Source organism: Perca flavescens, chromosome 21 (genome assembly GCF_004354835.1).
Source record: "Perca flavescens isolate YP-PL-M2 chromosome 21, PFLA_1.0, whole genome shotgun sequence".
In the NCBI taxonomy this organism is placed as follows: Eukaryota; Metazoa; Chordata; class Actinopteri; order Perciformes; family Percidae; genus Perca; species Perca flavescens.
The window spans coordinates 7,343,039-8,496,471 of NC_041351.1; the positions used below are offsets into that span (position 1 = coordinate 7,343,039).

General features: G+C 40.6%; 34 protein-coding genes, 5 long non-coding RNA genes, 2 other non-coding genes and 1 pseudogene across 77 annotated transcripts; 25 read left to right on the forward strand and 17 right to left on the reverse strand.

The window, feature by feature from the left end:
• Nucleotides 1-1,728: 1,728 nt before the first annotated feature.
• On the reverse strand, nt 1,729-29,062 carry scn4aa (sodium channel, voltage-gated, type IV, alpha, a). Of its 4 annotated transcripts, XM_028567948.1 has the most exons (27): nt 28,865-29,062; nt 20,522-20,843; nt 20,104-20,222; nt 18,575-18,664; nt 18,363-18,491; nt 17,719-17,810; nt 17,146-17,439; nt 16,986-17,049; nt 16,748-16,889; nt 16,416-16,616; nt 15,253-15,423; nt 15,030-15,159; nt 14,220-14,458; nt 13,957-14,130; nt 13,500-13,856; nt 7,912-8,376; nt 6,764-6,805; nt 6,508-6,640; nt 6,258-6,412; nt 5,965-6,138; nt 5,695-5,817; nt 5,107-5,388; nt 4,964-5,017; nt 4,227-4,364; nt 4,016-4,120; nt 3,518-3,788; nt 1,729-3,426 (listed from the first exon to the last, which is right to left on the reverse strand). In XM_028567948.1, the coding sequence occupies exons 2-27, from the start codon at nt 20,792-20,794 to the stop codon at nt 2,126-2,128; spliced, it is 5,718 nt and encodes a 1,905-aa protein (XP_028423749.1). In that variant the 5' UTR covers nt 20,795-20,843; nt 28,865-29,062; the 3' UTR covers nt 1,729-2,125. The 4 variants fall into 4 exon arrangements, with proteins under 4 accessions (XP_028423749.1, XP_028423750.1, XP_028423751.1 ...); XM_028567949.1 differs by lacking the exons at nt 17,146-17,439; nt 17,719-17,810; nt 18,363-18,491; ... (2 more) ...; nt 20,522-20,843; nt 28,865-29,062 and having other exon boundaries at nt 16,748-16,885; nt 16,986-17,030; XM_028567950.1 differs by lacking the exons at nt 16,986-17,049; nt 17,146-17,439; nt 17,719-17,810; ... (3 more) ...; nt 20,522-20,843; nt 28,865-29,062 and having other exon boundaries at nt 16,416-16,639; nt 16,748-16,784.
• Nucleotides 28,912-36,081, forward strand: dydc2 (DPY30 domain containing 2). 3 transcript variants are annotated; one of them, XM_028567968.1, is made up of 8 exons: nt 28,912-29,042; nt 31,191-31,344; nt 32,472-32,594; nt 34,122-34,268; nt 34,472-34,711; nt 34,884-35,030; nt 35,627-35,758; nt 35,926-36,081. In XM_028567968.1, exons 2-8 carry the CDS (start codon nt 31,198-31,200, stop codon nt 35,953-35,955), a joined length of 966 nt encoding a protein of 321 aa, XP_028423769.1. In that variant the 5' UTR covers nt 28,912-29,042; nt 31,191-31,197; the 3' UTR covers nt 35,956-36,081. The 3 variants fall into 3 exon arrangements, with proteins under 3 accessions (XP_028423769.1, XP_028423771.1, XP_028423768.1); XM_028567970.1 differs by lacking the exon at nt 28,912-29,042 and adding an exon at nt 29,062-29,308; XM_028567967.1 differs by lacking the exon at nt 28,912-29,042 and adding an exon at nt 30,891-31,093.
• Nucleotides 36,082-38,949: 2,868 nt separating this feature from the next.
• Nucleotides 38,950-41,739, forward strand: LOC114548186 (peroxiredoxin-like 2A; annotated as a pseudogene).
• Nucleotides 41,740-42,369: 630 nt separating this feature from the next.
• Nucleotides 42,370-53,918, forward strand: LOC114548174 (PDZ domain-containing protein 7). Of its 3 annotated transcripts, none has more exons than XM_028567954.1 (18): nt 42,370-42,419; nt 43,102-43,203; nt 43,369-43,594; nt 44,327-44,464; nt 44,591-44,765; nt 44,849-45,025; nt 45,133-45,280; nt 46,638-46,698; nt 46,853-47,030; nt 47,222-47,448; nt 47,537-47,692; nt 48,583-48,698; nt 48,873-48,964; nt 49,742-49,833; nt 49,961-50,032; nt 50,687-51,307; nt 52,461-52,561; nt 53,001-53,918. In XM_028567954.1, exons 3-18 carry the CDS (start codon nt 43,432-43,434, stop codon nt 53,154-53,156), a joined length of 2,673 nt encoding a protein of 890 aa, XP_028423755.1. In that variant the 5' UTR covers nt 42,370-42,419; nt 43,102-43,203; nt 43,369-43,431; the 3' UTR covers nt 53,157-53,918. The 3 variants fall into 3 exon arrangements, with proteins under 3 accessions (XP_028423755.1, XP_028423757.1, XP_028423756.1); XM_028567956.1 differs by having other exon boundaries at nt 42,375-42,419; nt 43,108-43,203; XM_028567955.1 differs by having other exon boundaries at nt 42,383-42,637.
• Nucleotides 53,919-55,230: 1,312 nt separating this feature from the next.
• On the forward strand, nt 55,231-57,542 carry LOC114548179 (zinc finger protein OZF-like). Its single transcript, XM_028567965.1, has 2 exons — nt 55,231-55,510; nt 56,224-57,542. The coding sequence occupies exons 1-2, from the start codon at nt 55,276-55,278 to the stop codon at nt 57,360-57,362; spliced, it is 1,374 nt and encodes a 457-aa protein (XP_028423766.1). The 5' UTR covers nt 55,231-55,275; the 3' UTR covers nt 57,363-57,542.
• Nucleotides 57,543-60,475: 2,933 nt separating this feature from the next.
• On the reverse strand, nt 60,476-92,133 carry LOC114547963 (leucine zipper putative tumor suppressor 2 homolog). Of its 2 annotated transcripts, XM_028567530.1 has the most exons (7): nt 91,861-92,133; nt 76,550-76,668; nt 65,035-65,568; nt 64,364-64,957; nt 63,935-64,057; nt 63,126-63,272; nt 60,476-61,758 (listed from the first exon to the last, which is right to left on the reverse strand). In XM_028567530.1, exons 3-7 carry the CDS (start codon nt 65,539-65,541, stop codon nt 61,051-61,053), a joined length of 2,079 nt encoding a protein of 692 aa, XP_028423331.1. In that variant the 5' UTR covers nt 65,542-65,568; nt 76,550-76,668; nt 91,861-92,133; the 3' UTR covers nt 60,476-61,050. The 2 variants fall into 2 exon arrangements, with proteins under 2 accessions (XP_028423331.1, XP_028423333.1); XM_028567532.1 differs by lacking the exons at nt 76,550-76,668; nt 91,861-92,133 and adding an exon at nt 73,390-73,602.
• An 11,656-nt stretch (nt 92,134-103,789) lies between these two features.
• On the reverse strand, nt 103,790-110,854 carry twnk (twinkle mtDNA helicase). The gene is made up of 7 exons (XM_028567212.1): nt 110,749-110,854; nt 109,839-110,503; nt 108,241-108,943; nt 107,310-107,550; nt 107,107-107,214; nt 105,883-106,024; nt 103,790-104,696 (listed from the first exon to the last, which is right to left on the reverse strand). Exons 2-7 carry the CDS (start codon nt 110,472-110,474, stop codon nt 104,352-104,354), a joined length of 2,175 nt encoding a protein of 724 aa, XP_028423013.1. The 5' UTR covers nt 110,475-110,503; nt 110,749-110,854; the 3' UTR covers nt 103,790-104,351.
• A 163-nt stretch (nt 110,855-111,017) lies between these two features.
• mrpl43 (mitochondrial ribosomal protein L43) lies at nt 111,018-113,455 on the forward strand. The gene is made up of 3 exons (XM_028567213.1): nt 111,018-111,311; nt 112,130-112,236; nt 112,788-113,455. The coding sequence occupies exons 1-3, from the start codon at nt 111,181-111,183 to the stop codon at nt 113,003-113,005; spliced, it is 456 nt and encodes a 151-aa protein (XP_028423014.1). The 5' UTR covers nt 111,018-111,180; the 3' UTR covers nt 113,006-113,455.
• Nucleotides 113,456-117,814: 4,359 nt separating this feature from the next.
• Nucleotides 117,815-155,118, reverse strand: sema4gb (sema domain, immunoglobulin domain (Ig), transmembrane domain (TM) and short cytoplasmic domain, (semaphorin) 4Gb). The gene is made up of 15 exons (XM_028567215.1): nt 155,045-155,118; nt 147,673-147,950; nt 136,666-136,814; nt 136,206-136,268; nt 135,803-135,901; nt 135,617-135,710; nt 134,393-134,506; nt 133,880-134,034; nt 129,037-129,212; nt 126,054-126,192; nt 125,742-125,964; nt 125,419-125,534; nt 123,390-123,544; nt 121,479-121,540; nt 117,815-120,824 (listed from the first exon to the last, which is right to left on the reverse strand). Exons 2-15 carry the CDS (start codon nt 147,815-147,817, stop codon nt 119,857-119,859), a joined length of 2,658 nt encoding a protein of 885 aa, XP_028423016.1. The 5' UTR covers nt 147,818-147,950; nt 155,045-155,118; the 3' UTR covers nt 117,815-119,856.
• Nucleotides 155,119-156,525: 1,407 nt separating this feature from the next.
• On the forward strand, nt 156,526-173,649 carry mfsd13a (major facilitator superfamily domain containing 13A). 2 transcript variants are annotated; one of them, XM_028567697.1, is made up of 9 exons: nt 156,526-156,806; nt 160,312-160,574; nt 161,327-161,406; nt 162,034-162,483; nt 162,610-162,730; nt 162,905-163,001; nt 170,690-170,861; nt 171,990-172,183; nt 172,626-173,649. In XM_028567697.1, the coding sequence occupies exons 2-9, from the start codon at nt 160,407-160,409 to the stop codon at nt 172,874-172,876; spliced, it is 1,533 nt and encodes a 510-aa protein (XP_028423498.1). In that variant the 5' UTR covers nt 156,526-156,806; nt 160,312-160,406; the 3' UTR covers nt 172,877-173,649. The 2 variants fall into 2 exon arrangements, with proteins under 2 accessions (XP_028423498.1, XP_028423497.1); XM_028567696.1 differs by having other exon boundaries at nt 156,527-156,763.
• A 1,888-nt stretch (nt 173,650-175,537) lies between these two features.
• Nucleotides 175,538-175,652, forward strand: LOC114548744 (U5 spliceosomal RNA). Its single transcript, XR_003691413.1, has one exon. It is a non-coding gene; the product is annotated as a U5 spliceosomal RNA (small nuclear RNA).
• Nucleotides 175,653-177,511: 1,859 nt separating this feature from the next.
• On the forward strand, nt 177,512-203,277 carry arhgap27 (Rho GTPase activating protein 27). Of its 4 annotated transcripts, none has more exons than XM_028567517.1 (18): nt 177,512-177,679; nt 178,520-179,379; nt 191,403-191,861; nt 193,114-193,353; nt 194,094-194,174; nt 194,377-194,499; nt 195,749-195,835; nt 197,394-197,461; nt 197,583-197,670; nt 198,389-198,490; nt 198,756-198,854; nt 199,523-199,631; nt 199,772-199,906; nt 201,061-201,159; nt 201,255-201,332; nt 201,493-201,624; nt 201,779-201,884; nt 202,102-203,277. In XM_028567517.1, exons 2-18 carry the CDS (start codon nt 178,579-178,581, stop codon nt 202,277-202,279), a joined length of 2,985 nt encoding a protein of 994 aa, XP_028423318.1. In that variant the 5' UTR covers nt 177,512-177,679; nt 178,520-178,578; the 3' UTR covers nt 202,280-203,277. The 4 variants fall into 4 exon arrangements, with proteins under 4 accessions (XP_028423318.1, XP_028423319.1, XP_028423320.1 ...); XM_028567518.1 differs by having other exon boundaries at nt 177,512-177,675; XM_028567519.1 differs by having other exon boundaries at nt 177,512-177,671.
• Nucleotides 203,278-204,138: 861 nt separating this feature from the next.
• On the forward strand, nt 204,139-209,320 carry vps25 (vacuolar protein sorting 25 homolog). The gene is made up of 6 exons (XM_028568037.1): nt 204,139-204,257; nt 206,058-206,203; nt 207,278-207,331; nt 207,458-207,546; nt 208,193-208,268; nt 208,483-209,320. The coding sequence occupies exons 1-6, from the start codon at nt 204,211-204,213 to the stop codon at nt 208,593-208,595; spliced, it is 525 nt and encodes a 174-aa protein (XP_028423838.1). The 5' UTR covers nt 204,139-204,210; the 3' UTR covers nt 208,596-209,320.
• A 983-nt stretch (nt 209,321-210,303) lies between these two features.
• wnk4a (WNK lysine deficient protein kinase 4a) lies at nt 210,304-255,817 on the forward strand. Of its 3 annotated transcripts, none has more exons than XM_028568708.1 (21): nt 210,304-210,490; nt 210,751-211,416; nt 229,420-229,592; nt 229,941-230,161; nt 231,409-231,566; nt 234,615-234,703; nt 235,636-235,855; nt 237,269-237,599; nt 238,718-238,869; nt 240,120-240,193; nt 241,593-241,728; nt 242,193-242,309; nt 244,720-244,893; nt 247,255-247,300; nt 247,597-247,701; nt 249,028-249,860; nt 250,677-250,764; nt 252,057-252,654; nt 253,468-253,673; nt 253,767-253,858; nt 253,970-255,817. In XM_028568708.1, exons 2-21 carry the CDS (start codon nt 210,784-210,786, stop codon nt 253,970-253,972), a joined length of 4,449 nt encoding a protein of 1,482 aa, XP_028424509.1. In that variant the 5' UTR covers nt 210,304-210,490; nt 210,751-210,783; the 3' UTR covers nt 253,973-255,817. The 3 variants fall into 3 exon arrangements, with proteins under 3 accessions (XP_028424509.1, XP_028424510.1, XP_028424511.1); XM_028568709.1 differs by having other exon boundaries at nt 210,799-211,416; XM_028568710.1 differs by lacking the exon at nt 247,597-247,701.
• On the reverse strand, nt 255,240-257,773 carry coa3a (cytochrome C oxidase assembly factor 3a). The gene is made up of 2 exons (XM_028568718.1): nt 257,361-257,773; nt 255,240-256,502 (listed from the first exon to the last, which is right to left on the reverse strand). Exons 1-2 carry the CDS (start codon nt 257,554-257,556, stop codon nt 256,399-256,401), a joined length of 300 nt encoding a protein of 99 aa, XP_028424519.1. The 5' UTR covers nt 257,557-257,773; the 3' UTR covers nt 255,240-256,398.
• On the forward strand, nt 257,126-261,995 carry cntd1 (cyclin N-terminal domain containing 1). Its single transcript, XM_028568717.1, has 7 exons — nt 257,126-258,118; nt 259,723-259,798; nt 259,924-260,095; nt 260,184-260,346; nt 260,474-260,618; nt 261,325-261,421; nt 261,662-261,995. Exons 1-7 carry the CDS (start codon nt 257,950-257,952, stop codon nt 261,773-261,775), a joined length of 936 nt encoding a protein of 311 aa, XP_028424518.1. The 5' UTR covers nt 257,126-257,949; the 3' UTR covers nt 261,776-261,995.
• A 62-nt stretch (nt 261,996-262,057) lies between these two features.
• On the reverse strand, nt 262,058-266,071 carry LOC114548690 (E3 ubiquitin-protein ligase MARCH7-like). Of its 5 annotated transcripts, none has more exons than XM_028568715.1 (9): nt 265,791-266,071; nt 265,035-265,094; nt 264,824-264,933; nt 264,478-264,652; nt 263,408-264,335; nt 263,017-263,186; nt 262,821-262,927; nt 262,643-262,714; nt 262,058-262,235 (listed from the first exon to the last, which is right to left on the reverse strand). In XM_028568715.1, the coding sequence occupies exons 3-9, from the start codon at nt 264,896-264,898 to the stop codon at nt 262,146-262,148; spliced, it is 1,617 nt and encodes a 538-aa protein (XP_028424516.1). In that variant the 5' UTR covers nt 264,899-264,933; nt 265,035-265,094; nt 265,791-266,071; the 3' UTR covers nt 262,058-262,145. The 5 variants fall into 5 exon arrangements, with proteins under 5 accessions (XP_028424516.1, XP_028424515.1, XP_028424514.1 ...); XM_028568714.1 differs by having other exon boundaries at nt 265,781-266,071; XM_028568713.1 differs by lacking the exon at nt 265,035-265,094 and having other exon boundaries at nt 265,791-266,069.
• A 3,324-nt stretch (nt 266,072-269,395) lies between these two features.
• tanc2b (tetratricopeptide repeat, ankyrin repeat and coiled-coil containing 2b) lies at nt 269,396-426,235 on the forward strand. Of its 5 annotated transcripts, XM_028567225.1 has the most exons (31): nt 269,396-269,835; nt 286,742-286,855; nt 312,481-312,586; nt 344,975-345,046; nt 349,365-349,544; nt 373,474-373,590; nt 380,301-380,449; nt 385,921-386,104; nt 387,306-387,554; nt 393,600-393,731; nt 400,612-400,650; nt 401,868-402,149; nt 402,371-402,495; nt 404,335-404,566; nt 405,751-405,920; nt 406,401-406,679; nt 408,393-408,560; nt 410,004-410,164; nt 411,924-412,032; nt 412,144-412,266; nt 412,471-412,707; nt 412,851-413,060; nt 414,163-414,256; nt 415,900-416,033; nt 416,316-416,439; nt 416,817-416,992; nt 417,831-417,963; nt 420,141-420,232; nt 420,782-420,928; nt 421,130-421,230; nt 421,450-426,235. In XM_028567225.1, the coding sequence occupies exons 3-31, from the start codon at nt 312,520-312,522 to the stop codon at nt 423,521-423,523; spliced, it is 6,360 nt and encodes a 2,119-aa protein (XP_028423026.1). In that variant the 5' UTR covers nt 269,396-269,835; nt 286,742-286,855; nt 312,481-312,519; the 3' UTR covers nt 423,524-426,235. The 5 variants fall into 5 exon arrangements, with proteins under 5 accessions (XP_028423026.1, XP_028423028.1, XP_028423029.1 ...); XM_028567227.1 differs by lacking the exon at nt 400,612-400,650; XM_028567228.1 differs by lacking the exon at nt 373,474-373,590.
• Nucleotides 426,236-426,300: 65 nt separating this feature from the next.
• g6pc3 (glucose-6-phosphatase catalytic subunit 3) lies at nt 426,301-430,134 on the reverse strand. The gene is made up of 6 exons (XM_028567231.1): nt 429,766-430,134; nt 428,614-428,720; nt 428,425-428,515; nt 428,190-428,308; nt 427,697-427,838; nt 426,301-427,579 (listed from the first exon to the last, which is right to left on the reverse strand). The coding sequence occupies exons 1-6, from the start codon at nt 429,981-429,983 to the stop codon at nt 427,237-427,239; spliced, it is 1,020 nt and encodes a 339-aa protein (XP_028423032.1). The 5' UTR covers nt 429,984-430,134; the 3' UTR covers nt 426,301-427,236.
• A 2,703-nt stretch (nt 430,135-432,837) lies between these two features.
• Nucleotides 432,838-441,498, forward strand: lsm12b (LSM12 homolog b). The gene is made up of 5 exons (XM_028566887.1): nt 432,838-433,046; nt 435,368-435,501; nt 437,559-437,668; nt 439,814-439,940; nt 440,884-441,498. The coding sequence occupies exons 1-5, from the start codon at nt 432,920-432,922 to the stop codon at nt 440,974-440,976; spliced, it is 591 nt and encodes a 196-aa protein (XP_028422688.1). The 5' UTR covers nt 432,838-432,919; the 3' UTR covers nt 440,977-441,498.
• A 1,180-nt stretch (nt 441,499-442,678) lies between these two features.
• On the forward strand, nt 442,679-444,325 carry LOC114548552 (slit homolog 3 protein). The gene is made up of 2 exons (XM_028568535.1): nt 442,679-442,972; nt 443,564-444,325. The coding sequence occupies exons 1-2, from the start codon at nt 442,679-442,681 to the stop codon at nt 444,323-444,325; spliced, it is 1,056 nt and encodes a 351-aa protein (XP_028424336.1).
• A 9,098-nt stretch (nt 444,326-453,423) lies between these two features.
• Nucleotides 453,424-466,380, reverse strand: tmem101 (transmembrane protein 101). Of its 2 annotated transcripts, XM_028567374.1 has the most exons (6): nt 466,259-466,380; nt 465,884-465,984; nt 465,518-465,614; nt 456,189-456,369; nt 454,928-455,074; nt 453,424-454,122 (listed from the first exon to the last, which is right to left on the reverse strand). In XM_028567374.1, exons 4-6 carry the CDS (start codon nt 456,330-456,332, stop codon nt 453,814-453,816), a joined length of 600 nt encoding a protein of 199 aa, XP_028423175.1. In that variant the 5' UTR covers nt 456,333-456,369; nt 465,518-465,614; nt 465,884-465,984; nt 466,259-466,380; the 3' UTR covers nt 453,424-453,813. The 2 variants fall into 2 exon arrangements, with proteins under 2 accessions (XP_028423175.1, XP_028423174.1); XM_028567373.1 differs by lacking the exons at nt 465,518-465,614; nt 465,884-465,984; nt 466,259-466,380 and adding an exon at nt 458,495-458,705.
• LOC114547875 (uncharacterized) lies at nt 460,122-461,873 on the forward strand. The gene is made up of 3 exons (XR_003691288.1): nt 460,122-460,263; nt 461,480-461,550; nt 461,689-461,873. It is a non-coding gene; the product is annotated as an uncharacterized LOC114547875 (long non-coding RNA).
• Nucleotides 465,664-466,426, forward strand: gngt2b (guanine nucleotide binding protein (G protein), gamma transducing activity polypeptide 2b). Its single transcript, XM_028567375.1, has 3 exons — nt 465,664-465,750; nt 465,938-466,026; nt 466,289-466,426. The coding sequence occupies exons 2-3, from the start codon at nt 465,943-465,945 to the stop codon at nt 466,415-466,417; spliced, it is 213 nt and encodes a 70-aa protein (XP_028423176.1). The 5' UTR covers nt 465,664-465,750; nt 465,938-465,942; the 3' UTR covers nt 466,418-466,426.
• A 3,505-nt stretch (nt 466,427-469,931) lies between these two features.
• si:ch1073-13h15.3 (inactive all-trans-retinol 13,14-reductase) lies at nt 469,932-473,262 on the forward strand. Its single transcript, XM_028568536.1, has 8 exons — nt 469,932-469,974; nt 470,147-470,329; nt 471,082-471,323; nt 471,419-471,614; nt 472,069-472,266; nt 472,364-472,483; nt 472,592-472,730; nt 473,124-473,262. Exons 1-8 carry the CDS (start codon nt 469,932-469,934, stop codon nt 473,260-473,262), a joined length of 1,260 nt encoding a protein of 419 aa, XP_028424337.1.
• Nucleotides 473,263-473,921: 659 nt separating this feature from the next.
• LOC114547874 (uncharacterized) lies at nt 473,922-500,670 on the reverse strand. 5 transcript variants are annotated; one of them, XR_003691285.1, is made up of 4 exons: nt 500,413-500,670; nt 497,535-497,663; nt 485,879-485,943; nt 477,283-477,531 (listed from the first exon to the last, which is right to left on the reverse strand). It is a non-coding gene; the product is annotated as an uncharacterized LOC114547874 (long non-coding RNA). The 5 variants fall into 5 exon arrangements; XR_003691287.1 differs by lacking the exons at nt 477,283-477,531; nt 485,879-485,943 and adding an exon at nt 473,922-474,411 and having other exon boundaries at nt 500,413-500,669; XR_003691284.1 differs by lacking the exon at nt 485,879-485,943 and having other exon boundaries at nt 500,413-500,669.
• Nucleotides 500,163-502,747, forward strand: LOC114547876 (uncharacterized). Its single transcript, XR_003691289.1, has 3 exons — nt 500,163-500,463; nt 501,366-501,419; nt 501,921-502,747. It is a non-coding gene; the product is annotated as an uncharacterized LOC114547876 (long non-coding RNA).
• Nucleotides 502,748-510,250: 7,503 nt separating this feature from the next.
• On the forward strand, nt 510,251-531,452 carry col1a1b (collagen, type I, alpha 1b). The gene is made up of 51 exons (XM_028568760.1): nt 510,251-510,487; nt 512,098-512,292; nt 512,853-512,878; nt 513,084-513,119; nt 514,040-514,132; nt 514,687-514,755; nt 514,851-514,895; nt 515,031-515,084; nt 515,455-515,508; nt 516,088-516,141; nt 516,382-516,435; nt 516,527-516,580; nt 516,681-516,725; nt 516,829-516,882; nt 516,974-517,018; nt 517,181-517,234; nt 518,906-519,004; nt 519,118-519,162; nt 519,244-519,342; nt 519,436-519,489; nt 519,585-519,692; nt 519,875-519,928; nt 520,663-520,761; nt 520,869-520,922; nt 521,078-521,176; nt 521,434-521,487; nt 521,611-521,664; nt 521,759-521,812; nt 521,929-521,982; nt 522,301-522,345; nt 522,467-522,565; nt 523,881-523,988; nt 524,529-524,636; nt 525,056-525,109; nt 525,255-525,308; nt 525,691-525,798; nt 526,216-526,269; nt 526,418-526,471; nt 526,611-526,772; nt 527,121-527,228; nt 527,555-527,662; nt 527,825-527,878; nt 528,005-528,112; nt 528,230-528,283; nt 528,419-528,526; nt 528,622-528,675; nt 528,867-528,974; nt 529,058-529,340; nt 529,429-529,619; nt 529,731-529,973; nt 530,127-531,452. Exons 1-51 carry the CDS (start codon nt 510,406-510,408, stop codon nt 530,271-530,273), a joined length of 4,353 nt encoding a protein of 1,450 aa, XP_028424561.1. The 5' UTR covers nt 510,251-510,405; the 3' UTR covers nt 530,274-531,452.
• A 2,079-nt stretch (nt 531,453-533,531) lies between these two features.
• sgca (sarcoglycan, alpha) lies at nt 533,532-539,444 on the reverse strand. The gene is made up of 11 exons (XM_028566937.1): nt 539,371-539,444; nt 539,003-539,131; nt 538,743-538,894; nt 537,466-537,532; nt 537,171-537,369; nt 536,924-537,092; nt 535,253-535,461; nt 534,990-535,016; nt 534,002-534,181; nt 533,809-533,835; nt 533,532-533,688 (listed from the first exon to the last, which is right to left on the reverse strand). Exons 1-11 carry the CDS (start codon nt 539,405-539,407, stop codon nt 533,682-533,684), a joined length of 1,203 nt encoding a protein of 400 aa, XP_028422738.1. The 5' UTR covers nt 539,408-539,444; the 3' UTR covers nt 533,532-533,681.
• Nucleotides 539,445-542,550: 3,106 nt separating this feature from the next.
• LOC114547659 (neurabin-2) lies at nt 542,551-563,012 on the forward strand. The gene is made up of 11 exons (XM_028566936.1): nt 542,551-542,642; nt 542,891-544,374; nt 552,995-553,127; nt 555,273-555,393; nt 555,687-555,791; nt 557,662-557,794; nt 559,475-559,627; nt 559,742-559,795; nt 559,930-560,159; nt 560,254-560,350; nt 561,556-563,012. The coding sequence occupies exons 2-11, from the start codon at nt 543,004-543,006 to the stop codon at nt 561,604-561,606; spliced, it is 2,448 nt and encodes an 815-aa protein (XP_028422737.1). The 5' UTR covers nt 542,551-542,642; nt 542,891-543,003; the 3' UTR covers nt 561,607-563,012.
• LOC114547657 (histone-lysine N-methyltransferase PRDM9-like) lies at nt 563,010-569,334 on the reverse strand. 3 transcript variants are annotated; one of them, XM_028566933.1, is made up of 7 exons: nt 569,102-569,334; nt 567,205-567,309; nt 567,019-567,114; nt 566,433-566,710; nt 566,228-566,295; nt 565,614-565,804; nt 563,010-565,444 (listed from the first exon to the last, which is right to left on the reverse strand). In XM_028566933.1, exons 2-7 carry the CDS (start codon nt 567,296-567,298, stop codon nt 563,352-563,354), a joined length of 2,820 nt encoding a protein of 939 aa, XP_028422734.1. In that variant the 5' UTR covers nt 567,299-567,309; nt 569,102-569,334; the 3' UTR covers nt 563,010-563,351. The 3 variants fall into 3 exon arrangements, with proteins under 3 accessions (XP_028422734.1, XP_028422733.1, XP_028422732.1); XM_028566932.1 differs by lacking the exon at nt 569,102-569,334 and adding an exon at nt 568,643-569,069; XM_028566931.1 differs by lacking the exon at nt 569,102-569,334 and adding an exon at nt 567,678-567,863.
• On the forward strand, nt 568,038-568,108 carry trnag-ccc (transfer RNA glycine (anticodon CCC)). The gene has a single exon. It is a non-coding gene; the product is annotated as a tRNA-Gly (tRNA).
• On the forward strand, nt 568,712-575,669 carry fbxw10 (F-box and WD repeat domain containing 10). Its single transcript, XM_028566934.1, has 12 exons — nt 568,712-569,351; nt 570,039-570,191; nt 570,727-570,857; nt 571,057-571,164; nt 571,268-571,374; nt 571,460-571,663; nt 571,778-571,899; nt 572,181-572,335; nt 572,462-572,604; nt 574,079-574,237; nt 574,347-574,594; nt 574,678-575,669. The coding sequence occupies exons 1-12, from the start codon at nt 568,838-568,840 to the stop codon at nt 575,403-575,405; spliced, it is 2,772 nt and encodes a 923-aa protein (XP_028422735.1). The 5' UTR covers nt 568,712-568,837; the 3' UTR covers nt 575,406-575,669.
• On the reverse strand, nt 569,812-641,495 carry LOC114547661 (uncharacterized). 3 transcript variants are annotated; one of them, XR_003691251.1, is made up of 5 exons: nt 641,199-641,495; nt 571,629-571,885; nt 571,393-571,538; nt 571,093-571,150; nt 569,812-570,172 (listed from the first exon to the last, which is right to left on the reverse strand). It is a non-coding gene; the product is annotated as an uncharacterized LOC114547661 (long non-coding RNA). The 3 variants fall into 3 exon arrangements; XR_003691252.1 differs by lacking the exon at nt 571,629-571,885; XR_003691250.1 differs by having other exon boundaries at nt 571,393-571,885.
• Nucleotides 641,496-663,330: 21,835 nt separating this feature from the next.
• On the reverse strand, nt 663,331-696,651 carry LOC114548192 (heparan sulfate glucosamine 3-O-sulfotransferase 3A1). Its single transcript, XM_028567995.1, has 2 exons — nt 695,786-696,651; nt 663,331-665,037 (listed from the first exon to the last, which is right to left on the reverse strand). The coding sequence occupies exons 1-2, from the start codon at nt 696,268-696,270 to the stop codon at nt 664,416-664,418; spliced, it is 1,107 nt and encodes a 368-aa protein (XP_028423796.1). The 5' UTR covers nt 696,271-696,651; the 3' UTR covers nt 663,331-664,415.
• On the forward strand, nt 696,034-703,549 carry LOC114548193 (uncharacterized). Its single transcript, XR_003691334.1, has 3 exons — nt 696,034-696,459; nt 696,581-696,718; nt 703,255-703,549. It is a non-coding gene; the product is annotated as an uncharacterized LOC114548193 (long non-coding RNA).
• Nucleotides 703,550-745,541: 41,992 nt separating this feature from the next.
• On the forward strand, nt 745,542-779,779 carry cox10 (cytochrome c oxidase assembly factor heme A:farnesyltransferase COX10). Its single transcript, XM_028568565.1, has 7 exons — nt 745,542-745,721; nt 747,106-747,248; nt 747,461-747,857; nt 749,240-749,364; nt 772,518-772,588; nt 776,057-776,289; nt 778,578-779,779. The coding sequence occupies exons 1-7, from the start codon at nt 745,691-745,693 to the stop codon at nt 779,006-779,008; spliced, it is 1,431 nt and encodes a 476-aa protein (XP_028424366.1). The 5' UTR covers nt 745,542-745,690; the 3' UTR covers nt 779,009-779,779.
• A 4,194-nt stretch (nt 779,780-783,973) lies between these two features.
• On the forward strand, nt 783,974-804,932 carry hs3st3b1b (heparan sulfate (glucosamine) 3-O-sulfotransferase 3B1b). The gene is made up of 2 exons (XM_028567841.1): nt 783,974-784,854; nt 801,784-804,932. Exons 1-2 carry the CDS (start codon nt 784,265-784,267, stop codon nt 802,400-802,402), a joined length of 1,209 nt encoding a protein of 402 aa, XP_028423642.1. The 5' UTR covers nt 783,974-784,264; the 3' UTR covers nt 802,403-804,932.
• Nucleotides 804,933-933,117: 128,185 nt separating this feature from the next.
• pmp22b (peripheral myelin protein 22b) lies at nt 933,118-944,151 on the reverse strand. Of its 2 annotated transcripts, none has more exons than XM_028568732.1 (5): nt 943,947-944,151; nt 940,573-940,663; nt 940,219-940,309; nt 936,534-936,674; nt 933,118-935,528 (listed from the first exon to the last, which is right to left on the reverse strand). In XM_028568732.1, exons 2-5 carry the CDS (start codon nt 940,648-940,650, stop codon nt 935,368-935,370), a joined length of 471 nt encoding a protein of 156 aa, XP_028424533.1. In that variant the 5' UTR covers nt 940,651-940,663; nt 943,947-944,151; the 3' UTR covers nt 933,118-935,367. The 2 variants fall into 2 exon arrangements, with proteins under 2 accessions (XP_028424533.1, XP_028424532.1); XM_028568731.1 differs by lacking the exon at nt 943,947-944,151 and adding an exon at nt 941,377-941,535.
• Nucleotides 944,152-949,370: 5,219 nt separating this feature from the next.
• tekt3 (tektin 3) lies at nt 949,371-954,338 on the reverse strand. The gene is made up of 7 exons (XM_028568727.1): nt 953,772-954,338; nt 953,028-953,111; nt 952,862-952,932; nt 952,604-952,747; nt 951,576-951,798; nt 950,563-950,717; nt 949,371-949,663 (listed from the first exon to the last, which is right to left on the reverse strand). Exons 1-7 carry the CDS (start codon nt 954,336-954,338, stop codon nt 949,447-949,449), a joined length of 1,461 nt encoding a protein of 486 aa, XP_028424528.1. The 3' UTR covers nt 949,371-949,446.
• A 28,242-nt stretch (nt 954,339-982,580) lies between these two features.
• cdc42ep4b (CDC42 effector protein (Rho GTPase binding) 4b) lies at nt 982,581-1,008,267 on the reverse strand. Of its 2 annotated transcripts, none has more exons than XM_028568730.1 (2): nt 1,008,128-1,008,267; nt 982,581-986,601 (listed from the first exon to the last, which is right to left on the reverse strand). In XM_028568730.1, exon 2 carries the CDS (start codon nt 986,410-986,412, stop codon nt 985,405-985,407), a length of 1,008 nt encoding a protein of 335 aa, XP_028424531.1. In that variant the 5' UTR covers nt 986,413-986,601; nt 1,008,128-1,008,267; the 3' UTR covers nt 982,581-985,404. The 2 variants fall into 2 exon arrangements, with proteins under 2 accessions (XP_028424531.1, XP_028424530.1); XM_028568729.1 differs by lacking the exon at nt 1,008,128-1,008,267 and adding an exon at nt 1,007,562-1,008,027.
• Nucleotides 1,008,268-1,033,495: 25,228 nt separating this feature from the next.
• Nucleotides 1,033,496-1,112,514, reverse strand: sdk2b (sidekick cell adhesion molecule 2b). Of its 4 annotated transcripts, none has more exons than XM_028567587.1 (45): nt 1,112,363-1,112,503; nt 1,099,247-1,099,353; nt 1,096,728-1,096,875; nt 1,087,075-1,087,208; nt 1,084,787-1,084,898; nt 1,082,956-1,083,146; nt 1,081,523-1,081,606; nt 1,081,129-1,081,323; nt 1,078,717-1,078,833; nt 1,078,261-1,078,428; nt 1,076,629-1,076,731; nt 1,074,111-1,074,287; nt 1,072,893-1,073,029; nt 1,071,043-1,071,190; nt 1,069,900-1,070,040; nt 1,069,025-1,069,206; nt 1,068,260-1,068,375; nt 1,066,940-1,067,135; nt 1,066,427-1,066,525; nt 1,065,201-1,065,392; nt 1,063,257-1,063,378; nt 1,062,923-1,063,032; nt 1,061,544-1,061,694; nt 1,061,188-1,061,425; nt 1,060,247-1,060,362; nt 1,059,838-1,060,027; nt 1,059,400-1,059,498; nt 1,058,612-1,058,806; nt 1,057,957-1,058,158; nt 1,057,403-1,057,506; nt 1,056,334-1,056,404; nt 1,055,600-1,055,720; nt 1,054,842-1,054,898; nt 1,054,098-1,054,199; nt 1,053,556-1,053,671; nt 1,052,989-1,053,175; nt 1,050,415-1,050,552; nt 1,049,842-1,050,051; nt 1,049,626-1,049,751; nt 1,048,528-1,048,692; nt 1,048,247-1,048,387; nt 1,044,861-1,044,999; nt 1,040,051-1,040,180; nt 1,034,886-1,034,942; nt 1,033,496-1,034,359 (listed from the first exon to the last, which is right to left on the reverse strand). In XM_028567587.1, the coding sequence occupies exons 1-45, from the start codon at nt 1,112,440-1,112,442 to the stop codon at nt 1,033,901-1,033,903; spliced, it is 6,573 nt and encodes a 2,190-aa protein (XP_028423388.1). In that variant the 5' UTR covers nt 1,112,443-1,112,503; the 3' UTR covers nt 1,033,496-1,033,900. The 4 variants fall into 4 exon arrangements, with proteins under 4 accessions (XP_028423388.1, XP_028423389.1, XP_028423387.1 ...); XM_028567588.1 differs by having other exon boundaries at nt 1,049,842-1,050,003; nt 1,055,588-1,055,720; XM_028567586.1 differs by lacking the exon at nt 1,034,886-1,034,942 and having other exon boundaries at nt 1,049,842-1,050,003; nt 1,055,588-1,055,720; nt 1,112,363-1,112,514.
• Nucleotides 1,112,515-1,153,433: the final 40,919 nt, after the last annotated feature.

Genomic DNA, 1,153,433 nt, shown 5'->3' on the forward strand with positions numbered 1-1,153,433 from the left:
AAGAGAAGAGACAACCTTCTATAGTCTATTGTAAAAAAAGAAAAGAAAAAGAAAACTGTAAAAGTGCTTATGTTGTATATTCAGAGTAAGACATTTGAAATTCAGTTAAGACTTACACAACAGCAAGTGAAGCAACCTTTCTATACGAGGACAGACTTGAGATGACAACTGCGCATGAAGATGGTTTTGTAAATATGTAAATGGGTGTGATTATCTACACATTCATTGGACTCCAGAGCTTCAGAGTCGTGTGTTTAACTAAACCAGCACTTAGCTGCGTTTAAAAATTTCCAATCAATTTGAGATCAAGTCAAAAGACAAACCTGATGCAACCTGAGGCAAAACCTCATTTACAATGTACAGCGAGGACTTAGATTACAGTATTGCCAGGATTATTGTTGTTTAAGTAGACAAATATGGTTGAAATGAACAGGGAGCTTAGCACTTCTGTTAATGTAAACACTAGCATCGTAAGTTTACAGTCACAGCATTTTGAGAGTTATCTGAGGGGACTGAAAAAAATAGACAAAACATATATAAGACATGCATACATCAGTGATGAAATCATCTTAGAAAACAGGAAGGTCTCTCGGTCTTACACAGGCAACTGCTTCAACTTGACCGGCATGGAAGGGATATAAATAGTGCAATATAAACTGGGCCTTCAGATGTTGACTGCATTAGCTGGCCCATGTTATCCTTAACTAATAAAGAATAACAGAGATCAGGGTTTCACTGGTAGACTGGGATAAATCTGATCGAGATAAGACAAATTTCAGTTAAGTACAAAACTAACTTCACCAAAGAAGATCATTTAGTGTCTAAATTGAATAAGAGCATGTAGAGCCTTCTTATTAATGATATTCCACATACTTAAAGTAAGCAGAAATAAGGTTTAGCTCGGTTTTAAATTTTTTCAAAAAAGAAAACAAATGAGGGGACTCTCATAATGAAGTAGTATACTACTTTATATTGCTCTGTAGAGTTGGACAATAGTGCTGCATTCATGTTATATGAGAGGAAGAAGATGGATATGTTGTTGCTTTTAAATGTATACACACTGTGTATAACATAAACACAGCATAACAACCTATAAAGGATCATTCAGGTTTTCCCATGTGTTGTTCAAGTTACTCTTTAGTGAGAAACTGGGGCACATATTTTGGTTTTCTGGTAATAGCCATACCGAAAGCAAAGTTATTGATGGCATAAATGAAGGCTTCAACCAAAGTGTGCATTAAAATGACTATTTATAAAAAATAAAAAAAAAGATTTCAGAAAAACAGGGTGCTCAAACTTGCAATTTCAAGATTGATTTTTCATTAGAAAGCTATCATATGACAGATTCTGGTCCATTATGATGTTTAGTCTTGCAACAACAAATACTAACAATACTTTTTTTTTCGGCTGACATTAAGTGATGCAGTTCTCTCAAAGCCAGTGTACATTTAAATGCTGAGAAATCATATCTGTAATTGTGCCCTTAAAGCTTTAGTATGTAACTTTTTGACAATAAAAAAGTCCGTTACATTCAAGCCATTGCCAAATGAGTTGCTACAAAGCTAATTAAGACTAGCAGCTCCACACAACTCTGTGTTTCTCAGTATGACTATGTTCAGAAGATTGTGGCGTCTTGAGTGAAGATAATGACCTCTTCATGTCCATCATGTTTTTTAAATCCTCCGTGTCCTACTCGGTCCTCCTTGGCTACTAGCAAATGTGTGTGTGGGGGGCGGGGCTTGTCATTACTTAGAATTCCTCATGGGGGCAGCAGAAACTAACCAAATTAAATCATTTGTCATGTGTAAACTCATGTGTAAACTTGTTTATTTTTAGTTACTTCCCATTTAGCGTTGATTGTGGTTTATATTTACTGATGTCTTTATTATCAGAGAAAACCATGTGCTCCAGTTTCACCTTCAATTCAAAAAGACACTTAAATATTGTATTCAAAAAACAGGAATTGTTTGTTAATTTTAATGATCGAATATGTTGTTTAAACATTCATTAGCACTGTGTAACATCTAATGTGGAAAATCAAATGCCAACACTACTTCCTTGACTGGTAAAAAAAAAAAAAAAAAGGGGGTAGGGAGAGAGATGATTAATTGTCTTCTACTGTTTGTTATACAATCGTCTCTCTCAGATTTGCATGTAGGATAAAGAGGTGTGGGTTGGGGGCAGAATGTAATAAAACCTCATTAGTAATTTCTACAGGTACAACAATGATATTTGGCTCAGGGGGTTCTGGACCGCACTGGGCCTCTGTGTAATGTGACAATGTCTCGGGATTAGGAGGCTGTCGGCTTGCTAGAGTTTCTAAATCAGCCTGCTCCATCTCCCCTGCAAGGTCCACGTTGCTCCCATAGAGCACTCCCATCCTTCGTGCGAGCATACCCTCTTTCTCTGGTGGGTCTTCACCTTCGTCCTTTCTACCCACCCTCTTACAGCGGTGAATAAAAGCGGCGTGGCGTACGCAGCGTTTCAGCAGGTGGTTGCGGTAAGCCCTCTGAATGACTACAGCGACCATCTGCTCTTCTTTGTGGCGCACCGTTGTCGTAATTGGTGCAAAGGAGTCTGAGGTGGGGTTGCTCAGGATGAACTTCGCCTCGATGCTCAGCCGCATCGCCGCCATCTCCACCGTGTCTCCCAAGACCATCTGTGTGACGGCCATCAAGACATCCAAGCAGTGGATCCTGTCCCCAATGACCAGGGGCAGATCCATTTCAATCAGGTGAAGGCGATTGGGCTTGGCAACCCTCAGCGGCGGCTGCAAGGTATCACAGAAATCTGAGAGCTGGCTATACTCAATGAACTGAGATCCATCTAAGTCAAATTTCTCCCAAGTCTCATTGAACATCTCAAAGTCGTCCTCGCAGAGTGCATCACCGCTCTCCTCCTGCGCCACATTGAAGTTCTCCAAGATGATGGCGATATACATGTTGACCACCACTAAAAATGTGACGATGATGTAGCTGCAGAAGAATGTCATGCTCATGATTGGATTGCCGCAGTTACCCTTTACGTCCGTGCCTGGGTTCTCAAAGTCTGGATCACAGTCTGGAAACTCGTTGCTCAGCATTGGAAGTAAAAGTCCATCCCAGCCGGCTGATGTTGTGATCTCAAACAAGCAGATAATGCTTCCCCCAAACGTCTCAAAGTTAAATACATCATCGATTCCAGCCTGCTTCTTGACATAGGCAAAGTTTGACATGCCAAATATGGAGAAGATGAACATAACGAGGAAGAGCAGGAGGCCGATATTGAACAGGGCAGGAAGTGACATCATTAGAGCGAAGAGAAGCGTCCGAATGCCCTTCGCTCCTTTGATAAGTCTCAGAATCCTGCCTATTCTGGCCAGTCGGATCACTCTGAACAGAGTGGGTGACACAAAGTACTTCTCGATTATGTCTGAGAGCATTGTACCTGAAATAAAAAGAGACAATATATATGAACACTTACTGTCTGTTTGAACACAGCAGCAATTTGTAGATTCTAAGTAATGTAATTCACCCACCAGCTATGGACAAGATGACCACAACAAAATCAAAAACGTTCCATCCGTTGGTGAAGTAGTATTGTCGCAGGGCAACGAGCTTCAACACACACTCGCCGGTGAAGACGACAATGAAAGCCACGTTTACTTTAAAGAGGAAATCTTCCTTCTCTGCGCTCTGGTCGTCCGTCTCCACCATCATGGTCACCATGTTGAGGCAGATGAGCACCATGATGAAGATGTCAAAGAACTGCTGACTGATGAAGTCAAACACCAATCCCTGGATTGGGTTCTGCGGGTCAAAGGGACGGCGAGGAACAGAAACACAATTCCAATAGGGTCATTTGGCCTGTTCACACCAGCAGTGTGCAGAAAGGGTCAACACAGGGGTCGCTATTGACATCAATATACCACGCTTGCCGAGCTGGTGTGTCATTACTTAGGGCTACCTCATTTATGCTTTTCAACATAAAACAAATAGTCAAACAATAGTCTTTAAGTTTTAAATGAATGACATACCGTTGGACGTGGAATCGGCTTCTGTGGCTTCTTGGAGCCAAGTTTCTTCATGGCTTCATAGTACTTTTTTTGTTCCTCAGTCATGAAGATGTCTTTATCTCCAAAGTGCAGACACAACATAATACAAACATTGTTATTATAGGTATTTAAATTAGGTAACAAGTTTATAAAAAAAAAAATCAAACGCTTTTGTATTGGCGCAGATACTTATCTTTTTCTTTTGTTGGTTGAAATTGTCAATAATGACACCAATGAAGAGGTTGAGTGTGAAGAAAGAGCCAAAGATGATGAAGATGACAAAGTAAATGTACATGTAGAGGTTGATCTCATAAGAAGGTTGTTCCTCTACCTGAAAAGGAACAAAATATTTTAAGCATTAGTAAGAACGATTGGTGTGAGACAGAGTGGGGAAGACAGGGGATAAAAGGTTATACTGGAATATGATATTCAGACAGGGTACTCGTTGATCCAAAGACTGGACTCACTTCACCATCACCATCTGTCACATATATATTACATACAGTATATATTCAATTATCTTAAAGAGCAGGGAGGTGTAAGAAAGGGGAAGGAGAGTATTTGAAATCCAGACTTGCATTTCTTATTACTATTTATTTATATCCATGCCCAATAAAATGCTACTTAATATACACACACACACTATCTAAGCCAAAATTGTTAAGTTATTTAAAAGTTTTTTGGGATTTCTAATGTAAATACTCATTCTCATAAGTTGCCTCAACTATTTTTCTAAATATTATCACATAATTTTGTAATTCACCCAAAGTATACATGGGCATAGAATCATAGACTAAATGAATGGTCTGTACACATGCTTTTTTTAAATTTAATTAGTTTCCCCTGTATTAAGTACTGATACATATGGCTATAAAACAAAGGGATACCAACACATTTAATGTTAAATGTACTATTGTAAATAATAACTACCTCTCTTGAGTCAACGGCAGCATACATGATGTCCATCCAGCCTTTAAAAGTTGACTGAAAACACAGAGCAAAAATCTGTCATTGAACAACTTTTTCAACCATTTTATTTCCAAGTATACCATTATGGAAACAGCACTCCTCACCACTTGAAGCAGTGACAGATAGCCTAATCCCACATTGTCGTAGTTGACTTTGACGTTGACCCAGCGGGCTTCCTTCGTGGCCTCTTTGACAGCCATGCAGTCGCTCCGGTTGTTGACCTCCGTAATGGGGAACAGCTCCTCTGTGGTGGTGTTGATGCAGCGGTAGAACTTCCCGGCAAACAGGTTAACTCCCATGATGCTGAAGATGAGCCAGAAGATCAGACACACCAGCAGCACATTGAAGATGGAAGGAATCGCTCCAACGAGAGCATTTACCACCACCTGCCCGAAAGGAGAGGACTTCATTAGAGTTCAGGGATTATATACAAATGTATCGAAATATATTACCTAGTTTAGTTTGTTTGTAAGAGTGAGCAACAAGCTTGCCATCAAGTTCTACCCGTACTCAGTCTTACCTCAGTCCGCTCAAGTACAGCCATGGTGTAAGCATGCACTCAACACACATTGTAGAGGAAAGCCAGTCAAAGTAGTATGATAATGCATTAGACATAACAGCTTTTGCATCACATCTACATCAATGTTAGCCGTGCACATTGCTCGAACGTGGTCGCACAGCCAAAAACGCACCCTCATCCCTTCAAATCTTGACAGCGCTCGAAGAGGCCTTAGTGCCCTGAGAGTCCTGAGCGATTTGATTGGTCCAAGCTCAGCGTATCCCATCCAGTTGGCAGCTAAACTAATCAGGGAAATCTGTGGCAGAATCAAGACATTTCCTATTCAAGTGTTACCACGGACTCTATCTGGCATAAAATAAAAATAATAATAAATAAAAAATAAAAATGTTCTGTTGAAAGTTACACATACAGGTCAGCTTGAAGGTAAGATGGCAAAACTTACATCTACAATGAAAAAGTCTAACCAACACCAAGCGTTGGTGAAGTAGGTCTTGAAGCCGTATGCGACCCATTTAAGGAGCATCTCGATGATGAAGATGTAGGTGAAAACTTTGTCAGCAAACTCCAGAATAATTTTGACGGTTCGGCGCCTTTCTATGTTTATGTCTTCAAAGGCCTGTCAAAGAAAGATATGGGATACTTAAATAAACATTGTAACGGTACAGTTACAGTATCTTAACACTATCATAAAACAGTCAACATTTCTAAATTTGTTGCACTGATGACAGCACTCACCAGAGCTCCGCTGCTGAGGAGGATCATAAAGACTATGAAGGTTTCAAACCAGTCATGCTCCACAATAGTGAAGCAAGTCCTACGGAGGTTCCACCATTTCTTGCCTTTACCTTGGGTGATGTCCACAGTCAGAAACGGCCAGCGCTTCACACAGTCTGAGGGGAGAGGAAAATCAAAGGTGTATTGTCTGTGAGAAGATCATTTTACGGTTTGTGGTTAAATGATCGTTTTTTATCGTGGTTGTTCATACTGTCAGTGAAGCAGGCCTCTGGCTCCACTGGGTCTGGCTCTTCTTCTTCCACTTCTTCTGGTTCAGGCTCAGGTGGTTGATAGTCCACTGTGCTACACACTGAAGAATCCCCATCATTCAAAGCACCCATCAGCTAGTCAAGAATTACAATTGAAGCTCAGTTACAAAGCCACCGTTCTAAATATACATTATTGAGTGTTCTGTTTTGAGCAGAACCCCATATACAATTTTGTTTTGCTCATGTCTGTCTACTCACTTTGCCTTTTCCCAGCAAGATACTTTCATTTTCTAAGTTTTCCTAAAATAGCAGAGGAATAGAGAATGAACTTTAGGAAGCATTCATTTACAGTGAGACAAGTTTCATTTTCCAAAAAAAAAATATTTTAACATTTGATTAGCTTTGCGTTTATAGTTTATATCTGGGTGAGGGTTAATTTTCAAGGCTCTGCAGAACACCTACAGAGGGGTTCTCAGTTATGACTGGACCTTTATCTGGACTATGTGGGTGTCTACAGACGCTGCTTGAGTGACATCTTCCTCATACTCTGATAGCTTTCTTTCACCTAAAAATAAAATATTTGTTTCTCATTCACTTCTATTGAAGCCATAGTGAACAAATGTAACTTTGACCGAACAGATGTGCTCGTTCTAGCGTGTTTTATCACTACCAGTACTTAAATGCAATGACAAAAAAAGGAAATCTTTAAATCTTTAAATTGGAACATCGTTTTCATACACTGTTTCATACATAGTTTGTCATCATTTTAATCTACATATTAAAACGTGACTTCAATTCTATTTAGGAGCCAAGTGCAGGTACATTTCGTCAAACGGAAATGTAATGTGATACTGCCTAACCAGAGTGTAAGGGCAATGTCAATCAAGCACAGTCTGTCCAGTCAGTCACATAATGTCAACACCTGTGTAGGCGCACCATGGTGTACCGCATATTAAATTTCAGGACAATTAGAAATTAGATTTTTTTTGAAATATCCAAAACTAGTTACTTTTGGTATGGATATGGCTCTGTAAGAGTCTCTCACATGGCTTATCATGAGGACCATGCAAGTGGGTGATTTATTACATGCCACATTTTATCTTGTACACTACTTTATAAGCAGCATTCTCTGTGAGGTGTGTTAGATGCAGAATAGGTCATTTTTGGGGGATGTGTCCATAATTGTCACAATCAGTGTGTCTTTTAGTTTGCAAGTATTGTATAGCATGCTGTCAATGTGTCCAGTGTCATTAAAAGAGGGGAATTACTCAGACTGTTGAGTGGCAAAGCGTAAAGCCTGACAGAGGACAACGGGTGTTCAGAAAACAGGTTTTTGAGTTTCTGAGATTGACACTGCAAGTAAAAGTGTTACATCTTTAAAATATAGATGCTGTTGCTGTACTTACCGAGTAATGCAGGTTATTTATCTCATCTGAAATCTCTGAGTCATCAGCACAATCAGCATCATCATCATCATCCTCACCCAGGTTTTCAAAGTCAGACTCTCCCTGAGCGATTGGCACATTGAGACTGAGCTCTCCATCCACAATAAATCCAGAAGGCCGGCCTTCAACCAAACAATTAGGTATCCCGTCTGCCATTTTGAAATCCTGACTTGTGTCTAAGTGGTTCATTTCAATTGCCTCCGTTTTAGGGTCGTTGTCGTCCGTCGGACCCTCCTCGGGCACTTTGGGCTTTCTGCCCAGAATCTGCAGGACAGTTTGAACGATGAACGCTTTGAACCAGTCGATGCCTCGTGTGATCCTGCCAATGGCAATCTGGAGATTGTTCATCTCTCCGTCGTCGTCCCCTGTGGAGAGGTTGTCTCCGCTGAACGAGCTGAGCAGCAAGGCCAGGAAGAGGTTCAACACCTGACGAAAGAAACGTGAAGGCAATGATAAATACATATGCTGAAGTCTAAATCTGATTTTTCAAGCATAGTAGACTTAAAACATTTTCCTATTCTCCTCCTCATTTATCCTGACGTTGCATTGCAACAGATGCACACAGTCTGTATTTAGTATGCAGTTACAGTGTAGGAAATATCGAGAATGTGTGATTACTGGATGAGAATTAAATCAGAATATTTTTCTATCAGAATTAAAATGATTGAAATGATGATTGATTTAATAATCGCTGTGTCAAAGAATGCCGACGTCGCTGGACTAAAAGTCCGGCTCAAATACACATCACATATCAAATTGGTCCAGTGATGGCACTTCAATGAATATTATGTCGTCTGCCTCCTGTTGCAGACACAGCTATCTTTAGTGTCTAAACCTGTTAGTCAATTTCTCCGGTTTCCCAGGTTTAGCGGGAGATCATGGTTACATGGCAGGCTCATCTCCCTCATTTCAGTATGGGAGCTGTGAATCAGTAAAGACGGATGAGGGGAAAGGATGAGCGGCACAAAAGACAGACATGATGGTTAGGTGATTTCCCAGTTGTTCTAAATTCAGTTTCCTATAGAGCAGCTCTAGTAACATGCTGATGTGTGAAGCTCGGTTTTTATGAGAAATAGTTTGAGATTTTGGGAAATATTCGCTTTCTTGCCCAGAGTTAGGATAGAAGAACCAATAAAACTCTCATGTCTATCAGTTAAATCTGAAGCGTAATGTCTGGAAATAGGGGCGAACAGCTAGCCTGGCTCCGTCCAAAGTTGAAAAAAAAATCTGCCTAACAGCACCTCTAACTGACATGTAATATCTTTTTTGTTAACTCCGTATGTTAAAACGATAAGTTGTGGTTTTATGTGGGGTTATTTGCAGGATTTCTTGGCCGAGTGCAGTGAGTCTTTTAGACACCGTAAGGTTGCCAGGGAGTCAGAAATTTGGACGTGGCCAGGCTAGCTGTTTCCCCTGCTTCCAGTCTTTACGCTAAGCTAACTGTCTGCTGTCTGTCGCTTCAGATTGAACAACAACGGTATCGATCTTTTCATCAAACTATCCGCAATAAAGCAAAAGGGTGTAACATGCTGCACTATTCCTTTAATAATTCTAGACAAAGAATTCCACATTCTTAATAATGATCATATGAGCCTTTAAAAATATATAAAATAATATTTAAAATGAAGTGGTTTTCTTTCTTCTTAGGCAACAATTCAAAAATGCAGAATGAGAATGCTCTCATTTCAGGAGATTCAGGAGCATTTTAAAAAACTGTTCTGGGGGGGCATTTTAGGCCTTTATTAGGCATGACAGTTGAAGGAAAGAAGGAGGGAGCGGGAAATGACATGCAGCAAACGACCACAGGTTGGAATCGAACCGGCGGCCGTTTCGGCAAGGACTGAGCCTCTGTACATGGGGCACACACTCAACCTGGTGAGCTACCCAGGCTCCCCAATCAGGAGCATTTGTTTTTAATCATAAAGAGGAAAGATAATGAGCACAAAATGACCAGAACACATCCCTAAACATGCCAGTTAAACTGCTGATGGCCCAATAGGATTACCTCTTCATCGATTACGCTTCAATCTGCTATCAAATTACTTTTCCTTAACACCCAGTCCCCTGCCACCTGAGCTCTGCTCGCTCAGCTGTCTCAGCTGTGTTTGTCCCTTCAGTGGCAGCATGCTTTCTTGAGCCGGATCTTAGCACACACTCAAGGTCAAAACCACTGTTTGGTGGCTCAAGTCATTTGATTTAAATAGAACCCCCCCCCACACACACACACACACACACACACACACACACACACACCTCAAGTGTGTAAGTATAATATATGCCTCTATGTCAGTGAAAATAGTGTGCATCATAAGAAAGTTGTGATAATTTTGGCACAGTGTGGCCATTGCAATACCTTTGTCAGCTTGATGATGAGCCATTTCCTTTCCATTTCTATGAATAACCTAACAGGAAATGGCTTTGGCTCTAGTCATTAAATACAATGCTGAAATTATGTCTTAGTGTGATCCTTCTGCGTCCTTGTTTTGTGAGGCCAAGTTAAAATGTCAGGGACAGTATTTCCGTGCCCCAGACATTCAGGATTCTCCACTAACCATCACAAACTCTTCATGCAAATTCACCCAGACACTGTGTGAAAAGGTTAGTGAAGAGTTATCATATGAAATAGTATGTGGTGATTTTCTTTATATTAGAATCTGTGTTTACAGTGTAGCTCAAGCCACTTTTGAGCTCCAAAAACATTCAAATATATGTATTGTATTCTCTCCTGTGTGTTTATGTATGTATTACTCATACTACAATACCTAAGATACTGCAGTGCCCCCCTTCCATCTGTGTCTCTCCTTGGCATCTGGTCCTTGCTGGGGTTAACAATAGACTGCTGAGACATGCAGGCCAGAAAATCTCCTGGCATTATATTAAGATAACTGTTAGATTGTTAGATTTTTCTAAATAGTCTGTCAGCTTGACAGCTTCTAGGTCATGATGGTTGCACGTGTAGTTGAGTGGCAGCATCTGTCAGCTCAGGAATGATCATCTTGAGATTAGCTGATATAAGCGCAGACTAAAAAGTCACTGACAACGCAGCCACAAAATAAGAATCTTCATGTCTATTTACCCTGATCATAAACAGAGAAATAACTATTTTTATCTCAGTGAAATTGAGCTGTGTAACATCATACAGTCTTCTATGTTTCCTTACATGTATATATATCAGCTTTAGGCCGTGTTCAGACCGATTGATTTCAAAGAGACAACTGTGTTGGTACAGTGGGGGTGCTAACGCAGAGGGCTCCTGCCAAAAAACACAGGGGCATTGCATTAAAAAAAACATTTAGCCTGGCTCAACTTTCACCGCAACGCAGTGCGACATCATCCAGCAACACAGTGGGTTGACCAATTAAATACGTGCAAACACACCTTTTAATGTAAGCAGGATAATTCTGCTATCATTTCACTTATTTTTGGATCTTTATTACCTCTGCCAAGGAGGTCATGTTTTCTGTGGGGTGTGGTTTGTCTGTTTGTTTGTCACACTTATAGTCATCATCCAGAAAATACAGTCACGTCTGAAAAGCAAATAGTTTAAAGTGCATGTTACGTACCAGTGTTTGATTCAGTGGTAGTTGGATTCTTTACTTAAGTTACAAGTAAAAGTCCTGCATTCAAAATCCTACTTAAGTAAGTTTACAGAAGAATATCAGTATTAGGAGTGCACGATTCAGAAAATATCTCGATTCGATATCGATTTTTAGGCTCAAGATTCAATTCAAAATCGATTTTCAATTCAAAAACAATTCTCGATTAAAAAAAACGATTCACAGTATGTAAATGTAGTTACTTTTCCCATGTGATTGCAGTAGACATACAATTTAAAAGAAAATAAACAACAAATTAAATGTAGTTTGATATTACTTTATATGTCTTCATACAAAAATAAAAACTTTTGCAACTAAAAACTGCAAAGTGCCAAGCTTTGGCCAGCTTTCAAATACATTTAATTCAAGTATGAAATAAAACTGTTAATAAAAAGAGCTTTTCATTCAGAGATGGGTGGGAGTTTAGAGCATTGAAGGAGTGCGTTGGTTGACTGACATGTTAGGTACTTTAGGTTGTTGTCCGTCCACGTCTTTAATGTTAATCTCGGGGTGATGGCGTACCATGGGAGTTCTCAAGTTTGTGGTGTTTCCAAAATACTTAACTTTCGCTTTGCAAAGCCTGCATATAGTATGATTCCTATCAAGTTCCATTTTCTCCTCGAGGTTATAAAAGCTGAAATGTGCCCAACATCTCGCCCTTCAGTGAGGATGGAGCAATTGAATAATCCTTTCTGTGAGGTTTGCCATTGTTTGCGCCGACTAAACTACTTCCGCTGCATTCGTTCTTCTTTTGATTATGACAAGAGTGCCCAGGCATCAGTGTGAATTTGACGCAGCGCCATCTATGGGAATGGCGAGCTTAACTTCTTTCAGGAGAATAGTATTCACGCCATTACAAAATGAAAAAAAAAATGAATTGATTTTTGGAATTCTATGAATCAATTTTGAATCGGTAGAGCTTGAATTGCGATACAAATGTGAATTGATTTTTTTGAACACCCCAAATCAGTATTTCAGGAAAATATTCTTTGAGTATCAAAAGTAAAATGTCCCTTGTGACGGATATGTAATTAGGTTTTTATATGATTAAACATTGAGTAAGAACTACTGGCCTGATTTTCATGAAACTTGTTGGAAGAGTGTAGCATGGGCTAAGAAAAAATCCCTCTACATTTTGGACTGGATTAGGGAAGATGCAGAAATTCATTTTCTCTTTGGTTAACATTCTGAAATTGGGCATTTGTGTAACATTTGTATGGTGTCGTAGTAATCGTAAAAATGAGTTCCCGACCATGAAAATTCACGTGAACTACCCCTCAAGTCTGAACGTTTACATTGCGAGATAGGACATGCATTGGTAGAGGTCTGCACTCTTTGAGGGGCCTTCTAGTATTTGGCTTGTTTTGCCTTTACTTTTTTTATTAAACAGCAATTTTAAATAGTTTCTATTGTTATTGTTTTTGTGTGGACCCCAGGAAGACTAGCGACCACTTTGTGGATGCCAATGAGAATCAAAAAAATACATATATAAAACCCAAACTGGCCTTTTTGGATTGTACATCCTTGTCCCTCTGGTAAACAAAACAATTCTGCCAGATTTCACTCTTTTCGGCCGAATGTCCGTTACCTTCCGCTTTCTTTGTGTTGGAATTATAAACTCAGGTCGATTTCTGAGGACTATGGTTAACTGCTCCTCAGATCTCTGCAGGGTAAATCCAGACAGCTGGCTAGTCTGTCCAATCTGAGTTTTCTGTTGCACGACTAAAACAACGTCTAAAGAACGGTTTAAAGAAATGCCAACAAACCAGAGCATGTTTTTCTCCCATCCCGGAATGCTGTGTGGACTAGCCAGACCCTCCTCCGCAACGCTGTGGAGGATGGTCTGACAAAGCGAGACTACTTTCGGTCTGAATGCCCAGGGTAAAATGATATGCCACAATGATTCAGATTTAAGATATGGATCAGCAGTGAATGAATAATTGTTGCACTCACCACTAGATTTCCGATGACCATGACCATCATGAAAACGACTAAACACATCCCAGCTCCGGCCACCTCCATGCAGTCCCACATGGTCTCGATCCACTCCCCGCACAGGATGCGGAACACGATGAGGAATGAGTGAAAGAAGTCGTTCATGTGCCAGCGCGGCAGCTCGCAGTCTACGGAGATCTTGCACACGCATTCCTTGTAGTTCTTGCCAAAGAGCTGCATACCCACCACGGCGAAGATGAAGACGATGATGGCCAGCACCAAAGTCAGGTTTCCTAAAGCTCCTACTGAGTTACCAATAATTTTGATCAGCATGTTGAGCGTAGGCCAGGACTTTGCTAGTTTGAAGACACGAAGCTATCTCCAACACAGGACAGACACAAGCAAAGACAGTGAATAATAATGTAGGCAGTCCTCTCTTTGTTTGTAAATGGATGCATATATTATCTTTTCTTACCAGACGGAAGGACCTGAGGACAGACAGGCCCTGGACATTTGCCAGCCCCAACTCCACCAGACTGAGAGTGACAATGATGCTGTCGAAAATGTTCCAGCCAACTTGAAAGTAGTAGTAGGGATCCATGGCCATCAGCTTGAAGAACATCTCCGCTGCAAAGATCCCAGTGAAAACCTATTGGGGAATACACTTCTTTTCAAATCAAGTTTGAGATGTAAGAGCATTTCTGCGATGACATTGAAATGTAATGGGGCAATAATCACCAGATTCCCCACTGAGAGCATGTATTCAAACTCTGGCGTCATGGGGTAATGCTCCATGGCCATGAACAGGGTGTTGAGCACGATGCAGATGGTGATGCCCAAGTCGACAAAAGGGTCCATCACCACAAAGTGCATCCACTTTTTGAAGAACACCCATTGCGGGCAGCAGTCCCACTTCAGGAACATGTCTGCAAACTTGTACCAGCAGGGTGGGCACGGCCTCTGAGCCTCCTCCAACTCTAGACAAAGAAAAAAAACAAATTAGGTAGTCTACCTTCATGTGATCCAAACATATCTTAAAATGATGTGTATGATACAGCTAACAGAGAGCAATGATGAGGGACATTAATAAGCATGTCAGTGCCAAGTTATAGTCGAGCTGAAATAGCCAAGCTTAACACTATGGGGGCGCGACATAATATGTTGACAGGGATTTCTCCAGCACACAATGTGATTATGGCCAGCTCAAGACAATGCTACTGTATTGGCCTTGGATAAAATGTGTGTATAATGTTAACAAGTGCTTGATAATCTAAGTAATTAAAGCACACATTAGAGCATGTCCTCTAAGAACCGGCAACTAAGCCTTGTGTATTTCTGCATTCCCTGGAGGAACTGGACATTTACAGCTGCTGCTTACACCCTGCCGCTGAGCATAAAAACAGTACTCTGAAATAGAATAATGGTGCTGTTGTGTCATCTACTTACAGTTTAATCACAGCTAGAAAATAAATCCTACATCTTGGGATTCTGTTTGAGAATTGTCGGTGCATTATAAGTGTTAAGTTTCTATCTTCCTTGGCACTCTACCTTCTATAGCAGCTGCAGTGATCACAGACAGAGCACTAGCAGTCATCTTTGTCAGGCCTGGTTCTTCCAGATGAAGCCTGCTGTGCAACGAGCCTAATGACTTCTCTTGGAGTTCGTAATCTGCAGCAGACTGTAAAATATGACATTACATCTGTCAGTTGCATATCTAAACAAAATTTTTCAAATTACCGGATTAACTGTGACCGGAGGGCGGCCGTTATACCTGGACCATGGTGGGCGCTCTGATTAACAGACGGGGAATGATTCTCCCGTTACAATCCTTGATAATTTCATCATGTCCAAGGCTTCGTTCATCATCCGTTATATCAAATATGGTGTGATGACTGAGCGACTTCTTACTGGTTAGAGTGATTTGGCTCCCAAGACCTTTTGCCTGTGAGATACAAAAAAACAAGTTGCAAGTTATTTATTGTCAAATGCACAACGATTGCAAAGAAGCACAGTCGTTGGCAATGAAAATCTTAGATCTCAGGTTCCCTCCAACAATGACCATTAAATATGTACAAAAAGAAAATCATGCAAGTAAAAAAAGGTTTTAAATATAGGGATACGATATATAACATATACAAAATAAAATATAAATTTGTGGTAGACAGTGTACAGGTACAGGTGTAAAATAATTGCAAAAAGGAATAAACTGAATTTAAGCGCCTGTTTCAATTTAAATGGCAACAATATGAGTTATTTGTTGACAATTAACATGTTTATACATTTTACCAAGCTTAAAATAAAAGAAAATTTTAAAAAGTGAAACATTACTTATTTGAATCATGAAATTACAGGTATTTGTCATAATTCGGTATTAAGGAACCAAACAAAAATGTGATTCATTTTTGCTACAAGCTGTCCCATGGCAACAACCACAGTCATTAAGTTAACCCTTGTGTTGTCCTCCCAGGTCAAAACTAAAAATGTACACTTTTTAATGCTTTTTTCCATCGCTTTTGCCGCTTTGTTCCCCACTACCACCAGTATGTACACCACTTACACCAACTTATTACCATTAGTTTTACAATTATTTTTGAAATTTGTGGTCACTTTAGTCAGGATACTGTCTTGAAACCATTTTAAATCTTTTTTTCAAATGCTATAAATTTGAATAAAACACCCAGAATCCAATGAAAGTAGTGATCGGATCCCACAATTTACTTGAGAAGAGCTTTGTACGGAACCATCCGTGTTATTTAGGGGTAATTTGTTTGAAAGGAACCCAAATCTTTTATATGGAAAGTTTGAAAATGGGTCAAATTTGGACAGGAGGGTTAAAAAGAGTTTACCAACTGACGTTAACCTTTTATAACGGCTCTTAAAGAGCAGACGTGTAAATATATGGTAAGCTGTCTCCGCATTGCTTGTAAAACTTACCTGCTCATCCTGATTCTTGAATTGCTCTAGTAGCCGCTGGAACTCTTCCTCTTTCTCGATGGCCTCTCGCTGAGTTGCCTGATTCTGTTCTTCATAAGCCATGGCTACCACAGCCAGGATGAGGTTGATGAGGTAGAAGGAGCCCAGAAAGATAATCACCACAAAGAACAGCATGTATGTCTTACCAGCCGCCCGAAGGATCTGTGTTTGGAGCAAAATAGAAGCTACGAGAACTAAGGACACATTTCTTTTTTCGTAACTATGATTTTTTTTTTAAAAGTTACAAGTTAGACTTCGTAAATCTGTTTGCAACAAATGAAAGAAGTGCCAACCAGCTGGAAAAGGTTCTCCCAGTAGTCCTGCGTCATGAGTCTGAAGAGGGCCAGGAAGGCCCAGCCAAACGAGTCAAAACTGGTGTAGCCAAAGTTGGGGTTCCTCCCAGCCTTCATGCACGTGTATCCTTCTGGGCACTTTCTATCAATAAAGAAGAAGAGTCATCGTGCTCCAATATAGCTCTCAAAGCCTCCAAAACACACTAAGACCAGATGTGTCAGTGTGCATAATACATACCCAGCATCAGAACTGTTTCCACAAAGTAGAGCATCTAGACTGCCTTCCAAAAAATAGTGATTCTCTAAAGGCAAACAAGAAGAACAAAAAACCATGGAACCTTTTCTACTGAGGACAATATCATCTTAAAATAAGAGACATAATAATGTGTTAAACATACCCGAGTTCTCAATATACTCATTGAAATTGAAGGTGCCGTTGGAATATGTTGTATCATTGACGCCCATGGTGTTGTTGAAAGACATGGTGTTATTAAACGTGGCGGTGGAGTTAAATAATTCAAATGCCGTTTCATTTGTTGGGATGGGCCATCGGACACACTTTTGACGCAGATTTCCCATAAAGAGTTGAAGGCCAACGAGGGCAAACACAGCGAGGGCAAAGACAGTCAGGATCATGACGTCCACCATTTTCTTCACCGACTGGATCAAGGCGGCCACGATGGTTTTCAAACCTGACAAAATACAAGTGATGTTCCAGTGGCATATCTCAGAAAGTCAAACAGCTCTGCAAAAACAAATGATAATCAATATAACAAATGATTCATGTAATGTTGAGACAAGTACAAGTACTAATCAGTTATTAATCTTCTCACAAAACGTAATACCAGAACAATTTAATTTAAACATGAAATTGTATGTATGTAAACTGTTTCCTTTATGAAATTACACACTCATACTCATGTAGTCAAACACACAAAAATAATAAAATACATGTAAAATATTAAAAATACCAGGAATCACAGTAATTGTTTTAAGGGCTCGAAGTACACGAAAGGTCCTGAGAGCTGACACGTTGCCAAGGTCAACAAACTCAGTGACGTATCTGTGGAAAGACATCAAACCATGAATCAAAGCTGGATAAGACACATTTCATCAACTCATTTTCCTTTCCCAATGCACACAAAAATCTGCACAATGACAGCTTTCCAAATGGCTGATCATTTGTCTCAAAATGTTCACTTTTTGAACGGTTACTTATGTTTAGCAGCAATGTATGCACTCAAATCTTTTATTGTGTCAATATGTGGAGAATATGTAATGATAAGACAATTCTTTTGATATCAATTGCAACAACATAGTTAGATTAGGGCTAACTAAATTAATCGTTTTCAAATCTAAATCGAGATTTGAAAGAATGCGAGTAGCTAATCGCGAAGACCGCGATAAATCAAATATTTGGTGTAACATTTGGGTTAACATTTTTTATTCCTATTTTTATCATTATATTAATGCTTTTTTATTGAACTTTAGCTAAACTTAAAAAAATAAAAATAAATTGCGTATAGAATCGTAATCACAATATCTGGCAGAAAAATCACAATTCGATTTTTTCCCCCAAAACGTGCAGCCCTAAGTTAGATGAAAGTGCACTTACGCCATGCTGATCACCATGAAATCCAGCCAATTCCATGGATCTCGAAGGAATGTAAAAGACCCAACACAGAAACCTCTTGACAACACTTTGATTGTTGCCTCAGTGGTATAGATACCAGTAAAAACATACCTAGGAAAGAAACACAAGTTACTATGTGGAAGTATGAAATGTAACACAGGAATCACTGAAAACTACAATAAAGAAGTACTCACTCAACAGTTTTACTCCATGCTGGTGGGTTGCTAAGCGTCATGAATACACAATTCGATAGAATCGTAATCATGATGAACAGGCTAAATAATTTAATTCAGGATTAAGGAAACAAACATGGACATTATATGTATAACATACACATACGACAGTGGTGGCATGTAACCACGTACATTTACTAAAGTACAAATTCAAGGTACTTGTACTATTTGAGTATTCCCATTTTATGCAACTTTATACTTCTAATCCACTACATCTCAGAAGTTAATAGTCATTTTTACTCCACTACATTTGTCTGACAGCTTTAGCTCCTTTAAAGATTACAGTTTTCCATCCGCTTCCTGTCCAGTAAAAATCATATACAGTATTTCCAGATGTTGAATGTCGGCGATAAACTGAAGAATGAAATGTTCCTTTATGTGATGAGAAACTATTTCTTTTAAAAGGCTCTTTGATCAGCTGGAAAACACATTGTCACAAAGCTGAAAACAGGGCTGTTTTTCTGACACCTTGAAACGTTTTAAAACTTTTTAGAGATACGTGGTTCTCGCAGGACAGCGACGCTACAAACATATGATGATCTTAAAGGTCCCATGACATGGTGCTCTTTGGATGCTTTTATATAGACCTTAGTGGTCCCCTAATACTGTATCTGAAGTCTCTTTCCCAAAATTCAGCTTTGGTGCAGAATTACAGCCACTAGAGCCAGTCACACAATGAGCTTTCCTTAGTATGTGCCATTTTTGTGTCTGGGGAGGAGAGAGGGGGGGGGACAAGGTGGAGGGTGGGGGTGTGGCCTTGACCAACTGCCACTTTGCTCGTTTGAAAGCCACGATGTCTCTCTCTCTCATGGGTGGGCCAAATTCTCTGGGCGCTTAAAGCAGAGAAAGTGGAGGTAACCTTGCTCCTTATGACCTCATAAGGAGAAGATTCCCGATCGGCCCATCTGAGCTTTCATTTTCTCAAAGGCAGAGCAGGATACCCAGGGCTCGGTTTACACCTATCACCATTTCTAGCCACTGGGGGACCATAGACAGGCTGGGGGAACTCATATTAATGTTAAAAAACCTCAAAGTGAAATTTTCATGCCATGGGACCTTTAAAGAATATAATGCATCGCTGTGGATTAAACTACCCAACAGTATATAAAGGCGTTGAAATTAGCACAATCTTGAACATCAACGTACAGCAGTAAAATGCATCATACACATTAATGCAGCAGGAATATTAATCCAGAAACATCAGATATAATAATAGGAATACACATTTTACTGCACGATGAATACTTGACATACGTTTTGCTGTTAATGCTTTCATACTTTTACTTGAATTAGGTTTTGAATGGAGGACTTCTACTTGTAGTGGAGTATTTTCACAGTGTGGTATTAGTACATCTCCTTAAGTAAAGGATCTAAACACTTCTTCCACCACTGATATAAGACATTCCAACTCAACATCACTTCCTGTCCAGGTGAAAACATAAATACACAAAATAATTCAAAAGGTCAAGCATCAATAGTTCAAAGGATATGAATGTATGAGAATTTTGATGGCTCCTCTTCTAACCAAACTAAAGGGGCTCAGAATGTAGCAAGCCGGTTCAGCGTTGAACCTGAAGATTGTGTTTCCTTTAGTGATCACAATGAATGTCTGAAAAACACAGATTATAATGTATGAATGCAAGACAGTATAGAGTCTAATAATACTTCCTTCATTTCAATAAATACTTAGTGATGACAATCTTGAAATGGTTTTACTGTAACGTATGCATAGCACGAATGAAATGGTGTACATAACGTAAGGGATACTGTATGCGGCTGAAATTTAAGTAATACATCCTGTCACATTTCAAGGTTATGTAGGGATGGCATCAAGCTCATTAAACACTATGTGTATGTTTCAACTGAGCTTTTCAATGCCATGCGAGACCCAGATGTGCTCAGACTTACGTGCTGGTCTTCGTAGAAGGGGTCCAGGTCCTCCAGAGGTGTGTTGAGCAGCTCTGATGGAGGGTCTCCGTAGATCATGGGCAGACTCTTGCCCGCCTCCAGATCAGCGTTTGGGGCCGGTGGCTCCTCCTCCTTGTGGCCCTCTACCACCTTGTGGCCCTCTACTTCTGCAGCCTTTTTTCTTTCATCCTTGAGCCTCTCGATCTCCGCCAGCGATTCCTTGGTGAAGCGGCGGAACGCATCGGTGCCTCGGCGAGGGAGCAGGGGCGCCATCTTCGCATCGCGAAGGGATACCGCCACACCGGGGTTTCCCTAAAAGGAGCTGGAGGATGAGGAGTGAATACAGAGAAAACAGTACATTATAGGATGCAATGAACACAGAAAGCTTAATAATTTTGACTTCAACCATTAACATTTATTTGAATATTTTAAAAACACAAGGCATAGAATAATGTAAGTCTCTTCCAATTCTGGTCCCATCAACATTTACCATTATTTTCATTATTGCTCAATGAACCAATTAAAATAATAACAAATTTCCAATAAAAGTCACCAGAACCAAAAATGAAAATACTTATAATACTTAATGCATTGCGTTTAAAGTTATATAAAATAGAGAAATGTTGTGGTTTTTAAATGTATTTTTTGGGGCATTATATACTTTTACTAAGACAAATGACAATAAGAGACGACATAGGGGAAAGAAAGAGAGAGCACCCTATGTTTGGTATTTTTACTCAATAAATGAACTCAATAAATCTGATTGATGATCAATGATTCAAGTGATTTCCCTCAAACACAAGTGGGTTGCAGATGTGCTAAAACTGTTGTTTCCAACCCTCAAAATGGGTCCAAAGATAAATCTGACAAGGTTACGAAACACAAAACAAAATGTATACACACATGTATATATGTTTTTGTACTTCTTTTCATTTATTTGTGCACTAATAGATTGTTTTACCTCTCCTTGTGTTGATTATTTGAACGACACAATCCCTATCAGGTTTGGTGGAACTACTCAAAACATTTGAACCCTCTGGTGAGGGGTCACATGTAGACACACGTTTTTAAGGAGGTCAAAAGCCAAAAAGGTTGAGAACCACTGTGCTAAAAGTTCTCTATACGAGTCTTTGATCTATGTCCACACCCCTCACCCTCCTGCCCCACATCTCTGACCCTGCACCTCTTACTGCCCCATGAGCACTTAAAGTTGTCAAGATGGTAACAAAATGACTAGATGCACTAGTGGGACAGGCGCGCAGACTTTCCCACCGTTCTAAAGAGACCATGACATTACTTGTGTACATCAGATTACTTATTAGCTTAGCAGACGCTCCATATCGGGTCCCAGTGGCATGCGCTTACATCTTTTGATGTGAGAGGCAACCAGTCTGCTTTACCCTGGAGCAGCTAAGGTTAGGCTCCTGCTAGCGTGGACATAATAAAGTAGTAAATTATCCTTTAAATGGATGGACCCTCCAATACAAAACAAAAGATACCACTGCTTAAGCAATAGTTGTTAACTTTTACAACTCTTTAACCTGAAAGTGGTGTTTTATTAATCAATAACTACATACAGTATGTGCAAATTTTGACTAAAACATGTTGAGGGAAAATATATTTGCTAGAGAGCAACACTATTAATATGCATTTTGCAAATGTTGCATGATTTGAAGTTGAATGAATTGCAAATTATTCTTGATATGGATTTGAAAATATTTTGAGGACAAAAACAATATAAGTGACTATAAGTGGGCCTTAAGCTAACAATAAATATATTTAAGGAAAGTTGTTCGATACACAGTTGTGCATAAAAAAAAAACAACAACCTGAGATAAAAATCAAAAGGAACTACAAAGCGCCAAGCTGTGGCTGTTGCCCTGAAATCAGAATCAGAATGGGTTTTATTGCCAAAACGTCACCACTTGCAATAAAGTCTATTAAACAAAAGTTTAATGTCTACATCTTCTGAAACTAAGATACAGAGACTTTGCAAAGAATACAGACATGGCATTTATCACCAAAACAGACAAACTAGCTGATAACAGGCTGTAAAAAGAGAGGAGACACACAACACTAGCAACATGGCAACAAGAGACACAGTGATAGCCACTGATCACACACATTAATGTAGCCTCCTCAAACCACCTCAGTCGAACAGAAAATGATGCATTCGCACACGAGGAGACACACGCTCGCACAGATACGGTGGCTGCCCAGCTGCTCCAGGCAATCAAGACGGAGCGTCGTGTTACAGAGGCGCGATGACTCCGCTCATTCCTTCCTGGCTGAGCCTTCGCTCTGCGCCTCACATCCCTCCGATAAACAGGACAGCATGCCAACTTATCTTACCAAGCTGACTCCTCTCTCCACTACCTTCTATTTTACACGGGGGCCTCAAACACACTAAGCTTCCACCTCCACACCCCTTATCAGCTACTTTACAACCCTGCTACGTGACACTTGAGGATCTAAATCCCTCTTTCTCACAACGCAAGTCTTCAATCATTCCATCTTAACTCCACTCATCAAAGCCAGCATCCTCAATCACTCACTCACACACACACACACAACTGACTCTTTAAGCAGTAATACATGGGGAAATATTTCCTTTATCCTACCAAAAAAAAAAGTAAGATTTATTACCAATATCAAGGCAACCTGTGCAGCTCCACATCTACCTACTACTCCCTACCAAGCCCTAGTTTCCCCTCTCAACAACCCGTTTCAAACCCCCAATCTGAGAGCCGTGGGCCCCGCCAGCCTCGACCCGGAGCCAACCTTAAAATACACAACCTGAGAATGGATGCGTTTCTCCGTGGCTTATGGGGAGCATTTCCTGATTGCGTTACATCACACCATTACTGCTGAAGCCATTAAATGTCCTTTTTTATTTATTTATTTTTAAAACCCTCAATTGAAAACCTGCCAATTTCCAAAAAGGCCTCCCTGAAGAGGTTGTTGCCTTGTCAGTTAGGTAAATAATACGTTTTGGTGCCGTATTAAGTTTTGTAGCTAGCCTACATTTATCAGTGTGTGTTTCTTCGCACGAAAGAGCCAAGAGTAGGCTACAGGCAAGTAGAGTGCGATATTCATTATCAGTCAAAATAGATTCTGTATATCACGCTTAAAGTCATCATAAAACATAAAAATAAGTCCAGAAAAAACAGTCCTGTCTGAAAAGCAAGTGGTTTAAAGTGCACGCTACATAACAGTGTTTGATTCAATGATAGTCAGATCTTTTACCTAAGTTACAAGTAAAAGTCCAGCATTCAAAATCCTATTTAAGTAAGATTACAAAAGTATAATCTCTGGTGTGAAATGTTGTTTAAAGCATTTGAATAAGCTATTCATAATCAGCTAAATATACTGAAAGTATCAAAAGTAATAGTACTAGTTCTACAGTAAAATGTGTGACTGATATACAATTACCTCCAACAAGAAGGATGTCAGCAGGATTACGTAAAAACTACTGGCCCGATTTTCACATAACTTGGTGGAACCATGTAGCATATGCGAAGGACGAACCCATTATATTTCGGTTTCTGAATCACAGGGCAGATACACAAATTATTTCTCATTTTGGTTAACATTGCGAGATAGGGCATGGCCTTGGCGGAGGTCTGCGCTCTCCAAGTACCCTTCCAGATAACATTATCAGATTGTTCATACTGATGCATCAATATGTAAGCAGCATTTACTGTTTTAGCTGCTGGAGATGGAGCTAGTTTGAACTACTTTATATACACTCAGGTAGTTTTGTCCAATGGTTTCCAACCAAGGGTCGAGCCCTTCTTAACGGTCACGAGAGAAATCTGAGGGGCGGTGAGATGATTAATGGGAGAGGAAAGAAGAAAACAACAAGTTCTGACTACACATATTTCCTATTATTTTAGGTTTATATGATCTTTGCTTATATTTTGTGAAATAATGGATCATTTTACCTCTTTGGGCCTTAAACTGTTATGATTTAAATGAAATCATCTGAGAAGTTTAGAGGGGAAATGTCTTTTTTGTAGAACTGCTAACAACATCTGAAACTTGGCAAAGGGCCCCTGCCAGACACTGTTTTTTATGGTTGGGAACCACTGGTTTAATCTTACGAAGTTGATTACTGCAACTCTATTTTCACCTGTCTCAGCAAATCGTCCCAAGACCGTTTACAACTAGTCCAGAATTCTGCTGCAAGGCTGCTAACCAGGTCTAGCAAGATGTCGCACATCACTCCAGTTTTATACACGTTACATTGGCTTCCGATTAACGACAGGATCAAATTTAAAGTTTTGGTTCTGACTTATAAAGCTTTGCACGGTCAGGCTCCAGCGTATATCTCGGACCTGCTCCATTCATACACTACAAATAGGCCCCTCAGGTCTTCTAACCAGGGATTACTGGTTGTCCAACGCACCCGTTTAAAGACTAGAAGTGACCGTTCCTTTGAAGCGGTGGCTCCAAACCTGTGGAATGCTCTTCCTGTTGCCTTACGTTCTGCAGTCTCTGTTGAAGCTTTTAAAAAGCAGCTGAAGACGCACTTGTTTAAATTTGCTTTTGATTCATTTATGTAAAATGTTGTCTTTTAATGACTGTTTTTTAGTCTTTTATCTTTATTGTTGTATAATTTACTATGTTTTGTACAAATTTTTATCATGTGAAGCGCTTTGTGATTCTGTCTGTGAAAGGTGCTATATCAAATAAACTCATTCTTATTATTATTGTATTTTTTTAAAGGTATTGCATATTTTTTATGTAAAACTGTAATCTGTAAACTAACTGTCAAAGAAATGTAGTGCAGTACAACATATACTAGTTCCCTCTAAAGATATAGTGGAGTTTAAAGGAACATAAAATGGTAGTAAGTCGTGGTAAGTTGTTCCAAAATGTTGCTGAAGCACAGTTCTTTGGTAAATCTACTTGATATTAAAAGTCTAGCTGAAGACAATCAACTCATGACAAGGCCGTGCTCGTTCAGTCGCTCTGAGGACAGGTGGCGAGCTGAGGAAGAGGGAGGCAATGTTAGATTTCAGAAGCCTTCCCCGACAGTAATATATATATCACTTTGCATGTCAGCGAAGGCCATGTGCCCCATGACATTCCGGCTGAGGATATAGACGATGTAATGTAGACACCTCTGGGTTACACTAGCCGGCCGTGGAATGCGAATGCCAATATTCACCTCCGGAAACTAGCCGAAGTAGCTTTTGGCTTTTGTCACAAGGGTAGCTCGAGTTCATGCATCAAGAGAGGCTGTGCAGTAAAAAAAGTTTAGTTCACTAGAATTCCGCATTTGAATCGCCTGTAATGTGAAATGTTTTACTTGATGAGTAACAAGACTAGAAGAGCAGAAACATTTCTCTAGGAGACAACTTCCATGTTGACTTTTTTAAGATTATTTTTTGGGCTTTTCCACCTTTATTTGACAGGACAGCTAGGTGAGAAAGGGGAAAGACAGAGAGGGGGAAGACATGCAGGAAATCGTCACAGGTCGGATTCGAACCCTGGACCTCTGCGTCAAGGCACAAACCTCCAAGCACATGTGCGCCCACTCTACCCACTGACCCAACCCGGGCCACTATAGCTGTGATTTTAACAGACAACATGGTCAAGTGGTATGAAGACCTTATATCTTCATCAATTTTAATGATTTGTTGGCTTAACTCTGTTGCCCTGAAGAGTTTAAAGACCTGTCCAACGTCTCAGTCCCCTTAACTACACAGCACTTACCGCTCCTGGAATGTAGTCAAGTTGTAAAAAACCGATCCACAGAGCAAACAAGGGCTTTTATCCACACGTCCTTTGACATTTACCGTGCTCCTGTTCTCACGGGGTCAGATTTTGCTGCACTGTACTTCGCCCTCTCCCAGCTTGCTTCAACACCCTGTCACCCACCAGTTAACCTTGTATTTCAAACTCCATAGGGAGCCACATTAAAAACAGACCTCTCCACCTGTTCCTACTCCCCACCGTGTCATTGTGTGTTGCCACCAGATGCACGACTGAAAATCATCCAAATTTTTTCATGGCCTCAGCAACTACTCAGGGTCAATCCCTCGGAGTCTTACTTTGATGTCTTTATCAGATGTGTGCACAGTGGACTCAGTCTGCACTTTATCCCTACGTGCATTATGTTGCTACTATGGGGACAGCTGCCGTCATTCGCAGTATGCCTCTGTTGCTGCATACCGAGGAGCTGTGAAGACCTAGCGTAATCTCCCTGGTGCAGTAAAATGGTCAGATGGCTAAGCGAGACATATAGGCCTACTGATTCATAAATCCAGGCATTAATTAGGAGGATGCCGCCAAATAATGCGTCTCTGGCTGAACAAATGTTTCAGCACAAACATCTTAGTCTCCTGGTTACTGACGGCATAATAATATTATGTTACTATTAAACAGTCTTGGATCTAAACTAATAGATGAATAATAACAAAAATTAAGTTTTTAAATCAACCAGGTATAATGTCATTCTTTGATATAGTCTAATGCAGCTTTCTAAACAGATTTCTGCTGCATCAAACTGACCCATTTGGCCTTTGCACTTGCTACACAGATATCTAAGTAGATTACATGTGGAAATGATATGGAGAAGATTTCATCCAGCTTGTGAGGGACCAGGGGGAGCCATTATCATACTCATGCACCACAGTGGTCACATATTGCCAACCAACTACAGCTACAGTCAGAGTTATCAAGTCTCCATTACACATGTCCTTAAAAAACACAAACATCCATGAATGAGCTGCACATGTTGAAACCAATGTAAAAAGATAAATAACAATAGTAAAATGGGGAAAGCAACAAACCTGTACGTCGATCACAATTATACTACACAAATTAGATTTGGAGAAGAAAAGTTTTACTCATGTTTAGCCTTATTTTACCTTATGAATACTCTGGAAAATACAGAGGCCTGGCCAAGCAGTCACACGGGCTCACTTGGTGAAAGAAACTCAAAACCGACACCTTCTGCGTCCAAGAACATGTGATGCAACACACTCAGGCAGAGGAAGACCACAGATACATATTTACACGCTATGCATTTAACAGGAATACGATTTGATACCATCTACCACATACAGTATGTGATGAAACAAGGAAGGTTTGCAAAAAATAACTGAGAAATTATGCAATGTGCAAACAAAAAACTCAATCTAAGAAGTGAAAAACCCCCCTTGATGATCCCCATCCACTACTGCAGCTGGGGCTCCACTGTCGGAGCCCATCCTGTTACATAAGAGTTGACAGGATCTAATATGAACACCAGTCTCCATGTCTTCCACTGTGTCCAAAGATCTGCTTTGCCTGCATGGAGCCAGGCTGTCTCTGTAGTCCCACACTTCTCATATGAGCCACATGGATTAACGGCAGAGAAATTGTGGGGTATGAGCATCCACAGCATCGCAGTATCTTGCCTATCTGCCATGAACACATGAGCTAAAAATAAAACGTTGTCCCTCTGGGAGAAGGCATAGTGGGGAGACTGAGAAGGTTGCAAAGTGTCCACACTGGATAGTACAGCCATGCGCCTTCAGGGAGATATTCACCTGGCAGGTGAACACCTGTTACATGACGCTCATGCGCAGTTTTCCCTCTGATAATACATGTAGGCTACTGTAGTGTAACATAGTAAAACACTAGTTCAGCACTGCATGTACACACACACACACACGCACGCACACACACACACACACACACACACGCACGCACACGCACACACACACACTGCTGAGAAGCCATAAATCTACCAATTCCAAATTTGACCTAAGCTCAATTACAGGCCCGTGTTTATTATTAGAACAAAGGCGCTCTTATTAAAACGCGTATTTGCATGTAATCCCTTCAGCAGTGCACCAGATTATAAAGCCTACCTTGCTTCATTTAGCCTACAATTACATTTTCCGACCTTTTAAATGCTCTTTATCAAAACAACAGCTACATGGTTCTCCGTTATATTCCAAATGAGAAGGAGGAAAAATAAACCAAAGAGCCTGTAAAATCAGGAATTTGCCAAATTAATAGCCGTGCATTAAGCATTAGGAGCATTAAGATTAATAGCCGGCAAACTCACGACCAGTGAAGACATAAAACACCACAACACACACATACATATATATATATATATATATATATATATATATATATATACATACATACATACATACATACATACATATATATATATATATATATATATATATATATATATATATATATATATATATATGTATAATAACTAATTCGAAGCAAAACCTTCAACCTGCAGCTGGACAGGAAACTTTTGATATCCTGATCTTGTACGCAGAATTCCTCTTTAGCTTAGACTACAGACGGCAGGTGGCGGGTTACCTTGCACGGTAAAGCAAATATTTCCACAGAATCCAAGACACAAAAATCAAGTCTTCCGTAAAGCCTTCCACTGGAGGACGCAGCCCAATTCTCCCCTTGTGGCAGCCAGTGCGCGGCTGCAGGACAGCTGTTGCTGACGCAGTGGTGTCCTGCAGTGAAACCGGAGGAGTCGCTCCAGGTAGGATCAGATCAGACCTTTGACACTTCAGCAGAGGAACCGCGTCCCCAGTTCCCACACAGCTGGTCGCTCCTGCACGCATTTCCGCCGGCCAAAGCGCTTTTACAACGTTTGTCGCCAAGTAAAGCCAACAGTGTTTTTAAGTGAAGTGCCGCCGCAGCGCAAATGGAACGTCCGGGACGATCCGGCTGCAGACACCGCGGAACTCCAAGCACACACTCATAAGTGTTTTATTCAGCTGATCCGCCTGCAAGATCTGCTTTAGAGTAGGCTACTACATTTATTAATTATTATATTATTGTTATTGAAGCACTTATTTATCAGCGTAGACCGGAGAGCTCATGATATGTTTCATTAGGCTAAATATTTCTCGCTGAGCGTTTATTTTGAATTAGTGTATACACTATATAGGCTTATTATTGTAAAGTGTATTTTTGAACACACCACAGACTGATAGAAAGTATGTCATTGTTTCAGTTCTTGTTTGTTGTAGGCCTAGGCCTACTTTGGAATGTGTAGGCCTACAAGTGAAAACATTTGCCAAAAAGTATTATGCAGTAGACTTTTGTGAATACAATATCTTCATTTGGATTAGCTGGTTTTCACATTTTTAAAAGTTGAGGAGTGAAGTAGTTTCCATAGTTTTCAGATGATGAATTTGGCTTTATTTTCTTTCTTTTTTTTTCAAAAAGAAATGGAGGGACATGAGGTGAAGGATGACAGTCTCTTTCAGGATATAAAAAATTATGAATAGTTCCTTGTGTCGTGTTTTCTGATAACCAAGTTTATATAAACAGTTCTACAACACGATATGGTCTACAACAATTTTTTTTGCATAAATCATTAGAAAAGAAATAAGTACTAAAAGCCCAATATTAGGAGCTAATAAAAGTATCTAGGAATATGTATCCCCCAAATAAGTGTTTCCCATACAACCACCAGGGGGAAGCATAATGACTTTAAATGTTCCATATAGTCATTTTATTCAAACATGTACTATACAACTATAACCTACATAGCTCTCCTTGTGAGAAGTGAAAATAAAACTTGAAAAATGTGTGGACACTATTAAAATGTCAGTAGGCTACTTCATAGACCCTCTTGTGATAAATGAAAGAGGAGACTAACGGTTACTTGTCATGTTCACAGGCCCGATAAGTGGGCCAAAAACTGCTGAAGGGCCAATATCTGATGTTCTGGCTTAAACATGAGAGAAACAATACACTTAATGATGTTATAGAGAAGCGTTTAAATGACAAACTATGCATATTTTTGATAATATTTGATAAAATAACCTCTGTATGTGCAGTGAGAGGGACTGGACTGCACACAGTGTGATTGGGTGAGTCATGTCGACGTGAAGGCTATATTTGGCTGAAAGGTGTGTAGTATGATTATACAAGGAAAATGATATCTGCGATTACAAATGTTAACTGGGTGTCACCTGTTTCTTGGAAACGGAGCCTGCGGCAAATTTTCCCCACCTCCTCCTCTCCTGCGTGAGTTTCAGGACAGGGTGCAAATAAGCATTTAACGCAATAAATATTGTCACTATCAAAGATATTAAACATATATCGGCCTAAAGAAAAAAATTTCCATAGCCTACTCATGTAACTTTTTAGTCTGGGTTATTATAGCACTGAGGCTGTGATAGTGTGGTGATCTATCAGGGGCAATTCTGGGACAGTTTTACAGTGTTTTCATGTCATATTAATGAATGACCTTTCTCCACGTAATAATGTTTCCAAATCTGATATTAATTTTAAACTGAAAAACTCAGTGTCAACGGTAGTAGGAACCCGTCTAAAAGGATGACGGTAGGGGATCATTAATGGCGTGACACCGTTGCCATGGAGACACCGCTACATCCGGACGCTCGGTGAAAAAGGATTGTTTTGGCGATATACTTAAATTAGTTTACATTTAGCTTACGATAGAAATAATACATATTAAATATACAAGTACTTACTGTGTAGCTAACTAGCTACTAACGTCAAAAAGAGCTAAACTTTGAGTTCCTGTTAACCAACGCTAGGCAACTGGCGAAGGAGGTTCGTAAGTTAAAAATCAGCAAACGGTAGCTATATACGTTTAGCTAGCTAGCTACCATTCACAACGTTCATGTTTTGATATTTCCATTTCACGCAGATAAAACATGGACTCTGAGTATATAAAAAAACACTTGGGGAAATGTCTGGCAGACGGTCTCGCTGAAGTGGCCGAGCAGCGTCCTGTGAACCCCATCCAGTATCTCGCCCACTGGCTTTACAAGTACAACTCAAACGTAGAATACGAGACAAAGGTAAGCTGCTGTTGGGTTTTCTGTCAGTAGGGGAAGCCATTACACAACACAGTGTGTGTATACAGTGCTAAAAAAAAAAATGTATGACCTATTCATTCGTTTTTTTATAAGTATAGCCAAACTGGCGTTAAGTACACCAAGTGCTATAACGTTACGTAAGTGCAAGTCTGAGGTACTTGTACTTTCCTTGAGTAACGTTACTTCTTGTTTGCTACTTCATACTTTTACTCCACTACATTTATTTGAAAGCTAATGATTTCACACAAAAAAAATTAAAATCTATGATCAAAATATGATAATAATACACTTAAAAACAAAGTTACAAAGTGCTTTACATCGTTGAATCAGTAATAAAACATTTACCGACTGCAATGAGGCAGACACAGTCAGACAGTTGAAATAATACACTATGTAAAACAACAACAATAATAATACAAAAGATAAGACATGTTGGAAATAAAATGATTCCTAATTAATTCCTGATAGTTAGCTACATACAGTGGTTAAAAATGTCCTCTGCCAGCTCCAGCATTAAAATAAATCTGCTTACAAGTTAATTATAAAATCTGTAATAATAATCAATTATAAGTTTAAAAGATACTGCTCACAGAGGCCATTGTGCCTGCAAGGCTATTTTGGTACATTAAAGCAGCTATAATACTTTTTTTTATATCAACAATGGAGTATGTTGATATGGAGAACATGACCTCACCCACCGCAAGGAGACTTACCGCTGGGAAACAGGGTTAATAGCAATTAAAGAGCTAGTAGTAAAGCTACTTCTGCTCATACAGTACCTCTACTGCCTCAGAGCCCTGATCTTCCAATAGGTTTTAAGAACTGCAGTAAAGGATGACAAAGACTTAGATAGTCTAAGCTCCTCAGACTTACTGCTATAAAGCTTAAAGGGGCTGAGGCAACAAACACCCAGTCACCTTTTATACCTTTAGCTCGGACTTTAGAAACTGCTTACAGGGCCCTGCATGTCTGCAGATCTATGGCTCATAAGAAATAACAGGAGGTCAAAACCCTCTAGAAAGCATTCCTTTTTGTGTGTGAAACTACAGGTATCAAGGCTGTTAAAATGTGAAGCTTTTTTTCTGTTGTTTTACCATTTCTATTTGCAGAAAATGGCCAATTTGGCACTGCTGGAGCAGGAGCAGGCGAAAGCCAGAGAAGAGGCGTTGCACCAGGAGAAGCTGAGGGAGGAGGAGCGAAAGATCAGTGAGGCCTTGGAAGACTCTAAAAAAGTAGGTTGTGTGACAAAATCCCCGTTAACACTGTGTTTTAGTTCTAATTACAAAACATTATTGTAACTGAACCTCCATTTACCTTAGGACATCTAAAACCTTCTTCTAACCCAGTGTTTAGATACCATTTTGTTACGATAAGAAAGGTAAAAGGATGATCCCTTACTTAAACCTACATTGTGTAATTTTTTTTAGTTGATTCTTAGCAAAAACCCCTTGTTCTTTGTTCTTTCACAAATATTTGCTCATTCATGTGTAATTACTTCCACCAACTAATCAAAGTATTCTCGTAAGCGCAGAATCTGCCATTCAGAATCATTCAGAATACATACTAGCGAGTCGCTCGAAGAGCCCAAATGATATATCAGCGGGCCGATATTATCGGCCGATATTAGGCATTTTCCAAACTATCGGCATTTATAATGGCCAATAAAAAAACTATATATATATATATATATATATATATATATATATATATATATATATATATATATATATATATATATATATATATATATATATATATATATATATATATAAAATTTTAATTCATCAGAATCATTTTTAATGACAAATGATACTGATAATTGAATATTTAAAAAATAAAATAGAAAACGGACAAAACACCCTTCAACCATGTTCTGAGTGTGTCCACCAGATGGCACTCTACAACCTCCTTGTTGGCAACACTATTACAATATTTTGTTGTTATTGTCTTTTTGTTCAAAAGGACTTTAAATTTCACATCTTAAGTTTGTATTTTTATACATTTTATTTATCAGAACTTTAATATATTTTGATGTTCCTCTGTTCTGTTGAGACAATAAAACAAACTATTATTTTTAAACTACATTATTATATTATTTTAGTGAGGACTCATAAATAACTACAAATAACTAATGTTAAGGAAATCTGTTTTGTTACGCATTTCTGGATTTTTTTTTTTTAATATATATCGGCTGATTTATATCGGAATATCGGTCGGGCTCTAGTCGATTGAATGACGGTAGCCATGTAGCGCCTCCATCTTTAAAATACATTAGCCAAAGAGGGACATATTGTACACATTGTGACGAATGCCAGGGGGAGATTTCTCGACAGGGAAGCAAAAAAGAGAATTAAAACGACAACGTGACAGGCAAAGGAACAAGACCAAAGTTAACATTGGATTGGCTAGAACAGCTGTGTGTAAACAATGGGAGATACTAAGAGCCAATATCGGGTTCAGCCACCGTAGGAATTACAACGTGCTCGGAATGGGAAGGGCTAGAAAGTCATATTCAGTTGGTTGTCATATACAATTTCACCACTAGATGGGAGAAATTCTTACACAATGTAGCTTTAAGTTAATTTTAAGCAAAGCCCGAGAGCTAGGAGGGACATCAGACAAAAGAAAAAGAAAGGAAGGGTCTATCCTCACATTAATGTACTCCACTTATTATCCAAATGGAGTACATGTTTTAAAAACTTTACACAACATTTTGAGCCAAATCTATAAAGAGAATATCAACATCACCACATCAACAGATCTCTGAGAAGGATGATGCACCCCTGTTAGCCACAACAGAAGCTGCTGAGGACAACAAAGAGAAACCAAACTCCACTGATCCAGGAAGCCAGCAGGGCACAGACGAAAACCAAAGTGACGCTCAGGAAAATGACACTGAACCAGAGGTGATAAAAACAGCGGATCTCAAATCTGTGTTTCTGGTGGTGGCGCCTCCCTCATCTTTTGCAATCACTTCTTTGTTTGGTTTGATTTTTGGTTTGGGGCAGAGTATCATGATTATTTTAAAATGCATCATTTGCCTAATGTGGGTGTGGAAATAGCTACATAATGGTTTCAAAATGGTTTAAGAAGATGGTGTGTCCGCCAGGTGAAGGTTACAGATAATGTAAGCGGACCAGAGTCCCCCGAAATAAAACCTTTGGAGACCCTCAACACTGAGGTCAAAGAGGAGTCCACAGAAGTGCCTGTTGAAAAAGACGAAGTGGATCAGAGGAGCGATCAAGCTGAAGAAAAAACAGAGGTGGATCCAAGTGACAATCATGTAGAAGAGAAAACGGCAAGCACCAATCAAACAGAAGAGAAAGAAGTTGACCAAGATGAGGAGAAGGTGATATGATCGAATTACATCTATACCAATTTAGTACCATGATATACAACAACTTAAAAAACTAATAAACTAGGGGTTGAATTTAAACACAGAGCAGATGGCAAGATGTTTTCTTTTTGTTTCACGTTGACACTAAGTATACATATTATTCTGTTTCACAACGGCTCTGCAGGTGGTTGATGAAGCTGACACAGCTGAATCTGAGCAGACTGAACTGATACACTCGACTCCCAGCCGAGAAGCTGACAACTTAAAAACAGACAAAACAGAAGAGCTACAGGACAAACAAAGCCCTCGTTCCCCTCGAGACACAGAGAAGGTGATGAAATACAGGTTATATGCATGAGGATTTAGGTCGCCATGTATACAGACTGAGAACGCAAGAGATGCGGGATAAAGAGCAAGGAAAGACACTGGACAGGTCAACAGAGCGGTAAAGAAGATTTGAGGCAAAGTCAGCTGAAGATAGCTTACACATTACAGGCCAGATGTTCATTCCCATAAACTACACAGGTGTCCAGGTGAAGAAAATACAGACAGGAGTCAGGTTGAGAAAAGGCAGATCTACTAATTGTTCTACATCACACCATTTCACCCACAGGTTGATGAAGATGCAACTGGTAAGTTGGAGTCAGCACCACAGAGTGAAGGTCTCAAACCAGAAGAGACATTTTCTAGTGAAGAAACAGAACAGGAGACACAGGAAAAGGTGGCTAATTTTTGCAGAATATGTCCGTCACACAAGATAAGAAAGCCGAGTCCAGAGGGAGGTAGCAGTGTTGAGATTGAGAACCAAAATGTCCCAGCAGCAATAGACAGTCAGCCAGACTACAACAGAATCAAGTGATAGAAATGCAAAAAAAGGACACATTTGTTTAATGCTTAACCAGAGCTGTTCTGAACAACTCATCTCAGGAGGCAGACGGGCAACGCACAACTGAGACCACTGAGAGCTCGGCTCCTGCTGACAGCGACGCAGCAGTCGAGGATACAGAGCCGAGCGAGACACCACAAGAGGAGCCTGAAAACACAAACATCCAGGAGAAGGTAGACCTTGTAGGCTAACAGGACAACAAGTGAAAATGAGACAGTAAAAAAGTATTTATGATCTATTTAAAATGTGAAAAAAAAAAATCACTTACATTTCAGAAAGTTGTAACTGTAATGGTTTCAGTGGTGAATACAATCTAATAAAGCTTTGTGTTGCTTTTCAGGAGGAAGAACAAGAAGCAGACCATACGTGATCAAGTCATTGTTGTTTGACGATCAATCTTTTACACAAGTCAAATGATTTCATAGCTGCAGTATACATGTAGTTTGATATGCAAATATAAAAACGTGCAAAAAATAAAATAATTATCACCAATACATACATTTTTATATTTGGTTTACTTCAGTATCTCTGTGCCTATTGTTCAGTGTTTCTGAAGCAGGCAAGGTGTGAAATCGTCAGAGGTGTCAAGTAACTTTGTTACCTTACTTAAGTAGAAATTTTGGGTATCTATACTTTACTGGAGTAATTACCGGTATTTTACTTTTTACTTCTACTCCTTACATTTTCACACAATTATCTGTACTTTCTAAATTTTAAAAATAGCCTCATTACTCCTATTTCAGTTTGGCTTGTTTTCATTCCAGCTCGTCATTGTTTAAAAAAAACAAAAACAAAAAACCTATCCAGATAAATTGCGCCATCCAGATAGAGTGAATTTGATTGTGGTTGGATGAGAAGCATAAACCTATACCATTCTAACACCCTATTGGTATGTACGCAATCCATTGCACCTGTATATGACACAAATCACGTCACACTCCAGCAAGGAAATAGCAGATGTACAGTGGGGGAAATAAGTATTTGACCCCTTGCTGATTTTGCAGGTTTGCCCACTTACAAAGAATGCAAAAATCTACAATTTTAATCATATGTACATTCTAACAGTGAAAGACAGAATCCCAAAGAAAATTTCAGAAAATCACATCATATGAATTTATTAAAATTGATAACCATCTGATGAGGAAAAACAAGTATTTGACCCCCTGGACAAACAGCAAGTATTCTGGCTCCTACAAGCCAGTTAGTCTTTCTTTAAGACACAGCCCCAATCCGAACCAATTATCTACATCAAATACACCTGCCTCACCTCGTTACCTGTATAAAAGACACCTGTCAACACCCAAACAACCAGCATCCAACATCACCACCATGGGCAAGACCAAAGAGCTTTCTACGGACATCAGGGACAAGATTGTTGATCTGCACAAGGCTGGGAATGGCTACAAGAGAATCGGAAAGCAACTTGGAGAGAAAAGATCAACTGTCGGTGCAGTTATCAGGAAATGGAAGAAGCACCACACCACCGCCAACCTCCCTCGGTCTGGGCCTCCACACAAGATCTTGCCTCGTGGGGTGTCCCTGATCATGCGAACGGTGAGGAATCATCCCAAAACCACAATGGGGGAACTGATGAATCAACTGAAGGCAGCTGGGACCACAGTTACAAAAGAAACGGTTGGTAACACACTACGCCGTCATGGATTGAAATCCTGCAGCGCACACAAGGTCCCCCTGCTCAAGAAGAAACATGTACAGGCCCGCATGAAGTTTGCCATTCACCACCTGGACGACTCAGAAGAGGCCTGGAAGAAGGTGATGTGGTCAGATGAGACCAAAATAGAACTTTTTGGCCTCAACTCAACTCGTCGTGTTTGGAGGGCAAAGAACACCGAGTACAACCCAAAGAACACCATCCCCACCGTCAAGCATGGTGGTGGCAACATCATGCTTTGGGGGTGCTTTTCAGCAAAGGGGACGGACAACTCCATCGTATTGAGGGGAGGATGGACGGGGGCCATGTATTGTGGAATTCTGGACCGACATCTCCTTCCCTCAGTGAGAGAGCTGAAGATGGGTCGAGGATGGGTGTTTCAGCACGACAACGACCCTAAGCACACCGCCAAAGCAACAAAAGAGTGGCTGAAGAAGAAGCACATCAAGGTTCTGGAGTGGCCTAGCCAGTCTCCAGACCTGAATCCGATTGAAAATCTTTGGAGGGAGCTTAAAATTCGAGTTGCCAGGCGACAACCTCGGAACCTGAATGATTTGGAGGCTGTCTGCAGGGAGGAGGGCCAACATCCCTGCCGAAATGTGCACAAACCTTGTCACCAACTATAAAAACCGTTTGACATCTGTGCTGGCCAATAATGGCTTTTCTACAAAATATTAACATGCTGTTTGTCCAGGGGGTCAAATACTTGTTTTTCCTCATCAGATGGTTATCAATTTTAATAAATTCATATGATGTGATTTTCTGGAATTTTCTTTGGGATTCTGTCTTTCACTGTTAGAATGTACATATGATTAAAATTGTAGATTTTTGCATTCTTTGTAAGTGGGCAAACCTGCAAAGTCAGCAAGGGGTCAAATACTTATTTCCCCCACTGTATGTAGCCTAGTACGAAGATGGCCGTGGCAGAGACTCAAAGAGAACTCAAGCAAAATGTCCCAAGCACCGGCAATTTTCTTGTCCAGTTTTGTTATCTTACATCGGTTGCCCTCGTAGATTCCTGCAGCTAAGCTTGGATGTACATTTACATTCCAATAAAGGCTATTGATAACATGCCTCAGAAGTTTGACTTTTTGCACCATTACAATACTTATAGGCAACTACTCATCATATCTTCCGCTCCATGAAACACATGTTAATGCTCAGTAGTAGGCCTACACATACCTGTATATGGTTCTTTAATGTATTTGCATTGTACTCAACAGGGGCATCCCACATTTTTTAACATTAACATTTTAATATAACATTATAGTCATTACGGCCTTTAGAAAAATGTTTTTTTGTGGAGGTGGGGTAGTGCACTATAGGCCCATGGGGCAGCCTAGCTTTTGTCCTTAATGGCATTTTTTTCCCTTGCATTACTTTTACTTATATACTTTAAGTAGTTTTGAAACCAGTACTTTTACAGTTTTACTTGAGTAAAAAGCTTGAGTTGATATACTGTGAATACTTTTGACACCTCTGGAAATCGTGTCAAGGGTTTTTTTTTTAAATAGTGATTATGGTTCATCTGACCTATTTCCTGCCATATGCACACAGTAGGCTACAAGTCAATCTAATAAGTCACTTCATTTTGGAAATAATGGAACACATTGCAACACTATGGTGTGATATTTTTGTGCGAATGACGGTGCAGATTTCCTAAAGTGACCTTTTGAACTGAAGGAAGAGGGCCAACGCTGGTGCACAGTGGCGGCTTTGTATTTAATTTTTCGGTATCTGCAGTTGTCTTACCGCTGCAGACTCGATGACGGCGTCACTTATCAAACACAGCTGCGTGTAATCATGTCCGATCAGTATCTCGGTCCAAAACAAAGCTCGGTTTGAGCAACACTGGGAGGATCCACTGTAGCTGCGGGTTAAAGGCGCTTCTGGCCGCGGTGCAGTCACAGAGGATCGAGCTGTTGGAGCCGAGATGCAGTAATGTAAAACGGGCAGAGAAGAGAAATGATAATGGGAATCCTAGCCAACGCCGTGGAGGTTATCGGCGGCCTCATCACTGGGGTTATGAACGGTTTTACTAATATTTTTCTCACATCGCCGCTGAAGGCTACTCTCAAATATTTGGAGGAGACTGAACTCAAAACTCTGAAAGGAGGTAAATCCCACTTTTTTTTTTAATCCACCAAAGAAGTTATGCAAGTTATATTTCATAAATGGTCAAAATGGTATGTGTGTGTAAGAAAAAAAAACTATTGTTGGAATGTATTTATTCTGTTGCTCAACTCTTAACCTCTTACCTCATTTCTTCTCTCAGACAAAAGGATCCTAAAAGCGAAATCTCTGTGGGAGGGGTCCGGGGCTGTCATCATGGCTGTGCGGAGACCTGGATGATTTTTGTGCAGAGAGGTAATGGCAATCACAGTTCTTATGACTAAATATCTTGAAATTAATGATGAGGAAGTTATTGGCTTTACGAAAAGGGATTTAGAGCCCCTTAACACCCCACCCCCCTCCTTGAATAGCTGGTTAAGTCATCTTATTCCACAATGTCTGTCCTAGATATTCTGTATTAAACTGTATTGTTACATTTAAGGTACCTTTTCGAAACTTTGGGATCTTCACTATTCTGTGGGTTTGAACAATGCTGCATGTACGAGTTATGTCTGAACGCAACAACAGCGGTGTCAGGTTTTAAGACGTCTTAAACCTCTCCTTCCGTTTGAATTTATTTAATACATTTCCACTTTAACTTTATTAATCCACTAGATGGGGGGAATTCGCTTAGTCTCCCATGCACAGTGACCCATCATAAGAGGCGTGTTGACTCACCGTTTGTTTTGGTTATACACGTGGATCCGGTGTAGATGGCGTGCTTCCAGTAAAGGCTCAAAACTTTAAAGTCGGATATCCATTTCATTTTCAAACTAAAGTAGGCTACATCCATAAACCGTTTTAATATTTACAGTAAATGGCTACATCTCAATATAGAACCCCCATCTTTACCCTGTCTAACCAACAACCCACAGACCTCACTGCGTGCCACACCTGTAACGATTAAGTCCTGGACTGCCCACAGCGCCACCTAACGGCCACCATTGAAATAGCTCCAACACATTAATTAAATGTTTTTTACATACATACATACATACATACATACATACAACATCATAAATGTTAGCCACTCAGTTAAATAACAATATGAATGCAATTGATCATTAATAAAAGGTTAATCAAGTGACGCATCTACAAACGAGACCAATGAAATTAAACCTTAAGAAATAACTAACTACAAAACCTTACAAAAATATGTAAGAATATACAACCTGCACCAAAAAAAAACTATTGGGAGTAGGTCTGGTATTTATTTACCAGTTGATGTAAGTTGTCCCTTTTTTTTGTATTTGCAGTAGTGCACAGTGAGCAATCTGACTGTTTGATGTTTATGTCACTGGCTGCAGGAGGCTGCAGAGCTGTCCTCTCTGAAGCCCCAGCTGGATGAGCTCGGGGTCCCTCTGTACGCTGTGGTGAAGGAGGACGTCGGCACCGAGGTCCAGAACTTCAGACCGTACTTCAAGGGGGAGATCTTCTTGGATGAAAAGGTGAATTCATTTTTTTTTTTTTTCCTCCCTAATGAATCCGTGTGAATAACTGTCAGTTCCCCCCCGATACTGAGGTTTTTCCTTTTTTTTTAAATCCTTTTGAATAAGAGTCATTCAGGATCTGTGTGAAATCAGTTTAAGTATGCGGGAATGATTCAAGGCTTCTGGTTGGTGTGCTTGCATTGCAGAGGCGTTTTTATGGGCCCCGTGAGCGGAAGATGGGTCTCATGGCGTTTCTGCGTGTTGGCGTTTGGATGAACGGCCTGCGGGCCTTTCAGAGGGGCTTCATGGGAAATGTTTTGGGAGAGGGTTTTGTCCTTGGTGGGGTCTTCGTCATTGGACGAGGAAATCAGGTAAAGCTTGTTTTGTTCCATGTCTTCAGGTATTAACTAAATGCATTTATTACATTACAAACTATGTAAAAGACAGTAACACAAGCACACTTGGAACTGCATTATGCATTGTTTTTATTCTCCCACAGGGAATTCTTCTGGAGCACAGAGAAGTTGAATTTGGAGATAAAGTCAACATTGAAGATGTCATCCGAGCTGTCAGAAGAATATCACAAGAACTTCTGCCTTTAGAGATGAAATAATGCTTTGTATTACCCCTGAAGGATAAGAATCTCACATAAAAAATGACATCCAGCTATACAAATTATCATGTAAAAGATGTTTAGTTTATAGTGTAAAAAAAAAGTCAATTTGTGAGTTTCCTGGTCTCTAGGAAAACCAGGATGCATTGGAGTATGACTGTGTAGTAAAAGACTCTGAGTGTGTTAATGATGGTCTGTCTTTAAACTCTAGAGAGGGAGCGGACCTGATATCCAACACTCAGTTTTCTGTATTACTCTGTGATACTGTTGTGTTATCTTGGGAGCCAAGAAACCTTTGACCAATAAAACACAGCTTTGTGCTCTACAGTTTGTTTTTGTTATTCACTGCTTGGAAAAATCTTTTCAAATGTTGGACTTCTTGAGGTCATCTGAGTCCACATGGCAAGGGTGGGGGAGTTTTCAGAGCCAACCTCAACATGTAAGATCAGCCTGGTTTCCTGCAGGGCCTTCTTTCACATTTAGTGTTTATTGATCCAAGTTTGTTGTCTCAGATTGAGAAGTTTTGTAGATTTTTCTCCTAAGCACTGTCTCCTCTCTTACTTATACGTATACTACCAGAGCAGATAAGAGAGAGGGAATTTGGAGACAAAGCTGATTTTTTTTTTTTTCTATCCTGGAGGTTGCAACAAAAACAAATGAGATTTAAGTCCAGTTTTATTAGGTTGGGTTTAGTGTTAATGTTTCTTTGTGTCTAAACCACTGAGGAGGCAGACCTGATGCTGAAAACCACCTCAAACCACAATGTTACAATAAAGGATGTCCAGTTGTGTTGCATTATTTTTTTTGCATCAGTATCTGACAGGCATCACTGATTTTCTGTTGTAATGCACACCCTGGCAGTTGATTTGGCATAATAGTCGTCCAATCAAATACTCTCAATAAACTTCAAAGCAGCCAATCGACACGGCCGGGGGCGGAACTTTTTAAACCGCCAGAGAAATGTCTCAGGGAGGTGCGTTAGATCATTTTGCACAACATGGACACAGGTAGGCTAATATTTAAGTAGCTGAACTTAGTGAAATTAATTTACAGAGTATGGGATGAATTGCAAGACGCTGTTTTTGTTGTTTTTGTTGTCGCCTACCAGTGCGCTTCCTAGCCTATAGTAGCTAGTTTGCTAGTATTTAAGCAGAATAACGTTACATGAGAAAAGCTGCCTTGTTGTCTGCACCGCTCTGCGCTTGAAAGAAGAAGATGATGTTTGGTAAATGTTTTGTTTTGTTGTGTATGATGGGCTAGATAAGTCTACATTCGTTCCCGGATGTATCAGATATCGTAGCGGAATAAATTAAGACGCAATTAAACTTAATTTTCCTAAATCTATCTGGGTGTCAATAATTACACGTTAAATGTCGCCTTTGTCGCTGTCCGGGGTGCTGAAGCACTGAGACGTCTGGGGGAAACCCCAAGGTGACGACATGACACACTGTTATCACGGGTTAAGTTTAGTGACATGTAACCATGGTAACACCGTGTGACATCCTGACTCTTAAGTGGGTCAGGTCTGAGCTAAATAAACCTATTAAATCCTATTTCTATCCTCACCTGCAGTTTATTTGTTGCCCTTTTGTATTAATGGCCTAATGTCCTTAATGTAAGGGGAGTTGCAAAGACTAGACATGTAATGGACTTGTGTAGTCCTACTTGATGTGTTTATTTTTGTGTGAGGCTCAGACAGGTGAGAGAGATGCAACATGGGCAGGAATGGACCAAAGTGTGACTCCAGGGGGCCAAAGAGTCAGCTATCATGTCACAAAGCAACCTGCGTCGGTGAGTTGCATTAAGCAACTCTTACGTTGCTTAATGAGTTGCTTAACTAAAGAAATATCACAACAATCACCATGCAAATGTGAACACAATATAGTCTCAGCGTGCAGGGAGCACAGCGCACAAATTGCCTGAGGATCCCATTCCTTCTGCTGTACGCTGCTGTAGGCTCCTCCACCCGGAGCTGAGCCCCCGGTGGAGTGTGTGTGAAAGGGGACCCAGCCAGCCTCCATGGCTCACTTGTCAGACCCGTCCCGCAGGGAGAAAACCCCCGGGACCCAAGGGTCACACACGGCTGCACGCAACCTCTTACGAAAGAAGGAGCAACGCCGACGTGGAATCCGATCCTCCTCACCCATGGGCCGGGTCATCCTCATCAACTCTCCTGTGGATGGTAAGGAGTAGTTGGTCTGGCTGCATGTGTAGTGCACATGACAACCTACAGACTACTGAAGACAAAACACTGGTTTATGAATCTGACAGACAAAGAATTATGGGTAATTCTTTTAGGATTAAGATAGATTTGGATACAGCAAAGTTGAGACTTACTTAGCAGGGTGCATTTACTATCTTATATCTGCATCACACTGACCGGATCTCAACCTTTTTGACTGAAACAATCAATTAAAAAACCTTAGACAATAACATTGTCAGTACTTGAAAATGAAACAAGCAATGTATCTTAATATTATTTCCCAAATGTTATTGTTGTATTGTTAATGCATAACGCATTTAATGTAATTAATGCATTTAAATAACGTTTAGTTTCTTTGATATAGACCTGATACTTTATAAAAGATAACACTTTGTTTCCATCTTTACTGCCCGGTTTTTGATCGACATTCAAGGGAACTGAAAATAAAAGATGCACAGGAGTTTGCAGTGTTTTAAAAAAATAAAATCAGAGTAACTGCAGCTTTGCTCTTATTTTAAATCACCTCCTCGGTTCTGTCATTTGGATTTGGTGGAAGTTACCTCCTCTCAGAAGCAAATTAAGTTCTAGTTATGACTATTATTGGCTTATTGACACAGCATCCATGTTTCTTTCTGAAAAGTATTTTTATTGAGTGATTCAAAGACTTTTACACACAAGATACAAAAAAAAAAATCTGTGCGATGTCTTTAGGTGGAGATGAGAGTGAGGACCTCCATACGATCACAGTGGATAAGAGTGTGGACGGCAAGCTCGGCTTCAGCGTGCGTGGAGGCTCGGAGCATGGCCTCAGCATCTTTGTCAGTAAGGTGGAGGACAACAGTACAGCAGGTAAACTGACGTGCTACTGTGTGAAATAGTGTGATAGAGCCACTTTAATCCTGATGTCCTTTCTGACTGTAGTAACTGTACTTGTGTTGCTCTTGTGACAGTGCTTGGGTGTATTTGTGTCCACAGAGGAGGCAGGCCTGTTTGTAGGTGATAAACTGGTGGAGGTGAACGGTGTCAGCCTGGAGAGCATAACGATGAGCAGCGCTGTGAAGGTCCTGACAGGCAACAACAGGCTGAGGATGGTGGTGAGACGCGTTGGCAAAGTCCCCGGCATCCGCTACTCCAAGGAGAAGACGACCTGGTGATGAAGAACTATTCCTGTTAATATTAGCTCAGTTTGTCACAGAAATATTAGATCCTGACCGACTGTGGACAATCTTCCAGGGTGGACTTGATACACAGGCGTATGGTGGTGGAGGAGAGCGGACAGACACCTTCGGATGCCAGCTCAGGAAGCGCTCTCCAAAGGATCGTCCACCTTTACACCACCTCAGACGACTACTGCCTGGGCTTCAACATCAGGGGGGGGAAGGAGTTTGGTCTGGGCATCTATGTTTCCAAGTACGAACATCCGCCATGGAAAACATTCTCTGCTAGATCACGTTTGTTTTCTAAAACATTGAGTCGTTAAAAAGTCTCTCATGCTTACTCCTGTCGTGATGTTTTAGACTGGATCCTGGTGGGCTGGCTGAGCAGAATGGAATAAAGATGGGGGACCAGATCCTGGCTGCCAATGGAGTGAGCTTTGAGGATATCAGCCACAGCAGTGCCGTGGAGGTGCTGAAGAGCCACACGCATGTCATGCTGACCATCAAGGTGAGAGCGGTGGGGTGCTGGGTAGCTCACCTGATAGAGCGCGCGCCCATATACAGAGGCTCAGTCCTCAACGCCGCGGGTTCGGTTCTGACTTGCGGCCCTTTGCTGCATGTCGTTCCCCCTCTGCCAAGTCTAAGATGTCCTGTCAAAAATAATCTTAAAATAAAATAAAAGATGAGAGCAGCGATGGAGCAGAGTGCCTAAAAATAAAATGTTTCTAAAAAATATTTTGCGCAAAAAATATAATGATAAATGCAAGACTATACACATGCTTTTATTCCTGTAACAGAGCCAGTGATTCAAAATGTTAATGTGACGTTTATGGATTGCTTTAAAATAAATATATTTTTTCAGGTTTCATTTTTTAACATTCTATATAAGAAAACTGCTCTCCAGTGGTTTCAAGCTTAAACAGGATTACGTGGCATAAGTAAATATAAGGAGAAGTTGAGGCAGGTTGTATAGAGAGGATTTGTGTAAAATTTTGAGCTGACACAAATGAGTGCACAAGTTTTGATGTAAAATGAACAAATGTCAGCCTCCAGGGAACATCTATGCTGTCAAGAGAATCTGTTTTTTTAAAAGATTAATGGTCGGAAGTTGTCATGAAGTTTTCCAGAGGGTAAAAGTAATCCAATTTGATAGAAAAATACCTGAAAATATGTAATCCTTTGGTACAGTGGTGAAGTTGGAGCTTTCATCTTTATAAAACATGTTAGTAGAAGTGAAGTTGTATCAGTTGAATGTTTGGTGTTGAATTCCGTGTTAACCACAAGCAGAAGTATCACGTTTCATAATGACTCTTTGTAATCAGAAAGCACGCCGGCTCTTTCATTACTGCCTCGGTTAGATGACCTGACACACATTTAACTTTCTGACCGGTTTCCTACCTTTCATCTTTAATTCTCTCACAAATACAAACCCCACGAGCCGCGTCGCCACACAGTGGACGTAGCGGCGGTTTGTGTAGCAGGGCCCGACAGCTGGCATGCACTCGTAATATTCCTCGCTCACTTTACTTGTCGGAGCTTGGGTTTCGCGCTCTGAAAAATAGCCAGGCCGTGTGCATTATTCACCAGGCAGCCGGGATCAGGTGCTGATCAAAGCTTAGAGCCGTGTTATGGGCAAGTTTTGTTCCGAGATTCCACTCTTTGCCTTGGGGAAACTGAAGAGTTAGACAGCACCTCATCTGCCAAAGGTTACTAGAAAGTCAAGAAGAAAAATGTGTTTCTCTTTGAGGATGAAGAGTTGGGTGGTTGTGGTTCTCTGTGTGGTTCTAGGGTTACTCTTTATCAAATATAGCGATCCTATAAAAGTTTCAAGGTCTCTACTGTATCTCATTTGCATATCTTCACAGGAAGCAGGACGATACCCCGCTTACAAAGAGATGGTGGCAGAATACAGATGGCTCAATAAGCGTATGTATCGGTTTTTTCATTATCTAGAAGGCTGCAATCCTTTGTTGTTTGTCGTCTGTGTGAGGCTCTATCTGTGAGCCTGTAAAGATCACAGGACCCTCAGGGATATGCTTGGATACATTCAAGTTAGATGATCTCTTGTTTTCTTCATCAGTGGCCAATGGCACTCAGAAATCTTCCTCCCAGGGTTCAGACTCCAACTCCTCAGCCTCCTCTCTGTCGTCTGGGACTCCTGTCAGCTCTCTGAGCGGCCTGTCGCAGGTCATGTTCCCTCCCAGCCTGCATTTTGGTTTAGACATGGTGGATGTCTGCATCTCTACTGAGGACCGGAGGTCAGGGTTGTTAATGTTCAGTTATTCTCCCAAATTCGGGGGAAGCAACAGTTAAAAAATACTAAACCGAAACAGTGTATTATACAGAACGTTTTGCTTGCTCTAGGCTATTAAAATGATCTTCTTACACTGCAGACACACATTCAAAAGCAACACGACCAGACTTGATCATGGTAGTTTATTTTGTCCAGGTCTGAGTCAGAGCAAACCGAGACCGCCTCGCAGACGGACCTTCCCTCTCAGAAGACGGGTGCAGAAACCACTCGCAGCCTGGGACGGACCACTCTGCTCAAAGACACGGTGATCCGTGGAGAGGAGGTCAGGGAGAGTCGAGAGTCCCCCAAGACGTCGGTGCTGCTGGCTCTAAGCAGACCGAGCCGACTAATCAGCAGATCCCAGAGCCAAGTCACCGTGGCAGGTGAGGCAAAGAAAAATGGGGGAAACATCCAAAGATGGAATGGTTGGAATGGCCGTGTAAATGACCAACTGTTGCTATCCAATCATAGAGATCAAGCAGGAGAAAGAGAAGAAGCAGAAAGGGAAGCAGCCAGAGGAGAGGAGCACCCTGCAGCGCTCAAAAACCTTCGTCAACTTGCTATTCAAGGGTGGACGCACTTCCAGGGGCCGCTCCAAGTCGCCATCCACACACAAGGCTGGCAAAGGTAGCTGCAATTTTGCATCATGAAAATTCGTTAAAGTTGCAGTATTCCCACTGCCACAGAAACCAACACAAATTAGTTTTGAACAGGAAATTTGACGACTTTCTGAATGTTTCAAGAAGATGCTGCACTTGCTTGGGTTGCTCTGTGAAAAACTTCACACTGTGCTATGAAGACATTCACATAAGTAAATACCACAGGAAACTAAAGCCACATATGATTTAAAAAGGTTACAAATGCTGCCGTTTTTCTACATTTTTCAAACTGTCAATAAATCCCATAAAAAGACCATAGTTTCATAGTTTTCATAGTTAGTTAGAGAGAATAGTTTCTCTCTGGCCTCCCTACTCAGCACCAAACCCTTTCACTCCACATGAAGCTGTAAACTAGTCAAAAATGTATAGTTTAAATTTTTACCTAAAACAGCTGGGTTATTAGCAAACATAACTTGGTGCATTTCGGATTGAGTCAAAATAAACTACAGTGGACAACAATGGAGCTCAACGGCACGGAAGAATAAGATATATCAGACTTTGATACACTGGCTACTTATTTGTTTATAATGAGAAATACAGAATATCTTCAGCCTTTCTCCTTTGACTTTGAGAAAGCAAATCTCCTTATTCGCTCTGTGGCAGATTTGAAATCCTTAATCCTACTCCATGCTGAAAAAGTTAACTTTATGAAAAGTGAGTAATGGTGCTTTTGTGACTGATTGATGTGCAGCAACCCAAGCAAGCTCAAAGATCTTTACAGGCTGTATTCTGGGAAACTATACACTGATAGAACAGATTTATTCAGAATGTAACCACTGTATGTCATCCAGTTACATTATAAAGAGGTATTGATGGGCCTGTAGACAAACATCTTAAGATCCGTTACGATGTTTTCAGGGGGACGACAGCTCAGTGCGATGCCAAATTCAGAGATGCTTGGAGTGGTGGAGGACATGGCCCGCAGGCTGCTGACTGAGGAGGAGGTGGCTGCTGTGATGGAGACGTGCCGAAGGGTAAGAAGACTTTTTAGATTTAGCTTTTAGATGTGCTGACCTTTGGACTGCCCATAAAGGAGTCTGTGTTTACAGTTCTTTTTTTTTTTAATCACACAACATATTTCACATATCAGCTCTAAGTTTAAGTCATTGTCAACTGGATACCAAACTTTGGTCGTTCCTCTTCCACAGTACGTGGCAGAGCAGTCAGTGGAGAACTTGATACGCCACCTGCTGGCCGTGCTGGACAGACCTGAGAAGCTGCTGCTGCTGAGAGAAGTCCGGTATTTAAAAAAATAAATAATTACTAGATATTTACTTCAAAGCCTTCTTTGATACAGCTACTGATTCAGGGATTCATATTAATATAATACATGCTTTTATCCCATCCAGTTTGGACTACTGTAACTCACTTTTTACCTGCCTTAATCAATCTTCCGTACACCGTTTATAAACTGTCCAAAATGCTGCTGCAAGGCTCTTACCATGCTCCAACAGATAAAATACCGACTAAAAGGGTCACATATTACACCTATTTAAATCAGTTGCTTCCTGTTAATTCTAGGATTCATTTTAAAATGTTGGTGCTTACTTATAGAGCCCTATATGGCGGTCACCACGGTCCTCCACTCAGTGTTTTTTAAGTGTACCTTGGACTTGTTTTAAAGCTATAGTGCGTAGTTTCTGCCGCCCCCATGAAGAATTCCAAGTAATGACAACAAAACTGTCGGCGCGTCCACATGATACAAGCCTTCCGTGACTGCGCAGCATCAACACAATAACGCTGCCAAAATACTTACAGAAATATACATTTAGATCATGAAGATTTTCTTTATGCCTGCATGTAATAAATGTAGACAAACTCTGATCACAAAATAAAGATGTCTGCTCTCCACTTTGTGTAAATCCAGCCAGAGAAACTGTGGTATTACAAATACTGCTAGGAGGGGATTAAGGATTTTTCAGGATAATCTTCTCAAATCTAAATGTTCCACAATGAGACACTGATGAGTGTTTTGTAATGTAACACGTTTTTTTCTTTTCATGTTGTCTTTTCTCAGGATGCTGCTATCTCCTGCTGACTTGAGTGCATTTAATAACATGGTGACCCCTATCGAAGTCGAGGCCTACGATATCCTCAAGTATCGCTCAAGTGCGTGTGATCCTGGCCGAGTTTGTCAGAATCAGTGTGATCAGTTGCAAAAACAACAGGTCTTAACAGTCCTCATTATGCTCCATTCTGTAACATTTTCATCTTTTCGTTCTCTTCTATATTGCAGTCCAAACTCCTCCTCTTCGCTCTCCCACATCTGGTCGAGTACCCAAACGGCGCCTCATCACTCCCATCCCGGGTTAGTACCTTTCACCGCAGCTACAATACAACCTCAGTTTGATGTCATTTCAACTTTTTGATTCGATTTTGGTGTTAAATATTCTCTGAAAAACCCATCTTAGATCTTTGATTTGATTTGATTTCACAATACTATTTTCTTGCGTGCCAAGACCTACACTGTTCCACATATATACAAAACATGTACCCATACAACAAAACAAATTCTACAAACTTATATTATATCTGACATTACGGAGGAAATAATTACAGCAATCTTCCCCAAACTAAGAGGCTGGCTATTTATTACTGCTTAAAAAGGTGGGTGTGATGATTTTAAATGATTGGTGTTTTTTTTTTTTTAGAGTAAGAGTGATAGGCCTACTATATATATTGTGTTCTGAGGGAAATGTCATCCCTATGGAGGTCTATTTCTTCCAAAAAAAGAAAAAAAAACACATAAAAATAAAAATACTGTACTCGGTAGCTCATCATTTTGACAAAACTAGTAAATCAAAACTAATGAGATATTAAGATGCAATTTTGACTTAGGAACTAATTTAGTGTCTCATAAATTTGACATGAGTATTTTTTATTTTTTATCATGCATACCTGTTCATCTGTGTGCTTTCAGAACATGAAAACAGGTGCTGATACAGTTTGTGTTTCCCTCCAGATTACAGGGGAAGATTTGAGCTCCACAATGCTGAGGAGGTGGAGAAGGAGAGCCACCTACTGGATGAGCTGGAGAAGCTCAGCGTGTCTCGGCCCCGGAGGTCCAGGGAGAAGTCCCATCTCTCCAGGTCCTTCACCCCGCTCCTGGACATACCAGTGGACGGATATAACACAGAGTCCAGAGACCTCAGACCCCCCTCTGCCAGCCCCATGCTCCCCAACTGGCTGCTGGCAAGCAGCCAAGACTCCCGGCCTCCCATACGAACAGACATCGGCACGATTCGCTCCGTCCACTTTGACGAGGTTTCGCTGCACTCCACTTCTGACAAGGGGGACACGGCCTCAGAGAGAGGAAGGTCCCCGTTTAGAAACGGCCACTCCAAAAGCAAAAAGGAGCAGAGTGGAGACAGGAGTAACGAAACGGTGTTCATGCTGCAGAGTGCTGCTCGCAGGAGTCGGCCCTTGTTGTCGCAGGTGTTCAGATCGAGTCCGGATCAGCGAGCGGCGAGTGAACAGATGAACGGACATCAGGCTTCCTCTGAGAACGGACTCAACGGCTCCGAGCCGGAACAGGAGTACGAGCTCAAAACTGTCAGCATCTCCAAGACCAAACAGTCACTGGGTAAAAGGGTTTAATTGATTTAATGTCTGAATCATTTTATAAATCATTTGGGTTCAGTTCAATCCATCATGTCTTTCCAAAAACAATGTCCCGATTGTTCAGAACATTTCACAGGGGCGCCCAGATAGCTCAGTTGGTAGCGCGGGCGCCCATATAATAGAGGTTTACTCCTCAACGCAGCAGGCCTTGGTTCAACTCCGACCTGCGGCCCTTTGCTGCTGCGTGTCATTCCCCCTCTCTCTCCCCTTTAATGTTTTCAGCTGTCCTGTCAATTAAAGGCCTAAAATGCCCAAAAAAATAATCTTAAAAAAAAAAGAACATTTCACAGAACCCGCTGCGGTGCAGATTTCATAGGAACTATAGCCTATGTATAAAAAACAATAACCTTTAGTCACATTGCACTTTTCTTTAAAGTTCTTTCCAAAACATTTAACAAAAACAAATATGCAAATAAAAACAAACCGAGATGATAAAACATCGGGGGATGAAAATGACAGGAGTGGGATAATAAAACCCAGCAACATATTATATTACATTTAGCTGATGCTTTCATCCAAAGCGACTTATAATTGCTATATATGTCATATTGTGCCTTTGGAGCAACTAGGGGTTACGTTTCCTGCTCAGGGACACATTGGTTGATGTATCGCAGTGGGATTCGAACCAAGGAATGTGACATCACCGCCCTTCTAATATTAAATATTAATGAACACTTTCCTATGAATGAACTACTTTTTATCGCGGCGGTAGTCCCTATAAACCTGTTCACATTGAGGTGTCTGGATTACAGAGACTGTTTTTTTGTGAGCACCATTAATGGAAGCTCAGAGACAGATATCTCAAAACCTGGCAAGCCAAAACTATCCAATACCGAAATACTACAAAAGGAGCGTGAGAGCTTCCAGATTTAAAAAGCTTATTTGTAAACCATCTTCCCTAATGTATATTCTTCCTCTTTACACGTATACTCATCTATATTATACAATGGTTAACTTAAAGTTAAACGTGTTCATGTTAAACACAGGTGCACATATCAATACTATCTGCTCAACATTAGGTTAAGGCAGTGCTTGTATTTGATATTTGTGTACTTACAGTTCCAGGTATTTCACATCACTGACTCCCACTCTTGTTGTTGTTGGTGGTGATTTAGGTATCAGTATATCTGGTGGGATGGAGTCGAGGGTTCAGCCAGTGGTGAAGATTGAGAAGATCTTTCCTGGAGGAGCCGCCTCCACCTGTGAAGTGCTCAAGGTGACACGACATGATGTACATAACGATGAGGGTTTATGCAGAGTTCACCAAATTACATCTAAGACCTTTTTTAAAACCAAATAGAATGCAATGTAATACTTCACACAATCATACCATTGAAGGTATGGTAGTATGATGGGAAATCACATTTTATGCAGTGCTTTCCAGCACCATAAAACAAGAATCACTTATTAATAATGCAAAATGGACCCAGCTAAACAGTAGAAAATGGGTAAACCAATTAAAAATGATCAGATGATGAGCTTCCTGGCAGTAGAAGTTGTGTTAGTAATGTAACTTACATTACTGCCTTTGGCAAGCAAGAGTAAATATTTAAGACTTTCTTTTCTTCAAGAAAACTAAAGTCAATGTTTTTTAAGACCTGCAGATATCCTGTTGACACACTGTTTGACTTAAACTTTCCTTCTCGTGTCCCCAGGCTGGGTTTGAGTTGGTGTCTGTGGACAGAGTCTCCCTGCAGGGCGTAACCCATCAGCATGCTGTCGACATCATCCGAAAAGCCTTCAGCAATAAGGCCAAAGACCCCATGGTGTTTGTGGTCAAAGTCCCCAAAACCATTTTGAAAGGAGACTGACACTCTTATCATGAATTTTGAAAAATGCTTCTGGGACTAAACACATGAACTCTAGCCCAAACACACTGATCTGAGGGCAGGTATGCAATGTTGCCATTCATGGTAAAGTTAGGAATAATTACATGGACTCTGGTGACTGTTGTGCAACTACGTTGGGAAACAAAAATGGCCCAAGGCAGCAGATCATGGGACTTCCGAAGGATAAAGCAAATAATATGAGAGAAATATTGACACGAAAACACTCAGAGTAAACACATAAGCAACAAAAGTTGACAGTAAATACATTTGTGTCCAAAAAGCCTGAAATCATGAAAAAAGAAATGGTGCTCCTGATGCCTTAATATGTCACTTCATCACAACCCTGGGGCCAATGCCTGTCAAAAAAAATTTCATGTCATGTAACATACAATCCTCTTTTACAAAAAGTAGTGCAGAAGTGAATGTTTGTTTGGAATTTTTAAAAATGTGCAGGATGACAAACTGCAACTTGTAAATGGAGTGCCTTTAAAAGCCCTGTTCAGGCTTCACACGGTCATAGTCTCGCATTGCCAGACCTTCCTTCACAGCACTGCGGAGGAGGGTCTGGCGAGTCCAGAAAGCATTCCGGGATGGGAAAAAAAACGTGCTCTGGTGTAGTGGCATTTCTTTAAACCAATCAAAATCATCCTGGGAAGCACTAAACGCCGTACGGAGCAACGGCGCCTCTGCAAAATAGCCTCAGGAAGGAACTTGTTTTGGTGGAACGTGTGTATATTCAGAAGTTGTTTTAGTCATGCAACAAAAAACTCAGATTGGACAGATAGTCTAGCTAGCTGTCTGGATTTACCCTGCAGAGATCGGAGGAGCAGTTAGACCATATTCCTCAGAAATCCACCGAAGTTTAAAATGCCAACACAAAGAAAGCCCAAGGTAACAGACACCCGTCCCAACAGAGCAATCCCGGAAGAGGAACATTGTGGATATAGACTAACACGGTCATGGAAAACCTGGAAAAGTCATGTTTAAAATTTAAAGAAAAGGGAAACAAACTACCATTATATTTTGAATTAGGTTCATTGTTTTCTCTGAGCTCTGAAATGTAATAAATTATTTGATTTTTTTTCAAACTGAGTTGGTTAAATAAGTAAAACGCAAACTGAAAGAACTTAATAAAGGTAACACAAGAACTGAAAGAGCTGCTTCATTCATTCATTCCATATATGTATCTTTTTTTTCTTCTGAACTACTTAAAAAGATATCACACCATAGTGTGCTGCAACATTAATGACATTCAACATTTCATTTAATGGCATCTCTATGATATCTAAGCAAGAGATTCCCAGAGGACGGCCCAGGTTGTGGTTGAATGCTTCAGAAGCGACCAGAGTTGGATAGTAACGGATTACATGTAATCGGGATTATGTAATCAATTATAAAAAAATAAGTAACTATAATCAGCCAAGATTACATTTGAAGAAAAAGTGTATTAGATTATAGTTACATTGTCCCCAAGGATTACTTGATTACATTTTATGTAGGCCTACATCCTAAAAATATTTTGTTCTTTAATGATGATTTATGGATAAAGGGAGTTTTTATTCCTTTTTATTTACAGTAAACATGGAAGATTGCGTTACATAAGCAAAGTCCTCCATGAGGGTTTGATTTAAAAAAACAGAAGCAACAAAAATGTACACAAAAGAAACCGCATCCCATGTTGTTGAATATACACAGTACACCTGTAGTTTGTGCCAGTACTGTTTTGTAAGGGTAATTTGATTTGACCAACTGTAAATGCTGAAAAATGCATTGTATGTGCATTAAACATGTTTTGAGATGTAAAAAAAAAACATTTGTGGAAGAATTTTTTTATGTGGCTGGTGCAATAAGGTGCACAATTTTCAATGTTTGATTTTGAGTAATCCAAAAGTATTCAAATTAGATTCAAATGTAATCCATTGGATAACGTTACTAATTACAAAAAATGCCATGTCATTTGTATTCAGTAAGTGACTACATTTCAAAGTAATGGGGTTCGTTTTGTGAACACTTCCGGACTTTTATTTTGAAACCCAGCAACTACTCTGCCCCGGAAGCTTACCTGTGGCAATATGGCGTCCAGCAGACATAGTCGCGTTTGATGGAAAGCAAACTGGTTTTGACGGAGTTTGTGTGGAGAAACAAGTTAAAAAAAATGTCTAAAGTGCAAATGCTGAGAGCGTTTGTAAACCAGCGACTAACCGCGGCTGCTGAAGAGATATTTGGGCTGTTTGAAAGAACGATAGCAGAATACGAGGAGGAACTTTGTCGTTCGAAAGAGGAGAACGAGCGAGAACGGAAACGACTGGATGCGATTTTCAACACTCACGGAGCAGGTTGGTTCACTTTACTTCGTCTCGGTTCAGAAGATGTTAACAGCTGATCCTCTTGGACCCTTCACCCCCGGCGGGTGGATGCTAGACCGAAACGAGACTAGCATGACGTTAATACGCAAGCGTCAGCTAGCTAACGTTAGCTTTAAAGGATTATGGTTAGGTTATGGACCTTTTTCACAGCAGACCTGTTGACTTGTCATAGTAGGAAAAGCACAGCTGAAATTGATAACCTCAACGATGGCTCCATTCCATCCATTGTCCCAGTAAGCTATTTCAGTGAGTCAGCATGCACAATACCAGGGCCTCTCCTAAGTGGAATGCAGCCAGCATTAATGGTTTTGAATACACCTGTACTTTTCCTACTATGACATGTCAACATGTCTGCTGTGAAAAAGGTCTATTATAACTAGTTCAAATAACAGTTAGGTGGGTAAGATCTGGCATCTACTTTCACCCCCTTTAGATCTTTCATTAAAAAAGGTTAGCTTCCGGTCCGAGAGGTAAAAACAATTAAAATCATAGTTATCGACTAATTCAAGTTAAGGTCTTAATATATTTTAGGTTTTGTCTGTACTAGAGCACAAAAGTATCTGCTGTGGTTCAGGAGGAAGAGCAGTAGGTCGGTGGTTCGATCCCTGGCCCCTGCAGCATGCATGTCAAAGTGTATAGCAAGATATTGAACCCCACGTCTGAATTTTCATTCTGTCCTGCAGAGATAAGTAAAGAAGAGGTTCCCCCTGAGCAGCAGGAGTGGAGCTCCAGTCTGGACCAGGAGGACCCAGAGACCCCCCCACACATTAAAGAGGAACAGGAGGAACTCTGGACCAGACAGGATGTAGAGCAACTTGAAGGGTTGGAGGAGGCTGATATCACCAATTTCCTATTCACTCCTGTTCTTGTGAAGAGTGAAGATGATGAAGACAAACCTCAGTCATTACAGCTTCGTCAAAGACAAACTGAACAGATGAAAACAGAATCTGACGGGGAGGACTGTAGAGGACAAGAACCAGCAAGGGACTTTGATGCAGATAGACATCCAGAACCCGATGCTGTTGACAAGACCAAAGACTCTTCTGAACCTGAGACTGAAGACGACGATGATTGGAAGGAGACCAGAGAACCTCCGTCAGGTTTAAGCTCTTTGACAAGTGCTGTCGAGCAACCATTTCGCTGCTCCGAGTGTGGAAGAGGATTTGGCAAAAGTGGAAATCTGAAGAGACACATGACATCTCATACAGGAGAAAAACCTTTCAACTGCTCAGTTTGTGGCGAAGGGTTCAGACAGAAGGTACAGCTGACCCAACACATGGCACATCACACCGGAGAAAGACCCTTCAGCTGCTCAGTCTGTAAGAAATCTTTTGTACAGAGTGGATATATACAGAGACACATGAGGATGCACACCGGAGAGAAACCTTTCAGCTGCTCAGTTTGTGATAAAAGATATTTTCGCAAGGAAGGTCTGGAGACACACATGAGAACTCATACGGGAGAAAGGCCTTTCAGCTGCTCAGTCTGTCAGAAATCGTTTACACAGACGGGGAATTTACAGAAACACATGAGAATCCACACAGGAGAGAAACCTTTCAATTGCTCAGTTTGTGATAAAACATTCAGCACCAAAGCCCAACTGACACAGCACACGATGACACACACAGGAGAAAAACCTTTCAGCTGCTCAGTGTGTGGCAAAACATTCAGCCAGAAGTCGGTATTGCGGTTGCATATTAATATTCATACAGGAGAGAAACCGTTTTGTTGCTCAGGTTGTGGTAAAGGATTCTATCGCAAGGAAACCCTGGTTCGTCACGCGAGAACCCACACAGAGGAGAGGCCGTTCAGCTGCAGCTGATGGAGAGGACTGGAGGACCAGAACCAGCCAGCAACTCAGATCCAGATTGACATTTACAGCCTGATACTGTTGATAAGACTCAAGACTTTTCTAGGGTTCCCACTGTCAGGAAAAGAAACCCTGGAGAAGTAAGGTTTTGGAAAACTGACATTTTGTTGTTTAATAAAATTGTTAAAGTAATCTTCTGTGGATAACCTTCCACGTAATGTAACATAATAGCAAATTTATTTTCTGTAGCTGTTGACATATATATACGTATACACATACATACACAACACGCACACATACAATTCTGCATATCAATGCAGAATCTGTAGGCAACGGGACACAATTTTGGTATCTGAAGCATTTTTTCTTTTGTAGTCAGAGTATGACCAGTTATGTTTGTGCGGGCTTTGGATGCATGCAGGCAAACATTGGCCGAAAAAGCATTTTTTTATCGTTTCTCAGTGGGAGCGATTTAAAAAAAGAACATTGCAACAGTGAATAATTGTTCAGTTTCTTTTGCTGTTGTAGGCTCATTCGTGTACAAGCATGCATGTGAACCGCACCCTCCCAGCCCCCAACAATAGTGCTCACTGTGTAATTTTGGACACTGCCTTCATACGCATGTTGCAGCATTGTTTTTTTAGACTTGCATCCATAAATAAGTTTATAATCAAATGCATTAAGAATAAACTGCTACGGTTCTGTTTCCCCTCCTGCTTAACAAAGCTACTGTCAGGGGAGAGGGAGGAGTTTTATTTTGTGTGGTATGTAAATTATTCTAAATAAATAACAAAATGTTCTAAGTAAATGGAATAAATGGGTTTGGAATTATTTTTACAACTGAAATTTATTTTTTGTTATTACAGTGGGAACCTTGCCAGTTGACTGAAAATATAAAAGTCTTGACTCCATATTGTTAAGTTGAAATCTACATTTTGACCTGCAGAGGGCAGACATGAGCCAATCAGAAACATTTCTGATCTCTGCAGTAGCTAATGAGGAATATTTTGAATGCCACACCAAACCAAACTTTTTTTTTTTAAATTGCCTTCATGTAAAGGAGATGAGAGAATAAATAATTGTTTATCATTGAAGAGAATTACAACCCAGGTAAAACATTGTGAAAACTGGATTTTCAACAAAAATAAACTTATTTCTGCAAAAAGTTAGTGTTATAAAGGACAAAATTATGATATTGCGTTGGGGTGTATATAATTTGTAATAATACAATGAAGGAAGAAAGTCCATCTACTTTAAGAAGCTCTATGAAGTTTATCAAATCTGAATGGACCACACAGCTATTCAATTTAGTCTTTTAATTGAAAACATAAGTTTGTTCAAGAAGTGTACAGCATGAAAATATACATTTAATGTCTTAATACAAATATTGTGGATTATAAAATTATACTGAGGAACCAGAACAAACATCCACACAAACATTAATATACAGGCGTTGTATCTGCAGGAGCAAATTATAATGTGCGGCATTGCTTTGGTCTATTCACAGTGGCTATGTTTTTATTTTTTTGAGATGGACAGACATCTCTGGAAGAAACTATGATTTGTCAGGGTTATTTACAGAAGACGATAATTCAATCAGCAGTAATAGAGGAACAAAAAAAAAAAAAAAAAAACTGTCTCTTGGTCCTGTTGTACAGGGAAGTACACGTGAAACAGATTTTAAAAAAGGTTGACGGAAGAAATCATGTTTAAAATAGTTTCACTTTACACCAAAACACCCATCATTCAGTGCATACCTTCCCTTCACTGAATGAAAAATCACCCACAGTAATTCATCTTTTACAACCTCTTAGAGAGTAGAAGTATTTTGTCTAATTCTCAAATACATAATTTAGTACTGTGACACACTTGTTTATTTTAGCACACTGCTCATTCGGTGTTAGTCTTTTGGTCTTATGTAAGTGTAGGACTATGAATGGGCGATATAAGAAATTAGTCAACCTTTACAGATTGTCATTTTACCGTGCTCGCTATCCCTTTTCTATCCAGTTGTAATAAAAACTAATTCTTACCTCTTGAGGACATGCAACTCCCAGCTGACATTGGGGTACACACACCCTGGACAGGTCCCCAGCCAATCACAGGGCTGACACAAACGGCCATTCCCGCTCATAGTCACACCTACGGGTAATTTAGCGTCAACAGTTACCAACTAGCCTGCGTGTCTTTGGACTATGTGAGGAGAAACCTGGAGAAAACCAACATTAACACAGGGATAATCTCGCTTTGCCAGACCCTCCTCCACCGCGGTGCTGCGTTCAAAAGTTGTTTTAGTCGTGCAACAGAAAACTCTGATTGGACAGATAGTCTAGCTAGCTGTCTGGATTTACCCTGCAGAGATCTGAGGAGCAGTTAGACCATATTCCTCAGAAATCCACCGCAGTTTAAAATGCCGACACAAAGGAAGCCCAAGGTAACGGATATCTGGCCTAAATTTGTGAAATCCGGTGGAATTTCCGCTGGCAACGGTTCGATCCCGGAAGTGGAATTTCAAGGAAATTGACGGGGAGAACATTGTCGCTGTCGGGTGAAAACCAAAACTATTGCTTTTCAGGACATTAAAAGAATGTTAATCTGAAAACATTGTATTGAGCCATTTACCTTTGTCAAAGTCAGATGAAATCGCCTCGTCGCTGTGAAAATTGATTTTTTTTCTGAACATTTACAATATCGTCATATACAGTATATTAATATTGTCGTATATAATTACATATACCGTGGTTGAAGATTTTATCCGTATCGCCACTACTACGCTATAGGAAAATAGATTTAATCCGATCATCTGAGCATGTTTTAAAGGTGGCCAAGGTCCATATGTGTGTGTGCCATGTGAAAGCACTGAGAACATGTGCACTGGATGTAAGGTGTTAAGGTAGTATTTCATCCAGATATTACTGTGTTTTTTTTACATTAGACTGTAGAGATGTTTATATTATTTCCACCATTTAGGACCATAAATGAGAGTGATATTGTCAAGGCTTTAACTTTGTTTCTCTGTAACTGGACCTAACGTTATAAAAACAACTAATTTGTGCCATATGATGATTTTTTTTTTTGTCCCTACAAATGCATCTTTCTATCCCGGTTATAAGGAAGTAGACATATTTTGGAAACATCTCCTGTTTGCACTTGCTGGTCATGACTAGAGTACAGCCACCGTCGTCAGCACTTTGCTCTAATTCACTCACTCTTATGACACGCTGAATGTGTGGTGTGCCACGTTTACTGTCAACTGAAAACAAGCGTGGGCTCCAGCTAAATTAACTGCACTAATGAGAGCTGACTGCTAACACAGAGTGGAAGTGACCAACTCAGGAGGAGGAGAGTGAAAGGTTGGGTCAAGTTACTCATACACAACTAATTCTCCTACTAATGCCTAAAACTGGGAAAGATGTCTAGTTAGTCACAGACATTAACGGAGTGGCAGAGGTGGCCTACTAACGACTAAAAGAGGTCACTGGCTTGGAAGTAAGACTCCTTGGAGAGAAATACCAATGAGGCAGAACTAAAGTGTAGCTGATTTTACACTGCAGGTGTTTCTGTTTTTTTTACATTTGTGATTTCTGCTTGTTTGTCATCTAAACAAACGACACAAAAGAGATCAGATCTGCCACACGTCGGTGAAAAGAAATATTAAGCTGACAGTAGTGCAAATCAAAAGATGTGCGAGACACGAGGGTTAAATTTCAGTGGCGGCGATCTCATCAAAGTTGATCTCGTTGCCGCTGCCTTCGTCCTCCTCTCTGCTCTCCAGTTCCTGGCTGAGCTCCTGCAGGAGCTGCTCCAGCTCTCGGTTCCTGCGATACATCTGCACATAGTTCTGCTGCAGCTGCTTCTGGTAGCGGATAACTTTGTCCTTCTCTTCCTGCCATATCCTGCGCTCCTCCTCGAAGCCTCCCGTTTGCTGCTCGGCCCACTGACGCTCGTGGGCCAGCTCGGCCCTCATCCGGTCCATCTGCACCTTCATGTTCTGCAGGGCCTCACTGCTGCTCTGCCGCTGGGCCTTCGCCTCATCACTCTCGTAGGCGAGCAGGTGCTCCTCTACCTCATGGAACACCTGACACTGTCTGTTTCCTGTGCCCTGATTGGCCAAAGCATCTCTGAGGTGAGCCAACTCTCCCTCAAGGCGTCCAACCTTTTCTCGGAGTAGCTCCGCTTCACTCTTGCGACGCTGGAGCTCGTTTTCACACACCTCCAGCTCCAGGGTTCGTGTGCGGGTTGTGCCGTGGGCCTCCTGGAGCAGGACCTGGGTGTTGGTCAGCTCGCCACGAGTCTCTCGGAGTTGACCGCGCAGTGAGACGATCTCTCCCACGCGCTGGGCTAACTCTCCCTGCACGTCCTTCAGCTGCTGCTTCAGCAACGAGATTTCCCCTGACTTCTGACAGACCTGACGGGAGAAGAGAAAACGTTCAGGATGTGGATTCAGCTCTGTAAAGCGATGGTATTTTTTGGTTCACAGGCTAATCAATAAAGAAAAGTAAAATTATTTTTATTAACCTTTATCATGCCAAATGTTTTGTCTATGAATCGATGTATTGTGTGGTCTATACATGTCAGATAGTGAAAAATATCAGTTTCTCTGAGGCTAAGTTGACAAATTTACATTAAAAAACCCAAATATATTCAACTTAATATTATAGAAGACTAATAAAAACAGAAAACCCAGAGGCATTTTTGCTCAAAACTTAAACAATGAATTGATAATCAAAATGGTTGCTGATTGATGTTATCCTGATTGATTAATCAACTAAAAGTCTCAGATCTTAAAATAAAAACAAATCTAACAGAAGTCTTATTAAAAACCTCTCCTGAGGACTAACCCTTATTGAGCAACACATGACAGCACTTTTGATGTTGGATTTTCGTCAGTTTGAAGCTCCTTATCACTTAATTGAATTCCAATAAAATTGCGTGTGATCTCCGATAAGGATCTGAAAGGCTCTACTTGAACATGAGCCGCATATGCCTCACACCCCGGTTGATGTGTGTAACTCTACTTGTCTACAAAACTTCACTGAAACCACAGTGACTCACATTTTCCTTGTCAGCAGAAGTCTGTAACAACAGCTGAATAATTAAAGAGGTTTCATATATCCTTCCTGTATGAAAAATTATCTCGGGGAGATCTTTAGACTTCTAAAAATTACTCTTTGTGGCACAATTAATTATCTCAAACAGCAGAGGATTAATCATATTATTGATCCGTGTCCGAAGCCTATAAAAGACACAGAGGCAGCCTTTTCCATTGGTCTGCATGAGTGATTGGTCTGATGATAACAGATTCTTTGCATCCTATCCTATCTGCTATCACATGAACAAACCCCTAACTATGTTACAGTTATGACTGTGACACGGGCTCCATGAGATCACCATCCACAAACAACCTTTAATGCTATATTTTGTCAACGCTTCCCCTTCCTGTACCACATGAACGAGAGATGATAGAACAATTATCATCATGTTCAGTTCCATTTCTTTTAACTGGGAAAAAATAAACGTATCCATAAATATATTATGAAGAAAGCTGCCATGGTCAGATTGATGCTCTAAAATAAACGTCATGGTATAGTGCAGTGCTTAAACAAATATGAGTAATGCTGAGTTATGGTCAAATCAAAAAAGGATGGCACTGTGATAAACTTAAACTTTACAGCCCAAACATTTTTCTTTTACTGTGGTCATTATTTTGCTGAAAAAAGTATCCCTCAATTAAACATGCAAGTCAGTTTAAGAACCTCCTGTTGTGCCGCTCACCTCCCACTTGCTCTCCTCCAGTCGAGGCCCCAGCTGGATCTTCTCGTGCTCATAGGAGGTGCAGCGCTCATCTAGCTGCTCCCTCTCCTTCAGAAGCTGAGCAAAGTCCTCCTGCAGCTTCTTCTTCTCCTGCTGGAGCTGATAAACCTGCGGCCATGACACAGCCGGCATCAGACTTAGCAATTTTTAGAAGGACCCGGTCTTAAAAGGGTTGCTATGATATTGATTGCAGATGTAATGGATGCAAGCAAATGACAGCAACTCACATATGGTTTGGTTTTGCTTTAAAGTTAACTCATTTCTGGCAACTAATATATTTTTTTTAACACGGATTAAATGCTACACACAGCCCTGCAGGATCTTCACCTCAATCCAAACACCAAGACTATTATTGTTTTTTCTACTCTTATTGCTAGAAGATTTAAAAGGAGAGAGATGAATCCTCCAACATTTGCTTTGGGGATTAAAGAATGAATGAATGAACTTCTTTTGAGAATATCTTATATGCCACAAGCCGCAATACGTTATAGTTTCACACAGCTGATCGTTTATTTAGATAAGATAGGTTCATGTACAATTTGAATATAGGACTATTAGAAACAAGCGGACGTGTTTCTAATTACTACAGATATTGACTTTGGCACAAAGGCTTGAAAATCATCGAGTAAGCTACTTAAACGACACAGCTTTAACATTTACATTTGGGGCTCTGGCCTGTGCTGATGTTTTGTTCCATCTTTTACTGTATTTGTAGAAAAAGGCAGCACCATTGGTGTGTAGTAGAACCTGATCAAGCCTTTTGTTCTGACCTGCAACTGAAGCACCTGCTGTGCACGCTGGGCCTTCTGCGAGGCTACCTGCATCCTGGTGGCACAGCCCTGCCTCAGCTCCTCCAGCTCCAGCTCAAAGCGCTTCTGCTTCTCCTCATAAACCTGCAACCAAAGACAGAACAACAAATCCATGAGGATTTACCGTACAAAGTAAAAGATACTGTCATTGAAAGAGGAGTCTGGAATTCAACACATTCAGATTCTCCAACAGAGCTTGATTGAAATGTAAAGAAATATGTGAAAGTGAGAGTAAGACATAAGAAAACTACATAAGCATGGATTTTAAAGCTACAGAAACTTTTAGCCCAAACTGATTCATGTTTGTTTACTACAAGCTCCCGGGGAAGAGGACAAAGTGTGTGTTTCCCTGTGAAAACACTCCTCAAGGTGTCAAGTCTATTTACCAACCTGACAAATGGCAGCTTCATTCTCATCCAGGTTGTCTCTGAGTTGCAGCAGCTCCAGCTCTCTCTCCCTCAGCTTGTCCTCCAGGTCCCTCACCACCCCCTCATAACCCTCCACCGGGCCAGGGGAGCGCCCGTTGGACCCGCTGTCAGACAGAGGCTGTCCTCGGCCGCTTATCGAGCCAGAGCCTGTACTCTTACTGGAAGATGAACGCCCGCTGTCTGAGTTGGAGTGTCCGTGTCCACTGACTGGCGGAGCGCTTTTCATGGGCTCCAGGTGGCCAGCAGAGGCCTCTCCTGATGCCAGACTGTAGCCGCCGCTGTTGTAAGGTGGGAGGCTGGAGAGGGAGTTGCGTCCGGAGTCTGTCAGTTGGCCGGAATGGCTGCCACCGCCGCTGTTCCGAGCTCTGCTGTAGGAGCTGCTTTTCTCAGAGCAGGAGGGCGACGCCTCTATGTGCGTGGGGCTCAGCAGGTTCAGGTTGTTTTGGCTTTCTGATACGTTGGCACAATGGCGAGGGGAGAGGTATTGCATGGAAGAACGGTTCTTGGGAATGACAGGTTTGAAGGCAGTGGGCCGCAGCACTGTTTTCTCCATGTTCTAGAAAGGGAATATAAAGGATGAGTATTAAAAAGACAGGAAGGCAAGGATTTAAATTACTTTATTCAAAGACTCACCTTCTCTAGTTTTCCAGACACAGGGATCAGTTTTGGAGGAGGCCCCCCCATGTTCCCATTCAACCGGGATCCTTTAGTCTCGTCTGCGTCACTTCCTGGGCTGGCATGTGTTACGTGGTTGTCATTCCAGTCGCCTACATAGTCCTCATTCAGATAAGTATAGTTCCCATTCCCACTCTCGTTCTCCAGCTCCCTGCTGGACGTCATGGAGTTCTGTTTCTGAATGGTCTGAAGTAATAAGGAGTCCAGGGGCGACTCAGAGCCCAGGTAGGAGGCACCTGGGGTGGGCCGTCGGACCCTGGCTCCCAGCTCAACCAAAGATCGGTGGTCCTGGTAGTTTCCGGGGCGGGTGGCGATGAGGCTGCTGACAGAACCCATACTCTCCAGAGTGGAGGGTGGTGCGTTGATAGGGGATGAAGAGCCGGAGGGGTGTCTCCTGCGGGATCCTCCACTGAGGCCTGGGTTGTGGGGCTCAGCAGATATGGGCAGAGCCTGAACCAGGGCCATGGTAGTACCTCAGAGGGGTCACTCGCGCTGAGAGAGAAACAAGACAGTGTGAGTCTCACAAAGATGATAGGTTAAAATTGTTTTTAAATTTTTTTGTAAGCGATGTCTCCAAGGCAAAGGGGCAAGTCTCAATTCATCGGAGAACAAGTCCAAGTCTTAAAATACTAATATGAAGTCTGAAGTACAACAAGACAAGTCCAAGTCAAGTGTCAAGTTTTGTAATGGTCTTAGGTTAAGTTCAAGTCATTTCAGACAAGTCAAACTTAAGTCTTGAGTTTTGCAATTAGTCTTAAATCAATCATAATAAGGCTGACTGCTTGAGACTTGCAAAAGCACGTCTCAAGGAAGGTCATTTGAGAAAAGTCAAAGTAAAGTCTCAAGACAAGTATCAATTCATAGAAAACCGTCTCAAGTCAAGTCTCAGGTCCTTCAGTACAGGTCCAGTCACAGGTCTTCATAAGCAAACTGCTAGTTAAAAAGTGTATCAGTTCTCTGATTGCCGACCATTAAAAATACATGGTTTTTTAACATTTTCCGGTCAAATATGCGTTTTTTTAGAAAGCTGACACAAAAACCTCTTGCTGTGATATTTTATCATCTCATCTAGGAAACTAAATACTGGTTGAAATGGCATGTTTTTCTCCCAGATATTAATGAGGTCAAATTCTGGCTGTTCAATCTCCACCCCAGGGTGCATCCAAGGAATCTTTCTACGAGCAACTACGACAGAGGCAAATGTCCCACAAGTCCATGGTGGCCCACACACAGAAGCAGTCCAGGCCATTCATGAAGCCCATTCAAGCAGCACAAACAGGGCTTGAGGCATGAGGCTTGTGAGGCATGAGGCAGCAGAAGAAAAGGGTTTCTTTTCATTTGAGATGTAAAATGGCTCCTAACATGCTGGCATTTCCCCTGACAGCAACAAAGGCTACTGTCTCCACACATCATATCAGCCCTAGGAATAACTAAAAGTTTATCACTGTGGATAATAGAAACACAGAGAAGAGGAGACATGTTGAACTTGCTGTGATACTGCAGGAGGTGGGCCTTTAAAGATGCTTAGTAAATGTTACCCTGCGCAGAAATAGAATATAGTTGCGAGGAATAATATAACAATGTAGGAGGCACAAGCACTTACTGTTTTACTCGCTCACTCTCACAGGACTGCCGGTAAATATTGACACTATTAACAGGCACATACCGACCATGATGTCAACAATTTGTCCCGTGGATGGTGAACAGTAGAGTGTTGTGTGAAGAACAATGACCAAAAGGACGCATGATGAGGTCATGGTGACAATGGACAACACACCAAACAGCAGAGCCACACTCCGACTACAGAGTCACAGAATACAAGGATATCCGACTGACGGGTGCGTCCTGTGACTTGTCTAGCAAGTCACACATATGACCGAAGAATTAATTTAAACTATGGCAAGACCGCAGTTCCCACTACGTCACTCACAAATTTGTTTGTTACTGAATCAGTGTAGCAATGTAGGAAGACAACAAGGACTTTCCCTCTTGTTTCACCTATTCTGTAACCCTCTTAACCTGGGGTTTGCTAATAAGGTGAAAGAAGGGCTGACTGACAGCAGGCATGCTGGCCAGACACACTTCTAGACTCCACCTGCCAGGACAGGGCCATGCCAAGTCATTTTCCAACCAGCCAAGTTTACAGAGAGCCTACAACTGCGATTTAACTGTGATTAGCACACGTTAATTAGCTTACTCAATGTCAGGCTGATCCCTACTTAGAGTCATAATAACGGACTGAGACAAATCTGTTCTGCAATATGCTGTTATGATATGTAAACCCTCTGAAAATAAAGAAATTGTGGTACTTTTTTCTGTCATAGACGTGGTACAGTTTTACAAACTTAACAGAAAGTCAAAAGATATGTACTGTAGAAAATTATCTAAAATCTATTTATATACTAGAAATGCTCTGTCCATTGATTATCTTCATAGTTTCATACTGTATACTTCAATTACTGTGTCTGTGTTGATATAAAGGAAAATGTCATGTTAACGACAGCAGGAGCACCATGTGGTATTTAGGAGACAGAATTAACGCTCCTAATGAGTAGAGCCTGGAGGATTAATCTTGTGTGATTTCTCTATGCACTGAGAAAAGCTAATTAGTCCAGGACGATATTTATTACATACACTCCTTTCTGAGTAAGAGGAAAGCAGACCAACTACAGCATGAACTCTCGTCTATAGAGTTTAGCTGTCAGAGAAAGTCCTCATACTCAAAATGATAATTCTTCACAACAAAAGGTCTGAAACATGAATCACGGAGGAACCAAACTCTACAGGTGATTGCAATGATAAGTGTCCTCAATAGTTTAATGCAGCAGTCAGTGAGCTCACCTGGTGTTTTTTTTTTTTTTTTAACCTTTATTTATCCAGGTAAACTGTTTGAGAACAACTTCTCATTTACAAACATGACCAAGTTCAGTAGGGAGAACAAAAATAATCCACATCATGAAATATGGAGAGCCAGAGGAAGAGGCTGCATCACTGATGGGTTTTAAAACTTATTCTGAACGCTTCTCACCAATACATTTGCATACTTTTTCCAATTTAACTTTATAATAAACTTGTTTCATTCCTATTTGGTCTCATGCTCTATGCATTTTGCTAGATGTTCATTTATTCATTCATATAGTGGGCATAAATGAAAATTACAAATATTTTTCAGATTATTACTGTTGTTTCTTTCCCGAAATTCAGCCTTGGTGCAGAATTACACCTACTAGAGCCAGTCCCACAATGAGCTTTCCTTAGGATGTGACATTTCTGTGTCTGTAGCTATTGAGATGGAGAGAGGGGGGGGCAAGGTGGCGGGTGAGGGTGTGGCCTTGACCAACTGCCACTTTGCTTGTTTGAAAGCCATGATGTCTCTTTCTCATGGGTGGGCCAAATCCTCTGGGCGGGCAAAGCAGAGAAATGGGAGGTAACCTTGCTCCTTATGACCTCATAAGGAGAAGATTCCAGATCGGCCCATCTGAGCTTTCATTTTCTCAAAGGCAGAGCAGGATACCCAGGGCTCGGTTTACACCTATCACCATTTCTAGCCACTGGCGGACCATAGGCAGGCTGGGGGAACGCATATTAATGTTAAAAAACCTCATAAAGTGACATTTTTATGCCATGGGACCTTTAAAAACATGTTCTTTTCTTTGAGCATTTAAACTGAAGAACGAGATTTAAAATATATTACAGTGATCTTACAAAGCAAAATAAGACACATTTAATCTCCCTCTCTGTGCATTTTTCAAGTTGTGCTGCTGCAGCCTTTATGTTAATCTGGTTTGTGCGATCATGATTGTGACCCGGGTGCTTATTCAGACATGAGACAGACATGTTAAATTGCCATCAAATTAATTTAAAAGGGTGCATGTCTGAAAGGGGCTAGACCCTCTTGACCCTCTAACAACAAACTGCGAGACGCCCTAGGTTTCATGGTTTTCTACACTCACAGTGAGCCACAAACAACTACACAAAGTGATGATACAAGTACAAACAAACCAAGACAGCAAGTTTTTAAATTGCAACTTGCACCTCGTCCAAGAGAGTCTAAAGGCTTGTCGTTGCTGTTGCTCTCCTTAGATCAGTTTTTTTGATCGGGGGGGGAGCCCTTCTGATGCCCTCCAACTCTCTCCAAGTGAATAAGCTCTAATCCTTCTGGTCTCAAGATGACTGAAACTATGCAGGGGACTCTACTAAGGAGAGCAGAGGGGTCTCAAACTGTTCTTAAAGCCCTCGTCACGATCATGCAGTCCTGGTCTCGCTTTTGTAGTCATGGTTACTGGGGCCTCAAACATTATATAGGTGAGTAGGGGAGAAGAGGGTCAGAGGGCTGACAGGGAGGCCAGGACCCCCTCCTTAGCATCTTAAAGCTTTCAGTCGTTCTATAGCTTTGACTATCTTCCATTCGCTCCCAATTGGCGAAAATAAAAGATAAATGCACGTTAACAAATAATGACTGGTGGACAAATCCATGACAACTAGATAGGGCAGCATGGCTGCAACTAACTAAATATTCACTTATAGCATGGTCTTTATCAATTAATCTGTGGAGTATGTTTTACAATTATTTGCATAATTGTTTTCTCTAAAAAATGTCAGAAAATAGTGAAAATGCCCAAAGCGTTGTCTTCAGATTGCTTGTTTTGGCCGACTAACAGTCGAGTCAACAGTCAAGATATTCAATTTACTATCATAAATGATGACAAAAAGCAGCCCACCCTGACATTTACAAACTTCTAGTTATGTGCAGGTTCATATCAAAATAAAAAGATGGCATGGCCAATATAGAAGCAAGATGACAGCTGTTTAACTTTGCTCTTTTCCATCCATCCACAGAAAAATAATTGTAAAACGCATTAAAACTTCTCATTTCGGCATTGAAATACTGGAAAAGCAAAACCATCACTGCACGGCACAATTATATTTTAACCACCCCCATAATGTCTACAGTGTCAGCTGACTGACTGTGAGCAGACTGTTTTTGTCTGGGAAAGCCCTTCAAAAGTTTTAATACCCCCCAGTCAGGCAGCAGACAGACGGACTCAGTCACTCCTCCAGCAGGAGGAATGTGTGGGCACACCGGCTAATGAGAGCTAAGACTAAACATGGACAGAATTAGTACTGGTCAGTGTAAGGATGGGGCGACTCTACAGCCACTGCTTTTCTGATGCATCATCGTTCACATTGCCACATGCTTGTGAGAGGAGATTTAAAGTAATATTTCTCTCTGCAGCAGCCAACAGCAGCAGCTCTGGGGATCTGCTGTCACACCAAGGCTTCAGAGTTTTATCCCCAATCTTTCAGCCCTGACACTTTTATAGAATTACTCACAAGAAAAGCAGCATTGAGAGAATCTGCAATTGCTGCATTTTTTTAAAAATTGATCGCACTGCATAAAACTGTATGGCTCAAACCCTACAGACTAAAAGACAACACACACTGCAAGCTACACTATTGAGTTCATTGTTTAATTGGTTTTAACCCTGTTTGTTTTCTGGGAATATGTTTAAACACACATTTGGTAATATGCACCGTATACTGTGCACACAGCTCTTCTACAAGAAAGGAAGACCCTTACCATTTAAGTTGATTTTGTGCTTTACAGGGGTTTATTACCAAATAATTTTACTGTTGATCAAATGATCACAGACCAACTAATACATAAATACTTGGCCTCTGGACTGGTGGTAAATCCTGCACAGATTATAGCATAAAATAAGATAAACCTTTATGACCCCATTAGTTTTACAATATTTACATCTTTATCAAATCATTCTAGTACCAAATCTGCTCATCAAATTTGAGTTTATTATACTTTTCAATATTTAAGAACTAATTCTTAATGTTACAACTCAAAGTTTTGTTCTATTTGGCGGCACCTATGGCGATAGGGGGTAATTGCAGGTGTGTTTTCAGCTCTCACTTTCACTTGTTTTTTCATTGTCTGTAGTCTTCGCTCTTTTGTTTGTTTGTTCGGCCATAGTAACCATTTAGACCGGGGGAAAAAACAGTACGCCTATTCATACACAAGTGAGTTGAAGAGCAGGTCTGTTGCCACTGCTGAGTGATGGAAAACGCGTCACTAACTGTGGCCGCTTATGATTTTTGTAATATCGCAAATGTGGGGGCTTTCATCAGTGTGCCATGAACTCAGTTACCATTGTGTTACCTCATTTGGCGATAGATAGTGATTTAACAGACATTTAAATGAAAATCTTCGAGATTATTACTTTAAAAGACATTTTGAGAATTATAACTTTTCCCGGCAATTATTCATTTGGCATTATGCTAAATAACTACCTGAATGTTTTGTACATTGCTCTCTGCTAACAAAAAGGAGAGGGGATCAAAGTTAGAGATAAGGAATTAGAGTCAAAGCTTTTCAAAATCTGGATATTCTTTGAACCAGTCACAAAATGTCTCTTTACTTTTTACACGTCTTACTTCTGTGGTGAAATAAGAGGCGTAACAGAGATGAGAAATCCATATGCTGAGAACAATACATTGATATTTCAGTTAACAAGATCTTACTGAATATGAAATGTGAATCCAAGTCTGCAGTCAAAAGACTGACAGCCAATCACAGCAGTGTATTTCATTAGACGTACAGCAGCAAGTCTAGAGAAATCCCGATGACATTTATTTGCATGCAGGGCAACCTTTCGTCTGAGATTGGCAATCAGAGGAGCAAACAGTATAAAAGCCTTTTTATAGAGGCCATATTACAAAGATACAGTATACACTGTTTACTGGCCCTGCCCTGCAAGACTGCAACGTCACACAAACCTGCTTTGAGACAAACTGAAAGAGCACTGCACTAAATCCTTCTTTGTTAGTACCACGCCATAAACACACATCCGCAGCCTCAGAGGTGAGAGTCTAAAAATATTCCCCACACCAGGTAAAGTGTTGGGATTGATGAAAAAAAGAAACCCTGTCATACTGGCCCTCATCACTGAGAGCAACACCACCTCTGACTCAAGGAAGACATGGAGGGAAATAAGGAAAGAGACAGAATGAAGGAAGGAAAGGGTGTCTCAGTTTTCAGCAGGCAGCGTCTTCATGAGGGAACAAACAAATGAGTCTGGAGATCCCCTCCTCCACTCTCGATCTCTCTGCCCAAACTTCTGAATCCCACTTCCCCCTCCCATCTCCTTATTCTTCCCCCTCTTTCTGGAACATAGAGAGAAAGTGTAACAAAGCTATTTTAGTTCTGTAGACAACCTACCTTTCCCTGGGCAGACACCTCGCAGCCCTGGCAGCAGACACTACGGTCACTGGGCCAAATGTTAATGTTCCCAACTGGAGCTGGATTATTGTTTACGGTCGATTAACTGTTTACTCTATAAAATAGTGGCAGATGCCCAAGGGGACATCCTCAAATTACTCAAATATATTCAATTTACAATCCTCACATTTGAATAACTTTGAGTAGCTCGCATTTTTGCTAAGTAAATGACATAAACTAGTAGATGATTGTAAAAACTTCTCACTACTCACTGTAAATGCCGCCTTTCTTAGACAGGATTTTTTACCTTAATGACTTCTTTGGTAAACAAAAGGTTAAATATGAACATTTTGATTATAAAGTGCATGGTATAGACGAGATAGTCCCTTTGGACTTATAGAGGTGGCAGCCCATATAAAAGAAAACAGTTAACTTAACAGGCATTTCTCATGAGGGCATACAGGTTTGCTTAATTGGTGCACTGAACACTGTCACAAACACACGCACGTATGCATGCACGCACAATGCAGCTTGTCAAGTTTCTACTTCCTGCAACTAACGATACATTTTTAATTATGAATTAATCAGCTGATTATTTTCTCTTATATTTGTTTAATTGTTTAGTCTATGAAAAATAAAAAATAAAAATTCTCAGAAGCAATTAAAAAAAAAGGTAATTTAAAAAAAAATTGCCTATTTTGGTTAACTAACAGTCTCAAAGATATTTAATTTACAAGACAAACAGCAAATAGTCACATTTGAGGATGGAGAATATTTGCCATTTTTGCTTGGCAAAAATAAATGATTAATCGATCATCAAAATAGTTGCCGATTAATTTTCTGTCGATCAACTAATCGATCATTGACCAATCTCTGCAGCTCTAATTATTTGTATGAGATAAACCTGCACACATTAACTGACACATCATTATGAAGCAAATCATTCTTTCACAGTGACTGTATAAGTCTAACAGTGAATGAACCACAAATAGCTATCACCAAACATTTTGGTCACCTTGACTGCTAAAGTAATAAAGTTGACTTCTCTTTTCTCCAACGTTCCTTCCCTCAGAGATTCTTACCCCAGTTTGCTCCCTGCATATCTGCTCTGGTGACTTTCAGACTGGCTTTGTCTTATCATCCAGCCTCAGCTCCTTCAGTGTCTAAGGTTTAGTCAGCTCAAGCATTCATGTTCCTGTTCTCCTGGATGTTTGGCTCCGTTTCCAACCTTCCTGAGGGAAACTTCTCTAAACCCCCAGCTCATTCTCAAGCCAAATGTTGCCAATGTGAATGGGAGCACAGTCCCCTCCCCTTCCTCTCTCTAATGCCCCCCACTCCTTCCTGCCTCCCACCTCCTCCTAACACAGCCCAGCCTCTCCGACAGATACACCTCCTCTCTCCCTGCTCCACTCCTCCTCTACCATTTCCTTTGACCAAAGAAACTACACTCTGCAAAGTCCTCTAATGCCTTTGTCAGGCAGTAAAAAGAAAAGAAAGGAGAAAGAAATGGAAAGCCAGGGAAAGGCGAGCTGTCAGTTAAAGACCATTCTACTTCCCCTGCCTATTTCAAGTAGAAAGGAACAGTGAATAAAAAGAAAGTGGGACTGCATGAGGATATCATCTCACTTTAAAAAGTCTGCATTTGCCACAGATGCGCTTTTTGGATTTCAGCCTTTTCATCTGTCAAAATTGAGTCTTCTTCTAAGTGCATTAAAGACAAAAACTGAAGAAAATGTGAGTGAAAAGAGGGAGAGAAGAAAGCCAGGAGGTGTAGGGAGAAAGAGGTGAAACTGATGTGAACTAAAGTTTTAGGATGCAAATGTTATAGTATGAATATTCATAGAGCACTGCAGACCTGCTTCTCATCTGTCAATCTGATCTAAAAACACAGAAGCCCACACCAAAACTTACTTCATTATTAAATATTAAGTTATAAATTTAAGTTCTACACATTTTTCCTGATAGCTATAATCAACATAGGATATTTGTGTGTTCATGTGTTTGTGCCCTGGTTAAACCTTGAATCTTTAATAATGTCTCTAACATCCTGAGAAACCAGCCTCCAAAACAGTATTTTTTGTGACAGCGGCAGCATTCAGCTTTTGCCTTGACCTGGCCAAAATGAATAAAAAAAAAAGGAACGACAGGATGCAGTCAGAGCTCAGCTGCTCAGCTCCTAAATGAAGAGAGGGGTAAAGTAGGGTACGAGAAGTAGGCTATGCCCTGCCACAGCCTTACACACACACACACACAAACAGATCTGTCCCACTCCCTCTCTCTTTTCGACTCCCTCGCTCTCCTTTCTCCTATAACTGGGTCACACGGGTAGGCACAAAGTTTGTCCTTCAAGTAATGAGATGTAGGAGAGGGAGTTTAAGGTCCTTCTCAGTCACATCTCAATGGGAGGTCTTGAGAACACTGAATATGCCACAAGTTAAGTCCAGTCCTGCTACAGACAAAACAACAGAAACCACTCTCAGTTAGAGTCCAAGATTGGACGAACAAACACCATCAATCAGCAGCTCCAAGGCCACCAGTGCTGGAATAAAGAGGCAGGCTGCAAATCAACCCAGTGAATGCCACCATTAACACTGCCTCTTTATTGGCTAGAGGTGGGGGGGGCTAACATGACTCAGCCCCTTTTGAGGGAGTTGATTTACAAGCCGAAGCAGCAAAGTGAAATGACTACTCTGTGGCTTCCTTCCCTGTCTGCAGGATAGCCAAGGAAAAACCATGAGAGGAATTAAAGTAAAATTCCAGTTACAACACATGATTCCAGTGTGGTTTGCAGTAATGCTGGGTACATCCGTCTGGTGGTTTCTGGTTCATCCTCATAAGTTATATAGTTTAAGATTATTATCCTACAGACATACACAAAACATTTAGGAGTGCCGTCTGTGGGCCAATTTCTGGTGAACATTGAAAGTGGCTCTTGAGAGGCCACAATTCTAGTTTATCTGTATCCATAGCGGATGGCCAGCAGGTGGTCATCCATTATAGGCCGAGCTACCATCTCTCAGCGGCTCGTCAGCCTGCTTCCTTCTATATTTTCATAACAACGCCTCACGTCTGGGACCAGAAACCGACAGAAAGCTAGGCCATCCATCAATGTCCGCGCTGCCTCTGCGTGGGGACATCACTCCCTCTGGACACTGCAGCTAAAACTGGCATCGACCAGCCGGCCCTTTGGACCGCTTGCTTCCAAAATAATCCACCAAGGCACAAAGCAATCCAGGTACACCTCCAAAATAATACTACTGCGAAGGTTTAGCGCTTGGTGGTGGGTGGCTCATCAGTTTCAGACACAAATGAAAACAAGGAAGAGAGAGAGCCTTGTAGATTGAAAGAACTACTTTTAGTAAGTCCTGTCATAAATCCACAGAAATGGGATGGCTGTATTGAGTTGGCAGGACCCCGATTTAGCCACACTCTGATTTACTGTATAATGTGCCAGAGAGATTAGGGTTACGCCTCCAGCTCTGGAATTACAGCAAAACCCTACCCATGATTAAGATCTGTTGCTAACTCCCACGCAGCAGGAATGTATTAACATCCACACATAGTGGGATGCACACTGCTATGTGTGCGGCAAGCTGCAGCCAATTCTTAACGTCAACAAAGTCTCAACCAGAAATGCTTAGCTTCAGATGTCATAGAGTTAGCACAAATTAACCCTTGTGTTGTCTTCGGGTCAAATTTGACCCGTTTTCAAAGTTTCTTTATCAGAAATATGGGTTTCTACAACACTCTTCGCAAGTAAAATTGATGATCACTACTTTCATTGAATTTTGGTGTTTCATTCATTTTATATTTTATGTGCTGCCATTCAAAATAATAATGTCAACAAAGTCTCAACCGGGGCGTCCTCTAGCTCACCCAGTGGGAGCGTGCACGCCATATAGGCTGAGTCTTTGCAGCGGCCCGGGTTCAAATCCGACCCGCGGCCCTTTGCTGCGTGTCATCCCCCATCTCTTTCCCACCTTTCCTGTCTATCCGCTGTCACTATCAAATAAAAAAGGGAAAAGCCCCAAAAACTAATCTTAAAAAAAGAAAAAAAAGTCTCAACCAGAAATGCTTGGTTTCAGATGTCAGAGAATTAACACAAATTAAAGCAGCAATCTTTTTAAAGACTATTCCTGCAGCAATCCAAGAATGTTTACACAAAATCAAATTTCAAGAACAGCCAAAAAGTTCTAATTTATTCTAATTTACACCACATTTCGTCCAAACGGCTCCACTTACCTGTTAATGACACCCTGTCTTTAGCTTCTGGAGGCCTTAGAAAAGCGTGGTGTACAGGTCGGTCAAGCATCCCAGGAACTCAAACCGGTGAGCAGATCTTCATTCTCTCTTCTCCCAGACTGAGGGGATAAAAAGCAAAAAAACAATGAATGTTGTTGAATCAGCAGAAGAGAAGCTGTGAGACTACATCCACTGTGGAGAGTTGGAAAACCTGAAATGTGACAAGTGTGTTTATAGAAGTCAGCGAGAAAGAGGAAAATCTGAGTCATGATGGCAAAAAGGCTTCACGTGGAGCAAGGTTGAGACTGAGGGGATTTTCCATGTCAACAAGAGTGAAGACCAAGCACCCTGTTCACTAAACAACTATCCCCAAAGTAAATTAAAATTTTTTACTGTTTTCTCAAAAATTCTTTGTCATTTTCTATAGTAGATGAGGTTAAAAAAAAACTTAAGACGAATACAGTTTCCAAGATGAAAAATACATGTATTACAGAAATTCAAAATAACAAAAATGTGGATTAAATTCTGCCTTTACATCCGAAAAAAATCACAAGAAGGTAGGAAGCACACTGCCACCATCTGGAAAGAAGTACAGACTCCATCTGTAATTCATTTAACTGGTGTAATTAATTATTATTATTATTATTATTATTATTATTATTATTATTATTATTATTATTATTATTATTATTATTAATATTTAAGTTTGGAGTAAAAGAGCATGAGAAAAGATTGTGAAAAGTGCCAGAGGTGAGAAGACCAGACAGCCATTATTTCAGACTGCTGGCTATTCACATACTTTAGATTACATTTGGCAATATCATGTTTTCAGCACACAATATCATGTCAGGTAGAACCAACTACTGACAGAAACAGACATATGGTGTACGGTAGGGCTGTGCATTGGCACTGCCACCACAATTCGATTACAATTCACCAGGTAACGATTCAATTCGATTCTACGATGCATCAAAATTCTACCGCACACAACAAGGCAAATCTTTCATCAGTCATGAGGCAATACAAGCAGTCAGATATTGAACAACAGATTTTATTGGCTGCTATGTGTGTATTATCACTCTCCTGTATCTTTGATACAGAAGTAATTGAAACTTCCCAACTTTATTGTCCACTCAAGACCAGAAAATAAACATTAATAATCGATTATGGCACTGAATCAAACCAACCACCTCAGCTTCCCAACTTCAATTCAGCAGGTTTCATTTCCACGTTTAGGGGTCTCGAATTTTATAAATATCGGCTGAACCTAAGTGTTGGACTAGTTGGCAGTTGTGACTCAAGAGATAATATTTCTAAGTAACACTGAACATCAATTATTCACACAGTAACAGACAGGCACGATGTTGTTACTAGAGCTGTGCAATAAACTAAATTGCCAGGATTATACCAGGGAGATTACTTTAGGTTATTGGTCCCATTTGTTTGTTATTTAACACAATCTCTTAAAAACAGTTAATAGATTTTAAAAGAAACAGTTTGATGTTTAGGGGTAAAAAGACCCTCCAGGATGTTACGGCGTTCGGCCAAGAAAAAGTCGGACACGTAACCTCCAGTAAAACAACAATGTGAAATTGTTATACTTTATTTTTTTGTCCGTATTAAACAAATGAGATAGGGTTAATTAGTGAGGTTTAGAGGTGCTTCAAGGTGGATTTTGTGACCTTTGGACAGAGCCAGGCTAACCTTTCCCAGTCTTTATTCTAAGCTAAGATAACCAGCGACTGCTTTACGACAAAAGATTAGACAATTGGCTGAGTAAGTTATCTGTGTTTAGTGTGGATCTCTTTTTTTTTTTTTTACTGATGATTTCTAAAAAATTGACAGAATAGGCCTTTTTAAACATTTGTGCCACTTTCTAATGAACTACTGCAAGTTGTGAATAAAAATAAATAAAAATCTACTATTTGATGCAGATCCAAGTTTTCTTAACATTATTTTTAAAAATAAAGACTTTGGCAGAGGCAAACAAATGTAATCTTGATAAAAAAAAAAAATAGATCGATTTGTAAATCAATAATATTTAAATTGAGGGAAATACCCTCAGACTGTGGTGCACTGTGGTAGAAAATGGAGTAGCAGTTTACTGGTTAATGTGCATCCTGTTTTATCAGCAGGATCAGGGATGTTTACTAAAATTAACATTACCAACTTGCTGCAGGGTAACTGCAACTGTACAGGCTTTACTTAAAGCTAAACAACCCTTCAGCTCTTCCATCTGTTCCTGCTGTATGTTACAGACAGATGGAAGTGCTGAGGAGACTGTGGCTTCCCACATGTAATGTAGCTCAATCCAGATGGCTTTAAGACAACTTCTTAAAGGTCGCACTGTGATAGTGCCACAGTGTATACTCTAAGCCCTGTACAGTAATACCTTAATAGTTGTTTGTTTTAAAGACAGACAGACAGACAGACAGACAGACAGACAGACAGACAAAAGATCATAAACAGGTGTTTACTTAAGAGGGCCGCTCCCCTCACCTGCTTTTCCACATTGACAAGGAAGACCAAACAGCAGAGGGAGACATACTGGAAGAAGAGCATGTGCACTGAATGAAAAAAAAAAAAAAAAAAAAAAAAAGGGGAGTAGATTACCATTTAATTACATTATTCATTTGCTGAACGGGCACCTTCAAAGATGCTCTTCAATACCACTAAACCTCACTATGACCTGTTAACGGACCCACAAATCAATCAACAATCAATGAAGTGGAGGAGTAAAGATGAGAAGTTACTTGTTCTTCTCCATCAGAGGGTAAAGCCATTTTATTTAGGAGAAAGTCATATGAGTTAACCCCTCTCAGAAGATTCCTTTGAAGTAGACATGAACTGCTTTCATGACAGTTCAAAGCAGATAATGAACATGCAAACACCTGCTGTGAATGGAGGCCCTTCTGTTCTGAAATGGTGAATGATTAAGCAGGTAACCAAGTGTCATTCAAATGTTTTTTTAAGGTTTTATGTCCACATTAAGTGCTTCTTTACAATAGGGATGGGCATGAAAACTAGAGTAATTAATTACTGATAGGACAAGTAACTGAACAATTTTTCCGTACATTAGTATCTATGGATTATGTATATGGGGAAAAAAAAAAAACGGATGCTGCATTATTCTAAAAACCCTATATTGACCGGTGTCACAGGCTGATTTCTTTTTGAGTTAAGATTTTTGGCTACTTGGAGCTAGCAAAATATAAGCTGTAAACAAGACAGTGACATATTACCACGAGGGCTGGGTACTAGAGGTAGACCGATTAATCGGTTTCGCCGATTAAATCGGCACAGATAGTCGATTGGTGGAACTATTGTTATCGGCAAAAATCCATACCGATACCGTTTTTCCTGGTTGCGTCCGTTGCTGGAGTGGCTGAGAAGTACGTGCTGTAATTCATTACACAGTACGCGAGAGCTGAGAAGGGTCTGCTGGCATCATGCATTACAATAGCGGCCTCTAGAGGGTCTTTCTAGCCTTTACAGGTGATTTTCTATCCAGCCTGGTCTGGAACTTGTGCCTTTTTTCGGGGTTGTTGAGCATTAAATCCAAACTGTTACATCCAAGATTTATCCACTTGATGTCCATAATTCATCACGTTTTCGGTCACTTCTGCCACTAACTCCTTGCTACCCATAGACAGTAGGTGCTACCGACAAGGGAATCTCCCATGATGCCTTTATGTTTTCAACCAATGGGAAGGCGGGTTCGTCACACACTACGCCTTATATGGGCATCCAAGCGAGAGCAGAGAGTATAGTGGGAAAGATAGATCCCTCCAGGTCAGAGATCGTCTGTTACCGTTCTAAACCGATAGTGGTTTCAGTTTTTATATTTATTTCATTTACCATGTTTTCATGGTTCAATACAGTTTTTTTTATTTTTAATAATAAAGTTCAGCACTGTTTTACTTGGAGTGTCATGTTTGTTTTTGTCCAGTATGAATTCTAAATACTATCGGTCGATTAATAGGCAAATACCGCCCAAACCCAGCTATCGGTAAGATCCGTTGACCTCTACTGGGTACCGAACTTTCTCACACTCTCTCACACACACACTCTCACACACACACACACACACACACACACACACACACACACACACACACACACACACACACACACACACACACACACACACACACACACACACACACACACTTCATCATCAGCTGATGAACACACATAGGTGCGCACAAGACAATTTTTCGTAAAATTGTTTTGTCTTTTTAGCTCTCTGTTGTTTGACCATGTCTGCAAAAAATAATTGTCAAACTCGTTGGAATGAAGTTGGATAAAAGTGGTAACACAGAATTTTCTATGCTTTATAAACTACCAAAGCAGACCAGGTCAATTTTGACCTGGGAAGACAACAGGTGTGATTGTGCTGCCATTCAAAATAATAACAATATAATAAAGTCTCAACCAGGGCGACCTCTAGCTCACCCAGTAAGAGCGTGCACGCCATATAGGCCTTTGCTGTGTGTCATCCCCCCACCTCTTTCCCACCTTTCCTGTCTATCCACTGTCACTATCAAATAAAGGGAAAAGCCCCCAATAAATAATCTTAAAAAAAAAAAAAAGAAAGAAAGAAAAAACCTCAACCAGAAATGCTTGGTTTCAGATATCTGAGAATTAACACAAATTAAAGCAGCAACATTTTTAAAGAAGATTCCTGCAGCATGTTTATTATCCTAATGTTCAGCTGTTGCCAACACACCCCTAACAAAGGCCGCTCAGAAAATAGGGAAGTGGTGTAGCATAAAGGGAAATCATACTAACAGATGTGTTGACAATACTATACTCTGGGTATCTGAGACAATGCTAAAAAAGCCCACCAGCCTACTAGGAACAACTGAAAACATGCCACTCTTTTTCATTTTACAGCTGCTTGCTTGTACATGGCATGGTTGTGGTCAATAACATAATAGCAGCATAGAGGAAAAACAACTTACATAGAAAAGACTGGGCAGAGGGTGGGAAGTGAATCTGCTGGGAAAACTGGCATCTTCGTCTTATTTGGACAGCGAAAGATGACCCACATGAAAGCATCACATTCCATCTTAAACAGCACAAATTGTATTTTCTCAGACATCCTCATTTAGGATCATCCAGGCCAAACCTCAAACATCCTCCCACATTTTAGAAACCTACAGAGAGAAAACTCCATCCACTTCCACTGTACTGATGATGAGGAGGAAACAAGGAAGGACCACAAGTGCAGCTGTCACTGAAGAGGTGGTGCTTTTTGGAACAAATGTTAATACATAAGACATAATTACATATGACAATGCTAACTGTGGTGTTTTGATGTATCCAAAGCCTTGTTCCTAAAAAGCTACAGCAACAAGATTGTTGGAGTGAATAAGAAAAGTAGCTAGAAGTAAAAGTAAATTGTATACTTTAGTGGCTCAAACTAATGACAGAAAGTGTCATATTAACTGTATTTGAAATTACTGGACAAGATGCTTAGAAAAGATATTGGGTTGTCCCTTTGGTTGTGTAAGCCAAATATGATCTACAGTATTTATAGTAATGCCAAAACAACTTCTTTTATGGCATTTTTTTGTTAGTTTTTATTTATTTATGAATACAAGGAAGCCTGCACAGGAAGGTAATAATGGCTTATCTGTCAAGCATGGATGGATGGATGAACGGTACATTGTTTGAATACTTGACATCCCTCTCCCTCTCTGAGTGCGCAGGCAGGACTGATGGCTCTCCACGCTAATTTCTTCTTTCTGCGTAAGCCCTTATGCAACGCTGTGACGCAGCTACTGCCCACCCGGGCATCCCACCACCCACACAGCTTCTGATTCACACCCTCATTCTTCCCTGCAACCTCTCCACCTCTCAGTCAGCCTGCCTCCCACCACATGGTCAGCCTCTCCACTTAAAAACCTTCACTGGAGGAATGTGTGTCTTGTATGTTTTTGTGCATATCAGGGCCTGTGTTTAATGGACTGTGTCTGTGAGCTGTCCATCTCTTTGCCTCTCATCGGGAGATTAAAATCAGGCCAAAAATCACACAGAGAGCGAGGAGAAATGTATTTAAAAATACCCAAACAACCAGCCTCAGGGAGGGGGGGCGCCCACTTACAAACTGTACCTCCAACTGCAAGAAAACTAAACGAAGACAAGAAGGATGGGGACAGTTAAAGCAATGTTTTAAAACTGGTAAAACTGTAATATGAATAGGAGTAATAGGACCTTGTTGGGTGATAGTAAACAAACGGCCAAGGTGTATAAAAACGTAGAGATTGAAACAGAAGAGTGAAAGAGAGGCAAGGGGGATATATGTTAAAGATTTAAACATAAAAGGATAATTACAGTTTAGTTGGGTGTTATTTTCATAAGAAACATGAGCAGTCAGCTGATCAGACAGGTTGTAAACAAGCCAACAGTTTAGCCAGATTAAAACGTAAAAACCAAAGTAAAATGTCGGTAACATTCTCACATTGCAAAGGAAAACTGTGAGCAGGAGTTTTGCGGTAGAAGTCATCACTGGCTATGTAGTCTATTTACCTTTTTTCTAACCAAGTGCATCCTCATTCAAGTGCACTATTTCTATGACGTTCAGTTCAGTAGTACGTTCAGGATGTTGCTGGTTCAAGCTGCTACGTTTAGTTTTATACAAAACTAGGCCTACAAAAGCACCGCTTATAAGGTTAATAGCTCAGATTAGATAAAGACTAAGATTCTGTGTTAGAGATTAGTTCATACATGTACTGGACATCTCTACAGCAAGAACAGTGAGTCAAAGTTGAAACAAGAATTTGGTTTGTAAACTGTGATGGATTTTTACAGACATCTTGGTATGTATTTTACAGTTTGCTTTTGTTTTCCCTTCCAAATAAGTTTGGCTAAACTCGGGGTTTGATTAAAAACCTGTGTGATCGTGTGTTACGCCATCGGACTTCTTTTTAGCTATGTCACATCAACTTGTACAATTTTATCATAACTGCTAGAAATTATGGCCAAAACTACAATAACAAATCCCAAGTTGTAATAAACTGGACTTGCTGCACATGGACAGGATAAAGGAATTTTTTTTTGACACACAACTCCATCTCAAACTGTGGACTGGTTTGTCTGTTCTCTGTGCGGTGTTTTCTCATGTTCCTGACCACAGTCTGTGAAAATGACTGTGGGCTACACCACAGTCAGAAGGTGTGAGATGGATTACAGCAGGATAACGGGCAGTTGACACAGCTGAGGAGTTGGTGAGTGGGAAAATGAGTGGTTGTGGGAGAAAAAGAGTGTGAGAGCAAACTAGGAGTCAGAGAGGCTCCAGGCCTGTACATCAGCACATATGGGCCTCACTGCAGCAGCTGTGAATGTCATGATCACACTAACTCCCCCAGCCAATCACAGCTGCTCATGGGACAGGGCATGTTGTTTTTCATGCTCTTTTTAACTCACTTAATCACCCACAAGTGACAACAGATGACGCAGCCCACTACGTGTACATGCTCTGTAAAATATTCTCCTGACACAACTTACTTTCGGGATCAAAGCCAAACATAACTTTAATAATAATAATTGTGCCCCCGTCCTCTGATTAACTCCGAATTCTGAGCCCATGTAATCCGACCAGTTACACGGTACTTCACTTTCCATCAAAGAAATATTTTATCATTCTGAAGGCTGTACTTTGAGCTAAATGGTGACGTCAGCATGTTCACAATGACAATGCTTATTTGAATCATTTACAAATCATTTTTGAAAGATATGTTTGCTGAGTATTTGTTTATTGTTGGTTTTTTTACTTGTACTGAAATGTACAGCACATACTCTTATTTATCTTTTATTTTTATTATTAACATGTTCGAAATAAACTTAAAAAATCAAACAATGTCAACATGCTGATGTAGCAGGTCTACCGCGTTTAACATCTCAGTTTAGCGTGTTAGGCGTTAGCAGTAAACACAGAGTACAGCTGATGGGCATATCATTAGTTTTGCAAGTATTTGGTCATAAAGTATTTGACAAAGCACAATTTTGACCTGATGATGGCACTAGAGGAAATGTTAAAGGCAGGGTTGGTAACTATTTCCAATATACATTTTTTTTTTTTATATATTGTTTGAAATGGTCTTTACACCCCGACAGCAATAAATAAGTTATGGGCTCTGAAAAAGGTCATCTGTAGCTGCTGTAATCCTGTCAAAACACCCACCAATTACTGCTTCGCCGTCCGCTTAGAACCAATGAAATGCCTCCATGCCCCGCTGAGCGTACTCTACCCCTCCATGTACGAGCCTGAGCTCAATGTGCATCGTTGCCGCATTGCTAACAGTTGTTGAGATTGTTCACTCTCGACCAGAAAGGTGACCAAGCGGCCAGCAAAGCAATCCTAGAGCCATGGACTGCGTTTAGCGCTAGTAACTGCTAGTAAAGTTTCTACCAGAACTGATGCAGTATAAATAATTGAATGACTTCACAGTCCACTTTCAAGTTATCCTGGATAACAAGTGTTTCCCCCTTTCCAAGGACACTCCCCCGTCACTAAGTGATGTCGATGACTGTGACTTTGCTGTGAAGGCAGCAAAGTCCAGCCGCTCTGGCATCTTATCTGGGCTGTTTGTGAAACTGTAAATCTAATCAGTACTGCAGCGGTTTCTTGGGACCCATTTGCAAAGTGGCTGCAGGAAAAGATGTAGCGACGTGGGTCAATCCTGAGGAAGAAAAGGGGCACACGTTTGAATGTGGGTATAGTAGTGGAGCAGGGGGGGTTATTTTATTATTTTACAGTCATCAGTATTCACGGGATGACCACTGTAATGTTTGTAGAATAAAAAACAGCATGGATTGCATAATTTCCATTTTGCGTCATGTTCCGATATAAAACAACCCTGAATTTTCTAAAGTGAGAAATCTGTGGATTTTAAGAGCCAAATTCGGCCAAAACAAGTGGATGAGACTGTCCCGTGGTGCACCAAGTAATTGATGAACAGAAATCATTTAATAAGATGAAATCAATTTAGAATCAGAATGCATAACAAGCAAAAAATGTATTAATCTGTAACCAAGCTGAAAAAGATGTTGGGTCTGGGAACTCACCGTTGACAGGGTTCAATCCGAGGGGCGGGATAAACGGTTGTCTTTCAAATTCCCTCTGCACACAATAGGATAGCACTACAACCAGGCAGAGCAACGAGGAAGGTAGCGGAGCTAGTTGATAGATAAAACATTTGCCGTATCCGGTCGGCAAAACTCCGAACACATCTTCCTTTTTTAAGAATGATTTCTGTGCCGTTCTTTGTTCTTTTCTCAAAGAAAAGCTGAACTCCAAGTCTTCCAGAAGACCGCTGTTCCTAGCAGCAGCAGCCATAAGCCCCGCCCACCGACTCTATACACGATGTGATTGGCCTGACCAGAGTTTGGTTTTTCCAGCTCGCAAGTCAACGGAGATTGCCTAGACCCCCCTGGCTGCAAACTAAATTTGCTGCTGCTAGGGTGCGTCTAGATTTCTAGGGTGCGTCTAGATTTCTAGGCTAATAATATACAGTAGAATTTAAAACTCATTGGTTGGAGCCCTAAAGTTGTTCTCTTACATCACAGTTCAGTTCAGCGTCATTCTATTTTTTACACCGGTGCTTTTCTAACTGTGACATGTTAAAAAGGCCTATAAGCACAAAAGCAAAATTTGTTTCTTTGTTTTTAAGATTTTTTGGGGGGGCTTTTATGGACTTGCATGACTTATGTAAAAAGAATAAAAGGTTGGTTAAAGTTTTGGAAGAAGCACAAGACTTTGGACTTGTATTAAGGCATTAAAAGTTTTAAAATATGGATGGTGGTTGTTTTGGTGCCATGGTCAATTTGCACTGAAATGAAGCCATTAGTCAAAGGTCCAGGAAAGGCGGTGACAAAATATGGCAATTTGGGAGGTAAAAGATGTCGACAGATTAATGGCCGCTGTGCTCTGTACCTGAAAATTGGGTCGAAGCAAAAATCCCATAAGGTCTGACCAAAGATAATTAAGTTGGAGGCCTGTGTGTGTGTGTGTGTGTGTGTGTGTGTGTGTGTGTGTGTGTGTGTGTGTGTGTGTGTGTGTCTCATCTGTTGCTTAATCCTCTAAATACTTTCTATCTGCTGTATTCTTCAAATATTCATCATTATAGATGTCACCTGTTCGGGTCAGGACAGACACTCATTAGACAGAAAGGGAAGGAAAAATGAAGGGGTCTTGACCCGTTCCCAGGCTCAGGGATCAGGCGTCTTTGAAACCTCAGCTCCTGCCTCACAGATGCCCTCAGACAGCTGAGCACAAAACTGAGACTAAGACCAAACCAATCCAGGATATAAAAGGTTATTACAGCTAAGTGACACAAGTTTCAGAAGTCATATCTGAGTGAAATAAATGCATCAAATACCCCATCTCCCAGCTCTAGTTTGTTTATTTATATCGCCTTTTCTTAATGTGGTTAACATGTGTGCTTTAAAAGAGGAAAGGACAGGAAGAGGTGATGAAACAAAATGGATGAAGTATACATGTATGGTTAACATTTATCATTTGAAGTTGGCAGGTAAAATCATATTTAAAAAAATATTTACTTATTTGTGTTGACAAGGTAAGAAGAACATTAATTGTTATCCCAGGCGGACCAAGGTCAAAGAGTGTTTACAAAAACTGATTTGAGTGGCCGACAACTTAATCAGATCTGATCCGAATCACCCTGTCTGCTATGTATTCAACACATGGTTCAAAGAAACATTAGAAACAAGATGAAAATCTATTTACTCCAAAAGAAGAGGAAGGAAGGAGTGACGGTTGAGGGCAAGCGCTCACTTTGTTTTGTCAACATGCTGCGTGTGTTGTGGGTTCAGTTTTATACAGAGGGTTGTGACACTACAGCAGATCCTTAACAAACAGCAGTCGGCCAACTACACCATGAAATCCCCTAAACGGAAACAAATTGACACAGCAAGACTTCCTTCAGCAGAAAATTTGGAGCTGCATGGGAAAATTGTCGCTGTCGGGTAAAAACCTTGTATGTCCAAAACCGTTGCTTTTCAGGGAATGAAAAAAAAGAAAAGCAAATTTGAAAACATTATATCTAGCCATTTACTTTCAACAAAGTCAGATGAAATTGTCTCATCACTGTTTAAATATTATAAACCCATGGTCTTTCACCTGGGAGAGCGGGAATCGCGTCCCGCGCGTGGCAGGAGTTTCAGCCGGAAGAGAGGCAGTTTCACCCGGGGGAGCCAAAGGACTTTCACGCGGGAGAGCGGGGATCACGTCCCGCGTCTGGCCTTTCCTCGCTTTCTTTTTTTCTACCACCATCAATTCATCGTCATTTGCCTTGAAATGGAGACGTTTTTCCCATCATTTCTACCAAAAGCTCTGCTTCTCAGTTGCACTGAGTGTTTCTTTCAGTAGTATGAAACAGAGGTTGGCTGAAGTGGCTGGATGCATGGATGGATGGGTAAAACACAGGACTTACACCCAGGAGAGGGAGGGGTGGGTGGAGAGAGAGAGAGAGAGAGAGAGAGAGAGAGAGAGAGAGAGAGAGAGAGAGAGAGAGAGAGAGAGAGAGAGAGAGAAATAGAGATTTATGAAAAAAACTAAATCAAACTGACGAAATATGGAGATAGGTTTTTTTGCCCGACAGCGATGATACACAAGTTTAAAACACAACGCATTCCTTCTTTGTCATGCACAGACTAAACAGACACCATCACGGCTCATTGTTTGAAAAGCCACACTGTCATTATTTTTGGACCGTTTTAAACACTGTGGTGTGGGAAACTGCAACAGCACTAATTACAGCAGGCAAACAGCGACAGTAGAGTAAATTCAACACAATGGGACACTACATAAACAAAGAAACCTACAAAATACTAAATCAGCATTTTATTTGACATGATGGGCCCTCGGGACAGCTTAAAACAACAGTCTTCATATCGCTTGACAGCAAAACACCTCCCACTGTTTCCATTGTTGTCTTGTCTTCTAAAGTTTCTCTCTTTCTATTTGTTCTTCAAGGAGATGGTTTGTGTCGCCGTAAAACAAGGACTTGACCTCCAGTTTAAACAGCTCAAGGGGAAACCTTGAGAGCAGCAGCACGACAGAGAGACCATCACTTACAGAAAACACATCATGATCTATTATGAAACAGGGGCTTTTGGACTAATAAATATGCATACCTCATCCCTTTTCCCCTAACTTCACAAAGTCAAACTGAAAACAAACAAGGTGTGTTCTGTGTTCCAACAAATAATTAAAAATTAAACTGTAAACATGAGGACATACACCCACATGAACAAACTGTCAGCTATACTTAACCCCTTAAAGTAAATATCACATGAAAAGGTGAGACGTTGCTACCTCAGACAATCTTTTGATGTTAATGGCTGTAATCCTTGAGGCCAGAGGACTGTACATTTGCTCCCTTGATATAGAAGCCACATATTTTCTACGGCGGGGCATCAAAATAACAACGCAGACTGCAGGTTATAGTGCTGATGAAGGAACATAAAAGGGAATATACAGTATTCAAAGAGGAAGTGAGCAAGAAGCTGGTGACCAAAGATGGAGGAGCTCTTGATGCAATCTACATAAAAAAAATTAAAAAAAATAGTTTTGGTAATCATTTTTATCGGCTATGATAACATTATACTTTACAATGTATCATTTAGTGTAGAGAATCTAAAGTTGTCATTGAATGCATGGTCAAATTCTTTCTTTGCACTATTGTTTTAAGTTATCTACTTACCACTGATGCATTAAGCAGTTTGGTATATTTTGTCAAATGAATAAGAGTTAAAAAATGTTCCTCTTCCCTTCACTTTGGTATTGAAAAAGTACAGTATAATTTTGGTTTCAGCACCAAAACTCAGGTAATGCATTAACATGTTTCTTAAAAGGTTTCAAATTATATCCAGTCCTACTTAAGATTTGTTAAAAACTTGATTTTGTTACTGTACTGAGTGCAATAAAAATTAGAATTAAAATTGCCTCTTCCCTAAACAAACTAAATGAATAAATTCAACAAGAGATCCAAAAGGATGCAGATCCATTGATAAATAAATACTGGATTCAGATTAGATAAAATGCTGTAGAACCCCATTCCTAAACATGCAGAGTCATAATTCCTGTCATGTAGAAGACTAGAACTCCACACGGATGCCAACCCCCCCAATATGTTGACAAAGCACTTCCTCTGAAAATGTGAGGGAAGCTTGCAATGTGCTTATGAAATCCCTTGAGACATTATCAATGCAAATAGACTATGGCCTCCCACTGTCAAGGCACACAGTCCGCCCTTTTTCAAGCTTGCTGAGGTAAGCACTTGACCTCTGTGTGTGTTTATGCTGAAGAAAATGTGCATATAACATCAAGTAGAGCTGGGGAATGAAGGCTGGAGCAAGGAGAGTTGCTCTGCTGTTTAGTTTGTTTGTTCTTCTTTGTCGTGTTAGCATCTCGTTTTCAAGTATTTGGCCTTTGTTTACAAATGAGGCAGCTGAACACAATAAATAGACATGGTGCTTTTTTTTAGCCTCATTACTTAAATAAGCCCACTTGGTGATTTTTGGAGCGTATTTAAACAAATACTACAGAGCTGCTGTGCATATATGCACCATAAATCCATCTTAGGAGAAATCCAATTTATCAGCAACAGGCAAACTTTTGTGTGCAAAACACTGAATTACGTTCTTGTTTCTCCTACACAAACTGGAGTTCTGGTGCCACAGTGCACCTGGCAATGCAATAATACTGTGAAAAGTGCCTCTGTGTCGAGCCAAAAGTGGCTATAGAAAGAGTCAAGAGAGGGAATGCAATTCATGTTAAGAATTCACACATTATTCTATGCTTATGCAGAACCTGGGGGATGTAGCCTGGACAGCCCTCAAAAAGACAAGGGAAAGGGATCTGAGTATTACACTGGATGATGAGGAGTGGGACAGAATCTGTAGGAATATTAGAACTGCCACGCGATGCGAGGGTGCGCCTCATTCAGTTTAAGATTATGCATCGGACTCCCTCCAGATTGTTTAGAAGTGGTCTGAAAGACATACCAAATTGTTGGAAATGTAAGACAGAGGAAGGCCAATTACTTCATGTCCTATGGTCCTGTGATAAGGTCCAGGAATTTTGGACCGGGATACATGATAAACTATGTCCGACTGCAGGGACCCAGGTTCCATTCAGCCCAAGATTATTTGTTCTGGGAGATAGGTCAATCATAAACGGGATGGATAGACACATAAGAAGCTGGGTCCTAAATGGTGCTACAACTTTAAAGATTTTCTTCGTGATTTCTATTTCTCACTGAACGACACTGAACAAACTGCCCTAGACCAGGAAAGCAATGCGTCTTAAATCAGGGAGAACAGTTAAAACACAAAACATGAAAATAACCAACTTCTTAAGACAGCAATAATGTTCCAGTGACTTCTGGTTCAAGTCCCCATACGGACCAAAGTATGGTGGTGGACTGGTAGCTGGAGAGGTGCCAGTTCACCTCCTGGGCACTGCCAAGGTACTCTTGAGCAAGGCACCGAACCCCCAACTGCTCGGGGCGCCTTTCCATGGGCAGCCCCCTCACTCTGAAATCTCTCCCATTAGTGCGTATAGGTACTGAGCATGTGTGTGTAATTCAGGCTTGTGTGTAATGTGTATAATAATAATAATAATAATAATAATAACAACAGAGTGAAAACATTGTAATTTCCCTTGCGGGATTAATAAAGTATAAACTATTATTATCATTATTATTTATTAATTGGGACAACATGAGCACAGAACAGTAGGATATGGAAGCCTATATTTCTTTAAATTAATGTGTTTTGGGGAGATGGATGCAGGGTCCACGATAAGGAAATTGTTGAGATATGATCTGAAATGGAGCTCGAGTCTGAGCAGGAAATGAGTGTGTATACTGTAGGAGGCACTTTGTTATGTCTCTACCCATTGAACCTGCCATGCCTGATGCACAAGTTGATAAAAACGGGAACTAGAGAGGACCACAAAGACTTCAGGAGGGACCTCCAGGCGACATTTTACATTGTAAAAGAATTTGTTTGGGATACTTGAGCAAAAAAAACTACATTTAATATTCTCCATGACTTACAGATAGTGTTGGGGGGGTTAAGCTAAAAAGGGAACAACAGACACGCTCACTAATTAATTGTACCTTCACACACCTGCGCAGAGTTTTAACGTTACTTTCAGGTGTCCATCAACTTACAAAGACAACAGGACACATGCAGTTTTACAGCTACAACCCTGTACTTTACTCTTTACATTAGTATTAATACATCATAAAAATCCAATAAAAGCATGGTTAACTTACCGTGCACGGTGGAGAGTGGACAGTCCGGGAGAGCTGCTCTATAAAGTCTGCTGAGAAAAATGTGGATGCGACGTGTTCTTTGTCCTTTTTGAATCGTTTTGTCCACAAACTCGTGACTTTACTATGGTGTCTGTTGATTACACTGAATGTTAAATGTATTTCTTTCTTTCTCTGTTGCTTCTTTTGCTGCCTGGAAAGTACGTTTGTTGTTGTGCAGGGAGCTGGACAGGCGGTGCTCGTGTTTAGAGAACGAAGGCTAAAGCTAGCAAGAAAAATAACGGCTACGTCCGGTAATGGATTTCAAAATAAGATAGCCTACTTTTTTTGCCCCCCTAAAGTATGAATCAGAATTGAAGAATGGACTTTATTATTCAACACTTCTAACTGTAGGCCTACAGTACAATTTAGTGAAATCCAATCACCCATCCTAAGCAGTGCACGCCACGTCAATCTTGTTGTTGAGGGCCGACACTCTGAGCCACCACAACTCAGCTTTATTGGCCAAGTATGTACACACACAAGGAATTTGAAACTGGTTTTTCGTTCCCCTCCATGTTACACACAGTTCCAATAGAAGTGGAAATGGAAATAGACATAGGCCTACAACTAAGAAAAAAAACAAGGATAAGAAAGCTAAACAAAGATGGGTAAAAAATAAACAATGATTATACAAATACATACAAATGATTTAGCCTATTCTTTAAACATGAATGGGGTAGACAACATGTTAGAAAATCAACCCCTCTCTGAATCAGTTAACACTTAGCCAGCAAGTGTCAATTACAGAGGCTATATGTTTAACATATTTCCCCAGTTATGCTTTGGCTATACCTGTCTATAGAAATGAATTCAAAATACTGCAATTTGTGGCATAGGAAATTACGCTATGCAAAATCGCATGCTTTTATTTTGAGCATCAACTCGCTAGCTTCCGGTTTTGTCCTATGTGTGAGGTACTTGACTTCTCTCTCTCTCTCTCTCTCTCTCTCTCTCTCTCTCTCTCTCTCTCTCTCTCTCTCTCTCTCTCTCTCTCTCTCACAATCTGCCTCACACAAACTGTCTTTAAGCCAAAGAACAGTAGGTTAAATAATAAATTAAACACTTTTCAAACACCCAAACTATTCATTTCATACAGTATTTCATATGAACATACCATCAGCATTAAAAACACCACAAATGTATGCTATTAGGACCATTTTAAACATGTATGTCTTTAAAAAATAATCAGATTGAACCAGTGTGTTTTGGTTGTAAAGGGATTACGGAACAGAGGCCTACAGAACAATGGTTTGTAATGAACATAAAGTCCCCTAGATTCCCGGCCTGTTCCAGCACAACCGGTTCTCTGCTCTGTATTCTAAATATGTAGAACGAGGTCATACCTGACTAACCTCAACCCTCTCAGGCAAGCCTTTCTGCTCCAGAGGAGTAAAACAAGGCTATACATAGTCCCACTGAGAGATTTTACTCTGTAGTTTTCAATGTCACCATGTATTTTTTTTTCCACTGAGGCAAGAAAATGAGATAAGAAGCACACTAATAATAATTAAAAATCCCTGTTTGCTTGGCATTTTTAGAGTTGAACTCTGACTAGAGATGGTCCGATACCGATTCCAGTATCGGTATCGGTTCCGATACTGCCTAAAACGCTGCTATCGGTATCGGGAAGTACTGGAGTTTATGCACCGATCCAATACCACGTAATAAAGCCCTAAAGAAAATCTACGTTAAAGAAGTTAATTTATGTTCTTTTTCCATTATAACTGACTGGCTAACTGGAGAATAAAAGAAAGTTCTGTGGCATTCATTGTTTGTATTTGTTCATGTTTAACCTGAGCCAGACAGACAACAAAGATAGAAATAATATCACATCCATGCAGGTAGTACACAATTGTTAAAACATAATAAAATATATGACACACTGGTATCGGATCGGTACTTGGTATCGGCCGATACGCAAGTTCAGGTATCGGAAACGGTATCGGGAAGCAAAAAATGGTATAGGCCCATCTCTAACTCTGACTGACTGGTCCAACATACCATAAATGCACATACATGCTACTGTATAGGCTAATTAATGCGAAATCATGCTCACAATGACAATGCTGATGTGTATCAAGTACAAAGCATAATATTTACAATGTTCCCCATCTGAGGCAGTAAATAAACTTTCTGCATGTAAAGCAGCACCTAACATAATTAGCATACTTCTGTCTAAACACACTTGTGGGCTTATTAACTTTGTGTGTATGTAGCACATTTCTTAAGTTTTCCTTCATTTTCAAAGAGCTGAACTCCATTTGCGAGGAAATTGGATTTACTGAACAGGGCGGCTTTGTGAAGCTGGTGGAGCTCCAGCAATCAGGCCTGATGGGAATGGAGGAAAATTGTCCCACACTTATCTGGCCACTAGAGAATTTGAGAAGAGTTGTTACAGTAATTGATAATTGTGTGTGGGTTGAATGTAGCGTGTCTGTTGATAATGACTCCCAAATTCAAACCTCTGACTCTGCTCTTCGCTACTCGAGCATGGGGGACATTGTGTGTTCTCGCTGCTGTCTGCTCCCGGCCGGGGCGTGCATGCCCCAAGATGCCTATCATTGCCCAAAGCAGCCAGCATATCTGCAATTATGTTGTGTTGGCTGATAATGACCTCCCCCCTGCGTCAACTGTGAGCTCATTTTATTCATAAACATGCCGGGTGGAGATAATTGGTGAAAAGTAATTGGACAATGACGCTGCAACTCATTTCACTCAGAAATGGCCCCTAGATCTCTGCTATTTGAGAGTCCATTTCCTGAATGTGAAACTGCAGTACTCTCCATTATGATGCATTAGGCAAGTGCAGAGGAAGCAAGGGAAATACATTTTTAAGGTTTTCCCAGGTGCACTATAATGCAATTAGTGTACTTGATATTCCCATTCCTGCACTTTGTATTTGATTTACATTATGAACAGTTTTTTTTTTCTGTGGAATACACACCAAGCTCTCTTTGCTTGTGTGTCTTTATGCATGTTTCTTTCCGTGAGTTATTCAACAGTGCACTTCTTTCAGCATTTTTATGTGTTTGCGGTTAGAAAAACAACACAACTGATGACAATCTTGCAAAGAAACAATTAGGCACTCATACCCAAAATCCGCAGCAGTAAGCTCAATAGAGTGTAACTGAAAGTAACGCTCAGCCAAAGCAAATTGCATGAATGACACGTAGGGGAGGGGACAAGGGGAATGAACCCAAACACACTGCCTGTTTTACCTTGATCTGCTGATCGCACACTGTTGAGAGCCCAGGAGAGAAACAAACAAAACCATGTATCATGTCCTCTCTGACCTGCCTCCAAGCCCAGTGACTCAGTAGTAAATGAAAAGGTTGTTACAATATGAACACCAGTCCATTATTACCACAAGCTGAGGAAAAAGTATTTACTTAATCAGAAACAGGCATTTTCAGTGATACAACGGAGAACAATGCATGCCTTGTATTCATATGACTATTTGAAAGGATAACATCACAATTTGTGTCCTATTATTATAGTCTTGGCCATCACTCCTATCAGTTACAATAATATTGTACTCAAGCAAGTTAACTTTTACTGAGATCTGCAAACACAACAACATCGATACAACAGGGCAAGAATCACAAGCAGTCAGACAAAAAGAGAGGTTGTAAAATAGCCGACAATTTATAATCTAAACCTCTTTATTTAATGTGAAACTAAAAGCGAGCACATCCAAACTGTAATAATCCCTTGTTGCACAGGAAACTTGTGTGTGTGTGCTCAACTATGGTTAATATGGTAGGTTGAAGTTAAATCAAGAAGTTGGTCTGTAAACTGTGATGGATGTTTACAACTGACAGTTCACTGTTCACCTTCACGATTAGCTCAAACTAAACTATGTTCTGGCTGTAAAGTTTTGTTCCCATCCACACCTGATGCTGCTGTGACGTTGCAGAGGTTTGAAAGGAGCTTCTTATCTGACATAATGATGGGTTATTTTATTTGTATATTTTAAGAACAGAGTGGATTATCTATCTGAAATGATCATGGGTGTTGTCTAATGTGTAATTTCAATGCCTCAATAAAGCTAATAGACCTTTTTGAACCTTTGAAATCCAGCATAAAACATACAATGGTGTGGCGATGTGTTGTGGTTTGAAAATGTAAAGGCTCATTCAGAAAAATAACACAACATGAAAGAGTCCAATGACATTCACACGTCTGACAGGGGATTTAATGATAATTTTGACGGACAGCAGCCATAAACTGTATTTCCATGGCAGCTGCAGAGTCAGTGTTGTAATTAAGTTAATAACATTAAAGAGTTTGTCCCTCAGCTGAACGGAGCATATGGTTTTTATGCTTCTCCTAATCGAGGAAAAGTTGATTATGAATCATATGTCCATATGTGTTGTAATAAGAAAACAATCATTAACGGTCTACATGTGTCCTCTCTTGTCCCCACTAATCTCGAAGAGACAGACGTTGAGCACGAGTGAAGTATTTCTGCAGGTTCAGTTGAAATAGATTCAAATTTATAGTCAGAACATGTCACTTGATATGAATGATTTTTGGCATGGCTCCATGTTGGCTCTGTTTATTTTCTGCAGGAATTCAGTTTCTTTTGTCGTTATTGTCTAGAGCTGCGAGCTGCCAAGGACTCCCTCAGCCATCTAATCTGGGCAAACCTGTGCCAAGGGAATTGTTTTTGTCATTTATCGAACAGTGAACTCACTTTGATCCCCATTATCAAACGCTGTCCTTTTGTAATAACGGAGCTTAATTAAAATATGCAATCATTTCCTTCAGAGTGTGAGAGGAATATTTAATAGATAGCAAAAAACCTTTGTTGAGATGCACAGTATCACAGCTGGCAGACAATGGCCTGGAAATGATCACATTCAACATTAGTGGCATGTGCCTGCCTCTATATTTTATTATGTGCACTGCTCAATAATCAGCTTAAATGACCATGCTGATGCTTATGATAATGCTTCAATTAACTGCTGCACTGTGCGACCACTGGCTCTGGTTTTCTGTGCTCAGGCTTTCATGAAGCAGACGGTCAGTGTGTGCACACAGTCTGAGAAGATTAGGCAGAGAGGGGCCTCCTTTGAAGGTGGCCATGCAGACGGCTAATTTGAGAGTGAATGGGCATTTTCTTTGGCCAGGCTGTGGAGTATGCCCGGTTGGCTCGGCAAAGCTGTCTCCATCCCCCTTTCTCTATCTTTCTCACTCTCGGAGTGAATTAAAAGAAAGTCTGGTGTGAGGTGCTGGAGCCCTGCCAGGAGCCTCACTTATCCCTGGCGTAGGACACTAATTCTGACCACTTGCTTAAAAGGAATGAGGCCCTCCACTCGTTAACAATGGAGAAGGCTGCCCCTCAAAGCCCCATTTAACATTTAGTTTTCTCAACTATTCCCTCCACCTCAGACACTCCACTTTCCTGACCACAAACCCACCACTGTAATTATGTTTTTATTGTCACCCACACTTGCCCCCTCATTTAGCCTCTCTGCTTTTTCTTGCATCCAGATCCACAGAGTATAAGATGCTGCCCCCTCTCCAGTCCCCTCAGGGCTCTCTTTGGCCGGATCTTGGTGTTACATAAACCCGGGGGCACGGTGGTGTGTCTCTCCAAAAGCTTTTCCTGTCGTGCAGAGCGTAGCCAGTGGAGCTCACTGAGACGGCAGGTGTTTACGGTACAGATCTGTCACTGGGGGGTGGATAGTCAGCTCAAGGCCTGTTGCTGATGCTACATGACAGCTCAGCATTTGAGACATGAGCACACGGTATCCTCAGTGTGGCAAGAGTGACGGAAGGAGGATCAGGAGGGCCACGTTAAACAGGAGAGTAATGGCATCTGAAAGGATGCTGCAGCTGGTGCGTGAGACGGACTACAGCTCAATGTGAGTGCATCCAAAAAGCACAACATGCTGGTTGACATTATTAGATGTTTGTAGGGGAACCCACTACCTGCCACCCACAGAGAGGGAAAGCACTGCAGGTATTCTCAGAGGGGTCCAGCTCATGTTCAGCACACTCATCTGCACGTTTCTGTGACATCACAAAGGCCTTTACAGTTTAAAGCCCCTAAATGTACTTTGACTCACATCTATTAAGTTGAGACACTTAGTTTTTTTTTCTATAAGGTACATTGTCATTGATTTTAACCATCACATTTGAAATTAAACAACCCAGTGCCCTTTACATTTTCAGAAATAACAAAATAATAATAATCAATTAGATAAAATAATAATAATAATAATAATAATAATAATAATAATAATAATAATAATAATAAAAAATAAAACCACCATCTATGCTAAAAAAAAAAAAAAAAAGCCCATGACTGCACCTCACTTTTAGTTTATTTTCAGCAGTGGATTAACACACAATAGTGAGTACACGGCAGCAGGACGATATGTGTGGGGTTGACTTAATGCAAACTACAGTGTGCGTGTGTTCATAGTAATGAAGGAACATGTCACCCAGTGCAACAGCGTGCCTCGTTGATGTGTTTTTAAAGGTCCCATGGCATGAAAATGTCACTTTATGAGTTTTTTTTAACATTAATATGAGTTCCCCCAGCCTGCCTATGGTCCCCCAGTGGCTAGAAATGGTGATAGGTGTAAACCGAGCCCTGGGTATCCTGCTCTGCCTTTGAGAAAATGAAAGCTCAGATGGGCCGATCTGGAATCTTCTCCTTATGAGGTCATAAGGGGAAAGGTTACCTCCCCTTTCTCTGCTTTGCCCGCCCAGAGAATTTGGCCCACCCATGAGAGAGAGAGAGAGAGAGAGAGAGAGATATCATGGCTTTCTTTAAGGTTTATTTAAATAGGGACAGATACAAAAAACATAGATAAACTTCAACAGTCATCTGATGTATGTACCATAGTGTTTGTAGCCAAAGCTAATTCTCGACACTTGTCCCTAGTAGGGCTTTTAGTTACAAATAAAAATACAGATTTACATTATAATTAAAAATATCTTAAGAAAAATAAAATAAATTTCAAACGAGCAAAGTGGCAGTTGGTCAAGGCCACACCCCCACCCTCCCCCTTACCCCCCCTCTCTCCTCCTCAATAGCTACAGGCACAGAAATGGCACATCCTAAGGAAAGCTCATTGTGGGACTGGTTCTAGTGGCTGTAATTCTGCACCAAGGCTGAATTTCGGGAAATAGACTTCAGATACAGTATTAGGGGACCACTAAGGTCTATATAAAAGAGACTTCAGATACAGTATTAGGGGACCACTAAGGTCTATATAAAAGAGACTTCAGATACAGTATTAGGGGACCACTAAGGTCTATATAAAAGAGACTTCAGATACAGTATTAGGGGACCACTAAGGTCTATATAAAAGAGACTTCAGATACAGTATTAGGGGACCACTAAGGTCTATATAAAAGAGACTTCAGATACAGTATTAGGGGACCACTAAGGTCTATATAAAAGAGACTTCAGATACAGTATTAGGGGACCACTAAGGTCTATATAAAAGACACTTCAGATACAGTATTAGGGGACGACTAAGGTCTATATAAAAGACACTTCAGATACAGTATTAGGGGACCTCTAAGGTCTATTTAAAAGAGACTTGAGATACAGTATTAGGGGGCCTATATAAAAGCATCCAAAAATCACCATGTCATGGGACCTTTAATAGGTAACAATGGTGCTCTACAGCACATAGGAATAAAAAATAAATTTGCTTTGGAGTTTTGGTCTTTTCATTGAATTTGTAGGCAATAAGAAAAATCTAGAACAGTGTTATCCTTTAAGTTTCACATAATGAGCTGAAACACGAGCCTTCTCCTGCTCTGGGAGCACAGAGGGAAGGATGTGCACTTGGTTATTAATATACACAGAGGCAGGCATACTGTTGGGTAATGTGGGTCAAATGTGCAGAGTGCACGTGAGTAAGTGAGGCAGAGTAACCCCCCCCCCCCATGTTCTGACATTATGCGGACGGAGGGGCATCTTGAATCAGCTTTGAGTCTGAAACGGCCTCAGGCCTGTCTGCAAGTGACGTGGGTCTTCAGCATGCTCTGGCTGCAAATACACAGAGCAGCAAGGCATGCACTTTGTGTTGCTTTGATGGGAATGCAGTTCTTTTTTTAACATTTCAGACTGACCATCAGTAGAGTCATTGTATATGAAACACTGCAATGATCCTGGAAACTGGGTCCCAGTTTGATGGATAAGAAAAGTAACTGGTCTTGCTTCAACAGAAGACACTGTAATGTGGCAGACACAGTGTACTGATGAACTTGCTCTACATACTCAGTGTACCCCTCCATGCACTCCCAGATGTTCTTCCCAGCATGTTCTGTCATACTTTCTGGGTCAAGTAATGTTCTCCCTCTTAAGCTGCTAAATTTGGGGTTTATCAAAACAAAATCAAAACTGAGTACCGGAAAGTTCAGATAATTCTCAAAGGACTCAAGGTCCACATATTCTTTTTGTTCTGAAGCTTTCGACTGTATCACTGTGTCTTCATCAGCAGATGAGTTTGCTCAGTTGTAATTGGACCGTAGATGTTTAAACTTTACTTTTTTTCTGAGCACCTTAAGGACTTGTTATCCATATTGGATGAAAGTTGAGCTTGACAGTTCATTCTTGACCTTAGAAACAGCCCCAGTCCTTGCTTTTCTCCCGAGCTTTCAACCGCATCAAAGGTAATTTGTGAATGAAGGTTATTTGGTCCAAGTGTGTTTGTCACATATTCAAAGATACACATTATTTGCTATTTAATAAAGAAGAGGATATTGGTTTATGTGTTATTTACTTATTTCCTGTGTCTCTTCACTGAATTTCAATATCAACTTCAATAAAAAAAACACAAATATATAAAACGTAAATCAGTGAGCTTGTAGTGATGCTGGTAAACAAATGTTACTTTTCAACAGAGCCAGGCTGTTTTCCCTTTTTCCAGAATGTATGCTAAGCTAAGCTAAATCTGCTGGCTGTAACTTCTTATTTACTGTACAGAGAAAAGATTGGTATCGACTTTTTCATCTAACTTCCTGCAAGAAAGCGCAATTCCCAAAATGTCTAACTATTCATTCATTTAATAAAGATACTTTTTAACTTTCCTCCAAAAAATACAGTACACTTCTCATGTTTTCCGAGCTGTCTTGCTCTGATCAATACAATACTGTTTTTTCGCAAATGTCCAAAAGAAAACACACTACCATAACCACGATCAGCTGAAAATACCCTGAACATGATCCTGTCTTGGACGTTGAGTTTAAGTCCCTTTGCAGAGCCAAAGCCCCCGGCTGAATAACTCTGACTGAAGGTCCCGAAATTACCTCCAGACTTGGTTGAATAGTTGGCGTAATGAAGGGCAGCTAATGGGGCAGAGAGCTATGCATGCATGTCATGTATCCATGCGTCCCATCAGCAGCAGTGCTGGGAGCAGCTGGGGCGGCGAGTTCATTTTTTGTTGACTGTTAATGATGTCTTTTTCCTTGTTTGTGGAATCAGTTTATGAAGTAGACATATTTCTAATACTCGGATTTGATCCTCATGTTTTCAGTGGGTTTTAGGTCAAATACTTCACAAGAGAAAAGATTTATCTGCAGCTGAAATATCTTTTCTTAGCCTCGTATGATTCACATCCTCCCATATGTTGTAGAGTTTTGATAAAGTGGAATTCTTTTGTTCTCTGCTCAATTTGTTTCCTTCATGATTAAGAGCTGCGTAACTCAAGTTGTTTCATCTCCTCCCCTCTCCAGATGGCAGCTATTTGAATAGGCATGCAAAGCTCTGATCAGTACAGGCTATTCAAAACAAAGACAACAATCTGACGTACACAGCGATTTCAGCATTTAACCCTGTTATATATTTTCACCACCTGTTTACTCTGGGAAAAGAAAGAGAAAAACTAAAGCTATTATCTTCAGATAATATGGATGAAGCTCAGCAATGCTATAAAGTATGACTGACAGTATTTGGAAAGGTTCTGTGCAAATGCATGTTATTTCTGCATGCATTTGTGTCAAAATCATTCGTTCCAATTTTTGTGTGTTTTTCCTCTTTTAATGCCTCGAAGCACAAAGAGCCCCATTCAGAGTCCTCAGCAGCAGTAGCCCCCACCCACACTGTCAAGAGGACACCCAGAGCCATCCAGCACACAGCCTGGAGTCATTATGGAAAGCAATGTCTACTTACACAGCAGTAGAGAACATTCACAGGAAAACATTAAGCAGTGAAGGAACGCTTGGAGAAGACGAAATGGGAGCAAAAGGATGGAACAAAAACCTGGCGATCACCACATCTGTCCAGGAGCTGTCTCCCTCCTGCCGTCTCATCTACACTGATTTACGTTCATCAAACATTCACAGGGATTATTCCCACAGCCTACAACAATATCTTCGGCTAACCGAGGGACTCAGGGGTGAGTGAGTGTGCCAGGAGCTTCCCCGGACAGAGATGGAGTCAGCAGAGATCTCAGAGGCAGACAGAGAGGCCCCAATCTCTGGGAACCTCCAGACCGAGGCAAACAATGGAAAAACAATATTAAAGGGGAGCGCCACCAATTTTACACATCAAAGTCATGCTTACAGTTTCTTGGGGAGTAATACTGCATATGTGGGGGAAAAAAAAAGTTGTATAAAGCTTTTGCGGCTGTGCAACATCTAATAAAATTGCCTCAAGTGATGTCACTTGAGTCAGCGTCAGTTTGGGCTGAAGACTGCAAAATAAAAATAAAAAGGTTTTAAAAAAGGATTTAAAAAGAAGTGAGCTCACCAGACCTCTGTAGCCTGACTAGCATAACATATAAGACACACAAATCTAGAAGCCAACTGTCAACGGTTGAGCTGCATTGTGGGTAAAGTAGGCGCCAGGTTTTGACAAGAAAGAAAAATGCCTGAAATAAAAAATACGACCTCTGGTTCTGTTGCATTGATTTTGATATTACATGTATCATAAATTAGAAATATGATATACTGTAGGTGTATGTCATCTTTGGTTGATGTTTCGGGCTTCTTGCTATAGACTTGTTTCTGGTGTGACAAGAGCTCCTTGATGAGATTTACAAAGTGCAAAGATCCTTAATTTTTTAATGAGTGTGACAAAAAAATCTACTGAGTGGATGCCAAGGTTGAAAATCATCAAAAGGCCCTTATATCAAGCACACTGAACCCTTCCCTTTATGCAATAAATCAGAAATTTGACTTGGCTTCGCAGTGACTGCGATGAAATATGACACTTAGAGCTTGAATACTGCAGCAGCTCACAGCTCAGTACAATGCAGTTTCTCCCCCTCTGAAAGCTGCTGATTCTACATGTAATCCCACACCGATGCAGTCAAGGCTAGGCAACTGACTTTACCCATGAAATATTCATATGTTGTTGTTGTGATGTTTTGAAACACATTTGCATTTATTAAGTCACTCAAGTCTCAATAATGGATTGTGTAATGTGACACTGGAGACGGCTCAGTGCATGAAAACCTTTTTAACATAATGTGTAACCTGACAACACCTAATTATCAGCGTTAAAAGATAGTAACACTCACAGAAGGAGGTCAAAAAGAGGCCAAATATTTCTGATGTTCTTGCTAATCGCCAGTCTAACTGACAGATTTATATAAAAAGCAATCACACACACTAGCATTTGAGGTGTCGCTGAACTGTGCAGAATACATTTTTCTTGCCAATATGCATGATTGTGCTCTGTCAAGCTTGCAAATATCTCAAAATCACACACACACACACACACACACACACACATATCTAGAGTACATTGTTAAAAGTTATCACTGAAGCCTACAAGCAAGGCTAAATAGAAAACACATCTGCAGCCAGTTGTAAATAAAGGCAGTAATATTTACTGTGGAGGGTAATTCTCATCTGTTTGTTATGTATAAAGCACACACTGCCCCCTGTTGACCAGATATGAAAACAGACAAAAAGCTGCATCACAAGCATTTTATTTAAAAAAAAAAGTAGCTCATTCGATAAATCATCATTGTACAAATGCCCACAATGGTAATATGGACATGCTTATATCATCCTGGCAAACAGACAGTGTGTTTATCATGAAATACTGAACATTACCAGGTCTTGGTGTCACAGTATTTCTTTTGTGAAATTGAAGTACAGTAATTTATCGACACTTTAAACTGAGAACTCAGTCTTAATATACAGTAGTACTTGCATAGAAAAGCTTAACATGTACTTACACTTTACCATCATTATTTCACATTCTGGTTGAAACATACATACTTTGCTCCATAATGAAATAAATGTTTACTGACCTCAAATGATTTTTGGATAAACTTTCATTGTGAAGTACAATCAGAGCTCATTTTTCATTGCTTAAACATACTTAATATTCAGCGTTAGTTGAACCTTGTGTTTTGGACATAAAACTGTCTAACATCTATGGCTTCAAACATGTAAATGTTTTTGTGGAAGTGGTAAAACTGACCCACGTGATCTACGGTATACTGCTTATGAATTATACTATATTATAGTTACTTCTGCATGCTTTCATTGTCAGTTGCAGGCTTCTTAATAGTCCGTGGAGTCTTTGTCGTTTTGGCCACTTTCTCCGCCTTCTCTTTTTTAACCTCTTCCTTCTTCACCGCCACCTCGGTCCCCTCCACCTCTTCATTTTCTGGCTTGGCGGCGACCTTCCTCAGCTTGTGCTTGCCCTTGATGGGAGCTGCGAAAGTGAGCGATGACTTGATGAAATCCAGAGGGAAAATGCCCACGTCTCCATCGAAACGGTTCTTGGTCACCTGCAGGGACCTGCGGCCGGGGCACGTCACCAGCTTCTTCTCCTGCAGAATGAGGACGTTGTCGGCTTCTTGGCTGGCCTGTGTGTGTGTGTGTGGGGGGGGGGGGGTTAAAGGTTAAGATGTGTCTTGAGTTATGTCAAATAACTGGAGCTTTGTAAAGAGGGTCAGAACATCTGTATTTTCATCATGACATCAAGTCATTTGTAGCTACAGAAATAGCTGGACACTCAAGAGCAAATTGATGAAATGAAAGCCAAAATAGAAAAAAGGGTAAATGAGTGTAAAAACAAAAGTATATACACATGTATATATCAATGAATATGGACATCTTATTTTCATGGCCCTGGTTTGGTCAGGTTATGTGCAGTGGTGCATCTCATTTTCTAAGAATTAAAGCTATAGTGCGTATTTTCTGTCACCCCCCATGAGGAATTCTAATTAATGTCAACAAAACTGTCGGCGTGTCCACATGATACAAGCTTTCCGTGATCGCACATTGCCCCCCCCACCCCTCCTCCACGCACAATCTTCTGAACATAGCCATACTGAGAAACACAGAGAGAGTTGTGTGGAGCGGATAGTCTCAATTAGCTTTGTAGCAACTCATTTTGGAAAAAGGCTTGAAGGTAACGGACGTTCATTAATATCAAAAAGTTACGCACTAAAGCTTCCACCCCCCAAAAAAAAAGAATTCCTGAAACAATATGCCAGCTGAGGTGGTTTGGGCATCTGAGCGCACCCCTGAGGGAAGACCCAGGACAAGGTGGAGAGATTATATCTCCACCCTCCATCAGGATCCCCCAGTCAGAGCTGGTCAATGTGGCTCGGGAAAAGGAAGTTTGGGGTCCCGTGATGGAGCTGCGAGCCCCGCGACATGACACCGGGTAAGCACATGACGATGGATGGATGGATGGATCTTATTTTGCACCTTGCTTTTATACTATACAACCTATTATTTATTTATTTTAATTTTGTATTTGATACATTTAACAAATTGCACATTTCCATTTTACTTAACTTAGTTTTGTTTATTACATTTGTTTTGTTCTCTTTCCTTGTTCTCTTTAAAAGATGAAGTGTACTAAATTGCAAGTTAAATTATGAAACTGATTTCATTATTTGATTCGGTCAGTAAACATGATTGAAAGTTTAAATGTTATTTGTCACGGTTCCTTTTGTTTCCCTTTCAGGTTAATCAAACCAAAATCTGCTCAATTAGCTGCACAGTTTAGTTTGAGAAAGGTGAGACATTGCTCTGTCTTACCTTTGCCGAACCAAAGATGGATGCGGTTTGCAGTTCTCGGTCATCCTCCTCTTTCCTGGGGTGAATGACTAAAGTGACATGGCAGCTGCTGTTGGTGGCAAACTTCCTGAATGCTCCAATAATGTGGTCCTGGACAGCAAACCTGGAACAGGAAACACGATTTCCATATTTGTGGAAAATGCACTTTAAAAGTATTGTGCTTGAAGAAACGGTTCGAGGAACATGTCACTACAATCCAGAAACGCGCACAACAAAGACTACGTATGTCACATGCAAACTGAGAGCCCTTTCTGTTGCCCCCTACCTCCTGCTCCTACTTTACAAAAGCATCATCCAACCCACCCTGCCGTACTGCTCACCCTGTTTTTACACAATGCTAACCGCCACCTGCAAAAACAAACTCACTAACAACACATATTGCCTCCAAGATAATCAGTCTCCCTGCACCCAGCCTATCAGACGCCTAGCACGTACAGTAGCAGCTGACACAGACCATCCCCTGAACCAATTCTTCACACTACTTCCATCCAGCCACAGGTACAGAGTTAAGCCAGCCGATACCAATTTTAGCCGATTCCGATTTCATTTTTTCTAACCACTTTACAGAACACACATTTATTTTCTATCTTTTCTTTAATAGAACAGATAATGGATCACTATAAAATAGAACTATATAAATTACTCAAACTCACACACATCTAAAATGCAATGTTAGAACCATTTCCTTCTTTTCACATCCAATATCCAACTAAAAAAATGTGATCTTCTGCACACACGCTGAAGAATTTCCCAACAGCTGACATGTTGCAGGTTCATTCACGAGGTTCCCTACATATGCTTCACACCGCGAGCGGGTACGCGCGACACACGGCGGAAAAGTTTAGAGAAAAAAAAGAAAACAGACTGTGCTGTCACGTCCGTGTGTGCGTGCGTCCTTGAGAACTGTAACTCGTATAACTTGTGTTGTCAGTTAATTGTAGCGTTGACCGGCATGAAATCGGCATATGTCAGACTGACCTGCCGGTCGCCGGTCATGGCCGAGCACGTGAAAACCGGCCAATTCCACTCACTGGCCGGTCTATCGGTGCCTCTCTAGTTTTAAGTGTTTTTATATGTGTTGTTGTGCTATGGAACATGAAAAGAAGATGTGTGGAAATGATTATCCCTATGGGACAATAAAGACTGGTAGATAATAGATTTTGTCATAACGTAACTCTTACTCACTTGTCTACGGAGAGGTTTTCCTGCCCCATCATGAACTGCAGGTTGTCGATGATGACGTGGTTGATATCATACAGGTAGACAGCATGTTGCATAGTGTCCAGCACGGTCCTATAAAAAAGGTTGAAGAGGAACACTCAGTGAAAATTAGCACTTACATTAAAAAGAAAGAAGCCGGTGTCCATCGAAACATTGATGAGACTTACTTGATGTTCTGCTGCCCGTGGAAAGTCATAAAGTAGAGTGGCAGCTCTTCAAACTTGTCTGCCCAGAAGTCATACTGCTCGATGTTTTCCTCCAGCCTCTGCATGGCAAACTGCGTCAGCATGATCTTTGCCAGACGCACGTTGTTGATCTCAAAGCTACCCCATAACGTGTTGACGCCCTGCATGCAAAGGTCCAGAGCAACCTCACTGATAAAGGTGGTCTTCCCGCTGCCAGTAGGACCTAGTAAACATAGAGGCATACATATTAAGACTAACAGATATTTGATTGTAAAAACGTGCAGAGTGGATAAGAGGTAATGAAACAGATAATGATGACATGTACCAGTATTTACAGCTCATATTCAAACTCAACATGTCCAAAAGATGTGTACACTGCCCAAATATATATTCTCTTTTTCTGGACAGTTTGATTAAAAATAAACCTTGATCTGCTGTGTGTGTGCATGTTGTAAGTCCTATTCTTTCCAATTTGTGATCCACAGAGCTGACCCATAAAGAGGGTAGTTCCAAAATTAAAAACACAGAATTGGAACCTGCTATTACTAACAAACTGATTGATAAAGCTGCATTTGTTGTTTTTTTTCAGCCACTTGGTGGTATTGAAACAAGCTGAAAACACAACACTGACTTTGTATCAGCTAATTATCATATTTCTTTTCTTTCTGTTTATCGGAGCTTTTTTGCTGAAAACGGATCCCTGCTGTGGAGTTAATGGATCAGAAAAGCAAATCAAGGAGAGCAACTGCAGGTTTGGAAGATCGTTTTCTGTGGGTTAGTCACTACTTGATATCTTTCACATTATACATTTGATCGACTGTTAAAAATGTATATATAATGTAACAGCTTTAATGTTTTATGATGCTATAGAAGGGAATGTTTACATTGGGCCTTTAAACATAATGTTTTCTACCTGTGAAAACAGTCAGCTCCCCCTTGCGGTGTCCCTTCAGGATCCTGTTGAGCTCCTGAAATCTCACCCACTTCACTCCAGCCACCTGCTCGGTGTTCACCAGCTCCCCATACACGTCCTCTCTGAGCTGCTTGAAGGACACTATGGACTTATGGGCCGCTGGAATGGAGGATTTGATGATGTGGCTGAAGTTTTTCCCCTGGGCCAGCGCCTCCACGGGACACGGGCGGTACTCCCCTGGCCGCACCAGCGAGCAGCGCCTCAGACCCAGCTTGCGTGAAAAAATCTTTGATGCCTCCCAGGAGCGAATGTCCTCTCCCAGCCACAGCGTCACCCGACTGAACTGCTCCAGGTAAGGCAGCAGGATCGGTGGAAGGCAGCTGACACCACGTGGAAGAGCCACGCTGGGGAGTCCTGTGGCCTGGCTCACAGCCAGAGTGTCCAGCTCATGTCCAGTCAGCACCACCTCCGCGTCCATACGGCCCACCAGGGGGAGGCCAAACAGGTTGTAGTAAGAATTAGACTTTGGGACTGTAGCTTCATTATAAGTAACTTTGTCAGTGTCTGTGCTTTGGGCAGAGAGAAGCTTCACCCCTTTTAGGGAGGAGTCAGGTCCACCAAACCAGGGGAACACCAGACTCTTGGTAGGCTTGAAAAGCCTCACGCCAAACTTCTTGAGTGTTGCATTAGAGACCTTTGTGATCTGAAATAAAACATTGATAAATGTTTTATTAAATGTATCTATAAAAAAAAAATAGTGCTGAGATGTCATTTAAATCCCTGCCATGTAAATTCATTTTTAGATCATCATTTCAAAGCCTCAAATCTAAAGTATTACAATATCAATTCTTAAGCATGTGTCAGTATGTTTTATTGTATGGTTCTCAGTGGTGATTCTAGACAAATTTTACTAGGGGGGCTAAGGAGGGGCCAGTGTTTAACCAGAGGGGCACATTAAAAATAGAAACAAATGATATTTAAAGATTATAAACTTTATTTTACTTTAGAGTCATATAAACATTTATTTTATACAGGGTTGGCCAGGGACATGTCTACAGAGGCACGGGCCTTCCTAGGCCTCTGTGTAGAACCGCCACTGATGGTTCTGTTCATATTATTTTGTTAATTTGTCTTTAAATTCTTTCTTGTCAGCCGTTTCATGACTTAACTAGTGTTTGTCTTTGTTTTTCATTGTTATGTTTGTTTACTATGCTGTTACTATTGCGTTTTAATCTGTTAAATGACATGCATTTGCAACAGTTACAGATACAATATCCTTACTAAGTGTGAGAAATGATCTACTGTACACATTAAAAGATGGACAAAATATTTTCAATTAAATTCTGGAAATTGGGGCTTGTGTGCCTCTTCCACCTTTATCTTCTTCACATATCTCCTTTCATGGATAACTATAAGCTTATTTTGTAGAGCAATATATAGGCTAGGTTTACTTTTCCTGCTTTTCAATGATTGTGATGAAGATGTGACGGTCTCTGTTGTTCCTTTGATTATTTTGACTTATTAAACGAATAAACCAAAAACATGCAATCACTCATGTTCTATGAGCACATCTCTCACTAATTTACACTCAACATTACCTGGAACATGGTTTTAATCAGCTGAACCTCATCCTCAGGGAGGTCAGTGAGGGGCACAGAGCTGGACCAGATCCTCTGCACTTCCCTCAGCTCTCTCTCCCTGTCCTCCTGCTCCTCCAAACTCTCTGGGTATCCCAGCAGCACATGAGGGCTGAGGAAGTCCTGCTCCTCCTTCTGCATCACCTCCAGGCAGTCCTGGAGATCCTCCCAGCTCCCTTCCACCAGCGTGTCTTTACACAGAAACTGTCCGGTGGTTTTGTCGATGAACAAGGAGAAGCTGTCCCTCCGGGCAGACGGAGCCACAAAGATGCTGGGGATGTGGAAGCAGCTGTAGCCATCGTGGAAGGGAATGTCTTTGGAGCGCAGATACTGTTTGATCTCTGTGATTGTGATGGGGCTCACAGGAAACTCTACAGTAGACTTGGCATCCTTTTTATAAGCCCTGGTCCACCGGTGTGTCAGGTAGTCTTGGTAGTAGCCTTTCCCAAGAAGGTCTGAACCACATGGAGGCCTGTGAAGGAGCCTTTGAGTGAGAAGTCTCACACTGATGGATGGCAAGTGTCTCTGATGGAGAAACCTTGGGGCTGCCACCTGCAAGAGACAGGTGCTGCCCCTCAGCAGCAAGCTCCTCCACATTAGCTAGTTATCTGGTTAGGGCATTGAACCTGCGACGGACACGACAAGAGGAAGAAACATCAAGTAACACACAGCAAAGCTACAAAGACATGTCTTCTTGCATAACCTATGCTAGTGTTTATCAAAGACAGCACAGACAGGGAGGCAGAAAGCCCTTACTTTTCATCAAACGGACATTAACTGTACAAGAAAGTTAGACTGAATGTGCGCGACTAAGCCGTAACTAAAAAATATAAAGTTTAATTCAAGAACAAACACACAAAATGCAGCTTACTGGGTGTGTTGCTTGCCCTCATGCCTTTTTCCTCCATGCTCCTCTCTCAACCCGGGCTTTTGGGTGCGTTTTCAAAACAAGTCCGTGTGAAACATACAGGGAAAGGTACCGAACTGGGTTCATATGTTTATGCTAGCTGCATTTTAATTTTACATCTCAAACATGTCGAAATATACGTGTATAAAATGTGTCTTCTACAGTGATTACAATTTTGATTTCTTAATGGATGAGGTGTTATTATGAAGTCTTGTTTTCTGTAACGGTCATGTCTGTTATATGTTTCACTCCGGAACATATCATCGACGGAACGCAGCATATACATGCCCGTCAAGTCGTCCTCTATGAATGTTGTTGCTAGCTAACGTTGATTTGTGTCCGCGGGCTTCTAACACTATTGTATGTGTTAATTAACCGTAAATTGACTGTAAAACGATGACATCCAGAGGGACACCGAGTCGCTTCCTTCAGAGCGTCCTTCAGAACGGTATCGGTCGGTATGTCTGCCAGCTGAAACGAGTCTCCATCATCTTCTCTAAAAATGCACAGAGCTCGTTGGGAGTCAGGTAAACAAACGCTTTACATAAAGATACCTTAAAATTTAAATATTCTTTATAAGTGAAGTGAAAGACTTGCCATCACATTACATTACAACAGTGTTACATTTAGAGCTGGGCAATATATCGATATTATATCAACATTGTGATATGATACTAGATATCGTCTTAGATTTTGGATATCGTAATATGGCATAGCTAAGTGTTGTCTTTTCCTGGTTTCAAAGGCTGCATCACAGTAAAGTTATGTCATTTTCTGAACTTACCCGATTGTTGTAACCGTTCTATTATTTGCATTTACCCACTCATTATATCCACATGATAGGCTTCTGATGATTATTGATCAAAAATCGCATTGTGTACATATTTTGTGAAAGCAACAATAGCCAACACTACAATATCGTTGCAGTATCGATATCAAGGCATTTGGTAAAAAATATCATGATATTTGATTTTCTCCATATCAGCCCTAGTTACATTAGGTAAAAGTACCTGGCTATGCTGAAAAATTTACCGTGTTTGTCAAGGTACTTTTGTCACATATTCAAAGTTTTTATCTGCTAAGTAACTATAGTTGTCATATAAATGTATGTACTACAGTATTTGTGCTCTAAAATGTGTTGGATTTGAAATACAGGTTGTGGTAAGTTTTATTTGTTGATTACATTCCACCATTTCCAGTGATCTTAGTAATCATCTGTTGCAGCATAACAAAAGGCAACATCAGATGTTCTTACACTGGGAATTGATATTGTATGCAAGCGACACAGACCACCATAAACTAGAGTGAGCACAGCATCACAACCTCTTCCCTTCTTTATTTTCAGGGAGTTCATTGAAGAGGGAGTGGTGGATTATGCCAAGAAGAACCCTGCAACTGTCGTGTACGTGTCTCCTCAGTCATGCAGGATACCCAAAATAGTTGCAGAATACTGTAAGTACCTTGTGTTTTAAAGGCACAACTGTCTAATTCTAAATTTTCTTTCCTCATTATAGCACATGCTTTTATATATAAAAAAGGTTTGTTGTATGTTAGGTCCTGTAATTTCCTAGAAAGTTTCTTGAAAAAAACTATGTAATATGGTAAAAATCATGGGGAAAATTGACACTGAGTTCTAAGGTATGTTATATCAATTAAGCTTGTTGTGTTGAGTTTATAAGAAACGATGCATAAATGTATAAGAAACATGAAAAGTGAACTACAGTAAAGTAACAGTGTGAATATATGTTACTACTCCTAGATACTGTAGGGGGCAGTATAACACACATTTTTGAGACCTCTATGTAGCTGAAGTTGAATGCCATTGGGGGTTTCAAACAGTTAAATAGTCTCACCCAGAATCATATGTTCTTGTTGACACTGTTACATTTCACACTAGGCAGAAATATATGTCCCTTATAAAGTGTCTCATACTTATTATTATTATTATTATTATTATTATTATTATTATTATTATTATTATTTCCTCTTTTTCCTTCCTGCAGTAAACGGCAACGTGAGGGAAGAAATTGTCACGAGCAAAACGTCTCCGCAGATATCAGAGCTTTTGACCAAGCTGACTAATCAGTCGGGCCTGGACATCATTCGCATTCGCAAGCCCTTCCACACAGACAACCCCAGTATCCAGGGCCAGTGGCACCCATTCACCAACCGGCCCCCATCCATCGGTCCCATCAGACCGCAGAAACAGGACGCTGAATAAGGACTATCCAAAGTTTAAAGTCAAATTTGGTGCTTATTTCCAGCTTATTCTTGCAAGATATGTCCTTTTTCTGAAGCTGTTGAAGTGTCTGTGATCTAAATCAAATCACAGGTCAAGTATGGTTGCAGCAATTTTCCAGTGTATTTGTCGGATGTTTCTGCAGAATACCCCACTGTCTATCGACTGAATATTTTTTCAACCTGCTCTTCTGTCTGTTGGTGGCAGCAAAGCCACTTTGGCTGCGCAAAGAAGTGCACACAGTACCAGCTCTGAATGTCACATTTGAATAGACTTTACAGGAATCCACCAGAGGCTTGTCAGCTGGTTTATTAAAAAGCAGATAACAGTTTTTAATGTTGAGGGTTATGTTAAGGTACATTGTAGTAACGTGCAGCACTTCGGAGCAGATGGAACTTTGTATGAAATAAAAGAAAAAAATAATTGTGCAAATGCTGGCGTTTCAATGTATACTGTACATTCTTTTAAAGTTGTATTTAACAGCTTGTCAGAAGATCAACAGAGCAAAACTGATTGCAGCTGTGCTGTCTGCTTCGTTAAGTCTGAATGACTTGATTTAACTGTCCTTAAAATACTTCACAGACAAGACACATTTGAGAAGTACACATTTTTTTATTTGAATGACACGGGGGGGAAATGTACATGTTTTTACAGTTCTAATACTGATGAGGTTTAAGGGTTTTCTTCGATGCACAACCTTAAACGATCCAGAGCTTAAATGAACATGACAGATGGTTGTGTGATAGCTTGAGGGACAAGTCCTAACCTTCAGCAGCACAGAGCTGTCCTCTGCGTCGGCTGTAAGAGGAACAGAAAACTCCTCCAGTGGGTGATTTGTTCAAATTTCACGAGACGGATGTTGGCAAAACTCCTCGCTGCTTTCTTTGCTGTTCTCACTCTGAATTCATCATTTTTGACTGCAAAAGGCACACAGCTTGACCCTTGCTTTTCTTCCACAAATGACCTCGTCGTTCTTCTCAACAAAAGTTCATCCATACAATAAAGTACAAGTCATCAGATGAATACAAATAAGCATAACGTGAAAGGTGCCCCCAGGACAGATTGCATGTTTCTGTTGATGGATGGATACTAGTCTGCTGGCATCTATAGCTCTGGCTGCAGGAGATGGTTTGGCTATCTGTGAAAAATTATGTAGAATAGGAGCGTGAGATGACTGCTGAGGATGGTGATGAGTGTGAGACGGTGGAGCCGAGCTCTGCAGTGGGACACTGGTGCTGATTTCACTCATTTTCTCCCAAATATCTGTACTTGAGTTGCATTTTTGATAAAAATGTGGAAGCCCCTTTCCTATTAAATTACCCACAGACATAAAGACTGCAGTTTCTGTTGCTATACATGTACTGCTTAGCCAATACATTTGTTAAATTCAAATTATATGTAAACTTATATAACCAAAGTTAGGTCAAATCAAACAGTTTAGCCTGTTTTAAAGTAAGGAAATGAATTTAAGCATAATTGGCTGATGATGTGAACATGTTTTCTGTTGTTTCATGCTCACTTCCTGCATTTTAATTTATCCATCGCACCAATTACAGATATCAGGGCCACTTTGCTCTCATCACACCCGCGCTCCCCAATGGGAACTGGCACAGCTAGACCCACGCTAGGACATTAAAGGCTCTAAATAAAGATCCTGTTGCTAAGGTACTGCCTTGAACACTGCTCTGAAAATGGCCATTCTATCCCCCCTCTGAGTTTATGTTATACCTCTGCTCTGTCAGAGTCGCATATGTACTGTATGTAAATGACTCTGGGATCGTGTGGGCTCTATTCCCACTGGAGGACAGTGGCCTTGCTGATTGCCACAAGCTAAAAACAAGCGAGTGTCATGAGACTAGGAGAAGGTGTGAGCATGTTTTGCGTGTCATTTCCTGACTTCCCCTCAGGGCTGTTGACACTGACTATTTTTTGTTTGTTTTACCAAGCTGAGCATAATGCAACATGTTCTTATCTGCAGAAAAGCGAGTGGAAATTTAATGGACTCAAATAAATAAGACATGAGAAATAACATAAAAACATAAACCTTTCTGCAACAGCTCAGGTGGCTAAACTATCTTACAAGAAGCAAAGATGTCACTTCAGCCAGAAGACCACATAGATACGTTCATTATCTACCAAAAAAAAAAAACATGTCACAGTTTACAAGAGTATATTACATGACTTTTAACAAACTTACAAAAGAACTGTGCAAATGTGAACCACTTTCGTTGGCCAACACAGGGAAATAATCGACATAAAATATACTGTATCTTGCATATTGATGCACTGGGATGTACTTGCTTTACTGTGCTGTACAGATGACTGTAAAACTGGTAGCCAATATGTTAGCTATTTTAAAAGTCCATAATATACTGTAGTATATACAGTGCAGAGCCAGTGTCTATTGTAAACAGATTGTCCTTAAGTGAGAATGAAGCAGGAGCGACGTTCGCAGATTCAGATGAAGTTTCCGACATAAAGTTTGTCCACAACTTGATGAGGGAACTTTATTCTGAAAGCTTTTATATAATAGGTACAGTAACATGTTGAACTCAGTAGAAATGTTAAACTTGCAATAAAATGTAACGTAACAACAACAAGTTTTTTTCTCTTAAATTTGTGATTTTTTTTCTCGTAAATGTACCACTTTGATCTAAGAGAATATACCAAAAAAATCTTGTAAATTAACGACTTTAGTCTCAGAAATTGTGAGTTTTTTTCTTTGAATATTACCCCCTGCCCTGGCTCCGTATGGCCCTAGCATGGATGAGAAAACCTTCGTTCGATCCTGGTCAATCTTTTTGAGCACTGTTAGTATATTATAATTTAAGGACACAGAATTATACTCAGTCTGTCCGAGTCCTAAGGGAAATGTGTGCAATCAAAACTTTCTCACAAATAATAAAGGGCTCCTGGGTAGCTCACCTGGTAGAGCAGGCAATATATATCCATATATAGACGTTTACTCCTGGACGCAGCGGCCATAGGTTCGACTCTGCCCTGCCGCCCTTTGATGCATGTCATTCCCCCTCTCTCCCCTTTCATGTCTTTAGCTGTCCTATATAAATAAATGCCTAAAATGCCCCAAAAATGGCCATTTGTAAACTCAGAAGGGTCCTTGAGAGTAATAGAGAAAGTGTGAATGTGAGCAGAGAGAGTATTAGATGATACTGTCATGCAGAGGTGATGAGATGGGAAAGAGGCAGGCAGAGAGGGAGAGAGGGGAGGAATGAAGATGAGGAAGAAAACAAGTTAAAAGGTTAAAAAGGTTGACAAAAAAGAAAAGTAGCTTCTGCCAACACATCCATTTGTCCTCAACTGTTCTCTGCATGGCTGGCCAGGACACAGGTCAGGTCAAATCGCAGAACACTTTTCAGAGAAAAACACACCTTAATATGTGACCGCAGGAGATATTAAAATGATGTGTGGGAAAGTTTGGTCGATATAATTAACTGACAGAAGTTCACTCTTGTCTAAATTCAATCTATAGCCACACATGTGAAAGGGTGTCCAATACTGTTCAGCTCCACATTCAATAATATCCATATTTGGATTTGTCCATGAGGACTGTGAAAGTGGACAGCCAAGAGGAAATTATTTAGAATAATTGTTATTGGAGCACACAAAGGCATATGGTGAGGAATATAGCAATGTTAGCCAAGGAAAAAAGAAAAAATTGGAGTAAATCCAATCTAAAAAAAAAACATTGTAACGTACAGTGAAAAAATTCTTAAGTCCTAAAAAAAAAGATCTATTTTTAATCAATTACATATGATCCTTTAAAATAATGTCTGGAAGAACAGACTCTAAGCAAAAGGCTAACACTTGGGCTAATAAATAGTCTGCATTTAGTAAAGAGATGCCTATAACTACTGAGACTGAGGCTTGGCATAACGTCATGAGATTGCTGGACTGAAAAGAATCAGTAAACATAATAAGTAGAAAAGTGGTTAAAGTTTCAGCATGCTTAAAACAATGTGTCGTCCATGTCTAAAGGTGAATGACCAAAATGCCTGCTGTCACCGAGAGGGGCATGCTAAGAATAGTACAACAATATTCATAGTGTTGCACTCAGCTGTGCACACAAAAAAGTGCAAATCATGAAAAAAAGAGCCTCATACACAAGCAGGCAAGCCCTTATTTGAATCATACTGAGGCCTTTGGTCAGACAGAATGTCCTCCATTTAGGCCAGGACATTTATCCATCTGCATAGAGTGCATTTCCTGGACCGTATATTCTCAGAATAAAGTGGCTTACAAGGCAGACAGAAAACCTGCAAGTGCAAAATAGCTGCTGCCTCCTTGTATCATCATCTGTTTCCTGCATCGCTAACCAGGACACTTAGGTCAAATGTTTTCTGTCTGCTTCTACCTGAACAGACGACAGCGCTCTATGCAAACAGACAAGAAGCCCCCGTCCTCTCTTTGTGGAGCCAAGCCAAGCACCCCTGTTACTGTCAGCGACGCTCTGACAGATGCACCGTAGAGAGCTGATTCAACACTTTGCTGGAAAGTGACACATTTACAAACTACTCAAAGATTCATTTCAGTCCCTCTAAGTTATACATGTGCTATTTAATCATAGCGCTGGTCACCTTGCCAAGGAAATACTGTAGGCCCTGCAGTTCTTGTTGTTTTGGCATTGCTCTAATGTCAGGTAAACACTGAGCATGCTTTTGTAGGTTGCATGTGTGAAGGTCTTCCTAGACCCGATTCGATCGCCACCAGCAGCTTTTTCACAGCAGAGGACATGTTTAAGAAGTAGATGAGAAAACTATTTAGCCTCTTTGTAAAATCATTTTGAAAGAATCAAAGTGTTGGCATGAAACTCATGCAACATCTTGAAGGCGTGATGAGTGATCATACAAAAACAGGGCTTCAGTCTGAAAAAGACAAAGTATATGTATGTTTAGCTGTATAAATATAAAACGGCAAATAAGCATTTTCTTTACAGCATCTCGACCGTTTGTTTTCAGCGTGCGTTGTGTATTCCCCGCAGCCTTCTGGGGCCTGAAGCCAGTCTGTGGTCTTCAGTGAATTCAATCAATCTGACCACAAACTGACTGCACCTTTAATGGTCTTTAATAGACTAATTAAGCTGCCTTACATAGAGCTGTGTCTACTTCCCCCCACAGCTCTTGCCACTGGCACTGACAGAACAAACTGCTTCTCACATCTGAAACAGTGATGCAATTACAGTATTGCAATTGACATGAGGGCAGGAGAAATGACGAAAGAGTGGTTTAAATAAATGTAAATGTATGATTTGTTTTACCACCTGAGCTCTCGTTTACTGTAACACCTTCTTAAAGTGATACCCCACATTAAATCTATCTCTTATGAAACAGGCGCCACCCTCGGGCTTAACGGGTAGCTGTAAAACGAGTAGTTTGCTCCTTCATAGAGAACAAAAGCTTATGTTCAGATTGAATTCATAACAATTATTCGGATTAAGCGTCATTTATGCAGCAAGAAATGTCAAACGCTCATTGGTTTCAGCTTCTCAATTGCAAGGATTTGCGGTTTTCCTCTGTTTGATATCATTTCAAATTGTATATTTTTGGGATTTCGGATGTTGGTCAACAATACCACCAATTTGAAGACGCCACACCGGGCTCTGGGAAATTGTGATGTGCATTCTTTACTATTTTCTATTCTTTCACATTTTTTAGGCTAAACAATAAATTGAAAAAAATAACTGCCAGATTAATTGATTGTGAAAACAACCGTTAGTTGCAGCCTTACAATGGATTCCTATTTGGACACGTTTTCACTGTTAAAACATCAATCCATTAAACCATTGTTGTAACATTTTCATGTACTTGTTGGATGCTTGAGCTTGTTTAAAACAATGTTAAGTGGTCCTTCAGTTGGGTAGGTAAGTGCATTTGTAGGAGGAGACTGGATGGTCAGCTCTGACGTCACACACGGAACGGGGGAGAGAAGGGTAAGGTCCTTATTAGCCACTGATGCGAGACACCTGGAGGTGGGACGCCTGCCAATTTATCCCGGAAGGAGGCATTTTTTCTCCACAAAAGAACCCTGAACTGTCAATATCCACCCAAACCCAGAGGAGGCCAAGCAGCTGAAACAGTCTACTATCTACTACTATCACCGCCAGCCTCATGGAAGGCGTGGCTGATACAGAGTCAGCTCCTGCGATTACGGGTGAGTCAAACCTGTTCTCCCCCAGACCATGGAACAGGAACATCCTAACGTCAGACTTGCAACACGCAGGGAAAAGGCTCTCAGTGTGGGCATGTTAGGTGAAAGGTAGTTTCCCACTGTAGCCGAATGCAACAATGCACAAAAGATAGATTTTGGTATAGATTTGAGTATCACTTTCTGCTCCATTGAGGGCTAATATTACATGGCACTAAAAACTTCCTGAACACTCCCACAGTCTCATAAATACGTGATCACCTCCTGGCTGGCCGGATTTATTTCTGTGTCCCAGTTTGCATCTCTGCGTTTTTGTGTCATCTGACCACCATCGTTCAAAGCCTCCAGGGAGTTTACACCGGGGTAGCATCATTGAGCTCCCTATTCGTTGTAATTTTGTAACAGTGCAGTCTATGGCCAAATTTTTCACAGCTCCACTTTTTGAATAGCAATCTCTGGTTGGTGCCGTCCATTGTTGAAGTGAAATCGTGGGCCATTTGGCATGGAAGACACAGGAGGCTGCACATTTCAGATCAGGTGAGGACATGACCTGCAGGTACTCTGACACTGGGTAAATAACAGCAGTGTTTGATACAACAGTCAGTTCTCCCCACAACTACGGGTCACAGTTGGGGTAAAAATAAATAACGACGAGGACTGAGAGGGGCGTCCTAGATGGAGCTCTCATCAGGCTTCAGGTCCAGCTGTGTGTGTTTCCGCTGCTCCAGGATCCTGTTGAGCTCCTCTGTGAAGGAGTGGTAGAGCGGCGACATGCCCTCGGGGTCGGCCTGCCTCAGCAGCACGTAGCTGTTCCCGTTCATCTTCCTCAGCACGCTGGGCAGAGTGGCCGACAGCCCGTTGGTGTAGTCCGTGTTGGGCAGCGGAGGTGGCATAGGTAGAGGAGGGGCTGGAGGAGGTGTTTTGAATGGAGAGAACTGGCCCTCACCTGGAACTATCTGGAGGAATCCATCACCTATGTCCCCGAAAGTTGTCATCGAGATGGAGCGACGACCCTGGCGGCCATTGCAGTGGCTGGAGATGGTTCTAAGTTCGAGATGGGAGCTCCTCTTTCTCTCAGAGCCCCCCAGGACCTGTAGCCCCTGCTGGGAGAACTTTCGGTTCTGAGAGACCCGTCTGGTGCAGAAGCTCACATAAAGCAGCACCACAGTCAACACCAAGCAAAGCCCTCCGAGAACCGCCACTAGGGAAATGTATACGGCCTCCATGTGTCTGTAGGTCTGGAACTCAGCTCCCGGAGGCAGTGGGGCAGGAGGTGAGGGCAGAGGCTGCTCAGTGGGGCCGCTGGTGGAGAAAACAGTCGGGCTGGAAACTGTGGTGGGGTTAGTCGTGGCTGTGGGCTCCACGGGGAAGTACGAGTCCGTGTGCACCCTGACTGTGTAAAGATAAACCAGGACTGAGACGGAGTTCTCCACGGCAAAGCAGCGATAAGACCCGCTCTGCTGGGCACGAGCTCCGATTATGAGGAGGCCATCTGTGCCGATGCGGTAGCCCGAATTGAGGCCGTATCCCTGGAGTTCTTTGCCGTTTAACGTCCAGCGCGGAGTTGCCAGGTTGGAGTGCAGCTCGCACTGAAGTAGCACGTCATCACCAGACATCACAGAACGCCTCCGATGGACCACTGAGCAACAGAGAGAGAGAGAGGACACAAGACATGAGACGGAGCTTAAAAAAGAGAGATGAAACCAGAGTGAGAAAAGGTGGCGACAGCAAGATAAAGAGGTGGAGAATGTGAGAGAGGCAGCGGTGCAGCAGGACGGAGAGATTAATATAGAACGAGTTGTCAGGTCACAAAGGTTAGATTTTCAAAGTGCAGGTGAGCAACCTGTGCGGCTCAACCTTTCTGCATCACTTTCCATCACAGTTCCTAAGCCTCTTTAAATGTAGTGAGTGCTGCAATGCAGCCAGCATGACCGCCTGACCTCCAATAAGAGAGGAACTGATTAAAATGTGTACGCTGGGACCTGGGGGGTGGGTATGGAGCGTACACCTAATGAAATCCCTTAAAAGCTGCTAAATGCTTGAGTTTTTAGGCAGCGAAAAGAAGTGTTGGATTTTTTTTTTTTTTATCTGTGTGTGAGGCAGGCACACTATTCAAGAGAAATGGATGTGAAGTAAAATAAAGTACTAAACTTTCCCAAAATTAAAAGTGACACATGTTACATAATGGATGTACAGTGTGTGTGTGTGTGTGTGTGTGTGTGTGTGTGTGTGTGTGTGTGTGTGTGTGTGTGTGTGTGTGTGTGTGTGTGTGTGTGTGTGCGCGCGTTGTTACCGTTTCCTGAATTCTCCTTGCAGCCCCTGATTCCCTTCAGGATATCCTGGGTAAGGTTTGACCTGAAATGAAGTGATATCAAATCCAGTTGTAATTTTGAACAATAAGTATCTAATATTTAATTAACCAGAAAAAGCCTTGTTGAGATTAAACATCTCTTTTTTTTAAGGCCAAGATAGGCAGCAATAAGTAAAATATGAGTTTCAGACAAACACCACAAGACAGAAAACACAAAATGCTGAAATGTGTTAATAAAAACATCAGCGGCATTTCTACAATCACGATTTTATCCCATAAAGAACCCACATAACGCTTTAAAAAACAACCCAGGAGCGGTCTAAAACCATAAAAATAACTAAGACACATCCAAAACAACAACTTAATGATGATAACGCGACAATCAAGATTCTAAAATACCCCAAAACATCTGCAGCCAGTAGAGAGCACACCTAGTTTCTGCAGCAATTTACAAAGAGAAACCAATTTTAGATCTAACTGCAGAAGGTTCCAGGCAGAGCGGGCAGCATCCAGTATATAGTTTTCTTTTACCCTGTTCAGTGCAGAATAGTACTAGTGAAGACAAATCCTGCCACAGCATCCCCCTCTATGTAATTCAACAACCTCCTATGAATAAATAGTGGACATTGTGCAGTATAAACCAGGGAAGTGTAAGATCCCTCTCTCCCTTTTGCAGCTTTTTCCAATCGTGATACTCACCCCCTCTCCCCCCCTAAACAAATCCACAGGAGAGCTGATGTGTCTGCTGCCATAATGGAGATTAAGATGTCTGGTACTCACTCATGCAGAGTGAATGAAGAGAGGCACAAACACAGCGCAAGAGTGAGCCAAAGTAATCTTTATGTATTTGAGTATGTGTGTGTGTGTGTTTGTTTGGAAGGGGCTTATGATATGCACCGTTCACGTATGTACGTGCCTGTCCAGCTGTAACCAATCACCAGGCCACAGCTAAAAACATTTTTTTTTGTAAGGTTAATGACGTTTTTTTTCCCCACTGGATTTCATTTTCCTGGAGTCATCTAATATCTAAGGTACGCAGTGGTGGAATATAACTTTGTACATTTACTAGGTACATTTACAAGTACTACACTTAAGTACAAATTTATGATCTGTAAAACAATCTGGAAATTCGACGTTTGAGATGCTGAGTTACACTTGACCTAAATGCTGAACTGCAGAAGAAGCTCCCGCTGAGCTCAACAGAGGTGATGGGAGAAATCCAGGTCGACTGCATTGTCTTAGACCTGATTTCATAAAAATTCAGTTGGAAGGGAACATAAGCTGTATAAATAATTAATTAGACTCTTATTGTTGTCGGGCCCAGAAGAAAGAAATAAAGGTCACGTAATACAAAAATTGTACGCTCTGTCAAAATTATTCATCTCTGTAGGTTTATTACTCATTTTACGACGGGCTAACAATAATGATGTATTTAATCATCCTGCCATCATTTTCTCTGAACAGTTCATCATATTGTTTTCACAGTTACATTAATAATGTGGAGGGGTTATTTACTCTTGGCAACATCTTTAGGCTAATATCTAATTGAAGGTATACAATGTCACTATTTATTTTGTGCATGAAAGAGCAAAAAAAACTTTAAAAGTGTATGGCTGTCATCTAAATGCATGCAGCAGCAGATAGAGAACAAACAGGTGGAGCTGCAGAGGAGGTTTAGGGAGATATATGCTCAGGGTCTATGATGAAGCAATGCAAATTGATCCGTCTCAGCAAGAGTTCTGATTGTTTTCTCTCAAATCTTTGTTTCTTTCCTGTTAGCACTCTGTCAGTGTGTTCTCTACTTTCTATAAAACACTGAGAGTCACTTGTTATGTTTGCCTCCTTGCTTAGATGTGTATTTGTTAGTGTACAGGTGTGTGTGTGTTCCCTCACCTCAGTGCACGTGAAGCTATTTCCACACACGCTCTCCCGTCCCAGCCACAGAACGGATCTCTGGCGAATACGCAGTCGTAGCAGGAAGTGTACCTCTGACAGGCGGACATCGGTACCTGCACCACTCCAGAGTGGTAGCCAACATAGATACTCCGCTGCAAAACAAAACATTCATCTGTTCTGAACTGTTAACTTTTACTCTTTTGACCTTTAATGCCTAAAATTACAAAACGCAACATAAGCATGAACATAATGTAATACATCCTGATTAAAGTCACTGTAGCTGTAGATTAGCGCCACACCCAAAATATATGTATTTAGTTTGTAAAAATGTTTGTAAAAATGGACATGGCAATAAAATTTTTTAAAGGCCTTAGGGTCCCATGACATGTATCTGAAGTCTCTTTTATATAGGCCTTTGGTCCCCTAATACTTTTTCTTTATAGGCCTTAGTGGTCCCCTAATACTGTATCTGAAGTCTCTTTTATATAGGCCTTAGTGGTCCCCTAATACTGTATCTGAAGTCTCTTTTATATAGACCTTAGTGGTCCCCTAATACTGTATCTGAAGTCTCTTTTATATAGACCTTAGTGGTCCCCTAATACTGTATCTGAAGTCTCTTTCCCGAAATTCAGCCTTGGTGCAGAATTACAGCCACTAGAGCCAGTCCCACAATGAGCTTTCCTTAGGATGTGCCATTTCTGTGTCTGTAGCTATTGAGGAGGAGAGAGGGGGGGCAAGGTGGAGGGTGGGGGTGTGGCCTTGACCAACTGCCACTTTGCTCGTTTGCAAGCCGTGATGTCTCTCTCTCATGGGTGGGCCAAATTCTTTGGGCGGGCAAAGCAGAGAAAGGGGAGGTAACCTTGCTCCTTATGACCTCATAAGGAGAAGATTCCAGATCGGCCCATCTGAGCTTTCATTATCTCAAAGGCAGAGCAGGATACCCAGGGCTCGGTTTACATCTATCACCATTTCTAGCCACTGGGGGACCATAGGCAGGCTGGGGGAATGCATATTAATGTTAAAAAACCTCATGAAGTGAAATGTTCATGCCATGGGACCTTTAATTAGCCAGACTATGGTATATCAAAGGATTTCATTTGCATTACTTGAACATAAATAGGCTATCAAAGTACCCTCTAGACCAGTGGTCTTCATTATTTTTTTCATGAGAGCCACACTGACAGGACAAAGTCAATAAGAGACATCCCTGAACATAAAATATGCAATTTTCTCTACATTGGCCCATTTAGTACATTAGCACACTCTGTGTTAAAAGCTAGAAAGACCGCCCAAACTGGCAACTGCGCAGTGAGTCATGTTTATATATATATATATATATATATATATATATATATATATATATATATATATATATATATATATATATATATATATATATATATATATATATATAAATTATCTGTAATAGAGTAGACTTAGATGTATGTTATAGCTGTAATATCTGTATTTACTGCATGATCAAATTACCTTATTATTTACTGCCATACATTAAAGCTTGGCAAGCCGCAGGAAGATTAATTTTTTGGGATATTTATTTGGATAGGACAGCTTAGACTTGAAAGGGGAGAAAGAAGGGGAACGACCTGCAACAAAGGGCCGCAGGTCAGAGTCGAACCTGTGGCCGCTGCGTCAAGTAGTAAACCTCTATATATGGGCATCCCCCTCTACCAGGTGAGCTAACCATGGGCCCCTCTAGACCGATTTTAAGGTATATAAAAACACTCTTCTATGATTAATATTTAGTTTAACATGGTTTTCCACGTAAAATGTTTTTAAAAACACTCTGAAAAGGGGCTGGAGACACATCTACTCTTAAAGTGCACAGACATCTCCCCCTTCAGTAGAAGAATGTGAAAACACCTTTTAGTGACAAACACTTTGCACAGACACAAGTCAGTATAGTCAAGGCCAGACATTTTACAGGACATAAAAATGAGAAAAACACATTTTTGAGTGGAGGTGATCTTTAAACTCTCATTATGCTATCTCATGCATAAACACATACCAGAGCAGACGATATGACCAGGCTCTCTATGGGCTGGGGTTTTTCAAACAGCTGCAACTCTTCTATGATGTGCATTTCTCCATCAATGTCTACAGCTCTGTGCAGCCACCCGTCATCTGTAAGAAAAGATACAACCAAGTGTCAAACAAGACACTTGAGTATATATCTGTAAAGGATCGTGTTATTCTATATTTTTCACATTGTCAACAAATCCCATAAAAAGACCAAAACCAAGCCTGTCTCCTAATACTCTCTGACTTCTGTTGAACTCCGCTCCAAGCCCATTCATACCTTGTTTTGGTCTTTTCAGTAGCAAAACTTACCAGTTCCCAAAAACAGAACAGTATAAATGTTTCCATCCAGCGCCGGCTCCTTGTGCACGACTATCTTGACATAGTTGACACTTCTTTTGAACATGAGTGGGCGCGCCCCTATTGGGTGCACCTGGCCGGCCATCAGTGGGTGCCTTCTGGCAAAAGTGAGGACATTGTCTGGCAGGTCTCGAGATGAGTTGATGCCCTGGGACCTGTGCACATCTGTTATACACTGTGGAGAGATCAGAGACAGAGAAATGAGCGGGACATCAAATACTCTACTGATGGTGGAACGAGTGCTTTTTAATAGATGAAGCTTACAGATCCAGGTCTTGGCTCTGGAACTTTCCCCGTGTACTCCCTCCACTTTGAGTCCTGCACCTCCATGTACGGCCCGTCGAAAGCCTTCTGCACATCTGAGAAGGCGTACTGGCAGATAGCAGATGCTTTGATATTCTTCCTGAAAGAAGATCCCCCACCACCACCACCACCACCCCGAAAGACACATCCAGAGGACAGTCAGTATAAATGATTAGAAGTTGGATAAACACAGAGAGGTTATTATCTGGGGAGGAACTGCCACCCAGATCAAATTTCACATCACAGATCGGCACTAATCTGCTCTCCTCTATTCTGTGAAAACTGGGGGTGTTACGAAGGTAAAAAAAAAAAATGTCACGCTCACATTTCCCTCCTGGATCTTAGCAATTTGTCTTGAATGGACATGTGGGAGTGCTGTCACTGACAGGTGTGTAATTTTCCCTCTTTATCTCCAGTAGCTCCCATCATCCACTCCAATAGGAAATATTTGTTTTTCAACACCACACTCACAGCACTGAAATACCCACTCCCTGTGAGTCAGGAATAAAGCAGGCCCATTTGTGGCTTTGGTGAAAGAAAAGATTTGTCTGACAACATAACGACAGCATGAGTTGGAAGTTGGGAACCAGGTGACCCTTAATCTTAAGCCCTACAGGTGAGATTAGTAATGGGTGGAAAATGTTTGCGTCACATTCTTAAGTCCATTGTGTGCCCCACCTCAGCTTTCAAAAGCATTCAAGTGAGTAAAATGAGACTGAAGAGAAACCTGAATCTGTCTTCAAAACGGGTGAGCAGTAGAGCTCAGGCGTTTACTCACTGTCGCATGCTTGAGTGTAACGCACAGTGACGACACACAGGTGTGTGAGTTTTTTTTAAAGAAAAACCAGCATGTAGAAAGACAAGAAAGAGAAAGAAAGAAAAAAGAATGAAAGAAAAGATAGCTGCTGCAGTGTATGAGGAGACAGAGTTGAGATCGAATATCCACAAAAGGAAGTGTAGCAGTAAAAAAAAAATATATAAAAAGAGAATATGCCAAAAGAGAAATAGATAGTGTTACTGTCCCGTTGTAATGCTATCCTCTCCATCAGAAGAAACACCCTTGGGACAGTTTTATGCAGCATGACTCTGCGTATCAGCATAAATACACACTCGCATCGTTGCCAGATATTCCACCGGCTGGCAGCCATCGTGCTCTGACACTGTCACATCAGCTCTGACTGCAGCTCTGTTTTGATAACAACTCACGTTGAGGGGTTTGAAATAATGATTGCTCTCATTTTTCAATAAATCTGTTGATACTTTTTTAACTGTTTAGTCTGTAAAATGTCAAATAAAAATAGAAGAAGAATTCCCAGAACCCAAGGTGACGTCTGCAAACAAATTGTTTTTAATCAACCAGTTTGTTCAGTCCAAAAAAAATGACATAATGATGACAATAATGACATGACATAAATCAGAGAAAAGCAGCATATCTCCACAGCGGAGAAGCTGCAACCAAAAAAACAACATTTTTACTTATAAAGCACTAAATGGTTCATTTCTGATCTGCTGCTACATTATGAATCATCCAGACCTCTCAGGTCCTCTGGGACAAGTCAGCTTTCTGTCCTCAGAGTCTGAGAGAAGAACTAAACATGGAGAAGCAGCGTTTAGTTTTTATGCACCACATATCTGGAACAAACTCCCAGGAAATTTTAAATCAAGGCTGCAGATTTTTCTGTTTGACGCTGCCATTTATTAAAGTTAAAAGCTAATTGTTCATTTCTTGCACTGCTGCACTGTAACTTTTTTTCTTGTATTTTATACCTGCCTTATTATATATGCATATATTTTTTAGGGTTTTTTTCCTTTATGTACAACAGCTGAAGAGATGGAAATGGGAGAGGGAGAAGGGGGTGACATGCAGCAAAGGGCCTTGGATTTGAACTCGGGTTGCTGGCAAAGACTGAGCCTACATGGGGCGCGCGCTCTACCAGGTGAGCTAGAGGCTGCCCCTGCCATTATATTTTAGCATGTTTTTATTTTCTATTCTCTTCAATGAATGTTTTTAACTGCTCTTTAAAGTTTTATGTAAAGCACTTTGAATTGCATTGTTGCTGAAATGTTCTATTTAAATAAAGTTGCCTTTCCTTTTTAAAGTGACTGTGTGTAACTTTTAAATTTTTCTGAAGTTTAATGTTCCATCTGATGATCATAAATGAGCTCTACCAGCAAACAAGATTAACAGTGAAAAGAACGCTACTTTTATTTAGTTTATATTAACGCCTTATCCCGGCTCCGATTTTTCCCGCAAAGTCACAAAATGATTTACGGCAGGTAGACAGCGCTACAGTAACACATTCGGACGGGTCTCAGAGTTTGGCATAACACCGTAAAAGCCTGTGTTAGTATGCAGGTAAAAGGTAGGAGATTTCCAAATAGTATTTTTATTTTATTTTAGAAGTTATCTGCTGTAGTTATGACTGATACTGGGACACAGCCATCACAGGAAAGAAGGAAATTAAACGAAGAACAACCTAAAGCTAAACGGGCAAAACCGAGTCAATCTCGGTCGGGCTTTCAACAGATGGAGACAACTACGGGATTGTTAATGATTCAAAAACGTCCCCGAATTAGCTCTCAGGTTTGTAATATGTCTATTTCATTTGTAAAATAACTTTAGATTGCGCAATGTGGTTGTACGTCAGTAGCCAACATTAAATGACGTCCCCCTTCCATTTAGCGCTGACGTTTTATTCCGTTTAGTCCGTGTTTGTGTTGGCCTACTATTTCCTGTTCCCGTGTCCCCCTGTACCTGTGTAAAGCGCCCTTGGGATTCATGAAATGCGCTAAATAAATTGAAGTTATTATTACGTTGGTTGCTACGACAAACTCTTAATGCTTTGGCTCGTGACACAGTGACAGTGATAACGTTACCCGGTTTAGCTCACGATTGTTGCAAATGGCCACTTCAATAAAAGCACAATTTGATGTTGTCTCTCACCATTCCAAGCCAAAGACGCCATAGAAAATGCTGCTTTGAGCGTCTCGACCCTGCAGGACGAACACACTGCGCAGGATATTGAGGTGCAGCTCATACTCTGGGACCGAACACACCATTCTGGCCTTGAGGAAGGAGGTCCACTTCCTCTGCAGGGTCCTCTGGCCACCCCAGTCATTCTGAAGCACAGAGAAGACAATGGATGGATGGATGAATGGATGAATAAATAAATAAAGTCACTGAGAGCTGATAAATTCTGGCATATACACTTTCAAATGACACAAATTAACTCTCTCACTCATATACACATCAACGCTCACTAATCTGTGATTGTAATAACAGTGAAACAAAGATATTATCTACAAAAAAAATATCATAATGTACACATACACATATAAAGAGGAGGGAAGGAAGTGAGGAGAGTCTTGTGAAACTGGAGCTGAATGTTAGTGCCTACTTTAGCACATTTTGCTCTAATTGCATTTTGGTAGCACTGGGAGGAGAAGCTGCAAGAAATCTCTACCTAAAAGAGTAATTTAGCACACCTCATTAAGAAGAGAGAAACAAAACAGACTTCTCTTTGTTTGTTGGAATTATAGCCCTTCATCTTTCTTCATTTATGTCTTTCGCAGAAGTCTATCGTTCATCAAAACGCTCTGCCGGCCTGCCTCTGCCTCCCACACAAAAAGGCAAAGTAGCCTAAATCGACATAACACATAAGTATGGAACACAAAAATGCCTGCATTAAGAACTTCCATCAATAATAACTGCATTTTTGGTAATAAGTGAAAGACAAAAGGCTGCAGACAAATGCATCCACTCTCATTCTTCTCACAGAATAAAACCTCTTCAGAGTATGTGTTGGCAGAGAGGATGTCACTGAGAAAACAACAGAAGCATTTCTTATATAGATAAATACGAGGTTCTTTTTGTGGAAAGAGCTAAAGGGATGCACTGATAGATTACAATCTATGTCACTCAAAGCACCGTCTGGGTCATCGAGCTGTCACGGCGTAAAACCAAGAAAATAAGAGTCAAGAATCCAAGCGTAGGCCCGTAGAGATACGCCTTTGGGGAAATTAAGCCAAGACGACATGATGGAAGCAGTTTGAGCCAGACATGAAGTGGATTTCTAAAGGATGTTAAGGATTTGATTAGATATTGTGTGAGCAAATAAGGGTTTCCAATAAAAATGTATGTCATTTTACAATACATATCTTTAAATACGCTGAGCTAGAAATCTCCACTTCAGTAACACAACTTTCCATTTTTATTCCTACCTATATTCTGAAGGTTTTCACTGAGGAGTTGGATCATATATCATTCATAGATGGATAAACATTTTTATAACTAAATTCATGGTAAAAATAGATTTGTTATTTGCTGTTGACAGTTGTTTCTGATTTATGGAATGATAAAAACATAAATAAAAATCCCTCTGTAAAAACCTTTTGACTCTTATATAACAACAAAAAGAAACAAGAAGTTTGAACCTGGCTTTATTTTATGTTCAGATTTCTGTTCTGGAAATTATGCAAATTAGTGCATATTTAATTAGACAATACCTCATTTGCATATCAAAACATAACATTTCAGGCAACTTGTAATACAAAATAATTGTCTTAATGCAAGTAATAAACTGGGGAAGTTTCATGGTGATATCTATCAGTTCAGTCTTTTAGCCTTTTCACCTGTAGTGTCTTGCCTTATAAAATAATTTGCATGGTTCCTCCTCTTTCTGTTGCTGAAAAGATCTTATTTCCATGTAATATACACCCTTCTCTGTGAAAATAGGTCATGGTTGCAGAAGTAGTAGATGCGGTCTGGCTGGGTAGTAAGAAACAGAAGAGGACAACTAGTTAGGCAGCGCAAAAATGGCAAGTCTTCAGTGGATTCAGGCCAGAGGCTACTGCCAGGGCCATTGCTATCTGCAGATCTGCCTCCAACCAGTATGGAGTCTGGCTTCCACGGGGCTGAGCTGGGGACCAGCTCGACATCTGCATGTGCTGCCGTGGCCTAGTTCAGACTGAGTTATTACACTCTTGACTGCTCTGACAACTCCACAGAGCTGATAAAGAGAGAGGAAAACATATTTTCAAAAATGACTTTTTTTGGATGCAGAGAGAATCGTGAGGAGATGAACTGAAAAAAAAGTTCAGCAATAACTTTACTGCCTGATTGTAGGCATGTGCAATATTGTGCAAAGGTGAACAGTATGTGAAACCACGTAAGGAAAAGACTTATGAATGTCAAAAAAAAGATCTACACATCTAAACATTTGTATACCTCGCCCTAACAATGCTAATTAATTATGGTTTCAACAGCTAAATACATTTTTAAAAACCATCAGTTATGCAGCATATGAGAGAACAGATCTTCTTCCTTAATATTAGTTTTGTTAATACCACTTCCTCTCGTGCACCAGATGCCAAATGTCACGCAAGCATTGTGGCTGTTTTCTAAAGCATGTCTGAATTCATGCAGAATGAACATTTACGTAAAAATACAGCCAGGTGGTGGCTCAGTGGTAGAGCAGGTGCATATATACTGAGAGGTTTATGCCTCAACGCAGAGGTCCAGGGTTCGAATGCAACCTATAACAATTTCCTGCATGTCTTCCCCCTTTCTCACCTAGCTGTCCTGCCAAAAAGTAAAGGTGGAAAAGCCCCAAAAAATAATCTTTAAAGGTCCCATGACATGGTGCTCTTTGGATGCTTTTATATAGGCCTTAGTGGTCCTTATGACCTCATAAGGAGAAGATTCCAGATCAGCCCATCTGAGCTTTCATTTTCTCAAAGGCAGAGCAGGATACCCAGGGCTCGGTTTACACCTATCACCATTTCTAGCCACTGGGGGACCATAGGCAGGCTGGGTGAATTAATATTAATGTTAAAAAACCTCTTAAAGTGAAATGTTCATGCCATGGGAATATGGAGCTAAATCGGGGCCAAATGTTTTGTTCATTTGAAAAAAATATATATAGTTGAAAAAATAAAGCTTGAAATTGAAAATTTTAGTTTTGGTCAAACTTTGGAAAAAATAAAACCATGTATTCAAACTAAAAATAAGTGTACCAATTTTTCTTTCAGTTTGAATAAAATATAGATTCAATTCTGGAATAATTTTGAATAAATTATAAATTTTCATTTTTCACTTTTATATTTGTTTTCAGTTCCACATTTCATGTTTTCAGATTCAAAATTATTTTTTTTACGGCTTCAAATCTTTTTTTTCGGTTTCAAATCTTTTTGTTTTGGTTTCAGATCTGTTTTTCACTTTCAGATAATTTTTTTCGGTTTCAGACTTTTGGCCCTGATTTTGCGTGGGGGTGTGGCTTCATCTCAGAGGGGCGTGGCATTATGAGCGACAGCCTATCAAAGAAGGCAGAAGACTCCTCTGTCATGTTGCCTTCAGGAAATGGTGTTACTGTGAGAACTATGACTGAATGCTTTCTATCCACTATATACATGTGATTTTTACTTAACAAACTGATGCCAGTGACAAAGATCCATTTAAAAAAAAATTTTGGACAACACAGGGTAAAAAAATTCAAATGTGGAACAGAAAACAAATATAAAAGTGAAAAATTAAAATTTATAATTTATTCTAAATAATTCCAGAATTTTATCTATATTTCATTCAAACTGAAAGAAAAATTGGTACACTTATTTTAAGTTTGAATACATGGTTTTATTTTTTCCAAGTTTTGACCAAAACTTAAATTTTCAATTTCAAGCTTTATTTTTTCAACTATATATATTTTTTCAAATGAACAAAACATTTGGCCCTGATTTAGCTCCATATGGGACCTTTAAAAAAAATACAGCCATGTCTGAATAACAAAAAAAAATGTGTCAAAAGAGGCTGTAAATTGTGGTAAAACATCTCCGGAAAGACCTAAAAACAAATAAGAAATTAAGTGATAAATCTTTGGAAATACATTTTGCTTTCTCCTTGTTAAGTTTAATTTGCTGTGGTATTTCATGCCTGTAGTTTGCATTGATTTAACTCTGACTGGATATTAATAGTTGATTGCTAAGTGGTTAGTCAATTTGTATCTTTCACATTCATTATATTCATTTCACACTCTCATACATCCATGCAAATCTTTTTCACAGTCTCACTAAAGGTTGTATGCAACTGCAGGGGTTTGATCTTATTTCTGAACATCAGCACAGAGTCTTTTAGACACTTTTTTTTGATCCCATAGAAAAACTGCAACAGTGATTTCAGCACAACAGCATACTGTGATGGTAATTACATCACCATAAATGGCTAAAAGAAACAACACGTAGAAAGAAATGCTGGGCATGCTGTCTAGACCGATGCTGATCGCAACTGAAATGAGGTGAGAGGGAAAAAAGGAGGAGGAGGAGGAGGAGGAGGAGGAGGAGGAGTGGAATAGGGAAAGATGGCAATAAAGAGAGGAGAGGGGTTGCCATTGGAGGTGGAGGTTGGTGGACTTGTAGTTTGCCTGGCAACAGTGTGGCACAGAAAGAACCGCCGTCAGCGAAGAAACCAAGATTAGAGACACCCAACTGCTGGTTCATTCAGCAGTAAGAAGAGAATGGCAGCTGAGAGAGAAGAATCGAGAACAAAAAGTCTCCTTAAATCCATTTACATCTGTATCAGTGACGTAAAACATTAAATAATCCCACCATTTTTGCACTTTGAATGCTGACTTTTCTTCTCCCTCATTTAAACACTTTCTTTCCATGACCTTGCAGGCACTATAAATCTGTTATGAGATATATATATATATATATATATTTTTTTTTTAATTAACTTTCCAAACCATTAATATGATTATGGTTAATAGTATCTGGGGTAAGTTGCTCTCTCTGACCTTGCAGACTCGGGCAACCCTGGACACCTTGGTCTGGCTCGGGTAGGCAATCTGCTCCTGGCTTCTCTCCGTAAAGAAAAAGTAAATCTTGTCGTCATCACCGATAGAGCTGTTGATGCTCTCCTTCAGCAGCACGGAGCCCACGAAATCTGCCTCTGGTACACACACAAACACGACACACACACACACTCAGATCCACATGTCCAAACACATAAGCCTGGGAAGTGTCTCCTTGGAAACTAAAGATGGAGCTTTTAAGTATGATTGAATTGCCACAACTAAGCCAGTTAGAGCTGCAGTGCAGTGCAATTTTTTTGATGTGATTTTCAATCTCCAAGTCAATCAGTTTGAGCTAAAAATGTGCAAAATTGCTATGAGGTTTGGTCCATTTAGTAGTTTACTGCAAGTGGACTTATATAAACCAGTGCATGCAATGTTTTTGTACACACTTATTCATATTTTTTCAGGGATTTTCTCCCTTCTTTGACTTGTGTTGCCGTGTGATGTATTTACCCAGGAGCCACCGGGTGGGGGCCTCCTCTGTCCTGAGCGTGGGGAAGGGGAAGTTTCTGCGGACATCTGGAGAACTGCGAAACTCGTACTGAGAGGCCGTGAACATCTCACCATCTGATTAACAGATAGAAGAAGACAGAAGGAAATTTGGGTTAAATGAGATGTAAATGAAAACAGTTGGCATACTGCAGAGTAAGTAGGCAAACTGACCTATCACCCAATGTGGGTGTGATACTTGGTAAAGTAATTCGACACACATCCTAGCATGCTTAAGTTGTTAAAAGTGAACCAAGACAACGTTCTGCCCTGAGTCTTTATTTTAATTAGATGCTTTATAAAGGATTCAGATATGTCTTAATGCAACATTCCAATGTTAAGCCAAAACTAATATGAGTCTTCAGCAGTCTTAGTTATACAAATCGAGTGAGCGTCTTCCTCCTGGCAGTCATTTGTAGGTTTATTGTTGGTGTTTTCTCCCAGTAATAAAAATAATTAATTTTATCTATACAGCATCTTTCAAAACTAAGTTACCAAGTGCTTCACAAGGAAATCAACAATACAATCAAATAAAACCACAGAAATAAAATATCAGTAAGTAACTGTAAAAAAAACTGTGAGTATTTTTAGCTAGTCCAAAATGAAATGTCTCAACAAATATCTGATAGATTGCCATGAAGTTTGGTTCAGGCATTCATGTTCCCCTTAAAATGAATTGCAATAACTTTAGTGATACTCTGACTTTTCAAACAGCACCATCATCAGCTCAGAACTTTAGTTTATGAGCAAATACTTGCAAAACTGATGACATTCCCATCAGGCTCAGATGAACTTCAGGGCTAATTAGCAAACAATAACTAACATAGTGAACATCATCTGCTAAACATCAGCATGTTAGAATTGTCATTGTGAGCATCTAAAGTGAGTCCAGTTGCCCTTAATTTAGCCCCTTTGGATATATCATGACCTGGATGACTGAGATTCTTCACAGGCACTTAACATGATGACGTTAGTATTTCGTACAGCCTCACAAAGCAGCTAGCATGGCTACAGGTTCTTTTTTGTTTGAGTGGGGACCAATCATTGTGCCATAAAAGGTTAACAATTTGACTTCCTAAGATACATTTCCTCTTTAGTCTAACAAAGGCTAAAAATGCCTGCATGCTGCTTTGACTACATCAACATGCTGTATATGGAACAGATTAAATGCTAATTTGGGAGACACACCTATGAGGAGGCCAGTGTATCCCTTTGCTGGGTCATATGGACACCTGTCTCTGCCCTCCTCAAAGCCGGAGGAGAATCTGAACCGCTCTGCATCCTGACAGAGAGAAAAAAGACAAGCATTCATTTCAATTCATTTGTTTCCTTCTACTCATAATTGCACTAAAATGAAATCACGCACGCTCTTACTATGTAAGCACAAAGAGGTCTGAAGGCGTTTGTTCCACAGACGTATAGGTGAGTCTCATTGAATCGCTGCAGAAAGCGGATGTGATTGTAGCACTCTGTCTGCAGGAAACAGAGAAAAACTGGTTATTTCTGGCTCCACAATAAGAAAGAACTGGAGAACACAGGCCAGTCAATCCACTTCATGTATAGGCTATTTTATGCAAATATTCAATTAATGAGTGTGATTTTCTTTTTAGGAAAAATGGATTAAGAAGCAATTGAAAGGACTTTGCAACTTTGTTGCTGTCAGAAGCAATCTGCACATCACAAAGCAAAAGGGTTTAATTTATGTTCTCCTATAATTACTCAGTAAATAAAGAGTTTCATCAAAAGAAAAAACGAGAGTCGAGCCGCGGCCGTATACCTGATTGTCTCTCCCTTTGTTGAGACACTGCTTCTTCTGTTCAGGGGAAGCATCCCAATCAATCTGCAAACAATGGGGAGGGGGTAATAAGGATGACTCAGCTCAATAAATAGAGAGGGAAACAGATAGATAAATAGAAAGATCTATGTACAGATAAAGAGAAGAAAACAAGTGTGTGCATGTGATAAACAGGAAGCGATTAAAGAGAAGACAGCTCACTTTATTCTCTGGCTGCTTCACTGAGTTCTGACTCTGTTCAGTAACCCATGAATAAACGCCTGGTGCATTTAATCCAACAGCCATAAAATTGGAGAAACACAATGGGATTTGCTCAATCTGCTTAAGGATATTATTAGTTTGTCCTCCTTTAACACTTATGCGAGAAAACTTGTGAAGCGGGGGTTTGTTTGGGCTGTTTTCTTCGTCGCAATTAGCGTGGTGATCTGACCGTGGCACTCACTGTGAGGTTTGCAGTTGTGGAGATGTTGGAGGTGTTGAGTGCGTGCAGGGCTCCTCTGCCTCCCACGTACAGCAACCCGGCCCCCTCCTCCAGCAGGAGGGTGCTGTGGTTCTGGGAAGAGCCAGTGAAAATGGCTCTGCCCAACAGACCTGCAAATATATGACACACATTACTGTATAACAACAAAGGTTTCTTTCTCGGTAATGGACAAATCTGTGTGAACACTCCTGTGCTTTTGGACTAGGGTAATTTTCATGGTTTAGGCTTGTGTTAACAGTTTGGGGAAGGAACCTTTCTTTCTATTTTAACAGACAATGCTCCCCTGTCACATATTTTGCTTACAGTAACTGTATATATATCAGGTATGTAGCCCTGTAATATCTCTGTTATTGTATCATGCAATTGTGGCAAATGTTGCGAATCAATGATGAGGTATTTGGTTCACTTGATTAGCCAAAAACAGTCCTTCTCATCTGAATATTTCATATATAAATATAAAATAGCTCCGATATTGAATTTCCTAAAAATGTACTATCATTATACTCTTCTGGCCAAAAGTATGTGGACAGTGTAGGTGTAGGTAGTTGTAGGTGTTCCCATTTAAAGAATTAATTTTAAATTAATTTTTAATTTTATACTATTTTAGCATTGGCAGTCATTTTAGCGTTACTTTGTTAAATGAAAATCTAAATGTTTTAGGAGATATTAATATTCCTCAAACTGAGGTACTAAAAAAAAGAAACAGAAAACAAAGGTTTTGGGATCATGTTTTTATCAGAATCCAACACTTTACAGCCCCATGGAGGGGCATGTATGAGCAGCTCCAAATTCTCTGCTTGCAGACTGTAAGAATAGGTTGACTAGAAGCTTATATCTTGACTTCACACTCATTGGAGGATTCCCAGAGTCTACACACCCCAAGTGAACATACAGTACTTGGCGTGACTGCATGGGGGTGAGGCTCGACAGTGCGATCTGGGAGATGGGGGGTCGCTGGAGTGATTGCTGAGAGGACAGGACTGTGGGGAGTGTGGGCATGTGGGCACAGAGGAGGCAACATTTTAGGGCATTCAGCAGGATTCATGGCCCAGTAATGCCAAATCACATCAGTCGTACTGCCACAGCATCATCAGCTGTGTGTGTGTGTGTGTGTGTGTGTGTGTGTGTGTGTGTGTGTGTGTGTGTGTGTGTGTGTGTGTGTGTGTGTGTGTGTGTGTGTGTGTGTGTGTGTGTGTGTGTGTGTGTGTGCGGGTGGGTGACAGAGGAGGGAGCAGACATATAGATGATTAAACCATTGCGAAATAATTGGCCTGGTGCACTAAACTAAATATATGAACATGCTCTGGTGTAGCCCCTCAGAAATGGGGGCAGGTCGCTTTGCTGCTGTGTGACTAGAGAGAGAAGTGAGGCAGAATTAAAAAAAGAAGGGCGTTGTTTATTCTCCCTCTGTGCAAAAGTAGGTTTACAGAGCTTTAAATTGAACGAAAAGTCAGATGCAAGTGAAGATTAATGTCTGAATAAATAAGTTTGACGCACAGAAGAAGAAAGAATCCACACATGCAGAAAGAACAACATAATAAGTAAAGGTATCAACAGTGTTACTCTGAGGAATATGAGTGAGCAGAGAGCAGATGGGCTTATTAATCGCCTCTCTTCCTCCCTCTCTGTCTTTTTCTTCCGTTGTGAAACCGATGGCAGCAGAATCCCAGTAATAAGACAACCTATATTTGGCCCCCGCCAATCGATTTACTGTGGTGTAAGGTACACGCTTGTCGCGATCAATCTGTTCTACTGTTTAATGTAATGAAGCGAAAAAGGGTCTTGTGCAGCCGGGAGGTGCCAGGGGACCACAGTGTATCTGCTGCACGTACACAGATCATTAGCCAGCAATGCAAGTTGATGTGTTATGTTATTTTATATTCCACAGTTCATTAATTTCACTTGGACTTATTGAATTATATCAGGGTCAATTTAGTGCCACTTTAACAGCAAATGTGAGTGATATACAGCAATAAAATCAAAACCTCTCAATATGCAGCATAAGTCAACAGCACCACAAACAACAGCCCTAACACATTACACAATGTTTTCACAAGCTGAGTAATACTACCCATGACTAGTAAACTGATTATGATGTGTAAAATTGGTGGAGTTCCTCTTTAAATCAGGAACGACCAAAAAGTGCTGAGGCAGTGCAGCCCTACCAAGCCACAGAAATATTGCAAGGATGATGAGTAAAAAGTCCAAATATCAATGCAGTTGTTACCATTCGTTTAAGATCTACAAGTATGGGTTTTATGCAACAACAAAAAAGAGATATTTGTTTCAGATTATGAGCAGGGGTTTGTGCTTAGTTTCCTCAGACACATACAGCACAGTTTGAGAAAAAAACGACAAGTTTCTGTTAACAGTCGGGTTAAAGTTGCTGTTGAACCAGTTAAAGGATTGTCCCAAAATGAAAACCTCTTTGATACAAGAAGACAAACTCGTCAGGGCCTCTACTATCTCAACTACAGTATTACTAAGGTTTTTAATATAATATATAACGGCCGTGATGATAATGAGGATGACAGCGAGTCTTTCGGCGTGTTTGATCTTGCGTAATACAACACAATGATGTTTCCCCAACATCACATGGAGGGTGTTTTCCTCCCCACATGACCGGCCGCTTGTCTAACTGTCTCATGGACACACTGAGGGATGACTGCATGTCGACTCTCCAGAAGAGCACGCAGAGACTGAGTCAGATTACGGTCCCTCTTACCGCCCACCTTCCTTCATGTCAGCCTTTTTCTTTTTACTGGTTCTATCACTGACAGCCAGACAACCACAGCGATCCCACTCATTGGTCAATAATTAGGTTATTATCATACTGGCTCTGTCGAGCATGTCAGGCTGATTTTAAAGCTTGGAAGAATGACTCTGCACATATTGTTCCTGGTAGAGGAAACCCTCCACAAAAGTTACATCAACAGTGACATAAAAAAAAAAAATCTAATCTTCAAAACATTCATTTTGGGCCATCAGTGTAGATACTGCAAGCCTCTGCATCTACTTGTAATTAGGAACACGTTGATGGCCCAAATCACTGTTCTTTCAGCATTTGTAAAGATTTGTGACGATGATTTCAGATAATTACAACTTGGTGATCAGACCAGACAGGTTGTAAACAAGCCGACACTTGAGGCAGATTACTTTATTGGAGGTTTTAGTCCACCACGACCAGAGTCTAGACTCAGATCTTCATATACGCTTAACAAGGATTCTTCACATCCATCGAACGGGTCTAATCGCTTAAGTGTTCCTCTATTCAGTAACCTCAATAAATACATACACTTGAAATGAGTCTCTCCATTTTAAACTGGGAGTTTGTTTAAACCTGTCTGATATCTTTTTTAGCAATGTTCCCACGTCTGAGCAGTTAACATGGTGAGTAAGATAATGTTACATAATTTATAGAAACGATGGCCAAAACTATGAAAATTAGGCCAAAGTTGTAATAAACCATTATTATCCTGAAAGATTATTCATATTGCATACGTTTTAGTTTAAAAAAAAAAAAAAAAATGAGTGCAGTGTTTATGATCAGGTTCATAATTCAATTCTAGTGAACTAAACTTTTTAAGAGTCACTGCTGCCGCTCCTCGATGGCATTGGCAAAACCTTATGTAACTCTCAACGGAATCCACAAATAAGACAGTGTGGCTGCCACCGATTATTTCTCAAAGCAAGTCAGCCTAACATTTGAGTGAGCAATGAGCAGCTCCTCCGAAACACAGCCAAAGGTCAGGACACGCCAGGGGGGTGGGGCACCCTCTCCACCACAAGCTGGTACACACACACACACACACACACACACACACACACACACACACACACATGACATGTACACACAAATGCATGTTCTGAATCTATGTATTGATAAGCATCAAAGAGGAGAGGGTGACAAAAATGCACAAACAACAAAACATAATCCTCATCACGAGAACACTGCATATGTTCAGAGATCACGTTTAAAGAGAGAGTTATGCAAACACAATGACAGCCCAAGGCAATGTAATGAGTCCACTACATATGAGTCATCCAAGAGTGAGCAAAAGCCTTGCTTTCTATCTTATAAAAACAGTGTCTGCAGGCTATAACTGGCACAGTGCTGATGAGAAGGACTACGGTGACGTACACAATGTCCCCGGCCCCAAGGCAGCAGAGGCACAGCGACCTTGGTCTCAGACCTTTCCGTGGTCGGACTGTGTGCTGTTTTTCTGCAGGCAACATGGACTTGTTGGAACACTTTTGAACACCTGACGTCCCTTACTCTTTAAGGACAACACTACATCCAGATGTTTGAAAAGGTTTCAGTCCGCAAACAGTATGCTTGCATGACTGTAAAACTAAAACAATAGGCTAAAAGAGGCTAAAGGGAGAAAGCTGCAGAGTCCATTAGAGTGATTAGTGAGGCATTAAACATAGAAACAACCAAAACCAAAACATGAACATGGCCATAAATATACTCTGTAAATTAGCAACAGACCCATGTTGACACACGCACGCACGCACGCACGCACGCACGCACGCACGCACGCACGCACGCACGCACACACACACACACACACACACACACACACACACACACACGCACACGCACACTGTACCTTGTGCTATATGCTGCAAAATCAATGAGGAAAGTCAACAGAGCACTGAGGTGTGCCAGAAGCTTCTATTTACTGTGAGCCTGTGTGTGTGTGTATGTGTGTGTGTGTGTGCGTGCGTGCGTGTGTGTTAGTGTAAACCTGTTTGTGTGAATGTTCAGAGTACATCATTCAATAAGGTCAAAATGTCCCTTAGAAACATCTGTCAGATTTTCCAATGGGAACACACACTTTTTTACACATTTGAGGCCTTTATAGGACAACTGAAGACATGAAAGGGGAGAGAGAGGGGGAATGACATGCAGCAAAGGGCCACATGTTGGAGTCTAACCCGCCACCCGCTGTGTCGAGGAGTAAACCTCTGTATATGGGCGCGCACTCTACCAGGTGAGCTACCCAGGCTCCCCTGGAACACACACATTTTAGACTTATTTCACCTTTCATCTGTCAACTGAAAAAGAGTGAAGACATTTCTAAATCAGTGACTCAGAAGATCTGGGGAGGGCGTATGTGTGTATTGTGTGTTCACTAAAGCACGTGTGTCTCAACACTGAGCCATCACAGGTGGTGCATCCAGAATGTGTGCGCTCCCGCTCAGACATATTTATTCTCCAAGTGGGATACAAGATTATAGTAAATCCAATGTGTTTGTGTTTATGTGTGTGTCAAGTGTGTGTGACTTCCTGTGTGACTCACTGATCACTAGACACACTGTGGAGAGCATGTGACACACACTGATGCATGCACACACACGTGCTTACAAAAATGAGGGAACAAATGCTGGAAGGAAAGGCTGACTTAACTTCTTTGGACAGTGTCAGAACTGTCAGTTGTCGTCAACTTTACGCACATTATATAAGCATCTCTTTACTTCTTCACCAGCCTCAAGAGTAAATGAGGTTGACGTCACTACTCAATGACGATGTGTTATGTAAGCCATAATACACAACTGCCCTGATATACAAAAAATAGGAGGCAAAGAAGCAGAGTGCATTTCCTCCATTATTATGAAGTCCATTATTTTCTACATTAGGACATTTCAAAGGATATTATCAGGCTTATATCGCCGCCAACTACTAGGCAAAAACAGAAGTGTGTGTTTAAATCGACGTGCTTTTCAAAGGTTAATTGTAGGCAGTTTAACTGTTGATATAGTTACCTGCAGGTTACAATAAAATATTATTGGCCACCGCAGTGAAAATAAAATAAAACACTATGAAGACTTGGGATATTAGAGACAACATGAGAACATATTTTAAAAATGGAATTGCACCAAATAAATAGACAAAGACGAAGAGGACATATTGTTTACAGAGAAATAATATCATATGAAATTACGTATGTGAATTGTCTGTCTTTGTTTTGTTTAGTTTTTAAGTGGCCTGACTGTTGCTTTTGTACACCTGTTTGTATTGTATGTGAAATTTAAAAAGGCGAGTGGGAGCCTTGGGAGCACAAACAGAACAAAAACAGACAATCATAAAAGATTTGATATTTCATAATGTAATTGTTTTGGGAGTTGATTGCGTACCAGCAACATTTCTGTGCAAGAACAGCAACAATTTCTGTGCAACTTTTACTTTGGATAATCCTCAGTACTCTCTGTCAACAGCTTTCTTTTGCAGAAGGAAGATCCAATAAAAAGAGTTCACAGGTCTGTGGTTCACAGGTATCTCCATCAGGTGCCAAAAAACTGTATGAACTATGAACCGCAGGAAAAATGACTTCTTATTTTTGATCCTGGCTGCTTGTTGCCAGTGTTTGTGCTCTTATCTTTTATTTGGATCTGTTTGGATCGACTCCATTCTGGATCGGTACAAATAATCCTCTGGTCTATTCAGACTAAGCCCAACTGTCAGGTTTGAATAAGTTTTCCACTTATGTTTTTTTATTGTTCATTTCAAAATCCTGGAAATAAAACCCCTTCTGACATGGATAGTTATCACTTAAGATAAATGCAAACATATTTATTATATTAGTAATTTGTGTGAATAAACCCTTATGTTTACGACACATCTCACAATGACATAGGCACAATACCTTTTTCAAAGCTGTGTGTCAAATCCAAAACTTTTGTAGAACTCTGTTCAACTGGGGAGACTACAGAATGAGATGAAAGACAGCCAAGGCTTTCATCTTTCAGAAAAGAAAGCCAATCCTACATACACCACACATAAATAGTTCCTGTGTCATTCCAGGTCTCGCTAGATGCTATCAGTGAATCTCCAATAAGATCTTATCAGATTCACACTATATCCGAGGGGCTATAAGATCAAAGCATCATGGAGGTCTCAGTGGATTTTAGAGTGCAAAGGATGAAATTTCGCCACAGAGGGAAAAAAATAAAAAAGGATAAAAAAACAAATGGTGTAACAGCACTGTCACACAGAGATTAAACAACTTCAGTCAGATAATGAGCTGAAAATGTGAATAAATCATTTCCTTCAAAACAGATTTGCTGTTTGCAAAGATGATAACAGACTGGTCTGAACAGTAAATTCAGTGATAATACAATACTAATAGTGCTAACCATGAGGAAACTTACTACATAACCTCTTTTGCCATCTCAGCTTGTCTTAGCAGCAACAGACAACTTACAGTGCATCAATATTTCAAACATGCATTACTTCAGGTCTGGTGGCAGAGGCAGGAACCCCCATGAGCAAACAGCAGAGTTCAGAACACTGTCAAGCTTTAATCTCACCTCTGGGAGAAAAGGTGAAAGCTGCACACTTAACTGGATGTACTTACTATTCAACTTCTTATTATACAGAAAGGATCCCACACATTTCCCAAAAAATTACAAACTGAGTGATTTTACTGATCAACATACCACGTTTTGATCTGACACGGACCATATCAAGACCTTGTCTGCAGTGGTGGAAAGTAACTTTTTACTTACATTGACATTTAGTAGCTGGGCTAGCTAACTACTTGTCAGCTGGTTAGGTTAGCCAGCAAATTGCCCCAGAATACCTATAGTTACCGTTAGGTACAACAGCTAATCCAAGCGGCTATTTTCTGTGTGTAATTTTGCTTATTTAGAAAGCTTTTTACGTTGTGGCACTGCAAGTTTAACTTAAAAGCTGCATTATTTAATTTTTGTTTGGCCACTTGAAGGCAGACATATTATCACCTTGTTTTTGTTTTTTTAAGATTATTTTATGGGCATTTTAGGCCTTTATTTTATAGGACAGCTGAAGACATGAAAGGGGAGAAAGAGGGGGAATGACAGGTTGGAGTCGAACCTGCAGCCGCTGCATCAAGGAGTAAACCTTTATATATGGGTGCGCGCTCTACCAGGTGAGCTACCCATGCGCCCATATTATCACTTTATTAAGTTGATATGGCAAACATGTTAGCCAACAGCTGCCTATTTACACATCAAGCAGACACTGAGGATGTATTTTGTCATGTTTGGTCATGTATTCACTCTCATTTTTGTATCTGTGGTTTGTTCTCCAACTCCTGAGGGAAATATCTGGCCCTTTAGCTACTTAATGCTCCACTATGTTCACCAGCTAGTCACTAACTTCGTCTATCGGCCGTTTGGTGCTGGGCAGGTAGCGAACAATGGGTTTTATCAGAGATTTTTGACTGAAAACGGCTGCCCCCTTTTAAAGCTGAAAATGAGATTGATAGGAGCGATGACACTGAACTAAAACAGTAACGTTGCAGGCCGTAAAACCAAAACAAAGAGCTGAAAGATCCTAAAACGCTCTGCAAAACTGAGGAGAACTGCAGGGTTGGGTTCATCACTACAAGCGACCCCTTTCACGTTACACATAGTCATTTGATCTATTCTTAATATTTATTAGTGCAGTTTCGGAAATAGAACCTTCATCTGTAGAATGCTACCATTGCAAGGCTCTTACACTATGCAGGATCCTTTCCTTTATGTTTCTTCTATAGTGTTTTTTCCGACCCACCGTATCTTCCATACGAGAGTGCATAAAGTCATATTGTGTCATTTCTTATACATCTGAGCTCCCTCGGATACAGCATGTCCTTGTACTCCCACTCACACAGACCATCTGCAAAGCATACTGTAAATTAATAAGCGCCCCCTCACCCCAGCCAAGATACATCATATAAATCCTCCCACAGAGTCTCCCATAGGTAGTGACACCCACATACAAAATCCATCCTATTTCCATATAGAGTCCTGAACATCTAGGCAGATCTTCTCTCTGAGGCGTTATACAATTCATAAAATTACTGTTAAAGGGAGATTCATTTCTATTATTATCCTTCCCTAAACATAAACCATTCATTAGCACACAAATACATAGTATAGTTTTATGCTGATAAACCCTCTTTGAATTGGAGCTTGCCACTCTCCATCCCCTCCCCCAAGTGACAGGGAAAGTGTGTGACAGCGGCCCAAAAAGCCCTCTCCCCACACTCACACACACACACACACACACACACACACACACACACACACACACACACACAGCTCACATGGAGACTGACAAAACGCATGCTGACACACATGCATATCCTGCACCCTCATGGACTCCGCCGATGATTAGAAAGTAGGTCAAGGACAACTTTCTAAGAGGGCAAAGGGAAAAATAAAATTTGTGATGAGAGACTGACTCTGGCTGCAGCACAGAAAAGTGCCCAGAGAGTATGTATGATTTATAATCCGAGGAAGAGTCAGAGATGTGTAAATAAATAGCCAGGGGCATCAAATAAGGAGTTGGCTTTAAGAGAATAGACAATGAGTTCTGTCTATGATTCACTTAGAAACTTACTTAATGATGCTAAGTGAATTATATGTGCTTCCCCATCTCTTCAGAGTTTAGCAAGTGTCTCCTTTTCATTTGGCTGATAAATAACAGTACTGATATTCGTAATCAGTTCACTGCTGTCAGCTCCCATTGGTTGCAGTACACAACAGTAGGTTTAAAAGTTAGTGTCATGTATTAGTAATAGTATGTATTAGTATTTGTGTATTTTTTTGTGTGCTGCAGGGTCTGCCATAAATATTTTTCCCAAATATTCTCTGCAGCACAACAAATCAGTTCATTGTGAAGGAAAACTTGGACCATGAAGGAGGAATAATCACAAGATTCCCTCCTGCTCCAGCAAATTGTAAACTAAATATTAATTTTTGCAACAAGTCCTCTCAGGTTGAATCAAGAAAATGCACAGTAAAGCAGCAAAAGAGACACTAAAATGGCTCCTCCTCTCTTATATTCTCATCTCCCTGAGTTAATTGTGATGCAAAGCGTCAAGCAGCATATCCTCCCATCTCCAAAGCATCATCTCACACTGCAACACTCTCAACAGCTCTTATGACATTGCACCGGAGAGCTCGGCAGGCAATAGAGCTGGGCCCTGTTCGCTCCACCCGTCCTCTAATAATAGTCATTCTCAGAAGACTGAGAAGGAGTGGAGTGGAGAGGAGTGGGGTGGAGGTAAGAGCAAAGCCATCCGATCAGTCTGCCAGTGCCGGAGTTCCCTTTTCGCTGCAGTGATAGCCTCTGCCGCAGTGTTGAGGGGTGAGGAGAGAGGGAGGGGAAAGGTGAGCTGGTGGCAAGCGGGAGAGGGTAAGGTAGAAAGAGGAAGGTGCTGATGATGTGTGTACAGTAAACACCCCCTTCTGTGCCAAAACACACCTACTCAGCAGTATTTTCTGCATGGACACTAATCAGGTCTACTGTGCTCAGGTGTTCTTTTATGAGGGCTCCTTTTCTATTGTTTCATTAGAAGTGTTTGCTGAGCCGTGTGATCTAGGACAGGGCTTGAGAGAGGCGATTAATAACTCTGAGAATGAAGGAGCTGTCTTCAGGGCCAACTTCGAAAATGTGCCACTTCTTAAACGAGGATGGGAGGGAGGAAGGAGCCGGAGCAGCTTCAAATAAGGACAGTGAGTTGAGTGTTTAGTGGACATGTATGTGTGTGTGTGTGTATGTGTGTTTGCATGGATGCATCTAGAACAGGAGTTTTCAAAGTCTGACACTGTGCCCCCCTTACTCCTCTCCCCACAGTTATATCAATGCATTTTGTCATTGTCAGTCCTATTATTAATCTTTGTCTTCCTTCTGTTTGGGGGATAATCATTTGCCATTTTTGCAACTACAGTTCCAATAATGCTCTGGGGATGTAAAAAGAACATATAATGTTGCCATGGATTCAAAGAGTTACACTGTGAGCTATAAATTGAGCCCAGTTATTTCTGTATCTAAAAATATTTGTATAATGTCTGTGTATTTACATAGATGATAGCAGCTCCAACTAATGACTGTGTTAGTAAATGGGGAAAAAAATATGTTGTTTTTAGAACACAGGCATGCACATTTCTGTTTCCCCTCACACAGTGTCTTTGCCTCACAGTTTGAAAACGTACCTTTGTAGAAGACAGTAGTCCTGGGGGTGACATCCAGGTCCAGGGACGGGCTGAAGGGCAAGGCCCACAGCTGTGACAGCCTGGCGAGAAGCATCAGGAGCAGCAGCAGGGGCCGGAGGGGCTGGACTGATCTCTGGTCTCCCATGTTTAACACTCAGACCTGGGTCCAAGCAAAGCCTTAATTGCACTCAATTTGTTGGACACAAAATCTAAGCGTGAGAAATGTGGATCTTCAGGCCCAGCAGCAAGCAGATGCAGACTCTTTGATTATTGTCCAGCTGAGAAAGAGAAAAACGTGTATAACTAAAAGAGAAATGAAAGAATACCAAACCAGAGGCTGTTGTTACTAAAATCGATGAAAAATAAAACGAATGTTTGCAGAAAAAAAAAACTTTCACCTGAGTGGAAATACTGTACTTAGCAATATATTCAACGTTGTTGTGTTTAAGTCAGTGGTGGAAGAAGTACTCAGATCCTTTACTTAAGTAGAAATGCCAATACAACATCCTAAACATACTAAACTTACAAGTAGGTAAAGTATTATCAGTGTTTAAACGTATCAAAGTACTCATTATGTAGAAAAATGGTCCCTGTGACTGATATCTATATGATATACAGTATATTAAAGGTCCAATGGCATGTTTTTTAACATTAATATGAGTTCCCCCAGCCTGCCTATGGTCCCCCAGTGGCTAGAAATGGCGATAAGTGTAAACTGAGCCCTGGGTATCCTGCTCTGCCTTTGAGAAAATGAAATTGAATTTCGGGAAAGAGACTTCAGATACAGTATTAGGGAACCACTAAAGTCTATATAAAAATATCCAAAGAGCACCATGTCATGGGACCTTTAAGTTTTTTTAAGTTCAAGGCCATGAATACGACCAGCAGTAGACCAGCAACTCCCATTTTCTGTAATGTAAAATTACTGTTTTTGTCAAAGGAGTGCGGTGGCTTTGAGGAGAGCATAGATAACAGCTTCAGTTCCCCGTCAAAAAGGGCTGTCTGACAGCAAGGTAAAGCGGTGAAAATATTCTAAATATAGCGTACACTTAAACTGATATTGATTTTTTTTGGTGGATGAAATACATTTAGCTGCTGCCCCCATCCAGCAGTACATTGCTGAACTTCTGTGTCTGTACTCCAGTCTGCTTCTCCAAACTGGGGGCGTGCCGACTGCCATCTATTGTAGCTAATACACTGACAATGGATTAAGTACCTCATACAACCTCACTTCAAAATATCCGATACTATACAGTGTTTCCTTTAGGATTTTTTTTTAGCAGTGGGGGCAGGTCCGAACACCCCTCTCTCCCCACCCCCCCAATGAAACAGAACTGACACTTTGCTGCAACACAAACAAATATATTTATTCACCTCTATTCACACACACAATGAGGCATATTTTCAGTTGTGATTGAACTATATTTTTTGAGTTACTACATAGGCCAACTTTGAGCTTGACATGTAGGCTAAGCATGCTGTAGCAAATAACAATAAACACACTATTAATTATATTATTTTAATGCAGTGTAACTACTTCAGCATGTAAATAATACACCTAAAATACAAAGGTTCTCTGATATGCATTCTAACAATGCAGCCCTATTTCTGATACCGTGGGGGGCAGAAATGTTGCCATGGGGGGCCGCCACGGTCAAATCAACATAGAGGAAACACTGCTATCCCTTTAATGTCCCTAATGTTTAACATAAACAGCCACTAATGATATCTTAAAATATTTCAAAACATCCACATTGGGTACGATGAACTTTGCTGAAGAGATGCCGTGTAGGCTATAAACTTTTTTGCCTACTTGACAGCATGAGCAGAAAATGAGTTGCTGACATGAACCATCACTCTCTGATTACAGCCAATAGGCCAAAGTGAACGAGTAAGATGCTGTTACATAAAAGCCCATTTAAAAAGTTTTGGAAGTTAAATAATGCGCCCCTGTGATGTGATATTGCAACACACGACTCCATCTCTTAATTAGCCGTGTGCACACTGGAGCAGCATGACGGATAATCTAGAGATTAGGCCCCGTGCCATCAGCAAAATCTCTGCCTGGCTGCCCCGTTCTCTGGCTCTGTCGCTGATCAAAGGGTCAACACTGTGAATCCCGCTCAGCATTATTGTGACACTGGAGAGTTCCCAGTTTAATCTCCATGGCTGCTGTAAATCACACACAGCATGAAGCACAGTGAGGCTAATGATCTCTCTGTTAGCAGTTTGGCTGCTAAGCTTTGAAATCAACCTATAAGATGACAACGTAGGGATGAGAAGGGAAAACGTTAATGATGGTGCAGGGATCCCCTCACCTTGCCTTTATCCAGAACTATTTCTTAGAGCTGGCTTTGTCCAATGTAATGTCCATATACGGAGTTGAGTGAAGAGTCTTACAGACATATTTACTTAACTAAAGTTATTACATACTTTTTTATTTATTTTATATATATTTCATATATATATATATATATATATATATATATATATATATATACACAGTTCAATTCGCACATGAAGATGCCGTTGAAAGCATCACTTTCTTTTGTTTCTTTAAGATTATTTTTGGGGGGTTTTCCCTTTATTAGTATTAGAGACAGTGGATAGACATGAAAGGAGGAGAGAGATGGGGGATAACACGCAGCAAAGGGCAGCAGGTCGGACCCGAACCTGCACTGCTGCAAGACTCAGCCAACATGGGGTGAACACTACCACTGGGTGAGCCAGAGGCCGCCCCTGAAAGCATCACTTTCTGATTGAACTGTTGATTTGTTTGATGCTTTTTGTGGTCGAACTTTTGCAAAGAATTGCAGGCTGATGGATCCTCCTTTGTTGTACAACCATCAATACATGTGTTGACAATCAACTACAATACCACACAATGGAGGAGAATCTCCATTACGAGGTTGCAACATATGAAGGCAGTCTTAAAAGGGTGTTCCACCAATTAAGCATTGCACTCATATAACAAATCCATGTAGCAGAATATCATCTCTTCATATTCCACACATTCTTCTTCCTTGTCAAATGTAGCGCCTACATTACCCACAAGGCAACTCAACCATTGACAGTTGGTTCCAAGATTCAGGTGTGTAGCTGCTGTAGCCTCAAGCAGGGATTATAGTGAGCTACAAAGGTCTTGTTAGCTCACTTCTTTCTAACTTCACACCCACAGATTTTTTTTTCATTTTCAAACTTGTAGCCTTAAGCCCCAACCAACGCGGACTCAAGTGACATAATTTGAGCAGAGCAACAGTGTGACCATAGTCTGTATATAAAAAGTCTTGTTTGATGACTGCTCTCCAAAACCACCGTCTGCCAAAACTGTGTCAAAATCAAGGACAGCAGATGAACCAGACAAGGGGGCATGCTGGTGAGAAGCCCTTTGGTGTGGTTTTGTCAGCTGCTGCCCTCATGAAACACAAAGCAAACACACCATTGTTTCAACACATCTGCATTTGCGCGGGGGTATACCGTATACCACAGAAGCTGGCAAGGACGTTGACTACGCTGTGTTGCCTCACTGATGAAAGCATGAAAGGTAAACACAATCTCTTGGCAGTGGCACGACCGATGTGTCATGCATGATGGGAGACGAGAGGAATCGAACAAAATAGCAGGTGGTGTCTGAAACACCTTTTATTTAGCAACGACTATCAGTTTCTTCCTGTTCATTGATCCACAGAGCTGGGTTTGCAACAGATCTGCTGGGATAGTCTCTGCCCCTCAAAACTTGCTTAATATGAAGAGGTTTTCAGAGTATGATGAAGCCGTTTTCCAATATGAGCATGATTTTAGCTAAACAGCTAGCGTGACATTCCTGTATTTTTTCTTTCAACTGACTTAAAATGCCAAACACACTGCCACACTTCTAAATACTTTTCTGCTAAAGCCATCAACCGACAAAGACTGAATAAATATATATATATATAAATATATATATATATATATATATATATATAAATATATATATATATATATATATATATATATATATATATATATATATATATATATATATTTATAAGCCATTCTGCTAAAGCCATCAACCGACAAAAATACTGAATAAATATATATATATATATATATATATATATATATATATATATATATATATATATTTAAGGGGCGTTACATACGTATTATATATGCTTTACTTAAATATGGCCTTTTCACATTTTCTTCTTTTTTCCGTCTTTATCCCAAACCATTGGGAGTTGGCATACAGCTGAACCATAAATGGGATTATTACTCACACAATAAAGGAAGAATGAGTGGGTTTAGCCTGTGGGCCACATTTACTGTGATGCGGAGAACTCTGAAGACAAATCTTCTCAGAGAAGCATGAAATTAGGATTGTGTCACAAATAATCTGCCTCCTTATATATTAAAAATATAGAGATGCAAAAAAAATTATCTCTGTTTGGATCTATCTGATAGTTGTCAGCATTTATGATGAAATAACAGTAATTTGGATTTGAAAATCAGAGGAATTATCCCAAAAGTCCATCTACAGTGCTTAGCATAAGTGAATACACCCATGCTAAAGTTGACTAAAAAGAGGAATAAAAAATAATCTTTTGGAAATTGATCTTAATGACTTAATTAAAAAGAATGAAGAAAAATCCAACCTTTAAGGACACCAATATTTTTTGTGAATGAATAATGTATCGTAAATAAATAAATGTTCTTCCTTAAAATACAGGGGGCATAAGTAAGTACACCCCTACAGTATATTAAATTCCCACAGAGGCAGGCAGATTTTTATTTTTAAAGGCCAGTTATTTCATGGATCCAGGATACTATGCATCCTGATAAAGTTCCCTTGGCCTTTGGCATTAAAATAGCCCCACATCATCACATACCCTTCACCATACCTAGAGATTGGCATGGGGTACTTTCCATAAGATCATCTCTCAATGCAAATCAAACCAGCTATTAGGCTAACTGAAATAAAACCATGCCAATGATGTGGGGCTATTTTAATTCCAAAGGCCAATGGAACTTTATCAGGATGCCTAGTATCCTGAATCAATGAAATAACTGGCCTTTAAAAATAAAAATGTGCCTGCCTCTATGTGAATTTAACATAGGGGTGTACTTACTTATACACCCTGTATTTTAAGGAAGAACATTTATTTATGTATGTACGACTCATTGGGTAATTGACTAATAAATTCTTCTCCATTAAAAAAACGGTTACTCTAGAAAAAAAACAGCTTTCTTCTGCCTCTGTGTAGTGTATAATCTAATTTGTGTTAGATGCAGTGTATTTGTCGCATATTCTGTTGTGTAAATTGGTCTGCTTGGCAAATATAAGCCTTGAATATAATATAAACAGCCTGCTACTTATCTCATGAGCCCATTTAAATCAGAGAGATTGGAGAGATGACATTACCGTTGTATCACTCTCTAATAAGTGCCCTATAATGTGTTAAGATGTGTTAGGTTGCCAGGTTGTGGCTGGTGTTTAGGTAGCTCTTCATCATTAAGACTCCTCAAATGGACCGTTTGACCTCTGATCTTCTGCAAAATGGACTGCAGGGTATCTGAACCACAACGAATTTATAAACAACTTATTAATATTAACCAACAATTAGTATTTGAAGGATCTCTAAGAATAATGTATCAATTATTTTTATTAACATTTATACAGCAGTAGTCTCGCTTTGCCAGACCTTCCTCCACCGCAGCGCTACAAAGGAGGGTCTGGCAAGTTCACACAGCATTCTGGGATGGGAGAAAAATGTGCTCTGGCTCATTGGCATTTCTTTAAACCAATCACAATTGTCTTGGGTGGTGCTAGGCACCCGGAAAAGCTGCAAAATAGCCTCAGGAAGAAACCTGTTTTTGTGGAACACGTGTACATTCAAAGGTTGTTTTAGTCGTACAACAGAAAACTCAAATTGGACAGATAGTCTAGCTAGTCTGGATTTACCCTGCAGAGATCTGAGAAAAGGTTGACCACAGTCCTCATAAATCGACCTGCGTTTAAAATGCCAAAACAAAGGAAGCCCAAGGCAACGGATATCCAACTGTCGGCAACGGAGCAATCCCGGAAGTGGAACCTCAAGGATATAGACTAATACAGCAGATACAGATGACTTACTAACTTTTGCTATTGCCTTATTGGAAAGTGAGAAACTCTGAAAAAAAATCCTTTATTAATGACAAATGTACATGTACTCAAGTACTTCAGTATAATATTTTAGTATTGTAGTTTACTTGAGTATTTCCATTCAATTTTACTTTACACTACTCCACTGTATTTAAGTGAGAAATATTGTACTTTTTACACTTTTATCTGACAGTAGTTCAAAGTTACTTTCAAATTAAGCTTGTACATATAAGATGTGATCAAATAGTTTCTCCTTGATCAACCATGACAGTACAATACTGTTATAACATTAATTAGTTGCAATAATCCAATAATATAATCTATATTGTATTATTAGAACACTTGTGTAAAACAAGTACTGTCACTTATGATATTTTAATTACGTTTAGCTAATAACCTTGTACTTTTACTCTATTGATGGTATTTGGTATTATTTATTTAATTCAAGTAAAGCATCTGGGTATTTTTTTCACTGCTGAACAGTAAGAGAGATGTTTCCCAACCTGACAGTCCAAAACTTTGATTAATGCCTTAATATCTGTTCTGAAGAAAAGTAAATTGTTTATTAACCATTAATCAACTTGCCCATAGAGGGGGACTTCTTATCAAACTAATTCATGACCTCATTCGTATCCAAGGACCCTATGCTAATTTTAGCATTTTAGTTTTGATGATTAAGTTTAATGAACTTTTACAACAAACCACTGAAGACACTATACTCAGTCTAACAGACTATTCTCTGCTCTTTCCACTTGTCTTTGTCTCAACGTGCTTATATTCACCTCTTCCACGAATAGACATCAACACAGCTTAGAAAACAGATAAGCAGACATATCTATAATGTATGATTTCTATAGCTTTGACTTTAAAAACAATGCAGTCAGCTAGTGAGGGGCTTTGCGACCGTCCTAATATGGACCCGGTGACACAAAAACACTCATACGCACATAGCCTACTACGCACAGTAATTCATCAGGACATTTAATTTAAACGATTATGGATTAAGTAATAGGCTTCCGCGCGCGCTACGAACGTGCAAAACATCCACCCATGTGCACCTGTCCTGTTTGACCCGGACCCGGACTGCAGCACTGAGAGGGAAAACACCACTGCACACCGAAACGCACCTTCACCTGAGCGCAGAGCTAATTTTAACAGTCGGTGGTGCAGAGAGCGTGTGCGCACGAAAAGTGGATGAAACAATAAAGGGCACGGTAGAAATACAATAAAAGCATTAAAAGCCTGACTCACCTGAATGTTTCCTAGAGTCCACAAATATCCTCTGAGTCGTTCTCTCTGCTGCGAAACACCGAACTGCTCTGCTGCTGCTGCTGCTGCTGCTGCTGCTGCAGTTATCCAATGCTCGCGCACAAGCCTCCCCCCACCTCCTGACTCACACACACACACACACACACACACACACGCACACACTGAATTCATAGCCCATATAAGTCGACCTACCTTATGTTTTTGACCATACAGTTTTCTTATATAGGATACTAATCGCAAACGTTGTATAAACTTTTATTGCTGCCTATCTTGACATGGACACTGATTGAGGCTTTTTAAAGGTGAGATGGATTTTTTTTAAATAGCACTTAATGGTTGGAAAAACTAAGTACAATAATCTCATCATATTTAAGTGTTGAGTAGAAAGCTATAAAGTCCACATGAAAATATAACTGCAACATTTTTACTGAGATCAGAATTATTTATGGTTATTAAATGTTTGTTTCTGAGATGAAAACTGTACTACACACTTTCTTTGCGCTTTCAAACGTGTCCTACTGTCTCTAAATATAGGCTGACCCCTGCTGGAGAAGAGATGGAAAGACAAATAAAACACACTTTCCTGTTCCCTCTTTCATGGAAATCCACCTTTTTATTATGGCCCGAGCAAGGAAGTGCCTGGGGCACAATGGTCCCTGTTGGACTTAATAGTCTTAGAATAATAGTCCCTTTTATTGGTAACAACTAAATCAGCCATAACCGGACTTTGCATAAGGAATTACTGCACGTTAAATATTGAATATGCAAAAAGAATGTGGACAGATTGGTCTTCAAATGCCTTATTCTTTCTTTCTTTCTTTCTACAAATTATTATTATAATTATTGGTGCATTAATGTTGATGTTTGATGTTGTAATTGTATACTTTATATAGGCTACTGCTGGGTTGCTTGTGTGTTTCAATAGTCATGTAGCCTATCCTACTAACTCATTATTTATTTGTTGATGATATTTTGTGTTATCCGTTGTAAATTAAGTTATCAAATACATTTATTGGAGTAAAAATAACAATAATTCCCTCTGAAATGCTGTAAATAAGAGTATAAAGAAAATAAATGTGCTACTCAAGTGACTTTAGTAAGTGTAATTAGTTACTTTCTGTCACTGACAGTGAAGGAAAGCTGTCCTGCAGGTAGGCCTACCTCCTGCAGCTCCAGGTTGACACATATCACATAGGTCAAATAGGTCTGGCAATGCGAGACTATACAAACTGGGATAACCGGTTCTGGTAACATTGACACAGGGTGGCGCTGTTAACTAGACTATTTCAGCGCTGTATATTAGAGATATAAAGGGCGGACTATTATCTGTTTGACTGTACAGGATCATAGAATAGGACCATAGACAGTAAAAGAAAGGATAGGACCTGTACATGTAAGCATGGACGCCTGGCCAATAGTAGTGTGTGAATGCTATTGAAGGGCGGGTCTTGGCGTGGCCATAGTAGGAAAAGAAATATCGCTACCGGGAAACTCTTTCACAAATCCACCACGGCAGTCACGGATGTTGTTTTTTTTCCGGCCGTCACGGATGTGAGTAACCGACTTTAGTTGTCATGACGTGGTGTGTACGCCTCCAGTTACACAGCTGCTGCTGACGAGAGGAAGAGCCTGAGCCAACAAGTCAGCTTCCCATCGAGAAAAAACACAATTTATTCAGTTTGGTTAACAGGTCTTTTGTCGGTACGTGACATTTCCCTCTTGTTCCGTTATGAATATACTTGAAGTAAGTTGTGAATATGTTTATCTCCATATCGGCAGCCTGTTTTCGTTATCCAGCTACGTTAGCTAACGCTAGCATTTAAATTAGGTTAGCTAGTGCTAACTGCCTAGCTTAGCTAGTTGGCAACGTTCTCCAATTCAATAATAGATTATCAGACAGTATATTATACATTCGATCTTGCCAGCTGCTATTATCAGACAGCGGACTACGCAACATGTGGGGTGTTAGTTGTAGCTTTAATGGTCGAATATGAGCAAGTTTACTGATAGTCATGTTAGTCCAAGCTTATTAATTAACGTTAGCTAGCTAGGCAATAACCATACCAGATAGTGAATAAATAATGATACCTTAGATAGTTGTTACGTTACTTTTAGAAGAAAAAAGGTCCGGAGTGTTTGGAAGGGAACACAAAAGTTAAAAAAAAAGAAGAAAAGGTCCAAGGCACTCTTCTGGCATTAAATCAAAAAGCCTATATTTGGATGACTAATATTGAAATGATTAGTAGGCTACATGTTAAAATAGAGCTGAGTAAGCAGCACAAACATCCTTCCTTAGGGTGCAACCTTAGCCCTAAGCACACAGTTCCACCTTTAGCAGATACAAAATGATCGCCAACACCTGGTTATCAAACACCTGAGCAAGGAGACCGTAAACTCACAGGTAACAAATGGTAAATATGACCACTAGATAGCTCTACATGATGTATAGAAGAAAGAAAGGGATAAGAATACAATAACAATATACAACCGTTATGGCCTATGTACTCTAAAAAATGCTTATCCATAGGGTACAGCGCTGTGCAGACAGGTGTGGCAGTAATCCAAATTAGCTTTTCTAATTGCATACTTATGCTCAGAGACTCTGTCCCTCAGTCGTCTCTTTGTCTAGCCTATGTACAAAACAACCACAGGTAGCCTACAGTACAAGCTGTACACCACAAACGTGTGTTACAGTTAATGAATGTTTTGAATTGCTTGCATTCCTTTATATCACCACAATAGTTGCAAAGGTCACATTTGTAAGAACCCTTAAAAATGGTCTATGAAGCCTAGTTTTTTGTTATTATTGGCAGGTAGATGGCTTGGTACTAGGGCTGCCACCTCTTAGTCGATTAGTCGACTAATCGGTTGTTTTGGTCTTAGTCGACTAAGATTTCTTTAGTCGATTAGTCATTTTTTATGCTTATTCATGCTTAATTACTCATTTCCAAGAAACTTCTGAGCACATTTATGGTAAACACAATATTTAAAGGGGTGCTTTTGCAGGATTAATTGTGGAGAAACTCAGTTTTACAGATGGTTAATTAACTACAGTTATATTGTGCTTTTCTAGTCTTCACCACCTCTCAAAGCGCACAGCTCTGTCAATTAAATCAACTAATCAATTAGTCGACAAAATCCTATAAGTGTTAGTCGACTAAGAATTTCTTTAGTCAAGGACAGCCCTACTTGGCACTAATCCATCCTTTAGTGTAAGGGGCCTTTTGAAACTGATCTTAGAAGAAGCAGGAATAACTTCCCTAAAAATAGGGTCACTTTTGATAAGATTCTAATTTGAGTTTATTATTTTTATGGGATTTGCTAGAGAGCTTTTTTTTATCTGACATTTAATTATACTTTTGTCCAAAAAAAGTAATAGTAATACAAAATGCAATAGTAATACTCAATAAACACATTCATAAATACACCCCTTATTCAAATTATGTATTTTAGAGACAAAGTAACCCAAAACAGTAGAAAATATTCAAATAATATCTATTCCGGTATTTCCATGGATTTTACTAATAAGCAGCGGATTAATAGTCTTAAGCAAACCTTCCATCCCTTCTTTGCTTTAAACTACTAAATCAGACATCCAGACTAATTAAACTGTACTTTCAGAATCAGATCTATGCAATTCAGTTTAAAAACCTGCTAACATTGTTTGGCTTTTTCCAGCTTCTATATAATCAACCACATTTATGATCTAAATGTGTACAACATATCCAAAATAGCATTTGTACAATACATTATATAGCAACACAATCTTTTTAACCTAATCTTACTTTACTTTTACTTAACTTTATATTTCTTGCACTTAAGCTATGTTACTTTATACACTTATTGACTAGTTTATTCTTTCCTATTTTTACCATAAATTTGACTGAGCTACCGAAACTTAAAATTTCCCTGAGGGGATGAATAAAGTATTTTGATTCTGATAAACGGGATGAGAGATGCCCCCTTTTACCGGTTTCTGGTAATCGGGTTTAAGATCAGTCAACCTTATTTGGCGTTCATATCTTTTGGCTATCAGAGTGAATAGAACGGAGTCCCTGCCGAGAAACCTCTCCACAGGTGGATATCACTCTTTATCTGCTGTGGCTGAGAGGACATTAATTGGATGTTTATAGTTTCCACGTCTTGCTGTTGTAAGATACGTGTTCGAGATGTGATATGGTGCAGCCAGCTGAGAGTCATCCCACTTCACTGCTTGGATCTGATAGGAACAAGGTTGGAAAGCTTTTTGTTGCACTCCAAAGGAGGTTGCTTTTGCCAAGTTTGCTATCTCACTGAGATCCTGATGTGAATATGCGGTTTTGTAGCTTTTCTTAGACGCTACATTGTGGTTGATTCCGACAGAAAGTATCACATCGCCTTGACACACTGTTATTGTGAGCTTGTTATTGTGAGCTTTTCTGTTTTTTTTTCCCAACTGAATATGTGAGAGCATATTTGTAGGATCAAGCCTGAGCTTGTGGGAGTCAGGTGTGAAGTAAGAAGCCTGAATTTTTTTTTTCCTAAGGGTGCTACGTGTGGGACTGCACTAGGGGCTTCAAGAAGGAAATTGAAATGAGCCTGAGAATATGTAAACGATGCAGGATTTGCTTTCATTATGGGGAACTCTGTCTCCTCAGTTGGGGTGTGACAAAAGACACATTTACAAGGAACTGTGACATGGAGACAAGTGTGATTTTCAAGCCAGTGCTTGCTTTATCTTAAAAAAAAAAAAAAAAAGCAGCCTCAGAATGCAATTTTGAATAGGATACCTTAGGACAATACAGCATAGTGAAAGCACTTTGCCTGAAAAGAATGATGTGATGATCGTATGACTTTCCTTTTGTCGTTTCACTGTGAAGAAGACCAGCTTCGTGTGACGTGGAGTGTCAGAAGATTGGTCGTGAAAATTACTGAGTTTTACACAGACCACGGCTGGGCGTGGGCCAAAGGAGAAAGGAACAGTGGCCTACAGCCTAACTAACTTTAATGACTACTTACTGTACCATTGCTATGAAAATAGCTCCGCTTTGGTCTGCTCAAACTCTGTGCAGAGACGGAGACATGTTAATATTAGAGACGTTGCTGTAATTTCCAGTAATGCTCAGAAATATCTTTACCATATTCAGATGTAGAGTGCTCACTTATACATCATGTCTTTTTGCTTCAGGGTGAGAGAATAATGTTTTTCCCTTGTCTACTGATCTGAAAATAACTGTGGATTTATCCACTTGCACTGTGTTTTTTTGCAGGCTATGATGAGGTGGTGACCCTGGGTCGGCCGGGCTGTGACATGATTGCAGCTTGGCACAGAGAAAAGACGGAACAGAGTGATTGAGAAAGAAGAATGGGCAGGAGCGCCTGGGGCTGCTGGCAAAGCGTTGTCTCTACTGCAGTGCTCTACGGCTCTTTGGCCTTGTTCACCTCCATCCTCCACAATGTGTTCCTCCTTTACTATGTGGAGACATTTGTGTCGGTCTACAAGATTGATAAATTCTCCTTCTGGGTGGGAGAGGTGAGTGACAAGAGACTTATGTCTGTACATTTTGACTTGTAGTCCAGGCAGGAAATGTAGCACTAATTACCAGTTTGATGTTGCTGTGTGTCAACTGTGTTTTTTTTTTGTTTTTTTTAAGACTGTATGTGAGTCCTGCTATCCAGTTTGGTATGTGGCCACCATGTTTAGCCACCGTTTTCCATCTTTAAAACCATTTGGGCTGGAGAACATTTAATGAGGCTGGGCTCTACAGAAAAAATTAGCATCACACAGTAACCAGAAGATGTTCTTCTAGTTTAGCTATACAGTGTATAGGATATCTATTTAGGTATGGAAAACTGTGGGTCATGATTTCACAGAAATCCCTTTGGAATTAATTTATTACATTATCATTCTGTAAATAGTGTATCATTGCCACCACTGAGGTGCCCTTGAGCAAGGCCCTTAACCCTGCAAAAAAGAGGCTTCCTCTCAGTGAACCTTCCCTGAATAAATAAAGGTAAGATAAAATTGTGGTAGTATATTGCCCAGCTGTACTTAAATAAAAATAAAATAGAAATGCCTGATGATAATTGGATTATTGTAATGGCTACTGAAGTCTCTACGTAAGTATCACAATTATTTAGAGCCACAGTCCTCCCCTTAGTTTTCTTTTCTTAAAGCGTGATATCACTTTCTAGCTCATTGATAAACCATCATCCTCCTTTTATTTGTCGATTTTTAAATAGCATTATTGTTGTGTTATCTGCCCTCTGTCTGCTGCTCCACAGGGAGTGTTTCTTCTATGGAACAGTCTGAATGACCCTCTCTTCGGCTGGCTGAGTGATCGCGCCTTCCTCAGCTCTCCTCAGTAAGTGCCTCCATCCTGCTTTCTTTCTCCTTTTTCTCAGAGAAAAACAACACTTTGCTAAATTGGGCTTCCTAAACATGGATGTGACTGCGACAGACAACGTCTCAATGAGAATAAGCCCTCAATTCCCTCCTAGCGTTCCAGACAAACTGCAGATTTCTAACGCTGTGGTTCCTTCACACGTTGCCCCGAAGCTACGACATTTATACACCCCCACATTGGCAACAGTTTCAGTGTTACCTCTTTTATCAGCTGCAGTAATGCTCATGAGGCTAGGTAAACGCGTCATCAGAGTGACAATTGTCAAACATGAAGTAGCCATCTGTGTTTACATTTCATTTTGATTAAACTGTCTGTGACTCTGTCCTTTTTTTAATGATGGTTTTAGTATATTGTATTGTGTCCATGGTGTTCTGTATTTACATAGGTGGTTCTACATATAACATCAACCATGTTAAAGTTACCACTAATATAACCTCTGGCAACAGAACAGAATCAAATAGCTTTACAGTATTTATATAGGTCTTTTGGCCCTATCTGTTTATGTTGTTGCACCAGGAAAACGTTTTAATTATCGCAAAAGTTGTGTTTATATCTAATTACTCAGATTTTTGTTTTTCCACCCAGGTCAGGCTCTTCGATCACCACTCCAGAGGTGGTGCTGAAGCGCCTAAAGGCCCTCTCCACGAATGGCCCTCTCTTCGCTCTGTCCTTCCTGGCTTTCTGGGTGGCGTGGGCCAGACCAGGGCTGCAGTTCCTGCTGTGCCTGTGTCTGTACGATGGTTTCCTCACAATGGTGGACCTCCACCACAGTGCCCTGCTGGCGGACCTCGCTGTGTCCGCAGTCGATCGCACACGCCTCAACTTCCACTGCTCCGTGTTCAGTGCTTTGGGCTCATTCTCCGTATTTCTGTCTTACTGCTTCTGGAACAAGGAGGATTTCTACTCCTTCCGTCTCTTCTGCGTGATTCTTTCAGCTTTTTCCATCTTGGGCTTTTTGTTAGTGTCTCGGTTGCTACAGCAGCGTTTCCAAAAGGAAGTCCGTCCAAGACAGGATGAGGCACTGACACTCAAAGAGTGAGGATTTTCTTAAGATCTTGAAATTAACTTTAGTTGACAGGCTTTTGGACTGTGTTGATGTTTTTTTTTTTTTTTTCTTCTCTCCATGTCACTCCTCTCTTATTTACTTTCGCTCTGTCGCAGGCTGAGTGTTGAAAACGCTCCACTTACTCACCCAGAAAAAGCTGTCACCCTTGGACAGTACCTCAAGCAGCTCTCCAAACACAAGAACTTCATGTGGTTTGTGTCAATGAACCTTATTCAGGTAAGTTATTAACCACATTAGATTTGCTGAAAGTGCTAGTAGAGATAAAGTGGGCAGACACTTTCACTCTTTCACGCTTCTCATTCCAGGAAACATGTTTTGTGGAACATCGCTCAGGGTTTTATTACTTGATCTACTCAGTTAACTTTTATTGTTGTCTCTGTTCCCCTAAAGGTGTTTCACTGCCATTTCAACAGCAACTTCTTTCCTCTTTTCCTGGAACATCTGCTGTCTGACAATGTTTCTGCCTCTACAGGTTCAATCTTACTCGGTAAGGGACAAATAACTCACGCTTTCCTCTTAATTCAAGTCTTCTTAATTCAAGTTTGTTAGTAATAGATACTGCAGTAATTGGCACAGCATAATACACACAAAATGTTTTAAGGAAATCACATATGATTTGAAATTGACAGCAAGAGGAGTGTGAGTATTCTTTTAGAGAATTTATTTATTTAACCAGGTAGGCCGTTGAGAACAGGTTCTCATTTGCAACGGCGACCTGGCCAAGAAAAGCATAAGCATGCAGGACAACAAATAGTTTCACATTCAATACAATACAGGAATAGAGAATACAATAGGCTACATAAAGTGCAGATTAAGTAAGCATTACAAAGCCGGTGCAAAGTGAGGTGTAAGTAAGACGATGGATATGCAAAAGTGATATGGTAAGAACACAGTATACATGAATAGACAGTCTATATCACTGCTGAGATGTAGTTAAGTGTCGAACAAAAACTGAAAAAAACAATGATGTGTGATGTTGAACAGTTATATGGCAATATAAATGAATAGACGGTCTATATAAATGCTGATATTTAGTGAAAATTCAATCTACATTTAGTGCAAATTATGATAGTTTCTGATATAGGTCTGTTATAATGCAATATAAATGAATATACAGTCTATATAAATGCTGAAATGTAGTGAAGAGTCAATTCACAGTTAGTGCAAGTTGTGATCTAGTTAGTGATATAGGTCAGTAATAACACAGTAAACCGGAATAGACAGTCTGTATAAATGATCAGTGTTGGGAGTAACGCGTTACAAAAGTAACGCAATTACAGTAATGTATTCCTTTTTGCTGTAATGCAGTAATATAACGCATTACTAATTAAATTTCGGTAATATACCCGTTACAATCTCAGTAACGCAAGTTACAACGCATTTTAACGCAACATTTTTTAAGAACTTCCCAACACCGCGAAACACTGCGGTCAAGTCAGCCTCCACTTCGAAATGAGCAGTCAAACTAGCCTATCTTTCGCGGTGCGCGTATACACTTGCTATTACGGTGAGACAGTCTGCCTGTCAGAAAGATAGATATATATATATATATATATATATATATATATATATATATATATATATTTTAGCACATCTCACAACCTGTCACTGCATGATATGCTGAATTCCAAAATAAGAGCCCCCTAAAACTCATATAGCCTACACGCTGTTTTGTCTACACATTCAGAAAATCATACAAATAAAAGTCCTAGCTTCCAAAGACCAATTTCACCTCAGATGGATAGGACTCGTTCTCAAGATGTGATCTACAATGTTTCAGGGCATTCTGATGTTTTCCAAAATAAGAGTCCCCCAAAACTCATATATTAGCTGTTTTGTCAATACATTCAGAAAATCATAAAAATAAAAGTCCTAGCTTCCACAGACCAATTTCACCTCAGATGGATAGGACACCTTCTCAAGGTGTGATCTACAATGTTTCAGGACATTCTGACGTACAGTTTCAAAATAAAAGCCTGTCAAAGTCTCGAATATGAGACAAATTAGATATGATTTTAGATTCAATTTAAAAGGAAATGCCCTGTTATCAAACAATAAATCTACTTCAGGGTTATATTACACGACCCCATGGTGTGACTCATTAAGTATCAAGACATTCTGATGTACAGTTTCAAAATAAAAGCCTGTTAAAGTCTCAAATAGGAGGCATATTTAGGCTGGTGACAAATGGTCAAAAAGGGCTTTAGTTTTTGAGATACCCCTACTGGAGGTAGAACTAAAACCCAACAATGTTTTTCCAGTGGCCACTTTGGGGAGGTCAGCCCCCCATGATGTTACCACTGCAACACACCACTGTCACTCATCCACATTGTCATCAGTGACAAAGTGTGTCATATTTGGATAGCCTGGGAAAGGGCAAGAGCAAAACTCTGTGCAGGTCAAGCCCACTGAAAGACACTGGCATTTGGTGGCATCGTTGCAGTTTCCGTCTTTACAGTATAGTAGTGGGTGATGTCTCTAACTTCTTTAGGTGCTGGTGTCTTCTGTAACATCACAGGTTCAATGCACCCATCTTCTTTGAGCCTCCATCCTCTACCAACTGGGTTCCAGAGAAGAGGTTTGACCAGGTGGCTGTGACGCCACACTGCTGTTTGGTACAAGGCTCTCAGCACTCGTTGGCCCAGTACTGGCGATGTAGGTGCTGACAAAGCTACATAGAGCAGCCTTGTTTACACTGATCCTTAGGTATTTTCTGTAGTTTGGAACACATGTTTGTCCTGTGATGATATGTGTTTGTCTGCTGGTTTGAATGGTGCCTCTTCTTTGTCTTTCAAGATCTTTGACTGAGTCTTGGTGGTCATGTCTATCAAACACTATAACAACTATGATACGACTTGTACAGCTTGATGCGGAACTGGGACAGCACCATATTCTTGTGACAGCAGACCATGCTATTTATAGTAAAGCACAACAGATCTTGTGGAGCAAACCATCGCCCTTACAAGGAAATATCACAATGAGACTGGTATGCATATCGTGATGGCTTACCTAGCAAGAATTGGAAAGCTCTATGGTGATGGTGGACTCTTTGACATACTGACTCATATGTGTATGCAGAGGCAACATCTTGACAGTTGCTTCAAGGGAAACAGCTAGCAAAAGGAGTAAGAAGCATAACGCTAGCCTCTGAGGCTCCTACATCGCCAGTACTGGGCCAACGAGAATTTCTTCAGGGAACACTGACATCTTAGCTGGTGGCTTTGAATATGGTCGGGAGGTTAAGAGGGTTAGCAAGTCAGGCATTGACTGCTTGACAGATCTTTACAGTGACCAGGAGGTGGCTGACACAAGGCTGGTGTTACAGTGCCTTGCAAAAGTATTCATCCCACTTGGCTTTTTACCTATTTTGTTACATTACAGCCTTTAGTTCAATGTTTTTTTAAATCTGAATTTTATGTGATGAATCCAAACACAATAGTCTAAGTTGCTGAAGGGAAATGAGAAAAATATAAAACTATTTTTTAGTAATAAACTGAAAATTGGCATGTGCGTATGTATTCACCCCCTTTGTTATGAAGCCCATAAAAAGCTCTGCAACCAATTACCTTCAGAAGTCACAAAATTACTGAAATGATGTCCACCTGTGTGCAATCTAAGTGTCACATGATCTGTTGTTACATATACACACCTTTTTGAAAGGCCCCAGAGGCTGCAACACCTAAGCAAGAGGCACCACTAACCAAACACTGCCATGAAGACCAAGGAACTCTCCAAACAAGTAAGGGACAATGTTGTTGAGAAGTACAAGTCAGGGTTAGGTTATGAGAAAATATCCAAATCTTTGATGATCCCCAGGAGCACCATCAAATCGATCATAACCAGATGGAAAGAACATGGCACAACAGCAAACCTGCCAAGAGACAGCCGCCCACCAAAACTCACGGATCGGGCAAGTATGGCAGCACAGAGACCTAAGGTAACCCTGGAGGAGCTGCAGAGTTCCACAGCAGAGACTGGAGTATTTGTACATAGGACGACAATAAGCCATGCTCTCCATAGAGTTGGTCTTTATGGCAGAGTGGCCAGAAGAAAGCCATTACTTTGAGCGAAAATGAATAGTTTTGAGTTTGCAAAAAGGCATGTGGGAGACTCCCAAAATGTATGGAGTAAGGTGCGTTGGTCTGATGAGACTAAAATTTAACATTTTGGCCATCAAAGAAAACGCTATGTCTGGGGCAAACCCAACATATCCCATTTCCCAAAGAACACCATCCCCACAGTGAAACATGGTGGTGGTAGCATCATGCTGTGGGGATGTTTTTCAGCAGCCGGGACTGGGAAACTGGTCAGAGTTGAGGGAAAGATGGATGGTGCCAAATACAGGGATATTATTGAGAAAAACCTGTAACCCTATGCGTGATTTGAGGCTAGGACGGAGGTTCACCTTCCAGCAGGACAATGACCCCAAACACACCTCAGTCCAATAGAAAATCTGTGGTCAGACTTAAAGATTGCTGTTCACAAGCGCAAACCCTCCAACTTGAAAGAGCTAGAGCGGTTTTGCAAGGAGGAATGGGATGATGTAGATGTGGCAAGCTCATACAGACTTATCCAAAGCGACTTAGAGCTGTGCTTCCCACAAAAGGTGGTTCTACAAAGTATTGACTTTACGGGGGTGAATAGTTATGCACATTGACTTTTTCTGTTTTTTATTTCTAAAAAATAATTTTATGTATATTTTTCTCATTTCACTTCACCAACTTAGACTGTGTTTTGATTCATCACATAACATTCAGATACAAAAACATTGAACTAAAGCCTGTAATGTAACAAAATGGGTAAAAAGCCAAGGGGGGTGAATACTTTTGCAAGGTACTGTACATGCAATACACCTTGCACAGTCACATTCTTGTCTAATTGTTGAATGTGATGATACAGATGTACTAGTTTTGCTGCTATACTATTCAAGCAAAGGGATAATTGGATCCTCAGCAGTGTTTATGCACTCTGGACATGGCCTTAAGGAAAGATTTGTCCCTAGTTGATCGCTCAGAAGCTTGGAGCAGTGCTTTGTGATTGTTTAACTGCATGCCACGCCCTCACAGGTTGTAACACCATAAGCAGTTTGTACAGAATTGGGAAGGCCACTGCCCTCACAAGACTGAAGACCCATCTTTGTAAGTTACAGGCAATTACTAAATGTGGACTCTCTGGTAGCCTGGAAGAGGCTTTGCCTGTGGCAAGAAGGTATCCCCTCCTTCTGTATGGCCAAAAGAAAAAGTTGGATGGACATCACTGTTCCAACCTGGATGTGCTGAGGTACAGATTAGCATCTACCACAGATTCGTCAGCAGCAAATCTTCCCCCAACAGAACATACTTTCCAGCATGTCTTCATGCTTTCCAGCTTTCCAGAATGTCTTGATACTTACTGGGTCACACTATGGGGTCGTGTACTATAACCCTCAAGTGGAATTATTCTTTGATAACAGGGCACTTCCTTTTAAATTGAATCCAAAATCATATGTTGTATGCCTCATATTTGAGACTTTGACAGGCTTTTATTTTGAAACTTTACATCAGAATCTCTTGATACTTACTGGGTTACACTATGGGGTTGTGTACTATAACCCTCAAGTGGAATTATTCTTTGATAACATGGCGCTTCCTTTTAAATTGAATCCAAAATCATATCTAATTAGTCTCATATTTCAGACTTTGAGAGGCTTTTATTTTGAAACTGTAAATCAGAATGTTCTGAAACATTGTAGATCACACCTTGAGAAGGAGTCCTCTCCATCTGCGGTGAAATTGGTCTGTGGAAGCTAGGACTTTTATTTTTATGATTTTCTGAATGTGTAGACAAAACAGCGTGTATATGAGTTTTGGGGGGCTCTTATTTTGGAAAACAACATCAGAATGCCCTGAAACATTGTAGATCACATCTTGAGAACGAGTCCTATCCATCTGAGGTGAAATTGGTCTTTGGAAGCTAGGACTTTTATTTGTATGATTTTCTGAATGGTGTATTTGAGTTTTAGGGGGCTCTTATTTTGGAATTCAGCATATCATGCAGTGACAGGTTGTGAGGTGTGCTAAAATATATCTTTCTTTCTTTCTGACAGGCCGGCGGTCTCACCGTAATAGCAAGTGTATACGCGCACCGCGAAAGATAGGGTCGGCTAGTTTGACTGCTCATTTCGAAGTGGAGGCTGGCTTGACCGCAGTCGCGAAACGTTTGTTCACAGGGAAAAAAAGCCCTGAGTATTATTTCATAACATCTGTGTCCCAACAGGTGACGGCACGTCAGCGCGGACAGCAGTGTGTCCGAGCCGCTGACAGATTTAAACATGTCGGGAATTAAAGTTTAGACACGTAAATATGATTGCATTTTATCAGCCATAGAGAGTAACTCTGCCTGTAGTGGAATGGCTTCGAATGACGACCAAAAACGCTTGTCTTTTACTGTGACCATTTACTGTTCAATATGTTGCAGTTTTACACACAAGAAAGTGAGCAACTTAGCTTGACGGAGATGTTTGCCTCTAGGGCAGGGGTCACCAACCTTTTTGAAACTGAGAGCTACTTTATGGGTATTGAGTCATACGAAGCGCTACCAGTTTGATACACTCTTCTGAAATAACAAATTTGCTCAGTTTGCCTTTAGTTATATATGATTATTAATGATTAATGATACTCATTTATGTGAAGACACTGGTCATGTTAATGATTTCTCACAATAATTATCAACAATGACTTAACAAGGTGGGTAACCGATAATATCAATATTCAATTTTCATTTTTAGAACAGGCCTGAGGGCTACTCATGTGGTCCTTGGGGGCTACCTGGTGCCCGCGGGCACCGCGTTGGTGACCCCTGCTCTAGGGTCTCACGTTCGTCTCAACACAAGCTAGCAAGAGTACACAACAGACAACTTCCGTGTAAACTACTTCAAAATAAAAGCAATTCCTGTGACGGTTCGCAGTAAAACTAAATTACTGTTAAATAAGGTTGTGTACCTTTTCACATATCAGCTGTAAATCAAGTAGACTATTGTAAATGTAAATAGTGAGTTTTAATCGCACTACAATTGACTTTAGACTGTTTTAAACTAAACAACATGAATTTCTTTTTCAAAGTGCTTTAAACAAACATTTTACAACAATGCCGTACTTCAATACAACTGTAAGGTAGGCCTACTTTTAATTAAGTATTTTTATTGTCTCCTACTTGCCTATTGTACGTTTTACTTATCTATTTTTATAGCTTTAGTTACTTTGCATATCCATATTAATTATGCAAATATTATGAATAATCTATGGTGTATTAAAGTGGATAAAGAGGAGACTTTATTGATCCAGTGATGAAATTCACAAGCTCGCTGCCAAGTCAAACTTCTGCTGGTATTTTGGCGAAAGTAACTCAAAAGTAATGCAAAAGTAGTGTAACGCATTACAATTCAGAGACAGTAATATTGTAATATAACTAATTACTCTCAAATGACAGTAACTAGTAATCTATAATGTATTACATTTTGGAAGTAACTTGCCCAACACTGTAAATGATGAATGTAGTGAAGAGTCAATATACAGTTAGTGCAGATTGTAGTGTACAAAAATTGTGTGACAAAGGTGGGAGGAATAACAGTTGAGCATACCAGGGCAGATAAATAGTGCAAAAGAACATAAACAGAATGTGATAGCAATGCAGGTGAAGATGTGCAAATATGCAATGGGGCGTGATAGAGATAATGGAGTGCAATAATGCAATAACAGTTAGCACGTACAGTCATCGGACAGGAGCTCAGACCGACGTACTGGGTTTGAGTGTGAGATTGAAGTTATACGGAATGGAGAAAAACACAGATTAAAGGTATACCATTACTGCCAGCATGCAAGCTAGTGACACAATTTTTTTTTTTTTTTTTTATATATTTCAATCACATTTTAGTTGTCAATAAGTAGATGAATATGTTGATGCCCAATGATATTTTGATCCAATCATCCTCCCAGATTTAAAGATCATGAAGATGGCAGAAAACCAGTGACGTGGTATTCTGAAATACATCTGCTGAATTGTTAGAAACAGATCTTATTGTGGCTAGAATGGAATATATTTCTATATTATTTGCTATTTGCTATGTTTACAGTTACTATTCTTTCTGCTGATTATTCTTTTTTTTTTTAATGCAGTTCTGCTTTTGCTCCCACGCAGGCATCTCTTTCATTGCCCCCCACCTGAACAACTTGTATTTCCTGACACTGTGCCAGCGTTATGGGGTTTACCAGGTTATCCGCTGGCTATTTATGCTCAAACTGGGACTTAGTGTGGCTATGCTGTTGGCAGGGGCTGACCACATTTATCTGCTGTGCATCTTCATTGCTAGGTATGGCCACGCACATCAGCACACGCATCAGGGATCCGATGTGTGACCGCTTATTTTTTTTGTTGGCTTGTTTTCGTTCATTATTTTTCATCACTGAATACACAAACGCACAGCAACACATGTCGTTCCATGCCTCACGTTCATAAGGACTTGTCAAGCACTCTTTCTGTTCCAAGGTTAACTCGACATTTGTTACATGTTGTATCCAAATATTGTGTTAACTTTTCTGTGCTACGAGACCTTTTGTTCCCGGGAAAGATAAACTTTGCTCCAGTTTGTGCCTCTTTCACTATTGAGAACGAGAAAAAATCGTACGCCTTAAATCTATAACGGCATACACTTTCTATCCATAGACAGATAAGGAATAAGGAAGAACTTTTTAAATCAAAAAAAAGATTTTGGTTGTAGTTAACTCTTTAAACTGGAAGAAAAGGAGAGAACACAGCAGGGATCCCTCGTCCAGGAAAGACAGACCATAGATGTTGTAGAACAGAGTATACTGAAATGACAACAGTGAATTGAGAATATGGAGAAACAGAATAACCATATAAGGTAAATAAAGAGCAAATCTACATTGCAGATTCAGAGAAGATGCTGAGCAACTTCCAGGTTTTCATTTAGGTAGCTAGTTTGTCACTTTATTCCATTATTAATGTCTAATAATAGTTGAAAACAGGATTCCTAATCTCCCTCTAGTCTCTAGGGCTCAGCAGCCGAGCCCTGATGAAGTGTGTGTAGTTAGTCATGTTTGTCAAAGTCGTGGTAGTTGTCAACAGTTTGTGAATGCTTTTGGTTCTTTCTCTCAAACCTTAAGGCTGAGCTGATACAGAAACATATCAGCCACAAGTTATAAATTGTTAGTGTATTTCACAGTGTAATGCGGTTTTGACCACAAAGGCACACCCAAGCAGGCTTGATTAAAAACTAACCACCCCCCTCCTAAGAGACTGCTCTCTGCTCTCACCAAATAGAAACCTTATGAATGATGATTGACAAACCTTAATTAACAGGAATCCTCTAAAGTAGAACTGAGCGATCTACTCTTGATTAACATCTTTCGTTTTTTTTTCACAAACTACACAACTGTATGGGCTGGAGACAGTAACTGGACACTTCTGTTCCTCCTAGTAACCGAGTGTTTACGGAGGGGACGTGCAAGCTGCTGAAACTGGTTATTACCGATCTGGTGGATGAGGACTTTGTGGTCAATCGACGACAGCAGGCCACCTCGGCTCTCCTCTTCGGGATGGTTGCTTTGTTGACCAAACCTGGCCAGACATTCGCCCCACTCATAGGCACCTGGCTGCTGTGTGTTTACACAGGTACACACAGAAACACCCCGACTGGGGCCTCCATAATGAAGTGTACATAATGACCTTGTTTCAAATGCTGCTACAAGTTTCTGCATTCATGTCGCTTTATGATAAGTTCATGATAAGCTAAGCGAACTGTCTTTTGGCTGTAGCTTTTTTTTCTTTTCTTTTTTTTTTTTAAGCGTACAGACATGAGTGGTATACATTTTCTCGTCTAACTGTCATCAAGAAAGCAAATACAAGTATTTATCAATGGAAATGGAGCTCTATGGAAAGAAAACATTTAAAAAAAAACATTATTGTATGCCAATTATGCACTTAAATATAACCTATTATGAGTTTTTAGTGTTAATTTACTAGATTAGCCATTACCCGTGACCAATTCGTATATTTGATTTGTTTAATTATTGAAGGAATTACTTTTTTCTCCTGTTGGATTTCTCTTCCCCAGGTTATGATGTTTTTGATCGGGAACCCATGAAGGACTCTGTGGTTTCTGTGCCTGACGTTGCCTCAGGCTCGGGGACTCCACCTCTACGCCTGGGCTGCTTCTACATGTTGGTGTTTGTGCCTATCACCTGTGCCCTGCTCCAGCTGGCTGCCTGGTCTCGCTTCACACTTCACGGCCGCAAGCTGCAAGGGATCAAGACCCTAAGGCAAGGGGCCCAGCATGGCCACCTGATCGATGTCAAGGCCATATGAACTGAATAGAGCTGGGTGAAGCTGCACACAGACACTTTCTTAAATGGGCGGTTTTACAATCCCTTTGTGCAGCCCAGCCTTCTGTGCATGAACATGAACCACTGCACAACATGTGGCTTTGTGGACGGTGAAAAATGCACAATAGGTTGACCAATCCCACTGGGAGTAACACAAAAACATTTTTAAACCTGCCTTATTTTTTTAATATTAGAATATTGACCTATATTTATATTTGAACAGATGACCAAAAGATAAATGGAACCAATCAGTCCTGTCTGATGTAGACGGACCAAGTTCACAACTTTTTATGGTGTGCTTTAAATATGGGGTGCCCTCTTTTAAACTAGTTAGTCTAGCATACTCCTGGTCTGGAGTACAGCCCGAGCCCTATTGCTGCTAGCTAATTTGTCTGTAACATCAGCCTGATTTAAAAAAAAAAAAAAAAAAAAAAAAAAAAAGGAGGGAAGGTTTATCACAGAGATGCAGATTTCTAATGTTATTAACAAGATGAAGAACATGAAATAAACTTGCATTAATGTGTTTCGAGTGCTATTTATACTGCATGAAATCCTCTTCGGAGCTGAGTCGTTGTATTGGTTTTTACATTTACACAGAATGCCCTGCCGGTCTGATGCTGAGAACTGTATTTTCTGATGTGTACAGTATTGATGTTTTTTTGCACAAAACTGCCATTTGTCTGTTGTACTTCTAACATTGTTTCATATTTTCTGGACTGTAATAATGAATAAAGAAATAATGCAGTGGTAACCATATTATCAGTTCACTTTTGTAATTTTTCAAATTGTACAAAGAATGTGTGGCATTACCACAAATAAACCTCGTCAATGTTGAAAGTCAGGGGGATGTGATGCCTTTTTATGAGACGGATTACCTGTCAAACCACAAAGAAAATTGTCCAAACTGCACAACAGATTATAACAATCCAGTGGCTTTATAGGAAAATGGACATTATCCAAATGTCTTTCTTTTTTTTTTTTTTTTTTTTTTTTTTTTTTTTTTTACCAGGCCACAAAACTTAAATATAAAGTTGTTTCTACCACTCGTGAGTAAAGGGTTAAGGAAGTCTACACTGTAACTGTTGATCCTTAACATTGTAGGTATTGTTACCAATCACTAATATGAGGCACCAACCATTTGCAGTCTGTTATGTGAGAATTTAGACCAAAATGTTTTTTGGACATTTATAGGCCTGCTATGTGTGTGCAACTCAAGACTTCACTACATGTGACATCATCATAAAGATAATTGGGGCAAATATTGTAAATTTAGAAACATGCCTGAAGGTGTTCCTTTATTTAAAGAGGTGGGGAAACTGGTACTGTCTGATTTCACTGCAGTTACACTTTGTTTATAAGACACCCACCATTGTTCAGCAATGTTTTATGAGGGATTATAACCTAGTAGGCCTTTGTTTCCTGCAATAATACAGCCCTGCTCAGCCCTTATTTGAGAAGAATAGTAAAGGTCTTTTGGCTTGTGAACCCTTACAAAAAAGTAATGTCAACTTGTGAGCCCTTAGTATTGACAGGAGTTGTGTTTAGTTCAACAACCACAGAGTGTTTTTCCTTATCCAATTGTAATTTTTGTAAGATAAAAGAAAATTGAAATTAGAAAGAAAAAAATACATTATGTAATATAACAAAAGGTATGGAGACCTCATTTTCATCCATACCTTTGTCTTGCCCATTTGATGAACAAGATGGTCTGTACACTATCGTTAATGGAGTACTCTTTACAAGTCTTCACTTTATGATCTGTTTTAACGGTTAAAGGCTTCGTGGACAGAGTTAATTTAAACGCAAATTAAAAGGTAACTTCGCGGAATGTTGTCATTTCACGACGACATTCGTGTAGGGCCAGGCCGCAAAATTACGAATCCCACTATGGCCACGCCAAGACCCGCCCTACGAAGCAGCTCGATTGGTTGGGGTTAGGCATTTCACCTCGAGTGGTTAAGGTTCGGGTTAGGGGATTGGTCAGGGGATAGGACCTGTACATGTAAGCATGGCCGCCTGGCCAATAGTAGTGTGTGAACGCTATTGAAGGGCGGGTCTTGGCGTGGCCATAGTGGGATTCGGATTGTTCAATTGGAACCTTATATACTGTCTATGGTTGGAACGGATCGGGTACTGACCAGCCTACATCTCTACTGGAAAGCTTCCTGTGCGAAGAAGGAAGTAGCAGGAGATAATCCTCTTGATTTCTTTTTTTTTACGCCAATGTGTAAAGCGCATGCGTATGGTTTTTTAAGCCCTGTTGTGGTATTTTATTCCCCTTTGTCTGTATTTCCCCGTTTTTATTTTCACGGTTAAGCTAGTTATTAACGAGTATGACAATTGGGCTCATTTTATTAAGTTCGGGAGCTAGCAAAAACTTTATAGTGCGGTATGTCACCGGGAACAACGTACCGCTACCCATCATGCACTGGGCGCAATATTTCAAATGTTTGCTAAATCTATCGTTTAGAATTAGATTAAACACGTTTATCTAAATCAGTATTTTGTAATCTATTGTGTATTCACATGAATAGATTATAGACGACATAAACTGTTAGGTCTAGTTTTATCGGCGCACTGCCACCGTTACCGTAAGGTGTATGTCGGGAAGTGACTAGCTCTCCAGCAACCCATAGCAGTCAGTACACTCATGTTTCTCTTCAGATCGTATAAATCTTTCGCCTTTTACTAAAGATTTCCGTGGAGAGGAACAATATGAGTTCAATCTAATTTTTTGATGCCCTGCCTCGTGCGGGGCTTCCTATTCATGTGAAAATCAAATGAAATCCCGAAAGTGTTATCACTATTAACAGACCCAGCAAAGTGAGGTACGATTTTTAAGATAAAAGTTTGTAGCGTCACGAATCACGAGAAATTGACACACTGGGAGGGCACAACAGAAGTTGATTCCGTGTGAAGAGAGTGTATTGACGCAGTGTTCTTGTGGAAGTTGCGCAAATCATAGAGATATACATATCTATGGCGCAAATGAACTTTCATGCGTTCTAGAATTCTCGACACAAGTACAGGCTATGTTGTTGTTGTGCGCAGGCGCGTCTTTTTCAGTAGCTCCGTCTGTTACGTGTCTTTTTAGTCGTTTATAACTTAGTTTCCTTTGCTAACTGTTTATCTATTGTTTTCTAAGCTACTGGATGCCTAACATTTCCCTCGGGATAAATAAAGTATCTATCTATCGATGTAATTATTTGAATTACTGGATTTTGTATTGGGGTGTATTGCTGTCTGAAATGAAAGCAACATGAATGTAATACCGTATCATAATTTGTGAAAAAAATACTTTACTGATATCGACATACTGTACATTTATTGCAAAAGTTTCTGTCATCTTGATACAAAAAAACGTATAAAAACGCATGTTTGATTGTATTTGCCGTAAGAATCCAGCAGAGGGCATACACATGCACCAAATATAGTGAAGCAGTGCGCTCAGCTGACAGCAGTAATAAATACATTTGCAAATACAATTATTGAAAATTGGTCTTGTTTTACGGTCAAGTTATCATATCTTATTTAACTTTAAATTCTGTTGTGTGCCTATTATCATTCTGCTTATAATAATTACAAATGATTGTATACATGTTTTATTGTCAACATGCAACATTTGTTACATTTTTGTATTGCTGTGTTGTAATGTCAAAATGAATCACCGCATCGCCACTCTTTCCAGTCCACTCCCTGTCAGTGAGGTGCCATAAAAATAATTCATACATATTAAGAACAACTGACTTCCCATTTCTTGTGGCTTTAGTGCTGTAATGGATCACTGGTTGCCTCTTTCGGTAGAGAAATACAGAACAGGAAACAAAAGTGGGGTAGGCGTGCAGAGACAGTACATGTAGGCAGCAGTTTGAGCTCTACGACTCCGGCTATGTGGATACCAAACTGCTTCAAGGTTGTTCGAGAGGCATCTAATGACGGGGGCATTTTTGGAAACAAAATCCGGCAAGTAGACGAAAATATTATCCCACACCGTAGCCTCAGGGTATACAAGTCCAGGATGTGATTTCTGTCATTGCTGAGTCTGCTTTTTAGCATGAAAGTGTATTCTGGTTCATGTTATGTTGCACTGACTTACTGTGAATTGTCAAATTCAACAGGATATTGTGAGTAAAGTCTGACTTGGAAATGAGTAATTGAGCTTAAGTTAAGTCATATTCCCCCTTTTGGTTAACTTTTTATTTTTTGCATTTTATTTTATGTTATGCATTTTTCTATGACTTTTACTTTTTTTTTCAACACATATGCGTTCACTCACATTTGTTCTAAATAAAATGTAAATGTTTTGATTTAACAATATTGCTGCAACAAAAACACATAAGGGTGGTGATGGCACAGTGGATGTGACACATACCTTTGGTGTGGGAGATCTGATTCCATTCTCACTGCAATACATCAACCAATGTGTCCCTGAGCAAGGCACTTAACCCATAGTTACTCCAGAGGCATGAGACCTCTGACATATATATCAATTGTAAGTCGCTTTGGATAAAGGTGTCAGCTAAATGACATGTAATTTAATAATTACAACTTTTGCATGTGAAATAGCTGCTAACATGACACCCTGTTGTTTCTATGTGCTATGTGTGCTGTAGGAGACAACAAATAGAGATGTAAATACTGATACAGTAATTATGGATGAAAACCATGTCTGCTGAGGCCAGCTGAGATTGCCAGATGACATTGCGCTGACGCTGAGCCGAGGCTGGTGCAGACTTCCTGTTTTGTGGCGAAGCACTTTTCAGTCTGCTGCTCTGGAGGTCTGTAAGTAAGTTCAGTAGGCCTTTTGCAGCAAATGAAAGCAACTTCCTGTCTATTCCTGTGCACAGAAATATAGGTTTTTACCTCTGCCAGCCTTTTGTTCATAATCTTAACTCCAAACTGCATTAACCTTTCTTATAAATCCGCATTCTTGTGTAATATCAAACACTAACCATTACTGGACGGGCTACCGGTCACAGGGGCCCAAGTCGTGGGTGGGGGGCCCCTGAGCCAGAGCCTCAGTTTGAAGTGACTTTTAACATTTCTTGTTTGAACGTCAATCAAACAACTTCAAAATGACCAAAAAAAAAAAATTACCACAAAGACACACAAAATGACTAACAATGACATCTCAGATTTGCACTTTTTTTGCAGCAGCTGCTCAACAAATCCCCCTGGGATAAATAAAGTTCTATTTTATGTTATCAAAGACATGCAAAACAACTACAGAGATGCAAAACGATCACAGAGAGACCCCAAACAACTACAAACAGACGCAAAATTATGCAAAACGACAAAATTATGCAAAACGACTACGAGAGACACAAAATGACAAATGACCACTAACAGACGCTAAACAGATAGTCATTTTCAGAGGTGTGTGTGTGTGTGTGTGTGTGTGTGTGTGTGTGTGTGTGTGTGTGTGTGTGTGTGTGTGTGTGTGTGTGTGTGTGGTGGGGGGGGGGGCATTTACATGTATGTGTCCAGTGGTCCATTGTCTCTTAATCTGTCCATGACACTATCGGTGGGAGTGCGTGATAATGAACCAAGAGCCACCGACTGACATTTATAATGACTACCTTTTTTTAAAAAAGCCACACCAACTTCACATTTCCTCTATTTGCAGCTCCGAGATGTTAACACTGTATCCGCAGTAACGCAGAGGCCACACGGGTACACCGGAGCATGGAGTTGGTGTCTGTGCAGTATGAATTTGAGTACACAGCGAAGGATGGCCGACTTGTGTCCATCAAGCCTAATGAAAGTTACATCCTGGTCTCCAAGACTAATGAGCACTGGTGGCACGTCCGCAAAGACCAGCACAGCAGACCCTTTTATATCCCTGCGCAGTATGTGAAGGAGCTCCTATCACTTACTGAAAACCCTCCTGGTCCTAATAGCTTGAAACCACTCGAGTGTGTGACTAACAGTAAGCCAGGGGATATGGCTCACATAACACCACGTAAAGCGACAGCAGGGAATCGTGTATCAGCTCTGGGCGCTTCAAGAGAGACACACCGCTTCTCCACTTTTGGTTTCTGTGAGAACATACCAGATGTGAAGCCCAGCGAGACTCTGGATGGAGGACAAACCACCAGCAGCTTTGCAGACAGCCAGGATAAAATAAAGACACACGATTCAACAACAGGCTTTTCATTTACCTCTGCACCTCTGAATACTGACAACCTGCAACTGTACGCAAAATCTCATCATGTGCCAAAGGTCAAAAACGGACAAAAACAGCCACTGAAGGATGATGAAGTCAAACAACCACAGATTTTTCTACACAATGAGGATATGGACTTCCCTTTACCCCCTGATTCACCAATATATGACACCATACCAGAGCTGAACATCCCAGAATTTGACACGTTTCCTGAGCCTCCTAGTCCTGTTGCTTCAAATGACACATTGACGTTTGAGCTGCAGAATTCAAATCAAACTGCAGAAACAACTTCCTCTACAAATGGGCCTCCCGTTGAGCAGGTAAGGTTTTTCAGCCATCATTCTTTAGTCTCATGACATGTGTCACTGTCATTTTACAGCCAGGAGAGGGCACAGTTGTATATTGTAAAAAGATTTAAAGTGGCCTTTTGACAGTGATCCACAGTCAAAAAAAAGACCCTTTAATGTTCAAAGCAAAAACACATCTCTGCAAAGTGATTTGAATTAGTTACAAATATAAAATACACATTCCTTGTTTGCATAAGTATTCGTAAGTAATTGGACACATCTAAATAATCACTGATGCGGGCAGTTGGTTTAAAGAGTCACATTATTAGTCACCTGTATCTAACAGAATAAGAAAGATGGGAAACGATGTTATGCCACGCAATGTAGCGTTTCTTCATCAGATTTTGCTTTTATCTTTGAATTGTTTCATAAAACTGAATTTCATACTAGCCAGCGACACATGCAACATTGTTGACACTGCTTCATTTTAAGGGTTCTTATGACAAAAAGGAAGAGACCCCTGCTCTTTGTTGATGTGCACAGGGCTGCAGCGTATAGTTAAAAGCTCACCTTAACTTACTGTCTTATAATGCCTTTATTATTTCACTTCCTGTTCTCAGTATTCTGTTTACACTGCGGGGTTCCGTGCATTTTAAAGTGGGTGGAAATGATGAAGAACACATGTCAAGTTTAATATTTTGGTGATAACGTGACTTAAAGTTTTAAACAAATCCTTCATTCGAAACTTGAGCAAAAGAAAAGAACTATTAGCAAAAGAATTTACACAAAGTATCACAAATATAAGTAGGCCTACTTATCATGGTCAGTGTTTATTTGATTTTCAGATTATTGTTATTATTAGTAGTATTATTAGTAGTATTATCAGTAGGCCTATGTAATCAGCATTTTAATGTTGTGGTTGGTCAAAGTGGATCAAATCTAAATTACTCTATATAGTTAAATGTAATTAACATTAATATGCGTTCCCCCAGCCTGTCTATGGTCCCCCAGTGGCTAGAAATGGTGATAGGTGTAAACCGAGCCCTGGGTATCCTGCTCTGCCTTTGAGATAATGAAAGCTCAGATGGGCCGATCTGGAATCTTCTCCTTATGAGGTCATAAGGAGCAAGGTTACCTCCCCTTTCTCTGCTTTGCCCACCCAGAGAATTTGGCCCACCCATGAGAGAGAGAGAGAGAGACATCATGGCTTTAAAACGAGCAAAGTGGCAGTTAGTCAAGGCCACACCCCCACCCTCCACCTTGCCCCCCCCCCTCTCCTCCTCAATAGCTACAGACACAAAAATGTCACATCCTAAGGAAAGCTCATTGTGGGACTGGCTCTAGTGGCTGTTATTCTGGCTGAATTTCGGGATAGAGACTTCAGATACAGTATTAGGGGACCACTAAGGTCTATATAAAAGAGACTTCAGATACAGTATTAGGGGACCACTAAGGTCTATATAAAAGAGACTTCAGATACAGTATTAGGGGACCACTAAGGTCTATATAAAAGAGACTTCAGATACAGTATTAGGGGACCACTAAGGTCTATATAAAAGAGACTTCAGATACAGTATTAGGGGACCACTAAGGTCTATATAAAAGATACTTCAGCTACAGTATTAGGGGACCACTAAGGTCTATATAAAAGAGACTTCAGCTACAGTATTAGGGGACCACTAAGGTCTATATAAAAGAGACTTCAGATACAGTATTAGGGGACCACTAAGGTCTATATAAAAGAGACTTCAGATACAGTATTAGGGGACCACTAAGGTCTATATAAAAGATACTTCAGATACAGTATTAGGGGACCACTAAGGTCTATATAAAAGAGACTTCAGATACAGTATTAGAGGACCACTAAGGTCTATATAAAAGAGACTTCAGCTACAGTATTAGAGGACCACTAAGGTCTATATAAAAGAGACTTCAGATACAGTATTAGAGGACCACTAAGGTCTATATAAAAGAGACTTCAGATACAGTATTAGGGGAGCACTAAGGTCTATATAAAAGCATCCAAAAAGCACCATGTCATGGGACCTTTAATCCTAACAAGGTATCATTTGGAAACAGTTTTCTGTGTCTTACTGTAATCTGACAGTAACTATAGCTCTCAGATAACTGTAGTGGAGAAAAAAGTAAAATCTCTTTTAAGTGAGTAGACTACTTGAGCAAATTGGCTTCTTCGGATACTTTCCACCACTGATTACTGATTAGAACTTTTCGATTCGATTTGATTTTTTTTAGAGACATTTAGACTGAATCACTTCCAGACTTGGAATACCGTTTTGAGTTCACAGTAACGTTATCTGTGCCAGCTCATCAGCATATGAATGGCCGGCCGTCCCCTTCATGCCATTTCAATGGGCGAGAAGAGTTTTTTTTTTTTTTTTTAGAATAGCTCAGTTAAAGCAGCTGATTCAGGATCTGAGTTTTGGTCAGCGAGTTTCTTCTGGTCTGGAGTGAGTCACTTTTTACTAGGTGTGTATATAGTTTACATTGTCACTGCCCATGTTATTGATTGAATTGGTGAGTTGTTCAACGAAGAGCTGGAGGCTTGTAGAGTGTGGTTTAGATTAGAGGAGGTTTTGTTATTAGTTTTTAGTGCTTGTGAAATACAGCGTACAGTCGACGTAACTCCAGAACAGGTTCCAAACAGGTTAGTGTCGGCTGGGAGGCTTCTCCCCTCCCCAGGCAAGGAAAGCGTTAATCAGCCAGCCACTCCCTAACCTCCAGCGGCTGCTACCTGGTTTCCCCCAGCACCGATGACGATCCTGGGAATTATGACTAACCACACCGTCGGGAACCGATGAAACATTTGCAAAATATATATAGGCTATAGCTGGTGTAACCTACTTCCCTGACGGATGGATGTATAGTTGGCTGAATACAAACGACAACAGAACTTTCGTTTCACGTAAGTTTCACTGCACTTGTTTTTGCACCTGTTGCAGGGTTTACGGTGAGACTGTGAACGAGAAAGTGTTTCTCTTCGTGTGTGTGTGTGTGTGTGTGTGTGTGTGTGTGTGTGTGTGTGTGTGTGTGTGTGTGTGGTCTCTCCCAGTATACCCAGTGACTGTGTGTGCATCATAACACTGTAATTACCAGCAGCAGTTTGTTGCTTTAGTGGGAGTTTTTTTTTTTTTTTTTTTTTTTTTAAGATTATTTTGGGGGGGGCTTTTCCCTTTATTTGAAAGTGTATTGTAGTGGGACTTTTTGTTCTGTTTTACTTTAACCAAATAAGATATATGAAAACCTGAATGTTTAAGTCGTTATAGTTTGTGTTTTTTTTTTCTGAAGCATGAATGAGCCCCAGGATTGCAGACGTGCCAGGACCCCTCAAGTGCATTAATTCTCACCCCTCAATGGAGGGCCATCTCCATGGTGATGTGAGGGGGCCTGGCCTGACTCCCAACAAGCAGGGCTTTAGAGCTTTTAGTGCCAGTCCTGCCATGCAGTTGGCCTGTGTGTGTGCGTAATGTTCAGAACTTGCAATTAGCCCCAAATGTAGGTCACTTAATATCGAGGGTATGTCTTTGGCCTCTAATGGGATGTTAAGTTTGCTAAGTGGATGACAAATCCAGTTGGGATTTGTTGTAGTTAACGTTACAGCTTGCAGAAAGGCGTACTGGAAATGCATATTCAGGCCTGTTTTGTTTTATGGTGACGCTCTTCTTATTGTTATGTGGAGCCTTTACATTATGGTAGCCTACAGTATTTATTGTAGCTGTCTGTGCTACCAGTGTGTGTCCGCACTCTTTGCAAGGACCTCTTAAGCTCCACGATGAATATTGAACAGGACATGTCCAATAAATCTTTATCACTTAAAGTTTAGATAATTTACACAAGGGGCCCCCAATGGCCCATTGATCTTTGGCAACTTAAAGAAAAGTGACCCTCTGCTTTGTGTTCTTGTGCACATCACATCACACAGTCCTGCCAAAGTGATATTTTGGCATTTAGAACTGTACAGCTCAGGCTGTTCATCTGTATCTTGAGGGAAACTGGTGGAACTATCTCTCGAGAGCAGGAGTACAGTCAAGAGTACAGTGCTCTGTGAAATGGACCAAATCAAAGGCCAAGAAACTGCTCCAACAGGTAGTGTGAGAGTGTCTCGTACATGCCTGCTTGACAGAACACATGTTCTAAGAACAGGTGCATGTAGCTTTGAGGACCAGCATTTATTTTTTACCATTCATTGGTCATATTGTATAGCTGGGATCAACAATGTGTTCTGCTATTTAACCAGAAAGCTTGCAAGAATGAGATTAATTCTGTCTCAGGTTGAGCTTTTAAAAGCAGTCACACAGGTTTGTGCACGTTTCACCTGAAGTGAATTTTCTGTATGCAGCTAATGTACGATGTGACAGTATTATAGTTTGTGCCTCTCATTTATTACCATTTCATTTGAGTCGCAGAGCTAAATGGTTGTTTAACACCATTTATGGCTGTTCTGAAGGTATTTCCAGAATCCTCAAACACTCTTCTAACCATCATGATGGAAAAGTATTCTGTTGCATGATAACAAATATCTTTTTAACCCATTTCTCAAGTTGCAGCTTTATTTCCTAAACCAGGCAGCCAGATTTAACATTATGTCTTTGCTCATTTGTAAAACGCAAGCTGTTTACATTTTTTTTTATTTTGGTTAACGTTAACGTTGTATAAATTAATACAGTCACAGCTTGGAAAACGGGTTGAAAATCTTTTTTTGTTGTTGAATATTTTTTCATCCAGACGATCAGAAGAGTCTTTTGATGATTCTGGAAACAGAAGGTTGTGTTGTTAAATGAGGTTCTTGGTTTTTCAAGATTGCTGGCTATTAAGTTTTCAGAAAAAACTGACGCTTACCTCTGTGACTCAGAGATAATGGTGACACATGAGAGGCACAAACTGATGCTAAGGCAGGATTAAGAATATGTTTATAAACATTATGATTATTGGGTACGGGATTGTCGAGTAAGGCTCACACCCAGCATGCAAAGCAAGAAAAGAAAAAGCAAAAAGTCTGCATTTTTCTTGACTTCAGTTCGTGTCTCTTAGACACGTTGCAATATTGATCTAAAAAAGTAATGTAGTGATACAGCTTGCTTTGTCAAGAGTTGCATGACTCATATGCACGGGAATGTCTTCTTTGTCATTACTATTTGTAAAATGTTTTTGTGCAGTTGTAATGACGTGCTTAATCACAGTGAGCCTATCATTCAGTACCTCCAACTTTGAATACTATGGTGCTTTGCTGCAGTTATTAGTGCAGAGCAGAAGCTTCCAAGAACCAAAAATCACAGCTGAAGTCCTGAATACTTTGGTTTTCAGTATTTTTGCATGCTGACTGATATTTACTTGCATCTGCAAATGTCAAGGTGGCACCCTTGCAAAAGAGCAGAGTTTCCATTTAAAGCTGCTTCAGAGAGCATTGCAACATCTAGTTAGACAATTCCCCTCCTACACAGAAAACACTTCACCTACAGAGTAAGAGTGGGACAAATGCAAACCTGGCCTGAAGTGCAAAGATGAGAATGTGATAAGCTGATGGACTCTATATTGGGCATTTCTGGAGTTATCCTGGATTCTGGGCCATGAGGAGTGTGATGTAAGAGGAGGTGGAGCCAGATTGATTCAATAGCTCAACTGTGTGCTTTGTGGCGTGATTTGGGCCCCAATTTGGTACTCCATTGTTGGATTGGATGAGCACTAATGTGGTTAAGTAATCAAGCAGATTGCTGCTTCATGCATTGCTGAGGGCAGAGAGTTGTCAGCTCTGCGCTTAAGGATGGAAATCATGCTCAAAAACATTGCTCAAAATCTAAACGCAAAAAAAAAAAATTATGTTATTAAAGGTACTCTAAGTGATGTCACACGTTTTTTAGGCTACAACATTTTTTGTCACATACAGCAAACATCTCCTCACTATCCGCGAGCTGCCGGTCCCCCAAACACATTGTAAAAAAACGCGGCCTCTGTAGACAGCCTAGGGTCCACACACGGCAACAAAAACAAAGTGGTCCAACCTTGACCATGCAGACATACACAAACCGTGTTCCAGTGTTCAGCCAATAACGGACACAAAGGATTTTAGGGGGGTTAGTACGCTGAAGCACAGAAGGGAGGGAACGGGATGAGGAGGAGGGAGGAGCGAGCTAGTCTCCGTTTTGTTTGAAAATACTTTGAAAGTCAACAAGAAGTAACGTCACCCAACATGGCTTCGAGCACCTTTAAATATCCATTTCCATCCTTCAAGTCAAACAAACTAAATATAAACGCAACTCTGCAGGGACGTAAAATACATCCTTCACCAGAATCTCAAAAATCAGACGCAACAGTATAATCTCTTCAAGGTTTTTCCAAAGCACATTTGAATGGCAAGCCATACTCTGTCCAGGCACTGCACGTGAAATGTTTTGGACGCTCCAGGAAGTATTGATTGACGACAGCCGTGACACACACTGGAACTTCTGAAACAATCGACAAGCACAGATTTAGCAGTATTAAACACCAGAGTTACCCACAGGGCTCAAACCATTAACCCTAGCCTCAAAAACCTCTACAAATATAGCTACAAAGTGCTGTGCCTGCTGTCTGCAGGCAGGCTCATGGTGCCCCGTGTAAAAGGAAGTGAAGGTTGAACAATTGGCTCATAAACCAGACTTCCTCTTTCAAGCCTCGTGGACTCTGCGAGTTTAAACAAAACAATGTCTCCTCAGAATAGCCAGTCAAAAGCAGTTCTTCGATATTATTGTGGGGAATTATTGCTTCCCTTTTTTTCCAATCATTGTCTGAGTGACCTACTGTACTAGATGGTCGAGTACTGTACATTTTAGACCAAAACATAAACAAACTTTTCATAGCTTTCTTGTTCCCTATAGTCTTCTTTTGGTTATAACCCCTGTGGGTTTTTTTTTAACAAAGTTTATTTCTAAGTTTTGTTAATTTGTTAATATAATTTGACAGTTCACTATTGACGCATTCAGTCTTAAATACCCCCCCCCTTCCATGGCAACATCCGAGGGTATTCAACTTAAGCTATGAAAAAAATAAATAACAATAAAGAAAAGGATAATTACATGCATAAGATAAAATAAATAACTAAGTAAATAGACAAACCGAGACCTAATACATAAACTAAAAGTTTTTCCAAATGTACAATTGCTATGATGATATCAACAAACAGTTCAATACTTCATGTCCACACAGGGGCCGAAGCATCAGAATGACTAAAAAGGCGGGTACTCTTTAAAACATGTTTCCATGAACTGTCTTAATTTTTTGTCACATGGGCAAACAAGCAGGAAGTAGCTTGAAGTGACCTGCACAGTTTATGTTGCTCCCTCTATCGGACCCTCTTCTCTTTTTTTGTTTTCATTGTCTCTTTCTGCTTTTGGCTCTTAGGGCACACATACAGTTACCCTCTATCTCCCTACCCTGTGCACAGGAATTCATGCATATGACACACACACACACACACACACAGGCATACGCACACATACACACACACCCACACACACACATCTCACCCAGTCCTCACACAGCCCCTTCCTGCTGCTGTTGTAACAGAGCTCACAGTTCTCCTTTCTATCTGGGCTGCAACGGTCACAGCTGCTGCGAGAGAAGGATGTGTGCGTCAAGGGTGTGCTCATGAATGTACATTCGCCTCTCTCCCATCACAAGTTGATTAAACGTGCTCTCACGCTTGAGCTGCTTCAGTTCGGTGTCCATTTGTAAATTTGGATATATGGCTCCTCTAAATAGAACAATATAAACATGGTGGACACGTACTCCAGGGTTTGGTCAAGTCACGGGGCCAAGCGGGGCTTGACTCTGCCGGTGGTTCCTCAGGTACGTGATCACGCTGACATTAAAGCAGCTTTTATTCCTACTTTGTAAAATTTCAGTCTCTGTGGTCAGCGTGCTTTATATGATTTATATGTTTTGATGACACTCTTGCTTCCTGCTTTGGGTAAACACGCTACCCCTGCACTTGTTTCTTTTCCTGTATTGAGTAAAACGGCAATAACAGAGAAGTGACTGCTTAACGCTGTTGCCTAAAAGCTCATCCATTGTGAATGTTGGTTTTAGATTTTTAGTTTGGGAGTTAAAGAACTCTTTCATGTGTTCTTATGCATTAAAATGGCACGGGCTTCAGTCTCAGACATGTCATTTTCATTTTCAAGCAGCAGCAAGAGAGTTGGTAATCATGGGTTTAGGTCTGAATTTGACAGTTTAGTTTTTGACATCTGCTGTCTACAGTGACGCACTGGCCATCTGGAATTTGGGCAAATGCCAGAAGGGCCACTACTGATACTTTGTTTTTGGTTATTTTGATAAGTTATTTTATGCATGCAGCCACAAATATTCAAGATTGTACTGTGGCGAGGTGTGTGGAAAGATTCAATCGGAAGACAGAGTTACTAATTTCCAAGCTAGGTTACTGACTACAATAGTGCTGTTGTGTTGCAAATGCCAGGGCCGTTTTTTTATCCCAGTCTGTCACTGGCTGTCAATGAATATGTCAGTCAGACATTGGGAAAACTCTTTGTATCACAATGACCCATCCAGAGACCAGAAGTGTTATGATGTGTAATATCATACAGAAATATAGTACGTAGATGTGTCAAAATACAACGACTGAACATTTTACAATATTGCTCAAAATGTTAATTTTCCTTCAAAGTTTTGTGTTTTATGGTAAAGACAACAGACCTGTTTTCTGTCATTTAGACAGAAAAGTTGATAGTGTCACAGTCCCCGTAAACAACGCAGAGATTCTAACATAGAACCAGTGGTGAGGGAAGTTTTAATATCCTTTACTTCACTAAAAGCACCAATACATTAGTTTAGGAATACTGCTCCTTTACATGTAAGTAAGTCCTGCATTCACAAGACAAGTATTGTCAGCAAAATGTAATAAAAGTATCAAAAGTGAAAGTACTCCTTCAGAAAAATGGCACCTGTGGGTCATATGTTTACCCATGACATCACTTACTGATGCATAAATATGTAAACAACATTTTAACTTCTTTATACAAACTTAAAATATTTCAGTGGTTCCCAAAAAGTTGTATTAATTTTTTGGACTCTTCTCCTATCTTAGTTTTTTATTAAATAATGAGCAATCTTACCTTGTTAAACTTTTAAACTGTTATTTAAATGAAACAAACTGAGAAGTTTAGAAGAAAAATGTCTCTTTGGTAGAACTGCTAACAATGTATAGACATTTTGTTTTGTAAGGGGTCACAAGTAAAAAAAAAAGGTGGCAACTGGTTTAATCTATTTTACAAAATAAAGCGTTTGTGTAAGTAAAATCTTGAAAAGTAACAAAGTAATGAAGTGGAGTACCTCAAAATTCTACTGTAGTAATGTAGTAGGGTAAATGTACTGATTTTGATATATTTGCATGCAAGTATTCAATGGTATAAGTGATGACAATCTATCACACCTTGATGAGTGGACTCTCTTTGGCAGAAACAACAAAACATCTGCCAAAGCGAGTCCTTTCACACCTCAGAGCAGAGAAAAAAGAAGACACACGTGTCAACCTCTGCATTAGTTTATTGGTCGACGTTTCACAGCGACCTTTCTCAAGACATGTAGAAACTGTAATCTGTCACGCCCTAGCATCATGCCGTTTGTTGTGCTGATATGGATCTGCATGTACAGTTCTCCTTTTATTGCGTGGGGGCACTCCAGTGTAGCTACTTCAGAGATCAATGATGCAGCTCTTTCATTTCCTCTGTCTGTCTCCGTGGCGTCGTGTTGTGTTGTTGGAATCAATCTGTTTAGGGGTCAGTTGTCTGTTTGTCCGCATCAATTGCCTCGTGGTTGGATTGAGATCAATAATGAAGCAATGTCAGCATAGTGATAACATTGAATAGACAGATGGAAACTACAGCTGATCATGAAATCCATTGTGGAAATGCTCTCCTCCCCTTATTATAAGGTGTATTCATGTTAACAACTTTTATTTGTATGGCCTGAGCTCCTCAGCCAAAGTGGTGGAAGTATTCAGATCCTTTACTTGAGTAAAAGTAGCAATTCCACAATGTAAATAGTCTGAGTTACAAGCAAAAGTCCTGCATTCAAAAGCTTACTTATAGAAGTATTTTGTCTATATTTACGTTCTATTTACATATTTTCCTAAACACGTGAAAAATATCTGTCATTGTAGTAATAATATTGTATTTAACCAGTTTGTATTTTAAATCAATTTGTTTAAAAATGCCCTAGAAAGGAGCCCCTGAATAAGGCAGGCAGGTTTCGGGGCACCTTGGTACCTCACCTGCCAGAGTGTGCGGCCCTTATTCAAAGGTTAAAGTTCTGACCGCAGCGGCCCGGGTTCGACTCCGACCCGTGGCCCTTTGCTGCATGTCGTCCCCTCTCTCTCGTCCCTTTCCTGCTAATCAGCTGTACTATCAATAAAGGCAAAACGGCAAACAAAAACTTTAAAGAATAAGGCGGGTTGCTGCAAAAGAATTTATTTAGAATTTATAAAATACTTGAAATAAGTGGATTTGCATTGACAATGAGAAAAAAACACTTTAAGGACTTAATTACAGAATAAAATGACTTGATAAGAAGTAGATTTTATGCACTGAACAATGCATTATATTTTTGAATTAGATCGTGGTTTGTATGAAAAAGCTTTTACTTCAAAGCAATAAGTAACTACAGCTGTTAAATCAATTTAGTACAGTAAAAAGTACAATATTTGCTTCTGAAATGTAGTGGAATTGAAATATAAAGTACAATAACTTTGAACTACTCACATAAAGTACCTCAAAATTTAAGTACAGTGCAGGAGTAAATGTACTTAGTTTCTGCCACTGCCTGTTGGCGTTTACTGACCTATCTCTTTTTTTATAACTGCATATTTAGCAGACAGATGCAGCATAGACACACACACAGGTCTCAGGTCTTGATAAATATAGCCCATGTGGCTAGCTCAGAGACAAGAGGTAGTTAGAGTCGGAAAGAGTGTAGTTTCTTTGTGCCACCATGAAGGCGTATGAAAGAGTCTGCAAGGCGGTAGATAATTGCCTCAGTGGTGCACAGGTGAGATATTACCAACTTTAAAGAAATATCACATTGTTTTTATCCCGCCGGGGGTCATTTTGAGTCTAATGGTGACACTTTGCATTGCATCACAGTTTCAGAGTGCTGAGGACAGAGGCAGCCTTTCATCACATCTGAGTTTCACTCGCAATTGACGTTCTTTAAACAAATTAGTTGTGATGAACTGGCTTTTTGCATGTCATGCTCCAAGTCAAAGCGTGTGGGGATCTGTTCATGAAATTAACATGACAGGGAGGTTGAAATTAAAATGCAGTTTTTATTAGAGCAATGAAACGCTGAATGCTTTTATTCATTATAGGGCAGGTAGCTGCTTTGCAGTGGGGCAAGGCAATGTCTGATGATGGTGCTGAAGTTTAACCTAGTTTTTTAGTCCTCTGCAGTTGGCCTGTGCGGCAAGATGCTGTCATTGGTATGGTAGTTCATCTTTTTATTATTATCTAGCATTCATCGTGGCTATTTTAGCAAAACAGCTCACAGACTGGCATGTTAGTCTGCTTTGACTAATACAGACATAACCACTGGGCATTTTGACAAAAGTGTGTAGATGTTTTTGAAAATGAGACTTAAGTTAGGTAATGATCATTATTGTGGGAGGAACGTCTCTGTGGTGTGTGTGTGTGTGTGTGTGTGTGTGTGTGTGTGTGTGTGTGTGTGTGTGTGTGTGTGTGTTTTTTCAGCTGCGGGCAACTTCCTGTGCTCTGTAAGATGCGGAAGGCTGACTTACTAAGAGCTGTTCTGTAGTGAGAGCAGTGGGCTGAAGGCTGGTACTTGACACTGCTTGACATACAAGTACAAGCACACCAAACACTGTCATTTGCAAGCTTGTTTTACTTACTTGCTTTACAAAAGCACACACACTGTTCTCATATTAATAATATGAGAACAGTGTGTGTGAAGATAATATGATATTATCTTTAGTTCTTGTTCTGTATAGAAGCACCTTGAGTTTCTACACATTCATTTTTTTGGCATTTCCACAGGTGGGGAATGAAAGTCTCCGGTCAGCCGTGTACGTCAATGTAGCACAACTTCGCCAAAGCATCTCCGAGTCTCCCCCCTCGGCTCCTTCGTCCCACTCTCCTTCCTACCTTGACCCAGAGGGATGGGAGGCGCACGTTGATCAAGAGAGTGGACAGGAGTACTACTACCACCCCACCACGGGGCGCACCACCTGGGACAACCCCTATCTAGACTCCCCCACAGACCCTGAGCCGCCTTGTTCCCCCTCACCTCCTCAGTCACCCACCCTTTCTCCTTCCCTCGCCTCCCCCCCTGCGTGGATCTCAGACTGGGAGCAGTTGGTGGATGAGACCAGCGGTCGACCATACTTCTACAACCAGATGTCTGGGGAGACGTCCTGGGAGCCTCCAGAGCATCTGAGCCCGTACCCCCCTCTGATGGAGCCGATGAGTGTGCACAGGTTTCACGAGGACGGCCCGGTAAGGACAGCCTGGCTGCTCCACTTAGCCTCTCTCTGTCTCCTGTTTTAGCTTCACCCAGGGGAAAGCTGTAAATACAGTCTGCTTTTAATGGAATTAAATCTCCTGCACCTACATAGCAGACAGGACTCATTTTCATTTGGAAAGCTCACAGTTCCAGTGCAGAATGTCCCCGTCCGTAGTGTCCGTAACTTCAAAAGACTTTCGTCCTCATTTTGAATTTATTTAATGAGTGTTCCAGGCAGTCAGGGGGATTCAAGATATATCAGGAAGTGTTCAAATGCTTCACTTCATAGGAACATCTCCAAGACGTTATTCACACATTAAATTGCTTTCAGCTGTTCAAGCAACAAGTGACCCCTTTTTCTGCCACTTGATGACTTTTTTGAGCTAGAAAGGAGAATACTTTGAGGCCGTGGAACTGCTGCGACTTATTTATCAAAGTCATGGAAGAGTCGTTGAGCTCTGTATCTGGGTCATTGTGGGAAATTATTAGTCAGTGAAATGTAGCAACATTTTAACCCAAAAACTGAATTAAGTCAAAGACCATTGTCAGTGTTAGCTCTATTTATTACTGCAATGGCTTTTTTTTTTCAATATGCTGTATGACTTAGATGGCAAACTTGATACCACTCTCAATGTCCGTTAAATATGAAGCTACAGCCAGCAGCTAATTAGCTTAGTTTAGCACAATGACTGGAAACAAAGGAAAGCAGCTAGCCTGGCTCTGTCCAAAGGTCACAAAGCAGCTCTAAAGCTCCAGAGGTCTTAAGAAAGTCAACTTGGTCAACATAGCCCCCACCGTTAAACTACAAATTGTTGTTTTTACAGTTTTTTGGACAGATTAAACAAGATACATCTTGATAATTAGTAGGCTTTAGCTGTGCTGTTAGCTGGATTTTAAGAGCCAAGCTAGCTGTTTCCAGTCATTGTGCTAAGCTAATCTAAGCTAAACAACATTTTCATATTTACTGACCAACGAGGGATGAGAGTGATATCAATAATAAAAATCTTGGGCATTTTTTTTTAACAAGAAAGGTAGGAAGAAGACAAACATTTCTTCTCCAAAATGATGTTATAACATGTTTAATTATCAAATCTTTGCTTTTTTGTGTAATACTAAAGGTTTTTCCCTCTTCGGGACTCCACAAACTTATCCAACAATCAAACAAAGTGAACATCACTCACCGGTTAATCTGCACAAAACTAATAGACATATGTGTTTTAATGTACAGTCTGTTTCCATTCCCAGCCTCCCCTACCTGAGGAGGACTACCCCTCGGAGGATTACCCAGCTGCTGATCATCCAGAGGGATACCAGGATCTCCTCGCGGCAGGCCCTCCCACCCTCCCTAAAGAGTACACCCTCAGTCATGTGAGCCAGACCATCATCCCCCGGGCCAACCTGGACCGCAGCACCCAAATGGGTTGGAACCTCAGTGTGGAGCCCAACGGGACTTGGGTGTTCACTAGTGAACACTCTCCCGAGCAGGTAGCTCCATGGACTGACTGAGGAAGATGGAATTTAAGACCGCAAAGGTCCTAAATACAGTTAAGATTAATTTCAGCCTGCAAAACAGTATTGGGTAATTATAGACGTTGACATTAAGAGGTATTTCTACCATGACACACACTTCACACTTTGGAGTGTGCTGAAGCCTTTACAATGTAGAATAATGTTAAACAATCACACAAGGAGCAGAAAAGTATTGCGCAGTGTTGGAGAAGTTGCTCCTATCTATAATTTATATTATAATTTATTTATAAGCATAAATATATTTTACTGAATATTCATGAGGAAAGGCAGCTTTATGTATAAATCACATTTCAGCAACAATGCAATTCAAAGTGCTGTACATGAATCATTAAAAAGCAGTTTAAACTGCAAAAATATAACAACAGCTAAAATAGAACACCGGGTATGAAATACATACATAAAAGTTAGGGTGCAGTGTAAGAAATGAACAATTACTTTAAAAAAGGCAACATCAAATGGAAAATTCTTCAGCATTTGTTTAAAGAACTGAAAGTTGCAGCAGACCTGCAGTTTCCTGGGAGTTTGTTCCAGATATGTGTTGCATAAAAACTGAAAGGATTGGAAAGAAGCCTTTATATTATGAGCTATTTTAGATTAAAGTCATTTTCTTTCAAGCCAGTCAGTGGATTTCTTATTGGGGAAAACAACATTGATTTAGAATCATCTTTAACTACGAAATCTTTTTTGTGAAACAGTGGATCAAGTCTGTGGATGAGCGAGGGCAGACCTACTACTACCTGAGAGACGGCTCCAGGTCTCTGTGGAACCTGCCTGAGGTAAGATCCTTCACTACATGGGGATCAATTAGAAATCAATTAGTTTTTTCTTATTAAGCAGAAAATGTGTATCATTCAGGACACTAATTCAGCCAAAAAGTACTTTTTAATGTCCTCTTGTCTGGTTTGAAGTAAAACAGGTCCCTCAAGATTAAAAATTATTGAAATTTGACTCAACTAAAATGTATTTCGTTCCCTCCAGGTCCCTGTACCTCCTGGTCAGTCCAGGATGGAGAATGGTGTCGAGGCAGACAATCAGTCAGTCATCAAAAACTGGAGACACACCATGGGACCTGTACAGCTCAGCTCAGCCCAGAGTGATGGGGTACTTACACACTTTCAAACACATACACACTCAGAACTGCATGAACATGCACATGCTGTATCACACATCCAGGGTGTGTCAGCCGGCTTAAACAGAAAGCTTTAGTCAGGCAGAAGTAAGGGCAAGTCCCTGTACAGCAACTGACACTCCCAGATTTTTAAACCCTTATTTAGCAAGGCAAATCAACTGCAGGGCACTCATATGTACAGTAACAGCTTGAGGACCGAGCTGCAGAGGGAGGGGAAAGGAAGACTGCAATTGTACGCAAGCACTTGGGAGTTGCTGGTTAAGTAAGGGCTTTTTCCTACTAAGCAGTCAGGGGTTCAACACATAGCTCAAGGGCACAGCAGTGGTAGCATTTACTTTAAGGGTTGAGGTCAGGGCTCTGCAGACCAGTCAAGTTCTTCCAAAACAAACTGAGAAAACATGTTTTTGAAATACTAAGGCTATGTTCACACTTGGCATCTTTTTTTAAAGCTATAGTGCGTAGTTTTTGCCGCCCCCATGAGGAATTCTAAGTAACGACAACAAAACTGTCCACATGAAACGAGCCTTCCGTGTCCGCTTTGTTTTATCTATCGTTAGCACCGCTCCACATAGCGCTCTAGCTAGGATACTGTAGCAGTAGCTGTTGTTATAGCAACATAAGATGCCCATTGGCTGCTTTTTGGAACCAAACCGCTGCCAGCTTGTTTTTTTTTTACTACAAAAGCGCTCTAATCAATTTTTTCTTGTCGAAAAAGACGCCAAGTGTGAACATAGCCTAAAATATCCAAAATATCATGGTTTTCTGACGCATTGGGATTTGAACTTTGGGGCCCAAACCATGATTAACAGCCCCAGGCCAAAAGTACACCGAAATATCCGGACGCATCTGTCCTCTCATGGCAATGCAGTCTGTTTTTATTGTTGTCAAGAATGAAAGTGACGACTATGGAGGCTTGGTTTAAAGAAGCACTTTTGAATTTTATTACAGATTTTCTTTTTTGTACTGTATGTAGAACCATTAGACACATAAACACAAGCACCAACACAAAAAAAGAAAGTGAATAAGATTAATAAAGAAAAAGGAAAGCAGTTAAATATGTCAAAGAAATTGTGTTGTTATGCTACTGATATTTTTGACCATTTTCTACTGTGTTATGAAGTTTTTTACAATCACAGCTACTCAAGAGACCAAAGAAATGTAAATCTTATCTGGTGATTTTATGAATTCTAAATCCTAAAATCTCCTTCTCCTGTTGTTCAGAGGTTCGTCCCATCTCACAGGAGGAACACGTCCGACTACAGCAGCGACAGCTCCAGTACAGGAAACTCTCCAGAGACGCAACATAACGTGAGCTGTTACTTGTTACTCTCCAGAATAACTCCAGTCTGAAATAAGTAGTTAGTTAGCCATTAAGCACTGTGAGCTACCTCATATCTGAGTGGTGTTCTGTTTCTCTCTCTTAAGGCTATTGGGTTTAGACCCTGGAGAAACCCCTATTATCTGACCTCCAGGTGGCTGCGCTATAATGTGGGTTGTTAGTTTGAGCGTTCACCTGAGCTTGACTCATAGATAGCAGTGTCTATCTGTGATGGGCGAAAGGTGTGACTTTAGATCACTCAAGGAGCATTAGTTGCACGTGAACAGACTTGTTTTGTTTCATTCCCTGTATCAAAACGCATGGATTTCCACTGCTGGGCTGCATGTTACAACCAAACTGCCCGCCTGATAAACCTACTGTTAATATTCCCATTGTCATCTGTACCCTGTAGAGTTTGAGATTTAAGTTCATGTCCTGCTGTATTCAGGGGTTAATCACCATACACTGCACTGAGTTTTGACTTAAAAATATACAGTTAAAAAGAAAAAAATAGCAGCTATAATGATGGGGAAAAACATATGTACAGCTACCTACACACTTCCACAACATGCTGCTTTACAACGGTCATGGTAGTTGTTATTGTGCATAAAAAAGTGCATCTCCACATAATGAGCTAAATGCCAAACACATTCCAGAAAATGTTAACATTAAAAGTTGTCCATCAAGGTATAAGTCTGGTGATATTGTGTTTTTTTTTTTTTTTTAACAACAAATTAAAAAAAGACCGAAAACCAACAATCAGTTGATCCTTCTATTAAATATTGCCTGTGTAGCCAAAGCTTGATATATCGTATTCCTTAATGCTCCATTGTTGTCTAAAAACTATTAAAAACACATCAGTGAGCCACAGTGTTGCACTGGATGACATGTTCCTTCATTACCATGAAAACACACACTGTCGTTTATTTTAAACTAATCCCACATACACCGTCCTGCTGCTGTAAATGCTCACAGGAGCATCAAATCTTGGACTGAAAATAGTCCCCAACAAATGCACTATTTCCTCCTGTTTGAGTAACGTCAACTAAATACTACAGCATGAAACTATATATTTGTGACCCATTTTTAAACATTAAGGTTTTTGTTAGGAGTGAATGAGCTTGAGGCTGAGTGTCAGAGACAGGGAGGGGAAGTCAGAAAGAATTGAGAGACCGACTAATGCGTAGTTGGTTTTGGTCTTTGCATGGAATTGGTTGACAATAGCGAAAATATAGAATAACACCAGCCTTATCCTTTTAGTTAATCTGTTGATTTCTATATAGTGATGTTAAAGTATTGCTTCAATCTTCTTTTGTTACAATTAATCAAATAATCAATAGGACATCCCACAAATAAGGAATGAATCTTTGTGCACAGACTGTAATAGAAGTTTGGATGTTAATGCTGTTTGTATGCATGGCTTAATTAATGAAATTTGTGTACCAGAATTGTGCATCCCTCATCACATACCTTAACTTTTACACATAACCCTACAATTACAAATTGTCTAAAAAATAATTACAATGTTGTGATCTTTTACATTTTCAGGTGCAGAACTTAGAAAAAGCCGGAATTCTTAACAAAACAAAAGTGTGTGAGAATGGCAAGAAAGTAAGGTAAATTAAAACTTCACTTTGAGGACACTCTCACGTTGGGTGTGTTTGGAGTCATGTGTCATCCCTCCCAAAGCGCTGTTGCTTTGTTTGGTGTTAATGATGGTTATTCCCCCATTTTAAGGAAAAACTGGGCCCAGACTTGGACGGTTCTCCATGGAGGAGTGCTGACGTTCCACAAAGACCCAAAGTCGGCAGCAACAGGGGCCTCGGTACGATCTGCACTTAAGTATTAATAATAGAAGGACTTGTTTGAATGTGGATGAAAGCAGTGGTGGAATGTAAATAAATACATTTACTAAAGTACTGCACTTAAGCACAGTTTTCACATACTTATACTTAAGTATTTCCATTTTGTGCAACTTTATACTTCTAATCAACTACATTTTGAAAGCCAATATTGTACTTTTTACTCCACAACATTTATTTGATAGCTTGAGTTACTTTGCAGATATTAGTTATTACTATTTTTACTTAAAGAAAATAGCTGAGCTTTTACAAAAGATCTAAGTACTTGTTCCACCACTGGAAGAAAATTGCTCATCCTGCATTAAGAAGAAGCTCTGACACCTGAATGCATCACTTTGCATTCTGTACATTTGTACACATTTCTGAAAGGTTTGTGATGAGTTCAAACGTTATAGAGCTATAAAGAGACACAATTAAACACTGACTTTCTAATGAAGTTACCTAAAACTTTTTTTTCCTCGTTGGCACTTATTTGGTATCATGTTTTATACTTCAGAAAGTAAATGAAACATTAAACTGCAGCATGCCGCAGGCTGTTGAGTCACCTTTATGAGGAATGACAGCGCAGACGAGCCCTCGGGTCATAAAGCTGATGGGGAACGTCCCGGCTTTTGTTGCTCGTTTCTTGGAATGCAGCGTCAGTTTCGTTAACAGCTGTTGTTGTTTTTTGCCTTCACGCAGAATAAGACCAATCAGATTGTTCCGGAGGTCACGGTCGACCTGCGAGGAGCGTCGATTGGCAAGGCCTCGAAGGACAAATCCAGCAAGAAGAATGTTTTGGAGGTGCGTTTGATTGTTGACAGTGAACACATTTAGTGGATGTTTTATCTTTGAGCAATGTGCTTATATTCTTTAAGCACTGTTAGCCCCATTTACTGTAAGACCAAAACATAATCTCATGTATTTATATCCAATAGATCCAATATTGAAATCACTTGTGTGAGTTAATGAGTAAAAGGAGATATTTGTTGTGATTTATGTGATTTATGATTCATGTAATTATTGTTTCCCAATTGCCCTACTCAGTGTCTTATTATCTCTCCTCCAGTTAAAAGGCAAGAACGGTGTGGAGTTTCTGATACAGTACGACACAGAAAGCATCATCGCTGACTGGCACAAAGTCTTAGTGGACACCATACGACAACTGGTAAGTCCTTTCATCGCCCATATTTGATAAGTGAAATATATCTGAATTGAACTGCCAGCTTATCGAGTCATTTCTGTCTGTTATTGTCTTAAATCATTCAAACCTGACTTAAAGTAATAGTCTGACATTTTATGAAATGTTATTATATACTCTTGAATGTCCAATCAAAAATGTTATTTTGGCAAATACTTAATAAATACGTTGAATTGAACTTAAGAGAATGAGATTTTTGCAGTGTATGTCCAAGTTGCTGGAAAAAAAGTGATTTCTACATTACTGGTCTCTTTGTGTTGACCAATGACCCTGATGAAATACTGTTAAGCTCAGGTTTAAGTGCAGTAAACTAGAAACAATGTAGCAGATTGCTGCACTTCATTCACTTTTATTTTAGAAAATGCTTAAAATAAGCATAATATTTTACTTAACATAGATTTAGTTATTTTACAAAATACCCTTTAAGGACTGAATTACAGACAAAACTATCTTGAAAAAAGAAGAGTTCTGCAGTGTATGTTTAATATGCTGAATTCAGAAAATAAATAAATAGGATTGTCTTTCTACGTTTTGAACAATGACGCTGATTAAATACTGTTAAATTCAGGTTTAATTGCAGTGATTGTGCAGCAAATTTTCATTTGATTGACTCACTTTGTATGTCTGTTCATCAGGAATACCAGGACCATCATTCAGAGGAGGAGGACGGGGACTTATATGAGAAGATCGGCAACACAGAGAAAGTTGATGAGAAGTTTGGAGGTGGCATTGAAAAGCGAAGATGTGAGTTGAAGAAGAAGAAGAAAAAAACCTTTTCCTTGTTTAACTCTGACATGAATGATTTCATTTTTCTGACCCAATTAGATACATCAGACCCCATTGGGAGCTACAATTATTTAATTGTCTAACGTTGCTTTTTCTAGCCTCCAGGCCGAGTGTCACACACTCAACCAGCTCTGCAGGAGACACAGACCAGAAGAGGGTTCGAACAAAGCTGATGAAGTTCCTCATGAAACGCCCCACGCTGCAGTCGGTGAAGGAGAAAGGCTACATCCGAGGTAATCTCAAAACAGCCATAACATCATGTAGTTCTCTTCAAGCTGTGGCTGATTTGAATAGTAGCTAACAGGAAAGTGAGTTTCACTCTACCAGGCTTTATTTGTGGTTTACTTATATTTAGACACAAGCTGTTTTGTATTTTTCAGGTCATTATTGTCCCACAAGATGACATTTGTTTTTGCAGAAAGGCAGCATAAAAACCATATAACATTAACACATACTGTATAAAAACCCAAGAAGACACAATAATAACTTAAGACATTAAATGTGCTGGTACTATACATGCAATACAGACTACAAAGAACAGCAAAGAAAAACTGCAACAATAACAGCAGGGATACAGTAAGAATTTATTTATGAGGACTATCATGGTTAATTGCTCCTCAGACCTCGGCAGGGTAAATACAGACAGCTAGCTAGACTATCTGTCCAGTCTGAGTTTTCTGTTGCACGACTAAAACAACTTTTGAACGTACACAAGTTCCACCAAAACAAGTTCCTTCCCGAGGCTATTTTGCAGAGGCGCCAGGGCTCCGAGCAGCGCTTAGCACCGCCCAAGATGATTGTGATTAGTTTAAAGACATGCCAATAAACCAGAGCACGTTTTTCTCCCATCCCGGAATGCTGTGTGGACTAGCCAGACCCTCTTTGCAGCGCTGTGGAGGAAGGTCTGGCAATGCGAGACTATCACCACATTAATGACATCTAATAAAGAGTTCACTTTAATGAAGACTGATTTACACATCTATATAAAACTTCTGGTTTTTAATCTTCGTAGGAGTGATAGCTAACACGTCTTATTACTATGAATATGATAACACATTGTGTATATTTCTATTATGCTGTATGTTGCATGTACAAATTGGAATATATGTATTTATTTTGTACTTATTTCCTACTGCATATACTATATTATATAGATTATTTGTATTGCAGTTAAATTGTACCACCATATAACTTATGTATAATTATATAACCCCAACAGATTTTATTTTATTTATGTCATATATTCCTAATGTAACAGATACTGGAGCATTTATTAATTCTGGCTCCTTACCTTCAATAGTAATATTTTTTGATTGGATGATAACACTGCTTCTACAACTACTGCTGCTACTACTTCTAATAATACTAATGTTCTAATTCCCTGTAGACAACGTGTTTGGTTGCCATCTGGCCACACTGTGTGCACAAGAGAGGACCACAGTTCCTAGTTTTGTGGAGAAATGTATCAAAGCAGTGGAAAAGAGAGGTAATCCACCTTGTTTGTGTCACTGCCTGAATCATACTAAAGTCTTTTTGCTGTTTGCAGTATAGAAGTTGACTTACTGATGTGTTTGTTAACAGGTTTAGAAATTGACGGTCTCTACAGAGTGAGCGGGAACCTCGCTGTCATTCAGAAACTACGCTTCAAGGCAGATCATGGTAAAGTTTGCATCCATAAGTGTATATATAACTCAACAATTCAGTTAGTGACTACGTGCAGAGAATGCAGCGGATTCAGAGTTCGCTGCAGTATCTCACTGCAGACAGCAGCGCCCCCTGCTGTGCTCTAATGGGCTGTGGCCTTGTTGTGTTAAAACAGAGGAACTGGACCTCGAGGACGGCCAGTGGGAGGACGTTCACGTCATCACCGGAGCTCTGAAGTTGTTTTTTCGAGAGCTTCCTGAGCCGCTTTTCCCATACAGCCACTTTAATAACTTCATCTCAGCCATCAGTAAGCATATTTTTTTTTAAATCTAATTTAAACACACTATCACCCCAGGACAAACCTTTGCATATTTGCAAATATTTAGACTACTGTTAATGATGCAGTTAGGGATTGGTAGCTCTTAATCATGTTTATAACTGATTGGGTCCTGTTTTTCTAGGAATTCCTGATTACAACAAAAAAGTGTCTTTCATGTGTGAACTGGTCAACTCACTTCCTCCTTCAAATCATGATACCATGGAACTCCTTTTTGGGCATTTACGCAGGTATATTTAAAAATATATATATATTTTATCCTTTGCATGTTTCCATCAGGCAGTTTGAGAACTTGTGACGGATAAATAAAAGTTGATGTAAGAATATAATTGAATTACGTTGAATTGAACTTACACGGATACACACATATTTTATGTAAAATATATATATAGATAAACATGATTATTATGACTTTTGACATCATCCTCCCATTTCTTTCTCTCATAGGGTCATTAAATACGGGGAGGACAATCGCATGACTGTGCAGAATGTGGCTATTGTATTCGGCCCGACTCTGCTTCGGCCAGAGACGGAGTCAGCCAACATCACCATGCACATGGTCTTTCAGAACCAGATTGTGGAGTTCATCCTGAATGAATACGAGCGTATTTTCCACTCCAGCTGAAGCAGTCACAAGCCTCCAGTGCAGACCTGGGCAAACGTCTAAATGTGCCCAAGTTCGAAGTGCTAGATTTACCTTTTTTGCATGCACATAAACAGCTTCAATCTAAAACATCTTGTAAAATAAGCTAAAGGGTTCTTCAAGTTTTCTTTGCTCAAAATATTTGAGGTTTAACCACGTAAAAATAGATAAAAATGGATCTTCAAATGGCCTTTGCACAGAATGTTTGAAGTATGTTTAACCACACTGTCTAGATTTACTCCGTAGGAGGCCGGCACTGTTAGAGCTATATTTGGCAGTATTGTAGGATTGGAAAGGAAGCCACACAGGTGTAAACAGGTGTGGTTTGGTTTCCCGTCTCTGAGCTATTGAGCTTGGTGTTTGGGTGGAAGAAAGACTGTATAAGATTGCTCTGGCTCCCTGTCTTAATCTCACAAGTCAGATTTTATCTGTTTGTTTTTATTTCTGGCTTGTCTAAATGGCAGTGATAATAGAACCCAAGTCAACCTGGACGCATGCATTAATGCTCTCTTAAAGAAATGATCAATGATTGCTTCCATCTTTATTTTAGAAAGTTTATTGACATTTAAATATTGTTTTTAATTTAAAACGACAGTATATCGTATATGGCAATAACTGAGATTGTATTCTAATAGTTTCATTTTTACCCATGAATTTTATTGTAATATAGAAATGTATAAAAAAGAAATATTAATACCAACATATTGCTGTGAAATAGATGGTGACATAGAGTACTTGTGCAACCTATAGATTATTTTCCACAATAAAATGCCATTTTTCAATCATGCTGTACTTGAAAAAACTGTAACACCATAGAAATATAAACTAGTGACAGTAAAATCAGTCGGACCATGAAAGAGAAAAGTGGATTCTAGAAGAGATTTATGACCTGTAAATAGAAATAGAAGGCATATTTATGCTGAAAGTTGTTGAAAATGCACAAGTTATTACATAATAAAAAATAACTTTGTAAAAAATCACAGCTGTGTATTTATTTCTGTCCAAAGAGTCATGAAAAGTCTGTAAGTTAAAAAATATTCACAACTAGCTGGTATCATTTTAAATTGAAAGAAGGCAAATACATAACTCCAGTTCCAGTCAGAAGTATGATCAGAAGAAATGTACATACATTATCACAAGTAAAAGTACTCATTATACAAACTTGTCCCTTTCAAAGTGTTTTCATTACATATGTTGTATTTTTTATTACTGTTACTGACTCCTTAAGCAGCCTTTAAATGGTGCCGCTTGGTCAAGGTGGAACTATCTTTAACTAGTTTATTTTTATATACAGTTAGGTTACTTTTTATAGTGGTGATAGTATTGAGTACCATAAAACGGTAATGATATATTATCATATCATATTTACATTATTTACAGTTTACTAGCCTGTTTAATATTTTGTTTCTACTTTGTGCTCTGCACTTTATATGAACATAATCGGATATTTTAGTGTACTCAAGCTTTTATGCAATGGATTAAAAAATATTTATATACATGCTTGATGGTTTTATGTTTTGTCTGACGTTTTGTTACTTTTTACACTCTGGGTCTGAATGATAACCTTAAACTAAAACCTTACATTTGATATTCAAGTGAAACACAATCTCCTCCAAAAGTACTGTACTTGAGTGGATATACTTAGTTACCCCCCATCATTGGCAATTCATGTTATTCATATAACTACTTCTATTATAGTTTTAAGTTTTATGATTTATCCATTTATTTTTTTAACATATTTTGAGATGTATTTTGTGTATATATTAATGTTATTTATGTATTATTAATATATTTGTATTCACATGTAATTTATTTTGTAAAGTCTTTGGTAAATCTGTGTAGTTAGTCGGAACCATTTGAGAGGTGGGACGTGCTTCCGGAAGCTGTCAGCTGTGAACACCGCATCAACTGCAATGAGTTTTGAGTGGCCCTGGCAATACAATTTCCCACCGTTTTTTACGTGAGTCAAGTTTTTTCTGAACCACATTTAAAACATGTATCAACTCTGCTTATTAGCCTCTATTGTTTATTTGATATTGAATCGAAGTGTGTTGTTTTGAGAGCTAACACCATGTTAGCCGGCGCTACCTGGCTACACGAAACACATTGCTAGGGAAGTGGATTTATTTTGCACCTATACTGGCTTTCTAACGTGTATGTAACCGCTCCACTTGTCGACTCGTTAAGCCCCCACTGCATATGAATATTCATAAACATCAACATCTGGTTAATTAACGCTGGTGTGCGCAAGTTCGGAGAATGAATTTAGCTGTTAGCTGACAGCCAACACTGCTTCAATTTACATGCCCACCAACTATTGAACAGTGTTACAGCCAATTGTGTTTGTTACCCATCAGATTCTGTGACCTGATTAACAGTGGTTTGGTATGTATAACACGCTATATTTTAATAGCTGTTACTAGAATGTGTGACCTTACAGCTATAAATGGCGTCATACATTTTGCTAAGAAGAATACCGACCGCTGAGTATTAAGATAGCAGTAGTGTATAGATGTGTCCGTAAAGCACTGACATCTCAGCTGACAGTATTTGGTCAGCACATCAGTCTTTTTCCTGTAGCACATCGTCCAGGGTGACTCGAGAAAAAAACATCTACCAAAACCCTCAGTGCGGAAATTCCTGTAAAACGAAATTAAATCACTGCCAATGTTTTAAAGTGTGTTGTTGTGGCCGGGTTGAATCAGTGGGTAGAGAAGGCGCACATATAATTAGAGGTTTATGCCGCTACGCAGAGGTCCACTCTTCGAATCCGACCTGTGAAAATGTCCTGCATGTCTTCCCCCTCTCTATCCCCTTTCTCACCTAGCTGTCCTGTCAAATAAAGGCGGAAAAGCCCAAAAAAATTATCTTTAAAGTGTGTTGTTGACTTTATTGTTATATGGTCACTTTTCTTCAGAAATGCTGATTATTCTGTGTAAATTATCATAAAATAGATTAGCAGGGCTCAAGCATGACGTGGTGATTATTGAACATCTCCTTCCCAAATGTAATAAACCATTGGTGTTAATCTTCTGTAACAGCCTCCACTCTTTTGGGAAGGTTTTCCACCAGGCAGGGAGTTGCTCCCATTCGGCAACGACAGCGTTATTGAGGTCCAGTGCTGATGTTGGGTGATTAGGTCTGGCTCACAGTCTGTGTTTCAGTTCATCCCAAAGGTTAAGGGCCAGGGCTCTGTGCGGGCCAGGCAGGTTCTTCCACACCAAATGGACCTGGTTCTGTGCAACAGGAATATAGGCCTTCCACAAACTGCTGGACAAAACAGGAAGCACACTATTGTCAGAAATATCATTGTATGCCATACAATTAAGATTTTAACATTAAGACACCAAACCAAAAGTAAAAAAATAGTTAATTGTATATATGTATGTGTATATGTGTATATATATATATATATATATATATATATATATATATATATATATATATATATATATATATATATATATATATATATATATGTGTGTGTGTGTGTGTATATGGATCCAGATATTCACAAAACACACAGAGACATGCAGAAAGAATAAAAAAAGTCAAATAAACTATAAATAGCATATAACGTGAACAAGCTCTCACAGTAAAGCCTAACACACAAGATGAAAGCTTCTCTGTCAGGTTAAATATATAGGCTATATTTTTAGGGAACTTTACAAAATAGATTGTATCTTGTTTCGTGTGTGCTTTGCCGTTGGTTTACTGTTTACCTTGTGGTGACATCTTTTGCTCATCTCTTTGTGGACAGGCTACAGCCCAATGTTGAAACAAGACAGAAACAGCTGGCGGCATGGTGTTCCCTGGCTCTGTCTTATTGCCGGCATCACAAGCTCTACACCCTGGATGTCATGGAGGCTCAGGAAAGCCCCGTGTTCAACAACAAGAAGATAGAACGTATCCTAACAGTCCACCTGTGGATCCAAGATCCTAAAATACCAGTTTCATGTTTGCAGGATTAACATGGATTGCTAGTCAAGGGTTTATAGGAGGTCTCCTTCATTGGGACATACAATTACACTTTAACCATTGGGTATTGGTATTGAATTAAATTCAGGGATGGTTTTAAATGTTTTTTTAGTACAATGCCACCTCAGTAGCTGCTCTCCACTCAGCTGAAGTGGCCCGTGTTGAATTAGTCGCTTTACTTTGAGGTTCTTTTCTTTATTTTGGTGAATATAAGTTTCTCATATCGTCGTCGCTGAACCTATCTTACCCCCATAAGTCAGTGTTCCTGGTGTTACTGGAGTTAAAGGGGAACTCCTCAGATTTCACACATCATTGTCTAAGGGGGAAAAATCTGGGCGGTGTGGAGTTAGAAAGAAGTGAGCTTATCTGACCCCTGTAGCCCGCTACTCATCTCTGCTTGAGGCTAGCATCTCGAGGCTACATGATCTGCTACCAGCATAACACATCTGAATCTTGTTCAAGTTGCATTGTGGGTAATGTAGGCTGCAGGTTTTGACAAGGAAGCAGAATGTGTGCATTAAAAGCAAGTATATCTCTGGTTATTCTGCATCGATTTTTAACCTTTTTAAAAAAAAAAAAAAAAAAAAAACTTTCCATTGTAAGTTACAGTGTTATAGGGCCACAATGCTAAATTGGCAGAGTGCTTTTTGAAGAAAGTTATGTATTTTCTTAAAGCTATAGTGCATAGTTTCTGCCGCTCCCCATGAGGAATTCTAAGTAATGACAACAAAACTGTAGGCGTGTCCACATGACACAAGCAATCTTCTGAACACAGCCATACTGAGAAATACAGAGAGAGTTGTCTGGAGCTGATAGTCATAATTAGCTTTGTAGCAACTCATTTGGCATGGCTTGAATGTAATGGCAAATAGTTACGCACTAAAGCTTTAATTTGCCCATTTATGCTCTGAGAGCAAAATGAGACGTTTCAAACTAGCTTCAAGACATTGATTGTACTCCTATACATTTGTTCCTTTTGGTTTGCCCTTAACTGTATTCCAGGAAAACTGTCAATGGAAGCAATTCAAATTGTGTTTGAGGAATTGCGGAAAAAAGGTACATTTTGTTGTAGATGTTGAGATCTCAGTGTTGAGATTAAGAATATACAGTATATGTCATTGTCTCAAATTCATTTCAGCAGTAATAAACATTTGTTGTTATCATTGTGTCGTCTGACCTCAGGGAACCTTGACTGGTTGGACAAAAACAAGTCTCGGTGTTTAGTCATGTGGAGACGACCGGAGGAATGGGGAAAGTTAATATACCAGTGGGTGAGTCATCACACTTAAGACACATACTGTATAGTGTTTCTGCTATATACATTTAGCAATGGCGACCTGTCCCTGCTTAAATGTTGCCGCTACTGCTTTAGAATTTTATTTATTATTTATTTATTTTCGGGCATTTCTGCCTTTATTTGATCGGAAAGCTGAGATATGAAAGGGGAGAGGGGGGGACATGCAGGAAACCGTCTCAGGTCGGACTCGAGCCCTGGACATTCTGCGTCGAAGAACAAACCTCTATGTATGTGCGCCCGCTCTTCCAACTGAGCTAACCGGCGAGCTTTAGAATTTTATAAAATGCTACATGTCGCAATTACACCACTCTGGGTTACAGTCGGCTTTCTGCAATAACCTGATTTCTTAAATGTCCTATAAATGAGAGACGAGTTTCTGTAATCAGGATTTTTTTATTTCCTATCATGTGCAATCATACATTATACAGTCAGTTTTCAGAGACACAACACAGTCATAAATGTCTTAGGAGGCAGTCAGTGGATTTTGGCATCTTCTCAATGTCCACAAAAGAAAAGAAAAAAACACTGTCCTAGCTCTGTCCTCGAATGTGAGAGGAAAACAGTTGTTATTAATTCAGATTTTCTCAGAGTGACCATTATTCTGTTCTCTATCACTTCAGGTTTCCAAAAACGGGATGGTTAACTCTGTGTTTACACTTTATGAGTTGTCCAATGGGGACGACACAGAAGGTGAAGGTATGGCCCCATTTAAAATGTTAAGATGAATCGGCATGATTAAATGTAATCAGGTAGAGAAAGCATATGTTATCTTTTATATCATTTTTCTACCCTGAAATGATTCAGTCATGTGTTTCTCATTTTAAGCACCTTATCACTTTGTTTGGCTGTATAAATAGTTCATTACTCTTATTGCAGCATCTGACAATATCCGTATCATCTGTTTCTCCAGAGTTCCACGGTTTAGAAGAGTGGATGCTGCTGCGCTCGTTGCAGGCTTTACAAACCGACGGCAAAGCAGAGATCATTACCATGGATGATGGAAAAGGGGTCAAATTCTTCTGAAACGGTGCTGGAATCACACACACTCTGTCTGGGAGCCCTCATACTGTACCTCACAGGCAAATTTTAACATTTAGCTATTTAAGGCTTTACACCTCAATGCCCAGCACAGAGGATGCCGGTCCTGCAATTGTTGTTGCCTTTTGGTTCGTTCAAAACCTTTTCTTATTGGAAGAGAACCAATATAATTTCTAGGTGTTTGGGAGAAAAGAGCATTTGAGGTGACACTGTGTTTAAAGTAGTCACAGGTAACATTTGTTGCCATATAAACATGCAATGGGCCTTTCAGGGGACTAAGTACTATCATGTCTGAATACTCCTAGGGAAAATGTCTCCCCACCAGCTGTAACTTTACACTTTTTACATTGTAAATACGACTAGTTTTATCCCTGTTAACAAATTTCCTCTGTATAATTAGCTCTGGACCTTTTGCTCTGCTGTTGCTCCTCTGTTTCAAACAGACATCCCAAAGAAATTCCCAGAATGCAACACCAGGGGGACTTTTTGTTTTCAGAATAAATGCTTTCAGTAGGGGAAGCAACACAGAGACTCAGACCACCAGTCCTGGCTCGACTCATCTGAGTGTAATAATAGTGGACTTCATGTACAGATTGCTGTCATCCTATTATTGTGCAGTAGCTACTGTGACACTCCTGTTATACTCTCTGTCTTTATTCAACTTTCTTTTTTTCATATCCTGTAGGAAAATAAATTAGAAGTTTGCTAAATGTGCTTCCTTTTTGTTTCTCTAAAATGTCTTGAGATCTTGTGTAAAACATGAATGATGACGTTAACCAGACGTGCAGAGTTGCACCACACTGATGGAGATGTTAAGCTCTACTTTGTGCCTGCAGCTGTACTGAATGGATGGTCCCACTCGCATCATGTGTTGCGTGTGTTCCTGCCTGTGGGCATGATACAGCTCTAGGGAATTCTGTGTGTTTCCGATAACAGCCAGTGTGTGTGTGTGTGTGTGTGTGTGTGTGTGTGTGTGTGTGTGTGTGTGTGTGTGTGTGTGTGTGTGTGTGTGTGTGTGTGTGTGTGTGTGTGTGTGTGTGTGTGTGTGTGTGTGTGTGTGTGTGTGTGTGTGTGTGTGTGTGTGTGTGTGTGTGTGTGTGTGTGTGCACTTGTGGGACAGGTGGGCCAAGTGTGGCCTTGGCTGATAAAGGTGTCCCGTTTCAGCAGCAGTAACCTCTCTCCGTGGTGTGGCTCCCCCTGCAGGTTAGGTTCCCACGCTGCACGTTCAACCCCATCCCCTCCTGCGCTGCATATCTCTCTCATTCAGGTTAATCAAGCGAGGACAGACCGAGAGAAGCCTGTAGTAAAATGACTCATCGGTTGTATGTTCATTCAAAGAAACTAAAGAAGATATGTAAGTCGATGAGGGACTCATTAAAAGAGGCAGAGTCCTGCCGCTTACTGCGCACAGTGTGAGGTTAACAGTGGAATCACTATGCCAATTAATCAATACAAGGAAAAGTAGAAACAAAAGATTATAGATCCTCTGAAACACTGCCCTTCTTTCACATCTTATTCAACTCACAAAACGTCCCAAATTTAGATTCTAAAGATATTGCACTTCTTTTTGGACACCAATTACGCATAAGATGAAAAGAAAACCTACTGTCATGTTGGGGGTTTTAAAGAGTACTAGTTTGCAAACACTACTCCAATCCTACTGTACTCCCTCTGGATAGCGCGTCAAAGCTGCGAGGGGCGGAGTTAGTAGCGCACTGGCAGCGCACAAGACGCACAGCCCTCCGGAGCTCTGTTGATATAGGCAGCGCTGTCCTTTCACCGGAGGTTATGGCTGAGGACCTTGCAAAGAGAAGAGGACAACTCGGGTTATTTGAAAACTATGCGTTTATGTGAACTGTTTTACGCAGTGGCTGTGATGAGTAAGTAACCTACATGTCTCTTACTTTTCTGTTTTTTGTTAAGGCTACTTAGAGATATATACAATATTTCTACGGTTGACTAGAGCTACAGGTAGGCTCATAGAAATTCAGAGGTGTGTTTAATCTTGTCGTGTTTGGTCATGTTACCAGACCTGTTATTTTGTGGTCAGCCTTTGTTTAAAGTCACTGACATCATGGAAAAGTAACTTGGAACTTAATGTAATGGTACTCTATTGTCCTAATGCCATCTCCAAATTTAGGCTCCAAATCAAACAGGCGTTGAACCTGCTACAATGTCACATGCACAGGTTGAGATACCACGCGGTTTCCCAGGCCTCTCTGTGGATATGACTGACGACTGCTTATACCGGGTCCCATCCGTGCTGAGGACGCACGGTTTGGGCGCACGAAGAAACTCTTATGGGCTGCAAAAGATTAGCATGGACATTGATTCGCCGCTATACAGCGGCGTTCTTTCCAAAGCCTTGTCCTGGTCAGCTGAGAATATCCCAACACTGACCGAGTCCAGAGCAGAAGATGAAAAAATCGACTCTCCGCCGTCGCCTTCCCCTGTTTCCAGCCCGGGCACCAGCTCCAACACGCCCCCCAGCAGCCAGGAGCCCGACGCCGGATCTCTCACAGGGAACTGGGATCCCGTACCGAGATCCATTGCTCAGGACGCCAGCTCAGAGTCTGACAATGAACTTCAAAACAAACCACACAAAACTTTGTCCCGCATCACGTCTGATAGTCAGTGGCAGCAGGAGCAGGAAGAGAAAGAGGACGTGGAGACCAAAGCGGTGGCAACCTCGCCTGATGGAAGATACCTTAAATTCAACATAGAGATCGGAAGGGGATCTTTCAAGACGGTCTATAAAGGACTGGACACAGAGACAACAGTGGAGGTTGCATGGTGTGAGCTACAGGTAGGATGGCTTCTTTTTTTTTCTATTTCACTGTAGATCAAAACTGTAAAGTTGCCAATTCGGGATGTAAAGGTGCATTCAGGAGTTCATCAGCACACATTTAATGTTGTTTAAATGATAATAATGGATTTGTATCTGCTATTTGAATATCTGGATGGTTGCTGATGAAATAATTGATAACATGATAAATCAGGGTTTAATTTGTTTAAACAGTCAAAAAAGAATTCCATTGTTGTACACCTGATTGCACTGGTTTTCAGCCAGAGTTTATGCTGGACACACTGCAGCATATCTTCCTTTCTCTCACTAAGCAACAAACCTTGAGTACAGAGGCTGATACTTTCCCTGCTGTTCTACCCCACTCAGCTCTAATCTCCCCCACCCCCTCACCACCCCCTCAGCCTCAGGTCACCAGAGTTGATGTGAAGCAGCTAATCTAATGATTATTATTCCTTGTTGACCTTGAGCTGGGCTGTGTCAGGCCCATCCATGGCAACCCATCCTGTCAGCAGTCAGCTCCAACTGAACCACGCCGCCTGCCATGATCCCCTCTTAATCTCTGTTTTTTATTGAACAACCAGTGACACCAAGGCCAGCTCTGTGGACGGCTCTCGCCCAAAACTAGAAAGAGCCGAGAGTCAATAGATAATTTATATTCAGCTCTGATGATCTGCCGTCGGTATTTGTGTGTGATAATAGTTCCATTTGGGCTTTGAAACGTTCCCTTCCTGTGAAGCAAGACTAAGAGATCTGAGACCTCTAATGTCTGGCTCACGTGTAGCATGTAAACATCACAAGTAAAACAGAGCAATCGCAGTTTCACACACACTATTTCTGCCTGTCCAGTCTGATGAAAACACATAGAGGGGTCAGTAAGTTTGTCTTATGCCACAGTGTTTGGCATGCAGGCACCAAACAGCATGGGGAGCAGCTGCCACTCTTCTTGCTTACATGGTTTGATAGCACAGTGCCGGATTTAAAGATTTAAGTCCACGGTACATTTGCTGTTGTGTGTGACGTGCATTGGTATCGGTATCTGGCACTCACAAGAGTCTTCTTAGGTGCGAAGATGTGCGATGTGTGATGTTAAACTCTTTGCCACTGATATTGGACTACATACCCACTGTCAACAATCACTTTTATTCTGACCAGTCCAATCGTAAAGCTATTGGAAGTTGTTCTAAGACATTTAAAGAACCTTCTCTCGCTGCTCAATATAAACGATGCACAGAGGTATTCTTTGTCTTGCGTGCGTTGCGTTACACAGGGCAAAGTCAATCTGCCCCCGGGGCTCAAGCTCCAACACCAGCAGGTTGGGACTTCTGTTTCAAGATCCCACCTGTCAGTTCACAAAACAGGTGTCTTGTTGTTTGAGGAAGGTAGAAACTTTGAGAAGCACAGATGTCCTTTTTCCTGCACTATTACAACTGTTTCACACCCTTTTTAAGTCAAACACAAGCGGTGGTCCGTCAGTATTTGTGGTGTGACTTCCAAAGCATTCCCTTTTGCTTTTAACTTTTGTGGAGTGGAAAGTGCAACACATTGTGTTGCGGTTCTTTGGCCGTGGGCCATATTGGAAACAAGCATGCCATTTCATCTCTTTACTGAAGACATGAGCCCAGTTAAGCTCCTTAATCGCTCCTAATAAGCTTAAAGGTGGCCATTGTTATTATGGATACTGTTGTGATAAGTTAACCTCAAAGACACAGGCTCAGCCGCAGCCGCTTTTCACCACCCCGTCCTCCCCATGTGCAACTGAATGTTTAACTGAACACAAAAGCTTGCTGTTGGTGGCTAAACACAATCACCTCTGTAATGTTGATGGAGTAGCAGTTGAAGGTGCGTCATTACAAGTCAGGTGGAAATGCCTTAAGCTGTTTTTAACTATGTGTTACAGAGCCTGAGCTGTAATCTGGAGGCAGTTAAGTTAAGTTCAGCTGTTGAGAATGTGAGAGGGGCTTCAAACAATGCTCTGCTTTACCTGATTCCCACTTATATTCAATTAGTCGTAGTTTTTACTGAGACACTCAAAGGTGTTCTCCGGTGTGCAGTATATTGTTAGTTTTGTTACAGTAAACACAGGTCTGTCTGGGCGGTGTCCACAGTAACCTTTTCTGCCAGCAAAACAAAAAGTAAATAATACATTTATATTCTTTCATGACTTGCAACACCAATGTTCTGCCCACGCCAGTTTAAAATACAAGACTCACATCATAACCTCTGCCAACTAATATCAAGACTATATTACAAGAGAAAACTAATCAGAGCTCCTTTAAACATCTCTATCTATCTATCTATCTATCTATCTATCTATCTATCTATCTATCTATCTATCTATCTATCTATCTATCTATCTATCTATCTATCTATCTATCTATCTATCTATCTATCTCATAACATAAGACCAGTCTTGGGTTTAAACTTCGCTGATATACACTAAATAAAGGGTGCAGGTACTTTTCAATTTTATTCTCGTATCCCTCACCTATTCCTACCAGCGTTTTGTTGATGTATGCATATATTTATATTGCCACTAACACGCACACATATTGTTATACTCTGATAAAATGATAATAGACTGAGTGCTATCAATTTCTCAGCAAATGTTAGTTTTTGACACATATACCAGCACCAGCTTATATAGTGATATATGATAAAAACACAAGAAATGACAGTACAGACAGTATGTATGAGTTAATTCCGAAACAGTGTTCCAATTAAAAAGAACAACTGACAGATTTTAGGCGTTATCTCAGGCTTTAGAAAACATTGATCGACATTTTTCACCCTTTTTATTACATTTTATAAACCAAACAACTAATTGATTAATTGAGAAAATGAAAATAACCGTTAGTTGCAGCCCTACTTGAGAGCTGATTCTTTTGGTTGCCATACCTTACACATTTTGATTATCTGATGTTAACCATGTTACACAGTCCAAATAAAAAAAAAAAAAACATGTATTTCACAATGTACTGCAAGTATGCCTTGTATGAATAATATTATATTAATTACATTCTGTAAGGTTCTAGTGAAGTTTTCTAGTTTTCCTTTGATGTTGTTACTGTTGCTGCCTTCCCGTGCCTTGTTGTGTAAGAAAATGTATTCTAATCAGTTAGTCGCAACCCACATCTCCAATTTTTCGTCAATACAGATAGATAAATCGAATAATAAAGTAAAATAAAATTGCAATTCAGTCTGATTATCAAGCCGATTTTATCACACATTTCACAGTAATTAAGAAACTCTTGTGGAATCTGTTGTGAAATAACTTTATTAAGAACTTTAGAGCTTTAAAGACATGTTCCCTGTCAATTTAGAGCTGTTTCTAAAAGAAGCAAGGCACAAAGAAACCTTCCCAGGTGGTAGCTACCTAGCAAACCTTCCCCCACAGGCTCACAGGGGACTCAGGTGCCATATAGGCAACATAAACTTGGCTTTGATGGAAATGTAGAGGTGATCAAAAATGGATGAGCTATTGTATGGTCTCCTCCTGCTTTCATTCGATCTACACTGAGGCTGAAAGAGTTCACAACCTACTGCAATTGCTACTGTATGTCATTGTTATTGCTGCCCGCACAAAACTGCAACACATATGAAATCATGAGCGTTAAACTTCTATCCAGCATACAAGTAACTACACAGTGAGCTACTTAGTAACTGATAGGAATGAGTGCACTGTTGCACATGTCCTTTTTGGTGAGCCCCTAAAGGCCTTTTGTTGCGCAATACCTGAACTTATTCAAGGGCAGCTCCCAGCTAGTTCAGCCTCCAGTCTGCAGCAGACACTTTTATACTCTCCTGTTTCATTTTTAAACCCAAACCAACACACATTCATTAACCATGCTCTACTTCCACCACCACAGCGGCACGGCCACCTGTATTTACAGCACTATCTGTGTTTATGAGGGCCATGCCTAATGCTAGATCGCTGCAGAATCAAGTCTAGCATACAGTATCAGTTTAATTATAATGCTGAATGTGCAACTAGAGGCAACAGCAGGTAATTTTCATTGTTGTCATTGGTGAACCTCAGTACTGTTTGGTACTAACTGAAATGTGTCTTGAGCATCGAAAGATTTGTGACCTTGTTATTCAAATACAGTAGTTCCTCATTTAAATAACAATGTAGCCACTTTGAAAGTATAGTTCTGGCTTGGCTGCTTGTGTTTTGACATCATTTCAAGGAATAGTTTGACATTTTGTAAAATATACAGTGCTTATTTGCTTTCTTGTTAAGAGTTTGATGAGAAGATTAATACCAGTCTCATGTTTTTACCGTCTGCACTATTAATGAAGGAACTAATTCCCAACCCTTGTCGTCGTTCTGTTTCAGCACTTTGACGACTACATTCACTGATTCCACCTTCTCAAATGTAAAGAATTTGTGCATTTCCTAGTTTTATAGTCACGGCCAGTGTGTTATTAGCCTGTGGGGTCTATAAGGCCTCAAATAGCTTTGGATAATTGTTTCTGTTACTTATTAAGCAAAAATGTTAAACATTCACTGGTTCCAGCTTCTTAAATTTGAGTATTTGTTGTGTTGTTGTAAATATCCGATTGTTAGACGGACAAAAGAAGCGATTTGAAGGAGTCCCCTTGGGCTTTGAAAGGTTTTTATAGACTAAACAATCGAATCAAACCAAAAAATCAACATATTAATCTATAATAATAATAATAAGAATCATTAGTTTCAGCTCGACTCTAGTGTGTTTAAAAGTCTTAAGGAAACCGAGTTACCTAATGACAGAAGGAAGGAGGAGGAGTTATGATGGTGGAAGATTTGCATCACCCCTGCTGGATAAAAGTTGGAACAAATACTGTAGTTAAAGTGGGCTTACTGGTTAAAAAGAGCTGGAAGCTGCACTGTTTACGTTTGAGCTTAAAGTTTTAAAGCTCGCATAATGGCACCGGGTTAATTTAAAGCTGTAAAATCTTATAAACGTCTTGCGTTGAGGTGCAAGTTATGAGCTTAAACAACAAAGCATACATCTAGTTTCTGTTGCCTCTCTACTCATGCTTGCTTGGGCCTCATACAAGCCTGGCTATGTAACCTTTATCTGAATGTGGCTAGTGTTCAGTGACACAACCCAAGCTTTGGGCTTCCTATCAGTTTGACTGTGGCCAACATCAACAGTGTCTTTCCTCACGGGGCCCACGCTGCAGCAGGTTTCCAGCTTATCAGGGCCTGCCAATGTTCTCTGAGGAGAAGTCCTCGATGATAGCCTACATTTACAAATGGCAGCACGTCACTTTGACGTGAGGCCTGTTTGTTTGTTTGCTTTAGCTCTGCTCAGTCCTGACTGTGTCACCCATAAAACATGTACTGTACTAAATGTCCACTCATTTATTGGGGTGGCTGGGGCTGTTTAGTGTTTTGTACGTTTCTGTTGGAAACTAAACTTGCTTGTAGGTGTGAAGGTGAGCGTGAAATGTGTTTTTATATATGTCTTCGCCCACCCTCTTACCTAAACCATGCTGGAGGAGGCTGCAGCCCTGCTCAGTGGCCCTTAAAAGGATAAGAGGGTTGAGAAAATAGATTTGTGGATGCTACTAACTATGGGAACTACACCTAGAAGCCTTCAGTTGTCAAAGAGTTGAAGAATCAGTGTTGCTGAAGGCCATTCCTGTAGTCTTGCAAACTTAAATGCTAGTTTATTTGGTGTATTTAATTTAGTATAACATGTTTTTCCATGATACGTAGCTTATTAGTAGTGTATTTACTTTAGTAAAATATATTTAACGATAGCTATCTGCAATGCCTGTCCATATAAGATGAGTAAGATTTAATATTTGTAAAATGTATCATTTGTATGATTACTTATTATTCACTTTAAGAGTTGGAAAATATTAATCCAATAATGTGTTTACAATAGCATCTGTAATATTTGATTAATAGAAAGCTAAACACAATATCTTAGATAAGCCAGGTGAGTCAGGCTACAAACACAGTAAGCTGACTTTCTGTTGGTTTTTCTACATTATGTGAGACCTCAGCAAACATCCGGAATATTCTTTGAAATCATACCAGAATATGTAAAGATATTAGCGACTGAAAATGATAATAAGCCTCATCTGCCGCTTGTCATAATAATGAGAAAACTTAGTATTTTCATCCATCAGCAGTAAAAAGCTTCTCAACTGGAGTTACATGTAACTATGCCAGCCACAAACTGGGAACACTAAGGGGGAAAAAAACAGATTATAAACTGGTTCTCCTCCAACTTCCAGATGTAATGACTGAGCTATTGTACTCTTACGTACACAAGTTTGCTCCTGGCAAAGCTTCTGTCTATGCTGAGTCGCTGCTTTTTTTTCTTTTCTTTTTTTTTTTTTGGGATCCCTCTGGATCGATATTTCCTGTGAGAGATTTTAGCAAGTGGTCCAGATTTGTTTAAAGTTTTCCAGCTTCCAGTAATCGTGTACTGGTGACCCATATATTACACAATCACTGGCTCTGCATCTTGTTTTTCAAGCTTGATTTCTGACACCAGGCTTATCCTTTCAATATAACATCAATATCTATTCCTCTACAACAGGGGGTGGAAACCTTTTAATATACCATTTTTTAAAATTTTTCTTGTCAGCCTTAAGCCTGCCATCATCTATCAAGGTCGCTAAGGCAGTGCTATTTTTTTCTTCTTCTTTTGCATCACATTTTTTGAGGAAGGCAACAAGTACTAGTCAATCAGAGTCAGAGTAGGCGGGTCTTTGCAGAATGCGGATGGGGAAAAAGTAAATCAAACTACCGTTAATACCAGGCTGTGCTCCTCGGATTGAACATTTCCCAAAAACTCTCTTGCACACTTATTGCTAGTGTGCCAGCATGTGCCAACGGTGGCACGTGTGCCCAAGGTTACTCACCCCTACTCTAGAAGAATCTTTTGTGTTTACAGTAATCACATATTTCTCTGTCATATTTACTCCTTGAATATGTGTCTATGTCCTCCATGCCTATGTCACTTTCCTTTACTGGGACTTGCCCTTGACTCTCAGATTAGCTCCTAACCCTCTGTCTATCAATGCGTATCAAAAATATTACAATAACATTTATTTTACATTTTAGTTAACTTACCCCGGCGCATTCATAGCTACTTTTATTAACGTGCACCGTCCGTTAAATAAACCAATAAATTAGGAAATAAATATTTTAGAATCACACTTTCAATATCACATCTGTCACTGCATCTTCGCAGTATTGTGATGAGATGGTTTGGACACGTCGTTGATTGTAGCAGCAGTCACATGTCACATTTCAGACCGACTTTTTCTTTGGTCACCAAAGCTCACATTTTGACGTCGCTGGACTTGTCTCATAGTATGCACCAGGACAACTGTTCAGGGTTGATGTTAGGGCTGCAATACCCGTTAAATCTGCCAATTGATTGAACTGTCCACAAATGATCAGAAAATAGTGACAAATGTTCACCAGAATTGTTTGACCAACAACCAAAAACCCAAACATATTCTGAGTACAATGATTTAATACAGAGAAAAACCGCAAATCCCCATATTTCAGTTTGTTTAATTGAGAATTTAAATGATGAATTGGTTATCAAAATTGTTTCTGTCTATTGATTCATCTAGTTGACTTATTGACAAGTTGATGACCATCAGGTTTCTCTCGCGAGTGTCTACTGCAGATGGACAGCCCAATATTGTACATTGTATAGGGGGAAAACATCAGCTGTACACTTTGTAAATACCGCCTCTCTCCACAGTGTTTTTAGTATTGACAGTGTGTGACTGTACAGCCGTTCCTTTAGAGGAAAACATGTGGTCACCCTGCAGTTTGGGCCCTGGAGAGACACTGCTTCCTAAACAAACCAAAGACCTAAAGTTTTAAAAGCTGTTATGGCTCTGAGGCCATAGTTGGTAAGGGAAAAGAGTGCCCCACGGGGTCACCTCTGGTCATTTCTGAACCGACCATGTGTGTCAGAGCATGCAGGACGGAGGTGCCAGAGGTGTAAATGGGCTCTAGGTTGCGATGTGAGTCCTGGGATGAATTGGTGCACAGTAGGGGCTCAACCTGTTTGGGGTCCAGCAAGTTGCAATACAACAAACACCATTATGTGTTTTCTCAGTCAACAGAAAACATCAGTTAATCTTAGTTCACATTTATCTTCAACCTCTGTGGGTTTCTAAAGTAATTTTGACTCTTGAGTGAGCAGCCAGTCGAGGATTCATAAATCTTTAATTATGTTGCCTTCCTGTGACAAGGGCACGGCTTACATACCATCACTTCGTAAACTATATCCGGTCCTGGTTGCCAGTGGCACATGATATAACATACTTGTTTGTCAGTGTAACACTATGCAGCTGCACCCCTCCTGCAGCAAAGTGGAAATAAACTAGTTACCAGAAATAGTTTCAACATGTTTCATTTCAGTTTGAAAGACTTTCACAAAAACATCTATACAGAACATGATTATGAAGTGAATAAAAGAATTTTTCAATTCTTTCAAGGTATTTGGAATGTCAAGTATATTTATCAGCTTTATAAAAAGCAATAACAAAAAGGACAAAACAGCCCTGAGGATGGAAGCACCTTCTCTGTTTGCTGGCTGTTACTGAGATTTGGGTCATAACGTAAAACCTCAAAAGGCTTTGGCTCTAAGGCTCTCCTGGTCATATATCTCAGTCAAATAGTAGTTCCCAACAAAGCTGAGCATAAATTGTCCTGCTTGGAGAACCAGATGTGTGGAGCTTTCTGCATCAGGACAGATCAAACGGAGACAGCTTTGGTGACGTCCAGACCAGTGGCTCCCAACCTGGAGGTCAAGATACAGACTTTAGGGGGGGCGAGAGATGGTTTTCATTTATAAGCACAACCTTTGGGTTGCCCTTTGGTTAATGTTAATCCCAGCATGACACTTGATTTGTACCCTTCAAGAAAACATCCAATGGCCGGTTTGACTACTTTTTATTTATATTAATTAATGACTAACAAGCACTGTTTTTTTATTTTTTTTTTTTTTTTTTTTTTTTAAAGATTATTTTTTTTAGCTTTTCTGCCTTTTATTTGATAGGACAGCTATGTGAGAAAGGGGAGTGGGGGGAGAAACGCAGGAAATCGTCACAGGTCAGATTCGAACCTGGACCTCTGCGTCGAGGCATGAACCTCTCAGTATATGTGTGCCTGCTCTACCCACTGAGCCAACCCGGCCACAACAAGCATTGTTGAGGTGAGAAACCCGCAGGCATGTATTGATGGTTTATCAACATTTATTACCGCATTATTACCTCTGCCAAGGCGGTTATGTTTTTGATTCAGCTTGTTTGTCTGTCTGAAAAAAAAAAACTACTGTCCTGATTTTTGTGAAACTTTGTGGAAGGGTGTAACATGGGCCACACTTTGGAGTGAATTCTAATCACGGGGCAGATACATTAATTATTTTTCAATTGCATTGACATTGTGAGAGAGGTCTGCGCTCTCCGAGTGCTCTTCTAGTTTCCAAATAAAACTGTTATTTCACAAACTGGCAACCCAAACCTAGTTTGTATTAATTGCTTAGAACTAATCAATAAAGTATTCGCAACTGAATAATAATCCCACAATAAAACCAATGGATAGGTAAAGTTCTTCAGGCCTTTAGATTGATGATTGAAATTAAACAATCTTGAAGACCAAAAGTTTGGAAACCATTGGCCTAGACCTTCTTGTACTTTGTATTCTGCATTTCTTCTTTGACCGAACACCCAAGTAGACTTAAATTAACTATAAAAACATGTACAAATATTGTTACTGGCACCAGAAGATCTCCGCATTCTGCCCAGGAGGGATATTCCTTTTAAAACTTGTCAGATCTGTATTGTCATGAACTTGTTAAGGCCTGTAGTCTGTAGTAACGGTAGCATGGATAATAATTATCGTAAACATTTTAAAGTAATTATGCCTGAGGTCATTCTTATAATCATATTAGGAGTTTGAGTTCCATTCACTAACGTCAATGATTAGATGAAATCTGTGCACTAATAAAGGTAATTGTGAAGCGGTTGGAACATTATGGTTCATGTTGAGATCATAAAATATGATTGATGTCCTTTTTTAGTATGTAAAACGTGGCTGTTATGACCTCTAGAATGGTCATTCTTAGGAGGCCAATAACATAATACAAAGTAAAACGAGATAAATAATTTTTTAGAAGAATGATGTGAATTCATATACAATTGAATATTTACAGTCGAACATTATTATTTCAGTAGCAGTAAGTGATAAGAAAGGTTGTAAAGATGTGCGCATGCAGATGTTGCCTGGCCCGTTGACTCTTTATAAATGCACTAGACGTAACTGTGACGAAACATGACAGACTGCCTCGGAGTGCAGGAAGAGGAACAGCTAAATATATGTTGTTCATTTATGGAGAACTCTCATGTGACACTTTACTTGTAGATTGAATTCTCACACCGCTGCGAGGCTTTTCACAGTCATAACAGTAGAGTAAGTTACTAACAAGCAGCAGGGAAGCTGGTCAAATTGCAGAAACTTTCTCTATTTTTAGATTTTAGTGATTCAAATTGCTGATTTTTTTTTTGCTACCAATGATAAAACATGGTTTTAAAATTTGGTCATTAAAGAAAGCTTGTCGCCATATTTGTGCCTGAGTGCATAACCAAGATAAGACGACCAATGTTCTATATCGACGACATTTCATTTCCGGGATTGTTCAGGTGCCGCAGGAAATTCAGCGGGATGTCCCTCAGTTCGGCCGGATGTCCGTTACCTTCCACTTTCTTTGGTGTTGGCATTTTAAACTCCGGTGGATTTATGATGACTATGGTTAACTGCTCCTCAGATCTCTGCAGCTTAAATCCAGACAGCTAGCTAGACTATCTGTCCAATCTGAGTTTTCTGTTGCACGACTAAAACAACCTTTGAACGTACACGTTCCACCAAAACAAGTTCCTTCCAGAGGCTATTTTGCAGAGGCACCGTTGCTCCGTCCGGTGCTTAGCGCCGCCCAGAGACAATTGTGATTGGTTTAAAGAAATGCCAATAAAAAAAGATTACGTTTTTCTCCCATCCCGGAATGCTGTGTGGACTAGCCAGACCCTCCTGTGCAGCGCTGTGGAGGAAGGTCTAGCTATGCGAGTATACACGACCCATAACTGCTGTTTTTTGAGGACAAAACTCTTAAAAGCTGTATCCTCCAGACATCTTGTGATCTTTCTGTGGTTCGCTGGGTGTTTGTTCCATTCACACTCTTCTCTTCAAATGCCATTACATTGAGAGAACCGGCCATGTACATTCCCCTTTAGCAGTTTAAATCTTCCTTCCCTTGCATGGTTATTTGATCAGATTGAAGCACAAATGTCCTCTCGTCTCCATTTAACTTTGACCTGAGGTCAGTTTAAAAGTGTCACAGGTCAAACTGATCTTCAGACTGCATACCCACCACCAAGTTGAGTGTTAAAGTCGCAAAGGGGGCATTGCTTATGAATTATTGATGAATTATAGTGTGTGTGATCAGCCTGGGTAATTTCCTCAACGTCTTACTTACTGATATGCTAACATTTCAGCCATTGCAGTTTAAAATTTAATTCATTGGACACCTATAAGTAACTGTAGAATACGTCTGACATTTCCATTATCACAAGCTGCCATGTCAAAACATTGATACAATGCTTATACAGTGAAGGATGGAGGTGTTAGCGTGCAAGGAAAAAGTTACGAGTGACTGTAATTGCGCAATACAGTTCTCAGTTTGAAAGGCATGGGGATTATGTAAGAAGAAAGGTCTTAAATGACAGTAATACAACTGCAGAGCAGTTTATAGAAGACTGTTAACTGAGGTTTTAGTGAGTCACTAAAAGCAAACACCAGACAGGTTCAGAGATGTTAAGAATAACACAGTAAACACACTAAACATATAAGATCTCCCAGCTCTCAAACAAATCAACCTTAGTTTCTCAAACAAGGTGATGCAATACTTTCTGAGACAGCTCATACTCTACTATAGAGGACAACCTTGTAATTGTGCAAATATGCCAATAAAGGTTATTGCATATATCAATATATGTGTATTTATCGACCTCAACAAGTAACAAGAAGTAGCAGTACAAATATGCCAAAGGAGGTCATTTGGAAACAGTTTCTCCATTACATGCAGTAGTTTGACTACCAGAGAACACTGACATTGATGTTTCAACTGTTAAAATGTGGTCAACTAAATGAATAAATACTAACAGCCAAACTGTAATAGCGTTATCAGATTTTCTTTTAACTCCAGGCCGGCTATTAAATATATTCATATCTAGAAAAAGTATCTAGAGCCAGATGGAAAAGATTTGCTCGACAGGCTGCTTTTTTTTTCCTGTTGAAATACACGAGAGATAGTGTAATCCTGCATCTAGGTCTCTCTTATTAGTGCAGGTAATTAACTGGGCGCCACAAGTCAGGTCAGGTTGTTGGTGTGAGAGCAGCAAGTCAGAGGCTGGTCTGAGTCCTCAATCCTGATGAGATTAATGGCTAACCTCCCTCTGCCCGCTCCATTTACAGAACATGTCAGGTTTTCCTTGGAAGGAGCACACTGCCACCTCAGTTCTCACCTGCAAACATCTCAATGCAACACTGTACCAGTGTGAGTGCCTACGTGCGTGTTTATACAAAGTGTATGTCAGTCAAGACGGGTATGTCAGGCATGAGGTCAGACAGTGTTTTTTTTTCTTCACTCTTTGCCTTTGACCTTAATTCCAGATCTTGGTGAGCCAGTCGCCACCGCCTCCGAAGGGGTGCAGGTTATGTCCTGCCTCTCCCATCATCAAAAGGACTCTCTGGACTCTGGTCTTTGTCTGCAGGGCTCCTTACTGTCAGCATCTGGAACACAGGAGTTATGGCCTGTTAACAGCACTTTTAATAATAATAAGTTAACGACAGGAAGAAGAGTGGATGGGTTACCATTTAGTCTCTGAAAGGGTTCAAACAGAGGTCAAAAGGTAGATGGAAAAGTATGCCAGAGGAATGTGATTATTTCGGGAATTACACAAAAAACGTATGACTTGTGCTTTGGCATATTTTAAACATATTCTCTGTCAGCCTTGATCCCACAATGTCTAGCTATTATATCCGGCTGCTTCTCCGCAGCTACAACTAATTATTGTTTATATGATCTACTACTTCATCGTATTTTATCTATTGACCGATTCATTTTTTAGTCTATAAAATGTCAGAAAATAGTGATAAATGGCTATCACAGTTTTTCAGAGCCCTTTCCGTGACTTAAAGCAACACCAAAGATTCTTTTGTACCTTTAAAATAATGTTTCCAAAATCGTTTCAGTGGTTCATCAACTCGTAACAGGGTGAACGGCACTTCTGCATTCGCTTTACGGCCCTCTATCGACTATAACCACACCTTGCAAGTTTACCAGATCGGGTAGCGAATCTGTTAGTTCGAATGAGGCATACGACAGCGGTAATAGACAGTTCCACTTCCAACCTGTAGGGGGGACCGAAGAGGAAAAGTGCTTTGGTATTTTGTATTTGTATTTATTATAAGGATCCCCATTAGCTGATGCCTAGACGACCAGCTAGTCTTCCTGTGGTCCAAAACAACATTTAATCAGACAATATTAAAACATTTCATAACCTATACTGAAAATAAATAAAAAATTAACTAAATACCACTATCTGATTACAAAACTAAATAACAAAGAAGAAAAATTAAAATTAAATGAAAACAATAACAAACCAAGCAAATAGAGAAATAGCTTGAAAACAAAGTTATATATTACAGTATGTTACATGGCAAACATTAAGGTAGCTCACATTGAAATAGATGAAAATCTGATATTTTTTTCCCCACACAATCAGAAACCTCATGATAAAAAATTTAAATAAAATTTGTTGTTGCTTTAAAGGATTTATTCTTTAGTTTTCTTACTGTCAACAAATCCCCTGAAAGCCAACCGTGAATTGATCCTACTAAAAAGTATTACCCGTGTAGAAAAAGTCTGATTTATCTTATTCCTACGAGCCATAAAGCTTCATTTTTAAAAACGATTAAAATCACATAAATGAGCCATACTTTTGCACTGGGTGACATGTGCCTTCATTACAACATGTGCACTGTAGTTTATTTTAAATTAATCCCACATGCACTGCCCTGCTGCTGTCGTACTGTATAAATACTAACCAGAGCACCAAATGTCTGTTAATCCACGGATCACTGCTGAAAATAGTTCCCAACAAATGCATTACTTACTCCTGTATTGGTAACATTAGATAAAAACGATAGTGCCTAGCTGTTTAAGAAAATCACTATTATTATGACATATTTGTGACCTGTTGTACCAGATTTTTGTACTATAAAGAGACAGACTAAAACGTACTTGGTTTTGGAGTTTTTATCGGGTTAGATACTATACTTAACATCATTTTTAATGCAGATCCAAGGATTCAAGACATGGAAATGAAAAGCTGCATTGAAACCCCAGCTTCTAACCCTTAACACACATCCCTCAGGGCTATAAGTGCTATGAGTGAATCCATTTTTTCACTTGCCCTACTTTTTTCTCTGTATTTAGTCAAAATTCCTGCGGATACCAGTCGGTCCACACTGACTGGATGTTCCACAATTCTGCTCAGACTTTCGAGAGTAACAACAGGACAGTGCAAACTACTCATTCCCGTATTAAGCCAGAGTGGTTACCACCGGGTTTGGTGCAAATGTTGGCTGAAATGTCGTGTTCATGTTCTGGTTGTCATAATAGGGCCGCTGACAGGGACTTCTTAATACCAGCGGCTCTTCTACCATCAACATTGCTTATGTAACTCCACTTAGTGGCACAGAGCCCAAATATTTCCAACCCCTGCTATTGCAGACCCCCAACTCACCACACACACACACACACCTTCTGGCAGCAGCTAATAATAAAACATCCAACTGGAACAGACAACAGTATGAGAAAACCTTTAGCACACACACCTCTTAATCTAGACTGTTTTTTTATGGATACACTCGCTTGTCTTTTCAAAACGGAGATGGTTTGTTTTAGTGCCCCCACCCCAACGCCCCTGCCTTTACCCAGAACCAACCCCCTCCCCCCAGAATCACTTTCTCCAGTGTTGCGCAATGTTTTTGACTTAATTTTTGAAAGAGCGGAGGGGGAAGAGAGAGGTGGCGGCAGATGGATACAGTCAAATATCCTTGTGGAAAAGTTAGATAGAAGACTTTCACAGTTGTCAACAGAGGATTCTTTCTTTGGGAAATGCCACAGGGCTTCTGACTAAAGATTGATATCATTAAGTCTTATTGAAACACACTTTTATCTTAACTCATGAAAGAAATAATCATGTCTATTAGACCGATTAGTTGGTCATAGTGACAATGAAGATCTCAGTCAAACTGAAGCACTACTGTGTGGTTGGTTTTTCATTTCTGCTTTTCTGTTTTTACTGGGATGAGATTATGTCACCGTGAAATCAGCCATCACCTATAACAATACAGTCACATAACAGTATCACAGTATTAACACAGCTCACTTGTTGTTTCCATCTGTACTTCATTTTCCACTTCTTTGACATTTTACATCTCCTTAGTTTGTTGGACAGGTTTTTGATGAGTCACATGAAATATCTAGTTTGGTGAATTGCTCGGGTTTTATGAACTGTGTTGTTCAGAGTTGCCACAGCAGGACTTTTGTTTTTTCCTCTGAAGTTGCCAAACTTCGCCTGCATTTTTCATTTTAGTATTCAGCAATCCGGCATGCCGAGCTCTAGTAAGTCCTGTGGTTTTGGAAGTGTCAGAGTCTTCAAGTGGCTCGGCTGCATGCCACAGCTAATGCGTGTTACGCTGACTGTGCTGCAAACAGACGCAGAACAGGCGACTATCAACAGGAGACAAAGCTCGCCACACAGGGGTCTGGTGTCATTGCGCTTAGACACATAAATATCCAAATGCAAATCAATCCATAAACCCACTGACTCACTCACCCTGGCTTACGCACAAACTGCACACTTGCACTCTTGCATTTACCCCATAATGTGTGTGTTTTTGCGATACAGTGATCTATAGTGACCTCAATGTCCAGTGTCCTCAATGTCTGTAAATTGGCCATCTTTAAGGTCCTTAAAGCTAAATTGAGTGTATGAGGCACAAATTACATTAAAGTTTCATGAACATTTGTACCATTTAATAGCCTTTTAAAAACCCTGCTGACATTTTAAACATGTTATAGTCATTACATAGTAATTCTGACAGAGGTCTTGCATATGAGGAATAAGCTGCAGTCTGTGTTTACACCATAAACTGATCACTATCCACCTGAATGCAAAGCACTTAGTCAGAAGTCACCTCTGGGTCTTTGAGTTTCTGGTGTACTGGAATATGACAGCTTGACAGGTGACTGACGCAGGTAAAAGGGGTCTTGCGTTGTGTGACTTCAGACAGGGCAGGTATTTAAAAAGCCTGATTGATGCGGCAGCTTAGCGTTTGCAGCAGCAGCAGCAGCAGCACTTCGTCACTCACTGGGAAAAGAGCAGAGACGAAGGACAGAGAGAGAGTAGAAACGGTCAAGTTGATTGTAAGCATAAACATATGTAGGGCCTTTTTCCCAGAATTTCACCTCAATGCTGGATTCATGGCCCTGAAGTCTCCCAGGAGTTTTCCACTAACCACCCACCACAGGCAGAGTTACTCCAACAGCAGCTACATTGGGCCCTTCATCCTAGAGGAAGCACAAAAATGTCTTTGTTCGTCCAGTGTGATTGCAGTGTTTGGTACACTTTTAAATGGATTTCAGAAACCTCCCCCCTAAATTTGTAAAGTCAGAGCTCCCCTTATTGGAAAATAATTGTAATTATGTAACTGGAGGGTCGCCCAGATGGATGAACCTATGGTTTTCAGTCCCGCGGCGAGCTCTTTAGATAAGTAACAGTGATTTATTAAAATCGGTTCCACGTATTTGCATACTGTGTTTATTGCTACCTGCTTCCCTAACCGTACGTAACCCTGACGAGACCAGAGCTCTGCAACTCAACTGTGTCAACACAACTGCATGTTTATGGTGGACAAAACAATCTCACCTCAAGGTCCATTTTGTGGAGCTTTCAAGCACATCACACTACCTTCATCAGCAGATGCAGTTTGGCCAGTTTTCAGTAGATTTTAGATGTTTAAATATCTTTTAAGGACTTCTCATTCATATTGTCGTAAAAGTTTTGCTTCAAAGTTTCTGACCTTGGAAACAAAACGGTCTCAATTGAATGTCTTTTATTTTTTAGCTGTTCAGGAGTGTTTACATGCCTCTTTTACCTCAGTGAAGATCAGGTCTTTGGAGTATACCTCTTATGTGTTGAGGGTGAACCTTTTATTCCAGATTTTGAGAAACCTGAATATGCTAGTTGGAGTGCTCAGAAACCGGCATATTGTGGTATGTAACCACCTTAAACAGGTTTCTGTGAAAAAAAAATGTGATGATAAGAGATGTAATCATGATGTACACGCTGTAATAAAAGTGAAAGCCTGACGCTCTTTTCTTTTATAACTGGTGATAAAAGCCAGCAGAGCAGTATATGAGGCAGTGTTGTGAATTTCTAGCCCGGTTCCAGACTTCAGAATCACATCTGTCTGTGACTTTTCATGAAAAAATGTTGTACAGCATGTTAACTTCTCCTAGCAACCAATATATAAGTTTTAGTGTTTATTACAAATGACAGTGGGGTAGATACGTCAGTTGCAACAAAACAAAATGCCTCCCTCGCAAGCAGACGTTGGCTAAAGTAACACGAATACAATGACAGGCTGAATGAATGACGTAAAAACAAAGTGGCAATTCTGATTGCCCAAGCTCATGAATTTCCCCCCCAGGGATCAACAACGTCTTATGCTATCAGCTGCCGAGGTTGGCAGTTGTTGTGACAGTGGTTAAGATGTCGAAGAATCAAAGACACACCTATGCGTTACTCATGTTTCATGTGAATATACAGAATATACTCAGAACTCAGAACCGGGATACAACTGTGCATGTAAAGATACTCCAACAGTGTGATTTTTCTCTGCAGACCCGTAAACTGACCAAAGCAGAGCGGCAGCGTTTCAGCGAGGAGGTGGACATGCTGAAAGGCCTGCAGCACCCGAACATCGTCCGCTTCCACGACTCCTGGAAGTCGTCAGTAAAGGGCCACAAGTGCATCATCCTGGTGACTGAACTCATGACCTCAGGCACGCTCAAAACGTGAGTCTCCCCATCCAATTCCTCGTTCTACGGCCGATAAAAAAGCGGTTTTGTTTTGCGCTCTGTTTGTTTCATTTCTCAAATGACGAATATTCTTTTTCCAAATAAAACTATTTATGTCTTCCATAGAGGCGAGAAGATTTGTGTCATGTTTGACAGCTTGTCTTGTGATAAAAGGTTCAGAATAAAGAATACAATGTTCTGTTGGATACAATGTTCTGGGAGAGAATTCAGGAAACTGGCTCACTTTAATACTTCCTCTTGGCTGTCAAAAAATGAGATGAATTATTTCTTTCTCTTCTTGCATGTTTAGAACAGAGTGTTTAGTCTTATCCTCTTTTGTTTTAGGTACTTGAAGAGGTTCAAGGAGATGAAGCTGAAGCTGCTGCAGCGCTGGAGTCGTCAGATCCTCAAAGGGCTTCACTTCCTGCACACGCGCACTCCTCCCATCATCCACCGGGACCTCAAGTGTGACAACATTTTCATCACCGGCCCCATCGGCTCCGTCAAGATAGGAGATCTGGGGCTGGCCACTCTCAAAAGTGCCTCTTTTGCTAAAAGTGTCATTGGTAAGTTTATATATTTAGTCGATCATTTACACAAATATCTCCTTCCACTGAAATCAGAAAGAAATTGCATCTATAGCGCAATTTTGAAAACTAAATTTTAAAACTATCTAAAAATTCTTTGGAAATGGACTTAAAGTGCAAAATGACTTTATGAATTTAGAGGGACTGTAATGAAATTCTTAAATGATTCTTTGTTTGCCCATTATCTTTCCCCCTGCACACAAGCAGCCCTAACCATAAATGCCTCTGTTTAAATTCCTGCCTGCATTTTTTAATTACACAAATGGCTTTTAATTGCAGTGGGAACGTCTCCGTCTTGCGCTGTCATTTAATGCAGGGAGTGTCAGCCATCTATAAAGACTTGTTGACACTTGATTCTTGGAGAGTTTAATTTACCAGGTCTAAATCAAACACTGTATGCTTAATGAATTCATTGGGGGAAGCTGTGCTCAGTGCTTTAGAAAACTGGTTTTATTTTTATCCTTTTCACTGGAAACCATGTATCAAATCACCAAAGAAACTGATGTTGAAACACAAACAAGGCACATGGACTGAGTTGGTTATTCACTTTGAAACACTTAAGTTAGTCACTTGGAGAAAGCATGGAAGACGAGGAAACAAACCCTTGTAGCATTTCTTTTCTTTATTCCACTATGCAGCACATCATTTATTTGAAATTTTGCGCATAAACACGTTACCTGGAAATATGTTGGTGTGTGTATATATAGCTGGTGAACATAGTGGAGCATTTTAGCTGCTTAAGAGTCAGATATTTCCCTCAGGGGATGGTGTAGACCAAAACTGAGCTAAAAATGGGGTGACTATTGGACTTTATTCATCAGGTGGCCAGAAACAAGCCTCTAAATCGAGGCTCATGTTGCTGCATGTCTGCTGGGTGTGTAAATAACCAACTGTTTTTTTTCTTTCTTTTTTTTAAGGATGAGAATACAGTATGTCAGGGTTGTAGTTACAGCTTGTTGTGCTGTCAAAATATCAATAAATACAGTTTATTGTTTAGATGCATTGTGTTTTACAACAAGTCATGAGTTACAACTCATGTACCTTTTTTAATAGAACAAGCAGTCTATGAAGGTTTTACATGGTGCTAGTGTCCTATGCGTGGAACATTGGGTGGTAATATGTTCATTTTGTATGATGTAGTAGTAGTAGTAGTAGTAGTAGTAGTAGTAGTAGTAGTAGTAGTAGTAACTGTTGACCTTTTACCTCTTCCCTCTGAACCCCGACAGGAACTCCAGAGTTCATGGCCCCAGAGATGTACGAGGAGAGGTACGACGAGGCGGTGGACGTCTACGCCTTTGGAATGTGCATCCTGGAGATGGCCACCTCTGAGTACCCGTACTCCGAGTGCCAAAACGCCGCACAGATCTACCGCAAAGTCACCAGTGTGAGTAAAGGGAAGGAGGGAGGACCATCTTGTCTTTTTTTTGTTTTTCTTAACCTGTATTTAATGTAATTGTCCACATGTGTTTCTTCCATGTGCACACTGGAATTAAACCGAGATGATATCTTGTGTGTGTACGTCTGGATATCCTGAATCCTTGGAAAGAAGTGACGCCCACGGTGAATGAAAGCCTAGTTTTGTCTATTAAAGGCTCCGTTTTGCCCATTACGAGCTGAGGGTGCAGAACCGTTCCGTAATCTGACCACTTTTCGGTTTTCAACCCGCAATCATGACGCATGGTCGCACACGTTTGACTCACTGATTGCAAGTGTCTTTACCAGTTCAGATTCTGGTTTACTGGAACATTCCCTTCTCCCTGAGAAGTGACCTATCAACGCTTTTTTTTGCAAATGTTCTGTCTGAACTGCTTGTTAAGCCTTGCAGAAAAAAAATATATTTTAAGTAAGCGCAGATGTATTTGAAAATTAAATCTTTGTTAGAAATCTTAGATATCTGTCTGAGGATGAAGAATCTTAGCCCAGTGCCCAAATACAGCATGTTAAACTAGATGATATCAGAACGTTTTACACAGAAAGAAATGTGGGACTTCTTAGAAAAAAAAGACCAGAAGCAGTGTAGTGAGCTTTAAGACCGTAGCATTACAACAGTGGCCTTAGGCTGCCGTATTTTAGCTGTTCCCGGGTGCCAAGCACATCGATGACGCCACGGTGGGCAAAAGCAGGCGACAGTAGAATTATATGTTTTGGAAATTGTGTCTCACTTTTTACTCACACAAAGACGGCTGTTTCTTTTAGTGTGTGTCACATATGCAATGCAAACAGTGCCTGCCAGAGGCTGGAAAGTGAGAAAGCGACAACGCCAACAAGTCGGAGTGGCTCTGGCTCCTTCACAAACAAGACAACATAATAATGTTCCGTGTGCAGTTGGAGTAGCTTACACATGCAACAAGATTTAATAAAAATCTCATTATAGGTGCCTTTCATAATTTGTTTTTGTTTTATGTTTATGGCAGTGTAGACGTCAATTTATCAGCATGAAACAAACACTAACCTATAAACCTTACATTTATATGATTGACTTGTAGTTGAAGTCACTTACTATTAAAAGGGCCTGTGTAAGAAACATAGCTAGACATATTAAAGGCAGAACATTTACGAACAAAAATTCCATGCGGGTGGTCACAACTATCTGAAGACTCTCCTTGGTCTGGTTAATAATATGTTTAAATTTTACATCAAATAAATAGATTGATAAGAAAAAAAATGCCTACTCATATACATTACATGGCCAAAAGTATGTGGACACCCAAACATTACACCCACATGTGAATGTTGTGCATTAATCTGCTGTTATAGCAGCCTCCACTCTTCTGAGAAGGCTTTCTACACAATTGTTTCGATTTATTCAAAGCCACATCCAATAATTACATTCAACAACAATATTTGTCATTAATTGATTAATTGTTTGGTTTTAAAATGTAAGTAAGTTAACACTTGTCAATGGAGAGTGTCCAGACTCTCTGTTCAAATGAAATCTATGAGAGTCTGGTAGGACCAGGCTAATGAAATTAAGCTTTTGTTTAAATTATTAAATGCTTCTTCATTTGCTTGAGATTCTTCCAGTTTCTCCTGCTTGGATGGTTTAAGATCGTCTTCTTTCCCCTACACACAAGCAACCCTAACCATAGATGCCTCCGTTTAAATTCCTGCCTGCATTTTTTAAATTTTTTTGTACACAAATGGCTTTTATTTGCAGTGGGAACCTGTCCATCTTGCGCAGCCAGTACATGCAGGAAGTGTCAGCCATCTATAAAGAATTGTAATACTTGATTCTGTGTGCAGGTGCATCTACATACTTGGCTGAATAGTGTATTTCAGTGGAATCAAGATATATGTCAAAGAAAAACACATTTTGCTTGCAAGACATTACCATGCTTTATTCGTATGTACAATAATTGTCTTTTGAATCCTTGAAATAATTGTCATTAAAGCCTATTTCTCAAATCTTGATTTCCGTCACCACAGGAAAGAAGCAGAGTCAGAAATTTGATTTGAATAGTGGGAAAACTGATTTATTCTGAAGGTGCCTGTGATGCTCAAAACAAAGAAACCATTTTGCTCCAGATCCTGTAACTCACATTTCACATATAAGATAACAGCATTTTGGTGATTGCACTTTTTGTTTGGGCTCCTCAATTTGTGTTTGCACTGAGTTTGGGTGAAATGATTCTGTAACACACATCAGAATGCATTGTCTTTTGACAATAACAAAAGTCAAACACACAAAACAATATTTCTCACAGCTTTGTCCTTTGTCTTAAACAGATGGCAGGAATATCTTGAGAAAATGATTTGTGGTCATAACAACAAAAGACAGCAATTACTGTGTGACATGTCAGTCTGTGAATGTGATAACAAAGTGTATCATTCAGCGTTTCTGCTGCTAAATCTAATTATTTGGGTGTTTTGACCTAACATCAGATGGTTGCCTGGGTATCTGAAGGCCAAACATCTTTTTGACCTCGACTCATGCTTTCTTATCGGTGTTTTTACAAGGATGGGAGCGCTACTGTAATCTTATGTACATTCTCATGATAGCATTTAGGGAGAAATAAAACTCCCTCTTTTCATATAAGTGAGAAGTCCTGCCTGAATATGTTCTGTCTTGAGATAAAACTGTGTATACAAGCTCCAGCTGTGAAGAGTTCCCTTGAAATATCTTGAAGGAGCGCGTGTTGGGGTTTTTCCATTTTCACGAGTTCTTGGTATTGTTCCCCTCTGGTGTTGACATGATTGCAGAGCTGAATGTCATGCTGGCTAGTGGCCTATGTCACAAAGCAGAGGATACCGTTAACATGCATGTGTCTGTTACTGCTTCAGTTAGGTCCTCTTGACAGGAGAACTGTGGGATAAATGTACATAGATTGCTTCTGATCACTTATAATGTTTAAAGCACACGTCATCTGGTACCTGATTCAGTATGAAATCCGATAAACCAAAACTAGTAAAGCTCTTCTGATTGTTTTCACAGGGAATGAAACCTGACAGTTTCTACAAAGTCAAAGTCCCAGAGCTCAAGGAGATCATTGAGGGCTGCATTCGTATGAACAACGACGAAAGGTACACGTGAGAACATACACTGTGATCAACAATAACACAATAACAAACTGCATGAATAATGTATATTTTGATCTTTATGAAGTGCACTGTCCATATTCTATTAGACTCTTTTCCTGTTTGTTGCTTTGTCCAGTAAACTATCAATCAGGAGATTCTTATCATAACTCAAGTAAATAATTTAAAACAAATCGAATCAGATTCCATGTATATATTCTGTAACAGAATATTCTTGACTAAAATGTTACATTAGGTGAAAAAGTATAAACTATGACTTACGTACAGTTGATAAAAGGGCTTTTTTAAGGATAGTTTTCAACATAGGCTGCAATAAAATGTGATTTTGTATCATTTCACTCACCCTAATCACAGTATTGTGAAATCTAGGATTCTGCTACAGCTTCTAAAACATATTAGCGTGAATATAATCCAAAGAGGAAGTAGTATTGGCCTTCAAAAACAATAATATATTTTATATGCAAAACCAGGAGGCTGACATTACTGGTTTACATGTCTTTACTGTTTATGATCAACCAAAAACAATAGTCTCAATCCATGCTTTTGGTTATTGATATGATTTTGCACAAAATCCTGTTTTAGTGTAGTTTTTGTGTTTAGTGTTTTGGTGTACATGTAAATACGAGTAAAAAATAATCAACGTAACCTGATAGAAAAAATGTTTTGCAACCCTTTTATTTTATTTTTTTTACCAGTAGAACATATAACGCTTCCTGTCTTTCAAAAGGACATTTGGCATGCTTTTAATGGCCTGATCAGTTAGATCAGAACCTGCTGAAGGATGCAAATACATTTCCCAAAGTTATATTTGCCTAATTAGTTATAGATGAATACAAATGATGAGAAACTACATTAATACAATGTCTAGTTTAAAACCTGCAAACTGTGCCTTAAAGCAGATTCTTCCTTTACTGCAGGTACACCATTCAGGACCTCCTGGAACACCCCTTCTTCCAGGAGAACAATGGCGTGCACGTGGAGCTAGCAGAGGAGGACGACATGGTGAAGTCGGGCCTGAAGCTGTGGCTGCGCATGGACGACACCAAGAAGCTCCACGGGAAGTACAAGGACAACAACGCCATCGAGTTTCTCTTTGAGCTGTACAAAGACGTACCCGAGGAGGTGTCTCAGGAGATGGTAGGCCGACACGTGAAGACAGTATGTTGTGAACCTTTACTGCTTTTCTTTTAATATTATTTTTTGGGCATTTTAGGCCTTTATTTTGACAGGGCAGCTGAAGACATGAAAAGGGAGAGAGAGGGGGGAACGACATGCAGCAAAGGGCCGCAGGTCGGAGTCGAATCCGCGGCTGCTGTGAGAGGAATAAACCTCTATATATGGGCGCGCGTGCTCTGCCAACTGAGCTACCCGGGCGCCCATTTACTGCTTTTCTGACCCAGTTTGTTGCAGCCATTAGTGAGGAAATTAAGTAATTGATTGATTGAACAGATAGCGTTGACCAACATGTTCTCTGCATCCACATTTAGATTTATGATGATAGCCTTTTATAACGTAGGTTTTCTGGGGAAAGGCTGACTGGATATTTAGTTAGTATTGACGTAAATGGTTAGATGACAGCCTAAATTAGATTCTCTTGTAATGTTTTTTTGTTGCTAATTACTTTTCTCCTTCAACATTCTAAGTTGAATTACAGATCAAAAGACAGTTTCAAGATGTTAATGATTCAGTGGATGTTGCTGATATGGTAACTTTTTGACAATCATGTACATACAGATATTAGATTCAGAGACTCTGTCACAGGCTAAGGTAACGTCACATCACAGAGTCTGACATTATTAGTGTAACTGAAGTTTCTTTTTGTGTTATCTGTCTTTTGACACTTGACCCCAAACGGTGAAGCAGCCTCGCAAATGCACCCCGGCATCATTAGGCTTCTTTTACGGTTCTGTTATGACAGCGGAGACTTCAGGAAATGCACTCCAGCACATAAAGAGAGCGCCTTGCAGAGTGTGTCAAGGGCACGGCTCAACATTTAATCATCAGTGGTTCGAAATGTGAGAGTGTGTCTCAGGAAGCAGCCAAGGTCACGTCTTTAATAATATAATGGCTCTCTTGCTTGTTACGAAACAGGCTCTTATGTCCTTCAGAACCCCCCTCCGTGGAGGTCACTTTTAATGAAAATGCAAGTCACAATTCCTTACTTGTTTACCTCTTTGTGGTAGTTTTCATCAAGATCAAATCTGGTATCAGCAGGGGATATCTAGTCCGGCCGATCTGCTGTAATCTGACTATGTGTTGAGAGGCAGGTTCGGACTGAGTGTCCCACTCTGCTGGAATGGGTGTCACAGGAGGCTGCGCTAGACAGAAGAATGCAGTCTGTGTGTCTTGGTTTTACAAAACAACTGTTGTTGGCACAAAAGCTTTTATCACGTCAAAGGACTGACTGTTGATGCCACAGCTTGCGTGATCAGGTCACCAAGTGAAACAGTCCTACACAAATTGTCTACACATTGCAGCATCACACCACGGACCATGATGTATGCACGTGTTCATGTTGTGCCCTGAATTTTTCGGTGTCTCGTTATGCAGGTCGTACTTGGCTTCGTGTGTGAGGCAGACTTTAAGCTCGTGGCCAAGGCCATACGGGACAGGGTGGCGGCCATCAAGCGCCAGAGAGAGAAGCTGAGGCGGCACGCGGAGCAGCGGAAGAAGAAGCAGGAGCAAGAAGCCATAGAAGAGGAAGCAGAGACTCTCCCTCCTTTGCCTAAAGTCAGCGAGTCCTCGACCCCGGCCATCACCCTGTCCCCTGTCACCAGCTCTGTGGACTCTGGCGTTAGCTCCAACTACCCTGCAGAGGCAGAGGAGCCCGAGGCAGACCAGCACTTCCACTTGCGCTTCAACAGCATGTCCTCTGCTAATTGTGAGCCGCGTCATATAACATCACATGCCATGAAAAGTTTGTAGGCTCCCTCTATTTGTGGTGGTTTTCATGCTTTCAGTTAATTTTTAGGCTCATAAAATACTTGTAAATACAATTGGGCAATATGAAAATGATAGTGTCATCAGTGATATTAATATCGAAGTTTCTCCAACAGTAGTTCCTGAAGACTGAAGATATATAATGCCAGTATTTCAACAGTGCTTTAATCCTAACGGCTCTGCAGTACCACAAATTCTTAAAGTATGGTGAATGTTGTTAAAATCAAAAAAACAAGAAAAAGATCAAAAGCTTTGTTTTTGTGTTGTTGTTGTTGTTGTTATTATTATTATTATTATTATTATTATTATGAGGTTGCTCAATTTTAAATATTTGAATACAATTTGAACAATATAATACATTTGAAATCAGTGGTGGAATAAGTACTTGGAATAAAAACAGCAATACCAGACTATGACATAAAAGTAAAAACATACCTTAGTATTATTAGCAACAATAACAATGCATCATATTTTGTAAGTTGTGCATAGGTTTTGAATAACTGTCAGGTTAATGTAATGTAGTAAAAAGTACAATATTTCCTTCTAAATTGTTGTAGAACGTAGCATAAAATTGTACTCAACACTTCCATAAAGGCACCACTGCCAGTACTGTAACTGACATCATGTGTCAGTCACATGTGCATCAGAATGGTGTATGCAAGTCTGAAACCTCTCAATTTGATTTGTTTTATGTTGACTGGAGACAAATGTTTCTCGCTGCATTAGCTATACAATTGTTCACAGTACATTGTAATGTGAAACTGTAATTAACTAAATTATTCAGTCCCTGTAGGTCTTATCTCACAGTCCACAGTGAGCTGTAGTTATTACATATTTCTCAGTTTTTAATCGAAATCAACAGCCCAAATATTCTTGTTGGTGGTCCTTGTGTATCAGTTTGATCTCTTCTAAAGAAAGTATCATGTGTGCCTCCAGAGCAGTGTTAATCCATAGTGTGTGAGTGTATATGTGTGTGTGTGTGTGTGTGTGTGTGTGCGCGCGTTTCAGTTTCTGACAGTTGGTCACGTGCTAATGGCTTTTGTCCTTTTGTTTGAACAGCTGACTGCGAGACGGATGGCTATCTGAGCTCCTCTGGGCTTCAGGATCTGCTGGAGCCCAGCAATTTCAACACGTCTGCGACCCCTCCCACCACGCACACCAACCCCCCGACTGCAAATGGTCTCTCCATCCCAGCCCTGCGCTTCCCTTCGGTGAGTGGCCTCAATAAAGAACTTGTCATCAGAAGTGTAGAGCGGAGGGGGGTGGAGGCGAGAAGGATGCCTTTATCAGACCTCCTCCATCAACATTACTCATCTAATACAGTGCTGACAGAGAGTTATGTAAACAGTGCATAGTTGGGAAGTAATCACCTGAAAATAAGGTACACAAAACCTTCAGGAGTCATAACCCATTGCTAATGAAGGTGATAAATAATTCTTCAACAGTTCCTGAAAATGGAATGCTCTTTTGTTCATTGTAAACACAGAATTGTGTGTCTCTTTTTGCTAATCTGCCTTTAAAGTGTAATTAATTTCTTGCTAAGGAGGACAATTCTATCCATCTTATGTTTTTCATAAAGTCAGCACATATTTAATTTTACATTCACATGGCCACAAATGTAAATTATAATTCAAGTTCACATGCTTTGTTTATCTGTGCTGAGGGGCGCCTGGGGAGCTCACCTGGTAGAGCGTGCGCCCATATACAGAGGCTCAGTACTCGCCGCAGAAGGCAACCGGTTCGGTTCAGACCTGCGGCCCTTTGCTGCATGTCATTCCCCCTCTCTCTCCCCTTTCATGACTAAGCTGTACTATAGAATAAAGGCCTAAAATGCCACAAAAAAAGAAAATATCTTTAAATAAAATAATCTGTGCTGAGTAGTGCTTTGAGCTACATTCAAACGTCATCACGCTAAGATGCTTAAAATGACAATGCTAACATGCTGATGTTTAGCAAGTATGTTTGGGAATGTCATTAGTTTTGAAAGTATTTGAACTAAAACCAAAGTATTGGAAAAACTGAAATGTTGACTAATTATGGCACTAGATGAAAAGTTATTACAGTTCATCCTGAGGGGGGGACATGAATATTTAAGCCAAATTATATGGCAATCCATCAAATAGTTGCAGGACATTTTACTCAAAAACCAAAATCTCAACCTCATGGTGGCGCTAGAGAAAACATCAGGTAAAGTTTGATTATATCCTCTTGACAAAGTAAGTAGGTTTCATCCTGTGGGGAACATAAATGTGCCCAAATTTCTTTGAAGCAAATTGCCAAATAGAGGAATAAGTAATGACTCATAAAAAAGGAAACAGTTTGTGTTGACATAACTGGTCAAATACTGCATTGCAAATTCTGGCTACTACTTGTACTAAAGCTTTAAAAAAAAAAAAAAAGGAAATCAGTAAAAGTCTTTAATCTACATTCACCTAACCACTTCCCTCATTTCAATTTGCAGAGTATTGCAGTTTCCAGCAACATAGAGCGTGGCACCTCAGGGCCCACAAGTGGCTTTAACTCTCCTGTGGAAAGGTAACTCCGGTTCTTCAGCCTTCTTTTACGCTCTTTTTTTTTTTTTTTTTTTTTAACATTCAAGGAACAATAGAGTTTAATAGTCCCTTCTTTATTTGAGTTAGAGCCCTGCAAATCAATGTGAATCTAGTAGAAATGTCTGGTATTCCCTCTATAATTCCTCCTCCTCCTCCTCCACATCTGTGGGGCTGCGACACCAAGCCTGAGGCAGTTGACTGGCTCTTCAGTGTTTTTATTGCAGTGAGGCAGAGTGGACCCTTGCAGCTTTCTCTGTGATGTTGTGGAGGCCCTGTTTCCCATGTTGGTGGGATGTTAAGGGAGAGAGCGGCTTTATTCTAGGCATTGGAGCCGACAATGGATGAGTGTGTCGTCATCTGGGCTCCATCTTCTGTTCAGACTATAATGTTTTGTTTTTTTATAATGATATAATAAATATTGAAAAATGCCAATTTCTATTCTTTTGACATCTTCAAATTGCTTGTTTTTTGTCCAACCGGCAGGTCAAAACCAAAATATATTCAGTTTACAGTTATGTAAAATAAAGAAAATCTTGACTCAATCCATTTTCTAAACCATTTTAAATTTTAAAATTAATTTCTGTGCTTAAATACAGGTAATATAGTTGAAAATATGTTGTATATCAGTGTAGATTTGGGTGGGATTCTCAGTGTGCTGTAGAGTGTAGTTGAGTAATATGTTTTACAACACTTTTTGGGGATCCATTAATTGATTCTTCCTTTGAGAAAAGCCATCGGATTACTGATGATGAGCACAACAGCGTTCCATCTTAACCTGCAGTATCAACACAAATGTTTAATCTTAATGTCTGATTTCCACGTACTCAGTGTTTAAAGGTGAAAACGGGCTTTAATTTGAACTAAGTTATCCGGGAGGTGGAGGTTTTTAAATAGAGATGGGTGGACGCTGCCAACCATTAGGCCTGTAAATGTTTGCAGCCTGTGTTTGAGAGGTAGATGGTGGGGAGTCCGGGACCGCAGCCATCCAAAAAGACCCAGGAGATGCAATTAGCTGAACCAAAGCTTTTTATAAAACATGCTGAATGTTCTCCAGTTCTCTGAAACCTAAAACTTCTTCATTGTATAAATACAGCAGATCACACAGACGTGTTGCTTCTTTCGGACGAAGCCCAGCTTCTTATGGACTCTGAACAGGCCTCGTTAAACTGTATTGTTTAACTCTGCTGTTTTAAAAGCAAGAGACATGCCACTGTAACCCAAGACTTTATTGTACACTTCAGAGTGCTGTTTATTATTATGTGTGATGCCAAGATAATCAGCCATGATGGATGTTCAATGAATATTTCAATGGCTTTTTTTTTTTTTTTTTTTTTGTGGGTGTATTTTCTAAACGGTAGCATGTGTAATTTATTGCTGTGCAGCTACGCCTCCGATGTGACTTCAGGCTTGAGCGACGGCTACGAGGGCCTATCGGAGAAGAGCGAGAAAACTGCTGCAAAGCGAACTGCCGGGAAGCTGTTCAGGAGGAGGTCACGCTCCAGACTTCGCATCACAGGGGTATAATAAATCAAAATGTTTTGTTTAATTACAACACTGCAAAAGCACATTGTAAACATATCAATCAAGCAGCTGGATTAAAATATTGAATAAACGGATTATTTACGAGGGGAGCGGTGAAGCTCCACCCGGATTATGTAACGTTATCCGTAGCTATGCTGTTCTTCCCCCGGGGAACTGCAGTACAGTTCTCATCTGATCAGGACACTCAGTGGCTTCTTAACGAGCGTGTTTGGACAGGACACAGAGACAAACAGATCATGCATAACCACATGTGCAAACAGAGGTGCAAGGGTGCAATACACACATAAACACACTGGATTTTACATGTCCACATGTTTTCTCAAACACACACACACATGCATATAAAACACATTGTTCCTCTCGTGTTTTGCTCAGTGTTTTAGAGGGTGAACAGACACCTGTCATTACCATTGATGTCCCATCCTGTCCCGTCTCTGCAGCTCTCTGATAAAGTGGACCGGGTGGTGGAGTGTCAGCTGCAGACGCACAATGACAAGATGGTTACCTTCAAGTTTGACCTGGACGGAGATAACCCTGAAGACATTGCTGCTGTCATGGTGAGTCATTACTGGTCCTTAATGATCAACTGGTACCATATTCAGAATGTCAATAATAAAACACTTGGATCAGGTTAAAAAAAAAAAAAAAAAAACGGGTGGCTTTTGTTTTTGTCACGGTTATTTTTACAACTTAATTGTGAAAGATTTATTTTTTTATTTGGCTTTGGAAAAAAATAACAATTGCTTAGATTTTGGTGATGATTCTGACCAATCGGAGCTTTTTAAGCTTTAACTGTGAAAGAAGTGCTTAGAGTATTTAATCAATACTCTAAGTCAGTGATTCTCAAGATTTTTTCAGTAATGTACCCCCTTTGAACAGTTTTTTAAGTCATGTACCCCCTAACCAGCGTGAATAATTTTTGGTAGAATAAAAAAGTCTATATAAAGAGGAACAATACAGCGATGTCAGCGATAGATTTACTAAACAACAGCCTCTTGTACCTGGAAAACATTTAAATGCTAATGAAAAAAGGCGAAAGAACTTGGAAAAAGACGGTAGAAAGAAGGAAGTAAGGCAAGAATAGGTCAAAAATGGTAACAAATACTTCGATAAAAGCGACACAAACTTCAAAAAAGCAATAAAGGAAGGCAACACTGGGGCAACAAAAATGACAAACAATTCCTTAAAGCGACAAACTTCGAAAAAATTGACAAAAACTTTAAAGAAAAAGAAAAAAAAAACTCAGAAGAAAAAAAGACAGTAGAAAAGAGTAAGGAAGAAAGGCAAGAATAGGTCAAAACAAACGACAAAAACTTCGGAAAAAGCAACAAACTTGGAAAAAAAGACAGTAGAAGTAACTGAAAAACATTTTGCAAAACATCTTACATACCCCCTGCAGTCCTCCAAAGTACCCCTAGGGGTACACGTACCCCGATTTGAGAAACACTGCTCTAAGTAACAGGCTTGGGGAGTAACGGAAAACATGGAACGGCACTATGTACAGTAATTAGGATACAATAAATAGGTAACTGTATTCCAGTAAAGTTACAGGGGAAATTCTTAGGACTTCAGGCTTTAAGATACCAAATATGTCAGACTGAATTTTGGTGAAATGTGTATAAAATGATGCACAAGAAATATCTTTAATTTTTTCATTTGATTGAATGGGACAGACATAAAAACATGGGGTCTTGGGTTGAAATTTGAACATTGTAGAGCTTCAATGAATATATATATATATATATATATATATATATATATATAATACAATACTGTCAGGCAGTGTGGATATATTTTCACATTAAAGCCAAATTTAGGAGGTATGAAGGGTTAACAATGGAACTTATCCATCTTTGTTAGAGACAGCTGATAAGTCTAACAGATTCCTCTATCTCAGCTGAATGTACTCCTAATTCATCCTGCTTCTACAGTAGTTGACAGCTTTTTGTTTGTCGATCCTATCTCTGGCTGATATTATATCTAACTTTCTGTGAAGTGAGTGACGCAGGTGAGCTGCCCCATCCCCCTGTTATTGTCTTTAAGCTTTAGAGGTAGACGTACACATGCGCGGACCTGTGTGAGCGAGGCGTGAGGAGGCCGCAGCACTTTGTGTTCACTGAACGTCTTGTTTTCCTGACTCTTTAAAACACAGTGGGCTTTTGTTTACTGAGTCTTGGCGCAGCAGTGGGGCTTGGCATCACAACAGCCGCTGTGGTTCTCAGTTCAGGGGTTTTAAATGAGCTGAATTATGCCATGCTGACAGGAAAAGTCCCCCACGCCTCAACCCACAATTCACAGCAACACTCAAAACTGCATGATTATGCACAAGTCAAAACCTCCTCTAACAAACTGCTGTATTGTGGATTTACATTTTTTTTGTTTCAAAAGAATAAGCATTAGCTGAGGGGAGGTTTGTGTGTGTTTGGGTGGGTGGGTAGATTTCATAGATGGATAATTATGAAGTATTCTTCTATCTATTCCTTTTAAAGTGGTGGCAAGTAACAGACATCATTTACTGAAATACTTTGCTTAAGAGCAGTTTTAAGGTACTTCTACTGTTTATTTTCTGCTACTTTGTACTTCTACTTCTCTATAAAAGTTCTCTAAACTTTTCAGAAGCATATGATGGACATATGATATATTTTAATAAATTTAACTCCACAACTTTATATATAGTAGCTCAAATTAGAGCCACCTTGAACAGCTAAAACAGTAAAAGACTTGCATGTTAACAATGTTTCTAATATAATATATCATTACTCTCACACGGGACATTTTTCTGTAGTAATTTTGATACTTTATGTATTGTGCTGATAATACCTGTGTACTTTTACTTAGATTGAATAGATAAATGCCGGACTTTTATTATTAATATAGAATATTTACCTATTTACCATATGTATTATTACTTTTAACTTAAGTAATGTTTCTAAATTCTTCTTCCACCATTGTCCTTTTGCCTTCAAGGTGCACAATGAGTTCATCCTGCCATCAGAGAAGGAGGGCTTCATCCACCGCATGGGCGACATCATCAAACGGGCCGAGGCTCTGATGGCCAAAGAGCATCCGGTCCACTCCAGCGGGACCCGAGTTCCCCAGCCTGCTTATCACAACGGGGTTAACCCATTGTCTTCCTCACAGGTCAGCCGTCACACCTCCACATCGCAGCATTGTTAGCTGAGAACAAAGGAAGTAACTATTTGACTATGCTGTCCGATCATCATAAATTACATCAGCTATGGTGTGTCTAGCTGTTCTTCTCTCAGACAGGCCCATAAATTTGGTGCAAATATGGAAAGCTGTAGAGTAGTGCTTCCTACATTGGGAATAAAATAACCTCAGTAGAGTGCTTTCTTCACTGTCCATAATCCCTCTTGAGGCTTGCCCTTAAAGATACAAGGTTAAGTGTTCCTAAAACCCCCTGAGGTAGTTCTTTCATTTAGAACATGATGTTACCAAAACCAATAACGTCATAAATCCCTATGATTTGTGGAAACATACCCCATGCCTCCTTTTATTTCATGTTTATTTGTTCCCCAAAGCACAAATCCTTTCCAGTGCCTACACCATAATGAACTTTCCAGCATATCTGCCCACATTGAATGTGTAAAATAATGTACGTTTGGCTTTATTAAGCCTTTCTGAATTGAGATTCTGTGAAACTGTAAAATGAGGACTTTGAGGAATTAAACAAAAAGAGTTGTTTGGAGCCTTGTCATCCAGTACAAGATATGACCTAATGCCAAACCAGATACAGTATGTCCATTTAAAGGAAAAGAAGTGTCTGTTCTGCCAGCATATGTTCCACTCTGTAGATCACGCAGAACAAAATCTCCTTGTGCTCTTTAGTTCAAATTATCTAAGATGTTCATAAATAATCGAGAAAAGGATCATGTAGGACAAGTAAGACGTACAAAGTAAACCTTTACCGCCAACTCTCTAACTTGTTTCGACCCGTTGGCTACATAATTACCCTGAACCGCTGTGTACAAATCTCTCCTGGCTCCACTCCAGGACTAGATTAAAAACACTGCATGGACCACATCCCCCAAGACTCATTATGGCTGCTTTCCCCATCACTGTCCGGCCAAAAAACCAGACCAAGCTAGTCAAGTTAGAGAGAAACCCACCAGCCCAGAGACTCAGCTATCTATCTCTGTTCTGGCTGTTGTAACTGAGGTAGGGCACTATTCTGAGAGTTCTGGGAAGAGACAGTGTACAGGAAACCATGCTTGTTTAGCTGTTGCTTGTTTCCTTTACCTACCACTTAAAAGAACGAGACTAGTAGTCTGCAGCCATGCTAGCACCTCTGTGAGGCTAGACTTGGGGTCCAGCAGTGCTTTGAGCTAAACGTTAACATACTGATGTAAACCAGGTGTACTGTCATCCATTTTCACCCTCTTAATTTAGCTTGTACGCATGTTACCATTTGCGCATTAGCACTAAACACAAAGTACAGCTGTGCCAATCCATCTAAAAGACGTTGAGATATTTCACTGGATAATTAAAAAATCACCAAAGACATGAGGATTCATCGTCTAGAAGCCACGAATGTCTGTGCAAAATGTAATGTCAATCCATCTAAAAGTCGTTGAGATATTTTACAGACCGACCTTTCTATCCCTGTGGCTAAAACAAATCAGCACAGACAAATCCGTAGATTCAGATTTTGCAGATGGAGCCAGATTAAAGCGGCAATTTTCCCAGAATATGAAGGTTAAATGACTTTACATAAAATGATCTGGTTAATAACATGGGATTTATTATGGGAACAGAACTAACACAAACTAACAATAAATTCTTTACGGCCGTCCTAGTATTAACTTTATTATTCACTTAATAAATTCTGTACTAACTAGAGGCTTAGGCCTCAGGGTCATCTATTTCATCTGAAGCCTGAGGCCTCTATTGTTTTAGTTCCTTGCTTGAGGGGCATTTAATGAAGTTTACTTGTAAAAATAAATTCATTAGGGGTTACTAAACAACCAATAAAACCATATAACTTCTGTGCTTTTGAAGAAGCTTTGTCTGACAAAATTACCCAACTTACATCACCTGGGTATGTTAGCAGAAAGCCTGCATTAATACCTAGGATTCGGGTCTAACCAAAGAAGCTAATAAGTTGCATTAAGGGTGTAAGTGTAGGATTGATTGTTTTTGGAGCTTGACCCATAATGGGGACTCAAATTTATTAAATCTCAGCCTCTGCATCAATTTTGTCGATTCTGTCGAACATCTGTGTCTCAATAGCCCCCCAATTTCATGAAAGTGAAATATGGAGTTCTGTTTCAAAGACACTTACTGTATTCTGCATCAGGCATGATAGACGTAGTACAAATACTACCGTAGTACTACATTAATACAATAACAATACTGAACAGTCCAGTTGCTACCCACCTATTAGTGTTGCCGATCAAACCTGCAAAGTAGTTTTATACTACAGCTGAATCGTACCATGGCTGGAAGTGGAGATTGAGTTTTATCAAATGTGCTCTCTTACAGCCTAATCTGCACACACTGCCTCGACCACACTCCTATTCTCTGCCTGGTAAGTCTCTCAACTGGTCTGATGAATTTACAGGTAATCCACCCATTTAAAGGATAATTTCATGCTTGAGTTGATTAAATATGTTTTAAATGAAGCAAATGAATGTTTGCCATTTTTGTCATGTCATGAATGTCTAAAACAATGAGTAACATTAAATGTGTGTGAACTGCATTAAGGACTGTCTTTCTCACAGCCTGTCCGAATAACTTGCATTCATTCGTATGCATATATTTTTAACTGTGCATGATCATTGTGTGTGTGCATGGTCAACCACTCATGCATGTGTCTTGGCGTAGGGGTTTGTGGCTCTAACCCGTGCCCCAATGAAGACGTCTTCTGTCCAGACATTACTTCACCTGGGCGACCTCTACTACGCTCACAGTCTTTCCACAACGCCCCAGGTAAATAGCCCTCTCTGGTCCCTACGTGAAGAGGCCCAGCATTGTTTACTGTTTCAGCACACTGAAAAATTGTTACAGTCCTTTGGCAAAGAATAAGTCAAAGTAAAGCTCAGCTACCTCATAAATCCCTCCTCCCCTTCTCAGGGCCAGTTCTTGTATTGTTCAGACATTCTCATGGCGCCATCCCCCATCCCTACACCTCAAAGCCTTCGTCTGTGTCCGCTTTGCAGCGGGGCCTCTTGGGTAATTACCTCACCTGAAGGGCGCTTTTTGGCTTTTAGAGAGCTGTGAATGCTGTCGCTGTAAAGCATGAGCTTTTCTTCAGTGCTGCGATAGTCGGCAACATCTGTTTGCCAGCACAAACTCCTACAGAATTTCCAAGAAAGCCTCCTCCCCCATCAAAGTCTCATTCCCCACAGGAGGGGCATTTGAAGTCAATTAAAGAACACATATCCTCCATATGTCCCCTGTATCTGAACACTCTCGTCTCCTCTTGTCCTGTGTCCCCTCTCTGCTTGACGTCCACCGCATGGTCGCTTGCGCAATGCTTCTTGGCCACCCACCACCCTAAAAGAGTGTTGCCTAACCTACGTTTCCGTCAGCATGGAAAAAGTAGAGGCTGGTTTGCATCATCAGGAACAGGAGGTGTGGTTTATAACTGTGGAGCCATTGTTGAGGTAAATGTTAAATCAATGGATGGGGCTAGGATATTGGCATCCTCAACTATTCCCCGAGGACTGATGTAGAAATCCTGACTACTTTAGTCTTACAATCAGACCCCAAAAAAGTTGTGTACACGGTACACACACATGTGTTCCATTTAAACTCCTTGAAAATGTCATATGTAAAAGCCTTGCTCGCTCCATTGATGCTGAATCCCTCACAGCCATGTAAGCCCGGTGTGCAACTGCTCCGGCTTTACGAATGCAATTATAGTCAGATACTGCTTTAAACAAAACTCTTTTGTTCACCATGGAAACCCATCATTTGAAAATACGGGAAAGATTTATGCTCCACTTGGCATATGTCTTGGCAAGGGGCTGCATGTAGAATTAGACTGACCAAACCCTGAGGAGAGAGTGGAAGAATGAGTGATCTAACTTGTTTATCTGGATCAATTCTGTCCAATACTCCACTGCAACTGTGCACTGTAAAATTCCACTTATTAGTTATCCTGACATTAAAGTTAAATTAAAGAAAAACAAACGTTTTACTTTTTGTACTTCCCCACTTTTTCTAGCACAGTCAGTTTTTACCCAAGATAACAACATTTTCAAATTAAAACTTTATATTAACAAATAATAATTTTTAATCTTTGTTTTTCAGGGTCTCCCCTCCCTTTTCAGCACCACCACAACCCTGCGTCTCTCCTGCCGCACCACCAGCACTACTACTTGTCCTTCATGGGCCACAGTCCCTTCCCATTCCCATACCCAGGCGCTCCGGGTTCCCCCGAACCAGGCATCCATCCTCCGCTCACACGTGTAGCTAGTAACCCCTCCTTCCCCACTGTTCACTCACCAGCCCCCGGTTCCCCAATTCCTCCAAATGAGACCCCAAGCCCTTGCAGCAATGATGGTGCCACCATGTCTCCACCTGCCCCTCAGCATCCCAACATGTGGCCCTCCCACACGCAGCCCTTGTTTTCCTTAGCTAATGTCATCTCCATGGCCATGAGCATGGCCCAGTCTTTCATCCCTCCTGCAGGCATGCCCACCCAAGGGATGCCCTCCTATCCAGGCTACCACCACCAGCTACCTACTCACATGGCCCCACAGTCAGGTTACCCTTCCATCTACCCACAGCATTACCAGACCTCAGCAGTAGAGGTGCCTTACCCCACAGCGCAGAACGTCTACTATAGCCCTGATACGCCTCTAATGGAAGAAGGCGGTTTTCCTCCGAGCAGTCATCCAAGCTGGATGCATCCTGTTTCTCCACCTTCTATGTCTTCCACTCCTCCACTGCTTCCTCAGGAGCCTTTACAGCAGGCTGGACTATCCAGTCCCCCCAGCCTGACCCAGGAGGACAGTCGCCACAGTTATGTGGCCTCATACTCAGCACAGATTCCAGCCCAGGCTGAACCCAAATCAGAAGTCTCCAGTTCAAACTCCTTGTCAGATCTGTCCTCATCACCCTCAGAGAGCCCAGGAAGCACTGTGAGTCACCTCCAGTCACTTTTTACTCAATGTTTTACTCAATGTTAAGATTGCTTTAAAATGATGTGTGCAATGCAAATTAATGCTGAAATTATTAGTCCATTAATTTATTAGTTAACTGACAGAAAATGAATAAACAAATGTAATCATTAATAATTTTTCAGGCCAAAAGGCCAAACATTTACCGATTCCAGTTGCTTAAATGTGAGGATTTGCTCTTTTCCTCTATTTTAAATTATTGTAAATAGAATATTTTGGACTGTTGGTAGGACAGAACAAGCTATTTGAAGATGCCAACTTGGGCAGTTTATTTGATGGAATCATTAAAAACAACTTGGGATGTGGCCGGGTTAGCTCAGTTGGTGGAGCAGGCGCACGTATATAGAGGTGTATGCCTCGACGCGGAAGGTCCAGAGTTCGAGTCCGACCTGTGATGATTTTCCTCCATGTCATCCCCCTCTCTCTCCCCCCTTTCATATGTAGCTGTTCTTTCCATTAAAGGCTGAATTGCCCCAAAAAAAATCTTTAAAAAAAAAACTTACACCTATCCACCTTTTCTATTTCAATACCTCAACTCTAAATGCCAATACCAATTACAGTTTTCCCCTTATTCAAAATCTGTGTACTGCACTGTGTCAAACTCATTCGCATCATTTCAAGCAAGCATTAGGCCAGGGATGTCTGTGTCACTAAAACGGAGTTGGTAATGACTAGAATAGTAATTTTAGAAAGACTTTGAATATGGATCGGTCCCATCTGGCCAATACCCAATCGGCTGTAGCACTAATACTAACAATGTTTGTTCTTCCTCTCCAGTTATCATCCTTCAGCACTGCATTGCAACCCACTGTACCTGAGATGAAAACCAGTACCCCAACACCAAAAGCCTCTTCCACTGAATCTGGTAAGAGATACCGGTAATTCTGTGCATGTTTTTCTCATGTTCCTGCAGCAGTTTTTCCTCCGTCTCTGGATCATAAACACCTGATGTGTTGTATGTTACTAGCCACGGGGCTGGGAGATGACATATACTGCATGATGCTGATGTTTGTACCCCAAACAAATTCTCTCTCACACACACACACACACACACACACACACACACACACACACACACACACACACACACACACACACACACACACACACACACACACACACATGCTTGTGTATACACACAAATGCTACAAAAATGCCACAGCTAAAAGTCACAAGTTTTTCCTTCCTGCTCCTTTTTATGATGTATTAAGTACAGTCCGAACAGTCTGTTACGGCCAATTTGCTTTTTCATTTTTTTTTCGGTTCCTTCTCTCTATCCCTCTCTATCCTTGGTGACATTATCACCTATTAGCGGTGCCTCAGGAGCCATTGCGTAACGTCGAGTCTGGATGTAGTGTTCCATTCAAAACGAGCACAAACGTAGGTGTACTTCTGCCCACTGGCAATGGCCAATCGGCGAGCAGCTGCACTCGTTAGAGGCCTCTCCTCCCGTATCCACGCCCGTCAGTGTTTATCCTCTATTTAGAAGCCCACATTCAACAGAGTCTCTCTGTTTCAGAGGGCACAGACCCAAACGCTTTCTGTCTTTACTGTAAGGACACTTAGTGGGCAAGCTGGGGTACTGCCGGATTTAAAACCCTGTGAGCAGAGTACGTGCAATGACTCAAACTGCGTACGTCACTCGTATGTGACAACAGATAGACAACTTCATCACAATTATCAGGTATTATCACTGCCATACAGGCTCTCTATGCTCTATGCTGCAGAGTATATCCTCCCGTGGTGGAAGATTGGGAAATAAGACACAGTGAAAACACAGTTACACAAATACCCCCATGATTCAGTTTGAATCAAACCCTGATAGTCTAGAAAGAGCTTTGTTCGGAGGACCAATCAGCTCTGATCAGATTATAGAACAATCACTACTGTTTAGCCAGTGATTGGTTGGTCTCTCATATAAATTGGCTGTCCAGATGTTACAGCTTCTCATTCATGGACACTAGAAGTAAGTATAGGGGGTATTAACTTACTAGAATTACCAATATAATGTTTCTTTTTAAAAAGAAATCCAAGATTAGATGTAAATTTAAATACTTAATTAGGTTATTTATACATTTTTGTCTTATAAGAAATAAGTCAAGGTAAATAAAACGAGTGTAGAGCATTTAGATTAACACCTTCCCTTCTATATTACAGAAGTCCTGTCTGCCCCAGTCACTGTTGGGCGATTCCAGGTGACACCCAGCATGCACATCCCTGCGCCCACTGTGCCAGTAGGTGCTGTACCTGCTGCACCGCAGCCAGCAGACAGCGGCAGCACTCTGTCAGAGAGCAGCACAGAGGAGCAGGGGGAGTCTGAGACGAGCCTGGCCACCTCCCTCACCATGTCCCCCCCACACCCACATCCCCACAGCGGGTCGACAGGGGTCGTCCAGGACGTTGACGGGCTGGCGGGATGGGCTGGGAGCAAGGAGCAGCAGCAGCAGCGAGCCAGAGAAGAAGAGGATGAGGAGGGAGAGGTTATTGGGGAACGACTGAGGACGAGGAAAAGGAGTCGGAGGAGAGCGCACAGCCTGAGCCTGATGGGAACGTCCGCGGACAGCGGACTCTCAGTGACTGCTGCGGAGTTGGAGGGGAGACTGTGGGACGGAGCGTCAGGCAGCCCTCAGTACAGCAATGCCCTTCATCATCTCTGGACGATGACTTACAACCGCAACGCTCCCTACATCAGCAGCGATGACTCCGACAGTGACGACGCGGAGATGCTGTTAGAGCTTCAGGAACTCCGAGAGAAGTGAGTGACATAGGTGCTGTAAACAGTATATTAACAGAAACAGAGGGCTTTTTGAAATTGAAAATAGGGGGGGACAAATATTAAGAGTTTTAACCTGGGCTCTAACACTCACATAGACATCAAACACTTTTTATGATCTTTGGTAAAACTTTGGAATTCATGTTTTGGTGTAACACAAGATTTAAGTCAAAGATTTGACATCGTGAAGCCATCATGAAAGTTCTACTCAGTCTTTACGCTGGAAGTTTAAGGTACATTCTTCAATTTTAAAACTGAACAACTCTCCTGTATGAACACAAGTCTCTATCCAAAGGTTTTCATCAGAATATGAGGTGTTATTCCAATGAGAAAAAGAGCCTGATGTCTATCAATTATTTTTGCCAGGCTGACCCAAATGATTATTTGCATTATTGATTCATCTGTTGATTTTTTTTAATTAAGTCTGCTAAATGCCAAAAAATATTGATGCATGTTTATCACATTTCACCAGAGCCCAAGATCGCTGCTTGTTTTGTCCAATAGTCCAAATCCCAAAGATAATCAAATTATAAATACATCAAACAGAGACAAGCAACAAATCCTCACATTGGAGACATTCTGTAAACATTGCTTCACCACTACCATTTAAAATGAAGTCAAGTAAAATGAAATCTAGAAAAAAGGTTTAGCCAGTCATCACATTTTTGAGGCCTTAATTTCCTCAAATCCACATGCCTTCCACGATTTCCAAGGACTACCTGTTTCCCTGACTTTTCCCAGCAACAGAAGAGAGCCTTCAACCACTTAAATGTATTACTTTTTGTCCCTTATCAGACACCTAAAGGAGGTGCAGGCCCTGCAGGCCGCCCAGAAGAGAGAGATTGAGGAGCTGTATGAGAAGATGGGCAAGGTCCCCCCCCCAGGCATCGTCTCTCCTGCTGCTATGCTGTCCAGTCGTCAGCGCCGCCTGTCCAAGGGGGGCGCCTTCCCCTCGTCCCGCAGGAACAGCCTGCAGCGCTTGGACATGTTGCCAATCCCAGGTTAGCAAGCCTATCCCCACATGTATTGCCTGGAAACTATGTGACAACCTTATGTCTAATTGGGTTATAAAACACATGGTTTTGATTTGCTAGGTATCATAAGGAGAAACTCCCTTGGAGGCAGCAGCAGCAGCTCCCAGGATAAACAAAGCAAAGGGGTCACCTTTGCCACTGACAGTAGAAAAGTGAGTGAATATTGTTTTTACAAACTTCATATTACTATTATTTACTTGTTAAACTTAAAAAAAACAACATTGTTCTTACTTTATGTATTTATTTTCTTCTCATTTTCCTAGTAAGAAACTCTCAGCCAAGCACGCTGTATATCTGGACTACCTCATCTGAAGTGTAACTGCAGTGGTCAAACCCGTCCCGTAGGCGGATCACTTTAACACTTTCCACTGGCACACCGATCAGCAAACTGCTTCCCTCTGCCAGTGGTCATTTACCTCAACCTATTTTCAATATGTATATAGAAACTTTCATCAATAAAGCTGGATTTACACAGGAACTGTAAAATCCAGCTTTCAGCCGTCCGTCAGATCTGGTGAATTTGTTGCAGCGGAAGAACAAAAACACCTTCCAATCTGGTTAATGGTTAAAAATGATAAAGTTTATTATTGCTCTTTTGTAAATAAGAATAAACGGTTCAGAATGAATCAACTTTAGTCCAGGCAGCCGATACACGGTACTCTGCAAAACAGGTTCCTTTAGATGTTTTTTTTTTCTTCTGAGCAAGCTTGTTAGCATTAATGCAGTCAGAGTGGTGGTACAAAGTGCTGCGCAGTCGTAGTCTTTTGAGCTCCGGTGGCACTTTACTATGACTTTGAACCAGAGTGAAGATCCTGTTCCTGTTTTCTGCATGTCTGATTCACTGCCGTTAATTTATCTGAGCACAGTAATGTGAACCACCGCGAAGATCTGACATATTTACTGACCGTTGTTGTACGCAAACAACAACTTATGGGCTAATCTTGCAACTTATTTGCTGTAGTTTTTTAATGTTTCAGCACCTGCTGACTGCACAGTGAATACACTCACATTATTGCCTTCCAGGGGCTGACCAGAACAGTCTAGATGCATTGCACAGTTTCATTTATTCAAGAACGTATTTTGTTGTAGTACTGGTTTCTTTAGTGATTGGATGACCTACATTCTCTAGGCTCAGCCCTGAGAAGTTAAACTGCAGTCCTGACATTTTTAGATGTAGTGAAAATGACTTTTCCATGTATAGAGGTACAATAAGGAGATCAGTGCATACATATGAAGATTTTAATGCTTCAGAAATGTTGTCATGTAGCTACAAAAGAAAGAAAATCTGTTTTTCCAAAGTATTAAATGGGAAAAGGTTTGGTTAAATGTGCAGAAGACTTTAGCAAAGACATCACACATCAATTTTCAAATACTATAGCTGGTTTATATTAAAAATGATTATTTTCTTTGCATTGATTAGATGTGAAAAATCCACTTAGGTTTTAGACTACTGGCTCTTTCCTGTTGATTGTACATGTATATATAGTATAAGTGCATTTATAGATCATGTTTACAAGTTACAAGGAAACTTAAAAACGTCGGCAACCTTTATTCTTGCTCAAGCAAAAAAAAAAAATCACATTTGTCGCTTGTTCCGTAGATCAAGCACCTTGTGCACTTTAGTAACATCTTCTTTTGTTCTCACTCATTTTAACACATTTGTGGATAAAACTGTGTTCACTTAAGGAAGAGCCAAAATTTCCTGTCTTTTTTCCACGAGGGAGGTAGAGAATATTCTCCAGTTTAGGTTTGATCACAGTAATGACAATCTACCCTCCCACAGTTTTAAATAATTAGTACATTGTGGGATTTAGAGAAATCAGTCCAAGCTGTGAATGTGTAGCTGATGCCTTATAAAATATTCACACTACACACACTGAATTTTCTGGCAGTGAAACTCCTGTAAGATTTTCCAAAGTTCATAATATATTCAAATAACAATTTTGAATGTAAATATATAATTGTTGCTTTCTGAAGCTGCTGCTGTCCTGCCATGCTGAATCTGTGCCTTTCCTGTACAATGTCTTATTTTATATTTTTACTCTCAAGATTCAGTGGCTAGATGAGACTATATCAAATTTTGACAAAAATAAATGCAGTTGTAAATACCACGGCTTTTATGTCATCTTTACTACTGTCTCTTTATCATGCATAAATAGTTACACACACGTAATTGTTTAAAAAAAATCAAATACATTAGATTTTTATTTTACAAATTATCACTTTTTTGACATAAATATGTTTCAACAGGTTAATCTGTGTGTCATTTCAGCAGTGTCACTGGCATTTCTTTGCTGTTAAAGGCCACTGTAGATTCAACATCATTAGCTGATTGAAATTGAGTATATGCACCTTGAACATCACTTGATCAGGGCTGAAAACCTGTTAGGTAAGGGTTGTAATTACTCTACAGTCTGGCCTTCTGGGTAGCATGTAAGGTCAGTGGATTAGTCCTTTCCACTGACAGGCAAACTTAATCAAAATCAAGACACGTCTAGTTATAAGTCAGCAGCAGAACCTCACAATTAACCTTCACAATCAAGACAATACAAAGTCCACCGCTCTCTCAACATGAAAAACAGTGGCCTGCCATTGAATATAAATCAGTGGAATCAGTGTCCACCTAAGTCCCTTCTCAGACGGTAAAGCGCAGGACAGACACGCAGTCCAAAAACAGGGCGACACATGCGTCTCAGTTGGCACCGGTCTTTGGTCCCTGCAGTCTTGCACGCTTGGCCTCTTCATCAATTTCATCCATGATCCTCTCCTGGGAGACGGAGTAAAATGTGTAGCCGTCTAGTAAGGGAGCAAGTGGTCAAGGAGAGTATTTGACAGCAAGAAGAAAAGTATAAAACATTACATCACAAAGAGTGACATAAGCAGTTTATCAGTCAGGTGTTTATCCAATTGCTTGGAAACGGAGGAGATTTAGCTGTCTGTGTGAAGACCTTAATGTTGTCTTTACTCATTATTAAAACACAAAATCCCTACCTTTTTTGGGGAAATCTTATACACTCAGTTGCCAGAGTATTGGGTACACCTTGCTAAAACTAACGCAGTCTAATTCAACATTCCTGCAATAGTTCCTAAGTCCATGAAGGTCGTAATGTTCAATTTTGTTTAAACTGTTAAAAAAAAAAGTGTTAATTCATCTCTACGGTCATTTTGGGAGCTGTGGTGCAGTTTAATTGTGTTGCATTATATGGGAGGGGTTTCTAATATTTAGTCTACCCAAATTGATATAAATTGTGTAAATGTGGAAGCCCACCTGACTTTTCCTGACAAACGTGCTTCAAAGAGTATGAGACTCCAGAAAAAAGGGTATCTTTTGATATTTCAGTTTAAAAACAAGACAACTGGGCATTCACTGGGACAGCTAAATGTTATCTTACGTTTGCAACATCTGCTACAAATACCAACTGACGCATGGGGGAACAGGTTGATGGAACACCAGGAAGCAATCAGACAGATACTGTATACTTTAGACTTTACCTCATTAAAATACCTTACCTTACAACTAACATTCAACAAAGTTTCTAACTCAACATGCAGTAATAAACTACCGCTGGTTGTGTCATCTAACCTGAGTAACTTTAGCATGCTAAGCTAACGTTACATAGTTCACCTTGTGGTTTGTGTGCTTGGCAAGGATACAAATTCCCATAACGATTGCTCCAATGGCGAGGCCCGTCACAACGTTTCGTGTCCGCAGCTTCTGGGTTTTCTTCTTCCACTGTTCGAGCTCTACCTGTCGGATGAAATGCATCTGTTCACGAGAAAGACCATCTTTCATCGGGTCTATCCTGGTCGCAACGCGAGCACCGGACTCCTTCGGCGTCTGGTCGGCCATGTCTGCAATCAGTGAGGGTTGTTTCACAACAGTTACACGAGCAGCCGTTATTCAAATGATCTACGCTGAGCTGGAGCCGTCTATTTACGCTGCGAGTAGACCATCAGCATGTTATGAGATCTGCGCTGAGCGCTACGAGCGCCACCAAGTACTATGCATAGACATATGCAAAACTGTGCAACATCCAAATGAGCCCCAACGGCAGCTATGGTTCCTACTAGGAGACGTTGGATTGTCCTAGTGTAAAAAACGAGGGAACAGCGCCATCTTCTGGAAAGGACTAAGAAACGATTTATTTATTTTGGTTTTCTAATTTCCTAATTATAGACTTCGTTGTTTGTAGCTAGATGTAACGTTTTGTGCTTTAAAGAAGACAACCGTTACTCAGTGTAAATGGCGAAAAGTTTTTTTTGTGCGCCGAGCCCAAGTATAAGTTTTAAGTTTCGAGAAGCCTCTTTTGACCTACTCACAGATTGTCTTGTCAATCTCAACAAAAGAAACAAAGATAACCTCAACAGTTTATCAAAATGTAGCGGACATTTCAAAGATAAAAGACTAATGGGTAAGTAACGTTAACGTTACCATAGAGACATCATTTGTCTTTACAATTCTATAATACTATAGGCTACTAATAATAATAATAAATGTAACGTTAGCCTAATCATTTTAGCTTGCTAACTAACATACATTTTAATGGAGTAATGACGTGACATTTTGCCCGTTTTAAATGCGAATCATTCCAAACGTCAGATTTTCAACTGGGTTTCATTTATAACCGTTATTTGGAGAAACAATGCCTTTTTTTCTTCTTTTTTTACCGAGGTAACTAGCTAAGTTAACATTATCTCTCAAATTCAATTTTCTCAAATTTCTCTATAGGGCATCCAGGTGATTTAAGCCATCTATTGTGTTATGTGCAATTTAGATTTTCTTAAATTTCACACAGCTGTGACAATAAGTGTAACCTCCACATTGCAGAATGCTTATTTTCCCTCCTAATTAATGCTTTTACAGCTGTATTCTCCATAGTCGACTTTACTACTACAGTCGTTTCAAATATGATATAAATTATTTTATGGTTGCTAATATATTTACAATTACTGTATATAAACGAGGTTTTTGTAGACCTACAGTACTGTATGTAAAATGTAATTATTGCAACTATAGGGGGCAGACCAGGTGCAGACTCATTCTGCAGTAATGTTAATGCATTTGTCAGCAGTTGAGATTGACTAACTTGAGGATTATACTTCACTGTACACTGTCATCATGTCTTTCATACACCTGGAATTGTGAGCCCTGTTATTATGGAGGCCACTTTTTAATACAAAGTCCTCCAGGTAGCACAGTCTCCCAGCTGCCAGCAGCACCTTAGCAGACAAACCCTGCCAGTTAGGAGGAGCAGATGGAAAGAAATGTTAATTACAACCATATGCTTCTTTGTATGTTCACATAACAGCTAAATACATTTTATCTAAATAAATTCATGGAGGATACTTTGTTTCTGTCTGTTTCTTTAACATGTTTTGTCAGCAGCAGCGCTGGCTCACTACCAACCTGCTAATCTCACAGAATTTTACTCATTTAGGAAAATATTTTTAAATTTCTTTACAACTGACTGGTCAATGGAAAAACTGGCCAGTCACAATATACAATTTAGCTAGTGCTAGCTGCTGGGTGGTGTCAAGAACCCAGCATGGTTGTGATTCATGGTTGTTAAATATAATAATTTTATGGCTCCCAACTGTTTTCACCCCAAAAAAAAGGTATGAAGGAAAGATAATCTGAATTTCAAATATTCTTCCATTACAATGACTCAATTACCTTTTTCCTGTTTTTCTGGGCTGATGTGTTATTTTAGCTCATCATCTAGAGGATGATTAGTATGTTGACAAATGATGCAAAATATTTATAATTTTTCATTTCTGTTTTTCATCTATTTGTCAAATTAGCATAACTGCAAATAGCTCATGAATAACCCATACAATCTGGAGAATAATGACTGATATTTTTGTGATCTTATTTTACAGAACTACATGATCTCTCCCTGTACATATATTGGCTCTATTTTAATACATTTTAGCATGCTGAGTTCACTTAAAATAGGAAGATTTGATGTTTTGTTTTGGTCTGTGTTCCCCTGCCTCCCTCTCTGGTTTTACTTAGAATACATCTTCCTGATGACTAAAGAACTAAGACTTGATCCACTGGCTGGATACCATGCCGTTGAATTACTTCAAAGGTAAGAAGGAGCTTCTTTTTTTTTGTTGCTTTGACCCACCACACCCCTTATTATATTTGTTTAGCCCATATAAATGAAATTTGGTTATATGGTTTAGCCTCTATGTGAATAATTATCTCCCCCAGGTTCATGGTCAAGCACCTCACAGATTTGTTGACCACACCCACACCTCAGGGTGCAGCGGCTGATCAACCAGAAAGTTATGAGGATGCTGTGTTTGACAAGCTCAAAGAGAAATTCCCCCTCATCGTCTTCTCCTGCGTGCAACTTGCAAGCAAACTGTTTTTACACAGTCAGGTAAGTTCGGCGATGCCTACGATTACTAACTTTCAGTACCCTGTGATTAGAAACATCACAAATCTATAATTCTTCAAACATGTTCTAGATAATCGACAACAACACTGCTGTACGCTTTCTGCATTCAGTGGGCCACAGTGTTTCCAAGCAGACTGTCCTGGAATCAGAGCTGATGGTCTTAAAAGGGCTTGAATACAGACTAAATGCTCCTAACCCACTGACATATGTGGAAATCCTTCTGGAGGTGCTTGGTAAGATATATTTAAACAATTTATGTGAAGTATTAGGATGTAACACAGATTCTGTGGATATAATCAAACAAGTCATATCCATTGAACAGCTGTACTGACTTTAAAAGAGGTGACTAAACTTCCGTAGGACACAATGAGCCATCCATCCCTGTGGAGCAACTGTATGAACTGTGCCACCATGTCCTCCAGTTTGTCAGCCTACAGAGGACTGCCATCTACGGCTCCTTGTTAGAGACCACCACTCAGTGCGTAAACCCATCCAGAGAACAGAGGTATTACATTTTTCTTTAAGCCCCATTTTCTGATTATTTGGAACAGGTGCTTACTGTCATGGTAGAGTGGCAGTTGAGTAAACTACGACCAGCTGAGAACTGTCTGTTGTTTTGGTTTCAAATTTTGCCATTTTGACATGTCTCCCCCCCAACGCAGAGCAGTTAAATTATAACGGTAGGGCGATAGGTTATTACACATGAAATAACTGATTTTCTGGCCACTTAGAGGCAGCAGAAACAAGCTGTGAACACAACACTGGCACCTTTCAAGTTGAAATGGTGAACTTTGCAAAAGGTTGCCAAAAAGTCTAATATTGACTCTCCTTTTAGCTCTGTTGTGGTTTCCACTAACTCCTGAAGGAAGTATCTGGCTCTTTAGCTACTAAATGCTCCACTATGTCCACCAGCTAGCGACTGACTTTGTCCGTCTACCGTTTGGTGCTGGGCAGGTAGTACACAGAGGGGTTTTTAGAGAGTTTTAGCTCAAAGCAGCTGTCTGCTGTAGCCTAAAGCAACGTTATATGAGCAGTGAAGGTGCACCAAAACAATGAAAGATGTTATAAAGCTGCCCGAGTCGGGTGATGACTCTGTGGGTTCCTCACTACCAGGGTCAGCTTTTTTCATTACACGTAGTCATTTGATCCATTGTTAACATAACAATATTGATTGTAGCGGCTTTACTACTGCATGAACCCTCTTTAAACAGAGAGAAGTTTGTGACAGTGACTGAAGACTGCATGCTTCTTGGTGTTGGTGTAATCGCCGTGGCTACATTCATCCTCTGTGTCAGAACATTGGAACAGGTAAAACACTTCATTTCATAAGTATTAAAAACTTAATTGCATTCACAATATTATTTGTTTTCAGTGTTTAAAATGTCAAAATTGTGGACGTTATATGCAGCCATATCAAAGCATATAAAGTAATCTACCACATTAAAGTTTACTAATATTAGTATGTACAGTACTTAATCTGTTAAATACAGTCCATACAAACTGTTTTGTTGATGTAGGCTTACTTTGAATACTTTGAATGCATTGCAGGTTGTGGGAGAACTGAGCCACATCACAGGAATCTCAGCGAGAAGCATCAGCGATTTCGCTAATGTGACATTGATGCACGTTGTTGAAACCAGTTTCTCTGTAACACAGACTTGAGTCTCGATAACACTCATTCACTGAATCCTGCTTTATACTTTCAGTGTTTACCTTGTGTATTATGTTAGTGCAGAACATGGACCTAAATCAGCTGATTGGATTGAGACAAAGCAACATCTGTGTACTGAAATAGCTCACATAATGAAAGAATAAATCACTTATGAACACTTTATGCAAAATGTAATAATAAATATTGTATTAAACAATATCTCAATCCTAATATAGTGTGTACATCTCCACTGCTTTTACATTTCCTGTGCCACATTGATCTGCTCACTTGAATTAGATGCATGGTGGTTTATTGTAAAACGTGTGTGTTTAGTTCCACATCAGCAAAGATGTGGAAAAAAAAGAGGAGTTGGGTGGAGGATCATGTGTCCGATGTCTCTTGTGCTGAGGGGTTCCTCCTCCCTCTGAGGAGTCTTCTCCTTAGGTTGGAAAGCATTGACCATATCGGAACCTGAGGACAGAATTAAAAAATCCCACTTGATACCAAAAATGTCAGTTTCCATTCTACACAGAAGTATATGTTTTTCATTTGGTAATTTGATAAAAATTGGGACAAACAAACAAATATTAGGATATTGTCAAAATCATTAACTTTTCTTCTCATATCGATCATATGTTTTCATGAGGTCTGACTCCTAATGTACTTATTTATATAGGTAATAATTTGACTTCACATATCAAAGACGTTGTTGACAAATATCAATCTATTCATAGTAGTAATCCTTCAAATACCTCAGCGCTATCAGTTAATAAAACAGTGCTAATTATTCTCTTTGTATGCTTCAGGTTGGGTCGTCCTACATCACACATTTGTGCCGTGGTATGTTGAAAGAATAAGTAAAACAACTGTGTGCTTACGTGCACAAGTCTTGGCCGCCTTAGCATTCCAAACACATCATCGAGATCATACAGGTCAGGGTTGCCCAACATCTAAAAACAGGTGCGAGCAAGACAAAATTGCTTTAATAAATTACGTTGATATTTATATTCAAGCAGCAAGTTCATTTAATTTAAATTTAGTTCTGTCTCTGTTTACCTGTTGCTGTTGTTCTCTGTAGTAAACGTCCAAGTGAAGTGTATCCGGGTCCAGAGTCAGCCTCCCCATACAAAGTTCACATCTTTTGACAGTATAGGGCCCTGACCCTGGAAAAGTGGATACAGTAAATATCAACCGTGATCAGATCTTTCAGACTGTGGGGAATTCAGCTTGCCCCCAATACCTATCTACTCACCTGACTCGATTCTTGCCCTAATCCATTTCTTCAGGCAGTCGAGGTGAACAAACTGCATACTGCCTGAACACAGGCACGGTGATAGCAGTGGGTTGGTTGGTGAACTCTCGCCACTGTGGCAGATTCGACATTGCTCCCCTTCTTCCTCATCAGATGACTCATCTAATAACCTTAAAAAAAGGACATGACACAATTCAAATTAAACAAGATTTTATACCCTAATCCTAACATACATCGGAATCAGGATGTCTTTGAGAACTGTACAATTAAATACTTTAATGTATCAGTTGCCAGTAAAGTCAGAACTATTCAGTGTGTTATTAAAAAGCCTATAGATAGGTAAAAAAAATCTTGCAGATATTTATGTTTTAAAAAAGTATCTTCCTATCACCTTTGTTTGGGTCTGCAAACAATCTCTTTGCTGCGATCCTTTAGAGACTGAGAGTTTTGGGCAGCAGTAGCTCCTTCCCGGGCTCCTTGACATTCTTGACTGGGTACTCGCTCTTTGATATCACTACACGTCGTCATATCATCCACATTCAGATTATCTACCTGTCCAGAGGCACTTAGACGCCAGGACTCATTAGACGACTTTGATTTGTAGTCAGTGGTACGGTAGCTTTGCTTCTCAGCAAACGTAGCAGAACAGAAGCCGACAGTCCTGTGTGAAGAGGCTATGCTTGGCCAGCTGCTTTGAAACTTATGGAGATGTTGGTGTGTCCGCTGAGTGCTACTCACACAGCCTACAAAACCCCTATTGAGTTTGTCAGTGGTAGACAACAGTGATGCCGCATGAGGTCGCCTTGTTCGCTCCAGGAAAGGACCAAGACAGTATCCATGACGACCAACAGGTGAAACTGTTGATGTACTTAAGTGTGAACTGTGAGAGAAGCAACGCAAGGCTGAGCTTGACCGAGAAACTTGCCATGGAGAGGTGGCCTCTCTAAATGTGCCCTGACAGGAGCCTGATGGGTCATTATCTGCCTCCTCCTCTTCTTCAGATTCACTGTACAGTGAGCTTGATGGGTCATTATCTGCCTCCTCCTCTTCTTTAGATGCACTGTACAGTGAGCCTGTATCACGTGTGGGAACATGCGGGACAGTGTCAGTACTTGCCAGGAAGGCAAACATAGTCTCAGCTTCGGGGGGTATGACATCCTCAACGTTTGTTTTGTTGAAAAGGTGTTTCATCTTGCTGTTGCTCTTCAGGATGTCTCGGCTTTGTGTTTGCTTGCTCGCTTGCCCACGGGTGGATCCTTTTGATCCTTTGTGTTTCACACGCTCAGACCTGTGATCGTTGTGATCCTTTGCGGGGAGTACTTTGTTGTATTGGAAAAAAAGAAGAAAAAAAAGTTGTGTTACGAAAGTATAATACATGTAACTGAAGATAGTGAGAAACTGGCCAGTTGTGTGCTGGCTATATAACCTGCAACACAATTTGTATCCTAAAAAAAAACTTACATCTGGATGCCAGGGGCTCTTTTTCTCTGTGGGGAATCTTTGAAGTCATTGCCAGCTCTGCAGACATGCTCCGGGTTCCACTGGAGATAGCCTGAAGGCAGGACTCCGAATCTTTATTCAATTGGCTCTCTGGTTCAGACGAAGCACTTTTCCCTGCGCTGCAGGAGGACGGCTGCTGGTGGCAAGCAAAGAGGGTTTGTGTGTAGAGTGTAAATCTGCATTACTTCAGAGGAGGAGTATTGGATGCTGCTTTACTGAAACTGTGGTAAAATGCTGTGAATATAGCTGGTGTCATTTTCTAGTTCTTATGGTACAAGTTATTGTGGCGTGGTGTTTAAGCTGTCACCTTTGAGGCCTTCCTCGTAGACATACGCTGCAACAGTGTCGAAAAAGCCTGCATGCCTGGACTCCGTCGTTTCATTTCTGTATCTACCCCCCCCCGTAACACCTTTGATCCTGACAGATTGAAAAATGAGACAGTGGATGACAAAGAAGAAGGTTTTCTGTTCAACTTTTTAGCAACTTTCTAGTTGTCTTCTTTTGCACGCAAAACATACTGTATTCAGCGCCTAATGAGGTTTTCAGCGCCCTGTTGCTCCCAGTTTTGAGGTACAGTGCTGAAAACACACAAAGTACTTTGCAGTGTCTGGGACATAATTGCAACATAACAGATGGAAGCTAGCTAGTGTGAAGAACCTGTGCAGGCTCAGGTGTGAAATAATACAGGAGAAAGCAATTACTGTAGCAAGCTGTAGCACCTGTATCCACTGTCAGGTGTATTGTGTTGACAGGGTAACGTTACAACCTCAGACTTGTACAAAGTGCACTAACGGAAGTGCGCGGTTTGAGACACACTATTGTACTTGTTATCTAGCTACAAGTTGAGGAAACATTTCCTGTCGTTTTTTCCCTGCAACTTTACATTTGTATTCACCATTAGAAATTGACAAACAAGTATAATTCATTTTTAAATGTTTTCAAAAATGCAATTAGTTGTACCAGTTCATTATGTAGATATCGCTAGGCCTATTCTTTTTTTCTTGTGGGAAAATAGTAAACCTGGTTATTCTTTTGGGAAATCAAAAGTAAGCCATTTGATCGATCTATACCTGCAATTAAATTAATCTTTGGGACCTTAACATTAAAAAAATCAACTTTATCCAGCTTCATGTGCATATAAAACGTTAGCCTAGCTATCCTAGTGTTACAATCTGACCCTATTTTTGTGTGAAAATTAACGTTCAATTGTAAACATTACGTTTTCCTGTACTTATTTAACACTAATTTAACAAAGTTGACTCACTTTGACTCACTTAGCTAGATGGATCGATGGGAAAGATGGAGGCAGTTAGTTAGAGGAACAGGACGAAGTGAAGTTGACCTCTTAAACATCCCCCACTGTTTTTGTTGTTGTTGTCCAAATGACGCGTTACCATGGAGATTAGCGTCCCGTGCACGTCTTTATGCTTTAACTATGACGCGCCCCCATAAAGATGTAGATGTAGGACAAGTACCTCTATACTCTTTGTGTAGGATGCATAAAGCTAGTTTACACTTTTTTTCTGTCCAATATATTGTTCTAGTGTGTTGTCGTTAAGTCCTGACTGAGGGAGTTTCCTTTTATATGGCTGACTTACCAAAGCAAAAAAGAAATCTGCTCTTTAGGATGCGCCCTGTCGCTCCCTAGCAACGGTTGCCATGCTTACTCTTTGGTTGAGGTTTTGTTGTTCATCAACTGTATGATATAATAATAATAATAATAATAAATAACGTTGAAGTACTTAATTAACAAATGTCAAGTCTTTGTAAATTAATTTGTTTCATGTAAATAAAGTTTTTTCTAAAATACAGTTAGCATTCTTTTTTATTTTATTTCTATTATATGTTCTGTTGTATTTTATTTTATATTTATTTTATACATTTATATGTAGCCTACTTTTAAATAATAATTATATTTAGTCAACATGTTTTAATTATATACAAATATTAACATGGTTAAATGTAATATCTTATATTACATACATTTTTGTATTAACATTTAATTAACATAGGAGTCGATTATGCTATCTTAATTAAACACACACACACAACTAAAAAACAATATTCTTGTTTTGGCATTTTACATGTCGGGCGCACCGTTAAATACTTTTTGTTCACATTTAAATAAAAAAAATATTGAACACAAACTTGTGGCTGGATCTCTGCTCCCTATGACCATGTATAAAAGCACAGCCTCTGTGATCATGTCAGTCTGACATTAGCATAACAGCTGAGTGGTTTAAAAGATACCAACATCCCATATCGCTGTGCTAGTCCAGAGGAGCCAGGGAGCCAGTAGATTAGCAGAAGATCTGGTGCCATGCAGGCTTCATTGAGTCACTCTCTGGCTCCCTCTGACGCTGCTGATCTCCCCGCAATCTTATGTTAGGCCCTGTTAATCTCACCTCCCCTTGCAGTCTGTTAAAGGGAGAGTGGGTTGTACACTCTCCTTTACTGTTTTCGTTCTTTATATTCAGACAGCGGGGGAAGTATAAGGGAAGGCAGAGGTAGAGAAAGCTCTGGCAGGTTTGATTCAATGTGGAAGCATTTCCAGAGGTGGGAGGGAAGGGCGGGCTCAGCCACTTGGCTATCTGTGATCACCTCGTCCATCACGCCGACTGACCCACATGCACACACTGTCAGGATCCCTGCACCAAAGCCAGTTTCCAGGGCCTCCCTCAGGTATTTCTCATTACCATTTGCAGAGAGGGAACCTTTTAACCTTTGGTGGGTTTCTTATATCTGCCAACTGAAGGATATATTTAGTTACATCGCTCACAAGCTGAGATGATCTACAATGTTGGCATGTGTTACTCCATGGCTCCATATTCCAAGTGTCGAATGTGGTATATGGAATAGCTTCTTTCTTAAAGATGGTTAATTATGGGTTTTAGCTAGCACAGCATGCTTCTTTAGATATAATAAAAGAAAGAACATCTTCCTCCAAAATAATAATTGAAAAGTGAGCAGTAAAGATAAAAATACACATATTACAATACAACTAAATTGCCAAAGACTGGAAAGGGAGTTGTTGATCTGACAGGAATGAATAAGATTTAGCTGACTGGTTCTTGCTGCCACTATACATCTACCGACCCTTACAATTAAGAGGACAAAAGTCACAAAAATTGTAAGCCCAACAGTTTTTAATGCACTTTCTTGACAGGGTGTATAGAGTGTATAGCCTACAAATCAGAGGTAAATTTACTCAGCAATAACTGAAAAAGAAGTGGCTATACTGTGTAGACTTGTGTCCCCAAGACACTTTATGGAGGCAACTGCAATACCTCTCTCTCATCTCTCATAGCTAATCAGTGGTTGCGAATTAATCACACGATAAGAGAATAAACAGATTACAGCTAACACCAGATAAGCACATTATCATTCACTAAGTAATCAGGATGAATCAGCACTAATGTGGTGGTAAATAAAAACGGGTGGGCTATTATAATCACCAGTCATTATAACAACAACAACAACAACCACAGATATAATCAAAATACATTGTTCTCAAAACATTTAAATGTTCCCTTTAAATTACCCTTTCAGCACACAATTTTGGGCCATTTAACTTGTATGCCACAATCTAGTCTCACTTTGCCCGACCCTCCTCCAAAGCGTGCTGAAGGAAGGTCTGGCTACTCCACATAGCATTTGGGGATGGGAGGAAAACGTACTCTTGTTAAATGGCATTTCTTTAAACCAATCAGAATCGTCATGGGCAGCGCTAGACTCCCCACAGAGCCTCTGCAAAATAGTTGTGCCAGAGAAAACTCAGACCAATTTACCCTGCAGAGATCTGAGGAGCAGTTAACCATAGTCCTCCTTAATCCACCCAATATTAAATTCCAAAACAAAGAAAGTGGAAGGAAACGGAAAATAGGCTACATTCAATTCAATTCAATTCAATTGTATTTATAGTAAGCTATCAAATCATAACAAGAGTTATCTTGAGACACTTTACAGATAGAGTAGGTCTAGACCACACTCTATAATTTACAAAGCCCCAACCATTCTAATAATTCCCCAAGAGCAAGCAATGCGACAGTGGCAAGGAAAAACTCCCTATTAGGAAGAAACCTGGGACAGACCCAGGCTCTTGGTAGGCGGTGTCTGACGGTGCCAGTTGGGGATGTGATGAACAGTGGCAATAATAGTCACTTTAAAAATAATGGAATAGTGACTTCAAATGGTAGTCGTACATGCATCAGGCGGAAGCAATCCCGGAAGTGGAACGTCAAGGATATAGACTAGCAACAATCAAACACAGTGCAAAGTTCATTTTACCCTATATGCAACATCTGGATTCATGATTGTAATTCTGGCTGATAGGCCTGTAATTTTATTGACTGATTGAGGAAGAGGTCCAGATAATGTCTGACACTGGCCAACCTTTTCTCCATCTGTCATTCCAAATGTCAGATGCCATGACCTGCATGGGAGATGAATTGAAATTTGATTGGCATCGACCTTGTTTCTCTTGAATAATTATGAATGATTTAGGTATTAGTGCCTTATTTCATCATACATAATTCATTAGGCCTGCCTTTCCACCCCCACTGTAGGCTTATGTTTGTTCCTGTGCTCCGTCTGTCCGCCTGGGAATTAAGCTGAGTCAAGCTGGTCAGTAAAAAATACCATTAATACCGGAAGTAAAGCAGTAATGATCACAAAAATGTAAAGCACGAGAATACATTTGTTTTTCATTATGTTCATGTGTATTTTTAAGCATGTTTAGATTTTGGGCTTGCGCGCTTTGCACAAGGCAACGCAAACATTGCAACTGTTAAGCGTTTTATTTTGAAAGCGAGTACCGGAAGTAGCATATTTGATGGCTCTAAGTGACTTGACACGGTGATAGGCGCAGGTCAGTGCTCCATGTTGCGACGCTGCGTGGCACTGGGCACCGACTGGCTCTGACTGCACCACACACACATGACTGTAGTTGTGAATGGCCCCGACACTTGGCACATTTTGCGGGCGAGAAGTAGCCGTCAGTCCGGGCACTGCTACCTGCTGCAGACCGTGCTTGCGCCGCGTACGCCAATGGGTGTCGCTACTGTGACCGTGTTCTGCATTTGGACTAAATGTAGCCGCTTTGATCGGTGCAGTTATTTTCAGAGTCACTTGCTTAAGCTATTTCGGACCGTTTGGAAACGTGCAGACTGGTCTGGTAATTTGGATTGAGGAGCAGCACGGAGCGCTGCAGCAGACACGGTACCCGGAGCCGCAGCACCAGCAGCAGCAGCAGCAGCAGGGGAGGCACGGATGTAATGCCAAAAAACTGACCAGAAAAACAAAGGTTCAAGTCCAGTAAAGGTAATCTGTCCTCTCTTTGTACAGCAACTTCTGCTCTTTCTCAGCCGCGCCTATTTACATTTGAAAGTTTATTTGATTTGACATGTAATAGCCTACAATGTGTGTGTTATATGTAGGTGTCAGGCTCCCGCAGCAGCCAATCTTTAACCTATAATGCATGTGTCTTGCCTCTGCTCATAGTCAAAGCCTATGAGCAGCTAAGCCAATAAACACCGCCAGTAGTGTTTAATGAGATAGACTTAGCCGGTCCTTTGTACACAATAACAAGCTTTTTTTTTTTTTTTTTTTAATCAGAAGACAGCAACATGTGCAATGCATTTTCATGACTTTCACATTAGAACTGTGCAACACATTGTTGTGTTGTAATATATGGTTTGTCGGTGATTGTCATTCATGCATATCCTTTAAAAATCAGGGAGGCTACCACATAATCTGCAGAGGATTTTAAAACAGAGGCTTTACAGGATGAATGAATATAAAGGTAATTATGTATTCATTCATACACAAATATATAGCTACCTTTTAAGGTGAATTTAGGGGACACTTATGCTCTGTGTGTAACCTATATTCAACACATGCAGTCTCGGGTATAAGGGTTTGCCCACCCAGACAACAAGCTGTCCGTGAGTTGTAGAGGTTTATATGGAAGAAGCTGTTCTTACTTGTTCAGTGGCTTCAGGCCAGCACCTACCTCACTCAGCACAGCCTATTATCTGACATCTGGTCCTTCTCGACAGGGTCTTATGTGGTAATAGTATGTTTCAACAAAAGGCTGTTAATCTGTGTAATGCCTGTTGTTTGGAAGGGGAAAACACTTATTTCCCTATGATCACCATTTAGCACACTATATGGTGGAAGCCTGCTTTGGATGTGAAAACCTTGGAAGTTGTTTTAGATGTTTTCTGTTTCTCAGTTATGTGGTTAGGATTAAACATGGTGCAGGTTTGTAAAATGGCAAAACTGTCACAGAAAAACATGTAATTTTTTGGGCATAGTTTACACACACACACACACACACACACACACACGCACACGCTTAAATCGCAAACTATGCCATTATGGCATCCAGAGAACTGCTGTGATAAAGCATTTATCATAAAAATAGGTCTGCAGACTGGTAAGATTTAGCTTCCAGTTCTCCTGGTTTTTGTATGAGGCTGGAGATGACTGCTATCTCGCTGTACTTTTTTTATTCAAGTTCTTGGTTGTCAGCTCGGCTCGGCGTAGATAAAAGACATCCTTAAGGCGTTCTCTCATCACATCAATGACATGAGCTAGTTTTGCTTCTCTCTTGCTACCCCACTCCTGACACACACGTGTGAGTTCACAGTCAGGAGGTTTTCCATTATGAGATCATGATGTTTTTTTTGTTTTGTTTTTAGATGACCAACCCTAAACTTTTGTCCTTCAGTGCTTATCACTCTCTGCTCGAGGGGTGGTGGGGGGTGGGAGGTGTGACAAGGCCTTGTTTTCCACAGTCTGAGCCAACTCAGTCCCTCCTGTCACGCTCACTGACAGGCCAAAGGTCAACACAAAAAAAAAAATTCTGCTGCAGCAAATTGGTGCAACTTAAGTTGACAGAAAACAGCCTTCAGTTTCACGCTGTACTTAAGAAATGCACAGTATGAATAAAACATGCCTCAAATCATTGAATCAAAACACACTAAACTGTAATTGATTGTTGAGAGCAAAATCGTTACTATCAACTATGCAGGATTAACTTTTTTAAGATAATTTTTTGGGCTTCATGGCCTTTAAGTGACATGAGAGCTTGAAGACAGGCAAAAAGAGAGAGGGAGAGGGAGAGAATGCAGCAAATTGCCGCGGGTCGGATTCAAACCCAGGTCACTGCCAAGGACTCCGCCTACATGGGGCGCACACTCTACTGGGTGAGCTGGAGGTCGCCCCTATGCAGGCTTCACTAAGTTGTCAGGAATTCAATTTACACAGAACATGAAATCTTAGTTTGTGTATCAGTGAATCCTTAATAGGAATGTCCACTCTAAAACACTAAACCTCTTAATGTAGTTAAAAACAGCTTCTTGTGACATTTAGCATTTAGTCCAAATTGTTAATTTGGCATATTTTATCTTATTCCACTGGGTATCTGTTGTTGTTTTTAAGCATGGCCACGATCGTTCTCTAACCAGGTGTTTATTATTTTAGTCATGACAACGAAGCTCCCCGAACCTTAAAGGTATAGTTTGGATCTTTTAAATGGGGTTGTATGAGGTTCTTACAGTGTTTCCTTTAGGATTGTTTTTAGCAGTGGGGGCTGGTCTGTCTGAACAACAACCCGACTCGGAAGAAAGCGAACGTTTTGACAATAAAGTACATCAACACAACAGTATGTGGAGTTAAACTGGACAGGCCCAATAAGCTCTGAATATTTCTACTTGTTGTTAAATTGCATTATGTCGGCAGGATAATTGAAAAAGGCAACCGCGTCTACATTGTGCATCTGCCCTATTTCTGATACGTGGTGGCAGAAATGTTGCCATGGAGGGCCGCCACTACAAAATCAACATAGAGGAAACACTGTCTTATCCATGGTCAGTGTATCACCTACAGTAGATGGTGGTCGGCACGCCCCCAGTTTGGAGAAACAGGCAGGAGTACTGACACAGAAGCTAAGCAATGTACTGCTGGACGGGGCAGCAGCTAAACCGATTTTAGATTTTTTTTAAAAAGGACACCTAAAAAAATGTATTTAAGTGTAAGTGTACGCTTTATTTCAAATATTTTCACTGCGTAACCTTGCCGCTTTCCGACGAGGATCTTAAGCCGTTATCTATGCAGTGTTTCCTTTAGGATTTTTTTTTTTAGCAGTGGGGGCAGGTCCGAACACCCCCCAAAACCTATGAAACAGAACTGACACTTTGCTGCAACACAAACAAATATATTTATTCACCTCTATTCACACACACCATGAGGCATATTTTCAGTTGTGATTGAACTATATTTTTTGAGTTACTATATAGGCCAACTTTGAGCTTGACATGTAGGCTAAGCATGCTGTAGCAAATAACAATAAACCCACTATTAATTATATTATCTTAATGCAGTGTAACTACTTCAGTATGTAAATAATACACCTAAAATACAAACGTGCTCTGCCATGCACTCTAACAATGCAGCCCTATTTCTGATACCGTGGGGGGCAGAAATGTTGCCATGGGGGGCCGCCACGGTCAAATCAACATAGAGGAAACACTGCTATGCTCTCTTGTATCTTTTCGAAGCCACCAGACTCCTTTGACAAAAACAGTAATTTAACGTCGCAGAACACAGGAGTTGCTGCTCTACCGCAGCCTCGATCGGTTAGTTAGTTAGTGTTATTGTGACTTTGGTGTTTTAAAGGATTAGTTTGGATACAACCCCATTTTAAAATATCCAAACTATCCCTTTTAACAAAGTAGTAATTTGAACCCAAACCATGATCTTTTCCTAAGCCTAACCAGGTGTTTCTTTGTGCCTAAACCTTAACTGTGGCGTCAGATCACTAAAATAATTTTTCAGCAGTGATTTGTAACAGTTTTAGAAGGCAAAATGATCAGATCATAAAATGCTTCTGTCACTCTAGAGGGCATAGACAAACAATTTAGTTTGGTGTTTAATTTGGAGGACTTGTTGATACAAGGGGAGATCCACTGTAGAAGACACATACTGTAGTTACCATTTTCTCTATACTGACAATAATGGAGATAGAACACAGTGTAATGTAGCCACAGGACATTTCTTTTACTTACTAAAAAACCTCTTGTTTCAGCATGGCTATTGCTCGTTTCACTGAATCCCACTGCTGCAATGTTCAAGCACATTCTTAATCTGTGGGCTATGAAAGTCATTCTTGGAAATGTAGAAAATCAGGAGTGGACAAAGGCAGGGTGAGACACAGTGGTTACATCAGAAAGGTCATAAAATAATAAAATAATAGATTGATATTGTTAAAGTTTAAACTCTAAGTTTTCCTTTGAAGTATCACCAGCACTTTTTTATAGACAGTTTTATAAAACTTATAGTAGTAACAAATATATATGACACTGCACTTTGTATTCTTTAAAGTGGTTGGAGTTAATTAAGAGACTTCTAACTGCAGAAGAGGGTTTGAGTGCTCCTTCAGATATGGAAAAGTCTGTTGTTTAATGAGGTAAAACAGTTATTTTGGTGTTCCATAACAGCACTGGGCGTCACTTTCTAAATCTTATCAGCTCTAAAAATGTGAGATTGTTTCCCGTACAGGGAATAAAGGTGTCATACTCGAGGATGTTTTGATTTATTTCCCTCAGCGCTGAGGGAAATGGCTCTCTTTTATGGTGTTTTAATCAGGGAAAGCAGTCAAGGAAACTAGGGAGAAAAAAAATGCTTGGCTTTTCAGTTTTATATGAATATGTGCATGTACAGTATGTGTGTGTTGCAGTATGAACAGTGTTATCATCAGTTTAGAAAAAAAAAGCAGTGCAAAGTGAATTCAAATTGATATTTCGGTCATCATTTTTTTTTTTTCTTGGCCAGTAACTCAATTCCGAACCCTGAGAGTGGGCAAGGCAGTCATATTATAAATACAAGGCAAAGGGAACCACAGCAACGGCGTCATACACAATTGAGTTATATCAGAAAACACCAGCAGCAGCTTTAACAAGTCGAGAAATCTGTGAATAAAGATATTCATGATTGTCCGTAAAACACTCCGAAATTGCCTCATTTGGAAGAGACACCGGTGCACTGAACTCCTTTAATGAGGGACTTATTCTCCCCAGGCATGTCCCTCATTTTGGTGTGGCCCTTTGATTATGTAATAATGATGCGAAAAAGGCGTCTTCTTAGCGCCTCATTCTTTCTTGTTAGTGAATGGAACCGGAGGTAAGCTGGACCGTTTCATCTTGGCTTTCCAGCCCTGCTGTCAGAGGAATAATGCTGTGGTTAGCTGCTGCTACTCTTTTGTCTCCTGTACTGCTGGGAGTCGGTGACATTCATTGACTTCTGATGGGTACATTTTGACTGTTTCTTGTACCTACTTGTACCACACCACCTTTGACTGGATGAAGATTTTGATTTTGAGTTTGTGTTAGCAATCAGCCCTCTTGCTGCAGTTCAGCCTCAGACAATTGAGGTTGTTTTGGGGTATTATTTGTTCCCAAATACCACTTCATATACCTATTCTGTGGCTTTGTTATTGCAGGAAAGTGATTCCGTCAAAACCACGACAACAATGTGGCAGTATCTTTAAAAAAATTAAATAAAATAAAGCCCAACCAGGGTAGATTTGAAGGTGCTGGTGAGACTTTTTTTGTTTTTCTTGTACATGTTTTTTGCCTGTTTTTCTTCAAACACGTTGGATATACACCTTTTAAAAAAGAATCCAGCAGCTCAACCAGAAATACAGCATGGGATCAAAGGGCTTTAGTGTTTTCGTTTGCTACATACAAGGGAGGCTATTATTATGATATGTAGGCCTAGTTACGGTTTCATAACAATAAATGGGAGCACTGCATCAATATATTATAACTTGAGGTTTGAAATTCTTTGACTTAATATTTAAGTCTGCCTGCTTTTCACAGCATTGTATTTTGTATATCTGGCAGAAGCATGTGTTCAGTTTAGGGCTGCCACCTCTTAGTCGATTAGTCGACTAATCGGTCGTTTTGGTCTTAGTCGACTAAGATTTCTTTAGCCGATTAGTCATTTTTTATGCTTATTCATGCTTAATTACTCATTTCCAAGAAACTTCTGAGCACATTTCTGGTAAACACAAGATTTAAAGTGGTGCTTTTGCAGGATTAATTGTGGAGAAACTCAGTTTTACAGATGGTTAATTAACTACATTTATATTGTGCTTTTCTAGTCTTAACCACCTCTCAAAGCGCACAGCTCTGTCAATTAAATCAACTAATCGATTAGTCGACAAAATCCTATAAGTGTTAGTTGACTAAGAATTTCTTTAGTCGAGGACAGCCCTAGTTCAGTTGCCATGTTTCTTACAGTCTATATCGTAGAAGTGTTGTAACTATTACCACACTACTATATGTCCCAAAAGAGAAGGTGTGTTATAAGATCTGCTGTTTTAAAATAAGAAAGGCTGTAGAGAATATAATACAGTCTGATATGTATACCTTCCTGTGATGTTTTCTTTACTGCTTCTTATTTTTATCCACGCTTCTCCAGTAAAGACTACAGCTGATTTATAAAGCATGTAAAAACCTCTGATTTGTACATCATGTCATTAGCATTAATAAATGCACTAAATAACTGTGTCTGCTGTGCGGTGTGTGGAACATGTACCTGTGGAAGCCAAACAACAGAACTAATAAGACTACTACTTAATCATGATCATGATCATCATAATCATAATTGACTTGCTGGCCACTGTGTTCTGTGTTTGCAGTTTGCACTGTGAACAATAAATAACCGGGAAAGCAACTTGGTGGAAATGGAGCACAGCTGGTAGCTTAAGTGGCCTGTGAATGCCCTGCAGACGAAATTTAAGTGGTGTTCTTTTGTTTGGACGTAGAAAATTATCTTTTAAAAAGCTAATAAGGCCGGAAAGATGCTGACATGTAACGACATGTTAAAACTGATGAATTTCTGTGAAAATAGCCTGGGAGTAGAGGCCTGTTCTTGCTCAGCCTGGGAAGTCATTTCTACACATTTCCCCTTAGTTTGCACTGTCATATTGGCAGTTACTGGAGTCTCTGCTGCAGTGCAGATTTAATGAAATCAAGTTCATCACTTCTCTCTGGACAAGTTGAAGTGTTACATGCATTCCTGTATGTGTGCTATCTCTTAAAAGTACATGACATTACTCGATTCTGCCAAGATGGCTAGGCTGTTAGTTATCTAGTATCTGGTCAGTTTGCCACTCAAAACTTTCCTCCTTGGAGGATCTTCCCGTTAGCCTATTAGGCAGCTGCTTGAGCCAACCCCATCTGCTGATGGCAGATGAATGGCAGAGTATTCATCAGGCTTGAAAGCTGTGTCTCATAGCTGGAGCAACAACTATGCACTTGGCCAGTGTTGTTGGGACCAACCAGTGACCTCTCATTTTTATATGCATAGTTTTGCTCCCACCAGGTAGTTTCCACTTCTGTTTCCTTCTGTGCACATCCAAGTGTTGTGCTCATCTCTGTGTTCTCCTTGTTCACAACATCTGGCGTTACTATTAGCAGATTGCCAAGGACTTAGCCATCCGTCATGAAAGCTGTGCATCTGAACCGTGTGCTTTATTAGGTTCGCACAAGACAAATAGGGTTACCACTATGTCATCTACGTAATGCTTGTGCATTGACACTGCTGCTGCCAAGGCTTTTTAAATGTGATCTGTGGGCCGGCGTGAAGTTGTCAACTGAAACACTAGTGCTCTGTCACGTCTAAATAGCGCCACTGTTCGTGTGTGTGTGTGTGTGTGTGTGTGTGTGTGTGTGTGTGTGTGTGTGTGTGTGTGTGTGTGTGTGTGTGTGTGTGTGTGTGTGTGTGTGTGTGTGTGTGTGTGTGTGTGTGTGTGTGTGTGTGTGTGTGTGTGTGTGTGTGTGTGTGTGTGTGGTTAGCAGTGGGAGATGGGCCTCTGCTCTGTAATGTGAAGTGCTATTAATGGGTTAACTCCATTATAATTTGCCAGGCATTTCTGTGTCTGTAGACCATAATGGACACGTTGTTGTTAATACAGCTGCTTCCATTGGCTTTGTGTGATAAAACAGGGTGTGACGATGAGTGTAGGAGTGTACGAGAAAAAGATTTTATGAAAAGTAGCATTGTTTTGAGTTTGGGCCAGCACTGTTTTCAATGATACTCTTTGTATTCACAAAAAAAAAACCTGAAAAATAATACCAGTCCAACAGCTGAAGAGGATACCGAAACAACCTTAATTCTCCATAGCGTAACTTGCAGACTCTTTTGTCAACAACTGTTTTCAAGTTCAAGAATGAACTTCCAGAGGCCCCGCGATACGATATTATCACGGTACTTGTGTCATGATACGATATTGTTGCGATTTTAAACACATTGCGATATTATGCGATATATATTGCAATTTATTACCTTTTTTCCAACTTCAAATGATGTCCCCAAAGGAAAATAATTGTCTAAACTAAAAAGATACATTTCTCTGTTTGTTCACCTCACTTAAATTTTCTATGTAGTGGACTGAAAAAGCAATTGATTGTATTATTCTAGTACCAAAAAGTTCAATTATCATGTGCAATTCATGTATTCAATTCAATAAAGATCGATACTTCATCCGTGTATCGATACAGTATTGCCACTAAAAAATATTGTGATACTATGCTCCCCCCCCCCTAGCGAATAGCCAATGAGAGGCCAGTTCACAGTGTGGTCAGGCAGAGCCAGCTTCACCATTGTTTTAATAGTTTTTTTTTGTACACATTCTGGGAGCTGATGACTTTAGTCTCTTATCAGTTGTCAGTATGTTGTTGTCGTGTTGTGTCAACATATTTGTGATATCAAATCATTTAGCACCATTGTAGCCAAAGAGTCTGCAGGTTTTCATTACATCTGCTCAGTTCCACGTCCCTATGCTATGACATTTTTGACAGAAAAAAAATCTGTTCTTTGAATAATGCCTTTGAAAACTTAATCTGGATTTTTAAATTCCTCTTTGTCTCTCCAGTCAAAACACTGTGTGGTCAGCCCAGTGTTTGTCCCCCCCCCCGCCTCGCTCTGCCTAAGAGTGCCTAAAGAACCTTTTTTTTCATTCTCAAGAGCACACAAATGTGTATGTTCAAGATTGTATTTTCTAGGCTTGGAAATATAGATTTTATTCAGGGATAACCTATTAAATAATGTGTAGCAAAAGAAGCAATATAACACACTGACTGTGCTTTACTAAACATTCTAAATGCAGTGCCCACAACACATTTTGATTAAATGAATCAAAGCTAAGTGAAGCGGCCCTTGGTCTGCATGCTGTCAGTCTGGAGCCCTTTAATGCTACGTGGCACAGTATGCAGGCTATTTTTAAGAACTATTGTATTTAACTCAAAGCCAAAATGGTTTTACTCAAGCTGCACACACTTGTAAATTTCAAAAAGGAAAGGGCATGCAGATGAAAAAGATGTACTCAGTTTTCTCGGTTCAACCAAATGTCAGATTACTGACCACAACGCTAGCAGCTGCATGGGTTTGGTCCCTTGCAAATGAAAAGTCTCAACTCTAGCTTTACTGTGGGATCTACAGTGCTGTACCCCTTGGTGGCACTTATGTGATGTAAGTATAATGCACTTTGTCAAACGCAGTATTTTAAAGTGCTCATATTATGCTTTTTGGCTTTTTTCCCCTTTCCTTTATTGTGTTATATATCTTTTTGTGCACGTTATAGGTTTACAAAGTGAAAAGCCCAAAGTCCCCCCCAAAGGGACTTACCATCTCCAACAGAAAACACTGTTCACAAACTGCTCCAAACAGCTCTATTGTAGTCCAGCCTTTACTTCTGTGACAAACGTGCGTCACTTTGTAACACACGTTATAATGCTCGCCTAGCAGCTAGTGTGGCACGCCCTCATACTCTGCAACTGACTAGCTAGCAGCTACTTACTGTGCATGTGCGACTCCCAACAAAGATGGAACAGAAGTGAGATGCCTCACTCTGTAGCTAAAACAGAGAGCTCAACACACAGGGTGAAAAGAGGAGCTGCAGCAATGTGCAGTACAACAAAAATATGGTGTTTTCTGAAAATTAAACCACATAAAACTATTCTGGTAAAACCTCTAAATACAATTATGAACCTGAAAATGAGCATAATATGAGCACTTTAAAGATCCTGATTTTCTGTGTAATTGCAGACTATTCTGTAATATGTTCTTCAAAATGCATTAAAACCTTTTTAAGGATTTGCCAGTTTTCTCTGATATGAACAGATAATTGGCCTTGTTGATAGAGTCCATACACAGACAGCACCAGGGCAGATTTCAGTGAGTGGCTTTCTTCAACAGTGGCTTGTTTTTAAGGTAGGGGGGTGGTAATAAAATATGTCCTTGTTCAGGCACTAGAGTTCATTGTGGTAGCAGTCAGAACATAGAGTCCCCTCTGAGTCTGTCTAAAAATACTCCATGCTCCTCTGCCCCAAACTACACACCAAGGGGCAAGAATAAAGAGGAGCTGCATGAGGCTAGGTGAGCAAACATGCAAACATGCAGCACTGAGCAGAGCTAAATGCATTTCTCTTCCATACACTCTGCAAGAGTGCAAATATAAAGAACTAAAAGAGCTAGTAATTCAGGCAACTGTTGGAGCCTTTGGGGTAAGAGTTTAGTCCTCCTGTACAAACATGGCAGCTTGTATCACCATATCACCTTTAAAATATACATTTTAAAAGCCAACTTTTAACTGTCTATCAGATATTTTCGGATGCAGGGTTTGGAACTTTTTCTATGATGAGTGTCAATTTATAAGGATGACGACAACCCGTGTGCCACTAGTGTTTGTTAACACGTATGTCATTTATTTTCAATGTACACTATCGCTCAAAAGTTTGGGGTCACTTAGAAATTTCCATTCCACTCCATTATAGACAGAATACCAGCTGAGATCAGTCACTTTGTTTTTTTTAAACAGGGCAGCAATTTTCAGATGACATTATGTGCTTACATAATTGCAAAAGGGTTCTCCAATGTTTTCTCAGTTAGCCTTTTAAAATGATATCAGATTAATAAACAGAATGAGCCTTTGGAACATTGGATGAATGGTTGCTGATAATGGGCAATGTAGATATTGCATTAAAGATCAGCCACTTCTTTCAACAGTCAAGAACTATTTTGCAATTATGTAAACACATAATGTAATCTGAAAACTGCTTCCCTGATTTAAAAAAAACAATGCAACTGATCTTCTGTCTGCAATGGTGTGGAATAGAAATTTCTAAGTGACCCCAAACTTTTGACCGGTTGTGTATGTGGCTATAGTAAGTTACACTTAGGGCTGCAACTAACTATTCTTTTCATTGTTGATTAATCTGTCAATAAGTTTCTCGAATAATTGATTAGTTGCTTGGTCTTTAAAATGGTGAAAATGCCGACCAGTGTTTTCCAAAACCCAAGCTGACGTCCTCAAATGTCTTGTTTTGTCCACAACTCAAAGATATTTAGTTTACTGTCACAGAGGAGAGAAGAAAATATTCACATTTAAGAAGCTGGAATCTGAGATTTTTTACTTTGTTTTCATAAAAAAATGCCTCAAACCTCAAAATAGTTGGCCATTAATTTAATAGTTAACAACTAATTGAAGTGTTACACTGTCTGGTTTTCTGTAATGTCAGTTTTTCAGTAATGTGCCTCTCAACAGTTCCTCTGAATCCTGAGTATGATAGTGTCTTTATTCGGCAATCCATCAAACCAAACCTCTGCACCATCCAGGAAAGCCTTCTTTATGTATTCTCCGTCTGTGAATGGTTTCCCACGTTTAGCAGCTCACCCTCTTGTTTGACTCAGCTTTATCGGATTCATCTTTGAAGTTGTTCTCATACTGAGTTTTAAAATGACGTGTTACACTTTCTCACAGCAAAATGCACATTCTTCTCTTGCAATGAACCAAAACTCCGGTGTCCAACTGGTGAAGACTGCATTTTGCGTTCATGACAGTGGGGGAAAAAGTACTCCAATCTTCTAGCTTTATCCATAATATGATCATAATTTATTAGTTGATCTATATTTTGTTTATTTTATATTAGTAATCTGAATCTACAAAGTAACTAAAGCTGTCAAATAAATGTAGTGAAGCAGAAGTATAAAGTAGTATAAAATGGAAACACTCAAGTAAAGTACAACTGTTCTCAAGTAAAGTACTTGAGTAAATGTACAAACGTACTTCCTAGTTCCATTCCACCTCTGGTTATTAGTGATTTATGTTGTTATGAAGATCCATGAATGTTTTTCCTCTTGCCTCTTTACCTCCCACGGCCACATGTTTTTTATAAAATGCTTTAAAACGTGTTTTCCGGAACACAAGATTTGAAGGAAGCATGTCTGATACAAAGAGCGCCAGCCTTCCCTTAAGGTCAGGGTCAGCCAGTTTCACAGTGGGCGACAAGACACCTAATGAGCCTCTAATTGATATCCAGCTGTAAGCCCACCGAATGTCAATGCCAGTTCTAAGGAAGCTATGTTACGTCCTCTCTTCATTTAGCCAAGAAGACATTTAAAGGCCCTGAAGCATACATTTTTAATATGGAGCTAAAGGGAGGTAATGACACAGTGGTTGGTTCGTGAAATTGTCAGTGTGTGACAGATAACCCAAACACATACAGTATGTATACATTCTCAGTTTCTTCACTTTTGGTTTTATTTTGATGTAGAAGAAGGAGAAAATTAACCATGCTCTCTTTCATGAATACGTTCTTCTTTTGGTCAGCTGTAGTTCTTCTGCCTCCTCCAGCTGTATCTCTGGGATCTAGACAAAGAGAAAGAGAGGAACCCATTTCACTGGAGGCTTCACTACCATGTCTGTTGCAGCATTAAGAGCTGAGTAGTAGCCCCACTCTTTTATGAGATGGACTAACTGCTGTAATGAGATGGATTTTTAAAAAGAAGCTAATCTTCGGGAATGCTTTAACACCAGCTCCCTAACCATATGCCATTCTCCACGCTTTGAAGTCTCCAGCCCCTCTGCCAGGACAGCTCTCACACTGTGTTTGCCTGAATGTTTCATTCATCTTGATCAACGCTGAATGAGATCAAGCTAGTGCTGAAAATAGCGGCAGTGGCTGCAAAGCAACTGCAGACTTCATCATGCTTGCCTTTGTTGAGTGTAGACCGTCAGATGGCACGTGTTTGGTAAGAAGGTTTGTTTAAAGTCGATCCTTGTTAATTCAGTGTGCTCGCGTATTGGCTCTGACACATTGTCATTTAAACCTGTACCTGCCACTTAAAGCTCAGACACATGCCAGGCTGCTGCTCAGATATTCTATTTTTATTTCTTATGATAAAATATTTGAGGCAGTATAAGTAGGTGTTGGAGGTGGTTGTGTTTCTCAGCCTTGCCTCTTCTTACAAGGTAGTCCAAAACTTTTTGTATTTGGATGGTTCGGAGTGCTTTTCAGCCTCTTTCTGCTTGCTTCCCACACGACCACATTGGCAACATGTTTTAATGAGCCAAGTTCTTTGCACAAGAGGCAGGATTTCTCATTTTTAGGTCCAGGAAGAAAGGGCACCTGTGCTTAAAGGGTACTGAAGCAGGTGAAAAGAAGAGTGTTGTGTTGGTTTGGGGGTAAAGCCCAGACTGTCACATTGGCGATTGTATTTGGGTCTTGAAAGAGTAATGGGCCTCGGCAGTACTTCACAAGTCCATTTGAGGGGAAATGTCTTGTTTGCTGATGAGTAGGTCTGTGTTAGAAGTTCTAGCTAATGGACTAATGGGCAATGACACCTCTGCTTGATTCATTTCCTGTATGCTGAACGTGAACAGGTGATAAAGCACCTGCAAAGTAACTAGAGATGGCCCGATACCATTTTTTGCTTCCCGATACCGATTCCAATACCTGAACTTGTGTATCGCCCGATACAGAGTACCGATCCGATACCAGTGTGTCATATATTTTATTATGTTTTAACAGCTGTATACTATTATCCCTGTATGGATATGATATTATTTCTATCTTTGTGAAACATGAACAAACACAAACAATGAACGCCACAGAACTTTCTTTTATTGTCCAGTTTGACAGTCAGTTATAACGGAAAAAGAACATAAATAATCTACTTTAACGTAGATTTTCTTTAGGGCTTTATTACGTGGTATCGGTGCATAAACTCCAGTACTTCCCGATACCGATACCAGCGTTTTTAGGCAGTATCGGAACCGATACCGGAACATCTCTAAAAGTAACCGTGAAGAGCCACTGAACGCAATGCAAAGCAAAGATGGGTTGTGGACGCATGTCTGCTGCTGGGAGCTTGTTAATTTAAAAGGTTGTTAATTTACACAATGTTTACTATGGACACAGGGAAGAATGAGAAATATATGAGAGAAAAACAAAACATTATTTTTTTAATGTTAACGTGTAACAAAATGTGTTTTCATAATGAATCTATTGAATTAGATTTTTTTGTTGATTTTAAAGATTGTTTTTGGCATTTTAAGCCTTTATTTGATAGGACAGCTTAGACATAAGAGGGGAGAGAGAGGGGGAATGACATCCAACAAAGGGCCGCAGGCCGGAACCGAACCTGCGGCCGCTGCAGCGAGGACTGAGCCTCTATATATATATATAGGCGCACACTCTACCAGGTGTGCTACCCAGGCGCCCTGAATCTGATTATAAGATTCAAATGTATTGTCATTGTTATAAGTACTGAGACAACAAAATGCTGTTCCGCCCCATGTTTCAGATCTGCTCCAAAATGTAATGGCTTCTTCCTTGGCCCATCCACATACGATACGAAACCGAGGAAGAGGAGTGGTTTCTTCATGATGTGAAGCAGTGTAAAAACAAAGGGCGAACATGAACAGCTAGACTTTACACAGAGGCATTTGTATTACATGAAAGCTTAAACACTCATGGCCTCTGAGAGGGAGATGAGAGGAGAAGCTTAAATGTCATATTTATCAGTGAAATGGAGACTTAGAGTGTTGGTCTCATAATTTGTTTTGATCTTATTTCTGGCCTTTTCAGTTAATAATACCGAAACCCAGTGGACCAAGGAGAATTACGCATTCTGAGATTTAAATGGGCTTTCTGTAGGGGCTGAGATTTCAATGGATGTTTCGTTTTTTTCACATTGTATGCCAGATTTTGTTTCAGCAATCCATATCGTTGTAAACCAGACAAATAGCACAGGGAGGTGTTTTGCTCATGCCTCTCTTCTAATCATCGTCTGCTGGGCGGACAGCTGCCCGGCCTTTGTGACCTTTCTAGTTTCAAGTGACAAGGGGAGTCGACCTTGGCAAACGCTGCATGCCTTTAACCATTAGCTATCTTCTCCATTAAAGAGTTTTAAATAACCAAACCTTTTCACAAAAGTTTAATTTAAGGAAATCAAGAAAATACATGATGTGGGATTGAGGAGTGGCATTTCATTAAAAGATTACTTTGTGGGATTCCACTAACATTCTATTAACTTTATATTAAAGTAAGCCAAATGTTACCCCAAGCAAGGCTTCACAGACGCTATTTAAATTCCCCCTCCAAGCCTGCAAAGCCCCGAACAAAAAATAACTCTGAGAATCAAACCGATAATGATGGAGATTTTATTATAATTGCTGTAACTTATTTAGACTTCCATTGGTTGGCTCATCTTAATTAATGTGTTGGCAACTCAGTGTGAAATTCAGATTAAGTCTTATAAAGTGTTCCCTACAGAGAGCAATGTGCAAACTATAATTAGAAAATGAAAAAACAAAGTATAAAGTCCACGTGACACCCTTGAGAAAACTTGATTATTATGTTGCTGTTTTGTCTGATGACTTCTTTTGTGCAGAAATGACATTCGGCTTCCTTTCAAAATCTGTCTTAGTTGTCCTTTATGAATATGAGGAAATCAGCTGCATTGACACTGGAGGATATTTCGGAGGGAGAATTGAGGGTTGGTTCAAGGACTCTGTGAAGCTTGAGTGAATTTGTGAATTACACTGGGAGATGTTTTCTGTTGGTGTTTGTTAAACAAATACTGGAACATTATTTTTGTAAGTTAATTTTAAACCAAGTAATGTCCTCATTAAGAAGGAGTTTGCTAATCAGTTCTCTATGGAGCAACCTAAATGCCACTTGTGTTTATGTAATTGCCTGAAAACCTGAACATAAGTTGGGCCAGTTTTGGAACTGTGGGCCAATGCATCAATCTTTATAAGGATTTATTGCACGGTTTATAACCGGATGAAAGAGAATATGAAAGATAAATGTCAAAGACTGGATTCAAAAACTGCATGGCCACATGTGTTTTGAAACCATCACTGCCCAGTGGCCACATATGTCCATGCGTCCTTTACGTTGGCATGAATGTCAAGCAGTACATCCACTAGAGGGGGCTCGGAACAAATCGGTCTGGCACTGACCTCCACTTTTCCTTCACTACCATCCAACTCACATGTGATTCCTGTCCAATCTCCTCCCAGCTATTCCAACTGTTTGTTCTTGTGCCCGGGTGAAGTAACGTCATATAGATGTTTAAAATTTCTCACCAACTTGCCTCTCCTCGAAAAGTTCCACCATTTAAAAAATGTCTTGTTCTATGGTGTCTCGCTTGAACTATTTGCTACACTGCCCCCATGATTTCCAGTGGTACTGCTCCGTTTCTGTATCCGTAAGCTTTCAGAAAACCCCCACAAATACGGACGAAATGAACGCAGAGTACAGACACAAGGCTCTGTCCATATATGTATCTAACGTTGAGCATAAATGAGCTTTAACATGCCAATTTAGATGCACAGTGTCTAAAGTCTTTTGATAGATTTTGTTGAGAAGGAAGAAACCAAACATTCAACAACTCATCTTAGTGTTTATCTCATGACTCCCACACAGAAATGTCAGTCCCCACTCTCCCCCCTTGTCCTTAACTCGCCACCTAATGACATAATGACACATTTGGTCAGAGTGTTTAGAGACTGTGTGGCTCTACATTACAACTCCTGAAAGCAGCACTTTAGGTCAAATCCTCCCCCCGAAGAGGGTGACAACTGTGTACTGTCCTACTCGAGCCTTCGACAACCAGCCCTTGTAGCTACCCCCAAACGGCGTTGTTTGCATCACCAACTACACTTTGTGTTCTCTGTTAGAAAAAAGATCATCAACAGTGAACAGAGCGAACAGTGACAGTCCACTGCATTGACTTGCCACACCACTGAGCCGGATGTCAAATTGCGTCTGCCCCCTCTGCTGTGTGTCATTACAGGGCTCTTTCAGTCCATTGCTTGCCTTGAGTTAAAGTTTATTTTATTTTTCTGTCACTGTGGTTGCCTTTGTAGAAGACTGTTGGGTGCCCTCTGGAGAGGGATCGGGACTTTGGTTCAGCCCAGCGAAATGTAGCGCCCCACTGCCCTCAAAGCCGGATTTGGAGACCTGCCTGCTTTCTACTCATGGTGAGTCATCTCTCAAGTTTCATGCCACTTGAACCAGTGTATAAAGCCGGGAGCTCTTTTCACCTATTGACGCATCACACATCGAGGTCATCATGTGACGTTAACAATACATTCATTGTTAACCTTGTGTTTTGAAAGTGGGCCAAGGACAGGAATGCATTTACATTATTTATTCTTTTTGGGGTGATTCTGATGCAAACATTATGTAAACTTGCAGGACTTTTTTTATGTGTGTTTATTGCTCTTTCCTAACCCCTAAAATGCATACAGGAGCAAATCAGCATTTAATAATCGGGATACCTACCTTTTTTTTTTTTTTTTTAAATGATAGTTTTAACCTTTTAGATTAAGGTAACAGTCAGGTCCATCTTTGCATTTTATCTTCCATTTTAGGAAAACCTTTGTTGGCCTTGAAGTTGTTTAAACTTGTCATATAAAACAAGTTCTGTATGGATTCACTTTCAGGAATTGTCTTGAATATACCGTATTATTGTTTGTTAAAAATCCTGCATGTCATCAAACAAAAGAAGCTGTTAACGTGATGGACTAGAAATCACCTTTTACGCTTTACAATTTAGTGAATTTATGCTTTAGCCTTAGCTGTCTATCAAAAATCGTATTTTTAAGTCCCGGGTATTGATCGATGTGCCGGCTTGGGGCCATATGTAATTACTCTGTGACTGGCCAGCCATGAAATTGTTGTTTGGCTCTGAAATAGATCCAAAGTTATTTTGTATGAAGTATTTTATTTTTTTTTTTTTTTTTTTTGAAAGGCCTTCTGGTGCTGCCATAATCGGAATAAATATGACCATGGCAGCACCAGGAGTCGATTAGATAATTTCCTTGGCCAATAAATAAGGTAAGGAGTTCATATCTGAGTGTGACCTCTGCAGTCTCGTTACCAGAGTTTAAACACTGTCTTCTCCACACATTATGTCTGTAGTCTGTTTCAAGTATGTGTCTGAAGATGAACAACTTCTGTCAGCTGTTAAAGGCTGCAGAGAGGTATGCAGTGTGACAGTCGCAGGCTCACATGTATGCAGCTGTGGCCTGCGAGATGCAGGCTGGCAAATGGAGTGGAAGAGAAGTCCCATTAAACCCTGGCTCTCCTCTGAGAAGGAGGCTAACGGCTTTGAACACTGGCCTCTCGCTCCCTGGCAGAAAGTGCTGACACAAATTTTTGTCTGACTAAAATGCCTTCTGACCGCATGACACTGGCTCTTTTCTTCCTCTGAGATTCCACGGCCATAAAGCCGGGGCTACACAAAAGAGACACAGTCTGCGAGTGCTGCTTAGGAGGTGGCATGAATTATAATCATACCATAAACTGGCGCAAAGGTCTGCATTACTCACATTTTAGAGGGCGAGGAAGGAATTTCTTTGTTTGAGCAGTTAATTGGGTTTATATGCGCACAATCTTTTCGTTTTTCATCTCCTGCACATTTCACATCCTGGGAAACAAATTAATTTATTTCTGCAAGCCTCTCTGTTGAGCGTGCTCTTGTTAAGCAGCATCACATATACAATATGTTCCTCTACATCTTTTCAAAGATGCACAAATCCTGTAATTCGCAAGCGTCCTGGACGAGAGACAGACTGCCTTGTCCCTTTTGGCATGCTGTGTGGATATGTCAGTTAGTGATTGACAGGGCTTTGCTCTGGTGCAAAGATGAAACATGACAGTGTCTCCAGGCACATTAAGCACCGGAGTCTAGTCCTCCAATTGTGCATGTCATCAAATGGGATGTGCTGTTAGCCTCTGGAAGCTTTTGGCGGTGGTGGTTTGCAGTATTTTTTTCACAGCGAAGCTGTAGTCACTACAGGCCTTGTGTTCCTGTTACAGTAAAAACAGATCCATCGTATAGTATAGTCAGGCTAGTATCGATAGTATAGTCAGGCTTTGACCAATCAGATGCTCCAGGCTGTAAATCTCTGCTCAGTGCTCAAGGGGATGATGATGAGAGTGATCAGTGTTGTGAAGTTGTTGAAGGGGATCTGAAGAAGACCCCAGTGGGGTGTGTGGGTGGTTAGCTACAGCCCACAGCTACTGAAGGAGAGCTGTGTCAAATCTGACACACTGAAACCCACAAACGCCAACCCTGACAGCCAGTTGTGACGGGAACTAATTTACAGGCAGGGAAAATTCTGTTTGAATTGTGGAGGAGCTGTCCTCCCTGGCTTGATCTGGTTGCTTTAGATTTTTAGTCATCCATGTATGGTGGTAGGTAGGCTAGTTTATATTTATCTCTGTTAGGACATGTAGTCACAAATCGGCCAAAGATTTAGAGCAGATGAAACAAGAGTTTATTTTTTCCAAGTCGCTGGAATGTACAAGTAACGTGATGCAGGTAGGATGCACATTACTTTTTCTTACAGACATAATACAGAAGCTGCAGACGTTTGTTTTAAAGATAGATGGATAAAGACTGAGGAATGCTTGAGAAGCTTTCTCGCTGCACTGCTTATCAAGAGGGCTTGTGCAGTGTAGTCTTTTCTAAGGCAAAACACTCAGACAGACCTTGGCTGGGTACATGTGTGTGACACAAAACTCTCACCCACCGAGACCTGGGGTAATTCCTGGTTGGGCTACCTCTGGATTAGTCATGCATTCCAGCTAACACGGTTGGGAGTGAAGTGGGAAGCCAGGGAGGGATTGTGTTCTTGTCACTGCACTTCAGCCTGAATGCAGAGGGCTGGTTGAGTAGCATCTTAACCTCCCTGTGAAGTAAGCAGCGTAGTATGTTCATCTAATGGGACAATTAACCATCCAGCTAGTGCTTTTGACTCACTAGGTTGTCTGTCAGTACTCAAACATGCAGCTGGTTTAAAAAGAAATGCTCTGTGTTTTCTGTCAAGGTGTAATGGTACACAGAAGTCATGGTTCAGTACATAGCCCGGTTTAGGAGTCACGGTTCGTTGCGACTTTGGTACAGCCGGAAAAAGCTCAAATGCATAGGGATTAGGGCTGCACGATATAAGGGAAAATATGCGAAATGCAATAACGTATCTATAGCCTAACTTGCGATAGATGAACAGATATGAAAGTGTACTCAGTTGCTGCTTTCAGTATTCTGCTAAAAAACGACCTATTGCTTGTTAAATTTAAAACCAATGAAAGGAAATCCTTCAAACATTCTTTTATTGAAGAAATTGAACATTGACTTGAATATTAAAGGCAGCGCTAAAGAAGAATGACAGTTACATTAGAAATTGTAGTTTTCTGCTGATATTTTTTCTGAGTGTCTTTCATGATATGTCGCAGCCTTTCGCGATGTGTTTATATTGCGATGACGATTAAAACAAATAAATTGTGCAGCCCCAATAAGGATATATTTATTTTCATTTATTTCAAACAGACAGTAGTGCAAGTGTCAAAGACAGACACAGTCCTCTTGCTGGGGACTGAGGTAGCATTTCTTATGCTATTTAATTGAAAATAAATGAAATCAAAAATAAAGCTTGTTCCATTATTATTATTATTCTTTATTAGTCCCATCACTGGGAAATTTGTCTTGGACACCGTGCATAGTCTAGTCATGCAAAGCAACACGATCAAAGTACATAAAAACACATGATCAAATACGTAAAAACACAATAATAATAAATCATTCACACAATACAGCATCCATTAAAAAAAAAAAAAAAAAAAAAAAAAAAAAAAAAGAAAGACAAGAAGGCAGTTCACAGTATTTCATTTCTATTTAGCGCCTTGATTGCATTAGGAACAAAGGAGTTTTTTAGTCGATTGGACCTGCACATCAAGACCCTGTACCTCCTTCCCGAAGGTAATAATTTAAAATTGTCATTCAAGATATGTGTATCGTCTCTCACAATTTTCTTGGCATGATTTAGAATTGAAGCATCAATAGCTCTTGGGGTGATCGTTCCCCCACACCCCCTATAATTTTAAAAGCCATGTGCACCAATCGTCCCAACCTTGATTTTAATTGGACAGTCAAATTACCATACCATGCCGTAATACCATATCTAATCAAACTCTCAAAAATAGACTGGTAGAACAAATACATAATTCTCTGATTTACTCCGAACGCTTTTAACCTTCGTAAAAAATATAGCCTCTGCTGTAACCTGGAACAAAGATTGTTGACATGAGAAGACCAACATAGTGCATTATCTATATAAACTCCCAAGTACTTATGTGAAGGTACCTGTGCAATGATATTACCATATATCATTACCGGACTATGGTCTCTTACACTTCTAGGATCAAAAATGATCTCTACAGTCTTGGCTCCATTCAGTATTAAGAAGTTATTATCGCACCAGCCAACAAATCTGTCTACCTCAGAGAAATAGTGTGAAACATTATCTTTCCTTTTTAATAAGCTTAAAATTGCTGTGTCATCAGAAAACTTAATAAAAAAAGTGCTCTCTTGACTTGCTACGCAGTCATTGGTATATAATGTAAATAAAATCGGTGAACAGACGCATCCCTGCGGGGCTCCCGTATTTGTAATTTTAACCTCAGAGTACGAGTTGTTGACTCTCACTTGTTGTGTGCGATTGTTCAGAAAGGAATAGAGCCATTTGATACAGTATGGATTTACATTAAGTTCTTTTAACTTTGTGGTCAGCAATCTAGGATTCAGGGTATTGAACGCTGAACTAAAATCAATAAAAAGTAAACGGGCATATGCTTGAGTGTCTTCTAAATGACTAGTCACTAAGTGAGAGATGCAGTTAATGGCGTCCTCAGTACCTCGCCTCTCCTTATAAGCAAATTGAAACGGGTCGAGTAAATGTTTAACATGATCCTTCAAACCCATTAAAACATATCGTTCAAAACACTTCATAACATGTGATGTTAGGGCCACAGGTCTGAAATCCCGATTCTCCATTGAGTTCTGTTTCTTAGGGACTGGTATAACAATAGATTTTTTCCATAAGGATGGGATAGTATGTAAATCTAAAGATTTTTGAAAAATTGGGCAGAATGCCCTGGAAAGCTCTATTGCACAGGTTTTCAACAAAAAGGCTGAAATCCTATCTGGACCCATAGATTTTTTAGAGCATACATCTCTAAATAAAGTGCTAACCACCTGTGGGTCCACCACTATCCTCTGACCTGGTTCACATGTTACATTATCCAGAACATCCGTATAATCATCTGGCGACTCAAATCTAAGAAAAAAATCATTTAAATCGTTTGCCCTATGTTCGTCATCATTAGTTATAAAATTTCTATGAGGGGATGTCATATTTGTCACAAGTTTCATTGAGTCCCATAGGTTTTTGAATTCCTGTGGCATAATTATCTTCTATTGTATCTCTATATTTTTTCCTTGCCCCCTCAATAATATATTCAATTCTCTTTGGACTAATTTTAATTTGATTTTATCATTATTTATGAATGCCAACTTCTTCCTATTCAAACATTCCTTAACTTCCTTTGTTATAAAACTTTTGTTATTTGGAAATACTGTTACAGTTTTCTTCTCCACAATAGAGTCCACACAAAAATGTATATAGTCCGTTGTAGTTTCTGTAGCTGTCTCAATATCCATTTCGTAAAAGATATTCCAATCCGTGGAATCAAAGCAGCCTTTTAAAGTCTGTATGCTATCCTCCGACCAGACCGAGATTGTCTTTGTGTGTGGCTTAGTTCCTTTTAAAAGAGTTTTATAGATTGGAATCAAATGGATAGTGTTGTGATCACCATTAGATAAAGGAGGCTTGGGCATAGCAACGTATGCGTTTTTAATGTTTCCGTAGCATTTGTCCAGAATCTTGTTACCTCTAGTGAAGCAGTTAATATATTGTTCGTATCCCGGAAGCATGAGCTCCAGTTTACACTGATTAAAATCTCCAAGGATGAGAATTGGGGCCGCTGGAGTACGCCTCAGTTGTTCGTTGACACAGTCACTTATGCACCTGGCCGCATTTGCGGCATTCCCGCTTGGTGGAACGTACACCGCACAAATAATGATGTTTCCAAATTCCCGCGGTAAATAAAATGGTCTTAATGATAGACATAATAATTCCACATCGGGATTACACACAGTATCTCTCACCGTATGCTGTTGGCACCATTTGTCCTTGACGTATATGCAGACACCGCCGCCTCTGGATTTACCCGAGTTTCCATCCCTGTCTGCTCGAACAAGCGAAAACCCGTCCAGCTCAACCAGAGAGCAGGGGATGTCCCGATGAAGCCATGTCTCCGTGAATACCATCAAGCTGGACTCACGGTACTCGTGCCATGTCCTTGTAACCGTGCGTAACTCCTCGATTTTATTCTTTAAGGACCGCACATTACTTAAAATCACAGACGGAAGAGGAGGTTTATCACCACGGCTCCGAAGACGGCGACGGACACCTCCTCTCTTCCCTCTTTTCCTGGGTCGCGCCGAAGATGCACTCTTCCTCCTGATATCAACAGGTAAGTCCGTGGGAGGCAATGTTGTTTCAGTCCTTAAAAGGAACAGTTCCGCTCTGCTATAACTCAAGGATGGTAACGTTACACCGACCAATTGTGCAGATGATACGCGATTCAAAGCAAGGATCCTCCCACCAATCAAGATTAGTAACAGAATTTGTACCAAAAATGCCTTCATTGTGATCAACGCTTTCACATTAAAAACATCATAAAAACAAAACAAACAATTAAGATCAAGTTCGACAAAGCAACAGACTGACAGTGCACGTGTCCGAGTCGCCAGCTGAGCAGCGCCACCGGAAGTTGTACAGGATCATATGCGTTCATTAGGAGAAGTGTTACAAATAGTTCCACCTTAGCTATATGCCACAAACGCTATATGCTACAGAACAACATGTTTGTTGTTGCATGTTGGATGCTTTTCCATTCACATACAGTGGAGCAACGCAGACATGCCTTATCTGTCTTATACACAACTGTCACCATTGTTGAAGTTGTAGTTTAATTTGTGCTCGCTATAGTGTGACTGACTGACTCGCACGCCAATCAGATTGCTGTGCTAACCTCAGTAGATGTTGCTAACGGCGTACGGCTGAAAGTTTCCGGGCAGAAGTCGAACTTTGGTTCCACGTGACATGCTTTATTCTACACACTGTGTATTCTGCGTGCGGCAGTAAACACTGAACCGTGACCCCCGTTCCGTGAAGGTTCGGCACAAATACCCAAACCGTTAACAGCCCTGATTTTCTGACTTGAATGCTTATACTGTAGCCACGATCTTGTCTAATTGTCATGCAAGTCATTAATAAATTTTAGGCTGGTGGTTTGGAAGCTGGACACATTATGTGCCTCTGGACTCAGTGGCTTGAGATGGGAGACAGAGAATCACTCTTTCAGGGGCAAATATTGAAAGTTGTACATGAAAGGGCTTTGAGAGGCTTTTTATTGTGTCGTTTGTCATAAGAGGAATTTGTGTTCCGAGTTATGCATATATTCTTTTTTTTTCAGTCAGAGTGCAAATGACAAAAGCACAAGTGGAGAGGGCTGTTAATGGATCAAACATTGTCATTGGAGATATTTGACTGACGTACATGCAGTACCTTATGACATAACCAGCTAATGCGCAAATGGGAGAGAACAAATTCACCAGGCTTCAATTGTCCAACGTAAAGCCATGTCATTAACAATAATGCTTTCTGGCTTCCGGTGGTCTCCGTAATGGCTTGCAAAGTCCACAGTGTACTAACCCAGGCTCCAACAGAGGAAATAGAAGGCAAAGGAATCAGTGTATGCTAATGTATGGTTTGAGAAATAACATTGTGTGAACAGCATGAAAAGCAAATCTGCATTGTAGTTTAGACTGAGCTGTAAAAACAATTTCCTTCACATACTTTTGTCATTTCACTTTGATGAATAATAATTGTGAGGATGGAAGATACGGCCCAGCAAAATTGTTGTGAATTATTTTTCATTCTATCAAAATTGGGACTTCTATTTCGCCATTCGTCACAAAAACCCTGTCAATTTAGGTCCAGAACTGCAGTTTCGGCCTCTAAAATCTATTCAATCCTTGGACTAACCCCACATCAATTTGCTGCGTTGTGTTTGGACATAATGCAACAAGACAACAGCTTGTCTCTTGTAAATGGACTTGGGATAGGTGTACGGTGGGACCCAAAATTCTTCACAACCCCTTCCAGGAAATTGCAAACTATTAAGACATTTCATGTTGCGCCTCATTCTGCCAAGTCAATCATGGTTTCTTCATCTCCAACACGGTATATTTAGCATAATTAATGTGGGATTGCAAGGGAAGGGAAGGGATTGAAGGGAATTCTTTAAAGTGGCGTTCCTTTGGGACTATGTATGCACAGGTTTGTTCAAAATCAACTCCTCCCCTCTCATCTCTGCCAGCCGTCAATGACAGCTGGGCCCAGTGAACAGCTGCCTCCCCCTCCCCCAGAATCTAATACATAAAAAAACAAAAAGAGTTTACAGCAAGCATGCTTTGTAGAAGATATAATTACTTTATAAAGCCACAGTGAGTTTGTGGGTGGTCCCTGCAAGTCTGTCCTTGATTCAAATGAATAGATTAGTTCCCCTTGTTGCTTTAGTTTCATTATTGATTAATCTGCCAAATATTTTTTTTTAATAAATTAATTTGTTTGTTTGTAAAATGTTTGAAAAAAATAACAATTACTATTTCCCACAGCCTAAGATGATGATGACATATTCAAATAGCTTGTTTTGTCCAACTAAATTCCCCAAATCCTAAGATATTAAGTAAACCATCAGAAAAAAATGAATATAAAGATAAATAAAAGCAGCAAATCTTTACCATTAAGAAGCTGGAACTCAGCATGCACAAGGTGTGTATCCTTTGGAATCAGGTCATTTAACAAATAAATACAATATAGAGGACTACCTGATGATGATAAAATTGACTGATTTGGTTTAGTTTTTTTGGTTAGGTTTTACATTGATTTGAGTCCAGACTTTTGTGATATTCACTCAGCCAAAGCGTATCACCTCAGTGACTCACATGACTTCTGAAACCACCCACATACACAGCAGACATAAATGTGGTGGCTGCTGCCAATTACTTTGTGGACAAAGTTCCTTGCAGGGGTCTCTTGTGTTCTCTCCTAGGCAACCTGCCGTTTTGAAGTTCAATAATAAAACCAAACCATGAGCCGAAAACATAACTTTTTTTTCGTGTTGTTAGGGTAGGATTACATGGACCCTGTTTAAACTTGGTTTTAAAATGCATATTGGGCAGTCTGATTACAATTACAATTACAATTAATTCATGTGTAAACGCATGTGTAAACGCACACCAAGACGCATTGTGATCCGATTACTTAAACCCCTTGCCGAGGTGGTCTGGGATGCATTTGACCATATCTTTTGTAGTGTAAACACTACTGCGTCCTGATGCATCCCAGACAAGGACGTAACAATGCAGAACGTGGTGTTGTTTTGGTAACAGCGGGGCACCAACGCTCTATAACTTAACAAGTTAAATAAAGTGTTGCTCGACGTTCATGGTTTCAGCCGATGGATGGAGATGTGTTGGATTCAGCTGACAGTGATGTCTTCAGCTGTACCAACACAACTGTTAACGTGACTGGCGAGTGTGTGGCTGAATAACTATGCGCTGGGTAATTGACATTCTAGCAGAAGTGACGGAGGCAGTAACAAAATCTGAAGCTGAAGCTGGAGATGCATGATAGACACAGGTGTGAACGGCGATGTGTCTCGGCTGTCCACTTGTGTTCAACACATTTTCAAATCCAGTGTAAACAGGTGTCAAGAATACATAGGTTTGTGTTTTTAAATGTCAGTGTGTGCACCTGTAATATATTAAATGTATTCATAATTATGGGTTAGGATATATATATATATATATATATATATATATATATATATATATATATATATATATATATATATATATATATATTAGGGCTGTCAAAATTAACGCGTTAATTTTTGTGTTAATTTTTTAATATTTAACTTGGTAAAAAAAATTAACGAAATTAACGCAGCTGTGTTTGTTTACTTCATGTGGCGGCTGAGAAACGTAATACGTCTAAATAACAGCAGGCGGCGCTACTCTGTATTGTTGCCCAAGTAATGAAAACCGGCAGCTGATTGGACGAACTCGTCACATGGGTTTGTTTTCTCCGGAAATCCAAAGCCAGACTGTCATGGCGGCCGTTCAGAATACGATCTCATATTGTACTAAAATAGTTCACTGAAACATGTTTCTGAAAACATTTTAAGCGAGAAATAGGCCGTGCAGTTACTGAATCTGTCTTCATTTCAGCTCAACAAAGGTCAGTTTAGAAGATTTTCATCAGATTTTGAGACTAGTCACCTCATTCCGCTCGCCATTTCCGGGTGAGTCCCGACTGCCCTGCCGCCGACTGAACTCTCGGCTCGTTGGAGATGAACTGCGCCTCGCCTGTAAAGTAGACGAGAGCAGGCGACAGCAGCCGGGGACGGTGACAAAAATCTGCTCTCAAGTCAGACAGTTTCTAGCCGTTTCAGCAGCCTTCAGCAGGACTAAGCCAAATTGTTGCTGCTGTTGTTCTGAAAGATATTAAACATTCTGAACTTAGCAGAACCTTTCCTTGTTTGTTTTTTTCTTCATATTTGCAAAGTTAAGTGATTTAGCATTTAAATATCCATTATTATAAGCTTCAGTCTCGATTTAAAAAAGCGATTAATCGCGATTAATTACAGCAAATTGTGCAATTAATTAGTTAATTTTTTTTAATCGATTGACAGCCCTTATATATATATATATATATATATATATATATATATATATATATATATATATATATATATATATATATATATATATATATATATATATATATACTAGCTGATCAGTGCAACCAAAAGATGGTGGTAATTTCATATTGCAATTGACCTACTGTATAAAGTCCACTGGCTACTGCATGGTCTAAAATCAGCAGCTTGTGACTCTAATTAACTAAATATGCATGCTTGTGCATTTTCTTTTTTATATTTCAATTCTAATTCCATCCACAATTCCTCCCTACAGTCTCACTGTTTTTGCATTATTTACACTCAGTGTAGATAGTGTGTGTGTGTGTGTGTAAGGCTGACCCATTCTATCTCAAGAGGGCAATAGCACCTAGCCTTTTTCTTTTGCTGACACTAGCAAGGCCTGGCTCAGCGTGCTAATGTGAATGGCATAAGGCCTGACGAAAGGCAGACTCATCTGTCGGCTCGTAACCTTCAAAAGGGGGCAAGGACTGGAGGTGACCCTGCATGTTTCCATTTACATAATATCTCCGCACCCTCGGCTGATGGATTCTTTTGCTGAACACGGTAGAGAACTCGCCTGCCACTTATTCATTTTCTATCTAATCGACAGTCTCACAGGTTTGAGGAAACTCTCATGCACCCACATGCAGACACGTGCCTTCTTGAAGATGCATAGTGACTGCTGTTCTGCAGACGTCAACACCCAGAGGATGGAGTATTCATGTTAGAATTGAAATGAATAAGCATTGACAGAATGAAGGTGCCTTTTCCTGTATGTGTAGCTCATTAATATTCTCAACAGAGCCTCATCAACCCAACACTCTGGATTAGTCATAATAACACAAGACAAATAATTGCAATGTGACATGAAAACAATCAAAGTCACTTAATGAAAGACTTATGATAAGTATCTTTCAATTAAAACACACTGCTGCTAAAGGGAAAACAGCATGGATGATTGCCAACATCTGTATGAGAGACTTAAAATCATCTTAATGCTTTCTCTTTCAAAATATCTTAAAAGCCAAGCTCGTGATAATGTGTGAATATGGGAGTTAAACTGCAGCTCCATCACTGTGCCTGAGCCTCGTGATTGATGCATGGAGCGATGGTGTCTGGAATCTAACAGACATTTATTGGTGGTCATCAAATCACCATCAGAGGTCAGCGACCAGCTAACATGCTAATTGGGTTACTGTTTCCCTGTCTGTGCTTTCAATCAAATGTCAGTCCAACCTTACAACAATCTGGTGGTGGGCTGAACTGGAAGAGCAAGTAATTTAAGATGTTTTCTCTCTTGCCTGCCCACGCTCTCTTTTATACCATCTTCTAAGATCCAGATTCATAGTCACAAATAGCAACCCTGAAGGTATCATTGCCCTTGTAAGGCACACTAATGTTCTCTTTTCTTTGTGCTATTGTATCGCTGGCTCTGGAATTAATAGTGAGTCTGGATGAAAAAGGAAAAGTACATTACTAAAACCGGAGAAACATGAATTTGAGGCACACATCCCATTTGTAAAGACAAAGCTGAAGTTGGTTGCAGACTGAAATCCTTTTTTCCTTTCCCCAAGCAAAACAAAACAGAAAAAGAATTCCTGAAACCTGTCAGCGCCTCTTTTTCTCTGTTATATTAAGTAATTAGCAGCCTAAAGGCATACACATCTCCTGTAGAAATGGTCTGTGGATGAGATGAAAAGAGATTAGAGTGGTGCTGCTAATTCACAGTGGACAATGAAGTTCTTCAGAGTGAATGTGATGGTGGTGCACATAGCAAGGACTGAACTGATGCATAATTTTTCAGGGAAACAAAATTCATCTCCTCTCTCAGTCAGTGTGCCGCTGTTACAATGAAACCGCGTTTATAACCGCATGCGTGTCCTTCACAGACTTATTTCCCCAGATGTGAATACAACCGAGGCAGTTGTCAAACAATCCCTTTTGACTATTGGACCTGTTTTTCTGTCTTATTTATGAGCGGGCAGGCCCATTTAAGGGCAGAAACTCATATGCATAGCACCAAATGTCATTATAGGCAACCTTTTGAAAAACCTGAGCAACTCTGTCTCTTTATGTCTTTCTCTGCCTGTTTGGATAGGTGGCAGTACATATTGATCTGTTCTGTTCTTGTCCTGCGGTTTTGAAACCATACCCACCCTCTGAATGTCTGATGACTCGCTACCTTTGGGGTAAGCTGGGTACATGAACTCCTTGTGGGTTTTCTTGACGTCACCGGCACTATCTGTAGATGTCAAAAATAGAAAGCATCAACACATGACCTTTTCGAGAGGAAATCTGACCCTCACCATGATGTATCTTTCACCTTTACCTGATGCAGTCAGAGACAACTTTTTCTGTCTCTGTTACACAGAAGCCAATGGAAAATCTAATACCTACGTGGATAAAGAGGCAAGATGTAAATGCGTCAGGAATCCCATAGAACTGCAATTAACATTTGCCTTTCTATTAACAATAACCATAACCACGACCTTTCCCTAACCTCAAGTGTTTTAGCTGCCTAACTCTAACTCTACCTTAACCATAGTTTATTTGCCATAACCATGATCTTAACCATATCTAACCCCGACTATAGTTTCCACACAGCTATGTATAGTAGGAGGTTTTACAGAATCGTGCAATATCAACATTCTTGTTCCGTTCAAATGAGCCTGGTCCTGTAACCGGCAACAATTGCCTTTTTGTCATGGCTAAACTTACTACCTAACTACTTATTTACTGTTACCTTGTATGCATTTGATGTTGAAACCCACTACAAACAGCAAGTCGAAGTTGCATTGCTGCATTGCTGCAGTGCAACAGAAGAAAAATATGATACTTGCCACAAGCAGCAATGCAAGTTGAAGCTTTTCAATTATGGTTGAAGCTTTGACTTGCGGCCTGCAGTTCATTTCAGTTGCAAATGTATGTACGAAAGGTTGGGTATTATCCCACACAGCTGCAGTGTCTCTACTCTTGTGCCCTTTTAAGTTGGTTTAAGTTCATTTTAGATGAGGACATTTGTAGCCGATTCAAGAAGAAAACCAAACCAGGAGACCCCCGTGGCTTTTCTCCACTTAGAAGCCATGGTAAGCCTATCAACCACTCAGCTGCACTTGATACACTATAGCCCTAGGCAAGGAAGTCCAACACCCAATCTGGCTCTGCTGCTCTGAGATACAAAGTTACTACAAGCCCTTAACAGGCCTCTGGCTAAGTGTTGTGTGGTCAAGCATTTTAAGAAAATGAACTGAACTGGGAAGCACACATGGACATGAAATAAGAGCGAGTGGGAGCTTGTGCTAGTTGGTTCTTTAGTGCTTCCCTTGAAGTGGCCAAATCAACCCAATTTGGGTATCATCTGAGGGATTAGTTAAGCAAGTTACAGTATGTGAGGCATGCAGAACTGACAGTTCAGAGGGAAGGAGTGGCAGTTTACAATTCTGTGTGAAACCAGCTTCAGGCTGGCACTGGATCCATGTGACAGCTGAGCCAGGACAAGATGTGTGAGGATGTTATAAGAAGTTATTACAGCCATTTTATGCTTGAATTTAGAGGGGGGGAAAGGATTCACACCTCTTTGACGTTCTGTTTTTTTTTTCTTTTTTATTCTTTTTCAACACTAAATCATGCTGGATGCTTATTTGACGCTGGTCAACAAAATTGTAGGTGTCCTTGATTCAAATGAAGAGATTAGTTGTCCCCTTTTTCATCCCTAATTTGGAACCCTAACCCAAATAAAGTTAGGCAACATATAAGCACAAAGCTGAAATAATGAAGAAACTGGGTTTTAAGGCAGTGAAACAGGATCCAACTTAAGGTCCATCATGTCACTTGATATTGTGTTTTAGTTGTGCCCATGAAGTTCTTGAGCCTTGGGACAGATGCCTGCTTTGCCCTGTTGGTATCCAGCCTTAGTGCTAAATGTTGTCGCCACAAACACAAATCAACCTTTTCTTGTAATCAGTGTCAAATGAAGCTTGTGATTTAGTGTTGTAAAGCAATATATCAACACATGACGGGTGAATACTTTTTTAAAGACTTTGTAGCTCAATTTTAAACCTAACTTCACAGAGATCATTGTTTTGTTTTCCATGTAATCCTGTTGTCTCGGTGAGTGTCATTAAAGCAAACAAAATCTCCGACTGCATCTATCAAATGTCACTTACAGTAAACAAGAAGAGTGAATCATGGGGAAGAAATTCATTTCAGAGTCTGGCCAGACCAAAGACACCAGCTGATTTTTTTAAATGCCTCCATCTCAATGCAAATGTGTGCTTCTGCCGATGTTGATTACCTGCCGTTAGTGACCTTCTGCAGAATGACCTTCCATCCTCATGTCATGACTCTATTTGCCCCTTTGAGCTGCCTGTCAATCACTGAACCATTCTTCTTCCCGGAGCTCTGGTCTATTTGTTTGAACAGGATCGGGGGGAGCTAGAGGCATACAAATGGAAGCCAGGATTTATGCATAACAAAATTCTACATTCGATTCGACTGGATGATGGGCTTGTCTGTGTCATATGTCAGCAACCGAGATGAAAGGCTATTATTTAGATTAGGCTTAGATTCATCATTTTATTAATTCAACTGCAGGCCCCTCTGCTCAGAGACTGTCAATGCAGATGGTGCGGCAGCACTTCCAAATGGCCAGCAGGTGTAGCAGTGAGTTCTCTGCATGACGAGGATGAAAAAAGGGAGTGGAGGGAAGTAGCACAGAGTCTTTAAACCCTCCTTCTCTCAGGGCAAGGGCAATATTTAACACGGTGTTTGACCTTTTACATCATCATCTAGCTTCATTTGTTGTTAAAATGGTAAACGTTAAAGAACGCTCCCTTATGTGTTAACCTAGGAAATGCTATATCAGTAGAAGAGTCCCAACTTAAACATCACAATTAGGAATTTGCTGATCAGTGCATTCCTCCTCTAGTAATTCTCTCTTCTCTTTCTACCTGTTCTGTGGCAAAGCTTAGAGAGGTTTTACACTCACTGCTGCTCAGCCACACAATATTGTGTTATTGTTCACAGCAGCAACCAAACAAGAGCGAGGGAGCATTAAAGTAGCAAATTCACAACATATTAAAATCAGAGCTTGGCTGCTGTTGTCATTTTGGTGTCTGCGGGGAAGAAAATGCATTCATCACTGACAAATGCCTACATCTGCACTGTCTGCCATTTAATAGATTACAAAGGAGAAACGTGACTGAACTTTAAAAAACTGTGGTCTTGCAGCTCTGAGAGAATAAATAGGTTTTATGCATTTATTTCCCTCCTCAATCTGGCTAGGGGAATTTTCTACACCTGCCTACATGGCTCACAGTATTTCATCCCATTATTAGGTCCTGCCCAGACACCTACTAAAACAAACAGGGAAAAATAAAAATAAAATGAATTAAGTCCCCCTTCATTTGGCTTTCTTTGACTCTGATATAGGTTGACATGCTATTTCAGTCGCTTCCTTTGAGTGGATTCAACCTAGAGGGAAAGAGAGAGAGAGAGGTCTAAGCTGGTTTAAACTGGGCATAGATTTGGTAATGAAAATGTGTGCCAGTTGGCCTGTGTAGGAGGACTTCTGTTTCCCCACAGGGAGATGACACAACCAAAGCACGTAATAATTCACTTCGCTATATGTGTGCCATGTTGAGAAGAAACACATCAAGCCCAACTTTACCTAAGTGATATGGACTTAACAAGGAGGACAAACCTGCTGAGACCCACAACTTGTTGGCCTTAGTTCTGTAACTTTGAAAGGTCAGATCAGCAGTGTTAGCCAAGCCAAGTTTACAACAAGGAGATGGAAATATTATATGTGAATGTGTCGCTTTCAGGTGCTACTGGAAACCTGAAACCTATGCCAAATGTCGTCTTTGCTCTTTAGCATTGAACTCTCGAGGCTTGAGGTTGCAAATAATGTGCTGAGGTCTAAATTACAGCTCATGTGTCAATGGAGAGTAGATGAGTAACTGTTTTTCAGTTTGGCACAGTACACACAATCTTAGCAGTATTCACCGCTATAGAGTTACAAAGTCCCAATTTCTGATTAGACAATGTTAGGTGAATTGCAGTTGGAGCCCTCTCAAGGTTTGGATGGACATCCAACTCTAGCTAGCTGAATCAAAATTCTGTGTACAGAAAAACCTAACGAGAGAAATCGACTATGACTCCGAAGGTGCATTTCAGTAAATCCAATCACTGAGCTTAACATTGTGTAGGGGCCACTTATAAACTGTAGATTACACATTCAGTAGTTTAAATTGGTTAATTTTCAGATTCTATGACAATTTTGGAGTAATTTAGTAATTGTGGCACGACAAATTGTTTCAAACTCTGATTTATGCCTCTGACTGGCTTCCTCTCCATAGCAAAGGCACCTGAGGCTCATGGTTATCGTAGTATTTATGTATTGTATTGTATATGTATTTTAGAGCCATGATTTCCTAGCGTGGGTAAACCCTGACGAACTTCCGGCAAATTTGAGATTTGCTCTGTAAGTCAGTCTGGCGAAGAGCCCATTCAAACCCATTTCCGATGTCCCCAAAATCAAGGCACAACCGCCGAGGCTGGCTTTACACCAACACAACCGTTGAGGCGGGCATTACTCAACGACGATAGCGCAGCGACGGCGAGCAGCTTTTTGTTTACATTCAACCGCGCTACTGAAGTTGGTGACGCCCCTTTGGAAATGAACTGTTAATGAACCTTTCCCAGACCCCCTCTCAGTTACAGCTGAGAAGGGTCTGGTGTCAACCAGGCTAATGATTTCCCAGAAACTGTTTTGAATAATTAAAACTGACGGTCTTAACATAAACCTACAGTATGATTTAGTTATCCAGGAGACTCACGTATTCAAAATACTGAGGATATAAAACTTTGACATTTTAAAAGGGGTTAGAAGTTTCATATTTTACAATGGATGTCTTTCTCATAGCTGATATCTAAATGTCAAATGAAACAAATGTGATTGGACTGTTAGTTGAAGTGCATTCCCATTCTTGCAAAAATGAAGCTTTTATACTTTGCCATGTGACCCCACTCTAAAGTGTGATTTGAACATACCTTATGTAGAAGAACTAGTAATAAAAAGCTTAGGAGCTTTTAGACGGCAATCTTGGCGGCCACACTGGGATCCAAACCTGTCTTATCTGTGACTGATCGTACCCATACATGGTGCCTCGTGATACAGATATCACCACCTTTCCCTGCAAAGCAATGAGTGCAGGGACATTCATCTAGATTTATAAATAATCTATCGCGGGGCAGGAGTGAAACTTTGTTACCAGCACCCGTAAGTGGTTTCTGCATCGCCCTGTGCAGCTCTCACCTTGCGAGCCGGGCCCTGACACTTCCCCTTATTGATATCAGTGTGATTTATGGAACTCTGCTCCCCTGGCCATCCTCAAACTGGAGATGGGCGTGTGATTTATCCCTGTCTGATGCTGCAGGGTGTCTACTGCTGGCGATACGAGGGCGCAGGCTCGGACTGAACAAGCCTCTAGCTTGAGTCCTATTTTTATTTTTTCCTTTTTTGAGTGAGAATATTTTCTCTGCTGTGTTTTGAGCCTCTGCGGCAGGATTTTGATATAATGAACAGGTCCATCTGCCACTATCTCCTCACCTCACGCTTTCTCCCTGAACCCTGAAAGCAACTATAAACAAGTGGAGGAAATCAATGGTTTGTGGATGACTCAGCTTCAATTATACTGCTGCTCAAACTATGTTTCCTCTGGCACTGTTCTGATTCGATTAAGGTCTGACATTCATGTTTTCCAGTCAGACTGCCGGATTCAACTATAATTGCTCTAAGAAACGTGTGTCCCTCAGGGCAAAGTACGTTTTGTCGTTCTCAAACTGTTGATGCTACATTATGCTGTGGCTGATGAGGGATTTTTACTCTTGCAACAGTAATATTAAGCCATATTTCTGTCATGGGTGACTTCTAATTACCAGTCATATCTTTTAGAAGAAATTAGATTTTACTCAGAAATTTCCCTAGTCATTCAGCTCTCTGAATGATTAAATTTCATTGCTGGGCACTGAAGTATTGCCCTGTTGAATTCCCTTCATCTCAATTTTAACTTCTGTGTTGTAGGTAATCACAGTAAGAGCACCCCCATGGGAAACTGTCCTCTCTTATTCTATGATTGTGTCTGTGTGCCTTCCTCTTAGATGAGTTTTTAATTTGGAGGCCAGGGGTAACCTGAGATAAATCCTATTGGACGCCCTGCAACACTGGCCTTTGCCATCGCTGGCCCCATTAAAGGATACTTTATTGATTGTAAATAAGCTTTGTAATTAATGGAGGGTCACGGCTGGTTCTCAGTCCAGACTCAGATTCAGAGGGGCACGGTATCTGACTGTGTGGTCTCAAAAAGGCATATTTTGGAGAGTGTTTAATTCAGCCTTTCGCAAAGCTTACAAATGAACCAAGCTTTGATTCAATTTTCATCAGAACAAACACACGTGCTGCTTCGTGGGTGACTAGAGCAGATGAAAGTGTCTCATCATGCACGGCTGGTGAATGTGCCTTTAAATGGTTTTTAACACACTGGACCGGCATTGTGCCTGAGCTGTGGAAGAGCCTGAGATGGGCTGCATCCGCTTACGCACATGATCTGGGAGAGCATGCTGCTTCTTGGCTTCCCTTCACAAAGGCCGGTACACAGGGTCAGAAAGAGTGGGAATGAGAGATGTGTATGCTTACACCCTCAGATGAAACATGCTTGTTTACGGGTACATTTTGGTGCACGTCTCTCTGTGGCGACCTGCAAGTCTGTACTGTGTGTGTGCTTATTTGCCTACTCAGTATCCTGTCCTTTTAGATTTCATACATTGATGGCCTCTTCTAGCAAACAGACAGGAATATCTCTCCCTATTTACTGTATTTAGCCTTGCCTGGCTAGGTCACTGCTTTACATATGGAAACGGATTAATCGGACTCGACTGTAAAGTCCTCGGTATTTCTTCCCTAGTCCTTTTCAGCTGTTCTACGAAGAGCTGACGTGCAGCTACAATATGCACCTACTGAGTCATGACTTTTTAAGATCATGATTTAGTATTATAATCACAGAATGCCTTCTGGCCTGTGTGCTAACCAGACCAGACATAATGAGTTGCTCATATTTTATGCCGAGGTGAAGTTGCGCTGAGTTGCGTAGCTGCCTCTGCACAGCCGCGGCTGTATCTCTGGAGATGTGCATGCATGCCAAAAGATCTCCAAAACATCTTGTCATAGGAAGGCACATGATTCATACCAATGAATGGATTTCAGACAGAGGGACAGGGACAAACCACTGCTCATTGCTGGAGTTTTTTTTACATAAGCTAGGGAACAGATTAGTAAGGGATATATACTTATTTTTTTGTGGATGGTAATTAACAGCGTGAAAATGGCTCCAAATTAAAAAGCTTGGTTGGTGATTCTAAGAAATATTGGACTATTGCAGTCAGCCCACATTGCGATGTAGCCATTCATGGTATGTGTCACTGCTCCTCCACCTTGAACTATATTTCTGCTTTTGATGTGACTAATGCTTTTCATCTACCCCTCTGGTAGATGTGAGGATCACTTGTGTCACCGTATCATAAAGCAGCTGTAATGATTACGATTACGCTGGCTTTCCCACAGCTGAGGGGACCCAGCTAATCCAATTGAAGTAGACTTTAGAGCTAACACCTTTTTATCGCACGTCAGACCGATACATTTACAGTCAAGAAAATTACAAAGGTGATGCAAAAAAGGAAGGGCTACATTTTAAGGTTTGTGTCAGCCTTTGCTTTTAGTGCTAAAAGCCCCCATTATTTCTCTATCATTAAGCGTTTGGTCTAACAAGAAACAAATAGAAAACTATTATTTCTTAATGTTAATTATTTCAGTATCATACAGCCACTGTTATACTTAACACTAGCAAGCGTGGAATATTTCAACCCAGCTCTCTCGGGGAAAGGGAAGCAACATAATAACAGATGGATTTGGCAAAATAAAGTTATCTATTGCATTGATTGGTCGTAGGTTACTTAGCTTTACAGATAACAGAAAAGGAGAATCATGAAGGAAAGAAGAAATTGAGGGTGCTGCTTAAATCAAATAAATGGAATCAAAAGGGAGGAGTTTTAACAAGGTGTACCTGGCTCCAAATAAAAGAGTCCTAAACATAGGATTTGTGTGTGTGTGTGTGTGTGTGTGTGTGTGTGTGTGTGTGTGTGTGTGCTTTTTTTACTGAAAAACTAAACCTGGCCCAGACTCCAGGTCTGGGCCGTTTGCGGTTTCGCGGGTACGGCAAATGTTTGTATGGTAACAGCGAGTTGGACCAATCGGAGACGTTGCTGTTGATGCTGACGCTTAGGATTGTGGGTAGTGTAGTTTTTTTCCATAAGGTCGCAGATTAAACCTGTTTTTCTTAAAACAAGGTTGATTTCATACGGACTTCTAGCTTCTACAGGAGCAGAAACCTTCGTTTCACAACCACGTAGCTCGGGGTCAGTCTACCTCGGATGGTTTAGACATTATGACTGATGTTCTAAATCCTTATAGAGAAAATCAATGGGATTTTTTACTTCTGGAGTCGGCTGTGGGCGGGACTGTTGAGGTCTATATACAGCTTTTCTGATAAAATTGCATCCTCCCCAATCAGGGCCAAGAAGAGAGATGGGTGGCGCCTGTGCATCAATCTCACACGGGGGACCACACATTGTACTTTAGATACATGAAAAACACTTGGCTGTAACATGGGAATACAGGTTGAAATGAAGCTTTCGCATTTGCAGGATGATATTTAATCAGCAAACCTTTTGTTAATGAGAGCCAAGCGGCCACCATGCTGCTTTGTGACTATGACTATAAAACATGAAATGCTCTGCCCTTTGTAGCACATGTAATTTAGCGCACATAATTATGACAAAATTTCAGTTTCATGTGTTTTGAGGGTATATTTGCCTGGAGCATCAGCTCACTTCCTCACCAAGACAATCATATCCGTTGCTGATAAGACGTTTGTAATAGACAGCCCTGTAGGATACTTTAAGGGTTCTCTCTGCTTCACCAGAAAATAGCTGCATCAGGATCTGAGCCGAAAGTTACAGAGACAAATGTCAGCATTTCCTCGGAGACCTACTGATTCACATCAGGGCTCATTTTTTATTTAGGGGAAGCTATCACAATGGCTGGCTGACACTCCACTGCTTGGCAAATGAGGTCAAAAATATTCATATTTATTGTCTGTGATCCCTCTAAATCAGTTGAGAAGTGTTTTTTTTTTTTTGAGCTGTGGAATTATTCGCCCCTGTGATACAAACAGAACTGCCTACAAAAGATAAAACACTAAAAGTGCCATAACCCTCATTTGCATTGGCCTTGATGGGTATTTTACTGGCACTGTTATTGACTGTGAGAGGAATAATAGCTGCTGTCAATTTTAACATTAGACACACAATAATATCAGACATCAGGATCCTCTGTCGCTGCCGCTGATACCTAAGAAAGATATTTATTTGTTAAAGGATGTTAAATTGGACATAAATCAACAGTGTTAATAGTACAGCAATTGTCCTAAAATAGTTAATTCATTATATTTGGTGCTATGTTGTGGTTAGAAGCAGAATGCCGTGATTAGACTTCACGATATGAGATTGATAGTGACTTGACCTGACAGATGTGGAGCGTCGCGAACCACAATGAGCATCTGGCCGGGACAATTGCTCGTTTTATCCCGTGTGTTGCGTCATAGAGGAAGACGATCAAAGCAGCATCTTCAAATCCTAGTGACTGAAAGACTAGTGTAAAAGAATGTTTTCTCCTCTCATCTAGTGTGACAACTTCTATGATGTTTTTATATTCATCTCACGGCATTAACTTATAACTCCTTTCACCTAATCGAACACAATGACCAGTGAGTTATTTCTGCTCTTGGTCTAGCTACACAACAAAAAGAATACTTGCATGTTTAGAATAAATCCGAATGGAAAATGGTTACTACTAAGCTTCTTTTAAAACAAACACAGCCGGAGGCATCTCCAAAAAGGCATCTGAAGTGATCGGAGGCTGGGTCTGGTCTCATTTTGGAAGCTACATTACAGTAGCTCCCCCTCAATTTTCACCTGCTGTATTTGTTGTTGTTGGAATTGACTTCTCTTTTTCAGTTCTTTCTCTTTTTCATCACACTTGAGCTAAACTCCAAATTGGCAACTGCCAGGACTGAAATCTTGTTGAGACTTTTACTGTGTACAACTTCTCTCTACAAAAGGACAGCCAGACGCCCAGCCCGATAAAACATGTTTAAAAAAAATGTTGTCCAGGGCTGCAGTTCGAAAGGTTCAGCTGTATCACAATTTAGGATAATCTCCACCTTACAGTCAAGTGGCTTAACCCTTGTGTTGACTTCGAGTCACATTGACCCGTTTTCAGTTTTTGTTTTATATCAGAAAATATGGGACATAGAAATAAGCTCTGAAAATGTGTAGAAGAAAAATTTAACAATTAAAAACGTTGGAAAAAGCAAAAACAAACAGAAAAAAAGGCGTCGAAAAAAGTGTTTATTTCAAGGTTGACGGGAAGACAACACAAGGGTTAAGCCCATCCCTATTACTATAGTCTGGAGATACCATTGGTCCGTTTGGACTTACATTTAAGAGCTAATTCCTCCTACAACACTCAAACAAAAAACATAAATTAATCCGAAAAGCCTCAATCAATAAATCAGTTCAATAATTCAGATTCATCTAAGAAGATTAAAGCTTCTTAGATGTGAATATTTTCTGGTTTAATATCTTTGAGTTGTGGACAAAACAAGACATTTGACGACCCTGATCAACATTTTTCACAATTTTCTGACATTTTATAGACCAAACAACTAATAATAATAATAATAATAATAATAAAAAAAATCAACAGATAAGTCAAAAATGAAAATAGTTGTTAGTTGCAGCCTTAATATGGCTCAGTTTCATCCCACCTGACTAATATCATGTGTTCTGTGCCTCATTGTCCCTTGTGTTTTCCATCTCAGTGTCTATAGTATCATGATCCTGGAAACCTTTTAGACCCCCTCTCAAGGTCAGGGGGGGATTGTGAAAAACATTAGTTAAGCAGGGTTGGGGGAGGGGAGGGGAGGGGAGGAAGGCTTTTGGAAAGCTTTTACGTGTCCTCCTGCTCTTTGAAGGTTTTTTTATTTTAATTGTTTGGGTCCAAAGCCGGCTCCTCAGCTGGAGCTTGTCTGTGGGGCTTTGCTGAGTCACTCCCACCTAATGGAGAACATCTGCTGCCATGCTTTTCACCACTCACAGCAGAGATGTGTGCCTGTGTGAAGGAGTGGGGTGGGGTGGAGGGGGGGGGCTGAGGGGAGGAATTAGCGAGATAGAACAAGCTGCAGGCAAGAAATGAAGACAATGTTATGGTTTAAGGTGTTCTGATCTGTTGCCATTGTAGCTCCACTGTCTGTACTGTAATGTTAGGGTTAGGGTCACATCATTTAGAGTGATGGCTGCTTGACATCTCTTCAGCAAAAACACAACTACCCTTCACCTGTCCCTAAGAATCATGTCCTTATGTCCCACATGAAGTAAAACAACCTTTCCAAGCACCTCATGCCATTTGATATTTGTTCCCAAATCGTTTCTGTTTTCCATGGCCATTTTAGGATCGCAGCCGCATCCATTCCCTCTGTTGTCTGTGATCTGTAAACTATGATTTATTACCCTCTGTAATATTGGCAATTGCAACTAAATTTACTTTATTTTTGGTGTTGTTGGGCAAAAATTCTATAATAATCTTTCAGCATATTGTTAAGTGGTCTGAGAGGGAACTTCTGCTCCTCCTCTTGGTTCTGTTTTCAGGCTTCAGAAAATCTAGCCCATGACAGGACACTTTGGTTAATCACAGGTCATTTCAGAGAGAGAGAGTGTTTATGTTGGCTGTTGTGTGCGTGCATTGCCCGTGCGACAAAGAGGGGATAGTAAGAATGGCAAGAAGAAGTCTCACTCTGCTTCAAATTATGGCATTTCTTCACTGCAACTTTAAACAAAATACAAGTAAAGGGGCATAGAATAGTTGTCGGTAGGGCTGGGCGATATGGAGAAAATCAGATATCACGATATTCTTGACCATATACCTCGATATCGATATTGCGGTGATATTTTAGGGTTGACAATTGGTCCTTTAACAAAATATCTTCACACTTAGATTTTAGATTAATAATCATCAGTAATGTGGACATAATGTCTGAGTGGGAAAAGGCAAACAACAGAACAGTTACAACAGTCTGGTAAGTTTAGAAAAGTACATCACTTTACTGTAAAGCAGCCTTTAAAACCAGGAAAAGACAACACTTATGTCATATTACGATATCCAAAATCTAAGACGATGTCTAGTCTCATATCACAATATCGATATAAGATTGATATATTGCCCAGCCCTAGATATCGGGCGTAGCTAATCTATTGTTTTAACCAGATAATCTTGTTTCAAGCCTCTATACTGCCAAACAACAACCCTGCTAAATTGTCCTTGAGCAGGATTTGTTGGTGAACCTGATGCCTGACCTGACGCCATAGATGTCCAGAAAAGGAAATTCTAGCAAAGAGCAATAGATTTTCACACACAATGTTTTTTCCCCACACTGCTTTCAACTACAAGTCAAAGAGAGGGAGAGAAATAAACCAAAACAAATGATAGCCTACTGTGTGGAGCTACGGAGCTATACTGCTAGTTGTTGTAATCTCATGCAGTAGTTAATCACAAATGTTAGTTACTATGCATCTAACTGGAATGGAATATATCAGTCATGTGAGCTGTCAATCACAGATCCATCCAATATGTTGGAGGCCTCACGTTTGTAGTTGGTGTGGGAAGTGTGATTGTTAACAATGTCAGAGTTAGATCTCATCGCAGACAGTTGGTCAAATATTCATGTTTATTGTCTTCTTCTTTCCCCAACAGATTTTGACTGTAGTGTAGTCCAGGGCATCTGCTGCAGTCATGTTTAGGAACAGCTTGAAGATGTTGCTGACAGGAGGGAAGGCCAACCGCAAGAGTCGCAGCAGCGGTGAGTTTGTCTTCTGATGCCAGACACAAACAGTGCACAAACATCTGCCTGTCAGCACACAGAAGGTGTTCACTACTTCTGTGGGTGTATTTTAGGAAGCAGGAACACGCAGCTCCGAAGACTGCTGAGGAACCCTTAAAACCTGTTTTATGCTTAAAATAGATCCAAAGCAACTCATCAGTTCTGCTGTTGAATAACTTTACCTCCTGTTGTGAGACCCTAACACCACTTTTCCACTGGCGCTTAAAATATGCTTTGGTCATGCTGTACTGTGAAGATTATCCATTGTACATTCACAGCCGTTGCTTTACTGATTGCGTAGCCCAGCCTTGCTTTGGGTAGCACGGCCTTAACACGACCAGCTCAACCCAACTCTCCTCGCATCACATTCAGTAGTTTTGTAGCACCTGCTAGTGTAGGTTTCACTGCTGTTTGGACGATGGAGCTTTGTGCCTTTTCCTTTCCTTCATCTAACATGTCGAAACCCAACTTTTTAACGATCGCTTTCCTTTGCTGGGCCATCAGAGCTGTAATAAAGGCACAGTGGGAATCTACTTGCAAAGCAAACTCAACGGTTCCTGCAGTGGTTTCACAGTAAAAGCCTCCCAGCAGAGAACCACTTTGGACGAACCTCAAGTTTTCAAGGTTAAGCCATACATTTTTGATTTTGTAGTGTTTAAATATGGTTCTATCATGCATCTTAGGGTATAAGTATCTGGCCTAATGTATAGGGTATCTGAAGGTCTTGAAAAGTCTTAAACAGGCCCTACAAGGTCTTAAAAAGTCTTGAATTTCATTTACAAAGGTGTTGAATATACTCTTAGTTTATGGAAGTATGACGTCTCCCGACGGCCCGAAATTACATACAGGAAAAAAAAAAAAAAGTGACCATTACTAGAGATATATATATATATATATATATATATATATATATATATATATATATATATATATATATATATGTATGTATGTATGTATATATGTATGTATGTATATATATATATGTATGTATGTATATATATATATATATATATATGTATGTATATATATATATATATATGTATATATATATATATATATATATATATATATATATATATATATATATATATATATATATATATATATATATATATATATATATATATATATATATATATATATATATATATATATATATATATATATGTATATATGTATGTATGTATGTATGTATGTGTATATATATAGATATATATATATATATATATATATATATATATATATATATATATATATATATATATATATGTAGTAACAGTTTTTTTACTTTTTTCAGTCAGCATGATCAGACATATACTGTCACTACTGCTTATTGGCTCATAATGGATTAACTTAAGTAAAATCCTAAATTGTTTTTTAATTGTTTAATCAATCCACCCATTTTCTGTCGACTATTTGGGTCCAGGTCACGTCAATTCATTGATTTTCTTACTAGAAAATATTGTTATATACAGCTGAAAATGATCAATAAAATGTTTAAATCCTGTACTTAGTAAATTAGTAATTGTAGGCCTTAACGTCCCTACTGCTTTTCCATCATTCTTTTGACTGGTATGATCGGTTTGAGTGTTAAATTTCATTTTGTGAAAGGTCTTTAAAAGTCTTTTTAATTTGATGAACAGTGCAGAAACTTCAACTCAATCAAACCCTTTTTGTTAATTTCTCTGTGTGGTTCACACACTCCTACCTCTGCATCCCTTTTCCCCCACAGTCTGATGAAACAACTATTAGAAATGCAGGAGCCATGTTACTCCTTGGTAAAACCACATGAAACCTTTTGTTCCTACACATGCATTACAGTCACGCAAGCCTTTATAAAGCTCTCACTTAGAGGAACAGGGCCTTTGATGTGGTAGATAATCCCAGCCAAAAGCAACATTTTGGGAGAGCTAGGAGTGTTCATTTTTCTTATCGGAATCTAATACATTTCGGGTTATTGCCAAGGCAACAACCTCCACTCTCTTAACTGTCTCCCCAGAAAAGGGTCTTTTATTAGGTATTAAAATGTGCCTTCTGATGGCTTTCGTCCAGCCACCCACTGGGTTTGCACAGATGAATTAATTTTGTAAAGCTTGAAATATCCCACAGGCTATTATGTCACCATTTCCTCTCTTGACTTCAATGGATGTGTTTATGAAATATCAGTGTTTGAAATATGAGCTGAATGTTTGGTTATCATTTACTCGTTTAAAAAATATGTTTTTGTGTGTATGTCACTTTACTAGTTGTCCTATCGTGATCAAAAGTGTTTGAGACTTGTGGCAACCCGACCCCTAAATTCCACCAGGCGAGCTTGTGCTGCGTCCCAGAAGCGGCCCTCCGCTCTGCTCCGCTCCGCTAAAAATATGCGCTATTTCTATTTTTGACAGAGCTACGAGGAATTGCACAGGCCGGGCATGAAGTGGTACGGCTAGATCATCCAGTCAAAATAAACACCCTGTGCAGACTCCCGATCGTAATATTGCATCATTACACTACTTACTTTTATGGTACAAACACAAATATCCTTGCCTAGAAATCTAGATGTACCCTAGCAGCAGCAAATTTATTTTGCAGCCAGGGGGGTCTAGGAACTCTCCGTTGGCTTGCGAGCTGGAAAAACCAAACTCTGGTCAGGCCAATCACATCGTGTATAGAGTCGGTGGGCGGGGCTTATGGCTGCTGCTGCTGGCAACAGAGGTCTTCTGGAAGACTTGGAGTTCAGCTTTTCTTTGAGAAAAGAACAAAGAACGGCACAGAAATCATTCTTAAAAAAGGAAGATGTTTTCGGAGTTTTGCCGACCGGATACGGCAAATGTTTAATCTATCAACTAGCTCCGCTACCTTCCTCGTTGCTCTGCCTGGTTGTAGCGCTATCCTATTGCGTGCAGAGGGAATTTGAAAGACAACCGTTTATCCCGCCCCTCGGATTGAGCCCTGTCAACGGTGAGTTCCCAGACCCAACATCTTGATGTGGGTCTGGCTTGTCAGGCTACAAATATCCAGGAAAAATGACCAAAACAACACAATCTGGGACTCGGTCAGGCAAGATGCTACGCTTGTGAGATCCTAACGGTGCGTTATGGCGCCTGGTGGGCGACGGAACCAAACAATTGGGCAGGTGAAACGCGGCACATCTGCACCTGGTGGAATCAAGGCTTAAAGGTGTTGGGGTAAAGACATAGCTGAACGTTTTTTTTGAGTGGTATATAAAACATTCTCTCTCGACTTCACAGGGCCAGGCTTCCTCTGATTTGACATTTGACTTCATGGTTGTTATCGATCTTTCCTGATTTAATATGCCTTTCCGTTGTCATGGAGCACATGTCATCTACAATGCTGCTGTTATCTATCAGCTGCTTGCTGAATAAGCTACCACAGTAACTACATATTATAATGCACACATATAGCATCTGTTGATTAATTTACTTATTTTTTTGATGCCCTTCACTGCAAGGCTTCAAGGCTGAAGTGAACTTAACATCTCTGCCTTCAGTGTGTTTGTGTATTTACGTGTGAAGTGGAGAGGAGACCAAGCAGAAGCGCATGACTGGAGTACCCTCCAGTGTTTTGATATCTGTTGCTGTCACTTTGCAGGGAATGCGCTCCTCCCAGCAGACGAGTGCTCATCTTCCAATCTGGCTCCTCCACTGAAACATCTGTATCCCGCAGTTTCCTACAGTTTGTAGTACATGTACACGCTTGAATAGACACACACGCACACACATGCACACACACACAGCGCCACTCTTAACCTTTTATTTAAAGACACAATGTACACTTATTAGTTATTAGACCCAGAAATACATGTGTATACACAGGCATGTTTTCTCTTCTCTTAGCTTCTTTCCAAGGACATCTGGAGGATTGGTTTTAGCAACCCTGACTTATCAGCTTATGACAGGGAGCGCTAGAAAGCTACATCCCACTCCCGCTGCTGTGGGAGTAGCACTTGGCTCAACACAGACCTGATGTGTGGATGCACTGGCTGCTGAGATTGGTCTTTAGTTCAGAAGTGTGAGATTGTAAGATAAGATGAACATCCTCTGTGTTTGATGCAGTTTCAAGTGAGCTTCTGTCTTCAGGAATGCCAGAGCTCTGAGGGGGAATATATCCTCTAATCGGAAGAAAACAGATGAGCCAGCTGTCCCTTGATATGCACTGAAGACATTGTGTGAGCTCCAAGTTACTAAGCTGGCGAATGGCATTTTTTTTAATAGAATAGCACAGATTAGATGCCGTGATTGCGATGATGCTGAATTGTATAAATCTATCGTGACACACTCGGGGAATATGCTGTTATCTCTCTGGTCTAGCCTGTTTTGTCCTCAGACTGCTATTTCTAAAGCTATAATAGGGAAATAGAATAGCCTTTTAAGACACTGCTTCACTGTTTTGTCCTTTTGAGTCGGACACATTTTCTTTTCACCTGTAGTTTTGTTTAATTTGTTTATGAACCTAGGACAAACAAGCTCCATTGTTGCGTTTCACACTGACTTTTGAACAAACAAACCGAGAGCTGTAAGCATTAAGTCATATGGACTGACAGCTGATTGATTAGACAGTTTCTGGTGACTGTAATATTGCATCGTCATCGCTACATGAACCCACGCGGGGAAATCAAATTTCAGAGTCATGTGCATTTTACCGCGCCTTCATGTTTTATTTATCTCTGGGAAATGACATTGTGTAGCCTGTTTTGTCCTCAGACACTGTCATTAATAGTTGAGTCAGCCTGGGACTTGCTGCCATTTCTCTCACTCCAACCACTCTGCCATTAAACAGGAGCCTTTTAAGATCTGAAGTGAACGTTCACTTGAGATCATGTATATTTTTGCACCTGGAGATTCAGTGCTGTTTAAACAAAAAGAAAATTGTCGTGCAGTTGTAGCAGCAGCGGTGTTAAGATATCAGATACGCTCCATGCCTTTTCGTTCGTCAAGACACAGATCAGACTTTAACCAGTGTATGCACTTAAGGCTTTCTGTGACGGAGCGGCCCACTGTTACGGTTGCCTGCGGCAGTCTCATGTAAGCACACCCACCTGGAAATCCAAAATGTGATTGAGGTAGGAAAATGTCCCCTCATGGTCTTAGATATTATATTGTGCTTCAGACTTTATAGCTCGGAAAAATGGAGGCGCGTGGAGGCATATGTTTCATTTTTGTGGTGTTATGGGTGAAATTGTGACTGCCATCTCTTTCGTGCTCCCATCAGTGGGTCTAGACTTGAAACAAAGTCAACAGCCTGACACTGCAATTTATGGCATTGGCTGATTGGAAAAAGAGAAATGGGGTTTAAAGGTTGGGGCGTCTGGACAGGGAGCTGTTGCATGACTAATAAGCACTGAGAGAGATGGGCTTGAGCGTGGCAGCTGAGCAGACAAGATGTATCTTACACACATTGACATGTGCTCATACCAGGACTGGAAATTCATTTGGATTAACGAGATTCAGCTTCTTCTTTTTTTACTCCCCTTAAAAGAGACTGACACCAAGTCATGTGCATTTTAGTAAACTGCATGTTTTAGTTATCTCCTCTAGTGTTCACAAAAGGTGAAAAACTATAATGAGAGTTAATAATCTGTACTGCAAATGGACCTGGTGTGTTATAAATAGTGACAAACAGACTGTGTGGTCATTTCAATTTTAGCTACGAGGAGTCTGAGACAGTAATCGTGTTGGAGAAAGAGAGGAAATCCCACCTTTTCGGCAAGTTTTCTTCTCAGTGATCTGTCTATTCAAAATGAATCGTCTTGGCAGTCATTCACATTTATCCATGGTCTGGGAAATTTAATGCTTCAGCATACGGTTTAAGTAACATTTCAGTCATTATATTTCAGTGTTCAAGTTATTCCCCATCTTTATTGCCATTGTCATACAGACCTAAGAACAGTGTTGCTGCCATTTTTGGTAGTTATTTTCAATTTAGGACCGGGTCCATGCCATCCTAATTTAGGATATAGTTGGGATCGTTCTGTAATAGCTGAATTCCTATCCCATTCTAAGATGTGATTTTTCCTAAATGCAGTTAGGAAGCATGTTTCTGTAATACAAAAAAAAAAAATCCTAAACTGAGATAAGAAAAGATTTCAGACTTTGGAGATTTTTGTAATGAGGCCCCTGGGCAAGTCCTCGCACTCATGTGGTAACACACATGCATGTTACCCTGGTTAGAAAATGATCTTGTATCAAGAAAGGCTATACATCACTAATACAGATCAGGAAGTCACTTTCTTAACAGTTCGCGTTCAGATCATCAATTGTAGTTAAGCTTTTGAATTAATGCTAAAACCATACAGGGACAGTGGACAATGACATTAGCTGTTTGCAAAATTTCTCCAAAAAGTCAAATTAAAAATTCAGGAAAGAATGGATATACTTACTTCACACACAAAAAAACAAACAAAAAAGGCCCGTTGTCAAAAATGTCAGTACACCCCAGAACAACCCCCTTTTTTATTTTCGTCCACGTTTCCTCCCTTCAGTCAGACGTGGAACGTTCCAGTAACTCTGATAGGCAGCAGGTGCTTGACAGGAATCAAATCGCTCCCCCTAATCACAGCACTCTAATTGATGGCTCATTTTCCACAGTCGGGGAGAAATCTAATTAGAGATCATCAGATCAGCAAACATGCTTTGAGCTCTAAGGCACGAGGACGAGGAGTGACACAACACATGCCTGATGCAGTGTAATCGTGATTGTTGTCGATCTTAAACTGCAGATAAGCCCACCTGCCAATGTGGGCAATTCTAGTGAAGTCATATGATAAGTATTTTCTCACAAATGTGACCTTAAAGCTTTAGTGTGTAACTTTTTGATATTAATGAACGCCCGTTACATTCAATCCATCGTCAAATGAGTTGCTACAAAGCTAATTAAGACTATCACCTCCACACAACTCTCTCTGTGTTTGTCAGTATGGCTATGTTCAGAAAATAGTGTCATCCGGTGACTTTCACGCACAGAAAATCAAGTGAAGATAATTACCTCTGTGTGGCCGGGTTGGCTCAGTTGGTGGAGCAGGCGCACATATACATAGAGGTTTATGCCTTGACGCAGAGGTCCAGGGTTCGAGTCCGACCTGTGACGATTTCCTGCATGTCTTTCCCCTTTCTCACCTAGCTCACCTGTCCATTAAAGGCATAAAAGCCCCAAAAAATTATCTATAAAAAAAGATAATTACCTCTTCTGAAGAGTCCATGTTTTTTTTTAATCCTCCGTGTCCTCCTTGGTAACAAGCAGCGTGGAGGAGGAGGGGTGGGGGCGGTGCGCGATCACAGAAGGCTTTTATCATGTGGACGCGCCAGTTTTGTTATCATTACTTAGAATTCCTCATGGGGAGCGACAGAAACTACGAACTATAGTTTTAAAGGTACACTGTGTAGTATTTTAAGTATTTTATTTGCTAAAATCAATGTCTTCATTCATACCGGCTACGTAGTTGCAACACGCATTTGAAAAAGCGAGGTGCTAGAGAGCACTATTCGTTTGAATGCAAAATACAATTTCACCGCTAGATGGGAGAAATTCCTACACCGTGTACCTTTTTAAGATACCTTGTACATATTGACCTATATTATGCCTATACTTATTTAATTTTTTTCATTACTGATAGAATGGATCAATATACTTTTGTTAAAGAGATATTTTGCTGTTTCATATTCAACTCTGTGTTATGGCGGTGTGTTTAGATGAACGGGGCTTCTCTAAGTGACCGCAGCACACAAGCCCTAAACTTCTTCATTGTGGTATTTTCAAAATTTGTTAATTTAAAATATTACAGGTGAAATGATAAATATGCTATCAAGTTTTCATAATGGGGACTGCTGGAATTGTGGTGGTGACATTTTCTATTATTGCCTTGTTTTCATGACTTTAGATTTGAATAATTCTGTGGTTTGTCTGCCACTCACACCCTCTTTCATACATAGTAAATGGAGCATTAACACAGTTAACACATTAACTGCTATTATTAGGCTGCTCTTTTACATGCCGCTATTCCAAAATTGAATTATTTCCAAAGCTTGAAAATATAAATGTGCAATCCTTTGTTTTCATATTGTATCTGTTGATTTCCAGTGTGATTTTAACTGTATTCGGTATTTTTTGAATAAAATAGAAGGTAGGGACTAAAAAGAAATGCATGGTGTGTTTCAGTTAATTTAAAACCAAACCTACAATTGCTATGTTTTGGCAATTTTTTGAAAAGCAATTATCAAGTGGTTAAATTACCTTTTATGTTATCTGAATTTGGAAAATGTATTATTATGGACAATCTGGATGTAGACAAAAAATCAACAGTTGTATATCTAGATTGCACTCGCACCAAAACAGAAAATAATCAGTTTTTGCTTATGTTTTGATGAACGGTTTCACCTGTTCGGTAGTCAGTGTGCTGTAAAATCTGATAAAAGCAATGGAAGGACATGTATGGATATGCAGATGTTGCACATTTACATATATATTGCTACTTAAATGCAAAGCAAGCTGTGGAATATCCCATGAACATCAGTGACTGTGCGTAGAAATTAATCATCCCACCTATCAGATAGATGTAAGAGGCTACAGGAGGAGCGGCAGCAGCAGCTTAACATGAGCTGAATCTGGCTAAGCTCCACAGAGCGACAGATTGGCACCTACTGCTCTTCCTTCCTGTATTAATGAACCCAGGGAGAAAATAAATGAATGAAGGGATTTCAGTGGACCAGGTTTGGATAACATGCAGGAACTCCTGCAGAGGGATATCATATTTAGCCTTTCATTTGCCCCGTTCACTACAGATGACAAGATGTTAAAGTTGACCCAAATAATACGTATAGATCATTTAGATCATATAGATCGGATTAGGTAACACAATGGTAATTGAGCCTAAGGCCCACTGATGAAAGCCATCCCTTTTGCATGTTTTTCAAACTGGGTGTCTGTGGCGACATTCCCGGGAAAAACCACAAGCGGTAGGGCTGTGCAATCAATCAAAATGTAATCGTGATTATGATTTCGGCTCCCAATGATCACAAAAACAGAATAATAGAGAAAAACTATTATTTAGCTCATTACATTTTGCAAGTAAACTCTTTATTTTCTCTTGTGTTCTCAATGAAAAAATTAAGTTTAATTGGCAACTTAATTAAGGCAAATTTCACAGTTGTGTTTTTTTACTGTTGGTTTATTTAACTTTTTCCACTGTTTTTGAAGTTCAGTAATTGCAACATCTGTTGAAATTGTGTTAAATTATCGTGATTTTAATATTGAGCGAAATAATCGTGATTATATTTTTATTATATATATATGTATATGTGTATGTGTATGCGTTTTTCATCACCCACCAGTGGTTGGTCTGCTAGAGAGGGTAGGCGGAGCTAACACAACAGACTCGCTCTTCAACTGGCAACTTACAGATGTCACACACTGTTTGGATCTCTGGGAAGTGAGATGTAAAAACACACCTGCAGTTACTGCTTATCGCCATGGGTGCCGCCAAAGACAATGAGATTGTAACTTTAATTTTCACATTGTTGGAAATGATGGATGCTTTATTTTCGGCTTACAACTTACTAGTTTTTTTCATTATTCATCAATCTGCCGATTATTTTTTTTGGATTAATTGTATAAAGAAATGGCTGAAAATTGTACAAACCTACCCATCAAATTTCCCAGAGCCCTTTGTGGGAACTTCAGATGCCTATAACTAAAGATATTCAATTTGCAATGACATAAAAGTCAAATCAAACTCAAATCAAATTTAAAAATAATTTGCAGATACTCGATCAATCAACCTATTATTACAGCTCTACTTATTTGTATTCAGCTCAGGTTTGTTATTATATTTCTGTTATAGTGTGTTAATTCATCTGTAAACTCCTTTTTATTTACCTCTTCCTTTTTAAATGTGAACCTAAGACGCTGTGTAAACACAGACTGTAGACGGCAAAACAGACTATAGTCATATATGAATCAGTGAATAAATATGGTGCACAGCTGTCGAGAGGAGCTTTGACCTTTGGTAACTAAGGACAACAGCCTGATGTCTACAACCTCTTTGAGCTTCGCTGCAACGTGTCATTTAGCTGTCTTCCATCAGCTTTTGACATTTATTTCTGAGGGGCCTTTATGCAGTGGTGACTGAGCAATGTTCAGCACCAGGAACTGCCAGAGCAAAGTTGTTATGTTGATATATGCACGAGTATATTCTGTTTTCCTCATCAGTGCTTGAGAAATAAAATGTTCTTCCGTTGGTCTTGTAACTCCTAAACTGACACAAATTAGACTATGCACCCCCCATTTGATAAGATTTTGTCCCCGACCCACACCTGATAGGATTTTTGCTTCAGATTTTTTATTACAGAATGTGAATGAAACCCATGACCAAATCGGTCATACATCCTATCATTGTGTTTACGTTTGGATGGAAATTTGTGCTGGCGACTCCCTGGAACCCCAGCAAGGACCCCTGGGAACCTCCTGCGTTAGACGACTCAGTGCGGAGTTGGTCTGTGAAAGTTTCCTGAGTTGTGACATGAGGGGGGTCATCAGTCGGACTCGGAAGACCTCATCACTTCCCTTGCTTGTGGCCTCTTCAGCCTCCTCCCAAAATAACAAAGAACAGGAGAAGTCGCTCCTCGCGTCGGGTCACAGACAATATAACCAGTGTCGACCAGGTGGGCGACACGGCCCCGGAAAGCTGCCAACCTCATCAGCAGGCACCTGTGGCCTTGTCACCGGGTAGCCATGGTAACAAAGCTGTAGCAAAACGAAAGTGTGCTGAAGGTCAAAGACAATTCAGACGGCCTGTCGAGGGGCTGGAGGCCTGAGAGACGACTTGTGTCAGCGGTGGCCCTTTCCTATCTCGTGGAGTGAATTACCTCCTTTGAGTCCTTCAGGCTCAAGAATGTGACGGCCTGAAACCTCTTCTACCATCCTTTCTGAGAGTCAGCAATCAATATCATGCTGTTAAATAGGGCTGCACGATATGAGGAAAATACTTGCGATAAATAGACCGATATTAAAGTGTACTGCGTTCTGCTGCTTTCAGTGTTCTGCTAAAATACAACAAATTGCTTGTTGAATTTAAAACATATGAAAAGGAAATCGTTTCCATCATTCATTTTATTGAACAAATTGAACATTGAATTGAATATAAAAGGCACCTTTTTAAAAAAAAAAAAAAAAGAATGGCAGTCACATTTTAAAGTGCAGTTTCTTCTGATATTTTCTTTCAACTAACACCAAAAAAGTCTGAGTGCCTTTCGCAATATGTCCCAGCCTCTGCGATGTCTTTATTGCGCCTGTTGATATTGCAATGATGATTTAAAAAAAAAAAAAAAATGACATATTGTGCAGCCCTATTATTAAATTTGACTCGAACTATAACTTTATTTTCAGGTTATATATGTTTTCATATCAGTATGACATGTACAGTCAATTCGATATTTTCTTGGGATCATTTATAATTTATACAACCTCACTTAGCTACACATTTAACTCTCGTTTAGAGAAAATCCAAAAGAAATCATAAGATAAAGATCGATTGATTATTACAAGATGCAGCTTTAAAAAAATGTGTCAAGGCTAAAACTGGATGCTTAGTCTCTCTTTAATACTTTTGTCATCAAAGGTTGTGCTGAAATGATTCATCAATTCATTTATGAATCGAATCATCAACAATTTTGATAATCAAATAATCGTTTAGGTCAATTATCAAGAAAAAGGAGTTGTTTACATTTCTGAAATGTCAGGATTTGTTTGTTATCTCTGCTGTATATCATTGTAAATTGCATATCTGGGTTTCAAACTGTTGGTTAAGATGGTACATTTAAAGACGTCACCTTGGGGTCTGGCAATGTGTGAGTGGCATTTTCAGTTGTTTGACATTTTATAGACTAAATGATGAATCAGTTAATCATACAGATGATTAGGCATGCAGAGATCTGATACTGATGTCGGGCCAACGCTGACTCATATAGCTGGATCGGGTATCTGTGATGATGGGGCCGATCTATTCAAGAAGAATGATCCCAGTCACTTCCACACAGTGTATTAATTAAACACTGGTATCGGATAGATACTCAGCCAATACCCAAAGCCCAGGTATTGGTATCAGCCTGATGTAATAATCTTCACACTTCACGTCAGTAGAAATGGGTGACAATTAACAGGTGTTCAGTACAGTTGAGATGTGAAGGCCGTAGTATAAATCGTGCATCATTTTCATCAAAACATCTAGTTATGTGTCTCCATGCACGCGTAAACCTCTTTCACAGGAGACATTTTGACATGTAGGAAAAGCCCAGGTGTAGATAATAAAATGAATGATGGCTGAATTCCATTTAGCTGCTTCCTGGTATTGTGCACGCTGTCACACTCTTGTGGCTGACTGGGAACCGAGCTATCATTAACGTTACTATGCTTTTCCCACTATGACAAGTACTATGACGAGACAACATGTCTGCTGTGAAAAACGCCTACTTATATTGGTTTCTCTTTCATTCGTCACCTGTCATTATACAGTACATGCAGTCGTTTGAAGACAGCTTTAGAGATAGTATACAATTTCTGAATATAAAAAAAACTATACTGTCAAGTGCATTCCTTGCTGCAATAGCTGGTACTCACTCCAGTCAATGGTACTCAGCCGCACATTGTTCCTTTTGTATCGCCATCGCCGCAATAATCACAGTGAAGCACATCCTCTTATGCTTTTTTTACTATAGTGCACTCTAAAGTGTGAAAGATGGAGTGAGTCATGTCTCAGTTGGTCGAGTCTGCCTTCTGTATTCAGCACTGCTGGTTTTGATTGCCACCATAAATCTTTATGAAAGCCCTGATGCGTGTCTAAAATCAGTACAGTACATGTAAGACTTGTTCCGTCAGCCCTCAGATTGCCCACAGCGGGGTCTCGAATATCCCACTGACACTGACATCGCCGGTGGTTTTGATTCTCAAATGCAGCTCTTTTGTAGAAAGGGAAGTGTGCGTTCCAAGTCTAGCAGTAGGGAGTGGGCAGCACGATGCGTTGGTAAAGAAGCGTTGGTCTAACCTCTCCTCCGCTCTCTGATCACAACGTCAATAGTGGGAAGTCTCACTCCTGTTCACTCCGTCTCGATGCGTCCCTTCCCTTACCTCTTGCTCTACTCACTTTCCTGCTATCCCTCTATGGCCTTTTCCTCTTTCTCGTCATTTCCTCATGGTCTCGAAGCAAGAAGTTCTTAATCGTAATGTGAGAGTGTTTGTTGCATCCTTCCATCTCATGATTGACTGTATTCTGGATCTGTGTCAACTCTATGTTAATGTTGACAGCTTGATTAAAGGGACGTGTACGCAGCTGAGGCGTGACTGATATTTAGCAGTTGGTGCTGTGACCTAGATAGGGTGTCTTTTCTTAGGTAGCAACTGAGCAGGGACAACGTGGGCAGTTTTTTATGGTCATGGAAAGCCTCGAACGTGTGACTGGTGAGAGCATTCATGCATGTATTTGCTGCGTTTTAAATGAGTGCTCGACTTGTTTCTGTGTGTCTTATTGGAGCAGGATACAACTTTTGGATGTTTTGGAACATAAAACCTGAGTGAAAATCAGTATTTATTAAAATTTGGTTACACAGAAACACTGAGTCTTATCTATTTTTAATCTTTATTGCTGGCTGATCAGTTCAGGGCTACTTTCATTATCAATTAATCTGTTGATTTTGTTTTTTTTTATTAATTGAAAAGTGGTTGTACTGTATAAAATGTCAAAATGTCCATCACGATTTCCATGGTGAGGCCTTTAAATTTCTTGGTTTGTCTAAAACCTCAAAGATATTCAACTTACTATCATAGAAGATTAAAAACACAACATTTTGCTTAAAAACTGACTTACATCAATCAATTGTTGCCCATAATTTTCTGTCGGTTAGCTACTTGAATAATTGAGCCGTAGATCAGTTACTACAGCTGCGTGTGGTACTTGATTCCTGAAACACTTGCTCTTCTGTTACCCGTGAACATGCACAGAAGTTTTTCTCAGGTGTCTGCAAACAGGCTTTAATTTAAAGTTACCACACGTATTCAGGAGCAACGCTGCATTTGCTAAACCTGATTGAACAAGAAACTAATCACAGGAATGAAAACAATTAGTCAGGCACTGAGAATTATTCTGGATGTAAAAATGAATTTGGAAACTAAATAAACAAAACTCTTGTTTGTTTTTTATAACGTATTACCAATACCAGGCATTTTTGGTAGACTTTAAGCTAAAATTGCACTATATAATGTACTTAGCACCCTGTTTTTGCGGCTTATGCTACAGTAGGTACACTACCATTGCTCAATTTGTTCAGCTAAGCCATAATGTTGGCCCAGTTCCAATCCCAAGGGACATCATTCCCTGGCTGATGTACAGGACAGCAGCTACACTTGACATGATATTAAGATTTTAGAGGTGTATATGTGAGCATTTCTGCAAAACTCCATGAGCTACTGTTACCCAGAAGCCCCCTCTCTGTGTCCCAGCACACAAGACAATTTCACAAATCTTCACAGAGGAATGTTTCAGCTTTATTTCCCTGATGGGCTTTGAGGCCCCAGGTGTATTATTTCTCTGTGATATTGGAGCTCAAAAGATGTCGCCTATATCGATGTAGTCTGTATCCATATAGAAGGGCATGTCGACTTTAAGCAGCCTCTTCTGTATGACTAAAATAGAATAAAGCGAAGAGGCTTCTCTTCACTTCTCTCTTGTACTACAAGTTATGGAAAAGTCCCAGCTGAATAATTTGAGAAAAATACCTTTATCTGATCAATAATTGCAATTATGTCCTATAAATAAAACCCTGGGCCTGTATTTGTGCTCGAAATAGCATAAAACAAGAAATATTTGTGCCAAACATGATCACAAATTGCTCTTGTTTCTATGTGAATAGAATCAGCTAATTCTTAGTAAACTTGGCTCGTAAAAAGTAATAGAGAACAGCTACACTATTGGCCAATTTTGGTAATAATGGCAAAACTGCTGTTAAGTCACGTCTGCCAATGATGCAGTTGACGGCTCTGCGCTTGCAGATGCTTGAGCTAGGGCTGGGCGATATGGAGAATATCAAATATCACGATATTTTTGACAAAATACCTCTATGGATACCGCAACGATATTGTGATGTTGACTATTGGTGCGTTCACAAAATATTTACACAATGAGATTTTTGATAAATAATCATCAGTAATGTAGATATAATAACTAACTGGGTAAAGGCAAATAATAGAACAGTTACAACAGTCTGGTAAGTTCAGAAAATGACTTGTAACTTGTAATACAGCCTTTAAAACCAGGAAAAGACAACACTTACGCCATATTACGATCTTCCGATATCCAAAATCTAAGACGGTATCTAGTCTCATATCGCGATATCGATATATTGCCCAGCTCTAGCTTGAGCTAACATTAACGTTCGCTTCACAGACTGAGCATTTAGCAGCTAAAGAGACAGATATTGTTCTTAGGAGTTGGTGGAGACCACAAACAGAGCTAAAAGAAGCTGACTTACATGAATGCTAACGTTTCTCCACATCTGCTGGATGTATAAATTGGCAACTGTTTGCTTAAACGTTTCCGCTCGGCATTTGTGTGTACAGCTTGTGTCAGCTGTCCCAAAGTGGTCAGAAAAATTGGTTGAAGCCACTTCACAATCGCCTATTTTGCTATTTGGAAATTGCCGTTTTTTATATTAATCGTTCAGCCTTATTAGCACAAGTGGAAGTAGAAAGAGAATCGTTCTTGGAGAGATCCCTGGCTTTGAAAGAGTTAAGGTATTCTGCACTGGCTGAAAGAAGAGAGAGAGAGGGAGGATGAGGGAGAGTTATTGCTGCCAGAGAGCGAGAGGTGGAGGAGGAGGAGGAGGAGGAAGAGAGCGAGTTGCCGGTGTGAGTGTGTGTGTGTGATTGTGTGTGTGCCCGCGCGGCTCAGTGAGTGTGTGCGTACTGACACCTGGCGCTAGCCCTCCCTCGCTGCTCACATTGTGGAGAGCTCTCTGCCTGTCTGGGTCATTCTTTACCTCTTTCTCTCCCCCTCTATCTTTTGTCCTCCTTTTTTCTGGCTTTTTTTCCCCGCGTTGTTTTTTCCCTCTCTGTGTCCCTACAATCTCCTCCTTTTGTTTAGGATCTCCCTTACTATGGTGCAGGATTTTTATTGCCTGGGCAGACGAGGCGCTCGACTGACAAAGGTGAGCCAGATGAATCTGGGCGGGAGGGTGGGTGGAAGGATGGATGGATGGATGGAAGGAATGCATGGATGTAGATGTGGGAATCTCAGTTGTGAATGTGGTGAGTGGAGTAAACTGGCTTTGGAAAGAGCCACTATTCATTAAGCTGTTAATTGTTTCTCAGGATTTTGCTCGTTTCACAGTGCAAGTCTGAGCAGCTCTTGCACTGTGTAGGCGTCTCAATGTGTATGTTTAAAGGTGAAGGGTTCAGGTATTTGATTTAAGAGCAGTGTTGAGTGTCTTTTTTTTTTTTCCACTGTGTCAGCAGCATGGGTCAAGCCCTGTCTCCGACTGATGTGTTTGCTCTGTTGTGGCTGCTGTGCTCCATCATTTCTATCTGGTGTGATAACCTACTCATTCGGTAACACCTTGAACACAGCAACGTCGCTATTAATAAGACAAAATCGAGCAGTGTGACTATCAGAGTATTTGAAGGTAAAAATGAATCTAAAATCACGTTAAATGCTGGTATTAACTCGAACACATTGAAACAGCCACATCACAAAACGAAAACGAAACAACAACAATAGCAATAGCACTAAATTAGAAAAATAAACATAAACCCAAACATATTCAATTCACTATCACATCAGACGTAGAAAAGCAGCAAATCTTGAACATTTGCTTGAAAAATCTCTTTAAAAGCATTCATGAAATCTCAAAATAGTTGCCATTTAATTTCAGGTAATCGACTAATTAAACCGGTTGTTTTAACCGCTGAGGATTTAAACACCTTACTCATTAAATATGTGGCCTTTGCTGTGTGATGCTCATTTTCCCTGAAGCTTAATGAGCCTATTATGTAATTTTATACAAAAGTATTGGTTGTTCTGACGTTAGCAGAAGAAATAACTATAAAATGCTGCGGGGAACCCTGCAGAGATATCCTTGAACATCATTCTGTGTTTAATTAGTTTTGCTGTTATGGTTTGGGTCACCTTTGAAAAATGTTTTTCTAATAAAATATTGTTATCTGGTATTAGAGATCGACCGATACTGGTTTGTCAAGACCGATACTGATCATTAGTAGTTAATTAACCGATAACCGGTATTTGGAGCTGCTCTTCATTTACAGTGAAAATGAAAATCTTTAAGTCAAAATGAATATTGTGGTTACAAATATTGTGGGTATTATGTTTTCAAAGTTACAAACTCCATCACAACACCTTGTTTAAATGCTTTAAGCAATTGTTTGATAAATATGAAACTTTGAAAACATAATACCCAGTAAAAGATAGTCCGATGGTGTTGTGGGCGGGACATTAAGTCAGACTCAATGGTGAGTGAAACCGAAGCAGAGGGACAGACACAGAGCTGTAGCCGAGCCAAAGTAGACCAACTTTATCTAATAACTTTATCGGTTATCAGGCAACTAAAACGCAGTTACAGATAATCTGCAAACTGCCAAAACACTGCCCTGGTTGTGATAATCGGCCAGGGCCGATAATCGGTCAATCCCCATCTGGTATTATATTGAAAATGTTCTAACGATGCATGCCTGCTCACTAGTCATCTACTTTCTCTATCACTCTTGTTCCTTTTCTCTCCCCCTCACTCTGTCATTGCTTCACTTACTGTAACTGTCCTTCTTTCTCGCACACTCTGTTACTCGCTCTCCCACCCACTCAGATATTTCTAGAGAACAAAAGGAGAGAGAAGGGAGGGAAGACATAATGTACCAGCCTTACGTAGGCAAATGAGTCTTCACCACTCCGTCCCTTCTCTTCCTCCCATCCTCCTCCTTTTCCCCAAGTCCTCCTTATCCACATCTTCTCATAACCAAACTTGTCCTCCTCGCTTCTTTCAGGCTCTTCCACCTTTAAAGTCATTTCCCTCTTCATCTTTGTCTTCTTCCATTCATCGCGGCAGCTTCTGTTCCTCCTTCATCTCTTTTCATCAATCCATACGCTCTAACGTTTTCATCACAGCTTCTTGTTACATCCGTCCTACTGTTCCTATTTTCCTTTCATTCCTTCTGGAGTGGCTATTTTCTTACACCCCCTCATCTTCCTTTTTTGTCATTCCACCCATTCATCATCTATTTATTCTCATTATTACAGGTGCTAACCATTTGCCATCCCTTGTCCTCCTCCCTCTCCATTTCTTAAACTAACCTCAATCTATTCCATCACTATTTCCTTCGTAATTTACCAACCTGATCTCACAGAATTCTGTGAAATGAACACGGCCCTTTAACTCAAAATCTGTGGCAGTTTTCATGGAATAGCCGAAAATTCCGTGATGGGCCCACGGAAGAATTTCGTGAAATGAACACGGCCCCTTAAGTTAAGGAAAAGGTCGTGACGGGACGGTTGGGTTTAGGAAAACAACAACGGACGGTTGAGTTTAGGATAAAAATAACGGGACAGGGGACAACAACGGGACGGGATGGTTGAGTTTAGGAAAACAATGACGGGACAACAACGGGGGAGGGTTGCATTTAGTAAAACGAGAAAGCGACAGTTCGGTTTAGGAAATGTAACACGCGGGACACGAGCCCCGGTGTCCTGGGTGAAAGTCCTGTGTTTGACCCATCCTCCACCCAAACCAACCTCCCTATGCCGATTTTCGGGCTTTCATACTACTCAATACCGTAGTCGCTCTTAATGCTACGTCATCTTCTCATTGACTTTACTTTGGCATTGTTTTCCATGGTGGCCACACAGAATTTTCACACATTCCGTGCCACCACCACGTAATGCGCTGTTAACAGTTCGTGCTCATTTCACGGAATTCTGTGAGACCAGGCTGTAATTTACCCATCTTTTCTCTTCTTAGCATCCCACACACTGACACCTATACAGACCCACAATCCTGCACACACAAAGCGGCCTTCTGAATTGTGCATTTGGTCATGAGACTGTTTTGCCAGTCGGGAAAAACTGGGCTTTCATTGTGCCTCTTGATGTGGATGGGCTCATTATTGGTGCTCAGCGCTGTGTGCCTTTGAATAGCAGGACGTGCCCTTGCTAGCTGAGCATACTGAGGGATATTGTCTCGCTTTACACCGCATGATAAATGCAGCAAAACACAACGTTGCATAAGCGAACGGCGGGGTTGGTTTACTTCACAAAAGCTGCAATTGCGAGGACCACAACATCAAGGCGTGGACTAAACCCACGCCAGCTGTGTGTCCAAATGCATCCCGCCGCCTGTCTCTGTTTGATGACAGTTATCGTGCCATATCTGAATTCAAACCTACAGTCTGTGTATGTCTGTCTGACTGGCTGGCTGGCAGCCATGTTTGTAGCTGTAACCCCTGCTGACACTCGCTGGAAGGACTGGATTTATCAGGCCACCAGATATATTTATCTGCTTTGACAGGTCGGATGATGGTGCCACACTTATGAATACACTTGCACTGTATTAGATGATCACATACAATTCTGATAATCGATTATTCGGAACATTTTTCAACACTCCCCAGCTTCCTTGCAGCTTCGACCAGTCGTTTCCAGCTTCTCAAATATTAACATTTGTTGCTTTGATCTGTTTTATTTTATTATAAATTGAATATCTTTGGGGTTTTGGACTGTTGGGCAGACAAATCAAACAATTTGAAGACATAACCTTTGGGTCTGGGAACTTATGATGGTTATTTTTCACATTTTGTAGACAAAGCAATTCATCTTTTATTTAAAAAAAAACATGAAAACATGGACAGATTAAATGATAATGAATATAATCATCAGTTGCAACCACAGTTCCCACTCTCCAGCTAACCCCAGACCACATTATCTTTTTTTCAAGGAATGTCAAATAAGACCAGACTCTAGTTTATTTTGGCTCCATGTGTAATCAAAAGATTGGGAAACAACAGTCATTCACATAGAACTGAAACAGTCGATTCATTACTTATGATTTTTATAATCCATTAATTGTTTCGGTCAGTTTTTTCATTGTTAATTGAATATCTTTGGGTTTTGAACTGTTGGTTTGACAAAATAAGAAATAAACATAATCAAAACATCAGTTGGAAACAAATTAAAATCCTTCTACAATTTCAAAAATGCCCTTCCAGTTTAGTACGATAGGAAAGTACCAGACAATGAGACCTACACCCAAACAGCATTAAGTACCCAGCCCAAGGCTGCACATGAAAAATTGATGTAAGATCCACGATGGACCTGTGAAAACCAGTAGAGTACCCTCCCTCACTCCCTCACCCTCTCTCTCTCTCTCTCTCTCTCTCATCACACACACACACTCACACACGTTTACTAAGGTCACTTTTGGGGAAATTACATAGACCCGCATTCATTTGCTGGAGACTTAACCCAACCTTTTAATTGGTGGTGGCTTGTCCAATTGGAGACAAAAGCTGTGTCCCCAATTAACTGGTCTTTAGTCTGAAATGTGGCTCTAAATCAGGAAGACACACACACGCACACTCACACACACACACACACACACACACACACACACACACACACACACACACACACACACACACACACACACACACACTGACCCATATCCCAGAGTTTGTGACATTTTTCTTTTTTTTCACCCATCGTTGAATTTTTTGTACTCAACAAACACTTTGCGAGGAATCTCTGGATTTAAAGTTCTTTCTATATGAAGTTGACAGCAGTTTGTTTTTAAACAATTATCAAAATGAAATACAATATTCTGCTTTAGCCCACCTTGACAAACATGTTGTCTGAAATATGAAATTCTGGTTTAGTTTGATAGAATAGCAGAAAGAACGATACAGCAGCAGCGCAGGTTAGTGTAGGACATACTTTGCATGTGTTTTATTATTCTAAATATAGTACATATAGTTACTGTATTATAGGCTGTAGCTGTCACGATAATGATAAAAGACCTCCAGCCACACCGTAGCCTACTTTCTCCACACAGTGTATAAGTGTGGGTGTCTGCTGTGGCACTACAGGCTCGACAAACCCCCAGTCTATTTTATATTTAATATGTATTTCATTATTTAGGCCTACTTGTTTACAGTTGTAGACCCATCTCCATTGCAATTGAGATGGCGTGTGTGTGTGTATACTGTGTGTATACTGTGTGCATGTGTGTGTGTCTAGTTTTTTCACTCTCCTATCATCACAATGACACTGAGATTGGAATGAATTATTGCATTGCTTTGGGCAAGCATAGGATAAGAATAACAGAGCGCAATGAAAGAGGGCGCAGTAGCAAGGACGGTCTCGGACGTCTTTCTATTTCACCTCTCTCCATCCTATGTCCTTTGTCTGTTACTATGGCCATAGTCAATGTCCACCTCTCTTTCTTTTCCTCCATCTCTTTTACCCTTTCTCCTCTCCTTAATTGTTCTCCACTTGCAGGTTGAAAGCATTGCACTTGGATTGCAATGAAGAGAAAAACAAAATGACACTTCTCGTCTGCCGCTGGCCTTTTTCTATCCAACATCAAACACCCCCTTCCTTACTGTCGTGTTTTTGTGCTTGTGGCTGTTTTGGAGACAATGTATACTGAGTTTTTTTTATCTTTATGTTTGGCATTTAGCTGGTGAACTCTGTGGCCCGAATAAAGGAGTACTAAGCTTTAAATCATTATATAAATAAGTAACCTAGTGATTGCATTCTGTCATTTGGGTAGCTTTTGTGTATTCTTTTTTAAGATTTTTTTTATCCTATAGACGTCTTTTTGTGGTACTAGCATACGGTACCCGTCAATTAGGTGAAATTCAATCAAAACATAACTAGTTTAGAGTTTTCCCCTTATCAAAAACGATTTTCATCAAATGGGCACTCGACAAAATGATGTACATTAGTCATGCAGCCTGCAGACAGTCCGTGTAAAGTTAAATTAACTTCTCTCTGAACCCGCCAGAGAGGATTTAGACTTTAAATGTGGCACTATATACTAATCTACAGCCTGGAGCTGTGTCATTGACACTGAATACAGCACTGCCCTTAAGGTTTGTTTGTCTAAATTACAAAGTTGAGCTTTGTATTTTTAACGCAAGTCAAGTCGCTTATGCATTTGAACATATAATTATATTCATTTGAGATGTGTCTCTAACAATCAAGTTGTAAACATCTATTTTTCTTCTTTGTGAAAGGTAGAGGTAAATAGGAAAAATAATTGTTGCAGTAATGATTGCAGAGTTGCTGAAACCGAATAGCAGTTTCTCCCAGTTATTGCATTCATGGGTTTCAGTGTTAGAAAACATCCTTGAATGATCTTCTAAGAATGAGTTCATCCTCAGTGTAGCTTGCAAAGACGAGATTTGGGTGGAGTACACACTTCTCTCTCCACATTTCAGGTTTTGTTGTGAAGCGTACAAATCCCCACCGTGCAGAGAGGCCCTAAGCAACAGGAATAAGGATCAGATTTAAGATGCTGTATGGTAATAGCTCAGTCTGTCATTCACTGAGGTAGTCATTTGAAAGGCAGTAAATATCTTTCACCATAATGAACAAGCACTGACTGCTGCAGGAGCTCTTTCCCTCAGCCTCCCTGTGTGAATTCATAAGGATCCCAACCTTTTCTCATTAAACACTCTTCGTCGGTGCAGAAAGAGACATCTGCAACCTTAGCAGGAGTTGCATGAGCTCCTCCTCTAGCTGTAGACAGCCAGAGGTCAATGGGAACCATAGGCGATGCTCCTCTTGTGCTGCAGATGGGGATGTGTAGATTATCTCCGACAACAGGATAACCACAAATCCTTTTTCCTCGACAGCAGATGCAGTTTGACGGTGTTGGTCCATCATGCTGTCCACATATCCAATATTTACTTCTGTCTACTTCTTATAACACTAAGTTACTGATTCTATAGTCTCGCATTGCCAGACCTTCCTCCACAGCGCTGCAGAGGAGGGTCTGGCGAGTCCACACAGCATTCCGGGATGGGAGAAAAACGTGCTATGGTTTATTGACATGTCATTGGGCGGTGCTAAGCGCCGGACGGAGTGACGGTGCCTCAGGAAGGAACTTGTTTTGGTGGAACATGTGTTTGTTCAAAAGTTGTTTTAGTCGTTCAACAGAAAACTCAGATTGGACAGATAGTCTAGCTAGCTGTCTGGATTTACCCTGCAGAGATCTGATAAAAGGTTAACCATAGTCCTCATAAATCGTCCAGAGTTTAGAATGCCAACATAAAGAAAGCTGAAGGTAGCGGACATGTGGCTGAAAAGAGTAACATCCGGTGGAATTTCCGGCGGCACCGGAGCAATCCCGGAAGTGGAACGTCGTGGATGTAAACTACTGATTCTAAGCCTGTCAAGCTTTCCGGTCTTGCACAGCAAATATGCAGTTTTCAGTGACAACCGTGTCAGATTTACCACTCGAAATTCGTAGTATTTTTTTAAAGCAATGGGTCCTTGATTTCAGACAGTAACAGACAAAAGCAGGCTTGTCATCTCTAGTCAGAAACTGTTGATCCTGTTGGCTGAAATGACAACTGTCACTGGCACATCTGATCAGCTGTAGCTAGCTTGCTAATGAAGCTAACGTTAGCTCCACGAGTTGGATGAAAAGTCTCCACACTCCAGCACGCTCATTTTAAAACAAGGATTTTGTAAAGGAGTCTAAAACATGCACTTGATTGCTACATGAATGATTATTGTGCTAAAATATTGAGGCTAAAGCTGCATGTTCCAGGCAAAAAGTTAATAATCCGGATGTGGAAGACATGAAAATAAAGATGTTCTTGTGTAGCAGTGTAGCGCTAGTTATTCTTAAATATGAATTTAGACTGTTATTTCATTCAAACTTAACCCTGTTTTGCCTACCTACTTGTTTATATTTTCAAACCGTATGCTTTTAGTTTAACGTTACAAGAGAAAGAGCTTGTAACGTTAGCCTAAACTCTGATAGCACCCTGACTTTCACAGTGGAATAATACGCTGATTGTGTACTTGCTTTTTTATAACCTGTAACCTGACAAACTAGTGTTGTTTGTTAATGACATGCAGCTCTTTGGCTTTAGAAGTAACTCTACTAACTACTACTGAAGGTTGTCAGCTAGCTTGCAGCTTACATTACAGCAGATAAACTCTGTTACACTTAATCTCTTGTGTTTTTAGTTTTGGAAAGGCTAAAAAAAAGACACCACCCTCAAAAATCTTTTAAATTGCCGAGTCACTCTTACTTCCGCCTCATTTCACCGCTTCAGCATGTGGAGCAATTCAAAGCTTGACAGGTCTGTCATGCCTAGTTTCTGTTTCTAAAGCTATGATCGGACAACTGCTGTTCAGGGGAGGGGTTTAGTGGACGGACAACTAATGATTCATTAATTGTTTAAGTAAGGAAAAATGCCAAATATTTCCCCGTTCCAGCTTCTCAAATGTGAGGATTTTTATATTTTTGTAAATGTATCAATTTTGGGGGTTTTGGGCCATCGAACAAATCGAGCGATTTATAGACCGAGATTGTGATGGCCGTTTTTTGTATTTCCTGACATTTATTAGACTAAATGATTATGTATTACTTGTGTTCAAAGACAGGCTGAAATCAAAGACAAAAAAAGAGATTGTCATAGTCTCAGTGCTATTAGTGCATTAGTATTAGTGATGGAGAGACCATGCAAGAGGGGGAAATGAGGAGGGGGGTGGTACAGGTGGGATGTCTGCTTCTTACATCTTTTGTAGTCCCTTTGTGTGTGAAGCCAGGGATTAAAAATGGATACAAATAAAAGAATAACTCTTCATTGGAATGCCTGGAGGCAGACCAGGAGCCATACCAGCTTCTTTATTTCTCTGCACATCCTCTTTCTCTCTCTCTGAGTCTCAAGGCCACCAAAGAAAATCTCTATAACACTTCCATTTCCGTTTGGCTATTTTTGCTGCATGCTTTTCACTTCTCTGCTCTGATGTAACCCCAGTGGTGTGTCAGACTGAAGGTAGGAGATGCTTTTTTTTTTTTTTTTTTTTTTTTTCCCAGACTCTTCATCACTAGCTTTTATTTTTATTTATTTTTTCAAACGAAGCCCGCCCACTCAGTGCTGCGACACAGCTTTTCTCAGCATTGGATTGCAGTGTAGGAGTCAGGGCATTTCACTCTTTTCTTTCTCTCTTTTTTTTTCTCTCTACATGCACACACATTCTCTATTTCTCCCTACTTCCTCCATCATAACACCTCCATCCATCCAGGACACTGCTGAGTTGTGGTGCTGTCAGCCAGAGCCTGACGCACTCAGCTGCTCACATATGCGTCACCTCTCTGGCCCAGCGCCACGATCGTGCTGCTCGCTGTCCTCCACATATACCTCGGTGGCCAGGGTCATAAGCTCTGGGCTTTTCTGGAGGGTGGGAGGGGATCAAGTGTTATTTTAAGCCAAGGAAACACAGTCTTTTTTGTTGTTGGAGATGATCACAGGTCATGTTTGTGGCAAGTGCACCACCATACAGGTATACAGTATATTGAAGATATCAGTTAAAAACATTAGAGATACTGGCTTTAATAGCCCAACCAACACTGTTTTTGAGGTCAGTACCAATATTAATGTCGGATATATTTGCCAATATTTCTTTTTCTTTTGTCATATAAGAAACACTCAATGTAAACAAACATTTTTGATAAGGATTCCTTAAATTTGTTTCTTTTGCTGGATTTTTTACAGTTGAAAAATAAACTCTGACAAGTTGTACAACCATATAATGAAAACACAGTTTCTGAATTACCTCAAATCTTTCGCATTTTTCCTACTGATCCGATTGTTTTGATACTTAATGATGACACCTGCTTGGGAGACAGAAGAAAATTTGGCTAGCCGGATCAACCATGACCAAGAAAATGATAGCTCAACGCTGGCTTCCCCATATTTTTTTAGCACTACTCTTACATTAATATGTTAAACCTTGACTTACATTATAGAAACATTGAAACAAGCCAACATGAGCCCATCAGTCCCCCACTTGTCCAAAAATAACTAGAACATGTTGTGTAATGTAGGTCATATTATAGCTGGGAACACAGGTGTGGTTAAAAAAAAAAAAAAAGGAGCAGCAACAGCAGTAGTATGACCTAACAGCATCCGCTGTTGCTTGGCAAATTAGAAGATACCACTGATTTACTTTTTGCTCTCTGCATGTAAACCAGTATGCAGAAAGAACAAATGAGCCACAACAAAGATTCATCTAAATTATTTGCAATGTTATCTTAAATACTTTTTTTTTTTTTTTTTTTTTTTTTAGCTTTTTTTTGCCACTTTAAAGAGGCATTTTGTCCAAAGTAGAGGTAAAGCGTGTACTGGCTCAGCTTGGATTTATATTGAGGACACAAGAATGAAGCCAAACTGTATAAACTGCACCATATGGTTGTGTTTATGGGCTGTTTAGTTGGCAGAATCCCATCTGCAGGTGTAACAGGAAATCTTGTTATTTAAATGTGTTAGCATCAGACCACAAATAAAGACTGCTAATCATGATGTGGCCCTTGGGAGAAAATATCATTAAAAGCTGTCTTAATCAATACTTAACTATTATTCACTGGCTTTTCCTTCTGTGGTATTGTTACTTTTCTAACTATTCTTTGATGTACTTTGTATACTAAGCAAGTGTAGTAGATTGCAGGTGTTTAGTGTACTTATTACCTAATAAACAGACTCAAGGACAAAGGCTTGTCTGTCCAAGCAAGTCCAGTTTTTTATGTTTTGAATTCATTTTACGTCTGTATATTATTGGACTATTCAGCAGGCAGTAGGCACTAGAAACATTCAGAAGTGTCTGCTACCCACACAGTACAGCAGTTTCTTTGCACTTATGCTGGCTGGCTGCAGGATACGCACATTAAATCAAAGCTGATATGAGCATTGTGCTAAACGCAGTTAACAGCTTGTGAAACTGCCGGCTCTGCTCACCCTCCCTCTCTCAGTTTCCTTCGTATTATTCCGCTCAGCACACCTGCATTTTGCTCTCCCCACAGAGTCACAACTAAAGGTCCGTAACCTTATCGTCCCTCTGCTGGGAACCCTCATAACTGATGCAGTTTGTCCTCCCTCAAACTAAGACTGCTTAAGAGTTGAAGAGATTGTCTTTATCACTGCAGGTAAAAAAGCCAGTGATAGCCTAACGTTGATGGCCTTAATAGTGTTGACATCCATCAGATGATGCTTCTCTAATTTTGTGAATGTAATGTAAGGATATAAAACATGGTCCTGTTATTCTTTATGAACTATGTGTCCATGTTTTTCAATCATTTGGTATACTCTACTCTCTATACTGAGTGGCAAAACGGCCATTATAATTTTCCACAGCCCCCAAATTGACATCTTCGATGTCTCGTTTTGTCCGACCAACAGTCCAAAACCCAGAGATATTTAGTTACGATGATTTATATAAGTAAAAAGGCAGCAAATCCTCACATGTGAGAATCTGGAAGCAGATAACGTTTGGCATTTTTGCTTAAATGAATTCATAAATTATCAAAATCATTGCTCTTACAACAATTGCAACAACTTTTTATTCTCAGACTGAGCCTTTGGGTCCCACGTGAACACAAAGGTTTCTGACAAAGTTGGAACAGTTTTGGTTATACTGTACCACATGAGATATTTTCTGTTTGGTAAAAATGTAATGTCACTTTCTGTGCACCGATCAGGATTGAGCAATGTTGCCAGCGCTGTCAATTCAATCACCCTTGATCATCGATCAGCCTTGGACTGAATTCATGAGATTTATGTTTATGTCATTTTTTGTAACATGCTTTGCTCCCTACATCTAAATAGAATCTAGGCTGTATTTGTATTGTATTTTTAATGTTGAGCTTTTTTATTTCAGACTTGCGTGCGTGCGTGCGTGCGTGCGTGCGTACATGTGCATTTCTGTTTATACGGAGGCTGATGCTAATGGAGATGTCTTCCAACTTTATAGCCGAGCAGATGTCTGTGCTCTCATATGGCTCACTGCAGCTCACTGTGGGGTTGCGATTCATTAAGATGCTCCACTTTGTTGAGGATCTGATTAAATTCACCCTGAATGAATATCAAAGCAGAAGAGCGTTCGTCTGAGACCAAACTCAAACACACAACCGCACACTTCATGGTTTAATTGATTAGTCGATCAACAGCAGGAACAGTGTGGTGATATCGCTGCTGCCGATATGTCTGCTGACAAAATATTTTCTTCTGCAACTTGAGATGCAAATAGTGCAAAAGTGCCAAACATTTGCTCATTTCAGCTTCTTAAATATGAGTGTTTTCAGCTTTTATCTCTGATTTGTGTCACTATGAATTAAATGGGCTTTTGGTCAGACAAAACGAATAGTTTATATTTCACTATTTTCTGACATTTTATAGAACGAACAAAATATCTTTAGTTGGAGCCCTTATGCACACATAAACACCTGCAACTTTGTGATTTACTGAATAAACTTGATTTTTACTTAAAAACCTCCAACTCAAGTGCACCTTAAGTGCCTTGCTTAAAAGCGCAGGAGCAGTTGTATCCCAGCCTCTTCTCTGGTGACATAAGTTGCAGCTTGGCAGCAATGATTGTTGCTTTCTACAGCGCTGATTCACTCCTTGGCATTTACCTATTCCAATTTCAAACTTTTCTTTTTACCACTCTTTAAATCAATCTCTATTTTGGTAAATTACCCAAGTACGTTTGCTCACACACAACAACTCCATGTGATATATGGTACGCACGTTAGTTTTTTATTTGTGTGTGGGCTACCGTGTGACGAATAAATGTCAGCGTGTTTTATTATCGTAGCTCGCACATGATCCCTCTGTTTCTACATCAGATTTATCAGAAACTTAGATGGTTTAACATTTAGCTCTCTGGAGGAAGAAGTGTATAATACAATTCCAGGATAATGCAAAGATGATGTGCACTTAATTTCGAATGTAGATGTCATCCATTTAAGGTATGCAAAGTACAAAAAGTATTCCTGTAATGGTGTAATTCATTACCAAGAAACTGTGATAAAATAGGATGAAGAGTCTTTCGAACAACTCATTTTCCCCTCTATTTCTAACCTGTTGTTTTGATGAATGGTGAGAAAGATTTGCGGTAACAGGGAGAGTACAGGTGTTTAATTAGGTGTTCTACTTTGCTCTTCTGGGGAGAAACTGGGGATTGACAACATGTTGGCAACACAGAAACATTAGGGCTCCACGGAGGCAATCAGCAAAGGTAAGAAATAAGGCAGAAAGTAACTTGAACCTAACACTGAATCACTGCGCTATCACTGAGCTGAAGGATGTAATACTCTGGGCTCCTAATATCCGGGATGTGTCTCAGTTACATGGCTCGCGATTGCAATCTTATTCTCTTTCCACTGTTGGCTATTTTGTGGGGTCCTGCAAGTAAAAGGCCGGCATCGATTGCGCTTTATTGGTGCGAGTCTGTTGGTTCCTTTTTAAAGTGTGACATGATCAATCAGTCACAGAAGAAGAACCAAATCCATTTCAAATCGTTATTTGTTCCACCTACTCTCCTCCAGATTAGTTATTCTGAGTTTTTGGACATCCAGCGTAAAGATCAAAACCCCTGTGAGTAACTAGTGATGACTTAGCTTTCTGTCTTTTAAGCTCTGTCTTTTAAAAGCACAATTTATAGCAATCACCTTCAGACAGGTACCTGGAGAAAGAAGCCTCATTTTAGAGCAGAGGTCACATCGAACACCGCCAGGGTCATCAGTAGTCGGAACAATAAGGATAGCGCAGTTCTCCGCCATGCTCCATGGGATCACTATCGGATGTCACGCTGACTTCTCCCATAATGACTCTTTGTCCAAGTGCGAAATTGGCTTGCTCCTTTGACGTCCTAATGCAGCACTGTGGCATTACAGCTCCTAAGAATAGCCAACAGTGTAAGTGCATCATTATTTCTTCAGTTTAAGAGATGAGCTTTTAGCTTCAAAGAGCGCAAAGCTGAATAGGATGTGGTTACTGAGTGCAGATTGTCTGTTCTGACTTTGAATCGGATACTGAGCTGAGTTCAGTTGTATTCTCCCGTTGTTGTTGTTGTTGTTGTTGTTGTTGTTGACCAAGTGGTTAACAGATGTTCTGTAAGGAACAAGAATGCTGTCCATTGTTTGTCTCTGCGGTCGAAAAGAAAACACGTCTCTGTCTTCTGTCAACCATAGGTCCTCCCCTTTCGTGTTCTCTGCTTAATGGGCCATTAATCGCTGCGGCAGGACATTGTACTGTGATCACTGGTAACAAGAGAGCCATCTGCACAGAAGAATAGAAGCTTTCTCTTTCGGATAAAAGAGGTACAAAGATGTGTTGGCCAAGACTAAAAAGAAATGGTTGTGGAGAGAAAAGAGGCGAGAGAGACGTAAAGCGGTGAAGCCACATTGGTGTTGTGTGGAATTTTTCCAAAACCTCAGTAACAAAGTAATTTTGAAGGTAGAATTGTCATGTTGTGGGTGGAATGTGATTGAACCTGAAGAGAAGTTGGTTTCATTTCCAGTAAAGCCCACAGCTCTTTTTTCATCTTCTTCTTCTTTTTTTCTTTCTTTTTTTTTTCTTTTACACCAAAGCTACTTGCCATGGTTATTACAGTATGTGTCACAATCAGGAGTACTGTTTCAGTTTTTGAAATGATACATCACCACACACCTGAAGAAAATGAGGCCCAATAATTTAGTGATTTATTGTATCTAATTCTACAGCTTTAATGTCCTCTGTTCATTTAAATTTTACGCCTCCAATGTGACATTTCAAGCTCCTGAACCTGTCTGATGACGAGCAAGCGGCTCAAAGCATCACCTAAGGTGCTAATCAGATCCGCTGCAGGAGCATAGCAAGTGTGCAAAATGTATTACCGCGTATCATCACACTCTTCATCTGCTTGCATGTTTGTGCATATGTGTCGTTTCATGGCTGAGTGTGCAACATTTGCTCGTAGCTAGAGCGCATCATCTTCAAAGCCCCGAATCGATTTTTGCGACATCGATTTTACTGGGTGATATGGCTCATCAGGCATACGAGGTGAGAAGCTACTGTATTTCTGGTGGGTTTGTTGGTGTTGAACATGCAGGAAATGGAGGCGTCGTTCAGCAGGATCTATAGTTTTTGTCTGTAAACACCAAGAAGGAAAAGGTTGTATTGCTGAAATTTGTGCTATTCTTTTTGGCATTTCACATTTTGTTGGCGTGCCTATTAATTTGACACATCCTGAGACGGTGGCTCATGTCACGAAGCGCACACTGTAAATCCTCTGCAGAGGACTCCCTTCCGCAATCAGTGTCAATCTCAGACTGGCCCAGTTCTCACACAATCATGCCCCACGGCTTATTCTATCTGTCCATCGACGAGCTTGATCTGTTCACCAGCGAGCCAATCCAGCCTGCTGTGAGGCTACTGGCACGCGGTGTGTGTGAATCTGCGATGGGAGAGATAGTACTTGAGTATTTGTTTGAGTTTTCTGGGCTGATGGTGAGCTCTGTGATTGAAACACAATAGGTGGAAGAGGGAGGGAGGAGGGGGGGGGCATTGCAACAATCTTTGATCTATCTACACTTAGAAAATCCCCTGGCTTAGACGAGTTTTCATACATCATCGTAGCTCCAATTTTATTAATAGCTCACTTGATTCCACTGGGATGTATAAATCATTTGTTCCAAACCTCCTCTGCTGGCCTGTCGTTCTTTACAGTAGATCCATCCGCACTTGAACGGGATTATGAAACAATCCCCCCGGTGACACTGACTGTGCTGCCCAGTGATGCCACCCCCTCCCCCGTCCACCTCCCTCATTTCAGCTCCATCCACTGTGGCTAATTTTTCCTGCCTGCTCCCTTGGGCATAATTGATCCTCATATCATTAACCGTATGTGGATGTATCCTGGGAAACGCCCACTGCTTTACTGCTAGTCCTCGCTCGTTGAACCGTAGAGCCCAGTGAGCTCTAACACAGGACTCTGCATGCAACAATGGCTGTAATGTAAACTATTTTGTTATCTGCGTGGGCAGGCCTGAGAGGTAGAGGCTCACTGACTGTTTAGGCTAACCATGGGGAAGCGGAAGACGTGGAGCTTGGCGGCGCGGTCCCACTTTGCCACCATAAGGGGCCGCTTGGGCCTCACGAGGAAGGGTGTGGAGGGTCTGTGTGTGAGCAGCTTGCTGGGGGTCCTCAGGTCCCACACCTGGCTGATCGGAGAGGAGGAGGTGGTCTTCCTGATGGCCTCCTCGCCGCGTTACCAGCGCCGCCGTGCTCTCTCCTTATCTTTCTCTTTCTGCTCCTTCTCTGCAGATGGTGGGAGCGAAGACTTGGCAGACCCCCGCTCGCCCGGTCTAGACCCTCACCTGAGCCACATCGGCCAAGGTAAGCGGACACATTTATTTTTAAATTAATGATCACATGTCTGTCTCAAATGTCTTTGTATTGAACAGTTATATTTCACGTACATTACATTCCGAGCTCTTTTTCATAGAGTTTACAATTGCGCCTGCAGCGTCAGAGTTATTAGACAGACAAAACGATAATAGGCACCGAAGTGGTATTTAAGTGGGACAATGAACATGACAAAGACCTATGAGAATAAGAAAGAAAACAAAAGAAAAATATAAACAAACAAAATCAGAAACCAGAACAGTGGGAGGGAGGAAGACCCCCCCCCCCCCCTCCCCTCCACAATAATTAATGATCACAGAGAATAAAAGAGAAGGGTTTCAGGTAGTAAGTCTGGAGCCTTGCCTTCATGAAATATAGTTTTGCCTGCGAAGCCATCTGAGCACCTCGGCAGTAGCTTGTCTTCTCCTCCTTATAATGGGGGTGTGCTGAGCTGCTCCCAGGCGTGGATGTGTATTATGTGAGTGAATGCAAAGCTTGCTGGAGGACTGCCGAGAAACAGCATGCAAGTTATTCCCCCTAACCTTTACTTCCTCATTTACGGTAATACTTCTCTCTTGGCGGCCTTTTTCCAGACTCCATTTCTTCTCCATCAATGTTACCACGGCAGAAACCCATGGAGGCCTTGTTTGCCAAGTTGTATTTCACCCGACTTTATTGCTGAAAACTTTATAACTACTGGAAATGATGTTGTATTTACAGGGAGAGAACTGTATGAATTTTATATTCCTGTTATTCTGCCTGTAAATCTGAGTTTCTTCTTGGGGAAAAGAAGCTGTACACAATAGGATATGTTTATCAACAGGGTGAATGTCAGTGCTTGGCAGGAAATGTTTTTGGCAATTATAATTTCATGTTGCCTTTATTTTTTTTCTACCCTCCTCGTGCACGTTTTGAGCCGAACACCTCGACAAGTAGGTGTTTGTGATTATTTCGAGGCACGGAGTGCCCTTAAACATGTCTCTCATCACAGTCTAAAAAGAAACGCCATCATTTCCCCCTCAACGCTTGTGTTCTCTGGATCTCACCACTGAAGTGCGGCTTTTCCTCCCTCTACGCCCTCCATCTATGCACTGAATCCCACCTTTTGATTACTATGCATCACAGTTTACATGAAGTGTCGAGACTGTGTACCAAAAAGTGCTTGATTTTAATGTTTAATGGTATCACTATTGATTTTAAGATGATTATTTTCACCTGAGATCCAGTGGTGGAATGTCACTAAGTGATACACTGAAGGATGACGTGTTCCTTTATGTTGTAATGTTGAGATAAATTCTCCTAAAGGAAGTCTTTATGAAAAGTTGATCTTAGAGATATGTGGTTCTCACAGGACAGCGATGCTACAACATATGATGACCTTATAGAATATGATGCATCGCTGTAGATTAAACTACCCAACAACAGTATAATATAAAATTAGCACAATCTTGAACATCAACAGCAGTAAAATGCATCATACACATTAATGCAGCAGGGATATTAATCCAGTAAGTAAACTTTAGATATAATAGGAAAACACTGACAGGGAACATTTTACTGCACAATGAAACTTTAAAAGTACATTTTGGCTAATACATACTCTTACTCAATTGAGGTTTTGAATGCAGGACTTTTAGTGGAGTTTTTCACAGTGCGGTTTTAGTACTTTTACTGAAGTAAAGGATCTGAATACTTCTTCCACCACTGCTAAGATAGCGGCAATTTCTTTACTTTTTGGAAGAAAAAAAAAAGTATTTATGCTACTCTGATTGTGCCTTTTCATTCAATATTGGAATGCATTGAAATTGAGTTGGAGCTTGACGACCGATAATTGCTACCAGAATACCAAGTCCCCCTCCGTGGTATTCACTTCAGGCTCTGCATACATGAGGATCATTTCCATGCTTGGGGATGTAACCGCCGCTCTGGCTGTTTTTGCTTTCGCAATGACATTCCCCAGTGAATGGATGGACTGATTCCAGCACTTATGGAGCCACAGAGAGAGATGTGTGTGTGTGTGTGTGCGTGTGTATGTGGTGGTGGTGGTGGTGGTGGTGGGGTGGGGGGTTGTATACTAGTGTATTTGCATTACAAAAAACAATTTGACCCCATCCTAACCGTCACACATGCTTCCTCTGGGACTTTAGTGTCTGATAATGGCTTCATGTCTCACTGTGGCGGCTGTCTGATGCGAGACGTGCCAGAGCTGATTCACAAAATGGATGTTTACAGACAGCTGGCTGGGGTTTGTTCACCGGGATTGTGTGTGTAAAGTAAAACAAAAATAAAAGCCATAACTTCTCATAATTTGTGTTTTTGAAGCAAGGGGGTTTGTAAGCAATGGCGAGTGGTTGTTTGTGCTCCGTCTGTAATTATTGCTCATTGTGAAAGCATTTTCTTTGCTCTCGTGATCATGACTCTGCTCTTGTTTTGGTTTGTTTGAACACATTGCAGAGGGGTAGAAATAGGCAATATATCGATATTATATCGATATCGTGATATGAGACTGGATATCGTCTTAGATTTTGGATATCGTAATATTGTGATATAACACAAGTGTTATCTAGTTAGAAAATCCTCCTTTTTATTATATTAAAATGGTGGGGTATTGTGTTACTGTGGGGCTTACAGAGGTCATGCAGGCTGTAGTTTATTACAGTGAATGTAAACGGCACGTGTTCCCTGCAGGGCTGTTCTCTCTTCTGGGTCACGCCAATCTTGTTAGACTCAATACTGGTGTTGCAATCCAGGGACCAGGCTGAGGTTCTGTCTGGGTGCTCATATCTGTCTGTCATACAGTTTCTACAGGGGTGAGCAAATAGAAACACCTGTAGAATCCAATGCAATCCAACACGGTGGCCCTACTAGTGCTAAAATGATCAATTGTGGGTTCTGTTGCTTCCAGCTTGTTAATGTGAGGATTCGCTGTTTTTCTCTGTTTCATATTATTGTAAATTGAACTGTTGTGGAAGAAAAAGTTCTCTCAGGTCCAATTGAGTGGCTGGTTCAGATTAGTTTTATTCACTGCGCTGTGGAGAAAGAAGTTCACAAGAAGCTGTAGGATTCTCCCTGACCAGAATGAGTTTTCTGGCCACTGCCAGGGTTTTATACAAGGTTACTGAAAGCAACAGAATAAACAAAAGCTGAGAAGACATTCAACTTTGCATAGACTCAGTACTGTTTGCTTCAACTAATCAAAAGTGCTTTGATTAGTTAAGCCAGACCTTCCTCCACAGCGCTGCAAAGGAGGGTCTGGCGAGTCCTCACAACATTCCGGGTTGGGTTGTGATCTGATTAATTGGCATTTCTTTAAACCAATCACAATCGTCTTGGGTGTCGGTTATCTGACACAATGACGGTGCCGCTGCAAAATAGCCTCAGGAAGGAACTTGTCTTGGTGGAACAAAAAGTTGTTTTAGTCGTGTGAGAGAAAACTCTGATTGGACAGATAGTCTAGCTAGCTGTCTGGATTTACCCTGCAGAGATCTGAGGAGCAGTTAACCATAGTCCTCAGAAATCTACCGGAGTTTAAAATGCCAACAGAATAAAAGCGGAAGGTAAGGGGACATCCGGCCGAAGTGAGGGACATCCGGCGGAATTTCCCGCTGCACCTGAACAATCCCGGTGTGAATTTTAGTTGGAGTCAACCTGGGCTCTAAACAAAGGGTCTCACTCACGGTGACCAAAGTAAAATGTTTTGTTTTATAACACTAAGCTAGACAAAAGGCAGACAGAGAAGGATACACTAAAAGGTTTTTGATCAGGTAAAGTAAAAGGAACGTAATCAGTCAACAGGAAAGAGGATATTAGGATAAAATGAGACTAAAACTGTTAGGTAATTCATTTTCTTCTACACTGTCTTAACTGTAAATTTATGCACTTCTGATATCCGTTTTCTGATATCTTATAAACAAATAAGCAATCAATTAATTAAAAAAATATAATCAGCAAGTTAATAGATAACGGAATGAGTTGTTAGTCAAAGCCCATAACACCTAGGAGAATCTCAGTGTAAAATATTTGGTCAAGACTGTGTCAGAGAGAACTTTGCGTTTTTAGTTTGGTTTCTTTATTAAGGTGTCTCTGTCATTTTCTAGTATCAGCAGAATGCCATTCTCACGTAACTGAAATGATGTCCACGTGCAGAGGCAGAATGTCATTTGATAACATTATTTGAGTGACATTTGACTCAAATGCCATTTTTATGAGGTCTCTATCTATATGAATAACATCAGGTTAGGTTATTACTTACTATTAATAGCCGAGAAAAGCATCTCATACTTGTTTGGTTTTCCCTCCCACCCTGCAGGTGGCAGCATAGACAGCGACTGTGCCTTTGAAGGAGACTACGCTGTGCCCCCTCTCTCCATGACCGAGGGCATGCAGCACATTCGCATCATGGAGGGCGTGTCACGCTCGCTGCCCTCCTCCCCGCTGCTCACCCACCAGACCATCAGTGTCAGGCTACAGCCCGTGAAGAAGCTCACAGGTAAACACACTGCAGTGAAGTTAAGATTCATACAAATATTCATGTGTTGTCACTTTTTAAAAACCTGTGTTTGGGAAGAAAAGCACAGCCGACTTCACACACATCCTTGCCTGTAACTGTCCTCCCCCATAGACACATTGTGCTAATACAGCCTCCCTTAACCCTTCGCTGAACCACTGCAGGCAGGGTAGCCAATCAATCAGAGAATCGCACACAGTGAATTAATGAGGGAAAGTGAAGAAGAGTGGAATGGCTTCTCACCCTGATGTCTGCCGATAATCAGTAATCAATTACCGTATTACTCCCCCACTGACTCTGAGTGGAAACATATAGCAGGGCCCGGCTCTGGCCTGCGGCAAACTCCAATTTCCAATTCTTGTAATCACCAAAGTCCAAGAGCCAAGAGCAGCTGATGGACTGGGAGCTGTGGTCGGCGCTGCCCTCCTTTATCGCGTTTATCTTCCACCGCTAATCGCTTCCTTCCACACTCAACCCTAACATTCAGAGAATGTGGGAACCCGCCTCCCCCCTCCTCTGTCTCCCCATTAACTGGAGTATGAGTCTGTGTCATGTTCCCTCTGCTTTTTATAATGCTGTGGTTTGGTACACAGGGCAGCGTGGACATCCGAGACTCACTGCTCTGTGGCAATTCAAAATGAGAAATGAAATATTGACATTGCTTCACCCAATATCAGTGCAGCCTCTACATAGATGTAGCGTGGGTGGGAAGGACTTAATGCTTGATTCAGTAGTCACCACTAGGGTGCACCAGCCTCTCAGCTACTTTAGATCATTAACCATTTCTGATATGCCGAAGGGACCATGGTTTTTACATCACACAGAATGATTTATACTCCCGGGTCATCTTAAGTGTAGGTTTTAAAGGGGAAACAGATTTTCTCTTTCATTTCACCTGGGTGTGCGACACTGCTGTAGGAGGGCTCTGCGTGGGTGACAGGATCCAGCAGAGGCTGTTTTGGGGGATCAAGACTTGAGAATGACATTTGTCTTTGCTTGTCTCTGCTGTTTCAGGAGCCATCTTTGCTCCTTTTGTATTTTTCTTTAACTTCATGTTTTGTGGCAGCCTAATTTGATGTCTACACTTTCATCTAAGTGGATCAAAGTGCATTTTTTAGATTGTCTGTGTGTCTGTGTCTGTGCTTGTGTGATGGCCGTTACAGAAGAACGTGTTGTTGAAGAATAGCTTGATAAATGGCAGCTGTGCCGTCTTATGTCTGATATCACGGCTGACGTAGGGAGAAGTCTGTTTGCAGTATTGTCACACATGTGGTCACTTGACTTGTAGTCTTGCGTTGCCAGACCGTCCTCCACAGTGCTACGGATGAAGGTCTGGCTAGTCCAGACAACATTCCTGGATAGGAGAAAAACATGCTCTGGTTTATTGGCATTTCTTTAAACCAATCACAATGGTCTTGGGTCACTAGGCGCTGGACGCAGGTACGGTCCCTCTGCAATAGCAAAATAGACTACTTGGCTTGTTATAGTATGCTAGTCAGGTGCTGCTGCTGGTTGTGAAGGCTGCTTTGAATTTTTTGGATTTTAACTTGGGAATTAAGAGTCATTTCATTTTTAATATTCTATATGTCTCAGATGTGTACTTGCTGCACTTCCACTTTGTGTGATTTGTTTTTCTTTTGCATAATTTGTCCAATTACACTTGCCATCTTGAATGTTCATGTGAGTTTGGGTGCATGACAGTGAGAGATAGAATTTTGGCAGGATTAGCACCTCACTGTGTTAATCCTTCCAGATTGATGTCTCTGTCACACCACCTAATGTGTGTTATATTGTAGTCTTATGTAATGATTAAGTCTCTGACAAAAAACAACAACATACAACTGTATGATTTTGTCCAGCTAGTGGGGCCTCGCAGGGCTAAGATCTGTACATCATAAACACTGATTGGCACCGTTACATACTGTTTTCTTCTTTCCGTATTCTTCAGATAACATGTCCATTTGATTATAGGAGCTAAATCGCTCTTGCATAAGCAGGTCTGACTCTAAAACAACACGCACAAAAACCCTCAAGTCCCCCGAGGTCCTTCAAGTTCTCAAAAACCTGTGTCTGCTCTCAAGTGGCATTGAGCACCAGATTGCACTAGGTCTTAACCACCCCGGCTTTCTCACCCTTTAATTAATTCAAACTCAGCGCCACATCCTGCACAGCTTGACAATACCAAGCTTGTGTGTGTGTGTGTGTGTGTGTGTGTGTGTGTGTGTGTGTGTGTGTGTGTGTGTGTGTGTGTGTGTGTGTGTGTGTGTGTGTGTGTGTGTGTGTGTGTGTGTGTGTGTGTGTGTGTGTGTGCGCGCACGCGCGCGCTGGCGTCACAGAACCCCTCCCATGCCAGCGATGGCAGAGGTGGGGAAAAAAAGAGAGGTGGCAGATGAGTGCATGAGACCGCGTTCTTCGGCTGTCTGACGGTCTGGCAAAAACGCAGGTCTTTCCATTCATTTTTACTGGGGGTAGTGCGTTTTGGCTGCGGATGCCGCAAGGGGGACACTCCAAAAAACGCAGCTGGCCTGCGGCGAAAGGTTGACACTGACTCAACTTTTGGAGAAACGGAACCCCCCGTCACACTGCGGTGGCCAATCATGTAACCTGCGATCAGACTTGTCGGTGGGTTTTGAGCTGTGGTTTGAAGCGGTGTGAGCGTCCCGTACAGCAAACAGGAAACATCACTGTCGCTGCCACAAGAACGTTTTAAAACACTATGAGGGTAAAAAATCGAAACGCAAGCAATAAACTGCCCAGGAGTTGTGCTGAATGTTTCCTGCAACACCAAAGCACTCACATTTTTCTTTCTCTCCTGTGAAATAAAGCTGCCTTCATGTGCGGTCGGAAACATCGTTATCTATAAACGATTTGAAGGAAAACAGTAATTGTGGACTACAAAGTCTACTTGTGCTTTGTTGGGGGATTTAAGAACACAACAGGACGTCGCACAAATGGGCCGTTGCATTAAAACTCCCCACTCCGCACAACCCTGTGGCAAATCGCCAGGTTGGTTTTTTTTGGTCTGAATGCCCCAATGGAGAGCAAATAGCAGCAGGTCTTAAGGCTGCAGCATTTTGATCACCCACCCACTCTCCCTGGGGGGCCTCCATCAACCGCAACCTCTCTTTGCCCTCCTGTGGCAGAGTGGTGGTGTTGGTGAGGGCTTGAGTTATTCGACCTCAAGGCTCTGATAGAATGAAAGCGCTATGAAAGCACTGACCTTTTTAGAGAACCATTGAGTTTCTGATTTAATCCTCTCTGCTTGCATGAAGACTCTCAGGGGGGCCCTCAGATGCTCGAGGGGTCAACTAGTGAAACCGATTGGTGGGGATGGCAGGAGGCATACTGGACCATGTCATCGCAGTAGACTCGTGTTGAATATACAGTATGTTTAGCAGGTTGTGTTGGTAAACTACAACATATTTGATCTAATTTATTTCGGTCTAATCTTTTTATACATTACATATATGTTAACGCAGTTGTTTAGTATGTTGCTAAAGGGCACTTTACGTTACAACATAGTTGATCTCATTCATTCTGATCTCATTTATTTATATTATTTTGATATTTCTTTTTCTAATTTTGCTTTACTTTTTTATTTGTTTTTCAGTTGAATTATATTTAAAGTTTAAGAAAAAAAAGTTCAGTAAATGCATGATGTTTCCAAAGTGAATGAGTAATCGTGTTAAAAAATCATGATGACAATATTGACCAAAATAATTGTGGTTATGATTTTTGCAATAAAAGAGCAGTCTTAAACTCATGGTCCATTTACTAGCTAAGACTTTTATTATTAGTATATTTATAGCATGGTATCGCTACTTTTACTTAAGTAAAATGTCTCAATATCCATTATATCAGGCTGCTGTTGTATTGCTCGGGGTCTAACAACTTAGCAAGAACTCCGTTAATGAAATCTGGAGTCTCTGTCACGTGTAATCCAACTGAACTAACAATAATATTTGTATACTTTATTAAATATCCTAGGGAAAGTGTCTTTTAATCCCCCTGCCTTCCAGATAGGTCAGACTACACAGTCAGGGAAGAGTTTCTGTGTCTCAGTGCGCTAAGTAACTCATACATTTACTCAGTACAAGTTAAGTTTTACTTTACACTTATTTAAGAACTTTAGTTGCTTTTCATATTAAAATGTTATAAACAAAACATAAGATCAGTATATAAAATAAGATCCATTGTTACATTAAAGTACTAAAAGTAATAATTAATACATCAGTGATCCAATAATAAAATAATATACAGTAATACTGACAGGAGCCATTCTGCATAATGAGGAGTTTAACTTTTGATACTTCAATTATGTTTTGTTGCTAATACTTCCGTACTTTTACTAATGTAACATTCTGAATGCAGGACTTTAACTTGTAATGGAGTATTTTTATACTGTGAGTGTATTTCTACTTTTACTGAAGCAAATTATTTGAACACTTCTCCCAACACTGGGCTCGACTCAGGATTGTCTGCTGAGGACAGGGTCTTTAAACATGGATTACATAATTACAAGCCTTTGCATTTTTTCAACGGAAATGTTCCTTTTTCCCAAGTTATGATATCATTTTCAGCCTCCTGCTGTGCACTCATGAAAACATATGTTCTCAGTTTGATTTACATATGCAACATAACTTTGTCTTCATTTTTCGCAGATCCCCGACCACTGTGTTTTACGTTGTCTATTTTTAGCCCGCTGTTATATAAGACTGTGAGTGCTGAGTATTGCTCATTCTCACAGAGATATCTGAGTGGCTGATTGTTATGAGTTGTAATTACTGATTGCTTATTTGTTCCTTAATAAACACCTCACTCAAGTGTCGGGCTCGCCAGAGACCATCGCCCAAGCTGATTGATTGGGCCTGCTCCACTCTGAAACATTTAAAGGGAATTATTTCAACATCTCTCCCCAGATTACACTGCTTTCCCCTAATTAATGGCTGCAATCAATTCAATTAGTCCCTCCCCATGGATTGCCACATAAAGGTGGAAAATTGCATTTGGCCTTAAAACCTGAGAATCCGCTCGGTTTAATTATACCACCTCATTTTTCTCCCACTCTTGCTGCATTGATTACAGTAATACTGTATGAGTATATCTAAAATCTATTGTCTCTATCTATGGTGCTTACAGTAATAGAGTGATATGTGAATAAGTGGCCCTGTACTACAGTTAGCTAACTCCTAAATGGCCACGTGATGCATGCATAAAAATGGATGGCCAGCATTAACCAGGCACAGTGTGCAGAACTGCTTAGTCAGGTATTACAGCTCATAGTGTGGGTGGTCTTAAAGGACGCACATGAAGATGAACATGTTGAGCTCTGTTAAATTAGTTACTCGTGATGAATGCTGCATTTCTGGGCCTGTGTTATTGTTTGGTGGTATTTAGTGTCCAAATGGAGATGAAAGGATCACTTGTTGGCATTTCTTGCACAGATACAATTGTCTATAATAAGATTTTATTGTGTTAAAGCCCACAGCTAAAACTCGTGTTGAGACACATTATTTGGGGATTTTCAAAAGAGGCATCTGGGGTAGGTTATTATTACCTGAAGCAGTGTTGTTGGGAAGGTAAAACTAACTAAACAGTTGCAATAGATCACAAAAGTAGTTATCAAGTTTTCTTTATTTATGATTAATAAGATGTGCAGTGTGATACCGTAATGTAAGAGTAGAGCTGTTGCGCTTTCAAGCTTTTGGTTTTACTTTATAACTATCTAGACCTTTTTTCTTTTACTATTCCAGCTTAGGTTCCAGTTGGAAAGTGTTGTCTGCAGCAATGTGAAGCGGTGATGAAAATACAGCATATCAGTTTAAGTGTATAAAACTGATATAGATGTGGAGGTGGGCTTTTTTTTAAGGTGGCTAAAATATGTTTAGCTGCTGCCCCCATCCGCAGCAGTACATTGCTTAGAAAAGTACCTAAAACAACTCCGCTTTAGAGTATCCAAACTATCCCTTTAGGAGGTTGTATTAATATAAATATGTATACATGTGAAACATGTGAAAGCATTTTAATGTTGCAGCTAATTTTAACAGCTTTTTAATGCTATTAGGTATTTTAATTTATAACAATGCATCATTTATACGTAAAATCTTAACCTGCAAAGGACAGGTGTACCAGCTGATTGCTCAGTTGCATCATTTATACTGCTTGTAGACTAAACTAAGATTAAACATCAATAGATAAACACCCAATACTCCCTACATCATGTAAACAAATGAGACAACAAATTAAAAATGAAACCATGCATCTGCCCTACTCAAATATGTTTTATGACATGATATATGATGATATATGTATTAGTTGTTGTCCTGGTTTCTGGACACAATATTGTAAATCTGGACTTTTCCTTTTAAGTCATCTAACACAAACCTGCAGTGCACCATGCCTTGAGCATCTTGTCTTGTGTATTTTTGAGAGGAAGGCCGACATTTGGGACATCTCAATCTCTCTTTCCACGCCTCCTTAGCCAGCCTCGCTTTCTATATGGCATCTGGTGTCCTCTGAGATTATTTTTTTTTTTAAATGAACACTGACATTTGAGGCATCTCAATCACAACGCCTCCCTACTGCACCATTGCACATTGAGAAAATCGTTCTTCAATTATTGTCATTATTTCTTGCCTCAACCGTCGCAGCCACCGCGGACCCGGCAAACCATTTGTTCCGCTGAAAGGAAATGTGACATTTTTAGCTCCACTGTCACAGGTGAAAAATAAAGAGTGAAGGTTAAGTGTAGAAAAGAGTAATTGAAATGGGAGTATGATGCCCTCCAGAGGAACACTAAATAACCAGCTGGATTAAGCGCCGTGATAGAAAAACTTGTCATATTTTAGTCATCAGCCAAAATAGTCTGGGTGTTTTAGCGATGAAATATAATTTACCTATCATACCTTTTCTTCATTAAGTGCAAATCAGTTCTTTTACAGTGTGTCATTGTAAAGGTACTTGATGGAATTGATACATATCTGTCAGTTCTTGCAGTTTCTCCATTTCTGCTAACATGATTGGTGAATGCTGGTGGAGAAGAGTAAAAAAAAGACACAACAGCTTGCATTGCAGGATTTTCTAAACTGTTCAAAGTACAGTTCAGTTCAAATACAGAAAAGAATTTAGAGCCAAAGTTTGGCATTTTGTGAAAGTACTGCAGTGCCCGTTGAAAAAGTGCCTGTTTGGAACGGGCTGATTGCCTGGCCTCTGGTATTGCTGTTTGCAGCTTTCTCAAGAACTAATCTGCTCTTGAATGTCCTGTAGCGAGTGACGGAGCGCGTGCTGTACCCACCATGCTGTTCACCTGTGTTAATCCACTCCACAGTGTTTACACTACTTATAAATATGTCCTACAGATCTCAAGAGCTCGCACTTGACACTGTGCTTTCTTGGGTCACCGACAATGGTCACGACAATCGGAGGACATAGAGACCTTCTTCCTTCCATTTTAGAAAATATCGATACCACAGTTAATATAAAACCAGTAGCTGGTTAGCTTAGCTTAGCACAAAGACTGGAGACGGGGGAAATCCTCGCTCTGTCCAGTGCTAATAAAATCCGCCTACGAGCACCTCTTAAGCTCACTAACACGTTATATCTGTCTTTGTACATATTAAACAGAGAGGAGTGAGGGTAAGTCTGCCACTGTGTCTGTTCGGTTAATGTGCAAAAAAGACACAGGAAATATAAAGTAGGCATGTTAAGAATGACAAAACAGCACATAATATCAACGGAGCTGTGTTTTGTGGCATTGGGAATAATGATAATAATTTGTTTAGCTTTAAGCTGTCAGGAGCTGCATGCTGATGTTTACAGATTATTTGAAGACCACACACATTTGCACAAAATTAGTCAGCAACACGGTTTAAGTTATAGATTTCCTGATGTTTCTGTTTCTCAAACACTTACACAACCTCCCGGAGCAAGAAGTTTATCCGTGCTCATTTTAAGCATAATGTGATCAGCCACCCCCACTTGTCATCTATCTCACAGGAATATGTTGCATCTTGTTGACAGTATGCGATTAGCCTACAATACACATCTCTTGTAAGTTATTGTTGTCCGACCCAAAATTAAAACTGGCGTGAAATAAATGATATTGTGCACCCATTAGCAAGAGGCAATGTTTAACTACAGGGATGGTCAGATTAGAGACCCAGGTTAAATCATGTAGAGGACTGGTGGTGCACATAAAGTGGCATTCCAAACTTTGACCTGTTACTGTAGCACATCTGTAAGGCTCGTTGGTAATATACTGTAAAACATGCTGGTCTGAGATTTCACTCTGGGGAAATAAGTGTGACTGGAGGAGATTAATAACAAACACTTACACAAACAGCGGGCTCACAGCGTAACGAATATGAACCCCCGGCAGAAGCAAAGGTGGTACACAATAAACTCTCAGCCCCGTGGGTTTGAACCCCTAAATAGCCGTAAAACATGGCTGCAGCTGTACAAATACAGTTCCAAGGGTAAAACAAGGACAGGCAGGGATGCATGAGCCCAAGAGGAAAATGGAGTAGGTTTTATTGAAACCCTTGTTCCTGTCAAATAATACCTCTCCTCTTTTTTTTCTTTTTCGCGTGCGATCTGATGGGTCCCCAAAGCTCCGTCCACGCACAAAAAACTGTCCCTTTAATAAAACCCTCCCTCCTTCCTTTTTTTATGCCATTTTCTTTCCTCCCTACTCATCCTTTTCCTCCCCCTCTTTTTGTACTGCGGTTGCCATGACAACAGCAGCACTGCACCATTCATCTGTTGGAGACCTGGGCTCCTGTTCCTATAGTGAGAGTGCGCCTCTCACATCTATACATAACACGCTAAGCGCTCATGCAGTCACGGAGGCGAAGGAGAAGATCGTTCCTATCTGTGCTTCCAGGGCTCCTAGCGGGAAAAGCTTCCTATTCTTTCTTTTTTTATAAATTTTTTTTTCTTTCGTAGTGGCAAAGATTTTGGTCACATGTCATCCCTCGGTACTACTGCCATCATAAAGGTGTCACCTCTGTGTCCCCCAGTGACACAGTGACTGCTGCGTTCTCTTCCTTCCTCCTTTCCTTATTCTCCCTCCCCTTCCTCTTTCCTCTTCCTCCTCTCACTCCTCCCGTCACTGCTGTATCTCGCCTGGTTCTGTATCATTTACTGCGACTGTATTGAGCGGGCAGCATCAGCACTGAAACCTGTGGAGACTTCCTCAGAAAGGAAACAAGAAGGAAGAAAGAGAGTGAGAGCTTCCGTTTCTCTGCACTGCTTGGTTGCAGGTGTTTTTCTGTTTCCTGTTTTAGTTTTTTTCTTTCCTTTTTGCTTATTTTTGATGAACTGGTCATCGCTCCGGGAGGAAGGACTGCGTGTGTCGCTGGAGGGGCAAGGAGGGGACCTGGTGCCGTACTCCAACCTTCAGGAATGCGAGATCTGGTTTGAGAATGGTGAGCTCCGCCACACCCTCTTTTGCTTGATTCCTCCATCTGTGCCTGCAAACCTTGTCTCCTCCTCTTTCACCTGCTGCTACACCTTTTGCTCGGTCTGATCTCACACCTGGAGCTGGCAGCGTCGCCCACTGGTCCGAATGACGTTTGTACAGACATGGGGCTAATGGGAGGAGGAGCACAGGGAAAATAATTTCTCTACATGAAATGATCCATTTGTCAAAGGGCTGCACTCTAATGACAATGTAGGCTCGAGGACCTGTGAATCAACCAGAGTGCGATAATGTAAGTGCTTTTTCGTGGCGAGCTGCTCTGTTTCATGCGTCAGCGTGGGTGAGCATTCAATTGTCTTTGTGTGTGTGTGTGTGTGTGTGTGTGTGTGTGTGTGTGTGTGTGTGTGTGTGTGTGTGTGTGTGTTTCTGTTGGACTGTGCATGTCTAAGCACAAGCTGTAGGCGGCTAATGGTGCTTGTTCTTGTTGTTGTGTGTCTCACTTTTCCTTCCAGAGCACAACGTCATATGTAGCATATGGTTGCGTAAACAGGTTGAAGTTGGTGGGGAATAGTTTTTCCCCACACCGTGCAGTCGGCAGCAACAGTAACAGCAGCTTGTTGTTGTGTACCAGAATCACCCTGTCATGTGCTGGGACGTGGTTCCTCCTTCCAGTTCCAGTGCTGCAGGCTGCCTCTCTCCTTGCCTAATCCCGGGGGACTTCTAGCTGGTGTGTGAGCAGAACAAAATGTCTCAATAACAATGTCTGCCAGCAAAACACAAGCACCTCATCAGCAGCTGCTATTGCTGGTCTCAGGTGAATGGCTTTTGATGAGGCGCCCACAGCTAGTTTTCACACCACTTAGTATCACCACCTGGAGAGCGCTTTGATGAGCTTACTTTGTCAGCTGTCATTCAGGAGAGACAATTTCAGGGTGGGTAAATAACCATGTTGATTGTGTCCGAGGTGGAAGAACATTTCCTGGGTTTTAGGATCCCTCATGGGGTTATTTGAATCAGATGGAGCAGAATGAATGAGGTCCCAGCCACGGTGATATCCCTTCATGGTTATGACACAAGGATCTTTCTATTATTTCTCTCCCTCTTTAGACGTTTTAGCTGAGGGATTATTGTCTGACAAGAAATTGTTATTCAAAGAAACTGTATGAAGAAAGCAATTCAACTGCACAGACAAATATAGGTACTTTAAGTCTTGTTTGAGACGGTTATATCTTGTAATAGACAATAGATATAGGCTGCCCTATCTGAGAATACCCTGTGGAAATGTGTGACACAGCATAGCTTTTGATGTGGCTTTTCCAAGGTTATTCTCATCTCCGCTTCCTCCTGAGTTCTTCAAGTGTTTTGTAGGTGTGTGTCAGTGCCTATGATCTCATCTGTATTCACAAGACAGGTCAGTTAAACCTGGCTTTTGAGTGGCGAGCTTCTCATATACCTTCTGCAGTGGATCAGAAGGATATTGATTTATATAATTGCTCAGTTTCCCTCCCTTGCAACCCCTTGAGCGTGGTTCAGACAAATGGCTTGTAAGCCTGAGATAGGTTATGAAATAAATTTGACAACCTACTTTAGGCAGCAGTTAACCTGACACATGCAAAGTATACACAACAGGACTAATATGAAGTACCTTTTTAAAAAGTGATGTAATGTTAATTTGCTAACCAGTGGATTATAGGCTATATTCACCGTTTAGTGACAATATCATCGCGCCTGGATTTCTGATAGCTGCAGGCCTGTTTCACCACTCAGTCCTGATTACAAAAGCAGCCTGCTGAGTGACTCTATTGGCGGATGGTCACAGTCTGTACTATGCTTCACACCCTGGCTATAAATCAAGCATTGGCGACACAACTGTCCTTTAAAATGCTTCATTTTGTTTCTCAGTGCAAAAGGTTAGAAGAGGAATCAAATTATGGTGTTGTAGAAAACTAGTTGGAGTGTGTCATGTTCTCCCATTGTTTCCGGTCAATTCAGTGACCCTGCAACTCTGTTTGTTTTTTTTGTAACACAAATGTCTTCTAGGTCAATTTCCTTTGCAGTCAAACATCACTTCTCAAATGCACAGAATTTGAATTAGTCAAGAGAGCCAGTATTGCTAACTCTAACAACTCACTGGTATCTAGAATTACATTCTTTTATTATGGTGAGAGAAGACGCAGTTAGAGCCACCATTAGCAAGATGAAGCTTGATCCCCTTCCGACCATGCTTCTTAAAGTCCGATTTTAGTGTCTATGCCAGGTAACAACCTGCAATTAGAAATCTTCCACCAAAGCATTCAAAACAGCTACGGTACACTCTCTGCTAAAGAAACGCAACCCAGACAGACCCTTACCAATTACAGCCCAATCTGTAATCTCAGAAGATAATCTTTCAAAAACAACTGCTTTGGGCACCCAGATAGCTCAGTTGGTAGAGCGGGCTCCCCATGTATAGAGGTTTACTCCTCGACACAGCGGCCGCAGGTTCGACTCCGACCTGCGGCCCTTTGCTGCATGTCATTCCCCCTCTCTCTCCCCTTTCATTTCTTCCGCTGTCCTGTCAATAAAGGCCTAAAAATGCCCCAAAAATAATGCTTTTTAACCATGCACCTAAACATCTAAATGAATATTACAAAAGTTACAGACTATTTATCAAGCCAACCGCAGCACTGAAACGGCCCTGCAAAAAGTAACAAAGGAACTGAGAATCATTGTTGGTGCTAACAAAGTGGCGGTCCTTAGCACAGTGTTTGACACACTAAATCATGACAGTTTGAATGACAGTCTTGAGAAATAGGTGGGTGTCTTGGGTAGTGTACTTGTCTGGTTTCCTTCATTTTTTTGTTTTGATACTAACGATGACGTTCCTCAAGGAACCATTCTTGGTCCTTTTCTTTTGTCTTTTACACATGATCCCACTTGGTAACATCATCACAATGTCAGATTATCCCAAAGCTCTGAGCACATCAATGCATGGATGTGATTCAAAAAAACTAAATGAGGACCCAGAGAGAGATGAGTTTTAATCAAAATTTTGCTGTCTGGCAAAACACATTAAAATGTGTTCAGAATTCAGAGCTAAAGATCTTTTACTGTGGCTAGAGTAAAAGCTCACATTGCTCAACTGTTTATGGCACTCCACAGGCTGAGCAGATTTTTAAGTTATTTTACTTGTTTTGTAAAGGTTTAAATTACCTACCACCTCCTTTATATCAAAGATTAACAGACCACTAAAATCCTTCCCTGTCTCTTTCTTAGGCATTCCCATTTTTTCACACAATTGGCAAGGCGGTCTTTCGTGCAATATCCTGCAACTGTCACGCTCTGGATGGGGTAGGACACAAAAGCAGAACACAGGGCGAGTTCAACAATACTACGGTTTATTAGAAAATTAATAATGTAGATGGTGTTCCGTTGTGGAGGTTATGGGAGTGAGTATGGGTAGGTTGTGGCTCAGCAGAAGTACAAAACGGCAGGCGAGAATAGTCGGGAACAGGCTGGGGGTCCAGAGACACGGAGAGCAAGGCAGAGGTCGGCACGGGGGGTCCAAACAGAAGATCCAGTTGAGGAGGGAACAAAGGCAGTGGCCGGCGGTGGAGGGAGAACGGCGTCTAGGAGGCAGAACACAAAAACAGGCAAAACTACGGGAAACTCAGGATAATGACTAGAACTGGAGATAGCTAAATAATGCACAGGAACGCAAGTGATAGTTACGTGGCTGAAACAATTATCTGGCGGGGACTGAAAGCAGACCTCTCCCTAATATAGGGAGAGTGGCAATCAGCCCCAGGTGCGTGGACTGAAGCAGGTGTAGTAGATTGTAGTGATTGCAGCAGCCTTGGTGCCGGGGTGCCTTCAGTGGTAGTGGGAATTCAGGAAACTGAGGAACAAAAAGAGACGGACGGAGACAAACAACACGGACACAAAAAGGGGCAGAGGCCAGGGAGACACACAAAAGGGAAGGGGAGACAGCTCAGGGAGGTGGGGCTCTGACAGCAACATGATCTTGGGATTGCTAACTTGCTCTGTTATTTTTTTAATATATACCAAGAACCAGATTTTTTTCTTCTGGGTAATAATTCTCCGGGGCTTTCATTTTTTTAATCTTTTGGTTTTACTCTTTAATCCCCAGTGTTTAATGAATTTCTATAAACATATTTCGCCATTTTATTGACATAAAACATTGCATTATTACTGAGTGTTTTATCTTTCTGAATTATAATCCTCTAGCATGGCTACACCTTTGCATGAGAGTTGCTTTACAAATCAAGTATTACTATCTTACAGTGTGCTTGTTGCTTACATTTGGTTTTTGTCTGGATATTTAGCAGTACCTTCTGTAAGAAAAAGCTGTGGAGTAGAAAAGAGAAACCCGCAGTGTGCTATAAATAGTGATAATAATGATTTGCTTACAAAACAGAGCAGTGGGTTACATATACCACCTCACTGCTTTCTGCGAACACTGTGGTGGAGAGCTGAGCAAACATTTCTCTGTAAGATACACACAGAAGCCTAAAGAAGTGTGTTATTGTGGGTGTACGTATGTGTGTCCATGCGTATCCAAACCTTTACAGACTGCTGCGCAGGACTGTACAATGACACCAGCCTCAATATTAAAATTCACCACTTGTCTTTCTGCTGTCTACTTATTTGCTCATTTCAGGGCGCTGAACTACTTTGAGGCATTTGTCTGGATCACAGATCTGACTTTGTATGGCTGCAATCAGTCTGCTAAGAGATTACATAAGAGCAACAATTGATTACAGCGTGTGTCAGACATGAAAGATTTTTTTTTTGGTGAGGTTCATTTTATGTCGTGCTAAAGATAATGCTCGATTATCAGGAACATCTTAATTGGAAGCTTCAAAATCAGTCATGTAATGCCTTTCCTTATTTATTGTCTTGTTTTAGTGTTTAATTTAATTCCTTATTTGAATAACAGCAGATACACTTCCATCTCGTCCTGATTTTCACTATGACAAGGGCGTGGTCCTCAAGTTGAGTGTAGCCGGGAGGTCATAAATATACCCACTAGGGGTTGAACTCCAGCTGGCACAAAGGTCAAGGCAGCCTTACTATTATTAGGCCACTGTATCAAATGGTGTCCTTGGCAATTATGCTGCTGTCGCTTTCTTAAAGTGGCATCATATTTAACTTTACAGCCTACTGGTACCCTTTGGCTTCAGGAGTGCAGGTCTCTGATGACTCCTGCTGAGTTGTGTGAAAAGTTCACGGTCACACTACTGTGTCACCCCACCACTGAAGGAGCGAAACCATAAGAAAGTAAAGTTAACAGTGTCTGAACCACTCAGTGTTAACAATAGTCGCTGTGCTCCAGCAGCTACATCATGATGTCCTTCAGGAGAAAGGGTTTGCTCACTAGAGTATACAGCTGCTTAGAAAGCCTGCAGTATGGAGTACATATGTATCCAAAAGGGCTTTAGACCAGAGATGGAATGATAAAAATAAAGCTGCTCAGAGCAAATAAGTTGCCCAGTGTGGCTAAATTTGATAAAACCGTATCCTATTGATCTCCCTGAAATAGCGTCAAGCTGGAGGAGTCTGTTTAGGCAATAATTATAAACAGTGCACTTGATTAGCAGTTTAAACACTGTTATAAAGTGCCTTTGCGAACAGTGAAACGATACACAAATAGTAGTAAGATGCATTTAGTACCCCGATAACAATATAGTTGGTAGGTCACTGGAAAACATAATAGAAAAGTCAAGTTGTTTTCTTAATCTTTTAGAAGCCAATCAGATTCCAAATCGTTACTCTTCTCCCAAGGCTGGACGCTTAATGCTTTGTAAAAAATCAATGTGATTTTGGAAAGAGCTCAGAATACCTTCAACAAAATCTTAGAAAATCCTAGATATAGGTCTATAGTTCTATCCAGGCCCAATAAAGTTGTGTGAAATGTGGAATTAACATGTTTTTGAGCGAGGGGGGAGCTCGGCTAATGAGCGTTCTTAGAAAATCAGTCCCTCCCTCCGCCCTCTTAAAATTCTGCCTGTGCCTCACCTTGCTGCTACTCCTAAGGCTGCTTGATAGATATACATGTGCGTGTGCGCCGACACACTAACACACATATATTAAAAGAGGGAGAGGCAGTCTGACTAATGGAATTGCACTTGATGCTGACTGCCTCTGTTGTGAGGTTGTGACTGAACATCTCGCTGTGTTGCACAGCAACATCTGGTCTGCATTGTTTTGTTCAACAAGTCAACGAGACAAACACACAAAAATCACCCGTGGTCTCTGAGCTGGATTACTATACGCACACTGGGAACAAGCCTCCAGGCCATACATTAATACTGGTGAAATTAAATGTTAAACAGCACGTCCTCAGTATCAAGCACACATTAATTATCAGCCACATCTGTGTTTCAGTTTATCTGTAACGTCTTAAAAGAGTAATCCACCAATTTAGTATTGCATTTCATTAACATTGTCGGACTCACAATGGACAGCAGAACCAGAGATATCATCTTTTTTTCTTTAAGATTATTTTTTGGGGCATTTTAGGCCTTTAATTCCACAGGACAGATGAAGACATGAAAGGGGCGACATGCAGCAAAGGATCGCAGGTCAGAGTCGAAACCGCGGCTGCTGCGTCGAGGAGTAAACCTCTATAAATGTGTGCCTGCTCTACCAACTGAGTTAACCCGGCCACCTAGATATCATCATTTTAATGCCACGTATTCTTCTTCCCTGTCGAAACCTGCCGCCTACATCCCCACAATTCAACTTGACAACACTTTGGTCAGAAATTTGGGTGTGTTATGCTAGTAGCAGCTAATGTAGCCTCGGTGGAGTCCCCCTTTTTAAAGTAGTTGCAAAAGTTGAAAGTGAAAGACATATTATCTGTGTGTACTTGCATGTTTTGCTAAATCTCTTATATCTAATATCTCTTATGGAATATCTAACATGGAGCATAACGTATGGTTTGGCGATATTAGCAATGTATTATCGTTGGTCACTTTTTACCGCAACCATAGCTTGATATGATTATATTGTGTTATTGTTTTTAAAAAAATTGTTATGTCCAAATTAAGTATTCTGAGTAAATTGTAAAGAAAGCAAAACAAAAGTAGTTGTCGAGGGTTTTGTTTTTCGTGCGTGAAGAGTTCCGTCTAATGTAGGACGTTACCGTAGAACACATTAATTTGACTTAAAAACCATATCATAGTATATATCAAAATATCCTTAAAAAGAATGTGACAATGATGTAACCACATTATAAAGCCTCACATTTGTAAACAAACTTGATAAAGACCACTTCATCTCTTTCTGAGCCGCAGCAGAAGATAGCCACAACCCAGAGGATCAGAGCCTCAGTCGCCCCAGCTTGTATCTTTGAAAGCTGAGTTCCTTGCATCGAGGTGACGAGGGGAAGACCTGAGTAGTCGCTACAAAGAGGTTGTTTGATTACATGTCAACAAATGTGTTGGGACCTTGAAGCTTTTAGAGTTTGGATAAAACCACTCTCTCCGTGCGTTACCACCACCTTTCAATAGGTGGGCAAGACTCGCCGTTTCCCCTGTGCTCTGCTGTTGCCATAGTGACCGGGGGCTGCAAGCTCGGTTTCTGTAAAGCTCTGCTTGGGTTGCAGACAGCTGGGCGATGTATGTCCTCACCCACATTAATGTTCTGTATGTTAATTTGTGCATGTGTAGGCGTCTGTGTCTTCGTCTGAGTGGGTGCCTCAGGTCGAAGGTAACTGAGACAGTGGTACAGACATTGCCGTAGAAATGTCTCCTTTCACTTGCTTATCTTTCACTCACCTGCAGCAAATGAGAAATTGTGCATTGCATACTGTATTAGAGTCTCCAATTCATATTCAGATCTTGTTGTTTATTTGTTGAAAACCCAGGTTGTGTCTGTGGGGACTGTCATGTTGAAAAGAAGCGTTCCTCTTTCATATGCACGACACTGCATACGTGAATTTGAATCACAATATTGACTTTCTTTTTTGTTGATCATTTCACCAAAGGGTGTGTGTGTGTGTGTGTGTGTGTGTGTGTGTGTGTGTGTGTATATGCTGACAATCTTGGGAATAGAGATCAGCTTCTTTTTACATTTTCCAATTGTCCATTGTCACCAATCTCTTCCCGTTCTCACTCTAATCTCACATGTACACTTGCATACATGCCACATGCATATTCATATTCACACCCTCACATCCTGCGCGTTTAACAAATACCTCTTTCACGGCCACGTGCATCTGCACACACAGACTAGAGATATTTATTCATAAGCTCATTAGAGGAGTGGATTTGCCTGCTGCCATCCATCACACTGTCACCCACCCTCAGCCTGGCACACACTGACAACAGAACTGCAGGAGAGAAGTCCCTGGGATTTAGTCTCCTGGAGCCGCTGCTATAGAGGGGATTTACTCCAATAGACAGAGTCTCACTTCACCATTTTATAGAGGTGAGATCAGTGAGACAAAAACCAAAAGAAATGGTAATCTCTCATTAACAATTTTAGTCTATTTGCACAGTCATTGTCAACTGGTGTTCAGCAGCATGCTGGCTTTGGAGTTGCACAGGTGCACTGTAAAATATTTAAAATATAATATATATTAGGGCTGGGCGATAAAACGATAACGATATGTATCGCGATAGACACATAATCAATATCAATAGAAAATGCCGTCGATAAAAACCAGAGGTTGTGAATCAAGTTTGGTTGCATAAACAAAGGCCCTCACTCTCTGGCAACCTAGCAACGTGGGGAGTGACACTCTAACAGCCAATCATGTAACAGTATCATGTTTGGTTGCGCCACATCGCTGTCTCGTGTTCTTCAATAACAGAACCGGCGTGGAGTGGAAAGTGAGTGCCGGAGCGAGCGAGGAAATTGTTGATAAAACAGGAAAAGTCAGTATGGCAGTTTTGGGGATTTTATAAGTCTGACCGTAGTCAGACCAACACTGGTAATACCATAAACTTGTTTTACCACTTTAGCCGCGCTCACACTTTCGAGCACAGCCGTATTCGCCTTCAACGTCCAACATCTGCAGCTGCAACACGGCACAAGCAGCAGACCGCCATGGAGAGTCAGCGCCTTACTAAACGCTACAAAGAAATAACGAAGGCTGACGTGCTGGGCACTGTCCAGAAGCCAGGTTACCAACCTAGCACTAAACCTGCAGAAAATAGTTCCTTCTCAGGTTTCTTATATTTAGCTAACACTTTGCACTATTTTATGACACTTTATTAAGCATTTCTTACTTATTCGCTAAATTTTGCACCTTAATGTTAAGAGATAATTGTTAAGTGTTCATTGTGATTTTAGACCTGTTTACATTTTAATTATGTTTTCTATGGTTGTGTTGACATTTCTGCTTTTATAATTGAGGGGATTATAATCAGAGCAGGGTTAAGTTTTAAATAAAAATGTTTACATTTAATATATTTTTCTCCTGGTCCTTATTTTAAATAGGTCATAAAAAATATCAATAATTATCGATATCGACCGATATGAAAAACTTATATCGTGATACAGTTTTCAACCATATCGCCCAGCCCTAATATATATATATATATATATATATATACACACACATATACACACACACATATATATATATATATATATATATATATATATATATATATATATATATATATATATATATATATATATATATATATATATATATATATATATATATATACACACATATATATATACACACATATATATATATATATATATATATATATATATATATATATATATATATATATATATATATATATATATATATATATATATATATATATACACACATATATACACACACATATATATATATATATATATATATATATATATATATATATATATATATATATATATATATATATATATATATATATAAATCATCGTGGATGCTCTTGCAGGCACACTGTCACGTGAAAGCTCAGTCCGTCACAGTCTCCTTGTAGCTTGTTACAAGCTGTTGCAAGCTTGTCACTGCAGGTGCAAGAGCAGCTTATTGAAATAAGGCTTTCAAACCGTGGTTTGAAAGAGAATTTTTTTTACTTTGGGCCCTTTTTGATTGAAAGAATGTGCAGCAGAATTGCAGACTGCTGTATTGCTCTTTTCTTTTTCTGTGAACTAAACATGAACTTTTCAAGACTCGTGAAAAAAACCCACCAATATAGATAAACATTGTTGAATATAGGTGAAAGATTTTTGTAATATCTTCGTTGTTACTGGTGGTGTGCCCTGGAATCTTTTGTGCATGGGAAGAAAAAAACAGTTAGGAAACACGTCTTTTCCAGTGAAGGTCAAGGGTTTTAAACTAATTCCCATTTACATCCACTGACTGCTTATTTAATTCCCTGTGCAGGCAAGTACTCTTTAGTACTCTTTAGATGAACAGACGAGGATCCATTGTGGATTCACCAGTTGGGATCAGTGGCTTGAAATGAATGACGCTTACTTTAAAAGAAGGGAGGAAAATATCAAAAAGATAAATAGTTTATATCTAATATGCTGTGTTTGACTCATGTATACAGCACCATGTATTGGCTTACTTGCTTTTTGTTTTCTCTTGCATCTGAAGGTCATGGAAGTAGTGTATTGTAAGACTTTGTCCATAGTCTTTGAATGACAGAATATTCAATAATTAACCATGGAAATGTCATTTTTTCTTCATTTGCACATTGTTTTACTTCCCATGTGTTTATTATTTATTGACTCACTGAATTTATAGATTTTTTTCCATGTGATTTTAATCACTTTAATACCAGCAAAATAATGTCAAACAAGAAAAACATCACAACTATTTAAGTTATATTTTAAGCTAAGTAAATGAAGAAGGACATTTGTGTCTTAACTCCTAAACATAATTAACTATTAATTAACCAAAATGATGTTTGAGTTGTTTGTCAGGCAGAATACATTAAGTATCCCTGTGTAAATTCCTTTCATGGCAGTTGATCCGGTCCTGGATAACTTTGGTCCCTTCTTCCTCCTGGCTCAGTTGTAGTTTCTCACTGTGGCATCTGTGCTGGCTCACTTCCTAGATGTGGTCAATTAGCAGGGTCCCTCTCCAGACCATACCAACACAGTATTAACACTCTGTGTGTGGCAAGACAACGCATCTGCTTTACACACATACTCATAGCTCTGAAGGAGTTCTTTATTCCCTCTGCCAAAGAGAGTTTGTTTTGTGAGTAGAATATCTCAAATCTTGACAACAGATTGCAATGAATTGGTGGAAAGTTGGACCATGGGACAAGAAACGTGCTTATTTTTTCGTGCAGATCCGGATCAAGGTGCAGGAATTCCTATAATCGCAAAGTAAGGCGTTTCAAAAGGTTTTTCTTATGAACCCTGGAACCTGTATCCCATTATCAACACTGTTCGTTGTGAAATGTCTCTAACTTTTTGATGAATTGCCATGAAATTTGGTACACACATTCTTCCCCTAATTTTAATAACTTAAAGGTCCCATAACATGGTGCTCTTTGGATGCTTTTATATAGGCCTTAGTGGTCCCCTAATACTGTATCTGAAGTCTCTTTTATATAGGCCTTAGTGGTCCCCTAATACTGTATCTGAAGTCTCTTTTATATAGGCCTTAGTGGTCCCCTAATACTGTATCTGAAGTCTCTTTTATATAGACCTTAGTGGTCCCCTAATACTGTATCTGAAGTCTCTTTTATATAGGCCTTAGTGGTCCCCTAATACTGTATCTGAAGTCTCTTTTATATAGACCTTAGTGGTCCCCTAATACTGTATCTGAAGTCTCTTTTATATAGGCCTTAGTGGTCCCCTAATACTGTATCTGAAGTCTCTTTTATATAGGCCTTAGTGGTCCCCTAATACTGTATCTGAAGTCTCTTTTATATAGGCCTTAGTGGTCCCCTAATACTGTATCTGAAGTCTCTTTTATATAGGCCTTAGTGGTCCCCTAATACTGTATCTGAAGTCTCTTTCCTGAAATTCAGCCTTGGTGCAGAATTACAGCCACTAGAGCCAGTCCCACAATGAGCTTTCCTTAAGATGTGCCATTTCTGTGTCTGTAGCTATTGAGGAGGAGAGGGGGGGGGGGGGGGGGGGGTGTGGCCTTGACTAACTGCCACTTTGCTTGTTTGAAAGCCATGATGTCTCTCTCTCATGGGTGGGCCAAATTCTCTGGGCAGGCAAAGCAGAGAAAGTGGAGGTAACCTTGCTCCTTATGACCTCATAAGGAGAAGATTCCAGATCGGCCCATCTGAGCTTTCATTTTCTCAAAGGCAGAGCAGGATACCCAGGGCTCGGTTTACACCTATCACCATTTCTAGCCACTGGGGGACCATAGGCAGGCTGGGGGAACGCATATTAATGTTAAAAAACCTCATAAAGTGAAATTGTCATGGCATGCGACCTTTAAATGATCCCCTCACTTTTTATGTAGCGTCATAATCAGGTCAAAATCTCAGATTGCCTAATACTTTGGTTTATGCCCAAATACCTGCAAAGCAGCATGCCAAACTAAGATGACGAACATGGTAAACTATACTGTATACCTGCTAAATATCACCATGTTACCATTGTCATTGTGTGCATGTCAGCATGCTGACCTTAGCTTAGAGCACGGCTGTGCCTAAATACAGCCTCATAGAGCTCTCAGTCCTGTTTAGATAAAATAAAGGATTACATGCTCCCTTATGGCTTGAGAAGTCCTACCAGTAATATATATTATAAAGCCCTTTAAACCCCTTATTAGATATATAAACCAGTATTTGAAAAAAGAAAAATCATTTTCACTAAGCATAAAGCATAGCCATCTTGACATTTTGAAGACAATGGGCTTAAAGACAGTGGACAGTGACGGCATCTGCTTTCATGCAGATTTGAAGTTTAGAGGGTTGTGCTGCCTTGGCATTAGCTCTGAAGTGTTTTCTATCGTACTGTACGTATGTTTTCGCACTGAACAAAAGCCTGCACTGCTGCCTGCAGAATGATCTATTTCTGTCTGTCTTTACATAACTTAAGACAAACAGTATATAGACAGATGGACAACTCTACTCCACACCCATTATACACACACTGACACTAACACACATGCATTATACTGGCATTAGCTGTAACACGAACCCCAAACAAAAGTGGTTCATTGTTGCTTGAATAGATGTTTCAGCTGCTGCTCGTGTCTTCCTGCTCACCCCACTCTGGTTCAGCACAGTGTTGCTGCACCGGATAGCTTTGGACATGTTCACTCACCCATTAAAAGGATGGTTAACAGTTGCAGCATTGCAGCAGTACATACAGTAATCTACTTTAAAAACCTAATTTAACCAGATTAGTCAATTAAAACCAAATTATGCTTAGATCCTGGCTGCCCACACGTAGTACAAAAAAAAACGAAAAAAGAATAGGTTGAACAAATGAGCCATGCGCACAATTTAGTTGATATTAGCTGAATTTCCCTTGCACACTTTGGCCTGGGTCCAACTCCATCACAGTAGCCATTTCAAGAAAGTGAGGACTTTTATTAGAGTCAGGGAATAAATTAGCTTAGAAATAGAAAGTAAGAAGCAAGAAAGCTTAGAAATATCTCCTGATATGTGATGTATGAGTGTAGCTTTGGCGGTCACGCCTCTATAAAATGATGGCTTTTTTTCTTAACATTGGTCTGCTGTATCATTGCCGTATGTTGCTGTATGTATGCGTCCTTGCAGAGCTGTTCTACTAAGTAAACAATGCCATTGAATGGAAGTTCTGTCTAGCCTCTCTTTCTGTGGGTACAACACATGTTCATTGGTATAAAGACTCCTCTGCATTGTGAATTCTTGCCTAGTAGACTGCTGCCACAATGTATGCACTCACGATGCCGTGAGCTCGTCTGGGTAACAGCGCTTACAATCCCTGTGCGCCGTGACGGAGAACCCAGAAAAAGATTGTGTCACAACCACCACCCCCGGCTTTCTCTCTCACTGAATTTCTTGTCGAAGGACTCTGCGCTTGAGTCAGGCGCGAGAACATTCCAAAAATGAATCTCATTTGCATACTTGGTGTGATTATGACGCTGGACAAATAGACACAAGACTTTTTTATTTTTTTATAGATCCATCTCTTCAGCTTAAAAGATCCATCTTGTTTTGTGCTTTCTGAGTGAAATGTAGGCCTATATAGAGGAAGTGTGGTGATATTTTCACGTTTCATTGGTCGGTTGAGGTTCTGCGGCTGTACTAGTTTGCCCTATCCCACTACCTGATTGCCCATGCTGCTTTTTTACTCATGATTTAGCTATATTTGACCCAAGGAAAACACAAAGCTGCCTAAGAAAGACTTCAGGATGTTTTCATTTTATCAGTGTGATGCTTCAAGTTCATAAGCTCTCTGACTTCCTCCCTTTCTGTCCTGTCCCTGTCACTCCTCTCTTTCTTGTCTTCTTCCATCTCCCTGGTGTGTGTATGTGTGTGTGTGTGTGTCTGTGTGTGCGTGTTGTCTCCTTTTTCTATATGTGTGTATGCTTTCTGCTCCCAGCCCCTCTGCGGAAAGCAAAGTTTGTGGAGAGCCCTCGCATTCCACAATCAGAGCTTGGCTCACCTACACACACCTCCACCACTGCCAAGAATCCAGACCTGGACACATACTGCCGTGGTAAGTTTTAAGGCCAGCTCTTCCCTCATTTCGTCGTTACTTTCTGCATGTATGTTCCTGTTTTTCAATGCGGTAGACAGAGAGAGAGACAGACAGAGAGAGAGAGAGAGAGAGAGAGAGAGAGAGAGAGCGATAGGGAGGATTTTGCCAGTTATTCTGCCTGCTGCTGCAAAGACGAAAGCATTGCTAAGGTCATTAATGAAATAGCTTTGCAAGTGCCCCCACGGTGTCCATGCTTATTGCCTCCTCCCTCTCTGTCGCTCTAATCCTCCCTCGCTGCTTCCTCACTGCTCTGCTTTCTCGGACGCAGAGCTTGTTTAGGTGCCGCCGCTGTTTTTCTGTTAACTTCACAGTCGCTGCTCGGTAATCCTGCAGACAGTCCAGATTTCCCTCTACCCCCTCCCACCCCCCCTCCTGTCTATCCTTGTTAAACCTCCCCTCTCCCCCCTTGTCTTTCCCCTCTTGCGCAGTAAAGCGGGTTACTCGAGGATAGCGCTCTGTTGAGATTTGGTTCTAGTATATCTGCTTTCTCATCTTGCTTCTCCTCTTCCTGTTGCCACTGAGAAGTGCAGTGTTAGCTTCCTGACTTGTCTTGTTGGCTCGACCTCTGATGGCTGTAAGGACTTCTCAACAGAGTAGGACGATGCAGCAACACCCCAGGGCTGGAATGAAGACATGAGAGAAATAGTGATGGGAGGTCTCAGGGCTTAGCTGTTGTAACTTATGGGGGAAAATGGTTGACCGAGTGCTACCAGCCTTCTCCGTCTGCCAGCCTCTGCTGCTGAGTTTCTGCTCGATGGGAGCTCTAAGTAGGTGATTTTTATATATATATATATATATATATATATATATATATACAGAAACATAGTAGAACTCATACTTCTGTATAAGTCTATAGTTTGTAGTAGCCATAGACTGTTAATATACAGTCTATGGTGGGACCTTAGGATACACTCTTTAGTTCTGACACCTGGCTTGCTGTAGAATCTCATGGATGAAAAACTGTTGTCCCTGGCTTTATAGTGCAGTCCTGTGAAATAGACTGTGGAATAGCCTATCAGTTGTGATGAGCAGCTAAGAGCTCCTGCAGATGTGACATTTCAGGGTTGAAATGGTCATGTCAAGCGCCATTGAGGCAGGAAAACAGTTGATAACAACCAGTAATTCTGTGTCTTTGCAATAACAACTTGAGCTGGAGAGGAACCGGGAAGGAGGAGATTTTTGGGGCGAGGACTCGCACCTCCCAGGTGGACAGATGGACATCTTAGCTCTTAACAAGGGCTCCCTGGCATAAATAGCAGCAGGGCAGTGACTTAAATATCTGATCGCATGCCAGTCAGCACTCTGCTGCCGACACTGTCTGGCGTCCTGGAAGAAGTCAGGTATATCAGCAGATTTTAATGGCCTACAAAGAAAGTTGTGGTCTCATAAATATGGTTTGTGAATATTTTGTGAGATAGCTTGTAAAGATTCACCACAGGCTGACCAGCCGTCCTCCTTTAATCATCTTGAAAGCTTTTCTAATGATTTTAGACCTTAACCTTCTTACAGTAGCTTCCCAGACTAGGTGTGGGCGCTAAGGATTAAATCCTCTATTATGGTGTTTGTAAATTTATATCATAATATCCATATGTAGTTGACTTTGACTTGAGTTAAAGTCCAACTGTAATCACTTTTAGTCATTCCTTTGTGCAAAAATAATGTCAGTGTTACTTTAATGTTATTTAAAGCTTTTCGTCTCAGCCACTAGATGGGCGTCTCGGTGTCTGTTTGTTTGATTGACAGCAACTGGCAGGCTGAGCCCCAGCAGGGATATGAGCGATACAAAGTAAACAAACTTGCGCTGTGTCCTACAAGCCATTAGTAGACAGTGTTTTCGTAAGCAGTGGTATTGAGGATTAAGGACCACATCTAAATGAACCATAATTACATTTGCAGGTACGTTTACATGCTGTTTAATGTGTAATTTGATTGGCTGTATGGAAATAAGTTCTTCATCTACGTAAATGGAGAACTAACTGTATTCAGATTAAAGAATAGAATTAAAGATTGGAGATGAGAACATAAATGACCTTCTTTTTGTCTTCAGACAAAAAACATGCAATTTAATTTCAGTTTGAGTTGAAAAGACAGGACAATACGGAGCCCCCCTGGGGTCAGCTGAGGAAAAAAAAAACTAAACCGTGCGCACAGAATAAAAATCTGTTCCCTCGGTTTCATAAACTGTTTGCAAGGAATATTTTTTTGCTATGACTCCTAAAACATTTCTTTTTAGCAAAAGATATTCCTCAAAATTATGCATATGCCTATTTTTAAAAAGGAAGTGCTGTAGTAAAACCAGCACAAGACTAATTATCTGCGAGGTAAGTTTAGAGACACCATTCTTTTTAATTATTAAAATATTAAATGTTTTTGGCAAAAAATATTCCCCAAAATTATATTATGCTTATTTTTGAAAGGTAAGTGCTGTAGTACAACCAACAGGGGGCCTTCTATGTGCGGAGTAGTTTTGGAGACATGACTCTCTGTAATTATGACATATATTAAATTTTTTTATTGGCAAAACATATTTAGCAAAATTATGAATATGCTTATTTTTGTGCTGTAGTACAACTAGCAGGAGACAAGTTATAATTGAGGTATAATTGGATCTCTTTTGGATGTTGTAGCCTAGTTTGTAGACGGTCCCTAAGCACTCGTCTTACTGCCGTCTCACCGCCTGCTGCTGTAGAGGCCAATGTTATTTCTCCAGGTTGGAGGACGGCTCATTTTGCTGAAAATGAGTTTGTAGCTCATTGTTAACCTTTCTACGTTAGGAAAGATGCGTCGTTTGTGATTTAATAACATTTCACTATAGAGTTGATATAGAATTGATCCCGGAAGTTGGAATCTGTGAATATCTTTCTAACTTTGCTCACGTTTATAAAACCGAGGAAACAGATTTTTATTCTGTGCGCACAGTTTAGTTTTTTTTTTCCCAGCTGACCCCAGGGGGGCTCCGTAGGACAACTTTCAACACAGCATACTAGTAAAACCCTTTTATACCTTGAAATACACAATACACCATAAATATAAAATGTAAGCTAGACACAAGGCATACCTTTAAAATGGCAACGGTTTACATTAAAAGCATAGAACTGAAATAAACATATTAAAAGGTGCCAAATGCCACAAATAATTACTATGAAAACCGTTAAAGTGCCTTAAAATGACAAAGGATTCAGGTCAAGACTCTGGGAAAACAATTGTGAAACTGTTGTATTGATGAAAAAACAAGATAACATTGTGTGTTTTTGGTTTTTGGTATTTCATCACATTGATGGAAAAATAAAATATATATCCAATAAAGCAGGTCTTGCAACATTGCCCACAATGGCCAAAAATACCCAGAAATGTTAAAGAGATACTCTCTCCTTTTATAAACAACATAATAAAATGTCTGACCATGGTCTCACGGGGTACAAATGTACTGTATATAATCATATTAGCCACTCCTCAAGTAGAGTCCTACTGTGCTTTCATGTATAAAACCTCCAAATGTTGTTGCATAGATAAGATCACCGCTGTGCGCACGAGGAATGTGAAATTCCCTACTCTGATCTCGAGATTAGCATCCCAGTCGCTGGTTTCTTGATGACGTGTTTGCCTGTGCGTAGCTGTCTGTGCTTGTATGTTCAATGGTATTCATGTTTTCTGAAATAGATGTGAATCTACCTTGTTTCCATTTCCTTTAGCCGTCAACGGCTATTCTACAAATTCATTTTCACCTTGTAATACGTATATGCCACCTTTTCTTTGAGGCATTTCTAAAAATAAAACGTGTGTGGGTTACTTTTGGGATCCTGGTCATTGTAACTAAGTGTTTGCTCTCTATGGACTTTCCCTGTGGAAGCGAAAGTTAAAGTGCCCAGGTAAAGGTGAAATAAGAGCCACCACATACCTGCAGGCCCGGGTCTATTAATACCATCTCCTGTCCTGTCCAGTCCCCTGCCTGCAGCACACATGCTTCTCTCTCTTCTCTCTCGGGGCGTGAGGGCAGATCTATGGACGGCCGGGGAGAAACAGATGCGCTTGCACAGAAACACATATCTGTGCGCAAAGATAGTTGCTATGGCAACCATCTGTCTCCCTCGCAGCTCAGGAATCCAATGGAAAGGAGTGTGTGTGTGTGTGTGTGTGTGTGTGAGTGTTATAAGAGATGTGTTTTATGCCTGGGCTTTTTTTTCATATTCAAATGTTATCATTAAGGATCTCATGGTGTCACCGTCATGAGAAACGCCTGAAGTTCCTCCTTAGGCAAATGCTGTCACGTAGCTTTGAAGCGCTTTAGGTTTTTTTTTCTTCTTCTTCTTCAGTGGCTTCAGTAAGCGGTACCATATGGGGTTGTCATAATCTGTATTTCACGTACAAAAAGTAGCGCTATAACCACAAAGAAATCAATACATAAACTCCCTACATTATGGTAATGTATGTATCCCCTTTGATAGTAGTGTGGAAGATGAGTGGAAAGACTCACTCAGAGGCAGAGAGAGAGAGACAGACAGAGCCCCAGCTTGATCACGGCCACAACCCCCCAGGAGCAGTTGACTAATCAGTGCTAATGTATTCACTGCTTGCTAGTACCAGTATGTCGACTGGGAAGCCTTTGCTGTCTCCGTGTCCAGACACACAGGCATACAGACAGTGTAGCCAACACATGCAAAATACATATGTAATAGCCAGTGAATATTTTACCTTTATTCACCAGCTCTTTTCTCCTGCTGATGGCTGCACATCTCAGTCATCACCCTGTGATATTAGCTGTAAAGAGGTGGAATAGTAATTCCATCTGTCTTCTCCATTACTGCACTCTTCCTCAAGGGATTCTCGGGGATTCGGAAGCCCTTGTAAAATGTATTCTGCTCCATATAGAGTGTATCCATCTGCATTACTGAGCTGCTACATCCATCTCATCAAGGCTCATATGTAATTAGCTGTTTTGGACCTAATGTGTGCTGTGATTACCTCATTATTGGTTGCTACTGTGTGTTCGGCAACATATAGTGCTGTAAAGGTTTTTTTTTTCCCCCTCCCTCAGAAGGTGCCAGTCTTCCTTACTTGCACAGAGAGACTTGGAGTCAATCTAATGAGGATCCTGACAGTGTCCTGCCTGTCCGTCTATAAGCGAATGGAGTGGGCAGCCCATGCTTTAGATTGCCTGTCTGTCAGTCTTTGGACAGAGGAGTGAGAGGCCACAGACTTTAGACAAGCTGTCTGTCTTCAGAGGTGGTGGTGTGGCGGCGGCTGGGACTTTCTAATGGTCGTCAGTCAGGACTTTGCGTAGCTACCTGCCAGTCTGGTCCGACCTGCCCTGCAGGAAAAACTGGCCCTGCCACTCTGTCTCACTGCTGTTTATTTAAGCACCAGTCCTGTGCTGTTTGCTTCAATGTCATTGATGTCTGGGCCAATTGTCAGGCGTATATGTCCAATTACAGCCGTTTGTATTTAGCCACTTCCTCTTTTTTTTTTACGAGCACCAGGGTGAGTAAGCTTCAGCTCTGAGAGTGACACTCCACTAAATAAAGTAAAATTTAATTAAAATTGATATAGTGGGGACCTCAAGGGCATGATAGCCAGGTGTTATTAAAAAACATGACACCACCAAGAAGGACTTGTTATGGGTGGAGAGTAACCAGGCAACAGGGCGACAAGATGAGGTCATTGAGGGATTTTTTTCCTGGGTCCTGTTGCAAAGTTGGCAACTGAAATGCCTTTGTGTGTGTTTATGTGTGTGTGTGTGTGTGTGTGTGTGTGTGTGTGTGTGTGTGTGTGTGTGTGTGTGTGTGTGTGTGTGTGTGTGTGTGTGTGTGTGTGTGTGTGTGTGTGTGTGTGTGTGTGTGTGTGTGTGTGTGTGTGTGTGTGGTTTTTGATCATCTGATCATCACGCAGGTTCACCCTGGTGTTTTCTTTTCTCTCTTTAGAGCTCTGTAAACAGGATAGAGAGGTGCATACACACCCACTTTGTCTTTGAAAGCCACACACATCTCTCTCTCTCTCTCTCTCTCTCTCTCTCTCTCTCTCTCACACACACACTCTCGCAGGTGAAGGGCGTATCTCATTACGTCACTAGGGCTGCAGCAGTGATGAATGGTGCGGAAGGAGCTGCCGTCAGTGTGAAAGGCTTTTGCTAGCCAGCGTGGAAAGGTTTTTTTTTTTTTTTTTTTTGTAAACAGCTTGAAGGGATTCTTGTAGTTGTGCCTGAAGGGGATTTTTGAGTTTATGTAAGAAGACACTTCACCCAAGATGTCCAGCTGTGGTGGAATGTGCCTGTAATGCTACAGGAAAACTCAGGTAGGGTGTTTGATATGGTTGTCCTGAGCCCAGGTGGTGTGTATCCTGTGTGTGTACCATTTATCCTGTATCAGCAACAACAGACCCGTATCCGGGTCTGTTGTTGCTGCTGTGGTTTATGCAAAGCGAGTGTAGCAGATCCTCTGTGTGTTTCCAGGTGAAGTGGTGGCGGACATGAAGTCTTCAAAGGATTCTTTTATTTGGGTCGGGGTGAAAACGAGCTGCTGTTTCTGTTCCTACTCACCACTGACACACATTTGTTCTTTCTTACTCCCTCCTCTCTCTCTCGTTCTCTCCCCCGCAATGTCTTCCTCACTCCCGCCCCCTACCCCCCTCCCCCCATCCGCCTCCTACCTCCTCACGTCTCTCTGCCTCTGCAGGAGAGTCAAGCCAGGAGCTGGGCCCCCCTCCGTCGGTGGATGAGGCAGCCAACACATTGATGACGCGCCTGGGTTTCCTTCTGGGAGACAAAGTGAGTGAGGGGCCAGCCGGTACCCAGTACAGCATGGAGGAACCCGAGGCAAGACAGGTAATAGTCTCACTAATGAACTGGACGTTTTTTTTTTTTTTTTTTTTCACTACCAAATCTACTTTGAGGATGTTGCTGAGACTCTTTTTGGTTCTGCATTTCTTTGAAAAGGAGTTACAACTCTGTTAGATTTTCTCAAGGAGCTTCACTTTTGTAGACAAAAACCTACAGGCTGAGTGACAGAAAGTGTTTTTTTTTTTTAACATTGCATGCAAATCCCATGATGTCACCCGATGCGCACTTTGAGTCAATATAAAGGAAACCTTGTCTGGGGTTGTGTAAGACTTAAGATAAACGATTGGCGCCAAAAAACATGCTTTAGTTGAGTTTGTATCACCCTTTATGCTATTGTTATGGTTTATTCTAATCTAATTGTCTCATTGTGTCTGTGATTTTGACACATTTCTATCGTAAGAGATTACGCTTTTGGAACTTGAGCAAACACGCAGTCGTCTGATTCGATCTGTTTTGACATTTATCTTCATAATATCTGTGTTTACACTTGGTTTTGACAGATCTTCGGATGTCAGGGTAGCCAGATCAAAAGACTTCTCTGTAAATTGCCCTCAGACACCACAGATTCAGAATGTATCAGTGCCTCTCCATCAAGCATCAGATATCTTCCCGTCTAATTAGATTTTTATATAACAAGTGCTTTTTATTATTTATTTCCTGGAGTACTTTAAACTTTGCTTATTGAAAGCAAGGTTATTGAGTTGACATGCAGCAGGTTCAAGGTATTTGCACCGTAACCTTTCAATTTGTGAATTTGGCAGTTGTGTAACAAACAGCTCCTGGCACAAGGGGCCTGCTCTGAGCTCTGCAACAGATGCCCTGGTTTCTCTACCTAAACCTGATTTGACAGCTATGAATTTTCCGAACCGAGAAAAGAAAACAGTGGAGAGAGAGAGAGAGAGAGAGAGAGAGAAAGAGAGAGAGAGAGAGAGGGGCAAACAAACCTGTTGCTGAAGCGTTCAAAGCGGGCCTAGGTATGAGTTTGCACTAAAGCAGTGTGGATAAGCGATTAGACTGATGGACTGCCGGTGCTTGATGTGAGCGCTGCTGTAGCAGTGGGGGTGTATAAATTGAGAGAGGTTTATTCAAGCGGCTCTTTTTAGAGACGTGACTCACAGTAGCGCCCCGCTGCATCGTGCACACAGTACAAACTTATTATTTTAGATATCTGCCCCAAATACTTTTTCTTTGTCTGTTTGATTCATTAACCACCAAAAAAATGACAGATTGCCTCGAGACACCATCTATTAGCAGATAAGAGAGTGGGCTTTTGTTGTATTTTCTAATTTGCTTGGGATTTACTGGTTTTCAATGGAGAGCACACATTATAGTAATACAGTAGATTCACACATGTAATGTGGATATTTGCAGGATGCTGCTAACCCACAAGTGATGCTGAAAGTCTGTTTTAGTGTTTGTCATCATAACCAAGTTTAACCAAGCTAAACTTTTTTTAAACTGTAGTTAATTAACAATGAAGCCAGTCAGATGTCAACCTGCTTTAAAAATCATTGCTTTTGCTTTGCTTCTTTCTGTAAATCTTCCATTTGACATGGTTGAATTCCTATAGTAGCTGGTGTCTTTGCAGCAAGACCTCACCAGCTGATGGAACAAGGTGACCCTAACTGGCAGAGAGAGCAGTTAATTGCCTTTCATACTGTAGCGCTCAAGCTCCCTGAATAGACGCGATGCTCAGAGTTCAATCCAATCCTCGTGCGACGTTTAAGGTCAGGCCTGCACAAGGCGAGGTTCATTAGCCCAGCAGGTAGCCCTGCAGTGTTGCTATGTGTTTGTTTGCTTTGGGGTCAAGCTCCTGTAAACATGACACTGTAGCGGTCCCGTCCAATGGCGAGAGCAGCTAACCTCAAAAGATTGCCTCAATCAGGTGTGCGTGCGCACGCACACACACACATACACACTTAGCAGAGGCTAGAGGCTAGAGGCCATTTTCCGTTATGGACAGTTTACAGATGTCAGTTTGTAATTCAACCACTTATGACCATAGCACAGCTCTGGCTAAATTCCTACCTTTACAAACCTTACAATGGCCAGTTTTTGTTGTTTCAGAGAGGTGTTACAAAAGGAGGGCTCTGAAAAAACATTAGAAACGCCTCTCAAAATGATGCCGTCCAGTTCAATACCACTAACTACGACCTTAATGATAAGCCTATAGTTAAATGTATACCTCTCTGACAGCGTCAGTCAAAGCTGAACATTATTCTCTTTGTAGTTCTTTATTTAATGGATTACCATAAAGGTTTGTTCAGACATTCATGGTCACCAGAGGATGAATTTCTTCAACTTTAATGATCCTCGTTCTTTTCCTCAAAACATTTTTGGTTTTAAGAGAAATTTTTAGGAAGGATTGGCATGTAATTTGGTCCAGACATTCATGTTCCCCTCAGGATGAATTGTAAAAACGTTGGTGATCCTCTGACTTTTGTATCTAGCGCCATCATCAGGTCAACCTTTTAATTTGTTCAATACTTTGATTTATGACCAAACACGTGAAAAACGTATGACATTTCCGTGTTGAGCATGCTAACATGCTAAAGTAAGTTGGTGGACATTGTAAAATGATACCAGCTAAACATCAGCATGTTAGCATTGTCATTTTGAGCATGTTAGCATTTGGCTCACAGAGTGGTTAGCGTGGCTGTAGACGCTGTTGTTTTTATCATTTATCAAGGCAGTGATGGCCTAAAGCAGTGTTTCTCAACAGGGGCGGTACCGCCCCCCAAGGGGCGTTCAGAAGATGATGGGGGGCGTTGGAAGCAATATTTTGTAAAGGGGGGCGTTGAGGTGCCCTTGGGGGGCGTTTGTTTGAAAGCTAGTTTAAACCAAAGATTCACAATAATACATGTTTACACTTAAACTACTAAAGAATAAGTATATAGAATAGTAGAATAGTAGTCTGCAACATTAAAAGCTGCCAGTTTACAGCACTGCGACTGGACGAGACGGGTATCCTAACTTTTCTGTGCTTCTGTCAGCTTTGTTTGGCGCAGCTCCGGGCTGCCTTCATGGAAACGGGACGTAAAAGCATCATCTTAAATGAGCTCTGTAGCTACTAGTGAAGCTGCGTTCAGATAAGAAAAGAAAAAAAGCAATCATCGCGACGTCCTGTATTCTGAAAGAGAGAGAGAGAAAGAAAAGAGACGTGCGAGAGAGATTGACTGTGCTTTGTTGTTTGGCAAACATTTAGCTGTTCCATACACTCCCGGGCAGTTCAGGGCTTGCGTTTGGTGTTTTAAAACTTTCTTATGGAAGCGATAGAGGCAGTGATGTTACCGTTTACTGTACGGGACTCTCACACACCTCCACAAAACACAGCGCGATGTGGGGTTGCGTTTCTCCAAACGTTTTTTTCTGCTATTTACTCGCAAGACAGGCGATAGCAACCCTGCAAACTGCAGAATGTTGCTTTTGAAGCTTGAAAAGCTATGAATTCAATATCCTACATGGCTTTAATAGAAGAATGTATTTGACGCATCGTGATGCATCGAGATATCGAATCGAATTGAATCGCTGACATGATAATTGTAATCGAATCGGGAGATCAGTGAAGATTCACACCTCTGCTCATTACCACCACTGCCCTTGAGCAAGGCCCTTAACCCCAACCGCTCCAGTGGAGCTGCTCAGGAGTCAGCAGATCAGACTGTGGTTGTACTGGGCAGCTTCCAGGTATGAATGTGTAACTGTGTCAATGTGATCAGGGCGTTCCGGCAGAAGAGAGGCTGCCTCTCAGTGAACCTTCCCTGAATAAATAAAGGTAAAAAAAATAAGTAAAACGTTCATATCTTATAGTATATTATAGCAAATTTACTTTATCTGGGTTTTGGACTTTTGGTCAGACAAAATAAACAAGTTGAAGACGAAATGATTAATTCATTAATCACAAAACATAATGGTAAAGCACTTTACTATGTGCCTCATTCACACACACACACACACACACACCCACAGTCTTGGCTACTGGGAGCAATTGGGAATCAGTGTTTTGCTCAAGGATACTTTTACCCCATGGGCAAGAGGACCACCAACCCTTCAATTAATTGATCTATCTTCTGAGCCACAGCCTGTGGAGCCTGTCAGCAGATAATTGACAGATTAATCAATAATGAAAATAATCGTTACCAGGAAAAGTCCTACTCCAGCCTGTGGGTGTGGGTGTGGGTGTGGGTGTGGGTGTGGGTGTGGGTGTGGGTGTTTGGGTGTGTGGGTTAGCTTAATGTGTCCCTTCAGTCTTCTTCCTGCAGATTAAACTAGACTAGATTTAGCCTTGAGCACCACTTCACCCCTCCTGTCCTCACTGTGTTTACCCCAGTGTTGACCTGAACTCATCAGCAGCACCGTTAAGGAGAGGCCCCCATGTGTTTGTGTGTTTCCTTGTCTGAGACATGTACTTAATCACTTGGCATCCCTGTTTTTCGTGCGCCTCTGCATATCGGTGAAGGACGCGTGCATGTGTCTGTTAGGTGGGCCTGTGTGTTTGTGTGAGAGTGCATCTGTGGGTGTTCACAGCAGCAGAATAGATGCAGCAGAGTGTGTTTTTGTCCCCTGTGGTCTCTTGTCTCCGAACCTGAGCTGATGCAGAAGAGGGTCACTGCAGGGGTGCAATAACAATGAAAGGACTGGAAAGAATTTACATTCACTGCACGCATGGGATTTCAGTTTAAGCTTCTTTATTTAACTTAAGTAATTGTCGCTATTGGCAATAAATATAAAAATATGCACGAAAATAGGTCTTGTCAGCGAGGGTAAGATATGTTCTCCTTATTGAGCATTGAAAATTATGTTAGTGTTAAAACTTTGTGAAACATTGTCACACAACAACATGTTTAGAACTACATTGGACAACATCACACGTGCCACGGGACTGGGCGGAATCAGATTTTGGAAATGCCACTCCCTTTTGTTTCTAAAAAGGGGAAATTACTGTTTTCCTGCATTTAGATGTTGTGGGTCACATCAGTGATGTGTATACTCAATTTAACGTTTTGTTTTTTTTCTTGTCATACTCCTCAGCTGCAGGATATTGTGCTATAATGTACATTAAAAGTGATTTGTAGGTGTTACAGGTGCTATTTATTAACATTACTGAAAGGAATTCTAGTTGTTTTGTTTATGTAAATTGACTGTACGTGTGTATTTTTAAACTGTGTCGGCTTGTATAATTTGTGAAGCTTTTTCAAACCTATATTTTAGGAAAATGCTACAAATGAGTATGTATTATGAAAGGTATGATTATGATTTGTATGCCTGGGAGAAAAAAAATCATTTGAAGGACTGACTTCAGGGGGGCTGAGCTTTTGAATACCGCAATATTAAAGTGACATTTTCCTCTGAATATGACTCCGATATTAAAAGTTCAAACATTATACTTTGCCCTTTCTGCTCGAGTGTACTAATTGAGTTATCGGAACCAAACAAAGCTTGTGTGTCTTCGCTAGGGCCAGAACCAGAGGATCAGCCCGTGCTCCACCCTGACCAGCAGCACTGCCTCACCCCCTGCAGGAAGCCCCTGCTCCACCCTCCCTCCTGCCATGCCTGGCCAGGCCGGTAACAGGGACTGTGCCTACGGTTCTGTCACCAGTCCCACCTCAACCCTGGAGAGCAGGGACAGCGGCATTATCGGTGAGATCTGCACACCGATTCACAAGGAACATGTCGAAATGTAAAATACTAAAAGTCCTTAAAGAAAAAGGCAGGCATTATTCAATATTTGTCTTCTTCACTTGAAGAAGGGATTTGTTTGCGGCCTGTACAGTACATAACATGTACATATGGGCATGTCCGTATTGTATTAAGAACATGAATTTATCTTTAAAAAAAAAAAAAATTCTTCAGAGTGAGTTAGATGAGTAGAAATGACAGACTGGGATTGGGTAGGGTATAGAGGAACAAAACTCTCTTATATGCACTATGCATTTTTTATTTTTGTATCTCTACCTTTGTTCTTTAGTAGTTTTTCTCCGGTTTTGCACTGTATGCTTTGATTATGCTTTTCTGTAACGTATGTTTTATGTATACAGATGAATAGTTGTAATTTTACTTTCATCGTTCTAAAAAAAAATGAATGAGCACTGTTTTGACTAATTCACTGTCTGTACAATAATCTGTAGCTCAATAAAAAAAAATAATAATTAAAGGTAGATTTCAAGTGGTAAAAAAAACAGATTAAGTAAAGCTAGAAACCCAATAAAATCATATCTATAGAACAAAGGATTTAAAAAAAAAAGCTACTGAAGTAGTCAACTGTACAGTACCTGCTCAGACAGGTAGCTCCAGAGTCTGGGATATCTGACAGTTAAAACTTGACAGTGTGAAGATGCCTGAGGTTATAGCTTGGCTCCCATAACCCCAAATGACTCTCTCGTCTCCACTGAATGTAATCTGAATCCTTTTTTCCAAACTAAAAACTGTACCCGACCTAAACGGCGTGGTCAGCCTCCCGTCAAACTGTGGTACTTTTCATCTAAGAACCAGTCTGTTCTCCCACTGGAAGACCCGCTCAGGTGTGCATGTCATGTTGACATCAACCGTTGCATTCTTGCATTGTTAAGTAAGAAAACAGTAGAGCTAAAACGCTAATTCATGTGGAGCAGTGCTGTCAGAACAGGTGCCAACATTGTTTCCTTGCAGCAGTGGCGATCACCTGCAGTTTGATGGAGAAAGGGTTACATAAACATACCACAGATTGATTCAAATGACAGTAAATAAGCGTGGAAGCAGACGGGCTGGGTATGACACACATTTCTCACAGTGAACCACTTGCAGCTGTACAGTATATGCAACATGACAGCACTGAAGACTACGTTGTTTTGTTCTGTTGCAGCCACGCTGACCAGCTACTCCGAGAACATGGAGCGAGGCGGCAAATACGGCGAGGGCTCCCGGGGAAACCTGAAACTATGGCAGTCCCAGAAATCAGGCATGGACTCGTTCCTGTACAGAGTGGATGAAAACATGACCGCCTCCACCTACAGCCTCAACAAAATCCCTGAGCGCAACCTGGAGAGCATGTCCTCCCACTCTGCCCACTCCATCCCTCTGTACCTCATGCCCCGCCCTAACTCTGTGGCTGGTGAGTCCCTTCCTCTTTCCCTCCCTCTCCTATGAGTGTAGAAAAGCAGGCAACAGTTTGTCTGAGGAGCCAGAAATAAGATTATTTACAAGTGCATGGGCATGCCGTATACCAAATTTGCTAAAGTACTTTTTCTGGCAAAATTGGATAGAACTGCTGATTCTGACTCCTTTAGTGCTACTTCTGCACTCCTCTCCAGTGTTTTTTTCCCTTCCTTGTGTCCTCCCAAGATGAACTGTGATCCTTCCCTTTGAATTCTTTAACGTTCGTTTGTGTGAACCCTGGGACCTGAAACAAGAGTATATTAGGATATTAATGTTTTGGAGGAGCAAGTTCAACCTTGTGGTGGCTTTTGCAGGGGGATCTGTATGACATTAAATCTGTAGACCTTGATTTTTCTTGCCAAATTTTAGCTTGATTCTCCTCCAACTCGGCTGTAAAAAGATTAAACATATTCCATTCTTTTCACTACTTCAAAAACCCTTCACCTTTCGTTCCATGGCTATTAGAAGGGATGTAACTCATTCAGATTTTACCCATAAATATCACATAGTTTTGTTCATTTTTGGGATGTCAGACATCGGTTCTGGAGGGGAAGATTTATTCTGTAAACTGCTCATATAACCAGGTATTCTGTGAACAAAGCTCCTGACCACATTCCTCCTTCAAATCTGCAATAAAATCAGCCTAAACGTCGTAAAATCTGCTCCTGGTTTTATGAGGAGCTCAGTTGTGGTTTGATTTGATTCAATTTGACGTTTTTTTTACAACATTGTTTAATTATCTAGGAAGGAAACAACTCGTTCTCAGATTTCAAGGGTGTTGTGTTAAAAATTTGGGGTAGCTGCAAATCCGCGGGGGTATTTTGTTAAACTCTCACAAGCCTCTGGTGTGGATCGAAACCACAGAGCAGAATAACAAAGTCTGGGAAAAACAGCTTCAGCGGGAGAACATACTGCGGCTGGAAGAATATCACATAGGGATACAGGCATTTGTGTTGCTGTCAGAGGTCTCCTTGATGTGTGTTTCTTATTATAGGCCTCGAAAAGGCTCCCAAAAGTAACAGTAAATATATCAGGAAAGAAATGTCGGTTTCATAACACTGAGGCAGTCCAAAAGGGCCTGATTGTATTATTGTTCTCGTCATGAGAGAGGCTGTTACAGACGATGAGCTCTATTATGCACTTCACCCACTCCCACTGGCAAAAAAAAAAGTGTGTGTGCACATACTGTGTAGACACGCACGTATATTTCACTAAACACTGTAATATGCCTGACAAGGCTCGTCGCTGCAGCTATGACCCTCTCTTTATTCTGGTCATGTTCTGCTGTTTGACACTGCTGTCTGGCTGTGCAGCGACTCTGCCTTGGTTGAGAGATACACCCACGATCTCATCTCCGCCCCTCAATACCCAGACCTTCAAAGGAGTCTGGAGATAGCTTTAAAGACATACTATAAGCTGCAGATGATGCAAAAAAAAAAATAAGAGCAAGAGAGGCAGGGAGAAAAAAAAAAAAAACATGATGATGTTTCTGAAGGCATTTGTATTTGTCAGGAGCAGGAATTCTGTACAGAGGAGAGGGAGATGGATACATGTGGAAGAGGAGTGAAAGTAGAGTTTCATAATCTCTCTCTCTTTCTCTCTCTCCCTCTCACTCTCTCCTCCACAAAGAATTATTAGCTGATGTAGGGATGGGAGGCGAGCACAGGCTGAGGATTGGCTGGGCTCATACAGCAGTGGAACATCAAAGCCCCAGGCATTAACCGTTTCTATCCCCCAGAGTGACAGAGAGAGACTCGCTTTGATGTGTTGAGATAGATAGAGAGAGAGAGAGAGAGAGAGGGGGGGGGGGGAGAGAGATACGGAGCGCGAGCAGAAGGCGACTGGGGAGGAGAACGAGGAGGGAGGGTGCTACTCTATTACCTAATGAAGGCAGTGCGTTGGTAGAGCTTAGGATGGATATGGAGGAAGGAGTAACCAAGACAGAGTGTTCCTTTTTCTCTGGTGCTCGTTTGAGAGGAGCAAAGTTAGTTAAAAATGATTCTTTACAGAACCATCAGGAATTTAATTTGTTTTTTAAGTTTTCATTCAGTGAAGACTTGAAAAAAAGATTATGTCGTGACTAACTCCCCAATAATAATATCCCTAAAAATTGCAATTAAATCTGGGGTAAGCAGTTTTCTTTATTTTTAATTTAATACATACTGTATACATATACTTATACTTATATTGTTTATACCTATACTTATATTGTTTATTACATTTAGAGAATGTGTGATGTGCACCAACAACACCAAAACAAATTCCTTGTATGTGTTAAAAAAACGTACTTGGCAATAAAAACCCTTTCTGATTTCTGATTCTGATTTCTGGAAAATAAAATCCCAAATTTGAAAAATACAGCCCTCCTCCAGCAGGTCTCTGCCCTCCAACCCGCCCTTAATACAGTAACCTGTCCATCGTGATTGTGATCCCGATGCCGTACTATAGCGTCCCTTTTGTGAGAATTACCGTCCTGTTTCCTCTGTAAAGCCCTTTGAGATGACATGCTGGGATTTGAGGCTCTAGCTCGCTACAGAAACATAAACTTGAATTAGCCGCCGCCGTGAGCCTTTGGCTACAGTTAGCAGAAGGCTAAACTATTAGCAACATTTCCTTTCCATCTTTGAAACGCTTCGCCGATATTGACACATTTTATTGCGTTTATTGTCAGGCTTTCTTTAAGCCTCTTTTTGAGAAGTCTGTCTTCCTTTTTATGGGTTGCTTTGCAGTGTCTGCAGTTGTTGCCGATGCTGGAATAGCGAGTTTTTCGGGCAGGATTTTCCGCCATTTAATCAGGCTTTCACCATCTGAATGTCTTATTCATGCATGCACCCGCATTTGTAGAACAGCAAATAGGAACAGCCTCTCTCTGAAATGACAAAGTCTCCGGGCCTAGATTTTCTAAAGCCTGAAAACTGAAACTGAAATCTGGTTTCAGGCCACTTGATTGTTTATTAATTATATATTAATTACAATATGTTAAAAGGTTATTATGTTTTTTTCTTCTTCTCTATCAAGCAAACAAACTGTCTGCCCCAGCTTTAACGAGGTATTACAGTTAGTCCGTATTGTACTTTCCTAGTTGTGACCCAGGACACTGGTTAAATAAAGGTAAAAGGTCAAGCTCCAAAATGCTAGATCCTACATTTCCCATAACGCAACTATGTCGCATCTTTTGCTAGACCCTAGCAACACCCTCAAACACCTATTAACTGCTCTATTTATATGTCGGGCTGGGGGGTTAATGTGACGTCGCCTAACAGTTCGGGGGTGTAGTGTCCCCAGAGAACGTCAAAGATTTTTCACAGAGTTGTTCCAGGTCACCTCCATAGTATTGATGTGAAGGGACAAATCTCAAAATGTCCTCACACCAAACAACAAGAAGGGAAGTGTTTTGTTTTTAATGCAATGTCGATTAACTGACTCCTTGAAAATGCCATGTTGGAGAATCTACCGCTACACATAATTGCCTGGGGATTGTGGGATCCCGACTCATACAAAGACTAAAGAGGAATAAAAGACACTAAGATTCAGTGAACTCTATAGTCTCTAAATTCACTAAATTAAGATAGCAGCTCAGCCGAGAGATAACATTTTTCAATTTGGGGGGCGGACGACTGTCATTGATTTCCTTTTTTTCCTGATTATCCCACCTCTGCTTATACGCTCTGTGTAATACCCGGAAATTATTATTGTTTAAGTACAAGAACCTCCATTATTTATCGTCTCTAAGCATCACTTGGGCAGAGGAGAATGGTGAGGTGTTTAGAGTACCAGCAGCCACCTCATATCTGAGATGACTAGTCGTCTCCCAGGCTGATACTGTGGCTGGCTCTGGACGGCAGCCCAGCTTTTGTGTGTGTGTGTGTGTGTGTGTGTGTGTGTGTGTGTGTGTGTGTGTGTGTGTGTGTGTGTGTGCGTGTGTGCGTGTGTGTACGTGTGTGTGTGTGTGTGTGTGTGTGTGTGTGTGTGTGTGTGTGTGTGTGTATACGTGTTTATGCTATCAGTCACTCTTTGAAACAGGAAGTGTCTGATGTGTCTGCCATTGCCCAAAGAGCTCTCTGCTGCACTTTTTCTCACTTTCTTTTTCTTACTCTCCCTCTACTTTACTGTTTTTCTTTCCTCTGTTTCTTTTCACTATGTATGCAGTCGTAGCGCATTGGCACAGGGACTGTGAATGTGATCCCCTGCTGCATTGCAGATAGAGGTGATGAATACACCGATTTGATTCCTTACATTCAAACACAGTTGAAAGAGAGGGAGGAAAAAAACAGCCTTTCCAGCCCTGTAGCCCCGAGTAATTCTTCCTTAGTTTAGCAGATTAATGCCTCCGCTGTTTCCACTTTTAGTCCAGTTGAATGACCAGCAGGCACATTCCCATCAGGGCCAAGCCTCCAGCATTCTCAGCTGCCATTTTCCCTCCATTTTGGGAAAGCCATGCTCATTTTTAGGTTCACACACACAGCCATACACATGCTCAGTACTTCACTGAACTTAACTCCAGCGGCACAGAAACCACTCTTTAAACCAAGGACAGGACAGGACAGGCTCAGTGTTGACGTGCTGGTGAGTTTTACACCAGTGAGAGGTGGTGCCACTTGGAGGGATTACTGTGCCTTACCTTTTGGAGTGACTGGAGGGAGGAACAGAAGATATGACTGAGAAGAAGCATTGCAATTCACACATTCCCCCCCAACTTTTTGAATTTGACTTGGGATCTCAGGAGTATTTCAGGTATAGTGTCAGAGAAAAACTGAGGATAAAGGATCTTATTTTTGTAGCTTTGTCCATCAATTCCGTCGGTCATAACATTGTACTCACCAAGTTAATTACTAATCTCTGGGAAAATCAGTCAGATGGGGCAAGAAACACAAGCAGCCAAATTTATTTTGGAGAGAAAACGGTGGCAAATGGTAAAATCATTATCCAAACTGTCCGTCGTAAATACCCATCACAGTTTACAGACCAACTTCCTGGTTTCCTGTGCTATGAGGGATTATTACCAACATTTCAGGGTGCACTCGTTTTCTTGCCCCATTGAACTTTGTTGTCGTGATGTTCGTCGTAGAAATTACCTCACTAAGCACAACGTTTTCATAACTGATATAAACACTATGAAAATCAGACCAACGTTGAAAAAAACTGCAATTACGGTACTTAAATAAAATAAAAAAATAAAAAACACAGGCTCAAAGGTTACCAGAAAATTGTTACTCAGATTTTTTTTAAGGCCCAAACTACTAGCTAGGTATGTCTCTAATATCCTGTTCTCTATCACCATCTTTTCCATTATCTCTGCATTAGTGCAGTTAATTCTACCCAAATTTCCGGTCAGAGGATTTGTTGGCTTAATTTAAAGGGACAAACAAACTACTATGATGGTGTCTCCTCTTTCTGGCATCCATCAACCTTAGTCCCTTAATCTCTCCTGGATTTTGTTGTTCAGTTTCTTGTCTTTCACTTCACTCACCTCGAACTGGGGTTCCGGTGTGACGGAGAATCAAGTCCGTTGCTTTCTCATGCTGGCGGCGTCTAATCTCATTTAACATTCACTGGTTCCGAGTGTTGACCCTGAAGACACAGCATGGTGTGAACAATCAGCAGCCAGCATCAGACGGCGCTCACTCCATGAATAAGACATTTGTCTGCTGAGCTAATTAATCCTGAGAGGGGCCGGATGGCATCTGCCTCAGTGCTGCGTGACAGACACTGAGAGGAGGGAGTTTAGGACTGAACCATGTAGGGCTGGCTTGCTCTTTCCTGTATGAGTAAGCAAGTATGAGTGTGGGAGCCTGACAACTGCCTCAAGACACTGGCATAAACCAGTGCCACCTTTGTTTGTGTGTGTGTGTGTGTGTGTGTGTGTGTGTGTGTGTGTGTGCGCGTGCGTGCATATTAAGAGTTTGTTTACAGTATGTGCCAATGTACAATAAACATGCTGACTTTTTTTCTTCTTTTTCTCTGATATATCCCACTATTTCTATCACACACACAACAACAGCTACCAGTTCAGCCCACCTGGAGGACCTGGCATACTTGGATGAGCAGAGACACACTCCATTACGCACCTCGCTGCGCATGCCCAGACAGAGCACCACCTGCGGGCCGGGTCGCTCCGGGCAGGACCTGAGAGGTGAGCAAGAGAGCACACGCACAAACACAGAGCCTCCTTACCCCTCATGTCCACATGAAAGCTGTTCTTATGAGACCCCCAGATTATGTTTTTAAAAATTTAAATACACAGAAAATAAATTAGCTGCAAACAAAAAGATGTTTGGCATCTGTAAAAGCAGATGCCAAAGCTGGCTGTGGACATGCAGTACAAACTTCAGTATGATCATATGTGCAGACATTTCCCAGGTAAAAAGCTCAAAGTCAAAGACCATCATTTACCTTCAATTTTGTTTCAGGTTGGGTTGCGATTAGCCATTTGCTTCACATCAGACACAGTGCAGAAGCAAACGATGGGACACTATTGTGTATTTCATCCATGAACAACAAACTCAAAGCAGATGAGCATCGCAAGACCAAGATGCATGACGAACAAGTTATTAACAAGTTATAACAAGTCAAATGAAAGTCAGTGACGGTTGATTTGCAGTTTGCGTTTCAGGTGAAAATGTCTGCATGTATAGCTACGCTCCCATATCAGACCAGTGATGCTGCCGAGCTGTTGGTGCCGATCTGTCTGTCTGTCTGTCTGTCTGTGCCAAGAGAAGTGAGAGAGACTAGGGGGGAGTGCACAAAGAGCATTTTGTCAGGTTGTGTCAACACAAAGCTAAAATGTGTCTCAGTGTTCAACATTCATAGTCAGTGTGCGCTCCACTGCACACTGTTAAAGTCGAGCACGCAGCAAGCGCCTCCGTGATCTAGCAAATGTCCTTAGCCTCCTCACCAAATGGCCTTGTGTCACTACATCAGGTGTCCCCTCGCCCTTCTTCCTCAGTCACTTAGCCAGTAATGAGCGCCGTAATGCCAGCCCTCTGCCATCCAAGCGAACACAAATATGCATCCCCGTGTGTTTTAACCACCTGTTAAGACCCCACTTTTTGTTGAGAGTGCGCTCGGCTGAGCTGTGATGTGATTCCCCTGCCCGAGGGAAGCTAGCTGCAGACAAATACAGAGTGAAAGAGTGTTGGAAAGAAAGAGAAAGGTAGGGAGAGAGATAAAGAGATGGACACAGAAAAAGAGAGAAAAGACGAGGAAAGGGAAGAGCTAATTCCTCTCAAAGCGTCACTGTTACTGCCAGAGCCACTTGTTTCAACCTTCCTCCTCTAAGGGCAGCCAAGTGTGTTTACAAGCCAACCAACTGCGTCCTAACATGCGTTCTGCCTCCTCGGATCAGTGTCAGAGCCTCCCTTAGTGCACTGCGACGTGCAGCCAAACAACTTGAAGAACAGGATTGTTCCATGCAGATCATATGAGGACAAATTGCCAAATGCCTTTATTTCTGACATTTAAGGTAATAGACTTATAGGTAGGGAATCACTGAATGAAGGATTAGTTGGCTACTTGATTGGTTGTGTGTTTGCATCAAAAGTTGTCAGATTCATTCATGTATTTGGGGCAATGCCTGTCTGACACTTTAGTCTAGAACAAGATATCTAGTGTCAAGATTGAATATTCAGGGTCCCTGCAGAATGATTTATGATGACACCTCCCCTGACATTTTTTTTCTACCGATACCACCAAAATCAAAACTTGTACATAATATCTAACTGTGAAAATGGAGTACTTTGGAGCACATTCATGCTCTCTGGAGGCTGAACCCTTTCCATTTCGTACCGCTGAACTTTCCTCCAGCATTCCATTATTAGTAGCAACAGAAAGCACAAACATTTCAGCATACTGTGCGTCACAGAGAAGCTTGTCGGTTGTTTTGCTTTAGAGACTACTGGATGCAGAGTTACAGAAGAACTAGAGGAGAAGAAGAGTGCTGATTATGTGTTGGTGAGGTGGTAACCATCTGACAGATGCAACTCTCTCTCCGTATTTTTTTTGTTTGTTTTTTGATGAAGCTTCTTTTGATGCCGGCCATCGGGGGCCCCGAGCTGTGCTGCGGTTTTGATGAGAGTGATTCAGACTGTAATGGACCTTCTTTTGCTCCTGCCTGCCTACCTCTAAGATTTACCACACACCTTATCTATTCACCGCAAACTCACTCGCATAACTGTAAACTGCACACATTCTCTCCCTCGTTTATCTTTACTTTCTCTCTCTCTGCCTTTGACGCTCTCTGTCCCCCCCTCCCTGCCTAGCTGTCTTTCTACCTCTGATGGCATACCCAAAAAGGCTCGTCCGTGCGTTCATGGACATCGGAAAAACATTTTTCCGAGTGAAAACGTCATCATTCACGTCACTTCCTGTGGGAATCAGAGGTGGGAAACTCGGGCTACGTGTTGCTAACCGAGTTTCCCAGTTGCTGACGCGTTGTTGACAACTGACGTTTGATGGAGGCGACTTTGGGTCATTGAACATATTTCAATGACAATAAACTGTTTATTGTGGACAAATGCCTCTGCCAAGAAACATACACATACATAACATGTTTCAAATTATTCATAAATAGGCCAATGTATAAAAAAACAACACATCATCCGTGTCCTTTCCCGTTGTTGTCCTGCAGATAACACAAACAAACACCTGGCGATGTGCTGTTTCTATGCTCGTATAAGAAAACAGCAGAGAATCTTTTGTTATTGTGGCCTCCAAGTTTTCACACACCTGATGCTCTAGGCTACGGCCAACCGTTGGTGGCAGTCATGCAACAAGTTGTTATGGCAAACGCCAATATAACAGAAGAAGAAGAACATGCATCCCGACCATGTGAACGCTGGCAGTCGGAAAAACAACGTAATCACGGGGGCAGTCCCTGTTATTCCGAGGTGGCATGAACGCGCCATGAGTTCTGTAATGGTTGACTGAGAATGATGATGTTGAGGTCGTGCGCTAGTTTGAGTTGTAGTTCCGTAATGGCGGCGGAAAAAGATGGGAGCGAAGCCATTCGGTCCGTTGTGACAACACTGCCAAATATCCAGAAGTTAAATCCCGAGCAAGAACAATCTTTGCTGAGTTGTGTTGGTGGCCATGATGCTGTGGCCCTCCTCCCCACGGGGTTTGGGAAAAGTTTGATTTTCCAGAACGCTCCGTTAGTGGTGAAGGAGTTGGCGAAGGCGAACACTAGCGATGCTAAGCCGACATCACGACCAAACGTTAGCGATTCGTTATGGCAGATCCAGAGTGGCTCTGGGCAGATCCAATAGTTTTTGGAGAGTGGCCAGATTCTCTGTACAAATGAAATTAAGGTAGTAACCTAAAGCCTCTTTTAAAAATTGAGTTTTTTTTAAAACATTTATTTTACATCTTACTGTTTGTAGTGATTATTTATTTACAGCAAACAGGATTCCCCTATTGCTAGCCAAGCGGGTTAGACAACTAGTCTAGATTTGATGACACCGCATGAACATGTTTTCAACACAACTGGCGAGTTGCAGATGATTATCTATAGCCTCTATCTACTATTATTCCTATTGTTTGACACCACTGCCTTAATCTGTTCTCTGTAATCTGATAAATAAGATGTGATATGTATGTCTGTCTTGAGGTTATTTTGAGGGCTTTGCATCTTATATAACATATTGACATAATCTGTCCTTGTAGCTTGGCTGCAAATCAGTGTGCCAGCAAGGAAACAGTACTTGTTAAATGACAGTTTGCAGCCATAAGGAAGATCAGAACACATTTCCTGAAGAAATACATTATCCATAAGCACATCCAGGTTTATGATGTTGCTGTAAGCCTACTGTGCATATTACATAATTTCTGTTTAAAAAAAAAAAAAAAAAAATCTTATCTAAAATCCTGTTTGTGTTACATATCCTAGCTGTACTCAAGCTCTCCATCCACTGCTGACTGGAATTTTAACTGTATGTCTGAAAAAGCAGACAGCAATCTAGCTCATCCTCTAACTCCCACATCAGCCATAAGAAAACGTGACCTGAGAGAACCCTTCGCCACATTACCCAGAACCTCCACAACAAGCAGACCGATCATCTAAACTGCCTCTCTTCCTCCTCCCCATCATTTCCACTCTTCCTCCACCTCTGTGCCAACTCTCCTCTCCTCCTCCATCTCCCACCCTCTCCTCCTCTGCTTCTTCTCCTCCTCCTCCTCCACCTATTCTCCCTCCTTCTCAAGGCTGTTCAGCCACCATGAGTCATCCTCACCTGGTGAATAATTAAAACGTCTGAGACTCTCGCTCCGTCTGGCCATGGAGGGGTGGTGGTGGTGGTGGTGGTGGTGGTGGAGGGGAGGGGGGGTTGGAGTGATACCTTGCTTAACGTCGCCTGAGGGGGAGTGTTATGGCCCGAATTATGAGCAACTGCCTTCAATCCATCTATCCCTCACACACACATTTGCTTCCACCGTCCTGGAAACAACTCCCTCAGCCCCCGTTCACAACATGGCTGCCATGTTTTCCTGGAATACCTGACACAGTGGAGCAGTGGTGGCTGCACGACTTAGCATGCACAAAGTGGTGTAATCGTTCCTGCCATTTGGAGTATGGTGCCCGATAGTGCAAGGGTGTGTTTTAGTAATTCCACAAGGACGGAAAGAGCTTTACACGCACGTTTGGCATTCAGTCCCCCCCCCCCCACGATAATTGGATTAGCACCACTTAAAAGTTGATGGTATTGTAAATGCAGGCTTTTGCATTTACCATCACCAGTGTTGCGTCAGGTCTATTCTTTCACAGCATGACACCCAACTGGAAGAATATTACATCAGTTTGTGAATTATAAACAGAATAGAGTAGTCTGCATTCTGCCTCTTTCTGCCTCTCTGACTGTTAATCTTTATGTGTGTGTGTTCTTTGAGTTGGCACTAAAATAATAATCTGACCGGGGGAATATGGATGAAATGTCTTTTATTACATTGGGCTGCAGCTGGCACAGAGCTTAGGGCAGTAAAATGCAGTGCTGGCCATGCACTCAGTATAAAACGAGGACAGCTTTTCACCCAGTTCCAGTTCCAGGTATATCTGTTTATATTTATTGCTGATTGCATAAGTAAGAATATCCTCAGCATGGTCATTGCATTTCTTTTTCTTACTTTGCGATTATAATTAGCATTCCTGGCACTTTGGAGTGCCGTAGGGTAAAAGAATACATTAAAGCTGCGAGCAGCGATGGATGGGCGCCTCTGCGCACGTCGGGGTTACCCGCGGGCGCCGCTCCTTGCAACCGTGCATTTGCACAGCACTCAGACGCCACAAACCGTCACCAATGAAAAGGGAACTCCCCGCCGAGTTCAACGATACCTCACACAAGACTCTACGTCATACGGTTCATTAGCTGTGAAAGGGGGCGTGGCTAAAGCATAGGGGGCGGGTCCAACCATCACCAATTAAAAATGAAGCCTCTGCTGAGATGAATGATATCTCACACAAGATTCTACCTTAAATGGGTCAGCATGTATGAAAGGGGGTGTGGCTTAAGCATAGGGGGCGGGTCAAACCATCAACAATTAAAAAGGAAGTCTGTGCTGAGTTCAATGACACCTCACACAAGGGTATACCTTAAACGGTTCAAATGTTATGAAAGGGGGCGTGGTTTGAGTAAGTGGGCGTGGTCATATTATAGGGGGCGGCTCAGTATCACATGTAGACCACACATTCTGAGTTTCATGTAAATCGGATGATGTTTGTCATATAAGGCGGATTTCCTGTTGCCAGCGGGGGGCACTATGACCAAAAGTCAATTTTGGCCTGTAGGTGTCCTCAGGCCTGGACACTTGTCAATTGTGAGAAATTTCGGGCAGATACGACAACGTACACTCAAGTTACAACAACTTCTTTGTTCATCGCTAAACACTCAAAATGGCCGCCACGCCACGCCCACACCGTCAGACGAAAAGTTTTTCTTTTAATAACTTTTCATCGTTAAGGTGTTGGGATGGTACAGACCAAGTTTGAAGTCCATTGGATGAAATCTCTAGGAGGAGTTCGTTAAAGTATAGCACCTTGACTTTTAGGCCTACTTCCTGTTGCCACCAGGGGGCGCTATGACTTTAAGTAAATATCGGCATTCATTTGTCCTCAGGGTTGGACTCTTATGAATCCTGAAAAGTTTCGAGGTAATCGGACAACGTACACTCAAGTTACATCCACTTCCTGTTTCGGTGGCGAAACGCACAAAATGGCCGCCCTGCCACGGCCACGCCCTATGACGAAAAGTTTTTCTTTTAACACCTTTTCATCTTTAACTTCTTAAGATGGCACAGACCGAGTTTGAAGTTGATCGGATGAAATCTCTAGGAGGAGTTCGTTAAAGTACGACGTGGAAATGGCCAAAATCGCACTAATTTCGAACATTTAATTCAAAATGGCGGACTTCCTGTTGGGTTTAGGGTATGGCTCTGATGAAGTTTGTTGTACATCTTGACATGTTACATATGTGTACCAAGTAAAGTAACCGAAAGAAAAACTGAGGTGTAAATCCAATTTTACAGTTTGTCCGAGGCTTTCTGTAACCACTCCAAATTTGGGATTTCTCTTGTACTGAGGTTGATTACTTTATGTTATGCTACCTTTAGCAGCCTGTAATTCACACACAGTAGTCTGTGGAGCTGAGGTTGGAGGGTTCGAATTACTGCTTGAACTGGATTCAATTATTTTTATGGGGATTGATTGAGCTTGCCCGGCGCAATGGAACCACTTAGATTCTCCCAAAAGTGCGAACCTTCCCCAACCTTCCCTCCAGACTGGCTGAGGAATACGCTTGTACAATTCAAAGGATTTCAATTAGTAATCGACCCCGGTCTGGTGATTCCCCATATTCCTGACATCATGATGTGCTGATGCTATTGCTGCTTCCTTTTTTTTGTTTTTCATTGGTCCTGTGCTCTGACACACTGCTGCCAGTTCCCATTGTCCTCACTGTCTCTCATTACTCTCTTTCACTCTCTCTCTCTCTTTCTTTCTCTCTCTGTCTTTTGCTTGCTGTCCGTCTCAGCTTCCGCTAATAACACCCATGCCTGGCAATCGCAGTCACGTAAGTTACTTTAATTTTTATTTGTTGCATCAGGCGGGCACATTTGGCTCACAGTCGCCAAGCTTGCTGGCTAGTGCTTTACAATTGCTTTATAAAGTGGCACACACACCCTTGCCAGCAAAGCATTTGGATTATTCACATACAACTCACATTCTCAATCAGGCGTAATTACCAGATGCTGATAAAACATTTGAATAAATGACACACCAGATAGGAGGGAGAATGTTTTTATTCTCAAAACTCAAATCAGTCTTAAAAGATGGGACCCAGGAGATGGCACCCAGAAGCAGCACACTAAATGTTACATTGAATTTATCACACCGCTTCAGAAGTCCGTACCAGATTCATTTTACCATCTTTAGTCTTTAATGGTCCATATGTTCTGCTGAAAAGATGCCCAACTTCTGCAAGAACTCCCTCTAGTGAGTAAAATCCAAAGTTGGCAGTGGCTGTTAAAGAAGCCACTCTCAACTTTTTGCTAATTTTCTTTTGTAACAAAATGAGTTCAAAGCAAACACATCTGGATTGTAAAATTAGTTTCCAATTGAGTTCTTAAGATAAAACTTCTTGCTCTCACCATTACATAAACTACTGTGTATTAATCCTACTTCATTTTTAGTTCATAGTGAGATCATAGTCAATATTTTTTTTTTTTTCAAAATTTAAGCTATCAAGCACATTTTACACCCAGCCCGTCCATATATGTTCAAAGGATTAAAGGGTAGAACTAGGAGCACATATGAATTATATTTAGTCTAGGTTATTAACTTTTTTCAGTGATGTCAATCTTTAAAGTTAAAGTACATGAATATAATTGTTTATCCTTTATATTTGTAAGCTTAAAATCAACATAAAAACAATTATTTTGTTGTAGGTCGATGTGTAAAAGATTAAATCAGTGGAGGATTCAATACAATCAAACATGATTCAACAAATGCTTTTTATGTATGAGATTGTAATACTTGTTACGTGTTTATGCATATATAAGTGTGTTTGCATACATATTTATTAATATATATTAATCCTATACAGTATCTATGCACCAATGTGTATTATTTGCATGTTAGTATAGGGGCTTTTTACACATGGTAAATAAGCCTATTTCAGTCTCTAGACACATTACTGCAGGAAAGGGGGAGACTCTTGATTGTAAAACATTAATTTTAGTACATTAACGTGGCTTATAACTTTTATTCTTCATTTTCTTGATCCGCCAGTGCGTTTTGCACCCTATCGGCCTCAAGACATCGCCCTCAAACCTCTGCTGTTTGAGGTGCCGAGCATCACCATGGACTCTGTCTTTACGGGCCGCGAGTGGCTCTTCCAGGAGATCGATGCCCACCTCAACAGCCCCAACGCCAGCACCAACCGCGGCGTGGCGGTAGTAGGCAACATCGGCTTTGGCAAGACCGCGATCATCTCTCGTCTGGTGGCGCTCAGCTGCCACGGCACCCGCATGAGACAAATTGCCTCCGACAGCCCTCAGGCTTCACCCAAACGTAGGCATCAGCTTATTTCTACATATGATTTCCAAGACGCCTTGCTTCCTTTTATAATTATCAGTGAAGATGGAAAATTCTTTCTTGAACTCCACCGTAGAATTTAAGTATTTTTATAAAATGTTGGACAGTCTCACTTAATCATTTGTTTTGAGAGTGAGATGGCATGAATGTGTCACGTGTTAGAGCTGTCCCTGACTGTGTTGTTGTCTTGTGTCCAGATGGAGAGGGGCTCCCTCTCACTCAGCCCCAGCCCACGCATGGCACCCTGGGAGGAGGCAGCTGTCCCGGGACCCCCGAGATGAGGAGACGTCAGGAAGAAGCCATGAGGAGGCTGGCATCTCAGGTACCAGATACACCCATGTACACACAAAGATTTACATTTTAGTCTCTTGATTTACAGGCAAAATGCACCTAATACTACCAAAAGAATATTGGTGGACCTTTATACTTAAATAATTCTTGATTTCTCCTCCCATTGGCCTCTTTTACAAATGCAGATCATCTATTTTTTCTGCCATTTGCTCTAGACACATGTGTGCTTGTAGTGATTTTAATTTGCAATTTCAAGCTTTCAATTGATGACCGTAAATTACACAAAGATGAGTGCACAAGCCTGAGCCACTTATGAACATTTCTACCTCCATACACCTCCATTTCCACTTTTCCTTTCACAGCTGTATGAAATGAAAAGAAAATGTATGTTTAATGACCACATATTATGTCAGGGGTATCATTTGCATACAACTGTTTTGTCAATTCTTTCTTTCATCCGTTCTTCATCAAAGATTAAAACTGCATACATGATTATTAAGAGGAAATATTGCCGGATCTCTAAAATGGTCATATGCAGTATAATAGTACATTTCATATTGTTTATGGTTCAGCGTAACATTTTCATTTTCATGTAATGATAATTTAAAAAGCTCCTTAATCTTAATTTTTCAATCAGTGATAACAGAGGTGGTAGTAAGCCAATGATTCACTCTTTTGAATGCCTTTTCAAAACGCAAGCACGGATGCGACTCTTTCATGCCACCTGCAAGCTATCGACTCACACAGGGTTTGCTCTCGAGGTGGTAGACTTCAAAACAGGTGGACATAAATTGGGACCCTTTTTAAAAAAAAAATAAACATTTTAAAAGAGAAGTTTAATCTTCTTTTCAAACACTATTACTTGAGTAATTCACTTGTTTGAACCTGCCTGCTGTGTAAACCTGTATGATGTGTGAATCCGGCTCTTTTTCTGGCTCCTCTTCCTGTCTGCTGTTGCACCTCGGTCCCCCTCCCCTGCTGCTTAGCCATCTGCATCCCCAGTCCCAGCCTGATGCATTATGCAGATGTGTTTAAAAAAGAAAAAACAACTTTGCCAGGGAGCCTTATGAAATATTTATACCTGCAGAAAGCCATTTCCCAGCCAAGCTATTAGATCTTGTTAACTCTGTGCATTAATAATTAAGCTTACTCCCTTTTTCACCCCTTTTGTTTTAAAGCTCTTTATCCCATTGTGACCAAAAAATTAGCATTTCATTTTGATTAATCTTTTTTTATTTTTTTTTATTTCATCCCTTTTTCTTCACTGCCCCTCTGATCGCTGCCACCGCCTCTGAAAATTCAAACTCTTTGTGATCTCTGTCCCCGGGAGCACTTGGTCACAGCTGCTTCTGTTGTTTTGTTGACTAACCTCCGAGAAACCTGCCCTCCACTATCCTCTAACGCCACTACATGTCCATGCAAAGACTTTTTATTCATTCATTTAATCATGAACATGTTTCCAGTACATGACTGTGAAATCTGACAGTTTAACGCTTGACTCCTTTGTACCACAGTCATCGAACACATGAGCATGCATGAGCTAACTCCGAATCTGTCTCTCTAGGCAGCCGGAAGCAATGAATTATTAATAGCTAAAACCATACAGCGAAACAAGGAGTATTATGTTTCATTATACTGCAATCATCCACTGTGAAGTTGACTCAATCCCAAATGAGTTGTAGCTGTAGTAGACGCTAGGCTCTGACTGAGCCCAGAAACCAGTGTTATTTCTAAAAGTGTGTCATGCTCCTTGACACTGATCTTCAGTTTTTGCAATACCCAAAAGTTGCTCATGTTTAGATTTACTGTAAGTGTTTACCTTTATATTTGACCTGGCTGCAATCTTCTCCCAACTCTCTGTCGCCCCCAGGTGGTGGCGTACCACTACTGCCAGGCAGATAACGCCTACACCTGCTTGGTGCCGGAGTTTGTGCACAACGTGGCGGCTCTGCTGTGCCGCTCGCCGCACCTCGTCGCCTACAGGGAGCAAATGCTGAGGGAGCCGCACCTACAGAGCATCCTGAGTCTGCGCTCCTGCGTCCAGGACCCCCTGGCCTCCTTCAGGAGGGGGGTCCTAGAACCCCTGGATGCACTTTACAAAGGTGATACACTTGTAGTCGAAAATAGTGTTAACTCTGTTCAGTTACTTGTTGCATCTGTTCAAATTCATTGTACTTAAAAGTGATTTAAATTTCCCAAATCTAAATGTATTCATAGTGGTTTTACCCCCAAACACAGGGATTAGAGCAGCCACGGAATAGATGTAATGTAAACTAAAAACTAAAATAAAATAAACAGGAGCACTTTAAAGCAATGGATATGCAGCGTAGACTTTATTCCATCAGCTGACTTTTCAACCGCAATGTGCGCTATTTGGGGCTTAAAGCTGACATTATCTCTTCTGGGGTATGAAATCCTGCAAAAATATTTAGTAAGTAAGCCTTGTATTTAATCGTTTTTAATCATTTAACTAAAGAATTCAAAAACTGCAGTAATCTATAGCTCTGCATGAGTCATTCTCCCTCTTGTACAGCTGGTATAAACTTCATTTATTTGCTCTGTTGGCTCGGTTTGTCTTCACGTTCTTCATAATAAACTGGAATGTGTAATAAGTATTTTGCTTAACATTCAAATCATAGACTATGATTCATACACAGTGCTTTTGGCGATTTGTAATTCATGCCTCTTCAAGCCTCAGTATTCAATTCATTCTTTGACTCGAAATCCTTGGTGCGTGATATTAGAGGGATCATGTGCACAATGTGCTCAATATAACCAACATCAAATTTTTTAATCTCAACACTGGAACTGAATGTTTCTTAAAGCTCCTAACTTAATAAACCACACCCAGCTTCACAGGTAAAACCAAATTATGAAGTGAAATATGACTTTGTGGCTCTCCCCGAAATGTAAAACTTTTATCAAAGAGAAGATAAGCGACTCCTGAGAAAGACCATGGAATGTGGCTGAAAGCTCTGGAAACTAGGAAATTAGATTTATTTATTTTTTATTAGGGGGATTTTGGGCACAATGATGCTGCATACATTACAAACCGTGAATAGTAATCTTCTATCAGATTAAAACATACCAGTCAATAAATAGAAAACTGTCAATATATAAATATAGCTGGTGCAATGGTAGCAGGTAATACATAAATACAAGATCACATTTAATAAATATAAAAAAATAAACATATTGCTACTAGTCAGTTGGCAACATTAAATGGCTGATGGAACAGAAAATGTGCTAAATAGTATCTTGTTTTAATGCTCTCATTCTTTTTCAGAGAGGAAGATCAACTCTGAGGAGGACCTCATAATCCTCATAGACGGTCTGAATGAGGCAGAGTTTCACAAGCCAGACTACGGAGACACCATCGTGTCCTTCCTCACCAAAACCATCAACAAGTTCCCTCCCTGGCTCAAACTGGTGGTCACAGTCAGAACCACGTTACAGGTAGAGGATTGTAAATCCCACTGTTTGTATCTGCTCTTCTGCTGTTTCATATTTAATCTAATTCAAGAGGCTTTATTTAAAATTCAGCATGGGTTGACTTAAACAGCAGCTAGCTTTTTATTGTATTATTCTATTATTGTTACCACTGCCAGCTACGACGCTTTTAAATTAATTAATTATGAGCGGGTTATTTTTGAATCAACTGGAGGCCACTAACTGATTATATTGAATTTGTTTTGAATGCAACTCGTCCCCTTTTTGACTCTGACCTTTTCATTTTCACTCTATTATGCAAAGGATATGAAAATCACTTTTTTTTTTTTTTTTTGTCTCCTCTCCCTTTACCTTTCATTCATGAGGAAGAAATAGATGTAGACTAGTTATTCATAGCATTGTGTACTTCATTTCTGTTAGTATGTAGGCAATTTATAAAGATGTCTCCGCACCAATATAACGAAGTTCCTGATTCTGACTGTTCAGGAGATCACCAACGCGCTGCCGTTCCACCGCATCTCTCTGGACAGCCTGGAGGAGAATGACGCCATAGACCAGGACCTGCAGGGCTACATCCTGCACCGCATCCACAGCAGCCCGGAGATCCAGAACAACATCTCGCTCAACGGCAAGATGGACAACACCACCTTCGGCAAGCTCAGCGGCCACCTCAAGGCCCTGAGCCAGGGCTCCTATCTGTACCTCAAGCTCACCTTTGACCTCATCGAGAAGGGCTACCTTGTCCTCAAAAGCTCCAGCTATAAGGTACAGAGTCAGTTTGTGAGTGTTTTTTTACAGGTTTAGCTTAGACCAGAGATCTTTAGCAGGGGGTCTGGGGAAAAAAAGATTTGAAAGATTTTTCAAAAATTAAAACGTCTTAACATGAATCCAACATATTATTAGCAAATATAAATTGGCCTATATAGGTGGTCACTAAGGTAGACATCCACAGATACAGTTAATCCTAAGAATTCACTGTGCCACGTTATTATAAAATCATGCCAACAATTATTATTTTAATAGCTTAGTATTCTATTCACTAAAAAGGTATGTATAAAGGCTTTAGTCCGCAATACACTTTATTGTAGCCCCAGTTTAATATGCAACTTTTGTATAATATATGTAGTAGGGGGTCCATGATCTGTCTCTCTTTCAGTTAAGGGGTCCCTGGCTTAGACTGATGATCTAAACCAGAGGTTTTCACTGCGGAGTCATGGGAGAGATGAAAGGAGGATGTGGAGGGAAAGAAGTGAGGCAAAGATACAGTGTGAGATTAAAAGGGACAGGTGCATGCTGGTGTTCTTAAAACAACTGGAAGTTAGTTGTTATGGTTTGGCCCCCTAATTTGTAGGGGTGTGAATCTTCACTGGTCTCACGATTCGATTAGATCAGGATTATCCTGTCAACGAATCGATTCGATATCACGATGCGTCACCACCTCAATATTATTATATACTGCTACACTCTTACACGCATTAACAAATTTAAGCAGTCAGATAATATATATGAACTCCCCTTTTTATTGTATCTGCCCCTAAAAAAAGACACTCCCTGAATGTAGTGGAGTCTTAACACAGCAGACAACAGACAAAAGGCAAAAACAAAAAAAGCAGCGACGGGAAAATCAACAAGACAAAATAGATTATTGCCTACAATCAGTAGGCCTCTCACTGCATCAATGCAGAATCATCATGGTCAGTGTGACTTACATAGAAGCATTATATCTCTTATGTCCGTCAAGAATAAATGTCCCTAAATCCGCTTAGAAATCACAGAAAAAAAAGATGCTCCTTGTAACTGCAGAACTTGTCTGAGAATCATTGTGTTTTAATTGTTTTCAGTATAAAAGTAAACCAGTGATGGTTGTCTGTACATCTATTGGGTACACTGCAAACAGGATCTCCTGATGGCTAATTCAGCGTAATTGTTTTGGTGCCAAATGCGAAAATGTCAAAAATAATACGCTAAAATATCAATATACAGGCTTAAAAAAACAGGTCTCAATTTCTAGCATAGAAACTCCATAGCAACGGGGAAGAGATGAGGTGGGTGATTTGGAGGAGGACAGTGTTAGGCTACTAAATAACTTGGTGCTCATGATTTGCAAAGGCAACGCTCGAAAGCCATTTTTTATTTACCTGCACTCTGACATGCGTTGTGTAAAAGTAGTTTAATAAAATCTTCTTTTTGACAGTCGGAACCCAACTCCTTTTTCATAAATAATGCAGCTGAATTGTTTTAGTGTGCATTTTACAATGAAATATTTCATCACACACCCTCAGGTTAATTTATTTTCGTGTATTCAGAAGTGCTTCCAGACTCCATAAAAAAATGACATCTGATGCATTTACATTTTCCTCTCTGAGGAAGAAGAAGTTGAGGACGCGCTGTACAAACACAATGCATTATTCATTTTCTGTAGCGCTGCTCCAAAATGAAATCAGCATTATGATTCATACTCGCTCTTCTCTTCCTCAGGTGGTTCCAGTCAACCTGGCAGAGGTGTACCTGCTGCAGTGCAACATGCGCTTCCCCACGCAGTCCTCGTTCGAGCGGGCGCTTCCTCTGCTCAATGTGGCCGTGGCCTCGCTTCATCCGCTGACCGATGAGCAGATATATCAGGCCATCAACGCCGGTTCTCTGCAGGTAATAATCCTAAAATATACAAGACCTCAGACCTTGAGACCTTTTTAATATATCAAGGCCTTGAATGGAATTGATGTTTTATAAAATGGCCTCGGTGATCCAGTATTAAAGTCAACCTTCTACCAAAGTACATCTAAAGAGCAACATTTTAAACTACGTCGTGCTATTTGAGGGCACGCCTTATTCAGTTCAAGATTATGCATCGCTTTTATTGGACTCCAAGGGCCAGGAATTTTGGACCGGCATACATGATAACGCATGTCGGATTGCAGGGACCCAGGTTCCATTCAGCCCAAGATTATTTGTTCTGGGAGATGGGTCAACCCTAAACTGGATAAGCACATAAAAAGATAGGTCCAGACTAGTTTAATGATAGCCAGACAGATTATTTTATGGAGAAATGAAGGGGTGGCGTCAATCCAGGAGTGGGCTTGCGAGATGGCTAGGGTGGTGGTGTTTGGGGGGGAAGTCATATAAACGGGTTGCCAGATTGGATGTTTATACTACAAAATGGGGAAAGTACCTGAACTTTCTGGAGGGCTCCTGAGAAGCTTTGTGCTGGGGAGAGACGTGTATGATGGGCTTATGGTGTTGTCATTTATACATATGTTTATTTGGTTTATGGTTTATTGTCTATTTTGCTATTATTTTGTTGTATGGTCTTGAATATTGTAGTTACTGTGTCATCTTCTCTTTATTTTTGTCTAGGTGGGTGGTCATGGGGGGGGTGTTCATATTGCAAATTTTATGTTTTGTATGTTGTTTAAAAAAATTGGTAATCACATAAAAGAGTGACATTTTAATTTAAAACAAAAAGGGTGAGAATATTTTAGTTTCCTTGTGATATCCTCTCTTGCTAACCTGTGGTTTTACTCTGTCCTTGAGCTAAAATAAATGAGGCAGTAAGTCAATAAAGATTTCATAGCATGTTATCAAATGTTTATTTAACATAGCCAGGTATACTTAAAGGCCCTGAAAACCGCACCTTACTATGACTGATGTTTTTCTCACGCAAACTCACATGAATTTCCTGCCAAACTTAGAATACTTTTAGTTGTTGTGCGTTACATTTCTGTATTTGTTTTGTCGTCTCTGAAGTAGGCTGTGTTTAGCTTTGAAAAAGGGTGGTGTCACGAGCTTCTGTGCACCAATCAGGATTTAGCAATATTTGATTCTATCCTAGTTTTTACGGACGTTAACAATATGAAGAAAAGACCATCTTGTTTTGTTTTTTATTCGAATGAAAAGAATAAATAAATGCATTTATTTTTTGCTGGCAGATTGAAAGATGCAATAGTATAGTGTTCAGCTTGCTATTTTTTGTGCACTGAGAAAAACTAACATGTATTATTAAATATGTGAGAAGGTTAATGTGCACAGTGTTTTGGATTCATTTTGTGTTTGTAAATGTCTAAATAATCAAAACAATGTCTGTGGCTGCAGGGCACGCTGGACTGGGAGGATTTCCAACAACGTGTAGACAACCTGTCAGTCTTCCTGGTGAAGAGGAGGGACGGTACCAGGATGTTTGTTCACCCGTCCTTCAGGGAGTGGCTGATCTGGAGAGAAGAAGGAGAAAAGACGAAGTTCCTCTGCGATCCCAGGTGAGGACGGGCAGGAGACACCTGTGGATTGGATCTGTGATCATGCTGAATGTTTAGAAAGAAGGTTTATGCTCAGTCTGCTATGGTCTCCAAGTGGACATATTATGCTTTTCCGTGTTTTCTGTCATATCTACAATGTTATAATGTTGGATGTTCAAATAATGAGGTAAACGTATTTTAGAGAAATCCCTGTGAGCTAAAAGGTTCAGGTTTTCAACTGTTTTTTCTACTCTCTGCTAAGTGTTACGAAACTCTAAGCCGGCCTTCTATGATTGGTTATCTGCTATTTGATTGGTCAAATATGGCATTTTGGCTGCCAGTGTTGTTAAATTCTCACCAATTCCGAGTCACATTACTCCTGAAATATGTTTTGTTTATTAGTATTTGTTTTAAAATCCTTTATCTGCGATTTTTGACTGTAGAAAGTGCTGCTATATTCTATTAGTGTCCACTGCTAACTATAGTAGCTACATAACTAACGGCGGTAAACAATGTCATCTGGGCTGCCAATGTTGTCAATTCTCCCCAATTCTGGGTCGCGTTATCTGCAATTTTTGACGGTAGAAAGTGCTGCTTCGTTCCACTACAATCTAACGTTAGCATGCTGCTAACTATTAAGTACAGGGGACATTATTTGGTTTAGAAGCCTTTATTGGTGATTTTTATCGGTAAAAAGTCCTGCTATATACTCCGTTGCAGTAGCTCCAGCTTCAACTAGCTAGTAGTGGTGTGCAGATCGATTCAAATATCGATAATATCGATACCAACGTTGGATTTGATATTCATCAATACCAGTGTAATTACCGTAGATCCATACTTTAGTTTCATTTTCTCTCCAGCATGCACTGCTGCGGTTTCTGTGTCTGTGTAAGTGCTGCTGCTTTCTAGCGCCGCTCCTGTCATAGCGATATTGGCCCTGTATTTAATTGATATTGGATCGATACCAATTATTGCAGTATCGCACACCACTACTAGCTAGTGAAACAAAACTGGAGCGCACCAGAGATTCCAGGAAACTCTGGCCAATCAGAGCAGACTGGTCTTTTCGGGAGGAAAGAGACAGGCTCTCCTACAGAGCATCTCATACAGAGGGTGAATACATGTGCAGCAGCCATGGGCAGTATGAGTTTTTTTTTTTTTACATTAAAGCATGTAAACATGTTCTAGTACAAACACAGAATGCAAGTTTTATCCTGAAAATGCTATGTTATAGTAGTTGCCCTTTAAGGAAACCGCATTTTCCCGGCTGTAAACAGGATGTCGGGGTGAGACGATAAAAAAAGACATTAAAACCATCATGTTTTAGAAAAAGGAAGTTTTTGCACCCCAATTCCCTGCTTGCTGCAGGTTTTATAATAGGAGGAGGTTGAGGAATTTATGAAAAAGAAAGTTTTTAGCATTCATTATGAAATATATTGATGTTATAATATAAGGAATTAAATTACGGGGTACCTAACCCAATTCAAAAGTTACTATTTGTCACCGTTTCACCAAAAGATGTGACAATAAATGATTCTTCTGACTGCCACTTGCTGCTGTATCTTGTGTAATATGCTAAAATGTACTTTTACGGCCATGGCTTATTAGTCATTTAGTCGCAGGGACATTATGTTTATCTAGCAGAGGAAGTGTCGGAACATTTTATTTCCTGTATTATAATGAAAACCGATTGCACCAACTGCGCAGGTGACAACACAACATAATGAGCTGATGAGTCAGTCTCAAGTATTGAAGGATTCTGTGTTCGTCCTCTCTGCAGGAGCGGTCACACCCTGCTGGCCTTCTGGTTCTCTCGGCAGGAGAACAAGCTGAACAGGCAGCAGACTATTGAGCTGGGCCATCACATCCTCAAAGCACATATCTTCAAGGTATACAATTACTTGTCTCCTCACACATCTATACACACACGCACACGCTCCCGCACAGCTGTGGTCTGGCTCCAAAGTAATGAATATTTACACTCTATTTCTCTCTTCAAGGGTCTCAGCAAGAAAGTCGGGGTTTCCTCATCCATCTTGCAAGGCATGTGGGTATCCTACAGCACAGAGGGCCTTTCAGCTGCACTTTCTTCACTCCGAAACCTCTACACTCCCAACATCAAGGTACAGGCGCTAACATAGTAGAGAGGAGTCATACTTTAAGAATATTTCAACATTTTCTGGGTACCAAATCAAGACAACTTCTCGAAATATGCTTCACAGAAAACGTCCTCTTTCTGGATAGAGATGATTTGAAAATTGAAATCCATACCAACTGTGTCAATTTTGTAGTTCCACATTTAAAAATATTTTTTTTTTTCTGTCCAGGTGAGCCGGCTGCTTATGCTGGGCGGTGCCAATGTGAACTACCGTACGGAGGTGCTGAACAACGCCCCCGTCCTGTGTGTCCACTCCCACCTGGGCTACATGGACATGGTGGCTCTGCTGCTTGAGTACGGCGCCTCTGTCGACGCTCAGTCTGAAAGCGGCCTCACGCCGTTGGGCTACGCTGCCGCTGGGGGCCACATGGCCATTGTGACTGCGCTTTGTCGCAGGAGAGCGAAGGTGTGTGAAGGGTGTGACTTTTCTCTGTAATGTATTTTGTAATAGATCACTTCCATGTCCTGATAACGGGAGATCAATTGTAGCCCCTTTTGTGATCTTCCTTGGAATTTGTTTTCCTGATCAACTCCACGTCACGTCAACAGGTGGACCACCTGGATAAGAACAGCCAGTGCGCTCTGGTTCACGCAGCCCTGAGGGGCCACATGGAGGTGGTGAAGTTCCTCATCCAGTGTGACTGGGGCATGTGGCAACAACAGCAGCAGCAGCAGTCGCCACAAAGCCAACAGGTCTTCACCAAGAACCACGCAGTGCAGCAGGCCCTCATCGCTGCAGCCAGTATGGGATACACAGAGGTACAGCAGGGGGAGGGGGCTGATGGGGGTGTAGGCGGTGTAATGGTTTTAGTTATCATGCTCTCCAGTGTCTTTAACTCCTAATACTAATAGTGACAATTTTACTTTGTCAGAGTTCTTCTTTTTTAAAGTACTAGATTTGTGGAGGTAGATTTTGCTCAGTTGTGAAGCTGCAGAGGGAAAAAAAACATAAAAAACTATATTATTATTATTATTAAGACATTCTGTGGTTTTGTGCACCACAATCACTCCAAGGTTGTTCAGTAATGAATTAAGTCATAACTTATGATTTCTCATTTAAGCTTACATTGCAGTATGTCAGCCGTTTTTCACCAGAGCAGCCGCAAAAATGCCGTGTTCACAGGAAGAAAAAAAGGGATGTAAGGAGAATCAGACAGCACTGAAATGTTGATGATGATTAGTGTGTGTGTGAGCTGAAGGCAACAGAGAGGAGACTCGTCTCTGCATCTCCTTCAACTGTTTTTACACTATATAACATTAAAACGTTCAGCTCATTGCAGAGAAGTGTGGGGTTACTTTTCTTAGTAATACTGTACACTGCATATTGAATTATTGTCGAATGTTTTACTGCAATTTATCTTTCCATACACACTTGTGACTAAATGTTAAAAGTGCCAAAAGAGACATAGAAATAGTCAAACAAATTGAGAGAGAAAGCACTTTGAAAATGCAACAAAGCTCTTCGCAAACCACTAAATTTTAATATGAGAAAGGGGAACGAGCTAGAGTATGATGGAACGGAAAAGAAGTTAGGGGAATAGAGAGATGTAGAGAGGGAAAATGAAACGAGAGGGGAACCATATATAACTTATCATTATGTGGTAAATCCTACTTTGGCAATGCCACTTTTGTTCCAGCAGCTGATTGACCGAGGTCTGGTGGTCGATGTAGTTGCTAATGGTGACTGTCAGCCATCTAAAATTCAGCCTTATTAGATTACATATAAAAGGAAAGTAGATTCATGATAACAAGTGGTTTTACTTTTATGATTTTCTTTGTTGTTTCTAACATGTTTATCTGAGTCTTTTTAAAGTAAACTTGGACATTTATCCGTGTCATCTCGAATCCTGTCCCCCATCAGATTGTGTCCTACCTGCTGGACCTGCCAGAGAAAGATGAAGAGGAGGTGGAGCGGGCTCAAATCAATAACTTTGACTCCCTGTGGGGGGAGACAGGTGGGAATACCTACTTTAGACAGACATTACACCAATGAAACGCAGACAGATGACTGTGAATGCTTGATGGTTCATGTAGTTGTGAAAATCTGTGGACAGAATGTGAAAAATAAACGGTACAATTCAATGTTTTTTTTTTTAAAGGATCTAAGGAGTGTTTTGTGGGAGGGTTTTTCTGTGTGGCACTGCGAGGCAAAGCGCTGCAGTGCGGATATGAGAGATTGTTCTTGTGTGTCTGCCTGCTGCTGCTGCTGCTGCTGCTGCTGCGTCAGATGCTGATGGCAGTGCAGTGGTGTCATTGGAGCACAGACTGGGCTGGGCTCACACTGAGGAGGGGGAGGGATGAGTGTGCTCCAGGGTGCTTAGAAATTACTAGTCCAATTGCCCTGTGGCAGGGTTTTGAGAAATGCAATGTATCATTGTATCCTAAAGCAATGAAACCTCATTGCAAGCCCTATTCTACTATACAGCTGAGTGACTTGTACTCACTCAGCCGTAGTTTCATTGTTTATAAAAGATCAGAAGGAAGATGAGTTTTAATCCCAGTGTTGCTGGAAAGGTCAACTGAAAATACATTATTGTTTCACAGCCAAAGGGAGAGTATGTATGCATAGATATACTCATTGAACTGTGTATATCAAAGTGCAAATGCAGGGAGATTGTCACCGTTACATTGTCCACCAGAAAGCACTGAAAAGTTTATTTTTCAACCATATAATGTCCCGCTTAGTATGTATCTTGTTCCCAATTAAAAAAAAACAGATCTAAGGAATCCATAACACGTATGTTTGTTCATGTTATGTGTGTATGATTTAAAAAAAAAAAAGGCTAATATATCGTTTTATTGATTTATTTTAAACTCCCAAATATTGACATCAGTATCTATGTCAAAATTCCAGTATTGGTAGGGCTATAGTTGAAACCAGGGTCATTCCCTCTGGGGCTGCTACCACTCTGCTTAAATTATTCCAATTATAATCATTACATTTGAGAAGATGTCTTTTCAAAGGTCCTTGCTTTCACAAAAAGGGCTCTCTGCTCTTTTCCTTTCTTCTCTTCTCTGCTCTACTTCTCTTTAAAGCAAGACTTTGAAATGAATCCCAGAAATGCTGTGTTTTCCCATAGGGCATAGATTTTTATCAGCTATAATTGATATTGTATAATAACATGCATCAATGTATGATTCTACAGAGAATTATCACGCAAATCGGCAGCTCCCATTGGCTTTACAGAACTTCATAACGAGCTTCAGCTTGTCCATGCCACAGCATTACTGTTCTGTATTCACACCGCTCTCATAGCGTCATTTCTGGCTGCAGAAGGCTGAAAATCTCTAAAAACACACTGTACAATACCTGCTCAGACACAGTTAGCAGCTAGCTTGTGAACCTAGTGGAGCATTTAGCAGCTATGAAGCCAGATATTTTCTTCAGGAGTTGGTAGAGACAAAAAAGAGAGCTGAAATATTTGACTTTCATCATTCACTAGGTGGACAGCAACATGACGCCAAATAAATGATAATGTTGCTTCCTAACTGCTAGATGTGTAAATCAGTTCACCAAATTAACTTAAAAAGTGATGACCACATTTACCCAACTTCTCCCCATCTCATCTCTGATCATTTTTTGTGTTTGTGCGTCCAGCTCTGACAGCAGCCTCTGGTCGGGGGAAGCTGGAGGTTTGTCGTCTGTTACTGGAGCAGGGGGCGGCTGTTGCCCAGCCTAACAGACGAGGCATCGTCCCGCTGTTCAGCGCCGTCCGACAGGGACACTGGCAGGTTAGTGGCCACCTGATCCCCTTCCTTTCAAGAATTTGAATGCATTGACTTTTGTGTTTAAGTGGACACCAAGAATACGTTTTGCTTCCCCTAGCTTACTCCAAAAGGCAGCAAAGATGTGGCAGTTATGCTCTAGAAACTTATGTTGTTGTTTTTTTGCTTTATTTCCATTTGATTGCATGAAAAATATTGCAATTTTTCCAACTCACAAGCACAAAGCAAGTACGAAAGCCAGTTGCTGTTACATAGTGACATGGGTGCTGCTGTATTTGGGTGTTTTAGATCGTGGACCTCCTCCTCACACATGGCGCAGATGTCAACTTGGCTGACAAGCAGGGTCGTACTCCTCTAATGATGGCCGCCTCAGAGGGACACCTGGGGACGGTTGAGTTTTTACTAACTCAAGGTAAGCTGCTATGAAGGTAAAATTCTTGGGTTTAGCACACATTTAAAACAACGAATAGAAAACCAAAGTACAAATAGAAACTGGTAAATGTATTAAAATTCTAACGGATGAGCTAAGAATATAAGAATATTTGGTGTACCAGGGATTTTCTTTTCTCATACTTCTAAATCCCGTAGTCCTAAATAGAAAAAAAGAAAATCACAGCCACTGCACTAATAAGAATGAGCATAAATATAGTTTTCAAATTATGTTTGCAATAATTGCAGCCATATTAAATCAGCAGCTGATTTCAAAAATACAATCCAAATGAAATAAGCATGTAGTTATGAAAAGAATTCAGCCTGGCTGTGTTTCACTGCTGCCTTTTCTTTTCCCAGGAGCCTCTCTGTCTCAGATGGATAAGGAGGGGCTGACCGCTCTGAGCTGGGCCTGTCTGAAAGGCCATCTACCTGTCGTCCGCTGCCTGGTGGAGAGTGGAGCCGCCACCGACCACGCAGACAAGAACGGACGCACGCCCCTCGACTTGGCTGCCTTCTACGGCGACTCTGAAGTGGTAAGAGTCTAGATCTGTGAATTAAAAGGGCTTTGTATCGCACGCCCACTTAGAAAGGCTTTTGGCTTATTGTTGCTTCACTTTGATGTTTGACCTTTACTGTGCAGAAGGATTTATGTGCAGAGTTTGACACAAATTCACCTGCTGAACGGGGAACGTTTCTCTGTGCTAAGGATACGCCCTTTGAAATGCACCTTCTCATTCTTAACACAACACATGGAAATTGATAAATAATGAAACAATTAGTTGGCCAATCGACTAGTCGATCAACAGAGAAGTAATCGGCAACTATTTTGAAAGTTGATTATTGATCCAAGTCATTTTGTAAACGTTCTCCAGCTTCTCAAATGTGAAAACTTGCTAGTCTTCTTAGACTTTTATGATAATAAATTAAATATACCTAAAGACGCCCCTTTGGGCTCCGGGAAACTACTTCTGTAAGAGGTTTATATCCAAATGATAAATTCTGATTCATCAACAAAAATAGTAACATTTCATGTACAATGTTTCTCGGATGTGTGCAGTTATTCAGCTGGCTGTAAACACACCTACTTTATGGGTGGGACTAAGACTGTTACTTCAGTGATACACCGGAACGAATAGCAACGCGGATTTTGGTGCCTTATTTAGGTGCTACTTAAATGGTTGTGGTGGTGGTGTCACCTTTTTCAGACCTTTTGAGTTTGCAGGTATGTAATGTAGATATTCTAACTGGAGTCTGGAACAGATGAGTGATATCACTCACGGTTATAGTTTTTGGACTCAGCACATGGACAACATATGATTGTTCTTTCAAATGTTCCCCTGCTTTTCTCACCACATTGCTCCGTCTCTTCAGGTCCAGTTCTTGGTTGACCACGGGGCCATGATAGAGCATGTAGACTACAGCGGGATGCGTCCTCTCGACAGGGCGGTTGGCTGCAGAAACACGTCGGTGGTGGTCGCCCTGCTCAAGAAAGGAGCCAAGATAGGTAAGAGCAGGTTGACAGACTAAAGAGCCTACCATTTAGCTCACAAAGGACCTCTTCCAAATGCTGCATTTTTCTCCCGTAGCGCCATATTAAAAGGTTATTTGCTTGCCGTGAAATGAGATACAATTTGAGATTGTATTTTGGTGGAAAAAGTCATTAATTGGAGTTCAAGCATGAGCTGCATGAAAGACCATGAAGGGAGACTCCAAAGATGAGAACGCACTTTTAAGTACACACTTCCTGCTGGTCATTATAGTGCACTGTCGCATTTTACTGCTATAAGCCATGGATTCAGGTTTGTGTCTCCATGACGCTTAAACCACTTCCTGCTATTAGATGTCATCCGCCCCCCCACTGCCGCATCGTGCTGCTTTTCCTCAGCTATTTTTGGCTCTGATGTGCGTTTCTTTTTATTGTACTACTGTTGCCGCTGTGTTGTTTTGCTTTTTCTCTCTCTCTGTCCGTTTGTCGGTCCGGCTGTCTCCCTGTTTCTCTCTCAATCACATCCTCTCTCCAGTCCTCTGCGGTTGCTCAGTGACAGGTTGCTTGTAATGTTTCTTTTCGGTATCTCTCTGTTTTCTTTTTTTTTCCCCATTTTGTTTTTGCTGAGGCACTTATTTCCGCTTCTCACTGCTGCTTTTTTTGTGTTCCTTTTCTCACTTCTCCTTCTCCTCCACCACCATCTCCTCTCTCTCTCTCTTTCACCTTCACAATGTTTCTATCTGTTTTCTCTGGCAATTCTGGCCTCCCCTTCCTCGCTCTGCCCTCCCACTTAAACTCCTTCCCTTGCTCATGACCTCCTCCTTCTCCACCCCCTCACCCAATACCCCTCCTCTTGCCCCCATCCTCCGCCTCTCTCTCCGGCCCCAGGATGTCAGACGCTGCCCAGTCGGCCCCGAGGTAAAGCCAAGGCTGTCGACTTCTCACCCCACCAGGCATTTTGACAGCTCTATCTCCTCTCTCTGTGTTGTCTGTGTCGTCCTAAGTGTCGGCAGGCCAGCTTAGCTACCAAAACCTTCTCAAACTGACAAATAATAACACGCAAAGGTATTAGCACTGACAGTGATGCAGTCGGGATTGCCTAGAGGTAGATGCTAACACCCGAGTGGTTAATGACAGCATGCCCTGCCTCCAGCCTGTGACGTTGTATCAAAGTGTTGACCTTCCATCCCACAGATGCATGACGGAAGCCCTCAGTAACACTTGCGTGTTAGTGATTTAGCTGAAGTGCATGTATTTGTAATTCCTCTGTACCACCGCCACCACAGACTGAGGTGATAAACCACTGTGCTGTGCATCGTTCATCTTCCAGACGTTTCCTCAATGTCAGCTAGGCCAGTCAGCAGCATTCCTACCCTCACCACCAGCTCAAAGGACAGCTAACGCCTGCAGAGCTCCGTTCTATCCCTCCTGCTTGCCTCTTATGTTTATCGTTATCTGCCCTGTGTCTCCTTGTGCAAGATCCCCTACCTTTTCATCTCTGTGGTGTGTGTACATGTGTCAAGGATTGCTGTTGCGCAGATACAGAAAAGACACGTCAGTTTTAGTCAAGGGACAAACAGTCTGCAGGGATTAAGTGTCTTTTTTTTCCCCTTTTTGTTTTAAATACACGACACAAGTTGTCCTGCTCTCCTGCTGTTTTTGATCAAATCCCTGAATCAGTGAGTAGTACGAAGAATGACTGTACATCTGCACTTCTTGACAAGACAGAAAATGTGTGTTGATAGAAAGACATGACAGCAGTTTTTTATTTTATTTATTTTTTGTGCTCTACATCTACTCTGGGTTTGCCTGGGCCAAAACATATTTGCAGATAATTGCTACAAATAATAGTTTTAATCAACAGCTTCAAAATGTGCTCATTCTGCACTAGGGTGCACCAGGGTTAAAAATAATAATTATTATTGGCATATAGTATTTGACCCAGGTCTGATGTCCCATAGCAAGGTCACAGTGTTCTCGAGGTGTCAGAGCAGATTTTTGTAATCTTTTCTCTGCAGTGGATTGCCTGTCTTTTCTCCTCCATTCCCCATTTTGGCTGTTGTCCTCATCCCTGTTATTAATGTTGCGTGTAGTGTGACTCCCAGTCGCTCCTTCCTTCCTCCTCTTCTGCTTATTGCTGTGTGTCTTTCTCACTGTGTTTTTGTTTTCATCTTCTCTTTTCCTGTGTTACCCAGGTCCAGCCACATGGGCCATGGCCACCTCCAAACCCGACATCATGATCATCTTACTCAGCAAACTCATCGAGGAGGGGGACAGCTACTACAAGGTCAGAGAACAGGCCAGGCACTCTGGAGCTCACATTTTTATTGATTGAATTAAAAATAAATCTGTGTAAATATCTTCTAAATGTGAAATGTAAAAATATATCATACCACATACGCATTTAATATTATAACGACTGTGTATCGATCCTATTTTCTTTCTGTTATGAGCCATACTGTAGTATATGTACCATAGTTTTATATTATATACATATGTTAATCATGACTCTTCATGTGGGGTTTTAGTATATCTGTATTGTCATACATTCTATTGAACAACCCTACGAGATGCCTACGATTTGAGACAAAAATGAAATTGCGCTGAAACCATGCAGGAACTCATAGTGCACCTTTAAAGCATGTAAACATGTTCTTGTAGAAACCAAAAATACAAGTATAAACCTGAAAATGAGCATGATATGGGACCTTTAACGAATGTTATGATAAATGTATCTTAATGTCTAGCTCTGGTTCATATTGGGAAGGTTTTCAGATTAGCTTTTTATTTCACTGTAAAGGGGGAATAACCAGATTTCCTTCTGTTTGTCCAACAGAAGGGGAAGGTGAAGGAGGCAGCGCAGCGTTATCAGTATGCCCTCAAAAAGTTTCCACGCGAAGGCTTCAGCGAGGACCTCAAGACATTCAGGGAACTCAAAGTATCGCTCTTCCTCAACCTGTCCCGATGTCGGAGGAAAATGAATGTAAGTCTGCAGAGGACCACCATGAATGATTGTTGAAAAATGTTTCAGGGATTTACTGAAGCAGACTTATTTTAGGTTCACTTTTGAGACATGTATCGTAATACAGAAGTAAACCAAGCAGTATTAGACATCTGGACATACTGACGATAATGCTATATTTTCCTATGTCTTGACTATTGATATGTGTTGGGTGTTCTCCAGGACTTTGGGATGGCTGAGGAATTTGCTACGAAGGCACTTGAACTGAAACCAAAATCGTATGAGGCATACTATGCCAGAGCACGCGCCAAGCGTAGCAGCAGGTACAATCCTTTCCTTTATACGTCATAGTCAATTAAATATTTGAAATAAAATTATATACATTTAAAATTGTTTCTGCAGCTACTGTACGTTCTTCTCTCACATTTGTGTACATGTGTTGTGACTCCAATATGCTCCTCCATACAGTTTTGGATGTCTCGTCAATTATTAGCGATTTTGGACAAATATAACTTTTCCCCCAAAACTTTTCCTATTTTCAGACAATTTCCTGAAGCCTTAGAGGACCTAAATGAAGCCATAAAGCAGTGCCCCAACAACCGAGAGATTCTGCGGCTGCTCCAGAGGGTGGAGGAGGAATATCACCAGCTCAACCAGGAAGAGCACCAGCAGCAGGACCTGGAGCTGGAGCCTCCTCCCTCCCCTCCTCCTACGCCTCCCCCAGAAGATGAGGAGTCCCTGTCCCTGTCCTTGTCCATGCCTCTTCCTCCTCCCCCAGAGCCCCGTCTGGAAGACATGGAGCCCGTCCAGGACCTGTTTGAGGACGAGGACTACCTGGAGCAGGAGCTGGAGGCCATGTCTGTGGGTCTGCCCCCACCTGAGTCTCACACCAATCCTTCCAGCCTTCCCATCATTCAGAGCCCACCGCTCTCCCCCACACATCCAGATCACATCTACTTAGCTGGAGGTTCGCCCATGGGCCAGCCCTACGAATATCACCCCACCTCCTCCTCCATGTCCTCTCCTACCCGCGGGTCATACCAGCCCACATCGCCCTCCCTCTCCCCGACACATCAGAATCACTACCGACACAGCCCGCCTCATACCTCCCCAGTGCACCAGTCGTCCTACGGCTTCAGCCCGCCTTCTATGGGTGGTGGGGTTCAGGGCATGGATCACCAGAGCCCACCGCCTTCCCCTTTACGTCGGGCTGCTCAATACAGAGCCAGTCCACCAGTAGAGAGTGTTTGTCTATACAGGTCCCAGTCTGGGTCACCTGTGCGGTACCAGACAGAGCAACTCCCCGGCCGACCCAAATCTCCCCTCTCTAAGATGAGCAGCCAGCGTTCATTCCAGCTGAGCTCTCAGCCCTCTCTGGCCTCCCAGCACCACCAAGCCCAAGGCCTTCGTCTTCAGCCTTCTATTGCCCAAATAGTCCGCACAAACCAGCCCAGCAATGTGATGGGCAACAGCATCTACGGTGGCCAAATGGGCCACTCCATGGGTGGTCGCTACCAGGGGGGTTCAGTGGACGTCGAGAGCCGCCTGGTGTACCAGCCCTCCCTGGATGGACGGTCCATGCCCCAGGTCCAGGCCAGCCTCAGTTCTGGGGCCCTCTGTCAGCACGGCGGCCGAGGAGGGGTTATGGAGTCGGGCCTGTTGAAGGATGATCTACCCCAACGCCCCTCCTCGGCCTACCGCGCCAGCAGCGGGGGCCCGGGGGGCATCCGTTACAGCCAGACACCTCAGATAAGCCGTAGCCAGTCAGCCGCCTACTACCCAGTGTCTGAACACATACTGGAGCGAGCCAACGCCATTCCCCCCTGCCAGCTGGGCTCTCCCGAGATCCCCCACATGGTGAGACGCCCCGTCAGTGCCAATACTACTGAGATGAAGCAGCATGTGCCCACACCCAGGCCTCTCATCCATTCTCAGAGCGTAGGCCTTCGATTCTCCCCCTCCAGCAACAACATTTCAACTGGATCCACCTCGAATTTAGCGCCCGGTTTCAGGCCTTCCTCTTCCATTCAGCAGATGGAGATCCCCCTGCAAGCCACATATGAGCGCACTTGTGATGACATGTCTCCCATCTCTCCCTCCCAGGGCGGCGGTGGGCTGTATCCGGGCGAGCCCACCCGCTCTCGGAACACACCCTTCATGGGCATCATAGACAAGACGGCTCGGACTCAGCAGTATCTGCATCAACCCTCGCGGTCCAGGGCAATGACATCCATGGACTCTGCCATCAGCCCCACTTCGCCTGGCCAGCTGGTCCAGCAAGGCTCCACCTACGGTCCCCCCGCCTCACTGGGCAATATCGCCTACTACAACAAGACCAACAATGCCCAGAATGGACACCTGTTGGAGGAGGACTACTACACCCAGACCCAGCCCCCCTCGCTGGGCAAGCTGGCCAACGGCTCCCGCGGCAGTGGAGACATCCTGGAGCGGGTCAGCCAGGTGCCCACCTACCCGGATGTGAAGGTGGCGAGGACTCTGCCCGTGGCACAGGCCTACCAGGACAACATGTACCGCCAGCTCTCGCGTGACTCCCGGACCCAAGGCCCCACCTCCCCCATCAAACCAAAGAGACCATTTGTGGAGTCGAATGTGTGATGGCCTGTCTGTGATTGGGTGGTTGGACTGGGCATGTTAGTGGGAGTGAGAGTGAGAGGAGAAAAATATTTAGCTCAACAGCAGATGCTGCTGACCCTTGTGTATGTGACATGGATGAACTCATCTTTAAGAACTCATCGGAGACCGTCAGAGAGAAAACCACACACTAAGGATATTAGACATTATCTTTAAAACATAACTAACAGTGAGAAGTGATTATTTCATTATCATATTCTGCACACAGGTGGGATAACAGGAGGGTCCTAAGTTCTGATCTCATACTAAATCAAAGACTAGTGCACTTCCAGAATGTTGTGTGGCACAAAGTTCCCACAAGTGAACACAACAGGTGGGGACTGTAGGAGTGAAAGTACTAATCATCGGACTCTACTTGTGGACTTGTATCCATCTTCTGTTCTTTCAAAGTGTGCTCTTAACCAAGGTTGCTAGTAGGCTCTATTCTATGTAATACAATATTATATGTTCAATACTGTACATTGCTCAGAAAATACAAATGGCTCAACAACTCAGTACTTAGAGAAAAATGACAATATTTATAATTAAGTTATATATTGTACATAGGAAGAAAACATAGTTTGCGTTTGAATTGTATTCTGTTAACCCTGCCTTTGTGTCCCACTGCTAGTCATATGGATGTGGAAAATCGACCAGGGTAAGGAATGAGGGACATTGACCAACTTTGAATGATATAATTACCTCTATTGTGTCAAAATAAAAAAAGATTTTGTCATGGTTTAATGAAAGAAAATGCTTTCTATGCTGCAATGTGTCCTCAATGATCTGAAAGCTGAAACTAACAAGTATTTTCTTTATCGGTTCATCTGCAGATTATTATTTTTTTCTGTAAAATGTCTGAAAATAGTAACATATGCACAGTATAATCTAACAAGACGTCTTCAAATGTCGTGTTTTGTCCGACCAACATTCCAAAACCCCAAAATACTCCATTTACAATGACATAAACACAGAGAAAAGCAGCTAATCCTTACATTAAGAAGCTAGAACAATGACATGTTTGGCCTATTCATTTCCTGTCAATCAAATAGTATCTCAAAATTTTTTGCATCATTTTTTCAGTCATTTTACCTAATTTCTGACGTTCAGATAGAAATTATTACTTTTCTATATTCCTTTTTAGTATCATTACTGTATTACAGACCTCGTTATATACCTTGCTGTCAAGGCTGCGATCTCAAGAGTTTTCTTGACATATTGGACCGCTTTGCATACCAATCATCTGCTTATATAAACAGGCAAAGCATCAGTTGCTTTCGTTTTGTACAAGCTCATATGATGTTTTTGCAGAATTCATAAAACTTTTTTAAATTGGCCTTGAGTGCAATAAATTAGTTTCTAGTTTTAATATTTGGTTACAGGAATTTCAAATCAATGAATGATGCGGGTCAAATGATGAATAGAAAAACCTGTGGTAGGTGATTTTGTCATGTGGCACATTAAAGTTCGTCTTTGTCCCTCGTCCGTAGGTAATTGCGCTGTGTGTTCCTAAGAGAGAGAGTACAGTACATATGCTAGTGATGGGTTACAATGGATAGTGCTCAGCGATTAAAAGCAAGCAAATGCATACAGGACCACTGTTACAGACATTTCCCTTTCTCCTGCATTAGTTTGTGTCGTTTCTTTTTACCCACAATGCATTTTTATTCCGTCACTTCTGCACTAAAAATGCCTGTTAAGTTCTTAACTAAGGGTGCACTTTATGTATTTTACTTACTTTGTTGTTAAGATTGTTGCATTTAGAAAAAGTGGTTGTGTGATCAGGAAGACCTCTGACCAGTGATACCAGACTATCATAGACTCTATTATTATTATATGATTTACAAAGCAGTGATGAATGACAATATGAAGAGCAAACAATGTTTTTAAACTGGTGAAGTTGTAAAGACTTTCTAGCACAAGTTGTATGTACTGACTCAGATATTCCACTCGGTCCAGCTCGGGTTTGTAAGTGAAGCAAGTCTGTTTCAAATCTTATTTAAGTATTTCCACATCATAAACAAAATCTCTGTATCTCTTAATTAGCCAGTCTAATCCACTGGTCTTGCACACATCTTGAAATTAAGTCGAATCCACTGCAACAAAACAAAAAAGTATGACTCCATATTTGGAGTTTGGGTGATTGAGAAAGTGGAATAATGAGAATATGGAGTTATTTGTATATGTGGGAAAAGTTATAGACCATTTGTCTGTAACATTTTATTTTGGTTTCTCTGATAAAGAATATCTAAAGAGACATTCTCAGTTTCACCTGCTACCAGAGAGATGCCCTTCTTATCTTTGCAGAAATGAAGGTATAACCTGTATTATACTTAATTTAAGAAGACTTCTAAGTTGAGGATATTTGAGGGTGTATGGTTTCAAGCTGTCTATGTATATTAGTTTGCTGTAAATAGTCTGATGCATGTTCTATTCTTTCAATGAGCTCAAGCTGAAACAGAAACATGTATAGCAGTGTTCTGACTCTGGTGTGTGATATAACGTTTGGATCAAGATAAGGAGACTGCTATCCCTGAACTATCCTTATCATTTTCCTTCAACCTCACCAGACAAAAAGCAAAAGGTTCTTTTATTTTATTTTAATGTATTTGCTTGCTGAGCAGAGTTCTCTTGTCTGTAAATGTGAGCTTTCAGATCGCTGTGATAAAAAGTTTAATTAAAAACAATAAAAAAGAATGTGTTTTTATCTCATGATAACTGATTGTAATCTGTACAGTTAAACCTATGTATTGGAGAAAAAAAAGAACATATTTATAAATGGTTACCAACTGAAACACACCCTGCATGTCAGTCATTTATTTTACTGAAGATTTGAGTAGAACATACACATGTAATTTGGATGATTTTGGTCCACAAAACAAAACACCAGTGTGTCGACAGAGTAACACTAATACAATATACAATATAATATAATCTTTTCTATATATATATATAAAGACCTTTCTTGGGTAACATAAACATCAACTATGAAGTTCTTGCAGACAAGAACATCGTAGCGATCGTAGGATCAAAAACTCTTGTCTTCACCACTTGTACTCACTTTAACAATATTTTGGTCCTCAGACCTTTATTAAGTAAATCTCTTATTTCTTTTTTTATCTGATTTACACAATCTTTTACCTGATGGTAAGGTCTGAGGGCTGAAACATTGTCGATAAAGTGAGTACAAATGATCGAAAAGATGTTTTCTCCAAAGCCTTTCTCCGCTAACATTCAGAAGCTAGACCCTGCCCAATGGGGTTTTCAAGAGCAGAACAACTCACGATTTCCCCAAAAATATTATAGTATTAACACTTTATTATTATTATTGCTGTATATAGATTTACTGCAAATGTGCGGTAAAATAAAATCTGATGCACAATCACGGAAGGCTTGTATCATATGGACGCGCCGACAGTTTTGTTTTCATTACTTTGAATTCCTCATGGGGGCAACAGAAACTACGCACTATAGCTTTAAGGACCATGTAATCGTTTAAGACACATTACATCACTGACTGAAGACTCCTGCCAGTTGAATTGTAAGAGAACAAAAACAAATGTTGAGTAACTACCTACAGCTTTTACACACTCATGAAATACAATAAAATAGACATTTAAAGTGCCCAGAAACTCAGGAGGAAGCTATAGTCTTTGGAGATGTGAAAGACACCTTTAACATTGAGGGGAAAATAGTTTCTAGTCCTTCTTCTTTTTGTGTGTGAACAGGTAAACCAGTCCAGGCACAAGCACCATGACAATCTGAGGTACTATGATAAATTTGATAAAGAACAGGCCATAGAAGAGTCCTTGTGGTCGGACCGGGAGCGGCAGACGGTTGACGTGGTACAGTCCCATGGACGAAATGGCCAGAGACAAAGCCCGTGGAGCCCAAGGCAGAGAATATCCGCCAGGCTTCCAGTACTGGGCCAGCCCCAAACCCAGAAGGGCCCCGCAGTCTCGAGTCAGAGATGAGAATGGGACTGTATCCAAACGAATCCACTCTGCACGGCTGCACCATTTCTTAGCCAACGTAATAGACCTGTGGAATAGATAGAATATGTCCAGTCTAGGAAAGAAAGATTAACTTCACCTCACAGAGCTTATTACACACTGAACAGACTCGCCAATACACATAAATGTAATAAAAAAGACTAACCAGGACAGGTCGATTCCCAGCTGCTGCAGTCCAGCATGCAGCATCAGAGTACCGAGCAGCAGACCGATGCTGAAGCTAAAGAAGAACAGCAGGGGGCGTCCTTCTGGTACTCTGCGGCTCAGAACAATCCCCAGAATGAAACCTGACAAAAGAAAGTCAATCAGTTCAAATTTGCAATGAAATATATACTGTATTGCTTAACCTCTGGGGTAGCAAAAGGTAGAAAATAAATACTATGACATTTTTTTACTAACACAATATATTCTGTGACACAATATACATTTTTCTATACCGTTTATACGGTAGTTAACATCTCGGAGTGTATTAGGCTACAGTGGAAATTGTTGCAAATCAATTAACTAGAGTTTTTATAGTAATTTTGAATGAATATGATTCATTTATGTAAAATGATATCTACAGAGATAGAGGATTAAATCCATATAGCCTACCCACACTCCATGTTTTAGCTTGTGCACGAAACTGTAGGTCAGACCTGTAATGGAGCCAGCGATGACCTGGTGAGGGAAGTGGGCGAGGATAAAGATCCTGGAGATCCCAACTGCCACCAGCATCACCACATAGAGCAGGTAGGGAGCAGCTGATAACACCACACTGGAGCCACAGAGAAAGAGATATTCATTCAAAAATAGCTCCGATATCCTTCAATTTCTGTAGCCGTGCATTTTCAAAGCCAAAACAGCATATTTGTTTATTTCAAATGGGCATACCTGTGAGTGCGTAAGTACAGAGATGACCCCAATGAGGACACCACGACCCACCAGACTGCTGCCGTCACCATCGCATGTCCCGATGGACTCCCTGAGAGACGGACGTTAGCTTTACAGCTGACTGTGCAATGAATTAAGTGTACTGCCTATGACTGATGCATGTTATAATGTTCTTTGAGGACTTCTCACCTGGGCCGGTTTCACAGGTGGAGGAAAACTGGTGCACGTTGGGTTGCTTGTTGACGAACAGACCTGATTCACCTATCCACCAGAAAGGCCTTTCTCCAAACAGCATCCTGGGAAATGTACATTTATGTATTGGTCATAAATGTACATGGTGTTACCTACTGTACCAGAGTGTGTAACAGCATGACTTTAGGTAGCGTTTATACTCTGGATATTAAATCTACTTCTGTTTGTCCTAACATTGTTTGTGCAACAATCATTTAATACTCATTTCCCTTTCAGTTTCTACTGCCCTATTTACCTTTATCCCATATTTCCTACCAATATTTTATAATTTGATGGTGTATAAAACATGATTTCTAAAATATTATCCTCACAATTCTTAATTCTCTTTTAGCCAATTTATCAGCAACATTGTTTTCATCTACTGCCATTTGTGCTGGTTGTATTCAACAAAATATACATCTATTCACAGTTTTAGAAGAATAAGGTTTCCCAAACTGTTTTCAGAACTGTGCATTTCAGCTGTGACATTTTAGTTTTATTCTAATATTCTGAACCTTGTCTATCCATTATAGACTAATGTGTGGTGTGGGGGTGTGTGTGTGTGTGTGTGTGTGTGTGTGTGTGTGTGTGTGTGTGTGTGTGTTTGCAGATAATCTACTGGATTTTTTTTTAGGGTTTTAACAATGCGTAATACATTAACTATTTGGTAAACATCTGTAAATAATTATCATAGCTATGCTTAATATGCTGTTGTCATAAGTAACCAGTGTTATCAATATTTAATTTAATTTTACCCCTGAGAAAATCAAAGACCACTGCTAATAACCTTATATATATGTCAATGCTAATAACGACCGTTACTAGACTAGTCCTTTATATAAAAGGTTCCGCTTTTATCGGTTTCACCTCGGACAGTACACACGGTGGGACTGCATTTCCTAAACATGAAGTTGCAACGTCAACAGAATAAAATATGAATTTATTTCTGACTTCATTGTTGGGAATAAAATATGAAAAATAAAAGACTACAGTTGTCGTTGTCGAATGCCAACAGAACACTTTAGCTTCGTGCTAACATGTTAGAGATAACTAAAAGCTACACATTAAAAATAATGTTTAAAACATGCTGGCTGCTTCTTTTAGCCTTACCATTTAAACACCAAGTTTAACCACTCCGATATAGCTGCTACCCAAAGCACCGCCACTCCAGCTCGTTTGCTGATGAAATACGTGAAAGGAAAGACGAGCAGGAAAGCTGCTTTGGGGTCTCCAATGTGAGTGATAACTAGCCACATTTTTTCTTGACTTATCGTCCTCTGCTGGAGACTTTCAGCCATCCAGATGCCTTGGGTGTAAACGGCCTCCATGACTGTGTCCTCTCCCAATACTAAAACGTTACTTGGATGTGGATGCAAAAATTAAACTGCAATCTGATTACAGAGTAAAAGAGAATCTTTGCTGATTATTTTGTAATTCAGGAAGTGCTGCAGCATGCAGTATGGAAGCATATTTCCGCCAATGTGATGAAAAAAGAAGATCTGGTAAATAATTATAATGAGAAACTTTGTCAAAATAAGGAGTTAACATTTATCTCAAAATAATGACTTAGTATGTAAAAATAATGGCAGTATATTTTGAGACAGCTTCTCTTACAAGTCATTATTTTGAGATACTAAGTTTATGTTGGCGTCTTTTTTGACAAGAAAAAGTTGACTAGGGCGCTTTTGTAATAAAGAAAAAAGCTGGCAGTGTTTTGGTTCCAAAAAGCAGCCGAGAGCGTCTTTTGTTGCTACTGCTAGAGTAGGCTATGCAAGAGCGCTATGTGGAGCGGTGTTAATGCTAACGTTAGATAAAACAAAACGGTGAAGCAAGCTAGAGAAGGAAAAGAGAGAGGTAGCAGTTCTACTAGCATTAGATAAAACAAAGTGAGTTCCCCCAACTGTCGTTCCCTGTACAGGGAGCACCCGGTGAAGGTCATATCATATAGGCCTAACTCGCTGTGCGCCGACTCCATTTTTTTATGTCATGAAAACAACAGGTCTCGCTACTCCGCTTGTGATTGGTCGGCTGTCAAGAACGTGCTTGACGTTGGGCATTTTTTTCAGAAAAGTTGAACAACTGCAGAAAAAAAACGTTGGCGTTTAAAAAAGCACTCCGGACTTTTTTGAAAACGTTTATTCCATAGGATTATAATATAAAATAGATGCTGGCAGGTTAAAAAAGACATCAAGTGAACATAGCCTAAGTCATTTTTTTTTGTTTTGAAATAAGTCATTATTTTGAGTTACTATCTCATATATTTATGTTTGTCATAACTACTTTTACAGGCTCTTTTTTTTTTTTCATCACATTTGCAGGAAGGGGCTTCCATACTGCTAGCAGTACCGTCAGATCTCCGGTAGGCCACTTTTGTTTTTCTAGGATGGCGAAGGCATGGCGAAGGCATGACCCTCCCTACTCTTCCTACTCTTCCTCTGATTGGCTAGTACTCGTTGCCTTCTCTGGTTGGGTTGGTTAGGTCTAGGAAAGAGGAGTGGTTAGGGTTAGCTGGCAAAAAAAATGCTACCTTCTTTAACTGTCTATGGACTCTGGTAGGGAGAGTACTTTGAATGGAGAGCGGTTGAATTAATGGGAAACAAAGCCACGACTTTGTACTTCGATGAGTGGAATTATAGGCTATTTGCCATTTAATATACAATTAAAACATTTAGTAGACAATATATAAAGCATGATGTTAAATAGATTAAATAGTAAATATAGTTTCTCGTATTAGAATAAATGACCATAACCTGATATACTTTTTTTTAAACTTCATTTAAAAACAGTATGAAAGCTACACACACAAAAAAAACTATATGCATACACAAATAATATATATATATATATATATATAGTTGTTGTTTTCCCTTAAGGTATCTTAGTGTTAAAATATTGATGCAGTTCTTGCTAAAAAAAAAAAGTCCAAAAGTTTGGTTTGAAGTCCATCCATTACTTCTTGTGAATGTGGAGTTGCCCAAATAATACAATTAGATTAGAATGTCCTGTAATTGAATTGTTTGCCCAGTTTTCCTTCCTGTACGATGTTGAACATCAACCCAACATATTCTGGCATGCATACAGTGATAAAATAAATGTCATATTGTTTCTTCTTCTAGTTCACAGAAAGTGCAATAATATTCAATATCAAGTCTAAATCTCTTTAATGTTTTTTTTGCTGAATATATTTTATGCAAGATTTTCAACGAAACCTCTTTAACTTTGTTATATTAAGACAGAATGTGTCTCCAACTAGCCACATTTCCTGCTAATTCATTCTCCATAAAGCGAAGCCCAAAATAATCTTCTTGGGGGCAGAGTTTCAGCTTGTATAATTCCTGATGTTTGAGCATTTATTCTTGGTAATGTCATCTCCTCCTAGGAATATGCCTATACCACTATTAAATAGATTATTTGATTACTAAACCTCTAGAAAGCTGCAGCAGATTAAAGTGGCTATATGTAACTTTCAGTTTGTGTTGATTCTAGTGCTCGCTTTGGACAAAAGCGGTAGTGTTTTTACAACACCTGCTGTTGTAAAGGCCTTTTCTTTACGGTGCTGTGTTTGCCCACTGTAGATTACTGAGTTAGTGTTACCAGGAGGTCATATAGTTGCGATGAATGTTTTGCTCAGACAGAGAATTATTCATTTACAATAAGAGAATATATTACAGATGCATCGTTGCATTTCTCAAGTGTTGCATAGCGCATTTCATGAAGCAAGGACTCTTTACAGGGGGACAAAACAAATCAGACCGTGCAAAGGCATTGATAAAAACTATATAAAAAAGCTGTTACAAGTCATTTATGATCATCAGATGAAAAATCACACAGTTTCAGAAACATTTAAAAGTTTATATATATATATATATATAGTTACTTTAAATAGTAAATATAATTTATCGTTTTTATTGTTGTTTTTTTCAAATTATTTATTACAAAACAAATGCAATGAAAAATAACAACAGACCTAGGACGATAAATTATTTCAAGAAGAAAAATAATAAATAAAAAAAGAAGGAAAAAAAGTGTGATTCAGAAGGCAATTCAATTTATTTTTATTTATTTATTTGTTTACATGTAATCAAGAATCTTTAAGGCTTTGGGGTTTGTAGATTTTTGAATAGTAGGCCATATATATAATAATATAATTCGTCGTAGAATAAATTACCATCACGCGACGTACTTCGACACGCCCAGGTTTTGTCTCCATACGACATCACGTCGTTTTACGTAAGGCAGGCGCTCCGGTTTCCTGGCGGAGAAGATGGCGGCTCCTGGACCGGGGGAGTATTTCAGCGTCGGGAGCCATGTCTCTTGCCTCACCTGCTTGGGCCAACGTCTACAAGGAGAGGTGGTCGCGTTTGACTACCAGTCCAAGATGTTAACTCTGAGTATCCTTTGTTTGTTTCGAACTGCGGACGGCTTGCTGGCCTGCCTGGCTGCAAGGGCCTGTAGGGTAACCGAAAATATGTCAAATAGTGATCCGCGCAGGCGTAATTGGTAGTAGCTGAGTTACACATCTTTGTCCGTTTTAAATACTTTAATTCGCAATGTAGTTACCCATCCATCTCCTATCTGTTGAAGACGTTATAGATGTTGCCGGCTCATTTAACGGCTTCACGTTATCTGTTAAGAAGAGCATGTGTTTTGAATCCACTCATTGTATTGCCAGACCTCAACATGGATCACTATCTGGCAACGAATCCTAGTAAGGCATCATGGCTGTGTGCTCTCAACAGGCACAAACCGTTGCTAGTTAGCAAGCTAACTGACATTCAGCGAATCCCGCTCTTTACTCGAGTACACAGATTCACTTTACATATTTTATGGTGCCGTTGTTCGGAGATGCTAACGCTTTATTTCTAAAAGCTGGTGATGAATGGACACCGAGTTCCCTTCTACGCTAACGTTACAATGAAGTTGCTGTTAGCTCGGCTAACATGCTAACTGTCGGTCAACCCCACACTGCCACTACTAGCTCAATTAACGGTATTAGCATTCCCGAGCTTATCAGCTGGGCTTCCCCCAAAGTCTAAATGGATTCTGGTGACATTGTATTTGTTGGGTGATTATGGTCAGAATTATGTTACGATTCGGTTTCATTTCAACAAAATTCAAGTGGCTCAGGCATCATGAGTTCATTACAACCAACGTTAGCTTGCTGATGAACATGTCTGACGTTACACCCATTCATGGGTGTTGGTATAGATGGATAGATAAAATTTAGATGGCTACTTTTTACATATACGGTAGATACTTAACTCATCCCCAGGGGGAAATCCACGTGTCACAGCAGCAGTACACGAATGAAAATCACTAAACAAAGAATAGTGCAGGGAGTCGATCAAAAACACAAGTTCTAATATAATCGTTGAAAGTATGCCCTTTTAAACGTACATGCATATAGTGTGCAAAATGTGGGTTATTATTAATTTTATGTACAAAACAAATGTATATTTCACTCTGCCAAAGTTGCAGTGTGAATGTAAAGAATAGAAACGTGAGTCTAGTTTAAGTTAGTGAGTCCAGAGGGACCTCAGCAGCCTCCCAGTCCGCTGATGTCCATTCTGCGAAAGAGTGGGGATGAATTAAAGTTTGATGGCCCCCTGTATGAACGACCTCCGGGGGAACACCTTGGGGGTATGAGTCTTTGGCTGAAGGCGGGTATGTGTAAAATACACATTTTTTTTCCGTGGCATGCTGGACCAACCCATTACAGGAAGTCTATGAAACCTATAATCAAAAATAGTCATGTCTTTGTGTTACTTATGGATGGAATTATAATAAATTATTCCCCTTTTTGCTGGGGACTCCCTGGAACCCTCTCAAAAACTGAATTGACATTAGTCAAATTAATCCGTGAAGCCATCTGAGTCAGACAGTGCGCTAGAAAAGCCTGGGCATTTACATGAAACTTTCTTTTACAGGGCATAGATTTAATGGAAGGATGTACGGATCAGAATTAAATGAAGATCAGTCTAAATTTTAACACTTAGGTCGAACTTTAAGTTCATGCGGTCACTCTCATAACCGGTTAAATTCTCTCGTAGCTTGTGTGTGTGCTTGTTGTATTAGATTAAACTAATACTCGATCAGACTAAAATATGGGGAAAGCCTGTCGTGCATCTGAATCACGCTGACCAAGTCTTATAAGCCGTTCCTGTATCGCTGATATGACAGGGCAAGTGGGGTCGATGCCTTAAGGACCTGTTTTTGTATACAAGTTCAGAATGTTGCTGTTCACTCAAACATTTTATTCTGGGAAAATGAAGGACTTAAATCCATCCGACTGCAAACCAGTGCGCCTATAGATCAAGATGCCATGGCTGAGTTAATTAATAGGGCATTTTCTAAGATAAGTCAAGCTGCCATTGGGTTATTAACATAACAGACAAGTTCATGTTTGGGGCTTCAGCAAAGAAAGTCATTCATAATCCCAAAGTTAACCCTTGCTTTGCTGCTGTATGTGTGTGCATATGCTGTACTCAATGTTAATGCGTTTCTAACAATTCTTCATTCATCTATGATTACTATAGGTGGCAGCACTGCATTTCCCTCTGTAACTGGCACTACCGCTCACTGTCAGTGTTAGTCAGTCAGTGTTCTCTGTATCATAAGCTCCTCTGTGCAGCCAGGTTCATGAGGGGTCAGATTCAAATAGTCATTTTGTATTGTGATGAAGTTGTGTGCCTTGACTTTAGCTTTTTCAAAGAATGTGCTTCCTCCAGCGGTAAGCCAAACCTCAATGACGTCATCCTGATCAACTTAGCCTATGTTTCTGATGTGGACATAATTAATGACCGCACTGAGACTCCACCCCCACTAGCATCACTGAATGTTAGCAAGGTTAGTCTTTTGTCCTTTTTACATGTGTTTGTGTGTGCCTCCATTGACGATGTGTGTGATGAACTAATTTCTCAGCCAGATAATTCAAAAGTTATTAACTCTTAAGTGAATGTGAGGTTAAACTTAAACGCATGCAACTGTAAGCTCATCATTTAGTCTGAGCTGTGAGTGACTTAATTCAGGGGCTGGATCCCCCAAAAGATGTGGCCCACGAAGGCTGGTCAATTACAGGATCTGTAGGCCTCTTCTCCAAATGGTGCATTCAGGTGGATTTTATTTTTTCAACATTGAAGTAAATTAATTTCCAAGTGTGTCACTAGCAGTTTTCTAAAATGGCAAGCAAAGTCAGGTTGTGATTTGTAGGGCTGCCACATCTTAGTCAATTAGTCGACTAATCGATAGTTTTGGTCTTAGTCGACTAAGATTTCTTTAGTTGAGTAATTAAGCATGAATAAGCATAAAAAAATGACTTATTTCCAAGAAACTTATGAGCACATTTCTGGTAAACACAAGATTTAAAGTGGTGCTTTTGCAGGATTAATTGTGGAGAAACTCAGTTTTACAGATGGTTAATTAACTACATTTATATTGTGCTTTTCTAGTCTTAACCACCTCTCAAAGCGCACAGCTCTGTCAATTAAATCAACTAATCGATTAGTCGACAAAATCATATAATTGTTAGTCGACTAAGAATTTCTTTAGTCGAGGACAGCCCTAGTAATTTGACACCTCAGCGCATGGACAACTTCCATTTCAATCATCAGGCTATTAATTGGTCTAGTTAAGTAGGAAGTACTGTATATGGTAAATATGATAGATTTATTTGACAATCATAAAATATACGTAATAGAGCCCGATATTATTGGCCGATATTAGGCATTTTCCAAACTATCGATATTTGCATTTATAATGGCCGATGAATATTTTAAAAAAATGTTAGTGTGAGTGTTGGCGTTGCATAGTTTGTCCACCAGACGGCGCTCTACAACGTCCCTGTTGGCAACACTTGTGTTTAACCCTTTAAGTTTCATATCTTAAGTTGGTATTTTTATACATTTTATTTATCAGAACTTTGATTTATTTCGATGTTCCTCTGTTCTGTTGGGACAATGACACAAACTAGTTTATTTTTAAACTGCATTATCATTTTAGTGAGGACTCTTAAATAACTACAAATAAGTAATGTTAGGGAAATCTGTTTTTGTTAAGTGTTTCTGGATTTAAAAAATATATATCGGCCGGAATATAGGATTTTTAAATCACCAAATATTTGAATCGATATCGGCCTTAAAAATCCTTTATCGGTCAGTCTCTAATACTTAATACTGCTCTACCTGAAGACGGGTATCACACATGCGTCTACAAATTGTTGAGGATTTAATTACACACAGGCTTATTTCCATTGTGATCCTCGACCTGGTAAATATGATGCAGTCACTTATCCTGACTTCATGAATTCTCAAGGGTCAGTGAATGTGCCATAAAGTACCTGCCACAATGGATTCTGGTATGAGGCATGTAAAGTACTTGCCGTTTACTGCTTTGTCGGCTTGTGATGACCTATTTGGTCTAGAAATGTGGAACTACTGAGGATCCAGCCACTGAATTGGGACAATAGAAAAAAAAACCTTACTATAGATGGATAATTCTTTTTATATTGCTCAAATAAACATGTTTGCGTGTAAATCACGCCCTGTGGCTAACTGGTGGACAGTGGCCTATTCAGGGTGTTCCTTTCCGTTAAAGCTTGGATAAGCTCTACACTCACAATTTCAACAATTGTTTAAAGTAATTATATTGTTGAGCCAATGGGAGAGATCACTTTGGTTTGGCAGTTATGTATGCAAATTACATTTAGAAAAATGTAATCTAGAGTCTCTACTGAGGAGCAAAAGGTTGCGTGCAAGATTTCCTTGAGTCATGAACCAAAACGCAGAAGACGAAAGTTGAAGCTGTCCTATTCTTATTGCAATAAAATAGATCGCTTTTCCTAGTTCAAAGCTATCAAATAATGATCAATGTTAAGAATGCGTTTTGTTCTGTTTGACTCTTCACAGCTTGCCAATCGAGCACGGACAGAAAAGGAAGACAAGCTGTCCCAAGCCTATGCAATCAGTGCTGGGGTTTCTGTGGAGGGCCAACAGCTATTCCAGACTATTCACAAAACGTAAGAACTTCATACTATTGATCAGTCGCTGATCTGATCAGCAGGGTCAGCCCTGCTCAATGTTCTACAGTGAAGATCAAAAAGCATCAGAACTTGTTCAGGCAATTATAAGTGAGTGTATAGTTAAGATGAAAGATGCTATCTGTTATTGGCTTACCTCACCTTTTTAAAGGTCTTGACGAGCCGATCCGTAACAACCCGTGGTAACCTACCACACCCCGACATGCATAGATTTAATTTCTGCTCTTAAAAGGACCAGAGGGTTTAAAAAAAAAAACACACATTTTATTCCTGCGGTGATTATGGTGATCAGAGCTGATCACGAGCAGCACAGCAACAGAGCGGGACCCCACCCCATTAGACTGTCAATAATATGAACACGGGTTAGACTCGTGTTCAGAGCTGGGTCTTGTCCATGAGGAACCAAGTGGGCTTGTGAGGACCTCTACCTCAGCTAGCAGTGTCTTGTCAGCCCAAGACTACAACAAAGTCCAAACAGAAATAATTCAAAAGATTTGTGGACAATTCTTTTAAAACAAAACCAACAACTCAACAGAAACATTCTGCTAAATTTAAAAAGTCAAAGTAGTCATGTTTATTAAATGTATTGTATGGGGGAAGGGGAGAAGTCTTGTCTACATTCCCCAATATTTGACAGAACAAACTGTGCTTATTCTCAGGCAGATTTGTGTCTGCTAATATTTGTTCTACTCACTGACTGACTTGACTTACTTACTTTTACCTCACCTCTCCATCTTAAATATCCCCCCTCTTCCTGGATGAGTATTTTACTACATTAGTCAGTTTTTTTTAGGGTGTATTGTGTGCTGGATGTAATGAGTAAGCATGTCTTGTGTGTTGCGTTTGAAACAAGACTATTTTACTCACCTGATTTGTAGCTCTGTCAATCGAGCTAGAAAGTCATATTTAACACCTTTTTTCCATAAACGGAATGAATGTTGTTAGTCGCTCTTAATGTTCAATCGGGTGTTTGCTTTTAAAAATCACACAATGTCTTGTTTTATTGCATGATATAGACGTAAACTATCCAAACTTTTCTTGTGATGGCTGAATCACGTCTTTAGGCCGTTTTTACAGTAGCCGAGCTTGACGTAGATCTCGCTGGCGCGGCAGCATTTTGAGTGCGCTACCAGAGGGCGCGCACCGCTCTATTTTTATTTTTTTTCAGGGGCGTGCGACAAAGCGGAAACCGGAAGCATGGACTAGCTTGAGAGCAACCGGATGTCAGGACTCTCGGAGTGACTGCAAGTCTCTCTTGTAAACTTACTGGGTTAAGAGGAGTTCTTTTATGGTGAATAAAAGGCTTGATCCGACCAAGTAGATCATTGAATCAAATCGAAGCATTGAAGTCAATACTGCTGCCAGTTGCCGTGGTTTTCTTCTTCTAGTCCGTAGATATAGCAAAGTCGGTAGCCTTTCCTCATTAGCGCCACCTCTGTTCAGGAGAAGACTGCAACTAGTGTCGCGAACACCACGCGCAAGTATAAACCGTTAAGGCGCTCTCATGACGTCACACTGGCGCTCGGCTGCGGCGAGTATACCCCACGTTTAAATCATCTTATGACGAGTTCACTAACAGATTATTGAGAGACAATAAAACATGAGTAATTTCTTTCAGGTGTCCTATGGGTGTCTGAAAAAGTTAAACGTACTTTTGGGCAAATTCACATTTCGTTATGTGACGTGTTTGGTATCAGATTTTGGTCTCAGATATCTGATCCGACCCTATTTTATCCCCGTATCAGACACCTGTATGGGTGTTTCCCTACTTTGTGGGACAGATGCAACTTCAGTAAGTGGTCACTCGTGATTAAATCAATCTTAAATCCTTTTTGGTGTTCCAGGTATCTTACATTTGTGGAAGATTAAGAGTCCAAAGTTTTGGAATCAGTATTAAATTTTATTTTTGTCAGTGACCCTTTTGCTAAATATAAAGCTTGTCTATTAGCTTAATGTATTTTCACTTTACCCCTCATGACAAATATCCTAATCGCTTAACAATTTCAAATCGAGAAACGCAAGGAAAAACCTGTATGAAAATAATTCCCTGTCATGTTGCATTGTTTGCTTCTTCAACAACAAATTTTCAGCCACAGATGCAATGATTTTTACTTTTCTTTGCAGCATCAAAGACTGTAAATGGCAGGAGAAGAACATTATTGTGATGGACGACGTTGTAATCTCGCCACCTTACCAGGTTGAGAACTGCAAAGGCAAAGAGGGAAGCGCTTTAAGTCATGTACGCAAAATAGTAAGTATGCTTTTGTATTTATACAATATTTTACCAACAATACACAACTCCAGGGCTGCAACTAATGATACTTTTTTATTATGGATTAGTTTGCAGATTATTTTCTTGATTAATCATCTATGAAATGCCCATCACAATTTCTCAGAGCCCAAGGTGACTTTTTTAAATTGCTTTTTTGTACAATTAAGTCCAAAAGATAATAATTTTAATGTCGTATATGATAAAGAAAAGCAGCAAATCCTCATATTTGGGAACCCAGAACCAGCAAATGTTTGGCATTTTTGCTTGGAAAATGAATGAAACGGTCAAAATATTGTCCAATTAATTTTCTGATGATTAACTACTGAAATAATGGACTAATTGTTTTAGCTGTAAGTATGTCACAGCTACTGTTTCACATAGGTTTGTAAAAGAAAATGTGGAAGACTCTTTGAGACAGTGTCGCCACTTAAACAGATGTTGTCCCTGCCAACACTTAAAACCTGTGACAACGTAAGCAAATGCTGCTGTTTGACCATCAGCTGGTGGAGATTATACGTCTTACCTGTCGGTGCTGAAATTGATGGACACACCCATTCTAATTTTGGAAAGTTGTAGGGAGAGGGGTTCAGATGCTGTTAACAATCCGACAAAACTTGGGTTGGGACATACTGACACCATAGGAAGTTCCATTAATACCCACCGTGAATTATTTAAAGAAAAGTCTGTTTATGTATTTGCAGTTTTCTGCAGTATCCCAGCTAGCGCCTGCATAACTTTGTATATAGCGTTTTGATTTGTGAGTATTTTGAGACAAGGTTTGTAAAACTTTATAGCCTGCTTCACTGCGTTGCTCTGTGTACATTGTACACTGTACAATGACAGCATGAGACGTAGGTTTTTCGGGTTGACTTTTCACAGAATTGGTGCCCGTTTTTTAAAAGTTGTGGTTTCATTCTTGCAGGTTGAGAAACATTTTAGAGACGTGGAAAGTCAGAAGTCCATGCAACGTTCACAAGCACAGCAAACACAGAAGGACTCCACTTTATCTTCTTGAGTTGGCAGTGTGGGTCAGCCGGGGAAGTTGTCGCGGGTGGTTTTGTTCCCACTGCCAGACAAAGTCGGCATTCCTTGTCCTCAGTCTGAGACCACAAGGAGCAGCGCTGAGGGCCCTGGATCCAGAAGATCAAAATACCATTAAATGAAAAAGACAAAAAAGAGAGAGGAAAGATTAAATCTTAAATTAGACTTTATAAAGAATAATTTAAACATGAACCATAAAGCAACCATAGTTTCCTTAACTAACTTGTCTCATTCTGCCCCTACTCCCCCCCCCCTCCCTATCCCTGAATCCTTTTCTTTTTCTGCCCTCCTTCCTTTGCCTTCATTTCCATTTCAAAAAGAGAAAACTAGAGCAGTCAGAAAGGCTTGTTAGCTTTATTTTCTGTCATTGTTTCCTTTTTTGCTGTATCCATGTTCTACTGTCTGTATTTTCTGTATTTTAAACAAAATGTGACTTAAAATGCCACACTTTAAAGGACATTTTCTAAAATAAAAGTAACGAAAATTCTGACTGTAATTTTCAACAACTTTTTGAAGGACTCATGAAGAATTGTTCAATTAACATACTCTGAAAATAATCAACTGTGGGGCATGTTGAAGGGGTGAAATCCTAACCTTGTGGTGTTGGCATATGTGGTTTGCCTCAGGGTGTCCATCAGGCTGCCACGTTGTCCACATTTTTGAGCAGATGAGGTTTTCATGGACATTGCTCAGGTTTCTTTTCACGGATTATAAGGTAGCCTGATTGTGATGTATCCATGGAATTACAGGGAACTGAAGTCATTGCTGTTTCAAATTAATTATTGAAATGTCTTAAGCCTTTGTTTTCTCTAAAGCTACTTGATGACATTTACTGCTGTCCTCTTGGGGACACAGAGCAATTGAGAGTAAATTTGCAGCATGAACTTTATTGATGTGTAGTTTACAAAGTTAACTGAAAACTTGCTGTTGCGGCTGGATTTCTGTGCACAATACTTCCTAAAAGCAGCTTTTGGGTGGAAATACAGCTAGATTTTAGGTAGGCTGGTGTGGTTTGGTGATGGTTCACTGATAACTCTTGATTATAGTAGGTCTGCAAGTATTATTGGTATCGATTAATCTCTTTAGATTTTGACTAATTGGTTTAGACTTTAACAATGCCTTGTTTTGTCTGACAGACTGTACAAACCCCAAAATATTTAGTATATTTTCATAGAGGTCAAAGAAAACATGCAAATATTCACATTTGAGAAGCTGTTTCCAGTGAGTTTTGCTACGAAAGTTACTCAACAATTTATAGGTTATTAGAATTATATCAAAACGGTGATAATTGTTTTGCCCAATGATCCACAGTGCTGCAAGATAATACATCTTGTTTGAAGCCTGTACTATTGATGGATTCTCTCACCAACTCAATTTAATTATGAGAACTCCTTTCTGTATGTAATGTGATGCAGAAATACAAAGCCCTCCATTACAAAAATCAGATTAATGTATCCAAATAGAGCAGCAGATGTATATCCTTATTTTAGGAAAGGGTCCAAAAGAGACCAGGTTTGCTCCCCAGATACGGTTTATGTTTTGTGATTATCTGTTTAAGCCCATAATCCCTCTCTAATCAGGAATATTCCATATCTGCTCATAGAGAATTTAGTGAAATTACATCAATATCAGGTTCTTTTGGCAGAAAGAAGGTATCAAACTGATCTAAACCAAAGATGCCTGTCTGTGGCTGCACAATGCTCTGTGTGCTGTCTCTGCTGCCTCTTCTAAACACGGTGTTGGGCTTCCAGCTGTGTCCCAGCCTCTGCCTATGCTACGAGTCCTCTGACCTGGTGGACTGCCGGTCTCGTGATCTGGTCCGGGTCCCTCCCAGTGTCCCCCACGGCACCTGGCTGTTGGATTTGAGTGGAAACAAGCTGACTGAGGTACGCACCAGATCCTTTGTGGGGTTGTGGTCACTGAAGATCCTCCTAATGTCCAACAACAGCATCCAAACTCTGCAGCCACAGGTACCAAAATACTGTGCATTTAACTGTATTGTTTTAGACCAGTGGTGGAACCAATATTCAGAACTATTAAGTAAAAGTAGTAATACCGCAAGAAATAAATCCTGCATTCTGAACCGTATTAAAGTCAAAAGTATTATGAGCTGAATTTACCTAAAATATTTAAGTAAAAAGTACCGGATGCAGGAAAAACATGGCCCGTGTAAGTGTTACAATACTATATATTTCATGATTTAATTAATACTGGTGCAGCTTGTAGAAGTGGAACTATATGTACTTACAATAGCCTACTTAGTTTATAGAAATGCACCATTTTATTTTCAACTTGTAATTCAGTCGATCTTTGTATGTAAAATCTTAATGTGCAAAATGTAGCTAAAGCTGTGACCTGCAACTAATGATTATTGTCATTATGGATTAATTGATTTATTGTTACTCCTCTAGTGGAGTAAAAAGGACAATATTTGCCTCTGAAATTGTTATAAAGTAGCATAGAATAGTAAATAACTCAAAATTGTACTAGAATAATGTACCTACTGTATTTACATTCCACCACTGTTGTTGCCTGATTTCTGGCCTATTTATGCCTTATAGGCTCTGTCGTCACTGCGGTTTCTGGAGAGGCTGGACTTGAGTTTTAACCGTCTGCGTTGGCTCCCTCAGGGCTTCTCTCAGAGTCTGCCCTCCCTCCAGGAGCTCCGGCTGGACCACAACCTGCTGCAGCACCTGGACTCTACCTCGCTGGGTGATTTTGAAAACCTGAGGAAACTGGACCTCGGTTACAACCACATCCGGGCGATTGATGTCAGGGCTTTCAGCAGCCTGTATCGACTGAGCCTCCTCAACCTGGAAGCAAACAGGCTGAATGTGCTTAAAGATGGCCTGCTGAGCAGGCAGCGACGCCTGGAGGTGCTGCTGCTCAGCCACAACAACATCTCACTGATCGAGAATGAGGCTCTGGCTCCTTTGCGGAGTCTGACTCTGCTGGGTCTCAAGGGAAACCGGCTGGAGCACATCAGGTTCAAGACCGTCCTGAAGCTCCAGACCACCACCCACCTTCAACTATCCTCCAACCACTGGACCTGTGACTGCGAGCTGCAGCGCGTCTTTGGCAAGATCCGACGTGTTCAGCATCTGCATGTGGACGACTACAAGGACATCATCTGCCACGCTCCTGCTCAGCAAGCCGGGAGCTTCCTGGAATCACTGGACAGCCAGCTGTGTATCACTGAGACAGCATCTGTGCTGGTCATCACCATCACTGTGGTGCTGGCCGTGATTGGTACCCTGGTCAAAGGGGAGCACAACTGGAAGACGAACAAACAAACTGTAAGTGATACAGAGTCAGAAAGATAACCAATCTCCCCCTGAGCCTCTCAGTGCTGGCCTGGTGTATCCGGTACCTTCTTCCCGACCTCAGCAGGGAGAAAATGCTGTTACCTGAGTGGTTTGGATCTTTAATGATTCTCCTAGCCGTTTTCTTGAAACACCTGGTGTATATATCCATTAGACAGGGTAAAACAGGCTTTTTATTTATTTATCTTTTATTTAGCCAATAAGGTCCCATTTAGACACAACTTGATCTTGGTCAAGACAGCAGCATATGCAGTCATAACTTTTTATGACATACTATACTATGACTTTTTTACTTTATTACTTTTTCAACATACTATACTATGACTTTTCTATGTCTTTTTTCGACATACTATATATGACCTTTAATGACTTTTTTTTTACATACTATATACAGTATGACTTTTTAAAGGCCGCTGCAAAGGACTCAGCCTACATGGGTTGCACACTCTACTGGGAGAGCTAGAGGTCGCCCCGTACTATACATCTTTTACGACATACTATACTATGACTTTTTTCAACACAATATACAATGACTTTTTAATGACTTTTTTTCAACTAGCCTTATGACTTTCTTATGGTAAGGGGAGGTTATTTAGCACATTTTAGCAACAGACAATTCAAAGAGCTTTAAAGAGAATAAACATAAAAACTGAACTTACACACTAATAGACATGCAGCAGAAAAAGAAGAACAAGGCTCAACTATGACTTTTGACAACATGTTTTACATTTACTTTTTTTTGCCTCTTTCGACTTACTATACTATGACTTTTTTGACATAATATACTATGATTTCTCTTTGGCATTTTTCGACATACTATGACTTATTTCGAAATATTATACTATGAATTTTCTATGACTTTTTTTCAACACAATATACTATAACTTTTTCATGACAGTAGATTTTTATTTATGTATCTTTTATTTAGCCAGGAAGGTCCCATTGAGATACAAGAGCCTGGTCAATATGGCACCATAAGCAGTCCTACCAATTTCACATTTTAGAATACATGAAAGCAATACAACAAAAATGGCATACAGGCCATACCAGCTATGTCCATAACACATTCCACTTTAATCAAGGATTATATAAAACCGCAACATGTTTTCATCAGGCAGTTCGTAAAAAACCTTTAAGGGTATTTAGAGAAGGAAGTACTGCTAAGGAAATTACATAATTTTCAGCCCATTTCATGTCCCAGAGGCATAACAAGAGAAAAAGAAAACTTCAGTCATTCTGTAGTAGCCAGTGCTGTTTTCATGGTGGTTGGCTTGAGTGGTGGCATTAAGGCTTAGAGCTCAGCAGTCTCAACAAGCTGTTAAGGAAGGCCGGCTAGGTGATCAGGTTGGAACTGGACAGTGTGGAGGCAGAGGACTACAAGAGACAAAATCAAAGCCATCTTGGATGACCCATCTCACCCTCTCTAAAACAAGCTTTAGCAGCTTAATGCAGAGAGAAGGATGAAAGACAAGATCAAAGCATGGCAGTTGTTCCATAACCGAATAGAGGATGTAACGATAGAGGATGTGGTTTCCTGTACACATTGTGAAGCCCACTGAGGCAAATTTGTGATAAGGATATATTTAAAAAAAAAAAATGTACTTGACTTTTGAGCCTTGTTGTTCTTGTTCTGCTGTATGTCTATTAGTGTGTAAGTTCATTATTTTAGCTTGTTTTTTTGTGTATTCTCTTTAAAGACTGTTAATATTCTATGTAAAGCTCTTTGAATTGCCTTGTTGCTGAAATGTGCTAAATAAATAAACTTGCCTCCTCTTATCATAAAAAAGGCATAGTATAGTATGTCAAAAAGTCATAGTATAGTATGTCAAAAAGTCATGGTATAGTATGTCAAAAAGTCATGGTATAGTGTGTCGAAAAATGTCCTGAAAAAAGTCATAGTATTGTTTGTCGAAAAAGTCATAGTATAGTATGTCCAAAAAAGGCAAAAATGTCATAGTATAGTATGTTGAAAACATAGTTTAACTATAGTATGTCGAAAAGTCATAGTATAAAATGTCGAAATAAGGAAAAACAAGTCATATTATAGTATGTTGAAAAAGGCAAAAAAAAGTCATAGTATGGTATGTCGAAAAAAGTCACAGTAAAGCAAGTAGGAAAAAGTCATAAAAATGTCACAGTAGAGCATGTCGAAAAAAAGTCATAGTTGAGCCTTGTTGTTCTTGTTCTGCTGTATGTCTATTAGTAAGTTCATTATTTTAGCTTGTTTGTGTATTCTCTTTAAAGACTGTTAATATTGCATGTAAAGCTCTTTGAATTGCCTTGTTGCTGAAATGTGCTAAATAAATAAACTTACCTCTTCTTATCATAAAAAGGTCTTAAGGCTAGTATATGTCAAAAAGTCATAGTATAGTATGTCTAAAAAAGTCATATTTTAGTTTGTCAAAAAGTCATAGTTTAGTGTGTCGAAAAAAAAAAGTCATAGTATAGTATGTCCAAAACAATTCAAAGTATACTATGTCGAAAAAGTCATAGTATATGTCGAAAAAAAGGCAAAAAAGTCACAGTATAGTATGTTGAAAAAAATCATCAAAAGGTCAAAGTATAGTATGTTGAAAACATAGTTTAAATATAGTATGTCGAAAAAGTCATTGTATAGTATGTCGAAAAAGACAAAAAAAGTCATAGCATAGTATGTTGAAAAACGTCATAGTATAGTATGTCGAAAAAAGGTAAAAAAAATCATAGTATGTCCAAAAAGTCATAGTTTGCTGAAAAAAGTCAAACTATAGTGTGTCGAAAAAGACATTGTATAGTATGTTGAAAAGTCATAGTATAATATGTCGAAAAAAGGAAAACAAGTCATATTATAGTATGTCCAAAAAGGCAAAAAAAGTCATAGTTGAGCCTTGTTGTTCTTGTTCTGCTGTATGTCTATTAGTGTGTAAGTTCATTATTTTAGCTTTTTTGTGTATTCTCTTTAAAGACCGTTAATATTGTATGTAAAGCTCTAAACTTACCTGCCCTTATAAAAAAGTCATAAGGCATAGTATAGGATGTCAAAAAGTCATAGTATAGTGTGTCTAAAAAAGTCATAGTATAGTATGTCCAAAAAAGAAGAAAAGGCACAGTATAGTATGTTGAAAAAAATCATCAAAAGGTCAGAGTATAGTATGTTGAAAACATAGTTTAACTATAGTATGTCGAAAAAGTCATTGTAGAGCATGTCGAAAAAAGTCATAGTTGAGCCTTGTTGTTCTTGTTCTGCTGTATGTCTATTAGTAAGTTCATTATTTTAGCTTGTTTGTGTATTCTCTTTAAAGACTGTTAATATTGTATGTAAAGCTCTTTGAATTGCCTTGTTGCTGAAATGTGCTAAATAAATAAACTTACATCCCCTTACCATAAAAAGTCTTAAGGTATAGTATGTCAAAAAGTCATAGTATAGTTTGTCAAAAATGTCATAGTATAGTATGTTGAAAAAAAGTCGTCAAAGTATAGTATGTTGAAAACAGTTTAACTATAGTATGTGAAAAAGTCATAGTATAGTATGTCTAAAAAAATCCAAAGTATACTATGTCGAAAAAGTCATAGTATAATATGTCGTAAAAAATAATAGTACAGTTTATTAAAAAAATAATAAAAAATAATGTTGAAAAAAATCATCAAAAGGTCAAAGTATAGTATGTTGAAAACATAGTTTAACTAAAGTATGTCGAAAAAGTCATTGCATAGTATGTCAAAAAGACAAAAAAAGTAATAGTATAGTATGTCGAAAAAAGGCGAAAGTCAAAGTATAGTATGTTAAAAAAAATCATCAAAAGGTCAAAGTATAGTATGTTGAAAACATAGTTTAAATATAGTATGTCGAAAAAGTCATTGTATAGTATGTCAAAAAAGGCATTGTATAGTATGTCAAAACGTCATAGCATTGTATGTGGAAAAAGGCAAAAAATCATAGTATAGTATGTCGAAAAAAGGTTAAAAATAAAAAGTCATAGTATAGTATGTTAAAAACATAGTTTAACTATAGTATGTTGAAAAAGTCATAGTATATGTCAAAAAAAGGCAAAAAAGTAATATAGTATGTCGAAAAAGTCAAAAAAGTCACAGTAAAGCAAGTAGGAAAAAGTCATAAAAATGTCATAGTAGAGCATGTTGAAAAAAGTCATAGTTGAGCCTTGTTGTTCTTGTTCTGCTGTATGTCTATTAGTAAGTTCATTATTTTAGCTTGTTTGTGTATTCTCTTTAAAGACTGACTGTTAATATTGTATGTAAAGCTCTTTGAATAGCCTTGTTGCTGAAATGTGCTAAATAAATAAACTTACATCCCCTTATCATAAAAAGTCTTAAGGTATAGTATGTCAAAAAGTCATAGTATAGTTTGTCAAAAATGTCATAGTATAGTATGTTGAAAAAAAGTCGTCAAAGTATAGTATGTTGAAAACATAGTTTAACTATAGTATGTCGAAAGGTCCCATGACATGGTGCTTTTTGGATGCTTTTATATAGACCTTAGTGGTCCTCTAATACTGTATCTGAAGTCTCTTTCCCGAAATTCAGCTTTGGTGAATTACAACTACTAGAGCCAGTCCCACGATGAGCTTTCTTTAGTATGTGCCATTTCTGTGTCTGAAACTATTAAGGAGGAGAGTGGAAGGGGCAAGGTGGAGGGTGGGGGTGTGGCCTTGACCAACTGCCTCTTTTCTCGTTTGAAAGCCATAATGTCTCTCTCTTTCTCATGGGTGGGCCAAATTCTCTGGGTGGGCAAAGCAGAGAAAGGGGAGGTAACCTTGCTCCTTATGACCTCATAAGGAGAAGATTCCAGATCAGCCCATCTGAGCTTTCATTTTCTCAAAGGCAGAGCAGGATACCCAGGGCTTGGTTTACACCTATCACCATTTCTAGCCACTGGGGGACCATAGGCAGGCTGGGGGAACTCATATTAATGTTAAAAAACCTCATAAAGTGAAATTTTCATGCCATGGGACCTTTAAGGTATAGTATGTAAAAAAGTCATAGTATAGTTTGTCAAAAAAAGTCATAGTATAGTTTGTCAAAAAAAGTCATAGTATAGTATGTCTAAAAAAGTCATAGTATAGTGTGTCGAAAAAAAGTCCTAAAAAAAGTCATAGTATAGTTTGTCAAAAAAGTCATAGTATAGTATGTTGAAAAAAAGTCATAGTATATATAGTATGTCAAAAAAAATCATAGTATAGTGTGTCTAAAAAGGTCATGTATAGTATGTCCAAAAGAATTCTAAGTATACTATGTCGAAAAAGTCATAGTATAATATGTCAAAAAAGGCAAAAAAGTCATAGTATAGTATGTCGAAAAAAGTCAAATTATAATATGCCGAAAAAAGTCACAGTAAAGCAAGTTGAAAAAAGTCATAAAAATGTCATGTCGAAAAAAGTCATAGTTGAGCCTTGTTGTTCTTGTTCTGCTGTATGTCTATTAGTAAGTTCATTATTTTAGCTTGTTTGTGTATTCTCTTTAAAGACTGTTAATATTGTATGTAAAGCTCTTTGAATTGCATTATTGCTGAAATGTGCTAAATAAATAAACTTACCTCCCCTTACCATAAAAAAGTCATAAGGCATAGTATAGTATGTCAAAAAAAAGTCATAGTATAGTATGTCTAAAAAAGTCATAGTATAGTGTGTCGAAAAAAACTCCTAAAAAAAGTCATAGTATAGTATGTTGAAAAAAAGTCATAGTATATATAGTATGTCAAAAAAATCATAGTATAGTTTGTCAAAAATGTCATAGTATAGTATGTTGAAAAAAAGTCGTCAAAGTATAGTATGTTGAAAACATAGTTTAACTATAGTATGTCGAAAGGTCCCATGACATGGTGCTTTTTGGATGCTTTTATATAGACCTTAGTGGTCCTCTAATACTGTATCTGAAGTCTCTTTCCCGAAATTCAGCTTTGGTGAATTACAACTACTAGAGCCAGTCCCACGATGAGCTTTCTTTAGGATGTGCCATTTCTGTGTCTGAAACTATTGAGGAGGAGAGTGGAAGGGGCAAGGTGGAGGGTGGGGGTGTGGCCTTGACCAACTGCCTCTTTTCTCGTTTGAAAGCCATAATGTCTCTCTCTTTCTCATGGGTGGGCCAAATTCTCTGGGTGGGCAAAGCAGAGAAAGGGGAGGTAACCTTGCTCCTTATGACCTCATAAGGAGAAGATTCCAGATCAGCCCATCTGAGCTTTCATTTTCTCAAAGGCAGAGCAGGATACCCAGGGCTCGGTTTACACCTATCACCATTTCTAGCCACTGGGGGACCATAGGCAGGCTGGGGGAACTCATATTAATGTTAAAAAACCTCATAAAGTGAAATTTTCATGCCATGGGACCTTTAAGGTATAGTATGTCAAAAAGTCATAGTATAGTTTGTCAAAAAAAGTCATAGTATAGTTTGTCAAAAAAAGTCATAGTATAGTATGTCTAAAAAAGTCATAGTATAGTGTGTCGAAAAAAAGTCCTAAAAAAAGTCATAGTATAGTTTGTCAAAAAAGTCATAGTATAGTATGTTGAAAAAAAGTCATAGTATATATAGTATGTCAAAAAAAATCATAGTATAGTGTGTCTAAAAAGGTCATGTATAGTATGTCCAAAAGAATTCTAAGTATACTATGTCGAAAAAGTCATAGTATAATATGTCAAAAAAGGCAAAAAAGTCATAGTATAGTATGTCGAAAAAAGTCAAATTATAATATGCCGAAAAAAGTCACAGTAAAGCAAGTTGAAAAAAGTCATAAAAATGTCATGTCGAAAAAAGTCATAGTTGAGCCTTGTTGTTCTTGTTCTGCTGTATGTCTATTAGTAAGTTCATTATTTTAGCTTGTTTGTGTATTCTCTTTAAAGACTGTTAATATTGTATGTAAAGCTCTTTGAATTGCCTTATTGCTGAAATGTGCTAAATAAATAAACTTACCTCCCCTTACCATAAAAAAGTCATAAGGCATAGTATAGTATGTCAAAAAAAAGTCATAGTATAGTATGTCTAAAAAAAGTCATAGTATAGTATGTTGAAAAAAAGTCATAGTATATATAGTATGTCAAAAAAATCATAGTATAGTGTGTCTAAAAAGGTCAAATTATAATATGCCGAAAAAAGTCACAGTAAAGCAAGTTGAAAAAAAAAGTCATAAAAATGTCATAGTAGAGCATGTCGAAAAAAGTCATAGTTGAGCCTTGTTGTTCTTGTTCTGCTGTATGTCTATTAGTGTGTAAGTAAAAAGTCATAGTATAGTATGTCCAAAAAAATTCAAAGTATACTATGTCGAAAAAGTCATAGTATAATATGTCGAAAAAAAGTCACAGTATAGTATGCTGAAAAAAATCATCAAAAGGTCAAACTATAGTATGTTGAAAACATAGTTTAACTAAAGTATGTCGAAAAAGTCATTGTATAGTATGTCGAAAAAGACAAAAAAAGTCATAGTATAGTATGTTGAAAAAGACAAAAAAAGTCATAGCATAGTATGTTGAAAAAAGTCATAGTATAGTATGTCGAAAAAAGGTAAAACAAATCATAGTATAGTATGTCCAAAAAGTCAGTTTGTCGAAAAAAGTCAAACTATAGTGTGTCGAAAAAAGTCAGAAAAAAATTAATAATATAGCATGTTGTATAAAGGTTTAGCATAGAAGGTCGAAAAAAGGCAGAAAAGTCATAGTATAGTATGTTACAGTTTAACTATAGTATGTCGAAAAAGTCATAGTATATGTCGAAAAGAGTTTTTAAAAGTACGGCAAAAAAGTCACAGTATAGTATGTTGAAAAAAATCATCAAAAGGTCAAAGTATAGTATGTTGAAAACATAGTTTAAATATAGTATGTCGAAAAAGTCATTGTATAGTATGTCGAAAAAGACAAAAAAAGTCATAGCATAGTATGTTGAAAAACGTCATAGTATAGTATGTCGAAAAAAGGTAAAAAAAATCATAGTATGTCCAAAAAGTCATAGTTTGCTGAAAAAAGTCAAACTATAGTGTGTCGAAAAAGACATTGTATAGTATGTTGAAAAGTCATAGTATAATATGTCGAAAAAAGGAAAACAAGTCATATTATAGTATGTCCAAAAAGGCAAAAAAAGTCAGTTGAGCCTTGTTGTTCTTGTTCTGCTGTATGTCTATTAGTGTGTAAGTTCATTATTTTAGCTTTTTTGTGTGTTCTCTTTAAAGACTGTTAATATTGTATGTAAAGCTCTTTGAATTGTCTGTTGCTTTAATGTGCTAAATAAATAAACTTACCTCCCCTTACCATAAAAAAAGTCATAAGGCTAGTATAATATGTCAAAAGAAATCATAGTATAGTAAGTTGAAAAAGTCATAGCATAGTATGTGGAAAGTATTCATAAAAAGTCACAGTATAGTATGTCATAAAAAGTAATGAAAAGGTCATAGTATAGTATTTTGAAAAAAGTCATAGCAGGGTATGTTCGAAAAAAAAGTTATGAAAAGGTCATTGTAAAAAAGGAAAAAAAGTCACTGTATAGTATGTTGAAAAAAAGTCATAGTATAGTATGTCGGAAAAAGATATAAAAAAAGTCAGTTAAGTTTGTTGAAAATAATCATAGTATAGTTTGTCAAAAAAAAGTCATAAAACCATAGTATAGTATATGGAATAATAAAAATAAAAAAAGTCAGTCTTATGAGGAAAAAAGTCAAAATCAAGTCAAAATGTAAAAAAACCTTTTCAACACAAACTAAACATTAGAACCTTCATTAAGGTAGTATTTATTGCAGGACTGTTGAATTAGGACGGCATTAGTTTTAACTAGGTGTACCTAATAAACTGGTAACTGAGTGTTTAGTCCATGAGGCATTCAGCCTGCGCTACATTGTTCATTTCATGGAAAGACGACGTGGTCATAGATATCAAAATAAATAGTATTGCAGTATAATCAGTTTGTAAGCTTAGTCAATAACTCAATTTAAATGATCAAAATACTCAAACATGTAAAATAATTTGGAGTATAACTAAATTGAGTTACTTCATAGAAGTGTGAACACATTTACACAGAAGATGTGCATATTCATTTTAATTAAATTCACATGAATGCACAAGTGAAAAGCAGTTCATTACCAAAGGTACTTTAGCACTCTCATTTCATAGAAAATACAACATAAGTTCAATTTTAAGTTTCCCTTTATTTCGCAAATATTTAAACCATATACTGTAAAACATTTTAAACATTTAAGACTATTTTTGAGTAGAAGGTATTTTCCCAGTAGATACAGCATCTATACTCATACTTCAGAGCATAACAGAGACAAAATGACTCTGAATAAATTATTAAATTGCAAAAAAAAAAAGAGCTTGTTCTTTTCTTGCAAAAGCAAAGATACCAATCGGTGGGCAAAGACAGTCAACGCTGCTTAGATCCAACAGAATCAGCTCAGAGTGTTTGAATCCTGAGAGGTCACCGAGCTACGGCGACTGTGACGCAAAGGCCGACAATCTCATCCTCGCGCAGACACCTCGGTCTGTAAAAGTTGTCTGTGAGCGCCCGAAACAGGTTCAACCGTCGGTGGCCAGGATCAGCACGGCGCCGAAGATACCCACGTTATGTCCTATCAGCTTCATCTGGTTCCAGAACTCCACCTTGCGGGTGTGGTGCCAGTAGCCCAGGTTGCCGTCAATGAGCAGGATCACCAGAGGCAGGACGGTGGCCAGGATCTGTGCGGCCAGGCGGATGTAGTAGCCAGACAGGAAGGCCAGAGCCAGCAACCCAAACAGCACCTCCAGCAGCATCAAAGTGATCTCTCCTCCCACGATGTGGTTCAGATAGGCCTGTTGGTCCTCTTTGCTGTGCTGGAGGGAGTACACCTAGTGGGGGGAAAGTGGTACTGCGTTATTTAATGGGACGCTGACAACAGGTTTCGGTTTGCAGTACACAGTGTTTTAACTCTGGGAGGATGTGTTGCAGCTAAAGGGTGTGATTTATTTGACATATGCAGAAGTGCCTTAAGTCTTATTCTCACTCATATAAATGTGGATTCATCTGCTTTGTACATATATACCTCAAGTAGGCCTTTTCATGAAGTGATCGCAAGAAAGATACTCACACAAAATTTTGTTCAGTCAGTGAATCTCAACTAATAAGCCTTTAAATAGGCTTAAGAAAACGTCTTTGACTAATTATTTATTAACAAATAATCTACCAGTTTTAGTAATCTAATCACATCAGAGGAGGAGAACTGAGCTTCAGCATCTCAGACCCTGATGGGACGTCTTTAAATGTCTTGTTTTGTCTGACCAAACGATATTCAGTTTATAATTATACAAAACAGAGAAAAAGCAGCAAAATGAAATTTAAATGAGCTGGAACGGAAGATTTTTTTGGGTTTTGCTTGTAAAATTTGTCAAATCGATTTATCGTCTAATCTAGTTACGACCAAATCTGGCTCTAAGCATTGCATCTTAATGTCTCGGGCATGTTCTCCTAATGCAATGCCCATGATGACAATTTGGGTAAGAGCTTTAGTCACTTAATAAAATGTATTTCGTTCTTGTTCAGACAACTGTGTTGGTCGCGTTTTTGTAAGTGTCAGAATTTGTTACGGAGTCTGTCCACATACAAATAATAATAATAAATAAATACATACAACTGATACAGTACAGTATTTCTTACCATGCAGATGAGGTAGACCCCCAGGAAAACCTGTCCAGTAGACTGCAGCGATCTGCTGCGAGGTTTCTGTCTGTACACCTCCCCCGCGCCACTGGCCAAAACCATAAAGCCTCCAATAATAGCCAGCGCTCTGGAATACATCCGTACCTGCAGAGAAACAACATCAAGGCTGTGATAATAACCTAGGACTAGTCTCTGCTACCATGTCAATCTCCGATAAAACTATCTTCTTTCAGACTTCTAGTGGTGGCATAGATCCATTTCTTTTCCCTCGTGTGACACGACACAGATCTTTTTTTCCCAACACTGATCTGGGCCACTTTAATATGTGCTTCTAAATCTGATACATATCCGATTATGTGAAAAGCTGTCTGAACAGTCAGAACTAAGCATAGGGGGTCAGTGGTGCGTAAGACTGCATCAGAAATATTGCTTCATTGCAAACAAAAACAGAAGTGAAACAAGTGCTTTTTTAAAAGCATATTAAAAGAGATGACTGATTTAAGACCAAAAAATGCCCTTGTGGTGATGTTGACACTCATTGTCAAATCACCTCAAATAAATGCCACTTGTATAAACATTACAATGGATAATTCCTCCATGATATCAGTTAAGCCTTGGACTGAGCTTTACAACTATTTAAAATCAGTCAAACAAAAGTTAAAGTCTAAGTGATATTAAAAAACAGGGATAATAATCAAAAGGGAAGCTCCAGGGAGTCTGGTGATGATGATGATTTTTACACTTCCAATCGTGTAAAATGAGTCCATGTCCAAGTTTAACTGGTGTATACACTACTGGTCAAAAGTTTGGGGTCACTTAGAAATATCGGTTTTCAGATGACATTATGTGCTTAAATAATTGCAAAAGGGTTCTCCAATGTTTTCTCAGTTAGCCTTTTAAAATGATATATCAGATTAGTAAACAGGATGTGCCTTTGGAACATTGGATGAATGGTTGCTGATAATGGGCAATGTAGATATTGCATTAAAGATCAGCCACTTCTTTCTACAACAGTCGACAACCCTTTTGCAATTATGTAAGCACATAATGTCATCTGAAAACTGCTTCCATGATTGAACAAACAATGCAACTGATCTCAGCTGGTATTCTGTCTGTAATGGAGTGGAATGAAAATGTCTAAGTGACACCGAATTTTTGACTGGTAGTGTATACCTACACATTAATACCTGCATATGATTATCAGAAGCACAAAGGTAACTTAAAAAAAACAAAAAGTAAACCACAGAAGCCAACTCACCTTAAGCCAGTCCCCGTAGTACACTTGTTCTCCAACATACGATGCATACGTGCTGACGGCCAGTTGTATGGCAGCGGCCATTGCAAACCACCTCCTCTTCACCCCGAATGACATGAAGCTAGCACAGAGCACTGCAGCCCCCATGTCCACATACAGGTACGGTACATGGATGTCTGGTTTCCTGAAGGTGACAATTAATAAAAAAAAAAGACAAACTTTACACAGCTATGGCTTTATTTCTAATTATCTATTGTATATCGTTTGTTTCATGATTTATTTGTACATGTGTATGCATAGAGTATTGTGTATCATAGAGAGGTAGTCAGAACACATTACATGCATTGGCCATTGCATTTAAATGCTTCTGCAGTAATGACAATAAACTTGTACTTGTTTTACAGGAGGCTCCAACTATTGATAGCTTTGGTGGTGATTCATCCATTAACCGTTGTAATTACTCATTTAGTCTTTGAAATGCATTAACAATAAAACTGCTGAACAATTCTTCAATATTCTCATGTATCACTTTTTAAAGATGAATTCTAACAGGCCACACAACGTTTTTACCGCAATTAATACTATGATGTATTTTTTTCTATCTCACATAAAACTATCATATTTCATTAAAACATACACTGTACTCAACACCTGGACTAGACAGATGTGTGTGATTTTCTTCCACATCAGCCAAAACAATATACTAAAGTCAAGTGTCCACATCCCTAAAGGAGGCCACTGTGTTTAATCGTGTAGAAAGGCTAGCCAATATTCACATTCATAAAGCTGTAAGCATCACATATTCATGTAAAATTCAAGTAAAATGCCCAATTAATAATAAACATAAATCCAAAATATTAATTACATTTATTTAAAGGATCACACCCACTTATTGGGAATTTAGCTTATTCACCGTAACCCCCAAAGTTAGACAAGTCGATTCATACCCTTCTCGTCTCCGTGCGTGCTGTAACGCTGTCTGACGGCTCCAGCATTAGCTTAGCCCAGCACAGATCCTGCAGGTAACTGGTTCCAACTAGCCTACTGCTCCGAATTGTGACAAAAGTGACAAAATAACGCCAACATGTTCCTATTTACATGTTGCGATTTGTATAGTCACAGCGTGTACAAAAAACAACGCTTTAAACAGCTTGTTAAAAGCTAGAGACGCATTCGATTAGCATGAAAACATGTCCCAGACAACGGTCGACTAGGTATACATATGTTATTAAACCCTAGGTTCATTTTGCAACGGAATTGTCCTTTAAGAAGGGGGCAGTGCTTCTGTTGCAATGAAGTGCTTTGAGCAGATCATTTTAAATTTGTCTCAAAATACAAACCCAAGCTCACATAGACACATTACAGTTTGCTTACAGAAAGACAAGGGGAGTGGAAGATGCTGTCACAACCCTGCTGAATGGAATTTACAAACACCTTGATACACCTGCCTCTCATGTACGCATCCTGTTTGCACACCCTGCAGCTTTCAGCACCATCCACATGTTGATAGAGAAGCTGACAGGTGTAAACCTCCCTCTTGTAAAGTGGATTCAGGACTTTTAATACTATGATATATGTATTTTTGTCTCTCAAATAGGACCATCATACATTTCATTAAAAAAATACACTGTACTCAACACCTGGACTAGACAGATTTGATTTTTGATTTGATTTTTCTTACACATCAGCCAAAACAAGTAAAATTCCCAGTTAATAATCAACATAAATCCAAATGTATTACTCTAAGTTTGCACTTTCAGCACGACACCAATTTAAAGATAACTTGCTTTAAAAGGGCAGCTATTTGAGACAGGGAGGATAAATAACCCAACTAAAAGAGGCAGCCAGGTGCAACAACGGGAGTATACATTTTCCTTAAAGTTGGTAGAATTACAGGACAATTCAGAGGGCTGTGGTGGTCTGAGTGGCCCAACCCACCACAGCCTGATACAATACACGCCCAGGGTATACACAGATCAAAACCATTACTGCCAGAAAAAAATTACAACCTGTCTCTCCGGTCCGACTGAAAATTACAGACCAGGCAAAATGTAACTTGTAATTTTAATTTAAACAACTCCATATGGCTGCAACTGTTTTACACCTTCAACAGCAAATATGCGAAAAGTTCGTATATCACACATATTGTCCAGTTATTATATCTGCCAAACTAGCTATATACTGCATCCGCAATTATCTTGATAATAAAAGGCTTTTGTACAAGTTTGACGATGATTGCGTTAGCTCGTTAGCTAGCTAACATTAACGTTAGCGGTTTCCCCGTGCTCTTATTAGTTAGTTCTTTTTACCTTTTTGAGTCCGCTCGTTCAGCAAACAGCATCAACATGCTGAAGCAGTTCCAAAATCCGAACCGGGTCAAAATAAACGCTCCTAACTGGCTGAGAAACCTTAACGTTTGCTTTCTACTGGGAGCTGCCATTGTTGCCTGTTACTACAATCTTATCCGCCAACGACAACCCAGATAGTCAACACACACACGTCGAAATAAAAGTACGAGTCTTTCTACATGCGTAACAGTGCTTTAATTTAAACACTGAAGCTCTTATTTTGAAAGGAGCTTCTGTTCTAGCTCAAAGACATACTTCTATTGGCTGGTAGAACAAAGTGGGCGGGGCAGACTGCTAGGAGGAAACGGTAAAAGGTTCGACACCACCATCCACAGGAGAAAGTAGATCATCACAGAAATCTTAAGGTCATTGAAGGAAAATGTGTTTCTGGCTGCTACTTATCCTTATCATTTTCTAGCAGGTATTAAGTACAGGTTAAACGGCCCTATTCTCAAAAATAGGGCTCAACGATTTGACCACAGAAATTGTGTGTAATACTCAAGCATCAATGTTTCAGTCTTTGTTTGTAGTCAAACAACAACCATATCAAAATTATTCCATACTAATGTACTAATTCAGTTGAGAATTAGGGCTACAAGTAAGGATTCATTTCTTATTTTATTAATCTGTGGATTATTGTTTGTTTAGTAAAAAGTGTACGCTTGTGGTCCAATTTTTTATTTATTTACATTTTCTTTATTAAAGTGACTCTATGTAAATTTTACACGTTTCTGAAACTGTTCCATCTGATTATCATAAATGACCTGTTACAGCAAACAAGACTAACAGTGAAAAGAATGTCAGTTTTATATAGTTTTATTAATGCCTCTGCCCAGCTCCGATTTTTCCCGAAGTCACAAAATGATTTATGATGGCGCTACAGTCACACATTCTGATGGGTCACAGATTGCGGTGTATCACCGGAAAAGCCTGTGTTAGTGTATCCAGCCAGGGTGGCAGGAGATTTCTGTATATAGTAGGGCTGCCACCTCTTAGTCGATTAGTCGACTAATCGGTCGTTTTGGTCTTAGTCGACTAAGATTTCTTTAGTTGATTAATCATTTTTTATGCTTATTCATGCTTAATTACTTATTTCCAAGAAACTTCTGAGCACATTTATGGTAAACACAAGATTTAAAATGGTGCTTTTGCAGTATTAATTGTGGAGAAACTCAGTTTTACAGATGGTTAATTAACTACATTTATATTGTGCTTTTCTAGTCTTAACCACCTCTCAAAGCGCACAGCTCTGTCAATTAAATCAACTAATCGATAAGTCGACAAAATCGTCGACTAAGAATTTCTTTAGTCGAGGACAGCCCTAGTATATAGGTCTAATTGTATTTTTATTTTATTTTAGAAGTTATCTGTTGTAGTTATGACTGATACCAGGACAGGGCCATCACAGGAAATTAAAGGAGGCCAACTATACATTCTTAGAAATCGCTGTAGATTTAGCAGTACAGTACTGTAAAAACCTACAGTACAATACCATATTTCCTCATTACAGTAAAATACTTCATTTTATGTTGCATTGTAGGTAATTTTGATGAAGCGGAAATATTTTACAGTGAATTTTAGGCTTGCTGTAACCTGGCTGTAAGATGCCATGGCAATAATACAGCATTGCTGTAAAAAACGACTCCTGATGTCAGTTACTCAGACAGAACACCAACTGGCCCCAGATACTGAAGGAGAAGCCTTGCTAGCGGGGATGTTTTAAAGTGTTGGTAAGTTTGGTTTATTTTATGTATTTCATGCTAACTTTTATCATGTTTCATGATTATACGCTCAAGTGTAGCTAACGTTACCACAACATTGTTCTTTTTTATAGTGTGGGGTGCACTGGGCATCCTAACGTTGCGATATCCTCACACAGTCATTTTCTAGCTAAACTTGTGACTTTAGTGTGGATAGCAAGTGGCTATCCTCTAAACATATTGTTTTTTTTTCTCTGTACAAAATACCGTTAAATACAGTTAACGTAACGTTAACATTACTCTAGCTAGCTATCTAGTAAGTCAGGGTTCTGCCCATTACTTTCCAGACTCCGATAACATATTGCTCAATTTAAAAGATCTGGGTTCCCCTTTACACATATAGCTAGCTAGCTAATACTCCTATTTTATAACGTATGACTTTGTATGACTCCTAAAGAAAGGCTTTTCATTTCGGCTTGTATTTAACTTAAAGAGCTACTCTGTAAACTAACTTTAAACTAAAGTGAGATGATAAAGCTAGCTAGCTAACGTTATTGTTTGAAGTCCCGAAACAACGCCAGTTAGCATGTCCGTACGGAGCTTTTACAACTTATTATTTCATTAAATTAGAGTTCTGCTTCGTGAAACATGATGCCGATTTTATCAGAATAACTTAGTGAATTACGAAAAGTCTGTTTGATTAGTTAATTTACAGAAATGACTGACAACGAGGCAAATAAAACCTTCAACTTGTTCACTGTCTGAGGCAAACGTCCATTAATCTATCATTAAATTAAACAGAGCCGAGCTTTACCGGTAAACAACTACTCCTAATCTAAAAGATCATTTATGTTTTCTGACGACTCATAAACATTCACTAACTCTTTCGGCGATCATGATTTAACATAATTTGGTTTTAACTTTAACTCCATGTAAAGTGATTAATGATGTTTCCCAGGTAACATTAATGTTCGTCTGCTTAACGTCGCAGTTTACACATTTTTATTACTACTGTTTTATTAAATCGAAGTTTTACAGAGTCAAACATGATCGCCGAATTTAATGGTAGCAGAATAACTAACTTATAAAGAAAATGTATATTTGTCAGGTAACAAACATCAGTACCTATCGTCTAATAACCAATAATGACATCCAAAATGAATCCACATTCATCACTATAGTCTACTCATGTTGTCCTGGGACACTATAACAACTCTTTGCTTAATGTTGTTTTATCATGATGCAGATCACTGCAGCCTAAGCAGACATGGAGGCACATCAGATGACCAGACAGACACCCCCACCCTCATTATGATGGTAAGTAGAATACAATCCCTTTATAATGGAATCCCGTCAGTTCCTTCCATTTGTGCATCAAAATAGTAATAATATACAGTATGTGTATGATTTCAGATTAAAATACTGTAGGTAACAGTTTTTTTTTATTATTTTCAGGTGGATCTATTGAGGGACTTGTCATCGTGAGAGCTGGACAGCAGGGAAACATTTGCAGCTGCCTGCTGCTGCTCTTTGTGGAAAGATGTTGAAGGATATCAACACTATCACATTTGACTGAAAGTTGCTGCAGCTCTCTGGGCTGAACTTGCAGGAAAAATGTGAATGTTGTCAAGGACAGGAAAATGTTGAAAATTAAAAAAATGTTTAAATAAAATTATTTTTTAAATGAAGAACATTGTTTGGATTGCCTTTTTTATTTGTATTTGTTATTCTGAAGTATACCTTATTAGTAGTACAATATTAGTAGCTGGAGATTATTATATAATATTATTTATAATAGTAATAATCAATAATATAGTAATAATGATATATTACAATATATATTACAAATTATTATATATATCAATATTAATAAAACTGCATATTATAGTACAATACCATCAAATTACAAAATACCATAAAAATACAGTAAAATACTGTTTTTTACTTTTACAGTATTGTTTATATATACTGTAAATTGCATTACAGTACAGTTACAGTAGTTTGCTGTAAAATCGATTTACAGTAACTTGCTGGCAACTGTGCTGCCTGTAATTTACTGTAAATATACAAGGAAATCATTTAGAGTGTAACTATGCGAGTAGCCTACTTTCAATTGAAAAAAACCCGACCAGAATCGGTCCCAACGGTGTTGACCGCACCAATTCGGCTCGTTTTTTTTCTATCGACTGTACTCACATATTTTTCCCGGAATACTCCTTTAAACGAAGAACAATTAAAAATTAAAAACCGAGTCAATCTCGGTCAGGCTTTCAACAGATGGAGACAATTAAGGGATTGTAAATGATTCAGAAACGTTCCTGAATTGGCCCTCAGCTATAAGTCTATTTCATTCATAAAAAAACATTACAATGTGCGATGTGGTTGTACGTCAGTGACTTTGTGTTGGCCTACTATTTTCTTTTCCCTTGTCCCCCTGCACTTGTGTAAGGCGTCCTTGGGTCCTTTGTCCAAAGCAGCCACTAGAATCAACACCAACTGAAAGTTACATATAGCCACTTAAATTATTAATTAAATTACATTTATTTAAGAAGGGGGCAGTGCAATTTAATAAAACTCATGATTATAGGCTACATGGGTTAAAAATGCCAGAATCAGCCAAAAGGCTATTTTTCACCTGTAGTCCCCTGGCCTCAATATTAATACTACTTACATTATTTAACTTATTAAATATTTACAGCAAATTTGTATCACAATTCATGATTTCCAATGCTTTTTAAAAGTCTTTTCGATAATGCCAGTGAAATAATTCTGGTAGAGAAATACAAATCTTATAGTTTTAATTTATGTTTTGCCCTAAAACAGTCAAAGATAAAAAAAAATCTCAATGATAATTAAAAATATTAATGAATAATAATGATTATTAGTTTATAATGAATTAATGCAAGTTTGTCATTGTGTAGGCCTAATTTCAGTGTTTATTAATTTTTAATTGTATTGGTTGTATTGTTTATTTAACAGGGGCAGACATGAATAAATATGTCAATATGCCAGAGTTAGCCATAAGATTTTTAGTCTGATGTCCCTGGACTGATGCTACAAAGTTACCTAATATTAATGTTAATAGAAATATGCACAAAATAAGAAAACATAGAAGTCATTAAAAATCACAAATTTCCTGAAACAATACCAAGGTTATTACAATGTTACAATGGCAGCTATGGAGACATCTTCACGTTACGTATTTTGTTCAACCAACAGTCCAAAACCCAAAGATATTTACAATAATATAATGCTAAGATAATTATTTAGAACTAACATATCCATCTAGGGGTGGACACAGAGAATGTTTAGCATTTCTGCTTGAGAAAAGCACTAATAATGTTATAATCTCAGACCTCAAAATCTCTTAAGAAACATTGAAAAATGTCCCCATAGTCAATGAGACATCTCGCTTACAGTCAGTTTGACAATGAAAGTGAATCAAAGTATGTAACTAAAATAGGACAGAAAAATGGGGAGGTGCCTGTTCTGTAAGTGACATTTCCAGCGTCTCCACGCTGCTGTTGATCCACAGTGACGTGTCCCAGGTTAATCTTTAGTAGATAAGACTAACCCAGATCCTGAAAATGGCTTAGTGTGAGACCAGCTAACGGTTTAGTTAAGGATCAGTAGCTTGTCACTACTCAGATAAAATGTCAGTTGGAGGTGAGTAGTGGGACTAATTTTACAGGGAAAGAACACTTTCATAAAACCTCTAGCATAAGAAACATATCAACAAGCATTTTTGATGCTGCCATCCATCCATCCCTGCGTATCCAATGCTGGAGCCTATCCCTGGTTACATTGGGTGAGAGGTGGGGTTAGGTGTGCTACATATACAGTATAAAATAAACAACCCCTCACACTCCCATTCTACTCCCATCTAGGGGTACTTTAAAGGACCAAAAATGCCAGCAGATTTAAACTCAGGACCACCAAACTGCCCACAAACAATCACAAGAAATGCTCAGTGTTAAAAGCATACATATATAATACAATATTACTAAGAAAGCATATATGTAGCTATGCAGTTGTTGTTTTCAAAGCCCTGGTTGTAAACAGGAACAAATCAGTGTTTGTAAAGACACCTTGAGCAAAAACCTATCTATTTATGCACAAAAACATCAGTGTCAGTCTTATATATTCTTTTTCTATATTCTTCTACGTGTGCAGATTTTTTATTAGAATGACGTTGCAAGACTTAGAGCAACTGATTGGAAAGACTGCAGGAATAAAGTATAATCAAATCAGTGTTGAAGACTTGGCCTCCTTCCTTTTGGCACAAGGGCCCATGCTCATGATGTATAAACAACAACTCTTACCACTGTTATAGCTAAGTTAAATGTGAGTTAGCCACTGATATAAAGTAACAAGTTAAGGAAGAGACGACAGCTTTTGCACAGTGGTGCACAGACAATTACCTGGATTTAAATTGAAAGAAAACAGAAGAGATGGTAATTGAATTTAGAAGGAACAAAACTGCCCTGCCTGCTCCAAAAAAACAACAGTGAAACTGTGGAAATGGTCACAACATACAAATATCTCGGAATTGAAATAGACAATAATCTTAACTTCAGGGACTTCAAAAATCCACAGCTTGCAGCAGAGAATGTATTCTTACGCAAACTCAACCATTTTAATGTAAACTGTCAGCTTTTTACAAATGTTTGGTACGTCAGTACTTCAGAGTGTTCTGACGTTTGGTCTTATCTGTGTGCTTGGTAACATGCACAAATAAGAACAGCAGGGAAAATCATAGGCAATGGCTAAGAAATAGCCACTAGCCTGTACACCAAACTCATTCTCCCAAAACTGGACATTTTACAGGATAGAACTCAGCCCCTTCACTCCAAATTCAGTCGTGGCAGCAAGCTGACCCAGGGAAAGAGACTTCTACAAAGTAAAAGTAGATACAAGAACATGTTTTTTCTTCAAGCCGGAATTGGAAATTTACTGTTGTGGATCAACCTTGTTTTGATTTGACTTTGTTTATTCTGTCTCAATGCAATCAAATGTGTTTTATTATGATTATGCTGTGGTCTTATTGTGTTTGTTTTACATGTGGACTTTATGGTGTTTGGAGCACTGGACCAAACTAATTTCCCTGTGGGATAATAAAGTTGATTTAATGTAAAAAGTAGTTGAGAAGCCAGTGACTACGCATATATTGTATGTATTTTGGTGTTTGTGTACCACAGTTTGCGGTTGGTAAGGATGTTTATCATTTCCTATTTCGGTGTCTCACTTTCTCCACCTCATCTGCCGATCTGTAAGGATCTCTTACCTTCCTCCTTCCTGTTCAGGGGTTACGGCTCCTTATTGTTTAATCTCATCACGGGGGATTGGTGACATCAGGTCCAATCCTGTGTCGACCTCATCAGCTGGGATGAAGAGCAGTGGGACAGCACAGATCAGTCAGTGTGAAGAAGTGACCAGACTACAGGAAGGCAATACAGTCGATGAGCTCTTAGGAGCTAACACATTTCTCAGATTTTAGGGGATCCCACCATTCAACAGGTAAAGAGTGATGATTAAGATATTTTTCTTGCCTGGATTTACTTTAATTTTGTCAAAGGAGAGTTTTTCGAAATATTTAAAAAGAATAACCTAAAGAAACTACAGGTTCTAGCACTCACAAGAGTACACTCACTTGTCGGCATTTGTTGTGAAATCTTAATGTTTTGGTCTTGATTTCCTCTTACAGTCAAGATGGCTCGGGATATGTCAGATAAGGACATCTTGAAAATGGAACTGGAACAGTTGAAGAAGGAAGTTAACACAGCTAGGACACCAGTAAGTACATTTACTTTTTTTTCTTTTTAAACAAGAATTTCATCTCTTCTTTCCAACAATTATAAACAATCTGTCCAATATTATCTTTAATTTTATCCTCCGAAAGTCTATTTGTATTAGAACAATGTGGAAAACAATCATGGGAGATAAATGCTTAATTCATTTGTTAAGTTTAAATTTCGATCTTTATGTCTGTTAAAAAATGTTTGTTTTTTTGCTATGTTAAGCTTACATTTGTTTCCATCTTTCCTCTCAACAACAGGTGGCTGCAAACTGCGCAGAGACTGTTTCCTTTGTTGAGGCACTGGTACCAAATGATCCGCTGATTAAGGGTGTTTCAGATGACAAGAACCCCTACAAGGGAGACAAGGGAGGCTGCATAGTAACATAGCACAAAGACATGCAGGGAATAATCAAACAGTTTTTTATGAGAGCCGGTTACATTGCTGTAATATCCCTTTAGGATTCTTGTGGATAAACTGTACAGTAGTAAGAAAACTAAGATCTGTAAATGGTATTGCTACCAGGAGAGAGACCATTTCCCATCACCGGATTACTGTATGTACCTGTTGATATGAAAATGCTTCTTTGTCAATTTGTAATTAAATGCAAATAGCTGTACAAAGTTTGACTTGAAATGGCTGTTCTTATTATTGATATACATCAGCATACCTCAGTTTTATTGCACCACAATTGCACTTTTATCTGATTTTATCATATTGACATTGACATTTATCAATGTCAAATAGGCTTGACTAGATATGGTATGGTGTGTAAATCTGTCTTAGAAAGCAGGGCAAAGTCAAATGAGCTGTGAAGCTACTGCTTAGTCTGATTCTTAATAGGATTTTCTGCCGTGGCACAGTCGGTAACACTGATGACACAGAGCTGCTTCCTGTATCAAAGTCTTTAAGCTTATTCCAGCGGCTTCATCCCCGCTTCCATTTCGAGCTCTCCATCCAATTAGTGTAATTTTAATCTGGGCAACAACAAATATGGGCTACACATCATTTCTTTACCACTTGCACTTTCTAAGATTGTAAAAATTAAAAAACAAAAAATTCACACTGCATTAAACCTTTTTTTTTTAACAATCCAATAACCTGAGGCAGCACGTTATGCTTGAGGTAGCATGTGTGTGTACATATATATAGAAACAGCACACATCAGCACAAAGGTGCCGATATGTGCTTTTTCCAAGAATGTAGTGACCTATTTACAGTCACTTATCAATAGAGGACCTTGGTGATATATCAGCATATTACTTCAATGTCAAAGTTTTAGCTTGGCTTAACACAGAGGCGAAAACAACCTTTAATCTTTAATCTCCTTGCTTAACTTTTAAATGTTTCTGAAACTGTTTAATCTTTCATTTGATGATCATAAATGACTTGTAACAGCAAACAAGACTAACAGTGTAAATAAAGCTAGTTTTTATTAATGCCTCTGCCCGGCCGCTAGAATCAACACAAACTAAAAGTTACATATAGTGTTATTGTTATAATTTATAGGCTATAATAACAATAACACTGATCACATACCATAACTGATTAAAGCATTCAAAAAGTCCTAAAATGTATACGATTACTGAGGTGGAGAAGACTAGTAGGCTTTATGACTAAATATAGTAGTCCTATAAAAACATTTTCAAATAAAAGAAGAAATAGAGATACTGTATATGAGTTTAATGTGGTTGTTGTAAATGATATCTTAAGATCACAAACTGGAACTGGGGCATCTAAATGGGAAACAGCGGGTTTCTTTTGGCTGCCTGAATTTGAAATTATTGGGGCCAACATAACAGCTTGTTGCTTTTAATTAAAGTTTCAAGTTATTTATTATCAAATGCACAATTACAAAAGCAGTTGTTGTAAAACATCTCTTCCTTTAGTACTAGTTTCAGATAAGATCTATCGTTTAAGGTGAACTGAATAAGTGTAGATCTTGAGTAAAAAAGTTTATTCATGGACTACATTAAAACATATCACATAGATTACATGATTTACTTATTTATGTTTCACATTTATGTAAAGGCTATTATTTTATCTGAAGGACAAAAATAGCGTGGATGGTAGTACAATTACTTCCAGTGTTTTTTAAATGACTTGCACAGTGAAATTTCTTGCATCAAGAACACCAACTCTGTCCTTAGACTTAAAATGATAAAACTCAGCTGCACTGTTGTAAAGATATACAATTGGACAGTGCATGTGTAAAGTCTAGAATGACTTGTCCATAGTGAAGTCTTTATCTTAATTGTCTTATCAGATAAGACAAATTGTGGATAATATAAATAATCTAACACAACCTTTAGATCAGAAGTGTAACGTCTGAACAGGTAAATGTTTACTCTAAAAACTTTCAAATATTATGCAGATTCCTTACACAATTAATGTTTATAGAATAGGACAAATCTTTTTGCTTTTTGAAGAATTTCTCTAAAGACAAGTGAAATATAGCAAATAAATAATAATAAAAAAAGATGTGAAGTGCCCATTATTTGCTTTAAATGTTTTTGTCTGTGAACCAAATGAATGCTCAGCAACCATTAATGTGATATGTGCACTGTCACTGCAAGAAAAATGGGTCTTTCACCACTATCTTTATTGCTTGTCATAACAAATTCCTGCCTGTCTTCTCTGGACCTTTGGATCTCTATCTGCGTAATAAAAGGAGCCATATGAGGAGAGCTGTGTTCAAAATAAACCTGCCACTGCTGTGGCACTGCTGTGAACACTCTACACTGCCATAGTGAGTTCAGATTCAAATTGTCTCCACAATGTGGTTCTTAATTTTCTTAGTCTGGTTAGTTATATGGGCCGGTGGCACATACCGGTACCTGTATGGGACACCGAGCCCTTTCTCCCTGGAGTCAGTGAGACCTCCTGGACCTCGAGAGTTTGATCAGAAGAAGCGGGACAAAGTTATCAAGCAAGGTAAAATGATTGCAGTGGAAAATGCTTGTTTTCAACATCACAATTAATTGGCCGATGAGCTGACAACAGTCAACTCCCAGGGAAAAAGCACACTTAAAAATATGAAATCTAGTCTAAAAAATTACTGTTTATTTTTTTTATTAATAAAATATTAACCCTTTTTTTAATTCCATTGTGGATATAGAATATCTACTTACATGTCAATATAAATTATCCAAAGCACCAATTGTGCCAAATATACAAAAATGTAAAAAATAAAATAATTAGAATAAGATCAAATTCATGATATATTACAGTTTTCTTCTAAAATGCAGACATAAAAATCAAACAGCACATCTTTGTACAGTAATAAAAAATGGACAGAAATGTTACAGATATATTGGACAGTCTTTCCAAAATGGAAGCTCTAAAAACAAGCTCTGAAACAAGTGTATGGTTGTTTCATGATCAAGGCCACAGAAATAGCAATTAATATCAGTAATTTTTTAGACTGCAAATAATGTTCAGGAAGGTTGTATGTGTTATATTAAGGGAAAATAGAGATGACAGTGTTGGCTGTATCCTTTTATACAGGATATTTTTGGCAAACTCATGTGGGTACAATATTGAAGCATGTTAGTCAGTCTGAAGATGAACTACACCATATTATACTAACAAGTGTCCACATTTTGCAATAGTTCAAAGACTTCAAATTGCACTCAACGCGGTCTTCTATGACATTAAAACTGTCCTCGGACAACAATTCAAATGAGTCTTGGTTGTGCTGTAAAAACCTAAGCCAAAGTTAACCTAGAATAGTTCAAATGATACAAAAATAGGCTATAAAATAGATTTGTAAAAGGATACTGTATTTACAATAAGTTCACTATAGTTCTTCTATAGTTCTATCTAAATTATCTGTTGATTAGATCCAAATTAGCAGAGGTACAGTAACTGTTTTTCATCTGTAGGCTTTATCTTAATTAGATAATGGACCAGGAGATTGTGTTCACAGTCTACTACCAACAGCCATGTACAATATTTATGACAGGAAAGGTGTGCTAGTGCGCCCTTCAGAATGTATTATGCACCCAATTATGCAACACGTTTTAGCACTTGTTCATGACAATGCCTTTTTATTTAACCTGTCGAAAATAGAAAGATAAATGCTACCTTAAAAAAAAGCCCTGCACATATCTGTCCAGGTTTCCGCCTTGACAAAGTGCCCCTGAACCTGGACGTCATTGTCATCGGGAGTGGTATCGGTGGGCTGGCAGCTGGAGCCACACTGGCCAAAGCAGGGAAGAAAGTCCTGGTGCTGGAACAACATTACCAAGCAGGAGGCTGCTGCCACACCTACATAGAGAAAGGCTTCGAGTTTGATGTTGGTAAGAGGACATAGCAGGGATTATATAATTTTCAGGGCACAGCATTACCAGTTGTCAGAGGGCTTAGAATATCTAGCAGCACACACATCTATTTTTCTTCTGAATGTTCCTCAAAATAGGTAAAATGAATGGATTTACTAGCTGTTCTAGTTGACAGAACACTCAATAGATTGTATAAATAGATGATTAAAAAAAAATGTTTTAGGAAGCACCATAGACTGTCGAAAAAAACAAAACAAACTAACTATACTATCACTTATGATAAAGAAAAGCAGGAAATCCTCACAATTTAGAGGCTGGAACCAGAGAATGCTTGGCATTTATTGATTATTAATTATCGATAATTAAAAAAAAAGTTGCTGTTTGTTGTTTTACCTCTTGTTAAGTCACTTCTAGGAAACAGTTAAGGCAGTAGATAATAAGACAACTACTCCTTGTAAAACCATTAGCTTTTAACTATTTTGAGGACTTGGGGATAGAGGGATGTTTTGGAACGAGCAACTGCCAGCCATAAAGGAACTGCAGATGAAGGCACTTCCACTTTGGCTTTCCCCCCCAGCCGTGGTGGTTGTAGCTCCAAATCTAACCGCTTGCACAATTATGTTTTAATAAAACATTTTTGTTTGTGTGTATCTATGCAAGATGCTCTAAAATATGAAGGGTGAACTCTAAAGGAACAACAATGCCTAGGGTGTTTAGAATGGATGTTGTGAATGTTATCATGTTCCTGTTTCCCGCTCTTTCTTCTCCAGGGCTTCACTACATTGGTCAGGTTGGTGAGAACAGTCTGCTGCGCGTCGCCTTCGACCAGATCTCCGAGGGCCAGTTGGAGTTCCATGAACTAAATCAACACTTTGACACCATCCATATTGGCCTGGGCGATGAGAAACGAGAGTACACCATTTTATCTGGTAAAACTGAAATGAAAGCCCATCTGATGAAGCAATTCCCTGATGACACAGAGGCCATTGAGACATTCTTCAAAATCATGAAGGTACTGTGTTAGCTAGTGGACACATATTTCAGTGTCATCTCTCTGAAACATAGCAACAAAACTATGGATCCTAAACATCTACTGCGTTCCAACAGGTCTCAGCTAAGCATGCTTACTACCTGGCAATTCTAAAGCTGATCCCGCAGTGGGTCTCTTTATTTCTGCTGAAGTCAGGCATCGGAAACCTCGTCTCGTCGGTCTTCCGCCTCTCTGGCACATGTGCAACAGAATTTGTGAACACCCTGACCAGCAACAAGGACCTCCACGTCATCTTTGCTTATCTTTTCTATGGTGGGTTGTCAAAAAAGTCCAAAAAATAAAAGATCGTTCTCACTCTGCACTGGAATAACTGTCTTCTAGATTTAATTTGAGGGTATTTACATCCTCATCCAATGAACAGTTTAAAAATGGCAGCCCTTTTTATACAAAGTCTACCAACAATGTGCAGCATCTGCAACTAGACTTCCATTTCAATTCAATGCAAGATGAGTCTCGAAAACAAATTGATGAGTCTCCTAAAAGTTTGTATGCATCTTTTCTGCACTTAATGTTATTTTAAATGAGTTTTCAGTGACATTAATGTTGATTCTTTGTGATTATAAGCCCTGATAAGTTATTCAACATATAACTGGATGAGCACACTTGTAACTGGATGGTTGAAGGTTCCAATTCCTGATGAGAACAAGATGAGAATGTGATTTTGAAACAAAGTAATAATTAATCCTTTAACTCTGTGTATATCTAGGTGTGCCTCCAAAGGACTCCAGTATTATGATCAATTCCCTCCTGATTCATCACTACAAACGAGGTGCCTTCTACCCTAAAGGTGGTGCCAGTGAGATCGCCTTCCACATCATCCGCACCATTCAGAAATATGGAGGAAATTGCCTGGTCAGAGCTCCCGTCTCCAGGATTCTGGTTAATGAGAAGGGAGAAGCTTATGGTAAGAAAATATTCCACCTCCATCTTTTCACCTGTTACTGAAGAAATGTACTATACAGATATCTGACTGAAGACTTCCTTTGTGTGCCATGTAACAGGTGTGAAAGTGAGGAAAGGTCAGGAGGAAGTGGAGGTTCTCGCACCTGTGGTTGTTTCAAACTGTGGCATCTTCACCACCTTCCAGAAACTTCTTCCCCCTGAGATTCGAGCCAAGACAGGTAGGCAACAAATCCTTTTTACTTAAATGGATGCAACATATATAAATAACTTTTATTTTGAAAGTAAGGAGGAAGTTTCAAAGTGATTGTAAACCTTCCATATTGTAGATATTCAGGAAAGACTGGACATAATGAAACATGGCAGAGGATCCTTTTTGGTCTTCTCTGGCTTTGATGGAACTGAAGAGGAGTTGGGCCTCAAGTCCACAAACATCTGGTTGTTCAAAGACAATGACATGGACAAGTCGTAAGTTAGCAGATCACTGATAAAAATGAACACTGACATGTATTTACCACAAGGAGGCAATATTGTATAAGAAATAGGAATGCAATACATTAACAGAGGGAAATCTAACTTCACAGTATACGGTTTCCAAAAGAAGAAAAAAAAAACAATGTAGCTAAGGTATAGTAAACATACTGTGTATAACTGCGTGTGGCTTATTTAATTACCAAGTTAGAGCTCCCTTTTTTGTCCTCTAGATGGGGTACAGGTTTCAGCTCCTGGATTTAAATACCATACTCATGTAGCCATGTGTGTTGCCACAACACATTTCTGATAAAAGCAGCCCAGACCTGCTCTCACTGAACGATGACGATCTAATTATACATTTCCATATGTTTTTATTGTTTTTTTTAGGATGGATGACTTCTTTGCATTGAGCAAAGAGGAAGCACCAGATAATATCCCCATGATGATGATCACAATACCATCTTCCAAAGACCCAGAAGCCAAAATAAGACACCCTGGTACAGACACTCACTACTTTTTACTGTAGGCAAAAATAATAGTAACAGGAAATAATGTTCTATATAATATTAAAGATAAAGAGACATATTTAAATATGTACTGCTACTAGAACATCATCTTATGTATAAGATGTGATCTAAATACCAAAACTAAACTAAATACCAAATAATATCACATCTGAGTGTCCAGACAGATTAGGTGTAATGTCTTTCATGTTCACAGGAAAATCTTGCATGACAATACTGATGATGGTGAAGTATGAATGGTTTGAGGAATGGAAGGACACGTCTGCACGCAAAAGGGGCGATGAATACTATAACTACAAAATGAGATTTGCTAACAACCTCTTTGACTGGGCATGTACTCATTTCCCTAAAATCAAAGACAAGGTAAGATCGGACATTCACTGTCATATGCACGTATAAACACAGACGCACAAGTTTAAGTATGTTCCTGTTGCCTGTACATTAAAATTATCTAAATATCTATTGTCTATGCTTTTATTTTATATTTGTTGTTGAATAAAGACTGCATTGTTATATTTGTATGACTCGTTTTTCAGTTGGTATTCCAGGAGGTGGCGACCCCACTGACCAACACGCACTATTTGGGTGCCCAGCGTGGAGCCATGTACTCCTCAGAGCACAACCTAGAGCGTTTCCGTGCTGAGACTGTGGCGAGGAACAGGTGCAGCACCCCTGTCAAAAACCTCTACATCTCAGGTATAAAGCCTTTTAGGTTAAAAGGTTCTGCAACCACAGTCAATTCTTTGTGTTTTGTGATTGAGTGAAGTCTTCACGGGCATAGAAATGTCTCAACAACCCCTAAGACTGATTTACCTCGGAGGGGGGAGCGTTGACAATGCTTTGAAATTTGAGAGTTTCTTTGCAGTGTAATTTTTTCATACCAAACTAGTCAGTTTTTGCTGGATTAGTTTACCGAAGTTTGCAGAAGGAATTAAAGCTTGTAAAGTAAACATTATCTAGAGGGGGAACAATAATTTGAATCCAGACTCCAGGTAGTCTTGTCTCATCCAGCAGGTTGCATTTGTGTTTTTGTTCCAGGTCAAGACGTGTTCAGCTGTGGGATAGCAGGCGCTCTGCATGGTGGACTGCTCTGTGCCTCTGCGGTGTTGGATCACATCGTCTACCTTGACTTGGTCGTCCTCAAGAAGACGCTGAAGAAGAGGAAAGCCAGAGAGTTGGCCCAGCTGGCTAAAAAGAAACTGCAGTGAGAGTGTTTTCTACTTCCCCTGTAGGACAATAGTGAAACTGCACAAACCAGGACTGCAAAAGGACCCTTGATTGTTGTAGGAACACACCAGCACTGAGTCCCAGATCTATTCTATACACTAATATTATAAAGTCTAAATGTATTAATGCCAATAGTGTACTTTTCTTACAGTTACAAGGAAGTTATGTTATGTCCTGTTTGTACTAAAAGGAAATAATACAGCTGCGATAAACACTATGACCAGTTTCTACTAAAAACATAACAAATAGCCAAAACAAGTATTAGTTTTTGTGTTATGAGCTGAGAATAAAGACCAGAATACTCATGTGATCCTGGTGGATCATTCATTCCGATGGTGATCTATGCTGACATACTAGATTGATTAGTCTTCAGCAACTACCACAATAAAGTACACAGAGTGCTGTTAAATAGTCCCTATGTTTGCATCATATTTCGGCACATTTAGCTGGTTACTACTTTATCTTAGAACTGCTACAAGTTCTCACTTTGTTTGCTTTTGAGGTTGTTGCATGTGCTAATCATGCACTATGTCTTAACATGGCAATACAAAATGCTAAAGAGATAGCATGCTCTACCACAGGCTTAAAAAATGATTTTGGCTTCAATTCATAATAATTCATTAAAGAGGAAGGCGACAAAATGCGATGAGAGAGGACCGAGCATCTCATTTATAATACTGCGATGATAATATACTATATACCTCAGGAGCTAGGGATAGTTTTGGTGGGTTTTGCTGATGATGCTGTGTCACTTTGCCTGAGAAGGTAACTACAAGTAACCACAGTGTTTAAATTTGTGTGTGTCATAATGAACAATATCTTGGCGTGAATAAGCTGTACCTACATGACCATATTTGCTATTTAACTCGCCATCATTTTTATGGGAAATGGTATGTTCACTATTTATTCGATTATCTATAAAAATCTAGTAAGCCTGCCGTGCTTTTCTTATTGTGATTGAGTGCACAAAGATCATGATCATGAGGGGGAATGTTTGTCTTTATTTTATTTTTATTTATATTCCAGTATATTGTACAATTTTACTTCACCTCAAGGTACCTCGCCTTAATGTAAAACTAAGAAATATCAACAAATAATTGCATGATACCAACTGCTTTGATTTTTCAAGATTGTCTAATGCCTGTTTTTGTGACATATGTACAGATTTATTTTGTGATGTAGAGTTTTGTTTTCTTTGTCTTAACTGTCACAACATTTTGCATTACCCAAAATGCATATTTGTATTTTTTGCTGTACATATTCCATAAACTTAAGCCAACTAAAAAATTCACCATCTATCAAAATGTCCAAAACATTAAACTTTCAAAGTGCTAAAACTGATACAGATGTATATGAACATTGAAAAAGTTACTGAAAGATTATTGGAGATTGTAAAATACTACCAAACTGTTCTACTTCTTTTGATAAGTATAGTTTGAGAGATTTTAATTGAGCAGGAAAGCATTATGAAAATGTCATCAGCTAGAAGCCTAAATCATATGATTAAATCCTACAACAAATCATTAATCTGTTCAGACCAGTCAGTAGCATCAGGTATGATGGGTTTGCTGATTATTTATATATCACTCACTGAACTGAGACTCTAAGTCCCCTCTGGCTTTCGTAGTTCCCACCTATGTTGTTCTGACCTGACTTAAAACCCCAGTGTTGTTTGGGTAACAGCTGAAATCAAACGTACGGAGGGAAACCTCAGACTTCCTGCACTAAGTGAACATTTCCTCAGTAAACGGTGGGCATATTGGCTGACAAACTGTGGTCTGTTGGAGACGACCGGGGGGATCCGAGGAGAAGAATGCCCCTTCTGTCCAACCAGCCTGTGGGAAGCCAGTACCTCTCTTGCTCTGTTAACCTCCATCCCTCTGCTGTACAAACCCAGGGAAAAGCTCTCCCTGCTGCTAGTGTGCTCTGATGATCAAGTTGCTACCGTACTGTTACCATATTCTTTCAATACTTGTGAATATAAAAAAGCCAAAAATACTGTAAGGCAAGTTCAAGGAATGAGGCAAAATGGTAGAGAGAGGAGTTAATTATATTGATTTTGGCTGGCTGGAAATTCAGTAGGCCATAACATATAATTACAGTGGTATGATAAAGTGCAGTATTTCACCAGAAATAAACGTGACATCTACAGTACAGTACTTACTTTCCTATGCTGTGCTTGACTGACTCACAGAGCTACAAACAAACCCACCTGCCTTTTGAGCTTTGAAATAAAGGGAACCCACCCATTTTTGACCATGACAGCGGTGTGGCTCTAGGGATGGCAATGTCGGCTGGTTGGTTAGTCCACCACTGGTCCAGACTGAAATATCTCAACTGTTGTAAGGATTGTCATGGAATTTTGCACAAACATTCATGGTCCCCAGAGGATAATCCTGATGTGTCGGAAATGTGTTGGTTAGTTTGCCACTTGTTACATTAGACTTTATTCAACTTTGTAGTGACAAAATGTTTTTTTTAACTTTAAAGAAAACAAGGCAGCAATGTCAGCTAGAATGGGCAGATCTGAGGAGGAAGAATTTAAGGTTTTCTTGACCAGCACAAGCACCACCTCAACCCCCTTCCTCTTTTTTCCTCTTGCAGGCGGCTCCCACATGTTTAGACACGCTCTTACATCAGGAGAGGCCCAGAGGGTCGGATCTTAAAAACACTACTCCACTCTTTCCACTGTCTCAGACTCTCTGTCTGACTCTCTCTATCCAGCAAACACACGCTTTTAAATGAAATGAATAAATCAAAGGCTGTGACAACAACGCTGGTACCTGAAAACTTTTATTCACACAAAGCGAACTGTAATCTTGCAAATACTGTAGCGAGAGGATTGGCTCAGGGAGTATTCCTGTTGCTAGAACTTTGTCTCTGTATTTCAGCCAGCTTTCCTTCTTTTCCAGATGTTGAAGCTCCTCCCCGCTGGCCTGCCGCAGCCTCCCACAGCTTGGACCCAGCCAACAAACACAGCTGCTACCAATCTGAAGACTCTCATAAGGAACTTTCAGACGACCCAGATGAGAGGAAGAACCAGTCTGAAGATAGAATCCTGGATCAGACTGGGCTTTAAGGCAAGAGCAGGTGATAAATAGCAATCCTGGTCACTCCTACTGAACTACCATCTTTTTGTACCATCCATACCCTTGATAAATGAACACTTTAAAATGTGCCTATAATAGGGGTTTAAAGCCAAATCTATAAATGTATTTTTACACAGGGGGGGGGCAAAAAAACTGATCTTCATTGCTGTTTCTGTGGATGAAACCAATTATTTTCCTGCTCTGCACAGATCACAAACCTCTTCTCTGATATTTGCAGAAAGCTGCTGCAACTTTCTGTTGAGCTAAATGGAAAATGGCATCTTCCCAAAATCTCCGATCTGCCTGAAAGATCTTTCTACAATCTGAAACGCTACTGGTCCCACATGCACACTTAAAGCTTAACACTAGCCGTTGTACACAATGTTTAGGTTAGTTCTTTACTCTAAACTCTAGTTAGTCTTGTCATTGTTATACGTACAAAAATAAGCACACAGAAATAAACATTTCATCAATCCATTGGTAGAAAACTTGCAAGGACTTGCTGCTTTTCTTTGTCATATATGATAGTAACTTGAAAATCTTTAGGGTTTGTTTTATATTTATTTATTATTTTATAAACTTATACCTGCAATTTTAGGACGAAAACAACTATGAGAGCAGTAAGAGTGAACCAAAACCATACAGTTGAGGCTCAGACAGCTAAACAATATCCTGAAACTCGCTAAAAAGCTGAGGGGAGCTGCAGATGGAGGTGATAGTTCTCTGCAGGTTCATCACTTATAAACGACCCCTTTCACAAAATAATCGTTGGTTGCAGCTCTCATTTCAATGCTTCCAAATTTCAGAAAGGTGATATCATCAAAATGCTAGTTAGCTCCTCTTTTTTTGCCACACCCTTAAACCAGAGGAAGCTGTAATTTGAGGCGCTATTTTTAAATGCTTAATGGATGACTGACAGCAGGCAGTGAATCCAAACAGCACTTTTCATGGGCATCTTTCCCCTCAAAGTTTCATGTAGTTTTAACACATCTACAATGATGCAGCCATCTTGAAGAACTTAATTAACTCCTTCACTTTACTACTTTTTCTTCTCAGCCTCCCAACTGAATTAGAACTAAGGAATGTATCTTGGCAGGCCTTTACTTTCCCTTTTCAGCTGGTTGTAATGTTTCCTGTGAAGCTGCTCTGCACATTTGATTGTGAATTATGTTGCATGTTGGCGTTTGGATGAGAAAGAGAGAGAGAAACAGTGAGGAGGCAGGAATAGGGAGGCCCAGAGAAAGGAGAACCACAGAGCACCATGCCTTTTCATATGAGTCATAGTAAGTATTCACTCTGCCTGCATCTACAATAAAGGTCCTGCTCCATCGTGGAGTATGAGAGAGTAAAAAACATTGTATTGTACAGAGAGTATACTCCGCCTTTGCACCTGGCAACAACAAACACCTTTGACATCCAGGTTGTCTTTAAAGACCCCAACACTGACATGAAGGTACTTACTAACTTACTTCAACCTCAGTGTTCCTGTCCAGTTAGTTCAAGAAGTGCAACAGAGTGAGTGGAAGGGAGACATTGTTATAGAGAAAACAAAAGTAATCACCACCTGCTAAACCGCAAAGCCACAACAGTGTATGATGTGATCATAGTTTACAATGTTTCAGAGCTGCACTCAGGATAGGAATATCTGGCTTTAATCCAGTACTGACAATGTTAGATAGTTGTCAGGTTAAGGACAAGAATCCGTTAATGTTGGATATAAATAAATCACACAGGAGATGTCAAGAATGAACGTTATAGAAGAGAAAGAAGTCTACATTAAACTAGTATTAATGAATCCTGTGTTTAAATCACAGAGTAAATCTCTTCACTCTTTCACACCCATCTGCACTATGTGACTGCAGCTCCTCCTTCCAGCGGATGCTTCAGACATGATCCAGAGTCTCACATTTCACCCCCCACCTCCACCTTCCTCTTAGAATATGCCCACCCCTCCGTGGAGTAATCCTCATCAGCCTAATGCATCCGCATTCGTCATCACTGCTCTTTCTGCTCTGTGTTTACATGGTGAGCCAACTGGTGAAGGTGGGGTAAGCCTAAATGCTGGAGACAGTATGCACTAGAGGGGGCTCTTCTGTGGGTGTGATCCCACCCAGCCCTCAAAAGGAGATGACCCCTCCACACATGGTTTGGATACAGACAGTATCCTGTAGGGTTTATGTGGCGCTGTTTTCTTATCTGAATCAAGGCTCTAAGGATAGAATGTGTTAAATGCTGTACAGATTTTAAAGCACTTGGGACAAACTTGTGATACTGGGGCTATATAAATAAACTGGAATAGACTTGATGAGCTTTAATGCGTCAGCAGAACAGAAGAATACTTTCTTAGCAAAGATGCAGCTAAAAATATTCAGAAATCCAGGTTTTAGAATGAGCTTTAAACATGATTAAAGGGATAGTTCAGATCTTTTGAAGTGGGGTTGTATGGGGTACTTATTACCTTACCTTATACCTCATTACCTTACTTTTTCTTATTACCTACAGTAGATGCTGGTTGGCATGTCCCCAGAAGCAGGCAGAAGTATTGACATGGAAGCTAAGCAATGTACTGCTGTTGACAGGGCCACACAGCAAAACTTATTTTAGGAACTAAAAACAAAATCAATATCAGTTTAAGTGTATGCTATATTTAGAATATTTTCACTGCTTTATCTTGCCGTCAAACGGTGCTTTATGACGGGGAACCGAAGCTGTTATAATGCGCTCTTTAGGTTAGTTTGTTAGTTCATAACCTAAAGTCACACAATAACAATATAAAGTAAAATTAAGTTTTTTGTCACATGAGTCTGGTGGCTTTACATAGAGCATAGATAATGGCTTCAGTTCTCCGTCAGAAAGGGCTTTCTGATGGCAAGGAAAAGCGGTGATCTATATTCTTCTAGATTCTAGACTCTAGATTAGAGATGGGTACCGAAACGCGGTGCCAATAATAACGTAAACGGTAGTAACGAGACCAAATAAGAACGAAAATTTCGGTGCCTGACTTTACACTACACTCGACAGCAGGTAACGTTAGCCTACCTTTAGCTAGCAGCTAAGCACAGAAGGGAGGGAACGGGATGAGGAGGAGGGAGGAGCGAGCTAGTCTATGTTTTGTTTGAAAATACTTTGAAAGTCAACAAGAAGTAATGTCACTCAACATCGCTTAGAGCCAAGGGGGTAAGCTTCGCTTCAGAACTCGAGCCATCATGGCGCCATTTTGTTGCTAACTGGCCATCACCTCCTGTTAGCATTCCGCTGACCGCCATTTTTTTTTTACGTCACTTGACTACGAATAACTTTACATCTGAAGCGTTTAAAGACTCTATTTGTCCGTTGTTTAGTTCCAAAGAAACACGACAATGTATAAAAGGCTTCATTACCTTGTACCTCACGTTATGGCTCCGTAGCAGACGTTTTTGTAAAAATAAGCTAACAATTGTGTCATAACCAAGTGACTTACTGTCGCATAGTAGAGGAATTACCGTATAGTACAGGAGAAGCTCGCAGGCAGTTTCGACTTACATGAGATGTTTAGGTTTAATTTGTAATGTTAACTAGCATGTTAGTGATCAATAATTAGCCTGTGCCCATGTTATCTCCTTACATACACCTACAGTCTCCGTATCTGTAAGATTGGGAATGATTGAGATTTCTTTTGGCACAGCTACCAGAAGACTTACAACTTTCAGACACGTTGCTCACGTCACATTCTCTCAGTTGGAGGCTGCGCAGTAAAGCTGGCCATCACCGGAAAAGTGCTTCTAATAGCCTTCACTGGTCTCCGTCCAGAGCAACGGGGTCTATTGGTCCATTATATACTGTCTATGCTTAGAGCACCTTTAAACAACACAGACGGTGCGTTCACTTCAAACAGGTAGCCTTGTGGTGCATTCAAAGTTATTGTAAAATACCCTTTTCCCCTCTGGTGGTTGTTTTTTGTCGTTTACCAGCAATTTACTGGTGAAATAAGTTATTGTTATAAGTTATAGTTATTACATTATTATTAAATCTTTAATTTTGACCATATGGTCTTAGCAATAAATAAGCCGTTCTTTAGTAGTTTAGTGATACCCTTCTTTTTTTTCTTTTTTTTTACTTTCTTAAAAAGTATCGGTTCAGGTACCGGCACCGTTTTAAAAGTATCGCTTTACCGATTAAAGATACCCACCCCCTACTCTAGATATAGCATACACTGAAACTGATAGATTTTTTTAGGTGGTCCTTTATTTAGATGACTAAAAAACGTTTAGCTGCTGCCCCATCCATAGCAGTACACTGATTTTGCTTCTGTGTCGGTACTCCTGACTGCTTCTCCTAACTGAGGGCGTGCTGACCGCCATCTACTGTAGGTGATACAGTGACTATGGATAAGTACCTCATACAACCCCATTCAAAAGCTCCAAACTATGCTTTTAACATCAGAAAAAGTTAATATTTAAATAGATTTATTAACAAAAATGGCTCATTTGTAATGTGTTTTCTTTATCTTACTCAAATTTTCAAGATTTGTTCCAGAGACCACTTTGAACACACAGTTTTGCAAAGTGTTTCACAGTTTGCTGAGACATGCTTAGGTCTTGATCTTTACACACCAACTGTTTACTTTTCCACTTAACACAGATATGAGAAACATTCAGCCAGAAGGTGGCATACTCAGTTCCTTCATGGATTCTAATGCCGTTTAATTTAGGATTTAAAATGTTGTCTACCACAACGGTTCCTGTGCTGCAACTTAAGAGTTTAACAAGACACACCTTCCTAGGATTGTTAGAGTTTACCACTTCTGGACAACTGGACTACTATCCCTGGTGTTATGATCAAAACTAATGCTATTTCCTCTAAAGGTTAAGAGACAAACACATGGGCATGGTATGGGATGTCATCTGCTGCGTCTCAGCTCCAGTCTCCAGCTGACAAACTAATTCCTCTGTCCAGATCTCTTGTTGGGGGTGAAAGCTTTGCTCTTCCATTGGGAGAGGTTGTTTTTTTTCTGGCCCAGGACTCACAGCATGATGATCCCAGAGGGGTCGTACCTACATGTTTTTACTTCAGCTCCGAGGCTATGGCAGGATGACCTCTCAGTTTTCAGTGTTCCAGGTGGAAAATATCACGACCTATTGTGTACTTTATACTCTAGTCATTACAGCATTAAAGCTTCATACATTGTGTTCTGTCCCCTTAACTTCAGACATGTGTAAGTGTAAGATAAAGAATGAGAAAAGACTGGAGATTTTTGTTACTGACGAGGTGCTCTGGTTCATGATTCACCCTTTGAGTCTCTAGACTCTAATGTTTGGTCTGCCAGCAGGCTGAGTGTGATTTAACTGCACCACAGACAAAGTCGCCACTAAGACCACAATGAGAGACTCCACCTTTTGCCTCCTGATCTGAGACTCTGTTCTTTAAATACAGCTTTTTTTGTGTCCTTCATGCAAATGATTGCCTGTGCATATATTTAGCATATTACATTTTGTCACTTTTCTGCATTTTTCTTTGTATTTTCACTGGCCACGGAAGGCTTTTCTTCCTCCACTGTTTCTTGGTGATTCCTGCTAGTTTATACTGCCTTTAGACATACATCCCCAGACACAGAGCATTTTAAATGAGTTGGTGGTGTCATTCTCAGGAATGAAAAGTGTATTTTGTAGAATCATATGTGGAGGTCATGAATCTATTTTAAGAACAGTAAGGGCAAAACACACACAAAAAACCCTGAAATGGTATATGTTAAAGCATTAGAGAACTGTGAAGCATTCATGCTATAGAGCTATATAGCTAGAGGAGATGTATGTGTAAATGAGGTACCCTACTTGTTATAGCTTGTACTGCCGTGAAGGTACTGGAGAACAAACATATTGTAGGACACAGACACACACACACACACACACACACACACACACACACACACACACACACACACACACACACACACACACACACACACACACACAAACTTAAACTTGGTCATGATTCACCATAAAGCAAAATGTGACAACATATACAGACTTTTTCTAACTAGAAAACCTAGTCCTTGAGACTGACTGTTTCAGGACCTTCAGTTTTCATTTTTCTGCCTTAAGGTTTTGTTTCCGAAGCTGAAGTCACAGTGCAGAGCTGAGCATAATGCAGCCAGCAGTACAGCGTTAAGTGCTTCCAGATGCTTTAAGAATTGAATTCATGTGCAGGGACAGAACAAAAAGATATTCCTCCTTTCCCTCATTTATCCAACCTATTCTCTGTTGTCATCTTTTGTTTTCTTTCCAGCTTTCACTCACAAAATAAAAGCCCTTAGAGAATGTTACTTGTGTTTTGGGTAACATATGGGCATGAGGAGCCTTCTCTTAAGCTGTGATATCACATTTCTTGAATATGGAGGAAAAAAGTTTGGAAAATTTAGAACAAAAGCAATCCTGGTTAGAAGTGGAAGGACTCTCAGGGCCACAATTTTTTCTTAAATTTTACTGCTGAAAACTGGACAATAAAAACCTCTGCATGCGACACAAAAACTACACTGACAATTAACCAATGCTGCACCTGTTTGCATCAACACAAACAACTTTGATCCATTTGACAGTCCAAAGACATATTGTATGATTTAATGGTGTGGTATTTGAGATATATATATATATATATATATATATATATATATATATATATATTATGAAGAAACAGTCCTATGGGCAAGGCTGGGAGAGGCTGGGTGGGGCTGGGCTGGGTTTAGTGGGTGGGAGAGGGTGGAGTCTGACACAAGTTCTGCACTCCTAACTCGTGAACTCTCAGGAAGGACGCCCCAGGGTGGCTACTCTTTTAACTGGGTGCTTCTCTCCCTCCCATGTTTATAGGGAAGCAAGCGGGAGTGAAATAAAGAACTTCAGCAATGCGCAAGACAGGTAGAGACAGGACAAAAATTAAAGGAGCGAGAGAGAGAGAGAGAGAGAGAGAGAGAGAGAGAGAGAGAGAGAGAGAAAGAAGCAACACCAAAATGTGTTAACAGAGGTGGAGATGTGGCAGACAAAAAGAAAGAGATGAAGCATAAACACTCAATTTTGAGCTACTACATGTAGTTTTGTTTCTGGCAAATTGTATGTTTCTACAGCAGCAAAGTGAGCGTCAAAAGAGTGGACACATTTAGCAGCATACCAACAGATTATAATAAACTACTATCAATATTTCTATTGCAGATGATAGGGAAGCAGACTGATTTTGGCAAAGGTGTCTTGTTAGGTGGCTGATCTCCAGGAAAACTGTCTGTAGGAGGAAGGCAGACTGTTGAGTGTCTTGACATGTTGAGGGAGAGGAGGCAGTGAGCTGAGAGGAGTCCGGTGCTGGAGGTTTACATCCTCCATAATCTCAGGGGTTAATTTCTATGATCTCTGTAGCAAAATGCAAGCTCACAGGCTTTTAGAATGAGATATCCTTGTCATCACAGACTTATAGAATTGCATTTTTCATTCACAATCCAGATTTATTTTCAAGTTTACAAGAAAAATAGAATTCCAAAGATTCAAACAGGTTCCTGTCCTAAATGCAAATTTTCTTGCTACGCCTAACAATAACCCAGGTGGCAGTCATAAGGTTTGAAGGGACAGGAAGCTGTGGATCCTGTCTTACATGTGGGTGGCCACTGTCATTATCAGTTAAGTGTAACCATTAAACTTAATGAAAAGTCCAACTCCTGTAATTAATAGTTACACGCTGAAGTGATTCTGAAATTGGGAGGTGCCCACTTGACACCCCGATAACAACATAACTACCTTTACTCTAACATCCAAGGCAGGAGTCTACTGTAAGTAGCCGCTTGCTTTATTTTAACAGTTTGTGGGATATTAGTGACAGTAGGACCTTCAAATTCTTTCCGGAGCGAGACAATGTGCTTTAACTAAGACCATCTGTTTTGAATGAACTAAGATATTCGGTGCGCTGCAGAGATGATTCACTTCTTTTAAGCCAATGTCTCACAAAGGTTTTTCCTTCATCAAAAAACACTGTAGCCATGCAGTAAAAAACATATTTCATATATTAAAAATATGCTCAGCTCTTCTTTTTGGATTCTTTGTTTTCATATTCATATACATATACTAATCCTAACCCTACACAAAAGACTCTAATCTAATAAATACTGGCGCTGTACGTCCATATTGTTGTGCAGTAACAGAAGCAGCATCAACACTAACAGAAACTGTGACTAAGTGAAGGTTAATGGTGTCAGAGGGTACTCTGAGTGCACCATCACCATACAAACTAAATTTTGCCAGAATGCACAGCTCCTCCTTTTTTTCCCCCCTCTGTGGTTGATTCTTACTTTTTTTTTGTTCCTCCTCTTTTTGCATTGCGGCCAAGTATACTCCCTTTGTTGATGTGGCAGGCCTGGGAAATGAAAAGTTGATACTTCATGTCAGGCAAAGAGGAGTACCTCCTCTTTCTTTTTTTTTTTTTTTCTTTTTTTTTTTTTTTTACTTTTTGCTTGCAAACGTGGACAGAAAAGAAAAAAAGACAATTTGGGAAGCTAACACAATGACATAGAAAGTGAAGTTTAACAAATGGCTACTGCTGGCCAGCCATCATACCAGCAATCTAGACACATATGTACTTTTTTATATTACATTTTAATATATTTGTATGTATGTGATGTAATGTAATTAAGCAAAAAAAAGTGATCTTTGCAGAACAAAAGTAAAGATGGAGGAAAGAGGGGGCAGATTTTGTCCCAATAAACCAAACTTCATCTCACTATTTGACTCCTCAAAGCCACAAGGAAAAGCAGATACTTATGTTATCCATACATTATTTAAATTCCATCTACAGTACCAATTATGACCTAAGAAAAAGAACAACACTTTTATGGCCTTAAAAACTTCCAACATGTTAATCTGTCCAGGGGACAGACAGCTAATAAATGACAGAGCAAGGTGCGTTTCAGAGCCAGTGAACGAGCTCTCAGTGAGTTTCCATGATGTGATGTGGAGAGAGAGAAAGAGAAAAAGCAACCAGACATCTTGCCTTTCATTCCACAGCACAGTTAAACACAAACCAGAGAGAGACATGATGACACTAATCTAAATATGGGCAACCGGCTGGAGCCAATCACAGCCTGAGCATCCATTACCCCCGCCCACTCCCAACTCACCCTAAACCCTCTACCAGAGCTTATTGTAGTTCAACGTGTGACGTGGAGACCTCAAAAGCTGCCTTTTTTTTAACTACTTCTAACTCAATGGCTTAACGTGTGTCTCTTCTTTTCTGTGTATCCATCAAGTCTGTGTCCTGGTTTAAACACTGAGGCTGTGCTAAAAAATACAACAATGTCTGCAGATGGCTATCTCAGCATCCTGACATCTGTAACATCTAGAAAAACATCATTCAATTAGAGATATTTACTTTAGCATCAACCATAACCTTTGTATAACTTATTAATTAATATTTTTATGCTCATAAATTAGTTACTATTTGCAAAACAGAAAAAATATAACAGCCTCAGTCAGATCTTGAAGAAACCACTTCCAAACTTGCCATTCAAGTCAAAACTTTGACAGTGGTGGAATGTAACAAAGTGCCTTTACTCAAGTACTGTATGTAAGCACAAATTTGAGATACTTGTACTTTCCTTGAGTATTTCCACTTTATACTTCTACTCCACTACAGAGGCAACTATTGTACTTTTTTCGCCGCTGCATTTGTCTGACAGCTTTAGTTACTTTTCAGTTTTTTTTTCAGCTTCCTGTCCAATGAAATCTCAAAATTGGGAGATTTTGCAATTTTCTGATAAACTCAAGGATAAAGTGTCCCTGAGAAAATGATTCTCCTTCTTAAGCTAAATAAAGTCTTTAACAAGCCTCTTGGATCAGCTGAAAAACGCATCGTCATAAAGCTGAAAACAGGGCTGTTTTCCTGACACCATGAAAAGTTGACTTTTTAGAGATACGTGGTTCTCACAGGACAGCGATGCTACAAACATATGATGATCTTATAGAATATGATGCATCGCTGTAGATTCAACTATCCAACAACAGTATATAAAAGGAGTTAAAATAAGCACAACCTTAAACATCTACAGCAGTAAACTTGAACATACACATTAATGCAGCAGGAATATTAATCCAGAAAAATCACATACTTTTATTTAAATGAGGTCTTGAATGCAAAACTTTTTCTTGTTGTGTTTTCACAGTGTGGTTGTAGTACTTTTACTTAAAGTTACTATATGTAACTTGATGAAACTGTGTCATTTTTCATCTAATGATCATAAATGACCTGTATTAGCAAATGAAACTAACAGTGAAAAGAACGCTATTTTCATATAGTTTTTATTAATCTTGCACTGCTAGACCTTCCTCCACAGTGCTGCAGAGGAGGGTCTGGCTAGTCCACATAACATTCCGGGATGGGAGAAAAACGTGCTCTGGTTTAATGGCATTTCTTATGGTGCCTCTGCAAAACAGGCCTCGGGAAGGAACTTGTTTTGGTGGAACGTGTGTACGTTCAGAAGTTGTTTTAGTCGTGCAACAGAAAACTCCGATTGGACAGATAGTCTAGCTAGCTGTCTGGGTTTACCCTGCAGAGATCTGAGGAGCAGTTAACCATAGTCCTCAGAAATCCACCGGAGTTTAAAATGCCAACATAAAGAACTGACATCTGGCCTAAATGATCTGGCGGAGTTTCCGGCGGCACCTGAACAGTCCCGGAAATGAAACGTTGTCGATATAGACTACGTTTTTATTAATGTAGTTATGGCTGATACTGGGGCAGGGCCATCACAGAAAAAAAAGGAATTAAACAAAGAACAACTAAAAGCTAAAAGGGAAAGTGACAGATGACGGGAGAAACCAGAGTCAATCTCGGTCGGGCTTTCCATAGATGGAGACAATTACGGGATTGTAAATTATTTAAAACCGACCCAGAATTGGCCCTCAGGTATAGGTCTATTTTATAAAATAACTTTAGATTGCGCAATGTAGTTGTACACCAGTAGCCTAGAATAAATTACGCCCCCTTCCATTTAGCGCTGATGTTTTACTTCTTTTCAGTCCATGTTTGTGTTGGCCTACTATTTTGTTTTCCCTTATGTCCCCCGGAACTTGTGTAAATGCTTTGGCTCGTGACACAGTGACTGACAATGATACCTGGTTTAGCTCACGATACATCCAGGCTAAGTTACCATATGCAACACTTAAAATGCAACGATGCATTAGTAACGTATTCTCTTATTGTAAATGAATGATTTTCGGTCTGAGCAAAACATTCATCGCAACTATATGACCTCCCGGTAACGCTAACTTAGCAATACAGTGGGCAACACAGCATCATAAAGAAAAGACCTTTCCGACAGGTGTGTGGTAAAAACACTACCGCTTTTATCCAAAGCGGCAGCTAGAATCAACACAAACTGAAAGTTACATATAGCCACTTTAAGTAAAGGATCTGAGTACTTCCACCAATGGATACAACAGTGCTCCGTCTGAGCTGTGACGTGGACTCTTAACCCAGATTGTAGTCTTTCATGTGGGCCGGCCTGAGGGGAATCTGGTTAACTTCTTGTAGTGTGCATCTAGCCTTTAAGGTGTTGTCCAGCAGAATCTGGGCACCCCTCCCCCAAGTGTGAGCAGCTGCCAGCACCACATAAAATGTGTTTCTTCTGATCGCCGACAGAAGGCGTTTAAACTTCACATGCTTATATGTGGTTGGAAACAGTCATGGAGATCTTGAACTGCAGGGCTGCTTTTCACTTCCAACTGTAAAGAGATTGTTTTATACTGTAAATAAGCAGCCACACAATATAGGCTACCTACATGGCTGTAAGCATTCAGACATGTCAGCATCTCATAAAGCTTAATTGTCAGCTCTGCGTTGCACATATGGAGGTTTCTAACAGGCAGGGGGTCAGGGTTTACACATCCATGGTTTGACCTAGAACAAAACATCTCCTCCTGTTTGGAGCTGCGTAAAACCTGCCGCCTATAGTTGGTACCCTTACCCCTCTACCTGCCGTATGCTACCTATTAGCTGGGGGGAAGCAGGTTTGCTTTATGGAGCCCTGTCACAGGGGAGCCTGATCCTGGCTTAGCTTAATCTGCTGAGGAACCAGCAAAAGCCCAGTGGCAACAATCAGCACTTTTGGCTCAAGTAGTGAAGACCCTAAAACATTACTGTATTTCGATTTAATGCCAGTCAAGTTTACATTCACTTAAGACTCCTGCTCCTTTAGATAACAAAGCTTAAACATAGATGTCTGTTAACTTCTATAAATCTTATTCAATTAAACCTGCAACTAACAATTATTTTCATTATTCTGCCCATTATATTCTTGTTTTGGTCTATTTAATTTCAGAAAACTGTGAAAAATGTTCATCCCAGTTTTCCAGACTCCAGGGTGACTTTTTCAAATGTCTTAAGTTAAAAAAATATTAATTTCACTATAATGTAAGGTCAAGAGGAAGCAACAACATTGGCAACATTGGCAGCCCAGATGACATTGTTTACTGATGTTAGCTATGTAGCTACTATAATTAGCAGTGGACACTAATATGTTTACCTCATTTGAAGTTTTGGCCATGTTTAACATTAAAATCCAACATTATAACACTGTAGATATGACAGAAAATATGGAAAAGCATAATATGTCCACTAGGGCTGAACGATTAATTGCATTTGCGATAATATCGCGATATGTTAAAACGCAATTTCCTAATCACAAAGGCTGCGATTTGGTCACGTGACTCACAAGACCAAATCAGTCTGCACTCCGCAGAGAAAGCATCAACTTAGCATGCTAACGCTATGCCGTACGTTTTCTGCAATCGGCACTTTAGTTGTTTTTATTTTTCTGCAATTGGCCCTTTAGTGTGATTTGTTTCAGACTTTCATATGAATTTACACCAGGCTTGGTCAGTGCTCAATATACTACTGTGATTGAAGTAGTTAAATAAAATATGTCATTCATATAAATTCATGCATCATCATCAATTAATTTCATTATCACATACAGACCTGGCCTCCAGGAAAGAACAGTTTAATCTATCTAATCTTGTGTTGTTCATACTATGCAATGATTTATTGCTAGTTTTTGTTGAATAATACAGAAAACAAAGAGCTTAAAAAATAATCACATATTGAATCGTTCAGCCCTAATGTCCACTTTAAAGAGCCAGATATTTCCCTCCTTTGTTGACCGAAACAGAGCTAAAAGGAGAGTTGGACTTTGATTGATCAGGTGGACACAAACACATCTGCTGAAATGCCAATGTTGCTCCGTACTGGCTGGATGTGTAAATAAGCAACTGTTGTAGATACATTATAGATACAGTATAAGGATAGTTTTGAATGAGAGATCACACTTTTCCACCCTAAACTATTACAATGCAGCACTATTGAGCCATTAATGGGACCTTTAAGACCCCAGGCCCTGTACTGCCATTTTCCAATGGCCCCCAAACTTGTTTCTGGCTCCCAATTAAGCAACAGAAGCACCTAGAGCTATTGTAAAACACCCAGGGGTGCTGTAACACCTCGAATAAAGAGCCCTTGATCTTCTCAGTTAGTAAATAATGAGGGCAGCAATAGAGCCTCTTTCAAATATGGACTTGCTACTGTAAGGGCTTTTGCATATGCATCTCAACTTACTCTAATAAACGTAAAAGCCTCTTTTTTCCTTCACACAAACAGAAGCTGGTCTTTGATGTTGTGTTACGATGGCAGAGGTTCCCAAATAAATTTTTATGATAAAAGATAACAGATGTGACATGTTCAAAAGACGCAGATGAAAAGATAATTTTTGCAAAACTGACCAGCACACACTGAATACTGCACATCAATCTTCATTGAGGAAGATTTCCAGCAAGACACTTGTTTTAGTTGATCACACAGTTGGCTGCTGCAGAGACGATGTTTGCTCAGGTTGCAGCACCAGCATCCATAAACATCGGGTTTTGTCCATCTTGGCCATTAAATACACCTTACCAGGATGTGACTGGGAAATAAATTAGGTAGAGGACAGTGAAGAGGAATAAAAGAGTGCAGAGTTGGAGGATTTCTGTACCTGTGTAAGAACATCTCCAGTATTAATTGGAACAAAAGTGTGTTCATGTAAGGAACTAGAGAACAGTTTCTGTGGATCAATAAAGCAACATGCTGACACTGGTCAGTCACAGTAGCTCTCTGACCTTTATATCTGGAGGCAGATAAAAGCTCTCTAGCTAACTGACAGTTAGCAGGCTTCGCTAGCTTGTTCACTAACAGGACAATAAACGGACAGTTTATTCAAAACACGTATTTGTACCATAGACTCATGTTTCATAACAGTCTTCAAACCATTTCTCTTCAACCAAAGTTGTTGGGGCAACACAGCTAATAGAGAGCCGAAGTCCCGCCCCTTCCAGTGGACCTCACGGGACCTTAACTCAGAAAAAATATGAACGGTAGTGAACGGGGAGAACCAAATTATTTTTTGATCCCGTTTGAATTGAGCCATGGATTACAAATATGATGTTCGTCAATTTAAAAGATAATTTTTCAACCGAAGAAAGTCTCAGTTATCCGTAGGTTTGTCGTAGTACCACTTAGTTTTGTGTGAAACCGCTCAGTGAACTACATCTTCAGTCTCACACAATCTACCTCACCTAGCTTGATGCCCGGCTTGCTTGCTAGCTAGCTTAGCTTAGCTCTGTTCCACAACACATGTAATGTTATCTTAACTGCTGTGTTTTATCCAGTGAAGAGTTTTCAGCAGAGAAGCAAAAGAACAAGAAAGATCTTCTGCTCATTTGAGTGACGTTATGTCCCCGGTACGATACATACAGACATCGTAGCTTCAGCCAGACGTCATCCATGAGACATTGAAGTGTGTAGTCTTTCTAATTACGTATTTTCACAGTCTTATACTTCAACAGTTTAACAATAAACTGAGACTTTCTTTGGTTGAAAAATAATGTTCTAAATTGACGAACATCATATTTGTAATCCATAGCTCAATTCAAACGGGATCAAAAAATAATTATTATCTCTCCATTGACTCTCGTTCATATAAGGGCGGGACTCCGGCTCTCTATAATTAATAATAATGTCGGACACTCCATCGTTCCCTCATGGGTTAGAGCACAGTCAAGAATTTGCCTGTCAAACTTCATTTAAATTGAACTCAATGTGAAAAATTAGGCGGGTTGACTTCACATCAATAAGCGAGTCCACTGATCACGGCAATTCTATTCTTCATAGAGATTAGAGTTTGGTGTCCAGGAAACTGCTTTAAGACAAGCATTTGTTCAGTGAGCTGAGCCTTAATATATCTTTTTTAAATGCAACTGTGGATTGAAACTACAGCTCTCACAAAATGGCTGCACTTGAAGACCTCCCAAGTTTTCTACATTTATTCTGTCATTCAAATCCTTAAACACTGGCCAGATCAGACAGTGGAAGTACAGCCAGTCTGTCCCTCCCTCCACCTCTCTGTGCTATCTTTCTCTCGTCTCTTTGTCCGTCTATCTCTGTCTAACCTCCCCCTTCCACCCTCTCCTCCTCTCTCTTCATCCTTCCCTTCAGCTCTCGCTCTCTTGACTCATCCAGGCAGGAGACCAGGAATAATAGGAGACAGGAAAGAAAACTCCACAGCAGCTGAGTGTGTGGGGCCAAGGACCAAGCCCATTGGCCTTTTTTCTCTCCATTCTATAACCCTCTAATTTTGCATTTATTTTAGGATGAGAGTTTATTGAGCTCAAGTCTCAGTCCAATGCCAAAAGCCTGGAACTCAGTCACTGTATATTCTGCCCTCTCCACACATCCATGACTTACTCATCAGAACATAATAGTTTTACTGCGCTTTATTTCAAGTTATTGTGGTGATGAAGATCATTCTAAGCATAGAATAAAAGAATGTGAAAAACTTTTTTCAATGCAGCATAAGAAGGCTCAAAGGCTTATTTTGACTGAATCAATCACCACACCAAGTGTTTCAGGGACAGTTAAATGTCAGCTATACAGCAATACAGAAAATATGATATGTATCATTACCTGAGAGGCAGACCATGTCAGGAAACAGGGGTGCCAAAGGAGTGACTGTTTTGTTTTTATGTGGCATTTTAACAGATGCAGTTAAATCCAGAATTGAAGGGGGCAACACAGCTTCTGTTAAAATTCCAGTTGCCACACAGCACCGTAAATAAAGGGAGACTCTGCATGCAGATCTGCAAGATCACCTGGTTTCAAAACTATCCAGGTGTCTATGCAACATAACTGCATGTGCAGGTGCAAAGAACGGAGAGAAAAATTACAGTTCTTGTTTTTAATGACAGCACAGGGCTTCAGTGGGCATGGCCCGAGCCCTTACTGTCACTAAGCATGAATAATGGAAGGAAGCATTATGTGAGTTGTCAACGTGAGATTATAACTATACATTGACTGGCTCCCAGCTGATATTTAGAGTGCTTTTGATATAGAATCAAACGAACATGATTAGTACCTGCAGTTGTTTCTGCAATGAAAAGTGCTGGATCATATTTCAACTGCTCACTTTTTAGCCACGCTAGCTGGATGGCTCTAAGGACAGCAATATCGGTCGATCCGGCTGCCACTTTGGTCCAGCCTAAATATCTCAACTATCAGATAGATTTTATATTAAATTCTATACGGACATTTTAGGTCCCCAGAGGACATCTTCTACTGACTTTGGTGATTCCCCAACTTTACCTCTAATGCAACCATGAGGTTAACATTTGTGGCTTTTAGTGAAATGTCTTGAGAACTATAGGATGGATTTCAAATGTGTCTAATACTTAATTTTATTATCGAATATCTGCAAAACAATGCTGTCAACCACCGCTGCACTTTGTGTTGACATTAGCATTAGGTCAAAGTGCCGCTGTGCTTAAGTACAGACTGACAAAGCCGCTAGCATGGCTGTAGATTCTTGTCTAAATCTATGCTTATTGAAATAAAAATAAATCTATATTTTTGCCATTTGCAAATAAAATATTGATGCAATAAACATATTTGAGCTCCTACATTTATGTAAATGCAGTGGACAACATCATACATAGAAATAAGTAAGGTAAAAATGACACAATGACAAAGTACAGTCAACATACTTATTACTAACTAAAATAGAAGTCTAGTCTCAACAAAGTTGTTTTTGCAGTATTGTATTATTTGCAAATTTAAACTTTTCATAAAACAATACATTACTGAAAAAAAGTTGCCATGTTTGCCTCACACACACTTCTTCTTAATGTGCAAAAAAAAGCACAGGGTAGGGAACATCCCTCTACATAATCAGCCAAGGCCCTCTTGCCCTGCACCTATTTAATGCTCCACATACAGTAAATGGCTAAAATCCAAAGTGCCTATATTAGGATAGATCATTTGTATAACTTGCTAAAGCACACACACCCCTCCAACCCCACCAGCACCATTCTCCATACTTCCTCTCACATCTGAAAGCTGTTAGTCCTGCATTTTCAGGGTGACATAGGAGGCAAGCATTCATCTTAACTCTTCCTCCAGCAGCAGCAGTAGTGATTTCTAAACATGTGGCTGGCACCAGGATACCCCATCATGCATTAACTTTATTCTCCTAAGGCCTCCATGGTAGAATAAAATAGAATAGAACATGGTAAACAATGGTAAAATGTCCATTTGATACAATCATATTTTAAAGATTTACTAAATGGTACAGAGAATACAGTACAGCTTGCTCTCTCCTTTTAAAGTATCCACATTTCCTTGTGTCCACACAGAGGTATACTGCAACAAGATAGGCCAGGATGACTCTGACTACTGCAAGCAATTACACACAATCTATCAAAAAAAGGAAGGCATGGCATGGCAAAAGGAAGTAAAAACTGCTATCAGCATGCTTGATCATAATATGTTTACTTGACTGAAAAAAACGGCATTCTCAAAGCTTCAGCTGAGACTAAAAACATCAACAAAACTTCCCCATATCCAAGCGAAATTTAAAACACTGTAGGCACATCTTTTGATATAGATTGTGGTGGTTTTTTGTGTATGCCGAGGACAAAGATGTCTGCCACCAACAACTTTGTTTTCTCAAAGATCTCTTTGCGCACATCCTCCCCATGAAATGAGGAGGTGAAAAGAAGGGAGGAAGAAGAGTAAGGAGAAGAAGAGTAAGGAGAAGAAGACGGCGGCTGTGGCGATTTAAATGGCTCAAGTGGAATCCACTCCCTCTGCTAAACAGTGGGTTAAGAGAAGTCATTTTTGCCCATGCTGGATGTTAGGGGAGGGAGAACAGACCGCACTGCATTCTTTTGTATTGAGGTCACTTTTTTTTCTTCTCAAGCCTTCTGAAGTACTCAGCAAACTTTGGGCTGGCCTGCAAACTCAATCTAATGGAGCACTAAGGGATCTACTGCACATGCTCAGAAGTGACATTACTTCCTGGTGTTTCCTCATTAGCATCATAGTGGAATAATTCATTATTAGGACAAAACAGGGTACTACAATAGTCTTTAGAAAACTAATTACAGACTCCAACCATCCATCATCTTTTCAGACTGTGAGGGGAAAAACGTATTGTATGTTTTTGAGGAATTTTAATATTTTCCATTCAACTTAGTCTGAAAGACCTGTGGATTCCTTTCTTATGTGTCAGCATGCAGTTTGTATGCTGAATAATGACTTAGCTTTTCTCAAATCATAGATATCTCAGGGATCAAGTGAATATACCATTGAACTTGGCCAGCTGCTTTGATAAGCAGAGATACTCTCATTATTTCAAAATTACATTATGTAAAAATTACAATATAAAAAGGTCAAATGCAAGCAGAAACCTGCCCAGATACCAACAAGTCTTTAAAATACAATCTATCGGCAGGAAAATATTGTGCTAGTATCTTTCAAGAGCATTACAAAAAAGGTTCATATTAGCTTTTTGTAGCATTTTCTGATCAGATCCTTTAGGCACAAAAACTACCTGGTTAGGTTAGTTAGATAAAGATAAAGAAAACAATAATACTGTCAGTACAAAATGGGGTACAAACAATGTTCTTTCTTGTCAGAGTCACATAGTTTGTTGACTCCTCCTACTGACGAGGTTCGTGGCGCATGTAAAAATGTCACACTATTATATTTTACTCTTCTGTCTTTATTTTACTCTTCTAAATCCTATTTATCTCCTTTTCTATTGTATTGTGTCTTAATGCCTTTTAAGTCTTGTGTAAAGCACTAGGGCTGCTCGATTATGGAAAAAAAATCATAATCCCAATTATTTTGGTCAACACTGAACTCTTTCAGAAACATGTTGCTACTATTGAATTTAAAAAAAATTTAAAACAGTAAAAATGTTAAACAAATCAACAGTGAAAACACCTTGAACTGTGAAATTTCCCTTTATACTTTTCCTGTTGACCTTTTTTTTTTTCATTCAGAACACAAGACAAAATGCGAATTTACTTGCAAAATGTAATGTGCAAAATTATCGTTTTTGTGATTGTTGGGAGCCGAAATCGTAATCACGATTCAAAATTCAAATAATATCACAGCCCTATAAAGCACTTAGAATTGCTGTTGAAAGGTTCACCTGTATATAAATAACTTTAGTTCCACCTTTGCTTTTGAGACATACTGTACCAGTCCTAATTTACGTTTTCCTTGTCAGGAAAACGTAAATATATCTTGTTTAAGCTATTTTAGCAAATGACCAATGCTTCCATTTCACATATCCATAGAAGCAAACTCCACAAGCTGTCTGTCAAAGTACTTGATCACAAAACGTGCCAACATCTAGTCAAGAAGGAAAATGTCAGCCTGTTTCAGATTATGCTGTCTAAACTTGTGCTATAGGCAGAGATCAATAACTTTATGAAGCTGACATGAAAGTAATTAGTCATGTGATTACCTTCTTCATTGAGTAATATCATTACAAGACTGGCCCTGGCACCTCAACCTTAAAACCTTACAACCTTTTTCTCACACAAATAAAACAAACAAACACACTGTTGTGTGTCGTTTACCTCAGGACATCATTCCTGTGGTTTCCTGCTTGGTCCTGGAGGGAGTCCTTCAAGTCCAAGCTAGGCAGGCATTGTTTCATCCTTCTCTGCCATGTGCTGATGTTATGTCAAGCATTGGGACCTGGAGGCCTTGAGAAAACAACATTGGCAGAAAGTGAAGAGAGGCATTTTGCCATTCACTGAAAAAAGTAGCCATGAGTTAAAAAGGATGTAAAAGAATGATACACATGTACCATTAGAATCACAAGACATGCAGGGTTTAGGGAATTATAAGAAACTATTTAGTTAATACTACACTATCATCGTATGTGTGATACAGTGTGATTGAAACTAGTTGAACTTTTGCAGAGGCTCACAGCATTTTTTTCCTTCACGCAATATCATCACATATGGTGCACAGATGAATATTACTGTCAGACTGAGGTGGTGAGAATTTATTTTATCTTAAACTTTTGAGATCCCCACACAACAACAACAACAACGCTAAGGTGTGACAGGCCAATATGGAGAAAGGAAGGCTCTGCACACTAGGGGTGGGGAAAAAAATCGATACAGCATAATATCGCGATATTTTCCATGGCAATACCGTATCAGTACACAGACGCCAAGTATCGATCTATTACTATATATGTGTTAGTCAGTTTGTCTGCTTGACAATCCCATTTTGCAGCAATAAAATTGAAGTGAGATGAACAAACAGAGAAATGTATCTTTTTAGATAAAACAGATGTTGACAAAGTTCCCTTTAGAGGACATAATTTGAATTCCTCCAAAGCGCGCTGAAGGAGAGTCTGGCTACTCCACATAGCATTCGGGGATGGGAGGAAAACGTGCTCTGGTTTAATGCAATTTCTTTAAACCATTCAGAATTGTCATGGGCGGCGCTAAACTCCGCACAGAGCCGCTGCAAAATAGTCGTGTGAGAGAAAACTCAGATTGAACAGATAGTCTAGCTAGCTGTCTCAATTTACCCTGCAGAGATCTGAGGAGCAGTTAACAATAGTCCTCATAAATCCACCAATTTTAAAATTCCAACAGAAAGAAAGCAGAAGGAAACAAAAAAAGGACATGCATCTGGTGGAAATTCCTGCAGCACCGGAGCAATCCAGAAAGTGGAACGCAAAAGATTAATGCTGCGTTCTATTTACCTCAACAACTCAACGAGGTCAAAGTCGGAAACACGCCCCCTGACCTTGTATTTACGAGCTTGCAACTCGTACAACCTCGCAGTACTCCGAGTTCAAAATCCAACATTGCTGCCCCCTGTATCAACAGTTGTGAAAGCTGCAGTAACATAAAGTTATAAGCACTTCTGTCTTATTTGTGTCTCACTAAATCAGTCGTTCACACAGGCATGTCCAACTTCTATCTGTGGACATGTTGTTTTCCGCCGTTTGCATGCACAAAAAACGACGTAATGCGTTGTTATCAACTGGTTGCTAACAATAGCCAACTGGGCTAGAGCTAATGAAAATCCGACTTTAAATAGAACGCATTCAACTTGGGTATGACGTCATTCCCAGTTGCGGATTCCGAGTTCCGAGGTAAATAGAACGCAGCAATAGACTAGCAAAAAGGTAATAAATTGCAATATATCGCAGAATATTGCAATATGTTTAAAATCCCAATTATATTGAATCGTGACATAAGTATCGTGATCATATCGTATCGTGAGGCCTCTGGTGATTCCCACCCCTACTGCACACGTTACTAAAACACACAGATATGAAAGTGATGTTGACTAAACACAACCAGGACCAGTCTTTTCACTAAATGCACATACAAAGTTTACATTGATCTTCTCATCTAACGCTCTAAAAGGCAGCAGTGTGCTTCTCCAAATGTCAAAAAAGTATTTATTTCAAAATTGGAGAAAGGAAAGGCTTTGCACACTTTGGTCCAATGCAATTATTATTAATAAGAAAAACATGAAAAAAGGTCTTCCCTGATGAAGTTTCTGGTGCCTGAATACTTTAATATTTATTACTTTAGGAGTTGTAGAGTTACTTCATCTGTACATATAGTAAAAGTAAGGAGACTGGTCCTGGTCAGAAAGAAGTCCTCAGATATTTTACTTAAAATAAGATAAATCTTTATTTATCCCTAGAAAAGCAGTTGCTATACAAAGTTGGAAGAGTGCAGATATACAAATCTAACATGAGTAAAATTTAAAGTTTTAGCATCAAAATATACAATAGTACCAAAAGTAGTCATTATGCAGAATAGCCCATTTCAGAATATATATAATTTCCCTGGATTATAATCATTGATGCATTACGATTAAGCATAACTAATGTTACAGCTGGTAAAGGCGTAGCTAATTTCAGCTACTTTATATAGCTACTACTGGGTAACTTAATCCATAATAAAACCATCCATCCATCCATCTTCGTCCGTTTATCCGGTATCGGGTCGCGGGGGGAGCAGCTCCAGCAAGGGACCCCAAACTTCCCTTTCCCGAGCAACATTAACCAGCTCCGACTGGGGGATCCCGAGGCCATCCATAATAATACATCATGATTTATAAATTTTATATTAATAATCAGAATCTGCTCAGTAACTTGTTACTTGTTTTCAAATAAATGTAGTGGAGTTCAATCATTTAAATTGTACAGTAACGTTCCAGGACCTGAGTAAATGTGCTTTGTTTCATTCCACCACTAGTCGCGTTTAACCTAGTTTAGCATAAAAACTGACAGCAGGTGAAACAGTAACGTTAAGCCTACCCTAAAAGAAGAAAAATAAACATTTCAACTGCTACAAAACGGTCTTATTTAACTTCACATGTTGTTTCGTGTTAGCCGTAAGCACTGTATTATTGCGACATGCTAGCTAACACGACACAAACATTGTTAGCTAGCTAAGTTAGCACACTAACCGTTAGCCGTAATTTACAGAGATGCTGCACGAAGTCACGTCCAGCAGTTGGGTCAGTAAAAATAAAATAAAAAATTAACTCACAATGTGCCTGTTCTTTAAACCACTTTGCACTTTGTTTTCTATTTCTACATATGTTATAGATACAAGATACAACGTGGAAATAAGATGGCTAGAAGTTGAGGGAAAGCATCTTGTTTAGCTACATCCGGTAACAAAGCAGACACCTGCGGTTTGAGGTTTAATCTATGGGTTTAATCATCCTTTGTTGGTTAGCTAGCTAGTCATGGAGTTTATTGAGTTGTCTTTTTTACAAGTTAAAATCAAATAAATGACATCAAAATAACAGTGGAAAGTAATACCTAAGTTACCCATTATGCTTTGATAACAAAAATAGAATTAAAAAAGAATAACACAATTCAACAACAGAGATTAAATCTTACCAAATGAAATTAAGTTATAAAAGTAATTAGGCCACCTAACGTTATATGTTATTGAAATGTGACACTAGTGCTAGTGAGATGTTTGAGACAATGTTAGAATGAATGTGTGAATAAATAAAAAAGTAAAACATGAAATGAACAGGAAGACTCCTCCCTGAATTGTATGCCTATGTTGTATACAGTAGCTACATATTTTGAAAATATGCATTTTAAGAATCTGAAATAAAGGAGCCAAAGAGTTGCAAGGATCTCAATGCCATTATGTAGGTTTTGAGTTGGTTTTTAGTGACAAGGGTGCTAATACTATCACAGATAACAACACAATGAATGCCATGAAGTTATGACTTTATGTTATTGACAATAACAAATACAATGTTTTCTGAATTGGGTGGAAACCTTGTGCATCATGCTGTCATCTTATGTGAAAACAAACTTTTAAACTCATGTGCATATACCGCTTATCAAATTGTTATCAATACATGTTTTGATGTTTTATTTTTCATGTTTATAGGAGATGAATGCTATCTTCTTCTAATGACATACAGGGATTCCATAGATGGCTGAAGTAAGTTTCTTTCTCCTTTTCTGCCTTTTTCCAAAAGAAATACACTACAGATGGACCGTGTTTCCAACATAGACATAAAAAAAAATGTAAAGATCAAGAATGCATTAAAATATTTGTAGGTCATAAGAAGTTCCTGTGCTAAAAAGAAAATGTGCCCAGAACATCATTGTCTTAACAAGGAAAAAACTAGAACGTTGTTAATTTTCATTTCTGTGGCTGAGGGGAGAGTATGAGTCATCCGACAGATGGGAATTTTTTCCCTACATAGTTACAGGCTTCCCTATTTCCATTTCAAGTCTCCCTTAGTTTGAGGTTACCTGCTGTCTATTCTGCCTCTCTATTTTTTGGTTCTCTAGAAATAATGGAGCCTCAATATGGATACAAAAAAATCCCACTTTCCCCTTTAATCCATTTGAGAACCTAATACCTCCTTCTACTCTGTTATGCTCATCGTTCTCTCCTTGCTTCTCTTTGTTTGTCTTTTTCCTCTCTTATACTCAGCTGTACCTCCTACTTCCCCCCGTTCTCCACTCATGTGAGCATCTCTATAGGCTGCAGCGTTCATGAGTGCTTGCAGAGGGGAGGCAGGCAGCTGGAGTAACGACATTTCCAGACGGGATCTCTGAGCTCATTTCCCCCCCAATCATTCCTCGCAAGTACACTTTGCAACAGAGTCGGACTTTAGCCTCAAATCATGGTTCTTAGATACTATTTAATAAGTGAAAAGTTTACATCTGGTGTCGCTGAGGAGAAATGAAAGTGCATTGCATAACTCTGAGATCTGAAAAACGTAGTTAGTGTTGTAAAGATGACTACAAAAGGAGATGACAATTCTTTATAAAGTGGCTGATCCTAAAAACAAGTTAAGCCTTTATTATGCATACTGAGGTGCTTTTCAGGTATGCAAAGAAGCAAAAGAGAAAACGAGGGATATAAGGACAAGGCAGTGTAGTTAAAGCACTGACTAACTTTCCCAGATGTTGGGAAAGACCGGCATCAAACCACCCTGAAGAGACTGCAGGTCAACTGGAAACTATGCTCAGGAAGAAACGGGAAGAAAAACTATAACAGTAGACACCAAAAGCATCACTTTAAATGCATATCTCTTCAGTCAAAGGTGAAACTACCACACATTTTAAAAGATGATGTGTCAAAATAGTTCCTGACATAACTGATTTGGAGACGCACACAGATAAAAACGTTTTTTGTTTGTCTATCATCCGGATATTATTGTGCTAACCACCCCTCTCTCTGCATTGCAGCAGGCGGCTCTGCCACAGAGCTATTGTGGCAGTGAAATATGACACCCACATGCACAGTGGGGCTCTTTGGTTTTTGTCTTGTGGCCTTAGACAGTGTGCTAACATGTAGATAATTAACATAAAAGTCGTCAGATGAGGGTACACTTTAAGAGTTTTCTATGATTCTTTATTACAATAAAATCAGTGTAAAGTAATTTGTTCTGGAGCTGGTGCATCTTTGGACATATTTTGCAGCAATCTCAAAAGGATAAAGCTTTTGCTTTTTAAATTAAACTAACTACAAAAATGAACTCTCTGCTCCAGAGATGATACTAAGATAGATGTAACATCTATGATCATGTATCATTTATGATACTAAGAGCAGCCCTTCAGATAAACCTCTCACTGTCCGGTATGCTCTCTCTCTCTCTCTCTCTCTCTCTCTCTCTCTCTCTCTCTCTCTCTCTCTCTGCTTTTCCCTGTTGTTAGTGCCACGCTTTCCACCAGTCTTTGCACATTATCTGAAGTCAGGAAAGGATCCAGTCATATTTTCCATCCACTCTCTGTGTCTGACTAGATGTCTGTGCTGGTGGGAGAAAAAGAGAGCAGGCAGGGAGGGAGGGATGGAGAGCTGGAGTTTGGATGGGGGCTGGGACTGTGGAGAAATCCAGATGCAGAGACGAGAAGAAAACCAGACCAAGAAATGGAGAAAAAGGCCTTTGCTGAAGTTTTTTTTGGGAGTAACAAAGCCAACAGATAGCTGTGAAGCACATCAAACATCACATCCTGAAAAACTTTATACCATGGGGGTATAAAAAGAGATGCCAGTAATCTAACTTTTTAATTAAAAGATAGGCATCTAACATTAAGCTGTTGAATTGGATAGGCCGATGAAGGACGTGGTACCATGATGGTTGGCTGGCTTTGGGTTTTCAGATTTGTTTCCCCCACCATTTTCTCTCAGGCATCAAAGGGGAGGTGATGTGTCATGATGGGTGGAGCTCATGAAAGGCTGGATTTGTTAAGTAGCTGAGCTCTCGTTTCAAAAATCAGTTGACATGATTTAAATAGTTTGGCATCTTTCTCCCTTTATGACACAATCTATTCCTTAACTGATCTAATTATGATAATATATGCAAATGACGCCAGATCTCCAAATGATTGTTGTACCAACATGTGTAAATTGATGGGACTGGGCCATTGGCAAATGTCAAATAATGAAATAATAAATAAATAATTCTAATAATGATTCTGATTCTAATATTCCTGCTACTAATACTACCATTCAGTTCAGTTCACTTCAATTTTATTTACGTTTAAAAGCAACCATAGTTGACCAAAGTGCTTCAAAGTGCTTAACAAGCTAAAACAAAATCAGAGATATAATATACACAAACAATACACAATATACAATACAAAATAAACAACCAACTATAGAAAAAGGTCAAGATATCAAAGCTCAACTTGAATTGAAAGCCAATGAATAATAGTGGGTCTTAAGCGAGGACTTGACTATCCCAGAGGTTTGGAGCAGCCACTGAAAAGGCTCGGTCACCTTTGTTTTTTAACCTGGATCTGGGCACATTGAGGAGCATCTGATTGGAAGACCTCAGTGCTTTCACAGGTGTGTGGACATGTAAGAGCTCCGATAAATAAGAAGGCGACAACCCATTTAAGATTTTGAAAACAATTAATACAATTTTAAATTCAATCCTGAAACCAAACACAACAATTTCAGTCTTATTATCATTGAGACAGAGACAATTTTTATCCAACCAAATTTTTAGATCACTCAAGCAGTTCAACAAAGGCGTGATGGTGTCCTTCTCATTGTTTTTTTTTTACAGGCAAATAGATTTGTACATCGTCTGCAAAACAATGGAAAGAAATAGTTTTTTTTAAATGGACCCTAAGGGCAGCATGTACAGAGAAAAGAGCATGGGTCACCATTGCTAGTAATGATAATATTGATAACAGTGCAGTAATAACAAAGAAACCAGCAAATAATATTTCATAAAATAATCACAACATTGAGTTAAGAAAATAGTTTAGTGAAGGGAAATATGTTTTTTTCTTTTTCTTTCCAATAGTTAGAAATGAACATCGATACTACTTTCATGTCTCTGGATGAAATATGAAGATACATTTCAGGAGACAGTTAGCTTAGCTTAGCTTAGCTTAGCTTAGCACAAAGACTGGAAACAGGGAAGGAAAGCTAGCCTGGCTAGTGTCTTCCTGACTGTTGAAAACACAGTGAAACAGCAACTTTTGAATTTTGCACTTTTTTTGGATTCTTTACACATTGTTTTGTACAGGTTCAACAAACGAGATATGTGTTAATTAGCAGGCTTTAGAGGTGCGGACAGAGCCATGCTAGCTGTTTCTCCCTGTTTCCAGTCTTTATGATAAGCTAAGCTAACCGTCTTCAGGCTGTAGCTTCATATTCAAAAGACATATCTAATAAGAATATTTTTGGTCAAACTACGATTGAAAGCTACAGAAAAGCTTATGAGTTAAGACTATTTTATCAAACTACTTTTTCAGAGGTCAAAAATAAACTTTGACGCTGAGTCATATCTAATGTCAGGACCAGGATTAACTACTGCTGAAACATTAAATAGATTCTGTACATCCATATAGTAGCATATATTTCAACTGCCCATTGCCTGTTAGTGCAGAGAATGACTGTCCTGAATGTAAATGATTACTGTTGTGGTGAAGTAGTGCTCAGCCAGCAAGCACCAAACCCCAGCCTGCAGACTAAAAAGACAAAAGTTGGGCCTTTATAAGATGATTGCAGTTCACATAGGGCTCTACTTGAAGTAACAGTTAGAAGTGGGCTGAAGCATTCACCCTGTAATTGAGCATTTACCCATAATGCCGCGTGGAAGTCTCTCTTTTTTCTCTCCAATTGATGCTACTGCTTTGAATGAACTTGTAGAGTCTGAGCCAGAGATGGAAGGTTTATTTTCATGGAGGCGATTGGTGTAGTCACAGTAGTTATTTGCTCGTCTGTACACGTACACGGCAGACTTGAGCTGTCCTGACTGTGAATGAGGATCTCTGCTGGATACCTAAAGTTTACCAAGGAATTGGCTTATATCAGGTTGTATTAAATGACCTGAAGTAGTAACATGTCATAACTCTGGACAGTCACTTTTTTTAAGAATATTTTTTCAGCCATTTGCCTTGTGTAGATAGATTGCAATAGAGACGCAGACAGAAAATTGTTAGGGAGAGAGGAGGGTATTGCATGCAATCAAGGTCCCTAGTTGGAATCATTATGGGACGGCATCTTAACCACCATGGACAGTGGCTTATGTAAGGATATATGTTACAACCAACAAACAGTTTCATTTGAAAACCATGTAGCGTCCACAAATTGATTAAGCTAACTCCCATTGTGCATTGCACGGACATAGGAAGTTATCTTTAGATGCCGATTTAAAGGAATGACCTGAGTATTGCCTGAAATAGCTTTTTCGCTATCAGACATATTAACAATATATGTAGAATTCTCTCTAGAAGAAGAAGCACTTAATTAATTCCTTAATGGGGAAATTCAATTGTTTTTTTCTATCTAGTAATGCCACAAAATTTTGTTTCGATCCGATACCAAGTAGCCAGACTCACCAATATCAATGCAGAGAATTATTCTTTTTATGACAGTATTAAAAGTGGATACCATGAATTTTTACAAAGGGCACCTATCATTTCAGAAAACTGTTAAGATAAACATTATTACGGTTTGGTAGTACACAGGAAAACAGCCATTTAGAATTTAAAGATATACTGTACAGTGACTGATTTATTTGCAATACTGTACAATTTTCCTCATCATACCCTGTAATTTGTCTGAGGCAGGTGGGCCTACAATGGGCTTCTACGTAAACAAAGCCTGAAAAACCCGCAATTGAAAATAGTTCATCATAAACATCATAATGGCCTGGAACCACGGTTTAACAGCAAGTAATAGTGGTCTTATCATGGAATGCCAGTGAGAGAGTAAGTTAAAGGAGACATTATAGTCTAAAAAAAGCACAAAAACAAATAAATGCCCTTGGGGCACCTTAAATGAGGTGGAAGAAAATGAGCCTCTGGGCAGTAAGTGATAGAAAGTGAAAGAGGGAGACAGAGAGGGTTTGGCTTTGTTAGAGCTTGGAGCAGCAAAGTCTCAGAGACTTACAAGTAGAAACACGTGGACAAGGCCAGGCAGATGCTACGTGTTTCTGGCTACAGCTCAGAGGCTTGCTGGGGAATGCACAGTTGGCCTTTTTAGTTACCTTGCGAGCTCTGCCTCCGCTTACTGCTGCATGTAAACCTATTTATGCAAAGATGCCTGTCCTCCCACCCTTCAAAATAATTGCCTCAAGTAAGGTGATCCAATTAGAGTTGCTGTAGCTCCATAAGCATCAGTACTGGACATGTTTTACAAATGAGCTGTATGACTTGACCCCTCCTGAGGGTCTGCACCACAACAAACACATGATCCCCTCCACCATCAAACAGCTTCCGTTCATAAATGCTTCTCCCAGGGAGGCCCATAGACTGTATGGGGAGGCCTGTCAGCTTTCATTGTGGTAAATAGTCGCTCTATTCTCATTAACAGGGCAAAACTGATGACAAAATGGAGTAATGACTGTGAAAACACCTTTTACCACATTTTACATCTCAGGCTTGTGCTACTTCCACAAGCTGCCAATGACGAAAATATGTTAAATATCTTGTCCACCAGTTAGAAAACATATAGCTCCGAGGCTACAGTGGTAGGATATTTGAATGCAGCTGAAACGCCATAAACTCATTCTGAGCGCTTCCACCCAAACCACCAGTCTGAACTCTGAGAGACTTGCCACAAAAAAAGATACAATATGGATTGCAGCAACTCCAAACACCAGAAAATTACCAGTTCTATTTAAACGCCGTCCTGTGAGCTTCGGCTTCATTTCACTCATGGAAAGTCACTGAGAAGTACTTCTTTAAAGACGGATTCATCTAGTGATCAAACATTTCATTTTAAATTTGCACTTTCAAAATACAGAAATAGAGTAAAACCAAAAGTCATATTATTGCGCTGAAAAGGTTTTTTTTTAAAGTTAAAATCACAGAGACAGCACACAGGCACTAAGGCTTATCAAATGGGTTTCCTCTCAGACATACAGCAGGACCGTGTGAAACAGGACTTCCCTGTTTTCATTTCACTCAAAACACCCTGAAACCTGTGATAACTGTGTAACTTTAACAGTTCCCCCTCTCAGCCTTCTTTTTCTTATCCAAAAAAGTCACTTAAATGGGTGTGTCTTATTTTGAAAGTGCACTTGTGGCAGTTTAAATCACTTTGTTGTTGCATTATGCATGTGCTGCAAACAATGGTTTTAAACTATCAACTAACAAGTCAATATGCTTTTTTAAAATATAAAATAGTCAACACTAAAATTATTTGAAAGGAAGAATAGAATATACTGGAGAAAAGCTAGACTTGCATAAAAGGCTAATACTATTTATATATTACAATTTATTCATACATAAAGGGCAGTTTTACTGCTCCTGCAGTGTTTTATTTGAATAATATCAGGACATATGTATGCTACATTACATTGATATTAGTTACATAGCAGCATCTCCATGCTCAAGAAAGGTGATGTAAACCTGCTGCAGGCTGCAATGGATGCATGACATAAGGCGTACCGTTTAACAGCTTGCAGAAAATAGGGAGACATTTTTTTAAAGAGTTACTGAAATGGAGATTGACAGCTGTCTGTCTGTTTGGCAAGTGTTTGAGCAGACACCGATCTTTCATTAGACAAGGAGGAACAGATGCTAAAAAAAACTGTTTAGTGCAAACAAAATCACTAACCACACAAAAATGCAGCTGAAGAAATATCAAGCCAGCGTTTGCACTGTCTGTCTGTCTGAAAAACGATTCATGGATTATAAGAAATGCTTCATAAACATCAGAGTGAGCTTAGTGAAGATGTTCTACTCATTGCTAGAATGATGATCATATACTAGCGAGACCGCTATGAAGCAACATTAACTAGTATGTAGCTAGCTACTAGAATCTTCAACTTTTGTTGTTTTTTCCATTGTATCTCTACCTTTGATAGTTATAATAGTTATTGGCAAATCACGACAATCATATGCCATATTAAAACTTTAATTTCATGATAATGTAAGTGAATGATCAATAAAAGAAGTCATATAGGCCTACTGTTTTTATTTATAAATGTTCTCAAAATGGATACAAGGAAAACCTTCCCCTGAACTTTATGCTCACATACAATAAAATATTATTCCATAGTTTGATGATTTCCACGACTGGATCATTCAGTCTAACATGCTTGTGCGTGTGATAAATGTCTGCTACTGACAACAGGACCGGTTATTTGAGTTGAATGTCAGAAAAAGAAGAAGGCAACAGCAGAGAGTAAATGAAAGGTCAACTTGGGCCATACTGTAGTTGTAGAAGCTGCAACGTGTCCACAGTGTAACCAGACTGCTTTGTGGATCTGCCAAATTTTCTTCTCTCTCTCCCTCCCTGTCTCCAACATAATGAAATGGTCATGCCTCTTTTTGGAAAAGTTTTTTTTTTTTTTTTAAACACAGGTTGTTGTAGATGCTTTAAAAACTTTGATCATTTGGATTATTGATTGTTTTTACTTTTAATTGGAAACAAAGATTAAAGCACTATTATTGTTAGCCTACATTTTAATTGTATAATGAGTACCAATGGTAGAGAAAGGGTTCAGATGCCTAAAATGAGGAGATGTTAACATGTTATGTTGACTTCAGGTTGACTTTCCTTTAAAGACAGTGAACCTGGATTCAATGTGTGTAAAGTTATATTTAATCAGTTATACATTTGTTCTTTACTGCTGGTGTGAAATTGCAGTTGCTTGCAGGTGCTTGATACTATGAGGTGTACAGGTCCAGAATTAAGTTTTTATAAAAACACGAGTATGATTCCCTCTCAAGAATGTCTGCAAGGGACAGAAACTCTTAATGACTTGTGGATAGAACATCGTTTAGTCAACATAAATCCTCAAATTATCTTGGTAATATTTTGATCTCCATCTCGTTTTCTCTACGTGCGTAAATTGCGCACGAAATACATAATTCTTAACCCATTCCTTCTTTAAAGAAACCACTGAGCCCATGAAATAAATTCCTGTACAACTGAAATCAATCCAGTCCTCAGCTGCTCAGCATAACCTTGATAAACTGGGGCCAAATGAAGGCTATACTGCGAAGGATCTGCCATATAAATAAAATCATCCAGAGTCCAGACAATTGAAAATCAGCTCAGCGACACAATGTCTCAGGTTTGATGCCGCAAAGACAAGACCAACAAAAGCCTCAATTAGGAAAAATCCATGGAGAAGCAGAAGATGATCAAACACGTCTGAACGGTGGTGAGCCGGCGCGTAAATGATGAGTGTCCTCATCATCCACGTTTGAGCTGAAACGTGAACTTGTTTGACATGTTTAAAGACGGCCCCTCTCTCTGATGAAGGAGGGACTCTGTGACTTGAACATGTACAAGTTATCTGGTGCGCACAGGACCTCCCCAAAAGTTTTGCCATATAAAAGCCAAGCTAACTCATTTGTTTAGGCAGTAGGGAGTTTCTGCTGGGGTCTGGATTTTGGAGTTACACACACCGGACCCTGCCCTGTATGAGTGGTGTCTGAGGAAAAAAAAGGATTCCCCCTGTGTCGCAAAGAATCTACATGTCTAATATTTAGACATGTTCAGCTTTGTGGATATTCGGTTAGCGCTGTTGCTCAGCGCAGCAGTGCTTTTGGCGAGAGGTCAAGGCGAGGATGATAGTAAGTATCATTTTCAAACATTGATTTGAGTTGTTTTGGGACTGTGGCACCCTGAGGATGGATCAAGGATGCTGAGCAGTTTGCTGGAACTGAACGTCCTCTGCGTGATGCCTGACTCCAGCATGCAGAGATTATGAAAGTTGTTGCAATTTGAAGCGTTTTGATGTTTTTTTGTTTTTTGGGGGGCGAGATGTGGAAGCGAATGGGAGTTTATATAACTTTTCTTTATTGTTTGCTGCTCTCATCGACGTGCCGATACATGCTCACTGTGCGTCCGCGCAAACCTGAGGGGAGCAGCTGCACTATCTCATCTGATGCGCAATGACAGGACACTGAGTTCAAAGAGAGTTGAAGCAGAGCACAAGAATAAAGAAATTAGAAAATGGCAAATCCATTTGAGGAAATCTTAATTGCATTTAGTTTGTAAAGTAGTGTTCACCAGTTTTAGAAACAAAATGCATCCCAGTTCACAAAGATGTGCCAATGTATGTAGATCCTACCACTTGGATGTTTCTCAGTACTTTTAACATTAATGCATCAAAAGGCATCAAAAGTGAGAAGACACAGTTTGTTGGGGAACCAAACCTGATAAAGTGGACAAATGTTCAACTATTAGAAGGTTAAACTTTACATTAAAACTTCATGACAATGTCACACTGAATTTCAGAACATTTTTATACAGTTTGTGTAAAACTCGGTTTGATTAGCAGAAAAAAAGGACAATGGAAAAATCGCCTAAGTCTGACGTCGACAGTAAGAAAAAAGTCTAGACATCAATTAATCACCATCCAGAGAGAAGGGTGCGGAAGATCTCGTTTTGAAGGCCAACAGCGCCACTCAGTGGCAAACACTGGAACTGTGCTTCCATCCTCCATACCTCGGTCCTCCCACCTCCAAGGCCCACACATCCACCAGCCTGAAAAGTGATTAGGCCCAGTATCATTTTCCACTCAAAGTTATGGAGGAGAAAATCGCGAACTACATCTGATGATAACTGTTGGATAGTTGCCTTTGCTGCTTTCGTTCTGTTGAACACTGTATTCTAACATTTACCAGGCCCAAATAACTTCTACCTCCTGTAGACAGGCACTGATATTAACTGTTATACTTCATTAGAAGATCTCTTCCTGATCACAAATAACTCATTAAAAGTCGGTTCCTGTGACTCTAATGAAGTCCTAATCTAGCTAGAATGACACAAATTAAAGAACGGATCTTTTTTGGAACTTTAACAAAGTACAAAGAAAGGCTGTGTTCCACAAGTCAGAGGCCAGAGCTGATTAGTTTACAGTCTAAAAATTGAACGAACAATAGAGGTCTGCATGGGGAAAATACTAAATAATTATTTTACTGAATATTGTGCTGTTTTGCAAGTAGAGCCTGATGTCTGATCTACGCCTATTGGGCACATCTGGTTCCCATATGATGCACTGTGCAGGTGTAGCCAAGGTTTAACTAAATCTTACCAGCACATTGTACATAATTCAGTTTACTGATGCTAGACCTAATTTGGGGCATTTATTTGACAGAATGTTAAGATGTTACCTCTTTTTTTTTGTATATTGATCTTATGTAATGTTACCAAACTCACTGTGGTTTTCTCCTCTCAGGCTTATTTGGCAGCTGCTCATTAGACGGACAGTTGTACAACGACAAGGATGTATGGAAACCAGAGCCCTGCCAGATTTGCGTCTGCGACAGTGGAACCGTCATGTGCGACGAGGTGATCTGTGAGGACACATCCGACTGCGACGACCCCATCATCCCAGACGGAGAGTGCTGCCCTATCTGCCCCGACACCGCCGGTACTTCACCTTCATCCTCCTCAGCATTTCTGTGGTTATTTAGCTTTGTGGCGCCACCTGGTGCCTCCCACCTCATCTCTGACCCTCCATGGCTCTGTGGCCACTAATGGACTTGAGGCCCTAAGCCTGCCTGCTCTCCTGAGGATTTTTATTCAGAAAAGAATCGTTTTGGATTTACCTTTTGTTCATTTCATTTTCAATATGCATTCTTTTAACGGTGGATTATACCTGCTCTTTGGCGAAGTCTGGCAAAAATTATATAATTTCCCAACGTGCCTACCTGTGCAGTGAAACTGCAGGTGGAACACACGTCACGTCTCCCAAAACAATATTTATATCATTTATTTCCTCCTTATTTCACTACAGAAAATATTTATGATCAAATGAATATGAATATTTTTTCCCCCAGTAATTTTATGAAATGCTGTAATGATAATCAACTACCAGCCTGGACCCGCCACATAAACATTTACATTATTTTGATAATGTCCAACGTTTTGAGTGTGTCTCTCATAAATGTTTAAAAGGTGTTGACATTTTCTTTTTCTTCATTGGTTTAGTGGACCCACCCGTGATTCCTGATGAGGTATTTAACCATTTAAATTTGTTTTATATTTAAAAATATGTGTGACTATAAAAGTTTGAGAAACTTAATATTGGTCTCTCTTTGGAGATGCTGGGATGGCCCAGTTTAGTTTGTCTGATTATATTCTAGATGATGCACTTGTTTTTTACAGTCTGGGTGAAACATTGCAGCATAGCCTTACTCCCTTTTTTCTGTCTATCCATAGCCAACAAAGGGAGACGTTGGCCCCAAGGGAGACCCGGTAGGTTCCAGTTCACTTCACGAGACTGTTTCTGCCCTTTAATTGAAATGACACCTATGTTTTTTCGAAAAATAATTGCATATATTTGGACAAACTGACTGTGGACAAGAAACATTTTTAATTCTTGAATATGATTATTTTCTGTAACAAAGAAGTTAGATGCATTAGTCCCAACACTGGCACATTAATGTTTACCTGTGTGTTGGTCATTGTGTTGTATTATTTTGGCTTATTCAGTACAAATCATGTATCACTGCTACATGTCGTTGATTAGGTTGATTTGCGTGGGATTTGCAATATTTTTAAAGTCAGGTTTTTTTCTTTGCTAAACATTTTACCAATTACTGACAAAAAATGTGATAGTGAACACAGTTGTGTTATAAGTTTGCTGGTTGAGTCCCTGCAAACGGATCTAAATGCTAGTAAAGCTGCTATGACGTAATAGTTGCTGATGATCTTTGATAATTAGGTCACGAGGTCAACAGGTCATCAAAAGTTGAAAGGTCACATAAGGCAAATTGGTTTATTGGTTTATAAAGCAAATTGTAGTAATATAAAATAAGTGTAAAGTAACAATAGAAAGAAACACAATTCAGAATTGAACTCATTTTCAACTTTTTTGCAAATGTGTGATTCAAAAGCAGCATTGCTTCACTTCCATTTTGAGGCACAGCAAGTGGCGAAAACTATCAAAATCTGAAAATAACACTAAAAAGATTTGTGATAGACATTACAGAATGTGCAGTATAGCTGTTTCATTTGTTAATATAGATAATTATTTCATAGAAATGACATAGTCTCTCTACTTTGGTTGCCCATGAGCTTTTCCTGCAAGTTAAGGATGAATTACATGAATTAAAACACAAAATAATCAGTAAAGAATATTGCTAACCGACTGTGTCTGCCTTACTTTTCTACAGGGTCCTGCTGGTCCTCCTGGCAATGATGGACTGGATGGACAGCCTGGTGTTCCTGGCCCTCCCGGCCCCCCCGGCCCCCCTGGCCTTGGCGGAGTAAGTATCTCCATGTCACAACATCCAGGAAGTCTTCGGATTGCGTTTTATACATGGCTCGATTCTGTTTACAAATGAGGAACAGCTTTTAAAAAACATTATGTTTCCCTCGAATGCTCTCTTATTCATACAATGATCAATATCTGTATCAGTTCTACCAAATTATTCTTCATTTTGCACACATTTGAGGAGAAAGATCAGCAGGAGAGGCTTTGTGCTAGAGAGAAGCAGCTAGGGAACTCTCCCCCATGCATGTTTATTTCAGCATTGGGAGAGCAGACAGCTCCCTGGTCCTCAGGTTTAGTCCTTGGGAAAATGCAGAACATCAAGGGGTAGATCTGATCCCATGAAAGTCCCACCAAGCATTTATAACATGTTAAAGTTGAACTCAACAGCTGTGCTACGGGTTCAAATATATTACAAATCTTTATACTGTGGCATGTGATTTAGAGTGATTTTTCCGGTGTCCCTTTGCGCTACATTAACTTTTAAGTGTTATTTCATCAATGCTCAGTGACTAATTTCTCTTTCTACTACTTCTTCTCCCCTTACAGAACTTCTCTCCTCAGATGAGCTATGTTGACCCCTCCAAATCCGGCGGCGGAACTATCCCTGGCCCAATGGTATGAAGGCTTTTCTCTTTCCTAATGCACCCTAATTGCTAAATATGTTCCTGTTTGGATTACAAATAATAATCTTTTCTGATCTTCATCAACAGGGTCCTATGGGTGCTCGTGGTGTTGCCGGACCCCCTGGCTCCTCTGTAAGTACTCCCTTATCAGTTACATCACCGTTCAGATTCTCATTCTGACATAGCTAACTGTCATCATCCAGTTTTACACTGCATCTAAGATCAATGCATAAACATTAAAATCTGTTGTTCTCTGTTATCCATCAGGGTCCCCAGGGTTTCACTGGCCCCGCTGGTGAGCCCGGTGAGCCCGGTGCTTCTGTGAGTATACAAAAATCCTCCACTAAATCAATGTTTCCCTTGATTTGTCTGTGTTGAAGATGTCTTTGATGCTTTGTCCACATTATTGAGGCACAACACTTTGCTGCGTTTTCCGGTTTCCATTAGCTTTAATCTGAATAAGATTTTATTAAATAAATTATACTTATGTATTTGTTATTGATAGCCCCTGTTACTTCCTGTTGATCACTGACCCACTGACACACATCTGCACGCACCACATTTTGTCAGTGATAAATACCCCCTCACCACCTCTTCTTTACCTTTAATGACATAGTGAATCTTCATACACTTACTTCAAATAGTCAACATTAATTTGGTGCTAATCCAGTCATTTATTGTGTTTTCTTAGGGTCCCATGGGTCCCCGTGGTCCCGCTGGACCCCCTGGAAAGAACGGAGATGATGTAAGTGATTTATTGATTATTTTCATCCCTGTGCATTTATATTCACATTCTAACACTAAACTGTTGTCCTTGTTGTTGTTGTTTTTCTGATATAAAATACATGTGTGATATGTTACGAGCCATCCAGAGCTCTAAAATAATCTGGGACAGGCCTGCTCACCGTCCCCAGGACCAAATATGCAGAAGCAGCTTTTAGTTTCTATGTACCGCAGATCTGGAATAAACATTCAGAACACTTGAGATCTGCCCCAACCAATTTCTGTTTCCCATTGCTTTCCCTGAAGTCATTCCTGCACTTCTATGCTTCCGAAGTTATTTGAAATCAAAAAAAATTTTTTTAATGATTTTTAAATTGTTCTACTTTATTTGCGTCGTATGTTTAGGCTTATGTAAAGCACTTTGAATAGCCTTTGTGTCCGAATTGTGCTTTATAAAATGAATTGCCTTGATATATGTCATACATCTTACTTTGTAATGTATTTATTGTCTGAAGGATACATACATAGTCAGTTAGGGGTCATACTTCCACACACAGTGATCAGCCCATACTAACCTCTAATCTCTGTGTGTCTGCAACAGGGTGAGCCCGGCAAAGCTGGTCGCCCCGGTGAGCGTGGAGCCGCTGGCCCCCAGGTGAGTGATGCCCACTGAGGGCGAATGCAGATGATGGTCAGCCAACAATGACTCCTACATTGGCATTTTATCTGTAACCTGTTGGTCAGCATGCCCAAAGGGTAACAAGAGGTCATTTCAAATAAGTTGCCTGTATGTTCAGTAGGTCAGAAAACTCTCTAGTTGCAGAAAAATCCTAAATATTAAAGTTTGATCATTTGCGTGTTGTTTCTTACACATCTCTTTGTTTTCCTCCCATAGGGTGCTCGTGGATTCCCCGGAACCCCCGGACTCCCCGGCATCAAGGGACACAGAGTGAGTTTTGAAGAGCATTGAATACCAAAAAAGAATCACCGTCTTCCACAGCTGCGATGTTGTCACTGACCCTGATTGATTTTGTGCACAGGGATTCAGCGGTCTGGATGGAGCTAAGGGAGACGCTGGACCCGCTGGCCCCAAGGTAGGATAGCAGGACGTGCTGTTGCTCACCTAAGCGGGAGGAAGCAGAAATATCAATTTGAACAACTAGAGCTCATTCTTCCCTCTGTATTTGTCTACAGGGAGAGCCTGGTTCACCTGGTGAGAACGGTATCCCCGGCGCCATGGTACGTTTTTTGCCTCATCTCAATCAATTTATTGACACATACATCATTATTAAGGTTAGCATTGTCAAGCTAATATTGTTTTTTTTGTGTGTGCCTTGTCTAGGGTGCTCGTGGTCTTCCTGGTGAGAGAGGTCGCCCTGGACCTCCCGGCCCTGCTGTAAGCGCTGCTCTTCCTTTAGTACCATTTAATTTGAGTCTATACTTTGATACAAATACAAATTACTTTAATCCAATCTCCTCCTCTGCAGGGTGCTCGTGGTAATGATGGCAACACTGGTGCTGCTGGACCCCCTGTAAGTATTAGTTCTTACTGAGGTGCTTTAACTTTACTGGGAGATGTTTGAAAGGACATATCGCCCGTGTAAAACTGTTAAAGGGTTTGATGCACTCCTCTGTAATTAGCATTTCATCTAACATATGGATGCCTGCTAACATCACGTCTCTTTACTGTTCAGGGACCTACTGGACCTGCTGGTGCCCCTGGCTTCCCCGGCGGTGCTGGTGCTAAGGTAAGTCTACCCAATACATTTTTCATATCCAATACATTTGACCATAAACATGGTAAGGGTGGGAATCACCAGAGGCCCCACGATTCAATATTATTACCATTTTAAACATATTGCCATATTCTGCGATATACAGCAATCTATTGCCCCTTTTCCAACTTCATGTTATGTCCCCATAGAAAAACTTTCTGTTTTGTCTAAAAAGATTTTTTGTTTGTTCATCTCACTCATCTGCACCATCTAGTGGACAAAAAAACAATTTATTTTTATTTTTCTGGTAAAGAAAAGGTAAATTCTCATGTGCAATGGATATGATAAAAGATCAATCCCTGGTGTGTATTGATACAGTATTTCGTGGGAAAATATCGCGGTACTATGCTGTATCGATTTGTTTCCCCCCACCCCTAAAATAGGCTGTCCAGGCTTGCTAGGGTTATCACCCTTCATGTCCAATGAAACAGTATTGGTGTTTTCATGGTGTGTTGCCTTCAGATAAGGGTTTTCCCTACAGGAGACACATTATTTTAACTTATTAGCCTCTCACTGCTGTTGTTATCCACCTGAAGAGCTGTCTCAATAGCTCCCTGGTCTTTCTCATTATAGTAGGAAAACTGGGGACATTAAGAAAGGATTAAGCCCTGTCACTTTACTACTGCAGAACATGTCAGTGTTTGCAGGATCAACATCCACACATCAACCATTAGCCATCATGGTGTAAATCTGAAAACAAAACATTTGTCTTAAAACTGTATACCCCAGGTGAACACTGTAGCCACCAGATGGCATCAGTAGACACACACACACACACACACACACACACACACACACACACACACACACACACACACACACACACACACACACACACACACACACACACACACACACACACCCACACTCACTCACTCACTCTCACACACACACACACACACACACACACACTTTACGAAGACACAATACACACATCCAACAATTCTTGCTGTGCTTTGGAAAGCACATGCATCGAAGAATTATAAACATAAAACTTACTCTTGATGAAGGTCCAGAGGGGCTGAAACGTTAGTTTCTTCAAAAATTGGTGATGCTGTAACAAGAGCAGAGTGCGGGATCTTCCTTAGAAACTGGGCTATGACAACAGCAGAATCAAATGACTCTGTGGAGACATGCAATAAAACCAATTTAAGATCAGTGTGGTGACTATTTACACTCTTCACTTGTACTTGAAGTCCTTGAAAATCTCAGTGCAAGCTGAAGAAATAACACAATAAAATGTCCCACTGGTATGAATAAACGAGGACAACATACCTTATACATGTATACCTCATAGACTATTAACTTAACTTTACAATGTAATGTAACTGTATACTTAATCTCTTGGAGTTGATGTGCCAAGTTGGACTACTTATTCATGATTTCTAATTGATAGATAAATAATAATATACTATTATTATAGCCCCTTGTCAAAACAAAGTAACAAGGTGCTTCACATAGCAAACAGAGAATACATAAAACATAAGATAGAAACACATAGAAACACAGCATTGAAAAAATAGAAGAAAGGAACCTCGTAAAGAAGAAATAGCACAACCCAAAAATCTAAATGGAAACTAGAAAGAATGAGACTTACAGTCTTCAAGTTGCAGATTTCTGAGACGTTGTTGCTTCCCTTCACAGGGAGAGACCGGACCTGCAGGAGCCCGTGGAAGTGATGGACCCCAGGGATCCCGTGGTGAGCCTGGTAACCCAGGACCTTCTGGACCCGCTGGAGCTGCTGTGAGTAGATACTGGACTTTATTTTTCTGTTGCCGTTCTTTTACACACAACAAGAAAAAATAGAAATGCAAATTCAGTGCTGAACACATTTTATTTCCTTCCTCTCCCAACAGGGTGCCCCCGGATCTGATGGCCAAGCTGGTGCTAAGGGTTCTCCTGTAAGTACCATACTCACCGATCACATTCATGCCACTTGAATCCTGCACACGTTCTGACACCCCGACTTTCTAATCCCACAGGGTGCTGCTGGTATCGCTGGTGCTCCTGGTTTCCCTGGCGCTCGAGGTCCTGCTGGAGCTCAGGGAGCTGTCGGTGCTCCTGGTCCCAAGGGTAACAATGTGAGTAGTGACACATGATTGTGTGAATGTTTGGTATTAACACAAATTGTTTGTTCAGTAATAGAGATGAAATGTGTGCGTTTCTGCCAACAGGGTGACCACGGTCCCTCCGGTCCTAAGGGAGAGCCCGGTGCCAAGGGAGAGCCTGTAAGTTTCAGAATACATAATACATTACATCCATTTAGCATGCTGTGGGATTTTTAGGAAATAATTGTTTCTAACAACATTGCTTTCTTTTCCAGGGCCCCGCTGGAGTTCAGGGACTTCCTGGCAACTCTGGTGAGGAGGGCAAGAGAGGAGGACGTGGAGAGCCCGGTGGTGCTGGAGCCCGTGGACCCCCTGGAGAGCGCGTATGTCACTTCTTCTTCTTTCACTTCGACTTCTGTTAGATACTGTAGTCGCAACAAGAAGAAGGACCCACTTTGATCATGTTTCAGTATGTTAAATCCCCAGGGGGATTCACCCCTGAAGTGATTTTACAGCACAGTTAGTGATGCGGTTGGTTGGTTGGTGTGTGTGTTTGTTCTTTTAGGGCGCCCCTGGTGCTCGTGGGTTCCCTGGTTCTGATGGAGCTGCTGGTGGCAAGGTGAGTTGGTCAATCCACCCAAGGAGTCCTCAACAGGCTCAGGAATACATTTAGTCAAACGTGGTTCTGGCTTAACATATTCAAGTACATTTTAATTAAAGTGGCAAATCATAACAGGAGTTATCTCAGGACACTTTACAGATAGAGTAGGTCTAGACCACATTCTATCATTTACAGAGAGAGACCCAACAATTCCCCCCCACCCCCAAGAGCATGAATTTGGTGCGACAGCGGTTTTCCAAGCAGAAACCTCAGACAGAACCGGGCGCCTAATGGACCTGCCTGGACCACATTTCAATACAATTCTCTCACAATTTTCTTTTTAACAGAATGAGACAGATGACTGAATATGTTTCACTTTATTTATATAAACTATGCAAAACAACAGTTGTGTCCTCTTATCAGAAGTGCAACTGAAATTGTATTTCATCTTAAATATCAAACATTAATAGTTAGACCTTTGAAACAAATCAAACATAGAAATAATCAAAAGCAGATTACGCCCTATGCCGTTTAAAAATTGCATTGTGATTATTTTTATTTTATTTTATCTCAACAAGTTGTAATCTTTACACATTTATATCGATTTTTGCCGGATTCACGATGCATCCTTCCATCCCATGCAATTAACGTTACGGGAATCAAACCTTCCCGTTAACCGAGAGATAATTTTGCTCATGAACTTCACCCACTTGTGCAGATTTCTCCTGACTCTTCCCCAACTTGTATGACAGGGAGCCCCCGGTGAGCGTGGTGCCAATGGCGCATTGGGAGCTCAGGGAGCCACTGGTGAGTCTGGAAGCCCCGGTGCTCCTGGCGCACCTGGATCCAAGGTGAGTTCTGCAACACATTTCTTTACAGAAGCTTTCTTTAAATTGTATAGCTAAACATATAGCCCTTTATTTGTCTTCACACTCACCGAATGGCCTTCCCTCCACAGGGTATGACTGGTAGCCCCGGAAGCCCCGGCCCCGATGGCAAGACTGGACCTTCTGTAAGTATTGACTCACTTAATAGTGTACTGTATTTAATACCATGAACCCTAGAACTTCATCTTGTAAACAATCCGTTTAATCATGATAGGAGAGTCAACCTGTTATAGGAGAGATATTTTTTTACAGTATTCTCCTGTCTTGTGATGATCTATAGGGTGCCCCTGGACAAGATGGACGCCCTGGACCTGCTGGCCCTGTTGGAGCCAGAGGACAGCCTGGAGTTATGGGATTCCCCGGACCCAAGGGAGTCGCTGTGAGTTAACGGCCCCATTCATTGTGTTTTCACAAAAACAAATCCTAATAGGATAATTGCTTGCTAGTTTGTACATCCCTTCCTAATCTTTAACATACTATGCAGTTGTAGAAAGTCACTCAAATATGAGATCAGAAAGAAATCAGAAATATGTAGTGTTCAGATTATGTTTTTCAACCCATAAAAATTAAATCTAATAGGAATTATTGATCCCCTGCACAGCAGATGTAAGTGTGGCCTTTGTTCTTTTTCAACAGGGTGAGAATGGTAAGCCCGGTGAGAGAGGTGCCAATGGTCCTTCTGGTGCCGTTGTAAGTACTTGTATATATATTTTTTTAATTATACAAATCAAACTCTACCAGTGTAAAATATGTTTTCTATCAGAATGATAAAAAACTGTTGATAATTGGTTTGGGTAATGTTTTTGTTCACAGGGTGCTCCTGGCAAAGATGGTGACGTTGGTGCTCCTGGACCTTCTGGTGTCGCTGTATGTATCTTAACTTCATAAACTAAAACATGAACTTAACTACAACGTTTTGTGCAATGTTTTTTCATAATTGAATTTCCTTCTTTCTGTTCAGGGACCTGCTGGAGAGAAAGGAGAGCAGGGACCTGTTGGTTCTCCCGGATTCCAGGTAGGTTTTTAAACGCGTCTCAGCAGCCTGAGTGCTGCCTTTTATGTTTGTAATGTAATATTTCCCACAATTCCACTTGTTCACCCTAAAATGGTCTACCTTTCTTCCTTGCACAGGGTCTTCCTGGACCCCAAGGTGCTACTGGTGAGACTGGCAAGCCTGGTGAGCAGGTAAGACTCGCAGGGATGCCCAAATCTTAGCTGGTTTCTGCTTGTAAGGTCTCCATGCATTTCATTTAGTGGAAGATTGACTTGCTGTTCGGACAAACTTGATCTTACAGCACACACATAGTTAACCCTCTGAGGTCTAAGGGCGTTTTCACATATCTTCTTACATTTACCTTTTTAAGGTATAACTAATCCTCATGTGTTTCACATCAAAATGTTCACAACAAACTCAGCTTTCTTTTCATCATACGGCTGTCGTTTTTTGGTTCCTCGCGGGAGATTCCTAAACTTTTCCTTCTCCCCTGTCCCTCTTGTGTTCAGGGCGGCCCTGGTGAGGTTGGACCCCCTGGCCCATCCGGACCAAGAGTGAGTACATCCTGCATTTCAGCAAAGCAAAGCGTGTTCATCATTCATCCACGGTAAACACAGTTCACCTCGGGTCTTGAGATGAATTGGTCGTGAACCATGTGTCCCTCCTCTTCTTCAGGGCGACAGAGGTTTCCCTGGTGAGCGCGGTGCCCCCGGCATCGCTGGCCCAACTGGAGGACGTGGTGCTCCCGGCCCTGCTGGTAACGATGGAGCCAAGGTAGGTTAAAAAACTTTTTAAAAGGTGGAGACGTTCTCACACAGCTCTTGAAATGACCCAATCATTATAGACTTCTCTTTATTGATCCCTTTGGGATGACTCCCGCAAGGAAATTAGATTTCCAGCAATATTAGATTTTATATGTCAATAAAAGTACCAATATATAACAGGCAAATAAATATTCATCCAGGACAGTCCAACTTCATCACAAGTACAAAGACGAATCCCTGTTTAAGACAGTTATCCTGCTTGATTATACTGTATACAACATCCATCCATCACATGCCATGTGAGATGGTCAGAAAGGCGAAACTTTATTTATTCGTCACATGCAATCGTAGAGTACAATGTAGAAAAATTCTCTACATTTAATCCATCCTAAGAATTAGGAACAGTGGACAGCCATATAGCAGCTTTCGGGGTTCAGTGTCTTGCTCTTTGACATGCGAGCCAGAGGAGCCGGTGATCCAACTGCCAATTTTGTGGTACCTCTTGAGACCCAGCCAACCCGGCTGACAAAAACAGATCCAGTGTTTAGCATCGACACATGCGTCAACTGACATGAGGATAGAAGAGACTTATTAAGACGTTGCTTTCCGTCGTTTACGATCACGAATAGCAGCTTTACTTTTTGAGTAACCCACCAGTCTGCTGCAGTTTCTCAGTGGGCGTGAACACAGGTCTGGTGGGGCAGTTGGAGAGGCATTTAAAAACCATCACAATGCACCCTATCCTTTATTTCCTACCCTAGATGTATCTGAGAGAAAAAACAAAGCACAGTTTTCTGCCCTCTTTTTGCCAGTACAACATACAGACATTAGATAGATCTTTATTGTCATTGTGCTCAGAGTACAGTGACATCTGTTTAGCAGCTCTTCATCAGTGTGCAAAAATGGAATAGATAGGACAAAAGTAAATAGAAGAAAGACAAATATAGCAAATATGAATAGAAGCAAATTATATGCAAGTTTTTTAAATAGTAAAACACACGTTTCAATAGTGACCTTAAAAACAGTGGTGATGGTAACGTAGCAGCATAAAAGGGATTGTTTGTGCAAAACACCACGGCAAACAAGCAGCCACAGTAACTCTCTCAACACTAAAACTAGTGATTATAAATTTGAATAAGCCAAATTAAACTTATTTAGTTTTAGTTTATTTATTTATTTATTTTAGTTTTCTGAGCTTCACTAAGAAACATGAAACCGAATGCACATTCACCTAACATTGTTGTCTAATGCAAGTATCAGTGGATGGTTCACTTGCAGCTGATTGAATATTACCAATTGATAATAATGTGTATATTTCTGTGCAGGGAGAGCCTGGTGCTGCTGGTGCCCCCGGAGGTCAGGGAGCCCCCGGTATGCAGGGAATGCCCGGTGAGCGTGGAGCTTCTGGTCTCCCCGGTGCCAAGGGAGAGAGAGTAAGTATCACACCGGCCCTGTTTGTCTCTCTTATAAAACTTAACAATCTATTTCAACTCAATTCTGCTTTATTGGCATGAACATGATTATTAGCGTTCAAAAGCAAATGGGAAACGGTTTGATTTACTGGTCAGAGTTTGAGGCAAAGAAAATAACTTCACCTGAATCACCTGAAAAATAATTAGTTTTTTTGATTTCAGTTCTTTTTTTTCAGATATTTAGTTGATTTTTTTTAAAGTTAGGAGTTATAATGGGTGAACAGATGACACACTGCTTTTTCAAACATCTTAAATGTCTGAAGGTTGTGAGAGGTAGAAAGAAGGTTATAAGGCAAATATGAAGAAAACTAAACTGTACCTTGAAATACTTGCCAAAATGCCTGTTGTACACTGACTTATTATTTCAAGCATGAGGTGTTTCTGTTAGATTTCCCTGACAAATAACCAAAAGTGGTTAGTAAAATGTAAGCGGATTTAGAAGATTACTCTCAGGATTTTTTATATCATCAAAAGTGAGTTTAATAAGCGTTCTCTCTTCAGGGTGATGCTGGAGCCAAGGGAGGTGATGGTGCTGCTGGCAAAGATGGCGTGCGTGGCATGTCTGGTGCTATTGGAGTCCCTGGACCCCAAGGTGCTCAGGGAGAGAAGGTGAGACCTTCGTAGGTTTTAACGAACGAATATCAGTGATCCAGGTTCATGATTTTTGCTGGATTGTTTTTCAGTCATCATCTCCTTACAGTATCTTTATTCACACATGTTTACGTACATAAAATGGGGTCTACTTTTTCAGAAATGTTCCTCCACTTGGTCATTCAAGCAATCACATTATTTCCCGTAAACAGTATGAAAACAAGCTGTCATAGATACCGTATTCTGCTGTTGACATTTTTAAGAACTCAGTTTTTTTTTTCGTTAACTTTGGTGCCTGGATTTTACCTTAAATTTGGTTTCCTTGTACAACATGTCTGCGGTAAGACTCATGATTTAAGTGTTTAGGATGACTGCTGACCTGTCCTTCTTCTTCTTCTTCTTCTTCTTCTTCTTCTTCTTCACCTGTCTGGTTTCAGGGTGAGCCTGGTTCCGTTGGAGTTGCTGGACCCACCGGTCCTCGTGGTGCCCCTGTAAGTATACCTGGTTGAGGACTAGAAAACAAAACACAAAATATACTTTTTACTGCATTTGTATCTTCAGTACAATATACCAGAAGCAGGATATCATGACACTTGTGTAAATGCTAGACCCTAAATCTCCTCATTACTTTAACAGGGCGAGCGTGGAGAGACCGGACCCTCTGGACCTGCTGGATTCGCTGGACCTCCTGTAAGAATTTCACACATTTTTTAAATTAATTTTTTTATTCAAATTCATGCAACGACAACCTGTCACATTCACACAGGTGCACATTCATACCTGGAAGCTGCCCAGTACAACCACAGTCTGATCTGCTGGCCACTTTGGGGTTAAGGGCCTTGCTCAAGGGCACCTTAGTGGCTGTTCTTTCACTTCCCCACCCATTGAACCAACGACCTCCTGGTCACAAGCCCGCTTCTCTAACCTTTAGGCCACCACTGCTCATTATATTTCATGCAATAACACAGATATTACCCTACAGATGTAGAAGCTTTCCATGCTGTTATAATACAGCCCACTGTAAGATGAAAGCCTGTGTTGAACTGGTTCTCGTCTTGCCCTCCAACCTCAGGGTGCTGATGGTCAGCCTGGTGCCAAGGGAGAGAGCGGTGACACTGGACCCAAGGGAGACGCTGGTGCTCCTGGACCTGGTGGACCTGTTGGAGGTGCTGGTCCTCAGGTAGGCCCACATGTCACACAAATGCATAGTGTATGAAAAACACAAGTCACATCAAGTCACAGTATGCCAACTTCAATAAAAGTGCAGAGTTCAGAATCAGAAGAGTCAGAATTTACTTTATTGTCATTGTAAGTGCATACGACGAATTAAAAGTGCTACTCTATGGTGCAAACATAAAACACACACACACACACACACACACACACACACTAAACTAAACTAAGAACACGGAGCAGAGAATGTGAAGATGGTAAAATGATTAAAACTAGAGTAAAAAGAGTTCAGTACTTTTATTACAATATTGAAGCCATATGGAGTTACAAATGACATGTCATGAATGGAAATTTTTTGGTATGGTTAGATTTATTCCAATTTCTGTTAAACTAATTGTGCTTCCTTGTTGTTTTTTGTCACCAGGGACCTGCTGGTCCCGCTGGAGCTAAAGGTGCTCGTGGTGGTGCTGGATCCCCTGTAAGTATCCCGTCTACATGTGCAATTTTGTCGGATTCAATGACACGCTGTGACAGTGATGCTGAAATCAGTGATGCTGTTTTTAAGTGTCATCTGTGTTGCCTCTTTGCATTTGTCTCTGTGTGTGTGTGTGTGTGTGTGTGTGTAGGGTGCTACTGGTCCCCCCGGACCTGCTGGAAGAGTTGGACCCCCTGGCCCTCCTGTAAGTTTCCCCCGTCCACATAAGCAGCAGTAATCACCAATCACCAAGACAGTGTTGTCTTTAGTCTGTTTGTACATCACCATCATGGCCCTCAGCAGAGTTCCCTTCACTGACCTGAACCCCCTCTGCATGTCTCCAGGGAGCTGGCGGAGCCCCCGGACCCGCTGGACAAGTCGGCAAAGAAGGAACAAGAGGAGCACGTGGTGAGACCGGTCCCGCTGGTCGCCCTGGTGAGGCTGGCGCTGCCGGAGCCCCAGGACCCTCTGGAGAGAAGGGATCTCCTGGCTCTGATGGATCCCCTGTGAGTGCCTGCTCTAGTTCTGCAACAGAATCAGAATCCGTTTATTGATCCCCGCCAGGGGAATTGTTGCGTTGCAGTTGCTCACAGTCAAATTTAAGGCAAAAATAAGAGTAAGAAAAAACTAGTCAATGAGTGTTTAAAGTAACAGCTAAAGTGCAAGAAATAAAAAAAAGTTAAATAAAAGTGAAGTAAGATCAGGTTAAAAAGATTGTGATGCTATAGAATGGATTGTACTAATGCTATTTAAGTACAGTACTCAACAGATTTTTTTCACAGCCAAAAACTATACTACAGAGATCTCTTTTCCGTTATGTGCCTGCTAACTGAGCGCTATGTGGTTCTGTGCAGGGCGCCCCTGGTACCCCCGGACCCCAAGGTATCTCTGGACAGCGTGGTATCGTCGGTCTCACTGGACAGCGTGGAGAGCGTGGTTCCCCTGGTCTGCCTGGACCATCTGTGAGTATTCATCATGACCAGAGTGCATTCGGCTAAATATGCCAATATCTAAATAAGATATTCTATTTCATCCAACCAATAACATAGAATATTGGTTAGAATATTGGTTGGATTTTTGAATAAAACAACCTTTAGTGTATCCTATCCATAAGGACAGGACAGTAATTTACAAATGCAGACATGAAAGTAGAACACAAAACCCGTTTCTCATAATATTATTCCACACTTCATCACAGGATCACAGGATAACTGTGGACTATTTCTAAAGCTCTCCTCAGACTTCCATCTGCATGCAGAGAACTGACCTCTCTTGTGTTTCTCTTCAGGGTGAGCCTGGAAAGCAGGGACCTCCTGGAATCCATGGTGCCCGTGGACCCCCTGGACCTGCTGGACCCCCTGGACTGTCCGGTCCTACCGGAGAGGCTGGTCGTGAGGTACGAGACCTTTAGAGTGCTTGCACAGTCGGGTCTCGGACACTGCAAATGCACCTACAAATACACAGAAATCACACATATTCAGCATTCGTTGGTTAATAATGCCTGTATTAGCGCTGATAAATATTATGATGATTGACCATCCTCGCCGCTCTTCCACAGGGATCTTCCGGTCACGATGGTGCCCCTGGTCGCGACGGAGCAACTGGCCCCAAGGTAACCCTCCTCTGGATTCATTTTTCATCAATGTTTTGCTTGTAGTCCAGCATAGCTTCCCAATACAAACACAAAATCAGCCTTTAGCTGCTTAGCTTTGTCTCACTGGAGATTTGCTTCCTCTAGGGAAACCGTGGTGAGACTGGTCAGGCTGGACCCCCCGGACCCCCTGGTGCTCCTGGACCCCCCGGAAGTGCCGGCCCCTCTGGCAAGACTGGTGACCGTGGAGAGTCTGTAAGCTCCCCTCCTGCTTATCTTGAAAAATGTATTAAAAAAAATAAATAATCTGAGAACTCACTGTGCAGATAACTTCTGATTTGATCTGATTTTTCCGCTCTCTCTTTCCTTTAGGGTCCCGCTGGCGCTGCCGGTCCTGCTGGCCCTGCTGGTGTCCGTGGTCCCGCTGTACGTTCATCGTTACATAATATGCATCAACAACATATACGAATGTCATTTTTGAGATATTGCTCCAGTCGTTATGTTGACTCATGATCACATGAACCTGAGATGGCATGTTGACCTCCTGTTGTGTTCGTTCAGGGCCCTGCCGGTGCAAAGGGAGACAGAGGAGAGGCTGGCGAGGCAGGAGACAGAGGACACAAGGGACACAGAGGATTCACTGGCATGCAGGGTATGCCCGGACCTGCTGTAAGTAACTATTTTAAAGTAATAGAGTAGCAGGCAAAAGTGTACAGTTTACTGCATCAAACAATCTCAAATTTTCTCACTTCTTCTGCTTGTAGGGAGCTTCTGGAGACAGAGGACCTGCTGGCGCCTCCGGACCAGCTGGACCTAGAGTAAGTACATCTGCTTAACTAGTACACAAAAAAGGAATTCACTACCAATCTGGGACTTGGAGGGTCTGTTTTTAGTCTTCCGCTGCACTTGTCAGTTGTGAGAGTACAGAACAAAAGCATTGTCAACGATTAGCAGGACTTCATATGTTGACACATTTACATGTTTTACATATGCACATAATGCTCCATAGGGACCTTCTGGATCTAATGGCTCCCCTGGTAAGGATGGCATGAACGGTCTGCCCGGACCCATCGGACCCCCTGGACCTCGTGGTCGCAACGGAGAGATGGGACCTTCTGTAAGTTGCACTACGATCTTTGTCTTAGGCAAATACTTTGAATGTTGTCTGCAGTTTTTAAACCCCCTGGTGTCACCAAACAGGGTCCTCCCGGACCTCCTGGACCTGCTGGACCCCCTGGACCTCCCGGCAGTGGATTTGACTTCATCAGCCAGCCTATTCAGGAGAAGGCACCCGATCCCTTCCGTGGCGGCCACTACCGCGCTGACGACCCCAAGGTTATTCAAGATCGCGACATGGAGGTGGACACCACCCTCAAGACCCTGACCCAGAGAGTGGAGAAGATCCGCAGCCCCGACGGTTCCCAGAAGAGCCCAGTCCGCATGTGCCGTGACCTGAAGATGTCCCACCCTGAGCTGAAGAGCGGTGAGTGCCGATCAGAGCCGCGGCGCAGCTTGTAGAGAATGATAAAGATGAGCTCAGAGTTAACCTGTCTGATGTTCTTCTGTTGCAGACTTGTACTGGATCGACCCCAACCAGGGCTCCTCTCTGGATGCCATCAAGGTCCACTGCAACATGGAGACTGGCGAGACTTGCATCTACCCCAGCGAGTCCATCGTTCCCATGAAGAACTGGTACCTCAGCAAGAACATCAGAGAGAAGAAGCACGTCTGGTTCAGCGAGTCCATGACCGGTGGATTCCAGGTAAGAATTCAAAAAACTATGCACTAAAAATCTTCCTCGTGAACTATTAGACCAATGTGAACTATGAAGTCAGTGACAGTAAAGCAACCTTCTCCTCCCTCCACCACGCAGTTCCAGTATGGCAGCGATGGAGCTGATCCCGAGGACGTCAGCATCCAGATGGCCTTCATGCGCCTGATGTCCAACCAGGCCTCTCAGAACATGACATACCACTGCAAGAACAGCATTGCCTACATGGACTCCGCCACCGGCAACCTGAAGAAGGCCCTGCTTCTCCAGGGATCCAACGACGTCGAGATCAGAGCCGAGGGCAACAGCCGCTTCACATACAGCGTCAGCGAGGATGGCTGCACGGTGAGTTCTCTCTCTCTGGTTGTCTCGGAGCACGCAGTAACATACATTTCTAAAGGGAAATATGTCAAATCATCTTTTAGAGACGCAAGATGGCAACTCACTTTCCTTTAGCAATTTCTGACTTTTTCTAATTTTTTTTGTTCCTCTCCACAGTCACACACTGGCACATGGGGCAAGACAGTCATCGACTACAAGACATCAAAAACATCCCGCCTGCCCATCATTGACATTGCTCCTATGGATGTTGGTGCACCTGATCAGGAATTTGGCGTCGAAGTTGGGCCCGTTTGCTTCTTGTAAAAAGAAAGAAATATGGACATGACATTGTTGTTTTTTTTCTAGCAGTCATCTCTAAATCCTTTTCCTATGCATTCAAAACTCATTTGGCTGCCATTGGTCCACATGCTTAAAACCACTCTACTGAAGACGATGTTTGTGTTTTTCCAATCATGAGAAGTTTTTGGGACTGCTACTTCAACCAAAACCAACCACAAGGACACTTTAAAAAGAATCTTTTGTTTCCACTGGCAACAAGAAAATAATATATACTTGTGTAAAATTTCCCCCTGGAGATTGAGAGAAAAAGAAAAAAAGAAAGGTTTACACACGCAATGAAACACAGGTGACTTTTGCCATTTTCTACCACTGCGGAAGGACATTGAAAACAACAAGTGATGTGTACCATTTTTCTGGTGTTAAATAAATTGTAAAAAGTGTGAAAAACGTCTTCTTGTTCTAAATTCTTGAAAGAAAAAAAAAACACCTTAATATTGCTCCGACAAAGACCAGCGAAAGAGCAAAAACAAAGAATTTCACCTTCATTGCAATATGTAGATGGCTACCTCATAACAAGAAGTCAAGACATTTTTTTTTTCTTAAATGAGAAAGGGTATATTTTACACAAGTTTAGTGTGGGGAAATCAAAAACATTCAAAGGTGCTATTGCCATTTCAACGAGGACCAGTTATTGGTGTTTGATGGTGAAACTCTCACGGTCATACTGTAATTATTGCCACTAATGCCTGCAGAACCTTTGGTGCTACTAAATTGACTCATTGTCTTGTTGTCTATGCAGTGCAATGGTTTTCTTCTTAAGTGTTCTGGAACGGTGATCACTGCAGATGTAATGCATGCAATCATGTCTTTGTAGATAAAAAAAAAAGCAAGTGACTCTGGTTCAATATCATTTCCCTGCACATTTGTCCAGTGTTGATCCCTCTGTCTGTTTGCCCGCCCCCCCCTCTGTGGAAAACTCCTCTTCACTAAAAAAAAAAAAAAAAGCACACATCTCCCACCTTGTTGTTTATGTTGTTTGTTGATGTCTTTCGCGAAGGGTTTCTTAAAAAAGAATTTGAAGCAGACCCACTTTCATGGTTTAAAAGAGAGATTCTGTACTTATTTTGTACATGTATAATACATTGAGATGTTTTTAATTATTTTGGGTGCTGAAATAAAGCATGTGAAGTGGTCTACTCAGTGGCTGAGGTTTCAATGTCCTCTTTTGCAACTGTTGTGAAACTGAAATCAGGTGTTAGGATTTGGAAAACGTCTCCATACGCTGAAGCTGCATTGCACATTATTTGAGATACCCCAGGAGACCATGCATGTTACACTGATATAGAGGTAAAATATGGTTCAGGAATCAACTGTTCCACAGCAGTTGCACTGAGTACATTTCTTTTAAGCGCCAGTGAAAACAAGGCCAACGTCCATTAATCCAACCTGGCTTTTCTTCATGAGTACACACACAATTTTTATTGAATCTGCCGGTAAATGAAATCAAAGCTAAAACAGTAGGCTGTAAAATTCAGCAGGCAGCAGAAATCAAATGTTAATCAGACACATGTCCATTGTAGTTTTCATGTCACTTGTCTTGTGTTTTTTTATCTCCACAATCACTAGAAACTAGGGAACTGGATTTGCATGAGAATAAAATGTGTCCTGTTAACAGCAGAGGAGATGCGATGCAAAAACTCCCAAATCAGATGAAGACACACCAGCGACCCCTTCTGGGTATCTAGTGCAACAACAGCTGCTTCCAAGGGAAGGTTAACACTGAATCTAAAAGAACGGGAAACTGCAGCTGCACTGCTCTCTGGTGGTTTGACATTTTCAGGTTTTACCCAACAGCAAAAGCATAAAATGTAAAAGATGTCGCCCTCTGAAAAAAGATTGAACCACCATCCTTTCATGTGTTTCAAGTGATATTAAGATAATGTAAAACGCGTTAGAGCAGTGGTTCCAAACCATTTTGGATTGTGCCCCTTTAAAGCGACGCAAAGTCTACTCATGACCCCTGTAGTTGACCTAGCAGCTTAACCAAAGTGATTCCAGGAATCCCTGAAATTGCAGACATGAGTGCTTCCCTTTTTACATCAACTACTACTACTAAAAAGGTTACCAAAAGGAATGGTTCACAATTCTTCAAGTTTGTCTTAAAACAATAGTCAGGTGCCTTTATGAACATGGAAACAGGTTTTACAGAACGGTCTTACTGGGAACAGGCCCATGGGCCCATAGGGTTTGGGGACCTGACTCACAAAATGTTGCTGAAAAATGCTAAAATGCCTGTAAAAAGACCAAAACAATCAAAAACGTGCACATACCACTTTACAACCACAAAGAGATGCTAAATGACTAAAAATAGATGCAAAACAATAACAAAGGGACACAAAATGACTAAAAGTAGACTTTGAGTTTGGGGGCCTCTTACATGTCTGTGCCCAGGGGCCTATTGTCTCATAATCCTGCGATGACTACACGTGGCACCTGCTTCGAGAAATCTTTGACATCTTAGGCTTTGCTGATGGACACAACAATTAAGAATGTGGCTTTTGATATTTTTAATTATCACTGAAAGATGGTGGAATACAGGAAATCTCAAACAGCAAGTAACAATTTGACAAACTACACACTCTTTAAAGTGCTCATATTATGCTTTTTGGCCTTTTTCCCCTTTCCTTTATGTGTTATATCTCTTTTTTGTGCATGTAATAGGTTTACAAAGTGAAAAAGCCCAAAGTCCACCCCAAAGGGAGTTACCATCTCCCTAGTCTCACTTTGCCAGACCCTCCTCCAAAGCGCGCTGAAGGAAGGTCTGGCTACTCCACAGCAAAAGTGTGCTCTGGTTGAATTGCATTTCTTTAAACCAATCAGAACCTTCATGGGCGGTGCTAAACTCCGCACAGAGCCGCTGCAAAATAGTTGTGTGAGAGAAAACTCAGATTGGTCAGATAGTCTAGCTAGCTGTCTCAATTTACCCTGCAGATATCTGAAGAGCAGTTAACAATAGTCCTCATAAATCCACCAATTTTAATTTGCAGAAGGAAACGGAAAATACATACATCCAGCTGAATGTCCTGCTGCACCGGAGCAATCCCGGAAGTGCAACGCGAAGGATATAGACTACCATCTCCCACAGAAAACACTGTTCACCAACTGCTCCAAACAGCTGTATTGTAGTCCAGCCATGGCGTCACTTTGTAACACACGGTATAATGCTCGCCTAAATTGAATTGAATTGAATTGAAATCTGGTACAACCTCTAAATACAATTATGAATCTGAAAATTAGCATAATATGAGGTCTTTAAATTTAAATTACTGGCACCTAAAGAAGAAAAAAACACAATTTCTCACTGCAAATATAGAACCACAGACTGTATAAATGACACTCTGTGTATCAAAGACGATTAATCCATCGCTGTTCTCATTTCCTGCAAAAACAAACAACATAATAATGAGTCTGTGTTCTTCGAAGCATCCTTAATAATCCGAGAAAAAACAAAAAATATAGACCAGAATGAATGAAGTGTCGTAGGAGGAAGTGGGTTTACCTGGGCAGTGTGTCACTGTAAGGATCACTATGAAAACAGGAGAAGAAATCTATGTTAACAATGAATTAGTCTCCTCTGGTGGGTCAAGTGAGTCATTCATTTAATTCACATAGTAACAGAAGCAGGATGCTGGTTATGACAATAATACTAGATCAGTGAATACATGTAAAGAATCAGTGGCTGGGGTCCTTACTGCTGGGCCATTATGAGGGGGATGGTGGGGCTGTCAGACTGCAGCGGAGGAGCCTGGTCTCCGGTCCGGCTGTTGAACATGGGCAGCGTGGACAGAGGTGGAGGAGCGCCACGCTCTGCAGCCATGTTCCTCAGCTCATCGCTGTTCCCGTGAATGGTGTGGTGGTGGTACAGCTGAATTCTGCAGCAAACAGAACATCACATACAGTATGGTACGTTGTGTTTTTCTACAGTTTATATGATTTATTGTTCTATGTTAGTTCAGAGAGAGATGCAAACACATTGTCTGAAAGTGGTTGGATGAGAGAAAACTACACAGGTGGGGGTCAGTGAGTAAATTATATGTTTGGTTTCATAACTAATGTTGTAATGCAGTGGCGGAAGTTCTTAGATCTTTTACTTAAGTAAAAGTACTAATACCACACTTTAAAATACTATGTTACAACTGCGTGTCAATCACTGCTCATGCACACGCATTCATTCTCCCTTGTGGGGGAGGTGCTTAGGAGACCATTTTGGGCTTTAGCAGAAAGGGGGGAGGAACTGAGAAGTTGTTTTTTGGCTAAATCCTGGATCTTCACAAGCCTACCTACGGCACATTTAAGAAGGAGGAGAATTTTCTCAACACATAAAGTAACAATTCCTACAGCTTCTCACAAACATTCAACATCAAAATCACCACATTTGGAGATGCGTGGTTTTCACTGGACAGGAAGCGGATTAAAAACTGTAATCCGGAAAGTAACTAAAGCTATCAGACAAATATAGTGGAGTAAAAAGTACAACATTTTCCCCTGAGATTTAGTGGAGTAGAAGTATAAAGTATAAAAGCATAAAATGGAAAGTACTCTAGTGTAGTACAAGTACCTCAAAATTGCACTTAAGTACAGTACTTGAGAAAATGTACTTGCAACATTCCACCACTGATTAATGCAAAAATGCAGATAACAGCATCATTCAGAGAACAGTGAACAACTCAATGTACTTACTGGTCTGTTTTTGCATTCCTTTTCGTACTATAAAAAAAAGAAGAAAAAAAGTGTTACCGCTTTGAGTATTTGCTTTAAGGTTCAATTCACCCACATAACAGAAATGTGCATATTCCTTCTCCTGCCCCTAGTGGAATCCATTGCATGGCTACATGAATGCACACAAAGGGTAAGTGGGGAAAAAATGTGTTTGTAATTTGGTGAACTGACACTTTGTCACAACAACTAATCTTTTTTTCAGTAGAATCAAGATAGATGCTTACACTCCCTCTCGTCTGCCAAACATGATGTAGGCCAGCAGGAGACACAGGACGATGGCGAGGATAAGGGGCACGATCACTGTCACGATGTAGTCCGGGAAGAAGTCTCTGCTCGGGGGAGACTCGGGAGGGTCGAAGTCACCTCCATCCTCCAGAATCCCCGAACCCATCGTGGGAGCAGGTGGAGCCGGCTCCTGCTTTGTGAGATCAATCTGCACGGAAAAAGAAGAGAAACGACAAAGTGATTCTTGTGTTTACAGTAACCGTGAGACACATTAGCCACAGACGACAGGATTGATGTAATTAATCGTAAACCACTTTGATTATTGATTAATCGTTTAGGCGACCCGGTGGATGTCATTACGTCAATATGGACATGTGGTACATCGTTTGATTGGTAAAATTCTCTACAATTCAATCAGCGCTAAGCCCCGCCTCCCAGAGCCAGCAGGCACATACATGTGATTTATGAGAAAAAAATATGTTCAACAGTGTTTGAATGAATGTAAAAAGGTTTTGTAAGTCATTTTAAGTCTTTTTTTCTAATAGCATAGAAGTGAGTAAAAGCATTTATCAAAATGTGGTCACTTGGAGAGGTTTTTGCACACCAGTGACACCTGTAATACCAAATACTGAAAACTCCCTAGCTCCCATTAGGTTCGGACTAGAGTTCTGAAACTTTATAGAGGTCCTGTTGACAAGTTGTAGCAGGCATGTGTTGTGTTGTGCATAGGGTGTCACAAAGTATGTTTTAGTTATTTTTTTCAAACTAGACGGAAATCAAGCAGAAGAGGTGGATTTGAATAGGTTATGTCATTTTTCAAGTAAAAATCTCAAACATTTGATGATTTACAGATTCTCAAATATGAGAATTTGCTGCTTTTCTCAGTCTTACATGATAGTGAATTGAATTTTGGGTTTTGGATTGTTGGTTGGACAAAACAAGACTTTTAATGATGTCAACTTCTGCTCTAAGATATTACAGTTTTCACTGTTTTCTGATGTTTTATAGACCAAACGATTAATCAATAATAACAAATAACCATTAGTTGCAGCCTTAAGTGGAGTTCAGGGCCCCTCCAATTGTTCACAAGATAAATGGGAGTGGTTAACTAACAGGATAAAAAAAACAGTTCTGCAGCAAAGAACTGTGCTGGTCTATTATTGGCCTTTTTCCTGAAAATCTTATTTATTGATTTTAAACATTTTACTGGAGTCATAAGTAGACATTGCCGCTTAAAAAAGGTACAGTTATATCAAACAAAGACAATCAAAATGACAAATTATCATCTTAAATGATGAATCAATGATTAAAATAGATGAAAGATAAGAGTGACCATTCCTTCTTTGACGGGCTCATTTGATGGATTTTTAGGGGCCAGAAGATGTTAAATTATGTAGTATTTCACAAAAAAAGAGAGAGAAATTGTAAATTTCCTGATCATCTTGTGACCGCCCTGAAAGATCAGGAATAAATCATTGTTTCAGCACATTAGTCCCAGTAGCATTAATCCCAAAAACTCTTGACATTTCAAAATAATGACTTTTGCATATAAGTCTTAAGTCACTAAACAAGCACTGCTTTGCTCATTTAGATTTATTATATCATTTCATTTCATAAAGAAAAAAAGACACATATGTGAATATACAATATGTGTCTTTTTCAGGCCTCACCAGCTCCGTCTTGCACCAGGTGATACAGTTGCTGGGAATGTTGCAGAAGTTACAGCCTCCGGGGACTTTGACTTTGGCCCCTGTTGCGCACTGCTTTTGATGCTCTGCTTTCATCACCCTCAAGAGACAATCTGAGAAATACTGCTCCGACCCCACCTTCACATACACACTGACACAAATCAGACTTTTATAAACACGCAGTTATTCCAAAGCTCAAACTTACAGTATCTTAAATCTCTTTGTTTACCCTTCAAAGTGTCCTGCAAGAGGGAGGGGAACTCTGCCGCCACGGTCGAGGGCGTTGGTAATATTGACAATTTCCAAAGCCTCTGTGTGCCACAGCTTCTGTAAATCCTGTTTTATCTCATCCTGAACAGAAGAGGGCAGCACCTTCTCAATCTCCCTCAGCTTGATGAAGAACTCTGCTTGATAGGGCAGCATCTTCTCTGTGAGTTAGAGCAGCGATGTACGACATGTTAACATTATTGCACTCCCTAATCTAACTGTTTATGCATTTGTGATATCATTTAAATCAATCATACCCGCAGTGGCTTTGATTACGAGTATGTGTCTGGCTGCTTCGTAGCTCCGTTTGTTGATGGCGTAGATCTAATCAGAAAAAGAATGAGTACATCACCATCATAGTTATCAGATTTCATATTATTTCACTGTCTATTTGTGATGTTTAAGAGATATCTTATTTATTTATATATATAATATTATTATATTTATATTTTTTTTAATTTTGCGAGGCGTCATTCAGTGCTTGCTGGATAAGCACATTCAACTCCAACAAGCATTGGATTCAATATGTGGACTGTGTCTTGTGCAATAACTACATTGATTTCAGTGCAAAATTACAATGTATTTATTTATCTTATTATTTTAGAACCTGCGTTGTCAGCTGGGGATGTTTGTTCTCCTGTGTCAGGAGTAGCACTCCAAGTTACTTTGTTTTCTGTACGACAATAAAGGCTTTGTATACGTCTGCATTAGTTATCGGTTTCCTACATTTCCCATAATGCCTTAACCCTCTTGAGAAAAAGAAAAAAACACAGTTCTGCAGCACAGAATTATACTGTTTTCTTTGGACTTGTCTCTATTATTTGCTTTTTTTCTTGTGAAATACTGGAGAGATTTACATCTTCAGGCCTTTTATTTAGAAATTCTAAAAAGTTATCGTTTCGCTTCAGTTCCCATAATGCCTTAACCCTCTTGTGTCCGTCTATTCATCGGTGAATGCTAAGCTTGTTTTATTTACAGTAACATAACTTAATTTATATATCACATGAAGACAAGCTGAGAAAACTTGATGGTGTGGAGCTAAACAAAAACAAAAAAAACTGTGTATAGAAAGCAAAAATGATCAAAATCAACCTGAACTCCAGAGGGTAAACCTTAGAACTGCAGTTTGTCATTATAAGGAGTGTTTGGAAACAGATGTAAAGCTGGTGGTTCCATCCAAAATCCCAAAACATAATTTTCAGCTATAAAACATTGTGTTTGATTGCGATAAAAGTGCCACTTCAGAAATGTGTTATCTCTTCTTCTTCAAAGACATGTTTCTTCCTGAATTGTTTATGTTGGTTCAAAATTAGCAGATATAGAGAAAACCCCAAAGCTTTTGTCTCTGAGGGCCTGAGAGCAGCCTGACATTTACCACCAGTGTGTCAGACAGCTGCATCATTTTCAGATTTGTCTCCACTGGATCTTTGGCACATTACCCACAGGAACAGTAAAATGTAAGAATATATACAACTAAACAGCAAAATAGGACTCATGTTCAGCATACTGACAGTGTTTCATGATCACTTCATACCTCAATTATACTTTTTCCTGGAGATGTTGGCGTGCCGTACAGGAAGCCATTATCGTAGGGGTGCCTTTGGGTGAACCGAAGCCACTCTGGGAGGTCTGGGAAATTCTGCCTGCTGCACTTAAAAACCATGGGGTCATCGTACAAGCGCCCAGCTTGATGACATAGCAAAAAGAGGAGTAGAGGGTTAGACACATGCGATGACTAGATATATATATCTTGTTATTTTGTTTAATAATGACCAAAATGAACACACTTCTTACCGTAAAGTTTTGACAAAGGTTCAAAGTCATTCTGGAACGTCTCTCTCAGCAGCTCATATGTAAATAACCTCCCCACAGGAATGGTAACTTTGATCTCTGCATTGGCCCCAAACAAACTGACAGCACAAACTGTGTAAAAGTGAAGCAAAATAAACACCAAAGGATTTATCTGAATTGTCAACAACAAAACCCTAAATTTGACATTAAAACATGACAACACATAACCAAAGTAAAAAAGTCCTCCAGTCCCTGACAGCTGCAATCAGGACCAAATGTTTATACTAAGTAACAACATGCCTAAAACTAAAAACAAGCTTTCCAGAGTTTTTATAATACATAAAGGGAAATTATTTCAGGAATAAACTTGCCTGTTAAGAAGAAGACCCAGCTCCTGTAACCTGCCATCTTGTTTTGGCCTTTGATTGACAGAGCCAAGCGGAGAGGGGCTTGGTCGCAGCGAAAGACATGTCAGAGCTATTTTTGCCTCGCTCACCTCATAACATCCGGACGGGTGTCTGTGAATGTGATAGTGTGGAGTAAATAAAGAACTGTATTATTCCATATAGTGATATTAAATCATATACTTTAGGCATCATTTTACCACGCAAAAAGCAACTAAGTATATTTAAGTACTTAAGTTTAATTTTAAGGTATTTTACTTGAGTATTTCCATTTCCTGCAACTTTATTCTACTCTGCTACATTTCAGAGGGAAATACTGTATTTGTTACTCAACTAAATTTAGCTGATGACTCAAGTTACTAATTTGTAGATTAAAATTTGACATACAAAACATGCAAACAAATGAAATATGATACATTGCTCTGTAGGTTAAGCCACCCAACAGTATATAGCAGTTAAAAAGTAGATCAGCTACGGCATTACACTGCTGTTTAAATGTAATGCATCAAAACAATGACAATCTAATATAGTATAATATACTTAATGCAGTTTCTGGTTGTTTTAAAGGTTTTTGTGACAAATAAAAAAGTGATAACTAACTTTTTTAGTCTCACATATCCAACCCTCCATGTTCCTTTTCATTTTAAACAAGAATATTCAAAAATATCCTGAATTATAGTCAAGGACAAATAAAATAAGACCAACTATTGACCCCATACAGTAAAATTGAAGTGTCCTGCAGCAAATGCAAGTATAAGAACAGATGCAAGCTTACATTTATTTATTTATTTATTTGTTTTTTCAATTTGATCTTATATATGATATTATCCTTTAGAAAAAAAAAATCATATTTAGATGTATTTTTCTGTATTTCTTTTATATCTTGTAATCTAATACATACACTATAGAAGATAGTTACTACAAAGTGTATTAAAGCACAAAAAAAATCCCAAATAAGTGACAAAATGATCAAGTTGCAAGGTTGCAATGATTGAACACTTAAAGGAATGGGGGTGTCTTATGCAAGCAATACATAGTTTTTTAAACTTTATACATTGAGGGAATGTTTTTACTCTGAATTTACTGTAAAGACAACATTAACTTATCTTTACAGTAAATTAAGAGTAAAAACATTCCCTCAATACATTACGTTTCAAAAAACAAAACATTTATGGCTTACAAAGGACACCACCATTCACCATCAGAGAAACTGTTAATTTGTTTAATCTCTTCGCTACAGGACTTGCTATTCTGAGACCACAGTCACAAACACTTGTATATGAAAGCTAGCTGGATGGTACTATGCCTTACTGAAAAGTGATGTACATCCTGTTTGACAGCACTTCAGTGTTCTCAGGCAATACTTCTCTAGTTATGTCCTTCAAAACAGACCTTCAACTGATGTGAGATAAATAATAGGACAAGAGGAAATGTGGAGGACAGTCTCTTATGTTGTTCTTTGCCATGTGTGAAACAGCTGTATGAATGTGTTGTGGCCTTGTAGATAAATGAGCCCCGGTACAACATTTAGAAACCGAGACAGTGTGGATAGATTCAAAACCAAAAACGAAAATGCTTTGTCTATACCTCACTGATAGTCTACTGTCTAATGTAGCTATCAGCACAGATGCAGAATGCAGGAAGCAACAACGTGTCCTGCATATAACCATAGACAGTATATGCATATAACCCAACGGATGTGTTATTGGCCATGAAGGTTTGACATGATAGAGGTTTGACTGCTGGGTCCTAATGCTAGTCGAGTTCTCTGACAGTCACAGCCACCTAAAGTTTGATATTCTAGGTATCCGCAAACTTTTCAAGGACTATAAGTGCAAATTTATATCATTCTTGTTTGTTTGTGTGCGTGCGTGTGTGTGTGTGTGTGTGTGTGTGTGTGTGTGTGTGCGTGTGTGAGTGTAAGTGAGGATTTGGCAGTGAAATCTTCATCTTTCGTGCCGATATGAAGAATGATTGCTTATTTTTTGGGGTTGGGTGTTTGACAATCTACATATTGACATTTTTTTTAAATTGTATTGTATGTCCTCAAATACAATTGATTGGTAGCTCGTGACAGGTTGTGATTAGCTCAACCAATCAATCAATCAATCAATCAATTTGATTTGTCACGTGACATCGTGGTCACATCAGTGAAATGTTATGCCGTCAGCATCTTCAAAGTGTGCATGATTCATCATAAAGCAGAATGTGGCCGTCGGATCGGGACACGGAAAAAGAGAAATCCGGCCGAATGGCACCCTCCAGGATCCAGCCAAGTCTCGCCAAAAGGACGCAACAAAGCAAGACTGACGCAAACCACCCAGCTCATCTCAGGCGCTTGCACACTGGCTAGCAGGATGCTGTAATATGATCACAACATATCACAGGACTAAAGTGAGCTCTTGCATATTAAAAACAGGCATCAAGTATGACGATATGAAAGTTATAGTCACATGACATGTTATTACATTCTCATTATGTTCACAATAGGTTAAATAAAGGCCCTCCTGGGCTATATAGCTATATATAGCACAGACTATATATTTTGCGTAAAGCACACAATAACACCCCAAACTAACCAACAACTAACCGGTCGAGGCAGCGGTATAACAGCAACTCCCTGTTCTGCTAAAATTACTGTTATTGTCAAAGGAGTCTGGTGGCTTTGAGAAGAGCTAGATAATGGCTTCAGTTTCCCTTGGAAGAGGGCTGTCTAAAGGCAAGGTGAAGCTGTGAAAATATTCTAAATATAGTTAACACTTAAAGAGATACTTTGCCGATTTTAAACCAGCTCTGTGTCATGGCAGTGTGTGTGGGTGTGTGCAGATCAACGGCTTCCTTCCCTCCGTGGCACCTACCAGCTATATCAGTTAGTCTAAAGTTTTTTTTTCTGAGAGCGCAGTGATACATGTTGTGCAAAGGAATTCGAATCATAGACGCTGTGTATATGGTTATTAATCACGGCTATGAACTAATCAGATTGCTTGCTTTGAGCTACCCATTTCATACGAGAGGTGAAATAATACCCATCGCTCACTAAAACTGCTATGCATAATACATTATGTAGTAAATCAACGCCCACAGAATTCATACTAACATAGAGTAAAGGAAGGGCACTATGACCCAGCGGCTCACTCCTCCATGCAGCAGCACTCTGCCGCTGCGAGAGAAGGACCAGAAATCTGCAGTTCACAGAATGAAGAGATCAAAATGATGTTGCCTGTAAAAAGGGATTAAACGTAAGCATTCTGTAGCCAGCTGCGGTAAATCCGCGGCTCATTACTGTTCTGCTTTTCTGTGCAAATATTTGTCAATGACTAATGCAGTTATCTGTGAGGTTAAGGTTTGCATTGTTGTAACGGCAAGCCAGCTAATGACAGATGCATCGTGCTCACTTTCTCCGTTGCATTGGACGAGAATTGCAGCGGATGCAAGCAGGCCTTTAATACGATCTGTTGTTTTTGTTTCTCCCCATCTGCCGGTCTAGTCTGGGCGCCACCTCGCTTGGATCGGCTGCTGGTGGATGAGACAGATTTGCCACCGGGGGTTGAGAAAGGAGAAATGCCGTCGCTGAGCATCCGTTGCGACGCTTGACTGACCATGATGAAGACCGAATCCACATCCAAGAGCACCGGCTCTGGCTCTACGCTCAGGAGCCCATCCCCGCACAGAAACGCGTACGAAGCGGGGATGCAGGCCCTGAAGCCCGTCAAAGACAATGCTGCGAACGGGGACATGCAGGAAGGCCCCCGAGGGCGCAGGTACGGCTCCAACGTGCACCGTATCAAAAACATGTTCCAGCAGATGCAGACCCTAACCCCCGCCGATGCGGAGTGTGAGGAAGGCGCCAGGAACGCCGACAAATCGGTGCGCCTCTCCCTCCCCAGAGCCGGGAGCCTGAACGAGAACGTGGACCACAGCGCGCTGCTGAAGCTGGGGTCCACCGTGTCCGAGCGCGTTAGCAAGTTCGACATCAGTAAACCGGAGAACGGGCATCCGCGGGCCTCGTCACCCAGCTACTCCAAGCTGCAGGAGACCCGCCGCATCTTCGAGCAGCAGCAGGAGAGGCAGCAGCAGGAGAGGCAGCAGCAGGAGAGGCAGCAGCAGCAGGAAAAGTTGGCCACCACCAGGGTCCTGCTGAAGACAGACAAGGCCTCGGGCTTCCAGGATAGCAGGTTGGACGTGGTGTCCCGGTTCAATGGCAGCACCGAGTCTCTGGACAGCCTGGACACCAGCGATGCGGTGTCCCCTACAGTCAGCCAGCTCAGTGCTGTGTTTGAACGGGCAGCCGAGCTCCGGAACAACCTCCACCGCCTCTCCTCTACCCCACCGCTCCCTTCCCGGGGGGTCAGCGCCAAGGTGGGTGTGTTGAACTCCAAAATAATTACAAAAAGGGTTTGTGCCTTTGCAGCAGGCAACCCGGAGGAAGATATAAACAATCAGATGGGCCAAGAGGGGCCTCCAAGTGGCCCCAGGGGGAGGGCTACTCCTCCATCTGAAAGCATTAATGGGTGCCAAAGCGCCCCGAATACTGAACTTTACAGTACTCTAGGAGAGCCAAATGAGCAGAGAGAAAAGACAGTGTCAGATGCAGGCGTTGAGGTCAAATCTGAGGAACACTATGGGGCCAAGGGGCCTAACAGCACAACACTGCAAGGTGACATCCACATCTCTGTGGAGAATGGAGGAAGCAAGAAGGAAAGCTCCCCAAAGGGTGGTGAGATGGCCAAGGTTGCTGGGGAAGAGGAAGACAGAACTCTCAGAGACGACCAGTCGGGGCGTGACTCTGTGGATATCAGTACCTACAGCGCGGTGGGGGACGACTTTGGAGGAAGCCAGGTGGATGAGGAGGAAGATGAGGGTGACGACCGCTACGAGCCCGAGTCCAGCTGTGCAGAAATTTCTGGGCTGCCTGTGGAGGAGGACCCGCCCCCCTCCAGGAAGATCCGCTTCAGCACAGAGCCCATCAAGGTGAGCAAATGTGCAGTGGAAGAAAAAAAAACCATGCAGAATGAATATTAAAAACATAGAACATGAAGGTGTTATCTTTCAGACTGTACCCCCAGAGCCTTGTTTAATTAGGCTGAGGTGCAGATTTCTGATTTCTGTCTATATTCTGGTTGGTGTTTTGATTTCTTTTTCCATCCTGTGTGTTGAGAGGCTTGTGCAACTTGACCTTAAAGCTTATCTACCGCGGTACAGTCACTGTCAGCTGTTTTAATGAACTCACTCAGCTTCTGCCGGTGTCAGAATGATGCTGACATTTTGATTTTACCCCGTTTCAACACGGGGCTTTGCACACTACTAACATCCCCTGCCCATTCCACAGTAGCCAGTTGCTAATGGACGGTCCTGCATTCCTACTGTGCAGCTGACATGGGCCCCAAAGGATCTATGATGTAGATACTTATCTGAAATGCAGTGGGAGCTGCTTCTGTAAATAATTGCTGGGGGGAGGAACAAAGAGGCCCGGATAATTAGTCCTGTTTCTAAAGAAGTGGATACTGCGCTGTGGCCAATGCAAGGTCAGCGGACAGTCTATGGGGAGCTGGGTGAGGAATGGAGGGTTTTTGTGTGTGCGTGTGAAAAAGAGAGGGAGGAAGTGAGAAGAGAGACTGTGATCTCCTCTTGGATCAGTGAGATGTGAGAGGAGGAGGCGGAGTTGATTTAAAGTGTCTCTCCGTGTCTGGGGGTGGTGTAATGATCTGGAGAAGAGCATCAGATTCTCTCCAGCTCAGTCTCGCTGCTCTACTCTGCCTGGAGGTCTGAGGCATACAGAGAACTCTGCCAGCTAAAGTTGCCACTGACACTGTACATCACAAACATCCCCTCACGCAGAAAGCCATTTCGGTGACTAAGGGCTCCTGTCCCATATCACGACCAGTCAAGTCGAAAGTTGCTCTTGCTCTCTCTTCTCATGGCTGCACATTGGCCAGTTGCCAAGAATTAGATGAGAAGATTGATACCATGGTTATATTTTTATGACAAATATGAAGCTACGGCCAACCGCCCGGTTAGCTTAGCTTAGCACAAAGACTCGAAACAGGGGGAAACAGCTAGCCTGGTTTCGTCCAAAAGGTAGAAAATCTGCCTATCATCAGCGCCTCTGAACTGTTGAACTATTCCTTTTAATGCCTAACTAGCTTAACTAAGGTGACAGTAATGGTAAAGTGGTTCCACTGTGCGACAGTTGGCGGTGGTAGCGCTAGAAATGTAGCAATTTGCCAGAGAAGATTACTAGACGATGTAAACATGGAGGTAAACAATGCAGGTTACAAAATATTGCAAGTGTTTTTTTATGAGGAAGGAAACATATTCAGCATATTTGTCAGGCCTCAAGGACACACACAATATTTACCCAAACATAACTCCACAGGGTTAACCTCTAAATAATAGGTACAAATAGAAACACAAATGCAGTATTTAAAACCATGTATTCATGTACAGCTATTTCTATTAGTGTGTACTAGTTGTCAGAGATGTTCCAGTATCGGTATCGGCTCCGATACTGCCTAAAACGCTGGTATCGGTATCGGGAAGTACTGGAGTTTATGCACCGATCCAATACCACGTAAGAAAGCCCTAAAGAAAATCTACGATAAAGTAGTTTATTTATTTTCTTTTTCCGTTATAACTGACTGTCAAACTGGATAATAAAAGAAAGTTCTACGACATTCATTGTTTGTATTTGTTCACGTTTCACAAAGAACCTGAGCCAGACCGACAACAAAAGATAGAAATCATATCACATCCATACAGGGATAGTAGTATACAGCTGTTAAAACATAATAAAATATATGACGCACTGGTATCGGATCGGTATCGGCCGATATGCAATTTCAGGTATCGGAATCGGGAAGCAAAATATGGTATCTGACCATCTCTACTAATTGTACGCAAATACCTACATATCTGTGGTAAGCCAAAATTGGGTTTTAATATCTACCCTGGATGGAAGCATGCTGAAAATCCCATGAATCCCAAATAAATTATGCCTGAGTTTAGTATGCCCATCATGCAATTGCAGGAGAAAAAAAGAAAAAAAAGCAGACTTCAACTTAATTTTTTTAACCTCATGATAGCAGGAGGAAGCATTATATATGGCGTGATTAAGAAGTCATAACTCATAAGCTTTGATAAAAAGGCTGAATTTGGTTGTGACCCTGCAGCCGTGATCAGAGAATAACCTCCTACTGAGTCCTTTCACACTGTATCAGTGTGGCCTTTGTTATGAAGATTGATGCAGGGGGTGGTTGAGAGTTAGGGAGGGGGGTAGGTCAAATGGGAGGGGCGTTATTATGCTGCTCAAAAGTCATGCGACTGTCAGCTCTTTAGTCCTGGTGTCAGTTGGTTTCTTTTCCAAACAGGAAGTGCATTTTTAAGGCATATTTCCCCTCTGTGCAACAATTCAGCTTGTTGGCGGTTGGATGTCTGGGCGCATGTCTTTTCTTTGTCCCCATTTTACACTACACACTCCTGTCTGTGTGTCTGTGTTTCTGTGTGTCTATGTGTCTGTCTATCTATCTGTCTGTCTGTCTGTCTGTCTGTCTGTCTGTCTGTCCTCTCACACTGGCAAAAATAGCAGAACTGCTCCGGGTAGAGTTCACACTAGACTCTTTGTTTGCTCCTCCTGACACTCTCTCCTCGCTCCTTCTTTTCTCCCTTTCGATCTTTGTCACCAGTCTCCTACTGCTAGTAAAAATAGCAGCATTGTTATCGTCGCAGACTTGCCTCAGCTTTTCAGGGCCGCCTCTTTGTTGAACACAGGAAGCTGCCTCTCATGTCTTATTTATTTGTCTTGCTTGTTTGTTTTGGCTTCATTTTATATCGCTCTGAATCAATCATGTAGCCTCCTGTGATTTTTAATTATTTATCCTATTGTTAGAGGAACATTTTTCTATTTCTTTATTGAAAATAGCATACAATAAGATAATCTCCACTGGATTTGTGCCGTTCCCTCCAAACCAAAAATAATCAGATTTAATTTTTATGCACCGGAATCCCTTTGCTCACTCATCACCTAGCCTACTCTCTCACTTTTTATCCCCCCATCACACACACGCTGCCTACGCACCTCTGAATAGACCTGCCAGCCTGCTCAAAGAACAGCTATGATTTTGTTTTGCACTGTATCATTAACACAAACAACCTGTTCTTGTATTGTAATAAACCAAGGGTGTTGAATTTGGACAAACATAGAAGGAGGAACTGCATTTTTAAGCGATTTTAACCGCAAATTGCAAAATGGAGAATGCCCAAAATGCAACCTTTGGTGGTTTTTGTGCACTGCTCAGGTCAGCCAACGAGGGATTGCCCAGGGAGAAGTAATACATCACCATATGTCAAGCTATCCTCAAACTGTCTATTACTTAGACTCAGCGGGGCTGCAGTATTTCATACAGTGCATTACTCAAAGCCAGGAGGGGTGGGAGACCAGACAGATTATCAGCAAGGTCACTCTGCCCCACTTCCCAGACCTGAAGTGGTGGTGGGTTGCAAGCTTTTATGTGATGTGCCCACACTCGCTCAGGTTACTGCCATTAGCCATGTTATGCAACGTCTCGCTCATGATGTCCGAGCGCTGTTTTGTCTTGTCCAAAGTTACTGCCATCATCAAAAAAAAAACAGTGATCTGTAATGCTGCATCTGTTTGTATTCATCTTCCTTACATATTACTAGTTCTTTATTTAAGACAGGATAAGGCTGATGTTATTCTATTATTGTAAACAAGTGAAAAGACCAAAGCCAACAACAATGTGTTAGTCTGACTCTCAAGACTTCTCCACCCTGTCTTTGGCACTCAGCACATTCAATATATAACAACATAAATATACATATATACAGTATATATATATATATATATATATATATATATATATATATATATATATATATATATATATATATATAATATGCAATATACCAAACTTATAAAACACCATATAGTTACAGTATATAGTTGCTGTATCCTTCCACATATTGTAGTACTATTCAGTCCCCCGTTGCTGACCTTATTCTCATGCTGCCGTGTCTCTTCCCGGGGTCAGTGCTAAGCCTAAACATGACTGCGGACCAAAGGCTGGCCTGCCAAAACAGACAGGCTCTGGTGCCACGCAACCGTTACTATGACAAACCTACGATATCCATTTTATTGGCTGGAGGAGAGTGGTCCAGGGCGATGGCAGCCATGAACACATCCTTATTTTCTGTCTGCGTGTTACACATCTGGGATCTGGATTAACCCTCAATTTTAGAAGGATTTAGAAGCAATTACCTGCCACTTCCGGGCATGTTTAACCTGTGGTGGTTGGGAATGCAATTAATAATTACACTGTTAAGAGGGGAAGTGCTTGTTTTGGTCTGCATGTGCTTTACTTTGACAGCTTGATAAAGCATCACACAAGCATCATGACCCCAAGAATCTTGGATTAATTGCAGCAATGAGGCGCCAGATCTCACATTATGCATGGTTATCACTTTAAGCATTTAAAGTAGAAATGAGGGGGGGGTACCATACTGCAGGAGAGCCTCCAGAGCCGTTTTGTCATTTAGCCATCTCTCTGTCACGACATTGTAAAATGGAGCTGTGACTTACTGCTTATTTTTAATACCTTCTACTGTACCAAGTGGATGCTCTGTCTGTATAGACACACACAATATATTAGCTGGTGAGTGGTTCTAGCTAGCTGCCCACAGAGCTTTTGTAGGACATCCCAGACGGCTGGTAGCAGAGAGAGGGATGGGGGAGGAGGAAGGGAGTTTCCTGGCCATCTGTTAGCTTCTCTGACCTACTATCTGCCACAACTGGAACAGCGTCCTTCTTCAGCCCTGCCCACCCCCATCTCCATGCCTTTTAATCCCAATGTTTGTCTTCTAAAGATAGCCACCTCACCGTTCAAGGAGTTCATCTACTACTCTACACACAGTACAGTACTTAGGTTAAGGTTTGGGTCAAAGGTTGCATTGTGCAGGATCCCATTAGTTGGCCTGGCCTTGTGTGGGATCATGGCACAGAATGGGGGAGAGGGAGGAAGTGAAAGTGTGAATTCAGTGTCAGTGAGGGCTCGATGTAGCCTGACCTGCATCATGACACCCATCCTAAACTTGCCCAAGGCTGCAGGTCACGACGTACATCCAGTCACGCCTGTGTTTTTTCTTTTTCCAGTGCCACGTAAAACGCTGCTGAACCTCCTGGTTTGATCTTCCACAGCATTGTGGGCGTAAAATGAGGGAACCACAAGCCACCAGCCGTGGCCTCTTGATCTTTAAACTCAAGGAGTGAAGCAGTGCCACGTGAGAGCGTCACTGTTGTTGTTTTGTGCTCTGTTACTTAGGATGCAAACAGTGCATTTTGTGCGTCTGTAATCCACATTCTGCTAATCCCTCTAAATACGAAGGTAACCTAAATCAAAAGCCATTAGACTTCAGTGCTGCTCCCAATGCTATCTGTCATCTGCAGTACAGTTAGGTTCAATTTTATTCACTTAATTCATAGTGTGAACTAAAATCAGTACTGCTGCAGCTAATTGTTATTTGCATTATAGATGAATCTGTCAATTCCTTTTTTGATCAAACGTTCAGTCAATAAAATGCCAGGGTACGTCTTCAAATTGCTTTTGTATGATCAATAGTTGCTTGATTATTAAATAAAAAAACAAGTGGACATATCAAAATTGTTGTCAGTTAAGAGAATAATCAACTAGTAATAATCAACAAAAGCAAATTCTTTATTTATTTAATTGAAGGGGATCCATTAAAAGAATAGTTTGACCCCAGCCAAACTCTAAAGCAGCATGTAATCGTCATCGGCCTCGTCATCACTTGTGTGTGAACACACAGTTATGGTGGTGATTTGGCTATAAGGCGATAACATTTTAAACCCTATTCTTATTGGTAAGTAGAAGCAGAGGCTTGTACAGCGTCCACCGATGCATGAAAATACAATGATACTGAATAAATCCGCAAGAGGAGGGGCTGCTTACATTTCAAAGGCGCTGTCAAAACTGACAGGCTTTTTACTGTGTGGCGTTGCCAGGGAGACGGGGCCCATATAACTAAAGAGTTAGCACTAAAGCCACGAGATGCTACTTTGTAACACAGATGGACAAACTAAACAGCAGAGAAAGAGAAGTGACAGAAAGTAAACAAAGACTCAACAAAAAGTGCTAAAAGTGTGGCAGCAGAGGGAACAAATGATTGTGGAAGAAACAAGTTGAAAAATCTGACCAAATAAACGAAAGAATGTGTGAAGAGAGAAGGTCCAGCACTGAATTAAGTGTGGCTATTGGAGCATGCAAGGTGGTGCATGCATAATCACCGTGGAAGACTGAGAGTGAGGCTTTTAAAGATTCTGTGTGTGTGTGTGTGTGTGTGTGTGTGTGTGTGTGTGCGCAGCAGCTGCAGAAGGCCTCCATTAGCATGCTGGAGGTGGTTATGTAAACTGTCATGCTGGTAGACCAGAGTGAATGTGGGAAAGAGAGGCCTCTGTCTTCAGTGGTTGTGATTGATTTTCCCTCCAGTGTGTTTGATACACATTACCGCTGTGAAATAATACAGCTCGGCGGCCTTAAGGAAATGCTGCGACTGTCTCAGTTGAAGTGGTCGATACATTTGAATTGCATTACGTCTGCATTAACAGTGGTGGTCAGTTTTTATGAAAACCATGTATCCAGCTTGTCTATCTCAGCTGCGTACTGTTCATCTCCTCCACGTCTGAACGTTTGGCGATAAGCTGCAGTAAGTACACAATACAAAGCCGTGATGAGTTCTTGAAAATTAAATTTTTTCCCATAAAAAAAATGCCTCAAACCGATTAGTTGATTATCAAAATAGTTGGCAATTAATTTAATAGTTGACAACCAATCGATTAGTTGATTCATCTTTGCACCACTAGTGTTCAACATATCCATTTTTACATTTGTATTAAAGCAGATACATATTTCAGGAATTAAAATAAATACTGGATTTAAAATATGAACAGATGTTCCAAAAAACACTTTGAATCACCTATTGTGAAGTCACAAGCCACTCTCTTTCACAAGTGATTCAACATTCACCACGCTCCCCAGGGTGCACAGTGTTTTCTGTTTTCAGTAGCAGTTACTATATTTGGAGGACATGCAAGAAGAACTAGGAAGTAGCATGAAACAGCGATAAGCCGCCATGACTGTTAAGAAAAGAAAGGAAAGGGTCATCTACAGACTTCAGGTAGCAGAAAATCCAAGGAGAAGTGTTACCAAAGGGCTAATGCTGATTGAACTTTGGACAGTGCAAAAACACCACATTTTCGGAAAAGTGCCTATTCACTTTCTTGCCAAAAGTTGGATAAGAAAGTTGATGCCACTGTTGTGTCTGTACGCTGAATATAAAGCTACAGCCAGGATACAGTTAGCTTAGCTTAGCACAAAGACTGGAAACAGGGGGAATCAGCTAGTCTGGCTCCGTCCAAACATAAAACCACAAATTGTTGCCTTCACACTTACGTTTTGAGCGAATTACCAAGATTTAAAGTGTTCATTATTTTTGTTTAGAGGTGCTGGTAGGCAGGTGTTATACCTTTGGACAGAAGCTAGCTGTTTCCCCCCACTGCTAGTCTTTGTGCTAAGATAAGCCAAATATACTCTATACTAAAGATAGCGCATTTCAAGCAGCGCCAATGATATGAAACGATAACGACACACTTTCTGTCTCCTAAAGGGGCGTGGCTGTTTGGTCCTGAGACAGAAACAGGTCTCAAACTAAGTTATTTTCTGTCTGTAAAATGCCATATTAGTGTCAGAATGTTCTGGGGATATGTGGCTTGTGAAAAATGGGTCCAATATTTACTTTGGTGACTATGGAAAGAAAGAATCGCTCATAATGTGTGTTCATGTTCACTTCTCCCGTTGGAATCAACACACACGGACCTGACGCTAGTCTCCTAAAGAGGCGTGGCCGTGGCGGAGCCCATGTGACACAGATACAGGAAACTACTCTGAGCTAGGGGGGGCCCAGTTGTAATACGTCTGTGGATTAGCTAACCGTCTCCTCGTGGTAGCTTCATATTTAACAGACAGATATGATAGTGGTATTGATCTTCTCATCAGACTCTGCAAGAAAGCAAAAAAGCCAAATTCTTTCTTTAAAAAAAACTAGCATCTCAAATTAGGGCTGCACAATTAATTGCAATTTTATCGAAATCGCAATATGGACTAGTGCAGTATCACGGCCTACACATCCTATCCTACAGACTAAAGAAAATATCTTTGTTTGGTGCAGATCCTCGCAAAAATCACACTATAATCATTTCCTTTTATTTTTATTTTAATAATTTTCAATGAAAATTAGAAAACTAACACAAAAATGATCATTCCCTCCAATATCGTGAATCATATTGCAATCGCAATATCAGTTAAAAATAAACGCAATTGGAAAACGTCCTCATATCAGGCAGGCCTATCTCAAATCCCCCCTTTTCAAGAAAATCTGAAAAAAACTATGGATAATTAAAAATACAGTACAAAACTTTATGCTACCTTCCACAGTCTTGAACAAAGAGGTTTTACGTGTTTGTGATCTCAGTCTGATCGAGTGTCTCGGTCTCCTCCTGCAGGTGTTTGCCACTTACCCCAACGAGGACTACGACAGGCGTAATGAAGACGTGGATCCAATGGCAGCGTCTGCTGAGTACGAGCTGGAGAAGAGGGTGGAGAGGCTGGACCTGTTCCCCGCGGAGCTGGAGAAAGGTACAGAACATTACAGAGTTATCTAAGAAGCCTGCCATCTGGAGTATTTGAATAATTCTAAGCATTTATTGGAACCTGATTGGGGTGGTTTGCATGAAATTGGGAATGAAAATGAGTATAAGAAACATTCAAAGAAAAGTATTTGAAAATTAATTTTGGTATATGTGATTAACCTCCCACTGGACAGTTCAATTTGTCCTTTCTGTCTCTCTTGGAAGCCAAAAGAAAAAAAAAAATCTTTACTACTTATGTAAAAAGGTCTTCAGTGTTCAACGACTGCCTTCTGCCAACCACCCTGTTTCCCCCAGTGAGCCACACTTCCCTCAACATCCCTTCAACATTATGGTGCATTAATATATTTATAGAATACTATATTTAGAATTTTGTACATGGCAGGTTACGCAGGATACCATATGTGACCATTTTCTGTAATAATGATGCGCTGATGTGTTTACCGTCAAATGAATGACAAATGAATGCAATACTTCAGCATATCACACCTCAGGCAGGATGTTATCACTGATTCTGATCTCACTTTCAAGTCACATATGAAGAAGCTAACTGAAATAGTGTTTTCTCCTCGAGATTCAAATAACTTGTGCATGCTTTTATTACAACCATAAATCAATTACAGCAACACACAGAATCATTCGAGACCCTGGAAATACTCTAGAAATCTTTTCATGGAGTTGCTCCTGACTCTGCGGTTGATGTGCTGCATGTCCCTTGTAGACCCCCCCATAGCCACAGACTCTCTGCTGCTCACTGTACCAAACAAAATCAGACAAAGACCTGCGGTAAAGCTGCCTTCTGCAGTTTTAGAGCCAAACCCTGGAACAGATTCTCCCGCTGGATCAGAGAACAGCAATGTCAAAGCTAAAAAGTCACCTTTTTAGCTTTGCTTATAACCATAAACCTGTTATTAGTTCACTGCTATGTACACTTTTGCTACATTAGAAACTGAAATAAAATATTTTTCTTTCTTCCTGCATTTAATAAGGTTAACTGTCTGCTCTTTCTTTATAATTTCTTTTATGGTACCACTACTCTACCACTCCTAATGAAGCATTTATAACCCTGAAGGATAAACACATACTCTATAATGAACATATAGTAAAACCTAGTCTTAATAATTTAAATATGTCTTCATAGGGGAAGTTATAATTGTTGACAAACACTGTACATTAACAAACAGTTAAAATATGTATTTATGTATTTATAGCTGTGTACAACTACATTAAGCGAGGTATAATCCATTTATTAAATGTTTTTCTACTGCTTGTAAATTATAAATTGGGGGATTTAATCTTAAGTGTTACTATAACGTCTTGAGATACTTGTATTATTATGCAGTCTATAAATTGTAACTACAAGATCAATTTATTAGGTATTTAGAGTTATAATAGAGGATCTCTGAAAGGTCCCGTGTGGAGTTTCTGACCACTAGCAGCACTATGGAGCCATGTTTTTACGAGTGGGTCCCTGTTTTGTTTGTATCGTGCACATGCACGAGGACGCGCATGCATGTGTGCGAGCACGCAGACAATGCGATACACATTCCTGCTGCCCGTTTCATGCTATCACACTGACTGACAGTTGGTGGCAGTAGTGTGCAAATAAATGCAGTAATGTACCAACAAAAGTAGGGAAGAAGACGACTGACAGCAAGCGAGCATGGATGTAAAATTGGCTTTGTAAATGTTTTATGAGGAAGGAAATGCATTGTCAGGCCTCATGACAATATCCAATGTCCTGTTTGTTTACAAGAAAACTCCACAGAGGACCTTTAATTTGGATCACACCTGTGGTGGAGGGAAAGGGCCAAGCACTGCTCTGTTTTTACTTCCCCACCCAAATTTATCCTGGTGGTTAACCGACCATCTTTCAGTCACAAGCTCACTTCTTTGAAATTAGTCCACAGCCGCAAATTATTACCAAAAATGTCATTCACAAGAGAACAACATGAACATGGAATCAAAGACATGTTTTCCACCCACAGAGAGTGGTAACAGCGCCACAGTCCACGAGCTCCAATGCTTCACTCACAAAGACATGACAGCATAACACATCAAAACTGACCAAAAGCTGTTAAACATGGATTACAGTAACAGTATGGTAACAGCTGGTCTTGTATTTGGCTTTCAGATGGCGAGGGCCTGGGCATCAGTATCATTGGGATGGGTGCAGGGGCTGACATGGGCCTGGAGAAACTGGGCATCTTTGTGAAGACAGTCACGGATGGAGGAGCAGCACACAGGGATGGCAGGTGTGTTCATTACTGTTCAATTCACTTAGGATTATTCTTTATCTGGTAAAGACACATGGCAAAAAAAAAGGCATTTGATTTGTAAACCACGTGCCAACCTGAGGTTAGTAGTAGTTTTTTCCAGGAGTGGATGCTTCATTGTCGTCTTTCTTTCGGATTCCTGGCAACTGCAGATAGGTCTTGCTGCCAAAAATGAGGGCTTATAAATGGAGTGTGGTTTGTGTGTGCCTTAGTATAAAGGCAATAGATGAGCTATTACTGTGAATCCTAAACCTCTTAACTGCCTCCTCCAGGATCCAGGTGAACGATCTGATTGTGGAGGTGGACGGGACCAGTTTGGTGGGAGTTACCCAGAACTTTGCCGCCTCGGTACTCAGGAACACCTCAGGAACTGTCAAGTAAGAGTTACTTTTGGATAGCCATGATTTTATTGCAATTGCTTTGACGTAAGAAACACAAATCATCCGACACCAGTGTAATGTTTTTTTAGCCACAGGAGCGGGATGGAAATGTCGGTCGGCCAGTTGGTCCAGCACTATAGTCTTCGAATAAAATATCTCAACAACCATTGGCTGTATTGCAATGACCACGCACTCCGTACATCATCTATAACGCCATCATTAGATCCAAATTTGAATTCAATTTTATTTATAGTGTCAAATCATAACACATTATCTCAGGACACTTTACAGATAGAGAGGGTCTAGACCAGACTAATTTACAGAGCCCAACAATTCCCCCAAGAGCTTGCATTTGGTGCAACAGTGGCAAGGAAAAACTTCCCTTTAACAGGCAAAAAACCTCGGACAGAACCGGGTTCTTGGTGGGCGGCCATCTGCTGCAACCAGTTGGGGGTAAGAGGGGGATTAAAATGTCCAGTACTTATATTTGTGACTAAAAATACCTGCAAAACTTAAGACGTTCCTACGAGCCTCAGCTGTACTTAGTGTTTAGTGCTAATTAGCAAATGCTCACATGCTGGGGATCATTACATTACTGCTAAACACCAACATGTTAGCATGTTAGCAAGCTGATATTGTTATATATCTCATAGCACTGCTGTGATCTTAGTGCATTCATTTTTACAGTAGCAATCCAGGACATAAGTCTTGTTACACTTTGACATCTGCATTCTTGCTTGAAGACATGGTTTGTTCTTGATATATACGCACTGCCAGTCTTACACGCAGGACTCACTTCTACCACATCCTGCCCATTCAGCTCACCAGACTGCTGATTTATATCTCAAGTCTCACAGGGTCATGATTATACCCTTCAGTGTTGAAAAGCTCCTTTCTGAGACATCCTGAATGCGGTCCAAAAATTCCACACCACAACCACAGAAAACACAGTTATCAGGAACAAATACACTTGGCATCTAAAGTAGAGTTTTGAAATGCCAGAGGGATATTTGTAGCCGAGCTCTTTGGCGTTTTGGTGGAGCGGACCGTTCCCTGTGCACGCCTTTTGTCATCTAAACTCATTCATAATTCAGGGTTTAGTGGTCAGCGCTGTACGGGTGATTGTTAGTGTTGTGTGACTTGTGAAGATCAGAGACCTCCATAGATAGCTCATCCATTATGGATGTGCTGCAGTGATGGCGAAGGGCACTAGAGCTCAGACCTATTCATAAAAATCGTCAGGCGGACAATAGACGGGGACAGGAAGTACGTTTGTTAACATTTAATTACCCGTTAGTGGCGAGGAAATTGAACGGTTGCAGCAGCTGGCTTAATAACTGGCTTCATCGTCATTCAGTGTTTTGTTTTTTTTGTCTTGCTCGCTGTTTACACTGTGGCTTTAATTGGACAGAGATTGGAGAGAGATTTGCGAGCCTCAATCAGGAAACATATAGTCTCTAAAATGAGCTTTACAATGAGCTTAAGGAGAGGCAGGGATGAGGGTTTGGGTTTAATCATAGAAGAGGCCAACTCCATAGAGACTGCCTTTGTTCAGCTCTAAACAGGAAGACATTTTCTGACCTTAGAGAGCCAGCACATTCCTTACTACATTAATACATTACACTATACCAACTGGAGAGGGCTGTAAGAAGTCTATTATATATGAAAAACACTTTCTTGGTCCTTGTGGAGCCATTGTCCGTGCTCTTTAGTAGTCAGGAGTAAAAATAAATAAAAATAAATAAAAAAGGACTGTAATGTAATATTTAGCATGCAGTATCATACTATTTCAGTTCAGCTAGCCACTTTGAACATGTCCGAGTTGTTCAATCCTGACTGAGCTGGACTGCCGATTGTCAAAACACAGGTTTGTGATTGGGCGAGAAAAGCCGGGAGAACAGAGCGAAGTGGCCCAGCTCATCCAGCAGACCCTGGAGCAGGAACGCTGGCAGAGGGAGATGATGGAGCAGCGCTACAACCAGTACATGGACGAACAAGAGGTTAGTCCTGCATGCTCAGGGCTCATTTTTTAAGACCCTCTGAAACGAGGAGTACTGGTGTAGGATCCTCACAAAACTGCTGGCCTCGTCGTTCTTGACTCAGTGGTGGTGCGTTGTCTGCACATGCATGGTGCAGAAGTCAAAGTGCAATGCTTACTAATCACTTTCCTTCCCCCTTTGTCCACTTGCATGTACACACACACACACACACACACACACACACACACACACACACACACACACACACACACACACACACACACACACACACACACACACACACACACACACACACATTTAGAGAGGATCAATTCCAAAAAATAATAATATCTGAATGCATTTATCACCATTTAAAGCCTTCAAGTTATCAACAGACGCGTCACTAAATAGTTTTAAATTGTATATCAACTTTTCAACCTGCTCAGGCACAAAAATACCTCCTTAAAAATGAAAAACAAGTCTCTTTCTTTTGCAATAATTCGTCATCTCTGTATGTCCTTGTTTCCCTTTTAGGATTATGAAATGCATAAGAGAAGTGACTCTCTCTGGTGTGGCTGTGTTGTGTGTGTGTGTGCTTCTGGCAGGAAGCCACACTGTTCAGACTGATCAAACGATAAGCTCAGCTCCAAAATGGGGACAAATCAGAATCTCAGATTTGGTGGCCTCGGATGGCCTTTGCTTTGTTAATCTCATAACTCAGATGTTCTCTCCGTTTTATTTTTACATAAACAGAGCACGTACTCAAAAACTGCCTGCAGTTACATTATAACAACAGAGAGGAAGTTGCTCCATTCATGCAAGGGTGATGGTGGGTGGTTCCTCAAAAGCTTAGGTTGTATAATAGAAAGTATAGTATGCACTTTGGAGTTTTGCACCATCTAGTGGCTGTTTGGTGTCACAGCACAGAAACATGTTTGTAGAGACACCATTTAATGACCTTTTCCTGCTTTATGTAACATTTTATTCAAATATTCAACAACAAATGCAAAATAAATGCAAAACCTCATGTGTAAAAACAAAATCTTACATTTGCAAACAATAGATTTGTCTTCCCAAATTCCAGCTCTCTCTATCTATATGATAGGCTACTGGTTTGCAATTTGAATAACCACACATGATGTAAGATAAGATAAGATAAGATTTTATTGTCTCTTATAGGACAAATTCGTCTTGGGCAGTCGAGGGAACAGAAATGGCGACGCATTGCACATAAACACACAATAAGCACACAGTAAACATGCATAAAACATAAGCATACCCAGTCTCATCCCAGTGCATTCAATAAACATTCGATAAACCTCACACAAGACCCCGCTTCCTTCCCCCACACTCACACAAGAAAAAGAACCCACTGCACACACAACCCCTCCCCAACTCCCCACCATTGCACTTAATTCTACCCAGATTGCACATTTCCCATTAAATCATGCTGCTATCAATAACTTGTGTTGCACAATGCCGTGTCGAAATTAAAATATTGCACCAGTGCCTTACCAGATAGACGTCCTGCTGCTGTAACATCTGGACTCAACTGGAAATACAGGACATCAAATAGGGAAGCAAGTTGTGATATTAAAGGGTCTGTTCATCCCTCCGTAATTTGGGTGAACTGGCCTTTTAAACTTAGAATAATTATTTCTGTCTGTGAATGTGTTCCTGACCTGGACCTCGTCCCTGCAGGGTGGCGAATACGGCACAGACGAGGAAGAGGACGAGGATGAGGAGGTCAGTCCTCCGTATCCCAGTGCCATCGAGGTGTTTGACTTGGCAGAGAACGAGGACATGTCGCCTCTGGAGACGGACCCTGAGAAACTGGCACATAAATACAAAGAGGTGAGAAATGAACTCCGTAATTGGAGCGCTTCCTGTGTAATCACATCTTACTTCCTCTAGTGTGCCTAATATTAACACATGTATTTAAAATGGTCATCTCTCTTTGCTATAAAGCTCCAAATAAAGCATGCTGTGACTCAGGCTGAGATCCAACAGCTGAAAAGAAAGGTAAATTCTTAAATTACGTTCCTTTAAATAATAGTTCGTCATAATCCTATAGGAAGAAAACAAGCATGGATTATTTTAAGGATCAGAGTTTACATAAGCGTGTCAATGAAATGAATCTTCACCTGTTTTTCCAGCTGCACCACGCCGAGCAGGAGAAGCAGCGCTGGCGCATGGATAAGGCCCAGCTGGAACAGACCCTGCAGGAAAACAAGGAGCGTATGGAGAAGCTAGAGGGCTACTGGATGGAGGCTCAGAGCCTGTGCCAGGCAGTGGACGAGCACCTGAAGGAGACACAGTCCCAGTATCAGGCCCTGGAGCGCAAGTACAGCAAAGCCAAACGCCTGATCAAGGAGTATCAGCAGAAGTAAGACAGCAGGACTACGTAGAACTAAAATAGATGTGTGATTTATTACATTGGAGTGTAACAGTCTGACACTGTAATCGACTTCGTTTAACAGGGAGATTGAGTATCTGAAGAAGGAGACTCAGCGTTGTGCACAAGTTGGAGCTGAGGCCTCTCTTCTGAAAGAGGAGTCAGGACAACTTCAAGAGCAGGTATTGGGGGGTGACCTAGATACAAGGAATTTTAGTATAGTTTAGACAATGCATGCTTGAAAAGAAGTAGCCTTGAAACTGTGTTTGTCCCATTATAAATCAGTGGTTTGCAGTGTTTTCAACATTAAGGAGTTTGTTGATGGCGCTCTCCAATTTTAGTTGCAAAGGAACTTTTAATTGGTTTGTTAGTTGCAGTTTGAGGCTGTGCTGTTTTTTTGTTTTTTTACAGCACTCATGAGAACAATTTGGCTCAAAAGTGCTTCAGTGCGTCTTATGACCTGTATACAAACCATTAAATATATTTCAATGACGTAAAAATGACGTTCGTTGTTGAAAGCCCAACGTGACTCACACTGCAGCATGTGGGTGATATTTAAATGAAATGTAAAAGCATGGTTTGCCAACAATTTGAAAAACATATTTTGGTTACACTTTACTTGAAGGTATCTACATAAGAGTGACATGACACTGTCATGAACGTGTCATAAACATTATAAAAACGTCATAAACGTTTGCGACATAACGCTTCTTTTAGCAAGTGTTATTCGGTTTTTGTCATGACAAGTTAGGGTTAGAGTTGGGGTTAGAGTTAGGGGAAAAGGTTTTAATTGCACAAACCACTGGCGGAGATCAGGATCCCGGGGGGCCCCACCCGCCCCCCACCACAAAAGTACCTATGGCTGCATTCTCCTGCGTCTGGTTGGGTTTAGGGCTAAGAGACAGGGGTGCAGACAAAACAAAGGTTGTAGTTAGGGGTCAAAGGTTAGGGTTAGGAGTCAGGTAAAGGGGGTTAGGGGAGTGGTAGGGGAACTAGGGTTAGGCAAGGTTAGGGTTAGGCACACACAGGGAGTGGTTAAGGTAAGGGGGATAGGGTCAGGGATAGGGCCCCTATCTCTCGTTCAACCCCCCGGTACTAAAGTACCACGTTTTTTAATCCACATCCTCTCAATTTTACGTCTGGCTTTGACTGTCCAATTAGGATTTGACTGGAGGATTGTGGGTAAGGGTTACGGGTTAGGGTTAGAGTTAGGCTTCATGTGTCATGTCACTCTTATGTAGATACCTTCAAGTAAAGTGTTAACCATATTTTAATGGATTCAGACTTTTGACCCATGCTGTATAAATTGTTTACATGCTGTAACACACCACCGCCGCATAATTAAACATAACATTACATAAACTGCATTTTCCTCTCCCTTCTCTAGGTGGCTGACCTGGAGTGCAGAGTGGAAGAGCTGAAATCTGAACCTTTATAAAAGCCTTTTGCCCTTTACATATATCTCAGAAAGCATAACTTCACTCGATGGAGACGATAAGTGTTATTGTACTTCCAATGACCTGCAGGGTATTTCTCGTCACCACATTGAGCTTGGTTTCCGGTTGCATACTGTATATGTGTCCTCAGGCTTAGTATTTCAGCCACTTAACCCTTTTAACCATGTTTTTCCGTTATGGGTACGCAAAGAACGGTTTTATCATCACAAATATAGACTCTGTTGAGCTCTAGATGTATTGTTCCATTTTCATTTTCAGTATATAATCTTAATTTGTGGTTTTGTGACAGATCGAGCTGTTGCTTTTAATTGCCAAAAAACAAAACAAATTCTTTTCTTTTGCCTAGTTTTGTGACCTTTTTTTCTGTTTGTACAGATGTGTTACTGTGTGGTTTAACAATCAAGTTTGGTTTGTAAAAAATTTTAATATGTGTATAACATTAACATAATATAAACTAATGAGATTGAGGGTTGTTGTATATTTTACGTGATGAAGAATGTGTACATTGGATGGAGATTGCACTGAAGAAGACATCAACAAGGTGCTTCACTGGAACGGAGGAATAAATGGGAACAATGTTTGAGGTGTCTTTGAAATTGTACAAACAGTAACCCAACCTTCATAGGGGTCCTATCACTATACCTTGAGAACCACCTGCTGCCTACCTTTCAGAAGTGTTTGTGTATTTTTTACACATTAAGACTCAAATGAGCATCCAATCCTCTGGTTTCAACCCTACTTTCAAAAAAAAACTAAAAAAAGGACCACAGAAACAAGCCTCCACAACTGCTGTGCCACAAATGAAAATGGATCTCTTTCTCCCCTCAAAATGGATGTTGTCAAGGACTTTGTGTAACTGGTATTAGTTAGGACTACTGATATAAGAAACATTACTGGACTGGGATGTTAAATAAGCCGTTACCAGCAGCAAAAGTCATAGATTTAAAAAGCTTGTGTCTCGAACCAGCAAATGCACTTGACACCACTGTGTGTAGCACATGGAAAACACTGCCAGGTTTATACCTGTTTCAATTTACGCACAGTTTGAAATTAAATGAGTCTACTTGTGTCAACTGTCATACCAGTATGTTTGTATAGTTCAGGTAAGACTGAAATATTTTAATTTTACTTAATATTTATAATATAGTCAAGGTGGAAATATGAGCCAACAAGGACAAAAACTGACAAACGCAATGCAAAAAGCAATGTTCAATGGACAGTCATACTGTGTTATTAGAAAAAAGTAGATCATGACGACTACGAAAACAAAATTAAGATTAATGAATTGAAAAAAACAGGCATGTTATGAGTATTTTCATAATATTAAGGCGTGTACAGTGCACATGCTTTGCATTGTATGTTTTGTGGAATAAATGGTCAACAGTGATGGTCGAGTTGGTGGTTTTTATTTCGAAGCAAATTGACATTGACAGACAATAAGCATTTGTTTTTGCAAGTTGCGTCTTTTGTTAATTGCAGTGAATGACGTGTTTATATATTTTTTTTTTATTCTTAACGTAAAAATCCACTTTTGGGGTAAGAAATGTTTTAGCTTTAAACAAACTTGTCAATAAGTTAAAATAATGTTATGTACAGGACATTCAAAATTCTCTGCAACTCTTGAAGAGCACAATCATTAAAAATAGTCAACTATTTAGTGCAATTCAGTTTAAACTGGCAACAACTTAAGCTCCTCTACGGCGTTTCCAAAGCCCTACAAATGGGACTATGAGTGCATCTTCTGATGGTGTCTCCTGAGATGATAGTTTCGGGAAAAGCTCTTCCCGCATTGGGTGCATTCGAACATTCGCTGTCCCAGGTGAAGCATTTGGTGAGCTTTGAGACTCTGGGGGCGGCTGAAGCTTTTACAACATTCGGGGCAGCTGTAGGGCCTCACCCCCGTGTGCTTCCTCTCGTGTCGCTTCAGGTCTCCCGACTGCCGGAAGCTCTCCCCGCAGTGGGTGCACAGGTACGGCTTCTCCCCGGTGTGAGTGCGGAGGTGCACGTTGAGCTGGCCGGTGTAGGAGAAGCATTTGCTGCAGTGGGGGCAGCTGTACGGCTTCTCGCCTGTGTGAACGCGCTGGTGTTGCTTGAGACCGTAGTGGTTTGTGAAGCCCTTCCCACAGTCGGTGCACAAGTACAGCACCTTCACCTGCTGGAAGCACGTGTGGGATTTGAACGCTTTGGCGTTTGCGCAGCTCTTCCCGCAGTGGGGGCATACATATTCTTTCCCCACCTCCTCTTCCTCTTCCTCCAGCTGATCCACCAGGCCGTCTGACTCGTGATGGGACAGGTACTCCTCCGGGTGGTGCCTCTTGATGTGTTTAATAAGGTAGCTCTTCATAGTGAAGGAGAACTGACAAAAGGAGCACGGGAAAAGCTCAGACGTGCAGTGATACTTCATACAAGTGTTGCTCTTCTGATGCTGTTTCAGGTTACCGGTCGTGGCGAAGACTTTGTCGCAGCGGTCACAGCTGTACGATTTTGCGTTTACATGCACCATCCTCTCGTGTCTTTTCAGGAAGCCAGACTTGCTGAAAGTCGCCCCACACTGACCACACTTGAGCAGTCTCAAAGTGCACTTGTGTGCTTTGAGATCATCTGGGTTTCCGTACGTTCGCTTACAGCGATTACAGCTGAACCATTTGTATAACTCTCCATTTCTGACAGCAGGTGCCTCTGGTTCAGCGCCGGCTAACGGCTTCTTGCAGACGGCCGCCCTTCGTTTTGGAGCTATGAGCTTGGTTATGGCAGAAATTTTAGATCTAGCTCCAAGTCGCTGGGGCCTCTGACGCTTTTGGATAGATTCAACGGTTTTAGCCACTGAGGGATGCGGGCTGAAGTCCGGATCGTGGCTCTGCTCATCGCCAGCAGGCACCGGATCGTCTTCTTGAATTTCCACTGTGATCTCCTCTGAGTTATGCTCAGTTATGTGCTGCTGAAGGGAGTCCACTGAAGAAAAAGTCAGTGAACACTCAGCACAGCTAAAGGGCATGTTGGTAGAGTCCTCTGGCGCCTCATTTGGTTTTTCTCCCCGTTTGCTTTTTGATTTTTGGTGATGCTGCAGGTGCCTGGTGAGGTCGTTGTACTGGCCGAAGCACTTCTGACATGTGGTGCAGCCGTACGGACGTAACCTTTCATGGACAGCCACCTTATGCTTTTTCAGCGATGCTTCATTTGTGCAGCTCTTACCGCAGTCTGAACAACTGGAGTGGGATGTTTCTGCCTCTCCTGCAGTGGTATTCTCAGTTTCAGTTACATCCATTGCTTCTTGTACATTCTCACTTTCACTCATGTCCTTCATTTCCTCAGTTACAGCTGAATCTGCAGTGTTAGTAAGTTCGGCCCTCGGAGTCAAGCTCTCTTTCTTCTCTGTCAGAATCTTTTCCTGATTAGGAACGACGTTTGTCTCTTTGACCACAGCCGGCTTTTTGTGAACTAGTTGGTGTCTGATTAAGCCAGATGCCTGGCTAAAACTCCGCCGGCACTGTGGGCAGCAGTAGGGACGTTTGTTTGAGTGGACGCAAAGCTTGTGCCTCCTAAGGTGAGGTATTTGCTTGAAAATCTTCCCGCAATCACCACATGTTTTGGACTCGACAGGATCAACTGACAACACCACCAGGGATGCCGAAGTGTGACCCGATTCAGCGTTTGACGCAAGATTTTCAGGTTCAACTGCCTCAGCAGCTGGTGTTGTGCAGTCCGCTTCAGGCAGCATGTGGACACGTTCTGTATGTCGCTGGAGGAAGGACTCTGTAGTGAAGGACAGCTGACAGTGGGAGCACAGGAAGATCTGAGATGTCGCAGCTGTGCTACTCTCTACAATGTAGGAAAGAAAGGGGAAGAAAAAAAAAAATCATGTCAACATAAATTGACCAGATTTAAAAAATAATATGCATTGTAAGAATTAAAAAAAATAGTCAATAAAGAAGGACTACAAAATATCTCATTTTCTGCGACTAGTGAAACTTAGATAGCAAAACGGTACCTGTTGCATTCAACTTCATAACCCACACCTGGGTCCAAGCTTCACTAAAATGGGTGAGAAACTTGCTGCTGGGCCACACCACGAGCTCGTCTCCAGGGTGTATGGCACGACAGCAATGAAAAAGGATGCTGTCTTTGTACTGGACCGCCAGCAAATTTGTCTCGTCTTCATTACGAGCATAATTGACGTACCTGTGTAAGAAGAGAGACGGAATAATAACAACATGGACAGATTTTTAGATGCACCATCATCTGCGATAGGAAAGGAGAGCACCTAAGGTCAAATAAGAAACAAACAAAGCGCGTCTAAAACACTGAAATTCATACACATGCTGCATAACCCACTCAAATCTCGGACTGAACTGTTGGCGGTTGAGTTGCACTGTGGGTAATGTACTGTAGGTGCCAGGTTTTGACAAAGAAAAAGAATGCATGGAATAAAAAACAAAAAAAGACAATCGGCTGCATTGAGTTTAATACTTTTTTCCCCCTAAGCTATCCATCGCGACTATGGGAATGTTATAGAAGTGCAATGCTAATTTGGTCGAGTATTCTTTTAAATGAATTCTGAGGCTAATAGAGAAACCGTCAAAACAGCAGAATTGAATGCATTACCTCATCCAGTTTGAGTGTGATTCTCTGGCAGCATCAATGTACTCATATTTATCTTTTTCTTTGTAAATCTGCAGAAAATTGAAAGAGTATTTTCAAGACAAAACACACACACACACACACACACACACACACACACACACACACATATAGCAATAACCACAATATGAAGTATTTAGAGAGTTGTACAAATCAAATCCAAGCTCACCTCCCAGGAGAAGTCACTTGCAATTGCATTTTCCCTTGTTGTCTCTTCTCCCTCATATGGTCCAAAGTGCATTCCCGGAGACACTACTGGTCCATGATTTATGACCCCGATGCCTGCACTGGGAATACTAGATCTGCCTACCATCAGGCCATAGGGAAGAGTGAGGAGGGCCCTCTGGGGAAGACCCTTGCTCGTTGGAAAGTCAAGAATAAAAGATGGGCCGTTAATGTCAGCTGGATCACTCTGGTCCTGGAAGAGAGGCAGACACTCCTCACAACCTGGAAAACAGAAGAACACAGTAACTGGACTTTTCATTTCATGTTTTATACACACACATATACATACATACATACACACACACACACACACACACACACACACACACACACACACATATATATATATATATATATATATATATATACACACATACACACAGTATAAAACAACCTATTTAACACATGATAACAAACAAAATGATGGGGAATGGGGAGGCGGAGGAATAATACAACATGAATGCTGTACTCTGGCATATTTATGTCTTTAGATCATGTGGAAACTGTGTATTAAGCCCAAGGATGCTTACAAAAGCCACCACCGGCCTCTGGGTTATCTCCATGTCCCACAGTGTCCAGTAACTTCTGAATTGGCGTTTCTACTGGCTCTAAAACAGGAACAATCACTAGAACAACAAAGGCATTATTTAGGAATGTGAAATCAAGTCATATTATCAGTTTAAAATGTGAAATGATCAAACTTATCATAACGTTACCTGCAGGTGTGTTGTTTTCAGGGGGAATGCACTCTGTTATAACAACCTCCTCGGTTGTCTCAACCCACTCCACACCGGTGCTCCTGCCCGACATGAGTGCAGACTCTGTGTGGAGTTGATGGAGACTATGAATCTTAAATGCTCACATAAATTACATACTAAACGCTAACGGCTACAGCAAGAGCTAGAAAGCTTATGTTAGCACGCTAGTCTAGCTTGGTAAACATCGGCCAGCAACCGACTTTAGATTGCATACAGACGGGGAAGTAGTCCTGATAGCATTCAGTTCAAAGAGGGCTGTCAAGTTAGCTTGTTATGGCTAACAAGACAGCATTATATCATATAGTTAGTATGTTAGCTGCTATGTGGCTATCACAGAAGCATCAGAAAGATAAATACTAGCATTATAATACAGAGCAATGCATTCCCAGTTAATACTTTCTACATTAATCTATATAAACCTTTATACCTACTCGAATCACAACGCCTATATCCGTTATATAGCTACGTTATCGTTCAAAACCGGTTTTAGCTGTTAGGGTTAGCTAGCTATCCAAAACCGAAGACGCTTCCCGGAAGCAAAATAAATCCCACGCACTTTCAGCATAAAAGTCCACATTAACGTAGGTCTGTTCTTTTCCAAATAAAAGTGCCAACGTCAGTCATTCACCTATTTGCAGTTTACCTACTGTCGCACGTGTTACAGTATCTTACAGTATTATCCTAAACATTTCACACCATACATAACGTTACAATGGTTAGCGATAAATCAATAACTTAAATAAATTTATTAATCGAGTATATAAACGCTGTCTTCACCTCTTCGCTTATCTGCGCCGCTGGTGTAGTGGTATCATGCAAGATTCCCATTCTTGCGACCCGGGTTCGATTCCCGGGCGGCGCACGTTTTTTTTCTTTTCTCTTAATAACAAAATGATCACCTACACGCCGCACCTTAAAATATGCCATGGATAATTCAAGTGGTTTTTTTGTGGTACCACTGTATTATATACTGCAGCAAATAGCCTACACTATATTTTACCATACCAGACTATGCCATATTACAATTGATATTCTATATTGCTGTAATGTAATAGGCTATATATTAATATATTAGCTACGTTGCACCTTACACTGTATCTTATATCCCATCCAAAAATATGTGTTATATCCCATACTGTACCATATTATAATGCAGGCCTAGTAGGTTGTATTTCTGAGAACATCACAACAACATTTAGCTGGTTACCAGCAGAAATATTATATCGATGTATAATCAATAATTTATAATCCAATAATATAACAAACATTATACTGAAATTGTTAATTGTGTACAAGTTCTTATACTTTAATTATATCTTAAAGCTAATATTTTGTACTTTTACTTAAATGCAGGACTTGTACTTGACACTACTCTGCTGGAGATTGAAACTATTACCTGTTAGCTCGATAGCTAGCTAGCTAGCTGAGCCTTGAGAGCATCCAACCTGTTGCCTGGCAACCTGCTGAATGATGTTTGTCGAGGTTTTTATACGGAAAAAAACAACAACAGTTGCCTGGTAACGACCTTATATACTGTCTATGGTAACGACGTAGCCAACAGAGAGCACCACAAACTATTTTCAGCGTCGAAATGAAGTCCGTTAAATCTGGTAGAAGTGTGTCGGCGTGCAAGCTGGACTCTAAAACGGCGGAGGGTTGTCTCTACATGTGCGGGATATGTCCATTTTGCGCGTTTGCCCCCAAACCACCGGCTTCCTCGCGGTGTTTGTGGAAGGTGTCGGATGAATTCAAGAGGAGGTTCATGGTGGAGCTGCTTTTACGTTGCAAAACCATCCAAGTGCTCGAAAGCATCCAGAGTGTGCTGGGTGAAACTTGTTGGACTTTATTAACTTACGCCAGGGCGAGGAGTCCCACTTCACCTGAGGAATACCCGTGGCGCGGGACAGACCGGCCGCAGGATGGGAAGCCACTGGGCATGGACATGAATGAGATCTGGGACTGGTTCAACAGCAGCCCTGACTGGATGAAATCCTGTTATCTCTGCCGTCTTCTCTCACTCTGTGACTCGGAACTGTTACGCATGGTGGCTAATTTAACCAGCGTGCTTCTGGTCAGACAAAAACGAGGTTTTCTGCAATTTAATGGTAAAAAGACAACACGTTTTATTGGTTTATTTGGTTACAACAGACCCGTGCACTGCAATTCCCACTGGCTACCGCTAGATGTCGGCAAAGGACACACTGTTACAGCTGTTCCCTTTTTCTTTTTCCTTTAGTCTTTATAAAACTTTAAAATAAAAGACATTGCAGACATGTACTCAACATAATGCTATAGTAATGAGAATATAAATTTCAATGAAGAAAAATCTAAATTAAATATAATTGTAAGTCTTAATATTTTATATTCACATTTAAATCCGGTACAATTTGGGTAACTTTTGTTATTTTTACCAAAAGTTTACAATTAATTAAATTGTATATTCATCATGTTCAAAATGTATGAGATTTTACACTCAATTTTGATATGATGATTAGTTTTACACAATATCTAATCATTCCTTTAAATCCAAAAAGCAACTGAATGTATATAATGGTAAAATAAATGCATTAAACATTCTGGTTCAACATTGGAAAAATTAAATACGTTTTTAATATCCAGGAACTTGAAAAAAATACAGATTGGTTGGCTATATACAGTGTGAAATGTTGATGTGTACTTCTTTTAGAGCTTTATTTAATAAAAGATGTTTGCTTTGAGACACACAAACTTTGCATTGCTAGTTTCGATTATTAATACTTCTTGCCTTATGATAAACTTTTGCTCCTTTCCAGCGAGTAGTCGCAGGACCAGTCGGCATTATCGGGTCAGCGATGATGACCCCGCTCTTATGGTGGTGCCTGGATCCTCAAAGTCCGTGTCTGGAGTCAGCCGGTACCTAGACTTCATAGGCTGCCTACCAGTTGATCTGTCGAAGAGGATACTAGGTAAGTCAACAGTGAACACATAGGTAACACACTAATGAAATGAAATGCAGTCCTTGTGTTACTGTCAACAGAAAGACATGCAGTGTTCGCAGGCTGCCAGATTTGTATTCTTGATATATTTGTTTTCTGGTATGTTATTTGTATGCCACATAAAATATTGTACATGTTGCAAATTAATTTGTGCATTTCTTTAGTGGAGTAGTAGTAGTGGAGTTGACCTTTCACTGTCTCTATGTTCAATCTGAAGTGTGCATTGCCTTGTCCTTAAACTGAGCCAGTCTAATGGTACTATGGGGATGCAACTTCATTATTCAAGAATGCTCTTGTTAAATCCACCCCATTCAAGTGGGTAGCCCTTCAATGTAAGAACAAGAAAGCTCTGCCAAGCAACCAATGTTTGCCTGCTCCCACTGACTTCTGCAGGTGAAAAAGATGTATTACTAAAGTCTAAAATACTTTTTTGTCTGTAAACTCTCACAGTTAGTAATATTGTACGTATGCCGACATTAAACTGTACATGTGTGTCTTCTACCAGGTCTGTTAGATGAGCCCACTTTGAGACGCTGCCAGAAGGTTTGTCAGTACTGGTGGCAACTAGCACAGGAAACAGTGGAGGAAATCAAGTTCCGAAGACTTTTTCAGGATCAAATTATGGCAATGATGAAGGTGGAGCATTTGTATGTTTACGTAATTTAGTCATATCAATATTAAATCATACATAAAAGATTTCTATATTTAGAAGTGTGCAAAGTTGTTGTAGTTTTGGTGATGAGGATGGAATCAAAACAGTTTTTGATGTAACAAGTGTGGCGTTATTCTTTCTAATTAATGAGAATGACAGTAATGTTTTTTTTTTCTGTTCTAGATGTCCAAAGGTAATAATATAGTCAGTTCTACTTACGCCAACATCGTTGAAGTCCCGGTACCCGTCAAGGATGATGAAACGGGGGATATTCATCCTAGTGTCCAAAAGGTCAACAAATCAACACCCAAGCTCTGTACATTTCATTTTTGTACCAAAAGAAATATGCTTGTCAATATGTGAATTGTCTGTTCTTTGACTTTTTATTTAACAGGTCAAGCCATTTGAAGGAGCTTATGCCAAAATCCAAACCAAGACGGTGCAAATGGAAGAGCGCAATGTTTATTGTGGTGCATACTTTACCACAGTGCTGCTGGACAAGTTAGTGTGTTCACTTACCTTTTTTATTCCGCACATTGGAATAAAAACATTACTGATGTAATTAGGTTGTTGTTCGGTTCGACAGAGTGGACCCACAGCGGGTAATGGACTACAGAGGTGGATCGTTTATGGCGATGGGCTCCAAGGACCGCGTGGTGCGTCTGCTTTATGTGGAGTCGGAAACAAAAGTCGTGTTAGTGATGAAGGGCCATGTTGGCGGCATCCGGGCAGTGCTGCTATGCGAGGACAGAGACCTGCTGATAACGGCGAGCAGCGATGCGAGTATCAGGTGAGGGGGAGATGGGAGCTGGATACTGATGAGGATAAATTCCTCCTTGTGACTGACGCAGATTTGATAGGGTGGGTGTTTTTTGTTGTTGTTGTTGTTTCATCACACCTGTAGATGTTGGAGTTTGAAGAATGCCAAGTGTTTGATGATGCTGTACGGTCACACTGGCACCGTCAACTGCCTGGATGTCCACGATGACAGACTTGTGTCAGGAGCCAAAGACTGTATAGTAAAAGGTTAGCAGCCTTTAAAGGATGTATTTTATTGCCATATATAGATTTCATCTTCAGAAATATGGATAATCTGGATGTTTTAATACTCATTCATAAACAAAAGTGTTATTGGCATACAACAGTACCCTAGTTTTGGACTTGCACATATATGATTGCATTACAGTTGCTTGCATTTGTTATCTGTACATTATGTTTATTTATCGAGAGGAGTTACACGATAACACTTTTTGTCTGTATGTTTTACAACATCAGTGTTAACTAAACCGTTACTACCACACTGCCAGTGTGGAGTCTACACACAGGGAAGCATTTTGAGGATTTTCATTTCAAGCACCCCAGTCCTGTCCAGTGTGTGAGGATCAAGACAAGGACGGTCTACAGCAGCTGTGATCGGGGCCTTGTCAAAATATGGGACATGGAGAATGCATCGTTGCTCAGGGTGAGAATGCGAGTCATTTGTGAAAAACAATTTACATACTTTTCTTTTTTTTTTTTACAGTATGTCATGTAAAATGAATAACTTGTGTTTGTTCACTTTTTTGTATAACGCACTACTTTCCTGAAGGTGATTGATGCCCACAGGAGCTCAGTGAAGTGCCTGTTTGTCGACGAATGGCACTTTTTATCGGGGGACTGCAGCGGTCAGGTCATGGCCTGGAGCATCAGCTGTGGCGCTAAAGAGCGCCTCATGACCTTTAGCCACCCAAAGTAAGCAAGAAACCTCTGGGGTTGATATGCCCAGAAAGTACATGCAAACACTAGTGGAACAATATCAGGAACACAGCCCCTTATGTTAAATATGCTGAGGTAGGATAATGTTAACCATAACCCATAAGGAAGTGAATTTGATCCTTAACTCGATTGCATTGTTGTGCACTTAATAGTAGGCCCGGCGACTCTGGGCTGGTGAAGGTAAACATTTACAACACGCATCTCTTCCAGAGTGTCAGCTGAGTGCTCAGCCCTCATGCAGCCGCAGACACACCTGCAGCTTCTGCTCGGCTGCAGCTGCTGATTTATCTTCCTGATGTATATCTTTCTTCTGTTCCATTCTCACGACTCAATGGGACTTGTTTTTTACCCTGCAACGCTTGCAACATGAAATGTAGCAAAGTACGATACCTGTGATAAAAAAAGTACTTAAGTTAAGTTAAAGTAAAATTAAGTTAAGTTTTTGGTCTCTTTTTTTTTATTATTATTATTTTTTTAAACTTACCCATTTCAGTTAAATTCAGGCCTAAAGGTGTGCATTATTAAGGGCGTGTAGCTTTGAGTGACAGGTTGCTGCCGTTACAGGAAGCCAGAACTGTACTGTAGGCTTTATTCGGCCCGCCTCAGCTCCATCCACGCTCCACGTCTTTGCCATTATTTGAATGAAGCTGCGCTCAAAAGTACAAATTATTTCAACTTTGACCTTGTTGCCGTTGACCTTTTAAGGCGCAACAAATTCCAGAAGCGATGATGTTGTATACCTGCGCTGCGCTTTGCCTCTCTGCTCTGCGCCCTACCTCGGGTTTTACCGCGGATCATGTGTAGGCGGTTTTACCGGGAGTTAGGTGACGTCTAGTCTATGTCAACGTTTCATTTCCGGGATTGTTCAGGTGCCGCTGGAAATTCCGGCACTTTCCGCTTTCTTTGTGTTGGCATTCTAAACTCCGGTGGATTTCGGAGGACTGTGGTTAACTGCTCCTCAGATCTCTGCAGGGTAATTCCAGACAGCTAGCTAGACTATCTGTCCAATCGGAGTTTTCTGTTGCACGACTAAAACAACTTTTGAACGTACACGTTCCACCAAAACAAGTTCCTTCCCGAGGCGATTTTGCAGCAGCACCGTCATTGAGTCTGGAGTTAAGCGATGCCCGAGACGACTGTGATTGGTTTAAAGAAATGCCAATAAACCAACGCACGTTTTCTTCCCATCCTGGAATGTTGTGTGGGCTAGCCAGACCCTCCTCCACAGCGCTGTGGAGGAAGGTCTGACAATGCGAGATTAGGTGACGTGAGGCGCCGCCGAGATGGCGACGGCCAAAGCTGCCGGGAGCAGCTTTTTTTTAGCTTAATTTTGGCTCTTGAGTAACCTTGGAGTGACGTCACAAAGACTACATCCATATTTTATACAGTCTATGTCTAATACATGTTCCAATAACCCTAAATGTTGAATTAAAAGTTGACTTTTCTGCAGGGAGGTCAGATCTCTGACTCTCGTCTACCTCCGTGTCATTACTGGCTGTGTGGACGGAAAGATTCGCATATTTCATTTCCTCACCGGAGATTGTCTGAGAGACATCAGGGCAGAGGCTGAAACAGGACGAATACTGTCCCTGCACTTCCATGACAACCGGTGAGTCAGACGCACTCTCATGGAACCTTTTTTATTTTTTTTTATGGTGTGGTGTTAAGGTTTTCAAATGCATTTGTCTCTCATATTATCTTCCCACATTTTCCTTCAGTATATTAGTGAACACGACATCCGGTGTGAAGCGTTACCAGTTTGCCAAAGTGTTCTGGGATTACACAGAGAGAGGCCAAGGTGACGTGGTGGCTCAGGAGGGTTTGGTTTCTGAGAAATCGGCAGCTTCGCTCAGAAAGCTTCCCTTCGCCTCTGTCAGGGACGACCGTAACAACCGGAAACCAGAGAGAGCTGAGCCGCACTACCACACCTGCTTCCTGCCTAGCTCCACTAAATGTCAAGCACAAGGTAAGCACGCTCAAGTATGTGTCAAAAACAGTCGGAATGTGTTTTTAAGATGAGTTGTTGTAAGGGAAACCTTTCCTTCATAGCCAGAGAGCGCTGTGCGACTGCTAAACAGTCAGTGATGCTGAGTGAGAAGGCAACGAGTGAACGGATCAAGAGGAGGGGGCTTCATCATCCTCTGACACGTGACTCCATCCTCCTCAGGGTCAACGCCATCCAGAAGGCGCAGTGCACGGATGAAGTCAGCATCAACATGGAGTGGAACGCCAGGCTGCGAGATTCCTGGGGCCCTCACACGTCTCAGGATCCTCTGCACTGTGACCTGAAGCAGAGCCTGCAGAGTCAGACGTGGCACACACACGATGTTCATCCCAGGAGGGCCAAGACCTGTCTTCCAATTTTAAAGAGAGCTGTCAGTCACAAAATGGCAAACACAATCAAAGGCAGCAATGTCTCCACTGCCCCGGACTGTTCATTTTCTAAAAAAGAACAGCCTCACAGTGCCGACACACATAGGGCCATCAAGAGAGAGAGTGGATTTACAACAAGTGCCACAGACGGGCCACAGGCTCCTGAGTGCATGGTCATGATTTCGCTACCTAATCCGGAGCACTCCATGAAAACTAGCAGCCGCTGGCCCAGGATCAGCCCTGTGTCTGTGAAAGGTCCATTCAGAGAGCAGGGAGGATTCAGGCTGCTCACAGTGAACCAGCTGGAAGATTGTTGGGCCAAGAAGGATCTCATGCACAACTGTGAGCAAAACCTGTCCAACAGGAATAAGAAGCCGGAGAAAACACTGAAGAAAGTCACATAATTTGTTCTTTTTTTTTATGATATAATTTGTGAGCAGTGGGTGTTCTTGACATCCGTTTTTTAAATGTGAGGTTTCATTAAAACTCCACTAGGGGTCAGTATTGTATCATCTGACTATGGCTGGACCAGGACCCAGGGTTATTACACAGTAGATTTGCAGTATGCTTTAGATTTTATTTAACTTTTTTACTTTATTTTGAATCTGTTCGTTTATGGCTTGATTTTTTATCAGTTATCATTAGTTGTTAGTGTGCATTTTTTTACTTTGTTGTTGTTGCATTTTTTTAAATATTCTTTTTTTTAAAGTTGAATGTATCGGCCATTTATATATTCTGTTAATGTTAATAAAAGGAGGGAGAAGCACACAGTTAATTCAGTGTTTATGCAGCGTCTTTTACATATTTTAGGTAGTTTGCATTTAAAGTTTGATTGCATCGAAACTCAGAACATAAAAAGTAGTATTTTCACAGTATGTTTCCCACAGAAATCATTCTTTTTTGGGGATTAACTCTACAAAAATGCCTTTTCAATCATGTTTTCTCAGATTCCAACAGTTAAGCTGCCTACACATGATAGGCGGCAAAACCACTGATTTCTTATGGGGAGGGCTGTGGCGCCCAACTAGTCGCTGCGCTACCTCTGGCGTTGCGCACCGCTCGGATTTGCCGCTTTGCGCTGCGCTCAAAGTTCAAATTATTTCAACTTTGACCTAGTTGCCGCTGACCTTTCGAAAGCGCAACCAATGAGATGACAGCATGTCGTTACCTAGCAACGGTAAATAGCTTCCTTGGCACCCTTGATGACGAATACCTGCGCTGCGCTTTGCCCTACCTAGCGGTGCACAGAGAGCAAATCGCATATCATCATCATTTTTTTTCAAATTTTTTCATTGAGAAAATATTCTCAACTACAAATTTTCCTTCAGTTAATGAATCATCTTGAAAAAAACTCCTTCACTAATCAAACAACAGCAAATCTTTGTTGATTTGTACTGCTGTGGTACTCCACTGAGTGAAGTCATCAGAGTGAGAGGAGTTTGTCCCACCCAGACAGACCCTTCACCCTGCCACCTGCCCTCTAGCCCCAGTGCCTTGAGGGCATCATTAGGGGCGAGGAGGTTGAAGATCAGGGAGAAGGTCCTCTGCTTTGACAGCAGCAGCACAACAGCTTGGCACCCGTGAATAACAATTGGTTATGAGGAGAACAGTTGACTGGCTAAGACGTCCCACTTTGGAGAATCTCTTCTTTCAGGAGCGTTCTGCTGCTAATTAATTTAGTCTGCAGAAAACTGGGGATAATGGGGTCTCCCCCTTTTTCCTCCTGTGGCAGTGTGACGTAGGCAGACACAATGCAATCCCCTCCTGCCACCCCGAGCTCGGCTTAGCTTCACCATGCAGCACAGCTCCCCCATTGTTTTATCAGGTATGGAGTCTCTTGTCCAGGACCAGCAGAGCTGCAGGGGGGATAATGAGCGTAAAATCAAAGCAAAGTTAGAAAAGGGAAAGTCTTCATGCAGGAATGCTCTTAGACCTTCTGCACCCTTTAGCAGGCCCAAAGGGTTGGCTGGGGAGAGGAGGGTTCAGGTTTATTTATGCATGAGGAGAGGCTTGAAAGAAATGACTTGCTCTCGCTGTGAAAGAAGGTTTTAAGTTGAGTTGGAGGCGACAAAAGACGATTCAGTATGACCCAGCTGACCTTTGCTCTACATCGATCTCCATCTCTAAAGGCGCATATTTGCATCATAGTTCATTTGCCAAATTCATTTTTCAATTTTGGTGATACTGTGTCAGCAGCAGGTTTAAACTCGATTTAGACTAGAACCCTCTTTCCAGAATAGGTTAGTCCAGGCCAGGCCAGGCCAGTCATGGTATATAGAATGTGATTAACCAAATTAAGATCTGCATCATGTTTTGTATTTGCATGTCACTCAGACGGGTGGCTGACTCGCCCTGGAGCTGTCCAGATATCACACCGTTACCAGATTTAACGAGAGCGGCATCAAAAGCTCAATGAATATGCAAATTGCACCATTCTCACGGGGAACTGCCTCGTGATAAGAACAGTGACTAAATCTCCCCATTGTGGAAAGCCTACTCTGGACATTGTTCTGAAAGGCAGCCATATACTGTGCTGTATCCTGGAGACCCGCTGGAGAGCTAAAAGCGAAGCTTAAACAAGGATCATAATGAACAACTTCAAGGCCCCGACGGAGCAGTGACATCAACACATGGGAGTGACGACAAGTGCCTTGATCTTGGGACAGCTTTAAACGCCAGGCCACACGGCCAGCACTGTTTCCAAACATTCCCTGTTAGGATTCAGTAACAAGATCCATATGCCTTTCTGACCTCATTTGCAGATAGAGATCATAAGCGAAAGGGGATACAGCCAGAACGAAGGGAGGCAAATTAACAGGAACACCATTACTAAGATATGGGACTGATTTACATCCACATCCAGCCAAGTCAAATAGATAAGAGGGAACCTGATTGCTCATTGATTGGATCTCGGGGGTACCTCTGCAGCGGGCAGGTTCTTGTTTGGTGGAGTTGGACCTCGCTGCGTTCAAGGGCCATTGATTGGGCCAAAAAAGAGCAGAGTGAAACCACTGTGACCACACATCAGGAAGATGATCAAAGAGGCTACTGCTGGCTTCTGGCTCCTCATGTACAAGACTAACCCCCAACAGATGATTGTGTTAAGTTGTTACTCACAGATGGCTCAGTGCTAACACATGTCAAAGAGCGCTGATATGGGCTGCCGAGGTGACACCTGAATTAGCTGAGGTTGATGGACATGCCTTATTCCATATAAAGAGCCATTGTGTAATCGCACTGTTAAGGTACAGAGATTTTTTCCTCCTCACTCGTGATTTTTGTTTGTTTACTCAATTAAGTTTAAAGCTTTTTTTTAATTTATGAATTGATTGATTGTACCGTGAGACCATCTGTTTTTACAGCGTGACATCTGGAATGTGTTTTGATAATTGCAAAGAGATTATTTTCTATCTGCAAGACCTATTCTATACAAAAGGCCTATACAAAAACAAACAAAAACAAAATCAAACACACCGGTGCTTTAACACCAGAGGCTATGGCATACATTACATTTAAAATTGGATGTTTCTGTGCCATCATTCACAGACAGCACCGTTTGTTTAGTACTTGTCCTCTGGGGGGCCCACTAGATCTGTTCGTAGAGCTAGCTAGGGCTAGTCCTGAATGTTTCAGCTAATCATCAATGCTTTGGCAGTTTCAAGTCTCACCTCTTCTACGTATTTTCGACTGACTTTGTAAAGATAATGTTTAGCGTTAACTGTATGACTTCACAATTATTTAGAAACAATCTTGTAATCAGTGTAAATTGCATGTAAAATTGCACCGTACCATCTTTCTCTCTGTATGTTGCTCTAAAATGGAATACTCTCAAAAGAAATAAGAGCAGAATTTCAACGCAGTTTAAAACTACTTTAATAACAGGCTTTACAATCAAGTTGAATATGGTGTTGTTAGGTTTTCATGGCACTACGTCAGTGTGAATGTGTTTCAGTGCGTCGCTATTAAATAAGAGAGAAGGGTGTCATGGAATGACCTGTGGTCTCAATGGCCCCCAGTCTTCACAGAGCAGCTCCAGACACATGCAGGCGACAGTGTTAAGTGTCATAATTTCACTATTTTCTCAGACATAAATACGGAGACGTAAAAGTCAAAGGTCAACTGCATAAAACTTCCTTATTTAGAGGTCAGTAGACGCATATCGTGTGAGGGGGGTGTAAGAGGGGGGTGGCACCTTGGAACAAGAAGGCAATTCACAAGTTCAAAAAGTTAACGACAAACGGCATCTGACTCTACTTCCTGCCACAAAAATGAACAGAAAATGATTTGTAAAACTGGACTACAAAAGGTCTTCATGTACCACAGAAGAAGAACAAAACACTTAAGTGGGTCCAGGGCTGCCACCGAGGATCAGAGGCCTTGCGTTGGATTGTACTTTTCTTGATAACTCACAGAGGAGGCATTTGAAACCAATTTTCTATGAAAAATAGTCTTTTGTCACATACGGTAAATGGTGACTGGCAACAATAACATCTCCACAATAAACACAAGTGTTTCTATTTAAAGCTCAGCAAGACACGGACGGTGTTAGAGAGGGTTCGGGACAGCTAATGGACATCTTTATCGGTGCTTTCCTCATAGTTTGAGTCATGCACTTAATCACAGTCTGACAAACTATTTAGCTGCTCGCTCATGTCGAGTGCGTTTACTCTCCTCTGAATCCTGATACCAGCAGAGCTCTTGCTGTTTGGAGAGGGCACGTTACCTGATAAGAACAAACCCCCATTGCTTGTGGGCCAAGCAACTGCACGTGCATGCCCACACATACAAAATCTCACTTTAAAGGGGGCTTTTACAGCTGGGGTTTGATTCTGAAATGGGTGCTGGTGCATTTTTTATTGAAAAGTGAGTTATTTAGTTTGCATTATTCAAAAATGTCCATGTGGGGTGAACTGCTGCTGCCCTTGCATGATAATTCTGATGGATGTGGCAGACTATAGTCTCCCCTCAGGAGGTTATCATTTCATTTATTCAAACTGTCTACCTCACACTATTACTTAAGACTTAATCCTCGGAATATTCAAGCAACTCAGGAAATTTCTGATAATGTTCATTGCTATTTACCCTGCAGCTGGATTCACTATCTTTCTTTAACCCACCCTCTAACAGTCACAACAAATGCCACTTTCCAGACATGATAACTCGACTGCTGTTTGTACAGTAAATACTCAGTGGGATTCTTACTCTCTCCTCGCTTGACCCTGGCCCAGGAAGAGCCTTTTTTGGAGCCGAGGAGAACCAACGGGTGTCCTAGCTTAGATTTTTCACAGCTCAGCGGGTTCCCTCGCATGTTGATACAAGTGCTGGGAAATAACACACAGTCTAGTTGATTCATGCCATTTGTGTTTTTCATTTAGTTGTCAGGATTTTTTTTTTCTTCAGAGGACCTGGGGATAAAACTGACCCGTATTAGCAGCAGATGTTTTGGGTCATGGAGTGGAGCGTCTTATGTGCTTTTCCCAGGGGCTCGTGTGGTGAAAGGAGTGTCAGTCATGGACAAACGAGGGGTAGCCGTAGGAGGAAGATGAACGTTTTTTTGCAACCTGAAGGTAAGAGTTTGTTGCTGGAAAGGAGCCAGTTTAAACTCCTGGACCAGTCGATGATCTGGAGGAGGAAAGTTGAAAGCCACAAATGGTTCCTTTATTAGCAACTGTCCCCCGTACGTGCAGACATTTTGCAGCTGAAACACATCGCAGGCCTCAAGTCAAAACTGTCATTGACTTTAGATTTGAAAAGATTTTTCAGTGTGTTTCGGCTACATGTGTGTGCACGTACGGTCACTTGAGCAGAACCTAACTAACTGCACTTGACTAGCTGTTCAAGCCAAAAAGACAAGGCTGTAGTTATACTTTGCTACTCTAACAATATTGTTCTTGTAGTTGCTCAAAGAAATTGGGAAACATGCCTAATCACTTTCTTGTCGAGCGTACGATGAAAAGATTGATACAACTCTCATGTTTGTATGCTAAATATGAATCTTGAGCTTGAACTGAAAGCATGGGGAAACTGCCAGCTTGACTCTGTCCAAAAGGTTAAAAAGATGCACCTACTAGCACCTCTAAAACTACTAATTAATAGTTAATTAAAAAGTAGTTTAAGTTGGATTTGTATATGTAAGTAAAAGCATATAATATGTTAATTAGTGAGCTTTAAAAGTGCTGGGAGGTGGGAAACTGTTGACAGACTGCTGTTTACGACGGAGGTAATAAAGCTAGCCCTACGATAGCAAGCTAATCTGCTAGCATGTGAAATAATAAAGAGAATTTTTTCTTTGCTGTGAAAAGTTTACTAATTTTTTAAGGACAGTTGTGTTATATGCCTCTTCATTGTTTACCTTCTTATAAGGTAGAAGTAGACAAGCTAGCAAGGCTACCAAAAACTGACCCTCACCTTTTTTTAATTCTCTTTTAGCCTTTTGGATAGAGCCAGGCTAGTTGTTTTCCTGTTTCCACCCATGCTAAGCTAAGTTAGCCAGCTGCTGGTTGTCCAAAATCTCTTTTTTTTAATCAGTTGTCTGTCACTTCAAAAACTGCACGGGCCTAACAGGACATTCAATAGGCCTACACAGACACAGATACATATGTATAGAAATTTGTCACTCTGAGGGAAAACACAGACCTTCAAAAAAGGACTTTATAATGCTTTAGATTCACATGAAAATATTCATAAATCCAACCTATTTTAGTACCTCTGTGCCAAGGATGTGTCAGTGTCTGGATGAAACAACACTACTGAATCCTTCACTGGCACAAGGAGTCAGCGTCTTTCTAAAGCCCTTCATTTTCAATGGGTTCGATATTGAAATTCACCTTTCTTCTGGTATTGTGATAAGTCTCTCCTCTCTTGGAATTCCACGATTCATCGAATCCCGCAGCATCTCCTTCTGCCCTCCCCCAGTCTACAGCTGTTAAAACACCCCATATTATTCTCATAATTGTTTCAGTGTGCAGGGTTATTTTAATGTGCCAAGCTGGATGAGTCAGGAATCGCAAAACTGTTGCGGTGCAAAAGGCAGATATGTTCTGACTACTGACATTCTTCAGTGCGTTCTTACATTATTTTATATGTCTTTTCAGAGTAGCTGCATTATTATCAGGTGATTACAATTTAACTTGGTAGTATAAAACAAATGAAACCTGTATTGTAATTGAGCCACAGCATTCCTTTTAGGCTTACTGGATGATATGCCTCCTCATCACATTTGGGTCCGCTCTGTTTAACATTTCTGTAATATTTCTTCTATACGTCCTTCCAATTGCAATAAGACACACTGTGATACATCTGTTTGGCCACAACTGACATGTCTGATATGCATTTCATAAAGAGTGAAATGGATATGGAGTTTATATGAAGACAGGCAACATTCTTCAAGAAATTATGGTGATTTTATGGACTAATATGAATTAACAGGTTCTCCAAGATACACACGTTTCTCAAGTATTTTATTTTGGTTTCAATGAAAGGTTGTGTTGTAACTCGCACTTTTTGGTTCAATGTTTTCAAAATATTCAAATATTTCTAGCAATTAACCACTTTTGTCTGAATATCTTTTACCCTTTTACTGAATAATCTGTGTGACATTAGCGCTAATTAAAGTAATACTTTTTTAAAAAGGTGCTTATGTGACTTAATGACTAAATGAGAATTAGTGATTTGACCAGAAAAGTCTTGGCAACTTCTTAAAAATGTGTCTGCCAGTAATTCTTCGGTTTTCTTTCTCTAGAGAGCCATGACTCTATGGTCTTGGCTGCTTTCTCACTCTGTTGGTTTTAAATGCAACCTCCCCTGTAGACTTTTAATAATTACAGCCTATTATTTCATTCAGCCTCTGTTAACAGCTGCAAGGAAATTAATTTGAAGCCGATGTGGGGAAAAAAAGGACATAAAAAGGACTACAGACACACAAACCTGATACCACTAAGTCTGAAAATGTATAGTTCTCATTCGGAAAAGCTCTAGAAGGTGAGATAAAGAATGTAACTGATCCTCATGCAGCTGCAGCTTTTAATAGTTACCAGTGTTTAAAAGGTGCTGCCGAGGCGTTCGGGTTAGAGAGCTGTTTTCCTTCAACAATAAAAGCATGAAGTAAGAACGACATTGCTGGAGTTGTCTTTCCCACACAATATCTCACAGTCTGCAGGCATAATGAGTGTGTGTTGGATAGCATTGTCATCTAGTTAAAACTCCTCTAAGTGGCTGTGGTCAATTCCATGTTTTGAGGTTGCAATGAAAAGCAAGCTGGTTTATTATATGGTGCCGTGACACACACACACACACCCACACACACACACACACACACACACACACACACACACACACACACACACACACACACACACAGTCTAAACAAGAGAGGTGAAGATAGAGAGAGTAGAAATTAAAGTTACAGGAAGAATGAAGGGTATCAGTTGCAATCTTTTGGCTGATGAAATAAAAGTCACTAAGTTCACTAAGCTCTCTCCAAACACCAAGCCACTGCATATGTACACAAAGGAAACCTGATACAATGTGATAAGTTGGAAATGTCAGACCCCGCTTTTCTTTCTGCAAGTGTCTATGTTTGTGTAATGAGCGTATTGATGTGGCTACATTAAAAGCCATCTTTACAGCAAGCCTGAATCTGAGGCCGCGGTCAAATGACGTCCTGTGTCTTTTTCTAAACACTTTTCCTTGACCTCGATGGAAAACGTCATGAGGTCGAGTGAAGGGGGAATTCATAAGGACTAAGGAATGGACAACCACTATTCTAAGTGAATCCGACGGCACTTAAAATCGGATGCGAACTCGTGCGACGGCGGATGTTATTGACGTGGGGCTGCCGAGGTGAAACTACAACATTCCGAAGAAAACCTGGTGAAAAATATGACTTTGTTACCTTCAATCAGTACCAAGGAATGTGGGCTACCAGTCACAAAAGTGAAACTAAATGGGTGTCACATTGAGAATAGTTGCTCATGCTCACCCTCCTGCCCACTCTTATTTATCCACATGAATCCCAATTAGTATGATTGGATGCAAATAATTTGTAAATCTATGCAATATCGTTGGTTTTTGTGAACAGCAGACAATTTTGCTGCCGCAAGGAATTGTGGGACAGCAGTATCTGCTCCCTAGTGTACCCTATGCAATAAGAGCTAAGAAAGGAAACATTTCTATTTCTAGATACTTCCAGGTAATTTTACTCAATTAGGATCCTTCCTAAGCAAAAAAAAGACTATTTGACCGTAGCCTGAGCCTCTTGAATGCAGCTCACGTGTGAACTAGATTCACTTAAAGCACTTTGTCAAACAGGAAGTGGAAATGACCTGCTGATGTCACGGGGAAAATCACTCTCCCCCAGTTATCTTTTAGCGTAAAAAAGGTTCTATTACGTATTTTACAGCAAACATTACAATCGCAAATGCATGTCACACGTTGGGCATTAATGAACACAACATTGTGCAACTGCGTATCTTCGGACGACATAAAATAAATAACTTTCAAGCTTGAATTTGATTTGTAAAATCATCTAAAAATCACAAAAAAAGTAGAATACAGTTTATATAGTAATATATCCAATCTAGTGGTTTGATTTAGAAATACCAGCTCTGCTGATGATCATTAATGATGGTCAGACTTTCCCTTTTTCCACACAAGGCAACTCTATCAATGAAATGAGGAAGCTACATCAATAATAAGATTAAGATAATGTGAATGCAAACATTTGATAGCCTTCAGTTCAGCAAAACATTAATAACAGTTTTTGTTCTAATTTAATTAGGACCATGAGAAAACACATTTTGATAATAACATAACAATGAAGTTATGATTTTGAAATAATATGGTTGAAAAATTGCTGTGGCACCAACAGACAACTTAATGATCAGTTGTTTACGAAAAAATAAAAGCTATTCTTCGGGCAACGTAGAGTCCTGTCATCTGCCGCATTAAACACAAAATAAAAACACATCCGCTTTTGTTCATTTGATCACAAATTTAGTCGGTTTTGATGGCTAACATGGATGCGCCTTTTCCCCTTTGTTCTTCACATTCATTGGAGGGACCAGGAGCAGCACACTGTAATATTTCTGGGTTGTAACTCTGAATGGTGGATAAGTTGGACGGCCACCTAGAGTGAAGTAAATTGAATATAAAATCAAATCTATTTGAACCAAATTTACAATTAAAAAAGGTGTACTATTCCAGGACCAGCAACAGAAAACCAGATGTTTTTGCAGACTTGAGACTATAGCCTTTCCTTTCGACTTAATAACAGACAATTATTGGTGTGTAAATCCCAACATACAAGATTATACTGTAGAGAACATTTTGAAAGAAGTGCAGAGTCTCATTAATAACATTTTCACAACACTTTTCTTCAGTCTCACACAAAAACATCAATGCACACACAGCTATACGTACAGTATACACGACACACAGGGATGGCCCCTGCTTTTTACTAATCTGAAATGAAACCCAACCTCAAAGGGCAACAGTGGGACTTGGTGGAGACTAATGTTTTGAAAAAGGGGTGAGTCACACTCAAATCCATCGGAACTGCTCTCCACGGCTAATTAAAATAAACCAGTGGCCTGCAATCACGGATCCACTTGGCATAGGTCATATAAACAGCCCTTTGCCTTAAAAAGAGAACCCGTGATTCTTAGGACCAAAACAGTGGCGTGTGTCCCGGGCTGGTTAAAGTGAGAGTGCCGGGCTGGACGACAGCACAAAGGCCACATCTGGGATCACTGTGTCGTGGAAAACGCTCTGGAGATGTCGAGATAGCCACGCAAACAGGCGCCCGGAATATTACTCCAAACATCCATGTGAATATTCCATATTTGACAGGCTTCCACTCAGTTAAGTGTTTACCTCTCTCAAGTGGCATGAAGACGTGACAGCAGATTTTGGCATTGCGCTTTATCCGTCCCAAATGGGCCAGCCGTCAACATGACAGTAGGTGAAAACAAATACCCCTCAAATCTCATGTGAGGTTAAGTTTTCCCACATGGAAAGAAAGACGTTCCAGGAACTGCTGGCAAGGGTTGAACCATCAAACCTGAGATTTGGGTAGTGATACTGTATCCTGGCAAAGGATTGACTCCTCCTATTTTCCTTAATTGTCCATATACTGGCTTTATGTGGAGATGCACATGAATTACTGATGACCCTTCTTTCCACAGTTTATTCATTTGTATGCGTACCTGCAAATATTCATATAGGCACAGAATATACATTAAAAGACTAAATATTCAGAGGCACTCCCAGACACGGTATTGGCTTGTTCTCAATCCTCCCCGCTCAACTTGCTGTTTTTGGTTTCAGCTTTATTGAACTAACTCTGTATACCTGGCTCACACCCTCTTCATCATCTGCAACAATAACACAACTGTGCCAGGAAGTTCCTGTTCTCAGCGTTCAGACACTGCCAATGTTGAGGGGAACAAGGCAAGGCCTCGGATTCTTTTCATGTGCATTGATGAGGAGTTTGCGGCTTTCATTTGTTATGAGAAGGAAGAGTGCCACATCCACTTCATGCTCCATTGTCAACATAGTGCTCGTTCCTGAGAGCTCGACGGCAGAATGAGATGTTAGTTTTGAAGAAGACTGTTTATCAGTTTGGCGTGCCACACATGCCATTCACTTCCATATGGCTCCGCAAATAATGTGACCTTGCTGGGAGCCAACAGAAATAAAAATCAGGGTTTTTAATTATTTTTTTATGTTCTTATCATTTTAGATTTATTTTATCCTTGCCCACTGGCATTTCATCGTCCGTGTGGTTCAAACACAGGGAAAGAAAAACACATAGCAAACCACACTGTGCAATAAACAAAACCAGGGTGAAGGATAAGAATCACTTATCATGCCCATTCTGATATGTAAACAATCCGCTGTAGGTCAGTGGCTACAGCACTTGTGCTGTTACAGCACACATAAACATGCTTTGGATGATGAAAAAGGTGCTAACAGGGCCTAGGGATATGAAAAGAGAGCACAAAAAGTCAATGACAGATTAGTTTTTTTCATCTTTGCAGAGGGCAGGTCATGGACTCGTATGTACTGTAAGATAAAGAATGGGTTGGCGTGTAAAGCTTTAAAGAGTACATAAATACACTAAAACGATTGGTCTGGGTCGAATTGAAAGCAAGGAGAAGTGCTGCATGAACTTGCTGGCAATTACTAGAATTTTATTTCCCCCATGTGGGTCTATGCTGCATTGATGATGCACGAAGACAGTAGCCCAAACTGTTAAGTCGATGAGCTGTCAGTACATTCAACCTTTTTTTGTAAACTGAACTGGACCAGACCTACAAGGCAATAATGTATAATTATTTTCCTTGGTCTGGACCAAATTAGCCAAACGATACACTCTTTTTTAACTAAAGATGATGCAGGGTCAGGATCTGTGGAAGGTAAAAGATGATTTATTTTGCTGGCAGGACGAGTAAGTGTCTTTAAAGCTTTAGTGCCTAACTTTTTAATATTAATGAACGTCCGTTACATTCAAGCCATTACCAAATGAGTTGCTACAAAGCTAATCAAGACTATCACCTCCACACAACTCTCTCTGGATTTCTCAGCATGACTATGTTCAGAAGATTGTGTCGCCCGGCGACTTTCGTGCGCAGAAACTCGAGTGAAGATAGTTACCTCTTCTGAAGAGTCCATTATGTTTTTTTAATCCTCCGTGTCCTCCGTGGCTACCAGCAACTGCGTGGGGGAGGGTTGGGGGCGCGATCACATAAGGCTGTATCATGTGGACGCGCCGACAGTGTTGTTTTCATTACTTAGAATTCCTCATGGGGGAGACAGATACTATGCACTATAGCTTTAACATACATTGTTATAGCTGCTAAGATCACCTTTTTTTCTAAGATCACCTGGACCCGCAGGTCTAATATGAGACTTATGAAGAATAAGCTCCTCAACTGTCCACTATCCAGCCTGCTCACTTTCTCCAGAGATAGCCAGTTAACAAACAGAAAAACCACAATCTCTTTCTGAGGAAACAACCCCTCAGGATGAAGCAAAGAACAAAGCAGACCATAAAATCAACTGCATAAAAGGGAAATTATATCGGCAGACCCACAAAGTGAAGAGTGGTCGCTTGATAAAGCAGCAAACGAAAAGTGCAGATAGGTGCCATGGCAACGTGGCCCTTTGAGCAGCACAAACAAACAGCAGGAGCGGAAATGGAGAGTGCTGAGAGTGAATGCCGATTAAATGATTTTCTAATGCACTTCCTTAGAGTGACAACAGACAGACATGCTCCTTAAGCTGCCTTTGTTGGCACCGCTGTGAGTGGGGTGAATTGATAATGTGCACGTCTCACCACTTGGGAACGGAATAAGTGACGTGGACGAGGAAAAGTCAGAGCCAAAGAGAAGTGCGAGGTCCTGTTTCCAGCTGTGCTTCAGAGTCACGTGGGAGCGCCGGGGTCAGAACCTGTTAGCTGTGTGAGTGACGCGGAGGCAGACCTGGCATGTTCAGATGAAGATGATCAGGTAGAGTGTAGAAAAACACCATCCCTGGTCTTCAGTTAGCCGTGTTGATTTGGTTTTCTCCCCCGTCACATTATACTTTAAAGCAATCTCTACGCTTACATAATTCTCATTTTTGTGTGCAGATGGTGGGCAAATTCTGATTTGGGCCTCACACTCGGTGTCCTGGAGTTAAGCAGATTTTGTGTGTAAATATGAGCCTTTGAAGTTCAAACAGAGCTCTGGAGAAAAACCATGAAGGAGCCAGGAGTTATTATACTTTAATGTTTCTCTCTGTGAGATACCGCTTGCTTATCGGCAACCACCAGCTGACGAATACATTTTAAATGGTCTCTTTTTGGTCAAGAATGTTAGTTAAAAACAGTGTGTCAGAGTTTCGAAGGTTTTTTGTACTGCTTTTCAATCTGTCTATTGAATACTACCACTCTCTTGATTAATGAATGGTTTTCTTTGGAGAAAGGTGACATTTTTCACCTCTGTCTTCGTTTACAAGTTATCTTAAAAAAATAGGGAACAGAATTGAATCAAAATCCGATGGGCAGAAAGCCCGTGCCTCAATGCTATCAGCTAATTAGAGTAAGTGATGATCCAGCTCTTGGATTTAATCCATTAAACAATCGTTTTGGCTTCAATTACTTGGCTGCTTTTAAGTCCTGTTGTAAAAATCAGACATACTGAAATCCTGACCAAACATGATATTCCAATGCCATTCTCTCACAACAGGGACATCCCAGTCTTGAGCCACCTGTGCACGTGAAGAACAAATGTGATTACATTTACCCTACATTGGGATTCTATGGCAGAAAGAGCTTTTGAATGGGACTCTTGTGTGCCTTGAAACTGGATGCTTAGCAGTGGTCGAGGGCCTTTTTGCTGCCATGTACCCCCACAAAGGTTTATCCCTCCACTTATCATTCCTTAGCCATCAGCAGCTCCACAGTGGAGCGACACCAGAGCCCTTTGCCTAATACAGTACACACATGGCGATGACAACAACCGCTGATAAATAGCACGGCAGGCCATGGAGATTAATGGACAACCCTTTAAGTGTGTAATTCATGTTGGATATGTTTGTTTTCTCAGTTGTCGTACATAACACAATCTGATTTTTTTTTCTTACAAGTATTATATATTTTCATAATGTGGGAATATGAGCTAGTTGGCGTAGATGCAGTGAATTGCCTATGTTTCGTAGCATCTCTGTCCAGAGCTAAATACGCAAAGGGCTTTAAAGTGTTAAAGACATTTTGGCCGATAAACAAGACATCAACATACACTTCTCTTCTCTGTCACTGTCTGACTCTCTCTGTGAAAGTCTCAGCGAGTGCGGAGCCTTTTAGACTGCTCACACTGTGGCAGAGATCCAGAGGGACTGCTGTGGCTCAACTAAAAGGACAGATAACCCTGTCTTTTTATAGCATGCAGAAAGTCTCTTAAAGAATTGGAGCCAAGTAGATGCATAGAGAGAAAAGTAAGGGGAACTTGAAGTTTGTCTCAGTCACCTCATACAGTACAAATACAAAGTGAGAATGAGGAGAGGCAGAAAGTTTGAAATAGAGGAAAGAGGATGAATGCCAGGCGCAAATTAAGTTTATATTGTTTGGTTTTCAACAGGACCGTTGTTTGGCAAGGCTGATAGGTGCTGAGCAGATTTGTAACACTCGTAATATTTCAATTTGTGACCCTTATGGGGTAATTTCCAGGTGTGCCTATAAAAGTGCCTGTAAAACCCAAAATATGCTTGTGTGAAAGTTGGCATTCCCACCAAGAAAAGGATCAAAGAATGCTTCATGAATAATGCTGAACAGACACACGTTGACGACAGTGAGAACAGCAAGGGAGAAAGGGAGAGTTTGAGTTTGTTTCATATTAATTTCATGTTCGGTTCGTACATGTGAAGCCATGCCATCACACCAGCCAGTGCCACATACAGCTGAATCTTTTGATGCAGCTTCTCAGGGCATCAAGCCATCTCCAACATTGTGGGATCAAGCAATTTTAGAAAGTGGCGAGCTGTTGTGTCACCATCCCACGTAAATTAAACAAATGCACAAGAACAAAAAAGGCGGACGTGCTGAGGTTTCTCCTCAGTCATTTCTTTCCACGTTTCAAAGGTCATCATTAAAAAAAACATTATTTATCATGAAAACTTAATGAGCACATGAGGAATTGTTTGGGGACTTTCAGTTTTTTCTCCCAGCCTTCTTTTTTTTTGCATAAGAGAACGCTTTGATGGCAAGCAGTTCAGCATCACTGTCAGCCATTTGTTTGTTTGGTTTGACGTATTTACAATGGAAACCGCTGAAGGGCAAACTGTCTGCACTGGGTGACAGAGACAGGGGCCATGTGGGTCAAAGCCCCGACACCATACAGGACCTAATGTGACTTATTATTAATGCTGTGTACACACGCGCTCTCACACACACACACACACACACACACACACACACACACACACACACACACACACACACACACACACACACACACACACACACACACACACACACACACACACACACACACACACACACACACACTTTCTTACCCTAACCTCAATCCACTAGACCAGTGTTTCTCAAACGTAGTACTTTGGAGTACTGCAGGGGGTACGTGAGATTTCTTTATGCATAATTCCTAAAATAACTATATTATATTAACAAATGAAATTAGTGATGGATTCTAAACATTTGAATTGGAGGCTAACATTTAAGTGTTTTTTAGTACAACAGGAGCAGCGTTGAACCTTTTTTATATATTTTTCTACCAAAAATGTTTTGTGCTGTTTAGTGTGTCCTTGGCTGAAAAACTATTTCAAATGGGGTACATTATTGAGAACCACTGCTCTAGACCATATGCCTAAACCCAAATTTTACCCAGTAATGGGATGACTGCAAGTACATTTACTCAAGTACTGCACAATTTTAAAGTACTTTTACTTGAGAACTTCCAAATTTATATTACTAACACTTTATCTTAGATATTACAATACATTTTTTAGAATAAACTAACAAACGGTGTAGGGCTGCAAATAATTATTTTCTCGTTTCATCTATAAAATGTCAGAAACTAATGAAAAAGTCCAAGGTGATGTCTTTAAATGTTTTGTTTTGTCCAGTCCAAAATCCAAAGATATAACATAATGTATAATTAGCGCTGCATAATGAGTATTTTTACTTTCTATAGTTTCAAAAGGTAAATTTTTCTGATAATACTTCCATATTTTTGGTTTAAGTTACAGGCTTTTTTACTTGTAGTGGACTGTTTTTACATTGTGGTAATGCAACATTATAATCTGAATACATACAATCATTCTTAAACAACCACCACCCCCTCACCCTACACTTGACCTAAATCACATTTTAACCTCAGCCCTAAAAGGGTTAAGAGTTAACCCTCAAACAGCCCTTTGACAAAGTGAAGACCGGCCAGTTATAAGAATTCAGATAGAAAAACAAGCCTGTTTGACTTTTAAATTTTGATATACGAGGAGAAGACGCCTCATTAAATGTTATCCTTGTCACACGGATGACTAACCCCGCGCTGTGTGTTGTGCAAATACATCATGACTCAAAAATGTTACGCACGGTTGACATTTGACAACGGCTTACATTCACATTCGTTATTATCAAGTACAGGGTTTTCCTTGCCTTCATGAGGTGTAGGTGCAGCGCCCGAGCAGTTTTGGGCAGCACCTAAGCCGAATTAATGGACTTAAAGACTTTCATGTAGTTGGACTTCTTGAGCTTTGAGTTTTGTCTTTAAGCTTTTAGAGTGTTATTTATTTATTATCTGATACAGCTTTTCCAACTTTTTAGACACAGATATGGAAATAATAACGGTCCAAAATGATGTGGGAAAAAAAAAGATGCAAAACTACCACAAAGGGAAACAAACTGACGCCAAATGACCACAGAGACCCAAAACAACCCCAATAAAACAAAAATGACCAAAAAGAGACAAAATCCCACAAAGAGACACATAATGTATGGCTAAATTGCATAAAGTTCTTTAAAGAAAATGCACATTTTCTTGAGGAAGGATGCCTTCACACCCCGCCAAATACGCACAGCTAATGGCTTGTTCACACCAATTTCATACAAAGTCAATGCAAAGATGCGAATAGATGCAAATTCTTGGCTGCAGTGCGAATGGCGCGAATTGAATTTGCTTCATTTTCGTGAGTTCAAATATTTCAACTTGAGCGAGAAATTCGCTTGACGCTGTATCGCAAAACGTCACTGACAACTTGACGTCAAGCAAAGTGAGCACTGAATTGAGCCGGTACTGCAGGAAAAATACTATGGACTGAATGAATGAATGAGACATGGAGGAAAAATGTATTGTTGCTATGTGTGGTCACCCGGAGTTGTATGATTTATCGGCAACCGGGATCGAGCAAGGAAGGCCCTGTCCTTGAGAAAGATTAGCGAGGAGGTTGGACTACCTGGTAAGTTCGGAAATGATGTGTCTGTACTTGATTTCAGCTAGCGATATGAACCAAGTTAGCCCAAGTTAACGTTGCCGACGGCCCGGTTTTGTGCCGAAAATCTCCGCCTGCCGGAATTACCCCCCCCCCTTTAACTTTTTCTTATCTTAACTAATCGTTTTGGTAAAACACCCCGCCAAATACGCACATCTTGTCTTTAACAAAGCTAGGGAAAACAATGAAGTAGATATCTAACCCTTTGAAACCATTCAACACAATACTGCATCCATAATATTTCCCCAGCCTTTAACAGTACAGCTGGACCTAGATAAATCAGATAAATGGTATTTTATAGCATGCTCTGGAGGCAGACTGGTGGGTCCTGACAAAGCTCTGAGACAAAGAATATACCTGGCACTGATGGTGCTTTGTAAGGAGGACCAGACTTCTCCCTTCACAGCATGACTGCCCTGGTCTGCCAGTGACATGGGAGATGAATGGCACTACTGGCCAGCCAGCGTTGGGTGTCAAAGACAAATGAGGGCAAAGCCCACCAATCAGAGACAAGACGCCCCTGTTATCCGCGGGGCGGTGGGAGAGTGAGTAATTTGTTACAGGTTTGAATATATCACCAGGATTGACGTGAATGTAAGTGGAGTTAAAGCGCAGAGATTGAGGTCTGTATGGACTCCACTGAGCTCATTGTGTATGTTCAACATGCCGTGGGAAGGAATGGCAACCGCCTTTTTTATTATTATTATTAAAAGGGAAATTGAAGAATTCAACATGTCAACAAAACAGTTAGAAACAGGTAGCGGTACTTTGTGTTCCCAGGATTTTCGTGCCAAAGAACATGCACAACACTGAGATTAAGAATCATCATAACAAAGCTTCAGCTTTACTTTCACAAACTTACATACAAAGTCCTAATAAAAGCTCCGCTTATGGGCGCATAAATGAGGATGAGTCTTTGCGAGAGTACAGTCACATCCCACTCTGTAATGATGTGTATATTCCCGAGGACATTTATGACTCTCCGTAATGGATTGCGGCCCGTTAAAGATTCCCTAACTGTTCCTCTTTACTGCCAAGCAGATTTGCGTTTGGCACAGATATTTTCTCTTGAGAGCAGTACGGATTCAATTAAGTGCTAAGACCAGTTTCGAGTGCCTCCTAACCTCGACATTTTTAGTATTCTTCATTTGTGACTTCATTTTTTTCACATTTGATGAGTAATATAACTCCATCCTCCTCTGCTTTTACTAATAATAGTCTCTAAATGGAATAATATTTACTCTGCATTGATTTGGAAACAGAAATGCTTCACAATCCATACCACATTACTAAAAATTTCTCTCACTCAAACAAAGACCTTTTCTATTCACTTATCTGCCCACTCACTCAAGGCCAAACGCCCACTTTACTCTCACAAAAATGCACCTTCTCACATGCATACATGCAAATACTGTACATTCATGCACATATACATCATAAAAAACACACACATATATATACACTGAGTGCAAAGGCCATTCATCAGTTTGTTTATATCAATAATTTCACATAATTACAACTCTGTTTTGTCAGGGTCCGTGGAGTTGGAGAGTAAATGCTTGCTCTTGGCTCAGAGTTATATTTCTCATTCCAGGAGGGGGGAAGTGAGAAATGAAGGGTTCATGAATAATGCCTCTTGCCTTTGGCATAACAAGGACAAGATTAATCCCCCTAGCACAAACACCAAGCCCTTTTTCTGATTAATTTCACATTTATAATTTAGTAATTGCACGACTAGGACAGTTGGATATACAGCTAATGAGATTTACACATGCTCTTTGGACCCAGGTCTTGCTCAGCTATAAATACTATAAACTTGCATTGTGCACAAGTAAGCGTGCCTTCATTCAACAATGTGTTTTTTTTCTTGTAATTTTTGTCATTACTGGCAAGAACCTATTTCAATAGCTAAATGTTGAAATGATACAAATGTAAAAGTATTTTGGTTCAATAATTTAATGTCAATATAATATTTTGGAATTTAAATCGGGAAAAAGCCTTGTGATATTTTATATTTTTTTTATTTCCAACACATTGATCCTCCTAACAAGTATTGTCTTATTCCTCTGTGCCAATGAGCTCCAATGTTGCTCAAAATGTATTAAAAACACAGTATGAATACTCACTAAAGCACCAAATGTGTATTAATCCACGGCTGTCCCCCAACAAAACAAAACAAATTCACTCCTATTTGAGTAACGATGGTTAAAAACTACAGTGCCCAGCTGTTTTAGTAAATTACTAGTCTATATTCATGTGAGTTTTCTGTTGCACGACTAAAACTACTTTTGAACGTACACATGTTCCACCAAAACAAGTTCCTTCCCGAGGCTATTTTGTGATTGGTTTAAAAAAAGGCCAATAAACCAGATCACGTTTTTTTCACATCCCGGAATGCTGTGTGGACTAGCCAGACCCTCCTCTGCAGCGCTGTGGAGGAAGGTCTGGCAAAGCGAGACTAGTAAATTACTGAGCCTTAAAAAGTAGGAACCAACGGGCTTGGGGCAGAGTGCCCCAGACAGGATAGAAACGTCAGAAAGTGTTGAGAGACAGACTTACACATTGTTGCTTTTGGTCTTTTCATGGTACTAGTTTAAATAGAACAAAACCAGCCTTATTTTCTCCATGATAATTGGCCTTACAGATAAGGTATGAGACTCTATTTAGTACCAGAAGTGTTTTTCCTTTTGTCATAATGAATTACAGACAGGAAACATTCCCATGTTTATGATTTTTGAGCATTCATTTTATTGGAGAATTCAAGGTAGTAATACTTGTCAGAGTTGGTCACGCGATGGTTAAAAATACTATGCACTGACAATTTAACACATAATTACCTTGATGACAGGCTTCAGTGGACAAGAGGCATCCATATTTGTTTGGTGTTCAATACTTCCGTATTATTAAGCACCGAGTTGGAAAATTGAGGATGTTCCTCGTCACAATTATGACTTGGTTGTTGACATGAAATGCTATTTAAAAGTCATAAACTGGTAATTACAGTAACTCTGATATGACATGACTGTGACGCAACACTTGCAGCACTAAGGAAATGGCTGTCTTCATTTTTCTGCTTTTAAACTGCCTATTAAAACTTTCATTCTGTTCAGTCAAACTATTGGACATTCACAGTCAAACCCTCATGGGCATGAAAAAACAACAAGGAACATGAAACATGAAGGTAAAAACTCACATACCATCCATACATCTAAGTCAAGGCAGCGAGCATTCGAGCGCCAGCTTTTTTGGCTATGATTAGTCCCACATTCTTGTCAAAGTAGACGTGTTGTTTTTATTTTCATGCTCCAGCAGAAGACAGAGAAGCGAGGGGAGAGGCCGTTAAAATGACCATGACCAGAACCATACGCCGTAGCTGTGACTTTCATTGCCTCGCATATCATTTCAAAACTTTCCAAAAAGCACTTCTCCCTGGACACTTGAACCAATTGAGCAGGCTTACATCTCCTGCTCTGCCAACGCTCGTTGGTTCTGTCCAATCTGGATTTCATTCCCCTCTCTGTCTCTCACAGTGAATAATGCCTTTGTAGTCAGTCCCTTCCCACCACACACACCCATCATGTCCAATATTTAATATATACCAAGTGACAAGCCAAGGAAGTAACCACGAATGTTACACACTAGTTATTGGCCCCAAGAAGCAATATACGGGTCAAAGGATCGGACACTTTTCCGAGCTGCGACCCAACATACGAGAAGTAATCATGTCTTTAATAGAGCACAATAATGTGAAGAATGTCATTGTCAAATTCACAAGTCCGTAACAAGAAACTCAGTTTTAACTATTACCCCAAAGGGACCCCGTTAATGCCAAAGTGCTCTTTTTTTTTTTTTACCAGCATAAAAGTGAGAAAGTCGAACCTACTGACTCACAAATAAGAGTGTGAAGAGAAAAAGAAATGTGAAACACATCACCTTATTGCCGAAGCCTCTGTGCAGGCTTACGGGTGAGCAGCGGTAATGGTGGCACGTTCCCATCTCACACGCCTGGTTCACATGATCAAACAGGCCATTAATTCTACGGTTTCCAAAAGAAGGAGCAAAAATGGCCGGATAACTTAAATCATGACACTTGGAGGTCAAAGGAACACTCTGTGATCTAAAAGACTGAAATTTTTCTCCCTGCAACCAAAATCCCAAACATGAGAAACTGCCATGACTCTCAATTTGATTGGCAGGTCACCAATAATACTTTAAAGATTAAAACAGGCCTATATTCTCAAATAAGTCTGTATTGCTTTTTTTTTTAATGGGTGTGTGATAATTTACTAATCATTTCCAACATATTTCCTGGAAATAACTATGTAATTTGGTAATAATTATAGAAAAAAAACTGTTAAATTGGTACACTTCCAGTTATTTATTATAATTAATGCTCAGCATAATTTTAACTTTCCATCATAGCAGGTCAGTTGAACATAGAGAAACATAGCATACATAAAGTTTACAATAATTAATTAATATAACTTGCATTTAAATGGTGCTTTTATTTCAAGGATTTTTAATTTTTTTAAATTAGTACCAAATTACATAGGTCATTTCAGGAAACCTGTTTTGTCATGTAGTTTGGACCTTTACCACACATTTCTACTTTCTAAAAAGTATTGTTTAGGGCCTTTTTTGGTAGCTTTGGCCAGCATTTCAACCAGTCAATACTGCACTCACCAAAGTAATTGCTGAGATCTAGAAACATGGTGGCATCAGTCAAACGGGGCAGGAAACACATAACAAATCAGAGAGGTAATAAACAAGGCACCACTGTAGCCAGATATCTCAAATCCACTTTATTTAGACCTACACTGAAAAATGGAGGTCAACAGAAAGTGAGAGCACCCAAATAATCCTTGACAGCACAGGCAAACTGTGAGAGTGCACAACTACGGTAAGTAAGCTGAACTAGGAAGCTGAATCCACTACCCAACCACTCCTTGTCATCCCCCAGACACTCCTAAAAACCAGGGGGCACCGAGCCTTTTCTGTAGTAGCCCCCAAACTCTGGAATTCCTTCCAGTCCCATATCAAATCCTGTAATACAATTGCCAATTTTAAATCAAACGCACTTTTACTCTCTTGCTTTTAATTCCCTTTAAATCTTTTTTTTTCTTATTATTTTTTTCCCCTGCTTGACAGCAGGAGTCACTAGGACACAGAATTTGGAGAACAGAATTTGGATGTCATGTGGAGGGAGTATGGTGTGTATGAAATAAGCATCAGCCTTGGGAAGGTTCTGAGGCAAATAGGCAGTGGGAATGTGGGACTTTTTCTAGTGCTGCATTTAAATGTCAGTAAACTTGTTCTATTGTTGTTTTATTCTATGTTATATCATTTGACTTTACCTTTGCCTAATTATATTCATGAAGTCTTCCACAACTGATTATGTATTTTCAAGGCATACTGTTTCTGCCTTCCCTGCTCTACCTGTAAAGCACTTTGGGTTAACTGTTGTACGTTTAAATGTGCTATACAAATTAAATGACTTGACATAATGTGTACAGCGGACAATTTGAGTAACAGTTAGAACATTCACCTCGGTGAAAAGTTTTCCGAGTGTTGCTTAACAACCTGTGTCTGAGTGTCTGACTGCTCGTTTTTGTTGCCCTGTCTGACTTCTTTTTAGTAATGTATTTCAACATCTCAGCAATTAACTTGGTGAGAACAATGTTATCAGTGTAATGGCCAAAACTAAAATAGTAACGACCTTAGTTCTCATAAACCTGAAGTGTGGAGTTTATGATGTTGAACTGCATGTTATGACTCAACTTGAGAAATCAGCCTGGACAGAGAGAGGCAGGAAGAAGGACAGACTAAAGGATGAAGGAGCCGTATTTATACAGCGCTTGGAGATCTTCTTTTTGCCTACTACTCGCCAGCAAATATTTAAGCCTAATTAAAATGAATACTAGGTATGTGTGGGAGTAACGCATGGGAACCAGACAGACTGAGAAAGACAGCAAAGGAGACAGAGAGATTAGAAATTTCCAGGAAACGTAATTATTGGTAACTCGCTTACATCCGTAAACACATCTGTGGACATCACTTTCCTGCTCTGGACCGCATGAGAGAAAATACCACATTTGATGGTGATGAAGAATATGGTCAGGAGCGGGAGTGGTTTAAAGGAAATGGACTATGATAGCTTGTCCACTTTGACTTCTTTTGTGACTCAGTTCCTTGCTGAATGAGAGCACTTTTTTTTTTTTTTTTTAAGTAGACACATCATTAGCCTAACATCGGGATGGTTACGCGCCGCCGCATAGGACGGGAATACGTGGAGGCATGATGGACCACACATGTTGCTCCTGACCCCGCAGTGCACAGCATGTAGAGCAGCAGCAACCCTTTTGTCTTCACGTTTTTATTTCCCTCCTCATCTCCAAACGCCCTTCCCCAGTGCCCTTTGCAGCAGACAAAAACTAATGGGATTCAGAGGACAACTGCAGCAGCCGTGATAGACAGAGATTGATATAGAGGGATGAGTGGGGAGAGTGATGGAGTCGTCTACTGCAGATCCAGTCCCCACATCTGTCCAGTTCTACTTGGCAGCACTTCTGAGCATTTCAGCTGGGAGAGAGATATGCAGGTGTTTTATTTTTTTTTTTTCCCACAAACAGATGCATCAAGCTAAGCCGAGCCAAGCAGCAGACTGTCAGATGCATGAAAAGAAAAATGTTTTGTTCAGGCCCAAGCTGTGCATTTTGGATAGACTTGCTTTGAGCAAAGTGTTTAAACAGAGTGGCTGTTTAGCATTTTTTGGGCAAAACAGACCATCCTCTTTGTTTTGCCTTCATAGCGGAGCGGAGTCACCTGAAGCCCTTGGGAACGCAGAAAAAAACTTTTCCAATTTATTACATTTTGCATAACTGAAATACACAAACATATTTTCCTAAAAAATACATTTTAACATGCATGTTTTTGTTCAACAAGTCCTCCAAACTAAATGACAAAACAGGTTGTCAATGCCTTATAAAATGATCCATGTGATCGTTTTCTCATCTGGTGCCCCTATCATCAGGACAACATTGTTTGTCTGGGACGAGAAAAATTACCTTTTTTTTCCCTGCCACCTATAGTTAAAACTATATAGCTAATGTTGAGGAGCGATCGTGATCATGGTTCAAAATAAACCAATAAAGACAAGTCTTGGGAAGTTCTACTGCATATGCGCAGTATATTTAAGAGTGGGGTCTATTTTAAGTGGTGGATTTCTTATTTATGGATCATACTCTTCATTTTAATGAGCAAAAACTGAAACGGACCGCAGAAAAATAATCACAGTAAAAACACAGCTTTTGTGTCTAGAAAGAAAGCGGGAAAAAAATTGGGTTAGGCTATTTTAACAGTACTTCTCACCCTCACTGAGCATGCTCCTTGTAGCACTGTATCACCAAAACACAAACTAGCTTTGTTCTTTAACAATGCTTCCTGCCCACTAAATCCGGAGGCCATGACCCAGCGAGATGCTCTCCTCCATCCTCTGTTCTCCAGCTGGGTTACAGTGGGAAGTCATGTTACTGCTTCATAGGTGGACCTGGCTCTGTCGCCGGAGAGGAAGCAGGAAATGTTTGCCATAGCAGGGCTGCTTTGTACCCTATTGGGAGATAATGGGCACCGTGCAGCGAGGCAGGGATGTTCCCTGGGCAATGTTCCACATCGGCACATTGCACCCTATCCCCACTGTCTGGACAGGAAGCAGCCCTTCCTGTCATTCCCGTCATCACTCTGTGCCCCAGCCTTTATAATCGTACAAATACAGCCATCTGAATCAGTGCCGTTTTAAATTCACAGTGAAGACAGTCATTTATTGTGAGAGAAACTGATGAGGGGTATGAAAAAGAATTGAATAATGTTATGCTAATCAGCAGAAGGTGGAAAAGACCATAATGAACCAATAAAAGAGTTCAGGGTTTCATTATCTCTCACGCATGTCACGGACCAAAACCCAGACGTGTAATGAATGATAAATTCAGTTTGTATTCTGCAGATTACACTTTGACCTGATCGCGTTCTTGCAGAGAACGCCTCTGCATATTTGTCACACAGGGCTGTGAAACGAGTGTAACCCATGCACTGATCTCATCAGTGTTACAGCAACAGCAAACAAATCCACGGAAGAACACAGCTGCATACCAGACGGCTTGTGCGTGTTGTGTTTGCGGCAGGCAGACTATGCTCTGCTCTTCCTCTAGGGAGTGATTGCATTTTGTGAAACTTCATTAGTGCCGAGTATAAACAAACACAGGTGATATCAGCTAAAATTTTCATCAGACCACAAGATGGATCACTTGAGAGATATAGAATATTAATAATAATGGCTGCCTTACTGTCTAGTCTCTACTGTGCATGTTTGGTGCACACATGATTATCTTTCTAAGTCTTTACTGCAAGATTATTTATTTTTTTTGTCATTGGGGGTAATTTGATTTTTAAACTGTTGACAGTTTAATTCTAGAACAGCTTCTTAAATTTACTGTCAGCAAAATGCAGGTCTTGTCTAAACAAGGCTGTTGGGTAATTGCTCATTTACTGCTCCTCTACTGCTTGGTATCTTTCATGACCTAGAAGTTAGAGATAGAACAGATTAATAGCACATCTTTTATATCTCAAGCAGCAGTAAAGCTTCAGCCTGGAGGCTCTTACAGTAACTGCACAACCACTGCAGCTATTAAAGCAGTGATGTTAGGAAAGCCTTTCCCATTAATCTATCAAGGTTCTCTTGCATTAACTTTTGACTTGTTTTCTTTGCCTGAGTCACAGAGTTCCCTTGATAATCTCAAAATGCACTAGAAGTTGTCTCTTTTTTGGACATTTTGGAAGTTACGGCCCATAGTCTAGAAACACAAACTTCCTAATAAAACAATTTAGACCGTATGGGTTTACGAGTATATTTGTCTTTGATGATATGACGTTTTATTATGAGTCTTGAGTTGTCCTACGCTTAAAGAGTGTTATTAAAGTGGACCAAGTTACACAGTCGAAGCTGTCTCCGTGCTATTACTCTATCCACTTCCCGAAAGTACTTGTATGTAATAACGACAGGTTAATAGTTAACGCTAACAAACACTGTTGATCATCTTTTATATTGTTGATTCAAAAAAGGAGCCTTTGTACCGTAAAAAAATCCTTAAAATAAACATTAATAAGAAAAAGAAGTACCTAAAAGGCACAAGTAGGTTTTTCTTAAAAAATGACCGATGTATAGACTCTTTCTTTTCATCTTCAGTGTTCCGGACGTTTCTGGGTGTAAACCTCTATAAAACTATTGTGACCAGGTCGCAGATTCTAAGCACGCATCCAAAGGGGTAGCTACGAAAATGGTGGATACAGCGAAGAAAAAACGCAAATACAGTGCCGTTCCAAAACAAATGTGAATCTGGGGTTGGCTGTCTCCCGCGGGCGAGCATTGCAACCCCTCGTTGAGCCGGGAAGGAGGGGCCAGCTTTGAATGTTGTGTTTACAACCCGCAACCAACAAATCCTACTCATTCTGCCTTTAACTTTCATTGACGAGAATGTCTACACAGAAAAGGAACAGGACTTTTACTACAGGAAAGCTGGACACCTGAAATAACTCTCCACATAGTGTAGTGTGAACATGATGTGCTAAAAAAAAAAAAAAAAAGTTTAGCAGATGCAGTTAGGACTAGTCCCTTTATGATTCTCAAACTAATAACTTGCTATTGGTTGTGTTCTTTAAAAAAAGAGAGTAGACATTCAGAATGAATACCTTCATTATAGGAAATCGTGGTATCATTCAAGAGCCTATTTTTTAGGGGTGGGGGAAAAAATCGATACAGCATAGTATCGTGACATTTTTCGTGGCAATACTGTATCGATACACAGATGCCAAGTATCGATCTTTTATGATATATGTGTTGGTCACTCTGTATGCTTGACAATCCCATTTTGCAGAGAAATTTATCTTTTTAGATAAAACAGATGTTGACAAAATGTTCCTTTGGGGACATCATTTGAAATTCGGAAAAATTTGAAGTTGGAAAAAAGGTAATACATTGCAATATATCGCAGAATATTGCAATATGTTTAAAATCGCAATAATATCGTATCGTGACATAGGTATCGTGATGATATCGCATCGTGAGGCCTCTGGTGATTCCCACCCCTACTATCTTTGACACCCTATTTGCACTTTCATAGCATGCTAACACAAACATCTCCACGGACTATGGAGCACATATTGCTACCACAGAATTGAAAGCTACCGTATTGACAGGTTAATGTAGAAATCATGGACAAAGAGAGCAGAGATTCTGGTTTATAGAAAAGAAAAGGTAGTTGAAGGGACTGCATTTTAATTAGCACCCCAGAGTCTCTTAGCTGCAGTAAAAACTCCCATGAAGGTGGAACATGATATTTTGCCATTTACAGAGATATGTGCTTTCCCAGTCTTTGGCTTAAACAAAAATAGGTTGTGTGTTGGAGCTCCAGTTAATGTTTACCTGGCCAACAGCCACTGTTTTACTATTCTGTGTTGTCTAGACGTAGGCATTTCAACACCAATGTTTACAGCGTTTGACCTGTGCCTGCTCTTTCTTGGGGTTAACCACTGAGCATAATGGACACCTTCATTTTAAAGTTTTAGAGGTGGTTTTTCATGCTTGGACCTCTTTTTGAGCCCAATCTTTGTTGACATGTTGGAACATTAGAGAGGGAAGTGTTGGTGTCCTGAGGGTGTCCTGAGGGTCTTCAAAATGCGAGGCGGATCTGTTGAATGTGCCTCGTCACGCCACGAAGGGACGTCCACTGTGATGTATTTCCAAAGTGTCGCATTGAAATTCTTCTGCCAGCGTTCTCCTGCCACAGACTGAGGAGGAACGTGACGAATGCCCCTTCATGTCACAAACCTAAGTGCTCGCATAGATTACTGCAACACATCGGACACCGCCTGACACAAATGTGTTTCGATGACGGCTCATCTTTCTTCCCACTCATGTCTCTCTTTTTTTTCGTTCCTCAATATGCCAAGGACCTTTGGACAAACAGGTTAAAAATATCATCCAATCACAGTCTTGTTTGGGGAGAGAAAAGATGGAGTGGGTGAGGCAGTAGACAGTGATGAATTCTTCGGCGGTAGGTTTTGTAATTTTGAGCTAACTGAAGGACAGCCAGAGAGGAAATATCTACCAGGGTACATAGAACACGCTCACCTCGTATTAACAAAGATGTCCTTCTGGGCATATCTGGCCCATGTTGCACCCAGCGACTATCAAACGAACCGGTGCGGGGCTGCCTGTCGTCGTCTCAACAGGATTAGGCAATCACAGCTCTTACTGGCCACATCAAAACAGAAGATGCATACAAAGTGTCTGATGGCAGCCGTCTATGTCTTGACTTGTCAGCAGAGAATCACTGAGGAACATTTGTTCACACTCATCAGTTGAAAATAAATAGATACACCCCTTCTGATCATTTGGAAGGGATCTGTGAGAGCGGTATGATAAGCATGCACTGTCTGCGCTGATCATGTCTTGACTACTTCAGTATGTCACAACCCTTGTTCACTCCAATCAAAGCTCCCTGCTGAAAAACCCTTTACTACCACATGGCCTGGGGCTGCATCTACCTCTGTGCAGCTGTAAGCCATTTAACCGACATCGGACTTGTGATAGAGTAACAAGGGTACCACAGGATCGTGACATCGGTTGACCTCGGATTGCCCTGACCCGCTAAGACCTGACCACGACTTTTTAACAATAAGCAACTCAGCCACAGAGAGCAAAGGCTTTCAATCAGTGTCAGGGTTGTGCAGTCACTTCAGTATCACTTAACTCTTTAGATTACAGCCCAAAAATTACAGTCTAACATTTTGTATGTCATATGAAGTTCCAATAACATACCTACTGTGTGTCTACTGGTAGGTTGAAGGGAATAAGGGAATACTGTGAGTAAGGGAGCAACACATTTGTGTTTAAATGAACAATACTGTACAGTAAGTACTTTTATTTTAATTACCTGGTACATAATTACAGGGTACAGACAGGCTTAAGGCCGATTTATGCTTCTGCGTCGAATCGACGGCGTACCCCCGCAGACCCCTCTGCGTCTACGCCGGACCGTAGGCCGTAGCCTGACGTGCACCTCTCAAAAAATTTAACTACACGTCACAGCGATGCACGTCGCTCGGCCGTGGCTTGGTAGCATTGCATTTCCCCCGGCTCATTTCCTGGTTCTCCTTCTCCATAAAAAACATGAAATCAAGGAGATGCTCCAGATTTCCCACCGTGGTCTGAAAGCACAGGGGAGACACTTTGTTTCTCTCACTATGACTCTAGAGTCGCTAGTCGCTCCGAAGCTAATCGCCGTCACTCTCTCACTTCTCCCGCGCTCACGCACTCCCCACACACTCTCCCCACACACACACACACACACACACACACACACACACACACACACACACACACACACACACACACAGGCACACGCAGGCTCGATGCACACACCAGCGCACAAGTATAAACATCAGGCAACTTAGGCTACGGCAAAAGCTCAGCGTGGAGCCTCCGCAGAACCATGAAACGGCCTTTAGCCTGCTGGTCAACAGCTAACCCATGAAATGCAAATGTTTTGTACGCCAGCAGTAATGTATTGTACACTATATTAACAATAATAAGTAGAGATGCACCGATAGGGCTGGTGACCGAAATTGGCCGGTTTTCACGTGCTTGGCCATGACCGGCGACCGGCAGGTCAGTCTGTCATATGCTGATTTCATGCCGGTCAACGCTACAATTAACTGACAACATAATTTATACGAGTTACAGTTCTCAAGGACGCACGCACACACGGACTTTCCCTTGTGTACAACTTTTTTTAGTTGGATATTGGATGTGAAAAGAAGGAAATGGTTCTAACATTGACCTCTAGATGTGTGTGAATTTCCCACACCAGGAGTAATTTAAATAGTTCTATTCTATAGTGATCCATTATCTGTTCAAAAAGTTTTCTATTTTCTGTGCAAAATGTTCTATTAAAGAAAAGATAGAAAATAAATATTTGTGTGTGCTGTAAAGTGGTTAGAAAAAATGAAATCAGAATCGGCTAAAATCGGTATCGGCTGGCCTAACTCAAAAAAAACGGAATCGGCCTATAAAGTTGAAATTGGTGCATCTCTCATAATAAGTCCTCCATATTTACAAACCAAAGTTATTTTTTATGTTATTTAAAAAATAAATTATACCACAGATACCGTTCATTAGTAGTTAATAAAACCAATAATATTTGGATCCGATATGCATATACAGTGAAAATGAAAATCTTGAAGTCAAAATTAAGATTTTGGAATGTTACAAAATCCAACACAAAACTTTGTTTAAATACTTTAAGCAATTATTTAATAAATGATAAACTTTCAACATAATACCCAGTAAAAGATAGTCCGATAGTGTTGTGGGCGGGACATTGAGTCAGACTCAGTGGTGAGTGAAACCGAAGCGGAGGGACAGACACAGAGCTGTTGCAGAGCCAAAGTAGACCACTTTTTAATTAATTTACTTTATCGGTTATCAGGCAAATAAAACTATAATCTTATAAAACAAATAATCTGCAAACTGCCAAAAAACGTCCCGATAGCCAGCCACGGCCGATAATCGGTCCGTCCCTACCACAGATAACATCACTGCAATACTGTCATTCCATTCCCCCCATTTTTTCTGTAATCGGCCAACACCCAAAACCCAGGTATCGTATCGGGATGAAAAAACTTGGATCTGTGCCCTAGTAATCTATTACTGTGCTTCATAATAATGAAGTTATTAACCCATATGTTGACATCCCAATTTGTCATTACATGTATAACACCTAGCTTATCTAGTATATTTTAAATCCACAAAGGAGTACACACACAAACTATTGTGTTAAAAAAGAATTTCACAATGCAGCAGCATGAGCTGTGGCCCACCCAGCATTGGCCCGGGCCCAGAAAAATATCAGCATGACAAAGCAGGAGGCTGAATACAGCACACATCCTATTGCTGTTAATTACAGTGGGAGGAGGAGGTCTGTTCTAATTACAAAGAAGGGCTGACAAAGCCAACGCAGCCCAGAGAGAAGAGGGAGAGCAAGGCCACCCTCCTCCTCACTCTGTGGTTTGGCTTTAATGAAGACCCACTGACTTCTCCCCAACCTGCAGGCGTGTGTGGTGGCTGCTGGTGCTACCGTTTTCCAGTAAGCCAGGAACACACTGCCCAATTTAAAGCCTCATTATAACCTCAGTTTAGCCATGGCAGCTGTTTTTCAAAACTGTGGTCTGAACATTGTGTGCAAAATACATGCAGGTCATGGTGGACAATCAGGATTGTAGTAGTAGTAATGTACAAAGGTTTACCATTAGATTACTCGGAGGGTCAATGATAATAATAATAATAATAATAATGCTTTTGATAATAGTTTTTTTCTCTACCGCTGCAATTTGTAACAATATATAATTAAATGTGAGTGTTTTAAACACAGTTACGATGATAAAAGTGTATTTCCATCTTGACTTTATGTCACAGTGGCAAAAACTATTCCTACTAGGAATCAACGGTGTGTTATGTTGCCACGGAACAGCCACCTAATGTTCTGATGATGCTAAATCATTCGATAGGTACAATCCAACTGTACAATTTTGAGCATGGAAGTTCATTCTTGACCTTTGGAACGGTATTTAACTGAATAATCTAAGCTCATAAAGTCCTCTTACTACGGTATCTCTCGGAGCTTTCATCAGCATCTCATGATATCCATCAGCATCTCGTGTGATGACATAAATTGGTGCTTTTGTATTCGTTTTTTGCTGTAAATACTGTATGTGAGAATGGGGAATTTGATACTCCAACTTTGTTTAAAATTAGATAAGCGGTGCAGCAGAACTTTGTTTTTGCCATTATGGCAGCTTTATTCTTTACACCTTGTCTCTCTCTCCTCTTTTACACTCTCTCTCTCTCTCTCTCTCTCTCTCTCTCTCTCTCTCTCTCTCTCTCTCTCTCTCTCTCTCCAGGTTTCCTTATTTCGTTTTTTACACGTAAATCCTAGCCCTCTCTCACTCCTCTCTGTCTTTCTGTCTATCAGTGGGACATCAACGCTTTCCATCTTCAGTGTGAGAGCTTTGTGATAGGAGTTAATGGATTGGGCAGGATGAAGCATTGTGTCCCGCTGTCGGAGATTGCCATTTGTTTTGTGTGGGATCAATGAGGAGATCCAGAGTTGGTGCCTGCTGGAGATGATGGACTAATGTCTCACCACAAAACCATTAGAAACTGTCAGTGGGAAAACACATTGCAACGCAGCATCGGCTCCGCCTTAATTTGACATTTTCTTGAGCAAAATATTTACATCCTTTGTGCCTAAAGCGGACTCTTCGGAATTTTACGACACTTTTATGTATATGGCAAATTGAAGTGAAACAACAACAGATGTTAATTTGATTCTTGGTGGATTTGATGATGGCATGAGTGGGATGGAATCCATATTCCTTAATGGTGTTTTCCCCCTTGGGGACTTAATAAACAATATTTCTCACAAAACAGTGCCTATGAGCAGATGATATTAACTTATGGTATACTGATGCACTCGATAGCTGCAGTCATCCTGAATTTAATACCCTGGCCTGGAGGTTAGACAGCTGTAGGACACAAAACACACTCATTAATTGCTTTTGTTCAAATGTTATATCCAGTTGTTAACATTTTCCTTTAGGGATCTGGTCTGAATGTTTCCACCTGGCTTTACAGGGCTTTACCAAATACTTTTTTTTGCATGTCTATTAATTCTGTTTGAACCCGTTATTTCTGCACAGTTGCAGATAAAGATTAGGCTACACTAATAGTATTACTATTATACTATTTGTAGAATTAGATTCCACTGATTGCTGCGTAGGATTGTTTTATAACTCTAGAGCGTTCATCGTCTTCATCATTATTTTATGCCCATATTGGATTAGCCTGCTGCCCACATGCACTTACGTATGTTTGACAAAACTCACCCTAACCACAGTCTGTTTACCCCACTCCCCTCCAGGAGGCGTCTCAGGTCTCTCAGCACCCATACCAGCAGGTTCAGAGGAAGCTTCTTTCCTGCGACTGTCACCCTACTGAACTCTTGCTCTGCATCGCGGTGACAATTTAACCTACTAAGTTGACGCATTTACGTAATCGATGATGTCGACTACGTCATCCCAGCCCTATTCCAATTGGGGATTTAGTTTGAGGATTCTTTTTCTTCTAACCTCATTAGAAGCTTTGAATGTAGAAGAATGACTTTTGGTACAGACGAGCTTAACATTTAGCTTTAAAGGGGAATTCTGGTATTTGTCAACCTCTCCTCAAAAGGAACTGCAGAGTTGGGCAGGGCTCAACGCTAACTTTTAAAAGTGGTTGCTGGCTTGGCAACCGGACATCAGCTTTTGGTTGCCGAAACTGACAATACGGTTGCCATGTTTTAAACTGTTTGAGCAATTAATTTCTTATGCAACTATATCACACATTTTAATAATGAAACAATGAGATCTTGGCTTGCAATATAATTTCCACAAAAAAGCACAAAAAAGGGGGAAATTTAAATGATTATTAATAATGTAATAACAATAACTTTTAACAATAATTACTTCTTTCACCAGTAAATTGCTGTTAAAAGAAAAAACAGATGAGAAAAGGGTATTTCACAATAACTTTGAATACACCACAAGTTTACCAGTTTTAAGTAAACGCAACATGTTGTCCCGTCTGTGTTGTTTGTCAGACAACAGTAGTGACCATGGTGCTAGTTTGTGTCTTTTAGCTCATAGTTTTAGCGGCAGGCGGTTGTACGTCCTGCTTTGGAATCCTCTACAGTGAAATATAGTCACACTACACCGTTTAGCTGTCAGCATTGTAACTGTGTTTAATCCAGTTACTACTGTGGCTACATGTAATTGTAGGCCAACGTTACCTGAAGCCAAGTGTAACGTGTTATTGGCGTTTACTAGCGTGACATGCAGCAACGTTTCTGTTGCCTGTAATGTCCGTTTCAGAGAGGTGCAGCGCAGACATTTAGGTGGCACTGTAATGAGGCACCGAAATCCGCGTTGCTATTCTGTCCGGTAGATACCGGCCACCGGTGCCATATTAGCACCGGATTTTAACATGCGCCGTTAATGTGAACAGAAAATTGCGTTGCCTATATGTTTTCACGGGAAACACGCGGGTGTGTTAAACGGTCGCACAACAGCTGAAATGTGTTGTGCACGAACGTAGTGTTTAAACTTTACGGAGACAACCAAATAAAACGTTGACTTCTTTTGAATAAGATTTTCCAGTTTTGTAAGTTTTGATTTGTTTTTATATTTAAAAAAAAAAAAAAAAAAATATTGAACAGGTGACTACCAAAGGGGCCAACCAGAGGCCACACAATGGTTGCCAATTGACTTAATCTGGTTGCAAAGGGCAACTGGGCAACCGTTACTGTCGAGCCCTGTTGGGCGATTATTCTCTGTGGGTTTAGCATTATGAGCCACCCGGGGCGCGATTGTGCAGCGCCTACTAGCTCTCCTGTCGGTGTATATTTATACAAGTACAGCCACACTGAACTAATCAATAGGACTACGATACAACACAGCCGTTACAAGAGCCTCCCAGGCGGCTCATAGCATCCCGGAGGACATAACCAGACCGGGCGCTCCAGGTTGTTGTCGGCGCTAGCACGCCGAGCTAGCTAACGGCAGGATGAGAAAATAACTCATAACTGCATTTTTGTGCACAATGAATGGAGTACCGAAAATATCGAGATATTATTTTTTGTCCATATCGCCCACCCCTAAACAGAACTGATTCTGGTAAAAGTAAGTAGTAGTTGCAGAACAGTACACGTTTGTCAAATCTCTACATCTACAATCTCCTAAATGGACCGTGAGTCTAATAATAAAGGTTATCTATCTACAACAGAGGTAGGGAGTAAAACATTTTTTATAACCACTATTCATAATAGAAAAAAAATGAGAGCAAAACAAAGGTTGACATCCCATCATTTTAAATTGGTTCCATACATATGGACTATCTCTTAATCCAAAGTGTAAATCAAATAATTGGCTCTTCAGCTCTCAAATTTGCTCTTTGCTGCCAACATGTGAACAATTCCCTTCCAGACCTCCCCACAGATAGCTACTGGGTCCAAACCTCTTCCAATGAGGTGGCCTCCTCCCACCTCTTCCCTCCTCTATATGGCCCGGGCTTGGCCCAGCTGTCTGACAGAGGCTGCAAAGTTATCAGGTCATGTGAGAACCGTGTCATATGAAGCGAAAATCAAAGAAACCGGGCCTGTGCTCTTCACTCCTCCGGGGTCCTCTGTGTGGGATTTGACACACCCTGGGACAGCCGGATTTCCTAAAGCTGCCGTGCAGAATCGGGATCCGCGTGGGGCATCGGAGCTCCTTCACTTTTGTTTACTTTATTTAGTCTTGCATCATTATCTCATGGATGGAAGAGGCTTGGGTTTAATTTGACATGCAGTGATGAGTTGCTGCTTGTCTTTCCTTGCACGCAATCAGCTGCCCATCCAGATTTTAACGCCTGGATGCTTCTCTCTACAAAATTTCAACCTTTGCTGTGCTCCTTACCTCCCATTTCCCCTCTAGAGCATATACAATTAGTCACATTTATCAATTTAGAGCACTTCATACTAGTTATGAAGTTGGGCATCCTGCCATCACCTTGTACAGCTCTGATTGAGTATAACTGTTCTGTCACCTCAGCCTGCCCCTTGTTAGGTAAAGTGAATTTTACTAATGCTTGGCGTGGGCTAATGCCTTCTTTTACAAGCCTAATAAGAATAATGGCTCGTCATAAATTCTGAGTCATCCTGATCTTATGAGACAGGCTGTAAATGAGTTATGAATTATATCTCTGCTTCCTGTGCACTTACTGTATGATGGTGAAAGCACAGTCTGCTGGCTTCACAGGACTGTGTTGGAATTTCTCTGCAAATTAATAGTAAGATGAGTTTTCCTTTTTTGACCCCAGTAAAACTATCATGGTCACAAATGATATTGGGTTTGAGTAAAACACACCTGCACACATACACACACACACATCCTTTACTTATGCTATGTGGTGGATAAATTCTATCAAGCTGGAGCGTGAAGCCAGATAAGAGGAATTTAAGAAAACAAATATTTTTATAATTGCAAAGGCTTGCTTTCAGCACGGAAAAATGCCAGAATAAACATGAATTGAGTCTGACTGTGGCTCGGTCAGGGGACCAAAGCCAAGCGGATTAAGGGCTCAGAGAGAACAGATGAATTATCTGATTGTACAGAAATCTGGAACGCAACCCAAGGAGGACATCAATTTCTTTTCAATTAGCTGCTTGTACTGATCTATATAATGTGACTGAAGGCAAGAGGTATTTGTTTTTCTGAAGCAGCTCATTGGGTTAACTTGAGTATAAATGAAGAGTTGTAATCGAGAAGTCATCTGATTTTTAAACCCCAAACCTTGGAATAATTTGTAACTGCACAGGAGCAAAGGCGTTGTTTGACATTTTCAGTAGTGGCAATTACAGTGTAGCTAATGCTGAGTGTAGTTTTGTTGTTTGACTTGGCTGTCATTGTCTCCTCAGAATGGCAATAGTCCTAGACGTGGGATATTAGGGCTCAACACCTACTCTTTTATTCATTGCCTGGGTGGATTGCTATGCCATCTGCGGCTGGCCAGAGGCGGTAATTGTCAGCGTTGCTTAAAAGGTCTTGGTTTCACGAATGGCAGAACAGTCCAATTCAAATACGGCAACCAGCCTGGTTTACCATTTTTTTCACGTCTGTCACCCATAATTTAACCTTGGCTCGTGCTTTTAAATGTTGGGCAAGAAGATTTCGGAGTGAGTACAACATCCCAAAATAATTCCACGGTAATTCCTCCTCTCATCTCCCATTTTGCTGAGAAAACAGGTACACGAGTGACATTAGGAAAGAAACGCTACACATCTCCCAGCTATGTGGAGTTGTGGGCTTGAAGCTAATGGAGAATGTTGTGCTTGGTGGGCAACAAGACGTATTGGCAGAGCAGAGTGCTGATGATCGACCATGGCACCGCACTCTGGGCAACAGGAGGCGATAATGATTTCCTTGACATTCTCCCCAAAAAGAGCTCATTTGAGCAAATCCTGCACTGCACAGTCTAATCAGGGCCAATATACTCTGAACAGCAAACTCCTCTTAGTACACTTCAGAGCAAATACAGTAACTTAAATGGTTGGGTTATTCCAATTATAGCCATGCAGATGTAGGTTTGACTTTATTTGGCCATGTTTTGAGGCCTGTGAGAATTGTGCTACTCTCCTGATACAATGGAGGTGAATGGATTGTGCCACTGCTCACAGCAATTACAATTTATATAAAACAAATCCAAATGCAGTGTCGCTTCCCAAAATCACTGATAATCCACAGACCAAGGTGTCAGTAGTTTTCATTGGAACTACTTTCGTCCAACGAAAAGCTGCTGACAGCATGTTTCTATAGATTACTCAGTATAAAAGGCACTGTTTAAGAAGAACAAAATTTGTTGCTGATTTGAAGGGCTTTAATTATTTTTTCTTTATTTAAAACAGATTTAAGGAATACAATTTTTTTTCACACCAGCTTTTTAGACACGAGTCTCAACATTCAACAAATGAATCTGCCTCAAACAAGTAATAATATGGTACACAGTTCCTTTGCTGTTTCAGGGAAATTCCCACACAGGAAATAACGGGGACGGCGAGACAACAAAGGCCAACTCCTAACAGGCGTGTCATGAAATCAAGGATCTCTTGGGCCCATCCAGCTCCAGTGCTACCCGTCCCTGGAGGTCTCAATAAGAGGCTAAGCTACCCCTCCATCCGTCCTCACAGTTCAGAGGGTAAACTAGCAGAGAAATTGGACACTGGCTCACTGCGAGTTTCCAGTCGGCTACAGGCTCTTGAGAGAAGAACAGGCAAGGGTTAAATTCAGGCCAATCTTCCCTAATGTTGAAGAGTGGCCTTTGATTGCCCCCCATCCATGTGTAGTGTGCTGCTGAAGGGGAACCTGACACTGATGTTGTTATTGAAGTGCTGCAGGAGGGGCTGATAACTGGTTTCATCGGCACAGATCCAGTGTACGAGCTGCCTCTCAGCCCCTATAAAAGACAGTGGCAGGTGTGTGACAGATCTGGGCGTTAAAGGACGTTTGGGACCCCTCGTAGATGACAGCCTCTTGGCCAGTATCAAGAAGTGATTAGGGGCCTGGTTGTTGAGGATGCCCGACCACGTCTAAGCCTCTGTCTTCCGCTGCAGTTTTTCCGTAAAACTAGGATGGGGCATGTGGCAAATTAAAACTAGGCCAATACAAAATTAGCCCCATAAAAGCCTTGTTTGTAGTTTGAGTTGAGATCTCCAGGCAGAGGTCTTTCGTCTGTTCCAGCGAGAAGTTATGTGACCGAATTAATCTTTAAGACAAAATCCTTAACTTTGTATGTTGAATCCAAAGTATCACTGACCCCATAGTTTCCCCTATAATTATACTGACCAGAACCTCCGCCAGGCCAGAAATTTATATATTTTAATGCCAAAAATAACACTGAATATAAATTCCAGCGTTTCCCTATATTCATTCTGCAGCAAGGCACAACCGTAAACTGCAACCACCGCGAGTCCATGAACAAGGCAACTGTCTGTGGTTAGTTCCCATGTACTGCAAACAAAAATAGCCTTTTAAAAGCTATATTGCTGTCAGCAACCAGTCATATGGTAATTTAGGAGGCAATCTGGCATACAGTAATTACACTGGTAATAATTTTGTTTTAATGAAAATTCAACTCCTGGCATTTGCTCCTGGTTATCTTCACCACTGTTTTGGAAGAAGGAAGTAACAGGAGTAACAGGCGAACATCTTTAAAAGTGACATAGGGGACCTAAGGGAAACACTGCCGACCCAATCAGAGGTGTTTAGCACTGGCGCTTCTCTCACTGGTGACTGAAAGTTCGTTGTCAGTTCAGCTGTGCCATAACAGTTTATTTGCTTGTTTAAAAAAATAACATATTAAAAAGCCGCAAAATCCACACCAAAAACGTCAGCCCAGCAGCAACCACATACTGCATACACATATCTGCAACAGAGTTATTGAATTCAGTAAAAGAAAAAAGGTGAGGCAATAAAATTAGCACAAAAAAGAACAAACTGCAAAGTTATACCAAACTTTGTACTTAATTGAAATTAACCACTTGAATCAGTGACCACTGATTTTGTTTTTATCCTACTTAATTTTAATCCTTTTTAATGTCTTTTATTTGCCCACTAGTCTCACCATGTGCTGTTGTTAGTGTCACGATTGCCTTATTTGAAGCACTTGGGTTTTGATAATTATTATTACTACCATTAATGTCAAGGAGTGCCAAGGGCTTTGAAGCTCAAGAGGGACAGTGCAGATTGTAGATGGGGGCGGGGGGGGGGATTCTTAAGTCTCCAACTCGACCACAAGTGGCATCATTGTCATCACCTTGTTCTGATTTCATTTCATCTCTCGGCGCCACCACTGCAGGCAATATCTGAGTATTGAGTTACAAGAGGCCCACCTCTTTATTATTTTCATGGGAACTCAAGGACAGGCAGGCAGTCTTGTGAAGAGACGAGAGGATATTTATATGAATGCATATAATGTTGTGTTCTCAGTACTAGGGGACATTTAGCGCCTATCTCCGAATAGCATCAGAGGCTTTCAGCTCGACAGAGTCATTAATATCAGAAGGGTTTATGTGTTTCATATTGCCTCCGTGCCAGCTGGGACCGCATGCCTGATGAGCTAGCTAGTGTTATAGAGGATGCACCATTCTTTTTCATAGCCTCATTCACAGTGTGTACTCAGCACGTCCAGACATTATCACTTTGTCTCCATAAAGGTCAAGCTAGTGGCAAAAAGCAGCCTTAAACTGATCAATTGTTTGATATTCTTGCTCAAATCTTGAGTGTGATGGGACGGCTACACTTTAATATTTTGACAAAAACAACTCTCGTTTAGTTGCTATTTGATTTTATTCCATCTGAATCTGCTTTTCTCTCTGGCAGGGCAAAGTGCCTGAGATGTGTCTGATCGATTCAATAGCACTGTGTTGTGAATGGCCATGTCTAGCCATGGAGGATTAAGACGGGGCTCCGAACAGAGAGGGAACATTGTTGGAGCAAATAGTGAAATGTTGGCAGGTTAGCGGGATTTATAAGCAGAAGACGTGGCTAATTTCACCAGAGGAGGCAAAAAAAACCTCCTAAAACCAGAAAGGTTCCGGAAACCACAAACTGGCAGCGGTGACAATTAGATATACTAATCAACCAGCTAAATGTAAACCATCAACCCTATGAACAAATCTGTGTTGACACTCTTCAAACAGACATCTCTCCGTGTGTAATGAAACACCTTTCCCATCCTTCCCACACCATTCCCACAAGTCAATCTCACTGATTCTTGGGAAAGCTGAGACATGAGATTGGGTTTAATCCACGTTTCTTCATCCTGGAGGGTGAGTGATGTGACAAGCTCAGCATCTGTAATCCTTGGCTGTTTTTGTTTGAAAATCCACACGTAGCATGTCCATCACAGGGCTGAAATCCCAGAGTTTTAGTCAAACTGATATTTGAATTCTCCTCACTTTTTGTGTGAGGAAATATAAACTATGATGATACTGCAGCTATTGTGTATTGTGTCCAGTTTTCCAAAAGGAGGACATATTTGACATATTTTTGGAAACGGTGTCTAAACCTGGAGCATCTGGGTGGTGCGTTTCCCATTACATCGTTTGACAACTGAGAGCTGGCATTGCTAGGAAACGCACCGTTTACTTTACATGGTGTGCTACTGGCTGGAGAACGGACTGAACAGATGAAGGTACAAGCCAGTTTTCCTTCTTTACAACAGGTCCAAATAGTGTTAGCTATTAAGCATTAGCCATTTAAGCCATCACTTAACCAGTCCTTACAGTCCTTTGATTGTTGCGGGCAAAAATCCTTGATTATGTGGCACATTTTCTTAAAAAATGTGATGGAATATGCTATATGATATTTATGCAATTTTATGCGATGAAATTGCGGGAACTTGCAAAAACTGCGGGAACTTGCAAAAACTGCGGGAACTTGCAAAAACTGCAGTTTGATGAAAAAGAGAAAAAAAAGTGACTCCCCCAACACTGCTTTTCAACGATGTTCACGTTGCGTAATTACGTCACTTCATAACGTTCCCATGGCAACAGGGGAAAAGGGGAAAAGGGAAAATGGCTGTTCTTGTGTAAAGTAAACTCAACATTTTTCAACTTTCTGCTAAGATATGTGAGTTTTTTGCAAAGAAAATGCGGGGATTATGAAATCATGCAAGCCCCGCATATTTTGCGCGGAAATCGGCAATTTATGCGGTGAAAGTGGGGCGTATTTGAAAAAATGCGGCCCCCGCATAAATATGTGGACTTTGGCTGATTATGCATTGAATAATGCGATTGCATAATCGCGTTTTTCTGGAGGGATTGCTTAACACTCAATATTTAGGTGGACCCATCAAGATTGTAATTCCACTCGGAAATTGGAAGCTAGCGAGCCTAGAATGCTAATGTTAGCACATGTTAGTCAATCATTTACCTTGACCACATTCTTACCCAATCCAAGTGGTTTTGGTAATGTAACCAAATTGTAATAATTATTTAAACATGAATTAAACATATACCAGCAGGCATTACTTAGTGGTGCAAGTTATTTCAAGATTGGGTAGTTCCTACACACTCAGTGTTGTGTTCACCCTGCGTTATAAAAAGGAAGGGTTGTGGCTAGTGCTAACAGTCTCTCTTTTTAAGGGTCCAGGTTTGGTGATTGCAAATAACCAGACTGTCAAAATGTACAGCAATGGGTCGTCCTGGGAAGTCAGCATTGTTTCTTACATGGAGAATGGTATAAACCCACAGTGCAATGCACAGAGTAATGGGGTAACGTACGTAGAGCTTAAATCACAGATGGGGCTAAGCAATGGCTAACAATGTCACATCCACAAAGCTTGTTAGCTGCATGTAAGGCTGTTAGAATGGATGTGATATTATGAACAATGTGCAACATGAATAAACATCAGTTAATACCAGAATATAGGGGCTGCAATTACTGGAGAAAAGGACATAAAATGAATTGACAGTTTTGACCAAATGCACAAGTCCACGTCAAAACAAACAACTGATTTCCTCGCAAATATGTATTTGCATTTCTGTTTGATTTTAAGAGTTTAAAACCTAAAGGATAAACTGTAATGACACATTTTAGCCTACGATAGTCCTCCATTTGAATACAGATGAAGAATTAAAATGCAGGTGCTGAATAACATCCTACAGGGGTCTGACCAGAACTAATGCCCCATAGGTCGGTTACCACGCAGTGCTGAAGCAGCTGCCAGCGTACCCTAGCAACAAGTACCGCCAACCCTCCGCTGGCGGGAGAGTGACTCACAGCCCATGTATCCCAGCATGCTTTGCCACTGTGGTGCCCTTCACCCCCTGCCCTGCCATTATGGTAGCATGGAGAGATGAAAAGAGCCATGTGACATGAGCGGACATAGTCGCTCCAGCCTCATGCTGCTCGCTGCCTTTTCAAACACAGCTCACATGAAGAGAGCAAAGACATGGGGCAGCTTGGGCAACAAGAGTCAACACAATCAGCCCGAACAGAAGACGTGTTCTTTTTTCATCACAACAAAGGGTTTGTTCATGTCGAGGACATACCTATATTTTTTTTTATAGATGCTCTGTAATGTACTAATTTCAATGCCCGTTTTCATTTTCCACGTTGGTGGTGCAGAATATTGCAGCTTTATTTCTGTTTTCAGAAATTACTCATCAGAAGAGATTCTTGGAGAAGTTTACTGACCATAAGGAGCCAAATGAGAAAAAGCAAAAGCACCAGTCTGTTGTGGTGCACACTTTTACTTGCATTGTCCAAACAGTCTCAGCACAGTTTACCCAGTCACATTTACTGTGTGAAAAAGCACCATCTGTGCTCGGAGCCAGCAAACCGCTGTACCTCAGTCATCATTCCTACAGCCCCTCTGCATTGTGACGGTAATGGGACTTTAAATCAGTGCCTTGCACCCTCAGGGTTCATTACAAGGTGACAGGCCATTGTGGCTGCTCTGTGATGACAACAAGTGGCAGTGGAAGGGGGTCTGGAGAAAGTGAGGCAGATGGTTCGGAGAGATGACAATGGTGCCATTTCACAGCGTATCCTCCACCTGTGGTGTGACGGAGGCGGCTGTTGGGGGCTTTTGATGCCCGCTGAGATGAATGCAATGGATGAACATATCTCTTACTGACAGCCTCCGTATCATTGCTGATTGAGATGTCTAGACACCCACAGCAGAGAGCTTTGAAAACAAACTTTGAGAGAGAAATTGCTTAACTTTGGGTGAGATATAGAATAAGTTTTAGAAAGAGTTCCGTGGAATAATAAAATGAATGTGGGGGTTGGCATTAAAAGTTGGAAAAGATTTTTTTTAATGTAGGCTGATAACTGTATTCGAGTTGTGCTTATTTTATAGGACTCTCAAATTATTCCTACTTCCACTTTGTAAACTGTACCTAACAGTATTTGTGTTAATGCAAAGGACGTTCTCCCTGCAATACGCTTAAGTACACTTTGTAATAGCAATTATTCCAAGATTTCCCCTTACTTGGTTCCTGAAGTGCCAATCAAATAAAATGCAACTGCCCAAGAACATCTACAGAATATATGTTGGCACATTTCACATGTCATAACATTAACTAAATGAAATCGTTTAGCTTCAATGTGGGGAATATAACCACAAAATTCCTTTGAGCAACACATGAAACATTTCTCCCTGTGAGCATATGTTACAGTGGTGAGCAGAAAAATAATAAAAAGCCAGACAAGTTGTTTTAAGAGAGAGCAGGTGGATCCTAGTTCAAAGAGTGCAGGGATGAGGTTGTTTTCTTTTCTCCAGCAGAGCACTTCTTTTTTTTTCCTCTGCTCTTTCTTCCTAAAGGGTCTTGAGTCCTCCTCCCCAGTCTGCCAACTTCAGAGTTGCATTATTATCAGCAAAGTGCTTTTAAATCCGCTCCTGCTCAACACCAGGATGTCTTCTGAATGCTAATCCTCAGGGATACGGATCCGTCACTTCTCCGTCGTTCTCATGCCTGGCGTGCCTGAGACAGCTGGGAAAACAGTCTCTGCTCGACGATCTGCACATACAATGGGGATCTCAGGCCACCATAGCACTGCTTAGCCGCAGAGCACTTTACAGTAGTGAGCTGTGTGTTGCAAAAGAACAACATGGGCTGGGTTAGGTTAACCCTAACCCAAGGCAAGGGGATGGACGCTTGTGCGAAGGGAAGGTATCTCGGGTAAATGTTGTTGTTTAGACCACAGTGACTGCCTGGAGGTAAGAAAAGGTTTATCTGTTAAATAACCTCATGGTGAGGACAAGACCAAAGGAGGCGACTGCACTTGGCAGAGATATTGCCAAAAACAAATATTGAATAAATCATATGACATAGTTTTTATTTTTTTTGCCAGAAAAATAACGTTTGCCTAAAGAAGACCTGTATTGGGTCGAAACATCGTTAACAGAAGACCTAAGAGAGCTCTGATTCCAGTGTGCAGGTACTTTCCTATTGTATTGTCTTTGATTGTTTTGGCATGTAGCATCTCACTGAGGTTTTGTGGATGTATACTATTGTAGCCTATTAAAAATGTAACATTGCTGTCTAGACAAAAAGGAGTGAACCCCAGGCCATCCTGTTGAGCAAGGTTATGTTCCAGGGCTGGATTTTTACTAATCCGAATATTTACTGGTGCTATAACGGTTCTTGTATTCATGCCAAACCGTATTGGTAATGGGTTCCCGGTTCGGTGCTTGCAGACGCATGCTAAATACACTGTATGTAGATTGCTACATGTAATTAGTTCACAAGTTCATAAGTCCGGAAACATTTAGCCATACGCAACCATTAGCAACACGTACTGAGGTTAGCACAACAAGCGGATTGGCTTGCGAGTCAGTCGCACTATGGCGAGCACATTTGAAATGCCGGTCAGCAACGGAGAAAGTTGTGTATAAGACGAGGATGTTGCTCGCTGTTGCTCCCTTGTTGTAGGATGTAGAAAATGGAAACGCATCAAACACGCTAACACACATTGGATGGCATCACCCAGATGTGCCAAAATTCTGGTACGATAAATGTTTGGGTGCTTTGAATGTTTAAACATAGCAAAGGTGGAACTAATTGAAACACTGTTTTATTCTATTTAATTTGTATTTTCGATTCCATAGCATAATAGATGCTTTTCAGTTTTACAGCCTGTTGTGACCTGTTGCCTTTTGGGAAAGTGTTTGTTCAGTGGTCGTACAGCGTAAGCGTTTAAAATGTTTATTATTTTTATAATGAAAATAGTAACTATACCAACGTTGCCAGTAGGCAAAATGCTACCTCAGTCCCCAGCAAGAGGACTGTCTGTAGTTGACACTTGCACTACTGTCTGTTTAAAATTAATACATTTTTCTGCTGTACTGAACCGTGACTCTAAAACAGGGCTATGAACCAAACCGTGACTTCTGTGTACCGTTACAGCCCTAATCATTACTAGATGTGATGAATGGCTCTCTTTAGTAGCTTACACACACAAAGTTTGTAGCTCGCTGAAGCAAACTTTTGTGTCATCTGATGTACTTTACCTTTAAAAGTTAGGAAAGTTAAAATGAAGCCACACAAGTTCAAAGAACTAATCTCTTCAGGACTTTTGAGAAGTGAACAGCATCACTGAGACTGAGGCTTATTTTCCTGAGTACAGAGAGGATGAGCGAGAGAGAGAAGCTACAAGCTGCAGAGAGGAAGAGAGTGTGTGAGGGGAGGATAAATATAGAGAACAGTGATAAAGGCGTAATCATCTCCACTCAAAGCATATTTTATCCAGTGGGGTTATTAGGAGGATGGAGATGAGTCAAATCCGCACAGACGTCTCTCTCTCTCTCTCTCTCTCTCTCTCTCTCTCTCTCTGACCTGCCTTGGCACAGTGCCCAGCTTGCTCATTCTCAACCATTCACTGCTATTTCAATGTTTCACTGATTCACACTCATAGCTGATGAATGGGCCAGCGCAGTATGCAATACATACAAAATGAAGCACTGGTTTTTAATTAAAAGTTTCACTTAAGCTTCTTCTCTCTTCTGTCGTCTATCATATTTGTTCTGTACCAGCAGATTTCTTTCAGTCTTGCACAACAGCAGAGAAGTTGCTATATAGTTTCCAAAGATAGGGGGCAGTGTTCTCAAAGGTAACATGCCATCAGAAACCGCTGAAATACAGTACATTAAAAGTTGACTTGATACTGTGAACTAAAGATGACATTTCTGCATGCAATATAAATAAAAATAACATTTTATTACATTACAAGTGTCAACATTTGAGTTAAGTTTAATCTGTAGCACTCCATCAATCTACAGTATGTGATATTCATTATTTCTGAGACATTTTGGGATCACATTGATGTCTGATCATGGCGGTAAGAAATTATTTTATGAGAGGATACAGACTCAAGCAACACATGTAAAATTGATTAAGTTTCCACACACTTCCAAAAGTAATCTTACTGATCTACTTGCAAACTTCCTCAGCTAATTCTCATTTCAATTTAGCTACTAACACTTTACATTAATTCACTTTTGTCTTTTCCTTGTTTCTTGCCGTTTAGTTAGTGGACAGACCAGTGTCTCCCGCCTAATTCAGCGCCATCCAGAAGATGAATCTTTTTGCCTACTGCATCAAGACAGAAATAGCCCTTAATAATGAAAGATTGATGTGAAGTAAGCTTGTCATTACATGCTGCAGTAGACAATTAGGTGCCTCCCAACATACAGTTCTCTCTCTCTCTCTCTCTCTCTCTCTCTCTCTCTCTAGTTTCTAGTTTCTATCTTTTCCTTCCACACACGGACAAAGTTGCTGAAGTCATTTGCTTAAATTTGTTTTGCTTTAGTCTAAAGGGACAATGCAACAAGGCCGTGATTCATTCAATGAGTTGATGACAAATAGCTGATGGGCCTCCTGCAGCAGGTTTCTTTCTTTTCTGCTGGGACCAAAACTCATTAAAATAAATTACATTTCTGGTCATGTGGGGACACACACAGACATAAGCCCAGCTCGTAGTTTAAGAAACACTTTATTCAAGTGAAACTTTTACAACAGGGATCGTTAAGACAAGCAGTTTGACATTCTGGGGATATAAGACTTATTTATTGAGGTGAGAATTTTGATACCACTCTCACATCTGTCTGTTAAATATGAAGCCACAGCTTGGAGACTGCTAGCTTAGCTAAGCATAAAGACTAGAAGCAGGGGAAAACAGCCGGCCTGGCTCTGTCCAAAAAGGTGAAAAATCCACCTACCAGCACCGCTAAAGCTCACTACTTAACACGCTGTATCTCATTTGTTGAATCCATACAAAATCTTTGTGAATTTAAAGGGCTTTATGGATTAAAGAAACGAGATATATTCAGCTTTAGAGGTGGAGGGATTGGTTACCTTTGGACAGAGCCCAGGCAAGCTGTGTCCTCCTGCTTCCAGTCTCTGTGCTAATGCTAAGCTAATTGGCTGTCGGCTGTAGCTTCAAATTTAGTGTACAGACACGAATGGTACGAATCTTGTCGTCCAACTCTCAGCAAGAAAGCGAAATAAGCGCATCTCCCAAAATGTCAACTATTCCTTTTAAACTGAAGCCATTTCAAATTCTTTGACAAAATGTTTCCTAACAGACATCGGCAGTAACATTGTCCCCCCTCCAACACACACACACACACACACACACACACACACACACACACACACACACACACACACACACACACACACACACAAACATTTCACTGTTTAACCCAGTCCAATTCTCCAGGTGTTCCTATTGAAATCAGTTACCTCCCCTCATTCTATCAACCCTCGTGCTGTCGAGGCTGTAACCGTGACAGTGCCTGAATGCATTCATAAACACTGGGAGGACTGACATCTCAATGGGTTGCCTATTCCCCCACTATCAGCTTACAGCCTATAATTACGGCCAATCATCTTGGATCAAGCATGTCTGCGTGAGCAGGCCAACATAACATCTGCTGCCTTGGCCAGCAGGCCAAGAAGGACTTTTATACTGAAAGGTGAGCTAATTGCGGCCGAGGACGGGAGAAGGGAGTGTAATGTTAACAGGTACCAAAGGCTATTCAGAAACCTACACGCGGGGGACGTTTTTTTTCCCTGGGAGCAGGTGCCCTAAGGTATTTCTTATCTTCCTTATGCCAGCGCAGAATTCTAATCTGCATTCGAAAAAGCTCAAGGGCAGGAGGATAATTCTCCAAGGAGTTCCATTTGGAGTGTAATAAAGGAAATACTGGAACTCTGCTGTTTTAAAACCTCATCGAGATGCAAGTTCACCATAAAGATCTCTATAAATAACATTGCAAGTAGTTCTGAAGCTGTTTGGAAGTAGTTAAAAATGACTGTGCTGATGTCATCAGAGTGTGCTATAATTTTGAGGCATTCGGTGATACAAAAGGGAGACCATATTCCCCTCAGTGTTGCAGAGACTGTAGGAGAAATGTCAACCACAGTCCACCCCTATAGTCCCATTTTAATAAGTTGACTTTGGTTTGTAAAATGGTGAGACATGTTTATGTTTAGTTACTCAGTGGGGCTATTAATCCTCTAGAAGACACGAGAAGAAGAGCTGCGTCACACTAACTGGAGTGGGATTGGCAGATGCGAAGCCTATTTTGTGGGCTATGATGCAGGCTTCGGTTTATCTCATCTGCAAAGGCCAGACCACGACACAATGCTTTGTACAGAGAGCTTCGGTCTCGACAACTAAAGCTGAATGTCCTTGTTAGAGCTTGATGTTTTGACCTCAACATAGTATAACTCTCCTCTTTATTGTTCTTTTTATTTTGCAGATTTATCATGGGAGTGGTGGTTAGGTCGTTTGAAAATCCTAGATGCTACCTTTTTTACCTGTTTTTAATTATATATTGACAGACCGCCAGGAAATGGGAGAGAGAGTGGGGACGACATGCAGCAAAGGGCCGTGGGTCGGATTCGAACCCGCGGCCGCTGCCAATGACTCAGCCTGCAGGTGTTTGGTGTTTTTTGTCCCCAACGGCGCCTTCCAGGCAGCGTGGCAATGGTTATGTTTAGGGTTAAGGTTAGGGCTAGCTGCCTGGAAGGCACAAAACACCATTGAGCCAGCCCACATGGGGCGCACACTCTACCGGGTGAGCAATAGGTCGCCCCTGAGATGCCCCCTTTGAAAAAAAAAAAAAAAAAACACACAGTTGTCCCACTTTTCATTTAAAAAATGTGTTCTGTTACTGTCTCCAAAGGGAGGAGCAATGATTAGAATCCACACTAATAAAGACATTTATTCTCCTCTATCCAAACTACATGACTCTCCATCTGCCTACACCCATTCCCGTTCTCTGTCTGCGTAAACAAGTTAATCAGACTCAGAAGCCTGCTGGCTGTGAAACAAGTCCCGGCACTACGCTGAGCCTTCATAGCCATCACTCATTTCATTTGGACTTGGACAGTGGAAAACCAAGCAAACACATACAGACATCACACCCAGCTCTGAGCCTAGCTAGCTCGCCTCTCTGCTGAACTCAGCACCACAGAGCTGGCAGCGGCACAACCAGCAGCCATAGAGACCAGACTGAAGAAATAAATTGACACTATTGGAGACTGAGTTAGACAGCGGCAACCAAATAAATGCCTTCCCACCGCACGCAAGAAGACAGCAGCAGCAACATGAGCCGTCATGTCCCGAGTTTATATGGATAATTATCAAGCTCTTTAATGTGGGCAGGCTCATTCCGGGTAAATGCCCCGTCAACCTGTCCATCACAGTTATCATGATACAAAATATACAAAACATCTTAGTTCAATAGTCCTTGTAATCACTGTGGACTGGATTTAGCTACATGGCTATCGCTCTGTATTCAAATAGTAAGTATTAAGTAACAGTCTCCGCAGGAATTCATGAATAAACATAATTTCAGCCAATCCTCACAATATTTGAGATATTGCTGTGTTTTTAAATCCCAGTGACTTTTTTTATGCAGAAAGACTTTAAAACTGGAAGAATGCATGCCATTCCCCACAGCTTTACACAACAAATAATCCAATACAGAACCACTTCTAAGTGCCAAGGGTCACAATCAAGTCTCTGTCTTAAACTATCTCACGAACAAACTAGGGAACTTAGGTGGACAGACTTTTCCCCTTGAACGTCTCCCGTCTTCTCCGGGCTACAGATTACTCCGACGAAGCTTCTCCAATTCAAACGTTTTTATTGGATACTACTAATCTTTAAACTTTCTTTAAGCATTTTTACGACTCACTTGCAATTTTAATATTACTGCATTTCATCACAAAATAACTAAAAATGGTCTAAATTATTTGTGCAATTGCAAGTTCAAATGATACAATTTTATTTATTTCAGGGTAGAGCTGGACAATATATCAATATTATATCAATATCATGATATGAGACTAGATATCATCTTAGATTTTGGATATTGTAATTTTATGATATGACATAGCCTAAGTGCTGCTTTTCCTGGTTTTAAAGGCTGCATTACAGTAAAGTGATTAAAGTAAAGTAAAGTCATTTTCTGAACATACCAGACTGATGTAACTGTTCTATTATTTGTCTTTACCTACTTAGTCATTATATCCACATGATACTAATGATTATTTATCAAATATCTCATTGTGTAAATATTTTGTGAAAGCACTAACACTACAATATCGTTGCGGTATCGATATCGAGGGATTTGGTCAAAAATATTGTGATATTTGATTTTCTCCATATCGCCCAGCCCTATTTCAGGGTGCAACAATAATAAATGAATACAATCTGTAACATCATTTAGGGCCTCTCCGTGAACCATCACCTTATCGTGGTGGAGAGGTTTGTGTGTCTCTGTGAACCTGAGGGCTGTGTTGTCTGGAGCTTTGTGCTCCTGGTAGGGTCTCCCAAGGCAAAGTGGTCTCAGGTGAGGGGCCAGACAAAGAATGGTTCAAAAACCCCAATGAAAAAGCTAAGCAGAGATGGAGTGACCCTGCCCGGAGGAAGCCCGGGGCCCCCGTCTGGAGCCAGGCCCAGACGGTGGGCTCGTCGGCGAGCGCCTGGTGGCCGGGTTTGCCACGGAGCCCGGCCGGGCACAGCCCGAACAAGCTACGTGGCAACTCCCTCTCCATCCCATGGGCCCACCACCTGTGGGAGGAACCGTTGGGGTCGGGTGCGATGCCACATGGGTGGCAGTGAAGGTCAGGGGCCTCGACGGACCAGACCCGGCAGCAGACGCTGGCTCTGGGGACGTGGAACGTCACCTCTCTGTGGGGGAAGGAGCCGGAACTGGTGCGGGAGGTGGAGCGCTACCGGTTAGATCTGGTGGGGCTTACCTCTACGCACAGTCTTGGTTCTGGAACCATACTCCTGGATAGGGGTTGGACTCTTTTCTTCTCCGGAGTTGCCCAGGGTGTGAGGCGCCCGGCGGGTGTGGGGATACTCACAAGTCCCCGGCTGAGCGCCGCTGTGTTGGAGTTTACCCCAGTGGACGAGAGGGTCGCCTCCCTACGCCTGCGGGTTGTGGGGGGGAAAACTCTGACTGTTGTTTGTGCATATGCACCAAACAGGAGTTCGGAGTATTCGGCCTTCTTGGGACCTTGACTGGAGTCCTGCATGGGGCTCCAGTGGGGGACTCCATTGTTCTGCTGGGGGACTTCAACGCACACGTGGGCAATGATGGAGACACCTGGAGAGGCGTGATTGGGAGGAACGGCCTCCCTGATCTAAACCAGAGTGGTTGTTTGTTGTTGGACTTCTGTGCTAGTCATGGATTGTCTATAACGAACACCATGTTCGAACATAGGGATGCTCATAAGTGTACCTGGTACCAGAGCACCCTAGGCCGAAGGTCAATGATCGATTTCATAATCGTTTCATCTGATCTGAGGCCGTATGTTTTGGACACTCGGGTGAAGAGAGGGGCAGAGCTGTCAACCGATCACCATCTGGTGGTGAGTTGGGTCAGAGGGTGGGGAAGACTCTGGACAGACCTGGTAAGCCCAAACGTGTAGTGCGGGTAAATTGGGAACGTCTGGAGGAGGCCCCTGTCCAACAGACTTTCAACTCACACCTCCTCCGGGCGGAGCTTTTCGTGCATCCCTGTGGAGGCTGGGGGCATTGAACCCGTGGACAATGTTCAAAGTTTCCATTGCTGAAGCTGCAGCGAGGAGCTGTGGTCTTAGGGTCTTAGGTGCCTCAAGGGGCGGTAACCCACGAACACCGTGGTGGACAACGGTGGTCAGGGAAGCCGTCCGACTGAAGAAGGAGTCTTTCCGGATATGTTATCCCGGAGGACTCGGAGGCAGTTGCAGGGTACCGAAGGGCCCGAAGGGCTGCAGCCTCTGCCGTGAAAGAGGCAAAGCAGCGGGTGTGGGAGAAGTTTGGAGAAGACATGGAGAAGGACTTTCGGTCGGCACCAAAGTGCTTCTGGAAAACTGTTCGCCACCTCAGGAGGGGGAAGGGGAACCATCCAAGCTGTGTACAGTAAGGATGGGACACTGTTGACCTCAACTGAGGAGGTAATAGGGCGGTGGAAGGAGCACTTTGCAGAACTCCTGAATCCGACTAATACGCCCTCTATGTTAGAGGCAGAGCTGGAGGATAATGGGGGATTGTCGCCGATTTCCCAGGCGGAAGTCACTGATGTAGTCAAACAACTACACAGTGGCAAAGCCCCGGGATTGATGAGATCCGTCCAGAAATGCTCAAGGCTCTGGGTGTGGAGGGGCTGTCCTGGTTGACACGCCTTTTCAACATTGCGTGGAAGTCTGGGACGGTGCCAAAGGAGTGGCAGACTGGGGTGGTGGTTCCCCTTTTTAAAGGGGGACCAGAGGGTGTGTGCCAATTATAGGGGTATCACACTTCTCAGCCTCCCTGGTAAAGTCTACTCCAAGGTGCTGGAAAGGAGGGTTCGCCAATAGTCGAACCTCGGGTTGAGGAGGAACAATGCGGATTCCGTCCTGGTCGTGGAACAACGGACCAGCTCTTCACTCTCGCAAGGATCCTGGAGGGAGCCTGGGAGTATGCCCAACCGGGTCTACATGTGTTTTGTGGATTTGGAGAAGGCGTATGACCGGGTCCCCCGGGAGATACTGTGGGAGGTGCTGCGGGAGTATGGGGTGAGGGGGTCTCTTCTCAGGGCCATCCAATCTCTGTACAACCAAAGCGAGAGCTGTGTCCGGGTTCTCGGTAGTAAGTCGGACTCTTTTCAGGTGAGGGTTGGCCTCCGCCAGGGCTGCGCTTTGTCACCAATCCTGTTTGTAGTATTTATGGACAGGATATCGAGGCGTAGTCGGGGTGGGGAGGGGTTGCAGTTTGGTGGGCTGGGGATCTCATCGCTGCTCTTTGCAGATGATGTGGTCCTGATGGCATCATCGGCCTGCGACCTTCAGCACTCACTGGATCGGTTCGCAACCGAGTGTGAAGCGGTTGGGATGAGGATCAGCACCTCTAAATCTGAGGCCATGGTTCTCAGCAGGAAACCGATGGAATGCCTTCTCCAGGTAGGGAATGAGTCCTTACCCCAAGTGAAGGAGTTCAAGTATCTTGGGGTTGTGTTCGCGAGTGAGGGGGGACAATGGAGCGGGAGATTGGTCGGAGAATCGGGCGCAGCGGGTGCGGTATTGCATTCAATCTATTGCACCGTTGGACGAAAAGAGAGCTTAGCCAGAAGGCAAAGCTCTCGATCTACCGGGTCAGTTTTCGCTCCTACCCTCACCTATGGTCATGAAGGCTGGGTCATGACCGAAAGAACGAGATCCAGGGTACAAGCGGCTGAAATGGGTTTCCTCAGGAGGGTGGCTGGCGTCTCCCTTAGAGATAGGGTGAGAAGCTCACTCATCCGTGAGGAGCTCGGAGTAGAGCCGCTGCTCCTTTGCGTCGAAAGGAGCCAGTTGAGGTGGTTCGGGCATCTGGTAAGGATGCCCCCTGGGCGCCTCCCTAGGGAGGTGTTCCAGGCACGTCCAGCTGGGAGGAGGCCTCGGGGAAGACCCAGGACTAGGTGGAGGGATTATATCTCCAACCTGGCCTGGGAACGCCGATCCCCAGTCGGAGCTGGTTAATGTTGCTCGGGAAAGGGAAGTTTGGGGTCCCCTGCTGGAGCTGCTCCCCCCGCGACCCGACACCGGATAAGCGGACGAAGATGGATGGATGGACATCATTTAGGGACAGACTAACGTAACCAAAATTACAGGAAGTTTTCTTTTTTTTGTCTCAGCATCAACTGAATTGTAAGGATAGCCGGTTTGTGCCACTTATATTCTGGAGAGAAACTCCTGTCAGGTCCAAGAGCAGTTACATGGAGCGGTGGCTGGTACGAGTGAGTGTAATTGGTTCAAAATATGGGCTTTTACTCTCTTTAGTGCTCATTTAATCCATTCTTTTACAGAGCTGTAAAGTGAAACCGCTTTGGAGACCATACAGACAGGGAGAAGTTGTTTATTGCCGAGCCCTTCATTTACAAAAACAAAATCCAAATATAAAATGTAAACGTGCCAAGTTCAGATATCGTATTACTTTACTAAGAGACACATTATATAATTTCCCTGCAGCTTGGAAGAATTGGCTATCAAGCTTATTTCAAAGAGGTGTAGAGGCGTAAAGAGGGGGACTATGAACCAGAACCCTGTCGCCTCTCCTGCTTTTTGTCCAGGCAACACCCTGTTTGACCCCATGTTTAGCCTTAGAAGGGGCTCATTAAGGGCTTAAGCTGCAATGTAATGAAAATGTTGTGACAACAGCAAAGGGGTGAAGTAAAAACAGGCTTTAGGAGACAGCTGAGCCTCCACTCCGGGGACCAACAGGAGGGTTTAGAGGGAGGAAAATGATGGTTATCTGCACACCCTTGAGACATTGATATTAGCCTTGAGACTGGTGGATGGACTTGATGATAACCCTTGAGCACTGTTGAAAGCCTGTCATAGTCCTGGGTGTTGGCTCTATCACAGGGAGGAGGTCAAGTCAGGGGAGGTAGCTGCCTTAAAAGAAAGGTCAGCATTCTTAACAGTGGCTAAGTAAATATTTGTGTAAAAAGTGTAAAATCAAGCATGACGTGCTTTCAAAACTGATATTGCTTCATCAGACACAACAATGATAAGAGCCGGGCGAGAACATCTCAGAGGAAACTTGATTAATTTGGCAACAGCAGTAATTTAATCTGCACCCTCGAATGAAACTACATTTAAGGATCGGATGCATGCAGCGTGTTACGAGTTAGCAGCCGCTTTCCCCCTTTTGACTGCATTCATCATAATTCCGTGGCTTGTTGTTTTTCCGGCGTATGGTTGCTGGCGAGATGGAGGTAACAGAAATGAAGAGTAATGTGCTTTTGTCCCAGCTCCTTTATCCTTGTGCGGAGGCTGCTGTCGCCACCGTTTCTTTCGTTCCTTTTTTAATGCTCGATCTCCTCCAAGCCAAAAGCACTTCCACATGCTGTACTAGAAATCCAAAGCTTGGTGCCAGAGTGAGAGTTAGCCTCAGTTTTGGACTCCAGCCTGCTCTAACCCCTCTGTTTTGGTGCAGCTGCACCACCCTGTATTTTTCAGTGAGAATAAACACCACAGGTATGCTGTTGTACGCGGGCCATTCTGCAGTACTACACACACCCAATACAAGCTTGCGTCAGTGCTGAAGAGCATGACTGAAACTTACTGCCGCAGGGAAAGTTACTTAAGTCACCTTTAATGAGTAATAGCTGTATTTAAGTATTTAATGACAAACTGATTGTACGCTATTAAATTGCAATATAGAGATGATGCGTGGGGAGGACTGGTGCCTTTGGTGGGGATACACCAGTCAACTTGTGTCTAACAGGGGAACTCCAGACAGAGACTCTAAGTGAAAAACAAGTTACTAACTCTGTTCCCAACTTTTCTTGCTACAGTTTGTTTTATATATAATACTGAATCAACTCTATTGGCACTGTTGCTAATTTTGCCCACAAAATATCTGTTAATCATAGTCTGTCTTCCTCAAACGTCTATGTCAAATGTCTAATTATTCCAGCACTGTGACATCAAGTCACTCTGGCGCATTTTTCCCACACTGAATCACAGTAAATCAATTGCTCCTGGCCCTATTTGTTATTTTAACTATTGAGGTGCAACCACAGGGACGTGAGACTGACAGGCCAAGAGGCGGGCCGTGATGAGACAGACATGTTGGTTCATAATTGCTACATCCTATAGTAACCTAGACCACTAAGTTGGCAACCACAGACACACACATGCATGCACATGAGTAACATACAGGTTGATACAACCATCACTTTGACTACCACCACCACCGCGAAAACACGGGCATGAAATACTGCCTCCCAACTGCCAGCACATGAATCATGGCAGTGTGGCATTGTTCAGTGCCCGAGGCCAGATTCTCACCAATCTTTTCATCCATCCATCCGCGTCGTCAGTCCCCCCAGTTTCCTCCTGTCTCATAAATGGGCCAGTCTGCTTTACCAGAAGCAGACAGGGAGCCTGGAGGAGGGACAAAACTATTATCTCTCTCACAGCAGCAGCTCATGCAGGAGCTCCAACAGCAGATAGGATTCTCAAGCAAGCTGCTGTCCTCGCTCAGATTGCTACCCAGCCTGCCCTTGCTTTGCCAATCCCCAACATGTCCCACTGTAGTGGTACTTTTCAGACTTGTCCCTCCAGGGCACTAACGTACCCAAACTGATTTTCAAGGCGGCTATGTGAGCATGTTACAAAATATATCCTGTTTTAGGCAACCAAAGTGTTGCTTTTTTTCCCCAGAATGCCGCACTTCATTAAAATTGGTCATTTTATTTCCAACAGACCTGCTAATGTGTTTTGGCATGATGCCGTCACCAGAGCATATCAGTGAGATCTATTTTTAAAGCATATTCACTCAAAAACAAAGAGTTTGAAAATGTATCATCACAATGTTGATAAACTGTATTTTTCTCAGCCCCCTCATTCCTAATGCGTAGCTCCATATACCTACAGTTCAACTTGCTAAGTTTAAACTTGTGTCCTATGGAGTCAGTGTACTGTGTAACGAGAAAGGCCTCTGAACTCAACAAAATGCTACAACAAGTTCCACAGGTGACTTTAACCAGCTGTAGGTAGAGATCGGGGGACTGTGCAGGCCAATAGTTTCTCATTAATAGGGCATCATCTTGAGACCATGTATTTTTTAATAGCATCATCTACCATCCTAAAGGACACACTCCTCCGAAAAAGGCAGTAACCATCAAGAAAGAGTATCACTTGTTACCTGATGCATTGCACTCCTGTAACACTATCAGACTCATGATGGACAGTTTAAAAATAAAAGACAAAAGTGTTTTTTAACCAATGCATTCTTCTACCTTGTCACAACTGGTGCCTACATTACCTACAATACAACCTGACATCTAACAACTTTCCCTCCACTCCCTCTGGAGCCTAAAAAGCTTAAATACAACTTTTTTTGTTGTTCTCCCCTAAGACCTGTAAACAGACTTTGACGTGTAAAATCGTTGGATTTAAGGACTGTTTACATAAAAACCGGTAGCGCTAATATTGGATAAGATATTTAAACCATTACACTACCAGCAGCAGCTTGCACTGAACTGTTGGCACCGGGTAGAATGGCTCTTAGGGTTAATGCCGTTTATGCCAAATTGTGACCCTGCCATCAGCGAACTGCAACACAAACTGTGAGGTGCTCTAAGACTCAATCTTGTCCTTCAATCCAGCCATCCAGTTTTGATGATCACATACTCACTGTAGCTTCATCCTCTTATTGTTCGCTGACAGATGGCATGGTTTCCTGCTACAGTCGCTTGTCTACTTCAAGGTTTGATGAGTCGTGTGCTTGGAGATGCACATCTGCCCATCAGTTTTGAACTGAAATGTGATTTGCATATATTTAGCCAGCCTCTGAATTGAAAATAAGTATAGCAATTTTAATCTGATGTCCCTCATCAACAAGGTCATTTAGCACTGAGGATTGCTGCTAACTGGTTGATTTTTGATTTTTTTCCACGCACCATTTTTGGTAATAAGTATATGTATGGGTCAAACCTAGTCTAGAAATCTAGACGCACCCTAGTGGCAGCAAAATAATTTTGGGAGTTTAATCTTAGGTTTTAACTACTGTTGTGGTTGAAATTGTACTACACTACTATTGCATGTATGCTTTATTTATGTAATTCTCTGTCTGAATGAGTCTTAAAAGAGCAGTCAGTTTATAAGCCTAATGACAGCTTCGGCTGTCTCTGTGGTTTACGTGACCCTGGCCTTGCAACAGTCCACCAAGAGTCTCCTACAACGACAAGCTTTTAGCCCTGTCTATGAGCGTGGCCATTGCGACAGGTATTAACACTTTTGTCTTTAGACGTGATCGGACGCAGCTGCATTGCTGTGTTGTGAACTGCAGCAGCTCTGTTGTTACTTCTACCTGACAGACTCTCAGTTTCTGCCTCATTATCCCCCATTAACGGCCTACAGCCAGCCGAAATGGGGGGAGTCAGGGCATTAGGTTGATTCAGGCCTGCTGGGATCCTCAGCAGGGTGCGAGGATCAAACTGGATTAACTACAACAAACTGTAGAAGAAAAATGCCGTATGACTTCATTTTGTCTGTTTTAATGGATGGGGTTTAAATATGAAACAGATCAACATTGTCTCATTTGTGGAAGCGCAGGTGGCGAATGTGCAACACATCCGTCATCTTACCGCTCGCAAGCCACACATCTGCAAATGAAAAAAAAAAAAAAAAAAAAAAAAGTTCTCAGCAATGCGCTAACACATAAATAGGAGGTCTTTTCCGGCAAGCTCCTAAGAATTGTAAACTAGATGTCTGGATTGTAATTTTCTTTTCACCGGAGAATCAATGGATCCTGCAGCTCTCCTGACTGAACCTGCTGAAGCATGCTTCTCAGCCTAATGGACCCACAAGTTCCCATCTGTTAGTGAAAGAGATCTCAGCGGGACCTCTCCCCTTGCCGTGTCCAAACACAGGATACCGAACAGCACAGACACAACTGTGATGACTTTTATTGGAATTCCAAGAGTCGGCTGGAAAACAAGTGCAGGACAAGCACATGGCCGTAAACCTTTGACTATGACGGGCAGAACAACAAGTTTTACAAGCAAAAAGCTACAAGAGGTTCTGCAACTATGTTGCTTTGTTTTCTTTGTCTCGACCTTGCTGTGTCCAATTCAAACACCACACCACGCAATGCGCCCCCGGTGGACGTCGTACTTCACCGTTGAAAGCGTCGGAAGTGAGTGGAAAAAAAAATGGCGGAGAGACTAGAACGAGTCATTCTGTCAGTGTCCAAATGTCCAACTCTCTATGACCTCTCATCTGATGTAAACAGAAAGGTTGCTGCGTGGAAAAAAGTTGCCCAGGATGTTGATATGTCAGGTCAGTTTAATGTGATATAACGGTATAATATAACGATATAACGATGTCGGTTGCTAGCCAACTAATTAGCCATAGCAGGTATCCTATGCATTGTTTCTGCGCAGAAGAACTTTTCTCATACTCTAAAATGAATCGATAATTTTACCCCTATCTATAATTACACACTAATGTTTTTTATTAAAAGTTAAGAATTCAGATTTATTTATCAGTACCACAGCAATGCTAACTTCCGCTCGGATTGTCAGATGTCGTACAAGTTCAACTTTTTTAACGCATCCGGATGACCAACGGACCCGATTTATTTTTCACCGCACTCGTTCACATCTGTTTGGACCCATTCACATACGGTCTGCCAATCTCCATAGGAAATGAATGACTTCCGGTCGTTTCGCAGCCGTATCTACTGTGCCAATGTGAAGGCTGCGTTAGGGTTCCATCCCTTTCCTAACACATTTCCCCTTTTTTTCTGGCCACAAGACACCAGGGCCTTGTATCAAGAAGCAAGATGAGTGGGTTAGCAGGCCATCTTCGGGCATGACTCAGGTTTCCCAATATTATAATCAGGGTAAACTACGCTGCTCGGCTAGACTGCTCCAGAGCTCATTAAGATCAAGTCAATCAAAATCTGCAGCCTGCCTACTGACCAATCAGATCACAGGGAAAAAAAGAGTCATCATGCCTACAGGATTCTGACATGGACAAAAGTATTGATTTTACAATAAAGTGTAAGTAATAAAGAGCAATAGAGACATTTTTATGGTTAAGTAGAATCATTTTGCCGACCATGATAACCATGTCAGAGATGGAAGAATTTTCTTTTGCACAACCACTTTGGGTTTGAAACAGGACTTCTGACAGAGAGTTACTAACAGCCTAATGGTGAGTATGTTTAGATATTATCCAAACACACTATCAGTTAGCTCAGTAAATTATTAAAGCAGCTTTTTGATTACGAAATCACTAAAGGACCGCCAATGTTAGGTTCAGTGAAGCCAAAGAGACAGACTAAGTTGAACTAGATACAGGCTTCCTAGTTTAGTTTAGTTTAGACATATTTTTAAGCTTCATCAAACATAGGGAATTACCCCGCAGAACTCACTGTGTGTTTAAATATTATCGCACGTAATTATGGCACTGCTGTGATAATTCTGTATAATTTGACCTATTACAACCTGTGATGCAACTGTGGCATAATGCAGTCTTGTTGCATTTAGAGAGGCCAGTCAAGGTTTTGATTATTTACACAGGAGGCACAAAATTGAACCTGTCCATCATCTAACAGGAAACCTCTGAACAGAGAGGAGCTGCTATATTTCAGGGGGGTCTCCATATAATCTGTATCCATTCCCTCAAAATTATTATGGTAACTCTGGCAGCCTACAGCTTTGCAGACGTTCTTTGAAGGTCTGCAGCGTTTATTTTCCTTTCAACTTCGTCCATCACAGACCGCCCAACACCCAAACCATTCCCGATGCATTTTCCTCTAAGCAGCATTAAAAACATCCCACGATGGCGCTTCATGAAAAACGGCTTCTCAACAAGATGGAATATCCCTCTGTGATCAGACTAATGTGTTGTTGTCTGCTGCTCCCTCTCTACTCTCCTTCGCCTCCCAAGCCTCTGCTCTGTGCAAAATTATGAATGCCTCCTCCCGGAGAGCAATGGCTCTAACTGAACATTTAAAACATTAGCCTGATACTTGGAGTGTTATGCAATCAGTGACAGAGGAGGATAGATTGTAGAAGGGAAAAAAGAAAAAAGGAGGCAGAGAGGGGAGACAGGGAGACATGGGAAATACGTTGCGGTCGCTCATAAAATGGTGAAACAGCAAAGAAAACATGTTCCCTCTGGCCGCACAAGGCTTTGATGGCACTTGATGAACTCTTGTGGGTGTGGGACGGAGACAGAAACAGGGAGGGAGAGAGAGGTAGGCACCACAAGGACTTTGGCTACATTCATCACCCACATACTTTCATCCAATGTGTTGTTTGGCACCAGCTTTCATTCACCAGTCTGCTCTTAGTTGTGCTGACTAACACACGGCCCATCAACAGCAACAGTCCGCGAGGAGAGACAATCGCTGCACTAATTGGTTGAAATTTTCTTTTCACTCTTTCCAGATTTCTATCAGCTTTCATTCAGCTCTCTTAAAATGTTTGTGGTCCTTTACTGCAATAAATGTTAAAAGTGAAATGGCAGTCAAGGCTTCTGTAACATGACGTATTTTGATCAAGTGTCTGGAGAACCACAGTGATGTGGGGCCGTAGAGGGCTTACTACACCCAAATCTTCATACCCTCTATCAATTTTACCAGTCTTATCTAAAATTATTGAAAAAGTTGTAGTAGCGCAATTGAATGACCATTTAGAAGCCAGACAGCTACTCCATCCACACCAGTTTGGGTTTAGACCATGTAACTGAAACAGCAAACTGCTGTTTAATTGAAAATGTAAAAAAGTATCTGGACAAGGACAATGTGGTGGGAGCTGTATTTATTGATCTTAAAAAGGCATTCGATATGGTCAATCATAGTTTGCTTTTATCTAAAATGTAAAATTTTGCAGATGGTTTACATCTTATCTCCAGTCTAGAGTGCAGTGTGTTGAAGTTGATCAAAACATATCTGCACTCTCAAACATAAAAATGGGTATTCCTCAGGGCTCTATACTTGGCCCTTTGCTGTTTAGTCTCTTTATAAATGACTTACCTCTGCACTGCTCAGATGCCAGTTGTCAGATCTATGCGGATGATGCTGTTCTTTATGCACCCGCTAGGTCACCTGAGCAGGCTGCAGCTGTATTGTCCACTAGTATGTCTGACATCCAACAATGGCTCATCCAAAATCAGTTAGTTCTAAATCTCTCAAAAACAGTTTCCATGTGCTTTTCCATTAAAAAAAACTTGATTTAAAAAGGTAGATTTAATATTAATATACAAAATAAAGATATTCATCCAGTTACAGAATTTAAATATCTAGGATTGGTTTTAGAAAAAAAAATTTTGACAAGCACATAAAGAGAATCTTAAAAACAATACAAAGTAATCTCAACTGTTTCAAACTAATCAGAAGTTACATTCCAAAACAGGCAGCCCTGCTATACATGCATGCTATGATTTTTTCTCATATATCGTACTGCATGACAGCATGGGCACAAGCCGCTCCCACTGCAACCAAATGCATAGGTTCCGTATATAACAGAGCTATAAAAATTATGGATAAAAAACCAATACGTCACCATCACTGTACCATCATTATCATCATCAATTTTTGCTTTCTTAAATTAATTCATAAGTACATCAATCATTTAGCACCTGAGCCACTAAGTCCATTTGTTGAGAGACTGAGCAGCACTAGAAGTTCCACAAATCATGACTGCAAAATACGATCAGACGACATTCTCCGTGAAGAGCTGGAAACTTTGGAACTCATTACCATCTGACATCAAGACTATAACTGATTATAAAGTGTTTACTTTCAGGCTCAAAAACTGGTTAAAAACAAACCAAAACTGTACTCATTTTTAATTATTGTAAGTAGGTAAGAATTGTATATGATATGCATGTTTTTATATCATGTTTAGATTCTTTTTATTAGGACTAGAGTTGTTTATATATCATGTTTAGATTTTTTTTCGTTTTTATTTTGAATAGAAATAGTTAAGTATGTAAATTGTATTGTGTATAAAAGCCCATCCAGGGACTGGAGTTGAAAATTAGCATCTGCTATAGACTTTTTATGCAGCACTTCAGTGACAAGCTTTGTTTTGACACTATGTCTGTTTGCATTGTCCCTGTCAAATAAATAAATAAATGAAAATGAAAAATAACCGGCATGGTTACATTAGGAGATGGAGGATGAAAGCAGTAGGGATGCTCCCTCTTAGTCAATTAGTCGACTAATCGGTCGTTTTGGTCTTAGTAAACTTAGATTTCTTTAGTGGATTAGTCATGTTTTATGCTTTTTTTCATGCTGAATGACTTATTTCCAAGAAACTTATGAGCACATCTCTGGTAAACAAAAGAATTAAAGTGGTGCTTTTGCATGACTCTTTGCGGAGAAACTCAGATTTACAGACCTGTCGATTAAATCAACTAATCGATTAGTCAATACAATTGAATGAGTGTTAGTCGACTAAGAATTTCTTCAATCAAGCACAGCCCTAGAAAGCAGAAATGAGTAAATTAGCCCACAACAAGGCTAAAACCAGGGGTGGACTACATTTAGCCTACTTATGTACTGTACAAATTTCAGGAACTTGTACTTTACTTGGGTCTTTTTTCTTTTCATGCCACTTTCTACTTCTAATCCACTATGTTTCACAGGGAAATATTGTACTTTTTACCCCACTACATTCATCTGACAGCTAGTTACAATACAAATTCAGAGTTTTTACACAAAATATGATGTTTTACTTTAATTCAAACTACCCAACAATATAAAGGCCTACAAGTACAGCTGAAATGATTTGCCAATTCAGCACGTATAGTCAATCGATAAAACGGTTGGATCGTTTCCAGTTTCTAAAATTTGAGGAATTTTCTGCATTGAGTATTTTTATATAATAAGTAGGCTACATTTTCCTGATGATACTTACATACTTTTACTTAAGAAACATTTTCAATGCAGGATTTTCACTTGTGACCATAACAGAGTATGTTTACAGTGTGGTATTAATTCTTTTACTTCTGAGGATCTGAATACTTTTTCCAACACTGGTTAAAACAAACACACTTTAGAGATATTTCTCTGCTACCCAGTAGCATAGGCAGAGAAAAACACATTTGGGCAGACCTGTTAAAATTAGAGATGTTCCGATACCAGTATCGGTATCGGCTCCGATACTGCCTAAAACGCTGGTATCGGTATCGGGAAGTACTGGACTTTATGCACCGATCCGATACCACGTAATAAAGCCCTAAAGAAAATACATTAAAGTAGTTTATTTATGTTCTTTTTCCATTATAACTGACTGTCAAACTGGAGAATAAAAGAAAGTTGTGGGGCATTCATTGTTTGTGTTTGTTCATGTTTCACAAAGAGTTTAACCTGAGCCAGACCGACAACAAAGATAGAAATCATATCACATCCATACAGGGATAGTAGTATACAGCTGTTAAAACATAATGAAATATATGACACTCTGGTATCGGATCGGTACTCGGTATCGGCCGATACGCAAGTTCAGGTATTGGAATTGGTATCGGGAAGCAAAAAAGTGGTATCAGGCCATCTCTAGTTAAAATGTCGAGGTATTTTGCCTACATTTTCCATGATTACCCAACAAACAACCCCAAATCTACTAAGGTGATTTTTAATTTATCAATAGTGCTAACTGATCTTTAACACAGGCTTGACATAATAGGCTCTATCATGCATGCACTTGGCAACTGTGATAAGCTCTCAAGAGTAAACACATGACAGCTGAGATGTACAGACTTTAATAACAAAGCCAAGGACGACCAACCAGACCTAAACAAACTAAAAAACACCATCAACACAAGTCCTGTACGAGCAGAAAACTTTAGCCGCTCTAATTATGCAAAGCCAACACATAGTAACAAACCATTTCAAGACTCCAGTGCACTTTCAGTAGTGACCGCATCATATGCATTATTAATGACCATAGATATAATTAATGACCACCTGTATTCATTGTCATTCAACGGCCACGACGGGCATTACGATGCGTTTTAACTTACCATGGGTGGCTTGTGGTGGAGACGTTGCCAGCATGTATCAAGGTGCAGGCGCGGTGGTGTGTGGAGTTGAAAAGGGAGATATGACGTTAATGTAATCCAGAACAGATAATTAGGTATGTGACACTGATATGCTGGCGGTAAAGCCGAGTTGTAGCGGGCGTGACGGTGGCTGTCAAATCAGACAGTTCGGTTGGACAGTTCCCTCTGCTGCTGTGTTAGCTTTAAGCTAGCTAGCTAACGTTAGTTAGCCAAATCCTCACTTGTTACGTCCTCCAACCGTGGTTTCTTTAAATATCGTGCTTCGGATGTTTGCTTTGACACGTTCATTATATAATTTAGTAACGGTAGCTGCCGTTTTTTTTTAAAGGTGAAAATGTCATGCAAAATCTGAACTTTTTTTTTTTTTTTTTTTTTCAAACCTTGCTTTTTTTTACTTTCTTTTTTGAAAATATAGTTTACAGATATTCAGTCATCACAGTTCGTAATCAAATAAAATTATACAAAAATATGTGCAAATAATATAATATGAAAGTAAGTATGAAAGTAGTAATCTAAACAGAGAGAAATAAAAAAGAACAAAGGTGACAAAAGTGACAGACTTTCTTCAAACCTCCCTTGACAACAGCAAGCACACAGAAACTATCACAAGCAACTATCAAAGGTCAGCTCCACCCACAGTGATATTTACTATTATTATTTCTATTATATATACTATATTTTTTACTATACTATTTTTTTTATTGACAAAAATTCAGGTATTTAAAAAAAATATATATAAGTTATACAACAATACTTCAACAAAAACATATGAAGAACATAAAATGAGAATATTACAAATACATAAAAAACAGAGACTGAACTTATTCACCCCCACACTGATATTCCAGACTTTTGATTGTCAATGTGACAACATTTATTCAGAGTTGTGTCTATCTCTATCTCTTGAGTCCAATAGGTTATTCACTCTCCTCTTAGCTTTGATCAGGTTTGTAGGGTAACAATCCTGAGGAAGATATCTGGCCTTTTAGCCGCTAAATGCTCCACAACGTTACGTTAAGTTACATCAGCTAATCACAAATGTTGTCTGTCTGCTGGTACAATGGGCTTATCAAACACTTTGTGCTGAAAACAGCTGTCTGCCGCTGAAAATGTTGTTGTTGTGAGAGTAGTAAGAACCTAAACAATAAAGTTGAGGGCCATGAAACCAAAACAATGAGCTAAAAGACGCTAAAACTCTCCCGCAGAGCTGATGGGAACTGCTGAAGCTGGTGATAATTCTTGTAGTGGGTTCTTCACTACAAGCGTCATTAATATAAAAGTATTGGTTTGTGTCAATGCAGCTTTAAATAGAGAGCTTTAAAATAAATACTTTTTCCTATCTGCTGCTTCCACTTGAGGCATCAGGCATGACAGAGCCCTCACCTCTGCTCTGTGGTGTAATGAAACCCAAAAGCCCAGTTTATTTGAACAAAGCTCTGCAAACAGGAAGAGCTATGAATCAGCAAATAAGATAACTTGTCACAGATGTGCTGGTGGGCAGGTTCGATGATCAATTAATTAGAGGCCATAAAAAGCCACTTCCTGCAGGTTTACGGGAGGAAGGTCACTGTTGTAATGGGATCAACCTCTCCATAGAGTTGGTCAAATTACTTGAATTCTGCTCGATAATCGGATTTGGGTGTGTCTGGCCTTAGCATGAGTCTCCCAAACAACCCCTGCATTTATCACAACTACTGTAAAGAGCCTGCATAACTTCTCATTTGGTCTGAATCCCCTGTATCTACAGTAGGTAACCAGTATTCCATTATCCCCCCTTGACCTTTACATTTGGGATTACTCCTCAAGTAAACACAGTAATCAGGTTTCCTGGCCCTCAGCTGAGCCTAATTGAAGATACTCAACTGAGAACTCAATTGTGTAAGTGTGATTTAGTTAGTGCCTGGCCTAATTAAAGTCCTGGAAATGACCTCCAAAGTTCTGTGTGGCATTAATCAGCTAAGACACTTCATCAGCCACCAGAGGAAGCTCTGCAAGAGCCTGCACCCACACCGCATTAAGTCTGTGTGTGTGCTGTAAGACTGATTTCCTGGTCTTTAACCTCCGGCACAGCTCTGACAGGATCAGCCACACTGTGGTCTATTGACAGCCCTAATCCTACCTCCGTGTTCAAACCTCCATCGCCTGCCACCATTCTGATACTCCACACGTTCCTCATCCCCCCCTCCCCCTCCAACATGTGGTCCACACACAGGGACCCAAGTTGTTTTTAGAGTTACACCCCCATCATCCCCTCGCTCCAGAGACCAAACTGGCTTTTGCTCACCTCCTGCCCACTCTCTGCAAATGTTTTGCCTGGATCTGCGGAGATAATGCATGCAAGTTTTGATTAAAGCGCACCCTTATGTTTTTTGGCTCAGAGCTGCTCAACCATTAACGCCTGTGCCATGAACAAATGGATTGTGTGCCGGTGCCAAGGCCCTGCCTCTCAGCCTGCTCGGACTCTTCTCCATCCAGCCACACATTCAAAACTGCACCTTTTAATGTTCATCTTGCCTTCCCTTGACCTCCACGTCCATATGTTCACTTGGACAACTTTTGAGATATTTGGCCATTAGCTGATGCTATGCAATAACTTCAGGAAGAGTCTTATTCTGGAACAAGTCCTTCATTTGAAAAAGTGGCAAAGTTCCAGCACATATGAATTAAAATGCCTTTTTAAGGATAGCACTGGTAGGAACGTGGTTCACAAAATATTGCAACTTTTATTGGAGACTGTTCTGCTAAGAAGAAAAAGAAAATGGAGAGTGTTATTTTTTTTAAAGGGAGAGCAGTCTGACATTTCTTGGGAGAGCAATTGAGGGCCTTTAATCTTTCTATGCCCCAGATTTATATGTATTTCATCTGTTTTTTTGCAGGATTTACTTTAAACACAAGACTGACTAGATACATCAAAATAATTTAATGTAACAAACACGCCTTTTGTTTGTGCCATGAATCATAAAGGTCCAGGAAAACAGTCCTGTCTTTGCTTTATTTAGGACCAATACTGTATGTCAGTTTTGAGAAAAGAGGGTATTGCTATTTTTTTTTTAAAAGTCAAACATAGGGTTCCACCCTGAGAATTTCTTTACAGACCCTTAACTTTTGGGATTTGTTAAAGAAATATTTTTAATTTAAAAAATTAACTCTTAGGTAACATATTGTACTTTGTATATCTGTCCAATTTAGTACCCGACACATCTCACAAACCCAATCTGTCAAGAGTTAAACCAGAGAGGTTTGTCTTTCTACCTTCCAGAATCTCCTTTGTGCCCCAGTGCTTAGCGCAGTCATTTTGTCTTATCACATTTCCACACAGTACCCTCTGCAGCTTTGACAATTTTGAAATGTTGCTTTTATTCGTAGTACTTGAAAAGAGAGAATGAGAGGAACGAGGCCTCAGAGAATCACAGTACCATCAGCGTTAATGCAGGCGCTCTCCATCTGCTGTGGAAAGCTGTGACGCATGCCAAGGAGGCACTGGGCACGGCACAAGAAACCCACTACACTGAATGTTACATGTAGCTGTGTTTATGTGTGTGTATGTGTGTGTGTGTGTGTGTGTGTGTGTGCACAATATCCATTCTGTACTTCATAAGAGCTTACACCACTGCTCTGCTTAGTGGAATTATGTCCAAAAAGGAACCAAATCAGAGGCGGGAAGTCAATTTAATTTTTCTTTATTTCTAGTATCAAATCATAACTAGAGTTATCTCAAGACACTTTACAGATAGAGTAGGTCTAGACTACACTCTATAATTTACAAAGACCCAACAATTCCAATAATTCCACCAAGAGCAAGCATTTAGTGCAACAATGGCGAGGAAAAACCTTCCTTTTAGGCAGAAACCTCGAGCGGTGAGGAAAACCTTCCTTTTAGGGAGAAACCTGGGACAGACCCAGGCTCTTGGTGGGCGGGTGTCTGCCAGTGCCAGTTGGGGGTGTGATGAACAGTGGCAAATTATAGTAACAATAAAGATAATGGAACTATGACTAGAAATAGTAGTTTTAGTAGTTTAGGGCGTAGCAGGGCAAAGCAGAGCACGTCAGGGTGTAGCAGGGCAAAGCAGGGCGCGGAGCAGGACCACGGCGGCAGCTGCAACCATGATTTAGGTGCCACCCTGATCCAAGGAAAACTGTGAAGCGAGAAAACATAAGGACTCTGGGGGAATAAGCTCCCCAGAGCTAAGTTAGTAACAAGCATTTCTGGGACATGAATGCACACATATGGAAAGAGAGAGGAGAGAGGAGCTCAGTGTGTCAAAGGAAGTCCCCCAGCAATCTGAAACTATAACAGCATAACTAAGAGCTGGTCCAAGGTAAACCTAAGCCAGCTCTATAAAGGTTGGTAGATGAACCTGACGACTATGAAGAGAAGCAGAGAAGAGAAGAGGGGGCGTGTCTGTAGCTAAATCGTCAGCTTAAACCACCAGTCGGCACTTCATGAGCACAGGTTCCATCCAACTGGGTATATGCATGAGCTGCAGCTAACTACGAATGATGTACACTTTCCTGGTGGTGGTTTTCCTCAAGGAAATCTCCGATTTTCTACATGTTTGACCTGTCACTGAGCTTTCCAGCTACTGCATAACTGATGCCATGCTTTGATACCCTGCTGTTAAGGAAAAGTGAGAGGAGCTAGATTAATAGGTGTGATTTGTGATTTTATTGGCAGTTTTTCTGTTAGCGAGGCACCAGAGGGAGGAAGAAAGTGTGAAATTGGGAAGAGAGGAAAAAGTACAGGAATGGAGATGATGAAGAGAGGGCGAGGAAAAAGGAACATTAAATTATCAATGGTCTTCTTGCACTACCGAAAGACCTCTTAGATTTCGTTTTCTCGCTTTCATGCATGACACAGATTTATAAAGAGCGGTGCTGTTAATATGTTATGTCATAGGAGACATGGAAAAACTGTGGAACAAAGTGTTTCCACAGCTGGCCTCATGCTGGGGCTCCACTAGGTGGATTGTGGCCACACCACAGGATTCACCCTCAGTCATTAACTGCACGTGCCAATCATACGCTTAGCTTCCTCCTCTGTGCCAATCACATATTTAATTTCCTGCCCTCATTCCTATTTTTTTCTTTTTAACATAAAGCTACAAGCAGCCCATATCTTGCATATGTCTATCTGGACAAGATCTTTTTGGAACAGCTCTTTAATACCACCCAACGGCTTGCAAGATAAATCTAAGAAGTTTTCTGTTATGACTTTATTATAACATCCCTTATTTAGAATTTATAATCAGTATATAAACACTTTATAACACACTGTAATGTAATTGTGAACAGATACAAGAACATTTTTAAGTGTTTATTAATTTGTCAACATTTATAACTTATCTTACGAAGAAAAATAGGTCATGGATTATTAACATTGTACAACATAGCTGCAATTATGAGTACTCATATGTGTTTACAGATATGTAAACACATTTATTACAGTGTGTTATTAAACAGTGATCATGGGTTAAAGATGTGTTCAAAACTTATGATTACTGTAAGAAATAAATACTTCATATTCATAAAGTATTGAACCCGTGTTTTAAACCAATTATGTCACACATGGAACCTGGTGACTATAAAATATGGCCTATCCGTCACAAGCCCAATGTATGAAAATCCCTAAAGGCACAAACTGTTCACCAGTATGCATAATCGTCTTTATTATCACCTTTATGAAAATGATATGACTCCTGCTATAGGAGAGAGTTTCATGAGGAAATACCACCAATATCATGTACAATAAGCCTATAAAGTCGATGTTGAAATTGTAGTGGCAAAAAGAAAGTATGCTTTTAAAAGTGCTGAGTGAAGTACAAGCTTAATGTTAAACACCACATTAGCGTTTGGGAGTAAACATGTAGAAAACAGAGGAAGCAGTGTGCATTAATATTTATGAGTCAACACTAAAAGGCTCTGCTCTTTATCTCTAAGTATTTAGTAAGTTCTGTTATTGATTGTGAGGAGAGTGCTATGTGCAGAGGCCGGAGCCGAGAGGTCACTGCTGACAAATTAGTCTGTTGATGGGTCAGTGAGAGGGGTCGGCAGCCCGCAGGAAGAGGTCAGGGGTCAAGTTTATGCAAACATAAACTCACCGTGTTGCAGCTACTGTCAGGAGCTGTGCAGGCGGCGGTCATCTTACATAGTGGTGAATAAAGAGATGGATGAAGTATGAAAAAAGGGCTTTTTTAAAGAAATGTTGTAGCATTATATTACTAACAGGTCAACTATATCAACATTTGCTAATACTTGTTTTTAGCCATGCTAGCATCAACATAATTTAATACTTTGGTGTATGACGAAATACCAATGACATTCCAATGTAATGCTAAACAAAGTTGGTAAACTTTATGCTTGCTAAAAATGTTGAATGGACTGATTATATATATATATATATATATATATATATAGCGCAAAGCACTTTATAAATTAGCATGTTAATATCCAAGTGAGCCTGGCTGTTAGAAAGGCTGGGTGATAAGGCCGAAATCTTCTATTCTGATAATTTGATATCTCGATAACGATATATATCACCATATAGCATGTTTTCTGGTAATTCAATAAAACAATAGTCTAAATCAGGGGTCTTCAACATTTTTTAAGCCAAGGACCCCTTAACTGAAAGAGAGATGGAGCAGGGACCACCTACTACATATATTGTAGAAAATAAAGTTGCATATTAAATTGGGTCTACAATTACGTGTAGGGGCGGCCTGAAGCCTTTTTACATACCTTTTTTGCATAGAATACTAAGCTTTTGAAATAGCCTTATAATTGTTGGCATGCTTTTATAAACCAAGTTTTCATTTTCAAACATACATGTGGCACAGTAAATCCTCAGGATTAACTGTATCTGTGAATGGCTACCTTAGTGACCACCTTTCCTATAGGCCAGTAAGTCTATCCACAGTGGGGATTTATATTTGCTAATAATATGTTGGATTCATGTTAAGACTTTTTAATTTTTGAAAAAGCTTTCAAAAGTTAACAATAATTTGTCATATCGCTTAGCCTGTGCTGTTAGCATGCTGAAGTTAGCATTTAGCTCAAACCACCACTGTTCCTAAGTACAGCCTCACAGAGCTGCTTGCATGGGGGTGGACAAACATTTTAAAAATGAAACAATTACTCATCACATTTACTCTCTACTACACCTGCTTTTACAATAACACAATTCTTTCATCTTAATCATACTCAATTCCACTAGGCCTTCATCTTTCATCATCTGGCTTCACTTTCCTTAAAAACAGTCTTTGTAAGTCTTTGCTTGTCATATTTTGTGAGATCGTTTTACAGTGTTGAAATCGGTTTGTGCAAAAGAGAAAGCTATTTTAATCTACCGTGCAGGCAGGCAGTGTGCAGATATTTTTCTATCGCTCCATTACCTCCCTATTGATTGAAGGACTGGATTTGATGTGTTAATCCTCTCTCCCTGGTAAAAGATTCCTGTCTATAGAGACACTAAACACACACACACACGTGTGCGCTCGCACACACACACACACACACACACAACGCAAATACACACACACACACACTACCACTTGCGCTGACTGAAAAAAAGTAATCAACAGAGAATTCTACAAGGTTCCTTATTCACCTTGCAGTCTTCTGAAAGCCTTTGATCAAGAAGTGCTTAGGTTTCACATAAACGGTTGGATACCTTTCAGAGACCATGCTAAGCACACAGCTACTTGGGGGATTTAGCCTACTTTAATGCCTGTTTTCAGAGCTTCTCTGTGGTATTTGAGCCAACACGTCAGCTGAGGTGCATGGATGAGTTATGAACTGCCACACAAGTAGATATCGCGGAAGCCAACGAAATGCACGATTGTCGTGAAATATTGGCTAAACCCAAAGGCTCTTCTTTGTTGATCCACAACAAAGCAGCGTGCCTTCAAGTGGCTTTTGTCAGCTCTTCTTAGTGCTATGGCTCTTTGCATTAAATCATGTGGAAAGGTCAGTGTGAGAGCATCAAAAAATTAAACCAATACATTCTATAAAATACTGTTTCCTAAATAATATAATAGCATGATCTGAACTGAATTTTTGTCAGTGATCCAAAATGAGAGGAAGAAAAAAAAAATCTGTAGATATTAGTTATTTAGTAATAAATAATAAAATCTCTACATCCTATTAAGCTTCTTATCCATCCGCCAAGTTTACACACTCTGTCAAATTAAATACAGACAAATCCTATTTCCTATGACAAATACGCTTCATTTCCAATAACTGTGTCCCATTTCTGTGCCATCTTTCTGACTGACGAGACATCTTTGTTTGGAAACACTATCCTACTCTCCCAAGTATTGAGACACCGAGAGTGAAATGAACCATTTTGAAATCTTATTAAATAAACATGTTTGTGAGTTTGTCTGCATCTACTGTATACGTGCCTCTTTGTCTCATACATGTATAATGTGTTGACACTCCCGTAGTACACTGTGATTAAAACAAATGCAACTTTTAGAGTACACATTGTCGAGCAAAGTTGCCTGTATCGTTGATTAATTTATTCCTTCTGAGCCTCCCGTTTCCTTTGTTTAGTTAAACACTTCTTTTCCAAACCACAGTATGCCATAGTGCAACCTTCACTTCCTATTTTTTGTTGTTGACATACAGCTGGCTTTCTTTTTTTATTTCCTTAACTCCTGGATTCACTGCTCCTTCCTTTTCTCTGGATAGAGGGAATCCCTGCACTTGCAGGAAGACAATGTCAGACTTACCTCTTGGCCAAAATTCACCGTCTCCACGTTTTTCAGTGGCCAGTGCAGTATTGACAAAAAAAGCAACACTCACATGAGAGCACCGCCACCCCCATGAATCAAAGCGCAGAGCAGCGAAAGGTTAAAAGCTCCTGGGGCCTGCAGACACATTTTTCAGGGGGGCGGGTAATAGGATCAGGGCTTCCATAACTCCCCAGAACAGCCAATCCTCCCTCGTTTCTGCCTGTTTAGCCTTCAAAGAGAAAGTTTGTGTGTCTGTGACGGCTGGTCAGGGGGTTAAGAGAGGAAAGTGCATTTTTTCGGTCACAAACTCAATTTCCTTGGTGAGCTAAAGAGGCCATGCTTTAAAACCCAGAGCATAAAGCCTGTTTAATTTGTCCCACATACAGTATCCTCCTGAACCTCTCACTCTGGTACAGACAGAGTCCTGATTGCTAAAGCTGAAGAACCAGCAGCAAAAGGATGTCTATCCAGCTATTCTTCTATGAATCCTGACCCGTTGTAACTATAATAATAACACACTCTGTATTCATTCATGCTTCTGTGTCATCCTGTCTTCATGTTGTTATCTTAATGTGGAAAATGTGTCAGCAAAGGAAATGAGGAGGGCAAACAAATTAACCCTGTTTCTCATTTTTAGCAACTACAATATGTTATTTTACATGACAGCAATTTTCCCGTACATGCTGTGTTTTATGGTACATGCCCTGATCTGTAATATAAGGTTAACAGAGACGAGGGAACCAAGAAAAGAACAAAAATACAGAAACTGATAAACGTATACTAACGGAGTACCAGCCTAGTTACACTAGCATTTATATAAGTGACATTTCTGAGAAAAATTGGCAAGCAGGGTGGGCCGCTGTAGCCGGCAGTTAACGGATAAATTATAAGAGTCTATAGCCGTTTTCTCACAAACTGGTCCGAAGTTTCCCTCTCACACATGTAGCACACAACAGGAGATTGTCTGTGTCAGACACATTCTCACGTAGGCCTACTGAAAATAATGTTTGGTTAACACTGTAGTCACGTAGCCAGTTCATAATTTGGTCATAATCAACGAGTCCCTTGCCGTTCCTTGAAATTGTCTGATGATTAATGATGAACTTCTATTATTTACAGAAGTTCCCGAATCTTGTCGTCTCTTCAGTTTAGTCTATTTCCACGACGTTCCACTTCCGGGATTGTTCTGGTGCCACAGGAAATTCCGCCGGATGCATGTCTTTTTGCCGATGTTCGTTTCCTTCCGCTTTCTTTGTTTTATAATTTTAAACTCTGGTCGATTTTCGAGGACTATGGTTAACTGCTCCTCAGATTTCATGCATGGTAAATTGAGACAGCTAGCTAGACTATCTGTCCAATCTGAGTTTTCTGTTGCACGACGTACACATTCCACCAAAACAAGTTCCTTTCCGAGGCTATTTTGCAGCGGTTCCATGCGGAGCTTAGCGCCGCCCATTGCGATTGTGATTGGTTTAAAGAAATGCCAATAAACCAGAGCACGTTTTTCTCCCATCCCAGAATGCTGTGTGGAGTAGCCAGACCCTCGTCCGCACCGCTGTGGAGGAAGGTCTGGCAAAGCGAGACTACTCCAGTTAGACATTTTCGTTGCTTGTTTTCTTCCAGTTTCGTGCGAGCCACGATAGAAACGTCATCAACACGCCCACTCGCTCGCTGTGAATTCTCCGGACAATGACCTGCTCTACAGTATTCACACATGGGCTCAATCGGACATTATACAGACTTTGTACTAGGGAGCTGGCAGGGTAAAGACTGTTTAATGTCCGGTCCAACTAATTCAGACATTTGAGTTCTCACATACAGCTCCGGGTAATGTCTAGATTAAAGGACATGGAGAAACAACCATGTGGAAAGAAACCTCTGCATGTTGGATATTCTGACAAAAAGCTCTGTACTACAGACAAGAGAAGGTGGTCATGTAAACACAGACCACAGCAGAACCCAGGGGATGTGGTGTATGTGGTGTTGTATTAAATTGGGGACTGTATCTGCTGTAGGAAAACTTTAAAACACTGTTAACTGTTAAAGGAATAGTTCTGGGTAATGCACTTGTTTGCTTTCTTTCCGAGAGGATCAACCCTAATCACTTGTCTGTGTGAGGTGTGTAGCTTAGCTTAGCATAAACTGGACGCAGTTAGCCTGACTCTGTCCAAAGTTGAAACAACTACACCTCCCAGCAGCTCTAAAGCTGACTAATTACCATGATGTATCTTGTTTGATTAACCTGTGCGTGAACAGAAATGTGAAAATGGCAAAACAACACTTTCCACTTTTGTTTACATTGTTGGGTTGGATTTTCTCAAGCTCTCTGTTCACATCTGAGGATGTATTTTATCTGTAGTTATTTTACATATGCCCACTGCATGAGGCTTTGACACAGTGGCAATCTTGGCTAAAAGTAACACTACTACTCACCATGGCCTTTTGTATCGCGTACACGCCTCTACAATGCGATCAATTATCACTGTGCCTCTGAGGCTACATGCCTGAGTGCCTGAACTGCTCGTCTCATGACTGGGGGCCAATGCATTTTAGATGTCATCACTTGAGCGAGAACACCGTCCCTGATAATTAAAAGAGCTCCATTGTCATGCGGCAGATCTGCTGCTCCTACTATGCATGCGGAGGTGAGATCAGATGACGATGACAGGCCGACTGTGAAGCGGAGCCTGGGAGTAGGTGACGAGGGGGCAGGGTCCCCGAGGGTGACCTCGGCCAGGCTTCGCTTACCAGCTGCTGCCTGAAACGGGACACCCGAGCCCCTCGGCTGCCATCCACCTGGATCACCTACCTGACACGCACATAGACTATGCTGCATACACACAGATACAGATGCAAATGCCTACGGTATCCCTTTCTTTCTCTTACTGTACACTATAGTCATGCGCACATTGCTTTCTCTCAGGCAACATAAATTGCTGTGGAAACTCAATGCAGTATCATCTGTGGGCCAATGTTATGGAGTTGTAGACTCAGGGCTAAGCATATCTTTTTGTTTAGGGTCTGGCCTTCTTTGACTGTAATTTCTCCCAGTTTGGACACGAGTTCAGTCAGGAAGATTACACTTTTGCATGCTTAGGCCTTCTTTATTTCTCACGCATCTGCATTCAATCCTCACACATGCTCACTCATTAATCCTTGCTGTCCTGTCCGGGGCTGTCAAATGTCTTATCGACTGCTCTCATCAGCTGATCTGACACAATGTAAGCCTATCATCCTGCTGCTGCCTCTGTTTCAATATGATTCTCTCTCTGCCTTTTGTACATTTATGCTGCTGTTATGTGCTTTATGCTGTACATTCAAGGCTGTTACACTATTTAAATCTGTTTTTCTCTCTGTTGTTGTTGTTGTCAGCAGCAGCTGCTGTCATTTCAGTGCAAATCGTGTGCCCCTCCTGCTCCCCATCGCCGTCAGCCAGCAGATTCTTCAGCTCCATCAGCCTCATCAGAATCTTTTAGCCACCACCACTACCAGTGTCTGGACTCCATGAGGGAATTTATCTTGCTGCTGCTCAGGGCAGACGCCCCTCAGTTACAAAGCTCTCAGTAAGTGACGCGTAAAAGACTTTCTACTGAGACTTAAATATCACTTACCATCTGTTATAATAAACATTCATCTATACTTCAATCTCGTTTTTTTTTACCCTGCCAGTGATGAGCTGCACCAGGAAGTTAAAATGCATGGCAATGCAGATGTTCACAGGTATTCTCTCATCTCATCATGTGGCCATAGAGAGGTTGGAACTTAAAGTGCTCATATTATGCACATCTTCAGGTTCATAATTGTGTTTAGAGGTTGTACCAGAATAGGTTTAAATGGTTTAATTTAAAAAAAAAACCATATTTTTGTCGTACTGCACATTGCTGCAGCTCCTCTTTTCACCCTGTGTGTTGAGCTCTCCGTTTCAGCTACAGAGTGAGACATCACACTTCTATTCCATCTTTGTTGGGAGTCGCACATGCGCAGTAGCTAGGTAAGGACAACCAGCCAGTCAGAAGCAGAGTATGAGGGCGTGCCATGCTAGCACATTGGCGAGCATTATAATGTGTGCTGCAAAGTCTCTGAAGTAAAGGCTGGACTACAACAGAGCTGTTTGGAGCAATTTGTGAACGATGTTTTCTGTTGGTGATGGTAAGTCCCTTTGGAGTGGACGTTGGGCTTTTTCACTTTGTAAACCCACATATAACGTGCACAAAAAAGATATATAACACAATAAAGGTAAGGGAAAAAGCCAAAAAGCACACTATCAATACAGCAAGTTTAAAGTTAAATAATATCATAATCATTGTTTGCTGGCCTAGAATGGATGAATCAAACTTTGAAGCGTTTCTCTTGATTGATCTGTTTCATTTCTGCTGTTCAATCGGTGTATAATTCAGAACACCAGTAAAATGACTACTATTGTTTCCCAAAGTGTGGTTTCTGTGGTTGCCAAAGAGTTGAACCATCACCCACTCAGGCAGCAGCACCAAATAGCTGCGTTGACATTGGAAACAATGGAAGTGGCTGCGGTGGCAACTGCTTTCCGTCTAAAAGTATTTTTACCGCATCAAAGCCCTCACCGGCCTTCCACCAGCGAATGTAGCCAAATGTGTTCTGGAGTGCACAACCAAACTGGAGGTCCACTACTGGGACTTGAACCCCATGTTCCTGTTATATTGGCCTAAACAAATCAATTTCATCTGATTTATAAGATGCTAAGTCTGCACTTGTTATATATGTTTTGTGCCACATTTTGTCTGTAACTGTGTTATTGCACAGGCAGGATACGCTTGACAAAAGCCATTTTTAATTTCACTGAGCTTTTCTTTGTTAAATAAAGGTTAAATACCATGTACCAGCATGAGCACGGAGCCTGCTGAGAAAAGAGCACCACGTTAAGAAATGTCCGCAAAGTTTACGACTGTTTTTCAAAGGCCAGGCGGCGTTATGTGCAGCAATGCATCACACTCAAACACACCTTACAGCAGTCAGCGTGTGGCGAAATACTTGACAGCACGTGTAAATGATCCTCCATACAATCTCGCTGATTACTGAGGCATCCCCAGAAACAAATCCATCACCTGATTACACCCAAACCTTTATGGCAACACACAAAGTAACACACTGCCATACCTGTCATATTTATTTTAGAGTGCGAGGGCCTCTGTTTGTAGCAGCCAGAGCTCGTGCATACTTTACACAATGACCCCCACAGCACTCTCATTTGTCAGAGCAAGACAAACCTTAACTAAAGTCAAGGAGTGGAGGAACCCCCCAAGTTGGGTGGAGTGACAGAATGGGGAGTGACGCTAGATAAACACACACAGTGTTATGTGTCATAGGGTGCTTAGTGTTAAAAAAAAAACACTCCCCAAGAGGTTAAAAAGCAACTGACTAAATCAGATTCAGTTGACCGAAGGGACAAATTTGCCTCATTCGCTGCTGTGAAGACCAACAGCTCAGATTCCCCATTGCCCGCTCTCCATCTTTACATCAATTGTGCCAAGATTGCCAAAGTGTGCCATGACCTGCTGCTTCACCAAAACGCAGTCTGAGGTAATATTGAATCTGTCTGTAACACCTCATAAAGGCTCTCCTCTAGCAGAGTTCATGTTGGCTTTCCCCAGTAACACTTTGCCTCCACAGCCTTAGGTGATAAATAATTACTTGTCGGAGACTTGACTTTTTTTCTGTGGTGTTTGCATGCTGGCCCTTTGCTCAGCACTGTGGCAGTCTGAAAGCGTCAATTATTAACAAGCTGCTTTTTTGCCTCAGTGTGTACCCTGTCTGTGTTTGGATTTTTGTGTTGTTTCTGTGCGAATAATACCACAGACATTTGTTTTAGGTTGCACGCATGAATGTGGGTTGACAGATGATTATACTCGAATAACTTCCTGTTTGTTATTTGTACGACGTCTTTATGTCTGTGTGTTTGAGCGTCAGCGAGGGTTTCTGAAGGAGAGGTAAGGAGGGTGAAAGTGAGCCAAAGTGTAAAGAGGTCGGTGAGTTTTTCAGCCTATCAGAATCAGAATTAAAATCAGAATCAGTTTTAATGGCCAAGTGTGAACACAAACAGAGAACTTGACTCCGGCTTTTGGTTTCTCTCAAAGTACATACACAGAAATACACATACGGCTAAAAACAACAAGACTGTTTGACTGCTTTGTGCAGATATACGTATACTTGGATATAAGAAAGTGAATATGTAAATACACATACATGCAGACAAACATCTGTATAAGGATTGTAAGATAACAGTTTGCACCATGTTTGCATCCATCATTAGTGTAGGGGGCACCCAGATTTGATGTGTGTCTGTGTGTATGTTTGTGTGTGTGTGTATGTGTATGTGTATGTGTATGTGTGTGTGTGTGTGTGTGTGTGTGTGTGTGTGTGTGTGTGTGTGTGTGCACACGTGTGTGACGACCTCTGAGCATGATGGGCCAATGTCTGTAATGAGTGGGAGGTAAACAGGGGCGAGTTCTCATTTATTCATAAGGCAAACAGAGACTGTGCAGTGAATGGGAATAAGTGTATAATGATTTATTTAAAGGTATTTGTTTCAGGCCACACAGACTAATTTCTCTCTTTATCCACTCTTTATCCAACTCTGTGCCCCCACGTCTCTGGATATTCTTCTCCTCTGTACTATGTCAAAATAACAAACAGAGCTATTTGTACCATCTCACCCTGGCTGACATATTTTATTTTGGTAACACTTTTATTTGAAGGTATCTACATAAGAGAGACATGAACACATGACACTGTCATGACACAGTCATGACACATGAACCCTAACCCTAACCTTAACCCTAACTTGTCATGACAAAAACCGAATGACACTTACTAAAAGAAGCGTTGTCATAAACGTTTATGACTTGTTTATAATGTTTATGACATGTTCATGACAGTGTCATGTCACTCTTATGCCGATACCTTCAAGTAAAGTGTAACCAGGAGATGTTTATCTAGAACATAAAATTTCAAGGTTGTTTGTCTTCTGTATGCGTGACTCTAACAATACTCAGGTTTCTGCATTTTTTGTGTGACTTTTTGACATCCAGTTTCATTCTCCTCAGCGGTTCAGAATCTACTTTAGTGTCTGGCTGCCTGGAAAGTGTTGCATTTAATCACTCCACGCTGGATTTGGCTTCTCCATCTGATCACCAATAAAATGTATACTTTGACTTTCATTACAGTGCATAAAGTCATATGCTATTTCTTGACAAACAACAGTTTATCCAGATACCCAAATACTTCTGTGCAGAGTCTGGCAAACTCACTGCGCCTATTGTTTGTGAAGAAACAGTAACAGCACGTAACTCGCCATAAAACCACAAACTTCCATTTTTACATTTCTTTTAGAGTGCGGATTAACTAAACTATCAAACATACATCACAGGTAGATTTTTTTAATTAATTTTTTTTTACTTTGGACGGAGCTAGGCTAGCTGTTTCCCCCTATTTCACTATTTAGATAGATATTTTTTTTTTATTGATCCCAAAAAAATGGGAAATAATGGTGTTGCAGCAGCAAAAATATCAGACACAGCACATATACAGAGTATACATTATATAATAGGAAACAATATACATTAAATAATAATTGAATACTACACCAGCAATATTTAAAATATATACAATTTATGCTAAGCTAAGCTTATTGCCTGTGGCTCTTGCCTCAGACTTAATACATACACACACACACACACATCTATATATATATATATATATATATATATATATATATATATATATATATATATATATATATATATATACACAGTCAACAAATCAGCTAATTGTACCACAGGGTGTTCCAGTTTATAAGTAACGCAGGGGATATTTTGGTTTCTAAGAACCAGAATAAGAGCTGTGTACATGCAAGAAACACGTGAACACAACTCTTTGAGACCTGATATAACCTAGAAACCAGTATCCATGCATGACTGTGTGACTAAAAGGTTCCAGTGCTGAGTGGCAGGGCTGACAGAACCTTCCACTAACAGGGCAAACGCTTGGGCTCTACTCCTCAGACGATCTGGCCGTCTTGTTTAGAGTCCTGTCCCCCTGCTTTCCATCCAGGAGAAGGAAAATTTGAGCTTAACATGAACACATCTTTAATCATGTGTCAGGATCAATTATCACCCTTTGAGAAGCAGCAGCTCTTTTGAAGAAGGCTCTTTTAAGGAGAGATGCGTGAAAACTTCGAAGAAGTCAAAACGCACATGTCTGGAAAGAGTCCTGCTCCCAGACAATCTTAATTGCTAATTTTGTGTGTTGTCTGCTATACTCCGGGCACAGAAGTGACAGTTCAAAGAGCAGTCCTTCGCTTTATTACTAGCATGCAAACCGTTGGTGAAATGCCTTTTCATCACGAACAAACAATTGGTCATTTTCATGAGAATGTCTTTAAACCTAATACCAACAATTTTGCTGCAACATAACTAAACATTTCTTTCTGTACGTACATTTTTTTTTAATGCAGGCCACAGTCTTTCTATTCTGTCACAACGAGGAAAATCTGCAGTGTGGTTTCAAAAAATAAATAAAAATAAATATAGAAACGAAAACTCTGCCGCAGAAAATATGAAAGTCTTTCTTTCCCCCATTTGAATCTGTACAACAAACTGTTGATGCATGCTCTACTGTATGTTTAATGTAAATGCATATATGTTTACTGGCCTGGAGGCTACTGAGTATGAAACACAGGTTTCTTGGTTACATCTGGCCACAGTGCACCAGATAACGGTCGAAAATTCGGCTTTGAAGTTTGAAGATCTCCCTTTAAGATACACGGTCCATGATAGATAAAGCAAACTTGAAATTGAAAGTGCGACTCGGTCACCCCCCCTCGGCTGTTTTGATTAAGGGCTGTGTGTGGAGCGTGCCTGCCAGAGATATTTGCTCAGACTTGGTCAGGGATTAAGGGCTTCTCTTCTGGGATCCAGAGGTCTGATCCCCTCCATGTCCCTCCGCGGGGCACAAGTGGGTGGCGGCTGCGTTCGCGTGTGTGAACGATTTCATATGGCACAGCGTGAAGCCACGTCTGCATGTATGTACATAAGTGTGTGCACTTAAAGGAAAGATGCACACACCGTTCTGGGTTTGGTGTCTCACCGCTGCCTTCTTCTTCAAAGCAACCTCTCTGATCCCCTCACTTCATCATTTTACATGGCCTATATGACGCTCGCATGCAAGCGCACATGTACACATACTTAGGACCTTGTTTTTCTAAAGTGCTGGTGGGTTGTTATTGTACAGCCCACCCATATTTGTGCCACACTCCTGTAACGTCTGTGTGTGCAAAAACAGGCGCAGAGTTGCGTGTGTGGGAATGGGGGTCTGGATGAGTGGAGGTTTTGGTGGCTTAGTTACAGTTTAAAGGGGGGGTAAGCGAATTGCGCACAGGTGACTCCACACAGGTGCTCTTGCGTCTTTACACGTGTGTCTGTGAGAGAGAGTCACGCCATATTGATGGAGTAAAAAGAAGCATAAAAGGGGAAATCTAAGAAGAAAGAAAAGCGGATCAAAGAGATTTGCGAGGCTACCAGAAATGCCTGTCTTTCTGCAGCGGCTCGCCCCACCCTCAAAAAACCACCACATGCGGTCAGCTGTTTTTCAATAGACAGACTGCACATTTTCTCTCCAGGTCCGTGCCACTGATATTGAGCTGAATGCTCTCTGACAGGGGTGGTCTGTACGCCGTCCCGCAGCAGATGTTGCCGTTCCATTTTCTCTTTCATAGTTAGCTGCCCTTCAGAGAATTGAGCGGGAGGATGAAAACTGTCTCTGTTTATTACTGTGAGGAACCGTCGCCGAAGAGGCCCCGCTGACCCACTCAGGAAGGAATAACAAGCAAATTGAACAAGTCAACAAATGGACATCAGCCTTCCTTTCCCTCTGCTCCCGCAACTCAGTTAAAGTCACAACATCATTTTAGCACGCTGACGATCAGCATGAATAGGCTTCAGAAATATGTTGCCTTTCAACAGGTTCCCTCTTCTCATCGTGGTTCGTCTGCTAAGTGCCTGTCAGGGCAATTTCTCTAATCAGTCAGCGGGAAGGAAAAGGCCGAGACATTCCTGTAGCATAGAAAAACATACAGGTGGAGTGGAGGAGCATTGAAATGATGGAGATGTGTGGAGAAAAGGACAATTTTTTTGGGGGGGGTAGAAACATCTTGAGAGCTGCAAAGATTAATCGATTAGTTGTCAACTCTTGAATTAATCGGCAACTATTTTGATAATCGATTAGTCGGTTTTGGTTATTTTTTAAGACAAAAGTAAAAATTCTTTGATTCCGGCTTGTTAAATGTGAATATGTTCCAGTTTCTTCTCTCCTCTGTGACAGTAAACTGAAAATGTTTGAGTTGTGGACAAAACAAGACATTTGAGGACGTCACTGATCCACATTTTTCACCATTTCCTGACATTTTATAGACCAAACAACTAATCAAGAAAAATAATCAATAGATTAATCGACTATGAAAATAATCGTTAGTTGCAGCCCTAGACATCTTTACAGAAAAAGACATAAGTAGAGAGCTTGTCCCTTCAGGCATAAGCTGGGATTGACATACTGTATCACTATAACAGTAAGACTACAGTTATTCTGTACAGTGACAGAGGCATGTTTGCGGTTTCAAGCTCTCAGTTTTACTATAATCTCGCTTTGCCAGACCTTCCTCCACAGCGATGCGGAGGAGGGTCTGTCTAGTCCACACTGCATTCTGGGATGAGAGAAAAATGTGCTTTGGTTTATTGGCATTTCTTTAAACCAATCACAATTGTCTTGGGCATCACTAAGCGCCGTACAGAGCCCCGGTGCCTCTGCAAAATAGCCTCTGGAAGGATCTTCTTTTGTTGGAACGTGTACGTTCAAAGGTTGTTTTAGTCGTGCAACAGAAAACTCAGATTGGACAGATAGTCTAGCTAGCTGTCTGGATTTACCCGGCAGAGATCTGAGGAGCAGTTAACCACAGTCCTCAGAAATCCACCGGTGAAAAGTGGAAGGTGACGGACATCCGGCCATAAAGAGTGATATCCGGCGGAATTTCCAGCGGCAACAGACCAATCCCGGAAGTGGCACATCGTGGACATAGACTAGTTTTACTATAAAACCATCATCAGGAGGAGGTGGAGGTAATATATGAGGACTTTTCAACTATTAGGCCTACTGTTGATAAAGGGTTTGTATCTCTTACTGGAAAAATCTTTAAATCCAGGCAGACCAAGCACGATTTTAACTGCAAATTGGTTCCCACCGACTAATTTTAGGTTCATTTCTGCCAGATCAGTTGCCATTTGACATTCAGTCTGAGGCGGAGGACGATGTCTGCCTGAACAATGGACAAACAGACTTATATCTGGCACATCAGAAATTTTGTGTTCAAAAGTTGCATTATAAATTGTTGCAAGCTTGTTTTAATATTACTGGTGTAGTATTTTACATATCGTGGCTAACTGTAGACACTACTGCTGTATAAATAAAATGGAACTTCACTGGAAAAACAGACCATATTATCCGTATCAGCCATCTGCAAGTCCGTATTCTTTCTTTTTGCTTTCAATTACAATTACATACACACATTAGTAGTGCTGCCTTTCTCTTTTATGTCTTTTTGAGCAAATCTCCATAATATTGTTTACATAAATACTTTATTGTAATTGTCAATGTACAAAACTTACCAGGGGTTCTGTCTCTGTGCGAACACCCACATCGTCCCCGGTCGATCAAACCACTTAAGCAGAAAGGGATTGAAACATGTAGTTTGAGGTGACAAAACATAGATTATTAACAGTGTCTACCCAGTTTAAGGATTGTATGTTGTGCATAAATTATCTTCTTTTACGTTAGAGTCAATTAATAAATTAGATTTAACTGCATTTCAAAGCCAAGAGACCCAGGAGTGCAACTTTCCCCCCAAAAGCTCGTACCTCTAAGTTTTCCATGCTGCCAGGAGACCTTAAATAAGGCTTCCAGATTGCAAGCATCTTTTTTTGGGGGGCATTTCTGCCTTTATTTGATCAGAAAGCTGAGAGAAAAGGGGGAAGACATGCAGGAAAACCATCACAGGTCAGACTCAAACCCTGGACCTTCTGCATTGCATTGAGGAATAAACCTCTGCATATGTGCACCCGCTCTACCAACTGAGCTAACTGGCCACTGACAGCATCTTTTAAAATCCTCAATGCCTACTGTGACACTCAGCCCTAGAGGCTGGACAGAGATAAGCAGAGACAATATGTGAAGGTGTACCAGTGGAGATAGGAAAGGAGTGAGGGAGTGCTCTTATGATTCTGCAAGAAGCTGAGCTTGTTAGACGCATGAGCAGCACCGCAATTAATTTAATGTTCCCTCCTTAACGTTGTGGATATGGTATCCCGTTATACTCTTTGCATGCATCTTTTGAGTTGAAATAGAGTCAATATATAAAATATAAAATTTTTACATATAACATCTTTTATTCAAGGAGTGCTTTCAAAATCCCAACAACTTTCAGAAAACAACAGTCAGAACAGCACAATTAGATTGGTAATATAATCCCCCCCCCCAAAAAAAAATCTATATAAGATTCCTCTCTGATGCGCACACCAAAAAATCAACATGAGTTTGTGTCTTTTGAGGCACATCTGCTTTCAGAAAGTGGCTCACAATACAAGTAGACAGAAATTAGGAACACAACTCAGCCATTGTTCTCATGCTCCCTGGGTTTAAAAAAAGTCTTCCACACACACACACACACACACACACACACACACACACACACACACACACACACACACACACACACACACACACACACACACACACACACACACACACACACACACACACACACACACACACACACACACACACACACACACACACACACACACACACACACACACACACACACACACACACACACACACACACACACACACACACACACACACACCCCGCCTCGAGCCAAGGAAGGCCAGTGACATCAAGTGTATTCAATTCACAAGGAGGCATGTTGAGGAAATTTGAGTCACAGTTTGGGAAGGAGGTCTTTTCCCTCCACCAGAGTCGCTGTTGCTTGAATAACAGTGAGTGCTATCTTTGTCTGTAACTTCATTAACTGAAGGTGGAAGGGAACGAGCCTCGAAATAACAAACACAGCTCTGGCACTGAAAGCTAAGTGGAGACAAGCGTTCCCACACTGTATAGGAAATTAGAACGGAGGACCTGAAATTAAAACGAGGATAACATGTTTTTAGTATAAAAAACAAACCAAAACTCTAAAGGCATGGGGAGAATATAATAATAATAATAATAATAATAATAATAACAGTAATAACAGAGCAAATAATCACTGAGGAGTTATTCAAAATACATACATACTGCTTGAATAAATACATTTCAAAAATACATATATGTTTATCTTTATTCTTTTTGCTAGAAAACTGTTAACATTTGAAAGCAGCTATATGTGTTTAAAATATGGCATTAAATCACTCGGTAACTGCTTTTATTGAAAGCCCCTGGACACAATGTGATTTCACCCATCTTCTTAAAGAAGCACTGCATACTGTACATTATTTCTGTGTCACAGCCAAGGACTTCACACTGGAAAAAAAAAAAAAAAAAAACTTCAGATAGTGCAGGGAGATATGACGCAAATCCTTCCAACGACTCAATGTGTTTTCAGAAAGAAAATATCTGTATGATTGTGGATTAAGATGGAAAATGTAACAGTGAAATATTGCATATCTGGGGTGCCACTGAGAGGAGATTGGGCCTCTTTCTCTCCCGGAACAGCCACATATTGATCAGGGTTAGTGCTGAGGACGGAGTACGGGGAACACTGTTTCGAAAAAAATTAAAAGTAATTATATTTTCAGTAAAAAAGTTATAATATTTCAGGAATAAAAACACAATATTTTGAGTCAATGTATTTTGGCAAAAAAAGACTTGTCCTGTAACATTTTGGTTGTTATATTACCAATTCTTTTTATTTGTTATATATATTTATATATATACTGTATTAGGAGAAAAGTCATACTTTTAACAGAATCAAATCTCACTGTGATTCCAAAAAAGTCACGATACATGAAGTCGTATATTTATGAGAAAAAAATGAAGTTAGAACTTTTATTCAGAGAGGTCATGTTTTCGAGAGTATAACAACCAAAATGTCATAATTAGATTAGACTAAATGTGCATGTTTTAGCATTGCCTGACTCTCCAAAAATACTATAAAAGGTATTTGCTTGCAAAAACCTTATTAGTTCAACAGATTATAGGGTTATTCACAAAATATTCTACTTGACTCTTTTAAAATTGTATATTTTTTGTAATGTTAGACCTTTTTTCTGTAACATTACGACCGTTCCTGAAATATTACGACCTAATCACCCCCGTAGAGTGATCCTAATAGTCCGTTGCAGTATTTCTCTCTCAGAGAAAAACACATTCAGTCATCCCAGCCAAAAAAACGCCCAGTCATCTGGTAGAACTTCATGTTGAAGGGCCTGTAGAAGTCCCGTAGCCTCTGCACCACCTCAGGGTCAATGTTGGGATGGGTCCGCCCTTTGGTTTTGCCCAGGCAGTGGGGCTTGCTGCTGCCCTCTGCCTTCTTGAGGCACGGGAAACCCTTGGTCTGGTTGAAGTAAAAGTGTTTGTCTGTGATGATCCTCTTGAGCCCCAGGAAGTCCTGCACGCGGCCCAGCTCTCCGGCCGGGTCGCTGATCAGCCGCTCGCCGCTCACAAACAGGATCTGCTTCATGGGGAAGTACTGCAGCCAGTTGTCCAGGTGCTTGGCGTAGATGCCGATCTGGATGGCGCTCCATGAGGTGTCGATGAGACCAGTAGTCCTGTTTTTGAAGGTGAGGCTCTCGAAAGAGGGGATGTCAGGCTTCTTGGACAGAGTCTGTGTGTAGTCCGAGATAGCCCTGGTGACGGGGTCCCTCACCACCACGATCACCTTGGTGTCCCGGGACATGGCGGATATTCTGGCTGGAGCCTCTCTGGTCACAAAGTAGCTGGGGGTTTTCTCCATGGTGATCTGGCCCTCCAGGGTCTTGGGCATCAGCTCTCTGGGAGGAGAAAAATAGAGGAAGAAAAAAAGGAAGTGAGATATTTGTTTGACCTGCGCTCCGGACTGAATCCCACTGAGCAACTGTCACAGTTTTACAACCGCTGTTATTACAATAAACATTACAAACTGGATGAACTCAGGCTATGTCATCAAAAACTTTGAATCCAATCAATCAAGAATAACACTGGAAACAGTTTGTTTGCAGTCGTATATTTATTTGATCTCTATCGGGTATCTTTTTCTCCAAGCTCATTAGCTGCCAAGAGGTGTGACCAAATGTTGATTTGAAGTTTTGGCGCAGCACCGCGCTCTGGATGGAAAAGATATTCTTGTGGTGATAGTATGCAGATGCTACCTCAAGTGTTCCTTAATGTAGCCTGAGGGCTTATTAAAGGGGGTCCGTTTGAAAGGGGGTATTCTTTACTCTCATTTGGCGCGAAAAGGAGAATGTCAATCTCTATACCCATACTGTGGTAGTGCTGGTTATAAAATATTGATATTTGAGCAGAAAGGCCCTCTCGGCATAATTGATCACCTTCTTGTATTTCGCTTTTCACAACAAATGGTGGAAGAACATCAGAATAGTATTTCGACATTGCAATTTCACCTCCAGTGGATAGTGAGACATGTTCTTGTGGTGAAACATTGTATTTATTTGAAACACGTTTTAGGGAATTGCTCTGTTTGTAGATGTTATAAACAGTTCCACACACAGAGTACCTATAGTCATAGATTTTTTGAAAATGGGTTCACCTCCTAGTGATGAAAGTATACTCATAAGTAAAGTTCAACTAGACATAACCTCAAACAATCAATCAATCAACCAATCAGACTTATCATCAGATGGGGGCCGTCAGGGCCAGCAAGGCCTTCTCTGCTGGCCAAGAGAAAATTATATTTTTATAATTTTATTTTACATATTTCATATGTATTTTACAAAGTCTGTTCCCACGAGTCTATTACCGTAAAATCATTGCTACTCTCTCCCTTGGTTGTGCGGCTTCCAGTGCATTACATAAATTAGAGCTTTTATCCAATCAGATTTCTCCTCTGTGCTGTCTCCAGGTGAAACATCTACTCTGAGGCCTTCAGAATTTCGAGTGAATCCCTCTGCTTTTTAAACAAATAGGGACAATGTTGTTGATTGTCATTTTCCGTAGCCAGTCAAATTTCGAGGTTGCCCTGTTGGCCGTATTTTCTTACAGGCCAGACACCTATTTCGGCATTTTTCGGACTAGTTCGTATACAGTTGCTTAGAAGCAAAACTAGCTAGCATCACATAACTGTAGCAGGAGTCTCACTTTGCCAGACCTTCCTCTGCACTGAGGTAACGTCAATGCTGCTGCTGCCCGCTGTTAGCCCCGCCACCACCCCAGCAGCCACCTGCAGGCTCCGACCAGGGGGGAAGCTACTTTATCATCACGTACCGCGAGGAGTGATGGGGTCGGAGTCGGGCCGCCAAACACGGTGTTCTGCTTTCTTTGTTCTGCGGTTATAATAAACTTCAATTTCAAACGTGAGTTGTCTGACTGAAATGAAATCATTAAAAGCAGGAACCGTGCTGAACCAAGCTGAGGAAAAACGCCAACCTCACGTTATAACATTTATTTGGCAAAATGTCCTCAATGTGTGCATGAGTCCTTTCTGCCACAAACTCACAAAAAAAGATGGGAGACCAGCCAATCCGTTCGGCCACGCCACTCCTCTTTCTCCGCTTTCCTTCTGCCCAGTTGCCTTCACGACTCTGACCTTAAGCAAAGCGGGTAAAAGCAGCCCATGAATGATTAACACGCCCTCCCTCTGCCATTTAGAGCCTCTGCAGAATACAGCTTTAAAATTCAACAAAGTACAGAATGCAGGCGTTAATTATTCATCTGCTTGGCTTGTGCTGCTTTAAGCGAGGACTGGCGCTGACAAAGTGGCCCAGGCTGCTCCCGGGGTAGACGCAGTTTGCCACCCGTGACAGAACTACTGAGACCCTAAAGCACGGAGGTCCTCGGATATTTCTGAAGAGTGCTCAACACTTCAGTCTGTTGTTTACAGGACCGTGCGGTGGCAAGTTTCTTCCTACTGCCGAGTGTCTTTTTCTGATGTGATGGGCATCGTTTTTTGTTTTTTTTTCTGCCTTGAAGAAAGAGACTGGTAAACAATCATGCTCCGTTTAACATTCACAGAATGGAATCACACAGAGGGCACCGAGATCTTTGCTGAGGACAAGCTTTACACAAACAGCGCACATTTTTAAAAGATACCAGCTGTCACAATGAACGTGATGGTTTCACTGCAGCCCCCCCCAACAAGTCCTCTAAATTAAATGACAAAACAGTTTTTAATTGCTCTCTAGAATGACAAGCATTTTCTGATCTGATGACCCTATCAGCAGAACAACATGCAAATCACTGTTATAACAATTAAAGCATTTTCTGATCCAACACAACTAAGGTTTGGTTAGGTTTAGTCAGAAAAACAATGTGTTTAAAGTTAGGGAATGATTGTTGTCATGGTTGAAAGAAACCAACGTTGACTGTCAGAAGAAAATGGGAAGCGAACAGTAATAACCCCATGTCAAAATCCAACGTTGTGTTGACCTGGTCCTCCACCTTTCTGCGAACTTTGTTTTTCGTCACACTCCTTTCCTCCAAGACTGCTAAAGGTCTTTGTCACTTGTAAATGTGTAATTTGGGGCATTTTCTGAAACAAATGATGCAAGGACATTCTCTTTTCCTCAGTCAACAGTTATTTTTCTCTCTCGCTTTTACAAAGAATAGATTATAGAGACATTTGGACTATTCTTAGCACAGATATGGAACAAAATCAGTCCACAATTTAATTCACAATAAAGACAATAAAACTAAAACCATGTCAGAGGAAGAATCCCAAACTGCTGAAGAGTCACGATTACTGAGGTGACATTACGAAGCCAAGTTTTCCTTGTGGTTGTTTCCGGTCTTTAAAAACAGCTGCTGGTTGAGCTCAGCGTGTGTAGTGAAACAGATCTAAAAGCCATAAGTCAATACCTCCAGGCCAATGTCAAAACGCATCCATGCTACGTGGCTGAGTGGATGTCCTCTGTGAGGAACGGATCACGAGGTCAGCGCAAGGGGGACACATGCAGGAAGCGGTCGATAAGAGCAAGAGCGGCAACACAGGTGCACTGATGTCTAGAACATCCTCCTGCAACGCTGACGGTTACCTGACCTCCAGAGTCCTCTCAGTATCTGCGAGCTCTCCTACAGCTGTGTAAAGAGCAGCACTGACAAGGCTCCTTTCCTCTCACATTAGCTCTGCCCCGTTGCCCCAAGAGTCCAGAGTGAGGCTGTATAATGGTGCTTTAAAAACAAACCCAATGCCACCTGGGACTGCAGTGGCTGCTAAGCTGACAAGTCGATAATAAAAGAACACGGAGACTAATTATCGACGGGGGATCATCAGACGCTGGCATCTTCCTGAGCGTCTTCCTGACAATACTGGCAACATGCTGATTTGGGAAGCGCTAGACTTCTGAAACAACAGCCCATACAGTACCACAACTGTATGATGCAAAAGAGAACATTATTGGTTTATGAAAAAGAAATGAGCCCGTACTAAAGGAAGCATCCATATTTGATGGCGTGTGCCGAGCTTGTTCTGTGGTCGATGCACTCACAGCGGTGGTGAGTCAGTGCGAGGGCACTCTGGGGGGATTTTCAGGGTCAGTGAGGTATGTGGCATGGTGTGCAACATGAAGACCTCCATGTTTTAGAAGTCCAAGTATGGTCATAAGTCATAAAGCAATCCTGTATCCAGGCTGGTACACTTTAAAGTTATTGGGAGAATGCTTTCCGGTTCACCGGCCGAGAGCAGTCAAATGAAACAGGTACTGGTTTAACGCCATTTTGTTCAAATTTAAACATCACACCAGGCCTGTATCTAATTATTGATGATTTTAATTCTTTAAATTAGGTATGCCATAGTCTATATCCACGACGTTCTACTTCCGGGACTGCTCAGTTGCTATATCCTGACGGATGTCTACCTTCTGGTGTTGGACTTTTAAACTCCGGTTTTATGAGGACTATGGTTAACTGGATTCTGCACTGACAGCTTTATCTGTCCAATCTGATTTTTTTGCAAACTAAAACAATCTTTTCCACCAAAACAAGTTCTTCCTGTTTTTTGGCCTTTATTTGTCCGGACAGCATCATCACAGGAATCATGGGGATTGTGATTGGGGGAAATACAATAAACCAGAGGACATTTTCTTCCATCCCGGGCTGTGGGACTAGCCAGACCTTGTTTCAAACCGGCAAAGCGATGCTAGGTATGCCACCAATTGAGCATTGCACAATTTTTTTTTAAAGATAATCTTTTGGCTTGTTTGGCCTTTATTTGATAAGACAGCTTAAGACAGGAAAGGGGGGAGAGAGAGGGGGATGACTGAAACCCGCCTTCTGAGCCTAAATGGGGCTCACTCACAACCAAGTGTGCTACCAGGGCGCCATGAGCATTGCACTTCTAATTATGTTTAGGTGTAATTATCCCTGGGTCTTTTCCGGATCAGACTCATTGTTACCTCCGCCAAGGAGGCTATGTTTTTAGCTTTGTAGTTTGTTTGTTGGTGTCTGTCAGCAGAATTACGGAAGAACTCCAGGTCTGATTTTCGTGAAACTTGGTGGATGTGTGTGGCATGGGCCAAGGAAGATCCCATACAATTTTGGGACAGATACACAAATTATTTCTCACTTTCGTTAACGAGACATTCATGTGGTGTCGGAATAATCGGAAAATTTACACTGCATTAACATTATGAAAAGGGCCTGCCTTAACTGAGGTCTGTGCTCTCAGGGTGTCTTTTTAGTTCATACATTTATTGATATATGTTGCATTTGGGAAGGTTTTAGAAAGGGCTCGTTTTGGAATGTTTCCTAAGTTTTAGACCTGTGGAGCCCTCTAAAGCAAATCGGGAAATTTGAAATTCGGGAAAAAACGTTTTGATATTTGTTTTTGCCAGACAAACTATATTGTTGATTATTTGTATGCCCATTTTATCAATTAAGTGACAAATGCACCCCAATGTATGTGTTATAGAAGTAAAGAACTTCAACTCTCAACTTTTAGGTTTGAGTTCGGCAAAGGAGCAAGGAACACAGGGAACACAGTTTTACAGTAAGTGAACTACACATGGGGTATTTCTTTCCATTCTGCAGCAGAAGCATGCCGCGCTCTCTAATGAAACTTTATTGGCAGGGTAGGTGATGTAACAGATGACAAACTGTCCAAGCGCTTGGTATTCACTGCTGTTCCAGATTCTGCTTTGATGTCTTCATCCTACTGCTAAAATATGACTCCCCAAGCACGCTGATGCATGAAACACAGGCAGCAGGATCCACTCATGAAACAAAAACAGACCCAAACCGAATAAAGAAACACGGGACGTGAACCATGGCTTCCCTTTAAATCAAATTCACTGCTTTGGCATGCATATAAGTATTGGAGAGACACAAGAAAAAACACATTTAGGATGACTAAAAAGTTTAGAACATTAAAAAACAACTTGTGTACATGACAAAACATGCTGTAATTGTTCGTCTCATATGGAACTAACTAGCTGAAGAGGAAGGCCAGGCAGCTCATTCAGGGAGCTCTTTTCCCTATTAAAAAACCCAATCCAATGTACACAGTAACATGCAGTACATCACTCAATGCATCCTTTGTAGGCTCGTCTATAAAGTAACCACTTTGGAATAAAGGGCCTGACGCATCACTGCTTTCGTTTCCCTACTGAACAAATTTTTACTCGCAAACTAACTCAACTCTGCCCTCATATATAGTATAAGCTGTGACTCATGTCTGCCTGTTATATATAAATGGCAAAAAAAGTCTGAATGTGCCCATAAGGTCTTATTTACTGTAAATCTGTTGCACACATAATATGACAACTTGACATATGAATTAGGGAGAAGTAAAAAACTAACAAGTGATCAGCTCTGAATGGGCCGTTTCCTGGTGTTATCCTTCGCCTTTTAGAAAGGGACTTGGATCTGGGCCAATGTCTGCCAATTGACGGGAGTTGTTAAGACAAAGAGGCAAGTGGGCTTGAGTGCTGTCCACTTCACCCCCACAAGTCTTTGATTCATTTTTCCTCTTCCAGCAGGGAGCCCTGGCAGACATAACTACACTCCCACAGTGTTCCCCTGCCACTACCACCAGATAATAATCTTGTAATTGGCTCAATATTTCTGCTGTTTGCAGGCGAATCAAAGGCCAGCGCCGCTCTTGGTGGCTTGGACTCAACAGATATTTTCCAGGTCAGTGGATGCTAGCGGAGGTCAGAGAGAAAAGAGGAGGAGGTACGGGTGTGATTTAGAGTAATGGCTGCTGCGCGGTGAGGTGAAAGCCCACTCCTCGGAGCTCGGGGCTTCACTGCTCTGCCGGCCTTGTGCAACAACACAACCTTAACCTGCCCTGCGGGCATCAATCACTGCCAGCGCTGCTGCACATAACGGCATACAAATGAGAAACATGGCGTGGGATGTGCCGTGTAACAGCCTCTGCAAATGACTCTGGGAACACAAATGAATGACAAAATGACATGTTCGCTAATTCACATTCACAGATTTTAGGGGTGGGCAGTGCAACGTGGGCTTCATCATCTGCTTAGGCTGGATGGCGAGCAATCAGCGGTTTATAATTCAGGGATTACAGGTGTGAGCTTCCCAACAGCAGACAGCCTCGGGCCAGGATAATCGTCCGTTTTATGACCCTGACAGTCTCCGTCCTCCAGGATCAGCCAACCTGACCTTTTTTTCCCCCTCCACTGGATCCTCATGCACTGTCTCTGTCTGCCCACCTGCACTTTACACCTCTAAATCCTCCCCCACCCCCTCATAGATAGTTATGTACTCCTCCAACATGGCTACACAGGATTACTGCCGTCTGAATTGCACAGTTTCCATATCATAGTTGAGTATCTTGAGTTTTCTGTTAAGGCATTTTAAAAAGCGAATCAGGGACAAACGGTGTGCAGGATTGTATTCCTAACAAAGGCTACATGGTGTGATTTTCCTCTCTGGTTGAAGGTGTGTCAATCATGGAAATCACCTGTTGATTGCTTTGATTGTAATTAAAGCTTGCATGCTCACAGCTGCCCTTGACATATGAGTAGAGAGCCCTGTCTGTCAAGGAAGTCAAACTGAACTTTATTATTTCCATCGATTTTCAGCTAATTCTGACTCTCTACTCCAACTACATACATTTTGTATGACTTTGTTCCTACGTGGTCTTAACTGGTCCAATCTGAGAAGGATGAAGAAAAGCAGTCAAAAAAAATCCTAATTGGTAATGCTTATTTTGTAGTCAGACCTGACATCTGAAAATCATCTTGTGCATCTTGTGTTTCGATACAACCTTGGCCATTGTTTTAGGTTTTTCTTCCCATCATTTCCCAAGTCGTCCTACAATAGGTAGCTTGACTGTGGGGACATTGGCTAAAAAAAAAATAGCTGGAGTAGTCATGCTGTGTTAGAATACAGAAACTCTCAAGCAATTTGCAATTTCAGTTAAGTAGAAATTAACCAAGGTGGGCTCTCGAAATGAAGAGTGAAATCAGAGTGGTACATGGGAACTGTAGGGGGTCGGAAGCAATTATGAGAAACATACAATTACTAGATAAGAGTCATCTATTCTTGGAAAACAAGATGGTTTTGATAAAGAGCGAGTAGGAAAGGAAAGAAAGCCTGCACGACACGGGGGACACATAAAATAACAATGTCACTGCGGATGAGAAACTTTGGAAATGTCAGCTTTTAAATAACAGGAACCTCATTGTCAGATTGATGATTTGGTGTGTTTCAAATTAGACGAAAAAGGATTTGAATGGGTTTCCAAAAGCTTGTGCTGGCAGGAGAGCAGGAACTTAGACTGAACATGCTAAACTTGTTTAAACCTCAGTGTCATTTAATAAAACAACTTTGTTAAAAATGTCCCAGTGATATTAAAAGATGTGGGGAACTTAGTAGGATAAAGCCTGCTGTCCTCCCTTGATGAAGGGAAAAACAATGAAGGAAAGTTAATAAAGTTAAAGTACAACACAAGAGTAGATCGGGGAAAAGACACATCGGAAATGCTACAATGTGTTGTGTTGTCTATTCTCATTTGTCGTAACATTCAGTCACATTGGCTATTAGACGGTGAAAGCATTCAAATACACTTGAAAAACAATGCTGGCCTGTTGCCATTGTAATTTGTCTCTGTTGAAATGTCTGGTTTCTCTTGGAAAATGTCTGTTTTATATACAGTTAAATATATGAGACCTCATAATGTCTGGAAGGAAAAAAGAATCAGACCTATGCGATTTGTTACATAGTGAACTTGATTATAAATATATATAATCGTCGAGTTTTTCCTTTTTTTTTCTTTCCATACAACGGCTGCTATGCGATTTCGTAAAAGATTAATAGAGTTAGCTTTGCAGTATGTTCTTATAAATTTATCAGCTGTGTTTTTAACGGAATACTTATTTTCTTCCGTGGTGCATAAGGGAAGGAAATAAAAGCTTTATCTTTATGGCAACTTGCTTGTGTATTATTCACCATCTCTAACTGTGGTGGAAGAGTGACTGAGGGAGGCAAAGAGGTCGCAGGACACATTCAGCCCATCTGAGGCCTTTTAGACATCAACGAGCAAAGGCTGCTCACTTTTAGATCCAGACTGCATATCAGCAGAGAGGACAAGGGGGTGAGGTGGGTGAGAGTGATGAGGGGCACAGAGAGGGAGACCTAAAATAGAAGGAAGAAAGTAAACAGGCACAGACAGAAATATCCCATTTACAATAAGAGTATATACTTTACATGCTAAAGTAACTTTTAAAGCATCATTCTTATCTTAGTTACGTTTTTGACCTGATGGTTGCGCTAGATAAAAAGGTTAGGGAACCACCATTGTTATTGCAATTCATCCTGAGGGTAGTCTCGCATTGCCAGACCTTCCCCCACAGCGCTGCGGAGGAGGGTCTGGTTTGTCCACACAGCATTCCAGGATGGGAGAAAAACATGCTCAGGTTTATTGGCATTTAAGAACAAAAAAAACAATCACAATCGTCAGAGGCGGCGCTGAGCGCCGGACGGAGCAACGGTGCCTCTTCCTCGGGAAGGAACTTGTTTTGGTGGAATGTACGTTCAAAAGTTTTCGTGCAACTGAAAACTCAGAAAACCCAAAATGAGGGACATCCGGCGGATTTTCCGACGGCATGTGAACAATCCCTTAAATGTAGCTTCGTCGATTTAGACTATCCTGAGGGCAACATGAATGTCTGTACAAAAATGCATAGCAACAGAGACATTTTATTCAAAACCACAAACTCATGCTCAGGGCATGATCAGGACAGCTCATGGCATTGCCAAAATAGTGGCAGCCATCCTCTGGGGACCATGAATGTCTGTACAATGGTTGTTGAGATACTTCAGTCTAAAGTAGAGCATTCAACTGACATTTCCGTCCCTAAAGCCAGGTTGTTACCGTCGCTTAAAAACAAAAGTTGTGCTACGTACAAAATGCCAAATCTAGTTGCCATGATAACCATTTATTCTCTGGTTCTGAATCTATATAGGTCTCCTATAACCTAAGGATGTTTTTTCTCTCGCAATTCTGCTCAGATCAAGTCAAAACTTAGCACTAATTATCTGTAACATTTCTGTGATGCAGTGATTTAGGTGAATTATAAAAATACATCTGAGGCTTGGAGAAATTGTTTCATTTTACACCTCCCCGGGTGGTTTGAGCAATTGAATTTCAAATCAGTTCACAATGCTTCTTTGGTGCTTTTACACCTGGATTTTCACTTGGATTTCAGGTTGACATGGGATCACTCGAGATGCTTTTAAATGGCAGGTGTACAATAAAACGTGGCAAAAGTAAGCCGGGTAAAGCCTTTGTCCGAATTAGCTGAGACGCGGAACTGATTCTGTATATTGCCTGGAGAGTCTGACAAACCCACACAAACTGAAATGGAGCCAGCAGAGATAAGGCTATATTTTGGATTTAGTGATTCATGTTCCATTGAACCAAATTACTATAAGAACTAAATATAACCCAAACAGCAGCTCTGTATTTTATCTAATGTCATCACGTGGGGTTTATGTATCTCTGAATGGATTCTCAGACACAGCGCGCACATTACTTTTTCATATTTCTCTGACCCACTTGTTCAGAGTTATGTGTTTGAGTCGGAGCATGTTGGAGACGACACGTGAGTGGGATCGGCTTTGGCAACAGCTCAATGCTATTTTTCTTTCTGCCAAGTCAGTTTTTAGGGTCTCAACAGCTTGTGGGAGATAAGACACCTTAACTTGATTTAATACCAATGCTCATTTTCAAGGTATTGTGTTTCTTTAACGTTCACTTTTATACTGAAGGTGGCTTCATTCAGAAAATTCAAGTGGTCTTTCCATAGTCCTCCTTATCCTTTCTCTATAGTTTCTAGCACTGAAATAATCGGAGGAGAAAAAAGAGCCACTTGCCTCAAACGGAAACCTTTTCAATGGGTATTTAAATTCTACGTTTAAGCCTGATTTGAATACAAAAAAAAAGCTGTGTGTCAAATGCATGAGAGCAAAATTAAATGTGACTTTGTTATGAGCCAAATGAAAGGCTTTAAGGGGACTGCTCTGAAATAATTACCCATGACAAAAGGCTAGGGCTTTTGTCTTTGGGACCATTACCATGGTGATTTTCAAGCTGCTGAAACATTCCATATACACATTTCAGTCTGCTGAATATGCCACATAGACTTTCACCAAAAAGATATCTGTTATGAGCCACATTTCTGCTGGCACAGATCCTGCCTGAGTGCCTCCACTGCTGCTGCTGTTGTTGAGAGGAGCAGCAAATCAAATATTAGAGCTCAGAAAAAGACATAAAACCTTACATAAAAAAAATATAAAGGCTAAAGTCCGATAACTAAAGCCAAGTTTGAGATCCTTCTACGAACACAAAATGATGGGCTGGCAAAAAGACAATCCCTTCCCTCTTCTCTCTTTGTAGACTGAGGGACACTTCAGCATTACTCAACGAGCATTACTGAACATCTTTTCTCATTTCTCATCATGGTGATTTTGACCTTCTCATTTTATTAGGGGGAAAAATCCCAAATGTTCAGCCTAATGTGTACGTTGATGTACTGTACATTCATTGTTCTCCTTAAAAGTCCCATGGCATGAAAATGTCACTTTATGAGGTTTTTTAACATTAATATGAGTTCCCCCAGCCTGCCTATGGTCCCCCAGTGGCTAGAAATGGTGATAGGTGTAAACCGAGCCCTGGGTATCCTGCTCTGCCTTTGAGAAAAGGAAAGCTCAGATGGGCCAATCTGGAATCTTCTCCTTATGAGGTCATAAGGAGCAAGGTTACCTCCCCTTTCTCTGCTTTGCCCGCCCAGAGAATTTGGCCCACCCATGAGAGAGAAACATCATGGCTTTCAAACGAGCAAAGTGGCAGTTGGTCAAGGCCACACCCCCCCCTCTCTCTCCTCCTCAATAGCTACAGACACAGAAATGGCACATCCTAAGGAAAGCTCATTGTGGGACTGGCTCTAGTGGCTGTAATTCTGCACCAAGGCTGAATTTCGGGAAAGAGACTTCAGATACAGTCTTAGGTGACCACTAAGGCCTATATAAAAGCACCATTTCATGGGACCTTTAAAGATTTTTTGGGATCTTCAATCAAGGAACAGCCCCACAAGGACATGGTGGTGTTTTTTTCTGTTCCCCTGTTGTTTGCTCTGCCCTATCCCTCGTCTCTTCCTGTATGATCCAATATGTATTCTGATAGGTGGCTTATTAAACAGTCTTGTTAAATCAGAGATGAAGGTTTCATTATCAGTGCAAGGAAACGTTAGCAGATTCAAGATGATGTCTCATATACACAAAAAGCATTTGGTCATTAAACTCTTGGGAGCGCTCTTAAATGCAGCGTCGCCACACTTAGAAAATGCATCCAGTGCACTGATACAATACAGCATAACTCATGCAGCATGCACGTCTGTTATCATCTTAAGTTAAAACCTGTATAATTCTTTTTGTCAGTGTAGTGTGTGTCCTTATCAAGCGTTGCTCCATTAACCTATCCTGCTATAAACACTCTGAGACAGTGGGGGGGAATGATAAATTGCAGCTTATTTCAAATTCGGAGGCACTTTTAATCCTCAGTGGTTTTTGTGTGTATCTGTTTTCCATTATACTGTAAAAGGCATAGCGGTAGGACTCCCTATGGGCTTGTGTTTCACCAGAACGATCGACTTGCATCCAGTGGGGAGCTCCTGTACATGTCAGTCAGTGTCATGGGTACTTAAAGGGAGGAGCATTTCATTTGTTTTCCCTGTACTATTTACAGTACAGAAAAGGCTGCAAACATTTTATTTTGTCAGCAATTCCCAACGACCAAAGACCAACAACAACACGTTAGTCCGTCTCTCAATACTTTCAGACTTCCTGTCTGTGATACTCAGCCCCAAGCCTGTTGGTCTCAGGCTGTTCTCATTCACTGATTGTACTTATACTTATAAAGAATAATGCACTACAAGTTACTCAACAAATGTACTTATTTTAACACAAACCACAATCTTTAAAAAAAAAAAAAAAAAATTGTTTTGTTGCCTAAACAGGTTCTGCACTGCAGGGGCTTGCGCAGGTGCACTAATCGCTGCTGTTGCATTTGTAGGATAACACGGAAATTTGTGCCTAACTTTTTGTCAGATGTCTTACGAACCATATGAAGATATGTTGTGGTTTCTATCGAAGGGATAAAATTCTTGGGGACTATTTAGCTGTGGAAATAATACCCATTTGGTGCGCTATTAAGTGTTTATGGCAACAGGATGGTGTATGTGGGATTGATTCCAGATAAGCTACAGTCCTCCTTGTTCATCACAATGAAGCAACATGTCACCCAGTGTAATGGTGTGGTTCATAGATGTGTGTTTAATAAGCTTTCAAACAACAATGTAGGTCTACAGTGTAGGACAGAGAAATTAGATATACTGTATATCAGGCATTGGCTGCACAGACAATACATTTTAGTATAATCAATTCCTTGTTGGTTTTTGTCTTTTCATGGAATTTGTTCACAATAAGAACATTGCAAGCCTTATTTTTTAGCCAGAGGAAAACAAAGGTTAAAAGATTTTTAAGGATTACATGAAGGGGAGAGAGAAAAGGGAGGATTTGAGGAAGGCTGAGGTATAGCTGGATGTGGCTACATGAGTGTGTTTGTGTTTGTGTGTGTGTGTGTGTCCTGCTACATTATAAATTATAACAGTCTAATTATAAATTAGACTATGTGCACATTTCCATGAGATGAAAAGCTTGTGGAGATGATGTCATCCTCAAAACCCAAATGTTTCCATCCCAGACCCACAGCACAGGTAATCATATCAATGCACTGATAATAATACAGTGGACTCAAAATCATTCTGTGCAGTACCACACGCACAATTAAAGTAAGAACTTGACAGGTTGATAGCCCGAGTCTGAGTCTTGCTGGCGTACTTCTGAGAGCTCTTGACTGTAAACCGCCTGGGATATTCTAAAATAGAACGACTTCTGAAAGGGAGTCATTGTCCTGTTCAAATATAGGCAAATAGAGAAGCCAGAATTAGTCAGGTAGTATGGGCTTGGCAGATCTCCTCACTGTGAACTCAGAACATCATCGTGTTTTATTCTCAGGCCTTGTGGACTACCTTACAGCAGAGAGTGGGTGTCAGTTTCAGCTGTTGACTTGCATTACAGTTTTTACTTTCTTACAGTACTTTGTCTCAAGACCTATAAGCAGCAGAGGTCAAGAGGCAGTAAAACACGATTTCCATATGCTATTCGATAGCTGTAACATAATGAAATCCAACTATTTGACAGTTCATTTTAACCAGTTTTAGGAGCACACGAAATCTAAGCTGAGCTAAAGTTAACAAGATAGCAAAACAGTGCTGCACATATTCAATGCATACACAACCTGAGAGCTCAAGTTTCTGCTTAGGCTGAGTAAAAAGGGAAAGCAAGGCAGATAGACAGTGTGAGATATTGGGGGAGGGGGGTGCAGAGAAGGCTGGGGATAAGAGTCAAGCATCAGGCGGACAGCAGTATCGGGGAGTGTAAAAATGATTACACTGTCTCCATGCTCTCTTCCTCTCTGTCTATTGCCTTTTCCCCCCATTTCATTTTCTCCCTCCTCTTTCCACCTTTCATCCTTTTACTCCCAGGCTCAGAATACAAAGCGCCTGGCACCATCGCATCGCTTTCCTCATCTTGGTGCCAAACCACAGCAGAGCACACCAGCGAGCTCGCACCCTCTGCGCCGTCCTGCCACCACAGAAGAAGCAGAGAGGGGAAAAGATTAGCATGTATGAATGCTCCCTCTTATCGCTTCTTTTTGACATAAACTCATTACAAACAGGCTCGCTCAGTCTCTCTGGGTATTTCACTCCCTAGATTGTAGTGCCAAAGAGACACAGACAGAGGCAGCAGAAGATTATGTTCCATAACTCACATCTCGGAGCTTTAAATATTTGATACGATTTACGATTTTCTTTTTTTTTTGCTTCTCCTTAAACATCCTGGCGAATTAATAATGAGCTTGGTAATAACAAGATACCAAAATGATTTATGCTCACCGGGGATGAGAATGAATGCAGTTCGGAAAAAGGCAGGCAGGGAGGAGCCCGGGTTAAAGACATGGTCCAATGTGTGATTTCCATTTTGCGGCCCTTGCATTATCCAGTAAATAAATAGCCCGGGGAAAATGGAACTTCGTGCAGCTCGTTTCTGTTGAGACAGCAGCGCCATGCATAACAAACAGGTGATGTCGAGGTGTGTGAGATCGCCGCGCTATCAGCACCAGTTGCACAAGCTCATGCTGATTGTAAGCAGAGCTAGTGAGGTGGGGCGCGACGGAGAACAGGTTGTCGCTGAAAGAAAAGGTGAAAAATGACCCACAATGTCACAGCGGCTTAAAGGAACACAGAATGGCAAAAGCGGAGCCAGCGGTTGCCCGGGGCTGGGCTGTGACCCAGAATTCAACAGACCCCCAGTGAGAAACCAGGAGGCCCCATGACGACTGAGCTAAACTGGCCCGCACAACAGGAAAACACCTCCTCTTCCTCCCCAGACTGCAGAGAGGTAACCCCATCTGGGAAGCTGGATTGAGGGAGCAAGATAATATGAAGTGTAACGGAGAACTGCGGCGTCTGAGGAGCCGCTGACAACGTGCTAATGTTTTAGCCTGTCAGCTCTCTGTGAGCAAAGACGGATGGTTTTAGAAATAGAATGTAATTACAGGGCAGAGCCTCATTGTCGGAGTTAGGACAATGCGAATAGTGTAGTGGAGCTTTCTTCTTTCTCCCTGCTAGAAGGCACTCTCCTGAAGCTGGAAAGTGAGTTTTACAGTCTATGGTTTGAGCACACAAACTGACACAAACCACCAATGCAAGTGATGTGTCATCTTAACATAACTTGCTTTTGAGAGAGTTTATGCAGGTAGCCAGACCAACCAGTAAGAACTGCTGGTGCAGCTACAAGGTTATGTATCCTCACTGGCTTCCCACCTGAACTCCTGCACCAATCTTTTTTTATTTTGATATTATGGGGTGTTTAACTGTGCATAATTTTGAAGTCATTTATTTTGCAGAACTGATGCCTCAGTTCAACACTTTTAAGTCTCGGAGCTGAGCTAGAAGACTCATGAACAGCTACAGATTAACAGTTATCTCCATGAGGGATGTTGCACTACCATTCTTTTACGAGCAGGTCTGCTGCGTATTTATGTACGACATTACAGAGGCATGGCCCATGCAGCTGTTTGCTCGTATCGGTCCGAGCCCGTCTGATTACTAAGCCAGCGCCATAACCTGATCTCATGTGAGCATTCAATGGCATGTAGGCAGTTCCACAGCATGTTGCCAGGAGATAGTAAATGAGGTGTTCAAGGGGGAGGGGACACAGGCTTGATGATTCATGTTATCAATCAGAGGGTTATTTTTCAATATTTCACATTGATGTAATCGTCCTAAAAACACATTAACATTGAGAGAATACTCCGCAGAGAGATAATGGCTGGATATTTGCGCTGTTAGTGAGTCAAACTCTGCCAGGCTTGAATGACGGATGTGCCACACATACAGATACAGGACGTGTGGATGTGGCATGAATAAATACGGTCCGTCCGAATCACAATTAGAAAATAAATAAATAGAGGGTAAAGACAATGATGAGGAGGGGATGGGTGTGCACGATCATTCAAGAGAACACATTTAGGGAGAAAAGAAGCAAACCAAAACGAAATGCATATTAGTGCCATTCATATTCATGACAGTTGAATGGGGGCCATTATGAACCACTTTCAATCACATTTGCATTTACATTACGGGCCTGTAATGCAACTGTAAACCTATTGAACAAATGGTGGTGAAGCAAAAGTAAAATGTGTTGCAAACAACTAGCATGGGTACTAGTTCTTGCTCCAGTGGATACCTGTATTGTATTAAAAAAAAAAGTGGATGAAATACATTTACAGTGTGTGCATGTTGGTGTTTATGTTGAGTGCAAACATATGTTTGTGATGGTACGTCTTCTTCAGTGGGTCTGTCTGCATGTGCGTGTTTGTACATTCACCTAGAGACTCAAAAGAGCTCTTCTACAGGGCCATTTTTGCTACAATGTTAATCCAAGAGTTCAACGGGGGGAGCTAGAAACGCGCATTGGCACTCGATTGCCAGAAGTAAAAGCTTTGTGGGCGAGGGGGGAAATCCCTCCTGCTGGATTTACGCTTTGCCACAGACGACCCTGTTTAAAAGGCTGTTGGATACAAAAAAAGAGAGAAGAAACATAAGAGTAAAAACAGGGCGGTGAAAGAATATTCACTACTGCTGCTGCTGCTGGCCTGAGCGGAAAATAATATGATGTAATAAATGGTATGTAAGAAACAGACCTGCCCACGACAGCCACCGAGTCTGTAGATCCGTGTGTGTGCATACGTGCATTCCAGTGCGTGTGTGTGTGTGTGTGTGTGTGTGTGTGTGTGTGTGTGTGTGTGTGTGTGTGTGTGTGTGTGTGTGTGTTAAGGCTTCTCCATTAGCGCTCACACAACATTTGGTCCAGCACACAAAGCACAGAGTCATCAATGAGGACCACTACAGCTGAGGAGGATAGCGGGGTGAACCCTTGACAATATGAGCCTAATTACACACAGTTGTCTCAGCAGCGCCACAAATCAATGCTCGTGGTGAATCCTAAACAACAAAATCAATACGGTTGCGTCTCAATGGCCATAATGAGAATCTGGTTGAAGGAAAGGATTTTAAATCAGCCACATATTGGCTCATTCCAGTGAGCCAAAGCTCAGCGAGGTGTGAAGCGCATGTTAAATTACAGTATGAAGATTCAAACACAACAGGCATTCTGACATTTTAAATGTGTAATTCTTCCAAGTTGCAGTTATTGTAATCGAAGTAAAACATTTAATTGTGATCAATAGATTAATAATTCAAACTTTTTCTTACTACTGTATTGTCATAGGGAGTGATTATTAATGACTGTGACACAAGGGCAGAGCAAGACAGAGTCAATGTGAAGAAAAGCGTGACTCTAAATATGTAGGAACAACAGTGGGGGCCCTGAACTCTCATTTGTGTTCATCAAACTTCTCTAATTGTTTGTATAATGAAATTATGGCCGTCAGGGAGGCCTGGAGGACATCAATTAAGCAGATAAGCAAGGAAAATAAATCACTTTTTATCAAATGTGCGGCTGCCCGCCTGTGTGTCCGGTAAACACAGGAAAAACAGGAAGTGATTCTATTCAGAGATTCGGGGCTCCACAAATCGCAGCAACAAGCAATCAGGATCGTTCGTAAAGCTCTGAGAGACAATAGGAGGACAGCTAAAACATTACTTCGTCTTCAGAGCTGAACACGGAGGGCATAATACGTTTATTTTCATTTGTAAGTAATGATACAGTGTTAATTTTAGCAACTGATTTGATTTAGTTTTGTTCAAAGTCTTTAAATCAATATGATTATTAGTTTTAGTCAAATTTTATTCATTTCACTATTAGTTTTGGTCTAGTTTTAGTGGAAAAAAATAACTTTTTAGTCAGTGAATTTTTTATTTGCAAGCCTTCTTCTGAGGCTCCAACTGTCTGTCAACATCTTTTACAGTTATCATGATTACAGGTGTTATTTTTCAGCAACACAAGACATTATGTTGCTGAAAAGAAAGATGTCGCTCATTAGTGCAACAGGCCAAACCGCTAAACTAACTTCTGAAGATATGTTTGAGTGGAGGGGGATACTGGTTTACTAATCAGGAGGATACAATGTGTGATGCATGCTGGTCCCTTAGTTAAAATGCATTATATTAATGAAAAATAATAATATTAATAATAATGTATTTTATTTGTCACTTTGGGGAAATACATTTTTTCAATCTGTTGTATTTTTTTGTTGATTTACACACACATGCATCAAATGTGGAGAGATGTCAGAATGATGGGTCACCGCAGCACAGTGTCCCAAGCAGTTAAAGTTTAGAAGTTAAGTTGTAAAGTTTTTAAGATAGACAAGATTGTGTCAGAGTTTTTGGCCATTATATGACTTTAATTGAGACAGCAGAAAGATGACAGGGGATGAGGGAAAGAGAGAGATGCAACAACTCTGGCCTTTATTTTCATTTTTGTTATGGAATAAAGGTTACCAACTCATACTTTTGTCACAGTCTCCGTTGTAGAAATGAGCACTATAATGATACTACCAATAAAAGCCTTAACCAAGGTTTAACAAACATTAAAGGGAATCAATTGAATGGCTTTTCTTCATTTGAAAATTGTATTACAATGTTGGGCGTACTCTGTATGTGCAGCACCTTCAAAAGGAAGAACAAAATGTTCATGAAGCACTACATGAATGTGCTGGAAACATAATTTGGTGGTCAAATTTGTACGCTGTGATGGGGGACTGTGGGCCGCATGGGAGCAAGGCAGTGATGTTAATGGATGTGATCACAGCTTCCTGGTGAATAATGCAGCCTTCCTAATTGGCAGGATTAATAATTGATGAGGGCGTGTTTGAGGAGGGAGCTGCAGTGGATAAAGAACATGCAGTCGTCTTGTTAGAGAGGACTTTGAATGCTATATGGTGTACATCTGTCTATGCTGGTGGCTGGCTCTATATAACCGCCTTCTTCCTCCTATTGATATGACCGTGTGAGACGAAGATGTCAGAATAAACAATCGCCTTGACAACATAATGATATAACGAGCCTCAGCCCAGACACATGTTTGACGGTTAAAATATCTTGAGCTCATGTCAAGTCCCACAGGCTCCACAATGTTGTTACACCCTTAGTCCAAACTGACCGTGGCTGACCCAGAACTAGCCAGCTGCATAAATAAAAATGACTGCAATAATGCAGAAATGAAACATAAGGTATTGATATAACAGAGTCCGTTAGTTTTTTTACAAATGCATGGCAATGGATCTGGAGCTTGGTGAGCCAGCTCGAACTCTGTGACAGGAACTGATGTGATAGGACATAGGAGGGTAAGAAAAATAGATTTTACAGTAAACTTGATTTATCCGCTGATCTCGAAGTGTCCAGTTTCTAGAGGATGCATAAAACCTGCCCATAAAGAAGTCCTGTCTCTTCAGGGTTAACACCTTCAAACCACTGTTGTGCTCTCACAGGAAACAATAGGATCAATATCTCAGGGTGTGTTCAAAAGGATTTCTGACAATCCAAAAATAATTTGTTATAGAGTTCAATAGGTGCTAGACACAAAAGAACAGAAAAATAATGACCTGGTCCGATCATTGAAGCCAATAAAGACTACACCGGTGTTTGTTTGATGCAAAGCAGCGCAGAGAGGCACAATGTGAAGATGAGAATTTGGAATACGCTTATTTTCTTTCTTACTAAGAGTTCAATGAGAAGATCGGTACCACTCTAATGTCTGTACATGAAATATGAAGCTACAACCACGAGACAGTTATCTTAGCTTAGCATGAAGACTGGAAACATGTAGCCTGCTCTGTCCAAAGGTAACAAAATCTGCCTACCAGGACTTCTAACGCTCACTGATTTACAAGTTATATCTTGTTACTTTAATTCATACAAAAACTAATAACTTGACCAAATAGTCAAGCACATAATCCTCAGTAAAAACCACAAATTGTAGTTTTTACAATTTTATTTACACTTCTATTTTGTACTGTACAGCTCTTCCCAGGCCTTCCACTTTTTTCTATTTTCTATTAGCCTATGTTTTTGGACTTTTGCACCAAAACACCAGGAAAAAATCCTTGTATGTGCAAACCTACGTGGGTATAAAATTGTTTCTGATTTCTGATTCCAGGTTTCCAGTCTTTATGCTAAGCTAAGCTTACCAGCTGCTGGCTCTGTCTTCAAATTTAACAGACAATGAGAATGGTGTGGATCTTCTCATCTTATTTTTTGGCAAGAAAGGGAATACATACAACTGAACTCATACAACTGTACAATTTGACATTTTCTTCACAGATGACTTCATAACTTTCTTTTGCGAAAAATGTGTCTTCTTAACGGCAGTGAAAAGCTTCAACAAGATTTTGCATCCGTAATTTCCCTGCCATGATTCATGTCCCCGTTCTCGGTTACTGGTCCATAACTGAGGAAATCTGTTCCCCTGCTCTTCTCATTAACATGCAAATCCTCATATTTAGCATAATAGTGGAAAAAAAAGAAGCCCTTTTGTGCAACTCCAGAGCACTGAGGATGTTCCTTCCTGCTTCTATTAGCTGGACATGTTCCTCTGACAGCAATCTTCTTCCTGTCTAATGTACAGTCAGACCTAGTTACAGTAGCAATTACTAGTGTTCAGGTTAAGATTAATTGAATTACTGGGTGGCTTCCCTGCACTCCTCTGTGGGCATATCAATCATGGCCTGTGCGCTACACAGACCCTTTATCACCCTCTTCCATCTTTATGTAAAAAGACGCAGGCTGTGCTGTTGCACTCCATCTATCAATAAACGGGCAAACTCAAAAAAAAAAAAAAAAAAAAGCTCTCCGCCATCTTTTCTCCAAATGAATAAAATGTTCAATTAAAAATAGAGCAACTGGGATTGTAACGACCGTTGTTTGACTTTTGAGAAATATACCTGCACTCTGTATGAGTTCATTGAATATTTGTGATACATCTTAATTGATCATTTGTAAAGAGAAAATCCTGCTATATAGAGTACTGTGAATGGCCCTTTTGTGCAACCTTTCAAATTTCAAATACAATAGACTGTATGTAAAGCGTTTGTTTGAACAGCTGTATTTCTACTTGAGGATCCAGGTAGCTTTTCAAAAACCGCACATGCAATGGATCTGCGGGGCTTCTATTTGAATAAATATAGCTCTCAAGGCAGATTAAATGCCACTCCGTCATTCTCTCTCCATTCACCACCTCCATTATTAGATATTTTAAAAAATTGTGCAGGATTTCTGGTCATGGTCTATAGTGCTGCCAAACCCTAATCTTCAGCATGTTTTATTTCCCTTGTTACTACCATGCGACTCTTTGTTCGTCATCTAGCAGGAACATACAGAAAATACTTGATGTAGAAGTGCTGAAAGCTCGAAAATAACATATGAAGGAAATAATGTGTTGGTCTCTTTGTGGCCCGTGCCAAAAAAAAAGAAAAAACAAAGCCAATCCCTTATTTCAGATGGACTCCAAGAGCCACACACACACACACACACACACACACACACACACACACACACACACACACACACACACACACACACACGTGCCTCAAGCTTAGCTACAGTATAATTCTGTTTGCATGGAGACAGGGGTTGGGCAGTCACATAGAGGTTGTGCCTAAGGTGCTGTCTGGCATAGCCTCTGCCCATGTCTGTATGGCGGACTCTGCCAAGGCGACTGGCACTGGCCATGCCCCGATGGAACAAAAAGAAAAAGGACGTTTGGTGCCATCCTATCACCACACAGGCAGCTGCAGATAGCACACATGGCAAGTGTGTCAGAGTCCATGCCTTTAAGCGCAGAGACAGAGAGGGAAACATTGTTTGGCCAGTAAGCCCAAAAAAGACCCTTGAAAAGAGTGAGAGACTTTCCTGCTGAGTGAACAGAAGTAAAGGGCTGGAAAGATGAACCTCTAACTTCCTTGGGTAGTAAATACTTAAATGTTTTTTTTTTTTTTTTTTATTTTACAGGGAATTGAAATACAGGACGGAGATGTGTGCCAAAAAAAGAGAGAATATGTGGCAAAAGTATTTTAAAGAAAACATTACAGTTGGAACGGAAAATGGAGGACCCAAGAGGAGAGGGCTTCCTTCTTTTTATTGGTTCCCAGGCTTTCCGTAGCCCTGGTTCTCCCTCTGTTTCTGTCTGTTTCTCTCTGGTGGAAAATACAGAGAGTTCCCTGTCCTGTGATAAAGCTGTTGCCTGTGAGATGGGAGAGAGAGATCCATCACGTTGAGGCGTTGGTTTACCCTGCCAATCCGCACCACTGTGGGCTATAACACGTACATGCTCCATCCATGCATCATTTACCAAGCCCTTCTCTGCCCAAATAACATGGGTTTGGCTGCATGTTTCTGAAATCCTAAAGCACTCTGGCAATTCCTCTGAAAGTCTTGATATGCATGAATTCTGGAGGTTGTTTTGCGGTTTGTTTAGTTCACTTCTACGAAGAGAGAGAGCTGAAACAGTCTAGTCTAAAGCCCCTTGACTCTCCAGTGCCAAATGATAGGGTTGCAGTCTCTCTTTGTTTGTGGAAGGATAACACTTAACTTCCATCAACCTTGGGCTGCCAAGAAGAAAAAACTCAAACATAGAGGAACAGAAATACAGTACAGGAAGGAAATTGCAAACATGATTCTTTCTTTTTTCATTACAGCCGTACTGCTTGTAAAGTGCCTGAGGGCAGAACGGCTGTGATGTTAGAAAACATTACCTGGCAGGTTTCCATGGAGTTTGAGGAAAATAAACATATCTGACATTCATGGGCATTGCTTGAAAACCACTAAACTAGAAAAGGGCTTCAGGTAGGCTATATCACAAGAAAATAGAACACCATGCTGCAGTCCTGAAGCTAATGTCTTGAAAAGGTCAAACGCCTCCACTTCAGAAACAATAAGACGATAGAAATGACAACGGTGTATCGTACACAGCAATGTATCTTTGTACAGCCAAGGACAATAAAAAGTTGACCTGAGGTACTCCTTTTGAAATATGAATCTCAGAATAAATGCTTCATAATGTACGGACTAATACCTCATAAAAAGGCCAACAGCTGCTAAGCTGAATGGGCCTGAGATACGACGGGGTCAAGCAGGTTGCTGACTAGTGTACACAGAAACCCAAAAGTGAACAAACAACACAATCCTAAAAACAATGTAACCCGATCTTAATGTTGCAGTACCATCTGCTGGCATTGTGAACTCTGAGGGTGGCACATTCTGTGGCAGCCCTCTACGTGACCCTCCTGACCGTGATCAATCACACTCCCTTTCATCAAAGCTCCTGGAGTTCCTGAAGTATGTGCATGAAAGTAACCAGTTAGCTTCCTTCATCTCGCCGGGTTTCAAGAAGTCAACAAACAGCTCTTATTTTGGGTGTGTCAGGTGAGCGCATCAGGTGCGAGCGTCTGGTGGAGATCCAGGTGGTGTCTGCAGAGCACCCTGCACCTGCTGCCTATCCTCACTCACCCATCAGGGGGGGAAGATTCCCAGGATGCCAGAGGGCAGCTGCTGACAGGCACTACTTTGGATCGTCCCCTTGCTTCTATCTGCCTCCCCTGCATGGGGCCTCCTAGGGTCAGCTGCTAAGGGCATGCAAAGATGTCGGTGGGGGTGGTGGAGGTCAAGGAGTTGGCAAGGAGTGGGGACTACAGTCATGGGTGGGTTGCATGCCTTCAGCAGGAGGTGAGCGTCCCAGTTTTACAATTATACTCCCCGATAATCACTTTCACAATCCAAAGGCAGCTCAGAGCTCATGCTCAGGAGGTCTCTGGTGATCGAGTTACGTCCGCTGTGTGTGCCCTCTACAACCCCAACCATGACCCCTCCACCCACCCGTGCCGGTCCTCTCTACTCCACCTGCCAACCACAAACCTGCCCCTATGTTAGCAGATGTATTGAAAAACAGAGCCACTCAATACCTAATTCTATAAAAACGCTCTGTTAAAATGCTTTTGTTTTATATTGTATATTTCATTATCATTATGTGCAAAAAATGCATTTTCTTCCACTTTTATATTGAAATTCCACCCTTTCTCTTGTAAAGCATTAACATATTTTTTTGCCAAGTACTCATTTAATGAGTACATAGATTTTGGAGCTACCCAGCCAAAGATGGTTTATTTTGGAAAGGACTTTATTTAAAACTTGAAGGTAGACCTGCAGGTTTTATATACTGGGTAGTATATAAAACCTCTCCCTTCCGAAATTAGGCCAGCTCCCACATCCTGTTTCATGATGAAGCATGTCTAACTACATTAGAAAATTACAATCCAAAGCCATTTCTCAGGACCATTAAGGATATGTCTTTTCTGCTTAGTATTTTTTCCAATATGGTGTCAAAACAGACTCAATTAATCAGGGGATCAATTACGGTAAATGGGTTAAGTTTGTTTGAAAAATCTTGACTGTGTCTTGGCAAAAAAAGCTTAAACAAATGGCTCCTTGCAAAGCCTCACTAAAGAGTCCACGGAGAAATATTTTAAGGGTTTGCACACACAGACACATAACACCAGCAAAAAAAAAAACAATGTTCCTCATATTTTTGGCTGATATGGTTTTATACATCCAGAAGGGCAAGTGAGGTATTTTAGTTAGTATACACAGTGTGGTGCAAAGGGAGCGGGTGGTGAAGACCAAACTATTTTGAACTCTATTGCTGTATTTAAAACTCTGAGGAACATGTCATTCCTGTATTCCAGGCTGGGTTCCATCCAGGGGCAGCAGCGAGCGCCAAAAGCACATTGGAGGTTCTTACAGTTTGCATGCTCACATAAATATGGACACATTAGATACACACATACACATACACACAGTTAAATCTGGCCTCTAGTTCCAGCTGGTGTGTGGTTTTGTCATGACAACCTGGTGCAGCCACACAATAAACAATGTACGCATGGATGTTACAACTTGTTTTGTGTGTTGTATGGTTTTCTGCATTGTGATTGTGAATTGGTTAAATTATAGGAACTTAGAGATTGGAGGTATATACGCTGCTTTAGAGTGACTGCTGAAACAACCTTACTGTCCTATAAGACTCAAGTGAAGAGCTATTCGGTAATTCCCTTACGATTAACATCTAGTCTCTCCCATTTGGAGTTGTGTCATGCTTTCCACCGGTCCTCCAAACCTCTCCACACTCAGAATGACAAGTGAAATGTCAGGCAGCAGCGAACAAGGCCAGGGTAAAACTCTGCCACCCAATTAATTGACACACACTCTAAACACAGCCAACATATGAGAAACTTGGAAGACGACCTAATTTCAAATGCTGAGAATTCAACAGCTTTTCACCGTCAGCACTTGACAAATGTGTCTTTACTTGCTTTACGTTTGTGTGTGTGTGTGTGTGTGTGTGTGTGTGTGATTGTGTGTGTGTGTGTGTCTTTTCTTAATGAAGTTGTGTCAACAAATCACTAATGAAGAAAAAAACTGGCATTCATGGAATTTAAACACAGATGGGGCACATTTTATTATTCCACATATTTACATCTGGATCTTTATTTGTATTTCAGTAACAGAAAAAAAAATCTTTGATTTGTTGTGTTGAGTCTTGCCTCACAGACCGCTGTACGATACAGAAATACCAATCTGATCGACATTCGCTGCTTTCTAGCACAAATCCCCACTGGGTTACTGCTTTTATGATCAAGAGCCATTTTGTTTTATTACCATTACAGAACACCCTTTCAAATAAGGCCAGTTTTATGTAGAGGGAAACCCTGATTTTCTTTTTTTTTTTAGCTGAGCATACTCTTTTCGTTTGCTTTCTCATGGTTTAGATGCTGCATACATGAGGGGAAGCATTTGCGGAGAAGCTGAAGTGGATACACTTACTCTGATCAACTTTACACAAAAGACTTGCTGATATACACAAAGCTGCCTACCTTTCGATTTCCTGGATTTTTATTTGTTTTTTAAAGTTGTGGTCTGTTTAAGGCCTTGTTGTATGTGTCTGTATATGTGCATAAAAGAAGAAAGAATGTGTATTCCTTCGCTGAATACGGTTCTGTTTGTTTGGATCTAGATAACTATGTGTGTGGCGGAGGTGGTGGCACATTGCCCTTGTGTTTAACGGGTCACACATGTTTTTATGAAGGATAATTAACCCATTAAAAGGATCTGGTGAAGGCTAATCCAACTGGTCTGCAGACATCAAACAGGAACTACGGCTGGGTCTAGACAGGTGAACGCTGGGCTTTCAGTAACCCAAGTAGGCCAAAAAATATAATACTGACTACTCTGTAGCATGGACCTCTGCTTTAGTTCACAGTGTTTGTGCTTGACCTCCTTGTTCACTCTGAGTGTCCATTTCCACAACAAAAGCCTAACAGGTTGTATGTGATTATACAGATACACCGCTGAGAAATGTGCAGTGAAATGTAACACTGACTGACGGGGGTGATTGGGCCGGGTGTCGGTTTCCTGTTTAACAAAAGGCCTGAATTTACTGGATCACGAGAATGACATTTTATTCAGGGAGCTAAAATTATGTTTTTAGTTAAAAAGTACAACACCCCTAAAAAAATTAATATATAAAGTCCTTACCAAGATTTGAATAAATGCAGATGGTGAGACAGAATTTTACTACTTGGAGTCTTAGGACACATACAAGTGAAGTTAAAAGTTTAAAGCTACCAATGTTTCATGCTCTGACAGCCGTGCTGTATTTTTTTTTTATTTTTATTTTTTTTATCCTTCTCAAATCACTGACTTTTGCATCATAGCTTTGGGTGTGCGACTGACTTTTTAGTACAGTTGATGGAAATTCCCATAACAAGCCAGACAATTTTAATTCTAAGAAAGCTGGAAAAAGGAAGGCTGGCGATGTTGCCACGTCACATTAAGAGCTTGGAGGTGTTACAGTTAGGCAATATTACATCATTACAACATCATTATTGGTACGACAGTGATGCGGCTAGGTACAAGGCGCTTGCGTCGAGGTCCGTAAGCCTCACTGAAGCATCACTAAAGATTATAGATATGTTACCAAAAAAATTCAAACTGTATTCATATTGTAGTGGAATTTGTTCACAAAAAATAAGACTAAAAGAATGAAAGAAATGATAAGAGGATTTCTAGTCCCTATTTAGTCAGGCTATATACTGTCAATGGAACATTTAATTGTTTTAGCAAAAAGAAATATATTTTTTTTTTAACTGCATAAAACAAAACTGCTTTGCTAGCTCAATTGTGATGTGACTAAAATATTCGCTAAAAAAATTAAATGTTCCATTGACAGATTTAACTACTATATGGCCGCGAACTTCAAGCCATGGAGACGATTACGGGTCCTTGTTCAGCTAGCTTGTTTAGCTAGCGTGTTTAGCTGGCTGGCTAACTTGAGCTCAGTCAACTTTAGCTTTGTAGAGATCATGGGATTTCCCAAATTGAATAAATACCGCACATACAAACACAAAGCTGCTATGCTAGCTCAATCGTGTTGTAACTAAGATTTCTGTGAATTCTTTTTTCCATTGATTGATCGTTGGCTATGTTTGTGAACTTTACATGTAGGCTATTTTTAACATAGCACCATATCACTAACTCACCAGCAAAGCTGATGTGATCTAAACATTTCCAATAACTCCAGATCCCTGTATAATAAGAATACTTCATATAATCCAATGAATCACTTTATACAAATAAATGTGAGAGCTTCTGTGTGGTTCTTGATTTATTTTCATGAATAAAAATGTTTCATGAACAGTTTTTGATTCAACTCTGGAATGTTGACATTGAAATGTCGGAGTAATATTTTTTGTGACGAGCATGGTGTGATATCATGCTGATTTAAGGACGTTCTAAATGTCTAGTTGACCAATCAGATTGCCTGGTCGGATCTACTTATTGTAGAATTCACAGTCCCATAGGGACAGAGACGAGTGATTCATGCTGAGGACAAATATCGGCCTTGACAATAAACAAAGAGTCTCCTGAGACGGAAGCCGTTGGTTTTAAGTATTCACTGCTGCTAATGAAAGGAATCGCATAATTCAAGCAAATTGGACACAGTGATTAGTCACAGAAGATCTGGGCTTGTTTTGCACCAACACCAACAGATTGTTTTTTATTCTTTCATTTTAAAGGGCGGTATTTTTGAGTATTCAACATGTACTGGAGGCTGCTTCTTAGTATTTGGGAGTTTGTTCTTCAACCACGACATTTTAAAATTGTCCCGTCAGAGGATTTTCAAACTCGTGCAGCCATGAAATCCTAAAACCCCCGGTAGAGTTACTGTGTCTCCGGGGCACAGAGATTGTGCCGATGTTTTTGACGAGGGGCCTGGTAAGTTCAGCGATGCAATCATCCTGGTTTCCTGGTTTCGACAAAGCACTTTTAAAGTGCGCTAAAAAACACCTCTTTATGACCTCAAGCCAACAACCTCAAATGAATGCGACTCAATCAAAAGCTTGCACAAAAACACAAAAGCTATGAACAGGAAGACTCTCAGACGTTGTCGGGGAGAGCTGACAAGATGAACTCCTGCAGAGCGGGCCATGCTGTTGTAACAGTTATTTATTCCTCTTTTTAATTCAAGGGTCCTTCGGTTTTAAATGGACGGCATTAAGGGGAACCAGCACTAAGGTCTGTCCTTGGAGGCACGGTCCAAATTCCAGAGAATCTTGGCAACTCCTCGGGATAGATGGGACCCTCATGGATATAAAACCCCACAATGGATGAATAGGTAAACAGAAGGGTGTGAAAGAGTGATGGCGAAAAGAGAATGTTCACTCTCAGAGAGGCACAAAGAGGGAGGTGTGTGAGTGGGAGATGGGAGAGAGCCAGAGTGTTTGGGGGAGGAGAGGGAGCAAGCGAGAAGGGACTGGAGGGAGTTGTCAGTGAGGGAGAGTAAAAAGTTTTGTCTCCAGGCTTTTAGAGGGTGCTGTGTGTGGTGTTAACTCAATCAAAAGGTGAATTATACCTCCTGAGACACTCAGGTAACCTTTCATTATGGCCCTAATCCTTCTTAATAACAGAGCTGCAATGTCGGCAATGCCCCATTAGACAGAGAACCACTGAGAGGGAGAGCCATTATTCCCCACAGGCCTGTGGAAATGTGAACACACAACACTCACTCACACACGCTCGCAGTGACAGATGAAATCAATCACAAATTCGACTTGAGCGAGGAAAACACAGCATACACTCCCTCATACGGAGACACTGAAGGAGAGTAAATTGTGTGTTTATGTGGGATCAGAGTTTCTCTAAAGTTTCACTTTTGTGACTGAAACTGGTGCTATGAAAGCAAACTCAAGACGGAAACTGGCTCTTCGGAACAGAGGATCGACTAGACAGTAAACTTGTTCTTTTCATCCTAAAAGTTTGTAAAAAAAAAAAAAAAAACACGATACAAAACGTTTGACGAAGTCAAGTTATGATTTCAATACAATTTACTTTGTGATGTATGAGGTTGTAATTTATCTGCATTTAAAGATTACATTTGAACTTGTTGAAGGTTTTGCACTTCTTAATATATAGTCGGCACATCTAAGCATTAAGTCCGGCTTTTTAGAAAAGAAAATCCTGTTTTACTATTTAGGGAAGCTCCATTGAGCCTTTCCGTAACTTGCAAAAGTGTTTAAGATTTGCAGCGGACCAATGTACATAGCCTACAATAATACATAATTAAATTATTAATTGTAACAAATAAAATTGAGGTCTGAGTTTAATAGAACAAATGGGTTAAAGAAAATGCACTACATCTTGTAAAAATGTCTGAAATAAGTATGTACAGATTGAAAATGTCTGTTTACTGAACAAATACTTTGCATTAAGTGTAAATAATAAATTAAGATAAAGTGTTGAGAGAAAACTTGTTTGAAGTTTGAAGAGCAGACACTTGTTTGAAGTTTCACAAGCAGATGTAGTTTTTATGAAGTTATACAAGGCAATAATGCTACAACAGAGAAAATGTAAATTGCAACTCCTTAAAATTTTAAATACTTAAGATTTATCCTCGTCTAATTTCCCAGCCTAATCAAGCTACAAACCTTGATTCCACTATAGTCCTGACCAAAACAACTTAAAGGCAGTCAACCCTAAAATGTGCAACAAAATGAGCAGCCCGATAACATCTAATGAAAGCAGGCCTAATGTAGCGTAATAAATCAACAGGCTGTCCAAAGTGCTTCACCATTCAAAGTGCTTCACCAACAGCAACTAGGCCACTTTTACAAAAGTTGAGATGTTAAATAAAGATTTCTTGGTTGTGTAGACTAAACTTTATGATGTAGTAGTAGGCTAAAATAAAAAGTTGGATAAACACAATCTATCATCGTGGCAATTTAATGACTAATAACAATATAGTCTACAGAATTTAAGCCTAGATTATAAGAGGGACGTTTATTATAGGCTATTACAATATTTCCACAGTAACTTACCTCAGTTTGATAGAATATTAATGTATGCTAAATATTTATGTCGGTCTAAAAGGTGTTCACATTTTCATATTTTTTTTTTTCTCCAAACATTTTCTAGTTTATTAAATATTCACCTGTACCACTCCAGTCCGTTCTCATAGTTGCGGTCGAAGAAGTGCGGCTCCGCTCCCACGGCTCTGATGTCTGGATGAACCCGGAGAAACTCCAGCAGAGCCCGGGTCCCTCCTTTCTTCACCCCGATGATGAGAGCCTGGGGCAGCTTCTTTCTCCCCTCCCCGAGCGGACTGAGTTTACCTGCGAACCTCGGCGATACTTTCCTGGAAGCAACTATATCCGGAGGCGTATAGCCCATCAGCTCCGACCCGGCGGTCCATTCGTACGCAAGTCTTTTAGTCCTCAGCGACCTCAAGTCCTCGAAGAGCCCCGTAGCCCGGCTGGAGGACGCTTTGACCGGTGAGGGCGAGGTGGTGGTGCTGCAGCGGTCGGCGAGGCAGTGCAGGAGGAAGAGAGAGGTGAGGAGGGAGCACAGCATGACCGCCGCTTTCCTGAAGATGCCTCGGGACGGGGGGTCCAGTTTACTGATGCGGCTAAAAGCCATACCGGTCCCTGGGTCGTCGGTTCAGGAGCCACAGCCATGCTAGGCACCCATTATAGAGTCTTCTTTCCATGAAAAAAAGCGAGGAGTGAGTCTTCGTCCACAGTGTGCTGCTGTAGATAACACCTCTGTCTCCTCCAAAAAAGAAGACGAAAAGAAACAAAAAAGCCTAATGATACCTGCTGCACACAGGTGAGAAAGACGACGCCCAAAATGACAGAGAACAGCCACAATAAGGTGCTTCCAGACAGTGTAGGCTCAAACGATGTATGCACTCAGGTAACAAACTCTCTTCTTTCCTTGCTCTGCGTAGGATGCCACCACGAGCCCTGATGTACCACCCGCACGTGTATAGAGTTGTAAACTTGTCTCGCATGTCAGGTTGCTTGACTGGCACCTCCATGGCCAATGAGATGAAGAGAGAAGCAGACAGGATCCAATGATATTCCAGGTGGGCGGAGACACGGGTGCACAGAACGTTTCAGGCAAATTAGAGGGAATTTTCCTACAAAATTAAGTTGTGAAGAGTGAAAAAAATGCTGCATAGACACACTAAATATAACCACAATAATGAACAAAGAGACGTGACACAAACACATTTGCAAACTTTCAAAATGCAGAAAAATATAATGCATTTATTTTATTTATTCAAACGTTTATTCAAATGGTGTATTTGAGATCAACATCTCTTTTTATAAATCTAGACTTGTGCACAAGAGTGAACATATAGCCTAAAGTAAAAGCCTACAGATATACTCCTGGATGCTAAAACTCATACTTCTCGTTCTAAAAACCACACACACACACACACACACACACACACACACACACACACACACACACACACACACACACACACAAATATGCTGTGGTCATTTTATAGATATGACTGTTTAGTGCATCGATTTGTCCACTTAAGCAGCTTGTTTTGAGGCCACCAAAGAAGATGCCCTCCACCATGAACTCTTTTTTATGACATGAAGAAGAACAAAACAAGTGAAATAATGATAACGGGGCACATTATTTCTTTACAAGTGAACAAGAACAGAACCAAATGTTTCACATCTGCTCCTGCCTTTTGGGTATTACCATGAGAATGTGCAGGCAGTGCTTCAATGCTGCACAGCTCACTGCTTGAGAAAGAGGATGGAGACCTCAACACTGGGCTGTGCTGCCAGTGCCAGATGTCCCCCCATGTTGTCGAAACAATACAAGGGGGTGTCCCGCATCTAACAAATCACACCCCGTGTCTTTTCTCTGTCTCGCTGACACTGGAGAGATGCTCGACCCCGTCAAACCAACTGTGATGACACCCAGCATTCCCTCACAGAGGTCAAATGGCTTCACACTCCTTCTTACCATAGACAAATACTGGTAAAATAATGATGTTCTCTTTCTTTTCATGAGAAATTGAATGCTCCTAGAATCTCTGCTAGCACACTTTATTCATGTATTTATGTATTTATTTATTTATGTGTTTAAACTGTTATAAAAGGGACAATCTGACAGCTTAGTAACTACATAGAGGTTCCCAACCTCTCTTGGTCTGGACCCCCCTACAGAGGTCACGAGATAAATCTAAGGGGTCAGACATGATTAACGTGAAAGGGCAGAATGCAAAACAAATTCTTCCACACACTTCTGTTTTAATCTGACTTATCTGGTCTTTCTGTGTGAGAAATTGTAAGTGAAAATGTTAACCAGTGGTGGAGTACTCGGCTCCTTTACTTAAATAAAAGTTGTGATAAGGTAGTATAAAATAAGCACAAATTGCATTAAAAAAATATGTATCAAAGTTCTCATTATGCAGTTTGGCCACTTTCAGTTATTATACATTTTATATTATTGGATAATTTTCTTGATGCATTACGGTGGAGGACGTATTTAAATCCCCTCTTTAAGTAAAAGTATAAATATTCCAGTATAAAACTACTCTTTGACAAGTAAAAGTCCTGAATTTAAAGTGTTACTTAAAAAGTAGGCATATGGGCGCCCAAATGGCTCAGCTGGTAGAGCGGGCGCCCATATATAGAGGTTTACTCCTCAACGCAGCGGGCCCGGGTTTGACTCCGACCTGTGGCCCTTTGCTGCATGTCATTCCCCCCTCTCTCTCCTCTTTCATGTCTTCAGCTGTCCTGTCAATTAAAGGCCTAAAATGCTCAAAAAATAATCTTAAAAAAAAGAAATAATAAGTAGACGTATTATTAGCAAAATGGACTTAACTAGAAAAATGTTAGGAGCTACTTTTTGCTACTTTAACTATTGTTGGTTGTGTAGTTTAATCTGTATGCAATGTATCATATTTCATAAAATGATCCTCTGTTTTAAATAGATTTAAAATATCTGTAAAGTAACTATAGTTGTGAAATAACAAAGTAGAATAAAAAGTATATTTCCCTCTGAAATCTATTGGAGTGCAAGTAGCAAAAATGGAAAAGCTCAAAAGTGAGTACTTGAGTAAATGTACTTACTTTCCACCACTGATTGTACCCCTTGAGGCCTCTTAAAAAGATTTAAATGAAAAAATCTGAGAAGAGAAAATCATAGACATATTGCATTTGTGCTGAGGGACCGTTGCTAAAGACCATTGATTAGTCTAATAGCACTGTTGTCATCAGTGGCGTCTGAGTAGGTACTCTAAATCTGGGGCGTGCTTTGTGCAACGTACCCATTTTCAGCCGGTTTTAATGTTTGTGCAGCGACACATACTTCCTTAGAAAAAAAAACAGCATTTAGTGTGTAATTACACACCCAGACATTTGTGCTTTAAGAAAAATGTATAAGCAGTCTAGAAGGCATGTAAAAACGTAATTCGGCTTTCATCTTCGCCGTTTATCCAAATTGCAGCACTATGGTTACAGTGACGCAGCTTTTTTGGAATCTTGGATGCAGAGTGTGGCGTTTTAAGTTTAAAGGGAGTACAAACACAAACTGTTTATTATCCTTTTGAATATAATCTTGCATTGACTTTGCATATTGAATAGATTCTCAGGGCATGCCATGGGAAAGGAAACAAGTGCCTAGGCGAAACCAAAATAGGAACGGCTGAATTTTGTGTATCTGATTGTTGTTTCATTGAAATGTAGAAACCATACCAAGACTTGTGCTTTCGCTCTCTCAAATGCACCATCAACTGCGAGAATATACTCATGCAGGAACTGTTTCCATTGCTGAGCTGGCCAAGTAGTTAGACTGTGTCTCAGCCATGCACATAATCTCGAGACAAGTTTATGAACAGAGGTTTGGGAGCTGTCAGTTCGGAGGAGACATCTTTACTGCCAATATAATGGCTTTACGTTTCTCGACCTGAAATCTGTGCCGATAAAATATGTTTTGGTACAATATTCATCTTTAGCTTTGGTTTTAATGGCATATACATTTAATAAGTTGGTAAAATGTATACTGGATATTGAAATATAAAAAAACAAAATAAAAAAGGTACAATGCTCCACAGGGCAAACATGGTTAGAAACAGATGCAGCTAGTAAAAATAAGATTTATATGTGGAAATTGTATAAATATAATTTATGACATGTTCCGTGCATGAACTAAGATCAGCCTCAGAAATTTCCACACAAGCTTCTTGGCTCCAGAAGTTCATCTCTTAAAATCATCACATTTTGAGTAAAATTGAAATGGCATTGCCCACTTAAAAAAAACCCAACATAAACAGTACAATACCTACCACCAAAATGGCTATAAGAGATTTAAAAAAATACATTTTGATGCAACAGTTATAGAAAAGATGAAATTCCCTTCTTGGTACTCAACCTGTTAATGATATTAGAGACATGTTACAAAACACTGTACTTGCATGATGTGTGAGCCATGACTCAATGTTTTCTGAAAAACTTTGGGATTTTTTTCACTGCGAGAGGAAATGTACTCGTTCTATATACACAGCTGTTGGCCATTCATCGAGGTTGGGTTCTTCTGCTTCATTGGCAGGCCGTGCGCTGAACAGGAAGGGTTTCTATTGAGCACGGAAACCCAAATAAATTGTGCTCTTAATCAGATTAATGCTCATCTGAAGTAGGCTGTTTCTCTAAATAGTCTCAAAATGTCAACATTCAACCAATTTGAATTAAGCACAAAACCAATTACACTCATCAATGCTTTATCTCAAGATTTGTGCTTGCGGATGTTTGCCACAAGCTGAGGGGGAGGACATGGTACATAATTACTTTTTTTGGGTCTTTTTTTAAATGGGAGGGCGTTATGATTAAGTTCATATACATGTTATACTACTTTCAAAGGAAAGCTATTACCTTGAAACATAATTTTTTTAATTATCCTACAAAATCTGATGCCATTGGTTATCCGTCAAAACCAAATCTTAATTAATTTATGCATATATGGAGGTGATAAATTCAAGATTAAACAGCCTCCTTGTGCAATATGTGTGATGCCAAAGCGTGTGCTGTTGTATATGAAATGAGTCTCACAGCAGCTTGTGTATGGTGTGTTTCATTTTGTGTCACATTCCTTCCTCCAAGAGGCAGCAGGATGCAGCTGATTATGAGAGAGGCATGCAGGGCGGGGAGGGGAGGGAGGGGCTGTTCCAGTTGGAAGCTTGTCTGCTTGTTTGTCCATCTCTATAGGCCGATAATCAGGTTTAAAGACAAGCTAGTGTGGGTACAAAAACGGTAATGGCACATATGGCTGGCTGGGTTGCATCGTAAATTATCTTCAAATGCACCTGGCGCTAGGAAAATAGTGTCAAGGTAAAGTATGAAACAACCTTTAAAAGCTCTGCATGGGACATTTTACCAGCATGCAAAAAAAAAAAAAAAATCTGTATTAATTTAACATGAGATGAATATTTAATACTTAAAGCCCCTGAAAAGTTGGTTTCTCAATAACGTTAAACATTCATGACTGAATAAGACACAGAAGAGCAAAGACAAAAATGTTGCAAAATAACAAAAAACTGTTCTAACTTTGGCAGACAGTTGTGTTCAGGACCCCATCACTCAGGGTATTTAAACAGTACTCTCAGTGAGGCTAATTTTTAAGATAAGATAAGAACAGTTTGGTTCGGCTTGGTCCTGTTTTGAATGACATCATTTATGTCAATTTAGGGGTGGTTGGGTAGGTGGGTGAATGGGGCCGAGAGGTGTGTGTGTGTGTGTGGGGGGGGGGGTTATATGTGTATATCTGTATGGGTGTGCTACATTTTCATGTATGAAAAGTGCTATATAAATAAAGTCTGATTGATTGATTGATTGATAAGATAAGATAGACTTTATTTACTTGTCACAGCAGCTTAATGCAACACAGCAAATAAGAAAAATACACATTAGGCGCCTGGGTAAAGCTCACCCGGTAGAGCGCATGCCCATATACATATACATGTCTAAGCTGTCCTGTTAAAAATAAATGCCTAAAAATGCCACAAAAATTATCTTAAAAAAAGAAGAAAAAAATTAGAATACAGTAATAAGGCTAAATATGTACAATATAAACACTTCTTTTATATACAGGTGGGAAGAATATAGATATACAGATGAATATTATACAGATGAATAGGAAATGGCATATTGCACAGTTGGGGGCCTATAACACATAACCTATAACACATTATTATACTGTCCTGTTTCAGAGCCCTCAGGATATCCCTCTGTAACCAGGCTGCAGGAAAAAAATCATAGCGTCATTACACAAAGAGCCACAAAGTCCAGAAACAATTGCACACCATGATGACCTTTTAACCCTGCTTTGTGCCTGGGACAAGGCCAAACTGTGGAGACGGTGTTGGCTGATATGGGCTTGATATAGGTGTTCAAATGACCAGTGCAGATGATGCGTCACATATGAGCCCATTAGAGCCCCATTGGACGGCTGCATGCTGTGTTCATTAAAAAGCAATATGTAAAAGTCTGATCTGCCATTTCCTGCAGATAAGTATCTGCTCATACATCCAAAAAAGACAGCTAGGCTGTGGGTTGTTTTAGCCACCACAGAGCAGGGTAATCACAAAGCATAGATCCTCCAACTGTGAGTTCAAATTAACCATGTTGCTAACAGAGCCTGAAATAGTGTGGGATTGAGGGTTAGGGCCTGCAATCTGGCCAGGATATCTTCACGCTGTTTGCTGCCGTAATGCGATGATGGAGCCCAAGCAGAATCGATTAAAGCAATCATTTGTTGAATCAGGTGTTTTTCTGCCTGGATGCAATAACGGTATGACGTTTTCTGTGATGCTTGTGTTCTGCTGAATACCCTCGGCCTGATGCAGTGCAGCACATGCAGAGGAGCAACGTCTTTATTTTGGCAATTGACCAGGTCTCATTTCAAATAACAAAAATGGAAAATATATAAGGTATATCTCTGAATATGTGATGTTGTGGTTTCAAGGCACTTTTGAGTGTGACGTTGCACCAGCAATGCCACATTATCCTTCTCACCTGTTTACTTTGAAAGCGATATCAATCCCAGGCATGACACCTCAAAACGTCCATCTGTAAATGAGCTCTGTGTGGTCTTCAGCCCACACCGAGGTGCAACTCAGCCCCGGCTTCTATACATTGATGGACATGTGAACGTCGGAGAGTCGTCCAAGACAAACAAGGCCCCTTAGTTTGTGTGATTATTGTGCATAGCTAAAATAATTCTCAGTGAAAGTGGAGCAGAGGATGACGGGGGCAGCTGCTGTCAGAGTCAGGAAACGTGAAGGTGTGCAGCCTGATGTATGGAGAGAGGCTGTTTTTGGAGATCCTAGCCCAGTCTCCTTCCCATTAATGAACTCCCTAAAGGGTATATGAGCAGAGATGCAGTGATAGACAAGACTGTGGTGCTGGATATGGCGGATATTGCCTAACCTCTGGAGAGGGCTCCATAGCTAATGACAAATGGATGGTTGAAGTGACGGGAAAGAGATTGATCACCTCACATTTTACCCCACAGACATTCCGTCTTTGAGGTGTGCCGTGATATTAACTCTAACCTTTTATGGCTGTCAGATTTAAGACATTTTTTTGTTCTCAGGTGCAACAAGGCTGGAAACCACACACTCTACAAACACCTGAGATTGATCCTTCCCCGTCAAAGAGGTCATGAGAACTGGGATGACTGGCAACGAGAGCGTGCCAGTGAGTACGTTTGGGGTGAAGCTTAAAGGGATCATGTTACATCTGATGTCATCACCAGACATCCTGAGAGGCACGAGGGCGACTAACACACTGGGCAATTTGTTAGCAGTCCTGATAACTGCATGCAACAGGCCACAAAGTCTAATATCTTGTTCTATCCTAACGATTAAAACAATAACTTGAAGGCAACTTTTTGATCATAATGCCACAGTAGATATGATTAAATACGTTTAGGGAGACTAGTAGTAAGTATTTACATTTTAAATTCCATCACTGAACAGGGCTGATGAGTAGGAAATTATATTCTAAGGTGATTTTTCTTTGTCAATTGGACAATAAACTCACCTTCTCTTACTGCCAATGAGGCTAAAACTTTTTTCATCCTTCATGCTTAGATGATACGCTTACCTCTTGGCCCACCATGACAATATTTACATCAGAGATAATCTTGCCTGGTCACATGGAAAATATGTAATGAAGACTATTTGTTAATGTCAGTGTCTGGCCGGGTGGTGCCTCCTGAAATAATCTGAGCCCTCTGCCATTTACGGACTTATTTTTCAGACACGTCAGAAGAAAGTCTAATTAAATTTCTGCCTTGGATGACTCGTTAATAGGAAATGAAGCGTGGGTGATAGCTTGTTAGCTGGGGCACATAATCAAAAAGCAGTGACAAGGTTGTGTTTGCATGCGGCTGCCACTGTGTGTCTTTTCCAACCTCTTCCTCAAAATGATTGTTTTGGCTTGAAAAATATTGTAGTACTATTAAAGCATTACAGCTTAAAGGAGCTCCTAACATACCAGACCTTTAGTTATGTTGGATATGAAAACTCTATAATTGCTCCCTTTTAAGAAGACGTAATTTCACCATGCATCAGGAGTACCAATTCATCTAAAAACAGGTTTTTATGGTAAAGGTTAGATACAGTACTTTAATTAGCTAGCTCAGACTTCAGTTGCATGTTAGAACAAGAGAATCAGGAAGTCACTGAACGCAGCATTGTCATTTACATTCCTGCAGACGTGTGCAGATTTCAAAATTCCCCAAAACTATATATATACATTTGCATACTTACAGATACAGACCCCAAAAAATCTTCAAAGAGAAAAAAGACATTGTGTGTTAAGAAGACATCACCACACAGCATTTAACCAAAAAAAGGTATCCTACATTCAGAAGCAAGTGCTAATATGAATGATCTTTTCCATATAAACCCTTATTCAAGAAATTTTTTTGTAAACCATAATGGCAGTCTTTTAAATCTTTGTTAATGAGGGACACTCCAGGGATATAGTATTGCAATTATGTTAAGATGGGAGGCTCACAACAGACAGATTAAAAATGAATAGTTAAAATCAAAACAACAGAGGTGAGATATCCTGACTTTTAGTCCCAGGTATGGGTCAAGCTCCAAAACACTTTGTCAAACTGACAAACCCACATTGTTACAAGTTTTCTTTTACTAGTACAGTGCCCGTAACGTGCCTGTTCGGAACAGGCCGATTGCTTGGTATCCGGTATTGCTGCTTGCTGCTTTCTCGAGAACTGCTCATCCAAACAACTTCACACTCAACACTGTGCTTCCCTGGGTCCTGAGCAATACACCTGCCATGACACAGTTGTGTCCCATAGCAATGCTGTGAGTATTCACATTCACAGGCTATCAAAAGCGTTCCAAAAGTACAGTAACATCGCTGAGGCTTGAAATGTTGGAGTTTGCTACAATGCAACATCTGTGGTCTCTCTTTTTTTCATCTGCTCTTGAATGTTCTGTACGGAGGGACGGAGAGCGAGCTTTACCCAGCATACTGTTCAGTGGTGTAACAGTTAATAGCTCCTCCAGAGCCACAGAACACATGATACAACTCTTCTCACAGGTAACAAATGTGTGGAGTTAAAATCCATTAAAATCCATTAAAATCCATTAAAATCCAACAATTTATCCCATTTATGGAAGGGCCAGTGAACAGCTGCTGCCTTACTTCATGCAACAACAAGTTGCTTGTAACAAAGAAACAATAAAAAAAGACAGCAGCCACTTTAAAACAGGTGATTGTTATTGCTCTTAAAGGTGCCCTGTCACACGTATTTCATGACTTTGTGGTAATGTCTGAAGTTCTACCATGGACTCTGTAACATTTTTTGTGGAAAAAATGCCTTGGTTACCTTGTTTCAAGCCATTCCAGCATGGTATAGGAAGCCTGCAGGAAGACTCAGCTTGATTTGTGTCAGTTCTCATTAATAGTCAACTAGCTAAGCTGCTTTACTCTGATTGGCTAACATCTAGCCAATGAAAGCCTGGCTATCGGCATCCTTCCGGGCAAGCTCATGAATAGTAATGAGCTCACGCAACACCACATCAGATTGACCAGCTTTTGTAATTGGCCTGATTTCTCTGCTTATTTCTTTTTAGTGGCTAGAGCTGACAAAGGAGGTAGCAGTTCATTTTCACATTCACGACATAACACAAACACATATGGACCTAACATATTTAAAAAAAAATACAAGTAAAAATGGTTTTGTGTGGCAGGGCACCTTTAATGTTTGAAGACACCTGTGGCCAATGTGCAAACTTTAAATGCACTCATCAATCATTTGCATTTGAACCTCTTTTAGGTTGTTCTAGCACAGCCTTCAACTCTGGAACTGTGTCTTAAATGTCTATCTTTACAACAAAGTCACTGAAAGTTAATCACTGCAGAGTAAGTAAAGTCATCAAAGCCATAAACGTTGCTCAAAAGTTTGTAACTACCTGGGGCCTTGCTGAAGTCAGGTGTGGACCATTCACTGGGTGGAACTGCTAAAGCTATTAAGGGATGAGAGTCCCTGTGCTGCAGAACATTAACTGAGATCCATCAGCACCAGTGAGGATGCAGACAAATAATGTACACACAGCCACATATGCTGGGAAACTGGCACACACAGACATATTTATACAAAGTTATACACATGGAGACACCCACACACACTGATTGCAGAGCCCAGACAGATGTGACTGCTCTGACACTCGAAACAGAACCACATCTGGGCTAACCGTTAGGTATGTGGATGTTTCCCAGGAGTGTTCCCCTCTATACCCCGAACGTATTGCTCTCTCTACCCACACAAGCTAGACGCAGCACCAATGTGTTGCGTATGTATGTGTGGCTGTCTTCCGATTTTCACCCAGGTCAAAGTGTCACATTCCAGACACACACCTTACCACAAAGCTTTAAGTCTGACCAAAAAAGAGGAGATCCCTTCTCACTCTGATGAGCTGCCAAAGGAGGGGGAAATGAGAATAAAATATGGTGTTGTAACACAAGCTTTCATATCACTTTTACCGCTCGTAGGATGATAGCGAGTGATAAAATGAAAGTCTGGCCAAGGTTGTGTTAACTCCCCTTCATACGTAATGAGGATGGGGAATGCAGATGCATGAACATGCTTATTACTGGGATGATTTATAGATGTAGCATCCAGAAAGAAGGAGTGAAATGAATTTCTTAGGTATTTCTCTTTCAAGATTACTTTCCCCTGCTCTTTTTAATAGATAGCCTAGAACTGTGTGAAAGTCCATTTTACAAAAAGGCTGGAAAAAAGCTATCATTTAATGGGAAAGAAATTTAGGGTTGCTGAGCTTCTTGCTGCTGCAACTGCACTGAACATCGCCTCTGCCCCTCCCCACCACAATGTCAGCACAACCTCATTTCGATGTACAGATAGGAGAGATAGGGCCAACACTTCTGCCGCCACAATTTGACACAACTAATTTAGAACTGGTCTTTTATGGAAGCCTGGAATATATTACCTTGCCAGAACATAATAATAATGGAGAAGCATCAATCAAACAGGGCCTGTGCACACATTGTGTAATAAAGCTTATCTCTGGGTGACACAGTCCGTCTGACTCAGCCTGCCAGCCAGAACGAAACTATATGCAAGCTCTGCCATCAGGCGCCGGTTAACACTGCATAAATATGCAGTTTAAGAGTCAATGACATTTTAATAAGGTAAAGCTGACAGCTTAGGACTCGCACACAAACACCCAGTTGTTTTCCAGAGGCCCAGAATCAAAAAATAGACAAGCTAGGAGTCCATGTCTACACAGAGTCACACTGTGAGAAAGAATGTTGTTTCTTTGAATATGCGTACCCCCCTCAGCTGTCATCACACACATACACACACACACACACCCCTTCAAATCGTCAGACATTGGTGTGTTCCCTCCGCACCGTCTCCCCCCCTTCAAATGTTTCTATAATTTTTTCCAGGCGTTAACTGGATTCAGCTGCTTCTGAACTGCTTTGGCTCTCATCTCCACTTTCCATATTATTTAGAAGGGGCCTTTTTGTTGATGTATGGTGCTGAGCTTGTTTTGCAGGCTGTTCTCACCGGCACCTCTCAAAGTCCTCATTGTGTCCTCATGTGATGTCATGCCTCCCAAACACCTGGGAAATCCTGGAGTTTGTGTCAGAGTCTGTTTGGATGAGGCTTTTTCGTAGGCGTTTTGCATGCCTGGTGCATTTGGGACAGCTTAGTGTTTGTTAGCCATGATTAATGGCGGCAATGGGTGGGCATAGGGATTTTAGAGGGAGACAAGGCTGTCTGATTTGTCAGCTGTGTTCATTAATAACACCAAAGGTTGACATAATATAATTTCTACATTTACCTAAACTGATTATGTCACAGCAAAACTGACATTACTCTCGAACTACCTCTGAAATGTGTCATATTCAGAATCTACTGAACAATTTATGTATTTGTTAATCACATAAAGACCCAGATTGTGGGGTCCAAAGTCGAGAACTTTCTATGTCAATGCTTTCACTCCACCTTGTCAATCAAAAGTAATGTCTGCTGTCGTTGCGTCACAGTTGCAGACAGCCACCCGCTTCACAACAGAGGTCAACAGCCACTATGGCGGCTCCAGATGGGCTGGAACAACATCAGCTTCACAAACACACACACACACACACACACACACACACACACACACACACACACACATTTTTTTCCACTCTAAGCAACGCCGATTGGGGTTCTTCTCTCTTTAGGGCCTTTCTGTATCAACTGGGATCTCACTACAGTTGGCGTTGTCCCTCTTTTAGTCCCCTCGTCTCTGGAAAGAATGCCCTTCAGCGTCAGTAATCCAAAAACTGCAACACACATGCTGCAGCCTTTCTTCTTTATTTGGATCCCCATTGGATCCTGTTGTAGAGGGCGCTAATAACCTATTTGGTAGCCTCTGTTTACCCGCTGGCACTTAATGCGTCACATTTAGCATAGCCTATCACCCCTTGACACCCGGCCTACGGAGGAATGTGGAGATGGATACAGGCAGAATGAGGGCTAATGGGGATGATCCTCTGAACGTAGACTGTCGGTCATTGTCACTGTGGTTTGGGCATTCGTGGCATTAGAAAGATCAGTGGGAGGACATGGCTCATTGGACTCCAAACATTTGTAGTCCTGCTAACTCCCTTTGTAATGAGTGAGCTTGGAGTAATGCCAACGTGATAGATCTCAGCTTATTCCTGATGCAAGTAGTGACAATAAAAATGCAAAATCTGAAGCAATTAAGGCCATAAAGCACAGAATAAAAATGCCAACATGCCTGTTTATGTGTTTTTACTCAGTGCAGCTTTAAAGGCTACAAATCAACAAGGAAACTCTAAGACATTCATCACTTAAACGTTGTTATGGAGAGACTTTGAACTTCGTCTAGACAAATAATTGGTTATTCATTCTTCTGTTTATGCATGTGTTTTATGTCCACCGCAGTTTAAATGCAGGGTTTCTGATATCTCATTAGGGGACAGCCAGTCCGGTGATAAGCTGCAGTCAGACAGGATGAATCCCTGTCTCGTCTGCAGGCCTTTAGACACCACACCCAGTCCGAGCCTGGGACGCTCACACAGACGCATACACGATCACACACGAGCAAATATAAACCTTTGCACATGAGCATACGTGTACAGTACATAAATGCACACAGGGACACACACACACACACACACACACACAGCATCCTCAGCTGTCTCAGTCTTCACAGCTGATTTACTGTCTTGCCTTTGAAAATGAGGGCTCCCATATACTTACTAAGCAGGGTACTTTTTTTTTGGATGGAATGATGGTCGTGTATCACCTCTGGTTGTAAAAATAACTTGGAACCGTGCTGCTGATGCACTATAACAACTTATTCCTTCATGCTGTATCCTTCTTTGAGGTTGTACCATGTGTACTGTTTACTTCGCTGCTTTTGAAGACGCTGTAGCACACATAATTTTGATAAATCCATGCTGACTGAATTTTGCAGTTTGAAATTGTGCCACTAAGGAGATGCGTTTTAGCTTTGATCATAACTTGTTTTGACAACTCATTTACTCAAGTTGCAACAGAGACAGCAACACAAAATAGTCTGCCTAACAGACAGAAGTGGCTAAAATACGTTTTGCTGTGTGGTTCCATCCCCAGTACATTGCTTAGCGTCTGTGTCGGTACTCCTGTCTGCTTCTCCTAACTGGGGGCATGCCAACCGCCATACTGTAGGTAATACACTGACTATGGAGAAGTAGCTCATACAACCCTTCTTCAAAATATCCAAACCATCCAGTTAATATTGTCTTATGCTATAAGCATTCAAATACAGCCTCATAAAACTGCTAGCATGGCTGTAGACACTTAGTCTTGTTTAAGTGGTAAAATAGAGTTGATATCATTATAGTGTGGAATGTAGATTTGTCCATGTCCTTTATAATGCAATGAATTAAAAGTGTATCTTTCTGACTTCTGCATAAAATACATTTAAAAGAGGGTGGGAGATAGGGTGGATTTAAAGGATAATTCAAGTTTATTACAAATTGGTTCTTATTCTCTATCAATTATGATAACATCACATCAAAGTAACAAATCTCCTTGGTCAGGAAGCACAGTTTAGACAGATCTTCTAACTGCTAATGTTTCTTGCCCCACCGGGTTTCTTTTTAGCAATGTTGCTGTGTTGTCAGATCTCAGCAATTATCTTGTTGAATAAAATTGTATTATTACTAATAGAAACAATGACCCAAACTATGAAAATAAGACCCAGGTTGTAATGAAATGCAATTATCATCTGATTAACTTGCTCCACATTCCCATACACAGTATGTTTGGTTTAAAAACTAATGTTATAAGTTCACACCAAATCATTATAACTACATGGAGCACGAACTGCCAACATTTGAACTGTTTAGTTATATATAATAGAATCGGAGGCCCTTTCTTACACCACATGGTAGAAAAACAAGCATGTGGGGGGGATGGACAACTGTGAAGGCATAGGATGTGTTTTAGTGATGATTGAGATATACTGTGTACACTGTGGATATATTTTCTTTTTAGCTTGTGTTTACATTGTGCCCTCACGATATAACAGTTTATATTACACTTAAATCAATCTTTATTACTTGCATGAGTGTGCCGTGGTGCACACAGATGGAACATCTCCAAATGCTGCAATATGGCAACTTGTAGAGATGTCAGCTCTCCCTAAACAGACCTGAAGGCTTTCCACTGGGGCTGCTTTGTGTCATGCACAGCTCTAACTCATCAATGTCAACTCCTCCTCTCCTCTCCTCTCCTCTCCTCTCCTCTCCTCTCCTCTCCTCTCCTCTCCTCTCCTCTCTCTCTCTCTCTGGAGAACCTAATTACAAGTCACGTATTAGGACATAACTTTGATCCAGACACATATTCTGTGCCAAACCGGTGCATTGAGCCAACTAATCCCTGTCATGCTAAATGAGTACCTGCTTTGCTAACCTTTGATCTGTTGGGGTTAGGACACGCACTGGTCCAATTACATTCAAGCTTTTATGAGAGGGCAACAAAGTGCTCTTTCAAAACCACCGGGATTTAAGCTTTTTTTATTACAAAGTGAGGCTTGTTTCTTAGACAGAACCTTAAAGTATTAAGGATTAGACGTAAGGGGAGAAAATTGAGTTGGCCAGTTTTTTTATTAATGTACACAGCCACATTCTGGCTTGTTACATGGTTTAATTCTAACCCCTGGCCCTTGAGGACCCTAAAAACTCACCACAGCCACTGCTAGGATTTCAGCCATGCTGTTTGAGGTTAATGACTTCTTGGCAAACGAGAACAGTTTTGACTGTGAAATTGAAGTTGTTAGATACAGCCTGCATAATGGAATTACTCATTGTGTTGTAGAATAATTGAGATTACACTTCGGTCAGCTCGAAAAATCATTTTGAGGTTTGAGCTTTAGCATTTTTAGCGATATGAGCAGTCTAGCATTTAAAAAAACGCTGTATAAATAGCATGCAGCATGAACTTTAATATCACATGTTATATCTATCACATATATATTCTAGTATTTGTTTGGATTGTTTCAACAGACCATACACACCTCCAGGTCTTTGTGTTTTTCTGCAGAAGCTAGCAGCAACAGTTTGAGACCTGTGGTTAGGAGCCCCATGGGAACACTGAGCTGTAATGGACAGAAAACTGATGAGACTTCCATTCCCTGACAGCCCTGTGTCTAGGTGCATGTTGTGTAAAATGTGTGTGGGAGGGGGGTTGGTATATGTTTGAGTTCAGCGTTTGTGTTTGGTAAACTGCTCACAAGGGTCTTATAGTCGGACTGGGAAGCACTGATTCTAATAAGAAACCTCTCCATCCTCTCTGTTCACCATTTCAAGCCACCCCTGCTAAGCTGGTCACATTGGCAGAGATTAAAAAAAAAGAAGCTGAGAAGATCCAAAGGACCAATTTCATTTCAAAACTCAATCCGCCAGTGCATGGGATTTGCATAGCTAATTAGAGGCTGTCTTATCCTTTTTTCTTCCCCTCCTGTCCCCCTCTCCTCCTCCTCTGAGTTTGGCTTTGTACTGACAGCAAAGGGAGGCTGAGCCCCACGCAAAGACCTCTGAACCGAGTTTATCTGGCTAAATGAAACACCATGTTTCTAATGTAAACTATTTTGTAGCACATCATCGAGCCTCAGTGTCAGCTCAGGCTGTCGCTGGTGTTTTTTTTCTTCTCTCTAAGTATGGAGACATTAGGACTTATGGCTGGCCTACTTTTACTTTTACAGCAAAGGGAGGTTGTTGTCCTTTATGACTTTATTTAGCTTGTGTACTGCTATTCTCCTAGCGTGTTGAATAGTGTAAGGATTAGTGGTGTAGAGTTGATTAGGGTATTTTACCCTCCATCTAGCAAAAAAGGCTGATTAGAAGACATCTCAGATGGGTGTGACGTAGACTTTCAGTTGTATTTAACACAGCAGAGATTCTTTCTCACCCTCATCTACAAACTTGTCTTTGCTCTCTCTTGCTATTTTTCCTCTGTTTCTTTGTCTCTGTCTCAATCAGTCATTCTGTCTCCTGCTCCCCTCTCATATCTCAGGGCCGGTATACATTGGAAAGGGGGTATTAAAACCCAAGGAGTCACAGGAGGCAGGTTAAATCAGCATACGCGATGAAATGCATTGTTCTTTCTCAATGACTGAGTAATAACGAGGGAAGGGTAAGACGCGACGGAGAAATGGAGACGGACACAGAAAGTGATGGGAAAGGGAGGGGAGAAAACCACAGTAATATGCAACCATATGTAATACTGAGAAGTCAAATGGGTATCACTCCTTATAAGGCATTTATTTCTGCAACGCTTTACACCTAATTACCCCTAAGTGCTTTTTGGAACGGATGTGAGGCAGGGGTCTCATAATCCTAACAGAAATAATGACAGTCTGATGTATATGTAAATGATCAGAGGAAAGAATGATATTTTGGACTTGGAGTGGAAATGGATAATGAGGGTTCAGGAGTTCAGCAGGAGCATTAGAAAATAAAAATGTCTGTGTTTTGTTTTACTGCAGCTACCATTCCAGATGAACAATGACTTTCCCATTGATTCTCAATACTGTATTCTTGTCTAATGACGTTATAATGATTCGTGGATTGGATGAAGATAAATATTTACCTTAATCTATTACTCCATGTTAACAGAAATCAGGCACAAATTCCTAAGAGTTGTCGGGCCTTTTTGAGTGTCTCCATTGCGATAATCGCCCCTAATGAATGTGCTGCTTTAAGGTACTTCACTTCAAGACTTTTAGTGCACGTTTGTTGTCTCACTTTGGACCCACTTCTCGTTCTCCTATTCATTTTCAGTTTCAACCTATCCAATGCCCGCACCCCGCTCTGAATCTCTTGTGTCGCTAAGAGACTTTGCACTGTGTGTTTTCTTAATCATGTGCAAATTAGCCCCTTGTCGCCGATAAAATCCTCAAATCCCTTCGGCTTCCAGTGGCCCATCCAACCGCGAGCAGTGCTGTGAGTAAGTGAGTGCCGCTGGAAAACTCTGCCTCACCATGATCATTTATTTTCACTACGCAGAGGTTTGTGTTTGTGGATGTGTTAAAGGCCCACAACGTTTGGGTTGTAAACCCTCTTCTGTTAAGGCTGTTAATTCCAAATTCAACATCAGATCTCGTAGCCGACTGCGAGTCTGCTTTGCTACATGTGTATGTATCCTGCAGCTGGGTTTGTACAGTGGCTGCATTTGGCTATACTGGTTTGTGTGTGGGCCTTCTCTTTCTCTGTCTCACACATCAGAGCTGCTGGTTGTTTCATCGTGAGGCAGATCGGGTTGGAAATAAATCACAGGTGGTTTTAATCAGAGTGAAGCAGCGCAGACCAGGGCTATAAATGATGGGCCAAACTTGGTTCAACTTCCTCCTCTCCTTTCCCTTCTTCTCCATCTGTCTCCATTCTTTTGCCTGTGCACTCTCTTTTAACAAGCATTTTATCTTCCCCGCTTTCCCACTATCACGTTGCCTCCTCCTCTCCTACTATCTTACTTTCTCTCACTCACTATCGCTCCGTGTCCTTGACTGCTGGACTCCTCCTGTAAACAAGCTGGGGAATCACATTTTGGCATTCCTGAAACAACTCTGGATTTGATTTTACAACCCAATTAAAGTCAAGTAGTAAATCAGCGGGGCCAAGGAACACTTCTTTATTCTTTTTCTCAGTGGGCACCTCTGACAATGTTTAGGACTCCCTTGAGCCGACAGGAAATATGTGAACACGACCACTTTAATAGAAATAAGGCAGAGAACAGGAGACGTCTGATGAGTCTGTTTACAGAGCAGAGACGCCGCAGTGGGTGTCCTATCTTAGTGAGGAATGCCAACACACACACACACACACACACACACACTCACAAACTCACTTATACAATCATCATCATTCGCACTGTAGCTACTGTCTCCCTTCCTTTATATAAATCTCTCTCTCTCTCTCACACACACACACACACACACACACACACAAACAACCTTGCAGACCTGACTAGATATATGGTAAACATGTCACTAAAACGGAGGCATTTTATTCATCAGAAAAAAATCAATACTGGAATATTCTCCTCTCTACCAGTATCCCATTAATCTGCCAGTAGATTAAAATGTCACACAAGAGTAGCAGACGGGAGCAGTGGCAGAGCTGTTTTTCATGCAGCTCTATGGCCCAGACAGTAATTGCATACGCTAATCAATCAAAGGGATGTGTGCGACTGTCGTTTTTCATTACAAAGACAACAGGTTGCGACAGCCTGTCAACTTTACTGGAGAAATGTGTGTTAATGACTTATCAATAACTGGCTGCGGTCGCTGTGACGTGCTGTGATGTGAATGAGAGACGATGTGAGCGAGAAAAAAAACAAATCCACGAATTCTCGGCTTATTTATTATCCTCTAAAATATATTCAAAAGAAAAACTAGATACAATGTAGTAGCAAGAAATCAGACTCTCTTTCTGCTGATTAACTCCTCTTCTGACTCATCGTTAAACATGGTCTGGCAAAGTGAGATACTTGCTAAACACATTTGTAAACTGTTTGCACAGAGGTCTGATTGGAAAGCTCAGCCAGACAGGGAAGCCATCAGGGGAATTCTCAGTGTGGTTTTAGATGAGCTGAATAAACGAATGTGATACTGCTCATTCCATAAGTAAATCTCTTTCTGCCGAAAGAAAACACACACACACACACACACACACACACACACAATGAAAGCCATGTTAATATGCTCATACTGAAACACCCATATGCAAACAGTATTTTTGGCGTACACGCTGCTAAGTGATAGATGTAGCAAGCACCTTACAAAGACTGGATGACAAAGTTAATTTGGCCCCGGCAGACACGTCAGACCGATGAAGTTCCACATTACTGCCACTGCCTCACAAAGGCACCATTATACTGTGGTGAGACGTCGTTCATCCACAGAGCCGCTCCGCTTTACATGAAGGCCCCCGGCTCCTTTATTAACTCTGTGGAACTCCTGCTGTAAAGTTGGAGGCGTTACAAAAAGAGGTATGAGACTAATCAAGACTCCGACTTGACTCCCTTTGCCAAACAACTGCCACGGCGCTTTGACAAATAAAGGACGCGGCCTTGAAAAGTCCACGGTATCTATGTTATTGCTTTGTTTTGGGCCGAAACAGCAGAGGGAGAAATTGGAAATGGCAATTAGCGAAATAGAATGAGCACATATGGTCTGTCATGCATCACGGTTTTGGTACTCCTGCTGAAAATGACCTCAAATACTGAATGATGTGTCTCGCTACATGGCGTGCGTGTTAAGAAAGGAATCCCCTGCCAAGGTCAGTTTTACGTGGTCATTATGTCATGCTTCTCTCAGCTATAGCTGCAGTGCCTTCTTTAACGTTAGCCCAGGCTGACAGTCCTCCTCAGGCCACAATTTGGATTAGACAGAGAAGGAGTGGAGTGGATAATACAAGCAGGGTCAAAAGGCAAGAGGCACCGTACGGTTACACCGGTATCTCAACAATGCGCTGCTTTGTTTCCGCTGAAAGAGACCGATATGAATGTGAAGTCAAAATAAGGTCACTTTTTTTTTTTTTTTTTTTTATAAAATGATGGATGTCCATCAAAGAAGACTGATTTCAAAAATCTATCCTGTTGAATACATATAATCAGCCAGTCAAAGGATGTTTTGTATGCTTTGCAAATCCAGTGCTGTCAAACACCCGTAAGACACTGGTTTTCTCACGTTTGATGTGTTTTCTCAGCTGTGGACTCCAGAATATTTCCACAAAGTAAACTTTAGGTGGAGAGGAATCCCACCTGTGAGAGTGAGAGCGTGGCCATTAACAATGAAGGCTTGACTTTGAATGTTTTCACAGTCTGTGATTAACTCCATTGCAGCTGTGTAGAGACGCAACTTTTTGCAGAAGATGACCAGAAACTTTACATTTGCAGGATTTCTAAAGGTTGCATCATTGTTGCAGATTGTGATAACAACAGTTACTGTTGTAAATATTGTATTGAGCTGCTTTTTATCTGCACATTTCCCTTTCCTGCTGCCCTTGATGAATAAGTCAACAGTCTACTGTAAGGCACTTGTTAGATATGTGAGCTTGACATTTCTAAAATTGGATTAGAATAAATGCAAGAAGCAGATTATTGAGGCTAACGTCAGCAGCTGGGCCTAAATGAACTCTTATAGATGATTAGCGTCGCTATTGAATCTTGTCTCATTATCTTTTTTATACCTTTAATTTAACCATGGAAGACCTATTTTGCAAGGAATACCTGTCAAATATGGCAAAATTAAAAGTTTCAAACAAATCTATACAAAATCAGTCAAACAGACAATGCAGCACTAAAAAGTACAAGAGCTAACAACAGACACAATATACAGATGGAGCCATTTGCCGTACAATTTATAATAGTCTCCAATTTGGCCCAGAGTTACCAGTTTCCTCATTTACTCTCTTTCTGCAAAGAATTCCATGTGACTGGAGCAGAAAATATGAAGGCTTTCCTTCCCATCTCTGTCTGAGAAATATGGATGGACAGCAAATAAACGCCTTGTGATTCGAACTAATTAAGTTGGCTTCATAGTTAAAAATATTCCAATGGCTGAGTAGACGCGTGGTCAGACATGGCCAGCCAACTCTGGAAACACAAATATGAGTTAGTGGGTTTAATTTAGTAAAAACCTGAAAGATAAGAGAGAATGAACAGCAATAAATGCCTCAAAGCACTGTTGTATTGGCTCATAGTAAAAAAAAACGTATGGCGACTATACGACATTCTCCTAACATCCCCGCTGATGCCCTCTCCACCTGTACCTGCCCAGTGGCGGTGGGACCTCCATGCAGTAAATGGAGGTAGTGACTCATCAACGGGTGGCCCTTCTCACTGCCGTCATTATGGGTAGGAACTCAGCAGTTTCTGCCTTTGGTGGCACTAAAATCTTCTGATTGCTGTGTGAAATGAAATCTCTGGGGTGAGCAGACGTGGTAGTGGGTCCACAGAAGCTGTACAAAATAAAATAAAGAAATGTATGGGGGCTGTAAGGGGCTTGATGTGGTGAAGAACGGGGCGTATTAGGGATTTCCCAGGGCTCATCACACATGCTGCTATATGTTCTTTCAAAACCACTCACAGACACACTCTCTTCCCCGCTCCCTTATCATCTTTTAATATGGGTGCGTGTGCAGAGAGTGGGAGAAAAAGCAGAATTGCTTGGATGTAAGCAAGTTCTAAAAAAGTTTGTTTTAAGAAGAGATTTCAAAGTAGATATCAATTTGGCTAAACTAATCTGCTCAGGGCCATATGCTCATGCTCAGTGGTTCTCTGGAAAGGGAATTTAGTGTTGTAGTGTGTTTTGTGAAAGGAAATGAAGAGGACCCACGGGAGATGTTTTGGACCTGAGTGAGAAAAGGGCAAACTGAACGACGGATGCCGTCTGCGATGAAGGGCAAGCCAGTTGCTGAACGTCAATAAAGCTGCTTTGAAATTGGCTGTGCCATTAGGTAGTTACTGTGTATTACACTTAGCACCTAAATGGGGTGTTGAGCATCGAGTACACAACTTAAAAAATTCTAAGCCATGTATTAACAGCGTTAAAATCCCCCTCTTTCTCTGCTCTAATCCTTGTTTAGTTTGTGCCTGTGGAGGTTTAGGAGAACACATTCTTTGTTAGTATAACATGGGATTAACGTAAGTGTGAAGCTGCTAAACTCGTGGGATTACAAAGTATACTCTGCCGTTATTCATAGTGATAAACAACACTGGACACTGTTTTTGTCCTTTCTAAAAGATCCACAGATCCATTGTTTGATAAGTAAAAAAAAAAAAACACACACAGCAGAGGGAATATAATGTTTCTTTTTTATTATACTTTTTCTATATTAGTCCAATTATTTTCTTGTCAAAATGCTGACATGGCCGAGGTTCTTTCAAAGAATGAGCTGTTTTTGATCTTCAGCAATTTATTCTCAGAAGATGTATTCCTGTGATATCACGTCACGGTGGACAGCAAACAGGACTTTCAAAAGAAAAGTAGGCCTAGAGAAAGCACAAACTACTGTAATTATTTTCTACTGGGAATTCTCTCTCTGTTCAAAGTCTTACAGCAGAGTTAGTTGCAAAGCAGCATCAAAAATGGAAGGAATGTGAAGAAATAGAAAAAAAAGAATAACTCAAAATAAAAACGTCAACTAAATTATACTTACTACAGTGGAATATGGGAAACCACAGTTGTGAAGCGGGTTGTGGGGGGGAAAACTCTGACTGTTGTTTGTGCATATGCACCAAACAGGAGTTCGGAAATATTTGACTGAGTCCTGCATGGGGCTCCAAGGGGGACTCCATTGTTCTGCTGGGGGACTTCAACGCTGATGGAGACACCTGGAGGCGTGATTGGGAGGAACGGCCTCCCTGATCTAAACCAGAGTGGTTGTTTGTTGTTGGACTTCTGTGCTAGTCATGGATTGTCTATAATACCAACAAAATTGAACATAGGGATGCTCATAAGGTACCTGGTACCAGAGCACCCTGGGCCGAAGGTCAATGATCGAATAATCGCCATCTGATCTGATTTTGGACACTCGGGTGAAGAAGAGCTGTCAACTCACCATCTGGTGGTGAGACTCTGGACAGACCTGGAAGCCCAAAAAGAAAAAAAACAGACTTTCATTTTCCCTGTGGAGGCTGGGGGCATTGAACCCGAACATGTTCAAAGTTTCCATTGCTGAAGCTGCAGCGAGGAGCTGTGGTCTTAGGGTCTTACCTCAAGGTATTTTGGTCAGGCAGCTGAAGAAGGAGTCTTTCCGGATATGTTATCCCGGAGGACTCGAGGCAATGCAGGGTACCGAAGGGAAATAAGGGCTGCAGCCTCTGCCGTGAAAGAGGCAAAGCAGCGGGTGTGGGAGAAGTTTGGAGAAGACATGGAGAAGGACTTTCGGTCGGCACCAAAGTGCTTCTGGAAAACTGTTCGCCACCTCAGGAGGGGGAAGGGGGAACCATCAAAGCTGTGTACAGTAAGGATGGGACACTGTTGACCTCAACTGAGGAGGTAATAAAGGAGCACTTTGAGGAACTCCTGAATCCGACTATGCAGAGGCAGAGCTGGAGGATAATGGGGGATTGTCGTCGATTTCCCAGGCGGAAGTCACTGATGTAGTCAAACAACTACACAGTGGCAAAGCCCCGGGATTGATGAATCCGTCCAGAAATGCTCAAGGCTCTGGGTGTGGAGGGGCTGTCCTGGTTGACACGAACATTGCGTGGAAGTCTGGGACTTTGGAAAACTGGGGTGGTGGTTCCCCTTTTTAAAAGGGGGACCAGAGGGTTGTGCCAATTATAGGGTATCACTTCTCAGCCTCCCTGGTAAAGTCTACTCCAAGGTGCTGGAAAGGAGGGTTCGCCAATAGTCGAACCTCGGGTTGAGGAGGAACAATGCGGATTCCGTCCTGGTCGTGGAACAACGGACCAGCTCTTCACTCTCGCAAGGATCCTGGAGGGAGCCTGGGAGTATGCCCAACCGGGTCTACATGTGTTTTGTGGATTTGGAGAAGGCGTATGATCCCCGGGAGATACTGTGGGAGGTGCTGCGGGAGTATGGGGTGAGGGGGTCTCTTCTCAGGGCCATCCAATCTCTGTACAACCAAAGCGAGAGCTGTGTCCGGGTTCTCGGTAGTAAGTCGGACTCTTTTCAGGTGAGGGTTGGCCTCCGCCAGGGCTGCGCTTTGTCACCAATCCTGTTTGTAGTATTTATGGACAGGATATCGAGGCGTAGTCGGGGTGGGGAGGGGTTGCAGTTTGGTGGGCTGGGGATCTCATCGCTGCTCTTTGCAGATGATGTGGTCCTGATGGCATCATCGGCCTGCAACCTTCAGCACTCACTGGATCGGTTCGCAACCGAGTGTGAAGCGGTTGGGATGAGGATCAGCACCTCTAAATCTGAGGCCATGGTTCTCAGCAGGAAACCGATGGAATGCCTTCTCCAGGTAGGGAATGAGTCCTTACCCCAAGTGAAGGAGTTCAAGTACCTTGGGGTTGTGTTCGCAGTGAGGGGACAATGGAGCGGGAGATTGGTCGGAGAATCATTGCATTCAATCTATCGCACCGCTGGAAAAAAGAGCTTAGCCAGAAGGCAAAGCTCTCGATCTACCGCCGTTCCTACCCTCACCTATGGTCATGAAGGCTGGGTCATGACCGAAAGAACAGATCCAGGGTACAAGCGGCTGAAATGGGTTTCCTCAGGAGGGTGGCTGGCGTCTCCCTTAGAGATAGGGTGAGAAGCTCAGTCATCCGTGAGGAGCTCGGAAGCCGCTGCTCCTTTGCGTCGAAAGGAGCCAGTTGAGGTGGTTCGGGCATCTGGTAAGGATGCCCCTGGGCGCCTCCCTAGGGAGGTGTTCCAGGCACGCCCAGCTGGGAGGAGGCCTCGGGAAGACCCAGGACTAGGTGGAGGGATTATATCTCCAACCTGGCCTGGGAACGCCTCGATCCCCAGTCGGAGCTGGTTAATGTTGCTCGGGAAAGGGAAGTTTGGGGTCCCCTGCTGGAGCTGCTCCCCCCGCGACCCGACACCGGATAAGCGGACGAAGATGGATGGATGGATGGATGGACAGTCTAAATATTATGCCAAGACATTTGCTGGCAATGCTGCACTGGCATTCGATCAGGAATACCAGCAAAATTGTGTTATCAAAACAGAGGTCCCATGGGAATATGCCCAGTCATTACTAATCCTCCACAGACAGGAAGAAAAGAAAAAAAAAAGACATTTTTCCCTCAAACCTGAACAGTCAGTTCTACACCACTAGTATTTTCAGGCAGCATGGTGGAGAATGCCGGAGTACATTGTGTGAAATAAATAGGTAAATATTGCAATAACTGGTTAAAACATTTATGCACAAAAGGTTAACGTTATATCTGTGTCCATCTTGTAACTGTATGATATGTTGTAGATGACACTGACTTTGGATGGATGTCAATGGATTCATGTGTAGCTGCTGACGGCAGTGTTTCCATGTGTAAAGGCCCTGACACACCAAGCCGACGGCCGCCTGTGGCATCGGCTCTCGTCGGCCCTCGTTGCCTTTGTCTGGGCCAAAAATTAGCTCTGGAACACACCGCACAGACTACAGCCAACTGCCAAGTACCACGTACCACGTACGTTTTCGCGCATGCGTGCAATGAAATAACTCCCCATACTAGGTAATCTATTCATCATTCAACAACACAAGGGAAGCCGGAAGCCTTTGCTATGATACCCACAACAAACAGCGTTTGCTCTAGCCGGCAGCGGCAGAACCGAACAGAGCCTACGGTCCCTCTGCTTCACTCCCCGCGGGGAAGACAGCGGTACCGGGAGATGGCTAACGTTAACCAGACTGTGCCTCATCCGTTCTCTTGGCAAAGAAGTCTCCCTACAGCGAGAGCGACCAAATGGCCCGCTACTGCCTCGTTAGCTAACGTTAGTTTGCTAATTTCTTCCACCCAACATGCCTTCATCATGCACTGGTTTCCGTAAAATAAGCCAAACAAACATGTCACTCATCTGGCCATATGCTTTCCTTAGATTTGATAAGAGCGTGTGAATTAAACTTTAAATTCTTACATTTTAGTAATTTAGAGACTAGCCGGCTGGCTGGTAAGCTAGCTTGCTTGCTTGCTATGGGGCTAATTGTTAAGCGGTGCAGAGGGCGTAGAGAGAGGTCTATTACAGTCTTTATATTAAATATCACGGTGTAGGATATTAGTTTATTAACGCTTTTTTGTAATGTGTAGGTATGTAGAGATATTTTAAAAGACATGTTATGTTGGAATAAAAATAAAAATGCCTAAACAAGTACTTATGTATATCTACGTTTGCCATCTTATGAACATGTGCAAAAATAGTTATTCCAATAGTTCGAACCTGTGTGTTTTTAGAAGGAACATTCAAACGTAATCTTTGAACCGTTGTGACAGCTCTATGTGTACGGCCGACGGTGCGGGACACACCGCACAGACTGGGCCGACAGCAGACCGACAGCTTGCCGTGTCAGGGCCTTTAGACACCAGAGTGACAAGTGTGTGAAGTTGTGTGTGTGTTGTCTGTGTTCTGTGAAATTTAACTGTTTTCTAAGTCAAACTCTACATTTAAGAATTAGCCTGAATTTATTGTGAAGGTATATTTATATTGTTTTATTTAGTTTTCTATGTCAGTGTCCTAAGCATACTGCCGTATCTTTTGGATGATTTTGTTATTTTAATTCATTTGTTTGGCCTTCTGTCAAATTGCAACAAATTATCAATATTACCAAAATAAACAAACCCAATAGAAGTTATTGTGTCCTGAGTGAGTCTCAGTTCAGCAGGCTACGCATGGTTCCCAGAGGAGGGATTCCCCTGACATTTCCTCTAGCACCACAAGGCGGCCATTTGTTAAAGTAGTAATCTGGATTTTCATTTAAATGGCGCACTGATGAAAGCCCTTGCATTTGCAGTATTATGAACTGGGCGTCTATGGCGACATTCCCCGAAGAAATAACATGCGGCAATAAGTTAGTGACGCGTGTACCATCACCCAGCAGTGGTTAGTCTGACTGAAAGGGTTTGGGCGGAGCTATTGCAACAAACTTGCTCTTCACTTGTGTGTGAAGCGGCATACTGTGTTTTTCGGTCTCTGCTCTGCAAAAAAGGCACCACCAAAGAAAACAAAATAGAGATCTTCAGGATTGCAACTTCAGCATGCTGACCGACTTAACTAGAACATCAGCATGTAAGCATTGTTGTTGTGAGCATGTTAGCAATCAGCTCAAAGCACAAGTGTGCCTTAGTAGAGCTTCACAGAGCTGCTAGCATGGCTGCAGACGTTTGGTTTCTTGTATAGGGAATATTGTCTGGCAGCTGTAGAAAAAATTAGCAGCAAAGCCACATGGGGCATTGAGGAACTCCTTTGGTCTTCTCACACTTGCAAACCCATAGGAAGGTATAGTTGCATGCACTCCCTCCTAAAGCACACACAGAGGAAATGGGCAATGTGCCAACTCCCTGGAGCGTGATGCTCCTTGACCACAAATACCACACTTAACACCTCACCCCAGTGAGCACACCCTCAACACATCCTCAACAAAGACAAAGAACAACTGATCTGCCCCTTTTCCTCGCCAGTTTGCTTGTATCTGTCATTCTTCTCTGCCAGTCCATCCTTCTCATGTCTGCTCTTGAAAAAGAACAAAATGATGATTAATGTCATGTTAATGTCTGTACGTTTATTAATACACAGCTGTAGATTGGAAAGAACAGACTAGTCCCTCCAAAGGGAGTTGGAGGGTAGGTAGTGTGTACATAAGTGTGTGTGTGTGTGTGTGTGTGTGTGTGTGTGTGTGTGTGTGTGTGTGTGTGTGTGTGTGTGTGTGTGTGTGTGTGTGTGCGCATGCGTGTGTGTGTGTGTGGATGCTGAAGGGGGATTTTGGAGTAGCTGTGTGAGGCAGGCAGGTGGTGCTGATGGGGCTACGTGATTCACTTTGCTCCTCATTTGCATACATATGACAACCATCTGTGCTAATAGGCCTCTGCGATGTCTCTATTAGGCTCAGTGCCACGCTGTTTTGCCTGAGGACCGCGTCGTCGTACTAACATTGTGCTCATGTCTGCCGGCTTGATGCAACACACCAGCTGATGCCATCTAGTGAACGGAGATAGGAAGGGATGCTCGGATTTTGGTGGGAGACAAGTGCAGCAGGGAACCATCTGGGCTCCAAACTGGGGTCAAACTGTGTATTTTTAGCATTTGTTTTGAACAGTTTGTAGCACCAGATAAGTGGTGTTTACTGCACAGGAAACTAGAATAACTGACAAAAAGTTTTGAAAGTGGACTATTCTGTGGCTGACATCTCGTCCCGACATAAAAATTCACCTCTGTGATGATTCATACAGAAAATATTCCTTACTGTTTATGAAGACGTGAAGCAGAGAGCCTTAGCGTGCATACTGTGTCAGCTGCTGAGAAAAAGCATTGCCTTGCATCACTGCCTCACAAATACTTTAATTTACCGGGAAAAATAGAATCCATAGTGAAAGTAAAAATAAACTGTGCGATGCACCACACAACTCCACGCAATATAACGCATTACTCTCCGGAAATTGATGTGGAATTGTCCATGGTGGTGTTTTAGCAACTCAAGGTTGCTCAAGTGCGCCACAATTCAGCTGAATGTGTCAGAATGTTATTTCAAGGGTTTCAAAGAAAGTGCTGTATTATTCGTTCCTTGACACACAGCCCAGGAACATAATGAAGGCACTTACTGGAGAATACATCAGCAGTTTGTTAACACTAATTCTGACTGGTTAGTTGTCCTCATCAGGCATTACGGACACAACAGTGTCTGCCTGATGTTAATTTACCTGAATTTGCCACATTTCATTTGGTGTTTTATTTGAGTTTGTAAAGTTTGAAGTTTTTTTTTTTGAAGGGAAGTTTTTTAACCCTTGTCTTGCCCCTGGTTCATTTGTATTCTGTATTCTATACTAGCTCGTGCAAAGGGCCCAATTGCAAATGTGTTGTGCATGCAAGCAATAAGACAACATAGAATAAAGTAAGTTGCCCCCCCTGTAGATTCAGAGAAGATTCAACTCACGTTATTAGGACATATTAACATTGCTGAAAATATCTTATCAGTTGCTAGCTAAGCAAGGCAATTTGCCCAGTGTGATGGTAAATGAAACTGGCATTTAACCCCGATCGTTTTTAATGTGACAATACACTAAACGGCCCAGAAGATGAAGATTGTTAACTAGCAAACAAGAATGTAAACAATGCAGGTTCAAATATGTTCTGCATTTTGGTGTAACAGATGTTTTATGACAACTTTGTTAGGCCTCCAGGATACCCACAATGCATTCTGGTATAAGACACTGCATGTACAAGCAAACTCCACAGGGTAACTTTAAATTAAACATTTGGAATAAAAACAATATAAATAACGCATAAATAGGTAGAACAGCAGGAAAGATGGCCCTAATAGATGCCACAAAAGTGAGATGGTGCTACACACCTCTGACTAAGTAGTTTGACCAGAAGAACAATGGCCCGAAGGGATCCTCTTACAGTGAAACCTAATCCAGCAGACAGTGAACATGTTAGGCACTGAACAAGATTGGTAGAGAAAGGGAAACAGCAGACAGAGAGGGAGAGAAAGAGAGACAGAGTACCCCATAAGGGAAGACTGCCAACATCAGCACTCTATTTTACTGTAAAATCCAAGCGATTTTTTTCTTAGATTTCCCTCCAGCCTGTGTAGAGGAAACAACTCAGAACTGTATGTCTTGGAGATACATTAAAGTGCTGAACTTGTTGAGTTGCTGTGGCGCCTGCAGAGTACTCGGCGCTGCACTTTGAACAACTGTCTGCGTCTGTTCCATAAATTCACTAATAGGAGAGGAGAAAGCAGAAGGAGCAAATGAAATCACGCTTATTTTGTTTTTTTGCCATGACATCCAGGCTGAGAGAATTGATACCAGAAGTGTTTGTGAAACTGTAATATCTGACCCTGCTAGCGCAGTACACAGTCTACAGCATGGCTTTTCACATTGGCTACTTGGCAGCACTGTCAAATTGTTGATCTTTAAGGTGCTTAAAGGGATATGCCACCGTTTGTTGAAATAGGGCTTATAACGGTCTCCCCTAGCTGTAGATAGGTGGGCCAATGCATTTTTTGTGCATGCATTGTTTTAGTCCGGTGCAACACTGGCAGCGCTGCCGCTAGTTAGCTTAGCGTAGTGAATGGAATCCTATGTTGCCGGTTAGCATGTTGTGAGTAAAAGTGAGCCAACAAAACACAAAAAAACAACCTAATTACTTGCACTGAGACAAAAAATGCATTGGCCCACCTATCTACAGCCAGGGTAGACCATGATAAGCACTATTTCAACAAACAGTGGCATATTCCTTTAAAGCTTTAGTGCGTAACTTTCTGATATTAATGAACGTCCGTTACATTCAAGCTATTACCAAATGAGTTGATACAAAGCTAATCAAGACTATCACCTCCACACAACTCTCTCTGTATTTCTCAGTATGGCTATGTTCAGAAGATTGTGTCGTCCGGTGTTTTTCCTGCGCAGAAACTCGAGCGAAGATAATGACCTCTTCTGAAGAGTCCATCATGTTTTTTTAATCCTCCGTGTCCTCCTTGGCGGTGCGCGGTCACGGAAGGCTTGTATTGTGTGGACGCGCCGACAGTTTTGTTGTCATTACTTAGAATTCCTCATGGGGACGGCAGAAACTACGCACTGTAGCTTTAACTTGAACAAAATGTCACGTAAATCTCTTAATTACTTCCTCTTATTCCTTAGTACCGACAGTCCAACCCAAAAGCATTGTGACGCCCTGACATTTTCATTATACTCATGAAGACAAACCAATAGTTTAAGCTACTGCAGTTCAGACAAGAAGGGGAAGATTTGAATCATAGTGTTTTGGCTTCATTTGTATTTCACAAGAGTGTGTTGAATCTTCCAGTTTCTTTCATCTTGTACTTACTGTCAGCAGAAAAGAAATTCATGGTGATCGAGTGTCTATAGAAGCCAGGCATACTGAACTAAACACAAAAAACACCGTGGAACATTTCTCCTCCTCTGCCTCTTTTCTCCTCCTTTCATTTTATCTTCTCTCCTCCCGCACTCCGACCATTTAGCTCTTCCTCTTGTTGATGACTAAAAGCTTGCGTAGGTGTGATGAGTTCAAATACAATGGAGCCATCCCCTAATGTAATTTTCTTGCTCCTTCTAGTTCTCACCTCCCATGCCGTATTTCCTCCTCCCTCGCTGCTCTGTTTTTGGGTCTTTAATTTCACCTTTCTCCTCCCTGTCCTCCCCCTCCTGTTAGCGCTGACAGCTTCTGTAGGTGTGATTAGTTCAAATCTAGCAAACCCTGTTTTCTTGATACCGTTTTACACCTTCCCTGTACTGTTGGGGAGGGGGGCTTGTCTATATGTGTATAAACTGTTACAGGCTAATGGGGCTGCTTGGGATGAAGGTGCTATGTCATGTTTTACTGTGTATAGATCATTTGTATATGGATATGGGGGCTGGGTTGTGTGTGTGTGTGTGTGTGTGTGTTTGTGTGTGTGTGTGTGTGTGTGTAATGGCAAACAGAGTGTTTTTCCTTGTTTTTTTGGTTTTAGTTTCTCAGTGGGTGGGTGTGGTGTATGCACGTGTGGATGCGCATGTGAGAGTTTATGGGTGAATAAGCAGTTTCTGAAAGTGTATAGGTTGTGATATTGCTGTAGTGTTGTTTTTATGTGAGATGTTTCATTATAGAACATCAAAAGTCTTTTACACCTTCCCTCTTCATTTCACTCGGACTGTTCTTCCTTGTCCTCCTCTTCCTCCTCCTGTTGATAAGTGACAGCTTGCAGAGGTGGGACGAGCTTCGTCCGCAGCTGCTCCATTGGCCCCCTCCATCAGTTGTTTTGTCCAGACAGCTGACTCCCAAGGCGGTAATGACCACTGAACAGATGATGATGATAGCAGCCAGACTAAAAACACCTCATAGCCTCCATCCTCTTCTATATTTCACTTCCATCCTCTCTTCCTCCTTTCCTTGCCTCTCTTTTTCCTAACATGTTAATGGCTTCCTAAGTAAAAGGAGCAAACTTGGCCTGGCATGCTTTCCTGTAGCAAAATAAGCATGATGGTTGAACAAGCTTACACAAGAAAGTGGAGAAAGTTGATAAACCACTCACAAACTTCCTAGCTGTATTCTCCGACGAGCATTCGTGATGCATACAGAATATTATTAACAACACCTGCCAAACTCCACTCTGCCGAGAAAAGATTTAATTGGAGGTCTCCCCTCACCTACAACCGCAAGTGCCCCCCGGGCCTCTCGTCGGCTCTAATCCTCTTGCGTAATATTTTTTTTTTATGTCTTGCCTGGCTGAAAATCAATTAGCGAGCGCTGCAATCGCAGAGTGCAGGAAGACTTCTGGATGCCGTCCAAGCCACTTAATTTGTTCCTGAACGGACAATAATTATACTCTGCTTGTAGTCCAGTGCGATGTTTTTTGCTTTCTTGTGTCTTGTATTGAATAAACACAGGTTTCAGGGTATACCAAAACTGTTTTCGTGGGCCTCCACCCCGATGAGCTAATCAATGCTAATTTTCCCCCATCCCGCTCTTCTCACTTGACATGTTCAATTCCTCTGACGCCTCGTACTGTCTCTCTTCTATCATCTGGCCTCTTCAGTCTTCTCCTCCTTTGCCTTATTTTCGCTTCACCCTGGAGAACAGACGCTAAACCGAGGGACTAAGGGAAAAGGCAGCTAAAAATCCAGTCCAATGTGTCTTTCCGTTACTGTAGAGTGAAGGACAGACAAGAGATAAATCACATCACCCAATGGATTAGTGTGGGTCCGTCTAGATGAGAGCAACAGACAAGGACATGCATATTCCCTCATTATGGAAGCTCTTTTGGCAAAAGCTCACGATTTCTTATTGAAAAGGAAATATGACAAATGAGCGTATGTTGTATGATAATTAGGGATTAAATAAGCAAAGCAAAGCGTTGTTTTAATGCATTGCAATACAGCAAATCATAACACTTAACATAACAGAAAGACAGGCTAACAAAACCACACACACACAGAGCCACCCAGTGTCACTGATGAGTTGAATGACCTCGCTGCCACGGGGATTGCTTATCTTGGAAGTGTCGCTTTTATGAGCGAGAGGGGTGCGGCCATTAATAAAAGCAAGTGCCAGTGTCTCATTAGACTCCCGGTCCCCGTGCCAGCTCGGCAGAGCGAGAGCAGCCATGCACAAGAACTAACAGGCTCATCAAACTGCGGGAGGACTCAGCCCTGACACGAGGGGCTACCGCCCGCAATAACATCTACGCTCAGGCAGAGGACCAGCTGCTTAGCTTTCGCAGCTGTCCATCGATGCAATCTCCTCCGCGACAACATTTGTATTCAAAGACAGTTTGAGTGAATAAACATGAAACTTCAATCACTACCAAGTTTCAGTTAAGAAATATTTGTCTCCCTGAAGACAGTTTGTAATAGAACCAGAAAAAGAGAGAAGATTGCTCTGCGTCTCCCTTTATAAGAACTTTGTGCATTTCAAGAAGAAAAAAAAAAGAGTTGAAAAGAGATGAACCCATTGATGTTATTCTAGTTTTAAATAGTTTCGGGTTTTTGACATTCCAACGTGTGTCTGGTGAGGTTCAGCATTGACTTTAAAGCCCATTCATTACAACTATTAAGAGTTGAAGTTAACCCCTTAATGCCGACTGTCGCTAATTTGCATCAAACCCCTTCCATTCGGACTGCAGGCGAGATAGCGTGTGTATTCCCCCCAGTGCCGGTTTGTTTACATGCGATACATACCTAGGAACCTTTTGCATGCGCTGGTTTCTCGTAGGACCGGTCAGAGTGGGAGATACATCCGGTTCACTGATGCGAAATTAACCCTACCCCTAACCCTAACCCTACCCCTAAACCTAATCCTACCCCTAAACCTAACCCTACCCCTAACCCTAAAGAAACTACTGTCAATGTTAGGGAGTAGGAGAGTGTTTTCTTTCTTGCCGTTGTCAAGATCCATGTATTTGTCATTTACAGTTTAGAAGTTCTAACAACTTTGTGACATGAATGAAATCTACTATGTGTTTTATTAATTTTACCATTTTGTAAAGAATTTTACCATAATGCCTGTTGTCGCTAATTTGCATCATACCTAAATTTATATCTATTCCATATGCTATAGACAAATTAACAATCTCAACTTAATTTAGCATCAGCTTGGAGCCAGAAACACACATAATATTCTGTTTATATAATTGTGAATAAATTCAGGCGTCAAGGGGTTAAAAGGTGCATTAGCATACAATGTATATAATGTTAAAAATAATAAAAATAAACAACAAATAAGTACTGCAGCAGTCAAAAAAAAACCTGATTCAATTACAGTAACGTTAGCAATTGTAATTCGTTACTTTCCACCTCTGATTTGATTGGTCAGTTTTGGACAGCCAGGCTACCTGTTTCCCCCTGCTTCCACTCTTTATGCTAAGCTAAGCTATTCACATTCTGAGTTTCTTTCTACAAAAACATGGCACTCCAGAAGTGTGCTGTATTCTCTCTGTGAGTCCATTATACAGCAGGTCTGTGTGACAGTGAGAGAGAGTCTGATGCGTTTGGAAAGCCCCTGCTTGCCTAATGTTTGGATTAATTAGGGAAATTTCATCCGCTGACGTCCTCTAGGAGGACAAACTTTATCACTCTAGCCGGTGTCTGTTTACCAAAGGAGACTAAGCAATCCAAGCTGACAGAATGTCCTCTCCTTCTCTCCTTCCTTAGCTTTTCACTCGAGTAATTGGGCAATTAGGTGTGATTGATTGATTGGGGAGAGTGAGAAGAGGGAAATCTGCCCGGGGACATTGAAGGAATCCATACAGTAGCTTTAAATTAGTGAGAGAAATGGCAGCAGTGACTGAGAAAGCAAGGCATCTGACTGCCGTGTGGCTGGGGAGGTGCAGTGGTCTCAACTTAGAAGACAACAACAAGAGACAATGTGTTTAACACTGTGTGTGTGTGTGTGTGTGTGTGTGTGTGTGTGTGTGTGTGTGTGTGTGTGTGTGTGTGTGTGTGTGTGTGTGTGTGTGTGTGTGTGTGTGTGTGTGAACTTGTGCATATACCTAACCATGAGAGAGGAGATGGATGGATGAAAGTGTAATTAGAATCTGAGTGATAGCAAAGTGGTGTCCGGCCCCCATCATGCTTTCCCAGGGAATATTGCAAATGCGGTGTACATTTCAGGAAGATACCACTGTAACATGTTAAATTCACCTGATATCAGATCAAAAGACAACTGGAGGAGGCAGTTTTCTTCCTGCGTAGTCGACCTTAGGCTGTCAATCCTGACTCCAGCGGACTTTTTGAGGTCATTACTGACGAATAGCTACGGAAGATTTACAGTTCCATTTGTATTTATTTCACACTTTCATTTTTATTTCTCCATATCTGTAACTAAATCGGGTCCACACATGTCGGTTAATATGGTGTTTCATTCCCATAAACACAGCAGGGATATAGAAGAGTAGAAGAGTAGTATCCATTTAAGGGGATCTTGCCTTCGATATAATGCCCATTATTTCCAGTCGTCGCTATTTGCTGTTTGTTAGGTGAAAGGTCAAACAGAAATAAACAATCTCATTGACCTCATGAGTATACTGGCTCCATGTGGTGCCGAGTAACAGCAGACTACTGGTAAATGGGCTTTTAAATGTACACAAGATTATCTTTAGGGATCTTTCGGATCTTCCTGCACATATGGCTCTTTCCTGTTCTTTTCCAGCCAATTATTGATATATGAGGGTATTAAATATGACACCTGTGTCACAGACAAATCCCCCGTGCTGGGGTTCAACCACCGTTTAACCGGCGCTAGTTTATCCGCCACTGGTGGCAGCTGTGTGACAGAGATTACCTCGAGGTCTTAAGCCCACCCAAGCAGAACAATATATATACATTAGCTGTGTCTCCACGGCCGCACGCACACACGCACGCACGCACAAACGCACACACACAGGCACACACAGACACACATAGTCATGCACACATGAAGACAAATGCCAACACTATCATTTTAATCTTAAAATGCTCCCTTTTGAAATGAAGCCTAAACTCATTTTTGGTAAACTCATTTACCGCTGATAGGAACACGAGAGGAGAGGTGATTTTACAAGAACACGTGTCTGCGCTCATGGAAACACACACAAGCACTTCTACACAAACCAATTAGATCTAATATAGCATGATTCCAATAAGCCAGCAGAAGGAGCAGGTAGGAATTCCCATTGCTGACAAAGTTGTTTCGTAACAATCACACTTGCAGCAACACTTCGTTTTCTCTCAAAGTGGTGATAAAAGTGTAATAAAGGCAATGGGCAGTTGGCGTAAAGCATGTGTCAACAGCTTTTCTGAGACTGAATTAAACATGAGAACAGTGGCTGAGTTATTCATGAGCTGGAGTGGTGGTTGAGACTCACTGGCATGAGGATGTGCTGAGTGTTTAGCATGCATGCCATGTCTTTAGCGCATAATCAATATCTGACACAGTCAGCTCAAACGCACATGCACAAATTATGAGTATGTCTAGAGAAATGTTGTGAAATCTGTGTTTTTTTTAAGGTGGACAACTGTACTTGCACTGTGGGTGTCGTGTGACTGACAGGCACAGTGACATACATATGGATTTAAAGCTGCATTCGTTGTTTTTTTTTACCACTTGCAGGCTGCAGAACAAGCTGAAAACACAACACAAAGTTGTTATAGCTAAGACGTTACCAAACAGTTGCTTATATTCACACACACACACACACACACACACACACACACACACACACACACACACACACACACACACACACACAGCAACATTAGCATTCTTTTGGAGTCTGGCTTCTGGCCATGGGACGGATAGCTCTGTTTTGGTCTCCACCAATTCCTGATGACTGCTAATAAATGCTCCACTATGTTTGTTATGTAGCCTCTTGTCTTTTTGCAGTTTTGTGATACACAGGTAGTGTACAGTGGGTTCATCAGTGAGTTCTTTTGCTTGCTGTGAGTGAGAACAGAGTTGATGAGAGCAGTGACAAAGTTGCGGGCTATACAACTAAAACAATGAGCAGAAAGACGCTAAAAAGCTCCATAGACCTGAGAGAAACTGCTGAGTTGGGTGATAATTCTCTGTAGGTTTGTCACTACGAGCAACACCGTTCACATTGTAGTGTGATCAATGAAAGTAGTGTTCAGCGCAGCTTTAAAGGAAACACTTTGATGAAACCAAATGGTCGTGTTTGTTGTGATTGATTTTGGAGCTAGTGGCTGTTTATTTCAGGCCGATAGAACTTATTTCATTGCAAAAACAAACACAACATTTTTGTCTTCCTTGATATTAGAAAACGAGTCCAAGCCCAGACCCCAGCAGATATGATGTACTGTAAATGAGAGAGGAAAACTAAATTGGCACTAGCTTCAAAAAGCCAATCTGGTCTTGTCAATATTACGCTTTCAAGTATATTCCTTCCCTAAAGGCAATAACACTTTGTGCAAGCAAGGTACCAGCGTGGGAGGGAGGTTCAGTAGGGATGAACAACACATAACTGTCTCCCAAAACCCTTGTTTCCTTGTCTAAACCTCTCCAGTCTTCCATTTGAACATGATCCAAACCACTGGCAGAGACTCCTCCAACACCTAATGATGGGAGTGTGTACGGAACTGGCTGGAATTCCAGCTGCAGTCAAAGAGTGCACTTTCTAATTAAAAAGACTCAGCTGCTCCAATGATACCCATTCATGAAGAAGTTTGCCCTCAGTTGAACCCCCGGCATTTTCCCCCTTCATTATTGCTGCTAAACACACTGCTAGTTTGTACAAAATGTCCAAAAATGCGATCCTTGTGCCATTATGTGAGGCTACCAAAAATCCTCAATCCATTTTCAAGGCTAAGAGGTGTAACCTTGGGTGTTTTTTTCTCCTTCCTTTTTGAGCATGAGAAGCTGCCAGTAAACACTTTGTTTATGGAAAACCTCTTGGAAGAATCCAGCAATGTGAACCACTTCATGTCAGGAAATGTTGCAAAAACTGAACAGCTGGAAAAAAAAAAAAAAAAAAAAAGGACAGTATGGAAAGTATATTTGCCAGACTGTATTATCTACCTCTAAGCAACAACAACAAAAAAGGTTGTTAATAAGTACACAAATGTCGAGATGATAAAAGCATCACTGTCTGTTTCGACTCAAAAGAAAGACACGACCCATGGGAAAAACAAATCAGTGTGTTCTGCTGCTGCTGGAAAGCAGTGATGCTCTGGGAGAAATTAGAAACACTTGTCACGATGGAATAAAATCCTTCATGTGTCTAACTGACATTCCTCGCTTAGCAGCAAGAGGTCAAAACACATCTTAACAAAAATATGAGTGATTGTCTGTGGTGTTCTTTGCATTCCCAGAGGGGTTGTGTACTGTAACAGGCCAGTAAAGATCCTGAGGGCAACATTTCCCACACGGCATGTTGTTGGTGTGTAACAGGTGCATGCACACTGTGCGCTCATCTTGACGATCTGGACACAGACAAATCAAACGGGGTTGGCAGAATTACAGAACTGTATCAGCAAATTTGATTTTGTAGACGAAAATCTCGGCTTTAGATTAGAATTAAGTGACTGAACGCAGGTGCTACCAGCCACACAGGCAATTTGATTTGGCATATTTTAGGAGATTCACAACTGTTGTTATGCTTTAATGATGTTGGGACAGATTGAGGTGTAGCATTGTGTGCTGCACATTTTAGACTGTAAAGCAGGGCCGTGGTCATATCTTTGACTAGAGAGAAGCCTGCAACGATTAAGACAAATGTTCAACATTATTCTCTGTCAAATCCTAGTGATACCAAATTTACCACCGAAACGACATCACATGCAGATAAAGGAATGCAAAAGAGGAATCCATCATCAATCACTGCACCATTTTTGTTCATTAAAGATGGGAGAGGCAAGCAAGTGTGAGCGCAGGTGTTTTCAACCTGCCGGCAGCTCTCTTAAAATGACGTCCAGTACCAAGAGTAACAAAAGGCGCACACACACACACACACACACACACACACACACACACACACACACACACACACACACACACACACACACATTTTAACCATTTATTTATGTCCACATGAAGAAAAATGGTATAGGGACACAAATATTACAGATGCAGTACAATACATACGCACACATACACATACAAACACACACACACATACACACACACACACACACACACACTGAAAAGATGGCTTCTCAACCTGGCTACCACATCTAGCGCACAGCTGTTTTTCATTGAAAGGGTCAAAACATGTTTTCCATTTTAGTTTAAATCAAATTAGTCCTACAGTATTTATAGGCCCTTCAAAGTGTGCTCACACCTGAATCTGGACAACAGATTCTTTTTTTTTTAAACTACAACACACACACCTGCACACATTATGCTGCCGATTTCTATCCTGCACAGGGTCCTCAGTGAAGGTGCACACGCTGTCTTTCTAAGACATTTACATGGACACACAAACAGGCACGTACGTACAATGGAGCATATAATATGATGTGTTGTCTACATTGTCCAATGTTCTGCCTTGTTGACATAGTGAACTTTGGGAAAGCAGAAAACGTTCTTCTTGTCTCCCCATCTGGAATTGTAGACATCCTTTTCCTTTCCTCACTTAGTGCACAACTTCGAGACTGCATCTATTTCTATATATAAGTGTTGTTTTTTTGTGGGAATGCTGACGGTTAAACTTATATTTGCGGCGTAGGAGACGGTCACAACAGCTCTCCAGTCCTATAAAGTATCCCAGGATTCCTGAGTACGGAATGTCCATCTATTTCTCTTGTCTTCTCCCGCCTCAAGTAACAGTAACTGCGAATGCGAGATAATGACTATTCCTCCTGGCTCAAGTGTTTTAAAAAAGAAACAGAATCAAGTTAGGGAAGAAAAAAAATAAATCAGTGCGATTCGTTTTGCAGAGGCTGATATTGCGTGTACACGTATTAAGCAATTTCATATGGATTCCTCTCGAGTTTTGAATGGACGTCTCTGACTGGTCAGGTGGGGGAAATTTGGCGAGGAATGAGAAAAACGAGATGACAGAGTGTCTATTTTCTGTTGAAAGCCGCAGGCGTTTGATTGACACCGTAACGTGCAACACACCGTCACTGTTTTTCTCCCGCTTGGCAAAAAGACCTGTTTAAGATTCTTAAGTAGCTGAGTAAATATTTGACATAAGGAAGCACTTGATTCAGGCAGGACAATTTAAGTCGGACACCGGATGGGAAGGGGACATGAAAGAGGCCCTTTCTTGAATCCAACTGGCCCCGGGGGTCAAGTTTCAAACAACCGGTCCCGTCATCCTACAAACCCACACACTCTTCGAGTGTACGCGCACGCATTAGATGCACAAGCACATTCTCACAAAACACACTGAAAAGCATGTGTAAAATGTTTAGTGTGGAGACATGCACCTCATAACATCAGGCAATTGGTAGTTTACTGTAAAAACTCTGGAATTCAGCCTAATGAAAGCTTTAATGCTCTGTAAAGGAGGTGACATGAACCCAGAGGTCTTTTGAAAGATAAAGAGCTTCAGGGAGATTGACCACTGCACAGCTTCTGCATCACAATCTAACACCTGATAGCACATAAAGGGTTACACACAGTAGGATACCTGTGGATGGAAACTTTTAAGCTGCTGTTAGTGTGTGCACACCGTCAGGATCTTGTTGGTCATTTATTTGAATAGTTTTATTACAAAATGTCTCTTTTTGGTATGTTTTCAGGACAGTTGAGCAGAGATGGAACACTGCTGGAAAATGGAATCACTGATGCTGGTAAACCAGAAAAGAAAAGTAAATGTTCAAAAATCCTTCACATCTTGAGCTTATGTGAGTTTGTTTACTGGAAATTGCTTCCCATGGGGATGCTGCTAAGAGCCGTCGGGACTCAAGCATATGGAACACTGCGCTTGAAGCTTCACTGAGCTGCAGACACAGAAACCATCGCCAGGTCTTCATGAATTCAGTCCTCGGTAAAGTTCAACCTGTAGTTGTTACTAAGTTTGATCTACTGCAACAATACCAGCTTTATTTTATCAAATTTACAACTGAGTGATTCCATAAATGTGTTGCTGCGCATATTTTTCCATTCACCAGTATGACATCAACTGTCTAATTAGAAAATGGACCATTGTCTCTTTTATTGCCCACAAGGGCTGGTGTAAAGGCGCCTGGTATAAATGGTTTTCCACACTATTGACTCTGGTATGTAGGCTGCGGTGCCGTGCCGGCATTTATTACACCAGGAGAAGAAATATTAGCAGGAGAGAGAGCATTACGTGAAAGTTGATTTCAACCACCTGTATTCCAAATTGCTGTGCAAGTTCGCTCGCGGCGCATACTGCAGAGATAATTCCCTCTATGCAAATGTTTTTGGTTGAAAAGAAAATATTGATCATAGATCAGAGAAATGTGGCACCAGGCAGGATATACAGAGGAGTGGCGAGAAGGCTGAGGGCATGGTTTAAATGAGAAAAGCAAAATGAATTATGCAAGGCTCTCACACATCCACCTTTTCCTCATTATGTGGAGCCATCTGAGTGGTAATTAAATTCATGCACTGATAGGATTCCCTCGTTTTCTGCCAACGTGCTTTCCTTGTGCACTTTGTCATTCTGGCACTTTCCAAAAAAGGGAGGGGGGCTCAGCAGCGGAGGGCTGCTGAGAGAACCTAACCACTTTCTTGGTCATATTCTTACTTCGTTATTCATTTTTTCTTTACTTTCAAAATGTAATTGCTTAAATACTATGAGAGGTCCTGCTTCTAATTGCAATCAGGACTGTAATCTCCCGGAATACTCAAACTCAGACTTACTTTTTTTGTGACACAGGTGAATTGGGTTAACAGAATATTTGCATAAAAGCTCATTCCAATGCATTTAATCAGTTGTTAGTTATAATTTAGTTACAAAATGGTTATAATTTACATAATGTTATCATCATTTTATATTGGATTATGATTACTGTAATGGGGAGTGTAATCTTATCGCATCTCCCCGCGCTACATCTCCCATAAGGGGGGTTGGGGAAATGATGAGCAGACCACCACCACCACAGTATAGGCGGCCCAGACTGTCACGGTAATGTGTGGAGCAGCTATGTCCCCACAGATAAGAGCGGGATCCAGGAATGTGCCATATTTTACTACCTTTCAAGACCCTTTAGACCACAGCTGTCAAGACACTGTCATACAAGCAGCCATGCACACTGACCTGCAGTCAGGAAGGTCCTTCTCTGGCCTTAAAGCTATCACACGGTTGGTAAAACTAACTGGTTTCCACTGAGAATAGAACATTTTCTCAGAGAATAAGTCATTACAGAATGTGTGTGACGGGGATATAAAAAGGTTGAATATACTGTAGGTTCAAGCCAATTTATAAGGCAGAGAGACTGTTATAGTGTCACTTTACAATCTAAAGTGAAAAGAAGATTCTGATGGAGGATACTAAGACAAGAATCAAGTGTACAGCTCACTCAAAATGATCTTACCAGGAACATTTCAGCTGGATTCTACTTAATACCTAAAATATTTTAAGATGTTTTATGATAAGTTTAATTCTTGCTTTGTTTCATATGTTTAACAACCAGTTGTATTTTATTTTGTAGTGTAAGTAGACCTAGATTCCCACGAATGTAAACTGGAGTCAGCGAAAGCAACCGTAGAGCAGGATTAGGTTATGGTTTATGATTAGGTCAATCGGAAATTATTTCCCACTCTTACCAATAAATGTCAGACCGACTAGGGACAAGTCTTCAACAGAAATTGCATTTTATGGGATTGTATGTTTTTGTAGCCGTAGAGTCACCATCTGCATTTTCGGGTTTGCCAGAGGGGCTCAAAACGGACAAGCACACGTTTTTGTTTTCCTTGTTTCCTTCATAAATGCTTCAGTTACCGTTAAATTTACAGCAATAAATGTTCAATTTTTATTGTTCATTTGAAGAATTTTTGTTTAAAAATGTAAGCATTGTTGACCTAGGGTGGTCATGTTTTTCTATCATTCATTCATAGACTTAGAACTTCAGGGACCATGCTGCAAATCTGCATCCAACCCAACATTATTTCAGCAGGGAGGAAGAGACCATTTGGCAAATTGACTCCTTCAGGAGACTGTGGTCTTGCAACATCCTCGCCTCCCCCATATACTCCTCTGTTGGGAGATACACACAAAGCAGGAAACCGATCCTGCGAGGACGGCCATGGATTTATGATGCGAAGGCAAGTGCGACTGAACAAGGCCTATTCCCATCTGGGCTGGGAGCCACTGCGTACTTGATGATTTATGACGAGGATGACACAGCTGATTACTCTCGGTTACTGAAGAGAATTGGACACGGACTCGCTTCAGGGAAGTTAAGTGTGTGTATTTGTGTTTATGATATGGCAAATGGTCACCCAGTTTGTTTTGTTCATCAAACCTCCATGACCTCCATCACCGAAGTTGCCCATGGACAAACATAACAGGCAACCTGACTTGTGGCAAATCAATGATTGAATGAAGGGACAGAAATAATGAATAAATAAATACATAAATAACACACCCAGACTGATGGAAAAAACACTCTGAGTATTACACATGCTGTCTCTGAATGTGAAGAAATGTGGAGACTTTGCTCTGACCCCATAAACCGCATGTGCTGTGGACTTTTTCTTATTCCTCTTGACAAATTTGTGGGCTCTGCGTTACACTGGGGCCAAATCCTGAACTTTGAGAGTTCAGCCAAACCAAATAATGGCTGCACAATGGCTGAGGAGTTGTTGTGACTCCTCTGACCCTGTCTGGAGCATGCTTCTGGTCCCAGGCACACTGCAGAGTGTCACCTTGTTTCAATGCCACATGAAATGGCTTTCCGCCCACTTGCCAGGCATTGCCACCAAACCAAGATACAGTAATAAAGTGGGTTAGGGTTATCCTAAACGATAAGCTCTTGTTCTCACCCGCTCAATAAATCACCGTGAGGTCAAGTTCAAGTGAAAACAGCAAATACTGTAAGAAACAAAGTGAAGCCAGATGTTTGTCTGTTTTCCTTGAACTAACATTTAATGGATGTAATTAGATTCAATCTAGTTTAGCATGTATGCCAGTGTGAGCATCTTGTGCAATAGCACCCTGTGTGCACCCTGTGTTCCTCAAATGTATCATAAACTGGGGTGATATTTTTTCTTAGGTTAATGTTAGGGAGGAAGTGATCGAAGCATGTCAGCAAAGACAAAGACAGATGTATACATTGCTTGACATCAACTTGGAATAAGTGTGGTTTTCTCACAAACAACTTGCCGCTCCCAAAGCCTACTTTTAGGCCTTTGGGAGGCATAGAGTCCATTCCATGGGTCTTATTCCTTTTAGCTGTTTGGATGAGACTTTGGGTGAAAGGGGTTGCTCTGTGTGATTGATGAGCCATGGCCAATTAGAGGCTTAGCCTTGGAGGCCCACAAAAACCCCCGTGATCTCAGACATAAACATTGGCGGCCATAGGGTCTGATAATACCTGTTGTCCGTGGAAAGAGCGCAGGAGTCCAGCCGGCAGCTGGGGAGGACAACAGTTCTCCTCTGGAGGATTTGAATGCTTCGCCGACTTAAAATATCTTTAAAAAGAAGTCGGGTAGGGTTTTAAAAGAGAGCAAGAGTCTGTCCCACAGGCAAATTCCATGGGTGATGTCAGTATTCCAGCATGGTGCCATTCCGGTGGGGGTCAGGTGGTGGGTTGCTGCTCCATCTTAAACCCTGTGGTTGACGAGCAACAGGGCGCCAGCCAGGGGCTCATTAGACAAACTATGACAACAAGATGTTGCCCTTGAAAATCAATTAGAAGCAGGAGAGCGTCTCTGCATCTGTTTCTGCTTGGAGTTATGCAGCACTGTCTGCCTCTTTCTGGGTTTTTTTTAGAAGCTCTGACTCCACAGCCATTCAGATGGTCATCCCTGTGGGATTAGTGATGGCACTAAAGCCTCTGGGACAGTGCTTGTAAATCACAGCAGATGAATTGGGGCGATGACAGGTCTGGGAGGCCTCTGTTATTTGACTACGCCATTTATTGGGGCTTCCTGCGGGGGAGCTCATTATAGTGCATCCCCCAGTGTGAGACATGTAAAACTAGCTTAAAAAATGATTTGGACATTTTGTGAGTGCCATATGTGGGCAGCAGGCTAACTAACAAGGCCTTTTTTTTATTAATGTCTATTAATGACCCTTCAGCACTTTGCTTACACAACCTGGGGCCCATGCTACTTTCAATTGATTCAACATGTCACCTTTTCACCACTAAGTGCCAAGGAGCTGTGTTTTAAATAGAGCACTGAGTAAATTCCTGGACCCTTGAAATTGTTGAGACCCGGTTTCCTCTCGCCACACCGACACCACAGTAAACCAGCCATCCAGCAAAAGATCCTAACACCGTGCTAGCCCATCAATCTTACTGACGTCTGCTTTCCACTTTAAAATTATTTATCTTTGCTCTCCTCGAAAGTAAAATAAGTTATTTTTAAACAATTTAGCTAAGATAACAAAGGATTTTAAGCAATCATTAGTTATTTTGTGAAGAAAAAAAACAGTGACCCACATCTATGTATAACTACAGTCTTCATTTATTAGTCTGAACATATTAGAAGTTGCCTATTTTTTTTTCCCTCTAAGTCATATTTTACTGTCTGACATCAGCCTGCTTTTAATCTGATAAACTATATGTCGTCACCCACACACAACACAAGCCTTGACTTCTTTTGTGTCTTTGTTTCTCTCTGGAGAGGATGTTTACAGCCTTTCCCTTTTTTTTTCAAGATGCAGTGAAAGCAGCATGATAAAAAGGCCCTCACACTGAGACCACCACCAGAGGTAGAATAACTATAAGTATCCTTTAAAAGACCCCTTGGGTTGAACAGACCTCACAAACTCCTCCTATTGTTACTGAGCCATTCCGCTCCATGTTGTCCATCTGTTATTCGGGTCCTGTCTTTAGGTCCACCTTATGGACAGAAGGCCTTCAAAGCATGTTTGGCTTTGTCTGTACTCACTGGAGTGCATTTCCTCTGACTTTAGGAAACCAACTCAACAAATCCTTGGTAAAAAGGATGTCAGTCATCTGTAGTGGTAGTCTACAGATTGTTATACAAAAGATTATGGTTTGACGCAGTGCCCTACACAGCCATAAACTTGGCAGGTTCTATCTTACTCTCAGAGACAGTATTTCTGCAGCCTTGGAGAAGCAAAATGAAAAGAAAAACATGGAACATTGAAACAATGTACCCTGGAAATAAATAATATGGTGCAAAACCAAGCAATAAACCCTATTTTCAGCACTCACATTAAAACCAAACCTAAAGAGGTTGAACGGGTCAGTGCGGAATGAAATCTTGCAGAAGAGCAGACAACGGTTATCTCCTGTAATAAAGGAGGGGCTGTTGTGCTTGATTGTGGATGGCCTTGTGTGTATTGTTGGCATTCACTATCCCCTGCATCTTGATGGTGCATGAAGATTACACCATGTAATCTTAGCAGGGAAGTAGGAGCTGGCAGTAGAGTGGAATGAATGAGACGAATCAGGAGAATTGGATGCTCAGCTTGGATTGGAGTGGGATTTGATTCCATAGACAACACGTGTGCTTGTAAAGGATATTTGCACCATGACCATTCATAAAACAAATGTCAATGCCATATTATTTTGTGTACATATATTAAATACTGAATGAGTCCCACTTGTACAGTACATGACAATTGTAAAATTAGATTACCTTAAATTAAACTAGCAAATAAACAACAAGGAATATGTTTTTTTAGTAATGACTAATAAAAACATTCAACCAGCATACAAAACACACAATTTACAAAATGAACACATCCCCTCCCCCCGAACACCACCATTCACCATCACCACTTCAATCACAAATTAAGACAAGCTAACATAACAACCATTAGTATTCAATACATTACAATAAAATAATAACAAAATAAACAGCTGTAAACCGATAAACATATGTATATGTGACAAAACAATAAGCACATTGTATATCTCTCCACAGTACATGGCTTGTAGGAGCTCTCCAGAAAGTTCAGGTACTTTCCCCATTTTCTAGTATAGACATTCAATCTGGCAAACCGTTTATATGACATTTTTTTTCAGATGCTGCCACCCTAGCCATTTCACAAGCCCACTCTTGGATTGAATGCACCCCTTCATTCCTCCGTCCATCCTCTTAGAAGAATCTGTCTGCCTATCATTAAACTAGTCCGAGCTTCTTATGTGCTTATCCATCCTGTTTAGGAGTACGGCGGCTGGGTATCGCTGAAAACATTTTGACACCGGTACCGATAGCAACGTTTATCGGTGCTTTAAGCCCCCAACGTCTCTAGGCACTAGGATTAGGCAATGTTTATGGTTATGGTTATGGTTAGGGTAAGGGTTAAGGTTAGGGTTAGGTGCTTTGAAGTCCACGGTTGCAGCGCTGTCTGGAAGGAGACGTTGGGGGCTTAAAACACCATCAAGCGATCTCAACACCGTGACTTCGATACCGGTTCCTGAACAATACCTTTTTTGATACCAATATTACAAAACAATATTACACATTACGGCACAAATCTTTTTATTTATTTTTTAGCTCCTACTACATTAGCCCTGTCTCTATGCGTAACATAGACTTAACGTGTTACGTTAGACTGCCAATCACATGCATTATTAGATCTTGGTAGAAGCATGCTGCATGCTTATTGGCTCACTGACGCTGGTGAAATTTACTCCTTAGGTGTTGAAATTGGGTATTGAATGACGAGGCATTTTTCGATACGAGGCAATTCGGTCGGTGCCTAAAAAGTATTGATTTTGGTACCCAGTCCTTAGGAGTGACCCATCTCCCATAACAAATAGTCTTAGACCGTATGGAAGATGGGTCCCTGCAATCTGACATTATCATGTATATGCCACAATTCTTGGACCTTAACACAGGACCATAGGACAAGAAGTAATTGTCTAATGGTTTTTTTCTTTATATAGAATATGACCTCTACTTTTAGAGCAGCATAATAATCATCCCCCTGCATCTGTAAAATGTTATTGTTCGAGGAAATGAAACACTGTGCCAAAATCTGACAATCATACCGTTTCATTATCTTTGTTAGAATAAAGCCAGGCTGCAAAGTGAAAGCAGCGGAGATGGCATTAATCAGAAGGTTTCCATCTTGTTGGCCGTGGCAGCCAGGGCCAATGAGACGATCACGCACATAAATAACAGGCCAAACAGCGGGGCTAGTCAGAGGACGTACAAGGGCAGGAGGCAAAAGGCCAGACATTGAATTAGACGGCAATTTAAATTTATTAGTCAGTGACAGAGGTTTTCTGGTAACCTGACTTCTGAAAAAATAAAACACAAAGTACAAGTAAACACATTTTGTGACACTTTACTTAAATTCAGCAGAACTAATGGAAGTTCTTCATTAAAGGAGTCTTGCTGGGAATACATTTGCTTCCTCTTGAAACTATAGCACCCAATCATTACTATAACACTACAGACACAATTGTTTGCAATTGGAAGAAGCAGGGTTTTCTCCACTGTTTCAGTGGGTCATATTGTCTGAAATGAGGACCAACATCACAAGAAATGAATGTACTTTTTATGAAATCAAATGTTAACTGTCAGTGGAAAAGAGCAGAGGCACTATTTCACACAGCAAACGTCAAATATTTAACAAGTGGGATTGTTTAGTCTGTCATCTTCTCTAACTAATAAGACAGTTAGACAAGATGCATCAGAGTCTGGGTGGCTTTATATATAATATTTTTGCGATGTCAAAGCAGGTGTAAATAATAAGATTAACAATTGCTGTATTCTATTAAGCTATTGATGGTAATTTTAAATGAAATCTTCAGACACGTCTTTTTTACCAATACTTGTGTTTGTGTTGCAGTGTTTTTACCTGATGGCCGTTTTATTTTCTTATCCTGCTGTTTTAATTAGATTACATTTGATTTAAGTTTCCTAGTTCTTATTGTTTCATCATAAATGTCATCATTATCTGCTTTTATGTTAATAACTTTTCTTGCATTTTATGCATGAATAGTGCTAAGCTAGAGTTTATTATTATAATAATTATAATGATAATAATACTTATTATTAATAACAATTGTATATTAGAGACTGGTAATTGATTGATCAATACATATATTATTAATTGTTTGGCATTTCTGCGTTTCTTGTTGTCGGCAGCACAGATCAGAGCCTACTGTCTATGATATAGAGGTCTATGATCAGCATGATCAGAGCCAGCGCCACAGACTGACGTTTTGTGTCCCGGAAGTGTTTTTCTTCTTTACACAACGAGGTCATAATGGCGGCTCGCTGCATGTGAAGGGGTCGAAACGGGAGCCGGCTTTATGAGAAGGGAACATGTATAAAACGCCATGTAGCAGACTGGCAGGTAACGCAAGAGGATGTTTAATATTTAGTTTGACATGCCGTTGCGTTTTAAAGTAATTTTTAATGTGCGACTGCTGAGAGCAGCCTTTGAAGCTAAGGCGGATGCTAGCAGGCTAGTTAGCATGTAGCTATCCGGATAGCACCTAAGATGTTTGGCAGGAAGCTTAGCAGTGACCTTAAATAGAAGTCAACTGCATCTGCAGAGATCCAAATTAGCTAATGACTGACTGGTTTTCATAACGACAGCATTTGAGGTATTTTATTGTAACTGTGTGTCGTAACAACAGTGTTGATGTGGGATTTAAAAACTGTCAATTTACGTGGCAAATCTGTATAAGAACACTGTCAACAACACATTCATGCAGGGTAATGGTCCATGTTATTATATCAGAACTAAACCTAAACTAAACTTACTCTAAATATAGCTATGTAAGGAAATGGAATGAGTAACGTTACAGATGTATTATCTACACTAATGATACACTGAAAATACTCCAGTAAAGTCCTGCATTCAAAACCTTACCAAAAGTATGTAATAATACTTATTAATAATACTTATTAATACTTAAAGTATAAAAAGTAAAATTAGTCACTGGGAAGTAAAATGTTCCCTGTCAGTTTTTTCCTTTTCTATCTGATATATCTGGATTAATATGACTGCTGCATTAATGTGTATGTTTAATTTTACTGCTGTAGATGTTTAACCATTGTGTTGACTTCGTGTCAAATTGACCCGTTTTCAATTTTTGTTTTATATCAGAAAATATGGGACGTAGAAATAAGCGCTGAACATGTGTAGAAGAAAAATTTTACAATTAAAAACGTTGGAAAAAGCAAAAACAAACTGTGAAAAAAAGGCATCAAAGAAATAAGTGTTTTTTTCAAGGTTAACGGGAAGGCAACACAAGGGTTAAGTTTGTGCAACTTTTAACTCCTTTATATACTGTTGTTGGGTAGTTTAATCTACAGCAATGAATCATATTCTATAAGATAATCGTGTTTGTGGCGGTGAAACAAGTATCTCTAAAAAGTCAACTTTTCATGGTTTCAGAAAAAAAGCCCTGTTTTCAGCTTGGTTATTATGCATGCATACAACTAGGTGTTAAGTGTCTTGCTCAGGGACACATTGGTTGATGTATCGCAGTGGGAATCGAACCCGGGTCTACCACACCAAAGGCATGTGACATATCCACTGCGCCAAAAGTTTTTGTCTTTGTGTGTCCATGTTCCATGCAAGATTGTATCTTTGTTTTTTGGTGTCTTTTTTTTTGTCTTGAATTTGGTCATTAGGCCTATTGTTATTTGTATATTGTTTTGGCACAAACCTAAATAAACCTATCCAACGATATTTATTTGAATGGCTAAAACCTTTACATTTCTTCTAGGTTTGGTTGGTGTAAACGTGAAACAGATCTTAGTTCAAAATGTTCCGCAGTGTAACCAGACTGCTCGCAGCCTTATTCAGCTGCACAGGAGAGATCCATCTAACTGGCTGACGTACCAGCACCTTAACTTCCTGAAACGCCAGGTAACTTTCACTGGGCTCAATATCTCATTGTTTTGTTTTCATTTAGCTTCCTTTGCACTTTCAAAAATGTTGTGTTGCTTGTTATCAAAGCATTTTCTTTACCACACCTGAAAGGGAACTTATTTTTGTTTGTAGTACATGTCTGCATACAGTTTTATTGTCATATAAGTAGATTATCCTATAAATATCTGGTGCACCTGGTTTCCTTTCAGTATGTAGCAAAGAACAACAGTGAGCTTCACCAACGTGCCATCGCAAAACCGGCTCCTGCCCTGACCATTGTGGATGAGAGAGACGACAGCATTGAAAGACAGGTGCAGAGAATCCCAACTATTGATCCTGTGGTCACAGATACTGTTTCACAGCCAGAGGATGTCACGAGTGAAGCACAGCCTGGAATATCAACCTTGAGGCCCAATACAGAAGACGTGGCGGTACAGAAAGATGCTATGTCCCATACAGTTGTGACCTCGGTCGAGACTCCCCATGTCCATGTGGAGACAGATGAGGCAAGGGAGGCACGTCTAGACAGACAATGGAAGGAGATGAAGGTCGATGTGGCTGACTTGCCAGATATTTACGCCAAGCTTGCCAAAATCAAACTCACAGGTATAGTACAGAACACATCTTTTCTCTCATATAATATGAACTATTCAGGTTGATACATACAATACAAAGAATTACACGAAATACAGGCAGAATGTGATATATCTCTGAAACTAAGCCAGAACTTTGTAAATAAGCCAGATTCAGAGATGTTTATTTTCTGCATATACAAACTTGCCTGCTTATTTACCAAATGCAAATTAGAACTGTGCAAGCAGTAACTAAATTAATAGAAATGCAAAGCATAGTTTCCAAGAAAACCCATCATGTTGTTCGTTCATTGAGGGAGTCTACGGAACTACTGCTGTGTTGCTAGGCATCAGTGTGCCTTTTGTTGTCTTAGGCTTTGGGCATTGTCACAGGAGACAAGACCTGAAGCATAATCCGCTTCTCCGCTGTTGATCTGTATGCTGCTCACTATGTTCCAAACAACCTTTTTTTTTTTTTTTTTTTCTTCAATAAATTGAGAAATATGCAACTTCCGGTGAACCTTCAGAGCTACAGGGAGCCTGTAGTGTGACACATAAGTATTGGGTTTAGCTATGTTTGTGGAGAAACTGGTGTTGGGAACATACAGATCAATAAGTAAATTGTTGTCATTTTAATGCAGTGTCATTTATTGAATTGAGTTTGTGCTGTTGTGTGGAGTTGTACTCACTTCACCACTCCATATCACTGATTGATTGAATCCACCAAGGCATGCTGTCAGCTGGATAGCCTATAGATAATTATGTAATATAACTGATTTTAATTTTCAAACGAGAGGCAGTTCATTTTGCACTACAAGAGATACTGTGCTGTTAACTGCTCTTTTCCTGTTTACATTGAAGCAGGCTTCTACTAGACTGGGTAAACCCAGCCCGATCTGCCAGCGATTTGATTTGCCCTGCAGCTCAGGCTGGAAACCTGTACGTTTATCTATCCTGCTTCCGTTACAATTTTGCGGGGACCAATCACAAACTGGCTTATCCACCTGGCGCGCTATTGGCGGGTTTAACACGATGATGATAGAGAAGCGACCAAGCAGCTTCTTGTTTACATTCGGCCACCGAAGCGCAGCAACCCGTTGATGACGCTGTCGCTGCTACGTCACCCGGATCGTTGGTCTGATTGGTTGAAGGACTATCCAATTGCGTACAAGAGTCATTTGAACTATGCCCGTTGATCACACCTCTTGTGCAGTAGAATATACAGAGCAGACTACCCAGACTAATGTTCAATCTTAAAAGATTGAGCTTGGTCTGGTGATAGCCAGACTAGGCTTCTACAGCAACAAAGCATAATATTAACAGTGTTCTTTGCCTGTTACTTTAAGAAGTAATAAAGAAGGACACTTTTAAACTCCTGTTTTAATTTGTTTCATTATTCTTGCTTTGTGATTCCAGCACTGGTGGTTACAAGTGCGGCAGCCGGCTATGCGATGGCTCCGGTGCCCTTTGACCCCCTCATCTTCTTCGTGTCTTCTCTGGGAACAGCCCTCGCCTCTTGCACTGCCAATTCAATCAACCAGGTCAGTTATCCGCCTAAAGAGGTCAAACAAGGCCATGCATATCTATTTCAGTATGTAAGAGTGTGGGTTTTATTTTGGCTCTTTGCACACCACATGTGGACCTAATCACAGCACAGTAAAACTCAATAGTGTGTGATTAATATCATTCACCTTCCACTGTTGATGGCCTCTTCGGCACATTGTCATGAAGACGCTTCACAAAGAAAGGAGTTACTGCAGGATAGAATAAACTGGTAACTCTGTAATATGAATGATTGACTCGAGTTAATCTACTCAAACTAAAACAAACTACTCATACTACAAAGATCCTATGAAGCAAAAATACTAAACACATGGCTTGTGTAATTGTTTCAAGAATTGGAGTAAATAGGACAGATGTTTCTGGTCTTAAATCTGTTTATTTTTTAAGTACCAATTTCCTTTTGGAAAGAAAGTGACGAGAGATCAGAGCTGGCAGGATATACAGTATGTTGGTTTTATTATGCGTAATACATTTTATATTGACATGTTATACAAACATGAATGTGCTTGTTGACAGACACCCGCATTTTTCCTCAGAGTGATGCCTGTGTTCAAGAAAATGCTGAAGGAGCCAGCACATCCCCTTTTTGACCCACTCTACATTCCTCTTTTGCTACGCATCTCAAAAATGCATTGAGCTGACTTTAATGCTGTTATTATTATTTTTTTCAAAGCTATAAACGAAGGTGAGCTAGTGTGCCTGGGCATTTAGAATGCCTTGACAAGTAGGGCCTCCCTCTGCTGTCTAGGGTTGACGTTGTACATAGGAATTTGCTCCGTGACTCAAGAATATTAGTATAATGGGTGACCTCGGCCTCAGCCCTAGATTGAACTCTGCTTAGTAGTGTCTTTGGCCTGTAATTTGGCAAAGTCCTTGATTACACTGCAGGTTCCTGCCCTTAGGGCCAACCTCCTGTCCACCTCCTTCCCTTCAACAGCAATGTTCCAACTGCTGTCTTCATTGTTTTACAACAATAATGAAGTGCCCCACCAAGTGAAACAAACTTGGTTTATACTGACGCTGATTATCGTCGACCTGCATTCTGTAATATAGCCCCCTCCCTGTGCGTCACCTCAAGGAGTTGCAACTATAGATATGAATGTTTAGTTAACAGTTTAGTTTTTGTGGTCCGGTCTGAATAGTGTCAATTAGTCCATCCTTCAGTTAAAATTGTATTGTCTCTTCAGTGGCCTGAAACAAAGTTGGCTCCAACTCCTCTGTGCACCTCTACCTCACACTGAGCATTAGTGTAAATATCCTTCAGGTATTTGAAAACTGTCCCCCTCTCCTCGTGCTGCTGAGAGTAGCCCAGACTCGAGCTCCAAGATGTTCAGAGCGTTGAGTGATGTAAGAGGCCGGTGCCACTGCCCGTACCCTGGGTGTCCCTTTTATCTGTGGGCCCACCCTCACATCAGTCCTGTCACTCTTCATTTTCTCCACTAACTTAGCCTGAGGTTAGGATACGACATAGCTTCATATTTCATTGAAACAATGTTATTTGCCTTTCAGTGCCTCTCTCTCGGCCTCCTCCAGTCAGGTCTAGTTTCAAACCTAGTGAAGGTAAAACATGGGCAAAGGTGAATTTCAGAGCAGATGTATCCCAAATTGTAGTTGCAAATTAGATAAGTGTGTGTTAAAACCTGCAGGAAATACTTAAATTCAGGGCGTCTATCAATTTGAGAAATTTAGGAAAAGTTTAAATCTTTTCCAGGTCTTGTAAAAGCCACATTGTTTTTGAAAAGCATTCCCATTTTTTTTACTTATTTGGAAAAAATATGACAGAATTAATTGTTTCCAACTTCTTGCTGTGTCAGTTTTCAATTTCTATTCTAAAATAATATACAGTTTTGCTGTCATAGTATTTTAAATGACTAGGCATTAAACCAGGCTAGGCTATTCATAAAACGTTAGTGTGAAGTCATAAAAAGTAAAAAACAATTGATATTTGATTGTATAAATTGACAAGGTTGTCATTGCCTAAAGATATTTCTGAATTCATTTTGCCTCATACAAAAAAAGGGCTCTATGATAGAATGTGTGTTATTCTGTGAGTGCTTTACATGGTTTCTGTAAATAAATATACAGTGAATTGTAAAGAAATCCGGGTGGAATATTACTTCAGCATTTCTCTCTGTTTGCACAAATGGACATGTGTGTGTCTTAGCCTGAAACTCATCAGTGCTTACCCTGTTAGAGGCCAAGAACTCCTTTTTGTGGCTAGTAGCTGGTATGTGAGCCCAAGCCTTCACCCTAATCAGATGCGTTCTGATCCCTTATTCCCTGTTCTCTGTGTGGACATTTTTCCATGTCATCATTGTCTTAATTGGCAAGAATTAGAGATGAGATTATTGTTTCAGACAAAGTAGACACCTGTCTTGTATTGAGGCTGACTTTGAACTAGGTTATCAGACAGTTGTGCAAGGGCACATTTTTCATTTAAAATGTGATTGAAAGGATAAACATCATTATGAAAGTAAACTTATTTATAGTTGGTTGTGTCTTGTCTCCCTCTGCTTGTCTGGTATGAAAAGTATGTGCCTTTCTACATACGATGTAACATTAGTTGTTGGTGTTGCTTTGTTTTGAGAAGAATGCCATTTTTCTCTGTAATTATACACACAGAGGCACAGGGGATGTCATGTGTGACACATAATTGACACTGTGGTGGTACTCTGAACTTCTTTGCAATAGGCTAACACTTTGTCGGCTCTTTTTGTCAAAGGCACACCCTCACCTGTGTGTAATTGATCTCAACACTTTGGTCATCCTAAGAAAAACATCCTACCTTCAGATCTGCTGCCAGGTTTTTTTTATTTATTTGTACTCTTTTCTTTTTTTTCATCTTAAACGATGCTTCACCATCAGTGTGGTTAGTTGTGATCAAAGGTAGAGGTCTTTTTATATGAAAAATCAGACAAAAGCTTGACAAACAAATCCGAGCAGAGAAAGCCCCTTGTGAAGATCTTTTCCTATGGATTCTGCTGCTCTGCCCTAATCCCTTAATGCTCGACATCTAAAGAGGCAGAGGAGTGTGCAAGAATGTGACCACACAACTGTTGAATTACCTTGAGGAAAGGAGGAAAATGCCTTAAGGAAAAGAAAAATGCTTTGGCTCTTGGAAGTGGAAGTCGGACCTTCAGTTGAGCTGTCAAAAGCCAAGGCCGCTCTTTGTCCCATTGGGAAGTGCCCGTAGGGCAAACAGAAATGTTGTGGTTTCCTTTTAAAATGTTACTCCATTTAGGAAACTAACAGAAGGGTGTAAGCACTTGGAGTCACGTAACAATGGCATTTCACCGTCTAGAGTTTCTCACCACAGTCAAAAGACTTAATGCTGTCATGTCTGTCTTACAATCAGAAAAGACAGTCAGCTCCAACAGCAAAGGGATGCAATTATTTCAGCATCCAGTTCAAGTAGCTCTCATGGGTTAGCAATTATGAACTTTTCTTAGCATGTTGTGTTTTGCTTACAGCTCCGTTTTGCTGCTTAGACTGCCATCAAAGGCTGTTTGGAGCTGAAAAGCGTAATACTCTGTAGAGAACCTACTCTGAGAGAAATAGCGCAGCTGGCTCAAAGTCGCAGCCGAAGTTTACAGAGTTCCTTCTGTTCCTGCCGGATAGAAAAACGTTGGTAGAAAAACTGCTGGTTGGTGTGGTCTTCAGAACCCGTGGGCCCCACACCAGGCACAACCTCCACAGGTGTTCCAGCCGTCATCACCTTCCAGTCTGGCCACTACTTCTGCTAATTGGATAATTGGGTCAGACGAGAGTTTCAGTCTGGAGCCTAGAAGACCCCCAGGAAGCCTGAGGTCCCCAGCAGTGTAAACAAGGCCTGATATGGCCTTTTACTGTCAAATAAGTACCGCTCGACTATTTTGACAGGGGCTATAGTGTAAGTCACACCATGTCAGCTCGCATGTTTGTTTTGATGAAAATTCAAGCTGGCTTGTTTTGTGGCTGCCTACTGTCATTTCTGCTTTCGTGACCATGACAGTGAGTTTTCTTTTGTGCCTGTGTCTCTCCTGTGGTGAGCTGTCTGAGGCTGGCACGCATAAGCGAGCCCCCACAAGCCCCCAGCCCTTCCACTTCAAGCTACGCCCTTCTCTCTTGTCCTGTGCAGGCATGCATTATTTACCCTCCTGCATGCCTCCTTCTGTGTGCGTCTTGGTCAGGCCCTTACAGTGTATAGGTACATGACTGAACGTGAAGATAAGTTATCCAGACAATTATCAGTGTGCATTATGAAAACGTGTTTAATTTGACTTTTTTAAACCTTTAACAAAATGCAGTTCTTGAGTTTTTAAGAAAAAAAATCCCAAATCATTTTCTAGGGATTCAACCAAGGTCCAATTATTTTATAACCTTTTAAAAACGCTTACAATTCTATAACTGTAAACTGTGACCGCCAAGTTACCCCTTTTATGTAGTACAACAAAGCCATGTTAAAACAAAAAAGTTCTATAATGACCATTTTGACAATGATTTAAACGTACAGCTTCGTGTAGAAGCTTTTAATCAGCAGAATAATGGAAATTGATTCAAAATGATAGCCATCTATACCACACACTATATCAAGGCGAAGTTCATGCTTTCAGTTTTAAAAGCACTGTCAAGCTCCTTAGCATCACAAAGTGAGCATGTCGGGAAGATTGTTCAGGCATAAGCTGTTTTTAGGCCGTTTTGTTGAGGCTATATGTAGGAGTGTTTCTTATTAAGATAAAAATAAATCTCTACAATGCTATTAAAGTTACCAAAGGGTGCCTGTATGCGTTTTAATGAATTCCACTACTCTCCCTGGCAAGACACGCCCTGCGTAGCAGATGGTTGAGGTTAGCCATTGACCTCGAGTGGTCTTGTTCAGCACAGCACCATTGGTCAGGGGATAGAAACTGAATGGATGCCAGGCCAATTCTAGCGCCTAAATTACTTAAAATTTGGCCTCTCGCCTCTGCTGTCCACTCAAACCTGCACAATTTAGGGGCAATGTTTGATAAATCTATATTGTTTGACTCTCATGTAATGCAGCTAACCCAGTCTTGTTTTTTTTCCATCTGAGAAACATTAGCAAATTGAGATCTGTAGTTTCAACTGCTAAACTTGAGATGCTCACACATGCATTAATCTCTTCCCGCACTGACTACTGCAACTCACTGTTTTCTGTCCTTGATCGCCTTCAATTCATCCAAAACGCTGCCGCAAGAAAAACTTTTTCACGAGTTGTCTTTGACAGGGCAGGCTCAAATGACATAAAATACATATAACAACGTACAAATACATATAGAAACAGTGTAACAACATTGACTATACAAATGTGCATGTATGGCTTTCAACTGTTCAGTGTGGGGATGAAGGATTTTTTCATATGTTTTTCCTTGCAAATGGGACTTTATAGCATCGACCTGATGGCAGTAACTGAAAGGATTGGTGGGTGCTGTGGGATCCTGTGTGATTATAGTGGCTTTCCTGAGTACTGACCGGGTGTAAGTTCTGTTAGAGGGATTTGGGGGGAGCCTAAGGCTACTTGCAAGGTCAAATATAGAATTCAATTTAAGATTCTCACATTAAGACACAGAGCATGTCGGCAGGCTTTAGAGTCGGTAGCACCGAGACTTTGGAACGCTCTGCCTCAAAGGCTGCAGAGATCTGCTGTCTCTGTTGACTCTTTAAAAAATCAGTTGGGGCGACCTCTAGCTCACCCAGTAAGAGCGTTCGCCCCATGTTGGCTGAGTCCTGCAGCGGGGCAGGGTTCAAATCCGACCTGCTGACCTTTGCTGCGTGTCATCCCCCATCTCTCTCCCCCTTTCATGCCTATCCACTTTCAAAATAAAGGGAAAAGCCCCAAAAAATAATCTTAAAAATAAATAAATAAATAAATCCGTTAAAGATCTACTTTTTGAAACAAGCGTTTGGTTTGGCACTTTATTTAACTTTAATTGTTTATGTATTACTTTGAGATTTTAATTGTGCACTGTGTTTTAATATGTATCATATTGCATGTTTTATGTAAAGCACTTTGTGATTTTTATCCGTGAAAAGCGCTATATAAATGTTACTTTTATTCACTTACATTTCTAAACAAATTTCTTGCCAAGAAAAGTAGTGGAATTCATAATAAAATTATGCCAGTGTTATAGTCAATAATTAGCCTTTTTATGTACTCCATTTACTTTTTAAGATGGTTGGCTGCAACTACAATGATGCTTGCCTTCTTGACTACACCAATATGGTTTTAGACTGTTTTAGACAGACTCCAGATGTAGATAGCGGTCCATCAGCAGCGCAGTAGGTGGTAGTAGTCCACCTCAGGCTGGGTTGGCTGCAGAAATGCTGTGCCCCAACAGTCAAGGCTGCCACAACAATTTTCCAGGATGGGGCCCTCTCATGGTAGTTTAAGGCACCTCACATAATATGGTACCTCCTTGAGAAGATCATTAGTTGTAACAAGACCTCCATAGCTGCTAAAACCCCACCATCCTTTGTGCTCTTGAAAGAAAATGAAACCCTTCCACTGCTGGATTTGTGTCTGTTCCCTGCTGAGAAGTAGCGACAGAAGATATGGTTTCAAACGGGCTGGGGGTGGAATACCTCTAGCATGATGACATTTCCATCCTTTTTGTGCAATTTATTTTATTCTGCTTGTGAATTACCCCCCACCATTCTCATACCAGAGTCCATTTGATGAATTGCAGTGGATACCTTCCAAAACAACCCCTATATTGACAGAGTACTCTTATTTGTTTTTCTTGCGTGGAAAGCTTCAAAAGTATCTTAAGACAGATGGAGCTGTAAAAGTATCAGTGCGTGTCATATTAGTTCCACTGGCTGTGTACTGTAATTGACTGTTCAAAAGGGTTTTGTCTGTCAAAGGATTATGTTTTTGCTTTTTAGAGTTAATGGTCAAACACATTTGGCTTAGCCAAATGGGCAATTTAACAAAAAACAAGATCCCTTACTTAGTACAGATGCTGCTCTTAAGATCGTGTTTTCCAACAACTTTGTAAAAACAAAAGAGCAAGCTGAACTTTGACATTGATAGTTTTGAGTTTTTTGTTTTCATGGTCTCCACCAAGCTGTTAGTTCAGCCTGGGAGAAGGAATGGAAATTCCATTTTAATTGCCTAGCAAGATGGCACGAAATGGACTCGATGGGTGTCTCTCTTTAGTTGCTGGATTAAAATGAATATTTAACTAGACAGCCCTGTTTAATAGTTAATTTCTTTAAAGGCTTTTGTCTTTGTCAGCCCTAGGGTGCCAATCCATTTCAAACTGTACAAATGGATCTCTTGCAGCCTCAGACGGGAGACAGATGCTTTCCTCTGATAGAGTCATGAAGGGTAAATCCACCTTTTATATACCCCCAAGATAATGCCTGAGGGAGCAACTACTGTTGCCAGGCAAAGGGTTAGCTTGGCATACATACAAAGATGTTGATAAGCTGATTTCCAATTGTGTCTTTTATTGTTTATTTTATTGTGTGTTTTTGATATAAATTTCTTTTTAAAAGAATTTGGCACCAGTGTTGCAGTTGAATGGCACCTTTATTCATTATCTTACATAACTTTAATGTGTTAAGTTTGGCCAAGTCTGTGTCTGTGCTTTACACAAACCGTGTCTTAAGAACCAGTGCCAAAGTGGCATTGATACATTGAAGTCTTGGTTCTGATATTAATGTTGATTTTAGGGCTGTGCTCGATTGAAGAAATTCTTAGTCGACTAACACACTGTATTGACTAATTGATTAGTTGATTTAATCCACAGAGCTGTAAATCTGAGTTTCTCCGCAAAGAGTCATGCAAAAGCACCACTTTATTTCTTGTGTTTACCAGAGATGTACTCATACATTTCTTGGAAATAAGTCATTCAGCATGAAAAAAGCATAAAACATGACTAATCGACTAAAGAAATCTAAGTTGACTAAGCCCAAAACGACCGATTAATCGACTAAGAGGGAGCAGACCTAGTTAAATCCAGTTAAAGATTTCAAAAACCAGCTGTCTATTATGTAGCTGTTGGCACTGTCCATATACATTTTGTACATTTCAATCATAGTGGAGGGTTTAAAACATTTAAAGGTGGAGGATGAACTTAATAAAGTAGATTCATATGAAGCTAGAGGCAATTCATTTATAAAAGAGTGTTGGCAGGCAAACGCAGCAGTCTAATAAAGTACTTGGGTGTTGATTTTACACGGCACAGCTTTCCTACTGATGTGAATCCTTAAAATACCAGCTCACCTCATGCAGTCAATAAAACCTGCCTTATCCAATGTAATGAGTCCAACAGAGTGAATTTAGAGAATACTGGAAACGGCCAAATCAAGGTCTTTCTCCCTGTCAGTTTTTAATCACTTTCCTTCAATTCAAAATGAGCCAAAGCTCAGTGTTTAAATACTCCAATAATTATGCCATAAATGTTACTTTTTTTTTAAGGCAAAGATGGCTAATAACATGACATATTCTCATGTTTAAAATGGTAGCTGTATCATTCTGAAGTTGCACTTCTTCAGTGGTTGTCTTCCACTGACCCTGGCATCAGATATTCTTGTTGTTAATATATATATATTTATTCTAGGGAAATGATTGTGACCCCCAACCTCAATGATACCCTTCCCCTTCTATGGACATGTAAGCTAACTCTAGCTAATCTAAAGGATAAAAATAGGCAGTATAACAAAACAAATCGATTGGTACTGTCTTAATTTTTGGCTTTGTGTCTTAGAGAGTAACAACGCACACAACATATATTGTGTGTTTACTTCAACTACTCAAGTCTTTACAAATGAAGGGTGTCCTTACTTCAAAAGAAGAGGAACGGGGCTTCTCATTGCAGTTGTCCGCAACTACTCACACGCAGGGTGTCTCTCTGAGCTTTCAATGCCGCAGCTTGTTTGGGCAAAAGCACCTCACCACAATAGAGTTGCCGTCACCCGAGGGGATAAACATGACTGACTGATGGGCAGGTGGGAGCCCCTCCTCTCCACCTCCCTGATTAGCCTTTAGTTTTTCATAAAACACTGATTATGGGCTTCAGTGACCAAAAAGGCAAAATGCAGACACCATTGAGACTTGAGTCAGAGAGGGTGGAAAACCACCCACCTTAGCACTGTCTGGCACCAATGAACCTTTCTACTCCTCATGCTGCATTTGGCACTGGCTGACCTCATGCAAGCTGAGTAAATGTTACAACAACTACAACATGCCATCTGATGTATTTGTTTTCTCTCTTTCTTGTTAGTGCTTGTGGCGGTAGTTTCTGCATGTTAAAAATAGAGGCAGAATATTTATGGTCAAAAGGTTTGGACCATATTTCTGAATCAGAATATGTCTGAACTACCTGTACTGAAAGCAGCTTATTGAGCTCTCTAACAGTGTTGGAGCTGTCTGACTGTCTCAATTTCAGTTTCCTTTCCCCTCTTGGACCTACTTTCCCACTGAAACAGATAGTGGCATGTCAGCACCTCTATCGTGCATTATCGTGCATTGTGGAGGTATCGGTGAGTGAAGGCAGTCAGTGTAGAGGCCCCTGTATGTCTAGAGGACAAACCGTTCTGGCAGTAGTGTCACACTGAAGCATATTGTAAACCGTGGTAATGGGTTGCTGAAGATGCGCTAGTTGTAGAAGCGGCCCTCTCTGCTTTCCATAAATCCTTTGCACTGCTGAACATTAGCAGACTGTGGCCAGAGTATTGCATGTCTATTGCGTGGATGTAATATGACTGAATATTGCCAGGCCTTAGCCCAAATGTTTTTGGTTTAGTTGAGCAGCTCAAAATTAACCATTATGACAGGAATAAAGTAAAAAGTATTATAGACCAAAAAAGCAATAACTACAGATTAATATTATTCTAATTTTAGTCAGATGAATACATACTGTGTTTTGTAGTTTGGTACAGTATTGCATTAAAATCAGTGACAGAGAGGTGAATAACACGTTATTAAATGACCTGCTCTTTTCTGCTTAAACGTAATAGTTATTTAGCTTTATGTTTTTGGCCGGCCTTCTTCTGTTTAGTTGCTGGAGATATAATTGTACATGTGGATACAATGATAGCTCCTAAACTCTGCTCTTTATTTAGATGCATCATAAGCTTTTGATCTTAGACCTCTTTCAGACATAAAAAACAATTTGCTTGAGAATAAAAGACCTGAAAAAGTTTTTTCTGGTTTTATTGTAGCTAAACAAGTAGAGTATGGTGTGTTTTGGCAAGGCTAAGAAAGTTGATTCAGGAAAAGACATGTTATTAAGGCATCTACTTTGTTAAGACATCATGTTTGTGTATTTGTGTACAGTTTACCGTTTTTTACCAGCTTGAAACTCAAGTTTACCCTCTCTATCTGAAGGTAACTTAGCCAAAGGCAAGTAGGAACACTCTTTGTAATGCTGAGATCCGTGGATAATTAACAAAAGCAGCCCTGTTTATGGTGTGCCCGTGAGCCAACACTGAATGCTAATTTGATTCAAACCGAGAAGCTTTTGGGGCAAGGGCATCGCTGCTGGAAAACAAAATGGTTACCGACCTACACCAAGGCTTCCCCCTAGCCTTGGCTGTCTCGCACGTTCTTAAAATCTCGGTTTAATCAAGTTTATTTGTTTAGCCCAAAATCACAAGGTTGTCTTATATGGCTTTACAATCTGTACAATATACAAGGATTGAGAATTCTTCTGAGAATAGTTCCCAGTTTGTATACGGTTAGAAGATGGCTGTGTCTCATGTGACATTGTTATTTGTACACGCTGTGACTATACAAATCACAACATGTAAATAGGAAAATGTTGGCGTTATTTTGTCACTTATTGGGAGCAGTAGACTAGATGGAGCCGGTTACCTCCAGGATCTGCGCTAAGCTAGGCTAGCAGTGGGTGCGTCAGACAGAGTTAGTACACACAGGGAGAAAAGAAGGCTATATGTATGGACTTATCTAACTCTGGGGGATACGGTGAATAAGCTAGAGTCCCAATAAGTCGGCGTGTTCCTTTTTTAAGAGCAGTAGTTTGTAAATGTATATTTTTAGATATATCATTCAGTCTGTCCGCTATTATCTGCCACGCTTTTTCTCACGTTTTTTATTTTTTCTTACACAGAGGCCAAGTTTCCTTCTTTACATATTATATGCTTTGCTCCCTTGTATATATCCCACTATTGTAAAGTGCTCTGTATCGGCGGAGCTTTATGAAAACATCGCACCATTACCACGTACCTTAGATTTACACTCACTGCATTTTCTCACTTCTCTGTAGTTTGAGAAATTGTTTCTATGCTTTCAGCTTCTGCTCTTATTACTTGAAATTTAAAAAGGGCTCTTGTCTGGTCTCCAATGTCTATTATTCAGACTGAATTTCCTAAATCTTAAGTGCCACCCAGGTCCTCAGTCCCTCATTATGTAATCCCACAGCATACCCAGGTGATAGTTAGCATACAAAAAAGGTTGTGTTTTGTATGACCATGGCTTTTGGGTGGTTTTGCTCATACTAGTCACATTTAAAAGCAGAGGTGAGGGCTATATTGCCATTTCAACACAATGCATGTACATGGAAAAAAAACTTATCTTGCACAACTCTCTCTTAATATACATGCTCATATCTGCTAATGCTTTTTAGCCGTGAACCTTAGTAAATCCAGGATCTGCTCCTGATATTCGTGTTATCTACCCTTAAATGCATATGCATACAGGATACAGGTGTGTTTCATTGTGTATGATATGGGTGCAACCAGGTGATTAGATTAGACACAGTATACCTGTTTCATTGAAATATGCTCTAATCTCAGCATAGAATGTATCTGAAATGAGGCTGTGAAAAGGCTCCTCCCCCCCCATTGTACTCAACCCTGTTTTCCAACAAAGTTTTTTCTTTAATACATTTCGGTTAATCTGTTAATTTATCAGTCAAGTTAAACAGATAACCGTGTGCATCACTAGCTGCTCTAAACAGTGAGTGACAAGACTGTAGTAAATTACATTCTTTTAAACTTGCCGGGTTTTTCCTGCATAGAGGAATTGAAAGAGGTCAGGCTGGGGATTTATTTAACCAGTTTTGTTAATATGGGTTTTATTTCATTCAGCATTATATACATTTTTGTTTATCAAATTTTCAGAAATAACAGGACATAGATTTCTGTCAAATAAGGTAACACAGAATCATTGCCTTTACCGTTAGCGGGCCGATCATGCTTACTGCCGTGTGGCACTACATAGCACAAAAAAGGCTTAGGAAGTGTGCCTTTGTGTCTCTGCCTCAGTGTAGCATTATGTGTTCTGTCAACATGTTGGTCCACCTGTTCTCCTCCACCAGCCATTCGTGTCTCACCTGAGGAAGTCCTCCTGCAGTGTTGGGTGTGGACCCTTGTCTGTCTCTGTGTCACAGCAGACACTGCAGATAGTTAAAAAGATGTTCAACTATTTGATGACATGGCAGTCTGTCAGACTCTGTCATGTAGTAACTGTTGATTACCGTTTACATGACCGACCAAAGTGTGTGTCTCTGGATGTGTGTTGCTTGAATATAGCCTAGGTACTGGTTCTGATGCCTAACTATACCTATCCCTGTCTACTCTTTAAATGAGGCAATGCTTTTTGTTTTGTGGCTAACCCCACCTGAGGATCACAAAGGGATTGTAAAACTACACTTTTTCTTTCTTTGTTTATGTCTACAGCATAACATTACCTTACCCTCTATGCTGTATGTCTTAATTACTGTTTTCTCTCATTACCAATGCTCACCTTTAAGCCATCTTTTAGAAATATTGCTGCATTGCCAGCCTTACAATCAAAAGTTACATATCTATTGCAAGTGTGGCTGTATACTAACTTCTGCTTTGAAGGGGCCTCTGTCATTAAAGCTGTGTTTTATACATTCCCAAAGTTGTATCTAAAACAGCTTCTTTTTTTTTCTCCTCACGAGCACATTTTGCTATTGTGATAAAGGAGACCTTGTATAATTATTCAGGTCCAATTAAACTAAAACTCATGCTGCACTCAACCTTTATGGCATTATCTGCCGGCCCACATGCCTCCAACAAACCAGCCTTGAAACACAACACTTGTTTTACTCTGAACACCATTAATGTCACTATACAGTCATTTATTCAAGTAGAAGGAAGTAACCACTGCTGTGTTCCCATTCATTTTACACCCACACAACTGTAATCAGTCTGACAATGATAGACATTTGGGTGTATGCCCATGAGTGGTTATACCCGTACATGTGTGTATTACTTTGAAAGTCTGTTTCAGTTAGCCAGAGCCTGGGGATTAAGACATTTGCACTGTCTGTGCAGTGCTAGTGGTACTCGGTGCGTCTGCTCTTTCTCCTGCCGGTAGACCTTTTATCTGTATGCTTCTCTTGCAGTATTTGCTTATGAAGAGACAGGGTGGGTAGGGGAAGAGTGGCTCCAATTTCACCAGCTCACAAATTTTAATGGCACTTTACCACTTTGAAATATCTCTTTGTTTAGGACTTTGTTCCATCCTTTTATACAGTGTGCTGTAAAGTAGACAAGGAAATGTACAGTAACTTGTAACTATAGCTTTAAGGAGGCTGACAAAATGTTGGTCTCCTGAAGCAAATGCTGTGATCTGAACAAGTTGCTTTTTCTTAAACTTTCAGACATGATCCCATAGCCATGTTGATTCCTTTTTTTTTTTTTTTTTTTAAACAAAATAAACCTGTAAAATAACATTTCCAGATTTTTATTTGGAAGATTTGACTATTGTGCTCCAGTTGTCGTTAATAATCTAGACTAAAATAGTATCATTCTCCGGTTTGTGACCATCATTGCGACTCACCGCTAGGCACTGTGCCAACCCTTACTCTTGCCCATTCAGACACACTGGAAGCCGTATCACGCCACATCCTGACAGGAAGAATTTCTGTTACATTCACAGGACAGATGGATGACGGCTCACTTTTAGAACCCGTTAAGAAGCTAACTGGTTGCCTTTCCACTTGAGGGGATGGTGAGAGAGGCGAGAGGGATACAGAGAATATGGCAGAAAGTAGGATGGGTCTCGGGGGCGGCAAAGCTCTGACAGTAGAGGAGGACAGACTCTGATAGGAACTTTGTTACCCTGTGTTCACAGTCTCCTCCCATTTGCTCCAGCAAACAAGATTGAAACTCATGGATAAATTATTTACTCATGCTGCTTTTTGCCACTGTTGCCCTTGTGTTGAATGTATCAGCAAATGTTCCACCTCCATATAAACATGGTTCAATCTTTTTCTTATTATGTTTCCTGTCACTCAAAAAAAGTGAAACTATAAAAGAAGAGGTTAGCACACTGTGGTGGGGGGTTCTTAAACAGACTTTATAGGCTGGAAACCACAGCTCTTGGTAGTTTATTATCAGAGATGTAACTGTTGGATGGCATTTTTTTTATTTTACACCAGCTCAGTGTGATGGTTTAAAGAGTACTCCCGTGCTTCTTGAGGCCAGTTCAGAGCAGAACCTTGATGTTTACCATGTGCTCTTTTTGTCTTTTCCTATTTGGATCAAGAAGGAGGTGGTTGTAAAGCTGGGTGGGATGTAGCGCAGGAATTTCCCCAGTGTGGGGATCTGATCTTATCTTATCTTATGTGATTCAGTTTAGCAGTTTAACTTCACTGCAGAGACTGAAGAGACAAAGTCAGCAAATCTACTTTCGCATATTACATTATAGGGAGAATGCTAATATCTTGCCAGTCTTTCCCTGGCCTTGTCCCTGAACCAAACTGTTGTGCAGAACACCAACCTGAGCTGCATGTGTGTTATCAGAAGTCTAGTTTACAGAGCATGCTGGCGAGGAGAAAGGGAGGGAGAACAAAGATGCTGATTGAACAATGTAAAGCCTGTGTCACTTTGTGTTTGTTTTGTTGGACCTGCAGGATATTTTCAGAAACATTACCTGTGAGGGAAAGCAGGCAGTATGAGGTCTTTGACCCATGTCCCAGCGTGCCAGAGTGCTTGCCACAAGCCAGAGATAAAAAATAAATAAAAAGAACAAACCAAAAACTGAATAATTAGTTTTGTTTTAGTTTGCTTAAAGTATGGTAATAGTAAATAGAAAGGATGTGTTTCTCATTATGGTGGAATGAGATGGATTATGTTTTACTGCTTTTAATATACATTTTCCCTCCAAATAAGTTTTTAAAAAACTTAATAAAAGGTAAAAAATTTTATATTGAAACTGTCAAAAACAAATCCTAAAATTTCCGAGCTTAACTTCATTTGGAAAATTTCTGGAAATGAACCGATCCTTTGCAACTTTACTCTTCACAGAGCATGTCATGACTGGCATCTTGTGGTATTCCTAACAATGTAGCCTATTAAAAGTTTTTTTTTTTTTTCCCTGCCAAGTTGACTTTTATTAATAGGTAGGCTAGTTGACCGTTCATTCAAAATTAAAATGCGATATCCTTAAAAGGTAATGCTGTGGATTAGTGGGAAAAAAACGCTGTCTATACACAGAAAACTAGACCTCGCTATGTGTCTTCTTCTGAGATCCTCATCATTTTTGTTTTGAAAGGCTTGTTGAATGAACCCGTCTAGATGAATGGTTGGATTTTGCCATGGGTCACTGCCGCAAATACAAATCTGCTAGAGGTGCTGATGGCTGCTGTCATGTTTGAGAGAACAGTGAGGGCCTTCATACGTGTCCACACCTTATCACTTCTAATTTCCAAGGGGTGCTTTTCTTCAAGATCTTCAGGACTAGCTGTATCAGAGCAGTATTAAAGACAACACACACTCACACACACACACACATTCACACCCATTCCAGTCTCCTTGTGGTCAGACACAGCTGCGGACCAAAAATCTAAACACTCACATTCTCTAAAACATACACACGGTCATGCACATGCCTCTTTTCCGATGGCACCCAAACTGTTGAGAGCCTTTCAAACTGCATGTCATGTCAGTCACACCCTCAGTTTTTTTGCAAATGCCCACTGATGGCGGAAAGGACTGTTTATTTCTCTTTAAACAAGTGACCACACAGCCCAGTTCTTTGTATCGACCTTTCCCTGATATCCTGTTATATCTGTTTTCCCATAGTATGTGAGACTGAATAGAAAGCAGTCAAGTGTGTGCAAAGTTAACTGTAATCAGGAGCTGGAGTGAAAGGCCCTCATTAGTTAGAATGTTAACTTATCAGGCTCAGACTAGAGATATGGCTTGCCAGCACTCCAACTAAGGAATTTGTCTTGTTTGCACAGTTGATATGTTTACAGTTGAGTGAAAATGTATGTGCCAGCCAGCATGACCCAGTAGTTCAGTGGCAAATGATACCAAACCACTTTCTACAAATGAAGATTAATACTGAAACCCCATTTCACTAAAGGATTTGGCTCCAAGTCCAAAGATTTTATATTATGCCACATTCCTATGGTGTGATGCATATTTTGACTACAGTGGCAAATTTATGAATTCAAGGTCTGGGGTCTTAAGTGGTAGGTGCTCTTTCTGGGACTTTAAGCAAACATACCCTGTAATGAAAAATCCCTTTTTATTAGAGAGGGTCTCTTGATCTAAAGATTTGCTGCCGTCCTCACTGCCATCCACCGAGAGTTTGGCTTGTAACCCGAGTCCTCCCTCACACTAGGAGGCACTGTGACCTGGATGCGACGCAGCATTATTGATGAAAATGGTGATATGGTCCGACACACAAGGCATCACTTCTAAACACGAGAAATTCATTCCTCCAGGCCCCCTATGTTAGCGGCTTCAAATGGCCCTTTACGCAGAACAGAAATGGACAACACTCATTTATCTTAAGTTGCACACCAAAATGTTTTCTTTTTGTTGTTTATGGAGGCAAAGCAGCAGCTGTCAAAGCATCCTTTGACCAGATGAGTTTGAGGAAAAGCTGCATGTAAAAATAATCCTCTGTTCTCTCTTCGTGGCCCAGGCAGTGACAGTATAGCATCCCTCTGCCCTGCAGTACGCTTTCCCAGATCCTGCCCATACCTTCAGGCAAAGGGACTGATTATTAGGGCAAAGGCAATGTGGCTCTGCTCAACATTAATTGGCTGATTAACATAAGGACAGTTTAGCACTTCACTGTCCCACACTCAGGCCATCAATCAAGAGAGAGGCTGTGCCAGCTGGAGTGCTGCCAACAGCTCTACACAGACCACTGTAAAGACCGGGAGAAGAGGTGTGGGTTCAGATGAAAGGGAGACTTGATCCACTCTTTGGCCAGACAGAGTACCGCAGTCTCTCCAGTGGTGCCTTGAGAGAACTTAGTACACTTAGTATATAGCAGCAGGATAGTGCAGTTCTGGCATTTGGAAGTACAAGTAGTTTCAACTATGCCAGGTACATGGTTTTGAAAGTCTGAAGCAAAATGTCTCATGATTCTGTACATACGAATGATTGACTGCAGACATGGATACATAGATTTATTCATTTGTGAAAGGATGTCTTTCTCATAGGTTATGTGATTTTCATGAATTGAACAGTGCAAGCAGTTTGAGCTTTTCATGTCTAATCATACCAGCCGATATCACATCAAAGGATCGCAGAGGGCGAGCAACCCCAGAAACATCTGCCAGCTGTCCATATGCAGCATACCAGACACAGACACGCGTCTCTTGTTTTTATCTTTCACCTCCGCTCCAGATAGTGTGAACTAAATATTGCTGTTTTCTTCAGTGACTGAAATGAAGTGATGGAGATATCCGCTGCACTTTTTTTCTAAACACTTTATTGCCAAAATCCTGTTTCTAGTGGAATTTCTGTAAGTCCCGTTATGTATTTTGTATTCAGTCTTTTTACAACCAAACTTTTTTTTTGTTATCATTTGGTCCTGCCTGCATCATTTCATCTTTTTGATTTTAGAATTAAAGGGAAGCCTACACTATTAGTTGCACAGGTTAACATGCAGTAAGTTGTGCACATTGTGCATTTTATGTAATGTGCCAGTTAAAATCCATTCTTTACCTGCCCACGCATAGTTAAATCTAGATCATGGCACACATCTCTTAACAGTTTCTATCTTACTATCTATACCAGTTATAAACCCCCACCCACCCATCCCTAATTACAATGCACATTGTTTGCCCAGTGTCTGCGTTCAACCTTCCTTCTTTCTCTATACTTTATTTTTTGAACCTCCTCCTTAAGTTCATCATTCTGCTTTGTCATCGTCTTCTCTTATTGCTCTTTCACCATTACGTCTATATTTTCTGACTTTTTTTCTACACAGACACGCACGCAGGTGCTTGCTAACAGTTTAATAAGTACTTTGGAAGTGTTTAACAGGTTCTTCAGGGAAGCAGTGTAAAATCACAGCATTGCTCACATAGCTTCAAGACTATTCATTTGACTCAAGAGACATCAGTAGCATATCCGTTACAGAACAACAGTCCCACTTCTAATGTAAAAAACACCTTGAAATAACCTTAATCTGCCATTCCAGCATTTTTGTGTTGTGACTAGTCAGGCTGCATGCCTTGTCTGTTTTGTTCCTTTTCTTTCATTTGACTTCAAAACATTGTGAATGTCAGAACCATTAAATTGACTTCTGAGGAAAGCTTAATCTATGTAAATTTTTGGCTGCTTGTTTGTCAAGTGGTTGATCAGAGACAGTTCACAGTTGGTGTTGAAGGGGGCTTTGAGAGCTCTCGTGCTTTTTTAAGCAGACTTGGCTCGCATGCATCGGAGCACCACCCTCACCCTTGCCCCTGTGGATGTTTGAGTCTACCATTCAACTCCAGTGTGCAAACAGGTGACATTCTGACAAGTGAAGACTTGGTCTTATTGTTGGGCTCAGCTCGTGCACCTGGGTTTCCCTCGGCAGATCGAGAGAGACATGCTGTTTAGGCCAGCTGATGTTCCTGTGAGCCAAAGCTATACAGCTGCTCAGCTGTGTGTGTTCTTGTGCCTGTGTTTAGGCACACTCTTGCCTCTCGAGTAAACACAGTAAATGCACAGGGTGTAGTTACTGTATCGCTCCTCTCCAACCTTCACTGCACTTCCTATTCTTTGAGCAGGCAGATAGGAGGTGTAGCGTTGGTAAGGCAACACTTAACTCATGGAGAGCACAAGGAGTTTGTTAAAAAAAAAATTAAATTATAAGGTTGTCAATTTTTCAGCCTTGTTTATTCTCCCAACGGTTAGTGGTTATATAGGCCAACTTCACGATATCCACTGAGTGAAATTAAACATTTTACACACTGTCAAAACTACACAGCCCTTAAACTCCTACTGCTAATGTGTTGCGTCAGTCATATCATGATACAAAGCTAAGTTGTCTTCTGTAGCTTCTACACAATAATAGGAAATGCCTGCCTGTAGCCTGTTATCAATTGAGCCCTGGTGGTTAGCAATGGATCACGTTCCGTCTTTGATAGCTCCGAGGATCCGGCAACTGTACACCCCCTCTTCTTAGCTTCTCACTTTGGTCTCGCCTGTTTTCCGTTCTCATCTGGCGGATAATTGTCCCTACAGTTATGGGTTTTTTGTGTGTGTATATGTGTTTGTGTTCATAATTGATAGCAGCAGCCAGACTCTCCATAACTTCCGGTTCAGTTCACCAGCTGCTTCTTTATAGATGTCTCGAGCTGTTCTATAGGGTTGGTGTCGGTATTGTTCCAGGCAGTTTTTGATGTAACTGTCTGTGATCTGAAGCCTCATCAATTTTGGATCTTTGTTTGTTAAACGCACGCCACCTATCAAAAATATCCTATTATGCTCCACTGCTTAGTAAGTGAATCATGAGTGAACTGCAGAGCTCACAAAATAAACAGTAGCCAGCAGTTTCAATCAGATATGTCAAGGTGTGTCAGTGAGCAATCAGAGCAGAGACCTATTGGATTAAAAACAATCAAACAAATGTCTGTTGCCAAAGGCATTGTGCACATGTCATCACGATAAAAACTGAATTTGAACATTAGTAAACTGTTCATGTTGGAGCTCGAGAGAGAGGCTGAAGAAATCTTGTCCAGACCTTCCTGCACCAACAAGCCCCACTGACGATCCTCTTTACAGATATATTATTCAAATTACTGCAGGACACAATACAACATATTATTATTTAAAAAAAAAAAAGTATAATTATATTATTATTGTAGGCCTTTGATAGGTGTAGGCATCTGTAGTCTAAAGGTAAAAAAAACACTGATTAAGAGAGGTTGTTACTTTTTTATTTTATTTATTAATAAAAATGACTTTACAGATTGTATTTATGTACTTATTGTGTTTTGTGTCAGCACTAGGAAAGTGTTAATTTAAAATGTGTCTGAATAATCCTATAATGGATGGGCCGTGTAAGCGGCCAGACCCGAAAATAAACCATTCATTCATTTATATGGGCCTCGAAATAATAACAGAAACACGTATTTACTTATTAACAGCATTATTAACAATATTCTATTCAACTTGTATCTGTAATTTATGTTAATTGAGTGAGTATTTTGGGAGTAGGCCTAATTTTTTTTATAACTATTGATTAAAGGCTTATTAACATTTAGTCAGAAGTGCGCTACTGGAGATTGAGCTTGTTGCTAAATGCTGTAACCACTGAATGTTATGCCAGCTAATTACATGGTCAAGTTGTCCCTCCTTTGGGCGGTGTCAGTAGCTCAGTCCGTAGGGACAAGTCCCCGTATGGAGTGTAGACTGGTAGCTGGAGAGGTGCCAGTTCACCTCCTGAGCAAGGCACCAAACCCCCCAACTGCTCCGGGCTCCTGTCCATGGGCAGCCCCCTCACTCTGACATCTCTCCATTAGTGCATGTATAGGTCTTGGGCATGTATGTGTATTTCGGGCCTGTGTATAATGTGTGTAAAAACTATATTCTTTGACTCAATGCAGGTAAAGACCTGTCCATTTTAAACGGATGCACTCTGAACCAATCATTTAGACCTACCTGTAGCAACACACGTGCAAGCACAAAAACGGCCCAATTATTTTAATGCCCTGACTGTAACACATGGCAGCGTTGGGCGGAAATAATGACATGGGCTGAGAGGTCCTCTGATGCGAACCAGATGAGGCTCTCTGACTTAAAAGGCAGAGAGGGGGGAACGAGAGCACAACTGGACAAACTGTGAAATGACAACAGCGCACGCAGTGGGGTGGACTGAGTGGCTTTGACATTCACACAAAATCATCCGCATACACACACGACAGGTTCATCCAAACAATTGCAACACTGTAGATCTTGTATTTTAGATACTGTTCTTACTCTGGAAAGTTCTTTATTTATTTTATTTACTGTACAGGTGCATTATATGCCTGTGGGAGCACAATGCACAGAGCACTGCTATGCACAGTATCAGTGTCTTTTTTTTCTTTCTTTTTCTTTTACTACATGTGGGATGATGTTATTGGAAACTAAGTGGATCCTTTTTATGTGAGCAGCGTTGCAGTGAGCTTGGCCCTGGGCCTGCCCGAAGCCTGGTTCAGCACTGCTCTGCTCTGGCCTGGCCACAAAGTGCATTTCTCTCTCATGCGGCCCCTGACCTCCTGACGCATTTCCTGACCCAGGAAATAGAATTAACACCTCAGCCTGGGCCTTGGGTCCCACAGGCGCGTACACAGCTGTCCATTAGCCTGGCCAAGTCCAGTCAGACCCGGCTAGCTAGTGCTCCACTGCAACTAAACCAAAGACTGAGAAGGGAAGCAGGAGATTTTCTTTGGAGCATATATGGAGAGCGCTTATACATGGTTGCTTGAAGGGTTTTAGTGCCACTGCAATTTCAGTAGTAACTGGAGCCAAATGAGATGATATTTACCTACTTTTCTAACTGTTGTAGGCATGACCATCAAAGGCTCTGTTTCTCTTTTTACTCAGGCTAAATTTTGTCCTCAAAATATTACAAAATAGAAGCATAACTTCCTTTTGACTAAATTGTAGCTGTACTGGGTCGCTGTGGTCAATTTCTGGCCAGGAATCCTGAGGAGGCTCTCTATTGGCTCATGCAAACCAGGGTAACGTACAATGACAACCTAACCGCCAGTCATTTCGGGAGTCATTTTGGAGTATTGTTGACCCCTGGCTCTGAGAGGATTGGTCTTTCTCCCAAAAGCACATCTTAGAAGGCCAAATTGTTATCAAACGTGTTTGCTCTTTCCGTTGCTGATTTGTATTTGGATCTTAACTCCAAATCTCAGTCTGGTATTGCGAGATATCTTGTGCATCACACGTTAATGGTGCAGCACACTCCCTAATGTTCTTCAAAATAAAAATCTATACGAAATGAAATGCAATGCCTTCCACCAGTAGTTTTTTTTTTTTTTTTTTTTTTAATAATATGGTGGCTTTCTGATGTCATGAGTGCAGTAAATCTGGGAACTCGGGTTTAAGAAGAGAAAAGTGGATTATCTGTTTATTAGATATTTTATGTGAACCATATATCAGAAGAGATGGGTCTCGATATTCCGTAGTTTAAGTGCTTATCTGTTTTCTTCATTAGTCAAAGGCTCTTATGCAGGCAAGCAAACACACACACACACACACACACACACACACACACACACACACACACACACACACACACACACACACACAGATTAGCCAGTTCCTGCGTTTAAGCACCCCATGTGTTTGCATTTTAGTCACACATTGCCAATCTCATGGGAGCACTTTGAAGCATACTCCTCCAGAGCAGATCATAAAACAGGAGTATAAGTAGTTTTTCACATAGTTGTATCCCAGAACACCCCACACCACCACCTCCCACCCAACAGCTCACTGCCTCCACCTTCCACCTCCAGTCCATTTACTCTCGAAGTGCAGGGCGAGCATTTAGTTCAGAGATTTGCTATGACCATGCAGCTCCCCTAACATTGTCTCTCCAGATGTTACATAAAAGGACTCACAGAGGCAGCCCTGGTTGAAGTCCTGTGTTCATTCAGAAGTACACCATTCACTTTGTTTGTTTGCATCTGCAGAATAGTTGCACTACAAATCTTTCTTTGTCTGCTGTAATGTATCTCAGCCCAACCTTTGCACCTCAACATTTGCTGAAAATGAACCAAACCGCATTGTACCTTTTTTGAGCTGCAGTGTAGGTGTGCAGAATTTAGGCATCACTATAGATGCAGTTAAAAAACGAAAACAGGTTAGTTCATGATGTAGATTGTGTCATGGAAGAAGATCGATGTGTTTGTGTGCGTCGGCCTGCATTAACACACTTGTATTTCTGTCTCCACAGTACTTTGAAGTGCCCTTCGACTCCAACATGAACCGTACAAAGAACCGTCCACTCGTCAGAGGACAAATCAGGTACAGTTTTATGCCTTTGTGCCTATGTAACAGATCATGGTCTACTGTATGGACGATTTGGCATAGCAGCCTCATCTGTACTTTTTATTACTTTGAAAAGACAGTGAAGAGTGACTCGAGAGTGGACAGGAGGAGAGAGAGAACAGCTCAGCATGAGTTGGATTTCAGTTCAGTATAGTAGCAGCCCAGCAACGCTACAAGACAGCTACTAAGCCTCCCAAGCTGCCTTTTGTACAATTCATACTGGGCGAATGTCAAAGTCTGCTACTGTTCTCTTGCTCACTGACCTTATCCTCGTCTAGGCTTGCTGAGGGACATTTTTCCAGGGGTGAAACATGAACTTCTGGCTTGTGATGTCAAAGCATATGTGTATTTTCAGGCAATATTATAATGAATAACACACCTTAAATGCAACGGTAGCACTGAGCATACATCCCATATTGATTTACTCTCGTCTGTTACACTTTTAGTTATTGAGTTATTGGTGCTGAAAAGACCAGTAGCTGTGTACAGTATGTGGAGTAGCTGCAGCAGCCACAGACCAGAGCTGCCAATAACAAAAATGCGTGCCAGCACTGATGATCCTCTGCCGTACACCTGTCAGGTGCACTGTGAGCTTCGTACCAGGTTGCAAAGGCGAGGGAACGAGTTTGAGGTTAGGGTGTAGTTTATCTGGCCACCCTTACTTTGCTACATCCGCTGTTTAGATGTCGGATAACCTCTGCATTGGTGCCCAGTGAACTGCGTGTTATCGCCACGCTCCTAGAAATCTGACTCAGTTACTTTATATGCTCGTCTCTACCTGCCTTTGGGAGAATGCCACTCTTAAGCAGCAGGCAGACACACAGATACTCACTGATGCATAAACCAAAAAAGCACACACCAACCTCATGTCCTCTTCACCCTTTATCAGTGCCAGGAAACTGCCTCCTTTGCATTTCACTCTTACAAGAAAAGCGCCCTATTTCTCCTTTCCTGTTTTTTTTTCAGGAAGAACAAAAGCACCCAAACCTGTTGACATACGCTGATAAAACACAATATACAAAAGTCCAATCGACATGCAGCTAACAAATGGAAGCTAAAGGCATAGTCACTTTATGACTGAAACCACCTGTTGGTACCATAACTGGACCTTGACCCACAGCTATCTCATCCCAGTTTCAGGAATTCTCCATTGACATGCTGTTTAAATGTGTACTCTCGTGCTGTTGAGCTGGTGATTGAAGATGTTCTCTCACTATCTAAACACAGCCTCTTCTCTCGGGCTTTTAGCCTGTCCCTGACCAGAGGAGGTGTGTCTGTCTGTCTCTGAGACGCACAGAGACACAAGATCTCTCACTCTTCTTCTCTCTCACACATACAATCTTGTACAGAGACAGCTGAGAAGCTGGACTGTCCTGTCAAACAAGCCATCAGAAGGCAACATTTTACACATTTTCCATGTTTTCTTCAGTACAACGCTTTGTATAAGCAAAATGACGTTCCTCCTCTACATCTGTCTTACTGCGGAAGTCTGTCTGCAGAATCGGAAATAGTGTGTCATCTTATGTCTGGACAACAATAGTGTATCATCTTTCCCACCTTTTATTGTTCTTTTGTAAAATGTGGATGACAGTCCACAATCCTTTGTAGTTGTTTGACAGTGTCAGCCTTCTACATGTGGTGGTGCTGACTAGCTTTCAGCTTAGTAAGAGAAGGAACAGAAAAGGATTTTGGCTGCTTTCAGCCACATCTCCCAGTCTTCGTCAGCAAATGGAGTTTGGTTTATTAAGGTTACTTTGTCAAACTACCATTAACCAGGTCAAGAACTAACTTTAATGCTCAACTGTTTTGATTGTTTGATTTTTATGACAGGAATCTGTAGCCAGAGAAATATAAAGGAAAAAAAGTTCCTAGTGCAGAGCCACATCTCTGCTAAAGTTCCCCTCATTCTTATACACGTCACTTACCTCCTGCTCTCTCTGCATACTTTACCTTCTACACCAAAAGTGGCATTTTTCCTTGGTTTCTTTGCCTTTTCTGCATACATTGCAGCATAAATAAGCAGAGCAAACGGTTATAATGGGTGTCTGTTTCGGTAAAGGAACACCTCTCTAGGATTAATCATATCAAGGTGTCTCAGTATTTACATTTAAAGGACAATTCCGGCGTAAAACGAACCTAGGGGTTAATAACCGATGTGTACCCACTCGATCGCTCTCTGGGACATGTTTTTATGCTAATCGTTTTTCTAATGTGTTTGTAGCTTGAAATAAGCTAGGTTCGTTTTGCGCCGGAATTGTCCTTTTAATATGTGCTCCTTTCTGGCTGTCAATACACAAAATATCTGTTTGTGGAAATAGTTTTCATCTGTTTAATGTCTGGTCTTTGTAGGTTTCGTTCATCTGTTGTCTGTTCACAGTTTTACACCAGTCCCTGAAGCCACTGTGTTGTAGGCAAGCTTTACACATTTGGAAAGTTTTCCACAGTTTACTTTGACCTCACTGACCACTTGAATATGTAACAGGTAACTACGTTTTAAGTAGAATCATCCTGTTTCTTTAACCTAATGGGTAAATCCCTCATGTTTTACATTTGGATCCCTGGCCTCGACTGTGGTCTAACCAGACTGGCCACATCTTTAGCTTTCTGTATTGACATTACCCACCTGACGTTATGACTGCTGATGTGTCAGACTGTAAGCAGAGGACAGTAAACCCACCTCAGGCCGCGTGACGCACTCCCTCCCCTGACCCCCACTGAGCCAGCCCACAGTCAGACTGTCAACAGCCCATAGTCAGCCTGCACGGCCCCACCTCAGCCCACATAAAACAGACATAACACCACTAATCACATTAATGTACCAATCTTCCTGCACGGCCACACCACCAAAATAAAAGTCCCATTTGCTTTTTGAAGAAAAGGCCTGCGTTTGGTCAAGATTTTAATCTACCCTCTCTTTAATTTATGGAGCATTTACTGGTGAATTTGAACCAGACCTTGCCAGCACTGCTTTCAATAAAAGATGAGGGGAGGAGGAGGAGGAGGAGGAGGAAGTCTTCATCCGGCTAAAAGCCTGAGCCGCAGTGGTTTTCAGAGCTAGTTTTGATCTCTGGCGTGTGCACATGCTCTTCATCTTGCAGGGCTACTTTTATCCCTGACAAACTCTTATCAGATGAGCTTCCTCTAAGCCTCCCCTTTTGAGACTCAGCCGTGTGTGTGTGCGTGTGTGTGCGTGTGTGTGTGTGTGTGTGAGATGTTGAGCTACCGTTGTCTTATCTCGTGTCTGCGTAAGTCCACAAAACTTTATCAGCCTATAGTTCCCATGGCAGTTTGTCTGAGCCTGAATCTGTGTATTTTAACTCCTTTTAATAAATAAAAAAAACACATCTGAAATTCATCTTTTTAACTTCCCTTTTCTTCCTCTTGCTGATTTAGCCGATTATCATCCTCTGTTTCCCTCTCTTTTCTGTTCCTTCTTCATATCAGTCCCCTCCATGCGGTGTCCTTTGCTCTGGCCTGTGGAATTCCCGGAGTTGCTCTGCTCACACTGGCAGTAAACCCCTTGACGGGCTTCCTGGGTGCCCTCAACATCTTTCTCTACACCTGTTGCTACACACCGCTCAAGAGGCTCAGCATCACCAACACCTGGGTGGGAGCAGTGGTGGGTGCGATACCTCCTGTCATGGGCTGGACGGCTGCTACAGGTTGTCTGGAGCCAGGTACGACTCACCATCTGGGATACGGGTTATTAGTGGACCCACATGGACACTATCGGTCAAAAGTTTGGGGTCACCTAGACATTTCCATTCCACTCCATTACAGACTGAATACCAGCTGAGATCAGTTGCATTGTTTTTTTAATCATGGAAGCAGTTTTCAGATGACATTATGTGCTTACATAATTGCAAAAGGGTTGTCGACTGTTGTAGAAAGAAGTGGCTGATCTTTAATGCAATATTTACTTTGCCCATTATCAGCAACCATTCATCCAATGTTCCAAAGGCACATCTTGTTTACTAATCTGATATCATTTTAAAAGGCTAACTGAGAAAACATTGGAGAACCCTTTTGCAATTATGTAAGCACATAATGTCATCTGAAAACCGCTGCCCTGATTAAACAAACAATGCAACTGATCTCAGCTGGTATTCTGTCTGGAATGGAAAGTGTTTGAAAGTGACCCCAAACTTTTGACCGGTAGTGTATATGTACATGTAAAGTTGGTTGAAAGAAAATTATTCAGTTGAAAGGGATCTTCTACTTGAAGTGGTTTGTCAAGCACAGATGCCAAACATTCACTGGATCCAGCTGCTCAAGCAAGTGAATTTGCTGTTTTTCTCTGTTTTATATCAGTATAAGTTTATATGTCTTTGGTTTTGGACTGTTGATTGGATAAAATAAGCTATTTGAAATAATTGTATAGATTAAACAACCAGTGGATATTGGTAAATAATGAAGTAGTTAAATGACATAGCAGTGTTCCTGCACTATTACTCTTTAGTGAGCTGGCTGTGTTGTTGCTCTCCACTGGGTTCATCAGGACCTCTTTGACCAGGCCTGCAGAAAGCTTTATTTACATATGGCCCTGAATCCCTGTAGCGCTGTTAGTGCTTTTGTTCCTCGTTCCTGTGGAGTTTGAATGCGCTTATTGTAAGTCGCTTTGGACAAAAGCGTCTGCCAAATGAATGTGATGTTAAGTTAGTAAAGACACAGAGAGTGAGGGAGGGATTACTCAGCTTGTGTGCTGGACACATTAAGTGTTCTGTTATGGAAACTGTGTGAAATGTGTTTTATCATGTTGCTTCCGTATCCCAGAGAAGTGCTCCAGCAAGTTTGTATTTGTGCCCTCAAATATTTGGTTGGGTCTTTCACAAAATGTTTAAAGAATTTATTGCCGTTTCATTTGTAAAACGAAAGCAGTTCCATTCAAGGACCCTCGATTCCATGTTAACTCATCCTGTTCATAGTATAGTATATAGAGCCTATACTGTGGATGACCATTTGAATCAATTGTGTGTAATCAAATTATTAAGCCTAATGATTACAGTAAATAAATCTATATAGCCGATGCTCTCTAAATGTCCCCTCAAAGCAGAGTACACTATCAGACAGGCACAGTATCATACCAAAGACTTGAACTGTTTTCATATGGGATTGTACATGTTGTTTTTACATGTTTACTAAAAGCAAGACAAAAACAACAACCTGTATTTGCTGCTCTGTTTGCAGCTCTGTTGTGGAATATTCTGTTTGTTATGCTGACTCAGATTAGTACTTACAGAGAACACACCAGTCCACCATGTCTGTTTGTGCCGGTCAATGCACTTGTTCTTCTGCTTTGACTCATTTACACTAAATGTAACACTAGTGATTACCAAACAGCTGTAATACTTTTTTGAGAACAGCTGTCCCTAGGCAAGAAAGGAACCAGTAAAGAGAATCAGCAACATTTTGTGCTGGTTAGGGTTGAGACTATAATTGAGATAACTCTATATATGATAGAAAACCCATTCACAGTTGTAATTCTGCTATAAGTTAGTAGTGTCATGTCTTTCTAAAATAGTCATGAAATAAAGCACCTTTCATTCTCCATCAGTCACTCAGTAGCTGAGATATAGAAGTCTGAATATGAGATAACATGAAGACAGATGCAACACCGCTGCATTGCTTGTTTTATTATAGTGCACAATATTTTGTTGAAACGGTAGTTTTTGTCAAAATGGGCCTGATGTTTTTGGTTGAATATACTTAAAGTAGTTTTTGGAAAGGCCAAAACACTAAATATTCTATTTTATAATAAAAAATTAAGTTTTGCAACAAGGTGTTGACATGTTATGTCAAGTGCTGTCTTTTATTACCTTTTGTAAGGTTAAAAATCTAAAGATTCACAACCTAAAACTTATTTGAGCACTAATATTTGGCATGCTGAGCATATCGGAGTCCCTCAGACTCTGCATCATCAATCCTCTCCCTCCATTATTAACGTCTCCTCTTTCTCACCCCCCAGGTGCTTTGTTGATGGGTGGTTTCCTGTACAGCTGGCAGTTCCCCCACTTCAACGCCCTCAGCTGGAACTTGAGGGAGGACTACTCCCGTGGCGGCTACCGCATGATGTCCGTCACCCACCCTGGCATGTGCAAGCGGGTGGCCCTGCGCCACAGCGTGGGCCTGATCGGCCTGTCGACCTTAGCGCCCGTGCTGGACGTCACCACCTGGACCTTCCCTGTCATCTCCTTACCCATCAACGTGTACATCAGCTACCTGGCCTTCCGCTTCTACCACAAGGGAGACCGCAGCAACGCCCGCAAGCTGTTCTTCTGCAGCCTGTGGCACCTGCCCATGCTGCTGCTGCTGGCGCTCACCTGCAAGAAGCCTCGCAGCGACGCCGAGGGGCCAGCTCTACCTCCAGCTTCGTTACCCCTCACGCTGCAAAGCTAACTAGTTTCATAGAGGCTTTAACACTTGGAAGACCTCTGAGTCCTTCATTTTAACTGAGATACTCCCTCAGTGTCTCCCCTAACCACTCGTTGTGCTCGGAGGGGTCTGGGTGACGGACTCGTTATTGTATCTGTGTTTAATTGAAGCCAGTGGCGCTCACTGTAGTTCAAGGAAATGAGCTGGAAATGATTTGGATCCAAATAACTGATTTACAGAAAACACACTGAATCATTTACATGAGGTTGTAATCAATGCAATGTGTGTGTGTGTGTACTGTATATATTTATTTATATAGGAGCCCACCAGTTCCTCTCCATGTTGTACATGACTGTGATTAAATAGCTTGTACAGGGTAACTTGCTCTTATGGATCTGCACAGGGATCGCTGTCTGCAGATTATTGCATTGTACAAATGCACAATAGTAAGAGTACATATATAACGGACATGAAGACATCATGTAATCACAACATTCATGTTTGATTTTCAGTCAATGTATGAAAATAGGACAAATATAAACTCTCTGAAGCAGCAGACACTGGGCTTGATATCTGTTCATTGTGTTTTGACTGTCCCCTGATCCCCCGTTACCTGACGGTTAGTAAATCATTGTATTTTGCTACTCAGCAAACGCACTGGTGGCTCTTTATTCATTTTCATAATGCTTTAATTTAACACGGTTCACCTGTACCAAAAGTAAGGGAATAGCTGACCCGTGAACGCAACACAAGGGCAAATGTTCTCCAACAATAAACATCATGATTGTAATTCTGTCTTCTGTCTCCTCATGTACTCATTTGCTGTTTCCACTCCATTTGTAAACTGCGCATGACTGGCCGTGTACCTGAAGCCCTCATACACGAAGCACTACCCCGCCTCGTTAGGTGGGGCCGACTCCACATAATATATGGATTTAAGTTTCAATTATAGCCTTAGTGGATATGTTCGCTTTAAGCACAAATCGCCATCCCTCCAATAAGCGCTATTTAGCAGGCCACCTCCGCACCTGTCAGTCAGCATGTGCTCCCCTTCCGCCCTTTACCCCTAGTTTTGGTATTTGGTTACAATTCCATCACCGCGCTCAGAGAAACACTGCCATCCTCCCTCCATAAAAAGGGGGAGGGGGGCTGTGGAATTTAGCCAAGGCCGGGAGACCTGAAACGGCTCGACGTCCTCGTAAAGTGTCTGACCGGATACAGAGTTTCATATCAGAGGGTGAAAGGGGAGCGATCTGGCCAGCTGTTACAGTTGAGAGAATAGTGGAGAGAAAAAACCCACCCAGCCAACCTGTGTGGAGACTGGATGTCGTAGCCAGCCTCCAGGGCTGCGTGTGACGGCCTGTCACGGTTTACAACCTCCGCTCCATCCGAGGTGGGGTGGCGGCGCTGTCTTGTCCCATCAGCCAAGGAGAACAGCTCTGCTCTCCTTTTTACTTTTTTCTGGAGTTATTCGCGTTTGGTGTTAACTTCTGCTGCTGATGAATTATATTTAGTATTCCGCATTAGGCCAATAGCTGAGCTTTCAACTGCTGACTCTTGATTTATTATTAAGCCCCAACCTACAGAAGGCATCCCTCCTCAGATTATACAAGAGATGTCTCGGGGCTGCCGTTCTGATGAAAGGTAAATTTATTCATTATTCAAAAAATAAAAGTCTTGGGCAAGTTTATCCTCCGATGTAGACATGGGAGGTTGTTCAAAAACTTTATGAACTTTACTTAAACCAACAAGTGAAGATCATTTAAGCCCCCTAGCACTAACAACATGGGTTTTGCTTTTTGGAGCTTCACTTGTGTGTTTGAGCTTCCTTGGGCATATATATATATATATATATATATATATATATATATATATATATATGCTGTTTTCAAATGGATCTTCTGAAGGGGGAATGTTTCTGCACTCGCCTTAAATCTGACTTCACGGCCTGTACGTACGATCATGATTTTGATCACAGCGCGCGTGGCAGCCGATGTAGGATACAACTTACACAAGAGTGATGTGGAAACTTGAAGCCTCCTGTGCACGTACACTGAGAATTGACTTTTCAGTGAAGTCGGAAACCGCTTGTGTGCAGTAGTTTTAACTTTTGAAATGAGAAATATTTGCATATTCAGATTATTGGCTTTCCAGTTGAAGGAGAAGGAGTAGGTAGAATTTTGAGGTAAGTAGACTTTTTTTTTTTTCTGGGATAAACATCACACACTAATTATTATTCAAAGCACATAGGCTACAATACACTATATATACTGTGTATCTTAAAATATGTTTGGAGTGGATTGAGAGACTTGTGCGTTTACTCAAACTTAAAAAGTCTATATTTCATAAGACCACAATATTTCATACTCTTCTCTCTTATTTCACTTATTTTTATACATTCAAACATGGAGGTTTCTCTCCTTCCCATTGCTGATAGCAGTCTTTAAATTATTCAGGTTATTTGCTGTTCTGTGGGAGTCTGAGCTCTCTTGCCAGAGTCAACAAAACGGAAGAGCAAAATGGGGATCCGAGAGTCCCCAAACAGCAATCTGCAGTCCGCCTCAGAGCTGCAGCTTTAATATCCACCCATCAGTGTGTGTGTGTGTGTGTGTGTGGTGGGGGGGGTGGGTGGGGGGGGGGGTGGGGGGGATACTGTACAAGGATCCTTCAAAGCAAGCAATGAAATCTCAGGATGACGGATGACCTCTGGTCTCCCTTCAAAGGCTGGTTGCTTCAAAACCCAATCCAGAGAGCTGCAGCAGTACTACTAACACTAGACCGACATCATACAAGCACTAATGTAGAACTATATTCCTTTAAGTCTCTCTATGAATAACGTTATGACTTTGATTTCTGTGGAGAGGGAAACAATAAATACGTTTCAGATGTGAACTCGCATGAACACAGTCAAACTCATCAGGTCTTCCTACTGGGGATTTTTCCTGAGGAGAATATAGACATTAACTGACATAAAATAATGAATCTCCTCTTTAAAATACTTGTATTTTTACATGAAGTTGGGCTCGCATTAGGCCTATCTCTTTCTTCATCAGATGTTATTCTAATGACTCAGGCCGTTATTTCGCCGGGACTCTGACTACGTGAAGTGCAGCCCAAACTACAAAATAAAACCCTTTATGTTCTTAATACAATAATAATAATAATAAAAAAACATATCTAAGTAGATGTCGTACACATTTAAAGGATCTGTTCGTTCGTTTTAAAACCTAAAATAACAGGCTGTCAGTGGGTCTCTTTCCTAACCCGGCTGGAGTTAATGTTACAAATCTGTTGACTCATCTCCAGTCTCAGATGAGAAAAGTCGCTGCAAGCTTTCTGTTTCTTCTTCTTCATATTCTTCTTCTTTTCTCTCTCTCTCTCTCTCTCTCTCTCTCTCTCTCTCTCTCTCTCTCTCTCTCTCTCTCTCTCTCTCTCTCTCTCTAAATGAAGTGCATATTCCCAAAGTTGGGCTTTTTATTCAGAGCTGAGCTCTTCAAGTGCTCCCAGATATTAGGAAATAAAGTAGAAACTGTGGTCTTTGAAACGTGACTGAATTATGTCCAGAAAAAGAAAAAAAAACAAATTATATTTGATTTTAATAAATGTTGGTCCATATGTAGAGCGGAGTTTTTCATTAGCAGACTATCTTTGCTGTGATTAAGGTCAAGTACAAAGACACTCGATATTTTGGAGAAGAAATAAAAAACGATCATTAATGGGCTTTTTCTGATAATTTGCTGCCCATTGAATATAAGTTTAGAAGAAAGCATTCATGTCACAAATAAGGCAATAATAAAACAACAAAGCCAGGAATAATGTTAAAATATGGTAGAGATTCGCTGCCCAACCTGTTGAATAAGTCTCCTTTATTTATTTCAGATTGACATTCTATAAATTGGTACCGCAATATTCCTGCGTAAAAACAGGAGTCTAAAGAAAGTTTCTATAATGCGGAAAGACACATTCAATTTAGACTTAATGGAGACTTAATTAAGACGTGAAGCGAAAAAAAAGTTTAAAAAAAATGCATTGCAAGTAGAGGCTAGTTCTTTATAGTTATTTTGCCATAAATGTGATTCAATTATATGTGTACATTATTATTTATTATTGCAATTTCCCTCGGGATAAATACACGTTTATCTTTTCTTATCATTATAGTTATTATTATTATTAATATTATTATTATTGGTAGTAGTAGTAGTAGTATTAATATATAGTTTATCCAGGCTAGGCCTAATTGTTTAAAATAACAAGTACCACATGCACAAAATGAATTATCAGTAATTATCTAATTAATGATATAACTAAAACAATATCCATTTGGAATGAGCGATCTGTTTGACCTCTCCGTTTGGTTGTAGAGATATAAGAGTGAACTGACAGCATGACCTCTGATTTACTTCTCATTCAGTGTCACAAGTAAAGTCAAACTATCATATTTCACAAAGTGTGTGTTCAGATCTAAACTGATTATTTTGGTCTGCTGATATTACTTTTCCGAAAGCTTTCTCCCTTATACTTTGAACGTTTGTGCTGACGAAATTGATTTGGAAATTTATATAGACATATATTGTTGTGTGTGTGTGCATAATAATTAAAAAAAAAGACACAAAAGAGTTGCAATGTGAAAAACCATGTCAAAACTAAACCTGCAGGAAACATTTAAAGCCGTCTGAACTCTTTGGAACAATATGTGTGTATGAATGAGAAATACTATATATATGTATATAAGAGTTTATTGCCGTCTATGCCCCAATGAGAAAGTTTTCCAAACTCTCAGCAGAGTCGCGCACACATGCTTCATCTCCTTACTGAAGGCTTCCACGGCTGGGACCGCCCGCGCCTCTTTCTGATTGGTCCGCTCCTATCCACACACGGCTGCATATTTAACCTCCGCGCGTCAATTGGCTGCTGCTGCTGCCACTCTCCCGCGTGTCTCTCTATAAGGTCTCGTGCTCCAGCAGCACTTTTAACAAACCTGAGATGAGCCCGGAGCAGCACCGCGGTGCTCCTGTCGCAGCTCAACAATCTTCCATAGTGTAGCCACAAATATGATTACAAATTCCTCAATGCCTTTTTATTCCTGGATCTATCATTCTCTTCGATTACATTTACATTAGTGTTATTGTTTTTTTTTGTTTTTTTTTCATTTGCAAGTTGTATTTATTTGTAGTTTAAAAGGTGAGCATGTGGGTCATTTTGCGAGGGATTGTCGAGGTGCCACCGGGAATGAGTTAGGCAATATGCGCCGCTGGGATATGATATTCAACCGAAAGGCTTATGGAATATAGCCTGGTGTGTCACAGCCTGTATGCCCTCTGGTCTAGCCCCGTGAAGAAGAAACTAATACTGCTCAGCATCATGTTTTTAATCTGGGTATACATGCTGTACTCCTGCGTGGGCTACTGCTCCACCATGCCAAGTTTAGTGGTGGACAGTTACCGGGGCAGGGAGACCGGCTCGGCCGTGGGCAAGAGGACAGAGAGCAGCAGGACGGACCTGGTGTCCAGACTGCTGGCCAAACCGCAGCCGTGGGAGGATATAGAGAGCGACTACGAGGAGCCGTCCATCAGGACCGCTGCGTCCAGAGACCTGCTCAATAACGAGCTGGAGACGGACCGAGCCGACGACTGGGGCGACGAGATGGGGGCCGAGCAGCTGCAGCAGAGAGCCCCGGAGCCCAGCGCCATGTCCAGCTTCTCCAACGGCTCCGGGAGCAAGAAGCTGCCGCAGGCGATCATCATCGGGGTGAAGAAAGGAGGGACCCGGGCTCTGCTGGAGTTTCTCCGGGTTCACCCAGACATCAGAGCCGTGGGAGCGGAGCCGCACTTCTTCGACCGCAACTATGAGAACGGACTGGAGTGGTACAGGTAAAAACTAGTCTCCACACTCCTGTGTCTGGATGATGGTTGAACGGGTGCAGAAAACTAAATGTTTTGAACTTGGGGGCTCATTTTAGATTATTTTAGGCTACTACTCCATAAAATGTATTTATAGGGGAATTGGCAAGGCAGTGCTGCAAAACAGTCACGCTGTTATCGAGCAGTCAGCCAATGCGGTTCAGCAGGCTATGTATTTTTTTACTAAATGTATTTGTTACAGAGAATTTTAAAGTTTTTTTTAATTATTATTCATTCCAGCAGAAACACTAACACCGTTAGATGCAGCCTGAGAGGCTAATTAACTCCCAATTGGTTTACACGGTCACTAATTTGGACCTCCATAAAGGCATACCAAATGTATGTATATTTTATTTGTATTTTATTTGATAGTATCCAGAGTTTATTCCAAACTGAACCCATTAAGCTACATTAACACGGTGGCAACACTTTGCTTGGGACTCTTTGTTTTATGTCCAATTACGCCTCAGGCCGTTAACTCGCACATATATACAGGCTATAATAATGGCTTATTAATTACACGGGTTATTTTTTTTTAAGGTTTGATTGCAGACGTATTTGATCGTGTATGCCATTTAAAAATAAGCATTGACTTGTGTCACAATTGCGAGGCATGCTCGGAGACCCAAGTCAGGCTGGCCTGTTTCTGCGATGCGCAGTGATCTCTGTTGGACGCGGTGCAACACTGCACCTTTCACGGTGACGCGTCCTCCAGGCTTCTCCGTCGAGTTCCAATACTAGATTTGTTGGTTTTTACATTTTGTCACGACTATGAAACGTGTTTATAAATCAGATCTGATTTATGTGGATCAGCATCTTTGGCATTCAATTCAAGTTGTGCTGCCGCGCTCCCTGTACTGTCCCACAGTGTTTGTGTGAGCGCCTGTATGACAACATCTGACCCGACAGACATTTTATATGCTGCTTTACAGTGAATGGTGATATACAGATTCACGTGAATGGTAGCCTACAATTTTCACATATCTGACTGATCGCAGTGTGATAAGATCCTGTTAAACAATTTTTGAGAGTTACAAAAAAAAAAAAAAAACGAGTAGGCCTATATTACCTACTTTTTTTTTTTTTTTTTTTTTTTTTTTTTTTTTTTTGTCTTGTAGAACATTTAACCTAATAGTGTTGACAGACCTGAAAGCGTTTATATGGTCCTGGCCGTTCTACTGTCGATGGGCTCTACAGGCCGAACAGCCCACGCTGTCTGCGAGACAAAGTGGGGGCTCCTTCTTAGAACAAAACCCGCTTCTCATCTTCAGAGGTCGACAAACTAACATTATCCTTTTTTTCATTTACATCACAAAGTGTTTATATAACGAGCCGAGAGTCTGTCGAGCTCAATGGCTGTATGGGGGGGGTAACACCCTAAATACAACCAAATCAGCTACTGGAGTTTTTCTATTTCTTTTTATAAAATACTTTTTATTTTACTATTGTAGAGTTTGAATCAGACTGATACATTTATGTCTGTGTTCAAATCAACAGGGTTGTGTCATGGCTAATACCGTAAGTCGCCGATGGCCAAATCAATGCATTGATTGGCCTTTAAGTCTCCCACTAATTACTTTCTGCCTTTTGCGGACCTTCATAACGGATACGCTGTGAAATGTCAAGTCTTTTCCCCTCCAGTGTTTTATCAAAGTTGTATCTGAAGTACAAAGAAAGGGAAAGATCATCTGACAAATTGGAAAAAAAAAAATAAAAAAAATAGGTCAAAAAAACTTTTAGATTTCGTGGCTTGAATGAACGGATTTAATCCGTGCTCTCATTGTAGGCCTACACGTTAAATATGTAAAGACCTGGAAGGGGGCCCCAGCAATGTTGGACCTTATGAAAAAAAGAAGCAAGTGTTGTCAGCATTCAAAATAAAGACCCAGTTCCTAGATTCATGTGCTTGATTTGGTCTGAGTTTGTAGGGTTGCTGTTATTTAACTTCCACATAAAGTATTTCTAAATTTTAGGGAATTGTGGAAAAGTGCAGTGTCTAGTTTTTTTTTGTTGTTGTTTGAGCCATGCAATCTAATACTTTTTAAGCCATGTAAAGAAGTCATGATTCAAGGTTTTCTGCTGATGTGGAATGGAAGCATATTGTCTGAAGCTACATTTCATTTTAGTCCATTTTCTTTTCTGTTGGTGCCAAAAAAGTAATCTCATATGCTCTTATGTCTTACTCCCAGAAATACAGAGAGAACAATTGTGGAGTTTTCATTCGCCATTGAAAACTTATTTGAGAACACTTCAGATAATTTTTGTATTCTGAGGGATTTCGTGCATCAACAGGATATCCAAACGGCGGATGCCTTTGCCACAAAAATCCATTAACTTGTAGGAAGTGATCGTAGATTGGGTTTTGAACAGTGAAATCTGTCTTGACATATTTTTGAAGTACTGCACTTTTAGATGTGCAGTGAAAAATGTATGCTTCAGTGAAACAGCTGGTGTAAGCAGTCCCTGTAGTGGAGAAAAAAAAAAGTTTTTAGTGATTCTATTTCTCGAGCGAGGATGCACCGAGAAAGAAAATCATACTTCATTCATTGCTGAGCCTCCATAGTGTCCCATTAGGACCAGATACTGGAGATGACTTCTGGAATGTTCCAGACAGAGGCAAAATCGCATGGCATTGAAATATATGCTGTGGGAATATGATCTGATCACGGTGAGGGTCATTTATGGAGGAGGCGGTTATGGACAGTTGTGTGTGTGTGTGTGCGAGTTGAGCAATTCACCTCTCCCTGTTTGTTCATTTGCACAATCTCTCTGCCATCCACTGTTGTATTGAGCTTGCACCATCGTTGCCTCCCCCAAACGGACGCACATTTGGAGCTGGAATTCCACCAAGTATATGCAGCCTTAGAGGGAGCAGAAAAGACTCAGGGGAAGTTTACAAGATGAATGGAGGTGGTGATAACAAGTCTTATTGTGGATTTCTGATGTACTTTGACAGTTTTTATTTGTGCCAAAGACAAACACATGATTTATGCTTTTGACCGAGGGGTCCTTGTATCAGGGGGTACACATTTTCACAGTGAGGTCATGCATGAACCGGCACCAAGGAACACACACGCACTTACACACACACACACACACACACACACACACACACACACACACACACACATAGAAAGAGAGAGTCAGGGCTCAACAGGCCAGCGTAACTGAGTGTGAACAGGAACGTTGGTTCATTATTTCTCATTTTCTATTTGCACCTGTTCACTGAAAGTGGACTTGTGTTATCTGATAGCGATAAGTTAAACATTTGACTTATCTTCGGCACATACATTAAGGGCAAATTCAATGAGTTGATTGCTGAAAAGATTAAGAGTCCATGTGTAATAAAAGCTCAGGGTCATCAGTGTGAGCAAGTTATCTTATTGTATGTTTTTTTTTTTAATATGCTTCTGCGTAAATTGTGGCATTAAAGGTTATGTTGCAAGCACATTTTTTGCATTTTTCAAAACAAGAGAAATCAAAGATAAATACGTGATAACCGGCAGAGAAGACAGTTGTTAAAAACAAGAAGACAACGTGCACAAACCAGAAAATATATATGAAGTTTTAACCTCTTTAAAAAGCCAAAGAAGAAATGTAGGATTTAAAAAAAAAAAAAAAAAAAACGTAATTCCATTGTACGCAGTAATTTCACTTGTTTGAGACTTTCTGGGAGGTTTTACCAAAGTTGAGGAGCAACAACAGCAAAAGCCCACTCACTCTTCGTTTTAGTTTAGCAGTTGTATGTAAGATTGTCAGACTTATTATATATTTATTTCTTTATTCACAGTTAGTTTGAAGGGTTATGTCCCTTGTGACTCAGACAGTTCAAAGTTTACTCTTTCCACGCTGCTGCAGTTCTCATACATGAGAGGCATTTGATTTACTCCTAACTCTTGTTGACTGCGGCCCTCATCTCACCCTGTCACTCTGTGGTGCATGTCGCTCTCTTCATATTCCATTTAGCCCTATTGGCTATGAAGGGGCTTTGATATATAATTACTGTACTGTGGTTTTGCTGTCGTGTCGCGGGCTCTGGTCTTAGCTCTCTGTCGGGGCCCGGCAGTGTTGACGCTGTCGCTCCTCCCTCGCAGCGGCTTTAGCATTAAACAAGGAGTTGGGAACATGTTGGGAGAGAGCGTAGTCATGCAGTGTATGGCCATATGGGGTGCTATGAGGATTGTGGTGTTGTGTTAGGCAGTTTTGGGAAGATTAGTTTAACTTTGCAGTTTCTTGAAAGTATCAGAAATTGTCTTTTGTTGAGGACCTTATTTATGGTTAAATGCTTGTGAATTCTAGTTGTCAACTCTTCAGTCATAATAATGCAATATAGAACTTGGAGCCCACACACTGAACTATATAATCTTCGGTCCTTGTGTGATGTGGTTTGTAATCAAAGGTTAGGCTTCAGTCGCTGTCGAGAGCGTGGCGGGATTGAACCGGCGCCATCCCCGTGCAGGATGTCTCTCTGGTCAACCTTTGTATCTCTGTGATAAAACACTGTGGAGGTAAACAGACGCAGCGTCACTAAAAACTACACAGACAAACACACACACACACACACACACACACACACACACACACACACACACACACACACACACACACACACAAAGACAAAGACAAGTGGTGCATAGTTGAAAAGGAGGCTCCCTAAAAGGAAAAGAAAAAAACACATTCCGCTATCAGACTTTGGATGCGTGCGGAAGTCTGCGCTGTTTGAAAGCCGTTATCTAAAGGCCCGTCCACCCCCACTGGTAGAGCCCGAGTCAGACTGCAGCTTCTGGCCAAGTCAGGGACAGTTCTGGATGGGTGCACATCCTTTTATCTGCTCACCACAGGGGTGCTCCTATTTCCGTGTAGGTGACCCATCCACTCTCTGTTGCCGCTGACCTCGCCCTCCTTCCTTTCCTCTCAATGGCCAAAAGGGGCCACCTGGTATTATAGAGCCCCAGTGAAGGGCATCAAATCATCACTGTTTGCAAAACATCTTGTGCTGATGCTTGCATACATGGGATGTGATAGGTATATAAAAGGGTTGTGTGTATGGTTGCGACAGGCTCGGCTGTGAAGCCACAAATCATTTTCCTCCCCAGTCACAAAAGAAGGAAACACTCAGACAGCGTGCCTGGCTCCTCTGGGATGGCCAGTATTGATTGGTCAGGCCTGATTGGAGGTAATGTGTAGGGATGGGTGAAGGGCCATTGGCTGGGGTCAGACCCACGTTTGCCTGCTGACAGGGTCTGTGTGTTGACCATCTGCAGTGCAACAGAAAGCTGCTGGAACCTACAAGCCCCACTGGGAATTTGATAGCCGCTCCATGCAGAAAACAATAGCACGGCAGAACAGTTTTGTTTAAGCCTCCTGAGTTATGTAAATGAGCAGGATTTTTGTTTAGTTTTAAAACTCTGCATTCGACAGAATCAATGAGCACTAAAGCACTTTAAGTGGCTCTTACCCAGTTATAGTTCTAGACAGGACAAAGATGATTTCAGATGATTAGATACTTTGGCGCTCTGATTGTTTCCTGATTCCTGAAACTCCATGGGCTCCTCGGGGACCGGCCAACCGTACAGCTGACAGCAGGTTCACATCCTGCGCTCCAATCCTCAGCCGCAGCGGCCAACATAAAAACAAGCGGTTTGAAACTGTGCCTCCGTGTTGGCTTAACTTCCATCTTGTGCTCCCAAATGAGTGGATTATATGTTAATGGTACCCTGTTTCTCCCTCAGTACCTCCCAGTTCCTCCCCCAAAACATCATCCCCAAATCCCTCCCTTATGAACTGCTTTTCTCCGTTCTCCAGCTGTGCACTTGCTCCGCTGGTGTGTAAGAATAGTGTCACATGTCATGCTCGGTTCGTCCAATCCTGGGCGGGGCTCGCTGCAGGCCTCGCTGACCACGAGTGGCCGTCTCTGAAAGAAGTCAGTTTTTTGAGGGACGGAGGCCCTCTCTCCTCACTGCCTAAGCTGGCAAGGCTCATCCGAGAATGGAGAGTGACCGGGGGGTGGGGAAACAGAGAAAAGGCAGCTTTCATCCCCAAATTACAAGCGGTTAATTGTGAAAGGAGAGACCTGTGGAGAGGGGAGTGGCAGTGCTGCACTGTGGTGGCCTGTCTCCCCCCCCAGCCTCCTGATAGTGTCCACTGAGCACTACCCACACCAGTGAAGACAATATGGCCGCCACAGACAGGAACCTCCTGCTGGAGCGGAGGATAAAAGCCATAGAGCCTGAGAGGAACTTGCTGTCAAACATTCACACACTCATGCAGGCACACACACGCTCATTTTAAAAAGTGCGAACTAATTGTGCTCATTCACTCTGGCAGAAGACTGCTGCTACAGAATGCCTTTTCTTTTCTGTGCAATTCAAAGTCAAAAACAATGAAAAATAATTACAAAGAAGTGTAATAAAGTAGCATTGGACGAAGAAAGGAAGGGTAGGATGGAGAAAGCGGCATACAAACCCTCCCTCTGTGCTACGCGTGAGTTTTAACGAGGTGATAATTTGGATGTTGTTGCACATGTCAGAACAGAATCAGACATCCTCCCTCCGGAGTTAATGGTCATTCATCGCTGCTACATAAACAGTAAACTCTTTAGCGCATTAAAAAAACTTCCCCCTGGAGCCTGGGAAACACAAACTAATCTGGTTGTTGTTAATCATTCGCCGTTAAAGATAAAGGTTTATCGGGGAACTCCTCACTGCTTTCCAAAGAAAAGAAAATGGATTTGAGGAGAAGGTGGAGGAAGAGGAGGAGAAAGTGATGCCAGTAAACCTGGAAAGCTTCACTTGTCCCAGGTATTAAGTCCCAGAGGTAGCCATTAGGGTGCTGGAGAATGTGCCTGCCTCTGGGAAGAGAGGACACACACACACACACACACACACACACACACACAGAGAGAGAGAGAGAGAGAGAGAGAGAGAGAGAGAGAGAGCGGCTGAGGTCTCCTGAGGATGCCATTAGCCTGGCAGTAAAAGAGCAGCGCTCATTAGAAGCCCTGAGCTGTCTCTCTGCACCATGGCTGCTCGACACTAGTCACTCTCTCTCTCCATTTAGATGAACTCCCAGAGCTGTTGGGCTCTCTCGTAAGAGCTGTACGAACACTACAGCTCAACTCCAAGACAACCTGGCCAAAACTCAACTCCCTTCCAATTATCATCCACCGCAAGTAGTTTTTCTCGCCCTTGTTTAACTGATCGGAATCAGAAGGCGGCCCTTTGAAACTACATGCTGTATCTTTTGGATGCAGCAAAACTACGACACCGCTAATAGACCGCTAGATTTCTGCTCTGACTTTTCATTTTACAAAAACAACAAAAGGAGCAGGATATCCCAAACCTTGGCAACAGATTTGAACAAATTTGGTCAAAAGTTTAGTTGTGTGGTTAAGGAACGAGCGGGGTGTCTGTGTGGATTATTTTTCCTTTTTAAAAATGCTTTTATTTTCTTATATCTTTTAGCAGGCAGTGCAAAGTATAGGGTCTTTTGAGCATACTGTATGCGGTTTTCTTATAAACTGCTGTACTCACTCGAATGGAAAAAATTCTGGCAGATATACCCTATGATTTGTGTCTCTGCGCGTTTAATTTGATGCAAATCTGAATACAATTCTATTTTTCAAATTAGGAAACTTCGAGGATTGTGCATTTTTTGGCAGAAGTATGCAAGTACTCTCTAATTCTGGAAAAAGCGAAGTGGATATCAAGTGAAAAGGAAGAAAAAATCAACTTTATTTAGCTGTTGAAAACAAACATCCTCTGAAGTTCTCCAGTCAAGGGCTGACATATAGTATTAAGCTAACATTTCTCAACTATCTCTTCCCATTTTTTTGTCTTTACTCCCTTCACAAAACAGCTTCCTGGCACAGAGTTAGAGCAGATCCTGTTTCACCTCTAACCAAGAGGCTTACGGATCGAGATACAGCGGAGGGGTGAAAACATTTGCTCCACAACCGTCTCCTGAAAGAAATAACGAAACCCTGAAACTGAGCTCCAAGCTCCGATGTCTGCTTTTGGCAGCACTTACTTCGTCACAGAAATGGTGAAAACGATGCCTGATTTTCTTAACAGTAATTATCCTGTCTTGGAGGTGCTCGGAGATATTGTAGAAGACAACATCTAGGCTCAAATCCAAAGAAAACTGTAGAATCGCCTGAGGAGTTCTGCTGCCACTCTTTCCATCTGCTAAAGGAGCAGGTTAATCGTCGCGACTGGTGCTATCGGTACTCAATTCAGCTAATTATACGTTAGCTCGGGAGGCAGGCTGTCTTCAGGTCAGGAATTTGTAAACCATTAACCTGCAACAACAGCTGCAGTGTGAGGAAGCAAAAAAAAAAAAACCAAACACACAGGAAGATGGTTTTCTGCTCACTGAGTGACATACAGTAGAGAGGAAATCCCCTCTTTCTCACTCACGTACACTTTGTAGTTACCCCTTCTGGTAACACTTCATCATAACAACACACTATGAAGTATTAGTCAAGTATCAGTAAATACTCAAGCATTGTTCCTACATTATTACACATTAGTATGGCGTTCATAAACACTGTTATGCACATTTTATTCCTGATTAATAAGCTCATCTATACTGCGTTTAATGATTGTATGATCATACTTTACGAATGATGGATTGCCCATTTCTAAATTAAGTTTATCATAGATTACAAATCAGTTATTTAGGAGTTGTCAGTGGTTCACAAGATCATTAAGAAAGTGTAAGTAAATGGTTACCAAACTATTTAGATGCACATGTATGCATGTATTTACACATATCATGATTTAGGCATGCACTAATGGTCAGTTAGTGTGTTAATATATGTTTAAAAAACACCTAATACTGCAATTTACGATGAAATCAGGTAGTTAGTTGTTAGTTAAATATTTTGTGTGAACTCATCTCAAGTGAGAACTATCTATGCCTTACAAAGCATTTATAAATGACATTGAAAGGCACTTTCTAAATAATCCTGTGAACCATTAACAGCTTTTAAATGATTGCATGACTTAAATGGTGAATCCATCGTATCATCATCAAGTACATTCATTAAACACATTATAGATGAGGTTATTCATCAAGAATAAAACATGTATAACTGTGTTTATGAATGACATACTTGTTGTGTTTAATAGCGTAGGAACAATGCTTTATAATGATGATAATGATGAATTAAGTATTGACTGATACTTAACTAATGCTTCATAGTGTGTAGATATTATAAAGTGTTACCCGGCTTTCTTCAAAAAGGTGTGCAGGCAGTTACGGATGACAGCCAATTCAAACAGGATGCAAAGTAGCTTCCTCGCTCCCGCTCTCTCTCTCTCTCTCTCTGAGTTTGTGTGTGTGTGTGAGACTGTGCGTGCATCTAGGGAGTGGGGGTGGTGGCATGTATGTTCTTCTGGAGTCTGTTTCATCTTTTATTCATCTTTGCTGTAGCTAGATCAAGGAGTCATGTGCTTCTTGGTGCATGTCAAGTGTCAGGAATCAGTCAGAATGGCTGATTCTGCCTGCACACCCACACAAAAAGACACCCAGAAATGCACACCGAGTCTTCACCTGCAGCCCTTCATTGTTGTTTTCCCTGTTTTTTTCATCCTTTCACGGTTCATCGGTTTATTTCATCCGAGCTGTCAGCCAGTCGCGCCCTGATCCTGATGGAGCGGGTGGTATGTGTGGCTAGCTCCAGGGCTAACACCTTCGGCAAATACCCAGAGCAAACACACTAATTAGTGAGGATTACTAGTGCTAAACAAATTCTGGGTAATATCGCCAAGTGGTGGATTTCAAAGAGTGTGCGTGAGTGTGTCTGCTGGCAAGAGTTGGCGGTGGGTTTGGTGTTGTTGAGGCACAGACCATGAGTAGCCAGATCGCTCCGGCAGTGTCCGGTGACTCAACGTGTATCGCATGTCAAACAAAGCGGTGAGATGTTGTGTTAAGTGTTACCAAAACAATGGGATCTTTCACCTCTCATGAGCCAGAAGAAGGAAGCTTTTTTTTGAACATTTTCAACCTGAAGAAAAAAAAACAACACATCTATAAGAATGCTGTTGCACATTCATGAGAGCAAGGGAGGAGGTATTTGTACTTACTACCCTCCACCATCCCCTTTCACCAACTCCTCTGTTTTATTTATACCACATGGTGGGCTCCTTCAATTCACTGCAGGGTTATTAACACTCGGTAATTCTATGCAGCCGTCTATGGCCACAGGCTGATGTGGTTCCAGGCCTGAAAAACCCCTTATGGCTCCACACATTCCTGTGTTGTTTTCCAAAGGTGCCAAATAGCAACAAATATACTTAAAAACAGATTTTCCGAGTGGGGGAAATGATAGTTCCTTATTGAATTGAACAATTTGTGCTTGTCACGCCTCTGCGATGCTGCCCATCACAAGGCAACCACAATGGCATAAGAGTAGAATTTCTCAGCCTCACTTCAGTATTTTCAGGACCTAACAAAGGCGATATCTGAAGCTGCGGCTCAGGGTAATATGCTGTTGGGGTGTCTGACCCCATGTAGTCCATGACATTATATTTGGTGGCTAGTTTTCTATTTATTTATTGTACTTTACTAGTGTCTGATGTTGCCTCCAAAACCAAGCTGGGTTTGAGCCCAAAACCAGTCTGGATGGTCTGTGACCGCAAGGCCTGACTCCCCTTCTCTCCCACTTTGACTCACATTCTCTCTGTCATTCACTCTCCCTCGCCTACAAACTCTTGTACACACACACTCCGGCTGTGAGAGACACAACGATAAAAAATGCTCCACTCTGGCAAAGCATGACTCCCTGATTCCAGTGAAAAATGATGGATGGACGGGTTGTGTCGGGCGGGTTAACTGCTTTGTTTACATGGAGGGTCAGTAGATTCCCAGGCTACTCTGACATAGTGCAACTTCTTGATGGAGTAAAGGGGTCTGGGAGCTGCATTTATCAACCAGATCAGGACACCAGCACAGAGTTTGGGTGTCAAAGTGTCACTGAGCAAGAAACAAGATGAAGGTTTAGCCATTGCACTCAGTTTATGTTGTTCTGGAAAAGCTTAAAATGGTCTTCATTATACTTTGACCGTAGATCGTGTTGTGCCGTCCCTTTAGAGTCCCTTCTTTCCCACTTGTTAGTAGAACCTTCCGTAACGTCCTAAGATCTCTGGCTATATTGTGATTTATTAATAATTTGAGATCTCCAACAATAAGATCCCTCTTCACCCCCAGTTGTATGTATTAGCAGTAAGGGTGTCAACATAATCTGATGCATATCAGAAAACCAATACAAGCTAGAGATGTGGCTACATTGATCCACACTCACCGATCCAAACCAAATTCTTTGTGAAATTTCTCAAAAATAAGCTTCTCTCTCTGTGCTCATGCACCTCTAACGGTATCATTCAATATAATAGTGGCACCCACATGAAGGAATAGTCAACCCAAGGAAGGAAACACTAGCATTGGCACCTAACACTACTTCCAAAGGACACTTGCAGCAGAAATCTGGAAAAATGTTGCTTTTAAACTGCTCTCCTCCTTATAACCGCATCATCCCATGCAGGGCCCCGTTATCCAGGTCTGAGTGTGTGATATGAGGCCAGCCTGCATTATTTATCCTTTTAGCAGACAGATGATTCAGAGGGTCTTCCACTCAGCCACCTTCCTGGGTTTCCAGTGACACCATTATTCAGTGAAGCCTGTTAATTTGAAACCTCAGGCACGGGAGGAGCACTGACAGTTGACTCTGATCAGGTTGATGAAGCTGCAGCATCACTTAGGGTTCATCATGCAGGTATTAAGTTACAAGCAGGTGTCAGAGACAGATCATCAGCAAGTGCTAAGGTATGCATACTTTTTGGTATCCAAACATAAAACCAGAGACGTATATAAGACACAGATACACACACCCCCTTTAGCACACACTCCTGCAAGGTCTCAGTTTTAAGCAGAGATCTCTGGCTCTTCTCAGCCAGGAAATGAACTGTCAAAAACCCTAAGTGGCCACATACTAACACCTGGACTCCACTCCAAGTGCTTGAAAGAGAGACCAGATGAAGCTTCTGTAACTGCAGCCGGAGCTCCTCTCCCGAGTGTCCCGGGCCGACAGCGCCATAAGCCATCTTCTCTATTCTTTTAATTTACAGCCAAAGCCATGCTTTGTGGTTAAATATAATGTCAGACTCAAGGCACAGTGGAGTGTATTTCAAAATCTCTGGCTTCTGTATGTGCTTAAATGCTACTTTGACAAAATTCAGTGAGCCAGCAGAGACATGCATGCCTGCCTCCCTCTGTAGTACCCATACTGGTTGTGTATGTGCGTCGCCATGTGTGTTACATAAACATGTTGCTCATTTCAGTTCCATTTCATAGCACATAGGCTCCTCCTACTGTGAGCTTCAAAAGGGAGCACTGGTAATGAACACTGCTTTTATTTATCAGTGATTCATCCATGAATTTATGCGTAGCTGCATGCATCTATCATCCTTTCAATAGTCTTTCTAACACCAGGGAAAGAGATTTCTACAGTATCAGTTTCACACATTGTCTTATGAAAGACGTTTTGTTCAAATTTGCACGTTACACTCAAATGCTTGTTGTCTCCGGGATAAAAAATATCAAATTTGTAACATCTTCAACTCTGAAGGAAGAAGTGGCGCTCAGGATCATTATCATCCAATGAGGAATAAAGATGTTTCTTTGTATTTCCCGAAAACGCTTGTGCCACCACCGCATTGGTTCATGTGAAGGGCTGGAGTAAGAGGCCCTTGGGAAAGAAAGGGACCCTTTCAGGACTTCTTCCCTCATTTCCTCCCTCTCCATCTTCCTACTTGTGAAGTGTCACTTTGCTATCGGACCTCAAGGCCTGATTGTCAGGGGTCGGGGGAACCTCTGGGATCAATGGAAAAGAGACCGGGGTGAAGAGTGGAGACTGTGGAGTGTTTTAATGTAAAGAAAACTCAGGACTTCAGCACAAAGAAGTGAATTGTTGATGTTGAATGTTGATGATGAATGTGTGATTTGCCAAAAGTAGCCCATTTTTTTTTCTCGATTAATTCAGCCTCTCCTTAGAGCACTGTTCAATGTACGCTGTTTAGTGTAGTGTTACCTCCCATGAGGAGATAACACTCGCTCCAGGGTCTTCAAGCCATAGAAACCAGACATCTTTAGCTCTAAATGCCCATAAGAGTTAAGCCACACCCTCCCTTTTGCTGGTGGATACAAAGTGCCCTCTGATTTGTCTGTATTCAAATAAACAAACCCTAATTTGAGATTCAAATGCTTTCAACATCCAGACATCTGAGACAATTGAAAACCTTTTGTATCGAACGGAAAAGTCGGACAGACACACGCCAAATAGCTTTTATCCCTTTTGTCTATGGGCAAACTAGTCATTTTGTCAGGGATGCTGGTTCACTGACGGCTCAGTGGCAGCCCGTTATCATCAAATCAAACATGACAGGAGGGAGGCAGAAGCATCAGACAGAAATAACCCTTTTCCTGCCTGCCGTTTATCTCCACTGGGATGAGGGCTCTTTAAAACACAGGCCAAAGGGCCACTCCGCCGGCCCCTGTTTGATGCTGTCGTGTGACAAGGGCTTCTGCTTGTGTCTTATCGCTGTTTTTGGCATGTCTTTTAACTTGGAAATATTCTCAATGGACAAAAGTGCAGAGAGACAAGGAGAGAAAACAGATATATATCATGTAAAAGTACAAGCAAGGCAAGGAAAAAGTTTTGCCTCATGACGTTTAAGGTCAAGTTAGTTATTTACACTTTATTACTATTACTGTTACCCATATTAGAATTCCGTGGAGCCCTTGGTATCTTAGGGGGACAGAGTGATGCTTGCAGGGCAATTTTGGCACACGTTCCACTTAACAGCTCTCCAAAAGGCTTCTCTCACTCGAGGTTGAGAAGGACGGAGAAGTGCTCCACTCAGCCGTCGATAAGCACCCCTCCCTCCCTCCTTCTCCTCCTATCCGCCTCCTCTCTACCCTGCCCCCATCCCCGCCCCCCCTGCCCTGACCACTGCCCTGCTCACCCCTCCGCTCATGGACAATGGCTCACTTTCAAAGAAAAGCAGGAAAAAAGAGGAGCCCGGTGTCACAGAATTGCCTGTTTGCTGACGGAATCTTTAAAAGCAGAACCTCATAAATCAAAAAGGAGCATAATAGGCATTGTTTCTCCAAGAGCTACTTGTCCCACTAAAATACCCCTCCTCTTTTCTCTTTTCTCTCTTTCTGCCTTTTTTTTTTTTTTTTACCTCTTTGGCAGAGAGAGCGGGCAACCATCTCCTTGTTATATGCTTCTCCAACCCCCAACACTTAATTTTATTATTATTTTTTTTTGGAAATCCCTGAGCTTGGATCAGCATAATCCATCACTATGCACAACTCAGGCCTCCTCCCTATCTCCATGCCGCATTGTCATGTTGAAATCGGATTAGATGGGAAGCCATTTGCCTCTTTCTGTGTCGGCTCTGGACTTTTTTTGTATATTAGCACAAGGAATGACAAAAAACTTGCAGGCAGTATCACCATTGTATATCAACAGAATGACGAATAGCGCGCAGTTTAAGTCGAGCATGTTTGGTTTATATTCCTTGAAGACATTCAAGTGGGCGCTGTATAAACACCTTTAAGTTGTGGCAGATAATTAGTGTGCTTGCTCATAATGTGTTGTTTGCATTTATACCTCCAGGACTGGTTTGCTGGCGGAAAGATCTGTCATGCTTTTGCACAAAACCACATGCTGTGTCTGTTTAGATTTAAATAGGCTATTAATGAGCTTGGGCCAGGACTGTCCATCAGGAGCACCTGGAGAATTCCCGGTGGCCTGGCCAGATGATTGGCCCGAAGTATTAAAAATGCTAAATGGAATGGGTAAATCAAAGTGAAAACAGCACTGGCCAGCTACAGTAACTCAGAACTGTAGACAGTCAGCTCCCCGCCTGCTTTTAACCTTATGGTATGATCTCTGCCTGTCATCACATGTGATTGGTTGCACGAACATAAGACACAATTTGTGTTTTTAAGAATTTGGGATGTTTTTTTAAGCATTTTTGTGTGTAGAAATAAAACCAAAAGAGCTGGGCTGACGTTAGATTCCCGGCTTGTTTATTTATTATCCCGTCTGGCCCTGAATGAGCTTTTGGAAACAGCTTTGCTTTACCCTGGTCCAGTCGCCCCTCTGATGTGTCAGCAATCAAGGAGATATTATCATAATTAGATCACTGGCACTGCATTACGATTACACAAATCTGCCAACACCATTTCCATGAGGCATTTTATTGGTAACCTGACGTTACCATGGGTATTTTTCTCATTCCCCTTACCATTCCCTCTTTCTTGCACGCAAATATGTGCATTGATGGAGAGCCGATGTTCCATGAATTATCCATGAGCTGGATGGACTTGAACTAGATTCCAGCTTTTAGGGGATATTTCTGTGGAACAGCTGAAGCTCTGGGGAGGAGTCGAGTATAACAGACTTCTAAATGTCCAACATTGTAGTTTCGACGTCTTTTACCTTTCTCAGTGTGAAAAAACGCTGTGTAGGATTACACAGAATTTGAATGGGATGGACTACAATAGTACTGTCTACACAATGGCGTATCAGTGCCCTAGCCTTAACAACAAAGGTGAGGCTCGGGGTACAACAGGCTTAACAGGAATCTTATCTGAAATAGCGTGTTCACCCTGATAAGTGCCCTCTGTTATCTTGTCCTTCCTTTGTTTTTTCCTCCTTCAAGTGCTTTACACTGCTTATTCACTGTTTTTGGTTGTCTGTCTGTCTTAGTTCTCTACTTCTGCAGTTGTCCTTTTGATTTGACTGTTTACAGTCCATAATTCAAACCACTCCCATCCCTCCAGCCAGCACCAGAAACACATTGGATCCCACGTACATTACACATAGTTTTCTTCCTGGTGCAGGGCCCAAAGAGGGAAAGGTGATCCACATCCCAATGTCAGTCAAACCGCTCTTATCGCCTCCACCATAATCGAGACTGTGCGGTTGGCCACCAATTGTGAAACCTAATGCTGAGAGAGCAGAGTGCGTTCACTTTTCCTCCAAAACCAGTTGTTCTCAAGTGCCTCTTGATTATATGTCTGCATGTAACATATCTGTGTAAAGCCCATCAGCCAGCCCCCAAAAACCAAACCCACTCTTGTCAAAAAACAGATTCCCTTTCCCTTTTTTCTGACAAGCCTCATCATCTTTCAGCACTGTAGCACTTTAGAGTTTTTTTTTGCTGGTCAGATGGAGGGCGGGGCACCGTGGCAGAGCTATGCCTGAGTCAGCAAGGCAGATCAAGTGTTTTTGTTTGTTTGTTGCTCCAATGGTATAAAGAGGGGAGGGTGAATTTTGATTATGTCTGAGTCTGGAACATTACATCCAGCACGGAGGTTTGAGGAAAGACAAGCTCAGTGAAGACACATCAGATAATGGGATTCACACATGTTGTGAACTAATTTATAAAAAATGCATTGTAAGGCTAATCACAATGACCATTATTAAGAACAACACAGAAGGTTAGTTGCCAAAAGATAGGGGGAGGATTGAGTAGTCTGCACAGAGGTGGGAAACGCCAACTCCTAATCCCTATTATGGTGAAATTCAGGGTCTGTAATGTTAAGAAATTCCTGTAAATGTTTCCCTGTGTTTGATTGTGTAGTAAATAAGGGTTCTCTGTTTTCTGTCAGAAGTGAGATATCTTATGAGTGAGTGAGAGAGCATGTTGATGTTGGATAGCTGCCTGCACTAATAGGTTTTTGAGCCCTATAATAAGGCTAAACAGGCTCAGTGAGTCATTGATTACAGAACACAGTCACTCCGTCAGCTTGATTACATTAAGCAAGATGTTGCTCCACCTTACCCCTTTTCTAACCTCCTTTTTGTATCTTTTTTTTCTGCAGAGAGCTGATGCCCAAGACCCTGGAGGGCCAGATCACCATGGAGAAAACCCCCAGCTACTTTGTGACCAGAGAGGCTCCAGCCAGAATATCCGCCATGTCCCGGGACACCAAGGTGATCGTGGTGGTGAGGGACCCCGTCACCAGGGCTATCTCGGACTACACACAGACACTGTCCAAGAAGCCTGACATCCCCTCTTTCGAGAGCCTCACCTTCAAAAACAGGACTACTGGTCTCATCGACACCTCATGGAGCGCCATCCAGATCGGCATCTACGCCAAGCACCTGGACAACTGGCTGCAGTACTTCCCCATGAAGCAGATCCTGTTTGTGAGCGGCGAGCGGCTGATCAGCGACCCGGCCGGAGAGCTGGGCCGCGTGCAGGACTTCCTGGGGCTCAAGAGGATCATCACAGACAAACACTTTTACTTCAACCAGACCAAGGGTTTCCCGTGCCTCAAGAAGGCAGAGGGCAGCAGCAAGCCCCACTGCCTGGGCAAAACCAAAGGGCGGACCCATCCCAACATTGACCCTGAGGTGGTGCAGAGGCTACGGGACTTCTACAGGCCCTTCAACATGAAGTTCTACCAGATGACTGGACATAACTTTGGTTGGGATTGATGTGAAAATCATAAAAGACATTTTAGTTTTTTTTCATTTGTTGAGAAGTTATTTTTTTTTTCATCTGTAATTCAATGGCAAGATGTGGAGATATTGCTATATATATGTAAAATGTACAGAAATCTATTTTATAATAATTTATTTTTATTTCTAAGCAATTAATTCACTAAGCTGCCTAACCATATTTGTACATAACATCTGGCCCACATGTTGTTTTTAACATTCCTCATTTTAATTTTGAATTCTATCGCTCCTCCGTCATGGTCCTGTAAACTCAGTGGATTTACCGGTGCTTCGTAATGCAGATTATCAGCGATGACTAAAGTAGAAATTAGGGGGGGAAATGTCAAAGCACCATATTACGGGTACAGAGTGCTCACAGAGAAATGGAGAACACCTATCCATGTGCATCCTCATTTATATATGCATCATAACTTTACCCTCATCCTTTTCAAACCCTGTCATTCTGAGTGTGATTCTTCTGTAACGTGTTTTACTGCAACACAGACCTTCCAGTTAAGTTTTCTACAATCCAATTTTCCTGCAATGGCATAAGCCTAAACTGCAGATCTCATGTCCCTTTCCACTCAATAACACTTAGATCAATAGGCCTAATTGATCCTCATTGTGTCACTCATGCTTAAAGTATACAGCTGCCCTTTCATTCTCAGTGCTCCTGCTGCCTGCTCTAATGAATGACCCATCCATCAAACGTTAAATTCTATCCCGGACCACATAAGGGCCCATGTTAACATTATGCTAATTGGGTAAAGGTAACTGGCAGATCGATTGAGCTCTCGCTCTCAAACTCCCCATTAGAAGCAGTGTTGGCTGAGAGCCAGGTTCTTTGCTCTATCTGCTCAGTTCAAAGGTCACGCAAAGTCTCAATCAAATTTCCTTGAGAGGCATTTCATTTGTTGAGTAGAGCAGGGGGAGTGTGTGCCTTGTTTTCACGGTAAGATGGAAAAAATTTTGCGTGAGGTAGCAGAGGCATATCTGTCAGAAATAGAGCATAAAGATAAAAAAGATGACAGACAGACAAACAACATCTTGGCTTCGCCTCACTGGAATAGCGTTTCTTCAAACAGAAGTCCACCAGGCCCATCTTATATCCCAGACTAAGGAGATCAAAGGAAGAGGAAAGGTTTTTGTGAAGCACTTTCAGCACAGCAAGAATTGCCTCAGGCGGGCATTGGGGTGGGGGTGGGGGGGTTCAGTGTCTAACCTCTCTAGTGTTGTCCGAAAACCTCATGTGCCATCGTCCATGGCCTATATACTTTATGCCTTATTCACACTTGTCATCCTCACTCACTCACACAATCTCTACTTGTTGCCAAAAAAACCTTTGGGTTGATATCACGTTTCACACAGCTTGAATCGCTATCTCTGCTTTTTCCCCCTGCATCGCTTCTTTGATTTTGTCTTTCTACTTGAATTCTTGATATGCAAGAGTGAGAAAACGCGTAGTTATCATTCTTTGATGTGCTGCCCTATCTCTTTGCAGCGGGTGGCACGCTATTATAAGGGAACAGGGAGGCAGCCGTGCTATGCTGTGATACACTATGCTATGCATGCTCAATGTGTTGGCCATTATGAAAATGCAGGGATAATGGGAAGGGATTATTAGCATCCAGAGGAGGGCTTCATGTGTTTAAACCGGGCCCAGACTGAATGTACACAACCTATCCTCACACTAAAATACCCTCAAATCAATTTCAAAGGTCAGATTGTCACTCCGTTTTATTTAAAAGTTACATTTTATTGTCCCTTTTTCTTTGTGAAGTTAAGAAAATGTTGTGCCTCTTTAACCATTCAATACAACACAGTTAGCCTGCTCCTGTCATTAAGACAGAGAATGACCCCAATTCAGCTATTTCTCTTATTTTCCAGCTGCCTGGTTTAGCTTCAAACCAATGGTCAGTAGCAGGGGAGATGGAGGCCTGTTACACTGCATCTTTTTGTAGTGCAATCCTTTACTTTCACTCTGCCTGAGCGATGATACGCCTAGTGAGAATATACGTAGAGAAAGCCTTCACCTCCCCTTCTCTCCTTTGATGTTTGATTATTTAAAAAAAAAAGAAGCATTTATTATGACCTCTCTCAGCAAGCTGTCACGTTCTGGAAGGAAAGTCTGACATTTTCTCTGTAATTGATGTAGAACTGCATTTAAATTCTGTTTTCATGCAACTGAGGGAATATCTGAAAAAAACCAACAACAACTTGCACTCATGGTTAAACTCCATGTGGCTGCATCGGTTATGGTTGAGTTTTATTCAACCTGTTTTAAAATCTAAAAATGTTAATGTTTGTCTTACCCACATATAATATGTATTTAGACTAGCAGATCTGTATGTACAAAAATGAAAAGGACATGTAAATCAAGTATTTTGTGGTATATGTACATCAAAGGAATTAATTTTACACAAGGCAAAAGCAAAATGGAACAAATGTTTCTAGATGATTAAATACTGAACATTCAAAATATTTCTTTGTATGAAGAAATAAATAAAAAAGTATATATTTTACCAAATCCTCTTGTGCCTGACTTTTATTTCAATGATTCTCTCCCAGAGTTTTATTATTTAATTAGCACATTACATTTAATGAATACCACTTGTAAAGGGCATGATGACTAAGGTTAGATGTCATGAAATCTTCCATAAAAGATGAGACATAAAGTGTACTAGCAGAACCAGGCATTAACTGTACTTTTTGTTGGGTTTGGAGAAATCTACAACTCAAGTGTGTCCACTTTCTTACAATCATTTACAGGAAGTATGAGTGCAGATAAAACACAACTTGGGGATGTTCAACATTAAAGGGTTGATTTGCCAATACAAAACAATAAAACAAAAATGCCTCCATCCTAATAATTTGAGGATAATGGGATTTTATTTGTGGTGCCCATGGAGTGTATAAAAATAGGGGACATAGCCACCATCACGTCACCCATTCGTTTGTATAGACTACTGTTTTGAAGCCTCGAGTTGGGCAGTTTTGCTGTCGCCATATTGTTATTTTTTTAAACCATCAGTGACCATATTTGGACGAGAGGGTGGAGCTAAGATATCCACTGTTGTCGCTGGTTAGCAAGATTCAAAAATGAACAGCCGACTGCCGAGTGTCTTTCACCGAATCCTGAACAAAACATTTTTGGCTAACAAAATGTTACAATTAACTTCAATGAACTGAAAACACACCGTGAAAGGGTCAAGGTTTTCAGACGAAAACACGGACAACACCCAAACCGGACAACACCGCGGTAGCATACCCTGCTTTATCGTCTACAAAGGAACACACCGACTTATTGGGACATTAGTTTATTCACTGTATCCCCCAGAGTTAGAGAAGTCCATACATATACCCTTCTCACCTCTGTGCATGTCGTAACTCTGGGCGGAGTGATTTGCACCTGAGAAGCCCCTTGGTGAGGAGCAGAGAGTTCGCCTGGCGTTCGCACAGAGTTGGAATAATAATCACTCCGCCCAAGTAGCAGTGCTTTGTCTTCTGAGAATAGTTCCCAGTATGTATACGGTTAGACGATGGCTGTGTCTCATGTGACCTTGTTATTTGTACATGCTGTGTCAATACAAATCACAACAGGGGAGTGGTGGCTAGAGCTTAAAGAAGCGAGCTTGTGACTGGGAAGTTGCCGTTTCAATCCCCAGACAGACAGGATAAAATCTGGGTGGGGAAAGTGAAAGAGCAGCACTTGTCCCTCCCTTAACCCCAACCGCTCCAGTGGAGACCAGATCAGACAGTGGTTGTACTGGGCAGCTTCCAGGTATGAATGTGTAACTAAGTGAATGTGACAGTTTGTCGTTGCAAATGAGAATTTATTCTCAATTGACTTACCTGGATAAATAAACGTTACATAAAATGTTCACTCAAAATTGTCACTTATTGGGAGCCGGTTACCTCCAGGATCTGTGCTAAGCTAGCTAGTGTTGGGTGCATCAGACAGAGTTATGACACGCATGGAGATGAGAAGAGTATGTATGGACTTATCTAACTCTGGGGGGTACGGTGAATAAGCTAAAGTCCCAATAAGTCGGTGTGTTCCTTTAAGTGAGAAAATGTCTTTTGTCATTTGGGTGAACTGAGCCTTTAATTGAGTGAAGCCACTTAAGGAGATGACATGACTCTTGCTGGTGAACATGTGAGTATGTATATCGAACACACCTCTTTAAGCTCTAGAAGCTCCGCCTACTCCATGCTGCATGTTGCTAGCTAATATAGCATTTCGTTAGCAAGCTATCCACCAACAAATGTGATTATGTCACTTCAAGAGGACTTTGTGGAGTAAATAATGCGGTTTTGACACTCTGTTGCTGCTTCTTGGATCCCGAAAGATTATTCTACCTTCATTCACGTCAGCTGTGGTCCACACAGGTACACTTCAAGTCAGAAGTCCATGATGTTGCAGTTTCTTCCCAAAGGAGAAGCCAGGGGGACCTGTGCTTCACTAAACCAAAGCAAGCTAAGTGCTAACTGCTTGTGCTAACATGCATGTTTTGAGTTGGTGTAATTGGCTCTGTTTAGTTAGTGTTTGCATGTTAACATTAAGTTGGCTGCTGGCTGATAATTTCTGCTGTTTTGTTTGATGTTTTGGCATATTATGAGACTTTCATGCTGTTCACTTAGGTGCTGATAAAATATGAATAATCATGTTTAAAGTATTGTGGGCTTAATTGTGGCATATTTCTCCCTTGGTTGTTGCTGTTGTTTTGGGGTTTTCCCTTTTTGGCTCCCTGCAAACCTAGTAATGTATGTATGTATGTTGCTTTTAGGGATTTAAACATGACAGGTGTCTTGAACGTAGTCCATTTGCTTAACTATTTCATTGTACAATTAGCTTCTGGTTGGAAATTCAACTTGGCTTGTCATACATATGCTAGATGGTAACATTTATTCCATTTATTATTTATTTTCTTCACACACTTTGTGTTCAGTTCAACATTACAGAGATGTATCACCTCAAAAGAAATGGCTTTTGGGTCAGATGGCTGTACTATTCTTCATGCTGACCTTCTGTTCTGTGCTTTATGCTGCTGCCAAACTTTTATATACCGATGGGCCTTTCCTGCAGTGCTTTATCATCAACACTACATCTGTCTGCTACAAGCAATGTATTCTTGTAATTTTAATGTACATAAATGACTATCCGCTGCACAACGCATCTTGCACTGCTGCTGTGGATTGCTGGGTTAAGGTTAATCCATCTCAGTTCAGTGCATAGTACATTCCAGTGATTCCCAACCCCGTGAGTCATAGGATAAAAACAATTATAGTAGGATATGAAAGCAGAAAATACATTTATGCCATATAAAATTATCTTTATGCTGTCATGTGTCTAATGCAGTTTAGTCAGGAAGGTTCATCATCATCATCCCCATTCTCTGCTGTGCTTAGCTTGGTGTGCGCTTGCTTGAGTGTCAGCTTTGTACGATACATTGTCTGTGGTCATGTAATAATTTGCCACGGAAATTGGCTTACTGAATTGTACAAATAATTCCTTCAAAAGTCAAATCCTGATGCAGTAGGAACCCCCAAAACATTTTTGTGTTCTCGATACACGATACTTAAGTTTCAGAGAGGATATTTGTCATATTTGTTATTGTTATTATTACCTTATCTTGATGTTGCCTGTTTTATTTTGTGGTTCTTTTTTTGTAAGACATTTAAACTTGGATTGGCATTAAACTGGAACCACAACCCAAAACAGATATATTAGAGTAACTTGTGTACCTCCTAACTATTTGCTTTAAAGCATTTATAATTAAAAGGGTTGCATGTATCCAGTAAGGCTTGTGTCTGTTTCTTTGCTTTTTGCCATTCACACTTCAGAATGTTGCGAATGTGAAAACAGAATGTTTGTGAACCATTTGACAGTTCAATATTTACACTTCTTCTTATACAGCGTGCACAAACAAGGTTTTTTTGAAGCTAGCCTCCTGTTTAATACATGTGGTGTGATTGAGTAGGCAGTGTAGGCAGACGGTGTGTGTGATGTGTGGAGTGGTTGCAAAAAAAACAACAACCATCCTGGCTATTTTTTTATTTTTATTTTCTGTTTCCTGCTCAGCCTGGCAGCATGGTTATGGAAGTGGGGGGTCTGTGTGGTTTTAGGTGACCCATAGCTGTGTGGGAGGTTTGGTTGCTGGTAGTGGTGGGTCTGCCTGCTTATCGGAAATGCCACCACCCTTTACACACACCCTCACTCCCTGTAAAAGCAGCCTATGTTTCCTTATGGCTCATAATGAGATACACCTCCAGGGCTGTTTATTTACAAGCCTCTGAAACACCTCTGTGTATTTAACAGGGCTCCCATTCACAATATTAGAGGTGATGTATTTACAAACCTGTCCACGGACGGACAGGGATGTTGACATCTGCAGCAAATTGTGGGTGAAGTTTTCATGGTCATGTTTTTTTTTTGGCATTTCTAATGCCGGTATGTATCCCAGCAGATACATTTCACACCGAGTTACAAATCACAAAATGGTGCATTGCAGAGGACTTTGTTGACAGTTATGCCACAGTTTTATATTTGATTGCACGCTCACAGCTAAAATGAAGTTGTAACGCATGGCTGTACAATATTGAGAAACATGCCGTTTTTCTTGTTTGCTGCAGTTGTGATATGCTTTCAGAATATGTTGGCATATAATTGCTTATTCACTTGTTCAAAACTTCTTATAATTTGCTTATTTTTAATACAAGGTTCCTGCAACTAAACCAATGAACTGAACCTTGCAAGCGATCAAATCAAGTTAATCAAATAAGAAAGCATTTGCAGTGTGGAAATCCAATTAAAAAGGAAAATAGTCAGAGTATTTGCATTTAAAAAAAAATATATAATAATAATTACACCCTGCAGAGCCATATTTGCAGCCATACTTAAGACATTTTACAGTATTTTTCATTCAACCAAGTTAAGTGTGGACTGGTCTAGATTTCTTAAGTTATAATTAGCTCTGAATCATTGTTTTCTCTTTGTGTTCTCAGGGGTATAGATGCTCTATATTTGACTGACACATCCTGCTCCTTGTTTGTGTGTTCCTTTTTTAGGTTGCGCAAACAAAACCAACAAAAGATCCCTTGCTGCAGTACACAACACAAAACGGAGCTTATTCAAATAAGGGAAAGTTATAAGTTGAAATATTTTGGATAGATAGTTTTTTTTTTTATTGATCCCAAAAATGGGAAATTACAGTGTTGCAGCATCAAAATATCAGACACACAGCACACATACAGAATATACATGAAATAATAGGATACAATATACATGAAATAATAAATAGGATATAATACAAGAACAAAGATTTAAAAAAAAAAATGAGACTGTACAACATGTATACAAGTTAGGAATAAAATGTTACAACTACTTAAATAGTATTAATAAAGATGTAAGTAAACCTATGTTTGTGCAGTTATGATGTATTCCTATGTCTATGAGTCTTATTTAACAGTGATTTAGTTTTAGTGCCTGTGGTAAGAATGATTTGTTGTAGTGCGACACCGAAGCTGTCGGAGCCTCTTAGAGAAGGTGCTCCTCTGTTGGACCAGTGTGGGGTGGAGTGGGTGATCGGGGTGATGGATAACAGTTTGTTCAGTGACCTCCTCCTCCACCACAACTAATGTAAACAATATGAAACAGTACACTTTATCTTTAAGTCCAAATTCACTTTACTGAAGCGGACTCGGATGGAATTAAACATTTCATAATGCAATTAAACTTCCCATCCCAATTTGTAGTGGCTAAACTCACCAAATAGTCTTGTTCTTGCTTTCCAACCCCCAAGGATGAGGTGGGCTGTAATGAGCATAGCAGAAATCCCCACAGTGTGCATGCTGTGATGTAGTGGCAAATAAAAAAAAGGTGGGTAAACTATTTCCTTCCTGTCAGTCACAGACATCCTAAGGGAATAAAAACATTAATATAAAGTTAAAAAAAAACTATCCGTGGTATTTCCACATAGCATTTACTTTATAATATTTCCATAAAACCCAAAATATATTCATAGTTTAAATCAGTTTTGCTAAAAGCATGCTGTGGTTACATTGAGATTAACATCGTATGTATGCCAACACACCAACTGTGTTTCCACAGGGAGAGAAGACTCAAGTCTCCCACAACAAACAATGCCGATGTCCAAACAAGGACACAGATGTGGCTGAGACACTGCCAGTTGGAAATATCGGCTAATGCTGCTGTGGGGGAGGTGTACGCTAGTGGCACTGCTCCTCCATAGAGCCACTTAACCTCAATGGAAAATGTATCGCACAAAGTAAACAGCGGCCCATATTACAGCACAATATGATGCAGTGCAAACAGAGCTATCAGTATCCATTGAAGTAAAGCAGTATGTGGTTTTCAAGCCCAGTCCACATGCAGGTAGTGACTTGCTTTTCATCAGAAATCATCGTTGATATTTACAAGTCTGGAGCTGGATAATTGCTCAGCTGGAGCATTGAAAGACACACCGGAGGGGAAGACAAACAGGATGTGGTGTGAATGACGATAAAAAGAGTGTGGGGGGGAAGCCATGCTTGGCAGGTTGAAGTGGAGCATGTTCTCTTGGCGAGCACCCAGCTTGTCCCCTGAATCCAAGCCACCTGTATTAACTCATGACTAACCTGATTAACCTGTTCGTTGATCAGACAGATGCAGATACAGTAATGATAGATTCCCGGGCTGGCAGCCAAGCGAGCCATCTTACAGAAAATGGTTTGTGTAATTAACAGAGAAGCTCAGCAGAATGACAGGGGGGTAATTGTGGCGTTTGCAGATGATGTCTTATTGTCATCGTGTGTGCCTCCTGGGCTGTTATGGGTATAGGCGGCTGCTGCTTTGGGCTTTGGGATGGGAACAGACACCTGGCAGCACTAGACACGTGGACCCCCTATTGACTCTTCCCATTCATCGCCTCCTCCTCCTTGCCCAATCCAAACCCCCTTCTCCCCAACCCGTCCCATCCCTTGACACAACCTCCAGGTTGCTGTTTGGTGTGTTTGATCATATTAGCTTCAAGCTGCTGCAAAGCAATTGCACAATATCCAAACAGCCTTGTCACAATGGATGGAAACATGGCACAGGGGCTGCAGGGGGGGCATTAAAGATTTAGCTGTCTACCCTGCTCTCCTTTGAGAGCTCAACATGGTGCAGGTCTTTAAAAAGGAAGTGATGGCTCGGTGGATGGCTTCACACGCAATCTGGCCTGTGCTGTACCCCTTGTTTAGTATGCACGCTGAACACCCATATTACAAAAAAAACAAACATTTTCTCACTCAGTTAGTGTTATATGGCAGATATTTGTTTTTTTCCACCCAAGTTTTGAGATATCTGTTTTATGTATATTTTCCAATAACAATGTTCCGGTCAGAAGTTTTCACAGGTCCCTTTCTGCTTTGAATCCATGACCTAATCCAGGACTCTAGTTGGGCTAGACAGGGTCCTGTTGTTTCGCTGCAGGTCTGGGATCTGTGCGTCATATATTTCTATGTAATACCCAAGTACATCTTGATATGAGCTCTGATTACATGGTGCATCGTAATTATCACAGGAGAAAAAAAGGTGGATTTTGAGGCACACTGCTGTAGGGGTGGGAATCACCAGAGGCCTCACGATAAGATATCATCATGATACTTAGGTCACGATGCGATATTATTGCGATTTTAAACATATTGCAATATTCTGCGATATACTGCAATGTATTACCTTTTTTCCAACTTCAAATCTTTCCCAATTTCAAATGATGTCCCCATAGGAAAATGTTATCATTTTAGTTTGATCAAAAAAGATACTTTTCTCTGTTTGTTCATCTCACTTAAATTGTATTGCTGCAATATGGGATTGTCAAGCAGACAGACTGACCAACACATGTATCATAAAAGATCGATACTTGGCGTCTGTGTATTGATACACTATTGCCACGAAAAATATCTCAATACTATACTGTATCGATTTTTATTTTTTTCCCCACCCCTACACTGCTGCCATTGTTGCTGTTCTCTCTCTGTTAGGGAATGTTCTGGTCAAACACACTATGTATTGGATTTAATTATCTGCAGGTCCCTTTCTAATCCATATCTCTGGTTCTGGTTACTTTAGATATCCCATAGACTTGGCAATGAGCAACTTTCATTTGAGCTACTATTTTACCAAAAAGATAGTCCCTTTAACTGTTAGAGCAAGTTCTGTGGATTATTCAGCATAACTGTGGACACTGTGGAAATGGTTTTTGCTGTTAATTTATTTTTATTAAATTGGGTGGTGATGGCACAGTGGATATGACACATGCCTTTGGTGTGGGAGATATGGGTTCAATTCCCATTGTGATACATCAATCATCAACCAATGTGTCCCTGAGCAAGACACTTAACCCATAGTTGCTCCAGAGGCATGCGACCATTAGAACATAGCATATGTATATAGCACATAAGTCGCTTTGGATAAAAGCGTCAGCTTAATGTAATGTCATGTAAATTGTTTTTAAGCAACAAAAAGGAAATATTCCATTCATGACATATCTCAACAACAAAAAAACAAGTTAATGTTTTTCATACATTTGGTGAACTGACTCTGGATGTTGGACCTGGACCTACTGTAGTGCTGCCAATTTTAAATTGGTGTTATATTCCTTTATTGATTGTGTGTGTGTGCTACCTCTCTGGTGTTTTTAATTTTTAAACTGAATCAACATCATCCATGTTTATAGTAGATGTTAAATTGGGTCAGAGCCATTGGCACAAGAATTTTTACATTCAGCAAAAAATAGAAACGTCGTACAGTAAATTTAGACTCCCGTATATACGTGTCTATGGAATTAGGTGAGAAAGGAAGATAAAGAAAAGCCTGCGCACATCTATAAAGGCAGGGTTGTCCCAGTGGAATTCCCCACAGTCTACAAAACGGATCAAAAAGTGACCTACTGCTTCAATGAAATATATAATTCAGTTTCCAAAAGAATTTGTGTGTTTTATGCTGGATACAGAACATAAATCCATATTTAGATCATAAAGACGACTAATGCTTTGAATTAGCATTTTCTGAAATGAAACCGTTGACTAAACTGATTTCAGGTGGATGTATAAGTTCCGCTGCCAAATATAGCCCCTACATCTGGGGCCTCATTGGATCATGCTTCGCTATCCCTCACTGCAGCCCCCCTCCTTCCCTTCCACTGTTTCCTCTGTCTGACAGATGTCAGACATGCTGCGACAGGCTCAGCCCCAGAGATGTTACGGCGAGAGGAAACGCTGGGATCAAGAGGGAGTCTATCTTATCACCGCAGGTATAAAACGAGATTAGCCAACGCACCTGAGGATAAGCCCGTGCTGGTTTACACGGGGGTAATGACCGGTTAAACAAAGGTGGTGTTGCAGTGGGGGCCCTATACAGCTGCCCTATCGGGTTTGTTTTCCTCAGATCAGTCAATTACACCTCACCTCCGCCGCCTTTATCAAAGCCAGGATCTGGTTTTGGCTTGTCCGCACTTTTTTTTTTTTTTTTTTTCTTTTCATATAGAAAGACGAGGTGAGTTTGTATACCTGCTCCCAGGAAACTCCAGGGTCATGTTATATGTACAGCTCATTAAATAGGAATACATATATTGAAGATTAAGAGATTGATTTGCATTTTTGTGTTTGGAAGCCCAGGAGAGCAGACAACCTGTTCGCAACGTTTTCTCCCAGTCTGTCAGATCCTCTTATTTATGAATGCAGATTCATGTTTCCTTGATGTCTCCATCTGATGACAGGATATCTGACAGGAATAGTGTGTGCTACACAAGTGTGAACCCTCCCCTCTGGTCACATGAAGCCCCCGCTGGCTCTATAGAGGTGTCTCTATTACCAGCAGACTCCGGAAGTGGCAAGCTGGCTCAGACACCTGTCTGTCTCATGGTGGCCAACAGCGGGGCTGTTCTTTAAAATGAGGAAATGTAGAGTAAAGGTAGAGGAGAAGGCAGGTGGCTCCACTGATTAAAGGGAATGAATAAAACAACTGTATGTTAGACAGATGTTTGGACTGGTGCTCATACACAAGCAAGAGCTGCCTCAGTATGAGCGATCAGTACCGCTCGTGATTTTTATGGCGTCTGGTTTTTCTAATTGTGTTTGAGTGATTTTACGGTTCCCTCTTTATGTTAAGCTTCAGTGTGCAGTCCATTTCAAAGCATTGCTTTTCTGACGTGTGATTTTACTTTTTTTTTTTTTTTTAAAGCATTTTATTGCTGCTACCTTGTTTTTGTCAGCTCAAGTGTGCTACCCTAGTCCATAAGTAATGCTGTTGTGCTGTTTAGGTTTATATATGCTGCACACGTGCTGTATCCTCAGCAGATGGTGCAGCTCTCTGCATCTACATATGTGGTTGTACAATGTGTCTGTGACACATAGCCTACAAACATATGCATTTGTTTCTGTGCGTATGTCTGTGGGTAGGACGGGAACCAAATCCATCAATTTGCAATAAATGACCAAAAATTGAGTTACTCGTTAAATACAATGCACATCTCAAATTTATGCTCTATACTTGTGTATCTGCTATGATAAACTGGCCTACTAGCCTGTTGGCTAATGATTGAATGTTCCTTAATGAACTCAAACTGCTTTGGAGAAGAAAGAGTTGGACTGGGACCAGTCAGTATACTGTGCCTCAGAGTCTTATTAATTATCTTGTCACATCTTTTTTTGTATATATTTGCAAGGTAGCTGATGGGAACATGCACTGATTCACATTAACAGTATTTTATTATTTTCAACTTCTAAAAGTTGCTTAAAATTTGCAGAAAACATTTAAATGGAAACATAACTTGATACAACATGCAGACACGCAAAGTAAAGAAAAATTAGCTTAACATCAAAAAACACAATTCTGCCAACTCGTATACAGTGTAAATGTGTCGGGAAACCGGTCCCTATGTACAGCACATGCCTGCATCCCTGTATTTGTTTGTAACAACACATCACTTGTGAGTGCCAGTTTCAATGTGCCAATGCACACTTGATGATGGACTACATGAGAGGGTGAGAGGAAACTGGAGACAGCGCTGTGTGTATGTGTATTTTGATTACTGCACCCCCCGCCCCCTGCTGAGACACTTAAATGTGGTCAGACACACGCCGACCGATGGCCATCAATAATGCACATGGCAGGGAGATCCTCCAACCGGCGTTATCATCAGGGACAATTGGTCTGTCCCTGCTGGAAGCCCTCCCCGTCTCTAACAGACGGATGGCTTCAATTTCCTATCTGATGAGAAAGAAAAGTAGGGAAAAAAAGATTCCTCCATTGCCAGATTAGCCTGGCAGTCTGGCCTAGTCTGAGTGAGTATCATCGTCCCATCTAATGCGTGATTATTAACATTAAGTCCCTGCATGAGACAGCTTGGGTGTTTGCGCTGGAAAAGTGGGTCTTTTATAATGGTTAAAGCATTCACTAACAGAGGAGGCAATATCTCACAGTTGGTCAGCAGGGGTTCTAGGCCAGATGTTGGCATAATAATGTGTGGGAGAGAAGGATGCTGTGTGTGAAAGTGGGAGGCAAAGAGGCAGAGTTAGGGAAGTGGGGTGTCAGTTTGATGGTGATCAGAGCGAAGAAAATCTAAAGCGATTCTGTATTCCGGCACATCATTTCAGCTTCAGAAGTGTTTATATGCAATGGTTATCATTCTGTCATCAGGAATAATGCGTTTATCTAATGTCAAAGAAAATGGAAATCATTTGAAATGAGATTTTAGAAGACAGACAAAGGAATGTCTGAGAATCTTTTAAGCTAGACTTGTGAGGGTGATTGTTTTTTTTGTTTTTTTATTCTTCCAAGATATTGAATTTTTTTTGACAATGCTGACTGTGGTTGCATGTTGCGTGCGTCTGTGCATCAAAGAAAAGAGGAAAATGTGGGCAGGTCCACACGTGTGCGAGTGTGCACGCGTGGGCACGTGTGCACAGCAGCGTTTCCACATGCGGCTGCGCTGGCATCACTGTAAACCTCTGCCTCTGCCTCAGGGAGAACAGGGCTACATTTCATCTTTGTTTAGGTGATGTCACATTCAGACTTCAATGGTAACGCTTCCAGTGCTGCACAGTCAATGGCTACCAGTCTTTAGTCTGGAAACCATTGCCCTGCCATGGCCCACTCACAGCCTTAATCAGGCCCTGATGAGGGAGACCCGGCCTACCGCTCAGGGTTCCTTGATGGCTGAGGGGCTGTTTGAGGTGGTTTGCTGGTGATGGACGTTGTGGAAAGTCCTTAGCCACCATGCGTTCCCAGTCCTGGCATGGAAACGGGCCCCATTTGGGGTTTTCCTCTGGAGACGTGTGGACCAAGCTGACGCGGTGGCAATGCGGAGGCTCATGTGGTGAGATGGTCAGTGAGAGAAGAATGGAGACGTACCACAGGCTGAGGAAATTATTTCCTGCATACATTTCCCCATATCCTTAATGACTGTTACATCAATTGCCTGCATCACTGCAGCGTTTGAACGTCCCTTACAGTTTTAGGGTCAGTACATTAGTGTAATAAATTTATTCATAGCCTTTTCCCAGCCCCAGGGGCTGACGGGCATCTTCTTTAATAAGGCGCTGACATCTGTCTGCGGAGATTGCCCACTGAGCATCATCTCCCTAAAATGAGGTGCCAGATACCTTGAGTGTGTGTGTATGCTGTGTGTTTGTCATTGTTTCTGCAAACAACACACATAGTCGCACACACTAATATTTGGCTCCATGCCATGAATGCACCATGAACACAGGAATGAAATGAACATTTTAGCTCAAGTCATTGAGCAGTCTCTCACCCGTACCAAGTCATACCTGTATTTACCGTCTTGTCCACCGTGTGACTGCCGGTATTGAATACTAATGCTTTTTTTTTTTTTTTTTTTTTTGCTCCAGCAAACCTATATGTAACTCGCCATATAAAACATGCGATCGCTTCATTGCATGGTAGATTTTATTTCCTCACATCTTTCCACTGCTCGCCTCCCCCATTATAACTGCATAGGCACTGGAGGCAGCGTTTCTGAGCAGACGTCTATATGTGAACTGCACAGATAAAAGACAATTCTTCCTTTTTCTGTATCATTAGGTGCCATTCTGATCAAAAGATTAGAGTCACTGATAGTTCACCAGACTAAATTTGTCCTCTCCACTTTTGAAGCCTGGTTCAAACGTTCATTTTTTTTGTCTTCAGGGCATTGGCTTCTTCACACTTGTTCAAAGACAAAAAGAAATCAAATGGGGGTCATGCATTTGATTATCATGCTTTGTATAGTATCTGCATCAGAAAATTGAATCATGTCGTGCATATATGTGAGTGTGACAGCTGAGGAAATGTAAAAGGAACAGACAAGGAAAATGTAGTGTAAAGGAAGCAGTCAGTGGTGTCGGTTAGCATGTACGTTTTAAAAAAACAAACAAGAGGTGGGGTTATTCTGGAGATTTAGCAAGTATAGGAAGGTTAGCCAAAGTGCATTTCTTTCTTCTTTCCACGGGATTTGGTAACAAAAATATAGAATACACCATCCTCGTCGTTGATTTACAGTCACTCTGTAAATCAGCGTCAGTCATGGCTGAATCCTCAAGCTAATGTGCTTTGCAGTTGGCAGCTTGTTCATGTTTTTGCACCCAAATAAACACTCAGAGTTGTATTTCAAGTAATGAAAAAAACAATTCCCTTTTAAAAAGACCCAATGATCTGATTTATGCCTTTTGTTGGAACAGATTTCGCCAGCTTTTCCACCAAATGCCTACCCGGCGCAGTGCTATGGTGACTGATGTTAATAAACCGGCAAAGCGGAGCGTTCACTTTTCCCCAATGGAAGGGCAGTCACGTGGTGCAAAATGTAGCTGTGCTAGTCCCATTTTTAACAGCATGCTAAAAATTTGATGCGCTGTTTTAAGATCACAGAAAAAGCATAAAATGTATACTAGATGTAATCATGTAAATAAAGACTAAAAATTGGCATAAAATAGTATCTGTGTACAAGATAGAAAAAGTGTGATATTCAAGCAGCAAACTTGGGAAGGACAGCAGGGAGAGCATACTAGCCCCATTGCTGCCGGAATGATGCTCCATGTCCTTTTTTAATAAGCCCCAATAAAAGCAAACGGCCAGACTGCTGATATAACTGCTTCCAGTAGGCTGTCCTCTAGCAGGGGAAGGACACATAGGAGAAGTGTGGCTGATCTTTTTGTTTTTGTTTTTTATAGGTGTCAGAGGGTGGTACTGTAACCTGCATGAAATGAGTCCCGGGCAAAAAAAGAAAAGAAGAAAGCCACCAGTGTCCAAAGATATGCTGCCATGCATATTTTACAGCTGCTAGAGAGTGCAATTTCCATGGGTGCAAGTGGTGAGAAGACGCGGTAGAGGTGCCTCCTGACTTCTTTCTTCCCGAGTGAAGTAGATAGTACGAGAAGTGTTTTTAAACCAAGAAAAAAAAAGGACATTAAATAAAGTGCAAAAAGAGGAATAGGAAATCAGGGGTGAGAGTCTGGAGGAGAGCGTCTACAAACCCCTTCCCTGCTTGCTACCATATTCTGTCCATTAGCGTGAGTGGTGCTTTTCCGCACTGTGGTTACCCCTCTCTTCATGTTGACCTATCCCTCTTGAAGCATGTTTGAGTAGGGTGGGGAGGCAGTAGACGGAGAGGAAAATGGAGGTGGAGGCAGAGGTGGGTGGTAATTAAAAACATTACTATAATCAGAGGGTTATCTGTCCATCTTTTCTGCCGGTCTGTGTTTTGATACTGGCAAGTTTTACGGAGAGAAATTACCGCCACAGCCAATTAAAGGGCCTTTCTCTCTCCCTGATAAGAGGGCTATTAATACTGTGGCAATGGTTGGCACTTAACTGGCAATGAATGCCTCTCGACGAGCATTGAAAGTTTAACAACTCCTCCCCGGGCTCCAGTTCTTTCTTTCTTCTGGAGAGCATTAACTGATACCGCGAGGGGGCTAAGCTCCAGGCGTCTTATCAACTGATTACTCTTTAAAACCATCAAGTGCATTTTTAATGGAAAAGGGAAGAATTGTTTCTGCTGTGAAATATAAAAACAGCTCTGGGCGTGCAATGTATGTGCTTGGTCATAAATTCCAGCAACCTCGTTGTGGAGTCTAAGTCTCACGCCTCGTACAAATGGCAGGTTTGAGGGTAATGTGTGTGACGATGTACTCGGAAGGATTTTCCCTCCCTCCAGGAAAAGGACGGGATTGTTCTCCTTTTAAAGACTTTTTCTTATGTGTTTTTCTGATTTGGTCTTTGCCACGGAGTAAGGGTGTGTAGGAGTGTGCACCAAGAATTGGATGCATGCCAAATGCTAACCACACAATAAATAACGTCAAAGCATCTTGCTCCCATTGTGTTTGATGGACATTTCTATAGTGGCGTCCTCAAATGCTATCAAGTGTTATTCGGCTTATTTAATTGTTTCACAGTTATATAACTTCATTTATTTATAATAAAACATTTAAAAGCAAAGTTGTGTGCACAGTTTTAAAGTGCTTTCAGGAACAAGTACAGCTTGCACAGACATGAATGCAGAAACCTAAAGAAAGAACCTAAAGTTTGTCGTACGTTGAACTAACCTGGGGGGGGGTTGTTTAACCTGTTGTGCCTATTCTTAATAATATCCCTGCGTTCGGAGATCTCAGCAGATCTCAGATATCATAACTCAAATAAAACCCAAGTTGAAATAAATCATAGTTTTAGTTTAATACTTTGAAAACCTAACCTTAAAGTAGTATATCATATTATGCTCATTTCGGGTTCATAATTGTATTTTGAGGTTGTATCAGAATAAGTTTACATGGTTTAATTTTCAAAAAGCACCATATTTTTGTTTGTTTGCTGCAGCTCCTCTTTTCACCCTGTGTGTTGAGCTCTCTGTTTTAGCTACAGAGTGAGGCATCGTACTTCTATGCCATCTTTGTTGGGAGGCGCACATGCGCAGTAGCTAGCTAAGGATCACATCAGCTAGCTGTTTGTTTCTACAACTTCAGTCAGTACAAGGCAGGATTAGCCGGGAGACTTCTTCTAAACGAGGGCACACTTCTAACTTTGTGTGGAATACCTGCAGAACAGGGACATGTAAGTAGTTTGTTTGTAGATTATGGTGAACTAGTGTGTGTTATAAGCAGTGTTTTGCCATTGAGAATGAGCTAGCATGCTACGGTTAGCCACCTCGTCTTGGCTAGTGACGTAGAAAGCTGTGCAGGTTTTGAACAGCTCACCTGGAGACTGAAGGCAGAAGACATTTAGAAACCGTATCTCACTCAGAACAGCATGGATGGATTTTTTTCCCCCCAAATTTGTATGTGTGTAGAAGCACCAGAGACACAAAATAACACCCTAAGTCCCAGAAAAAGACATTTCTTTTCATAATATGGGCACTTAAACCATTCCTTGACTATACTTGAATTGCCCCCTAAAGCAAATGAAACCCAAAAGCAAACAAACAAAGCGAGGCAAAACAACTTTAGGAACTAGCTTGCAATTATGGTTGTTACCGAATGCAGATAATAAAAACTCAGGGTGACACTCAGTTAGGATGTTGATTTCCTGTGGGAACGTCCACACTAAAATATCCACTCACAGTTGTATAACAGGGCTTGACATTAACTTTTTGAGGCACTTGTCCTTCGGACAAGTACATTTACGTTTCACTTGTCCATGCATAAAAGTCACTTGTCCGGGTAAAGATTCATCATTTTATAAAAAAAATTGTGTTTTGCTAATGCAGAATTTGAACAAACCATTGAAAGCATCCAAACACTATCAACATTAATACAATTCTGTTGAAACAGTAGAAACAAACGTGCCCCAACAATAGATTTCCCCTTCAACAAGAAAAAAGGATCTCCAGACTCCATAATACAAAGTAATATGTTGCACGCCGGTGTGCAGAAGTTAATATATTGAGATTCTAATTCAATATTTTAAAGTTTGTCATTACTTTCAGATTCCTAGTCAATATTCTAAGTTACTTAGTCAATATATTGAGATACTAAGTCGATACTTTGAGATATTGAGTCAATATATTGAGATTGTAAATCAATATTTTAAATGTTCTTATTGGTTTGAGATTCTTTGTCAATATTTTGAGTTACTAAGTCAATATATTGAGATACTAAGTCAATATTTTGAGTTAAATCAATATAGTGAGATATTAAGTCAATATTGAGATACTAAGTCAATATTTTGAGATAAATTAATATATTGAGATACTAAGCCAATATATTGAGATTCTAAGTCAATATTTGACATTTTCTCATTACTTTGAGATTCTTAGTTTATATTCTGAGATACTAAATCAATATTTTGACCAGAGGTTGTGGTGACTTGAACTTCTACTATATCTAAAATAATTTTGTAGACATAACAATGGAATTTGCCACTAAATGTTGGTGTTAACTTTTTTTATACAATTTCACAAATTTCTACCCGGCAGAGGCTGATTTACCGAAAGGATCCTTTTTAAAAAGGTGTAGCTACTTTACAGTTGATTATTACCTGATATTTAATCTGCATATTTTTTTTATTATTTTTGTTCAAAAAGGAGCAAAAATACGACATATTACGGCTAGTTTATTGCTAAGGAAAAATTAAATGATTTATTAAAAATATAACAACAATAACTTATAAAAATAACTTATCTCACCAGTAAGTTCCTGTTAAACGACAAAATCAACCACTGGATAGGAAAAAGGGTATTTTACAACAACTTTGAATGCAGCACAACGCTGGCGGGGCGAATTTCAAGTGAACGCAACATCTGTGTTTTTCCGACAACAGCAGCGGCACACTGTCATATGTTCCTCTCCAGTGAAATACAGACACACTTTTACACAGTTTAGCTTTCAGCATTTTAACTGTTTACTCCAGCTGCTAGCTAACGATAGGCTAACGTTACTTGCTGTTGAGTGTAGCTAGTGTTAACTAGCGTAACATGCGGCGATGTTTAGGTAGCCTCTAACGTCCGTTTTCGGAGCATCCGAGAGAAGCGCAGGCATTTCAGTGGTACCGCGTTGCAATTTGGTCCGGTAGATAACGGTCGTTAAGGCACCGGTGCCATATTAGCACCGGGTCTCTCCTTTTCTGTCAATGATGTGACGAGGAGGTAACGTTAAGGCGGAGTTAGTTAGCAAGCTAACGTTAGCTAACTAACACTGGCAAGTTCACCGTGCTTTCATGCTGCATTGCTTACAGAGAACGAGCTGAACAGCAGGCTGGGTCTAACGTTAGCGGTCCGCTGACCGGGATTGCGGGGGAAAGAAATTATCGTTTCAAATCGGTAACATAGACGTAATGAGTGGCACATGACGTGAACTAAAATGGCATTTTAGTTTGTTTGAGTTTTAACTTGTCCAGTGGGACAAGTAAATTTCTCTTTCACTTGCCAAAAAAATCCACTTGTCCCGGACAAGCGGACAAGCCTTAATGTCGAGCCCTGTATAAGTCACTTTGTACTCATGGGGTCCACGTCTCTCTTCAGCTGCTGCAGAGATGAACAAATGACTCCAAATGTGACACCGTAAATCGCCCCATCAAGATGCAGCAAAGTGGAATGTCAGTGTGTGCTGTCTCGCTCTCTCTTTCTGTCTGGCCCTCTATTTATGCCTGTGTGTGCGTGCGTCAGTGCGTGTTACCTGTCGCTGTGCACGCCTGTATATGTTTATGCTCCTACAAGTGTGCATGTGAGTGAGAGAATGAGGCTAGCCATGCAAACTTGCTGGGAGATAGTTTTTTTTTATTTATTTTTTTAGTAAAAGCAGTACCAGAGTGGCCCTTAAAAGAAAAAGGAGAGGAATGCGAAAGACGGAGCTCGACTGTACATTTACGGATGAAAATTTAATGACGCTAAATCTAGACAGACTTTTAGTGTCAGTCAGGATTACGGCAGCAGCCCGAACATTCATGAATTATTAAACCGTGAGAGAGATCCCTGGGTGCTTGGACCAGCCGCAGATGAGAGGAGAGAGAACGGAGAAGGCGAGAGGAGGAATCGAGCTCAAAGTAAATAAATAAATGGATCAATACATGCAAAAGCAAATAAAAGTCAGCACGGGGGTTTAAAGCTGGATTGCACCTTCGTAGGGGGTATAAGGGCACATTGTTTGGTATTAACTCTGGCTCCTTGAAGATGTCCGTGCTTGTCTGTGTCTGCTCAGCTTTCAAACTATAAGCTCACTGTGACAAGATGAGGAACTTGGGAGTGCTTGTGCCTATAAATTGGGGGGAGGGGTCCGGCAGGGAGAAGCCTCTAATACAAATCCCTGTGCTGTAGAGGAGAAGATTGCAGTGCGGTGCCATGACAACCATCCAGTTATCTGCACTCTCTAGCTCTAAGTATATTTAAAGACAATAGGGAAGGAGTACTGCAAAAGGGTTAAGTGTCTGTATGTCAGAATGCAAAATGCCTCCAGTGATGCAACATGATTCCAGAAAGAATTTGTTTTTGTTTTTTAATCGTTCACATACTTGCCTACGCTTTCATTGTGTAGGTTTCAAAATGTATATGTTAAGCGACCGAAAAGGGCAGAACCAGTGAACATGCAGCATTATTTTCTGCAGATGTGCACAAGCATTGCTCCAAAGGAACGCAGGGTAGCCATGATGTGCATACAAATGTGTATTTAAAAGAGCTGTAGGTAATGTCCACACTAACGAAGATTGAAAACGCTGTTGACATATTGTTAGTTTTAAGATAACTCTCCAAAATATTGTTGCCCACACCAAATACCAGAACAAAATAAAAACACTTAAATCTATTTTCCATCTTGTGCTGGCTGCATGAGTCAACAAGAGGTTTGAGAGTTTGTTTGCACCATAATCACGAAGAACAAGATGTGCCACTAAGTCGGGATTCTCAGAAACCTATCACTCAACAGAGCTGTTGAAATCTTCCATCAAGCAAAAATTGTTTGCTGCTTCCAGCTCCTCAAATGTGACTATTTGCTGCTTTTCTGTATTTAAAAAAAAAGAAAAAAAGAAGGCTTTTTTTATTCTTGGTATGTAGTTGGAAGAAATCACCTTTGGCTTTTTTCATACTATACTCTGACATCTTATTGACTAAACAATTAACCAATAAATCAAAAAAATAAGCGATAACGATCATTTATTGCAGTTCACTCAAGACCTGCATTTTGTTTAAATGCATGACTTATTTTTTTCAAATGCATCAACCTTTTTTGAGCGTGTTTGCGCCAGTGATTGAAAACGCCAGCCCAAAGAGGAGCAAAAAAAAGAAGAAAGTTTTTATATTTAACTGCTTTAGTGTTGGCCGTGGCCTGACTTGCAAGCTCTGCAAACAGGAGGGTAAATTAAGACATCACTGATACCATGAACAGCTAAACTAATATTGTGGACAGCCGCACTGCTCCCTTACTGTCCTCTGTATGCCACACAGCCAAAACCAGGTGAGCTGACACCCCCATATCTCTCTCACTGTTGGAATGTCAAAGGTTGCACTGTTGACCCAGACGGAGCTGCCACTCAGAGTGTGTGTGTGTGTGTGTGTGTGTGTGTGTGTGTGTGTGGTATAGGGGGTGGGGTGGGGGGGTTTTATGGGCGTTTTGGCAGCCTTTACCCCCGTGCTCCCCAAGCCCCGTCTGCTGTTCCCTTGGTGGCCTAGGGACGACCAGCAGACGGGAAAGACGCAGGGTCTGGCTTCTGGTTTTGGTGTATCCACTGTCCCTAGACATTACTCCCATTCTCCCCACAATGTACTCCTCTTGAGGAGGATTTATCTCCCTTTTATTTTTTTTCACTCCTTCCTGCTCTTCAGTCTATGCGCTGCAGGGATTCTCCTGGGAAAGAAAAAGAAAAATGAATCAGGTTTCCAAAACAAATCCGTGCCTTGCTCTGTATGCTAGCTGTCTGTTTTAGTGCGAGTGTGTTGGTGTGTGCATCTTGAGAGCCAGAGTAAACACTCCGAACAAACACTTCAAGTTGTGGACTCCGTTAAAACATGTTGACCTTTACCCCTTACACTTAAGGTATACTATCATCCTAAGAGATACAATGATGTTAACAACAACCAACGAACAAACGCATCACATCGATTTTGAGGAAATGTAATTTGATATGTGTCAGCCAATATTTCAACATGTTGATCCTAGGGCTGCAACTCATGATTATTTTCATTTCAACAATGAATTTGTCAATTGTTTTTACAATTGATCATTTATTCAGGTAGTCTATAAAATGTCATCAAATAGTGAAAAATGACCAATAACAAATACCCAGAGCCGAACAAAAACAAAGACCAAAACACAAAGGTAATAAATGTACGATGATTAAAAAAAACCTGAGAACAGCAGCAACTCCTCATGTTGTGGGAAACACTTGCAGTTTTTCTTTAATCAGTGACTTGAAGGATTTGTCAAAAATGTTGTTGATTTAAATAACTGATTGACTCATCTCTTAATCAGCTAATTGCTTCAGTTGTTGATTCCGTGCATTGATGTTTTGCCATTTTCTAAATATGATTCATGATTTCCCATAACCTGAACTGTATAGCTTTGCCAATTGTCATTCTTGCCTAGATGTTCACCAGTGGATTTCAAAGTGTAGGCTATAGAATAGCATATGATAGGAAATGATTCTAGAATTTTTTTTTTTTTTTTTGCAGGCGTAACGGGGTTTGTGCAGGCCTAACGTGGGTTTAATCCTGCGGATAAATTCAGAAGCCAACCAACAGCGCGCCGTTACAGCGGGTGACAGTGACACAAGCCTGAGATGCACGGGGCACATATGTGTGTCTATCTCTTGCCATCTGCTATGCCGATCATTAGAAAGGATGTCACACTGAGTTGGGACCCTCCATAGATGCATGTGCCCCTCTTCGTATGCCTCTCCCACTCAGTTATCCCTTTGTTGTTTTCAGGGCAAATATGAGATGGGATCTGTGGGGGAGTTGATTGTTTTTACTCGGCAAAGGAATCCCCATAAGATGCTGAGGTCGTGTCACAACACCACGGGCCTGGTCCCTTGTGGCTTGGCATGAAAGGTCAGATGATGCCCGTTCATCTTTGTGTGTGTGTGTGTGTGTGTGTGTGTGTGTGTGTGTGTGTGTGTGTGTGTGTGTGTGTGTGTGTGTGTGTGTGTGTGTGTGTGTGTGTGTGTGTGTGTGTGTGTGTGTGTGTGTGTGTGTGTGGTCGCAAACGCTTGCATATTTATTTGCATTTACACTTCTTTTTAGCGTACTTTTGTCTCTTGGGTCATTTGCATCTCCATAGCGCAGTCAAGGCCCCTCCTGTTGTTTCATCTAAGGACTCTTCGCCTTCCTCATTGCATGTGTTTGCTGAGCTACCCACCTTCTCACAGAGCCGTAACGCCAGGACTCACTTGTATAGTACAACACTAATGCTGTGCATCATGTACCTAGAACAAGCTCTTGTGAGAGTGTGTTGCAAAACTGCACCAATATTATCACAGATATTGTAGAATTTCCGTGGAACCTATAGACTGATATGTTTGCTCATCAGTGTTAACCGACACCCTGGTGATCAACAGGCGTGTGTGTGTGTGTGTGTGTGTGTGTGTGTGTGTGTGTGTGTGTGTGTGTGTGTGTGTGTGTGTGTGTGTGTGTGTGTGTGTGTGTGTGTGTGTGTGTGTGTGTGTGTGTGTTGTTCAGATAAACGAGATTCAATCTGTGACCTGAGGGATGGGGGTCCTCTTCTGCCTTGTGGGGCCCCTGTTCTTCATGCCCCTGCAGACCCCAGCCAGGACTCCCTAACAGCTTGGAAGATAAATATCTAATCAATATAGAACTGCATTTGCATAGAAAACACAACCTATAGCACAAAGCCAGAAAAGCTGTACAAACAAGTATGTTGAACATCAAGCATTTAGACTCTAATTCTTAATTGAATGCAGATTTTGCCAGGGCTAAATGCATTTGTTGATAGCTTTCTTATTTTTAGACAATCTATCGTCGCATTCTTCATTCGTGAAAATCCTATTCAAGGTGAGGTTCAACAAGTTGTGTCTTAAGCACATCCGTGAGTTTGGAGCATAGACTGTATATTATTAGTCTATGGTTTGGAGGATATAAATGTGAGAACATACCAAAGGAGAAGAGAGGGAAGCAAAAGGGACGATGAGAAGAGAAGCTCAAGGTGACCAAGATGTCTAGTGAAATAGGCTTAAATAAACAAGCCAGCTGTTGATGTGACCAAGCCACAGGACCTGCTCAATAAATCACCATCTTCTGCTCCTGAGGTCAGATTTGGCATTTTGTCACCCTGATCACAGATCTAAAATGATATACAGATAGGAGGCTGATGGAAGTAGAGACTGTATTGGTCCACTCTAAAATCTTAGCTATAACCTAGCTACATTCGTTCACTTCTAAAAGGACTTAACGGTTACGTAAATAATCATTAATTGCCCCCCCCCCACTCTATAGTTCCTAAAAATTTGGTCTCCGCTTGCCGTGCCATATATGTGATCTGTGACATCGGCGATCCTGTCTGGCCCTCGAGAGCTGCCTGAGTGGTGTTGCTCGGACCTTTAGCCAATAGAAGGTCAAGTGAGAGCACATAGTCCACGCTCCATGTGTCAGCGGTTCAATCTATCCTGTCAAAGTCGAGGTCCTTCTTGATCCATGATGGATATGGATATCATACAGGCCCAACACGAGGGATCTCTGTCCATTGGGAGAACATAAGGAGCAGCAACAACAAAAAAAACATTGGATCACAGCAAAAAAAGCTAAAACTTGTGTAGAAACCAATTCCATTAAATATTTAAATTTGCAAACTTAAAGGACCCTGAGGAGTTTAGAGTGTAAACAAACAGTTCTGTTTACATTCAGTGTTTCTCACCAAAAACACCTCAAGGCCTGGAAAACAGTTTGATCGCATTTTTAAACCTCAAGAAAAAATTTGCAGCACAGATTTGTTAGGAATGTTTTCAAATTGTTTACATCAGCTTGCAGGCTTCTTATTCTTCTTCTTTGCAACCTTTTTATGGCACAACCGAACCATCAATATGCATTACAACCCTGTGCAGATGGCAGACGTGGGTATCACGTCAACCCAGTGATGTGATCGCATCACCCCCTGGGAGAGGCGTGCATGTGCCAAAAGGACATGCGATACAAACGATACATGGATGGACACATCAGAACATTGCTCTACAGTGCCCCTAGTGGTCCAAAAAACCTAAACAATGCTTGCATTTATCCAATCAATATTTTTTGCTCATTAGTCATTTTTAATCACACCTTAGTTTGAGAACTAATCAGAGCCAGTGGATCAGTCTTATAGTGTGACACACTACTTTTTGCTTCAGGCAAAAGATGTACCTGTTTTCCGGCAGATTCACTTTATTAAGCAAAGTTGAGTGTATTCTTTTTTTTATAGAACTTGTTCTTTTCCCTCTCAACATTTTATCCAGTATATCCTCAGTGACTTTAGTAAGATTCTGTTTCTCCCATGCTGAGAAACAGAATGGGATCAGGAGGAAGAGCTGGTGTTTAGTTTTTGAAGTGTCCCCTGATGAAGGTGCCAGTACATATGACAGGGTGTGAGAGAGAGATGGAGGGAGAAAGAGAGAGGGCGACGATGAGGAGAGAAATGGGGGAGAAGTAAACTACAAGCTGGTTGACAGTCCCGGGGCTTCTCCATCACTTTACAGCCATGTATGGAGTTCGCTCAGTGAGCCGTGCTGCACCCTGCGGAGCTGCCCCGACGACAGGCACTGGGAGAGGTGTTATCACCCCTTTAAACACAGAGAGAGGAGGCATTAGTGGCTGAGGGGAGGAGTGGTGACAGCTCTCTCCATGACAGGAGACAGGAGCAGATAGCAAGTGATACAAGCTCTTCCTTTAAGACTTCCTCAGGTGGGGGGTGCAAGGGGATAAGAGGTTGGGGAATTGTAGGACATTTCATATTGCCAAAATAGTCCTGGAAAGTTATCTTCTCTACTGGAAGGAAGACTAAAGGCGAGAAAAGGAAGAAGGATGAGAGACGGGAAGAAGTACACTGGACAGAATAAGGAAGAAAGAGCCCCTCGTTGAATGTATGTTCCATGGTGTTTGTACCTTTTGTGGCAGACAAGGACACTTAAAGGGACAAATTTGGGCTAATTGCTGCTGCATCTCCAGAATCGTTGGGACAGGCCATGGCTGGGGTCAGGCCAGCATCAATCACAGAGGGGTGGCCACACAAATCTGGTCTCTCTCTGGGGACCATTACAATGGGTCCACAATAGCCTGTGCTCAGCCTCCGTTGTCCTATAGGAGGGGGTGGACGGGGTCAGAGTGTCCTGAATGGACAGTGGCCGGGAGTGACCCACTCTTTATTGGTATGCAGAATAATGGACAGTGGTCAGTGATGTGGGGGGTTGTGGGAACGGATTTAGTAATATAAAGAGGTGATCATGGTCACGATGGTTTGTTTCACAATGAATGGGAGAAGAGAAAACACAGTTTTGTAATATATTTTGTGTGGGCAATTTTTTTTCATGTCAAAACAGCTGAACAAACCTTTAATGCCATTATCTGATCGTTTTTTTTCCCCCCTTTTGCTCATAACATACCCATCACTTCACACCTTTTACTGCTCTACACATTCTAAAAGTATCTCACAGAATAAACACAGATGTAAAACACATATGTAGTCTGTTAACTTACTTCCCAAGTCCAATAAACAAGCAGTTATTCACACGGACACAACATTTTAGCTCAAAAATGCATATGATAGGGGCTGTAAAGAGGATATATTTTAAAAGACCCATCCTTTCCTGAACCATCTTTTTCGTAATGCCTTTCCTCGCCTCAACATCTCCGCTCTTTGTGATGAACTGTCTCATTTTTAACTTCAAACTCACAGAACGTCTCCTCCAGATGTTCAGCAAACCTCTTACTTTAATTCAAAGGGGCAACATGGCATCATGACTGTGTAAACCTACACTCCACTTTCCTAAAGCCAAATGGCGTGTTATCTGTACGCATTTTCAACTATCCACGTGTATGTCTATACAGCAAATGTAAACATACCCACCACGTGGCGTCGCCACATTGCGCGTTATCGCGAGAACGTGACATGCTATCGCGAGAACAACGTCATGCATGTAAAAAAAAAAAGTTTGGGTTTAGGAAAAGAACACAGGGAAAGGCTTTTAGTAACACAAAAAGCGACAAAAACATGGAAAAAAACGACAAAAACACGCTTAGGAAAACAAATGGTTGGTTTTAGGAAAGAAACATTCGGGAGGGCTTAAAAAACAAAACAAAACCCGGCTCTCCTGGGTGAAAGTCCTGTGTTTTACCCAACCGCCACCTCCTTACGCGGTCCTATGTCCCTTTTTTATACTACTCGCTACGGCGGAAATTATAAATAACATCTAAACATATAAATAATGTAGGTCAATGGCGGGTGAATTGCGTTGATAAACACGCTAAAAAGTGATTATGCGTCTTGATAACACGCCACAATGGCATACGAATTGGCGTGTCATACATACGCCACTTCATGAGATCAGTCTGCAAAGGGTACTCTTTAGAAAGCACTGTACAACAAATCATTTCTGAAATGTTAGCCTTGGTCATACCATGTAGGGTTGTGTAGGTACTGTCAAAACTATTCTAAACTTGTCTCAGATGGATTAATCATTTCCATTTTGCTTTACAATACTATCACATAACCACCTACATATCTATGTTTGTAGTTTCCAACAATTATACGTAGTATTGTTGGAAACTATAAACATAGATTCGTAATTGCAAATGCTGACTTTGTGATTGTGTTCAGTCACTCAAAATGCAGTCAGCTTCACTGGACTCTCCCACACTGAGTCTGTCAGTCCTGATGGGAATACCAAGTCATGCTTTAATTTCTGCCGTTTCACCTTTCCAGTCTTCGAGGACTCCTAATGGATAAACCACCTGATGAATCCCCCAAATCCTTGCTCTCTGGGGCCCAGACGTTTTGGTCACAGCCCAATCTTTCACTGTACCCCCTTTGTGTTCTTTGCATTCTTTAAATCCATGTTTCCTGTTCTGTCCAATCAAACTTAACATCCTCTGTCATCCAGACAATGCTTTATAATCTCTTATAAAAAAACTTTTCCATATGGCCTTATTACCTCCGCCAAGGAGGTCATGTTTTCCGGTTTGTTTTGTCCGTTTGTCAGCAGGACTACACTACTGCTGGTCCGATTTTCATGAAACTTTGTGGAAGTGTGTAGGTTTGACCAAGGAAGAACCCATTCAATTTTGGATCGGATCCCACTCACAGGGCTGATACACAAATTTGTTATACTTTTGTTTACATTGCGAGATAGGGCATGGGCTTAGTGGAGGTCTGTGAGTGCCCTTCTACTTTTGAGCCTGGTTTTGTTGATCTCCGTTACCAGTGCCTTCCTTGTTTAGACTGATATTATTTACACCAATGTTGATCTACATTCTTATACATGTATAATGTACTTATACAGTACATTCAGTAAAATCATATCAATCAATCAATTCTAATTTTAGCCAGTGTACAATATACAGTAGATGGGTCGAATGCTAGATTTATGTTGTCAGTGTTTTGATCATGCAAAATAAGGTATAGCCTATACTGTAGGTACATTCTGTCTCCTTTTTTATCCTTGCAGAGCTTTGGGTTTTTCTTGAATTTCAAACACCTACTATAGCGGATAGCTGGATTATTATTATTACTATCCAGCAGATAGCTGGATTATTATTACATTATCTCCAGCGTTCTTTCGTTGCAGTTATCAGTTGTTTCATCTTCATTGGCTGTATCTACTCTATTTTTATCTGTGTATATAATTATTTTCTGCTGTCCAATTCCCCCACGGGCATCATTACAGTATGATGTAAACCATACTAAAATCTAATCTCATACAGCAAGATGAAGGTAGAAACTGTAACATTTCCAAAATGTGGCCTTTCTGCAGACAATGTCACTTTAAAGTTTCTCTATACAGTATTTTCGGCAGCTAAAATCGGACCATTCATCTAGTGTGAGGGTGGCTTTGTGGCACTTTAACAGCTGGCTGTTTGAGTGAAAGTTAAACAAAGAGTTGTTTAATGGCAATGGGAATTGGCTACACTGTGACTATTTTCCATAGTTTGTCGTAACAGACATTGGAATCATCTGGTCATCTTTGACTGCCTTCAGCAAATAATTTCTGACCAATAAAGCAAAAAAAAACAAAAAACATACAAGAATAGTTTTTTTAACGTGGTTCTGATTTTCCAGCTCATTTCCCAACTTGGAGCTAGTAGAGTTGGCAGTTTTATCTTCAAGAGGAATACATGTTCAGATTTATTAGTGTGTTGATAGACAGACCTGGACTCTAATCTGTTCCTTACTGAAGATCTCATTGCTTCGTTGGCTTTCAAGTTGCCTCCAAATGTCATCATGGGCTCATTGTGTTACTAACATTTGTGAGCTTGTTTGAAGAAGAAGTGGAGAACTGGGGTTTAGTTATGAGGTTAAAACTCTGTCCCTTGATTTCTTCCCCTCTGAGTTGATTGCATTAAAGATGCCAAGGTTTAATCCTGAAATTTTGCAATTTGAATTCTTTACCATCCGTAGAAGAGAATGATGTTCCCACAACTCATCCATACACCAGTCGGCTCATACACAGCTGCAAAATGCATCAGTATGAGGGAAGTGTAGCTTAGCCACTGGGCTAAATGTACCTATTCAATCATAATTGGCCTTGTAGCTGCTGGAATACATCAAGTATTATGCTCTTGTAGATGGCAATACTGCAATTAACGTGTTAAAGTTCGGCATAAGTTCAGTTTAAAAATGAAAAAGAGGAAGAAAAAAAAGCAGGAGCAAGCAATACATTTTCATCTGAAATTCATATATGCCATTAACTTTAATGGATCTCAGCTTATCTGCATTCAGACCCGTCAACGCAAACTTGTTTGCCTCTCAGTAAATTTCCATGCAAAGTTTTGATACTTCACAACTTGCAAAGGAAGTGAGGCTCACTGAAATATTTATATAGAGCATGCTGTTACTTCTGCATGAGCGAACCCTTCAAGATGACATACAGTTAATTTAGGCAGAAAATACATTGGCTATTAATATGTGTATACTATGAATATTTCAATGCTTCTCTCAGTTGTGTCTGACACTGGGGACAGGTGATGTAAGCCAAACAGGAATGATGGAATATGAGACACCGTTTCCTTCTATCTATGTAACCAGTTTCTCAGCTTTGACGCTTTGGAGACATTCTCTGTGCTTCCTATATCTTAAACCCTGACCTGTATACAATCTCACTGGCGTAAAGGATTGGATTCGGCTAATGTAAAACATACCAGCAGAGTGAGCCTACGGCTTTCCCAAATGAGATCAGAAAACCTCACATATGGCTCCTAATCCTCTTGATTTAAGGGCCATTAAAATGTTTCCAGTTCCTGTTAGATCCAGGCTTATTATGTGTTACTGTTTACTGGAGGCAGAGCTTGTTTCATTAATAAGTGTAGTGTTGATTCTTACAATCATTTGTTGGCTCAAATGTCATGTGTGCTACACAGGAAAATCCATTTTAAAATACAAAACTGCTGCCAAAGATATTGTCTTAAAATGATCGTAAACATCATTAACTCAGTCATGTGATCATGTATCACATTAAAACTTCAAAAATACAACACGTGTAATATGTTAGCTATATAGGATGTAAATGTTACACACATTGTTTAAGGTACAGATACAATTTATTAATGTATTTACACATTTGCATACGTAGAAGTAACGTATAGAGCTTTGGTTTTATCCAAATCAAATCTGGGAATTGTTAGGTATTTATTGTGATCAATAAAATCAAAATACTATTATAGGGCAAACACTCTACAGTTATTTTAATTATGTAACTTTTTTCAAAACTTATTTGTGGGTGTGTGGGGACATCAGTTTAAACCAATCTGCTCCTTTAAAACATTCCGGGTATTTTGTGGTAAATGTAAAAAAAAAAAAAAAAAAAAAAAGAGAACCACATGATAAAATTTCACATTAAATCTTTAAAATTTAAAATTAACTTATTTTAATGAGTTGTATATAAGGGATGCAAAGAAAGTGTTACCAGGATGCATTTTTGGGGGCTTTTTTATGTGTATTTATTGATTTGATTCTGTATTCATTTGAGATTCCTACACACTTGCGTAAGGTGCCGAATTTGAATGAAACAGACTTTCCACGGATGTGTGTCGATCAGTGAAAATGCTTTCAGTGTGCAGTTCATGTGCGTGTGGCACCAGAACAAGAAAAAAAACACTCGCAAACAAATTAAACTGCGCACAGCCACCTCCACTGACACAGACATTTAGTTCTAGCAATGAGACACACAACAAATACAACATCTGTAACATATTACAGTCAGGAAGGAACGGACCAAGAAGCACACAACGCACACAAACACAAAAAAGCACACATAAATCCGAGCAGGTGGCTTCCACACTGAACTGGACTTTTTAATTGAATCCATCTCGAGCCAACGGCAACGTTCAGCTCATCCCATCTGTAACACTGTCCTGTCCAGTCTAGTGGAAAGTTTTACTGACCGAATCTTCAGTTTCTTGCACCCTTTCAGTATTATTCATAAAAAAAGATAATAAATAAGCATACATCCATTTCTGTCCCTCATGCACACACACACTAGTTCATGGATATCAGATATTTTACGGCTTTACTGACTTTCCAGTGTCCTTTTTTTTTCTGAAATTAATCGTTTTGCTTTCCCAACTTTCTTGATCCCTTTTGGCGCCGGGTTAGTCATTAAAAGTAACCATGAGAACAAACAGAGGGAGAAACATCCGAGCTGGTGTGGTAAAGCAGAGCACATGCAACCCGCTTGGTCAGGCGTTTCCTGGCAGGCGGCCGGCCTGATGAGCGGCTAGCGAAGCCCGGGTGCTGACACTGATCATATCCTGGCCGCAGGCAAACACTTCCTGTCACAAGCTGGAAGTGCTCAGAGGTGGACAGCCATCTGGCCAGGCCTGCAGGCACCCATGGGCTTACCGGACCAAATTATACTGAACGTACTCGCTCGCTTCCTCTTCCAAGTTCCCAGAGCACAAGGCATCGTCTTCTAATTGCTTAATTTGTCCTACCAACACTCCGGTCCAAAACCCCAATTTTTTTTTTTTATAAACCTCCGTCAAAATGAATCATGGATGCGTCTTAGTTTTTGCTCATTTAGTGACCTCAATGATTAATCAATAGTAACAATTTTTGTGTAATCATTCAATGCTCACACTAGCATGCATGTTAAACAGTGTTATGTCAGGGAGGGCGAACAGGTTGGAATGCAAACCTGCCAGCACATTGTAGGAAATGAGATGAATGTACAGATGGACAAGCAGAGGGACGAATGTTAATCTTTCCCTCCTTCACATTCCACCCATGCACTGCAATATGTGGACAAACAGCTACTGAATTAAGCAGCAAACTGCGGGTTGTTTTTATGGTATATAATAATCAATATTCCTCTCATGCTTCCTCTTCTGCTCTTGGATCAGTAGTAATGGATATGCTTGGTTGGGAGTTTTTTTCTCTATTTCCGAAGACATACTCTTTGATCCAATATAATCAGAATTTACTTTTATGACTTACTTAAGGTAGCAACAGGGACCTCTTTAAGCTCTTTAATCCTCCCAGACTGTCCTTATACGAACCCCCCAGTCTTTACTCTTCCCAGCCCCCTGAACCTGAACCTTAAATCCAGGCATTAAGATAAACACTGGAGGAAATTCGGCTTCCTTGCGCAGGCCCTTTGGCTCGCCGATTGGCATTATATCCTCTTTTCCTGTAATGCTCTACCTTTTCTGCACATTTCCCCTCGTTTCGTGTCCTTTGCGGTCATTCATTCCATTATCTGTCAACCCAGGTCATCAGCGAAATTTGTCGTACTTCCATCTGACTCCTTTTTCTTCCTCCCTCTCCTTTTCTCGTGTCATTTCAAGTTTAATCGGGAGTACAGTCGTCGTCCCCTTCTCTTGGTGATTACAGTGGGCCTGTGTCTCCTGTCTGGCTGCTTCCCCTCCCCAGTCCACCCCCGTCTCCCTACCCCTCCAGCCTCACTCTCTTACCTCAGCTCCCCTGGTCGGGCTGATTAGCCTTCTGCTGAAGGGAGCAAGGGTGTGGGTTTATGGGAGCAGTTTATGGGGGACTATTCAGTCTTATCATCACAGAGAAGCCATACCGTGGAAAGCTGAGGGCTGTTTCTGGACCAGTAGGTTCATGGAGATTACGGACCAGTCGTCTGACTGACTGGCAGGCAACAGATTGCATGAGCCTTAGTGGGTCTTGGTTGATGGGGGCAGATGGGTTTTGGTTGAGTTGGAGAATTGCCCTGCAGGATGCATGCATGCTGACTGCATGGTGTCAAGTCCAGCTAATGCACTTCAACAGTATTGTGCTCTTTTTGTTTCGTACTTTCGCCCCCCACCCCCCTGCTGTGCACCATATGAAACTGTGACCTGTCATTTGTCAAAGATGTTTTTGTCTGACATGCCTTTGTGGGAGAGTGCACAAGAAAAACCACAATTTAATCTGGGTCATCTGAGACTGAGATAAAAGAGCAAAAATATCCGATTCATGAAGAAAAAAAACACGCTTTTATTTTATACTGTAAAAACTTTATTTTTAAATCTAATCCTGCTGGTTTTTATCAGATGTTGACTCTCTGATGACGTATGTTTGTTCCATAAAGAATCAGGATGTGTCTGAGTTAAAGAACAGGGAGACTTCATATTGATCTGTGCTTCTGGGGGAGACAGGTCGAATCAGTCAGGTGAAGCGCAGCTGCAGGGCATTAAACAAAGACCACAACATATCTGTAATCTATCAATGTGGACAGATCTATAAACAGCATGGCAGTCTGATCTCTGCCAGCAGGAAGGGTTTCAACTGAGTGTGGATGGACCAAGAAATGGAACAAGAATTGCCATTTTTTTTTTTTTTTTTTTTTTTTTAAAAGCCTCTGTGTAACGTTTGTAGTTGTTCATTATCAAAATCTGTATTGCCCTTCACAAACTTGTCCTTTTTCATGAATATTAACCACCACCATCAATTTCAAGTATTCCTATTAGCTTGGAATTTTACATTTGCGCTTGCATGAACTGGGGCAGACGCGCCATAATGATGCGCCATCTTGAAATACGTTAGCCGGTAAGGGACATACAGGACATACTGCTCTGCCTTTCGCGTTTTCGACTCACAGCTGCTGCTAAGTATTGTCACTTCCCGGCCCCGGCAAGTTTGAAGAAGGAAACCTGGAGGACCACACGTATTAAAAATCCAAATTCTTTTCTTCTTCGCCCAGAAAAAGAAAACTGATATTGAAAAGAGCAAGCGAACGGAAAAAGAGTGAACATTGGAGCTGCTTTGGAGGCACACACCAAATCCCAACAAGTTAATTATCTTCCGGACCACTGCAGTTTTCTTTTCTTTCTCTCTCCTTTCCATTGGGTGGCGCGCGTGGCAGCTCGTGGTGTCCGCGCCACTCTCCGACATGAACTCATGGATGTATTAAGAGAACGCATGAACTCCAACAATGACAGCTGATTAACGGCCTTTTGTACACCTTCGCTTTTTGAAGTGTGAAGGCTACCGTAGTTGCAATACTGCGTGGCGAGAGAGAGTTGATGGCGATATATGATCTCAACGCTAGATGGGAGTAATTCTTACACTATGTAGCTTTAAAGATAATTGTTTGGGCATTGTAGGCCTTTTATTTGTATAGGATAGCTTAGACTTGAAAGGGGAGAGAGAATGAAATGCGGCAAAGGGCCGCGGGTCGGAGTTGAACCTGCAGCCGCTGCGTCGAGGAGCAAACGTCTACATATGAGCCTCCGCTCTACCAGGTGAGCTAACCAGGGGCCCAAGAATTGCAATCTTTTACTTAATTAAAGTAGCAATAACACAAAGTAAACCTAATCGACTACAGATAAAATTCACAATGTTACTTAAGTAAAAGTACAGATCCAGATGTATTGACAGCAAATTTCAAAAGTACTCATTAGGTAGCAGGATGGCCCTTAAATTATCAGGTTAATTTTGGGTTAATTCATTTTTCCTACTTCATACACGGTTGGGAATTTTAATCTTCAAAGTAACAATTGCAGTCAAATAATGGAGTAAAAAGTACAATATTTTTCTCTTAAATGTAGTGGAGCAGAAGTGTAAAGTAGTAAGTTTTTATTTTGGAGATTTTACCTGTGGAGAGGTGACCATGAATAGAATCTGGAAGCAAACACACAGGAAGATCATCCTACTTCTGCCTGAGGGAATCATGAACGGAAGTAAAGAGGCGGTACGGGGAATGTGGGGAATCCCAGACTTTGTTTTTAGCAGGCAGGGAGGGCAACCCGAAGGTTTCTACAGGTGGCACTAAAAAGCACCACACCTGGTGAGATGGGTAAGATAGAAATTGCACAGCGGAGGTAGTTTTAAGGTATAATAAAACAAGTGTTTCTGGAAATGCAGATGTGAAAATCCCCCAAACAGCCTTTTGCATCTATGAACTCTGGCTCTGCATATTGTGTGATTGCATACAGTTAATCAGAAATGCACTGCCTGAGTGACTCCCTGCAGACCTGTCAAAAGCCTCATACTGTGACCATTAATCAAATTAGTAGGGTTGGAGTCTGATTTGATGAAATGTATTCATCCCAATTATGTTCACATGTTATATGATGTAATTTCATCAGCCTTTCAAAACACTTTTTTTTTTTTTTTTTTCCAAGCGAGCTGAATGAAAGCTGGCATGTTGTGGACCGCTCAGCACAAGATGAATGTTTGAGTTTCAAAACACCTGCTTCATTTTCATCAGCCATTGAATCCCATCGATCATGCATCACAAGCATGTTATTGACTCATCCTGAGGGAAATTCCCACTTTTTAGGGGAAATTGCACAGCGCTTTCAGGTGAATGGGGAAATCATCCACGTGTACTTTTTTTTTTTTTTTATTATTCCACACCCCTCTCCCTCACCTGATGGCCTTACTATTAAGTGTACTATAAGTAGAGTCAGCTTTATCAAAATTGCATGGAGGAAAACATAAAACATTTTAGTTTTAGAAAATGGCTCCATGGCTGCTTTCTTTGTATGTTCAGAGGACAAACATTACTGCGCCAACACACTGTCTGATCCTTTAATGCTCCAAGTCTCTTGTTTGTTCTGTTTTTTTTTCTTTATTGTATTTTTTTTTACCTTAACGTCACTTTCTGATGACAGAACATTAAAAGATAGGCTTACAGTTTGTTGTTTTGTTTTCTTAAAGTAATTTCTCTGCCGAGGCCTGAAAGTGAGCGTGAAGAGCAGACAAAGTATTTTTTGTCACAGTGGGACTTGGGGTCTATCCATCACCCCTGTCAGTGGCCAAACTGCGCCCTCGCATGAGTTACCACAGACACATCTGCAGAAAATACGCCATGAAATTGTGTGGCTCCTGCACCATCAGGGCCATCTGCCCCCCCCCCAACCCACACCCACCTCCGTAGTCTTCCCTCCTGCAGTCCGCTGGGGCTCCGTGTCAGCGAGACAGCTTTACCCAGTAGGCTGCCTCTCGCTTCCATGTCATATCTCTGCCAGCTAGTGAAAACTACCACCTGGGCACAGCAGTCAATGAGAAGACACACACAAAATTTCTGCTTTTGTCTTTTGTTTAAAATATTTTTCCATTTATAGTATAACAAGTTTTCCGTTCAGTTTGTTGATCAGCAGGATTAAGGAAAAACTATTGTCCCAATTTTCATGAAACCTTGTGGACTGGTGTTTCATGTGCCGAGGAAGAACCCATTACATTTTGGAGCTGATCCGAATCACGGGGCGGATACACTTTTTATTTACAGTCGTTAACATTGCAAGATGGCAGAGGTCTGCGCTCTCCAAATGCCCTTCTAGATATTAACTTAAATCAAGTATCTGTAACTTGTGCTAAACAGTGCTGCTGTGGACCCAAGTGGTAATTGTGGGCAAATGGAAAACGCACGCGTGAGTGAGTGAAAGCTATTTTTGAACTTTGGAGTGACGTGGGATGGCATCAATGTTTTTTACTTGAACTCTTGGCTAAAAAATCAAGTGTATTTCTCAAAATGTGGAACTATGCCTTTTTAGTTCTTTACCTCTCAGACCAATTGCATCAGCAATCAGCAATTTTTGCAACTTCCTGCAATTTCATTGCATAAAATTGCATAAATATCAAAGGATTTTTGCCCGCAACAATCACAAAAAAACTCTGACCTATGCAAACAGGTTAAGGATTAAAGCCAGTGACACTTTAAATGTCACAATTTGCTTCATAAGATGAATGCATCAAAGTAAAAGGGTAATTTCAATTAAGTGCACCATTTTTTTTTTAACCCATATATCTTAAATGTAAGTTCCCTGTTCTATACATTAGTAATTAAGAAAGGTCTTAGATTTGTTTCCCATACATGATGATGATTTTTATTACTGCTAGCACCCATTCCTGTGTTTTTTCCCAGGAAGCCTTCACTCACCCTTTTGTGTTGTTAGGCGTATTTGATTGTTATAGTGTGACAAGTTGTGGTTTGGTCTCATTTGTGATTTCCTCGAAGAACATTATTTGGTGCGTGCTACTGTAGCCATGTCACGATCACTTGCAAAAATGGGACTTGAAGTTGGAAAATCTTGTATTTTTATCCTTGTTTACTGTGTCGTACCCTATTAGTCTTATTTTATTTTAATTTTTTTACATACCCTGATCTGCCTTTTATGGAATACAAATTCTTCGTGTGAGCCGGTAGCTCATCTTTATCTTGGCTCCAATGCAGTGCTACGGCAAATAATTGATGTCCTAATAGAGTGGAGTAATTGAATAATGGTCCCAGGTAATGAATTTAGCACATTTGGTCGGAGACACCCCTCTCAGACAGACAGTTATTATCTGTGCAGAGATCCTGAGGCCAGAGTTGCCAATTACACGCCACACAACTCTCCAAACCAATGAAAAAAAAAGAGGAAAGAAACAACTGCCAGCCATTTTTACTGCCTGTCTCAGAGGACCATGTCTGTCTGTATGTGTGTGTGTGTGTGGGACAGAAAGAGGGAGAGATTGAAATGAAACAATCCTCCCCTTATGTCAAATCATATTGGAACATTCTTGCCATTTCGCACCGCCTAGCCTATATTATTTGGGAGGCTTAGGAAAGGCAATCTAGCCTTGCTGCAGGCGTAAAAATGCTGCGATGCGAGCTCAGGCCGAACCAATTCAATGACTGAATTCCCCCATGTCTCTGAATGAGAATGTTATGAGAATACTTGCCCTAATACTTAACAAGGTTAGGCATTTTTATTATTCCTTCTTAAATAGTCTGTGTTTTAGCTGGAACAGGAGAGATCTCAGGGGTGCCCACCTCCCCTGCTCAGGTGTCTGTCCTCTGGGGGCTTTGGCTTCTCCCCGTCATGCCGCACAGAGAGGTATGTGCGGTTTTGTAACAGGATCGAGGCACTTCGGCCAACCAAAACAATGGGGAAAACCCTAATCCAAATTTAACGTCTGAACAGATAACTCAAATTCTTATTTCTTTTAAGCGTTATTTGGTGTGTTTTTTCCAATCAGAGTAGACTACTGTATCAGAGAACTATGCTGTGGGATTTTAAGAGGGGCAGGAGTTGGTATGTTATTCTTTGATCATATCAGAGGAAATTGAGTATGTCTGCTGAGAAATGAGAGATTTTTCTTAATTAAATTAAATAGATTTTCCCCCTTTGTAAGTCAGTGTGAAAAATGACGAGAAAACATCATGTCTTTATTAAAACTCAAGTTTTCAAATGTAAAGCAAATGGAGGACAGTATGTATGTATGTGTGTATATATACACACATACATACATAAATTAATACATACATACAGTGCCCTCCACAATTATTGGCACCCCTGTTTAAGATGGGGTCATGGACTTCTAAAAATTCTCCTTTTTTTTAAACAACATAGAACCCAAATGCAAAAAAAGAGAAAAATCCAACCTTTTATTTAAGTACATTACTTTGGTGGTAAAAAAAAAATCACACATTTAGAAAAAAAAAACTTGAAATCATGTGTCCCACAATTATTGGCACCCCTAACAATTCCGCTGAAAAATTTTATTGATTTTTTTTTAAAATATATTTTTCTGTAGTTGCTAAAGTTGGTCAGGGTATCCAGGAACTTTTAAATAGTAATTCATGACTTCCTGTTTCCCTGGGGTATAAATATGACGTGACACAGAGTCCTAATTCTCTTACCCATTTGTCAACATGGCGAAGACAAGAGAACACACAATTCAAGTAAGGCAGATGTGTGTCGACCTTCATAAGTCAGGCAATGGCTACAAGAAAATAGCCACTCGCCTTAACTTGCCCGTATCTACAGTCAGAGGAATCATTAAGAAGTTTAAAACAACTGGAACAGTGACAAACAAGGCTGGAAGAGGTCCCAAGTTTATCTTGCCACAACGCACAGTGAGGAGGATGGTAAGAGAAGTAAAAAAAAGTCCTAAGCTCACTGTCACAGAATTGCATCAAAGAGTGGCATCTTGGGGTCACAAAGTCTCCCAAAACAACCATCAGACGCTCTCTACATGCCAACAAGCTGTTTTGGAGGCATGCAAGGAAAAGGCCTTTTCTCACTAACACTCACAAACGTAAACGTCTGGAGTTTGCTAAGCGGCACTGGGACTTCACCTGGGATCGTGTGCTTTGGTCAGATGAGACTAAGATTGAGCTTTTTGGCAACAAACACTCTAAGTGGGTCTGGCGTAAAACAAAAGATGAGTATGCCGAAAAGCACCTCATGCCCACCGTGAAGTATGGTAGAGGATCTGTGATGCTTTGGGGCTGTTTTTCTTCCAAAGGCCCTGGGAACCTTGTTAGGGTTCATGGCATTATGAATGCTTTGAACTACCAGGACATTTTAAATAAAAACCTGATGGCCTCTGCCAGAAAGCTGAAGATGGGTCGTCACTGGGTCTTTCAGCAGGATAATGATCCTAAACATGTGGCAAAATCTACACAAAAATGGTTCAGCAGTCACAAACTCAAGGTCCTCCCATGGCCATCTCAGTCCCCAGACCTCAACCCAATCGAAAACCTGTGGGGTGAGCTAAAGAGGAGAGTGCATGAGAGAGGACCCAGGACTCTGGATGATCTAGAAAGATTGTGCAAAGAAGAATGGTCAAAGATCCCTCTCTCTGTGTGCTCCAATCTTGTGAAATGTTATAGAAGGAGATTAAGTGCTGTCTTGTTGGCAAAAGGGGGTTGTACAAAGTATTAACATCCGGGGTGCCAATCATTGTGGGACACATGATTTCAAGTTTTTTTTTTCTAAATGTGTGATTTTTTATTTATTTTTTTACCACCAAAGTAATGTACTTAAATAAAACGTTGGATTTTTCTCTCTTTTTGCATTTGGGTTCTATGTTGTTTAAAAAAAAAAAGGAGAATTTTTAGAAGTCCATGACCCCATCTTAAACAGGGGTGCCAATAATTGTGGAGGGCACTGTACATACATACATAAATACATACATACATACATACATACACGCACACATACACTCACTCACTCACTACCGGTCAAAAGTTTTAGAACACCCCAATTTTTTTTGTTTTTTATTTAAATTTTAGCAGTTCAAGTCCAATGAATAGCTTGAAATGGTACAAAGGTTAAGTGGTGAACTGCCTGAGGTTAAAAAAAAAAAAGTAAGGTTAACCAAAACTGAAAAATAATACATTTCAATAGTACATTTCAGTATTTTACAAAAAGGTGTTTTCAGGGAACAAGAAATGGGTTAACAATGTAAAGCTGTTCTGCAGCCGTGGAGGTTGATCAAGCTTTGAAAGTTGGTGCTACCAATTCCCACAGGTGTTCCAATTTACGTTCCAAACCCATCTGTTTTATAAACGTATTGTTGCAACACACTGTGGTACCATACCCTTGTGAGCATTATTTGAACAGTATTGTACTGCAGAAAGTAGTGTGTTGCTATAAAAATGGTGGGAAAAAGGCAATTAACAATGGAAGAGTTAATTGGTCTTTCCTACAGAGAAATGTGAAGAGAGTCAAGGTGTCAGTGAGTACAGTATTCTTCACCATCAAAAGGCACTTAGAAACTGGGGGAAACTCTGACAGGAAGAGGTCTGGCAGACCCAAAGCCACAACACAATCAGAAGACAAGTTTCTGAGAGTCAACAGCTTGCGTTATAGGCGGCTCACAGGAAGAAGAGCTTCAAGCACAGCTTAATAGTGGTCGTAATAAGCAAGTCTCAGTTTCAACTCACTGTAAAGAGAAGACTTGGAGCTGCAGGTTTGATAGGTCGAGTTGCAGCAAGAAAGCCATTGCTAAGACGTCAGAATAAGAAAAAGAGGCTTGCCTGGGCCAAGAAACATCATGAATACTGAAGACTGGAAGGAGGTGTTATGGACTGATGAATCAAAATTTGAAATCTTCGGTTCATCACGCAGGATTTTTGTACGCCGTCGAGTAGGTGAAAGGATGGTTCCTCAGTGTGTGACATCAACTGTCAAACATGGAGGAGGAAGCGTGATGGTCTGGGGCTGTTTTGCTGGATCCAGCATTTTGCAGCGCCATGCAGTACCCTCTGGTATGCGCCTAGTTGGTCAGGGGTTCATCCTACAGCAAGATAATGACCCAAAACATAAGTCCAAGCTATGCCAGAACTACCTTAGCAAAAAAGAACAAGATGGTAAGCTTAAAAAAATGGGGTGGCCGGCACAGTCACCAGACTTAAACCCCATTGAGCTGGTTTGGGATGAACTGGACAGAAAAGTGAAAGCAAAGCAACCTACAAGTGCCACACATTTATGGGAACTTCTGCAACAGAGTTGGGAAGAACTTTCTGAAGAATATTTGATTTCCATTGTAGAAAGAATGCCACGAGTGTGTTCAGCTGTTATATCTGCCAAAGGGGGCTACTTTGATGAGTCAAAAATTTAGAATACATTTTGGTTTATAAATTGATTCCATGATTTATTTTTTAACTTAAATTGTTCATTTGTTCTATTCTTTCATTTCAGAGTACAATAAGACATTGAACTGCATGAATTTCAATAAAAACCTGGAAAAATTGGGGTGTTCTAAAACTTTTGACCGGTAGTATGTGAGCCTACTAGAGTGGATTTTTAAAAGAAAATAGGTCTTTTTTAGTTAATGGTGCGTGGTGGTTTAGCGCAGTTCAATATTATCATCAATACGCCATTGGCTGTTTTAGATCTTTAAAGATAAAATCCTTAAGATATTTCAAGAAATCAAACTACACATTAGATTAATGTTGAAAATAATCGTTAGTTGCCGCCCTAATCAAATCTATAATACAAGCAGAGGCATCAATAAAACTCTGAATCAAACGCACATCGTCTTTTTTTTCTTTTCTTTTTTATTCGGCTCCAGTCTAAATGCAGACGAGCCGTTTCCCTATTAAGTCTGCATCAATAAATTCTCTAAGAAATGCTCAGACTTTCCTTATAGATCACTATCTGCCTTACATCCATTCTGTAATTCAAAACACTTCTACACACACACACACACGCACACACACACACACACACACACACACACACACACACACACACAAAAACAACCTCCTCATTCCCCTTTATGAGTCTGTGCCTTTGAACTCCGAGGGCCCACAGATTCGTCACAGCTGAGGTTGTTTTCGCCCCCCCCCCCTCCACAGTGCAGCTGAAGTAACTGCAATCCACTTGTTGCCACAAACCCTGTCTGCACCTGTCAATCACACTCCCTAAGGTATCACAGTGTACACCCCCACCCTTCCGAAAGCACCGCCCACTCCCGCCACCATCTACATCATTCTGACGCCCCTCAACTCCACCTCCACAGTGGGCCCTCACACCCTGGAAGACTGAGGAAATGCTCAGGCAGGTGCTGGGGCAGCTATCTTAACAAGCCAATGAGGACCCGTCAGGTTTTCTGAGCTTTCCTTTGTTCATTTCGGAATCAGAATCCGAAAAGGCTTTATTGCAAAATAGGTTGAATTTGCCTTGGTGAAAGGTGCATACATAAACAAACAAACAATAAATACAGAAAAACAAATGTATACATACATATTTGCTGCATAAGAAAGAAAAAAGAGGCTGAATGGGTTGAGTGCAGAATTTGCAATGAATATGTAGTATGTGCAATGGGCTGATGTAGTCCAGAATGAAGGTTAGTGCAAGTGTAGTGACTAGGGATGGGGTGGGGGGTTAAGAGTCAGTGTCAGTGGGGGTCTGGGGTCTTGTGGGATAGATCAATAAGAAAATGTGATTCTTAAAAAGAAAAAAAGGGTGTTTGCTAAAAACAAGGCAAAGAAAATGAAGTGATTGATAGTTATGTGATTAAATCCTCTCCATGCAAACGCCCAAATCCTCCCCTTGGCTCTTTCCCAGTACAATAATGCCGTTTCTTACCCAATGGTTACTGTGCATCTCTGCGGGCATGTCGTAAAAAGGCCATTGAATGCCACTGAAAAATCTTAGGTTTCCACATGTTTTTTCTTTTCTTTTTTAACTGTAGCACAAAAACACAAGCCATAGAAATGTCCTTTTACCTCCGGTTGTTTGTAAGAGAAAATGGTCGTTGGTCAGATGCATGTAAGGAGCCTGGCAGCACTCATGATAAACAAACAGAGTCTGAATGGTCACAGAGATGCAGAGAAAAGCAGCCAAAACCCTCTCGAATAAGTACAACCAAGATATTCTATGTAGCTCCTATAAACTTGGCAGTGAGTGTAATGTGTTCAAGGTTTGAAGTTTACACTGGAAATACTGGAAATAAGTATTTTTTTATTACTTTCATGTGTTATTCCCAGCTTAGATATGCATACTTTCCAACATGTATATTTGTTTGACTTGAAGTAAATTAAACTAAATCAATTTAATATGTATTTATAGCTCATGTGTACAGTGAGTACAGAAAGTTTGCGTGATACACTTTGCCGACCTTAAAAACATGCAAACCAACGGCCACTTTATTATGATCTATTATGTCTCCTGAGCTTTTTCTCAGGTTTATGGGCTTTCTGTTCAACCACAGAGTGGAAATGTGACCTGCAGCCAAGTAAACACAGGTTGAAACAGCAGCAGGACCACTTTCTGCCTGGCTTCACTTTATGTTTAGTGACACATGGCGAGTGTACAGCTGCATAGGCATGGGGCGTTATGTCATGGTTCTTGTGTGTGCTCTCATTTGCATGTCATCCTTCATGTGTAGGAAGTGTGTGTGTGTGTGTTTGTTAGGTATCTGATGTAACTGCATGAATGATACTGCTGGTAACCAAATTAAAACCAGTATCTTGATGTCTAAGCCCCCTGGACAGCTCTTTAAAGTGCTCATATTATGCTTTTTGGCTTTTTCCCTTTCCTTTATTGTGTTATATATCGTTTTGTGCATGTTATAGGTTTAAAAAGTGAAAAAGCCCAAACTCCACCCCAAAGGGACTTACCATCTTCCAGAGAAAACACTGTTCACAAACTGCTCCAAACAGCTCTATTGTAGTCCAGCCTTTACTTCTGTGACAAACGTGGTCACTTTGTAACACACGTTATAATTCTCACCTAGCTGCTAGCGTGGCACACCCTCTTACTCTGCAACTGACTAGCTAGCTGTGCTTACCTAGCTACTGCGCATGTGCGACTCCCAACAAAGATGGAACAGAAGTGAGATGCCTCACGCTGTAGCTAAAACAGAGAGCTTAACACACAGGGTGAAAAGAGGAGCTGCAGCAATGTGCAGTACAACAAAAAATTAGTTTTTTGAAAATTAAACCACATAAACCTATTCTTGTACAACCTCTAAATTCAATTATGAACCTGAAAATGAGCATAATATAAGCACTTTAACTTTAACTTTTCAACTATGCTTTATTTGTAAGAATGGGTGTTTGCCATTGTCAACTTTTTTGATAATCTATTAATGGTTTTAATGTCTGGTTAACTTTTTGAGTATAAGAATTTGCTAAAACGTTCCTTTTTTTCTGTGAATTCTTCTGTGTTTTTGACTGTTGATCAGACAAAATAATCTATTTCAAGTCGTCGTCATGGACTTCATTTCATTTTTTTTTCATTCATGTGATACACAAAATACTGAATTTAATCCAGAAAAAAAATTAACAGCTTAATCAATAATGAAAACGTTTCCGTAGTTGCAGCCCAAGTAATGTAGTAATCCAGAGGAGAATATTATAATTAGGTCTGCACCGTATGAGGAAAATATGTGATATGCGATTACGTTGTTCAATATCGCGATAACAATATTACTTGCAATAAATAAGCTGATATTAAAGCGTAGTCAGTTCTGCATTTCTGCTGCTTTCAGTATTCTTCTAAAATACAAGAAGCTGCTTGTTGAATTTAAAACAAACAAAAAGGAATCATTTACAACATTCTTTTATTGAACAAATTGAACATTGAATTGAATTTAAAAAGCACCACTTATAAAAGAATGAGTTTCATTTTAAAGTGCAGTTTTCTGCTGAAACAAAAAATCCTCTGAGTGGCTTTCATAATATGTTGTAGCCTTTTGCGGTATGTATATTGCGCCAGCTGATACTGCCATGATGATAAAAAAACGGTATTTTGTGCAGCCATAATTAAAATGCATATACAGTTTACAGTAGGCTACGTTTCCCTATGTAGACACTATTGTTGATTTGTTGACAGCTCATTAGACAGCCATTTCCTCTCTGAGGTGATGACAGGTACTTTTAAATCTTAAACATCCATTTCTTACACAGGTTTTGTGGTTGTGGGAGTTGAAAATGGATTTATCAGGTCTTTGTGAGACCGTTTGAGTGGGTTCTGTTCTTGTTTTTTTCTGTTTTTATATTATTCTTTCTTTGGTACAAAAGCTCTCTGTCTCTCTTTTATCGCTTCCAGGGAAACCAAAAACACACATTTCATATTTTATGAATCTGTTCCCCATAGTTACCTTAGGTGATCCGCTGAGTCGACACCACTGCGAAAACATCTTCTGCCCTTAAGGCTAACAACTGGTTACGATCCCTAATGAACCTCTTTCATTCCTAATCACAAATAGTCACTCCAGGGGGCTAATCAGTGTTACCAAATGTGAAAACATTCACCGTGCTCTAAAATCCTATATTCAGCACATTATCTGATTAGGGGTCAACTTTCAGGCAAATTTCCATGGAATTATGGAAGATCGAGGAGGAGCCTGCAAGCAAAAGGTAGCACCCGAAAAGTTTCAGTGTAGAAGTGAGGTTTGCTGACTGTGCAATGACGGTGAAATTGCTGCACCTTCTTCTTGTCCACTCGTTATCGCTATGCCACACATTGTTGTGATTTTCAAGCTTCAGCTGAAAGTACATTCATTTGTTTTATTTAGCTGCTACGAGGAAACTAAATTTAAATCATTTTGCAAAAACCGCTGTGAATGCACATCACAAATACAAAATTAACACTCTTTCAATAAGACAGTTAAGGACTTTATAGTGCAGACAAGATAATAAAACATCATGCAAAATAGTAGATGAATAAGTTTAAACTTAAAAGCTCAGTTCACCCTAATTGCAAAAATGTGTTATATCTAGCCATGCAGTTAGTTTTGGTTTTATTTGCCCATGTTTTTCAGATATCAGGACAGTGTCTAGATTTCTGCCACGCAGCGATACAATGGAGATGAATAGAATTTTGTTTACACAGCTCGAAAACAGAAAATTGCATCTGTGTTTCCAAAAGACTGTGTTCCTGTTTTCCTTGGAACTACTTTTCTTGAAGAAATAGTCCCTATATGAAATCCACGTGAAGCATGTTTGAAAGTAACTTTTTCAGCGCTGTGAGCACCATATATGAAAAATCCATTCATGGCCACTGTATTGAGATGATTATAAGAATCTCAGAAAATAAACCATAACTATGTGCATGACTTCATACTAAGTGGTAATTTGGACGAACCAACCCTAGAAGAATTGTAGCAGCAATAGAGTAGTTAGCAGTATTGTCAAAGACAAAGAGGAATTGGTGAGGAAGAAACATTCTGTGCCACGGCTCGTCGGTAGCCTCCAACATATCATATCACTAATATCTGCTTCATGTTGTGCTATGATCCTGGCTGCCAAGTGGTGATGGAAGGGAACGGGGCAAGAGGCCCAGGGCTAGCAGCCGAGGTGTGTGTGTGGGGTTGGCATACTGCTGACATGCATCACAGGGATGCCCACCTGGCTGGCCTTGCTTCTGGCTCTGTCTCACTGCGGGGTAAAGGGGAGATAAGCTCTGAGAGGCAGCCTCTATGCCTTTCCAGAGCGGTCAGGGCCTGACAGCGCCAGAGTTTCCTGGGAAGGCGGCACAGGTTCTTATCAGCCAGATAAGCCCACGCAGGAACCGGTGGCTCCGGGACCCGATTGAACAGGAAGACAGAGGGTCAGCTGGACTGGAGGAGTCGGGGTCTGATCTGGTTTTTTTATACAGTGCTTGTTGAAAAAAGCTTTGACAAGTAGAAATATCAGAGGGTCATTGGCATTATATGTCATAATCTGCTAACTCCAGGAAATAAAAGAAAACTCCATACTCTATTGCAGTTTTGGAATCGCAGGCCTTGGAAACGTATTTTCTGCTTTGTCATATATTAAGTCATTATATATACAATTTATTCCTAATGTAGTTTCATTTCTGTGGGACAGAGACTTCAAACTCCCCCCACATCTTTGTGCCTGCCCTAAGTCATAAACATCATTTCAGTACAACCTAGAAACCAAATATAGTACAGTCTTTCCTAATATATCTACAGTAGCAAGTTGGTTTTTTTTCTCATAAAGTGCAAAAGAATGGTAAGGATGCTTAGAAAGAATGAATGGAGATCCCAACATTGGCTGGCATGTCAGCCAGAGCAAGAATTAATGTGTCTATTATGACTTTTAGGGTTCCTGCGGCTGGGAACGGCCAAAACCCACAGATATTTGGGGGATTTTCCTTCAAGTGATTGATACGGATTTTGTCTGGAGTTGTTTTGGATACTTTCAGACTAGCTATTTCCTCCGCGCACATGCATGCCATTAAAAGTGGTGCAGTCGATAAGGTATGAGATCTTTTTTTCATCAGCAAAAGGATATGGTAAGTAGAGCTGACACAGACTTCGAGCCAGGCCAATAGCACATGCCTGTACGACCATATACACATTTGGCTGCAATAAATCATCATATTAGAAGTTGTCATGGGGTTAACATCACTTTCACAAAGCATTTACTTAAAGCATCTTTTTGTATCCACTTTTTGTGACATTTGGAATTAGAGCCAGATACTTTTGTGTCAGTGCCCGACAAGAGGAAGCAGAGAGAAAGATGATAATGATGAAGAGAAAAAGTGGTGACACTCAGGTATTTGCTAAGAGAGGTAAAGAAAATAAAAGTGGGACAGGTGAAACATTGTATCGGACAAAGAAAGAGAAAGTGGGCAGAAATAGCATTCTGTATTTGCTCCTAGATATTGAATGTATCGTACCTCCATAACAGTAAAAGGCTGAGTCTGGAAGTCTGTTCTATAACAGTTGTTCTGTTTGAGCTGTGATGTCAACAGCTACTGCTGCGGCACATCGCTATGATGACGGAGGCTAAGTGCTTTCCGCTGTTTCCACCTGCCACAGGCTCGCTCAGTGAATCTTTCCTACTGTTCCTACGGCTTGCAGTCACGTGTATACTCCCTCTTTATTAATTTGCCATCAAAAGGTTTCCATCCAACTGCTCCAAAGACGTTTCTGATCCGAGTTCAATCTGTTGACATAAACAAAAGGTTGGAAAAATATTTCCTCACATAGACAGAAACCAAAGAATTCTGTAAATAAAGAATACATCAAGATAATTTAGCCAGTGGTGGCAGCCCTTTTGCTTATGAAAGGCTTGCCCAAACCAGACACTTCATTAAATGTTTATTATAGTTCAGTATCTAAGGGCGTTTTCACACCTGTTAGTTTGTTCCGAATCAGTTGGTGAGTTTGTAAACTTGGAGCAATTTGCCCTCGGTTTGGTTTGGTTTCACACCTGGAAAAATCCAAGCGTACCAAAATGCGCCATTACAAATCGTGCAAGAACGTCCACTCTTCTTATTGGTCGGATGTGTCTGGGGGCGGGAGCAAGAAAGTAAATACAGGAAGAACGTCCTGTGTTCTGGACTGGTGCATATTTCTTGCATCTCCATGGTTAAACCAGCTCATTTCAATAAGATTATCAGACATTGTTTCGCGAGGGACGTTACTACGTCTGCTCTGGTCACCGAGACTTCGCTCTGCTCTACCGGCGTCTGTCTCCAATTTTAGCAGCAGCTGGTTTGACATCGGAGATGCGAGTGACGGACGCCGAGCTCGACCGCAGTCTATTTCTGTGAGAGAAACACTGCAAGCTGCTACAGTTTGCTGCTCTGCCACAGCACAGATATCTGAACACACCTGACTACAGGAGACATTAGCGGAGACTTGCGGAGTATGTATAGTTGGTGCGGTTCGAGTACGGGTCATGTTGTCACCACAAACAAACCGCTCCAGAGTTTGATTGAAAGCGTACCGAGACCACCTCTTCAAAGCAGGTCTCGGTACGCTTGTTTGCCGCGTTCTCACCTGCCCAAACAAACCGCACAAGCGGGACAAACAAACTCTAGCGCGATTCAACCGAACTAAACGAGGCAGGTGGGAAAACGCCCTAAGGGCCCCTTTACACCTGCCTCGTTTAGTTCGATTGAATCCAACTAGAGTTTGTTTGCCCCGCGGGTGTCGTTTGTTTGGGCAGGTGAGAACGCGGCAATCGCACTCAGGCGTGCACCAAAAGCAGACTTAAGGAGTTTTTACAGTTGACGCATCCAAGCTGGCGCGCGACATCGTGACGTCAAAATTATGTAATATTCGGCCGGCGCGTCCGATTTATGGCGCGCGACAAAGCGAAAAACAGGAGGCCTGAATGAGTTCGCCGACAACCGGATGTCAGGACTCTCAGAGTGACTGCAGGTCTCTCTGGTAAACTTACCGGGTTAAGATGAGTTCTTTTATGGTGAATGAAAGGCTTGATCCGACGAAGTGGGTCATCGAATCAAATCGAAGCATTGACGGCAACGCTGCTGCTAGTTCTGCTGTTGTTTACTTTTTTCTTCTTCTTCTAGTCAGTAGAAAGAGCAACGTCGGTAGCCTTTGCTCATTAGCGCCACCGCTGTTCAGGAGAAAACTTTAGCTAGTGTCGTGACCACCAGCGCAGGCATAAATACTCACGGCAATCTCATGACGTCACATTTGTAAGTGCCAGCTGGGCTGCGTCTATATATAACCAGCTTAAACAAGCGTACCGAGACCTGCTTGATGAGGTGGTCTCGGTACGCTTTCAGTCGATCTCTGGAGCGGTTCGTTTGTGGTGAGAACGTGATCCGAGCTCGAACCGCACCAACTATACATACTCCGCAAGTCTCCTGTAGTCAGGTGTGTTTAGCAATCTGCGATGCGGCAGACCAGCAAACTGTAGCAGCTTGCAGTGTTTCTCTCTGGTCAAACCAGCCGCTGCTAAAGTTGGAGACGGACAACGGCACAGCAGAGCATACGTAGTATCGTCGCTTGCAAAACAATGTCTGATTATTTAAATGAAATGAGCTGGTTTGACCATGGAGATGCAAGAAATATGCACTAGTCCACACAGGACCTTCTTCCTGTATTTCCTTTCTTGCTCCCGCCCCAGACACATCCAACCAATAAGAGGAGTGAACATTTTGGTGTGAAAACCAAACCAAACCAAACCAAAGGGAAATCGCTCCAAGTTGACAAGCTCATCAACTAATTCGGACCAAAACAAATGTTTATGTTAAACTGATTTTGATATTTTTTCATGAGGTTTACATATTGATATGCATTGGCCACAAAAATCTATCATTGCTTGAGCTATTATAATTATTATTAGAAATCTTGTGGTTATAGCTTTCTTCTATAAGTAAGGATAGAAGAAAGTATTTTCTTTTTTCATGTTATTGGAAACATGTTTCCTGCAAATTCCTTAATTACAGAACAGCCCCTTTAGCTAAGTTTCCAGTGTAGGAATCCTGCTGTGGATTTCCCTTTTTTCCGCCAAAGCTGGTAATTATTTCCCTCGGCCATTTCTACTCTTGTTTTTCACCTTATACCCAACTCCCTGCACACCCCCTCCCAACTACTGAGGCCCTATATATGAATAATCATAGGTAAATTAAAAATCTTACTATGTAAAAGGAATTGCTGAGGTGGTACCGTGGAGCTGTTGACCTATTCTGTACTCCCTCAGAGCTTTTTTGTTTTTCCACATTCAGCACATGTTGCAAAGTTCTATTATTGCATCTGTATTGTGCATAGAATAAATTCAACATGTGCACCTTTTGTGAAACTTTATGCCTGTTTTCCAAAATAATCAATCAATTAAAGCTCTTGATATGAAATGTCAGAACTTGCAGTGGATGGAATGTAACCAAGTACATTTACTCAAGTACTGTACTTAAAGGTGCTATAAGCGATGTCACGCGTTTTTTAGGCTACAATATATTTTTGTCAGATACAGCGAACACTGTTTCCCACAAATTAGAAAGCAATTTGTTGCGGGGTGGGGTGGGGGGGTGTTGTCGTAACAATCCAGTATCAAAAACTGAGGATCACGCTGTTGGATGCTGTCCTCCTCTCCTACTTTAATGCCTAACGAATCTATCTCTTTCTCTCCGAGCCGACCGTTCGTCATTTTCAGTCAACAAAACCGAACTGTGCCAACCTGCACCACGAAACATAACAAACGGTGTTCCAGCATTCCAGCCAATAACCGACAAGAAGGATTTTGGGGTGGGGGTTGGGGGGGTTAGTGCGCGGAAGCACGGAAGGGAGGGGGAGGGGACGGGATGAGGAGGAGGGAGGGGCGAGCTAGCCTCAGTTTTGTTTGACAGCACTTTGAACGTCAACAAGAAGTGACGTCACCCAACATCGCTTAGAGCACCTTTTAAAGGACACGTTTGAGGTACTTGTACTCTACTTGAGTCTTTTTTACGCCACTACGTTAATCTGACAACTTTAGTTTCTAGTTACTTTACAAATTAAGATTTTTTTGCACACAACATACATGCAGTTTATAAAATATCATGTTTAATAATGAATTAAACTACCCAACAATTGTTAAAACAGCTGAAGTACAGCTGAAATAATTAGACGATTAGTTGATTGACGGAACTGTTTTGATCGTTTCCAGTTTGTAAAATGTGCATTGAGGACTTTTATTACTTTAAGTACATTTTCCTAAGATACTTACATACTTTTACTGAAGTAATATTTTCAATGCAGGACTTCATCTTGTAACAGAGTATTTTTACAGTGTGGTATTAGTACTTTAACTTAAGTAAAGGATCTGAATACTTCTTCCACCAATGAGAACTTGTATTGGTTCCCTTTTTGGTGATCCAACACAGATATTTCTCCAAAGGCTGTCATGTGGAGCGGATGCTGAGAAAAGCAGCATAAGAGCGCTTGACTTCAAAACCAGACCTCTTCCTCTAATCCTTCGATCAGTGTTGTGAGAAATAATCTCCTCCCCAGCCTCTTTATTCCCGTCCCTTATGTGAAACTTCACCCAAGCTACGGGGGTATCTGTAAATCTTCTTCTTGTTTGGGTTTGTCTGCGGGAGGCTCGCTGGCTCTGTAACTTTGAATCACTTGAGAAAACTCATCCTGAGAGCTTTGAGGGCTGTTAATGTGACTGACAGGGGATTCAGATCCCTTCTCCATTTACTGTGTGAAAGAGCAAGAACCACAGCAGGTATTTCATCAAAAGATTTTCTTACAAAGGCTATCATTAAAATGCTTTTACAATCATTTCAAACAACATATTTGTGACATGATTTATCCAAAGAAGGATTTTCACTACTCAGGTTTTCTATTTCATAGCTACTAGGGTTCAGTGTGCTACAGTGCTACTTATTAAAGGAACACTGCTGAGTTCAAAGATTTAACTTATAATAATCACAGGGGGAGGCTGATTAATGTCGACAGAATTTGACAATGTTCTAACCTGCATGTTTTCTGCACTTCCGCCGTTGACCAATGTCATCCTCTGACTTATGTATTGCAACAGTACAACAAATGACTTATTCTGTTTACGTTTGTCATATACAAATATAATTTCAGTGGAGGATGTGATAAGAAGCTAACGCAAGCATCCACGCCGCTCCTCAAGCTGTTCAGGTCTTGTGGCTTCACTGCTGACAATCATATAGTTAAATGGACTAAAAACACCCCCAGGACTGACTAGTTGTTCATTTTATCGTATGAGCTTTTCTCAGCTGGAAATCAATCCAACTTCCATTAATGTTCAGTCATAAAGCTGCTTTTCAAACTTTTCCCTTTCTTTGCTAAACCAATTTCTCATGTACTTTATCAAAGGATCTTGCTCATGCCGTTGTACCGTTAAAACTTGTTCACAGTCATTTTATATTACCTTAGATTATACCAGATACCTACTTCATACGGTCTCTCTGTAGATAGATAGTTATACTGTACATGCATGAATTGGCTGAATTGATAGGAAAAGGTATCAGGCTCCTCAAATCTCCTGCCACTGAGAGCCAACTGAGGAGCTACTGTCTGTTTCAGTGTCTGGCTTAGTCATCAGAGGATGAGTATGAAAGCCGGATTGTAACCGAAGAATGCGGCTAAGCGGAGCTGCGTGGCGTGCAGTAGGATGATGAATGGAGTGACATCCTGGGGAGCGGATGAACAAACAGACGGTGGATGTCTGGAGTTGGGGCACTTGTCTACCCACTGGACCCTTAAAAATCTATCCTTTTTCTTACTGGCACCGCAGACCTCTGCTCACCACTGATGCTGATAATTTCAGCTGCACAAGGTAGGACCAGTGGCCGTCAGCGTTATGTAACTTGAACTGTTCACAACCCAGGTGCAAAATATCCGACTCAAAGTACTCACTACTCTTATGTCATGAGCTTTCTGTTGTGTTCTCATGCACATATGCTTCTAATTGTGTGTTTGCTGATGTGTGTTTTTTTTTGATCAGACACAGGAGGCCTGAGCGTGATGAGTCTCATCTGGTCCCAGAGATCATTAGGCTCCTGTTCAGTGGATCCAGGGGGAAAAAAAGAGGCCATTATGGTTCACAGGGATCATCACTCGCCCTCACTACTGATCCAACTAACACATCATCATCATCTTTCTGGCTGCAGACACTGTTGTTCAGACATACTGCACCTACATTAGAGTGCATTGTAGTTCTACACTAGAGGGACTTGAATAAGTGGAAATTCCTAGATTACAAGTAGCACGTACTGAATTTGAACATTAGACACAAGTAACCAATAAAGGGATGAAACTGCTGAAACTAATGATTAGTTTAATTATATATATTATATATTCATCTAAAGATTATTTCCCCCAGTAATTGATTAGTTGTTAAACCTCTTGCCACCAATTGCCACCTTTTGTGACAAAAATGGCACTTTTTATCCTCAGTCATAACTCAAATTTGAACACACGATTCACATAATCTTTGATTCAGTGTGGCTCTTAGATGTCTATCACCAATAATCGTTGTAGGCCACAGCATTACTCACCGAATCCATAGCAATATTATACGTTTTTACATTCCCCCCAAAGCATTATGGGAACAGTGAGTTGCCAAACTTGATGCTGGAAACAGTGATTTTTTTTTTGTTGGCATTTTGACGTAACATTAGGGCTGGGAAAAAAATCGATTTGATTTAAAAATCGAGTTGGTAGGTCAAATCGATTCATATTTTCAAAAAATCAATTTTTTTAGATTTTTTTTTTTCTCCCCCTCTTCAGTATAGCGTACATACATTTTGCATTCGCCAAATCTTCTTTCAGGGTTTCCGTAGCACGCTCCCTGCGGCGCAGCCCTCTGCCCCTCCCCCGAGGGCAGCGCATGCATACACAAACAACATGGCAGAAACAGACGGCGAAAGAGAGCAGCTCCTTTCAAAGAAATGCTCTTCGACTTTAGTCGTGTGGAGTTGGTTTGGATTTACGGCATCTGATGAGGAACAGAAAACACCTCGATGCAAACTATGTCTTAAAGTGATAGTTCGGAGTAATTTACCCTAGGGTCCTTTGCACCATGACCTCGAGCCAAACACACCCCCAGAAGCTTTTTTTCACCTGGATCTAACATTGGGTGAGTTAGCATAGAGTAGCGTTAGCCGCTGAATAGCTTAGCGCAGGGGCTAATGGACCCACGTTTGTATCTCGTAAATGACCCCACTAATAATGCCCGAAATGATACCAAAGGTCTACACTAGTACATATAGGTTATGTACTGATAAAACGATGGATTGGAAAGTTTGTAAGTACACCACAAGTTTATGTAAATAACACTTGCCTGCTGGCTTCTGCTCTCTGCTGTTGTTGTTGCTGCTGTGAGACGAGTGCTTAGGCACGTCTACAAATTACAACACCGAAAAGAGATGCAACAAAAATATTTTTTAATTTAACTTATTTTTTAAAGTAAGTGTTGTAATATAACTAGCAGGAGACAAGTAATAACTGAAGTAAGTTTGGAGACATTACCTTATTTAATTATTAAATTAATAAATATTTTTGTTGTATCTCTTTTCGGTGTAGTAATTTGTAGACAGCCCTAAGCACTGTCTAACTGCAGGTAGCAGCAGCAGCAACAACAACAGAGAGCAGAGAGCAGAAGAGAGCAGGCAAGTGTTCATAAACTTGTGGTGTACTTACAAACTTTCCAATCCATCGTTTTATGAGTGCATAACCTATATGTACTAGTGTAGACCTTTGGTATCATTTCGGGCATTATTAGTGGGGTCATTTACGAGATACAAACGTGGGTCCAGATTTTTTTTAGGGAAAAAAATCGCCCAGCTCTACGTAACATATTAATCAGTTATAACATTTCTGTCAATTTTATTATGTTTTTGTCAATTGACTGCCTTAGCATCTAAAGTATAACCTATTTATTTTATATTAATATATATTATATTGTGATTACTGTAACAATATAAAATGAAAAAACAGAGTAGATACTGTACACAGACCCATTGTGCTTAGGCAACACATTGCACAGACTCCATCCAGTCAAATGACCGTTCAAAGGCGAGGTGAATAGGAGTTAATAGAGATGAATTACGTGGCGTCCGCTCATGTGGCTGCTCGTCATCGCTGACGCTTCCCAGAGCCTGTACCACATCTCCACGTCTTCATCACACTGAAGCATGGACAGCTCTCTCTGCTGTGGCAGATCCCCATATACGTATGTGGACTCCCATCCCTCCCTTCTTCCTGTGGCTGGTTTGCATTATTTTCTCCTTAGAGCAAAATGAGATCTTTCAGTCTGCGTTGCAGTCGACTGGCCTGTATCAAAGGCGCTGCATGCTCTAAAACCCAATGGCAGTTTGATTATACTTTTCTTCCGTTTCCATCGTTAAAGGAGGTATTTCTGCTGGGTGGCCTGCATGTAATGCTGTTGGATCATCTCCCGAGTTACATCGCAGGTTTTAAGGGTGCCAGTAATATATGGCCTACAATTTTGTCCAAGGAGCCCCTTTGTCCTCCTCATACACACAAACACACCTATGAAAACACACACACACACACACACACGTACAATACACTAAAAGTGTGACTCACAAGCCAAGTAACATTGACCACGGATGGACAAAGGGAAAAAAAAGGATTAAATGCACCTTGCACTTAACATGAGCCGTTATGTTTTAGGGTTTCTTTTTGATCTGTCCCAATGGAGACTAATGTGCTATACAGTATAGGCATGAGTTTGAGCTGAGGCAAATGGTATTTGCAGACAATTCATGGAGTTTGGTTTAACCTGTTTGGAGAATGGGGTTCGCCACAAATGACAGTGCCAGAAAGTAGTAGTAGTTTTTTTTTGCCCTGGAAAATCAATTTCTTTAACTGATTTTGATTGAAAACCTAATCTGATATTATCTAAAATGTCCTGATGGAGGAAAGCTATATTTTTATAGACAGTTTTTTCTTGTCATCTTTTACAGGTTGAAAGGTAACAGAAGCTCCCAAAGGTATTAACCGCGCTCCTATGATGTTGTGCATATGTCTTTTTAATTTAAAGTGTGATTCAGAGGGAAATAAAGAGTAAAATGGACCTTTTTTTTTTTTTTTTTTTTTTTTTTTTTTTTTTTTAGCTCTGCTCTCAAAATCCTCTCCAAAAATTCTTCTGGATTTTATTTCCCAGCCTGATTTTAATGGCTGTACAATATAAAGGATTGATATGGGCTTTCGGGTAGATTCCAAATGGGGAATGTGAAGTTCTCGGTTTCTGTTTCCTGCGGCCTACTGTGCCATAAGTATGAACAAACTTTTCTCTTTTTTCTTTTCTTTTTTTTAGCGATTCATGTGTTTTCATTTTCAAGAGGTTTAGCAGACTGGAAATCTTTCCACACAAATGCTCATACAGTAGAAAGCTCCCCATGTTTCTTACAAAAAATGTTGTACACATTTTTCATTATCAGTGTTACGGTCGGTTGACTCTGAATAGAATCATTTCAAATTATAAAGTGGTATTTGACAGCTGGCAGCTATTACATGTTTGGAAAATGTTAAATGAAGAGTACATTTAGATTCCTTGAATGCCAAAGGGTGTCCATCTGTGAGTTTGTATCGTGCATGTTCCTCTCTGCCTGTCACGGATTCCTTGTATGAAAAATGACTGTGGAGGTAAATGAGCTGTGAGGTATCAGCTTTGAAGCTGATTCTGCTCTGAATTGATGTGGTGTGACTCCTAAACCCACTATGGGATTTATTTTGGATTCTCTCCCACCTTTTGTCTCTGGAGCCTTTAACTCGTTCTGTTCCATTTCAGTGAAACACACACACACACACACACACACACACACACACACACACACACACACACACACACACACACACACACACACACACAGTAAACACAAGGTGACCTAGAAGTAGCACTTCACCTTAAAGGAGGTCATCCAATCAGTGGACGTTATGATATCACTGCAGACTGTTAAAAATATGGCTGAAGTGATGAATGGACAGCTTAGCTATGCTGTATACCGCAAGTTTTTATTTATATTACAGACTAGGCCAGATGAATAAAAGATGGAGCTGAAGATTTGTGGCTTTTTTTTTTTACCGTCCTAGCATAAAAGTTGAATTGACAATTTAACTTTAAATAATGCGTTGGATGAGGGTGTAGTATAATTTTTTTTTTTTTATCAGGTTTGGCACAAAGAGTTTGTCGGCTGCTGACGTCAGGCGACACTCCGTGTGAAATTGAAATAGCGTGGTGTGTCAGCATAAGCGCACACTTCTTTCGGTGATGCACAAATAAGCTCATTTTATATTATTTACCCAAAAAAAGCTTGAACGTATGGAGAAGTCATCTCCGAGCTTTCAAAAGGAGCTTCACCGTCGAGCTCTTTAAAGTCTAGCCATTTCTTTCTAGATGATGTCTGAACTTGCGTCATGACTGATTATGTCTCATTGAATGGGTAGATTTTGTAGCATTGTTTGAATTGTAATGGAGAATTGAACCTAAGCCTTTTACTTTAAATATGGTGGTTAGATGTCTGTCACAGATAGAAAGATCTTTCCTCCAACATAAATTTTTTTCAATTCATCACTGATAAGGCATATGCAAAGATACTTTTTTTTTTTTTTTTTTTTTTTTTGCGCTCTATTTACTGGAGTCTGCACACATTGTGTGCCTGACTCTTTTGTTATATACGTGGAGTTCTTCTTGCTATAAACCATAATTAAGTCTCTCCCTCTGTTTTACTGAGGCTTGTCCAACAGGGGCGCTGTGATTAATGACCACTCAGGACCTAATGAAAGCATGTAAAAGCAAAGCAAGTATTTCAACATGGCAAAGCACAAGGCAGGAGCCAGGACCGGTCCATATTTCCCTAATGTTTGACCTGCAGTTACTCATTAGCCCTTTTCAACTCGTATTTGTAAGGCTGTTTGTTGTCCTTGGAGTCTATTATGCCACCATCATTATCTCCAAAGCAAGCATGTTCGGCAGAGGTAAACAACAATCCCAGGAACAGGGAACTGGTATTAGTTTTGTTGGACAAGGTATATTTGTCATACTTCTCTTTTGTATTACTTTGGTCGTTTGTGCTGTTATAGAATTTAATTATGAGAAAACATGTCACCAGAGTTTCTTACCGTAGGTGGGGAATTGTCTAATGTATTGCTTTGAAATGTAATCAATTATTGCCTGATATGAGGAAGTAAGGAAAAGTGTGTGTGTGTGTGTGTGTGTTTGTGTGTCAACTTTGGTGCCTGAATGCAAGGACAAAGGTTTGTTTGAATATGTGTGATTGTATAACAATTATTTTGAAGTCATTTTTCAAACAAAATGGCTAAATTAGTTTCTTTTGTCTTCATCATTAACTATAACAACTATATCTTTATCCATCTTGGATTGTTGGCTCGACATAGCAAGCAATTTGAAGATGTCGACATGGTCTCTAGGAAATTGTGATGGGCGTTTTTCATTATTTTTCGATATTTCACAGACTCAAAGGTTGACTGAAAATATAAAGAAAGATTAATTAATGATGAAATAATCAGTTGCAGCCCAAGCGTGTCTGCTAGTGTGTATGTTAGTGTGCATTTGGCTGTATGTAGTGTATCAGTATTTTCATTTTCACAGTGCGAGTCTGGCTCGTCCTGGTTACATGTGGCAGGCCATTAGTGGGGCACTGACTGAATAAACAGCCATCAGAAGCACGCTGTGTACTGGGTCGTCTGCAGCTGCACTCATCCCCACAACAAGCCAAGAATGTCCAATATAGCTCGTAGGCACCATGAAAACTGCAGCTACTGTCTGCCTGGCCCTGGCTTTGGCCTGGCATGGAACAGCTCGGCCATGCGTGGTGATGTCACACCCCTGCTGAATGATGAATGGAAGACAAGCCAACATGGAAACCTGATTTGAAAAGCAAGGACATTGAAAAATAGTTGGTACTGTGGCACCACCACATAAAGGTTCTATGATGAAATTCTCCTTTCTTGTAAATCTGATTTAAAAATGCGGCACCGCAAAAGGTGACTTTGTTGATGTGACATCAGAGCTGCCTCAAAGCTGATAGACACATTTGGCGTAATTTGTCAAAGATCAATGTAGGCAGAGGTAAAGACCTGGGGGGTCGGTGTGGTTTGAGGTGCAGCTGAGTTATTATAAAGCAGAGACAACCAGGCACATGCATATTTTAGATGAGGCTAGTATCAAAGATGAGGGAGGGAGGCCAGTATTCAGGACAGATTGTGTGCTTTGGCTGAGGCACTGGGTGCTGCTGGGTAGGGAGAGGGAGAGCATATGGGCTGAATTCTGAGGGGTCTTGGCCCACCTTAATATGGTGGGCACGCAAAGACGGCCCCCTGAAGACATGCAGGCAATGCCAGGAATCTTAAGCCACGTAGTCGTGCCAACAGCTTGCTATTGAAGTACTCCCTGCTGCCTTGGCTACGACATAGCATCTTATCCCCTCACATCCATTTTCCTCCAGCCGTATTTCTACTGTACCCCTTCATTTCGTCTCTGTGCGCTTCTTCAAAGTGGTCCCCTCTGGAGATTAATCCATTTGAATAAGTATCTCTTTCCGGACGACAAGATGAGCTAAGTGGCCACAGGGGCACACGATGTGAGTGGAAAACCGAACCAACTGGCTGTGATGGGTTCAAACCAGCCTGTAGTAGAAACGCTGGCCATGCTTTTCACATCCACACGCAGTATAAGACCCATACAGTCGGGGGAAAAAAAAGACTTAAGGGACCCATTTTAATATCTTTGATTTGATGCTGTGGCTTGTGCTTGTTGACAACAGTGATCAGACACTGCACAACTTCTTTTTTTCATCAAAGGACACTTTCTTTCTGAAATGATGGTGTAGACATCAGCACCCATGGTGGGCTGGTGGTTTTTGATATGCCAGAACTGTATTATGTGTACTGTATGTGTGTATTTGAACGTGTAAATGCACTTTATTTGTATGTGTATACTGTAATACATGTGCGGAATGATATGCACAGTCAGCAGAACTAAAGTTGAGTTGGTTTGTCCAGTCAATGACTCATCTAATACCCATATTCCAATAGCCACAGCAAACACGTTTTGTCATGCGTGTGGGAGATGATAGAAAACAGTGTCTAATTTGAAGAGAAAAAGAGAGAAAGAGTTGGAAGAATGTTGTAAATCTCTGGAGCTGTCGCTAAAGACGTGTTTTTCTAAATCTACACATACTCTTCTAGTCACAAGTCGAGCAGAGCTAAATGATTTGTTAAGAAGAAGAGCTGAATTCATAATGCACAGAGTGAGGCAAAATTACTATTTTAATGGTTGTAAACCAAGCAAATTGATAGCTCTGAAATTAAAGCAAAGTGAGTCCAGAGCTGTTATCAACAGCATCCGCACAGACTGAGGTATCTCAACAAATCCTAAAGATATCATATGTATGAGTTCTCCTGCAACTCAGATCCGACACAGTGCCAGGAGTTCCTAAAAGAGCTAAACCTGCCTCTTCTTGACCCAGAGGAGACAGAAGAACTGGGTCAACCTATAACTTTAGAGGAACTTAAATCAGCATTAAAAACAGTTTAAAAAAAGGAAAACACCGGGGTTGGATGGAATTCCATCAGAACTTCTTCTACAATACTTTGACATATTAGGACCTATAATTTTACAAACTTTAACCTTGGCCATAGAGATGGGCACTTTTCATCAACAAACCAACACTGCACTAATTTCTGTCATACCCAAAAAGGGCAAAGATCTTACAGTGCTCAAATTACAGGCACATCAGTCTTATTGGGACTGATATTAAGCTCTATTCCAAAGTCTAGCATGCTTTATTGAGAAGCTAGTCCACCCCGACCAATCAGGTTTTATACCAAAGCGTCACGCTGCAGACAACGTACGCAGATTGTTTCATGTAAGAGAAGAAGCTAAAAACCTTCCAACAACAGCATCAGTTTTATCAGTGAACACGGAAAAGGCTTTTGACTACCTAGAGTGGAACTACTTGTGGCAAGTAATGGAGAGGCTTGGTTTGGGGGCCAACTTAATTGACATGTTACATACTTTATATGTGAATCCCATGGCCATAGTCTCAACCAATGGCTTGCATTCTCAGCCATTCCCCATCGAACAATGCTTGAGATAGGGACGCACACTCTCTCCCATGCTATTTGAGATCTCTCTTGAACTGTTAGCCCAAGCCATAAGGCAAAATAAAATATGTAATGTCCAGATTAAATCCAATAACAGCTCAATATCATTATTTGCAGATGATATTTTGCTGTACATCTCTGACCTTGAGGACTTTGTTCCAAAACTTAAGATCTTCAACAAATTTGGCTCAGTTTCCGGCTATAAAATTAATTGGAATAAATCTAATCTTCTTCTATTGAATAACAGACAGGTGACATCAGCTATTAGTTATACAATACCAACTCAAAACAAAATTACATATTTGGGCATCACCATACACGCATCGCTACAGCGTGTTGTCCAGGACAACTATGAAACTATATTAAGTAATGTTCAAAGGGATCTGGCCAATTGGTCTGCGCTGCCGGCATCGCTACGGTCCAGGATTGCTGTTGTTAAAATGAACATAGTTCCTCGTGTGAATTTCTTAAGTACAATGATCCCCTTACCCCCACCAACAAATTTCTGGAAGAAACTTGATACTGTAATGCGGCAGTATATTTGGAATAATAAACAACCTAGGCTAAAATACTCTACCCTGCAACGTAACACAAACACGGGAGGTTTGGCCCTCCCCAACCTTAAAGTGTATCACAGAGCCTTTCAGCTATGGGCCATTAGAATGTGGATGGACCCCTCATCTACAGTTCCATGGAGAGAAATAGAGCAAAACCTCACTGGAAGTCTATGACTGCAAGACCTTGCCTTTGCAGGTGTGTGTCCAAAAAAGTGTATGTTTGCCTATGGCCCTATTATCACCAACACATTGACCAACTTTAAACAGGTGGAGGAGCAACTACGCTATACCAGTAAGTGGCATTTGAATACCCCAATATGGCACAATGCACACTTAATGTCTGGTAACAAGCCCTTTGCTTGTAACCAGTGGAGTGACAGAGGTATTTATACTTTAGACCAGCTATTCAATGAGAAAGGTATGTTGAGTTTTGAAGACCTGAGAGCTAGTTTTGAGGTCCCCAGGACATCCTTCTTCTTTTATCTTCACTTAAGATCAGCCTTAAAATGTTATGGAGTGCCATGGGGAAACAGTCTTGAGGCACACCCAGTCGTTAAATAGTCAGTTGATTTTCCTGTGAGAGGATTAGTGTGGATTTCAGTGGATTTATGCTAAATTGATGCAAGTGTCCATAGGAGAACTTCCAATAGTGGGGAAATGGGCACGAGAGCTGAGCCCTGAGGGGAACGCAATCAATTGGGAGACAGTTTGGGACAACATTTTTCACTGTTCCAAGAACCCAAATCACCAGCAGATCCACTTCAACATATGTCATAGGACATACTGGACTCCCCAGATGTGTCTCTAAAGTCATTACAACTCCCTGTTGCACGTTCTGTCAACCTGAACAAATTGGAACTTTTCTGCATATGGTCTGGGAGTGTGAAAAGGTACATGAGTTCTGGAATAAAACAACATCAATAATATCTGATGTGATAGGATGTCGAATTCCTACTGACCCGATTGTTTTGTTACTTAACGACGACTCTAAATTACACCTGCTTAGGAGACAGGAAAATTTGGCCGGCTCAACTGCAACTAAGAAAATGATAGCTCAGCACTGGATGAGGGCTGGACATGTAAGAACTACTTACATCTGCGCCCTCATTTAGAAGTCTCCCAGCTAATCCTGCCTTGTAACTGACCGAAGTCGGAGAAACAGCCTTTCTTTTACTGTCTATGGAGCTAGCTAGCTGACATGATCTACAGTACACCTGAGCTACTGTGCATGTGCGAGTGCAATCAAAGATAGTACAGAAGAAGAAAAGAGGTCTCACTCTGTAGCTAAAACAGAGACCAGGTGAAAAGAGGATCTGCAGTAGTGAGAGAGAGCTGTGCAGTACAACAAAAATATGGTGTTTTTTGAAAATTAAACCATGTAAATCTATTCTGGTACAACCTTAAAATACAATTATGAACCTGAAAATGAGCATAATATGGGCGCTTTAATATTCTTTTATGCAATGAGGTTTTTAACCTCAAAGACAAGATGCAGGACATCATCACATTTGCCATCCCTGCATGAATTAATCTTTCATGGATGTGGCTTCGACACAGACTAAAAGTCGATCCCGAGGGGATAGGGAATTAAAAACCAAATGAACTTCTGCGACTTGATATTAATGATACTTGACAGTGATATTAATGTTTTTCTGGGGGGTTAAAACCGCTGAACCATGTTCACATTATAAAAGTGGAAAAAACGGCCTGAGGAGGCTGTACTACATGGGCAAAGATTTTGGGGTGTGTTCTGAAGATTTTTTGGGGTCTTTCAATTTACCCAGTGTCATCACAGGCACCATAACAAGTGGTTTTCAAATACTGGTTTAGAAAAAAAAAACTGGGCCTAATGTAAGAACCACTCGTACGAATATATGTATTCTGAGATTTAAGAAATCTTGTTCCAGTCACTAATTTTCTTGTATTGAGAATTAGGTATACCAACAAAATACTTTTTTGAGATTTCATGATTTAATTGTGAAATTTGTGCAATTGTGCAATATGCATTTCCGTAGCTGTTAGGAAAGTTATTTTATGCCAGTTGCTGCCTCAGGGTGTTATTGCAAGTCGCCGTCCAGCGGAACATCCTCTGTTATATCATCTAGCTGGGTTCATGTGGCCTTCATCAAGTTGAAACGAGCAATTTACAACATGTTTGTGCAGTCAAGAGTGTTTGGTGAATCTGACTTGGAACACACGGGCACACCTAACAGAAAAAGGTAACGGAGGTTTAGGATAAGAACATTTTTGTATTATTATCCCGAGGTCCAGTGTGGGCAATTAGTGTTCTCAGCAAATGAAGGGATTTAACGCAATGCTATTTCTGCATTAAGAGTTTGTTGCAATGAAATGAAGTTCCCTCAGCTGTGGAGTTGTTGCTGAAAATCTTTTGGACGTGTAATTATCCAGAGACCGAAACTGTTTATTTATACAAATTCAAGCAAATCAGCAAGGGGCAGGAAAAAGTTTCTCAGTTGTTTTTAATCAACATATTAGTAAGAAAACAATTAAAGGAAACTTGAGGAGCTTTTGTGTGTGTGTGCACACATATTTCGGAATGTAGCTGAATTTCTTGTCTGACAGTGCAAAACTGCCCGGGGTTGACACGTGGCTGCTTATAAAAATATGATACTGATAAAACAAAGCAGACGCCTAAGAGGTCTGACACCATATTAGATATTTCCACTGTACACTTATATAAGTCTTTTCAAAGATTGTTTTAAAAGGAACACCCAAGAATTTTTAGGCAGGCTTCATAACCCAGAGGAGACGTGGGGTTTTGGCTGGTGTTTTTCTCTACTCAAATCACTTACTGTGCCCAAATAGTGGTGTCTGGGCAGAACCGAGCTGGTTCCCATTTAGAGACAGTGGCTGGCTCCGGCCTGTAATTCGCAGATGGGGAAACAAATTGCTCTCTGGTCTCTGTCTCTCCTCGAGGCCGGTTTATTTAATGCTACTTTGGCTCTGCCATTCTTTTCCTTGCGTGTGTCATCCTTCCAAGTATTTCAAACACTTTTGAGAGCCATTACCACGGGCCTCTCAGGAGGGGTGAAGGGTGGGGCCGGCTGGTTGCTTGGCTCGCTAGTTGGTAGAAAACATGTGGCTCAAAAACATACACACCACACCCTCCGCTCAAAGCACTGCAAGTACCTCTGTAGTGGCAGCTCAGTCGTCGCAGCACTTGTCAGGAGATTTGTCTTTAACTGCTCGGTAGCTATTACTTTACCGGTGACATCATTATTAGCTGTCAACTAGCCTCTGAGGAAAATGAGGAAGATCATTGGCCTCCGCCTATCTGTCTGTGTCTTTTGCTCTGTCAGCTGGGCTCAGATCTTCTCTGGTCCAGTGTCAGGAACCACAACAAGGACTAGAGGAGCAGCAATGAGGAACTGTTCCTACAGTAGATCACTCTGCAAAAAAAAAAATTTCTATCACATATCAAAGGAAAGAGCGGATTAGGTTTAAACTTGACATTAGAATAAACGACTGCGCTCTTGCTCCACACGAGGCCTCATGACACTCAAACAGCTTTGGGGGACTTGAGATTTAGAAAAACTATGTAAGACTTTACAGTCTCTCAAGTTTGAGGACATATAGAGGAAGTAGACATATTCTGCAATGTGAATACAGATGACCGAGACATAGATAGGTTTTACATTTACTTTGACTTGTTAACAATAAATATATGTACATTTTTCTCTTTTCTGCTGGCAATTTTTTGTTGCTATAAAGTTTAAGATTTTTGGGTGTAGTTTTCTGCCACCCTAGGCAAGCATTCATTTTGATATAATATAATTTATAGTATAATTAGATAGTAGTCTAGAATAAAAAACAAACACACATGCAGTAGCATGGTTTAGTGAATGGTTGGCTGTAGCATATGGGAGAAAATAGTCTGAAAAGATGGTAGCTGTGTGTTATTTATTTTCTCTTTATCTTAATTGAAAAATACAAAAGAAGATATTAAGTGAAATATTTTTACTCATGCTCTTTTCGCTTGGAGCACAAAGACTCTGTTTCACTTTATTCTCTTTTGTGCTTTGGTTTTCCTTTCAGTTTTGTATTGTTCAGTGGTATAAGCGACGGACAAATGAGATACAATCCAAGCCACAATAGATCAAGAAGAAGCCTTGATAGCGGAGATAGCGAGAGGGGAAGGACATCTGGTGCGTGAGAGGTGCTTTTGAGTCAGGCTTAATCCTAGCAATGTACATCCGTTGAGCCAGACTACGAGTTTGGTAACTCATTCGGCCACCGAGGGACACGGACCTGAGCCTAAATGTAACTCTAACCTTAACCATGAAGCTCACTCCTAATCCCTAATAGGACCAAACTAAATGTACTCACTCTCAGCACTCAAAATTAAATTGGTCCTCCCAAAGATAAAGGTACAAGAACTCTTACACGTAGCCCATATCATCAGACCTGTCAGGCCCATGTGCAGTAAACATATAATAACTAAAAGCACTTATCCACACACTCCTGTTTCATGTTCACACACGTGTTCCGCATGCTCTGCATCTGGTTTGTGTTTATTTAGATGCCTCTGGCTGTCTAACCAACCCCCACCCTCTTTCCGTCTCTCTCTCTCTCACCGCTCTTTCTCACCGCTCTCTCTCTCTCTCTCTCGCTTGCTCTCTTGCTCTTTCTTGCTTCTTTTTCTGAAGGTAAAGGGAGTGATTTCTAAGACTTAACCCTTTTTTTCAACATGCTTTCATTTACATGCTCTTTAGTGTCTTTCCTGCCAACAAAAGCCTGAGCCAGTATTCAGTCATCAGATAGTGAGTAATACTGAGAGAGCCCATTGTGCAGAACAAAGACTTCGCCTGTGCTCTCTCCGCTGATGTACAGTATATTTTCAACAGCAGCCAATAGGAATATTGAGATATGGAGGCCAGTGTCCCTAAAAAATTGCTTTGCAAACCCACTTGAGACTTGCAGATAAGCTATATTTTCATCGGCTCAAAAAACTGTCATATTTTGAGTTTCTAAGGCTTTGCAAGACTGTGTGAGACTTTGCTTCTCTTCAGTAAGAAGTGGCTAATCTGTCCACAGTAATATTCGGTTTGATGGCATTGAGTTCAGTGCTTTTTTTTAAACAAAGATGATGTGTTTAGCAGTCTTACTTCAGGGGAGGGAAGATGTTAAGTGGCAGTCCAATTTTCTGTGTCCCTGATTAAATCTAATAATGTGGTTTGGTCTCTGTAGCTGGGAATCCACATGAAAGGCACAGCACAGATTGCATGTTGAAAAGCAACAAATACGACACAACCTTTTGCGTCAAGTTCCTTTTCATTCTGATTAAATAAATCCATGAATGGAAATTAAATCTTTTAATTGGAGCATAAACAAAGAGCACAATTTTAAGAAGGCTTCACAATCGGAATGGCTATATTTTCTTATCCTCACTTTCCAAGCTTCCCTCACCACAAAGAGTTAAAACAAAACTTGAAATAAACTGACAAATCTGACCTAGATTATGAGAGGCAAATCTATCTAATTAATCTTTCAAAAAGCTTAAGGGTGGGAAATAAATAGGTCTACATGTTGCTGCAAATTCTCTTTTAGTCAGTCTCCCACCTGCCATTATAACATCTGTCTGTCAGTGCTGCCAGGTAGCCTCCAGCTTCCCTCTTTCATGCAATTAAACAATTACCACAATTTAACCTTCTCCCATGTACACAGGCGCTCATTTGTAGAATTTGAAGAGTATTCCTCCACCCCTCCGACTCCTGCCCATTTAATTTTTCTCTTCAGGCAATCAGCAGAGTCAAGATTTTTTTTACTGTGCAGGCCTGTCTCAGCCAAAGTGTGGCCAAAGCTCCAATTTAAGTGTTTTGCTCCATTTGCAGTTAAATAAATGGGGTACGCTGAGCAAAAGTGGGTGTCAGCACACAGCATGGGGGAGCATGCAGGCGTGGAGCATGTGATTGGAATATATGGCTCAGGCGTTTTCCCAATTGCTAGAGGTCTCATCAAGCCTGTGTAAATGTTTACCCTGCACCCAGTTTCCATTTCAGCTATCTAGCCCAGCATCACCTTACCACTTAGTGGTTCGTAGGTTTCAGTTCTGTCAACGCTACTGTCCCGCAGCTGGTGCAGACCGGAGGTACGGCAGCAAAGGCCTGTTTGTTGCCAGAGCTTCTCATGACATTGGCTTTCCGTAAGCACGTCTTCAGCTGCTATTTATCTTGTCTCACTACCTCATTTATGAATTAATGGCTGTGTGTACATGTAACGCAGTGTCCCTGAATCATTAACGGAGGAAAGTAAATTGCAAATTACATGGACTCTGTTTGTTTTCTGCCATCATCTGGTAAAGCTAGCATCTGATGGGGGGAAGAAGGGGGATGCTGACCTCAGTATTTAACATTCAAAAACTGTGAAACACTACATACAATAGCTGCTTGAATTAGATGGAAACTATTCTGCATAAAGGACTCTTTCAGAAATCTCTCAAAATAACCCCTCGCGGTGGTCCATAAGGCTACATAATGTGACGTGCAGAAAAATCAATACCAGAAATTAGGCTAGACGGGATTAAAAAAATAAGTTAAAACGACAAATGGAAAATTCCTGCGTTCTTAAACTTCCCGCTCCTGTTTAATTCATGATCTACTCTTTCTGTTTGTGTATCTCCTTCAAAGGCTTGCTGAAAGACAGATTTGGGCTAATGATTCCGTGGCCACTTGAAAGCTCATTGTCACATTTCATATTTCTCATTTTCATTTTTCTCTATTTTTGCTCTAAAAAGCTTTAATTTTTTTTATCTTGCTTTCGTCCATCTCAACTCCACCTTCAGTTGCACATGTGGATTTGGAAAGACACTACAGTAGATGAGAAAGCACAGCCTGTACTCTCACAGTCCAAATAAATCAAGAAGATTCAGGGGCCCTAAGAGACAAGAGCTGCAATCTGTGATCCTTTAGCCACAGCTAAGGGCTTTGGCTCAAATGATTCATCACATGATGATTAGTTGTGGCCGGGCTGGTATCCTTTCTCTTCTAACCCTAGGCCTGTTGGAGGCTATTTTGGAGATGATCAGGCACTCGCCGCTAACCAAGTTTCAGATGTGGAAAAGAAATAAGTGTTATGTCTCTTAACAATCTGACAAACCTGGAAACCATATGAGCTGCTCTGCAGATTTGGTTTTGTGTGTGTATGTGTGTGTGTGTGTGTGTGTGTGTGTGTGTGTGTGTGAGAGAGTGAGAGAGAGAGAGAGAATGAGGGACAGAGAGAGAGGTTCTTTTGGTAGACTCAATGTATAACAGATTATAATTCAAAATTCAGTAATTACATTGCAGTCTTTACTGATCTTTGTTATGTAGTAACCAGTGATTTGAAGTGAAACACATGGCATTTCAGTCTACTAACAGTTGACTTTAGATTTGTTCTTGTGGTAATGTTACTATTAAGGCAGTTGCATTTTTAAAAGGCAACAACCAGCCTTACCTTTTATCCATGGTTTTTTGTTTTGTTTTATTGGTGTCAAATCCTTACACACTTCTCAGATTATTTGCTATCACATTTAACCGTTAACTGAGCTCATTTTGCAAAGACAGGTGTAATTGTCTCGTTAACTGAGAGGACAACAGAGCGATAAAATACACGAGACTGAGTGCATTTTATGAATGCTTCCTTGCTGGAGTACAAGGCTGTTGCGCTAATACAATGTGAATTTTGAAGGAATTCGGGCAGATCATTTCACTTTTAATTTTGAATAAAAATGTACTATCCTAATTCTTGGCTGGCTAGCTAGCCACTGCTAAAGGCTCATTTATGCTCAGCATTGGATATGAGTGATTCAAAATGAATGCAGAGTACGGACAGAAGGCTCTGTCTGTGCGTTCATTTTGTCCGTGTTTGTGCACGTTTTCTGAAAGCTTTCCAATATGGAAGAAACGGAGCCATACCGCTGCAAATAGTGGGGGAAATGTAGCCAATACTTCAGATTGAGCGCGACCATAGGACACGATGAAGACATTTAAAAATGGTGGAACCTTTTGAGGAGAGGCTAGATGAGTAGGTCGCGTGTAGCCCAAAAAAAGTGACAGTGCCAATTGTATGCATAGCAAGCCTGTCGACTGCACATGCTCCAGTTGTTCCACACTCCGGTCCAGTTGGTGGCGTATGCTCCTCCTAAGTGGTTCGCAAAGAAGAAGAAAAGAACAACAAAATAGATGCTTGTTTTGAGGAGAGGTTTTGCGAGGTAATCTGCTGTTGACATTTTAATATTTAATCTTTAAAGGAATACAAAGACCACCAACTGGAATAGAGTGTGGAGTGTGGATCGGGAAATGCACATGCATGGGATGCCAGACCGACGCGGACCATCAATAGTGTATGAATGGAACCGCATGTGTGTCCGTGTGACCGGTACAAGTCTGCCTCCGACACTGAACATGGAAAGTATGTCAGACCCTTTAGTGATATTTTTTTAAAACCTTTTTTTGTTCTACAGTATTTTTAAAGTAACTTGCCCAAAGCTGCTGGTTTAGAACTGCTTGCTCAAGAATGAGAGTAAAGATGGTGAAGGACCATGTGGAACAGAACATTTAATGAAATTTAAATCTTGGTACGTGGCTTATGGCTTATTGTAATGTCAATCCATTATTCCACCCTATATTGTACTTGGCATGGCTTTGTAGAAAGGCAGCATACATTGTCACATGTTTATTCCCACTGTTGAGTTTTTGCGTAGTTGTTGCTCCAACAGCGAAATGGATGCATCCTTCATCTGGAATGCATGTAAACACTCGTGCTTAGTGATGGGCTTCACTGTCCTTGGGGCAGACAGAGAGTCAACCTGCAGCCTGTGTGGGCTCCCTTTGTGTCTTGGGTCTTCTCTGCTGGTGGCACTGTTTTAACAGCCTCCTTCCCTTAAACTATTACCCGGCAGCAAAGAGAGGCTGTAAACTCCTATGTTTAATTAATGGTTTTGTGCAACTTATTTATACATCATAAATGGCTACAGGGGGAATATTAGAAGCATGTTGTTTATCACATGTCTGGCTTTTTAACAGCATGCTGTTTTATGCAAGGTCTTTGCTGTTGCAAAGTAAAAAAAAAAAGAAGTTGTCTAGAGGGGTTAGACGTGCAAAGCGCGGTATGGTTCTATGATAAAAAGGTTGTGGTTTTACTTGGACAGGTCTCAAGCAGGGAGGTGGTCGTGCAAGGCTGACACACGCTGACGAGACCACCAGAGGTAGAGGTCTGAGAGAGCAGGAGGTATGGAAATATGTCCCATCCGCAGAAAAAAGGAGAGATGGAAAAAGCAAAGATGAGTAATGAATCATAACATCATATCAATATCCTGGATACTGGCCTACTATAACAGAATGAAAATGAGAAAGAGGAAAAGGAAGAAATTGAGGTGAGATGGGGGTGGGGGGGGGAATAGGCAAGTTAAAGCAGGGTCAAGGCGGGACAAGGACTAGGAACTAGAAAAATAGTGAAAGGTAAACTGACAGCAGTGAATGATGATGATGGGGAGGTGTGGCATCTCTGTAATAACGTGCAATCAGACACATGGTACAGCAGTAACAGGAGCCACAGCTGTCCTGTGCCTCGCTGACTTGTAATGAGAATGAAGCCTGTGCTCTCCTCACCCTCTTTCCTTCTTTCCTCTCTGGCTATGTCACCCTTTCTTCCCTTCTCACTTTGTCTCTTGACTTTCTTTCATTCTCTTACCATCTCCCCTACTTCCTCTTTTTATCCCGGTTATCTCCAGCAACCTCTTCTTCTACTTTAATCTCTCACTCATAAAGGTTTTTTTTGTTTCATGTATTTTTCTTCCAGACATGGACACCAGTCCCTTCATCAGCCCTCTGCCCACTCCTCCCCTCCAGTCCCTTCACCTCCACCCCCCCCTTTCCCCACCGTCCTCATGTATTGAAGCCAACAGATCAAACAAAATCCCCCCATAAATACCAGCCTATCTAATCAGCTAAATTGCAGCAGAACACTGTGCCTGAGGGGAAAGTTTTTCTTAGCTGGGAAACATTACTTAATGGCATCAAATCAGCCATTGAGAGCATGCTGCTGTCTCATTATTACAAAATGAGTCTTTTTGCTGGAAGTATGTCTTCCAGCAAAGTTTTGGTTGAATAAAGGAATTTGCAGGTTTTCCCAACAAGGTTAAGAAGGTCGTCTCTTAAATATAATCCATTACAGACTATTAATTAGCTGTTTTAATCAATCATTTAATACAAATATTCAGAAATGAAAGTCACTGAAGTTCTGAAACATAATAGATGACCGAATGAGGGTAAAAAAACAAAGCTTTTCATGATCTGTAACTTGTACAGACTCTTATTTTTTTCTCTCTGTAAGTCCACAGACTTAACCACCGACTAAACCCTAAATAGCACTTTATCTACACTAAAGCGAGTGAGTACAGGAGAGGTGAGCTGGAGACTTAAATCACCTGCCACTCGAGAAGCCAATCTTCCTTCCCTCTACAATTCCGGCTTTCGCCCACTTTCCATTATTTCTGAACCAAAATGAAATTTCAGTGAACCATTCAGAATAAAACGGAGGAAATAAAAGCTATTCCAGGAAGCAACGGTAGTGGCTGCAGTCTTTCTACCTAATAACTCTTTGTAAAACGTGACCATCAATGATGAAATAAGGTCCTAAGCTTTTTCTTTGATTGCTTTTCTTGTTCCCTCAATTCTTTGGTTGCGAGTGCTCTTTTTATGGACATAGTGTTTCAACCATGACAATGTTGGCCTAACTCATTGTGCTGTATCGTAGCCTTGGTGTTTGGGCAGGACTTGGCTAAGGACAGACAACAGCCAGACGTTATCAGAAGGGCTGATGTCCTCCGGTTCATAACCTTGGCTCATATCTGCTGCTGCTTCCCACTAACTGAATTGGCAGCGAAGCAGGGCTTTTCCGTGATGTGATCTATCTGCTGGTGTAGCAGCAGAAGCATTACCATCAGTGGAGAAAACATCAAAACAAATTGAAATTATTCTAATATCTACCTTTCAACATAGGGCATATTGTTTATCTTGAGCATATATTATATACTCTACGAGTTCATTCTTCAGAGCTTTTTGGTATTTAATGTCTGTTCCCAAGGTTAAAAACAGATGATCAGTTAATAATGTGCATGTAAAAGAATCCATGTGACTAGCTCCAATTAAGGAATTACTTTTGTGTTGCTTTGGCAGGCAATTGGCAGTAAATTCCATTTTAATCCCAGGTTGCTTAACATCAGTTTGGCATATGCTCTTCGACAAAGATCTTAATTCAGTGGAAAATCATTTAATTACTTTGGCTTTCCTGCAAATCAGCCATCAGGAGTACAGTCTTGTCTTCCCTCAGTAAACCAAGGGTGAAGAGTTTGTGTTATTATTAGCCTGTGTGGGCAATCAATCTGTAGATCTCAGATTTTTCAAATGAGAAAAGCGCTGGTCAAGGTCTTGGCCATACAGACAATTACGGAGAAAAGTCATGCAAGAGAGAGCACGAGGCAGCTGTAAATCTTCACCACAGCCAAGTTTATGACAGTGGAGGATAATGCATGTCTAGAATGAGGGTGAGGGGATTAATTTGGCCGTTTCTTGTAACTCTGGGGGCTTAGACCAGGCAACCCTTCCTCAATGTGACTCCCACCGCATGGCCTTGGGATTCTCTGGTCCTGATTGTAGCTGGAATGGAAGCTCCATTACTGGATGTCTCAGTGTTTTGAATTTGGCCTCACATGGATCTTTCAGAAAGAATGGACCATCACCAACTCATGAATGTGACAGTCAAAGGATGTTTAATTTATCCAAGAATACTAAACCAGGCATTTATACTATAGGTTTTTGGGTCAAGTCAAGTCTGAAGTCCTCATTTTTGTGACTCTGATATCAAGTCAAGTCTACAGCTCTGAGAGTCCCTCTGTGGGTCATGCTTAAATGTTTCAATAGTAAGCATGTTAAATCACATCCATGATCAGTATTCATAAGCACCACTGACAAAATCTCTCTTTTTGATGCAGTCTTTACCCCCTTGACTGTTTCCTTTCATGCCTTAGTGCACATGGTGCTACGTTTAGTTGCACCTCACGGCCATTCTCTGTTGCTATTGGCCACGATGCGAGTGATTACCCCCGACCCTTATCGATATAGATGTCGATTCCCTCGATTGGCTTGACTCTTAGCATTAAGTATCAGCCTCACTCTGCACTGCTCTTGCCCCGAGGGTTAATGACACATTCTCAGAGGCCTTTTCTGGATCCCAGTCCAGCCGCTGATCCAAAATTCCTCCTCCCCATCCCATCTAGATCCACAGCTGTCTCCATAGCAACAGGCCCTGTGTTTTGTTTACATGCAGTGGTCCGGATGGGAAGGGTGTTTAGGGGAAAGAGGAAATTAATCACCGTGGGGAAATACAGGTCTCCGTCCCCGCAGGGTCAAAGGTGAACAGAGACTGGGGAACCCAGTGATTCCTTGGAAAACGACCCCCATTCTCCATTCTCTCTCAACCACTCAGCCTGTGCCCGTCAGCTTCCTCTCCAGCTATGATTAGAAACCATAACCTCATGCTTCACTGTCACACTGTGTCTACATCCATTTTGCGAGGAGAGCTAAATGACCTGCTTGTCGGACTGAGACTTTACCCACATACCCCTCAGCTCTGGGAGAGCGGTGACTTTAGGGTCTATTTACCTTTTGCAGGCTGATTATAGAGGCCCACCATCTTCCTGTGACATGTTAATCAGGCCAGTATTGTGGACATATTTTTGAGACACACAGAATCTGGGGCTTTGATGCTTCCTCCACTCCGGTCCTGGTCAGGGTCAGCGCTGATGACTTCTTTGATGTTACCTCTAAGGCTACTCAGCAGGGTGAATATGTCAGCATAAATTATGGTATTATGGGACTGTAATTGCTTAACACATGGTCTGATGGTATAAGTGGTGTAACTACTTAACCATTCTGTTTTTTTATTTTAGAGTCTGGCCTTCTCATCTGCTGCCTTAGGTATTCTTCTTCTATATTACACATGGGATTTGCCAAGACTTTCCAGACCATTTGTCCTTTATCTCACAGTTTGGCATTCCTTAACTCCTTCATTGATTTTGGGGGCACTGCTAAATTTTTTGAAAAATGAGGGTCGGATGTGGAGATTTTAGATTAATTCCTTGCCCATTCTGTAGCTAAAGAACTACCAATGCGGTCTAACAGTGACCTCATAAATAAGGCTATTACAGCAATCAAATTAGTATAAAAGAAGTATAAAATAGGGGGATTTTGGTTTGAAAAAACATTGGGCCAGGAAGGCTTTCATTAAGCACACAAATGAATCTTTGGTATGGGAGACTTCCTGCGCAGGCCAAGTGATCCCCAGATGATGGTAAATCAATCTGAATATCCGTTGGTGTCATCACACAGTTAATGGTTATGAAAGAGCCCTGTGAGAGAGAGAGAGCGAAACTTTTTCTTTCCTTTTCCTCTCTGAGCCACAGTTGAACCTCTTTACTTTCTTCGGTCACCCTTTTGAAGGAGGAGTTTGATAGAAGACACACATGGCATTGAGAAGGAAAAAAGATACCTCTTACCATCTGTCAGTTCTACTCTCATCTTGTCATAGGAATATTTATGTTCTTTAACCATAATAACCATTGCTTTAAACCCCCTTCCAGTGACCTCATCGCCCGTTACAGGCCTGTCATGCAAGTCATTGTTATACTGCACAGAAATGGCAGCAATAACTCATCCTTACAAACCTAAAACAGCACTCTTGTGTCTTCCCTTGCACTACACACCTGAAGTTCATTGATACTGGGATTGGGACTGGTGGTGATGAATTTTACATCACTTTTTGAGATAAACCCTTTTCAAAGGAGCTAATAAATTTGAATGGGGGTCACAGGAGGATGCCCTTAAGGATGAAAGAATCTGAGTCTGAGGAGTTACTTTCTCTGAAAAACAATATGTTTTACCTGTACTTCACCACATACTTGCTTAACTTGATATATACGGATTCATATTTTCAATTTAACAACTCCTTTCAGAATATTGAACCTCATCTTCGAAGAATTACATTAATACACAGCTATTTTGCATTAAAATAGCATGATGCTGCATGCTTTAGGGGGACACTTGGATGCCTGAGTTTGAGTTTGATGTGGAAAGACTGTGACTGGCCTGCACAGAGCCCCGAGTTCAACCCCATCCCAACGCCATGGGACGAACTGGAACACTGACTGCAGGCAAGTTCTTATCCCGACATCAGTGTTGGAACCTCATTAATGTTCTTGTGTCTGAATGGGAGCAGATCCTTGTCGAAAGCCTTCCCAGAAGAGTGGAGGCTGTTATACCAGTGTGTTGATGCCGATGGTTTTGGACACCCCAGACTTTTTCTTTATAAAGGCAATGTAGAGTACCATGCAAGGAAGTTTCTTATGTATCCTTTTTGTACCATATAAGATCTCTATCCTACTTTCTATCAATGTATCCCCTTCACTCCTATGTTCTCTTTCTCTCTCTTTCTCTCTCCCTCCTTTGTCTGGACTCCTTCACCGGTATTCCTCCCCTCCATCCTCTTTCTGTTTTTACACCTTTGCACTCTCTCTTTTCTCTCGTACCTGTCATGCATGTTAGGGCTCTAAGGGATGAGAGCAGAAGAAAGAGTCTGTAGGCCCAGATCTTGAAAAGACTGGGAAGCCGAGGAGGGGAGGGGAGGGGAGGGGAGGAAAGAGGAAGATCGGCGACCAATAACTCCCTCTGAACATTTTAAACTTCTGGCTGGGCTTTCAAGTGCTGCTCCACTCTAATCCCAACCAATCTCTGCCAATCCCACAGGCCTGCCATGGACTCGGTGAATGGTGAAAACATGCCTCTTTTCCCTCCTCTCTCTCTTCTTTTAAACTTGCTCCATTCATTTGTACCTGGCCTTTATTCCCTCATTACATTAGCCAGATTTTGTACTAAAACTACTCATTCTCCATTAAAAGGTGGAATGTGAGTGTGTGTATCAGTGAGTGCGTGTAATTTTGCATGAATATACTTTTGAAGTGTGTTACGTGCTTTTTGCAATTGTGTTTGAATGTGCTTGTGTCAGTCATTTTTGCATTCTCATTTTCCATTCCCCCTTTCTTGAACTAATTTTCAGGAAACTAGACTTTGGAGAGGATTACTTCTGGTTGCCAGATATTTATGTCAGAGTATGAGCATGAGGCACGAGGGTCCCAACTGTGGATCAGCGGAGGCATTCATTCTGTCAATCTGCACTGAGCCACCACCACATGAGACATCTCTTGGCCTTCCTCGATAAGTTTCTGTCCGTAAAATCCACATTGACATCCACAATTTAGGCAGACATGCAAAGAAATAGCAGACTAAATGTAGACCAGTTGTGCTGGTAACATGGTTGACACTGCCAGTGTTTAAATAGTTTCTCCCTGAATCAAAAATGTATGCATTTGGGATGTTGTAAGGCTTTACAGTTAGTCTTGACCTGAGATGCATTTGGGCATTATGATGAGAATCTTTCATTTCAGGGGTAATAGTCCCCCATTGCGTAGAATGTAACCCTTCTCTACAGCATTATAACCAGTATAGAATAAATTGAAAGCGGCATGGCTGTTTTAACCTGCAGTCAATAATAGGGGGAGGGGGGGCATTCATGGCACACTTGCAGCTGTTGTTCCACAACATTAGTAAGGCAGTTAAATCCCACAGTGATGCATACGCAGTTTGAAAAAAGTCCTTTTGACAAATGTAGTTAAATAATATCTCCAACAGTAATCAGCCTCCTTAATCACCCTGCATAAGCCTACTCCCTGCCTCTCTCTCTTTGTCATCATTGATACAAGTAACAGTAACAGTCCTTTATTGTCACATAGTCACAAGTACCAGCGAAATTAGCCATCTAACCTAGGCTTCCATCAGTCTTCTTGTCTATAAACATAACTTGCTATTTACCATACCAACAAATCTTTTCTTTGCAGTTGCTACAGTATGTATGTCATTACTGTTGCTTGCTTTGACTGAGTTTACAAGTATGTCAAAGCCCCACAGGAACAACTCTTGTGTGTGTGTTATTTGTAGAATGTTTAAGTGTGTTTTTGTTGACTATCATACCATATGGCTGCACTATATTTTAATGTCAGGCTATGTTTTTGAATTGTTCTGTATCAAGTATCACAACCAAGTATTATATCTAATAATTTCCTAAAATGACAAGTAATTAAGCGAATATACAGTATTTGTACAGCTTTTTATTGCAGATACAATACAATCGCAAAACGATTCATAATACTTGTGATTTATGATTAGCTATTGAACCAAGACCGTCCCTGAAACAAGTAGAAACTCGCATGGAAACCCCAATAAGTCATATTCCTCGGGCAGAGACAGGAGCATGCTGATTGATGGCACACTAAATTATACGTTTTTATACTGGTCTGTGACACACTGCCCTGGCTTGACCTGCATTTGAACAGTTGTGATGCTTTGAACCCCAAAACTGGGATAGGAACACAAAATGTTTGATATTATTTTTTATGTAAAGTTTACTGTAAAGATGCACCGACAATTTCACATTTCTTACATTTCTTTTACATGGAGATGATGCAGAATGATGTTTACCTAGATACAGGTTTCCCCTGACAAATGCTGCCTCACACAAAATGACTGTGAGTAATAAGAACTAAATCACATTTCATAGCAGAACCTCATAGGGCATCATTATGACTGTATGTCGCCTCTGAGACACAAGGCGAGGCAATTCAGATAGCCTGGGTGCCTATAAAACCTCCCTCACTGTTATTGGCTCCTCTCCTGATGGGGGCCAGGGTCAGAGTTCAAGTGTTGAGGGACCACTACTGTCCCCACAGAGAATGCTGGGTAATGGAATGGGCGATTCAGGTCAAATAGAATGATTTGGGAGCAACCATGGCACCGGGTTAGATTCAAGCCACGGTGAAGGTCTAATGCTCGATTTGGGACCTCAACCAGCAGCAATAATGGCCATTAAAAGTCCATCGAGTGACAAAGAGAGCTATAAATCTAATCCCATACTGGGCCCTGCACATATGTTGGCTGTAATTCGGTTACACCTAAATAACTTGATGCCTCATTGTATTTTCTCAACAATTATTCAACATCATTACTCGTCTTAGAAAACTGATTTTAAAAGAGAACAAAAGGTTTAGCTACAGCTGTGCTAATAAATACCTCAAAATTAACCTTGTAGTGTTTGTGTTTGGCTTTTCTAACATGAAAAAATTAATATAAGCCAGAGTTTATTCCAGCATCAGGGACGTCACTAGGATTGAAAGACAGGGGGGGCTTAGCCCCCAGGGTATTTGTAACTTGCGTTTGCAAAATCTTTGCACTCACATCTTTCGTTACTGTATTAGAGCTACACTTATGTCAGCCACCAGTCAAGAAACCAATATGTTAACAACTCAAAAGTGACAGCCATATCTTCTTCTTCCATTTCTACTCTGTTCCCTCTGTCTTACCCTTTAAGATAAAACAAAACCATGATGCTAATTTCATGACTTTGAAATGCAAATTGGTCACATGAAACAACATCCAAAATGTCCAAAAAGGGACAAACAGAGGCCAGACAGCTAATAAGTTGGTAAGTTAAACAAATATGACAAATATCAGTACAAGAAAAAGAAAAATATACGCATAATAGGCATCACTGCATACTTTATCATGTAATATATTAATACGGATCCTATTTAAAGTGGCAACTGTCTAAATACAATAACCTGATGGCGGAAGGAATAAAAGATGTATGTACTGTATGTAGGATTGCTTTCATTTTATTTTCACTTGTGTATTTGTGGGCATGTGCTCATCTTTAGTCTAGCCTACATTTAGGCAACATCTACATATTTATTTAATTTATCACAGCCAATGAATGCAGAAAGTTAAATTGGTTAGAATATAGCTAGCATATATAATAAATATAATGACATAATTTAGTTTAGGCTATGCATAGTGCCTAGGCCTGCCAACAAATGCTTATTGTTACAAAACAATCCTTAGACCTATAGACCACTACTGACCTCAATCACACCGGCTCCCTCAGAATCAACTGCTCTGCCAATCTCCTGCTTCTCTTTCTCTCTGCTGAAATATCTTCCAATATCCATCTCATCTGCTCAATGAATTGAAGAATACAACGGTACAATAGCATTAACAGGGACCCTATGACTTTAGTTTTCAGTGACAACAACATTCTATGGGGATTGATATTGTTTTAGAATATGCCTACTATAGAGAGAGGCTATATTATTGGCAATGAATAAAGAGTTGTGATTAGTTTGCTAAGTTAACCATTTCTTATATTTCGCTCATTCACTCTAGCTAGACTATAGTTTTCCATAGCAAACCAAAATATCCTCTTTCCCTTTACCTGAAGAAAACATAGCTAAAGGTAAGCAGGTCATTAAAAACAACTTACAATTTCACTCTGCATCCCTACGTATAATCAATCTTCCTTTCACCATTAGCGTATGTATCGGTATGTGTGGAGGGGAGGGTGCATAGCAAGTTCAGACCGAAGAGTAGCGATGAGACGACATGAATCCCCCAGTTACTTGCAACGCGCCGGTCTGCGTCGCTCTGAAAGCTGCCAGTTCACACCAATGCAACGAGACAGTGCGGTGCATCAACGACTCTTTGTACTTCTGTCTAACTTCCGACTTTTCGGCTATTTTTTTGTAGCTATATATATCATTTGTTGTGTCTTAATATCAATGAGGATAAATGGAAATTGTTATTGTTCTTATTATTATTTAGGGGGGCTTAGGAACATTTTGGGGTAGCTTCAGCCCCCCTAAAATAGGCCTAGCGACGTTCCTGTCCAGCATCCAAGGTATACACACACTCCCAGCCCTTGTTTAAATCTGACAGCATCAGCAGCATCACTGCAGTGGGCATGTTTTAACTTCAGCAGGGTAGACTGCGATCAAAAGCTGATATGCTGCTGTGTGTAATGGTGTATGTAATGGTGAATATGCTAGCATGCTGAACTATTTGAGTTGCTGATGTTTATATATACAGTGGAGGCATTAGTATTAGTGAATGTATATTTCATTAGCAACGTTTGATGTGTTTCTCTCTGTAACTTGATTTGTACTGTATGGCCCTTGTCTGAGTACATATTACATATTATATATACAACCTTACCATGTACCATTCAATACAGTCACAATTTAGAATGTAGACAGTTTCCAGTCACTCTTACTGAGCAAAATGAAGTGTGCAAAGGTGAAGTAAGGAATAGTTCAACATTCTGGGAAATTAGATTTTTCTCTTTGCTTGCAAGAGTTAGAGGAGATGATTGATACCACTCTCTTGTGTGTGGGCTAACTATGAAGCTGCAGTCAGGAGATGGTTAGGTTAGCTTACAATACTCCAATTTCTGTGCTCCAATTCCTGAAGTCTCTGCTGGTTGCCTGGCAACAGAAACAGTTTAGCACAGAACGTCTCATAAAACCATAACTTGTTTTCAAAATGTTTGTACTGATCAAACAAAAGCGATATAATGTGTTAATGAGTGCAAAACAAAGATGCTGGTTAATTTTAGGATTTTTTTGTGTGTGGAATATTTGGATAGCAAAGCTAGCTGTTTCCCAATACTTCCAGTTTGTTATACTAAGCTAACATACCCCTCATATTAAGGGCACACATATCTCCTCTAACTCACAGTAAAAAAAAGTGGTAAGTGTATTTAACAAAAGGTCTAACTATTCCTTTGAAGCATCGACAGGCTAAGTAACCGCATAGTGCTATGAAAGCAATGCTAATCAAGGAAAGGAAAGAAAGAACTTAATGCCCTATGAATAGTTACATGATTAAAGTGCTCATATTATGCTAATTTTCAAGTTCATAGTTGTATTTAGATGTTGTATCAGAATAGGTTTGTGGTTTAATTTTCAAAAAAACACTGTATTTTTGTTGTACTGCACATTGCTGCAACTCCTCTTTTCACCCTGTGTTGAGCTCCCCGTTTTAGCTACAGAGTGAGACATCTCACTTCTGTACCATCTTTGTTAGAAGTCGCACATGCGCAGTAGCTAGGTAAGCACGGCTAGTTAGTCAGTTGCAGAGTATGAGGGTGTGCCACGCTAGCAGCTAGGCGAGCATTATAACGTGTGTTACAAAGTGACCACGTTTGTCACAGAAGTAAAGACTGGACTACAATAGAGCTGTTTGGAGCAGTGTGTGAACAGTGTTTTCTCTAGAAGATGGTAAGTCCCTTTGGGGTGGATGCTGGGCTTTTTCACTTTTTAAACCTTTTAACATGCAGAAAAAGATATATAACACAATAAAGGAAAGAGAAAAAGCCAAAAAGCATAATATGAGCACATTAATGCAGAGCATGTGTGTGTATGGTCGGTTGGATGAAGTGCTGGAGGCCAAGTGCAGTCACAGGAGATGGATTTTCAGCCTGGGGAGAAACTGTTCAATTCTGACTGAGGTGATGATCATTACAGCTCTGGGGTGATGTGAGGGAGAAGACTGGGGCAGAGTCATGTTGCATTCTATTAAGGTTCTACCCAAATATCTACTTTTTACCATTTCTGACATTCAGGTTGATACTCCTGCAGTTTAATATGGTCTCATAGGGTGTCATTTCAACCCCAAAGGGACCTTGTAATCCCATCCCAGTGGCTTAAAACAAAAACAGAGCAGCTCTATGTGTTTGTATGCAAGCCCACATTCATACACACATATTGAACAACACTGGGTTATGTATGAAGGTTTAAGTGTCTGTGGCACTTGCTGTCTGGCTGGCTTCACCTGTCACCTGTCAGTCTGTCACTGTTCTTGACACCCCCCCCCCCCCCCCCCAACCTGCCAGTGTGGGGGCATGACAGGGGACAAAGCCAGAGTGACAGACAGTGACAGGGCGGTGATCCCTTCTGTACGCCACGGGCAGGGGGCTGCCTCTCCATGTGTCACCCTGAGTGACAGAGTGGAAACCTTCGCCTGAGGTGAGTATGATGCAGCTACTAGATAGAAGACTGGTCCATGATGCTGGCTGTATCTCTGAGCCACACACACACACATGCATACAAATGATTGTAGGAACGAATCTACACATTTTAATTCATGTTCATATCAATGTGCGGTACTCATAAACACATGTATATGCAAACAGACAGCTAGACCTGTTTCCTGATGCTATGCGCTCCTTCTTCCACTCAAAGTGGAGACTGGAGAACAATTTTGAAAAAAGAGAGAAAAGTAAATAAATAATGAAAATACTCATTTTACTGGCTCTGTTAAAGGCTGCTGAGCGTATGATGGAAGTTGTAAATTAGATTTTATGTGCGATTTGTAAAAAAAAAAAAAAAAATGTGTGTGTGTGTATATATATATATATATATATATATATATATATATATATATATATATATATATATACACACACACACACACACACAGTACAAGACAAAAGTTTGGACACACCTTCTTATTCAATGTGTTTCTTTATTTTCATGACTATTTGTAGATTCTCACTGAAGGCATCAAAACTATGAATGAACACATATGGAATTATGTACGTAACAAAAAAGTGTGAAATAACTGAAAACTTGTCTTATATTTTAGATTCTTCAAAGTAGCCACCCTTTGCTTTTTTTGATACAATGCAAACCCTTGGTGTTCTCTCAATGAGCTTCATGAGGTAGTCACCTGAAATCGTTTTCACTTCACAGGTTTGCCTTGTCAGGGTTAATTAGTGGAATGTTTTCCCTTATTAATAAAAAAGCAAAGGGTGGCTACTTTGACGAATCTAAAATATAAGACATGTTTTCAGTTATTTCACACTTTTTTGTTAAGTACATAATTCCATATGTGTTCATTCATAGTTTTGATGCCTTCAGTGAGAATCTACAATGTAAATAGTCATGAAAATAAAAAGGAAATGCATTGAATGAGAAGGTGTGTCCAAACTTTTGGCCTGTACTGTGTGTGTGTGTGTGTGTGTGTGTGTGTGTGTGTGTGTGTGTGTGTGTGTGTGTGTGTGTGTGTGTGTGTGTGTGTGTGTGTGTGTATATATATATATATATATATATATATATATGTGTGTGTGTGTATATATATATATATATATATATATATATATATATATATATATATATATATAAAACAAGCTTTTATAAATACAGCTTGATTGGATTTTAGATCAATCAGATTTTGAACGCACCACATCAAAACCCAAACAAATCCGTGTAAATGATATTGCTCTTTATTGCATACACAGGCCATACCCACCCGCATTGCAGGGCTGTTGCCTTTGCTGCTTTTGAAATTGTATTGGCTCTGTCAGTGCCATTCAGATAGATGCTGAATGTTATTAAAGACAATATAAAGTGAAGAGCAAAAGGCTCAAAATGCGTTCCAAAAAAACTGCAGGCAATATCTTTATTCAGCTGCCACCATACATATGTTTCAGCATCGCAACCCTCAGCAACCATCTGCATGAAACCAGTTCTTCCGAGATCAAGGCAATGATGTGTTTCCAGTAGCCCCAGTAGCCATGGTATATCTTTACTATCTGGCCTCAGCCCCCCAGGCATCACTAAACCCAATCAGGCTTGCAATGAGTAGCGTCATCACTGTGTGAGCTATTTCCCCCTGGAGACCCCCAGCGTCTGATCTCTGTGGGCTCTGGGTGCAGAGGAGGGGAAGCAGAATCCACATGAAGGGCCTTTTTGGAAGTTGGAGGAGGGTCATGAGGTAAACCCCATTACAACATCAGCACCAATATTTATGCTCGGAAGTTCAAAAGGAGGCTATTGTCATTCCTGCCTCCCAGTCATCACCTCAAAGTTCACCTTCAAAGCTCTGAAACTACATTTCCTGCTCTTTCCGCCTTAATATTATGTCTCCATTTTGTTGCCCTTCTTCTTCTCCTTCTCTGTGCACTTTCATTTATTTTTATTTTTTGGGGCATTTTCGGCCTTTATTTTGACAGGACAGCTGAAGACATGAAAGAGGAGAGAGAGGGGGGGAATGACATGCAGCAAAGGGCCGCAGGTCAGAGTCGAACCCAGGCCCGCTGCGTTGAGGAGTAAACCTCCATACATGGGCGCCCGCTCTACCAACTGAGCTATCAGTGCGCCCAGTGCACTTATTGTTTAAATAGCAAAAAGCGGCTTTGGTAGACCAAAATGCAAAGTAACAAAAATAAATAAATAGCAAAACAAGTAATACAACTTTTCACAAATGTGACGCCATTCACAAAATAGAAGTAACAACACAATAAAAGGTAAAGGTTGATTCTCAACTGAAATCAAAACTTTAGGAACAAAGCCAACTTCTTTTTATAAGCAAAGTAACCAGGCAATTAAAAGATAAGTTTAGAGCACAATTAAATGGGGTTTTAAAAAAGCCTCTCTAACTTGTTCTTTATCAGGTTTGCATTAATTGTGAAGCGCTTGCTGGATTAAAAGGTCAAGAGATATGCGTGGGTGTCAAACCTGGCCAGGACTTCGGGATGCATTGGGTGGCGGATGGTGGATTAAAGCACTTAAATGTTGGTTGTTACCCATCAGTACCTCCAGGAATCTGATTGGGACTGACGAGCTTGGCCTCCTCTGTATCGCAGAGGAAACGTATCGAAGCGTTGGAGGGAACAGACAGGGGAACACAGATAAGCATCTCAACCTGATCCAGACAATTAGCCTGTGTTTACTTCAGGAAGCTCGCAGTGATAGATCAAAGAGACCTGGGGGCTGTATCAATGGCTCCGGAGGTTGTCTCCCTGTCTCTCTCGTTCATTCTCATACTCCCAGACTCCTGCTCTCTCCCTCCCTTTCTCTGTCTTTGCTAGTCAAATGTAGCTGTGAATGACCTCAGGAGAACTCTGACCCGCAGCCTCAGGCCATGCTCCCTCTTAAGCTACTGTTTCACACCACCTAGCTACTCGCCCCATCTATCGGTGCTGTCTGTCGTTGAGGATTTATGCACTGAGCCAGTGTGTTTAGCAGGAAAAGTAATCAGGGGTGGTTGTAATAGCTGCATGGGATGAATTCCCTACATTTCTATATGCAATGGCATGAATGTGACTCTCTGTGTGTATGTGGTGTAGTAGACCACTCAGACAGGCTGCAGAAAAGGTTCTTTTTCATGCTAGGGGTTATCAGTGCAGGCGACCCCAGTGGTTTGACATGAGCAGGCAGAAACAGAATAAGGGGTGCTGATGCAAGGTGGCTTATCTCCAGCTTCCCTGGTCCCAGAGGTCTGCAGAGAACCCCCCTTTTCCTATATGCTCACACAGGCTTACACAGACTATCTCTACTATTCTTTGGTCCCATGTCTGCAAGATCAATTTGACATTTAAGCATTTCCACTCACAGACACCAACCCAACCCCCTTTCCCTTGCCCTCACACACATACAGACACATCATTAAAATCCTGATTTTCTTGGGTTTTAAATAGTACAATTATTTTATCAATTAATCTTTCCTTTTATTATTCAATTCATTGTTTTGTCTATGAAATCTCAAAGCCCAAGGTGACGTCTTCTGTTTGCTTGTTTTTCCCACTAATAGTCCAAAGCCAATTCAGTATATAATGATATAAAACAGAGATTTGCTTTATACATTACTTTAATGATTAATCCATTAACAAAATTTGAACTAATCGATTAATCAACTTGTCACTAAATCAAACAACTGAAGCTGAATGGAAACAACCTTGACTATTATATATTATTCACATACTTTCTATTTTATCTGCTTCATGCATGGCTGCTATTTCACACACTCTACCCAATGCACTTCCTGTCCAGTCCTGCCACTCCCGCCCAGACATCTACACTATGTGCCCTCCTGCCTGCAGGACAATAGTCAATAGTGGGAGAGGGAGACAGCAGTGCTATAAAACTGAGGCCACAGGACATTAAAAAGTTCCTCCTACTGTCTCTCTCTGCCCTTTGTGATAAGAGAGGAGTCCCAGTGGGAAGCGGTAGTGGAAGCTTTGATTGTGTAAACCTAACTTGTGTTATCTGCTTTGGCTTGGGAGTAGAATTGCTGACGTTGCAAATGTGCTGGTATTAGCTGATAGTGGCATGTTTACATTACAAGAAATACACTACAAAGGTTAACTTAGCAGGACTTGACAACATTTTACGAATTCTTACCAGTTATAATTGTCAAAATCAAACGGAACAGTTAAATACCAAAATGATAAAAAAAAATTATACTTTTCGAAACTGAAAATCATGCCAACTACATGCAGTGATTAGCCAGAAGTGTGAAGGTAAGAAAGTAGGCCAGATTTAAAGTTCTCTCTCTCTTTTTCATCTTTTTGTCTGTTTTGTGTATACAAATAAATGCAACTCCATGAATGCCTTTGAGGAAAGATTGTCCAAAAGTTTGCATTGTTATCGCCTTTTTCGAATGATCATCGTGACTTGCCCCTCTCTGTGACGTCAGGCTTTTTGGCCCGCCTTTGAGTTTTGCCATTAGGAAGAGCTACTCTTCACTTTCAGATGTGGTCGGACAACACATTGTTCAAACCAGTTTGTTTTAAGGATGCACCACCTTAAATTGTCATGCAGGTGCTTGTGTGTTAACCTATGGAAACCTATTCAATGTGGCAACCAAACATACCATGACCCTAAATACAGAGCAGGCATTACAGAAAAAAACTGGTGGATGGATTCATACCAGCTTTTGACCACTGGTAAATGCCCCTTTGGAAGTAAGTTCATGATGAGATATGATCAAAGGCCAACTTTTAAAGCTGTAGGCCAACAGACAAACCAAATTTCCCACGTTCCCCCTATCCGCTTCTGTCCAGGCAATAGTTTCCTCCCAGCAACTCTTCACTCCTCACCTCACGCCCAGTTCTGCGGCTGTGCTAACATTACATTCCACCTCGGTCACGTACCCTGTTCTACGTCCTGAAGAAATGGGGAAGAAAATGGAGTAGGAAGGGTTGACGCAAATCTAGGTTAGCTCTCAGCCCAATTCCTGCTACTAAGTGAGTTATTTGTGAGTGCAGCTGTGTCATTTTATATAATGGGAAGTTGGTGTGCAAAAGGTAAGGCTTGGTTATTGTCTGACAGAGTTGTAAATGTGAAGAGAGACAGCTCGGAAAAATTACAATGAAAGTGTTTCTTTGATTTTTCTTCTTTTCCTTGAGTTAATGAAATAATTATCACAGGACAGATAGTGTTCTAACCATATTTAAAAGTGGGACATCAAAAGCCAAACACGACCATGATTGGCCGACTCAGAGCATAGCCTCGTACCCTGGGGTCTTCAGCTCTCTGGCCTTAGGTGAAACAAGTGGCTCAGTCTTGATGAACGCTTAAGCAAACTCACTGGGGTCAATACAGGGTTAAGGCCCGGGCTAAAGAAAGGGCAGAGAACAGTGCGGGGTTTGCTTAGTCCAACCTGAACACCTCTGTCTCTCTGTGAGCCCTCAGTCAAAGGCAACCAGATGTATCAGGCTTCAAAGCATCTTTAGAGCACAGGGTCAGCCCTGGGGTCTGTGGAATAGTGGGGGTGAAACCCGATCTTTTCATTTATCTTCATCTGTTGCCGCCCTTAAGTATTCAAGGGAGAGGCAGTGGAAGAAACATTGCGCTGCTTATGAACCTGCACGGTCACCATCTCTCTGACAAGTGCACACAAACATCGCTCCAACCTTTTTGATGGCCTGGTTGTCAGACGTCTGGCATACTGGTTGCTTAGTCAAGTTGCCTACACACTGCGAATGTGAGGCCTCCCTCCAAATCTCTGACAGTGATGAGAAGAGCGTCCCTGTTCGCTGGCTGACCCCACAACAGTCCCTGCCAGCAGGCATTGCAGCCCCCCCCCCCCCTCTCACACTAACGTCTGTACTCTCAGTCATGTGCTGCACGTCAGACGGCCCCCCGTTGAGCCGCCATTACCTGATGAGGAGTGGCAGCAATCAGCCTGATAACTGGCCATTCCTGTCCAATTAGTCAGAACTTTACCTGGCTTAGCTGACCCAAGCCACACGCTCGCATTAAAAACAAAGCCATTGAGAAATGTGCACGGCGTGGATCATATGATAGTGTCAACTCTTGTGTTAATCCACTACAGGGCAAAGAGAGGCCAAAACATAAATCTTTGCACAGAAAACCGGGAAATAGACTCACCCAGCATAATTAATATTTGTCCTTGCTTGAACCCTTTAGAGGTAGACTTAGAAAAGAAATGCATTCCCCCCCTTAGGTATAAACAATGTACAAACGTTTTGCACTGCACCTATGTTCATACTCCCTTTGTGCACCTATGTCTCTGTTGCCTTTGTCACATTCGCCTGTCAGTAACTTTAAAGGTTTTTGGCTAATAAGTCTCATTTCACTTCATTAACTTCTGGCTTGGGGGTCTATTCAAGCTGAGATGATATATTACCCTGTCTCTCTCTCTCTCTCTCTCTCTCTCTCTCTCTCTCTCTCTCTCTCTCTCTCACACACACACACACACACACACACACACACACACACACACACACACACACACACACACACAAATATGCATGTGTATGCAGGAGTTTGCACATTTTGTCACCTCACACTTTTGTAGACATACACACACTCTCCTGGGTAGCCTGAGGTGCAGTGGTGTGCTCGGCTCGTATGAGTGCAAGGAGATACACACAGGAAGAGACTGAGGGCCTGGGTAATGTGCAGTAATGGTGGTAATTGATGCCGGTACTTTGGGAGTTTCTTTCAGGCTCTGTCTGTGGTTCACCGCTTTCCTCCCTACAAGCTGTGGGCCCCGCCTACAGCTACAACACAGTGTGGCTTCATGCTCCCGGCTAGCCCTCGTATCACTCAAATTTAAATGAAATCAACAATTTGACCTGATATGCCTCAAAATTAAGCTGAAAGTCATTACCGGCAGCATAATTTGTTAAGAGTTTGGGAAAGTTGCCTAAAATGACTGAAGCAGTTTATTGCATTAGCTCCGCTCCCTGCAGGGTACAATATGCTTCCGTTTGCGTTTTTAGGCACCGGTTGTTATTGTTTGTCTTTCGTCACCTTTTATGACTCACAGCTGTTTTTTTCTCTTTTGAGACAAGGGATGTTGTTTATCGCAGTGATCTGTAATCAGCAAACTAGATCTCCATTAAACCCACTTGTTTCCTCGATGAACTTGGCAGGGGAAATGGAGCTGTGGTTAATGCAAGGGCTGTTTTACCTTTGAGAGAGAGGCTTTGTTTGTGATTTTTGGTTCTGTTGTCCAGTGAGGGAGTTATCTAGATACAGACGACATGGAAGTGGACACTCAGCTCATTAGATCCAAATATCAGGGTGAGTGCCAGACTGGCACGACTCATTAGTTTACTTAATGACGACATATAGCCTGTGTGTGCGTGCATGTCAGTTCGCATCAACCGCATTGTTTGATCCAAACAATGGGTATTAAGTGAGAGGACAGCTATTTACGAGGTGCGGTGAGAGCCTTATTTCCACATTAGCAATGTTAATGTGCGGTTTTATTACGGAACAAGTTAAAAATCAAAGAAACAACAGAAACCTATCCTGAAAAATAACCCCAACCAATATAAAAAGCACAGTATGATCATGTAGGATAATACTGCGTGTTTGAGACCATTTTTAGGACTGGTACAAGTTGGTCGGATATGGATTTGGTCTCCGTCCGGAGGTTTCTCCGATGCTGCTGCCGTTTTTTCTCTGTCATTACAGCTATTTCAAAAGTGTATAGATTTTCTGTCTGATTAACAGGGTCAAAGATTTTGGGATGTTTTGTATAATCTATATCCTCCTATAAAGACTGTTGTATCCTCTGACTGGTTTAGTCACTTCTGGCCCTCTGGAAACCTCAGGAGCCCGAGTGGCAGCTGAGCTCAGTCAGGACATTGTTTCTTGAAGGAAATATGACCTTGCCAAAATTCTTGAGATGCTACTGTTGCATTTATATCATCTGCTACATAATATAAAATATGAGACTGTCATTGAAGACAGCTTTATAATGCCAGTTGTAAACATAATCTGGGGCTTGGTGTAAGCTAAATGAGTACCACCACTTCCCATAGCTGAATAAACTGGAAATTAAGTTTTGTGACCACTTAGAACGCCAATGTTTTTTCTCACCTTAAGCCCTACTGCATATATAAAAAAAAAAACAGGGCAACAGAAATCATTCAGTCAGTTTTCAGTTCTTCAAATGATGCCTTATTGTAAAAGTAAATAACATTGACTGTTCTGACAGCAGCAACAGTAAACCACAAAGCTCTCAGGCCCTCACAAAGCAGTCAACTTTACTGTTGGAAATGTATTCATGTCAAAAGGCCTACTGTTGGAAATTAGTCAGCAAACCACTTTAAGATAAAGCAATAAAGCATCCAACCGAGTTTCAAAGGTTATAATTCTGTTAAGTTCACACTTGAAGATGAAGAAAGGAAACTTTTCCTTCTTTACGAGCCTCTAAAATAACACAGTAAATGCTTTTTTTATTTATTGCATTCTTTGCCTGTAAATTAGCTCCCCTCACCTAGACGTTATGTTTGCAGAAGTGAATTGGCTTTGGCCTTGTGCTGCATGCAGTTTTACTGCAATTTGTAAATATTAAAGTGTTCTTTTAATGGCTAAGTGGGTTCAAATGTGGCAAAAGCTCCCTCAATGGGCTTCAATGGCCTCATTCTCCTCTCATCTTCAGTTGCTTTGAAGATCAGAGTGTAGAGTGTTAGTCTGTTATTAGTATGTCTAAAAAAAAGTACCTAACCTTCATGGTGTGTGTGTGTGTGTGTTTGTTTGAGTGTGTGTGTGTGTGTGTGTGTGTGTGTGTGTTTGTGCGTGCGTGCGTCTGCTCGTGTGCAATTCTGTGTGTGTAATTCTCTGTGTGTGCGTGCATGTGTGCCATTGCTTCCAGAAATCTGAGAAATCCTTTCAAGTAGGAGGGGAAAATGTGATTTTACAAGGGGAGGAAAGAGAACTCCCTGCCTACTCCACCTACCTTCTCATCTTCCCAAGGGGAAAGGATAGAAAAGAAGACTCTACTTTACTTCAGGGAGTCTGGGCTAAAATTCATTTACACACCGTGAATTCAATATCAATGGTTGCTATATGATGCTTGAAAGTGATTAAAGTAAGTCATGCTAGTAGCAAATAGTTCAGCTATTGATAAGGTTTGGAGTGCCAGTCGGCTTCATAGCCCATTCTCCTCAGCAGTTGTGAAAGTATCCAACCAGCCATTCACTAATATGCATCTTAAAACAAAAAAGGACAGAGGGATGGCCCTGTGCCTGGATGAGATTAATTTACTAAAGATTTATAGGCCAGCACTGAGACCAAAACCAAAGAATGCAGCCTCCACCTACTCCCACTGTTCCCTCTGTGGCTGGCTCACATTTAAAGACTCAAGGTTTTTGCCGAGAAAGCCTAATGGTTCATAACTAAGTTGAGCCCAATCCTGGTGCTCCTGGTTAGCGTGACATGTCGATGACATGTTATAGAATGAGGTTTTGTAAGAATATCTTGAGTGTCTTGGGGATTCTGGAAGAGAGGTGTGGTGCATTTGAGAGAAATGTGGAAAATTATTGTAAATGCAGAAATTCCACTCAGGGGCTCCGTGAGACTCTACTGGGCAGGCCACTGTTCAAGGGGACTTGATGATATATGTGCTGCAGCTAGGGCCATTGTGTGAGGCCTGCTGCACCAACGCTCGTTGGCCCCGTAGAAGGGAAAAATTACTGTCACTTCTCATTCACATGATGCAGATATTTCATTTCTTTGTGAGCTCAGCAGGCCCTTGTGCTGCATTAGCTAAACTATTCCCTCTTTCCAAGGTTTTATTTTCTGAAAAAGGGAAATTCTCCCACTTGCCCACACAAAAAAAGGGCATGCATTTAACCGGCTGATGAAATGATACACATAAATACCTTTGGTAATGCTGTCTAAATTGGCCAAATGGCATTTGAATGTTCCTTCTAAAAAAACACAGGTTTGAATATATTCAATATCTAGTTTTGCGCATTATGTCCAAAAGAGGGCAAGCCAATACAACAGTAGACATAACTGCTTATATATTTATTTCAACATAAACATGTATTGTATAAGATCAACATACCTACACATTACAAAATAAACTAATAAAACAATGTCTTATATAATGTTAAACTTAATTTAAACACCATTAACCTCTCTCCCTCTCTCTTTGGATGACGCAAACTACACTGTGATAATATAGCCGGTTAGTAATTTGATCAAAACAACCAAGTGTCTTGCTGTTCTTTGAATTTGTCCGACGATTTCGATGATCCTTACCGACAGAAGTTCCTGAATCGTCTTCTCGTCTTTTCTCCAGTTCGACATTGTCGTTGCCATATTTGTGGCATCTTCTTCTTCACCCTCGTTATTTGTTTACTTCCGGTAGCGCTGGCCGCATGTTAGAAACGTCACAAACACGCCCACTCGCTCGCTGTGAATTCTCTGGAAAACCGGCTGGGCTCAATCGAACGTTACACAGACGGGAGAGAAACGTTTAGGGAGCAGTTAGAACGTGCAAGGCAGACAGCTGCAGTACTGCTGTTTTTTTTCTCTTCACAATTTGAATATATATTCAAATTTAGAATATCCGTTGACTGCCCTAACTCTCGGTGGCCTTATATCAGAGGTTCATGCAGTGTGACATATGCTTGCATTTTTGGAAAATCTGGATATGACCTTAAGGGCAAACGTTTAATTTCACAGGGTTAAAACAACCGTGTCTTTTTAACCCTGACCTTATGTTGTGCAGTAATGCACAGCCACACACGCTCAGTCAGAACTGACCGACCCCTTTGACTTCACACACTTGCAATTTAGTACCAACTGTGGCACATGCATGCCTGCACTCTTACCAACCTGTTCTAGTTTAACCCTTTGACTCTCCACCTGCCTTCTACCCCACCGCACCCACGCAACAACCTGCTCCACATATTCTGCAATCCGGGCATGCTTGACCCATGTCTACCTCTTACCCCCAGGTCAGGTTAGGGCACTGCTCACACACACAGGCATAGCCATGCATATGGACAAACAATAAAGAGACACTCCTAGGTCAGGGCAAAGCACACACAGTTGTGGACCTGAACCCTGATATGGCCTTTGACAATCTCGACCAATCCTTAGCTCTGTTTGTTATAAAGGCTAACCTCAAAGTCACCAGCTAAATGGCAATAACCTTTAAGGTTAAATGTTGTTGAAATTGGGATCAAATTTGAAAAGCAGCTCTCCTTGACTTTATCAGTTAAAAGAGAGTGGAGCAACTTACCCGTTACATTTTTTTCTTTGTTCTTCACTCTTTTAGAAAGGCCAAATAAATCTTTGTTTTTCCTCCTACAGCCATCAACATTCTCCTCTCTGAGAATATGTTAATAACTGAACCCTATTCATAGTTTTTTTTCTGAAAATTTAGCAAGAATGTGTTTATATACTGCTTGAAAGTTAACCCTGATGAAGTTAACAAGTCTGCATTTTGGATCACGTTCTCCTGTTTACAAGTGCCCATGTGGCTACCATCGTGTGGACGATGGCAGCTTGTTCTCATGGTAGTGTTTTGTTTAGAGTTGCGTGTTCTGCGGTTTGTCTGACCTAACCACTTGTTATGTCTCAACAACCTTTCTGAGACCAGTGGAGAAAAAAAAGAACATGCATTCAAAGGAAACAAGAGGGACTGTCTTTGCTCTCAAAACAGATCGGATCCCGCCTGTTTACTTTTATATACGGCAAAAGCTAATTGTCCCATATTGTGCAACAATATGGGATTTCATTGACTAGAAATAAAAGTTAGCTTGTCAAAGTATTCTTCTGATCAGGGCTATGGTTAACCCTTAACGGTAACAATAATAGAATAAACTCGCACTGCTTTAATTAAAAATTCTAGTTTTTGCTTAAACATTTACATACAGTACTTATATTCATGTTGAGTCTACTGTTAGCAATAGCCAGGTCATGATTGGTAGACTGAATGAATTTTGCTTTTTACCTTTCACTGATTTTAAGAGTGCTATCTTCATCTCTGAAAAACAGCCACTTTGTTTACTGTTTATAAATGTAGCACTTAAGGACATCCCTAAATCTGATATTGGAAATTAATTACAAACAATATGTTTTATATAATAATGTATTCTTTTAAAACGTGTTGTCTTGCAAGCCAAATGTTGCATGCTATAGCCCTATAAATAATATAGTCGTTAAATTACTGCTGATTCTTCCATTTTTGATTCCACACAACCAGGAAGCAAAACATTTTTGGCACATGCGCTAAGCGTATATTTTTGATTGAAATGAATGGCACGCAGTTCTCCTGTGTAATGAGGGATAGTTACCTCCGCCAAGGAGATTATGTTTTCCGTTCGGTTTGTCCGTTGGATTGTTGGTCCGTTGGTCTGTTTGTCTGTCTGTTAGCAAGATTACAGAAAAACTACTGGACTTATTTTAACAAAACTCGATGGAAGGGTGTAACATGGGCCAAGGAAGAACCCATTTAATTTTGGAGCAGATCCGAATCATGAGTGGATACACAAATTCCTATTCACTTTCGTTAACACTGCGAGATAGGGCGTTTGGGCTGCATTCGTGGTGTCATAATAATCAGAAAAATCAGTTCCTGACTGGGAAAATGCAGACTGCATTAACATTGTGAGATATAGCATGCCTTTGCGGAGATCTTCGCTCTTCGAGTCCCCTCCTAGTTACTGATATTTTGGATGCGTTCACTTTATTTTTTATTTTTGTCCACCCATGGACATAATGGCCAAAGTAAAAATATAAGCCAAGTCTTAATACATCAGACTTCTGCTTTAACAGAGTAAAAATCAAATATACAGAAATAACATTCCTAAAATGTCAAGGTGTCCTTTTCTTCTACGATATCCGTAGTTGATTATCAAATTTGAGCTGAATCTGGCTGTGGGGTTAGCATGCCTGTAACAAACCGTGAGATGTGGGGGTTTTCTCTCCACGCTGCATTTTCAAATGTAGTGATTTTCTGTTTCTCAAGGCTGAAAAAATGCCAATAAATAGGAGCCTAGAGAAAACAATGCTAAAGAACAGAGACGTCGATCACTCACTCATACCACTCAGCCTATTTTCTCCGCATTTAACGGGGTCTTACAGAGTCTATAGGATGCATTGGAATGCAAAAAAAAAGAATGAAAGGAAGCCTCTTCCTCACAGCAGGGGTCCCCCAAAAGGATACATGCATAAACTAAAGTGGAGGGTAAACCCCTTTACTTCATCTCCATCACACGCAAAAATACATGCATGCACAGACACACAATCTCAGACATACACACATGCAAAAGAACGTCGTACTCTCGCTCACGCTGTCTCTCACAAATATACACACATATATTAACCTCTCTTTCTTCCTCTGTCTTTCTTGCCCCTCCCCTATTTCACACACATACACACACACATAAAAAAAACACAGACCCAGTCACACACATGCATGCAATCTCAAACACGAAAAAACACACACACACACACACACCCCCAATTGAAATGGCGCCTCTACACCGAGGCAAGAGGAGAAAATAGCGGGTGGAATTAAAAGTGCTGAGTGAAAGAGAGAGGAGGAATGGGGGGAAGAAACAACAACAATGCAAACTGGGAAAGGAAGTGAGGCTGAAAAGAGGGCGATGTGTTTGAAAAGAGTGAACAAGGTTAGGGACGAGAACAGAGCATGAGAAAAGGCAGCAAAGATGAGGCTGGGAAAAGAAAATGTTTTTAGTCCTCCTTTTGATGAGAGCAGTTTGATTCTCTTGTGTGCGTCGGTGCACTGTTGGTTTCTATTGACTGCAGGAGTTCTCGTTGTCTCTCTGCTGCTGTCTCGCTAATTCGCTGTGGCTATGAACATACTCCTGAAAATGTTGCATGCTTCTATTAATTCTTAATTGTCGATTTTCTTTTTACATTTTGTATCAAGGTTTGTTAATTAAATGGAAGGACATAAACTTGCTTACGTCCACTCCACTCTGTATCTTGTACGTGTATAAGTGATGCATTACTGAGGAGGCTTGCCCATGGGCCAGGAAGCTTTGTGAGGCCTTGTGAAAGGCTCCCTGAAAGGAGCCGCCAGTCCATGCACGGCGGATTTAGGGGAGTGAGTTTAGGGGGTCAGCACGGTCACCCAGGGGATAAATGCCTCCCATTGTCTGTTCTAAGGAGATGCTCTCAGTAGGGAGTCTATAAAGCCCCAGTGGCAACACTAACACCCAGAGCTCTGGGGCTCCTCAGGGGAACACCCTAGGACCCCCAGCCAGGGACGGGCTCACAGTCTGTGGGGGAGAGAAACAGCTGAGGGGACCCCCGTATGGTTTAGTAGTCTGCTACGTTCGTCATCAGCCTGGGAGTTGTGACACCGATTTGTACCTTTCCCGAAGACATGCAACGACATGAACAGTTTAACAAATAGGCACATGAGAATTTAACCGCTGCTCTGAGCCTCACGGAAAATCCCCTGAACACCCCAAAAACAGAAAGCGAAACAGAATGAAGCCTTTGTTTTTGTTAAATTGGCACAACCTTTTCTTTCTTTGGGTGGGAGTGGAAACAAGAGGTTTAGGTAAGCATATGGGTGTGTGTGTATGTTTGGTGGTGTATGTTCATGTCAATACACACATTTACCTAGACATATATGCCAGACACTGTGTGTGTGTGTGTGTGTGTGTGTGTGTGTGTGTGTGTGTGTGTGTGTGAGATTATGTATATGTGGTGTGAGTGTGCAGGAAGCAGAGGGGGCAGCGTCTCATGGGGTCTTTTGTGGAATGTCTCTGCTCGCCCCGTCTCAGAGCTATGAGATGGGCAAACATGAAATCAAAGTGGAAAAGACCCACAAAGGGGGTGGAAGGAAAATGACTACGGTTTGGATGGGGGTAGGAGGAGGGAGGGAGGGATGTGGGGGCTTGTCCCTGCACCCCAGTCCCCGGAAAGCACCAGGCCCCACAGTTCCATGAAAAGAGCCCTTATGAGGACCTGGCTGTTCTGCCTGCCTCGGATTAAGACCCCAAACCCACAGGCTGCCAGCATGGTACATCTATGTCCTATTTTATCTCTCTCTCATAGCACAAGCATCAACTGCAAAACGGTTTCCCTTTTGGTCACGTGAATATTATTTTTCTCCAAGTGATGAACCCACACAGAATTCTCCCCTCCGTTCTATAGTGCTTTATAGCATCTTTCAGCTCATTGTTTTGGCTCTCGGCCTGCATCTGTATTGTTTTGATTTACTCACACTGCTCTCATCCGTGTTGTTTTCAGCTTGGGTGTCCTCTAAACAGAGTTGCTCTTCTTCTGGTGCTGTCCCCAGTGGTCTATACATGTGTCATTTTGAACAGAACTCTGGGACCTGTATTATAAAACCAGCAGTAACCACTGTTGCCAGATCCACCAAGCCTGAAATCTATATTTTTTAGATTACTTTTGGGTCTTTTTCCCTTTATTCGATAGTGACAATGGATAAACAGAAAAGGTGGGATCGAGATGGGGGATGACACGCAGCAAAGGGCCACAGGTTGGACTTGAACCGGGGCCGCTGCAAAGGACCCAGCCCACATGGGGCGAACGCTTCCACTGGGTGAGCCAGAGGCCGCCCCATATTTATATATTTTAAAAAGTCCATCTGTGTGTATTTCAAATGTTAAAGAACTGGTGAAAATCTATTATAGACCCATTTATTGTCTTTCTTTTACGTTTAGGGACTCTGGAGCATTACCAGCGGCTTATTTGCATTTTTTCCTTTCAGTGTCTTCTAATGGAAGCATTTTCTGAGCTGTCCTCACAGATGCACCCAGTTTGACGTAAACTGCAGTGAAGAGTGTCTCTTGAATGACTGCAGACTAAAACTCGTTTAAACGGATCTCCTCCATTTAAGAAATAAGAGTATTCTTTGGTAAACAAAGGTCAGCAAAATTTGCCACAAATCGTGACAATTTTTACTTCTGGAATGTCCACATTTTTGCTTACACGTGAATATTCTCACACCAAAATCACAAATCGCCATGTAATTGACGTGTCTGTTCTGCTAACTAAGTGATTACTGATCTGACATGCCGAGAAAGAGAGTGCGACTAAAATGGAAAGTGTAGTGGGTATCTTAGCAATTATACTGTAAAATGTGTATCACCTCGCTGAAAGGGCTTTTGTGTTTTCTGCCCGCAGGGCATTGTTCTTAAGTCTGGTGCAGTGTTGGAGAATTACAAATGTCTAAATGTCATCTTCATTTAGCATGCCTCTGAATAATACACACTACAGTATGCATATATGTAACTCGTTGTCAGCTCCTTAAGGCCGCTTCTAAGACTTCACTGTACCCCTGTCTCTTTCTCACATGCACATACTGTATACACACAGTCTTGATCCCTGAACATCTTTGAATAAAGGGATGTCATGCTCCAAATAGGATCTCCTATTCTTCCAAAGGTAATTATGTATAGCTCATAATGGGAGAAGCTATCGGAGTGGTTAAATTCGGGGAGATTGCACCACAGGTAATTGGACAGTGATGCGTGTGAGAGAGAGAGAAAGCAAAATAATAATTCATGGATTGTGAAGAAAAGGAAAAAAATACCTACACCGGGAAATTACCAATGTTTTTGCTGAAAAAAATGGTGTTTGGATGGTGTGTGCACACAGCATATGAGCTCAGGTGCTTATTTGTTGTGCATCTGCGTTCCTACGTTCTCACTTTGTGTACGTACGTTTGTGCCTGTATGTGTGTTGAGCACTGGGGGCGGATGTAGCTAAACCTTTGTAGCTTTTGAAGCTCTCTGTGTCACCAGAGCCGGGACCCTCATCTCAAAGGGGAGTCTGCTGGGGATTGTGACGTGCGAGGCGAGGTGCATGTCTGCTCTCTAAATCTTGCGTCCCGTAACTATGAAATAATCCCCCGGCAGGTCGTTTGTGGCAGGGAGGGGAGGGGTGCAACCGAATCTTCCTTTGTTCAACACAGCCTTTACCACATCAACCCTCTGACACCCTCTGTGTTAACATCTGTGTGTGTGCGAGTGTATGTCTGGGTGTCTCTGTTTGTGTCTCTTGAGCTAAGACGTGTGTGACAAAGAAATTTTGAGAAATGTAAGCCTACATACAGTATTTAGTTACTGTAGTATCAGTGCAGGAAGGCTAGAATAAAAGCTTATCATTGCTTGTTGATCCAGTTTCTTCGGATTGAACAATCTACAGTATGAAGTCAGGCCAGATGACGAAGTAATAAACAGCTTCCCTAACAGGAGTGTAATCCAGTCTGGGTGTTGTGTAGAGAGTATAAAGGATTATAGTCATTTCAGTCCAAAAGTCCTAGATTGCAAACTGAATCTAGGATTGGTACAGAAACCTTAAAGAAACGGTTGACACTTTGGAGAATATGCTTCGCTTGCAATTTTGGATTAGAAGACGTTTTAGGAAACAGTTAGTTTAGCATAAAGACTGCAAGCAGTTCTGTAAAGATCTGCCTTACCAGCCCTTGCTAGTCCACTAACATCTTTCATTAGTTTAACAAAAAGCAAAAGCTGAGTTGGAGAAACCATGCAGGTATATGATGTCAACAAGGACCCAGGCTAGAACTAGCTGTGCCAACAACTCCCTGCCTCCCCTGCCTGCGAACACATTTTCCTTTCGGACACCCCATTAGGTCACCGACATGAGGTCACCTCTGTTTACTGTCCCCCTCCAAACAGCCAAATCAGCTAAACCAAGGTGTATGTGTGTGCATCTCTGTACGTGTGTGCGTATGTGTACATGTACAGTACGTGTGCCAATTAGTGTCCCGCTCCAGACTGATTACCTGTTTATCCTGCTATGGAGAGAAAAGGTTCGGGCTGCCCTCAGAAAAAAAGTACCTGTGTTTGTGTGTGCGCACGATTCCACACGCATGTCTGCCTGCGTGTGTTTATCCTGCTAGGCCTGTGATGTCAGCGCTGTCTGGCGACAGGCTGATTAATGTCTGAATGTTTTCCAGCTATTTACCCCAGAGCCTGCACTCTGGGCACACACTCTCACAGGGAACAGAGGGAGCTGGAAAGAAAGAGAAGAATGGATGACAAAAGAAAGGAATAAAGATGACGAGTTCAAGAAAATAAAAGATGCGAGGACAGAGACATTCAACAAGTAATAGAAAAAGAGAAAGTTGTGCACAGCTTTAAAGACAGAAAGTAGGAGGACGTGGGAAAGCATCTGCTATTATTAAGATGGACATTGCAATCATCCTGACTTCCTCCAACTTGATGACTAATCTAATGTCCAAAGTATCATTGATAGTGGGCCTGTCTAATGGAGTCATTAGCCAGAGAACAGAGCGACGCCAGCAGTGTGGTGGCTTGTAATAGGGCCATCTGACTCATGTGTAATAAGGGGAGCTGTGTGATGACAGGATTTCTGGGCAATTATTAATGGAGTCTCCACGCCGCACTCGGTGTCTTTGGCACCAAAATACTTGAACGCTCCTTTCTCACGTCATGTTCTCTCATTCACACCCTTACCATTATTTCCCTCACTCATTCCTCCGGTCTTCCCTCTCTTATTGTCGCTGTCTGTCTTCCTGTCTTCTTCTCCAATCCTTTCTGCGCTGCCTGGCAATTAATTCCTGGCTGGCTCCAGAGAGAGGTTCATTATCGACATTGTTGAAGAATCTCAGGGTTCTCGACAGCCGAGCAGATGAGATGATCGTACTAAAGGTCTCGCAACGGCTCCTTGGGAGGAACCTGGGCGCTGAGGGAGTTTTGCTCGGGCAAAAAGACATCATTGTGACTAAGTGAGCATGCTGTCAGAGAGAGTAGGAGGGAGCAGGATAGAGGTGGCGGTGATGTAGAGAGGAGGGGGACATATGGTCTGCCATTAAACAGGAGCTAGCACTCAACTCCTCCAGTGTAGTCTGGAGTTAATTAGCGGAGCTATTATCAAGCCTTGTTCATCCGCACAGATGAACAGACAGAAACTCTAATCTCACCGCACTCTGACACAGTTTGGAGATCATATATATTAGATAAGTTAGAAATGGTTGCACCCACCCTACATCAAATTTGAATATATCATAGATTAAAGACTTTAGGGACAATGGTGCCAGAGTGCTGTTTTGTTGACTGCCTATACGGCTTTTATCTGATAGAAACATTTGATCTCTTTCCATATACATGTATGGTTTAGTGGATCAAAAATGGGGGTGGAATAAACGGAGACATTAATGAAGGGTATCTCTTTCTTTTTTTTTATTTGTTTTCTTTCCATCTCCCATCTCCCTTCCTTTTTTTTTTTTCGGCTGCCACATTAGCAACTGTCCCGATTGTGTCTCCTCGGACTTAGACATCACAGCAACACCAAATCTCCTGGAAGCACGAGGCGAGGGGGGAAGAATTCGGCTTAGCTAAGAGGCAGAATGGATATCGGGCCCCTGCAGAATCCCCTCCTCCCCGTCTCTGTTTCTCTCCCTCTCGCGCTAACTTTTCATTCTGTGCTGTGGAAGATTTACTGTAATCTGGCAGATCAAAGGCGAGCATCGCAATCCTATTCCCCTAATCCAGTTTGATGGTGACTTTTGCACATGTAATAACACTGGCAATAAGAGAGATCGCTTTTAAGCCAAGCTTTTTAGCTTCTTTTTTTTTCTCCCCCTCTGTTGTCACAGTAATAATCATATTTATGAAAACAGAGTCATAGCCAGATCTATTTTGGTCTCTGATTACATATTGCGTTAATAATCATGTCAAAAATGCCTTTTTACGCAGTAACATATGCAGGGATACTGGTGATGATATCTGCTCTCAATTTAAAGTCTTAAACAAAATCTTTATTAAGATCACATTATTTTTTGAGTACTTGCTGACCGCTAATGTTTCCCCCCCAAGATGTTTATCTATGAATATCAAAATGTCTCTCTATTGCCAGTCAGTGAATGGATCTACCCTGTATTAGCATCAAACCATCTGGTTATTCTTAGACTGAACACGGCATTTCCAAACTGGGGGCCAGTGACCCCTGAGGGTTTAATCAAGTCTCTTTTTATATTGTATCTGACAGCCCAGTCATATTTTAACAACCCTATGAGATGTAACTCGTTTGATTTGGCTAAATGGGAAACAATTAGCACTCTCATCCCTTCAAGGCGTTTTCAAGCTCCTCTCCCTGTGTGATTACTCCTCTACCCAATGAAATCCCTTTGAAGGGGCAGATGGCAGGAGGAATCAGGAAAGAGTTACCTCATTAATCCTTACCTATAATTTCTGCCGCACAAATGTGAAAAGCAGGAAAATATTACCTACAGTAGGGGATGCTCTCTATCCCTCTCAGTTCTAAATTGGTGACAGTCCTAAACGTTTCATCTCTCTAGCTCTCTTATGATTATCATTATCCCTTGTTCTCTGTTTGGCATCATACCACCTCTTGCCTCCAGTGTGTTTATTTTTGTATATAGGCACACTTTTAATGCAGCTCTACTTTCTTAACCCATATGTGTTTTTTACTGCTTGCTCTAATCTACTCAATTGTATTATCTCCATCCAACTTTTTCTTACCTTGAGCCTTTCTCTGCCCCTGCCTATCCCTTCTTCTTTTCTCCACTATTTCTGCCCTCCGTACTTTAACCAGGCTGTGGCAGCTCTGTAGCTTTGCATCCATCTTTCAGGCTTTCACTGGCTCTCACTAACATTGTGACAAACAAAACTGCACATCTCCAAATTTTGTATCCTACTCATCTGTTTCTCATGCGCTCAAACCGCGATTGTTTACATTCACCGCTACAACTGGGCATATCTCGCACCATGTTAATGTTTTCCCAACCGAACGGGTTAAAGCACATATTTGTTCGTCTCAAATTTGCATGCAGTTGCAGAAAACTTAAAGGGTATAATTTCTTCATTGTGCCTTCTCATTTCAGTGAACAATTTTCCAAAGTAATCATTGTCTCTTTGAACAGAAAAAACAACAACACACACATTCCTTATTTTCACACAGAAATGAAAAGCAGCCCAATTGCACATGCTGGATTCATGTGGAAAACTGTGGTTGCTCCGCTTCAGATACAAAATGTTTCTTCTCTTTTTCTTTCATTCAGTCAATACTTTGATGGAACCATTAGTGAAATACACACTGCTGGAATAATACACGTTCTGTAATATACTCAGCCTTTAATCCTTTGTCATGAGAAGTGGTTGCTGAATGAAGCTTGGGGGGAGTTTTCTGCTTTCAACTGGAGTAACTTGTGGAGTAGATAGCCCCTAGTGGTGGCTTTGGTTATTACACTTTCATAAAGTTGATTCAGACCCTTTCTTCAACTGGAATTTTACTGCCTTTTAAAAATAATGATATACAGGATTGATAAAGGGAACATATTTCAAGTACAGGATGTAAAAATAGGAGAAATAAGAATGACATAAGGAATATAATTATTTCAATGTCTTCAATCAAGACACTCGAAGAACCACAGAATGACAAATCTTTTTTTATTTTTTTTTATTTATCCTTTATTTAACCAGGAGAAGCCCATTGAGATTAAAAATCTCTTTTGCAAGGGAGACCTGGCCAAGATAGGCAGCTAAGTTACATCACATCATTACATACGTACAAAGACACCAAAAAAGAAACATGAAAATAAAGACAAATAAATTAAATTAATAGAAACAGTTTGAAAGCCAATTAGGAAATTGCAATTAAAATTAAAATATTAAATTCCAGACCTGGTTGGAGTTTGTGTTGTGTAAAAGAAAGAGGAAAGGTTTTAATTAGAAGTTGCTTCGTTGTAGAGTTCTTAAAGTTAACAAAAAAATCTCTACTGAGTTCAGTTTTTCAGCTGCCAAGTGTGTCATTTATAAAGAAAAAAAAATGTCATTCATCTTTAAATTGTGTGTGTACTTGGAACTGTTTAATAATATACAGTATACACTATCATTGCATGCAAAGATAGAAATGGGATCTATGCTCGGGCTAAACCAGCTCATGCCAGAGCAGCACATGATGTTTAACCAATACAACAGTTTTCTGTCCTCGTGTTCAGGTTTATTATCATTTGAGCCACTCTGTGTAACAGTGCTCTGTGAAACTGTGTGTTTACTGAGAAATCTCCTTTATTGTTTCTATTTTCTGTTTTGACATCATTTCACAGTTTATGTAGCATTTCACCCTCAGTTTATTTTCTTTGGTGGGATGTTGCGATTGTGTTCCCTTTCAACGGCTGCCAAGTGGAGAAAGAAATTAAAGCAGATTTGATGGCTCATGAGCAATTGCCAGTGCTTATCAAAGCGGGAAGATGGAGAGATGGATGGATAGATAGTTGCGTGAGATGGATGACTTGATGGTTTGATGGGATGGACGTGTGCGTGGGCGGAGATGATCATTGGGCATGCTCCTCTGTGTATGTTGCAGCAGGGGCGGAGGCACAGACGTATGGGTGCTCATGTATGTGTGTGGGTGTAAGTGTGTCTCTGTGTGTTGCAGAGGTCTTGTCAGTGAACAGGAATGATTAATGGGCTTCTGCCACATGAAGGAGCCACAGACTAAACCCCACAGCCTTAACTGGAGCATAGCATACCTCACCTCTTCCTCCTTCTTTCCTCCTCCTTCTTTCCTCCTTCTCCTTTTCTTGTCCCTCCTACTCGCCATGGACTTGTTTTCACACCTGCTTGCAGCTCTCAAAGCTAAGGAAGTGGGTTTTTTTTTTTCCCTGCAAGCTGTGCATCTGCAGCGTGGTAAAACTGGGCGGCACCACGGAGAATCGACCCATAATGGGAGTGGAAGAAAAGGAAGCCTGGATGTGCAGCGGAGCAAAGTGTTCAAATGTTTGTTTGACACGACAAATAAAAATGTGAGCTAATCGATGATTGATGAGCTCTTTATTCCCAAAACGCTGACTGTCACTCTGTCACTATTGCATGTTTTTGGGAGGAGTTTGGAGGAGAATAAGGGATGTTCAAGGGTTTTAATGTGGCCTTCCTCTCCTGACTCGATTAGCTCAGAGCTCCAGGTGTCCCACAGTTGAAGGGCCTTTGGGGTCAGTGTTTTGGATGACTGCGGATGTACCGGGGCTGCGGGGCCATTTGGTTTCAGTCACTCTAGCTGGTCAGCGGCAGTGTGTGGCAGGTGCCACGTATGCCAGAGGAGGGGACGATGGCGACGGGTGGCCTGAGTCACTTCTGGGCAGACGCGCTGGCACTGTAAGCTGAAAATGTGCGCGTCTGAAAGTGAGTGTGTGCATCCCGGAAACATGTGATTGATGAACATTTGGTTGAACGTAGACAGGCATGGCAGATGTGACAGATTAACACTGTAGACCCCTTTCTCTCAGTATTATGTGCACACACACACACACACACACACACACACACACACACAATGTGGAAAGTCATGCCAGAGGGACACCTGTCTTTTCTGTTTCTCCAAGGCAGCTCTGATGATGTGTCAGCTGCTGGTATTAATTTATGTACAGTCTAATCAGGAAGCAGTGAGACAGCAGTTCATGTTCACCCCGGGCTTGGGCCGGATGAGGGCCAACAGACTGAATCGTCATATGGACCCTGTGAACCAGGATTCATTAGCCAGATGTTAACCAACGTGGAGCAAAATCACAATTGCTCTAATCCTAACTGTACTTGAAGGGTATTGTCTCTTTTCATTCAAATGTTTGTTAGGTGAAATGTATTATTAGGTGTTTTTACCTTGCACAAGAACTCTGTTTAACAAACTACCCATCCTTAATCTGCCTTTTGCCTATTATGCATATTATTTATTTTACACTTTATTATTGTTATTGAAGTACACTAATTGCCGTGATTGTCTTTGAGATAGACTATTTATGGACATCAATCTTAAAGCATAATATGTTAGATGTTTGTCTTCATCATCTTTACTTGATCCTTGATTTGATCACTTTATTGGTTACTTTATTCATTTAATTTCACTACCATGTTCCTTGCTTCTAGCCTACTTTGTAATTCTATAAATGGTACACACATGATTGTCTTAAAGCGATGAGCTAAAAGCATTGGGAACCTCATTTCCAGGAAGCTCAACACAAGAAAAACCTGGCAACCTCAGATGTGGACTGACAGCTCATTTCAATAATCTGAATGTGCTGCCCAGAAACACCCAAACAGCATTGGTCTGAGTGCAAATGACTTTGCCTACCGATCTTTTGCCTCAACTTTTGAACTTAAGTGGCTCTGCCACTCTCTGCATATGTTTCTATAACTGCATGCGTCCTCCCAGTTCAGAGTGTTGAGGCCCGGCTTTGTGAGCAGAGCAGATAAGGACGCACAGAATGGGAAAGGACTTCAGCTCCTTGCACGCATGAAAACGTTTTGCCTCCTTCATATCCACTTAGCAAAGTTTCTCTATTAAATCGGCTTCTGCATAACTGCTGTTATTGGTTGGTAGTGTGGAAGTCAGTCTGTGCAAATGTTGTCCAGCAGGACAAATGAAAGTCGACAGAGGCAGATCCTCTCCCCTCTCAGCCTATAATAAATGGAGAGGGATTTAAATTTCAGAGACGAAACTCAAAGGAAAATTAAGATGGATGATATAGGGAAAGAGCACTTTTAGTGTCATTCATATAATTTTACATGTTATGATTTTTGTATTGAAATTACTCTGATTCAAGTTCAGCACACTTTAAAGAGTTACTTGGAACTAGACAGTTTGTTCTGGCAATTTTCATTTCATAGCCGTATTCAATTGCAACCTAGTACTAATGATTATGTACATGATGTCACAGTAAAATTTCACACACAATGTAACCCGAGCAGGCCCAAAGGTCACAAACACAACACATGCGCTCTTCCTTGGATACTGTGTCTATCTCTACTCCACACTCACACTTATAGAAAATGAGCTCATGGGTTATAGCTCTGCTGGCACACTGTACATGCCATTCTTATCCTCTGATGGAGTGAGCTTTTTTTTTTTTGAGGGCGGGTGGGCTCATAATCACCGTGCTCCTCTGCCCGCTTGTTATCCTCTCCCACCGCCACCACTGACAAGCACAATCCCACCTGGGCCCTGCCAATCTAGAAGCATTAGAGAGAAAGAGGGAGCAGTTTGGGCAAAAATGTCCTGACAGGAAAAGGGTAAACAGGATGGGGAGAGAAATAAAGACTGGCCAGGAACATTTGAGGTAATGGGTAGTGAGAGAGAGGAAAAGGGATGAGAATATCTAATTTGGAGATACAAGCGTCATATGGCTATTCCTGGGTAGTGACAGTGAACGGTGCTGGTCGCCTGCAGGCTGGGCTTCTCTTATCTGCAGTGCAGTGTACTCTCCAGTGATAATGGCCTCTCATTACAGATCTGCAACCCTGGGGAGACTTTGGATAAGTTACAGGCTCTAGTAACCACTTCACAGGAAGTGAGCCCTCATCACACAGTGGGAAAGTGGGCGATGAGGGTGCCATCGGTACGCACATATTTGCTTGCTTACGCGCACATACTCATAATTGGATTTGAACGCACATTTGGCAGCTCAAACAGGAACAAACACTCCAACAGGACAAATATTAACACAGACACAAAAACACCCACACCAACGCATGCAGTTTTATTGGACGCCTGAGTGTCTGGTGCAGAGAGGCCAGGAACAGCTGTGTGTCCAGTCCAGCTTGCGTCTTCTCCATGTATCAGCAGAGAGACAGACAGTGCCCCCTGCTTAGCCCCATAATCTGGCGTAATGCCTTTACTGTAATTTGAGCTTGCATGTACAGTGATGGACACACAGCCAATTCCCATCCAGTCTCATCCTCTGCTCCTCCCCAGCTGGCAAGAGCCTCCACCTTACTGATAGTTAACACATTTCATTCATGCCAAATGCCATGATACCTCCCACTGACGAACGTATCTGCAATGTGACTGAACTTTTGCACCGCCCGCTGACGATGACTAAAGGCACCTGTTGTCATATCCATAAGATTGGCATGGGTATAACAGACGCACGCACAGACAGTTCACTCATAAAAAGTAATCCTTTTCAGTTCAGAAAAATGGTCCTGGTCAGTAGTTATCAATTTCAGAAATGTCAGCCCGATGCCCAGTGTTTTGTGAGGCAGAAACCCACCTCTCCCACGCAGCAAACATCAGCCTGAGCAAAGGAAATATTCAAGCATAACACCATAAATCCATAATGCACACATCCCGTACTCCTGTTCACCTAATGTACATTCATGCAATCATAACGTAGCATGGTTTTTATCCGATTTACCTCAGCCAACAGTATATGCACGCACAGATACTGCTATAACTAGCTAGCAGAAATAAGAGCTGCCCCCTCCTTATTTCAAAACAGGTTCTTCTTGTCTTTCTGACAGGCCTCCCTCCCCACCGCCAAGCTGTCCCACTGAGATAAGCTGGCTGGCATTTCCATCACTCCGGCCATACTGATTGGACCATTATCATAAGAAAGAGGCTGAGAATCCAGGAGGCCTTCCCCCTGGACGCTGATTCATGTTAAAAATTGGGATTAGCAATCTCACCCCTCGAAATCCCCTCAAACAAGGCAGAGCTGAGCAGGCAAATGAAGCAAACATTCAAGAGATAACGAAGAAGACTCTCATGGCTCAGTAGATTGACAGATGGACGGACGGATGGACGGATGGTTGGTGGGATGGATGGAGTGTGAATTCTTAGTCAGAAAACCTCAGAGAAAAGAATAGTAAAACTTTCAAACATCCCTTCAAAAATGCACTCCAGCCATGATTTGAGAAGATGAATTTAAACTGTTCTCAGCTGTGTGTAACAATCAGATAATTTCTGTGCCAAATCAAATTTTAGGATTAGAGTATTTCCTTTGAAAACAAAAATATAATGCAGTTCACAAACTGAAGAAAAAAACATTTCCACCCTACTTCAGTTTTCCAGAAGTCCCAAATTCAAGCTTTTGTGGTTTCAGCAAACATTTCAGAACCTTTTTGAAAAATCTCTTGGGACCTACAGTGGTTACTGGCTTCATGTGGCTCATTTTCTCACTCCAGAATGAATAACTGCATTCTGTGATTTTAGGACTCTGGCAACTGTCAAGGAGGCACTTGAGATCACCTGTGTTTTAATTCTCATTACCGTCATTCCTTGTTTTTTAATGTTTTTAAATGGGAAATAAGAAAATATAATGCTACTGTAGCAAGGCATTGGATCTTTTTAAAGTTATAGTTCTTAACATTTTAATGTATCCAACCCAATTTGTCATACTATTTATGGCTGACATTTTTGCAGTAGTGGTCATTCAATATATATGTGTGTGTGTATGTATATGTACAGTGTGTATATATATATATATTCAAGTCAATGTTTTAAATTCCACCACCCGCCTCACGGCACGTCCCAGAAATGTGCCGCGGGGCGTTCAAACAGCCGGGCAGAAAGTGAAACAGCGAGACTTAGAGTAAAAGGTAGACACTACTAGCTTAATAAACACGTGGTTTGTTCTGTAAAGTACAAAGTAGAGACAATAAAATCTGCAAGTCGGGCAGGCAAGACGCTCCGCTTCTGAGACTGTCCCGGTGTGGTGTGGCGCGTGACAGATGCCCAGTGGAAAATCCGGGTGACACAGTAGCTGCACAAGTTTGCTGCCCCTAGTGGTCGATACATGTGTCATTTCAAACAAACTTTTAGCAACTTTATAGCCACAGTTTATAACCACCAACTATAAAGGGCCTACGCTGGATGGGTGAATAGAAAATGGAAAAGTGAACAAGGGAGGCAAAGTGGTGCGTGAGGAAGTGGTGATGTGTGGACGAGTCACGACTTTCTTCAGCCCCAACTCTCTTTTTTCCCAAACTCATCATAAAGCTTTCGAGACCTTTTGTGCTGCCTTCCTGCCATGTCCCACTCCAGTAAAACTGCAGCGTTGACAGTTCCAAAGTGAGACAAACCTTATCTACCGATTACAGAATAGAACAACTGCTGGGCTGCAAGTCACGGACCAAGGCCATGTTTGCACCGTTAGTCTTTCCATTTTTATTCTCAGAATTATCGAAAATCAGTGTAGCATAGTCCCATGGTTTTAAATTTGGTACAATCAAGGTGCTGAGAGAAGACTATATCACATCTCTTTAAAAAAGCAGGTGTCACGACAACTTTCAGCTTTCAAGTTGTCTCGGTTTAGTTTTTGCTTGGTGATCGCTGTCTCTGAATCTCTGTTTGAAAAAAACACAGAGGGCAAAGTGTGGAAAGGCGAGAAGAGTAGGGTGTAGCGACTTAACTTCATAGGAAAGAATAGCTTGCACGATAAACGTCCTTTTGATCTACTGTGGATATATCTCCTCTTGTGAGATGTACGCTCTATATCAGTATGTTTCCACTATTGAAGAATAAGTAGGTTGTTCTGAAATGCAAATGAGATAAATCCTAGCAAATGTCAGTAACATTCTCTTCTAAAGAAATGGAGCAATGGGTTTAAGGATAACAAGTACTCACCTCCCCTTCCATGCCGACATGAAAAAATATCTGTGATATCAAATGCACGGCCCTCTTCAGGTAGTTAAATGATAGATTATTCAAATTCCAGCCCATAACTCACACACAAGAGGTTAGAAATCGGAGAACATTGTAATTACACTCTCACCGGGGGAGCTTTGGCTCATCAGCACCCACAGCTAGGAGGTTCAAAGTGAAACGATCGTGAGACCAGGTTAATAAAAGGACAAACGCTGTGAGTTTCATATATCTAAATGACATTATGTCGCCCTCGGGGTATGCAAAGTTATTTGGAGAAAGTTTAAAGAAATGTTCCACCGCAGCATTATAACTTTTGTATTAATTACTCAACCTCATAACATGTAATACTGGATGAAAACACATCCCCAATTGTAAGCCATCAGGGAGAACAAGATATTCTAAAAGTAGCCAGTGTTGGCTCCAGTAAAAGAGACTGGGGACTCAAAATTATATCATAATGTCATAAAAAGAATTCAAAATACGGGTTCCTACCCAAATACATGTATTTTTGCAAAACAATACAACATAAGAAACTCAAATTTATTTTATACTCAATATCAACATTAGTTTGAATATAAAAGTGAGCATCAGGTGGATGGTATGACTTTCTGATATTGTTCAGCTGTTAGCTGGTTTCTCTTTCTGGATGGATGAAAGGTGAAATCGGTGATGGATTGTGTACAAATACAGAGGTGCCATCACCAGTGTGTCCCGTTTGCTTGCATATAGCACACATATAAATAACAGCATATTTAAATGCATTTCTGCTGTATATTGTAGCTAGTTAGTTGGAATGTAGTCTGGCTTTGCCAGACCCTTCTCCAAAGCGCGCTGGAGGAGAGTCTGGCTACTCCAGATAGCATTCGGGGATGGCAGGAAAACGTGCTCTGGTTTATTGGCATTTCTTTAAACCAATCACAATTGTCTTGGGCGGTGCACCGGAGAAAAGCTTTGGTGCGGCTGCAAAATAGGCTCGGAGGGAACCTGTTTTGGTGGAACAAGTGTACGTTTAAAAGTTGTTTTAGTCGTGCAACAGAAAACTCCGATTGGACAGATAGTCTAGCTAGCTGTCTGGATTTACCCTGCAGAGATCTGAGAAGGTTGACCATAGTCTTCATAAATCGACCGGAGTTTAAAATGCCAACACAAAGGAAGCCCAAGGCAACGGATATCCGGCCTAAATGAGTGAAATCCGGCGGTTGTTCCGGCGGCAACGGAGCAATCCCGGAAGTGGAACGTCAAGGATATAGACTAGGGGAATGTACCCTGATTTTTCAAGTAAAAGCTGAGCCTCAACTGAGTCTCTGGGTTGTGTTTCAAGTTAGACCGCAGAAGACTGCAAATCCCAGTAAACCCAATCACAAATTGGTTTGTCCTGAAAGGTAGAAAACCCAAAGTCAATGTAAACAACACCGGTTTCAAAACTGCATCATGAGGTAGGAAATGCATTCAACAGTTTGTTAGACCTTGTTGGACACATACAGTGTGTTTTGATAAGAAATGCTAAATGTGAACACAGGAAATTATTTGATTTGATATTTTCATTATGCATCAGCAAAACGCTAAAATACATCAGGGCTCATATATACAATATTAATTTTTGCCACTGCTGAGAAAATCCTGTTAATATACAGAATAATATAATTAATTACATCAACAAATGCAATGACTTGCAGCGTGGCGGTAATTAAAGCCAGAGCAGCAACATGTGATTAACATTCAGTGGAGGAAAATGACTCTGATTATTCCCAACGATGTTGAGTTTATTAAAAACCATGTAATCCAAAGGGGACATCAATATGGGGTGATATTGCAAATGCAAATAAAAGAAGGGAATGTGCTCAATTATAACTGAACACATAAAAAAAATATTGTAAGTAAAGCTTAACCTTGGTGTACAAACATTCCTTTAGACAGTTACCTTTTACAGATTGCTTCATCATAGCAATAAATAAAGAATAATGATGTGACTTATGTAATACATTCTTATGCAGTAAATAAAGTTCATACATGTGTTTCTGTCTTACAGTCTACCCATACTAGCGTCTTCTTTAAATCAATCCATATGAGTGTACAGTAGTTGTGGCCATAGCATACAACATCTGTTCTGTATTGGCGATTTATCATTTGATTAACTAGAACAAGGCACCCCAACATATGGCCAAGCTGCCTTTCAGTACACTGGCACACCTAAAAACACATTTAACCAAAACGGGTAATAAGTAACACTTAGTTTTATTTTTTCAAATTGTTCCTCAGTCAGCATGAAAGTTAAATCATGTTGCACTCCACTTTTCAAGGGATGCAGCTCCCTTGAGTGAGAAGAAAAGGGCTTTCACCTGATCCATATTGATGTGTAACGGTTCACGGACAAAGCTTATCTTTTAATGTTTGCCTTTCCCTCCTTTTGCAATCACATTAAGAAGCTCTACAAGCCTCTGCATGGTCTTTGCATTACAGTCGCATGTAAGAAAGTATCAAGTGTGCAAGGATTAGAGTTAAGTGAAGGCTAAACCCATACCTGAATCACATTAAACGTGTCAAAGCAGCTGGGATCACATGGTGTGCCTTGCAGAGTCATAAGCTTGTTCAAAGAACAGGTGGAATATGTTTCAGTGTAGTTAAAACAACGCAGACATATTCCACACAGGTGGATCGTGACTGGTGATTGGCGGTGGGTTTAGACATATTAAGGAAAGTGCATATCAAATTTAGTAAAAAAAAAAAAAAAAATACATTAACTAGCTTGTAAATATTGTGGAAGATCAGAGCATTTCAAAAACATTTAAGGGGATTCAATACTGAATTACAATAGAATAAAATGCTTTTAAACTGCTAACACTGTATGTGAAAAACGTTAAATGTGAAAATAGCAAACAAAGGTTTCAAGATATTGGTAGATACCATGATCTTAGAGCAATACCCGTAACATTAGTCAGTGTTGGTTTCGTCTGTCCTATACTTATGTCCACCCTTAGGGCTTTGAGATCCGACACACATCTATTGATCCTCCTCCATCTCGGCTTGTGCTTAATCAAAGCTTTGCCGCTGATGTGTGCAAGAGCGTCCAATCACTTTTATGATCTCCCAGTTTTTCCATTGTGTATTCACTCCTGCCCCACTTGGTGAAAGCCTGGTCCTCCCACTTTCTTTCTGAATGGCGCCATCACCACCTGGTCTCCATTCACTTATTGATTGCCACAGGCTATGGTGATCATCTGGGTCCGGCTTGGTATTTAGCATTTATTATGCCCCTGCGCTTCAAAAAAGGCCTCCGTAAAACACCGTCAGTCTTCTTTACGCCCCCCAAATATCTGCATGATCCTCCATCAGTATTCACAGGAGATCAAGTTAACCCACCAGAGAAAAGGCCAAGCTGCACACAAGGTTTCTCTACAGGGACTTCTTTCTTTATCATTATGATTATGTGTCAACACTGTGCCCCTTGCCCTCTCTACTTTTGGGACCAGCCCATTTAGGTGTACCATAGTTATTCCTGCCTTCTCTCTTGACAGTTTGCATATCCAAAGTTGCCAATCAAGCCTATGGAACTCTCTGTGGCCCTCATTTTATTCCCATCCGCCAGAATCCATCACTCATGACACAATGGGACAAAAGGGGGCTGTACCGCTGGAGGGTAGTTGGTCTGTTGGGGAGGGTGGTGTATTAGGTGTGTGGGGCAGGGTGTTACGGTGAAACTACCCCATTCTCTGGTTTCCAGAGCCAGGCAGAAGGGTTAGTGACGGGTTGAATGGTTTTCTGCCCCTTCTTCTGAGCTTGTGTTATAGCTGGAGATAGGGCTTCCATTGTTGCCTTGTGTCAAAGTGCACTGGGACAATGTGGACCTCAAAGTTCAGGGCTTACCTCTCAAGGCTCGAAAGGAACCTATCAGTTTTTCATGTGCAATGGGGTGTGCTGGCACTTCAGGTCTGCTCAATGCTCCCTTTGATTCTGCTTTGGGTCACAGGGACAAAGGAAGAGAAAGTGAGTGTTCGTGTGGGAGGAGATGGGGATTAGGACAGACATCAATCTTTAACCTGTGCACTGTGTACACCAAACACAGCTGAACTCTGCCAGTGGATCACACCGCTTTGTCCGCCTCCAGTACCACAGTGGGTTAACACATTTCAGCTCATTAGCGTTGTCCCATTGCAGTCTACTAGTCAGGTTCCTTCAAAGACTGACCCAAAAAATGCTTAAACATGAAGCTGTTTTGAAGGGATCATGAATAAGATTTGTCCTGAAGTGTTTTACCAAGATTTGAATTATTGTTTTGGTAGCACTAAAACCAATCGTTAATTTCTTCATCAGCAATAATTGGCAATTATTTTCACATCACTTGAATCCAGTTCTTAAACATCTCTGTAAGGCTTTAAAACACTGACTGGTATTGAGGCTGTCAGAAATAACAATCAGTCTGCAGCCTTTGCTGTGCTTAATCAAATCCGCATGGTAATACATTTTACACTGCAAGGCCCATTACTTCTAATTGGGCCCTAATTTGGCAAATATACATCATGAGTGACATGGGGTAGCTGGGGTTGTTAGACATTTTAGGCAAAGGTGAGACTTAATAATTGAGGGTCTTTTGGCTGATGTATTGTTGTCACAAGCACATTTTAAGCTGTTATCTTCTCATCTTGAGCGAAAGCCAACATGTCATCCAAACGGACCCAAATAAATGCCCCTTTGTATGTCATGTACCTACTTGCAGGAGTTTTATTTCCAGTTAATGATCCTCATTTAGTTTTTCCTGCCCCAATCAACCACAGTGTGCTGGCATTCCATGACGTCTACAGCTTTGCCCTTTAATTTCTGATAAGTGCAAATTGTTCGTGCTGATCTATGGCCATGCCAAGCTTTCAGCGTTTTGACAGGTTTTTACAAGCCACAGTGAAGATTGATGGGGCACTAAACCCATTCAAAGACTTTAAGCAAGGTCCCTTAATGTTAGTCTTTCTTTGGGTACAGGTGACAAGCACAAACAATCCATCATCTATCAAACATAACTTTTGTGTACCTTTAAACTTTATGTGGCTTTTACTTTAATGGCAATAAACAAGTAACACTCACTTTCAAGAGTAATTGCTGGTGAAGTGGCAATATTTTTTCGAAACAAAAGTGTATTGTGAGCTGCTGAACAAAGTAAGGGCCTTAGAACCTAATGTGGCTCACAATGTTTGATTTACTGCATATGAAAGCACTTTCCCTCTTTGCTCAAGGAGCACAGAAGAAGGGGGAAAAAAAGTGAAAAATGGTTAGCAAATGGTGTAAGTTGAAGAATTAGTCCATTAGGCCTAATCAATCTGCCATTATCCTCTTTTTACTGGCAATTTAGTGGGCAAAGGGTTATGCAGGCATTGGTGAGAGAGTATACATAATGCTATTGTCTCTTTGCTCCCTCTACCATTCCATCTCTCCTGAAAAGAACCCAGAAGCTTTATTGGAGTCACCCGCAGGTCCAATGTCTCATCCTTTTAATAGCCAAACAGCCCAATTATTTCCCTTCTTACTGATTTGGATGGCCTAATTGGAGGCTCAGGCTTCAGTAGTGGTGCAAGTATAGACTTCAGGACAAGGAAGAGGGAGGAATCTGTTGTGAAGAGAGTTCTTTACAGTGAAAGTTTCCTGTGAATGGGAATTGCTCTTCCCCTCACCCCTGCTTCTCTGCATACCCACTGGTCATCTTCTCCTCATTCCCACTGGCAAAGACAATGTGTTTTTACAACAGCTCATTAATGACAGAATGACTGATTTGATGGTACTTTGAAAGGAAGCTGAGTCTCATTGTTGAGCCACTGTCTCCAGTGGAAAGTTGGTTCATTTTGAGGTGATTGTTGTGGATTAGGGCACTTGAGTTGGGGGATAACCTCTTTCATTCTGCTTACTCACATTAGCATCCAAATATCCACAATGTCCCCAAGCGATTTACTGGATTTCTTAAAAGAAATAAACTGTAATTTGCATTTAACTTGTGGTAACTCCAATACAGCTGTGAGTGTAATCAGCTCTTTTTAAAATCAGAGGATATTACCACATTATTATTTATTTATTTTTAAATGCTAAGCAACTAAAATATAGTTCAGGCTTAATGTTAGAATGTGTCATTCAATCCACAGAAATTAGATGTATCTTGCTAATCAATCAAAAATTGACTTTCACATTCAATGTTTTCTCTTTATTTTGGGACTATTTACATGTGTACAGCTGATGACACTCTCAAGCCTCTATACAGTATCATGCTTCAAGCCTCTATACAGTATCATGCTGCCCTTTAGTTTATTACAGGTGACAGTTTTTGTACAAATCATTGTGTGTGTAATTATTCTAGCCATCACCAACATTTCAAATTAAGACCTATTATCAATCTCTTAAACTCTTCCACGAATGACCCCATTATTCTGCAAGAAATATATCCTACCGCACACTCATACAAAATGTGCTTGTTTCAATAGGTTTTCATGTATTAAATGCTTTTTTTTATTTTAATTGTTTAATTAAGTTTAATCTCAAATTTTCCTTATTTGACATCAGACAGTGGTGCTTTTACACTAAAGTGGGGAAACTACAGATCTAAACAAGGTAAAGTGACCTCTCCATGGTGGTTATCTCGGGGTCAGGACACATGGAAGTGGGACACAGCTGGTGCCCACGGCCAGATGAAGAAGGTGAGGTGATAGGACAGGAACCAAACAGCCCTGCTGTCCACCTGCCGCCTTTAGAACTCACCCTGGTACCAGGGCACTCCTGCTGAGCGCCACCATGGCAACCAAAGACCTCCCCACTGATTGGCCAAGCTGTTAGAAATTAACACATCAGACAGCTTCATAGAGTCATTAGCATATAAAGAGGTGAGCTGAGGGCACTGAGGTGAGATCATTTGGGGCTTCCCCTGCAGGGCCTCTGGTCTTCCATAATGACCACAGAGCACCTTGACTTGGTCCCTGAACACGGACAACAAGGTGTTTTTTTCTGTCAGTCATTTGTCACTACTGCCTGCAGGCTATGGTGGGTCACCAGGGAGGATGGAACAGCGTCTAGGAGGGTATAGAGAGGGCTATTGGGATCAGCTGGGAGACAGTGCCCCGGGGGTAGAGAGAGGGCAAAGAGTGCAACATCAGCAACATCGTCACTTCACTTTCACCCTCATCATCACCCGTTAGTCTTATCTCTCACCTTACCCCTTCTCAACTTCTCATTATTATCCTTAAGCTCATTTCTTCCCTCCACATTTTCCACTTTTACCATCTTCTCCTCCCCATGCTACTGTACATGTGTGGGCCTACAGTGACAGATGCAGAGCGCCCGGCCTCATATAAAACTGCTCTGGCAGGCTTACAGTTTAACCACTGTAACTCAGGGTCCAAAGGTCAAACAGTAGGCAGTCAATGGGCGGCAGAAGGATCAATTCTTATCATCATCGTCTAAATGAGACGGGACATCATTAAAAGCTAGTTTCTGTTAATGAGAAGCACTTCCCAGGGTCCCATTGCATTTACCATTAGCTCAATAGTGAATGAACCAAGAGCTCCTATTGATTCCACACTACAGAAGAACATGAGCAACGTTAACAATTCCTGATCTGGTCTGATTCTCTGTGATTCTGTAGAGGGCTTATCAATAAAAGATGCCTAAGTAGAAAAAATCTAACTCCCTTATTCTGCATGCCTTTTTTTTAAAGAGAAAGTGTTTTTTTTGTCTATTTTATATGGAAAGCTGGAAGAAATACAAAGAAAGACAAGCGGGAAAAAATGTTGTGATCCATGTAAGCCAGAACATATGTGGTGCCAGAGGCAGTTTAAACTATTACCTCTGTCTCATATTGGTTCTGTTTCCTTCCCTGTAAGCAGTGATTTGCTGAAGGCCCAGAGCAGAACAGCCTGGAATACGGCAGTGCCATCGTGGATGTCTGATGACATGCTCCAGGTGTCTGTATGTGTGCATGCTGATTTAAATTTTAAGTTAAACGTATCAGTTTATGTTTATTCATTGTATATTCTCAAGTAAAAAAAATAATAATCTTTTAGCCACTGTGAAAAAGAGGGAGGTTAGGAGATTTTTACTGTAGGAGCATGCAATATCTTGCTATTAAAGATGTTCAATTAATAATTTCTTTTTGCACAGAATTCAATCATTAGTCTCATCCAGCGTCCCAATGGCAATCAGTGCTAAGGCTGTAACTGTATTCCCGTTATGAAAAACATTATATTAAAATAGCCGGACGGAAATTTCTCAACCACGGGCCAACATTTTGCTCAAATAACAATGTGGGTACAACCATCTAGTATGCATGCTTTTTAAGAGTAATTTCCCTGTTTAAGGCAATAGCATTGTCATAACATTAAATCCAAGATAAGAAAAGTCAAGTGTATTTTAAATACTCCTTGTATCTGCTTTCTATTTCTAAATGTAATTTTCCTCCCTGACTTTGAGCAATGACATAATATTTGCTGTCTGGTGCCATCTTTTTGTCTGTCTGGTTCCTATTGCTTTCTTTAATTACAAGGTTGGGAGACGCAGCAGCTATGGAACAATAGCCCTCAGTAACTGCGCCTCCCCTGGTGCAATTAGCTCTGGATACAACATCCCATTGCGTCCTGCAACTTTCACCTGAAACTAACGATTCTGTAATCTGCTATCAATTATCACTCCTTCAACTCTCACATCCCTGCCTGTCCTTCACTATCCCATCCTCCCTCACATTACACTGCCAAACTTCCTCATCACTTGATTTACATACCCCTTGTTTTGCCTTGTTAAAATCCCCTTTTTATCCCTCAATCCATCCCGTCGTAAAGATTTCACTCTGTTTTCACAGTGCCTTGTTTACTTCCCGTAGCAGGATCTTTCATTCTGAGTACTGAGTCCACCCCAGGGCTCCACAGAGAAATCTGTCAAGTGTTTCAAGTTGTCGAAGGCACTGCGGTCCATCTTCACTTCTCTCCTTCTTTTGTCCCGGCGATGTTTACACCCCCCCCCTTTTTTTTTCCTCCTTTTTTTTACGCTGAGCACTACACTCGCTAGCAAAGAAGGTATCATGTTCTCTCAAGGACACTTGTTTTCTATTTGGTGTGGAATGTTTCTCTTGACTCCTCACCCTTCACCAGGAGCTGTTTGCATATCTGAATGCAGAAAGACCCTTTCAACTGGTCCACGTTAGCTGAGAGACAGACAAAGTAGGAGGAGTTTAAGAGAAAGAGGAATGGGTACCACGAGGGAATAGTATCTATTAACATCTAATCATTTCCATTTTCCAAAAGTACTTAATATACCACAATAGTAGATAAAGGGCCTCTCATTTTTAAAGTGCTCAGTGATGAGTGGTTTGTGAGAGTATTTAATATCCCATACTGCTGAACATGCTGTATGATAATCATCAACAGTTTAAATAAGTTCTCCAAAACATATGTCTTCTCGGCTAATCACTTTGTGCCCTATTCTTCACTCTTATTTATTTCCTCTCAAATCACCCCTCTTTCATTCATCTTTCATTCCTCCATTCTTGCAGTCCCCTTCATCACCCCTTCTTGCAGTGACCTCTCAAAGTGAAGGAGGAAGTTTCCAGATGGTTTAGCACTTGTCAGGGTGACTTGGGTGACCCCAGATGCTATCCAGATGCAGGTCAGCAGCGGGGTGCAGGACGTTGTCCAAGTGACTTACAGCTTGCTGTAAAAAGCCACTACGGACGGAAAGGAGAGAGGGTAAACTCTAAACTCCAACTCGCAGAATGAGCCAAATAGGCATGAAACGCCTTGAAGATTGAGTTCCTTATTACTGTGTTTAGTTCTGCTCTAATGTTGTGGCAGCTTGTTTTTGAGATAGTTGACACATTACTCTAAGGGGTTGTCACCAGAGGTTCTGTTCTGGATCAGTGAAAAGGATTAAGCGGCAAGTTAAGGTTTCCAAATGTTGCTGAATTATTGCCCCCTGCCAGTAAAGGAAAACATTGCTGCAAATACCCTCATGTTAACACCTCCAGTGTGTTTTAGCTTTGGTGGCACCTTTGCTGTGTTGTGCACTCTTGCCAAATATTGTGGACCATTATTTTTTTTTATTGCAGATTGAATAAGCTTTTTGCAAAGCACTACAGAGGAGCTCAAAGTCACTTCCATGTATGATTAAGATACTTAAAGCAGAATGTAATCAGTTTTTGTTTGGCCATTTATCTAATATGACTGCTGAATCTCCCAGTGAAGCACAATTAGCTCTAGTGAAGTGATCAAATGATGCATAAAAGGACTGATGCCCAGGGAACAAGTGCAGAAGAAATCGGCATCAGTGCGCAATCTACTTTGCTTTTCAAACACCTCATGTGCTTATGTTTTTCTTTTCTAATTAACCAGGGTTGTTTCACTGGTCCCAGAGTGCCTAGTGACTGGACTAATAGAAATAAAGGCCCTCTAATGGACTGAGGGCAGACTATATTATTTTGCCCTTCAAACTCGCCCCAGGAACACCCCTCAACCAAGCGGCGGCCCATTCTTTAAACAACAGCCATAAAAGCCAATGAACCGTAGGAATATGTTTGCCATATGGCCTTTGATTGTTGGGGAGAAATAGAAGGAGAAAGCAAGAAGGCATAAAGGGGCTGAGTGGTGTGTCTGTGTGTGTGTTGAGGGGGGAAGGGGGGGGTGTCCTCAAAATTCCTACTGCTGCATGGGGCTACGGCAAAGCCTGTGTGAGTGGCGACAGTGTGAACATTATCCAGACGTGTGTGTGTGTGTGTGTGTGTGTGTGTTTTGTGTGTGAGATTTACTGCACTGAACTGCAAGTGCAACAGTGTTTTTAGGGATGAAGGACGAGGGGTTTTAAGCAGGCTCTAAGGGTCAGGCCAACAGGGGGCTACACAAACCAACAGTCCTGTGCAGAACCATTCAGACTTTGCACACACACATATATCTGACTGTGGCCCATCAACATGTCTTTTTGATAAATGATCCACTGTAAAATGAAACATGTGCAGCTCATATCTTTAAACTTCAACAGAGACCTGTGTGTTTGTGCATGCTTGTGTGTGTGTGTCAATGTGTATTTTACCGCTCAATTTAACCTATTGATACATAACATTATTTGTTACATAACCCCTTTTAGGGGAAGCTTTGTCCTGTGGTTGTCGCATGCTGTACAGATTGTAAAGCCCCTTGAGGCAAATTTGTAATTGGTGATATTGGGCTTTATAAATGAAATTGACATGACATTACTTTGATTAAACCTATACTCTATTATGCTGCGTGGTTGGTCTGGAGGGGATTAAATGTTATCTGACAAAGCCACCAATGTGAATTTAGAATTTTACAATGCAGATTTGTGTTGCCATTTACCACCTAAATAATTGTTTGTTGCAGCTCTAGTGTTTATTGGGATTTTTAAAGAAAACATGAAAATGAAATTAATATCACCAAAATAAGGGTGAAAATCACATTTATGATATCAATAACAATATTACAAAATTTTTAAAGCGAGGTAGATATTTATTTATTTATTTATTTACTCAAATGGTGCTTTTTTATGGTCAGAACATTTGCATTTTCTCACTGCTTTCCGAGTTGTAAGAGAAGAATAAATCACTGTAAACTGTGGTGAATATTACCTTTTGCTGCAGCAGGAAACATGGGACTTTTTTGATGGGGGTAGTATATAAAATCATAAAATGCTGTGGGGGTGGATGAGCAGAATTAATGTTAGATTGGACTTCATAGTATTGCATACAGTACACTATATGTTTTCTCTTTGTTCTGTTTCCCATGCATAATGCAGTATGGCCTTCACGGTGGATATTCATGCCGCTGTGTCCTGTCTTATCTCCCCTCAGCCCTGCTCCTTTGTCCTGGGATTCCACAGCTTTCCCAGCTACATGGCCACTTACCAGCCCGACAGTCCCCTTGCTATCAGCCCCGGCCTGCTATCTTCTGATGGGCCATGGCTGACACTCCATTGAGAGAAGATTACAGCATTCATCTTTGTTCTACTAATCACCCCGTCTCTATTCCATGTACATAAATGGTGATTTCAGGACATTCAAAAGTAGCTGACTAATTAGGTTTACTAATCACACTTTCATTAGCCTTTAGGTCTGAACCTCTATGTTTCTAAGGACAGGAAGATTTTTTTTTTTTTTCTTTTAGAGCCTTTTTTTAGCTGCAGCTCAATTACTAAAAATGAGAGTGATATCATAATTAGGAGTTGCAAATGCGGCTTTCAGAGCTGTAAATAAATCATTTGGGTATTCATCTCAGGTTGTCCTTTGAGAGTTCTAGGACATGCTTTGTTTGGGCTGCTGATACAGTTTTGGCTTGGAGCTCTAACACACATTGTCCAGATAGTGGCAGCAAAACTCATTCTTGGCACTGAAACAAATGTATCAAAAACAGGATACATCATGTTATTGTGTACACTTCATTGAATTTTATTTTCCAAGTTTTTTTTTCTCTTAGATTATTATATTTAGTTTTATTCGAGCGGCTGCTGCGATACTCATAAGTGCATGATGAGGCGCTACACTATCTGTAGTGTGTCCAAGCTCACAGGGTTTGAAGGCGGCGAGCAATTAGCTGAACTTTGCAGATGTGCGTGGCATTGTGCTGGTCCATTCTGTTGAGACACTAGGGGTGTTGAAATTAATCATAACATCGCAATGCAGACCTAGACGATTCTGCATCGATGCAATGACGGACCATAATCGATTATTGCCTACTGATGTTGCTTGTTGATTTTCCGGTCGCTGCTTCTTTTTGTACACTTCATTCAGGAAGTGTCTTTTTTTAAGAGCAGATACAATAAAAAGGGGAGTTCATATCTGACTGCTTGAATTTGTTGATGAAAACCATGTGTCGTAATGTATAATAATATTGAGGAGGTGATGCATCGTGATGTACCGGGATATCAAATCGATTTGAATCGTTGACCGGATAATCGTAATCGAATCGTGAGACCAGTGAAGATTCACACCCCTATGAGACGCACACTGAGAGGAATTTGATCTTCTAATTCTTTGTCATCCCAGAACTGTCCCAGTAGTTTTATCTCTGGCTCATATAGCTGTCTGCTCCTGCTCCATCTGGCTGATTTAGAGCCTGTTGCCCTCAATAATGGGCAGAGAACTTGCTGCGTTCAGATGTTGAATCCAATGTTGTGGTTGCTTAGCGTAATTACCCATATCTCTCAATCTTTGCTGCATGCAAGTGTGTACATACACGTGTATACAAACGCTTAGAGAGTGGAATGGAATAGACAGATCATAAAAAAAGTATCTCCATAACCCTCAATGAATGGCTCTCTCAAAGTTTAAAATGCAGCACAGCTCCAAATAACTTGGCTGCTGTGTAGTCCATTCCCATAGGAGGCCCTGTTATTGCCTTGGGAATTTATGAGGCTTCATCAACACCATTCATAAAGCTTTTATTGCCGTCCATCCGAACAGTATGAAGCTTTACTGGACCACATGAGAGCCATCTGTGTGTGTATGTATCTGTCTGTCTTGTCTGCAGAGATTAAAAGCAGCCTTGTTCACTCTACTTAATGCTTGGCCTGAAACTTTGTCTACTTCAGTTTGTAGTTTTGCAACCATTTCTGCGTGCCTTTGTGTATGGTGTGTGAGTATTACATGCTATACTTACAATGACAGGTTGCCTTTGTTATAATTTGCTCGATATAGAGCTGAAAGATTCCTAATGCGCCCCTTTGAGAGCGTGTTTTCCTTTTTTAAATGGAAAATCCAGTGCAGGCACATGCTTTGACTATCTTGTAGGGCATGTGGCCATCATGCTGGTCACGCATGATGATTTATGCAACAACACATATGATCCTTATTGGGTGGCTCCACGCTGCATATCTTCTGCTGTCAAAGGCTGTTGAGCTTAGAAATCGTTGATCTTTTAAGAAAACCTCCCAATTAAAATATGTGCGTGGCTCGTCCATATCTGTGTTACAAGTGCCACTTCAGATTCATGAGGCAGAAAGGAAGCCTTTTTGTTGGCTATCATATATTCACTGATGTTCCCCAGCTGCTGAAGGTGCACTCACTGATGTTTTAATACAATCCAACCGTATTCAAAGACTCAGAGGCACACTTCCACACCACTGCCTGCACTCAATCTACCACAAAGCTCCTGTCCATCTGATTGTGCCACGTTCAGCGCATTGCTTCATCGTCTCTGCTCTTTCATTGCCGATAAAATGATTAGGCCCTCAGTGCGAGTGCATGTTGGCGGAAGGGATTTTGATGTATGGCAGAAGCTGAAGTTGATTTAGTCCCAGACTACATAAGCTGCCAATCTTTGCTTTATTTCCTGAGCATGATGGACACACACAGGGTCAGGGGTCATGTGTGTGTGGTGCTGACTTTGGCCTGGTGTTGACCTTGGTAATGGGTTGGTACGGTGGGTATTAGCAAGTGTGGTGTCTGTAGGTTCAATAAGGTCCTTCTTTTCCACATGACAAATGAATAGCTGTGTCATTGGTGAAAAAGAAGGGAAAAAAACACACTGTTTCCACTTTGACCCCTTCGAATGCCGCTCTGGGAAAGTTAGGGCCTGAAACTGCTCTTGGGGTTACGCTCGGCCCCCGGCGGCCAGGGATCATGTTCCTAAATGACCTCCAGACATCCTCAGGGATTTATGGACCCACTCGGCTAGAAGTACAGGGTCAGCTTTGATGGGGTATAGGCAAGTATTGTGTAGTGGTGGAAGCGAGAGTGGGACTGAATGTGTGGTAATGCCTGCACATGTGATGCATGTGAACGCATGCTTGCGTGTGAACATGCTAGTGTGTTTATGCCTGTGCTTAAGTGTAAGAGGTCAGAACTCTGTGCGATCTGACCAGCTAATCTAAATCTAATCTTAGCCAGCTGCACGTCCCTTCATCCCCATCTCCCTCTCTCTTCTCCGGCTGAGGGAGAAAATTATTAAGGCTACAAATTATCAAGACCCAGAGGTTCTTCCACTGGTGGTGATGGCAAGCAGATGGCAGCAGGACTAGGAGAGACCTAGCCCTCCTCCCCAACCCCAACCCCTCACATAAAGCACCATTTGCATTTCATGAGCCTTAATTGCGTCTGTTGCCCTCCTCCCCACCGGCTCTGCAAATTTTGTGCCTGTCACTGTGCACCCCTGCACCCTTGGAGGAGCTGTGATAGATTAAGGTGGACCTTCTGTTTGCACCCCCCTCAATGTGTTCCAGAAATTAGAAAATATTATCTCCCAGTAGGCTTGAAGTTAAAAAAAAAAAAAAAAAAAAAAAAAAAAAAAAAGAGGGCTGCAGGAGGTGATTGTGACATTGGGTGTGGAAGGACAAAAAATTTGATTGTTTTTAAAAGCTTGTCCTTGACCCAATTATGGCAAAACAATGATGTGCGGAGCCCCCAGACATCTATTAAGCACGAAAGTAATTATGCGTATCCGTCAATTCTTGATAGATACAATGCACTGATTTTGTGCTTTATTCTTTTTTAGTCATTCTTTTGCTATTTCCACACACTTATACAGTACGTACCAATGGCTACTTAAATGGTGTGCTACTTGAGAAAAGTGTTTAAGAGTTTATGATGCTCATTTAACTGCCAGAAACCAGGTGGTGGTTAAGTCAAAATCGCAAGCTATGACAGAATATGTGTTTGTCATCATCACTATTGTTAATGTGACAGGGACTGGACTTTCCAGACTGGTGTTGGTTCACGATGACGTGATGAATATGTCTGGTGTCTGTCTGCTTTGTCCTGCCACATGTTTGTGGTCACTGTGTTTGTGTGCGTGCAGATGCATATATATGGCAGAGGTGTCCAGATTTGAAAGAACAGGCGTACAGATTAGAGAGACAGGAGTACATTTTGGGGTCATCCATAGTCAGTTACCCCGATCAAACAGAGAACCCTGCTCACATGCATTGCACTTGTTTTTCTCAATTTTCTATATTTATTTCACTAATATTAGGTAAAGGTTCTGAATACAGCAGTTGTAAAAATGGTTGAGGTGTACCCCATTTAAGCAGTCAAAGTAAGCAACATTTCGGTAAATAAACTCGATACAGATAGGTGACAAATTAAAGGAAAATCCTGAATAAATGAGAAAAATATCAAATCCAGATACTTCCATACAGGGCATGAAGGGTCACTGGTTGGTTTGAGAAGTATGAAAATGATGTGACTTATCCCAGATCTTAACCCAAGTGAACCTATGGGATATTTTGTGTTTTGACAGTGCTCTCCTCGACCATCATCAAAACATCAAATGAGGGAATATGTTTTGGAATAATGATGGCCATCCTTCCTGTTACAGAAACTCGTAGAATACAGTATTTGATGAATAGCACTGAGGCTGTGGAGGCTCATGGTGTCCCTAAAACACTATGTTGTTTTTTCTTTTACTTTGTCACCTATCTTTATTTTATTCATTGTCAACTCACGTGAACTAAACTGACCCCCTGGTGCTCCACGGGAGCTGCTCATTGGCTAGCAGGTGAATATGTAAGCTATCTTCCAGATCTAAATGTTTTTAATCGTTTGTAAGTGAAGGAAAGCATTGCTGATAACCGATAGATCAAGGTTAAAAACACTTAAATGTTTGCCCCACTTTGCCCCTCTTCTGTACCTCATTCTTGCATATTTTATTTTGTATTATCTTGTTTTGTCTGAATTTATCAAATAATTTATCAAATGTAGAAGAGTCGTTTGTCTTCCGCCTTTACCTCTAATGATGTGTTGTGCCATAAAAGCCTTCATAATGGATCTGGAGGAGGAGCATTCATTAGACTGACTGAATGGTAATAGAGAGTAGACAAGTAGGAGAAATCACCTCTCTCTATCACATGCGTGCATATTAATGGCAGCGGGTATGCACCCTCACCAACAAGCTGAGTTCTAGACAATGCTTAATGATCATATACAGAATTAATGAGGTTCAGCACATTTTAATAAGAAAAAACTATCTGCCGAGCCAAAGGGAGACAATGAGTCTTCTCATTCGTTCCAAAATATAGCAGATTTAACTGTAGTCCTCATATTGTACCACAAAGGGGCAGTGTTTTCTTACTAAGTTCGATATAAGAATGTTGTTGTTGTTGTTGTTAATATATGCGGCCACCAGATGGCAGTATTGTACAGGACGTGATAAACTACCTAAAAGTAAATGGAATTTTAATTGTATACCTAAAAAAGAATATATATATATATATATATATATATATATATATATATATATATTGTATATGTATAATTGGGACATCAGGAAACAATATATGTACACAGATTTAAATACTTTTTCAGACACAAAAAGCTACATTAACACATACAAACATGCAGGCCAGAATGGCCCCGTTTCACCCAGTGCTAGTATGTCAAGAGGGAGGCTGTGGGAGGCTGTGACCTCTCAAGCCTGCAACAAGAATCCTCCTTCTGAGAGTACTCTTTCATTGCTGGAGATTTAGATACCTATCATCAGCTCAGTGCAGGAGTGCTGGTTATGGACTGACTGTTGTCTTTAAAAGGAACAGATACAGTATCCTCACAAGCCATAATCTGTAAGCTCAAAATGTGTGACGGTTGAGTCATCCATCATTCAAACAGGAAGGTTTTATCTCCAAAAAATGGATTGGACATGTTGTACATATGTGTGTTGTGTTACTAAAAGACACAGAAAGCTCCATCGTGGTGGTAAGAAACATCCTTTAATGATTAAACTCAAAAGTAGCTTTGGTTATATCAAGAGCATTTGGAAGTTTAGGTGTAAACATGGCATAGACAATTGAACTCTGTTGCTTTACACAAAATAGTATAGGGCAGTTATCATTAGAGGCAATCTCTTCTAACTGAACCCAGTAAAGAGTATCATGATAAAAAACCACAGCAGACTAGCTAGTGTAAGCTCTGAATTAAATACTTTAATTCCACCACAACATAGCTCTGTTTTGGAAGGCTACAGGATGTCACCGGAGATGTCAAGTGGAGGACAGACCCTTGCTTACAGTGTTCAGAACACGTCCAAGTCCTCTTATTTCTGATGCTATGAGAGGCACCGTTGACACTGAAACACTAGCTGCATGGTTTGAATAACTGGCATCTCGCACCAACCGCCATGCCTTTCGCCCCAGTGTGTGTAACACAAGTCACGTACAGCATTTGCAACCATGCACATGCACAAGGCAGCTTAATTGATGTACCAGAGTCTGATGGCATACTGTAAGGTAGACTTGCTTCGCTTGACTGTACACAATAATTTACATGCAGCATGCTGCATTTCAGTTTCTGACATCTTAGATCCATCTCATAGCATATTGACACGCAGATTCATCACCACAAATGGTTCGGAATTTGATTTTAATGTCTATTCCCATTTACTGGCAGTTTTCCCACATGATGCTTTTGTAGCCCAGAGATGTGTGTTTCAGAGTTTACAGGCAGACAGCATAACAGCCTAGAAAATGACTTGAAATTCTGCATGCATCAAGTGTTAGCGTGAATCCAGTCCCTTGTAACAGTGGAATACACAGTATAAGATAATGTGAGAGCAGTTTTATTGGGTAAGTGAGTGTTTTTAAGGCTAGATTGTCATTACCATCTGTTATGAGCAACACAGCGTTTTTATACAGTAGAAAAAAAACAATTTCTATACGTCAGTGGGCAGAGACTGCAGCATGTCAAACTTCAAGTATGTGAAACAGACATTTGTATCATCACTGCAAACCTCTCTGTCCTTTTCCCCACATTTACAGTTAGTACTAAATATGTTTTTCCTGTCATCTGGTGTTTTCTTATATGGCTTCAACTCAGTGGCATTTCTTTCTCGTAATGTTAAATTGATACTTTTTTCTTAGGCTATAATGCCCCACAGTGTTATTTTCTTTATGGTATTCTACTGAATAGGCAATTCGGCTTCTTGAGACTTTAACAGCCAGGTGAACATAAACATCAGAATGAGGGACAATTAAGGCAAATAGAGCTAAAATAGAGCTTATATAAAGTAATTTCACTGTAATCCAACTCTTTACAAACTCGCAGAATAATACTGACATTCCACTTTTGATTTAATCAGTGCACCCCCCAAACTCAGTTATTTGTTTTTTTACATTAGCTGATGAAGAAGGAAAAAAAGAAAATAATTCCGACGTTGCAATGTGAAATAGACTGTGTTCCCTAAAGAAGCAGTCAGGCACTGTATGTACAGGTGTACCTCGGTCTGATTCTTACTGTGATCAATGACAGTTTGACTCTAAACAATAACAAAGTAACTCTGTTGTAAATGATTGCTATAAGTAATAGGAATGATAAATACATAGCACCATCTTTTGTTGAAAAAAAGAAATAGAAAAATACTGAAAATAAAAACACTGAAATTTGAAAATTCACAAAATAGAAAAGGACCAAATCTATAGTTCCTGGCTATGTTACAACCATGGATGTTACCACTTTTTTTGTAAAGCAAGACCATCAAAAAATCTTCTTCCAACCCTTCTATTTCTATACATGCACTTTGGTTAATAGACTTAAAGAAACTTTTTTTACTAATTCTTTGGCAAAAAAACACAACAAAATAGCATCTAATTATTTCATCATTACAAACACTGAGGCACTTAATCAGCTGAAACAAAAGCTCATCTGCGTATCCATTGACAGAGCAACACAACAACTATGTACATATATGTAAAAAGTGTTATAAATAGGTTTTAAACCATAGATACTATATACATCTTTTAACTGAGACAGTATTGGTTGTTTTTGTGTTGGTTTGCTTGTTGATTTTTGGTATTACCCCCCCCTCGCTGTTAAATGGGTATGTTGGCCTGGTGGCTCCAGAAGCCATTGGTGCTCAGGCATCAAAACGTATACTTCAGAGTGGGACTGATGACACTTGCAGTTGGGCAGGGAGTTACTGGAAACACTGGGATGGAGTGATGGCTCATTCTCGCTTCCTCAAGATGACATAGATGAGTCCGCTGATCAGCGCCAAAGGGAAAGCCACCCACGCCAGGATGTAGGAGTAGCCGAAGCGGTCTGTCCCCGGCACCCACTGCGGACTCATCACCGTATAGATGATGGCTCCGCTCATCACAAACAAACCTGCAGGGAAGAAAAAGTGAGCACTGAGTAATGCTGACCATCATCTTGTTCAATTATCAGATCATGTTTCTCTGCAGTATTGTGTTCTCTGTCTTGTGTCCTGAGCTGAACCTTGTCTGGCAGAGGAGGCAAGCGGGTCAGTGTTTCCCAGAAGGCATCCCACCACACTACATCAGTGTTTCATGCTTATTGATCTCCCAGCCAGCCCTCGCAAGCCCTTCCTGCTCTGCCCACCTCCCTGGTCCGACATGTCATGATGTGTTTGTCAGACCCCCGCACTGCCAGCCTTCCTGACATTTCAACTTGCACGGCTGGCAGCGTGCCCAGTGTCATTTCTGTTTGGCTGAGTGGGCACCTGGGTGCCAGGCAATGCGCTGGCACAGTAATGAGAGCAAACCTGGGATGTTGGAAAGGGCTGCCAAGAGAGGACACAATGGGCTGGCAGTGGAGCCACTCTCTGGCCAAAGGGCATGAAGTACAATGGACAAGTGGAGCATTAAACCATTAGTAACTGGCTCAGGCTCTCTTAATTTAATTCTCTGCCACAGCAGATGCAGTGGCATCATCTGCTTTTGGTTTATCTGTGTAGGAGGATTGGTGTATTTTCAGACGTGTACAGTGTTACTGTACTAATCAGAGTAGTGCTGAAAAGATTAGTCATTTAGTTGATTGTCAAGTGGTTGTTTATGCAATATACGCTGACAATGATATTTACAACTTCTCAAATGGGTGATTGTGCTGCCATTCTCTGTTTTACATCATTGGTTGAACGAAACAAGTATATTGAAGATGTCACCTTGTAATGTGGGATATAGTCGTTTGTCACCACTTGTTTTTATGGACTGTATGATCAGTTGATTAATAAATAGAGAAAATGTAGCCCTAAATCCAATATAAATCCCTTTTGTACGGTTTGTGTTGATGCTAGCCTAAAATCTACCTGTATAATGTCTATCTGATCTTGATGGATTTGTGAGGTAACTGTCAAAGGGGGATTGAACTTACTGGCAAGGATCTGGAAGGTTCCAGTGAGGAAGAAGCGTCCGCCCTTCTGCAAAGTGAAGAGCTGGCAGAAGAAGAGGAACAGAGACAGGCAGCTGAAGATGATGGACAGGATCATGACAGCCTGTACCGCCTGAATCCACTCTGCATGGGGGGAGGAGGGATAAGAAGGAGAGTGTTGTCAATAACTGACCCACAGTCATCATTATCCAAAGGCATAATTTATATATAACATTGACTTAATGAGCGCGTAAGAAGGGGAAGGGTAAGAAGAGACATATACAAAAACAAATGCCAAAGCATGCTGGTCGTGAAGCATCCTCTCACAGAGAATGTAATGTTATGTAATGTAATGTCTTCTGGGAACGTGTAATGGATCCACATTCATCCATAAAAATGAAACCTAGGTATCTTGTTCCTGTGCGCCCCTCACAGCAGGACCTATGACTAAATGTACCACATCGATCGTTAATGTTAGTCCTCCAAGGCCAGGATGCTAGAAGTCCATTAACCCATTAGACACCTGTATTGACAGGGGAGACCATCTGTCTGTGCTATCTATTGAAGAGTGTGTTTGTGTCTGTGCTTCATTTGTGCCACCACGCCAGGAATCCCAGGATTTCCAAGGGGGGTCCATTTCTAGTTTGGGGGTTATCCATTGCTGTCTCCCTGGCCTCTCAAGTGTCCTAAGTGCTCATTTGTTCCCTTTTTTCGATCTATCTAACTCTTCATTTTAGCTGTGGCTGCTGTTACTGTTGTGTTTTCATGCTACAAAACGCTGCCATGCCGCAAGGTGTTTGACCAAGTAGGACCGCCTCAATCTGCTTCTGCATTAGCGGCCGCTGCATAAAGCCGCCTACGCATGATCAGCGGTAAAACCACGAAGTAGGGTGCAGAGCAGAGAGGCAAAGCGCAGCGCAGGAATGTTTGGGAATTGAAAGGTCAGCGGCAACGAAGTCAAAGTTGAAATACTTTGAACTTTAAGTGCAGTGCACGGTGGCAATCCAGAGCAGTGCGCGGCGCCAAGGGTAGCGCTGCCCCTAGATGGCCCACACCGCTCTCCCCATAGGAAAACAATGGAACGGCCAGTGCAGAGCATTTATACTGCGGATCATGTGTAGGCGGCTTAAGTCCTATCAGACAATCGGCAAATATTTCCAGACAAGCCTATAAAAATTGGGATTTTATAATGGCTCCATTTGTATGCATCCCACTGCTGTACTCTGACATTTAAATCTCTGATGCGATTCCTTCGAACATTCTCAAGCATCTGTGGTTTATTGATTCTCTTGCATAATGTAAATCAAAGGCTTGTTGTGGTTTAATGGGGGATAGGCATGATGCATAATTTATTACCGCTTGTGCAACACAAAGGATGATTAAGTAATTAGACAGCTTACTTTGTGTGGTGGTATGACTTAGACTAACCACATTTTAACACTGTATGCTTAAATGGCAAACACTACATCGCTGTGTATTTATTACTTTCCTTTACAAAGAATCATGCCATTTTCCTAGAGAAGCCCTGACATATCTCTGTTATAGATTTAAAGGGAAACAGTATCTTGGGTAGTTGCACAGGGTTACCAGGATGGAGTCAGGTTACCTACATTAACAGTGCTACAGTATGCTCATTGGCTCGGGGGATGAGATATGGGAGGAAACATGACACGCTGCAAATCTCCATCTACAAAATGCAGCCAGCACAATAATACCACACCAGAGCAACAATTCCATTATAATGATCATTTTCTCAGATGTTACATAATACTGTGTAAGAAAAGTGTGAGAAATGGGTGAAATGTTCCATCCCTGCTCTATGAATAGTGGTGACCTATAAATACCAACAATACATCACTGCTTTCTGATAAACACACATCTTGTCCTCCTTCCTTCCTTCACTAGTAGTAGGAAACGGTGACATGGGGCATTTCCTAGCGTGAGGCGCGGTTCAGGGGCTTACAATATCACTGATAAGCAAGTATAACTCATATTCAAAAACATACTTGAATGCCTTGGTTTATTATTGAGATATTGCAATGCAGAAACGTACGGAAGCATTCCAATGTAATACCAAACAGGAAACTAACTGTTGATGTATTCTGCCTTTTATTCTTAGGTCCTACACTCCACTGTGCTGCAGAGTAGTGCACAACAACAAACTGCTATAGTATTTATTTCACTATGTTTATGTATTGTAGGCCTATGTGGGTGCAGAATAGATTCTTCCCCTACAGCTAATTTTAGAGCGAGTAAATTCTATTAAGTAATTTTCCTGGCAGTAAGGAAGTGATATTTAACTCAAGCTCAGCATGTGATAACCGTGACATGAGTATTTCTCACCAGGGTGTCCTCAAAACCAAATGGAGCCAGTATTTTTGTAACCAAGGCAACGATAAGGAAAAACTCAGAAGTTTCACAGATACGTTAAAAAATAACTATGATGACCATGATTACGATTCACTTCAGAAGGAACTTGATTGCTCAGCAAAGCTTCGGAAAGCTCTACTGAACGCAGGCTCGGCCCCCACGTGAGAAAAGTCCGCTATCTTCCATCTCCCAAAGCCAAAGCACAGAGCGGGGCACGCGCCTTCTTAACTAAACACTGTGCGTCAGTGCGCTAATGAAAGCAAGTCAAAATAACTGGCTGCTCCATGAAGCTGTACCTGGCACAGTATGCAGGCACTGCTGCCCTGACAAAACACACACCGGCTGAGCATGGCTCATTCTAGACAAATGACATCACCCAGATGCAGCCAGCAGCTCCTGCACCACTGTGACAGCACATTTAGTAGCAAAACATACAGCCGCCCAACAGTGATCTCACATGAAGTTGCTTAGTTATTCCTTTTAGGTCAATGGAAATGTTATTAGGTAGGGGTCATCAAAACTAGTGTAATCTATAAACCCGTCTTTATCTTATCTAATTCAAACATGAGGTGGCTGGCTGACTGTAAATAAATAAGTCTAATGCTGCAGCTGCTGCCTTAAATTGTCCCAATGATCCCTGCAAACTAACACTGGACACTATGATCTGACACTGGGCGTGACCCACCATCAGCATACTATGTTCTGCATGAGGTAGTCCAAGGTCTCCCTGCTTTCAAACATACCATCACAGGCGCACACACACACACACACACACACACACACACACACACACACACACACACACACACACACACACACACACACACACACACAGATCTAAAACTTTAAATACTCTCTGCAGCCCCACCCTGATCCTCCACAACTCCCAAAACTCCTGTCACTATGGACTCCCAACACGGGACCTGAATATGGACATCACACCACGACTATTTATACAGTGGCAGCCTATCAGCTAGCACTTCAACACAGCACTGCCACATTCTCTGCCCTAGATGGCACCAGAGTCCCAGAGGAGCCGTGACACACCCACAACATCAACATGGTAAATGTTGGATTTCAGCAAGTCATTTTCCAGAGTTCAAGTCCCCCATTAATATCACTGTGAAGGTTTAAACTGGTTCCATTGCTAACAAGCTTTTAGGTTTAGCCCATTTTGCTCAAAGTAAACCTGAAGTGTGATTCATCAGATCTGGAGATGTATCACAGCAGAGCAATGATTGGAATGTGATTGAAATATTAGCCAATGTTTTGTAAATAAATAGTTATCTTAAAGTAAAAGTGTAGGCATGAGTCTGACCTCCACTTGATCCTGGATTACAGTGGTATCCTCCGTCAGTAGTGCAGTTTAGCCAGAGGTCTGCGGTGCCAGTTTCACCTGTCGTCCATACCTGGTGTCAACAACATAGAACTTGCTCAGTTATGTGTGAAGAGCAGCACAAAATCATCATCAGAAAACAAGTTTCACTGGCAAATTCAAATTCCTAAACCACAACTATGAAGTGTATCTCTAATAATGGAGACAAAAAAAGTTTTATATTTCTTTCTGTAGGTATAAGATGCCGGTTAGTTTCAACAGTGAGTTTTAGTCCATTTATATTTAATTCTTAATACTTTATCTGAACAAATAAGAAAACATGACAGTTTTACTCACGCTGACAATTGTTGACACAAACAGGAGAACAAGACCAGCAACGTGCAGGAGGATGATTCCCAGTAGCAGGAGCAGCATCTTTTCAGGCGATCTGGGCAGTAATGAGAAGAAGAGAGTCTCTGTCAAAGTGGTGTGTGTGTGTGTGTGTTTTGTGTGTGTGTGTGTGTGTCAGTCAGATTGGGACATGGGTGTGTCGCTGCAGCACATTCAACACAGACAGTCATTAGGGAAACGTTAACGGATGGCAGGATTCCCATTTATTCCCAGCATGTATAATCCCATTTAAGAGAAAGTCATTGTTAATCTACGAATTACATTTACATTTGATCAGCAAGTTCGGCGACAGGATTAAACTCTAAAGCTGAGGACGCAGGGACCACATTTCTTGTTTTTATGTATTCTAACATTCAAATGTGCTTGAAAAGCTTGAGTCTTTTCAAATTGCATCAAACATTCTGCTCTTTTAAAATGGCTTTAAATTGCCGATTTGTGTCATCTTCAACATGGAAACAATTTGAGTAATGAGCGTTGATCTCTACAGGATCTTTAAAAAGCAATATAAGAACCACTTAAAAGGTTAGCAAAGTACAATTCCGTTTAAAGTAAGTGTATTTATCGAATACAATCATTTTTTAGCGACCAAATTAGCTATTTTGTGTGATGATAGTACAGTCCTCTTGTTTGTGCGCGCAATGGAGTGGTGGGTATCCCAGCGAAAAGCGCGTTTACTTCTTTAATCCGCCAGGACCAACTCTGAGCGCAGCTGAATATAAGGAAGTTTAGAAGAGACCAAAGTCCACTTACTTAGAGCGGTAAGCTTGTATTTCCACACAAAAAGAGGTTCAGGCTCGCAAGAAGCAAAAGCAAGTTTTTCCAAAAGAGTCCAACAGCGGTAGTCCCTCAGTTCTAAAAGTCGCTCTCAGACTAGATTGATGCCAGCGCTGACGTTCTGTTATAAAGTGTCTCATTATGGAAGAACAACGCCCTGCGTGCGTCGCTGCGTCATAGAGTGACCCTCTGGTCCACAGCCAGGGTTCCCAATATAGATGCGCCATGCGTAATAGCGCGTGGGTTGCCTTAGTTACTAACCTGCTGTATGTGTAGTGACCTGAATGATCATTGTTTGGCTGTCGTGGTAAATAAAATCAGCTATCTGCTTTCCAGGTTTTTTTTCATCTTCTTCTTCTCTCTGACAGTTTCCAGCTTTTATTGCTGTTATTACAAATTACACTGCACTTTGGAAATTCACATTGTTGTTGTTGCTCAGTTAATATAGAATATGCATAACATATACATATATATATATATATATATATATATATATATATATATATATATATATATATATATATATATATTTAGCAGAATTATACACAACAAATTTTTTTTAAATAGTATTTTTTAAATTATTATATAGAGTAGATATTTGAGTGGAATATTTGAAAAAAATGGCATACATATTTATAACTTAATTACGTAATCAGCCTTTAAGATAATTTGCTGTAGCAAAACATCTTTGTCAAGGCTTCCATGAATTTGATTGCATTTATGTCTATAAATATAGTAGAGTAAAAGAAAGGGATTTTGGAGATATTTCCCTGTAAACTCAGCTTTTTCGTTGCCTTGGTAATTAAACATTGTTGTAGTGTGGTGTAGTGGGGGCTCTTTTCCCTCTAGTAGTCATGTAGTCAGCCTCGTGACTCACAGTCACAGTGTGTGTAAAAGTGTGGATGTGTATGCCCGGCGCACCGCCACTGAGAGATAGCATCTGGGGCTCTCCTCTGTTTGACATGACTCATTTGCAGTGGGAGTGAGATGGCGTTCCACCCTGAACAAGGACTGCAGCCCCCGTTGTTAATGTGTAAATATACATAAAAGTATGTGCAGAGGTTAGTATGGGTGTAGCACTGAATGGAATTTCAGGAAATATATTCAGGGAGCATAGGGAGCGGTCAAAAGTGTAAATATTTAAAAGTGTGAATCGACTTTCTTATCTCGTCCTCCCTCTGGATCTTCTTCTGCACAGAGTAAATAGATACAAGATTAGCCAAAGTCTGATGTCAGTAATGGACTGATTCTTAAGTTGTGCATGTTACAGCCACTGTTTCTAAATACAGTACATTATGATTTCCATGGGTTTCTGATAACACTGGACATATTAAATTCAACGCATAATCCTTCACTTCTGCAAAACGTCAACAACTGATTTCACACCCTGCACTGAAAAGTTTGAGCTTCTTCGATGGGCAAATCATATGAGACGTATGTTTTCTTCGCATCAGCTGGCTGGTAGAGGAGCTTAGAGCTGTCTGAACTTTGATAGCCCCTGTCAACATCCACTCTATTCTTCACCACTTAGCTCACACTCCCTAGATGCCTCTGCATGTGTTTCACACACTCACATGAAAACAGAGGCCTTTCTGCTGGGCTCATGTCCACACAAACATGAAAGGGACAGTTACAAGACCAGATCGCAGCCATGAAGTGCTGCTCTGAGTAAGAGCTTTGCTGCTGCTCATTGATCAAAGTATGTGACATTCTTGGTCAGAAGCTGCATAGAAGTATCTCTTTGTCTGATATGATTGTTCTGTTGTTTGTAGCTGTTATTTGTATTTGTGTAACTCTGGTTGTGTTGTTTACTGAATCGTCAGGTCTTAACTCTAATCATGAGCGGTGATCTGGTCAACAATAAAGGTTTACAGTGACTTTTAGATGAGAATTCTTGTTAAAAGTGTGGCGTAACTGTGCAAGCGCTCCCCATCCCTTATATGTCAATGTTTGTAAAAGACTGACAATCAGTGGGCTGAGTGGACATGGGAGTGTTAACTTTACTCTGTTTGTAAAGCCAGGGTTGGAGCCAAACTCTCTGGGGAGAGCCACATAACAAACATTCAGGTGGAGATACTGAATAATGTTACATCTGGAACGCCGTCTAACATTTCACCTCCGTCGTTAAAATGCTACGACTTATCTTCGCGTTAGCGCGGCAGACCGTGAGAGTGCATATCTAAACCATAGATAGGACCTCTGCCTGGGGCATGAATCTGGAGAGTAGACGTGATTGAGTTGCAGTAACTCCATCCACATACCAATACAGAGAAGAGTTTTAAAGCAGATGTGGCGATCATAAGTGATGTTTTTGTTTTTTACCAAATTAATCCCACAAGATCTGTAAAAAAAGCATCATTAGAGATACTGTAGCAAAAAGACCAAAGATTGGCCCTTGTCCTTAACTCAATTCGATTCCATTCTTGCTGATTTTAAAATAATGTGACAGGCTGCCTTCTTTCACTTGATTGCATTATGTGCAGTTTCCCTTATATTGGCTCAAATCACAATCCATTAGCTGTGATGAATAAAAAGCTCATACTCACAGCAGATATTATTCAGCTCGGCTTTGATTCAGTGGATCCAGCTGATTCTCCTTGCAGGTTAGAGGGAAGGCCTGTCTGCGTCACTGTTTAATCGGGCCTTTCTGCCTTGTGTGTGTGTCAGATTCTGACGGCTGTCGGTCAAAGGTGGGTCAGTCCTCGTGTCCTTTCATCAGCATGTGAAGTGCCACTGTCTGTCGGACCACTGAGTTGCAGTAGTTTAATAGCTCCCCTCCTACTGCAGCCGTGTCTGAGTCGGACTGCCCCTCTCTCAAGACACGTCTTCTGGCACCAATCTACCTAACTGTTTACTCAACTCACACATACAGTACTTGCATGCACATATGTGATAGTTCTAAAGCACAAGACAGAAATCACATGATGCCAGTAACTACAATTATAATACAAAGAACACAAAAGAGGGCAAACAAATAGGGGATACAGACGGGCTGAAAGAGAGATGAGAGGTAAATACAGTCTGTTTGTTTGTGTGTCTATACGTTTTGAGCTACTCACAACCCTTGTCTTGTCATCACATTTTAATCAGACGAGACACAGAGTGATGACAATAAAGGAGTAAACTGAGCCCTATCCCTTAAAATACACTAAATACACAACAAATTGGCTTTGATGTGAGTACAGACTGTGCCTGTGGGTCGAGTTAACAAGATAATTATTAAATGTAACCAGTGCAAAAGTGAAGGGTTTCTAAAATCATACCAAAGTTGTCATGTCATTGCTATAAAATATATGTTAATAAATCAGTTACTTAATTCTAAGCCTAAAATCTCACTATTTGTGGAAATGTTCAAGATTGCGTCATTTAATTGCTCATTTTGAAGTGAAGCTCGTCAGCAAACTCGGGCATTAAAATGTGTGTCATTCTGACTTTACTGCAATCACACAGTCATGATTCACACATTATCCTGTGACATTCAATTTGTAAATGGTGAAAGATGTGGCTGGAGTAGAAGCATGACAAGAAGGTCACCAGCCATGAAAATGTAAGAAAATGGAAATTTTTGACCAGTTCCGTTTTTTATTGTGCTGTGATTCTTCCCTTGGACCCAGACGAAGAAATAAAAAAAATCTATTAAATGTGGCTTTAAGCTGGACCACAGTGCATAACTCTGTCATCCTCACCCCACTATGATTCAGCAGGAAAGACTGCAGTACTGTAGCTTGACTTTGGTGTCGCTCTATTATCCACCCACTCCTCTTTGTATGCAGAATGTGAAGAATTGGACTCACAGATCAGTGTTATGGATTGTTCCAGAATTCTACTCAATTGCACAAATAACCCAGAAGACCATTCTACATTGTACTGTACTGTATGTATCAGTCCTTGTGGCTGACCTCTGAACTTTGGTTAGCAGTTAGGCTTCTCTGGCTTATCTTGACTCCCTGATTGGAGACACAGTTATGTGCAGAATGCTGGGGGAAATAATGTTGAGGCAAAGATTTCTCACGTGAGCAGGTTATCAGCAGACTCAACCACAGAGCCACCGTATGCGAGGTTGGCAGTTGGGATGGAAAACCACATAGAATATAAAATGTCTTATCAGTCTGTGTTCAGCTTCCTCTCTCTCTAGTTTTTAACAGTTACTGGGCCGATTACTCAACAGAATACCGCTTAGTTTCTTTTTCTTGTTTCATCCTAGCGTACAGTAATAGACAGCCCAACGATGGAGCGGCCAAACAGCCTCTAGAGAAAACTCAGAGCTTTGGCAAAGATCCAAAAGCGGCAGGAAGAGCTGGTTCCCATGAATGTTTAGTGTTCAATCCAAACTGAGCTCTCCAGCTGTTTGAGATGACTGGAGATGAAGTGATGAATGTTTTATATAATTTAGCAAGAGGGATTTAAACTAGATATTCCAGTAAAAGCCATTTTTAGGTAATTTGGATTCCACCCAATTATGATCCAGACACGTTTTCCCGGAATAATTTGTTGCTTACATACAATATCATCCCCATTCAATTTACATAACATTGTAATTGAGTATCTCTTAATGTAGTGTTGGTCATGCAGTTTTACATGCACATATGTAGTATTTGGTGTATTTCATGTTTTCAAGTTTCTTTTTGTAGTTGAAGCTGGATTAGAGGTTTTAAGTATGAACTGCTTTGGAGAAGATTCAATTTAATTATACCTGGTTACTGACTCAGGGTATTAGACAAAGAGCCTAAATTGAGTACTAGATGCTTTTTAGCCTCTTTTTGATGTAGCCTAGATGGACATTTATTGTAACAATGTGGTTGAAATTCACCACTCTCAACAACCCTGTTTCCAGCAGCACCAGGAAGTTGTTTTGTTTTTTGCAAAGAAACCTCAGATTAACCTACTGTATGCTAACTGTTCAACACTTCAGGTGTTGGTGGAGACCAAAACAGAGGTAAAATGCAAGCAAATGTTGCACTTACATTCGTCAGTTGGCCAGAAATATGACTCCTATAGGAAGATAATGTTGCTCTGTTTCTACTTGATGTGTATGTAAGGCTATTTTGTTAAAACATCATTTCAAAATGGGATAATATGTCAGGGCTGTGTCTATGTTTTGGAGATTTTCCATCTAGTGGCCAACATTATAACTAATCAACAATAATATAATTAAGTAAACAACAGATTAGCATTTGTTTGTCAATTAAGAAACACTACATTGGCATACTTTGAGTAAAGCAAATAGTCTCCATGACATCCAACCACTTTTTTTCTTCAGTGATGCACACTCAGGCCAAGTCTGTAATTACAGTACAGAGTAAGAAACCCTTGGTTGAGGACACCAGTCTCAAGTGATCTGCGATCAGCTCTTTAGTATGGTATGGTGGTATGTAAGAAACATAAAATAACATGGGGCAAAGGGCATCTATTACAAGAACGGGGTGTTAAGAATAAACCGCTAATATGTTTGGACTGCGGTGAGAATTCCAGAGTACATTCCCCATATGCGGGGTTGGTAGAGGAGGTCAAATAAGAAGGACTATTTGTGTTCCATCCAAACACAGACTTGTACCCTCAATGAGACATAAATGGTTTAATTCCACTTAAGTGAACTGACTCTATGGGTACCTCCATTGTGTATTTCTGAGCGGGAGTTGGAAGGGGAAAGCAAAGGGGACAGATGAGGGGGGGTAGAAAACCCTCAACTCTGTGCTCTCAGTATGTTTAATCACAAGGTGATGAGAGCAGAAAGTTTTTTGATCTAAGCTAGACAACAGGGGGGCTTTCTTTGCAATACTAGGGCTCAGGAATGTGCCTGGGCACAGGAGTGGGACTACACATACACTCACATTAAACACACACTGCATGTAGGAAACCATGGCAGAGACCTCCTGCCATTGACTTGCTTTTAATCAAACACAATGCTGTTTGCACAGCAGTGAGAGTTCACTGTGACAACACAGTTGTAAAAGTGAAGTTGTAAATTGCACACACGTACATTAAGTGGTTCATCTCTATTGTCACTCCCTCCCCCCTGTTAGGAATCTGTATAATGAAACTACTCTATTCACACGAGAGATGTCGTCATGCTTTTACTTGAAGCCACTAAAAGGCTTTAGGTGGAACCAGATTTCATGACAGATTTGAGCAAAAGCTCAGATGCCAGGTTGCATCTCTTATCTGTGATTACAATGCCAGTCCAGCTGGCGTCTGTCTCCAACCTCCGTTCATTTTGTTAACCGACACTCACTCAAACTGAGACATATTTTGGTATATAGTCTTCCCACTGGTGCTAGAAATTGAATGCACAGGATTCATCAAAGAATTAGAAATCAGAAAATACAACAAGTATGCCTTGTCATGTGATCTCTGCTTTGCTCTGATAGTGGTGATCAATATAATGACGTGGTGACTACTCTACAGACAACATTAAACGCAAACAGTATTGGTGATTCAAGCAAAGTTTACATTCCTCAGTGAAGCCAAAGGTTACTTAAGTAGTAGTCTTGCATTGCCAGACCTTCCTCCGCTGCAAAATAGCCTCGGGAAGGAACTTGTTTTGGTGGAACATGTGTATGTTCAAAAGTTGTCCAATCAGAAAACTCAGATTGGACAGATAGTTTAGCTAGCTGTCTGGATTTACCCTGCAGAGATCTGAGGAGCAGTTAACCAAAATTCCAACACAAAGTAAGTGGAAGGCAAAGGGCATCTGGCCGAAAAGAGAGCCATCCGGCGGAATTTCCGGCGGCACCGGAGCAATCCTGGAAGTGGAACGATGTGGATATAGACTACTTCAGTAGTGGAAGGTTTGGGTCTGAAGTGTGATAATGTTTATGTGTGTTCAGAGATGGTTTAGGCTCTGAAAGGTGTAGGCTGAATAAACTAAAATAAATGAAACACTCCACATCTTTAAATGTGCGGGACCAAGCCGGGGTTAACTCATGATGGCACCAAGGAACGGAGGGGTGGAGACGAATGGTGAAGGAAAGAGGCCACTGAGAAGTGAGTGGTATGAGACTCAAGTCCTACAGTATACGATGGGTTTGGGGTTTCATACATGTTTGCACAGCTCCTCCTATGGGTGAGGCGATGAGTAATGGGTCATTAAAGAAGGATGGTAAAAACACAAAGGTCCTTCAAAATCCATTTGTCTGTGTGCAACAAACTAATCTGGGGGCTCCCTTAAGGTGACATTCAGGTCAGTTTACGCTGACAGATCTGGAGTGAGCCTTCAGAGATGTGTGTGTTTGTCTTCGTCTTGAGGCGGCTGCTGCACAAAATAATCCCGGCTATTTGTAGAATACTGTCACGTGTGCTACCAGGACTACTGTTTGTGCTCCAATGGGCCGTGGCCTGTCGCCAGCGTACTGTAAAGACAGACCCGTGGTTTTGATGAATAGTCACACCACACCATATTCCTGCTGTACACGGTGTTAAAGCAAATATTCCATTATAAATTAAGGGTGTAGAAGAAGTGCAGAAATCGAGTGAAAATGTATGATAGATGTCATTTCTGTGAATGCTGTCACAAAATATATTGTTTATTCATAGCTATGGCAATGCTCCCCTTTGACTGTTGAGGTACCTTTTCTTGTAAAAATTAAGAAATCTACAGTAGGTGTGAGGGTTGTACATGCAGTGATTACGTTTGATGATTAATAAGGCATTAATCTGTAATTTTCAAGTCTATACCCATTAGTTTCCAGTATTTTGAAAGCCTAAAGACTTGTAGCATGCAGTAAATTGACCATGCAAAATTAAAGCATTTAGGAGACATTGAGTAGTGCCTGATTAATCACAATGGCAGTTGATTCTTCAAAGACATCACAACATTTTAAGTCTTTTTTTAATTCATCTTATAAATGCATTACAGGTACAATACTAAAATTAAGATAATGTATTGTGTATATTAATCAAATTTTGACATCAGTGCCTGTAAAGTTCAGTAATTTAGTTCACATTCAAATCATCTACAACACCCTCTAAATCACTCCAAAACTATTAAAACAGTAGCAATAACCAATTATATTGGTCCTCCAAAGACTCCCTTTTCTAAGACCTTATTTAGGTGTAGCCCACCAGACGGGGCATGCTGGGAAAGGTCTTACGCATGCTCATGCACTTTTCCTGGTCCAGGAAGAGTGAGTTGGCCTTGATGGACAGGTCGTGCTCCAGGGTAACTTTGGTCTTGACCAGAGTCTGCAGAGTGTTCTCAGCCTCCATCAGCCTCTCCTGGAGCTTGTACATTGTGTCCTCGATCTCTCTCACCTCACTCACAAGTCTAAATGAGGAAGGATAAAGAGAAGCAGCTAACTGTTAAAATTGTAGGAGAGAGAAAGAGGTGAAGGAAACCTTTTCAACCCCAGGAAATATAATTATGTGACACTTTGCACTACAGACTGTAGAATGATTTCTTCCTTTTTTTAGATTATTTTATTTGGGGCTTTTCCCTTTATTATAGTGACAGTGGATAGACATGAAAGGAGGAGTGAGATGGGTGACGACACGCAGCAAAGGGCCACAAGTCGGATTCGAATCCGGGCCGCTACAGGACTCAGCCAACATGGGGCGAACGCTCTCACCGGGTGAGGTAGAGGCCGCCCCGTAGAATGATTTCTTGATGTAATACTGTTGTAGTTTAATAAATAGTGTAGTCAGAGATAGGCTAAAACACCATCAAATGTATCTTGACACAAAAGACACATTTATATACATTATGTCGCAATAATTTAGTTCCGCTTCGTCACTGATCATCTCATGAATGAAGCTTAAAAGCGCTAAAAGGGAAAAATGTCAAAAAGTACAATATATTGAACTCTTTCAGCTTTTGACAAATTGTGAAAGTGCATTGCATCCACTTACTATTTGTTAAAAATGTTTTAATGTCCAATTAGTTTAGGTAGATTGTAGTTAAGCATTGAGAAACCAAGTGCCAAAATAAGTACAATTACATTAACGTTATTATCATTAATCATTGTGCGACAAACGTTTTTGATGAAAAAGCGATTGAATGCATTTCTGTTAGAAAATTCTGGTCATTTTGCATTCTAATTGTGTGGATAATCGTGTTGACTAGCAAGCAAAAAGGCACCACCAATAGTGTATCCTCAGTTTTACCACACCATCAACACACTCAAATTGCCCACTGGCAAAGCAATACTATTTGCAGAGCTACAGTACCTGTGGTGTGGGTTGTCCCTGCAGAGCTCTACGTTGGGCCTGCGGGTCCTCTCCTCCAGCCTAGTTTGGGCCACTTTCAGCGGGCACTCTTTGTCTCTGATGGCCTTCTTGAGAGACTCAATCAGCATCTCGGTCTGGAAGATCTCCTGCAGAGTCTGTGTGATGACACAAATAAAATGACAGAAAAAAAACTATTGATTGTTAAATCATGGTAGTAACAGCTGAGTGTCTCATTCATGAAAATAGCAGGTCAGGTTGTATAGAGGGTGTTAATTAGTGTAAAGGAGGAACTCAATGATGGAAGCAGAGAACAAGTAAACACTGTATACTGTGAGGTTTGAATCAGCTGAGCAGAGTGCTGCACAGTGGCCTGCTTTGTCTAAACCCATTTGATGTAATTTAATCACTACTTCTCCTTGCAACTGACAGTGACTGATGTTTATTAAGGACTGTGTGTCTCACATCATAGCTGCTGTCAGTTTTCCAACCCATCCAACAGCTGATGTGCATTCAAAGTTTAACCCCAGCAATTAACCAAAGAACAATGGGATCTAGTGTGACTATGGCAATTAAGGGGCATTTATAACCATTCCTCTTTTTTGAGGAATATTTTACAGTAAACATGCAAATAATCTACAGACAAGATACATTTCCCCTACAGACCATGTGGCAGACAATACATTATTACCTTATCTTACATTCTGCATTTTGTGCAAATTTCTTGCAGACGGTGCTGAATATAGCACATGATCTCTTCCTAATAAGTGGCAAATTTAGTAACCCACTGATGGAAGAGAGTGTAAAGCCACTTTTTTTCATAATCCAGGCGGTTTACTTTTAATTTTGATTTAAGTGAAACACCAGAAGGCAGAGCTCTGATAAATAATTAAATAAAATGAAACATAGATTCTGTTTCATCACATCATGCAACCAAGATATAAGTTCTTGATAGACAAACATAACAATGCTGTATTGTCTTTTATGAATTGAGGCCATTTAGAAAAGGTAACGACCTTAGCCAGGTGTGTCTGCAGGCTGTTCTTAGCATCAGCGATTTCTGATATGCGGTTTGTGAAGGCTACGTTGGCATTGTTGAACTGGTTCCACATTTCATTGGACGTGGTGTTTAGCAGGATCTCTATCTCGTCCCTGAGCTTGTGGGAGGCAGCTCGTTCGCTCTGGGAGTGCAGGATGTTATCGTCTGTGAACTTGGACCACGAGTCCGGCAGAGAGAGTCTGACAAAAAGAACAACATACATTTCTTGGCAGTTGATCCTCTCACTGTCTTTGAACATGCTGTATATGGAGAAGGCTTGGGCAAGTGTCAGATACTTTCTAGCAGTGCTAGCAGTGTGGCTCTAGAAGGCAATATTGGTCTGTTGGTTGGTCCATGACTTTGGTCCAGACTGAAATATCTCAACAACTAGTAGATGTATTGCCATTAAATGTTTAACAGACATTCCCTGTCCGCAGAGGAAGTATACTGACTTTGGTGATCCCCTGACATTTCTTCTACTGCCAGCATGAGGTTGACATTTGAGTGTTTGACTGAAATGTTTTGACTATTGGATATATTGCCCTGAAATTGCCCAGACATTCATGTCCCTATCAGGATAAATTGTAATCACTTTGCTGATCTCATGACTTTTCATCTAGCACCAACATGCTAATGTAAAATAGTAAACATAAACGATGTACCCACCCAACATCAGCATGTTAGCATTGTCATTGTGAGCATGTTAGCACGCTGATGTTAGCAGTAGGCTCAAAGCACCACTGTGTCTAGTACAGCCTCAATGAGCTGCTGGCATGGCTGCAGACTCATTAGGATATGTTTGAACCTTGTTTGAGAACAAAATAGGGAAGCAGACAATTTTACTTTCAGAGACTGTCAAAGGCTTCTCTGTGATTGACAATTTAAAGGAACAGCCCAGTCTGGTATTCCAAGCTGGGTTTAAACAAACATGAGAAATTGTTAGCAGCTGTTTTTGAAGTGATGAAATAGAACAATTAATATTTGATCACATTAACCTATACTCACGAGGGGTCTAGTCTTTCAATCCCTCTGTAGTAGCCGATACCGTCAGATGTGTTCCTTAGATGGTGACACCTGTCATCTATCCTCTGAGCTGTCACTTTGTCACTCATGTCTCTTTCCAATTCGTGCTGGGCTGCTCGGTTTGACCTAAGGGAGCGATAAATCAAGCGCATGTCAAATGATAAATCAAATACATGTCAAATTTCACTTTTTGGGAAATTATCATTAAATAGAATCCTGCCTTTAGTAATTCAGACTCACGCCAGCTGAGCAATGGCTCTGTCCAGATGTCGCCTCATCCTTTCCTGACATGACTTTATGACTTCCACTTCCTTGTTGCAAAGCAGGTAAATAAAATATCCTTATTTCTTTTCCAAAGTTGCTTTTAGAAGTCACACACATACTCATAACGCTACTTCAATGTTACCTTAATGAGGTCTTTCTCTACATCATCGTGTACCAGATCAATGGACATTCGCTTCTCTCTGTGGTACAAACACTCTTGAGACACCTGTTGACAAAGTGAACGTGACTAAAACAAGTTGAGATGGTTGTATAACGAGTATAATTAAAGTTCACTCAATATGCAGCATTTTCTTCAGTGTGACATTTGAGTAGGTGAGCAGGTATGTCATATAAGTACAGTATATGTATATGCATACTATATAGTGCAATGTATCAGCTTCATTCTCCAGTTTCAGTTAGCTAGAGAAGTCTCTAAGAAAGGCTCCTGCCATATGATCTTAGCATAGCAAAATGTCTAAGTGATTAGATCTCCACCCAGGTCAAGTTGACTCACTCTGGGTGAGACAAATGACCAGTGGTTCTTTACCAGGACACTGAGATGACCAAATTAAGAGTTTGACCCAGCAAAAGCACTGCTGCATTTGTAAGTGCCGTAAAAGACCAGACAGACACTGTTGCTACAACCAAACCAGGAACCCTAGTCAAAACTGTTTTTACCACAGATACTGTCACACCCTGGGACATGATATGTTAATATGAGTGCAATAAACAAAGGCCTGAAGCAAATGCAAATTGTCCTTGCAGAAATGTCAATATTTCCTGCAAAATGTTCCAATGACAAAACAATAACACAAATCAGACATTACTTACCAGAGAGGATAAATTCAAGGTAACACACACACTCATGTATCCCTTGCACCCTCACCTGAAGGGGCCCCTCAGTCTCTGCCAAGGCTCTCTCCAGCCTCCTCTTGACTTCAGTGAGAGCTGATATCTCTGTCACCATGTTGTCAATCTCATGGCTCAGCTCAGACCTCCAGAAGACGACGTCATTGAGCCGCTCGCCAATGTTCTTGCTGGTGTTCTCCTGGGTTCGTCTGGTCAGCTGCTCCTTATCCTGCATCAGCCTCATGGTGTCTCTCCTCAGTCTCTCTGCGCTCTTCCGGGACGACTCGGATTCCCTGTAGTTGCTTATGTTGGACTTGTACCAGTCGTCAGGAGTGTAGCGGGTGGACAGAGCTGTCCTGTTGGATGGGTAGAACATGGTCTTGGCTCGAACCAGATCAAAATTCTCTCGCTGAATAGAAGAGGGGGTTGGGACAGTGCTGCTCTTGTAATAGCTGTTGGTCCTCCACAGGTTGGCACTGGGATTCATGGCCAAGGCAGGCTGGGTGTTGCGATAGCTGGATGCCATGGTGGAGATGGCAGGGAGGAAGTGGCTGGTTTTTGGCCGAGCATATGTGGCTGTTAGAGTGGATCCAATCAGCTCCATTTTTGACTCCCCCTAGGGTGCTCCTGGTTTTCACAAAAGGTATTGACATCAGCTTCAACGTTTAGGCTTGTGAATTGTCTTTACATTTAAATGCAGATATAATGTCAAACTTTTATAGATCAAAGACATTTAGATAATGATCAGATGTGAAATACATGCTATAACTCCATTTGTATCATTAAAGTCAATAGGGAAAAGAATCAACAATTAAATTACAAAAAAATCATCAAAATTTAAAATGAAATGGCTTACCAAGATGAACAAATGGATACTCAGAGTCTCGATGCAGTCTGGCTTCCTCTCAGCTGTGCTTACCTGGAAATGAGATCAAGAACGCACTAAAGGAACTGACATGCATAATAGATAGAGAAGTTTGCAAGTCATTCATTCAGCCAGCCAATGGTGCACAGTCCTGGGCTGCAGGAGCTGGCCTGTCCAAGATTTCTGTTGTCACAGAAGCAGTTGCCATAGGTTACTAAAACACTGTGCCTGGGATTTTCAGATTAATGGTACGCATGTGCCTTTACAGAACTTTGTTCAAGTAAATATACTGGAGAAAAACAATTCACTACAGTGTAGATAACATTTGTATGTTTGTAATTTTTCTTTTCTTAATTGTTTTTTTTTTATTCTCTGTGTGGCTGCGTATTGGCTCACTGCAACTTGAAATAACAAATCCTTGGCAATATAATCTCACATAGCTTCTGCGAATTTGTTTATGTGACTACCTTGACTGATGCTGCTCTGCAAATTGTTCTTGCCTTCTTCTTAATTTAATAATTAACTTGGCAAGTTCACATTTCATACGCGTCATCTCCCTTTCAAATTTGGTGAGCAATCTGAGCTTTGTCTTCAAAGCAGAGGAGTTCAGTTGGTTGCCAGGCAATATAAGATAGCTCACCGTCACCCTGAGAAGCTAGCTGTCTGTATAGATTACAGTCACCTGTTTAATGATTCATGCCACAGGAAGAGTCCACACGAACCCCTGTAGCACAGAATAATAATCTGTGTTGTGTTACCTACCATTGGACATGAGGATCATTTACACTAATCCGTTCTGAAGGGGCAGGGCTGGACAGAAAGTAGCCTGGTTTCCACTACAGAGTCAAGCAAAGCTGTACTCAGGAGTTACTCAGCTGGTCTATGTTCATCACAGAATTCTGACCAAACAACATATACACATATTAGTGCTTTGCGTATTGCCAACATAGTTTGCCATATACGTTTAAATTAATTGGTGCTTCCATGTTCATTATATAGGGTTGTCATCATGCCTGGTATTGTCATGCCTGACTTTGCTTTGCTTTCCTTAAGAAAATTTGTTTTTAGAATTAATTTGAACAACTGACAAGAGGTATTTTGGAAAATATGGGGCCCCTACATGAATGCAATATTGCATACTTAATGGGGGAGAATTTAACTAAATGATTTCAATGTATGTACAAGTCACTGCTAAGATGTTTGAGAGATGACTGGCATGAGATTGGTAGAATACTCATCATTTGTGCTACTGGTGTGATGATGTAAGGTATGGAGACGAGTTGGATCCAATGTTTACCCTGTGTATGTATATTTCTTATTTCATTTGTTGTTATCTCTCTCGTTTTTGCTTGGAGAGAGAGATCACTATTGTTCTTGTTTCAAAAACGGCAATAAAAATGTGAATGACAAAACATAAAGGTGAGGAGAGCTTTTCAATTAGCCGTACATACTGTATATACCAGTAAAGATTTTCCTAGCCATTTCCTTTCAATAAGGAAATCCGCATTTGTAAACCACGTATTTGATATTGACAGACATAGTTTAAACATTTGCTTTATAGATGGAAAATCACAATTACTGTGCTGCCAAAGCAGTTTTTTTCATAATGATATAGCATATATATTTATATGGCAGAATTTATAATATAGGCTGTGTTTACACCACTTAATGTCATAAATTGGTGTTAGTCTTCCTGATGCTCATTTCTGTTCGAAATAGAGCCCAAATGGTCTTAGCTATTTGAGCAGAAATTACGTAAATTGTGGTCTGTATCGATACTATTGCTATTATAATCCTGCCAATGTATTGGTCGAGCTCCAGTTCTAAATGTAATTATACAGTATCTGTTCTATACACTGCATACCGTGGAATCTCAAACTCACTAATGATGGCTATGTGATTGGCTTGCAGGTTTATTTTTCTTGCCCTGAAACCTCCTCTGTGACCAGTATTTAAAAAGGGCAGGGCTTCAAAGAGGCCGCTCTGCGCACTATTTTGCACCTCGTGGTCAGGCTACTATTGTCATAAAAATTGAGGTTTAGATTTAGAATGGAATGACATTGCTCCACCTCTGCGGCCTTAGCATCACTTTACATGGCCAGGTTGAAGAAAGCCACCCCACATGCCTGTGCCGCCCTGATCTCAGCCACTATAAATACGCTCCAGAAAAACATGAAAAGCCAGCCCTCGTATGAAATTCCTCCCCTGGATGAAGCTTCGAGTGTCCGGAAAAGTGCTTTCCAGCCAATCTCCTGACTGGCCGCAGAGGGTGAAGGAAATGTTAGAGAAGCCTATATATACTCAGGTCTTGAGGCCCGTGAGAGTATGTTGTGAATTACTGCATAGTGGAAATGTCTGAGGGAGCAAGCATGCTGTCTACTCCACTTAGAGCACAGTGACACTGAACTGAATGCTGTAATACCCTCAGGAATGAAAACACAAAAACAGCTTTTTAATTAAATGTTGGCCAGTTGGTCCAGTATCTAAGAAATTATTCCATATCCGTATGTGGTATGGTATCGTAGCTACTTAACAGTTAAACTGTATAGTTTGGGGATGAAAAGTGACCATAATTTCTATAATTTATGTCATGGTTTGGCGGAGGTGTTTGGCCCTTGGATGTTTCTCATTTTGGCTTGGAGGAGACATGCAGTGAATGCTCACATTTAGACGGTGGGGACAAAACAAATGATACACTCAACTCCTGTAGGTGCTCTCAGGTGACAGCACACAGGGTCTTGGATTTCATCGATCGAAGTAAGAAAGGACTTTGGACTTTTCTCTTTCTCAGATATGTACATGTTTATGTTCATGTCCTTTCTTTACATAAATACTGGAAGACACAAACTGTCCCGGGCATGTACATATGTGTCTCCAAAACCACAGATCACTTTTAATCAGGTAGCAGAGCTCTCTCCAAATATGCCGATTGTCAGTGACTGCAGACATAAAGCGAGTCGTTCGGCTTTATGACCCCCAAACCCCTCAGTATCAATCAAGCTATCAATCCATCAACAGACATTACAGAGACTGCCAAATATAAACACAAGCAGTCTGCGTTCATAAGCTACTAGGCAGCATCCTGCAAACCACCACCACAACATCTGGTTTGTTAGCTGTAACATCACAACACAGGAGTTACTGTTCGTTCTCACTGATGAATAAGCATGTAACCTCGTCAACAGTTCTGTCATTTCTTGCTATATAAAGTAACACACACACACACACACACACACACACACACACACACACACACACACACACACACACACACACACACACACACACACACACACACACACACACACACACACACACTTCCTAAGGCCTTGACACATTCTTCCTTTTCACCATTGACCTTCAGCTTATCAGGTAAGAATAGACAAGAAGAGGAGGTCAGAAACGTTCTCTAAACATTCACACCCTGTGAAAACAAGCACTTGTCTGTTCCGTCTCCAGCCGCTGGTGTTTTCACTTCTTCAACCCCCCCTCCCACCCATCCACCACTTTCTATGTCAACCTGGCACGCTTCCTGCTCAGTCCAGCGCCCTGGTCACACCACAGCTTCCCTTTTTAAAATCAGTAGTTACACCGTGCTTTGCTTGCTCTTCTAACTGCACAGTTCAATGGGTAAGCCAGACATGCAGCTTTTTTTTCTCTCTCTGGCCGAGTATACAGGCCACTGCAATGGCTTCAGTTTCCTCTCATGAATTTTGGATGGAGCAGTCTGTGAGGAGGGTGGCCACACCTGGAGAGGAACACAGGAGAGGAAATCAACCATTAAATCTCAAGGCAGTATTAGAGATCCCCCGCTGCAGTAATGGCGCATCCAGATGGGAAAATCACAGGAGCCTCCTGGGCTCATACCGGGTCATCACCAGCCATTTGAGACCGAGCTGGTGTGTGGTCTGACTGTTTACTCTTAAAGCCATGATCCGCTTCTCCTCATTATGCATCTATCCTTTTCCTCTAGGATTTCTTTCAGCTGTGTTGGAAAGGCTTAGCGTTATGGTAAACAAGTTTGCCGTTCCCGGGCTGCCCCAACTTAGCGCCAGATCAGCAAACTTTCTGTTGCTGCAGTCACACAAGTTAGACCCAACGCTGGAACAGACATGCAATGAACGCAGAGACAAAAGTGGGACAATTCAATTATATTAGCCAGTTAAGCAACACTCTTCAAAAGGGCTCCAACTGAATTAGCTGTGTCAGTGTTAATGATAATGATGTAATTTTCAGGCCTGCTCAAATGAAAAACTTTGGTGTGGGTTTCCAGTAGATTTGATTCTGTAACCATGTGATGGTAACTGTTGGTTGCATTACTTTTTTTTTCCTCCGTTCCATTAGAGAAATAAGGCTTTTGTATGTAAACATATCACTTGCTGTATCCTTTAGGTAGTGTTCAGTGTACAGTTGTTAGTAATGTCTATCAAAAATATACATGTTGCATAGCAATAAGAACCCATTAAAATGCTTGCATGCATTGTGCATGTTTGTGTGGGGTTGCATGGTAACTACTGTGTTTGCAGTTGTATGTGTACAAGTTTAGTGGAGAAGCCTGTGAGGCACTCTAAGGGCTCTATTATATTACCTACACAAAGGAGGAAAATGGATACTGTATTAGATACTTAGACAGGGGAAGTAGAGACAGACAGGCAGGCAGCAAATGATGCATGTATAGCTTTGTATATGTTATCTGGTCCTAAGGGATTATCTGTGAACCAGCATTGAAGAGGACATTTTTCATGCACAAAAACACACTGATTTATTTCTTCTTAATTTTGTTTCTCATATTACTAGCAGTCAACCTCTTCTCAGACCTTGTTTGCAATCTCTCATGCTAACATTAAGCGTAATGGATGGTGGGCTTTTAGTGGTTCATAGATGTTACAGAATGAATTCCACATCTTGCCACCAAAGTGTTTCCAAAGTGCACAGATAATGATTCTGTTTCTTCCTATGACCTCACGCCACACACTTCCAGACACAGCTAAACATCCAAATGTGCTTTTGATTGTGACTCTTTGAAAGACTAAGTTAACAGGAAGTTTTTTTCCCTCAGGATTTGTCTCTGTGAAAGGCATCTACATCCTCTACAACAAAGTAGTGAAAAAAATGAAATGCAGCAGATATAGAGGTGTGTGGCTGATGTGGCAGCCGGCAGTCACATGGTGGTGCAGGGGTGGGCAACGACGTGTCTGACAGGACAGGCGAAGGGTGCATGGACTCTGGCCACCCCCCCACTTTGTGATCAAGGCTCCCAGTCGCAAACTTCCAGAGTGGGACGAGGGGTTATGAATGTAGGGCTTTGTCCAGTCCGTGGTCATCACATTCCACTGGAGCCACTCTGTGGTGCGCAGCAGAGCGGAGGAGAGGGCAGGCCAGGGCAGGAGAGGACAGGAGAGGAGAGGAAACACTGACCAGAATCTCTGCATGTCATGCAACATGAATATCATACCAAAGATACATGTGGTTTGGTGCCATTTATGTAAAAGAAGTAACCCTTTTTTGAGCTTATTGTGAATTGTATGTTTTTTGATCCTCTCTCTGTGCAACTACTTCAGCTCAAACAACTCATGAAGCCAACCTTTGAGATCTCTTTGCTTAAAACCACCAGAATGTATCCATGTTTTGAAAGACAGCATCTCTACTGGTCAGCCACACATAGTGGGAACTTCTCTTTGTCCTTAATATTTTAATCTCTGACTGGGTCTCCACCAGTGATGGAAGGTATGATTCCTTGGGATTGGTGGAGTGCTTAATACTTACAGATAAATCCCCCTGGCTGCAGCGTATCTGTACTGGACAGATCAGCCAAATTATTGCTTTCCATTACCTCCTCAATTGATGAAGGTGTCCTCTCCATATTGGATTTGTCTGTGTTGCCTCCCAAGGACCTTGGAAAATCCTCATTTTGATGCTTTGTTACGAGTTGTTCTACACATACATGAGGTTTTTAAAGAGGTTCAAGTATCTATAAATTGTGTTAATGTGCTTTGAGATTACAACTGCCTTGGTGCTTGTAATTCCAGCTATTTTAGGCCAAACGTTTATAAAGGGGAGAGAGGTCTAATGTTTCCGTGCTGACTCAGGAGTTGAATTATTCACCCTGGGTGTGTGTATTTTTCTCTCACACAGACCTCCACCCCAAATTAGGGAAAATGCAGCTTGTGCTTGTCATCAAGGCAAGACAGGAAGGAAAAATGAATGATATAAACTACAGATGGTTGCACAGTGACTCATGATCATGCGAGTAATGGAGGAATATCAGGAGCCTTAATCACGGGGAAAGGACCCTGCATTCCTCATGTTGGTGCTACTTAGGAGTGAGGGTGTGAAATGAGGCATGTTCAACATGTGGCCGGCTGATGTGCGAACCACATCGAGCATCAGAGCCAAAAAGACAAATAAAGGAAGGAAGGAAATGAGGAAGTTAGCGTCTGTGTCTTAATTTCTGTGTTTCCTTCAATTTTTTTTCCCTGCACACTGTCTATCCCCTCTTTCCATATTCCTCCCCATCATTCCCTTTAATCACTTGTTAAATGTTCCATTTGCCACAGTTCTCTCTGTACCCTTTTTATAGCCGGTCGTAGTCTATGTCCTCCCACACAAAGAGGTGTCTGTCAGTGTTGATGGGAGACTGTGCACAGCTGGACTTTGGCAGCATGGGAACAAGGGTTGGAACTGGGATTGGGGCTTTGAGTCCACATGGACTCTGTGACTGAGGCCATTTCTGCCACACGATTAACAGCCTTCCAAACACACCGTTGTCTCCAAAAGGAGAGGCTTGCCACAAATAAAAGTGAAGGCAGAACAGCTCTCCTGTTGTTCTTTGGCATGAATGTCCTACTAAAGTTTTTGCTGATGTCCTTGTTTGAAAGCTTAGATGCTGGACGTTTAATGTGTAATGTAATGGCAGTTTTTTTTATTACATGTTGTTTAAACATTGACTTTTGGAGTCACTGCCAGCAAAGTGTGGGAGCTTAAGCAGGTGCTACAAGAGAGCTTATGGCAAAGTTTGGTTAGAAATAAGAAGCATGGTAGAATTTTTTTTTTTTTTTTTTTTATGTTACTTCTTTGAGAATTTGAAAACACAGTGTGAAATGATTATTATATGAACACCCATAATAAAGTCTATTTTCTGATTAGATAAGCAAAAGATGCTCCAGACTTAGTTTGACTTGATCTTGTGAGCTTGTGTGCTGTATAGTGACACAAGGTATGCGGTGCACATACATTCAACATTCCCTGGTTGTGCGCACTGCCAAAGGTCAAAGTGCATCGAGTGAGATATCAAATGGATCCAAAGGCATGTTTTTATGTTAGGCCTTCAGAGAGACACACCCCGCTGCAATGTAACCCTGCTGCCCTTTAGCGGCTTCTAATCAGGCTTAGAAGGTATATAGTTATAATTTACATTTTTCTATTTTGGTGTATTTCTTTGCAAGTATTCTTCACAGCGAAAAATTGCGATTCAGCCCCAAAGTGACCTCTGTAACAAGTGTAAGAATGGCTGGTTTGTGGTCTCTTCAGTCTGAGTGCATTGTAGTGTCATTGTCCATTGTAGTTGTGTTTATACAATTACCACGAATATATACACTTGACCACGAAACAAATTTTTGCATAAAACATAACTGAATGCTCTCAAATTGCGCACACACATCCTGTCTGAATTCTTCTCTAATGGCTCACTCTGGCCAAACAAAAGGCCAAGGAAGATTCAGATTTATTGCCACAAGGCGGAGAAAGGCATTTATAACCATGGCTTTTTTGTTCAGAGGCATTTTCCAACCCATGCACCCCTCATCTCCCTCTGAAATGCCAAAGGCATCTGGTTGATAGCTCCTCACACGCTTTCAAATTGTTCCCCTTTTCCCAAATTTGGACTCAAGTAGAATGGGGCTATTGTCAACTTGTTTAGCGGGCTTGAGAGAAATTCATTTATCTTTCCTGGCATCTTAACCTTCTCATAGATGGACGCAGTGGAAACTTCATTTTGCTTAACAATTTTGCCTTTTACACCTCCTGGGCCACAGGACGTAAGATGTGTTTATCAGAATCAAACTGTGGGTCACTGGTATGACATTCATTCAGTCGAGATGACGAGATATCATAAATAGAGTAGGCATGTGACAATTATGACCACATGGTTCCCATTTTGGGCACTGCACAGAGAGCCGAGCTGTAAAAATGTCTTAGCGGTATTTCAAGGCAACTTCTGCAGCCTTTGTTAAATCCCCAACCCTGAGTATAATATTGGCCCTCATCAATGTCCAGTCTATGATGATGCTTTAGTACGCGTGTATGTACTGTGCCACCATGTCGGGTGTATGTGCCACGTGAGGGATGCAATGAGCTGTAAATTAGCCCTTGCATGGCTCTGGTGGATCTGCGGCCGTTATACGCCCTCATCTTGTGTGTGGACAGGACAGGCTGCAGCAGCTGGGAATGCACATTGACCTCAGTGGGAGAAGCCAAGGACAGCAAAAGTGAGGTCAAAAGAAAGATCAGATCAGAAGTTGGTATCGAAAGGAAAAGCAGGCCTGACCCTAAAACCAAACATAGAGGGGGAAAGCCGCAATACTGATCACATAAGTTTTTCATATTTCAAACTATTTCTATTGTGATTAAATTTGCCACAGCCTATGCAAGAACTCATTTTATCTTAAGTTCCTCATCTTTAAGACTTATGTAGGAACAAGTTCATGTCCAATGAAGGATCCAAGATCATCTCTGTAGTACACCAACAAAAAAATAACTAACTAGCCTTGTGCCAGAGCTAAACTGTCAAGAATTTACAATATCCAAACATTAGCTCTAGTAAATACTATTTCAGATCCTTCTTTCTCTCTGTGAGAGATTCTGTGTGTAACACAAGCCGCTGTGGTAAACTCTCAGTTGTTGAACACAGTTTTTTCCATGCAGCGTTTGGAGCGACCACCCAAGGCCTCTGACCACACTGCTCGTTGCTCCCAACCAGAGCGGGAAGCGGAGGAAGACCTTCAATGTGTTACCGCCTCACTCCTCTCTCTCCTAATTTACCCAGCAAAGGCATTACATGCCCACATAGTTGATCCTGGCTGCTGAGGACAGTAGGGCACAGCTGCACTCGGGGCTGGATTTCACCCTCCTCACTATGGAAAACCTCTTCCCACTCTCCCCTGGACAGCTGCAGTCGACCAACCATAGGCACACCGGTGTTGATGTTTACATTTATTCGGTGGCTGTGTAGACTCAGTATGGAGTATGGGAGGGTCCTCACTTAGAGAGCAGCCACACCCCTGACAGTTTCATGCATTCATCTTTATGTTTAATTGGATTTATGGCCACTGATACACCAACAAAAAACAGCAACAAACAAATGTCATTCGGCTTTTTAACGTATTTAGCGTTGTATTATTTATGATTTGTGCTCTCTCCTTTATCTTTTATTCAAACAGAGGCAAAACAACAGTTTGGATTGGGCCGGATTCATAATCAGAACAGATATATTGCTTTTATGTATTTGACTCCAGATTGCCACCCAGATATGTTTTGGATGATAATGATGTAGTTTAAACAAGTGGAACTAGAAGTGCACTCAGACCTCTGCTAGGGCCAAGCAGAGGTATACAATACCACAGCCCAAGCACCCAATGAAACTCAAAACCGAGGGGGCATCCACTCAGGGCTACCAGGAGTATATCGCACAGAAAGAAATGATATAGATTCTAATGATATCAGTGTGAACTGAACTGCATTTCGTTGTCTTTATACTTGTACTCTGCACAATGACAATAAAGTTGAATCTAATCTAATCTACAACTGAAACGCAAGTGCAAAAATAGAAGTCTTAAAATAGAACTTAAAAATGCCTGTAGAAGGGTAAAACCTGACACTGTCTAGGGGCAACAATTGAAAATGGTTGATCGCCTTGAAGCATGGAATGGAGGGCAGTAATTGGTCAGTAGATCTGAGGTATCTGTAGGTGGAGTAAGAGCTGAGGAAATGGCATTATGCACAGGGCAACAAGGACACAAAAATTGCTCTAACATTTTCTTGACTGGTGCATAGTGTGTGCATAAAGACTTCTTTAGTATGATCTGTGCAAACAGCATCCATTAGGTGTAAGAATGTCAATGACAAAAAGCTATTTTTTGACTGTTAAGATGAAGAATACATGTTACTTTTATTTGTGGCAGGCAAACAGTTGTGATTACTATTCCCGTATCACAGATGCATAGACACACACACTACAATATACTGCGCACAACCTGACAGTGTATCTGAGTGGTCTGAGAGCTCAGCTGTCCTTGTGTGAACCGGATCTGTGAAACAAAACTGCAATTGTAATTACAAGCGTCTGCACAGGAAATAAATCACATTGTCTTCTCTTGTCCTTAGAAGGTCTGCAGACGAGGAACTGTTGCGTAAGTGTTTGCGTGTGTTATGTGTAGTTTGTTAGCCATGACTCGCTGCTATCTTGGCCCCTGTCCACCAAAGCAGCCCAGTGCCCCCTGTCTGCGAAGGCAAACAAAGAGCTGCTATGTGTCAAATACACAGTTTAACTGCCTCACCAATCCAAACCCCCACTATGCTTCTATCTGCCAGTGCTGAGCAGAGAAAATGATGTGCCCACCTGGCACTCGCCCACCTTGCAAATTATTATCATACCACCATCCTACTGCGACTGCCAATTGTGTTTGAAGTCTGCACAATTGACAAACTGCAAATCAGTTTCAATTCACAGTCATTTCAATGTATACACATGGTCATCACAGTTCAGTGAAGCGGCTACAGTATGATGTAATATAACATCCCTCCCCCTCCCCGCTATCACCCCTGTCTGCAAAGAAGAATCCTGTGGGAGTGACTGCTATGAGCATTAGGGGTGAGAACAAGCTTTTTGGAAAATGCTCTCTGGAGAGAGGAAGAAGGGCAATCGTCTGGCTGGAGAGGGATAATGAACATGTGGATTTAGAAAGGGAAAGGGGAGAAGTGGAAGGCAGGGGTGAAAATACTGAGAAAGGATAAGAACCGGAAGGAATATGAGGCAGGTGGAGAGGTCTGAAAAACAGGAACGGTGACAGTAAAAATAGGTCGAAGACTGACAGTCATACACATAAGAGGATGCAAGTAGCAAATTGTCAACATGAGTGAATGCCAAATTTCCGATGCGAGGGCTCGAGTCACTGTCAGTGCACTCGATCCTGTCAAAGGCGCTCCCTGTTGCCCCCTGTATTTCATATGTGGGAATGAGTGGAACACTGTTCCCTTTGTCTGCTGCCCTCTTGTAGCTTTTGGACTATTTCAGACACAAACTGTAGGCGATGCAGGCAGGCCATCTCAGAGGCTATAAGACACACGGCAAGGGTGATGGCTCACCCCTGACAAGTTGTTGCTGAGAAAAATGACTGCTTTTGTCGTCTGTACTCTTGGCACCAGGCATTATGTAAGGAGTTAAAGGAAGACAAACATATAGAGCAGAGTTCATAAATGGGAGGTATTGGGAGAAAGAGAGCTCAAAAAAAAGGGAAAGAATGGGAAAATGGAAGAGGGAAGATGGCAAAAGATGTAAAGATAAACAAAAAGCTTGGATACCTGGTCTATCATTAAAGTCGTAAGTAGACAGGACAGCAGCTCGCCCCTGTCAGGGAATGATATTTTCCTACAAACACAAACATTGTTTTAGAGTCCTCAGTAGGTAGACACATGATGGCAAGAAACGTTGATGAATGCAATTAAATTCTCTCTCAGTTCCCTAATCAGAATGGGGTGATGTATCTCTACTAAATCCCCATGAACTTAAGCTCCCATCCTGCTCCTGACTGGGATCAAGATAAAAGGTTTTTGTTTTCAAGATTATTTTTGCTTTTAAGGGTGCATCATGCCGCATAAAGGAGCTGCACCTAATCTCATGATCTCTTTGAAGAGTTATAGCTATATTAAGAATACAAATGCATTACTGTAGGTCATGACATGCATGGCCTATTTATTCTGGCCTTGCTGTTGCTGTTAAAGCCACGTTTAAAAGTAGAAGAAAAAAGCAGAAAGAAAAGGACAAATTCAAAGCCTCTTAAAATCTAATTTCCTGACTCTAAAGCCCAGTCTTGCAAATTCCTCAACTGTGCAAATAAAACAAAAGAAAGGAAGTCAAGAAGCTTCCTGGGCTTCACTGTATTGACTCACATACTGTACACTTTTTCCTTACACATGCACAGTTATATATAAATATTGTGTTTCCTGAATCGCAATTGAAAATACAGTTCAGCTTTAGGCATTTAGCCAAAGTTGAAAATGTAAATTCATACTCGTGCTTACTTTTGTAGGTTGAGGGATAACAACAGTTACATTTCTAAGTCAAATGATTACTTCGTAGAAGGCATTTTGTGATATCAGCAGACATTTTATTGTTATGAGATAGATGATTTGTAAAGTCAGACATCTGGAAGCCTATTTCGATTGAGATTAAATTGAGACTTGGCCTTAAAAAACCCACAAGGACTTAAACCTTCCTTACAGACAGACTGCTGCTCAGACAATGACAAGTCCATAACTTTCCACTTTGCGCTTTTTGATGAAGTGTTAGAAGACAAAAATGAAGTACAGTGGATGTTTTTATTTGAACCAGCAGATGGAGGAATGGAAACTTTGCATAGCGGGCGGATTGCAGCCAAACAAGTGAACAAGAGAGAGGGCAGTTATTTTCTGGACATGCTAAAGAGGAATGTGCTGCCCCTGTGACCATAATGTCAGTCAACATGGCGGAAACACCCAGTCACTTTAAATGTCAACAACTGACCATTTCCTGTAAAAACTTCATATCGACAACTGTTGATTTGAACAGAATGACGGATTTCTGCGAACAATACGTGAGCCCTGTGATATCATACTTGTTGGCTCTTTTGCGTCCAATGTTGCTAGCATTAGGAATGCTGCTGGACTTTATTGGTGCCAGTTCTGGTAACACCCAAAGCATCTGAAGCATGCCAGCCTGGGTGGGCTTGCCATTTATAAATACACCCCTCTAAACGTGTCCGAAATTCACTGTGGTTTTTACAGCCACGAGGTTCACCGCTCAAATAAGACGAAGAGGAGGCCTATTTACATTCATCATGTGCTTGTATGTGCATGTGACCTGGCAACCAGTCAACAAGATATCGGACAGGTCGCTGCTACAGTAAGAGTCGTCATAATTCACCCTCTCTGGTTGTGTATTTAGAGCCGATGAAAAGCTATCCTGGTTTATATGCTTCACATGCAAACACATAATTCAGCTCCAGCAGAGGATGTCTTTATGCAGTCATAGGTCACATTTACACCTTAGCTGGGACAACTCAATCCATTTAAAGGAAAGGTTACGATTTTTTTCAAGTTTATTTTAACACATGCCGTGTATACGTTAAAAGAGTTGTTGGCCACTGTAGTTATTCCTCCTGTTCATTCTGGCTGTGAAGTAAAACCTTCCTAGCGCCACTACACTGTGAAAGATGGGGGGACAAAATCTACAGTCAGCAGTCTGAGTTATCAGAAGTAGGTTTACTTTGTAAGAAATGTTCTCTTTTTGTGTCTCCATCCATTTTCATTTATTAGCTTAGTTTAATGATCAATAGGTCCATAGGGCATGCAATAGGTCAAGCTGATAGTGAATTTTTTTGAGCGGCCTCTGCTGGACCACAAAGACAATTCATCTCTGTTATGCTCTAAATTTAGAATTTGAACAGGTCATTCCACGTTTGAAACAAAAGTGACAGCCTTCTAGAGACAGACATCTGTGGGGAATTGCAATGTTGGGACTGTATGGAGGCTTCTTTGTCAAGGCAGAGACCGAAGTTATTACTATGAATCTAAAAATACAAAATAAAAAGACACAATTCACTTAATTTTAATAAACCCAAGAAGGCTGTTCCCAGGGTATCATAATATCCGTTATTTGCTTCAGACTGCCTCTAAATCTCTAAAAATTAATCAGCTGCATTTTAATGCACAGAAGGGCCGGTTTTCCTATCAATTTTTGTTTTAAATTTTAATTATGAATACAAATGCGGTGTATGGTAAATATGCGGGGTCTGAATCAGCATTGGGAAGGGCATACCTTAAATACTCTAGGGTTATAAGTTAGATCTCAACAAGTTTCACTGAACTCCTCCAAAATAGCTGCTCTGTTTCTAAGCCAAGGCATCGGTGGCCTTCTGACCTGCAGCAATGCTGGGAATGTGCAGAGGTGTAGATTTAAGACTTCTGAGTACAGTTTGTCTGAGCAACACCTCTGTCAGATTTGTTGAGTAATGCATACTGGACATAAGGTAGATTGCAGTGTGTGTGTGTGTGTGTGTGTGTGTGTGTGTGTGTGTGTGTGTGTGTGTGTGTGTGTGTGTGTGTGTGTGTGTGTGTGTGTGTGTGTGTGTGTTGGAGTAGTAAACTGCAGAATGAAAAATGTGCAGTGTCAGGCTGTTTTCTGCAACACTGGCACACTCTTTGCATCTGACAGTTCTGTGATGAAGTCAGACATTTTTAGAAGCATGGAGGCAAACACCAAGACAGAAGGTGAATTTCTGCCATTTGTCGCACGGCAACTGAGGTTGTCCGCCCAACAGTCGTGCAAACCTAAAGATCATGCTTGGTTTGCCTCTTTTTCCTGAGATGGTTCTTCTAGTGTTTATAGGAACAGAAAAAGCTCATAAGAGAAATTGTTTTCAGATGTATTTGGTTTTTGAATTTTTGAGTTGGAGCATGCATGCAATGCCCGTGTAAATAAACCTTTTACCTAAAGTGGAGGTGTAGGATTCCACTGTGTGTGGTCCTCGTGCAAACGTCCTTGCACGCTTGACAAAAAAGTTCCTGGAAATGGGATGGATTGAACTTGATGGAATTCCTCTGTGGTTTAACAAGCTTCTGTATCACTCCTTATTTTTACCACCCTATTATTCTGGTTAATCATTCAAATACTGCCATGCATATGTGCTGCTGTAAGAATTGTGCCTTATAAGGCAGGACCAATGGCTGTGCTCCTTCAAGGCATTCAAGCATTTTGCTGTCAGTCCTCTCTTGCAGTTATAGCTCCTCAGCAAAGTCCTCCACACGTGCTTGTTAGACTTCGTGTTCTGCACCAACTTCCCAGTGTCCAAAGGTTTTTAACGTTGACTTTGCACTTAGAGACTGCACATTTTCCATTGCTAGGGAAAACCATCTGAAGAGAGCCAGCAGTCTTCTGGTGATGTGTGACTTAGGGCGCCAGCCGGAGGTTTGCAAATGGCTGATTTAATGGCTCATTAATCTGCCAGTGGCTGTGACCGCTGTCAGTCAACATGGGACCTGCTTGGTTTGCTAATAAATGTTAGGGATTATGAATCTCACCTATAAATGGTCACAAATGCTGCTTTTCTTAAGTTTATGCTGCACAAAACAAATACAAAAGAAGGGAACTTCCACAAGAATTCACTACTGTATGTCTCTTGCCTTTTCATTTGTATTGTTTTGCTGTTTGTTTTAGCATCAACATCTGAAGCCATAATGTAGTGAAGGCAGCACTTTCCTGAGAAGAAGGAGAATAAATAAAATGTACAGACTGATGACAGTCCAACCCTTTAGATTAGGGTGACCATATTTTGATTTCCAAAAAAGAGGACACTCGGCCTGGCCTCGAGACAAATCCAGACAGTGGTGATTCTCAGAGGTAAATGAACATCCTTTATTATGCCTCAATTGTGCAAAAATACCTTCTGTAATAAAATCAAATCTGTAACAACATGTAACAAAATAATAGCTCTCTTTTAAAATAAATAAATAATATGAAATAATGTTCTAAATATGACCTTTCCTTTTTTGTTAGAAAATCCAGCTTCAACAAAATATCTCTTAATACCTTTTCAATGTAATAAGATAAATAATAAAGACACTGAAACATATGTGCCAGCTTTGCACACGGTGCACTCCGCCTCCCACTTGTCCGGTCCCGACCGGGACGGTATGTGGGACATTTTTTTTGCAGTTCAACTGTGAAGCTGCACTAGTCTTGTTTTATGGTTGTAAGTGGCCTGATGTTTATACTTGTGCGCTAGTGTGTGCGTCGAGACGGCGTGTGTGTGTGTGTGTGTGTGTGTGTGTGGGGGTGATATAGAGCGGGGGAGAAGTGAGAGTGACAGCGAGCGAGTCCTACCGACTCTAGAGTCATAGTGAGAGAAACAAAGTGTCTCCCCTGTGTTTTCTGACCACGGTGGGAAATCTTTAGCAGGAAACGCTTCGGCATTTTGTGTGTAATGCTGCTCCACTGCAAGGGGGTAAGCTTCGCTTCAGAACTCGAGCCATCTATGGCGCCATTTTGTTGCTAACTGGCTATCACCTCCTGTTAGCATTCCGCTGACCGCCATTTTTGTTTTTCGTCACTTGACTGCGAATAACTTTACATCAGAAATGTTTAAAGACTCTATTTGTCCGTTGTTTAGTTCCAAAGAAACACGACAATGTATAAAAGGCTCCATTACCTTGTACCTCACGTTATAGCTCCGTAGCAGACGTTTTTGTAAAAATAAACTAACGATTGTGTCATAACCAAGTGACTTACTGTCGCATAGTAGAGGAATTACCGTATAGTACAGGAGAAGCTCGCAGGCAGTTTCGACTTACATGAGCTGTTTAGGTTTAATTACTAATGTTAACTAGCATGTTAGTTAGCAATAATTAGCCTGTACTTATGTTATCTCCTTACATATACCTACACTCTCCGTATATGTAAGATTGGGAATGATTGAGATTTCTCTCAGCACAGCTACCAGAAGACTTCCAACTTTCAGACACGTTGCTCACGTCACATTCTCTCAGTTGGAGGCTGCGCAGTAAAGCTGGCCATCACCGGAAAAGTGCTTCTAATAGCCTTCACTGGTCTCCGTCCAGAGCAACGGGGTCTATTGGTCCATTATATACTGTCTATGCTCCGCTGTCTGCCCTGGTCCCTGTGTATGTGCGCGTCGCAGAGCCGCTCACAAGGCAGCCTCTCGGGAATTACGTCACACAACAAAGTAGCCTACCGTAGTATTGTTTTGAGCAAAGTGCCAGTCAATTTAAGTACACGCTTAATGGTCCCATGAAAAACAGTGAAAACCGGACATTTTAATGAATTTATAAAAAAAAAACGGACGCCCCGGACAGTAGGTAAAAAGTGGACATGTCCGGGCAAAAGAGGACGTTTGGTTACCCTACTTTAGATGGAATATAATTTGGAGGAAACCTAGTGATTCAGTCCTGCATCCTACAGGAAACCCCTATGAGATGCAATAAGGACTAAATTCTCAGGCTGAGCTCCAGGATGCACAGGCAGCGCACACATGTGTGAGATTAACTAGTGAGACTCGGTCTCTTTCTTACTGTCTCATGTCTTCAGTCTAACAGTGGCGAAATGGAGATAGTTGCCTTTTAGGCTATTATCTTAGCAATTTGATTTAGTGTATAGAGTACTTGCCCTTTTCACCTGAATCTTTATTCTGGCGACAGTCTGTCTCGCCATTGACTTTCAGTCCTTTTACAATAAAACAGACAGAGACTATTTTACATTCACATCTAATTTGTGGTTGCGCAGGAAATGACTAACGTTTAAAAAGAAATTCAATTTCAATTCTTTCTCTGTTGTAGCTAAACCACTCTGGGTTTTAAAGCTAAGCTATATCTCAGCAGTCGTGAGCCGGCATTAATAAACAAATATGAAACACGATGCGGGATGAGGGGTGGGTGGAGCGATGCCAGCATGGAGGATGCCAGGCTCTTCTGAGTTGGAAGACTGTAGGCCTTCAAATCCTGGAGCTTGGGCTTAAACCATAGGAACACCTCCTCTGGATCTGTTCACCACACATACACATGCTGGTAAAAAATAAACACTAGAAGGAAAAGGGAGGTGCAGATGATGGAGTAGTGACGTATCCGTCCAGTCCATTTCCTCCTCTCTGTTTTGTTGTGAAATCCCTCTCGACCTCACCCCAGCTTTCTCATTTAGAGGGAGAGAATGTGCTGGGCACGCCTGTGTTTTCTGTAAATATCTTAGGTCTCCTCTCCGCCACCTCTTCTCAGGGCAAAGATGGAGCCAGCCATGTGCCCCTCCCTTCCTCCCTCCCTCGCTCGCTCTAAGCCTCCTCTTGGGGAAGGAAGCTGACCCTCTCTCCACCCTGTAAGAGGTTAAATCCCAGAGGAGGGGAAGAGAAGGGTGTCGGCCTGGACCCTTTGACTGACAGCAGGAAACGCTCGGAGGAAACTGAAAGGAATTGTGCGTCTGTTTTTCAATAGTAACAGACAGGATGTGTAATGTCAGTGTGGTGTCGCGAAGCTATGGCATGTTGGGGCTCTGCAACCTCACATTCTGTGAAAACACCCACTGTCTAATCACTTCATATCTATGGTACTGCCGGTGTTTTTGGCATTTAAGGGGAAGTCTTTTTTTTTAATATTTTTTTATAGACCTAGTAACCCTCCCAGAAAACATCGGCAAAATAAGAATAATCCTTAATTTATGTGAAACATAAAATTGATTCATATAACAAAGAAATATTTCCGTTTTAGAAATACCAATGCTGCTTGACCGTGGTAGATACAAAAGGCTTCACACTGTAATGTTTACTGAAGGGCCTTTACATCCAACATAGCAATGCTCGCCACATTACCAAGTGCCATTATTATAATCACATCCAGCACTACTCCAGGAATTCCAGTGCAGACCAGTATCCAAGGCCATACTATACACTATATTGCATGCTTCCTGTGAGCCCTACTATTGTTTGGATTCATTCCAAGCAAAGACACTGTCAACAGTTTTCATCTAAAATATCCATCGCCTCTTCGTCAGTTACATTATAAAGCAGACGGACCGCAGCAGGACATTTTATTCAATAGTTAAGCATCCTAGTTGACTTGATAGCAAGACATACAACTGGCACAGTTCCATAGCAGTTGCAGTTTAACTGACATTGTCACACCTGGCTTTTTGTCACATCTGTGGCCAAATAAATATTGACGGACATCTTTTATCTACTCCCAAAATGTCCTTGTTGACTGTAGATTCTCTCTAGCTAGCTAGCCATTATGCTAGTTGTCTGAGGCTAATACATGATTTTAAGTGACTGTTAATCACTGTTGTTTTCTTGTTGAAATAGTGGATCGCAGAATGCCATGATCGACCAATCACAATCGAGTATTCAACCAAGCTGTGTAATAATGAATAGTTAAATTACGCAATTCATTCAATGTCACATTTCTTTTTGTTTCTGCAGTGACCCTGACCTGCACCTTTTGCTGCAGACCTCGACACCCATTGACCACTGCTGGGTTACACCACGATGAGTGTCAGAGGTTACACACCCACGATTAAAGACCAAAAGGTGGGTCCGTTTTTCACTATTGAGCAGTTTGGCTTTAAGACTTGGAGCTGCGTTGGAATACTCACTATCCAACATTCAAACTTAAAAAAGGTCAACAATTAACTGTGCCACCTGGACAAACTTCCATCATGGTTGAAAATATTCTCGCCTGGTTTCCCATCGTTTTGAGGGTTCCCAGAGCTCGCTCAAAAATAATCAGAGCTAGAAAAAGTTAGAAAAAAGGCTTCGTCCAAGCGGTCAAACCTACACAAGGGGGACATTTCCTAACTTCTATTATTCTTCCACTGAAAACCCAAAATGTGTGGCTGTTATGCCTTCACTTAAATGTGCTTTGCTCAGCTAAAATTTGACAGCAAATGCCTGAGAAAAAAACCACCTGCCAGACTCATTAATTGTAATTTATGAGTACCAGACGTTGGGCCTTTCCTTGATGGCTAATTTCAAACAGCTTTCAAAATCAACCTATATGTTGATAGATGTTATAAACGGAACAGTTTCATAGGGAACAACTGTAGCTGTATTCTCCTCTGTAAAACATTTCTCCCTCATATTGTCAGTCATTGTTTGGATGTCCTTTGCAGTAAGCTTAACCACAGCACCACGTACACTCACACACATTAAGGGGCTGGCTTCATTACACACCCATCTTGGTTTGTTTGACCGCTCTCTCATGTGAAAAGATTAATTGGCTGGTTCAGACTGGCTCAGCTCGGCTAAACTAAATATTTAAGTACTTGAGGTGCCTGTGGTTGGCTTCAGACCCCTCGGTGATGGGCTTGAACCTGGTTTGTTTTTCTCATCCCACGCATGCGATTGCACCCTCTGAATGGCCACTCCCCATCATGTTTACCTATAGAAGATTTTTTTCCTTCTCTATCACATGCACATTACTGTATTACATGAAGATGAAAGCCTCCGGGAAGCACAGCATGAGCCAAAGATAACTGGCCAACATATACACTACTGGTCAAAGGTTTTAGAACACCCAATTATTTTAGTTTTTTATTGAAATTTTAGCAGTTCAAGTCCAATGAATAGATTGAAATGGTACAAAGGTTAAGTGGTGAACTGCCTGAGGTTAAAAAAAAAAAAAGTAAGGTTACCCAAAACTGAAAAATAATTTACATTTCAGTATTTTACACGAAATGGGTTAACAATGTAAAGCTGTTCTGCAGCAATGGAGGTTGATCAAGCTTTGAAAGTTGGTGCTACCAATTCCCACAGGTGTTCCAATTTACGTTCCAAACCCCTCTGTTTTATAAACGTATTGTTGCAACACACTGTGGTACCATACCCTTGTGAGCATTATTTGAACAGTATTGTACTGCAGAAAGTAGTAGTAATTAACAATGGAAGAGAGACAGACCATCATAACACTTAAGAATGTCTTTCCTACAGAGAAATTGTGAAGAAAGTCAAGGTGTCAGTGAGTACAGTATTCTTCACCATCAAAAGGCACTTAGAAACTGGGGGAAACTCTGACAGGAAGAGGTCTGGCAGACCCAAAGCCACGACAGAATCAGAAGACAAGTTTCTGAGAGTCAACAGCTTGCGTTATAGGGGGCTCACAGGAAGAAGAGCTTCAAGCACAGCTTAATAGTGGTCGTAATGAGCAAGTCTCAGTTTCAACTCACTGTAAAGAGAAGACTTGGAGCTGCAGGTTTGATAGGTCGAGTTGCAGCAAGAAAGCCATTGCTAAGACGTCAGAATAAGAAAAAGAGGCTTGCCTGGGCCAAGAAACCTCATCAATGGAAAACTGAAGACTGGAAGAAGGTGTTATGGACTGATGAATCAAAATTTGAAATCTTCGGTTCATCACGCAGGATTTTTGTACGCCGTCGAGTAGGTGAAAGGATGGTTCCTCAGTGTGTGACATCAACTGTCAGACATGGAGGAGGAAGCGTGATGGTCTGGGGCTGTTTTGCTGGATCCAGGGTCGGTGATTTGTACAGAGTGAAAGGCACCTTGAACCAAAACAGCTACCACAGCATTTTGCAGCGCCATGCAGTACCCTCTGGTATGCGCCTAGTTGGTCAGGGGTTCATCCTACAGCAAGATAATGACCCAAAACATAAGTCTAAGCTATGCCAGAACTACCTTAGCAAAAAAAGAACAAGATGGTAAGCTTAAAAAAATGGGGTGGCCGGCACAGTCACCAGACTTAAACCCCATTGAGCTGGTTTGGGATGAACTGGACAGAAAAGTGAAAGCAAAGCAACCTACAAGTGCCACACATTTATGGGAACTTCTGCAACAGAGTTGGGAAGAACTTTCTGAAGAATATTTGATTTCCATTGTAGAAAGAATGCCACGAGTGTGTTCAGCTGTTCTATCTGCCAAAGGGGGCTACTTTGATGAGTCAAAATTTAGAATACATTTTGGTTTATAAATTGATTCCATGATTTCTTTTCTAACTTAAATTGTTCATTTGTTCAGAGTACAATAAAACTGCATGAAATGAAACTGCATGAAAACTGCATGAATTTCAATAAAAACCTGGAAAAATTGGGGTGTTCTAAAACTTTTGACCAGTAGTGTATGTATTTATTTTGGTCTTTGTGTGCACATACATTACACAATGTAGACAGTTCCCCGCCACTGCTTGCTTGTGGATACAATTGGGTCTCATTACAGGTTAAAGTGGTGGATTATAAGGATTACACGCCTGCTCAGACTAAACAGTGGAAGAAATGAGTGTTGATAAGTCTGGGAAATATTTGTACTGTTTGTTCAAAGGCTCATTTAAGTGATGCTATATTAAAGGACTCAAAGTAAGAGGTTCTCAAAAATCACTTTAGAAACACATGAACTGTAATCTGTAAAACTACAACCCATCAAGCGGCAAATTCTGGTTAAAGTCAGCCTTTGCCAACTCAGTTTTTAAAACAGTAACAAAATAGTTGTACATTTTGAAAAAAAAAAGAATTTAAAGTGCTCATATTATGCTTTCTGGCTTTTCCCCTTTCCTTTATTGTGTCATATATCTTTTTTGTGCATGTTATAGGTTTAAAAAGTGAAAAAGCTAGCGTGGCACGCCCTCATACTCTGCTTCTGACTGGCTGGTTGTCTTTACCTAGCTACTGTGCATGTGCGACTCCCAACAAAGATGGAACAGAAGTGAGATGCCTCACTCTGTAGCTAAAACAGAGAGCTCAACACACAGGGTGATAAGAGGAGCTGCAGCAATGTGCAGTACAACAAAAATATGGTGTTTTTTGAAAATTAAACCATGTAAACCTATTCTGATATAACCTCTAAATACAATTATGAACCTGAAAATGAGCATAACGAGCACTTTAAAGTATTTTTGATTGATGTAATATCTGTTACACTCATGGCATTGATTGATCATACATGCAAAACACACAGCATGTATTAATATTGCCCACAAGATCCTTAGAAATCACGTGATATGAATAATAAAATCACAGCAGCATCAGTGATTTTCCTCATGAAACAGCTCATAGTTTGTATTCCATAAAGTCCTTCACAGCTGATTGGTTTTTACACATGTGAGTGATTATGTAAAATAAACACTAATCTGTATGAAGGTTTGTTCAAGTGTATATTTCTGCCAAGAGTAGATGAGGTGATGGGAACGTGTGCATTAGTGTTACGACAGAAGATCCTGATCAGCCAAGGTGACCTTCACAATAGAGGGATCTTGTAACACCTGGAAACAATTCTTTAATAGGAAACGGCTTATCAAGACATTAAGGACCGGCTTGTTTCCTCTAAGTAAAGTAAAAATGAAAAATGAACTTGAGGAATGCCCAACAAAAGTAAAAACTGACACATAGAACATTTTATTTTTTCATTTAGTTTCAAAAGGAGGGTGTAAGAGCTGAAACAATCATGTTCAACATTTCCCCCTCTGATGCTTTAATCAAAGTAATCAAACCATCAATGAAATGTAATGTTAGGTGGGAAACAGCCGTCTAGAAAGTGAACAGAGGCCTCGGACAAAAATGTATCCGAACATATTATACACATTTATCATTCTTTCTTTAAGCTGTTATCGCCAGCTGCAGAAAGTAAAATAAAAAAAATGACACCGGCATGCACCCATGTATAGTGTTATGCTTTAGATGCCAGAAGAATCTCTAGTCACAGCCAGAGTACTGGCTAAAGGAGGTATAGTCAGTCAGGGAATGGAAAAAGGTTCATGTCCAGGAATCACTAGCTCCATCTAGTGGTCATAAATAGACAGTGCAAACAGAATGTACAGGTACAGTGTAGAGGAAATTGCAGCATCGCCTAAATCTATATATATATATATATTTTTAAAGTAAATTACACTGCTTTGTTTCTAAATACTTTGTGTTTTAAATTTAAATTTAAAATGTGGTCATAAACACAAGTTAAAGCTACAGTGTGTAGTTTCTGCTGCCCCCATGAGGAATTCAAAGTAATGACAACAAAACTGTCACCGCGTCCACATGATACAAGCCTTACATGACCGCACACGCACCCCCACCCCTTCTCCACACAGTTGCTAGTAGCCAAGGAGGACACGGAGCTGATAGTCTTAATTAGCTTTGTAGCAACTCATTTGGCAATGGCTTGAATGTAACGGACGTTTATCAATATCAAAATGTTACGCAAATACATCATTTAAATGAAAATAAGATGCCTGTATTATGCAACCATTAGGGATGTTCTATATAAAGGTGTAGGTCTCAGATACCTCTTGTAAATCAAAACAACACATGTTAAACAGTAACAGACTTCATCAGTAGTGTGAAAGGTCAGGCTGAACTTTGCTGAACAACACAAATTACAACCTGAAAAATGAATACAGAATACAGAGTTATAACATTGGTAAAGCTTCGTAAATGTATATACGTATACTGCCGCTTCGGATGACACTGCAGCAGACATAAACGTTACAGATCTACAGAAAAGGAGCCAGATGAGGCTGATGCTTTATGCGGTAACGTTAAAAAAAAAACTATGGGGTTGTCGCTCTGGGACGGGCGAGTCTAATGCTGGGAGGGCAAAAATTACAGTATACTCACTACAAAAAACTAGACTAGACCACTGATCAAGATGGAGTCAGTGGCCTCCCCAATAACCAGGTCTAGTGATCACCGAACCTTTATTATTATGATTCAACAACATACAGTATAAGACTTCTAGAACAGCATTTCAAGGAGGTTTTGAAAGATGTTCTTCACGTCATACTCTAGTAGATGGAGAACATCAAAACAAGATGAAAAGCAGGGTAAGTATTTACAGCATAGTACGCAGACATCAATTCTTTAGTAGGATATTTTCATCTCACTGGCAACAACACAGACGGTTCCACGTGGTCGCTCCATGTGAGTCACCGCTCTGATCCAGCTATTTGTCCTCCTCCAGACGGAAACAAAGAAGATACATTACCAAAAGCACAATTTAGAAATCCTCTTATCTGTCATGCAAATACATTTTGCATGCTTTTTTGCTGTATTGTGTAAATAACAAGCCGTGAGGGTATGGTATTAGTGTAATCGGCGATTGGGAAACATTTGGTGGCTTTAGTTTTGGATAATATAGATATTTTGGCAATTCATAAAACTAAATACTGGGCTGACTATCACTATTTATATATATATATATATATATATATATATATATATATATATATATATATATATATATATATATATATATATATATATATATATATATATATTACATTGATGTGTATATATATATATATATATATATACACATACATATATTACATTGATGTATATTATAGTCACATATTTTTTTTATATATTTTGCATGTAAGACGAAAAGAATTGTTTAAAACCAATATCAGAAGGCTGTGCTTGAGATGAGTCAGTGAAAGTAGGGATTTGAGTTTGCTTTCTCACAATTTTCTCACACTCCCAGTATATTTCAAGAACATTCACAGTTATGTATTATGATGCAGGACGTTTCCCAAAACACGTTTACATTGTGGAAGCTGTTTTGTTTTTACACGAGGCGAGAATGAGGATTGAAAACCCATGAATAATTTGTTCTCAGGGATCATCTTTGTCTTTGCCGAATATCCCTTTTCCCAACACCAAACCAACAGCAGCAAATAAACAGCCGGATTTAAATGGTGCCATTTAAAGTAAAAAAAAAAGAAGGGAATAAATAAAATAAAATTAGAATAAAGTAAGATGAAATCCTTCGTCTACATGGATTACAAGCCCTGGTTATTATTTATAGACTATAAATGATTACACATGAAGATGTCACTGCCCAGCCAATTTGGGTCTGTAGAAAAATAATCCAGGAATTTAACTTGCATTAATATAAAAGTGACACTAGAGGGTGATAGTAGCACACTTATAAACAACTACTGTATAGCCTGAAGTTTGTTTTGTTTTCTTAATTACTGACATTTAAACCAACAAGTTTTGCAATTTAGGTCATCTTTTTATGGGTTGTATATAGAACAGCCTTCAAGTGATGTACCAAGCAGAAAAAGAAAGCTATATGTTTTTATAAAAAAAAAAATACACTGAATCTGCCAAACCTTTCAGTTTTCATGTAGCTTAGAGGGCAACTGGATTATCAGTGCTTTAGAAAAGTGGCGACATTTAAATCCTTTACTAATAAAAGTAGCAATACTACAAATTCAAAAATACTCTATTACAAATAGTGTATAAATTGTGTATTTAAAATTGTACCAAAATAAAAGCACAGAATTATTACCTGCTAAGAACTTCTGGGCCCTGTAGAAAGGCATTTTTCTATGGGATCCTCCCCGCTTCTACAGCTATTTATTCTAGCATCTTTTTGGGCCCTCCTCACATGAGGGCCCTGGGTACTCAGTCCCCCAGTCCGATGCTCTTGCTGCTAAATGTGATTGTAGTATTAACAGTAAAAGCATTTATTATGATGGAGAATGTCCCCAGTTTGTGTCATATACTGTTGGGTAGATTAATCTGTAACAATGCGTTCACCATATTTTATCGGACGATCACGAGTGTATGTCCATCCATCCATCCATCCATCCATCTTAGTCCGCGTATCCGGGGTCGGGTCGTGGGGTGGGCAGCAGCTCCAGCTGGGGACCCCAAACTTCCCTTTCCCGAGCCACATTAACCAGCTCCGACTGAGGGAACCCTGAGGCGTTCCCAGGCCAGGTTGCAGATATAATCCCTTCACCTAGTCCTGGGTCTTCCCCGAGGCCTCCTCCCGGCCAACGAGTGTATGTAAAATAACAATATGCAAAGTAACTGTAGCTGTCGCATACAGGCAGTGTAGCAAAACATAGGGTTATATTTCCCTCTGCTATCGTACTGCAGTAAAGTAAAGTATAGTATAGTAAATTAGTATCTAGAGTACTTATTAAGTAAATGTACTTGGTTACATCCCACCATTGCTTCTAGACAGTTAAAACTCTGGTACTCTGAATATTCTTATTTAAGCTTACCTGAGATCACAATACTCTTCTCTCACATACACATTTGTGTGTGTGTGTGTGTGTGTGTGTGTGTGTGTGTGTGTGTGTGTGTGTGTGTGTGTGTGACCCAGTGACGAGACATACAGTACAGGCCAAAAGTTTGGACACACCTTCTCATTCAATGTGTTTCTTTATTTTCATGACTATTTACATTGTAGATTCTCACTGAAGGCATCGAAACTATGAATGAACACATATGGAATTATGTACTTAACAAAAAAGTGTGAAATAACTGAAAACATGTCTTATATTTTAGATTCTTCAAAGTAGCCACCCTTTGCTTTTTTGATAACTCTGCAAATCCTTGGTGTTCTCTCAATGAGCTCCATGAGGTAGTCACCTGAAATGGTTTTCACTTCACAGGTGTGCCTTGTCAGGGTTAATTAGTGGAATTTGTTCCCTTATTAATAAAAAAGCAAAGGGTGGCTACTTTGAAGAATCTAAAATATAAGACATGTTTTCAGTTATTTCACACTTTTTTGTTAAGTACATAATTCCATATGTGTTCATTCATAGTTTTGATGCCTTCAGTGAGAATCTATAATGTAAATAGTCATGAAAATAAAAAGGAAACGTGTTGAATGAGAAGGTGTGTCCAAACATTTGGCCTGTACTGTACATGTTAATTAAATGTGATAATAATGGAGATAACACTGTATGTCATCACATTTTCAGATGCCATCAACTGGAGAAACTGAATTTATGCTGCGATGCATTGACCCATCTTCACAGTTCGTTCACAGTTCTCTCGATTCGTCACCGACGTAACATTTAAGGTAAGTTCCCTCCCCTTCCTCACAGACACAAAATGAATTGGATCATGCAAAAATGTAAATATGTTGGCTTTAATTCCTGCATGTCACGGAACACAAGGAGTGTTTTTAAGCATCTTAGTTTTATCGAGCAAGCTCTAAAGCCTGTTAAAATCAATGTCAGGCTGGAGGGCTCTTATTAGCTGGCCCGTAAAGTGGAATCTTTTAAACAAGGTTTTATCTTTCATTTCAGGGTTATTTATCTACAATAATCCACTCCAAGCCAGTGTTTGTGAGACTGTGGGTGTGGGGTCAGATTTCAATGAGCGTTCTACCTGTTTTGGAAGCAGAATGTTAATAAACTTGCAGAAGAGTTAGAAAACGAGGCAGCCTCTTGCGGTGAAAGACTTATGGAGATGAAACAAAAACAGCTGAGCCATAGTTAAAGATTACCAGCTTTCTCTTTTATTGAAAAATATAGCTGTTATTTCAAAGAGAGGAAAGTGAGGAAGGTAAATATATTAATATACTGTAAAACCAGAATAAGGAGTAGGAAAGGAAAACAGTACATACTTGGCATAACACTACAGCCACTGAATAGAAAAAAACAAACATTCAACAACAGAACTTTGAGCCAGTTGTTTTTCGCAGTGCCACTCGGCAAACCGCAGCTGTCAGGGCACCGAAAAACTTTTAAGCAGACCTCGGGCAAAAGGTATTTGCAAATTCCTTTTAAATGGTTTATTCTGGCCTACTTAGGAGTTTCCGACAGAGAAACACGACAAATGCCAGAAGGTTAAGACAATTACAAGAAAGTATTTCAGCGTAATTTAGTATACTTTCCCATGATTCTCTATTTACGTCAATTTACTTGCAAATACAATGTGCTATTTAGTGTTAAAGCCACTAACATTCTTCTGGTTCTCACGCCACTACCACATAGTCACACTGCTGATAATAACAAAGACTGTTTACTGTAATTACAGATGGCACAAATTATATTTACATGACTTGATTAAAAACTGCAGATAAGGAGTGTTTTTGTTTTTCAAAGTGTCCATTTCTTGGTGATGAACATGAAGGACTGCAGCTACCCAAACAATCTACAAACCACATGTTTTACAATGGATCAATAGAAGAAAAAGACATCTTAAAATGTGGCCCATTTACAAAAAATATGAAAGAGCTCTGACTCAAATCTTACTGCATATCTAAACATAAGTAAAAAAAAAAAAAATAGAAACAAAATCAAACACCCTGCTAATGTTAGCCAATAAAAATGGTTAGAACATACTTGGCAATTTGCTCCAGATCGCTTTTTCAATTTCAGAACTTCTTGCAACCTGTTCATGTAGACATGTTTCCAAAAACATTACAATAACCCGAGGCAGAATGGCACAGCATCCTGATTCTATGTAGACACCCCTGCATCAACACCACAACAGGAAATTCAAAGTTCTCATTTGTCAAACCTGGCAATTAGTTTTCTAACACAAAATAACAATAAAAAAAGGTCAGACATTAATCATGCATACTGGAAAAGAGAGTACACCTCTTTCTGCCTCATTTAGATCTGAAACTAACCTGGAGGAGCCTACAGAGTCAGCTTGCATTGTAAAAACCAACTAAAACACAAGAAAGAGAAACACCTGTCTGTTCCTTACCCTGCTGTTTCTGGAGCAGTTCCAGCTGGTTGGGGGCCAATAATCCAGCAAATTTAATGAGTAGACAGGGAAAGGCCAGATGATGGGTTGATCTAATCATCCGTTACTACTGTGTGATTTGGGTTGTGTAGAGGAGGTGAATAGTATCACTTGTGGGGGCAGTTCAGGAAATACCTGCCACTCTCACTGCCCAGAGTCTTACCTGATGCCCATCTATTAAGTAGCTGTGCTCTAATAACACTTTGTACATGTTTTTACATCCTTTCTCTGCCCTTAGAGACAATCCTGAACACATTCTAGAGAGAGGACATGTGTTTTGGATAGAGCCATAACTATTCATTTTGAAATAAGCATTTTTCTACTTAATTAACTCCCTTTAAAACGTATTATACCTCTCTGCTGACCTACTAATCATACCAACCTCAGTAATGATGTAGAATGAGAAAATAGAAATACACGTAATTAGCTACAATCACCACTTATGTCCTGTTGTTTGAAAAAGTACAGGACACAGAACACATACAAAAGGCCTTCTTTTTTGACAATTCACTTTTTTGTGTGCAAATTCACTACTAGCAGCGGGTGATTTCCGTTTAAAACTGAAGTCAATGTTACTAATACAGCCTTACCATGACAGGAATAGCAGTGCCATGCAGCCAACTTCAATGGTAAGAAGCCGGGTCACTTTGTAGTACCATTAAGACGTTTTTTATTTTAAGAAATCCAACATATCAGAAAGCCCCCAAATCTAAACTTAAGACCTAGCAGTGTACATTAAGTATGATCCATCCCTTATGAAAACTAATGAATAAATACCACAGCTTTCTGTGGATTTAAAGAATTAAGAACATGCCAAAGAGAGACAGCGGCAAAATGATAAACTACCAAACTTAAATACAACAGGCTACTGTAGACCAACTTCCCAAAATAAAGTAGAAAATAACAGAAATCACCCCTTAAAGTATGATGTGGACAAAAGTGATAACTACTTTATCTATTTAGTGTCTATGCCAAGATACTGTCATTGGCAAAGTAAGGTCCATGATCACTCCCACAAAGCTAGCTACAAAGCTATCTGAGTTTCACTTCTTGTCCTTTCCCTCTTCCTTGTTCAGAATCCGTAGTACACATCCAACTCTGGTTTGTGATCTTGCATATCCTCCACACGTCACACACCAAATGTGATATTCATGTGATTGACAGCTGAGGGTACAGTTCTCAAACCCTCTAGTCAACCTTTACTTTTTAAAACGAGTGGCTTGGGCTTGCAGATTTTTAGCCAGTCTTATTTAAAAATGGAAAACTCCCCAATAATAATGAGTTCAGAGTTTGATGTTGCAAATTTATCAACGAAGCCAGTCTGTGAGCCAGTCTGTAAACACTCTGGCATGCACTCAGCTCATATCGCCTTGCTACAGCAAAGTGAATAAGGCTTAATTGGTTTCATTTATGATGTTGAACAAAGTGTGCAGAGATTAGATTGATCTACAAGAAGTTTAAAGCAGATGTGGCCCTGCCTCTAATCCTTCCCCTGCCTTTTCCAGCTTGGTCTTCTTCATTAGAGTCCTTCACGACTGTTCATGGCGTTGATACCAGTATAGTCTACACTCGAATCTCATCATCGTCATCATCCATGAAGGTGAAGTCTTTGTCTTCCTCCCCACGTGGTGAACTGTACTTTGCACTGTCCGTGTCGCCGTCGTGGATGTGGTACCGAGGTTTCTCCTCGGTGACTGAGCCGGCGCTGGAGACAGAGCAGCTGTCCAGCTCATGGTGGTTGTTCCTGGTGTGTAGCTCCGGGGTGTAGGGATCCACCGTGGGCTTTTGCTGGTACATGCTGCGAGGGGGCCTTGCAGGGGCCTGCACCTCCTCCTCCACATCATCATCTATGTGGGGAATGAGGGAGGGTGACGCATGGCCCTCGCTACCCTTGCCCTCTTCGTAGCCGAGGTCGTCCTCCTCCCAGCCCTTCTTTTCCATCACGCTCAGGATATCCCCGAGCATGGAGGGCCCCAAGTCAATGTGAAAGGACATCATAGACTCTGCGTGCTTCATTCCACCCCCCTTAGGCATGGATGGAGGCAAATCTGTAATTTCTCCGAAATTGCGCTCTTCGAACTCTGCATCCAATGTCGCCATCGCTGCCGCTCCATTTACCGGCTTGCTTTCAATCTCCGACAGCCTCTTCATCGGGCTCGAGGACACGCTCTTCGGCAGTTGGTTGCCTCTGTTAATGTCCTCATCGTTTAGGTAAGGCAGGGATATGGCGTTTTTCACATAGGTGGATGAGCCACCAGAAGGCGCCATCATATTGTAGTCGTACTTGTCCCCCCGGTTTACTGACTGAGAGCGCTTGCTGCTTCTGAAGGTGCGGGACAACAGCCCTGGTTTGGGGCCCGGGGAGCTCTGCTTTGTCTCCGGCTCCCGGGGCGGTTCCCCTGATCGAGTGCTAAGAAATGAAGTGTCCCCGAAGGCATCCCCTCCCCTGCCAACGTGCATGGTGTGGCGGAAGTCCCCCAGTGGAGCGCTGATCATCTCTGCGGTCAAGTCAGCCCGAGACCGCCGCTTCGACTGGTTGGAGTTGTTCACCAGCTGCTTGAGGATAGGCATGATGGCAATCTGTTACTTATAATCCACTGAGAGAAATAAAACTAGGCTCTGTAGGAGTTCAGGAGAGTTCCTTCCAGAATTACTTGGCAATTGTATGAGATGTTGTCAAAGAAAGTATAATTCCAGGTGTTTAATGTGGGCAGCCATTCTGGTCCTCCAGCTCAGGTTTCATCTTACCGTTGGATCCGCCTACGAAGAAGAATGGAGAGCATTAAAACCACATCAATAGGTTTGTCCTTGGCAGGCAATGTGGAAAGATGCAATTAATAACAGACAGCATTTTTATTCTGCTGAACATGTATCATACCACTTTGCTTCTCTAAAGAGCTATGTCTAGGCTATTCATTTCTCATCACCCACTATCACATAACACTCTGGCAACAAAAGTTTCCATACTTAAAGCAGATCAGGACGGAGCTTTAAAATGAAGCATCACTTGAGTGGTTCCAAACTAACAAAAACTTGTATATGCAGTCTGTACAAGTGTATTATGTAATGGTGAGTAAAAAAAAAAAGTGTCTGCTTTTTTGTTGTGCTTTAGTTCCCATTAAGGCCCCTGACTGTTACATAACCAGCAAGACACAGGACACTGGGAGCCAGAGCAGTTCAAGCTGGCAGGAATAAAGGAATGAAAAAAAAGTTTCCTCAGCATGGATCGACTTACAGCAGAGCTCAGAAAGTCCAGATCTGATACATTTTGTTCTAACCTTCCCATCACCAAGTAGAGATGTTCCGATACGGATACCAGTATCTGCTCCGATACTGCCTAAAACGCTGGTATCGGTATCGGGAAGTACTGGAGTTTATACACCGATCCGATACCAAGTAATAAAGCCTTAAAGAAAATCTACGTTAAAGTAGATTATTTATGTTCTTCTTCCGTTATAACTGATATAACTGTCAAATTGGACAATAAAAGAAAGTTCTGTGGCGTTAATTGTTTGTGTTTGTTCATGTTTCACAAAGATAGAAATAATATCACATCCATACAGGGGTAGTGGAATACAGTTGTTAAAACATAATAAAATATATGACACACTGGTATCGGATCGGTACTCGGTATCAGGCGATACACAAGTTCAGGTATCGGAATCGGTATCGGGAAGCAAAAAATGATATCGGGCCTTCTCTATCACCAAGAAATAAAATGTTTCCATCACTACGCTAGCTCTGTGTTTTTCTCCCAGTTTTAGCCTTTGTCTCTTTTAAGCACCTGCTTCATTCATTTTATATACACTTGACTTTGTGATGGCCAAGTCACAGATTAACGTTTATTTTTTATGTAAGGAAAGCATGGTGCTCTTGATTTAACGCAACCCACTTGATCGTGTGTTTGCACGGATTATCTTTGACTCAATAAGCAGATGGCTCATTTCATAGACCAAACTATCCTCAAGTCACCAGTGACTCAAGCCTTGAAACATGATCTTAAAACAGAATAGAGTGGTGAAGAGGTTTAAACGCCCACTTTTGTGCTAGCTACAGTCCACTAGCTCCATGTGTTACTGACATTAACAAGGGTTTCAATTGTTTTAGCCAGACAGCAATCCCATCATTATCAGTGTTTTCAAACTGGAGTTCAAGCCCACGCTCTAGGCCTGTACGCGTATCCCCACAGTGAATGAATGGGGGCTTCACTCAACAATATTCCAAAGGAACGTCACCCATGAAAACATTTGCATCTCTGACAAGAACCCATTCAATTGGAAAGGCAACTGTAACATTGGAGAGAACAGAGGGGGGTTTGAGAGATGATAAAAGCTAGCGCTGTTGTTTTTTTTTGTTTGCTCTTGCCCTCTTTGAAAAGAGAGATCATTCCCAAAGAGAACTGAACTCTATCCACTGCCAAAGGTTTTATCCTCTATATTCAACAACTTCATTCAAGATTTCTTCTGTTGTTCTGGTGCTGTTAATGGCAGAGATGCACTGTCCCACAACAAAGAAGATCAGGCACAGAGAAGGCCTAACTACGGTGGCCGACAGGGGCAAACGCCCTGCAACTTCAGAAAACACATGCAAATAGACAAAACACAAGCAAATTAAGAAAACAACTACATTAATTTGACAACACATGTGCAGCATTCAGCAAACGCGCTACATATACATACAACACAACCAAATATACAAACGCGCTGCAATTAAAAAACGATGCAAAAAGAAAAGCAAACCCCAAAAAAAGAAGCGATGCAAAAAGAAAAACAACTTCATTAAATTTGACAACACATGCGCAGCATTCAGCAAACGCGATGCAAATACACACAACACAACCAAATACATAAACGCGATGCAAATAAAAAAACGATGCAAAAAGAAAAGCACACAAACCCCGAAAACAAATGCAAAAGAAAAACGCTGCATCCAGATTCCACAACGGAAGTTCTCCAGGCCTCTAGAGGGAGCAGCTAAGTGGAACAGCTGGATTTTCGACCCCTTTTCTGCCTTTTTATTAGAGTCAAAATAAAGACATAAAGACAAAACTGCTTTGCTTGCTCCATTGTGTTGTAAGTACTGTAATAGATCCCTGAAAAAGTTATTGTATTCATTAGCATGATTGCCGTAATGTTTAGTTCAAAAACATCCAAAACACCAAAGGAAGACGAGCCGACCAAACGCGAGCTTTTATTTTGAAAAGTCGAAGCTCGAGCACGGCACCAGCCTCCCGGGTGAGACGGGAGCAGAGACTGTATATTACTAATATATTATATTATGTCATTAATAAGGGCATGAGACAGGAGTTGTCTTTTAAATATGCAGCCATACCCGACTCTAATAAAAAGGCAGAAAAGGGGTCGAAAATCCAGCTGTTCCACTTAGCTGCTCCCTCTAGAGGCCTGGAGAACTTCCGTTGTGGAATCTGGATGTAGCGTTTTTCTTTTGCATTTGTTTTCGGGGTTTGTGTGCTTTTCTTTTTGCATCGTTTTTTTATTCGCATCGCGTTTATGTATTTGGTTGTGTTGTGTGTATTTGCATCGCGTTTGCTGAATGCTGCGCATGTGTTGTCAAATTAATGAAGTTGCTTTTCTTTTTGCATCGTTTTTTAATTGCAGCGCGTTTGTATATTTGGTTGTGTTGTGTGTATATGCAGCGCGTTTGCTGAATGCTGCACGTGTTGTCAAATTAATGTAGTTGTTTTCTTAATTTGCTTGTGTTTTGTCTGTTTGCATGTGTTTTCTGAAGTTGCAGGGCGTTTGCCCCTGTCGGCCACCGTACCTAACAAAGAGCAAATGCATTAACAATAGTACTCGAAAAGCTTATTTTCATTCTATTGTAAAAGACATTTGAGTTCAAGTTCACATCTTAAATATGTGACAACTGGAATTGGCTTACTGTTACCAAAGCTATTTAAACAGCAACTGGATTCCAATTTTTATTTGCTTATAGTGTAGAGCAAACAAATGCCCACTAAGTCCTTCTGAGCAAACTCTTAGTGGTTAGAATAATGCAGTATTATCTATTATTAGCTAAACCCGTTAATACGCATGCCTTGTGCGGTAGCCAATTAGTATCTGCTGCACAAAAGGCTGCTGAATGTGTGACTGACCACTCAAGACAACTCATCAACTAATATGTTCCTCCCCGCTGCCCATACTTTTGTATTTCTCTATGGCAACAACAGCAGAGCACTGACTACCAAGCAAGCTTCCTGTCTCTTAGCCTGCCGGAGACAGCAAGAGAGATTTTGTTCCCTACATGGAGCGATCAGCTCATTCATATGGATGGATTAACCCTTCCTGGTGGCCACATGCAGGGCAATAAGACAATCACCACAGTGCTACAGCTTGAAGGAGAATGCCTTTGATGTGCCTTGTTGCTCCAAGACATTCAAACTCAGCATAAAATGTGTCAGTGGGTGCTCAAATATCAAAAAGGTGCAAACCCCACACCTTAATTCATTCTAGGAAATGGCCCATTTAATGTCTATTGGGGCCCCTTGGTGTTTGATGAGGAAAAGTTTAAACCCCCCAGGATCATCAGGTCCGCATTATTGTGGGCATGACAAAAGATGAATTACTGCCTGCAGGCAGTCCTGTCATATTCAGTTCTAGTCACAGTACTTTTTAAAAGATAAATCATGAAGAATGGCAGTCATGTGCAATCTACTGTTTCAAAATAACTGTCCAGAGACCATTTTAAAAGTCTAAAAAAAGTGCTTTAATGTTCTGCATATAACTTTAACTGTTCTTTCAAATAGAGAGCAAACATTTATATGCATCGTTTTTCTGTTGTTTTGGAAAGTCAATGAGTACTTCCTCCAAGTCAATGTTAGGCATTTTACTTTAGTCCAATTTGCAATATGATTAGTATTTAGAATTTTGTATTATCTAGAGTCTAGATAATACAAAATGCTAAATACTAATCATATTGCACACTATGCAAAATACATCTTTTATGTTATCTTGGAAGGAAAATCTCCTCCAATGTTTAGACTATTCATTGATAGTTGAGCCTAGTTATCACAACTCTTACCACTAGAAAGAAATACCATTTTTTTGGCTATTTTTCTTTCATATTAGGACAATTTACTCAATTGTAGAGACAACTTTCAGGCAGAGGGGAATATGATTTTTGTTTGCATGGTTTCCAATCTTCATGTGACAATCTATTATCTCGACCTCTTGGACCTTTTCCCCTTCATGACATTATTACTACTATTTTAGCCCCTCCTTTTAGACCTTTGCATAGCAAGGACTGAGTGGACTATTCCACTATTTTACTTTAATGTATCCTCTACTTAGTAATTGTTTGAGGGTGGTGAAGTGGATAAGTTGGAATTAATGTTCTCAATTATTTGCTGCTGAAGTCTTTTTGATTTTGTGAACAGAGAGAATAATATATGACTTGTTCAAAAATAAATGAAAGTAAAAAAGTTATTTCGCTTCAGTGCCTAGACAGAGAAAACAGAGTCAACTTGGTGACCAGGGATTCCAGTCTGGCCTGTGTGGCTCATACCACGAATGGTCTCAGTTCAGCTTGGGGCAAAATTCCATTTCAGCTCTCTTTTTACAGGCTTATGGAGCAAAACAGACAAAGTTATTACTAGGTCTATATAACTAGGACATAGCAACTAATATCCACACAAAAACACACACATGCAGCTGAACATGCTAGTGTTAGAGCACTAAATATGCCTAAGGATGTAATGAGTATTATCTTGTTTGTATTAGTTGAGAATTATTGCCTCAGCAACTGTGCCAGTCAGTGACGAAGCCGTTATGAAACCGAGCGCTCAAAGTGCCACATGACTCCCCAGCTCAAACTGAGACAAGTGGTGACAGGGCCATGAATGATTAAGGGAATCTTATGTCGCTGGCAGACTCAGATGCGTGCAGAATGACATCATAACAACCACCATGCTCATCAGCGTTCAGTCTCATTCTTGTAATCCCGTGGATCGCAGGCGCCATACAGTCCTCAGCTATCCCATGCCACTTTCTCTCCTTCCACCCGATGAACAGGGAAAAGAGGCTTTGGCTGCTTATCCAATCACAGCTCGACTACTGTCAAGTTAAAGCAACAGACACACTGACTGCAATAGTTTCTGGTTTTATTTCTGACTGCGTTATAAAAGAGAGTCAATCATTTATTCACAAGGTGGAAGCCTCCATGTGCGAATTAGGCCTACAAGGAGACATGTAAAAGATGATTACACAACAGTTATGGGACCCCAACTATTGTCTGGCAGTTTACTTTGATATGTATTGAATGTAAAAAGGGGAATTTAATTAAGATGTGCTTTTCCTACTGGGAAAGCATATATTAAAAAATGGTGAGCCTATGTATAGGGTTACCCAAAAATGTTACCAATACGAAAAAAAAAAATACAATAACTGTATTTCTACAAAAAAAACCTTTTGCATAGTCTAGCTTTAAGTCCTCAGTTCTCCATTTCCTGCATATAGGCCGTATCTGAGCAGTAAGAAAACCTCTGCTTGGACCTTGAATCTGCTCCATTGTTCAGTCCTATTGTCAGCAACATTGATATGCAAATGAATATACGAGACAGCCAACACTATCTATGACATTGCTAATCAATTAATCAATGGAGCTGCATAAGAATGGAACGTTTTTAACTCTGAAAAAGAAGGTCGGCGAACTTCGTTTGCAGCTACTTTGTGAGGTCTATAACCTCCAGCCCAAACATTGGATTCCCACGGGGGGAGAGGAGGCTGACAGTGTCAGTGAAATGACAACAAGAACACAGCCTGTCCATCAGTAGCATTAGTGGTACGTACACAATGGATTATACATTTGGTAAAGATGTTATTTATATATATATATATATATATATATATATATATATATATATATATATATATATATATATATATATCATAATAATATCTATACATTTATTTCTATCTTATTTACAGTTATTCTATAAGTCCCATTGCCAGTGTCTAAGAAAAAAATTGTTACATATAAGTATAATAAATAAAAAACTAACTAGCAAAAATGCTACAAATGTGCTAAACCTGAAGGAATTAGGAGACCTCATCAACTATGTATGAATCGGATTCCACCTTACATCATGTTGCTGTAGCCTTGGTTTGAGCTTATTAGCAAAGCCTCCATTTCACTTCGCTGTGTTTTTCCAGGCGCCTCAAAGTTTCCTCCAGTCCAACATCTACTCCTTAACTCACCGCACAAATAGATGAAGAAATACACTCTTTATGTAGCATACAAACTCAGCCTTGCTTCGAATTATAACGTACATCAAAAGTGAATCAGAAGCTCTAAAAACTTGTGACTAATGCAGTAACATCTGATGCGATTATCAACAAATAATCTTTGTTCTTCCGTACTACCTTATTACTGCCTGCAACAGAAGGAACCCGTTCTTCCTGTTTAACTTCATATCTAGTCACACAGCTCTAAGGCTAACCCTGTATGATAAATGGCAGAAATATCTTGAACAGACACAGACAAAAGAATGTGAATGTTAAGAAAGAGAGGGTGCAAGGACATACCACCATTTCACAGCCCATTTCACACAGGTGTAACTCTATCTATAAGAAGTATGATACCACAGTAAATGGATCCAACGCATGTTAAACACACCTGGAGTGCTCTGTACTTACTTACTGTAATTCAACACTCCCACAGTATGGAATTTCTGAGAAGAAACAGGAGCCATTAACAGTAAAGGTTGTTCCTCCTCCTGTACTGACCTGACCGGAGACAAATTCAGTTGAAAAATACTCTAAACACATAGGCTAGCTGGAAAAACTAAATACTTTTAAATGTCCATTTGGTTCTAATGTCCCATAAGAGTCAATGTGACCTGTTTTGTGTAGCTAGTTAATTCATAATTTAAGATAATAAAAAATAGTGCATGTTGAGTACTTTTAGTGTTTGCATTACTTGTTCTTTAGCAGTTAAAGAGGAGAAAGAAACCATAAAATTAGAAATTCACATAAAAAAAACTGACCTTGTAAGTCCACTTACTAGCTTTTTCCAGAACCTATCCACAACTCACAGTCCTCATCATGTATCAATTATTTATATAATGCTTTATTAAATACCGCTGAGGAAGATGCAAGTTGTGATTGAAAGCTCGAGACATGTCTTGAGTTAAGATTTTTCATTTCTCTTTGTTTAATATCATTAAAAGTAAAGTTAGACTTTCGCGTTGCACGGTCACGGTAGGTTTATATCATGTGGATGCACCGACAGTTTTGTTGTCATTACTTAGAATTCCTCATGGGGGCAGCAGAAACTACACACCCAGTGTGTAACGTTTGTAGTTGTTCATTATCAGAATCTGTATAGCCCTTCACAAACTTGTCCTTTTTCATGAATATTGACCACCACCATCAACTTCAAGTATTCCTATTAGCTTGGAATTTTACATTTGCGCTTGCATGAACTGGGGTAGACGCTCCATAATGATGCGCCATCATGAAATACGTTAGCCGGTAAGGGACATACAGGACATACTGCTCTGCCTTTCGCGTTTTCAACTCACAGCTGCTGCTAATGAGTATTGTCGCTTCCCGGCCCCGGCAAGTTTGAAGAAGGAAACTGACGAGGACCACACGTATTCAAAATCCAAATTTTAGGAATAGGAGTCTTCTTCTTCGCCCAGAAAAAGAAAACTGATATTGAAAAGAGCAAGAGAACGGAAAAAGAGTGAACATTGGAGCTGCTTTGGAGGCACACACCAAATCCCAACAAGTTAATTATCTTCCGGACCACTGCAGTTTTCTTTTCTTTCTCTCTCCTTTCCGTTGGGTGGCGCGCGTGGCAGATCGTGGTGTCCGCGCCACTCTCCGACATGAACTCATGGATGTATTAAGAGAACGCATGAACTCCAACAATGACAGCTGATAGACTACCTTTTGTACACCTTCTCTTTTTGAAGTGTGAAGGCTACCATATTTGCAATACTGCGTGGTGCGAGAGAGCCGATTGCGATATATGATCTCAACGCTAGATGGGAGTACAATGTAGCTTTAAAGAAACCTGGGGCCCGTTTCAGGAAGAAGGTTTAACAAACTGAGTCTAACCCTGAAGTCTGAGTTGATTTACCCTGAGATGGGAAACTGAGTTTTTGGTTCCAGAACAGCTGATTCGAGTTGGTTCAATCAAGTAGGTTGACTCAGAGTTAAGCGCGTGCACCACCATTATAAAAAAGCAGCATGAATGGAGCCATGATACTACGATTCACCATGGTAACAATCACAAACAAACTGGACGGCAGAAATACTCATGCGCACATACAGCGAGTTTGAACATGTATTTTGTTAAACAGTCCTTCCAGATGTTCCTTTTGTGATTGTTACGGGCAAAAATCCTTGTTTATGCGGCACATTTTCTTAAAAAATGCGATGGAATATGCGGGATATTTATGCAATTTTACGCGATGAAATTGCGGGAACTTGCAAAAATTGCGGTTGGCGATTCCCCCAACACCCTGCTTTTCGATGATGTTCACGTCGTGTAATTACATCACTTCATAACGTTCCCATGGCAACAGGGGAAAATGGCTGCTCTTGTGTGAAGTAAAGGTAACATTTTTCAACTTTCTGCTATATGTGACTTTTTTGCAACGAAAATGCGGGGATTATGAAATCATGCAAGCCCCGCATATTTTGCGTGGAAATCGGCAATTTATGCGGCGTATTTGAAAAAATGCGGCCCCCGCATAAATATGCAGACTTTGGATGATTATGCATTGAATTATGCGATTGCATGATCGCGTTTTTCTGGAGGGACTGGTTAAAAAAGCAACTGCTGCAAAAGAGATAATTTGCGTGGGAGAAAATTTCTGCTAGAGTAAATGCGTAAGTTCCAATATAGTGTATTAATATCAGATTTAATCATAAGTATAATATTACAGGTGAAATTATATTGAACCTATAATCTATTTCATTTAGGTGAAATCCTGCGGGCGAAAAAGTCCTAGGCCTACTAATCCCATTCTGAGGCTGCAGCACCATCATTAACATAATTATAATTCATAATCTTTTATTTCAAAGGTTTACATCATTCACCTGCAATACTGTGGAACTCCTTTTTAATGTTTCTTACTGGTTTGTGTCTAGGGAACACTACAAAAACATTTAAAACACGTTTCAGAGTCACACTCTTCTGACGGCGCTTTGCTATACAGTGGCTTTACTTATATGCTCTGCATCACCAATGTTGTAAAGAACACTGCCGTTTGGAAAAAAAACATAATGCGACACAAATAATACGCTGGGATGTAAGAGCATGTATACGATGGGTGACGTTATTGATATGAGGACGGATTAGGTTATGTAGGCTACATAACTGATAGACTGGGAAGAAAAACGATACCGCTCAAACAGGTAGGCTAGTATCTGGAAATGAAAATGCATCTATAGTCGGGGCCTCAATATCATCTCCCGACGTATGTTTAACTCCCCGCAGTAATACAGCTTCTTCATCAACGGAATCGTCTAAAAGAAAATGCCATGTTTTGAGAAAAAAAAAAAAAGTTTTATAGTCTGCCTAACACAGTTAATAAACCAACCGTGTTTTTTTATTCATGCAGATAAACTGCACTAAAATGCTCCTGATACAGACTGAATGAATGAATGAGGAAATGAAAGCACGCTGTGTCAGAGGGAGGAGACTCTAGGTTTATTGAAGAGAACCTGCTCCCGACCAGGTGAGGTTCACAGACTCAGTTACCATAGTAACTGGCTCTGAGGTTAAGTTACCTCTCTTTCTGAAACGGGCTGGAGTTGCCCCTCTCTCTCAGGTTTGATTAACCTCCCTTTCTGAAACAGAAAACCCAGAGTTTCCCTCATCTCAGGGTTAACAAACTCAGAGTTTTCACTAAACCTGCTTTCTGAAACGGGCCTCAGAAACATGTTGGACTTGAGGTCAGAAGTTTTCTGATCACCCAGTTTTTTGTTGTGATGTTTTTTTTTGCAGAAGAGAAAAAAGACTTTTTTTGCAAGATAGTGAGCACTGATCTTGTTCGTGTAAAAAAAAAGCTCTGGGAGACAAGTTCAAACAGCTGGCCAGGGAAAATGTACCTACATCAGCCGGACAGTTGCCCAAGTACCAGGCCTAAAATGCCCTCTGTGTGTTTGTAAACTGTAGCGCGTCAGCCTCCAGGGCCCCAATGCTGCACCGGCAGAAACAAAACCACGGGAGGATTAAGGGAAGCGTGTTTGACATGAGCAAATAAAACCAGCATGCCTGAGCCGGTCCTCTGCTCTGTGTGACAGGAGCTCAGGACAGCAAACTCTACACCTCCGTCCACCCAAAAGAACACAAACAAACCGACCTCCCGCTGCCCCACCAGCCAGCCCTATGTTGTCTGACTCCTAAATCCATCTTCTATCGCTTATGGTGTGTTAAAGGAACACGCCGACTTATTGGGAATTTAGCTTATTCACCGTAACCCCCAGAGTAAGACAAGTCGATACATACCCTTCTCATCTCCGTGCGTGCTGTAACGCTGTCTGACGGTTCCAGCATTAGCTTAGCCCAGGACAGATCCTGCAGGTAACTGGTTCCAACTAGCCTACTGCTCCGAATTGTGACAAAAGTGACAAAATAACGCCAACATGTTCCTATTTACATGTTGTGATTTGTATAGTCACAGCGTGTACAAAAAAAAACGTAACATGAGACACAGCCGTCTTCTAACCGTAAACAAACTGGAAACTATATTCTCAGACAGGCTTGCTGTGAGAATATCACTCCGCCCAAGTACTATATTCTTCCGCCTGAGAATATAGTTCCCGGTTTGTTTACAGTTAGAAGACGGCTGTGTCTCATGTTACATGGTTTTTTGTACACGCTGTGACTCTATAAATCACAACATGTAAATAGGAACATGTTGGCGTTATTTTGTCACTTATTCGGAGCAGTAGGATTACTGGAACCCGTCACCTGCATGTTCTGTGCTGGCCTGATGCTGCTGGAGCTGTCAGACAGCATTACAGCACGCACGGAGAGGAGAAGGGTATGTATCTAACTCTGGGGGTTATGGTGACAAATTCCCAATAAGTCGCCGTGTTCCTTTAACACAAGCTCCTGTTATGACCCCGGCACACTCGGTAACCCACTGATCACGTGACTAGGGCGAGTGATCTTTTTTAATCTTTTCAAGTCCTCATATTCAGAAGCGGACAGGCTTCCAAATGATTTCTCTCCGTTTGCAGTCAAGCTGGCCTTTTATCGAGCTGTTACTCCTGCACAGTTGGACAAAGTGTTTGGTCAGATACCGGGTGGGCTGCCATGCTGTGCTCCAGCCAGAGAGGAAAAAGAAGAAGAACCTTGGCTAAAAACCAAACTGATAGATATGAAAATGTTTCTTGATTATATAATAAGCCATTGCCTGAAACAAAATCTCTTGAGAGTTTGTTCAGGGAAAAAATGCCCCTCCTCTCCACATAATATCCTGAGTAAAACTGTGGAGGGCCACAACCTTACCCATGTGAAGCAACAATACTGCAGGGATAAAAAAAAAAAAAAAAAAAAAAAAAAGGAAAGGCACAGATGGAGGCATTGAAGAGAAACACACTCTCAAAGGGGTGGTGGAGGGTGTCACTATTGCATTCACTCAGTCATGCCAGCACAGTGACAGACGTTCTTTCTCCGTGTCCCGAATGAAATGTACCCAAAACCTCATTATTCCTACAGTGGAGGGATTGTACGTACTGTGTGTGTGAGTGTGTGCATGTGAAAGTACATGTCTAATTAATCCCTAAAATCCACCCCATCAGTCTCTGACAAACAGACAGACAGCATTCACGCCTGGTACCAGAGTACAGGACCTTGGCCAAGTGGTTGAATTAACCGCCCAATAGCTGCTGGACGACAAAACAAAGCAGAATTTCTAAAGAGGATTGTGCTAAAAAGACAGAGAGGGAAAACAAAATGCGCTGTTACAGCAGGGATGGGGAGTCACATTTGGCTTGCACTGTAGTTAATAAGTTCAAATAGTTTACTGGCAATATTGGCTGCTATTTTGCTCCAGAGCATTGGGAAATAAAATATGCCAAATCACCAAAAAGATAAGCCGATGCCAGTTTGACAATCTTCAGACTCCACAAAAACACAAACACAACAAAGGACACAGCCCCCCACACACACACACACACACACACACACACATCAAAACTTTGGTGAAATCAGCAGGAGGCTTCTCACTGTGACTGGAAGATAAGTGACCGTTTTCTGCACTGTGTCAACTTCTTAACGGCTCCAGGCCTTTTTTTTTTTTTATATGCAGCCCCCCCACTGAAGTCAAACACACAAACCAGTTATAAAGGCCTCAGGCACCGAGCCCTGACTGACAAGATGAGTTAATAAACCCCCACTGTGTTAACTTTAATGACACCAATGGCAAACAACAAAACACTTGCGGACAAAAGAGAACACGCGGGCCCACAAACATGGCCACTTCAACCTGATAGTAGCAATTCACAACAGCAGTTGACAGGCTGAAAAAACCCCAGAACAGGACGGAGACTGGTACTCATGCTCTTGTACACATTGTTAACCTATAGGCACCCTTGCTTGATTTACCTCCATCCACTGTGATTTGGTTAGTGCTGAGTGTGAGGAGGCCATACTTGCTCTGTGTGTGTGTGTGTGTGTCTGTATCTCTCTCTCTCTCTCTCTCTCTCTGGGAGTGTCCAGCTAAGCACACAAGGAGTGATTACATTTCAGCAGCTTGGCTCACTGAGACAGATTTGATCTGTTTGCATGCTATAATCTAATATGGACTAAACATGTGCATGGCAGCTAAATTATTGTCATTAAAGCCAAATAAGCTGTAAGAGTAATGACACAATTAGTCAATTAATCATTTTGATAATCAAGTACATGTTTGAAAAAATATCAAACATTCTCTGTTTTCAGGATGTTGAATGTAAGAAATTGAATTCACGTGAATGACCACAACTAGGGCTGGGCGTTATGGAAAAAAAAAAATCAGATATGAGCATATTTTTGTCCCGATATCGATATTGCGGCGATATTGTAGGGTTGACATTTGGTGCTTTAACAAAAATATTCACACAAAAGAGATTTGTGATAAACAATCATCAATGTGTATTTAATGACTAAGAGGCTAAAGACAAATAATAGAACATTCAGGTAAGGACGTCACTTTCCTGTAATGCAGCCTTCAAAACAGAAAACACCTTACGCCATATTACAATGTTACGATATCCAAAATCTGAGACGATATCTAGTCTCCTATCATAATATCGATATATTGCCCAGCCCTAACCACAACTTAACATCATATAACATGGCTGCTTTGAAACCTGTAGATCTGTTGGCCAGATAGGACTGGGCAATATATCGATATTATATCGATATCGTGACATAAGACTAGATATCTAGATAATCTTAGATTTTGGATATTGTAATATCGTGATATGACATAGCCTAAGTGTTGTCTTTTACTGGTTTTAAAGGCTGCATTACAGTAAAGTTATGTACTTCTCTGAACTTACCAGACTGTTCTAGCTGTTCTGTTATTTGCCTTTTCCCCACTTAGACATTATGTCAACATTACTGATGATTAAAATCTAAGTGTGAAGATATTTTGTTAGAGCACCAATTGTCAACCCTAGAAAATCGCCGCAATAGCGATAGAGGTATTTGGTCAAGAATATCGTGAGATCTGATTTTCTCCATATCGATCAGCCCTATGGCCAGATGATAATAGGGCCAAATTCTGAGAGCTATTGGAAATCACCACCTGAAAATGTCAGGAAAGTCTTTGACGTATCGTTAGTGTCATCTTACCGCAATCCATCTTTTTCTTTTATTTGGTTTTCTTAAAGATAGCTTTCACATCTGGCACATCTGGCACGCTACTTTGATTTGGCAATCAAGCAACAACTTGGTTTTCCTGGAAACATGTGTCTGCAAGCATACAGTTTTCATTAGTGAAGCACATGCAGATGGCCTGCTGTGGCTGTGTTTACACGCATAGGAACTGTGTGTGTGTGTGCGTGTGTGTGTGTTGAACACTAAGTTTGAAGTCCATCAAAGGACCCCGCTCGAACTGAAATCAAAAATAAACCAACACACACACACACACACACACCCTGTTGATACTCAAATAGCAGACAACATGTCTCTGTAACTGAGGAACCAACAAGTCACACAAAGTACAATAGAGGAGAAAGAAAACAAAAAACAAAGCAGTAGTACAGAGGAAGACGCGAACCAAACCCTTTTGGCACACCCAAACCACACGCACGTACCGATAAAAGGAAAGGTGACCCTTATGAATGACACCCACTATTGACAGTGATTCACTAATGATTTAATACAAAGAGACAAAAGGCCTTTGGCGCTTATCTATCCAGGTATTGTAACCTTCTACCAAAGTCCATTCACAGCACTGGATCGCTGACCTAAAATGTCCTGGCAGGAAGATGTTTTTAAGTCTTTATTAATAAGGAAACCAGCCATTCTCTCGGAATCATCAGACAAACAAACAGCCCACAATAGTTCACGTCAATTTTCCCATTTCCTGAACTAGTTTCCTGGCATGAATTTGTCGGCCAGTGGGCACGGAGGTGACCGCAGTTACGCCAACAGCCATCCTTTGTCTTTTCAGTACGCTTGAGAGAGAAACCACCTGTTTCTGTTTCCATACAGAGCTGAAAACAATGAGGGCTCGCTGGACTGTAAACAGGCTAAAGCCTGGACCACAATGGCCAGTTGCACAGTCATGTGTGTTTTCAATATACTATAAATGACCGGCCAGTCACATTCAAGACAACATATTGCATCAGGCATGGCCCTGCTGCTAAAAGCAATACTGTGTCAGCAGAGGCGGGAAACTTAATGCAATCATACGTGGTTAATGTTTAACTGAGCATTCATAGCAGCAAGCATTAGTGCTGCTACAGAAGACAGAGCTGATGGAGTAGTAACTGCAGTTGGATGTTGGATTTGAAAAGAAATGTACAACGACGAAAGGCAGGTCAACTGAGTTTCTTATCAGACACAATTCAGCGGATAAACCCGTTATAATCAACTGCTGGGTTATTATCAATTTTAACCAGTATGTGCAACAAAATCTTTTCTAATTAATTGAATGGCATGGGGCAGATGACAGTTTATGCTGCTCATGGAGGTTCATGCTCAGTTTCAATGTTTTAAAAGATAGCACCATGTCATGTTAAAGGAAAATGATGTTATTTGTCAACCTGGGTTATATTTTTTTATCCATTAGGACTATTGGTAAAGATAACATTGTATTAGATGGGCTCTTTAAGAACTACTCTGTTAATAACAACTTCAATCAGGGCAAGGAGTTCAAGATTCCTACAACTTTCCAAAAAAATAATAAACTTAATTTAACAGAAACACTTTTCTCGGAATGACTAAAGTAAACACAGAAAGTAGTAGGTCCCATGGCATGGACATTTCACTTTGAGGTTTTTTAATATTAATATGAGTTCCCCCAGCCTGCCTATGGTCCCCCAGTGGCTAGAAATGTGATAGGTGTAAACCGAGCCCTGGGTATCCTGCTCTGCCTTTGAGAAATGAAAGAATCTTCTCCTTATGAGGTCATAAGGAGCAAGCTTACCTCCCCTTTCTCTGCTTTGCCCACCCAGAGAATTTGGCTCACCCATGAGAGAGAGACATCATGGCTTTCAAACGAGCAAAGTGGCAGTTGGTCAAGGCCACCCTCTCTCCGCCTCAATAGCTACAGACACAGAAATGGCACATACTAAAGAAAGCTCATTGTGGGACTGGCTCTAGTGGCTGTAATTCTGCACCAAGGCTGAATTTCAAGAAAGAGACTTCAGATACAGTATTAGGGGACCACTAAGGCCTATATAAAAGAGACTTCAGATACAGTATTAGGGGACCACTAAGGCCTATATAAAGAGACTTCAGATACAGTATTAGGGGACCACTAAGGCCTATATAAAAGAGACTTCAGATACAGTATTAGGGGACCACTAAGGCCTATATAAAGAGACTTCAGATACAGTATTAGGGGACCACTAAGGCCTATATAAAAGAGACTTCAGATACAGTATTAGGGGACCACTAAGGCCTATATAAAAGAGACTTCAGATACAGTATTAGGGGACCACTAAGGTCTATATAAAAGAGACTTCAGATACAGTATTAGGGGACCACTAAGGCCTATATAAAAGAGACTTCAGATACAGTATTAGGGGACCACTAAGGCCTATATAAAAGAGACTTCAGATACAGTATTAGGGGACCACTAAGGTCTATATAAAAGAGACTTCAGATACAGCATTAGGGGACCACTAAGGTCTATATAAAAGCATCCAAAGAGCACCATGTCATGGGACCTTTAAAAAGCTGTAGGAGGCTTGTGATCCTTCTGAACCATTCAAAGTTTTTCTTCCTAAACTCTGGGTTACCTAAAATCTCTACAATGGAGGTGGCGAGGAGGCTACATCATTAGGACCCATAAAGAAATGTGCACAAATGGATAAATAACATCCAGGTTATAATTTCCTTTAATCAAAGCCACTGTTATTAGCACGCACAAGTCAAAATTGAAACAAAGCAATGACACATATTCCAAAATATGTTTGTAATAAGATAGGATTCCTGAGGATGGGAGTTGGACAGGTGTGCCAGCTGATGATGCTGTTGTTCTGTGGTGTTCACATAAAACAAAAACCACAGAGGAAACTTTCGCAATGTGGGAACAACCCACCAGGCTGGCCAGTTAGCTTCACTATCTCAGACATGATAATTAACCAAACTGGTTTTGCGCTTTAAACAATGCAGTTCAAAGACATTCAAACAATGACAGGTGCTGCAGTAAATTTCAGTGCTACAGGTGAGTGATGATGATGTGCTATAAACATGAAGAAAAAATTTGAATTATGTTATAGAAGGGAGTGAGATGACTTTCATGTGGAGTGTACGCCACACAGGAAATAATTCTTGTTGAACTGGTTATTTTCCTTTACAATGGTTTGTTAACACTGACAGTAACCAAAACAGGCAAAGATCTGAGCAATTGAGTGACTGATGCATGGTTGTTGCGCAAAAGAAAAAGAGAAAGTGGCCCCTTTTCTTGGGAACAGCCGTGATATATTGTTGTTAAATGGGATGGTAAAGGGCATGTGGTGTCACTGTGCCAGAATCAGCTACGGTTTCTCTCTGAGTAACAGGGGTATAGCCATAGATATAGAACAACAACATAATTGTTCTATATCTATGGGTATAGCCTTGTGCCGAATATTGAATGTTGATGGATTTTCAGGGTGTGTGGCACAAAACCCCTGAAGCACGGTTTTGACCTCTTTCATTATTTAACATACAAATTGTGTAGTTCCATAATAATTTCAAAATATCATTTGAAATACATCTACACTCTTGTAAAACATAAAAAAGAACCAGACTTTCTAGAGAACAACAATCTACTTAAGGCTTTGGTAGACTAAATCAGGGAGTCGCAAGACAAATGTGTGGGGTCGGAAGCGGATTAACAGGACGGGACAACTTAACAGCAAACAAATATTTCTGCTGGACCAGTTTATATTTGTTGGTTTTTTAGGTTTTCCTTAAAAAAAAACATTTGCTGAATTACTGGATAATTTCACCTCTAAAATGTTTTCAAATGAAACAGAAAAAGAAGTCACTCTTTGGTTAACCTGGTCATAAATCTTTACAACTGGAAACAAAGGGTTTGACCACAAGCCACAAAAGGTTGTAAACCACAGAACTAAATTATGACTAAAAAGCTTCTTTTTTTTTCTCCTCACAGGGAACATCTGTCTTACGAGAATGATCTGGTTAATGTGTTTTTCTTGATCAAAGTTCAAAGTCAATTATATTCTGCGAAGCGCCTGAAGACTTTGCATTACATTGGATTCTGCTCCCATATAAAGTCTTTTTCAAAGATTAACTCTCAGCATGATTTCTCTTCAAAGTTCAAAGAGCTCGCTGCTTTCTTTGCAGGCAGGGTGAATCCTGTAATTGTCTGAGACAAAACAACCCCCCTCGGGGAGTTCAACACAAGCCTCGGTGCTTTCCAGTATCAACAGCTGAAAAAAAATTACACATCCATCACCTCTGAAGTGATTAATACTTCTCCAGAAACTGGGAGGCTTCCACAGCTTCAGAGCTACTGAAACTCTTCCAATAATGTAACCATATTTCAACAAGTGATATTTTCTACATATTACAGCTGCCATTTTGAATTGGACTCAGAGTTTATCTATTTATAGTGACAATTTAAATGTGACCTTTTGCTCGCAGCAAAATCTTTGTTGTTTAAACAGTAATTACTTCTGTCGAACTATTAAAAAATGCTAACAATGATTCTTTCTCCCGAACTATAGGACCTTTTGCGCAGCCCATGTTATTGCAACGGAGCCATGCAGAAGACCAAATGTCAAGACGTTCTCCCATCATTCTCTGTGGGCCTCCTATGGAGCATGAGATAAAGGCGGGTGGATTACCGAGGCCGCAACCAATTTACATAGCCATTTCCTGAGGCATGGGAAGCAACAAGAACATGCAATATACTGTAGGTTATAACATCTGACTCCATTTAACTCAATTCTTTTCTCATATAAAGAAAAGCAAAACATTTATACTCCATACATTAAACCTCCACATAATATTGAATCCAGACAAATAAAACTAGTGTTGATTTACAAGGAAATTAGTTGCCCTCCACTTTAACAAACTGCTTGTGAAACTGCCTGAAGTTAGTGTTTTCTGGAGTGCAAACGAGTCTAACTGCCTCTACCCAACCCCCACTCCTGCACTCCCTCTTTTCAAGTATAAAACTGTAATAACCTCAGCACAGTCAGAGTCGGGCAGGTAGCCAGTTTCCTCACTACGCAGCAGCAGTATCCTCCAGAGCTAACTGAAATAGCCTCCATTGCAGGGAAAGCACAGTCAGTCTGAGATGACACACACACACACACACACTCCCCTCCCCTCTGACTCTGCAGCACACACAATAGATCTTGATGGAGAGATATCTGCCTGGCAGCTGTGGAGAAGTCATACAAGGAGCTGAAAGGCCTGGAGTGTGTGTGTGATAATGCAACACTTTAGTCACTGGAAAAGACACAGAAAAGCAAGAGGACACTTGGAAAAGTGGTGCTGCTGGCGTGAGGCAGTCTGACCTTGGCCTAAATCTCTCCAGTTTCCTCATTTCTCTTTTATCACAGAGCTACCAGTACAGTGTTGGGTAAATGATTCATCAAGCAAAGTGACAAATACGGACGGACCTCAGGGCTGTTAGGGTGTGGTTGTGCGTTTGTGTACGTGAGCGTAGAAGGGGGTCAGAGGGCAACAGTCGCACCAAAGCAAAGCCCATTAGTCGATATGTTCTCCTGCTTTTGTCCAGACTGGCGGTTTAACAAGAACGAAGGGTTGATTACTGACGATGAGCAAGGAATAATTAAAGTGAAAGTTATAAAACGGATCTACAGACTTTACGCTCAGTGTAGTTAAAGTCGAGCGCACACTATACGGCTTGATCAGAGAATGATTAACGAGGCTGGGCAGGTATACAGCCACGGTGGCAATTCTAGAGTAAATTACCCAGTTCATTGGGCTTGATGACCATGAGAGGCAAGTGCCAGGTCTGTAAACACAAACAGGAACATCTCACTAATGATGCAGGAAAGTGGACAAATTTGGGAGTGAGGGATGAGGTGAAAGTAGCTGGGCAGTTTGTTGAGCTCTTAGTAGATTCCCAGAGAGTAGCACAGTATTATATAGTATAATGTTACGTAACTCTCAGTGAAGAATACTGATGTTTTAAGTCCATCTGCCAACTCTAATTCAAGCCACATCCCGTAGCTGGAAATAGTTATTTGGGACCCTTTCAGACTCAGCAACCTAGTTCCCACTATTAGGCATCTACAAATTCAATAATGAAGTTGTTAGTGATTCTATTAGTATTGCAATTTGTGTGTCCATAGGTCTGTGGACCCTTGGGTCCAAATGGGGATCCCAAATGGGTAATAGTTTTCTAGTAATAGTAGAAATAGGAGGAATAAAAACTCCTAAGCAGTTATACAAAAGCAGGATTTCTTGCTAAATGAGTACCTCTGTGTCAAATCTAACGCTTATATTAGGAGATCCCATGATATAAAAAAGTTTGAGGAGCTAAACTGAATGCACGGTTAAAAACTATTTTCCCTAAAAGTAGCAACGTTTCTCCAGTGACTGATTAAAAAGATGCAGATCCAGATGAAGCAAGCCACGAATACCTGCGTATTCTGAAACAAACAAGTATATTGTAGAGCACTTTTTGACCCAAGAAAATAAACTCAAGTGGCGACTTTCATAATGTTATGGTTTGCTTTTTACTTTCCAGTCTTTAACAGGCGGATGGAGGACACAGAGGACGCCAGAGGGCTCATTGTTGTCACTCCATATGGGACAGCCAGGCTCGATGGGACAGGCTATATGGGACTGCAAGGCGCTGATTGACCAAAGGGCAGGTTTGACATTCAAATGAGATGCAGATTTCACACTGTTGGCTTTACTTAAATCTACTACCGTAATTTACCCCCGCAGAATAACCTGAATATAATATTAAGACACATTGACTACAGCCGAATGATTACTAAAAGTCGTCATTTGTATAACTAGCCGATATAAGTGTAATAGAACATAGCTAGGTCACTCAACCCTTAAACAATAACAAGAAGAAAGGTTACCTTTCTTTACGGTCCGAGTAATGGCGAAGTTTAGGTTATATTCCACTGGGCTTTCCGTAAACACAGGAAAGCAGCAAAGCTGGAAGAGAAGCTTCCTTTTGTCACCGCAAAGTCAGTTTAGTTTCCTAGGCAGGAGAAGCAGGAGAGTTGCGACAGGACAGTTCCCTTGTTGGGGCTCGAATGTCCGTTTAGTTTGCATGTGTGTGGCGCACAAAGCGGCCCGCCCCCCTGCCCGCTCCCTCCTCTCATGTGCCGGAGAGAGCACCACCTCCTGCTGCGGTTTAAAGGGACAGAGGCCCATTTATCCACAACACATAACAATAGGCGGAACTTCAACTTGGTGGGGCTGCCAAGCCAGCAGTCCAGGACTAATTGCGATGAAATAGGATCTTCAAACTGTTCCGCAGGACATTTAAAGGAATAGTTAGACTTTTTGCAAAATGCGCATTTTCACTTTCTTGCCGATTAGTAGCCTAACTAGTAAGCTAAGCTAGATAACAAGCTCGATACCACTTCTGTAGCTAGCTTAGCTTAGCTTAAAGATTATAAATAGGGAAACCGCTCACCTGGCTCTGTCCAAATGACACAAAATGCAAAATCTGCCTACCAGCACCTGAAAGCTCACATGCCATGTTGCATATTAACATGTTATCCTAGCTCCTGTTGCAGTTGCCAGGCAACCAGCCAGCCGAGACTCCTATGGCATGACTTTGTCATGACGTGAATGTTTTTGTATGACATACTATGACTTTTTTATGACATACTATAGCTACTATGATTTTTCATGACTTTTTATGACATACTATACAATTACTTTTTCATGATTTTTTTGACATACTATATTATGACTTTTATGACTTTTTGTGGCCTACTATTATGACTTTTGTTCATGACATTTCTGACATAATATACTATGACTGTTTTTAATGAAATGTTATGACAAGTGACTTTCATGACTGCTGTATGAGATACTATACTAGGACTTTTTGTATAACATTTTTATGGCATACTATGACTTTGTATTACTTTTTCATGACTTTTAATGCCATACTGTCCTATTACTTTTTCATGACTTTTTTATGACATACTATATGATTTTTTATGGCATACTATACTATGAATTTTATAAAAAATCCACATACTACAGTATACTATGACCTTTGTCAACATACTATAATATGACTTTCCTTTGTCTTTTTTCAACATAATATACTGACTTTTTTCGACATACTATACTATGACTTTTATTACCCTTTTCAACATACTAAATTATAACTTTTGATTATTATTATTATTATTATTATTATGACTTTTATCAACATACTATGACTTTTTTGACATACTATACTATGACTTTATTTCTTTTTTCGACATACTGCTATACTACTGTATGATTTTTTTATGACTTTTTTCGACATACTATACTATGAATTCATGACGTACAATACTATGCCTTTTTTCGACATACTATACTATGACTTTTTTATGTCTTTTTTCAACATACAATGCTATGACTTTTTTGTGACATACTATACTATGACTTTACATAACATTTTATGGCATACTATGCTATGACATTTTCAAGGTTGGTATTGCAGGACAACTGGGATTTGACCCAAATGCAGACGGAGGCAGCTGGATGAATTCAATGTTTTGTTGTAGAAGCATGAGTATTGATTGGCACAGGCATCATGAGTCCAAGTTAGGCAGAATGCCCAGCAGCAGACAGGTGGCAGGCACGTAACCGGTTGCAGAAAAACCACATTGTAGCAATGATGACTAACTGGCAGAGGAACACAGGCTCTGGGCTGGTATGTATACTTCAACTCACTGACTAATGCTGACTCCAGTTCTATTCACCTTGTATGGTGACATACTTAAGTTACGTTTGACTGTTATGATTTCGGTGATGAGTTCAGCGAAACTAACCAAGGTTGTTATTTTTGATGTCATCACACTGATTCTTGAACAAGCTATTGCAATCCAAGACAGGCTCAGTCCAATGTGAAGCAATCATTTTGGCTCCTTTGCTAAGAGTAAATCCTTTAGTTGAGATTATTCCATGGGAAATGTCATGTCTTTACCTTTCATAAATGTAACCTTGCTCGATAGACGAAAGAAATGAAGATTGCTCCACACCCTTTTCAGTAATAAAACATTGAGTTGAGTTGAGTTATTGTTTTTACGTTGATTTGGATCCAACCCATATGTGCCTCTTGTATTCGAAAGTGCATGATTTACATAGTAATTGTTCCAGTTGAATAAAGATGGGAACACCTGCGTTAACGAGAATCAAAAGGCATGTAGTTGGGTCATTTAGTAATAAAAATACTCTGTGATGTTTAAGATACTTGTTTTTACATTTATTAGTTATTAAGGTTAATTTTATTCATTTATATTTTTTGGATCAATTTGATTTAAGGTATCCATTATCCATTGTATGTATTGAGTCACCAGATATTGATTTTTTTTTAGATTATAGATAGTGACCAGTATGTTTAGGGTGAATGTATTACCAATTATGTACTGTATGTTTTGACAAGTACTCAATTGTCAGATCAACACTGATAGGCTTTTAAGGACTCTAAAGTTACATCTTGTATTTCCTTACTGTGTTCTGAGTAACTGTAATCAAGTTATCTAGTGTGCTAAGATGGATGTAATAATCATTAATAACCACTAATGGTTTTAGTTCTGCTAATTATTTTTATGTTACCTTAGAGAGAAGCTAATTAAGAGTTACCAGATTGTTTTGCTATTTGATGTATCAGATGATTTTAAATTATCTGATTTACTGTATGCATGTATATGTGTAGTTAATCATTACGTGCAGGAGGTTTTTACGCTCAATGGTGTTTTAAGCCCCCAACTTCGACTTCAAGGCAGCGCGGCGACTTCAAGGCACCTAACCCTAACCCTAACCCTCTTAATGAAAAGTAGGTAGCCCTAACCTTGGCCCTGGCCCTAACCTTAACCGCTTCTTTCCGCGGTGAGATTTTCTTTTCTTATCCCTATCCAGCCTGTACTCTGATGGCCGCTCCTGCGTCCTCTCCATCTCCTTCTCGCTGGGGCCGTCGTCTGCTATTTCCTCCCATCTTCACATTGTGTTTCTCAACATTACGTTTTTACTGATCCCCTTATGGCACGTACTCAATTTTGCATGTTTGCTATCTGAAGTAACTATCAATAATTGATTGGAGAATGTTATTTACACCCTCATCTCCTATTCCTAGAGTCCAATGTTTATTCTTTTTCTGCCAACTTGATCTTTGAATATCTTGTATATCTGCATCTCTATTTTGGATGGATTTAAATGCCTTCTATCATGACAGTTGTGACGAATTGCACTTGCACTCAACATTGTCATTATAAGAAAAGATAACAAAAAAACACACAGAGTACTTTGGAATGGGACTAAACTTACAGGATGATCTAACACATACAGACCACCACTACTCAATAACTGGGATCACTGGAGCCCTTCATCCATGCTGGATTGGATCCTTCCCTCATACAGAGGCGTTCTTAGTTTTTCACAACCGCTGGACATACATGAACATTGGCTATGCCAGCAGGACTTTGCTTTTCCCTCATACAGAGGCACCTTTTGTTTTTCTCATTTCTTTTCCACATATGGAATACATGTAATGAGAATTTTTTATTCAAACTTTTAATATGTGATGGTTTCAGCAATATCCATATGATGTTTCACGAGGTATGAACGCACCACTTATTTACCAATCCACTTCTTGCTCATACATCCCTTTGTGCTCTAATTTTCTCAAATGACTGTAAACACACCAGGCACTCAGCCCTTAACATAACCACTTGGACTATTGACCTTTGGCGGTGAGATTTTCTTTTCTTATCCCTAACCATTGCCTAATCCTAGTGCTAGTCCTGGAAGACAACGTTGGGGGCTTAAAACACCAAACACCGGTCTTTACTTTCTTGCACTGTCTGAGAGGAGTTAATCACAGAGAGTCTGGACCCAGGGTTACACAACATTGTTTACCTCCGACCTGGTGATGTGATTATACATGATTCTGTGGGATGTGGAACATACTGTATGAAGCTGAGCTCTGTGTATACATGCTGTACCAAGATCTTCTCCGGCGTCAGATTTGTGTTGTAATAAACGTATATTCTCAAGTAAGCACAATGGAGACTCATCAAGTTATTTATTTGTGAAGTGAAGATTCCCCTGAAGTAGGGTTTCCGCATTACTTACTATGACTTTTCATGACTTTAGTATACTATGACTTTTTATTACCTTTTTGACGTACTATACTATGACAATTTTATGACATATTTTTGACATACTATACTATGACTTTATGAATTAATATGCTACGACTATTTTCGGCATACTATACTATGACTTTTTAAGACATGCTATGCTCTTACTCATTTATGACCTTTTTATCACTTTTTTCAAAATACTATAGTATGACTTTTTTCCACATACCATACTATGACTTTTTATGACTTTTATATGACTTTTTTATGACTTCTTTGACTTTTTTACACGTTATACTATGACTGTTTTATAATTTTTTTTTTTACATACTATATTTTGACTGTTTTATAACCTTTTTTACACATGTTATACTATGACTTTTTTATGATTTTTTTTCGACATACTATATTTTGACTGTTTTATAACCTTTTTTCGACATACTATACTATGAGCTATTTACAAACTATAGTTCAGCATTGAATACTATTGTGCTGTCCAAGTTTATCATTAAGCTCAGAGAGCTGGGAGGAAACACCACCCTCTCTGATTGGATCCTGGGCTTCCTGATGTGCAGACTCCAGGCTGGTTGGACAGGCAAATCTGCACATTATCTGCCACTTCTACAAGTGCAACTTTGACAGTATCCTGACTGGCTGAATCACCGCCTGAAAACTACTGCGCACATCAGAAGGATGGAGCTGCCATCCATAGAGGACCGCTAGGTGTAGGAAACAGGCCAACAGGCTCACCAGTTACAAACTGTTCTGCCTGCTGCTGTCTGCTGTCTGGAGAATTGCTGTCTCAAGCTCCTGGAGGGTTTCTAGGCAATTCTCCTTAACTTTCCCCATATTTATTGTATTGTTTTAATTTTGTATGTGTAAATAAAGAATAAAAATGAAACAAGCTCTGAGCTCAACACTTGCCACTGTCCCTTTACCTTTTATATAAATTTACATACTGTTTTATAAACTGTTTACACCTTTGTACATCGCTGTCATTATATATTGTATTCATGTTCATTTATTTAAAATTACTGTCACTACCACAAATTTATATTACTTTATTTTATCTGTTATATGTTATCCCTAGACTTCAACTTGCACTACGATTGACATTTTGTTTTTTAACCTTGGATTTTCTTTTTTTTTTTACATATTTAATTAGAATTGTTGTATAATTAAGCTGAGAACTAAGATTTTCATTGCCAAAGACTGCTTCTCTGTAACTGCTGTGCATATTGCAATAAAGAACTTGAAACTTTAACTTGTTATGACTTTTTTTGACATACTATACTATGACATTTTATGACATACTATACTATGACTTTTTTATGACTTTTTTCCACCTACTACACTGACTTTTTATGACCGGAATGAACAGATTTTCACATGGGAAATAAGACAAGGACCTCATTTGCTTTTGGGGGATGGACTTTTTCCAACTTACTATACTATGACCTTTTTAGACATACTATACTATGACTTTTTCATTACTTTTTTTCCAGACATGCTGTACTATGACTTTTTTTCAACATACTATAGAATGACTTTTTTATGACTTTTCACAACATGCTATACTATGACATTTTCATCACTTTTTACGATATGCTATACAATGACTTTTCATGACTTTTTATGACATACTTTACTATGACCTTTTCATCACTTTTTCGACATACTATACTATGACCTTTTTACGATATGCTATACTTTGACTTTTTATGACATTCTATACTATGACTTTTTTATGACTTTTTTCCACCTTCTATACTATACTATGACTTTTTATGACTTTTTTTTTGACATACTATAGTATGACTTTTTCATGACTTTTTCACATACCTTTATGATTTTTTCTTTTTTTTTACACTATACAATTACTTTTTTTTTTTTTTCATACTATGACCTTTATATGACTTTTTTCGACATACTATCTTATGACCTTTTTATGACTTTTTTTGACATGCTATACAATGACCTTTTCATTCCATTTTTACAATGACTTTTCATGACTTTTTATGACATACTTTACTATGACCATTTTATGACTTTTTCGACATACTATACTATGACCTTTTTACGATATGCTATACTTTGACTTTTTATGACATTCTATACTGTGACTTTTTTATGACTTTTTTCCACCTTCTATACTATGACTGTTTTTATGACTTTTTTCGACATACTATAGTATGACTTTTCATGACTTTTCACGACCTTTTATGATTTTTTTGGACCCACTATACAATGACTTTTTTCGACATACTATACTATAACTGTTTTTGACATACTATGACCTTTATATGACTTTTTTGGACACACTATACAATGACTTTTTAATGACTTTTTTCGACACACTATACAATGACTTTTTTCGACATACTATACTATGACTGTTTTTTATGACTTTTTTTGACATGCTATACTATGACCTTTTTATGACTTTTTTTACATGCTATATTATGACCTTTTTATTCAATTTTTCAACATACTATACTATGACTTTTTTATGACTTTTTTTTCACATACTACACTATGACCTTTTTATTACTTTATTCAACATACTATTGTATGACTTGTTATGACTTTTTCCAACATACTCTATACTATGACTTTTTCATGACTTTTCTGACGTGCTTTACTGTGACCTTTTTATGACTTTTTTGGACACACTATACAATGAGTTTTTTCGACATACTATACTATGACTGTTTTTGTGACTTTTTTGACATACTATACTATGACCTTTTTATTCCGTTTTTTGACATACTATACTATGACTTTTTTATGACTTTTTGGACACACTATACTATGACTGTTTTTATGACTTTTTTCGACATACTATAGTATGACTTTTATGACTTTTCACGACATGCTATTTTTTGGACACACTATAGAATGACTTTTTTCGACAAACTATTACTTTTTTATGACTTTTGTTTTGACATGTTATACTATGACTTTTTTATGACTTTTTTGACTTTTTCAACATACTATACTATGACTTTTTATATTCTTTTTTTGACAAACTATACTATTTTTTATGACTTTTTTTGACATACTATACTATGACTTTTTATGACTTTTTTTGAGTTACTATACTATGACTTTTATGACTTTTTTCAACATACTATACTATGACTTTTTATGACTTTTTTCACATACTATACTATGACTTTTTATGACTTTTTTTTTCAACATACTATATGACTTTTTGACTTTTTATGACTTTTTTTAACATACTATACTATGACTTTTTATGACTTTTTTCGACATATTATACTATGACTTTTTATGACTTTTTTCGACATATTATACTATGACTTTTTATGACTTTTTTCGACATATTATACTATGACTTTTTATGACTTTTTTTTTGACATACTATACTATGACTTTTTTATGACTTTTTGACATACTTTTATGACATTTTATGACTTTTTTTCAACATTTTATGACTTTTTGACTTTTTTATGACTATACTATGACTATTTTATTCTTTTTTTTTTCAACATACTATACTATGACTTTTTATGACTTTTTTTTTGACATACTATACTATGACTTTTTATGACTTTTTCAACATACTATACTATGACTTTTTATGACTTTTATATGACTTTTTTTTTCACATACTATACTATGACTTTTTATGACTTTTTTTCAACATACTATACTATGACTTTTTATGACTTTTTTTCAACATACTATACTATGACTTTTTATGACTTTTTTCGACATACTATACTATGACTTTTTTATGACTTTTTTTCGACATACTATACTATGACTTTTTTATTACTTTTTTCAACACATACTATACTATGACTTTTTATGACTTTTTTTTCAACATACTATACTATGACTTTTTATGACTTTTTTTTTTACATACTATACTATGACTTTTTTTTGACTTTTTTTTTTTAACATACTATACTATGACTTTTATGACTTTTTTTTCAACATACTATACTATGACTTTTTATGACTTTTTTTCACATACTATACTATGACTTTTTATGACTTTTTTTTTGACATACTATACTATGACTTTTTTTGACTTTTTTTCGACACATACTATACTATGACTTTTATGACTTTTTTTTTTTATACTATACTATGACTTTTTATGACTTTTTTCAACATACTATACTATGACTTTTTATGACTTTTTTTCACATACTATACTATGACTTTTATGACTTTTTTTTTACACATACTATACTATGACTTTTTATGACTTTTTTTTCAACATACTATACTATGACTTTTTTTTGACTTTTTTCAACATACTATACTATGACTTTTTATGACTTTTTACTTTTTTTTTTGACATTTTATACTATGACTTTTTATGACTTTTTTTTTGACACTATACTACTATGACTTTTTTTTTAATGACTTTTTTTCAACATACTATACTATGACTTTTTTGATGACTTTTTTCAACACTATACTATACTATTTTATGACTTTTTTTCAACATACTATACTATGACTTTTTTTTTTGACATACTATACTATGACTTTTTATGACTTTTTTTTTTGACATACTATACTATGACTTTTTATGACTTTTTTCAACATACTATACTATGACTTTTTATGACTTTTTTTCATACTATACTATGACTTTTTATGACTTTTTTTCAACATACTATACTATGACTTTTTATGACTTTTTTCAACATACTATACTATGTCTTTTTTTGACTTTTTTTTTTTCAACATACTATACTATGACTTTTTATGACTTTTTTTTCAACATACTATACTATGACTTTTTATGACTTTTTTTCCACATACTATACTATGACTTTTTATGACTTTTTTTTTGACATACTATACTATGACTTTTTTTATGACTTTTTCGACATACTATACTATGACTTTTTATGACTTTTTTTTCACATACTATACTATGACTTTTTTATGACTTTTTTTGCACATACTATACTATGACTTTTTATGACTTTTTTTTCAACATACTATACTATGACTTTTTTATGACTTTTTTCAACATACTATACTATGACTTTTTATGACTTTTTTCAACATACTATACTATGACTTTTTATGACTTTTTTCAACATACTATACTATGACTTTTTTTATGACTTTTTTCAACATACTATACTATACTTTTATGACTTTTTCAACATACTATACTATGACTTTTTTGAACTTTTTTCACTATACTATACTATGACTTTTTATGACTTTTTTTCAACATACTATACTATGACTTTTTATGACTTTTTTCACATACTATACTATGACTTTTTATTACTTTTTTTTTTTACATACTATACTATGACTTTTTATGACTTTTTTTTTTTGACATACTATACTATGACTTTTATGACTTTTTTCAACATACTATACTATGACTTTTTATGACTTTTTTTCAACATACTATACTATGACTTTTTATGACTTTTTTCAACATACTATACTATGACTTTTTCGACATACTATACTATGACTTTTTATGACTTTTTTCGACATACTATACTATGACTTTTTATGACTTTTTTCGACATACTATACTATGACTTTTATGACTTTTTTTTCATACTATACTATGACTTTTTATGACTTTTTTTTGACATACTATACTATGACTTTTTATGACTTTTTTCAACATACTATACTATGACTTTTTATGACTTTTTTTTACATACTATACTATGACTTTTTATGACTTTTTTTTTATATACTATACTATGACTTTTTATGACTTTTTTCAACATACTATACTATGACTTTTTATGACTTTTTTCAACATACTATACTATGACTTTTTATGACTTTTTTTCGACATACTATACTATGACTTTTTATGACTTTTTTTTTTACTATACTATGACTTTTTTGACTTTTTTTCAACATACTATACTATGACTTTTTATGACTTTTTTTCAACATACTATACTATGACTTTTTATGACTTTTTTCAACATACTATACTATGACTTTTTATGACTTTTTTCAACATACTATACTATGACTTTTTATGACTTTTTCACATACTATACTATGACTTTTTATGACTTTTTTTCAACATACTATACTATGACTTTTTATGACTTTTTTCGACATACTATACTATGACTTTTTATGACTTTTTTCGACATACTATACTATGACTTTTTTCGACATACTATACTATGACTTTTTATGACTTTTTTTCAACATACTATACTATGACTTTTTATGACTTTTTTTGACATACTATACTATGACTTTTTATGACTTTTTTTGACATACTATACTATGACTTTTTTATGACTTTTTTCAACATACTATACTATGACTTTTTATGACTTTTTCAACATACTATACTATGACTTTTTATGACTTTTTTTCGACATACTATACTATGACTTTTTATGACTTTTTTCAACATACTATACTATGACTTTTTATGACTTTTTTTTTCAACATACTATACTATGACTTTTTATACTATGACTTTTTTTTTTAATACTATACTATACTATGACTTTTTTATGACTTTTTTCAACATACTATACTATGACTTTTTTGACTTTTTTCAACATACTATACTATGACTTTTTATGACTTTTTTTGACATACTATACTATGACTTTTTTATGACTTTTCAACATACTATACTATGACTTTTTATGACTTTTTTCAACATACTATACTATGACTTTTTTGATGACTTTTTTTATACTATACTATGACTTTATGACTTTTTTCGACATACTATACTATGACTTTTATGACTTTTTCGACATATATACTATGACTTTTATGACTTTTTTTATACTATACTATGACTTTTTTTGACTTTTTTTGACATACTATACTATGACTTTTTATGACTTTTTTTTTTCGACATACTATGCTATGACTTTTTTGACTTTTTTCAACATACTATACTATGACTTTTTTATGACTTTTTCCATATACTATACTGTGACTTTTTATGACTTTTTTCGACATACTACACTATGACTTTTTATTTATGACTTTTCAACATACTATACTACTATGACTTTTTATGACTTTTTTTCACATACTATACTATGACTTTTTATTGACTTTTTATACTATACTTTTTATACTTTTTCAACACTTTTTATGACTTTTTATGACTTTTTTTTTATACTATACTATGACTTTTTATGACTTTTTTTTTTTGACATACTATACTATGACTTTTTTACTTTTTTTTGACATACTATACTATGACTTTTTATGACTTTTTCAACATACTATACTATGACTTTTTATGACTTTTTTTTTCACATACTATACTATGACTTTTTTATGACTTTTTCAACATACTATACTATGACTTTTTTATGACTTTTTTCAACATACTATACTATGACTTTTTATGACTTTTTTCAACATACTATACTATGACTTTTTATGACTTTTTCAACATACTATACTATGACTTTTTTATGACTTTTTTCGACATACTATACTATGACTTTTTATGACTTTTTTCAACATACTATACTATGACTTTTTATGACTTTTTTCAACATACTATACTATGACTTTTTATGACTTTTTTCAACATACTATACTATGACTTTTTTATGACTTTTTTCAACATACTATACTATGACTTTTTTTTGACTTTTTTTGCAACATACTATACTATGACTTTTTATGACTTTTTTCAACATACTATACTATGACTTTTTTATGACTTTTTTGACATACTATACTATATACTATGACTTTTTGACTTTTTTCAACATACTATACTATGACTTTTTATGACTTTTTTTTCACATACTATACTATGACTTTTTATGACTTTTTTCAACATACTATACTATGACTTTTTTATGACTTTTTTTTTTCAACATACTATACTATGACTTTTTTTGACTTTTTTTCAACATACTATACTATGACTTTTTGATGACTTTTTTTTACATTTTCTATACTATGACTTTTTTGACTTTTTTCAACATACTATACTATGACTTTTTATGACTTTTTTCGACATACTATACTATGACTTTTTATGACTTTTTTTCAACATACTATACTATGACTTTTTATGACTTTTTTTCAACATACTATACTATGACTTTTTATGACTTTTTTCAACATACTATACTATGACTTTTTATGACTTTTTTTCAACATACTATACTATGACTTTTTATGACTTTTCAACATACTATACTATGACTTTTTATGACTTTTTTCACATATACTATACTATGACTTTTTATGACTTTTTTCAACATACTATACTATGACTTTTTATGACTTTTTTTCGACATACTATACTTTATGACTTTTTTTTTTCAACATACTATACTATGACTTTTATGACTTTTTTTTGACTTTTTTTTTTACACTTTTTTACTATATATGACTTTTTATGACTTTTTTCAACATACTATACTATGACTTTTTATGACTTTTTTCGACATACTATACTATGACTTTTTATGACTTTTTTTCAACATACTATACTATGACTTTTTATTACTTTTTTTCTACATACTATACTATGACTTTTTATGACTTTTTTTCGACATACTATACTATGACTTTTTATGACTTTTTTTCACACATACTATACTATGACTTTTTTTTGACTTTTTACTATACTACTATACTATTTTCACTTTTTATGACTTTTTTTGACATACTATACTATGACTTTTTATGACTTTTTTTTGACATACTATACTATGACTTTTTATGACTTTTTTTGACATACTATACTATGACTTTTTATGACTTTTTTTTACATACTATACTATGACTTTTTTATGACTTTTTTCAACATACTATACTATGACTTTTTATGACTTTTCAACATACTATACTATGACTTTTTATGACTTTTTTTTCGACATACTATACTATGACTTTTTATGACTTTTTTCAACATACTATACTATGACTTTTTATGACTTTTTTTCAACATACTATACTATGACTTTTTATGACTTTTTTCACATACTATACTATGACTTTTTATGACTTTTTTTCGAACATACTATACTATGACTTTTTATGACTTTTTTTCACATACTATACTATGACTTTTTTGACTTTTTTTTTCACATACTATACTATGACTTTTTTGACTTTTTTCACACATACTATACTATGACTTTTTATGACTTTTTTCAACATACTATACTATGACTTTTTATGACTTTTTTCAACATACTATACTATACTATTTATGACTTTTTCAACATACTATACTATGACTTTTTTTTTCACATACTATACTATGACTTTTTATGACTTTTTTTTTCAACATACTATACTATGACTTTTTATGACTTTTTTTTCAACATACTATACTATGACTTTTTATGACTTTTTTTCAACATACTATACTATGACTTTTATGACTTTTTTTTTGACATACTATACTATGACTTTTTATGACTTTTTTTTGACACATACTATACTATGACTTTTTATGACTTTTCAACATTATACTATGACTTTTGACTTTTTTGACATACTATACTATGACTTTTTATGACTTTTTTTTGACATACTATACTATGACTTTTTATGACTTTTTTCAACATACTATACTATGACTTTTTTATGACTTTTTTTTTCGACATACTATACTATGACTTTTTTGACTTTTTTTCAACATACTATACTATGACTTTTTATGACTTTTTTTCATACATACTATACTATGACTTTTTATGACTTTTTTTTTGACATACTATACTATGACTTTTTATGACTTTTTTTCAACATACTATACTATGACTTTTTATGACTTTTTTTTTCCACATACTATACTATGACTTATTTTTCGACATACTATGCTATGACTTTTTTGACTTTTTTCAACATACTATACTATGACTTTTTTGACTTTTTTCGACTTACTATACTATGACTTTTTTTTACTTTTTCCACATACTATACTATGACTTCTTATGACTTTTTTTCCACATACTATACTATGACTTTTTATGACTTTTTTTCCACATACTATACTATGACTTTTTATGACTTTTTTCAACATACTATACTATGACTTTTTTGACTTTTTTTCAACATACTATACTATGACTTTTTTTTTTATTTTTTTCAACATACTATACTATGACTTTTTATGACTTTTTTCAACATACTATACTATGACTTTTTATGACTTTTTTCAACACTATACTATACTTTTTATGACTTTTTACTATGCTATGACTTTTTTGACTTTTTTCAACATACTATACTATGTCTTTTTTATGACTTTTTCCACATACTATACTGTGACTTCTTATGACTTTTTTTTCAACATACTATACTATGACTTTTTATGACTTTTTTTCAACATACTATACTATGACTTTTTTATGACTTTTTTTAATACATACTATACTATGACTTTTTTTGACTTTTTTTTCGACATACTATACTATGACTTTTTATGACTTTTTTCAACATACTATACTATGACTTTTTATGACTTTTACTATACTATACTATTTTACTTTGACTTTACTATGACTTTTTATGACTTTTTTCAACATACTATACTATGACTTTTTATGACTTTTTTGATACTATACTATGACTTTTTATGACTTTTTTTTCAACATACTATACTATGACTTTTTTGACTTTTTTTTTCAACATACTATACTATGACTTTTATGACTTTTTTCAACATACTATACTATGACTTTTTATGACTTTTTTTTTTTATACTATACTATGACTTTTTATGACTTTTTTACAACATACTATACTATGACTTTTTTTTATGATTTTTATGACTTTTCGACATACTATACTATGACTTTTTATGACTTTTTTTGACATACTATACTATGACTTTTTTATGACTTTTCAACATACTATACTATGACTTTTTATGACTTTTTTCATCATACTATACTATGACTTTTTATGACTTTTTTTCAACATACTATACTATGACTTTTTATGACTTTTTTTTCACATACTATACTATGACTTTTTTTGATGACTTTTTTTCATACATACTATACTATGACTTTTTATGACTTTTTTCAACATACTATACTATGACTTTTTATGACTTTTTTTTCAACATACTATACTATGACTTTTTATGACTTTTTTTCGACATACTATACTATGACTTTTTATGACTTTTTTCAACATACTATACTATGACTTTTATGACTTTTTTCAACATACTATACTATGACTTTTTATGACTTTCAACATACTTTTGACTTTTTATGACTTTTTCAATGACTTACTATGACTTTTTTCAACATTTTTATACTATATACTTTTTATGACTTTTTTTCACACACATACTATGATTTTTTATGACTTTTTCACATGATACTATGACTTTTATGACTTTTTTTGACATACTATACTATGACTTTTTATGACTTTTTTTTTTCACATACTATACTATGACTTTTTATGACTTTTTTCACATACTATACTATGACTTTTATGACTTTTTTTTTCATACTATACTATGACTTTTTATGACTTTTTTTCACATACTATACTATGACTTTTTTATGACTTTTTTCAACATACTATACTATGACTTTTTATGACTTTTTTCGACATACTATACTATGACTTTTTATGACTTTTTTCTACATACTATACTATGACTTTTATGACTTTTTTTCGACATACTATACTATGACTTTTTATGACTTTTTTCGACATACTATACTATGACTTTTTATGACTTTTTTCAATACTATACTATGACTTTTTATGACTTTTTTTGACATACTATACTATACTATGACTTTTTATGACTTTTTTTCACATACTATACTATGACTTTTTATGACTTTTTTTTGACATACTATACTATGACTTTTTATGACTTTTTTTCACATACTATACTATTTTATGACTTTTTATGACTTTTTTTTTTCACACTATACTATGACTTTTTGACTTTTTTCACATACTATACTATGACTTTTTATGACTTTTTTTCAACATACTATACTATGACTTTTTATGACTTTTTTTAACATACTATACTATGACTTTTTTATGACTTTTTTTGACATACTATACTATGACTTTTTATGACTTTTTTTGATACTATACTATGACTTTTTTTTTTGACTTTTTTTCAACATACTATACTATGACTTTTTATGACTTTTTTTGACATACTATACTATGACTTTTTTATGACTTTTTTCAACATACTATACTATGACTTTTTATGACTTTTTTTGAACATACTATACTATGACTTTTTATGACTTTTTTCGACATACTATACTATGACTTTTTATGACTTTTTTTCAACATACTATACTTTTTTTATGACTTTTTTTTATATATACTATACTATGACTTTTTATGACTTTTTTCACATACTATACTATGACTTTTTATGACTTTTTTCGACATACTATACTATGACTTTTTATGACTTTTTTTTTCTACTACTATACTATGACTTTTTACTTTTTTTACTATACTATGACTTTTTTGACTTTTTCGACATACTATACTATGACTTTTTATGACTTTTTTCGACATACTATACTATGACTTTTTTGATGACTTTTTTTTGACATGCTATACTATGACTTTTTATGACTTTTTTTTCGACATACTATACTATGACTTTTTATGACTTTTTTTTTCACATACTATACTATGACTTTTTATGACTTTTTTTCAACATACTATACTATGACTTTTTTATGACTTTTTTCGACATACTATACTATGACTTTTTATGACTTTTTTTCGACATACTATACTATGACTTTTTATGACTTTTTTTCAACATACTATACTATGACTTTTTATGACTTTTTTTTTTCGATACTATACTATGACTTTTTTTGACTTTTTCAACATACTATACTATGACTTTTTATGACTTTTTTTCAACATACTATACTATGACTTTTTATGACTTTTTTCAACATACTATACTATGACTTTTTATGACTTTTTTTTCATACATACTATACTATGACTTTTTATGACTTTTTTTCACATACTACTATACTATGACTTTTTATGACTTTTTTATCATACTATACTATGACTTTTTTATGACTTTTTTCGACATACTATACTATGACTTTTTATGACTTTTTTTTGACATACTATACTATGACTTTTTATGACTTTTTTTTTGACATACTACTATGACTTTTTATGACTTTTTTCAACATTATATTTTTTATTTTTTTCAACATACTATACTATGACTTTTTTATGACTTTTTTTCAACATACTATACTATGACTTTTTTTTATGACTTTTTTCACACATACTATACTATGACTTTTTATGACTTTTTTTTCAATACTATACTATGACTTTTTTTGATGACTTTTTCAACATACTATACTATGACTTTTTATGACTTTTTTTTGATACTATACATGACTATACTATGACTTTTAACTATGACTTTTTTTTTCACTTTTCGACATACTATACTATGACTTTTTTATGACTTTTTTCAACATACTATACTATGACTTTTTATGATTTTTTTTTTGACATACTATACTATGACTTTTTTTTGACATTTTATACTATGACTTTTTATGACTTTTTATGACTTTTACTATGACATATGACTATACTATGACATTTTATACTATGACTTTTTTATGACTTTTTCGATACATACTATACTATGACTTTTTATGACTTTTTTCAACATACTATACTATGACTTTTTATGACTTTTTTTCGACATACTATACTATGACTTTTTATGACTTTTTTTCAACATACTATACTATGACTTTTATGACTTTTTTCAACATACTATACTATGACTTTTTATGACTTTTTTCAACATACTATACTATGACTTTTTATTACTTTTTTCTACATACTATACTATGACTTTTATGACTTTTTTTCGACATACTATACTATGACTTTTTATGACTTTTTTCAACATACTATACTATGACTTTTTATGACTTTTTTTTCGACATACTATACTATGACTTTTTATGACTTTTTTGGACATACTATACTATGACTTTTTTTATGACTTTTTTTGACATACTATACTATACTTTTTTGACTTTTTTTTTATACTATGACTTTTTTTGACTTTTTTTCGACATACTATACTATGACTTTTTATGACTTTTTTCAACATACTATACTATGACTTTTTATGACTTTTTTTGACATACTATACTATGACTTTTTTATGACTTTTTTCAACATACTATACTATGACTTTTTTATGACTTTTTTTTCAGACACTATACATGATTTTTTATGACTTTTGTTTTGACATACTATACTATGACTTTTTTATGACTTTTTTTCGACATACTATACTATGACCTTTTTATTCCGTTTTTCGACATACTATATTATGACTTTTTTATGACTTTTTTTTGACATGGTAAGTAGCACAACAGATGCTCATTGAGTTATTTATCTATGTGAAGATTGTTCTGAATTAAAATTTTCACATTATTATACTTTTTATGACTTTTTTCGACATACTAAGCTATGACTTTTTAATTAGTTTTTTTCGACATACTATAGTATGACTTTTTTATTACTTTTTTTGACATGCTATACTATGACCTTTTTATTCAATTTTTCGACATACTATACTATGACTTTTTTATGACTTTTCACGACATACTATACTATGACCTTTTTATGACTTTTTTCGACATACTATACTATGACTTTTTTATGACTTTTTTGACATACTATAGTATGACTTTTTTATGACTTTTCACGGCATGCTATACTATGACCTTTAATTACTTTTTTCGACATACTATACTATGACCTTTTTATGACTTTTTTCTGACATGCTTTACTATAAACCTTTTATGATTTTTTTTGACACACTATACAATGACTTTTTTCAACATACTATACTATGACTGTTTTTGTGACTTTTTTGACATACTATGACTTTTTTATGACTTTTGTTTTGACATGCTATTCTATGACCTTTATATGACTTTTTTCGACATACTATACTATGACTTTTTATGACTTTTTTCGACATACTATAGTATGACTTTTTATGACTTTTCACGACATGCTATACTATGACCTTTTAATTACTTTTTTCGACATACTATACTATGACTTTTTTATGACTTTTTTTCGGACACACTATACTATGACTTTTTTATGACTTTTTTTTCGACATACTATAGTATGACTTTTTCATGACTTTTTTCTGACATGCTTTACTATAAACCTTTTATGATTTTTTTTGACACACTATACAATGACTTTTTTCAACATACTATACTATGACTGTTTTTGTGACTTTTTTGACATACTATGACTTTTTTATGACTTTTGTTTTGACATGCTACACTATGACCTTTTTATTCTGTTTTTCAACATACTATACTATGACTTTTTTATGACTTTTTTTGACATGCTATACTATGACCTTTTTATTCCATTTTTCAACATACTATACTATGACTTTTTTATGACTTTTTTTCACATACTATACTATGACCTTTTTATTACTTTTTTCAACATACTATACAATGACTTTTTATGACTTTTCACGACATACTATACTATGACCTTTTTATGACTTTTTTCGACATACTATACTATGACTTTTTTAGGACTTTTTTTCGACATACTATAGTATGACTTTTTTATGACTTTTCACGACATGCTATACTATGACCTTTAATTACTTTTTTCGACATACTATACTATGACTTTTTATGACTTTTTTGGACACACTATACTATGACTTTTTTATGACTTTTTTTCGACATACTATAGTATGACTTTTTTATGACTTTTCACGAAATGCTATACTATGACCTTTAATTACTTTTTTCGACATACTATACTATGACTTTTTTATAACTATTTTGGACATACTATACAATTACTTTTTAATTACTTTTTTCGACATACTATACTATGACTTTTTTATGACTTTTTTGGACATACTATACTATGACTTTTTTATGATTTTTTTTCGACATACTATAGTACGACTTTTTTATGACTTTTCATGACATGCTATACTATGACCTTTTTATCACTTTTTACAATATGCTATACTATGACTTTTTTGGACATACTATATTATGACTTTTTCATGACTTTTTTCTGACATGCTTTACTATAAACCTTTTATGATTTTTTTGGAGACACTATACAATGACTTTTTTCGACATACTATACAATGACTTTTTTCGACATACTATACTATGACCTTTTTATTCCCTTTTTCGACATACTATAGTATGACTTTTTTATGACTTTTTTTTGACATGGTAAGTAGCACAACAGCTGCTCATTGAGTTATTTATCTATGTGAAGATTGCTCTGAATTAAAATTTCCACATTATTATACTATGATTTTTTCATACATTTTTTATTTTTTATTTCACTATGACTTTTTTTTATTACTTTTTTCGACATAATACATTACTATGAATTCTTATTACTTTTTTTAACATACAATACTATGACTTATTCTATAACTTTTTTCAACATACTTTACTATGTATGTATTTATTCAAAATACTCACTATATATTAGAAATGTGCAGTCTGAGTCCATAAAAGTCAGCAGAAATTATTGTTCTTCCCACGTATGATTTGTAGCATTAGAGCAAATGTATAGCAAAGTAGCACATTAGAGGTCCAAACACATTGATTTAATATTTTTACTAACTCATAATAGCCATGGAGGTAATTAGACTTGCACTTTACTCCAATTATTTTTGACAATGTCTCAGATTACATTAAAAAGGGCCTTTCATTTCACACACACACATTTACAACATTTGATGCATAACAGATTCAGTTCCTGTAGTAATGTGCTTGTGCCTGTGTGATCAGGTGGGAACTTGAACTAGATACGCTACCACCTGTCTGTTAAAGCCTTATTCTGCCACCTGCAAGTATCATCAGGTATTATTACATGATGGGCCAATTAGTGATGCAGAGTTTTATGGGAAGCTCTGTTTGGGTCCTTCAGAACTTCAGTGAGGGTATACAGAACAAAAAACTTTAAGGGCGCATTACCCTGGAACGGGCCCCTTATTCAAATTGTGCTTACTTGTGTGGCTTTCTGTTACACGTTATATAATGAATACAGCCTGGAGTGACTACAGTAAGAAAACTGGGACACGAGGGACTTTCTAATGGAAACCTGTCAACTGGACAAACCAACAGCGATAACATTTTTTATTATGAATACGAATATGACTTTATCCAACAATTTCAGCAATTTATGTCATAGTTTGGAGTTGCCTAAGATCCCTAAATAGATATTGCTTGAACCACACACTGTGGAAAGTAGTGTCCATCCAAACTGCAAGAGTGAGAGTGAGGTTGGCTTGGGCAAAGGGACTCACCAAAATGACTGCAGCAATTTTTGTGCTCTTTCCCATAATGCACATTAAGTCAGAAACCAATTAAAGCAACCACCAAACAGTACATAAAGAAAAGCATTCATGAATGGCAGTCGGGGAACATCTCCTTTCTCAAATTAGTATCCTTTATCCAACTGCAAGGATATCCTCTTCAAATCCCCAAACCACCCTCTGTGAAGTTCACAAATGAGGCAATTAAATTCAGGGTTTCAAACTCCTTTGAACTACACCTTATGTCTGAGTCCTTTGTTATTTCAAATGTGTGTTCTCAAAGCTAATCAGGGCTATTTAGTACATTGGGCTCCCTTTAAACAGGGACCACCAGCTCACTCTTTTCTGTCATTCATTTCCTGGGGGAAAGAGTGTGAAAAAGAGACAGAGGGAAATGAATTTTTTAGCAAGTGAAATGCCTCCTGTCTGTGATTCTTCTGTCGGAGGGAAATTTCCCATGTGTTTTCAAAAAAGGGATTAGTGCTCTGGACGTGCTTGTTCCAATTCCCTGTTCTGTCCTATCTCATCTAATCTCCTCTCTTCTCATGCCTCTGTGTTTAGTAGGTTAGCTCTGGATCAAGTTGACTGTGATCCAATTAACATCAAACTCCAGCTGACAATGTACATCTGCTTCTGTCATGCAAATACTGTATGTGTCTATTAATTAGTTCAGGTACTTGTTCAAATTCCAACACATTGATTATGCCTTAAATACATATAGGTATCACTTTATGTGCAGTCTGATAGGTTTAAAGGGCCAACTGAGTCAGTTTAGTCGACCAAGGAACATGTGATGGGCTAATTAATTGTGGTTATCAGGGAGAATGGAGCAGGATAAAAAAAAGTCCTGAGGGGACATTTGTAACCAGATAAGAGGATTTCAAAGCATCTACACTGATCCAATGTATTGCTGCCTTGAGTAACACTAAGGTTACGTGGCATTTCATCAACTAATTATCCATAGACAGATCCTGCCTAATATGTGCTTAAAGAATGCATTTGTAAACAAAGCATTGCTGGAATTTTGTACTCACTTTTTTGCATGTTTTTCTTTGAGGTTATGATGATGTCATTAAAGGTGAAAAGCTTTTTGAGACGTGGCATATACCCTGGGTATTCAAAGGTCCCATATCATGCTCATTTTCAGGTTCATATTATACTATATACATACTTATACTTATTTTGGGTTTCTACTAAAACATGTTTACATGCTTTGATGTTCAAAAACCCACTATTTTTCTCATACTGTCTGTCTGAATATACCTGTATTCACCCTAAAACCCTTTTTTTTGTTAGCACCTGTCTCTTTAAGAGCCCCTCCCAAAAAAGCTAAGTCTGCTTTGATTGGTCAGTGTTTGCGGGTCATCTGCTTCTACCGCTTCGCCATTGCAGCCGGGAAATGACTGTAACTGCACTACAGCTGCACTTTCTACCTATATATAGTTAGTTGTGACCTCACAACTGTACGGAAGTCCTGATGGCTCGTTTAAAGGCACAGTTTCTGAATACAAGCTGTGTGCATATCTCTGTGGATTGACCGTTTTGATACTATCACAGTATTAATAAGGCACCTCAACCTGCTTTATAATCAATAAAGACATGGAAATCTCACTTTTTACAACATTAGACATTTAACAAGTTCACTCTTTACCTGGAAATAATAATTAGAGATGCATGCAGAGTGAAAATAGTTTACATTCTTTCATTTACTACTGGTATAGAGTGATGGTGGGCTATACACCTGTGCTTATAGAGCTGGAGTTACAGCCAGGTAACTTGTATTTCTCCTTGTCATTAGTTAATAGCCAACTGCTGCTGTGTATTGGCGTGTTTAAGTTTCATTAACTATGTTAGAGTGCGGATCGTGGTGAGGAGAGGGTTTGCAGTAAAATGTGGGTTGTGGCAAAAGAATCTTTTGGATTTTTGCTGAGGTCGCAATAAAATGAATGAGGAGATTGCATTTTTGAGAGATATTGTTGGTCTGAATGTAGCTTTAGACTAGGTTACAATAGTCAATGATTTTAATTTTCCCATCAGCATTTTCATGTCTCGCCTCCGCCCATCTACCCTGTACAGATCTCAATTGAGTACCAGAACTGCTAACATTCAAAAATAATTTATTTCAGAAATGTACTGTGATCATATATTCATTCAGATTCTGCATGATAAGCTTTTGTTGCGTACAATGAAATCACTCCACAGAAGAAGAAAAGAAGTAGATGACATTTTTTTTTTCAGTTTTTTTTAACTATGAAAACTAGGAACACACCACTGAGTCTTCACTATAGCGTTATGAGTCCGCCTGGCAGGCGGCTGGACGGTGCCAGCCCTCTGTGGCGTTACTCCAGGCAGGTTTACAGATGCTGCATGACAATCTCTTTAAAACCAGACACACAGTGAATGATCTGTAAAGCATACGCACAAGAAGTGTAATCACACGCACACATACACATGCACACACGCGCATTAGCATTTGAGACAATACAGTCACACCTCAATAGTACAGAGTGGTTGATTACAGAAAGAGAAAGAGGTGAGGCAATTCAATGACATCATCTCTTGGCGCAGGCTCATTGCTGCCTTGTGATTGTGAGCAGTGACAGAGAAGAGTTATAGAGAGGCAAAGTCCCTCCCCCTTCCAGGGGACCACCATAGGGCCTTATTTCCCCAAAAAACATGTAAGGTAATGAATGGCGCAAGACAGATAATTATTTGATCCCGTTGGAATTGAGCCATAGATTACATGTATGATGATCGTCAATTTAAAAGATAATTCTGTTTGTCGTAAAACTGTTGAAGTATAAGACTGTGAAAATATGTAAATAGAAAAGATTACACACTCCAAAGTTTTCGTTACGTCTCTCTGAAGCTACGATGCCTGTGTTTCATACCGGGATGTAATGTTACTCACACGAGCAACAGGTCCTGCTCGTTCTTTCGCTTTTCTGCTGATAAAACTTCGCTGGTAAGGTAAGGTAATGTCACATGTGCTGTGAAACATAGCTTGCGAGCCGAGCAGCACAAAACTAAGTGGTAGTATGACAAACCTACGAAAAACTGTGACTTTCTTTACCTGCAAAATATCTTTGAAATTGACCAGTATACGTGTAATTCATGACTCAATTCAAATGGGATGAAAAAATAATTTGTCTCTCCGTACGTGTATACATATTTTTAACGAAAGAAGGTCCCATGGGGTCCACCGGAAGGGGAGGAACTTTGCCCCTCTATACCAGCAGGGAAGGAAACCGGAAGAAAAAAACAACAGTTACACTTTACTTGAAGGTATCTACATAAGAGTGACATGACATTGTCATGAACGTGTCATAAACATTATAAACAAGTCATAAACGTTTACGACATAACGCTTCTTTTAGTAAGTGTCATTCGTTTTTTGTCATGACACGTTATGGTTGGGGTTAGGGTTAGGGATCATGTGTCATGACAGTGTGATGTGTTCATGACAGTGTCATGTCACTCTTATGTAGATACCTGTAAGTAAAGTGTTCCCAAAACAACAACCTTTGTGTCTTATCAAAATCTCACTCTTAACATTTTAGCAGAACCAGCAGCTGTGCCAATATGTGCCTGTCCCAGTCCAGGTTGAATTTCAAAGCATTTCAGTAGACATATGCAGAATGATACACTGTGTATATGCGAGCCAGCAAAGGGTGGAAATAAATATGGGTCGTGAATGCAAATTATTTCACAGCCCACATCTGTCAGGATTAAAAGAAGGCTCTCGAGGCCAGCCAAAAAGGATGCCGCAGTCAAGGGCACCGTCAGCAGTTCAGTAACAATTGGTGCCTGATATCATAAATACGTGTTTCTCTATCAAGGCATCTTTGATCCACTGAAACACACTCACAAAAAGACTTAAACACTTTTCACTTTAACAGATATACACTCATTTCATATATCTGCAAGATCCTTCAGGCACGGCACAGTCATTGACATTTGACCCGCCGTGGCCAATTTGCATGTTTTATTGATGTATTTGTGTGCTCTAGGCCAGAGAGCTGTTTCCATGGAAACCTATGATTGTTTCGCCAATGTCCGCTTAAATCTCTCCCGGCCGACACATTATTCCACATCCACGTCTGTCTTTTATCACTTCCTCTTTTTTTGTTGTTTTTACATCCAGTTCATCCAGTCCAAACAAACACTTGTCCTTTCACTTCCACAATATGGCTCCATCGTATTGTTATTTCAGTCTCCATCAGTGCAGACTCTGCATTGACTTGATTTTGTCTTTTAGGTACATCTACTATATATAGATATATATCTATATATAGATATATATATAGATATTTATATTTACGTGTGTGTTTGTGTGTATTTTTAAAGATTATTGTGACTTTGTACAGAATCAAAGAGATTACCATTTGATTGTGTTCAAAGAAAAGTAACAAAATAAAGGAGGAAATATGCAAATAATTCAAATAGCAAAATAAAAATGAACAGATGATGCAGAGAGTATTTTATCAACTGGTGAGAGAAATCTACACTGGCACACTTCCACACATTAAACAATAAAAAAGTGCTCCAAAAAGTCTCTATAGTGTTGTTCCGCATGTATCCAGGCTGACTAAAGAAAAAGAACATGTAAAAAAGAAAACTAATTGAGCGAAAGAAAGGAGTAAATGACTTGATTGAGTTGACTGCGCGTTTCTGTGTTCTCCTTCAACACAAGTTGGGTAGATATTTCCAGAAACTTTGATGTCCTTTTCAGCATTTTTCACACAAAGGAGGAGAAGCCAGCGATTGGGGCCCGCGAGCCAGGGGCTAGGCTGCTGGGGGGCCTGTAAAGGGTGCTGTGCTGGCTGGGGGGGTTGGAGCTCTGCTGGGAGGGGGTGGGAGTCCGGCTACCTTTGGGCCTGAACAGGCTGCCCTGGCCCTGGGGTGGGCCCTGGGGCGGGCACTGAGGCGGGCCCTGAGGCTGGCCTTGGGCTTGCTGAGGCTGGGGGCTAGGTGAACTGAGCTGGGGTGGCAGTGGAGGTAGAGGAGGCAGTGGCGGTGGGGCGCAGTGATCCGGGTCGCCCGACTCGGACTCAGTGTAGCTGTAGGCCTGTGCCCGGGATATGCCTTTCTGTTGGCGGCGCCAGGAGTTGTAGTAAGTGGGGTCGCTTATGTAATGGTTGACAAAGGAGTGGGTCTTCTGTCGGTTAGGGTCCACCTCGTACTCACTGTCGCTGCCCTGTGAAAAAAAGAAAATAAAGAAGAGATATTATCGTGGAGTTAGCATGGGCTGACTCGGTAGTGTTTCCATGTGGAGCAGTTAGAGATGCTGAGACTATAAATGTAAATGAACATGACGTTATTGAATTATTCTGTGCAAAGTCTTCAATTCACAATCACCCCTGTCAAACAACACGCACATGCACACACTTACATTTACAACACAGCACAAGAACACAAGGACGCAAAAATGGTCAAAAACGGACAAAGCATGGTTACGGAATGGATGACTTGTTACTGAAGCGTGCATTGTTAACGGACCATCAACACAAAATAGCAATTTATCTTCAGGACTTAATCAGTATGATCAGGATCTAAGATCTTTGTATCCACACCACACCAGCAAGGTTAGGTGTTGTGTAGCAGTGTACCACATAAAACCTGTAATGGGAATCTGAGGGAGAGGATTGGATGGGGACTAGCAATAGGAACCAGTCACCTATCAGGCTAAAAACATTCAAAGCAGGCAGCCACAGGAACCTCACCAAATGCAGTGGAAGTGTATGTAGGCCACCTGTCCCATATGAAAACACCAGCGCCTCCTATGGGTGAACAAAACAATGGTTTTACAGTACATCACCATAACAGAATGATTAAAATGGCCCAGTCATGATGATGATAATATCATACATATGTTAAACATATATGTCCGCTGTGCCATTCTGGGTGAAAGATGTGAAAAGCTATAAAATAAAAAAGCAACATAGGTTGTGCAGTGCATTCTCAAACATAGAAAGTGTGATTTTGGGAGTTAATTGGTTCGGAAGTAGATTTTTTTTTTACCCCCTTTATTCTTTAAGTCAGTTTTAATTCCCTTCAAGCCATCAGTATAGAAATGACAATAATCCTCAGCACATTCTTGTCACTAACGCTCCACCTTGCTGCTGGCTGCTCCTAGAAACGCTATTGTATTCACGTCAAGTAACATTCAATGAGTCAAACAAAAAGCAATGTGATCACTGAACACTCGCTTATGGTCAACTAATTGCCTTGAAAGCAAGCTGCCAATTGGCTAGCCAGCCTGTGATTAATCAGCGGGCCACAAAGAACTAATGCACTTCTGACTTCGCCAAAATTGTCGCTCAGGCTAAAGCCTGTTTGGAGTATGCATCAGGTGTATTACAAAAGTAAAGCAACAAAGGCCTATTCTTTTCAGAACAGAACACCGCAGAGATGGTGCTGATAATTTGTCTCAAGGTTCTTGCTCTTTTCACTCCTCATATTATCATGTTCAATCTTCCTATACAGAAACCTGGCTGTTGGCACACTCAAGAAGGATACACTCCAGAGCACAGCTCTTAAGTACAGCACATATGTGATACATATGGCAGTAGGCTCAGATTTCCCTCAGCCTTCGACATGGTTCAAGTCTCACATGCCAACCCCCTAAATAAAGACTTTTCCTTTTTAGTTGTCAGTAGAGTTTATAAATGTCCAAACAGACGATGCTTTTGTTGATTATCTTCCTTTTTTTTTTTAAATCTTCTTTGGTTCTAAACAAAAGAAAATGATCCCCCCCCGCCCCCCACACACTCTTATTTTTCCACAAACTAATCAAAGACAGACATTGTGCACAGCAAGGTTTGGCTCAGAATTGAGTTGATCACAATAATCCTACTTTTAAAAAAAACTTTCACTTTTACATTGTTATTCTTCTCAAATAGGACAGTGGGGTGTGAGATGCATCAGTGGCTGCTGTGCTTGTTGTCCATTTGTAATATTGTTAGCCAGCTGTAAACACTTGAGGCCAACCAGTGTTGAAAAGCATTCCAGTCATGCCAGCGTGTTTAGCAACACAACACAACACAACACAACACAATAACAAGTTCCATTCACAGTGGACCAACAAGACATGCTGAGCCACTTCAAGTGGCATTACCTCACGCTAAAAGAATTAACACTGCATTGAGAGATGACACACCACTCCTGTGTGCGCGTGTGTGTGTGTGAGTGTGTGTGTGTGTGGTAGTAGTGGGGAAAAGCCAGTGCAGACCAAGTGTTGACACAGTGAATTTCGTCCTACTCCTGCCTGGCTGTGAAGTCTGCACAACAGATGTGCTGACTCTTGAAATGTCCTATGTACAAGTATAAAGCAATCTGTCCCCCTTTTGCTTCATCACCAGTGCTTGACAATTTGCCTCTGGGACAGCACCCCGCGCGTGAAACAGCTCCTTACTTCAACTCACTACAAGCTAATTACTAGAGCTGAATGCTGTGAAAGAACCAGGCTTAAGGCATGAAATGCAGCATAGCACCTCAGTTTCAAGGGAACCACCATCTTCATTATGCACGGATGTGTGTAAGACAGACACATACCAGCCTGCCAGTGACAATCATTAAACATTTTTTTTTTTTTTGCCATCGTTATGATGTTAAATTAAGCAGAGAAAGAGATAAAGGCATCTATCCAATTAACTGGTGAAACCTCTTGACAGTAGTTTGTTTTATCATCAGAATAATAAAGTTGCCCTGTGTTCCTGTTTACAAAATTGCTAACATCGTAGGAGGGAGAACAATGTGGGAGAGGGGAAAAATAAAACAATGGATGCGCATTTAATATAGGCCAAAATTACCATTTGGTGTAGATAAATCGGCCTTCATCGGCAAATAGGGCAGGTGTTCGGACAATCTATCTCTTGAACTTTGACCTCTGACCTCAATCTAGAGAGAGTTCAACTGAAAATGGCATATGCTGTCATTTCAGCGTTTCTTGTTTTTCCGCAAAGCACCTTATAATTCAAAATGATGTTAAAAATTCTTTGTAAATAACTTTTAATTTTACTTTCCTTTAGTTTATATAATGGCATGAGACTGAAACTACAATCTCCTGGCAAGCAAGGCCCCCCATGCCCCCAAAATTGACGCATACCCCAGTATACGACAGAGTGGGTCAGTTCTTTGTCCTCGAGTTATGGATTATTGCAATGAGGAGGGGGAGAAAAAAGGGGCTGTCTGTGTCACTCTCATTGATGAAGTGAACACAGCAGGAGTCCCCAGAGACAAAGGCAGTATATGTGGGGTTCGAGGGGGATTAAAAAGCCCACAGACATTCAGAGTACATACATTTTTGTGTGCTTTCAGCGATTTCTGTGTAGAAACGAAAAGAAAAAAATTAGGGTGGAGGAAAAACAGGAATAGGGATGTTTAGCATACTGAAATGCCTGCTGCATCAAAGTAAAGCTGTATTTGGTCATCATCAAGGCAGCAATATAGGCCTCTTTAGCAGCTCCAATCCTCTCTTAACTGCTTAATGTATGTTGCTTCAATAACAACAACTATGATCAAGGGACTTGAGATTTTGTTGAGATTAGTGCTGTCCCAGACTGGTGTACTTTGATGAGAGTAATGCAAGCATGTGCTTTCATTGCATTTCCTTACTATTTTTTTTCTGTTTTTCTTTAATTTGTCACCCGTCTGTAGTTTAAGACTAAATGAGGCTAGTTTTCATCTCACAATTCCTCAATTCGCCCACAATGTCTGTCTCTCTTCACTGTCCTCTGTCACGTACGCCTTAAAATGATTAAAAACAAAATGTAATTTATTTGCGGTCATAACTGTCCTTTTTTCTGGGTTATGACATCATATTTGACAGACTGGGCCAGTGAAAACAAAGTGGTGCGTTGTCTCTAGAGACAATCCAAACATTTCAGAGAGTATTCTCGGTTAAGCCCCAGCCAAAAAACAACAGTAGCCAGAGAGACAGGGAGTGGGAGGGTGGAAAAAGGGTGAGACAGAGAGAGGCAGAAACGAAGGAAAGGGAGAGAAAGCATGTAACAGAAGGCAAGACATTTTCATTTCGGTCCCACAGAATGCCACTCTCCAGAGAGAGCATGATCTACAATCCATCTCTGACTCAGAGATGAGATCATCTACTGTATCTTTGACTGGTTTCGGCCTTAAATGACACACAAAGAAGAGTGCCACAGAGACAACCTTGCAAAATGGGAAAGCCTATACTCTAAAGGAAAATAGTCAATAGGGAACTACCTGCAGGGGAGCAGAGCACTAATGGTAGCCTTGTTGCCTTGCCAAGTCAATGTTAGCTTTCTCCAAATCCCCTCTTGAGGAGGAGTACAATAGTCAACTTATACCTGCTGGTGGAGCCCCTGGGATTAAAGAGGACAGACAGCACAATGTCATACTGATAGCTCAGGGTTATCCGCTCAATAAAACTTCAAAGAGCATTCCTGGATTTTTTTTCGAAGCACCATTGGGTGCTGATATGGTGGCCTGTCAGGGGCACAGCAGAGGAGCCCTAGGGAAACAGGCAGGGCTATGTGTGGTGTAGCCCAACGAAGCCAACGCCAGCCCCTTGAATGTGCAGTTAGGGCATTAAGGCCATGTTTGACAATACACAAGTGTGAACGGTAGATATGTCAGAGAGGTGGTGAAATGACGAAATGATTCATTTGAGGGGATGTTATCGTGCTGTGAAAGGTCCTGTCTGTAACGATTCATTGTAGGGATATTTTCATTTGATCTGGAAATAGGACTTAGGTCCCGATAAGGCCAGGTGGGGAGAGATTTCTGGCTGCGGAATTCACACTAGGGGAGGTATCTAGCTGAGAGATGTTCAAGATAATTTGAGAAATGCCTAGAGGGAGGGATTTGTAGATAAAAGAGAACACTAAATAAAAACCAGACTGCAAGATGTTTCACCCAAACCACAGAAAGCTGGGGAGGGAGGCGACATAAACAAAAACAGAAACAACATATGCATATAAGACATTTCAATTCAAATAAAACAGCATGTGAGAATAAATTAAATCCCAAAATTAAATTGACTAAAGTCAGGAAATCAGTCAGGCGGCACACAGACTGATCAATGGAAGAATAGAGAGAGACAGAGATAAAGTCACAATTTATCGATTGCACCCACTTACTGGGAAAAAGCAGTTTGGCTCAGCACATAGCAAACGGCACAACTTACACATTCTAGCAATACTTGTTCATCTATCAGTGCTGACAGTGTCTGCTTAGAGCACTTTAAAAATTCAAGGGATTCAAAACTATGATATTTGACTACATACACCACTAATGAGGCTAGGCTCTGCCACAGAAGAGGAGTGGATAGCCAATACAGTATTTAAGTTTTCCTCAGAGAGGATTTTTACTGACCTGACTTACATAGAATTCAGTAGGAAAGTTGGATAGACTGCCTGGCTGGAGTAACAACTTCCAATACCTAACTATCTCTAAAATAAACTTTGCAGGGTGCATGTGCCCTCGCCATCTTACATAACAAGTGCTGTGGCTGAGTGCAGTGGCCTGTATCCCAGGTGGATGTTTGCAGAGTGACATTCTCCACAGGTCACTGCCTGGTCTAAAAACTGCTTTGCCGCCAGTGAGCAGAGTCATTAATCTCTCATCCCTCCTTATGCATTACTGTAGCTTTATCTTATGAAATTTGCAGGCCGAATGCATTCAGGTGAATGACAGAGAAAGGACACAATGTGGACAGTATGAACTGACACAATACACTGTACAGCTGACAATGCAAAGCTGAATTCCCGAGGAATTCAAGGAAACGACGGTGTGCACACACGGACAGGTGCAAACATGAAACAAATACGCACTAAATGCAGACAGATGAGGAACACTTTACATACAGAGACCATACATTATATAAAAAATGGAGTTGCTACTGTACCTGTGAGTCTGAGATTTCTGAGGGTTTTTCAGTCAGGCTGCTGCTCTCTGCAGGGATCAGGTCATTGTACTTTGTGCTGACGTCCTCGTCTGAATAGTTAAGACTGCCTGGGCTGGGCCTAGGAGGAGATCTGGGCAAAGATAAAGAAAGACTATCAGAATACAGAATATTTCAGTTGATTGTTGTCCTTAACCAGATCATTTTGTTGAACCTTACATTGTTCTTGTGTACCATTTAAAATTAATTTGAAATGTACACTTCCAGTTTATTACAATTTGGGTCTTTTTTTAAAAAGTTGAACCAAACTAAACTTTTTCTGCAACGCTGCTGTGGCCAATCATATACGTGCAAACGCACATTCCTGCTAGATTACTTAGTAACTTTAATGCCATATTTCTACTCTTTACTTTGCGTAACATCCTGTCTCTTAGTATTAAAAACTGCTGTGCAGTGTTTTGGCATGTCAGAAGCATTCACATTCACAGATCTGTTACTCAAATTAGACTTCCTGGATTGTATTTCATGGTCTCACAATACCTTAAACTACACGCCCCCACACATGCAGCCCCTAGATTTCGCTCTGAACACCCACCCTCTAACTGCTTCTAGATCTTGCCCCTTTGTTGTATTAATGGTGCTGTGTACCTAGATCTCAGTTTGATGATTACAATGCTATCATAACCAATAGAAACTATGGCCGAAGTTATGCAAATAAGAATAAAATAAATAAAATATTTCATATTAAAGCAGTTTCTGACAAACAAGCAAATTAAGCTACCCAATGACTTTAGTACACCCTCAGGCTTACTTAAGTCAGAGACAGTAAGCGCTTCATCTCAGGTTCAAATGTATCACTGGCTGTCTGAGTGTAAAGGAGTTCAGCTTGATGAGAATCATGGGACACTCATGAGATGGCTTCCAGCCTCTCCAGGAAAGAATAATCCCCCCTGATTCAGTCCTCATTGTGGGCTGTTGAATGTCAAACCACTGGGCTCTTGTGACTGAATTATAAACTGAAATAGTGCGCTGCTCAAGGGGTCATCAAACAAATGGTAGCCTCAGGCTTTGCTCTGGCAAATGTTATCAGAGCCTACGTGAATGATTGCACAGATTGAACTGTCAGTGGCTTCCTGCGGCTATCAAATATGTCATTCGGATGTATATATTTAAAGAGTGTAAGTGATAGGACTGAAAGAGGATCATTGAAGAGGTACTGTAGTGTTAAGTGAGAATAGGGTCGAGGAGTGGTGTTGAGTGAATCTAAAAGCTGAAGGAAAGAGAAAGAAAAAATGAGGGCAGAGGAAGATGAAATACTGGAAAAACATTTCCTAAAATGGTGTGCTCTAGTTAGGGCTTCTTTAAGTAAATATGTGAGGAAAAAAAGCTCGAGGTGCCTAAGCTCCTCCGTACTTTCCACTGTCGCCGGTCCTGCTAAACAAACACCCATCTGTTTCTGCTGATTGGTGCTGGTTTGGCTGAGACTACCGGGACATACTGACTCCTGTTGACTTTCCAGGCCTGAGTGTCGGCCGCCAGTCGCGGCTGCAGCGCGCGCACACACACACACACACACACACACACACACACACACACACACACACACACACAACCACTTTACACGTCGAAACCACATTAGCATTTTTCTAAAATAAATATAAGTTAAAGGCATTTAAAAAATGTTGTGGGTAAATTCCAGCAGTTTTCACAAGGGCTGGTATTTAGAGTGTGGTGTGGACAAACTGTAAAACTCCCTAGGGAAATCAAATCGCAAGCTGTAATTCAATTATGCTCAATGAGTTATATTAAACTAGTTAATTCACTTAACTTGAGTGGAGGACTGAAACGTGTACAACAGAGAGCTACTTATATACAATGTACTACAGGTCTGTTGATTTCTGTGATCTCTATGTGTATGTTTTTCTCGCGAGCTCCAGTTTTCCACTCGCAGATCAGTCTGGCATCTTGAGATAGAGAAAATTTGGAGCCGTTCGCCCTAACGACCGACCAATCAGCGTTGGTTTTGAGGCGGGTTTAGGTGTGACGCAACGAGAAGCGAGTGTTCAGTCCAAACAACATGGCGGCTTCCATGGATGAGATGAGCGTAGCTATCGCTCAAGTTTTATTCAAAGTAGAAAGTATTATTATTAAAAATAGATTCTTTAAAAAAAAAAGGCAAAAGGGAAGCCCGAGTAGACAAAGGTAAAAAAAATGACTAGTTGTGCAAATTAAAAGCATAAATCACTTGGCAATATTGATTCTTTGGAAACCGGATGAGCTAGCTGTGCTATGTAAGATGAAATCAACAGATGAAATTTACAACAAAAAAAAGATCGGTGTATGTGTATTAATGTACTTGTATTAATGTATTTGTACATGTATTTTGTCATACATGGTATGCATATTTCTCCTGTCCTACCTAAGGTATAAATGTAGATGCGGACTGGGCTTCACTGTATTATGGACATACTTTCTTTACTTTTTCTTCTCTACTCTATTATAATTATGTGTTCTTTTATGATTGGAATTTGCACTATTATACATACAGCTGTTAAAACAATGGATTGTGGGTTATGAATGAAAGTAAATTAATGACAATAAAGAATATAAAAGTTTGACATTTTTGAATAGTAGTTGAGTACATTTTTGTCTATTGACTAATATCGACTACAGCATTATTGAATACTTTAAAGTGATTGCCTAATCTAACGGCTGCTAGATCGTCTTTGTAGCAAGTTAAAAACACCATTTATGTCATTTTTAAATAATGGCCATGTAAAATTACCCCTGAGATCCAATTTTCTAAGATGCAGTCCAACTTAGAAAACACTAGAACAAAAGTTTTTTATCACAGCTCTGAATTCCAGTCTGCACTTATTCCCAAAAGGATGATCCAGCGTAACATTTACCAACTTCCATTTCTCAGCAGTCCTTACAACACAGCCAAACAAAGAGCTGGAGCCAATATAAAGAAATGCTCTTGGGAGCCCACTGGGACATTATGACAAACTGCCTGTTTAAAAACATTGAGGAAGCTCAGTCCACTTTCACCTCTTCTCCTTGACTCTCATACACCGTTGAGTGAGGCGTGAATTATTTATCAGCTCTCTCACTTGGATAGAGAAGGGTCCACTTAATCCTCTCGCAGCAATATTCAGTCAGCAGTATGTCGCGTAAGAAAAGAGAACCAGGGGGTGAAATCAAATCTGCCCCCGGTCTATACTCATTATCAGGCTCTCCTCTTGCTACAATCGCCTGTAGGGACTCATTAACATGTCTGAAGTGTTCAAGAGCTTTGTCACTCAAGAGTGTTTAAAACCATGTTAATCTACACTGAATTACTTCACCAAGACCTCCTTAAACCCCAAACCAGTGTGTGAAAGTAAGTTTCAAACTATTGGAAGAGAATGATACAAAGCCATACAGGAATGATGCTTTTAACCCATCCCTTTTTATCATAACAGCAGTTAAACATTGATTTTCTGGATGTTGAAACTCAACCCCGAAACATATCTAGACTCCTGTGTGTGAGTCCAAGCAGGAGTTTATGTGCTGTCTGGATGGATTTGGACTGCTAATGTCTTAAATAAACTGTAGGATCACATAACAATTGTTTATTTTTAACCAGAATCTACGATGTGCTGTGGAACAGACATCGTATTGTCAATTTTGACAATATAAGTAGTGACATATTAAGTTGTCAGTCACTCAAAGTGAACTGCATTGGCTTTTCCTGTGTGGTTGAATTTACTGTCATGCGTATTTGTCTTTTTGTTAAACTCTGGACATATCGATCTCCAAACAGAGACAATCTCTGTATCCAAAATCAAACATAAATGGCTTTGGCTTTCAGCTCGGAATTCGTATGGATACAGTGGGATTAAGAACGTTTGATTTCTGATCCTGGTATCAGGCAGAGGACTTGGTATTCTGAGACCGGAGATCAAGATGTGGCATTAATCTATAATCGGGGCTCAGGTGTTGGGATTTGGGTTCCTCCGCTGTGGGCTGAGTTCAAAGAGTGTTGAGTCTGAAAGTACATCTGTGCATTCTTTCACTCCCAGCTTTCCCCTCCAAGCCCAGAGACATAATAGGAACCTGCCTGGAAGCTCCTCAAATACCTTGAGCTGCTTTGATCTGTCCTCAAGGCCACACTCACATACAGATGCACTCACCCCAAATATTTCACACATTCTCATACACAAAACAATGTCCTTCTCACAATGTGGACATGCAGACTCGTACACATATGCACACACAGAGGAGGATAATTTCTTTCGGATTTAACATCCGAGTGCACCTGTCTCCCCAAAATCACATCTCCCAGTCAGTACCACGACATAATGCTATGATATCCATATGAAATACAGTCACGGCTGACAAACCTCAACAACATCACTGTAGCTGTCTCAAAATCCACCTCTTGCAGAAACAGGTATTAATGATCTAATGCAAAGTGTACAGTCAAATCCAAAATAGGACTTATGACTCAGTCCCTGCTGTGTTCTTAGCACAGGTGTCAGTCCGAGTGATTGGCTTTAAACAAGGTCATGGTCTCAGCATGCTGCATGTCCTACAGCTGGGATTCACTGAAATACAGAAGCTAATTCAAAGGGAATCCGTAGTGAGCTTTTTATAGGCTGGGTTTAAAAAGCAGGAAGACTGGATTTTAGTCCAAATTGTCAGGAGAGCTGAAAATGTTTTTAGGCATCAGGTGAAGTTTCCACGGATAACACAATTATCCTACCATATGGTTATTTTATTTGGACTTTAAATTGAGCTTCTAGTTTAAATAGCTGCGTAGATCACTGACCTGGTGTAGACTCCGTTCTTTCGGCAGAAAGAGTTTTTCACAGAAAGCCTTCGGTTGTTGAGTTCCAGAGTGGGGAAACGGCCTTCATCCAGGCTGATCATGTCTCCGTGGGTCAGAGCGTTACAGTTGGAGTTGTTACCTGGACATACGTACAGAGACACTGTGTGACCACAGGTCAGACGGACAGGCAAGTTAGTGTACGTGAGGGTGAATGGAACTAAATAATGACTTTTGTCAGTGGGTGAGTGGTGAACAAAATTAGGAAGGATGAAAAATAGATGATTGAATATTAATGTTGCTAAATGTAACCATGGATGAATGAACCATTTGAAGAAAAATAACGGATGAGTGAATCGTAGAGATGTTGTTATGTCTTTTAGGGCACGGCTCAAGTCCAAGTCTCCACGAGGAAATTATATTCAATGTCAATTGTTTGTCTTTCAGTTCTTAAAATGCTGACCATTAAAATAACATGGCATTTGGATATTTTGCTTTCTAAAGCTGTGTATAGTGTTAATTGCATGGCTTTAAATACACAGGGTAAAACAAGGTGTGTGGCCAGGTGCTCGCTTTTAAAACTTGAAACACTGGACTTTTTTTGCTTTTAAGTTTTAAGGAAGTTCAAGAAAACTCAATAACTCATGTTTGTGACTTAATGCAATAGTTTATCATTTCGGGAAAATATGCTTATTTGCTGAGAGTTGCAAGAAAAGAGCAATACCACAAAATGTAGCTTGAGCCAGCAGCTGGTTAGCTTAGCTTAGCATTAAGACTGGAAACTGCTAGCCTGGGGTGTTAATTTGTGGATTTTCTTACCTTCAGACAGAGCAAGGCAAACTGTTTTCCCTTGTTTCCAGTCTTTGTTAGATAAGCTAACAGGCTGCTGGCTGTAGCTTTATATTGAACAGACAGAGATGAGAGTGGCATTAATCCTCTCATCTAACTCTCAGCACGAAAGCGAATAAGCCTATTTCCCAAAACGTGTTTGAACTATTTCTTTAAGTCTGTCTCCCATTGCCAGACCTATCTCCACAGTGCTGCGGAGGAGGGTCTGGCGAGCCCACACAACATTCCGGGATGGGAGAAAAACGTGCTCTGGTCAAATGGCAATTCTTTAAACCAATCACAATTGTCTTGGGCGGCGCTAAGCTCCATACGGAGCAATGGTGCCTCTGCAAAATAGCCTCAGGAAGGAACTTGTTTTGGTGGAACAAGTGTACGTTCAAAAGTCGTGCAACAGAAAACTCGGATTGGACAGATAGTCTAGCTAGCTGTTTGGATTTACCCTGCAGAGATCTGAGAAAATGTTAACCATAGTCCTCATAAATCGACTGGAGTTTAAAATTCCAACACAAAGAAAGCCCAAGGCAACAGATATACGGCCTAAATCCGGCGGAATTTCCGTCGGCAACAAAGCAATCCGGGAAGTGGAACGTCGGGGATATAGACTAATGGCGCTTTTCCATTACATGGTACCTACTCGCCTTGCCTCGACTCTACTCGCCTTTTTTGGTTTTCCATTACAAAAAAAAGTACCTGGTACCTGCTAACAGGTACTTTTTTTAGTACCTGCTCAGTCGAGGTTCCAAGCGAGCTGAGGCGAGCCGAGAAGGTGACGTGAAACCCTGCATGCTGCTGATTGGTTGGAAAGAAGCGTCACTGATCACTGCATTGCCAGCGAGAGACGTCATTTTTAAATAGTTTAGTCAGCGGTGTTTTTTTGCTGCCGGAGGCTCCACGCAGAGCTTTCTCCGTAGCATACAAGTGGCCTGATGGTTATACTGGTGCGCTGGTGTGTGCATGTGTGATGTGTGTGTCGAGTCGCCGTATGTGTGTGTGTGGGGAGCTAGTGAGTGAGGGAGAAGTGAGAGAGTGACGGCGATTATCTCCGCAGCGAGTAGCGACTCTAGAGTTATATATATGTGAGAGAAACAAAGCGAGTAGCGACTCTAGAGTTATATATATGTGAGAGAAACAAAGCGAGTAGCGACTCTAGAGTTATATATATGTGAGAGAAACAAAGCGAGTAGCGACTCTAGAGTTATATATATGTGAGAGAAACAAAGCGAGTAGCGACTCTAGAGTCATATATATGTGACCACGGTGGGAAATCTGGAGCAGTAAACGTTAACTATCTCTTTGATATCATGTTGTTTACGGAGACGGAGAACCAGGAAATGCGTCGGGGATATGTCAATGGGAAAAGCAAGCTACTAAGCCACGCCCACGGCAGTCGCTATGACGACCAGCCACGCTGAGGCGATACTAAAAGACAGGACCTTTCACAATGAGGTTAATAATACAAAAAAAATTGATTCTAAAGCAATAATGTTTCTTAAAGTTTCAAATAAACCACAGATATGTACCGCAATGGAAAACTTTACAGGTTATACAGTATATTAAACACAGAATCGAGAAATGTCTAAAGGTCTAATGACAAAAGACATTTCCGATAGAATACAACATCACAAAGTTATGAGTAGAAATGACACATATAAGAGTATGTTAATGTTTCTAGGATTATATGTAGACAAAAAAAATAGAAATGAAAACGCATGCACAAAATATTTCAGAATTTGATAAATGAGTGTGCCTCCCTGTGTAAACGCTATCTGTGGATCACATGTGAATGGGCAATAACACAACTATTTTGCATCGACTCCCAAGTGTCCCTCATGATTAATCAAACCGCCAACACTATAAACTGAGAGTGACAGACTTGCCATGCTGCTCTACAGTACATTCATGTTTGGAGGCGCTTTTGCTTGCAATGCTACAGGTTTTCACACTTTCAGCCAGGACCTCCGTGGTTGCTCCAGGGCTACTTGAGGTCAGTTGGTAGTTACGCAAACACACAGGAAAAGAAATAACACTGGGAAGGTCCAGTGGCCTGGGCCAGATTCCTAGAGGGGAATATGGAGGCTTTGAGAGCGTCTTTGTGTTAGAGTAAGAAGGAAACCCTTGTTTTTCCTCTGTCAGTCAGAAAGATGGGCAGTGACCCGCAGGGACCCCCTCCCCTCCCCTGCCTCGCAGCTAAACAGCTATGGCAGGAGTGCTGAGCTGAGGGAAATACCCGCTGATGTCAGAGCTGCACTGAATGGACAAGTATGCCCCCCTACTCCTGCTTCTCTCCTCTGCTTTTTTTTTCTCCTGCTACTCATCAATTATCTGATTCATGCAAAATTAGAATATACCCTTTTCAAATAAGTTCACCGCTCGGTAATTGAAAACTGTAAATCATTAAATAACCTTATAAAGTGAGACTCTTTTATAAGAAAAAGTCAAGTCATCAGATTCTTGGCCCGCCATGCGACTGGGTTAGAAGGTAAAAGACTTCTATAACAGTTAGAAGTTTAGTTAGAAACTCTCCACTTAATTGTACTCACCTGATTCAGACTTCTTGGCATACTTCTTGCTCTGTCCTCTTATAATGAGGATGAAAACCAGCAGCAGGATGAAAATGAGCCCCACCAAAGCCACCACAACCAGGAACCACCACTCCTCGTAGAAAGGCGCCACTTTTTGTGCTGGACAAAACACATACAATTGGAATTCACGTTTGTTAAAAACAACCGGCCATTTTTTTATGATGTCTGAATAACCTTAAGAAATTCAATTTAGTCTTAAAATTGAAATTGTTATCAAAAATAAATAAATGAAAGCTCACCAGAGATAGAAGGAGAAGGTAGACTTGGGGAGCCATAGCCGTAGTCGTTCACTCCAATTACCCTAAAGTCATAACTGACCCCTTGCTTCAGGATATCCATGTTGAACGTGTGTGATGTTACTTCCTTAGGGATGTCCTTGATTAGGATATCCCACAATCCCTCATCTGTAATGGAGTTTAAGTTGTAATTTTGGGTGAGTAACGGTCTGACGAGAAAATGAAACTTGTAAAACATTTAAACAACGTCAATATGTCTTTGTTAACAGGTTGTTTATTTTGTTTGACATAAGGCTCCGGTCTGGCTGGCAGCTCCCAAGGGTAATTCATAATTCTTACAAATATTACACAATCCATCAATTGCACTGCTCCCGTAAAATTTACAGCACCCAAATCTACATTATAAACAGTCGTACAGCCATATTTCAAATTAAGGAATGTTGCTTGCTTAGGAAATCCTGCCAGAGACCGTTTATTACACATCGCTGCTTGTAAACATCAATATAAGTTTGACTCTTTTAATGGCGTACACAAACATAAACAAGCACCGGAGTTCATCTGTCATGTTGCTGAACTCTGACAAAAGTTAGAAAAGCTGACGTAATTTGATTTGAAGACAAAAACAAATCATTAAGTTATATGATACTGCAGAGAGTTATGGCCCCTGGCATTTGGATATGAGAAGATGAAGGGGGAGGGGGTCGTGCGAGGTTGGTTTAACGATCTTCCTCGTCCCCTCGGCATTAACTTTTCGCTATATATTAATGACAACAGTTTAGCCTTCTTAACATCTAGGTACTAAAGAAGATTTTTACCTAAAAGTGGTGAAACACATCCCTCCTCGTGAGTCACCTACCATCCATCACCTTCTTAACCCTGCCAGGGCCTGTCAATCACAACTGAAACCTGAAGCCAGTTGTCTCAACTGCAGCGCCACGATCAATAACCCATTAAAATACCAGTGAGACAGACTCTGGGGCAGCAGATGTTGACACTTTACACCACTTTCCTTAATCAAAGTATCAAAGAGGCTAACATAAGGCAAGGTTTACAAATTCATGACTAAAGTGGTGATCATCTATGCCCTTATGCGTCACGAACCTGAAGGTCTGGCCTCGATCACGTAGCGCGTGATGGGATCACGTCCTGGGTCCCCGCTGGTCCAGTGGATTGTCAGGGCCGAACCATAGCGTGTGATAAAGGGTTCTCCGGGGGGTCCTGGGGCTCCTGAAAATAATGATTAAGTGTTGAAGTGAAGTATTTAAAATGAGAATTAAAAAAGTTCCAATATTCACAAACAAAAATCAGGGCCACTACCTTCTCCAGGGCCGGTGGTGATGTTGGCCTCCACCTCGGGCCCGTAGATGAAAGTCTTGGCCCGGATGCGGAAGTTGTAGGTGATGCCGTCAGACAGGTCTTTGAGCTTCAACCAAAGAGGGCCGCTCCCCTTTACATCCACTGTCACTGTCTTACTGACGCCTGGGGGGGAGGGGGAGTGGAGACAGTCGGCACAGGCCACTGAAGACTCTAGACAAACGAACCACATTTAGAGCAGGTCTTACACAGGCCAGGCAATATAGGTGCACACTCTACATAGGTAAACACACGCAGTAATGGAATTAGTAGTGGGAAATATATTCACTTTTTGGCACTGTAGTCATGTATCATTTGTGATGATAATAGAAGATAAAAGGTGACATGCAAGATGTTAAGGTCAAGGAGATTTTGTCCAGGTTGATGTAAATTGATCTAAACAAAAAATTAATATTCTAAAAAAAAAAAAAGTGTAATTATTATCCTAATAGATCTTGTCATGTGCATAAAGCTTTAATAGAAGCCAGCAGACATTTTGAGAAGAGAAAAGTGTAATGGGTAAGAATGAGAGCTCACCATCTAACGGTGTGCAGGGTTCATAGACCAGGCGGTAGCCCTCAATTATGCCATTAGGAAAGGTGGGCTCGCCCCAGGACACATTGACCGAGGTGGTGGTCAGCTCACTGAAGTGGATGAAGCTGGGAGCACTGGGAGCTGAAACATTCAGAGGTCAAAGGTTAAAAGATGCATGGGAAATAATCTATAAACTAAGTATGCATCAGGTATTTTGGAAGTTTTCCAGTGAGAAATCGTTGGACATATGGCAGTAAAAGTGTGTGCAAATGTATGTGGGAGGCCATACAAACTAAAATGTGTCTGCGTGTGGGATAGAGGGCTCATTACAGGGCATGTAATAACCTTTAGATACAACTAAAAGATAACCATAAAACAAATGGTCAGGAACATAGATTTATTTTTTGTGAGTTAGCCTACATCATATTTGCTATATTATAAAGCTGTACAGAATAAGCTTGGACAGATTTTTAAGGACAATAAGATAACAATAATGAGAATTGAAACAAACATCTTTGTTAGCTTATCCTTCTGTAAATTATAACTATTATTACTACATATGTTTTTAGTGGATGTAAAACAGCTCATGGAAACTTGCCTGCGATAACCTAAAAAATAAAACTTGTTGGTCACCACCTACAGGCAAACAACGTAATAACTGTGTAAATATTAACATATGTGCTACCTCTAGGCTATGAGTGTTACAGCAGCAGCAGTATATTTAAAAAAAAATGTTTTTACAGCTACAGTTTCCTTTGTGTTTTTGGCGAAATTGAAAAAGTGCTGTAGCTTTTCTGACCAGATCCAGAACCGTAGTTCTAAAATTGTCGTTACTGCAGCTCTGCAACTGAAAGATATTGGCTGAGCCTGGTTTCAGTGCTTTGCAGTGAGTCTATGTCCTTGTTCGCCAGCTGCCTTGATTAGCTCAACACCACCTTTTAAAATTACGGCATACAAGTCAAAAAGGTGGACATCACATTAAAATACTATCTGACCTAGGTCATACTGACTCAACTTCAACAATCCACCTTATTTGTCCCTGAAGGGCAGTTCGGTTTTGCGGTGTAGAGTGCAACATAAAGCAAACATTAGTCAGAGTAACAGACCCAGCAGCACTGCGTCAATGAATAAACATAAACATTGGTAGAGCAATAAGAATTATAGTTGATGACTATCCAATCATCCCACTACATGAAAGTATGATTAACATAGCATTATAATCAAGATCAAAATACATCAAACAGAATCGCCCAGTGGCAACAACATAACCTGAGATTAACATATACATACAGTATGACCAGCATAACATACATCAACAGAATTATTTAGTGGCAACAACATAATCAGACATCAACATCAACATCATCCTACAAGTAGGCCAGAATATTCCCAACACAGCAAACTACCTCCTTTTCACTGAGTTTAGGAGGGAAATGGAATGAATTAATGTTAGTATCTGTTTGTCTTGACTGAGGGGAATCTAAAGCGGGTGCCAGAGGGTAGGGATTGACACTAGAGATGAAGAGGGTGGGTGTCATCAGACAGGGGGGAATTTGCCCTCTTCACCACCTGACTGTTATACAGAAACACTGCTGGACACCTGAAATGTTGCTGCTTGTATTCACTATTTTAGCCAGTGAACTTCTTTCCACAATCACAAGGGCAATTCTCAGCCCCCAGGCCCCAAGACAGCTGACTGAGTGTGTGACACCACTGTGCTTAAAACCCAGTTTGCCCTGTTGTCTTTAAACTCGTCGAGCAGAAGTTGAGACGCTTGCAAAAGACAAAGCCCCTTTGTCTTCTAAAAAGATGGGATAAGTATCATCTGCTTCCTCCTCTAACGACAGTGACCCCTGATAGAAACCAAGAGGCTGTCGAACGTGCTCTTTTTCTTCCTTTTTACTGGGCCGAGTTGCAATATTAAAATGCACCAGAATTCTTTTACACAGGGGTTTAAGAATGAAAGAGATAAAGAGAGAGAGAGAGAGAGAGATAAAAAGGAAAGATAGTAAGATGGATAAGGGGCGGTTTAGTGGTGATGTTTTGTATACATAGCGTGCCTGTAGACAGAAAGCTTGCTCAAAGCATTTTCATACCATCTACTTTTCAGACAAAACAGGAGATTCAGCAAATGAGTTCAGAGTGGGTTGGCTGATTAGGAACTTATGCTCAGTGCGTGGTTCCGCTCACATCGTTTGGCATGCTGACAGCAACGATTAGCATCATCTTCACATCAAATTCTTTCCTCGTGGTTGACTCATCCACTTTGAGAACACACTCAGGGTTCTCCAAACTAACATCAGCACCACCACCAGCACATAAATATGACAAATGAATGAACACGGCCGTACGTGCTCCAATTTATCTGCTTTAGTCATGTCATCCCGTTACCTCATTTATCTTTAGCTTGTCTTCTTCTCCACAGTACCTCTCCATCATGTGTTCATTCATTACATACACAAAGATTTGTTTTACTATATTGCTTGCAGTAGTCTATTGCAGTAGCATGGACTGTTGCACTCATTCATAGTGAATAAAGAATTTGCATATTTATTGGTATCTAGTGGTTAGATTTACCTGCTTGTTGAGTCCGTCCCCTTGTTGGTGGGCTGCGGGGTCCGTCCCCAGCTGCATTAAAGGGGGCTACACTGATCATATAGGTGGTGTAACCAGTCAGGTTCTTCAGCTTCACCCCTCCTTCCGGCATGAACAGAGTCCGCAGCCGCTCTGTCTCATTCTTACGCTGGAACTCCCAAAAGTAAACCTACATGGAATAAAAGTCATAAATAAATATGAATGCATGTCTGAAGATGCTGTTCAGGGTACAGAGATACTTCTTCTATAAAACTCAGTCCCATTTCAAACTCTCTTAAGGGAAAGCAGTTTAAATGTATTTCCTGTAAATGTTTTCTTGAGCAACAGACTAGGAAAACAGTGTTCGTTAAAAGTGTAAAAAATGTGCATTTAATGGTGATTAACATCAATTAAACGTAGTTTGTAGTGAACCACAAACACATTTGAATATATATGTAAACTGAAGACAATATTGTTGCCTTATTGGGAAGTAGGCTCATAATATGTGTTGCTCCTGGGCCCAATATGGCATGTTGTTGGTGGACAGTTTAACAAAAGTGTGAATCTAACCTTGTAGCCCTGGATATCTCCATTCTGTGCATCCACAGGAGGAGGGTCCCATGTCACGTCCAGCTGGGTGGCTGTTGCGGACTGAATGGCCACATTCTGGGGTCCGGCTGTAGGCACTGTTAAAGACCATCACACAAATGAACCATACAACATCAACCTCAATGTCAATGTGTCCCTGAGCAAGACACTTAACCCCTAGTTGCTCCAGAGGCGTGCGGTCTCTGACATATATAGCAATTGTAAGTCGCTTTGGCTAAATGCGTCAACTAAATGACATGTAATGTAATACAAGTGAAGGACATTTATCTGTAATATAAGTGACTGTTTTAGTTTCTGGTATTGCCACTATACTGATTGCATAGATAGGAAGCATTAAAGCTAAAAGAAACTAAACTGTTCAACCTAAGCAGAAAAAAAATCCCTTGGATTTAAGAAAAATTATACCAAAAATCTTAGCATCACTCCACCACACAGGTTGTGTGAGCGTCAAATAATTTTGCGCTTGAGACTGTGTTGTTTTAAATGACAGGAAGCGTACATACCTGCTTCTCCCACAAACACCTCCTGTGGCGGGCTGGTTGGCCCCTCACCCACAGCGTTGTATACACTCATGCGTATCTCATAGCGCTTGTGTTTACTTAGCTCTGCAGAATAAGTAAGCAAACAGGGATATAAAGTTAAGAATTATATTTAACACCAAATTGTGAATTGCACTTTTTCAAAAGTCTAATCCCCATTTGTTCCCATTTTTGAACAGCCAATATTCCAGGTGCCTTAAACAATTAGTAAAAATCAGTAATGCAATCATAAGGATATCATCTCTCACTGGCATCCCAATCATCCTTACAACACTTCTACTGGGAATTAAACACAGATTTTCTGCTGTGAATAATTACAATGGTGTAAAATGTGGCCATCTGCTTTTGTAGTGCTTATCCAAATAAGCTGACATGAGCAAACCAAGGAGTATGTTGGACTATGTGAGCTTGTCTACACAGAATCCAAGAATTTCTGTAGACGGAGAGCTTCCATTGGCCTCAGTAGAAGTGTTTGTACCAATGCGATGTGAACATAAGCAGCCAAATGTGTGTTCATTTGCTCGACACTCTGCTTTCCATTCATTAGGGCACTTGAAACACGTTTTGAGATAGCTTTTTTCAAAAACCTAATTAGTTTGTGGATTGAATCATTGAGCACACGTGCGTGTGTGTGTGTGTGTGTGTGTGTGTGTGTGTGTGTGTGTGTGTGTGTGTGTGTGTCAGAGACAGAGACATAACAAAACTTACTGTTCAACTCATGCTGGCTCAGAGTTGAATCACTCAGATTCTGGATGCTGTAGGGGGCTGCGGTGGAGAGGTAGAAAGCAAAAGTGATAAAAAAAAGGTAAACTGAGAGGGAAGTAATGAAGAGACAATAGGCTTAGTGTCCAAAGTCTAATAGTTTCCTAGTTGAGAAGCGCTTCGCTATCGTCATAAAAAACCCACAATCACAGTGATCATTCCTCTGAGTGAGCCCCAGAATGATTCAACAAGAGTTAAATTATAGGCTAAGTTACACAGAGCATTAGAAACAGAGTGGCTCCTGGGTAAACCTAATACTAGCTTGCAGCTGAGAGCTACTGATCACAAGATGAAATGTTTTGCTGTGAAGTGTCAAGACCAGCGGGAAGAACTTGGGAACAGAATAGGCATGAGCGAAAGTTTTCGTCTGATTGAAATAATGGTGCTGCTGACACATAGACTTCACAGGAATAATCAACCGCAACTGGAGTCTCATAAGGGTGTGAAATTCTTACTGAAGCAAAGAGGAGAAAGTTGCATTTTCTTTCCCAATATACCACTGCTGAATGAATTTTGAGGTGCAATTTCTGTCCATGGTTAATTTCTTAATGTAGCATTTTAAATTACGTACTCAACATTTACAATAAATGCAACATACCGACAGTTCTAACTGAAAATGTTGTACTGTAAAATGTATTTGTGTAAGGAACCAACTACTACAGTTTGTCATGTTAGCTGCAGTAATTCCTCACCAGTGAGCTCACCCCAGGCGGACACACTGTTGATGGTATGAAGAGAGTAACTGCGGAGACGGTCATACAGGAGTTCACGATATCGAATCCGAAAGCCCAATAAGATTCCATTTATCTTCTCCTCAGAGGGGGGCTGTAAGGGAAAAGATGGGGAGTTAAGGTATAATGGAGCAGATCTCTGCAGAACTGAGCCTCAGAAAGTTTTTCAGTTTTAATATGGTCATATAAATTGCTAATTTTATCTTAATAAGCTTTTACTTGTATGTTTCCTAACTGTAAAATTCCACTTCATCACCCTGTTTTGTCTCCAACCTACCATCATTAAAGAGACTTACAGTAATCGAAACACAGACAGACTGAGCTCATCCACAGGTGAGTCACATAGAAAAATCCCCCATGGTTGAACATGAGAGAGCAGGGCCAGAGGGGAGAAGCAAACACGTACCTCTCTATCCTTATAAACTCTACAGTGTTCTCTATAAAAGTGAAATTGTGGCCTGGAGCCTCCTGGTTTCCTCTTTATGACCTGTTAATTCAGGTGTGAGTGTGAGAGAGGGTGTTTTTTGTTACACACACACACCGAGAGTAGATGGTGTGTGTTAAAGTGTGTAGCATCCAGTCTGTAAGTACAGGCCTTCACTGTGTACTGTCAGAGTTTCTGATTAGAGGCCACTTTACTAGACTGATTTAGCAAACAATGAAACATAAAAAAAAAAAAAAAAAAACGTTATACTGTCTCCTCTTACCTGCCAGCGGATCAGCACGGACGTTGTTGTGTGCGGCGTAACAGAGAGAATTGTGGGTGCTTCGTCAGGCGCTGAGGCAATAAAAGAGATAAATGAGCTAAATTGACCTGAAAATGTGCACAACTCAAGATGCTAAATCTAACGATGTGCTGTGGCATTCATGGAGCATAAACGCACAATAGCTCAAACAGAACAGCCATTGACAGATGAGTCAAAAATAGCAGTTGGAAAGAGAACATTTCTTTAGTTGGTTAAAGCACCACTAGGCAAACTTTGCCAAGGTTTTAATGCTGTCTCATGGTAACTGCAGATGGTGCGCACATGACATCACCGCTGCGTTTGCCAGCAGTGTCTGAATCACAACAATAGGCTTATTCATGCAGACATTAACCTCCTTTCATAGTGATACAGAAGTGTGTAGTGTTAAGATTGTTCCTATAAATACCTACATAAAGTGCATGTGCATTACAATATATTTGAAATATTGCCACATTAAATGTACAGTACATTAAAGATTAATTATCTTTAAAAGAATATGACCTTTTTAGGATGTATGCTTATTCTCTGTTATGTGCAGGACTATTTCTTGGTAGATCCTAAATCGGATCCGCTAGAATGGTCAACATATTTAGGTTTAGGCATGGGGAGTGGGGATTGGTTAGGGTAAGAATACCTGGGTAAGCCAATCAGAGGCAGAATAAGGCGGGCCACGAGGCATGTCCTTTGACGTCGACACGTGTAGCGGATCCGCTGATCTAGCATCTACCCTATTTTTTGGGCACAGTGACTTCCTGGAGTCAACACTGTGAGGTTGCCAGGCAACCAATGGAGAGTCACCGCCCCCGCCACGAAAAGCACCCCCCCCCACGCTCTTTATGCTAAGCTATCTAACCGGCTGCTGGGTGTAGCCTCGAGTTTACAATACAGACATGGGAGTAGTATCAATCTTATAATCCAACTCCCCGAAAGTGAATAAGCATATTTTAGAAAATGTCAAACTACTCCTTAAAGATTAAGCTAATTTACTCATCAGATATTTACAGTGTGAATGTCGTGACGTCGCTCTTACCATCCTGTAGAGTCGTGATCGCTTCACTTTCCTCGCTGTACTCACTGTCCCCGATGTCATTGGTGGCTTTTACTCTGAACTGGTAGGATGTGAAGGGTTTCAGCCTTAGGGATGAAAGCACAGGAAAGCACATCAATCTTGATGATAAACTGCGGCACTGGATCTAAAACCTTTTACGCCACAGATATCAAAAGAGAAACGTAGTCTCACTTTGGGAGCAGCAAGTTTTTCAAGCAAACTGAGACCTTAATGCTGATTGCTGCATTTACTGAATTCCTAATGCCCCTGTGACTAGTTTATACCATTGTTTATGTTCTAAACTAGAGTGTAATACCCTGGAAACATTATACCGTATAAGGGTATTGTTGATTTTCCAACTACAGCCAAGGGAATATGAATATGTGACGTGTGTAGTGGGAACTGTGAGAAGATAAAGTGGTGTTCCATTGAGCTTTATCCTCTGCATCTAAAGAGAACAAATAGAAACAGCATTTGCTGGAACAAAGCGGATGAAATGTTCTGAATAAAAATCAACCCCTGAAAGAACACTGTACCTAGATACTATGTAGGAGGTGGCCTCATGGTTGACAGAGGCAGAGTGGACTGTCCAGTTGTTATCAGGAAGCTCTCTGAGCTGCACCGTGTAGTAACGCACAGGGGACAGGCCGTCGCTGCCTGGCTCCCACGACAGCAAAACCTGGCGGGCCTGAACATCTTTCTGAGGAACCATGGGACGGCTGGTGGGCTGAGGACGAGCTGGAAGGATGGGCAGAAGGTGTAAATGAGGGGAGAGACATTGGTAACAGAGGGGTTGGATGAGAGAAATTATAATTGGGCGTAAAGGGTAGAGTGGGATCAAAGGATTGAGGGAACGAATGTTGAATTTATGTTGGGAGGAGGAATACAACAAAGAATGGATAATAAATGCTTGCCAACATTTCCATGGGTTATGTTGCACAAACAAGAGAGAAAAAAAAAAAAAAAGTGTGATTCTAATGAATGAAAAGTAGCTGAGAAATGAAAGTAAACTATCTGCAACATGCCTTGAAGGAAAGCAGACGGACTGATTCGCTCTCACACTTTGCAAAATGCCATTAGAACTTTTTTATTTTTTTCATGTGGACATTCAGATTATTGTTTTATAATCATCTGCCACATATCCAACACTCGTCCATATAAGCATTAAAATACAGCACACATTCCACATACCTCTTTTCTCTGTGGTGACCACCAGTGCCTCAGCGGCCTCGCCCCAGCCCTTCCTGGTCTGAGCTTGGATGCGGAACACGTAGACGGCCTCTGGCTTCAGGCTGGTCACTGTGTACTGGCGAGCGCTGGGGATTAGCACGTCCACTGTGGGTGTGTTGCTATTGGAGGAGTTGAGGTGGTACGTGATCTGGTAGGCTGGAAAGAAGAAGGGGACAAACAATATTATTGAAGGTGTCATAAGGAACTTAACGGTAAAGGAAAACTAGGATGAAACATGGTCTCAGGGATTTGAAGCATTTGTTGTTTGTGTTGGTTTTTCTTAACAGCAAAAGGGAAAGCCAACAAGCAGCTTTGTCTCTTCTGAAACGATTCCATTAGCATCTGCTCCTGCATGCTACTGTGTGGGCCTGACATATTGTACAGTTTAAAATAAATGATCTGACAGATGTATAATAAATCAAACCGTTACAAGGAAATCCCCAGTTAGCTTCCAGAGAGAAAACAACTCCTGTTACAGCCGGAAAATAACCAGATTTGATATTAACATTACACATAAAAGTATGTTGAAAGTCATCAGGAACTACATGATGCTACATTACATCTTAAAAAAAGATATGTGTGCACGCTGCAGTATTTGGTAGTTTCCAGGTCACTTACTAATAGTATTGCAAAAGATACTGACATTTCTAGACTAGATGTTCTGGTAAAATGTTAATAAATAAAACAGACCAAGATAAAAGAAAAACAACATCTTTCCAAACAGAAAAAGGATCTTGTATGCTACGAACCAAGTATAATGCCATTAGGCTGCAAGGGGGACTGCCAAATAAGCCGGACTGAGGTGGTCCGCACTTCAGGGAACAGGATACCCACTGGAGGTCCTGGCACTGCAGGAAAGCAACAAACATAATACTTTAACAACGATACCCAAGATTCCAAACTTCGAATTATGTGGCCAAAAATCATACTAAACTAAAGATATAAACTCCACCTTGTCAACGTTTAAGGTGAAGAAATACTGTCCCCAGCATAAAACAAAAATGTACTTTCCATAAAGCCATGACTTACTAAGGTTCTTGGACTACAAAAATAAAGCATATATATACATTTTTCTTTTATATCATTTCAGAGGAGAAATATTTGCTATAGTATCATTCATGTTTTTCCATAATGTAATAATGCTATTTAACTGTAATGCTGCATGTTTCTTAATCCTATGTCCCTACCATCATCCAAAGTCCTCTCCAGGATGGCTGGAGAACTGGGCCGTCCATCTCCAATCCGTGTGAAAGCCAGAACCTGGATCTCATAGAGCACATATTTTCCCAGACCAGTCAGCTGGACACTGTGGGTGGCGTTCCCGTCCACTGTCCAGAAGTAGACGGCACTGTCGGAGTCCTTCTCTTTGTATACCACCTGATCCAGTGAGGAGACAGGAGATAAAGAGAAGTTGGGGAAAAAAGGGAATTTGGAAATGAAGTAGGAGAAATTGCCTCATATACTGTCATTGTTCCGCTGTTGTATATGGCCTAAAAATAGCTATTATTTCTTTAAAAAACAAAAAACACAAAACTAATTAGAGGTCTTTGACTGCTCAATAAATAAATAGTAAATACATAAAAAGCACAAACAGACCTTGTAGCCCAGAATGAGACCATTTCTGTCTGGCTCAGGAACTTCAAACCAGCGCACCAGGATACTGCTAGAGGTGGTGGCGAAGGCAGACACGTTGGTGGGTCCACAGGAGGGGACTGGAAAACAAAGAGAGTACAGAGGCGAAAACATTATGCATTATGTCCATTGCTTGCCATTTATTCTGAAAAATTCATTTGTCATGCTCCCTATGTGTATTTACTGTGTGGATGTAGGTGTTCCACAGAGATGCAGTTTGAGTGATCTGCTATGGTTATATTATGTATGACTGTGTTTGCACAAAGCCTCTAATATCCTGGTATACCCTCCAGGCGTGCTGAAAGAAAAGACTGAAAAATAGGCCTTTTCTCTTCCTTGGCATTCATTGCTGGACATAATGCGCTGATTCCTAAGAATTTGCTGCAGTGAGTGGAAAAAGAGAGCACAGGAATTCCACATTCGAGTCCATGTGTTCTCAATTTCCTCAGACTCCTTCCTTCCCTCTCTCCATTCCTTACTAGCCAATGTCTGGTGAGCGATATGAAAGCAGAAGCATGGAGGGAAAAGGTGTTTTGGCTTAAATAGGACTGGGCTGCTTAAAAGACTCTAGCACTGAGGCAAGAGTCTGCTCACACATAAATTTAACATATGGCAAAGTGATAACTGTTTGGTACTTCTAATATGACTAATAATATAATAATTCTACACAGATGTTGCAAAAGAAGTATTAGAGATGTAATCAGGGTCCTGAAAATATGGTCACGGTACTTATACAGGAAAGTGTGCGTTGCTGTGGGTTAGTTTTAGTGTATCATAAATCCTCATGTCATCGTTGTTTCTTTTGACAGAAACTTGACAGCAAAAAACGAAGTGCTTTTTGAGTAATTAAGTAAGCAATGCTATGTTTTTTTCACGGAGGAAGACAGATAATGGTGTTAACTCACCAGACTCCCTGGTCCTGCCTCTGATTGGCTGGCTCCAGGGCCCGGTACCGATGCCATTGACGGCCTGGACCCTGACCTCGTACTCTGTCCACTCTTCCAGGTCCTCGATGGTAAACTCTCTCTCCAGGCGGTCAGCAATGATGTGGGTCAGTGCCCGGCCCTGAGAGCCCGCACGGGAGTACTGAACTCTGTAGCCCACCTGCTCTGCATTCCCGTTGTATTCCCATTCAGGCAAAGGCTGGCCATGGACATTGAGAGAGGGGACGGAAATGAAAACAGTGGGTCAAAACAAGCCAGACTCCTTAGATTCCATTTTTATAGTGAGACATCATGATTACGGGCAGATTTCTATTTACCATCCATCGAAACCAGAGGCTGGTCTCGCTGGCGGTGCGCAAGGTGACGTTTGCGGGGGCCATGTCAGGAGGAGCCGGCAGGGTCTGAATCTTCCTGGAGGGCTGGCTGGGAGGACTTGTGCCCACAATGTTCACCTGACGCATACGGAACCTGGTGTTTGGAGTCAAACACTTTTAATGCAACTTCTGCAAAAGGATGGTTTCATTTGAACTGAAATCACACCTTTAAATCTTGAAAACTTGAAAAGAACTCCTAGCATTGCAGTGCACGTCCTCTTACATGAGGCTTATTGCATTTGAACTGAGATCAGAGCATTGAATATGAATAGAGTATGAACATGAGTTGAGGTTATTTGTGTTGCACAGCCTGAATATGCAAAAAAAACTAAATATTTAAGCCAATGTGAGTGTTTAACTCTACTAAAATTTGAAGTGGCAGCACTGACGTTAGAATGATGAGAACTATAACTGTCTTCCGAGACTGACTGTGAAATGTTCATTGGTGATATTGAATGTGATCATAGAAAACAAGCAGACTGAACCAAGATAATAGATGCATGTATTTTCGCCAATGTTCGTTTCCTTCTGCTTTCTTTGTGTTGGAATTTTAAACTCCGGTGGATTTATGAGGACTATGGTTAACTGCTCCTCAGATCTTTGCAGGGTGAATAGAGACAGCTAGCTATCTGTCCAATCTGAGTTTTCTCTCACACGACTATTTTACAGCGGCCCTGTGTGGAACTTAGCGCTGCCCATGACAATTGTGATTGGTTCAAAGAAATGCCAAAAAACCAGAGCATGTTTTTCTCACATCCTGGAATGCTGTGTGGACTAGCCAGACCCTCCTCCGCTCCGCTGCGTGTGGATGGTCTGGCAAAGCGAGACTACACTATCCATAACAATCTTGTATCCAAATCAAAGGAGTGGAGAATAAGATATGCTGAAATTAGCTGAGATACTGAAACGAACATAAACCTTATCTGTTGTTTGTCACACTGCACACGCTTAATTTCCATGTTATCTAACATTACTTTATAGTGGTTAAATCATGAGCAGGTTCATCCCTAATAAGACCAATATATTACCATAATAATGCAGTATGCTGTGTATACATGTCCTGTGTACAAAGGCCTAGTGACAGCAGATCAAAATCATATGTGTTTTGGGCCTATTGGAGAATGTGTACTGAGCTACATGTGTACTTGTTTGTGTTTGGTGTTGTGGTCCTTTGTATATATAAATTTTGTAACTATTTGCAGGATGCCTGGCCAGAGAAGATTGATAACAATTAGATGTCTGGGCCTTTTTTTTGTTAACCAAAAATTGGTTACATTCAAATGCCCATTACAGATAAATGGAGGCAGTTCCCAGTATGCTACCTGTAGAAGGTGTATGGGTTGAGATCTGGCACCTCCAAGGAGCGAGCCTCAGGTTCGTTGGACACCTGGTGGACCGTCACCCAGTCCTCATTTTCTCCCACCACACCAACCTGGGACCAAGACAACAGAGAGCATGACAGATGTACAGCAGATACCGCAATGACTGTGCAAGAACTGCAAACTCTCTGGAGAAGAAGTCAATGAGATCTGTATTCCATCTTGAAATCATATTTGCAATATCTTAAAACAATTCAAAGTAAGGAATATGACTCCAAAAGCAATAACACATGATTAAGGGAACTGGAACTTCAGCTCTGGATTAAATGTGGTTCACCTGGGCCTCCACCTGCCAACGGGAAATGGAAGTTTTGCCATCATAGCCAGGTTTGAACTGCAGGGTGACAGAGCGTGGGCCGATGTTAGAAATTGCCATGTTGGTAGGAGGGCCAGGAAGCTCTATAAAGAAGCAGAGAGGAAAGAGACAAAGAATGACTAAGGGAGAAAATATAGGTGTATTTTGTGTGGCTGGCTTGTAGACCATGCTTAGGAAGAATCTATCTACCACAGCACCCCCTTGTGGCCATACAGATACTGCACACAGATGCATTTCTTAGCGACCGCAATTATTTCTCTCCCTTGTGCTCCCAACTTCAGCTACAACAGCAAAAGTAGATTAGATTAGGAAAAAAATGCTTACACACAGTACACAGGCAGAGACAATGCCATGAATGTCAATTACAATGCAGTTATCTGGAGATACGATTCAATGTGATACCTCACTGTTTACACTTGAGCTGAATAAACAATAAGAATGGATTATTCCCTGGAAATCCTGGGGGGACAAATCAGAAAGCGGTGAATTCAAAGAACAGTGGAAGGGCTTTTTTTGTGTATATGAATATCATGGTTTGTTTGTGTGTGTATGTAGGGATGTGTTTGTGTTTCCATGCGTCTAGGTATGTATGAGAATGTGCTCGTGCATAAAATAATTCATTAAGGTTTTCCCCCTCATGCTTCCCTCGAGATAAATATTGAACCTACCAAAACATATCCCCATTCCAAAGCACAATATAGTTTACATAAATCGTAGTTGAAGATATTAACGTCAACTGTGGCTTATTGTAGTGGGGACAGTGGCCTAATATTAAAAAGATATTATCACTCCCATGGGCACACTGACCAATTTATTTCAAGATTGCTTAAATGCGGTTGTATTCAACCTTAATGAAATGCAGATTATACGTGTCGTAGTAAAATTACCAATTCTAAATCATTTGCATGACTGATTATTGAGGTGGCTTTTAAATGAATCGTTATGGTACAGTTGCAGGCACATAGGTGTTTTCTTTACACATATACAGTACAATGAGAGTAATCACCATTGTGGGGACTATAACTGCTGCTCTGAAGCCTGTTCTCAATAGAGCAGCCTATCATTTTACAGATGTACAGGCTCTGAATGCTGCTCAAATAATTGATGTGGGCCTTGTATTTCTTTTACACAATTTGGCAAATATGAAGGGTTAGGGTTATTAAACACTGTGATTGCTCCTAATGCTCATGTGGGAACTATTATTTCACAGATGTGGCCCAGATGTGTGTATGGGTGTTTTTTTTGGGCTCTTTCCAAGCTGAGGTGACAGGGGTCCGATTTCATTGTGTCTGGTGCCAGACAACAGAGTGTGTTCACCAAAGTCATTGTGAAACAGTAAATATGCAGGAAGGGAGGTTCAATCAAGGTTCCCAGCTATTGAAAAAATTAACCCTGACTGAATTTGAACAGAAAGCCTGCATTACAAACATGATTTGGAGTTTGAAAGAGGGCATTTAGGACGCATGGAGGCTCTAATGAAAAATGCCACTGAGTTGCATTATAGAAAACATGGGATCCAGTGTTTTTGGAACTTGACCCAACTAGGAACTAAAAGGCAGTATATCTTACGTCTCAAATGCTTCAATTTTAATAATTAATATTTTGAACAGGCTAGTCCTTCAAGCACCCCTTTCAGTGGAGGTATGTGGTTTAACCAGACAGCATAACTGGGACATTGTTACTGGAAAGAAGTGTCAAGATTTTTAAAGTTTTAGCGCTGTGACCACACAAATGAAACTTCATTTACCTCAGATGTACTGAGGCGGAGGCAGAAATCTCAGAGAAGAATATCTCATAACCTGGGCAAATAACTGTGTGGCTTGATATCACTAGAAGTAAGTGAGAACATTAGTATTTTTTTGTAATTTGGGTTTAAGTATCTTCACTGATTGTTTGGCTACTGACCTGGTGGGACGCCAGAAGAGATGGTGGAGGAGGACAGCTGGCCCTGACCTTTGGATGTCATTCCTGCCACTTCAATGGTGTAGGTGGTGAGAGCAGTGAGTCCAGTGACCCTGTACTCTAAGGTGACATTTGGCAGGTAGTGGGTAACTCTAGTGTTCGTTCGGTTGTACTCCTCCCACGAAATGCGGTAACCTGAAGAGCAGCAGAGATGGTTGACAGCAACAGACAAGAGAATTCGACAGCAGTTTTACTACAATAGCAACTCTCAGCTCGCATGCTACAGGGCAAGCTAACAGAAATATTAAATTAACTTCATCAAAAATTGAATATAGCAAATTAAATCAGCCTGTGATTATACCTCCTTGCACACACACATCCTCCACCCACTCCCATCGACACACGCTTACGCTCTCAAAGTTAATGCAATTTGCTCCTTGGCCAGCAGCTCTTTTCATGTGATTGCACAAGGCATTAGGCAGCATTTCTTGCCAAATCAATAATTTCACATGGCATGTCAGTGTTTGTCTCCTGGGAGCGTGCAGCACATTTAAATGTTTTGGAAAAACACTTCACAATATTCTGCTAAATCTCAACCTTAGTAAACACTTGAATAATAATGTCACTGGTGGGCACTTGTTCTTTACTCAGAGTTTGTACAGAATGAAGTAGGAGGGAGGAATATGCAAACTAGCAAAACGCAACAGTGGCTCACAGTGTTGTACCATGGTAATCTGACAGAGGAAACGGTACTAGAAGAAGATACGTATTTGGTTAAGGTTTTACTGGCTGCTAGTAAGGTCAGAATTACTAGAAAATGGTATGGAAAAGAATACCCTACGCAAAGACAGTGGCTGGATATAGTAGAAGAAATGTTTGTAATGGAGAAACTAACACAAAACAAGAAGCCCAATTTAAACAAAAATGGGGAAACAGACAATGTACAGATCCAAGAAAATGTAAGTGGATAGACATAAAGATATAAGATTGTGATTGTAAGCATAAGCTGTGTGAAATGTTTTTTAATTTGCTTTAAATGTTTTGTGAATAAGAAAATGCAATTAAAGAAGACAGTGGCTCACTAGAAATACACTCACCTAAAGGATTATTAGGAACACCTGTTAAATTTCACGTTAATGAAATTATCTAATCAACCAGGCTTTTTTTTTGACTGATTGTATCTGCAGATCTTGATAAAGGAGACAGTGTTGTGAGAGTAATGAATGTACCTGTGAGAACTCCATTCTTCTCGCCGGGCTCACTCCAGCTGACTTTGAGTGAGGTGTCGAGGATCTCAGTGAAACTCAGGTGACCGACAGCACCGGGGGCTGGACAGGGACAAATAAGAATAATGAGTTGGGCCTATGGGCAAATGAGACACTCTACATTCAGTATAAATTCATGCTGATCAGCTGGCATACTGGACATAGTCGCACCACTGGTGACAGCATTTACAAGTTTAAAATCAGCAAAAACAAGATTATCGCTGAAAAAAAAAACATCTGATAACAAGTTGAGGAAAATTAAAGCGTTTTTAAAGCTTAACCAATTATCTCTAAGGGAACCAAGTCCCAGTTATGATGATCCTGGCTGGATGCGGAATATACTCAGTCATTAGCACTTCTCTACTACTTCATTCTGCATGAATAATAGATCTTGCCCGGAGGATGTGTTACTGTGAGATGCTTGTGTCCCCATCGCCACCACCAGAGAGAAAAAAATGTAAAAGAAAAGTCACTTACTGTCCTCATGTGTCCTCAATGCTTTGGGCGAGCTGCGGGGGCCGTCTCCGGGAGTAGTGAAACACAGCACAGAGGTGTAATACTCTGTGAACTTCTTCAGACCTGTCACGTATCCAACATGGACGCTGTCCTGAAAGTTTGGTCGTACTGTTACCATAGTTACTTCTTCATCTTTGCCAGGCTCCCAAGCCAGCAGCTAAAACAGACAAGCAGAAAGGAAAAAGTGAGTCTGAAGAAAATTACCCAGACAGCAGCTCATCATTTTTCTGTAATAATTCTCAGTGATTTATTCTCACTAAACTAACAGCAGTGTCTCTCCCCAGTAGTCCTTTGCCACTCTGAGGAGTTATTTGGCGTCATAGCTCTCCCAAATATATTTACAAAGATACCCTGAAGAGTTTTTGACTGGAAGGAAATGGCTGAATAGCTCCATTAAGACAGACTGAGAGAAGCAGTGAGAGTCAAGGCTCAAAAGAGGCATGATAGCATCCCATCATGCATGTTAATTACAGACCATCTACAAATGGAACCTGGATCGCTTAGGTAATAATGGGTCCCAATGGCAGGTCTATTGGGTTTGTTTCCAGAGTCCAGAGAGAGGAAGCTTCCAGGACAGTAAAGAGCTGCAAGATGTCAGAGGGTTAGATACTTAACTGTCACTGCCACTCTCTCTTTTTTCTCTCTGTCTTTTTCAAATTCTCCCTGAAAGTCTTCCTTTGCCTCCCTTTCTATTACCTTTCACACTCTTCTACTCCCTTTTTCTCACCGGTGCTTACGTCTCTCCCTGGAGACAAATCTGTTATTTAAAATTCAGATTGGATTTGTACAGTGACCCCCTCCATCCATCTGAGCAAAACATGTGGAGCACTATTAAACAGACAGACAAAAAGGCCGAAAAAAAAAAAAAAATCCAATGACATAATTAAGTCGCAACAGATTCAAAGGAAAAATTGAACTACACTGTTGCTGTGGCTTTATGATTCCCTGTGGGCTACATTTGTTTCAATGGAGTATACACAAGAGACAGAGAGATGGACTATATTCAAGAGCCCATGACAAAATAATGAAGACATTCATCATTACGTGCACACAGCTTCACAAGAAAACATATGAAAAATGGTTGCAAAGATAAAGAGAATGACCGGCGACTGACAAATGGGTGAAGAAAGTCCATCGTTCAAGATGGCACCAAATAACTTTTGCCCCTTGGCTCTTCTCTCCCTCTTGCTACACAGGACATGTGATACTACAAGTTCAGCTCTGACAGTTCTGTCAATGGGCGTGATTGCTGGTGGGGACGGCACCGCGGCAGCTACTGACCTTGTAGCCCTGGTTGATGCCGTTGATGAACTGAGGGTTAGGGGCTGTCCACGTAAAACGGATAGTTGTCGAGTTGACCGACTCGGCCTGCACGTTGCCGGGGGCAATGGTGGGTACTGGGATGGATGAGGAGAGGAAGAAAAAGGGGGGAACAGAGGTGGGAAAGGAAAAAAAAAGAAGAAGGAGGAAAAAGGAGAGGTGGGAAGACAAAAAATAGAGGTGTGAGACCACATTTCGGTTGTCTGCTGGAAGTCTGCCTGCATCTATTTTGATGTCAGTATTGATCGCTGCTGCACAGGTCAGGGCAGATACCGCCATCACTCTCTTTCTGATGACACTAACACCTAATACCAGGGCTCTCTGTGGGTTTGTTTGTGACTGTGTGAGCTGCTTATGGATTTCAGGGTGGATGCAACACCTTTGTGTGGTCCTTACAAAGAAGAATCAATGCTTAATGCCGTTGAACATCCATCAGCAATGGCTTTTAGTAGATGATTTCAGTCAGAGAAAATAAAATTTGATGCTAACTAGAAGAGGAATTATGCATTATAACAACACTGCACTTGCAGTATGTTGCATCCCGGTCTTATTCATCACGAATAATCATCATGCTTAAAAGAGAAGCTTGCTTAAAATGAAGACAAAGGAATGCATCATGGGTCATTGAAAATGACACATTCAAAAATTAAATTCAATAATTAAAGAAAATTGTCAGCATATCAGCTTTGGTCTTGGATCAATAACATTGATGATTTGAGTGCTCACCTCCCTGCAGAGTCCACTCAGTGACTTTATGGCTAAAAGTGCCCAAACCAGCTCCATTGTAGGCAGCAACCTCTATCTCATAGTTAGTCCAGATGATGAGGTCCTCCAGCAGCATGTTAGTCACATCAGGACTGGAAATGTTCTTCATCTGGTAGTCCACAGGCAGCCCAGTCAGACGGTACCTGGCATACACATTCATGAACGTTAAATACTGGACTTGGCCACTACTTAAAACCATGAGAAACCTATGTTTGCACCCTGAATATGACATGTGACATATATGACAAAGAGAGTTCATTACGGTACTTTGTTGCTTGAGCCAGTACACTAGACTCCCTGCTAGGGGGAGACAAAGCACCAGCAAACAAGCAATTAAAAAAACCACTGACAGCTCTGACTGTTGTCTGAAAAACACCTGCTGTTTCATTTGGATGTAATAAATAAAAAGCCGGAGAGAAAACCAAACTAATTACATGTTTACAGGAGTTACAGTGAGTTTGGCATATTGCTGACTCTGCCTATTAGAGTCGGTAAAGTTTTTTTTTTAAGTCATAAAGTTTTAGTTTTCTCTCAAACCAAATTTTTTTTTAAATGCAGTGGTGTAAACTGACACTGCTCTTGAGTGAAACATACTGTATGTGACTTTATTCCAGCTCTAACCATAATAAGATAATGGAATGGAAATTAGTTAAAAAAAATATTAAATGGATGAAGAACATTTTGGTGGGGATTTCAGTATGTGATGGTGTACATAGGATGAGTATTTCTTCATATTTGTTCATACTAAAAGCGCAAATCCTAAATTCTCAAGGTCACAAATTAAAAATGAAATCAACTAAAAATAACATGGCCATGATAAGCAGATGAGAACTTACCGGATGGTGTAGCCCCTTAGTATGCCGTTCTGGTGGCTTTCCAACGGAGGCTGCCACTGGATCATGATGGACTGGTTGGTCCGGCCGCTAGCAATGACGTTTTGAGGAGGAGCACTGGGGGGCTCCTCTGGGAGAGAGACACTGCAGGACACACACATGCAAACAAAAAAGCATACATGCAGAGATATGGAGAGGGCATTGAGAAATATTATTAAAGGACATTTTCTTTCTGGAAATCATCTTGAACACAGCTTTAGTTTATTTACAACTAAAAGCATAAAGCTTTGTAGTAATGTAACAGACAGTAAGCATGTCTATTTAAAGATAAATATCAGTTTAATTCAGCCACCTAAATATTTACCCTGACAAAACACCACAAATGTCTAGGGAGAAGATGCATATGAGAGATGGGAGTGAGATCAGTGGCGGTGACTAAGTACCAAATGGCGTCACAGAGCGTACAGTGCCAGCCCCCCTGCAACACACAGACGGAGCCCCCCGTGGCTCTCTTCTGGCTAGGGAGCTGGCAGCATGAGAGAGTGTGACAGACTAGTGGAGGGAGCAAGGAAGGGAGGGAGGGAGGGAGGGATAGAGGGAGAAATGAGTGCTTGAGGCTGCAGAGAGGCCAAACCTAATGTCGCTTCAAACCTTAATCCCTCCTGCGGCTTTCACAATGTGTGTGAATGTGTGTTTACAGGTGTTTGTGCATGTTTGTGTGTGTATCCGCTTTGGTAGGCTTACACGTATATCCTTCTTCACTGACTCTTGACTGAAGTCAAACTGGTTGTCTAGGAAACTGATTTATTGAGCACAATGTACTATATACTAACAACAAGAAAATTCAGCAGGTTCTTGTTTTTTGACATTTCTAAGATGTATCATTGTTATTGCCAATTACATGACAGTACCATAGAGGAATGTTTTGGTAGATAAAAAAAAATATATATTTATATAATTAAAATATCCTTGAAAATTTGTATGGAAAAGTATAGCTTGAAGGCCCCCCTACTGTATTGTGAAACTCTGTATACTGGCATTTTTTATTTCTCTATTTTGTAAAAAAACGGATAAAAGGGACAAACAAATTGTTACATTGTTGATGTGGAGTGGTAGGAATAGTTATAGGATCTGTCTTTAGCTCACCGCTCCGTCTCCTTGCTGAACTGCCCCTTCCCCACATCATTAACGGCACAGAGGCGGAACTGATAGGAGCGCGCAGGGATCAAGCCATTGACCGTCACTGCTGTGGACTCCGGCTCAATACTGGCCAGCAGGATAGCCCAGGGAGCGTCTAGAACAAAGAAAATCTAGTTTAACACCTTGTTCCACACGTACACATTTCTTGTTCATTATGCTAACCATTCACCTTAACATCCCATAAAATGTAAAAATTTGTAAGGAAGGAGTCAAACATTTCTAGCAATTTCACTACTATTCAGAAGGGATTTTCTCTTCATGCCTGCAATCATTTTGTCACGGCAGGTCACAATTTAAAATTCTAATTCATCAAATGAAACAAGTCATGCTGAAAAAAGGAAGCAAAGGCACAACCTGCTGCAGATTTAAGCCCAACACAGTTTTCAGTTTATCCATTTAAGTTGGACATACTTGTAGAGTTGGGAAATATATCGATATTATATTGACATCGATATATGAGGCTAGATATTGTCTTAAATTTTGGATATCGTAATATCGTGACATTAAACAAATATTATTATTGATTTTTCCCTTTTTGCAACAATCGCAATTACACAGAACCACATACAACATTAATTCTAGATCTACATATTTATACACACATCAACATACACATCCCTACAGCAAAAAAAAAAAAAAAAAAAAAGGGGGGTGAGGAATAATAAACATAATAATAGTACTGATTATATTATACTGGCCAATGAAGATTCAAATAAGATAAATGCCTTTTTCCAACTGAGAAGAATCAGGCGTCTAGCCAATAATGTGGAGAAAGCTATGAGCTCTGTCTGATTGGCTGTTAGCTGCATTTCTTCTGGCAATACCCCAAAGATGGAAGTCAGAGGATTGGGATCAATATCTTTGTTACGTATAAATGAAAACGTTCCGAAGATGTCTGCCCAGAATTTTGTTAATCTGGGGCATTCCTAGAACATGTGGCTCAGGTCTGCTGGTTCCAGACTACATCTGGGGCATGTTGTGTCTGACCCTGGATACATTTTAGCCAGCTTGCTCCTAGAAAGATGGAGCCTGTGAAGTATCTTAAATTGCAAAAGCCCGTGTCTAATGCATACCGAAGATGAATGCACCAATTTTATTGCCCGTTGCCAAGCTACATCAGATATTTTTGTACCCAGTGTAATATCGTGACATGACACAAGTGTTGTTTTTTCCTGGTTTTAGAGGCTTCTTCACAGTGAAGTGATGTCATTTTCTGAACTTAGCAGACTTACTGGCTGTTTTATTATTCGCCTTTACCCACTTTGTAAAAGCACCAATAGTTAACTCTGCAATATCGCCGCAATAACGACATCAATGTATTTTGTTCAAAAATATATTAGATTTTCTCCATATTGCCCAGCTCTACATACTGTACTTGTTACATGCAGAGCTGGAAAGTGACAGAATGTAGAGTAGCTTACACGTCCAACTTGAGATTAAAGGCAATGATGGACATTCTTAATCAGTCTTATTGATTATGCTTTTAACTTCTTTTTCAAGTTCTTTTATGTATTTGCTTTGCAGTTAAGCTCCTTGTGAACACATTGACATCATCGAAGCCTGGCTACAAGACAAATAAAAAATCTAAACAAGCAACATTTAACTTCTTTTTCACTCGTTGCTGCAATATTGATCACAAGAGCTGAGTTCTCTCTCCCCCAGACCTAACTCGTCATATACTACAATTTATAGTTTTTAAACTTGTGTAAACTGACCCAAATGATACAAAGCACAGAAGGTAGAGATGGATACAATTTGATGTATGACTAGAAAAGACTAGATATTTTGTGACTTACTGTTCTCAGAAACCTCCAGGATGTAGCGTATGAGGGGACTGTTGCCATCAAAAGGCTTGGCCCAGGCCAGGTCGATGGCTCTTTTTTCAGATGTGCTTAGCACGGCCGTAGGGTTCTCTGGGGCATGGGGCAGCTGCCTGGAGGGAACATCAGGACAACTTCGATAAATAAAAGAATCTCTCCTGTCACAGCAAATCCTCCGCAGGGACAGAGAGTTACAGAGCATTTCTGTCTTCTCTGAACGTCTCTTGTACAAATCTGAAGTAAAGCTGAATGTTTTACTACAAAGATATCAGTTAGACAGGTGATGAAATGTGGCAAGACAAGACAGCAAAGACGGTTCCTTGTCAAGATGGACACACAGGCAAACAAAAGAAGATAGATACCACCGGATTGAAAGGCATAAGATGACAGATAGGAAGAAAATGCACAGACAAAGACAGAAATAAATGAGGCCAAAGCTGGGGATCATTAATTCATTCAGCCATAAATTCAGATAAGCGCAGACAGATTAATAGATAAACCTTATAGCAATGAAGGAATACAGGCAGTAACTCAGTCAAAAGGCAGCCAGCCAACGAGATGGCTGATATGGGGACAAAGAAAGACACAAACAATCAGTCAGTCAGTCAGTCAGTCAGTCCATCAGTTTGGCAAACAGAAAGTTAGATGTCTCATTCATATTCAATTTACCCTTGCTGCAGTGACGCATTGTGCACTGTGTCAAAGTACAACAACAGCAGGAAGAGATTTGGAGAAAGAGAAGATGTGAGATGACAAAAACAATACAGAAGTGTTTGTGCGAGTGTGCAGTTTCACAATGGTCCCCTGGGGCTGAAAGTATGTCGGGTGAGAATGAGGACAGGAGAGGTGAGGAGGAAGTGGAAATGAGTCAGAGGTGTCAATAAGAGCAGCCAGAATGGCAGTAAAAGGTTGGTAGCGGAAAGCGTGCGCGTCTGGCACTTGCATGTGTGTGAGTCAGTGGCGCCGCCAATGTGTGGCCCCATCTGGCTACCCCTATGAAAGATTTCTGGGGGAGCATAATGTGAGGGTGTGCACATGTATGCGTGTGTCTGTGTCTGCATTGTCCTGCTTCAAAGAACATGTTCCTTCCTGTGTCTTTGCACTGGAGAATACCGACGAAACAAGAAAGTGAGAGAAAAAAAGAAAAGAAGTAAATAGAAAGCCAGGCAAGTGATGAATTGCGATGGTAGTTACCTGACACGGAGGTGTGCGCTGCGGGAGTCGTTGCCGCCAACAGAGGTCACTCTGCACGTGTATGTGCCTATGTCACCTGACCAGGTTTGAGAGATGTGCAGGGTGCCGTCTGCCTCCAGTCGCATGCGGGGGATGGACTGGACATTGATCACCGAGCCATCTTTTTCCCAGACATGCCTGGAAGGCAAAATCACCAGTCAGTGGGCCGGTTGTTGGTTTTGTCATTAACGTCATCCCCATCTGCTGCATTTTCATTCTTTCAACAGTATCAGTGGATAAGTTTACACAAACTGACAATATTCAGTTGCACTAAATAGTCCCTTTGAAAGGAAAATTGTGGGTGTTATTTTTTCCCTTTAATAAAAATACAGTTTTACTGAACACCTCCGTTTTCGAGATTTGGGAAATGCGTACTTAAGCAAAAACAACGTGAAAAAGGGCAATGAGGGTAAGCCTCCTACAGCACAATTTTTAAGCTTTAATTAAACAGAAAACATCTCAAATAGCATGCAGAAAGTAGTCCCCTAGGAAACCCTTGTGCTACATCCTTGTGCCATTGTTCTAGCCAGAATCTGCAATTCCCAAATCTAAAATGTTATCATAATAAACAGAAATAAACAAGAGGTGTGTTCCAACTGAATGTGAAATTAATTTTAGAAGTAGCTTGATTGCATCCAGAGTCAACGAGTGGAACTGAACAAACAAGTATTATTTGTAGGTGGCACAAAATGAGGCCAAACTGCATGAATAACTGAAGGCAAATTTAGCTTATTGACTGATTAGCTTAGTATGTTAAAGCACATTCTTAAATTAACATTTCTTTAGTGCCCAATTGAATACATGGACAAATCCAAAGGATGGTTTTTACCAGATTTCCAGAACCTGGCTTGCATTGTTTAGTTCCCACATGCTGGCATGTGAACTAGGATGTACACATTCACGTCAGCTTTAGATGGTAGGTTAACTCTTTGTGACAGTGATGTAATAAGTAAACTGAAGTTTTGCTTGTCTTTGATTTTTCCACAATCCAAGAAGAATATGTTATTAGTGAGGCATTTCATCTTTCTCCTCTCTGCCTCTTCAAACTCGCCAGCAGAGCTGCCCTGCACGCATATCATAGTCTCTGATGGCTGCATTCAAAAGCCGAATTCACTCATCAAAACTGCACAGCTCAAACGACGCGTCAGATGCAGGCTTTTTTCTGAGTAGAAAGGGACAGAATGGTTTATTGATTGCTACTGATGTCAGCTACAAGCTTGGAGTTTAGTTAAATGTCTGTTGTGAGGGTTGTGTGTTGCACTGGTTTGGAATGCAATTGCAAGCTGGAGGTATGTGAGAACTAAAATCTTTGAATGGCATTCATGCACACCATTAGTCCACGTGTAGGTGTTTGCTTTTGTATAAACTGCATGTCTAGGTTACAATATAATATGTACCTTGTGCTCAGGGTAGTAAATGGCTAATTAACAACCAAAGGTTTCGAAAACAATACAGCAAGTTATAACTAACGATGAAGCATCTCCATCAACAGGTCTGTAGGCCGAAATGGCTCAACAACTGTGCTTAATTAGGTGTTCACTTTGATGGAGATAAATACATAGAAACGTGAAAAGAACGGCAAATGGATTTTGCCTCTATGGACTTTTCCATCTAGACTACTGTAACTCCCTTTTCAGCGGCCTTAGCAAGACATCCCTAAATCTCTTGCAAGTGGTCCACAATGCAGCTACATGGCTTTAGAACAGGTCCTTTAAAAGTTTTCATGTGACATCTATCAAATGTGACTCCCTATCAAATTCAGAATCCAATTTAAAATTGTCACCCACAGGCTTGTTGGTTGAACCAAAGGATACTATGGCTTTGAGGTCCCTTCACTTTGAAATTCATTCTTTTTGGACTTTTGATCTATGGAAATTGTGGTCTCCTGATATAGTATCAGGCTGGCAACATTTTATGATGTTTGTATTGTCAAATAATCCCATGAAAAGATCAAAACCAACAAAGAATGTATCCTACTAACAAGTTTTGCCTGGGTAGCCAAAGACGGAGATAGCGTATTCCTCTGCGCCACAGAGCTTCATTGTGGTCCAAAAACGATTAAAAACACATCAATGAGAAACACTGGGGGGTGAAATCAATCCCATATACATCATCCTGCTGCTTGCACTAAATGCTGACGAGTGCACCAAATTTGCGGTAATACATGGCTGAAAATAGTCCCCAACAAATGCACTATTTACTCTTGCTTGATTAACATTTGCTAAAACAACTACTGTGCCCTGGAATGGTTTAGTCCAAAAAGTAAAATATAGGATAACGCCAGCGTTAGCAGCTCAAGACCTACCAATTTTAACTTTATTTAATTTTTGACTATTTCATTGTGCCTGTATTTTTACTTTATTGCTTTTGTCTTTCATTGTGAAGCACTTTATGACACCTCTTCTAAAAAAGTGCTACATATAATGTTTTACAAATAAACTATTAATTAATACTTCTATGTTTGTGAATGTAGCCTTACCTGACAGTCACACTGGGGTCATGTGTGACTCCACAGGTCATAATGGCTTTTGTTCCTTTGATAACACTCTGGTCCTGTGGGGTGGAGGTAATCCGAGTGCGAGCTGTGGAGACAAAGAAGAAGACAGAGGGAGGGAGATGAGGAAAGTATAACGGAAGAAAAAACAGGCAACAAAAATACCCTTCCTGAAAAGAATACCAGAAAAAGAAAATCATGACAAACAAATTTCAGAAAACTCATTTCAGTTGAAATGACGTGCTGCTGTTTCGTATTTTGTTTCTTGATGGTTTCTTGTAGAAAAACACCTCGATGGTGACTCCAAGCCTGCACACAAGAGTGCTTTTGTATCTGAAGGAATTGAATTGAGCTTTATTATTATTTGGCATGACTTCATTTAACATGCCTTTCAATAAAACTCCACCACTCTTAGTTTCCTGTTTTTGCCACATATGGATGTTCATATGTGTTCATGCTTGTGAAGGATATCTTGGGCATTAACAACACACACGATCAGGCATGTGTATTTTTTAATAGGATGTGAAATAGGGCTGGGACGATTCATTGACGTAGTCGACGTCATCGTTTACGTAAATGCGGCGACTCAAATAATTTGCGTCGCAGCGTCAATAAATAAAATAAATAAATAAAACTTGCATGCAAATTAATTAATGTAATGCGGAACTAATGTTAGATACGCGGGTTTTAGGCTATGGTTCTAGGGACACCTAATCTGTAGCCCCTCCTTAGCTCTGAAGCTAGCCGAGCTCCTCCGCCTACATGCAGTTTTTTTGTCAGGTCGATGGTCCAGTGAGTGAGTCAGAGATAGCAGCACGAAAGGACGAGTATGGCGAGTGGTGGCGATCCACAAGAGTTCGAGGACCCGCCGGCCTCTTTAAGATCGCAAGTTTGGGAAACATGCCCTCCCACCTGGTGCCGTCCCCGCCTCGAAAACTTCGGTCTTCGGGTCAGTTCCAGTAGTAGGCTACAGGCAAGAGAGTGGGGGATAAGACGTGTGTCGGCGTTGTTCAGCAGTTGTTGGGTATGTGAGTGGAAATACATCTAACATGCTAACGCATATCCGATGCCATCACCCAGATGTGCCAATCACTGGAACGAGGCAAAAAAAAACTGTCCAACTTCTCCTCCCTACAGTGCTTAACCAGCTTTTAGATACTAATAATTAAAGTTAAATTAAAGGGAGAGCTTGGATGTTAAACAAGAGCTTATTCATTATTTTACCTACTAGTCTCCTAGGCTAGTCTTTTTGCACTTGCTGTGTTTACTTTAAGTTTTTATTTTTGTATTCCTGCTGAAAGTGACTTTATTTTTTGGTTGGATTGATAGCCTACATCTGGCTTCAGGTTGCACTACACATTCATTTTACTTGAACAGTGCAGTGTTTTAATTTTAATAAATTGAGATTTGAACCTTATTCAAATTTGTTCTGTGTAAATTGTTAATAATTGAGCAATGGGAAAAGAATCACTAATTGAAAAATTAATTGTTGGATTATTATATATATTATTAAGAATTTATCGTTAAAAAATAATCGCCAGATTAATCGTTTCAAAAATAATCGTTTGGGACAGCCCTAATGTGAAAGGCCTCATCCATCTAACCCTGCACACTCACCCCAGACCCCAAGGTCAGCAGATGCCTCGTCGATGCCCCTGGAGTTGCTTGCCATGCAAGTGTAGGTCCCGGCATCTGAGATGTGTGAGGGGGAGATGAGCAGGCTACCAGACTCGAGCAGGGTGAACCTGGGCAGCTGGACCGAACCGCTGGCCAACACACGCTCACCTTAAGCGTGGGAAGAGGTCCAAGGGAAAGAAACAGATGAGAGAGGACATACGTAAATAGAGAAATGGTAGACAGAATAGAAGAAGAGAGAAACAAGGAGGCATTCAGGAACAGGGGATCGTGAAAAAAAGAAAAGGACGGTGTTTCCCTGATCTCCTATTGGGATCCAAACATGGAATCCAATGAGACTTTATTTGTTGAGCCATGGCAAACTACGGTACCATGTGTAATAAGATAACAGACATCAACATCCCTAGGTGTGTCAGCGTGCATGTGTGTGACAGAGACCTTTCTGCCAAGTGATAGCCGGTCTCGGAGCTCCAGAGGTCTCGCAGTGCAGGATGACTGACATGCCGTCGATCACAGTGCTGTCTGAGGGTCCGGCCGTGATATTCGGGGCAATGCCTGAGGGGAGACAAACAAACACACACACACACACACACACACACACACACACACACACACACACACACACAGAATAAAGAGAGAGCTCAGTACAGTGGAGAGAAAAGGTAAGAGGGTTATAGAGGTGAGAGAATAAATGTCTATGGCAAAACCTCTCTTCAAACGTTTTTCTTAAGCAAGCACTAGCCTTCTGCATCTCAGTGTTAAGTCGACGCTTTATGCCACTAACTCTTTACGGATTGACACAACATTCACCTTGGTGCCACAACTGTCTGCTATCTGTCTATTTTTTGCACCCACAGAGATAGCGGATATAGAAAGGAGGAAGGAAAATTACGGAGGGAGACTCACAGAAAGAGAAGGCAATATGTAGATAACTAAAATCCCTTTTTGTGATATGCAATGAATCAAAGCTTTTATAGGATGACAGAAAACTGTACTGTTTCAAAGAGCAAAGAGGCAGTAGGGAGTTTGTCATGAAGCAGTGTTGATCTCAGGACACAGGGAGTTGGACAGAAGGAGAAATGGGGACATGAATGCGTTAAGGAAAAGGGAGCTGATACGTAAGATGAGATCTGGAGGAAGAAGAGAGAGAAGAAGAGGAGACAGTGTCAGTGAGAGAAGGAGAGAGAGAGAGATAGGGATGGAAGGGGTGAGTTAGCGAGAGAGAATGTCATGAATTCTGATAAGGTGCAACGTGGACTGAAGTCAAAGTGAAGAAAATTAGATGTCAGAAACCTGCCAAACAGATGCACAGTGAGAGTAAAATTAGCAGTGATTTTCAAATTCTATCTATCTACAGATTAACAGACAAATAGGTGATAAGCGCACATGCTGTTAAGTTTGAGTTTTTTTTTGTACCAATGTAAACTTAACATTGTAGGGCTTATTGTCAGTTTATATAAGAAAAGTCCAGAGATTTAAAACACAGTTTTAACTACGGAGAGAATGCAACATAAATACATACATACATTCACATATTTCTGAAAAACTAAATAATACATGTGATAGAAGTTTATTTCCGCACAATAAGACATTTTCTCTAAGACATGTTCAGACAATTAGTGATGCTTGATATCTTGATTGATTGGACTCCCGTCATTTGCAATATTCACCTGACTACAACACCCCAATTACATTATTATAACACTACTGTGTTGCTATTACATTCCTATCAGACCAAAAATATATATATTTCCTAGGAAACTAACTGTATTAGAAACAAGAGGACATGTCGTTATTACAGTTAAATTCACTTTTTCTATGTCCCTGTCTTCTAGGTAAAGCTCATGGTAATCTTTCTATGTTTTCAGCAAAAAAAGAGCAATCAGTTTTTAGTCCCCAGTTGAGTGTTTCTTGCATTGATCACAGTAGTTTAGTAGTAGTATGTCAGGTCCTTGTAAGATGAGTAGGAATAGTTATTTTGCTAACATACGGTACATAAGCAGTTTCAGGTGTTTGTAGATTTGTTTTTCTTACTGCTGTGTTTTTGATCGCCTGCCTCCACTTAATTGCTGTTGTGTGTAGTTTAGCACAGGTGATTGACAGTTGTGAAATTGCTAAAATACAACAACAACAACAATTGATTAGTATTCATTTCTAACTGATGCTGATGGACAGCATTTTTTTTAAATAACAAGAGCCTAAAGCCACGCTAACGGCTCTGTGAGGCTGTCCCATACAAGGAGCTAAATGCTAACAACATCGTGCTAACATGCGCATAACGATAATGCTAACATGCTGATGTCAGCATTGAGGCTGATGGGAATGTCCTTAGTTTTGTAGGTCTTTGGTGTTGTAGGTACTGTAGGCTATAACGTCTGGGATTGCCATGAATGAAATTCCACGGCAATCCATTTGATAGTGTGTAAGATATTTCAGTCTAGAACACAGGGGTGAACCAACCAGCTGCTAGCATGTCTGAAATATTATAATACATATAATAATGACCACAAAAAACTAATTCAGATTTTTCTGAATTCTGATGAAAAATGATATTGTTTAATCTTCTAATTTGCAGTTATTATTGAAAAAGAAATTGCAGGAGTCTACAGAATTCCATTTAAAGCCCTAAATTGCTCCTACTATTCTCCCTACAGGTTAGAATTGATCCCATTTTTGTAAGCAATTACGCCTGGTCTTTTCTGAATTTGACAAGGGGATTGAGAGAGCTGTGTGATGATTTAACAGTATTCTATAAAATAAGACTCATTCTGAGTTTTTACACCACACATTGTATTTTAATAGCAGTAATTATCTGTGTAAAACCATTACAAGGGCTGCTTGAGCACTCACTGGTAACAGCCAGGTACGTGTTGGTCTGAACTTCTCCTGCTGAATTTCTGGCAAAGCACTGGAACATCCCGGTGTCATCGGGGAGGAGGCCGTTGACCTGAAGGCTGCCTCCCACCAGCACTCTGTACCTGGGCATCTTCACTGGGTTGATGGGCAAAGCATCCTTGTACCACACAATGTCTGGCTGGGGCACTCCTGCAGAGGGTGAGTGAGAGTGGGTTGACAGACAGCAAGTCATGCTTCATTTTTCCATTGCATTCTTCTGTTTAAAATCACATAAATACATATTTTTCTTCAGTAAATTGTTGAATTGAGTCGTTTTATGACATGGAATACTAATCATGCTCTGACATTCTTGTACTAAAATGCACACATATTCAGACACGCTGATCACCTCGTGCCTGGCAGGGAATGTCCACCACCTTCTCCATCTCAGCTGTGATGTGTTTTTCTGGTTCCTTGATAAACTGTGGTGGTTCTGAGGGACAAAAAGGAAAGGAAAGACAGGATGACACATTGATAAAATAAGAAGCACGTTTGCAAACTTGCAGCTGTAATCATCCCAGCCTTTGTGATACCGTGTGAGATCTTAAAAAAAAGAATTGAAATTGCTAATTGATAACACTAGAGAATAAAGATATTGAACTATAAATATATTTGCTTTAAAATGCATTGCTCATGGAGCAGCTGACAATAATGTGATTATACAGTATTTTGATTACCGAAATCAGTAATTGTTATAACTATTAGTTTTAAATTCAAAACTGTTTAACACTGCACTGTTCCTTCAAACTCATGGGGGGAAGAAAGGCTCAGTTAGCTGTGTCAAGGGAAAAGTTCACCACACCTTGTCCTTTGAATCACATTACAACCTTGAAAACATCAAAGTGTTTCAGTGGGGTGGAATGAAAGTGACTCAAGCAATGCTATTAAACCGTTTCTTGAGGCCAGCCATTAGCTTTCTCCCTTTTAAATCAATAAGACTTTCCCCTCACTGCCTCATGACTTTACAGCTATAGCTTTGCCAGCTTCATATAGTGAGACTGGTAATATTTTTTCATCAATTTTATACCAGCTCTTTTATTTGAACTTGCAAACCTAAATGCTAATTTTCCTCCCACATATTTGCCTGATGTATGTAACTGGATGGAAAATATATATATATATATATATATATATATATTTTTTTATATAATATGTATATTAAAATCTATGTGAACCTTAAGGACAAAAAGCAGAGCACAAACATTGACGTACTGTAAGTGCTGCAAATATCCAAAAACAAACAAAACATGGGGTGAAAGGAATGATGAGCCTATTTTGACTTAGCAGCGCTAAAGATACTAATGCTTTCCCATCAAGTCATTTCAATGTGGATTTGGAGCACATTTCCTTAATGTTTGTTCTTTCACTCTTTTTTTCAGGAAAAAGAGGGGGATGACATGCAGCAAAGGGCCATGGGTTAGAAATGAACCCAGGCCGCTGCGTTAAGGACTGAGCCTTAGTACATGGAGTGCATGCTCAAACCAGGTGAGCTACCAGGGCGGCCCTGTTCTTTCACTCTTATGTGTGTCTGTCTTCAGGGTCCAATGTCAAAAATAGTACTTGCAATGCAGTGTTTAATTAGCCCTGCATCCTGTTAAAAAAGTCGATCTAATGTCTTTAGAAGATAAAAAAAAAAAAACGCTGCCTTAAAATTATGGATTATTATTTTCCACTTTCAGTCTTGATCATCACTACCAAATATTCATACATTTTCACAATGCCACTGTTTGTATGATGGTGTTTAATTATCGTCAATACTAAAAGTCATCTTTTAATTCTTACCTAGTACATGCAGATAAGCCCCAGCACTGACTGAGGGCACACTGCTGCTGCGGAGAATGGCCTCACACTCGTAGAAGCCGGCATCGCTCACCACGGGACTGAGGATGGTCAGCCTGCGGTTAAAGTCGCTCAACCCGCTGGTCACCAACACACCGTTCTTACGCCATGAGATACTCAGCTTGATAAGAGGCCTAGAGTGAAAAGTAGAGTTTCAGATGTGTTTTTAATCATACTCACATCTCACTTACAATTTATTTCTGTGTTTTATGAAAAATCAATTTTGGTTCTGCCACACTGGCCCAATGTGGCACATATCCATCATTGGGTATTGAAATCAAAAAAAAATTCCCTTTAACGCCCTGTAGTGCCCTGCTACGCCCTGCAGTGCCCTGCTACGCCCTGTAACGCCCTGCAGTGCCCTAATACGCCATGAACTACTACAACTACTATTTCTAATCATAGTTCCATTATCTTAATTGTTACTATAATTGCCACTGTTCATCACACCCCCAACCGGCACCGTCGGACACCGCCTACCAAGAGCCCGGGTCTGTCCGAGGTTTCTCCCTAAAAGGAAGGTTTTCCTCACCACCCGAGGTTTCTGCCGAAAAGGAAGGTTTTCCTCGCCACTGTTGCACTAAATGCTTGCTGTTGGGGTAATTACTGGAATTGTGGGTCTTTGTAAATTATAGATTGTGGATAAATCTTGTTATGATTTGATACTATAGATAAAATTGAATTGAAATTATTGGAGTAGTCTGCTTTGATACTGCATATTCTAAGAAAACTTGTGTCTACAAACGTATTGGAATTAGGCCTGCACGAATCGGGGAAAAATATGAATCACGTTTTTTTAGCTCAGAATTGATATCACGATTCTCTGCCACGATTTTTTTCTCACAAAGTGTAATGTTTATTGCACAAGTGAACCATGACAAAACAAAACAAAGGGCAGTAGCAAACATAGATTTTGTTTTGGCACCTATAGCACATTGTGCATCACCACAAGCCTGTAAACATAGAGCCTTCAATGAATAAAGAAAATAAAGTACAAGCTGGCTATTTAAGTACAGTAGGCTACCAAAAATAGTGACATATAACACATTGAACTAAATATGGCCCTGATACAGGCTCTATCTGAACTCCTTGAACATGTATTTACATAATTAAAACATGTGAATGTCAAATGCTGAAATGAAAAAAAACAATCAAAGTCATTTAAAAATTTAATCGTGAACAAAGGTGAATCGATATCACGATTTTATAGCGATTTATCGTGCAGGCCTAATTGGAATCAAGTACAGTTATCATTAAAAATATAGAATGTTTAACTTATTTTGCAAAAAATAAAAATGTAACATAATTTGAACAAACATTACTTAAGATGGGTATTTGTGCAGTGCAGTGTATGTATGAATTACAAACTATTAACAGCATTATGATTTACCAAATTCTGACAAATACAAATTCCAAACATATGCACCAGGTGTATGCACAGTGGATTAAAGAGTAATTTCTCCCAAATTCCAAATAAATAAATAAATAAATGTTGCCCTGTGGAGAGTTGGGGTTTTATTTGGCCAGGTTTTGTGGAATTGGTCTCTGACCTAATGCACAGCAATGGGGCTAACAGCAATACGAAACATTTTTGGAAAAATCTCTTTCCACAATCATTGTTGTTAGATAATCCATAGAAAATTGTCATCGCAATTACAATTTTACTGAAAAAACTGTCCCTATGAAATCTCCTGTTCTGAGTTATCGTCAATGATTTGAGTGAACTGACCCATTGATAAACTGATCTGTGACCCTGCAGGGACAGGATGTTTACCTGGCGTTGGCAACACACTCCATTGTGACCTCCGAGGTGCCTGTAACCACGCTAGTGTTCCTGGGAGGGATGATGATGGTGGGGGCAATAGGGTCTGCTGGACCTCCCACATCTAGACAAATAGACAAACAGGTCGCCACGCACACATACCAACAAAAACACACATGCACGGAGAGTTTAAGCAGAGAGCAATGATCTTGATAGATAAATTGAACTAGATATGTTTAGACAGACAGAATGTGGCGAGTCCTCTGGACAGGAGGTGTCCTATATATTTATTTTTCACCCAGTGCACTCTGTGGGTGCTCATCGATGTGACATATTGAAACTGACCAATGCACAGTGTATCCAAGTTGTGACAGGGAGATGTGCCGAATAGGACGAGGCAGTGCACTGACTGTGTATAATAAGATGTCTGGAGAACCAGAAACAGGGATAGAAAAACACTGCCTGACAAACACAAAGATGAATGGTTGAATAGGCTGCTGTGTGTATTAGTGCACATTTACACACTTTTTCATAAGTGTATAAAACTCTGCATGTGCAAAAAAGTTTATGTCTGTTTGATTGTGTGTGTGTGTGTGTGTGTGTGTGTGTGTGTGTGTGTGTGTGTGTTGTGAGCAATGGAGACAGACAGCCCATGGCAGTGAGAGCACAGTGTGCACGTGTGCTGCTTGAGATGTGTCATGTCTGTGATAAACTCACACTGATCTGTCAATCCCATCATGCCCTGGGAGTGTGCTTGTGGCTGCACATGTCAGATGTAGCTACAGGGGCTGTCATGACTCCATCTTACCAATCTTGGGTCATTAAATGCTGTACACAGGCCATGTGTAAACCCCCCTCCCCTCCTCCCCCCCCAAAACACACACACACACACACACACACACACACACACACACACACACACACACACACACACACACACACACACACACACACCTTAAACCACAGCAGGGTGAGATGTGCACTTAAAGATGTTATAGTTTAACATTTGTCTTGCTCAGGTTAAAATTAAGTTTTTAAACTTGGTCCTGAGTATGGAAACTGTAACATGAGCAACACTCGTCTCCTTTGAGTTCTCCTTGACCTTCGCTCTCGCCCAGTCTTAGGCAAGTACTGTCGGAGCCAGGACAGCTCATGGGAAAAGCATCGTCAGAGGTGTCGCTGCAGGAACAGCTGCTGTAGCAGATACCGACAGATACACATGCACATACAGCAAAATGCAGGTACTCACTCATACACACACACACACACGGCTCTCCCAGCAGCCTGTACATCAATGTGCGTATGTGTGGGTGTGTGTTTGTGTGTGCATATGTGGCATGATTCCCTGAGACCTGCCAAGTTGAGACCTCCCGCTGGGCTCTCGATCCAACCTGAATCAAAGAGTGTGTGTGTTCTAGCACTTAGGTACGTATAATCAACTCTGCGATTGTTCTCCATATATACCCCAGACTATTTCTGCTCCCTTGTGTTGTCAACTGTAATATCTTACCCTCACCCTCCTCATTCACTTCCATACTGAACTCCAGTCTACCATGTCATAAGATGCTGTCTGTTAGGTTTCCTCTTATAAATCACTCTGCTGAGCTGAAGCCAACCAAATTGGTTTGGTTTGTGTATCTTGCTTTTTGTGTTGTGGCAGCTAAGGATGCTTGTGAATATTAAGAACTACTTGGCAGTAGAACAGTCTGTCCTTGTCCCCGTAGCTTTCTCTTCCTGTGTGTGTATATCTGCAAAAATGTGTAAATATGGCAACACATACACTGTATCTTCCTTTACTTGAGTAAGAGTAGCAATACAACAATGTAAAAAAGAAATACTTAATTTCAACTAAAATTCCTGCATTCAAGATTTCACTAAAATGCACACGGTAAAAAGTATTGTCAGCAAAAGCACTCAATATGCATTATGGCGGCGGCCTATAGGTTACATTAGCATATATATTTATTATTTGCAGTGGTGGAATGTAACTAAGTACAAGTATTGTACACATTTTAGGTACTTGTACTTTACTTGAGTATTTCCATTAAATACTACTTCGCTACAGAGGAAAATGTACTTTTAATTCCACTACATTTACAAGTTACTTTAAAAGTTTTTACAGTCAAACATATGGTGAGTTTATAAAATATGATGCAGCGTTAAACATTAAATATAGTACTTGAGCTGAATGTGCATTTCACAATTGACATTGCAAAATCTTACAGTGCATCTACACTTGTCACCTGCCCTGGCATGATCGGTTGATACAGTATGCGTGTATACAGTATGTGGTTACTCACTCTCTACTGACAAGGTGATGGGCTGGCTGGTCTTGTTCTCTCCGTTCTTGTCATTTACCGCTTGGACGTAGTAGCGCCCGGCATCTGGTGCCACTGTAGACAGTATAACCAGTGTGTTGTCCAGGGTGATAGCACTAAGGAGGGAACAAGACAAGTAAAGTGTTAAAAATAAAAATAAAATTATTTTAAGACATTTTGAATATAGAAGATAATAGGGAGGACAGGTCAAGATAGGTGTTAGGAATCCAGCCCTACTGACAATGCAAAAAAAAAAAATTTTCCTGTGATCTTTCAAAATCGAGAAGTTCAGAGAAAGCTTCTTAGAAAAAAACAAAACAATATATTTTCAGCCTTCAAAGGTAGCGTTGGACTGCCTAATTAGAGCTTAATATGTTTGGAGTCTGGTTGTGCGTCTACACTTGATCCCACAGCTGAAAAGGGCATTAAACATTTGAACATTTTAATTACACTGTTCAAGCTGCATTAGGTATATCGATTTACAATGTGTAAACAGTGTGTTGGTGCTGACTGAGCAAGGCGGAATTATTGACAACCTCCCTTGTTCATACTTCTCCTTATGGTCCGCTCTGAAATATGATAGCCCTACGTAATAACACAGGCCTTCTAATTGGCTATTTGTACCCCTCTGCTTCCTGTGGCCTGCATTTTTGGCAGCCAACCACTTTTGGCAGGAAACAATAGCGTCTTACTTGCAGGCTGCAGAAATGATGGCTGAATAAATAAACACTAATCCCTTTTTCAGCAGATGTTTTATAGAGGCTAAGACCTTGAGTCTTGTTGTCTCTATCAAGTCCTCTCTTGGACTTTCGCTTTCAATGTAGCAACCAGTGAGGGAGAAATCTTCCTCCCTCTTCTCTGCTGCCTGATGTTACAGCCCCCTGACTATGTTGACAATCAATATTTTCTTATTATCGGTGCCTGTTCAACAATCTGGCGGTAGATAGCCTGTTCCAACTGGGCGCCTTCCGCCACATACATCTTTTCCTCGGGCCTTATCACTCTATCTACTGTTCCATCCTACTCCCCCTCGCTCCTTCACTCCATCCATTCCACCAGGCGCTGACTGTGGCCATGTGAGGAAGCAATATCTGGTTATCTACCCTGACAGACACACAACTACCAAACCACATTTGGGAACGAACTAACTCTAAACAGCAGCCGAAATGCATTCATAAACACAAAAAATGTGCACATTTGTGGTTACACAAAAGTAAAAAAATATATAACAGCAGGAAACAAAAGAGAGTTTCAGTCACAGACCAGTAGGGAAGGTCTTTTAGAGAAATACTTCCATCGGAGAAACAAATCAATATCATTCAAATGGTTGTGGCTCCTACCCACCTTCTCTACTCTGTGATATTTCAGTTTGATTTTCTCTTTGACGTTTAAGTTCCCAGAGATATTGGCGGCACAAAATCGGTAATAACAGCTATGTTAGTAATCAATAACAGACAAGAAGTATTTGATCCCCTGCACGTAATGGCTTTTTCTATAGAAGAACTGTAATTTTTGCAGCTTATAAAACTATAACCATATGTGTACATTTCAGCCAGGTTCCATGTTTCACAGCTGACAACCTCCTCTTTCTGTCCTCCTCCAATCTAACCGACTCCACTTCTCCATCCACTTGTTGCTCCATCCTAAACTGCATCTCATCAGTGAGGGAACTGAATACCTGCTGTGCCTTATTAAGGGAGCAAGTGAGCTGATGATAAACTGGGAAAAAAAAATTCTAACAGGGATAAAAATACTCTCAAGCACAGAAAATATATATAGGTGTGCACATCATACAACACCTTCTCAAACTGTCATTGTAGCTCCAGAGAGGCATGTTGAAAAAGCATTGGCCACGGCACAGAGAGTGATATGCTGTGTATGCTGCATATAGCTACCTATAGCTACCATTTACAGTATGATGACTTATGAGATCCATCTCCGGACATTTCTCAAAGCAGCCCCAGTCGCTGGGCTCATTTGGGATTCCCTGTTCATGCTGAGACTGAAAACAGTCTTCCTAAAGGAACTGGCAGGCCTCAATGGCTGCAGCTTATGATCTGCGGTAAATATTTAATGCTAGCTTGCTGGAGTGGTGACATCCTTGACGCACAGCTATGAATTATGGATCCCTTCAGGGATATGGGCCAAACGGAAGTGTCCAAAGCGCTGAATGAATCCCAGGTGACTTCCCAGGACCTTTTCTAAAACGGGGACACAATCCAGAGCTTAACTTCTTTACCTGTCGCTTAAGAAACTCTTGAAGATGATTATACAGCAGAGATCTTCAACAGGGGGCCCGGGGCCCCTACGGGGTCCTCAGAGTTAGTGCAAGGGGGCCTCCAAAATATTGTTAAATTTTTGAAAGTTCATAATTCCAACATATTTTTAGCACATATAAATCAGCCTATTTGTGAAAAAAAACATTGATGATAGGCTTACTGGCCTATAGGTAAGGTAGGCACTAAGGACATCTACAGATCCAGTTCATCCTAAGGATTCACTGTGCCACATCTGTTAATCATTAAAATATGATTTATAAAATCCTGCCAACAATTATTATTTTAATAGGTTGGTATTCTATGCAAAAAAAAAGGTATGTATAAAGGCTGTAGGCTGCCCACACGTTATTGTAGGCCCAGTTTAATATGCAACTTAATTTTATACAATATAAGTAGTATGGGGTCCCTGCTCCATGTCTCTCAGTTAAGGGATCCTTAAAAACACAAATGTTGAAGACCCCTGTTATACAGGGTAGTGCTGCTAAATTGTAGGAGGTAGAGTTTTAGATTACCTGGAGAAAACCTATAAGCCTATTCTCTCTGTGATAATGTCCAGCATTGTAAGAGGCAATCTTACAAACTCTTTCTCTTTTCCTAATTTCATTTTCTCCAAAGACCACTCCCTACTCAATAAGGCGGTCCAAGCACTTGCCAAAAATAGGTTTCAACTAATATGTTACCATCATCCAGAGCAAGTTCTGATTTCATCAATAAAAGTGGGAGCAAGAGGCAATTTTTCACCTGGCTAGTTGATTTTAATGTGCTTCCAAGCTGAGCATTCTCCCCCCTCAGCCTGTAATCAGGACTGCTGCTGCTGCGGGGGTCATACTCTGAATGACTTTGAAAGAGCGTGTTCAGCCGGTCTAACCACTCCCTGTGTCGCTGGTCCACAGGGATCAAAGACCACATGATGCAGGAAGAAATTAAAAGTTAGCCAATTATCCTGAATGGCTTTACATGTATATCAAGGGACCAGGAAGAGGGAGATAAGACTATAAGAGTTAATCAAAGTTTTTTTGACCAGCTTCCTGAAATAATTTCTTGTTTAAGCAATGATGCTTATTTTTAATATATCTCATTATCTCTCTGAATGCATTTTGGTCATCCTTATTAAACTCCCTGGTCTCTCAGTGGTGTGTGAGCAGCTGTCTGAGGCTTGCTTGTAACGATGGCTTACCACGTACCCGGCACGGTGCAGGGATTTATCAAGCCACAGAGCTGAGAAATTTGGACAAATCAGATATGTGTGAACATGCCTCTGTCCGTTTTTTTATGTTTATTCCTGCATCTTTGAATGCTTTCTCTTTTTATTCCAACCCAATTTCTTTGGCTATTTATTATTCTCCAGAAAGTGCTACGGTCCACAAGAGCCTGGCAGGCTGGACAGCTGCTCAGAAACATCTTGGCCAACTGTGCAGCTTTATGTGCATCCCAGTTTTGCTTTCAGCAAGAAGCAGTACTGGTCTCATATGCAATTACTTTTGTGTGGATCAATTTATTAATGTTTAGCGACAAGGGTGGCTTTTCAATAACTGCCAGCCTGATAATAATTCAGTAGCACTTTAATCAATAATGATGATGAGGATTTATGTTTGATTGAAATAGAAAGATGGAAATTTAATGTTTCATTGACCACTAGTTGCTTCCCCTTCTTTAATGTTTATGATTACTAATAAATTACATTACAAGGTAATTAAAATAAACAATGATCCAGGGTAGCTCTCTTTAAGAACACATCATCCCTGAAGTCTACATTTTGAACAACTAGCTTAAGAGCATATCTTTGTATCTAATTCAACCACTCACGGGCTGTGAGGAATCAAGTAAATAATCAACAGCTTAATCAATAATGAAAATAATTGTAAGTTGAAACCCTTATCTTTACATCCATGGATACATATGAAAGTTTGATATTGTTTCCAAAACTTTACATTTTTCAATACTTTTGTTTGCGGAATACAAAAATGTCTCCCATAGGAATGCTCAACACTTGGCACATTTAACTATTTGTAACTGAACCTGTTTTTTATTCAACAAAATTTGCCCAACTGCTCATCAGTGGTGAATGTACCTTTGTGTAAATAAAATATAGTCTACAGAAAGAAAAAAGAAAAAAATCTGATCAGAGATTAAATAAGCAAGCCAGCATCTGATCCAGCAGCTAGCACATGCATTTTGGTTGGTACTCAAAAACTATTTAGGTTCAAACTATTGGGGTTCACATACATGTAGTGCTGAAACTATTTTCTTTTAGTTGATTGACAAAAAATGAATCAACAATTTTGAGATGTGATTTATTGTGCAAAAACGGCATTATCTGAAGCTCTGTCTATCATTGCATATTGAATATCATTGCATATTGAATATCTTTGGGGTTTGGACTGGTGGTCGGACAAAATAAGCAATTTGAAAATGTGTCCTTGGGTCTGGGAAGGGTTAATAATAATAATTAAAAAAAATCAACAAACGAGTTGCAGAAGGTCTACATTCATGCTGTTGTTAGAGCTGCTTCTCCTCGACTTCCCTTCCCTTGTGACCTGCAGATTGTTGGGTTCTAGACTAATGCTGGGCAGTTGGTCATAGGGAAATGCAGAGAAAGGACCTGGCTATTTGCTGGCCCTCGTGACTAATGGGGAATCTATAGCAGACTGACAGGACCCGAACATCACAGGCAGGGGCCATTAATTGATCAGTAGCTAAAGCAGATTACTCAAAGAGAATTGCAATGCATGTTTGTCAGGGATGTCCTCCCACTGACTCCTCCAGGTCAGGCTCCTCTGTGTTCTGTCTTAATGGACAACCTCTACAAGGTTGTTTTCAGTGTAACACATAAATCCATGCCCAAGTGTCAATGGAAAGTTTCTGGGAGAGAAACCCAGGTAGTGGGCAGTAAGTTGTTGTCAGTGGTAAAATAGTGAGTGGACAGGCTTGCTATATCCAGCGGCAGACTCACCTTCTAGCCAGCAGCCCTGCAATTCCTGGCAAATGTGTTTACTGAAGGAGCCTCTGATTATACACCACATTAAGTCTAAAAAATAACACAACAAATCACTGCAGCTGAATGGAAAAGAACCTGCCAAGTGCATTCCCATTCAACGAGGGAAGAATAATGGCTGTTAGTGTCAAATTAGTTCCTTTTCTACTTGCATCCTGCTCTACATCACAACACGACAAAGATGTGAGGACCCAGGTTGAACCGATCCATTGCAGGGCAGCTAGACCAATGTCTAGCTGCACATATCAGCATATAGCTCAAACAAGGACACACTTTCTTGATCCTGGACAGTGAACAAGAGTCTGAGTGAGGAACGCTACAAAAAGTGAATCTGTAACTTTATGGGTGTACTGTGAGAGAGCACAGGAGCCTTTGCCTACGCCAAAAACAACAGCTGCAGAGGCCACATGGCAAAGAGAGAGCAGTCACAGGGCCACAGTAAGACACTGCCTTGCCAGGGTGGGGAAACTGGCAGCAGGAAAGCAAAGATGCAGGATTCACTAAGTTTCTGTGGGTTTCCTTTACACATGCAAAGCATGGGTGGTGTGCTGTGTTTACACTATACTACGTATGAGTTTATATGCATCCGTGACCCTGAGAGCTAGGACAATGCCAACATGCTGATGTTCAGCAGGTATAATGTCTTCCATCTTCACCATCTTAGTTTAGCATGTTAGCATAATTTGCACGAACATAAAGTACTTCTAAGGCGGATTAGTTTTGCAGGTATTTGGTCGTGAGCAAAATTTAAATTTGGACCTGATAATGGTGCTATATGGATAGTTAAGGGATCTGAATGTCAGTATCAAATTGTATAAAAATCCATCGAAGACTTCTATCAAAACCCCAAATGTCAACCTCATGTTGGTGCTCTAGAAAAAGTAAAGGGATCACCAAAATCAGCAGGTTTCATCCTCTGTGGACAAATGGAAGTCTGTACGAAACTTTATGGCAATTCATTACTGTAGATAATTGTTGAGATATTTCGGCCTGAACTAAAGAGGTGGAATGAATGATCATCCGACACTGAATGCATACAATTATACTGGTTACGATAAGGTTTTTGGAATATCTTGGTTATATATTGCATTTAAACATTATATTCTCACTAAAAGAAATCTAGATAAATCTTAATCCGGGTTATGGATAGGCAAGCTGAAGTACCAGGCAACCTGCATACTGGATGACGTAAACACTATTCAGGTTTCTGATCATTCTCTGCCATCATTCTCATCAACAATGTCGGTAGTAGTTAGTCAGTAAAAATCTGACTTCAGTAATGCAGTTCATACATTTTATTGTATTGTTTTCCATTACCGGTTATCAGATGGAAAAGCTAAAGAGTTCAGGCAACCAGAAACCAAACTGTGTTCATTCTCAATTGTTGAGAGTGAAATAAGCTGAGAAGGTCTGAGTTGTTGAGACACACCTGTTCTAAACAGGGTAATGATTAACCCAGGTTCCTCATGCTCCATGTACAGCCATATTCTGCACGTTTAAAACCAAGACACTAATTTGCAACATACTGATTTCCATCCTGAGATCCTCGCCACTAAAAACTAAGAGACTGTCTTCCATGTCCCTTAAACAAACTCCCTAGGTATTTAAAGGATTTGCATTTGATAAATGGATATGATACTTGATTTGAATAAATACTATCAAACCCTAATCCCAGTATTTTGCAGCTTCGATAATACTGTATATTTGAGGCGTCTACTTGTGATCACATCACCTGAGATGTTATTTGCTTACTGTGCTTAGACACAGTTCACCTCACAGCCTTTGCCACCTTTCTACTGCAAAAAAAGAATCAGACAAGGGCAAGACAAGACAAAAATACCCCCTCCTACTGTGTGACGCAATTTTAAAAAGCAACTGACAGCATTTCCACACAGTTCAGACCAAACCGATTGCAAAGTGAATGTAAACACAATGCGACAAATAATGTAGTTCAAGTACAGCAGCCTGCAGAGGAAGCGTACATTTTATTAGCCGTTGGTTGGAGGTGATTATCACAGTAATTCTGGATCTGGCTGTTTTTTCTCCTCTCTCCTCTATTGCTGGGGTGTGATTAAGCAGAGCATAGGGAGAAGAAGCAAGACGATCCCCTGGAGAGTCTGCAAATTAAAGTTATGACACCTGAGGAGGGATAGCAGGAGCAAGGGACAATGAGGGGAGATGGGGAAAAAAGGGAGTAAAACACGCACAGAGTGGTAATGTAAAAGAGTTACTTTAAACATAAGAGAAAATGGTCACCATTGTTGTAGTCCATTGCTACTTTTTTCTAATCCTCTTCCTCCCTTCACTGCTATTCTACATTGTAGTAACTTGGCACGCAATGTATCTTGCAGATGGAACTACCAGTCCCAGAATGACGAGAAGTATTATATACAAAGAAGCCCATGTGACAATGTTTAGAGATCCCACACAGCTGGAACTGACTCTGGAGAGCACAAGTCCTCGAAAAGAGGCTTTATCAAGGTAACATTTCGGCGCAGAATCTCTATTTGGAGTTGCCCCAGTCTCCCCCACTAGTGAGACTTTGATGCCTCTACAGAGCCAACGCTAGTGGCACGAATAAAATTCAATTAAATGATTTTCAATAAAAAGGCTGCTGTTATCAACGGTGTTCATTTGCACACAGTGACCTTGGTAGTGCATGCATAATTAGCATTCTCAGAGCTAGAGGGAAGGTAGCGAGGATGAAGAGAAGCAAAGTACACACAGTGGGTGGCCGTTAATGCAGACAAAGGGAGAGAGAGAGAGAGAGACATCAACAGGAAAAATAAACGAGAGAAGAAGAGCGAGAGGAGAAGAAGCTGAATGAGAGAAATGTGAAACTAAAAAAACTGTTTCTTTGATGAACTCTTTTTCACCAGAACTGTAAATGACGTGTTATCATTCGTCAAACTTTCATAACAATAATCTCTTCAAATACCACCTTAATACACACGCAGAGCTCCACCTGTCACTGGTGTTTGACCTTTTCGAAAGCAATCCAGATTTCCACAACAAGACAACCAAATCGAAGCGACGGGCCTACCCACAGCCATCCGCAGTCAGTCTGGGTGCTTGTCTCATTGTCATTCTAGGTCAGGGTATGATTACTGATGATGAGGACCTGATAAGAAAGATTCACTCTAACCGAGGGCAAGGTCACTTCCTGCTGCGAAGAAATGCAGATGTGATGAGATGGGGATAAGTGCCTTTTTAACACACACATGCGCAGGTACACACCCAAGAAGTATTCCCACACGAAGACAGGGACACAGAGACGTGTGTAAAAAAAAAAAAAACTGAACACATGCTCTATCAAAAAGCCAATCATTGAAAGAGAAACTAAAGCACTATCACCTTGACTAGAGATATACAATATGTAGCCTAACGGGAGCTATAATATCAATATGGATTTTATTTTTTTATATTGTGATTTTCTTGGAGACAATTCAGTCAATTCTTAAAAGATTCCCAAACTTTCAAATGGACCCTCTGTGGTCGAGTTGCAGTCGGTAATATAGGCTCCAGGTTTTGACAAGAAAGTAGTATGTGTGCAATAAAAAAGGACAACATTTCTGGTTGTGTTACATCAAATTTCGATCCTATGTCCACCTTAGTCCGAAAACGTTATAGGAGTGCAATGCTAAATTAATGGAGTATTTTTTTTTTATTACATTTTATATATTTTTCTTCTTTTTTTTCTTCTAATAATAGAGCATACAGGATGAAAACCTATGTAAACTAAAGTACCAAAACTGGCCACTGCTCCATTCTTCAGTCAGAGAGCAAATCAGAGAGAGCACACCTCTTTCCAAATCCGCCTTTCCATTAACCCCTTTTATTTTAAGTGAATAGAATGGGAAAGCAAATCAACAATCCCATTTGAGGCTGTCAGCAGCTCCAGTGCTCGCTGGCCCATCGAGTCCTGATGGTGCTGTGCGAACACCCCCGCTGTCACTGATAGGTGACCTCAGAAACACACAGACTCCCATTTTGAGACCAAAATGAAGAGAGACAGAAACATAGATAAGCCAAAATAAAAGGGGTTGGTTTAAGTTTTCTTTTCAAATTAAAATGAGGAAAAAAAGTGGCAATTTCATTTCATCACAGTGCCAAAAATGCTTTGGTCTTGGCCCTTGTTTTGCAGGAGAAATTCAAACTCTCCTTTAGCACAAAATAGATGAATGACAAAAGACAGGTAGGAACATACGCTCTAAAACTGAAGCACTCAAAGACCCCCAGGAATAGGAAGGCACAAAGAAGTATTCACAGAATCAAACACAAATACAAAGTGAAGCACAAAAAAGACTCCACAAGAACAAAGAAAACAAGTAAAAAAAAATAAAATAAAAAAAAGGACTTACATGCGACTGCTGGGTGGAATCTTGCGCCCATCTCTGAACCAGGTGACTTGTGGCTGGGGGAAGCTGCGAATGCGCGGTGCCGGAATCACGGCACCCTCTCCCTGAGAGACTGACTGGGTGCGTTCACCCTCCTCAAAACTGCCCATAACTATGGGAAAACAAACAAACAGTACACACAAAAACAGAAAACACAGGAGATTAAGAAAGGAAAAGGGTACGTAAAGTCACGGGCACATATCGTCCCTTCTTTCTTGAATCTGACTTTGGCGCCCGCGGAACTTTTGCCATCTGCTTTCTGTTGTGAAATGTTACATTGAGCAACTTTGATGGACAGCGCAGTGTTGTTGCCATGGTTTCCACAGTGCATCAAAAAAGGCTAGAATGAACTAAAATGTAATGACTGAGGGGACACTAAATTGACTCATATTCAGATTCCATATCCTCCTGTGTGGATGCGTTAAGGGCAATCAATCTTGATCACGCTCTAAATGTGTGCATTACTCAACGTAGTAAATGACCAGCGCTGCCGCTATTCTATTATCTCCTAATACATTTCATTTGTTACAGCGGTTTTATTCCTCCCCGGGCTCATTATATCTTAAAAGCTGACAAAAATGCTGCGCTAATATTCCTGCCCCATGCTCTGCCTATTTGTAAGTGAGATCTATAGGCAGGTTAGGAATTTTTAATGGATTTCACATCAATCAGCCCCAACTTCAATCGTGTTTCGATCTCAACTGTGCAATTCTATAATGCACTCATATTGTCTGATTCTGACTGTAAGCCTTTGTAGGGCAGCAGTCCTTCCAAAGCTGTCTGAAAGAAAAAGTGCAGACTTTGGTTTTGTGACAGCAGAATACCATAAGACTGTTTTATTCTTTTAGCTCCAAAAGAGGCAGGCAAAGGATCATATATTTGTCTCTTCAATTCAAGGGAAACAATAAGGGAAGTTCTGCTTAAATCATTTGAACATAACATCAAACACTAAATTAAGTTCTAACACAGTTTAGAAATATTATCTTTGAAAATGCAGGGATCAAGGTATGGGGCTTTGAACTGGGGATGTTGGAGTGGTTGTGCATCGATGGCAATCTTTTTTGTCCTCTCTCTCTCTCTCGCTCTCTTTCAAAGAGAATAAGAAAGGTAATCTGGCTATGCGGTGGAGCTGTGGTGCTTAGCTTAAATGAAAATCTGGGAAGTGAGCAAATCCCCTGACTTTGATCTGCAGTTTTGGGATGTGATGTCCTCCTCCCCTTTCCTAAACTCTAATGCCTCGGCATGTTTCCCTTTCTCCGAGGTGTGTCTCTGTGTGCAGTCCTAATTGTGCTGCCTCAATGGAATAGCTTGCAAAAAAGATCTCCCAATCTTTCCCAGTCTATCTTTTATCTCCCTCCCTCCTCTGTCTGGGTCATCCATTTATTCTGCAGGTGTCCTAAATTCTCCTTTTAACTCTGTCTCACCGTCCGCATCCCTTCATGAGCAAATGATGAGGGGGAAGAAGAGAATAATGGAAACGAGAAGAGGTGGGAATAAAGACAGAATAGCAGTGGGGTGGAAGCCAAGAAATAAATAAAAGCAGGGGTGGCAAGACAACAGACAAAGTCTAAAGAAAGAGAGGAAAGCAACAACAAAAAGAAACAGCGATGGAAACAAGGAGTCAGACTGTTGGACGAGAGAGGAGATGCAGAGGAAGCTGTTGGCTACAGCAACAGCATATTTGCCCGATACTAAAGAAGTGGACCAGCGGGACTGTTAGGCCCTCTCTGTCTCCCTCCCATCTCTTTCTCTCACATGCCTGGTTGGATGCATTGTTCAGTCAGGTACAGCGATGTGTCACATTCACTCAAATGTCACTGAAACAAGTGGGAGCCAATGAACCTGGCATACCCTGGGAAGGCAGCATAATAGGCATAGGATGGTTGTGGATAATGGGCGTAGGATGGTTGCTTATGGGGGGGGGGAGAGGGGGGGGGATTCGTTGTGACAACACTCTAGACACCGTTGCGTTTGTAATAGCTCGTTAACAAAACAAGGGAGTTGAGAGGCCTGAAAGAGGCGCTGGAAATTTACAGAAACACTGTGCATCTGAGCCCTATTTTCGCCAGCAAACGACAGATGTTGTTGACAAAAGAGAGAGAATGAAATAAGCGACGGTCATACTGAAATGGAGCAAAAAAAAAAAAAAAAAAAAAAAAAAAAACAGGGCAACAATATCAATCTAAAGAGAATGCTGAGGGGAACAGCTGTCTCGGTTGATAACACCCCGAATTATACGCAGGTAGATCTTTCACCCTGCCAGCATCTGTCCCTCCCTAGTCAGTCCTTGATACAAAGGCAACCAAACAGAATGTGGGCATACTGTGTACACTGGCAGTCAAGCACACACACACACACACACACACACACACACACACACACACACACACACACACACAGTATCTGTATCTATCATCCATCCCTTTATCTATCCATTAGGTCCATTCAACTGTGTTTCACCTACATGCTATGTGGATACTTACAGGCCACCTGTACTTCTGTGCGCCTCTGCAGAAGGGCTCCCACCCGATTCCTCACGATACAGCGGTAGAAGCCAGCATGGGAGCGGTCCAACGAAGGGATTAGGTACCTTTAATAAGCACAGACGCACACAAGACACGGATGAGTGTTCTCTTAAATTGCAATAAACTGGTAAACTAATTAAGACAGAAGTAGAAATCATCAAAAGGGTACTTATGTAAGTGCGCAAACTCGGATATTTGCAAATTTGTAAGCATGAACGTGCGGAAAAGGCACAAACACACATCAGCGTCTGAGCGCGCGCACACACACACAACCACCTAATAGAGGAACAAGGGCACAGAGGACACCAGAGCTTAGCTATTGTTTATTTCAATGATAATGATGCTCGAGAGGCTAACCCAGCAACCACAGCAAAGCTCTCCCCCAAGAGACACACACACACACACACACACACACACACACAGGCACACGCGCACGCACAGGCACAGGCACAGACAACAAACACTTGCATTAAACTTTCCTCTATGCAAACACAGAAATGCACAAAATCCCCTGGGACAAAGGTTTAAGCTTCATGTCTCCAGCAGTTGACACTCTCCCTCTGACCTTGAATTCAGTGTCCAGCTGTGGTGGCAGTACAGCCTCCCTGCCATGTGGAGGCAGTATATCATATACTTAATTATAAAGCTGCTATTCTGTGGAGAGCTGTTGTATCTTCAGCCACATCTGGTGATACAGCTGATGCCAAAAGAACAAGAGGCAAGTGATGATGTTAAAAATGTCAGGTCTCATTTATTTTGCAAACCCTCCACTTAGGGCTGTGCAATTAATCCAAACTGTATTCGCGATTTCGATTTTGGCTCCTAACAATCACAAAAACATAGTAATCGAGCAGCCCTACCTCCACTAAAACTATAATTAAAACGTATCTTGCAAGTTGCCAAACTTTAAATCACAGTAAAAATACGACTGATGTTACACGTATACAGGAAACAGAACACTTGTTTAAAAGAACACTTACATACAATTAAAATATACTTATATGTTAAATACGTATACTAAATTGTAAGTCAAGTTATGTCAAATGCTTTTGAAGCTACAATCTAACCACTTCATGCAGGTGGTGCATGGTTTGAACTTCTCACTCAAGCTCTCTTGTTTCTTCCATTATTTTTCATGCGCACAACAGAATAGAGTGCAACAACATGAATGCCTTTAGTGTATGTGTGATTCATTGCATCGAGACTACAAAGACATGCATAAGACACAGAGGAGCTGTTGCAGTGAGACCAGGGAGTGTGATGCAGCTAGGCTAGGCTATGATGATTTTAAGGGGCCATTCAAAACACCTCTAATGGTCCTGTGTGTGCGTGTGTTTGTGCAGCTGTTAGACAGCATCACCTGTGAACTAACAACCAGCCCGTTGGCTTTAGGAAGAGACTCCTGCAGATACTCATCAGTAATCAATGTTTGTTTGACTGTGTGCATGTGTCTTTTTCGATATCCGCAATACAGCAGGGTATACGTATATGTGAGCGATAACCCCAACAGCACTGGGATACAGAATGCATTTGTCAATTTTGAGTCATTCACTACAGAGATCAAGCATGCCGACTGCTCAGAACGCCAGGCATCATCTTACTTACCAGCCTTCCAATAACTAATAAATGGCAGTGCACTGGGAGATACATGGAGCGGCCAACTGTTAAAGTCTCTAATGTTAGATGGCAGAAAAACATCTAAAGATTGTAAATTAGCCTACGGCAAGTTGTACATGTTTGATTTGAGTCATTCTAGAACAAGACATTCTTGTAAAAAAAAACCACTTCTTGTGTGAGGGGAAACACTTATTACTAGGAGTGTGCTTGCCATCTTTGCTGTCACATTCCTGCATGCTACGTGCTCAAAAGTGCTAAGTGAACTGCCAGAAAGGATGTCGGTGTGCAACCTTCTGTGATTGGATGTACCTGTTTCTATAGTAACCACGAGTTTGTCTGAAAAGTTTTTTTGTGATTTAACCTTTTGTTTAAAGAGTGGTTTTTTTGCATGAACAAATGTTTGGGAAGTGAATGAAATAGAAGTAATAAAAGAGAGCAATTCAAAAGTTCAGAAGTGCGTTCAACAAGCGGTTTGCAGGAAAGTTTGGATACTTTCACCACATAAAGAACTAGGGAGTCACATAATAGGAGCTATGGTGAGAACTGTTCCTCTAAAATGAGCACTACAATTTGTGTAAAGAAAGAGTACTAGACTAAATATATACGAACAGATTCTGAAAGAATTAAGGCAAAAGTTTTCATAGACTGCTAGGAGGCTTAAGAGAAAAGAAACAAAATCCAATCATACTTTCTAAGAGGCTGTGCAGCTAACCAAACAAATACGTTTACTGAATGAAACCAAATACAAAACCTAAATATTTTAACAGACAACCTAATTTTTGGCCACACTCGAACATGCAAAACCACTGACACTGACCTATTCATAGCAGCCACCTGTTGGTTTGCTTTGCCACTCAAATTAAAGGGGATGGTGCATCCCTTGCTAGTAGCCTGGCTCCAGACCTCTGACAAATTTAAAAACGTCTGGTGTTGTGCTCACAGATGCCTATTATTCCCAGTTGAAGACACAATTGACCAATCAGACCTTTGTACATCAATGTAGATGTCATCAGTCTATACTGTAAATAACAAGAACAAGAACTCTCAAATCTGTGTATTTCTTATACTTGTTGTGAAAAATGGGAAGATAACTGCTTCTGGGGACCACAGCTTCTGGGGACAACAGCTTCTGTGTCGACGAAAAATGGATATGTCACTCACTACTAATTGTTTAGGGAAACAAGACAATCCCCTTTCCCGAAGTGAAATATTCTGCCAGTGACATGATATCAGGGTCAATGAATACAGTGTAAAGAAATTGGCAATTCATGCTAGATTATTAGCAAAAGTACAAAGGTTCTACTGTGATATTTTGATAGCTTGAAAATGTCTAGAAAGCTGCCTTTGTGCTTTGTAATAGGCTGCTACCAAATGGAAGTTGTGCTGGAATAACAAATGGTTGGGTGTGTTCGAAGGCTGTTAATATCTATAACAAAAAAAAGTGAAGTGGTATCAAATCTCATTAGCAGCTGCATCAGTTTAACCCGAAGAAGTAAATTAGTTTTTGCACAAAGTCTGTTAAGGCTTAATCAACTAATAAGAAGGCTCTAAATTAATACAATTACGTATATGTGTTATGCATTGATGGAAGGAAGATGAAGTGAATAGATAATGAAATAGTGTGCAGGAGAAGGGAATGGCAAAAAATAATAATATTAGTCACATCAGTGTTTGGGTGGAGAAGCAGCAGACATTAAGAGAGAGATAGCTGACAGGTGGTGTCGGTGCTCCAGGTTTAACCTCACTGAGGCCTACTGAGAATTCACCCCAGAGCCAGAACCTTCAGGGTGACTTTAGACAGTACTCTCTCTCTCGCTCTGTCCCTTATATAATGAATACAATTAACCTTTGCGGAGCTGTGCGTGTTGGCAGCAGGTTGGGGGAGTCAGCCGGGGGCTCGCTGTGTTGGACAGAGATTGATTGATGTTCCTGTGGTCAGCGCACTCCGTCAGATCCCCTTTAATTAGCCCCACTCAGGAGAAATGATTAGATGGAGGAGTGGCAGGGAGACGGATAGAGGGACATGAGAAAGAGGGAGGACTGGGTATCAAGTGGGTTGGAGAAGGAGGGAGGCCGAGATGGTAGGGGATGATTGGCAAAACTATAATCCTTGATTGAAGGCGGCTGCAGTGCACTTTATAGTGAGTGTTCCTATAATAACATCATACCTTGGACCAAGGTTAGCTCCCATAACATTTGACTAAAATTGCTACTTATACAGTTAGATTATAAACCATCATACACACAGACACACTGTAATTATACCCCTAACTGCATGACAGTAAATCACGATACATCATCAAGCATCATAAATCTTGGATGAGACGGTAATGACACATCTTTTGTCCCTAGCAACGATGCATTTGCTACAATTCAAAAAACGTTCCCTGTCATTAGGGTTTATGTCATTTCTCGGCTAAACACGGCAAATCATTTGAAACCTGATCCAAAAGGGTGTCTTTTGCAATAGACCACGTCATGCAACAATTATTTTACAACTCACAATAAAATCAGACACAGCACAGTGCGTCACGGCTCACTTGTAATGATGTTTTTTAGTCTTAATTGTGTTGTTTGGAGTTTATGATAAGGTCATCACCCTCTTACAACACTTTGATGTCACTTTACTTTCGTTAATGAGTTCACAAAATGACATTGTGGCATACTTGTAAGGCTTCAACAGCTCGTACATTTAGTACCGTGGCAAATTATTACTTTCATCAGCTTCATAACATTTATTTTGGGGATCATGATGGATTGATGTGTGCCAATATTCTGATTATATGCTTGTGCTGTGCATATGCATTAAAATATCCCTCACAGAAAGCAACGAGTCAAGTAAAATGCTACCATGTGACGAACACATTGACGCACAATCGAACATACACATTTCTAGGTCTTCACTGCGCTATAGGTGATTTGTCTGAAAGCAGGTGTCAGCAAATCAATAATGTACTATCATTTTTTTGAGAAGATGTCCTTTGAAAGTGTATGGAATTATGTATTGAGATCATCTTCTAAATTCTATATTTTGAGAGTCTTCATTCCGATCTTGAGAACAAGATCCCATCACATACAACACATGACAGGTAATAGGGACTTCTGGCTTAAGCTACAGGAAATCAATAGTGGGTAATTTGTCTACAGGCCCAAGGGGACAGCCTCCGTATGTTCTATCTTTTCTAAAACAGATGGATAACTGTCTGGTGGAGACAATTTACACAAACTATTGTCGTCTGTATTTTGTCACATGTACATTTATTTGTCAGCTTTACCATTCTGTTCCCTGTAGAATATGATCCATATAAAAGCTTATTTCCCTTGAGCTGCACAGACAATGCAATATACAATCCTTAAAGCAGTGAGGCATATCTGATGGCCAACATTGGTTTGGTCTTGCATGTGACACATGACATTATACTAGTTGACTGAAGCATAGGCACACGTGAGTCAAGACGACGAAGGCTGTGGTAGTGGGTGGTGCATAGGGTTGGGTATCGTTTGGTTTTTTTTCGATTCCGGTGCTAAATCGATACTTTTAAAATGGTGCCGGTGCCTGAACCGGTACTTTTCAATAAAGTTAAAAAAAATAAATAAATAAAAAAAAATAAGGGTAGTAAACAACAGTCAGTGACTTGTTTATTGCTAAGGCCATGGTCAAAATTAAAGATTTAATAATAACGTAATAACTATAACAATAACAATAACTTATTTCACCAGTAAATTGCTGTTGAACCCCAGATGGGAAAAGGGTATTTTACAATTACTGTCAATGCACCACGAGGCTACCAGTTTTAAGTGAATCTGTGTTGTTTAATTCCGACAACGGCAGCTGCAAGTGAACGCACCGTCTGTGTTGTTTAATTCCGACCATATAAACATACTGTATATCTATGAATTGCGACAAGGTCAGCTGCTGCGCAGACTGTTACATCCCGCTGTTGAAGTCCTCCACAGTGAAATACAGTCACACTTTACACTGTTTAACGTTAGCTGTCAGCATTTTAACCGTGATTAATCCAGCTGCTAGCTAAAGGTAGGCTAACGTTACATGCTGTCAGGTGTAGTGTAAAGTCAGGCACCGAAATGAGGCACCGAAACTTTCGTTCTTATTCGGTCTCGTTACTACCGTTTACGTCGGCACCGGTTCCCTATTGGCACCGAGTTTCGGTACCCAACCCTAGTGGTGCAGTTGGTCGCACCCACTTACTGGCAGTGCTGGGTATTGAACCACAATTCTTTGACTTTGGTACAGATGGATTCATGTTTGATCAGATATTATCTGATCTAAATCAGGAAGTTTTTGCTAACTTTGCTAATATTAGACAGCTCATTTAGGCAAAGTCCTTGTACGGCTGCTTGTACAATTTAACACTGATGCATTGAACGTTTGGTATATTTTGTCAAATAAAAAAAAGGGTTTCATAAAGGTACTGAAAAAGTATGGTTGTGGTATCACATCTGCACCCGTATCAAACACTTCCATTTGCAGCAGCAAATGTAGTTTGATATTTGAAATGAGACATTTAAGCAGCCACTTTGGTTGGTGAGTGGGTGACTACCGGTTGTTGGTTAATAATGAAAGGAACTGATTTGGGTGTGAATTACTTAATTTCTGAATCCATTCTAAGAATTCCAAAATCCTAAATGATCCACCCACAAACTCTAATACATGTAAAGGTTTTTTTCATTGCAGCACTTCTCCGTCCATTCTGTGACACGTGGTTTATTGCAATCCCTGTGCGATACAAATACCAGCAGCACATTTTTTTGCGTGGGTCTGTATAAATCAGAGAGAAGCCTGCAGACACCAGCAGCCCTGCCAGCCCACTTTGAATGTAGGTCAACACTAAACGTTTGGGAACCTCACCAGTATGTTTCTCACACCATTTCAAACTGTAGACCCAGCATTATGCAAAATCATACCATACCGTATCAACACAGTCAGTAAGTATGATTATCCTAACAGATGAAGTACACATAACTACACATTAACAACACATAATACATGCTGGTGAATGGTACGTCCTTGAGTATTTGTGGAATCAGAGAAAAGTACTTAACGGCTGGACATTCTGTTTAGTTGTTAATTTAATTAGATGTGTGTCAGGCTATACAGAAATGTTTGGTAACGCTGGCTGTGGATCACAAATTAGAAAAAGCAGCCGTACCTTGCCAACAGTGCAATGCCACTGAAACTCAATGAGACACACACAAACACACACACTCATATACAAACACGGTAAATGAGCATAATAAAACAAATGTCTGTTTTTGTCTCTCGCTGGAACACTTGCACTTTCAGATTCACTCACTGGACTCCTCCGCAGTAAAACAGGGAGTGAGCGATTGCAAGGGGGTAGAGAGAAACGTAAAAAAAAAAAAAATCTATTGTATCTGGGGGTTGTGGAGGAGAATGCCAGGAAGACAGAAAATAGATGTTTTTAGTTACAGAGGGAAATCCATTAAGGTCATCCAGAGAGAGACGCTGCCTGGCTGGCTCTGTCCAAGCCCTGCCAGTCACGGACATGATGTGAATCAAGTACAGACCCAAGTGTGGGAAAGTTTTCCGCCTGTAGTTGGATGTAACCGATGCTCTTTCTCCTTAGCAAGAATATCACTGATCCCATCAGAACATTGAAATGAAATGAAATGAAATACTCTGATTGAATCGGATCAACCAATCAGTTGAACCTCTCAGTTACACAATACATGATTCATTTCTGTTTTGCTTGTGTGTTGAAAAGTCTGTTATCTCACATTCTACCTATACTTTCTCACATTCTACCTATACATTTGTCCTGGAAAACCATGGTACATTTTTTTTATTTTTCAAGAAATCCAGTGAAGTGGCTCTACTTGTTTTATTATTTAATTATTACTTAATAATACACAATAATATACACTTAATAATTAATAATATACACTTAATACTACTTGCATTTATTACTTTCATTTGATGTAAGGGCTCTTCACAGTCTCATAACAGAGTGCACATTGAAGAACGGAAATTAGAGCAGATGGGTTTGGAAATGCATATAGATTAAGTAGAAAAACAGTCTCACAAACCAACTAAATTAATTCATTTAAATTTATCTTGACTTTGAGTGTGAAGGTGAGCAACAGCAGCAGCAGGAAGAGCAATGCATTGATTTGTGAGACGTGCCGAATGGTGCCAAACTCAAGAAAACAACATACTGTACAGGGAGAATGCAAGAAGGGAAATGGAAGTGAGTGAAAGGGTGAATTTGAATCTTAAGGTCTTATTCAATGCTTTGTTTCTCGTTCCATTTCATTTTCCACACATGCACTTTAACCCTCTAAACGCATTCACAAGGGACATCCATCTGGTTGCAACTCCCTAAACAGTAAACTGTTTTGGCTGTGTTTAAGTCATAATGGAGAATGCGAAAAGGATGACATATCCAATTTGAGTTGTTCTGAAGCTCTGCTCTTTGGGGATTGTTTTGAAACAAATTGCTGTTTATGGCAGTCAAAATCTTCTGAAAATAAAGGTGGTTTTAATTCTTCCTGAGATTATATAAAAACATCATTAAGAGTTGAAACCAGCAAACACTCAGAAAAGAAATCTGAACAATAGAACAATACACAATCCTGTTTGGAACATGTATTAATTAAATGAAATGGTTTAAAACTCAATCATGTGTATCAAATCATTACATTTTTTGTTGTTGTGTGGAGCCCAAAGGCAGATATGATTTTGCACACACGCACATTAAACTTGTTGTCATCTACAGCTACCTTGCCCCCTGCTTTCCTTCATCTCCATCTAGTTAGCAAGCTGAGCTTGTCATCTCTTTCCTCAGACATGGAATAATATTGTATTGAACTTGTGTTAATTTGTTCAGAGCCACCATGAAATTATATCTGTTAGAAAAAGAACTGAGGCAGACAGGATGAACAAAAAGGAAGGATGAAAGGGAGACCAAGAGTGTTAAGAGAGGCGGGAAGATGGAGTGGGGATTTTCAGAAAATACACAAGTGCAACGTAATGTATATAGCTATCGCTTTGAAAACATGTTTTTATACTAAATGTACTAGTGGCTTATTTCTGAACCCATTGTCACACGTTGCAGACGAGACAGTGACACTCCATTATGCTAGCTGTCAAAATGTTAATCTAATTTTCTAGGTTTCTTTTCCCTATTTTGATTGTGAAAAAGCAGAGCACTCTTCTAGTTGTGATTGTATTGTAGGAAAAAAACAAATATTCACTCCTCAAAAACTGACAACAACAAGAGACAGTAAGTACAAAGAGATAAAAAGTCAATCATCGTGAACTTGTGATGCTGAAACTGTCAACATGTCTTCTCGCTCATGCAATTTCATTTTCTCCTGTGACGGACTGTTGATTAGACTGTAGAGTGTAGATTATGTGTTTGCTAGGTCCTTTAAGACCCCTTTTTTTTTTTTTTTTTTTTTTTTTTTTTTGCAGTCTGTCCGTCTCATTACAATATGAAAATTGGAGAGAGGTTTATTATTCCCTACAGGAAACAGAGGCCACACTACACCAATCCAGCCAAGAAACAATTGACAAACAAAAAGACTCTTGAGGTTCGATTAATAATTACCTCACTTAATTAAGTTTCTAGGTTAAATTGGCGGCATAAAGACATGCCAGGTAAACGCCCCTGAGGTTTTGGTGTGATAGGAAGTTGTGGTGCTATGCACTGTATTTATAGACTAATTGATCCACTGAAGCATTGTGTGTGGGATAATTCACTGACTGATGGGTTAAAAAAATCCTTAACTGTATTGGATACAATCTTCAATCTTAATTAAGTTGAATTTAATTTCTTTGAAATTATTATTCGGGAACAAAGAAAGCAGGGTGCTGGCCAAATGCTGTGAATGAATACATGTGTGTGTGGCTGGTTAGCATTCGGATACTATGTAGGGGATGTTGTTATGTCACAGCAGTCAATGCTGAGCCTGTTCTCTCCCAAGTGTGGCCCTCCCCACACAGAAGACTACTAAAACTGTGCCACCTCTTCCAGCACTCTCTCTCTCTTCCACACGTTCCCACCTACAGTCCCACAGTACATGTTGAATAGTAACACGCGCACGCACGCAAGCACACACACACACAGACACACACACACACACACACACACACACACACACACACACACACACACCTGGCAGTATTGATCGGTTGCCAGAGGACACAAGGTCAAGTCACATGGTGTCAATATTTAAACCAGCACTCAGCATTGGTGACCTCTACCATAACCTCATTAATATGGGGGGTCTGCTTTGCTCAAATACTCTCCTGGCACAGAGAAAGGTCGACTACACTGCATACCTACACACAAACAACACACACACACACACACACACACACACACACACACACACACACACACACACACACACACACACACACACACACACACACACACACACACACACACACACACACACACACTACTCTTTCACATGTGAAAAGCTGTCAAAACATACAAGGAAATTAATGGATACACTCTATGTTCATTGAGTTTCCTATTGAAACCATAGACTGTACATAAAGATGGACGATGCATCTACACTTCCTATCACTGTACAAAAGTGAAGCCAAATAATCCCAGATATGGGCCCTGGCATCTTGTAATTTTGGAGCCAGAGTCTGCGCAGTAGTGATCGGGCGGTGAACCAGCGGTATGAAAGTCCCGCCCATACACCCGCACAACCAATCATGAGTCAATCACAACGGTAATAGCTCAAATAACTTGACACTTGAACAAATATCAGTGTGATAAGAACGACCTAAAATGACAGAAACCCATCTTTTGGAAACATTTATTTGACGTGTACTTTGATTTTATAGTGTGGCCTATGTCCCATCTGCTAACATAGAAGGGGCGGGATTTATGACCTATACAGCAGCCAGCCACCTGGGGGCAATCAAGATGTTTTGGCTTCACTTATACAGTCTATGCATCTATCCCTTATTGAAACAGGATGTTGCGGTGGTACATAGCACAGTGAAGTATAGTTCTGAACTGTAAACCAAAGGGATGTCAGTTAGTAAGTGCTCATATTTTGCTTTTTGGCTTTTTCCCTTTCTTTTATTGTGTTATATATCGTTATACATTATAGGTTTAAAAAGTGAAAAAGCCCAAAGTCCACCCCAAACAGACTTACCATCTTCTAGAGAAAACACTGTTCACAAACTGCTCCAAACAGCTCTATTGTAGTCTAGCCTTTACTTCTGTGACAAACGTTGGTCACTTTGTAACACACGTTATAATGGAGAGCTCAACACAGGGTGAAAAGAGGAGCTGCAGCAATGTGCAGTACAAAGAAATATATATGTTATATAATATAATATAATAATATGTTTTTTGAAAATGAAACCACATAAACCCATTGTGGTACAACCTCTAAATGCAATTATCAACCTGAAAATGAGCATAATATGAGCACTTTAAGCTTAGACAGATTGTTTGATTCGCTTTAAGGGAGATTGTGATTTCCTTATTTGTTAGTGCGACAACTGTTTTTTGAGAACATTACACATTTTCTGCAAATCTGAAGTGTCCATTTTACCTGGTCTTAAATCATGCTTTTATACAGTATACACACACTCACACACACACATGCAGAATGCTTTGTGCCTGAATGCTTGTTTAATCACTCATTCTATCACTCCATCACTTCCCCAATAAAACAGTCAAGGGGGCCTTAAGGCTTCAACAGACAGCGTAATTCTCAAGAACAGTCCATTCTGATTAATTGTTCTAGCATCTGTGTGTCACTTTTGCCCTTGCTATCCCGCTTTTCCCGCTCTGGTCTTATCTGTCTCCAACGATTGTCAGGAGAAAGGCCTGACTCGATCAATAGGGCTGATGCTGCTTGTACGTCCACTCTCATGTTATTTTCACATGTGAACACAACAGTTCAGCTAAGATCAGCAAAGTGTGTGTCCACAAGCTTTCTTTCAATCCTCTAGTGACTCATTTACACTGATGACTGCACACAAGCACACACACACACACACACACACACACACACACACACACACACACACACACAAACACTCGGTGCAGACACACTGCTCCCTGAGATAAGAGCAACGTTCGCCACATTCCAGATCTTAAAGTTACCATTTAAGACGGTTTATCTCCTGCTCTACCTCTCGTTCACGCCTTTCGCTGCCTCACTAGAGAGAGTAATGGAGGTCACAGAGCCATGGGGCGAAAGGAGAGAGGCAGAAGCAAAAACAGAGGAAGAGAGAAAGCAAAACAGCAATAGCTATTTATTTATTTAGTAGGCTATTCCGTGATGAAACTATAACTGGCTGTGTTGGGGAAAAAAAAAAATTACGTGCAAAATATACTGCCCCGCAGGTACCAAAACGGCTCTGGAGAACTGAGCTTTCATTTGACCTTAATTTGACATCTTTTTAGGCAGAATATTCTTAAAAAACAAAACACACAAGACCTAAAAAAATGCAGGTACTCTGCCTTTAGACAATCTCAAAGGAACACACAACTACAAACAAAATGTGTTGTTTCATGTTTCTTTTCCATTTGAACTAAAACAAGTATAATTAATTATAATTTGATGTTTAAATACTAGGGCTGCCACCTCTTAGTCGATTAGTCAACTAATCGGTCGTTTTGGTCTTAGTCGACTAAGATTTCTTTAGTCGATTAGTCATTTTTTATGCTTATTCATGCTTAATTACTTATTTCCAAGAAACTTCTGAGCACATTTATGTAAACACAAGATTTAAAGTGGTGCTTTTGCAGGATTAATTGTGGAGAAACTCAGTTTTACAGATGGTTAATTAACTACATTTGTATTGAAGTTTTTACTTCATCAGAATTTGATTTACCTACCACTTTATTTCTGTGGTACGATATTAATAATGTGAGATAATATTAAAACTAATTAGTATGGGAAAACAGGTACTGTAGGAAAATGTGGGAAGCTTTTTGCTTTAGCTAAGGTTAGCTGTGGCCACCTCACCCAGTTAACTTTACCTCAAAGGATTTGTCTTAAGTCAAGTTCAAATCTAAACCATGCTACATGTACATTCAAAACGTATTGGTTGCTGTAATCATTTCCTCTGTATATTCCGTCCATAATGAAGCCAGAATGCGGTAACTGCCACCTGTATATTGTGGTATGGCTAGAATTTGAGTTTAGTCTAAAATGTCAAAAAGGGAAAAAAAAAAAAAAAAATGTTTTGCATTTGTATGACAGTAAACTGTTGCAAATATGGCAGCATTCTGACCAAATTAAAATGTCCATCCCATTTATCGGACCAATCGTATCCATCATTCAATCGGTCAGTAATACATCTCTCTTTCTTTCTTCATGTAAAAGAAAAACAAAAAATCAGGTCATTCAGAAAATAATAATATAGATAACATAGATACTCTCTCACTTGTTCTCTCTCTTCAACAAAGTTATTCAGTTTGTCCTGACCTGTACTCCAGAGAGAAGCGGGTCAGCTCTGTGCTGTTGTGGATCCATTTGAACTCCAGTGGCCAGCTTCCCTCAGCCATACAGGTCAGCACCAGCCTGTTGCGTTCCAGATGGAGCTGGCTACGCACCGGCTCGGTCTTGAAGTAGGGAGGCACGTCATCTGTAAAGAATAAAGAACAGAGTTAGGAATTAGGATTTTTTATTTTTTTTTTATGAGACATCTTAAATACCTCAAACGCATCCAAATAAAGAACACCCACTCTTAAATCCCGCATACATCCGTGAACCCGGAGGCACAAATGTGCACAGAAAAACACAGACTACAGAATGACAGGAAAAAGGTGTTAGCATTAAGGATAAAAGAGAGGGAAGCAAATGCATTTTCTTGTAAACTTATCTTACAAAAAAAACAACATTTGAATGGGAAACTTGAACAAAGAGGCAACTGCTGTTGATGCTTACATCGGACTGTAACAGATTGTAGATGGTCGGATGCTAGGATCTCACCGAAGACAAAGCAAACTCTGCTTTATTTGATTATCACTCGCATGTAAACACCAAGCTGCCACACTCCAGATGGAAAACCCTTTCTGAACGTGTCCCTTTTGAAGGTACCTAATCTCATGTGAGGCACTGTTGCCTGCGTTCTTGACTTGCTCGGGGAGTGTCAGAGATGTCTGGCTAACAGGGAAGTGGAAGCAGAGGCATCAAGTCAGGAAGGATTGCTCCTGCATCTCCTGCACTGTGTATTTGTGTGTCAGTAACTCACTGGCACAGGGCACCACTTTCCTCCAAGCTAGACAGAGCAGACAGGAGAGGAGTAAAGCCGAGGAGGAGGCATGAAATCCTTTCATCATTCGTTCGCCTCCACTCCGTTTCGCTCTGTCTTTCGCTCTTTCTGTGTTTCTTATACACGCTCTGCTGAAGTGTGAAGGAATGGATTGAGGAAGACCGTCGAGAACCTCTCCACAGGGTGATGCACATACTGAACATGGCGACACACACACAGCCACACACACAGCCACGCACACACACACACACACACACACCGATTTATATCTCAATCAAGAAGCCTCACACACAAACTGTCAAGGTCCCTTGCAGTTCTAATATCTCACCCTTGATAAATGACGCAAAAATGGAGAGCTTACTTGATGATCATTGTAAATATAGAACACATTAATTGGATGGTTGGATAATATAATTATCAAATTGACTGATAATCAGGCATTGGAATTAAACTGTCAAAATGATCTATAGTGCTGATATTTTGTTCTTCAATTGCGGCTCAACAAATCCACCGGAGGTAGACTGATAAGAGGAGGAATGGGGAAGAAAATAGGGAATGAAAGGAAAATAGAGTGAGAGGACCAAAGATGATTTACAAGCTTTTCACTTTCATTCTACTGAGGCTTCTGGAAGTATACGCTTCATTTGATGACATTATTTCTTTGTAGGTAGTATTAACACTATTTGTATAGCGTGAAGTACTTGAAGTGAAGTATCTTATCATGGAGGTACACAACATTGTAAAACATCCGGTAACACTTTACTTGAAGGCATCTACATAAGAGTGACATGACACTGTCATGAACACATGACACTGTCATGACACAGTCATGACACATGAACCCGAACCCTAACCCTAACCCTTGTCATGGCAAAAACCGAATGACACTCACTAAAAGAAGTGTTATGTCATAAACATTTATGACTTGTTTATCATGTTTATGACACGTTCATGACAGTGTCATGTCACTCTTATGTAGATACCTTCAAGTAAAGTGTAACCAAACATCCTTAGTTTCCAGTTCCAAATGCTCAATCATCTACACAACTCTTGTTGCTGCTGTTCTGATATTTTGGCTACACTCATTGAAATAAATGGGCTGAACAAAGTATTAAAAAATGCTTTTCAGTATGATGCAATACAGTTCAACAGCACCATAAATTACAGCTTCCAAAATGTGACCATAAAGTTGAATCAAAACCTCTGTAAAAACATTATAACCTTCATGAAGGTAGGATTTATACAGGACTGCTGTGTAATACCACATTAGATTTAGTTAACTGAAACTGAACTGACATGGCAGATCAAAATGTTATTTTCTGGAATGTCGAGGAACTAAATGATGAGAAAATAAATGATAAAGTGATAAGTAGAAAGTATTTTGCCTTTACACAACAAAAATCCAAGTATATAAAACATGGTTCACATAAGGTACATAAAGAGGAAAATCAAGAGAAATTACATGCATATGAACAGCAGTTGTTTGCAGTTCAAACGTGCAAAACATATCTGAATAAGTCAACAATGAATATTCATACATTCCAGTACCTTCTTGATGCATATTCATAAACAGTACTTTGGTTTTCGAGAACATGAGCGCGGTGCTAACCCGTAGGCTGGCCATCAAAAAATGTTTAGAACAAATAGAAGAAAGCAGAGGAGACTCAACCAAAGCACCACAAAGTGTTCTGTCAAATTAAACTCACATTACTACATAGGATTGTGTTCAAATGTTCAAAATTGTGCCCCTTGCTATGACTGCACACTGTGGTCTGTTAAAAAAAAACGGATCCCTTTAACTAGTCGAACATGAAGAAAGCCTCCACACAGCAGTAGCCTAAAAAGTGGAACACAGACACGGCTAATCAGAAAGTCACACTGTGAAGTGAAGTCTCTGTTAGTGCAAAGAAATAATAGACAATGAACCAGAAAAAAAGATATACTTAGGTTAAGTGACGCAAGAAAACGATTGAAAAAGATATATGAGAGAGCAGCATGGCATACAGAGGGCTTAATAGATGCAAAATAGAGATAAAATGTAAAATAGACTCTGAGGTGCCTTTAGAGTTTGAGTGCCTGGGCATTTCCCAAAGCAGTGTGGGTTAATACTATGCCTGGCACAGAGGAAGATAGGCTGCAAAAAATGAGGGAGATTGAGATGTGCAATAGTGATTTGAGATGGCCGAGACTAATTATTCCCTGGCGATGTACGCTTTGCTTTTATCTGTGATGATGAGGGAGATATGAGGGGGGAGGCAGAAGAAAAGAGAGAGGCAGGGAAAGAGAGGGAAGGAACAGACAGTACCGCAGTGAAAAGGAGAGCTTGCATGCATACTGTTTCACGCATACACAGATTCTCATTCATCCACAGGAAAGTGTGAGGCCAAAGAAAACATTGATTACTGATGAGTATCTCCAGTAGTCCCTCTCATTAGGAAGTCCATGAGAGCTCATCAGTGATATCTGAGGAATGGGCACACGCAGCAGAAGAAAAACGCTCTGGGGACATGTGCTGACATAGTAGGAATGCCACTAATGATTTTTTTCATTACCGATTAATATGTCAATTATTTTTCCATGAATCAATCTTTTCGAGAGAAAAAATCAAGTAAAAAAATACTACTACTTCTAATAATAATCTCATACCACCAAACACTGCAATGCTATGAAGCGTTTTAGAGTCTTTCAGCTCATTGTTTTGGTTCTATGGCCTGCACTTTTCCTGTTTTGTTCAACTGTCAGCGCTCTCTCAAACCTCTCAAAGCAGCCGCAGCATGCAGCCGTTTTCAGCAACAACAAAAAAGCTCTGATAAACCCACTGGTGACTAGCTGGTAAACGCAGTGAAGTATTTTGCTGCATTTACTGTAGCTCAGTCTCAGAAAGGAAGGGGGGCAAAGGGCAAAAATACACCCAAGAAATCTCAGAATGCCCCTAGAAAAGTAGTGTGTGACGGGCAGAAATTGCCCCTAAGATTTCGAAAGATATAAAGGATATTAGCCTAAACTGCTAAATATATATATATATATATTTAGCAGTTTAGGCTAATCTCCTAATCCTAATGTATCTTAAGCCATCATTTTATTTGCATTCAATTTCAATTCATTGTCTCAAAGACACAAATAGTGCTGCTGTTACATATAAATGCACACACTATTTATTTACTCAAGGTGATGATTATTGTATGCATTTTAATTTGGACTCATTTCACATTAAAAAGCAGCAGCTGTACGCTCCAACTATTTAATTAAAATTCCCTCAAATGTTGTAAATGCCCCGTTGTTTTAGACAATGAAAGTAAGAGTTGCCCCCCAAATATATTTTTTTTATTTCCTACACTGATTTAGCTGATCAACAACAACATATTTTCCTCAAGGGTTGTAGAGACCAAAGCACAGGTAGACGTATTGAACTTTTATTTACCAGGAGGTCAGAAACACAGCTAACGTTACAGCAGTCTGCCAGCACATTAACAACAACTTCATAAGGTGATAGTACAACAATGTTCTGTTAATATACAGACTGATTTCATGAATTGGCGTATGTGTGACACGCCAATTTGTATGCCGTTTTGGCGTGTTATCAAGACGCATAATTGCATTTTAGCGTGTATATCAACGCAAATCGGCCACCATTGACCTACATTGTGAGTGAATTTCCGCCGTAGCGAGTAGTATAAACACAGAACTTTCACCCAGGAGAGCTGGGTTCGCGTCCCTCGTGTGGTGATTTTTCAGCCGTTTTTTATTTTTTTATTTTTTTTAAGCCTTCCCCAATGTTTCTTTCCTAAACCCAACCGTTTATTGTTTTCCTAAGCGTGTTTTTGTCGTTATTTTCCATGTTTTTGTCTCTGTTTTGTTACTAAAGCCTTTCCGTGTGTTCTTTTCTTAAACCCAACAATTTTTTTTTTAACACGCTAGATTTTTTTAACATTGTGACGTTCTCACGATAGTATGTTGCGTTCTCGCGATAACACGCAACGTGGCGAGGCCACGTGGTGGGTATGTTTACATTTGCTGTATACAGCGTAGACATACATGTGGATAGCTGAAAATGCGTACAATAACACGCCATTTGGCTTAAGGAAAGTGGCTTTTATGTTTACGAAAAGTCATGATGCCATGTTGTAATATATTGTTATGCTGCCCAAGTGGCCAAATAATCTGGTATTGTTGCTTTAATTTATAAACCAATTGGCAGCAGGAAATACATGTTATCAGTACAATTAATATGGAGAGTAAAAAATAAGGCCAGTGTACAACATGAGGTCTTATGAGACATATTGACTACGGAACAGCCCGACATGACGCCAGAAGTCTCCAGTAAAGTCAGCTAGCTTACATGCCGACCAACATTATAGCCTTAAACTCTCAAACAAACATGTATACAACGAGCACCTTTTTCTCATAATAAACAACAAGAAAGTTGGACAAATTATTAACTACATGTGCTCAGGGCTCTCAAGTTTTGAACAGAGTTCAGAGTGAGATTTTGGCAGCAGGGGTTTGGGTGGGGACGGAGTCTGATCTGATAAATGACATAAATGTAGGCCTGTGTTCGATTGAAGAAATTCTTAGTCGACAAACACTCATTCAATTGTATCGACTAATCGATTAGTTGATTTAATCGACAGATCTGTAAATCTGAGTTTCTCTGCAAAGAGTCATGCAAAATGATGCATATATTGAATAAGATATAGCCTCCTTTGCATATTTAAACACAACATTTCAGAAAACGTGTAATACAACAAAAAATTGCCTTCATGAAAGTAATCAAAGTAGGTTTCACGGTGATATCTCTTAGGTAAAATGTCAACCCTTAATTCTTGTGTTTACTAGAGATGTGCTCGTACGTTTCTTGGAAATAAGTCATTCAGCATGAAAAAAGCATCAAACATGACTAATGGACTAAAGAGATCTAAGTTGACTAAGACCAAAACCACCGATTAGTCGACTAATCCACTAAGAGGGAGCAGCCCTACATAAATTCGTACAAATAATTTTTATTTTTATTAATTCAGTATGTCTTTGTGTCTTTGTGTGTGTGTGTGTGCGCGCAATAATTAATACTATCAATTGTCTGGATACAATATAATGAAATAGCCTAGGCCAAAGGTTTTCACAATGGAGCCTGGGAGGTTGTGCAGTAAAAATAAAAGGAAAGAAAAAACTAAAAATATTCCAAATTATTATGGGTACTGTTATAAAAGTATTATTGGTAGGCCTAAAATGGGTATCTTTATAAAAATATAAAACTGTCAGCGTAGCCCTGCAGCCGATTCAACATGTAGCTATAATAATAATAATAATAATAATAATAATAATAAAAGCTACCCAGTGTTTCCTCTATGTTGATTTCTGCCGCCACAGTATCAGAAATAGGGCAGACACACAACAGGGTTGCTGTTCCTATGTACATGTAGTATATAAAGTCATAATTCCACAACTCTACAGAGCCGTGTGCTCTACTGAACTCAAGCCAACTGTCATCCGCTCTCTCTCCCCTCAACTGGAACAGTGACAGGACGTCATCACTCTCCAAGTCATGGCAACCAGATAAACAACAGGGCGAGTACACATTGCGAGTACACCCTATGTCAATGAGTACACCGAGTACACTTGTCACTCAATCTCAGGCAAAGTCACAAACAGCGACGAAAGCCGCAACTTGAAATCCGCACTCACTCAGCTTGTGCGTGGCAGGCACTAGCGGCGCCAGGATTTTGATTGTGGGTTGGCCTCCAGAAAACTGGACGGGCCAATTAAAATAAGCCAAATGTATTCAGGTTCCCCCTTCATTCAGACAGCCAGACACTAATAACGTTAAGACACTACTTGCCTTGCTGGTGTGACGGTGTGGCTACGGGAGGACTTGATGGGGAGAGGGCGGCCGAGCAGGATGGTAAATCGTCACTTGTAACCGCGTTACTTAAAATGTCCTCCTCCTGCTCCTTGGAGTGTTTCTAGCTGAATTTAGATGAAACCAAGCTGCTTTGCTTCGCTTTGCGTTTCATATTAGCTAGCTAATAGCTACACTCTGGGTCTGTCTCATTGAGCTTGCTTGAAAAGCTTGCGCACAAACGTCATTCATTTCATTGGATCACTTGCTGGTGACGACGCAGCCTGTGGGCAGGCGGGTAGAAGCCGCTGATTGGCTGAGAAGCTTTCACTCAAAGCTTTCCTCAGGCTGCTTATTGGATGAACTGCTAGATGGGTCAAAATGGGCGGGCCCAAAGCTAAAATGACCAATGGTAGCGCCGCAGATGGTGGCAGGGCGTTCTGAACTCTATGGGGAACTCACTTGATTCCTCTACCTGTTCCCAAGGGGGTAAGCTCAAGGGGGTAAGCTTCGCTTCAGAACTCAAGCCATCATGGCGCCATTTTGTTGCTAACTGGCCATCACCTCCTGTTAGCATTCCGCTGACCGGCATTTTTTTTTTACGTCACTTGACTGCGAATAACTTTACATCTGAAGCGTTTAAAGACTCTATTTGTCCGTTGTTTAGTTCCAAAGAAACACGACAATGTATAAAAGGCTCCATTACCTTGTACCTCACGTTATGGCTCCGTAGCAGACGTTTTTGTAAAAATAGGCTAACGATTGTGTCATAACCAAGTGACTTACTGTCGCATAGTAGAGGAATTACCATATAGTACAGGAGAAGCTCGCAGGCAGTTTCGACTTACATGAGATGTTTAGGTTTAATTACTAATGTTAACTAGCATGTTAGTGATCAATAATTAGCCTGTGCCCATGTTATCTCCTTACATACACCTACAGTCTCCGTATCTGTAAGATTGGGAATGATTGAGATTTCTCTTGGCACAGCTACCAGAAGACTTACAACTTTCAGACACGTTGCTCACGTCACATTCTCTCAGTTGGAGGCTGCGCAGTAAAGCTGGCCATCACCGGAAAAGTGCTTCTAATAGCCTTCACTGGTCTCCGTCCAGAGCAACGGGGTCTATTGGTCCATTATATACTGTCTATGCCTGTTCCACTGTTAAAAATAGCGGCGAAACTTGGTGGGCGTTATCCTGGTAATTTCTCTGCGTGAGAAATACAAGGTGTGGCGTGTCAGCGTGTGAACGGGTTGAAATGCGTGTGAGACTTGAGAGCCCTGTGTGCTTACAAGTCTACAGTGCTTTGTTTACGGTAATAATTACCTTAAATAGCATTGACATATATACAATGGACCAATAGACCCCGTTGCTCTGGACGGAGACCAGTGAAGGCTATTAGAAGCACTTTTCCGGTGATGGCCAGCTTTACTGCGCAGCCTCCAACTGAGAGAATGTGACGTGAGCAACGTGTCTGAAAGTTGGAAGTCTTCTGGTAGCTGTGCCAAGAGAAATCTCAATCATTCCCAATCTTACAGATACGGAGAGTGTAGGTATATGTAAGGAGATAACATAAGTACAGGCTAATTATTGCTAACTAACATGCTAGTTAACATTAGTAATTAAACCTAAACAGCTAATGTAAGTTGAAACTGCCTGCGAGCTTCACCTGTACTATACGGTAATTCCTCTACTGTGCGACAGTAGGACACTTGGTTATGACACAATCGTTAGCCTATTTTTACAAAAACGTCTGCTACGGAGCTATAACGTGAGGTACAAGGTAATGGAGCCTTTTATACATTTTCGTGTTTCTTTATAAATAAACAATGGACAAATAGAGTCTTTAAACGCTTCAGATGTAAAGTTATTCGCAGTCAAGTGACGTAAAAAATAAATGGCGGTCAGTGTAATGCTAACAAGAGGTGATTGCTTTGTAGCAACAAAATGGCGCCATCGGAGGTTTGCGTTCTGAAGCGAAGCTTACCCCCTTGTTAAATAGGGGGACTAGTGAGAGTGCACTCAGCCCTTGGCGTCACCGGTCCTATTAAGTGAGGGAAAGAAGCGCTGCGACCGTCCTCTACTGGATTCTCGAGGCATTGCCAACAGATTAGTCTCGCATTGCCAGACCACAGCGCTGCAGAGTTACCAACAGCAGATCGACGCACAGTTGGCCCAAACAGACAGGGATCTGCTGCATCCCTGGCTACATATTCTTCAAATTTACCAGCACTTTGGCAACATACCACCGACATTGAATTGTATGTCGTAAAAATGAAATACTGTAACAATAATGTAGCAATCCTCTCATCTTTTCTGAAAATTAAGTAGGATAATATGATCTCAAAGGGAATTAGGCTATTCTTATATCACACTATAGGCTACAGTGCAAACTGTAAACTACACACAACCATGGATAAATTAGGCTACGGTAACATAGCCTACTGTATTGCAGTCTTATGTCAAGCCATGACATGAAATGTAGTGTAATAAAGACCAATGATTTTTTAGGCACTTCCAATCCATGCGAACACCAAACCAAACCCAACTTAAGCTTCCATAATGTGTCTGTGTGCTTCCTGTGCAATACAAAGCAATTATTGTGTGTTAGAGGCCCCTAATTTGCATACAGCACAGCTCATGCCAGAGGATGCTCCCTGGGGCCACGGCCCAGGTCGACTAAAAGCTGGGGCATGTGAGCATGTGTGTTTGTGTGTGTGCGTGCGTGCAGGTTAATGTGTCAGACGGACGCTCACAACCCTGTCTGCAGCACACAGTCAATTAAAACAGGTCTCTCATTAATGAGAACAGTGCCAGGTAGGCTACAAATGCCTTCCCTGGGGTAGGAATTCATAATTGAGAAGAACTTGGAGAATTAATTTCTAAAATAACAAGAAATAAAGTCGGGACATTTGTCCTATTTTCCTCCAAATACTCTATAACTATAAAACTAAAAAGGTCAAAACAACCTTTATAAATTCTCCTTAGCACCATCAGTCTTTAGGCTCTAATGTCCCACACATAAACTATAATGGAAAAGTATTTATTTTTTAATAAGACCGCACACAAGTTTGGAAACTATTTGAAAGAAAATAGTGAAGCTAACACATCAAGAAACTTGAACTTGAAAACTTGAAATTCATTCATGTTTCTGTAGCAGTTGAACCATGAAAACTTTATTTTGTGGTTCATATTTTCAAACTTATGCCACTTTCATGATAATGTACCATGACCTCAGACAAAAATAGTTTTACCCTGTATTCAGGATGGTCTCCTTTCTTTCACAAAAGCACATTGGATTGAAGTTTTGCCCCCTTGTGTTTCTTGTCCATTGTCAGAGAACTATTTTTTTTTAATTTTCATGAAAACACATTTTTTCAATAAATGTCAGGTGACTCATTTTCTCAGCTTTAGTTAGCCTAGTGCAAACCACACGGCTGTTTTTTTACAGATAAGTCAGGCAGTCAACGCAAAAATGGGCTACTTTCCAGATCCCAGAAGGCTGCGGTGCTGCGTTGGCAGCCATAGCAACCTCCCTCGTAGCTTAATCCCATGGTCCGGTGCTCCAGGACACAGCATACATATTTCAGGTGCAGCCTGGGGGCCCCACACATACAGACAAACACAGGAGCCTATACTTTGTACACTTACATATATATATATATATAAAAAAACATACTAATAGGTGTTGATAGGTACAGCACACTGTACATTCATTACACATTTGTAATGAATGTGTCTGGATGTTAATTAGTGTTGTGGATGCCTTTTTGGGTTTACAGTGATTTTTATTTACATAACTTGTGTGTGTGTGTGTGTGTGTGTGTGTGTGTGTGTGTGTGTTTTTTGTGTGTGTGTGTGATTCTTTGATGGCAGGTGTCTGGATGTATGTGTTTGTGATGCTGATGAGGATGGAAGTTTGTTGGTGGTCTAACTGAGCCACTAATGGCCCTGCTGGGTGTGAAAATCTGTTCTACGGTCTGTCTTTATTTAGCCCACTGGTGTATGGCCCTCTTGCTGTGTGTGTGTGTGTGTGTGTGTGTGTGTGTGTGTGTGTGTGTGTGTGCGTTCATGCATGCGTGCATGCGTGTGCACAAGAAATGGAGAAGCTCCAAAATGCGCGAGTACATTTTCTGTGTGCATCTGTTGGGTGTGAGAGAGTGGTTTGGCAGGTGAAAGTGTGTATGTGTGTTTTTTTCTCCTCCCTAAGAGACACTCAAACCAAGGCTAGCTATACACACATATATGGCACGCAGATTATACAGAACCAATCAGCTGTTCACTATTCTGTTCAATCACACACACACACACACACACACACACACACACACACACACACACACACACACACACACACACACACACACACACACACACACACACACACTGCCCTAGCACACAGCTCTTGGCACATCTCCAGTGTATAATTGTTGGCCCTTTTTGTTCAATTCATGGCTCAGTGACGCTTCCTCCTCCTTGCCCGTAGCACTGCATTTCCCATGACACCATGCTGCCAGCCACTAATCTCTACTGTTGGCTGGTCTTCTAGCACTGCAGGTCCAAAGGCCCCTGCACTGTCCAGGAGACTGACTCAGGAGAAGGAGACCCAGCCAAGGACACGAGTTCATTAGTGATTATTATTTATTCATTTTTCATTTATATGTATCAATTTTTTCGGTATGAGACTTGATCTTGTCAGACTTTAGCTTGTAATAACATGCCACATCCAGCACACATTATATTTGATGTTGATATGGTGTTGGTATTTCCATTCTAGTCATTTTAGGATGCTGGTTCAGTCAATATGCAAAAGCAAAAAAAGCTATATGAATTAGCTTGGAACGGGAATCAAATCTGAATCTTCAAAAGTTTAAAAAATATCACTCATATTTCTGTCCTCTCCTTTATTCTCATCTCCTCCAGTGTAGCGATAAGACAGCACTGTCTGGCCACAATCAATCAGAGCAGCTCAAACATTAAAAGTGTCTTCCATTTTAAACAGCCTGGGCAAAGAGGGACAGCAGTCGTAAATCTATGAGCTAACCTTTAGCCACGACAAGCTAAGCTCTAAGCTTGAATTCTTACCTTTATCACTTACCCCACAGCAATCCTCTCCCCACCTCCAATAATGACTTGCAAAGCAAGACTAAGCAGCTAATGACATGAAACAGAGCTACACACAAACAAAAGTTTTAATACACAGATGTGGGAAAGATTATGTACTGTAAAAATGATAGGAAATATGATTTATTGTATGCCAATACATGCTTCTACTGTACATTCCTGTTACTTTTTGTAATTGTAGATTTGTGTACTCTGTAATCTGTGTGGGTTTAGGAATAGGTGTGTGCTTGCTCAGAAGCAAGCTGGTTTAATTTCCCACAAGATCCAGAAAGAAAAATCTCCTTAGTGCTGGAGTGTGGTGCACAGTACACTGAGCATATTATGCTATTATGTTTATGGAGGCAAATCAATTCCTACATAATAAAGCTGAGAAGCATCTCATGTGTCATGAGGTTCATATGGCTAAAAATCCTGCATGAAACATCCCTACAGATAACCTTCGCTATGCTCCACTGAGGTCCTTGTACAATAAAACAGGCAGGATTTGAGCAAACATCTTCCATTTAAAATCCCATGTACTGTAAGATTTTAAACAAATGTATGTCAGTGGAGATGTTCTACATCAGGAAAAGTGAAGAATTGGGTAATTTCAAAAAGGCAAAAGCTTGTAAGGGTTTATATTATGTTACGAAAGACTTTTACACTCTCGCTCAGATAACAGGAGCGCTGTGTGAGGAAATAAGTGCAGCCAGTGGAAATAAACGAACACACAGTCAACACGCACACAGCTATGCGAGACAGTACGCATCACTGAGCTGATCAACCCACGGCTTAAGGATAGGGTGTGTCTGCAGTCCACCTCTGGCCTGCTGAAAAATTAACGCTGTGGAACATTGTTCGTCGGTGCTTAATAATGGATGTGCAGGTTACAGCAAGAGAATCATAGACAGAGGAAGAGAAAAGAGAAGTCTATACTCTTCCTATTGCTCTCTTTCTCTGTAGACTACAGAAGAGGGAATGTACAAGTTTGTGCACGCAAGTACACACACACACACACACACACACACACACACACACACACACACACACACACACACAGGTGTCAGTTGAACTTCATAACTGCCCATGTGTGCACCACCATTTATTGAGCCAAGTTTGTAGTTCAATGTGAGAATGAACTAAAGAAGGGTGTTGCTAGTGTGTCAACCACAAAATAACACATTTCTCCCTCGCCTTGGACACCAATCATCACATCTTAGTCAGCCAAACCACGTGGAGCTGATTTATTTTTATGTGAACACAGTATTATCAGTGAATACTCTGCGCAAATACAACACTGTGTGCAAATATCACTGATATTTGGAGAGATGCCAAATAGCAATTCCGCCAGGAGGAGGACTTAATCAGAGCCAACAGGTGGATGCAGCAGTGTTGCAGCTCCAGCACCGGCAGACCGAGGGGGGTCTGCCAGTGCTGAAAATATGCTTCAGGTGTTTGGATCGGTCAGGAGGCACTTTACAGTACAGTCCTCAAAAAGTCGCAGCATTCTTTGTGGCTTGTTGTGTTTTACACAACATTTCCATGAATCATGGATGTGTTGATGACATAAATGAGGAAATATTAGAGGACTTAAGGAGACGTGATGTTGACACTCCGGCGGGATCTGGTCCGGGAGTGGCGATGTGCTCCTGATGGAGCGGGTGGACGGAGATGGAGTGGGGGGAGGAGGAAGGGGCACAACAGGAGCAGGTGGTGCGTTTGGAGGCCCACGCTCCATGGCTGCAGCAATCCTCTCCAGACTGTGGAGATGCGCCCGAGAGGACGCAGCAACATCGCCACCCGGCCAAGACGGGCATTTATTACATACTAGCAATCCGCCATGGAACAAGCGCGCCTGCTCTTAAAGGGAATGTGAGATGACGCTCTGATTGGTTTATTGCACGTTACGCCCAAACCACACCTAGCTACTTCAGACCAAACCATTTTAGATTCGGGAGATCCGCCCACAAAGCTACTTGTGTTTCACGTTTGATACTTGCGTTTCAGATCGTTAAAATAGGGCCCTAGGAGTTAGCGTTACGGGGAGGTCATATAATTAATTGCGATGAATGTTTTGCTCGGACAGATAATCATTTATTTACAATAAGAGAATACGTTAAGATGCATCGTTGCAAACTTCTGTTTGTGCTGGGTAATATGAATTTGTTTAGCACTAGCTTTAAAAATGAAATTTTGGCCACAATTGTCTAAATTGGCGCTGAGTGGAGATGATTAGTGCAGATCAATAGGGAGAGCATTTGATAAATAAAGTGGTTTTACGGAGGGCCATTATCCAACATCTCTCCTCCTGATTCAACACTCACTCTGGAGTACGGCAGGAAACAATTCCACTTCATGGCCTTGTTAGAAGGCTTTTAATGTACTAGAATGGGCTTTTTAGTCAGTCGCTGTTATTGTCACATTGCAGCTGTGTTTTGGATAAAAGGGGAGTAGTCAAGATGCCTCAGTAAATGTGGTTTTAACATTGGTTCCTTTCTGATTATGTTATTTTGGTCTCTCCTTCACCCTCTTTTGGTCTTTTATTCTTGCAGTCTCTTATAACAGTGACACATAATTCACCCTGGATGATGAATGTCATGCATCAATGTATCTTATTGATTATTTAACAGGGGCAATGCACACAGTACATTTATTGCACCAGATATAGCTAAAAGCTCATTTCCATCTGTAGTCCCTGAGAGGAAGCCACCAGTGATGCGCAGGATGACGAAGTAAAGGATACCGGTCTGTTGTCTTAATGTGCATGTGCGCAGTGATCAGTGCAGTTATCGTAAGTCACTTTGGATAAAACGGTCAGCTAAATGCATGTAATGCAATGTGTTTGCTGGTCGTCTGTGTGTGCGTGCATATATTGAAGAATGTGCGTGCGTCCATCAGTCTGTGAATCTGTGTACAGCCGTGCATCTGTTGATGCACACAGGAGGTGAATGTCTTTTTCTGCACACATGCACACACAAATAATGTGCCGCTGGGATCTTGACAAAGTCTCCACACAAACAGAGCTGCATGCGCACACACGTTGAGCACATCATCCATCTCATTCCTGTCTCTGTTGGCAGCTTTTTGCTCATCCTCAAGCTCACACAACGGCATATACATATAAAGAAGGAGACCCCCCCGCCACCACCTCTCCTTGCGACACACGCAAACACACACACACACACGCACACACACACTCACTGTATGCACCCCCTTTTACCTCCCCGGGATAAATGTGATCATTGCTCTGTCCCCTTTGTGCTCACCTAATGAAGGGCATGTCTTAATAAAGCCAAGGGAATGGATGGGGTTGGTTTCACTGCTCAGTAAGCCAATTAGCTCTTTCGTACCTTCTGCCATGTATTTTTCTTTGACCTCCCGCTGTATTCTCTCACAGTAATCATGGTTGGTTTACCCCCTGCTTTCCATTCCCCTCTGATTGCCACCACTGTGTGCCTATTTATAAGTGTTTGGAGATCCAAAAGGAAGCAGCAGGAAGGAACACAAGTGCAGTAGTTAAGTGGACCAAATGCTGTGGTACGGTATGTCAAGCCGTGTTTCACTTCTTTATTCTTTTTTTTTTTACTTATTAGTGGATAGGTTATAACTTCTGGCCAAGGATTGGTATTTAAGTATTAACATAAATGCTCTACTGTAGTCTTTTATAATCCTGCAGGGGTCAGTTCCTTTCATGTTTGGTTCTTTGTACTGTATATATGGGCCCAGAATAAAAGCCCACTGTGGCTATTCAGAGCAACCCTAATCTTAATAAGCTTTACATTTGAGTATTATTTAATATTATTATTATTATTATTTGCTATCAGGTCACAGTATATTGTGCCAGTATACCCAGGTCATAGAAGAATGAGAGAAAGTGGATGAAGCATAAAAGAGGAGGGTGAAAAGGAGAACGTGGGTTGGAAGAGCAGAGTGATTATAAGGCTAGAGGTACAAACACATTCTCTAAATGCTAAGCTGCATATAAAGTCTAAGTTTAGGTTATGGGGGAAAACAAGGGTTTTATTAACATCACTGCACACAGAAACTCTTAAGCCAGAAGCCTAATTGGATGGGTAGGCCTGGCTATTTTGTTGCAAACGGGCTAAGAGACAATGGGCAGTAAGCTGGGTTGCTATATTTATGCCCCATGCCAGTTTACTTTAAAATTATGCCCTCAAATTAGACAAACGGTTAATATGTTCTTTATCAGACAGTAAACAAACCCGTACAGATATAACCGATTTAGACACCACCTAAATTAGAAACCGCATAATATGCCGCAATCGACGCAAAATGTAGGCCATAAGACACTATAAATTTAAAACCAAATATCCTAATACTTGTAAATTATTATAAGACACCATTGTATCTAATTTGAAATCAAATACAATGCTATTAGATCCCAAATGTGTTACAGTAGATGCCTTGCTACCAAACTGTAGACACCACTGTTGGTATTGGTACTGCTGTATTTGGCCTTTATTTAAGTTTCACTTTCTTATGTGTCATTTGTGGCTCATTAGACGAAAACTGCTGTAAACTAAGTTGAATCACACCAGGTCGCTACTTCACAGGCTGTATTTTCACGTTTTTGTCCCTGAACTAATGTTCTCTCTGTGTAACACAACTAGGGAGCTGCAGATTCTCTGATAATTCAGGGTTCATCGCCACATCATGCAAACTTCTATTTTTTCAAGAGGCTGGCTTAATACAGATGGAAGGCCAAACATAGAGAAAAAAAAGAAATTTGAAACTCAACTCAAAGCCAACATGGACAAGTAGACCTTAATGTGACTCTACCGTACGTAACACAAGTTAAACTTTTCATTTGTACCAAGGACAAAAGTGTCAAGGGTTACATAGTCTTACTTTAAAGTGCTCAGAGAAAAAAGAGAAAAAAATGGAAATTCAAACATAATTTCCATGACATCTGGGCAACCCCATCTGCTTGCTGATACATTTATATAGTAAATGGACTGTTCTTATATCGCACTTTTCTAGTCTCAACAACTACTCAAAGCGCTTTGACATAGTACAGGAACCATTCACCATTCACACAAATTCATACACTGTGGCTGAGGTTGCCTCCTGCTCATCAGATAATCATTCACACACATTTACAGTACGATGCACAGCATCACCGCCAGTGTCTTGCCCAAGGACACTTCGACACGGGACTGCAGGGCCAAGGATTGAACTACTGACCTTCCGATTGGTAGGCAACCACTCTACCGCTGAGCCACAGCTGCACCTGGAATGCTTTCACAATTTTGCCTCTTGTTCACACTCACACTCCACTACCAAGCCTGACCACCGGGAGCAATTTGGGGTTCAGCAGTCTAAGGACATGTGGACAGGGGGGGCGGGGGCTTCAACCGCCAACCCTGTGATCAGTGAATGGCCTGCACTACAGCACCTCCTGAGCTCACAGCAGCTGATAAATGGACCTTCAGGTAAGAGGTTTTCTCAACTGCTGTCTCGTGGTCAAGAGTAAATGTGAGTGCATAAGACATTATAAAAGCAGTATATGACAAAAGAACAAACTGATGGCTGGGAATGATAGAAAGACGTATTGTATCCAAAGCTGCACTGAGATTTAGAAAGCCCAAAAGAAGTTGTCAGCTGATAATAGCTTTCTATTCAGTACTTTAAGGGGCACACAGATTTGGTTTGTTAAATGTCATCTACAGCAACCTTTTTCAGCCAGAAAGATATTTGAAGTCAGTATGAACGTTTATTTTTGGGATTCTGTGTTGTAGTGTTTTATTCAGTAGAGGTTGAACTAGATTTTTTTTCCTCATCTCAGAAGTGGTAAGGTTTGCTTGTGGTAAAAAACAACAACACCAAAAAAAACAACTTTAAAAGCTAAAGTACGGAGCCCCGGAAGGGTCACGGCAGGACATCAAATACAATGCTATTTGATCCCAAATGGGTTACAGTGGAAGATGTAACGATAGTTGATTGTAACCACAGTGCAGGCTGTATTTTCACGTTTTTGTCCCTGAACTAACGTTCTCTCTATCTAACACAACTAGGGAGCTGCAGATTCTCCGATAATTCAGTGTTTGTTCATCGCCACATCATGCGAACCTCCGACAAAGCAGATACTCTTTTTTTATACATTTAAGAAATAGGCTACTGATTATATATATATATATATATATATATATATATATATATATATATATATATATATATGAGATATGAATGTGCCAGTTGAGCAGTATATCGGCATAATTCCCAGCTCAAAGTAAAATGCAACGAGCTAAATCATTGCGCTGGGCAGCTGAGTGGAAATAGACACATGGGTCAGAAGGAATGGAAAGAGAAAAGTTTTGCAATGTAACGCAAAACATATTGCGAGGGAACGCAAAAGCAGTCCCCTGAAAAAATCTCGCCGTGACCCTTCCGGTGCTCCGTACTAAAGAGAGATGTGTTGAAAGGGCAAAGTTAAAATTTGTTTTTTTTGTACTTTCTGTCAACACGGTAGCAGAACGAGAAGTTGAACGTTTTACCCCAACTGAATTTCTGTTGGTGTGATCTCCTGTCTAATATAAGATGCTTTAGAGTAGAAATAAAGACAAGAAAAAGAAATCTAAATCGCCTCGCCTGTTTTACTGCCATATGACAACAGTGACTCAATACCAGTGGAAGGAAACAATTTTCCTTCCTTGAAGCCCCTGGTGGCGGACACCTTGGAGAATCACCATTTCAAATGTATGGATTTAACACCAGAAAGGAGTGTTTAGCAGTATCTCCCAAAAGTAATTTGTGTGCAGATCACAAAGTGGTAGAGACAAGTTTCATAAATGTTTGCTGATCGCCCATTACATCTAAATGTCTAAAACCAATATGTTTCTTGCACATCTTAAGTATGGCGTTTTTATTTTGATTAATCAAAATGAGTGAGATGGAAATATGTCCCTTTGGAAATCACAACCTGCATGTTGTAAAGTTGGAATAACGGGCCTCTTTGAAGAGGAATTCCACAGCCTCATAGAATGTATGACGCAACAATTGTTGTCAGCAGACAGCAGATAAGACCCTACTTTTATCCATAAAACACAAAATTAAACTCGTTTTCAAAATAAACACACGTTTGAATGGGAAACAAAAAAATATTACAACAGTTTGAGAAATACTCCTATTTGCTTTCTTTCCATAATTAAGATGAGAAGATCCATACCACTCTCATTTGGTACCAATTTTCTCATCTTATAGGCAAGAAAGTTAATAAGCATATTTTAAAAAATGTGAAACTATTCATTTAAAATAATAAGGTAAAAATAGAGAAACATAGTGAAGGAGAGTAAACACACAGCTAAAGCTATGGCTTTATTTAGGTATTGAATTTGATGCTCCCTGCAGCTATGCAGTAATTAGCTATCCAACAGCTTTAGGTAGCTTACCAAATGCTTTTCTCTCCCTCTACTTTTTCAACCTTCTTGCCCAATCTCTGTCTTTCTTTCTCTCTCTCTGGTGACAACCGTGCCATTACTGCATCTCCAAGGTGACTGACAGCTTCCTCAAATGGCAGTGTATTGGCTGCACTGTGATTGATAGGTTTGCCTCACACCTCTGTAACCGTGTGTGCCATTGTTTGATGAGCATCTGTCTAAAAGTGAATTCTCAAAACACACACTCAGCCACCCCATTGCTCTTAGCGGGCTTCTCTTCCCCCGCCACTTTATAATATTTTTTCTATTGGACTGATTTAAGATGCACTCCAGTTTACAGTGCCAATTTTCCATCTCCATTACAATAATGTTCCAGAAGTCCTGAAGAGACCTCTTCTGCTGGGTGGCCATCGTGCTTAAATGACTATCATTGCACTCATGAAACAATTTCCCAATGTTTCTTTTTTAAATCACATACTCGATTCAACTTTGTCTTAAAACTAGACATTCAGGGCTTTTTATTTATGAGACTACTTGTATGAATATTGCTGCAGGCATTTAATTTGGTCCTGGAAAAAAGAAAAAAACAATGTATTTGTCAGGCTCCTAATCTGCTTTAAGCTTGTAAAACCACATAATTCCCCCATCGCCCTTTGAGGGTTAAAAAAAAGAAGTAATTTAATGTCATCTCAGGCACGTGTGTGCATTTACAGTTTTGTATGAAGCCCCCATTGTACCACTTAAGCTGCACTGCACAGAGAAAATTAGTTTGCCCTTCTGCTCTCTATCTGGGCCATATAGTGGCATACAATTCATACTGGAGTAAAATAGCTGAGATAAAGCCAATGCTGGAGGCCAGTTTGAGTATCACTGAATGTGTGAAGAGATGAATTCTAATGTGTAGATATCTGTGGAAACCTACTAAATCCAACCGAAAGACTTGCATTACAAATACACACCAACACATAGGTAGACAAAAACACAAGTAAATCACAACCATATTGGGATTTCAATTAACAACATGTCTTGTTAGCACATACGCCGCAGTAAAAGTTGAATCAAGGCTGTTCCGAGAGGTTATGACTTATAGATTTTACGTGTGAAAATCCTCACTTCCTAAATCTCCAGAGTACACACCAGTGGAGCTTTATTCTCGATGGCTTCAGTCGACACAGCAGCCTGGTGATGAATGGGCAGTGGCACTGCATGCTGCATTCAGACCTACAAGTCCTACAAACCTTTCTCTGCCTAATGACACTGCAGAGGGCGGGGGTTGGACCATCCATCAGAGGTCCTAAGCTCATCACTGTCTATGGGAAGATAACATCGTTGTGCAATGTGGAGCTTCACCCGTCCTTTACTCATCCTAAACTCGCTCTTTGTTTTCTTTTATAAGTGACCTGTTGCCCTCGCTCTTAAGTTGTCCATCTATGTGCTTGCTTTTCTTTTACCGTCCCTTCTCTATCGGGTTTCTTTCACCTCTAACCCTGACCTACCATTTTAGGCCTTACTTAACTATGACTGTATGTGCTGGCAAAGGAAAGCTATGCTTAATGGAAGTGATCGTGAGTAATGCCAGTATCTCCACCTGTGCTTTTAGACAAGTCATAATGTCTGCTGTGAAAAAGGTCTATGTGGCAACATCACCGAAAGTGGGTCAAACTGGGTAAGAAATATGAGTGGTCAGACAATTCTACTGGCTGTAAACAGTGGATCTTTCATTAGAGGTAAAACTGAAATAACTAAAGTAATAATCCCAGAAACACAATGGAACAATGGAAAGTACAATGGAAAGTACTTCAGTTGTGTACAAAGGACAGTTTGGGTAACAATTTTAGCTCCATTTTTCCTTCCACAATAATTTGACTAATTTGGGGGTTTGATCTCAGTTTATATTTTATTTCAATTTCTTCAACTGTTTTCTCTTTTGCCTTCAACCTATTAACTCCATCCATGTAAACCGCCAGCCCTCTTTCCATCCCACTTCTATGGTTGGAGGTGGGTGTCATGTCCCTGTTCAACTGTCTCCTGTCCTCAGTTTAAACATAAAACGATACAGGCGACATTGAACTCTGGGTATTGAAAGGAGGTGGGTGTGGCCTGATGTTTTTGAACAGTGAGGGGAAGTTAGAGCAAGAGAGAGTAGGAGAGATGTAGTGTAGTCTAATTGGGCTGCCTTGCTCCCTTGTCACTGCTGAAGGTCAGAGCCATCCCTCACCAACAGCACCGCCGTGACAGGTGAAGCACCTGTGATTGACATCCTATCAGCTGTCTTTTTACATCCTCACACATACGAGAACCCACAGGCGCACACGCACAGAGGTACACTTTGTTACGCAAAAGCATACATGCATGCACATACCTGCACGATATTCCACACACTTGCCACACTTGCGCACACTTCCTTTCTTTCCCAAACACACAACGCGCCTATCCAGCCGCCATATTTCAGATGGCAACCCATTCATTGTCACAATGACACTGGCCCTGACGAGGCACACTCCATTTCTCTCCAACCTCATGCTATCTGTTAACAGATCAGGTGTGGACCAATATGTATTCACCATCATATCACAATGGCCCATCAGCCTTCTGGCTGGTACGGAGAATAATGACTCATTTTAACAGTATTAGTGCCACAGCATAATGTCGCTACAAAGGGACCTCAGGAAACAGAAGGTTTCTGTTGCAGAGTAAAAGCAAAACGGATACAAAGCGGATGCTTCAGGGAACAGTAGCAAAGTGCCTGGAGAATCTCTGAGACCTTGAGTCTAACAGTATTGGCAGTGCACCATTTTGTGTAAAACACTATTACAATATTGTGCTGCATCTATTATACTAGGCACACATATTTTCTAACATTGACAAAGAGATACTATGTTGATGCCAAATTGTTGTATCACTAGTTTGTTTTGGCCATACTGTCCATCATACATATCATCATATATGTATATGTATGTATGTATATATATATATATATACACATATATATATATATATATATATATATATATAAGAGATACTTTGGGTAAGCCTTTTACTGTTCACCTTAATTTATTTCTTTTAAATATGTCTGGCTAACCTGGAGGTTTGTTAACAACCTGTCTGAGACTGTTCATGTTTCTTGCCCCGTCTGACCATTAGTGATGGCGCTGCATTCCCAGATCTCAGCAGATCATTTGTTGAGTATAATATTATTACAGATGGGAGTGATTAGCCTGACAAGCCATTAAGATGTTGGGTCTGAGAACTCACCATTGACAGGGCTCAATCCGAGGGGCGGGATAAACGGTTGTCTTTCAAATTCACTCTGCACGCAATAGGATAGCACTACAACCAGGCAGAGCAACGAAGAAGGTAGCAGAGCTAGTTGATAGATTAAACTTTTGCCGTATCCGGTCGGCAAAACTCCGAACACATCTTCCTTTTTTTAAGAATGATTTCTGTGCCGTTCTTTGTTCTTTTCTCAAAGAAAAGCTTAACTCCAAGTCTTCCAGAAGACCGCTGTTCCCAGCAGGTGCAGCCATAAGCCCCGCCCACCGACTCTATGCACGATGTGATTGGCCTGACCAGAGTTTGGTTTTTCCAGCTCACAAGCCAACGGAGAGGGCCTAGACCCCCCTGGCTGCAAATTAAATTTGCTGCCGCTAGGGTGTGTCTAGATTTCTAGGCTAGGGAGTGATGGCCAAAACTACGAACTTAGGAGCAAAGTTGAAACAAACTGGATTTAATACTTTAATGTTTAATGTTTTAAATGTTCACCTTACTCACGTGTATTTTGCCAAGTTATTCAGGTACTTCTTCGCTATTCGTTAATTCACAGTTTTTTCTTGACTTGTTCCGAACTTCGGTAAGTCCTCAGGCTTTATTTGTAACATATTTTAAACCTGGAGGTATAGAAAGTTTAAACTTTAACCATGTTTTTTCATGGGCTTTAAAGGCCAATTAAAGTCATCATTATTCAGCTCCAAACTAGAACTCTCCACTGTCTCCACACATCTAATGCCAAGAAAAGCGGACTAGTGTCCTTGCTGCATTAGCCCAGCCTGTCCTAATCTTACAGTACCTGCTGCATCAGGCTTCTTTTATAATGCAGATCAGAGCCAAACACAGTCCTATGGTGCATTGTCTTGGTAAGAAGAGTGTTGTCATTGTAAGAAAAAGGGCATAGTGGCCTTTGCCAAGCTGTGTGGGCGGGATGAGATGAAGGGTTAAGGTCCTTCAAAAGCAAGATACCAAAAGCCGCTTGCCTTTGCCATTTATGTCCCAGATGGGGGTCACACAATGCAGCCTCCTTGCTTCCGCTTTCTTTGTGTTATCCCTCTGCTCACTACCTTTTCACTCTAACACTTTGTCCTTTATTGTGACCAACTCCCACACCCGTCTTCAAATTCCTTTTTGCTCACTTCGGAAAGAGAGCAAGCAGGACTGCCTCAGAGTGCCTGGGCCTCAGAAGATGTATAATAAATGCTTCATTGCCAAACAGATGGAAAATTACATACATCATTTTTGTACAAATGTTACAACTCTGGTGGAGGAGGGATAGAAAGTTTAAAGACATAAAACATTAACCATAAAAAGATCTGTGGAATACCAGCAGGGGCTCTTCTCCCACTCATTGAATTTATATCTTCGATCATAATCACAGAGGTGTGTGATTGCAGGGTACAGACGTGTTAAAATGATCATGTGTGTGTTATGACAGCACCGTGGCAAGGAATGGCAAGCTATACTTTGCATTGATAAATATGAAAGAAGGCAGAAAGACCGACCTTTCTGGAGCCAATCTGAATAAGTGTGTGGAGCTGCTCTTGGGTACAGCTACAAATGGAGTGGAAGTGTTCATTAGTCATCTCAGGGCTAGAAGGAGACTTCGACATGGAGGAACAGCAGTATTCTCATAGACTTCATTAGGGTATATGAGGTCTTCTTCAAAATTTTTCCAATATAGAATTTTGTGTGTGTGCCTTTTAGCCTGCTGCGAGGACCAGAGGACGAAGCCGCGAGATGAAACGTAAACATGACGAATGAGTGTTCGTGCTAGGCTAAAGGCTTACCCCAGCAGACCTGCTCGCCCGACTGTTTTCACAGCAAATGCCCGCTCTCTGGAAAATAAACTGGACTACATTTTTACACAATTTTGTTCCTCTATATACTGTATATTGATGGCGTACAACATAGTTTCTTATCTTATAGTGTAGCCTTGAATTATCTGCAGCCATGAGCATTTGGCTACAGTAAAGTACTTTCACCAAAGGGACGTGCACACCAATAGAAACACTATGTCTCTCTCTGAAATGACATCAAATGACAGACGTCTAGTTATTTCTCAGACCACTTGATATGCAATTTGCTGAAAGATGGAATTTTTGCCCAACGACGCCAAACATTTAATGCCTACCCCAGCTTTAATTACACGTTTACTCTTTGGCTCAATCCCATATATTATTCCGGTCCCAAAATTGTGTGGAGGGTTCACCATGTTCAGAGCTGATAAGGATGGTAAGGAGTGGAGGTTTATTGCAAAACCTTGCACAAGTATAGTTGTGTGCACATCCAATCTAGGGCTGCACAATTAATCACAATTTTATCGAAATTGCAATATGAACTAGTGCAATATCCAAATTGGCAAAATATGTGTTAAACCATTCTAAAATAAAGTATTGTGGTGCTGCAGAGACATCCCAGCCTACAAATCGTACCCTACAGACTAAAGAAAAAAATCTTTCTTTGGTACAGATCCTCGCAAAAAAATCTTCACTTCAATCATTTTTTATTTTATTTTTTCAATGAAAATGAGAATAATGATACAAAAATAATCATTCCCTCCAATATCGTAATATAATTAGGCCAAAAGAAGCATAGCAGAGTCAGTATGAAACTTACCTTGCTGTGTATTGCAAACACTCATAGACAATGTGTAAACACAGGATAATATAAACCCATCAGGGACAACTTTGCTTTGATAGCAGAAGCCTGAAATCATAATTTTCCATTCTTCTACACTACGGTTTCCCTGCGTGGGATCAGTAAAGTTTTTCTTAATACAATAAACAGTATTTGAACAGGATATCTCAATCCCAAATGAGGAACATCAGCACAATATTCGTGCATTGGATGTGCATAATGAGATGAAAAACAGCGCTCATACATAATCAGAGCCGTTAAGAGTAGTATAGGTGTACTCTGGTAAATTCTCAACAATGCTCAAAAGTACTTATTTCATCCACTCTACGTTCAGATACTCAGCCAGCAAAACCTATCAGCAAGTCAAATCAGTCTACAACTAGGACAAAAAAGCCATATATGCATGCATTAAATACAAGTATAACCACATATGTAACTTTGTCTGTGAGGACCTTCACTGAACAATTAAGCTAATTTTAACAATTTTAGTGATGGCCCTAAAAGAGCACTTGCAAACTCAGAATACTGTTTAGTAAAACCTTCTATGTATAAAAGAATCAAACAACATTTTGAGCTTAATGACAATTGGTTAAATAGTAACCTTGGCTGCCGCGTGTGTGTATATTTGTGTGTGCATATGTGTGCGATTTAATGACGAGAGGCTGCTCCTGAATGGAAGCCCACGGCCTCATACTGCACAAGGTCATTAGTGCTAATGCCACAGTTTTAGCCATCTGCTGAGATTGTTTACACTTGCCTAGATAATTAGCTCCTAATTAGTTGTGGATGGTGGGGAATATATGCTCTGTCTGCGTACATGTTTGTGTGTATTTAAAATGATGGTGTGTGTGCATCAGTAAATATACTATTGTTATTAAGAAAGGCAGGTTGACCTGGGCAATTACAGACTGGCTATAGGGAGGAAGAGAGAGAGAGAGAGAGAGAGAGAGAGAGAGAGAGAGAGAGAGAGAGAGAGGTAATATTAGAAAACGGTCCATATAATTGTCTGTCTACAATATCAAACACAGTTCATTAATTCAACACATGAAGAAAGAATTTATCTATTTGCAATAGATTCTTAATTGTAACCAAACACTTAAAAAGACATCCATCAGGGCAAAACAGCTGCACGGAGAGCACAAACGTATAGTGCAACAAGGACTGGGATGTAAATGTTTTTGTTTGTACTTTCTTGACTTTTGCTCTCATTTGATTGGAATTCGATCTCAAAACTATTTTTTTTTTTTGCATTTGATATTTTTTAATTACAGCGCTCTCTTTTTCTTTCAAATGTATTAAATTTGACAGCATATTAAAAACAATTTTATCAGCATTGGGCGCCGCAAATGGAATTCCATTCAACTCCTGTACCTTGATGGCAGCAAAAGTTTCAGAGATATTTCAAAATCTGGCCCATAAACATCCAAAACTTGCCGATTGACTCAATGGTGAGAATGTTTTTTTTTTTTGTGATTTGGGTGAACTGATGCTTTAATGGCATTACTTTTTTTTCTGTCTCTGAAGTTGCCCCCTGTGGAAGGACAACACTGTGCAACAAGACCACAAACACATTGCACATGTATGTAGTGAAGCTGCAATGAGCTGGCATTTTAATTTAAAGGCAAGACAAACCACAGACTGGCCCTCAAATCCAAAGAAACACAACATCCAGATTGTGCCTTTTTTTTTTAGCATTTTCTGTTCAACAATTTCCCCTCGTTTTCCGCCTCTTTGTTCTTCTCTTACAGTTCGTATCAGGAGAGAACGCAGATTCTAATCACTTGATGAGATTACACCTTGTGCCCATGTGTTTGTAACAGAGCATGTGGTTTCTCCTATAATCTCCATGAGCCTTTATAGTAAAACAGATGTCGTGGAGGGAGATGGCCCTAATCCCGTGATGTACTATAATCCACAAGTCCTCTGAATGGTATCACAGAGGATATTATATTATATTATGTTTCCTGGTTCAGCAGATGTTACGTGAGGAGAAAGGCAAGGTGGCTAAGGGGTTTGCGTTGGGGACTCATATATAAAAGACTCTTTGAGAGGTCAGAGGTAATGTTGCTGGTCTCCCAGCTCCTGCATGTCTGGGTAGATTCAACTGTGCACTGCACCAACAAGCCTCTAAATCAATCGCTGAAAAAACACAGCAGCACACGCCTTTGTTTTACAAAATAAGGACCAAAGGGGAATCAGAGACCCAAAGCTACCGTGGTGTTTGGATATTTGCTAGCATATCTGAAATGCAGCCTGGGGCCATATGAAAAGTTAAGTTGAAAACAGGGCTGTTTGCTTCTTTTTTCTTGTAAGGAATGAGATGTGACAGCCATGGGTGTGGAAGAGCAGCAGCGGAGGAAAACAGTGAAGCGATGCTTGGGGGTTGATTTAACACGTAGGTATGGTGAAACAGATGAGAGGGGCATAACCTCAAGCCCACACTGTCAGATCCAGCAAGAGAGCTCATTCTGTTCTATTAAACAGCTTGAGTTGTGACCCTCTATGACAGGGTCTGTGTGTAGTGTCTCAAGTGCTTGCCCAGCCTTCCTCCAGATGTTGATAAGATTGCTCTTGACAGCAGATGTTTCAAATTTTCTTTTGCCACAAACTTGAAACAGTGACAACAGTGACTTTTGTGTGGCTGAAGACCAGGATGGATAGTCAGGATTAAATGCTAACATATATCTACTTTGTCTTACTTCCCACACTCCATCTACATCAAAAACTGCCCACTTCCTTTCCATAGATTGCTGCCTGTTGACTGGTGGAGAGTGTGGTTTACTGTACACCAAATAATGCAAACCTTTTCCTAGCAGCGTTTAGCTCAATAAACCCAGCAAAACACCACACTGGTACGCCGCAAAAAAAAAGGAGTTTATTTCACACTAATCACTCATCTTGGGTAATGGAGCTTAAAGTCCATGGAGTATGAATCTCTGGCAGATGGCAAATAATAATGCCTCTCTATTGTTGATAAGAGGCTTGAAAATTGAGAATGAGCAATGCAACAATGAAATGAAAAAAAAAAAAAAAAAAAACTTTCTTCTTCCCATTTAAATTTGGGAAATGAGAAGGAAAAAAAAGTGGGAATATAGAAACATGTCTTACAAAGATAATTATTCTAGACATGATACATATTAGTATATAATAGTCCAAGGCTGAGAGCATCACTTCACTCAAATGTAAAAGATGTGTTTTTAGGAAGGAGTTGAGAATAAAAATCTTGCCCGGGGCCCCCTGCAGCCAGCACAGTTCAAAGATGTTATTGGCCTCCATGATCTCTTCTGGACTGGGACTGGGGAAAAAAAAATCCATATTTATGTTTTTACCAGATCAAAGGATCACTGTTCAAAAATAAACACACTATCCACTGCATCCATTGCCTCCCTCCTCCATCACTCAACACTTCAAATTCGAATACTTTTTCACCTCAGAAAATCATTGTTTTCACAGCTCAGCAGTGTTAACTAAGTTCCAACTGAGTTAGGTGCAGAAAGGAGTTTGATCTCGCCTCGGCCAGTCGACACTCAATTGGAGGCCTCGTACTCAGATGTGATAAATGTAACTGAAGCCGAAAAGGTCAAACTCTCGGAGAAAGCTGACACCCACGGCTGGGGGCACCTCATTTTGAGCAAACCTTCTCTTGCTCCACACCAGCTTGTGTGCTCTTTTAACTTTGCGTCGTGTTTTGCATGTCAAAGAAGGCCATGTTTTATCCCGAGGAGAGATGTAAAGACGAAGGAGCGATGTTGTGCGAGTGTCGGCCAGGAGGAAAAGGGCACCGGGGTTTTAGAGATGAGAGGTTGGCAGAGAGGCGCTTTTGCTGTTCTGGCAATGAGCAAAAAAAGAACAGCATCCGCTATTAAGTACAGCTTTAGATGTTTAAGATGTTTTAATGTTTCTGCAAGTATTTTTGATGTAGTGAGTTCATAACAAAATTCAAGCTGAAACATGCTGAAAACAAATCTGAACTTCAATGTTTAACATCTCCAAACAATCGATATGCATGTGTATTATCTTTATGAAATGCTTAAAGTCAAATCACAAGTCATCCATTTTGTATGTGATCAGAAAGCCTTGACAATGCCAAATGTAGGTTTGGCAAAAGATTTCGGGAGATACTTCAGAAATCCTCCTCTTTCAAAGCCTCTGAGTGGGTGGGTCGGTGAATGTGTTTGATTGAGAGAGAGAGAGGGGGGGAGGGGGCACCAGAAAAGTGAACTTGTGCCTTTAACTGCATCTTAAAAGACAAGAACAGACTGCCTTTTGTTAGCAGTGATATTAAAGGAATAGTTCTGCTTTCTTGCTGAGAGTTACATGAGATCATCTGCAGCGATGAAACTGGAGATAGAGTGGTTCTGCGTGGGAAACAGGGCATTTAAAGGGTCAGTTCACCCATGAACTTACTTTAAGGCGTAGTTTGACTGTATTTCTTCCTGAGAGTTATATAAGAAGATTGATAACACTGTCATGCCTGTATGATAAATATGAATCTAAAACCAGCAGGCAATTGGCTTAGCTTGGCATAACTACTGCAAAAAAAACAGGGGAAACAGTTAGCTCTGTACAAGGGTAAAAAAGATCTACCTGACCTCTAAAGCGCACTAATTAACACATAATACATTTAGTTTAAAATGTTCAAAAAAACAAAATGATAAATTTGTTGTGGTTTCACAGGTTGTTAACCCTAAACCACAAAGTTATTTCCTTACGCTTCCAGTCCTTATGCTAAGCTAAGCTAAAGCTGACTGCAGTTTCATATTTAGCGTACAGAATTAAGCATGGTCATCAAGACGTCAGCTGCAAAGCTAATTTGGTTTGTGTCTAATGTCTCTTGAAAAAAACAAGCGAGGCACTAATTTCTGAGAGGTATCCACGTAGCATATTGCTGCACTCATTCTCTGTGTGAGAAGTTCTCATCAGTCCAAAGCTAAATGAAACATCAAGGCACCAAAGCAGAACTAATCCACCTACGTTTAAAATTCTACAATTATACCAAAATCACTATCCAATTATGCTGACACAGGACACTCAGGCACCCCCACACAAAAGAAATAAAGAACGAAAAAGCTTTTACAATACTGTTAGCCAAGTCCACCTTGGACTTGCAGGAACACAATGTAGAAAAAGAGAAAAGAGGAGAGTGAGAAAAAAAAAAAAAAAGTGGGAGCAATTATGTCTGCCAAGGACAAAACAGTAATGTAATAAGACCCTGTGTCAAGGAAAATGTCTTCCCACTGGGAAACATGGTCGCTGACACAATGCATAGATCAATAGTCGCCCAATGGAGCTCCCGTCACAGGCCTAATCAAAAATAATAACAATGATAATAATTGTAATGGCCTAGTCACACTAATAATGTCCATAACAATTACAATGAATAGCATGCTGTCCGATGTGAAGCTTCTAACAGTCATTGTCCATTTAACAGAATTAATCATGCTTGTATGCTATAAGTGGATGTTTGGCGCTCCTGCGGCTTAAATGGAACATCTCTCATCTGTCACCTCCAGTACAGATAACTGAAGCAAGAAAGAGACACATACATTTATAAATGACGTGTTTCATCTCCATTTGGGCAGGGATAGGTCAGACTCACTGATCAGGTGGATGGACGGACGCAGAGCGGAACCAAAGTCCGTGAGAGGGGGTGACGAGAAAGAAATGCTAATGGGCTAAGTGAGGCTTGTAGGGGAAAGTAGCATTAATACCCATTTAATGGACTGTGTGAGGATGTGAGGGGTCTGTGTGTCTGCGTAAGTGTGTTTTGTGTCAGACGTCGGCTCAAGGTTTAGCCGTTCTGCGGAGAGCCATTGTGTGTTAGTTTAAGCCTCAGATTTAACCCCGCTGCACAGGGAGCAAGATCAGCTAACTGTCAGCAAAGTTATTACAGCTACACACCAGTTGTAGGATTACTCTCTGTGTGATTTCGTGTGTGCCTGAGCGGAGGTGTGTGAGGAATATCAACGAGTTTACATTAAGCAGATGTGACAGTACAATGAAATGTTGTTTGTGTGCCTCTGCGAGTGTCTAAATGTGTGCATACACGCGTGATAATGTGTCACATTGCATGACATGCGTATACGATATGTGCTTGTCTACTTACCTGTCTAAAGTAATCTGTTGCCTTATGTATGTGTTGCTCTCTGTCACCTCGTCACTGTTATTGGTGTGGGCATATTTGAACGGAATGCAGTTTCTCTGGCAGCGAAAACAGGGATGATTGGATTGATCACGGGCGTCAATCACACATTGTGATTGATGAAGGTAGTCAATGTTTTTTTTTGCTATTTTGAGGCAGCAGGAAGTGATCGCGCCGTTGACCAACAGATGGTCTTAAGTCAATAGCGCAGCATTTCACTGTTATTTTAACAGCAAATTAGTAAAATGTGCCTAGGCTCGTGCACAGCGCGCGCACACTATGCTTGTTACTTACACACACACACAACACACACACACACACGGAAGTGCAGCAGCACACAAACACGCAAAAGATTACAAATATTACGGTGCAATTCCGCCATCATAATAGCAATGCGCAAAGGTACAAACGCGCCTGACTTTTAAAGGAAATGGGAGATGACACTCTGATTTGTTTATTGCATGTTACACCCAAAACACACCTATGAATTAATGAAGACACTAAGTACAACTCTTTTGAACCGCCGTCAAACTAGGACACGCCCTAAACGACCTGCGCCATGCGCTTCACGTCGTGTATAGGGCCCATAGTCTATAAGGAAAGATATAAAGGCAGTCTGAATTCAGGGAGAGCATGAGGATTTCATGGCGATGAAATGAAATCCATATGGCCGCCAGATGCCAGCCGTAGATACATGTCTCTGACAAACGTTTGACAAACTTTTGATTTACTGAGTATCCCAAACGAAAAATACTGCAAACAAAACAGGGTTAATTCTAATTCATCACTTTTGGAAGATATATCATTAAACAAAAGTTACAAATAGCTGAAAAAACAATTCAAACGCGCAACCGAGCGCTGGAAAAAAAAAAGGGGGACAAAGAAACAAATGTGCTCCTGAAGGAGATATAAGTGATCCAGGTGAAGATGGATCAGAAACAGCTGAACAGTAAGGTGGATGAATTGTACGGATCTCTGGAAAAGATTTTGAAAGGAGAAATTAAGAAGCGTGTCAAAGAAATACAAAATATTGATCTAGAAATCGGTGCGCTAAAATCCCCCCAGGACCAGCTGGAAGAAAAAGCTTCAATTAAGCAATTCAAGCCTCTTCCAACAAGTTTGATCCTGATGACACAATAATGAAATTATTCATTCATTCATCCATCCATAAGGATTTCATGGAGCAAAGGCCACTGCCCAGTGTTTCAGTGGAAATTCAACAGACTATATTTCAACATTTTAAGCTCTACAAAAGCAGTTCACACACAGCGATGTCACACACAGTGAGATGCAACTGCAGTAATGGGCGGCTTAGATTAGTAATGTTTATAATGAATGCATATCTGTGTTTGTGGCTCTGCACCGCTGTGCGTGTGCACACAGTGTAAGTGGCTGAAATGCATTTTGCGGAAGATGATTTGATGACCACTCAGCCATATTACTTCCAAACCTCCCTGACTATTTCCTTCCAACATACCAGTATACAGACATCACAATCCAAATTGCTCAAACACAAATTATCCATCTCCGACCTCTCTTCAGTCAAGCACTCAGCTAACGGGTGTCTTCCTGAGCTTCCAGGTGGAAGAGGGAGGGAGACGAGACGGCAAGACAGTTGTTCCATCTCCCTCCCTCTTTTCTTGTCTCTTATCTGCAGATGTCTCCTCTCGTCTCGTCTCCCTCTCGACTCTTTTCAGAGGTTCTATTTTAAGAGCTTAGAGTTTTTTTGAGTTCCCTTCGAACATGCTGTCCCTCCGACAAAAGGAAACAAAATCTGTCTGTGTGTACAGTATGTCTCTGTGCGTACGTGTGGATTGAGATTGTGTGTGTATGAGTGTGCGTACCCTGCCGGCCTGTTTGTGACATTTACGTGACTATTTACACAACCTACACATCCCCAGTTAAAACAGCAGACCCAAACTGAGTGCTTCCAGATGGAGACTCTGTAAACCACAGTGGCCCATCCTTTCAACCAAACACACACACACACACACACACACACACACACACACACATAGTGGAAGCCTGTCCTGCTGGGCCACACCATATCTCACTCTCCCACTATGTTTATCTCTAGTGACAACTTTCTAGGCCAGGCTATTGTTTCACTGTTTATCTGAACCTCAGGCTCCAAAACCAGCAGCACTATGATTCAGTCTTTCTGCTCCCTTTTATAGACTGTGGGTATGAATTTGGAAAGAAAGCGGTTTGGAGAGGAATGAAGTCGGGGCAGCATGCTAAGAAATAAATGTTTTGTTCAAGGCCTCTTGAAGGTCTTATCATTCAAAACTCACCAAAGCCTGACAGGCATGGATGAGACGGGAGATAAAGTGGTTCTGCAAACGTATAACAAGGATATAAAGGGTCAGTTTAAAAGTCAAAACAGCGTACTTTACTTTAAGTAACAGTTTGAGATTTTGTGTAATACACTTATTTGCTTTCTTGCTGACTGAGAGTCTAGCTTCATATTCTGCATACAGACATGAGAGTGGAATCAATCTTCTCATTCATCTCTTAGCAAGAAAGCAAATGAATGTATTACCACAAATGGTGAGCTATTCCTTTAACCCTAGTAGTGTCTAGTTTATGGGCTAATATTGGGAGATTTCCACCTATGAAACGATGCTGCTAAAGTAATAGTAGTAAAAAATAGATTTGAAAAACAAAAAAACAAACAGCTGTGTGTCTTTTCAGAAACAATAAGGGTTTTGGCTGTGGATAATCCACAGAGCTCGCTGTCAACACTTCTCATAGAGACTCTGGTCTTTAGCAGAAACAGTGAAAAAATGTGTTCACAGGGAGGTCTGTGGATTATCCAGTAATAAGGCTTTGCGATAAGACACAAATACTGTTGAGATTTTAAAATGTAATTTTTCAAACAAACTTTCATTCACCTCTGTATTGTGATATAGGGGAAAAAAGAACTGAGACACAGCAAATAAAACCAAAACTATCTGCATGGCTAAATACCACAAGAGGGCTACAGCAGAGTTCTTCACTTTAGAGATATCTTTTTTATATTCTCTATTTTTTTTCCCTCTATATTTATCCTGTCATTTTCTCTTCTCCTATTTTTTTCTTATCCTCAACTCTCTTCGCTTCTCTCCCACAAGGCCTCATTGTGGTCGATGCGTTGTAGAGATGGTGAAGTCCTTTGGAATCTCATGATGAGCCAAGGACAAGAGAAACACGGTAAACAAGGACAAACCGCCGCACGCAGCTGACTGGAATGAGCATGTCTCACATGCAAACAGTTCTCCATTCAAAAAGGCAATGATGAACAGAATCCATCAATATGCCCTTTGACAACGTAATTCACAAATGATAAAATGTTTAAACGAGATTAAACGTGACGAGATTTCTCGTTGAGGTAAAAAGTGTCTCGCGATATCAGTACACAAGTGCAGAGCAGCAGCCTTGAAATTAGCATTGAAGATCCACGGCCCGTTCTCTCCAAGAACTCGAACCTCCTATGGCGCCATTTTGACACTACAAAGAGATCACCTCCCGTTAGCGTTCCACTGACTAGCATTCATGTCAGTCACTTGAGAGTGAATAACTTTACATTTGAAGCGCTTAAAGACTCTATTTGTCCATCGTTTATTTCTAAAGAAACACGACAATGTATAAAAGGATCCATTACCTTGTACCTCACGTTTGTAAAAATAGGCTAACGATTGTGTCACATAGTAGAGGAATTACTGTTTAGTACAGGAGAAGTTTGCAGGCAGTTTCGACTTACATGAGCTGTTTAGGTTTAATTACTAAAGTTAACTAGCATTTTAGTTAGCAATAATTAGCCTGTGCCCATGTTATCTCCTTACATATACCTACACTCTCCGTCTCTATAAGATTGGGAATGATTGAGTTTTCTCTTGGCACAGCTACCAGAAGACTTCCAACTTTCAGACACGTTGCTCACGTCACATTTACGTTGTCTCTCTCAGGTGGAGGCTGCGCAGTAAAGCTAACGATCACCGGGAAAGTGCTTCTAATAGCCTTCACTGGTCTCCGTCCAGAGCAACGGGATCTGTTGGTCCATTCTTATATACTGTCTATGGTTCTCTCTCTCTCTCCCCCTCTCTTGGCCGAGACGCAATTTTTTTTCTTCCTCCTATGGCCCCGCCAAGACCCACCCTTCAATAGCAGCTCGATTAGTTGGGGTTACGCATTGACCTCGAGTGGTTAAGGTTAGGATAGCCGATTGGTCAGGGGATAGGACCTGTACAAATCGGGTTACGTTACCTTGCGTTAACAAGGACGCCTGGCCAATAGTAGTGTGTGAATGCTATTGAAGGGCGGGTCTTGGCGTGGCCACTGTAGGAACAAAAATTGCGGCCGGGCGCCGCAGTGTGCAGTTCACTGTGGCGCTGTCTCGCGCGGAGCACTCTTTTTTGCTGTTAGAATGAGCCGGGAAGCAGACAGCAAAACCTAACTTTACTTTTAATGATATTACACGAAGAAAAATTATACCCCTTCGTCCTATAATGGTCGTAAATCCATACTAGAGTAGCCTACTTCTTTCCTTGTTTACTGCTGCAATGAATAAAATGCAGAGGAGGAGAAAAGAGCATCTGACCTTCACAAAAATCATCTTTTGTGTGCTTGATGGTAATTTATTTGTGCTTTACTCTACAATGAAAAATTGTCTGAGTGAAGAGACTATCTCTCCACCAGGCTACATATAGAATAAGTACATAACTGTTAGTTATACAGGAGAGAAGTCAGTAATTTGAGTTTTTGGCATAACCATTCAGTGCTCGGTTTTCATTTAGTGACTTTCAATTGAATAAAGGAAGGATAAAGGAATCCAGTCTTATTTCTTCATTGAAGTTTTCTGTAAAATAGTGTTGAAATCTCGTCTTGTCTCCATCTCGTGCACCCAATCTCGTGCCTCGTGTCGTGAGCTGGATGTCTCGTCACACCCCTAGTTATTCATTATAAAAGTGCAATGCAGTTAATGAGAAAACAGCATTAAAATCTGAAGATGGGAAGAAGCAGAATGACTGCTCGCATCCTCAGTGGATGGTAAGTCCACTCTGTTCTTAGGGAGCTCTGGTAAGCTTACAGCCCATTTCGGTCTGTTTCATTTCTGACAAAGCGGATGTCCTGAAAATCCCCCCTTCACTCTACACCGTCCACAGGCCTAGCTCAAAGCTCCGGCACTGACTAAGAACCAGTCAGAAACACCACACATTCTTTTTAATCCCCTCCTCTTTTGGCTTTGCTGTTCCTCAGTACAACTCAGAACATGCAAGTGCATTAACTTCTGGCTCAGGCGCTCGGTTCGGCTATTAACTTTGTCCAATAGGCCGACATATAACAGAGATGGCTTCCATTTGTAAACCGTTTTTTTTGATAATAAAACCATTTTTGTTCCTGCCTTTCCATTTCTCCGCAGACTTAGAATGAGACGGATTCTGCTTTAAGAGATAACGCTAAACCAATAGGCTCCTGAAATTCAATACACTGGCTATGCCTTACACATCTGGAAAACACTGCTGTGCCAGTGTGGACTTCTATCATTCTGTATGCTCATCCTGCCGGCATTTGATTCATTTGATTCATTTTGCTGGGTATATGGGGAATATTTGAAAAATCAGGGGTTTCACTGAAACCAGAAATATATAAGCACCTGAGCTGGGAGGCAGTGGTTGTGGAGAGGGGTTGGGGACTATAAAGCCCTGGTGGACAAGCATATTTTTTATAATATTTGTTATACATATTTGGTAATACATTCAATGGCTCAAGGCTTCAGTCGATGAAAACGGCACTTAAGGTAAATTAGAAATGTTATTTGGTAATGTAAAGAGGCCGACAAGTTTGTGTGTTTTTTTTAATTTATTTATATAATCATATAATAATGCCTATGGTGAGTTAGTGCATACAGTCCATGTCTTAGAGGATGCCTGATTGCCACGCTTCAAATGCATTCACATCCAAAGACAAGAACAGCGAATACAGGGCAGCAAAAGTGTGGCTGGGGGGGAGGAAGAAAATAAATAAAAGAACAAAAATAAATAAATGAAACATAAAAAAGAAATCAATTTAAATAATAATCACTAATACTTACTTTTGCTGCCACTAATGCTATACTACTACTACTACTACTACTACTAATAATAATAATAATAATAATAATAAAGTAAGCGGGAGTGTCCCCATGTCCACTGGCAGTGAAGCAGGATCGGGGCAGGGAGCTCCAGATTGGGTAAATTTTATTTTGTAGTAATATGAAATTTAAAATTTGGGTTGAAAGGAGGAATAAGTTGACCCAGCCTTCCTTTCCCATGCCGCCAGTCAGAGTGCCCTGAATGGAGCTTCAGCCCTGTTCCTTTTAATAAGGATTTTGGTAAAGGCCGTTATACAACTTTACATGTTTTGGGAACGTGTGAAATGGATACAGACACTATGAGAGAGAAACAGAGAGAGAGGAAATATAAAAAGGTTTAGAAAAGAAAAAAGAACTGACCTTTTCTCTGAGTCCTTGTTAGTGAGGGCCAGTAACCTCACAGTTCTTCCTCCCACACTGCTGAAGCCTTGGCAAGCCCAAAAAGAAATGCCGGCATCACAGCAGTAACACGAGACCCAACAACCAGTAACTCCACTTTCCATTTGGCCTAATGAATATGCATGCCAATAATCTTTCCTGTAATATGCCGGGCCTCTCCACCTTTTCCAAACACCGGGGAGTGCCCTGAGGTGTAACAGTCATATTAACACACTAGGATAAGAGGCTAAATGAAAATAAAGAAAAGAAATGCCTCGGGGAGATTTGCCCTGCCTGATGTTGAGTCTAATCAACGCTGTTAGAGCTCTGTGTATACACTCTTCACACAAAGGCAGAGTTGTAGGCATGGTCTCTTGTGCTGCTCAAACTTATTTTGGTTGAAAACTCTAGCTGAATCACAATAACAGTAGGTTTTTCGCTCCCAATAAGGCCAGATCTGCATGATCACTGCATTCAATGCAATGCACCCTCCTTATTCAACAAATTCACATTTCACACTCATTCATGTGTTTCACACTTCTGGATAATTGATGAATGCACAGGACATCACACAGAGTGTCAAATAAATAGGATGAGAAGGATTTACATCTGAGCCATCTCAGCTTCCACCCTCTTTTATTTCCTCACGTTTAATCATATCCCATTATCTGCTAGAGGTAAATAAGTCTCTTCCAGGCGGCAATTTACATTTCACAAATCTGTGTGTTTCTAATCCTTCTCACGGTTCTAGGGTGAGATCCAAGTTATCTCAGACAGAATCATTTCCATACACAGGATGATTTTGGGGCGACAGGATATCCTTCATGTTTTTTTTTTGCCGCAAATGGCCTCTGAATTTCAGGCTTGCCCAAAACACTTAAGACCTTTATTACAGGCACTTAACCATAGGGCCCGTCAGTGTTGGAGATGGGCTCTAAGTCACAGTTAATGGGCTGACACACACACACACACACACACACACACACACACACACACACACACACACACACACACACACACACACACACACACACACACACAGGTTATGGTATCATTATGGTATCATCATCTGTTCTCAGTCAGCAGTGTAAAACTACCAGTGTTTGACGCAATGAGGAGATTATCGTGTGGATCAAAGGGTTTTTGTGTCTACATACAGAAGTGTGTGTGTGTGTGTGTGTGTGTGTGTGTGTGTGTGTGTTTACTGAGTGTGTGATTGCGTTTATTGTGCATGTATCTGTGTAGCCCTTGCAGACTCCTTAACAAAAGTCATATAACTGCCATAGTTTTATCATCAGTATGCAAAACATTAGCGCACACAATATCCAAAGAAGTGAGTGTGTTTATATGCGTGTGTGTGTGTGTGTGCGTGTGTTTACATGCATGTCTGCGGGGTGATTTCATTTCTTATTGCTTTTTCCAGCGGTTGCACAGGACAATTAGCATTCTAGTCCATTCCCCTGGTCTCCTATGAGATGTCTCCTCATTTGAAGATGATACATCCCCTCAAGCTTGTGCGAGTGTGCGAGAGAGAGGGTCGAGAGACGCTCGGTTTATGTTGGAAGGTCGAGGCAGGCGAGCTGAATATGCAGTATTCCTCCACGGTCAAAGCTTTGAAGTGCAACGTTAACCTCAACCGTGATGTAAAAATGTGGCTTTTGCTTCTTAATCTACAGTGTGGGCCAAGTAATAGTTAGGTACAAGCCAGTGACTGGTTTACGGCTGTATATAACACTGACAGAACAGTGGACACGCGTAATACAGGCACGAAAAAAATGTGTTACAAATGCAAATTACACACACTTTAATACATGAACACAGACTACACAAAAACACACACACATTCACCGCACACCCGTATCGACCCTTTCTCCCATGAGTCATCCACTGCACCCTCATTCATCAATATTAGCACTTCACACACACACACGCACACAGGCACACTTTCCCAACCTAAAAGGGATAGCGGAGCAACACGCACACACACACACCATCCTTACCATCCTCACAATTACTCTGCAGCTTCCTCTATGTGAGCCAAGTAAATGGGCTGAGGGCGGACGTTAGAGGAGCAGAGGACACAGAGCTGCTCTGCAGTTTCGTGCCAAGCAGTTGACTTTTAAGCAACTAGCACCCGTGGCCCAAGCTTTTTTTCTGATGGAACCGAGCTGATGTGCCACAATTTCATTATTTCCTCAAAGGCTCTCTCTCATTTACTCATTTAATTTTCTCTTTTTGTCAGCAACTTGCGATGTGTTTCTCATGCTCTATTATCCCCCTGCTTTTCACTTTTATCAATCCGTCTCACTTGTTCTTTACTTTATATCTTGGTTTTCCTTTGTGCTTCTCTTTCCTTCTCTCTATATTCTACGAGCTTATCCTCCAGTTTCTGATAAAAAAGTAATAAGGCTTCTAATGGCTTCAATTTCTCTCTCTCTCTCTCTCTCTCTCTCTCTCTCTCTCTCTTTTTCTCCTAGTAATCCTTTGTATATTGCATTCCTGAAGATAGCCTTTGTTGTTTCTAAAACAAAGTGCAAATGTGTATGTGTGAGTGTGTGTTCTCAAGGATGCTTGTGACCATATTCCAGATATAAACGCAGGTGTGTGTGTGTGTGTGTGTGCGCGCGCATTGGCCTGTGTTTGAAGTGTGAGCTTTGGTCTTTGCTTTCCATTGTTTGTGTGTATGTGCATGCATGTTTTCAATATTTGTCTATTTATGTGTACACGTCTCCCCTGTGATTCCGCCCCACCACTTACGCCAGGAGTTTAATTGAATAGCTGAAGTGGTTGGACGTTGTAGGCTTCAGTGGAAGACTACACATAACCCCCCCTCGGGTCACGCTAGGGGCTTGCCTGGGGCTATAAAACTTTCACTAAAGCAATCCTGTGTATTCTTTGGCCGTAGAAGAGAGTGTGAATAAAAGTCCTGACATGCATATTGTGTGTTGACGTGTGAGAGGAAAGAGAAAGAAAATCACTGAAGGTTAGCATCCTACTCCTCACCTCACCTCTGCTACTTTTAAGCGCTATGGATCCACTTTTAATCTCCACTCTGATCTCCCTCCGTGGTGTAAAGAGACCCAATATGGGCCTGGGCTTTGGTCCCATTGTGCTCCTTGACTCAGACAATGCCTTGTCCCAACACACAGGATGAAAGGGCCTCATAAATACTCCAAGTGAAATGGGATCCATTCATAAGCGCCCATATAAGGGAAAGAAAGGGAACTGGTTTAAATATATTGTATAACGCAAACCTCATAAATTACATGTCTGCCAATATTTTATTGTGGTTGTATATATATGTTTTTTTGTGTATTAGAAAAATCAGTGTTCATCAGCCTTTATCACACCTCTTTTTTAACTTGTCAACACGTCCACTTCCGTCCAATGTAAAACCTTTTTCC

Bases quoted from the DNA above. Each gene is read 5' to 3' on its own strand.
- LOC114548552 (XM_028568535.1), top strand. From the start codon at position 442,679: ATGCCTGTCTGTGGCTGCACAATGCTCTGTGTGCTGTCTCTGCTGCCT. The intron at 442,973-443,563 runs GTACCAAAATAC...TATGCCTTATAG, and splicing joins TCCAAACTCTGCAGCCACAG to GCTCTGTCGTCACTGCGGTT.
- tekt3 (XM_028568727.1), bottom strand. From the start codon at position 954,338: ATGGAGCTGATTGGATCCACTCTAACAGCCACATATGCTCGGCCAAAA. The intron at 952,933-953,027 runs GTAACATTGAAG...CTTTGCAACAAG, and splicing joins TAGAGAAAGACCTCATTAAG to GAAGTGGAAGTCATAAAGTC. The intron at 952,748-952,861 runs GTGAGTCTGAAT...TCGCTCCCTTAG, and splicing joins AGAGCCATTGCTCAGCTGGC to GTCAAACCGAGCAGCCCAGC.
- dydc2 (XM_028567968.1), top strand. From the start codon at position 31,198: ATGGACTCTGAGTATATAAAAAAACACTTGGGGAAATGTCTGGCAGAC. The intron at 34,269-34,471 runs GTGATAAAAACA...TGTGTCCGCCAG, and splicing joins AAAATGACACTGAACCAGAG to GTGAAGGTTACAGATAATGT. The intron at 34,712-34,883 runs GTGATATGATCG...ACGGCTCTGCAG, and splicing joins TTGACCAAGATGAGGAGAAG to GTGGTTGATGAAGCTGACAC.
- sema4gb (XM_028567215.1), bottom strand. From the start codon at position 147,817: ATGGGAGACCAGAGATCAGTCCAGCCCCTCCGGCCCCTGCTGCTGCTC. The intron at 136,269-136,665 runs GTGAGTGCCACG...CATTGTTTGCAG, and splicing joins CCACAACTGCAAACCTCACA to ATTGATTGGGATGCTTCCCC. The intron at 126,193-129,036 runs GTGAGAGACAAC...ATCTTCTTTCAG, and splicing joins GGCGTCTTTGGCTTGGAATG to GAAGAATATCAAAGCATCTG.
- twnk (XM_028567212.1), bottom strand. From the start codon at position 110,474: ATGTGGAGGAGCTTGCTGCTGAGGGGCAGCACCTGTCTCTTGCAGGTG. The intron at 106,025-107,106 runs GTGAGTAAGAGT...TTCCTGTTCCAG, and splicing joins GAAAACCTCTCCGTAGACAA to GTTTGCTGTCCAGGACCACA. The intron at 104,697-105,882 runs GTAAGACAGAGC...ACACACACACAG, and splicing joins CCATCTTTGGTTCGGCAAAG to GCCAGCCAAGAAGCCGACAA.
- vps25 (XM_028568037.1), top strand. From the start codon at position 204,211: ATGAGTTTTGAGTGGCCCTGGCAATACAATTTCCCACCGTTTTTTAC. The intron at 204,258-206,057 runs GTGAGTCAAGTT...CTTTGTGGACAG, and splicing joins AATTTCCCACCGTTTTTTAC to GCTACAGCCCAATGTTGAAA. The intron at 207,332-207,457 runs GTACATTTTGTT...GTCTGACCTCAG, and splicing joins TGAGGAATTGCGGAAAAAAG to GGAACCTTGACTGGTTGGAC.
- LOC114548179 (XM_028567965.1), top strand. From the start codon at position 55,276: ATGGAAAGCAAACTGGTTTTGACGGAGTTTGTGTGGAGAAACAAGTTA. The intron at 55,511-56,223 runs GTTGGTTCACTT...TCTGTCCTGCAG, and splicing joins TTTCAACACTCACGGAGCAG to AGATAAGTAAAGAAGAGGTT.
- g6pc3 (XM_028567231.1), bottom strand. From the start codon at position 429,983: ATGGAGGCCGTTTACACCCAAGGCATCTGGATGGCTGAAAGTCTCCAG. The intron at 428,721-429,765 runs GTAAGGCTAAAA...TACATTTCCCAG, and splicing joins TTAAACTTGGTGTTTAAATG to GATGCTGTTTGGAGAAAGGC. The intron at 428,309-428,424 runs GTATGCCCATTT...CTGTGGCTCCAG, and splicing joins CTGTACTTACGCACTCACAG to TGTGGTGTTATCAGCTGCTC.
- LOC114547657 (XM_028566933.1), bottom strand. From the start codon at position 567,298: ATGTCGGGCAGGAGCACCGGTGTGGAGTGGGTTGAGACAACCGAGGAG. The intron at 566,711-567,018 runs GTAAGCATCCTT...TCTGTTTTCCAG, and splicing joins AGAGGCCGGTGGTGGCTTTT to GTTGTGAGGAGTGTCTGCCT. The intron at 566,296-566,432 runs GTGAGCTTGGAT...AATTTTCTGCAG, and splicing joins CAAGTGACTTCTCCTGGGAG to ATTTACAAAGAAAAAGATAA.
- LOC114547659 (XM_028566936.1), top strand. From the start codon at position 543,004: ATGATGAAGACCGAATCCACATCCAAGAGCACCGGCTCTGGCTCTACG. The intron at 544,375-552,994 runs GTGAGCAAATGT...CTCCTCCTGCAG, and splicing joins TCAGCACAGAGCCCATCAAG to GTGTTTGCCACTTACCCCAA. The intron at 557,795-559,474 runs GTTAGTCCTGCA...TCGTCCCTGCAG, and splicing joins AGTACATGGACGAACAAGAG to GGTGGCGAATACGGCACAGA.
- wnk4a (XM_028568708.1), top strand. From the start codon at position 210,784: ATGTCACATGCACAGGTTGAGATACCACGCGGTTTCCCAGGCCTCTCT. The intron at 230,162-231,408 runs GTAAGTTTATAT...GAACCCCGACAG, and splicing joins TTTTGCTAAAAGTGTCATTG to GAACTCCAGAGTTCATGGCC. The intron at 240,194-241,592 runs GTAACTCCGGTT...ATTGCTGTGCAG, and splicing joins TTTAACTCTCCTGTGGAAAG to CTACGCCTCCGATGTGACTT.
- LOC114548690 (XM_028568715.1), bottom strand. From the start codon at position 264,898: ATGAAACGACGGAGTCCAGGCATGCAGGCTTTTTCGACACTGTTGCAG. The intron at 263,187-263,407 runs GTGATAGGAAGA...CCTTTTTTTAAG, and splicing joins GTTTGCAGACCCAAACAAAG to GTTATTAGATGAGTCATCTG. The intron at 262,715-262,820 runs GTAAACAGAGAC...ACCTGTTTTTAG, and splicing joins ACAGAGAACAACAGCAACAG to ATGTTGGGCAACCCTGACCT.
- mrpl43 (XM_028567213.1), top strand. From the start codon at position 111,181: ATGACATCCAGAGGGACACCGAGTCGCTTCCTTCAGAGCGTCCTTCAG. The intron at 111,312-112,129 runs GTAAACAAACGC...CTTTATTTTCAG, and splicing joins CAGAGCTCGTTGGGAGTCAG to GGAGTTCATTGAAGAGGGAG. The intron at 112,237-112,787 runs GTAAGTACCTTG...TCCTTCCTGCAG, and splicing joins CAAAATAGTTGCAGAATACT to TAAACGGCAACGTGAGGGAA.
- lsm12b (XM_028566887.1), top strand. From the start codon at position 432,920: ATGGCGGCTCCTGGACCGGGGGAGTATTTCAGCGTCGGGAGCCATGTC. The intron at 435,502-437,558 runs GTTAGTCTTTTG...GACTCTTCACAG, and splicing joins CATCACTGAATGTTAGCAAG to CTTGCCAATCGAGCACGGAC. The intron at 437,669-439,813 runs GTAAGAACTTCA...TTTTCTTTGCAG, and splicing joins TTCCAGACTATTCACAAAAC to CATCAAAGACTGTAAATGGC.
- tanc2b (XM_028567225.1), top strand. From the start codon at position 312,520: ATGTTTAGGAACAGCTTGAAGATGTTGCTGACAGGAGGGAAGGCCAAC. The intron at 408,561-410,003 runs GTAATAATCCTA...CTGTGGCTGCAG, and splicing joins TCAACGCCGGTTCTCTGCAG to GGCACGCTGGACTGGGAGGA. The intron at 420,233-420,781 runs GTCAGAGAACAG...TTTGTCCAACAG, and splicing joins AGGGGGACAGCTACTACAAG to AAGGGGAAGGTGAAGGAGGC.
- cox10 (XM_028568565.1), top strand. From the start codon at position 745,691: ATGTATAAAACGCCATGTAGCAGACTGGCAG. The intron at 749,365-772,517 runs GTCAGTTATCCG...CTGTCTCCACAG, and splicing joins CTGCCAATTCAATCAACCAG to TACTTTGAAGTGCCCTTCGA. The intron at 772,589-776,056 runs GTACAGTTTTAT...TCTTCATATCAG, and splicing joins CTCGTCAGAGGACAAATCAG to TCCCCTCCATGCGGTGTCCT.
- hs3st3b1b (XM_028567841.1), top strand. From the start codon at position 784,265: ATGGAATATAGCCTGGTGTGTCACAGCCTGTATGCCCTCTGGTCTAGC. The intron at 784,855-801,783 runs GTAAAAACTAGT...TTTTTTCTGCAG, and splicing joins AACGGACTGGAGTGGTACAG to AGAGCTGATGCCCAAGACCC.
- gngt2b (XM_028567375.1), top strand. From the start codon at position 465,943: ATGGCTCGGGATATGTCAGATAAGGACATCTTGAAAATGGAACTGGAA. The intron at 466,027-466,288 runs GTAAGTACATTT...TCTCAACAACAG, and splicing joins TTAACACAGCTAGGACACCA to GTGGCTGCAAACTGCGCAGA.
- cdc42ep4b (XM_028568730.1), bottom strand. From the start codon at position 986,412: ATGCCTATCCTCAAGCAGCTGGTGAACAACTCCAACCAGTCGAAGCGG.
- LOC114548174 (XM_028567954.1), top strand. From the start codon at position 43,432: ATGGCTCACTTGTCAGACCCGTCCCGCAGGGAGAAAACCCCCGGGACC. The intron at 46,699-46,852 runs GTATGTATCGGT...TTTCTTCATCAG, and splicing joins ATACAGATGGCTCAATAAGC to TGGCCAATGGCACTCAGAAA. The intron at 48,965-49,741 runs GTATTTAAAAAA...GTCTTTTCTCAG, and splicing joins CTGCTGCTGAGAGAAGTCCG to GATGCTGCTATCTCCTGCTG.
- tmem101 (XM_028567373.1), bottom strand. From the start codon at position 458,625: ATGGCAGCTCCCAGTAGAAAGCAAACGTTAAGGTTTCTCAGCCAGTTA. The intron at 455,075-456,188 runs GTGAGTTGGCTT...GTTTCTCTGCAG, and splicing joins ACTACGGGGACTGGCTTAAG to GTACGGATGTATTCCAGAGC. The intron at 454,123-454,927 runs GTAAGAAATACT...TCCCCCCACTAG, and splicing joins GGGTCTACCTCATCTGCATG to GTGTACTCCCTCCAGCACAG.
- pmp22b (XM_028568732.1), bottom strand. From the start codon at position 940,650: ATGCTGCTCCTGCTACTGGGAATCATCCTCCTGCACGTTGCTGGTCTT. The intron at 936,675-940,218 runs GTCAGACTCATG...CCCCCCATGCAG, and splicing joins TAATCCAGGATCAAGTGGAG to AGTGGATTCAGGCGGTACAG. The intron at 935,529-936,533 runs GTAAGTTCAATC...TCTTCCCTGCAG, and splicing joins AACCTTCCAGATCCTTGCCA to GTTTGTTTGTGATGAGCGGA.
- si:ch1073-13h15.3 (XM_028568536.1), top strand. From the start codon at position 469,932: ATGGACCAGGAGATTGTGTTCACAGTCTACTACCAACAGCCAT. The intron at 469,975-470,146 runs GTACAATATTTA...ATATCTGTCCAG, and splicing joins AGTCTACTACCAACAGCCAT to GTTTCCGCCTTGACAAAGTG. The intron at 471,615-472,068 runs GTGGGTTGTCAA...GTGTATATCTAG, and splicing joins CTTTGCTTATCTTTTCTATG to GTGTGCCTCCAAAGGACTCC.
- sgca (XM_028566937.1), bottom strand. From the start codon at position 539,407: ATGGCAGGTTACAGGAGCTGGGTCTTCTTCTTAACAG. The intron at 538,895-539,002 runs GTAAGAAGTGTG...TATGTCATCAAG, and splicing joins ACCTTTGTCAAAACTTTACG to CTGGGCGCTTGTACGATGAC. The intron at 535,462-536,923 runs GTGAGGCCTGAA...TTTTCCGTGCAG, and splicing joins CCTGGTGCAAGACGGAGCTG to ATTGATCTCACAAAGCAGGA.
- cntd1 (XM_028568717.1), top strand. From the start codon at position 257,950: ATGGCGAAAAGTTTTTTTTGTGCGCCGAGCCCAAGTATAAGTTTTAAG. The intron at 259,799-259,923 runs GTAAGAAGGAGC...TATCTCCCCCAG, and splicing joins GCCGTTGAATTACTTCAAAG to GTTCATGGTCAAGCACCTCA. The intron at 261,422-261,661 runs GTAAAACACTTC...AATGCATTGCAG, and splicing joins GTGTCAGAACATTGGAACAG to GTTGTGGGAGAACTGAGCCA.
- mfsd13a (XM_028567697.1), top strand. From the start codon at position 160,407: ATGGGCAGGAGCGCCTGGGGCTGCTGGCAAAGCGTTGTCTCTACTGCA. The intron at 162,731-162,904 runs GTAAGTTATTAA...GTTCCCCTAAAG, and splicing joins TGTCAATGAACCTTATTCAG to GTGTTTCACTGCCATTTCAA. The intron at 170,862-171,989 runs GTATGGCCACGC...TGTTCCTCCTAG, and splicing joins CTGTGCATCTTCATTGCTAG to TAACCGAGTGTTTACGGAGG.
- LOC114547963 (XM_028567530.1), bottom strand. From the start codon at position 65,541: ATGGCCCTGGTTCAGGCTCTGCCCATATCTGCTGAGCCCCACAACCCA. The intron at 64,958-65,034 runs GTGAGTCTTTGA...TTCCCTTTCTAG, and splicing joins TGTCTGGAAAACTAGAGAAG to AACATGGAGAAAACAGTGCT. The intron at 63,273-63,934 runs GTCAGAACAAAA...TCATGGCCGCAG, and splicing joins AGCAGGTGCTTCAGTTGCAG to GTTTATCAGCTCCAGCAGGA.
- scn4aa (XM_028567948.1), bottom strand. From the start codon at position 20,794: ATGGCGCCCCTGCTCCCTCGCCGAGGCACCGATGCGTTCCGCCGCTTC. The intron at 8,377-13,499 runs GTGAGTGCAACA...TTCTTTCGTCAG, and splicing joins TGGTCATCGGAAATCTAGTG to GTGTTGAACCTCTTCCTGGC. The intron at 3,427-3,517 runs GTGGGTGAATTA...TTTTTATTTCAG, and splicing joins GGTCATCTTGTCCATAGCTG to GTACAATGCTCTCAGACATA.
- coa3a (XM_028568718.1), bottom strand. From the start codon at position 257,556: ATGGCCGACCAGACGCCGAAGGAGTCCGGTGCTCGCGTTGCGACCAGG. The intron at 256,503-257,360 runs GTATCCTTGCCA...CTCCCTTACTAG, and splicing joins AGCAATCGTTATGGGAATTT to ACGGCTACACATTTTACTCC.
- LOC114548192 (XM_028567995.1), bottom strand. From the start codon at position 696,270: ATGGCTTTTAGCCGCATCAGTAAACTGGACCCCCCGTCCCGAGGCATC. The intron at 665,038-695,785 runs GTGAATATTTAA...TTCTCCTCCCAG, and splicing joins AACGGACTGGAGTGGTACAG to AGAGCTGATGCCCAAGACCC.
- col1a1b (XM_028568760.1), top strand. From the start codon at position 510,406: ATGTTCAGCTTTGTGGATATTCGGTTAGCGCTGTTGCTCAGCGCAGCA. The intron at 526,472-526,610 runs GTAAGTTTCCCC...GCATGTCTCCAG, and splicing joins TTGGACCCCCTGGCCCTCCT to GGAGCTGGCGGAGCCCCCGG. The intron at 527,663-527,824 runs GTACGAGACCTT...GCTCTTCCACAG, and splicing joins CCGGAGAGGCTGGTCGTGAG to GGATCTTCCGGTCACGATGG.
- arhgap27 (XM_028567517.1), top strand. From the start codon at position 178,579: ATGGAGTTGGTGTCTGTGCAGTATGAATTTGAGTACACAGCGAAGGAT. The intron at 197,671-198,388 runs GTACGATCTGCA...GCCTTCACGCAG, and splicing joins CGGCAGCAACAGGGGCCTCG to AATAAGACCAATCAGATTGT. The intron at 198,491-198,755 runs GTGCGTTTGATT...TCTCTCCTCCAG, and splicing joins GCAAGAAGAATGTTTTGGAG to TTAAAAGGCAAGAACGGTGT.
- sdk2b (XM_028567587.1), bottom strand. From the start codon at position 1,112,442: ATGGCTGAGGGAAGCTGGCCACTGGAGTTCAAATGGATCCACAACAGC. The intron at 1,099,354-1,112,362 runs GTCAGGACAAAC...TGCTTATTAAAG, and splicing joins CGCTTCTCTCTGGAGTACAG to GTACCTAATCCCTTCGTTGG. The intron at 1,040,181-1,044,860 runs GTCAGTGATCTA...ATCTTTGCCCAG, and splicing joins AAGAACGGAGTCTACACCAG to ATCTCCTCCTAGGCCCAGCC.
- fbxw10 (XM_028566934.1), top strand. From the start codon at position 568,838: ATGAAGTCCGTTAAATCTGGTAGAAGTGTGTCGGCGTGCAAGCTGGAC. The intron at 571,165-571,267 runs GTCAACAAATCA...TTTATTTAACAG, and splicing joins TTCATCCTAGTGTCCAAAAG to GTCAAGCCATTTGAAGGAGC. The intron at 574,595-574,677 runs GTAAGCACGCTC...TTTCCTTCATAG, and splicing joins CACTAAATGTCAAGCACAAG to CCAGAGAGCGCTGTGCGACT.